At 43.0% G+C, this 1,080,038-nt stretch overlaps 15 protein-coding genes and 2 long non-coding RNA genes across 63 annotated transcripts; 8 read left to right on the top strand and 9 right to left on the bottom strand.

The window, feature by feature from the left end:
* Positions 1–12,665: 12,665 nt before the first annotated feature.
* On the bottom strand, positions 12,666–41,035 carry LOC129735918 (uncharacterized). 5 transcript variants are annotated; one of them, XR_008731911.1, is made up of 5 exons: positions 40,897–41,035; positions 31,909–32,895; positions 31,621–31,714; positions 18,760–21,295; positions 12,666–18,096 (listed from the first exon to the last, which is right to left on the bottom strand). It is a non-coding gene; the product is annotated as an uncharacterized LOC129735918 (long non-coding RNA). The 5 variants fall into 5 exon arrangements; XR_008731910.1 differs by having other exon boundaries at positions 12,666–19,498; positions 21,265–21,295; XR_008731907.1 differs by having other exon boundaries at positions 12,666–21,295.
* FAM120A (family with sequence similarity 120A) lies at positions 40,360–96,389 on the top strand. Of its 4 annotated transcripts, none has more exons than XM_055708141.1 (18): positions 40,360–41,371; positions 47,076–47,322; positions 52,140–52,222; positions 61,109–61,237; positions 61,719–61,815; positions 62,913–63,010; positions 63,300–63,583; positions 64,998–65,085; positions 68,367–68,591; positions 71,967–72,141; positions 77,663–77,912; positions 79,211–79,325; positions 83,729–83,938; positions 85,049–85,232; positions 86,172–86,309; positions 87,812–87,953; positions 91,686–91,782; positions 94,490–96,389. In XM_055708141.1, exons 1-18 carry the CDS (start codon positions 40,898–40,900, stop codon positions 94,799–94,801), a joined length of 3,348 nt encoding a protein of 1,115 aa, XP_055564116.1. In that variant the 5' UTR covers positions 40,360–40,897; the 3' UTR covers positions 94,802–96,389. The 4 variants fall into 4 exon arrangements, with proteins under 4 accessions (XP_055564116.1, XP_055564117.1, XP_055564115.1 ...); XM_055708140.1 differs by having other exon boundaries at positions 40,361–41,371; positions 62,910–63,010; XM_055708143.1 differs by lacking the exon at positions 40,360–41,371 and adding an exon at positions 41,662–42,044 and having other exon boundaries at positions 62,910–63,010.
* Positions 96,390–99,265: 2,876 nt separating this feature from the next.
* PHF2 (PHD finger protein 2) lies at positions 99,266–197,215 on the top strand. Of its 5 annotated transcripts, none has more exons than XM_055708145.1 (24): positions 99,287–99,610; positions 100,702–100,970; positions 109,859–110,051; positions 153,850–153,935; positions 159,027–159,141; positions 162,089–162,249; positions 164,483–164,624; positions 167,379–167,565; positions 168,135–168,297; positions 169,758–169,845; positions 170,452–170,558; positions 171,753–171,844; positions 173,171–173,260; positions 174,533–174,904; positions 175,841–175,960; positions 177,213–177,331; positions 177,986–178,164; positions 178,374–178,447; positions 180,177–180,337; positions 188,451–188,728; positions 190,482–190,577; positions 191,502–191,611; positions 192,834–193,095; positions 196,249–197,215. In XM_055708145.1, exons 3-24 carry the CDS (start codon positions 109,954–109,956, stop codon positions 196,335–196,337), a joined length of 3,189 nt encoding a protein of 1,062 aa, XP_055564120.1. In that variant the 5' UTR covers positions 99,287–99,610; positions 100,702–100,970; positions 109,859–109,953; the 3' UTR covers positions 196,338–197,215. The 5 variants fall into 5 exon arrangements, 4 of the variants coding, with proteins under 4 accessions (XP_055564122.1, XP_055564123.1, XP_055564120.1 ...); XM_055708146.1 differs by having other exon boundaries at positions 99,292–99,610; positions 180,180–180,337; XM_055708147.1 differs by lacking the exon at positions 192,834–193,095 and having other exon boundaries at positions 99,276–99,610.
* An 11,976-nt stretch (positions 197,216–209,191) lies between these two features.
* LOC129736035 (uncharacterized) lies at positions 209,192–223,662 on the top strand. Of its 2 annotated transcripts, XR_008732188.1 has the most exons (5): positions 209,192–209,410; positions 211,345–212,324; positions 215,524–215,721; positions 219,524–219,579; positions 221,689–223,662. It is a non-coding gene; the product is annotated as an uncharacterized LOC129736035 (long non-coding RNA). The 2 variants fall into 2 exon arrangements; XR_008732189.1 differs by lacking the exon at positions 221,689–223,662 and having other exon boundaries at positions 219,524–220,528.
* A 167,816-nt stretch (positions 223,663–391,478) lies between these two features.
* On the bottom strand, positions 391,479–395,023 carry BARX1 (BARX homeobox 1). Its single transcript, XM_055709443.1, is given in 6 exon segments — positions 391,479–391,996; positions 392,313–392,397; positions 392,555–392,676; positions 392,678–392,844; positions 394,672–394,855; positions 394,857–395,023. Coding segments are annotated over 6 exon segments (744 nt in total). The 5' UTR covers positions 394,878–395,023; the 3' UTR covers positions 391,479–391,831.
* A 19,590-nt stretch (positions 395,024–414,613) lies between these two features.
* On the top strand, positions 414,614–439,003 carry PTPDC1 (protein tyrosine phosphatase domain containing 1). Of its 13 annotated transcripts, XM_055709980.1 has the most exons (13): positions 414,812–414,931; positions 416,507–416,635; positions 417,981–418,048; positions 427,012–427,074; positions 427,522–427,614; positions 430,376–430,547; positions 431,286–431,366; positions 431,587–431,705; positions 432,480–432,617; positions 433,298–434,508; positions 435,227–435,412; positions 437,355–437,465; positions 438,274–439,003. In XM_055709980.1, the coding sequence occupies exons 5-13, from the start codon at positions 427,530–427,532 to the stop codon at positions 438,388–438,390; spliced, it is 2,220 nt and encodes a 739-aa protein (XP_055565955.1). In that variant the 5' UTR covers positions 414,812–414,931; positions 416,507–416,635; positions 417,981–418,048; positions 427,012–427,074; positions 427,522–427,529; the 3' UTR covers positions 438,391–439,003. The 13 variants fall into 13 exon arrangements, with proteins under 13 accessions (XP_055565953.1, XP_055565955.1, XP_055565954.1 ...); XM_055709979.1 differs by lacking the exon at positions 427,012–427,074; XM_055709982.1 differs by lacking the exon at positions 416,507–416,635 and having other exon boundaries at positions 414,824–414,931.
* Positions 439,004–439,167: 164 nt separating this feature from the next.
* Positions 439,168–455,339, bottom strand: LOC114014752 (uncharacterized). 5 transcript variants are annotated; one of them, XM_055709994.1, is made up of 5 exons: positions 452,112–452,234; positions 447,185–451,745; positions 445,814–445,876; positions 445,208–445,382; positions 439,168–441,171 (listed from the first exon to the last, which is right to left on the bottom strand). In XM_055709994.1, exons 2-5 carry the CDS (start codon positions 447,249–447,251, stop codon positions 440,655–440,657), a joined length of 822 nt encoding a protein of 273 aa, XP_055565969.1. In that variant the 5' UTR covers positions 447,252–451,745; positions 452,112–452,234; the 3' UTR covers positions 439,168–440,654. The 5 variants fall into 5 exon arrangements, with proteins under 5 accessions (XP_055565969.1, XP_055565968.1, XP_055565967.1 ...); XM_055709993.1 differs by lacking the exon at positions 452,112–452,234 and adding an exon at positions 453,909–455,339 and having other exon boundaries at positions 445,208–447,878; XM_055709992.1 differs by lacking the exon at positions 452,112–452,234 and adding an exon at positions 453,947–455,339 and having other exon boundaries at positions 445,208–447,878.
* Positions 455,340–455,485: 146 nt separating this feature from the next.
* On the bottom strand, positions 455,486–479,443 carry LOC129736043 (keratinocyte proline-rich protein-like). Of its 3 annotated transcripts, XM_055709984.1 has the most exons (10): positions 477,115–479,443; positions 471,199–475,741; positions 470,743–470,814; positions 469,621–470,290; positions 468,335–469,254; positions 460,594–461,609; positions 460,138–460,209; positions 458,767–458,829; positions 458,160–458,334; positions 455,486–457,793 (listed from the first exon to the last, which is right to left on the bottom strand). In XM_055709984.1, the coding sequence occupies exons 6-10, from the start codon at positions 460,706–460,708 to the stop codon at positions 457,091–457,093; spliced, it is 1,128 nt and encodes a 375-aa protein (XP_055565959.1). In that variant the 5' UTR covers positions 460,709–461,609; positions 468,335–469,254; positions 469,621–470,290; positions 470,743–470,814; positions 471,199–475,741; positions 477,115–479,443; the 3' UTR covers positions 455,486–457,090. The 3 variants fall into 3 exon arrangements, with proteins under 3 accessions (XP_055565959.1, XP_055565960.1, XP_055565961.1); XM_055709985.1 differs by lacking the exons at positions 455,486–457,793; positions 458,160–458,334; positions 458,767–458,829; positions 460,138–460,209; positions 460,594–461,609 and having other exon boundaries at positions 466,917–469,254; positions 469,621–469,795; positions 470,228–470,290; positions 477,115–479,439; XM_055709986.1 differs by lacking the exons at positions 455,486–457,793; positions 458,160–458,334; positions 458,767–458,829; ... (1 more) ...; positions 460,594–461,609; positions 471,199–475,741 and having other exon boundaries at positions 468,360–469,254; positions 469,621–469,795; positions 470,228–470,290; positions 478,916–479,442.
* On the top strand, positions 471,420–882,402 carry LOC129736044 (relA-associated inhibitor-like). Of its 3 annotated transcripts, none has more exons than XM_055709996.1 (5): positions 471,420–471,431; positions 877,422–878,471; positions 879,780–879,842; positions 880,275–880,449; positions 880,790–882,402. In XM_055709996.1, exons 2-5 carry the CDS (start codon positions 878,354–878,356, stop codon positions 881,106–881,108), a joined length of 675 nt encoding a protein of 224 aa, XP_055565971.1. In that variant the 5' UTR covers positions 471,420–471,431; positions 877,422–878,353; the 3' UTR covers positions 881,109–882,402. The 3 variants fall into 3 exon arrangements, with proteins under 3 accessions (XP_055565971.1, XP_055565972.1, XP_055565970.1); XM_055709997.1 differs by lacking the exon at positions 471,420–471,431 and adding an exon at positions 719,413–719,425 and having other exon boundaries at positions 877,742–878,471; XM_055709995.1 differs by lacking the exon at positions 471,420–471,431 and having other exon boundaries at positions 876,082–878,471.
* WNT7A (Wnt family member 7A) lies at positions 514,181–554,807 on the top strand. Its single transcript, XM_005435112.3, has 4 exons — positions 514,181–515,407; positions 516,305–516,531; positions 528,275–528,546; positions 550,424–554,807. Exons 1-4 carry the CDS (start codon positions 515,337–515,339, stop codon positions 550,901–550,903), a joined length of 1,050 nt encoding a protein of 349 aa, XP_005435169.1. The 5' UTR covers positions 514,181–515,336; the 3' UTR covers positions 550,904–554,807.
* On the bottom strand, positions 723,939–830,281 carry FBLN2 (fibulin 2). 10 transcript variants are annotated; one of them, XM_055709973.1, is made up of 19 exons: positions 818,668–818,729; positions 815,804–815,864; positions 810,766–810,910; positions 801,223–802,684; positions 759,842–759,953; positions 755,495–755,624; positions 751,206–751,392; positions 749,554–749,760; positions 746,984–747,100; positions 746,443–746,544; positions 739,032–739,166; positions 736,756–736,893; positions 736,290–736,433; positions 732,547–732,675; positions 731,896–732,021; positions 731,124–731,240; positions 730,175–730,303; positions 725,913–726,036; positions 723,939–724,886 (listed from the first exon to the last, which is right to left on the bottom strand). In XM_055709973.1, the coding sequence occupies exons 4-19, from the start codon at positions 802,601–802,603 to the stop codon at positions 724,529–724,531; spliced, it is 3,636 nt and encodes a 1,211-aa protein (XP_055565948.1). In that variant the 5' UTR covers positions 802,604–802,684; positions 810,766–810,910; positions 815,804–815,864; positions 818,668–818,729; the 3' UTR covers positions 723,939–724,528. The 10 variants fall into 10 exon arrangements, with proteins under 10 accessions (XP_055565948.1, XP_055565949.1, XP_055565945.1 ...); XM_055709974.1 differs by lacking the exons at positions 815,804–815,864; positions 818,668–818,729 and adding an exon at positions 830,189–830,281; XM_055709970.1 differs by lacking the exons at positions 815,804–815,864; positions 818,668–818,729 and adding an exon at positions 830,066–830,194.
* A 12,621-nt stretch (positions 882,403–895,023) lies between the features above and the next one.
* LOC129736045 (relA-associated inhibitor-like) lies at positions 895,024–898,285 on the top strand. The gene is made up of 4 exons (XM_055709998.1): positions 895,024–895,301; positions 896,610–896,672; positions 897,105–897,279; positions 897,646–898,285. The coding sequence occupies exons 1-4, from the start codon at positions 895,184–895,186 to the stop codon at positions 897,962–897,964; spliced, it is 675 nt and encodes a 224-aa protein (XP_055565973.1). The 5' UTR covers positions 895,024–895,183; the 3' UTR covers positions 897,965–898,285.
* Positions 898,286–924,389: 26,104 nt separating this feature from the next.
* HDAC11 (histone deacetylase 11) lies at positions 924,390–955,232 on the bottom strand. 3 transcript variants are annotated; one of them, XM_055709987.1, is made up of 10 exons: positions 955,104–955,232; positions 953,381–953,529; positions 950,165–950,265; positions 943,765–943,881; positions 938,413–938,455; positions 936,941–937,017; positions 935,154–935,216; positions 933,003–933,099; positions 929,748–929,926; positions 924,390–926,354 (listed from the first exon to the last, which is right to left on the bottom strand). In XM_055709987.1, coding segments are annotated over exons 1-10 (1,071 nt in total). In that variant the 5' UTR covers positions 955,106–955,232; the 3' UTR covers positions 924,390–926,111. The 3 variants fall into 3 exon arrangements, with proteins under 3 accessions (XP_055565962.1, XP_055565963.1, XP_055565964.1); XM_055709988.1 differs by lacking the exon at positions 950,165–950,265 and having other exon boundaries at positions 938,413–938,451; XM_055709989.1 differs by lacking the exons at positions 938,413–938,455; positions 950,165–950,265.
* Positions 955,233–959,474: 4,242 nt separating this feature from the next.
* LOC129735930 (protein enabled homolog) lies at positions 959,475–977,598 on the bottom strand. Of its 4 annotated transcripts, XM_055708429.1 has the most exons (9): positions 977,466–977,598; positions 970,063–970,300; positions 969,607–969,678; positions 968,907–968,981; positions 968,636–968,704; positions 968,446–968,544; positions 967,348–967,410; positions 966,741–966,915; positions 965,836–966,371 (listed from the first exon to the last, which is right to left on the bottom strand). In XM_055708429.1, exons 2-9 carry the CDS (start codon positions 970,175–970,177, stop codon positions 965,882–965,884), a joined length of 1,158 nt encoding a protein of 385 aa, XP_055564404.1. In that variant the 5' UTR covers positions 970,178–970,300; positions 977,466–977,598; the 3' UTR covers positions 965,836–965,881. The 4 variants fall into 4 exon arrangements, with proteins under 4 accessions (XP_055564405.1, XP_055564406.1, XP_055564404.1 ...); XM_055708430.1 differs by lacking the exons at positions 965,836–966,371; positions 977,466–977,598 and adding an exon at positions 959,475–960,115 and having other exon boundaries at positions 970,063–970,752; XM_055708428.1 differs by lacking the exon at positions 977,466–977,598 and having other exon boundaries at positions 970,063–970,752.
* On the bottom strand, positions 971,561–985,789 carry LOC129735931 (protein enabled homolog). The gene is made up of 9 exons (XM_055708432.1): positions 984,611–985,789; positions 977,209–977,446; positions 976,753–976,824; positions 976,053–976,127; positions 975,780–975,848; positions 975,590–975,688; positions 974,492–974,554; positions 973,885–974,059; positions 971,561–973,515 (listed from the first exon to the last, which is right to left on the bottom strand). The coding sequence occupies exons 2-9, from the start codon at positions 977,321–977,323 to the stop codon at positions 973,026–973,028; spliced, it is 1,158 nt and encodes a 385-aa protein (XP_055564407.1). The 5' UTR covers positions 977,324–977,446; positions 984,611–985,789; the 3' UTR covers positions 971,561–973,025.
* On the bottom strand, positions 979,844–984,616 carry LOC129735929 (protein enabled homolog). Its single transcript, XM_055708427.1, has 8 exons — positions 984,354–984,616; positions 983,898–983,969; positions 983,198–983,272; positions 982,925–982,993; positions 982,735–982,833; positions 981,637–981,699; positions 981,030–981,204; positions 979,844–980,660 (listed from the first exon to the last, which is right to left on the bottom strand). The coding sequence occupies exons 1-8, from the start codon at positions 984,466–984,468 to the stop codon at positions 980,171–980,173; spliced, it is 1,158 nt and encodes a 385-aa protein (XP_055564402.1). The 5' UTR covers positions 984,469–984,616; the 3' UTR covers positions 979,844–980,170.
* Positions 985,790–1,003,479: 17,690 nt separating the features above from the next.
* Positions 1,003,480–1,072,931, top strand: NUP210 (nucleoporin 210). The gene is made up of 40 exons (XM_005434091.4): positions 1,003,480–1,003,694; positions 1,014,196–1,014,332; positions 1,015,124–1,015,255; positions 1,019,216–1,019,312; positions 1,021,912–1,022,062; positions 1,023,800–1,023,932; positions 1,024,730–1,024,888; positions 1,025,364–1,025,432; positions 1,025,722–1,025,828; positions 1,026,908–1,027,048; positions 1,028,288–1,028,425; positions 1,032,158–1,032,313; positions 1,035,378–1,035,576; positions 1,036,825–1,036,970; positions 1,039,147–1,039,368; positions 1,040,651–1,040,824; positions 1,042,052–1,042,235; positions 1,042,531–1,042,637; positions 1,044,949–1,045,053; positions 1,045,164–1,045,265; positions 1,047,626–1,047,754; positions 1,048,462–1,048,589; positions 1,049,487–1,049,622; positions 1,049,936–1,049,998; positions 1,051,515–1,051,694; positions 1,053,072–1,053,152; positions 1,054,081–1,054,212; positions 1,054,415–1,054,573; positions 1,055,417–1,055,508; positions 1,056,946–1,057,120; positions 1,060,851–1,061,026; positions 1,062,398–1,062,615; positions 1,063,154–1,063,290; positions 1,064,058–1,064,178; positions 1,065,492–1,065,638; positions 1,067,716–1,067,966; positions 1,068,556–1,068,775; positions 1,069,340–1,069,435; positions 1,069,607–1,069,690; positions 1,071,011–1,072,931. Exons 1-40 carry the CDS (start codon positions 1,003,537–1,003,539, stop codon positions 1,071,109–1,071,111), a joined length of 5,643 nt encoding a protein of 1,880 aa, XP_005434148.2. The 5' UTR covers positions 1,003,480–1,003,536; the 3' UTR covers positions 1,071,112–1,072,931.
* Positions 1,072,932–1,080,038: the final 7,107 nt, after the last annotated feature.

The following is a 1,080,038-nucleotide window of genomic DNA, read 5'->3' as shown; positions in this document are numbered from 1 at the left end:
CTATTTCCTTTCCACCTCGGCTTCTCTTGCCCATCAGCAAGGGTGATGAGAGCACAGTGGATTTAGATCTATTGCCGAAGTTCAGGAGCCCTGAAGCAAAGAACCTTTCAAACACTGTAAATTCAGAGTTTTGAAGCTGCAGAGCCAAAATACATGTATTTGTGTTAACTTTGTGCTTCTCTGGGGTGACTCCTGTCCTGTTCCCATCTGCAGAAGTGGGACTGCATGAAAGCAGGGGCTAGGTAAGTGGTAAAAGCTGTTGCTAAATTGTTGCTTGCCTTGGGTTTTTCTGCTCGTAGGAGGGACCGGATCTGTCTGCCTTAACGTGTAGGAGATGTGGGGTCCAACCAAGTGCTACACCTTTCATTTTCTTTTTTGGTTGCTGTCATCTCTGCCTTGGCTACGAGTGCACCTCCCTCCCCTGCCAGTCCTGCATGGTGCTGGGTACCGGGGACGAGGGTGTCATGTCCCTGATGTGCTTCTCCAGGGATGAGTCACTATTCCAGTGATCATGGCAACAAAACACTGTGCCCTCACCTGAGATTTTTATTCCCTAAAAGTTTAGAAGGCTGCTTTCTCCAGGGAAATGCCCCACTGGGTCTCCTGGGGTCTGGGTCACCTTCAGCATGGGCAGCCTTCATCAGTTTTTCTGATGCCTGACCCTCTTTGCTCCTCTTGCAGACCCTTGGCCACCTCCATGGCCTCAGCTCTGGCTGCAGGAAGCCAGTGGGCCTCCATCTCCAGATAAGTATTTTGAAAATAATTTGTTAATGTTCAGATTAAATATAAGGATTAGTATCAGGATTAAAGATCAGGAATGGAAATTGTGACAACCTTGGATGGTGGTCGTTCCTCACCTCTGCCAAGCTTCTGCAAAAGACTGCTCCGTTTTCAGGTGTAGCCCACGTTTTTACTGCTGGCACTGTGGTTTGAAATAAAAGCCCTAAGAGGTGCTGAGGGTCCTTGAGCTCCTCCGGTATGAGCCACTGAATGGGATCCTCTGCAGACAGGAGCTGGGCTTTGGTGCTTTTCCTCCCTACCTGCTGTCTCCAGCTTCTCTCTTCCTTGCAGAGCAATAGTAAATGTTCTCCTTGATCTGATGCCATGCTAACACTTAGGTTTACAGTTTAATTAGAAATATTTTCTGCTGGCCTTAATCAAAAGCCCAGGGAGGTCAGTATGACCATCACAAGGTTTAACATGGCACGTAAGAGTGAAAAGGAGGAATATGAAGACTGGAGCATTAACTTTGCTCTGAAATGCAGTGCTTAGCCCCTGCTTCCATCAAGGTGCTGACACGTTTGCCCCTGCAGAGCCTGGATGTGCTTGTGGAAGTTTATACCTGCATTAAGATCAGCAGCTGCTGGGGCAGTGTGTGATGGGGACTGCCGGGGGACAGCCCTGTCCGCCTGCCAGCCCGCAGCAGCCACTGGCCTTTCCGTGGTGAAGCCCCTTGGGTTTGCCCCTGGGGCTGGTGGAAGTGAATTGTTTTCAGCCTCCTTTTTTTGACATGTATGTGGATTTCTTTGCTGAGGTGACGAGATGGGTGAGCTGTGTGTCTTGTACCTGCTGGCTGACCAGAACAGCAGTGCTGAGCAAGGGGCACCTAAAGCAGCTCCCTGAACTGCACCCGTGGATATCTCAAGGCACTGGTGGTGTCTCCAACTCCATTTGTCCACTTGGAGGCACCAGCAGTCTCACCATCTCTTCAGAACATCTCATGTATACTTTCCAGCCTAGAATTATTAACTCTGTGCTGAAACTATCGCAGTGTTCTGGATAGTGTCACTTTGGAGCTCGCCGTTTGTAGCGCTGCTGCTGTTGCCTTGGCTGCTTGGCTCAAGTTCACAGGAAGCCCAGGAGGGTCCTCTGCCATCACGGCTGCAGCTCACGAAATCTCCAACTAATGCTGATCTCTAAAAATATTCTCTCATGCTGCCTGTGAGTTGCTGCAACTCATACAGGCATCTGCCAGCTCCTTAAAAAAAAAAAAGAAAAAGAAAAAAAACCCTCTAAAAAACCCTCCCAAACTCAAAAAAACCAACCAACCAAAAAAAAAAAAAACCACCCACCAAAAAACCAAAAAAACCCCACAAAAAACCAAAAGACCCTTTGAGTGCTAGGTGCTATGAAAGCAATCTGGCACGTATGGTTTGACTATAAGCATGTCTATAAGAATGGCACTCGTTGGCATCGGCTGGTTATTCTGAAATTACTTTGATAAACAAGTGTTTAAGGGAAAAGTAAACTGTTCATTGCAATCTAGCTATTGACAGCATAGTTACAAGATTGACGGTTATGCAAGACTAAGCTGCAAACCAACTCTTCTTTGGCTAAGTTGTAGACCAACTCCTAGAGGTTGTTCTAGTTTCTTCCATCCCCAAGATGTGGATGTGACCTTGGCGTAATTTTCAATAAAGATTTTCTGGGTTGTTGGTATGCAGTATCTGCATATTCCAGCTGTCCTTGGGGATGTCTTCAGAGGTGGGCCTTGGCTTCGAGATTTTCTGTGAACTATTAATCAGTGTGTAATCCTCCAAGAGAAACAGTTGGTGTTACTAGCTGCCCCTCAGGCTTCTGCAAGAGCTAGAGGAATAGCTAGGTAGTGAAGCCCTTGCGGGCCTGCTAACGGGCAGCCCTACTGCTGTACAAGTTGAGTTACAAATGCGCTGTGTGATGCTTTCCTAGCTCTTAGCTGAGACAAAATGGGGGCCCCCAGAGCCCCCCCGGCAGCCCAGCTTTGGGGGCTGAGTGGCTGGAGAACCGAGGCTTCCCCAAAACTCACCAAGCAGGTATGTTTGGGTAACAACTCCTATGCTCTGACAAAGGAATCCAGAAAAATGATGAGGTTGATCTGTCGGATCCTTCTGAGATTTACTCATAAAATGCAGAGCGAGTGCCCAGCTGTGCCGTGCTTTAGCCGTTCAGCAATAGGGTGACGTGGGTTTGTCTCCACTTGGACACGCTGAGCATGATGCTGGGGCCAACGCAGCACTGGGCAAAGCAAGTGAGATTTTAAGTCTGGTTTTGCTCTGCAATGTGTCATCCTAAAAGCAGGTGAGGCTGTGGGTCCAGGGCGGCCTGGCACGGCAGCGCAACTTTAGTCAGGATCTGGTGTGCAGCTGGTGGCGCATCTCGGCCACGGAGCAGAAGTCAACCAGAACAGTGAAGTTACCTTTCGTGTTGAGCGCACTTTTCTGAAATGATAACTAGAGTTGAGGAAACACGTTTGAGTTTCTTAAACTTCTCTCTATCCTCCCAGGCTATTTTTATCCATCACACCCTACATGTCTGGTCTGCTAGCACAACCCAAAGCCACGTGCCAAGCGGGAGAACCTTGGGCTTGCGCTCAGGAAAATTGGGGTGTTAAGAGTTGGGGGAACAACTGAGACATCTCTTGGCATGTGAGAGGATGAAGCAGCCCCTGGCAGGGCTGAACACCACGGTGCTTCGCAGGAGGCTGTGCACCTCGGTGTCGCACCCCAGCCTTTCTGCTGGAGCGGCAGAGATGTGGCTCCTGGGGGGTCTTTGGAAGCTGTCAAAGGGGAGAATGGGGGAAATTACAGAGAAAAACGTGAGTGCTTTGGGCTCCATTGGGCAAGAACTGTTACCAACGGCCTTAACATTTATGGAAGAATTCTGCTTTTTTTTCCCCTGGAACAGGAGAGTTCTTGCTATTATTGAAGCAATAAGTAAAAATGCTTGATATATTAGAACAGCTGTGCATCTGGAAAGAAAGACGCTTTAACGTGACAAAAAAATATTTTGTGGCGGTAAAAAGAAATAGCTGGAAACGTTAAAAATGCAGTTTAGTTTCCCGCAACAGGGGCTTCTGAAGCAGTATTCTAGAAGCTACTGATTTGGGATGGGGGGGGATTGAAAAAGTTTCAAATCCCCTCTGGATTTGTACAGTTTCTGTGAGACAAGAGCATATTTAAACATTTTATTTTCTGTCTTCAGTTTCTTGATGTTTTAGTGCTCCAAGCAGGAGGATTTCTGGAAAGAAAAGGAGGAATAAATTGGGTGAGACGCTGATTTGATGCTGGGGGTATATGAAGATATTTGAGGCTGTTAGTTGTTGAACAAGGATTCTGGGGGCTGTTAACACAGTCGTGGAAATTGGGAGTCAGTTAAAAACATAAAATGTAACAAAATAATTCTCAAATATTTGCTAATTGCATGTGAGCGCTTGGCCCGTGGAGGCGGTTGGGTGCGCCAGCTGGCTGCCGGCAGCGGCCGATGCAGGGAGTGCTTCTGGAGAGGGAAGTGCGCGGAGACTTCGCAGGACGTTGCAGCCTTAAACGTTACCCTTGGCGGGTTACTTTAGAAGGTAACCTGGTTTTGTTGTCCTTTTTTAAGCAGTGTGTGGGTTTTGGTTTTTTGTTTGTTTTTAAAACAACATAAATTGGAGTCGGTGAAGCTCAGCATTGCTGAGTCTGCCTATTGGTGGCAGAATGAACCTTCGTTTTCGTGGCCAGTGCTGGCTGGTATCGCTGCGGGGACAGGAGAAGGTGGAAGGCGGCACGGAAGAAGACATGCTTCTCCCGACACACGTGCCTTGAGACAATCCCTGTGCTCTGCTTTTGCCGATGTGAAGAACAACCTAAAAATTACTGGTAGCATTGCATTTGTTCTTGCAGTAGGATTTCAGGAATGTATTTCCGTATTGGTTTTGGTTGGGTTTTTTTCTGAATATTCATTGCTGAGAGATGATATGAAAAAGATGCCGATCACAATGTGGAAGGAAAAATATTTCTGTTTATTGACCAGGGAAGATAAGTAAAGGGACACATACCTTTTAGAGTTAAGCAGTTGGAGACTTTTATTTGTCGTCTTTTCTTTCATTATTCTTTGCTGTTTTCTAATACCTATTATTATAAAAGCAGATGAGTAAAATTGTTCAAAAATTGCCTGCTTGGATGGTTCCTCAGTGGGAAAATTGCTGGAAAAGCAAAACCCAAGTACTTTATTTTGGTTTGAACTGTCACTATTAACAGGTTTTCCTTGTCCATCTCTGGCTAAATAGAAACAACTCAGAGTTCAGCTGTCCCAGCCCCTGCTCCATGAGCAGGGGGGGCATCTCAGAGGTAGGCTTTGCTCTCCATCACCTTTTTTAATAAGCTTTGTGATGCTTTTTAGTTGCCTCCTTTGACCCAAGTCCCTTGTCCACACTCGCAGGTGTGCAGTGCTCTTTCTGTTAGGAAGATGAATTGATTTTGTCTTTCAGGCAACACTGTTGATTTTCTTGATTAGCCCTTTCTGGGTAGTCTTTTTGCTTTGCTAAGTATCAGATGACTTCAGGCTAAGACAATAAATGAAGCATCACAGAAACACCGGACCCCTGTGCAGGGGCAGCGTAGGGTGGCTGTGCCGGCGATGGAGAGGGGGGACCCACCGGTGGGTGAGGGGCAGGGGGGTTCAGCTGGAGCAGGTAGTCCCCACTGGACTGCAGTAGGGGGACAGCCTGACATGATGTTTTCTAGGTGAAAAAGCAAAGCGCCCTTTCTCCATCCCTCTGCTCCTTCTTTTGCAAAGGAGAAGCATCTCGAGGGCCATGCTGGCCCTGCGGAGCAGGGTCTCTGAGAGCCAGGGGGCTGCTTGTTGGGGGCACAAGAGAAGCAAAGAAAGTGGTGGGGCAAGGGGAGGGGGGGGGGTGGTACGTACCCGCACAGCATGCCAAACGTTAGTCTCTGGCTGCAAACTCATTTCAGAATCTTTTTCTTATGAGGGTGTGAACCTGTGGGAAGGGCTGGGAAAAAATGTAATTTTTTCGTTGTCCTTTTTAATCAGATCTAGGACAGAATCCTCTGGGTGCGTGCTGGAGAGCGGGGTGCTGCCGCGAGCATCCCCGCACACCCGGGCTGGGCAGATGCAGGCAGGGGCAGCGTTGGCCTGTAAATACTCAAATCTCTTATTTTTTAAGAAACAGTGGCATTACGTTCTGCCTTTGCAAGATATTGCTGTTAGCAACAGTTAACGAAATGATGTGGGTGTGCGTGAGCTGCCCAGAACCTATTCCAAAATATTTATTTGCATGGAGCAGTCAAACTCGAGTGTTCACGCGAATACAGCAGGACGTATTTTTCCATGCACACCGCATTTCTGATGGGCCCAAGTTAGCTTTTCTGTGGCAGCAGCCCTGTCTCCCGTTCTTTGTCATGGTGATTCAGTAATGCTTTACTGTTGTCATGGTTGCAGGGTTACTACTAAAGCCAAAGCAACTGCACAGCCCTTTTATTCATAGTTTCGGTGTATAAACTAATTAAGTAAACTGAAAGCAGCAGTCTATTCCCTGGGCCTTGTTTTTATAATACGCGGGATCAGATAGACTCGATTTCTGCAGTCCTCCTAAATATCAAACCTAGCTCTGTTTTCGCCTCCTTGGATGAGCTTTGTATCTTAAGACTGGGCAAAGTTCACTAATCATTTAATTGCGCAGCAATGTCCGCGCAAAACTGAAAAGGTCTCTGGAAAATCTCTTTTGAGCTGCTAAAATACAGCTGGGAGCCAGTGTGTTTCAGCTGAGCTGCATTCCTTATCGCTGCTCTAGTTGTGGCAGAAACCCAATCAAAACGTTTAGTTTCTGAGTTCATGCTTTGCTGTGTTAAAAAGAAAAAAAAAAAGGGAAAAAAAAAGTAAAAAAAAAAAAAAAAAGGAAAGAAAAAAAGGGTGGCAAAATGATGTGGGGTGGGAGGAGTGTCTGCACAACACCTCACACCTCCCCCCGGCACAGCAGCCCGAGAGCGCAGGGGGGATGGAGAGCCATAAACACTGTGTGGTACCAGCTGCAGCCAGTGGACAAAATGTTCTCCTCAGCCATGAGAAGGTCGGTTGCACAATGACACACGAGCTCATTTTTTATTAAAAACTGAATATAAGCACAGGATCTGTTTGCGAGCCCTGCGAGTGATGCAGAATGCAATCGGTTCTGTGTGAGATGGGAGCGGTTGCACTGGCGTTTGCCTTTGTCAGGGCAGGGTTTGGAAGATTTAGTGTCCCCGATTGGTGTCCTGTTTACTTCTCAGCTGCTGCTCTGCCTTTGGCAATCGTCCTGCTCTGCTGTGGACAAGGGGGAATTCAAGGAGAAAATGAAGCAAAGTGAAAACCTATTTCCTCTTAAAATTGGTTGCATCTTAGTGTTCCCTTGGCATCTCCCCAGGAGGACGCACTTGCTCCGGCATCTGTCCCAGGGAGCACAGTGCCGTGCAGGGTCAGCAGGACGCCTTCCCCCCGCAGAGGGGAGCAAGGATGTGGGAGATGCTTCTGCCTCCTGGTTAAGCTGGGCTGAGGGCTCGGGTGCCGATCAGCTGAGCTCAAGGTACAAGGGGGGCTTGAACTTCCCCCCTTGCCCCGTGTGGAGCTGTTGGCTGCAGGCCCCTCAGCATCCCCCCAGGCACCGGTGGTCCTCCCGCTGTGCCACTGCTGGTGGGGAGGGTGCCCGGGGGAGTCCGTCAGGGGTCTGGCAGCTGGAAGGGTTCTGCTGCTCCGGGAGGGCGGTGGGCTCCTGGGGAGCCACCCCTTGTGGAGACGAGGGGACCAAGGGGCCTCCTGGGGACTGTTTAACTTTTCCCCTTTCTCCCACGATGAACGCTTCTCAGCTCTCGTCCAAGGGGGTCCCACAGAGAAGCGTCTCTCCGCTACCAGCGGGCCACCCCTCTCCTCCACATTCTGTGGGGTGCGAGAGCAGCAGGACCCCAGCCGGGGAGCTTAGGGCGAGGGGTCAGAGGCAAGCTGGCTGTGCCGTGGCACCTGCTTACAGCTGTCAGTGTTTCGCAGTGGTACCTATTACCCTGGTAGGACGACTTTTTTTAATTATTCTCCACATATGGGGGGGGAATTCCTCTAAGGAGGATGAGCCCAGGAGAGGCAGTAGCTCTACTGTGGTAGGTGTTGTTCTTCAGAATCGACTTTCCCACTAAGGCTCCAGCAAACTGCCCGGCCAGCGACACCCTGGGGAGGCGAAAGGGGAGAGGGGTCCTGGGCGCCTGCGGGTGCCAAGGCCAGGAGCCGCTGACCAGAGGGTGTAGCTGCCAAAGAAATAAGGAATCTCGGTGGTGCTTAAAGGGAAGTGATTTGCGGTAACGACGGAGGGCCCAGGAAGCAGTGCTGCCTGCTGACCCGGAGAGGGCAAGTAGCTTTCTCCGTGCTTCATGCTCGTCGGTTTGGGGAGGCAGAGATTTCTTCTGCGCGGCAGCAGGGACGTGGCTGGGGAATGATGGGGAGGAGTCCCCTGCCGGCCTGTCCTGCTCCTTGATGCTTCCTGCCCCTTCTGCAGGTGGCCCTAACCTGCGGGAAGCACAAGGTCCCCGCGGCCACGGTGGGAAGGGAGGGTGGTTGATACCATCAGCAACATCTGCGCACCGTTCCCAGCCCCAGCCAGCTGCTCCCGGGTGCTGAGGGCAATGGGGGTCCGTGTTGCTGCCGGACGGGCTGAGACGTGGCTGTGGTGGACACCAGGAGCTGCCCAGAGCAGGTCAGGCTGATGTCACCACCGGGATGCCTGGGGCAGCACTGTGCCCTCTGCTGCAGCACGGCTGGGGGGCCGTGTCATGAGACCGGGGGGCTTTCCTGAAGGCTAAGGCCAGCAGCGCAACCAGAGTCACCTGGACTAACCACAGTAGCCATGTGCACATCATCAGTCCGACCTGGTGCTGCTCGATCGGGCGCAGGATGTGTTGCTGCAGCCTTGCCCGTGCCAGCAGGTAGCCATGAGCCACCACCAGCCGCCTCGGTCACAGCATTTGACAGCCCTTAATTTTGAAGTGCAGTTCAGAAGAGGCTTTATTAGGTGAAGGCAAAGAAATATAACCGTGTTTTCCACTTTTTTTCTTTTATTATTCATTTAGCAAAGCAGTGTTTCAGAGCCTGCAGCTCCCCTCGTACCTGGGAAGTGCCGACTCATTCTGCAAATGCCGCCTTTTCCCTTTTTATTAGCGGGGAGATCAATTTCCTCTCTCGCCCCAGGAGCCAGGCCACCGCCGTAACAGTAAATCAGCCACGTATGTGGGACTGCCTCCTCCTGCATCCAGATGCTGTTTGCTGGGAGATGCTCTCCTAAAAGGCAGTTTATAACCTCTGACCACTGAGTTGACTCCCAGCTGTTGATCATAATGAAAATAGAAAATATTTTCTCAGGAGTGAAATTTCCAGTGCTGCCTTTCACTTTGAAAATGAGTTTAATTAAGGCGGCGTGATCCAGTGTAACCTCAGCTACCTAAGGTAGGTTTTGCAAAGTTTAACATCAGCAATTTTACATTTACTAAATCCATGTCTTACAGAGAGTAAAAGGATTCCTTTTCCATTTTTTAAGGGAGGGCTAGAAACATTTTTCAATACTACTGGTCTCAGCATGGTGATCTAAAAAAACATTCTGTAACTGTATTACAGGGAATTTCCTTTAAAGATACGTCAAGAGTTTCTGAGTAGTTTTGTTGCCGTTTCTTAAAAGAGTTCAGTGTTTGGTTTTCCTTACGGTGGAGTGCTCGCTTCTTTTGGAGGAGTATATTTATGTTGAATTTTGCAACTTTGTGTGTTTAGAAGAAAAATAACTCGATAGGCATTAACTTAAAAAAAATGTGACCTTTAGCTTTTCAGGAACATTTTTAACCTCATAATTCATTATTGGTGCAAAACACCAGGTTTGGGCACTTCATCAGCATCCAGCCTTTGGAATTGTATTGTAGAATGCCAGAAGGGTGAACATGGAAGCAAAGCACTGCTCTGCTGCGGGTCTTACAGATCTGGGCCGGTGGGTGTTCTGCAGAAATATTTCCCACAGACCATGAAGTTCTGCTCACCAAAGCAAATGCATTTTGGTGCAGGGGCAGCCTTTCCCTGTGTTATTTGAAGTTATTTGAGGTTATTTGCTGAACATGTTCACAGCACTGGTTTTGCCTTTTGGCAGCGCTCCCTAGGCAGGCATCGTGGGGATGGATGAGCAGCAAGGCCATTGCTGCCTGTCCGAGGGCTGTGCCTTCATGCCCGTGGTGGCAGTGACTCTGCCACTCCACAAACATGCAGGAATAATTGTTTTGGTTGCTCTCTTAGCAAATATTTATGCTGTTAAACTTATTTTTCCAGAATATTTGTGGGGAGTAGACACAATGGACACAAGTATATGGGTGGTAGATGATGTTCTTCAGCCCCTACCTGGGGACTGTTATGGAACTTAATGCATCAGCCTTAAAACCTCCTGCCTTTCCAGATGTCCCAGGTCCGCTGCCATCACCAGTCTGGCATGGTACATGTCTGAGACTGGGGGGAGAGGGAGGGCTGGGAGGAGGGAACCACCTGGGATGCTGCAGAGGCTGCGTCCTGCTCAGCAGAGCTCCAAACCCTTCGGAATACAAAGCAATCCATAGCAAAGTCTCCAGGAAAGGCAGCTGGGTATCCCCGAAAGAAGCAACAGCAACAGGGTGGGAAGGGATGGCACGGCATGGGGTGAAGGTAACAGCTTGCACAGGGAAGGGACAGCGCAAAGGGCGCTCGGCAAACGCCACTGAGAATTTAACCAAAACTGAAGGAAGTTCTCCCAAAGGCTGTGCTCTTTGCTAGTCGAATTCTGCTAGGATAAGCTGGTGGGTTTTTTGGTTGTGTTTTTTTGTTTGTTTGTTTGTTTTAAAGCAATAAACTTGTAGCAAAGCAGCAGAGGCAGTTTTGCAGAGGGAGTGACGATAATCCTTTGCTTTGAGGGGACACTTACACAGTGCACACCTCATGTTCAGGTAAGGCTGAACCAACCTTACAAACAAGGCACTTTCTGCAAACATGTTACTGCCAGCAGTGCTTTGCTCCTGTGCTGGAAATCCCTGGTCGTTTCAAACCTGGTTTCTGTGGTTTTGAGGCTGCCAGCTGATCTCTGACCAGCCCGAGGGATCTTGGTGTGAAAAAAACCACCTTGTGCTCCAAGTGTTACCAGGTCTGTCAAATGCAATGCCAGCACTGTTGAACCCAGCATCTTCCTCTCCTGTGCACGTGGGCGCTGTGGTCCTGGTGCTCAGTGGACCAGGAGAGCCCGTGCAGCGGGTGATGGGGCTGCTTTGCCCGTGCTTCTGAAGGTCCCTGCCACAGACCCTCCTGGCTTGCTGGGCATGGCCAGCAGAGCCATCAGAAACGAGAGCAGCACGGCAGAGCAAGACCATAACTGGGAAGTGCAGTAACGAGTGGTATCTCGATTCAGCAGATCACTGGGAATCATACCCTAATACCTGATAACTTCAATTGCAAAGAAAAAATATGCAACTTCTACATAGAACCAAGAACACCGGTTTTGCAAACTGAGGACCGATTTTGGGCTCATCTACCAGATAAAGGGACACATTCATTCTTGTGCAGGAAGGCCTTCCATGGCTGAGAAACATCAGTTTATCTTTTTTAGCCCCACCAAACTAAACATGACAGAAGACAACTATTTATAAATACCCTTGGGGTAAATATCAAGCAGGAAGAACTGCAGGAGTTAAAGGTTAAGATTAGCCTGGGATCAAATGGGTATCAGTTAGTCATGAATAAATGCAGACTGGAAATTAGAAGATGGTTAACAGTAATGTGAGGAGCAAAATTCTGGAGAGGCCTGTGATTGCAGAGGTGGTCTGAGAAGCTCATGGAAGGACTGTACAACTAACTAGAAATTCCTGAAGGCAGAAAATGGCTTTTTGTTGTGAGCCCTCAGGGATTTGGTGAGCTGCTGTAGTTGAAAAGATAAGCTGTTTTTCCCCCCTGCTAGATTTATAGTGTATGAGTCCTAGGTTTCTGCTGGTTATCTATGGGAATAAGAAAAAATTCCCATTAGTGTGTCATCTAACTTGTGGAGGTTTGGGTTGTTGTTTTTTTCCCCATCCTCTCAACCACTGAAAAACGGTTGCAGCCAGAGGATATAAGTGAGATTTGCTACGTAGCATTAAAATCCTGGGGGGTGGGGGTGGTGTGTGCCTGGCTGGTGGTCCCGGCTGGTGTTCTTAAGGTGAGATTGCTCACAAGTTCATGTTCAGATGGAAACTCCTCCCTCGGTCGAGGCAGCAGAGACTACTGAGGGCTGGTATCCTTGTTCTCCTGCGCAGTAGGGGTACGGTTCGTTTTCACCAAACAAATTTGCACCAGGATGCAAACACCAGGGACTGATGGTATTGACGCCTTCTTCTCACTTTCTTCTTGGTGCACATCATAGGCATGTGCTTCGTCTTTTACTGCAGGCTACAGTGCTGCCGTGCCTGTGGCGTGCCAGCAGGTATCCTCCATACCGTTTTGCCCGAGACAGCTACTGCCCAGTGGCATGCAGGCGTTGGGGCCTCAGCTCTGTAACCGCCGTCTCCCTTCCAGCCCTGGGTTCTCACGCTACCCAAACTCATAGTGGTACCCCACGGTCTGTACCGATGATCTTGCATCCAGCACTCTGTGATCTTCCCATGGAAAACCAGTGTGTAAAATAGTGATTTTTCTAAACTGCATGAGGGAGGTGCTGGGATATGTGTCTCAGTGCTAGGAGGCACCACAGGCGTGTGGTCTGCTGTCCTGCTCGCTGCCTTGGCACACGTAACTTCACGTCTGTCAAGGGACTGCCCCCTGTATTTCTGCACACGGTGCGTGGGCAAAAGGAAAATACCTAAAGGATCCCGATAAATAATACATTCACCTTCTTTCTGCAACATAGAAGACATAACCACAGGTTGATATTTCATTCAAGTACATTTATTTTCCTAATAAAGAAAAGTCCATGTGGCAATATAGAGGAGATAAGACATCATAAACTGTCTAGCTCTCCCGTTTGCTTTATTGATTTCCTTGGTCCCCTGCTAGCAACTTCAGGCCTGGTTAAACTATTTCTGTCTGTTCTATCACGGCCATAGTATTTTTGTGGACTCTCAAGTGAACATCCTGCACTCTCCAGGTCACTGTCCTTCCTTGCTGGCACACAATACAAGTCCAGAATATTTAAAGCATGATTTTGTATTACACCAAGCTGCTCTAGAAAGCACTCTTCACTGATTATAAAGTAATTACGGAGGACAAGTTTCACTCTATCTCAAAACAGCCAGGCATCAGATTCTCAGCTGAAATAAATGGCTGTCTTGCCATTGCCTTGAGCGCAAACCTACCAGGACAGACCAGCAGCAGGTCTGGTCCCAAGTGGTGAATGTGGCAGAGGAGTTCATTCATAAAACTGACAGTGAGTTAGACTAGTGTATATAATTTTTTTTTATTATTATTTTATCTGAGAACTGCTGGGAAGGCTGAGATTAGTGGAGGCTCTCAGAGTATCCAAGTCAATATAGTTAATTATTTAAAACCAAAGATACAGCTTGCTTCAGAGCCCTTTTACTACCTTACAGGTTAGTGGTAAAAACCAACTTCTAGTTGAAGGCTGAGAAAGCAGGAGATGAAGGTACATTATTCAGCGAAGATGTTCAGGACAAGGGTTACCAATTCGTTTGTGCCTGCTCAGCGCCTGGCACAATGGGACCCCCTTGTACGGGGCAACATGTAGTAAGCATCATCAGTAAAAACATAGTATTCCTTGCTCACCCAGAACAACTGTAGTAGGAGAAGACTGACAGATGGATTAGCCCACACTTGTCATTTGTATTTGAGCCCTATTTAAGTAGTGAGGTTTTTCTGCCTCCTGGTCTTGATTTCTATTCTAAGAAAACATGTTTTTCTGATACATATCCTGATACATGTCCTCCTTAATAGCCCATAGGATCTTCAGCAAAGTAAAACACCTGAAGAATGCTGTAAATAAAAGCCTGGACATGCAATGGCCTCTCTTTAATTGGATCAATTAAACTGTTCACTTTGATAAGTTTCAGTGGTTATCACAAGAGCAGGCTTTCAGCTTTTCCAGTATGTCAGGATGCTGCTGGCTAATAGCCGTGTGGCACTCAAAGCTCACGGGCTTGTAATCACGCTGCTGTCAGCAGCGCCACAAGAACATGCAAGAGAAGCACTGAACAGCAGCCTAACTGCTCCCAGCCAGTTAGTGGAGTTTGGATGACACAGTTTTAGGGTGCTCAACCTGATGTGTTGGTTTCTAAGGTCTGCCGAGCCTGTGCCCTCCTACACATCACGCTCCTTTAAGATGTGCTCAGCTGAGCTTCAGTTTCATGTAAGGTACGGGCTTATTTCGCTGAATATGAATTAATTCCTTGCTTATGCCTATATAATGTAAGTAAAAATTAAATTTGCTGACCAGATAGAGGAAAGAATAGCAATCTATCAAGCTATTTAATTTCCTCTTTCCATTGCAAATCATTGTCTGCTAAGTTTGGGAGAAACATCTGTACTTAAAAGTGGTTTTATATTGGCGGAGAATGCAGTAAACTTGAAGGTGAATGTGTTCTGTGAATCTATAAAAAAACCCTGCACCACTTCCACTTGGAAATCCCTTTAGGAAATACAGTATCTTCTGTAGTATCGACTGCAACAGTTGCCACAAAAGGCCACTGCTTGATTTTGCAGAGCTCCAACCTGTTGACTGCACTTTTCTATCAGAGATGCTCTTTTATATTTGGTGTTTATATGAAACTTGTCATTCTTGAATATGGTAGCTTCTCATAGATCTGTCTTTCTCAAATTCTGCTTTGACTTTTTCTTATATACTTTTCACGAGTAAGAATAAGCCTTTTGGGTCAATTAAACCGCTCATTTTTTCTAGCAAAGGGATTCTTTCCTCTTTTTCTTCGTTACACTTTCTTCTGCTATCCCTTTATTTCAGTAGGAATTTTAACAGAATTGACAAGAGCAGGGATATTATTCCCCACTCCTCCTCTTTCCTCTGATGGATTTTTCAGACTTGGAGAAAAAAGATCATGTTTCTTTAGAAGCAATTTGATCTACCTATGGAGTCATGTGCTTTGGTTTTCAGGACTTAGATGACCCCTTGGGGGGGGGGGATGGGGGGAAAGCCCACCTACGTACATTATGTGAATATTGCATGTATTCAATTTCCATGATAACTAACCTTCCAAATATTAAGTTAAAGCACTCTTTTTGAGGCGCCAGCGGGTGTGCCTATTTGCTTAGTATCTCATCAACAAGGTAAGTGGAACGTGGGATGTGGCTGAGCATCAGCAGTCCTGTAGCAAACACTGGAGTAGTCCCATCTCCTCTGGCCAGGCTCCTCCTGGGGCATGGCACAGGGAGGGGCGAGGAGCTGGGAGCCAAAGGGCTCCGAGTGAGGAAGGCAAAGATGGTAGGTCCGCAGCATGGGAGACTCGACTTGGAAAAAGAAGGTACAGGGCCTGGGACCACAACTGTGATGTCCTCTGTGGTGTGAGGTGCCAAGGAAAGGGAAGAAAAGCACTGCCTGCTTCCAGCTGCTCGGTACGTGGGAAGCCAGAGGGGTCTCTGGGGAAAAGGCTACAGAATTAACAGTAGATCTGGTGATGGCTAACCATGTTACGCTGTGTGCTGTGTTTCTAACGAGCTCTATCATCTGCATGCTGTTGCTCCTCTAATTTTGAGGAGCCACAGTCGTTCAACAAGAAGGGAGTTTCGGGATGAGGGCCTTTACATAGAAAACTGCGGGATTAAAGGACAGAGGTAAAACACACCCAGGTAAGTAACTACTATTAATGATAAAAAAGAAGGTCTGCAGTTGGTAAAAGAGCAAGAAGTTGGGCCACAGGTAGCAACTGGGTCTCATGCTGCTTCAGAAAGAGGAGTAGAAAGGAATGAGGATGAAGGTGCCTGAAAAAAAAACGTAAAGGGAAGAGAGCCTGCCGTGAAAAAGTACAGGGGAAGCAATGTTAGCTGGGGCCACCGCAGCTGGCGGTGTGCAAGGAGAGGCACAGCGGGACAGGACATTTTCAAAGTAAATCCAAGAGTTCAGTTGCTTCACATCTTTCTTTGTGCTCTGAGAATTTCTCCTGGATAAGAGTTTTCCAACTTTCTAAATGTGTTTGCAATTTGCGTTATATTTTTAAGGTCAAACTAAGCAACCAGCATCAGGCTGCTTAAAGTCAAGCACATGAATGGTGTAAATGACAAAGCAAAGTGGAAGACTATGAGAACAAAAAATCATGATTATGACAATTTTTGATGTCTGGATTATCACATGTGATGTCTGGGTACAACACAAAGCCGTCTTTCTATTCATTCATTTATTTAAAGCCATATGGGTTTTTTTCACAGTCTTTCATCTGCTTTCGATGTCAGAGCTGACCCTTGTTGACTAAGTTATCTTTCACTCAGTAGGTTTGCTCCCAAAAAAGCCTACTCCTCCTTCAGTGAAAAAAATACCATGATTAATGTTTTTCCAAGGTTATTTTTTAATATATTATTTATTTATATAGGCAGAAAGACAGTGCTTCTCAGTAGTACCACAATTGACTAAAATAAATTACCGGCTACTCAGCAAAGTCAGAGGATGCTTGTTGATAGTATCCAATCAAATGTGGGGGGGTACAGATGTAGTATCACAGCAGTATCCGTGCCACAAAATAATTAGGGTGTTTCCTACCACAGAAGATCCTTCTCAACACCATTTGGGGTATCAGAAAACTGCAGCTACTGCTAAAGATTGTAATTTGTTCTCAAGTTCTCGTTCTGAGATTTGCATGTTGCTGTAGCAAAACCTTATCTTTTGAATTCCTAACAATGCAAAGCTTCTTCCAGAAAAAAAATGCATAATAAATGAAGTATTAAGAATGATAATTAGAACTTCTCAGATTTAAAGACTGTGCAGAGATCTTGCATTAGATCCATATGATAAGTATGATATGGATGATCGTGTCTGTGCTATGAACTGGAGGCAAGGTCAGACATCACTGGTATCGACAGGACTACATATGAAGAGTGTCTACATTTGTAACGGGACTTAGACCATCAAACAGGAGATAAAAGGCAGTCTGCAAAATTGAGATGAAAATACAATACCAATATTCAAACAAAATGTGCAAGTAGCTAGGAAATACCTTTACTTTGCAAGTCTGAATTTTGAGTGAACTGTCACCTGAATCATGGAGTAAATCAGGCTATCTAGATGTGGTTTTGACCTAACACTCGATTTTATATCAACAACTAGTATGTTGGTACTACTGGAAATCAGTTCCCACGTTCACTGGTGTATTTCAGAATAGGCTCTACTGATCAATCCTCCAACAGGCCGGTATTATCAATATGCTGCCACCAACACTGAAAGCAGGTGCACAGGGGAAAGCACTAAAATTCCCAGGAGAAGAACTAGCAGAGAAAGAAAATCTCATTTTCTGATTTCCATTTACAGCCTAAAATAGCCTGTCTGCTGGGAGCAGTAGTTCTTTGGAAAAACAGTGATTATGAAGACTATGGTCTTATTTACTTTCCACCAGTGTTACAGCATACTGCGTATACTCACAGGATATTTTCAGTCACAGATTCTGCCAGGCAGAAAGGCAGTGGAGTTAATCACATGCAGCAAATTAAACAAAAGCAAAAAAGCCAATAGGCTGGGGGGGGGGGGGGGGGGGGGGGGGCGCAGCAGCTGAACATTCTGTTACCCTCTCTAGGCAAACTTTCCAAAATTGCATATGGGATCGTAAAGGCAAAGGGCAGTGGCCGGTTTCTTAACCTGCATCAACCGACCTACAGACATATCTGCAGTTAGTAGACTGAAGCAGCCTAAGAAATCTGTCTGTATTCACATTATAGTCAGAATTAATGCGCTTCTGTAGTGCAGTTGTTGAAGTTCATTCACCAGCGTATTAGCTGTCCTCTGACAAGTGCTTTGCAGGGTATGAGCTACTGTGTGCCCCGAGCTCCTGTCCCAGGAGCAGGCAGATCCTGTAGAAAGGGCTCCTAAAGCACAGAACAGGGCCAGAACGTTCACCAGCAGCAGACTGGGATTACCATCCAAGGACATTGCAAGCAGTCTTGAATCTAATGTGAATTTGCAGCATGGGAGGAAAGGTATAAATGGCAGGAATTAAGGGTGGTTTCAGCACAGCTCAACTGGATGCAGATGTTCGCATCTTGTATCCTGTTGGGCTGAGTGTCATCTTTGGCAGCACATCCTTCCTTTGTCGAAAATGTGGCCTAGAACATTCTTGCAGAAATACACCTCTTTTTGTCATTGTTCCCTCCAGTGGACATAGAAATGTATCAGTCCTGATAGCTTTCTCTCTAGAAACACAGAAATAATAAAATTCATTTATAATCAATGGTTAGTGATAAGTTGTAACAAGCTAACTCAGCTCAGTATAACCAAGCCAACAGCGTAGAACAGAATTACGGCAATCAGCATTTACGGGAACAAACACATCAGTGTTTTAATTAAAACTGTTCTTCCATTAGCTCAAAGTAGCTTGTAAAATCTTTCACTGTGGCTAAAATCTGCGGTAATGTCAGATATCGTTCACCCAAAGATGTGCTGTAATACTTACTTATGGCATTAGCATTTTAAGTTTTTTTTGTGAAGTAAAGCAGCAGAGATCAAGTGGACTCTCTTGCACCTGCTATGGCTTTGAAAGATAGCATGTGCCTGCTCAGGAATTAAATTAGGAATTAAATATTGAATCAAGAATACACATGTAAGGAGTTAAGGAGATCTGAATGCTGAACTTGCATCTACCATGCCACAGGCATAAACAGAACGTGCTACAGTCACCCTCTCTCCTGAGCAGAAGATAACTCTGCCAGAATCCCGGCACAGCATCCCGGAGCCTCTTGCCCAAGAGGTGGCTGACCTCCTCCCAGTGAGTGGGGGGAAGAGACAAAAGGTGGTCTTAGGCGAGAGATGCCCAAAATGTTCTTTGTATTCTTCCAAGAGGAAAGTAAATCACTGACCATTTTATTACTGTGGACTGGAAGGTGGGCTGGTGGAGATGCAGTTCACACAAGACTCCACAACTCTGAGACTGAAAAGATACACCAAGTTGAAGACGGATTACGTGTTTCTTCTGGAAAGGTGAATCCTTTACTCTCTCATGGGAAGATGCAAAGAGGATTATGATGGCAATATCCTTCCTCAGGCAGATTTTGGGGTTTTTTTCCTGGAAAGAGAGATCTTTCCTAATAAAAACCTGCTCTTCCTTATGAGCTAGCCTTTGTCAGCGACCACAGGACTGCATGGACACAAAATAGATTTTGTCTGCCCAAAACAGCTCACAGGCATTGACTATCATTTTTTCTTTACTGGATAAAAGGAGGAAAATGGCTTTTAAATTAGATGTTGGAACCCCTTCCAGAATTGCAATAGAAGATACTGAATCTATCATTCTTCATACAGTTACCTCCTCCTCCATGAGCTCCTACTACCATAAAAATTGTTTGTTGCTAGCTGAGCTGAGTGAATAATTTGCAGTTTCTTATTTGTTAAAGGAATTTTTCCTCTTCCTCTTTTCATTATTTGTCCACAAGCAGATTGGTTTTCTTAAATATTTTTTTCTCAAAAACGTGTGCTGTAATCACTCTGCAAGTAAATCTTGCCATAAATTATTTGTGAGCAATTTGTTGCAAGAAGTCTTCAAACATTTGTCCTAATTCCATTCATTCTTTATGAACTTGCATCACGTGGTGTCCGTTTCTGTGAACACAACATCAAAAGAGCTGATTTTGATCATTCTCCTGTAGAACAATCCCACTTCTGAACCCGAAACACTCACCTAGAAAGCACATTTTATTGAAAAATTATTTAAGACTTAGGGTTGCACATTCACCGGGATGCTTGCAGTTTACATGCATCTGTAATTTTGACACTAACGAGAAGGTAGTTTTCTCAGCCCTAACGAGAACGTTATTTTACCTACTTCACAACTTGAATCTGCTCCTCACCAGAGCTTCTGTCTCATCCCAGTTCATTACAATTTGTCTCACAAAATGTCCCTTGTGAGAGATGAGGCTTTCAACAGCATATAAAGTGGTTGGGTTCCAAATTATGACTGAAATGATGCAGAATTTCACCATCTAAAAATTACTTAATTCCCAGAAATAAAGACAGGATTCTCCTGGTTATTGTTGCATCTCAATGAAAAATAAGACTGCATCAAAATGCTAGCTGACGAGTCTGATCCCGACCCTGCAGGAGTCTGTGGAAAGCTTTCCTTTCTCAGTTTTCTAGATGGAGGAAACTGTCCTTCTGAGATTGTAAAATACTATCTTTTCAGCTAAAAGTTTAAAAGAATGATTGCACCGTTCAGAGGGATCTGGGTACTTTACTACCATGCATCCTCTCAAAAAGAAAAGCGTTAGCATGACTCTGTGATATTGAAAAGGAGGTAAAAGTCAACTCGAACACCAATTGCCATCGTATACCAGAGTTAGAATGTCAAATCCAAGTCTTACAGTTGGCTTTAAATGTTTGCCTTGAAGATGTCTGGAAAATACAGACCTTGGCTCTGGTTGGTATGCAGTGGAAATACTTTACTGTATTTTAAATAATGTAAACAGTTGCTGCAACTGACACCCAGGCACTTTATCATGTTAGGTAGGAAAAATGGAAATGAAAAAATCATTAAATTCACAGATGATGATGTCTGTGATTGTAACCGGGACACATATGGGTGTCTTGGCCATGGTCCCTTACAAAGGGTCCACTCTATGAAAATGGGAAAACCTTGAACAAGTTAAAAAACCACATCTGCATAGAATTACTGAAGACTGCAAGTCATAAACTAATTAACATTTTTTCAGATATAAACATTGGAAAAGGAAGTTATATTTTGCTCTCAAACAAACTTCATCTGAAACTGAAATTGTCAGTGCAGAAAAAACGTAGTGCATGGTATTAATGTTCTTAAGCTGCATCACCTGAGAAGGGCTGAATTTTTAACTCTTGGTACTCATAAATAACTCTTGGGATAATTCAGTCTGCTTCACTTAGCTGGCTGTGGAGGTAAGTTGTTGATGCTAAGCACCGAAATTCCCTGAACCCATCTTTCAAACAAGCAGTTTGGGCTTGTCCACCACCCTGGGTGCTGCAGCCAGCCCAGCCGTGGGGACAGGGGAGCCCCACACCCCGCGGCAGCTCCTGCAGGGAGCCCCACCACCACCCCCATGCCAGCGGACCCAAGGCGGCTCAGCTGAGCTGTGAGTGTGCTGGCTTTAACAGAGACAGTAAAATCACCATGAGATGCTCAAACAGGATAATTATATCGTGTTAATTTGCATCTCCTTTTTGTGATGTAGTTGTACACAGCCAACATAGTAACTGGAAATTAATACAGCACAATGCATGCCCTGTCATGTCATACCGCTGGCCTTTCTGAGCAAGATTTTTTTTTAACGCTATACTCATAAATCAAGTCCCTCAAGACAAGAAAATTATTATGAAGCTGAACAATAATAACTTACACTTAGAAAAGCTCCCTACTTTCTCTTCCACCTGGAACAGAACAGGGAGCTCTTAAGATTGTTTTCTTGTACGCTGTAGTTAAATTTTAAATCTTCAGCAACAACAAATAAATCCATGCTTCTGCTAAGTTACTTAACCAGCGTAGTGTTGTATCCACTCTCTAGAAAGTTCTGTATTTTCTCCTTGGAGCAGGTAATACTACATGCATCGGTTTAAAGGCTGATCCCACCATTTTAGAGAAATGGCTCAGCAATTCCTGCATCAAGCGATGTGTATGGTATTCCTGTTCCTGCTAGACATGGACCTCAAACATAACAGAATCTTTTAGTTTGGTTTTACTTACCTTTTATGCTGAATCATGTAAAATGTGACTAACTCACAGATGCAGCACATTTGCACTTTTCACCATTAGCTGGTATTTTTTTCCCCAGTGCCTACGTTATGTGACTACACATTTGATATTCCAATACTAATTGAGCTTTAGGGCAAAGAAATGGTGATGTGCTGGCATACAGTATTTTAAAACTTTTTAAGAAGATGTATTCTTTCGGTGCTTTCTTTTACCTGTAATTACTACAGAGCCCTACAATATTATATATGAGAGGAAAAAGTTGCTATTCTAAAACAAAACAGACCCTAGCCTTTCTTATTTTGAATTTGCATGCTCAAGTCCATTTACATCATTGAAAGGGCAGCAGTCCAAAATACAAATAGCCAGAGCTCAAACGGCAAGGTTGCCACCCTGAATAGCCAGAAACCACAGCAATCATTTAAGTAACAGCACTCTGTGCAGATTCATGCAGTTTCCTACCTGTGGCTTGCTTCCACCTACATCAGAATGAAATACTTCGTTAAACTGTTGCACTGTGCTCTGCTTCACTGGACCGAGTGATGTGAAACAACACAAAATAAAGTACACTGTACACCGTGTACTCCTATTGTACAGAGCAGGTATAACCTCTGCAATTATGCCCCAACTGCATGGCAAATACCAGGTAAATACACAGCAATTGCATGTTCCTACAGCTTACTTGTTAATTATGCATTGTTACTAACAAGTTCAAAGATAAATTATCATAGCACTTGCAGTATTTAGGTGCTTGCAAAGCTCCTAAGCTGTGTAATAATGGAATTTGTACTCTGAAATGCTTGCTTTTGTTAGTTTTCCATAGGAATGGGGAAGGGAAGCAACCCACCCCTCACTCCCAAGGGCTGACAGCTTAAGCTTACTGGTACAGCAGAGGGATGCTACTGTACAAAATAACAAGACGCTTCTGCCAATAAGGAAATTTGGACAAATTAACAAAAAATAATACTAATTAACCATTAATAAATCACTTTTTGAATTCCATTTAGTAATTCTCCTAAGCAAATGCTGAATTTAAATTCACTAGTACTTGCATGCAATAGAACTGTTTGCCTGACCCAACACTGAATCTTGCACAGGCTAGAAATGAGAAGAAAACCTCATTTCATTGATGTTGCCAGCAAAACTCCTATTGATTTCAGCGAGGGCAGGGCTCTACCCAGACAGCTTACTTGTAAATGGATTCTTGAAATAGCTTATATTATATTATGTCAGAAATATATCACCACGTAAGGCCACTTCATAGTCTATGCTAGTTCTTCTATGAGCCGCACTGCAGTATTTTAAACTACAACTTATAACTTTTAATAGGTTATTTTAATAGTATTCAATAAAATGAAATTAGCTTCTCTATAAACATTGCTCTTCTCCGAAGTGAGGCCTCAAGTTATGGCTCTGTAATGGTTGTTTGGTCAGCCATTTATACCAACTTTTACAACTCATGTTGGACCACCTTGGGTTTTATTTTAAATATTTTCACACTGATTTTCAATCTGAAAGGTGATGTTGATGTGTCTGACCCTTTTTTTTCCTGCTGTAGTTGTTGAGCTATTTCCTCTAAAAAATGACTACCGTTTATTGCAAGGAAGTGCAGACGTTAGTCTTTGGGTACTGCAGGATCGGAATAGCCAGCAGAAACAAAATGGCCAGCTATTATTATCTGTTACGCACAAAAATCTTAAATATGGACTAAAAGGCCACTGAAATTGGCCGTGCATAAATGCAGATGACAATGGCAACCTTAGGGCAGAGAGATGAGATGCCGGGGACGAACCAGACAAGGATGAATGGCCAAGCAAGATGGAAGGTGGCGTTGGCTGTGCTGATGGGCCACCCCCAGCCCCTGCTGCCACCTCTGTGCACCTCCAGGAGAACAAGGATCTTCTGACAGCATTTTGAGGAAGATTAGAAGACAGCTTTGTGGGTGAAATAACTTCTTGGCCGCAGTGGAAATTTTGGAAGAATTATATGTTGGAGGGACAAGTCAGTAGTTTCCCAGTGAAAGAGATGGCTAGGGGAGATGGGTCAAGGAGGGTATCAGGAAAGCAAAGAACAGTAACTTATTTGAATAGAGAAACAGAAAACAAAAGAAGACTGAAGAGATTAGTAAAGATGTAAAGCCATAAATTAGAAAAAAATATTTTACTTCATCATTCTAATGGCATTGGTCAAGCCCAGAAAGCAGGCATGTTAAGGATGTGAGCTACAAGATCATCAGAGCCTGGTTCAAAGGTTTAGTTTTCAGCTAGGCTAGAAAAGGGTGTATCTTAAATGCCATTTGTCATGGAGAAATAGCTGTTGAATTTAGATACACTCTGTACAGGCCAATCCATAGAGTAACCTCTGCTGAAGATGAGACAGTGGATGGGAATGACAAAAAAGTAATGTGATCATACTGGTCATAGGAACAGGGAAATAAACTGATGGGACAAGCTTGGAAGAGACTCTAAACCCCCATGTTTTAAGATACTGACCTTCAGGAAGAAATGCCAGAGACCTGGGCTGAGGTTCTGGTTTGGAAGAAGAGAAGCCTGTCCAGGAATGATAGAATTCGTGTCTGTGGTAGAAGCTCCCTAAATGACCAAGCACGGAGAAAGCAGGAAGAGAGAGCAGGAGAGCTTACAGGGAAGCAGAGAAAGGATGAGGAAGATGTTCCAGTCTGTTTTGAAAGAGTAAATCAAAAGGAGACAAGTATAAGACTGCATTTCAGCAGAATAGCCGGCAATGCTCAAGGCAGATTTTAAGGTTAAAGACAAGAGTAAGGGAAGGAACAAGAACTGGTTTAGAGAAGCCAAACAGGAACCAGAATGGGATTAGATTAATGCAGCACCACATGACATGTTGGAGTGCTGCATTAATTGCAAGTACAATACTGGCAATAATTTCTAAAACAAAGTATGTTCTTATTGAAGATCCTTGGCTTTTTAGTGGGAAAATAATTTCAGATGCAGAATCATTATTGGGTTTAGTGGGTTTATTTTTATGTAGCATAACTTAACGTTAAATAAAAGGGAGCTGTACGTTTCCAGTACGGTATAGCTGGCAGTATAACTGAGGCTCCTTAGCCCAGCTCCTGAAGCTGATACAGTCTTTGAAGACAGTATCCTTGTTCAGATGGAATTACCTTGTTTGCCTTCACTCTTTCACTCCCTCCTCCATTCTGCCCTGGAGCCTGAAGAAACAATTGTAGGTTCTCCTAGAAAACAGAATCTTCCTAAGACAAAGTGAAGGCAAATGATCTTTCCTCATCCCTAGGGGCTGGTCTTGTTCTTCCTGAAATCTGCAGTGAGATTCCTGCTGGCTGTCTCCAGCGGTACCAGGTATGGTTCAACCAGGCGAGATGTGAGCTTGAAATTCTCCTAATGAAAAAGGCCTAAGTATACTGAATAGGGGAGATACTCATTAATAACTATTTAGGAGAACATGGTTCCCTTGAAAGGCTAATTATTTTGAGAGTTACCCATTCAAAAAAAAAAAAAATCTCATCAATGAGAGAACAAATTAAAAATGAAGAATCTCTCATAAAAAGACAGTAGAATACTGCATTCAAGAGGACAGCCACCAATTAAAAGAAATGTCAACAACTCAAGTGGCAGCAACTTCAAAAGGGAAATCTTTTCCTCATTTTCATATGCATTCTTCATGAGCAACATCAAGAAGTGTAACATGCTAATAGCTAATAACACTCAGGATAAGATTCACTAATTTACTAACTGAATAATTTAATGCATATCAAAGGAATGATTTTCTCATTTCTTTCTTTTTTTAGATCTAACACTAAGCTGGGCATTATCAAGTAGATGAAACTGCACAGATTACAAGTCATCACTGAAAGTCATTTTAGAATTGAGCTTGGTTTTTTCTATTGGATATCTCTTTTGGGTTTATGGAATAGCACACCTTTTTTCCCTCGTGATTCAGATTTCAAAAAACAAATCAGGAAGATGTGTTGTGGACATGTGATGTTTTGCTAAAATCAAAGTGTTTTGCAGAGATTGATCTATTATGATGTTAAACTTTGAACGTGTTGGGAACTGCAGCCAGGTAGTGCCATCCACCTGTCCCAGGCAAGCCAGTAACCCAGCACTGGGAGGTGCACCTGAGGTTTAGGAGATCAGGCCCTGAGCTGAAGCAGGAACGGGATGTGGATGACTGGCATGCTGCAGAGGTCCACTGGCTGTCCTGGCATGGAGGACTCTCCCTCCTGCTCCTGGGAACGGTGAGAGGTTGGTTTGACTCCAACGCAGGAAAAGAGACAAATGAATTATTTTAATTGCAAAAGAACTTCGGTATACTCCAAAATGCTACACTAGGTATTGAAAAAAGTAGAAAATGTACATGGTAAAAAATATTTCTTGTTTAGCATTATTTTTAGAAACCTATTTACAGAATTCTTCTAAATTTAAGCAATGTTTTGCCTTTGCTACTCGTGCACACTATGTAGCCCACTACCATCTGCTAAAACACTTTAACATGTCACCAGTTAAGGTACCAAACAGAAATCCAGCTCTTCCTTCAGTCTGCATGTCACTGCCAGAATGCTCACCCAGAGAGACTCCAGACTAGCAGCCAGCCATCAGCATCTCACCAGCTCTTCGGTGGCTGGAGGGAAGCCAATGATTCCAGGGCTCATCCTCTTCAGCATCTTTCCTGACAACCTGACTGATGATGTAAGAATGCAGAAACAACAAATCTGAAGATGATGCTAAACGAGTGTTGAGTTGCTGACATGCCAAATAGTAACTTTTGTGGAGGGATCTTCAGGAGCTTGGGATCTGGCCAGCAGAAATCCCATCACGTTGAACGAGACATAGAATAAGTCCCACAGGTCAGGCAGAATACAGCCATGTGCCAGGATGGGCTGGGGACGGTCCGGCGGAGCAGCAGCCCTCCTGGAGAGGACCTGGAGCTTATGGCAGATGTCGGGTCAAACGTGAGCCAATGCTGTGCTCATTGCAAATGGGGCAAACTGCACATTAGCCTACTTTCAAAGAAGGGTGGCCAGCAGGTTGAGGGAACTCGTTATCCTGCCACCTCAGAGACCTGGAATAATATGTCTGGGTTTGGGGCCCCCAGGCCACAAGGATGATCAGAAATGGGAAGGGAAGGCAGCAGGACCACCGGGATGGTCAGGGACATGGAGCACACACTTCAGGTGATGGAGGAGGCTGTGGCTTTTAGTCTGGTGCAGAGGAGGCTAAGGGGTGATTTACTAGCAGGCTGCAACTGCTTGAACTGGAGCGGGAAAGAAGACAGGGCCAAGCTCTTTTTGGTAGTGACGGATGGCACAGCAAAGGACAATAGCCTGGGAGGTTCCGACTGGACGTTGGGAAGAACTGCTTCCCTGGGAGGATACAGCAATGCTGGCAGAGGCTACTCACCCAAGATCTGGCTAGGTAAAATCGCAGGAGACCTGATCCACTGTCGGTGCCAGTCCTGCTTGGAGTGGGAGGTAGGTCTAAGGGTCCCTTCCAACCCATAGTTCTATGATGTAACTCAGACGTAAGCCAGTGGAGCTCTCAAAATCTTAGCTAGATGATGTTAAATACAACTAAATTAGAAGTTCACTTATTAGTAAATAGGAGGGATGATTCACCTCCTCAGCTGCCTTGTGTTCCCACAGCAAACCCTCCACCAGCAGAGCACGCCACTGCAGCGGGCCACGCAGGCGTGCTGCTTCCCTCTCCCAATATCCCAGCAACAAACATGATGCTTCTGCGATGTCCCTTTAACGGGGAAGGCCAGGCTGTTGGAACCATTGGCTTTGTGGCAGATGGAGTGACATTTGCAATTGGGAAAAAAACACTCCCATGCTGCCAAAATATTAACAAGGGGCTTCCTCAGAAATATTCTGCCACAGTCACTGACACATGTAAATTCCCCATGTAAATATGACTTCATCCAAGGGAAAAGGTATCATTCAGCAGGCTTTCCAAGGACAAGGACCTCTCTGCACCATTGTGGTTTGTTTTTTTTCTCTCCTGCAAACCCCTTTCCTTCCAGTCACAAATTTTCCGTGGTGCAACACCTTGCAGATGCTGCTCGTGGTGAACTCCGATGAGCGACAGCAGCAAGCAGGTCTGGCTGGGGGCAGGCTGTCCAACAATCCTGCTCAGCTGGGCTGGGTCAGGGGACAGACTTGGCAGCGAGGGCACATTGTGAAATTGAATTGGGGGGGGGGGGTTGCATACTGTATCTCCCTCTGCGAATGGCCATGTTCCTTACATGGCGAGAACAAGAAGAATTTCCTGACCTTCCTTTATACCACCCATTATTTTGCATAGCCTTATAATGTCTTTTATTAATTCCCTTTTAAAAATAAACTTTCCTAATACTTTCAGATTCTGCAGATATGCAACATCAAAGCATTTCAGTGAATTTTTCAGTCCACTTATAAGCCAGGTCTCTGGTGCTAGAGCCAGACATTTTGTGGTAGCACTCCAAGCAGTAAAGATGCCCAGCATCTCTGGAACTGCTGCAGTTCTCATTGCTGTAAGTACTGATCACTGGGGAAACTGAGCCTCAAATACCAAAAAGCCTTTCTGTAACGACCTACTGTTTTGCAGAGGGCAACAGGACCAGCATGCTTTTTTCTTAAAGATAAAAAGACAGCCATTGTGCCTCTGTTGAGAAGGATCTGAGATTTATTTTTAACTTCAAACTTTTCTATGTATCGTGAAAAGGCAGAATAATTCTGTTTTCATTTAGGAGGGCATTACAAGAGAAATAAGTAGTCTGATACATTTTAGATTAGAAATGCTTCCCTAAGAACAAAGGCTGTCACAGTGTGGTGTCCCACACCCAAGAAAATCTTTTCCCCAGTACTTAGCTGTGCCAACGTATTTCCAAGATTTTTTGTGCTAAACTGAGAGTTCTCCAACATGGTGCTTCCAGGAATTTAGGTTACTCTCCCTCTCTCAGTACTGGGATTAACAAGTCATGAAGGTAGTCTGCATCACAGTGATATTATAATGACTGCTCTGAAATGGAAAAATATAACACATCTGTGTTTTCACTCTCCGGCTTGAGACATACCTTTAGGAAGTCAGTTTGTGATGACATGTTTGGGCAAATGATGCCTTATCTGCATGCTTTTTTCATGTATCATCCTGATCTGGTAACTTGAATGCCATAATCAGAAAGCTATGTTAATTGTACATGGGTTTAAGCCAGCGTAGTCCAAAACATACTCCTCTAAACTACCAGCCTCACAAAATCTGCCTGCCTGTTTGAGAAGCTGGAGATGTTCTTCTCTGTTAGAGGAATTGCATGAATTTTTTGTAACAAGAAGAATCTCCAACCAAGATAATCTTCACCTCATGGATATTACATATTTCTGTTTCCTTAAAATAAAACCCACTAAGTATATGAACTGGTACCATAAACACAAGCACAAGTGAAAGAGTTCTACTGTTGCTGGACTCCTCCTCCCACTCAATTTCGGCAGTCAGCAAAAATACTTATTCAGTATTAAGTTACAGTAAAGAATTGTTGACCCTGGTGCAACTGAGAGCAACGATAAAGTCAAGTCAATGGGGTTTGCTTCAGCTTGCGACATTTCAAATAAAGCCTCTAAATTTCTTTGGATCAAAAAAAATGAAAGCATATAGAACATACTTGTTAAAAACAAAAATGCAGAAAATCTATACAAGCTTCTCCAAAAAGTAAATTTTGTTGAAATGCTCACAGTTGCGTTTAGCATTATTTGCTTCTAGTTTGGGCTTCATTCTAAATACTGTATGTTAATAAACTCAGACCACTTAATGCCAAGTACTTTATACATTTCTCTTTAATTAAATTTCTCCAAAGAATCACATTACATAAGCATTTGCCAATACAAAAAGCACACTCTGAGATCCTGGGTAAAATCCAGGCACCCCTGCAGTAACTAGTAAAATTCCCACTGATCTCATTGGAGACAGTCTTTGCTATATATGGGTAATAAAAAATTATCTTGTTACTTATGTATTCTTTGGTACACTGTTCTAAGAAACTTAATCTGTGGATCTTAATGAGGTCCACGCTATCATTTACCATTTCCCTTACTAGATGAAAATAAGCGTTACTTCAGAGTTCAATAATGTCCAGTTTCAAGTATGTTTGTAATTGGTGGAATATGCAATAGATGCCAGTTTAAATGAGCTTCTGGCCTCTGGACGGAGGTAGGCATTTGCTCTAATACTCTGCAATTTTACTACAGACTTTGAGGAGAGAATTGCCTGCACTGAGCTCTGGAAGAAAGATGAACCCTTAGCATTTAGGGATTCTCTAAACTATATGTTAAGTGTTATGTTCAGTAATAAGTTTTAGGTGATCAGGACATGGAAGTGGCCTAAAAATGAAGATCTTAAATAACCTTTATGGTCATTAATTTAAGACCAGGCACAACGATTTATCTTTATTTAATTATGATATCTTTCATCTGTGTGAAACTCTGAAGTGGGCTAGTTCTGTCATTCTTCCTCTTACAGTTTTTTTGCAGAAGTTTTCTCTTCCATAACTCAGCTATGCAGGGCTGTGGGGTTTGATGTTTTGAGTTCTCATGCAAAAGAAAAAGCTAAATTAGGGCTGCTCTAGGACAGCACTAATCAGAAATGGAAAGAGCAGGAGTTGTTTGAGACGGTACCTGCTCCTGCCACTGCTCTGCGGGGACATTATCATCTTGCAGCTGCAGAAATGGTAGAGGTTGTCAGAGTGCTGCTCATCTACTTCAGCACTGTTACTGATATTTTTTCAGAGTTACTGAGATGTTACCTAGTTACCAGCTGATCACAGCCTGGTAACCATTTAGAGAAATGCAGATTTTTATTTAAAATAAGGTAAGTGACCCTAAATAAGTCAGTCTGGTGACACTTAAGCTGTCCAACTGTAAAATAGGATGAGACTCCACACAGAAGTTATTTGAAGTGTTCAGACGAAAACTGCGGTATGAAATTAATTATGATAGTCTTGACAATAATAATTAAATTTAAAATACGCTTAACTGGTTTAAAAATAAAACTTTCAGATTCCCTTCGACTGCAGCCCAGTCCCGAAGCTATTTAAGCCTGCATTGCCTATCCCGTGCCTGATTTTCTGATTTGGTTGTAAGATTACTATTAATAGACCAGAAGTGGGATTAAAAAAAAAAAAAAAAAAAAAAAAAAAGGAGAAAGTGAGATTACCTAATTCTGCAAACATCTGTTTGTTTATTTGTTTGCTTTGTTTTAGAGAAGCATTGTCAGAAGTTTAGTTTTCTGACATGGATTAATCTTTTCCCTTTTGTGACTCTGGACCATCCATCCCTCCCCGCTTCCCCCCCCCAATTCCGGCGCAGGGTTGCTAAGCGACATGTTCTTCTCTTCTGTACTTTAGCAGAGAGGAACAGATCAAAGACACCCACAGTCCTGAATTATTTTATAAATGAATTTAAAGAGATACTCTCCCGTGCTGTATTATGTAGGGGGAGATCAAAAGTTGCTCTATATACTGAGAGTATCTGGAGAATTAAAACTGATGTCTTCTGGAAAATAAAAATGCTCTCGTTACTGAGAACTATGTAATATTTACCTTTCCCCCCTAAAAAAAAAACCTAGACTATGAATTTATGCTAATTAATGTTTCTAGTTTTATGTCAGTCAAGACACTGAACGCAGGCCAGGCTGCATGTTTGTACGACTTGCAGAAGTAAGGTTTTCTGTCATCAATTGACAAGCCTGCAGGTTTTTTAACTCTTTTCATCTCTTGCAAAAGCGTTGCCATTATTCACAAATATTTCATTCTCTAAATTTTAAATGCTTTCCTGGCATTAAAGGCAAGAAAGTCACAGGATAAATTTCAAGTGATGTATCTTTAAAAGAATAAATGAAGATGAGGAAGTAATCTGTGTAAACCACGCAAAAAAAATAAGATACCGATATCTCAGATGTTTCTGAAAAGAACGAAAACCAAATGAATAATGTTTTATTAAAAAATCTGGGAATATATAAGTTTAAATGCTATCTCTTACCAGACCAGCACTTATTTGGCATCAGCTCAGGTCTGCTATTCTCTCCAAGCTGTGAGATTTGTAAGAGCATACTGGCAGTTAAGGCAAGTGTTTCCTGAAACAGAAAAGGGAGGAATTATTTGCCCTCGGATCTACTCAGTTTCAAACACCATCGACATTCTAAAAGGAAAAAACGGCACTCAGTAACAAAGTGCAAAAGTTTTTCATTACTTTCATTTCCAAAGACACCATCGCTGCACAGCCTTAAGAAGAAGGAGAGGCACACAAATAACATGCTTAAAGCATTACCTGAGCAAGTGAGACTGATCATTTACGTGGAAAGGAAAACTCCCCGATCAAATGGCTGCAAAAAAGGCATCTTGAAAATTGCACGCAAAATTCCTCTCCTGTGCAAATCTTGTTTTATAACCAGCCACCTTATCTGCATAAAGTAATGTGTCTTTTAAAGCAGTTTCAGGGGCTTGCTCACACAAACAGGTGCTCATGCAACTACAGGCACAAAATCCTTGGATTCAGGTGTAAAGTGTACATAGATGATCTCACCCTCTTTGCTGCCTGCCTGGTTGCAGAGCAGAGCAAGCTCCTCGCTCTTGTCCTATGCCGGCAATCTAACATAAAACTGAGCGTAGATTAGTGAAACCTAATACACTCTAGGACTGTAAAGGGATTAATCACATAAATCTTCACCAAAAAAAATCAGCATTAGTATTTATTTAGATGCATTTTATTTTCCAGTGAGGAAACAAGCCTCTTTTTTTTTTTTTTTTCTGCACCAGTAAAACTGTTCAAAATTCTAGTTGCTCAGATTTGGCAGTTAAAATCCACTGTACTACAGTTAACCTATATTCTTGTAAAAGCATTTATTTTAGAAAAGGGCTTGGCCAGCTTTTCCATTTCGGTATTAGATATCTATTACATGGGCAAGATCTGTGCTTTACTCTCACTGATACAGTGTTTTATGTATAAACATCTTGACCACCACTATGTTGTCAGTGGTTAGCAGATTCAATGTGTTTTGGCTGAATTTCTGAAGGGCAAAACTGTGACTTGCACTCTAAATATTTTTTCTGGAGAATGGATTCCTCAACAGACTATGGGTATCTTGTACAAAATGCAAGTAAACATTCAGAAAGGAATTTAATGCTTCTGGCAGGTACCGACTTGCCAGCCTTGGAAGCCGAAATCCCTGAGACCTGTGGCACCAGCGCAGCTCCAGCCCCGTGTGCTCCGCAGACCGGCCGGGTTCCCCGCCATGCCACCGCTCCTCCTGCGCAGCTGCAACGACAAGGCAAGAAATAACGCCCGCTACAAATGCTGCTTGTTAGTACGGGTGTTTCTGGCAAGCTTACTTAAACATCCTGACCATGCTTTGTTCGGAGATTCAGTTTGATCAAACCAGTATTTAAGCTAAAATGTTCTGAAGCAGGATGTTGTAAGAATTTTAGTTAATATTAATTGCTGGTATGTTTTTTTTAATATTGGTAGCAATTTGGTTAATGAATGTAAGTCATTTTGAATTGCTGCTCCTCTTACTTATTTCTAGAATGCTGCAAAAAAATCTGCTGCAGCTGTATCATAAATGTGAGCAGCCAGGGCAGAGGTTTGGGCCTATGAAGACGGGACGATGCTTTTGATATGTTGAAGGCCACTGAGAACATTAATAATGTTACTTCACATTTCTACAGTGCTTTGCCTGCTTAAAGCACCACATAGACTACTAGTAATTAGTGATATGGATGTTTCTGAAATCATCAGCACTATCATTTAAATTGTCATTAAAATACAATTAGCAGCCCTTTGAACTGAGCGCTGTAGTTCAGAACAGTCTAACTGATGGCTCGTGGGCCAGACCTGGACAACAGGAAGATCGTGTCTGGTTTTCCTCTTCTCTAACTGCACCAGCTCAAGGAGCACCTCATCCCAGGAGTGGCGGCTGTGCCCGCAGGACAGACATGGAGAGCCGTTATGCGACTGGAAAGGCAACGGCACAAAGTATCCCTTGTGTCCAGCCCACTGCATTGAAAAGCCTGGATTTTGTAAAGCTCATTTCAGCCTGTGTGCAATTTCAAGCAGGCACAGCCCCACAACTTTATACTTTGCAATTCAAATCAATTTTTTTTTTTTAACTTGACTTTCAGGGCACAGCTTTGTGCAGCAAGGAGCTGTAGGGATGAAATAAGGGCATTATGTGCTAAAACAAATAACTGAGCGATCTACATCTACAGGTGATGCACTGGTAGACCATGCTGGCATGTGTTTGGGTAAGATGAAGAATTTAGTTTGCTGCAGCAGACTGAAAGTGAAGGTCTGGCTTGGATGGTGTTCCCAAATCTGGCATCCATATCCCACGTTTAGGTAGCTAAATCTGTCACTTACATGCTTGAGATACTTGTGTTAATTGCATAAATGCCAACAAAAATGACGTGTTTTTAAAGTGTTAGAAGTGTAAAGAGCTGCTCTTCTGAAATGGCCACAGTATCTATACTTAGCTCCTATGTGCTCTTCCGATGATACCACTTGCAAATGCACCACATTTGTTGTAGGATCTAGCTATAGTGATGTATTAGTATCTGTTTGTGATACTATTGATGCTCCTGCAAAAAAACGCTGTAGAACATACTTTACATACTGCCTTTTTGTACGTCTCACACAACTATTCATTAATACCACGGGAACAGCGTGCTACTGTTCCAGGTTTTCAAAGAACCAGTGCTATTGCTCTCCACCAGCTCCTGTTGCCTGCTTCATACTGCCTGTATTATTTATGCTTTTATTCCCGAAAACTGAAATTTAGAACTGGAAATTTTCACGCTTTTGTTTTTTAAAAAATAATTAAAGGCAGCGAATGGACCTGATGTAATCTGTATACTGTGTGCCACGGCTAAGTATCCACTGCTGTGAAAGCACTGCTTGTTCTCTGAAAGGAGGAATTCTTTCAGACAGCGTCACTTGCCCCCTCCTCTGCAGGGCTGCTTTTCCCATACACTTGGAGGACTCGCTGCCAGTCATTTTCTTGCCCTAGAAGTTTGCCGGAGCAATACTGTCATTCACCACTGACATTGTACTGTCTGTACAGGGCCTAGTTCCTAATGGGTCGGCCTTCACGTTCAGTCAAAAATTTCACCTGTGAGTGTAGCAGTGGTTCTACGAAAATATGATGCCTTTTGAATCATCTTTTCTTTGGACCGGTCCTTGGACTACATAGCGCTTCACCTTAACGTGGGCTTCACAGCAGGCTTTGGGAGAAGTTCTTTTCCTCTGTCATTCACATAGCAAGCAGCGTGCTCTCAGATATGACCTGTCTACAAAGATTTCAGTGTTGGCCTGGCATGCTTTACTAGTATTTTAATGGCCTAAAGAAATTATTTGGAAAGCTGAAGATGCCTTTAGAAAAGAGGGAAAGGAGGGGAAAACAGACTCGAAGAGGCTATTAATGGGTCAACTGGCCCAAGAAAATAGGGAAAAAGTGCAACTCAAAAGTGGTTGCCAACACGCGGTCTTGCAATACTGCCCAGGAAGGTAACACAGCTCCTCGTGACCCTGTTTTTGTGATGTTATGCCTTCACTCCCTCTCTCTACATTCACCATTCTATACCAGAAACGTAAATTGTTGCCCAGTTCAAATCCAATACACTTCCTAAGTCTGCTTTTCTCAAACACACGAAGCATGTATTGTCTTGGGAGGAACAAGAGACCAAGTACTCAAAAACGTGGTGCAGGGTTTGCCATAGCCACAACTCTGAGAACAGGTGCTCCAGGGGAGCCGCCTGCTAGTGTTTTGCATAGGTAATTGTTAACGATACTAAGTAATAGTCTGTCTACTGGATAACGGACAACACCCCAAAACACAGGCCAACAACCATAAATGGAGAAAGTATTACAAGGAACTCACAGCAAAATTAAGATGCCAAGCAACATTCCCATATAATGTGAAGACACTGAAAAAAAAGAGTCTTTGTTCCACCACGGGTGTCTTTGCTGGGCTTCTGCCCCGTTGTCAGCCGTTTGGATTAGCCTCCTCTTCATGGGAAGCTATCAGGGATAGCATACAGAAAACACTGAATACGCAAGAACTCAGTAGGATATAGCAATTTTGGGAAAGACTGATGGTTCTTAAATAACTTACTGCAATTAACAGAGGGCTGGAAATGTGAGAAAACCTCTGAAGAATTAATCAAAAATCAACAGCAGTTTGTCTTGATAGTAAAGGCAAGCACACGAAATAAAACAGCTTATCACAAAATGGCTTTTGACTAAGAGTGAAAAATGTAATGAGGAAGAACACACTTTGGATAAATCTACATTCTGTTAAGTTAAATAAAAAAGCCAATGCCAGTAGGAGGGTGAAAAAAAAGACATCTTCCTGTATGGTCACCACTGGGCATGTATTTGCATGAGGCAAGTGCAAGGAGAGCAGACTTCCTGAGTGCCAGAATAGCACCCCTATCTTAGATGTGTAAAGAAGAAGTAGGACTTGCCCTCAACTATCACAAAGCTGGTCTATGAGGCCAGCTGGCAAGGGAGAATGAAAAGACAAAAAAACAGTGGACTGCAAGTTTTTGGGCATCTCTTACAGTCTTTGCTAACAGTCCTCAGAGTTAAACTTGTGGCTTAAGCTAAAAAAGAGATGGAGAGCTTGACAAAGGCACAAAATCTACATGGCTGAATTTTTGCAAGAACAGCAGTGAAAAACAAATTAAGATGTGGCAAAATGATCCATCATCAAAGTTCAAAGCAGCCAGTGAGACAGTGCAGAAGAATATTCTACTTGCTAGCATCAGTCTCCTGCACAAGTTCCATGCTGTGGCAAAATAGAATGGGCATGTAGCCAACAGAAAAGGCTTGATACCAGCAAAAAGATGGAACTCGCATTCACCAGATACCAGGGCAACTAGTTTTTCATGATTTGAAGTTATGGTGGAAGTTGAATTTTAAATTAAGTCTGAAACGTTAGAGTGAAGGAATGCTTGATGGGTGAGAGCTGATCAGCGGAAACTAAAGATTGCAGCAAAGTCTTCTTTGCAAAGAGTTTTACAAAAAACCCCACGAGAATTGCTATCGATGAATTGTTGCTGTAACAATAATACTCCTTTTTGTAGACTAAGAAAAAAATTAACTGTTAGCAATAAACCTATTTAAGCTGACCAATCACCTATGGGTTTCTGCAGCTTTTATGTCTTGCTGAAAGCTGAAAAAGGAAGAAGTTCCAGAAATAGACTGAAACTGCTCTAAGATCTGATGCTGATGGAGAGACCGATAAGCATGTAAATGACTCAGTTAGGTGTCTCCCATATGCACATTTGCGTGTCCTAAGAGGAAAATGTTCCATCACAGGTATCATAGATATTTGAAAGAAGTTACTGTATGCTAGAGCACCATGGTGCTTGTAGATATTTCAGCAGGCTACAGAGAGATCCCTGAATATGGAAATTCTTGCGTTGTATAAACTTTGAGTGATTGTATATGGTTTAATTGCAAGCAACCTACGGTACAAGAAAGGAATGTCTCACCTAGTAGCAAGTACCATGATAAAAAATCAGAGCAAGACTGTGAGTGACTTTGTCCAAAATTTTTTTTTTTAAACCTAAGCAATTGTTCTTCAGTTTCTACTATTTTTGCAACTATTTTAGACTAAGTGCCAGGCATGCCTGTAACTTAAAAAAAACCCAAACAACCAACAACAACAAAAAACCAACAAAAGGAAATCACCTGAAATAACATACTGAGGATGAAGCTAAGGCAGCCTGCAGATGTGTCCCTTTTTTTGCTGGTTTTATATAAACTGCATGAAGATTCTGCAAGTCTCTGTAAGCAAAATGTTTATTTAATAGGTATATGCAAGCAATACACCACGAGAGGAACAAGGGTTGGTTTTATTGCTGCATGCTATTCACCCCTACTACAGTCAAATGCTCCAGATGACAGGGAAGAGAAACAGGGCAGCTAGTAACAGTCAGCTAACAGCAGAATGTTAACATTTATTGCATGTTTATTTGCAAATGTTTGCATTAAAAGTTAGTACCAAAAGAATAATATAAGAGATATATTTCACTTCGAGCGCTGAAGTAGCAATACAGAAAAGTATCTTGCCCACAGCAAGCAGCAGTAAGGAGGAGGGACCTGGAGGTTTTTTGCCTATAGCAGCAAGAACTGGGAAGTTCAGGGAGCAGCAGCTCCACAGTGAGACACACCAGAGTGAGAAAGGAGGAGAAATATTAATGGAAATCGCGTAAAACAAGTGTTTCCCATGGATAATATATGCATCAATTATTCCCAACCAAATGTACCCATCATCAAGATTACCGTGGATAGCCTGTCCCACAGCCTATGTCCATAGTCCTCTCACAGTGGGACCAAGTTTTGTTAGCAGGGGTATCAAAACTAAGATGATAACATTCGTTTCTATGTTCTTGCCCTGACACGGTTATTCATTTCAAGTTCTTCCTAATGACTGTTCAGTTCCTTCCTTCTAGGGAGCCACTCCTAATTCTCTTCTATTCAGGTTGGAAAATGAGTCACTGCCTTTAGTATTAATTTTTGTTAACCCTTCCTTTGCACAACCAATAAGTGTTAACAGCAAAATGCATTGTGGCTCAGTGCTGAGAAAGAAAACTCTTCAATGCCTTTTCCTCCATCGCACCATTTACTTACATGCAGATAACCCGATGATTCCTGCAGGCTTTCTGCTGCTGGTTGATGAAAAAAACAACCTTGTTTGTCTTTGTGCCTTTGGTTAACTGCTTTCTAAGTCTATCTTAGTCTACCTGTTTTGCAGTGTAATTTTGCTTTCCATATATTGCACTTTTTTTCTGTTGCCTTCTTGTCTGGCCAAAGTTTTATTTGCAGCAAAGCAACAACTTGCATCAAATAACTTCTTGAAGCACCTTGTTTACCCTTCTGTTTTTCCTCTCTTTTCTTTTGGGGAAGGAGGGTCAGGTTTATGGATGGGCACACAAACCTGGCAGCACTCAGTTCTACTGTCTCTACCTACCTAACTCCATGGGAAACATCAGGACATTAACGGTCAGGCTTCTGGTAGACAATGCTTTTGACTAGTTTTCCTTCTTAAACAACACAAAACATAACCCAAGCAAACTTTGGAGACATTTTATTTATACATGACTGCCATTCTTAAAACTACTGAACCTAACTATCCTGTGAGGCATCTTGAATCAGCTACCGCCCTCTTCTCAAGACTAATTAGCGAACAGTCTGTCCTGGTTTTGATCAAACTTTGTACTGTTTGGTTACAGCATTGAATACCTGCCGGCATGTCTCATCACCTGCTTTTTATGCGCTTCATGTATGGCGGTACTTGTTCTTTGGCTGAATTTTGATGTGGTTGGGGATATTTGGAATTTTAAAGTTCTTTCTCCTTGATCCTCTATTAGCACTGTTGGTCTACTCCCATGCTTTGTGTGCCTTTCAAAGTGTTTCAGTGTTTTTGTTATCTTGATGCTATCCTAACGCATGCCTGCTCTTAAAGTAAAATCTAGGAAGTCTAAGGGAAAAGTAGTTTGGAAAGAAATCAGACTATTTACTTAGGAAACCACACTCTCAGATTATTACAAAACCAGATTTCTAGGAAGAAGCATTATTTCTCATTGACTATTTCCATACCTTTTTTCAGTATTCTTTATTTCACCGACCTTATGCTGTACCAGACGGTATTGGATACAACACCCTCCGAGCAGCCTTGCATTAGCACTGCACCGCCTGCGAGAGAACCAACCCGCTCCCCAAGACAGCATTTCCCTGGTGGGAATATTTACTGTAGGTGCCAATCCAGCCTGACTGAAGTCTCATTAAGAACACATTTTTTTCCCTATCAATAAAATATTAATGTGACTATACAGCACGTGCAGCCTGACATTTTCTTGACACCTGCATAGCACAGAACTCCTCGCGCGCCGCAGTACAATTTCAATGACAAACTGCATGCAACTTCTATAGCTCAGGAAAAGCCCTAATCTTGGCCTTTTAAAACATAATTTCATGCGGCCGAAACTGTAAGGATACTCCCTCACCGCCCGTGCGGAACGGAACGGGGGTTTTCCCCCGGCAGCCTGTATCGATGCCCACTTACCGGCCCCAGTGAGGCCCGGCCTGGGCGGCCAGGCCTCGGGGCGCCAGCAGCCGCCTCGCCTCTACCGGAGGCGGAAAGGCCCTGGAACCCGCCTGCAAGTTTTGCCAGCAGCAGTGAACGCGGGCTGCGGGCGAGGCGGGGACAGCCTGTAATTATTATCTGCACAGAGCGGCCGCGACCGCCATGTCTGCCAGGCGGGGAAGGCCTCGCGAGCCGGCCCGGCAGTCCGAGGCCGAGCGCGGCGCGGCCGGCCCGGCAGCGGGAGCGGGGGGGGGCCGGCACGGCTGCCCGCCGGGGCCCGGCCCAGACGCGGCCTCCGAGCGGCGGCGCAACAGGTGCCCCGGGGCGCCGCTTGGCCACGGCGGCGGCCGCGCTGCCCCGCCCCGGGCGCTGGCGGCGCCGAGGGGAGCGGCGCTGCCCGGGGGAGCCGCGGAGGCGGGACCGACGCGCGGCGGGGTGGGGTAGGGGGGGGGGGGGGCGGCGGCGGCCGCGGCCGCGCAGCGCTCCGGCCCGGCCCGAGCGGGCTCCCACCGCCCCCCGCCACTCCCCCGCCTCCCCCCGAGCCCCCTCCCCTTCCCCGCCACCCGCTTCCGCCCGCGCTCCCGCGCATGCCTGGGTTATGCAACGGCCGCGGCGGGCGGGCTGCGCGGGCCCCGCCGCCCCAGTGCCGCAGGGCAGGGCAGCGCGGGGGGCCTGAGGGCGGCGGGCACCGGGCCGGCGGCGCTGGGGGCGCGCTCCCCGCCCGCCCTCCCTCCCCCGGCGCCCGTGTGCGCGCCCCGCGCCGCCTGTGAGTGGCAGCGGCGGCCGCCGCCAAGTCCCGCCTGTTCCGCTCTCCCTGCCGCAGGCGGCGGCGGCGGCGGGTTGGCTTCCTGCGCGCTGTGCCGCTCCCCCTCCCCCCGGCAGTCGGAGCCGCAGCGGCAGCAGCCCGGATCCCCGAGCCATGGCTCTGTGAGAGCAGCACATGGCGGCCGCAGCAGCCATGAGCCCCCCACTAATCCATACAACTCCCCCCTGAACGGCCACCGACGGCAGCCAGCGCTCCCACCCGGCTCCACCGCTCCCACCGCCCACCCGCAACTACAGCCGCCGCCGCGCCGCCCGGCCCGAGCCCAGACCCCGCCGCCGCCGCTGCCGCCGCCGCCGCCGCCGGGCCCCCGCTCGCCCGCCCGCCGCCGCCGCCCGGTCCTCACCATGGGAGTGCAGGGTTTCCAGGACTACATCGAGAAGCACTGCCCCAGCGCCGTGGTGCCCGTCGAGCTGCAGAAGCTGGCGCGGGGCAGCCTCGTGGGTGGGGGCCGCCAGCGGCCCCCCCAGACCCCGCTGCGCCTCCTCATCGACGCCGACAACTGCCTGCACCGGCTCTACGGCGGCTTCTACACGGACTGGGTGAGCGGCGGGCAGTGGAACCACATGCTGGGCTACCTGGCGGCCCTGGCCAAGGCCTGCTTCAACGGCAACATCGAGCTCTTCGTCTTCTTCAACGGCGCCCTGGAGAAGGCCCGGCTCCACGAGTGGGTGAAGCGCCAGGGCAACGAGCGCCAGACGGCGCAGCAGATCGTCAGCCACGTCCAGAACAAGGGCACCCCGCCGCCCAAGGTCTGGTTCCTGCCGCCCGTCTGCATGGCGCACTGCATCCGCCTGGCCCTCATCCGCTTCCACATCAAGGTGAGGAGGAGACGGGCCTCCCGCCCGGGCCAAGGCCCCCCGGGCCACCGGCGCCCCCTCCCCGCCGCTCTCTTGCGCCCCCGCCGCTCCCCTCCGCCGGCGCCGCCGCGCTAAGATGGCAGCGGGGGCTGCCCGGGGCCTTGCCAGTGCCCAGCCCGGCGGGGGCGGGGGGGGGCGCCCTGCCTCTCCCCTCAGCGCCTCAAAATGTCGTCGAGGCCCGCGGGGGCGGCCCAAGTTTCGGCGGCCTCAATCCCCGGGGGATTTTGCTATTTATACGGCGTGGCCGGCCGGCCTGTGCGGGGCGGCCGGCAGCGCCCGGGGCCTCCCGGATTCCCCTGGCTGCGAAGCCAGGCCCAGCAGCAGGGAGGTTTTTGCCTCCATGTTCTTTCGGGGCTGCCGCTCCGTCGACTCAAAATGTCCCTTCTTGCCCAGGCCCCCCCCCGCCCCTCCGCTCGGCAGGGCGATGGGGCTGCGACTTGGCTGCCGCAGGTGAGAGCGGCTGGCCGAAAGCATCGTAATCTAATTAATTATTAAGACGAAAGAAAAAAAAAATCAGTTATCGAGCACGGCAGATCTGCAACAAGTTCCCTGCTGAGGCGAGGCGTATAAACTTGCGCAGAAGGTGAAATGGCTTGCTCCAAAACGCAGAGGTTCGAGTTTCGTGTTTGAGAAGGTGAGGGGTTTGATCGGCATTGCCCAGATGTATTAACGAGCTTTTGATCAAGTGTAGAATAATCCGTTCCTTACTCTGTAACGGCAAACGCTTCCAGTCTATGGGGTCAGGAGCACCGATCCGACAGTTCTTCATTTAAAGTTCCGATTTTAAGGGGGAATCTCTGCTTTCTGGTAACATTGGCAACGCTGCAGGCAAGGAGCTGGGGTCCGTGGTGATCTCGGGCCAACACCCAGGCCACGATTTCAGAGGTTGCAGAATATGAACGTCGCATCTCTCTGTACAGCGTTCGTGATTTGTGGTGGTTTCTGTTAAGCCGAGCGGCTGCGTATATTGAAACACAAGACACTAGAAAAACAAGCCCCGGGATGAAGCTGCAATTTTCAGAGTTGCTCGCTTGCTTTCCCGCTAGGGAGGGAAGAGCAGCGGGAGTGAAGTGCATGCTTGTAGCCCTTATTATCATAAATTACTTTAGTGTGTAGAAAAGTATTATGCAACCTTTAGGGTTGCACGCGTGATCACTAGGAGCAGCTTAACATTATCTGGCTTTTGTACCGATTAGAAAAGTTCTGGCCGGGTTGCAGTCCCGGGTAAAGATGACTCTTGGAAGGCGCTCACCCAAAAGGTGACTTTAGGTGAAGTTTCTCCTAGTTCTGCCGACGGGACGCGAGTAGCTGTTGCTCCCTCTTAGCCCGGCCCCGCTCACTCAGCCGGACCCATCCTGGGAGGATCGCGTTCCCTGCAGCTCCCTGTGCGACGGGCTGGCCTGAAGCCTCCCCGGGCAGGCAGCGGGCGGTGGAAGACCCACCCGCAGTGGCCATTGGCACGCCGGGGCCACCGGGCTGGGCGAAGCGTGTGCGGAACGAACTGGAAGTGGAGGCAAAGCTGTTCTTGCAGGGTGCGTCGAGCTCTGCTGAGCGTGACGTCTGGGGCTTGTTGCCTGGTTGAAGTGAAGACGTTATAGCCGTGTCTATTGTAGAAATGGGTTTTTCTGGCCAGTGTGGAAGGAAAGTCATGTACGTGTTTTGGATATGAATGGCAGTGGGAATTTGAGGGGTAGCAAAACCATCCTCATTTGAACTTTTTTGTTGTTTGGGTGGGTTTTGTACCTAGGAAATACTTCTTAATACTGCTTAAATTCTTTAAGCAAAGTTTTAGGGACCGTGCAGTGAAGATATTTATCTTGATCTGGTTACGGGTGCATTATAAATCTTCCTTAATTTTTTATTGAGACTTAGAGATCATTAGTGAAAGCAATGAATGGGGTACAGTAAGAATATTTTTTCCTTTTAGTGTGTTAAACTGGATACTTTGTTTAATGCAATATTGAAATGCACAGTACACAACAGGAAGACAGCTGTTTTGATATTGCTAGGAATTTGGTATTTGTAGTAGTTCTGTGGTATGTTGAACTAGCTGTTAGTCTTTAAATGCATTGTCTCAGACCTGGTTCATTCCTGCTGAAGTACATGACATCCAAATAAAGTTGCCACATTTGACAACAGTGTCACCTGTAGCACTTTGTTTACTTTCAAGCTTAGCTGCAGCATTAGCTCCTTTATGGTTTCTTGCTAATAGGCCTTATTCTTAATCTCTGGAAACAGTTTTAGGAACGAGAGGACATGTCATACCGAGTGCCTTTTCTATCCAAAAAAAAAAAAAAAAAAAAAGAAACAAATGAAAAAGCCCCACAATTTTGATGGGGAAGATTTGAGGGGTGGGTATCTGTCTGCCTTACATTAGCACCGGGAGCTGGCAAGTACTTGTTAACAAAATACTGATCTGTTTGTGGGGGAGAGTTTGTTGCTGTTAGGAACGTTCATATCACTGAGCGACCACCGTGTGTGTCTGAACTGCAGTGGCTGTCTGAACTGGTCAGCTGTCTTGGGGATGGGAAGGGTATCAGCAATTCTGATTTGATGCTTCATTTATACAGCTGTTGAGAAACTGTGGATAACTGTTTTAAATTGTTTCATTTTCAGGTGAGAAAGTATATTTAATGGTTATAGTGGTAACATGCATAATACACATCAAAGATACTGCAGAACTTAAATTACATTCCTTTTCTGCTTTTCTTCTTCTCTTATACAATTTAAAATCTTTCTAAATCTACTTTATTACATTTATCTTTCTTTATACCTTACTCCAGTTTTATTCATGTTCTCCCCCATGCTCACTTTCTAGCAACCCTCCTGCTGGGCAATGAGCAAATGCATCTTGAAAGGTGTGATTTTTATTTGCACGTATGGGTGATTATTTTTTTTAATTAACATACACATAAGACACTTGCCAAATGCTAGTGTTTTCTCACTTTGTTTTGAGAAGTTTGGATTGAGAATACTTATAAACTTCAAATATGAAGCTGATTTTCATATTTTCAGGAAACATTTGAGTCTTGAGTAGAAGAGCTGTGCAGAGTTAGGGACTCGCTATGAATTTAATCTATTTTGGTAATTAGAGGGGAGAAAAAGAGTAATGTCTTCTATCCAGAACAATTATAAATCACTTGCAGATGGTTTCGGCAGGATGTAAAAATAACAGGTTCCTCCAAGTTATAACGAATATCCTACGGGTTTTTAGCTTAATTGTGACCTGGTATTTTTCTGTTTGGGGGAGGGGGGAATAATTCTTAAAAGAAACTTTTAAACATTAGCAAACCTGCTTTGCATAAATATTTAAGCAGTGGATTAACTTAACATCTTTAATACTTTGGTGAGACTGTTTTGTTCTCAGTATCTTAAACATGCATGTGCCTGTTTACTCGGACAGGATTCTCTCTTTCTGATCCAGCACCATTAATGTTTACACAAGATTTAGACTTGAAAATTATTCCAAACTCCTGGCTGCGGTTATCCCTGCGTCCTCTCTGGGTTGATTTTGAAGTGTGCGTGTTGCCTGGGTATAGTTGCATCTTCAGACTCCCTCCTTTTCTGAAAGCTGCAAACTTAATTCTCTGACTCTCATCTTGTTAGAGTTTTATGTTGCAGGTTAACTGTACCTTGGTAAATACAGCTTTTTTTCCTGTGACGGTTCAATTATTTGAATGTGGATTCTACTATAACCTAAACATATTGCAGTTTCATGCTCATAGCTTGCTGTGTCAGATAGCTCTGTAAAATGGGAAGGGAGGGAACTGGAGGCTGGAGGAGGCAGAGGAAACAGTTTATAGGAGATCAGAGCTGACTGCACAAGTTTCCTCTTATTATCTGCATAGCCATGTCACATCTAGTGCTGCAAAAAGAATTCTTACTTTGTTTTTGACAGATGGCCTGTGGTTGTCATGTATGCGAAGATGTTGATTTTAGATACATGTACATAATTTAAATCTCTGTACCCTTAATAAAATAAAAAAACCAACCTGGGGGATTTTCCTGATTTAAAACATGTGAAGACTGGGGAGGGATGGTCAAGCCTAAATTGCCCTCGAGTTAGTAACTGTATAAATCTGGTATCTTTAAATTTTTCCAAAGATATTTATGGTGTCTTTCAATTCTCTGTACAGCAGGCGCATGTTATGCTATGTGATAATATAATTATTAGAAAAATCAATACACCTTTTTTTCTCACAAACAAAAGTAAATTTAAAAACCACTCTGATACAGTCCATCAAACACATTTCCAAAGATGTAACATTTTCTAAAGACTCTAAGGTGGTAGCATCAGGAGTAGAGAGAGTTTTGTGAGCCGGTATTGATCGTAGTAATAGAGTGAGGTGCTGACTGTTCAGCTGCTCAGGATTTTGCTAGAAAGGGAACCTGAAGCTACATAGGAAAAGCAAATTCTTACTCACCAGAAGACTAATTGGAGTAATGCATGAGTAGAAAAGGAAGGGTCACTGCAAACCTTCTGTTAAACAAAAGCTCTTTGCTGAGAGATAGATGACTGCAGGACGTTGGAGAGGGCTGTAGAGGTGTACGACCCTCGCTCATGTTCTCGAGGTTTTGGCTGCAGAGGAAATAGCATCACTAGCACTGGCGCTGTAGTTACTCATGCGTATTGTGGAGACTGAAGCTAATGGTTTTGTACTAGTCTATTTTGGGATGGCTTGCTATCTGCGTTGTTAAAATTGAATACTTGGTGATGGTAGGGTATACCAACACCCAACCTCTAGGGAGTTTTCTGGATCTTTATTATGTGTGTAGATGGTAAAAGCATTAGGCATCAAAAGCACTTGGCTCACTTTATTTTTGTGTGCTTGTATGCAGACTGTAGTTGTGACAGTTCCTGACAGCGTGTAGAAATGCAGGATTGTAGGTAGTAACCTGCCATCTTGGCTTTTTGTTTTAGTATAACCTTCTTGATGAGAAAGAGTTGCTTTTATATTTCCAGTGTTAGGAATTGTCCCATGTCTACCCTGCACAACGTGCCTGTTCTAGTCATCTGATTGCATGGTCTAAAATAACGTGCTTTGTTAGGCAGCGTGAGTTGAGAGGTAAAGTTTGGGCTGTAAACTGGAAGGAGTGTGCACCGTCAGAGACAGCTGTGCATAAATGAATAGGCTGAAGGTAGAAAGAGGAAAAAAATTGGCTTAACACAGCAAGGTAGACATCTGAAAGGTGAAGAAAGTTACCCCCGTTCATCTAGGGTTATGTTTTGTTTCTTTTAAAACAGGGCTGCACAACTTTACAAGGGATCATGTGATTCCTTTTTAAGGGTGCATCTTGCCTTGGTGAACTTCTTGAATATCTACAGCCTTCAGATTTTTCCCATGAGTTAATACAGACACTAGTATACTAATATGTTTAGAGTTTGAATGTTTCTGTTAATAAACAGTTACTTCAGATAGAGTTCAGTAATACATAATGCCACTTCAGTGTGCAGGCTTTCGGAACTTTGTATTGTGTTTCTGAGCGCTCCTTACATTCTGTCCATATGTGCTGCGTCATTGAATTTTTGAAATTACTTTAAATATACTGCAAGAGTTTCAAATGCACGTATATAGTTTCAGAAAGACCCAGTATATTGTAATACATGTGATAAATCAGTACTGCAATTTAACACTGTAGCTAATTACTCTGTCTTCCACTGTAGGTTGCACAGAGCATTGAGGATCATCATCAAGAAGTAATTGCTTTCTGCAGAGAAAAAGGTTTCCATGGTTTGGTTGCATATGACTCCGATTATGCATTGTGCAACATCCCTTACTATTTCAGTGCCCATGCCCTAAAACTGAGCCGTAATGGGAAAAGTCTCACAACAAGCCAATACCTAATGCATGAAGTTGCCAAGCAACTGGACCTGAATCCAAATCGCTTTCCTATTTTTGCTGCTCTTTTAGGTAAGTGAAGTAATAAAAGAACTTGATGCTGGTAGTCAGACGTGATTTCAGTTTCTGTTAACTGTTTTGAAATATATGTGTATAATTTGACAAAGCACCTAGGGAAAGACATCGCTTTGTTGCAGATATTCCTATTATACTTGAGGTGGGCTGGATGCGTTTTTATGAGGCCAGACATGCTGAATTTGTAGGGACCTGCAAGCAATGCAAATTGTGGCTGTCTAGAAACAGGAGTAGAGAGAACTCTGCAAAGCTCTGCCTAGCCAAAACGTTCTCGGGGGGGGGGGGTTTGGGGCAGTTGTGGTTCTGCTAGTTTTGGTCTTCTATAGTACACAAGGTCTAATTTTAATAATATACTGGGAAAGCATACTTGTGTTCTGTTTTGTAGTCTTAACTAAAAATAACATCTACGGAGTGAAGATGTTTGCATTGCAGGGGCTTTTTTTCCCTCAGAAATGAATATTGGACAAATAATGGCAGCACATCAGCTGCACCAGAAATACATTAGATTAGATAATTGAGTGAAACTCCGCACATTTGAAAAGACTGGTGAACAGCATCTTACCATTCCATTAGTTTTGTCTGGATACTTTCTTGGCACTCCTGCTTCTAATTCTAAGTGGTATAGTATCTTTAAGTAGCATAGGCAGGAAGGACCTCGGTTTCACATCCCTGCTTAAATGGGACAATTTTAGCACACAGTGTTTCGACAGCACTGGTAAAGCGTAGCTGTCATGCTCTCTCAGATGGAAGAATGAATTAATTACTAACAAAGTTGACTCCAATGAATAACATCAGTTTAGAACAACATTCTAACTTCTTTTTGGGTAAATAAACACGGAGCAGCCATGTTCCTGATCTTGTACTGAGCAAACAAATCAAGAAAACTGGATTTTCTTTTTATTTTCTCACTGACTTTGTGCTTTGGTGCAGGTACATGATAGAAGAATAAAACGTAAAATTTGAAAGCTGTGAATGAAAGGGGCTGTGTATTACTGCTTTGGCATAGTAATGTTTTAGTTGTCCTTAATACTAAATTGTTTCTAGTCCAGGCAGGTACCTTCCATGTTAAGGAGGAGGAACCAATGCATCTTACAGTAGAAAGCCACAAGTATTTAACTAGTTCAAGTTGCTTTTACTTAGTGTATGTTTTTTCATATGTGGAATCATTACCTGCCTCATAGCTGTATGGAGGAATGGCAGATGACTGGCTAAGCTGCAGTTTTTGTTATAAACTCTGTGTAAATTGCATGACAGATGACTATTGCTAGGCTTTGTTTCAGAAGAGTCTATAAATAAGTTGTTGCATGCCAGTTCAGTGAGTAAGAATTACTGCTTGAAAAGCAGTTTCACAGTTGCAGATACGCTTTATAGAATTAATGTGAAGTACATGTGAATGACATTGTTTTAACTTGTCACTGAATTATAGCTGTGTGGCCAGTTGAGGCATTGGTTATATTAAATGGTAGGTAAATTCTGATAAATTTTCTGAAGTTTTTGCAATTTTATGCAAGAAGCTCTTGAATAGATTTCTCTTGGTATCTTACATGACAGTTTTCAGCCTGCTTTTAGAAGGAAACCGGAGGTCATTTCACATGATTACTAGAGATATATTTTGTAGCTTTTTTCCCCCCCAAATTGGTACAAAGGTTAAAAAACCCAGTTCAGCTACAAGTTTAGTTTTGTGTATTTTTATGCATTTCTTTTGTGTGTGTATATTCAGTATGAGTAAACAGAATAGAGTAAAGCTTATGGAAATCAGGGTTAGAAGATACTTTGGAGGTCTTCCTTTAATTAGTATTTGTTGGTGTTTGGGATTTTTTTGTATTAGCAGTGATTATATAAGCTTACAACAAATACCATTTGACTGAAAGTACTAGCAACATTTTTTAACTTTTGCAACCTTAGGAATATAGTAACTTTGGGAATTTTTTAAATAAAATACTAAATGCATGTATAGGCACATAATGGTGTGTAGCGTGGCGTACGTTTAAAGCAGGGTAGCTCATTCAGATCTAAACTTCTATATTTTTATTTAATACCTGAGGGCTTGTCTGGGTTCACAGGTTATTCCACCCTTAGTCCTGTGGCCTCTTTGAGTCTCTTACGAACCTGAGAAGTAGAATAAAGAAAATCACAATGAGAAGGAGTAAGTGAGCCCTTGATTACATGGGAAGGCATATGAAATCTGTTAGGTTGCTCTTCTGTTCTGGGTACATCAGTGTAACTCCTAATGCTAGTACTTTGTTTAGGAATAAAGTATTCTGAAATAATTGCAGTTAAGTTGCTGGTTTCAGCTTTAGGTCTGGAAATCTGTGTCCCTGTATACGAAAACTCAAAACTGCTTTGTGTTCAAACACTTTCTTGTCATTAACTTCAAGGGTTGATTTGGGGACAGTGAATAAAGAAAAAAATTCTTGAATGATTCAGCCAAACATGCAGCAGTTGGAGGGGTCTAAGGAACGACACCTAACTGGTCAATTAAAAAAAGTGTTCTCAATGGCAAATTATTTGGAAGTGAAAAGTCTCTATTGAAGTATTCCAGCAAAATATTTTTCTGACTATTCCAACTAGTCAAATTTTTCAATATTACTTTCTGAGAAGGTTTTGTATACACTGTAGTTGGTTGGCTTGTTTTACAGCTTTTTCCTTCTTACAGCTTTTCATGCAGAAGGATTTTCTAGTTCTAGCTTTATGATGTAAGGAGTATCCTTGTCATGGATAATTAAAATGTGGCCAAGATAACGTCCTCTGAGAGTGTGCTCTTAAAAAGTTCTGTCCTAGTTGCTGTTGATGTAAACAGGGAGTTGATTGGGGTTCTTCTGTAAATTTTGACTAATACTTCAGAATTATTTAAAAAACAAAACAACGAAACCAAACCCAAGCTTCAGCAGTAGGAAAACAAACACAGTGTGGGGTATAGGGCTGTAATTCAGTGAACTCTTCAGAAAGGGCAGTCGCTTCAATTAGTATCTAATTGCTTTTAAAAAAACCGAAGGCATACACTATAATAAGCCATTAAAATGGGAAAAATCAATATATGTTGAGGTTGTTCAGCCAGGTCAAGAAACAGAGGTTGCTTATGTAATGTTGATCTCTCTCCCACTGTGACAGTACTTTGTAACATGTGTTTTAGTTACATAGCCTCATCCTGTTTCTCAGTAGAATTTTAGAACTATGTAAGGTAAGTACAGGCATACCTTCTTATCTGGACCACAGAAGACTGCTGCCCTTCAGTATGTGGTGAGAATTGACCATATAGTCAGACTGTCTTATATGTATGGTCAAGGGGATGGAATTAACTGAAATGACAGATGGAAACCAAACAAGATTGAGGTTTTGGTGGAAGGGAGAGAAGCTCTTGACTATTTTAAAAGGTAGTCTTAGCATCTGCAGGAGTTATTGTTAGTTATCACAAAACTGTGCAGTGTTCTGGCTGTAATTGATTTTTTTTTCAGACTTGCATTATAAAGGCTGTCTAATCCTACCTTGATTAGATTAGTAAGAATGTGGTTGTTATATACAAAGTTGTTGAATCCTTCGGATGTGAGTTTAGTTTAGCGCCTAATGAATAAAAATTACAATGTTTCCTTGCTGGAGATCTCAGCAGTAGGTGAAGTATTGATTGGACACAAAAGATTTCCCTCTCTAAGGGGACGTCTGCTAGTCACCAGGTGATGGGCAGCTTCCTTGGTTTTCACATCTTAGAATATTAAAAGCAAACTGAATTATTTTACAAGCAAAGTATTAAGAAAGTAAACAATTGTCATATTCAAAGAATCTTGTCGTATTCTTTATGAGTAGATGGGAGTTCAAGATGTTGTCCAAACTGTGAAATTGTTAAAAAAAACCCAAAACTGTAAATGTATTGACAGCAGTAAGAATTGTGCATTCACTGCTAAACTGCTGCTCTATAAAACCAGATATTGAAAATATCTTGTAAGTTTTCTGTTAGAAGTGTAGTAATACATTGTTTAGCTTTTCATAAAATTTGGATCCACAGCCCCTGAATTCTGTCAGTGGTTGATTAGTTGATTAATTCAAATGTTTGAAATATTTCCTAGTAAGAACTTTTAAGGTGGTTTTTCTGAGCATAATGTGCTTTGGGAAAAAAAAATAATTTAAGTGGCCTCCCATTTGGTATGAACAGCTTGGTAAATATAGTCACTCTCTCCATTCATTGAAACAACTACATAATTTCCCAATTACTTTGATGCTGCCAGCCCTGGCTCCTGTCTGACCTGGTCAGGTCAGTAAAAGAAACTTAGGAACTGGGAACCTGCTAAGTGTTACTGGAACTGTCAGTGTTCCTGATAGATAAATTTGCCTGCTTGACCAACACTGCATGATGGAGCAGAGTGCAGATTCCAGAGGCAGCTCCGATGTGGATCAGTAACGGCACGTGTTGGGATGTGGGAAAGGCTTACCAGCTTGTGTCTGGGAACAACAGAGTGTGTTCTTACACTGCTGCACCTGCATTACTAAATCCTTTTGAGGATCCCCTAATAGGAAATCCCCTAACCGGACATGCCAGGTTGAGGTTGACACCGTGTGTTGTGACTGGCTCTGTTGCTTCTGTGAGTAAGCTGGGTTTCATGGAAGAGTGCTCCTCAAACGGAGCATGGTGTATTTTGCTGCAGTGGCAGCATGCTAATTAGGTTTTTCTGGAGTAACAAAAAGATGTCTGCAAGTTTAGTATCTCTGTTAATCCTGTTGATCGGGATTTAAGGACTGATTGCAGATTTGTTTTGCTGTGTGTAGAAACAGTGTGTAACATTTTATGGTGTACCTAAATAAAGTTTCACATTATGTTCTAGGTAATCATATTCTACCTGATGAAGATTTGGCTTCCTTTCATTGGAGTTTACTTGGTCCAGAACATCCACTAGCTTCACTTAAGGTACAAATTTAATATAACTACAAGCAATTAAGCTAAAATCAATCATAACATTTAATCAGAGCAGTGTAACAGATTAATTTGTAGCAACTATGCAAGGCTCTTGTTCTCGGTCACCCTCTGGTGTCCCAGTCCCTCTGTTGACTGCAGAGGATACCTGGGCCAATTAGCCTTACAAGGCTAAACTTAGCCCTTGTGATCCCCCCTCAGTGCCCTTCAGCTACGTGAGCTGTATAGCTTCAGTGTGCTTTGGCTTTCAGAATGTAGCTTCTTGCTGTCTTCTTTATTTAAGAGAATTTTTTGTTTAGTCATGTTCTTCAGCTGTCAAAAATAATTAGCTGGAGGTTTTCCTACCATATTGTTTTATTTTCTACTGATCTGAGTTTATGTGCAATAGTTTTCTGTACTGCTTAAAGTGTAAATATGCTAGAGAACAGGTTGCACAAGAAAGCTAATGTGGCCTTCAGTAGATTTTTATTTTTTTTAAGACAAGTAACTTGCGTCTGATGCTTTTAGTTTACAGTAAGTCTGTTCTGCTGCTTCATCACACTTGCTTTGTGCATCTGCCAAGTAGACAGCTATAAAAGGGAAACTGGACACATCAGAGAATGGGATAATAGTGACCTTTCTTTCTCTCTGCCACAATAGGCATAGCTTTTTCCCTTTCTCCTAAGGTGTGCCATGCAGCAAGTCAGTTTGCTTTTTGTAAATTCTGTAAGACTGTTTTGTTACATCTGCCACAAAAACAGGTGGGGTTTTTTCCCCTTCTGTTCTAAAGGTTTATTAATCATTGAAAAATTGTGAGGCATTTCGCTGAAGGTAGAATTTAAAAAGAGATTCAAGATTTTCAACAGAGTTTTTAAGGCTTGCACGTGCATTGCTTAGTCAACAGCTGTGACAATTTTGTTACGCTCATCCCCAATTTTGCTGCCGCTCCTGTGTTTAGAAAGGTAAGTGTCAGCGCATGGTAGTGGCAAAACTAAATATGCATGCCTGTTTGCTACTTCCTTGTAAAACTTGAGATGAAAAATGGAAAGACTGTGTCTGTATTTTCATTTTTTACTAAAAAGGTTAAAATGTTGGACTTCTCTGAGTGGTTGATAAACTTCCTGTTGTTCAGAATAGTTCTGTGTGTTTTAGGCTGAATAGACATGTTTTACAGCCAGTTCAGAATATGACTTCAGACACCTAGACCTTCTGAAAAGCTTTCTAAATATCTGAATTACTTGATGAGAATGAAAATTAGATACTTGTCACCTTTACTACTACATTTATGTTTTCAGGGGAAATACCAATTGGGCTTTATAGCTGGCATCCTAAGAAAATAAAACTTGTTTCCTTAGAGCATCACTGGACTGTCTTAGGCAGTCCTCCCTGTATTTGTTTAACTTGTTGGCCAAGGTTGATCAGATTTGAAAGCACTTCCCATTTGGCTGTTAAAGGCTCCATGAAAACTGATACACTGTTAGCACTGAAAAAGACTCAAATTAGTGCCCTCACTGAGGGAAAAGGCTAGCGCAACACATGATATGTTTAATTTCACAGCAGCTTGCTGGGCAGCTAAGTACATAGCCCCAAATTAACCGCAGCATTTCTGTCTCCTGGCTGATAATGATGTCAAAGGGAGAGAAGGAAGAAGGGCTAAAGCAACAAGGACACAAGTCTACAGGAAACCAATTTTCATTAGTTACTGGTCATGGAACAATTTTTTTTTTTTTAGCTTCAGTTTCAGCAGTGCTTATAATTTGAAATTATAACTTGTTTCAGTAGCTCATTAGTTCAGTTTCATTTGACATGCTAGTGTATCAGTGATGTCATCATGTAGAGGCCTCTTCTGTTAATTGTACATGTGCAGAAAGCAGTATTCCTTGTAAATTTTATGAATGCTTAAAAAAACTAAAAGGTGTGTTTATATCAGCCACAAGCTTGACTGCAAGAAGTAGTTTCAGAACAGTTACAAAAAGTGCAAGCTGTCGTGAAAACTGGAAATGTCGGTGGTGGAAGTTGTGGTGGTTGCCCAGGTTGTCATCCCTGGGCCATCCTTAACAAATTTTGCTTTGTTGCATCTATTTAGAGTTACTATTGAGTATTCTCCATACTCGGAACCAAAGGCTCTAATTCCACATCTCATTCAGCTCTGGGCTTAGAAAGCTTCTTTTCATTGTGTAAAGATTTTAATCTTGTGTGTCTAAGACAATATGATCTTGATCATCAGCACTAACAGGTTCCATTCCCAATGGCCTGATTTGTTGCTTTTCAGTGAGAACTATGACAGTTAATAATGTACAATTTATTTTCTGCATTCTTTCTGAATTTTTTATTATGATGTAGCAAAATGGTTACTCCTCCTATAAGAGAAGCTTTGCTAGTTTACCAATTTAAAAGTGTAACTTAGAAAAGAAACCACCAGTCTTCACTGAAAGAAAATTGGTGTATCTGCTCAGGTGTCAACATAGTGAGGTAAAAGAAACAAAACTGAGGAACCTGTACCTGTTTTAGAGAGAAACATGAAGGTGATGCATTCGTCTAGGAACAGCTGAGTAGAAATGTGAAAAAGGAAGGGATATGGAAACATGAACAAAGAATCCATATTTCACATCTAGAAGGAAATTAATCTAACAGTCAGGACATCTTTACATGCTGGATAAAAAGCCATGCATTTCAGAAGACACCAGCAGTGACCATCAGCTCAGCAAAACTTAAAGTTCCATGGACAAATTTAAATTAGAGATTTAAATTGCTATTGCTGCAAAAGGGAAAAAGAATACAAAACTCACACTGCAAGCTGTTCTGAGTCAGGATCTTGTCTGTCTAAATGTGCCTGTGTAAACAGATAATGCATCTAATAAATGTGTAGACCCATGCTTGTGTCCTGTTACCTGACAGAGCAGAATTCACTGAAATGACCACCTGAATCAGAAGTTGAAACAGAAAAGGAGTCGATAGGCTTCCTGAGAAATAATTTGATCACTAGACCTTGTTTGGAAACTAGAATTATACTACTTTTTATTTGTGTTCTTTGGGATTTATCTTTGACAAATACAATTTGGGTTTTGTTCTTGGGAAAGCTTGTTACGGTGTGAACTTCAAGATCAATGTATAATAACCCTCAGAATTACATTAGGAGGGCAGTTTCTTATCTCTGGAATGAATTTAGTACCTATTTGGGAGCACATACCACTGCAGAAGTGCTGACTCTTTATTCGCAAGGTAACCTTAGAAACAAGTCTTAATGCAATCTCCCTTTTTGAAAAAGGAGAGTATGCAGGGAAACCTAATCTCCTTGGTTGTTTCATCTCAGTGGAGAGGCAAAGAGAGGCTTCCAGAAAACAATGCAAAATATGCAGTTTAGGCTCCTTCTCTGAATTGCTCTAGGAAATTCCTGTCTTCAACGGGTGTCTGCCAGAGGGAGACTAATATGCTAAGTAGGTGCTTAGGTAATTTGCTGCTGCTCAGATAACAAAGGTGTACTCTTAAGATAGGCTCAAAGTAAGTGGTGTTTGTTTTGGGGTTTTTTATGCATCGCAGGATGATGCAGGTCAGAAAGGACCTCGGGAAGTCCTGTAGTCAAACCTCCTGCTAAAAGCATGGTCAACGTGAGGTCAGAACAGGTTGCTCAGGGCTTTGCCTAGACTAGTCTCAAATCTCCGAGGTTGGAGACAGCACAACCTGTCTGGGCAGCCTGCTCCATGGTTTGACAGTCCCGGTGGTAAAAATGTTTTGCCTTGCATACAGTCGGAACCCATCTTGTTTCAGGCTATGTCTGTTGTCTCTCTTCCACAGTGCACCACTGTGAAGAGCCTGGCTCCATGTGCTTGATAACCTTTTTGTAAGTATTGGAAGGCTGCTCCTGAGTATCATTGAAGCCTTGTCTTTGCCAGGCTGAATAAGCCCCATTCCCTCAGCCTCTTCCCACAGAGCAAGCTCTCCAACTCCTCAACCATCCTGATAGCGGTCTGCAGAACCCGATCAACTTTTCTGACAACTGGCTTGAGCCCAAAACTGAATGCAGTGCTCTAGAGGTGATCTAATGGAGTGCTGAGGAGCAAGATCCCTCAATCTGCTGGCTGTGCTCCTGCTGCACAGCCCAGGTGCAGCTGGCTGCCTCTGCTGCCAGGGCACCCGCTGGCTTACATTCGGTTTGCTGTCTTCCAAGAGCCCAGGTCCGTTCTGGCGTAACTCCAGCCTGCAGTGTAGCCAGGGGTTATTCCTGCCCAGGTGCAAGGCTTTGTTTTTTTAGTTGTTGAATTTCTTAAGGTTCCTGTTGGCTCATTACTTTATAGCTTGTCTGGGTCTTTCTGGGTGGCAGCCTAGCCCTCGTTCGTAGTAGCGTGCAGGGTTGTCACGCAGGTTGTCTCATATGAAGTCTGTCTGTGTAGCATCTTTGACTTGTGTTTCTGCTCTTTTCTTTCTGACATCCTTTTTGTTCCTCTGTTTAGATTTGGTTTTCTCAGGGTCCTATGTGTATAAATTGTTAGCAAATGATCTCCATGTTGTATGTATTTTTGTTACCATCAAGACATGCAGAAGAAGAAGGAGGTCAGGTTCCCAACCAGGATGGAGGGAGGAGGAGAGAGAATTTCTAATTGAATAACCTGATCTTCAGGGAAAAGCTGAGCGTTGCTGGTTCGAAAGCATATTAGGTCATCCAGGGAACTTTGTGCCTCTTCAGAAAGCTTGCCATTAGATCAGATGCACTACAAGCTCATAATATTAAATTTTTTTAACATTCAAAGGCTGATGCAAGATCCAACCAGCTTGGATGCTATCTCTAATAGAAATTACTAGACAAAAATAACAAAACCCAGGCAGTTTGTTCTAGTATTCTTCATATCTTCAGCCTTTCATCTCGCCAGTGAAAAAAAAAAAGTTCCTTAGGTGTCACCTCACAGTAACTGAGTGTTAGAGTTCTCTTTTTTTTTTTTTTTTTTTAATGAAGATAAAACTAAACTGATTATCTGTTTCCAGCAGGCACAACAGTAAATGCTGTGTTGATGTTTTAAAGGCTTCACTTCCTGAAGACAGTGGGCAGCTGGAGTTGTCCCAGAACTGGGGAGCTTTTCCCAAGTGTAGTTAGGTATCTTCTACAGTATCCTAGTAATCCCCTGGAGTTACGCATATGTGAGTCTGTTCCCTTTCAATAAAGTATTTTTGCAAGTTTGTTTTGTCAAAGCCAAGACATTTTGATCTTGTAGCTTCTGGGCTAGTAATGTTGCTCTGTGACTCTCATTTGGACAAATACCTGTGTAGAATTAATTTCCTTTCCTGACTTAATCTTTTCAGAGTGCATTAATAGGTCGCTTGTGATTTTTGTCAGTGGTCTGTCATGAAACTGAAGTAGTCCTTTTACAACTAGCAAAAAACCCGTGCTGTTTTAAGATGTTATACTTTCTAACCTGATCACCTCTAAGTGTGTGATCCACCCCCATGTTTGCCTTTCCTAAATTGTTTTTCCATGTTGCTTGTCTGAAACTCCTCTGTAGAGGATATGGAAAAAATAGCTTCTAGGAAGAAATCTCTTATAATAAGAAGCTGGTAAAAAATGATGCTGATTTTGCTGAAATGCTTTATGTGCAACTAAAAGTACACTTGAATGATGAACATGTTTTCTGTAACTTTTGCTGTTAAGTCTTAGTTTTTCCTATACCTAATACTTAGTAAGACTTAGCCTGTTTTTTAATGCACACAGTATTAGGAACATTATTTATGGTTCAGTACAAAATCTACAATTCTAGATTTCCACAAGGTTCTAAAATGAATAAAAATCTTTAATATCAGGAAAGTACATCTTATTTCTCCACTTTTAATTTCTGGCTTCTGTCTAGGTCTTGACATTTTTAGTTTCGAGGGTATGCTCACATCTGGACTGGATGTGTATTGAAACAGAACAAAAGAAAATAAAATCCAAGTATCTGAACATGTCTCTAAATCTATAATACATAACATTCAGAAGGTCTCACTTCAGGAATTAAGAATATGTTCCAGTGAGGTCTTTAGGCTGTTTGTCTAAAAGCAGCTAAACTGGGGACAATACACATAGTAAACCCTTGATATGTCTTGCTTGAGCGTCATACTTCTAGGGTCTGTGCTGAATAGTAGTGCTAGAGTGATGTGACATCTTCTCTTGATGCTAACTGTTTATGGATTATTAAATATTACTATCTTGGAGATCACATAAAACTAACGATGGATTGCTTACTCCTTTCATACACTGAATTTTCAAGCAGAGATTGCAGAAACACTTAGGTAGTAACGCAGGCTTTCTCCAAGGGACTCTGCAGAGAGCACGTCTAACGTGACACAGCCATGTCATGATTCAGCTGCTTTAGAGATGTGTAATTGTTACACGTACGAATAAAATGGTAGGTGTTCATAAAATGACTTAAATTACCAGCGAGAAGAAAATCTATTGCTTCTGCTTGCAGATACTGGGTGCAAAATTTTGTCATCAGTATTTGTGACTGTAAACTTATATGTGAATGTGATCCATATTTAGTACTGTTGTATATATTCGGAATGCACGCTAGTGAGAATTTAGAATTTACTATCTGAAATAGAAATAATTACCATGCCACTGACTACACTAAACAGAACTGTTCTTAATTTAGGCTTATAAAATCTGGAGCTTATCTCTGGTAGAGACTGACCAGAATGAAGATCCTGACATTTGCAAAAAGCAGATATTAGAGAGGGAAATTAATAAAAATGGGAATCTGGGCAAAAATTCCATGGTCTAAATATGAAGGTGGCAGTCTTAAGAAACTGCATAATGAGAGGATCAAATAAGGGCAGGAAAGAAAATAATTACATATGGTAGACGCCATATAAAATAAAAATGGCTCCTGGTACAGATTTTGAAGTTGCAAAGATAAAACTAATGAAGTATTAATCAGAATTTTGCATAAACATTTCTGACAAGACTGAATTGCAGTATTTTCTAGAAAGCTATTATACCTGTGTGTAGAATGCAAGCATAATGATTTTTCACATTTTCTCTTATCTTAGAAATAATAAATAAATTACAATAAATAATAAATAAAGTTAATAATAAAGCACTCTCCAGCCCTGAATGCCTGAATTTTGCAAGTAGGCAGATGAAAATATATTACAAGCAAAAAAACCTTGCTGCCCCTATAGGCACAGATGTAGTGCTCCAGAATTGTACAAAGGTTCTAAACAGAATTTTTATAAATTCCTCAGGCATCCTCTAAAATGTAGGACACATAGTTGGAGACCTCCTTCCTGCCCCTCCGAGCGTGCGCGTTGTGCCGCACAGAGGGAAGGTAACGAGCTGAAGCTGATTAGTGCTGCAGACCCAGCCAGCAGCACCGCACGCTGCTCTTCATTTCCCAGCACTCCGGGATGGTCGCCTGACCTGAGGTTTCTGTAACGCAGACAGGATCACACAGGGCATGTAAGAGCAGTAATTCCCATAATCATATACTGAATAATCCTCACTTTATTTTCAAGAGGAGCCTATTGAGAATGTTGAGGTGGAAGTCCAGTGTTTCCAGAACTGTCCAGTTCCCCTCCGTTCCATGTGAACACAAGAAGGGATCAGGCCAAAGAGCTGACCCTAGAACTTTCTGGTACAGCGCATCCATCTGCAGCTGCTAGTCGCTGAGCTGCGGGAGCTTCATCTGTAGGGGCTTTGGACATGGTCCCACAAAGTTCTTCCAGCTCGCTCTTCTTGCTACAAAGAGAGAGGTCTTTTTCTACAAAGTCCAAAGTGATTCTTATCTTTTCAAATCCATGGCCTGAGTCAGTGACCAGTGAATCAATGGGAATTTGTTTTCCTAACAGCTTGAGTAGACGGTAGGGTGGACTCTGATTTGTAGACAAATCTATGGTTCATATCAGCTCAGGTCATAAACGAGGGCAATTTTTAGCATGCATTTAAGTGCGTGTTTCTTATCTGTTTAAAATAGTTGGTCAATATGGGAGGTCAGATACATCCATCGCTGGATGATGAAATGGCAGGTTTTTTAATGTCAGAATATTGAAACTATTTTATCAATGGAATTATCTTAGGAATTTCCTCTGCGTCTGCAAGAAGAGTAACCAGCCCTGTAACCATCTTGATATTGAAATGCTTGAAAGAGAAAGTAACTATGTCACATCATAGCAACAAGGCCAATCCATATATCGTTCTTTGTTGATGTATGATACAAAAGAGAAAAAAAATTCTTGCCTGAGATGTTATATATAATGTGAAGCTATTACTACAGATAAAGGAATATACAAAATTTGAAAACATAAATTATTAAACTATGTAATCTTCAAGTAAAAATATTTAGACCAATTTCTGTAGAATCTTGAAAATAAGTTTCCTCGAAATACTCCTTTTCTGCATTTGTTTTTCAGATCCTCCCTTTTCTGTGTGCATAGAGATCTTCCTGTTCCCAGTGGATCTCTCTCATCAATTCTGATACCACTTTATATTCAGAATAGAACGTAAACTGCATCAAAATAACATTTTCTGGCATATGTGTGTGTATATATGTATATATATATAGAAAATTGATGTATCCACATCAGATAAAGTGTTTTGCACTAGAGAAAATATCCAACTGCAAAGCAGTAAAGTAATTGGCATTGTTGATCTTGTTTATTGTTGGAGCTGATATTTAACCAGCAAATATTTGCATAGAGGTGCGGTTTCACATAGATACATATAAATACACTGTAGATGAAAAACATATGAGTCATTGTTTAAGGTGAAGTCCTAAAAACAAGGTGGAAGGCTCAAAAATTTTTAGCTACTAAATCTGGCAACATGGAATTTGTTGAATATGTTTTCAATAAATAAAAAGGTCAGTTCTCTGCTTTGTAAGTGAAGTATCTTGGGCTACCCTGTTATTTCATACTGGCATGTGTTTGTTTGCATAGGTACGTGCTCACCAGTTAGTTTTACCACCTTGTGACGTAGTGATCAAAGCTGTAGCTGACTACGTCCGTAATATTCAGGACACCACTGATTTGGATGCCATAGCAAAAGATGTTTTTCAACATTCACAGGTAAAGTATAAAGCAAAAAATCGGTTGGTCTGTTTTTTTTTTAACCAGTTGTGCTATACATTTGGGCTGAAGAATTGCATTCGCTAAAAGTGGTGTTTTGCATCAGTTGGTAATAGAAATCTGTTGGTATATGCAGTGTCTCAGATACCATAATTTCACTTTCCACACTTTCTTAAGGAAAAAATACTGCATTTACCCTCAGTGCCTTAAAATGAAATTCTTGTTAACTAAAGGGGTTTTGTGGTCTGGCTTTGTGCACTGACATTGAGAATCAGAGAATCAGGAAGTCAGTATTTTCAAGCTTTATCCCTACGTGGATTGACGTGATATTTCTTGAGCTGGAGTAGTGCTGTAGTCTTCAAGGGTCCATAAGCGTTAATACCGTGTGTGATACGGTATACATTAACTGCTCTACAGTACAGTGCTGACCTATAGATGACATGCCTGGATTTGCTCCTGACTGATCTTTTTTTTATTTTAGTCTAGAACAGATGACAAAGTTACTCGATTTAAGAGAGCAGTTGCTTATTACTCGGCAACTAATAAACCTATGCCATTTCATCCACCACATTACCTAGGTAAGTAATCAAAGAAATAAGGCTTTTCATTTTAGCTAAAATCTGGGATAACCCTAAATCAGAAATAGTATTATTAGCAGTATCTTACAAAAATATTTCTATTCTCTGGCAATTTTCATTGGTCCTTGAATATGAGGTTTCAAAAGAAGGTTTTCACAGGACACATGCAGAAGTGGTGCTCTTTCCCCAAAAAGAGGAGAGCAACCTGGACTGATTTTCCTCGTAGCTATTGCTGCATTGATTCTGCCATTAGGACACTTGAGAGTATGGTGGTGTAAACAATTGAAATCTGGTGACTGATTCCAATCATGAGGGCAGTTTCTATTTCTGTTCCATAAAACTGGTTTCCTGTTTCTCAATGAACTTATCTGACATGTTTTAGAAATCCCTTTATAGTCTTTGATGTTTTTATGTCATATCATACCTGCTTAAATTGCAGCCATGAATTGTTTTGGCATTACAGGTTATTCTCAAGGCTTACAAATTAACTGTATGATCACAGGATTTACTACATGTACCTCATTCTTAACACTAACACATAATTTGAGCTGAAATTTTCTACAAATTTCCAGTTACCATACTGGTATACTAATACAGATTTTTCCTTGGTTTTTGTGGGGTGTCTTTAGTTACAGTCAAAGACCTGCATTAAAGGGCATTAAGGCTAATCTAGGTCAAATATTCAAATGATAGAAAATGCCAGCATTACATGTCTGCGTGACATTGCTTTTGCCAACTCCTCCTTTATGACATCTTAGGCTTTTTTTTTTTTCTTTTAAGCTTCCTTTAATTCCCAGGTAGAATAGAAATGTGCAGTAGTGAGAGACAGAAAGAACTGAGAGGAGGTGAGACAAATAAAATAGACTTCACAAGCTACAAAGTATTTTTATTAAAAGACAAAAATTAATGAAACTGATTTAAAGGCATACTAGAAAACAGTAATGCTAACAGAACAAGAATAAATAAACTATAAAAGCAAAAGGATAAAAAGGATAGCAATTGTGTCAGTGCGTGTTTTCATGAGTGGTTTCTTTTCTTTTTTTCTTCCCCCCCCCCCCCCTTTGCTTTTTTTCCCCTCCCTGTTTGCAATACAGCAGCCAGACCAAATCAGTTTGGTATGCCTGGGATAGTGCCACCATATGTTCCTTCTCAGATGCTTAACATTCCACAGACCTCACTACAAGCAAAACCTGTGGTAAGTATAGACCTCTGCCCTTCTCCTTGGGAGAAACCTGCTGTGCTCATCAAATTAAAATCTAGGTGGCCAAGGTATATCTTAACTTTTTTTAGCATGGGGATTCACTGATTGAATTTTAAGTCTGGAACTATAGTGATGCTGTAGACCCCGGCAGAACAATTCTTGTGGATATTCAAGATGGCTGAGTTTTAACGTGTGTGTTTGGAAAATGCCACTTGATAAATAGTTTGTTTTTTAAAAAAAGCCTTTTTGTTACCTTCACTTAAGAATGATCACTTTATTTTAGGCCCAGCAGATGTCCAATCAGGGTGGGGCCCAAGGTCAGGGTCCATACCCATATAGTCTCTCTGAGCCAGCCATCACCTTGGAAACAGGTGGAAAAAGTCTTTCTGAGCAGAACAACTACAGTAACATTCCTCACGAAGGAAAACATACACCATTGTATGAACGATCTTCTCCAATAAATCCAGCTCAGAGTGGGAGCCCTAATCATGTGGATTCAACCTACTTTCCTGCCTCTTCTACATCTTCGTCCTCCGACAATGATGAAGGCAATGGAGGTGCAGTGAAGTAAGTTTTTCATGAGGGTGTTTTCTTACTCAGCTTATGTTAAAATAAATTCACGTTCAGAGTCATTCACCAGTATCCTGAAAGCAAGAAATCTGCAAATTAGTGATATGATAGACCTTAAAAAATAGTTTTAGGTCACTATGACTGCAGACACATCCATGGTTCACTCTAGTTGCCTTGCTCCTTAACAAGCAGAAATCCAAAACCAAATAATGTTGGGTGTTTTTCCACTTCTGCCCTTATGTTTTATTTAAAGAAGGAGAGAGTGAGGTTTTGGTAAATGTCATAAAGCCTTCAGGTTCTTTAGGTGGTATGAAAGAAATATTCCTACTTCATAGTATAATTCATAAAAATTTTGGTAGCTAAAAACTACAAAACTTCACTGAATTTGTAATGTTTATGCCGCTTAAATTTTGGGATAATGTGGCTTTGCACAGAAACCTAGTATGAATGTCAGAAATTCACCACTTAGGACAGTGACTTAAGAGCCCTCGTTGACAGGCCACGCGTGGGACAAAGCAGCAGTGGAATTGTTTTTGCTCTGTTCTACTAATGTGCCTTGTTTACTGTGGAAGTATTTCTGACTTCCTCTAGATCATATGTCTGGCCTTGGCAGTAACGTTGTGCAGACTTTCATTTAATTACTGCTTCCTGACCCACAAAAAGGAAATTTGAACAGCGGCAGTTTGTGTTTACCTTTGTCTTGTTAGGTGTAGTGGCTTACAGTGTGAGAATCAAAGCCTGGGGCTTTAGCAGTGTGATTTAGCCTGAGGTTGCCTCTAAAAGTATGGGGTTGTGTATAATAGTGTAAGTATGTTAATACTGGGTATTAAATACTGAGTGTGTCTGCAAGTATGCATGATGGCTTGGACTTCGCTTTTTTGGTGCAGGCTATCCACTTTAAATATAATCATGTGTTTTGCTTAGTAAATCAAGTAAGTTTGTATGGTTTCCATGCAGTGTAGAACTGGAAATGTACCTGCTTTAGAAAAAATAGTATATTTTTCAGCATTTTTATAGTGTTGCCTTACGCATTTTATGCCATAAATCTTGAATAAATTCAGAAACTGAAATGTAGACAGTGTAATTTATATCGCAGTTTGGAGAAGCAGTTTTCTAATTATGGGGAAGTTACTTGGCATAGTGATAGATATTTAATCAAAAATTTTTTCTGCATGAACATTATTTAATCATTGTAATATACAGCTTTTAAATACAATCCACATGTTGACATAGTGTAAATGAATGAATGTTGGTATTGAAGTCTCTTCAAGACTTACAAATTGACATTTCTAATACAAAGCATCCCTTAAAATCAGAGGCTCCGGCCCACAGCAATAACAGTCACCAAGTATTTATCCCATTGTATCTTAAAGAGCACTTTAATACTGTGTTTTCCTTTGTTGTCCTTCAGCCATGTCAGTGGGAACAAAATAGGCTGGGAGAAAACAGGCACCCAGTCGGAAAGTCAAGCACGTGGAGAGCTGGGAGACCAAACAAAGGTAATTCTTTACGTTCCAAACATCACAATTTTTTATTTTATATTAAAGCTTTACAGCAAAGTCCTGAGTAGAATTTTCAATATTGATCTGTAGGATTTAGTGTAAACTTTTACACATTTTTTTGAATTACAAAACAACAGCTTTAAAGCACAGTAAGAAGTTTTCCAAGGAATATTGTAGTGTATACATACAAATGAAAAATAAATGGGTTGTGTTAGTAAATACCAAATATAAAATAGAAGGAAATCAATAAACTTTTTTACTCACTAGCTAACCATCTCATCCTTAGCTATTGCTGTCTGTGTTTATAGTAGTGCATTATTTTAGTTTTTATTAAGGAGTACAGTAGTCTCAAGTGTCCCTGGGTTCAAAGTCCATGTCTCATAACCTGCAGTGTAATGAGAACAGCTCTAGCACACAGCCACAGACCATTATAGGTGTATTAAAGCTCAGCTGAGGGCTAGAAGTCCTTTATAACCGCCTGGTATGAATTTCACATAATATATAAAGTAGCTCCATGGAACCAGTTAGAATGTATTGCTACTTAACTGAGTAAGGATGGGATAACTAAGCCCTTGATAGAGACTTAACATTATCCTATTAAATTTCTTCAAGATTTGAAACTATTGTCAAATTAAGAGTATGATGGTCTGTATGTATTCCAAGGTTGAACCGTGTTTGGAAAGAACATTCAAAGCCTTTGCACTTAGTATCTCCAGAACTTTGTGATGGAAACTCTACACCACTAATTTTGTGTCAGAAAAACCCAATTACCAGTTAGTTACACTGCAGACAAACAGAACATTTTTCCTGTACCTTTGGCATGGAAATTCCAGTAAGCCTGAGCTTTGTGCTGAAAATATCAAGCTGATGATTTCATCCATCAGTGGTTATTATTTTTGCAGACTACGCCCCGTACGATAATTGTATCTGCCTGCAGATTAGTCACCATATGCAAATGCTAATCTGACCTATTACATTCCATTCTTCTGTGTATTATGGGCCATGTAGGAAGCCCAGTGCATCCCAGCTGCAGCCCTGCGTGTGTGCTGCACAGCCCCGTGTCCTGCGGAGGGGGGGCGGGTAGCCAGGGTGGCAGTAGTGCCTCCTTGAAGCTGGGCGATGGACAGGTGGGACATGCTGCACCGCCTGTCTTCATACATGCAGAAGTAGCTGTATGAGTAGTGATTAAACTTCCCAATAGATGTATACATGCAGTCCCACTTAAATGAATCCAAATTAATTTATAAATGCTTGTGAGTTTTCCTTGCCTGTTTTGGTTTTTTTTTAGTATCAAACCACTTCTTAGTCTTCAGTAGCAGGAGAGGAGAGCTGCATCTGTTGAGCCTGACAGGGAGGATGATGAGTACATTTTGTAGATGAACTCATTTCCTAGAGAGGTATATATTAACAATTTAAAAAAAGAACTATTTCCTCAAGATTCAGCTGAATACGCTGTGAATTTCTGAGGTAATTTAAAATGCTGAAAATCTAGCATAGATCAGACCAGTAGCAGCAGTCTTGACACTACTTCCACTTGACTTAAAATTCTTTGCTCATAATTGTCTCACTGCATGATTATACATGACAAAGGTATGCTCATCTCATTTGGGTGGATGTATATTACTAAAGAAAAACCCCAAACTTTTAACTGCAGTAATTCCTCAGCTTAGGTGTTTGAATATCCCTGGAGCAGATCCAGCACTGCAAATGGGGAAGGAGTTGCTAGCATCTGTGGGGTTTTTTGTCTTCCTTCCATGTCCCCAGTACTTGGCAGTTCTGTAAACTTCTCTTTCTGGTCCAGTATCACTGACTTCTAGTTGTTGGAGTAGTAGAAGAAAGGGACAGAAATATTTAAAGTGATAAATATTTGATAATATAATACAGATTTAATAGAGCTGTGATAGCTCGTGTGTTTATAAAACCATTCTGTATTAGTTTATTGTGTTCAAGTGTTGTGGTTTACAAGTTTTAACCTTTTCTTCTGTATGTTTTTATTTTTGTACATAAAATGAGGTCTAGATTACCAATGCTAAAATCTCATCTTTCAGTAATGTTCTCTTTGATTGTGTGCTTAAAATGTAATCTGAAATTAATGTTGCCCCTTTGATACTTTGCTCAAGCATGTTTTTACTAATATGCACCTTTCTAGAGAAGGTTTTTGGAAGCTGCATGGGTTTGTTTGGTTTCATATGCAAGTTTGTATTTTTTCTGAGAGCCTGAAGTAAACAAGCTGAGCTTGTTTGGGCTTATTTTTATGTTGCTTGTTCTGTGAAATTTCATGGCTTTGGCCATTTCTGTTTCAGCTTTGCTTTTGAAGTCTCATGAAGCATGTGAAATTTTCTACACAAATTCTGGAAATACTCATGCATGTTATATCAAGTAAACAAATTTCTGTCTCAAAAGTATTTAATGCTACTATAATAGTTTATAGGTATAAAACCAGTATGAACCCTTAAGGTAAAAACAGCTTTCAGTTTTGAAGACAAGGATTTTTAGGAATTAAGTCTACTTTTTTTGGTAGTATCTACGAGAGATACAGCATAAATGCTTAAAAAAGGCTTATTCACTGGGAGCTTTACAGTATGTTTTTATGCATCATACTTTTCCTATAAATTTGTGAACTACCTTTCTAGAAGTGGAATAAAATGCCACTTGATCTTCCAGTCAGAAAATGTTGCCATTTTCTCTTACAATCCTCTTAGACAGAAAAAATCAGTTTACAAAAAAATCAGACAAAAGCAACTAAACTTTTATAAGGCTTTTGAGTTCAGACACTATATTTTAAATGTCTTTAAATTGAACTATGTAGGGTTTTTTGCTTCATTTAGAAATGCAAACTGAGGAGGTGTGTGTTAATGGAAGTCTTGATAAATTTCAGACTTTGTGGCTGTCAGTTAACCCATTTAGTTGGTAGTATCTTGGAAATAGTTAAGAGGTCATTCACATTTCATTAAGAGGTCATCAGTGTCCCTTTTGTATTGTGCAATTAACAATTAAAGAAAATAATAATTTCTGTTGCTCTTAATAAATTAAAGCTTTACTATATTTATTTTTTCAGTAATTTGCTTCTGCTAGCAACCGTTGTCTAAAAGTTTATGTTTTCTGAAAATCTTTTAGCCAGCTTTTGTTAATGTTTTCTATATACCCATACAACATGACGTGAAGATTTACTATTTTCACTGTGGGTGAAGAAGGAAATTTGCTGTTTCTCTTGGCTGGGATCCTGGGATGTTTCCGTACACATTCAAAAGTATTTTATTTTCTGTGTTCTGTTATAGGCAGAAGGTTCCTCTAGTGCTTCTTCAGGAAGTCAGGCAGCTGATGTCAAAGGGAATCAAACCAGTAATCCACAAATCCCATGCCTCTTGTCAATGCCCACTAGAAACCACATGGATATTACTACCCCTCCATTACCTCCTGTAGCACCTGAAGTATTAAGAGTGGCAGAACACAGGCACAAGAAGGGGTTAATGTATCCCTACATCTTTCATGTCCTAACCAAGGTATGACATTTTAAAATTACATACTGTGAAATAATGATTCTATAAAGATAATTGCAATTGTGTTTCTGTCTAAAGAGTATCATAAATGTACATCCTTTTTAATGCTTTAAGTTTTGGTCCGTTTTAGTGCTTCTAACAATTTTTCCCCCCTGTTTTGTAACCACTGATCTCATTAGTTACATTGTTCCAATAAATATGAAATGACTGTAATTAGAAGTGTTTACTTACAAAAATAATCATTTTTCCTGAATATATGTGGATATTTTTGTATCTCTACACATGTGTGTATATGTCTTTGTATGTGTGTGTTTATATGTGTCCAAGTGTTTTTATATAGAGCCCATTTCCATCCAAAAACTCCTGCGTATGTGCTTTGGTGTCTGTGCCAAGTCTTTTCTATTTTCAGTGTTCAAAAATACTTAGATTGTTTTCCCTCACAATCTGATCCCTCCCATCCCTGCTAGCTAGCCCTGATAGGAACATAGCAGCTATAAGAAATCCCTTTTGTGCAGTCTGAAAACACAATTATAGATGAACTCGACGATGTTCTGAATTTTTGTTCATTTTAGTTTGGAAGAACATTTCTGATGGCTTTTTTTTGGTTTTTTTCTTGGTTTGGCTATTTTATGTGCTAGCCTTCAGATCCCCAGGTAAGCTGCAAGCATTTTCACGCAGCCTAGGACTCAGTGTGTCCAGTGGGGAAAAAAAAAAGCAAAGGGAGAGCTTCTTACAGAAATAGGCAGTGATAACCTGCTTCATTGTGTCTGGAAGCTGCTGAAGTCTGCTTTGTGTTGAACAGGGAAGGACACAGAGCAGTGACATTCCTGCACAACTCCGTATTTGACTTAATGTACTCTCAAAAGACCTGTTTGTTGTTCCTTCTACATACAAAGAGATGAGTCCCAGCATAAGACAACTTTAAACTTCTTCCCCTTTTTAGTGTTCAAAACTCCTAGTACTGGTTCTCATCAAGCCCATTCAATGTACATATTTGTTCAGCATCTAGCAAAATGGCACTGTTGGCATTCCTATTAACTTATATTCATCTTAAAAAATCTGCTTCACGGCAACAAGGACTGCAGGCAGGAATTTGAAATCTGTAAATAGCAAAGTTTCTGCAGCAAGGTTGAGGTTTGGATTTCCGATTTCCCATGTGTGTGTTTTGCACCATAGCTTGTGTTGCTGTCACGTTCTTGGCTTCTTCATCAAAGAAAAGTAGGGAAGAATCAAAAGGTGTGTGAAGACCATTGATGCCAGTTCTGTTTCGCACTTTGCCTAGGCAAATATTCTTAGTACATTTAAATACTACTTGATGTTTAATCACAAAATCGTTTAGGTTCGAAAAGACCCTTAAGATCATTGAGTCCAACCATAAACCTAACCTAACACTGCCAAGCCCACCACTGAACCATGTTCTTAAGTGCCACTAATACACATCTTTTAAATACCTCCAGGAATGGAGGTGGCTGGGTGGGCAGCCTGTTCCAGTGCTTGACCACCCTTTCAGTGAAGAGATTTTTCCTGATCTCCAACCTAAACCTCCCCTGGCACAACTTGAGGCCGTTTCCTCTCATCCTGTTGCTTCTCAGTTGGGGAACAGGCTGACCCCACCTTGCTACAGCCCCTGTCGGGCAGCTGTGCAGAATGAGAAGGTCCCCCTGAGCCCCCTTGTCTCCAGGCTGAACACCCCCAGTGCTCTCAGCTGCTTCTCATCAGACTTGTGCTCCAGCCCCTTCCCCAGCCCTGTTGCTCTTCTTTGGGTGCACTCGAGCACCTCAATGTCTTTGTTGTCATGAGAGGCCCAGGACTGAACCCAGGGTTGGAGGGGCGGCCTCACCAGTGCCGAGGGCAGGGGGACGGTCACCGCCCTGGCCCTGCTGGCCACACAGTTTCTGACACAAGCCAGGAAGCCCTTGGCCACCTGGGCACACCGCTGGCCCATGCCCAGCCGGCCGTCAGCCAGTGCCCCCCGGCCCTCCCCCGCCGGGCAGTTCCCAGCCCCCAGCCCGCAGCGCTGCTGGGGCTGGTGTGACCCCCGGGCAGGGCCCGGCACTCAGCCCCCTCGAACCCCATGCGGTGGCCTCGGCCCATCGGCCCGGCCTGGCCAGGCCCCTCTGCAGAGCCCCTGCCCTCTGGCAGATCAACACTCCCCCCCAACTTGGTGCATCATATCTCACACCAGGAGGAAGTGAATTAAATGCTTGCATTTGAGAAATCATCTCCGAACACAGGAAAAAATGTCAGTCTATAGAGATGGCTGCATAAAAAAATAAATCAGTACTACTTAAGACTGTTTTTCTTTTCCCACTATCTGAAATGCTTTTGGACAAGTATGCCCAGGCGACCTGAAGTATGTCATGGGTATACTTTACTGAGACATACCTTTTTGTATAATTACGAGATTCTTTAGAAATTGGCATGTAGAGGTGTTCCAGGTTATGTTGCTGTTAATGTATAGAGACCTTTTAGACATACCTCATACCTAAAGAAGCACTGTCTGAATTAAACCTGAGGATATCCTAATGTAATCACTCCAAGATGTCATTTACAGTATTTGTTACTGGGACAGTTTACTTGTTGTTTTAAGTGAAAGTAGCAAAACAGCATGCTTGCTTGTCAGTGTTGAAAATAATCTCTGATATTTGGGAGCAATGCAGTGAAGTCAGTTGTTTTCCAAGAAAATCTTAACATGGTTTGATGCACAGACATAGAAAACATAAGATGTTGCTGCTGTTTTGAGAGAGAATGTTGGAAGGTTCCTTCATGCTTTTTTTCTGAAAAAGTATGAAATGCTAAAGCTTTATTTATATACATTCAAAACCAACCTTACTTATGTAATTCCCTGTTACAATTTTTTTATCAGGTCTTCTCACAATGTTGTTTTTTACAGTGAGTTCCCAATACTGTTTCAGATCCTTGCACCAAACACTGGTGTTCTTAGACAGCCTGAATATTTTTTGAATTAACGGTCTAAAATCTAGATCAGATTCAAATGTGCTTGGACTGTCTAAAAGCACATTACTGTATTTTCATGTGTACTGTCTCAGTCTCAAAGTGTCCATATTTGAAAATCGATATTTAGGTAATCCTTACCTGTAGATTGTCCACACAAAAAAAAAAGGTGTGTGATGGAGAACAGAAAGAGGAAAGCTACAGGGATAATCAGAGCCTGGAGATTAAATGGAGGGAAGCTAGTAGATGTAGGCTAATTCTCTTCTGGTGTTACCTTCACATGCCAAAGACCCACATTACTGCTGAATCAGTTTTCTTGACTAGGTGAGATATATGTTAGAGCTGTGTTGAGTTACCATGCATATCTAACTACTTTCTGTTCACTATACATGTCATATTTTTCTGCTTTCTTTCATGCAAAAGGGTGAAATCAAAATTGCCGTTTCTATAGAAGATGAAGCCAACAAAGACCTGCCTCCTGCTGCTCTCCTTTATAGGCCAGTTCGTCAGTATGTTTACGGAGTCCTGTTTAGTTTGGCAGAAAGCAGAAAGAAAACTGAAAGACTTGCTTTTAGAAAGAACAGACTTCCACCAGAATGTATGTACTGTGGAAACAAACCGGTTTTTGTTTCTCTTCCTTCTGCTATGTTTTCATATCCATGTGTACCATGATTTGAATCAGAATATTTCCTAGGTTTTCATCAGTGTAGCTAATGCTGGAGGAATTTATGGCTTATTTGATCCCATGGATAATAGATAAAGATGATGTTAATTTGCAATTTTACTTCCTGTAGTAGCTTAAGAACTTAAAATGTTACCATTTCTAAGCAAGCTCTGGGCTTTGTTTTTTAAAATGTATGCTCAAGCTGCTGTCAGGCTTGCAGCAAGTAATGTCAGTTTGTGATGTAATTTTCAAAGAATATGGTGGAACTGGATTATAAGAAACTTCTGTGCATATGCATACAAATCTGCATACTACTTTCAAAAATGAGAGGTGCATATGTTAACTTACCCTGCCTTCCCGAATGTGTTATTAAATTTACTTCAGTGAAATTTGCAAGTCTCTAGCATCTTTCAGGTATTGGCATATGAAAACTTGTTTTAAAACCCACAGAAGTCAGGAGTAATGTAAGTAAAGGTAGGCATGGGTGAAGACAGACTAAACTTTGGCAATCAGGCTTGTCAAGAGATCCTTTTGCTAAATCAGAGGAATGAGTGTTAATCTTCATATTAATCTGGAAGTTGTGTTTTTAAGCCTTCTGCTTCCAGGAATTACTGTCATTCCAGAAAATTCAACCTCCTCATTCTGCAGTGTTTTTCTTATAATGAAATGCATACAGGGAAATGATTGAACTTTACAGTAGCATCTTACAAAGGTTAAAGGAATGTTAAAGCATTAAGTGAACGGCGGCAGCAGCAGAAGTATTTATATATAGGAGTGTGTTGTCGCCAGGCTGAATTTAAGAATCAGATATTTAGAATGTATGAAAGCATCATTCACAGTCTTCATGTGTAAAAGGATAAAAATAAGAATCAGTTGTAAACTTTTATGTTCATTCCCTTTTCTCTTTCCATTTTTAATTGTGAAATGTTTTTGTATATTCATGGTGAAGATGATAATCTTCCAGCGATGTTGAAAAAAACCAAAAAAAAAGTTATTTTGTGGGAATTAATATTTACCCTGCTTGAATAATATCTCAGCACACATTGTCTCAAACTTCCTAATTCTTTAAACTCACACAACGTAATAGTATTTCAGGTTATAAGGTTATTTCAGGATTAAAATAGTGACATTTGCAGCATTCATTTATCCTCCTTAGACTTCTGTCCTTAAAAGTGCACTGCAATGTTTGTTGCGGGGAGTGAAGTAGCTGAGTGCTGAAGGTCTGCTTCAGTTTTCAGAATGTTCTTATTTTGTAAACCTAGAATGTTCTCTGTAGGCTGCTGGGGAAGTCTATATAGTCTCTATTTTCTCTTCATTTATACTGCTTTTCAGAGGTTTATTCTCAGTGGAGGCTAAGAACACTACTGCTGACTTGGTTTAGTTACAGGAGCTCCAGCAAATCTTGTTGCAGGACACATTCAGCTACTGACCTACTTCCATCTTAGGACTGATCGTGCTCTTAAATAAAAAAATAGAACGTCTGCCCAAAAGTTAGTTGGTTCACTGTAAAGCTAACAATGCTAGTAAAGATGGACTTGAGCGAAGATGCCAGCATGTGGTTTGAAAGGGCTGTGTTGCAGGAACACGTTTATTTTGGTCACCTCTCTTACAAAGTAGCAAGAATTGGGCAGGCTGTGCAAGATGCAGGGAGAGAATAGTGTCCTAAGTGGCAAGAGCAGATTTCTCGGATTGATTAGTCACACTTGTTAGGCCTTGCTAACTTTTCTGAGGATCCAGGCTATCACAGTAAGTGATGCTGATTCTCCTTCAGTGTCTTAATTTTTCTGCTGCTCTCGAAAATGAATGAGTTATGAAACACAGTAATGAAGACAATTAAGAGAAATGTAAGAATGAGGAGGATTAAGAAATTAATTGCTAAAGAAATTTATATTGTCCTTAAGATGTATGTGAAGAGATAATGAATATATTAATACCTAAAATCCTGTCATATTTGTTGCACAAACCATAATACTGGCAACATAATAATTGTGCATTCATAATTTGCAAGTATATTTTGCATGCAAGGGTTATAGGAGGGTATGAAAAATACGTAATAAACTGACACATCAGTATTATTACTAAATATATAGACAGCAGGATAATGGATCTTTCATAAAATGGATGACTTCCCATCTTTTAAATCATTATTTTTATGTAGTTGAAAAACAGCAGATCTGTTGGAAGGGGTAGATAGTGAGGTTCTTCAGTGATAATCGTCTGCTAAGTAATGCCTTTGCTGTGCATGTCCTCATGTCTGCTCCCAGAGGATATGAAAAATTGAATCACAGAGTTCTTGATTGTGCGTTTGTTGCCAAGGGCACGGCATTGGCTCTGCTGCCCTTCCTTCTGGATGAGAAGAAAACCAAGTGTCTGACTTGCTTTTCTTTTCAAGCTCTGAAACAGGTTATTTCCCATGTCCTGATAAACATGTGTATATGAAACCATCTGCCCTTTCCACTCTGTGGAAAAACTCACACTTGTAGCAAGCTGTAATAACTCTGGTTGGATCCAAAGGTTTCTTTTAAGCCTAGCCACCTTGTGATGTACTGTTCTCCAGGCAAGAATGTATTCAGCTGATGCTGTTTCTGCCAGAAGGAAAGCTGTAGCTTTTGGGCAGTAGCCCTTTTGCAAAATCAGGCATGCTTAGCTCAAGCTGTGTTGTCAGTAAAGATTATAAGGTTAAAAATGAGGCTTGATTAATCTGCATTAGCTAGCTTATCTTCTAGTGGTATTGGGTACCTCACGTTCAGTTCATGGGAAAAAATGCAAAGAGAATAGCACAACCACCTGAGCTGTAGTTAGCCATAAGGGCTCTAACAGACAGCTTGAGCACGCCGGATGCTGTTGCCTCCTGCAGCAGCAGACTTCAGCTGTAACAGCATTCACGTGTTTATCAAGCAGGTTACCCTAGTCCAGATTGACACTGACCCTTTTGCTTGGATTGACCTGAAAGTGTCATGAGGGTGATGGTCAAAGCAGATGTCAATATATTGTGCAGTTGCATAGGCTACTTTGAGTATTCAAATCTGCTGATCAGCAGCAAGAGGAAGCTTAGTATGAAAACCAGTATAATTAACACTGTGGTGGTGTGGCTGAACACACTCTGATCCTGATTGTTTGTTGTAGCTGATGTAGTCTTCAGGGTAGATGTTACTTATCTCCAAGTGGAGGTCCTGGGAGGAAGACACAAACGTTCATTTGAGGACAGAGATGCTCAGCAGCTAAGGAAAACAGTGTTTTTGGCAGCAGTCCCAGTATAGTTGTCAAAGGTGTAAGAAATGCCCTGGAGAAATAAGTGAATATGGACAAGTCCTCAATTCATCTGTTATGTTAAATGCTAAATTTGGGTGAACAGTGCTACAGTTACTTGTCAGCTGATACAGCTATAATTCCTCATCCCCATGGTTCAGAGAGGACAGTTTGCCGGTCCACAAGAGTGACCTTCGTATTAAACCATTCTGCAGGAAGCGTGGTTACCTTTCCCATAATAACCATTACTTTGCAACATTTTGAAGCCAGGGTGAATCTCCACTGTGACCTCTACAAGTAGCACGTTGCTGAAGATGTTATGTTTGGAGAGCAAACTGAGGTACTCTGCCTGTGGCCTTACCCTTGTAGGTCATGGAAGTTGTCATCCCCAGATTAAAAGCTTTGAACCAAATTTGAATGTTGAAATGTAGGACTGAAAATAGGAAACACAAAATACTCACTTCTTCTAAACTCGAGGACGGGAGGGACAGCCAAACAGAGAAAGTGAGTGTAGCTAGGAATATCACCTCCATTGTCAAAAGAAGGTTGAAGGGGAAAAAAAAAAAAACCAAACTCCAGAACGCAACTGTTTTATGTGAATTGTCAATGGTTTTGGTTCTGTTTTACTGCTAAGAGACTCAACTGGTCTTTGTAGTAGCTTCATTGTGTTTCCTGTTTGTTGAAAGATCCAGGAAGTTTGGCTCCAAAAGTATCTCTTCCTTCTGAGACCTAAAGCAATTAAACAAGTCTTTGAAAGCCTACATAAAATACATCCTTTTATTTGTTCATGATTACTATCCCAGGCCTAAACAAGAAGTGAAAACAGGTGTAATAAACTATGCACAAATAACAGAGTAGCTCTGCTGGCTGTTAAAGCCCATCTTGCATAGCTTGGTGGCATATGAAAACTGGTAGCAACCAAAATAGAACATGATTTTGTAGTGAGGCTACCAACTAAATATATCAGAATATTTATTTCCATTGCTGCATGTTACCTTTGTCAAACTTTATCCTAAGCTCTGTGAAATTTAGCTGTAATGCTAGACTAGTTTTATTCCAGAAAAGCATGCGTGTGCTTTGGGATGTTGTGGAGGTTGTTTTTTTCAATCGTGATCATCACTTCCTCCATGGTTTGCCTGCCTCTAACTATAAAATTACTCGTGAGGCTGATGTCTGATTTCTGAACGAGACTTTGTAGCCGCAAGGGCTGTCCTGGCACTAGTAGTACTGGCTTTTCAGTCTGTAACAGAACAATTTCTAGCAGAAAGGACAGGTCTGCGCCCCTGCAGTGAATCTCTCTGGGCTGTAACCTGAAACTTCACTAACAAGCTCCTTGAATCTTTCCACGCTGCATAACTGGGCTCTGAGTTAAGAAGGGTGCAAACGAATTTTGAGCTGTGTCAAACTTGGGGTCATTCCAAGGCCAAAAGTATCATTTCTCACTCTTGACTTTTTTTTTTACTTTTTTTTTTTTCTTCTAAAACTTGTGTTCTGGTTTGGTTGCCTTCAAACATAAAAAGGGAGATGATTTAGAAGCAATATAGAGTTGGACAGTCTTTGTTTCGATGTGGATGAAAGGGAGCTTAGCAAACATAAAAATACTAATGTGTCTATATAAAGCAGTGCAGTAAATCGAGAGGCTTATGTAATGTTTAGTAAATTTTTTAGGCAAAAAAACCCCACTGAAACTCACCCATATTTGAGATCTCATTCCATTGCAGTAGTTGAACAACTACAAACAAGTATAACGGAAGTTTTAAATCTGATTTGAATAAAATCACTAGGATCATATTGTTCTTAAAAGACTGCATATGGAATATATTTGTATTTATGTACTGCTTTTATTTGTCACTGTAGGGTTTTGATCAATGACACAGATATTTTGGGGGGAAAATGCATTTTCAAATTATGCTGTTTGTTATAGAAAAATATCTGTAGTTCTTTGTTGTAGATTAATTTGAAAATATTAATATAACATTCCTAGTGTACACTTGGTTGCGTGCACTTAATTTCTGAGTGATCACAATTGAAAGGTGTTCCCAATACAGAGTTTGATTTACCAATTTGGCAGTGCAATCCAGACCACTGGTATCTATCGCAGTCTCAAAGTGATGCTTTTTGGATAAAAACCTCTTGCATACAAAGTTTTAAATACGTGCTTTTTTTTAACTCAGAATATTTTCTTTTAACTGTTGCCATTTTATAGTTTCACCAGTGATAATTAAAGAATGGGCTGCTTACAAAGGAAAATCTCCTCAAACCCCTGAGCTGGTGGAAGCACTTGCATTCAGGGAATGGACCTGTCCTAATCTGAAGAAGCTGTGGTTGGGAAAAGCAGTAGAAGACAAGAACCGAAGAATGAGGGCATTTTTGGCCTGTATGAGATCAGATACACCAGCAATGCTCAATCCAACTAACGTGCCCACTCATCTTATGGTGCTCTGTTGTGTACTAAGGTCAGTGTTACCTTAAAGTAAAACAGAATGAAGGAAAGGTTTTACTGTGTAATCTTTCTGACATACTTAACTTTGTATTAAATCATGAGTATAGAAAGTGCTAATTCATATTTGCAACATCGTTAGGACAAGGGGTTTGTTTTCTTCTTAAAACACTGCTGCTGGGAGTCTTAAAAGCATGGTGTATATTCAGCGTTTCTTTCTTCGGTCTCTAGAGGACTGAAGGGAGGAGGAAAATAAAAATATCTTGTGTTGATAAGAGGCCACTGTAGCATTTGAATTAGTTTACCCTTACTATACTTTGGGCTTCAACTTGCTGAAAAATAACATTTGGGGTCGTGGAGGCTGTGTTGATGAAGCTGTAAAGCAAAAGAGAGAGTTCTTCAGAGAACAGCTGCATAGCAGCATGTCGGGATGCCAAGTTTATGTGAATGATACTCTGCCTGTGATGTGTTAGATTCCCTGTGTTAGAATTGTTCTTCTAGGTGATACGATGATAACCAACAGTTAAAGTATTAATTCTGTGCTTCAGCTTTTCAAAGAGAAAGTCACAAGGTCCAAAATATTTACCTGTTTAATTTTTAGATTGAAAATTGACTGAGGTTTGGGAGATGCTTACCTTTTTGGAAAGGGGTGATTATTTCAATATCACTAGCTTATAAATCTGCAGAATCCAAGGTTAACATGTTGCATATGAAAAATTTCAAGCCATTTTTGAGAGTGATAAATGTGTATTTGTCTTCACTTCTGTTGAACTTCGTCTTGCCTTGCGAGCAAAGTCTTTGTGTCCTTATACGATAGTAAGGATACAAAAAAACCCAGTCCAAATGGTATCTTACAGCAGAGCTTCTCATTTCCTTTGGACACATTCACTCCTGTGACATGTGATGAGCATAAAATTCACCAACTCGATAATTTCTGAGGAACAGGTTATCTGGAAAACATGTTCACAAAGTCCTTTTACCATTAATCTTTACAAAGATCAGTAAGCCATATTATTTTCTTCTTAGATGTATCAGAATTCACTTATGTTTTAAATTCTATTTTGGCAGCCTGTCTTCTCCTTCTTCACTGGAAGCAGGGTTTGCACAACTGATTCACAAATTCCATATGAATTTAAACAAATACAAACTTCAGATCTGTTTAGTGACTTGGCCTTTTTAATTATTCAGGTCTAGACAACAAAAAAAGATATTTTTTGTTGTTGTTGTTGCATTCTGGTGACTTTGATCACATAAAATACCATTTTATTTACATATTAAGGGAAGCTTCTGAATAATCATGGGCTTTCTCCGTAGGTATATGGTACAGTGGCCAGGGGTTCGTATACTTCGTCGCCAGGAACTTGATGCTTTTCTTGCCCAAGCGTTGTCTCCAAAGCTCTATGAACCTGACCAGCTTCAGGAACTCAAGGTAATTCTTAATTGTAATTTTCATAATTTAAGAGATTTATTCCCAGCTGATCATTAACGTTAATGGTGGTGGGTGATGTGTATGTGCCTGTCTCACTAAAAACTTTCAAATTATAATTATTATTATTATTATCATCATCGTTATTCCAAAATATTAATCTTAGAATTTTAAAGTGTTGCAAAGATTGATAATCAGTTCTGTTTCACTGGTTGGATAGGTAACTAAAATCTTAAAACATATCCTATACTGAAGAACCTTTTCTCACAATTTCTTAATTCATTGTCTCTTGGAAGTTTGAAACAAATGTGCCTCCTCCATTGAAAAGAGAAAAAAACTTCTTCATTGTGTGGTTGTTTGTAAATACTAACCTGGATGTTTTTTAATGATTCAGCATTCAAAATAATTTTGCAGCTAAATGTAGAAATGTAGAGACACTTGCATAATCTTGGATGGAAAAAAGCAGGAGGAAGAGAAAAGGGAAAACAGTTTATTAGTAGTCACAGAAGCGTAGAAATAATTACTTTGAGGATTTTTAAAAGTTAAGATCTCAAAAGTTTCTATTTTTTCCTAATATGATAGTATTAGATGGAGTAAATACTGCTACCTAATTGAAGAAGTTGTTAAGTGGGGTTTCCTCACTGTAGATACAGAATGCCTATCAATCTGTGCAACATCGTCTTACTCCAGGGGATTTATCAATTCAACCTTCATATGCTCACAGTGAAATTTCCTCTTCTAGCCTTTGAGCTAAAATACACAAATTTGGTTTTTGCCTTTACCCTTGTTTGCTTTCCAGAATTTGTTCAGAATTGAGTCTTTTTTTTTTTTTAAGCAAACATTTTTCTGAATAGAAATAATTTTAGATACTTTTTTCTACGTAATACATCTTAAGCCAAATAGTGTATTTGGTAACTGGAAGCTATGGGTGGTATTGGGATGTATAGGGAATGCACAAATGGAAGTGAGCCGTCTTACCTCCTCCCTGCATTGATCATCAACATAGCGAAGAAGGTGAGATGCTGATTGCCTCTTCATCATAGAGTCATTTAGGTTGGAAAAGACCTTTGAAATCAAGTCCAACTGTTAACCCGGGACTGCCAAGCCCACCACTGAACCATGTTGCTAAGCCTCACATCTATGTGTTTTTTAAATACTCCCAGGGATGGTGACTCAATCACCTCCCTGGGCAGCCTGTTCCAGTGCTTGACCACCCTTTCAGTGAAGAGATTTTTCCTGATCTCCAACCTAAACCTCCCCTGGCACAACTTGAGGCCGTTTCCTCTCATCCTGTTGCTTCTCAGTTGGGGAACAGGCTGACCCCACCTTGCTACAGCCCCTGTCGGGCAGCTGTGCAGAATGAGAAGGTCCCCCTGAGCCCCCTTGTCTCCAGGCTGAACACCCCCAGTGCTCTCAGCGCTTCTCATCAGACTTGTGCTCCAGCCCCTTCCCCAGCCCTGTTGCTCTTCTTTGGGTGCACTCGAGCACCTCAATGTCTTTGTTGTCATGAGGGGCCCAGGACTGAACCCAGGGTTGGAGGGGCGGCCTCACCAGTGCCGAGGGCAGGGGGACGGTCACCGCCCTGGCCCTGCTGGCCACAGTTTCTGACACAAGCCAGGAAGCCCTTGGCCACCTGGGCACTCTGGTGTCACACAGCTGGCTGTCAAACATGCAACCTCATGTTTTAGGTGTCAATCTAAAAGTCATTTTAGATGGTCTTCCAGGTACTGTAGGGCTGAAGTCACACTCTAAGTCTATTCCTAGCAGTGCCTGGATGTGCACTGTCCTTAGCTAAATCAGCAAGGAGAAGGAGGAACATGTTTCCCAAGTCTGTTCATATTCTCAGGTACACACTGCAGAGGCACACAGACAAAAGCAGCAATCGTAGCACTGCTCTTCTCACGAGAAACAGTAGTTAAGCTCACGCAGATTTCAGGTGATAGGCTTTTCTAAGGAATATTTTGCTACTGATCCCAAGTCTGCAGAGCATTCTCAGAGCCAGCAAATGACACTTTCTCTTCCATGGGTGATGAGCAGAATTGGGGTTGCATTCTGGCGTGTAGCACCCTGGCAAGGACTTCTCAGTCTCAATCTATAAACCAAATCAACCTGCTTGTGGAAACCCAGCACTTAGCCACAGGAGTACTAATAAATGTAAAGGGAAGAAAACAACTGAATCCACTTCAGAATCTCTTTGAACTTGTCACACAGTAAGTAGAGAATTTGTGTATTGGCAATCAAAATGGCAGTTAGAAAAACAAAATCCTCTTCCCATATACCAAAGAATGAATGCCAACAGGAAAAATAAATAAATAAACTCTAACAGGAAGACATTTATTTGGCCTTTCCCTCATTGCTGAAACAGATGTGAAAAAACACAGGATGAAGACAGTTGTAATGAACACCTGATGAGTTCATGCAAGACTGCTTGTTTGCTTCAGCACTTAGGACTGAATTGCTGCCGACATGGATTATAAGCGTATTAGATTCCCGAGAACAGCATTTTCAAGTACTCGTTGTGGCTAATTCCTTAAAAGCAGCCTAAACATAGATCCTGTCTGTCAGGAGTCTCATTCAGGTGTTTGCTGGAACTCCTTTTCAAGGTGTTTCATAGACGTTCATGTTGGAAGCCCTGCATGCTTACTGGGTCCTTCAGAACCCTGGAGATTCGGGTCCAAAGAAGATGACAGTTTTCTGCGTTGTATGAAGAGCAGTACTTTGTTTTTAGGGAAGCATGTGGCCAACCTCTGCCAACGGAAAACTGAGTATGAGTTATCCTGTATGTTCAGAAGAAATGTATGTAGCTCATTCCGGGGTGACAAAACATTGGAGTTGGCAAAGTATAGCAGAGAGCCTTTTAAAGTCTCATGACAATCATGAGACTGTGGCTCAAGGCATCTACCCCAAGCTCTCCTGAAGTTGTGTAATTGTACCTGTGGGTATTGGTGGAAATTCACATGACTGTTAGGTAGGCAAGGCTAGATGCATCAAAGAACAGCAGTGTCTCAGCCATTCAGTATTCAGTGTCCTTTTGCAAAACACAACACAACTTTTGGGGTCAAGATTTTGCCTAAGGTATCTGTAAGAGTTATAAAAGTCTTGCCTCTGTCTTCAGAGTTGATGCAAAGAGGAGGAAAACCCACTGTGAAAATTACTGGTCTTAGACATCTAAGAAAGGAATTCCCAGATGAAATATTTTTTTCCATTCCAATACAAAATGAAAGGCAGAGACAAGGCAAGTAATAAACAGCATACAGTATTTTTAATAGAAAATTTTTAAATCATACATGAAGATATACATGGATCATTTCCAAAATATATGTTGGTTAACTGAAAGATGCAGTATTTCATGCAGTGTTGTTACTGTCGTCTTATGAAGCAGTTGCTTCTCTGCTTCTTGGAGTCAGACAGAAAGAGCAGCTGAGTTTGAACCCAGCTGTGTATCTGCAAAATGATCTGAATAGTCTTTTGGATCTTAAAGGTTGTTTATGCGTAAGGAAGGTAATGTAGTTTAATTTTAAAATTTATTACCAAGGTCTTGAAAATGTTCCCAAGAAAGGGCTGATACTTTCAGAAGTATTTTAGGGAGTGCTAGTAGTGATGTTTTCTTATACCAGAGCTAAAAATACTTGCTGCAACCAAATCCTTCTTGCTTCCACCAACTATTCAGATTTAATTCTACCTTTGTGTATCTATCCTGCATCCTAAACAAAACTATTGCGTGCATTATAAACATTACCTCATGAATAGGAGACTCATTCTAACAGCAAAATCTTGAATCAAGCTAATAGAAAATCCATTAGAAAGGAGTTGTAAGGGGAATGTGATACGTGGGAAAGAAAAGTTGACTGCTAATATTGAGCTCATTCCTGAAACTTTCTACAAAATCTCCCAGAAGCACAAGGTTATCAGAAATAATTCTTTAATGAAATTTTCTACTACTAATTTCCTATGAGTGTCTTTAAAGCTTTTCCTTGCTGTAATATGTTTAGCATTGTTCAAAAAACTCTGTACTGCATATTTATCAATTATCTTAATGCAGCCAAATTACGCATCTTACGTGTTTTAGACACCACATGCCGCAAATTAAAGATACTTTATTTAAAACTTTTTACTGACTTCTTGATAATGAGTTGGGTTAAAACATTAAAATATTAGAAGTATTTCCCTGTGCTTTGTTGTTAAGTAGAGTTTTTTGCTTTTATCATTCACCTCTGGAGTGGATGGATGGGAACAGCAGCCTTCCTGAATATTGCAGTTTCCATATACAGGCGTTAGATTCTGGTGCATTCTTCTAGTCAAACTGGCACGTATTAAAAGTCTGGATGACCTTTTAAAACCACTCTGTTTTCAAGAGTTTTGAAAATGTAACTATTGGAATAACTTTGAATTACATCTCATTACAGATTGAGAATCTCGATCCCCGAGGAATTCAGCTGTCTGCTTTATTTATGAGTGGTGTCGATATGGCACTTTTTGCAAACGATGCTTGTGGACAGCCAATTCCATGGGAGCACTGCTGTCCGTGGATGTATTTTGATGGAAAATTATTCCAGACCAAGCTCATCAAAGCAAGCCGGGAGAAAGTTCCGCTCATTGACCTCTGTGATGGTCAGGTATGTAGTTTCACAAGTGTGACAGAGTATAAAGTGTGCCAGATTTTCAGAAGTGTTAGATGTGGTTGGTTTATCAGTCACTCGCTTCATGTGTCATCTCTCTACTTTTAAAAGAGAAACATGAGGTGAGTGGCTAATAGGTATTTTTTAGCTCTGTTTACTCTTCTGTCTCTTATTGATGATTGAGAGGGCATTTTGGTAGATCTGGAAAAAGTAAAATGGCTAAAATTTTAATTTCTTTTTTGTTCTCTGCGGAAACTGAAACGTGAATGCAATTGCAATGCAATGAGCAACTGATTCAATGGGTCAGTCTAGCAAAACTGTCGCAAAGGACTGAGCTGCAGTGGTTTTACACTGAAAGAAAATTTGTGATTTCTAACTTGCTTTACAGACTGTGAAGTCATTCTTGCAGTCCTTAAGCTCAAAATCTTTTCGCATTTCTTATGATCATCTTAAAATACAAATGAATTAGGTTTTTTTGTTCTAATCAAATCATGCGATGCTATTATCTAACTATGAAAACAGGAAACTGATAAAAATCAAGTTTACTGAATGACCAAAACTCTTTTTTTAAACGTTTTGAGAGGTATGAAATCTTAACAAAACAGCTTGCCTCCTCTTATTTCTGACTCAGGGGAAGCTGATCACAGATTAAATTTTGATGATGGCTGTGGTGCCTCTCAGGCTTGTTAGCCTGTTTGTGTAGACTTTATTTTGCAGTCCAGGTTTATGATTATTCTGTTTAAAGTAAAGGCTGCATTTAGTGTTCAGGAGACTATAGACAGAGGTTTCTCAGTTCCTTTCAGGAAAACCCTTTCCAACTTGTTAACTGTGTCTGTGTTACTGACTTCTAAACTGTCTCAGTATTTAGACTCATGTCTACCGATACCTAAAGATTTTCTTGTGAACAATTTGAATTTCATTGAAGTATTAGTAGGTATACAAGTCAGATTATTGTGATTTTCTAGCTAGCTTTATGGAATTTGTTTGCAGTAGTTATCTACTCTTCTATTATTTTGCTTTCTTCTTTGAATTTGATGTGTAAATATAGCTTTATGCAATCGAAATCGGAATTTTAACATCTCTTTGTGACCTTCTCTTTATTCATAGGCTGAGCAGGCAGCCAAGGTTGAAAAGATGCGTCAGAGCATCTTAGAAGGATTAAATTTCTCCAGGCAGAACCATCCTCTCCCTTTTCCACCTCCACCTGCCATGCCTTTCTATCCAGCTTCTATGTATCCTCGACACTTTGGGCCAGTCCCACCACCTCAGGGCAGGGGGAGAGGCTTTGCTGGTAAGTGCTTGGGATAGCGGTGCGAAACATGTTGGTGTGAAGCATAACCTTGTGTTTCACGTTCCCAAAACTATGAACTGATCTGCCTGTTCCATTTCATAGGAAAAATACATAAAAGCAAGTGGTTGGCATATGTTGTCATGTGCCAATCACTGTATTTTGGTTTTACTTTCATTAGCCATAGCCTAGCAATACGGGATGTGTTGCTGCATATTTCCATCAGGATTTTTAGTAACTGTGCCAGATCAAAATACTTTTACCACTATTGTATGAAACAGAAAAAAGAGGAATGGATCAACACTGGATGATGTGAAAAGGCTCTTATTTGCACTGTACATTGCTTCAAAAGTTTTGTATTTATCAGTATTAACAACGCCTAAATTAATGGACACAGTTTAAATGTCAGGGTCGAAGACAACCTTTCCTCCTCCCCACCCCTCGCTATTTTGCTACAGTCATTTAACCATTGGCACCCTTGAGTGTAAATACTGATGCAACCGTTCCAGGCTGTTTCTAGAATTATTCCTTTTCTCAAAATCTCTCTGGTACCAAGGCCCATTAGGTGTATTGATACTGGACTTTGGGAGCAAGACATTCCTGGGGTGCCACAACTGTAGCCATCAGAGCTCATTGCCAAAAAATTGTTGCAAGCCTTTACAATGCTCGTTATGCCATAGAAGTCGGGATGCCCGTTCCAAGCCCAGGTTAAAGGCCTGCTGTTTGGATAAGAGACCCTGTGCTTGCTGAGGCAGCAGGACATCTTTGGCCAGGGCTTTCTTGGCAGCAGTGGCTTGCTCCCATGCAGCATCGCCTGCAGGAGCCCTCCCTGCTGACTCCAGAAGAGTGGAAGGAGGCAGCAGCATCTCTGCTAGGGGTCTTCCCGGATGCCTGGCCCCCTCACAGCTTTTCCCCTGTCTTTCTTTACCCTGGGTCTAACAGGAGTCTATGGCTTCGGAGGCCCTTATGGGGAAACAGTAGCCACAGGCGCTTACCGGGCCTTCCGGGTGGCGGCAGCAGCAGGACACTCCGGAGCCTTCTCTGGCAATGACAGCAACAGGACTAGCAAGTTTCAGGGCGGTAATTATACCCAAAACCCTTTTCTTAGAGCTTCTGGCAACAGCTTCCTTCACTTTACGGTTTGGTCTGAGGCTTTCCTACTGACTGCCGGTCTCCCTTTCTCCCTAACTGTCTCAGCTGTCCCTCTCTAGAGCCTGCCCAGGCTGCTGTCCGTCCGTCCGCTCTGCTCTCCCAGGCGCTCCCCCCAGGTCCCTGCCGCAAGCCCCCTCGGCGCCAGCCTCTCTCACGCCTAGAAACCCTCCCCCGAACACAAGATAGCCCTTAAACCTAATGAGACGGTCTGTCTCCTGTGCTTCAAAATGCGAGGGTGGAATCTATAATCAGCTGAACTTTTGCCTGACTCTATTAACAGTTCTTTTCTAAAATTTGGGGGCAGTTGAGCTTTTTGCAAAAATGACCCAATGTAGAATTGACTGACTTGGGTGTTACTGCTAACTCGTTCTTCGCTGTCACCAATGTCAGCATGGACACAGGCGTGAGATTTACTTACCTGCCTGTGTGTCTGTTGCTCACCTCCCATACAAGGTGGGACGATGGAAACCCGTTAATGCCAGTCCCCTGTTAGGGTTAAATTTTTCCAGTTATTTAGCTGTTCTTTCTGGCCTCTGAGCTTTTATCCTAAGAGCAAACATATCTCTAATGCTTCGTTGTGTGAATAACTTTACCCTTGTAAACAAAATGCATTTGAAGCTGAAAGACTTGTACAGGGAAGTATGAACCGTTTTGACTTTATCAGTAGTTTAGTTCCCAGTGTATTAACATTTGAAGACTAATCGTGGCTGCATAAATGCTGTGTTTTGTGTAAGTTCTGATGGTCTTACCAGTAACGTGGCTCAGTTGCATTCTACTAGATTTCTTCAAATACGTATGTTATGCCCCAGAGTTGATTTTTAAGGGCAAAACACAGGTGTAAAGATATGAGCAACCTGAGTAGAATATAAATTCCCATTTTAGACAATTGTAATTTTAGCTGCTTTCATGGTAAGGGAAGGATAAGCCTACCTTTCACACGCAGATCAGTTTAAATGCTATAATATTTTTATAACAACTTAGTACAAGTAATTCTGCCTAGTAAGTTGTTTATAGCAGTTATAATCTGTGTGTTTCATGCTGATGTTTGGTGTTCACTGAAAAGTGCCTTTAAATCTGCAAAAATTACTTCTTCATTAGGAATGCAGGAAAAAAGTAATCTTCAGATAGTTTGTAAAATTTCACTTCAGTTTCTTAATGCTTATCTAAAGTATATTTTCAATTACTGAAGCTGAAGTACTCTTGCAAGATCATTTTTTCTGCAGAATTCATATATTCAAAAAAAAGGGGGAAAAGAAAGACTCTTGGAGTTGTAATACTTCTGAAAGACCACAAAATGAGAAATAATCTCCCAGTATCAAAAGAGGAGACTATATGTGCAAGAAAACGTGGGCAAACAAGTTGTCCATTCATTTGTAACATTAATGTTAAGATTGTGAAGATCAAGGTTTGGTTTTGCTTTTTATGTGCAGGAGTCCAACCTATTCCTTCTCAGGGAGGGAAACTTGAAATTGCCGGCACTGTAGTCGGCCATTGGGCTGGAAGCAGACGTGGACGAGGGGGTAGAGGGCCATTTCCTCTGCAGGTTGTTTCTGTGGGAGGACCAGCGAGAGGGTAAGTGCGATCTTGCAGAAGGTACTTTTCATATGTAACTTAATGATTGGGGAAAAAAGTGGAAAAAACATGGAAAAGTTGGAGGCATTAGAAACTGCATACAACACATTTTAGGGCACATCAGGTAAATTATGCACATTATGTATTCAAGAAAAGCATTTTCCTTCTTTTAAGATGTTTTTAATCAGTTACTCAGATGAGTATAAGCATTTTTATGTGCAGATAAAATTCATACTCTGATATATAGATCTACATATGCACACTGGATTGTTTGGCATGAGGAAACGACTTGGGGGCTTTCTCTGACATGAAATCAATAAATACATTATACTTGATGAAAAATACCACAGCACTCAATTACTTTTTGTCATGGTCGAACAGTTGTTAAGAAGTATGATAAATTTTTTTATAACTTCATTGTGTAATTCTTCTGTGAAGCAGAAAACACCTGAAAGACATTTATAGGTTTAAGAGTTCTCTGCTACAGTCACGATGGGAGATGTGCTTAAAAGAATATTAATTTCTTCAGCTCTTCCACTTCATTTCACCACAGCTGAAATTACAGGTGCACAACATTTCTGAAAAAGAAATACTTTGTTATAAAAATATCTAGTCCTTTACTTTTAAGGTTGTTTTTTTTTCCATAGGCTTAATTGTTCTGTGCCCTACAGAACTGTCTGTATCTATTACAGAAGACAGTCTCTAAGTAATGTGATTTATATATTATGTCTGTCTTTAACTATATTAAAGGAATGGAGTAAAGTAGGTGTATTTAAGCCATCTTGAGCAAGGAAGCAGGAGTCTGAAAGAATAAGTCTGAACTGCCTGAATTCCTCTCTATTCATTAATTTAATCAAACATATACCTATAGAGTATACTGCTAAAGTCAGCAAGAGCTGTTGGCATGCTTGTCTTGGACTCAGTGAAGAAATGGTTGGATCTGAAGCCCTGGGAGAATGTGAGCAGGGGGAGAAGCGAGAGCTGCTGGTGTGGGCGCAGGGAGAGGTAAAACCAGAAGAAACAAAGATTATGAAGTTCAGCAGCAGAAAACAACATTGGTGTAAGAGCAGAGCTGACACCTTCAGGGGAGTACATTTAGGTGGGAGCATATTCTTTAGAATGAGGTTCAGTTGCCAAAATGTAAGCATCTAGTGTTGGTTTAGACGCTTCAGACAGCTGTCAGCTAACTGCAGCCTGGTGGGGTCCATGGGTCCTGTGCTGTCCCAGGACAGCAGCTGGAGACCAGGGGAGTAAGCTGCGTGATGAGGCACCGGGCTCCTTTGGGTATTTTAATCTTACTTCTGAGTTTCAGTGGATGAAATAACACTTTTCACCATTTAAGTTAGGTATGGGTGTGGTCCTAAGTTTGGTTTTTCGTGAGGCTCCACAACCAGAAGAATCTGGCTTGCTGTAGAGCTTATTACTTTTCTTCAGCTAAATGCACTGGCTGCAGTACTGTTTGCGGAAAATGTCTGGATAATTTATGGTGTCATACTCAAAAACTACTGTCTGAGTGAGGCACCCTGAGTGATGATCTGGAGGCACCTTCAGGCTCCGACCTGGCTTACATTTGTGTGTAACATTGGCGTCCTGCACAGAATCGCAGTTCCTCCATTTTCTGAAGAAGCAAGTACATGAATTTATGCAGTCGCCAGCAGCTAACACTGACCGGTCCTAAACTGAGAGTCTTCCTTATCTGGGAAGCGGTTAAATCACTAAAAGGGTGGTGTTGCTCCATTAAATACCTTTACGACACTAAATACTATTCTCCAAAGTAGGTTTTGAGTTAGGAACTAAAATATCTGACATTTCCTTTTTGTCAGAGGTACTGTCTTTGGGCAGTTAGGTTTGGGAGCAAGTTGTTACCAAAAAAAAATAGGAAAACCGTCAATGCCAGATCTTTCTGTCTCCATCAAAATCATCACTGATGTTAAATCCTCACATGTAGAGTTAGTAGAATTAGGCAAAGAGGGGAAAACTACTGCTGCCAGCTTATCTGTTTGTTGTGTCGGTTGATACTAAAAATAAAACCGACTAGGAAAACAGTGATGTTAGTGTTCAGTGTAAAGACAGGCATTTTAAAGACTGGGGTCCGTGTTGGCAGGTGCTCTTTCCTACTGAAGAACACCACTAGGAAGCTCCACCGTACATTGTGTGCAACTAATCACCTAGTCCTGCAGACCTCTGTTTCATTTTTTAATCTGTTTCAGCAGAGGGGATCATGTCAGGCTTGTTTACACCATTGTCTCATGTCTCTGTGTAACAGTAAACTTGGATGTTGTTCTTAGCATGTAAAATTATACTAGCTGCTTTTTATTGGCTTTGATCCACTAATAGATTTAGTGTGATTTTTCCGAGTAGGAGAGATCTTACTCAACTCTTGGAAGGGCACACTTTTACTTTGTAAAAAAACCAGCAAATGGAATAGATAAGTCTAATTTAAATCTTTGGAAAGAATGCAGTGAGAGTGACTTGGATATAAACCACAGTTCCTACCTATTTATTCTTTGCTGTTGCTTTTAAATCCCAGTATTTAATTTCTTCTTATTTAATGTGGGCATTTGCAGTGTGTGTGAAAAGCCTTGTGTGGCACAGATCAGTGCTTGTCCACTGAGTCAGTCCAGCATAACTTAGTTTTTGCAGCACAGCAGCAGCGGAGGTGGGAGCAGAGCATCTCCTCTTCAGGTGGCTTTTGTACAGCTCACAGAGACCTTGCTGGCATAGGGGAATTGTCAAGTAGATGGAAAATGAGATACAGTTGAATTGCAGCTGTCTTTTGTTGCCAGAATGGCAAACTGGGTCGTTTCAGCCCACACAGCTTAGAAACTGGGCTGGATGCAGGCCTGGACCTGAGCAGCACCCGGCTGTTCTGTGCCAGCTTTAGGGGGGTCCATCTTCATGCCGGGATCTCCTGGTATCGGGCAGGATTTGGAGGAGAAGTAGAGCAATTGTGTATTTCTAGTACAGAAAAGAAAAATAATGTCTAGTTAAGAAGTAGTCCTTGACATAATGATAGGAAGTTGTTTCTGCAATCGATGGAATTAAAATAGTTTTAACTGACTGGAAGTTTGTTTTGATCTGATCTAATCTTTACTGAATCAAATCAAAAGCCACCACCTGATGTGTCCTGGTTGGAAGCCTCCATTTGAAAGCATCCCAACTTGATAAATTGCTACATGTCAGATACGGGTGAAGCCTCCTTTTTTCCTTCAGGATCTTAGATAATTTTGTATTCGCCCATCTAAACAAGCAATTTTGTATTTTGCCTTCCTTTCTTTTATCTGATTTCATCTGTCTAGCATGTTTATATAGGAAAGTGTTATTAAATGGGAGAAATGACCTTATAAGTGGTTCAAATTGCTTGCCTATTTTTTTAAGGTGAAGGTACTTTGAGCTTTGTTTTTAAAGCACTGTAAGGATAATTTGATGCTTTGATAATGTTTCTGCAAATACTTGAAAGTACTCATTATTGTTTCTCTAGAAGTAAAATATAGAAATAGTAATTTTATTGCAACAAAAACAAAACGTTCATTAGGTTCATACACTTGCAGGCAATAGAAGCCTGTAATTCTGAATTCGTTAGCCGTATTGCTTCTTTAAAGAAATGTAAATGTTATTCACTAAACAGTAAAGCTAGGGAAAACAAAATCATCCAGCAAAATAAAATGTAAAGTAGTTTTAAACAAAGTTAATATGTATTTTTTCTTTCTTCCTTTTCCTCAAAATTTACAGGCGTCCTAGAGGAGTTATTTCCACTCCAGTGATAAGAACTTTTGGAAGAGGCGGAAGGTACTATGGGAGAGGTTATAAAAGCCAGGGAGCAATTCAGGTAATAAAACCATGTGCCTGACTTCAGAACACTCTAGTTTACAGGCTAGTATGATACGGACTTCCAGACCAGCTAATATTGACAAGCACAACTTTGAAAGATGAGTTTTTCTTACAGTGATCTTGCCTACATGTTGAAGCTGTAAGCTGCAAAGCCAGTGATGGATGACAGGCTAGTGTTGCATCTCAATTATAAACAGACTTGGACAGACATGGAAGAATGTATGTTGATATGAAGGCTGTGCCTACACAGCTCTAACCAGCCGTAGGAGTAGAAGAAAATTTAGGAAAGTGGGAGAAATACAAAGCTGAGACAAATTAGCCATTTCTGTTCCCGCCTCCACTCTTTCCCAGTTTCTTTTCTGGGACCATAGTCCAACCTCACGAAGAAAAATTAGTAGCAGTAGAAGGATCTTTGCTGCTGGATGACTCCAAATGTAAGAACTTACTCTAGACTTTTAGGAAATAACAGACCAGTCTTTGCCTCTATGAGCACACAGTTTCATTTTTGATAACAGCGTATGAAGCGACTGTGGATCGTGGGTTTTGGCTTTTCCATGGATCCTTAAAATACAGCTGAAGCAAACTACTGTTTCATGTTAAATGCCAGTTGCTTCAGAGTTATGTTTTCTTCCCTTTTCCGTTGTTCTTGCTGCTATGCAGTTTTGAATGTTGATGCAAGTCCCAATGGTAAAGGATGGATGGGTAGTAAATAAGTGGAAAACTTGCACAATAAATATATTATATGGATGTGCAATTTGTCATGGAGACATTAGTATAGAAGAGCAGGGGGATGTTTGCAGATATCAGGCAGTAAGAGAAGGAATGTTCTCCAGTGAATAATGAAGCCAACTATTAACTTTAAGTAAAACTTGCTGTGTTCTAGGTGTAAAAATTAAAATATTTCTCCTCCTTGTTAAATTTCTGTGTACACACATTATATATGTCTACACATGTACCTATGTATTTGAAACTTTACATCTTTTACTTTAAATATATAGTACCTAATTTCCAAGTACCTTAACCGATGGAATAAAGGAAGCCCTGAAAAGGAGCTTCCAAATATTCTGGGCTTACTACAGGTTTACATATGTAAATGTAGCTCAGATAATCCCTGTAGGTGGATGGTAGGTAGTCTTGACAGACAGCAAGTTTGGTTAGTCACGTTTTATTAATGATATGTAGTTTGGATGGTAAATACTTGTGATCAGAAGAATCTGGGTCTAAAATTGTGCCTGTGATGGGGAGAAGATAAATGGCATTTTCTATTGACTGGTTCTGAGCTGACTGGATTTTACGGTCGTTGAGTCACTATAGAACGTGTTCCTTTAACAGGAAAAGAAAAAACGTGAATTGAAGTGCCATGTGGCAGGGAGAACTTGGGAAAGTTAATGCAGGAGTAGATTTTGATACCCTGTTAAGACTAAATGGCAACAGTGTACTTCCCTGTCTTACAAACCTGGGCAGTTAAGGAAAAAGTGCCTATGCAAGGCCAGGTTCAGACGTGTGTCTCCCTGTAAGATCCTCCCTGTACTGATACTCTTTATGAGGCGACACAAAGAAAGGTCAGAGAACCTTACTGAAATAAGCCATTTGTATGTATCAAACATAAAAGGCAGACCTGTTTTTTCCCAAGGTGTGACCTTGCACTCTTGGTCTGGAAAGAAACAAAACTATGTATTTCATCTAAAACTTAACGCTTTGTGAGGCCTGTGAAGAAGTACATTTAGACACATGGGATAAATACTCTTCATTCTCATGTGCCAGTCATATACCTATGCAATGTTACTGCAGAATTCTTTGTGATTTTCTGAATAACGAAGTTTGTGATCCTGATGCTAGAGAGTTCTTACTCACCTGGATAATCTTTCAGTAATTCAGAAAAGCGCTAGCCATGCTGTTTCTAGTAGGTAAAGGTTAAGATTATTACACTCTGAAACTGTTTGTTATTGTTTGAGGTGTATAAAGATGTCCATGTCTGAAGTCATTTCTTAGGACTTTTAACAGCGTGACAGAGAAGTATGTTGCTTCTCAGCAGCCCAACCTACTTATTTTGTTTTGTTGTTTAAAGCCTATTATACTTCTGGAACACTGAGGTTCATTGTTGCAGATACTTAAGAACTAAATATGTCCTAATGCTGCATAAATCTGTTTTTTATTGCTATATTCAGTCTTGTAAGATTGTACTACATGCTTTTCATATGAAGTCACTTTCCTAATTGCAGAAGCATATAGACTAGTATAGATAATATTGCATGGTACTTTTGCACTTCTTTAAAAATTGTCTGAAATAAGTTTTGGTTTGTATTTGAATAACATGTAATCATATAATTAAATTACAACATATATGAACCAAGAAGCAGAGTTAAGCTGTATATTGATTCTCAGTTTGGTGTTTCCAGACATTTCTGTAGCTCTTACATTGTGAAATAACTGAAGCATCAAAATTAGAAAAGGGCATTTTACCACAGGAGCATCGGAAGGCATGGCTAGAAGGCACTAAGAAATAATGAAAACTCTTTCTCATCTGTGCTGTGCTGTTTAGTTTTATTTTCTACGCCACTTCATATCTCAGCAGTACATAGTACTTGGTATCCACTTGTGATACTTTTGCACACTGCATGCTGCCTATTAATAGTGTCATTGTAACAGATTGTAAATATATAGCAGTGGTTCTTCAGTAATTTTCTTCTTTTTTTAAAAAATAGGGCAAACCTCCTTATGCTGCTTCAGCAGAAGAAGTAGCCAAAGAACTTAAGTCAAAATCAGAGGAATCTAAATCCTCACTTGTGTCTTCAGATGGATCCCTGGCTGAAAATGGAGTTGTGAATGAGGAAAAACCAGCTTCCCAGATGAATGGGAATACAGGAGACATCAGGGCTTCCAATCAGTCTGAAAGTGCCTTGAGTAATGACTCTAAAATGTGCAATACAAATCCTCACTTAAATGCACTAAATGCAGACAGTGTTTGCCATAAAGATGATACTCTTGAGGCCACTGTCTTAAAAAAAGAAGAGTAAACTTATTTTTTATAGAGGGTGAAGGATGTTGGGAAGGGTCAGGATTAGGAATATCTGGAAAGAAAGAGAGCCTACAGTTACGTACATTTTTTCCTTTCCGTAAGAGAAAAATGAGGACTTTGGAAATTCGGATCCCTCTTTGATGTCAGAGATTTAAACAACACATTTTTAGTTTTAACCAGTTGTAGTCAAAATGCTACAATAAAACAAAAAAGAAAGAGAATGAAGAGCATTTGACTCCCGCACTTAAAATGAAGTATACATAAAGTTTAAACTGGTTATGACAAAAGCTTGTAGTTTTGTTTTTTGAAATATAAAGAAAACAAATTTTGGCAGTCTTTAAGTATATATAGCTTAAAATATAATTTTTAGTACTTGGCACCATATGTATGCCATTATATTTGATTTTGCATTACTGTGTCACAATAAAGCTTTCTTTAAGGCTTTGATTTCATGATTATGGGGGGAAAAAGGCACAACCACAGTTTTTTCTTTCTTAAATTTCATCACCGTTGATGTGGTTCTTTTGTGTTAAAATGTGCAAACTATCGAAACTAAAAATTATAGAGTAATATTGCAGTTCTGCTGATTTTAAATATACATCATACATACTTTACAAGCAAGTTAAATGGAGATAAACTTGAAATCATAGAAGATGCAAATGACCTTTCAAAATAAACACAATGTGTTCTGAAACTTTTTGTGACTAATACCATGCATCCGTGATCAATGAACTATGTGGTTTTGAATCAGACGTAGACCATTAGTACTACTATTTGAGCTAAACTTCTGCATGGTTCATAATTTTTAAAGTGTGTAGTTAATATTATGCATGTTATTGTCCTCTTTCTTCCATTCTTACAAGTACTGTGCCCATTTGCAAAACAAAAAGCTAATAATCAGTAATAGTCCTATAAAAGATGTTAACTATGTTTAGTCATTGACTGATCTTGCTCTAACCTTAAAATTTTGTGATTATTGACCTCTGTTGCATTTATTCTAAAACTTAAAAAAAAAAAAATTATCTAGCCGTTTTGAATATCAACGTTACCCTGGTGTACTCATTGCTGTATGCATTATTGTTCTCTGTTGCTGTTTTATGCCTTCATATTAGCAAATATGAAATTCTGTGAAAAACAAAAAAAAAGCTTTGATCTTCAAAAAAAAAAAAAGTACCCCCCTTCTGTAGCAGGAGACAAATGGCTTGTTCTTGAGAACTTTCCCATCAAGAATTTAGTATAAGCAAATATACCTGTATCATTTTGATGTTTTTGTTAGTGTTTCCAAACTTAATGTACTTCAAAATCAGAATCATTTCTTTATATTCGTTTTCATATAATTCTCCTGATGCTCTTCATCACACATTAGTGATCAGAAATGAGGTGTAATTCCCCATTCCCTGCCCGCAAGAGCTAAGTAGGTATCTTAATGTAAGTTGAAGGGAGTTCTGCCCCAACTCATGGATTGTGCAAGAATGAACTACTGTTGGGTTTGATTGGTTGTAGATGGATTGTGGTGTGGTGTATTTGAAGGCTATTGAATGCAACTTACAGTGCTTAATAAAAATCTTTATTCTTTTAGTATAAAATACTGTATGCCTTTTTTGTCAAATATTTTTTTAATTAACATGTTGTAAATAAAAGTTTTCCTATGCCCAAATGAAGTGATTGAGTTAGCAGACTACATGATGTCCTCCCAAAAAACGGAGCAGGAAGACACAACGGTTACACGCTGCTGCTGTCGGGGGATGCCGCACTTGATCGGAGTGATGCTTTGTCCTCTTTTATTTTGTGCAGCTGCTTCACATGGCCACGCTTAAATGCAAGATGGTTAATAAGATGCAAGTAAGACAAATAACACACGCAGTTGTTTAAAGAAGAACAAGGCCAACCGCACGTGCTCGCAGGGTTTGAAATACAAGATGATCGACAATGCCTGTCTCTCGGCTCCTCATAGCTGAGAATACATGGTTGCATTATGCAGTTTTCTCTATATCGTGGATCGTACTCACATAACATGAGGAGTTATAAATTTGTACCTTGGTTTGTAGCAGGAGAGCTTTTTTGCCTGGGCATGCCCTCGTCTGCTGTTTCTCTCTGACTGTTCATCTGTTTACTCGAGTGCCTGACGCACGTTCAAAGCAGGCTTGCCCTGAGTGGTTTTGATCTTGTGTTGCGTCTCCGTTGCAGCTCTGCGCGCGGGGTGTCGATGCAGTGTGCAGCAGCACAGCTGTCTTTCATGCAAATGACAGCAGTCGGTCTTCCTCTCTCCTCCCAAAGTCAAACAAGCTGGAGAGGAGCTGGTGTCACAGCAGCTATCTGGGGGATCCCGCTGTCGAGCTCTGGTGGGATTGTCTCCCTTCCTGCCCTGCACTGATGCCGCATTATTTGCCCCATGCTAGAGCTTCTCTGTTCTGGAAATACCCAACCTCTTGTTCTGGTGAAGGTTCAAGGCACCAGTTGCCCTCTTTCCAGCAGGTTCACTTTTCTAGCATAATCTGGTCACTGGCGTGGGATAAACAATACCGACAAAAAGAAACATGCATGAGAGATGTGCTGCCTGCCGCGAGTGTACTGACTTCTTTCCTCAATGTAAGTGTGCCAGCAAGATTTTTGTGGGCAGCCAAAGTACAACTAAAACTGGGATGTGAAAGCACAGCAAATTGACTAGTTCATTGGCCCAAATGCAGGGTGCCACATTCATGTTTTCTGGAAATCATGGCGCAGAAGTTTGGCTTGCATGACACACGCGTACTTGACCCGGAGCATGTATTTTTTTGTGGCCTGTTGAAACCCCTGCCATTGCCCTGCAGAGGCTGAAGCCCGCCTCCCTGGGCAGGAGCTACGCCGGGGTGGGAGGGGGACAAGCCTTCAGCTGTTGGTAGATGCTAGCAGAAGTAGCGGTGGGGACATCTTACAGGTACCAGAGTTGCCTGGTTCCCTGCCTGGGAACATCGCTGTCAAACCCAGAAGCAACGTCAGGTGTATTTATTGCCCTCTGCAGTGGGTGCGTGCAGCACAGCGACAGGGTGGTGCAGCAGCGGGTGCTCGCCTGAGCGGGGACTGGTAGGCCGGGGGCGGTGTGAGTGCTACGCTGTGAATCTGCACCCTCGGCCCGGGCTGCCTGGCTTCCCTCCTATCCCAAGCAGCTTCCTGCAGGAAATCGGGTGCATTTTGAATGAATTAATTCCTCTTCCAAAGAGTTAAACTGACTGGAATCTGTGATCCTGCAGAATGACCAGGTATTGCCTGGGCTTACTCCTGAAGAGCCTTTCACACGTGACTTTATACATTCAGCAGGTATGTCCTGTAACGCGCTGTGTCACAGGGACCGTTGTAACGTGCTAATAAAATAGTTCACGTTTTTTAGTCACCGATTACCCGCATGCAGATCGCCGGCCTGCGCCGGCTGGAGCAATACCGCAGGCTGCTCTTCGCCAGCAGCGCAGCCCTGAGCACGGGGGATGCTGCTGACATGTATCACCAGGGGTCCCCTCTTCCTTGGGGGGGTGTGGGGGTGGGGGTAGGCTTGTCATGCATCGCCTGAAGGTTTCCTGTTCGTGACCCAGAAAAAGGTCTCAGGGGACCGAGCGTGGAGGATGACACCAGCTCCTTGCTGCAAAGTGGGTCTTTGCACCTAAGCGCACCCCTGCGGGTGCTGCATTATCCACCACCTGCTGGAATAGGTGCCCGAGGGGGGGGGGGCTTAATGGTATTTATAAAGACCCTCTAAAGGGGTCTTACGATAAATGAGCTTTTTTATTTCAAAAGTGAAGAGTGATACAAATAAAGATGATGGCTCTCGGACCTCTCAGAATAGAACAGAAAATTTTAGAATGGAGTAGATTTAGAATAGAATGGAAAATAGAATAGAAAATAGAATAGAACAGAAAATAGGATAGGGCAGGAGAGGAGAGGAGAGGATAAGGTATTTCAGTTGGAAGGGGCCTACATCGATCATCTAGTCCAAGTGCCTGGCCAATTCAGGGCTGACCAAAAGTTAAAGCAAATTATTCAGGGCATTGTCCAAATGCCTCTTGAACACGGACACGTTTGGGGCATCGAACGCTTCCCCAGGAAGCCTGTTCCAGGGTTTGACCACCCTCTCAGTAAGGAAATGCTTCCTATGTGACCAATACCTCATTATCCACCTCCAAGAGTTAAACTGGGAGAATCAGCCGTTTGGATGGGGACGTGTGGGCACCGTCCATCCCATGCCGATGGGGCTTAGCTGTCAGCCGAGGGCAGAGCCCTGCTCGCCGCTCCCTTGCAAGCACCTACAGCATCAACGCTCCCCCCTCCCCGGGCTGGCCTCGCTAATTGTTTTAACGGTTGTAAAGGGCTAATCATGATCCATGTGTGCCACAGTCAACCACTTACAGTGCATTTTTTACATCCAATCTTCAACGAGTCCTTAAATGCAGGCAGGTGGGTAATCACTGGCACTGGAGAGGATTTAGGGGCCAGGGGGTGTCTGGGAGGGGGAGCCCCTCATGGGCATCCCAGAGCGGTTTTCATTCTCGGCTCTGGCGCGTTAAGTGCAGCATTGTGTTACGGACAGAGGAAAAATGAGATGTAAGGCATCTGCTCGATGGTGAGTGTCCACACGGCCCCCTCCCACCGGGGATGGCGAGCAGCAGGGGCGAGGAAGCGCCGCGACCATTTTATTTCCTGTGCTTGCGGTTGTGCTATTTCAGGCGGTGGTTGCGTCGCTGGATGCTGCGTCATGGGCCGGGGGGGCGTAAGCCTGCCTGAGGGAGCAGCAGCTGCCGTGCTACCGTCCAGATCCTCGTTAGAAAGTCTTGAAGGGGTGAGTTTTTCAGGGTTGTGGAAAGCCCTGCGACCAGCGGAGTCCTGCAGTGGTTGACGGCGCTGGGGGCTGTCCCTGCACCCGTTGGTGAAAGGTTCTGGTGGCCCCTCGTGTGTGGGGTCCCTCATGCTGGTGTGCAGGATGGAGCCCCAGTGCCTGGTGGCGGTGGGGATGGGGAACAGGATAGCGCAGCCATCACTCTTGTGCTGTGAAGAAATGAAAAGTGAGACTGTGGGCATGTTTTTCAATGCAGGCAGTGCTTAAGAGTGCAATTATCCAGACCTGAGGCAGATTACAGCTCCCTCAGCGAAAGCCTCTATAATCCTTTTTATTGTGCTGAAAGCCCATAAAACAAGCTGCATCCGATGGTGTTTGGCCGCTGGGTCAGGGCGCACAGGTAAGGGACATCGCCAGCACCTGCAGCGCCGGCTCCCCGCAGAGCCCATCCCCACCGGGTACCACTCTCCCCTGGGAGCTGGCAGAGTTTTGCAGTGGGTTGGACTGGGATGGTTCCCAATGTCCCACTGGTGTCACCGGCCCCCGAGATGTCCAGCCCACCCGTGGGTGAATGGCTCAAGAGCAGCAGCTCTCCCGGAGTCAGCGTGCAGAGCTGGGGCTGCGCCAGCCGCAGGGGTGCACCCCCGTGGCCACCTGAACCCTCAGGGTGGGTTTTGTGGGGTTTAGTAGCTCCCATCTCTAACTGTGACTGCGACACAGTAATTAGAAGAGGTAGTTTGCATTGACCATTCACTAAAAGACTGTTGTTCAAAAGAAAATGTGTTGCTGCCTGATAACTTCAGCGAAGCCAGTGGCTGTATCCACGCAGAGTGAGGGTGCCATTCCTTCCTGCCCGTGGTTACAGCAGGTTTTGCTTTGCTCCCCTCAGTGTACTGCCCCGAGCCTGGGGGCGGTATTTGTGACCCCATTTTGCTCCTTATCTGATGAGTTAGGGGGGCTACACCCTCCATTCCTCTGGGGCGGGGTGAGTGCCTGTGGCTGCTCCTGCAGTTGCCTCCTCCAAACCCGGCGAGGCAGTGGGTCTCTGCCCTGACGCTCGGCTTCTGCCTGATCCTTGCTCATGCCTCGTCTAGACTTTGACCCGAACCACGAGCCCGTGCTCTGCTCAACCCGTCGTGCCCTGGCCCAGCGTGCCGCGGCCGGAGAGGACGCAGCGGCAGCATGTGGAGGATGCAGCGTGCGCCAGCACGGCCCAGCTGAGGGCAAACCCGTGGCCCCCGCTCGGCACAGAGCCCCCGTCCCGAGAGCTGCCCTGAGACACCTCCCCTCGGACCAGGCGGAGCAGAGCGAGATGCTCCTGAGCCCTTCCCCGGGGACTTCGCCTTCTGATGGCAAAGAGCAGGTAACAGCTAAATACTGATTCTTTTTAATACAGGAGTAAAGGATGCAAATGCCGTGAGGAGTTGAGGGGTTTTAGCAGGAAAAGCTGTATTTCGGAAAGTACTGCGGGATGGTGATCTGTTCTTGGTTTGGCATCCAGGTGTGGGGGCTTGCTGGTGTATTCTGTGAGGTGAACGACTGAAGGTGTGCCCTGGTTTCCAGTTGAAATCACAACTATTCACACAGGGCTGTGTGGGCTAATAAAAATTACATTTAAAAAACCACGAGTGAAGGATGAAAGCAAAAATGCTAAGTAGAAGTTGGGCAAGGTGCTACACAAAAGCAGGGATGTCATAAAGGACTGACAACATTCAGCTTAGTGGTTCTGTGTCTTACAAATGTTACAGTATTTGTAATAAAATGTAGCACTTGGTGACCTGCTATCAGATGTATTAAACATCTGCTGAGTGCAGCTGGTGAGCACGAAGGGTGAAGGATGCAGGCAAAGAGCTGAACAGGGGAAAAGGGAGAGGGAGAGGAACGAGGACCTGCACAACTGTGTTGCAAGGATGGGATGGGGTGGGATGGGATGGGATGGGATGGGATGGGATGGATGGGATGGGATGGGAGCAGAGGACCAGCCAGCAGAATGCTGAGTGGCTGTTGGATGGTGGTCTTGGAACCAGGTGGGTCCTGCAGGTGCTGGCCCAGAGGTACAGCACCCAGGGGTGCCTGGAGCCTCCCAGAGGAGATGAGAGCAGGGGCAGAAACACAGACCAGGCTGGGCGAGCTCACTCGCTGCTGCTGGGCTGGAGGTATGCAGATCGCACTCGGTTCTCACCTGCCTTTTCAGGCTGTGCGTTAAGTATGTGTCTCGGGGTGAAGCCTCAGCCGGGCTACCGTCAGCAGCAGGTGTTGCTGTTTGCTCCAGGCCAGGCAGCACCTTCCCTGCAAAGCTCCAAGGAGCATGTCCCCCAGCGTCATTACTAGTAAAACTCGTCAGCGCAAATGTCCTTTTGCTTTGTGTCTGTCAGTCATGTGTGTTTAACGATTCTGCTTTATTTATACTCTGTCTTCTAACAGGCTTTCAGCAAATTGAAAAAGTTATAAATGCTTTGAAACTCTCTTTTACTTGGTAAACTTCTCACTTGTTTGGCTTTGTGAAAAATGAGCTTCGTGATCCCTAATAAAGCACTGGGGAGAGGCGAAATAAATGTGAATTAGACTGATGACAGCAACGGGCTCATGCGCACCTTCCTCTAAAAAATTTCAGACTAGAAAATGCTTACAGTCTTGCTTGGACTGTGCTGTGTAAGAGACAGAGACAGAAGGCATCTCCCAGCACGGCAGCGTGCTCTGGGTGAAAAATAACAAAAATTGAGTCCGACTGCCAAGTTATGAAATTTCGTTTACAAATGGTTTAAATGTTTATAAAAAACATTTTGCATGAGGCTCCACAGTGGCCACATAACTTGAGTAACTGTGGCCAAAATCCTTTTTTAAATAGCATTTTTTGAAAGCTGTTGCCCGGATTGGCAGCCTGCATGGGCTGGGGGGAGCCACGACAGCTGAGCCAGCGACGCTGCTCTGGTGCCCAGAGCTGCAGCGTGAGCCTGGAGGAGCCTGGTATTCCCCACCCCTCGCTCCCAGAATATGCTTTTTTTCCCACAAAATGTGGCAACCAAGTACTGATTCCCAGAGACTGCAGCTGAATCTCTTCTAATAGTTCTTCTACTTGCTGCATCTCAGCCGTTGTGCCTGTTGGTGGACCCCGGTCTTATGATGGCAGTGATGAGCAGGCTGGCTGACCTCGCTCCAAGAGCCAACTGTAAGGGAAAAGATTATTAAAAGACATTTTAATAAATGCTAACATCTTTTTCCCCTTCTTTCCACCTTTTTATCGGCAGGCGCTGCCTGGGGACTTTGCTCTGGTTTTAACTTTGCATCGGTGCTGGGTGTTCATACCGTTGCTGCTGGGGGCTCGGCAGCCCCGTGCAGCGGATGCAGAGTGGGGGGCATCGCCACCGCTCCCCCCCGCAGAGCCCTGGCGGGGGAGGCCTCGAGGGTCCCGCTGCCACCCCCATGCAGGCGGCAGCTCTTGCTGCTCCAGCAGCTCCTGCTGCCCCCCAGAATGCCGCAGCCCCTCTCGCTGCCTGCTAGCTGGGTCACGCTGGTGGCGGAGGTTATTACGGTTTGCCGGGGGGTTATTGTATCCACTAATCGGGATTTACAGCTGCTGCGCACTGCCTAAATTGGCTGTTGCTATAGAAAACGGGAGAGTTTAACCAGGGTTTCAGAAAGAGGCAATAACAGGAGGTGGCATGAGAGGGATGTGCAGGAATATTGTGACTGTGGGGGGTTATTCTTTTAATGTAAATGCATGTGAATACCGCTGCTTCAGATGTTACATTTGCTCGCTGAGCCTGAAGAGGGCTGCCGAGCCTAACCCGCTTCTCGCCATGGCGAGGAGCTGATGGCGATGGGCAGCGTTCCTGGCAGAGGAGTCAGGAAAGTGGAACATGTACACATCTTCCTTTTTTTTTTTTTTTTTTTTAACCCCACAAGCTCTATCCAAACACTTCTTAAACACCGGGGATCTTCTAGTGTGTATGAAACTCAGACAATTGAGCAAAAAATGAGAATAGTATAATGCCCGTGCTGTGAAACGGAACAACTCTGGGAGCCCCCACGCAGGCTCCAGCCCAGGGGCACCTTGCACGAAGCAGAGGTGATGTGACAACGTCCCTTAGCGAAAGGCTCCGAGTGCTGCACCCATGGGTGCCCCACAGGTGCTGGTTTCTGTGATTACAAATGATTCTCAGGGCAGAGGGGTCCCCCCCAACCCCGGTGCCACTCGAGGCACATCACAAGTGTGGGTGCAGGGTAAGGAGGGAGGGGTGGGCCCCACCAGCGGGCCTGGGGGTGTCTGCAAAGCTCCCTCCGTGCCCCCCAGTGCAGTGATGGTCCCACAGGGAGGATCCCAAAAATAACAGTGCTCCCATCAAACCGCTCCGCGCTCCCTAACTGCAGGGTGCCATGTAGACTGGGGTCGGTCCCAGCCCAGCTGTGGGGCACCCTGGGGCGAGCTGCCCCACCGACCCCAAAGCTGTGGGTGGCCGTGGCCTTGCCAGGGGCTGAGCCGAGCTGCCGGCTCCCCAGTGTGCCCCATCTCCCCGACCTGTGCCAGCCCATGTCTTCTGCTCCCCTCTGCTTGCTTCACCACCACGCACACCTCCTGCCGTCCCACTGCCGTCTGGGGGTTGCTCTTCCAGGTGGGGCTCCGCTGCCCTTCGACTCGCTGGGTGCGGCTGGAACCACAGGGAGGTTTTGCTTTTTTTTTCCCTGGCCCCCAGCACAGAGGGCATGGGGCACTCCCCAGGGCTGTTTATTTTATTTTATTTTAGTTTAGTTTAGTTTAGTTTAGTTTAGTTTAGTTTAGTTTAGTTGTTATTCTGCTGAAGGTTACATTCAATGAAGAACTGCACACGTAACATGAACGGTGAGTGAAAAGATGTAGCCGGCATGACACCTCCTGCCACGTAGGCTTTGAACTTCAGGACCACATTCGGTGCAGCCGTTTCTGCTGCTGAAATAAGCGTTTGCTTCTGTCACTGCACTTGGTAAAATACGACAGCCATGTCACTGTTACACCCTGCTGTAAAGTACAGATGAAAACCACTTTTTTTTTTTTTTTTTTGATTTACAGAAGAAAAATACTTCTGTACCCAATGTTCATTACATTGTAGGAGGCTTCGGTTGCCAGGTCTGGGCAATACCGTGCCCAGCCCCTGCGTGAGGCGGCAGAGCAGGCTGGCTTTGCTCAGCCAGGGCTGCTTGCAGAAAGCACCTCCAGACCCAAGAGGCTGCAGGACATGGTCTGGGGGATGCTGCGAGGCCTCTTAAGGCTTTTTCGTGCAGGACTGTTTAGTTGCCCACTCAGCTGTGGAACAAATAATGCATCGCGTGTTTTCAATACTAAATGCAACATTAATGTTGTAGGCTGGCGCGCGCCTGTGCTCTTCCATCAATTGTGTGCTCAGGTGCAGTGACCTGGGAGCAAGGTGCCTCTCTGGGCTCGTCCGCACACCGCAGGGAAGGGTTTTTCCACTGCCATAACACAAAGAAGTGCAGATGTGTTGTTCTTGGTCCTCTTTTTTCCCCAAAATAAATACAGAAACCTAATGACAAAGACATACCATGAACCAAGCATGAGCCCACCAGCTGAAAGGAGGGCTCCTGGCCTGCTTGCTTACCTGGCGCAGTTACCCTGCCTGGTACCCACCAAGCAGAGCAGGTGCCCAAATGGACTTAGTGACATTGCTTTGCTGAGGGCAGGCTCCTACCCTGTGCTCCTGCCTCTTCCCTGGCCTCCTCTCCACGCATGCCCCTGAGGCTGTGGCATGGCAGTACGGGGGGCTGCTGTGAATCTTCTGAGTTATTAAAATTGTTTTCCTTGAAATAGTATAATAACAATAATAATAATATTAATATTAATAATAATAACAATAATAATATCTGAAAAAATAAAATCTTGTAAGAGAAACTGATACATTTTTACTGACACCTGGTAAGATGGTCAAAGATTTTTGTCTATTGCCCCATACAGATTCTGGTGACTGACAATAAACACAAAATTTTAATGTCAGTATGACACTTTCACCCAAAGAAGTAGCTTCTCCACGTTGAGATGGTGTGTGACATTAGATTGCGTACCAAAATATCCGGCAAGAGAGAAGTGTCCGAGTGGAATGGTGCATGGATGGATGGATAAATGTAAACTGCATTAAGAGTTATGAATACAAAATAAAATCTTTAACTAGGTCTTTAAACTAATCTGCTACGTGAAAGACCTTTGTAAACCAGTCTGCTTTGATGACTTTAACCATTTTAAATTAAAAATGCTGTTTACATCCCCAAATGTCTTGCTTCAAACTGCACATCTCATTATTCCTCCTGGTTTGGGGGTTGGGTTTATTTGGGTATTTTGTTACAACATTTGAACCATGGCTTCTGTGTATGTACTGCAGAATTCCCAGTAGAACAGCCATGGGCTGATGGGTGCTCACTTGTCTGTGCCAACCGAAATGGGAGTGAAACAGGGCCAAAATAAGACAGTATGGTGTGGTGTGAGATCGAACCAACTGCAGCAATAGGGAAATCTGGCGACGGAGGGGGAAACTGGAAGAGATGGGCGCTGTAATCAGCTGAGCCCCCCCTTGCTGCAGCTCAGTGATGCTTGTTGTTTCAAGGCCGGTTTCACAGACAGCTTCTTTGCAAACATTTATTTAAGGAGTAGATATGGTCAAGGGGAAAAAAGATAACTTGGTTTACATCTCTGCAGTAGCATAGAGATAACTATGGGCACAATGTGTCTAAAGCTACAGAGCATCATTAAAATAGAAAGACCTTGTATATACCACTGCAGAAGAAATCCATAGAAAGAACACTGTGAAATGGTAAGAAACGCCAGGAAGCTCACAAAATGATAGCAATCTTTCCCTCTGTGCTGACAACCACACTTGAGCACTTTTCGAGCACCACAGCAGCCGTGGGACCTGAGGGCTCAGTACTGTGAGCTCTCACTGCTCAAAGTGAAGGAGGAGGTGGAGGCTCTGCCGAAGCACCCACTTCAGGATGTCACCATCAATGAGACTTCTGCTCCCGGATCATTTAAAAATTGCTGAAAAATCCCATCCCCTCCCATGAGCTCCAAGCTAGCACCAGATCTCTCTGTGTGATGTAGCCCCTGGACTCCTAGCTCCGTGCCAGCTGGTGTGACCATTCAACTGCTTACTGCCCACAGGTCCGCTGGTGCCATGCAGATATTTTCTGGGTATGTGGGCCGATGCTGCTGATTTTTTTTTCCTCAATTCTTTTAAAAGTATAAACTCACTTCAAAACTTCAGAAAAATTAACTCAGTGATCAAATTCTGTTTTGCTGAGGCATCTCAACATAGCTCCACCACTCACTCCTCCCTGCCAGATTGAGCCAAGCACCCTCCTTGCATGGCTTCTAGATCGAAATACTCACGGAGAAGTCAGGACAATGAGACAGCCTCACCAATTAGTTTCTTTATTTGCTAATCCCTGGCAAAATGATTAGTAAGATGTCTGAGCTGCCCGAACAGAGCCAGTGAATCTTCCCCGATTTTTTTCCCTGCAATATCAGCAATGTCAGCTCTGGCATCCTCCAGCATAACTTAAGATAATCCAACTGGCTTTGCAGAGGAAAGGAGTAAAAATACTGACATGGTGAGCACAGCTCTGCTGCTGGATATAACCATCACCTGAGGAGCAGCGCGGGACAGCTGAGGAGCCTGAAACTGCTCCAGCCCCATCTGCAGAGGAGTGTCTGGCTACACCCTTGTACATCCCAGCTGCCCTTTGTTGTGGCCACCAAAATCCCCGTGGTATTAAGAGAGTTTAGCTCACCAGCGGCTGCAGTGGAGACACGCTGACACTAGAGTTTCGGGTGGTGCTTTGGAAATAGGGCTGTTTTCAGGGAGATGCTCGCGGAACTTGAGGAAAGGTGATGAGGGTATAACTTTTCACAGATCATATGGGTTTGGTGTGAGCAAAGCCCATAAAACGAGTGGGAGAACACGGTGTGGGTGAGCTGCTATGCTTGCCAGTGCTTCTGTGCTCCTCAAAATCAAACTACTGGCTTTATGAAGGGTTGCACGTGTTTCGGGTGTGCAGAGGCATGAAGCCCAGCTTTCCCATGAGTGTCCTGTACCAAAGGGCATCAAAATCGCTGAAAGTTCTGTTTAAACCCTGAGCTGAGAGGTGCTGGTAGATGCACTTGGTGTTGCGGAACAGCGAACGGGTTCTGTAAAGGTGCGTGCAGCTCTCGTGATGGTTCTCAAGCCTTTCCTCCTCATCCTGCCTTACTCCCTAGACTCGCTCTTCTACTTTCTGGTTGAAGCTCTGAGCAACTAAAATCCTGATACATCAATTTAAAGTTAAAAGAGTCCTGATTTTTTGAGGGCAGATACTTACGCCGCTCAGTGTGACAAAGAAAATAGGCCCCTTTGTGCGTCTGGAGACATCCAAAACATGTCATTCAAAACTGAGTCACGATTTTAAACGCAGGCCTGTAATCTTCCCCCCGCATTACCACACCTTGAGCTATGTCAGAAATTTCATCTCACTCCCATGAACAGCCATGGTGGACCCAGAGCTGCCATTGCTGACACTACTCCAAACACAGCTCGGCAAGAACACCAGCTGAAAGTCGTTTCTGTGGCATGTAAATTCAGTGGGCAAGGCAAATAATTTTGATAGCCCCTCCTCAGTTGCCCAGACCGGCTTCTGCCTATACTGATGGTGGCCTTCTCTCTGTAGAAAAGCTTAGAATTGAAGTTATTTGGCCCCTTGAATTTCCCTTGTCCTCCACAGGTGATTTCGAAGGATTTTTGCAGACTGATGGAAAAAAAGGTAGAGAAATGTCCATTTTCTCTAAGATAAATAGAAGATCCACCCCCCCTCCCCCCTGATGCGATGGATTCAAGATACTGAATCCATTGTAACCGGAATTAAAATCACGTCTCAGTTGGGACTCCCTTTGTGAGTAGGAAGCTCTCAGGCGGCTCAGGGAAGCATGCCAGTGGCTATCAGACACTCGTGGGACACAGTTCCCTGCCCCCAAAGCCCCTCAGTATGGCAGCGCGGTCATTTTAACCACCTTTGGTGTCTCGGTGCCAAGGGGGAGCGAGGTTCTGCATCCTCAATCTCGGTGCGAACCCAAGGGTTCCGCTTTTGCCGCCGCCGTCTAGGAGGAAGCTGGTGTCTGTGGGGATGTGCAGTGTTGGGGTACGGGCTGTGCCGTGCCCAAGGGGCCCTTCATGGGACATACCCAGGGCCCCAAATCCCATTTGGTCCTTCATAGGCACGAGGTGTTTATTTTCACCTCTTTGGGTGTAGCAGCCCTGCTTGCAACGGTGAAAGGGCTGCCACAGGCAGAGGTGGCTAACTTTAAAAAAAAGTAATATAATTCTACCAACTAAAAAGAGTGGGGTTTTTTTCTTTCTTAGCATAAATGGACAGCCGTGCACTCTAGGAGGCCCTTACCCACCACCACCACCCAGACCCCAGCCCACCAGAGCATTATTTCTGCTGGTAGGGAGGGCAGCATGATACTTGCAGCTACTTTGGAGTGTGCCTGCTCCGTGATGGCTTGTCATTAAAAAGGGGGGTTGTGCTCCACTCCTGCGGACCCCCCTTCCTCCCCGAGCATCACCCCTCGCTGTTTGCGCGGAGGGGTCAGTGCCAGCAGCGCTACCGCGGGGTCCCCCCCGCCGCCAGACCCCCCGGGGAGGGGGGGGGGGGCAGAGCTTTGCCCGGGCCGCTTGCTTTAAAAAACTCCCTCCTGGCAGCCGGGGGTAAAAAAAAACCACCCCCCCACCCCCCAAAAGCCCCCCGCGGGCGCGCTCAGCCTCCCGCCGGCCGCCCCGGCCCCGGCCCCGGCCCCGGCCCCAGCCCCGGCAGAGGAAATATTGCAATGTTGCAAGCTGACGTAAGGACATTACAAGGAAAGGGCTACATTTCGGAGTGTTTATGAAAAGCCTCGGTACTGTACTGTCACCAGGGGGCACGCAATAGAATGCATTTCGCCAAACATTTTGAATAATAATCATTTAACAACAACAACAACAAAAAAAGCCCCAGTCCGGTCGGCGCTCGCAGAACCGAAGGAACCATGCAGCCAAACTTTGGGAAGCCCTTTATTATTTTTCTGACATTGCTCGCCCGCCCTTGAGGAGCCGTAATTGCATTATCTGATTTTTTTCTTCTTCTTCTTCTTTTTTTTTTTTTTTTTCTCCTTCCCCCCCCTCCCCGCTTCTTTTCTCCCTTCTCCCCCCCCCCCCCCCCCCCCCCCCCGACACTGCAAATTCGCTGCCGTTTGGGCAGGAGCAGCAGCCGAAGCGACCCCGCGGCAGGAGCCGCCGCCAGCCCCGCTCGCTCCGCTCCTCCGGGCGTCCAGCCTTGTTTTGAAGGGAGCTAACATGGCGACGGTGCCCGTCTATTGCATCTGTAGGCTGCCCTACGACGTAACCCGCTTCATGATCGAGTGCGATGCCTGCAAGGACTGGTTTCACGGCAGGTAACACAAAGAGATCGGGCCTTTCCCCCCCTTTCGCTGCGGTCCCGCCACCTTTTCTCCGCCGGGCAGCGCGGGGAGCGGCGCTGCCGGAGCCGCCGCCGTGTGCAGTTTTCCAACAGGCCTTTTTGGAGAGGAGGAGGAGGAGGAGCCACTCTGCCCCCGTCTCTCGCTTGCTCTCTCCCCGTTGTATTTTTTTTGGTGTGTGTTTTGTAAATTTTGCTGGATTCCCCGCACAAAGCTCCCCCTCCCCGTCGCCGTCCCCCCCCCACGTCCCCCCGTCCCCGGGGCTCCGGTGTCACCGGGCTGGGGGGCCATTGTGCTTTCCTCGGGGAGGGGACGGATCCCGCCGGCCGGCCGGGCGATGGCAGCGCGGCGGCGGGCTCTCCCGGCCGGGATGCGGCGCGTCCCACACGGCGGCGGCGCCCGGGGTGGCGGACGGGGGGACCCGGCCGCGGGGCCGGGGCCGGCAGGGGGAGCGGGGGCCCGCGGCGGCCGGGGCTCCGCCGCCCTGTCATCGGGCTCCGGCGCCTGGCGCGGCGGGCCGGGCCGGCCTCCTGGCCGGGTGTGTGTTGTGTGGGGCTCCGGGCACCCCCCTGGCCAGTCCGCCGCGGCTCCCCGGGGCGGCGGGAGCGGGGAGGCGCGGGGCGGGAGGCAGCCGGGGTGTTTCCCGGCTGACAGTGCTACCATCGCCGCGCCAGCCCTGCGGCTTAACCCTTGGCGGGGCGGGCCGGCGGCTGAGGGGAGCGCGGCGGGGCCCAGCTCCGTGCCCGCCCTGGCGGAGGGGCGGCGGGCGAAGGGAAGCCCCTCCGCGCCGGGAGCCGCGGGCGCCGGGCGGGGCGGGCGAGCGCCGGCCCTGAGGCGGGGAGGGCCGGGCGGGGAAGACCCCGGTCGCCCAGAGCCCGCCCCTGAGCCCGGGCAGGGCCCCCCGCCCCGCGGGGAGGCGGCCGGCGGGGACCTCCGCCGCCCTGCCGCGCCTGACGGTGGGCGCCCGCCGCCTCCCCGGCGGCCCGGGTAGGGGCGGGGGGCTGCCCCGGCCGCCGCCGCCGCCCCCCCCCTTCCCTCCTCGGGCCGGCCCTGTGGCCGCCGCCGAAGCTCCCGAGGCCGGGGCCTGCCGTATCGGCGGCGGCCGCCGGGCGGGGGGGGCGGCGGCGGGGGCGGGGGAGCCGGGCTGGGCGGGCCGGGCGGCGGGCTGCCCTGCTCGGCCCCGCTCTTCCCCAGCGCCGGGCCGCAGACAATGGGAAGGCGGCCGCGCGGGAGTTGAGGCGGCCGGGCGCAACTTCGGCACCGCGTGTCGTTATTATTTTCTTCCGTGAGAAATGGGGAAGTTGGTGGCCGGGGACCCGGGACGGTCACCTCCACCTCACCCCGTTCGGCCGCGCCCGGCGGGCGGGCCCGGGGTCCCGGCGGGGAAGGGGCGGCTGCCTTCGGGCCGCGGCTGCGGGGCTGCCGGGCCGGGGGGCTGCCGGGGCCAGACCCTGCCAGGCAGCCCCGGGCGGCCCCGCCGGGTCCCCGTGCCGGCGGGCGGCCGTGCGGGCTGTGCGGGAGGGGGCCGATGGAGCGCTGCCTCCTTTGCAGCGATTCTCCTCGCGTCATAAAAGTGTAAAAAGTGAAATTAAAATCTGGTAAATCACCTTGATGAGCGCTTGGGATGGCAGGGAGCCAGCGAGGTTAAACCCTCGCTGTTTGAGTTAACCAGCTCCGGGAATTGCGCCCCCCCCCCCCCCCCCCCCCCCCCCCCTCGATCCCAGCCGGAGGCAGGGAGGGCCCGGGGGTTAGGCCCGGCTTCCCCACGCTGCCCGTGTGCCCAGCACAGCAAACTTCGCCGTGCCGCTGGGGATGGTGCTCTGCCCGTTCTTGGAAGAGCTGTGTGGAAACATGAAGTGAAATACCAAAACCAGTAACTTCCAGCATGGGTGCTGGCGGGGGGTGCCCTGCACCAGGGGCTCCGGGCATGAGGCGTGAGGGCTGTGCCCAGGTCGGCCCTGGGGCTTGGGCACGGGGGAGGCCGAGGTAGACGATGGAGAGAAGCCTCAGGTGCTGTGTGCTTGGAACTGGGAACACTTAAGGACGTGGAAAAATTAAGATTTTCATGCCAAGTGGTGACAGAGAGGGTTCGTGAAAAGATAAAAGGGCAAAAGGGATTCAGTGGCCCGTGCGCAGTGGTGAATCTTGATAAAACTGATGAAAAGAGGTTCGTTGTAACTGATCAAGGAAATTATCATTTCGTCGGCAGCTCAGGGGCGATAACTTGTGCACGCACAAAGAAAGGTATTTAGTTTTGTGGTATAATGGGACAGAACGGAATTGTAGCTCTGTTGCAGGGGGGGTTGTACCCTTTTTGCTTAGCTCACAGTAGCAGCCAGAGGTTGATGTTGAAGTATAGAAACCCCAGACTGCTTCTCACCGTGTCAAAACCTAAGGTATAGATCACCTGAGTGATCTAGCAGGAAACAGCTTATATATGTCTCCATTTGCTTTTCTTGGGATTACATGAATAAATAAACATTCAACAAAGAAAAATAAAAATCAGGATTTAGTTGTATAAAATTATCCTCTCTCCTAGACACCTGCAGCACTAGTAGCGTTAATGTTTATATAGAAACTGTACTGTAACCAGAAATAAGCAAATGTGCAAAGCTGCATACCATTAAGGAGGCTTGCCCAGGTTTTTAATTGTTTGATCATACTTACATCACTTTTTAACGTGATGTACACTGTGCATTTCAGAAAAGAAAAAAAGTGTCATTTCCATTTTGTTTTTCTAGAAGCAGGTCAGGTATTTTCATGCTTCCTTTCTGATGGTAGTTCCCCAATATTTAAGGAAATGTTTTTCACGGTTTTATTCATGTAGCAGTCGTAGTCTCCCTCACATCTGAGGTTGGGTAACATCTCTGCAGCGACTTCAGCAGTTCTGATTGTAAATTTATATTACAAAAATGTCAAGCGTACGTTAAACTTATTTAGTGCAGTTTAGAAGGTGGGAATGGGGAGATGCTGGACGAGCCACACGTTGGATGAGTGCTCTCCAGACCACCACTGAGCAGTCGGCAGTTTGCTGACATGCTGCTGGCTACAGTTTGGAAACGGGTGCTCTACGTCGCTTCCCTGTACAAGTGCCACAGGGTCTGAGATCTGGGGTTCTCAGGGGCTTTTAGATATCACTGATGGCTTTTATTATCCTTTTCAGGGAGGATTTCTCTTGTGAAGCAGTGTTAGATCTTCCCATAGAAATCATTACTTAGTCCCGAGAAATGTCCAGGTGGTCCCTCACTGCGGGATCTGAGCTGCTGTGTGGTGGGGAAGGCGGCACCTCGGAGCACTGGCTGCTCTTGCCTGGGCGCCTGTCATCCTTGCGATCTCAGGCTGGCACGCAGTGGAGTTGCTGCATTAGACCGTATGGCTGAATTGACACATATGCCTGATAGGTTTCATAGACAAGGATTAGGCATCTGCGTTGATTTTATAGGTCGGTAGCCTTTGGTAGTCTTTCCCGTGTGGTGTTGCTGGTCTGTAGGAAGAAGGAGTAAAGGATTTGTTGTCATTAGCCCAGTTCCTTTCTTTCTGAGCCCCTCTGCTGCAACTCCATATGTTACCCATCATCGGAGACCCTTAGACACCATTTATGAAGTGTGTTGAGCCACCAGTATGTTCGCAAAATGCTGTTTGTGACTTCTTGTTAGATTGAGTTTCAGTCATTTTTGTGCTTTCTGTTTGCCTGAGCAGCTTTCAGACAAGCAGCTTCAAGCTGTGTCTGGAGAGGGTGGAGGTGATCTTATAGGCAAAAAGAAAGTAACGCTGAAGCAGACAGTGGGGTTGCTTGACTCCTCGTTTTGTGAAGACCTTGCATTCTTTGATGTGGCTGTTTGGTGTAACAAAAGCCCATACACCTCAACCGCTTCTAGTCCATTGCTGTAAAAAGCCAACCTCAGTGCTGGATGCTCTCCTGGCTCCTCCACTGTTCTGTTGTGGTGCGTGTGTCATGGCCTTCCCCTTGGGTCCCTTCTTGATGAGGAGCTTCTGGCGTTGTTCCACATGTTACCCAGCAACAGGACTTCAGGCAGCAGCAATAGCTGGGGCTGTAGGCACCCCTCTAACATAAAGCCTGTTGGTATGGGAGATGGCTCTTTGGACTTAGAGAAGGCCAGGAGAGGAGGAGGACAGAGTTGCATCGTGTGCTGATGGGTGAAGGAGCCGAGAATCAGCAGGTGCCTAGGCAGTAGGTTGCTCTGCTCCCTCCTCTGCGGGCCTGGCCAGATAACTGGCTTTGGGCAGGCAGTGCTGCAGCCTGGAGGAGATATTTTCTGTGCTGTGTACCATGCATCGTGCAGGCTTGCATTTGATGATGTGGGACAGGATGGTTCACTGGCTTGGTGGAGCGGTTTGGCCAAGGCACGTTGCTTGAAGGGCACCACCTTCTCCTCTGCTTCTAGGTGCTGGTGGTGCTGGTTATGATCTGGGAAGCTGCGTGGGGTTTGGAGCTGCCTGCTTCAGGGACACCCCCTGCTCCTAAGTGCCTTTGCTGCAGCTGAAAGCAGCGAGGGTAGGTTCGCTGACAGGTTGTGAATGTAAGCTGCTGAGGGCTGGAAGAAGTCGTATTTAACAACAGGTCTCTTAAGTATCTCATCTACTATGGGAGTGTTACAGAACCTAATATTCAAGGCAAGGCAAGTCCATTTCTGCAAGTTTGTTCAACTAGAAATCTGTACTGGGTTATTTACTACAGCTGTAGGTGATGGAAGGTAAATAGTTTTTTTTTCTCTGCAGTGGATATTTTTTTACCAGGTAGGTATGGGATCACACAATCACTTGCTAAATAAAGTAACGGGTGTTATTTGTATTTGTTTTTCTACCCCATGTGTATTTAAACTTTGAAACTTACTGTCCCAGGCATAGCTGAAGTATGTATCTCCGTAAAAGTACAAGAAGTTGGCTTATCTAAAAGTAGTTCATGTAGTTACCATAGTAGCATAAAATTATGATGGGTGTTAATCAAGGTGCCTTGATGCACAAGATGAACTCCGGCTGGGTTAAGAGAAGCACTTCTCTTACATCACAAAATGAAATTCCCTGTGGATGGGGAGATTTTATTCCCCTACTGGACCATTCAGCATCGACCCTTTTAAAAATAGGTCTAGTTTTACATGGCGCTGTCTGGTTTCTTTCTTTTACATAGGCTTATTGCTAGCTGTGGCCAAATTTGGTAATTTGGGTGAAATTTTAAGATGAGGATAATCTTAAAAATACAGTGCTGTTTGCCTTAGTATTTATCACAGTGGAGAGAGTTACTGAAGTTAATTGTACCATGCAAAGCATGATTTCCTTTAGTGTGTGAGTTCAGATAGGAACAAGGTGTGTAATTTTTTCTAATAACTATGTATTAAAGATTATTTCAAGTTTTGCTGTAATCAACATTACAGCCTCAGTTGTACTGGGAGGTTGACCAGAGCAGCTATCGTGAATAAGCCATGCTGATACCTATACCAGAATGCTTTCCCTTATGCCCTGTGCTGGGAAGCGAGGGGGGAACCCAAGTTATTTAGAAATTATTTCATAGAGCCCACAAAGCAGGCAAATTATTCTGGATAAAGTGTCCACATGGACACTTTAGTGGGTGTTGTTTACCCTAGAAGGAAAACAACCCAAAACACCTTTTTTTTTTTTTTTTCTTTTTTTTTGGGGCGGGGGGGAGGGAAGAGTTGTCAACATGGAATGTGAAGAAGATTTGGACTTAAGACAAGACTTAAAATCCTTCTTGTCTTCAGGTTGGAATTGCTGTCATTTTAATCTTCCTTTCAGTAACACATCATTATTTATTCTGCAGGTTGAAAGCTGTTCAGAGAACCTAGAAGCTTTTTTTATTTCAAATCCATTTTATATCTTCCTTAAAGTTCTTTTTAAATATCCAGGGCTGCATAGAGGCAGAAGCACATGGCGCACTGGTCCCGGTACCGATGCTGGTTTTGTTGCCTTCTAGTATTGTGTGGCCCCACGGTGATGTTTAACATCTATTTCCAGAGCACTGGGAGGCTGGCCAGATGGTAAAGCGAGTCGGTTTTGCATCTTGCTGGTCAGTGTTGTGTTCTTGGTCCTTTGGCATAGCGAAATAAACTTCTTGTCTTACCATTTCACATCCATTTGTGCTCTGAGAAAGAGCCTGAGATTCGGAGTGGAAAATATGTCAGAGTTTCAGTCTGCCATTAAAACTCTCAGTTGACCTCAGAGTCTCTTGGGCCATTGCAGTATCAATCACAGCTGCAAGAATACTTTTGCAAAGTGTTTGTTAAAAGTATAGTCTCAATTTGTGTAGCAGATTTCCAAATACACAGTGTTATCTGCAGTTCTGTCTTGCAGAGAAGATATGATAGAGGGTTGAAAACCTGTATTTGGTGTAAATTAAAAGGACTGAATTGTTACTGAAAAAAATGTTTGCGTGGGAATTGAGGTTCACTTTCACCTTTCCGTGGTGGTATTGTAAGCTGACATCCCCAGGAAAAGCACTTGTCACAGCGCTATTGCTAAACCACGGGATAGGCTCCCTGTTTAGATATGCACACAAAAAGTGCATTAGCTGCCCCATTTCTATAGACTTCTGTCCCCTTCTGGACGACTGCCTAAGTAGTAGCTGGGTTTTCATGGGTGTCTGTGCAACACCTCAGTCTACAAAGCTGCCTTTGAAGCAGAGCAAGCATTTCTCTTTTGATCAGTTCTTTGCTGTAGGACTGAGCATCACTATTAGACACCTGTAGGTTTGCGGTGGCTGGGTGCCTTGTGTTTAAACTTGCTTGTTAGAAGATGCTGAGGTTTCAGTTTGAAAAAATGTTTAACTGAGAGATGGAGTCTAGTTGTGAAAAAACTGATTACTCCAGTTCATGTAAATAGCAATTTAGGTATCCTGAGCATTTAGCTGGCCTGAACATCGAGGTTTTGATGTGTCAGCTCAGAAATCATGGAATTATTCTCTGAATTAAAGTATGCTTTAGAAGATCCAAGTCTGAGTGATAGCGAGTGTAGGCAGTAACATAGGAAGGGCTGGTCTACAAGTGCGTTGTCTGGTACACTGGCACCTGAGAGTAAGTATAGATCACAGAAGGTCATTATATTTAAAGATTATTTTAATTTCAGAGGGTTTAAAACATATTTTACCTCTGCAAGAATAAAATGTAATGAATATTAAGCACAATTCATGTTTAATTAAAAAAGAAAAAATTGGAAAAGAGTATGAATTAATGAGTGCTCCTCAGCAGCCCGAACCTTTAGCTTGACTGCGTTTTGTGAGCAGTACTGCAGGCACCTGTTCAGTAGTAGTGGGACTGCACCCTTACCAGATGCTGGCTTTTAATCAGAAAAGTTAAAGCAATGTCGGAACAAAAAGATCAATTCTGCGTGCAAAGTGGAACTGGTTACCCAGTGCTTTTTCCTTCGAATAGCTCTATGATGAAGGAAATGGATGAAAATGTCTTGAAAAAAATGATCGAAGCAGCGTAACTATGTATGGGGAGAAACTGGTGAAGAGAAAGTGTTCCAGAATCACTCTAAGGCTTTCTAAACCCCATCATCTTTAATATTACCTTAATATATTTTCTTCTTTCTGAATGATATATGTTTTATAATAGGAGTGTAGTATATCTACACTGAAAACTAAGGGTATTTTTCTAGCCTGGCTAGCTGTCTCCTATACAGCAACCTGTAATAATGCAGGCGTGAGCTTCGGCCGAGGCATGGTTTGTGCAGTTGCACAAGGACTTTCAGTAAATACTTGGTGCCTGGAGCTGTGCAACTGCCACGAGTTTAAAGTCAGCTTTGGTCTGCCATCATGAATTTGGGTTACACTTCTGGATTGCGCTGTGGGCATGTGCAGAGGCTGCGCCAAGTTGTGCACTGTATGTGAGCGGTCTGCTGAGGCCACCAGCCTTTTGTCCGGCCCGAACAGGCATCTTTCACTGTCAAAAGTAAATGATCTTTTTGCCCACAGCTTTATTAGCAAAATTCTATTGCACTTCCAAAATACATTTGAACGCTGGATCACAGCAAATACAAAATCCCACTACCAGAGTTATACTCTTATTACAGTGTTATTCTGATGAACAGAACTCCATCAGCTAAATGGCTAGTTGTAGTGACTTATTTTCTTGTTTATCAGAAATTTGTATGTCTAAAATATTTTATGGTTGCTCAGAAATTTTTATTAAATCGTGGTCTGTGACATTAGAAGTATGATATAAAGGTGCTCTGTAGCAGCACTAGAGGCATTTTTGAGATACGGGTGAGCTAGCTCCTTGAAATCAACTGGATTTTTCATAGTAACCATTTTATGTGTCTCATCTGTGGCTGGGAACACCATAATGTGGGTGTATATTAGAAAATCTTACACTCGCTGAGTGATATGAATAGTAATTCCTTTCTAGATTTTTATTTGAAAAGAATAAGCCTGTGCACAATCTATTTTAGGGCATTATGCATAATCTATTTTAGGATGTTACCTAGCTGTTTGTTACATCTAAATACCCCCCACATAGAATATATTGGCAATAACAGGCAAATTTCACCAAGTCTCTCACATTGACTCGTTCCTGGTGGGTTTGTCCCCCACTCCATGTGATGATTCAGTAGCTCAACCCCTTCTGAATAACACTGTCTGAGGGCCAGTGGTTCTGTGACCGTGGTCCCTGGTAACATGGTGTGATCAGACTGCAACGTCTCCTGCTCCAATGTTTGGTGCTCTCCAGGGCTGCATCCCAGCCTGGCGTGTATTCAGGGCACCGAAGGATGGTTTTCTCCTGGTCTCAGAGAGAGCAAACCCTTCCTTCTTGAGTCCTGGGTAGAGCTGCTGGAAGAGGCTGACAGCATGTGAAGGATAGCTTGCCAGTGGTCCACAGAGGAGTTCCTCTCTTCGCTTTCTCCCAGGCACATCCCAAAAAAATGGTGGGTGCTACTTCTCCAGATGGAACCCTGGCTTAGTAGTGTCCTTACAGACCTGAGCAGATGTGAGGATACTGAGTTTCACTGCAGTGTTTATGTGCTTAAAGTTGCACAGTTAACTGGTGTAGGTCTTTTAACAGGATAGTCAGCAATTTTTAGTATTTTATCCATTAGTTTGACACAAGCAGAAAGTTAAACAATAGTATATTTTGACGGGAAAAAATAAATCAGAATTGTAAAACCGAAAGTATTTTTAAATTTCCCATTTGCAGTTGTTAATCTGATTATCTGAAACTATGTGAGAGCAGCTGAAGTTACAGTTGCCTTGTTTTTATTTAATTGCTTATGGATTTCATTGCGTTTTCCTCTTTTAGCAAAAAATACGGTACGTTTACTCTCAGGGAGAGCATTTTTCCTTGAAGTTTTCATCTGGCAGATTGAGAGGATATAACAAGTGAAAAAAGAAGTGAGATATTTCTGCTAGGAGTCATTAGTTGTGATTTTTTGTTAAACCTCCTTTTTTGCTGTTAACATCTCAATGGAAGGTGATGGAAATGTGAAAATTGGCAGGAACAGTGTTCCGATGTCGTACGTGTCACTCATTGGTCTGGAAAAGCTGGATTTGATATGGCCAAAATATAATGATTTGAAAAAACCCTAGTTAATGCATACTCATTATTTTTAAAAATAGTCCTCCTCTGCTCCTTTGGCACAATGACATCATGTCTACACTATGTGGGGACAGCAGAGTGATCTGGGTTGACCAGATGATATCTTTGGTTTTCGTGGGATTTGCACATGGAGTATAAATTATTATAGTATGCGTTTGCGATTGTTCGTGTGTATAAAAATACACTCGTTAAATGTGAGCCATGTGGTTGTGAATTACCCTTTCAGCTCGGATCTGTATTGTTACTGCTACGGTGCAGAACAGTATCTCATTGTACATGCCTAGCGCTGGGCATTGCACAGCCCTCTGCCTTCTGATTCCAGATACAACAAAGAATGCAAATGGTTTTCATTATGTTTTTAGATGAACGCAGAATAACGTGGGAGCACATGAAACAGCCAAGGATCATTATTCAGGAATACAATCCCCATGTAGCCAGAACATAAGCAATATTTAATGCCTTCTATTGAACATCTCACCAAAATCTCTGGATCAGGGCAGGAGGGGGATGTGAAAGGGCTTACGGACTTGTGTTGCTGTTTGGTGTGTGTCTGAGCAAGGAGAGATCTCCTGGTTTACCACGCTATCCATTTGTGATTTTCTTCCTCTCCATTCTTGATCGCTAAATGTCCTTAAATACAATTGCAGCAGTTGCTAAGGAATGTAAAATCAGAGTGTATCAAGTGTACTTTTAATTTTTTTAGATAAAACATGTGGTTTGTTGGCTAGAGTTAATTGGGAGCAGGACCACTTCAACGTATAGCTCCTTATAGACTGCTGTGGGTATAGCGTAAGAACTCCTATCGCAGAAATATTTCTTGTGGAATGAAAGAATGCTGTCATAGAGAGGGATCCTGCTGGATACCTGAATGAATACTAATTCAGCAAAGAATGGTACACTTGTAGAGCTATTAAGTATTTTTTCCATGGTAACTTCAGAAATCTAAGTCACAGAAGTACCATCAGAAGCAGCAAGACCTATAGGATGAGCAAAAACCTAAGGCTGCTTTCCCACTGCGTGTAATCTGGCTAGAAAAGAAGTCCATAGGCAACCTCTCAGCAGCCTCAGCTCACTCATCCCTGCTCGCTCTGTATGAAACACTAAAGCTTCTACTCTACATTTAGTTGCTGACTAGGGATTAATCATTCTAAAGACTTGACTAATTCCTGGTCTGGAGACAAGACCTGTCGGTAAAGCTTTACTATTGAAAGGCATAAAGATGGTATGGAGGGTGTTAGAGAAGGTCTGCAAAAGATGGGAATGCCATTTCCTTACAGCGGAACATGGGACTTCAGTTCCGAAATGGCTGGGCTTACTATTGCTTAGATGGTTGGGGAGCATTCAGGCTTGAAATGTTCAGGCTTGTTCTGAGATGCTGCTATGGATTCACAGTTTTTAATGCCAAAATGGTGCTTGACAGTATTCTGAACTCTTACATAGATTATCAGCCAACTTTTTTGCATTAGAACAAACGCGTCAGCCAATTGAAAGCACATGTACTCTTGAGGAAAAGGCAACAAATCTGCTAATGAGTTGTCCCAATGGTTTATTGCTTCGCTGTTGGAAAAAATCACATGTATTTCCGATCTAAGTTTGCTTATTTTTAGTTTTCAGGTGTTGTGTCTTAATATTTTTGTTAGTTGAGTTGAAGAGCCCTTTTTCTCAGATTTTTCTATCAACGTTTTGATGTCCTTCTGCGAAGAGAGTTATCATCTTTAGTTGCGGGATGGTATAATTGTTCATTTGAGTTCTGCTGAGAAAGTACTTGAAAATTTCTTCCACAGAAGTATTTCCAAGAAATACATTTAATTTTCTAGTTGCGTACAGAGGCCTTTTAATTTTCGACCATATTACAGTGAATGTTTTTTTCACATATCTTCCACTCAACATTAATGTTTCCCTTTTGCTTTGTCTATATTTGTGGCAACTTATCAGGCACAAGCAGCAAATGTTTATCTACATTAAACTTATAAGGAAGCCAAATATTAGTTATTTTTTAAGCAGCTTGGTTCTGAAATTGGTTTTCTACCTTTTGAATTGGCTCATGAATAATAGCAGAAAACTGTGCTCTGAGTTCATAGAACGAGAAACGCTCTCCAATATGGCGAACTAGCACTGATAAGTGAAAGCATGAGTATTTAAGAGAAGTGAAATCACTTGACAAGTGTGGGCTCATGCTGGATTTAGTCACAACCATGGTGTCACTGTCACAGAGCTACAACCGGATAGCTCTCAGCAGTTGTTGGCTGTGGGAGCAGTGCTTCACCAGCTCTGCAGGAAAGCTGGGTATTTCGCAGTCAGGCTGAGTTTGGGTTGTGACTAAAGCGATACCCAGCTGTGTCTGCCTTTCTCAGGTGTAAAGTGGTAGTTGGGGAAAATTATTTACTGTTCCTGCTACAAGGGTTCACATTCTGTGGTTAGTCTGGTCTGATGTTTAAGAGAGGGTAAAACTTGTGTGACAAAGCTTCAGAACGCAGCAGTGCATTAAACAGTGCTGTAGGAGAATAATCCTTTCCGAGCCCTGCAACAGGCACGCTGGAGCGGTGAAGGTGAGATGTCTCTGAAATACCTGCTTAATTTGTAAGAGTCCTGTGTAATCAGTTCTCTAGGTTTCCAAAGAATTAAGAGAAACAACGTATTTAACTTCTTTAGAGCCGCCTTTAGTCATGCAGAGCAGACTGTGTATCCTGGCGTTCCATGCCTTCTGCACTGACTTTATCTTCCAGTTTATGCTTTATAAACAGTATCAGAAATAGTAACGTTTTTTCATCCGCAGCTGCATTTCACCCTGCGGTATTATTCACAGTCCCTGCACTTTTACTCCTACATCTTCAAGCAGTCCTAGATTACTAATGACATCACCGTATTCATTGAAACGTACCCATTCCTTCCACGGCACCTATAGCTATCGTCTTCAGGGATCTTGGGGACGGAGTAATGAGAGATGAGCGATACTCAGATGAGAGGACCTCAGCACTGGTAAAACTAGTAATGAGGATTCAGTAAATAACAGGCTGCCTTTGGAGTGAGTATGGAACCGATTACCCAGCGTCATGCTAGAAGGAGCTGTACTGTTGAGCAGGTGTCCTCTGTGGTCAACAGGAGGCTGGTGGTGTGGCCACAGCAGTCGTTAGAGTGCTCTGTGGTCATTTGACCAGGCTGGATTTTACAACAGTAAGTTCTGTTCAATGCAATAACCTAAAAATGTATTTTGAGGAAAAATTATGTATTTCATTCTGCTTTCCTTGGGTCTTCAGCATTTTCATCTGTTGCTGTGGTGCGCCTGGCACTCTGGTTGAAACTCATGGTACGACGCAGCCCTACGCTGGTTTGCTGCAGCTGTTTCTGGGTGCTTTGTAGAACTGTGGAACATAAAGATACTCTGGGTTTAATGTTGCCGTGTAAATTGTTTTAGTCAGAACTCTATGTTAAATACTTGACATTTGTATTTTCAGGCAAACTGGTCAAACGCGGAGATTAATGCAGAGGACAGAGAAGGGATTATAAGGTTTTATTGCTGGCTTTGCTCCTCCTTTCCTCCGGAGTTTTTGTCAAACCGGTTAACTTATCTGTGGTTGGGTTTGGTTTCACTCTCATGCATGCACATTAATTAATGCATTAATATTTTAAATGGAATACATAACATAATGAAGAAAATAAATAGTTTATCTCTGGAAGAGGAAGACGAGTGAAAATTGTGGAAGACTGAGTCGGAAGAGGACCGGGAATGTCTGGTAGCAGTGCAGTGGTCTGTGTTTGCTGGATTTCCTATCCTGACAGCTGGCTGACCACTTGAGTTGCCTCCGAATCTGAATTTGCTATTACAGACATCCCCTTAGCTCCCCTTCTGCTTGGCACTGATTTACACTGCATGGCAACTATGCATCAATGATCTTTGCAGTATTTCTATTTCATAGAAGCCCAGCAAACTTCTAATTGCGTGGAGTCTTCCTCTGTTACTTGGTGTCTTCAGAAAATTATTTCTTTAAGGCAGAATGTGTGTCTTGAACATACTGTGCTCCTTTGCAGCTTGGCAGTGATGTGGCATAGCAGATAAGTGTCAATCCACTGTGATTTTTCTGAGCGTGTGTCAGAATATTTAGCTCTCGTTATACATGCTATTTGAACGAACAAATCTGTGTACAAGTTGTGGTTTCTGGAATGCTGCTATCGGAATGCAGATCATGTAATTTGCTTGCTCTTCTGGAGGTTTTTTGGATTTCATTCTGGGTTACATATTTTCTTAGCAAAAGTTACCTGATTTTACTTCTTACGTAACTCAAGGGTTTGGTTTTGACAAGCTGTGTTTTCCTCCTGCATGTTTGCTGCTCACTGTAACCGAGAAAAAACATGTGAGTTGGTTTGCAGGTGACGTGATTTTATTCTTTGGGTTTTCAAGCTGAATGCAGTCCGTTGGCCTTGGTGGGTACCGTGGGTATTACTAGAAAGCAAGTGTTTGGGCTTCAGATGCACTTTTGATGTTTGCAAGCTGTATTGTGTGAGGAGTGGGTAAGAAAACTGGTGTCCATAGGGTGGTTGTAGTAGACATCCAGAGAAGCCGTGAGTTAAAACGTGGAGAACAGCAGTGAGTAAATGGTGTAAAGCTCACTCCTGCACTCAGTTTGTTACTAGCAGTGTGCTCTGGTCCCCCCTACAAACTGGGGCTGCTCTGAACTTGCATCACTTGCTCACACCAGTCAAGGATGGCCCGAGCACTGGGACGTGGTAGCTGTGGTAGCTGTGTGCACTTCACTGGAGGTGCTCTGGAGTGGCCCTGGGGGGGCGAGATGCTCTCACTGCCTGGCCAGGGTCCACCACGGGCATTGCAGTGAGCAGCTGCTTCCCACGGCCGAGCGCTGGTGATTTTGCAGAGGGCAGGAGCAGGGACTGTAGCAGAACAAGGAGCCTGGAAGGTAAATAAAGCTGTTACACTGTGTGCATAACTCATCTGCGAGGGAACTACCAGGCTGCTTGCTGACTCTCCAGCTAACTTAAGTCCCAGATACAATTTGTATCACTTTTTATAATACTGCTAGATTTTTCCATTTCAGACATGCTGAAATTAAGTTGTTGCTGAGATTACTTTACTTCGATGCTATTTGAAAAATTCTCAAAGGGCTGGAAAAAACAGTAGTTGGAGTTGTTCCCTAATGCTTCCAAAATAATGGAAAGTAGGAAATGATCAATTCAACGTATCAGTTGTAATCAGAGATGCTGTTACCCATTATGTTGACAAAGAAATGGCAAGACAAGCCTTGAAGTTTTTAATTTGTCAAGCCTATGCTTTTTCCTAGGAGGATTTGCTCAGGGAGGGGTTGGCTTTTATTTTTTTTTTTGGTAGTTTTTTTTATTTGCTTGGGGTTTCTTTTTTGTAGGAGGCAGAACAAGCAGAGTCATCATTTTACGCTTTGGTAACAGAAAGTTTTTCACAGACACTAAGTACTTGCTACAAATGCTATTCAGAATAATTTTTTCTGCATTTTCATGTTGGCAAATGGTGTTAGGAAGAAAAGTAGGCTTCAAGGAGCTGTTTCTGAACAGTGCTTAAAACTGAATTTAGCAGCGAGCAAGAATGTTTTCAGAGCCTATCTGACTAGTGACGGTCACAGTCTAAACCTGCCGGCTGCTGCTTTTTCTTTGTTCTTTCTGAATTTTTTGTTCCTTTGCGTTCTCGGAGCTCCACAATTCTGCTCAAAGCAGAACTGTTCGCTTTAAATGCAAGCCACGGCTGCCAGGACTTGCTGCAGGGGAGGTTCAGCTGCACTGGCTGCTGCTTTCCCACCAAAGCCTGTGGCAAAATGCCTGCAAGAGCAGCAGGCTCCGTCCCAGGTCTTGCTCGTGCCACAGGTCTTCAAGGGGACAGAAATTTCACAGAAAATGTCACAGTTGTTTAGGGAACAATGGAGTATCTTAGGGGAGCCCAGCCTGTGTGGACTGGAAGTGTTTCCTCTTTAGGTAAGGTTTTCCCTCCAAGGAGAGCAAGGCTGAACTCTTTAATTTTAATTTTGATAAGCCACAAGCAGGGAAGCAATATTAACACTTTATGTTGTGTTTGTAAAAAAGGCATAAAAACTGCCTGAAGAAAATGAGAAAATTTATTACTCCCCATATAATAACTTAAGTAGCTTTGGAAATAAATGCCATTGGTAACAGTTTGCATCTTTCTGCTCTTTTTATACGAGTTCCAGTAAAGGTACTGTCTTGATAGGCGCAACATAATTTTTAAATTAAAAATGTAAAGCATAATTTTAAACATAAATATGATGTTAATTGTGCTTAGGAATATGTATCAGAATGAATACCATACTTCTTCTAAGACTTTGCAGAAGCATAGCTAAATCTTGGTACCATGTGCCAAGTATTGTAGACTGAAAGACCCAGAGGCTCCAGGTGTGTGAAGAGTCAAAGCCATTTGCTGTGTTTATGGAGATGTTTAATCCACATCTCAAAATACAACGTGATTACATTTTTTTACAGTTCTTTGGTAAATGGAAATCTGCTTCATAAATTGTGTGCAATGTTTGTCGATTTGCAGACGTCTGAATCAGCTGAAGCAAACAGCAATTTACAACAGCATAATGTTACCCCATAACAATGTGCAATCTCAAGAGCACATTCATTACTAATGACACTGAAAGTTGCTGGGTATTTCAGGTCCTGTTACTGCTCCTGTGCAGTTGAAAATAATGTGTTATTAAAAAATATTTAGGGGTTCCCGTGTCAGTTTGGTCCAGATTAGTTGCAAAAATGTTAAGTTAGCAGTTCCTAACACATTTACAGTAGTTTGAAAATAGGCGAAAAATTACAGGAGAATGCAACATGTGTTTCCTGTTGGAAACAAGTTAATGGCTCCATTATTATTCACTCATGATGGCATCATAGGGAACTTAAGGAAATCAGTTTTAGACAGGTTACTTTGAATGTTACTGCTTATATTTTATTTCAGATTTTGTTTTTAAACTTTTAAACATTTTGTGCTTTTAAATGGCAGAAACCCAGATAAAAGATTTGATAAAAAGAAAAGCTTCATCTTAAATGCGTTGTTAGGGCCCCAGCCTAATAGCTACTTTTGAAGCTTGTCTTTTGCTTTCCACTCAGACTACAGAAAGTTTTACAAGATGGTATCTATTCTGGCTGGCCAAGACAGGCTTTTGCAACACTGTCAAAAAGGTAGCAAACAGAGATAAAAAACATAAACATATATATATATATATATATAAATACACACATAGGAGTAAATTGGCACACTGGGGAATAAGGAGTAGGAAGTTCCTATTTTAAGAGTTGCTTAGAGCATCACTGATACGCTATTCTGTGTGTCCATTTCAGCTGAATTGAAGTTGGTGGGTTTTGCTTGTTTGGTTGAGGTTTTTTTGGTTTGGTTTGGTTTGGTTTTGGGGTTGCTTTTTTTGTTGTTGTTGGTTTTGTTTGTTTGTTTTTAAATAGGGAAATGTTAAAGATGTAACTAGGGAAGTGCTGGTAGCAGCCAGTGCTGGGAGTGGTGGTCTTGGCTGCTGGGCAGGTCTGCTGCTGCCCGGGGCCATGGTTGCCATCCTGGGCAGAGTGCCACATGTTTCCCAGAAAAGGAGCTGGGAACATGGTTCCATTTAAAATGCTTGGTTAAATGAAATTCTGATACTTACTGAGTTTATGAATTCTTTCTTCCTCAGAGGAGATTTGAGTCTGTCAGGTATCTTGCCCAGAACCTTGAAAACCCCTACCTGCTTCCTGCTGTTTATTTGGTTTAGCTGACAGTTTAGGCAACTTACCTCAAACTTCCAGAGTAATACACAAATACTCTTGACTTAAACTTGAGCTTTGCCGAGTATGCATGACTTTCACAAGTGTTTGGTATCGCCCTGCTTCTGTACAAGCAGCTACAAGACCAGCAATTCCGTCTGGCTTTTGATTAGACCGTCACATGCTAAACAGTTTTGTAAATCCCACCACATGTCTTCCTGGGTTAAAATGAGCGTGAACCTCTCTTCCCTCCTTGGGAAATCAAAATCCCCATCGCTGCAGTCACATCTGTGGTCAAGCCATGTTTCTCACATGAGTAAGCTCCACTTCACCTCTGTGTCATGAGAGTAATGCTGTGTGTTCACTGAGTCAGGCTCTAAGACTTCATACCGAAATAGACCTTAAAAGAACAGTTTTGTAAAAAGTAATGCGGATTCACAGTGAATTCATTTTCTAGGAATTGCCTATGAAACCCCTGTGAGCTTGCACTGCCACAGTGCCTCACAGGCTATTCATTTTTGCAAGGCATGATGTCTGTGGATGACATGCTGCTGTGAAAGCTGTAACAAACAACTTACAGATGTTGGTACAGTGTGTAGGTATGTGCTCTAAATTGTTGCTGATGAGCAATAATAAACCCCAAACAATGCTGTGCACAGGAGGAATCTGCTCGGCAGCAGTGCCTCGGAACCTGTTTCAGTAAATGTAAGTTCTGCTGAAGTCAAGAGGGAGAAAAGGGGCCTCAGGATCAAGCCCTGTTGACTGATCCATTATCCTCAGCCTATTATGTCATACAGCTTGTAAAAGTGACATCGATCCCTTTGCAGACCAGGAGGGAAACCAGTAGTGCCAGTTTACCAGTGAAGTGTGTACATTCAGGGTTGAATTACCAGGTGGAGCAAATCCTTATGAGCCCATGGACATAAAGGACACTACTTCATTTCGTAACAGCCCAACGATTAGTCCGGATGCCTGCTCCTAAGAAACCTATGTGGTTTATGCCTCTGGATATTATAAATATTACTAACGTGGTTTTCTTTCTGAACATGCAGGTTTGCTTTTTTTTGCCTCTATCATGTATGTTATCCATCATTCTGAGACATATGTGCTGTCTGCTGTATCAAAGGAGAAGATGCACCATCTCCATGATAGCTGTCTTCAGCAGTCGGACAATGCAGAGCATTGTGTGGGCAGAAGGACCATTATATTGTCACACTGGTTAATTATTGCTGAGGTGGGACAGCCAGAGTTGCAGGCAATTGCATGGGAAAGACATTCAGGGCACAGCATGGGTGTACACGTATGCATATAAAGCTGATTTACCATCGTGAAACAGGAATGAAATGTGATAAAATTGTGATAAGATCATTTGAAATTTGGTGTTAATCTTTCGAAAAATGTATTTGAAGTGCTGAAAGCTAATGAAGTAAAGATACAAGAGCAGGTTATGCAACTCAGCAACAGCAATAATCAGGAACGTTTTGGGAGATTCTGTTAATAATTTGTCATTCTTAAATTGTATTGTTGTGGGTTTTAATACAGTAAGTTCTTCATAAATATGACAGTGAAAATCATTCCCTTTCCTTCTTCCCTCCTTATACCATCAGTTCATTGTTGCAGCGTCCCCTGTGAGCCTCACTGCCGTGCAAAACAGAGCATGAAAAGTTAATGTCAGTGTACTATTAGGACTGCTGTGTATTTACAAATATACATATATATATACAACAAATACATAAAAGTGGTACTGTGAATGAAAATGAGAACCAAGAAAATGTTGATGTGTATTTTTAGTGAGATCTTAGCATAACAATGCCTATGCAAATTACAATTATATTAAAAATAAGTTATATAAATGGGTGTCACAATTAAAGCAAATCAAACGCATGCAGTACTCAGAATTGTTTTTATGTAAATTTTGGTACAAGTGGTTATTGTTGTACAAATTTAATGATGTTGCCTGGGGCTTTGGTGCTGTTTAGTTTTATGTGTAACATGTCTATTTGCATTTATCTGTAGCTTAGGCATATACATACATTGCACATCTTGCAGTACGTATGACTTCATATGTGCTTTGCAGAATGGCCAGATCGTCGTTGTGGTAGATGGGTGGCTAGAAGGCATGGCAAACTCTGCCTTCCTAAAATAGTGGTTTTCTCTGCATATTGCAGTGCGTGGCGGCTGCTGGAGAAGTAAGCATTTGATTGCTTGTTTTAAAAAGCAGCTGGATTGGTGATGGGGCTGGCAAAGTAAAGCGGTCCCTTTTCTGGGTTCATATTTGTACAAAAATGCTTGTGAAAATAGTGCTCTGGTCTGGGCGAGGAAGAAGTGTTTCCTGAGCCTTTTGAATGGTTTTTGTTCAGAGGGCAGAGCAGCTATGACAGTCAGTAATTACTTTATTTTAAAGTATTTATGTAGTCCCGTTAACTGAAGTGCTAAAACTTAGTACTTGGTGGACCTCCCATGTACATGTTTAATCCAGACGATCATACACAAGTGTAACTTCAGCGTAGAATTACTTATATGTTGCTCTGCGTAAATGAGCCCTCAGACTGGTGTTCAGGAAGGCAAAGACATCATCTAATTTTGGTAAAATTAAAACCATCTGATTCAAACATATTTCCCCTCTGCAGAGCTTGATTATTTTCAAACCCACCTTTACCCGTGTAAATGTAAGTGCAGACATGTCTATCCAGGTTGAAATCCAAACCCATTTTGTTATCTGTGCACAGGAAAATTATCTGAACTCTTTCCCAGCAGTGGGAGAAAGCCCCGTTTCTTCTCTGATTCTTGATTCAAAGGGCACAGAGGTTTTTTCTTCAACTATCCACAGAAACTGAAAATTATTCCCCAAAAGAAAACAAGATTGAGAAGGATCAGCCTGAGGCACAGCTTTACGCTACTGAGAATGTGGGTGTTGAAAATCACAGGCAAGTATGGCAGGTGTTCATAAAGCAAGATTTGTTGGACATTTTTTAGCTGGGAGCAAGTAATTTTTAGTAGGGAGCAAGTACATACACACACTTGCAGCCACCTGGGCAGGTCCTTCTCTTTCCTCCCTCCTCCCCTTGCACACTCACAGCTTGCAATCCAGAAAGAGTAAGATGCATTTAAAATTCGGTAACGGTTCTTTCGGCAGGCTGCCAGAGGTTCAGTCGTGGCACTCCACGGTGGCTGGCCACGTGGACCGCGGCTGGTGTTGCAGAGTGCCGTTCTGCCAGCTGCAGGGGCAGCTGCTGGCCCCTTGGCAGCCAGGGGAACGATGCTGGAAGGCCTTGTGCACGTGCGGCAGGGACTGGGGACAGAGGATGAAACAAATGGGAAGGAAAAAGATAGGGACACGAGTTTTAATGGATGCAGGTTGCTACAGCTGCCTTCAGCACGGCTGGGCCAATTTACATTAGCTGAAGGTGTGATCCGTCTGTATTTCAAAGGAAACAAGTGGAGAGAGAACGCAAGTTTTTCACTGCAAACAATTGGATTTGTTTGTTTAAACTTTCTGTTAAGTTCTCTTGGTCTTCAGGCTGCAAAATTACTTGCTTTCAACCTGTTGTATCAGAGGGCAGACAGTGCGGATGTGCCCAAGGGAGGGGACCGAGCAATTTAAACACAGGTCTCTTGCTTACTGCTGGAAAGACAGGAGTGTAAAATAGCTTTTGCACATGGTTATGTTCTTGTTAATAATTCTAACATACTTGGTTTGTATAATGTACATTGTTTAAATAAGTAAATAGCACTGCATTATGGTTCAGTGTTTTGGGCTAGTGAGTGTCTTCATGTATATTTTTCTAATTTTGTTTTCATCTGTCTGGAGTTTGCCTGTAAATTCACGTTGGTCTCTTAATCACTAGGCAGAGCTGATCAACTGGAAATTTTCCTGCAGTTTACCAAAGCTAGCAAGTTACTTTGAGATGCATGGCGGAGTACTAACGGAAACCTTCCAGCCACCCTGATTGCCCACATCCCACTAAGGTCTAATGCCTGCCTGTCCTGGCAGCACGTCAGCCGAAAGCAGGAGTAAGTGCTAACATGTGAGCAGTGACACAGATATCTCCAGTGGCAGCGTGTGTGATATCCCTGTTGTTCTCATCCACCTGAGCCGTGTTGTGGTCAGGTGTAGTGCCAGTGTGGTTGCAGTGCGGGGGAACAGTGTTGTTCCAAGTACTATGGCTTTTGGAAGGTGAATTAGAAAATGAAAAAATACTGAGAGATGTACTGGATTGCAGATGTGAGCTTATCATAGGCCAGTGTAACAGAAATTTCGGTAAGTTGTGGCTATTGCATGACTGGTTTTACTGTGGGGACAGGGCGTCATTCCCATAGTGTTTGCAGTAACATTCCTGTTGGAAGGAGAAATGAAATGACAGGGTCGTAGCGAGACTGAGGTTGATTTGTAAAGTTTTCACATAGTGGTTAATTTGCTAATATGTATGTATTTCTTTTTAAAAGTTAATTCCCAGAATTGTAAAGGGCAAGAAATAGGAATATGTTTTACGAGGTGGTACTTAGATGGTTGTGTTGCTGCATGTTGTGGTGCTGCAGTAGAGGAGAAATGAATTAGTTCAGCTGGCTCAGCTGAACCCAGCTCCCACTCCTTGGTTGTTGGTGTTAGCCCAGCTTTTGGTGTCCCTTCTGCCTTGTGTCCTTGAGGGCAACCTTGGGCCTCTCCCAGGAAGGTGACTTGCCCACGCAGCAACCCGTCGGGTGGAATCCCTGGTAGGGATGTTTTTCATCTTCAAATCCTTGGGACAGAAAAAAAAGCCTGAGGGTGAAATCAAATGTCATTCCCAGTGCTGCCTGCTGCCATGGTGGGCTGGTGTCTTCCAGGTCTCACTCAGACTGGTCTTCCACTGGAGTCAGCCGTGGTAGTCTGTGGGGTCATGCAGACATCGTGGCTAGGTAGCTGGAAGTGTCCATGTTCCTCATCCGTCGTGGATGCATGCTTCGTTATATTAAACCTTGAGACTGTGACCTTGGTCTGTGGGGTCTCAAGAAACCAAACGGTGTGTTATTGATGATTTTTGGGTTTCTGGCTTTGAGCTTTTGAGAATATATTTGTCGCTGGCATGCAGCAGTTCTAGGTAGGCCACTTAACAGTATGATGCTGGCAGAGATTTTGATTGTGCAGTAACTTTAGATTGCTGTGATCTAGAAACTTTATTTAGTTCTGTTTGATTGATTTCCTTTTTTTCAAGATATGTAATATTTCATTTATACAACAATACCGGACGGGGTTTTTTTGCTGAGGAACAAAAGGCACTTGCTAAGAATAGACACTTTTCTGAAGCAGTTTCGACCTGTACTCACGCAGAAGGTGTCCTGCTAATGAAAACAAATGAACGCTAAATCACACCGCTTCCTTGAGGAGAACAGTTTACGCCGGTTTTGTTACGTGGCTGTAATACAAGACTATTTTGACAGTGACTTTCATACAGGCTGCATCCTAGAGTTTTTAATGGTGCAGTGCTAAATAATGGAGGTGACACGTTAAGTGAGGAAGAAGTGCTGAGCCACTGGTATCACAGAATTTTGTTGATCATACAATAAAGTAAGGAGGCGCTTTTTTTTTTTTCTGCAAGACAATTATATTTCCTACACCATTCTGCACTGGGCAGGATTTAGCCTATGATTTCCAGCATGTATGTGAAAATGAGTACATTGCTATTACTTTTTGTTTACTGTTGCACTTGACTCTCAGGATCTATTAGAGAATGCACTCCGTGTCTTGATTATTTGCAGCTGATAAATAATGACTTGTTTTGATCACCCCAGCACCTAATTTCATATAGAAGTTTTGAAGTGTGTGTGGAGCTAGAGAAGGGATTTGTAGTGACCTGGAGAGTTGCCTGCGTAGCCTGGTGGTGAGCCGGGAGCCAGAGGGAGGAAGGGTAAAGGACAGTTTTATGCCCGAGTCCACTTTTTGGTTTACTGCCACTAAAACAACAGAGTTTAAATCTAGACTGAGCCCCAGGACCAGTACTCAGCTTGCAAGTGCTCTTTACTCATGTAAAGCTCTCAGTGACTTCAGTGGGAAAACTTCAGTATTTACACCATTTGTTTGTTAGGTCTCAGCCATCAAGAAACTTTGTGTGAGGAGTTATCCTGCTGGCAGGAGGCTTCTATGAGGAGTATGCTGTGAGGATGACAGGTTTGAAGGCGTCGTGACTGTAAGGTGAACATCAGGCTAGTCTGTGCAGTAAACTGATAACCACCACCAAAGCTATGTACTTTGTCAAAAAGCATGAAGCTGCTGCCTTCCTTAGGACAAAGCAGGTGGTGGTGACTGTCATTTGAAACAGCCGCCATTGCGTGAAGTGACCTGTCCTTGAAAGAGACCCAGTCTATCCTTCTCTGTACACAACAGAAACACTCTTCAGATTCCTGGGCAAAACGCTCTACTTCAAGCACGTTTACTCTCGCAAAAATATTTTCTCAAATGACTTCCCCTGCTCCTTTCTGCTCTGTCATTCTTTGGAGCTGGGTGGTTTCTGCTCAAACTTGACGTGCATAGCAGGACGTAGTTTAAAGTCTTGCATGGCAAAGGTCTGTGGTTTCTGCTGGCTGTAGGTCACAAATGAGGAGTTTGTACTGAAACGTGAGAAAAGCTTTATGACACCTACAAATAGGTGTAGCAGTTACTTTTTGCAGTCTTGCATCTAGTCTTTGCTGGAGGTTGAGGTCTGTTGTGCTAAGGGTTGTTCGAGACTAGAAAGTCTCTCCTCAACAGTGCCTGTCATCTGTGAGGTAGAAACAAAACACAAGATTTTAATGTCATTTTATGAAAATTACTTACATTAAAGCAGATCTCCAGAGCACCTGGCCATTTTGTTGTGGATGAGACTGTTCTCTTCCATAGCATTCTGTTCCTCCTTCCATGTTTCTTGGGAGACTGTATGCGTCACCACTGCCAGCAAGAACGACTTGGTCCATGGGTAGGAGACGAAGGCAAAAATGTTTTGATTTTATATATGTAGGGCTAACAAAGCCTAGATTCAAACAGTGTGTGCCATCATGTGTGTAAACAAGTGGGCTAGGCCTGCTGAGAAAGAAATGTTACTTGTGTTGACACAAAAGACACGACCCAGAAACACTTTGGTGCTTTCAGAGGTTCCAGACCAGGAGAACGTTTCCATCCCATGGGATGCTCCTGGCCAAGCATTAAGCCCTTTTACCTGGACAAACTGAAATACACTGCAGAGACGCACATGGGAATTGAGTTTCTTGGTGCTTTAATCCTAGGTCTCACAGTGCTTGGTGGCCTCTTCCCTAAGGTCTTGATCAGAACTGGAAGGGACAAATCTAAGTGGAGAAGGCTCATCCTTATGCTATGGTTTTGGAAGCTGATTTAGTGATTGTGAATGCAAGTTTGATTAGTAAAGATTATATTTCACTACTATTTTTGACTTCAACACTCAGAAAAGCTTCAACACTGAGAGAACAAATATATTTGCAGAAATTTCAGCCTTTTTTCACTACTGGAGATACAAGTATGTGTGGGGGTTTCATGCTGTATTTCTCTGTATTGCTTAACATAAATTTAAAAAGATGTGAAAATTGCATCTGAGAACATTTATGAAGAATGATCATGTTAGGTGTTCATTCTGTTGCTGATCGCTGTCACATTTTCTAAAACTTAGGTAATACCAACCTGTTTGTTTTAGTGGAAAATTAGTGCCAATTGAATGGAGCTTGGATCAGGCCGATTCAGATTTTCCTTCTTGGTTCCTGTCACACTGCTGTTCCTGAGGTTATGGCACCTGTCTCCTGACTGCTGGGTCGAGACCTCCCTGGGTCCCTGCGTGGAGGTGATGCCATGTCGGTTGTGGAGCTGAGTGCTGCCTGGATGGAGGGATGAGTTTTGGGGAAGGGACCCCACGCTGCCCCTGGGCATCACTGGAGCAACCGTGCAGAGGGCAGTAGGAGGCGTGCAGCCCACCAGCCCACTTGTGTTTTTACTTTTGAATTCTTCTGTGGAGTGCAAAAATTGGTCTGTTCAGGTATGTATCTCTTTCATGTTTTGTAAAAGAGGAACTTAGATGCTGTCACAGTGAGTCAGAGGGGAGTTTTGCCTGGTGTCTGTTTTGCGGTCATTAGCTAGCACCTGGCACATCAGTTGAAGATGAAATGGAAAACCGTATGTAAAGAACAGAAGGTAACTGGTGGAAGGAGTGGGAGAGCGAAAGCAAAGCAAGCAAGAGAAAAAACATGTGTGCAGACCAATTCTTTTTTCACACCTGCAGGCTATGGGCTTACACCTTAAAGCGGGAGCTTCATTGCCCTCATCGACATCTTTTGTTGCATTGCTGGGCTACAACGGGGCACTTCTGAACGCTCGTGTAACAGTGTGGTCTGCGAGCCAGCAGGTTGGACTTCGTAACCTTCTCCAGCTACTGGATCATGATGAGCTCTTCTGGGCTCCCTGCAATCTCCTTATGTCCATGTAGCCTAGAAGAAAAAGCAGGTTTTATTACTGTGTGTGGCCAGATTCTTTTGTGGACCAGTGCCACTTCTTTCAGTCGAGTTACACAAGGAATAAATTGAAAAATAAGCAGATGATTTGGAGAGGAGGAGTTTTTGTGTTATTTGTTTAATGTACTTTTGACCTATTGTTTTTAATTTGCTCTAGCTTTGCAATTTTTTCCTGGAGTTTTGTTTTGTTCCTGTTTTTTACCATCGCCTCTTTCTCTGGTTCCTTCCCTCTTGGCTTATTTCCCATCTGCTTTTGGGAAATCCAGTAAGGAGAAGGGGCAGAACAAAAATCAGAACAGCTGTAATCACACAGGGCCGAGCAACTTCTCTGCCAAACAGGCTGCGTTTGGCAGCGCCGTGTTTTCAGCAGTGAGTCCTTGGCACAGGAACAGGTTATCCCACAGATGTCCTGCACAGAGTGCAAGTACTGCGTGTGGCAGAGAGTGGAGGATTTGACCCAGGCTGGGACTGCCAGAAGATAAGGCAAGGGGGCAACAGTCAAGCAAAGAAACTCAAGGACAGACTTTGTAACTAGGGCATGGATTTGGGAAAGAAACTGAAATCGTAAGATCTAAAATCTAATCCCAACTGTATTTGGAGGAGTTCCTTGATTTCCATTAGCATGGTGCTACGTGGTAGCCTGGTGTGTCTGAGAACAGAATCAGGCTCTGACTGTGTAGTTGTCATGGGAAGATGGTGAATTTTAGATATAGATGGGAATATGTTGCTGTGGAAAAAATTGCATAAGCCATTCTCCCTGTGTTGTCTTTGGTAAAGGTGACCTCTTCAAGGTGTTGCCTTTGATGTTACGCAGATGACAGACATTGCAGTTGGCTGGAATTGTGTGACTAAACATCAGGGTCAATCTCTAAGCCCTTAATTATTTTGAATTATATGACAGCGAGATGAAATAGAATTTTGATTTGATATAACATAACAAAGGGGGAAAAGAGTCTCATCTGGCACTTTTCACCCACCACCTATTTAGAAACCTTCTTTTCAGCCTATGCTTATTTGTGGTTGGTCTGTTCTTCTGAGAGCGTTGCCTTTCAGCAGTAAGAATTGGGAGAGCTGGACTTGCTTCTTAAGTCCGCCACGGATTTTCTGCATGACTCAGTGAACCCCACTGAGCAACTTTTGTATTCAAAGACTAAAACTCAGTGTGCAGCTGTGGACCGTCTGGCCTAAAATGGCAAACACCAAGGGCTTGGTACACTGCTGAGGTATCTCTGTGGGACAGCACAAAGGATGCTGTAGGAATGAATTGGCCCTTGGCTTGAAGTTGTAAACATCTCTGGTGTACTTACATTTACATTAGCTGCTATCTCCTCAAGGGTGATGTGTCTGACTTACGTGTCCTCAGTGAGCCTCCGTTAATAGTGAAATAAAATAAATGCAATAAAAGCAAGTGCTGTAACCTGGGCAACTTCTCATCAAAACTGTGATGTTACATTTTGCTTCCCAAAATCACAGCTGTGTTGGTTGTATGCCCCCCAATATTTTGTGTGGCTTTGTTTCCCTTTCTTTCTTTACTGCTATCAGTAGCAAAAAATTACACAGTAAACTCAATATTAATATAACAGTTAATAAAAGACATCATACTGCAGAGCATAAGAAAAAATGTCAACTGGAAAGAGCCACTCTGTGGTGTATTGCCTTGGTCTGTACATTGCCTTAGTGAGAAGAGGTTGTTGGAAAATATCATTCATTTTAAACTAAACAGTAAGCCTCCTTGGAATTATATCTTAATACAAAAGAGAACATCTTGGACAGTCTTTGATTTAGACACACTGCATTTTAAATGTGTCCTAATTATAGTGCTCATCGCTTAACATTAATTTAATGAACATCCTCATTTATATGGACAAGGTTGGCAAATAGGAATTAATGCCATTAAAACCTGCAAGTCTCCCAAAGGAAAAAAATCAAAAGATCTATGAAGAAAATGTAACCTTATTATTTATAACAAGGCAAAGCACAAAATCACCAGCTGTACATTTTTGTAGTTGTCTCAGGAGCCCTTAGCAGACACAGTTTGGAAAGGACGAGCGCTGGGCTGTGAGCGGCTGTTGCCTGCGCAGCAGGTGGCTGGCAGGGAGCTGCCCATGGGCATCACTCTTGCTGAAGCACAACTTGCTTTGAGGAACTTTCAGTCTAAGGTTCCAGTCTTGCAGGTGGACCCCTGGCTTTGTTTTGGACTCAGTTGTATGGATCAAGACCTCCTCTAAACAGCTCCAGAAATGACCACAGTGGTTCATCAGGGCCCAAAACCAAGGAAGACTTCATTGTTTTCTTGGTAGATCTGGAAAAGCATTGATGATTCACATCTCTGCTTTTATCGTTTAATTGCATGCTGATATCAGAACTGCTTGGTTTTGAGAACCACTACCTGTCAGATTTTCTCTGTAGGCATTGATTTCAACACACATGGGAGGTGGATGGTCCATTCACTCCTTAAAAAACTTTAGCATCCTGACCTGTGTTTCAGTGAAGTTGTGGGAATTCAGGTGATGGCAATGACAGTTTTTTGCAAGCCAGAGAGACCTAAGGGTACATTATTTTAACAAAGGGGTGGTGTAGACCTACACGGACCCCTGCAACCCTCACAAACCATCCTCTTACAGGAGGCTTAGGGTGTGGTAGTCATCACAGCCAACTCATCGTGTGGGCTTTAATGGGGTGTGGTTGACACCACAGTGGCAAAGCTTTCCATCTAAGTCCGGCTTGATTGAATTACTGTTAGCGCAGACTCATTTTACTCCTTAAATATGATGGTGATCTGCAATATTTAGCTCCTTCTTACTGAGTTCAGTGAGGAGAACTTTCATCATCCTTATCCGAATCCCACAGTGCAGTTATTTAAGGGGCAGGGGAGCACAGCTGAGCTTTAAACAAAGACTTAAGTGTTGCCACTTGGAGAGTTATGCCTTGTACAAGTGCTACTTGGTAGAAAAATGCTGCAATTAATGGCCTAGATTGTGTAAAATTTTCTTACAGAATGGCATTCCAACTTTGGTGTGAAATCAGCGATGAGTACATGCTGAAGGACTGCTTGACTTGGGGACTGAGTTTATCAATAACTGATGTATCTGAGGCTTTATTCTTAACTCTCCGCCGTCTACACACTTCTGCTGTGTCAGTCTCTACCCCCAGACTGCAGGCAGCATTTATGCTGAGCGGTGAGCACTGTGCGTTGCTGATATTTACAATCTTAGTGGCTGAAAAAGAGAGGCTAATACACTGTTCCTGTGTCTTCTGCCTCCGAGTCTTGTCGGTGCCGCTTAGTATATGTTGGGGTGAGTGTGGCTAGTCCTGTCCCTAGATGGGTGACAGTGAGCAATGTAATGTCTGTCATCTACATGGATAATCTTAGACTCTTAGGTTCTTTGCAGATACACTAGCCTCTGAGCGTCTCCCAGATACAATCAATAGTAATTCTTTGCTGGACTTCATGGAGTCTATTGAGAGTCAAGACTGTGGTTACACAAAATTGGTCTTTGTGTCTGTCTATGCAGGTTTATACAAGTATGGACATAGCTGTGTCTTCTTTGTCTCCAGTGGTGGATAGCTACAGAAATGATTTATTTATTTATTTTTAAATTCTGAGAGGATAGGTGATACATTTGACAAGTTCCACTATTGATGTCAGAGGATCTAAGTTTATAGAGTTTTCTTCTGCAAATTGAAGTGCTTTGCAGTGAATTAAAAAAAAATAAAAATGCAATGTTACAATTTAATCAGAGGCTAAACTGAAGGAAATAGTTGGTTTGAGTATTACTATGACAAAAGGGACTGTAAGATAGAACTTCCTCTGAAACCCAGGAAAAAGGTGTTGACACAAAATGAAAACACCCAGTCATGAGAAGATGTGAGGTGGATCTGTGCATATTTGAAAAACAGCCTTAGGAAGACTGGCATGCTTGTACCTTGTCTCAATACAGGTGTTTTTTCCCTTTGTTATTTCATTTTTCATATTTAGGTTTCTTTCTATTAATAAGACATAAGCAGATCCAAATTTGGCTCCCACATGCATAGAAGGGGATGGACTCTAAGAGTGCAAATTGGCTCAGCTGATTAAAATTTTTGTGTGAATTTACATTTTGCCAGGCATTTTAGCTCAACACCTTTTTGATGATTGGGAAAGTATTGTTTCTACGGTACCATGATGCTGGTGTCAGCCTCTAGAAGACAGTGTGCAATAGGAAATACACATCTCATTTTTCATATGAATCGCTATTTATGTTCCTGGATCAGGAAATGTGCAGTAAGGATGTTTCACAGTTTATTTATGTTAATATTTTGTCTTCTACATGGGTTTCCTGTCTCTTCGGTACTATTTTCACTTTGTAAATATATGTTTTGCTTAAAGCAAGAATGAGAGTGAGATTACATCTCTGCCTGTCGCATGACCTATTTATTGTTGCTTCAGAGAAGCAGAACTGTGTCTTTCTGCCTCTTAGGTTCTCATGGAGAGCAAAACTAAGGAGTGGAACGATTCATTGGTGTGCACACCTAAGCAAAGACCACCACCATTTCCTTGGTGAATTTCTTGCCTTTTGTAAGGGAACATTTTGAAATTAGTGACCTGTAACATGTTGAAATGAGCACGGAGACACCTGTGACAGGACATTGAGATTTTCATGCTGCTCATGGTAAAGATTGTTGTTTCTCTGGAACGGCATCCCAGTGTTTATATTGCTGCCTGCGATTTAGTGAACATCCATCTCCAAAAACCTGTTACTTTCCTGATGGAGTGCTGGGGTTCTTGGGTGCTATGGGGAAGGAAATGGGTTTAGTCTCTGGAAATCTAGGAACTTACCTGTGTCTCCAAGACTGCAAGTTTTTGTGAGCGTGGACCCTCAGGAGTGGTGTCTGTCCATTTGCACTACAGCTAGGCTGAAGTGTACGTAAGCTCACCAGCAGCAGTTTTAGGTTGGTCAATTTGAGAACCGATGTGAGTAGCAAGTAGCACAGGCTTCACCACAGCCTAGAACCCTGTGTGGATGTGCAGGGTCCTAGACTGTTTGGTACCCACTTGCAATGGAGTCGTAGCCTCCGTTATTGTCAGGGCTGCAAAAGCTAAGCTTAACCTTTTCCATGAATGCCTAGTGATGGTTGGAGCTCCTTGCTGTCCAGAATAACTTCAAAGACTGGTGGATTTGGAACAGTTGTGTTGAACATGTTCAGTATTCAAACTTAAATGTATCCTGGTTGCTTTGACCAAACTTAATTAATAATTACTTTAAAGAATTGTATGAGTAAGTGTGAAGAGGTTATTGGGTTATCAGAATTTTTCAACAGCTGTCCTAATTTACATTCAGAGAAGTGTGTGGAAGAGTAACCCAGGACGCCCTGGCATGTCCCAGTGCACCCCTGAAAAGTAAGTCAAACTGTTTGCTCAAAGAATCCTTCTCTTCTCTCGGGTCACGTTTTGCAATCTGAGGATTTAAGAGATCAAAAAAACTGTCAACCCATTGAAACACCTTCTTAAGAGCAGAACAGTGGTGGCTTTCGAGTTACACGGGGAGAAAGCTTCTTGGAGACTACTCTAGGGCAGGAACAGTTAGGGGAAAGACAGGCGTACTGTCACTTTCGAGGGAGGTTTATTGTAAATAAACAGTACTTGCTTCCAGGGGGTTATTCGGCCACTGCTTACAGCTTGTCATTTCTCCTGGAGGGAGCAGAACTGCAGGTCTGAGCTTGCGTGAGGCTCGCTGAGCTAATGACGGCTCACAGGGCAGTGCTGCCAAAGCTTTTCCGCTAGCTCGGGTACTGCGAGTGGTGCAGCTGCAGAAGTGCCAGGTGCAGCTTTACCGAAGAGATAAGCAGGCTGCGGTTTCCCCCCTTCTTCCACCCTCGCTTCACACTGCAGCAACAACTGTCTGGCTGCTCCACCTCCCCAACAGCAAGAATGTTAGGGCAGAGGTTGCCCCTGGGTGAGGCACTCCCCCAGTGTGACGGAGCCAGTGGAGGAGGTTATATGAGCCTGGGCAGAGCGTTTGCTAATGGAGCCGTGTTGTTCCAGCACGTGAACAAGCTGTGTGGCACCCTGTAAACAGACCCAAGAGAGTAATTTGATTCCAGCCTCTGCGGAGGAGCAATAGTTGAAGCTCTTGTCTTGAAATCCAGTGTCCAGAGAAGAGGTTGGAAAGCACTGCAGGTAACTTCACCTGGTAACTACAGCACGGAGACACCTCTGCAGGTCATGAAGCCTCCATGTATGTGTGTATATCATGTTCTCACAAGTACATCTCCTAGGTGCAGGCGAATGTCTTAGGTTCAGGTTGTGCAAAACCTCTAGTTTACAAGTTCAAAATGCCTTTTCTGGGGATAGTCTCAAACATAAATCTAGAATCTGCTTTTTCCATGAGTTTCCCTGACACTGAACACCTCACGTAAAGCTTTGTGGTTCCTAAGCACTGTGGGGGTTTAAATGGGTTTAAATACAGAACCAGGGAATCTGAATTCTTACGCAAGCTGATGTTTGTAAAATAATCTCTCAGCTCTTCCTGGAGGCTTTCTTGATAACTGGGTGAGAATGGTGATGTTGGCTGGCTCTTGCAACAGGGAGGAATTTGGCATGCAAAGGAGAGACAGCGAGGCCAGAAGGAAGGTGTGGACTGCATGTTGACTTGTGTTCAAATCCCAGACAGCTGCTGCAATAAAGAAATAGTCTTGGGTGCACCAGGAAAACACTTTGCAATAAAACTAGTAGAGCAAACTTCAAATCTGGGTAGTTTGTTAAGGGAGAAAATGGTATTACCATGCCGAGTTGTAATACCATCAATTTGTTGACAGCCATCAAGATGTTGTCAAGTAAATGGGACAGATTGTTGCTAATTACTAAGTATTTATTTGGACAGGTAAATGTTATTCTACACTGGGCCCATGTTAGCACCACTGAATATCCAGATTGAGGAGATGAAGGCATAATGACACTGTTGGGTTCAGGCACCGACACCTCTGTGTAGCTCTTTGTGCCTTAACGAATGTGCCGGAATGGTTGTCATCATGGGTGGCTCTTCTAAATTAAAAGAGCTTTTGAGTTGATCCTGCTTTCTTGTAAGATTGGCTGGCCAAAGCCTAAAGTGTTTCATATCTTTTTTAGTTTCTCCAGGAGACAGAAAAGAGTCTTCTAATCCAGCAAGTTCCAGGGACTCCTTGAAATCACTGTCTGCCTTTAGCAGACTTTTGATCTAAGAAAATAAACCTGATGTCAGTAGCCCTACATTTGCTCTGTGGAGGATGTCAGGAAAACATACAGGACTCCACAGACCAACAAAGGTTGGGAAACCACTGCTAAGTAATTACATTAGCTAAACATGATATTAAAAGAGATAAAGAGATTTTTTTGTAACAGCTCCTTGGGGCTCCACTCCTCTTTCTGTGTGTTAAATATGTGAGATCGTGGTTCTCTGCATTACTCCAGTTGGGAGAACTGTATGTTTTTAAGAAAGAAAAATTAAATTAGCCTTGTGTTTGGTACATTATTGAGCACTTTTTTTACCTGATATGAAATTAGGTAATTTCTGTGGCACCCAGGCATTCCCCTGTGCTGCAATAATTCCCAGCTGAGCAATTAGGGCAATTTTTCAGTCCTTTGTGCCCAAAGAGCAGCCCAGAAAGACTAGAACAGCATCCAGAGTCTGGCTCGTAGTTGAAATACATCTACACAATTGAAGGAAAGAAAAATGCAGCCAAACCTGTGCTGCTTTGTAAGGAATTTGGCTCTGCAGAGCCTGAAAGGGGTCAGGAGTGTGACCAAGGGATGGAGAGTCATGGTCAGGTGGCTGCATGGCAGAGCTCACTGTCTCTCAGCGTAACGGGGACGAGCAATTTAGCAAGCATCAAATGCTTCACAGAGTTCATTTACTAACAAGAATATGTAGTAACTAACATATGGCTCAGAGGCTTCAGAGTGTGAATACCAGTAATGTAAATCAGACCTGGGCTTCTAAGTGGCTCCGTGGATGATTTTAAAAATCGCACCCATTTCTTTCTTCAGCTTCACGCAGCTGCTTGCTTCATGACAACCCACCCCCCACCCCACACACCCCCCTTGTTTTTTGCTGCTTCTTTTGGTTTGAAAAATTACAATTCTTCTTCTAACACGTTCCTTCCTCAGGTGAAGCAATGGTGTAGTGTGCAATGTATTTTAAGGACTCATCTTCTTACCATCAACTCAGAAGAATCTTCCTTATGGTGTTTTCAGTGCAAGTAGAGGCTGAAAGTGGGTTTTATGTATCTAAGCCGCTGGAGTAGTTCAGTATTTTCTGCTTAATGAATAACAGCAATGCAACCATGTAAAAACAGTAACTCTCTGAAGAGTGTTTTAAACTTATTTCCTTTGTGATATGTTGAGGTTACAGAAATCACTGGGGACTTCAGCAAGTGGATCAGATACAATGCCTTCAAAAAACAGGATGTCTTTTTCCACAACAACTAACCTGCTTGCAAAAATAGTGACTGAGGACGGATTATCATTAATAGTGTTCAGTGTAATAGAGACAAAGCTATTATAATTTAGGGAAATATATCCTATAATAATAGTTGCTAAATATTATTTGTTTCTGGTGTTTTAAAACTTGTTTTATGACTCAGGCTTGAACAATCTGAATATTGATTACATAAAATTTGTAATTCTATGAATGTCATTTAAATCCTCAATGTCTGCATTTTGTTTCTATGCTTACTTTTATTTTAGCTTTCCTTACAATTTGGGTGCACCTTCTGAAAAATGTTCAATCTGTGTTTTTAAAACTCTGCCTGTGAGTTTTGCTCTCCAGAGCGCTCGGTGTGGGTTGCCCCTTTCAGCAAGAGCAGCAAGTCCCTATCCCAAGCAGCCGATCATTTCACATCATCGGGGTTTGAGATTTATGTTGAGCCCTTTGCAGATGTGGCTCTGTGATAAACATACAGGTGGACCATCCACTTGGATGCCTATGTACTGCAGAGGTAGGGTCTTGACACCAGAAACTGGGCAGATTATTATCCCTTAATCAAGGAGGTACCAAGCACCTGCACTGGGCAGGAACATCCGTGAAGTCCCTCAGCCATTTGGAATAAAAAAATATTCTACAGCTGGCTGAGTTGGCTGTAATGTTTGTTTTTCAGTGAGGTCCCAATTTTGCTCACTTTTACAAATAGTTTTATAAAGGTCAAGTAATCCATGCTTTCTCCCAAAGGGCTAATTCTCTGCTGCATACTGCCTGCAAACAAGTTTGAAAAAAAAAAATGCAAAATGAGGTTCAGTCAACCGAAGAGGAAAGTTTATCCAAGACAGCAAAACTCATGCAACTGGCTGAGGAGGAGGGACGAAGAAGCAGAGACAGCAGTTCCTTGCTGTAATTCAATCCTGCTGGCATTTCTCACCCGGACTGTAACAAACAGATTTACTCTGTTCGTCTTTCTAAAAGTAAAGGGCACCTACTTTATAAGCAAGCGATTAACTCCCAGTATAATTGCAAACATCAAAAAGAGTGGGCAACATCCCCATGCCCCAAAGAATTACCTAATAATAAATAAGGTAGAAATGGTGATGCATCCCACCCTGTGCCCTGAGAGAGCACAGCTCTTTCTCTGGGTGCTGGGAAGGGTGGTGGGACCAGGCTTTGCACGTCAGAGGGGACGCATATTTGAAGAGTAAGGAGAGCATCACTTGCAGTCCCCCATTTCAGCAGCGGGTCCCGTTCATGCCCGTCTGCTCGTTGGAGTTTGGATATGGGTCTTGGGAAGGGCTGGTTTGGGGTTGCTCTGGGGTGCTGGCGCTGACCTCACATCCCGCCTGGACACTCAGGGCCAGCCAGGGCTGCTGCCCCCCCATGCCCTCCTGATCTGAAGGGCTGGAGCACACTGCACCACCCTTACCCCTGTGCTCGCATTTAACAACACGCAGCCAGCAGGAAGCTGCAGGACTGATGCTGTTGTGCCTGTTTGCTGAAGTAAAACTTTTTTAACTTCATGGTTCCAGACCCAAGCACTTGAATGATTTTGTGGCTTTTATGGGCACGGCAACTATTCAGAAGCACGGGTGGCATCTGAGTGATTTGAGTACGTGTTCTGTGTCGGCACGCAGTATTCCTGGTATATGCTGTATGTACTTGTTTGTAGCCCGGCAGCAATAGTTGCGTGGACATTTCCTTCCTAAGGCGCAGTCTAAGGTTGCTTGACGATAGTCAGCATCGCTTAGACAGTATGAAATCACCAAGAGTCAGGCTCTCTACTGGCTATAGCAGCTACACCTTCTTCTGGTTCTTCCTCTGACCTCTTCAGATTGAAGGAACATGGTCAAAATTGTGTAGAACAGAAAAGAAGTCCCTTCGAGATTTTTGTAAGCCGAAGGAGGCTGATTCTTCCTGTTTCAAATACACAGTGTGTTTGCTTTCAACGAGCCCCAGCGTTGGGCCTAGAATTGCGGAAACGCAAATGTAAATTTTAGTTTAAAAAAGTAAGCGTGAAAATGTGTGGAGCTGTGAAGCCCAGGAAAGGCTAATGCTACCAGGAAGATATTTATTTGTGAATTCCCACAGGAGAATTTGCAGGCAGTAGAGAGAAACCTCTAAGGCAAAAGCTCTGCGTGGAGGTAGCACAACCCAGCACTTGCAGAGATTGGCATCTTCAAAGCACCGAGCAAGTGTTGGTTAATTATACTACAGCAGCCTTCGAGGCTATCAGGCAGGTATTAATATTACTGCTTTACAGGTGGAGAAATTGAGTCAAAGAAGTTACGTCATTTTCTTGGGATTAAAGGCAGTCGTAACAAGCCGATCAGCAGTGCAGATTTTCCTTGCCTTTATGTTTGCCTGTTGCTGAAGCTGCCGTGCTGCTACTGGGTTCCGCACAGGTACAGTTTGGCTTGGAGAGGAGGTCTGTCCCTCTGAATTTATGTTTCTAATGTGCCAAGAGTGAGCGTGTAAGGTGACGTGAAATACTAGCTGTCCAGTATAGCTGGGGTTATCTCTCGTTTAGCCACTAATTCAACAAGTCCCATGTACTGGACACTTGCATGTGTGCCTGAGTCAGCAGACGTGGGGTTTCTCCTGCTTGCTCTGAGGTCTCCTACCAAAGTGATGCTGATACGTGTATCTTTCTGTTCTCCCAAATGACATCTGAACTTGCTGTTTTGCTTTAACCGTATCTGACAGCAGGCTTGAGGTCTAAAATATTCTTCTATGTTTTGTGAAAATACATGGCTGATTCGATGAGACAAATCCTTCTGCTTAGGAAAAGGCTTGTCTGTTTGCCTCTTAGATGCTGGAAAGCACACATGGAAGAGCCCTGGTCAGAGTTCACCTGGTAACAGCCACTAGAAAAACAGCACACGAGGTGCAAATCCAAGGAACAGCTCATTTCGCTGCTCTTGGAAAGGCCTCTTTCTTTCCCTTTTTTTTGTATTTCTTAACATCCCTTGTATCCATGATGTTGGCCATTGCATTTCTGCATGCAGTGATGTGGACACAAGAAACTGCTGTCACTTAACATTGGCCTGGCATCAAAAGGTGAAGTGTGAGTCTCTCTGCTGCTGGGAAGTCCTTATGTTCCTGTGCAGTACCTGTATATTTTTTTCAGATGGTAGAGGCTTCCGAAACTGGATGGGTATCTTCCTTACAAACAACACCTTGTTAAGGAAGGGCATTGTTGTGCAACGCATCATAAATGTCACAGCAAAAAATTATACCAGTTGTTAAGGGATAGGGATGAGCTCAGGTTAATTACTAATTATTACCTTTATTACCTACAAAAATGCCGTGAATACCTCTTCTGCACTGTGATAGCTGCCCCACCTGGGGCTTTGATGCTTTATCCTCATGAGCCGGGGTGGAGCGGCTGGTTGCTGCTTGGGAGCCAGCAGCTGGCCTGAGCCCCTGCTGCCTGTGCCCCTGCCAGACCCCCAGCACGTGGGAAGGGCCCATCAGCACAACCCTTCACCCTCCTGGCTTACAGACCATTGACGCTATCTCCAGCTTCTGGGAGAAGCAGAAGAGGAGTGTGGAATCAATCACCATTTTCCAAGACTTAGCGCAATGCTGGTATCCCAGGTTTGTGGCTGGGAATAAAAGTTACTTGCATTTGGACTGATTCAGGGAGGGAAGAAGCAGCAGATGTATGAAATAAGTATCAAAGTGTCATTTTTTACCAGTGTTAAAATTCTCTAAGATTTCAGCGTGCTCCTGGTAAAGGTTGAAAACAGAATTTACGTTAAATATACAGAATACAACAGCTAGTCCAGTGATTTATTTGTTAGTTGCAAATTCTGAACAATATGTTTGTCCATGGAAGCAGCAGGCACTGAAGACCTGTGCCCTGCGTTGGGCTGTGCCGTTGGCCTGCTGGTAACCTGAGCAACCCCCCCCAGTCCTGCCCATGACCGGTTCCTCAGCTACAAAATGGTACAATTGTACTGACCTTCTTGGCAGATAAAGTGTACGGTGTAGGGAGAGGTGGGCTTTTCCCCACTCTGGAAATTGGGACCTGTAAGTCGGGGGGTGAGGTGGGGGTGAGGGTGCCCCTTCCCATCTGCAGTCAGCGTGGTCCGTGGCTCTTTAGCGAAGAGCGAAGGATACAGCATCAGCCCTCCAAGAGCGTGCAGGTGCTGAGCATCCTGAGGAGCTGCCACCATTCCCATCTGTGCTGGCTTCCAACTTTTCTTACAAACTCAGTTGTCTGTTTGAACACCTTATATTTCGTCTTTGTGCTATGTTTGAAGAGTGCTTCTCAGGAGCAGATGAAATGTACAGCTTTGTTTTCAGAAGTTATGATCTTAGCTTATTTTTCCTTTTGCTCTATTTGTGAATCAGTAGATTTTGTTTTCTTTCCTATCAACTAGCCTTTTGTTTGGTTGTTTTTATTTTTTGATGTTTTTCTATACTTGTCTTCTGGTTGATAATGGAGATTACACGGTTTTGATAGGATGGATATTATGTGGTTTAATTTTTCTCCTAAAATTACTTTATATGTCATCTCACTGAAGATGACAAATCAAGGTCTTTATAAACACTCATGTTATAAAACCACTTCCAATTTATGCACCTTTTATTATTGTTGCCTGAATAAAAAAATTGTCACTAACTTTGTCAGAACACTGAAATTTGAACATCTCTTCATTGTGGACAGAGAAGAAATATAATTTTAAAGTTGCAAAGGACAGAGTTTCTAATAAAAATGTGATTTGTAGCCTCTGACTGCAAATGCTTCTGTTTGTGCTAATTCTCGTTTAAGTCACTGTAAAATGTGTGATATATCAGCCTAAACAGCTGCACTATCAAAGGCTTTACTTTCTGTTATTACTATTTTTTTCCTGTAACAGTTTTGGTAAAATTCAAATGCATCAGTAATAATGTTTTACTTTTATTTCATTATCAGATTAATTTTACATTGCCTTAACCTGAGTTAAGTCACTTAAATACCACTTTAAAATCAACCATTAAATTGTTTTCAATTGTTCCGACAAGGTATTCTTGGACACACAATAATGAATCACTTATGCCATCTTTACTGCATTTGGACAAAAATGTGGAACAAGGTTTCTCTAGGTGAGCACAGCGGTGAGGGGTGTGTGCTGGCTGCTGCCACGGGGCTGCTGTCCCTGTGTCCTGCATCCTCACCCTCCTCACCCGCTGCCTCCCTGGTTCCCAGCTGGCAGGTTACAGCTGCAGCCTCTCACGCGTTAACACCGATGGGACAGCGAGTGTGAGGCTTTGGAGGTTGTCTGGGGAGAATTTTCTTTCCTTACTTGCTTATTCTTCACCGAGTAAAAGTTTTCTCCTTCTAATCTGCTTTGGGAACCTGGCGCTTTCCCCTGCCAAATGCCTTAATTGTCACACATCTAAAAAGCAGCAGCTGGAGATGATTCACAGACAGAGACATCCACCCCTAAATACTTTGTTGGAGGACACCCTCTTTGTACCCGCACACAACTCCGAGTGCAAAACCGTGGTGCCTGTGAGGTACCCTTGCTGTGCAAACAGGAGAATGTGTTTAACAATCTCTTTTGCAGACTGCTGGGGCATAAATGCTGCACTACTTGATTTGTGAGTTCTTGCAGCAGGGCAAGATCTTGCTGGGATGTCAGCACACTGTTTTGGGGTGTCTTACGGGCTTTTTGAAACGGATTCTTGGTCTGCTAGTACAAATGAAGCAAATAAATCTGCTCCTGCTGTTGTTCACGAAGTTGCTTCCAGCTCTGCCTCCCACCGCACGACCCTCTGCTCCCTGCGCATCCTTTTGCAAGCTCTGCCTTGCAAACTGCCTTGTGGTTCCTTTGCTGGACCTCTTATGTCCCTTTTTATCTCATCGGTGGATCTGAATAATCACAAAAGTGCTACCGAGAGCTTTACCCAGTTCTTCTCTGTCAATGGTAACACATCCAGGGCTCATATTGACATATTAGTGTGGGGCTGGCTGTGCAGGGCCCGTTGCTGGAGGCTGCTCCCAAGCACGCCGCCTGGGATCCTGCGCTGCCTGACTCGGAGCCCGTTTGATCGTTGTAGGGGGTCAAACGCTTGGCTCGAGTCTTTTTCATGTTTGTGTTTCTCTCAGGCAAATAGGGTTGAAAAAAGAAATTGGAGGGACCAAAGTGGAGTGTTCTCATGAAAAAAAAAGAAAAAAAGAAAAGAAAAAAAAAAGTGAAACACAAAGTGCCATTCGTGCTTGAATCTGGGGGGGGGTAAGGGGAGGGCAGCGCTGTTCAGCTGCTAGAGATGACTTGGTTTTCTTCAGCTGGAGAAATGCTTTGATACCATTCTGTTGTTAATTAACCACTCAGAAAAAATACATTTGTAAATTAGGCGGGAGACCGCTTCAGGACTCTGAGCTGATTCCTGCCAAAGCTGGCAATCTCCTCCTGGTTCTCATTCACAGGTGCAAATGCTCTGGAGACCAGCCCAAGGGTAGGTCACTGCTGTGGAGCTGACAGCCCCACTGCTACCAAAACCTTGCCCCATAAAACCAAGATAGCCAGCAAGAAATCTTTGTTCCTCTTCTGGCAGGAACGTTCATGAGGGATTGTCTCTAGCAGTCTGTCTTTAACTATGGAAATTCAATTTATTATGCCTATATATTTTCATGTGGAAGTTCACAAACAGTTCTGCTGGTGGAAATACCTGGCAAGTCAAGCTCTGTTTGTTGAGAAAAGGGGCACAAACTGGAACTGGTGCACATTTTGGTTAAAGATTACCTGAGGCATTTCAATAGGGTATTTCTTGAACAGTTTGTACTTGCAGTTTCCCATACAGCAGGGACAGCAGCTTCTGCCCACGAGTAGTTGTAAATGGCCAAACTTTATTCAAAAGCCATGTTGTAGCTGGAAAAGTTGACTGCATCTTTTAGAGGACTGTTTGAGTTTGAGGTCAGTTATTTTTACTTCTCTGTTTTGTTCTAGTTAAATATTTTTACTTGCTCTCAGAACAATAGCTCCCACCACACTGAAGTCTTTGCCCAGTGCAGTAGCTTTTCATACCTCCTCCTGCAGCAATCCATGCAGCGCCCAAGGGTCTTATCTCCTTAGTTTAGCTAAATATAGACTTTTCAAGCCCTTGTATAGAGCCTAATCCATACCTTTACTAAGCTTAACAGGCTGAATCCAGTGGCATAAGCAGCTGACGCAGCTTTATGGGTAGAGGAATCCTCTACATTCTCTTATGGTTGCTCTAATCTGGCTGGGTTTGTTTAAATTTTCTGCTGCTCAATCTGGTATTATACTGCCTGTATATACTGAATCTGAGGACTGGATTCTTGTGATGGTTTTTCCTGTCCACAAACCAACTCCTCAGTTTTCCATGCTGTCTGCCCAGGGAGACCCAACAATTTTGTGTTTTTTCAAGTAACTGTTTAATAAAAAAAATAATCAGCCAAATCTGCAGTTGCTTTTACACAATTCCCCAATAATGTCCTGTTTATTGGCCTGTCCACAGGCTGAACTCAAAAATGAGAGCTTCTCTGGCTTTGGTTGCAAAGCTTCTGTCACCCTGTGCTCTTTGGTTTGGAGGGAGCTGGGTCCCCTACGCAGACTGGCAGCTGCAACAGGATGAAAATATCCGCAGAGTTTTCTGGCAGGATCTTATTTTGACAAAAAATTTACATTGGTTATAAAAAAGGTTTGTTTCCATATCTTAGCTAGTTTGGCTTTTCCCGGCTTGGTTGCAGACATCGGTTTGTTGATGCTCTTTCTAAAAGCGAATAGATCTGTGGTTTGTAATCATGATGCGTACAGTTACACACCAGCTTGTGCCCTGGATTCAAAAGTGGCTTCAAACCCACCTTTGTAAACAGAGAGGGTTGTCGTGCATTTCGACAGTTACTCCTCCTGCCCCAAGCGTGCGTGTGTTTGTGTGTGTGCATGCACACATGTGCACACCCCCCACCACGGACATCAGAAGAGCTCTGAGCTCCATGGAGCTAGGTAGCTGGTTCACAACAGCAGTGATTTGCAAGGCTTAAAAAAGCATAGAAGAGGTGGGCATGCATGATCATGCGTTATCCTTCCTTTATTCGTGCACCTTCCTGTCTGCCAGCAGCCAGGAGTTTAGGGCCTTCCTGCATCTAGACCCTCACGTTCAGTAATGGCTGGTGTATCCAACCGACATGAATTTCTCTAGTTATTTGTTTGTAATTCTGGACTCTTTGGTATTGTCTTAAAGAGACTGAATACAGTGAGTGGTTTGAGAGATTCTGTAGGGCATGTGGCAGAACTGACCCACCCTGTGGCCTTGCCTGTGGGAGAGGAACAAACAGCCTCTCTTTTACTTCCTATGGGTCAGAACCAGCAGCTAAAAACTCTTGAATTCATCTTCCTGCTCTAATCCCCACTTTGTACTGCTGGCGGGATGCGAGGAGGCTGAACGCTACCGTATGCATGGAGATGGCATTGCCATGACCTGTGCCCAAACCCTTTCTACAGCAGAAGAGATGTATTAGTGTTTTCTGCGAACTGAAGAGCACTGAGAAGGCATTTCAGGTGGTGAGGTAGAGACACTGCAGGAGTGCTCTTATCGCGGTATGATCTAGCCTTGTTTGTGCAGGTGGTTAAGGTGCAGCTACCTTTGTGGCCTCTTGTGGATCCTCTTGCCTAGTTGAGCTCTCATGGAGCTGTGACACAAGAGCTGTATCTCACAGCACCCAGCTGAAATTCTTTTCTGTGCTGCAGATGTGCTTGCAGCCTGGGCTACTTCAGACCGAGCAAGCAGAATCAGAATCCTGTTTGCTTTTCCTCCATTGGGAGAGGAACAGTGCCATGCTGGGGTTTGATTATTTGACTTGCTGTGCGGTGTTTTGACTGTGCAACGACTTCTTATCTTGGGTACTTCATTCCATTGCAGTTTAGTTTTGTTTTTCCCCAGCGCTGTGCTCTGCTATTGGATTGTATTGATGCAGCGTGCCCGCAGGCCACGCTGTATTGTTGCATATGTTGTGCCATCCAAAATAATCTTGGTGGGTGTTCTAAGCAGCTGCCATGATACAACCCATCTTTTTGGCAACAAGCAGTGCTGTGAGCTATGTGTCTTCTTTTCCTCCTCATCTTCATATATTGTAATAGGGATGGAACCTATAGAAGTCTTGCATATGGTATAGCTTGCCAAGATTACTCTGGTACCTAGCAGCTGTCCATACATGCTTGGTAAAGAAGATGTGTTTTGTTAATTAGGTTTACGTGGGATGGTGCTTGGAGAACTCTATGTAGATACAAAATGGTCTCCCTGGGAAAAAAAAAATCTTTGGGACTCTCTGCCATATTTTAATAGAGGTCCACAGTGAGCTGGTAGTGGACTTCTGACTGACCCCTTTTTTTAGTGCCACATCAGGAATGCAGGCTGCAAAAAATCCCATCTGACTGTACTACTGTAAGGAGCACTTAAGCTTTGCTTTGATGCCATCATCAGCAGACAGCATAGCTGCATAGTAAATGCGCAGCTTATTGGGGTTTGGTTTTTTTCATTATTCATTGTGTGCTTGTGTGTTTGGAGGTGGACTCAAGCTAATGTAGTATTTGCCTTCATATATTCCAGCTGTGTGGGTGTTGAAGAAGAAGAGGCACCAGATATTGACATCTATCATTGTCCAAATTGTGAGAAAACCCACGGGAAGTCTACTTGTAAGTATACTTGCACAGCTGCTCCTCACACAAAGCAGATTCTGTATGTTTAAACAAAAGAAGCTAGGGTGGTGTTTTTTTCCCCATTACAAAAAAACGTGCCTGAATGCCATGTATCATATTATATCGATACTAGAATTCAAACCATGAGGTGAAAAAAGATGTTAGGGGGAAAAACCATGGGTTGAACTGTGAAGCTTTGGATGCAGCTCCCTGCCTGGCCTTTTGCAATGTGTATGAGCTAATGCAAGGCATCTTACCTGCAGAGCTTGAGTCGCCAGTCCCGGCAATGAAAATGATGCTTCCTTCCTTGCCTGAAATTAAGAATTGTGAAGGCACTTAGTACTGTGGGCTAGAAAAAGCCTACAGAAACAGCTAGTTCAAATACAGGGAATTTTGGAAACTACATGGTGGTTTTTGTCTTTGAGTGAGGAGAGTAAGAAGCAGTATGTTATGCTTGGCCTGGATATAAAACTAGCGATTTCAGTGGCAGTCAAAATTGTAGGATGCACTAAGGGTGCCAATTCTTGCAGTTCTTTCACAGGAAAAAGTTCTCCTGAGTAAAAGTGACAGTTGATCTCAGTGGGAGTTTCGTCTGGGAAAGAACTGTAGGATGTGTTTACTTTGGTCAGATTAATTCACAAATTCTTTCTATTATACAAGGGGGAAAAAAAAGGGGGAAAAAAAAGAAGCTAAACCAATACATGTAGAAGATTAAATGCTTTACTTGAGAGCCATTTACTGTAAATAAGCAACAATGATGCACAGAGGTTCTCACTGCTCTGCAGCCTTACAGCAAGACATAGAGGAAGAGCACTGTGCTCATCTCCCAGGATCCAAACAAATCATAATGTTCCTTTTTTAGTGCGAAATAAAGGATGGCTGGAAGCTGACTTCTGTTGTGTTAAAATTCTCTAATTGTAAACCCAAGCGATTATTTCTGCACTGCTTTAAAAGTTAAAGTTTCAAAAATTTCTAAGGGGTAAGGAGAGGAGTCTGAAACGTTCATTTTTGGGGCAAAAATTGGAATAATTTTTCCACTTTGACTTTTTCAAAATCAAGAATGACCTGCAGCTGTTCCTGTGTCCCAGATGTCTGCTAGCAACTTTGGTCCAAGCAGGGCACCTACAAATTGGGCAAGCTGACAGAAAAACCCTTGGGAGTCTTGTTTGAAAGACTTAACAAAATCAATGCATCCCCACAAAATGTTTTGATTTAAAAGTCAGCCTTTCTAATGTTTGGTTGGAAGATTTCTGACAAACACACTGGAAATCGTTAAAACAAATAACCACAAATCATCTTCAAGTGAACAATTTGGTATTAGAATGGGTTGCGTTGAAAAGGAGGGTATGACTGCAGATATGCCCAAGCTGTTATTGACCCAGTATAGAGGAAGCAGCGCAGGATTTCTAGCCTCTGTGAGTTTTGTATAACATTGAGATGTGTCTGATGCTTTGATTTCTTTCACTTTGCTTTGAATTAATAATGATGAAATGCACCTACTTTTCAGTGCGACAGGAAAAAATCAGACAGTAGCAGCAAAAGTCTGTAATCACGAATTGCATACCAGTCCTATAGAAACTGTGGTGCATAATCTTAGAATTCAAGAAATGTCAGTTTTGATAAAAAGATTACGAGTTTTAATATACCAGGTAAGACAAGGAGAGTTGAATTGACAGCAATCTTCTGATGCTTTAAGAAGGTTTTTGGCTATCTAATTCTTCTTATCCAAATAAAGATCCGACTTGGCAGTACGTCCCTCGGTCTCCATCGTGCAGCACAGCAGAAAGTGCTGCTGGAGTGCTGTCGCTAGTTATAGTCTTATCATTGTATGAGGTTATCAGTGTGGTAGGAATACAGAACATGATATCATTCTGCAGTACAGCAATATGCCTTTGTTTTCTCCCTTCAAATGCATTGCATGAAGTTTAGTAATGTACAAGGCCAATCATCAAAGTAGTTGAGTGTAAAAATTTCGGGAGCATTTAAACATTAGTTATTGATAACCTTACCTTGACTTTTGGTGAAGTGCAAGACCACAGGTTCTCAAGCTGTGTAGTCATTTTCACCATTAACTTAACGAATCGTGGATCGTGGATCCTGTTGGAAAATGAGGCTGTTATCCTGTAGCCCCTCCTTGCGGAGTGCAATAGGCCAGGGAAGTTGAAAGACTGATTAAATGAAGGCAGGAACAGCTTGGCTTAATGCATTCATTCTGTCGGGCATTTGTATGCAGGGCGTCCTGCTACACGGCACTTGGGCTCTGCTGGGGCTTCTGTGAGATGATCGCTTTCATTTGTTTATTAAGTGTTACAATACATGTTTAAACTCGTTATCTAGCACTATCAGTTTTGTAATAAATGAGTAAGAGTTGTTCCAGAGCCACTAGTTCACTGGTAGGTTTAATTATTGCAAAATTAGCAAAGGGAAACACAGACACCAATTGTCTGTTACGCAACTCGTCTGGATTTAAAAATATATGTGTATTTCTGGAGCATGCATTCCGCAATATATGTTTTCCAGATGTCAAATTTAAAAGTCATTTTCCTTTCCTTACATTTTTCCACTTTACCAGTGTGGCTTAGTGGCTACTATTTCAGAAGATTGCTTCCTGTCATATGACATTTTAAGCCATTTTGTTTTAATGCAATTTGTAGGAACTCCTCTTTGGGAAAAAAATACACATTCATACAGAACTCTCTGACATAATTTAAATAAAATGTGAGTGCTTTGTTTAGGCAGACTTGACTCATTTTCATAACATGATCTGAAATGTTCAGTTTGATTGCTCATTTGCAGCAGTGAAAATCAGGAGAAATTCTTGGGAACTGGTGGAGTTACACAGATATAAGCAACCCAAAGTCAGGCTGCAACTGTTTTTTAAGTGTTACAACCTTTCATATAAATCAATGGAGAGCCAACAGGGTGCTTCTAGGTATCCCTTTATTCATAAATACATTTGAAATAATGTAAGTATACCTTTGAAGTCTAGAATTATTTATTCTGAGGTACAGTTTTCATAAAAATATATTCCCTTTTTCCTATGTAATATTTTCTTTAGAAGGAGCGGGTTATACTTTCCAAAGGTCAAATTTGGATCAGAAAGTTCTGCAGAAAAAGATATCTGTAATCATTTGAGAAAAACTGGCCTTTCTGGCCAAAGCTAGGATTTGTTGCACGTGTTAATGACCTCTAATCCTTACTGTGATGTTCATGGTACAGATGAAACATGAAGAGAGTGGCTGAAAATAGGCCAAATGCCGATTGTTTGATGTAGTATAAATGTACTACAGCAGCCAGCTTGCTGCCGACCAGGAGACAGCACCTCCTGGGGAGCGTTCTGGTGGCAGAGGCATCTTTGTTGCCTCTGTGTGAGAGGTGGATGTGAGAGGTGGATGCCTGCTGGCGCTTGGTGCCGAGGAAAATAGCTCCCTGATGCTTTTTGAAGAGTTGCAGTGAATTTCTTAATTCAGCAGTGATTTGCTGCTTTTATTTCTTGACGCTGCATGCTATCTGAAGTGTAATAAAAGAACATGCTAATATGATAAGCTCTTTAATTTTCACTGTGGCAAGTGACACCTGTTTCACTGGGACTTGTGCTAGGAGTGCAGTGTTGGTTCGGTTATGGTGAGAGGGGGAGGAGGCAGTCATTGGAAAGGGAAGGGGAGGAGGAAGGCTTGGCATTCATGTAGGGCTTGTTTCCTTTGTTACCAGGAGCACTGAATTAATACACTAAGCCTGAGAGTCATTAAGATAAAGAACTAGCAGCTTTAATGAATATATCCAGCTAGGCTGGAGAGCTGCATGGAACTAATAAAACCAACATGCTTTGTGCAAAACCTGGGATGGATTCATTGGGAGATGTCTTTACTTGAGTTGTTCCAGGGTTACGGTTGGGAAAACAAAGTTAGCTTTTCCCAAACCTCATGTCTTATAGCTGTGGCCTCCAGATTCCTTTTTAATGAATAAGTGTGTGGATCTGTATGTGTGTGCACGTGCAAAGAGCGAGGGAAGGGTGTTGTCCATGCATAGTTACTGAGGAGTCTGGTTCTTTCCCCAGCTGTTTTGAACAGTAAGAAGAGCATAAGAGGTCTTGATTTTGGAGTAAAATACTGAGTTTCATGATGTAAAACAAAGGTGAAACATAAAAGTAAGTTGTGGCCTATGAAAATTCTACTAACAGAGGCTTGAAATGATACAAATACGCAGTTGGGACAAAATCCAATTTACTACCAAAATGAGCATGTCCGGACAGACTGTGGAAGTAGGAACATTTGAGAGAGATAGTGCTAAAAGAAAAAGCTGGACCAGTTTTTCTTGCTCTGTGTTATCTGGCCGTCAAAGAGACAAGGCAGAACTACACTGACATTTGACTGACTTACTTGTGCTTATTCCAGCTGACCCTTTTTCCATGATGAACCTGCCTGTATGTCTGTCATCCACTGGGAGCACAGTCAAGGGGCCTTTAGTATGCTGTCATCAACTTAGGGCCTTAGCCCAGCTTGCCTTTCAAAACCCAGGAATAAGAGTAGTTCTAAAAATTGCGTTTGTGGTGCCCTTGCATCTTTTTTTATTTTATTTTCTTGATCCTTTTATGTGCATGCTGTGTGCAGGGTGTAATTCAAAGCCCATCAAAATTGATGTCAAATCTGCAACTGCTGGACAGACCTTTAGACTCAGGTAATTCATGACAAATACGTTCATAAAGTTCTATACTGCATATTGAGAAGGCAGAAAAGTGGCTTTCTAAGAGGTTCATGATAAGGATTAAGTGTGTATTCTGGCAAGTACAAAATGTCCAGAGCCTGTGTTTGCATAAAGCCTGCGGTAGCTGTGCAGCTCAGTAATTACCCGTCTGGTTGCCCTTATGTTACAAACCGAACACTGTTCAGTATGTAATAGATCTTCAGGCTACAGTATAATTGTCTAATGGTGAATTGAGAGCAATATTAAAATTTGCAGTGCAGCATAGTGGGAGTTCCCTCTTCTCTGCTCACGTAAGAAATGAAATGAAGATTTATCCTTCCTTCAAATGTTTTAATAATTACCTTCTATTTAACATACAGTACTGTCCAATTAATTCTTTTTCAGTGAAAAAGAAAAGAAACTGGCATAAACATGATACTGGACAGACTACAGAGGTCAAGCCTGTACAGAACGGGAGCCAAGTCTTTATAAAAGAACTTCGAAGTCGTACTTTTCCAAGGTGGGTTGTTCAGCTGCATGCATGGACAGGGCTGTTGAGATAAAGCATATATAGCCACTTTCCTATGCAGCTGATGATGGTCCTTGCTGAAAGCATTACATAGTACAGAATGATGAAGTTTAAATGAGTGCTGTTTTATTGCAGATGTCCCAGGCTCTTCCTTTTTTTTATACTTGTGCAGCCATATTCAAATCTACTCTTGATTAAGCCCAGTTCCTGTGGATTTCCGTAGAAGCTAGTATTTGTGAAGACAAGAACAAGAATGTGTTTGGCCCCTACAACATTTGCTTGCATAAGAAACTAACCAATTTATTGCATAAAATTATCCCGTTCTGAAAAATCTTAATGGTTTTGCTGAAGTCTGTCTCCATCTTGAAAAGAAGAACAATGACATCCTCAGTTGCTACAGTGACAAAGACTCGCTTATTTGGGGTAGTGAATAGTGCTAATTGTTAGGTGACATGTTCCACACTTTATTAGGCTGCTTCACAGCCATTTGTAAGAGTGATGATTTTCTTCTGGACTTTACGGTAGGCCTTAGCTAAATAAATCCTTAATTATTAATGACTACTTATTTTAGAAGAATCCTTGGAGACTGGTAAAGTGTACTTGGTAAACACAAAGCTTCCTTTTTACAGAGAATTTAATTTCACATTTAATTTCAAACACTGGTTTTAGGCTGGTTAAGGAAAAGGCTGAAAATACTCTGCAAAGTGTTTGCAGAGCTTACAGATGTGTTTCACTAAACCCAGGAATACAGCATTTTACTTGCTTGGCTGTTTTTATTTGGGCCTGCTAGATTTTTGTCATAGCCTGTTGCTTTGTTTGTTTGTTTGTTTGTTTGTTTGCTGGTATACAGAGCAACCTGACAGGTTGCAAAGTTAATTTCTTAAGGTTTAAGGCCTAGGCAGAGTGATTTCAGTAACCTCAGATAGCCTCTGAGATTGCACTCACAGATGCAATATCTCTGAGTCACTCCCAAATTGTAGAAAACATATGGACCCCTTTTTTTTTTGTTTGTTTCTTTCTCACATAAATGTGCACATAAGAAAATTCTGCTGTCAAATTAAAGTTTCTGAGAAATAAGTGTAGCCAGAAGAAGTGCCTGCAAGATTTAGGCCCCTGATATCTACACTTGCTCCATTAGTAGAACAAAGTATTGTTGAGAAACTTTCTCTTCTGATGAAAATGAATGAAATCTGCAGATGTTCACAGAACAAAACGAAACGCTTGTCAGGCAGAATGGGATGAACAGAAAAAGGGGGTCTCAGTTCAGAGTCAGAAACATCATTGCTGATCCACAGCACATGACAGTAAATTACAACCCACGGTTAGCCCTGTGGTGAGGCTCGGATCAAAAGGAACAATCAAGAGAGCAAAAAGGCATAAAATATAATTCATGTAATTCTGCTCCTGGATGTTTAATACCAAAATAGCATTAGAGTAGTAACAGTAGTAGTAATAATAATTAAATTGATGGTCCACGTAGTTCAGTGTAGGGGCAAGACTGTCTGTTTTGGCATGATCATTAATAGATGCTCTGGAAGTGATCTCTCTTTACAACTACGTGTAAGTTTCTGTGGCACATACTGAAGCAAATCAGGCTTGAACAAGTATGTGAGAGATATATGGGCACTGTAAAGTAAGTGCAGAGGTTGAGTGGTAAATCATGGTTTGCTTCTTGCTCCTTAAAATCTCCAGCCTTGTTCTTTGCATGTTGCTGGCATACAGTACCAGGGCTCACGTAAATGAGGAATGCTCCTTTTATTTCATTATTAATTAAATTCACCTCCTGGTTAGCCACTGCCACTTCACTGTGGCTGGGGCAATCCAGAAAGAAGCTGGGTTTCTACAGCTTATCCCTGTTTGTGTCTGGCCATCTTGTTTGCCGGGGTTCAAACGCCAGCAGGGTGGCCTGAGCAGGCCCACAGCCAGGGGCTCCCCCTGCCTGGGGGGGTCGAAGGAGGTGCCCCCTCAGCGAGGGTATGGGGACCCCCTGCAGCAAAGAGTGTGTGGGGGGCCCCCCTCAGCAAGGGTGGGGGCCCTGCGGCAGGCTGGGCATTGTGGGGCGGAGGAGGCGGCAGGGCCGCAGCATGCCAGCCGCCATGGCGGCTCTCACACCTCGCCCCCTTTCCCGCTGCTGTACGAAGACGGGCGCTGTAGTTTGGAAGTGCTGCAGGAGAGGGCAGTCACGCATTGGCCTTACCCGCCCGGGGAGGTCGAGGTTTTTGGGGTGAACACTTAAAATTTTGGGGTTCCCCATCAGCAGCCACGGCCCATGCCTGCCGGGTGGTTGCTGGAGCCCAGCTGGCAAGCAGCACACAGTGGCAGGCCACTCCTGGGACGGATGGTCCTTCATATACAGTCACTTTTCACTCTGAATTCAAAGTGGGTTACTCGAAAAGATCTAGGAATTGGACTTGAACTTCCCCTGAGAGCTGCTGGTGCACGTAGCTGGTGGTCCGATGGAGCTGCCCTCTCCTTAGTTCCTTTGAAGCCCTCCCAGCCGCTTGCAAATGATTTGCAGAATATTTCCCGAGCAATTTATTTGACTACTTAAAAATGATTTGTAAAGTATTTCCCTGGCAATTTATTTGAGATTATGTAATGGGTTTAATCTTGCCTTCTTTAGAGCAGAACATTTAACACTAATTTCTTTAACATTGATCACTGGTAACTCGACAGATCCCTGTAGCTGAAGAAAATGGCCTTTCACTGTAAGCTGTTATTTTAGGAGTTTCCAGTAGTTGGTGCATGAGACTTGAGCGAATTGATTCCGGACAATTTTACTGTGCCCTGCCTGCTTTGCAATAAATAGCTTTTTGGCTTTTGTCTTATGCACCTAATTTGCATATAACTGCTTTTTCATAACTTTTTCCTTTCAATAGTGAAATGCCAAACTGTACGTGGAAGCACCTCATCATCGAATCTGTGTTTACTTTTTCAGTGCTGAAGATATAGTCGTGAAAGTGCCAGGCAGCCAACTAACAACAGAGTATTTGGAAGAAAATGGCTTTGCAGAGCCCATCCTTGTCCCAAAGAAGGACGGCCTGGGATTGTCTGTACCTGCACCCACCTTCTACGTCAGCGATGTTGAAAACTACGTCGGTAGGTATCTGGCAAGCAGGTGGCATTCTACTGTTTGGACCTCAGCTGCTTTGTAAAAATAGAATATGCGTTATTTGTATAAGAAATTGTACGGTATATTGTAAAATACTGTCTTGAGCTATACTCACTTCAATATTTGTTATGTAGTGGTTGGTAGCTTGTAACTAGCAATTAATTCACTCTTGTTCCTTGGACCAACTTGACAGTGAGCCTGAGCCAGACCGCACTGTACTCCATAGCACTGCGTTAAAAGAAACAGCTTATAGTAGTATCAGGAAGTAGTTTCTTCAGGGCGGGTCTTACCTGATTACTGCCATCTCGCTTTGTATTGAAGGAATTACTAGACTGAGACTTCCACCCTGCAAAGACAGTCCATTTTTTAACGCTGGTGTCCGTGAGAGCTATTTTCATTGCTGCTGGTCATTGGGATTAATTTTGGCATCCTCCTGTCTCCAGCCTGAGCAGGGTATTGTACTGCATCTTCCCACAAGTCATCACATCATCCCACCTTGGAAGACATAACCTGGCCAGGAGCCGTGGAGGTGCTCTGCAGGCACTTAATTTTGTCCCCAGATCCTTCTTCCTTTAGCCTGTGCGATCTTGTCTCTTGCTGTCTCTCACTCTGCCCCTCCTGTGTGTCACTTTCTGTCTGATTCTCTCTCCTTCAGTCTTCTGGCATTGACTTTTTGGAGCCATGACTCCAGCCCAACATGTCTGTCTGCATTTCATGGTCCCTTTAGCTCCTTCTGTAGTCTGCTAACCTCCCTCTCCTGCATTCTCCTTACCAGGCCATTGACCTCTTCCCCAGACTGGAGGGTGTTATCACCAGCCACTGCTGTTCTTGACTGTATCTATTGCTTTTGCAGTGATCGTGTGCAGTGAGATAACTATGAATAAAGGAGGATTCAAGATCCCTGATTTTATTATCTCTATCCCATTGCTTCTACAGGAAACATATTTTCCTTGCCCATCTGCTACACTTAGCGGATTTTCTTGTATGACCTAGGTGCTCCTTATGCATCTGCTGCCTTTCTCTCAGCCTCTAGCTGAAATAATCCACCTTACCAACAGAATTGTTAGTGAAAAGCTGGAGGGAAGAACGTGGGATATTTAATGTGAAGCTGGCAGCAGATTTGAAAGTGAACGGCGCACATACTTCATGACGTTAGTTTGCTTGAATGGGATTTCCCAGGCAGGGTTTTATCTCACTGTTCTGTAGTTTATTACATTGGACCTAGAGTGTCTTTTAGAAACAACCTAACGTAAGTAGCAGAGGACAAATCACCACAAGTGAGACTGCCAAATACATCATTACTGTTGTGGCATTTCATGAAAAAACAAATTGATCCCCCCCCGCCCTAATGTGAAAAAAGCTATGAATGAAATCTGGGAGAGGAAAAATACAGCCAATTAAAACTGAAGGAAGAAAGACTGGAGAGATGCTTTTCTTGCAGAAAGCATAAGAGATGGTGCTTAGAAGTGGGCACTTTTTATAGACCTTTGACTTTCTCCATGTGTTCTCTGGATTGCCCAGTGTAAATTTCCACTAATTGACTAACACGGTTAACACTGGAGATTTGTATCCAACAAGGTATATTAGAGGAGATATATAAGTACTAGCAGATTATTCTCTATACTCTAATACAGAGGTGATGGATTTTTGATAGGTGTAATTTGGGATAAAATAACAAAGTCCTTTTTTTGTGGCACACCTGAAATACCATGTTGAAAAATGGGAATTTTCCCTGCAAAACTCCTTCTCGATTATAGATTTTGTAAGCAAAAATTTAAAATAGAGCGTAAGAGAACTTAAAATTTTGGAAAATTTTAGTGTAGTATTACACTCTGTCTACAATCACAAGACTTCTGCAACTTGGTGGGTGGAGCTTGCTTTGTGGATATACAGGTATTTACATATAATTTTCATCAAGCAAATAAAATCTATGATGAAGTTAATAGGTTAAAAATAACATTAATCTTTTGAAGAGATACAGAAATAATTATGTCAGGGGCATGGATTTTATGCATATACTTTTTAAATCCATACACATCTTTTATACTTGTATGTATATGTGTATACGTACATAAACAACAGGGAACATACAAAGGCTAAGAAGATCAGAAAATCGAAAGATTGAGGTGTTTCTTGAAATTTTAACTCACCCCCAAGCAAACAAAATGGGGCAAGTCAGACTACCCTTCAGTCTCTCTTTTTCATTGAATTAATCTGTAGGACCGGAGAGGAGTGTTGATGTCACTGATGTCACCAAACAGAAAGACTGCAAGATGAAGCTCAAGGAATTTGTGGATTACTACTACAGCACAAACAGGAAAAGGGTCCTCAATGTGACCAACCTGGAGTTCTCAGACACGAGGTAAGAGTCCAGCCTGCTGTGCCACACAGTGTTTGGGTTATGTGGTGGCGTTCAGCTTGGGGGGTTTGAACAGCCTCTGCCTTCTCCAGTGGTTCCCTCTTTAGGAAGTGCTGTTTAACCTTGGGATAGCGGCTTCTTGTTGCTCTCACTCCCCACTGCATCGCCCATATAGAGCCAGTTCAGGCAAAGCACAGAAACAAAAGTGCAATTTGCTATATGAGGAGAATGGTACATAGCAGACTAAACAGGCCAGCATTTGTCATGGTAATTTCTGCCTGCATATCATCAGCATTCATGTGCCATCAACATTCACATTATCAGAACAGAGTATTCTGGTACCTTTTAGTTTTCTAGTTAAAACTCCAGTAGTATAGGTAGTTATTAGTATAGGTAGTTATTCCAGGGCAACTGTATACTAAAATGTAACTTGTTGCTCCAGGAGTGAACTCTCTGCCTTGTCCTGGTAGTGAATGATAACATAGTACGTTCCTAGTATAATCTTAGGTACTTAGATGCAACTTGATAAATACCAGTAACAACAAAGGAGGACAGAGATGACCACAGAGGTATGATAACACTGTAAGTGGGAGAACATGGACTTAAAGGGTCTTGGTTTTGAATATTCATTGTTATTTTTCTGGTGACATAGGAATCCTGATGGTTGTAAGGGAATGACAGCCCTTATTCCAGCTGATCTTGAAACGTAATGATCTCCTTGGAGCTTTCTATTTTAAAACACATTGTAGAGCACCGAGCATCCTACTTGTATAGCACTGGTTTGAGTGCATCATATAATGCTCACTGAAATCTTCCTTTTAAAGTAGCGGAGAGTGAGTAAAGAGATGAGGACTTTAGGTATAGTGTAACATGTCACTGGATGGTCCTGAATGAGAATAAATTTGAAATTATTATAATTTTGTAATCTTATACCATGTGTTATAGTTTTAGTTTCAGTGCTTTTGCAAGTTAACCTGTAATCTGTATGACTGTCATTCAAAACTAGAGCAATGCTGACTTCCCCATGAGAAGTCGTGGGGTGTGATGGTACAGATCAGCTCTGAACCTGAGACTGAGGTGGTTTAGTGATGCAGTGAGCCAGACCTAGTGGCGCTGGCTATGTGAATATCACCAGTCCTCAATGACAGGAAGCCTACTATTCTCCTCATGTTTTTTATTATGTTTTATGTATGGGATAATTAGCTGATATAAATGTCTAAGAGTTCAGGTTACTGCTTTGTGCTTTATATAGCTGTATTCATCACCTGAGTTGTGCTTTTATGGCAGAAGTAGGCAGATGCATATATAATGTATTGAACTTCATGCAACTGTGCAGATCATTATTACAGTTCTTGTAGTCCTTCTGGGTAGCTAGTACTTCTAGAAGGGAAAGATCAGAGAAGAAGATTCCTTTATATACAAATGCTACACGGAAGATGATAAGTATCAACATAAAAATAAAGAATGGTTGTTCTGGGGAACATTCCATTTTAGCCAGAAGACTTTATGTAGCCTTAAAAACAAGGCTGATGAGTAATTACAAGCATGTTTTTTTAAAGCCATTACCTTTAGCCCTGTAGTTAGTGTTTTAGTAGTGCACACCCATTTCTGCAGAAAGCATCTCTAGTAATTACAGGCTTCAAAGATTACCAGTATCTTCAGTTGAGATTTTTTTAGCTTTCTGCCATTATCCCAGAATAACGGGAGGTCGTTTGTTCTGAAGGACTGCTGGAACTGTCACTCATGTGCTGCTAATTTAGACATTAACTAGCAAATATTTTATTTCTTAACATAGACAGTGACACTTTAATTGAATGCACTGCTCCATCTTTCCCTACCATTTTAAATGGAGCTATTGTTATCAGTGTTTGACAATGAGCATAAGTGACACATGGGAGCATTTAATTTTAGTTTGAAGTGCAGATACTCTTACTGATGTGATATTTTAGTGTACAACCTCCACCCCTTGCACATATTAGTCCAAATTTTTGACTATTTAAATAAAAAATTTAGGACGTTCTGGGGTGAAACACATTTAATACCCATTTGTCATGCCACTACATCATCTTAGGTGTGATTTATAGTATATATTATATTCAATATAATAAAATATAAATAATATAAATAAATATACACAGTATGAATATATGCTCAATGTAAATAAATGTATTAATTTGTATAAATCATACCCATAAATATTATATATGTTGTATTTTGAATACATCCACATCAACACAAGTTAGACTTTTTTCTTCTTCTGAGCTTTTAATGTAATTTAGTCAGTCTAAATAAAAAGATCACTGTCATTTGCAACATCAGATCAACTTACTTAATCCTTAAGTATTAATGCTACTATTATTAGGATTTTTAATATTAAGCTTAACCTGCAAATTTTGTAGATGTACCATAACATTTATGTAAGAGTGCACACATTTCACTTTCTCTTCTGAAGGGAGCTGGGAAAGTGACTGTGATAACAGTGCTATTGATAACTGAGCCTACGAAGCAAGGGGCAGGGACTGGAAAAATACAAACAGCCTATACTTTGCTAAGTCATCATACTTAAAAAGCCTTAAATCTCTGTCTGTGAACAGTTTTCATTAGTTTTCTGAATGAAGAGCAGTTCCACTGCCACATAAAGAGCTGCTTCAGATTGTGGTGCAAGTATTAGAGTCACACTCTGCTTTTTGTTGTCTCAGGATCCTTGTGCTCTTTTTTTAAAAGTTGCATGGGTTTTTTTCAATTCTCTCTGTAAAGGATGTCCAGTTTTGTAGAGCCTCCAGATATAGTTAAGAAGTTGTCCTGGGTAGAAAACTATTGGCCTGATGATGCTCTTCTGGCTAAACCAAAAGTTACCAAGTACTGCCTGATTTGTGTGAAGGACAGCTACACAGATTTCCACATAGATTCGGGAGGAGCTTCTGCATGGTACCATGTGCTGAAGGTGAGGGGTCACATTTTTGTGTTGTATCTAGTAATGTACTAAATTTTATATTCAAAGACTATCCTGAAATTCTCTCAGAAGTTCAGGTGTCAGGTTTTTTTTCTCCACAGTCCTGTTGTATCTGTAAGTAATACTCAGAGCCTTAGCTGCTGTAAATGGGTACACTCTCAGCAGTGCCAGGGTTTACTGAGTGAGAAAGCCACTTGGAGTGTGGAAGTTGTCTGTGTATTTTCACTGTACTGTGATTTGAGTATTTGTTTAGTGCCTTTTGCACATGTCACCTCAGGCCTGAAAGATACTACGTTCTGCTTTTGCAGGATAATGGAACCTGGCTCTGAAAACTTTTTGCACCATCAGTCCTACAAATCTGAGCAAATGTGGTTAGCTAGTGATTTAATTACTACAGCCATTCTGTACAAAGCTGACTAGTAAATTTCATTTAAATAGTTTTAAAATATGTGATGTTATATATATATTTAAATAAATACTTGTGCGTGTGTATGTTTCTGTGCCAATGCAGCATTGTTTTGTTTGGCTGCTTGTTGCTAATTTTGTATTTTCTAATTCAGGGAGAAAAGATATTTTATCTCATCAAACCAGCCTCTGCAAATATTTCGCTTTATGAACGCTGGCAATCGGCAGCAAACCACAGTGAGATGTTTTTTGCAGATCAAGTAGATAAATGCTACAAATGCACAGTTAAACAAGGACAGACACTCTTCATTCCATCAGGTGAGCAGGCTGTTGCAGGTGAGGTTTCTTGCTCATTTTAGAGCTGCTGAAATAGCATGTCCAAAATTCTAGAGGGGTGTGATTTGATGACTTTCTCTCTCAAAGTATGAAGTCTAATTCTCAGTAGAGGTATAATTTAATATGCTTACAAAAAAAAATCAGAACTTCTACTGCTTTCTATCAATATTTTAGCAGCCTTTAAAAAACACAGCTAGTAGTTAGCTTGTTCCACTCTTGATCTAGCTGGGCTGCAGTAGCTCATGAGTTTGTTCTGTATATCCAACCATGACATTGGTGCTTTTTGCCATTAACAGAGAATTCACGTTGAATTACTTTCTGACCATGACTCCCCACAAGATCCTTTTCACACTCATTGATTCCCCATGACACTAAGGAACTATAGGTGCCTGCACAAGTGTGAGTGCGCATTTATGGTTTCACATGAGGCTGAAGACATGGGTGTCACAGATTTTAATGGGTTACTTGGTAGACTCTGGCTTTCATGGCAGGTTAGGGATGGCGGATTTTGGTTTTCTCAGTTCCTGGGAGGATCTTCATAAGGATAGGGAGTTGATTAGCAGATAGTGCAGAGTTGTAAATGAACACAGTTCTACTCCTGCCCTGTCCCTCACCTTCCTCCCATCATGAACAATTATTTCCTCATGTGCATTACTGTTTCCAGCACTCCCTGTTACCTGTTGAAACTGTAATCTCTTTGAGGCAGGGATTTTCTCTCCCTCTGTGTACCTTTAAATGAAGCACTGCCCATTCAGTCCATAATCTGAGCTGAGGCTTCCAGGCAGCATGAGTAAATAATCACTGATACCTGTGTTTTGGAGGCAGCATCCAGTAGTGCCATTTTTCTGTGTTTGAGTATATTCTTGCATAGAATGTTTACACACTTGAGTTTTCCTTTGACTGTAAAAGGTGGAAGGTAGGTATTTCTCTCATGTCCTTATGTAGAGCAGATGGTGGAATAAACACTGAACAATTTATAGAGATTCACTAATTTGAGTAGATTTTTGTATGAAAATATATGTTTGGGAAACACCTGTTCCTGACACTACAATGAAGTCAGTGTCAGGAGCTGTCACAGATTTTCATGGTGATGTGAAAGCCACTGCCATTATGTAGCTGCTGCTGCTTTTCACAGTAATAGGAAAATAATGTCAGTGTGGGCAGTATGTCCCTTTTCACTGTCTGCCACTGCTGAAGGTAGTCTAGGATTGGGAATCAAAGGTGCATAGTATCTTCCAGGGATGTGCCTTATTGTGCAAAACAAACAAGGGGCTGGATGGAACTTTGTTCGAAGTATATGCAGTTTTGGTGCCGACTTGGACTAAAGAGCTGTATTGGTACCTAGGAAGTAAGTTGCTAAATGAAGTATAAACATCGTGTTGTGAATGAAGTCTTTGTTACTGTCATTCCAGTTTTTATCTGTGGACCTCTTTCTCTTTTAGGTTGGATTTATGCAACTCTAACACCTGTAGACTGCCTGGCCTTTGCAGGACATTTTCTACATAGTCTAAGTGTTGAAATGCAGATGAGGTAATCTGTCTTTAAAATCTAAACTTAGGTAAAAGCTCAGCTTTTAATAAATTGGCCATTCTCTGCTATTAATTAGCCTACATTTGCCGTAACGTTGATGTAGCTTTATTGGGCAATTTTAGAAAGCATACTCATATTTGTCCCCTTCGACCACATTCTCCTGTGCTGAGTTATTCCAGGCTGTCTTTACACCTATTGCATAGCGCATGGGAGGATATGTGAGGTGCTTGGAATTGTGTGGCCAAGTCCTGAAGGAAGGACCGTTAAAAACTGTCAGGAGTTTTACCCTTAGAACATGCCATTCGCCTTCTGAATAAGACCCCACCTGCTCAGCTGGGCTCTTTGCCAAGTCTAAGACAATACAAGTTGTTCTTTACTGATGCTGGACGAATAATGCAATAAAACTATCTTGCATCTGTATCGCACAGTTTCTTACTAGTGTTATTTTTATGTTTTGCTTTTGATCTAATGCCAGAATACATTAGTAACAGCACAAAGAAATGAAGCACTACAAAATGAACCTCGGGCATTTATGAGCAGTGCTTGTCACTATGCAACATACTTGTGACCTACTATGCTGTAAGTTCATGTGGCTTTGTATTGCAGGGCATATGAAGTAGAAAGACGATTGAAAATTGTCAGTCTGACCCAGTTTCCAAACTTCGAAACTGCATGTTGGTATATGGGAAAGCATCTGCTAGAGACATTCAAAGGTAAAAGCTGCATTTCTTTGCCTGGCCTAATTACTTAGCTTTGGGAGTTTGAAAATAGTTACGCTTAATTTTTGCAGATGTGCCACATAGAAGATGGACAGGTGGCCAAAATCAGTCATGTTATTATTTGAAAACTACTTTTAACATACCAGCAGAACAGCTGATCTGGTCCAACTCTCCCCTTAAAAGCCATCTCACTCTAGTCAGGACCTTAACTGTCCCTCTTACCTGTGTGTAAAGGAAGGTTTCATCCTCTTTATAAAATGTATTTAAGTTGTCTCAGGGGCAAATATAATGTTGTAACATTGTTTTAGTTTTTAGTTGCCTGTCAAGTCTGGCTTCATTCCCAGTTTTAACCTAATGAAGTACATGCTCTGTCAGCCGGAGGCGTAGAGTGGCACTTCCTTCTCCCATCATTTTGCTGATGCTGGTTGAAGTACGTGGACAGGTCACATATACCTGGGGCCACAGGAGCATCAGACATGTGGCCAGCAGGGGCACTGAGAATTAAAGCGAAGTTTTCTGTGAAATTCAAATTCTTCCAAACCAGATTCCTTTGGAGTTGATCCAAACATCCATGTGTATATGTTTTTTACAGATTTGGGGTCGCTTTGCTCTTTGTCTTTTACTACAGAACATGTCTAGAGACACCCGTCAGATCATTTTATAATGAGAAACATCTGTCTAGTTAATAAGCAAGATGAGAGGTCTCTCGGAGTGTTGCCTGGACGGGGGCCCCCTTGTGACCGGTTCTCAGCAAAGACTGTAATGATGGGAAAAGTTTAGGCAAGCTTGTACTCAAGCAGAGGCGAAATGCTTTGCCCAGTATAACCTTTGTTTCCACATATTGGTAGTTGCTTTTTCAGTCAGAGTAAAAGAACTGCTGATGGTACTTTTTTATTACCACAGCCTAGGATATATGAACGTTGAAGCTAACTTGAGTATGGGACCAAGAAAGGAGCCAGAAGGGTTGCCAGTGTAGACATAACTTACAGGAGCACGGTGTAGGAAGGCTGAGTTGGATTTATGACACAGTAAATATACTCCTTATTACCATCAAGTTGCAATAGGGATTAATTTGTGGTGACAACCTTTCAAAGAGTTAACTTCCCCAGTTAAGTTTTTTCAAATTAAAGACTATGTAAAACAACTTCAGCTAGTGTTTGAATGGCATTGGTTTTTTCCTCTGCTTAGGTTTGCATAAAGCTGGGCAACAACCTCCTGCTCATTTACTCCAAGGAGCAAAAATTCTCAATGGTGCTTTCAGGTCATGGACTAAAAAACAGGTAGGAGAAGAAGCCTGTATTAATATTGTGTGTTTGTCAGGTTTGTCAGGTTTGTCAGTCACTGGACCAGAGAGCAAATGCTAGACCAAATAATGTCTCCGTAGCAAAACAGCAAATTCTAAAATCCCAAAGAGAAGGGGCTGGGAGAACGCAGACAGAGTGCGATAGCTGGAATTTCATAGTGCCACATGAGGAGTCAGCAGAAAAAAAGGTACCACCGGTTTTAAAAAAAATAATATCTGCACACGGTCAAAAGGGTACTGAATGAATGTTCTCCCTGACTCTGAGGATTTTCTTGGGCCAAATCAATCAAGCAGAGGGTGTGTATGCAAGTGAGGCCTAGAACAATGCCTACATTTTCGTGAGCACAAGGTGCCCAATTCCTGCAAATCAACACATTAATTGAGCCAGGAAATACCTGTTGGCTGGAGAGAAGGCTTAAAGGGATTTGCAGCCTGAATTTCCTGTTGCAGTCATTTCAGAAGTGTTATTCTTGTGTGTGTTGCTCCTATAGTTTTGGGAAATAAGCTGCAGAAGACAGGCCATTCAATCATAAAACGGGAACAGGGGAACCAGCAGCTTTAGGATTTTCAGGCATTTTAAGAAGGGATGAGCAGATGAGAATGCCATGTTGCATACACAGTTAGGTCAGTTAGGTGGCTGTCCCAGTTTTAAATGTTGTCAGGGACTTGGCTGCTCCCTACTGCAAAAAGACAGTGTTTGAGCCTGAATTCAGAATTGCTGCCTGGTTTCCTGTAGAAGGACTGACTGGTGTGGGAGCTGTCTTCTCTGTGTCACCGTGTTTATTTTTCCACTTGCCATGCAGATGAGAAGTAGTGAGGCAAAGGAAGTCAGATTCTGTTGGCATTTGGGTAAAGTTGAACTTTGAATATTATAGCATGACATGTGAATGCAAATGCTGTTAGTCCTGTCAGGGACCTCCCAGACCACTCTGCTGACAAGTTATATGCATGTTATACTCATTGAAGACACCAGCCTAAGACAATCTCTCCTTGTAGATGTAGAAATGGAATTTCTCACAGAATGTCATATAAGGGGGTAAGCAAAGTAATATTACAGTTATGAAAGTAATATTACAGTAATATGTGAAAAATACTATTGACTTTGTTGTTCTCTCATGGCAACTATTTACAATAACATCCAGAAGAGGCAAAAAGTATATTTTTTCCTTACTTGGACAGCTGATCCAGTCAGTACTGATTTTAGTACGTAGGAAAAATATGGACATGTCACTTAAGGAGGCTTTTTTCATATTTTTGAAAAAGACACGATCAGAAACAGCAACCTGGCGTTCTTGTGTTTTAGGCTTTAGCAGAGCATGAAGATGAGCTACCAGAAAACTTCAAACCAGCACAACTTATCAAGGACCTTGCCAAAGAAATAAGATTAAGTGAGGTTTGTGCTGTTTTCATAATACTAACTATATTGTGGGTCTTTTAATAATCTAGGGTATAAAATGGATGAATAGAAATAAATGAATCTTTTCTCCTCGTTCTCTTAATTTTAAAAAAATAATGTGAGGTTTTGCAGTAGGGGGACTGCTTAAGGGTCTTCTCTGTGGCTGACTTGTCACATGTTCTCTTCTCTCGCTTGCTTTCTCGTCCTTACACTGTGTCTGCCTGTCCTACATGCTTTCTTCTCCACCTTCTCCTAGCTGGACTGACCACACACCCCTCTCCATCCTTTTTTTCTCTTTCACTTTAGCTACTCCCTACCCAGAAATATGATAGAACTCAAATAAATGTCGTCATGCTCCCTACGTAGTATCTCCTTTTCCTTATGTTCATTGCTGAGCTATTGTCCCAGTAGGAAGCGTTGCTCTTGGCTGGCTTCTAGGCAGATTTGTTATAGCAAATGGGGTAATGATTATACACCCCACCCCCCAAAAAAAAACCCAAAACCAACCAAAGAAAAAACAAAAAAAGGAGGTTGCATAGAGGTATCATTCATTAAGTCTGCTATCACATTCCACTTAGTGGAGGTGTGTGACAGTGCAAGGTGACAATAGCTAGTTCATTTGTTTTAAGAAGACCTTGTGTTACATTCCACCCCCTTTCTAACTATGTCTAAAGACCTCAAAATTGAAATCTGTCTTGTCGTTTTATCCTCTTTGATGTTAGTATATAAGTTTTCTAATTGTCAGAATGGCAAGTTAAGCAGAAAATAATTTATTTTTAATTAGTCAGACAGTGTTAATTTTAATTGGGCAGCTATTTTACTGCTTATTTTTCCTGAGGGCATGAAACATGATTCTGCTATATTTATCACATCTGAATTAAATGCAAACCATTTGTGCTCAAGCTGATTAGCATTTTAAACAAAAGACCATTCATTTTATACATCTCTTTGTATGGGCAGTCAATTTAACAGTCCTACCTGATGATGTAACCTGGTAAGAGTTACACTCCTTATGAAGCCACTGGAGTTTCTCCAGGGCATATTTGTGCTTGAGCAACAGTGGGGGTGGGAATTCGTGGCGAGCAGAGTGTTGCTGTGGCATGTGATGTGGTTGTCATTCCCTGGCCAGCCTGACCTATGAATACAGTTACCCCTTTACTGGAGGGGGAATCTTTGGGGTTTGTTTGCCCAAGGAAGGGAGGGTGCAGGTGAATATTGAATGTGAGACAGGTGGGTCTGAATGCCTTCCTATTTTGTACTAAACTACAGAATGCTTCAAAAGCCAGCAAAGCAGACACGAGTGCCAACACAAATGCTGAGGAAATCTGTCCTGTGGAGAAGGAGGAGACACCATCACCAGTCCAAGTGACGCCTCCACCCCCACCTGTAGAAAAGCTCCCTAAAAAAAAGACTCCCAAAACTGTGAAAACTCCTAAACAACTCAAGCCATCCAAACCCCCCAAACCTCCCAAGCCACCCAAACCCCCTAAGCCTCCCAAAACACCAAAAGTTAAGGGAGAAGGAAAAAAGAAAGGAAAGAAGGCAAAAGAAAGTCCACCACCAGCCATCCCGAATCTTGACTTGCTGGAGGCACACACAAAGGAGGCTTTGACAAAGATTGAGACGCCAAAGAAGGGGAAGGTGGGTCATATCTTAACCTAATATTCTCACCATAATAGGAATAAAGTCAGTCCTTAAGTCTCATGCAAAAAAAAGTCAAGCAACATAATGTGAAACCATCTTTCCACTGAAGTAAATGGAAGTTTTGTAACTGTCAGCTTATTGCCCTTTTTTTACCTGTTTTATTTGATTTGACTGTTTGCTTGGTTATTCATTTGATATGGAGCCTCCAAGAAACCTGCTGATTCAGGCTGAGTCTGGCAAACTGCTGCCAGTTGCCTGCCCAAACTGAGGCAAGATGAAAAACAAAAGACATTTTTAATGGCACTTTTTTTTGCCCCTTGAAATATTATATTCTTATTTCAAGTGTTATTAGCACTCATGCGCATTTCCATAGTCAGTTTTCAAAGATGAACGAACTCATTTCTAAAGGATCTTATTTGCATGAGGTTTTGCTCTAGAATGAGTGACTGAAGAGAAAACAATAGTTCGCTTCCATTTTCACCCATGCAGGACAAGTTTCATTTTGATGTCCTTCAATTCAATGTGAATTTTGCTGCTGAATTCAGTAGGGGCCGGGATTTCATTGAGACACTGACAGAGTAATGTGTTGTATGCTGTTTGTTAAGAAGTATCCGTAGGTCTTTTCTAAAATGCTTCTAAAATTCCTAGTAGTTTGTATGCAGTTTGCAAAACCTGTCCATGGACCAACAGGAAGGGAGATTAAAATGTTTTTACAGTGCTATTGTATGTTGGTATATCAAGGAAAAATGCAGCCAGTCTTCTGTGTTCTCTGAAGCAGCAATATTTGATTGAATCTTATATCTGGGTTCAAAAGAATGAATCAGAAGAGAAGTATTAAAAAATATATCATGTTGTATTCCAGATAAAAAATGTGTTTCTGTAACATGCCAGCACTCCATTCTCATTAAAAGTACATGCTGACTTTTTCTCCAGGCTGCAAAGAATGTTTTAAGTGTTCCCAATAAGGAAACTGCTAGTAAGCAGAATGAGGTGGAGAAATTTGAAGTTCGAGAGCAAAATAAAAGCAAAACAGAAGCCAAATGGAAATACAAGGTAATATCTCCTGCTAAATTCTGCTGCTGATTCTGCCACATAGTGATAAGTCAAGGGCAGAGAAATATTCGTAGGTCTACCTAAGCAGAGGGTATGTGGCAGCAATTTTCAGTTCCCAAAGAAAATATTTTTTGGACAGAAAACTGAAGAGTGTGGAGGCACGCGCATATTCTTCAAAAGCATATGCTAATTGTCCATCTTCATCCTTGGTGAAGCCAGTGGGAACAGTTAGTAGTGAGATTTTTCAGTGCTGATCTCTTTCATGATTCTTACTTTAACATAGTTCTACTACTTTTAAGTCTGGAGTAGTTCCAGAGATATCAACAACTAATGGTGGCATAAAAGTAGAGTTAATGAAATCTGAGTTATTCCACATAAATTAAAAGCTTGCCTTCCTGGAGGGCTAATGTATGGTGAGTAAAATTTGTTCATGGAACAATACATTTTTTCTCCAGGTACCATCTAAAACAAGGTGACAGTAGGCTTTCTCAGATAAAGAGCTGTCTGAATTCTGCCAGCTTTGTGAATTTCTAATGCAAAAGTGCAAACAAATTCCCCAAAACAAGACAAAAGTACATGTTTTTTCAGGTGGGAAAACTACGAAGAATCATGAATCATTAATATTAGAGACATGTAAATTTTTTTGTGTTAAAATAAGTCATGGGTAATGTGATTAGATCGATATGTACCAATTAATTCCACAGCCAGAGGAGCTTAGGAAAGTATTACGGCGACTCCTGAAAAATCATCAAAGGCTTCTGTTGCACTGAATGGCTTTGATATTAAATTATTAAATTCATAATTCAAGCTCTTCTGAAGGTGTGAAAGAAGCAAGTGGAGCCTAGGATTGAAGTGCAGTCGTACTTGCAAGGTTACAGGCACTGTGCTAGATCCTGTCCTGAGCCACACAGGCACAATGCTGGTGAGCAGCGTGCTTAGCCTGTTCTCTGATTCACAAAATGTGTGTTTAGTATTTTACCTCAGTCTGTACCAATTTAAGAGAGCAGTATTTAAATTTGGCATCGTGTGGGTACTGCTTAAACTGGTGCTGAAGTGCTTCTTGAAAAGGGACAAGTCCCTGAACCCATGTTAGTCTGTGAAAGAGTATAATCCTCCATTTCTTACCACGTCGGGGAACATATTTTTCTCTGCATATAGATCAGTGGATTCTCTGAGGTTACTTAGGAATCTGAAATATCAACAACTCATTGAATTTGTTTTATTGTTTTTCTTTGGGTCTTTTGCCTTTCAGAACAGTAAACCTGATTCCCTTCTAAAAATGGAAGAGGAACACAAATCAGAAAAGACACCTTTATCAGGAAATAAGGACAACAAATTTACATTTTCTTTCTCTAATAAGAAGTTGCTTGGGTAAGTAAACAATATGACAATACACATCAACTAAAAAAGCAGATTAAAAAGTCATTATTTATGGGGATTTTGTACTAGGAGAAAATCTGCCTTGTAGAAAATACAATGTAGAAAATACACTTATGCAAAAAAGTTCTTGGCTGCAGAACTCGATTTTACCTAGAACTCAGCTTAATTTGCCAGAACAGCAACGATCTATCTTTGAGGCTGGTAGTTTGCTTGACAGTAGTGTCTTCGGTATTCAGGCAGTGTCCCATGTTTTGGCTATTCAGGTTCTCACCAGCTGAAGTGTTTTTTGATCAGGTCCTATTTCAGGTACATTTCTAAGAAGCTGCTAAATGAACCCTCCGTACCAGAATTCCATGTTGTGTGTGCATTATGCATATCATGATATACTTTGAGAAAGCTTTAAATACTACAGTGCTTATTTGAAGCCAGTGAAGGCTACACCAGCTGGCACCGTATTTTGAGATACAGATTTTAGGTTCAGAAACATGCTTGTAAAATTATTTGAATTGCTGTGGCACCTGTGAAAGTATTCAAGTTGACTGAGATTTCTGCATAAAGGTACTCACTGTCTTCCTTTCTGTCAATTTTCAAAATGTTTTCCAGTCAAGAGTATTGTTACTGATTTGTAATTTATGGTTTTTTCAGTTCAAAGGGAGTCAAACCCCAACTGAATACTAGTGTGTTTGGGTCACTGCAGAATTTTAAAGAAGACAAAGCAAAACCTGTACGAGATGAATATGAGTATGTGTCAGATGATGGCGAACTAAAAATTGATGAGTTTCCAATCAGAAGGAAGAAAAACACTACAAAAAGAGAACTGTCCTGTAAGAATATTTCCTATTTGGTCTGTATCTGCACAACAAAGTCTTAGGGGTTGGTTGTCTAAAACTAGCCTTAAGAAACTAGGTGATTTATAATAAAGCAAGCCACGTCTTAACTATCAGTCAAATATTAGTGGATTAGGAGTGCTATTTTTTTGAAGAGGAAATAACCATGACTTTGTTTTTCTTATTTTTTCTTTTCTTTAATTCAGTTCTATCAGATAAAAAAGATACTCTGCAGCACACTCCTGTTAAGAAGCCAAAGGTGGAGTCGGTATCATACAAGGTATGGTTATTATTGCACTTATCACAAGTAAGCACCCACTGTATGCCTGTAACAGTATGTGGGGCAGTAGCAAAGCCTTCTTACAGGCTGTTGTCACGTCCTCTCCTTCACTCTGCCGTCAGTCTGCCCGGAATAGGTAGCGTTCAGACATTGCCAGGACTAAGCATGATTTGGTACTGTGGCTTGAACTGCTTGTACATGATCAGGCCTGATGGGAAGCATGTGTGGGGATTGTGACAGCTGTGCAACACCACAAGAACGGGAGCAAGCCGTAAGAAAGAAAGGGTCAGAAGGAGTTTTGTGCCATACATAGCCTGATGTTACATTGCTGACAGGCACAGGAGTCTGTCCCAAGCTGTGCTCCCAACCCGTGGCTGTCCTTCCTCCCATTCCCATGGTCATTAAATTTCCATGTTCGTGTTTGACAGATGAAACTTGAAGTAATGCTAGTACAATTGAACTCATGTCATTTGGCATTCCACATTACTAGAAGCCCTTAATATGTATGATGTAGCGATTAAAGGTTTTGTTTGCTGTCACTTAGCAGAGTCTCCCTCTGCGCTTACACTTAGAATGCCCTTGACTCAGCATGATACTTCGGCATGTCCCTAACTTGAGGCAGTGTCAGCGTGCTGGTTGATAGCTTACCTGCAGGAAACTGAACAGCACGGGCCTAAGTTTGCTCTGTGTTAGCATTGAAGCTCAGTGCTGGAAATTAAATGACATTAAAATTAAATGTTTTGCCCAACTGTGGTTAATACACATTCATATTATAATATCTGAATAAGTCGGAAAATGCTAAATAGCTTGTTAACACAGAACTGTAGATGACCAAAACATTTGGCCCTAGGAACTAAGGAAACCTTTCCATCCTGGTTTAGTCCAGGGATATTCAAGAGTAAGTGCAGACCTCCTTGCCTGAGTCCGTAGTTGACTTCTGGAGACTGGTGCACAGAGAACAGGGGAAAAAACCTGCTGGTATCTCAATGTGCAGAAGCTTAATGAAGGAGGGCAGTTCTGGAGAGAACAGTGATTCACAGTCTAAGCAATAAGGACTAGGACTTTAGAGGTCTGAAAGCAGGGTGGGAATGAAAAAAAAGTTGTTCTATTTATACTCTAAACTACAGTGCATAGAGATCCCAGCCCCAGACACATACTTAGATGCAGGTACCTTCCGTCAGTGGGCTCAGGTGTCACTGTTTGTATGTGTCTATCGCATTCCTCTGTCAGATCTTCCTGTTCTCTTGCAGAAGAGATGGCAGAAGTGGGTCTGTCCCGATGTCTGAATTAGCTATGTTAATAGTCTTGCAAGACAGGCCTGTGCCCTGATGCATATCTGGGCTGATAGACGCGGCCACACGTTCACTTCTTTTGCTACACGGGTCACGGTGTCAAGAACAGGAGCAGGGACTGAGAAGGCAACACAGCACCCGGAAACACTACTGTTACAGTGGTTTGATCCCATGTGCAGGATCAGATCTCAAAGCTGGTTCTCCTGGGTTGGAAGGGGAAAGAAAAACCTACCATGCCTACAGGCTGCAAGGAAAGGGATTTTTAAGTGCGTACCTGGGGTTTTTTGGGTTTGTGTTTTTGTTTTTTTCTTTAATGAAAGCAAATTACAAATGCTAGCTCCTGTCTTTGGAGGAGCAGCAGGCTGCAGAAATTATTGTGCTGTTCTTGTTGACTACTCAGTGGGTTTCCTCTTTTTTGAGCCTTTTCCTTGTTTTAGCAGAGCGATGACTCGTCAGATGAAGATTTGCTTCACATTGACACAGAGGCAAAGCCAGGGCGCAATTCCAAAGTAAAGAAAGAGAGTGGAAGTTCAGCAGGAATTCTTGATCTTTTGCAAGCAAGCAAGGAAGTTGGGGGTTTAGAGTATAACACCAACAGGTATGCAACAAGGGATGTTTTTTCCTTGTACCCATAAACAAAAATTGCTCTTTTGTGGTTGTGTGTGAGAGTGAGAGAGAGAAGGAATTTTGCAGCTCAGTAACTGCTTTTTCTCTAGTAAGCACGTTTTTCCTTTATCCTGTGATCTGGAGGGAGAGATGGGAAAGATTTTGGTGGTATAATTTAAACAAATAGAGGTATTTCACATTTGTAAATGCTGAACATCCATTGAATCATTCAAAAGGAAGAGAGCTCAGTGAATGTAGCTTGAGGGCATGAATATTTTTTTTTAATGTAGTAATAATGTGATAATCTAAATGACCAGTATTCCTTCCATAAAGCATTGTAAGGTCCCGCACAGTTCCCTTTGATTGGATGTTTGAAAGCAAAAAATAGGAAGCTGTCTACCCTCCTTCACACCCTTGGTTGTCATTCTCCCCACCAAAACACATCTTGGAAAATAACAAACTCATTCATGGATACTTCTGTACTTAAAAATGGAAGTGCTTGCTTGGACTTGGTTGTGTTTCATATGGGACCGCTGTAGGTGGCCACTGAGGCTGACACTGGATGTTTTGGAACTTGGTTAATAAGGTACAGCACTCGATCTTTTAGTAATCCAAGCAGTGAGCAGTGAAAAGAAATGCAAAACTGGAAAATACGATTCCTAGACTCAAATCCTGCAGTTCAGGACTGTCTGGAATGAGGGTTTTGTTTGGGTCTCTCTCAAAACAAATGTACGGGTTCACTGCCTCCACACTTTACAGACCAAGTCTGATCTGAAACTACTGATAGAGAATTAGGTAACAGAAGCATGCATGTCATTTCAAAAGAAGCTAGTGGGACTCTTCACATACAGAAATGTCTTGCTTAACTCAAACCTTAGGAATTAATCCCTGGGAGGGGATTTTGGGAACATCAACTGAGTTTATGACTTCCACGCACAGAATGGTACTGCAGACATGAACAGCATGCTGTGTCTTGTGCCTTGTGCTCCCTGGTAGTCTGCTGATTAAGCAGATCTTTGCTAGCAGCTGCAGTCTTAACTGAATAATTTGTCCCCCCTCTGTAGAAAGCCAGAGGTATACATGTAAGCACTTTCCCCTGCCCCACAGGGACTACAGCCTTGGCAATTTTGGAAGCTGTGGACTAAATTGCTGGCACAAATTTCTAGCTTCCAAATACGCCTGTTGTGCAAACAGAGGAATTATCCTCTGAAAGGTGAGATTGACAGGCTAGGTGGTGATGTGGGAAATTATGTGAAACGTGCAGTAAGGCTATTCTTGTTTGGCATTTTAATGAGCCAGCTCCATCTCCACTCTGCCTTCACTGGAAAACCACCTTCACCAAGCAGGCAGGGCACGTTGGTTCTCCAGGCTGGCTGCTTGAAGCAGCATTTATCCTGTTCATGATTCATACAGCAGATGTTGGATGGAAATAAGAGGTGTGTCGCACCATTTTATACACGCAAAGCAGCAAAGCCAATCTGCTTTGAGTGCTAAAGCCAGATGCCACATTCAATGGCTGCTGGGGGACCCCAACAGCAGCTTTTTCCTTCCTGCTTTCTCTGGGTCTGCCTTGGTCATACAAAGCCACAGAACCTGTGAAGGAAGTAGAAATAGCTGTAGGAGTGGACTGAGAGTTGAGAACAGTCTGGACAAAGAGACTGGTGTGTCCTTTTCACCTGTGCTGTACCTTAGCTGGGTGTTGAGTGTGCGTGACCCAGGAAAAGTGCAGCTTGCAAATTTGAAAGGATCTGTTGAAGTAGAATGAGAAGGTCCCCTCAGAGAGGAAGATACCATCTAAACCTGGGAAATGTTGGAAGTTAAAAGCCATAACTGAGAATTCCAAAAGATATGCCTCATGGTCAAAGGGGAACATATGGAATAAGTTACCAAGGGAAACCACAGAAGCAAATTTTATCAGGGAGTTAAAAAAAAATTAAAAAATGCTTTTTTTGATGTTAAGGGAGAAGATGGTATTTTTTAAGGTTGCAATGCAGTGACACAGTTATGGAGAAATCTGAAGGAGGGAGTATTGTTGAACCAGAAACACCTGATTCAATCATCTCAATTTATTAGGCAATTGTCTCTCTCACAGCTTAGATGGTCACAAGAGATTAAACCATATTATATAGACTGGCTTCATGCAGTGTAAATCAGTTGTGAGGTACCAGGCAGCTCTGTGAGAGACAGTCTTGCCTTTGTGCATCAGCATTTAAAGTTTATTACTTGTTACAGCACAGCGACAGTGATCCTCATCTCTCTGTTGAACAGAGGTGTGCATGCGGAGTCTGCTGTAGGAGTTCTCTTCCCATTCCTAATGGGGGTGAAAAAAGCCAATGATTTTAAAATCAAGTAATATAGTCACTAATACCCTTAGAAGGCTTATCTTGACAAGGCTGATGTTTCTAGGGAAGACATCTAATCTCAGTTTAGTCCAATTTTTGCTCCATTACTACCTTCCCCCTAGCAAGGAGTGGTTGATCAAAACAGCCAACCACCTCCTATGATTGTGGAGAGTATGGGGAGAGGTACCACTGTGTCTGAGCTCCCAGGAAACAAGAGTATTTCTTGTTGTCTGAGCTCAGTGTGTCAGTGGTTCTAGATTTCCCTGATCTCTTGAGGTTTGGCCCTGATGCTGCACCTGCCCTTCAAAAGAAATAATCACACTGGCGCTTCTTTTCTGTTTGATTGTTCCTATGAATTCCTTTTCCATTCTGTGTTATGGTGCATAATGGAACGTGTTTATGTAGAATTTACACTTAGGTTTTGGCAGGTAATTAGACTTGTCAGCAGGTAGTTAGGTGTGTCTAACTCTGGGAATAAAGTTGCCAGTGTAATATGACTCCCATGCTTGAAGTTTGGTATAAAATAAGAAAATTTATCAACCATTGTAAGAATTAAAAGAAAACCGCCTTGGCCATGTTTACACTGCTAACCATTCCATGTAATATGGTTTGCTGCCTGCGTACGATGTGCAGAAATGCAGAGGTAAGCGGAAAAAACAGATTACAGAAATGGTCCTCAAAGATTCTCTTCCTTGCTTGGGTGGTGTCTTTTCCTGTCTGCAATGGGTTAAAACTGCCACTGTAACAGAGTAGGACTCAGGCCTTTCATTTTTCTGCCATTCAGCCTGGGCTCTGTACCCAGTGTATTTGTAGACTTTGTGGTTTCTGAAATCAAAGTCACAAATGCAGTCACATAAGTAAACTCTGCATGAATTACTACACTCTGTGTGGTAGTTTAGTGGGAATGTGTCATATCAATTTTGGCTCTTGTATAAACAATTAGGCTTTGGCAGTGTGTATTGCAGCTTGATTGAAAAAAGCTCCTGATAAATGAAATTACTATGTTTCATTTCATAATTATGCCAGGCTTTTTAAATGGCCATATAATGTGTTTTTTTAAAAAAAGAGGAAGAAACATGATATGCAAGCATACTGTGTCTCAACATAATGCCAATGCGGTTGTGTCTAACTCTCAGGAACAATTTCCATCTTTCTTTACTTGTAAGGCAGATAAAGGGTAGGTATATGTATGTATGTGTATATATATATATGCATGTCTTTTCTGGATACTCCATGTAGCAGTAGGGCAGGTATGTCTGTGTGGAATCTCCTTTGCTCACACAGTGGTCTGTACAGATGAGAGCCAGCTATCAAGTGGGCAGCATGGAGCCCTGTCACACCAGTGCCAGAGCTGTTGAACCCCAGCAGTAACTTAGGAAGCAGGTCAGGGCTTTTTGTGACAATAACCTTATCTGAATTCTGTGAAACTTCCTTCTATAAAATATTGGACTGTCATTTGCAGCTGACCAAACCAAATGCCCTGATGGCATTACCTAGATTGCTCTAGAGAGCTGCATCTTCTGTACTTGTGTCAATGGTGGGGGAGAGATAATGACAGAAGCCCTGCAGAAAGGCTGCTGTACATGTGGAAAAAGTCTGAAAGAATTGTCATGAAATACGGAAAAAAGCTTGGAGGGACTGGCAGTCACATAATCTTGAACTGAGCAAAATTACTTGTTCTTTTGAGGTCCTATTCAATAATGGAAGGAAATGCTGGTTTTGTACTTGAAATTATTTGAGTTCCATGGTTTTATACAACTGTGACCTCTCCAAAGTATTGATAAGATTACTGTCTTGGCTCTACTTCTCTGCCCTTGATTTGCATTAGGCCGCAGGTAGGGTGAGGGGAAATGTAGAAATGACAGGGAAATGCTATGGCAGAGAGAGGGATGGTGATTTATTGCCTTCCGCTTACATGCACAACTGTTTCTCAATGGTTCTTGTTTGAAGTATGCCAGAGTAATGGCATTTGGAAGGGACCTCAGGAAGTCATCTTGTACAGCCGCCTGCTCACAGCACAGCCGGCTGCGAAGTTTGACCCAATTGTTTAGGGCATTGTCCTGGTGAGTTTTAAATATATTCAGGGATGGGGATTCTGCAGCCTCTGTGTGAGCTGCTCAGCCACCCTCAGTATGGACCTTTTCTTCTTGTGTCGGATCTGCAGCTTGTGACCACTGCCTTTCATCCTGTTGCTGTGCACCACCGAGAGGGTCTGGCCTTGTCTTCTCTGTAACCCTATGAGCTAGTTCTTGCTTCAGGTTAGTTCTTACTTTGATTTAGAAAATGCTCAGTGGTTCCTGTGACTTTCCTTTGCCCGTGTCTGTTTTTCCCCTAATCTTAAAATGAGACTGGACAATAGATATTCAGAGATGAGGTGAGACACTAAGTGAGCTTACTGTCTCTTATCTCCACCTTGCCTCCAGCCATGTAGGCAGCATGTGCAGGCAGCAAGGAGAATGGGGAAGAAGCCACCCCTCGAGTAATATTCTGCTGAAATTAATAAATTCAATTTTTGTGTTTGAGGTTATAGGTGAAAGGCTCAGTAATTGCTTATGAAAGGAAGGAGATGATCTGCCTAGAGATGTTAAACCCTCAGAAATGGCAGTAGTAGAATTGTTGTGAATAGTGAGGCCCTGGCTCCCTGCATGATACCCTCTCCTAGCTTCAGGGCATTGGGATTGTTCCTGTGCCCAGACAGCGCAGGGGCCAGCCTCAATTGAGGAGGTAAAACCTTAGTCTGTCCATGCTGAATAGTGTGTGTTCTTGTCATGATCATGCCTGTTTGCCTGTTGCCACCTGCTCTGGAACATGCTGTCAGGGAAAGGATGCTCTTGTCAAGTCTAGGTGGGTAACACAGGCAAGTGAAAGCCCCAAAACATAGCCTGAAGGGTTGTTTTATGTTCTCCTCCCTAATGAAGATACTGCTAGCAATGGCAAGCTGTTTGAGGCTTAAACCCAACGCAACAAATAGTTGCAGAGAGCGCTGTGTGTAGGGCACAAAGCCATCTGTGCCATACAGACCAATGTCTTCTTCCTTGAGTTCCTACAGAGATGATTTGCCCTTCCCTGCTCCTCATCACACTGTCCCAACCAGCACGGCAGGCTGGTCAGTCCTGGGGGAGATTTTATTTAGAATAAGTTTTAACAGCAAGTTTTCCCTTCTGTTATGGTGCTTATCTCCATTAATAATGTGAAAACGTGCTGCCAGTTTTCAGCTCTCCGGAGCAGCAGTAGAATGGCAGTTGCTGGTGATGACTATGCACATGGCTTGCTAGCAGGCTTGCAAGGCCAGGCTGCTCGGTGTGGGTGCAAGCTTGGCCCGTCGGGCTCCACACTAGCTCAAGCGTGGGCTCTGGGTGGGAGCGGACCCTGGCATATCTTGGACTGGTCCTGCACAGCTCAGCCCCGTGAGTCATTCAGGCAGCCACCACGCTGCTTTGGCCATGCCTTTTCAGCCGTCTGAGTGGTTCTTTTGCTTGTGGACAGAGCAGCAGCTGCACCGGGGTTTACCATGCTATGCTGGGTGTTGCAGGGGAAGCTGGCAGTTCCCAGCGTGGATGTCTTTCAGTTCCTGCACTATATGAAGCTGAAAACCACCAGATGCTTGCTAGGCAGCAAATGGTTATAGCAGTAACCTAATCTCTCAGTCATGTGTCCTTGTCTTTAGAAGAGTGAAAGGAAAACAATAAAATCCCAAAAAGGGAGGCCATGCAGAATGCTGAAGTGGAGCCCACTGCAAAAGGCACAAACGGCTGCCAGTCAGTTCGTTAAAGTGTCCTTTTCTCTGTTCATCCACAACATCATTTTTTAGCTTGAGGAGAGGAAAGCAAGGCTGCTGGGATTTGCAGAGCAGTGGCAGGGTCTGTGTTATCACTAAGTGCCACCTCACTGTGTGTTTGAAGGGCCCTTGCCAGCCGGCTGTTGGGAAGGGAGCATGGAGGCAGAAACACGGGTGGCTTTGCTCCTGCTCCCACACTCATTTTAAATGCTTTTTAAGTCATAGTTGTAACTCACAGGTAATTTACTTTCATAATTTTTTTTAAAATCATTGCTGAAGCTACAGAAAGATAATATGGCCTTCCAGAGCTTAAAAATTACTTTCTTACTCTTCTTGAATTTTTTTTTTGGCTTAGAATGCTGAAATACTTCTAATGAAAGTACATGCCAGCACATGCCCTAATGAGAAACACTTTGCCCTTGTGCAGCTCTGCCTCTGGGACATTTCACACACACATTCAGGTTATGGTTTGGCTCTCAGAACCACTGGTTTTGATCATATTCCACAATTTATTTGTTGAAGCTTGTGCTGCTTAAGGCAGTTCCTGTCTGATTTGCCCGTCTAGTGGTCAGTATTTGATGGTCTGTTGGCAGTGTTTTGAGAGTCCAGTGTTTGCGAAAACAGTTGGGGGGGGGGGGAAATTTGAAAAGAAAATATGTTAATTTCTTATAGATGGTGCAAAATATGCCTTTGACAGGGAGAAGGCTAAGACACCTGGCATGATAATGAAGGGATTAAAATGTCTTTTTCCTAAATAAGTTTTCGGTGTTCTTCTATTCATTGAGTTGCTAGCTGCTAACACCAGTCTTAACTTGTTTTCAGGATTATTTATAAAGCAATTAGTGCCCAGAACCTCCCATTATGTCTTGTACGTTACTCTATCTGAAGTCCTGTAATGGTTTAGAGTGGATTAAATTAAGATCAAGTAAGAGAAAGCGATGCAGTACTGCTAATTTACTTGGGAAGTGGTGTATGTGAGTGGCTTCTATTGCATAGCTGTAAAAAATATCATTACCACAGCAAGGTTTTTTTTGCATTTCACTATTTGCCCAAACTCCAAAGTTCTGGAAATATTTGATGATATGTTTTGCCTCTTGCAGAATTAATGTCTGGCGTTCTCTGACAAGGTTATCATTCTATGTTCTGTATTTTCAGGAGCATGCTTTCCCACCTTGCTAAGCATACATGCCAGTCAGAAGTTACACATTGTTTGACCTCAGCCTACTCTGTAGGAATGTATTTCTTTCTGTAGCAGGTGTACCATTCCTGTTGACAACTGGCAATAAAATACCAAAAAGCACGTTCAATGAAAGCTAGGTTTCCACCCACCCTGTAGTCCACCCATCCAGTCCATAGCTCTCCAGTATCTCCCATAATCAATCCGTCACACATCCACATCAGAAGACTCTCCCAATGCACTGCAGAAGGGTCTTGAATTGCTCTACCCTACCATGTTGTCCTGCCAGCAGATCCTGGAGTCGTGACAGCCCCCATTGTGAACTGTGGCCTGTAATCATAAGCTTCCTTCCAGTTGTTCAAATTCTTCCTCCACTTGCTTGGCAGCATGTGGCAGAATCCCACCATGACATCCCCCTCCTGTGCAGACCCATAAGTCCTCAGAGTTGGTAGCAGAGACACTGTGCTGTTGGGAATGCCGTTACAGGCTTTGAAAAGTTACCTGACCCCTGTCCTCACCCACCAGCAGCAACAGCCTGCAGGGAGCTGCACATCGTGTGCCCAGCCGTGCTGAGCACGGCTTCCTGGCTTCTGGGGCAGCAACCCCAAATCTAATGTGCTGTCTGTGATATTGCTGTTAGGATAAAAATAACTGGTGTCACTTGTGGCATGCCCAGCTGCTCAAAGGGCAGTAATCAGGAAATCTCTTCCAGCAACACTGTGCACTAAAAGGAGTCAACTCTTTGTGAGGGGTTTGTGTTTTTCTGGAATCGCTAACAGCTCTTGTATTTCTCAATGTTTCCCTGCAGTCAGCCACCTGCCTCACCCAGCACGCAGGAAGCAATCCAGGGCATGCTATCGATGGCAAACCTCCAGTCATCAGAGTCCTGCCTCCAGACATCATGGGGTACCAATCAGGCAAAGAATAACTCCATCTCCACACAAAACTCTAAAAAAGCGGGTGGTGGCAGCAACAAAAATGCCGGGAAGCGGTTACTAAAGAAAAGCACAAAGAACAGTATTGACATCGAAGATTACGATGAAGATCAGGACCACTTAGATGCCTGTTTTAAAGATTCAGATTACGGTAAGTATGAACGAAGCGGTCTGTGTGAGTGTGTGCCTGGGTATGCATGTACATATTTGTGCATGTTTGCAAATACTGCCCATGTTTCTCATGATATGCTTGCTCAGTTTCTGTCACATCAAAATCGACTGGATATTTTGGTAAGGAGGAGTGCAAATAACAAGAGGTCTGCATGGCAAAATTAAGCAAACGCTGTACAATAGGAGACGGACTACAGAGCCGGTGGTGATAGGGCCATCCAGGTAGACTATATTTGAGGCAAGTCGCAATCAGAAGATCTTAAGAAGCACGGAAGCCCACTGAAACTGCATCAGTCAGCCAAGAAACAGGAAACTGCCCCAGAAACGTGTGTCAGGTACTGGTACTTACGACAGAAATGTCCTTGTCTGCACAATAGCAATAAAATGTCTAGCTGAGATGAATGAGTTGAATTTGTGCTTGGAAAAGGGATCCAGTGGTGTTCTGAGTATTGGCAGAGAGTGCAAACATCTGAAGTAGAAATGGGCACAAAGCCAGTTTGCACCAGTTATATCAGTTCTGCAATAATAATCTACAGGACCTTTTTTGAGTATAAGAAGTGAGGAAATGAAGAAAAGTAATAATGTAAAGACTGATAGAGACTGGAAAGCCTGACGTAGCAAAGAGGGCAAGAGGTGGGTAGAGGTTTATGCTGCATAACAAGAAAGTCTGTGTGTGTGTTGAAGTCTCCCTGGCAAGCATGGCCATCAGAATCATTTGTTACAATTGGAAAAGTGGAGTGTGTCTTCTCCCATTATTAACAGAGATATCACGGCAAAATGGAGGTGCTGTGACATGCTGCAGAAGGCTGCCCAGCCATTTAGAGTGCACTGTGTGCGCTGGGATGCAGCGGTAGCGCTGGAAGGTGCTTTGGGAAAGAGCAGCTCCATAAAGCTGTTGGACCGGGGTGTGCTTTGCAGACAGATGCCATGCATGAGCAAGGCTGTGCTCTGCTCTGCGCTGCTGAGGGCTGGATTTGCTCATTTTGTGTCTGTGCTGCCAGCAAATGGAGAGTCTTTGTTGTGAGCAGGCTTGGTTTCTAGAGGGTTGCTTTGTGCCACATCTGATCAGCAGACTTCTAGTGTCAGTGGCTAAATGCCACAGTAATGCCAAAATCACCAGTGACGTAACAAATGGCAACTGGCAAGAAAATCAAACGCACATGAGAAAAAAAAATAATACAGAAACTTCATAGTACAGGCTTGGACAAAGTTCAGATAAGGTGGTGTTTATCTCAGAGGCCTGTGAAGGGTCCTTTGGTGGAATGGTTCACATTCATCTTTTGGGCACTCGCACTGTGTCTCATTTGGCTCTGCCTAACTGTGCGGCAGTCATACAGGCCAGGACAGTGTGGTGCTGAGTGAAGTGGTTGGCTGATGTGTCTTCAGTACCAGTCCAACTTGAGATAAGGAAACCTGTTCCTGTCCCTTCTAGCTGTGCTGCTGCTCCACAGACAAGAGGAAGACTGATTTTTCCTGTCCGAGAAGTTTCACTCTGTATCCTGAAAGTACCTGGTCACAGTTTGACAGCAGCTCCCAAGTGTAACGTGTGGATGAGAGCAGGAGAAAGTCCCCTGAGTGTTGCAGCTGTGTCACCACTCAGTGGTACTTCTAGGGGACCTTGCTATTATAGCTGCGATGCCTGTAGTCACCCCACCTGTACAGAGCAAGTGGGCCTCTGTGCAGGGTAGAGTTGTTTCCTACATTGAAACTATTACCTTTGTTTCCTACTGTAGTTTACCCTTCTCTCGAATCAGATGAAGATAATCCAGTATTCAAATCCCGATCAAAGAAAAGGAAAAGTTCAGATGATGCCCCTTACAGTCCAACGGGTAAGTCCAAGTGGTCTCTTCTGCCCAGACTCAGGCTAAGTCATGCAGGTCCCTAAAGAACCAGCCATTTTTTCAAGGAGTGTGGAAATTGTAACACCACAACTAGCAATTTCTTTATCATGTGAAGGATTAATCCTTTCCAGCACAGTGGGAGGTGATTACTGGTCTCTGGGACTCAGCGCTGAGCAGTGTTAGCCTTCCTCCATCAATCAGTTGACTGGAAAAAGTAATTCCTCGGTGGGTTGTTGGTTTATTTTATTTCATACTCTTGGCAGTGAAACAATTGGTGGCCACCTTAGCAGTGGTATAACAGTGGAACCCCAGACAGCTGAGTAGCCATGGCTTTTAGGTGTTGACTGTGTAAAGAGTAACGAGAGAGAGTGTGGGAAGTCTCCTCCAGATTCAGCCAAAGCTGGTGGTCTGGAAGGGTGTTTTTGTTGCGGCTCACCAGAGGCAGTGACAGGCCAGGAGGTCCTTAGACCCTTTTGATAAGGCCCGTTAACAAGGGAGTCTGCGGCTTGCTGTGTGTGTGACAAGCAGCCCATGTCTCATCAGCTTGTGGCACTGCATGTCCATCCCCAGCTGACGTAGCGGTGTACACTGTCCATTTGGAAATGATGCTGGAGTCACTCCTATCTGTAGCATAGGCTAAACTTCCCATGGCTTTGGCTTCAGGCAGCTGCAGCTGCCAGTGAAGTTGCTCAGCTGTGTTACATTTTTATTGGCAGCTTCTCCCCAAGCCACTGTGACTGGAGGCTGTTGGCACCTTCTGCCTTCGCGTGCATCCTAGGGAAGGAAGGGCAGAGGCTGCAGCATCCCTGGCCCTCCCTGCTCAGGAGGGCAGAGCCTCGCTGCCCATTGTGTGGTTATGCTGCTCAGACAAGCACGTGCTGCATATCTCACCTGCATCTACTTTCTTTGTAGCACGAGTTGGCCCCTCAGTGCCTCGACAAGACAGACCAGTGCGAGAGGGCACGAGAGTCGCCTCCATTGAAACTGGACTCGCCGCTGCCGCTGCAAAGTTGTCACAGCAGGTGAGGTTGCTTGAGAAGTAGTAGCTGCCAGGGAAGGAAAGCCCTCTCCCCCAGCAGCAGAGACATGCCCAAATAGCAGCGCAGTGTCAGTCCTCCTCAGTGCTTATTCATGCCAGTGACACAGGGCTCAGCAGTCTCAGGGGAAATGAATGGGATGAAAGTCCAATAGTGTCACAACATGTCTGACAACACCACAGAGCAGAGCAGGCGATGTGTTGGAAGTGTAGAGAAATAGGAGCAAGCAAGCATAGCTCCCAGGCTAAGACAGAAGGAGGCTGCCCAAAAGGAGTATGCATGAACCACATATTGATGTGCATTTGAGAGTCTGACTGGTGTGAATGCCTTGTCTGTGGAAATCAGCTGCTGGGAAGCATAAGGGTTTACTTCCAAAGACTTGGTGAACTGTGGGTAACTGTGGGTCACTTTAGCAAAGATATTGAGGCCCTTTGGGTGTTGATAAGTGTCCAGTCTCTGAAGGGGTCAGATAGATGCTAAGCACCTAACGCACATAGGCCCCATACGTGTGACACCATGAGGTGCAAAGGTGACAAGGTCTGCTGGACCAAGGTTGGTGAGACACCTTGGCGAGTTGCTGGAGATGCAGGTTTTGGTGGCATTGGGCTTCTGTGATGCACAGTGTTGAGTAGAAGAGCTCTAAGAATGGTAGCAGGGTTTCATCAAGAAGCCAACTAAAGGTAGGCAAAGGAAACAGGACGGTGACAGGCCACTGTTCTCATGGTATGTGTGTGTTAGTGCAGTTACAGGTCGGGAGATAATGTGTGTGTCCTAGCAGGAAGCAGAATCTGTGAATCAGTGGGATGTTTAATATCCTCCATGCTATTGTGAAAGTGTATGAAGATACCTGAAGATAGGAGTTGCCAATTTTTGTGGAACATCGAAAGATTTGTTCATGCAAAACCACGCTGGTCTCCCAAGGCAGGGTCATTTTGGTCCTGGCTGGTTCCCGCTTGCTGCAGTGTATGCAGAGTTAACAAACAAGGAGGCTCTGCACAAAACATACATAGATGCAAGAAAGGCAAACGTGTGCGTGCAGCAGAGAGAGCTGTGAGCGAGATGATATCGGAACAGACCCCGAGCAGTTTGTACATGGCAAACTTCGTGGGTTTTCATTGTATCAGGACCCTAAGCAACGCCGCTGGCCCTTGCCATAGCTAAAGGTCTTCTGGGGATTAATCTGAGCTTCATGTTTGTCATTTTAAAGGAGGAACAAAAAGGCAAGAAGAAAAAAAATACCAAAAAGAAGCTGTCAACCAACAACGCGAACAAACTGGCTCAGGAAGGCAGCTCGCCAGAGCCGAAGCTGGAGTCACATGCCAGCAGCCTCACAGACCACGAGTACACTGCAGGGGCCAGCACCTTTGGGGTCGCCCAGCCTAACAGGGGATCGCAGCCGATGGCACCCGGTGTTTTCCTCACACAGAGGAGACCCTCATCATCCTCGCAGAACAATGCCTCCGCCAAAGGTACCAGGAAACGCCTGGGGTTATGGTGTAGGAATGGGGAAGGGTGAATTGGTCATGTAATCCGTGCCTTTTGCAGGGCCCTCACATGTTGTTGTGCCTGCTGTGGGTATGCAGAAGTGCTTTGGCAGGTTGGATTTGGTTAGAGATAGGGCCCATGGCCTTAGCTGTTCTGGCACTGTGGGCCCATGTGTGCGTTTTGCTCCTGGGCTGTTTGTTGCATGGTGTGAGGCATCCCATGCTAGGAATTACTCCTGGGCGTGCCCCGAGGCTCCTGAGGAACACCTGCAGTGGTCACATCATGGTCCAGCCTCTCTGGCGAAGCCTTGTCCAGGGGAAGATGCATCCGTGAAGGCTGTTCTGCCCAGGGCTAGGTCAGGCACTGCTGTGGTTGGGTGGTGTGTGTACACCAACACATGCTGACATGTAGATGAGGACATCCCAGCCAGCAAGCGTAGAGCAGTGCAGATCTGCAAACCTGTCTTGAGACTTGCCACAAGGGAGCAGAGGAGTATCAGACCTTGGGAGTAACACAGCTGCACAACACCAAAGCCAAAAGAGAGGAAGAGGTCGCTTGTTGTCTGCTGTAGGGAGAGCGTTACAAAGCTGAGGCTGTCTTGGAGTCTAAGCTAGGACCTCCTGTTCTCTGCTTGAACTTTGCTGAGAAGGCCTGACAGAGGCAGGTGGGTGGGACAGGCACCATGTAGCGTGAGGATTAAGTGTGCAGTCCCACTGGGAGAGGCCCTGGTGTAGAAGGTGACGCAACGTGGCAGATGTTTCCTGTGTTCCCCTGTATTCGAGCAGAGCAAGTTAGAGGTAGTGCATGATGTCCTGGCAAACAGTAAAACATCAGAGCAGCCTGAATGGGCCATGCAGGAGGACGTGCATAGCCAGAGTCCTGCCAGGAGCTGGTAATACCTGTGGCTGTCTGCTGAGCTGGAGTGGAGTGAACGTGTTTGCCTGGAATGGTGTCTTTGTGGTGAAGTGGTGGCATTAGTAAAACAGGTCCAAGCCAGTGGAAGATGTGATGGGAAGAGAAGTGCTGAATGGGGTCAAATCCCAGTCTGGTAAGCTAGGCGGCCCAGTCAGGGCATTGTGAAGGGAGCGTGGCCAGGCATGTGGATCACACGGTGCCCGTGGTATAGCTCAGTCCTCAAAGGAGGGAAGGAGCCATGTGCCCAGAAAGTGAGTGGCTGACCTCGCAGGGAGCGGAGCACTTTCAGGGCCTCCTGTGCAGGGTCTTGGGACAGCTGGGGGCACCAAGGGCATCTCTCTGCATGGAGCACAGGGAAGTGCTGAGCCTGGGGACTGCCAGCTTGGGCACCACTGGGAATGAAGGAACTGTGGAAGGAGATGGTGGGATGAAGCACAAGTAGGGAGCTCTAGGGCCTCCTCAGGGAAGGTCTCAATCTTAACAAGTGAGGCAAAAGGATGAGAAATGAGGAAAGTTCCCACAGAAAGTGTCACCCACACTGTCACAGTCTTTAAGGCTGGGGCACTTATTGCAGATGGGAAGAGTGGAGAGGGGCGAAATCTCTGCAGGTATTGCGCATGAGTGCATCAGTGGCAGCATGATGGGAAAAGAAAAGACTGCGTAGGTGTGCGTTGTGCCTGGCAGACTCCTGTGCCTTGGTGACCAGGGGAGTTTCTGGCCGTAAGGTGGTAGCAGACGAGTGGTGGGGCAGCGAGCAGCTGCAGTATTTGCACTGGACCAGGACACAGGGAGCACAGACCTCACTGAACCACACAGCTCATGGGCAAAGGCCTGAGCTCATGGCGGTGGTGTCTTCGCATCGGTATGGGGACAGGGGACGTTGTCCACTTTGGGTGTGTTGTAGTGCCTTGGTGCTGGCCTGCATCTGTAGGAAAGCAGTGTAGTGTGTGTGTGCACGCGCGTGTGTGTGTGTCTGTATGTGCATCTTTTCAGTGTCCTTCTGGCAGGGCTGGATGCAGGTGGTCTGTCTAGCTCTGGGGGAAGAGAAGGCAAAAAGAAACGTGGCACTGTGATGGCACATGGGTCGGTCTCAGAGTGGTGGGCAAAGTACCAGGCATCCTCGGGGCAGTGCTTAGCCCAGGGCTTATGGTGGCATGTGAGCTCAGCACCCCTGTGCTGCAGCTTTCCCTCGCAGGAAGGCAGAGAGGTGCCCAGAAATCCCTGGCAGCGTGCAGGTGCGTGGTGAAGGCTGGCACTGCCAGGTACAAGGAGCGGTGGGGTGATTGCGTGTGTGCAGCCTCTCCTGCCAGGCACTGAGGAGCAGGACCGTGCTGGCGTGGCTGGGTTCCCACTGGTGCCCATCAGCAGTGAGCCAGGCCTGGCGTCAGGCCAGGTGAGGGCACCGGGCAGCAGGGCACTGCGGTGGCAGGAGAAGCCCCAGCAAAGGCAGGAATGAGCCTCCAGCCTGAGCAGCAGCGGGGGGTGGTCCAGGGCTGGGGGTCAGCCATGTGCCCCTGCCATGGTGGTGCTGCTCCCCGCTGAGCCCTGATGGATGCCTGGGGAGGGGGGGGGGGCACCAATGCTTGGGCATGCTTGTGGCCTTGGAGGGGCCGGCGGGGGCCTCGGCTGGCTCCAGGGGCAGCCGGGGGGAGCTCCAGGGGCAGCGGGGGGGAGCTCCAGGGGCAGCCGGGGGGAGCTCCAGGGGCAGCCGGGGGGAGCTCCAGGGGCAGCGGGGGGGAGCTCCAGGGGCAGCCGGGGGGAGCTCCAGGGGCAGCCGGGGGGAGCTCCAGGGGCAGGCTGCGGAAGCTCCGAGAGCAGCCTTGGGGGTGCCCAGGGGGCCCAGAGGCCGCCTATGGAGGGGCCCCAGGGGCAGCCCAGGGGGTGGGGGTGGGGCAGGGGCAGCCCAGGGAGGGCCACAGGGGCTCCATAGCCAGCCTGGGGGGGCTCCTGAGCGAGCCTGGGGGGGGGCTCCTGGGGCAGCCCGGGGGGGCTCTAGCCAGCCTGGGGGGCTCCATAGCCAGCCTGGGGGGCTCCATAACCAGCCGGGGGGCGGCTCCTGGGGCAGCCCGGGGGGGCTCTAGCCAGCCTGGGGGGGCTCTAGCCAGCCGGGGGGGCTCCATAGCCAGCCCGGGGGGGCTCCTGGGGCAGCCCGGGGGGGCTCCTGGGGCAGCCCGGGGGCGCGGGCCGGGCCGGGCGGGCGCTGACCCGCTCCCGCGTTGCAGGGAAGCGCACGAAGAAGGGGATGGCCACGGCCAAGCAGCGGCTCGGCAAGATCCTGAAGATCCACCGGAACGGGAAGCTGCTGCTCTAGCGGCGGGGCCGGCGGGGCGTGCCGCCCGGCTCCGGGCCACCGCGCCCGTCATCCCTTTAACTTTCAGCGGTCGGAGTGTACAGAATCCTGCTATAAATATTTTTTAATATAGATGTCCTTTCTCAGAGCGCTGAGAGTGACTAGCCGCCAAAAGTTAATACTAACCCCGGCCGGGCGGGGCCTCCCCTCAGGCGCCGGGCGGGCGGCGGGGGGCGGCCGGGCCGGGCCGGGGGGCCCGGGGGGCCGGGGCCGGGCCGCCGGGCGCGTTTCTCAGGCAACCCCCGTCGCCCTGTGTAGCTGCGTTTCCCGAGGCACCCTTTTCCTAGAATGTAGCTTGTACATAGCTTTTGGAATAACCACCACCGGTTTTTTATAAGGGGAAAGTCTCTCCGGGGCGCCGCCCGCCGGTACCAGCTCTTTGCGTAACTTCTTGTACGAGGAGGGAGACAGTTATTTTACTAGCACCTTGTGGAGTGTTTCCGTGTTTTGTGACGATGTAATTTATTAATGTTTGTAGCTTTTTATATTTGTACATTTCTTATGGGCTTTGTTTATATACACACATTACCGGGGCGCGGCGCCCGCGGGGAACCAGAGCCACCTGCGGCCGCGGGCGAGGGCCGCGCCAGCCTGGGCGTCGCGCCGGCTTTTTTATTATGATTATTATTATTATTAGTATTATTATTTTTTCGCGACATGTACATTTCTAACAAAGTTTATCGTGGCTATCTATCTATGACGGTGTTTTATTTACCGATTCATATCAAATGCTCTTGTATCGAGTTCACGAAATCTAAGTAAACCTAGAGCAAAGTTTAAAAAAAGAGAAAAAAGGAAAAAAAAAAAAAAGCAAAGTAAACTATTTCAGGTTTTGTACACAACTGCCTGGGCCTGGCCTTTTTGTGGGGTTGGCACAGCGTTTGGTGGGGGAGCAGAAGCAGCCATGGGGGTCCCTCTGGGTGGGTGGGTGAGTGGGAGGAGCGGGCGCCCAGCCCAGCACAGCCTCTGCCCTGTTCAGCCTGCTCCCGCAGCGGGGGCAGGCAGCTGGGGGGCTCTGCAGCCCCATCGCAAGCACACCACGGGCTGCTGAGCCCATGCCCCATCTGCCGCCCAAAACCCTTACTGAGACCTCTCTTGCTGTAGCACCACAAGAAGCCCTGGCTAATTCGACACGGCCTGAGTGTCCTGGTAAGATTCCCTGTGTTCCACCCAGTCATGTCTGCCCACTGCCCAGCACCGCTGATGACACCTGCCTCTCTTGGACAAGCATACACGCTTGCTTCCTGCCTCCATCCTGGCGGTCACCAGGTGCTGCAGGCTTTCCCCTTCTTTTCACTCACTGAGACATCGGGTATCTCACCATTTGCTGTGAGCCATTTCTCCAGACTGACCCTGCCGCCCCTGGGCCTTTTTCCACATACTTCTTGGTTATCCTAAGAGAGGCTGAAGGTGATACCCGTAGACATGCACAACTGCTGCTGCTGTAGTTCTTTCCTAACGCAAGGCTGTTCAACTCTCCCACACTTAGGCTGCTGCCTAGCACTTTGGCCACATTATGCTGGCAGTGACACGAGCCACCTACAGCCTGCGCAGTTACCTGTTGCCCCTTCCGACAGCCCCAGCAAGCTCAAGGTTACCGTTGCAGAGCTCTCTGTCTAGAGGTAAGCATGATGTGGCCTCAGACCCCAAACATGTTGTGTTTGCTTACTAGACAACAATGACACAGTGGGATAATACGAATCTTTTCACTGGCCACATCTCTTCAAACAGGTCACCTGTTGACAGAGCTTTATTATAAGCAATTCTTTCAGACAGACAGAAGGCCAGGTGTGCTGCTGAGGGATTGCTTCCTTTTTGGGAGGTTTTGTCTCTATCTACACCTGGGTCTCTGATGCACAAGTAGGCAAATGCAAAGGCCATTACGTGTGCAGGAGTGGTGGGTGCCTGATACTAGTGCAGTACGAGGCATTGCAAAACTCATCCCAGTTAGGTGTTGCCGACTTTCAAAGCAGGCAGCCAGTAGCGACGCGTGGTCAGTGGATGAAGACAGTGTTCTCCAGGGGAAGGCTGTGACAACCCATTTGGATTGAGGAATCTGAAGGAATGCTGAGAAGTTTCTTTCAGCCAAGGGTAAGCTTTTGGCCAGGGACAGCATGACAAGTGTATACGGAGGCCCAGGGAAATGTTCCTGTGGGGAACCAGGCACCTGGCCAAGGGTGGACTTACCAAAAGAGGCAGCAGTTTGGTCCTCTTTTGTTGTCTTCCAGCAGAGAACTTAGTCAAGTGTTGGCCATTAGCTCCTTCCAAAGTCACAGGCCAAAATAGTAGTGCTTGGATAGACAGAGCTTCCTACTAAGCAAGCTCCCAAGCACACCTAATTCCCACCTTTACTCAGCAGTTCCCTGCAAGAGCGGGGGAAACCACCGCCCACAGTGATGTGTCCCACATCCCCACCCCCACACCTTCCCTCTCCTCCCTGTGTTTTCCCACCAAGCAGCTTGCATGGGCTCACTGACCTCATGAGAAGCTCACCCAGAGCCAAAAAAGGTGTTCAGTATTCCTGTTGGAAAGGTGCTTCGGCTCCTGGCAGCCCCCGCCTCCAACAAGTGCTGGAGCGGGTGGGTGCCCGCGTGAGCACGCAGTGGATCAGCGGGGCGACCTTAGCTGCCTGCAAACTCCTGCCTTGGCTGGAACGCTGGCAGAACCGCAGCAGCATGACCAGCTGCTTTAAGACCATGTGAAGGTCTGTGCTGCCAAGCAGGTGAACAGTTTCTTTGATTCATGCTGCCCTCCGCGTATGCCATGCAGCAGCATTCCTGACGCTTGTAGGTACCGGCAGTAAGGCTTTAAGCTCCATCAGGGATGGTCAGTCATCCATTTCTGTGTACTCTTATGTACAAAGCCCAAAAGAACATGTAAGTGACCTGTGTGGCACTGGCCAGGTTTGTGGCTGCGTTCTCTCGAAGTCACCCTTTGGAGCAGTCAGTGTGGTGTTCTCTCATGGATATTGACCGAGCGCTGACAGGGAAGGTGCTGTGCCGGCGGCTGGCGGGGCTTTGGCTCTCCCCATGTTCCTGTCCAGCATGCCACAGCCGCGCTGCTGCGCCGCTCGCTTTGCTGGGCAGTGTCCAGCAGGTACCCAGCTCTCGGCGTTCCTCTCCGGCTTCCGACTGCCCGGGCATCCCCAGATGCTGGTGAGTTGTTGGGGTTGGTCTTGCAGTATGTCCTCCTCGCTGGGCGGGCGGGCGGGCGGTGGCTGGTAATAACGGGCCTTCACCAGCGGGGGGAGTGCGCGGCTCAGGAACAGCCGCGGCCGAGCGCACGGGACCTGTCGTCATCAAAAGCCCCGCACCTCCGAGGCCGGGCGAGACCTGCGGCCCTGCTTACCAGGTTTATTGCAGTGCAGTTGAGGATGCCCTGTGACTCATCCCAGCGTACACCTACCAGCAGCCCGAGGAGGCCACTGCAAGGCTCTGGTTCAGTCCGTGCAGAAAACCCCCTCATAAAGAAGTGATGACAGAGCGTAGCTGCTGCAGTCCGAAGGAGATCCTGGTACAGAGCTGCAGCTCTCGTCCAGCGACAAGAGGTAACAGCTGCTGCTCCAGCTCCCCTTGGCAGTAGCCCAGGGCTGGAATGGGATGATGCAGTGTGGGACCTGACTGCCCGTGTCCCTGGGTTCCGTCGGGAAGAGCCTAGCTTTCATAGAGCCCCTTTGGATGCCTTTAGAAAGCATGGGCAGGAGAGCCCGTATGCTTCATCTTAACCAACAGCTCAGGCTGGCCTCACCTACGTGCACAGAGGCTTTTCCAGCAGCACAGGCCCAGGGCTGTCCACAGACAACCCAGGCCTGTGCATTGCTGCTGAGGGATGCTGGCCAGCCTGGGGTGCCAGACACACCTCCAAATGGCAGCAAGATGGGCAACTGTAACTGGTGGGCAATGTGGTTTCCGATACGTGCAGTGTGGCCATCAGAAGTTTGAACAGTGTCATTACAATTTCCAAACCATTTCTTACTCTTCCTTATCCACACCAAGTAGCAAGATTTGAGGCATGTGCTGTGAACATTCTTCCCATGCTGCTTCTCGGGTATTTCCATGACGGCATTTCAAAAAGGGCTGCCTTGCCGGTCTCTTGGGTGGCTATGGGCTTCTTGCCATTTTACTCCTGGTTTATCTTGGCTTTTTCAGTTTTCCCCCTAGGGAGAACACCTAGGGGGCTTGTTACAAGTCATTCCTCAGTCCGTGATTCCATCCAGTCATTTAAAATCTCTTGCCTATTTCCTGAATTGTTATTGCTTCCTATGCCTGCACAGTTTTTTCCCTTCCTCTGTGCCCCCAAGTAATCTGTGTCTTTAAGTCATACGCTTATGCATCAACTCATGGGGCGTGTAGCTCAATCCTGGCATTCACTACGCATGGTCGGTTGAAGTGTAATAGTGTCTTTGTCTCTACAGATGGGCTGCTGACCCTGTGCAGTTAACACCGTTTCCAGGCAGCTCCTCCACGCCTTCTTGGCCAAACTCCAAAGTGCTCTGCATTTGACAAGTTCTTACCCTACAGAAATGTAACATAAAAAGTAGAGTATAGACAGGAAAATGGAGGGGCCAGCCCAACTTACCCTCTGGCTGGCTTGGTGTGTCCCATCAACACAGCAGTCTCGTGCTGACAGCAGGGACAAGGATGCCTGGCACAGGTCCGATCTCTCTCCAGCTGAGGAGCAGGGCTCTCCAGCAGGCCTCTGAGCGAGCACTAATGAAAGCTGTTTGGGTGTCAGTAAGACAGAAAGTCACTTCCCCCCCACGCCCCCCCACGCCTTACAGTGTCTCACATTGAAAATAGAGCCTGTAGTTACAGTCAGCATGTGATACCTCTCGCCATCCCTGGGCTGTCCTAGCCCCCTCTGCCTTGCCTCTGAGCTTGGTGAACGCTGCCCCAAAGCTCTGCTCCAAGATCAGCTGTGCGGAGATCCCGCTGCCTTCTGCCTGCCCAGCTCCCCACGAAGCAAGGGTGCACTTCACGTTCCCCACAGGCGTTTGGAGAGGCCACAGCAAGTTGTGCATTTACTCCTGCCAAGTTGACTGGGGACATCTAACACCCTCGGTTAGTCTCACTGTGCTTAATGGGTGCTGTGTCGGGCACTTTTGCAGACTCAGGTGAAATGCTTCTTAACTCTTTTTTTTTTTTCCCCTTGTGGAGCTACCTGCAGGAGGGATAATAACTGCACCTTATATTTCACTCTTACAGTGACTGGCAACTGGAAATCCATAAATCTACTGCTCAGTACACAACAGACACCATTGCCAGGGAGGTGTCTTCTGCGCAGGTGTATACAGGGAGGCTGTTGGCTGCTCTTGGTAAACAATTACTAACAACGTTTGGGTTTCTACTCTTTCTGTCTTTAAACTGACAAGAATAATTCGAAAAAGGACATTTGGCAAAGCCCTACATTAATCTCACAGACCCTACGCTCATCTTTCATCTCTGGTGGGGGCAGACTGACTGCACCGCAGAGAGCTTGTTTGTTACTTAGAACAGTGGCACGGTGCCATCTTGCACTACAGACGTCGTTCTTTCCATTAACATCTGACATGGATTTGTAGTACCCACCCCACAGGATTCACAGCATTTGTGTAAACAGTTTTGAACTTGTGCTCTGTATATCATGAGAGAAAGTCTGCTTCTCCTCTTCTCTTAAAAGTGTAATAATTATAATTAATTAGATTTCCTTCTGCTTCCAGTCCGCTGGGAAGATGCACTTGAGGCCCATTTTTAGGTTGCTCTTCTGTCACACTTTACATACTTCTTTCCCCCAGCTAACTGTATTTACTAAACATTTAGCTCCACGGCACACTTCTCAGAGAAAGGCACGTAACAGCCTATAGCTGCTGGGCAGAATTCAGCGTGCTCTTTGGTGGTAGGCGTTTGCAGACGGTGTGCAGACCATGAGGCTTCCTCTCACCTTCAACTCCATCAAATTGACAAGGAGACACATCTTAAAAGGCTTTGTGTTTACACTACTCCTTCATGTGCTGTTTAAAAAGCTTTCTTTGGCGGCCCAAGGAAAACCTGATGCATCCTTTCTTCCTGAGGTCACCAGGGCATCGTTGGTTCAGCTCCTCATGCCAGCCTGCCCAGGCCTGTACCGTAACGGAGCCCATCGCTCAGTTTGTGCCTTTAGCTGGGAGAGGGCAGCAGGCACCACGGGCCAGACCCCTGCTGTGACCACAGCTCTTTTGCATATGCTGCTTCAAGGTCAAACCTGCTGCCACTTCAGGAAGACTGTGCCCTTGTGCCTCAGGGTCTGGGAGGACCACGTGGTGAGCTGGGCCCGCTAGTGGTGATGGTTCCATCAGGAAGAGAGCGTGAAGCCTGAGTGCTGGTTTCTTCAACACAATCGGAGGACTTTTAGCACAAGGCCATTTGTGTAGTCCCTCCCACACATCTTCATTCTTGGTCCACTTTACGCTGCAGGGACCACCTGTCTCAAAGAGGATTTATTTTCCCTGCATTTGTGGTGTGAAAGAAATGGCCCTTTCCCAGAGCTGGATCTGTCTTTAATGTGCTACTCACAGACCTACCAAGATGTCCCTGACTCCAGAATTCCTTTCCTTCCTTTCCTCTCAGCCCTTTCTTTTGTAGCACCATGGTGTACCCCCAGCCCCAGGCAGAGTGATATCCCCCCGCATTTGCTGGCAGGCTGAACAAACAAGGTGCTGCAGAACTTCTCAGAGCAGAAGGTGCAGTGCTACACAGTGTGTGAAGATGAGACACTTCATGCCAGTGAGGTCCACCACTGCGGTAGACTGGGCAAATAACCCAGGCACGGCTCCTCACACAAAGTCTCCACTGAGCCCAGGCTTTTCCTTGGTGAATGGACAACAATAATTTAACTGGTTTGCCCTGGGGTGCCACAGCATCTTTTTGAACGTAGGTGTGCTGGTAGCCATAATGTGCTGGAATAATGTCATCCAGTGACACATGAGCAGAATGCTTGAGAGGTCCTTAACACAACAATGAAACAGCTGGTACATCAACGTCAGGGGAGCCATTAGGTGGGTTAAGTGCCTCACTCTCTTTCTGTGCACAGCCAGGGAGCACTTTCTTCAAGTTGCACCTGATAAGCTGATAGGGAAACTACTCAACACATAGTGGCATCATTTTTTTGTACTGTACAGTTTACAAATCTGAGATCTGTAATTACTTTCCTCTCTTGGGCAAGCTGCACCCTGAGGAATTACAGCTGGATTAAGAGGTTGGTGCCTAACAGTAACCTGTGGCCAAGAAAATGCTGGACAAAGCTGCTGAGCTCTGACACAGTGCCATGGCCATCTGGTGGCTTCAACCAACCTAGGCTTGCAGGTTCTTTATCCAAGGGAATGGGAAGAAGAAAGGCTAATCCTGCTGGTAATGGCTGATGTGGTTGTGTTACTGCAGTGCCCCAAACCGTACAGCCCCACACCCGTATGTTGCACAGCTCTTTGCCGTGAAGGCTGGATGACCCACCAGCCTGCTTTATCTAGACTCCTTGCACATGCTGGCAGCAGAAACTCTCCTCCACTGGCCATTTTTTTCACTTTCTTTGCTGAACTCAGCAGTTCCAGCCACATAGCCACTTTATTTTATTGCTGTCATAAAACATATTTGGTGAGTTGGTTTGGAAAACAAACACCTCCACAGAAGATGGAATATCAGATGCCCCAGTCCTGAGAAGGTAGAAAAGGAAGAAGGGGTGAATGTTTCTTAGCAGCATTTATGTATAAATTTATTGGAGCAGGCCATAAAATAGGACGTAGGACAAGTTATACAATAAGAAAGTGCACTAATACCGTATGGTTTACATGTCCCTTGCCCAAGGTTAAAGACTGTAACAGCTCCTTTCAACATACTTTCTTAATTCAAGCTCACCAGCCTCGTTATTTTGCCTCAAAATGTGCAAACCTTTAACTTCTCTCAAGGGATAACTTGAAACTCACTCTGAGAATGAAATATTAATTAGACTAAGGAATCTCACCGTATGCCTCATCACTGTGTGGCCTCTGGGAAGCCAGAGGAAGCCAGACACGCTCCAGACCTAAAGTGCTGCCTTTGTGTGGGGCTTTTGTTCCCCACATTCCACCCGTTCTGCCCTGTCACAGCTGATAACAGCTCCCCAGCCCACTGAAAGAAAACTGTCATAGCTAAGTGTACCTTGGCCGCTTACAGAGAATATAAGCTATTAACGAGCTTGTTATCTTGAGCAGGTTTTACACAAATTGTTCCCTGTCCAGCATTTGGCATAAGCAGCGATGACAACTTTTCGACAGATGCTAGTGAGAAGAGAATAAAGATGCTGTGGCTTCAGACCATCTGCAGGGATTAAACCTTCATCACATTAGGTGACTTTTCTGCTCTTGAGACAAAGGAAACATTTCTTTTTCTCTAGCAACACACCTTGGTTTCTCCAAGACACTGTTTCACTGCCAGACACTTTCATCGTAGCTTGTCTATCACAGAGCCATTTGAAAAGCACTGTAAATTCACCTTTTGCCCCTCTAACATCCAGGCAGATTTAATCCATGATGCTCATTAATGCTTTTCTAAATCTCTGGCTACAATCTTCTGCCTGATCCAAGGCTGTTTCAGGAAGGTTCTGGTTGCTGCTTAGGCCACCAGCTTCTAGCACTGGCCAGACCCACAGATGTCCAAAGAGAAAGTAACTCTGCTTTGTAATGTGTGACCTTCAGAGTCACAGCTTTTCATAAGCTTCTGAGTGACGTACAATGGGGAAAAAGAATGTAAATCCCCAAGAACTTTGTGATTCTCTATTTTCTGCACAATGTCACAAATATGATTAGAGGAACAGAAAGGAGCGTTTGCTATTAAAATAAAGGAAAATACTAACATTAGAGTTTGTTTGTCCAATGCTTAAAACTGAACAGGAAATTAAATACATCCAGGCAAAGCAATTAACTTCAATTAAGAAACTATTTGTTTTCAGTGTGTTTTAGCTGGGTACAGTAGCCTATGAAGAGGAAACATCAGATGGGGCCTGTTTACATAGTGGTTTATCTCATGAAAATGACTCAGTCCACATGTCTGATGCTTCTCAAATGCCGTGCCTTACTCCCTCCCACACTGCAGCTGTATTTCCGTTGAGCTCTTGATTAGCACTTTGCACTTTTATTCCTTCCAGAGCCCTTCTGAGCATTTTTCAGGTAGGACTAACAGTATGGTTAGCTGGATTCCTACAGATCTCAGCTATCTAGATAGCACCGACCTGCAGGCAGTAGGATCCCGTTGCATGTGTTGTTAGCAGCTGGAGCAGATGTCCGATTGTGCCACGCTGGATGAACACTCACCCCTCACACTACTGGTAGCACATACAGCATAAGTCCTCCTCTTGAGCAATTTCCATGCACTTTCCGAGTGTCTGTTCAATGAGGAAAAGCTGTAAAAATGTACTCTTGGTGCAGCCCAAGCACCCCTCAGGTTCTAGAGCTGTCCTGGTTCTGCATTTAGTGCTCTCCCATTGATAAAAGTGACCCTTGTCATCTCTCTGTAGATGAAAATGAGAGGAAGAACAATTACTGTACCTGCAGATTGTCAGAGCCCCAACTGACTTTTCATAGGACATGATATGAACACAAGTAATAAAATATGTCTCCTGGAGATGCTGATTTCTGATGATTGCTTGTGTGTCCGTGGTGGTGTGGGCTGCCTTCTCACCAACTGTCTAAAGCCATAGAAATGACAGGAGTAAGATCTACTGCCAGAGTCACCCTTCACATTAGCCCAGCAGGCACTCCCCAAAGCACTCTCAAAACTCTCAGCGTTGTGAACTACTGACACCACATTGCCAGACTCACAGTGCTGAGAACTTCCATCAGCCTTAACGGGCTTTGGATGAAGGAGGTTGCCAGCCATAGGCTTCTTGCTCTCCAGAGGCCAGCTCAGTTCACTGTGCATCTCCGCACACAACAGGGAGGATCTCAGGAGTTATCCAGCTGGTACCACCGTGCTCACGCCACCTATAGCGACTCACACTGACCTAATTCATCCTTGCAACAGAAAAGTCCTTCTTATTAGTTACAGGCCTTCCCAGAACACCCAGACCTCTCCTGAGACCACCCATATGCATTGTAAGGGTCCAGTGCCATCACCCCTGGTGGCTGTCCTTCTACCTTGTGTAAGGAGAGGGGAGAGATACAAAGCAAGCACATAACAATTTCTCGTTGATAAAGCTCACGTGTAATAGATGGCGTGCTGGCTGTTTTAATACATCATTTACAAAAAGTCCACAAAAGTCTTTCCTACCCTTTCTGTTATGAAGAGCCCAATAGGTTGAGAATATCAAAGCAGACCTTTCAGAGGAAGGGATGTAACCACCGCTGACTGTCACGGGAACGTTACTCCATGTACGAAAGGGAGCTTGCAAGAAAGAGAAAAAAGAAGGAAAAAAAACCAACCCCAAACCCAAATGCAAAGATTGCCGGGGAGAAGCAAACAAAAGAATATTCTCAAAGTTGTCACTTGCAAAATGGGGCCACAAGGTGAGAGGCTGGGCTGGTTATGGGGCAAGACTGGGTATGTGAGGAAGGGCACAGGTTTTCAAGTCGCCAGAGGTAAGCGATCCTGTTACATGTGAAATTACTGGGAGCGGAGGGAGGTGGCACACTGCAAGAGCTGGACGCCATTGTCAGTTCTTCTGGCAGGCCAAAGCTATTGAGCTATGAGCCCAGAGGAGACAAGAGCAATGGGAGAAAGCATGACATTTATCCAAATAATTCTTCCACATCTAAAAATATGGCTCGTTCCTCTGAGCATGTTCCTTGTTATGCAGAGTATCAAGTCACCTATAATAAAAGCAAATGAGCAAGTAAACCAAAAGTCCTTGTTACTTTGGTGCCCAGAGCTAAAAAGAGCAGACTTCTGTTTCTACAGATTTTGCTTCTACTGTCAAAAGAAATTCACTGTTTGTGTAGCCCTATTGGTACTGTAGTTGTGTATAGTGCTTGCTGCAAAACCTTCCACTAATCTTCCAGACACACATTAAGAAACATTAATAACCAGATGACTGTTGACAAAGCCCACCGTTAGTCTCCCCCATCTCCTCTGCTTTGGCAAGGTTGGACAACCTTAACTCACAAAACTAGATGGCAAAACAGCTGTACTCTTCCCTAGGCCATTTCTGACCTCCCTCGTCTATCATTTTTATTCAAGAACAACACCAACTCAATCGCTACCCAACAAGAGCCTCATGAAATATTTTCCTGAGTTTTATCAATCTTGGTTTGCTAAATGAGGAGCAGGGGGAGAAATAAATCTGTAAAACTTGGGCAGCAAGTGGGTTTTGGATTCATGCTTACCTTGTGCTACACAAAAAGGCTGGTGAACTGTTAGCATGCCTCCTTCTGTGTCTGCAAATGGATAACCTTGGGTTTTGGAGGACTGAGTATGAGCGTAAGAGCATCTGCTTCCAGTTCTTGGCAGGGCTTTTTGTCCAGGTAAGGGCAGAGCACGGCACTGCAATTGCTACCATCAAAGCCACTGCTGCAGGTGGACTGCTGGCCACACCACACCACCGCCACTTTCCTGCTGCTGTGCCTCCCCTGGAAGGGTACGTATGGTGGTTGTACCTCTGTGGCATGTGCTCCTTTGCAGCAGCATTTTCCAGCAATAGAGGGGAGAAGGGACTGGGAGGGGTTTCGGTACAATGGCCCGTCAAGGAGGAAGAAGCCCACAGAAGCTAACTCATCAAAATAATTTCTTATTGATTGCTATGTCACCCCGTTAAGTGGAAGCCACATATTCCTACATTACTGTGAAATGGCGTGCACCCACCCGCACAAGGGAGAGGTCACGCAGTATAGGTCCCTTTCAGATGGCCGAGCTGCCCCGTGCGTGCAAGAAGGAACCTGATAAATACAATACTAAATGGGCAGGTCAGGGACTGTGTGAGGGGCAGAGAGCTTCAGCCTGAACCCTAGGACCTCGCTGTGTATGATCAGCACGGTGCTGTCCAGGAAATCCCCACCCAACCAACATCTTCATTCCTTATCGTGCTGCAGGCCAGCATGCTCCAGCAAGGCTCGCAGTTGCGTTCAGCCGGAGTGCAATGTCCCTGCTGGGTGCAACACGTGTGACCGGGAATGCTGCTGGAGAGAAAGTGGCAAGAAGGATGTTTGGGATGTTGTCAACAGAGCTTCTCATAGCTCATTACTTGTGCACAATTCCACGCATGTTAGAGACTGAAAAAAATAAAAACTGTCCAACCACAACCTCGCAAACCTCTGAAATGGAATATGTCTTGCAGTGTCACCAGGTCAACAAACTGATCCTGAGTTTCTTTTTTAAAAAAATACTTTATTTGCCAGCAGTGCACTCTATGCTTCATAATATGTTGTCCTACATAACCCAATCTCCTTTTAAAACAGAATAAGTGAGTTTGAAAGAAAACATGACTACAAAGATTAAGAGGTGGGATCAGAAGTAAGCCACCTGTCAGACAGGATAAGAACCCAGGACTTTTTTCTTTGGATTTAACCAGTCATTTAAAATGTAATAGTCATATGTTTTAGCATTCTTTATATGGTCTAATTTCAGACTATTTGTTCAAAATAAAAGGGTGCCTCACACTGAAAGCCCTATTTCAACTGTTATCTTCTTCATTGCATAGTCAATAATGACAAGGAACCAGACTCTATTATAGTTATTTCTTGTCAGCATCTATTTATTTTTATGCAGAAGTCAGGAGAGATTTCTTTATGAAAACTGTCTCCACTCTGGCCTTAAAAGGTCAGTAACCGCTTGGCCGGGTGAGGCACTTCGTACACACACATCTGTCCCGTGAAGCCACGTTAATCTTGTGCACAGTTTGCATAGGTGTAAATAAATAGACCATTCTGTGCTTGCAGCCCTCAAACACATGCGTCCTTCCCTATTTACACATTGTGCTGGGTGAGGTAAACCTTGGCCCAGGTCCCTTTCCCAAGGCAGACCCTGGCTTAGACACCAGGTCCAAGCCGGGAGAGCAGAAGCCCCAGCAGCTTCTTCCCCAGATCACGCAGCACATCCCCCTGAGCGCAGCCCTAAGAGGTGAGCAGATACAGAAATAATTTGTGGTCTCTGCAGCAATTCCAAAGGAGAGAAGTTGTCATTGCTGCTGCCATTAAAGGTTTGATGTTTCTTAGAGCAGTGTTATTGCCAGCATCCTGTGAACAAGCAGCTAATTCTGTGTACTCAAGTCAGACAGGCAGGACACAGTATTTAGGAGGCATTCCTCTTGCGAAAATGTGCTCAGTTTTGCTATAAGCCAATGTGCTCGTGGCTGATGGACCCACGTGCGATTTGGCCGCAGCCCTTCTGCGTGGCTCCACAGTGGGAGTCCTGAGCTCAGATGTACCTACGGAGTCACAAGACTAAACACTATTTCCCATAATTGGTAACCAGGATGAGAAATCTAGACTAATTGGGGGGTGGGGGTTATCTGGATTTGCTTTGCCCTTAGGTATATTCCTTTTGCGTGTATATATATTTTATATATATATATGTATTTATATATATCAAAAACAAACTAACCTTAGACATAATAATAGCTAAAAGCCATACTTCAATTTGTTATTCATTGTTATTGCTATTAAATGGCTGTTATTCATAACACAGCCCTACAGTACTTTGGATCTTAATCTCCTTTTGTGGTATAAAATGGTCCAAACAGCTGCTAAATGGAACAAAAGTGTAATCCATCAGTATCAATTTGAATAAACATAAACATCCCATTTCCTTGCAGACAAACATGGCATGGGCTGAGCAGCTTGTTTTGACCATCAGAATGATGTTCCTGGAGCTCTAGCAAAACGCAAAAATGGGGCATTAACCTGAGCCTGGCACGTGGCACTCCATTTTGGGGAGTTTGGGGGACGCGAAAGGCTGGAACACACTGTGTCTGTGCTTTTTTGGGGGCTGGAAATTGGGAAAGAAAAGTTTGAGGCTGAATGCTGCTGGCAGAGCCATGAGTGTTGCTGTGGGCAGTGGTGTTTCGCAGCCGTAGCGCTGGCTCCCCAGCTCCTCGTGCCAGCTCAGAAGAGCTCCTGGTGGCTCTCCAGGGGACGAGAGGATTGTCTCACTGCAACTGGAGTATGGAAACCCCAGCAGAAAAGAGCCCCCCTTACATCCGCTGTACAAGCAACCATGCTTCAGTCATTTTCTCCATGAAGGTACAGCAGGAGAATGGTCCGCCATGATCCTGGAGCCAAAACTGAGGGGACCCCAGCTGAGCACCTGCACACCAGGGCACAGCTCCGCTGGCTTCTGCAGGGGCAGCGAGCTTGCGGTGCCTTTCCAGTGTGCAGCCACCTCCCCAACACGGGGTAGTATCTGTCCCTGGGCAAGCTGACACGTTTCTAAGGACTGCCAGGGACAGGACTATTTTAGGTAACAAAATTTAGAAGTGGAAGCTATTGGCATGAGGTTCCCCGAGAGACCCCACTGCCGAGAGCTCTCTAAGCCCCTTCCTCCTTTGCGGCAGTGCTCGCCAGCACACTCCGGGCGCTTGGAAATGACCATGACTGGAGGAAGAGGATGATCAGAAAAGTCTGGTTTTAAGAAGCAGAAATGCTTTCTCTGATTGAATTTGAAAGTTATAAACCTGAAACTAATCAGAAAAATGTTTCTGCTTTTGAAACGCAGAGCTATTTTGAACACACATGCATTTCTGTTCATCTCAGGTTCAAAGAAAAGCAGGCACTCGGCATTCAACCGCCGCTTGGCCGACAGGTTGGGTAGGATGGATGAGGTCATGCTTGTCAGCCCCATCCCAGTATGTCTCCTATATGCTGTACCTCTACATTGAGTGAATGAAAGCGAGTCTAGAGATGCCTAACAAAAGGAAAATCAGACACGTAGTGGGTTATTTATATTAAGCTGAAGACAGACTCCACAACTTGGGGCTCTGCTGGGGAAAAGAAAAAGGGAAGAGGGGAAAGGAAAAATATTGGATCTGGCAAAGAACATCTTGTGTTCACCCACAGGTAACTGCTGCCCTAAGTCACTGCTTTGCCATCTTCTGCGGGCACTTAGACATGGATAGGCACCACAGCAGGTACTTTCTCAGGAGCCCAGGGCTGCTAAAGTGACTCCAGAAACAAGAGCGCTGCTCCAGCCTAGCAAATACCTGGCACTCCAGGACTATCCAGGTGATTTGTTCCATGTCTTGGCTTGCACCGTCAGCTGTGCCTCAGTCAAGCAGAGGTAGAGATATCAGCTTTTGTCAGTACCGAGTAGACGACTGCACCATCCAGGAGAAATCACCTGATACACAGGAAAGGAAATATCATGGATTTGAGTCTGGGACTACATGGGAGTTCCTCTTTATCTCAACAACCAGGCCTCTAAATCTTCCCTAGCAAAAGAAAATTATCGGCAACATGGCTTTGTTAATAACTAAAATATTTTAGCATATTGCAAGTGCGTGCAAAAGGTCCACGTGCTTTTAGCTACCATCAGTCCAAATTCAGAGTCCCATTTGAATGTGCTCTGCTGTATGAAAGTAATTGGAAAAATATGGCTAAAAATGTGTCTGTACACATGCACATAAGAAAAGCAGCTTTCATTAAACATAGAAACATATGCCAGATTTAAATAGCAAGTTTCCTCTGATTACTACAGCCAGCACTGGGTACATGGAATGGTACCTTGCTTGGCTTGATCACGTGCAACACTGATACTTCCAAGCAAGTCAAGATAACTCCAAGAAGTCAAAAAAGAGGGGATAGTTGGAATTTTGGAGACTGACTGCCAAGTGTTGTGAATCTTCACTGATCAAGCAGAAACTAGCACCAAGTCCCTAGGAGACGCCATCAAGGCAGAAAACCAGGAGAGCTGTAGGAGTGAGACCTTGCTTGCTTGCAGCAGCTGTCAGCGCAAGACCTGATGAAGATACAAATTCATTTATATCTTCATGGTGAAGATAGAAACTGATCGGTTTTGTAATAAATGTGAACCTACGCAGGTAAGCATGCCTTTCGCTTGGTTTTCTGCCTGATGCTGATTGCTTGTACATACTTCTGTACCCAGGTTGGTTTTAGAAAAGTACTTGGAAGGGAAGAAAAATGCTTGGGGAGCTCAGAGGGCCAGAAGAGCATCCTGGGCTGTCCACCCTGGCCGGTCAGATGTGGTAAGGGCACTTCCATTCCCAAAGGTGCTCAGATCCCTTGAGCCTGGCAAAAGCCTGGTGGCTGCAAGGGGGACCAGGAGCCCACACTGTCCTGCTGGGTAGTTGCCCGTAGCAGCTTTCATCACCTTTTCTGCCACAAAACAGCTGGAGCCGTTCCAACATGCTCTACTACCCATGGGCGACACCCAAGCCTCCAGCAGGAGCAGACCCCCAGGATGCAGCGACACACCTCCCCGTGTGGGTGACTGGGAGGCCACGGGAGGGGTCGGGGTCAGCAATGCAACAGGCCAGGCTACGGAGACAGAGCAATAATGCATGGAGTGCTCCATGGCAGAGCAGCCACCTGGGCACGGGAGCGTGCCAGGCACGGATGTCCTTCCTGACCTCAGCAGCGATGCACAGACACCTGAGGGAGCACGGCGGAATCCACCGCGGCACAGGCAGCTGTTTTCAAAGCCCAGCTTGTGCATGCACTGCTGCAAACCTGGCAATCAGCTTAACTCCACCTAAGTGATTACACTGCGTCTAATTGTGTCTGTTTACTCTCAGAGAGGCCACACCACCGCCCACCACCCCATGGCCTGGCCCGCTGGGCTGGTTCCAAAGCGGAGGTGCCATGCCGCCGCACAGCGCTGCTGCGTGTCCTGTTTACAGTACGAGAGAATTAGCCAATCTGCCTGTTTACACATGATGTTAGCTGGCCTGCTGCTGTAATGGGAGTGCAAAGATCATGGGTTTAGTTTGTAATGTGTTTAACTTGTTTGTTTTGAGGCTAAATTACCAGACCTTTCTGTTAGGGAAAGAGAAATTGTTTTTAAGGGGCCTCTGTAACATGAGCCCAAAGGTTAGATGCGTTCTTTGAATGTGGTCTGTGACCAGCTGAGGTTCAAGTGTGGTGCTTGATAGAGAGCTTTTAGCAGCCACCAAAAAGGCAGTGAATATGGCAATGGGGATTTTAAATAAAAGGTATTAATCCATTACAGCGCTCACAGACAAACGCGATCTGCACACTTGCGCAGCAGAGGCAGCAGGCGCTCACAGCTCCTGCCTTGGGCTGTACAGACACGCTTTGGCCTGAGGCTGCCCAGGGATGCAGGCAGGCGAAACTGCAGCAGTGCTGTGGGACCCCACAGCTGTGGAAGCTTGTATTTCTCCATGAAAGAAATATATATATGTGTAAAAAAAAAAAAAAAAAAAAAAAAAGTGCCTTGAATGGCTTTGGCATCAGCCTCTGTTTTGCAATCACCTCTTCCCAAAGGAGACTTCCTGCTTAGCTGAGGGTTCACAACCTTTGTGTCTTGTCTTTTTCCTTCCCTTTCCTCTTCCTCTCATTTTCCTTTTCCTCATTTTCCTTCCTTTTTTCTTCTTCTCTACCTCTCCTCTCTTTTCTGTTTTTTTTTTCACCATCTATGTACTGGGAGGTTGTTTATGTGAATGGTCCCATTAAGCTCAGTGACATCTCCTGCAGCAGACAGGTCAGACTAAGGGTTCCCAGCAATTTCTCTCTGGGTTCAGAAGGAGCACTCCCGCATGGGACAGTCTAGGAGAGGCACCATCTCAGCAGAGCGCCAGAGACTCAGCCAGTGGCAGTCACCATGCCCTCAGCACCGCACAGCCCAAGTGCCTTGTAAGAAAATTGCTTCAAAGACACTCAGTCACTTCCAAGGCAGTGCCAAGGACGTGGGACATTAAGTTCCCAGTGGGACCGTTACAGGGAGTGGGTCAGGCCAGGGGAGCAGAAGAGCGAGACATGCAGTCTTTTGGATGGGGAAAAATATGCAGTTCAGATAATGGTCCTACAATGTATAATGTTTAGAAACATGAAACCAACAGAGCTAGGTTTTTTTTTTAATTGGGAGTATAGAGTTTTATTATTTAAAAGGTTTTATAAAGGAGTTTTAAATAGACCATGGAATTGCTATAGCAGGTTTTTTATTTTCTGTTGGAAATTACTCAGCCATTTGGTTTCTATTTTTGCAAAAAGCACAAGCTTTTTGAACAATCATTTGATATGCTTGTTGATGCATCACAAAAAGGAGATATGCTTTGAATTCTCCTTAAAAACCCCATGTAAACACAAGGCTTATGTATAATTGCAACAAAATACCATCTCCTTATTGAGTGCTTTCACATGTAATTTCCTCTCTGACTACTGCATGTAAACATGCTTATTGTATTTGGGAAACTCCCAAATCTCAGGCACAATCAGGATCAATACCTTAGCGAAGGCAAATTATAGTTTAAAATGCCCATGTTTTGCAACCAGATGCATGAATGGTAACAAAGAAAGAAAAAAAAAAAAGGACGTTTTAACATAGAAGGACAGTTGTATGGCCCCATTTTCCCCTCTTTTGTGTCAGTTTCTCACCACACACACCAACATCCTCCACACCCAGGGACCACCGGTCCACAGGCTGTAGGGCAGACATCCAGACACAGGAGCATCATTTCAGACACAGCATCTCTGTCAGTTGCTATTTGTGTTAAGATGGACAACAGATATTGCAATACACCCATATCAATGAGTTGTCAACAGCTCACCTCTCAAGGTGTCTGTCATGGGTCACAGGTTCTCCCGCTTGTCTCAGCTACATTGGGCACCAGTTGTAGTCAGAGTCCAACTCAGTTTGCATCACACAGGGCACCCATTATTGCAGCACAAAAACTAGGAGGCTGCAACAAGGCTTTTACCATTGGTCAGATTCTACTGTCCCTGCTGTTGTTTCTTCTTCCTCCAGAGGCCAGACCACACTGCTCCTTCCCCACCCAACCCCCTCTCCCACCATCCTCGGAGCTATTTAACTACTTAGCAGAAACGAGCTACAGCTGCACATCATCCGTGTCAATCAATGCACCACCTTCACCGCAAGGCCACAGCTGCGTATTATCAATGCTAATCAACCCACTGCCTCCATTTCTCTACATCTGTCCCCTAAATTGTCCCCTACGTTTCTCTTTCTTTTTGTAAAGAAAAGACAGTGTCTTCCACTCATCGGGGTTGTGTTCATTTTTCTTGCATTTTGTTTCCCTAAAGCTGTGCGAGGCTGCAATAGGTTGGACGCCAGTGGCTGCTGCTGCCCCAGGTCTGTGGCTGTGCCGTGCCAGATTCTGACCGCCTCCCCAGCTGCACCACCATCACCACCTCAGAACAAGCTGAAGAAAGGGGCTTCTGGGAGACTTTCTATTAGGAACACCATAAATAAATAAGCAACAGCACCAAGACATCACACAGGTGAGAAGAAATAGCAACTGGTGTGAAATCCTACAAGACAAAATACTTGAAAATTATAAATTACCATGGAATTAAGTGGATTGCCCTGGTTTCCCATTGTGCACATAGTACATTTCTGTGCATGGGGTCGGTCACTGTGTTCTTCCTTTTTGCTTCCCCACAGAAGCCAGCCAAAATGCTCTATTCATTTTCCATTTTTTTGATCTTCAGCATCCCTATGGAGACTTGCAGGGCCTTTCTAGTTTAGAACATAAGCCATTACTAGCTTCTTCCCCAAGGCTGGGCCTTCTGGACAAATTGTTGAAAGTCTAAATCCTATTAATTTGTAGGTGAATAGCCATGAAATTCTCTTAGTAAAGTCATAAGGTATTATTTGTACCCCTACGGCCATTTATGGCTATAATGGTTATATGGTTATAACCATCTTTATGGTTATCATTTTCCTCTGCTGAATCTGATATTAAAATTTAACCTAGATAGAGTTCCATCTGCACCTGAAGGCAAAACAAGATCAGGTTTCTGCTTCTTCAAAGCCCTTCAGCTTCCTTTAACTGGATTACACAGCTCTGTGCTGAGCACAACAGGGGGGTGCTGCAGCCTGGACTCGGCCAGCGTTATGATATGGCAGCGCGTGCTTGGCTTTATCCACATACAGGCAATCACGTCACTGGAGTGCACAATATTGACGTCAAGCAAAAGAGCTGTGTAGCATGAGTATCCTATAAAAAAAAAAGGCTTGATTACAAGTTGAAGTGGTTTTCCCCTTAATTTTCTGTATATTTTTTGTTTTCAAATTTGTTTTTGCTATGCCCTGATTTATCAAAGGACTAAAACACATGCTTAACTTTAAATGCCTCACTGCAGCTAAAACTAATCGCATACTTAGTCTTTTATGGCTCAAGGTCATAAAGAAATCACTAGCTTTTCCAAACAAATACTTCAATATGTTAATTACTAGCAAACCAAATTCCACAGCCTCTTTGGTTATGGGTGTAGGTTTGTATGCCTAGCTAGAGAGTTCACATATTTCTGCCTGGGATTTCCCAGCACAAATGTAGGCACCACAGAAATATTCAGGACATATAAAGTCCAGAAGTCTCAGACTGTATACCTTGGTCGAACATTGGTGTGTCACGTGTTTACTTGGAAATGCCTGACCAAATGTATAGAGTAGGACAAATGCGCAGTGCAGAACCGCTGCTTACTACGGGTTTGCATCTGATGTGCCACAAAGCACTGAGCAAAAAAATGCTGTCCTGACCCTGCTGACACATCTGTGTCAGAGATGCCTAACCTACCAGGGTTACCTGAACACATCTGTGAAGTCTTCAGCATCTCTTCAGCAAATGTTTCCCATCTAGCTATAGACATATGATAGCCTTCTCCTGACCACATAGTTCATGCAATTCACGTTTTGCCTGAAGATGCAAGGGTGCAGAGGCTGGGGAGGGAGCATAAAGCACAAGCATGAGACATGTATGGCAAGATGATGGTGGCTTAGAGCCGGGTGGACACGAGCACGTCAATCCTGACAGGGATGTTGTGGCAGTCCTGATCACTGTGCACCAGCACCATCTGCATCTGCACATTGGCTTCACCTTTGGGTTTTCATTTTTCCTCTTTAAATGAGGCTGAGAAAGAATCACCCTTTCCTCTGAAAAGGTAAATCATTATTTATTTATGAAAGGAAGAGGTGAAACTAAGGATACAAAATGTCTTGTACTTAAACATATGCACACATGCAGCATACATACACACCATGTCTGTGTATATGCACATAAACATATATAAAAAATACATACATATACATATGTATATAAATAATACATAAATATACAAGCATAGATATATACAAAAATATGAAAGCCGTACTGCATGAGTAGAGTTCCCATGGACATTCCCTCTGACAGCCTGCGGTATTCACTCCCTCCCTCTATACTGGCTGGTTTTGCCCCCAGAATTCTTCGTAGAACAATAATATTTTAACAGTTGCAGCTTTAAAAAGCTTGATTATGACCAATCATTTCTCCCAGGCAATTGTGTATTTAGCAGAAGGGAAAGATTAAACTTCCTAGGAATGAGGTTATTTAGGGCATTAAATTCAAGGAAATAGGTATTTAGGTCATTGTGGGCATGGTTTTTATTTTCCCTAATTTTCAGATTACTTTCGATTAGGTCTGTTCGGAGTGGAAACTTCTTGATGTGAAATAGATACTATCTAAATCATTAGAGCTCATTCATTGCCATGTGCCACCTTTTAGAGCAATTAAACCTGACCTTGGGGTTACCTAGCTGAACACTCACCGACCCAGGGCACTTCCTCTGAATATGAATAAGCTCGTAGTACAAATACAGTCGGGAGGCAGCATCGCTCCTGGCACAGATAATGCCTTTGTTACATGGAGCTGGGGTCCACCGGCTGTTAGACTACGGAATCCATTGATTCGGAACATTCTCTGTTGGGATCAGTCCTGGGCTTTTTTTTCCCCCTGACATCTGGAGTCTATCCCTTCGCCAACCTCTCAACCCTCCACTCAAAAAGAGCAAGTGAGGGAAACAGACAGACTCACAGACAGACAGAATGACCCCCCAAAAAGCTTTGGCGAAATTAAAAAAAAAAAAAAAAGAAAAAAGTCTACATTTTTAAATCTTTTGGACATTAATATTTTTGGCAAGTGTTTGCCAACTGAACTCAAGGCAGCCTCGAAAATACATCTCTGATCCACCCCAGACTGGCTTCTTCTCACTTTCAAACTTCAGGTAGTTCTTCCCGCAGCCGCGATGTGCAGCACCTGTGTGCCAGATTTGTAGCCCTTTGATCACAATATATTTACAGGGCAAGGAATGTCCAGTATGTGACTAATTTCCCTGGAAATATCTGGGAGGCCAACCTACCATCAGACTTACTTCAGTGCCTTCTTCCTTTGGCAGAAAAATGTGGAAGTTGCCTCTACTTATATTAAACAGAAAAGGAAATGCTGGTAAACAGTTAAGTGGGGTCTTTTTTAGAGAAAAATCTTCTTATATGCTGCCAAGCTATGCTAAACAATAACTGTCAGAATCTGTTAAAAAAGCAGAAAACCAATATTGCTTGGTACAAAACTAATTTTGCCTGCGTTTGTTCACAAGCTGCATTGCATGTTTGGTCCTGTTTACCCCACAAACTCTCAACAGTCCAAGACAGCTCCGAATGCTGTTTCTTTTAGCTTTCATAATGTGTTAAGTAGGGAAAAAAGCCATCTGGCATTCCTTCACCTGGCAGGGCGACTCCTCATTAGGCAGCTGACCTAAAACGTAATCTCCACCGTGACCTATGGAGAAATGCGTGGGACCCACCTGCAAAGTAAAAGCCCTTTTAGAGACAGAATGCCAAATTCCTGACGGCTGATGCCTTAAGATTCACCTTTAGGAGACTTTGTCAATTCTTATTTCATTGCTGTGATCTGCAAAGGTGGGCTACCACAGAGGTCTTCTTGGGTCCTGATGACTTAGAGATAATATTTCTTTTCTCCCCAACACCCCCCCCTCCCCCTTTTCTATATGTTTGCTACATGTAGTGTGCTGAATTATACAGAATTGGAAAGTTTCCTCTTTTACCTCTAGCCTAGCTTATGGCCTGACCTACACGCAATTTGTGTGTCTAAGCTGACTGCCAGCGGTGTTTCAGTGCTGCTGGGATGAGTCCATGCAGAGCAGAGGGAACTGCTCTGTGGAGAGACATTTTTCTCTCAAAAGAGAATAAGCTTTTCTGTATTAATATTTGACAGCTATTTTGAACATTTTTCCTCCCCTATGTATTTAGGCAACAGCAGTCCTGTGAACACAGCCAAAGCCAGCCCGCAGCCTCAAGGACATGAAGTACACATGGAGATGCTATCCAATTTTTTTTTTCAGCACAGCAATTTGGGGACCAGGTTGTACTGCTGTTATGCAAACTGATGGTACCGTGGGCTTACAGATGTTACTCAGGCTCCTCTTAATAAACACTTGCTTCCAAGCAAGTCTTTCTGTTCATTAGCAGGTAGAAATTACAGGTACTGAAGGAACTAAATCAAACCTCCTTGTTCCTCACTGACATAATCCAAGAGGACAAGATACAGAAATACTCCATATTGCCTGACTTCTGAATCCCTTTACACATCTTGTACAGCGGGTGTGCAAAGTCACAGCACAGCATGCAGAAGTAAGGTCAAGACTTCGTGCTGGGGGAGCAACAGTTTTCCACTCTAGTCTATAAACGTCTAAAGAATTAGTAAATGTGCACAGCCATGGCAGATTTGGGGCCTCAAGCAGATTTTTATTTGCAGGTGTAATTATCAAAAAATATGATGGAGACTACTTTAAATCCAGATTTGCCTAAAAATTCCATCCAAAGTAAGGATGCAGCTGAATTAAGTTGCTGTAAGAAAAGTTTCATGTTGATTGCTCTCTTCATAATTGCTAGTTAGTTATAAAAATACTTGTTCAAGAAAACATTTAAGAAACATCCAAGAAAACTTTAAAAGGCTTGAAGACAGTATAGAAAAGTCCTCAAATGTCTGAAGCCTTACTCATACCCTGGACTTGTTCAAAACTTGGCAATTATACTTCCATGATATATTGATCTGGCTGCAGTACCCTTTAAGCAAAGCGAAGCCAAAATTTGGAGAGTCCATGTAGATAGATAAGCTGACGTTTCACTGCTAAGCAATGCTTTCCAAGTGCCTTTAACCACTGTTCTTCGAGTATCCACAAGAGAAATAACCGTGATTGTTACAACATTGTGCTGCAAACAGTCCCCAACCTGTCTGATTAGGGACATTTTTTTTTTAAACTGCAAAATTAAACTTTTTGATGAACTGTTGAATGCCTTATCAGATATTGGACACAGTGGGAGGTTTCCTTTCCCTGGAGTAAGTCATCCGTGTGTCTACCATATAAACATATATAAATAAAAGATGTATTTTTGTAGAGCTGAAGTAGCAGATTTTGTATTAAACATGACTTCATGATCCTAAATTGTGTATAAATAAATTAGCATTATGTAATATGATATTAAAATAATCATGCTATTAAGCCCATTAAATTAATTTGCTCTAGCCCTCCACTTGTTCTGACTCCTACCCAAATGCTGTGTGGATCCAGTGATTGGACTGTTGCTTTTCAAAATCCAGCCTCCATTAAAATCATCTGCTTGATCAGGGAATGGCATTTCCAGTAAGGTCGTAAAGTGAAAGATACTTTGAGAGACAGAGCTATGGAAATTACTGACCTTTTTCTCATCTCAAGTAAGGGGAAAATTATCATTTGGCCTCTTATAATAAAGCCAAAATGATCACAATTCCAGATGGAACTCTTACCATCTAATCCAACTGAAATGGCTTTTTTTCCAAGTGGAGTGGCTGCTAATTCCTGGGGTATAGCATAGTAATTTGGGGATTCTGCATGCACTGAATTTATGAGTGTACAAAGAAACAAAACATGGACTCATCCTGGCTTAACCAGAAATTGGAATTTGTTCCATTACACAGTGGGGAATATACTTAGCCCCAAATTTAAGGGAGGTCTTGTATTTTTCCTGCAGCTTTGATACCACAATGGTTTGGAAATCCTGTGTAGCTTTGGACAACAGCATACTTGGTGACAGGGGTCCTGCCTCCACATTTATATGACTTTAAAAGTAACTACCCCTGCATCTGCAGTGGTCCTTAGTCTGCAATCTTGATGCCTCACTGAGTTTGTCATGTTTATTTATGAATGGGATCAAAGTTACTGACTTTGAGTCTGAAACCACCGGCCAGCTTCCCTAGAAGACGTGTACATGAGTTGTTTTTCTGCAAATTTCTGTTCAGGCACGTTCCCTCCATGCTACATCCTTAAACAAAACTCCCCGGTTTTACTTCCCTCCAGTTGGAATGCAGCAAAGCCAGATACCCAGGGCTTTCATGACAATTGTGCCAATTGAGATTTTCTGTGGTTGTTTTTCAGCATTACAGGAGTAGGCTGTTGCTTCCTAGCACCTAACAAAGCAGAACCTGGAGTCGACCGAGTTCCCGTGGTGGCTGACCAGTGCCAGGGTGAAGGCTCTGGTCCCTTTTCAACTTCATGTACAAATGAAGAATCAAACCAGCCACTATTACACACTTGCAAGTGCAACACTTGAGTTCATGAAAACAGCACTCTTCTGCTCCTCTTCAAAGTTTCTCTCATCATACATTCACATCCCCTAGGGAGCAACTCATTTTCTGTGTAAGGATTTCATTTTATAACCATAATATTATTGTGTAATGAGTATAATGAAATGTCACCCATTCTATGGTATTACATTGGGAAATAAAGGCTGGAGATTCACACCACTGTCATCACCCTTCAGAAAAAGTCAGCAGAGCCAGCACCGTGTCACTGGCAGCAGAGCCATGGGATACAAATGAACTTGTACTTAGTTAAAACACTGAAATTTTACTTGATTGGCTGTTTCTATGTACACAAACAAACAAAAAAAGATTGATTATTGATTACCTGATTACAAAATTGTACATTCCTTGTTAATACAAAATCAATAATTAAAACAATTTTTTTTTGAAAGCAATAAGTGAGTCCCACCTTCTCTGACCATGAGGCAGACACACCAAGCCGTTATCAGAAAGGAGCTGCAGGAGCCTGTCTGCCCAACATCCAGCGTGTTGCTCAGGGATGCACCTTGGTGGGTCCCATGGTCTTGCACAGAGAACTGATGGACCATCATTGGCTGAGCTCTATTTGCTGGATAGTGAAAGCAGGATAAATGTACTTGTAATCTAATTCCCATCAACTAGATATTTCACCCCCAAAATCATCTGCACAAGTTGGGAGTGCTGGAAAAACGGCCCACACAGTAATTCACTGCTATTTCAGTGGCACTACTAGCATCTGTGGTTTGCAGTGTTTTGGTATATTTTTTTTACCAAACTACATTTTATCAAAGTACAAGTGCACAAGTATGAAGTACAGTCCTATTGCTGAGTAGATCTTTGCTGGCCTGGGCACAGAAACACTGCATTCATAGGAGAAATTAAACAGAAAACCCTGCTTAAAGCCAACCCATTTCTTGCAGAATTTTAAATATCTCACAACACTACTCTGGCTCCTTTTTATCATACAATTAGAAAGAATAAGGGCTGCAAAGCAAGGGTTGCCTGTGAATAGGTGGGGGGCTGGCGGCAGCAGCAGGAAAGGCAATATTGCCAGCTCTGCTCTGGCCATTAACAACAGCAATTTGCCCACAAACAATCTGGAAAGAGTTTTCTCAGGTTACAGTACAGTTAATAGAGTTGGAAATTCCTCCTTTTTCAGATTACCTCAGCCTTCTTTATGCAACCTTTAAGTATATGGCAAAGTGCAAAGAAGGTTTTGATAGCATATAACTGATCTGCAGCGCGGGGGCCTGATCCAGGAGTTCATCACTGCTCCCCGTTGCTCCGGGTGCAAAAACACGAGACCTCCCTGTGCAGCTGCCTTTGTGAACTGGAAGGAAAATTAAAACACTTGTAGGCTAGTTTCTGATCTAACTGTTATTTAAGGGGGTGGGATGAATTGACATAAACAACGTAATTTAACAAGATACAACATCACCACTTCAATACCAGATTTTGCTGACAGCCAGAGCATTGCAGAACCTCAGGAGCACAGAGAAAGCTGTTGAGAGGAGAAACAAATAACACAGATATGCCAATAGAAAACATGCATTCTAGATTAATTATAATTAACTGTTGGTCTGAGCCAAAGTCCATTATGTGACACAGATTAATCAAAACATCAGAAACCAGCTCAGTTATTTTGCATGTCAGGAATCTCTTCCATAGATCTCTGATTACAACATTATGGATTCTTCATATTGTTCTTTCAAATGTACCTTTCCACCTCCTCAGATTTAAGAGCTGTTATTACAGTATCAAAGCAATTGATAATAAAAAACCTGTACACCATACATTTACATCAGAAGTGAAGCAAAAGCTGTGGTTATTCTTCATCTATCTTTATTATAGCTAAGTTTTCATAAAAGAAATCAAACTGGGAGAACTCTGTGTGGTCAACAGTCTTTCCACTTAGAGGTCAGCAGGATTTACCCACACATGGCTTTTGCCACCAGAGAAAAGCCAGCAGGGAAGCAATTAACACCTGCGGGAATCATCTCTACCTGCAGAAGAAGCAAAAAAATGCCCATGCTCTGTAGTTAAAAAAGTGGAGTTCTCCCACTGCATAGACTTGATCCAAAACCTACAAGAGTAATCACTGCTAACTCAAACGGGTTTGAGACCTAGACCTATCTGCTCAAAAGACCATGTCTTCTACTAATTGTTGAAGTAGCAGAGGCAGGGCAGGGAGGGTGTCTTCAAGATGCATTTTCTTTGAGGCCAAGTGACGTTTCAGCAGGGATGAGTCCACAGACATGGGTGACACATGCGCAGCCTTGGTCACCCTGAGATGATGGATGGAAGAAGCTGCTGAGGGCATAACCTCCTTCGTTTATCCCCACCTCTCCCCTTTTTTTTTTTAAGTGCCATTACATTACTGAAAAATACTTATAGTTAATCAGCACTGCTTAATCCTATTCACTTCCATCTGTTCGTCTCTGTAGCCTGACACCTCTCCTGTCCCGAGGCCATGGAAAGCGGAGGGTATTTAGTGCAGGGGCTCTGCCGTTGGAGGCCTCTGGGGAGCAGCTGTCCCCAGTCATCCTGTCCATGGCCCTTTCATTCCCAGATTACATCTTGTACCAACAGTTTGCGTGTGGGAAAAATCAAAGATGTCAGGGGCTCCTCCCAGGACGTGCACTTTGCATGAGGTGCCCAATCACCGGGGCTCGGGCGCTTGACCTTTGTGCTTGTGGGCAATAATGAATTGAGGGCCAGTTTCCAGGCACTCGCCATCATCATCTAGCCCCCACCAGAGCTCCGCCTGAAAGTAATCACTGACATGCCGAAGCAATGAAAGCAATCTGTTGTTAACTGGCTGAACTGGCTTGTCCCGAGCCCCCGGACTTCCTTATTCAGGCGTATTACAGAATGGTAATTCTCTCTTTCTTTAAAAGAGAAAATAAAAACTCAACAGGCTAAAAGATGCCTCCTTGTAGCCTTCTCTCCCCTGTGCCAGAGTTCACAAACCGCTGACAGAAAATTCAAGAATGAATGTCCATAGCAGGGACCTCAGTCTTTAGCTACAGCTAATCACGGCATTTCCAATGGTTTGAAATGAAAACACGCTTACAATTTCTTTATGGGTGCAACTTTGAACTGTAATTCACAGAAGACAAAGTTCTCTGCCTTGGGTGTCAACACAGCTCCAAAACCAGCAGGGAACCGACAGCCCGAGGCCTGCTGCACTGCGGCACTGAGTCATCCTCATCTGTGCCAGGCTTTCACCCCACATTCTGTTCTCCGGTACCCACTTTGTTACCAGTAATTGCCTATCTACTAACAGTAGTATTTTAATTGCCTATTTAGCATTTAAATTAAGTGTTCGGTTGGGTGAGGACCAAATGCCATGCAGTTCCTGTACACAGATGCACTGAGCCTGCTCCAGTATGGCACTGCCTGGCTTTTGGCTTCTTGTTATTTTTAGATTCAGACATGATCCTTTACACCACCATATCCTCATAAAACCATAAAAAATGTAGTTTTATGGATGTATGGGCAAAGAACAAGACACTAAGTGCCCAGCTAAGCTCATTGGTGGAGCCTATGGCTGAGCTAGGAGGTGAAATAGTGAAAAAACCCTAAAACTCTGCTGCAGGCAGAAACTGCATAGATAACAGAAACATTAACACCCAAGAAAGAAGGAAAGGTGGGAGCTCAGCACTTGGCACTTAGAGAAGGGACAGTTAGTACCGATGTAGATGGGCTCAACAAGAATGTAAATAAGGAGCCTTCTGACAGGTATGTGCTAACTGCTCATAAAAGAAAACAAACTAGGGTAAAATAATTGTGGTAGTAATAGATAAGCGACTTCCTACTCAAATGATCCCCACCCCAAAGAAGGTGGATCCCCCGCCCAGGGATCATGCTGATATAGATTAAAACCAGCCCAGTGGGCATGTGTTAGCTTGACATGTTTAGAGTGGGCAATAAGGAAGGACTTAATTGTTAGCTAGCAGATGTTTCAAGATAACATAAACTAAATAACAAAGACTGCTAATGTATGCAAAGATAAACAAGAACTTCAGGTAACTGCCCAAGAAGATGAAAATTACACCTTGAAGAGGGGCCAGAGGGAGATTCTGAATGTTTGGAAACCTTATGTATATGCATGACTTTGTAATCGGACTGCTTGTTGAAACGGTGCGCAAGTTAGGAGGAGAGATCCCCCTTGCACCCGTGCTCAATAAACATACCTCCTTTGTAACTCTCCTTGAGTTGTAGAGTTCGATTCCACACGTCAGAGGTGAATCTCACTTCAGATGGTCCCAACTTCCCTGGACCATAGAGCAGCAGATACTTGCGCAGCTTTTATGGAGGGGATGGATGAACCAAAGACGCTCAGCCTGGCTGCATACCCAGCTAGGATGCCCAAAGGCCTTTCCTCCCAGGTCCCTGTCCCCACCACGCTGCCTGCATGGCCCCAGCCCTGCTCTGTGCGTGGCTTCAAACCCATACCTCTTGCTCTGTTGTTAATCCCAGCCAAGCTACAACCTCAGAAACACGTGTCTAGCTAATACAGCACAACCTGCACTGCCAGACAAGACAGAGGTGTTAGTAACTCAGTAAATACACAGATGTGGTTAAGAGTTCAGGACAGGCAGCATGAGATCTTTGAATGTTCTTTGAACTTCGGTTAAGGCTTTAAAAATTATATATCCAGCCTCATATCAAATGCTGGTTGTTTCACTGCACAAACACCTTTGTTGAGGATATCAATGCTACTACTGGATAAACTTGTCGAACCTGGCTAATATGTCACTAGTATTTTAAGTAATTTTCCTTGTTAGACAAAGGTTTCTCTTCCACCTTGGCTAGGGAAATGCTACTTAGTGCCTAGGTTACGTACTGTTATTTTAGGAACAGTGTGAGCTGACGCTATCGCTCTTTCTTCCACACTTCAACAGCTTCCTGTTGCTGACTTGTTAGCAGGTATTTTACAGGATTAAATGACCTGATGTTATCGGGCTGCGGGGCAGGGTTCGGCTTGTCTGGGCAAATCTGATCGACTGATGCAGTGTCCCCTCTTCAGCACCCAGAGAAATAATCCCCATTTTTCATGCCACACGCCAGGAGACATTTTCAGACTTGCATAAACAGATATTTTGACAAGGAAATTTAAGTTTTCCCTCCATTATTTTGTCTAATATTTCTTATGTTTTGTCTATTGTATTGCAGATTGGTTAGAACAGGAGTGCAGCTGATGCAGCAGTGTGCAAAATACATAGACAAAAACGTACTGTCCATTGCATTTTTCTATTAGATGGTACTTGTGGGTTGAAGAAATCTACTCCAACTTAGGAAAATAGTCTCATGTTTCAAGGTAAATCCTTAAAAAATGAAAGTTTTAACACCAAAAGTGCATATTCCAGCCACAGCCTTGACACTGGCCTGCTGACCCTCAGGAGAACCAGCTCAGCCTGGTTGTATCATTTCAGTTAAGGGCTATAAAAATTATTAAACCCCCCGCCCCTGCTGAAGGGCTAGGCCACACGCATCCTCCTGTTATCAAGGGAAAACATGGCCATGTGCTGGCAGGGTGCTGCAGGTCCTCCTCTCCATCACCCACCCTCCCCAGGGAAGTCCAGCACTGCCCTGTATTTGTCCTGCTTGTGCAGGGACGCAAGACCCTGTATCCATGGCGGACACGACAGATTCATATAATTTACCTGGAACAGTTTTGCTTGTCTTAATGTAGCAAGGGCCATTCCAGACCCTTGAGCACCATCTGGAAGAAGCAAAGCAAGTCTATCCATTGCTCACCAAGTGTGAGGAGAAACAAAGAACAGAACAGGTCATTGGTTTGAAATATCTACAGTTGCATCTGACCTCATTTTACAGATTTCCAGTGTCATTTATAAATATATGTAATCTCTGGAGAGGTGTCTGAAGCTGCCCAGCAAGCTCTCACTGCAGAGACCATGCTGCAGTCCTGAGGCCCGCATGATCCCTGAGATTTCTGCCCTGCTCTGCCCATCCTCCACACCTCACAAGGGTACAAAACACAGAACGTGTTCCTTAAACAACTATCAATCACAATCGTATCAGTATTATAGCACCAGTCTGGTCTGTCTCCTTTAAAACTAAAACAATCTTGCAACGTGCCTTGAAAAATGAGGAAATGTGGGGGATGAAATCTTGGCTCTTTGCAACTGGTGGTAGAACTCACATTGCTTTAGTGGAGGCTGGCCGTCACCATCGGCTGTTCTGGGCTTGGGCACAAAGGGAAATTACGTGCATGGTGTGGGGCCCCTCTTTTGGAAGGGAAAGTGTTGGCTTAAGGGTCTCAGCCCAGCTCAGCAGGGGTGGTATATCTACAAGCAAGTTAACAGCTGATGTAGGTATCTCCAGTATGAATTATGAAGTTGTTAATCCTCCACAGGTTTTAATAATCATTTAGTATTTAGTGAATATGCTATACTATAAATGTCTTATAAAACCTAAATTAAATGCAGATTTGGAACATAAATGCACTGTAGAAATTTATGAGGGATCTTAGCAGAGAATAGTTTTTTTAGACGCTGCTGTGAAAGCTACAGAGTATCATTTTCCATATTAGTATAAAATACTGTGTGTTACAGATGTATCAGCAGAGGATATAAGTATTTTTTATTAGTATAAAATACTGTGTGTTAGTTGTCAGTTATTAGAGAATGTGTCTGTGGAGGTATGTCCTAAAATGCCCATGCAATCCCAAAACTTAATTAATCAGCAGGAGTTTCCGAGCCTGTAGAAAGCAAAGGAACAATTTCCATGTCAGTGCAGTACAGCATCATCTGGAATTGCCGTGTGTGGGTCCCACCTTCTCTACACTAACCAAGCTCAGGATGTGCAGAAATGCTGTGCACATCCCAAAGGCTGCAGTCATTAGGGTTGGTGGTGCTTGTTTGGACTGTCAGTGTCCGTATCCAACATTAAATGATTTCCAGCCTGTTATACTGGTTCCAGTACCAGATTTGATACCAGGCTTCAAGAAAGGATGATTAACATTAAATTTGTGGTTCTTTTCTCTTAGTATTTGTTTGCTGAATTGTTTTAACCCTCAGGCCTTTGACCAAAAATCCCCAAAACCCTCAGCAAGTGTTTCATTTTATACCCTGAATAAGTCTGCCAAAATCCAGCAGGGTAGCTCACACACACAAGACCTTTGCTGGCTGAGCACAAGTCAGTTTGTTCAGCCGCAGCCTAAGCACTTCTGTCAAAGCTCAAGACCATTTCAGATACAGCTCGAACCAGAAGCTGCCTCCCCCTGGCTTGGTCAGTGAAGAGCCAGAGCCCCCAGACCCCTGTGTCTGCCCTGGCTTAGCACAGTTCTGCCCTGCACAGCTCCCAGGCACTACAGGGTAAATCCCTCTACTAAAGACAGCTGGTTGTAGCCACCCAGAAGGGAAAAGAGCTGAGAAACTCACACCAAAACAAAAAGGAAGAAAAGAGCAAAATGGTCGTGCTCAGCATCACCGCTGGCTCCAGCTGCTGCTGACAAACAGTGGCCAGAGCACCTTGGGTTCCCTGTGGGAAGCTGAGAATCTGTTGGTAACATCACAGCTGAGTCCTGCAGAAGCCAGATGCATTCATTCAGGTCTTGGTTTCCTCTTCTTCCCTGAGAGCAGTCACTGGAGGTCCTGCACCCTGCACTGCGAAGCCTGGAGGTGCGTAGTTGATAAATTCAGGGAAGCCATTCCCAATAAATGTCAAGCATATCACACACCATAAGGTACCATTAGGGGACAGTATCATACGTGTTGACATGCCCTTGGCAAATTTACATCAATACTGTGCATTAATTTGAAATACTTACTTAAGATGAAAAGCAAACCTACAGCAATTTCAAACAGCTTACAAGGCTGTTAGTGACTGCGAAAGCTGGACCTCCTTCACACTGCAGCCATTTTTTGGCTCAGATGGTCAGGCTCTGAGGTATGTGAGGATCCCATTTTCTGCAGGAGAACAGGTCATCAGTCTTGCAAGGTTTAACACCTTTAGGCAGAGCAAAGCTGTTAGCTGAGAAATGAACATCATCAGTACCATAGTCAAGAAACAGCATCTGCCTAAATCTCCTCAGTGGCTGGGAAGTTAGAACAAAGTTTAGGGAAGACAAAATAGCAGAAGCAGCTAATTGGTCCGTCTAAAATAAAGCACAGTCAGAGTCATGCCAAATTTACTTCATGGTCTGCACCAAAAATTAACACATAGCTGTCATGTCCACATGTGTATTTTCTAAAGGACAATCTCTGTTTCTAGTAATTCTAGATGCAATCATAAACCTTACCTTAATCACACAGTAAAATCTGCTCCCATTCAGACAGGGAAAGAAGGGAAGAAAGGAAGAGGCAGGACAAGGGCAAGTTTCTCTGAGGACTGATACGAGCACTCTAGGTAGTTTCTAGAAGAAAAAAAGAGACACTTTAGATTGCCTATGTGCTTTCTGTGGAGCAGATCAGTGTTGATGACTTCCTCTCACTTACAAGACTGATGCATCTATGATTTCAAGCCCTGCACTTGATTAAAGGACACTCCGCATCCAGAGCAATGTTGTTATACAGAATGCTTGTGTTATCAAATAATAAACTAACTGTCACAATATTGGCTCAAGGCTTAGGAATTTTCTAACGTACTAAGATTAAGATGATTACAGTTCAAATAAGTACCTTTTTTGACTAATTGTTTGCAGATATGGCATAGAACCAATAGGGCTTGTTTTGGGAAAGTAGTGCGATTTTATTACAGAAGATTCTAGCTGAAACATAGGTAAAAAGTAAATGCTCAGAGCCCAAACTCACTTAAATCTGTACAGTTACATTCACATGAAGGGAAACTGCACTTACAGAGCTGAAGAGCTGTCCCAGCATGCTGGTCTCTCCTTTAAAACTGAAATAAATCAGCAGTTACTACAGTCGATTCAATCCCCTGAACTTAGATTTTCTTACACTCACATGGGCAGCTCTTCAGATCTAGTCTACAGACAACACACTAGACCTGTGAACAAGTCTTCCCTCTCCCTGCACCATACCCATAAAGATACACACACAGAAATTCACTCTACAAAACTCCTAGAGGCTCCCAATGCTTTTTCTGACCATTAATATATGGCCTTTTTCATACAGGAAGGTCACAAAGACCACCATGTCCCCATCACTCACTTCATATGCTCCTGTGCTCACCTCCATAGGGATGCACAAGCATCTGCTCTTCTACAGGCACTCAAGCTGCTCTGCAGCACATCGAGCAACAGGCTCGCAGGCAGAAAGATCTTAGTTCTCCATTCCAGATGACTCAGAGGCTCAATATGTGACCTGTCACTTGGTCTTTTTATGTAAAAATCAAAACTGAGTTTAAAACTAGGAACACACTGAGAACCAGATGCTTCATCTGAGCCAATACTTTCTGGGTAAATACATTGCAAAGAGCACAAATCATACCATTTCAAACTTTGGGAATCTGTATATATTTAAATGTATACAAAATTCTGCTGTTTCTTGACAATAGGTTCATACTCCAGAAGAACAGAAATCCAACAGACTGAAATTAATAATGCATTAGAACAAACACCAGTGCATTGTTTCCCATTTAAGGAACTGCCTGGATATAAATAAACCCTTAGTCATATTCTGTGATTCAAGTAACAGGATCATTCTTACCCAGAGTAACAGCTGCACCTTTCAGGAAAATAAGTGATAAAAATTATTTTCAAGAAGAAAACTGAGGAACTGGTCTTAAACTCTGATGCACCAATGCTTTTGCTGTCAGTCTACTGAAACCACAAAACTGGAATGTGTCTCGGTTCAAAACTTTTCCTCTGAACGTCACCAGAATTTTAGAAGACTGATTTGGATGAGTGAAATGCAAGCTAAGGCCATTTCTACTTTTGACGCTCTACCTAAAGGTACGATTTCCACAATACGGCCAAATCATGTGCTGTCTAAATTTGCACTAGCATTGCCTCCCACTAAGACCCAGTTTTCCTCTTGCAGAATGCAAGAAGCATGCAGTGCGTGGAAACAAATGTTTGCTCAAAACAACAACTTAGCTAAAAATCAAAAGATATTAACTTTAATTTAAAGTTAAAAACTTGGGTCAGGGATCATGGACCCTCACTGAGATAATTGTCTTACAGAACCTGTCTCCTGGTGATGGGGCACAGTATTATAGTAGTAGCAAGAACATGTTTTGCTTTGCCTCTTGGGTTACAGCCTGTAATGAGAGTAGCTCAGGACTATTCAAGTTCACTGGACCACAGGCAGCTGAGTTATTGCAGATTTCCACATGTCCAACAATACCTCCAAATAACACCAGAAAGAACGCAGGTAAGTGTTTGAAAACATAAATTTTTAAAATCTGAAATACAAAGAAAGAGATCAATTTAATAACCAGTTGTACAGTTCAAAAAAAAAAAAAAAAAAAAAAAAGGAAGTACAGTGCTTTACCTTCAAATACAGTAACAAGATCCTTTTCCCTATAACTCCACAGTAGAGAAAGTTGGTTGCAAGGTATATTACTAGCCGCTTTATTTTTATTTTATTTATGAAATGTATAAAACCAGAGTATTTACTATAAATTTCACTGCAGCATATACAACATGTGGAGTGAACAAGGAAAAAAAACCCAAGATCGTAAAGTATTTTCCTTTACTTATATTATCAGTTTGTGAAAACAATCATCTCAAAACCAAACCATTTTAAACAAACAGAATTTTATTAGTGTGCAGTACAGCAAATTGTGGTTATTTCTCACATAACTTTGTTACATGTCAAGCACTGATTTCCTTTTTATGTAAATGAAAGCCTGTAAACTGATGTAATTACCCTCCACACATACATTCGTTTAAATGCTGGGGTGCTACAAAAGTCATTTATCTCTCATACTTTCTGTTAGGCTGCAAGTCAGCTCTAAGGTTTAAATTTTGTTTAAAAGTTTTGGCTAATTGATCACTTCAGAGATGCTTTAAACACAGGTAAAACACCGCCAAAGACTTTTAAAGTAAGCTTTCTTAATGGATGAATTGTAACTATCCATCATTCTGCTTGCTACTTCCCTACCACCATCCCATTAAACCTAATAAGTTCTATTAAAGCTGTTAACATGTGGCATCTGTTAATGGAAAGTGCATAATGCACAAGGTATGAGGGAGACCTGAGGGCTCATAGAAGTAAAGTTTGGAACAGAAAGACAAATTCTGGCTGCTCGTGAAGTTAATGTAATGACAGGTCAGTGTTTCAGGCCTATCTTGAAGATGATTCCCGTTTAAAGCCTTGCCTGCACAAAGGCAGCGAGGTTAGGTTCACCGGTGCAGCTGTTGGGAGCGCATGTTATATTTCAAATACTTCAGCAGATGAAACATAGAAGTTGAAGGAGGAAAAAAATATATTTATTTTTGGCTTGAGAAAACAGTGTGACACATGACAAGCCTGGATCTCTCTTGGAGAGGCTGTGCTTTATATTATTGAGATTAAGTTTGATCATTCCTGAAGGAACACAGAAATCCCCAAACCTGGATGGCAGGGGCTCTAATAGTTGCTCTTAATGTCTGCTGTTAGCTGATTACTGACATCTTGAAAGCATTGCTCAAGCAGGCTTTCTTGCAAGCTTCTGTCATGTGGATGCTCTTGCAGATGAAGAGCATGCATCGTAGAGGGTGGGTGACTGGGAGCTTCAAGGACTGGCTTGTAATCAAAAGCTTTGAACTGTTCCTAGCTTGTGAGACTGCTTTAGTTGTTACTAGGGGGACTATCAGAACATATTATAATGTCCAAAGCCAGCCCATGTAGTAACAGCTGTGAGTGTAATCCAAAAATTAGCTCATTAATTCACAGGAAAGTATTTTCTACTCGTCTTTCATTACAAAAAATGTGTCTGCTTGTTAGCGAAATCTAGAGATTTAACTGGAACCTTTAAAACATTAGCAATGCACATGTGCTTTTCTATGCCTTAGTAGGAGATTTATTAAGTTTATTCTCTAATCTCTGTTTACAAGCAGAAATATGATGAACATAAATAATTTGAAAAAAGATTTCAAGCTACAAATCCAGTTTGCTGTTTTCCAACGTCATTATGTTATTTCAAACCTGCAATTAATTCTTTTCTTTGTTGGCCTGTTTGTTTTTAAAAACAATTTCACTCCACTTGACCTTTTCGTTTCTTGGAAAAATGTTCAAAGTTGGAAATAACTCTAGATGTTATCTGTTTGTGATTATTTACCATACACAGCATGCTAAACTTGAGCTGAAGCTTGGGAGCCCTCAAGAGATACGAGATGTGAGGGGCAAATCTGCAAGTTACCCGTAGGAATTAGTATCACAGTGATGCTGTGATCAAGGACAGTCGAGCTACTCTTCAAGTGGTGGCTCTTACAAAAACCTCAAATGTTAAAAAAAGAAAAGGAAAAAAATGATGATACATTGCCAGCTCTTGCAGAAAACTTACTCTATTATTACTAAAACGTAATGTCTCCCATCATAGGACCAAACACTGCAAGTGACAGATGACACTGCAAATTAAATGTTTATACAGTAGATGCAAACCCCCCAATCCAATGCATAGAAATGGTCTTGCAGAACATTAGTGTGCCTAGTTTATGCACTATACAATGAATACTTTTTCATAACATGCTAACTTATATTTTCTTCTTTATAATGAAGAAATTCACAAACATAAAAAATTAAAGATCTAAACAATAAAGTGTTTTTTCACTTTGAACAGGAACAAGACAGCTCCGTGCACATGTTATGGCATTTTTCGCAGTGTAATGAATAATCACGGAAGTGTGAAAAATCGCCTTGGCATATCCTTTGGTTTATGGTCCCTGTCTCTTAGGTTTCATCACTATTTTGCACAGAGCAGGAGCTGTAATCACACATATTTAAAAATTCTATAGCATTTTGTCCTTACTGCCAATTTGCAAGCAAAATTTTAACCATCCACTGGTGTTCAGACTCAGATTCTGACTCATGGCTTATCCAGTTCGGTCTCAAAGGCCAGCCTGTGAGTGCAACCCCTCCTGCCAGCTGAGGCACAGACCCCGAGGCTGTCCCCAGGTCCCGGGACAGGTCCCAGAGCTGCACACAGACCACAGCTGCAGCTTAGTGATAGGAGGAGACCCCACACCGCCATTCAGCCCCGGCACCAGCCAGCACCCGCACTAATATACAGCAAATACATTTAAGCCAGTGGACGTGCAGCTGAGACATATGGCTGCTGCTACCCCCACAAATAACCTGGTTCTGACTATTCTCCCCAGCATTCATGCAATTACTCCAAAATTTGGATTCCCAGCTGAAGTCACTGGGAAAGATGCTGTTTTGGCAATACTTGACCAGCCTCCCCTTGAAGCCAGCTCGAAGTAGGTCATGTTGATCTGCAGCTCTAAAAGATCACCCATTAAACCAGCTTCAGCTATTTTTCAGAATGAAAAACCTTTGGTTGTATAATTAACTTTTAGTTTATCAATGAACTTGGACATGCCAGGCCTCTAGCACAGCTTGCTCAGGACCACACACTTGTTGGACAGGAGAAACTTTTAATTAATGTAATAGCCCAATGAAAAGCCAGATGCCCATGCCCCCAGGGCAAAGACACTGCATGCTGTTTATGTGCATTACAGAAGGGAAGGCAGGTTATGTTACAGCTTCAGAGTCCAAAAAAACCACCCCAAAACTCCAAAAAATCATAAACTTTGAATTAGACAATTAAAAAAAAATCTTTCTGATCCTATAAGCACAGTATCAGACTGGAAAGCGGGCCACAAATCCTTTTCCAGGGTGTATGTGTTTCTTTAGTGTTTTTTCAGCTTTGTACATTCAATCTTCTGGGTCCAGGACAACACCTCAACATACTGCACATCTGTACTGCAGCACCCCAGACCAGAGGCTGAAGATATTTTATTTAGTTTACATTTTCCTTAGCAATACCTGTCTGCCTTGAAGTGGGAAGAGAAAAGCTGGCCCAAGCACAGACTCCAGCAGCAGCAGAATCACAGACCCCAGAGAAGGGGCTGCATATCCCATGGGAAGGATGGGTGCAGATAAGAGAAATGGCGTGCTCAAAACCCAATTGCATGAACAAATCACAAAAGAGAAGAGATTAATACAAGAGAAGCTGGGACAGAAAAGTACTGAAAAGAGGAAACCCCATCCATATTCTCCATCAGCCCAAGCTTCCACCTGTTAACTAAGGAAAACAACAGCTGCCAGGGCATCTCAGTGAGATTTTTTTATCATTTATCATTTGTAAGAGTGAGAAGTATTATAAGATGGTGAATGATAAGTTCCCATGATGGGATAACTGTGGAAACTCTCACCCTTGCTTTTCTCTACGTATGTCATGAAAAGCACAGGAGAGGTGCAGAAGAGTTTGGTGTTGCAGTAGAATATCCGCACACTGCACAGCGGTGCCTCTTCCAGCCTTTTACATTACACACAGGGCTGATGTTCATTTTTTAGTGACCTGCGGAAGAGCATGTATTGCAAAACACTAAAGCCTAATGGGATTCTTGCTCCTGCAATGGACCCGTGTGAGTCTGGAAGGACTTCAAAACATTTCACTCTTTTTGGCTGCTCTTGACCCATCCACCCACGCTTCTCTCTCTCTCTCAAAAAAAAAAAAAAGCACTTCTCAAAGCACTACATTGTAACTGTACTTATACAAAACCATAGTCTAGAAGGATTTTACTGCAATTTGATGATGAACAGGACAGTAGCAGAAGCTCAGCATGCTTATGCTGGTGGAGCTGCAGTAGTGCTGTGCTGAACAACACAATTAGTAAAAAGGCTTACTTTTTGAAATTAAAATACTTAAAGGAAGAGTAAGCACTTTAACATATCTTTAGAGCTCAGTTCTTCAAGGTGCTGAGCACATTGGCCATGACCCAGGCAAGCACTTCAACACATGCTTACCTAGAGACTTCAGACCCACAAACACTTACTGCTGGAGTAAGCACTACTTGGGCATAGGCACAGAAATGGGCCCGAGGCCCTGAAACAGAAACTATTGCCATTACTGTTAATTAATTACAATTATTGTAATTATGTTATTGTCACTTGAACACAAAAAAAAATGTGCTGTTCACTAACTGCATTACGGCAACTTGATCCCTGTCTTAGGAAGAACAGGACTTTCCAAGCTGGTAATCATGACATTAGAGCAATTTTAGTACATTCTGCAAGATTCAATTTTATCTTTTTAGGAAATTTTGTCTGCTTTCAGTGGGAAATATATGTATTAAAATGACTGTGCTGGTTTTGAGACTTCTGCTGCCTGCTAAGGGTCTGCTGAAACTTGTGCATTCAGAAGTACTGACCATCTATATTGGATCAGGAACGGGGCAACAGCAGTACTCTAGAAGCATTAGCTAAACTGTTATACCTCCAGTGTATATAGTCCAGATACACAATCTCTGCTGTTTTATGCTAGAGCGAGGAAAAAAGTTCAACTCTGGCAACAAAAAATAATTCAAAGAAAAAATGTAATACAGAAAGCCGACAATATTTACATTTAACAGATTGTAGCATTTTGGTTTTCAAAAGACTGAGTCCAAGGTAATTAAAACTTTGGTGGCCTTTCAGTTTTTAAATTGCAAATAAAGGATAACAAAACCTAGAGAGTGAGGTCTTTCTCCAGCACATGTGGCATGAGAAGTCCATGCTGTCACAGTTTGACAGGTGTGTGCTTGTGCACTGCTAGGTCTGCTGTTGCGCCGAGTTCCTCATGAAACCTGAGAGTGTTTGTAAACAGTCTGTACTTTCTCAAAAGTGCCCTAGAGATTTGTTACAGGAAGTCAAATTGCTCAAATCTACCTAATTTGGCACGATGCGTTGAAAGCATGCTTGAGTGATCATAATTGCACTGGGACTGACTTCATTTAGTGATCTCTAGGCATACCTTTCCAATAACAACTGCAGGCGATATAAATTCAATCTCTTGTTTGTTTCTGAAAGTGATTAGCCTAAAAAAGTTTGGAATTTAAACACTCATAATTGCAAAGTGTTATTTATATTCAATTTTGATTTATTAAATAAAAAGTCCCTTTTTTTTCCCCAGGAATGATTTGAGTTCCTTTAGAAAGTGAAAGGGATAGCAAATAGAAATGAAAGGAAAAGAGACTTCTCATCAGCGGTGAGCACTGCTCTTACAAGGACATTTTTTCCTTCTACAACATAGAATATTTCAACAAAACCAAAAGGTTCTGATGTTTATTTTGGGCATGAACTTTTTGCAGTGAAATACCTCTGCTTCACTAGGATCAATATAATTTTTCTTCACTTCTATGGAGAAAAATATGCAAAGATAAGCCAAATCAGCTGTGCTGTACAACTAAAAGAACAGAAAAAGGGCTGAAAGAGTCCCATATTCATTCTGAGTATGATAACCAGTGTTATTCATTATGATGAAGAAGGCTGAAAGAAAAATATTTATTTGGTGCATCCATTCAGTAATTTTAAACCAATTCGTCTAATACATATTTGCATCCTTTTTATATCTGCACTTTCCAGAAACTGTTGGGGTAAACATAACAGGCAAGAATTGTCCTGAAAGTGAATCCTGGGAAAAGATCTGCAGAAAATACTGAATTCATAAAAATAGGCAAATACTTATGAAGCCTTTTTAGCAGGATGCTAACTCATGCAAGCCAAAAAAAAAAAGAAAAAAAAAAGCCCCAAACAAGACATAATCTGTGTATAAACCCCAAATGTCTGATTTCACATTAAAGAAAAACACTTTCTAGTGCTCTCACAAGATAAGAGATGAAAGAAATTAAATTCTCAACCATTGTGTTGGAAAGAGCAATTTTAAAAATTCAAAAAAACCCAAAAAATTCATTAGAAAAAACTTTTCTGAGAACATCTTGCCTAGCCCTAATCATGAACAGATCCATGTACAGCTTCCTTGCTCTAATTAAAAAGAAGAAATGAGAGATGAAGCAAAGAAGCAGAAATCTCCATAGGGGTTAACCCTGTGGCCTGAACCATACACCAGCAGGAAGGACTGGGCTCTCCTCGTAAAAAAACAGAAGCTGAACAAGTCTCTTTTCCACACCAATTTGTTCATATTTTTTTTATAAGCACCTTCCTCTGTGCCTAGCCTGAATTACCATGGAACTCAGCAAATTCCCTGCCTGCAGATGGGCAAAACATTGTGCTCAACATCAGAAATGTTACACCTCAACCGACAGCCCTGATACACTCTTGAAAGCATGTTCAGCACTCGGATAAGCCAGAAACATCAGCACTCCACCAGTAAGAGCACGGCAGCAAAGCTGTTGTGTTTTGTCGCACGGTGCCCATCTCTGTGTGCCCATCTCACCTGGCAGCTGCTGACCTGCCTGGGTGCTGCTGTTGTGGGATGCTCGCAGCGCACACTTTAAACCTTTCTAGGAAAGGCAACAATGCTGAGGACACGGAGGGAGAGGCAGTTGCGCAGACTAAAGCTCCAGATAAATCTTCCAGACATTTCTGAATCCCTACAGGGCCCTGTGGCAAGTTGTGTTACCCATGTAACTGCGAGGAGCCCATGCCAGCAACCCATGGGGAGCGTCTGCTGCCAGCAGGTGTATCGAGGGGGCGGATGGGTCACTTAAGTGATGCTGGAACAGAGAAGGAATTTCTCAGAGCCATCAAGCTTTACCTAAATTTTACTTTGTTTTTAAAGTAACAAATGAACCAAATTGTCCCTAAAATAAGGCCAAACCTCAGGGCAAGTCTGATTTATGAAGGGTCTTTGCACAGTCTTTCAAACTAGGTGGGACCTTCACCTACCTAAGCAAATAATTTAGTGCTATAATTTAGCCCATTTCCCCTTCAGCAATACTACTGCTTACCCCAAACAACTCCATTTATTTTTAAACCAAACATATTATTTATTTAATGGAAGGGAAGAGAACAGAAAGAGCGGCACAACCTGAACATTCATCATTGTTGTTTTTGCTCCTTGAAGGACATTGTTGAATTATTGCTATAAACATTCCACATTTGGCTAAATGTTGTTGATATAAACAAGGATTTTTCCTCATTAAGGTAATTTGGTGCAGTCTGAGAAACTGATTTATCAAGAGAATTAATTAAAGGCAGATATAATTTGTGGTTCTTTGTACTTGTAGATGTTTCAGCATAAACCTCTCCATTAAAATTAAATTACTGCTAATCTGATCCTACTAACAACAGTTTTTAAATACACTTCACATATGCAGACATGATGCCCTTATTCAAATGTGGAGCCGTGCAACAGAGAGTCCCAGGCTCACAGTCATCATGGTGCAGATGTGGAAGAAGGACTTAGCAGGTATGTTGTTGGCATCGGGTACCTTCACACTGAAGGTTTGCTGGCTTTGGGAGACGGCAAGTGAAAATTCTGTTTTCTCTTCCAGCTTTCCCATGAGGTGCAGATTTAAGAGGACTTTCTTGGGCTGGGGAAGGATGTAACTAGGTAATTAAAATAAAATGTCTCTCCAATCTAGATTTTATGTAGTCCACAGAGGCAGGACACAGGTCAGGCATCAATCAAACCAACTCCCCCTGAATCAAGCAAGATTTGTCTGTAGCACCTTGGTTCAGGAGTCATTCTTTTTACAGATATATAGGAAATGTTTTTCCTAGTCTTTTACTTTTCAAAAGGCTACAGAAACAGGAAAAAAAAAGACACAGTAGCAGATGATGTCATACCTGTTAGACTTGGGTGTTTTGCAGATGAAGTTCCTTCAGGACATACATGGATCACCCATGGGTGGAGATCTTTGTTTCCTCTAACTCAGAAGAACCCTGATACAGCTACAGAGCTGCCACAGGGAGCCACAAACCAGGAGCCCTGTGCCCTTCTGGGGCAGCACCTGGAGATCTGACAAGAATGGCACTGGAAACTTATTCCTATGGACCCTAAGTCATCCTTTTACAGGTTCCACAGTCTTTCTTCCATTCCATATAAACCCACCAGAGAAATGTTCACAAGCACTAACCACAACTACTGAAGTGTCACTCCTCCTCCCCTTACAAATGGCCCTCAGAACACATCCACAAAGCGCAAATTTGGCCAAGGTTTCCTGGGCTACCTTTACACAGGCTGCTTTGGATGGACTGTGAAATGGGCAGCAGCATCAGTTGTACCAGTCTGCCTGAAAACCAGGTCTGTGCTCAGGACGTACCAATTAAGATTTTGTTGCCATTTTTTTATGTTACCCATGCTTGCTCATGAACACTGGCAAATAAATGCGGTGTCCACGCCTGCTCCAAATGTTACTAGTGTCTGCTCCTTAGTTCTTGAAAGTTGAAGGGGCACACCTTGCGTGGATTTAGGACACACTGGTTCCTATGCTCTCACATATTAGTTCAAATTCCAGGGTAATCAAAAGCGATCACATCATACCGACTTTTTTACTTGTCAATGATACAGAATATAATTTGATACAGAAAGCAAAGACTACTGATCTTGACACAGAAAGAAATCAGGCATGAAAAAGAATAGGGAAGAAGAGCAATCTAGCTTGGCTCATGGAAGTATACCTCATGTCTTAACTAACAGCCTCTCAAAGACTGAAGCACTTGCTGTTCAAAACACAGATGAAAATGCTTGAATGTATCTACAGTTAAAGGAAACAGGCATTTTGTGATTTAGGGGAAGCCACCTTTCTGTTCCCAGTCTTAGTGATCAGTCCTGTAAAGGTGCCGAACATCTTCAAGCCACTGTTAATTGAATCTGCTAATTATAGTGTTCAGCTACTCACAAGCCATGAACATCATAGAGCCAGTCAGAGTACATATTTACAAAGGGGCCTTTGGGAAGTCTAGATTAGTCTCAGGACAACTTGAAAGGAAAGATAAGAAAGCTTAAGGGGACTCTTCCTCTCTTGCAGCAGACAAATGAATTAGCAGTGAAGGCTCCAGCTCTGGTCAAAGGGAAAGGATAATGTGGTGATGAAGTAGGTCTTAAATCATTTTGATGTATTTAAGTGTCATTCTAAAGAAGATCTAGAGATGCAGAGAGAAAACAAAGTATCAGTCAAAATAACCAGGCAAATTTGAGGATGCAATTGCTCAGTTGGATACATAGGTTTTTCAGCATGAAATTGTCATAATTCTTAAAGGGTCACTTTTATATTGTTTAAGTCATAGAGCTTTTGTTTAATCATGTTATTTATCCAATTATATTATTTGATTTCTCTCGGTCTCATAATTTTTTTTTTTTATTATTTTCCACAGGCAGAACAGTGTCATGGGGGCAAAGAAGGTTACATGCTGCTTAACCAGGAAGCTACAAGCAATTGTGGGGACTCTGGTGGCCTTGTCAAGAGAAGCAAAGTCCTTGCCTGGTCTCTGTTATAGGACAGAGTTTGACTTGCAGACTCCAGCAGCAGATATGTCCCAATTACAACAGTAACACTGGACTCAGCATTATAGTGGTGACTAAAGTTCCCAGCTGAGGTTTGGGGGGCATTAAACACACTGAGTTTCTATGTAAGTGGTGTGTCATGTGTGTCTGAGATGCTTACGGGATTCCCAGGCAGAGAGCTGAACCTGAGGGACAGGAGAAGAACAGAGATGCTTCTTCAGAGTCACCACAGTGCAACACAGGAACAAGAGGATCATTTGGGATTCTGCAGGAGAGCAAAACAGTCCTGTGCCAGTGCTAACTCCAATCTCCAGAGTCCCTTTTTAGGCCAGTCTCCATCTCTAATCATTGAAATAAAGGCAACAAAGAATATATCATGCTCTTCTATTTGAGGTTCAAATTTCACATCTGACAAAAATCACAGAGATACAAGACTCATGGAAACACAGGGGAACAAAACCTCCTTTTTGCATATACACTTTTTAAGTGAGTACTCCTTAGGATACGTGTACGTAGTTGAGGTGCTACTGTATCAAAAAACCTGTATTGTTTCACTTGGAACTCATTAACTAGGAATTCATTAACATCTTTTGCTGTCATGGAAATATTTATTTCAGTGGAGGATATCTGCATATACATTGTCTGGGAGGGGAGAGGAAGAATGAAGGATTTATCTCATAAAACTTGAGAAGATACAGAAGTTATGTTGTTCCTACACTTGTCATAATGGTTGGCTGTCAACAGTTGCATTAAGTGGGCTGCACCCATTATGGGGATGGAAGCTGTCATCAAAACAAATTAGAGGCTTATTTGACCATGATTGCATTTTATATTACGCTGGCAATTCACTGTCTGTCTGGCACACTAATGAAAAGCAGGCTGGGAAAGGAGGGCACTAGTACATAAGAACACAAAGTACGTAGCTTATTTTTTTCTTTTCATAATGGAATACTGTGGGGTTTTATAGTAATTTAAAGAGACTTTTTTTCTTTTTTTATATATATATCACTATTAAAGAGCAGTTGTCATCCTAAATCTTAACTAAAGATTCTGTGGGAAGCACAATTTGTGGATGTGGCATTATCTCATAGCCATTAAGTTAGGTAATTAATAACTGAGGTACTTGTGACTGCAAACAAAATTGCCTCCACTTTTAACTTCAGAACAGACACAAATCCTAATTCACCCTGAAATCCAATACATAGGCATAATAAAGCTCAAGTATGAACTGATCTGATCCTTTACACACCAGTTCTAGAGGAAGAAAAAAAAAAAAAAAAAATCAGATGTCAGTCTATCGCCCACCTCTCCAATACTGTAGCTGTCTTTGCTGTGAGCAGTCTTACAGTACAGTCTGGAGAAATCCATATCCCACAGTTCATCGGTGAAACACTGTCAAGGGACCTTCTATAGCACTCACAAACACAAGAAAACTTGCTGCTCTTCCCAAGGCCAGCAGCAAGGGTGAAGTGTAACAGTAATGACAAGTGTTGCTTACTCAGGGACCAGCAGGGAAGGGGAAGGGTTGCCTGGGGTCCAGGTGTCCTTCGCCACTCCACCACAGTTACACCTTAGGCTGCTGTCTGCTCCCTGCTCCTGTGATGGACTGAAACCAAGGCAACTGCCCAAAAATTTTTCTTGTTTACCAGGAAATTCTCTGCTGCCTTGTTCTGGCTTAAATCTGGGCGCTAGGTGCCTGAGTACACAGAAAGATCACATGAAAGGTGGCTACTTAGAGGAAATCAATGCCTATTTTAAACTTATTTTTAAGGCTTGAATAATGAATATTTTAGAATGTAGCAGAAAAAAAGGTGGGGTTTTTATGAGGGCATTTATTTTATGCAGGTACATACAGTTTTCTGGGTTGAAGAAACAGTAGCTCATGAACATTTTACCACCAAGAAAGAAGGATGGGGGTTAAGAGGTGGAAGTGCCTATTAGGTGAGTATGTTCATTTTGGTCCCAAATGCTAAGCCTCACTGACTATATCAGCATGAAACATCACAACACTCAGAACTGGCAAAGAGCATCCTGTGTGCTGTCTGCAGGCTCCAGGGACAAGCACTCACCTTCACAGCTCATTGGCAATTTGGTGTAGGACTGTGATCCCACAAAGGCAATACATTTCCTTCCTGTGAAGGTGCAAAGCCATTCATCATTTTCATGAGAGTACAAAACACACAGATACTTTTCTTAATAGAACAAGCTGTGTGTTGAAAATGCAAATTCCCTGTGGGGCAGTTCAGCTCAGTCATTCTGACCTCCTCTTCAGAGATCTGGAGACAAAGCTATAACAAGGCTCAAATGGAAGTATGTCATATGTTATCACAAAAATAAGCCAACACTGCTCTCCTAATTTTTCATACTAAATTGGTCCATCTTCTAGCACAGCTTAGTTGCTTGCTCAGTAACTTGTGGCTGAGCTCACCAACACCACTGTATGGAAACAATACCCAAGAGGACAGAATTTTTTTCTATCAGTCATAGTCCTACAACTCTTGCCCATCTATGACACTGAAGTTTGTGTGCACAATGCAGTGACAAGAGCTCAGTGCTCTGCCAGTGCCACCTCATCTTTCACAGGGCTCAGGACAGTTCAGCAGTACAATCTCGATGTTGTGGAATGCTGCAGAAAAATGTTGATGTGTCGCACAAGTGTTTTGCAGCCTTAAGATCTGCCTGCTGTTCCTGAATGTGACTGAATTTCTGAAATTCATTTTGCACTTTTGATTGCAAAGTGAATGCAACCTACTAGGCCTCACAAATTACCCTGATCCAGAAAAACAATATGATGTGACAAACAATAATTCAACAGAAGTCTAAGGAAATTAATAAATTATTACATTTATCATGCTAATCAGCCCAGCACACAATCATTAACAGGCTATATAAACAAGGCTGTAAACCTTCAGCATCTCTGGGCTCCTTCCATGCAATTCATCTATCCTTTAGAAGCAATAACTGTAATAAAAAGATGAGGTGGATAATTCCAAGCAATTCAGTTAATCACAAAGTCATCCTATATTTGTCTGTTTGCATTTATGAATCAACACCCCTGACTCCCCTTCCTTCTGAATTAGCCCCATCAATCCTACAATGAAACAATGAAATCTGCACATATGAGCACGAGGTACATTATTTGGACTTGGAGCCATTTTCCCCAAATCTAAGACTCAGTAGAGAGAAAAGGGGCATGCTGGATCTGCAGGTCACCTCTCAATGCAGATGACTTTATTGAAATCCCAGTGAAAAGCTACTGTTGTGCAGTAGGCGATTTTCAAGTGTTAATAAAGCAGCCAGCTTTGCCAAGCAACGCCCCAGCTCCCAGGACTGCAATAAATACTTGAGCATCCTGCCAAATTTCAGTGTAAACAATAAAGCGTTTTCTGTTATCAGAGCACGAAAAGCCCTCTTAACTAGTGTAACTTTCTCCTTAACTGTAATTCAAGGCACCCCCCAAAATCATTATCCCCTGGAAGGCAGGGCTCATTTAAGCAGGCAGCAGCCAAGCCTGGCCAGGGAGGGCTGGAGGCCTGACATTAATAAGGTGCTCTATGCCTGAAAGACCATAAAGGGAAAACCTTAACTAGGTGTTATAACAAGGGGATATGAAGTGTCACAAAGTGTGTAAATGTCACGAGCTCTCTACGAGGCCTCTATGTTAAAATCTTCCTCATCCTAGCTCCTCTAGGTAAAATATTTTCCTTCTGCTGCTGCTGCTTCTTTTAAAATATTTTGATAACAAGAGTGAAAATGATAATTTCAGTGGCATGTGTGCTGGCAGCTTTTTGAGGATGGCAGCACAGATCACAGCGCTGAGGAGAAACAAGGAGTACATAGCCTGATAACAAAAAGCAAACATGTATTACTATTAAAAGCTGTTTACAGAGTGCCACAAGTGTTTCAGGTACAACATAAACCCTGCTTCCTACCACCAGCATTTACAGCCACATGTTTAGGCATGTTCCTAACTTTATGCACATGGTAAATCCCTGGCACTGTTCCTATGGATTAATGCCTGTAGGGCTGAGGGGCTGTAAACCCAATCCAGCAAGTCTTGAACCCGTCACCCAAATGGAGCTAATCGTTGTACTAAACACTTCATTAGGCACGTATCAACTGAGAGAGCCCTGCAATGGAAGCATAATTAGAGATTGTATTAGATCACAGGAGAAACACTTCTGTAAAGAAAAGGGCGGTCTTTTTTTTTGGGGGGGGTGGGGTGTGCACAGGAAGAGCTAGTGCATCAGAGAGATAATTTTGATTAAGAGATAACGTGTTAAAGATTGTAGGCAAGTAGAATTTGACTCTATCATTTTCTATGCATGGGCAAAAATTAGAAAAAATAACCATTACCCTGCTACAGCCAAATATTTTATAGCAATTCTTATGGACTGCTTCAGTTCCTAATTCCTGGTACAACAAGAGGTAGTTTAAAATTACAAGACCTCCCATCCTGTTCCACTTCATTCTGCACTCCAGGAAGGACAGGTCCTGCAGAGCTGAGGCCACCGCCTGGGTGGCAGAGGCATCCCCACAAGTGGCATCCCCACCAGCAGCAGCCATCTCACTCACACTTCAGTGCGGTGCAGGCTGCCTCGAAATAATCCTGCGTTTTACACCCAGCCTTATCTCCGCTGCAGACAGCAATATGAATTGCTTTATGTCATGCTTTTTTGTTAATGAGAAGAGTGCTGAAGTGCTGTGTAGAGCACCTTCCCCCCGCCCTGACACTGTCATTGCTGCCTGTGATGAATTAAGGCTGTGCTTGAACCTAAAGACCAGCAAATTAACAGTTAATTAGGAGTTGATAAATAGCAGAGTCACATAGGCTGTCTGATTTAGCTTGTTTTCAGCTGCTGCCCTTCTCCCATATCTTGAAACAGCAAGTGTTTATGTGCTTGTAACAAGTGCCTGAGTGGGCCGCCATGTCTGGGCTTTGTCAGAGCCTGGATGGCTCTCCTACAGCCCTCTCCCGCTCCCTTACACGGTTCTGCTTGACACAGCAGCTTTATCAGTATTTATCCCCAAGATAAAGAGATGTGAGGGTGCTTTCTGGGAGAAATTAGGTGGTGGGGTGGTGAGGAGGGAGGGGAGCTTTGCTAACCTGTCCCACGGGACTGGCGGAGGCACTGCCAGGCCTGGAGTTTCCTCTGAGGGGGCCTGGTACCTCATCTGGCCACATCAGACAAGCTCCTGGCTCTGAAGAGGGGTCTTTTATGAAGCCGAGGGGACTGCAGTTTATCCCTCCTCTATGTAAAGCCAGGTTTCCTAGTTCCTGCAGAATTAATTGGAAGAAATTCTCCATTTTGGTGGGAGCAGCTTTATCTACCTCAGACAGAGCACAAGCACCCCAGTGAGATCCCCACACACACCAGCTACAGCCCCATGGCCTCTTTTACATCTAGACACTGCTGATGGATGCTGGGATGCAGGGAAGATTACTGGTAAAGTCAAATTAAAGGGTAAAATAATTAAATCTGGTTAAATCTGCATAGGACTGGAGATGATGGACATTTGCAGGCCCATCTTAGGCTATAAAATCCATTAACGACCACTGAGCACACAATGTAGTGTATGTGTTGGTGTGCGCATGCCCACTCATTCTTTCCTCTGCTTCAGAGCAACTTTAAGAGATAAGGTTGGAATAAAACTTTGAACTACCTTGAAACATACCTGGTTTGGTGCAGGGACAAGGCTGATAGGTATTTTCAAAATTTCAAAGATAATAGGGTCTTAGTTTTTTTCCTTACACATGGGAAGCTAAAGTGTATGTACCTGAATGAAGTAAACATCGCCTAGATTCAGCTGAAGATGTGATCTATGTCCTTCTAAGAAACGACCACCCAGTTGAAGGCAGCATTACCTAAATTCATTACTCCTTAACACTGCAAGGAAAGAGGGACAAGAAGTCCTGCTGGTGGAAAGAGGCAGCTCAAGGGGGAAGGACAGCAGGGTGCAGTGGCTAATGAATATAAGCCACTCATTGTCAAAGAGCTCTGCTCTAGCCAAGGAAAAACACTTTACCTCCTCTTTCTCATTGTGTCCCATTTTTACCTACCTGGTGGTTTTCTGGCTCTGCAGGGTATGGGGCCTTCAGCGGTTTACATATGCTGTATGTCCTATTTCAGGAATTACTAGATTTGGCCAAAAGAGAGGAGAATAGATGCAAAACATTACTCTTAATTTGAAGGGGCTGTACATGCATGAAGCAGGATCTAAAAGAACCCCTGTTAATAAATACATAAATCAACAAAATCCCTTAAGTACCTTAAAGGTGATTAAACACACACTCAGATTAAATTAAATTCACTGTAGCTTTTACACATTTCTTTAAGTGACTTGAATAGGTTTGTTTTCACTTGGAAAAAAAACCTGTGTCACGTTCATGTAAAAGCTTTGCTTCTCTCAATAAAGGCACATTCAATCAAATCCAGAAACCAACATTTAAATAACATTACAGCTGGGCTTAAACTAACAAGCAGGAAAGGCTGCAGTGAGAGAGTGATACCACCTTCCTCCCTAGTCTTATTTTATAAAAAGAAGGGCACCACTGTTAAACAGAAACAATTTACCAGTTTTACTCTGGGAGTCTCTGTGGCTTTGCATTGCTAAAACTTGGCTCCAAGTACCACACAACTGTTTATTGTATTAGACTTCCATGCTTAGAGATGTGAAACAAGATGCAAACTTATTTTAGAAGTTATTAAACAGTTATCAGTCTCTGAAGTATATTATTATCTGCAAATACTAATATTCATTCTAATTAATGATAGCCAGTGGCAAATGTAATATCAGGTATCCCTTTACCATCTATCGTTACTCACTGTGTAACGTGACAGAGGAACTGGGCAACTGGGCCAGTTCAAATCAATGTCTTTATAGGTTTCATTTACCATCAGTGCTCAGAAATGTAAGAATTAAGGACATGAAATAAAATTCAGGCTACTGAAGGAGTCAGTAGGAAATCCTTCTGTAGGAGGCAAATGGAGTCTGGAACAGGTCCTGTAAGAACAGACCAAGAAATTCTCAGATGGTTTTTGCTTCTTCCCTGTTCAGCAGCATCCTTACTGCTTTTCCTCAGCTTTGCTTGTTCCCCATGGAGTCCTTCTTCATTTTTTCAAAAAAGAAATTGAGTTCATAGTATCAAAAGCCAGCAAAAAAAGGTTTGATCTGATTTTATGTAACTATTTTGTCATACTTCTGTATCCTTGAGCACACACATAACTTCAAACAACAATTTTAAACTTATATTTTTCAGCCTTTAAGATTCTGAGCCATTCCTCTGACTGCTGTCTGGGATTTTCCTCAGATTAGATGCCTTCAAGAGGATGTGATCTTTCAAGGTTTGAGCTCACAGTAGCAAACTTAATCTACAGCTATTTTATTAATTGTGTATTCTCATAGGATTAACACTGTTCTGCAGGACAGACCCTAAGTGTGTGTGGGGGCAACGGTGGTTATATTTAACCATGTAATTTGGACTCCCCGTTTAAGTAAAGGAAACAATAATGGTAGCCTTAATTACAGAAATTACCAGTTACTTTGAGTTTGACTTGCGCTTAATGACTAGGTGGATGGAAACACTAAAACCTAATGCCACTTGGCAGACAATTGGAATTGATAATCACCTCTATAAAGGCTATTGATGGTAATCTGTAATGAACAAATTTAGCTAATTCCAAGCAGAAGCGGTACATTACTTAGATTTAAGACACAGCCTTCAATACATAGACGGTAATGGAGAGTATATTCACATATCATTTAGAACAGAAACACAGATTCTGTAAAGAAAATTATGCAGTACTAAGAGGCAATGTTGTTTCCATCACTATTGTTTTTTATAGAGGGTGCTTACTTTCAATTAATAATGCACTACACATTATTATCTGCCTTATATTATTACTTTATATTGCCACATATAACATATTCCATGAGTCTGTTCAACATGCTCCCAAATAACTCTCTTCCTGAAGTCGTGTTGAAGTGTGCTGATGTGCTTGCTCTTCAACATAGAAACTGGCTCTCTCCCCTCCCACAGGAAAGAACCCATAGCAAAGGCGTTACATTTGGTGAAGCTGCCTTTAGTGGAAGAAAAACCTTAAAAGGGGTAATTGTAGGACTGCTATTGAACAGATAGGTATCAGTGGATATCCCAGATGTATTTTCTTATGTGAATGCATGCAGGAGGGCTTGTCCAAGGGCTGTCTTATTTCTTTGATTTCTGTCTCCCCAACAGCCTGGACAGTATTTTTCTTTTTTACTCTTAAAAATTACTTTAGCAGATAGACAGTCTTGGTTCATCCCAACCAAAATATTAACAGGATCCTTTGCTGAACTTTGTTGTAAACTAGACAAAGTCATAGCAGAATGTGATGTTTTTGAGAAAATGTGTAATCACAGGTATCGTTTTTCCTTGTCTGTTCTGTAAAAGCACCCCTATTTTCCTAGGCAAAGTAGCCAACCCAGTATTTTAACAGATTCCAGCTTTACCTGGGGATTAGTTAGATTCCCCTCCTAGGTAAAATAAGGAAACCAGAGGTGGAAAGCCATTATAATGTTTAAGCATGGCTCTCTACCCAGATTAACTAGGTGAGAGCCAACAAACTCACAGGATTGCATCATTGTCCTTTACACAAAGAGCAGCATTGGAAGTCTGTGGTTGGTATAGAAAATGAAACGCTTGCTATTGAAGGGTAACAGGGTTCCTTAATGTGAAAAACAATTTCCAACTGTTCTGCTAAATACTAACTACTAACAAATCTTCTACAGTTTTACGCTGAAATTCCAAGAATTTCTATAAGCTTAAACATACAATCAGACACACATATAATGTACCAAATCTAAAATACAAAAATTTCCTCATGTTTGTTACCCCTTCCCTATCCACCTGAAGCATTTTGGAAATAGTTTGCTAGACAGTTCTGGAGTTTGTTCCAGGTTTGCTTCTTTGCTATTTTGTCATTGGAGGAAAATAAAGATTCTGAAGTTTCATGCAGAAGACTGGTTTTGACACTATGCCTTTGCAACACAATACCCAGATCTTTCACACTTCCACTCACTCATTGGCAGTTTCAGCTGTTTCAGTATGAGCAGAAAACACCTGTTGGTGAGGCAGCTAAACTGATGCTGTTGCGAGATAGCTGTTTCTGGAAGTTTTACCTGGGGAGAGTTAAGTGACTTAGGTGATTTTGGAGTCTAGTCCAGGAAACTTTGGCATACACATCAAAAGCCAGTCTCTTACTCTCTGTTTGCAGTATCTGCAAGACAGCAACTCAGTAAGTGAAGAAAAACATCTGATAAATTTAAAATCGTTTTTCTGTCAAAGCAGAAAGCTTGAGGTAGTGCTTTGATGTAAAGCGAAATGGTTTTAGACATCCACCAGGATCTTATGATCACCTTACAAGAAAACCAGCTAAACTTGCATGTCTTTAACAGCTTCTGTGTAGTCAATGGGAAGTCAAGCAGCATACAGCAATAAATGATGCACTGGATATCTGTAGAGAGGAGCTTTGATGAAATCATCTTGCTGTGTTAGCCAAATGCTTATGTTACTGCAGAGAATCATATCCCACCTTGCACCTTATTTCAGTGCCCTTCCCTCTGTGTGGTGCAACCATATGTTGGGTGTTATTCATTGATTTGAATAAGCACAAGCTGGAATTAGTGGATCCAGACCAAGCAACAAACAGTGCCACAACAGAAAAGAAGCATTAGGTGGTAAAGTGAAACCCTGAACAGCCGTGTACATACATAACTAAGTACCTCTCAGGATTTGCTTTGGTGTGCAGATGCCATGCATTGAAATCCTACTCCTGTGTCCACGTTGCATGCTGGAAAGAGCACTGCACAAGGTGATTCTTAAGGAACTTTCTAAAAGCTGGACCTTCATCTCAAAGTGTAAGACACTGCAAGGCTGATTTCCAGAGCTGCTGAAGTCAGTGAGATAACTGAAACCACATCAGAAGCACAGACGCGAGCAGCCGTGACTAACTCACAGGACTGAAATGGAAATACATTTCATTTGATACTTTCTTCTAGCCCAGAGATGCAAGGACTTTCAGCTTCAACATACTGAAGAGCAAGGGCCAGCACAAGAGTGAGGTGATGCTACAAAGCAGATAGGAGCATGGCTTGTGGCATCCATGTGGGAATACATGACTGATGAAAGAAGTAATCACCTTGTTAAGTAACACCAGATTTAGTTCAGGAAGACAGCGTCACCAAAATACTTTCTGTTAATGTACACTGCTGAAGCCAACGCTGGAAAGGACAAGCAGAAAATACACGGAGCAGAAAGAAAAAGACTTGATGATGTTTTTGACCTTTTAATTGCTCTTCTCACTTGCTAAAAACCTTTTGGTCAATTTTCTGCATTGATATAGCTTTAGAAGTAACAACATTGATTAATAAGAAAGATTTAGAGTTGTATTTCTGTCTAGCCCAATATACTTGGCACATCTAGCTTTCCATAACATATAGGGAAAAATGAAAGTTAAAAGAATGTCCAGAAGGGGGCCAGAGGAAAATACATCTTTCCAGTCACAAATTTAGGATAGAAATAAATGCTGGCATATAAAAATGAATACAAAAGAAATAAAAAGATTCAATGCAATTAAAATAACATGTCTTAGTTTAGAGGTTTTAATAGATGAATAGCTACCTAATCATGAAAGGACAATATTTAAGGTAATTTTAGAGGCCACTAAAGGAGGCATAAATAGCTTTTAGGAAAATTAAAGATAAAGATAAAGATAAAGATAAAGAAGAAAACATTTTCTATACGAAAACCTTCACATTTGGGGGCTGCTAGAATAAGCAGCCTTACTCCTTCAACCTCTCCCACAAACATTCTGCATTGCGAACATGAAAGTTTTCATCCCAAAGGAGTTACATATCTGAAGAAAAATTAAACATGAGAAAATGGAAGATAATAGTGAAAATCCAAATATAACCTTCCCTGAACCCCAGCCAATTGGCAAACTACAATTATGTAGAGTGATTCTTGAGATAAAAAGAAAGTTAGTAATAGAATCTGAACATCAGGTTCTCAATTTTAAAGAAGTAGTTTTTATTATTAAAAATAATTTCCATGGAGGCAAAAAACAAGTTCTGACTTACTTTATAATTCAGTAACGTGTGTCAGATTATATTTATTACTTGCACAACAGACGTAGAACCAACATCTCTTCTGGATAAGCAATGATATTTTTGTTACCAACCCAAAAGGATGTCTCACTCACTGGAAGTGCACTGAACTACAATCAAAGATGTCACCAGCAAGACTCGTAACTAATGATTTCATTTGTATATTTTAAAATAGTGGTTTACATTTTGGTGCTTTTATGGTACATGCTTTCTATATCAACAGGCTGTAATCTCAATTTTCTGGGTTTTGTTTTTTGTTTGTGCGTTGTTTTTTTCTTGAAAACTGCTTGAGATCTTTACTTTTCTCATTCAACAAGGAAGATTTGTCAAGACTAGTCCTACACATGTTCCACAGAAGTCTGGCATCCTGTTCCCTCTGCACAGAACCTTGCCCTCACTAAAAATGATGTGCAGAACCCTTTGAAGGCACTCCTGAATCATTAGCAAGGCTGGAAAGACTCAACAATTGCCTTGGAGTCTCTGGCCTTCTAGAAGCAGCTCTGCCATCCCCTGTTGCAGCAGCTGATCCCACCTGGCAGTGCAGCAGCCTGCGTGATTGGAGCTCAACTGGGGAGCTACCTGCAATTACCCATGTATGTTCTGTAGCAGCAATTCTACAGCAAAGAATTTTTCAACGTTGTGTCTCAGCAAGCTTAGCTATGCAGAAGTTTGGGTTTGAGCTATTTTTGGCTTTTGGATATTAGTTAGTCCCTCTTTGCAGATGCCCAATAATTCAAAGATGAGCAAGCCTCCAACACACAGTAAAACAGGTTAGGTTAAACTAGTTCACTGCCACCTTAGAGTGAAAGGTCATTTATCACATAGACACAGCAGAAAGGAAATAGCTATCACCTGACAGAAAAAGAGTTCTTTATCTGCCTTTCAATTCTATGCATGTTTTCAAAAGAAAACACATTACCAGAAAGTCAGCAGTCAACACAAGCCTATTTACTTTGCACTGGAATGGTTTAAATCTAAATGGGGAGAAGCAGCAAGAGACATGCGACAACTGCTGCTCATCACTTCATGGGGAGTGCCCTGCCCAGGAGCCCCGGTGCCCCTCTCTGGGGACTTTCGGGACATGCTATCTCCATGGGTGATGGCTCCCCAGCCTCCCAGCCCAAATACTAAGATGCAACGTGCAGATAAATAACAAGATGTACAGTTGGCCTCTTACTAAACTTTAGACTGGGGTCTAAATAGGGATGCAAATTTATCTAGGAAGAATTTCACTTACAAATATATTTCCAGTCTAATTATCCACAAGGTTCTTATTGATGCTTTTAAGAATGAGCCCTGCTTCATAAATGCCTTCCTGACTGTGCCATAAGTAAGATATGAAGAGTGGAAGTTTGCTGTAAAGTAAAAGGAGTTGAGAATTCGTTGTGAAAGGTAGAAGACAGACCAATCATCAAGGCAATAGAGATAATTACCCTACCTTATTCCACTCAGGATCCAAAGTCTATTTTTTGCCTAAGTCGCAGGCAGTGAGATCCAGTGGTAGGAGCAGCCTGCCAGTGCGCTAGAACCCTGTCAGTGACACAGCAGCTTCATTGAGTGGGGCACTGGATAAATACACACGCAAATTCCTTGTTTCCCTTCAAAGCACCCAATTCCAAATAATCCACGAAGAAAAAAATCTACAAAATAAGCCAGCAGCAATAGGTATTATCAGCAGATATCATTAGGAAATTCAACGCAGCCCAGCTCTAGCTTTGCTCTTAACCACCTTCTAGGAATTTAAACATTTTTCCACATACAATATTATTTCAGAAAGACTAAAAAACCCACCCAACTCTTTAGCTTTTATAACATATAGATTTGTCTCCAAATCGTTGCTTTAAAATGGGAGCCAACATCTACTCCTTTCAATAAAAAATATTAATTCAAATACAATATTTTACTGTATAATGTTGAGGCTATGCATATCTTACATCCCACTTCAACCTAATTTGACAGTACAGCCTTTGTGTGTGCTCCTTACGTTAGTACGAATTCTAACCCTGATGCCCAGGTGACAATCCAAGCCTAACTCAGACAGCCTAAACTAGGAATACAGTTTGTAGATACCAGTTAATAATAAATATTGAAAACAGTTTTACGACACAAAGACAGAAATAGCCACTTTTGGTGATGTTACACTTCATAGATGTCTTAATTGGGAAATGTATATAGCCATTAATCACTAGTAATTAGTCATATCTTGTCAAAGATGTCATTTCAGTGGAATTTCTGCATTACAATCACAGAACTGCCGAGGCTGCATGTTACCTCTGGAGATCAACCAGCTCAAACCCTTTGCTTGAGTAGGTGGCTCAGGGATGTGTCCAGTCATGGATTATCCTCATTATTTTGATTATCCTCAAGGACGGGACACCATGAACCCCCTGGGCAAGCTGTTCCAGTGTCTGACCACCCTTATGGTAAATCTCCAGTGTTTCAACTTATGCCCATTACCTGTCATCCTGTCACCACTGAGAAGAATGTGTCTCCATGTTTTTTTTACTTTGTCCCTTCAGGTGTTTACACACACTGCTAAGATCCCCCTGAGCCTCCCCTTCTCAAGATTTAGAAACTGGAAACTGAATTGATCTGTTTATTTAATAATGATTACTTATAAATGCACATAGATGGTTCTGAGATCTTACCCATGGCTATCTCACTACCTACCTATGGCTTCCATTGACTCTGGAGTGTGAGACAAAATCTCAAACATGATGCTTTCACTAAAGTCTTTCATTCTTTACAGAATGTGATAATTTGACATTAGCACTCCCAGTATGAAGCAATACCCTGGATCACAGGTACTATGGTTTAGACAACAGTCAATGTAATCAGACATGTAAACCCTCAAAAGACTGTTTTAAAAGTATCTGGACCTTCTCATCAATACACTATTTTCTCTCATAAGAAAACAAAATAACATTGGTCAACAGTATAAAAGCCATGCACTGCCAATTGACTTCAAAAGCAATCACATGCGTGCTGCATACATGCTGTTTGCCTTTGATTCTCTGAAGATTTATAATGTCACCAATTACTTAAGCTCAACACTGTAGAGGAATGAAGCTGGGTTAATTATCATTGATAATATACAACTGTGGGCTAGCTTCAGGGGCAGCAGGCTGGCTGATGCAGATGAGGTGCAACCGTGGCTGGTTCTGTTAAGAGGTTGGGCAGCCAAGGAAGAGAGAGAAGAGCGAGAACGCATGCCCAGGATGAGGAGGGACAAGGAGAAGGCAGCAGACAGACTGACATGAAGAGTATGTTGGTATGAGATGGTAAAAGACCTTGTTGCAGACAGCTAGTTTGAAGAGTGCTGTGACACAACACCAGTGCTTAAAATGCATGAGTAAAATCCTACAATATTGAAATAAAACATTTTTGATGGGATTATTTTCCTTGCCTTCTGATTTATGATCCATAGAGCTTACAATATTTAGAAGATCTTGCATGCATTGGGCCTAGAGGTTTTTTTGAGTGAGAGATGATTCACAGAACTGTTTTCCTGGAGAGTCTTGGTCATTAGGCAAAAGCAAATTATTAGGAGAACAAACATAAATTACAAGTGTTAACCATACTGCCACCCTGCATATAAGGACAAGATTTTGTTTTATTCCTCTACGCAAGATTCAAGGCTAAACATTATTACTTGCCAGAGATTTTCTGGCCAGAACTACAGGACCATGACCTGAACCACAAACCTGATACTGAAAAAGCACAATATTCAAATGGAAACAGCCTGTATCTCAGCTGCAAGTTGATTGCGAGGCTGAGATCAAATTAAAATGGCCAGCATTAGTATCAAAAGCTCAGATAAATTCTACACTGTGATAACTTTAAAATACTTCCCTTTCACCAAACTTATCCAGAACTGTGCAACTTCTACATATGTATTGTATAATATATTAAAACAGAACCAAAAATTCATATTCTTACAAACATTATCCTTCAAAACAGCCCAGAATAACGCTGGTGTGAGATAAGAGCATAAAAAAAAAAATCATGGATTACATTCTTCACCTTTTTATTATACACAGAATTCTAGTATCTATAATGTTTTAAAGTACTTATATACACTATAGTCTAAATGATTTATTTGGTTATTGCAATAACATTTTAGTGCCATTTTATCTGAGAGTTCATGGAATGTTTTAAAATCCAAGCCTAATGGAAGCCAATCAATCATCACATTTTCAAAGAACAAATTATTTAAGTTTTTGTACTACATGGAGCTAATCACTGCACAGAGATATCCTATTGTTTTGACTGATGTCATTCATTTTTCTTTAGGCTGACCTGATTGATAGTCTAAGTGCTGAAGTTAACCAGACAAATGGATATGTACTTCTGGGGTATTTCCAGTCCAGCTGCCTTTTTAGCACTAAAAACTTCATATGCCTGATAGCAACATGCAGCTGCTCCTGCTCATACAATTGAAATTGAAGTCTGGAACAGAAAGTGACAGTCTACACTTTTTCCTCTTACATTAAGGATTTTGTCTATGATGCCTCCAAGCAATCACCGGTTATAAATGAGCTGATTAAATCCACATATATATTGGAGTATGTGGTGGCCTGGTTTCCAAGTTCCCACTTTCACAGCTTAAAACACTTATTAATAGCATTGCTGAGACACCCAAGTATTATTGGTCCATTTCTTCCTCTCCTCTGTGAACTGGAATCCAATGCTGTGTCATATTAAGGCTGTCGCTTTCGATAACCAGAAAAGTCCTCCATGTGCCAAAAACTAGCTAGACATCAGGGAAGCTGACTAACTGAAATCTGCAGGATGATTACCTGATTAAGACAAGCAAAATTTGGCTTATCACATGCAAAATCTCCAGTAATAAGAATGTAAGCTTCCCCAAACTCTGTGAAATCTAACACAAGCCAGTTCCAGCCCAAAGTACCGACGAGATTCTTTTACTCTAATGTATTACATTACTACTTTATTGGCTGACATGACTATAAAAAGTTTCAGGAAAAGCTTGCATGGGGAATTAAAGGAAAAGCTTGCATATCCATGATTTTTCATTTATACAGTCACTGGACCAAATATATCTCTGGTTCTAAGAAGTCACATTCAAAGCCATTAAAGCACAGATATATTTGGCCTTTATACTATGACAGAAAACATAAGCAAGTTATACAAGTTTTGATTTATATTTTGAAGTCTCTCCCAGAATTCACTGAGAAGAAAGGATCAGCATTATTCTTGTTTTTTCTGCTAATGAGAGAAGTTTTCAGACTCTGGAAATGGATGAGCAACTTTGTTGTTATTTGACGTGGACTTTTATATTGCAAACACAAGTTGCACATAACTGCACTTGGGATAAAATGGCAGAGCTGGAAATAAGAGCAGTTTATTATCTAACAAAATGCAAGCATCTCTTTGTGAGGCTGCATTTTTACACAAACATGTCAACTTCCAGAAATAGAAACTGTTTCATGCCAGATGATTCTCTGAGCAAGTATGCAAGAACATATATACATGTATATGTACATACGGGACTATAAATAAAACATTAGATAACATTTTTCATATCTCATGGAATCACTTCCACTCCTCAGCAGTGAGGAAAGAACAGACTCTTGCAGAGCAGTTTCTGACTAAAACAGCATACTCAGTCTTTTACATGTAATGAAAAACGTATTTAGCAGGAGCTCTGCCTCGTGCCCGTGAAGCACCTCTCATGCCATGTTTCTAATGGCTGGTTTTTACTTTCAGAGTGTACATTTCTACTATATAGCCAGAAGCTGAAAACTCACATATTCTCTTTATATACTGGCATCTCTTTCTAAGTATTGCTGGCACAGCTACTGCTCAGAGACCTGAAGGCTTTAGCTCACAATTACATCAAGTATAAGCAGGCATCACATTCAACCTCCTTTTGCCTGTAAGAAGCATGTTTACAGTACAGGAATCACTAAAACCATATAATATGGCTTTTTCAAATGAAATTTTAACTGTGTGCCACCTGACAGAAGTACTCATACATGGTTTGAACACTAATTATGTTATTCTTGTAAAAAAATCTGCCCTCTCTGCTGTGGCTTAAAGGTCACTGCTGCTGTACAAGAAAAATAATAGTAAAGCAAAAGGCAAGTACAAAGAGTTACAGGAGACAATTGCAGATATTAGTCCCAGTAAAATAACACAGCTATGATAAACAATGATGCACCATTTAATTTTACTAAAATCAACAATGAAAAAAAAAAAGCCAACCAAACAACCCCACTATAAACTAAACAAAATTTTCCTAGAAACTACCTCCACTGGAAGAAAGAACTTTTAATTTCTGCAATGCCTTGTGAGAGATCAGGCCAAATGGCTCACCAACTGTAGAAACATACCAATATTATAAATGAAAGCAAAATGAAGAGGTTATCTTCAAAATGTGCTTGTTGAAAACCAAGTATATTTGCAAGGGTAAAATCCTGCTCCTTTTAAAATCAATTAGATATTTTGCTGTGAAAGGATTCTGATGTCACAAGAACTAAACAGAAAATAAATATTTTCAAACCATTCTTGTAACTAAAAATGTCACACTGTAGTTTTATTAACTCTTTGGCTAAAGCCAAATTATTACAACACATATTTTCCAGTGGCAGATAGCTATCAACTTAAAAAATTAATTCAACTCCAAATGGCATTGATTCCATGAATGTTCAGCTGGCACCTGACTTACAACTACTGCAGACACTATGCTGTCTGCATTCACATTATTTGGAAAACTGGAAAATACTCGATGAAGATTCACATTTAATCCAGAGTTTTGAATAGAGGCACCTGCTCTCATTTAAGAAAAGAAAAAAAAAACCAAAAAAACCCCCAAAAAACCCCAAACATCACCAAAACTAACTAAAGACCCCACACTGGGATCTTTTGTATATGGTTAATAGAAGAGCCATATTTAAAAATTACATTATGAAAAGCAAAATCACTTTGGCAATTATGTAGCATCTGGGTCTGCAGGGTTTTCTATGGGTGAGCTGAGTGAAAATTGAATATGTTCCCTCCTATGTAACCATACCATTCCTTTCTACATTTTATTCTTTTTTTAATTCTGGTTTTGAAATACCTTTAGACTTTGTAGCAATGGCAAAATCCCTACAGAAGTGATTTGTCTGGTGTCTTTCTGAACAACTGAGAGTGAGAATTAGGCATATTTTATATTTTTTCCCCGTATGGAGACTTCACAGGGAAGCATTCTGCCATCCATCTTCATACAACTTCATCATCTTCAACAACATCTTCATACATATTACGCTACCCCCCACCTTTGCACAAATTCTGTTATTCTACCCTGGCCTGAGAAGCTCAGTGAAGCCAGCAGAGTTAAAATACAGACAGAATTCAGATCATACAGTTTATTTCCTGTATTTTTCTTGAAGATCCTAAACTAGAGCCATGTCACATGCAGCAGAGCCATGTACATTAACACATCACTATAGCTGGCTGCAGCATTTGCCAAAGAACTGGACAGATTAGACAGACATTTTGATTAAGGTAGATCAAAATGATTAGGGTTGAAGTGGCCAGTGAGTATTTACTTGATAAAATGCAGTTAGTAGTTCTATTCTGGAATTTCATAGCAAAAATACCATGTCAGAAGTCAATTGACTGGAATTTTAAACAGCTGCTGTTTAAAATATGACAGCGCTTTACTTAGAGCAGAGAATGAGTATTCTAAAAGCCATAAAAACAGGAACCTCCAGAACACAGAAACTCTCAATTCACTGAATAAAGAACTCTGTTCATACTTGGAATACTTATAAAGTCAGGAAAAAGTTTTTCCATGTGGAATTGGACTTCGAACAAGACAGTCATGGTCTAGCAGGAACTACTTTATATCCACCAGCACAGAGTGGGGCTGGTCTCCTCCTTCCATCAAAACTTTGTCCTGGGAACTTGTCATCCTCATCCTGCCCACAACACTTATTTGTGACAAATAACATTATGCCACAGTAAGAAATTGCTTTTGATGGGTTCTTTAATAAGAAAAATACTTACCCTATAACATTAACAAAAAATAATAATGGAACACAATCAGGTGAGATTCTGATACTCATAAAAACCCAGAAACCCCAAGGTGATTAAGGGTTGAGCTTTCAAAGCTATTTTCTATTTTACATTCAAAGAAAAACTGTTCGTATTTTTTTTTCAAGACTTGGAAACGGCTCCAAGGGGAAAAAAAAAAGGGCGGCCTTCCAATAACTGAATTACTCTAAACCTTTAACCCTCTAATTTTTAAATTCAGTCATACACTATACCTCATTCAGTTCCACTGAGAGAGGTTCACATGACCTGCTTTATCCTTTTAGGTGTATTCCTTTTTCATCTCTGTGAAACATAAAACAATCAGCCACATGTACTGGGACTTTTGTAAACTTACATATTTCTGTAAAACTAAATCTGACTTCTTTGAATATATACAGTAATAAAAAGTATGTTAGAATCCCTGAAGCAAACTACAAGAAAAAAACCTAAAATTTAATAGAGCCATAGCTACTGAAAAAAGAACTATTATGATGATCTATTTTGACTTCTTACTCCTTTTATAGAACTTGCATAGACATTACTTCTCATATAGAACTTCAACCAACACTTTCATTGTCTGAACACAACTTTCGTTGATCTATGACACATCTTCTATAAAAAAGCACAGTCTTCACGCAAGGATTTCAGACCAAGTGATTGCTATGTGTACAAGCAATGGATATTTCCAGTAAGCACTTTGGAGAAAACCCCATCTTCGACAAAGAGGAGAGAGTTGACCCCCTTACTAAACAAGATGTGCAACTGTGCTCTAGGACAACTTCCCGATCAGTTTTTTTCTCAGCCTACTCTGTTTTCTCCTTCCTGATTGTGTCTTATTTTTCATGATGTCCAGGTTAATCTGGTTCCTATTATAAATTTCTGAACAAAAAAATATCATGTCACGGTTTATAAATAGATGTAGCAAAAGGGAAAGCTTTCCTGGGAAGCATGGAATACAAATACAAAATGATGGCAACTTTGAGTTAACGGTAACTTTGTTGTCTTAGTTAAAAGTTAAGTTGCTATATTTTTCTTTCCTTTTTTTTTTCTTAACCTACGAAACTAACCAAAAAGTGTCCCATGCACCAAAAACTGTGATCTTATCTAACATCACTATAAATTATTAATGTTATGTGTTCAGCTGGGTGCTGTGAATTTATCCAGTAGACATTTCAGAAAGAGACATGAAGTTTAATGTTGCAGTGACGTAAAGCTGCATCACATGTAAAGCAGAGCATTCGTGCTTGCTTTGCAGCGGTTGAAATCCATTCATTCCGCTGTTGTGTATGAGCCTCCTGCAGATTGCTGTGCAGACAGCGCCGGCATTGCTGGGGCTGCACACGAGGAGCCCAGGCTCACGGTTACATCCCGAGCGTGTCACGGAGCTCTGAAGCGATTCTGCTGATACACACAGCGGGGGAATTGCTGCTGGATCTCGCTCTTTGAAGAATCAGCTACCTAAAGCAGAACTTCCCTCTACACTTGCTCATCAGTAAACATATTGCTTGAATTATTACTCAGATTAGCTTGGGATCACGTATCTCAAGGACAAAGCCGCTCGACTTTATCCTATCAGCGAAGTGCTGTTTACACAGTAGCACCGATGAAGTCTTCAGAAAAGTTTGCATTGTGCCGTTTGGCACAACTGAGGGCATCAAAGCCTGGATCTCAGACTGTCAGCACAGGTGTGTCTTAACACCTTCCAGATTTTGCCAAAATAGTTTTAAAGACTTGTTAAATAAATGTAGCCAGACCCTCCTTTTGTAGCATCTGTACTTTAGACTTCGATTGGGGTGACAGAAAAGGAGAAGCTCGTACCTATGACATGTAGGAAACGCAGCGTTGTAATTGATATGCTGTCTAACAGGGAACTAATGTAAATCTTTCAGCAAAGGGGAAATATGCTTTGAATGTTTACTTTGAGTGATAAGGCCTCCTGATACATTTTGAACCTGCTCAGCTCTGTAAAGAGTCTTGCCAGGAAAGCCTGCGAGCGTTAGTGTAATGACTAGTCAAAAAAAATCTGGACTGCCATTCTCACTTGGAAATACAAAACGCATAGCTGGGCAGTGTGCTAAATGAAGTCTTTAAATTTGAGACTAATATTTCCTAATGTTTATTTAAGAGCCCACAGTGATGGGAATCGCTGAATATAGGTATCATGTTATTCCTATTAATGGGAATGAAAAGTAACACAAAAGAAGTTAAGCAATTGTTGAGTTTACTCCAACAGAATCTAATCCAATTTACATTTTAGCAAGAAGAAATTGAGTTTTGTAATAGTCAAGCAGATATATTGCTTTTTAAAAAATAAATGTAGGTTTCTTTATATTTTAAAATTGCATCAAAAATATATAAAATGAAAAGATTTAATTTTCACTCATTTTCCTTGAAACATTATATTATATGTTGCTGCTTGAAACAGTTTTGTTCAGTTTTTTTATGAAAAGCATGTAACTTTACTCAGTTATGCTTGAGAGGAGTATTGTTTAAATAAAATGCCTGAAACAAAATCTCTTGAGTCAATGGAAAGACTTGCACCGGCTCCCTGGGCATTTGATCAAACTTTCATTCAGAAAGCATTTTTCCCCACCAACATACTTAAGCTGTTAAAATTAAAATGAAATTTAAGCAATTACATAAATAAGAGTGACAAATGTTTCTTTTCCTAAGTGCAAGCAGGTGTAGAGCACAATCAAGGTTATTCTCCAAGAGCCACGATCTTTGCATAAACAAGCATTACTAAAGGAGCGCAAGACAAAAGCAAACATTATGAATCTTAAACAAGATTAGCCCAGTTTACAACGTGTTGTGCAAACAGTTCTACAACATCATCTATTTGAACTACGCCAACTGTTGTCACAACCTGCTGTTCACACAAATATGCATGTAGCATCATGACTACAACACTCGGAAATATAGAACATATGTTTAAATGACAAAGTTCTGATGCTTTAGTCTGCATGATTGATCAGTTAAGCAAGTAATTATATTTTAAAGAAATTAGAGCTTATCTACTAATTGGTTTCCCTTAAAGGAGGAAGTTTACTACATGCTACTTCTATAAAGCAGTAACTTCAGTGGAATTACACTGGTGTTTTCCACAAAAATCTGATTTAAATATATAAGGAAGTTGCAGAAATAAAAATTTAAGTCTTTTAAATGGCAGATGCTTTGATCAGCTTTCCACTGTCATATATCCAAAACCTAGCTTAACCTTAATATACTCAGATTTCTGCATTTGCTGAATATAAACTTCAAGTTGGCAGAAAGTTAATTCTTTACAACATTTCTGAAAATAAAAATTTTAAATATGAAACCCTCAGCTACAGCAGTTCAGCAGCTGATGTAAAGTATCTAGACATAATGCAGAGAATCAGTTACTTGATAAAGACTCTGTGACTGATCTCCAACTGTTGAATTTTTCTTCTATTAGCCTCAAATGCTCAATATTTACTCATTCTATCAATACAAAACCTACATAATGTTCATTATAAAGATTTTCTTTAGTTAACCAGAAAGTAAAATGAGAATCTATTTGTACTAGCTGAGGATTTACAGCTAAGAATCAGATCATAGAGTTTTGTTTTGATGGCAATAAAGTCTATTTTTGTGGTTTCTAATGGTTTCTTTTTGAAACAACTTCTGTACTTTCACTGACAGTATGTCATTTTGTGTGGACAGGTATAGTTTGTTAAATTAATTCTTCAAATCTCTTGTTGTATATATATTTTTAATTGATTTTCTCCTGCTTGGTGATGAAATAAAACTAAATACAAGACCAAAAAGCCACCTAAAATTAGTGTTGAGTAACATAACTGGAAACTAAATTTGTATTTTCCTCTTACACACTTATCTCCCATTAATGTTATTTTAAAAAATATATTAAAAAGTAGTAATATTTCTTATGATGATCTTCCTTGAGATTCTTCTATGTATACATATCTTACTATCAGAAATCATTATATTATGCAACTCTAAAACTGTTCAACATTCACTACTTTATATTGGTAAGGCTGCATTTTCTCCTACCTTCCTCTCACACTGATAGCCTACACCAAAATCCTGCTGGAGACACAGAAAACACTGTTAAGAGCAACAGCATTAATGCTTCTTTCTCAAAGGCCAGTTGGCAAGTTGCGAAGCATGCGGTACAATGATGGAAAGGTACAGCACAAAGAGTTCAACACTATTTCAATATGAGAAAAAACATTTAAATATTTGCTTAGGTTTTTTTAAGAACAGCCTTGGTAACCGTAGAAAGGTAAGACAATTGTGTGTGGCTTATTTTTTAAGTAAGCCCATTTCAGAAATATTTTTGAACAATCACTGTAGCAATTATTTTCACTGAACTTAAGAAAAATTGCTGTTTAGTGGCTTTTTCTTTCCCATATATAACTGTGAAAATTAACTATACCCATTAGCTCAAATGCAGCTTTGTGGGAAATAGATTGGTATAATGACTTTATAAATGACTGAAGGATTTCATTACTGACCTATATTGAAGGAAATGGAGAGTTCTGAAAAAAAAAATCTTTCCAGATTCCCATGTAATTGGCAGGCATTACTCCACTTGCCTGATCTCTGACGGATGGCCACCCCCTCAGAGCACTGCTACAGCTGCTATTGATTTAGCTTCTCTTTATTGGAAGGTATGAAAATTTGGGTATAAAGTAGGTACGGTGGAAATTAAACAAATAGCCAGTTCTTGGTGATATCAATAAAAACGTAGGGGTGGGGGGGTGGTGGTGGTGGGTGCTTCACTGAGGCTGGTGCAGTTGCTTTGCATTTCCATCAGTTCAAGGAAGCATGATTTGGTCCATGTTAACACAACGAATCGCTCCAGGAACAAACCGGCTATCACCACTCCACAGCTCGTAGGCGGAGTTCAATCATTACTAACACAGACCAAGTCGTGGTGTCATCAGAGCTTCCAGTAGAAAGATTTTTGATCCAATTCTTGCTAATCTTTTGCTGTACTTGGAAGGCAATCGTGCCAATGTGCAAACCTGGCACCAATTATTTCTCACTCTTTGCTGATCGAGCTGAGTGGATTACCATGCTGCAAGTGAAAGCCAATGGCCCCTGCCTCTTCCCCAAGTTCTTTTTACCCCGAAAATCTATTCAAAATAAAGGAAGTGTTACAGCATATGCACATGATAGCCAATGTGATTAACAGATCCTTGCAACAGGGCCTTTACTCTCTATAAAGAAAGTAATTAATAAAACCACAATAGGGTAAATGACCAGCAAAGTTAGAAAGTTAGCTGATTTCCACAGCTGGACCCTGCCTGCCAAGACACACGGGGTGGGGGGGGTGGGGCTGCACACCGCTAGATGGCAATGCACAGTGAAAAAGAAATTTTGATTTTACACGCCCTGCCTTAGTGAAGTGTTCTTTGTCACACCTCCAGGAGCATTCCTTCCGCAATCCTCCATGCATTTCTTGAGAAGGAGTTACACATGCTGTTTCATGAAACGGGAAGGATTTATTGTAATTTGGGAACTGAATAAATTACTTGACTGCAAGTATCCAGGGAGAAGGAGCAGTAAAATACAGCAGAATCTGCTAGCTATTTGGTAGTTTTAGTCTTCATGAAACTGTTTAAAATAAATCATTCTTTGATTTCTGTGCAGTTCTGTTATTATTATTAGAAGCCCTGGTATCATCTACAAGCCACAAGAACAGGCCTTAAACAGTGAAGCATGTTTCACATTTATAAAAAAATTTACAAAACACAGAATTTTGATCACTGCAGTCTACACTATGTCCAACCAATCAATTCACATGCAAAGTTGTAGAACAAGTTATATAAAGGAAAGACTCATAAAATGCTTACATTGTATTATACAATTAGCCTTTAGAAGTTTTCTATTTTACAGTTAGATCTGTACCCAGGTTATTTTTATTTTTGTTTTTATTACTGCAGAAAGTTTCCTTGATATTACAACTACACAGTCAAATATGTCAAAAATATCATATTTTAAACTAAACCCACATTTCTAAAACCATTTGGGGGAATAAATAAGCATGTCACATTCACTAACTACTTTCTACAGGGGATTTTTTTTAGAATCATTTGTGTTTGAAATATCTTTTATTATCTAACTATTTTTTTGCAGATAGTGCCAAGAATCTCTTCCTGAGGGAGTTCTTTAGCAGTGTAAAATATTGCTGCAGGGCATGAATCTTACTTGAGTCTTCTGAACAGCCTTGAAGCAACAATATAAACAACAGCATTTTAAAGTCTTTCTAAATACAACTTTGGGACTGCAGAAGCACTTTATGATGAACACGTACATCCATGGCGAGATTAAGACCTGGATAAAAAGCACAGAAAGCCCAACGCAAAGGCTTACCAATTTCAATAGCCTTTGAATTGTTATTAAACGCACATACCCAGAAACTATAAGCAGCTACTGCAGTTATTTAATTAGCTCGTTTGCAGCCATCTGAAATGAAAGACAAGTAGGATACGGTATGTAGGCTGATTTTCTCTAGAAGAGTGCAAAATCAAGGCCTCACATGGAAGATTTCAAGAGTATACCGCACCTGTACCTAAAGTGGTAGACTGAGGTGTAGCGGGATTTTTCAGAAATGCCTAAATACTTTCATCACCTAAGTGAATTTATTGAAATTTGGTTGAAGACAGTCATTTCCTAGAACATTAAGTATTAATCTACATCTTTCAGATTCCGATCAGCTTGGATTTTTTCTCTCACGCATCTGAAATTGGGACTTTCTGATACTTCCAAACCCTAGCAGCTTCTGTATTTTAATGGCATCTTCATGGTCAGAAAACCTGGCTCCCAGCATTAGTTTGCTACTGACAATTCCCCTTCAAAATGTTTAATAACTTGCAGAATACTTATCTCTAAAGAATATAAGCAATAACAATCTATTATCTTCAACTGCCAATCCTTAAAAGGCACACTTTCCACTTCTATGTTGCTTTACAATAGAACCTCCTTCTGTAGAATTTTTAAAAAATCTGTGTATTTTTATAAAGAACAAATGGTCATGAGTCAGCTGAAGTGAGTGGAGTAGCGTGAACCTCTCAGGACTTAAAGCCTAGCACAGTTTTTGGGGTAAAGTGGACTCCCAGAGCCAGATGCCCACCTTACCCATACTCTTTTAAAAGAAATGGGAAGATTTTTTTTTCCCCTTGTTTTTTTCTTTTGGGGAGCTGGGGGTGGGGTGATAAATAGCAATAAAATACTACCTTGTATAAATATTTTGGGGTCTGTTTTTTGAGAGCTAACACTTTTCTTCATGATTAGCATAAATAAGTGATTTTTGTCCCAGGTAGTACAGCTCCAGTTACTACGAATGCTGTGCTTTTAAAAAAAAATTGCTAGATATTCCAAGTGCTGACTAGGAATTTGCACAACATTCATCCAAAGATTAATGGAAAGCACATGGTGAAAATGCCACAAATCACCTGGAAAACATATTCTAAGAAGCAAGTAAACACCTGCTAAGAGACAGGCTCTCCTTGCTTTTACATAGGGAAATCCATTGGTATTAAGGGCACTGTTAATCCTAAGGAAGGACAATAATGTCTACTTTGTCTTCCATCAAACGTGAGAACTTTCAAAACATTTTTTTCATTCTCTGAATTTGTTCCCAACATGCTATTAGAAGTCTGCAGAAACATTTAGTGCTGGATAAGCCTTCCCAACGTATTCAAAGCAATACCGGGTGCAATATAAGAAGCGGTTTGGCCTTTTAAGAAAACCATCAGTTCAAAGTATTTTCAGCATAATCCAGGACACTAAATCACTAGTTAAACAGAAACATCTACTGACAGCTTGAGTACAATTTTTTTTTATTGTGAAGAGCAATGAATATAATGACCAGAGCTGTAGCTTTTTGGTCCGGCTAAACAAGGTGGTGGCATCGGTGGATATATGTGATTAAAATGTCATTGCCAGGGCTAAGCTGGCATCTAGACAGAAAACAGGAGTCCTCACCAGGCCTATTAAAGCTTTGGAAGGGCTTTAACCACCTCTGCCAGCATGACCCTAGCTGAGATAGCCTGATTTACTCTGAAGAAGGCAGAAAGATCCATCAAAGTCAATAAAGCTGGTTCTGAAGTTTAATAAAATGGAAGACTATCACAAGCTGATCCCAAATTGATAAGCCATTGCAAGACTGGCTGAACAAATCTGCTTTAGGAGCAAAGGTTTCCATGTCCACGCTGAAATAACTTGTGCAACTGCTCGCTTTAATCAAGTGCAAACCAGCTTTAACTTTTCCAGTGCCCATAGCAAGGTCCGTGCAGCAGCACACATAGGGTAGTCACCCGGGGACCCTCCTGTGTTTGTACAGCCCCCACCAGACCTTTGCCCCACAGTGACACTGCTCTTGGTGCATAAGTACCCAGGCTGGGGCAGATGGGTTTTCATCTAGCAACACACTCCACAGCTGCATCCTCGGAGCAGATCCAAATCTCAGTTACTATCCTGTTAACCAAATTGCAAATATTTTCATGATTTAGTGTTATACTCTAAAAAAAAAAAAAAAAAAAAAAGAAAAAAAAAGAAAACTAATTCTGGGTTCAGTGCTTCTATTTGTCCTCCACCATATTCTTTTCATGCTGCAAGCTTCTGTATGTTCATTACTACTATTCCACAATAATCTTGTTAGCGTTGGGCCTCATTTCAATATTTCTAAGTATCAAAGCTGACCGGGCAAAAAAACCCCAACACCAAACCCCTATCACTTCCCAAAATTTGCAGAAGTTTCATTGCTAGTTACATTGTATGTGACACCTACCAGCACTTGCTGAATACTTGGAAGACCTTTGTACCTCAGTGTCATGGAAAACTGGCTTCAGAACATGATAAAACCTCCTGTTTGCAGCCAAAATTGTGGAGATTACCCTGCATGAAATGCATTTTGGTGATTTTGACAGCCAGTCTCCACCCCTAAGTGTCACAGCACTCTCCAAACTACCACACTGCAACAAGGTCTTTCACCACCTCGTACCAGCATACACTTCATGCCAGTCCCTCTGCTGCCTTCCCCTCATCTCATCTCATCTCACCTCACCTCACACAAGGCATGTGTTCTCTCTCCTCTTGCTTCTTCCTCTCTCTCTCTTCCTCAGCTGCTCTCTCTTCATCAGCTCTCAACCACTTAACAGAACCAGCCACGGCTGCACCTTATCTACATCAGCCAACCCACCGCTCCTGAAGCCAACCCACAGCTGTCTATTATCAATGTTAATTAACCCAGCTTCATTCCACTACACCTAAGTACCTAAACAAAAAGGACTGTACCATACCACCTTGATACTTCAGGAGAAAAAAGAAAATATAAGCCAGTTTATGCATTCAGGGGCTAGGTTTCCAGACTGCAAGAGCTTTGGTGAGAATTTGAGAAATTCATTGGTCTGCTGAAGAAGTAAAGTGCCTCCTAGTACCCTGATGCTCTGCATCTGATGCTAGCGGGTCCTTTCCCTGGAAAAAAATGCCCAAAACAGTCTCACAGTAGCTTGGTCATTCTTTGTTAGGCAGAAAAGACACCAAGAGACACAATAGTGTTATAACTGTAGTCAGACTCGTAGCAGAAACAAGGTACAATTCCAGCTCACCTGAATTATGCAATATTATGTTACACATTCAATAATTTAGAATGTAAAGCATGGGTTTTTTTCACTAGCAAACTACTTTTAATATTTCATCTCTTTATTTTCTCTTTAGCTTTCAAAATTATCAGACTATACTGTCTGCATACTGAAAAGGAAGAGTAAGTGGCCACAAATCCAGGCAAAATCCCACTGGTGTTCTCCTTCTTTCACCAACTTTTAATATTATCGAGGGTAGAGTGAAATAGTGAATGTTGTAGTCGTACTAGTCAGAAAAAAAAAAGACAAGTACAGAGTTTGTAGAGAGGAAAGTAAACCAACTCAGATGGAAAAAAATGGATAAACTTCTATATGCACAGACCCTCTTGTAATTATTTACAGACTATTTAGAGATGCTATTATTATATCTTTAGTGTAGGGTGTTCTTATGTATAGCATAAATCACTACAGGATACTTGCACTACCTCTTCAGTATTTTTAAAATGTATTTACGGCTATTACAAACAACGAGGAGGTATTCACTGTTATAAAATAGTTTGCTACTCAATTCTTCAGGTATCAGAGTTGAGAAAAAGTGCAGGAGGGGAAGGCATATTTTATTTTATTCATAAGATTATCCATGTGTGCTGTGTGATGAGGGAGTTGCCGTGATTGGTTCACTTTTTTGTTGAAAAAAGTAAATTAGTAAGAAAGTATGCATTAACTTGTCAGCTTTTACATTAAGGCTGCCTCAGGGTAGCCTTCACTTGCATGCTTTCCTCTAGATCAGAATTTCTTTTTAATCCACATAGCTTGAGCACTGAAGCATAACCCATTTCTTCCTTAATTGATTCTAAGGTTAGAAGTATATTGTTTAAAAAAACCCCTGTAATAGTCCTTTAAGTCTAGGGTTAATTATATTTGAGTAAATGCAGTTTAGGCAAACATGTTAAGCTAGGTACATGTTCCCAGGCTTTACCGAATGAGACATTGCAAAGCAAGTCACCCTCAGTGAAAATGGGCAAAGCTGGAAAGAGCAGGAAAACACATCACAAATGCTGTTTTCTCTCCCAGCTGAAGATTTGTTTTTTTATTTTTTATCAACTACAAAATGTGACCAGATACAAATTTATTTTTCTGAATGAAAGGCTGATAGTAGTTAAAAAGGAATGTACTGCAGGATGAAATGTTCTAGATTTTTTAATACTCTTTACAAGTGATATAAATGCAAGAGTACTAGAAAGTAATCTCAGTTTCCAGATAGCACAATGGCAATAATCTCTGCTTAATGCAAGATATGTACAGCTTTTAAATAGGAATTAAAATTCAGAGACATCCCTTAAAGATACCATTGAAACAGCATGCACCAGCACTCTACATTATTTACTTTCATTGAAAGGGTGCTTTTAGACTTTTGCCTTAGTTTGAATAGGTCTGATATCTGCCTACACATATTCCCCAAGAGATATGGAAAAGCACCTAATGAATATTAGAAGTATTTAGGTCAGATCCGTTAACAAGAAGATCCATTTTGAACCACAAGTGTGTTTGTGCTCAGCTTGCAAGGATACACCTACAAGCACCTATAGGCCAAGTTTCAGTTCTGCAGACTGAATTGAAAGACAAACCTTTCTTATCTTCTGATAAGAAGAGCTCATATGAAGGAAACCAAAATGCAGAAAAAGCAAACTGAATGTAAAGGACTTGCTTCCACAACTTTTGATTGCAAAGATGTGTGCCTGATGCAAGATTCATTTGCAAAGCTCAAGGCTGGTCAATTAACAGCCAACGTACCTGTACTAACTCAAGATTACAACCCCACTTTTTACCTAAAATTCATTGCTGTAAGAAAAACATAAATATGATAATTCCGTAGAAAAACAAATGTCTCCAGCATTCACATTTGGAGTCCTGTTGCTGTCTGTGGCAAATCATTTCACCTGCTTGTTCTTTTACCTGCAGCCCATGGACTTCTTCCCATCTCCTCTCCCTGCTTTAGCTACGTCATTCATTTTCTCAACCAGCTGCAGGTGGCGGGGGTAACTCTTACTTCGTCTTCTTTCAGCACTTTTCTTTGGACCTTTTTTCCAACCTGGAAACTTGCACATGCTTTAGTCTAGACATGAATACGCTGTCTGTTTTTGCTCCTCAGACAGCATCTTTTCACAGTAACACACGTTATAGCTGAAAGTGGAACCTTGATATTTACCCTTGGGGGAATGGAGGGAAAACACCAACACTTTGGCAGTCCCAAGTCTCTGCTTCCTTGGATACCCCTTACCCAAATTCTGGTGGGGAACCGGGGCTACAGAGACGGCAGTATTTGCCGCTGAGGAAGAAGCTGTCTTATTGCTGGAGAGCAGAGCAATTTCCTCAGCAGCCCTAGTGAGGAACCGCTAGCAATCCCCAGCCAACACCAGTAATGCGGGAGGCTGGAATGTGTTCCCTGAGTGACAGCGGTGTCCTGCTGGGAGCTGCGGTGGCACAGTGACATCAGGGGTTTGAGGTGAACCTGGAGCCTGGAGCTGGAAGGGTGCCTTGGTGCTGAGAGACAAAGTAGGTTATCCCTACCCTTCTCCACTACGCCCTGTGCTCCCCACTGAAGCAAAACCTTAAAAAAAAAAAGAAAGAAAAAAAGAAAAGAAAAAAAAAAAAGCTGGCAACCAAGGTCTTAGTATACCTGAAAGAAGTTAGAAACAATTAGCAAAAATGCAAATTTTTTTTTACCATCAGACTGATTTCTAAGATTTCAGGGTAAGCGCATTCCATCCCAAATGTACTGTCTCTGAAAGGCTGCTGAATTCCTCCTTCAAGCCTCACTCTGTTCATCGCTCAGTACCCAGCTTGTGCCTCAAGCCCAGGCCACATTACTACTCACGGTTCATGAGCGCTAATACAGATTTTGTTTGAAAAGCCACACATTAGCAAACCACAGTTATTTGCAAGCCTGGCCCAGGGCTAGTGTCAGACATCAACACATAAGCAGCACAGATATTTTATTTAATTAAGTCATCCCATCTGGGCCAACAATGAAGGCACTCATATATTTTGCCTTCCCTTTCAGACTGCCTAGTGGTCTGATCCCCCCCCAAAATTGTTCTAAAAGCCAAATCTCCACAGAATGTAAAGAACACTTTCAGCTGTTACTTGCATTAGACTGAATTTCTGCTGCAGCATATTCAGGATATTTCCTATCTTAATAAAACGAGTGGCTAGAGTCAGATTTATGTGCCTTAGTTTCATCTGAATGCTGCATCCACCATGCAGGAAGTTACTAACGAGTAGCTAAAAGGACTGTGCTATATGTAGTATGTGTGTATACTACCACATAGCCACCAACTTTATTCTGCCAAAGCTTGTTTGCTATAAAACACAAAGGTAGCATCAAAACAGCGAGGCACCAGACAAGGAGAGCTGCTACTCGTGCTCTCTAAGATTTCCAGACCTGCAGCATTACTATTCCTGTCCACAGACCCTCCCTGCAAAGATGATTCATTCTACCAAACCAGAGGTTTTCTAACACAACCACAATGAACAGGAACCAAAACATAATATTTTGTGACAAATACAAGCTCACGTCTTCAGAAAGGAGAAACACTTAAATGCTGTGAGTTTCCTGACTTAGTTTTGGGGCTCAAAGAAATAACTGTATACCTGTAGATCCCTGCACACCCCAGTGCCAGCTTTGTGCCACGGTCCTAACCTAATCACAGCGTGCAGCCGTGTGCATCTATCGCATGTTAAATAGCTATGAGCAGACGGAGCGCTTCAAAAAGTCATAGACACCTACAGCGTTTGAAAACACTTACAGTGCCAAACAAGTTTAGAAGCCAGAAGACACAAAAACCTGGTGCATGGGCACGAGCTGAGCGCTTATGGACTGTTCAAGTTATTCTCACTTGTGCTTTACACGGACCGTGGCATTTACACCTTGCTTATGGGGTACTTACTGGCCCTTCTGGGTGATGGGTGGTGTGGGAAAGACCAGACCACCATGCTTACCCAACATTATGACATGCAATTCCAGTGTGACTCACAAGTGTTTAAAATTAATTAAACTACTTCAATAACTTTTTTGAAATATTTTAGTGACGTTTAATAACTTTAGCTGAAATGCAGGGTTGAGTCAGACATGTAATTAAGTCACTATGCATTCCCTCAGTAAGTGTTACCCTTACTCTTTATTTGATATAAAGAAGATTTTATCATGCAAATTGAGTTAAATAGGATCCAAAGTGTTTTGGTGAACTGAGGCCTAAGCCCATGGAAACGTAATGTTTGTTCACTATATTAAACAGCACAAGGTATTACTTAGGCTGTCTATAATCAGCTTTTCAAAGTTCTGGAAAGACATGTTCACCAAATTTTTGTGAGGTAAAAAAGCAGGGAACACAAGCTAAGATCAAAGTACCATTATGTCACCCTCTAATTGCTGGATCTCTGGGAAGTTACCCAAGTCTTTGCACCAGTTACAATTTACATCTGACTAAATTAAACAATTAATTCTAATACACATATTTTAGCACAAAAAAGATCCCATCTCCATGTCATTAAAAACAACAATCAACCCATATATCCTGGGAAATAGTGTCACAGAGCATTTTCAAGGGAAAGGGTATTTTTACATTCCTGTTTTCCCAGTTTCTGTATTTAGCAATGCTGGGCAGAAAGTCAAACATTTCCTTTTTGCTGCCGCAGATGCTAACTTCTGAAACTTCTCACACTCCTGCTACCATCTTACATTAAGAGAGCAAGAGTAAGTACTCCTAAGCATCGCTAAAATATCTCCATTATAGACACAAACAACAGATGGACTCTTTAGTCAAGGACGGCTCAGTACCATCAGCAATAAGCAGTCAGGATTCAAGGACACCTGCAAATTGATTTATTTCGTATCAGGCATACCCTGGGCTACTACGGGCTGCCGGTTGCTCTACGGTTATGGCACTCACTATGCACGAACAGTTAGAATGGGTTGGAAAGAAGTATAACAGAGGTCATTATGAAGTATTTCACTGATGTACTTGATGCTCTTTTTCTTTGCTTCCAAAAATACAATCGCACTGTTTTAACATAGCTGGTTTATGTCGTAATGAACTTAGGGATAACAAGCAGTAGTGAAGATACTATACAGAACAGCAAAACATTCTGGGGAAATTGGAATGTAGTTTAGCATGTCAGTTGATAAATCAAAGAGAAAGGCCAGCATTGTGATTAGTCATTGGTTAAAAAAAAAGGAAACAGAATCACTTAAGGCAAAGCATTCAGAAAGTGTTCAATGCAAGGCACTTCAAGAATGGCTCATATTATTGCAAATATTTCACATAATATTTAAGAGGATATGAATATTCTTACAAAGTATAAAATTCATTGAGGTTTGTTAAGGACTGAAAAATCCAATTCCAACTTATCATCTACTCAAATTTAACCTAAAAGGATTAGACCAGTGAGTTCTGTGTATAAGTTGAGTACAGTTTTTAAAAAAGAAGATTTGGACTGCTAAGCAAGCACAGGCTTGGGGGAAAAAAAATGTAGTTGGGAGTATCAAGAAATAGCATATTTGGGTAAATAGTCATTTACACATGGCATGACTAGGAATGAAACCAAAGCAGTCCTGCTCTTACATATATCACAAAGAACTCATATACATCTGATACATAAAGCCAGTATTGCAAAAGGTGCTTCTTGGATGTGCAAGGCGGTTCACAGTTCTAGCTCCCAAGTTGGAGAAACTTTTAGAAGACTGAAAACAAAGGGAAAGTTTCATGATAATGAGAGAGGAGGAGTTTAATTTCCCCAATTTAAAAAGAATTTTGAAGACCTTAAGCGTACCTCAAAGGTATTGACTGCCCCTGCCTGCCTGTCCCAAATAGCTTACTGTTGCAGGAAGCAGTCCTTTATTTTTGCTATGGTGCCATGGGCTCAGAAGCTGGTCAGCTGTAAGAGTTATAGACACAGAAGATAAAGCAGACAAGGAGCAATGGCCAGAAACCATGAGGAAATTTTTGGCAACAATATAGGGAAACATTTTGAGAAGGACAACTGCATTCCGAACAGATCGACAGGTTGTTACACAGCTAGCCACGCATGAGTAAGGAACTGAGGTGTCACTAGTGACACTGGAAGACACTACTAAAAAAAATCCTGCTAAGACAGATGTAAGGGGGAAGGAATACTGGGGTCTTGCACACCTTTTGTAGAGCTTACACACACATGCTTTAGAAAGTACAACTACATTATGAGGTATATAGACCATTTATTCTTTGAGATGCAGGGTGCAAAGACTCAGAATTTTGTTCAATTTCTAAAGAATTTGAAAAGTAGTAGGAAATATTGACACCAGAATGGCAATTTCTTCAAAGCATTCAAATTCTGATGAGTTACATTAGCCATCCAAAAAAGAGCATGCATAAGCATGTAGAAATTGAAAACAAAGATCAGAGTAGAAAGTTAAAGCATGCTGAGCTGAAAAACAGACTGGACGTAAGCATAGTCTAAAGTCTACCCTATTTGAACAGAGCATGTTCTTAAATTCAGAGGGATTTTAAAATGTTCTAGGTGCTTTACTGATTGGGATTAATATGTTTCATAGTGTAAAAGCAATAGCTTCATGAAGACAAAGGTTCAATCTTCCCATCTGTCTTAGACTTTTTTTGGCACCTGTGACTCTTTGGATTGTGCAGTGATATTTACACACGTTCTGAACTTTCCTTCGTTCTTAGGTTTTAGCCATCTCAGTAGGAGGAGAGGCATAGGATAAAAATTTACATGTGAGTTTTGAACATTAAATCCAGTCCACAATTAACAAGATTTCAACTAAACATGAAACATTTTCTTGCCACTTAAAAGATCTTGGTATGGATGCCTCAGTTCTATGGCCCACATCAAAACAGCTCATGCCAAAGTCTGTAGTTCCTACGTCTGCTGCTCTAAGGGCAATTTCTAGACTATATTTCGAAAGCAGATAAACAGTGAAGCGGACAGAATTCAGCGTAAGAAAAAGTTACTGCAATTATGCATCTTTATGCAAAAAATTATGCACAAAAGTTTGTAGATGCAAGTCAAGCTGAAAGCTCAACATCAATTCTTCACCCTCTAGCTCCAATATTAAGGCATGTCACTTCATAAAATTTCAAGACTGTGATAATTGACTCAGCAATTGAAGATCAACTTTTTTTTTTTTTTTTGCCTATAAATTCTCCAATGCTTAACATTTGCTATGATGAGGAGTATTTCTCTTAAATAAGCTTTTACAATGAAAATAAAATGGCCTTGTTTGTAAACCTTCAGGTGTTGGTTGAACCTTTAATCCAATTGCTCTTAAATTTCAGAAAGCTGTTTTAAGTCACTGAGCACATTCTCCTGCATGTCCTTGCTTGCACACTGCATACACAGCCATGCAAGCATATATACATATATACACATGTGCTATATCCAAACTACATTAAGTCTATGTAAGTGCCTTATGTAGATATTGTAGGTACCTATAAACACTGCACCCCTTCACTCCCTTGAAAACATTACAGAGCTCCTATTGACATGAAGTGATCAAGATCTCAGCACGACTTTTAGGCTGAGGTTTCCAAACAAGTGTCGAGATGGTAGAAAGGCCCTATACAGTTATATGCTCCAAAACCAGAATACGGGGTGAAAACATACCAGAGGTTAAACATCACTATTTAATGCTATTTATTTCCAGCAAAAGTATGTCATCCTGCCTTTAAAATAGGTTTTTCCCAAATTTTCCTCCTGCTACTACACCTGATTTGATTAATCTATTTTGTACTCAATGGCATGAAATAGCTGGGTGACAAAGTCACAAAAAAAATTGCAAACAGAATATAAAATTAAATATAAATTATTTGAAAGTATGTTACAGCAAAGGATAAAAACACATAATTCTATCAAAGAAAAGAGCTGACTGTCAAAAATTCAACACACAAAGTACATATGAAATATACAATCTGGTTTTTTTCATGTTTGAAAAATTACATTAATCCTTTTAGTGAATTTTTTTAACGTGTGGAGTACATTAGTCTGGATTAACGGATGGTGTTTATCATACTTTGTATTGTGGTTTCAGGAAATAGTCTGGCAATGCTAGGTTTCTGCAAATGGATTTAAAATTAATCAACATCTATTTATGAGAAAGTTTAAACCATTATTAATACACTGTAAATACAGATCTCCTTAGAGCTGACCCCAAGTGTCTACCATCTGCTCAACTGTTGTAATCACATTTTTAAAGAGCATGGTCATACATAATGATTCTTCTCAGGAAAGAGCATCCTTAAGTACATCAGCAACATTTTAAATTCCACTTATGTAATGCAATAATTTCCTACTGCCCTTTGCTAAAGAAAAAAGCATATGGGGGTGGCAAAAAGCCAATCAAGCAATCCTTGATTTGTTTTCAGTGCTGCGTGGGTGATGAAGGACTTTATTTTTAGAAAAAGCAACCAAAAAATTACAGCTCTCACAATATTTATTTTTTTAAAATTAAATATAAATATTCTCACTGGCTTAACTAAAGCAGTCTCAGTGTTAATACAGGTACAGATAATACTAACTCCAAATACAAATGTTGCGATAATTTCAGATATATTACATGCATGAATTAAAGCTCAGGTTTAGCAAAGCCAGCTGAACCAAACAATTTAATTTGCTATACACCACAAAATCTTTTCTAATCCTGACAACATCATTCCAAGTTAATAAACAAGGTACAAGGCATTAGTTTGCAACTAATTTATTGGAAACAGGGACAACACATCCCATACTCATGTTATTTACACACCCAGGACAAGCGATGCTATCCATTTAAGACCCTTCTTTTTATGGAACGAGTGGGAAAGAGGGGGAGGAATAACGCGCTGCAGACTTGCCTCCCGTTTCCACGGCCCTTGTCAGCGTACAAACCAGCACAGGGGCCATCGCAACCTGTATTTAAACAGGACTTCACACTCTACCTGCTTGCCACAACAACCTGCGTCTTGCCTCTCTCCAGGAGGGAAGCTATCCTAAGGCTTCTGCGGGAAAGCCAAAGAGGCACTGTTCCACATGTAACCATCTTCATGCCATGCCCCTCCTGCTACGCTTCTCAGCATTACATCCCTCTTTAAGCTATGGAAGCAAAGAAACCCTACTTCACTGTGGACAAAGGAAAGACACATGATTCAAAGTAACACATTTTTTTCCCCTTACCATGCATTTTTTCAGCTAACTCATAATCAAGCTTTAATGCCCAAATAAGATAAATTACTGTCAATATTATCAATATCAATTCACTGTTTGTTTAACAACAAGAACCACCAACAAGGAAGTATTCTTTTTGTTTTCTGTCTTGATAGTGTTTTCTACACTAAACCTATGGTGCACAGCCAAGATTACATTGATATAATTCAGAAATTTTAATAATTATTTTTCCTGTGAAATGAACAGCAAATGCAACCAAGGCATATACTGGCATCTTATTCCCTGGTGTAAGTGCATAATTAATTCACAGAATTTTTTTGTGGACCAGATTGTCAGCAAATGTAAACTTCATTGGCAAATGGTATTTGAGTGATTTATCCCAGACGGAATCTTGGTTTTTTGGGAGAATTGCAACTATGGAGGACACTGTTAAAACATCTGTAGTACTGGACTATCATTTTGAAATTATGTTTAAAAAAAAAAAAAAGCAAGACACAAACATAGGGACAACTTCTGTGTACCACCTCTGTCGCAAAAACCTTCTATAATTGTGTATCTGCCTTTTGCCTTCTGAGTGTGAAAATGATGTTTCATGATTTTAGACCTGGAACTAGGTCCCAGAGTCTAACACAGATTCATAGGAACTCTTTCTGTAATCCAGTTACAATTTTCAGGCTGCTTGCAACCCTCACAGGCTGTCGGGCTCTATGGAGCTTGGCTGCAATGTATTGTTCATTCTTGATTAAGAAAACCAACAATGAGCAGTGCACCTCTCCACCCATCACACCCCACTGTTTATATAACATTTTCAGCAGTAATTAGCTCTCCCTTGGAGATTTCTGGAGACTTTTTGGTTTGTTAAAATCCAACATGTTGTTGAGTCAAGCAATTACCTTTTCAGCTAAAGTTTGTAACTTCAACAAAGATTTTCATTTTTATATTTGATTTAAAAATATTTTTATTGGAAGTAAATTATGCATAAATTTTATTCAACACTGTGATGCACATAAAGTAGCTAATGTTGAATAGTATTTCCATTGCTGTTCAACAGTCATGCATAAATGGAATGACTACCACTAAATTAATTGAGAAATTATTCCACATTTAATGTGCTAAACTTTCTTCAAAAGTTATTACAACTAAACTTGTCTGTAATTCTCTGAATTAAAACAAGCAAACAAGCAAACTCCCAGAGTTTTAGTGACTCAAACAATTCATAATAAGATACAGAGTTTTTCCACCTTTAAGTCACAAGGTCAAAACTATCAGCAACCTGTAGTACCAGAAAATCATTCTCATGGGATGCTTTTATAACAGTCCAATACGAAATAATTTTATCATCATTACAGCTCTGCAGAGTTTGCTGAGCTTGCTTCAAATTGGCTTGACAAAACATGTTGATGGATACGGCAGGCTTGAGTCCACATGTCCAAATGGAAATCCTCCTCCGTTCCCCCACAATACTCCACAATTTCCCAGAAAACACAGAAGAAATATTACAGATTATGAAATGACCTGGTGAATTTGTCACTGCACGGAAACTGACTTCAGTGAAGGCACCTGTGACTATGCAAGTTGCCACTAAAACCTAAAAATCATTGCTTTGAAATGAGTTGGACACATTGAATGCATGGGAGGACATTTAACAACGCACATTCATTCCAGTCGCTCAGGTCCGTTGTTATTTTATCTTGAGAAGAAACTGTTAGACATAGAAAATTGGTGCTATCTGCAATGACAGGGCTTGTATTACTGTTTCGTAGCTTTGTGGTACTCATTGGAATTCAACTGACAGGGAAAACAGATGGGGATGGACATAACTTGAGCAAAGCCCTCTGAAAAGCTACCAGCAGGCTACGATTATGGTATTACTGCAGCTGATGACTCCAGTAATGGCTAGAGCAGCCTTTACTTCCCAGGTTACTTCCAGAACAGTAATCAAGGACTCATTTTCAGCTATGAAGGAAATCCAAATGAATTACTCTTTCAAAATGGGCACAAATTTATGTCTGTGGAATCCGATGAGTTTCCAAATGAGGGAGTTATTAGTTACAGACATTCTCCTGTCTATTAGCATCAAGCAAATGAATGAAGAAAATGGTTTAGCAAGACTTTGAAAGCTCCTTTTGCACGTTGCTGTCCTACAAAGAAAGCTGTGGCAGTGATTTTCTTAGCTGTTCTTTGCAACCCTAACAGAAACTTCCCTGGCAGTCAAATCCAGATGTCTCCCAGAACTGCTGCAAGGAAATACTATACAAAGTTTTGGTCATCTAAAAATCTACCAGACTGGTACAGTAGAACTCACGGGAGAAAATGTGCCAGATGATGTTGATAAAAAGAGACAAGACCAATGGTATGTTGACGCAGTGCATGGGTGATGCTGTGGTGCAATATTGCATTGTTTCTTATAATTATTTATTTATTAAAATTAAAATGCTGATATTGATTCACACTTCTGTGCAACAGAAATAGGCTTTCTGTATAGTTATTTCAGGGGAAAAAACTACACAATATTTTTCGCTTGTCCACTCCAAGGCTGGGTTTGTAATTCTCAGCTGAATTTGGCAATGCCAGTTATTTGTTTGCTATGTGTGCTGGCAGTGAAATGAAAACATAAGATGCTTCTATGCCACCTGTATCCCTACAGCCGTATGCTAATCGACAAAATATGTAAAAGCATAAGATCCCAGTTGCTTTCCTCTGCATTGCTGTTCTTAGCACCATGAAGAAACATGTTGAGAGCACTCAGTTGCAAAGGTGCCAGTTTTGCACAAAAAGAGCTAAAAGTGCTCTGCAGAGGACAACAAATTCTGTTCCCATAAGGGCTCTGACATCTACTACCAATGTCCAGAAAAATTTTCATTTACTGGAGACATTCAATTAAAACTTGTGGCTATTGTCTTTATTTATTTTGTTCATAAATGTGACTACATTAATGTATTAATAATTATTTTAATGCATTCCTATATTCATAGATAATTTAACTATATTAAACACTCTGTTCTATTTAGTATTAAAAAAACAGCCTTTAAAAAAATGGAATACAAATATGCTTTTACAGACATGTTTATTTATGCCCCCGCTATTTAAGCAGGATCTTTTCTTTGTTGGTCACAGGTACAAAGGTACTCTCCATTTAGTGCGGGTTATAAATGATTCTAAACTTTCAATGTTTTTTCATGCTTCTGGAATGAATGCAGCACAATGCTTATTTTTAAAAAAACAGAAGAAATATAGGATTGTTAACGAAGGTCTAAAATGTAAATCTATTGAAATTTACAGCCTGCCCTCCTGAGTTATTTCTAGGAAAAGATAACCAGCCCTTGCCCCAGACTACATATAACGTGGTTTGGAATAGCCAAACTCTTTATTAGCAAATAACACCAAAGGAATGTACATAATTTAGCTTTTATAAGAATAATGACCCTTATGAAAGAAATAAGCCAAAGGAGTCTATTTGGGATTTACACCTGTGTTTGCTCATGAATTCCTGTTTGTTAGCAGACCTGAGACAGATGCCTTCAGCCCATGGTGGGTGTTACTCCCTGTCCAAAAGCAACTAAAAGAACCTCTGTCAGATCAACAAAACAAAGCAAAGCTCAGCTGCTTTTGCTGCATTGTCTCTGCAAAGTCACTCTGCAAGCAAGACATTAACTTCCCAGTCATCTTTCAGCGTGGTGTTGGCATTTCTTCCCTTGCACTGACACCATCACGTGCTCTTACCTCCCCAAGGAGCCCACTCAGAAGCTCCGGTTTTTCCTTAGTTTTGCAGGATCACAGGCAGCTTTCTGCAGCAGAAAGCAGCGGGAAAGAATCCAATGAAAATCCTGGGGATGAGCTTCAGTGTCCAATTTCTTTAATTGGTGTTTTTAGACTAGCTGCTAAACTTGCATGTGAAGTGTAAAACATGCTGTTCGAATTTTCAGATTCGAGATATGAGAGTTTTAACTCTCATAATTAAATATATTGATGATATCTTTACCTAATGTATAGTTTCTTATTTATTTTTATATTTATATATTATTTATTTTATTGTTCACAATATTATTAATTATAATATTAGGTGTAAGATTTTCTAATTATTTGACAAGATTTAGCAGGTTATCAGATCCTCTGACACTTGTGGGAAATATTTAGCCAAGTTTGTTAGATCTGTCAAAAAATTAATGCTACAAAAATAACAGCTGTATAAGGGTTGTCTTTTGGGGCACCAATGTACAGGCATAAACCCATATACATATACAGGTCTCCTTGTATAATTCATGAATAGGCAACATGATGTGTAATACAGCAGCATTAACAAACAACCCAACAGCCACCATTATGCAATTTTGCTTTAGAGTTTACACATCTACCTTTGTTATTCTGCTTATTATCATTCAATAGGAATTATATTTAATATATATTCCACATACACAAACTGGTTTGACAGTGACTAGTGGCAAATCAGCCAGGTTGGTAATACCACCTATGTGCACCTGATTAATTAGCAACTAGTAGGTGCAGACTGACACTGGCTAACAGAGAGGAGCCTTCTTAGCAGCACTGCTGGCTGCTGGGCTGGTCAGGAAGGATGTTGGAGTGGTTTCACGTGGATATGACCTGAAGATCAAGGGCTTTGCTTTTGTTTGACTATGGAAAAACCTGAAGAGAAATTAATTTCGTGGCCTTTTAAAAGTATTTTTGCTGGTGGTGGATTACCTGATTTCACAAAGCCTATCTGAACATCTCACAGTTTTCTTTTTAATTACCAAACTTAAGAAATTAAACAAATCAGTCTTTACTGTATTATTACTTGCTGTTATTCAAAATTCAGATAGACCTAAAATATTTTCTTGAAAACTTTAGTCTGAATACATCTTCCTGACATTTCTCTTTGCCAGTATGCACCAAGTTGCCCTCAAGAATTTCTCTTATTCTTCATCTTCAGGAACCTGGGTAGAGAAATCATTTCTCAGTGGAAATTTCCGGGCTGTATATGCACACTGGCACTTAGCAGTGATTGAATATTGCAGACCTCCATGGGTCTTTTTTGAACTAATAGCAAAACTTTAAAATCCACAAGTTCAAGGTAAAAAAAATATATTTCCATCCATATATTTAGATTTATTTGTGTAGTTATGCACAGACAATCTTCACCACAACTGCTTTGCAGTCAGATATCACAAAGCACTGTGCTGGGAATTCAAAATGCACCAACATAACAATTTTTTTCAGCGATACCACAATACTTTTTTAGGACCAACCAGTATCCTGGGGAATTTCTCATCGCTCTTGAAGATGGCAGAGATGGACAGTGAGCTCGCCCAGCAGAGGATGGGCACTGCCTGGCAGAATAGGGCTGTTTTTGACTGGACGGTGGCCACACGTGGGACTGAGAGGATGTCAGAAGGCTGAAGCATTAATGGCAAAAGCAAACACAGGCTTGACTGATGGGTAAAAGAACTTGAGAGCATGATTGATGATGGTTGAAAAGAGACAGCTCTTCTGTCAGGAGCTATTGTTTTCTGCCAGGTTTGGTTTTATAGTGAAGGACGGCTCCCCACTCCCACTAGCAGACATCTACCATCTTGCATGCTTAATCCCAGCAAGGCATGAAATCAGGACACAGAATAACCTGTTCTGGCATCAGATGCACAGTTACGTGGCTATACCCTAAAAGAAAAAAACAAAAAAACAAAAAAAACAAAAAACCAACACTGTCAAAATGCTTACATTGAACAAGAACTTCTTCCAGGATAATTTTTTTGTCACACCAAGGACGATGTAGGACATTTTAGTGTTGAGACATTGGTCATTGAGCTCCCCAGGTAAAGACAGCAGTAATTACCTCCTCTCACATGGTTCCAAGTAATGAGCATGTCCTAGAGAATAAAAAGGTAATTTCTGCCTGTAATAAATACTGAATCACATAAACCTCACTTTAAACACAAATTCTTGCAATAGCAAGCTTTTCAGAAATTCTAACTCTGGAGTGCTGCTAATTATCTCAGGCAGCTCAGTTCCCTGATAGCAGCTAATAACAGCTGCTGAGATAACATCATATCAACAGAGCAAATAGAATTCAAATACAGGTGCCAACTTTTCAACTGCAATTCACAAACTTCTAGGATCACAAGAGTGAAAGTGTAATATTAGGTCGTTAAGAAACATCTCCTTTACTCAACTTTTATTTACCTGGGATTGCATTTAACAACCATGGAAGACTGAAAATCAATGGTGCAGAAAGCACTTGGTAACTTATTTTGTAAAAATCTTCTTAATGGTTTTTGGAAGCCACAGCTGGATATCCAACAGAAATTCAATGAAAGTTGTACTTTATGAATTGACTGCATAAAAATGGGAAAGACCGACTTCTAAAAAATAGGATAAAGTACCTTCAAAAATTTCTCAAACTGTGACATGTTGATTCAGACTTATTTTTCTAAATGCTTTTAAGAATAATTTTCAATATTTCACTATGAAATGCACTGTTTCTTTCTGAAGTCATTTATTTATCTATGATTTCTCCATTTATGTGCATGATTTATCATGCACTGCATGAATGAAAGAATTCCACACCCCTTCCCTGTACCAGATGAACTTGGTTCCAGTAATTACTATTTCAGGCTGGTTATTTTTTTACATTGATTTTGCTGTAGGGTAAATGAAAACACAGAGTATGGTGGAAAATGGAATTTGGCCTGCCGAATCAAATATTTATTTATCGAATACAGCGCAGAAGGTGTTAACAGATAAAAGAAGCTTTGTTGGTGTGTTATCAGGAGCAATAATTTAACATTTCATTGTGTAACTGTTTCCCAAAGTATTACTTGAAAAGAAACTTTACCAACCTGCAGGTTTAAAATGAAACCATTTGAGAAGCAAAACAAATGCCAAACTGACTTGTCATTACTTTAGCATTTATCGCAGTTTTATGTAGGTGTTCACATAAAGATATTATCTGGAATACGTTATGGCTCACGGCAGATGTAGGATATTTGTATGTTTATGATGACATACTGTCATTGACATTAAATATAGCAGGGGCTGAGGGGGTTAATATATTCCTTCTTTCCCTCAGGAGGCCAGGGTTCAAATTTAGTTCAAGTCGCAAGTGAAAATGAGTTTGGTGGTCTTGAAGCAAAACACATTTGTCTGTATGCTACAAAACCACCGCAGAATTTGGCACATGTCTGCTCCATTGAATGTTTTTGCTCCGAAGAGCAGAGCTGAGCTGGCTGGAACGCTGCAGGTCAGCAGCGCAGTGCGCCGGCGGGAGTACGTGGGAAAACATCAGCGCTCGCCCTGCTCCGCCAACAGATCTCGTAGGGGCATCATGCTCACGCATCTCGTCCTTGGCACTGTGAATCTCTACCTTATTAATTAGCAAGGAAATAAATCACCCTTTTATAGGTGAAATACAGAGAGGTTTCGCTTTTTGTAAGGTTCAGCTTGCTTTCAGAAGATTTTAGAAATATTTTGGCAGCTGAAATGCTCAGGTTTTTCAGAATATCTTGGAAAAGGAATTCTAAATTTAAATTTAAATTAAATTCTAAAATGTAAAAAAATTAATCAAAAGGTAAAGGTCTTACTGCAGTGTTTTCACTTGAGCTTTTTCATTAATTTTGATGAGCTCAGGATTTCATTGGATTAATTTTGTTTCGCCTCATTTTCCTTGCAGAGCCTTTATTACTCCAAATTGACACAAGCTATAACCAGGAAAAACAAAACTAGTCATTTTGCATTAAAAAGCGGTTCAAGAAACAGCTGTACAGTATGTATTAAAAACAAGAATTATTGTGAAAATATTGTTATATACCTATTGAAAATACATTTCTTTAAAAATCCCAGTACTCAAATACTGGATAACTGGACAAATTAAAGATTTTTTTCTTCCTTGTCACACACTAGTTACATTAGAAATATCAGGTGATGTCAGATAAAATTACTAGAAAGTAATTCCTTCTCCTGGAATTCAGAAATTTATTGGAATTATTAAAAGATATGATGTAAAGGTTAAACAAAAGAAAAGCACTGAATTCTTTTAAGTATTTCATTCTTGAAAATTCTGGTCTTGGACACAGAGCATGCAGCATTTGACTTCTTTGAAGAACAAACACATGTAAATTCTCCTCCAGCTTGCTGTGATACATTTATAATATGCATAAGCAAGTGACCAAAAAGTCAAAATTCTTAAGGCTTTCTCCACCCTTCACCTTTCTTCATTCTTTCTCCCCACTATCAGAGTGGTTCAAAATGGGAAAAATAAGCCAAGCAATTAAAGGCTCTTTGGTGACTTTTTTTTCCGCTTGTTTGTCTGTTTGTTGACTAACACAACTAACATAAGGAGTGCTTATAGAGCAGGATGCTTTCCTCTTCAGCTAGGTGGTTGGCTACTCTCACCTGCCTCCTTCCCTCTTAAATATTTGCTTCTGCAAATATTTAGACATTTGAATTTAACTCCACAAAAGCTTGCAAGAAAGTGAGGCTTTTAGCTGGAATGTGTTTCAGGAACTGCATCAGAAACTACTGTTTATTTATAGTGAGGGAAACATGACGCGTATTTTATTAACTTAAAACTAACTCTTATCTTGTCTAGACCACAGAGATGTCAGCTACTTTATGTTCACCTGCTTTATCACCAAACAAAACTGTGCCTACCTGTGTTCTGCTTGTGGGACTGGCTTTAGGGGAAGGTGAAAGAGCAGGGTCTCCTACCTCTGCTTTAAAACCAAGTATAAACCAAGGAGAACAAGAAAGCTTTTGGTATCTTTCCTTATCCCAAAGCCAATTACAGAATTTTCTATGGCAACTGAGGTTACATCGTTGGGGTTTTGAGCATTTGGTGTGGAACCTTATATTTAAATATGCCAAAGTGTATAAATAAAGAGTTTATTGCAAACAATGTAAAGAAACTGCAAGAACCTGAAAACCAGCACTAAGTAAAGAAGAAAAATACTAGATGTTATTCCAATTCCAATGTTTATATTCGCTGTCTTGACTCTCTGTGAAGGTATGTTTTAGTTGAGGAAGATGTAAGGGAAATACATAGAAATACTAAACCATCGCTACTAGCCTTGATATTTAGGACTTGGCAAACAATTTTGTCTCAGATATTAACTGAAGAGCATGTAAGGTTGCCTGAAAAATCTAATGAGACTTAAAAGTAATCTGGAGTATATAAAGCAATAAGAAAATCTCTGTCATTTCCCAGTGAGAGACTTGGATGCTGTCTTGTTCTACATGCTGTAATTTTTGAGAAAATATTTTTTTGCAAATGATGGGAAGTCAGTAGTTACAGTTACTGCTTACTGTTGACATTAGGTGACTGTTCCTATGCCCAGAATACCACCTACCTCAGCTAAATGGTATCTTTATGAAATTAACAGAATGCGGTTACAACATGGCTATAAGAAAAAATATTAACGTCAAATTTTGGATTATAATTGGAAACCTGACCTTTGGAAAATATGTTACCACTGCAGTCCTGAACTGTACTGTAAAATGACAACTTTAAGATCTGGAAGAATGACTGTATTATGCAGTTTATAAAACGCAGCAAAATAAAAATAATTATACTCTTTATGCTTCGCTAGAATTCTAAATAAAAAAAAAAAACCCTTGAAACTTTCTATGGCCTTCCTAAAGTGAAGTAATTCACATTATTTTCTGTCTTCCAACTTTTTGGAAGTGCCTGTCAAACACTTCAAAATACTTCCAGTAAACTAGATTTTTCTGTCATTATATAGGCAATCTCCATAGACAATTGTGACAGGTATTGTAAATAAAGTTTTTCCTGGAAACATCTCATAGCAATATTATTTAACAGCATATATATGATTCTCTTTGTTGTTGTTAAACAGCTATACTTGACTGAAAACCCTGAAATCAAAAACCCAGTATGCGTTGCAGCAGAAATTTTTGAGAAGCTTCTACAAGACTCACTTTGATATCTTACAGTTTCTGTTGGCTTCATTGATCTTAAGACTTCTGCCACTCTTACATTTTAATCATCACTACATGCAATTTTTGTTGTTTTTGATCCACTGCTGTTCTCCCCAGGTTAGTATTTGTTGATGTATACTGTTTATTAATCATTAGGCTAGTCTTATATCATTGAGCTGAATGGCATTTTTCCAATAGAAACTGAGGGATGCATAGCAAGAAGTCAACATGTCATTACTTTTCTTTACAGTCTAATCACAAATATTCAATGTCTGACTTTGTTTCTGAATGCTTGGTTAGTTTCTCTTTGGATACATAAAAGATCCCACTTCCACACAAAACTTTCAATCAGTAAATTAATAAATAGACTTCTACATTGATAAGTACAACTATGTTGCAGTTGTATTTAATCTAGCTGTGCTAAATTACCACCTAATGAAGAATGTAGAATTTAAGGCACTTAGCCTAATATTTATTTCTAAGACAACATTCAGTTTATTCACAGTATAGAAAAAAATTAGAGAATTAGAAATATTGCATTATCCATAACTGATGATTGAAAATTAAATCCCAGAGGACTTAGAGAATCACATGAAACAATAACATTGGTAAATATAATTTAAAAAATACCATCACCAATATGGAACACCTTAATAGAGAATATCCTCCTGGTTGAGTCAATGGAGCAGGCAAAACCCTTCCAAAACTTCAGAAAGATACAAGGATTACCAAACTCAAGCAAGAGGTTTTGTCAAAAATAAAATTAAAAGCCTCCAGAATTCTGAGGGGGGTGGAAGGTGGGGGGAGGAATCATTCTAATATTATCTGTTAGCTTCAACACATCTTAAGACTAAGCTTATTTAATTCAAAATTAAAAATAGAAATCTAAAAATAACCAGATTGTGTAATACTTTGTGAACTAAACATTCTGGATTGGTTTGTTTCAGGTTTTTTTTTAGTTTTATTTTTCATTTTGCTGAGAAAACAAAATAGGTTTCATTTGACAGCAACTCAGAATGGTCCAACTCAGCTCAAAATTTTTGGGCTTGGCCAGAGAAATTAAAAGAATAAAATATTCACACATCTGTATTTTAGACACAGCTGGTGTAAGCTACAAGGTCTGAGTTAAGGCTCACTTGCAGAATGATGAGTGAGAATCTTCTGGGCAATCCTACAGCATTTTTTTCACCTTTTTGACAACCATGTAATAAAACACGGAAATTAATGCTTCTTGATGCATGGTAACCACTCATGGCCAAAACCTCTAGGGTTTGCTATACATAATAAAGGTAATCCACTGAAAAAAACATTTCTGGTGTCTAGGAGGGAATGATACAATGACAAAATACCTTATTTTTCACAATTTTATGTTAAACGTTACCGCTGAATTCAGAAAACATCCATGTTCTATCATTCATCCCAGCCTCTCAGGGTTTTATATTGCATTTTGCTACAAAACAACCTCCACTCTGGTCACCTTCAGAACAATCTCTCTTCATTTCCCATCTTAGCAGAGCAGCTATTTTTCTCTCTTTCTTTTAATTAAAATCTTTATGTCAGTAGCATGTATTAAATCAAGTTCCATTACAAGGCCAACTTTCAAAAGTTCATTTTTTAAAAGCAGCTCATATTTTGTCAAGTCTAATTGCTTTAGTTTTAGGCAATATTAGTTGCAGAACAGCCAGTAATAACCTTTAGTCCTGGCAAATTTTCTCTCTACGAGAGCTCAATCACATAACATAAACAGCTATAAAAGGAGGCTTTTTAAAGCTTTATTCGTAATGCGTAGCACATGCATGTGGCAATGTATATCAGATCACAACACTGAATGAAATATGATATTTATCCATGATGTAAGTTATGCCAACATATAGTAAGTTGAGAGCATTAATTTGAATTTAGTTATATTAGAAAGGAGAGGGGAAAAAACAACATGCTGCTTTATTAGTGCAGGCTTTCCCAATTTAATATTAAGAATTATTTCTTGATTCCTGAATGTATTTGGTAGTGGCACAATGCTTGATGATGCAATTCAGTGTAGGAAAGACATACCAAGTGGTTGGCAGCAGAGAATCAAGGTGGTCCATATGGAGAAATGCATGCTCAGGATTCATGGTAAAGAAGAAAGATCTCTACCTTTGCTATGGCATGGCTATCAAAAGAAAGCTGTAAGGACTGAAAAACCAGAAGGAGAACTTAGGATGGCCCCCAGGCCAGCACATGCCCATGGGCTGACAGAGCCCCAGCCTCAGACACGTACCTGAGAGAATTCCCGAGATCCACAGGCAACGGAAAAGCCACATGCTGGCCATCTCTGACTGGCGGTGTAACCCACAGAGCAGTCTGGATTATTGTCAAAAACCCATGTGTAATTTACGGGGTGTATTTACAAAACGTCTTTAGCTTAAGCCGCTGAATTTGTTAATCCCCAGAGATGAGGATACAGTCTTCAATATGGCAAATACACTGCAAGGATTTAATACCAATTTATTTAACACTTAATCTAGTATATTTAAAGCCAATCTATTAGAGGAACATGCCTCGCAGACAGTTTTCAGCCTAACTGGTGGTCAGTAAGAAAGACAGTCTTCTCAAACCCTCCTCCACCACGCTGTCCTCTCCTAAAAGATGGCACAGTAACAGAGGGCGTATTTATTCCTTTCTGTTATTTCACTGCTCTAAGTTTTATTCACATAGTGAGTTACACAAAGGAGAGAACCAGAACGGAATAATCTGAAATGTCACAGTACAAGAGGATATTATTCTGAGAGCAGTAAGGTAAATATGAAGCAAGTCATCTCATCTTTAAAACAGAGGAAAGGCTGATAACGAGTTACTTTTTGTAATTCCATATAGCACAACTCACCTAAGAGCAGTATATAATAAAGAATTTGAAAGGTGGTGATAGAACTTTCTTTGTGATTTATAAACTTCTCTAAATCAAAAATATACCATTAATTTCACAAAGGCTAGTTTCAGAGAGGTACCCAAAGTGAAAACCTACATCACAAGTTTGAATATGAAAAGGCCAAGATTCTCAAGAAACAGAATCTTCTGTAGGACCATTACTTATTTTACCATTAGGTTTGCATAGTTCAAGCCAAGTATTTGTAAAAGGTAATACAATTCTTTTTCAAAGGATACGTCACCAAGCACGATTATTTGTGAGCATTTGAGAAGTTCATAGAAACATAATGCATACAAATACAATTTGAGAAATTTTAGGAAGTCCAGATTCATTAGGGAAGGCTGATCATGACTGAAAAGCAATTTGTGACTGTGTCCAGCCCATTTATGTTTTGCAATCCCTGCAATGAAATAAATGTTTTCTTTCGTAGTTGCAAAAACTGATGAGTACTCTGTATCTTTGTTTTTCTATAAATACTGTATAATTATTTACCTATATGAGAAATGTTATTACATAACTGAAAAAACATTAAAAATCTAGATGATTTTCACAATGAAATATGGGTATGCTCTTATTCTTCATACATAATTTTTCTACTTGAAAAAAAAGTGTAGTACCTCATTTGGTTCCTGTCTTATGAAGATTTAGGAATTGGATGTATGAAGAAACCACTTACTAAAAACCTTAACAAACAGCATGTTAAAATCATAAGAGTATGCATAAATCCTTGCTGGATAATGGAATTAATTTTATGTAAAAATGGTTAACATCAACATGCTTGGTTAAAACATTTTTTTTCTAAGCTGGATCAAATCCACAAAGCCTTCCAAACTAACCTTGAACTGCTTCAGTAGACTTTCTCCTCAGTGCCTGAACCTGAATGCAAAATCAGGCAGGCACAAGTATCACTTGCTTGTGGCAGAGCCATGTGCAATTTGATAATGTCATTATTTTTGGCACATTCGAATCCGTAAGTGCACCAAAGAAGATCACAAATACAAGGTAAGTATCAGGCAATTACAAACACCGCTTATCTGAAGCACGAGTTAAACAAACAACAACGAGTTTCCAAACAGCCTGCCAGGCTTTCATGAACCTGTTGTATCAAAAAAGTATGTTTGGACTCATGATTAGCCAAGCTAATCATGGCTATGTAGATGGGTTCCCCAGTGCAGAGCCTCGCTGCTGTCCTAGGAGGTCTGTACAGGCACACCAGTTCAACCCTGCCTGCCATACGTGTATTCCACAGCTCTCCAATGAGGCTGTATCATGTAGAGTAACCCAGTAACTGCAATAGCTCATTCCTAAGAATGCCATTGAAGGAGCTGTAAAGACACCTATAGAACAGTGCTTTGAAATTTTTTTTTCTTCAAGTACAGCTTTTTAACATAAGATGGTATTCATACAGAACAGTGCTATAAAGTGCAATGTTTTGAAAATAAGAAACAAAGTATTTTCTTTCTGGAAATCTTCCTAAAGGGGTTCCTATAGAGAGGGAGTTCATTAAGTTTCATGTCTCTATGAGGGACTTCATTTCTGTTTGTCAGCTGTCATTTTTACTTGTAATTATTTTTGTTTCAGAAAGCCACAAAAATGTCACTTAAAGATGTATACACAACTAATTATTAATACCATTCTGTTAAAAAACCCAATATTCCCTCCAAATACAGTTTTATGCTACCTAACTATACTCATTTCCTCAAGAAGAATATCAGTTGATTTGGGATTAGTTAGCATACAAGATAACAGGACCCAACAGAGTTCAAAACTATAAAAAAAGAGGTAGCTTTATTTGTGTTATTTACATTACATACTGGGTTAACCTGTAATTACAGAGAAGTTTTCTTTAGCAGAGACCACAGCAAGCGGAAACCACAGTGAGTCATGCCAAGAAAATTGCTGCCTGCTCGTTAATTACTAAATGTGTTTCTCCGACACAATTTTATCTTTAAGACTAATTTTCACATTAGCAGCTTGGCCTTTTTCTGATACATTGCCTGCATTACTGTCCTAATACATGCCCTAAGCACCTAAGAGACAAGGACATGCACAAAGGAGGTGAAAGCAGAAGTTTTATCATTTCCAACTTTCTTAAACTGGCATTACTGACTCTTTAGGTCCTTCCTCACAAAGCCCTATGAAGCCAACTGGATACGATGTGCTGGAGGTGGAGCAGGTTATTGCAGGATCCCTACTGGTTTGATGTTTGCAGTATGACACTGCCAGTGAGCTGGACTTGACCAACAGAACTTTTCAAGTATATTTCACATTTCTCCATGAATGCTGAGGGTAATATCCCCAGTTGTTATGTCTTCATTCTCTTTGTTGACATTGGCTAAATAATTCCAACCTATGGACTACCTATTTATTTATTACGCATTTCACAGGGTCATAGATGGCCTACAGTGTTTGCATAGAGATATATATATATATGTATTACAAAATATTCCAGGAAAACTTGACACAAAAGCAAAAGGGTGATATTTTGCATGGCATAAGTGGCTGTTGGTCACTCAGCTCCAAAAAGAACCTTGACAAACCTCCCCTTCACAGTAATTTTCATCTAAATGGAAGAAAAAAAATATCCCTTTTAAAATCAGCTAACAACACCCAGGCACACAAACCTTTTCATAACAATATAAACCGTTTGGTTCCTCAGGGCTGTCAAGGACTGAGAACTCAACTGGACCAAGCATTTCACTACTAAATCCAAAATCAACATAAAGTACTGCATCAGACATACCATGTTTATGTTCGTGACTCACATGTGATATTTTTGCTATATTCCAACATAACGAAGGATCTAAACTGTCACAATCCACACTTACAATGCCACCAGACCAATTCCTCTCCATTTCTTCTCCTCACTACCATCCTTACTGCTCAGATTTTACGTTTTCCTACTTTTTTTAACTCACTACCTTCTTTATTGCACTACTGCATCTGAAAATCAGAAACACATTTTTCTGCCTTGTCGTGTGATTAGAATCTAAGAAAACTCTACAAGGAAGGGACTGGATTTCGAGTGCCTCCTTCCCTAATTTTCACAATGGAGAGTTTGTTGCTGTTAAACATTCTGGTTATTAACAGGAACATCGAAGACATCGCATTTAGAGATATTACTGAGAATCTTACTTCATGTATCATCATGTAGCACTAACTCAAAAAACAATTGGCATTACTTCTATAGCAATGAATACAAAGACACAAAGTTCAAACAGCATAATTTAAAAAACTGCTTGCACTGGAAAACACATGTGCATTACAGAAGCCAACTGTTTCACCATTTCCTCTACCACTGTCATCCCCCTGACCTTGACCGTCACCAAATAACAAGCCCCATACAGACCAACTTGTCTGCTTACTAGAAGGGCAAAAATTACTAAGCCACCTCTAACAAGAAAATAACTAAATAAAAGTTTTTATTAAATGCTAGATATTATTAGAAATATAATAGTATTATATTATATTATTCTATTCTATCATATTAGACATTATTGTACCCATAAAACAACAAATTATCACTGCCTGTACATTATGTGTGTCATTCACAGATTTCTTTCCACTGGAAAAAAAAGTTTTTTCTTACCAGTTTTTCATGCAGTTTTTCTTGAAAGAATAATTTTACACACTGCCTCTAAGCACTCATCCTATCTGGAGCGGAGCAGAACATAACAAAGCAAGCTCAAGCGCCATGGCCAGTGGGTTTGGCCCAACAACCTTCACTTTCAAACTAGACAGGCCCTAACTGGTTAAAAAACAGTATTTTTTTTCTGTTGATATGCTATTAAAAAGTTTTCCAGTTAGGAATTTATTGAATTAGTAGACCCTATCACTTGATCAGTAGACCAATAGTAATGCTGGGAGCTCCTGATCTTACAAGGTCTCCGTGGGTTTGTTCACTCTCATCGCCAGGCTCCCTCTTAAGCCAATTACTCCCGTTACTCTGGCCAGGCTTACGAAGCGTGCTGTAAAACCTGTCCCAAGTGCTTCAGCAAGCAGGGACAGCTCTACAAGGAACTGAGCACCAAGCCCTAGGGTTGCAAAGTCCGTGCTTATCACAAATAAAACCTATTCCAAGATTTCCAGGTAGAGATCACTAATTAAGCTGATGTTCATCCCTTTGGAAAATGCCTATGAATTCAGCTAGATATGTCTACAGATTTAGGCCTCTGCTGCCCAATTTTCAAAGCTGTACATGCTCTGCACTTTCGGTATTAGGCTACTCACTAAACAGCCGGGTGCCTCCTGTGGACCCCGTTACTGAAAGTACTTTCCACAAGATGCCAGAACAGCCAGGAACAACTGGGATGAACTGATGCTTTAATGACTTTTCTAGAAACTGAAGCTCTGAATAACAAAGCAGCATACTAAGGAAAAAAAGCAAAGTTCAGAGCAAAAAGAGGCCTGAAAAAAAATCTTGAAGAAGCTGCAAATAGCTACAGATAGACCTGGAAAGCAAGAAAAATGTATTAGCAGACTCTGAAGGTGTTCCAGTAGTGCAAAAGTGAAATTCAGAACCAGGATTCGATGTTAAAAAGCCCTAGAATACAGAAGTGCTCATATTTGGACATGTGTTGTAGTTCTATTTTCTTATTTCCCTTTTTATAGTGCATCAGAAAAGAGTCATATATTTTGTACAACCACATAAAATACTGTGGGTACAGTACAGCTAAATGTGTAAGTGCATGCTTAAATCCTATTAACTGTGTACAGAATTCACAATAATATTAAAATCTTTTGTTGCATTATGGATGAGATTAGGCATAATTACTACAACCAAATCCTATGTTATTCTATTTCCAAAACTGAGATCTAATATTGATTTTGTTTTCTAAAATCAACCAACTATTGGTATGGACCAACCTGCTTGCAAGTTTCAAATCTCAACCTGTAAGCTCTTTCAGGCACACGAACCAGACTTCAAATGCACCTGGACACTACTATGGAAATACAGAAATAAACAGCAGAAGCAGTGGGAAAACCTATCCTGATGGAAGAAAAATGTTACATCCAGAAGGGAATGCAGCTCCCAGATACAATTGCAATAACTACAAGTGAAATGGTTCTGTAAGTAGGTATCATGTGGAAAACAAATTAGCAGAACTTGAAAACATCTGGAATAGATATCAACATAAAGCTTGACAACGCATTTGAAAAGCAAACAAGATTCCAGCAGAAATATCATGGAAATAGAAGACTGGAAACAAAACTTAAGTACAGAATCATGAAGGCCTCAATTCAGTTAATATAAAAGATTTGTTATTTTTATTTCATTGTCATTATCAGTTTGCTATATATTTTTTGGCTAATAAAATGATACATGAAATCACTTCGCACGTTGGTACTGAAACATGAAAGAATATAAAAAAGAAAGATGTTGATTAAACTATTTTACTTTTACTATGTTTTGTCAGTATTTTACCTGCTGTCTGAGTCTACACGTGTCATTTTCACAATAGTATAAATAGGGGTGGAAAAAGCCTAGACAACTTTCCAGAATGAATTGTACTTACTGGAAAGATATTTAGTTGAAATGTGAAAAAAAGTCTACATGTTAAGATACACAAAATGCAGAATATGGCATTGTTCTATACCAGATGTTTTAAATATACAAGAAAATAGCCAGTTTGGGGTTGTATTTAAATGTCTCTTTAAATTGATTCATATTTTTCATAATGCATAATACAATATATTTTCTTAGTATATAAACACCCATATATTTCTGCAGTTGGAACAGGAGGATTTTAGTACCAATTGCATTACCAGGGCACTAGTTTAAAACTATTAACCCTTTGAAGAGCAAGAAAATCCCTTTACATCACCACTGTTTCCCAGACACATTTCTCAGTAACTTCTTTACCTTTCCCTCTGTTGATTGCCCCCAGTTGCTGACGGATCCCTTCCTTGTCCAGTTGTCCACCTCAGGAGGACAGACTCTTTCCTTCTGAGAGTCTGAAGGATGTTAATGGTCCCTCCTTACTCACCTGACAAAGCCTATCTCACATAAACCGACAGACCACCTTCCTCCTTTCCCGCTCTCTTTACTAGCCTTTGTTTTGAAAGCAGTATTTATTTCATAGGCATGTTCAAAACCGCAGAGAAGTTGCTTCTTACTGCCTCTACCATTCCACGACTTGAAAAAGATTTGTCGATGTCTTACCAAAAACTCAAACATTAACTTTTACAAATAAGTCATAAATATTAACTTACTATATAGGTTGACCATATTTTATTATTTATTTTAAAACAGAGATTTTTCACGAGAAATAAATGGCAATGACCGCAGCATTCTATAGTGGTATTTTTACAGTAAAACTCAATTCAAACTATAAGGCAGTTAGTATTGATGAAACACAAAGAAATTATTAAAACCAGCTATGGAAGAGCAAAAAAGACAGATCCCAAATCAACTTTAAATACTCTTTTATGTTGTTGCCTTTTCAAATACCTGTCGTCTGAGTTTTTTCAGTAATTTCTGCTCTACTGGATGTTGGTGCTACTTACAGTGACTTTCCACCCTGCAGCACTGAAGCTGTCTGACAGTGTTTTGGACCTAAACTCTAGAATTTTCACAGTGATTTGGCATGGCCTCAGAGCTTTTTCGGTGTTTTATTTACCACGGCTTGGCATTTTCATCAGTTGCTTTCTCCATCACTACTGATTTGGTCCCACAGTTTGAAATTAATTACTTACTCTTTGGAGTATGTCACAATTCCAAGTAATTTAACATTACATCGGAGGCTAATTATGCTTTCTAGCTCTGTGAGCTAGCTGAAGCGTTTGTAAGACAGTGCATGACAAATTATCCATTCCACGGACCCAGTGAACAAGCTGCTGCAGCAGAGAAGTACTTCAGGTGAAATGGACCTTTGGTCAAGCAGGAAGCAAGACCACTCATTATCTCCCTATGTTTTCCTAACACTAAATTAAGCTCATAGAATTAAGATTATGGCACCATGCTTGGTATGAAGAGATTTTTCATTAGTTCCAAGTTAATGCTTTTTTAGCAATTGATACTTAAAAAATGGCTCTAAACAGTCATCATTCTTTGTTTAAACTACTGTTGACTTACCAGATTTTTTCCTGCAGGTACAATTGTGTCTGGCACAAAAAGCATCCAGCTAATGTTCTTCAACTAGGGAAAGCACATGCACTACAGTCTGCTCTAACCACAAGAAGTTTAGTTATCATTAAAGTTGTGTTTACTCTAGCTGAGCAACTTCTGGGAAGTGCAAAGATGCTAAACAGAGGATGTGCTAGACAAGGAGCTAATGGAAACAATGGCTGCGTGTAATCTTTGAATTGTTCATTACTAAAAATATGTGTCAAATCTCTGGGCATCGTATTCTTTACCAACAAATAGATGTTTGAGAGAAAAGAACTATGGCTGAATTAGGATCCGTAAAACATCAGCCCACTAATTGCACTTGACCTCCCTGAGACGTAGGTGCAAGAGAACGGAGTCCAATTCCTCTACAGAAAATCTTTTACTTCTGTTCCTGCTTTATTTTGGTTTCATATGACAGACGCTACTAATTCAGTGAAGGAGTGACCCCTAGACCCTGTTTCTTCTCCCCAGGGGAGCTCCAATCAGTCAGATTTTTCTGTGCCTTCCTTGCTACCAATGTATTTCAACTAGTTTCCCTAATTTTTTTCTGCTAATTCCCATTTCCTTCATAATCACAGGCTTTTATGTGACTTGCTGGCCAAGCGATTTTCAGGGGAGCTGTAATTGCCATAGGTCTTAAACATTAACCCTGCCAGGTGTCAGTGCTGGGACTGCTTGTGCATTTGATTAATGATACCAGAGAAAAAAAATTGGTTTTTAATTGACTGTCGTGTTTTCCTTCTTATTCAAGTGCTCCTGAAATAGTCAGATGATCTGGAACAAAGATTTCTTGGGACAAAACACCTGAGATGGCATGCTGAAATATAGGAAATACAAGCTAACTTAATGAAAAGTAGAAGGTCTCAGAAGCCTGAGATGTATTGACTATTTTACATGTGCAGAAATCCCAGCAAGTCTGAAGCGTTTCCAGCTTTGTCACCTTGGACGGATTTTACACCACCGGGAAGAGAGACACAGCCAACATCTTTAAATATAATCTCGCTCTTTCATAAATAAACACACGCATGAAATAAAGGTAACCTAGATATTATTCATTAACAGGAACGGTGCTTTTATTTGGCTGGGGAAAGGCACAGAACGGGGCTCACCATCACAGAAGGGTAAGGAACTCTTATTTCCCAGCCTGCCATCAAGGGGTCAGTTTACATGCTGGGAGTTCAGCACACACATGGCCGAGCTCTCAAGTTGCAGACAATTTTTTGGAGCCAATGGACAGCAAGATCCATATACCTGTTGTTCATTTTAGCACTTTTAGCATCAGAAAATTTGTTGTTTTGAAGAGCTATTAGAGATGAGGTTTTTCCCTCCTTGGAAAGCAGAAGCAGCTGAGGATCCATCAGTTATGAAAAAGTAGTTTTAAGAACACTCCTGAAGCCATCAATTGTAAACAACATACGATATTTAAACGCACACATCTCCACAAGATACTGCTTGAATTGTATTACTTAACAAGAGTTGTTAGAGTTGGATTTAAGTGAATGTATCAAGACAATCTTCAGGCAAACCCAGAAAAAACAATCACTCAAAAGAGAGCATCATTTTAAATCTATTAATTGTTAGAATGCTGTTAAAAGGTGTTTGCATCTTCTTTTTCTTTGCCAATTAAATATCTCCACTAAATTCCACCGTCCTAAGCGAAACCAGAGCGGAGGAAAATAAGCACAGGTCGTTGACTCCTGCCAGCATACTCTCCGAGGTGTCTCACCTCTGTTAAGTCAGCTGAAGCTGGGTGCTGCTATTAGGCATGGCTTTCAAGCCCACAAAAAGCAGACTCACGTTAGCTCGACCATTTAACAGCATAAGCTGATTTAAATCAGTTGCAGCGATGGTCCCTTGAAGTCTCCCATTTCAGCACAGCAGCCTTTGCATTTTAAGTGCTTTCATGACATCTTGCAGTCCCACTGACTTCGGGAAGCTCTAGTCCAGCTCCTTCTCCTGGCCTATCTTCAGGGCTGAAAATTCATGTTTCTCACAGGGTGTTATTGGTGTATATATAGAGCTCAGTCTGGCTGCTAGGCTAAAAACAGGGTAAGTCTATAACACATTAAAGGTTCTCATTTAGCTGCACTTACAAACAATCCGTTGTTAATGTCTAGCTTTTCAAGATGCAATTTCTTCAAAATTGTTGCAAAATCACCCTCCAGGTGACAGAAATCACTCTGGGTATATGAAGAAAAACCAAAAAACAACTGGAAAAAAAAGAAGGGCTAGAATGGAAGCCAGAACTCTATTTCTTAACAATAGCAAACACTGCAAGTGATCATTATAATAAGTGTTTGTTTGAGATACAGTTATTATATATTGCCTAAATATTTAAGTTAGACAAACCTCTGATCAACTGAAACAAAACCTGCACAGGCCAAGGAGCTGGAGCTAAACTGTGAGGGGGAACATGAAGCTGGCGTTAGCACTGAAGCAGGAACAGAGGTAGTGTGAGGCACACAAAACCACAAAAAGTGATCTCATGTCTTTAAACTGTCCAAAGAATCATAATAATAAAGTTCTAGATGAGTGTTGAGGGGACACATGCCATTTCAATGAAAAAAGTACTAATTTTAAATGACGTTTTGAAACATTCTATGGAAATGTATTTGAAATGTAATATGGGGACTCCAATAAAGAATATGCTTTTAATACATTACAGATTATGTGTGATCATCAGTTTAAGACTTCCCCTCAACAAGCAAGATAATTCAAGTAGACATCTAGTCTGTCTGTACAGTTTGTGTTGCCATCCTTTCAAATGCAAACTCTGATGTTTCTACATGGCTGGAGAAACACAGAGAAGGTATGGTTTTAATTTTTCAAACTCCTTTGCAAATAAGCTTAAACATTTTACAGTTAAAAGGACAGAATTTACATTTGCTGTGTCTGGTCAGTTTTAAAATGGTATCTGTTATGAATCATGTTCACTTTTAAAGTTCATTTAACTTGGCTTATGGTTTACTTTAAAAAAAATGTTATGCATCATTTGGAGCTGCACTCCTAGCCACTATTAGTAATAATAAAGGCGTGCAGGTTCCATCTGATGGCCATTGTATAAACTTGGATTTCCATAGGAAAAAACAAACAGGATCCACACAGATGGTAATAAATCCCACAGGCTTGTGCCATTATCGATGCCAGGAGTTTTAATCAAGGTACGACCATTGTAGATCTTTCTGTCACCCTAATGGGATGTCTGTGTGGATGGTACCAGTGACAAAAAAAAAACCCTCATTAACCAGAAATGCAGTGGGATGTTTCGCTTTTATTCCTAATGAACAAACATGCCTTTATGGTGAGATGAAGTTACAGAATAACTTTGGTGGGGCTTACGGACTCTTAGCACCTGCTGGTACTGAGGTCTTTCAGGCTGGCCTCAATTCTGCAGCTCCTGTGCTATCCACTTGGGTTGCCTGAAATGGTCGGGTAAGAGAAGCACATCCAGCAAGAAGAAATGCAAGATTATAAGGTAATTGGCTTTCAAGGTGAGTTAAACTCCTTCAATTAGCAGAGACAGTTTCCATGGTGGTGTCACTTCATCACATCCATTTTTCTTTCTCTGAAGGTTATCTCAAACTGCAAAGCTTCCCACCAGGCTGAATACCCTATTTATTTTGAGGCCTCTATGCTACTCTACTCAGAGAATACCAATGTCATGCCCCAAAAATCTTCCCCACCCCCCTTTTATTTTTAAATAAACAGCAATAGAAAAGCCAGTGGACTTGCTTACCATGCCAAAAGAACTGAAGAAGCTATGACATTACCACCTCCAGTGCTCCATAAAATGAGCCTCTGCAAAGTCAGATGTAGAAAGCAAGGAACAGAGGGATGCAGAACTCAGACTGTCCACACATCTTCGCTTTACAACTCCATTTAACATCTTTTTCCCCTCACCATTATGTATTTCAAAGGAAGAAGAAAAAAAACCCACGTTTGTCCACAAACCCTTGTAATGATGCAAGCACTTGCCTCCCCTTCAGGGCTGTTCACTGACAGTTTTGACACAAGAAAACCAGTTTTCTTATAATTACATCTGCCTCTTAAATACAATAAAATAGCCTTTCAAAAAGCTACCACATGAAATCCAAATATGGATGTAATGAATAACAAAAATAACTTTTTAACACTGCAGCTTACAACCTCAAAGAACAAGCTATGTTTTCTTGATCCTTTCCTGATGCCCAGTTTGATGTGGTCTGCAGAGCAGTTCTTTCTGGCTACTATTATGTTCTTAACCTCTCTTCTTCTATCTCCAGTCCATTACTGATGGATAAGGGACCTTTCCCTCTCAGGAAAATACTGGGGTAAGACTTCCCTGCACTCCCCAGCCTCTTCATGAGAAATTTTTCCTCTCTTTAGAGCTCTTAACATGCACATTTACCTGTTACTGAACAGCAGTTTAATCCAGTTAAATAAGTTCGTTCTCCAAATCCAAGAGTCCAGTAAAAAGTTCAGTTAGGCAGAAAAGCTGGCAGTAAAAAAAGGCTCACCTAAAAAATCATCTTGTTGACACAGTGAGTAGCGGTGAAAGCCTGTGGTCTACTTCCTGAAGCAGGTGGACTATGAAGTCTCTTAAGACATTAGGCTCCTCCAAGGTAACATGACTGAACCTGCAATGATCAACCAGGGCTTGGGGAATGATGAAAAGACACATCTCGATGGTCAGTACAGTTTAAGAATCACAAAAAAGCATCCTAAGATTTGTGACTGACTTGTAAACTTCACAGAGCTGTACCACTAAACACATCTGCAACAAAAGCCTGAATGTTAGCTTACCAGTACCAGCCCGGTGAGCTCCTGGTGGCTGCTGAGGACAGAGACAGTCACTTGCTGAAGTGCTGCTGTTTGGGACTCAGGTTGAGTTGCCTGCACCAGCTTACTAACATTGCTGGTGGTCTCTCAAGACAAAACCAGACATAATGAAGCTGCTCCAGGAAAAGTTCATCCACAGTTATGGACCAGATTTTATCTTCTCCCCTTTCATTTAGCCACAGTGTCTCAGCTGCATGGCAGTGGCTGCAACTGCTGGATAACGGTGCTGGCTTGTATGAACCATCCCAGCATGAGTTCAACCCCCATGCCCACAATCCCTGGTCGCCAAAACCTCTGGCTTCTAGAAGCTGCACTAAGAAAAAGCTCAGGGGACGTAAAGCCCAGCTCCTCCATGGATATTTGCCCAGGTACTGAGTGGTTATTTGGAAAAAAACCCCACCAAACTAACAAAAACCTACCAGGGCTTTGTGTATGGAGGAGAGTCGGCTAAACCCAGCCATACAGATGTACTTGTTTCAACAGTTATCACTCAGCCTCTGTGCTCCGAAGCATAATCAACCAAAAAAAAAAAAAAAAAAAAGAAAAAGAAAAAAACCCCAAAACCTCAAGTCCACAGATGGCCAGTGCTAAAGTGTGAAGTATTTCTCTTATGCCACAATGGTATTTAATAGCAGCAAAAATGTTTACCTCAATATTGCCTTTAAAACCAAAGGTATTTATGCACTCTGGAAAACAAACCAGAGAACAGGCGATGCAATTAGCTTCATTTACCACATAGGGCGAGGAAGCTTGCCAGGCTTGCCTGAGCAATCCAGAGCTTTCATGGCAATTACCAGCGGTCACCTAATAGAAGTAGGTGAGTAATGGCTAATGAATAATCTATTCCATGCATTTAGGACTTCTTTCCATTTCAAAACTTTGAACACCTTATTTACTGTCAAGTAACTTCTAAAGCAGTTTCTTGAAAGCTTTTACATTCAAAATACATTTGTCAGATATGCATACTCCTTGGAATTATCTCTTGTACCATGCCAAAAACAATAAGCTCAAAACTTTAACAGAAACAAAAAGTTGAATTATTTTATTAAAGTTTCCTATTTTGCTGAATCTTCTCACCTCATTGGCTGTACTATTCTCAGAAAGCAAACAGAGTAGGCAGGAGTTCCTGCAACAAAAATCTGTTAAGTGTTATTTACACATTTTCCTCTGTCACTCTGGAAACAACTCCAGTTCACAGTTTTCCCCATCTAGAAATAGATTAACACATTAAACAAAGCCCTTTGCCTCTGTTTCTGGGACAAATGCTGCTGGAGGAATTCTTGGGCAGTGATTTGAGTCCTAGCTTTGATGTACGGGAAGCAGGTTGGTACTAACTGGGTCTAACTGAGGACTGCAAGCAGCTCATTCCAAGCAGCAGCTTGGAGAAATAGGGAGCAATAGTCAGATACCTTCTTGATACTTGTGCCTAAAACGTCCCACCCAAACAAGTATGATCCCAGTATACTTGCAGACTCTGCTGTACACTGAAAGTATAGCTGAGATTAAATGTATGGTGTATGTTTAAGATATCCAATATCGAAAGCAAAGATGTAAACGTTCCTTGTGTGCACCTGACATACCGTTGTGCTTTAACCACCAAAACCAGCACAATAATGTAGGCTTTGGATATGAAAATGGAAACTTAATACTCTAACTCCTTATCTATTTTAAACACACACATCCTAAACTGCAGCTCTTACCATTTCCAATTCCCTGTTTATGTCAATATATATGCAGAAGTAAGATTATAATCAAATGAAACTAAATATTGCAAACTTGAGACATCAGAGAGGTACATGCATAAACTATTGAAATGTACAGTGTATCGCAGACGGGCTACTGGGATTTGCAATCCATTATTGAAAGTGGGATCAAATGTAGCAGAATTCAAGCCATCAGCACAGGTATCATGTCAAGATCTGACGAGGTTTTCCCACCCACTGCAACACCAATCCTCTTCACAGAGAGGATAACTCAGACCATGAGCTAGCAAGCAGGTGCTTTCATGATGAAGCAGTTAAGCTGCGCTTCATCCCATATGTGTCCCTTTGTCATCAACACAGGAGTGGCCAGCGGCATTCAAAACACATTCAGGAATTCAATGAACACGTGCAATTTTGGACGTGCAAGGTGCTTCTGCCCTCTGAATACACGGCAGTGTCACCAGACTCTCCTTTTGGTTAAAGAGCAGATTTGGGTTCCTAAGTCTGCAGCACTTGAATAGGTCATTTAGCCCCACTTGGCCTCAGCCTCTCTTCTTACGAAATGGCATTGATGTTTCCATATCACAGCTTGCAGTGATGGGCATCATGGAATGCCTGTAATAACAAATAACTTACGCAGCTGACTGCCTCACTGCAAACACAGATTAGACGTTGAATGCTATCTGAGGTGCATTCACCTCACTGAACTGGAATCTGAGTAAGTGAAAACTTTCCCATGTCAGTTTAAATCGCAGTTACCTACACATATACATACATTAAACAACAAGGATGTTAAATTCCTAACAAGTTGTTACTAGAGCATTCAAGAAACAGTAAGAGCAAATAGCTGAAGATGAAGATTCTAATCAAATTATATACATCTGATAGCTAGTCTGTTTTCCAAAATAAAGGTTAAAATGACCAAGTACACTTAACGGATTTTTACAAGTTTTCTATTTTCTAAAAGATTTCAGGACTGACTTCAATAAAACTCACTTTCTGGGGAACTGTGCCTGTATCAGTACAGAAGATTAAGCTCATTGGATAAATTCATTGGTAATGCTCATTTTTTGGTATGTTAAAGTACTCCCATCCACATTAAACATTTCTAAAGGAAATAAGCAGTTGTTTCACAAATGCTGGAGGTAATATCTGCAGACAAGCTTTTTCCTGTCTGGGTTCTCTGGTGCTAATCATGCAGCACTTTCACATCATAGGGCTTCATTTAGTTGGGGTGCTTAATGTAATTTCTCTCCTCTGTTCTAGCACTTGCTGAAAGGGAATGGGACATATGCATATAAAGACTTGAGTTTCGCTTCATGTGAAACTAGGTAACGCAGCAACACTGCTGTGTGTGCTGTAGGCATAATGTCTGCTGCATGATACTGCTCAGTGATAATTTTTTCATAATTAATTAATCTAAATGCAACCCTGATCAAGATGCTGAAGTTGCATCACTGTAAGTATTAATTTAACATTAAAAGGTCTCCAAATGCTATATGAGTTTTAGAATCACAAAATCATATGGCAAAAAATTTCTTTGTCTGTTGCCAGTCTTAAGAACAGGATCAGCACTCCTGCGTCATTCCTGATAGATGCATGTCCAGCCTCCCATCAAATACCTCTAATGGTAGAGATTCCCAACCCATGCAAACAATCCTTGTTTTCAACAACTACACTATTTAGGGAACATGAACCTTCTTCTCTGCTGCAACTCCAGACCACTGTAGCTCATCATGTCTGTTACAGATACGGAAAAAATACTCTCTTCTTTCTTGCAGCAGCCTTTTAGACATTTCATGTTACCATTTTCCCCTCAAGATTTTTCTTCTTTAAGTAATCCCTGCTTTCTCTTTGTACTTCAAATTTCTAGACTGCCAACTGCTTCCAGTGATGCCCTTTGGACTTGACACTTTCATTGAGGCTTGGCATCCAAAACTGGTCGTGATATTCCAGCTAAGGTCTTTGCCTTACAACAGCAAAGTAGAAAGGAAAGGTGGTATCACATCTCACTGGCTGTAATTTTGCTGATACATTCTATTGCAATGTTTGTATTTTCACAACAATGAGACATTGCTAATTCCAAGTCGCCCTTTGCAGACTGTGGGTCAGCCCATACATGGCCATAAGGCACTCAACGATTTTTATATCTATTCACTAGAGACAAAATAAATAATCAAAACCCATGGCTTATTTGTCGAGGTAATTTTGGATTCCAAGCTTGTCCTCCAACATACTTGCAGATCTCCCATGCTTACTTTTTACAGATCTATTTCCAGACAAAATTGTGAAGTGCAAACCAGCTGCACATGGCCCACTCAGTATGCCCTTCCACTCTGATAAAGAATTAACAATAGCTACTCTCTGAGGCTGGGTTTACACCCTTCCAAGAATATTTTCTGTACTACTGTCATTTAATGGCTTATGAAGATAGCACATGAAATTATCTCAAAAGCCTTACTAAAGTCAAGACACGTGACATCAGCTGTATGTTCAAAAACATTCAGTTGAAACATTCATTTCTGCAATAAAGATGCCAGCTAAGCAAGAACTGAAAACTATTCAACAGGGTTGGAGGCAAAGCTAAACTCAGAAACTGAACTGGGCTTGGGGTTTATTTCATCTATCTCAGACATGGAGAGAAGTTTGTGTTCCCCCAAGCTAGTCTGTTCCTTTCCCCAAAAATACATAATTTCATTTGCTAACTAACAGCCACCATCACAACTCCCCTCTATCTGGCACCAGTCTAGGCTCCAGTACAAGATCCAGGCCTCTTGAATCATTCCCACTTTACTTGGCTTGCATTTTCTCTTCTAACCAAGAGAGACTGTGGGACTTTTATGACTCTGCAGCCTATTCCTAGGATCCAACATCGGAGTATAACAGCATTACAACATTCCAAGCCATATTAAATCTAACAGCACTGAGATCACGTTAGTACATTATGTTTCATTCTCAGGTCCCAAAGACATGCAAAAACACTTGCCCAGCTCTCCCTTTTCATGCAGAACATATCTCTTGTAAGAAACTAACATTGCTTTACACCTTCTCAAACTGTTTACTAAACTTACTAATCATCAAACTGTAGCATAAACCAGAGAGATTAATTTAGCAGTACTCTGAATAACATTTCAGCTGAAGTGCGCAACATACAGCAGCATTGCAATGAGGAGAGAATTCTTCAAGGAAATCCAAGAAAGGAAAGTTCCATTTTTTAAAAAAGGACGCAGTTATAAAACTGGATAATGAGCCAAAAAAGGACATTACTAGCAATCAAATAGGAAACAGAAAAAACACATTTTTCAGGTTTTCCTTCTAACACTGGCCGAACATTTTTTTGTTACAAGTTTATTCACTTTTCTACTTGACAGTCTAGTGAAGATTTAAACAGTCTACTAAAAACTTCCACTAGAGGACATAAAAAGTTTAAGACTAGAGATTAAATCTTCATCTTGCAGAAGCTGGTTAGTGAAGATTTCTTGTGTGCACATATAGGTAAAAATTTCAAATGTTTTCCTTAAAATAATGCTTTATTTTAGAACTTCCAGAAATTTAATATCTCTTTAGAGAAAAACTGCCTCAAAACTTCTACTTTTGGAAGAAGCAGAAACATCTTGCTATGGTACAAACATAACATAAATCCTTATGTGTTTGTTTTAGAGTTCATTAGTACAAGGATGCTGTATTTTGTGGTTGGAAAATCACATCTTTTGTCATCCAGTTCTTGGCAACAAGAAACAGTCATGAAAGAAAAATAATTGAATAAAAATGTTGCTGGTACCTCAGATTTCCCACCAAGAGTCATACATCTTCATTTAGGCACTTTAAGAAATCTCCATTTTAAGACACAGAGCCAAATAACATGTGGGATGGCTCCTCATCTATCACAAGGCAAGCACAAAAACTGGTCCTGAGTGTGAAAGTATCAGTAAGAAGATATCATATATACTGCTGTGATACTCTTTTATCTCAACCAAGGAGTTTTCTCACTTTTACCCTCCCCATTTTCTCCCCATCCCACCTGGAGGGAGTGAGCAGGCAGCTGTGTGGTGCTGAGCTGGCTGCTGGGGTCTAAGCCACAGTAGTCCTGTTTGACAACCAACATGGGGCTTGAAGAGGATGAGATAATGACAGATTGGACTGGAATGTGTTAGATGGTGAATTTATAGATGTTATAGACATTTAGGTGTTGATTGGCAGGCTGCTGTGCTTGCCGTGGGGCTTGCTTGCCTTACTGTATATTAGAGTCGAGTGCTCATTAGTGGCTGCTTTTCTGCTTTCGCTGCTGCTGTGCTGCTGCTCATCCTACTCTGCTGTGCCCAAAAACATTCTGGTAACAGCAACGGAGATGTGCTGGGGCTGGCAGGTGGCCAGGGCATCGCTGCTGTGTCTGTGCTGCTGTACTGGGCAGGCTGGGACTCCAGGGTGAGCTCGAGTTGAAGGGACTGTGACCCATGTGGGAGCGGGACATCCTGAAGTGTCTGTGGCCATAGCTAAGACCACAACACAGCAAATGCACCCTTGAAGAGGCTATAGCCATGGATTATGGCTAAGACTATAGCAGGCTCACTTCTGCAGGGATGATGGCTGTAAGTAAAGGCCAGGATGGTATAGGTACACCCCTGAAGGGACTGTGGCCCATGGATAAGGCTTAACCAGCACAGCTGCACCTCAGAATGGCTGGGTCTGTGGCAAAGTCCGTGCTGCAGTGGGTATACCCCTGTGACACTGCACTGGAGCAGGGGCAAGGGGAGAAGTTCATTGCAATGATAAAATCTATAACCTGGCACAAAGGGTCTAGGGGTCGAGATTGTAATGGAAATACCTTTAAATTGTTGTAACCCAGGATCTGAGTTGCATGTTATAGGAAGCAATGCAGCAGGAACCACCTGAACCAGTGGAGGACAAGCCTCACAAGGACCAGTGCAAGGACAGCAGTGACCAGAGCTGAACTGGCTTTGGTGCCCAGCAGCTCTGCACAACAGATCACCTTCTCCTTTCCTTAGTGACCACCATAACAGACGGAGCCCAAAGTCATGGACTAAATTAACTGAATTAATATTTTGTGGACATCTTACACCTGCCTTCCAATGGGAAATAGTGAATGAATTATTTATTTTACTTCTCTCGTGTGCACAGCTTTTGCTTTAGCTGTCTTTATCTCAACCCACAAGTTTTAATCCTTCCAATTCTCTTCACCATCCCACTGGGGAAGAGTGAGCAAGCAGCTGTATGGTGCTGAGATGCCTACCTGGGCTAAACCGTGACAATGGTAACCAAATACTGCAGTATGAATACAAAAAATGTACCGGTGTGACATTTAAATAGAAATATATATATATATATAGTATAGTAGCATCAGACTGCTGTAGCACATTGGTAAAAGGGGAAGATCTCAGGAATACCATCAGAAAACTGATTCACCTTTCACTCCCATCTGTTTTAAGGAAGTGTACCTCCAAAGTCTCCAATAAGTTTACTCCTGTATTGAAATGTACATAAGTATTTTCAATAACACTTTATAAGGAATTTTATCTAATAAAATAAAAATTAAAATCTAAGCCTTTTTTCCTTTTATAGTCCTCCATAGTATACCAATGAATGCAAAAACCCTAAACACTGAATTATTGATGCGCTTTATATACAATAGAAAATAGGATACAATGAAAGTTTTGCAAAGTGTTGCACAGAGACCAGCTTCTGCATTTATCCGAAGGCTCAGTGAAGGACCACACGGAAGAGAAATCTAACCACTTTCCTTGAGTTATCCATGGGGCAAGGTGCTACAACCATTGGAAAAATGTTAACCGTGGAAAAGCAGAGCTATCTTGACATGGAAAAGAGGTGAGAATAGAAGTAACTGTTCTGCTGGATCCCAGAGAGCATACAAGACTTCGGAGACAGTCTTTTTCATTAATCTTCTGAATAAGGAATTGGGAACAGATCTAAGACAGCATAGAAATGGATAGAGTGAAGAAGCAGGAGGGCCTTTGGGGTGGTAGTGGTTAAGACTCAGTCCAGAAGTACTAACAGAGGGTTCCTGAGAAATGCCTGATGCTTTCTTACTGTGAAGGAAAAAAACTAAAGGCATGTAGCACACAAGGAGGTCCAAGCCTGATGGCCTCTGTGGTTTACAGTGCTGCTCATTTCACCTCCAGTGTTAGGTTTGGGGACCCTAGAAGCAGTGGGATGGACTGAATCCCACAAAAGACTATAAATATTAGAGACACTCTGGGCACCTCATAATGCCAGAAGACTCTGACCACTACTCTTGATAACGGAGCATTTCTATTATTCTTAGGCACAGCTGGCCATATGGATGTCCCTATGTTTTAAGCCACCCTATTCTATATCAGGTCTAATAGTTCACCGTTATCTTTGATCACACAGGTAGGATACAATTGCATGCCACACAGAGGGTCTGCACTCCCCAGTGCCTAACTAGCAAGATAAGATGAAACCCCAGCGCTGTGCATTTACATCTCCTGTGTCGGTACTCTTCTCACAGGAGCTGGCAAACCAGCTTCAGGTTCAGTTAATCCAGATTACAAAACAAAATCAACATCTTAACATGGGGAAAGTCCTACTCCATTACTTAGTCTGACAGTCAAAATTAATCATGCTATCCATGATGTGAACAGTTCAACAGCTCCAAATTTCACAAATGCAGCAGCTAAAAAGAATAAATTCCTTGAGCTTCAACCATAGTGTAGACACCGTAATGGGACAACTCTTCACATTTTTTTGTTAGTTTTTGTTAGTCAGTCCACAAAGCTGCCACATCGGGTGTCTATCCACCACACGGAACAATTGGGTCTTTGCTCGCAGAATGCTATGAGAATGGAAAAGAGGACCCTCACCCTCTTCCACCCCTTCCAAACTCTGTTATATCAATTAGACCACCTGAAATCTGAGCGTGTTGTAGCTGCATCACTTGGGTAGCACCCTAAAAAAGCTGTGACCTCCAGGTGCACTAAGAATTGACTGTACTACTGATCAAAACTTATTTCCACCCGTATTTCCATATTATTTTTTTTATCATTAAGGTGATCTCTAAGTAGACACTTTCAGTCCCAGCTACAGAAAAGAGCTGTCAGAGTACAGGTGTTAGCAAAGTATGTGGCAGCGCTATGTAGCTGGAACATAATTAAGACACATTCAATGGCTTTTCAGCTTGTATGACTGTAAATGATGCCTCACGACTAAATTTTAAATGTAAACTCATTAACATAGAAATAATTTGATTTGGGAAGTAACAGGTACTCAAGTGTAGCTGAGCTCTAAACCATCAATCCCATGCACTGCTCTAAAACAACTGTGTCACCTGTGCGGAGAGAGAAGCGTAAGTGCCTTGCTGAACTGGGGCGTAGGTTGGGTGTCCAGAACATTTCCTCAGCTTTGAAACTCATTGTACAGAGGAAGCCAAGGTATAGTTTTTCTTATGTTTGTCTTGGCATATTCTTAGAAAATGTAAAGCAGACCCAGACTGCAGATTGATAAGTGTCATATAAAATATGGTCTGCTCACAAGCTAAATGGTGTTTACCTAGTTGTTTTATTTAATAAAAATGCCATTATGTAATTTGAATACAACAGGCACCAAATGTAAAAGAATTTTGTTTTGGTTGTCACTGAAATCTGCTGTTAATAAGATATATGGTTATATATAAAATCCTTGGAATTATAGAAGAATCACATGGCTTATTCATAATGGAAATTTTGAAACTTGTGGTGTTAAATCTGAACAAAGCAGCTTATCTCAAAAAAATGAACAACCCTTCAAATAGGATTTGAGTAAATATTCATCTTGAGTTACACATGGATGAAAAAATGAGATTTTGTAATTTGTGATGTGAAAAAATATCACAAAACACTAAACCCCAAATTATTCATCCACTCACTTACCATACACACAAATGCATTTTCATTTATTTAAAATTTGCAGTTATTTTTAAATAATGTTGCTCCATCTTGACTTGAGAATTGGACATTTTGCTTACACAGAACTTTCCATAGTACTCTGAAAACACAAAGTTGGTGTGGAACAACTGCCAGCATTACAGATGATCAAAGTTACTGGGTACTGTATCAACACACCAATATTTCATTATATAGAAGTTACTATAGTGGTTTGATCCAAACCCACTGAACTCAAAGGAAGCTTTTTCTTAATGACAGTGGTTCCTTTTATTAAAACAGAGGTTTTGGACAAGACTTCAAATAAGATACAGTTACAATGCTGCTGTGTTCAGGTCAGGAATCATCCATAGACTCTTGATGCAGCATGGCCTCATAGCCCATTTTTACACAGATCTAAAGGGAATGCATCTGGAGTTAAACATTTTGAAGTTTTAATGTGATTATGGGCTAAAACTTTTTTATAGTATGTCTAAGTCATAGTATTACTTTTAATTGAGTTCCAGGAAGAAAACCTGACTCCTTTAGACCTCACAGACACATATGAAAAATATATCTTTCTTCAGCATTAACATAAGAATATTAAGAAGCAAAACTAAACAATCTATGGTCATTAGCCTGTACTAGGACAATTTACTCATAGCTTGGCAGAACCTCCTTCCCATCATGCAAAAAGCTATATTTTAGTAGTCTTTACAAATGAATGCCATGTGCTTCTATTATACAGCCTTTTCTGTCTGTTGGCTCCACCTTATAATGACCCTGCTGCTTCTGCTTAATTCAATGTATGTCAGTTTTCCACTGACTTCAACAGAAAACCTACTGGACAGCAGTGAGATATCATTCCAGAGCTGAAGATACTGTTGATTGCTGTTATCTACGATATAGTAAAATGCATAATTGGGTAAGAGAAGCAGATCAATGAGAAAACTCTGGCTCAGGCACACACAAAAAAGTGGATAATCAGCAGTGATGAGAAGCAAATTCAGAAAAAGGAACATGACAGTTAAATTGAGCTTACTAAAATACAATGTTTTTAAAAATTGCTTGAATATGGCAGGAGCTTTTCTAAATTTACAGCAGTGTCACAGTTAATTTGCTTGTGAAACTCATATTGGGTTTCTTTAGTCAGTCCTCAGTATTAACTGATAATATTTAGTCCTTCACTCTGCCTTTCGTATTTTTAAGAACATGAGAGTTTACTGCATTTGCAAGGAAAATCTAAATAATCACAAAAAAAAAAAAAAAAGAAAGAAAAAAAATCAAGCCAAAAATAAAAGTTGGGAAGGAAGCAAGCTGTAGATCATCAGTGTTACTTAGTCATCATTCCCCTCTACTCAATAGCAAGTGAAGGATGCTGGACTGGAACACACGCTCACATACACGCAAAGGCTCTCCATCCTTCTTCCATGACGCGGGAGAATGGAGCTACACTTGGCACCTCTACCCCTGTGGCAATTTAGACAGCATGCTCAGCTATGTTCATGAGCAGGGCTATATCTCACAGGAAGCCACCACATGGGGAGTTATCTTTCTGAGAAGAGAGCATGCTCAGGCAGCTAAGGATTTGTCAATGAACCCTGGAGAAACCCTCAAGAAGGGCTGCAAGAGCATGTGCAGCTATGGAGATTTTCCAAACCGAATGTCTGCATGTTTATGTCTATATACAGACCCATTCAACTTCTTTGCCCTCTCAGCAACTGTCATCCCACCAAAGTCCAGACAGGCACAAGCTAGGACCATTGACTTCTACAATAATATTTCCATATTATAAGTAAGAAGCCAAACTTAAAAGCCTGGTTCAAATTAAATCCCTTGAAAATCAGTTTGTTCTAACCTATCTTCAGCAGCTTCATTGAGAAATTTAAGTCAGTTGTGGCCACACCTTCACCTGACACCAAACCAACACAGTTTCTTGGCCTTCTGAAGCCTTCCTTGAATTGGACATGCAAACCTGAGGCTGCCTTCTCACAATGTTTGTAATTCGTTGTCAGCTCATTCTTACAGAGAGTTTGAAATGAGATCTGCTTTAATGATTCTCTTTTATTACAAAAAAAAACCCCAAAACAAAACACAGGCCAAATCCCAACAGGTGTCCAGCTTCTGCAGATCTTGAAGTCCAATATTAGCCAAAGTCTTGTTCATCAGATTTTTTAAAAAAATTCAATATTTTCAAAGAGAATAAACACTACATCTTGGAGAAAAGTAAAATGTATTTTCCTGTCTTTTGCTGGCTTTGTTCAACCTCAGGTCAATCTAATTGCAGCTGTTCAGTATTTCCTTAAGATATTTTCTCTGCATCATGATTCTTTGTTTGGGTTTTGTTATGGTTTTTTTTCTTCCCCTATTTTTTCCTGTCTCTTTTGATGTGAGAAATCTATATTTTTTAATTATTTACAAATGGGAATTTAGAGTTATCAACACAAACTGAATTTCTACTTTGAAGAGGCAGAGCTTAGATCAAGTATAACACCAATTTACTACCAGCTGTATTTCCTGCTTTTAGAAAAGGAACAGAAAAAAAGCACCATGTTGCCAAATAATACAAAAATGGGAACACACAGGCCAAAGCAAACACATGTACATAGATGGAGAAATTAGGTGGAGAAAGCAAAACCAAAGATACTCCTGTCCAGTAGTCACCCTGTTCAAGAGAGTTAGGCTTGTACTACAGATAAGAATAAGATAAATGCCCTGATCAGAGATTTCACTAGGCACATTTTAGATGGGAATTCAATTCACAAGATGCTACTGCAACCTGAGCTAGAATCTCTTCTTCCCTTGGAAAAGTTAGTGCATACTTGTGCTTACAGTTTACATAGAAGACTGAGTGTTCAGATTTAGAAACCAGTGAAGTAATTAACCATAAGATGGTATTAGAAAAAAAAAAACAACCAACCAAGGCAGATTACAGTAAAACTACAACAAGCAAAAGCTTGTAATGAATGGACAAAATACAGTAATAATTTAATAATTCTCCTGTTTCTGAAAAAAAAAAGGCAGAAAAGACATTCTGCTTGACTCAGAAAACTAAGCATAATACAAATAAAGCAATCATAGACATTCTTTTAGATATCTGCCAGTGTGGTGCTTCATTCTGTGTTTGCAAACATATCAGCAAGAAACAGAGCACATGAAAATGCTTTTTGTATAAAGCTGGTCTCTCTTCACTAATAGATATTGCACCATTTTAGAAAGAAAGGTATTTTACCACTGTTCAAAGGAAATACCCAACGGTTTACAGTAATGACATCAAAGGCGCATCCCAAAGTTTAAAAGAAAATTCAGAAGCAAGAACAACAGAGACCAAAGTAAGCACAGTTATGTAGCCGGAAAAAACAAACCCAAAAGTTCTTGATTTCATATCAGCCCATGCAACTGAGAATATGTTTTTCTTGACAACTTCATTTTGTTTTCCTTAAAGCAACACCTTATTTGTTAACAAGATAAAGTATTTTTCTACTGTTCTTTCCTAATACTTCCATCCTGGTCTTGCTCATTTAGTACAATGCAATTTGTGTGCCATTGCCTTACCCTCTTGAAAAGAACTGAGAAGTTGCATACTTACCCATTATTTTTTTACAAAACTTATTGACCTGATTTCATCTCCAGTTTCATGTGCTTGCTGCAAAATGAGCCTGAAACAGTTTTTCTAAGTCTTCATTTCAGGCAAGGATGGAAAAACATTGTCTTAACATACCTTGACTACAGAAAAAAAAACCAGAAGAAAGTACTTTCCTGAATCGAGACCTGTAACAACCATCCCCACCTCTGCGACCCAGCTCTCAGGCTCTGTGGGCAGCTTCGTCATCTCCTGAACAGTGCAACTGTCAGGATGCAAATATCAGGCCCTGACAGCTATTTTTCCCTCAGCTCTTGTGATTTAAAAATGAATGCCAGAACAAAATCAGCCTGATCTTTGTTCAAAGAAGATAGATACAGAAGACATTCAAGCTTTTAGCTCAGTTGTTAGTTAGCCAATGATGTCAATGACATACCACAGGGACTTGCGATAAAGAATAAAAGGGCAGAAAGTAAGTTCATTGACAAGTTTTGACTAGTGGGATACAGTTATTGTGTGACCATTTCTTCACTTCAAAAATTTGATATATATATATTTTCAGTCAAAGTATTAGGAAATGTAATCAAATTCTGTTAAACCCTGATCCAAAATTACATAAAACTCAGTACTATTCTATATGTCTTGCAAAATCAATTAAACCAAGATTACATGGAATTCAAACCCCTGCAGCCTTTATCCCATGCATTAGTAGATGTAGGTTTTACTTATCATCAGGACAAAGAAAAAGAATGCAAAACAGGGAAATATTGAAGGGTTAAGGAGGTCTTCTTTCTGTATTAAAAATGCATCAGATTCCCATTTTCTGTCTACCTTTTAACCTTCAGTATTTCTAATTTTAAGCACGTTACTCAGTAATCAGACGTTGATGGATGTCATCTACTGTAGTTTCATTCAAAACCATGAGCCAGATTTCTTCACAAGTCATCAATTTACAACTGACTTCAGGAAAGATAGATGAATTCGGCATCAGCAGAAAATAAGGGCTCCCATAGGCACTATGATCCTGAAGTGAGCATACGTGAACACACAGGCCGCAAAAACTGTCAAAACAATGGTTACTTAATGACAGGCTCCTAACATTTAGGCACCTAATGAAGACTCCTTATTTACAAAAGCACTCATCAGCTAGCAGTCTCTAAGTCAGCTGAAGTTCATCTTCACACTCCTGTTTTTAATACGAATTCAGCCACGCACAATCTGCTTGTGCTGATAGGTACAAAAGGGTTTTTAGATGTAATTAATCACAAGCCCTGTGCAAGGGAGAAGGTGCTAATGTGACATCCCTGGAGCCACCGGGAGGCAGTGCATCGGCCAGGGAACCAGCAAACTCCAGAGTTTCCTAACCCAAACACTATAAGTAAGCACAGAAACAAAAGAACCCAAGGAATTATGTATCTGAAAGTCACCTCACAACTGTTAAAATTTACTTCAGATCTCCTTCATAACTGGGATAGGAGTCCATTTTCTTTTTAAAAATTCCTCCCCTGATAGTATATAATTTTTCCCTTAAAAGTTGCAAACAAAATCCAAACCAAACCAAACCCCACAATGTACTACTTAACGTCATGTGACAAGAAGAGTCTTAAGACCAGAGGACCTATTTCCTCCCATCGGGAATTTGTGGGCACTCTCTGTCCTGCCCAATTTTATTGAGCATTACACAATTCCAAACACTGGTTTTTTGGATCACTTAATGGATTAAAATCTGTCAGCCTTTAGCCCCCCCCCCAAAAAAAAAAAAAAAAAAAAGGAAGACAAGAAAAATAAAAGAAAAGGAAAAAAGTGCCAAGTGACACATTAGAAGCACTATATTGTTGCTAAGTGTTCACAGCAGGTTCACCCTGACAGTCTGTCACAACATAATGGGATGTTCTGTCACAGATGAATCACCTAACACCCTCCTTACAAAGGAGAAGCACTGAATTTGAAGTAACATGACAAGCCATGATTTGCCTCAATCCTCCAAAACATGCTAAGGCGGAATGCAGAAGAGAAAGCCAAGAAGGAAGAGATGAAAGTTTAAGGCAGCAACGCAGTGTTTCGAGAAAGCACGTGTTTTTCTCTCCTTCACTTGATGGACATGGCATGACTAAATGGCTAAATATGAGGTTAATTAAAAACAAACAGTTCATTTTTAAAAAGTGTATTGTTGACCAAAAATATTATTTTCCCAGGAGCTTGTTACATGAGCATTATTGACTTGATTGAGCATTATTAGAGTGTCAATCACTTCCAGGCTATTTTTATAACCTAGTGCATGTTGGTTTATTGCAACATATACAGATAGAAAAGTACATACACACAGTAAAGAGCACTGGAATTCAAAATCTATACCAACAATATCTGTTTTGTAGCATCTGGGACCATGAGGAGGCTATAGGAGGGCCTTTTACACCGGAGCAAACATATGAATTGGATAGTCATCTCTTTTAGCATTGTTGGTTTGCTCCCTTGATGCTCTATAGCCAGGACCGTTCAGTCCCCAAGACCAAAGACTGTTTGTCAAGTTCATAGAATTATTTAGGTTGGAAAAGACCTTTAAGATCATCAAGTCCAGCCATTAACCCAGCACTGCCAAGTCCACCACTCAGCCCTAGCCCTAAATGCCACATCTATGCATTTTTCAATGACTTCCAGGGATGGAGACTCCACCACATCCCTGGGCAGCCTGTTCCAATGCTTGGCCACCCTTTCAGTGAAGACATTTTTTCCTAATATCCTGTGTAAACCTCCCCTGGCACAACTTGAGGCCATTTCCTCTTGTCCTATCACTTGCTATTTGGAAGAAGAGACCGACACCCCCCCCCCCCCCCCCGCCTACAGCCCCTGTTAGGCAGCTGTAGAGCACAATAAGGACCCCCGAGCCCCCTCCTCTCTGGGCTGACACCCCCCCCAGCTCCCTTGGCCGTTCATTGTGCCCCAGCCCCTTCCCCAGCCCCACTGCCCATCCCTGGACACGCTCCCGCCCCTGTGTCCTTGCCGTGAGGGGCCCAGCACTGAACGGTGTTGGAGGGGCGGCCTCACCAGTGCCGAGGGCAGGGGGACGGTCACCGCCCTGGCCCTGCTGGCCACACAGTTTCTGACACAAGCCAGGAAGCCCTTGGCCTCCTTGGCCACCTGGGCACACCGCTGGCCCATGCCCAGCCGGCCGTCAGCCAGCGCCCCCCGGCCCTCCCCCGCCGGGCAGTTCCCAGCCCCCTGCCCCCAGCCCGCAGCGCTGCTGGGGCTGGTGTGACCCCCGGGCAGGGCCCGGCACTCAGCCCCCTCGAACCCCATGCGGTGGCCTCGGCCCATCGGCCCGGCCTGGCCAGGCCCCTCTGCAGAGCCCCTGCCCTCTGGCAGATCAACACTCCCCCCCAGCTTGGTGTTGTCTGCTAACCGACTGAGGGTGCACTTGATCCCCTTGTCCAGATCGTCGATAAATACATTAAACAGGACCAGCCCCAGCACCAAGCTCTGGGGAACACCACGTGTGAGCAGCCACAGCGGGATGTGACTCCATCCCGCACCACACTGTGGACTCAGCACCCAGCCAGCTTCTAACCCAGCACAGAGCACACCCAGCCCACCATGAGCAGCCAGAGATGCTGTGGAAGATGGTGTCAAAGGCTTTACTAGGGCCCCAGTTCACAACATCCACAGCCTTTCCCTCATCCACTAGATACTTCTATTGCCACACCTGGATGAGTGTGGCCCAGTATTATGTTTTGACAGAGCACACAAGTCAAGGTGATTGTTATGTCGAAACGCATATAGAGGGAGCAAAAGTGTTTGCTAAACCAGCTCTGTAAGTACACAAGAATTGATGTTTAGGCTCAGCATAGCTGAAATAGTTACATTTAGAAGTTTATCATTCAGTTTAGCTTTTTGAAGAGTCAGTGACAGTCCTGATGCCTAACCTATCTGCAGAGCTATGACAAGAGAAATACCAGCAGCTACAAAGCAGGTTTCTTCATTTAATTGCCTCAGAGGTAACACATTGAAGGACTCCTGCACTCTTGGGCTATCCTGTTAGCCACTGAGGTAAAGGGGCTGATTACTGCCAAGAACAAGGCTGAAACAATGTGGCATAAAGAAATCTCATTAGGGACCACAGCTCTTCCCATTACCTACCTAGGTCAAATACAATGAGTATACATACCCAAAATAACCTTTTTTCTGTGTTCTGTAAAAATGAGTGCAGATGATGGTGATGCTTCGCAAAACATGTATTTCCATTATTTGCTATCTGGAAGACAAGAAGGTAGTAAATGTCTGCACCACAGGACAAACCTTGGGTTAGTTTCCTGGGCTGCCTGAATTTTTCCTGTGCAAGAGATATTAGCAGAGTTGTTCCGTTTCATTTTTGCTGAAGGAATTGAATTGTACTTTGTGTTCTTTACTTGGGACAGTCAGAAAATCACTGTTGACTTTAAAATCCTGTGGAAAGCTAAAACATTTAAAAGCATAAGCCAACTGAAGGCTTTTTTGTAAAGCTACACCCATCTATTATAATGCCCATTGGGCATTCACGGGTTCCAACAAAAAAAGGGAGATGCAAGCAGCATGGCTGTTTTCAATTTCAGTATTTCTTTTTCTTTTGTCTGTCATGCAAAGGAATAGACCACAGCAAGCTGATAGTTCATTGAAACTCAGCATCACATGGGATAGTAAATAAAGAAATAAGAGGAATTATTTCCTTTTATGAAGATGTCTAACCAAGAGACTTTGTCAAGCCACCACCATGGTCGCGAGGCTCTCATTTCCTTTTGGCCTTGGATGAAGTGCAACTGTGCTGTGCAACTCCAGTATTTACTTGTGTTGTGAGGCAAAACTTAAACATTCCTTTTATTTTAACTCTTTTTCAGATCTTGGTAAATACAAGGTCAGATCTATACTTGAAAACAAAGCGGAAGGAGAAATGCTAAGAGGCTTCTGAAAAAATACTTTAGAAGTACCACTTTACAAGAGAAAAATAAAACAGAATTGTTATTTGACATCTTTATTTTAACAGGTTCATATCACTAAGTCTCCATAAAACCTCTCAGGTGAATTGGCTGGATTAGTCAAAATAGACCTGTAATGCAACTAACTTTTCTATTTGTATTTTCTGAAAACTTAAGGAACTTTCTACAGGTGGGTTCCTGGGCCAGTAGACTGCTGGAGGCTTCTTCCATCATAAACCTTTAGTAAATCTCATGCTATGAGTATGTCTGAACTACAGGGTTTGGCGACTATTTTTAAATGAAAAAGGGAAAAAGCTTAAACTACCGAAAATACAGTGAGAAAAGGGAAGCCAAATGCAAGCTGTACATAAAATGTAATTTCTATTGAAATAAAATTTAAAAACTGGTTGCTGGAGTTACTCCATGGCTTGTAACATCACCACATAAGATAACTGCAATATAACTGCATTGTGGCAATTCAACAGCTACTATGACAGTCAGTTTTTACTACAACTATCAGTTCAACAGTTACTACAGGGATGAGCAAAAGACCAAAAAAAAAAAAGAAAAAAAAAGAAAGAAAATACGAACACTATATTTTCTTTGCATTCATTTTAGAAAAATAATAGCATTTAGACAGAATTAAAAAGTGCCCCCAAGATCATAGAGACTTGAGCAAAGCCAAATCTAGATTTTCAGTGTACATGGGTTAATAGAAAGACGTAGATGCCCTCCTGTACCCCAGGTGGCTTTACTTAGTGGGTTCTAACCATTCTAAAGATGAAGGGTGCTCCTTTGTACCAGCTAAGGACAACAAATCCTACAACTTCTTCAGTGCAAGTCTCTCACACTCTATTCTGGAAATAAACAGAAGGAGCAGGACAGGTCAGCACAACAAATAAAAGAAAACTTTTACCCTTCTGTGTTCCCTCAGTTAACCAAGAAGAAAAAACGACTTCCACACAGAATTGTCCTCCTGTAGTCAGCCATTACCTGTCAGGAGAGGGATCCTTAAGGAACTTCTAGTCTTTCTTGCTCTATCAATGCTAGAAATTAACCAAACCTTCAGCAGATTACAAACAGCTGTCTATTGTTTCCTTACAAAGTGGAGTAAGCTTTGAGCCCTAGAACCCCTAGATCAATGCCCTACATAAATGCTCCATGGTGGTGCTGCATACGACAGCTGCAATGGTTGCTTACATCAACTCAGTTTTGCATGAGACTGCCTTTTCTGCATGAGTCCTATTCAATCTTGACCACCGCCATCCTATCTGGTCTTGTCAAATTTAATTTGCACACACAGGCATGTCCCATATGAGCAGATGACTTTCCAGCAAAATGACATGCATCTTACACAGCACAAGAACCAGTGAATTTAGAAAAGTCTGAAACTCTATTTTCAGAAAGCAGAAGCAAACTAAGTATAGGGTAGCAGCCTTGAACCACAACTTGAAATCCAAAACTCCAGAGTTTACTCTTTGGAGTGTGTAAAATTCAATGTACTATTTTTCAGAAAAGTATGCCAGTTACTTGCCTACTGGAGTATTTGGAAGCTTTAGAATGGATGGGATTAACCTCTGATTGGAAGAAGAGAAAATGGTTATTGAGCATACAGCCTATTCCTGTTCAAGACCAATGAAAATATCCACAAATGACTAAGGTAACCTGATGCAAGACAAAGCACTGGATAGTCATGTCTAAGGAAATGTAAATGGAAATAATGAGACAAAAAAAAAAATCTCTTATTAATTCCACTCAAAACATACTGCTGATTTTGTATGGAAGGACAATATTTCAAACTTTATTCTTTGCAGCTCTGCCCCTATATCTAACTGAAAATCATAAAATGCTGTACTTGATAAGAACTGTCCTGTCATCACAAACATTGACTGGTTGTGGAGGCTGTAAAAGCCACAGCCCACTATGGTTCAAGAATTTTTGCCATCACCAGCATCCCTATAAAGTTGCACCCCATTCACCCCGTTAAGCCCCTGTACCAGCTTTCTCTGTGCTTTTCTCCCCAGTCCTGAGGTTCTGCACCGTCCTTTGCGGGAAGCACACCTCACACAGCTGTGCTGGCAGCCACCTCAGAGAGCCAACATCGGCATTATGCAAGGGAAAAGGTGGGAATTTGTATCTAAAGAGAAGGAAAGACCTGGGAGAGATTTTCCACTTATTTTAGACTGCAATTCCACAAGTATTTTCTATGAAGAAACCATGGGGCTGAAGAAGGCCACATCTCAGGGGAGTGGAGTCACAGGAACCTGTCTTTGAAACAGCAAAGACATTTGAGCAAGGACTCTGCTCCTTACAAGACTGTAGAGAAGTCAGAAAAGCCTCAACAAGTTTTCCCAGTATTTTTAGAGCAGAACTGACTTTACCTGCACATTATTGAATTTACAAAATTACATATGGGATCACTTTTTTCATTATCCACGTCTTTTTTTGGTTTTCAAACAGCTAGTCCAGGTCCTGGGGAGCTCTTGGAAGCATGTCCATCCTTTACTACTGGACGTGAAGATACTCAGGTGCTTTCAGACATCTGCACAGTTCAGTGTAGAACCACTAGGTGAGTATTCACTTTATAGTGTTCAGTTTCTCACAGATGTCTTAGACATGAGAAAGCTCTCTACATGATTTATTTGCTTAATTTTCCCATTCAGAAAAAGGAATAGGAATAGCAATGCTTTTATACTTCCTCAGATTGACGTGAAGATAAACGTATTGAAGAATGTGAAGCATCTAAATATTACATGAGGATCACAAAAATACCAGTGATAGGTGTGCATAAAGGAATGAAACAGAAATGGGTTTCCAGGGCACGTTTTGGCTGACAGACAGACCTCAAAATCTGAACAGTTTCCAGAATACAAAGAGCTCTCATTGCCTTTAAGAAGAAAATCTTTAGACCTCAGCAATTCAGTATTTCTTTACATGGCTGTAGGAACTATCAGTACAGATGCCATTGAAGGTGGCTGACACCACATCATCCAGCATCACCTTTTTCTTCCTCTCACAGAAAGCCACAGAAATCCAAAGCAGTTCTGGCAATATTGACTTTCACTGATCAGCTGAAAATGTTTTATCTATATGATTCATCAAGCTTTCATTGTTTTTACTGATTCTTGCTGAAGGTTTTGTGAACGTACAGAATTCAGATGTTCTTAATGTAATGAAGCGTAGATCCTTAAAGGTTAAGCAAAGCTTCTAACAAATGCAAACAGCTTGCTTCAAACAAGCAAGCAAACAAACAAACAACAGAATATTGGCAAATTGTCAATGTTTCAGAGTTGATATTAAAATGGATTCCTGAAAATCTCACTCCATTTAAGAGAAAATGCCTTTGAAGTGGCATTTGTAATGCCCAACAGTGTAAATACATATGTAAGAAGGATAGAAATAGTATTCAGAGAAAATGCATTGGCACATATTTATTTATGCATGTATTTTCCTGCTGGGTTTATACAGTTGTAACTGTGTGAATGAAATTAATTTGAGAATCAACACTGCAGTATTTTAAAAATAATAATAATAAACTTAAGCTCATACTTCTGCAGCCATTTCTAAGGTATCACTTTTTCATCATAAGCTTTTCAACAGCTGTGTTTCATAAAACAAATAGTACCAAGAAATTGTATATTACATACAATTTATGATGTGTTTGTATCTCTCTATATAAAAACATTCTTTCTTACATATAGGTTCAATGTGTTGGACACAGCAAGCACAATTCTTACATAAAAAGAGATCAGTGATGCAACTAAGGCACCTGGCCACGATCTTCAGTTAACACTGGCAGCTTCTATTTAGTGTACTAATTAATTTTTTTAATGCTGAATTTGAATGATTTTGAACTGCCTGTATTGTCTCAGGGACAAAGGCTTTGATTTAAATAGCATACACTTGGTTTTTTTCTTATAATGATCCACAACATTCCGGGTTTGTGGCATATGTCTGATCATGTTACATTACAGAACTGTTTTCTTACTGGAATTTTTTTAAGCAAAAGCATATATATTCTCTTTCAACAATATTCCACATTTCCCAAAAAGCAAAAAACACAGCAAAGCAGTTTTAACAACTTACATCAAAGTTCCTCAGATAACTTCAGATTATCGTTTCCTGTCATCACTGCATGGTAGGAGCAAATCCATAGTTTTACAGACTAGACTGAGTTTCTGGTTGAAAAAAAGAAAATAAAAGAAAAAATGCTTAACCACATCTCACACGGAAGGTGTGGAAACATCGTATGCAATGCATATAACCCTGCAGACATATTTTGGGTAATCCTCACCAGTATAAAAGAACATCCTCTCCAGGAGCATAAAATCTGTATGACAGTACATCCAAAGGTAACAAAAATGACAACGGTGTAAATGTCCAGACAAACACAACAATCCCATTCACCACATCTAAAGGATTAAATACTGGCTAGGTTCTGGTTCAGTTCAGCTCTGCTTGGCTTTTTTGTTGTTGTTTTTGTGTTTTCTCTCACTGCAACAAGTTCCTCTCCACCATTCACAGCTTGTGAAGGAGTTAACCTTTTTTTTATTCTTTTCCCAAGCAACATGAGGCTGTTAGTTTGGGCCATCTACAGGGATCACTTCACTGTGACATAAACAAGTTCAAATGTAATGTGTATTTCACGTGCAAATGACCATGTGAGAGTAAAAAATAAAATTTAAAAGGCTTTTATGTATTGAATAATTTGCTGTAGTTGAAGCATGCACAAGCAATGCATCACATAACATCATATGAAATTTTAAATCAGATTCCTTTGGGTACTTAAATGTTGGCCTAAAACACCTGCAATACAAGTGCCTTTGAAAGTCCTCAAATTCCAACAGGTTATACTTTATATGCAATAGCAAAATCTTAGATTTGTTTTATGTAATCTGTTATAGACTGCAACATTTCTCTAAAATGGAAGGAAATTTTTTAAAATAGCAACAAAACGATCTGCTTCTGACATGTCTTGATTGTTTTCAGAGTTAAAATAAGATAGTCCTTTTTTCCCATTTCCAGGGTAAGGAGAGTCAAAACAGGTGAAATTACTAACTATACTCATGAAATGAAGACTTGGCCACCCATTCAACAGTTAAGTGCACATCTAAACAAAATGAAATTTCCACGCAATCTGTAAGTTCTTACATTAACTAAAACTTTCATTTGTAATATCCATAGGAACTAATTAAGGCAGATACATGGGTTTGGTGTTGCCCTCTAGTAGCTGTTGCTCTAACAACAGAAACACTTCACCAACACTATCTAATTGTGAAAATAAAGACTGAAGGAACAAATCCTTGACTTCATCCTTCAAGTTTTTATTTTTATTTACAAGTCATAAAGCCAGATAATTTTATTTTTCTTTCTTTTGTTTTGGTTTTTTTTTGAAAGGGAAATCATCACTATAGTGCAGAAAAACACTTTAAACAAGCATAAAAATTTCCCACGCTGATGGGAGAAAGGTTCATTGTGAATGCTAAACCCCCCTGTATGGTTATTATTCTGAATGGCTTTTCAATTTCCAAAAACATACTGGAAGCAATTACTAGATTTGATTTGTGACAGAAAGTCCAGTTAATGAATTGGTTGAACCCAAAATCCTAGTGAATGTAGTGGAAGTAGACAACATATGGACAACGTAAAACAGCTGAAGATGTGTCCTGGATGCAGAGAAAAGATGGAAGTTCTTACCACTTAGATGTGCTTAACTAGTAGGAACTTGTACAGAGTGGATAAATAAAACCTTACAGAGAAAATTTCTACTTAGGGAGGTAAAGACCCACCACAAAAGGCTACGTCAAGAAAGAAAGAAAGTAAGATGCAATAGACAAATGAGTGGCCAAAGAATACTATGACTTAAGGTGTCAAGAAGCATAGGAAGACGAGAATTGCCAAAAAGGAGCAGGAGCTTGCAAATGATATTAAGACAAAGGACTTCAATTTCTATTGTAAGTGAAAGGTGCATTGCAAGATAAAGCAAAGCCACTTTGTAAAGGACAGAGGGTAAGTACTGCAGGCAATCTAGGGAAAACACAGTAAGTACAGGAAAGTTTATCTCTGCTATCCATCAGGATAATGATGTTGAACATGAAGCAGGATGCTTGGCTGGCATAAGGCTATGGAAAAGAGAACTCCATCAAATGGGGGATAAGTCCCAGAAGCCTGAAAAAAAAGTCAGGCTTAAGGGGAACCAAACAATTCTCAGCCCTGACTGAAGGAACACCAACTCATAGCAGTGTTTTTAACTTGGTTTGGGTTTGTTTTGGTTTTTTTACATTGAAAGGGATATCAGATATTGAGAGGATAACAATGTGTTACTGGCTTCAACAATATTCTTGATTCCAGAACAAGTTATGAAAGTAAGTGAAAAGCAGAATAAAATGCAACATAAAGAAAAGATGATCATGATAAAGGTTTAAGACAAAAGAATATAGCAGATCATCATGTTTTGTAGTGACTGTAAGAAAACTGCAAGACAAAAATGAAAGGGGAGAGACTTAGCAAATTGTGACACAAGTAGTAAACCACTGTTCCCTATCTCCTGTAATAGGGAAAAATTTGGATCATGTGAAATTAATAAGAAGCAGGTTCAAAACAAACAGAAGGCAGCAAGCCCTTATGTATTAAGCTGCAAAAGAGCAGACCCTGTGATCTTGAATGCCAAAGTCTTTGCCTGGATTCAAAAGCAACTGTTCAAATTCTTGGAGCAAAAATGCATCAAAAGCTATTAAGCAACAAGAAACCACCTCTGACTCAGAAAGTCCCTGGACTGCAGACTGCTGCAGCCTAGGAGCCTAATTTCATGCCTGACAAGTTCCTGTGCCTCCCTTAAGCATCTGCTGTTGACCACTTAAAAAACAAAATACTGCATTAAACGTATTGTCTTAGTAGAGATGGCCTGTTGTACCTGCACTCCAGAAGAGCTTTCCATGTAACTGATCAGGGAGGGATCTTGGAGGACTCAGGGAATCTTTATCAGTTCCTTTGCTTAGCTAAATTACCACCTCTAGTCCCTTCGATTTACTTCCAGAGCATTTACATACAACGTAAATGCCAAGGAATAAAAGCGCAAGCTAAAGCATGCAGAAGAATACATGGATAAAAAATAATGATAGTACATTTAGTTAAAAATTTAGAAAAAAAATATTTCTAAAACCCTCAAGCAATGCCTGGAATAAGCTTTCAGTAAAAACGGTACAACAAACATTTTTAAGAATGAGGTTGATGATTAAAGAGGTGGTGCCATAGTGTCCTGTAAAAGCAGAAGACTGGACACAACAAGGTACGAGATCCTTTCAAGTCTCACACTGCTAATTTGGCTGATATGTCTGGAGCTAATCTTTCATCTCCTTTGATTTAGGAGCACAAATATCACCTTATGCTCCATAGTAATGCATAGACCAAGGGCCAAGGAGCAGTAATAGCTATCGCAGAGAAATTGAAGCCCAGACACTGTGGATTTCAATTTTGAACACACTTGTTATTGTAAAATGCTTAGAAAAGGCACAGCCATTACACTTGTTTTCTGTACTTTTGTATCCATCTTGCATTTTGAATGTATGTATAACTGCACAAGTATGATTCTAGCTTGCAAACAGTAAATTGTATAGATCAGAACATTAGCATAAGTATATCTTTCTTTGGTCTTAAAACCCAAATTCTTTCCAGGGGAAGACTGTAATTAGTATGACATGGGGGCTTTTAGCAGATGTGAAACCGGATAGATTGAGCTCTCATATGAATAGCCTGAAACGAGGTCTGCCTTGCATGGTTTGTAGTAATGGAGAGGAAATTGAGCATTAAATACAAATCAACAATCATTCATTTCACTGCAGCAGTGGAGCAGCAGAGCTAGTGAAGTCACTCTTTTCAGCACCTTGCATCCTGCTGGACTTTATTTACAGCACCGGAGCTCCCATCTTTGGGAATGGCCACCTACAGGGTAACTCAAACAAAGAATGATTAAGACAGAAAGCAATTTAAGGTCCAATTCTTATAAACAAACATCATAGAAGTGACATTTTCTTTGCTTGCAATTTATGATAGGTCTTCAGATATATTCATTAAGCTATCATTCGAACAGCCTGAAGCGAGGTCAATGTGGCATAGTACCACAAGCCAGGATAACAGTAGATATTAGCTGGGTACTTGTACAATAAGTGAAGTCAGAAGATTTATTATTTTTCTAATCCAAGGACTGACCTGACTCTCCATTTAAAAGTTGAATAGGAAGTTGAAAATCCCTCCTAATGTTTTTGAGAGGTGTGAGGAGATGAGGAAAGCACCTGCAATGCATCACTCTGTTTAGATTGCAGCATAAAACACTGGATTTGTTGGCTGGAGTGGTCTCTCAGTAGAGAGAACAGACAACAACAGTCAAGGAGTTCACTGCTCATTATGTGTGAAGAGAAAAATGGAATGCTATCCCCCAAAATACCAGAACGCTCTCGAGGTCACCAGCTCTAAAAAGCTGCCATAAAAAATATAATCTGATTTAAGCTCTTAACAGTTCAAGTTCATGCTAATGTTCGGATACAATTCTTTGTACAATTAAAAAAAACCCCAACCTTAATATTGGGCTGTTTAGCTAGCATCTGTGACATACAGAAAACAACTATAAGCTCCAGAAAAAATGTCTGCATTGTATGCTCTATAATTACTCTTCACAGTGTTTTCCGGAGAGAGAAGAATGCCAAAATAAGGTTAGTTTCTTAACAGATTCCATTCCATCTGTCAAAAGCTGCACCCTCAATCACCAAGGCCACCATGAAAATGTCAGTATCCCATGCACTGTCAGTTTGACTCACAAGCTGTCACATGAACTTAGAAGAACCCCATCGTCTCCTGTGAAATAACATCAGATATGAGCTCCCCCCTCCTGTAGTTCTTTCCTACGGACAGATCCGTTCTCCACCCTGACCCACCAAGGCTTGCCCCATACGGGTCCTGTCCACCTCTGGAGCACTCTGCTGCTGGCGCTGCCACAAGCTATGTTATGCAAGCGACACAGTAGAAGGGACTCCAAAGAAAGCCATGGCCTAAAATTCATCTTGGGAAGAGGATGATCCAACTCACCTCCTACTGCAGTAAATCATTTGGAAGGGGAAAGAATGTCATTGTTTCCCTGACTTGATTACAAGCAAATGCAGGACTAATAAATGCTATAAAACCTGAACAGGCTTCCTGAGTCATGGCACTGTACACAGTGTTTTAGGAAACTGGAGTTAGTGAACTTAAAAGAAAAACCTCTTTAAAGACAACTTACCAGAGGAAATAAACACTTTATGAGGGCAAACGGAGATATTGCTAGTATAAGTAGAGATAAGAAATTGATAACGCCAAATGAGAAGATTTATAATTGAAAATAACATGTAAATATAAGAAATATCATTAGGAGTAATAATATTTATTGCATTACAATGGTATCCACATCTATTGTATAACTTGTACATTTGATTTGCGAATCATAGGACAGGAAATCTAATGAAGACTTTTATGTTGTATCCATAAAATATTTTAAAATTAATAATAAGAACAACAACAATAATAATAGTAGTTATTTTATGAGCTCACAATCAAAAGATCTACCTTAGAGCCAACAGAGTCTGTAAACTTTTTATATATTATTAAAACACAAGAGTCAAAGAGATGCCTTAAAGAAATTGGTCTTCAAGTAATAACTGAAAAAGTAAAAGAGCTGCAGAATTTCTGACATCGTTTGTGAGCATTATCTATGGATTATCATCAGATTCAGCACACTGCAACTGAGTTAATCAGTCTGTTTTTAGCCTAAACTGAGAAAAATCTGTCATTATCAGCTCAATAACGAGATGCATAATTCCATGTTTACTTACAAACCTCATTGAACATTAATTTTTTAGAAATAAAAGCGTAACCTGTGAAGCATAATTATAACCTGCACATTAAAATATCTTTTTAAAAAAAATCATGTTTGAAAACAGGTCTGTCATTCGAGGCGACAGAGGAAATGGAAGACATCTTTCTCTAAACTTTTGACAGATATTCAACAAAAGTTCTTAAATCCAAGATGGCTTTTTGTTCATTTGACCAGAGATTGATAATATGTAGGATGGCATAAAAATAAGCATTTTAATTCACATATTAATTGCAGTTATTGAAAATAAACATCACTAGTCTGCCAGCCATTTAAAGTAGTACAACTTTGTGAATCACAGGACTTTCAGAAAGAATTCTCTATTCTCCCTTCCCCTGGTGCAAAACTGATAAACAAAGCAACTCGTCACCCAGATGAAATGATTTTTATTAAATGGAAATATTTTTCAATTTTTCTTCCCCAGGTAATTAGGGCAACAAGAACTTTTTCAAGCAGACACCTTCACACCTATCCACAAACTTTCCTCGTGATGTATTTTTATTTGATGCTTTATTTCAGCTCTCAAAAGATGATACAACTCCAAAAGAATGACAACTACTGAGCAACAGCTATAACATCTCCAATCTGTGAACAATTTACCTTGGTCATTATGTTTCTAAGTCAGTTTGTTACTGGTGTACAAGAAACTTTGTCACCTCAGGGATTCTGGCTCTTATGGATGCTGGAGATCAAGATAATCTCTTCATTCTTTGCTCAGGGAGGGTTTTCTCAGGAGAGGACAAGAATGTGACAGCACCCTCCCCATTCTCTCTGTCCTTGACTTACTACATGCAAACACCTACACACAAATACATGATCAGGATGCCTAGAAGGAAATTTCTGGTACTGCTTATGGTTCACTCTGAAACAGTTCATCAGCAAGCTAAGAGGCAAGTTTAGCAAGACAGCCAAAAAAAAAAAAATCACATCTTTTTTTTCAGACATTCAAAACATTGGGGCTTCAAGCTCCAACACAGTGTACCGGGTTAGCTGGGCTGGATAAAGGAATTTCAGAGAATTTTTACTGAGAAAAAAAAAAAAAAAGGGAAAAATCACAACCAGTCCTAAAGACCTGAAGTTCTCATTTCATTCATAGTACCCTCCTGTTATAAACTTTCTCATCAGTATGAAGTTCTCTAATTGTTGAAATTAATGTCATACTCCATGACCAAGTGAAATATCTAATGGGAATAAAAAAACTCCACACAACAAGCAACACTAAAAGGAACCAGCTGACAACCACAGTAACACTCCAGCACAAGGTCCAAAGTTCTCAGCAAGTAGAAATAAACAGGAAAGGGGACAATTAAACTTCAGGTTTATTGGTACTCTGCCTCCATACCCAGACCTACTGCTGACAGATTGAGCAGATGATGCACGGAAAGGACATGGAGAAGTCGAGTAGGGTATGGTTATTCACCGATTCTCATAACACAAGGATCATGGGGAATCAACCTCTTTGGCTACAATAAGATGCTTTTTCACAGTGTAATTACACTTTAATTCATTGCTATGGAATGGCCTTCACTTTCCCATAACAGTCCAGTAAGGTCATGGTTGCTGTTCGGGATATGAAAGTCACTCCCAAACCAAACACACACAAATATGTAAAACTCTGCACAAGTTCCAAAAGTGACTGAAAATAACTAGTAAATGAAACATTTACTCATGTCATCCAGAAAGGATGCACATCTATATCCAGTTACAGATGATGCACTGAAAAAAATCCGTATCGTCACCCACAGTTAAGAAAGACTTGCATATGGCTTCAACATTATAAACATCTGAAATTCCATCTTATCCCACATTTTTAAACCACTAAATGAGCTGTTCTTTACCAGAGAAGGAAAGTGAATAAGTAAATCATGATGAAACATGATGAATAGGTTTTAACTTAGAAATTCCCTGAGCCTTCACAAGTGCAGCAAACCTACAAAGACATTCCTCGTTATGAAACACAAGGGCAATCATCCTGCCCTGCAAAAATATTATTTGGGCACCAAGAATCACTTGTACTTCTCCATTCTTGGGGCTGCCGTGTTCTGATGATAATTGAATTAATGACAGCTGGACATTACTAGGATCCACAGGTGGCCTTTGCCATGCACCCTTCCCACAACATGGCCTACCACGCTGGCTTGAGGAACGGGGCTGGGATGGGAGGCAGGGCAACTGAGAGTGCAAAGTGTTATCCAGAGGATCCGCATCAGCCACAGGTCAGTAAAGGATCGCACTGCATGGCGGTAAAAGCCAAATGCTTCAGTCTTAATACAGCTTAATCGTCACTAGAGGAACAAACAGCAGGAAGCGTTTGTACCAAGACAGCTGCAAAATACAACCATGGGCTGACTTCCTCACCAACAAACATACTGTTCCTGACAACTTAGGATACACTGTGCAACTAGTGACAACATCAAAGGCAGACTTCAATGAGCACTGATAGAAGATTGTCAAAACAACATCCAGCTCCTTGTCCTCCTGTTCAGAATAACAGTCTTTTTGATTTTGGCAACTGCATGTTTTCACAACATAGTGCAAGAAGGAGTTCTCATACTTTTGGACTTGATCATAACAAGTATTATAAGAGTTGAACCTAAATTATAAATTTATGAAAGCAGTTGGGTGTTCAGGATGATAATGGTCAACAGGATCTCTAATCTGAAAATAATCAGAGCTGACAAAGTCAGATGCTTTCAAGAAAAAAATACAGCCAATTCTTCTAATATCTTGCTGCAAAGTACTCACATTTTCTGCTTGCAAGTGTTTCTGCTAACACAGCACTGATGAATCCCTGTCCCAGATCAGGGAACTCACACACACAGAACTACAGGTCTCTCTATTAGCATTTATTTAAAAGACAAGCCCAGTCCCAAAGGCTACTTTTAGCAACAAAAAAAGAAAGAAGATGAAACGTTTCTAACTTTGTAAGATGGTCAAGACCACAGTTTCATCAGAAGCAATTAGCGGGACAAACCCTCAAGTAGTTCTGTACACCACTCTTCACCACAGTGTGATCTCACCCAATAAAATTAAAATTAGCAACACGTAATGGAAGCAGCCAGGTTTTCAGACGTATGGAAGTCAACAGGAACTATGTCTGCTTATGCTTAGACTGTCTTCAGTCCATTCTGTGTGCTCTGCCACAACCAAATAAGAATCCCACTTAACCAGCAGGAGCTGTCACCAGAAACAAATATTGCACCACCTCGGGACAGGGTCGGTCTCTCAATTGCAGCACACGGGCATTGGATGCAGGTTGCTTGGTGAAGCTTAACTATTACAAACAACTAAAAAAAACCAACAACCAAACCTGATGGTTTCTCTGTGCGACTTTTATGTCTAGCACTCACAAGCACACAATGCCATCAGGATTCTTCTTTTCTAGACAGATTTAGGAAAAAAAGAAAAAAAAAAGTAGTGCTCATTTTGGAATGCGACCAAAAAAGATCATTACCCTCAGTACTGACACCTTGTATAATTTGAAAAATGATGTGACTTTTGGGTAAACACGAACATGCCATAAAGAAGGTGTTCTTACATTAATTAAAAAAATCAAGTCTACAGGCTGGGTAATGAGCCAGAAAAAGGGCTGATTTTCAAAACATGCATTACAAGGCATGAATTATGTCCTTAGCTATTTGAAGGTATTTATTGTCTATATTTTTTTAAACCTATAGAGTCAGAGACTATCTTCAGAAAGCAGGAAAATGTGGAATACATATACCTTACTATATATTTGCAAATGCCATTCATAAATTGGCAAATCAATTTGAGCTGCAATATAGCATTCAAATTGCCCCGTTTATATACAGTGAATAGTAACTGCTGAGCAGGCAGGAGTCTTAACAATCATGGGAAGTTTTCTGTGGGCTTTAACGAGCCACAGATCTGATGGGAGTTTTGCTGAGTAAGAATTAAGTGGAAACCTCAGCGCTTGTTTCTGATACAGGTGCACAGAACACTTCAGAAACAGTTTGCAACAGAGCCCTCAGTGAAGTTTGGCCTCAGAAGTTGGCCAAATAGATGGAAATAACATCACTTTAAAAATTCACTAGAAATACCACGAAATTGGATACCACGCATTACCATGCTCAAAAAGCTGAGAGTCTTATTTGTTTAATTTGGATGAGTTTTCAAATAACTCAGAACTAAAGTAATCTACGGTGGGCACAACAACACGAAGGAAATATTGAAGCTGATGTGTCATACGTCCTTCACCATAGCTGTTGGAACAGGACTCATAAATGCGTCTGAGGGGCCTGTGCTAGACGTGCCAAGGCACATTTTCTCAGTGAATGTTTTTCAAAGCTTGTGTAAAACCAATAAAAATGAAACTGACAATTTAAAAAATAATTAAGGCTCAAAATGAATTTATTTTACTATAAAGGGAGAAGACAAAGAAAAATAAAGATATCACAAAGTCTAATAGTTATTTATTAGTAGTATACAACTATAGGCACGTTTGAGCTCAAGTATAGGACAGAATGACTACATAATCATAACCAGTATCTTGACTTCAATTTAACAACCACAGATTATTTATACTTTTCACAGTCATCACTTTGTAGCACAATTCTCAGCCCTTAATACATCAAACAGCTCCTCAATACCTTTAGGTTTCATCGACACGTTCTGCCCCCCTGGCGTCAATAGGCCACAGACAATTTACATCACATGAGAATCTGGATCAAGATGAAGGTAGCGCTGAACTATCTTACTCCTACTTTCAATTACTATTGAAAATATACAGGAAGTACACTCTAGATAGACTTGATAAACAGTTGTTCTGCTCTCGGTTAGCCTGTGGGAAGTCAAGGTGCAGGAACATGGGCCATGCCATATTCCAGAAGCTCCCACACAGGGCAGCACCAGAGTCGGCTGCTGATTCAGGCCGCAGAAGATCAAGGTCACCTCCGTCACCTCCCTCAGACATCTCCACAAACCCATCAGAGCACAGTTACTTTACAGACATCAGCAGCTCTTCAACAAGACTCTAGAAGCACTGGCTTATGTGACTGATTTTTTGTGTGTGTGTTTTTGTTTCATTGTGAACATCACCCTACAGGCAGATGTGGCTGTGACAGTAAGGGTTTTTTTAACAATCCGGGCTGTTTAACAGCCACTCTTAAAGCACAAGTCACCTCCCTTGTCTTCATGGTCACCAGCATTCATGTACTAATTTTTTTTTTTATTTAAACAGTAACAGATATACCACTATCTTTGCTTACACTTTGTTCACTTGTATCTTTTTTCCTGTAGGATATACCGGCTTACCGAGTTTTGCACTTAAATCAGTCCTTCTTTATGATCTTGGTTCACATTCCCTCCTCTTGGTTAACAGCATCCCTGCTCCATGTTACAAGGCAGTTCTCCATGAACTTCTAATCAGTCAAGAAGCTCTGTCTAGGTGCAATTCTAGAGACAAATCAACCTAGAAAGTGTTAGAATTACATACTTGTTTTTGGAACCACCAAACAGGTATGTATTTAGCGCTGAGATGCCCAAACACATTTCTTTGTTGCAGAAGAGATCCTGTACTCAACTCTGGACCTAGCAGGCAGCCCTTGTAACGTTTGCTGCTCTGCAGCATCAGTGTATGCCAGCAAAAGCCTCTGAAAACCGAGATCTCATTTTCAAGTCCCCGAGCCAAAATGCACATGACTGGCATGTACAACACGCAACTTCGGAGACACAGGTACAGCCAGCTATAATATGCTGTTACCTGGAGGTCCACGAGTGTAGGTCCTGCGTGAGCATGAACTCGGATGGAGAGCATCAATGTGACAGCACCAAGCAGTAGGTGCCTGTACGCGCTTTCTTCCTCATGTACCCTGCGGGGGAGGGGAACAACCCCACAGCAGGCACAGCAGAACTCCCCATGCCCACCACAGCTGTACGATGGAGCACAGGCTCACACTGGCTTTGCTTCGCTTGCAAAGAGCCTCTCTGCCACAGTCGGGAGCAGCCTAACTTCTACCTAAGTCATCTCAGCTAACCGTTGGTTAAGCATAAACAGAAAAAAGAAGCAACAGATCACAACAATGACAGGCCGCCACCTCAAAGAAGAGCCAGCGTTCCCCATTCTTTGGGTGAGAGGTTCAGTTAAAACACACGATCTGCAAATTTTCCATTTCATCAAATCGTGTTAATAGAATTATACAATCTGGTAGTTTAAACTGCACGTTAGAAAAAGCCAGAGAAACATTTGCTTTGGCACTGGCAGGTTCTCAGATTTTTCCAGTTGGAACAATGATAAATGACTTAACCATGATCATTTTTCTGAAACCTGATTTTTTTTTGTTTGACATTTATTTACAGTTTCTATAAACACTAACACCTATAAAACATGGTTTACTGTTTGATTGCTTGGCGGACAAGCAAGCCTTAAATACATAAATTATGAGCACCTAGTTAATGAGTGACATGACGGACATGAAGTTTTATTTACCATTGGCATGAGCCTTCATATAAAATTAGTGGCATAAGAAAGCCAGGTTTTGTGAATGCACATAGTCATACCTATTCATGGCCTGACTCCCCACCCCCACACACACCACCACCCCCCCTTTTTTTTTTTAAAGGCTTGACATAAGACTGTGGCCTATGTGTAATTTCATTGCCTGGAGCAAGGTTAGGGGAAAGCCGCTCCATCTGGCAATTTCCCTTTGACTGGCACATAGTTAAACAATGATGCAGTTTGACAAATTTCAAACCCTGCTTATGAAAAAATAACATAAACACAATAGTCACTCTGAGTAGATTGTCCACCTGTGCAAGCGGGCATGAAGTGTTAAGTAAAGGCTGCTGGTAATGAATAAAGATGCAGTGCATAGTTGGATTAGGTCGTTCCAAATGTAAATCACTGTCAGATAAAGCACTTGTGTTTACACGTAGCATTAATATTTTGATCAGTATGTTTAAGAGAATTAGCTTCTTAATGCAGATGTTCTCATTTGGACCTTCACACCCGTAGCTTCAGCCAACTCCTTTACCATCAGTTATGTCAACATGTCATAAATCTTAGCTGCTTTAACGTCTATTTTAAACAAAGCTTTGTTGTAAAATTTGGAGGCGTGTTTCCTTCATGTTTTATTTTTGGCAAATTTCTTGTTATTTTGTTGAAAATCTGACACATTAATGTCCAATTAACCATCTTTGAGTATTTTACTGACAAGGATCCCAGCAGCAATCAAATGCCTTTTTATCGTAAGAACCTCCCCTCCCACCCCCAACCAGCTGTACCATTATGTGAACAAGAAGTCTTTATATCTTGATGCACAAACAATAAAGGCATTACACCTACTGGAAACAGGACATATGTCTCAACTACTACACAGTCTATGCCCTTTCGGACTACATACCGTAAAGGTAAACACTCACAATATGGAATACAGTGAAATGCCAATATAAAATCCATGGACAGTTGGTGGCTTGTTTTTTTCTAAACAAAGAAAAATCTTTTAACCTATCCAAGTTATTTTAACATCGATGCCTTTCTTGTAGGGGGTTGCTGGGGAATGCGACACCTGTGATAAAACACAGCCCATACATGAAATGGTGCAAATTCTGTCTTAGGTCAGTATGACCGTAGCGATGCTGCTACTTTGTAAACTTCACAGGTTTACTTTTCCTGAAGTCAACATTACCCCTTTTTTAATTAGTGACTTTGCATTCTCTCAAATGTCATGGTTTTTTCCAGGTACTTTTTAATGCCGAGAACAAGATGATAATTTATTCTTAAAGCAGTTATTTTTAAAAGGAAAATTAGTTAAATTTTGCTGAAAGACATGTGCAGCAAACAAGATATTGGATAAAGCAAGGGTTTTTCCTTCTGAAATTCTGAATAAAAAGCATGAGAGATATTTGCATTTTGAATGTTGTTATCTGTATAAAAATATATTTTGCATACCTCTGATTAACCACAGAGTTCTAAACTGCAATGAATTATTACTATTCCGTATGGTTTTCTAACTAAAAATTGTAAAAACTTGACAATCTCCTATCAGTCTCCCCATGCACCACAATCATTGTCAAGAATTAACACACAGGCGTGGGACTGTCTGGAAGACCATCTTACTTTTTCAGTGCTTCTCTGTCATTACCGCAACCAAGGCATTAATTTTTTAAACAGTTTCCTCTTTTTGATTTTACATTTTTGATGTAACAGTTTGGCCATTTTTCAGCATGATGATAAATGAAAGAATTAACATTCATGGCAGCAAGATTTGGCAACAGGGCTCTTTTGGTCACACATCGGTCATCACGACGATCATCTGAGAGTTGTGAAATACAGATCCATTCCAAAGAAACAAATTTGCTTTGAAACTCATTGCAGTGTTTGTGAAACAATCAAAGATCGTGGGCTATGACAATCTTTTCAATAAAAGGAGGATGAACAAAAAACAAGGACCATGTTAAAGATACCATAAAGGAAATTGGTATGATGGGACAAAAGCGCCGTTTGCCATTTGCTTCTGAGATGAAAGGAACTTGCTATTGAAAGAAACACATAGATAACAATTCAGTGTTTCAGTGATGTTATCGGTTCCTATAAGCATTAAGACTAACAATAAACGTACTTAAAGCAGTGCAAGAAAAGATACCATGGATTATTTCCCAAGAAAGGAGGGCTGACACATTTTATAGATTCTTTCTTTTCTGTCTGTCATGCAAAATGAAAACCCAGAAATAATGAAAAGCAAAAGGCTGAAAGTACTGTCATAAGACTAGTCTCTATCGTTCTGGTTACAAGCCAGCAAAACATAATGCAAATACTTAACCAAATCCCTGAGCAATCCCATCATCACCTCTGTATCAGCATTACCGCTACTACCTAGAAGATGGTGTTCCAAAGGGAATAAGCAATAGGACCAAGTAGGTGTAGCATCAGCAATTAAGTCCAAACTTTTCCTCCCGTTTTGCACTTTGAATATTTATTTCCCAAAAACATTATTTGCCTGCATCTTTGATGCCCACAGATAACCTGGAGGTGTCCCAGGGGAATGACCTCCTTTTCTGAGTTTAGCAGTGACTTTCAATGTATTCATTTTCAATAAACCTGCAGGTGGAGCGAGCATATTCTTTTAAACGCCTAAAGCTATGGGAGAGACACCATCTTTGGCTGGCTGAACTGGGCAAAACTCATTTCCAGAGTCATAAAATCAAGAAAGACAAGCACTTTCTGCTTGCACCGAGTTCCAAACATGTGGTCTGTACCCAACTGCTACACCACCGTCTATCAGCTCCATTGTATCTGTGGGGTAAAGGAAAATAATGTAATATATAGATTTAAAGTCAGGGCACCAAGTCACCTGATGATGCCACTGCTTGTTTGCAGAGTGAAGTTGTCAAACACTCTAAATTCTGAACTGGTGTCATGGAAAATACACACACCCAGAGTCTGGCTGCAGGAAGGTCCCTGCTGAAACCCTCAAAGGAAGAAAAAGCAGAAGTATGTTTTGACAAGTGGAATGTCTTAATTTAACTTCAGAGAGTCATTCATTAAAAAATGAATGAAAGGCTAGCTGATCTACTCAGAGATCCTAAGTATTAAGCTAGCATCAAAATTCAAGTCCTGAAACACTTCAGGAAAGAAAATCAGATCGCAAAACCAGTGTTATTTGCCTCATTCTCTTACTTGAATTCCAGAGATTTATTAATGAAAAAACATTACAGACATTAAAATCTCTCTGTTGCTTTGCAATTGCACGCTGAAAGAATTACATGAAATGTCCTCACTTCCGTGAGAAATCAAACTCATATGTGACAAAGCCCCTAAATATCATTTTAATTTCCCAAATTATCCTAGCAAGCTCCAAGACAGAGCTGAACAATGCCTCACTACTCCTTCCAGCTGCCTGTATGCATCTTTTTTCAGCTGACCCTGCAGAGCCACGCTCTTCCATGATTGTCCCTCAGCTTTAGGACATCCATGGAAAAGACCTGAGGGTGACGTCGGTCTCCAGCTCCAGCACTGCTAGAAAGCTCTAGAAGGAGCAGTCAGGAATATCCTTGCTCTGAAAGCCTACACTGACACTCTTGTGAGTATGATATTAAATATCAAATATTCATATATTCAGACTTTAATTTCCTGACCTTCCAGCTGCTCCATGGTCTCTCTCTCTGTCATTTTAGAAATGACATCACCACAACACTTGCTGATTTTATGCATCTGCCTTCAAAAGTTTTACTACTCTGAAATCTATTTTGACATCTCAAATGTATATACAAAAGATTGGATCCACTTTTACTCCTTGCCTGATCCTGATGCTTCCTAATGGATAACTACTTCTCCATTTCTATTCTAATTTAATAAACATAAACCAATTAAAACTGCAAATCTTCTTAAAAACACCAGATTATACTCTTTTAACAATTGGCAGACAAAATCAATTAAAAAAGCCAGAGAAAATGCCTCAGAACTCATACTCCAAAGGCTCCCAAATTAAATTTTAAATTGATATAAACAAACTAAATATATACATATCTAAACAATTTTATAAAAAATATATATTTGGAAGAAATACATTTTTCTGCTGTATAATGATCAAAATGCTGGTTCCTAAATATTTTTATTGCCTGGAATGAAATCAAATCATTCAACACTTGCTGTTGATTATGTTAATTCTTTAATATTACAGTTTATTCCAGCTGAGAAGAAAGGGCTAAGCCAGCTGTTCAAAACATCAGCATTTTAATGTTCTCAGTGTTGGCGCAATATTTTATCACCTGTTCTTTATGTTCTACATCTCAAGTCATACATTAAATTATACGTCGGTGTTAATTATGGGGCTAGCAATCAGTTTATACTGATTTAAGACTGCAATAAAAGTTGCACAACAGTCTGAAAAGATATAAAGTGCTAGTGACAGAGCTGTGCTCCCTTACACCTTCACACAACACTAAGAAGAGCTGCAGAATTCAATTCCCACAGGTTTCTGGGACCTAATCTGAGCCCTGGTAGCCTGTAGTGTTGTAGGAAAAGTCCCGCTTTAAGTATCACTTGCCCATCTTAAAATTCTGAACTATATTCTTGTTATCACAGGAAAGTAATTTTACAGCTAAAAATGGCATGGATGACTCTTCAGAGAAGGAAGTATGGCAGCATTACTGAAAATAAGATTATTTTTTTATATTTTTCTAGATAAATCAATTCCACAAAAAGTCAAGCCTCTTATGCTACTGAGCTTTCAATTTCTTGTTGAATTACACAATAAAGGTGCAGTATATCTGAATTCATTGCCTTTCTTGCAGTTCATTTTTGCTGGACTATCATGTCAAGCCATAAATGAAAAATAATGGATGCACACAAAGAAAAGAATGGAAGATATTATCTAGCCCTCCGAAGAAAATGGAGGAACTGATTTTGTGAAGAAATACATGATCCTGGTTAAGCCCCTACCCAGCCTGTTTATTCTTATGCAACGTAGAATGTGTCAATGTCAACTAATGACTCTGTAGTGTTAAGCCAGCATGAATGTGGGATTTGTAGACTCTGCTTTTGTTAGCAGAATTTGCAAAGATTTTAAATAAATATTACGTTTCAGTGATGTCTTGGATTCCTTTTGCCTGACTTATCTGAACACAAGGAAATGACATTAGCGAGTTTTCAAAATCTCTGATACACTGGCGATTAAATGCAGCTAATTGCAATCCAATGCTATGGAAGGCAATTGTTTATGGACAGCATGAAATGTTTCTTCAGATGACAAGTCCCAAAAAAAGGCTCCATTCAAAGCTTTTCTGGGATAACCTCAGAACCTCAGTCTCCTTAAATGCTCAGAATCAAAGAAAATTGAATATGAAAAGCTATTGCTTTTGGAAATTGAATTCCACATAGGACTTAGGACTCAGCTGATCTGGTGGTCCTTGAACAGGCAAAGTTCTGACTGAAGCCAGAAGTTCTGACTAAGGAAACCAGCATTTCAGTCAAACTGTGCTTAAACAGAGGGGAGAGGAGGGGAGCCATCTTCAGCAAGTCCAAATAAACCAAAGGTTTGTCTACTCCAAACATCACCAAGGTGCAGTGTTCAGTTAAGCCATATATTCTGTTACACAGCCACCTACAAAGGCTTTGGCAGTGATGCAAGGCAAAGCTTTCTGCACGAACAACATTTTTTCCATTTTTTTGAATAGAGTTAACTAATAGGAACAGTTTAGACACCCGCAAATATTTCAGCCCAGCAGTACACTACAACAGTAAAGCTCACAATCAACTTAAATATACTATCAATTTAAAATATATTTCCTAACCTTCAGAGGGCCAAGACATAGTGAAGGTTCTTGAAGGTTTTTCCAAATGGTATGCTGCTTCCATTGAAAAACCCAGCATTTTTGAACAATCTTCCCAGTCTTTCATGCTTAGATGACAATCTCAGGATCAGCTGGGAAAATAACAATACAAATACTATGATGAAGTAACCCAAGAAAGTATTTTCTTTTTTGAAAAGCAGACTGGAGGTGGATCACAGGAGGTATGCATTTTACCCTTTTCTGTAATGCTGAACTACTCGGTAGTGACAAATCACAGTTTTTCTGTACATGAAATAGTCTCAGTCAATTTTGATCATCTCTGAACTTTTGGATGATTATACACTCCCAATTACTTTAAAGAATAAACCACAAGATTTTATCACCTGTAACAGTCAATCCTTCCCTAATTCACTCTAGGAAATGTAACCAGAAGTTATCATGAGTCACAACAGAACCATCTTCTCTTTCATCATATTCTCTACTCTGACAAAATGTTCACCAGCCAACATCCTCTTTTTAGTCCCACTTCATTGCCATTGGTGTAATGCGAGCTTAAGGTCTCATAACTTAGTTTCGGTAAGTTTGCAACAAGTCCAAAACAGGGGATACATCTAGTCTGTCCTTGCACAGTTCATAGCGCAACCATACCCTTAACCATGGCTGCTTGCTATATGCATGATAGAGTAACAGTGGTTAGTTAATTTTACATTGACACCTCCTCCTCTTAATTTAGAGGCCTACAAACTTGACTGAGAAGTTTTATTCTTGCAGAATGAAGGGACAATCCAATGAACACAGGTAATTCAAACAACACCTCTTTACCAGTTTCAGTGTGACAACAGGCAGAACCTTATGAGGGAGACAAGGACTGTCTTACAGGATGTATCAAATTATTGCTTTGCTGGAATGAGGGAGATGCAGCTGCTAGCGAAGTTTCCCTATGTGCTGCAAGGCAGGTAGCTACCCTGCTGGGGAACCAAGGCACGCACACACAAAAAAAAACCCCACCACTCAAAAGGCATCAAAATGCCAGTCATCTTTCCCTAGGGCTTCTCCATGACCTGAGCACTGCAGTGGTGCTCCACATGGATAAACAAGTATTTTCATTCACACAGATGTATTGGTAGTTTCACTTAGTTTCACTGATAATTGCTTTAAACAACTAAATATCCGTCCTGTGCAAGCATTCAGTAGCATGGCAAGGCAATATGAATGTTCAGTTGTATTAGATAATTTTAACTTTCACAGATTTCTCAAATGAAGGGTGTGAAATATAATGTCAAGTGATCATTAGGAAACACACCCCCCAGTTCTAAGCATGTGTAACTGTTTTCTGGATGCTTTGTAAGTTATTGGCGCTTCCATTTCTAATGTAAAGTATGTTTATTTACACTTTTTAAAAATATTCTGTTGAGGCAGCAAAACAAATGGAACTTCTCCAAAGGCAGCACATTCCAACATTTAAGGCAAAGGATATTACAAGATGGTTAGAAATTCTGCCACTGGTATTTACTCATCCTTTTGTGCATCATACTTCTGTCTGCTCTTGCTAGTTAGGTTATGAATTTCTCAGGGTGTGGATTGTCTCTTCCTCTATGTCGGTTCAATGTCTAGGGCTGTAGTGCCTCATCTCAACTGGGACCTTGAGGCACTAATGCTATAAAAGTATTAGTAACAACAATAAAGCATTTCTTTGATCACAATGAATTTTGAGAACTTAGTGAAGCAATGGTTCAAAAATAAGTAGCGACCTGCCAGAACTTTATTTATCATAGCGCAGCCACAATCTGCCAAAGCAATGCAAAGTATTAAATTCCTCTCTGATGAAACACTACGTGTTTAAATGGGGTTACTGGAAGAGTGAATACAGCACCCTGCACATAAAGATACTCAGGATTAATTTTTAAGCATATAAAGAAAACAAAATTTTTTAAAATCTCATTCAGATACGAATAAATAGTTAGCTCTTTAAATGTTTAACAATAAATTGATTGTACATGTAGAATATAGACTGGCTTTTTTCCAATTCTACAGAATCCTAATTAGTGGTGTTGAAATTGTGTATTTGTGTAAGTGATTAGATTGTTACAGTGATCCATACAGAGTTAAGAAACAGTGCAGATGATTACTGATTATGGAAATGTTTACAGGATCTGAATGAAGTGACCCACATAGTTCCTTGGTATCCTCTTACCCCAGAGCATTGCAAAACATATCCACACAGCAGCTAATGTCACCCTTTGGCTGCCCAAAGTAACTGCTGCTATTTCAATCTGGTTCCTAAAGCATTTCTAAAGTTTTTTGAGGTTTTTTTTAGGATTTGCTGTTGTATCAAATTTTCTTACAATCGTGACCACTTCTATAAACACATTTTCATGTTCCCTGAGCATTTTGCCTTGAACTCGGACTTCAGAGACAAGTGAGGCAGAGGTATGACACAGCCCAGAGCACACAACACCACTGAGAACTGTAGGTGGGCACAGAAACTCTGTGCACTCTCCAGTTCAACCTCTCCTACTTAAGCCAGGACTGGGGAGACGGTCTCCACCTCATCCAGTGCTCTCCTTACCTTTGTGATAGACCTTGAAGATGCTCTATGGAACAAGCCTTACCATAAAGCTTCGCAGGGTATGAACACAACTGTTCAGGATCTTGGCAATACGCTTTTTGGCAGAAAGCTGTTCAGCTGCTCAGAGTTCCTTGACAAATAGACCTACACATCATTTTAGGTTTTAAAGAAAGCATACCATGATAGTCGCTACTGAATATGACACTTTTTCAGCAGAGTTTCACAGAAATTAAAAAAAAAATCGAGCAACACCCAATCTGGCTTGGAAGACCCTGTTAACAGCTCTTGAGCAGCAACTGCCTCATATTGTATTGATGTGTCTGACTATAAAAAAAAAGTAGACTGAAGAGGAATTTAGAGTCTGACTCAAACCATCATCTAAATGTAGCCCCCACCAAAGTTCTGGGTCAAAGGGGTTTCAGTTCCTGTGTTTTGGTTCTGGCCCATCGCCAGTAGGAGCATAGATCTGGCAAAGATCTTCAGAATTAGTGTAGCCAGGAACCCAGTTATTAGTCCTTCAAATTATCAACTAACACCTACCTCCCCACAAACAGGCAAACAGCACGGGAAAAAAAAAAATAAAAGCATCACATAGTACATTTCTAAATAAACTGACCTTCTTCAAGAGTATGCTCATAACATCTGCAAAATACATGTTCCTCAAAATCATATCCTTCAGACAGAGGTATAACATAAATGAACAGCTCACTTTTTTTTTTTCCTTTCTGCCTTGGAAGCAAAGCATACTTGTTTGGATACAATTATTTTATCCAAAAACCTAATTAATTAAACCAGCATGTCTAATTTTAGCAAGAAAATAAACTGCAAACGGGTGTGCTCCAGAGTATCATGGCTCTGGAAGCGAGCCAATGTCTCACAGCCACAGAAACTCAGCTGACAACCAGGGAATTCAACTGAATCACTTCCATTGCCTACTGCCTCATGACAAGCTCCCACTGTAAAATCACATTACTAGAAATTGTCTGTTTTACAGAGTGGTTAAAAAAAATGAGAGAACACAGGCATAATTTTTTAGGGCTCACTTAAGCAGCTTCAGAACGTAGAGGGCTTTCCCTCCGCCCTCCTCCAGTAATTGCTATTTAAAGATCATTTGAATGACCTTCTAGTACATCTTAGCCATCTTTTTATTTACTTGTCTGGTAAAACCCAATCCTTCATCAGGCCAAATAGTCAAAGAGATGGAAAATTTAAACCTTTCCAGCTCCTGAAGGAAAGTTTCTCCCAACAGCTGTCTTGCTTTATGAAAGCATGAAGTCAGTACATCCAATCTCATGCTATCAATCACGCTGGCTGACATTTCCTGCAAACTGTGTCTACAAGACAAACGGGGAAAGAGAACCTAAAAGGAACAACAAATTGCCAAAAAGCAGATGGAATTATGTGCTCTTGTTTATATTTGGCTGTTCAAATGAGCCTGGTCTAAATGCCTTCCCCTTCAGAATTATAGCACTAAGCAGTCATTTGCATCACTGCTGAAAACACCTGACACTCATATTAAGAAATATTGGGTTTAATTGCAGTCCATTAAAATGTGGAAATGTCTTCAATGCAGGATTAATGATTTAAGTGAACTGTCGGCTTTTAGAGTATTTTTAGGCCCTCCTCCTGCAGATGCAAACATCCTCTTGCTCTCCACCCCGCCCTGAACTTTTGCAAAAAAGGTCTGCCACATGTTTCTCATCTCCTGGCTTTAGGTAAGTAGCATTTAAAACGACTCTGAACATCAAGCATCTATGATTTGTGACTTTCAGAAGAGTGTTTGTGTACACAAAGGGATGTTGAATTGTTGTTTTGACTTTAATCTAAATAATTTTCACTTTGTCTTATGGTGAACATTTTCTACACATACCAACACAGGATTTTGGTTTTGTCAGTTCTTATATATGCACAAGTATGAAGTTACATGCTGGATGGAATGCAGTGACTGCTGGTACTCTGTTTATGACTTTCCTTTACATACACAGTTAGCTTTTGTCTCAGACAAAAATTGCAGTTGGATTTCAGTTGTGCTGGCATTTAGGTCTACACACATGCACACAAGGCAGAATGAGGGTAAGAGCTGTTGTTGCTGACAATTGTAAAAGCACAGGAAAAAATTATTCAGTGCATTGAATATCATAAATGTAAATATAAATGTTTTCACTTTCTGCAAAAAAAAAAAAAAAAAGAAAATCTGCTTCTCGGGTGAAATCACCAGACAAATTGCTAGCACAATTGTTTGACATTCAAGGATATTAACTGCAGAGCTGTCAGCATCTGAGGAGGGATGGGTGGATTAAAACTAACAGCATTATAACTGAAAATCATTTCTGGCATTTACCCCAGCAAAAATCACCATCCCACCACACGTCTAAAGTTGTTAGGTTCTAGCCCAACACCGACTGCTGAAGTGCCTGGGTCCTGCTGGACCCAGCCACTGTGGAATAATGCCAGTCCCACTTCTACCCTCCTCTCCCACCCTGGGATCATCCAACAAAGATTTGTAAGGCTGTGCTAACAGGGTCCCAACTTAGAGACTCACCAATATTTTACCACAAGAAATTGTGGAAGGTGAAGGTGGCCCAGCAATCCAAGAAATCTGAAAACCAACATTGTCATCAACACATCCTTTGCCTGCCAGCCTAGAAAACACCACTTTCTGCCGTACCCCATACACTGTGTTGCGTTTCTGGATCCTATATTTATATATCACTCTCCTCTCTCTCCTTTCACATACTAAGAATCAGGAAATTCAGAATCATTCAAACATATAAATCTTACTGGGTCAGCTCTGAAGCTTGTAGATGTGAGTGCGGACAGTGTGTAAATACAGGTGCCATGTAAGTAGCTTTCCAGATCAGTCAATCAAAACCAAAACAAAATCCACCCTAAAAGCTGACATTATATTTACCAAAGAAATGAATGGAAAATGAGATGTAATGTTCAAGTACAGAAAAGGATTTCAAAACCTTCAGTTTGACTATTCAGCAAGCTGGTCATGATTCTTGTGTTGTGTGTATCTCTAAGGGAAATTACAAGAAAGTCAGATGGTGTCTGCAGTGTCGAAGGCCAAAAAGCACAAAAACTGTACATGGAGCTTAGGATTATGAGAGGCTAAATCTGTACCTTAAAAAATGCAGATAATACCTGGTCACGCCATTTAACTCTTACAGAAATTGGTCTTGGACATTTTAAGATAAATATAAAAAAACCTTAATCATAGGCTCACATGTATGTCAAAAAAATGCCCCATCATGTTCAGAAGATGTAGTTTCTTATATTCTTTTTCCACTGTTCCCACAGAGAGCCATAAAAAATAGCTTAATTCTCAAATACGTGTTATGTGAAAACAGGCCTGGAATATTCTCAGTCTGCACATGCACACATTATTTATAGCATGTACTAGATCATTAGCAGCCAATTATTAAAAACGCAGTTCACAGACTAGGTTTAGCTGCACTCCTAGCACATCTAGCTCTTCATTATCAACACTGTTATATATACACAAAGCTTAATGTTTAGTTGGCTTTACAACATTTTTAAAAATATTTTACTTAAATATTTAAAATATTTTTCTTTAAGCTTTTTGGCATGCCTGTGCTTATAAACAGCTCATGCATGCAGAAAGGTTAATTGCAACTAAATTGAAACTTGGTTTAAAGCATGGCTATCCTTTTGGAAAACATGACCGTTCAACTCCTTTAGCATCATTAAGCCTTTTCTTTCAAGTAAGTGGTGGTATCACAGTTCACTTCAACACCGTTAAAGAAAGCAAAATTTCTGAACACATCTGATCATGTTTCTCTCCCACGCATTTTTCCATGCTGGCTACTGCTGCAAGTACCACATTCAAGATCAAGAGCATTAGCTTTTCAGCAACCATTTTAGTGTTAACTGGATGTGACCAACACCAGTTCAAGGCTCCTAAAGAGAAAGGAGCACCAGAAGATAGACTGCACTCCTCAGGTCCCCAGGAGGACTTGGCCTGGGCATTGTGTATTTTCAGGGCTTTTTCACCTCTCTGATAGAAGATTACCTCTAATTTCCATCAGTAAGAACGATGTTCCACAAAACAGCATGTTCTGTGATAAAATGGCTGGAGATGTAAGCCAATTCTTGCAAAAAAGCTGATTTTCCCAAAAGCCAGGTATTAAGGACAGGCAAAATTAAGACACAAAATAGCAGAGGGGGGGGTCATTGTTTTGTTTTGTTTAGCAGGCAACCTACCCACGTTCTGTCCCAACCCCAAGAAACTGAACTAAGCAAGAACATTCAGAGAATACTGAAGACTTGCAAAGTAGGGTCAGTGGAGTTCAAGCTGTTAGAGACCATAGCTCGTAGACAGCCAGCCAGTAAATTGCCACCTGCGTGGATTGTATCGCTTTTACAGCAGGGAAGGGAGTACTACAGCCCTTTGTGACTTCCATTGCCCACGTAACAGGAACTCCATCGATGGGAAGAAGGGAGGACTTCTACAAGGTGTTTGTGAAGCAAGAACCTGCATCCCAGCCTTCACCTTTGCCGGGCAATATGGATAAACGTTGAAGTCCTGCAGCCTCAGCCGGTGGCGGAGATACCATGCAGACAGCAAGCAGTCCTGTAGGAAAGTACGGGAGCTGCTTTAAGAAAGCTCAAGCATATGGGATGGTATAAATCAAATCCTAAAAGAAGACAACTCCTATACCATTCTTTTTCTTTCTGCAAGATCCATGCCATCCTAGGCTAATAAAATGCTGTATTTTCTTATAATTCTGTATGAAGGCACTGAAACTTTCAGGTGGGTTGGTCCTTGTTAGAGAGCAGTGTCCACCTACCTCTTCCTCGTTTCTATTGTCAAAGTTGTCATCCAAAGTCTAGGAGAGGATTAAAGGCCTCCAGATGTCCATAGATTTGGAACCGAACCTCAAAAGTTACTGGCACATGGAAATTTAATTGAAATCTACTGGCAACCCATTATTACGTGTTAACCACTAACTGTGCCTACAAAACCAGGTCTCACGATCTGGGTCTCCATCTGCTGGTGAGGAAAACGACAATCCAAGACCAAGGGCTATTGTACCTGTACAGTTTATAAGCAGTACGTTTGCAGTTGGACTTTACTAAACACAGCAGCGCACTTGCCTCTATCCACAAAAATAGGTCAGTGTTATTCCTACTAGATAAAGGTAGTATATGGTCATATATACATACATTACAGCCTGGACAATGGGTGTGACCTTACTACCATAAAAACCAACCAAAAAAATCCAAGTTGCAGAAGGCACAGACTTTTATTAGAGCATGCTACCTCTAGCAGAAAGCTTATACATACTATTAGGAAATATTTTGACAAGATGTTTGATTACCATGCTGCTGAACGCTATTCTTGCTTCTGACCTGCCATGTCATACATGTGCCTTTCCAGACAAGTCTTGTCCTTGAAGGCTATCCAATAGGATGGAAAGGATATAAACTAGGGAAGTCACAGAGGTCCACAGACACAGACAGATATGACAGGATTTTTTAGAACTCTTGGTTAAATCTCTCCCATCCAACAACATATTCAGGAGAAAAAAAAGTTACTTGGAAAAAAAAAAAAAGACATTGCTGGACATGCTTGAATAAACTTATTTGTGAATCCTAGGTCTTAAAAGCTGATATATAGTGAAAAAATGTATCTGTTATCTTTTTATTTTTTATTGATTTATAAAGCCTATAAAAATGGATACTTAACTGCTCTCTGCTGATGTCGCTTCTTTTACCATATCCATACCCTCCAAAACTGTACCCTTACCCGAGAAGTCTTTGTCACTGCATAAGCAACTGAAGCACATGGAGTCAGAAAACAAAAGAAACCTAGGTGAGAGAGACATGTGCATGAGAAGAATAAGGCTAACAAAAAATAAGAACATGATATTATGGGAAATAATACAAGATAAAGGCAGAAGCAACTTTCAAACAGCATTAAAGAGGTAGTAGCTGGGGGAAAAGAAGAAACCATAGAAAGTTCCAGACCTGAAGCGTATGGCACTGCCAAATGAACACCCAATTAAGGTACAGGGAAAGAGCAGTGAAAAGACAGAACAAGTGCCAGTGAGTTAAGTTTTTCTGCTAACTACAAAAATAGGGTGTAAGGCACTTAGAAAGAGAATATTTTTGACGGGAATATTGGGGCTAATTAATGACATACTGTAATTAAACACCTTCTAAACCTATCGACTTAATTGAGCAAGACCAAGCTTCTCTGACCAAAACTATTTGTATAAAACCGATTTAAATTTTGTTAGTCTCTGAAGCCCAAGGCTGCACACAGACTGTACTCATTGCACACACTGGGAACAAAAAAATCACGAAGGTAGGAATTTCATGATGAAATAAAGGAGTTCACAGCTCCTGCTGCTGACTTTTGCATATGGATAGGAAAAGTGTGCTCAAGTCAAAAGAATAGTTTTATACTTGAAAAAATAATGGATATACAGAAACCTTCCTTTTCACAAAGCTCACTTATAACTCAATAGTCCAGGTTTCAATAAAAGTCAGCTACAAACTAGACTATACCATGAAGAATTCAAGTCCTTTATGCGATAAAACATTTGTAGCATGAAGCATGCAGACAGTGCTACATATAAAACTATGTCTTACATAAAACAGGAAGCAGTTTTAAGGAGAAAAATTATTTGGGAGTTCTAGTTGAAACCTACTAGTCACAGGAAAGTATTGCTATCGCTGTCATTGTGTCCTGACCGTTCATTCTAGCTTCCACCACTGTCACATGTATATGGCTTTGCAATAGGCATCTAAAGCTCAGTTCCGCAAAACTGTCACCTTTTTTTCCAGGACTTTAAGGAAGAAGCCCAAAACCAATATATTGATCAAAAATACCGTAGCTTACATGCAAGAGTCCACCCCTGAGAAATGGCAACAGAATCATCAGCTGCAACAGGGTGCTGGAAAACCGCATGGAGAGCTCCGCACGAATGCAACTGCTCCAACAGTGAAGTATTGAAATGGCCTGCTAAAGGGATAGAGATTTTACTCACACAAAAAGGTCTTCAAATTTACTTTGATCAACCGCCCTGTGTACGTTTATGGCCACTTTTTCTTTTTTACCTGAAAGCAAAATTAACTAAATCCACCTTGTCTCACTGATGTGTACACACATTTCATACTAACCGCACAAGAAATGTGCGCTAGATTATCACATTAATATCTGAGTTAGACAACTTTTAGAGCCCCCGTGCTTTTTGTGGATTAACAAACTATCAAAATTATTAGGCAGCACTAAAGGGTAATTGCCTTCATTTTGTAGAGTACAATTATTCAAGCAATTATACAAGCATAGGAAGCAATTGCTGATAACTTATTTTTTCAGAAATAAGAGCCTAGTTTTTCAGAAAAAGCTTCCAATGTAATTGCTGTGAAACCTGAAGAGCAAAAACAGCCATTCTGTAAATACACAGATTTTACAATTTAAATAAATGGTTATTTTTTTTCCTTATAAAATAAAGTGTTACCCGATGCCTGAAAGTTTCAGATGGCATGAAAATTAGGCTTCAATTGCAACAGAGAAAGTAACTACTTTGTACTGGTAATAGCTAAACACTGTAATGATTTGTAAATTAAACTGTGCTGTAATTGCTGTACAGAGTTCTACAGTAAGTGAGAGTATGGCAATATCAGGCTTATAAAATGGGGTGACACGGTTTCAATTTGGCTACTTTAGAAATTGCAACTGCTATAAAATGAAGCATGGGTTAGCGGCGCTAGCCATAACTGCAGCTCTCCACAAGCAGCACACATCTCCCATCAATTACCTCTAATCTGTACCCGCATAAAAAAATTCAGAAACCATTACCCAGGTTTCTGGCAATGAATTTGAGCTCCGTGGTGAGACTCCCAACTACTCCTGCTCTTCTGTCCTGCTTCCTCCTTCACTGTACAATAGAGGAGGTTCGAACTCCCTGGGAAGCCCCTCAGTTGGCAAGACTGGAGGCTAGCAGGAAAACCTGTGTCATCTTGACCTGCCCAACATCACTACTAAGGCTCAGAAAAATTCACGTTACATACACACCAATCTAATGATTTTGTTGTGGCACTATAAGCTTTACGGAAGCAACTATGTCAACACAAGGTAGAAGTCGGAGCTGACCAACAGAGACTTAAATTTCCAGTCTCTTAGAGGCTGACACCACAGGATTTAGTATGTCAGATCAAGCCCCGATTTCACCGTTGCCTATAAAATCAGACTTGCTAGAATATTATGATTGAATAAACATAAGGGTGTGGACATGGTCAAAGCAAACACGGGAAAATGACCTCTTCTGGTAAACACTTCTGAAAGTCACCCAGCTCTGCCCACAGCGTCTGTGTCATCCACCCCACTCAATCTCCTTTCCCGTTTTCATTGGATATAACATTGATTAAACCCTTCTCTTGGCCCACTGCTACTCCAACTGCCTCTGTCTTTTGTTGATCTGACGTTTAATACTGACATGTTCTCATGGCTTGCAGTACCCCCTTACTAGTCATGCGCAATCCAGTTCCAACCCTACTCCCACTGGAAGGCCTGTAGCCATGTGTGTGGTCACATGAAAGCTCCCTTCCTCACGCTCTGCTCTTCAGACTGCCCGTTCTGCTTGACCATCAGCATCTTCCTGCTCCTCAGTTCATTCTTCCTTGGAAATCCATAGTTTATAATTTCCTGAGCCACTCAAAGTCTCGTTCCATACCTTCCTCATAGCAGCGTACCAACACCGCTTCTTTCCACTTTTCCATTATGCTCATCTGCTAGTATTTATAAACTAACTTCTCATTCAACAATCTCTCCGTTATCAGCATTTTTCTGAAAAGAACATGTGCTCTTTCACACATCTCGCTCTTCTGCTGCTTCCAGTTCACCACCAGCAAGGCAATGACTGAACTGGTGATTTTTCACACTTTTCATCTTCTTACTCCTCCCCGGCTGAGGTGACATCCTCAGTGCCTTTTCTGCATTTATTCAGTCTGTCATAGCAGGCAGTCAGCTCTTCTTCAGCACCTCCAAAGCCCAAGTCTTTGTCCTTGTCATTGTTATCAAATGTTTACTGGCATGCTGCCCCCAGAACGCTGCTGCTTCCTCATTTCCCACCTCTCAGATTTTAACCTCTCTTCCACAGCCAAGGATCCCTTGTTTATAACTCTCTCAATTGCCAACTACAGGCTGCTGGTTTCTGCCTTTGCCTCTCCAATAGGATGGTTCTTTCATTTTGCCTTTGAAATTTCTCTGATTGAGCTTATCATGCACACCCATCCAACTTCTCCATTCATCTCCCCGGCACAAGTCCTTACTCGGGCCTTTTGTTTTCTCTCCATTTTCACAATTCTGCACCTTACACAATCATCCTCTTTGTCTGGATCACCTTTCCTCCCCTCTTTCTGAAGCCTCCCTTGTTCTGATCCTGACATCACCAACACTGCAAAACTATGAACACTGAAAGGTTCTTACGAGTTTGCCTTCTCTGCTCTGGTTCTCGCTCCACGCTCCCCCCAACTTCAGTTGGTAATTGCTTCTTTCTTGAGCATGCTTACTTTATGAAACCGAGTACAGACTAAACCTTTCTTTCTAAACAAAACCAAGCACTGGTATCATAAAACTGGTAATGCTGACTACATTCATCTCTATTCTGAACAATTTGAAGTAAGGGATATTAAAAATTAAATTACATAAAGAATCAAGCATTTTAAGAAAAAAATAGCTAGCCAGAAAGTTATTTAGCTGGATGTGGTCTAGAAAACACTGCTACTGTTTTGCAAAATTACAGTCAGAAATTCTAATTTACTTAATGAAATACTTGTATTTAGCTTTACTTTATTAGAGTAAGAACCCCAGAGTTGCCTGGCTTTATTCATGAAGCTGTTCCAGCAGAGCTTATGCACTGTTTAGATTGTCCAGCCTAATCAATGACCAAGTCTATAATTAAATCAGAATGCTGTCATTCAAACATACTTAATTTGGAATATATTATAGATTTAAAAGCATAAACAATTACAAGGAAATAGCAAGCTTAATACAGCAATTAGAGAAAGGGTTTCATTAAGGGTCACCCCAGCATATGGATTCCATTTCACAGAAAATATCTGCCAAAGCCACGCAGAAGCCACAAGGGTTATTCTGTTACCACAGAATATGAGTGCATCTGATCTTACAATACTACAGGAGAAGGAGCATGTGTAAATACTTGCTCTCTGATGTCAGTGGAAAGCTGTCCACTGAAGCCACTGCACATTGAAGTAAGAAAAAAAAGAGGTATTTCAAGACATAAGGTTATTTTAGAAGTGGCAACCAGTTCCTCCTGGTTGTGCATCACCTGTTGCCTGGCTACACACATATATATGTGTGCATATATATATATATACATATACACATATATATGTAGCAGTAATACCAGTAAGATGGGTCAGTACCATTCTAACAGTTTACCGGTTGAAACACATTTTTGCTTCACCTACATTACTGAGAAAGTAAGTGGCTTGAGAACAGCATGGTTCTATGTGTAATGGCAAAATATTGGTTTGTCTGTTGTTAGAAGGGACTTTGTATCGACCTGTAATTCCATCAGATTTCTTTGAACGTAAAAATGCATCAAGAAAATGAAAATTAGAGTCAGATTATGCCCAACTGCAATGGTCCCTTTTGGACCTCAAAAAACGTATAAGCCTATGAAATTTTCAGAATTCATTTTTTGAAGGATTGCCCACATGTCTGCAGGCACAAGTTTTACCTTTTTCATTATTTAAATAAAAACCATAGATAGGGAAGCTATAAAATGTTGTGAAGTGTGGCTTCTTCATATATCAACCAATACCTCCTTAAAAAAAGGATACAGACCCCCAAAATCAATTTTTCTACACTGAAGATACAACCTCTCAGGATTTGCCTTGTTACAGTTACAAACACCATTTTCTCCTGGTTTAACACAGAAGAACCAGGAATTTTTTTTAAAAAAAAGATGTAGAGATGTACATTCCTCTGGCATCGCCATACAAAGCAATTCTAAATCTGCTATTTCATGCATCATAAGACTGCCAAGAATTGTCCCCCCAGCTGAAGCTCCTTGCCCCAGAATAGCCCCCCAGCCCCTCCAGCGTGCTGCTCTCCGAGCTCCTGCGGTGGGCACAAGTGGGCAGCACCCCGCTCCCACCACGCTGGGGCCTGAGCTGCTGGGAAATGAGAGCTGTGAGGACCACTGCTCCCCAGCCCACCCCAGCCCGACAGCATGACAGGGTGGTCAAGAGGAGATGATTAATCAGATTAAACAAAATCTGATTTTACATGCTACAATGTTCATGCCCCTTTTCCTTGAAAAGGGACCCATTTCTCAAGGTTTCTAGACCAAAGTCTAGCATTTCCTTTGAAGAAAAAAAAAAAAAAAAAAGGCTCTAGGGCCACTTCATACTGGACTACAGCATCAGTTCTGTATTTGGCCCCGCTCCTGAAAAACACTCCAGGCAGGCACAAAGATTTGCCAGCATCCTGCACCTCTGGTACACACAGCAAAGCACGGCCGCATGCCCTGCTCCAGCGTGCAGCTTCCCAAATCCTCCACACACAGATTCCCTTGGGCCTGGAACCCTTCGCTTCCCACACACGAGGAGACTAACTGCCGAATTCTCTAAGTAGTACTAATATCGGTTTGGAAGAGCACTTAAAATGCAATGATACTAGTTCACTAGAGTTTGTGTTTCCAGGATGTTTTGGGATTAGCGGTAAAAAAAAAAGTTTCAGGAACAAGCTAGAGCAACTGCTGCATATTAAAGCAGGATGGAAAAAGTTATTCTATTGATGCCAGCTATGTTAGTCCACTAGCTAAATGATTAATGTTGATAATTCCTCTCCAGCAGACTCATTAAACTCGAACTTATTTTTCTTACAGGCCTTTGACATTTCCTACTTTCTTAATATCAGAGGTAATGACAGTGGCGTGATTATATACTTATTCCTTTCCACCTTCAAGCAGTTTTCTTTGGCAAGAGTTACTTTTTAAGCAGAAAACCTGCACACGAGTATTCATTCTTTCCCAAAAACTGTTACAGCTCCATTAGCAACACTAAATGGCAGGGCCTTAGAGGAATGCACAACAACCCTTCTAAAAATTAAATAGTCAAGGTATTCAGAGCAGTGCCATGAGAAAGACATTTTCTACAGAACTGCAATTTACAAGGGTAGGGGGGTTTCTGCCCCCTCCCCCCACATTTCTTTTAGATCCTGTTGTCAAAAAATGTCCAAGTTAAACAAAGAAGAAATTACAGAATGAATCTGGAGCTTAGCCTTGAAGAATTAGGTTTCACTCTAATTGAGATCATACGCTGCATGTGCAGTTTTGGCACATAAGCCATATTAATCAGAAGGTCTTTAATCGTGGATAATTTCTCCTGTGTGTGCCAGATTGGGCATTCTGCTGCTGGCCCAGCTTCTAAGTCTGTTTAAGAGTCCACCTTTGACTTCATAAACACCCGCTTACAAAATTGGGGTCAACTTCCTCCTATGAAGGTATGCTACACTGGCGCTAAAAAAAAAAGTTTCCCTTAATGATTAAATTGCTTCTCATATGGAAATAAAAATGTGCAGATTCCAAAGGAGTGACTGTTTCAAGTGATTACAATTTGTGTTGGAAGTAGTCCTCACTCAAGCCCATGTCTCTATGAAGTACACAACAGATGAAAACCAGAGAAGATTATCCAATAGCCACAGTATGAAATTTGATGACTGCACTGAGCATCATTTAATCTACAGTTACGATACTACTGGTGAGATCCAAGTCCAGAAAGAGTAAATGGGACACGAAAATGTTTCTTGCATTCAATTCAAGGCTGAACGGGGAGAGTAACTAATGACACGCCAGTATCAACTAGATTTTCATCCCTTGGCAGTAGGGATGGAGATGGAACTACTGAAATAGACAGTGAAATGCCCCACATACTCGGCTGAAACCCTGTTCCTGCCAAACTGGAGTATGAATTTTGATCCACTGTGACTTCAATGGAGTCCTCAACATCATTCTAGAAGCTGGGCTACATTTGCAGATCAAAATTAACTGCACTCTCCCTACTGAAAAATATTATCACTCACACTACTCATGCCTTTATCAGATTGTTAGTAAACTTAAAACTTTAATATGCATAGTACTTCTATAGATCCATATAACCTAGCCTAGATTTGTCATACTGCAACAAGCAGCCTTTTAAAATATATGGATCTTTCTATAAATTTCTGCACCTGTAGATTCAAAATGAGCTTTTGTCCCTAGTGTTCCACTTGATATTTAAGCTATTCAACAGTATGACACCCATGAAAGATAAAATTACTGCGACAGAATAACCCCGTATGAATTTTAAAGTAATAAAGCAAAACCAACTGCAGCATAATATATAAGCCTTTAAAAAAAGAAAAAAAAAAAAACTAAGGGAACCCTCTTTACTCAAGCATACCACTTCCATGAAACATCACACATGCTGCACTCATGTCCATAATTTATTTTAGCGGTGGCTGCTAGACTTTCCATTATAAAATTTCCAGCTTCAGACACCCCTCCTCATTTCTACAACTTTGTATTAACTAGCTCCAGCCTGCCTTACACAGGCCCTGTGTCTGGCTACTGCCTTGTGTGCCTCTACTCCCCCACTTCTCAAAAGCAAAATGTTGCCTACTCTTCCTCTCTTTAAACATTATTATCCACTTTCCTCTCTGCATTTCCTGTGAGAACACTGTTCTAAATATTATCTCTTCTCCTAGTTAACTCAAGGAATTTTTCTGATCTGCCAAAGCTCTAACTTGCCTCCTCTCACCTCTCAAACTGGGTTTGTTACAGCTGGGTTTTGCTTCTGAAGGAGGAACTGAAGTTCTGCATATCCTGGGTTGAAAAGTCAGGAGCTATGAGCTGCCCACACTAGGGCAAAAGGACTAAGAAAACCAAGAGCTTCAGCTTCCATAAAGCCTGTCTGAGTGCTTTTCAGGAGACGGATGATTCTCTGACTCTTCTGGGTTTTTTTATTTCAACTCACTAGGTATCATTTTCAGGTGACTCCCAGAAGCACTTAGCACAGGCATAATTCTGCTCCTAGCCAGGTTTACCATGACTTTCTATAGGAAACACAGACCAAAGGTATGTGTTTATAAAAATATACTCTTCTGAGTAAACAATCAAACTTTTGGTATGATGACTTATGAAAACTCTAAATAGAGTGTATTTTCCCTTACAAGCATTTCCAATGATCACATCTGTCTTCCAATAATTCATCTTGCATTGCTTTAGAAGAAATGCAGTAACATTAAACTCTCATGAGCACCATGAGATACAAGGAGAATTAGAAGAAATCCTCCATAATAATGAGGCTATCATAAAAAAGAACAAACCAACCAAACAAGATCTGTTAAACATCTGGAAGTATCACTGTCTTTCAACGGAAGGCAGCTTGGGAAGCAGCTACCAGAAGCTTTTGTGGCCCATGCTCAGGATGCAAGAAATGCTGAGGAAAATGTGATGGGTTTCATGCTTTCCTAACACTTTTCTTGATGGCAGGAGCCTCTAACTGGAAATAACAAGCAAGTCTGCTGTTCCAGACAGTCAGTTCAAATGTTTCCATAAGGAAACGTGAAAGGAATGAGAAAGTAAAAAAGACCCCTAAAGATGGCAGAGGAGAGAGCCACAATATATTGCTGCTCACCCATGTGACTTGGAAAGAGTGCCCTCACCTCCTGCGTACCTCCAGCCCTGTGCCACCTGCCAGCAGCAGAGACGTGCCTGGGAATACCAGGGCATACAGAACAAAGGTGATTGATTAACATATATGCTCTTAGAAGAGAAATCAGGACTCAAAATCAAAACTACATTACCTCAGCTTGCTAAGTTACAGCTTGTCAGCCAAGCCACGCTGTCCATCTGCACGTAACCTCTCAGCTTGCAGGAAAGGTAAGGTAATGCAACTAAATGCAAAATCTGAATTAAAGACCTTTATCTGACTTGCACCATGTTTTGCCATGGGCCAAGAATATGTGTAAAATAATTGCATTTTACTTTTTCCTAGAGCCAGGACAAGAGACCCTCTTCGCCTTTGACAGATGCTGAATTCAATTTTTAAGTCAGGCCATGGATCAGGTAGGGCTTTAACCGGTGCCATTAACAAAAGAGCCTCTAGCCCCCAGAGCTCAGTCCAACTTGATGCTTTAATGAACTTCAGGCTTCATTAAAACACTTGGGAAAGGGTAAGGGAGATATCTGGTTGTGAATGGATAACTAAGTTTTTGGAACTGCTTTACAGCAGATCGTAATTGTTGACATCCATTTTGCATATTTACAAACTCAAAGCTTCTGTATTTTTAATTCACTTACAAGCTTTATACCTCATTTATTACAAAGAATAGTTTTAGCATGACATTGTCCCTTATTAAGATCTAGTGTAAACTTTATACTTTTTCTAAACTTTAAGAGATTCGCTCTGTAAACAACAACAAAACTCAGTCCATAAACTATTTCTTATCTAGGGGGGAAAAAAGGGTCGTCTTGCATTGCATCAGCTAATGAAAAAGGGTGAAATAAACTGCCTTTTTATTTTTGAACTGGGAACTGGGAACCACAGAGGAGGAAACTAAGGGCCGCCTCACCAGATACAATCCATGGAAAATCTTTGTGTTCTTCTTCCAAACTAACACTGTTTTTCTTTATCTGTGTATCCAAGTCTAATAGGAAAAGCGTGTAACAGCACTGATTGATGGTAAAATCGACTGCGTGTCAGCACTAGTTATCTTACTATTTCTTTTAGTAACACTTAGCAAAAGTGATAATGTAAATCTCCAAAGCAGAACAGCACACTATCGGCCATCAAACTTCAGAGTCGTGTTTCAAAGCTCGTTGTTCTGACTCAAAGGGAAACAAGCTGAGGGACAGCTGTGCTGGTTCTGGATTTCCCAATATTTCATACAGATAAAGGATGAAATCTCTGACTCGTTGAAGTCAGTGGAAGTTTTGCCCCTGGTTTCAGCAGGGCCAGGGTATCAGTGACAGAATTAGGGAAACTTTTGTCAATAGATGTAAACTAGTAAAAATGTCTCCTCTGAAAGAATGTTAGCTTCCAAGTCAGATAATGGCACCATTCACCAGCAAGAATGACATGTTTAATCTGATGGATTGAGCATCCTTTAATCCTTCCAGCTATCCATTAAACTGTTTATTCTCAATGTAAATTGTTCCAGCCATAAATTTACACCAGCTAAAGTGCCTATCATTCTGTTGACGCTCAGCCACAGCCAAAACCACAAATTTTTGTGTTTTCTGACACATATCTACAGATTTTCAAAGCTTGTATTGTCTAAACTTAAAATCCTAAGGCAGGCCAAATTAAAGCTGCATTTTCCAATAAGAGTATTGTATTTCCTAAATGTTGCAATCCATATTTAAAAGGCACACTTCTTAGATTGTACCCCAAATGCTTGTGTTCTGTAGTCTCCGGATTGAAGGAACTTAGCCAAAAATTTCTTTATAGATGTTTTGTATCACTCTGGGACCAAACTAGCGTTCACTGGAGTTCACATGATCCTTGACCAAATTCTCTGCAGAGGATTTACAATGCAGTCGCCTTAATACTAGCATCCATTGTGAGGCGAGAATAAAAGCAAATGCGTTTCCTTTGCACAAACTGCTAGACAGTTTTCTGGACAGGAATGGTTTTCTTTGCTTCCTCCATCCAACCTTCCTTAGGCTAGTTAACCTTTTCCTTTCCAGCATATAGGGAGTTTTGTAGTCCCTGCAAAATATACACATTTTACATGGAGGTGTGGGTACACAGGGCAGAGATGAGCTACACACAAACCTTTACAGTCTCTCAGTTTGGTGTAACTCCAGAGAAAGCAAGGAGCAGCTATCTACCCGGGCTTCCTTCACCTGAGCCCGACGCCACTGCAGTGAACAGAATGGGAAACAGTGATACTTTAGCAGCTTTCAGTAAAATATGGATTCATTAGGAATTTCATACCTAATTAGGGGACAACAACTACGTTCTAAATTATCGGTTCCCATTCATGTATATCAACCACGGATATGATTATTCACAGAGGTAGCACAAAGAAATTGAGACTTACTATGATTTAAAACTACTTTTCCTCATTTTCACCTTGAATTCTGACTAGTAGCTGTCTTCAAAATAAGTAATTTATTATGAATTATATTTACCAGGTTATCTAAAGGGAGGTGGCAGTAAAGAGGTCACATATGCTGTGGTCCTACAAATGCAGACTTCGAGAAAGTTGCCAGGAGCTGTAGTTGAATGCAAAATTCTCATGACAAGTTAGACATTGGAAAGTAAGTTTAAGGATACCCATAATGTAAATCCCTTAATCCTCAGGTAAACTAACAATGAGGATTTGCACAGAGTAAGGAGGAAATAAAAAAAACCACAAAAAACCAAAACACAAACACACTAAAAAAGCATTGAGACCCCAGTTCAGAGCATCCTGGTTTCCTAAGAATCTCATTGGAGTATAATTCAATTGCTTATGAAAACATATCATACGTAAGATTGTATTAAGCTACAGTAACTAGTAGTTATTGTAAGTGTTATAGAATATGCTGAATATAAGTGCAGTTGTTTCTATAAAAACTTAATGGTAGCGCCATACCAAAGTCACTCACGTTTACATTTATATGTATACATCATTTTATAAAAACTCCCCAGACAAAAATTAAAGCCCACTAACCTTGCTCATACAGGACTTTTAAATACAGAAGAAACGGTTTGCCATGCACATGTAAACCTAGCTTGCCAAACAGCTTCCCACTGGCACTGAACATTAAATCTGAGTCAACCCATCAGCTGTCAAATATCCATTATGCCTTTCAGCCGACATAGACAAAATCTAGAATGGGTGTTATATCTTAAATCTATAGGACCTGAAGAATACTGATTTCCCAACAAAATTATTTAGGGGAAAACTGTTCTCTGGTCCCCATGTTTCTCTGTTTTAAAACACCATTCCCTATTTAGCCATATACTTAGTACATGGTTAGCCATATACTTACTACAAAGACTCTTGCACCTCTGTTTATGTGATCTTCACACCCACTGATGCATTCATGATTCAAATTAGCTTCCTAAAGTTAACTTTATAATCTTAATTAGGAAAACATCTCAACATATCTGTTGAGATACCGAGTTACTCCTTTATACTTCTATCATATTTCATTAGAAACTTGTTTCTTAGCAGGAAAGTATAAATAAATGCCAGAGCAAATGAAAAATAATTACCACTCATTTTTTACAAGTGTAATTTAATTAATTTGGATTTATCAAATACAATATGAAAACAAAGTCTGGGCTCAGCTACTACAGATAAGGTCTCATTTGTATAACAGCCAACAGAGGTGCCAGTCATGGCTTTGCTTGTCCCTTGCTGGCCAGGCTCCAGCCTCCAAAGACTAAAGCAATGACCTGGCACCACATTGTTTTAGAAACAGCTGGGGAGCCAGTGCTAACTGCTAGAAGCATGTAACGTCTTTAAAGGATATTAATCACATGTGTGGTAATCAGCCTCCTCCTTTAACAAAGGTATCATCACATTTGTGCTGAATTTGTTGGGGTATAAGAGATTTATTCCAACGTTGGGTTTGGGTAAGGCCTGGGAGGGCAGATGACATGTGATCCCACTAAAACTTAAAGCTCCAAATGCAGATGATACTTCATCTAGTGCATGCATTGCTGATATGAAGTTGACCCTCTAAAAAAAAACAAAAACATTAAATTAACTTGAACCGAAGAAAGTTCATGCTGAATCAGTGCTTTGTGTCATGTAGAAGGAAACAGAAAGCCAGTTCCATCACAAAACCCAACAACAGCTTCAGAGAACTGCTGCTTACACATACAGATCATGGATTTCAACTTTTTACCAGTAAATAACAACCAAAGCCTAAATCAACACCTGCCTAAATAATGAAAGCCCATCCCTACTGAAGCCGAGGCACTGGCTCTTTCATTGGATTCAAGACTTCAGCTCCATTGTTCTAGGTGGTACAAAATAACAATTTTATACCCAGATTCCTCACATATACTACTATTTCATATCCTTGTCAGGAGTTTTGATGGGTTTGTGTGTTGACTAGATGTAAACCAGAGTGTTGACAGCAAAGGATGTCACTCTGAGCTATAAACATCCATCAGAAACAGCAACAATGAGCACACTAAATTGACCTCACATTTTGAGGCCAGTCTCTGATGCTTCAAGTTCTCTCCACAGTCTGATGAAGGGCATATCATATGTTTATAGCCAAAATCAGAGCAAGTTTGCTGATCAGCTGTAACACACAATCCAGCAGTTAATGCATTACAACTCCTGCACAATAACTTGCACGGTAACTCTACGACGAACAGCACAAGCTGACTGCAGTTACCAGTGCGGACAGCAAATCCAGTTCACATCACAGCTACAGGCTGGATTTCCGCAGCACAAATCCCAGCTCCAGCTCCTGGCGGCACATAACGACAGAAGTTCCATGCAAGCCCTGGGTAGCAGAAGCCTTTGACTCCTGTTCCTCGTCTGCTCCTCTTCCCCTATCTCATTCCCCCAGGAGCTCATTTGCCCATTTCCCCAAGCAGCCCGACTGGCTCCCAACCCCTACGAGGCAGAAGGCTGCCAAGACTGTAGGAACCATTTTTGTGCTAATGGCAGTGATGCTCTGCAGTCTTGACTGCCTGAAAGACACTGGGTTAAAGCAGCCCTAAGAGCAAGCAGACCTTCATGGGTTACTGATGGTTATCAGCTCAGTAGCTGCAAAATGCTCATCCAAGTGCCAGCTTCTTAACTAAAGTATGCTTTTTGCCAGTACGTCTGTTTTTGGAAGAGTGCTGAAAGCTTTCAGCTCAGAACTACACTCATGAAAGGTAGAGGTGTATTTAGGTACGTTTAACATCCTACTCTTGTTTTGAGTTATATGTGGAAATAAAGTTGTTACTTCATAGGCAGACCTACTTCACTGTTTTTTTCATACAGGGCTCTGCTTTTCAGTCCAGTGTATTGTGCTTCCAATACTAACAAAAAATGAGGATTAGGAATTAAATTAGCGAAGAATTCTGCTGCAGTACTTTATGGTGTGTCAGAGTTAGTTGCATTTCAGATTTTTTCCTTTTTATGAAATGGCTCAATGTTTAGGAACATGTTTTCATAGAGCATCAGAAATTATATCTTCCTTACTACTATTTATCATTTCTACTAAAGTGCAGCATAGCGATCCAGTTAAGGCAAATTTATTTTCCTACCACACTTCCATTATTTGATAAAGAAGTAACTTTTTGCTTAATAAAGATGTGATTATTGTCTAGAATTTTGGGATAGGTCTTTCTAAAATATACTGGAATATTATGCAAGGCTTTGGAAAGAAAACATTGCTCTGAGACACAATTTTACCAAAGCCTGTAATTTTCTATATCCCTTTTCCCTCAATTCTCTTTAAAAAAAGCAGTAAAGATGTTTACATTTAAATTTGATCTTCTTTTAGGATTTTTCCAACTCCACCTTTATTAACTCCCTCCTAAAAACCACACATGTGTATCTATATGATAGCAAACAGGCTTTTTTGCAAAAGAACTACAGAGTTAAGGAAGTAGATTTAACCTTAAAATAGACAAATATGTATATATCATCTCTTTTCAAACAATCACCAGGAGGAACAAAATATGAAGTAGCACCTAAAAGTTGTAAATAATATAAAGCATCATCTGTTGTTCTGACTCTGCAAATGGACATGTGTGCTCAACCACAACACCATCACTATTTTGAGGGACCACAAAAACTCTCAAGCTCCGACTTTAAAAAAGAGTTTCTTCCAAATCAGATTAATGGTCAAAACTGATGATAGGAATGGCTCATTAGCATTGCCTTATTTCAGTTCATGTATTTGGAACAGATGAAGGCATTACTCCTTACAGATCAAGGTTCAGAGCATGTGGTATAATTTAAATACAGCTATTAACACTGCTGTAGAATGACTGCTCCTTTTCAGAAACAACCTCATACTAGTCTCATTTCCCACTATATTAAATAACCACAACTGCACTGTATCTTAGCATCTTAAAAAATACAGATTAAGATTATTTTTTTTAAGTTATCTCATCGTTGTAGCTCTCTAGCAGGTTGTCAAGCAGCAGAGCTATCCTTACTAATGTAGTGTATTTGCTTCTAACCAGCTGTAGCTTTCATGTCAAAAAAAAAAAAAAGCTGCTAAAAACTCTTGATTTAAATAAATTTGCAGAACCGACAGAAATTATACATCTTTTCTTAGGCACCTCTTTTAAGCGGTAAACGTAGGACAGATTAATTTGGGGAATGAACATCTATTCAAAACCAGTCTTCTGGGTTTCTGTTTTATCATCAGCTAAACAAGAGTTCACCTGGAACACATACAGCCATTTTGACATCTAACACTGATCTTGCAGGCTCTGGAGCAATCAAAAATCCAGAATATACACTAAATTAGGAAATGCCTTTCCTGTTCCATTTTTTCTTCCAGATATTGCATACTTTTAATGTCCAATTTATCACTTTGCTTTTCTAATACTGGCATGATTATAATAAATAACAATGCAGAGTGTAGATAGATATAAAATATGGGGTGTGTGTATATATAGCAAATATATACTACGTATAGTAATTCTACAGTGAACTTCTGTGACAAGCTGCATTTTTTATCTGAAGAACTTTTTAAAGACACAAATAGGAAGAAACATCAGGCATGAGGATGAGTAATGCATAATTAGCAATAAAGATGGCAACAGCTGCTAAAATCCCCAACAGAGACTTACTTACACATGAAAGCAGGGTGCTGGAAGAGAACCCTTTTACTGAATCTACTTGCTTTCTTATTTAATTATTTTATATACCTGCAGTTTTCAGTGGCCCAGCCAACGATGCATGCAGAAGCACATAAAAATTCCTCACAGTGCTTCCCTCAGGTTGGCACCCATGGGGCTCTGTCTTTGAGGAAACTCAAAACAGTGAATTGTAGTCAGACTTGCCAATCTTTGTCCAATTTGGGGACAAAAAAAAGATGACAATCCAGAAACTGCCAGATCTTTTCCCCTCCACAATGTGAAATCCAAACACCAAGTAACGTTCTCCCAAACCTGGGGCCCCGTTCGGCAAGACATTTGCGCATTAGACTGGACTCCCATTCAGCATCAGGTGCATCTCCACATCAGTTTTCGGCACATAGTTATTCCAAGAAGGACCATCAGAAACGTTACCATGATGGAATAAGATCTTCTCGCACTAGTACAACCTTAACAGACCTGGGCAGACTTCCAAGGCTTTGGAGTATTGGCCTGGCTGGGAAATGTTTCCAAAAAGCAGAAGCTGATCTAAAACTCCTCCGGGTGACTGTATGACTGAGCCAGCAACGTTCTCTTCTGGGGTTCAGCTCCACAGCAATGTCAGCACAAGGCACCTCCATGAGTCACCCTCTTGCAAAGCCTTTTCCAGGAGGCTGGTTTGTGCACTACATGAACCTCGTGCCAGCCCCTGCATATCGCAACAGAGGTGGGGAGCTGACACTAGAGTGACTTAAGTCTGAATCCTGGAAGTGCCTACTATATTATTTCTTTGTTCAGGTGATGGTGTTACTCTATGCAGTGACAGAAATATAATATTCATGTAAATTATACATCAACACTGGCACTCTAAGGGCAAATGCCACCTGAGAGCAGAAACCTCTGTAAAAGATTTCTGGCTGCAAACTCAAAGTGTTCTGTGGTGGTTTGGTTTCACATCTCCATTTCTTTCTGGGTACGCAATACCCCCCACGCAGCACTTGTCCTGCTGAGCTCCCACCCACCCCACCTCTGGGACCACAGAAGGAACAGAGCAGCTAATCACAGGTTAAAACACAGCATGGAAGAAGTCAGCAGTTAAACACCACAGCACATCCCAAAGGGGGTTGCAGCACATGATTAAAAGGTGAGAACACCACAACATTTACTCCTGCAGCAAAGCTTTTACACGTTCCTTCACTCTTCCCGGCCCATAACACCTCAGAGAAATCCACACACCAAGCTAAAGTAGAAATGGGCCTAGAGTAAATCTGTGTATTGTACATGTTGGAAACAATCAGCTCCTGACTGGCTGCCAAGGCACTCAAGAGCTCCACCGAGTAGCTCCGGCCTTTCGTAGAAATGTTACTGGCCTCTCACAGAAATCATTTTGAGGCACCTGGGTTTCTCCCTGCTTTGCTCAACTCAGCTAAATTCAGAGTTGCAAAGTTTTGCTCATACACTGCCTTTCCTGCAATGGGGCATGCCAACATACCCATTTACCAAAATAAATTCTAAAGTAACACAGACTCCTTCAAGCAAAAAATTCCTATTTCAGATGTTTTCCAAATTTCAAGAAAGCCATGTCCCACAGCAAAAAATATACATCCTCACGAGCATAAGAACTGAGCAAAGAGCACCGCTGCACACTATGTAATTCACAGTATTTGTTGTGTGGCATATTTCATCAACTGTTAATCCTACCAGTTTGGTGTTAAATACCATACTGATGCAAAAAGTTAACTCCCCTGATTTTGGTTAGGGTTTTTTCTTTGGTTTTGGCTGAGTGCGTAGGTGCAATCTAGAGCAATTCTGCTGCTGTCTTTGGTAATCTTCACTGAAATGTTTTTGTGTTTATTCCTACCGAGGATTCCGTCATCTCTACACCATGAAGAAAAAAAAAAAATCTTGGACAAACTGTCCATTTCATGCTCTGCTCTCTTTGAGCACTGGCTGCAGAAATGCAGGTGTTCTGCAAGTAGGACTTGTTCTCTGCAGTCTCTGCTTTCAACAGACAACAAATTTTCATACTTCACCTGACATTTGATTATATTAGTCCTATTTGTTCTTAAAACAAGCCTGAGAAACATTCAAAATCACCTGTTAAGTTACTCTTTTATCCCAAGACACAAGTTCCTTCTAGATCTTAAAAATAAGTGTATAGGGGTATTCCTCCCCACCTCCCCTTTTAAAATTTGCATTCTCAAGATGGTTATTATTAATAGACCACCAGATGATATACAAACTTAGATAACTTACAGAGTAACAACTGAAAACTAATGCCAGATAACACATGCTTGCAAGGGAGCCAGAAGGCAGCGGCCCCGAGCGGGCAGACCAGCCTCCCAGGCACGCTCCTGCCACAGGAGAAGGTTACAACTCATAGCCACTTGGCTGGAATACAAACCGGAATGAATGAAAGACTCTGTGTATGTGTGGGGGACATAAATGTGATATTAATTATTAATTTTGACAAGTCTGAATACCTTAATAATGTATTATTTTAAGCTGCAAGCTTGTTAAAAAGCCATTGAGGCTAAAATGAACCGACTTGCGGCTTGGACTCTCATTCCTCAGCATATAGCAAAATGCACTGTGACAACAAAATGGGCTATGACAGACTTTGGCGAGTGCGGTCTTGTTTTGTATATTTAATAAAGGGCTGATAAATACAATGTTTAAAGTGTAAGGGTTGAAATATATCAGCCAGAGAACACTATGCATTAACCAACCCTTCAAGGCAGAAAAGATGCTTTAAATTAATATTTGCACAAACCTACCCATAAACTTGATTCCCTCCTAATTCAGTACTCTTTAGCATAACACAGGTGCAGATAACATAATTACTTTAACAAAAATGGATTATCTGTGCAGAAAAATGTACCATGAACTAATCCTACTCAATTCTGCAAACTTATTGAGGTGGAAACTATATTAGGTTTCTGCCATGTATTTAAGAGTAACTTACTGGGCAATTTATGATAAGAATTCCAGGAGTATTCAGGGAAGCTTTGCTTTAGACACCACCTGCAGCACAAATACCAAGCACCATTTTAAAACCCACCATAAACCTTTAAAATACTTCCTACCTACAAATCACAGAGCATTTTACACCTGTTCATCAGAGAAAACCTCATAACGTTCCCACAAGTTATGTATTATTATCTTTATTAAGCAGATTTCAGAAAAGAAGGATTCATGACCTTGGACACAAAAGAACTCTTCAGTGCTCCCTCTTGGCACAGATAAAACCATAGGCTTTATCTGAAACTGGTAGGGAGTTGAAAGTCAAAAAAGAAATGTAACATCAGAATAAAGATGGATATATTTTAAAAGTGAATCCAAGTTATTTTCTTCCTATCATCCTATACAACTATGGAAAGGTTTGCAAATTTGATTAGTCACACTTTTTTATATTGCAATTTCTAATATGACCACAAACTAACTAGGAAGTTCTCTTATTTCTAAGGACTGTCACAACATTGCCAGTTATCTCCCACCTTGAATCTCACGGTAATCAGGTTATGGTGTTTTTTTCTTAGTTAAGTATAAAATAAAGTTAAAGCTTTAAGTTTCTAACCCTCAGTGGTACAGAGTGAATAGTAAGAGTACAAAGAAGCTTTAAAAAAAAAAAAAGCACATCCCAAACGACTTAAAAATAACAAGTAAAACAATTACCATTTCATTAAACTTTGTGATTCTTTTCAAGCCAGAGCTTGACTCCTGATTTTGAGCTGGGATTGACAGTTTTACAACCCATAGGAAATAACAATAGGGTACCTTATACGAAGTCATGCCATTTAGAAATTCAGCCTCTGACGCATAAACATGTTGTCTTGGACATGATATCTGACTAGAAATTAAGAGATATATTTGGGGTTTGAGGAAATAAGAGAGAAAAAAAATATCTTCCTTCTTAATTCTCCCATACACATATACAAAAAAAACAAAACCTCAAGTTGGTTAACCACCTAATGAAGTCTGGTTTTCTCTAGGCCTTGTTTGCTCAGAAAACAGGTTAAAAAATCAGAAAACAGAAACCTGCATTACCACAAACAGGGATTTTTGTAATAAACTCAAAATTTTGTCAAATCGCTTGTTGCCATTTCCCAAAACCAGTCCTGTCTGCAGGCTAAATAACAGGCTCAAAAACAAGTGCCCCACACCTTCAATTCCTTAGTTGATTCTTTTCTAAGCAGATGCCCTTAAAATATTAACAGCAACATAAAACTTTATTAAAAGATAAAAGCTTGTCTTTTCTGCATAAACAAGGAGCTTGGAAGAAAGGATACATCCAAATTCTATATCCTTTTTGTTCCACTTCGCAAACAACAGAGACCTTGCTATAGCCAGGTCCCTGGCGTAGCTGTGTTTGCAGGGAGCTGCAGTCAACAGGTACCAACCTACGCATTATAGAAGATTTGAAGGACAAAAGCCAAAAAAAAAAAAAAATGTACCCAGCAGTATCAGAAGATCAACATATTTATGCCCCAAAAATCAAATCCTCCAGATTTAGGTAGCACACAAAGCCATCATTTTTAAATGATGCAAATTCTTCACCATTCTCTCCAACTTTGCAAATAGTTTGTTTCACGGGAAAAATATGTGGAGTTCTGTCAGTTTACTTCCCAGAAGCTGCAGTCAGATGTTTAGATGGTAATAATAATACATTGGCTAACCTGTATGCACATGCATACTTCATTTTCTGTACCTATTTCCTAGTCCTACTGAATAAAGGTAGTATGAAATGAAAAGAACAGCTGAAACTCAAGCTGTTAAGACATGTAAATACCATTTCTTAAAGAAAATAGATTTATCTTTCCCAGCAGTTACAATAAACATTAACCCTCAAATTATCTGAAACAGTAACACCATTCCATTAAATCCAATTACCAGAATCTCCTATATGGTAATTTGCATTAAATCTAAATCACATATATCACCCAACTGTTCTTTAATAAAGCAGAGCTAGCTCTAAATGTCATCCAAAATCCTGTAAAGGCAAAAAGTGCAACAATTTTCTACCATTCTGTAAAAACCGTTCTCAAAACTTACCCAGCCAAGCCCTTTAAGCATGTGCAAAATCCATAGCCCTGCTGAAGTCCCAGAACTTTAGACTGTGCTTTTAAAATGGGATTTTTGCCAAGGTAAAGAATGAGATTTTACAGGAACAAAGCAAACTAAAATTTAAGCAAATGCCTAAAAATAGCTGTTTCTTTTGTGAGGAACAGTATTATTGGCTTCTTCCTGTGTGTTCAATTAATCAAAAATATCCTTTTAAACAAGGATTAAATTGCAGTTACTACCAAGAAACTCTAGCAACATATACTATTTAAATGGATTTTTGGACTGAATAAACTCTTGCCTCTGTTTTTATACCCAATTATGAACATAAGAATGTATTTCCCAGTCACATCTGAAAGATGCATAATAAGTGAAATAAATATATGTTCATCTTTCCCTGGAAGATACAGCATTCTTCTGATGTTTTTAATCATGCTTCAAATACTGGGGGCAACTGATCACTCCTTAAAATAAGTGTGCTGCTATTAAAAAAAAAAAAAAAAAAAAGGGACTTTTTTTTATCCCTTAAGTATATTACTAAAACAAAAAATCTAAACAACAAGAGTCTGTGGTAGACATTTAACACCTCATGAATTAGATCGAGCTATGTCCCATACAAAAGGTAAAGTTACCCCAGCTCACTCATAGCTCTGAAAACTCTAAGTATTCGCTCAGATGGCGGACAAATGTGTTATCCATTATTATAACACACATGTAGGCATACACAGATGTACAACAGAGTCACAGAGTCAAAACAGTCCCAGCCCCCCTCCCTGGCCTGCAGGACACTCAAGATGCCGTCTAGCTGGTTTCCACATCCTCACGTTCAGCTGGACCGTCCTTACCACAGCTGCCAGCAAGCTCTTCCTTGGTGTCACCAGCCGGTTCTCTCTGACTCTGTGATATTCCATCCCAAGGAGCATGGGAAAGGAGAAACCTCCACTTACAAATACACTCAGAGTTGTTAAAGCCAGTGACTTCCTTTGGGATAATTACAAACTGGTTCAATTACAAACTGGTTCAATTACAATCCGTATCTTGGTCTCCACTCCCTTACCTGATGGATATTAGCTCTAAGACTGTGTTCCCAAACTCACCCCAATTAAGGCAATTAACAGGTGGGATGCAGATGGCTCAGCAGTGGCATGCCTCTCCCACACAGGTGTTTGGTTTTCCATTTTTCAGCTAACCAGCTCAAAATCCTCATCTTCTGGGAGCTGAGGTCTATGCTCATTCCTGAAGGGCAAAAGGACTTTGTTAATCCTCTTCGTTTCCCTCCCCTTAGTAGGGAAGGCTACAGCTTTATTAAAAAAGCAAGATTAAACAGTAACTCTAACATGTAATACAGGTCAGATAGATGGATAAACTAGGGAAGTTCCACATCCTTGGGATGGAGGAGTAAGGCATGCACCAAATGCCACAACAGATATGTAGAAGAGGCTGAAGCCCTCTACTTACCAATGAAATACCTCTCAGACAAAGTGCCTTAACTAAATCCTTGATCCCCAGCTGCAGCTAGCAGAGCAACTTCCACCCTCCCCCTTTCCAAGGGAGGCTAACAAGTTTCCAGCTAGACCCACGTGGACTTTAATTAGATGTGTGAATTCGAACACTTTTGCAGAGAACACTCATTTTCAACTGGTCACTCATAATCTGGGCAAGGATGACACTGGTGGCCTGGAAGTACCTCTTACACCATCTCCTCTCCAATTTTCTACCAATACATTTTAAAGAACCTTGCTGTTGACATGTGACAAAGGCCAAACTTCACTGTGAAACGACTACCTCATACTTAAAAATTGTGTTCTTTTTGCTACTGTTCCAGCTTTGCATACTAAAACATGGCCCCAGAAGTGGGAGATGAATGTGCTAAGAATCCTTACAATGACAGAACTCTTGAAGTACTGTCAGAAGCCAAATCACAATAATAAATTCCTTGTGACTAGATGAGTTGAGGGTACATCAAGCTACCTAATGAATATTTATTTATTCACATTTTCTAAACCACTGTATTAAGTTATTTAAAAACAAAACAATTTTTAAATTAACCTCTGGGAGCTATGAGTCTTTTGCAAGCAAATAAAACAACCTGAGAAGCTAAATTAATAAAGACAAAAGTCTCAGCAAGTAATCTCTTCCAAAGTTTAGAAAAAGGACATCCAATTATTACAACCTGAAAATTTACTTGCTTAACAGAGACATTTGAATAAGCAGGTTGAAAACTCAATCAAAACAGACAGGAAACCAATAAATCACTGAAGCTAATGACTGCTGACAGAAACCTCTTAAGAAATTACATTTACATGTAATATGGATAAACATTTACATGTTTATAGCCATTGGACTATTTTAAACACTTTTCAGTAAATATTCAATGAAGTATGATACTATTCCATACTAGACACAAATAACAACACACAAATCAAAATGAGCAGCTGTACTGGAAAACAGAGAGTTATCATCCAGCTTAGGTAAAAAATACCACTTTAAAGATGGCAAGTGCTAAGTAATAACAATACAAAAAAGAAAGCTAAGTCTCGGATTTGATGTCATCCTTGGAAATAAGGACAGCAGCGACTGTCCCAGAAAGAAGTATAATTCTTCAGCTGCACGGTGGAACAAGTCTGCTCTATTTCCAGAGGAGAGATGCAAATTTTTGAAACCGCCCTTAAAAGTGCCATCTCAGTTGGGCAGTCAGAGAAGAGCGTCTGGATGTCACGGACATCAGAACGACATGGTGAAGCATGTTGGCCAGGGCCCACAAGGAAGTTCAATCCACCACAACCTTGATGTTCTTGTTCCATAGCCAAGCAGACAACTTCTGCCTCCAGGGCTGCAAATCCCATGTTTTCCATGAGCACTGGCTGGATTCAATTAAAAAAATAAAATTTAACTACTATAATAAAGGTTTCCGTTAAATGCTAACTACTTGCATCACTAGTACTAAAAGGTCGCCGCGGCTCCCACTGCCAGAACTTCCAAATAAACTAAGCAAACTTGCTTATAATAGCAGGAAGAAATCGGATCTTTCCAAACGCTGAGGCTCAGCCAAATGCATCCCAGAGTCCTGTGTTGCCGTGAACTAGCCAACCGTCGTTTGAACTGAGGCTGGAGCTGGTTTCCACATTGCTTTGTTTATATTGACTGCATTTATGATGCCTCAGAAGTTGCCAGTAAAATATTTATTTAGCAGTTAAAACGTTCTGCAAATGATTTTGCTGTCCCAAAAGATAAATATTTCTCAGCATGCTGAAATGATACATTGATGTTTTTGTTAAGGAAATTACATGTTGATAAAATTTTCTCAGATTACACTTTGCCGTTCCTTTGTATTTGAAGTGGCCACATTAATTTTTTGTGATATTTATTGTAATTGTAAATTGCACTGAGATTAGAAACATTAAACTTACCATAAAATGAAACACATTTCAAGTATTTCCAAGTCATCTATTTAAGGGCTCAAGGACACTTTTGATCCTTCAGGTGGACCGGAGTGCTCTAATCTTACAGGACAAGGATCCAACACAAACCAGAATCCCACTTTAGACTCTTGGGGAGCCATTTTCCTCTCTTCTTCTCGTTTGTTTGGTTTTTTTTTTTTCTCTTTCCTTCTTTTCTAATACGTTAATACCCAGAACCACTTTGGGGGGTCCCTGTGCTGCAAAATTTCACTGTGAGTCTGAGGTTTACAGTGACTAGACATTTTATGCAGGCCATTAAATAAAAATAGGCACCACACTGCTATCTTCATTCCTTCCTTCAGCTACCTTTAACCTCCAAACAACATTCACATCCATGGGTTCGAGCTTACCAGCCTAGAAGCAACGTATCATTTCTCTAGACAAGGCCGGACACTTGCAAACGAGTGAAGGCTGTTGGTGCTCCAGATCATCAAAATTTCCATTTGTGCCTGCTCCAAGGCATGCAGAGTATCCGAGGTACTCTGTATTGCTGTCAAAAATTTTACTCCAGGGTGCAAACACAATCTCAGTGCAACAGCACGGCTCCTAAATGCAGCTTCTGCCATTGCATCACCTCAGCCATGTTGACCGATGTCCCAAACCCGGCTCTCCCCACAGGAAACCTCTGCAACATTTGATGCCAGTCTGTGCTCCAAGACACATGGGTGCAAATCCTCTGCAGGTAAGGTCTTCATGTACAGATTGCAAATGGACTGCACAGCGAGCCCAGGCTCCTGCCACCTCCTATGGTGGCATTACTTGGCCCCGTCATACATGTCAGCCTCCAGGTCAGTTTGTGCTATCAAAATTTCTCCCTGCAATTATAGTATATGTGGTGTCCACTCCAGCCTACACCATAAGCTGCCGCATAATTCTCTTGCAAGTGGTTAACAAGCGGCCATACTTCCACCCAGAGGTGACCACAGACTGAGATCTTCAGGTGCAATGCTGGAACTATCCTGGGTTTTGCATCTGCATTAATCAAGTAAGCTTCGATTTTTTGGCCACTCCTGTATTCAGCATTAATAAAATGAGACATACAAAACCAGATGTCTTCTAATATGAAGGAAGCCAACCCTGGGTTTTCCAAGTATCTGCTGAGGTAGTGTGGCTTACCAAGGAGAGGAGGTAAGCATGTTTGAACAGGCTTAATGCCTCATCTGCTACAGAAATAGTCTCCAAGCAGCTTCATACCTGGCAAGTAAAGTTTTACCAGCAGAATAAGACATCTCACATAATGTATAAATATGCAGAGGTCTGTAGACGTAATTCTGAAAAAGTCTCACACCATACATAAGCAGGCAGAAACATATTCCTATCAGGTACAAAAAAACCCCCACATATTGCAAAATAAAACATTTTTAGTTTGCCTCTCAGATTGCTAGGGTAACTCCATTGTTTCTGTCTTTATTTAAATGTATAATAAATACTCTTTAAAGAATTTAGGAATTAAATTAGTTTTCAGTGTACTCGGTTGTCATTTTTACATTACCCCTGCCGCTGCATTTTACATGCGTGTGCATGAATGTGCATGGACGGTGTAGGGAAACTTATTTAAAAAGCATGCATAATATAGAAGTAAGGAAAGGTAAAACTGTCCTTATATATTATTTCTTCTCTTCTTGTTCCAAAGAATTTTGCTTGTCTTCATACTTTAAAAAGAATCTACATTTATTTTGGATCGGGGCTGATTTTTGTGTTAACATCTGGTAGGTAAAATCTTAGCCTCATTGAATCCCATGACAAAACTGAAATTAACTTCAAGGACGCTAGTACACTACCTGATAAAAAATTCAATGTCATAGATCTTCAGGTGGTTTTATTACAGAAAAACGCTTGGGTCTCATAAACACCTGTGATACTACCTTCATTTTGTAAGCTCAAAAACTTGGTTCGGGTTTTGCTACTACTATTTCAGGATTTTCTTCTGTATTATATTTTCTTCTTTATTTTCTTTTACATAGGTGTATTTTTTTTTATCATTGTCAAACATTCAGATGTATTACCTGCAGTTTATCCCTCAACCAGAGAAAACTATCTTCAGCTCTACCACAGTCGTCTTCCTTAAATTCTGATCCTCAGTTACATCTTCTGAGAAAAACCAACCTGAATGTGCTACCTGAATGCGGTTAGAATATATTTGCGGAGAACACAGGACACTGCCAGATCCCAGAAATCTATTTCCGCTCAAAACAACACTGGACTAAACAGTCAACAGGAAAATATTCTATTTTGGAAACATTTCCCATCTTCTTCACCAGTCTTTTAATGTATCATATTACCTAGGTTTAAAATAAAAACATTTTACCAGCATTTGGAGGGAAGGTTTCTCATATTTGCCCAGGCAAGAAACTCTTTTTTTCCCTCTTTTCTCCCTTTCAGTAGGTTGAGGAGGGAGGAGTGGTTTGTGCCATTTGACTTCAGAAAACATCTCGGAATTCATGAGAATCAATGGGAATTCCCATTCTAGCTGTATTCAGTCCTATTTTTTAAACAGCCAACACAAACTTTTCAATAACAAACTTTGACATCAGTGAATTCCAGCTCTTAAAATGTACAGTTAATGAAAAGAAATTAAGACCAGCTTTATAAATGAACAGGCTTGCAACCACAACCTCTGAAGAGGCTCCCGCCTTTCCCGCCGTGTAACGCACAGCTCCATCGCCCAGCCAGCACGTGAACCATAGCCTTGTAGAGCAAAATATTTCGGACTCTCCTGCAGGAATCAAAGTAAATATTCCCCCAGCCATCAGCAAGCCTGAGAGCACTCCGAATCAAAGCTAACCATTAGAGGGCAACCTGATTACATGAGCAGGGGTTATTCTAGCACAAGGGCTGGGTTTCACTCCAAAAACACTGATCTAGGGGATTTAAGATTCCATGGATGGACATGGAATTAAAAAAGCTCTTGATAAAATATATGGAGGAACACAAGCCAGAAGGGTCCGTGTTAGCAGCTGTTGCTTTAAGAAGCACTGTACATGACTACGTAGTCATTGATGCTCTTCAGTTAGAAATTAAACCCACTGCATCTTAAACCAAAGAGTGTGATGAACCTCACTATAGCTCAATGGGTATGACTGACGTGCAGGGAAGGCAGAAAAGGCCAAGGGAAATGATGGCAGAGCTCCATAAAACAAAGATTTGCATGGGGAAAAAGAGAAGGGGCCATTACCTTTATAAAAACGTGTCACCTAAAAATATCAAACGGAATTATCAGGTGGCGATTTAATACAGGAAGTAGCTCTTCACGTATTGCACCAATAACAGAACTTGTTGACAATCTGGCATATACCAGGGACAACTTGGCTGAAAATGACAAATAAATGTAAGAAATGCCTACTAGAGACTAATATACATATCCACTTGTGCCCCGGGAAATTCTTGAGCAACAAAAGACTGTAAAGTGCAACTGCAAGATAGAGGAGCATCACTGTTTGCTTACCTCTTTTCATAACCTTTTCTAGCCCTGCTGCTGACCGCTATCAACTGTAGCGCATGGTCAGAGCTGAGCCACTATTGCAGTCCTTGTAGTCTCAGGAAATTTGCCTTTCTGTCACCCTTCTCTGTAGGTAAATGCTGTTCTTGATGGGGGGGGGGGGGGGGGGGCACCAAAATGTGGTTGCTTCAGCACACACTGACATCATTAAGGGTTGAAGTGAAGGAGGGAGACTGTAACCTGGAACGTAAAATCCCTGGAGTTATCTCATTACTCATCTTCTAATCATTAAAGTGGTTCTTTCTCACATGTCAGTAGAAACTAGAGGGATCTGAATATAACAAATAACATTGTGCCAGACCCAAATCAAGAACTTGGGCAGTGTAGGGAAAAATACTTCTGATTAGAAATGAAAAGGATGAAACTTGTATTCATGCCATTCCAGACCAATCGTTATTTCCAACCCTCTCATTTCTTTCTAAAATCAAGGAACCAGGATTAAACCTACAGTTCTTTCCTGGGAAGAGAAGCTGCAGCTCACAGGTACAGCAGCTCTATTTATAAAATCTTCGACCCTGGAAATTATGCTTTTCCTTGAAGCTTTCATCTGCATTGAATGCTGTAACAGAATGCATATTGGACAGATTTTGTGGACGCTCAAGGACACGTTTACCACGAATACACTAATAAAAATATCATCAGGGAAAACGCACCTGGAAAATGTGAGATATGTAAACGTAAGGTCAAAGAAGAGGATCCTTGTAGAGTGCCTACATCCAAGCCTAAGAAAACACGGTGGGGTTTTTCATTTTAATAGGGCAGAAAACACAAATATGTGCCACAGTCTTTGACCCAGTTTTGGGTACCGCCAGTTATGGGCTTTCTGGTTATAAAGGTAGTATTTTCATATCCAACCCAAACATAACTATTCCAAATTAATATAGGGATAACATCTCTGGAGTTTGTCTCATCTGAGAGAAGACACTGTGAGGAACCGTACAGAATCAAAAACTTTAGTTACAAAGAAATACTTTTTCTTCCTGGTTTTTTTTTCCATATTCAATCAACAGATCCCATCACAATATGGTTATAAATAGTTCTGTCAGGATGTCAGTTGCTTTTATAAATCTCTTCATAAAGAATAAGGATTGCAATACAAGAAAGAGAACACAATAGGATGACTGTACCCATCTGACATTGCAACACCCAGAAACGTGGACCCTGGTCTGAGTGGAACTCCTAAGTACTAACATAGTATAAATATACCCTAAATATACACTGGACTTATTTATTAATGAGAGCTCAAGACAACACAGAGGTGCTTTTTTGTTGCCCTGTCGATGTTTCTGAGCAGCATTTCCATGCGCATCCTTGTTAAGCACGACCCAAAAGGTTACATGATTTTATGGAGTGAAGGCTGCAAGAAGCTCACAAAAAATGAAAAAGATCTCTTCCTTACCCTCATGACAATCTGCTTTTCATTCTGAAAAGCATCCTCTTCTGAAGTAACAATTAAGCATAATTTCAAAACCTAAAAAATATATTATACAGCACAGTAAAAAGGGCTCTGCTGGAAGAACAAACATCAACGGGTAGAAGGAAAATACAGTCATTTCAAAACTAGGCATATATAAAACTCTGCCTGCATAATCGTGCAAAGCAAGGAAACAAGCAAATGCCTTTTATGTGTTTAGAGGCCTGGAGAACAGAAAACATCACCGTTTTTGAGAAGAGGAATTCACGAGTCTGTAGAGGAGACAGTAGGTATGAGTTTCTGACCGCACAAATGCTACAAACACACTTGCCAATACTACAGCTTTTGGCGGCAGACCATCGCTCTTACACTTCATCTACAGCTTCTTTGGCCACACATCCAGCATTTCTGGACACCCAAAAGCTTGACGCAGGACAACTCATACAATGCATGCTCAGTGGGCTTGTTACCTCCTGGTTCCCTTGGGCTGTATTTGCTCTGTAGACATGGTGAAAGCAAAAGGCAATTCTGGAAATCCAGAGCAGGAATTACACCAGCAACATTTCTATTGCATTTGCATTTGAAGCATTAGAAATACAGGCAAGAGATCCTCATGGAAACCTGTGAAGGTTTTACCATCCAGATATTTCCTGTTCCAATAGGGATGAGAGAACAGCAATATTAATAGGAAATTATCTCTATCAAGGTGGCTGAGAGATGGCTGAAAGATGCCATGCACTGTCTCTGGAGCACATCCCCCAACATCACTTGCCTTACCGAGCTTTCCAAATCTTAACAAACTACATCCCTTTGAAACCAAATACTCTTTCCTGAGTCCTGCTCACACTGAGCCTGTTTTCACACTGAAAATAGAAAATTTGGCTAAAATGACTTTTTGTGAAAACCGTTGCAAATTCCTTAGCTTCCACCCAGAGAACGAGTTCTTTAGAACCGCAAGGAGAGATCTTGACTCACAGAACTCTTCCTGAGCGGTGCTGGGCAACACGCTTCCCCTTCAACCCTTGGGTACTGCTTGCGCTTGCTGTAAATGAGTTAAACTACATACTACTTACTTTTCACCCGCAAGCCAGTGAAGGCTACAGACCACTAATTTATGTGTTTATCTAAAGCTTCTGATGTTCTATGTATTTCTTTGAAGTGTTTTGGTTTTGTTTTTTTCAAACTAGGCTGTATTTTTCCCTTTCAACTAAGGATATAAAAGTTAAATTGGTGGGCTTAGCTGCAATTTACACACTGGTAAGTGTAAAGCACTGGCATTTACAAGCCTTCTGTCCCATAGACACATACGTGACAGCTTAGCCAAAAATCTGCAAATATTCATTAAAATTCAGAAGCAAATTCATCCATATTTAGAACTGCTTTACATTTGCTTTCTGCAAATATTTGAGCACTTGTATTTTAATAGTACAAATACTAGTGAAGAATGAATTTTAATTTCAAATAACCACTGAGCTTAACGTGGTATGTTCAACTATTACGTGCGTGGTCCGTACACTAACACTTAGCCAGTGAGAAACGCCATCTGACCAGGGCACAAGCAGTACTCTGTGACTTCTACAATTAACAGTGCAAAATCTGAATAGGAAATATTTCCACACTCATTAATGCGGAAATTTCACAGCACACCACAGAATTCATAAAACATTACGGTGCCCTTTAAACCTTACCTATGGCAGTAATAAGCCTCAAAGAGCTAGAATGAGAGGAGGCTCTGAACATGTGCACAGACTGGCACAAAAATCCTGCATTTTGCATTGATTGAACAGGCCTTATGAGAATTTGTGCTTAAGAGATGGGAATATTCAGCAACCCAGCTCTCACTTTTACAGAAAGTAAAACATCCATTAAAAGCAATTTTAATTTAGACAAGGTGTTACTTCCATATTTCAGCAAATTACGCAATTAAGGGGGAACATAATGTGAAATTATTTAGGTTTATGTTAAATTCTTAAATACTGGTGTTTAAACTTTAGTAAATACCTCAGAAAGTTTGCTTAGCAGCATTAATCCTGTGGAATCCCTCTAAGACCTTGTAATCAGTCAAGCAGCAGAGAAGGAAAAAGCCTGTTAGCTCAAACTGAACAGCCAGCTTCTCCCTCACAGATCTTACCATGATGAAAAAAAAAAATGTATTTTGAGAGAACCTTCCTTGCCAGCTGAAGTTTGACTTGCATTTTGCAAGATCTACTGCCATATGTAGATTTTTACCCAGAACACTTCCCTGACATAATATTCGTACTACACAAACCACAAGTTTGGGAGTTGGAGTTTTGTGCTTTAATTTATGTAAAATGGCCCAGTGTAGTGTCTGGGAGTCTCTTTCTCCCGGTTATTGTAATACTGTGTCTTCAGAAAGACGTCAAAGTTCCTAGGACAGGCAGTTTTCAGTGTATGAATAACTACTGCACATCTGACTATTCTCTTCCAGGCTCTGTTTACCCTTTATTTTCTTTGTCGTCATGGAATGTCACTGAGGTCTAGGCATCCTGCATAAGCAAGCAAGCTTTTAGGCTAGCAGCTAGGAAGTATCAGGCTGGATACCACTGTCATAAGTTTTTAGCATAATTTTTCACTGCAAGTCTTGCCTGAGTAACTTTTGAGTATGAATGAAAAAGGAAGCTTTAAGCCTATCTGCACTTGAGCTCAGCAGGCAATCTCTTTAACACTAACTCAAGGGTTTCCTCCTTCAACAGTACTATCCATTTAGACATAATCCACTAACTTCAATATCTATTTGGAGAGTGAATGTACACTGCCTAACACTCTTTAAATTAACTATCTGGGGGGAAAATTGTGTCGAAAAAATGAAATCTTCTCATTCCAGCTAATACTCAAACTTTAGACAGAGATCCATCTTCTTTTACTCATTTGGCTTATATGCCATTTCAGTTCTGGAAAGTTTCCATATTCCCATCCTAAAAAAAATATTGTTTAGAAACACTACAAGCTTATTTTTGCAGTTTGCTAATATAGGTGCAGTATAAACAATGGATTTGAGGATCTTGCAGAGGAAGAAACCATTTTATACATAATCTTGTTTTAATGAACTCTGTAAACTGATGAACCCATACAAGACACTGATTGTGACTTTTTCCATCAACACAAAGCTGCGTGGATAAGAGCATGTACTTTTAACGTATGCTGTGAAACCCACTGCCTACTGATGCAACAGTCATCGCCAATTTCATTAAAGGTAACCATCCATATCCCAGAGCCTCAGTTCTGGCAAATTTCCTATAGATTTCATAGAAAAGTTTAGCCAAGCAGAGATAATAGTATCAAGAGCCATGTTAGCATGTTTAATGCGAACTTGCCCTGAACCTCGTTTACACATTACCCAGACAAATTTCATGGAATACGGCACTCAGCATTTAGATTTTATCTACTATACCAGTCAGCTGAAACAACCAAACACTTAATGACTTCAATCTAACATTTTGGATTAAGACAAACATCTAATAACAGTACTTCACATGCTAGTTGATGATCCTTAGAGAAATTAACTGAAATCAGTAAATCATATTGATTATATTTTTATCCAATATGGTGATAAAAAATCCCAGATAGGTGTTAACTTTTTTCTCCCCAGGTCCAAGAAGGCTTAACCCACCCCAGCTTCATCTCAGCATGCACTGAGTGCACACAGTACTAGGTGGTGTATTTTATTAGTGCCTGGGGGGTGCAGGCTGCAGCTACCTGCAGCATCCTCCTCCATCCTCCCTGCATCCCTTCAAAACCCCTGCATCCCACCCCCTACTCCTCCATCCTCCCTGCATCTCCCTCCAGCTTCCCCACCCATCACCCTCACATCTCCACTCATCATCCCTGCATCCACACACACTCACCCTGCATCATGTATTCACCCCTCACACCCCTCCACATCCCTTGATACCATCTCCCACTCACTGTGCCTCTCCCACACACACTCTTGCATCATCCCACACTCTCCTCCACCCTCCCATCACAATCCTCCGCACCCCTCAGTACTCCCCCATGCATCCCACATCCCCCTCCATCCTCTCCATAGTTCCCCACCCCAAAACTTCCAGAGGGGAAAGGGCAGCATCACGACCAAGTTTCTGGGGTTTTTTTGATGGGGAGTATCCATAATGTGTTGCTCTAGGAACAATTTTTCTTTCAGAAGAGCTCAGCAGATGTCTACTTGCCTTGCAGGTGCAGAGCAGAGAATCGATGCACGGCTGCTCACCCCAGCAGCGGGACATCCCCTCACAACACTGGCACAACATCCAATCCATCCCTGCCGGAACAAGCACTCCTGCACTTTTACCTCGATGTAAACACCATGTCATCAGTCTTAGAATCCTACCGCTCCATGGAGCTATATTTAAATTGACACTGACGAAAATGCAGAACGTTTCTTCAGTTTCCCTGAGATGCTTCATAAAAAGGGCATTTAGGGTGTTTGAATTGGAAACTCATCTGAATGGATTTTTGTTGAGAAAATCATCATAATGTTTGCCGATTAACTGTGACCCTATTAGCATTCAAACACGGGAAGAACCCACTTTTGGTGCTGCTTTTCCAGCCCTCAGTCTACACCCTTCTACCTTGTTTACAGAGAAAACATATGCTGTTTTACCTGTACTGGTGTAATTTAAATGGTAGAATTCCCTAACATGGATGCATTTCTGCCAGAATAAATGTGTTATACCAATACAGCTTATTTATTTACAGAAAAGGGAATAAACACCAGGTGTATTAGCTACAAGTATGCTTTATTGGCCCCAGAATTATACAGCACTGGCAAAGGACCCTTGAGGCAGGGGGCAGCTTTTCTGGCAGCTGTGCTTTGGGGTGCTCCAGAGTGAGATTATTCCTGCAGGCAGAACTGAGGAGAAATCACAGCACTGAAGAAAGTCACCCAGATCTTCCCCAGGGCTCTTGTCAGACACCTCTGAGTGTCTGGGCTGACACAGCTCTCCTGTGTCTTCATGCTGAAGTACGAATGTGGGTATCACCCATCACAGCCTAACAGCATCCGCACTGGTCCATTACAGCTGTGAAAGGAAATTAGAAAATAAAGCAATTATGCTGCACCAACAAAAACTATCCATCAGCACCAAACCCATGTGCTGGTGAGGCCTGCTGTAATTTCCTTGTAGGTGCTTACTGCCCCATGAAGGTTACTGATGCTGGTCAAGGTTTGAAGTCCTGTTTGTGAATGCACTCGGACATTACCAGAAGGCATTGGGAGGACTGTCACCGATAGCCAGTGGCCTTTGCTTTTCTAAGAGAAGGTGACACCTCGCTGGGACCCCTCTGCTCCCAGCTCTGAGCTGCTGTCACTGAGGAGCAGTGCCACCCCAGCCAGCCCAACAGGCAGCCTACCCTGCGGAAACTAAACTTTAACAATAAATAATACAGAAACTCATTAAAAGAGAGAATAAGTTACAAAAAAAAAAAAAAGTGTTTTACAAGCAAAAAACCACTGGTCAGGTATATTGTCAGCTACTTCTAACAGACTTCCCATGTGACTGAGAGGACTTTGGGCTTTACTAGCATCGGTGACAGAGCAGGGAGGGCCCCTCGGCTCAGCACACGCGCCCTCCACACTGTAACCGGCTGCTTCCAAGGCCAAAGTTGGCCATTAAAGCTGTTACTACCAAAAAATGTTTCTAGGCTGGCGGCTACAAGCATGGAGCCCATTAAAGCAGAGGTCACGGTGCGCTGCTGGAGGTACAGTGTTTTCATTCATAGAGTGTTTACACGTCCAAATATACTCGCTGGGGTTTGCTTACCAACAGCGTGAGCACAGCCCGGCCCGCCTGGCCGTGTCCCGCGGGGGGAGCGCGGTGCCCGCCCTGCTGGCCGCCGCCTGGGGCCCGGCCCCCGGCTCCCACTCGGCCCACGGCTCCCACCCGGTCCCCGGCTCCCACCCGGTCCCCGGCTCCCACCCGGGCTGACCTGCCGGAGGGGAACGCTGGGCGGCAGATGGCAGGCGGAGGGCCGGGGAGACCCCGGCCGGCTGAGACCCCCGCGAGCAGCACCGCGCCGGGGGCGGCTCTCGGGCATCGGCCAAGGGGCGAGGGAAGCCCCCCCGAGCGCCCGGCGGGGCTTTTCCTACCCGGGGGCCGGCAGAGGAGAAACATTTTCCGCTGGATCCTCCGGGAAGCGCGAAGCGGCCGGTGCCCGAGCCCCGGCGAGACGCCCCTGCGCGGGTGCGCAGCCTGCACTGCCCCGGGCGCCCGCCGCCAGCCCGGCGCTCCCGGGAATCGGGGCAGCAAGGGGCGGTGAGCGAGGGGCGGTGGCCGGAGGGAGCCCCAGCCGCCCCGGGAGCAGCCCCCAGCCCCGGGCCAGGCCGGTCCTCGCTGCGCGGCCCCGGCTCCGCAGCAACGTGCAGCCCCAAGCCTGCCGAGACCCCTCCTTGCATTTCTCTCTCGCTGCCTAGGAGAGAAAGAAAAAACCAACGCAAAAAACCACCACACACTAAAATCACTTTCCTTATTTAATGCCTTTATGATCTGTGAAAAATAATCGCTTTATGGTCTGCGAAAAATAATCACTTGTCCGCCACTTACTCAAATGTGAAAAGAAAATATTAACATTATATCATAAGCACGATAGTAATAACCGACGCCTACTCTTTCCAAATCTCTTTAGCATGGGTGATGGACGCAGCTTGTCATTCTGTTAATTTAGGTTAATGCGTCAGTGAATCTACCTTTTAATTAAAAACGGCTGCTGTTTTCACGTGCACTGAAGTCGTCAGCCTGTAACCTAACCAGAAACAATAGCCAAAAATGAAATAAAGCGACAAAGTCCAACACCCGCCGTGCCCTGCCCGCGCCGGGGGACCCCGCAGCCCGCCCGGGCTCTGCCCGACCCTCCATCTGCGCCACCGCCGCCTTCCCCCTCCCCAGCGTCAATCCTTATCCCCAGGTTAAATAAAACATATATTTAAACAAGCATTTCGTTTGAAATAAGTCATTTTTCGTGTAAGAATATGAGCTTGCTTCCTGTTGCAAGGGCCGTATCCTGTGCTTACAAACAGCCCATCACTCATCCCGGCAGTTTATTTAACCTGGGATTGAGGAAGCCACCCCCGAGCATCCCCCAAGCGGGGCCGAGGTACCCGCCGACCCTCCGCTCCCCTCCTCACCCCTCGCGGCAGTAGGTCCGGACCCTGGAGCGTGGCGAAACGGCAAACGAGGAAAACTGGGAACGACCGTGCCAGGAACCGGATGCCTTCAGCGCGGCTTCACCTCGGCGCCCGCCGAGGGCTTCACCGGTGGCAGGCTGGGAGCTGGCAGGCTCGAGGCGATTTTTAATTAAAGCTCGTAAATCTTGCTAGCGCGGCTCCTCTCCCGCCGGGACGCGGCCGTTCCGTGCCGGTAGCGAGGGCTGGAGGCGTTACCGACAGCCGGCTCCAGCGCGGGGCTGTGCCACGTTAGAGGTGGACCTACCGCCCCGGAGACGGGGCGTCCCAGCACCACCGTCGTAACCTGCCTTTGGGGCACCCCTGGGGGCGGGGAGGGAGGCACCGACAAGCCCCAGAGCCCATGGCTGCTAATTACCACCTTTAATCGGGAGGCCCGCCTAACTGGCATCCCTGCAGCGGGGGCTCAGAACGGGCCCCAGGCCCTGCCCCGCCGATCCGCGCCCGCCCGCCGGTCACTTCCACAGCCTCGCAGCACCGCGCAGCACCGCCGGCCCCGCTCCCCTCGCTCTCTGCCCCTCGCCGTTCTCTGCGGTCCTTTTGTTTTTTAGCGGGACGGCGGTAATTGCATGTCTCGGTAGATGCTCTATAATTTGGTATCTCGATGGAAAATGTACAGCAGGGACTCGGGGAAAACAAGTAAGAAAAAAAAAAAAAGTAAAAAAGCAAACCGCACGATTTCGTGCTACGTCGCAGAAGTTCCCAAGGAGCCCGGGAGAGCAGCGGCGCCGGGCCTGGCCACCCCCCGGCCGGGCCGTGCGGGCTCCGTGCGGGCCACAGGGGCCGGCAGTGCGGGTTCGGCCGTGCTGCCCATCGGGAAGTGCTCGCTCAAAGCCGCTCAGCGCCCGATGCCGTCGGACACCCTGCTCCACGCTGCCCCGGCCGCGTTTAAAAAAAAAAATAAATCACGATTCCGGATTAACAGAGGGGAATCTAATGAACTTATTGGATAGCGATTAATGTATCTTTAAAAGGCGAAAGGATCCAAATTGGCCCCAGCAAAGACTGCGAGCCGTGCCTCTCCCGGCCACAGGCAGGCCGAGCCGTCAGGGAAAACGATGGGAGAATCCGCCCCGGGACCGGCCGGGACAGCACCGCACTTTGTTCCGTCCTTGCAGATCCGCCTGCGAACTTGGATTCGAATCTCTAACCTGCCTCCGTGGGAAGAAAAAAAAAATAAATTCAAAAGCACTAGGTTACTCCGAGAAATAGTTCATAAAATACTTTATTGAAATCAAGTAAATATCTTCGCATTAATAAAACCGAACATAAAATGCAGTTTTCGAATAACTAGGGGCACCACAGGGTTTTAGACAGCGAGTAGATGTGAAAGGTGGGATCCAGTGTCCTGGCCCCTCCGGGCCGTCGCACAACACAGCGTCCGTGGCGCAGCGCTCCGCAGGCGCGGAGAGGAGCGGCGGGGCGGGGTGGGGTAGGGGGGAAATGGGGACGCGACCGACCAAAACGCCCAGTTCACCGGAGACCGAAGACGACCGCAGCCTCTGACCGTGCCGCCCTCCGTCCGCTAGCCCGGGCCGCCGCGGGCGGGGCGGAGAGGTGCGGGGCCGGCGGCGGGCTCGGCGGGCAGCGCCCCGGGGGCGGCCGGGGCCGGCGGCGGTGGGGCCGGGCGATCACCCTCACTCCTCCTGGCCGACCTCGGCCGGCGAGCCCAGGCTCTCGGGCGGCTTCTCGGCGTCCCGGGCTCGCTCCTGCTCAGAGAGCTGCTCGCTGCTTGGGATGGAGTTCTTCTTGGGGCGACCCTTGGGCTTGGTGGGGGACTCCAGGCCGCCCCCCTGCAACACCTGCGAGGCGAGGAGGGGGGCACCCCGGTGAAACCGTGCTGCCATCAGCCCGAGGCGAGAGGAACCTCCCTCTCCCCCGTCCCCTGGAGCAAAGCACGGCGTCCGGGCCGCACCGCGGCTGCCGGAGCGGCTTCTCCCGGCCTGCGCCTGTCGCCCTCCGCACCCGGGGACCGAGCCGCGTTATTATTGTGATTATTATTGTTATGATTTGGCCAGGGCCGACATGCAGAAGGACGAGCCCGCGGGCCTCCGTTCCCCGGCGGGGCGCGGACCCGGCGCGGTGCAGTGCGCAGAAGGGGCGGACTCGGGCACTTACTATTTTCTTCCATTTCATGCGCCTGTTCTGGTACCAGGTTTTCACCTGGAGCTGGCTGAGCCCCAGCGATTCGGCCAGGTCTATTCTGCGGACGAGAGAGAGAGAGGCGGTGAGCCCCGGCAGTTTTCGTCTCGGCTGGCAGCTTTCCTCCTTTGCAGCTTTCCTTCTTTTTGAGGAAAAACGAGCCCACATCCCCTCCCGTCCCGTCCCGCCCCCGGTCCGGAGTGTGCGGCATCGCCTACCTGTCGGGCGTGGAGAGGTATTTCTGCTTCTCGAAGCGCTTCTCCAGCCCCATGAGCTGCAGCTCGGTGAAGACGGTGCGGCTGCGGCGCCCTTTCTTGGCCTTGCTGCCCGGCTCCGGGGGGGGCCGGCTCCAGCTTGCCGCGGAGGTGCAGCTCCAGCGGGAGATGGGGCGAAGCGGAGCCGCCCTGCAGCCCCGACCCGGCAGCCAGCAGCGCCGAGCCCAGCCCCGAGCACCCCAAGGGAGCCAGCGGGAACTTGAACACGGCGGCCGGCTCCGCCTTCAGCACCGCTGCGGGAGAGAGGGGCCGTCAGCGTCGGGCAGCCCCCGGGACCCCTGGGGCTGCAGGGAGCCTCGGTTTCCCCGGGGATCAGGCCTGCAAGGAACCCCCGGCCCTTCTCCTTTCTCGGCAACGACGCAGCGAGGCGGAGCGGAGCCGGCCGGGTGCGGGACCCCCGGGGCGCGTGTCGGGGCCGACCCTGCCCGGGTGCCACTCGACTCCGCCGCCTCCGCGGTACAGGGTCACGTTTTACCCTTCAACCGGCAGCTGCTAATTGCTGAATGACTCGGGCGGTTACAAGAGAAAATAGTTTAAACCAACCGAAAAGCGTTCCCTCCAGTGCCACCCGACAGCTGGGGGATCCGGTCACGGTCCCGAGTTTCCCTCCCCAGCAGCTTTCAGGACACTTTCGACCGAGGAACAACCTATATCCCTCTCCGTGAACCGCAGCCCCAGGATTTTGCTATGAAGACGCACCCGGGGACAGGACAGGGAAAGTTTCAAAACGGAGCGTCTCTATCCCCGAGGATGCTGCTGCAGGCACGTCCGTGCCGCTCTCGGCCCAAGCCGCGGCCGCGCAGCCACCTCGCTCCCCGGCGGGATGGGGCCGCTCCGCGGCGCGGGTCGGCTCTCCCCGGCACGGCACGGCGCGGCTCTGCTCGCCTCGGCTCTCCCCTGCCCGGCCCGGCCCGGCGCGGCTCGGCTCTCCCCTGGCCGGGCCCGCGGACCCCGCGCTGCCCCGCAGCCCCCGGGCCTGCTTGCCCGGCGCTCCCCGCCAACACAGGCGAGAGAGAACAAGCCCGGTGGCCCGAGAGGGACTTTCAGAGGCGCCTCTGCAGGCTCCCGCCGCTCGGCCTAAGCAGAAATTGCCTCAGCCCCTCCCAGGGCCTGATCCTGCCCCGGCTGAACGCGGCGGGAGCTGAGCCATGAGGGCTATAAAGAGCCTTTTATCTGGTCCACCATTTCAAATAGTTCTGCCCGTCTTGAAGATAATACTCATTTCCAGATATCCTAACATATCTAACGTGCTCCCTTGTTACGAGGCGCCACGCTTTCCTTTCTCTGTTAAAAGCAGAACAAGAAATTGTTCGTTTCTATAGATAAAGAGCGATGTCTCCGCAGATGAAGATGGCTTGGGAAATGAAAGCTTTCGCGAGCACACACTAAATACTGGCGTTTATAATTTTTTAAATATTGGTGTTAAAAAAAACCAAACAACAAAACTATGCCGTTAATGCACTGCATTTGTCCTCAGTACTATATCAGACTGGGTAGAGCACGCTGGCTCCCGCTTTAAATAAATCTATCTATATATAAATGCGTTATATAGAGAAAATAATATATAAAATATAAATATCTGTTGGGTTTCTAGCTAAATCTGTGTCCGCAGAGCACTGTGCCGCCTCTTGCAGCCGCACAGATAATACACCCCACTGCCTCAGGCTCCAGCAATCCACGCCTCATCCAAAAACGCGGGGGGAAAGCTCAACGACAACGGTCTCCCCGTGAAATTCAGCGGCCAGTTTGTGCAAGCGGCGTCCGAGCCCCGGAGCCGCTTTCCCCATCCGAGCCCGGGGCAGCGCCCGGCCGCGGGCCAGGAGCCTCCCGGGCACGGCCAGCACCGCCGGCCCCGCGCGCGGCCGGCATAGCCCGGCGGCGGCGTTTTAGGCAAAATTCACGAGGTTTCCTTCAAAGGGACCGGCTCTAAAACGCGCTGCGGCGCCCCGGCGGGATCGCCTCCCCGCCTGGCCGCCCCGCTCCCGCAGCCCGCTCCCCCCCAGCCGCGGGAGCCCTCGGGGCTCGGGGCGGGGGGGCTTCCCCCCCCCCCGGGGACGTACCGAGGTGGTTGTGGTACGGCCGGGCGGAGAGCAGAGCCTGCACCCCGAACTTGAGCAGCTCCCCGGCCGGCGCGGCCCCCTTGGCCTCCGGGGGGTCGGTGAGGATCTCCTCTATCATGAAGCTGCGGTAGCGGTGCGAGCGGTGGTCGGGGAAGGCTTCGGCCGGGAAGTAGTGCGCGGCCCCCCAGCTCCAGCGGGTGCTGCATCCTCGCCGCCGCCCGGGCCGGGGCGGGGGGGGGAGCCCCGGCCGCCGGGCCGCCCTAGCGCAGCCCCCCGGCCGGCGCTGCTGGCAGCCGGGCAGCGGGGCGTCCCGCGGGCGCTCTGCCCATCGCCCCGCCGCCGCCCCCTACCCTGCCCCTGCCCCTGCGGGCCGGGCCCGGCGCGGCCCCCCCCAGTGCGAGTGGCCCTGGACCGCCCTGAGCAGCGCGGCGGGCCGAAGCCGTTACCGCCGCATGCACGCGGGGCGCGGCACCGGGGAGCGTCTCTCCGCCCCGGGACGGCGGGCAGCGGCCTATTATACCGCCGGCCCCGGCGGGGCTGTCAGCGCTGCGGGGGAGGGCGCGGGAGGGGCTGCGGAGGAAGGAAGGGGCCGGGGCGGGCGAGTACCTGGAAGCGAGAGGTTACAGCAGAGCATTTGATCCCCTGCCACAGAAAGCAAATTAGCCTTTCTGCCCGCCGCGGGAGAGCAGACACCCAAACAAGCGCTAGCCCCTTCGGAGGGCAGCCCCGGGCCCGTCCTCGTCCCCATCCCCGTCCCCGTCCCCTCGCGAGGGAGCCACCCGGCCGGAGTGGGGGGACGCACGGAGCCACCCCCCGGGGACCGCCCCGCCACCTGCCCGGGCCGCCCGCCCCCAGGGCCGGCTCCCCTCGGGGGGCCCAGCCCCGCCGCCCCGGCCGTGGACTCGCACGTCCCTCGCTGGGGAAGGGGCCCCGCCGGCGGCTCGGAGCCCTCGGGCAGCTCCGGTGGGGCGGCCGGGAGGAGCCGGGCTCGGAGGAGCTGGAGCTACCGCTCTGCGCTCGGAACTGCCCGTCGAGGGGGCCCCCAGCCCCGGGCTCCCTTCGGGCCTCGGCCAAATCGCTGTAAACAACGGCAAGGAGCCGGCCAAGGAACGAAACGAAACACGGTGCGAAGCGCAGCGTTTCTCTTGACTTTTGTAGCCTTTTCACCAACATTTTGCTCGGTACAACGGGATTCGTTTAATTCCTCTTTAGCCTGTGCTACGCAATTCAGCAGATAATTAATGAGCCACCCCTACTCATTACTGATGTGCTTGATGCGAGATTTATGTGCGAGAGTCCCAGCGCTCATAATCCCCAGCAGAAAACGCAGGCATCAACAGGGGAGGGGGGGCCAGGGCCAGCGGTGCCCCGGCAGCCCGGCCGGTGGGCTGCCCGCCGCGGGGGGAGCTGACAGCGGCCGTGGGATGAGTTTGGGCTGGACTCGGCCCCCTCCCCACGGCGGGAGCGGCACTGAACACGCGGATGATTTCCACGGGAGGCATGCCACGGACTCAGCCCAGCCGCTGCCTCCTCGACGGAGCTGTCCCACGCAGAGGGACGGGCGTCGGGCTCACCCCCGGGGGAAGGGAAGCTCAGCCTCCGTCTTTATGGTTTTCGGCCAAAACCAAGGGATTTCGGCACGTTTGCTTTGCTGCTGCCGGCTGCCGCGGGGCTGGCGGGGGGTGCGCGGGGGGCGTGCGGAGCCGCCGGCGGGATCTGGCCCGGCCCCGCTCCGCAAGCTGGACGGGACCGCCGCAGGGGTCACCCGGGGATGCCGTCCGTGAGCGCAGCCCACGGGGGTACGTGGCCCAGCCGCGCCGCAAGCAGCACTCCGCGGCCGTTCGGGCCCGGCCGGCTCCCCCCGCTGCCCGGCCCCGGCCCCCAACAGGCTCCCCCGGCTCCAGCGCTTCTCGCCGGGCTCCGCGGTCCCTGTTCGGCAACACGGGTGGCGGGACCCGCAGCCAGCGCGCAGCCTCGCGGTGGCCTTTGCAGCCAGAGGGAGACGCGCAGGTCCTGGCTGCGGGGGCCCTTGGACCATCGGGACACCCGGGCCTGTAATTTTAATTAAATCGTGACGGACGGGATACGTGGACCTGTTCAGGGAGCTATAGAGAGCACGAGGCCGAGCTGCTTGCTCTTGTTAGCGTTATTTAAATCCTCCCGTCCTGTCGTTTCCCCGTACTACTCAACCATTGCATTAAACAAAACTGAGGTGTTTCTTGAATTAATTTATGCTCTGTATTTCCACTGCCTTTCCAGATAACCTGTTCCATATGTTTACTGCCACTTGTACGGAGCAGTTCCGCACGGAGTTTTCTGTTTTCTCCACATTTCTTCAGTTTAAAATTATGCCACTTGCTCTGCGAAACACTAAGGACTTGAAAAGCACCCTGTTAGCTCTCCCCGGTCCTCCCGCAGCCCTGACATCTGTGGGAGGGTTGTCATTTATTCCGACATCACCCTTAGTCTTTGGGCCGACGACGACTTAGTGAAACGCGACAAAGCAGCGGCTGTTTTCGGGTGCCAGCCGTCCCCCCCGGCGGCTGCGGCCAGGGGCAGGGCAGGGGCCGGCAGCGCTGAGCCCACCGAGGCGCTGCCCCCGCCCCCCCAACCCCGCACCCTCATGCCCCCCTGGAGTGCTCTGGGCAGCAGCGTCCCTGGGCACACCCGCCAGCGCCCCGGGGAGCCCTAACCGAGGTTAACGGGGCCACAAAAATAAGAGCAACAACCCTCCCAGTTTCCTCACGCGGCCTTTTGTCCGCCCATCTTTTGTCCATCTTCTACGGCGATCACAAGGTATTTTCATGCCAAGGTACGGATTTCCAACGGCCCAGGCAAAAGAGGCCTTTGGAGCCATCGTAAGAAATAACAAGGACAATAAGTATGAGTAAAATGAGAAGAATTTGGGCCAAACTCAAGGGGAAAGACAAATCCACATCGGATTGTTTAAACAACCTCACCTCCGAGACTAGCATACCATAAACAAACAGTACGCACAAAATAAATTACCAACTCCCGCCACACATTGGTAATTTTTTTCCCTTTAAAATAAAACAAGTCTCACGAGTAATTGTAAATATTTACACACACACCATCCCCGTCTCTGAGCAGGTTAGGTTCAGTGCGGTACAGACCTGCTATCACTTCCCAGCATACGGAATTACCTTTAATAATTTCAGGTTTTATATGCTTTGTGCAGTCTCTGCCCCGAAGCTGGTTATGTGAGCAGCTGTAGCCAGGCAGGCACGGGCGGCCTGAGGATCACACAGCAGAACCCCATCCTGGGAGCAGGCCTACAGCCCCCCAAGTTCATTATAAATTAATTAACGTTTACGGAAAATGCTCCTATTGTAGGATTTTGATGTTGCACTGTAAGAAACAAAGGATGAACTTCACCATCTGCCTGCACTCACAGTCAATACTTTAAAATCGTTGCAAAGCTATAGCTATAAGTACATCAGTCAATATTTTTTTAAACTGTGACTGTTACAGTGCCTGAAATTGTTTAATTTTCCGGGCTTTTACAAAGCACATAAACCCACCCCCTCATTTTGCATCAACCTGTCCAGCAGATACAGTCCCAAGCGATTCACATACCCATGTTCTTTTATGAACAGCACAATTACAGAGTGGAAGGTCTGCAAAATACGTGGGGCTTTAGGGAGGAACTGGGTGAACAAGCTGCAGGCCCCAAATCGTATATGCTCCCCCCACACACACACACTAGAAGGGAACCACCTTTCTCTGTAAAAGTGGTCCTCATTTACTAAACGGGTTTGGGGTTTTTTGTTTGCACCAGGGACAGATTTTATGTAACTGTTAGAAACATTTCTAGAGTTACATACCTTTAAATATTTTTATACAAATGTATGTAGCTAGTTTCAGAAACTATCAATACATCTATCCCATTCAGAGGCTCATCTAATCTTCAATTCATGTAAAAGTGGAATGCATTTCTAAAGGCTTCTTTTGCTTGCTTTTACACTCCAGATACCTTGAGAGGTGTCTCTCTTTCGGCTGGGCAACTCAAAAAAGGATGACAGTTCAGCTAGCGAACATTTTGCTATGAAGAAGGAAACAAGTTCACCCAGTGATTTACAATTCCTCTCCGGGGTAGGAGTAATTTTGCTTCGCTGATTAATCACCGTTTTGACGGGAAAAAAAGTTTTGCTGACTTTTGCACACCACCGGCCCCTCCGTTAAGTTCTCATAGTATTCTCCTAACTCGAACAACTGTAACGTGACAAATAATTAAAACTCTGCCTGCTGGATCCCTCAGGGAGGATCCCAACGGGGACCACATTGCTGCGTACGGGGGGCAGCACAGGACCCCCCCGCTGGCGAGCCCGGCTGGTGCGGTCCGAGACGGGGCGCTGCGGGCTGCGGCACTTAGGCAGCGCACAGCTCCTGCTGCCGACGCGGAACCTCCGCAGGGCTCCTCGCAAGCCCAGGGCACGGCTGAGAGCGGTCAAACGAAGGCTCGGCTTGCCCCGGAGCCGGAGGGTCCCGGCTGGCCCGGCTCGGCCCGCTGCACGCCGCGCTGCCCCCGGGAGCCGCGCACGCCGCCCTGCAGCCGCCTTCGGATTAATTAACAACTGGATTTTGCATCAAAGCTCTGCATGCATTTTAAACCCAAACATTTCTCTGTTTTTCCAACATTACTTTTTTAGAAGGTCTAATTAATTGCCCCCCCCGCCCCGTGCCTTGCTGCCGAGGCGCAGCCCAGGGCCGTCGCAGGCAGCGGCAGCCGGCGGGGGGGGACACTGTCCTCAGAGCCTGCCCCGGCCGGGGGGTACCCGGGCTGCAGGGCTCTGCTCGACGCCGGCCTCCCCCTCCCCAGCTGCAGGGAAGTGGGGGTGACCCTCATGCCATTGCGGGAACATCATCCCCGCAGCCCCTGCCCTTCCCACGGCTGCCGGCTGTCCGAGCAGGGGAATTAGTCACAGCGATCTCCGACTCGCTCACTTCTCATGGCACTTAATGTTCAGGAAATCCACAAAGTGGTACGAAGAGAGTGGAAAACGTGACATCACAGGCTAATTGGGAAGGAGCATTAGGGTTGAGGGAATAGCTCAGTCCTGAGTAATACGTTATGTTTAATGGCTGAGTAAAGCTTCATCAGCATTTAAACACGTATCCCTCTAAAAATGATTTTCTGCAAACACCTGGCCTCATCAGGCAGTTTGACTATTTAATCATCTTTGAAAGTCACGTTTAGAGGATGCAATTAGGTTTGAGCGAGGGCTGCAGGGAACTGCGCCCCAGACCCTTTTATTTCCCTGCCGTACGAGGTACATCACCCGTCCTCCCTGCTACACACGCTCCAGCAGCTCACACAAACTAGGTGTCCCCCATTTCTTCCAGAGCTTTACAAGCAACCACGAGGAAACCATCCCTAAAACTAGCCCGAAAAATCAGAAGCTCCCCTACAAGTGCGATCTCCCTCCCTACCACACGCAGTGGGGACAACACACACCTGAGTGTCACACTCCTCCTCCGTCATGTGCAACCACGCAACTATCCATCCAACTGTAACACTTTTCCCTGGCATCCTTTTATTTTGCAGAACACCAAAAGAGCACAAACAGTAAGACACAGTGTGAAAGTCTCTCTCTCTCCCCCCCCCCCCCCCATAGGATTTTAAAATCTTAATTATTTATTAGTGTTATTTCCCCCCTAGTTCATAGACAAGGGATTCAACGCTTGGAAAAACAACCCAGTAACTAGAGACAAATGTGATTAGATTTCCAGCTGGGCAGTATTTCTTGTGACAGCCTCTCCTCTGTGAACTGATTTCGAGTTATGACGAGATCTGTAGGTTCAGAGGGTCCTTTACCAGCAGTGCCAAAAGCGCAGTGGCTGCAGCCTCTAAACACAGCGTCCCAGCTAACAGACGAGTACAATTATACTTTTCCTTGTTGACAGCACATATAACCATTTTTCTGCACCCAGAACTACTATAAAAAAGCGGTGTGATGGTGTGCACAGGCCTTGGGCTCCAGTCAGCTGTCAGCGTAAATCCCCTGGTCCAGGGTTTCACATCAGAACTGATCTTGCACAGCACAGCTACAACCAGAGTTGTATGGATGTGGAGCTGTGCATGGGAAACTGCAGGTAACACATGTATTTTCCAAATGACAGGAGATATATAAAAGGGTAGGTTAAATGTGGGTGCATTAGTTCAGTAAATAATTACACTCAATCTGAAACAGCACCTATGGCTGCACTACATTTCTAGATGCAAAACGAGTTTCAGACAAAAACCAATGAATTGTCCTTACCACTCTTGTATTAGTTGAAATTCAAGCAAGCCTTGCATCTGTTGCAAAATTAAGGATGCCCTTCATGATATTACGTTAGCCCCTGTGCTGTAAACACTTCAGTGTATGCTTAGGTTATTTGCTGTGTGAACAGTCGGCTGACTGAAAAAGGACTGTTTATAGTTCATAAAATTAAGTTAATGACTACATCTGTGCAGAGCTGGGGCCTTCAGTATTTGAAAGAGAAGTGAAGAAACAGAATAAAATCCCTACATTCTTTGGTTTTACAGTTAGCTTCCAGTCAATTTTGTTTCCTACTTCTCGAGTACTACATCAGATCTGGATGGTTTGAGGGTTTATAGATCAGCAGGGAGATGTTTAATTCATTTAACACAACAATGCCTAATTGAAACATTTCATTTAAAAAATAACAAGACGTTTTATACATATTAAAATCATACTAAAGCTGACTTCCCAGTCTTTCAGAAGCGCCACGACAGCTAGTTAAAACCTCCTAAGTTAAGAGAGCCAGTCACCTAAAATAGCTTTCATTAAATGCCAAACAATATAAACCAATAAAGTGATGAAGGGATCCTTTCTGTTAATTTATTTCTTAAACACATTTTTGATTTGTATGTGCATCTTATTTTTAAAATACAGGGACAAAACCATTACAGTGCCCCTCCACTAGGGATCAGGAACAGAATCTCTTCTCATTCCTATAGAAATTAATGGCCCTGGCACAGGAGAAGAATGGTCTGCAGCCTGGGCTCACCAAAAAGAAAATCACACCAATCAAAAGTTCTTAAGAAAAATGTTATAAAAATGAACAACCAGGTGTCTGAAATCTCTCCTAAATGGCTTCTATTTTTAGAAGCATCTTGGCAATGCAGACTGCTGCAGATATTCCACCTGAGAGGCCAAATGACCTGGTGTGGCTGAAGCCTGTCACGACGGAACCACCAGCTCCTACGGACTAAGGCAAATCAGGCAACTGCTACCTGCTCTGAGGAGTGTTAATAACAGAAGGTAATTAATGATACATGGGTTCCCAGGCATCAGACACTCAGAAACTGAGTATGACTTAGCACTGCAGGCTAGATTTTTTTCTTTAAATAAAATTGTGCCATGCGGATTAGGAATTCTGTATGCTGCTTATGTTCTTAACAGTCTTTACCTGTTTTAATCTCCATAGCTTGGCTGAGATTCAACAGATCCTTAAAAACCTTTTGTAGGAGTCTCAGTCATAAATCAGTAGGTGAGGTTAAAATGTTTAGCAGAAGTACTTGTGCTCAGTGTGAAGGACGTAGGTGACTAGGCAGGGGCTTGCTCTCCTCACCTTCATTGGAGTGGGGAGCCCTGGCCCATGAAAAAATTCAGATGCCTTATGCTGATGTGCTAAATTTCAGCAACCTGAAAACAAGGTTTGGTCCTGAACCAGCTGATGTTGGTGGCAGCTGTGTCCCCCGTTCAATGGGATTGAGATCTGGGAATTGGGAATCCAATTCTCGTGAGATGGCAGGAAGCCAGCAGCACCAGTTCACAGGAGTATGCATGTGGGCTCATGGTGTGGGTTTTATGCCACTTCCTACTGCAGGGAGCTCCCTAACTTTCAGGGGTACAAGTGTCCCAGCCAAAACCCCCCCGATGCTGTAAGCCAATCTGCGCAAAGATCCTGCGCATCCTCTGCACAACTTCTTAGGCCAGGGCTTTGTTTAGTGTATCCTACTCCGAAACCAACTCAGGTCACAGAGGTCTACACGTGAAATCAAGGCAAGGGGGGCCTCAGACAGGTGGAGGTTACATCCTCACCCCCCCAGCTCTGCCCGCTCCAGCTGAGATCCAGCACCCTGCAGCCACCCCCCCGGCTCACACTGCTGGCTGTCTTTGGACACTAACAAATGCACTACACTGTGATAATTCTATGGAAAATCTGTCCCATGGATTCACTTAGGTTACGATGGAAGAGAGAAAGGGTAAATTCTTCTATGGTTGTCAGCTTCTTCCTCCTGTATTCCACTTCAGCTGGAATAAGCATGGTTTTTCTTACTACCATTCATGGGCAAATTCAATTTAGAATGAAACAGGGAATTGGGAAGGTCATATTTTAAGGAAAGACTTGAAAAGACACAGTATTAATAGAGGTTAGTCTGTATACAGAAAATTACCCTTGAAGGCGTGAGATTTTGGTAGATTAATTCCTTCACCATTCATTCAAAGGGAACTGTCTGTATGATGAAATTAATTGCTCTCAGGGTATACCCTGGGCCTATACACAGGCTTTACTATCATCCTGAAAGTTATAACGAACTTACAACATTGCAGGAACAGATTTCCCCTCCTTTCTAGGGGATGATTAATGAGATTTACAGGGCTTTCTAGAATTAGCCTTAAGACCAATGTTCTTATAACATTAAAGAAAGTGTGATGGCTTCTGATTTCCAGTCTAACCCTACCGGCCTTTCTCAGGCAAAACTTGGACCGTGCTTTAGGTCTTTTATTCTCCTTGCACAAGTGGACTGGGATTCTCAGAAGGGCTTCAGGCCCCTGATGCTGCAGCAGGTATTTTGAATTGTGTCTATGTGGGAAAACCTTGCTTCCGCTGAAGTCACCAGAAAGACATTTGCTATCCACTTCAGGCAAAACAAGAACCGTTTTTTACATTGCCTGCACCGCAATTCTTCCATCTGATACAGCAAATTTCTATTTACTATGTCCAGAATTAATTTTTAAACCCATATATGGCCATGGCTGCTCAAGAAGTTTAAACAATTTTGTTTTCCATTCAAGTATTATGACACTTGCAAATGTTTGGACTCTGATAGGAAATTCCGCGACCCACCGATGGTTATCGGCCTGAGCTACGGCCGGATCGATTTCACCCGGCTCCGCCCCCTCCTGGCTTCATCGCTCTTCCCCGCGGACGGGCCGCGGCCTCTCCCGGCGGGGCGCGACCACCGCGGCACAGCGGCTACCCCCCCGCTCCCGCTGGACGGCCGCGCGGCCCCGTTAACACCCAGGGGACAGTACAGGGGACAGGGGCGGCGGCGGGTAGCACCGGGCAGCGCCGGCACCGGGAAGCACCGGGCAGCACCGGGCGGCACCGGGCTGCACCGGCACCGGGCGGCAGCGGCACCGGGCGGCACCGGGCAGCACCAGGCGGCACAGGCACCGGGCGCCACCGGCACCGGGCTGCACCAGGCGGCACTGGGCAGCACCGGGCAGCACAGGCACCGGACGGCACCGGGCAGCACAGTGCGGCGCCGGCACCAGGGGGCATCGGGCAGCACCGGGCAGCACCGGCACCGGGCGGCACAGGCACCGGGCCGCATCGGGCAGCACCGTGCGGCACCGTCGCATCCCGGGCCGCGGGCGCCCTCTGCCGGCAGCGGCCCCGGCGGCCCCGCCCGGCTCCCCGCCTCGCTGCCGACGGGGACGATCCCGCGGCTCGAAGAGGCTCCGAGAGCGACGTGCTGAAGGCTCGTCCCCGGCGGGTAGGGGGCTCCCCGCGCCCACCGCAGCCTCGGCCCGCGGCCACGGAACCGGCGAGCGCGGAGAGCGGCGGAGGTGGCTGGGCACCCGCGTCGTTTTTTCGTGTTAAACACAAGCTGAGAGCAATTACCCAGCTCGCAATTAAAACGTCCACAAAAGGAAACTGTAGACTTGAGAGAATATTAGTACACAGGACATGAGGAAGGGAAAGGCCCAGCCTTTAATTACTGCATCTTAGCCTGTGTAACGGGGAGATGCACAGAAGAGCAAACTTACAAGCCACTGCATGTTGCCCGTAAGGCGGGCACAGAAATGCCAGCAGGAGATGGCTGGGCCCCAAAGCCACACAGCAGGGCAGTGGTAGGTGAGGACTGACCTTTCTGCCTCCCTTTCTACAGCTGTTTTTTTACAGCTTTAGTACGCTTCTGCTGGAAAGCCACATCAGCCTAAAGCCTCCCCACTGCCTGGCGCCTGTACTTGCACAACAGCACTGAACACCAAAGTCAACAGGAAAAAAAGTGCAAACGCTTTACTGTTAAAGGCAGATTCAGTAGTACAACACTATTAATGCAAATCTTTCCACTAGCCTTAATAAGAGAATTAAGACCTCAGCTTGCTGAAAAAAATCAGCTGCAGATCACGTTTACTCCCTTCACAACCCAAATCAACTTCCAGCAAAATACATGTATTTTAAAATTTTATTAAGTGGTTAATATCACAAGATTTTGGTTCACAAAGGGGAAGTTCTACTTAACATATTGCAACAAATGGCAACATGAGCACACAAAAGTTGAGATTTTAGCAATAACAGTAAATAATAAGAATCATTGTTTTCAAGCACGTCTGGTATGTAACTGGCAATACCGGTACATCTGCACATCCAGCAGCTCAGACACTGGCTCCTGCAGATCATCAACCGCCTTTGCAAAGCAGCGTGTCAGTACCCACCCCCCCGCTCAGCCATGAACCCCTCGCTTGGCTTTACACACCTGGGTGTACTCTGGGGCTGAGAGCTGGGCTTTCAGCTGTGCAGAAAACAGCGTGCCGAGGAGTACAGGGGAGCATCTCCTGAAACCCACGCCAGACCCTGCTTCTGCTCCCTCCTTCTTAAATGAGAAGCACACACCACTTCACTTCTGTGAAGCTCCAGATAGCATTACCACAGCACTCCCTTTCCAGTTCCACCCCTACCCCCCATCAACCATGACAAGTAGTTTTGGTCTTCCTAATGCCTACCAAAATCTTCTGCCTCAGAAGGCTCTGAGATCTCTGTACAAAAGGCATTCCAGGGAGATCGCGTTTTTAACAGAGACAGCAGTTTTCAAAATCTTGTTATTTTGAAGCTCCTTACATGAACCTCTTTCCCCCTAAAAATATTTTTATATTTATATATTCTGACATTTTATTTGATTACAAGGGAGGAAAGTGGTCGGTCACTTCTGGGATTGCGCCCAATGACTTCAAAAGCTCTCCCACCTGATCCCGTGACTGAGCATCCCGTTCCAGCACATACTTAGAGCTGCAGATAAACGACAGAGACCTAGGACAATCCTAAGCCTTTCAGTCATTTCTCATTTGCCCCTCTGCCTGCGGAAGAGCACCTGCTCAGCTGCGACAGAGAAGTTTACTTTTCAACACCTTGCAGCGACAGACCGTTGCGCCAATGACAACTGCACCATACTCAGAGCTGCTTCACATGGAGCTTCTAAGCACAAACCAAACATGAGAGCAACAAAGAGCTACGTGCTGTAGAACAGAATCACCCAATGGCACTTTTCAGATCTTTCAAACTATGTCCAAAGTCTTCTTTCGGTATGTTTGCTGCTGCTGCTCTGCTAAGGGATCACACCAGTAACTCATGAGTGGAAACTCAGGATTAGCTTTTCTCTCTGGAGGACTTCTTGAATGACTGGCTTTTGAGTCTTAAATGATAGCAATCCTCTAACAAGTTATGGAAGAGCCTTTGAGTTTGACATTTTTATAAACACCAACCTTTTTATCCTCAATGTTTGTTGTTTAAGGAAATCCCTTCTAGTTCTTACGTATGTATAACATATAAAACAATTGAATTAATACCATATGAGGGTAGAGGAGCAAAAAATCATGTCTATAGCCAAAATAGTTCAGAAAAACTGTACAGCTGAGGTTTAAGATTGCCTGTGGTGACTTTATATTTTGTTTAGACATTAGTGTTAATACTTCATACAGATTATGTGCAGTACAGATTACAACAGTATGTGCTGTGAGTTGTATAATTTATGAACTATTAAACTTAATTCTTATGTTTCGGGTTTGTGAGTTATAACTAAACAGAATCTAAAACTACCCACAAGTGAAGATTTTTTCCCCTTTTTTTACTGGATTAAACTGTTTTATGGGGCAGGGGGAAGACAGACCCAAAGCCAAATACTTGCACACTCACTCTCAGCAAGCTGAGAGCTCAAGCTTTATAAATTCAAATATCTTTTCTGTTCCACACATGTATAAACTATATTGGTGGAGTTCCATAACAGGGATCATCTGGCTGGTTTTGTGCTGTAGTGAGAGGAAGACCTTGGCAACTGAGGCAGGGAGTGGGGAAACACTTCTGCTTCTTCTGAACTACAGAGATGCCAGAGGAAAGGCTAAAGGTTGTATGACACCGAGTAATGTCAGTCCATAAAATCCACAGGTGGCCCAGCAGTGTTGACTACAAGTCTGAACTGCCCTCAAAAATCGAGTTGCAGCTTCTTGACTGTTTTTTTTATTACCTAGCTCAATTAGGCACCAATGTACTTGTGACAGCACGGAGCTCAGGGCAGGCCTAGGCATAACACCCCACTCCCCTCGCAGATTTGCAGCCCACTCTGTTACAGGTAAGTACAGCTACTGCTACTTATCTGAGCAGCGAGTTCAAAGCCCCTTTGCTGGGGCAGCATGTGAGCGAACACTAGCAGAGGCAGCGGAGAACAATACAAGGAAATAGCTGTGCAAGTAATTAGGGAAGGGAAGAAGGGATCTATTAACAAAATTAACCTACTGACACTGGTTTTGCTTGGTTTCCTATGTAGTCAATGGAGATTCTCATTTGCAACCCATAACTCAGATAAACCGTCCCCCTATAACCCAAGTACTGTCTTTTGTGAATACTGGGCTACCTCTCCCCCTTAGTGGCGACAGCCTTTTGTGATAAGCAGTTCCTAGTCAGAGATGCTATGGTACAATTAGGTTTAGAAACAAACTTTTACTTGCAGGCAGCTGCAAACTTTTACTTGCAGGTAAGTATTTACCAAGTGAAAAGGTCTTGTGAGTCCCTCCTCTCAGTTCTCATGTAAATACTACCCGATACTAGACTGCCCCAGACAAAGTTTTGCGGGGAAGCACCTGCAACTATTATAATTTACGGCCAGTATAACCAGAACCTTTTTGTCAGTCACTGCTTTGCAACAAAGAGGGTCAGGAACAGATGGCCAAGGGTCCCCAGTGACGATGTTCAAGTGATACTGGAAAGCTGCATTGTTCTACTTGGGCTCTCAGGAACGAGTGACATTTCTTACTCCGGTGTCTGGAGTTCACACAGCAGCGTTTAAACCAACAGCTTTGTGGGGGAGGAAGGGGAAAACCCAAATAAAGAGCAAACCTGGAAATCCTGAAGAGCTAATAGAAGGTGGAAGCAGTCTCACCTTCTCACTCTCCAGGTACGCTGGCAGTGGTGGTGAACACCCTCCTCCTCCAGCTGCAGGCAGCTGCTGAGGTAGCCAGCCACTACCTTCCTTGCTTATAGCTCACTCATCTATCATCAGGGCTCAGAAAAAAACCCCAAATCTTGGCCAGATTTGTTTCTTATTCCTCCTGGATACTCAGCATCTGGGGCTCTATCCAGCAGCCGAATTGCCATAAGAACTTTTGTAAGTTACATGTTTCAATAAATTCTATTTTACTTTACATGTTTTATTGTTTACAAGGTTTACTTGGGAGATGAAACAAAAGTTAATGACATCAACTGATATGTGAAGAAAATGGATTGATTTGCTGTCCCTTCTGGATGGGCTTCCTTTGCTTGGCAGTACGCATAACACATCTTAAAGTAAGGAGACAGGATACGTTAGGAAGGCACATTTGAGCCATCAGACTGACACTTCTTTATTACAGTGTATTTATTTTTTATCATGTGCTTTGACAGAAGTCTCAAAGTGTTACGCTCCTTCTGTAGGGTCAAAGTCTTGTGACCTTCCATGATTTTAGAGAGAAGGAACATAATTTTAGAGGGCATGTTTATTATTTCTGTAAACAGTCTGTTTTCCATGCCAAGAGAACAGTTTTTCTGTATGTACTTAGATGACAGCTCAACTTTACTGGCTCACTTTCCTGACCAAGTCTTGCCTGCCAAATGTTTTTGATCATAGTCTGGCAAACAAAACAATATTAATAGTAGAGCTGAGCAAATAATCTCCAGAAAACTGCTGATTTTTTTAAACCCCTTTTTATTGCTTCCATAATATCCCTGAATCAAATGCATTTTCCTTGAGTTCAATTACATTTTTTGAAGCAATCTGTATTTTATTAAAAACAGAGTGACTCTGTGGAATCAGAAAAGCCACTTGCAAAACAGTTGTGACAAAGCAGGTCCATCACATTCTGTTGCTTCCATCCCTGAAGAACCAAGAGTCCATGCCATTCTAGCATGGATGCACATGCTTGTCAGTTTAAACTCTGGAGAGACAGCTTCCAAACCTGTTTTTACTGGCACAAATATTCATGGATGGTAGACAAGACCACAGCCAAAACAAATTTGTTCTAAAATCTGAATCGACCACTTTTGCAATATATACTCATTTCTAATAAATACACTGAAGGAACTTTCCCTTCAAATGGTGAAGATTTATTGCAAATACAACCTTCTGAATGTCCTGCATTCATGCATTATCTGATGCTCCACTAGTGAGGTTGCTGTACAACGTATGCTGCAAGTCTTTTTTCTCTGATAGTCCATAAAAACTCTTGCAGCACCCTGCAGATGCTGGGAGCTTCAAACTGCCCACCTTACCTAGAGGTTTTCTATGGTTGTTTTGAGTGGCACAGAGCTCATAAAATCCCTCCACATTGTCCCACTATTACGTCAAGAAAGGCAGAATTATGGTATGTACATCTGACTTATTTGTAGAACAGCCTTCTGGAAACTAGCATAGCTGAATGCAAGACAAGCTTTAAGATATGATGACAGTACTGATGGCACTGAGCTAGAGCATGTCGTATTTTACTCCTGTTCCTGCAGAGTGAACACTGTCAGAGGGATGAAGACTCTGGCTCACTACCCCCTCCACAAACATTCAATTTCCTCTTCTAGGGATGGGTTTATTCAGGGGCTTGGATGTGATTTAATCAAATTCCTAACTAAACATATCATGCAAATTATCAGGCAGCTGTAGCTGGAAAAACCTTGCTTCCTAGAAAATTTGCAATGCAGCTTTCTAGCAATATTTCCATACCTACCGAGAGCTGCCCCCTTCCCTCAGGACACCTAGCTGCAGGCATACCAATAAATTCCTAGGAATACCTGCAACTCTCTTTGACAAAGTCTAACTCATCTGGAGGTCTCTTTGGGGTTTGTTCAGTGCCTTAATGGTCAGAAACCACAAGATTTCACTTCTGCAGCTGTCTTCCTTATGTACGTTTTTCGCCTTCTTTCTACAGCAATCTTGTAGCAGGTTGTTCTGTTTTGGCAAGTAAAAGATTCACACTGCCTGACTCTACTCCTTGGTCATGCCAGATGTTTTGTTAAAAAGTAATTTGTACTTCCTTGTCCTTGTTCATTCTTTCCCAACCAAAAAACCAAAACCCCAATAATCAAACTCACTGCTTCAATCTCTCCTCTTTCAACATCTCCTTCAGGAAGCAGCTATTCCATTCCGCCAACATGTTCTCATCTGATGGAAAGAGAACTATTATTTAGTTAATAATTGTTTCTAATCTGAGATACGGGTAATACCCATTCTGGCAGCATATTAGCTGTTTTAATGCACACAGTGGGCCTTAGAAGCCATTGCATTTAAGAAACTGATCAACTTTTGTACAGAGGATTCTGAATTTTTACTGAGCATCACAGGTGATCTGGCATTTATTACCTATAGGGCAGAAACACCAGTCCAACCTAAGGCAGAAGTCACTGAAAATCCCCTTCAACTGGAAATTTGTAGGGAAAAAAAAAAAGAAAAAAGAAAAAAGAAAAAGCTATAGACTGATAAGCTTTAACCATTTAAAAAATAATCACTAGAATTGCAAGCAGGATAAACTACTTCTCACTTAAGATATTTCTTACTCATGTTCAAGACAGACTGCTAAGAGTATATGGTTTAAATTAGCCCCCTGCAAACTTACAGCTCCTATGTTATCCTATTAAAATTTACTTTCCTCCATTGTGGCTCATATTAACTTGCAGTTATAGAGTTGCATGTAAATTCAATGATTACAGGGTTTATAAAACGAGAAATATGTAAGCATTTGCTTTAGAAAGTGCAAAATGGTTACATACAGATGAATGATGAAAGCAGATTACTGATATAAATGCAGTAGCTTATACCTTCACCTACTGCAATGCGATTTAACATCTTTCTGGAAGGAGAACACACACCACATGCAGAAGGGACAAGAGATCTCCAAATTCCTGTATTCCCTGATCTGGGAAGGAATTCACCATAATCAAAGCTGTACACTTTGGCTATCAAATTTCTCAGAAATTATTTTGAAGTACAGTCACTCAAAGCCCAAGACATTCAAACTTTTCCCCGTTAGTTAACCTGTGCTGTTGTAAAATGGGGGGTAATTATTAGCTCCCTGCTGAGGCATAGTTATTATTAAAAAACATTCCTTTCATGAATAATGTAGGTAAGGTAAACTACAGAAACTTTGACCCTTTTGTGACAACAAACTTACTTTGAACAACTTCTCACTTGACTTAGGCTATCAGACATATAAAGGCCAAAGCATAGTTTTAAAGTCTTGCAGCTAACAAGTGTGAAGCACTTAAAAACCGAAAAGATGAGCAGAAGGAAATTCAATGGAAAGTCCCATAAAAAAAGGCAATTAAAAAAAAAAGGCAGTGAGAATAAGAAACCTCTACAGAATAGGGAGAAGACCGATAACATGGCAGAGAAACACATCTTTTTAGAAGAAATAGGAACCAAATCCACATGAAACCAAATAGAAGGACATTAAATGGTCATGACAGGAAGCAGAACTGTATCCGCTGCACTTGTCCTGCTTTGTAACTAAACCCAGCTTGCAGTGACAGGTTTCCATCCTCACACTGCTGTATGCCAGAGGACAGGAGGGATGAGCTGGTGCCACCAGCACACTGCCCAGGCAAAATGTCTTGGAAAACCTGTGGCAGTAGGCAACATTTGTCTTTTCCAGGAAAAGGTGGAAAATTTAAGAGGTGAATGAGTTCCAGCAAAATACTCAGTATCTAGAAGACCCACCAGCTCCAGTGAATCTGCACACAAACTTACTTGTACTTAGGATCCACTCTTCAAACTCACAACAACGGCATTACCACATTCCACTGAGGACTTTTCTAACCCCAGAAGCAGCCACTCCAGCTATTTTCTCTTGCTGCTGGCATTGTTTCATTACATTTGCTGATTATAGCTTGCAGTCTTTTGCTCCCTTCCCATCACGCTGACGTTCACTGCAAACAAGACAGATATTGTACAATGCCTGATGTGCCTATATAAACAGTGCAAATGAAAGGGTCGTAGTGAAAACCTAAATCATCTTTGTAAAGGCTGTGTTTACCCTGGAAAAGAACACTGCTATGCCCAGTGAGCAAGTGGAGTGTCAGGAAACAAAGAAGAATAATGCATTTAAATCCAGTGCTTGTGCAAGAGAGGTACGGGCCACAAACAATTTGGATACAGAAACAAAGGTAAAAGGTAAACGTTCCAAATTCTTTACAATACCTTACTTCATGCATTATCGCCACACAGTTATTCTTCAGCTAGCTCCTAGCTTTGAATCGGAAAGCGCTCAGAACACCTTGCTGAAAAGCACACTTCATGTTGGCCTAACATCACGGTGCAATATACTACTATGCTGAATAGGTGGGATTTCCAAGGAGCTACTGAGATGAAGCACAGGAGCTTGGGAGACGAAATCCATTTTGACCCCACAGCAATCCAAGGAATATAAAAAGAGAGCAGAAACTTAAAAAAAAAAAAAAGTTTTACAAAGTTGGAAAAAGAACAGCTGCATCGTGTTAATTTGCCACAAGGTGGCATGTGCTGATGTAAAATAAGTTCCAGTCAGGTAAGATTTGTGAGACGTGAACAGCAAAGCTCAAAATCTAGGTAGGCAGGCCCAGCTTCACTGGAATTACACTGTTTCCATCAGGTTTGAACTCAGCCCCGTGGTATTACAGAATCTCATTGTGTTCCTAGGATTATCATTGAACTTGAATTCACAGTTCTTCCTAGAAAATAAAAAAAAGCTTCCCTTTCCCCATTTCACCCCTTATATTCTATTGACTTGCCCTGATGAATCAAAAATAACCTTTTCCTGGCCGTATCTGGGAGCCTGTATCTCATGTTCAATCTTAGTAAGCTCTCCACCGGTTCTGGTTCATTCTCTGAAACAAAAACCTCCTAACCAAAATAGGACATTTCTGAGCATTCCTGCAACACAGATTTTTCTACACCACAGTCCTGAGGGAGCCCTTCATGGTTCAGCCTGCTAAGAGGCACGGTGACAGAAGCAGACTTACCCCCTCCACGCCGCTGCACCACAAGCTGGACCATGGACATGGTGTGGTGAACACCTCATCTTTTTCCTTACTTCAGACAGAAAGGAGCAAAGCCAGCATTTATTTTCAAAAAGTGTGGTATGCTTCTGTGGTTGTATCTTTACAATAAAACAAAGAAAACCTTATGCTTTCTTCTACAGATTTTATGAACTTTATAAACTCTTTCTGAAGCACACGGGAAGTTTGTTTATTCATGTAATTATATGATAAACACAAAATTTGGGAACAGATATTACATGGCGTGCTCACAGCCATGCTCAGCATTCCAGCCCTGAGCCAGCAAAACCCTAAACACATGAGAATTCTAATTGATGGCAAAGGCACAAATCACACTCAGCAGGACTGAACACTAAACGTGTGCCCTGTAGTTAATTTTAAAAATGAAGCTTGCAAGCTTTAGCAACAGTTTCTGCCAGGTAGACGCAGGAAGGGAAACTGCATTTGAGTCTTTTAGAGGGAGACAGAGGCAAGAGTCACAGAGCCATGTTTTTGCTTGTTTAGAACTCACAGTTATTGTAGGAAATGTGGTATGCTAATGCTACAAAACCAACCAAGACATGTTTAAGACACTTCAGCACTAATACGACTGAAATGTTTTAAGAAGCAAGCCCTGCATCTCCTATGCTGACAGCTCCTTCAGCTTAGTAGAAAGAAAAGGAGCAACAGACTCTCTTCAGCATTTCCACCGAGTTCCCACATGTGCTTTACCTTTAAAAACTTAGATACATAAACACTGCTAATGTTTATGTAATTTATGAAACGTACTACAGACACTAATTCTATGAGCTAATGTAGTAGTGTGGCTAATGAAACAGACACATAACACTGTCAAAAATCTCCAAATATTTTGAAAACCACAGCTAAACTTCAAAAGTGTGTTACAAGGACACTCACTCCAAAACCATCCTCATTAGCCAGCAGGCAGATGTTTCAGCCTAGCACACTAATGCACCACAAAGGTTTACAGCTCTTACTATTCCTTTAATCAGCAACTGTGTATTCAACTGTAGTATTTAAATAAACCATTATAAACGTATTCTACTCCGTGTCCAAGACCCAAGTAACTTTTTATGCCTGTTAGAAATGCTAAAAACCCCTTCGACCACGCCTCTCAAAACCCTCACCGATGTCCGTTGGGCATCGCTTCGCCGCTGAGCAGCACGATGAGGCACCACCACGGAGCTGCCGGCCGCGGCCCACCGGGGCACAGCGCGACGGCTGCACGCACCGTCCACCTCAAAGCCACGGCCTTTTGAGACATTTCCATCAAAATTCACCAAAATTAACCGCTAAGAGGAATCACCCACGACGACGTTAAAAACATTTCACCGCGTCAACAAATATATTTGCGCACTTCTGGCCGTGCGGCAGCGGCAGGAGGCCCGCGGCCTGGCCCCCGCCCGGGCGGCGCTGCGCGGGAGGCGGCACGGGCCCCTGGCCCAGGCCCACTTCGGACACCGGCTTTGGCAGCGCGGGCAGCCCGAGGCGCTCACCGGGCGGCACCGCCTCCCCTCGGCCAGAGGACGCGCTCGTCGCTCGCCACTCGCCCCCCAGCGCCTCTGGAGCCGCGCCGAGGAAGCACAGAGCGACCCGCAGCTGCGGGCCCCCGGCGGAGGAAACCCCGGCCCAGCCGCCGCCCGGCCCACTCCCTCACGGTGGCGCATGCGCCCACGGCCGGCGCTCTTTTGCCCAGCCGGGCGGCGGAGTGGCGGCCTGACGCAGCGGGAGGCAGGTGGGTCCGGCGCTCTTCCCGCGCCCCTGCCCGCACTGGCGGCCGTCCTCTGCCAGCGTGGCGCCCCGCCCCGCTCAGCCCCTCTCCCCCAGCCCGTGAGGGTCGCCCCGCTCTTGCCGTTCCCCTGGAGCCCGCCTCGGTCGCTATGGCAGCGCGGCACGCCCGGGGGCGGCCTGGGACCACTCTGAGGGGCCGCCGCCATTTTAAGTCCTGGCGCCCCCTGTCCCGGGGAGCCCCGGCTGCTCGGGCGCTCCCTCGGCCGCTGCCCGCCCTCCGGCTCAGGTAAGCGACTGCAGCGTGCTCGGCACGGACAAAGAAGGACCTGAAACGCCCTTCCGTAGCTACTGCCTTTAAGTTCTCTGGCGATGCCACGTTCCCTAGTGATCTGAGCAGAGGCCCTCCGTTAGGAATTGAACACCCCCTCTCTGCGGGAGCTGTCCTGCTCCCTCCGGCCTGGCTGCAAGGCAGTTCGGCTCTTCCTGCCGGCGTTCCCGAGGTGATACCCCGGGATTTAACTTTCGCCAAGGCGTACATCTTGGTTTCCCTCTTCACAACAGTATTTCCATGTTTTGTAGCAGTTGTGCCCTACCTCTAATCATCACTTAATCGCCTTTGAAAAACACCGCTCAGTCAGTCCCCTTTGGAGTTGAAAAGGCACTTGTGCATATGGCATATTCTTCAATCCAGACACTGGATAATAATTTTTAGATGTAGCTGTTTCTGCTTTTGCCAACAGAGTGTAAGTACACTCATCAGTAGATTAACAAGAAAAGATTACCAGCTATATTAGTAATATATACTTAATTTTTTCCCCTCTGCACCCGCTCCCTTGCTTTTCTTTCAGAAAGAGACATGTTTTCAGGAGGCCTGCACCTCCATTAGTGGAACTTGAGCACTACATCTGTGGAGTAATTAATCCCAAAAGAATATGTACAAAATAAATCAGAGTATTTGCAATTATGTATTACTTCAAAGCATTTTTCCATCTCTTGTTTTCATCGGTAGTTTCATACGTGGAGCCGCATGTGTAAGACAAGAAAGATGAAATATGTTAGGGAGACAGTCTTCAGGGCCAGATGCTGTAAGAATATCACCTTGGAGATATAATTAGCAATGTAATCCTCTCTCGTGTGATTGCTTGGGTGGCAGCATAAACTGATCTGAATAGTGTTTTTTCCATGCGTTTGAGTAAATATTTGACTTCATTGTAAATCCAATTATACCACTGTAAGTATTTTTTTGGTAATAGTTACGTTACAAATGAGAGAAGTAAAGAGTAGAAATTGTGAAATCTGACATGGATGAAGTTAGTTGCTGGGAAGGAATGTGCTACAAATAATATTTAAAAAATGGACTGCAAGTGTCAGATAAGGTACAAGTTTGCTTATATCTTTCAGTCCCAGAGAGCAAATTTATTCCCGGTTTCTGGCAATATAGTCCCACTTTTCTGAATGGAGAGTATAGTCTGCTGGTTTATTTTAATTTTTCTTCCTGCTAGTATATGATTTAGAATTAAAGACATACCTGTTTAAAGAGTTCAACTAGGCAAGCTGAGTTTCTCATTTACTTCACCAGGTGACTCAGAAGTCCCTGGCTAGGTATTTTTCTGCATGCTGCAGCGACTGCTCAGCTAGTGGCCACCCAGAGCTGGATGGCTGTTACAGACTGCTGGCCTCAAAGTGCTCAACCAGGTCACCTGTACAGGTAATTGATGTCTGTAACATGTAAAACAAGTACATTTCAAAATGAACTTGGTCCTTTCCTGTTATTGTCCTGTACAGTTAAAACCACCTGCCTAGTTTGAAGCAGTTCGTTGCAGGTCTTTTCCCTCCAGCTGAGGAAGGGTCCTGCCCGTAGCAAATCCTGAGCACCTTCTTGCTGCAGCCAGCCACCTGAGGCACCATGCTGGAGGACCGGCATCAACAGTGACACTGACTCCCCACTCCTTTCTTAGATACATTTCCCAGGCATAGATTTTCTGTTTCTTTGTGAAACAAGGTTCAGATTCCAGAATTGCTTAAGCAAGTATACAACAAAACCCAAGTTATTTCTAATCTTGTATTCTGTGGTTATTTTTTCAAGAAAATACAGAAATTTGTAAACATTTCTACTCCTGATCTTGGGTAGCTTGTTATTGTTGAAAATAAGAAAAACATATAAAACCATACTAATTTCCTCAGTTTTCTCTCCACTCTGGAGTTTTTCCTGGCCTTAATCCTATAATGGATACACAAGGGGTATACAGCCACTTGTAACTCTTGATCTCTGGTCACTTCCATTAAATTCCTTTGACCTCTTTGGTTCTTCACTCAGTTTCCTGAGTTACAGAGCCTGACCATTTTGTTCCTTAGCAAAAAGCACAAGATAAATGCCTAGAAGGATTCGGTACCTTAGAGGTACTTAATTTTCCTAACATTTCCTCATTTCCTTCACCTATCCTGCCATTTTTGAACAGTTAATCTACTGTGCATGAACTTGATGAGTGTTCTGCATACTCACAGCAGGTCCGATGTTTCATAGAAATTATGTGTGCATTAAACAGTGCTTTTGCAAACTAGCTTAATATATGGTAGCTCTTCAGAAGTTCTGAAATTTACAGAAGAAAGATTTCTTCCTAATTTCTGTTTTCCAACAACTTGACATTTGCCAGTGATTTCAAAGACAGCTACCAACCCAGAGCAGACCATTACTGGATGAGGGCTTTACAGCTATGTGGGTACCACTCTGCCATGTATGTAGAAAATGAGCTATTTCACAAAGCAGAGCTAGGCGGGATTGCTGTAGCTCTCCTTTCCTTTTTATATATATATATAGTTTAAGCTGTGATTTTTGTTTCGTTTTAAAGCCTGTGGCTAAAAAGAGTTTCTAGACTTTTCTTAGGCTTGTTGTCACCTTTTGCATTGCAGGTCCATTGAATGACCTGTGAGTAATACTTGATAAAATTCTTCAGTTTTAGAACTATTTTTTGATTTTAAATCTTTGTATAACTATGCTGTCTTGACCTAATATTTCACTACGTTTCCGTTTTATCTTTTATTGGCAATTTTAGGTAATGGAACAAACATGAAAAGAGAGACTGTCGGAAGTACAGATGATGAAAGAGGACAGGGATCACAGGTGGGCTGCTGCTCTGGAGTCTCATTAAGAGGCCAAACACACATATATTTATCTCACAGCTTCAACAGTGCCAGTGTAGTTGACATCTACCAAAGAGAAGTTTTGACCTGCTTTTATGATTGATTTGCATACATTTATCTCACAGCTTCAACACTGCCAGTGTAGTTGACGTCTACCAAAGACGTTTGACCTGCTTTTATGATTGATTTGCCATGGTACTGCATTATGCTTAAGGGGCAGTAAAATACATATCTATAAAATCTAAAAGCAAAACTTAGAAAAAGACTTTAATAACATTTCATGCAATTTTAGAGTTACACAAAACTAAAGCATTCCCTCCAGTGTTTCAATACAAGCTGAAAGGAAAGCAACATTAATTGATTTTTATTATGCGTAATATGAGAGGAGCAAAAGCAAAAGGTGAAGCTAGAAACATCCATTGCCAGCTAGGAATCTAAATACATAGTTTGTACTATAGTAAATTTAACCTTCAAGTAAATTAGGTTTTAGTAAACTTTTAAGTTTTAGGATAATTTGATGTTTTGATTTGCTCTATGTACCAGTGAAAACAGTGCAGTCTAAGCAGAAGTCAAACATTTTAATTGCATCCGGCTCCTTACAAGACAATTTAGACAGTTTTCTACCAGTCTAATCTGATAAATTAGTATCTAAGGTCACAGAACAGGTGGATTTGCTAAGTCCAATGTACAGCAGCCATGAGGCAGCCCATGCAGTGCAAGAGAAATAAGCTGCTAGAAATCCAGTGATCCTGTTCTTACCTAAAAAGCTTGTTAGTATCTTCAGATGGCAGTCATAGTTCAATAGAATTTTCCAGAGGATTTGGGATTCTTCATTTTGTTTAAATAGGAAAATGCCAAGTCTAGAGAGATAAAGATGATTAGTCACAAGCATCCCACCTACTCTGTGTATTCTTTCATTGGAAATGGCAAATTATTTCAACCTAATGTTTAACTCCCCCTAAAAGCCATCTTCATTTACCATAAAGCCTTGTCTTGACAAAGATATGACATAGCCTATTTGAACAAATGTGTTTGGCACCAATTATTGGCACTAGCTAAACTTCACAGATTACTAGGAAATACTAGTTCTTCAGCTGAATAAGCTGCCATTAATATGGAAGAGTACAAATGTAGGAACACATATAAAGCGCAACCCAGCAAACATGTAACACAAGTTGATATGACAAAGCAGTGGGCTGTTGCACTGAGAATCCAAAGTATTCAAGAATTATTTTCCCCTCTGGAATCAAATAGGTAAATTGTGTTACTATATTATCCATATGAAAATGAACACAAAGAACGTCAGTGACAGCTTCTCAAATGTGAGCATTTAGAACTTCCCCAAAAGATTATGCTTATATTAAAAAATTAATTAATATTTCTTAATGATCCAAAGTTGCTCTTTAGTCAACTAAAAAAAAGCTGAATTTCTCCATTTCCTCTTACAAAATGTTTTACTAGGTGCTCCATTTGTTTTAACATATATTTTGTGTGCTGACACTTGTAGAATCTGTGTGTCCCTTTACTTGTAATTCTTAGATTCTGAATTCTAGAGCCACTTATATAATGACTATGAACAACACGTGATGAAACCAAGAAACCGTGCTGCTGTTGGGGAGTATTACTTGTGCAGGGATCTTCAGACATGGAATCTTGTCAGTGCTTGATCTAACTTGGGAGTCAGCCCTGCCTTGAGCAGGACATTGGACTACATGACCTCCAGTTCTTTCTGTGCTACATTTTCCATAATGCTAGTACGGGTTCCTACTGTCTTTTAATTCCCAGGAATTAAAGCAGTGATGTGCTTTGCTTACAGCTTGGGTCCACTCTCACAAATACCTAAGCGAATGCGTAATTCTCTGTGCTTGCCGCCTGGTGCTGAGCAGGGCTGCTGGAGGCAGTGGGGCTGTTCATCAGTTCTTCTCACACGGGATTTGCGAGGATCAGTGTTTTGGAGGTTTTGAGCCCTCCAGTTCCACTGATAGGCTGGGGAAGCCGTGGGTGCTTGGAATTGAAACTTCTACCAGCACAGAAAGAAAGATGTGCAACTTAGGATTTTAGGCTCTGCAGTCTGTTCAGGTTTTTTAAGTACCTGAGGTCCCTTACTGTGTTTTCCAAAACTGTGTACAAATCTTTTGAAGCCCGCCCTATTTTTATTTAAGGGTGGGGTTTTTTTGCAAAATGTCCATACATTTATATAAAATTATGTTTGCTGTTGTCTCAAATGACTGGATGCAGTTTAGTTCATGCATGTGACTTCCCCTCCCCCCCCCCCCCCCGCAAGATTAGTAAGAAAATAGATGTGTAATTGTAAGGACTACTTTGTTAATTGGTCTCTGTTCTCGGTAAATCAATTTTTCTATAGGAAAGTAGTTGGATTCTTCTTCTTTCTATTTTTATTAGCAGTATACAGCAAAAACCTGACTACAAAATTTATTTCTGAAAATTAAGAGGACTAAATTGTTTAGTTATATGCTCCATCTGTATTGGCTAAAATTAAGGCAGGTGGTTAACTGAGGTGATGTTTTTGGAATTAATAAGGTTGGCATCAGTCTTGAGTTATCTCAGAAGCTTGCAGGTGTATTTTGTTTCTAACTAATTGGGAGGCATTTTTAATGATGAGCACTGAGTATCACTTAACACTGGGGATTTTTTAATAAGACAGGCAGGGAAGTGATGGAAATAAATGAAAGCCTTTATTTTGTCAGCTAATACTTAGTGGCTGAAATTGATTTAGTAAGAAAGAATAAGATATCCTATTTTATGTAGCTTGTTTTATTGCTTTATATGTACAGTATTTAGTTAAATCACTAAAGTCTTTGGTTTTTAGTAGATTACATCCTTTACGTTCAGATGAAATTATTTTTGTTACAGTTTTGAGATACTACTTTTGATGCAGTTAATTTATACTCTATAAATACTTTCAATAATATGCTATGCTTTATTGGGTGAGGAAAAAAATGTTTTGTTCCAGGTCTAACCAAGGTAACAATGAAACATCTATCTCTTCTTTTCATGGTGTTTCAAAATTAATGTTATGGGTTTAACTTTGATTAATGTAACCTCACAAAATTATCTCTGTAGCTATCTACATGCTTAGTTGTCTGATGCATATAGGCACACATACATATATTTATTTACTTGTGATTGACAATAGGAAAATAAGGTGAACAGAAAAAAAGAGATGGGTGGTTCAGTTATTAAAATACCAGGTTGGTGTGGCCTATTTGCCTCAGTCCCTTTAAAATCTAGGTAGACACAGAAAGCAGTTTATGGGATGATTATCTGCATGGTCCGTAAGGCACTCCTCATACAGTCTTAAAAGAAAAGATAGTTACCGGCTCCTCCCAGATTACTGTCGTGAATCCAATTAACTACAGGAAATACTGTGGTAACATCATTCAGCTTCTGTTCTGTAAAATGTGAATTACCTACAGTGTATTTCTTGTGGTTGATAGCTGCAACAATGAAGGGATCAGCAATCACTTATTCTTTCTGCAGGGTAACAGGTAAGGTGTTAAATTGAAATTATTGAAACTTGATTAAAACTCATGTAAATTTATTATTTTCATTAGATGAGATTTAAAAATAATTCCTTTAACTTGCAGAGTTCATTTTTAAACTTTCCCACTTCTGAATGCTGTTAAAATGCATTACTGACAATATTTCATTCTTCTGTATGTAGTCAGTCTTACAAGTCTGATAGCCTCTTTGTAAACACGATACTCACAATCAAGAGTATCTGAGTCACCAGTTTCATTTGTAGAACAGTTAATATATTAATTTTATACCACCTCCTTTATAATTCTCATTAGTAATTACTAGCTGCCAGTCTGTTCAAGGTAGTATAAAATAACTTCTGTAAACTATTGGGTTAACAGTACCACAGAAAGCTGATGTGACTTAAATAACATGAACCAAGTCAGTTGGTAGACCTGTCCCTCAGTTTGGCTTGCAGTTTTGTGCCATTTATGTGAAAAAAACTATGAATAGCAAATACTGAATCACCAGACCAACACCTACATAATCTTCTAATGAATTATATTCTTTTGTTCCTTTTTTATGTGAAAGCAGTTACAGTCCTTTGTAAATGTCAGTCTTAATGATTAAATTACATTCACCTTTTACTGAAACAGATGGGGAATATTTTTTTCCCAAAAGAGGAAAAACCTCATACAGAAATAACAAATCAGTTCTGTTTGTGGTCCTGGTGAAACCACTGGAGTCTTAAAACAGTTGTAGTATTATTCTGCTGTGTAAATTAGATATAACTAAACTATATGGAAATTTGTTTGAATTATTACTTGTCTTCTGTCTGTTCTCTGTGTGTTTTATTTTCTTTTTTCCGTTTCTTGATGTTTGCTTATAGGTAGTAAGCATTTCAAATTTCAAGTAAGCCTAGGGAATTGAGGTTTGTGCCTAATGAAATATGTGCGCTTGATGCTAAAACTGCCTTGAAGACTTCTGTTAATTGTAGTGTAGGTATTTGTGAAATGTCTACTCTCAACAAGTTTTTTTTTCCCGATACATATATTAGAAAAATCACCTTTGCCTTTTGTTTCATTATTCATAACAATCAAGCTTAACAAAAACCTGTTACCTACAATTTTTACAAAACTTCAGAAATAAATGCTTTGTTTTTCCTGGCAATGTTAAAATTGGATAGTCTGTTGGAATTTAAAAGACAGTTTCATTTGCTAGTGCTTCCTGTAGAAGTGACTATGCCTCAGCAAATTTATATTTTTCTGTTAAAAATTTTCATTATCTGCCAATCTTAAAACATCAGATATAAAACCTGAATTTAGAGACCAAGTTATAATTTCATAGCTCTTAACTTCTTGATTAAATATCAACAGTCTTCCCTAAACTATCATGTTTTTGCTTAGTCTGAGTTATCTTTAGTTCTCTGTCTAAAACATCTTAATTAGTGCATTTTGCAGCACTTTGCATTTTGGCAATGAAACTTTATCCCATATGATCTTATATTTAGACAAATACCTTGTTGACTTCTGTGGGACTGCTCACAAAAGCAAAGCTTCTCAGGAAGATAAGTATCTGTAGAATCAGGTCAAATTTTAGAGAAATTTTAGAGGTGTTACCTGAGTGCTTAGGTACTCAGCTAACATGGCCCCTGCCTGCATCTGTAGTTAACTGTGTTCCCTTAAAAATGTGGCTGCTGGGTTGTTACTACATGTGACTGCAACAAGGAGAGAACAGATTCTCTTTAGAAGACAAGAAAATAGTAAAAATAACCTCAAAATGTTATGTGACAGGCATCGGCATTTGCCTGTATTGTAGGAATACATTTGAGGTTTAATACTGATTTTATTATACACTGATTTTTTTTAAAATGGAAAGCTTATCCAAGATTTTTTCATGTTAATACATAAAAGAAATCTTCTTGAAATGTGTGGTCTGCTGTTGTATTCTTGTTTACCAAATCCACACAAATATGGAGAGATGGCACCTCACTATTAGTAGGCAGTTACACAGAAAAGCAGTGGGGAGTTTTACAATGGGATTACTGTTTGTGCCGGCAGCTGAACTGCCCCAGCTGGAATCATTCCGGTCTGGAGCACAAACTCTTCTCTCTGTTTTGAAAATGTGTTCTGAATTAAAAGATAGTAATTGCATCTATTAAATAACCATCTTAGTTGCTAAGGCAAGGTGATACCAGCATCTTCTTGTCTCATCACTTTTCAGCTATATAATTGTTTTCTGGCTGCTAAAACATTAGGAATTACTCCTTTCTCTCATTTCATTCTGGAGCAAAAATTCAGCCCAATGACTGGAAGCCACTGATTTTCACATCCTGAAATGCTAAAAGAAAAGGAATCTTCTTTATTAAAAGGCAGAGCGACACCTAAGCCAGTTGCTAATTTGCTACCTGCATTGCTTGTTTGCTGAGTTTGTACTGCAGCCCGTTGGGTGAACCAGTGATGTATGGTTCCTTTATGCTCTTCCTCTGTGAGTCTGCCCACCAGTTAAGTTGCAGAACCTGCTTGGTTGTGGATCCCTGATCTCCCAGTTGTCCTGCTCGCTGCATGGCACTTTACTACTCAACCTGTGCTTTTATTCCAGAGGAAATGCATGTGGGCAAGAGGCAGCTTTACTCCTTAAAAGAATGTGGAAGGACAGGGCGATTTTGCCTATGATAGCACAGCGTGCTTATACTATTGACTCTGCAAGAAACTTACCTCTCTGCATGTATGAAGCAGTGAGTAGGACTTGATAGCTGTCATGTTACCAAATGCAACAAGAGACTCAACAGTGCAACCAACAGGCCACGACTAATGTTATGTCATTTCTGTTAGGAATTGGTAAGCTCAAAAGCAGACACATACACCGACCCCCCCACCCCCCTCAAAAATACACAGATGTCAAAACAAATACAAAATCCGCATCTGGAGGGTACCTCCTGAAGTATCCCCTTTAATACTTGACATCTAGTGGTGTATCATGATTTCAAGAGATCCTTGTTTCCATAGGTGGTGTGGTACTGCTATTTACTTCAGTCAGCCAACAACACAGACGTTATTTTTGCTATGTTTCGGTTTCATTAGCGGTGTTGTTTATGCATGCTTAATGACATTGCTTCCTGTTATCAAACATAAAGACATGGAACATCACCTGAGAGACTGTTCCATTTCTTTGATCGGGAAACAGGGATTAAAAGACCAACTTCTTTGCTGTCATGGCAATAGAAATGCATGTCAGAGATAACTGAGCAGATTATCTCTGATATCAGATTAAGGTGGTATCTGATTGACGTAAGACACGTGACTTAATTCCCTCAGGCAGCTAATGAGGACCATGACCTGGAATAACGCTCCAGGCTTGTTTTTTATCTCCAGCATCTATTAGGTGTTCATGTGATGAACAAAATGCTGAAGAGGACCTTTTAAAAACTAAGAATTATCCGATACGTAGAAGAATCAGGAGAGAGTTGTTTCTTTTATCCAAGTACTATTTTTACTTTTCATACATTCTTGCACAAATAAAAAGTGTAACACCCTTGTCTAGTAACATCAACACTGAAATAGTGCTTCCTGTCCCAAATGACATTTTACATCTGTTCAAGGGAGTGCAATATATCTCTGTAATTTGTCACAATCTTACTTAACTTTTTTTCATAAATAAATATAAAGGAATTGCGCACATTGATCACACTGTGCAATTTAAAACATCTGTCAAGAAGTGAATTTAACAAACTGAAAGACATGCAGACAAAATATTTAAGTCAGTTGGAACTGCTTGTTTATACAAAACTTGAAATATGGATTTGGTATATCTGCTGATATAAAATTGGGGGAGGTCTAATTTGTTACACAGGAAATAAACACATTATTTACCTCTGCCATTTAGAACAGTCTTGCTAGTATTTTGTAATTTTATAGGTATATCGTCTTCTGCATTAATATACATCTCTTCCTGTTTCAGTTAAGAGTCCTTGTCAGCCTGAATTCTGGTTTGTTGTTTGTTTGGTTTTTTTTTAAAAGGAACACAGTTTTAGATGATAGAAATATCTCTGATATTTAATCTCATTTTTGCTAATACTTGAGTACAAGGAAATAGGAAAACTAAACAGTCATACTGGTGTGATTCTGATGCCTGTATGATGAGACATGTCTGTTTCAAATGTTTTTATGTTATCTGGACAAGCTATTAGAATTTTTAGAGACAACTGTCTGAGAAATAGGTATCAACAATTTTTGTTAATTCAACCCTATTAACTCTAAAAAGAATTTCTGGGGATGAAATAATTTGTTTAGCTACAAAATTTTCTTTGATCATGAAAGCCATCCCTTACTGATTTCAAAGTCCACTGGAAAATAATAGAGGTTTTGGAACGTCTCCAAATAGAATGCAATTATGTGCAAATATTACTGCCTATTTATTAAAGGATTTACTTTTAAAAGTGCAGAGTCACGTGGTCAAGTAGCTGAGTAGAAAATGCTCCAGATACTCTTTAGTCTTTGTTAAGATTCATGTTAATTCGTACTCTTAATAATGCAAGTACATTAGAAATGCATTTCTGAGCATCACTGAAGTTTCAGAAGGCCTTTTGGTTTTCACAGACAAATGTAATTCTCATCTTATTGTGACAACTGATACAGCAGTATTAAAGGGTTATTAATGTGTACGTGTATTCTGTTCCCACCTCTAAGCATCTTGGAAAGGACAGAGCTGCACTAGCTGATGTTGTGGAATAAAGTCCATTAACATTGTTGGAATAATAATTTATTCAAGTACATGGTAGGTAATGTAATATCTAAATTAAATTATATTTGAATACATTTAAATATTTACTTTAAAAACAATTATGCAGCGTTACAGATAAAAGATGGACAATGAACAGCAAGCAGTTAACACCACAATTCCAACACAACACAGGACTGTTATACCACCTGATCCACACAATGGTTTTGGTTTTTTTCTTTGGTTTTTTTTTGTTTGTTTTGTTTTGTTTGTTTGTTTTTTAAGCAAATCTGTCTTTTAAAGCATTATTTATACTGCTGAATCCTATTACTGGTTTTGCAGAATTTGAGACTTAAGGTTTGTGCATTTAGTAAAGTTTCTATGTGCTTAGTTTGGTAAAGTTTCAGATGTACTTAGTTTGGTAGTAAAAAAAATGCTCTTCTGTTATACTTGCAACTATTTTCCTATGGAGAGCAGAGAAACAGAACAGTTATACTGGGTAAGAATTTCTACTCAAGATGCATGTAAGCAATTTATTTGAACATCACATTGACTGATTAATAGATTCACATTTACAGCTTTCCTTTAGCTTTCTTTTTGTCAGATAGGTTTTCAGAGCAGGACTTATCTTGTGTTAGAAATTATATTGAAGCATGAGAAAAAACTTTCTGCTTAGACAGACTTGTGTTCAGTTTTCTTGTTAGAAGTGAATTGTCATATATGTGACTTCAAACTTGGCAACAGACTAAAAGCAAGAGCAGAGGGAAGAAAGCAGAGAAGGCCTGTAGCTTGTGGACAATCTGTTTGGCAAGTATCAACTAAAATTGTAAATGGTGTGACCTGGAAATTGTGTTGCTATTTATGATATTACTAGCTTTAATGGAACTGTCTCTTGCAAGATTTCAGTTCAAAAACTGGTTGTATGTTTACTTTTAAGAATTTGAGAAAATCAAGATGGCATTACATTAAATGCTTTTAATTGGGTGATTCCTGTTCATATAAAAAAAGCCGTTATAAAGTGCATATTCAGCCAAACTCCAGAGCTTGAAAGACTCAATCAGCTAAACTTTTAATTGGTAGAACACAGTGAAGCTGCTGAATTTAAATGCACACTAGAAGGAAAGTACAGTCCATATCTGACTGGCCAAACCTTAAGTCTTGCACAACTTGATAATCGAGCATCAGGTACTCAGCTTTATTTGCATTTTTGAGCTTGTTGTAGATTTTCAGTGAACATATTTGCTGTTCCAACAGGTACTGCAATGGCTGCAGGAGCTTTGCTGCAAAATGAATTACCGTATTCTTCATTGCTAGAGAGCAGTCTACATCTTGCAAATATGAGTTCAGGTAATAATTTTTCTCTGATACACCATTCATATAAAGTGCTCAGAGAAATTCTGGGGAAAAAAAAAAAAGAAAAAAAAAAAAAATTCCATAGAAAATTAAAAACCCCAGAAATCTTATCCCCCATTTATAAACATGTCTATAACAAAACCAAACTGCATTACTTTGTCATCACCATGATGTGTTAATATGTTGAGCTTTTTGGTAACTTGCATACTGTCAGATCTCTTAATTGAAGAAACTGTGATTTTTGTTTTCAGAAACTGCCTAGCTCTTTGAAAATACAAACATGCCTTCAAATGACTTATTTAAACTCTTATAGGATGTTAATTCTTTCTTACTGTTTTGGGTGAATACTTGCAAATCCTGCTTGATTCAGTAGGAAAATAATGATGTACAGCATTTTATTTGGCTCATTTCTGGATCCACTGTCATTTGATATATACTCAAAAAAAGCTTCTGGGAAGAGAAAGAGAAACAAGAATTAACTATAAGAAAGCAATAGAATTAATTAGAAAATATTTTTCATGTTTCTTGGATATAGGTAGCACTCAATCTCCCTTCATCTCCCTTCTCTTCCAGCCAGCCTCCAAGATAAAAGCATGTATAGTCTTTTCCTCACCTCTTGTTATCTTTATTGCTGAATTAGAATAGTCAGGGTTTTGAGAAAACAGCTAACAGTCAGCTTTAACATTTTCTTTTTCTCATAAAACATCACTACTGATGTTTCAGGCCTGGTATCTACAGCAAACCCTACCATGTCTCTCTTTAAGAGCTGGGGTGCAGTACTCAAAAGTCAGCCACTCAATTTCTGTTCAGTCTTTAGGAGAAATGGTGGATTTTAACCTGATGAATTTTTATTAAAGAGAGCTTTCTCTTATGCAAATTACTGTCTAACAGTTACTGGTTTTGTAATGCAAAAAACCCCACAGACTGAAGATAGTATATATCTTTAGGAAAATGCAATGGGATTAATTTAATTATTGAACAAAGTTATGGTGGGTTTTCTTGATTTCCCCAGTCTTTCTCTCTGACTTGCACAGTCTAATGCAAGTCTAATGCACAGACAATGGGATGACAAAGTATTTTTAGCGTTGCCATAGTCTGTTCTCCACATAGTTGCATGAGAATTTTGTGCTTTTTAGAGTGTTGCAATCTTTTTGGCCAGCTCATTCTCCTTCTTAGCACACTGGAAGCAAAGTGGGAGGCAATTTGCCACCTAATGTCTACCTTCAAAAGCCTAAAGCACTCAACTGATACATCTTCGCCTCCCTATAATCTGCTTTATCTCAGTCTGTAGGGCTAACAGCTTTGCTTAATAAAAAAGCTGTGCCCTGAAAAAAAATAAGCCTTTTGTTTTGAATAACAAATTGTGTTTTGTTAGAAGATACGAATGGTCCACAGTGAACAGTCTACAATTCATCATGTACTGAACCATTTCAGGAGGAACACACTAATCCCAATCATTACAGAGCTAATGATGCATTTTGGAGCAGCTAAGTGGAGGAGTAGAGGTGGTTGTGGAATGTTAAACCAAGAGGTGGGGGAGTATAATGTATTTACTTACAGATTTCTCAGGAATCAGAGCCTCCAGCTACATTTTGATTGTTCTTTTGAATTTAGTATTTTGTGTCTTAGCGAGTTCTGAATGCATGGTATTTACAACTATCTAAATACTCACATTGTTTATGGAAAATTTTTTGGTTGTTCCCAGTCTCCTTTCAAAATTATCTACTTGAAATGCAACTATTTTCATCAAGCAGTGGAACACTCTGTCCCAAACTATTCCTATAGAATGGAGCAGCCCCAAGGATAGCTGGCAGCAGTGCCTTTATTGTTAGTTACTATGGAGACAGCTCAGCCCATGCTGACTAACTGCTGGAGTACATAGAGGATGCACAGCTCTTTGCAACTTCAGTGCTGAGGAACTTGGATTTCCTATCAGTGCATCCTCAGCAGCCTGCCTAGACAGTAGCTGGGGCTGGTCAGTCATGCAGGGTTCGCCCCGAAGACGTTCGGCAGTGAGTATATTTAGCAACTTCTTCCAGGGTCGGAGACATTCTTCCTCCGATCCTCTTCTTCGCATAATCCAGAGACGCCGGAGCTCGGTTGTAGAGGTACTCTCGTCATCAACTCACCGGGTTATGGTGGCGATATCGTCTCTGAGCCCTGAGGAGCTGGATGCAACTTTTCCTGAAAAAAAAAGTAAAGTACTTTCATTAAGGCTGTTGGCAGTTCTGGTATTTTTTTGGTATTAAATTAATATACTTTTGTTCTGTTAACTGTATTTTGTATATGTGCATAAAATACTGGGGTTTGAATTTTTTTCCTGTATTTCATATTTTGTTCATTGATTCCTTGTTCAGGGATTAATATGTGTTTTTCACTGTTACAGCTCAGAAAGAACAGATAAAATAGAAGCATATATGCACACATACATACACAAGTATATGGCTAAGTATTTTCAGTTTCAGGTGGAAGAGGACTGTGATGTGTTTTTCTGTTGCAAAGGATATCACATACTTCTAATATCATCAGAAAAAACAAAGATAACTGTGAGAACAAACAAATTCTGCAGTAACACAAGCAGTTTTTTCCCCTCAGAATCCTTACTTCAAGTCTGTGTTGAAAAATGAGCCTTAAATATATATTCCATATATTTATGCTGTTTGTAACTTCATCAACTTAAGATTGAACTGATACTTTTAAGGTGGAGATGAATTTTTAATCTTCCTTACTAAATCTGTTTTTGCCTGTGTTCTAGGAAGTTCGAGGCGTCCAACAGCAAAATACACTAAAGTAGGGGAGCACCTTCGCCATGTCATTCCTGGTCACATGCAGTGCTCAATGGCATGTGGTGGACGTGCTTGCAAGTATGAAAATCCAGCTCGATGGAGTGACCAGGAGCAAGCTATTAAAGGGCTTTACTCTTCCTGGTAATAAGCAGCATTTACTCTCACTAAATGTAACTGCATTGATTGTATTTATTAAAAGAGAGAATTCAAAGGAAAGTTCAAAATCCAGTTTTTAAAATCAGCTATTGCTAAGTTAAGTATAAAACATAATGATAGCTTGATTCAGAATTACAGCTTAACGTAGCCCGTAATGACCACTGTACATAGCCCAGTAAAGATGATGAAAGTTTTCTACCTGTCAAGAATTATACAAAACCTAGCCTGGGTTATGAACAGTTCTTGCTAAGGTTTACAATGCAAATTAATTAAAACGTATTCATAATAGAATTTAAATGTAAAAATATTTACTGAACGTGAAATAACATGTGTGTTCAAAAGCATACTCATATGCGGTAATAGTTGCATGAAATGTGTCTTTACAGTCTTGCTGATTTTCTTGTAACAGCAGATGTTCTTCAGAAGCATACAAAACTTAAAGCGCCAAACAAAGATCTGAGTCCAGATTATATTCAGAGGGAATTTTTTAATGTCCATTGGCCTGGCATTTAAACAGTTCTAGTAATGGTCTTTGATATGTTTTATCTGTATCAACAAGATTTATCACTGTATGATGGTAGAATTTCTTGAAAAAATCATTTCTAGTTAATCAGCAAGGTATTTCTGTCTGTCTTGAATGTAACATAGTATTCTTATTTTGGTAGATTCATACTCAAGAAGTTATTAATAACAACATTATTATCTACTTTACTAATTTCTCAGGATAACAGATAACATACTGGCAATGGCTCGACCCTCAACAGAATTGATTGACAAGTACAACATTATTGAACAGTTTGAAAGGTAACAAATTTAGTTATTATTTATTGTAGATGTTACTAGTGTAATTCCTGATCCATTTTCTCTTTCAACATAGATTTGGCTTGTTGATAAAGATCCTTTCATTTTAACGATATACAGGTAAAGATTTATTCTCCACTAAGAATAAATGTATTTCAGAAAATAAGGGATAATGAGATTTTGGCTGCGTATAATACTTTGACTCATCTATTCCTTCCTTAAGATGTGGCATAAAAACCATAATTAACCTTCAGCGTCCTGGGGAGCATGCAAGCTGTGGGAGTCCACTGGAACAAGAAAGCGGCTTCACCTACATTCCTGAAGCTTTTATGGAGGCTGGAAGTAAGTTCATTCCTGCTGCTGTTCCTCATTAATTACTGATTTTGGCACTTACAGATATTTTTACTTGAATTCTTGTGTGTTAAAAGCAGCTATGTAAGAAATGTTACACAAAATGGGATCTAAACATGAAACTTGGCAAATACAATCAAGAGTAAGTACACATTATTGAAGATCGTATATATGTAGAGTGAGATGGAGGGTTTATGTTCACATCTTTAGAATAAAGAAAGGACAACAGCTAGTTAAATTTTTCTTTTTCTTCTGAGTTCGCAAATACATGAGCATTAATGGTGTTTCAAATCCTGGTACAATTCATGTTTTCTTATCTAGACTGTAAAAGGTTATTTCATTTGAGGGCATTGTTATTGGCAGTATTTTTGTGTTTTTTGTATTATGGTGAGATGAGAAAAAGCATCTCTGTAAGAAAAAGCTTTTGACTGAAGAAGTGCTTTTATTTCTAAAAAGAAAAAATTACCCCACCTATATATAGCTCAGTAATTTTGGTATGAATCAGTCAGTTCTGTTACACCTTTTACATTCAAGTTGAACTTCAGTTTGACATATCTTTGCTAGCTTCATGAATTTATCAAATTTCAATAGCAAGCATACATTGAAATGGGAAAACAATCTCTTGCAAACAATATGTAGTCAGATTCTAAGATCCATTATGCAGTTTTAGTACTATCATTTATTATTAGTCATCTCTCTTCTGCATTTATTACTGGAAATTTCACATTTGATACAGCAAAAAATAACTCTTTCTTTTTATTTTAGTTTATTTTTATAATTTTGGATGGAAGGATTATGGAGTGGCATCTCTCACTACTGTACTTGATATGGTAAAAGTCATGGCTTTCGCCTTGCAGGAAGGGAGGGTAGCTGTTCATTGTCACGCAGGACTTGGTCGGACAGGTATGTGCTCTACTGCAAGATCAACGGTTTTTTTTCTAAAAATGCAAAACAGTGTCTGGTTATAAATTATTAATGATTTTTTTAGATTCTATATCATTGCAAGATGTACATCTGTAAAATGGTTAAAAATGCTGAAGAAATTTGTGAAAATTATCTGAATGGCTAGAGATGATCAGTTTTAGTATATGAGAACCAAACCTGTAAGATTAGAAAATGTTCGTGTCTGTATAATAATTCCCCGTTACATTGAAATGGAACAGTTTCTTTCTGATGGGGAAAAATTCACCTAGTACACTTTCATTGTCCAGTATTTATGACATGTTTACAAACCTGCCATTCATTTTAGATCAGGTAGGATTTGGTGGAGCAGCTAAAATGTCATTTACTTCTTTTAAGACCTTTTTGCCTATGTCCTTCCTGTGGAAGCCACCATCCTGTGTTCACAAATGGTGGAACTCCTAGAGATGCTGTGGTGAGAAACTAGCTCTCACTGAAACTATAGTGAGAATGGGTTTACTATCTTATGGTCCAACAAATGCAACTATACTTAGGTAACAGCATCACATAATAGAGGGCATAAAGCTGTATCTTTACCTATATTGATTTTTATCCTGTAGTTCCACTGAGTATTTGTTTTGGTCTGATAGTTCTTCAGCTAATGCTTGTCTTATATTTTCCAGGTGTTCTGATAGCTTGTTACTTAGTTTTTGCAACAAGAATGAGTGCTGATCAAGCAATTCTTTTTGTCAGAGCAAAAAGGCCTAATTCTATTCAGACTAGAGGGCAGTTGTTATGCATCAGAGAATTCACTCAGTTTTTGGTTCCTCTGAGAAACGTGTTTGCGTGCTGTGAGCCCAAGGCACACACAGTGACGCTGTCCCAGTACCTGACCCGTCAGAGACATCTGCTTCATGGTTACGAGAGTAGGCATCTCAAACATGTGCCAAAACTTATTCATCTTGTTTGCAAATTGTTGTTAGACCTGGCTGAAAACAGACAAGTGGTAGAGGCAGAATTGTTAGATATACCGGATCTCTCAGCTGAAATTGAAAAGACTGTTTCTCAGTTGGTATCCACACAGCTAGATAGAGAACTTGCAAGGCAGGACAGTGATATGTCAGACTCCTCCCACACCCACTCATCCACTTTCGAGACCCAGGATTCTCTTTTCTCCCTGGGACATGAATGTGATCCTCTTTGGAAAAGAAGGAATGTTGAATGCCTTCAGCCTCTAACTCATCTAAAAAGGCGTCTAAGCTATAGTGAGTCAGATTTAAGGAGAACTGAGTTTCTTTTAGAGCAAGGAGAAACTGCATGGACAGTACCTGCTCAGATACTACAGTGCAACCAACCCAAGCGGAACAGCGGTGAGGAATGTTCTGCCACAAGTGAACAAAAGCCACAGCTGGATTTAAATAAAGAGGCATTAGTGCGTAATACATGCATGTTCTGGAGTCAAGGTAAATTTAATTTGGATGGACAAAAAGATGGATCCTCCCTTTATCACAGAAGGAACTGTACGAAAGAAGTACAACGCAGTAGAACCTTTTCTTCAGGTCTAGCATCTCTCCACAATACCAGGGAACCCGGAACACCAAGGCATAATTTTACCAATGAGATTGGTCATAGAAAAGACCACAAGACTAATATGTATAGCAGAAGAGTCTATGTCTCTGAGGACTCTTCTTCTTCTTCTTCTTCTTCTAAAGTGAACTTTTCCCTTGGATATGAAAGCCAAGGTAGCAAAGATGTGTCAGAGGCAATTCCACACATTGTTCTGCAGTCAGAATTAAGTTTGGAAGCCCGAAGAGTTTTGGCAGCAAAAGCACTTGCAGATATAAATGAATTTCTGGGAGAGGAGGAAGTGAAGCAGAAGGTAGAAATGTGGCAGGTAATTTTAGACTTAATTCAATGTTGTGGGCTCTGCATATTTCACCTAGGTTAATTCCTAGGATGTCAAAAATCCCACCATATGCTTTGAAATGGCATATTGGGACACCAGTTTATACTGTGGCTCAGTAAATGACGGTACTTGTAAGTTATAGACCAGTTCTTTCAAAAGCAAGCAAAACACACCTACAAATTTGGTCTCTAGCAGGAGGTTGGAATGTTATTTTTGGCTGTGTTCATCATTTTACTGATGAAAATTGTTGCAGTTATCTGTGGTTGTAACTTGGCTGCTGGTAGCATAAAAGTACTACAGATTTTAAGGCAGCCCTGTGTTTTTAATCAGTGCTTTCTCAGAACTAATTAGAGGATTCTGTGCTTAAAAGAATTTAATAGAAAATTTAACTGCTTATCCTTAAAACTCAAGTCCTTCTTGCTTTGAAGTTGGAACCCAAAGCTATATGTATTCTATTAGACAATTGAGAGGTTCTGAGCTGCACTGTTTATGTCATTGTTCTGTTTTAAAGAATCACTTATATTGTTGCTGATTAATGTTGATGTTTTGAAAAACACTAGAATGTTCTTTTTTTTTTTTTTTTTTGTAACTCCTAAGTCTTCTTTTTTTATTGGAATGTAAGCAGCCAAGTGCTACAATCAAAGAGAATGTTGGCAAAAGTAAATAGATGATGCGTTTTCAGTTTTGCTTTGCTTTGTTTTTTAAGAAAGAACTGAATTCTCGAGATGGAGCTTGGGATAAAATCTGTACCGAGAGAGATCCTTTTATCCTCTGTAGCTTGATGTGGTCCTGGATAGAGCAGCTGAAAGAACCTATTATATCCAAAGATGATATTGACATGCTGGCAAAAAATTGCACAGAATCACAGGATGCACTTTACTTACTGAGAAAGGTAGGTATTCTATATATCATTTCATTCTTTTAACTGCCAAGTACATTTTGCTGATGTGTATTAAAACTATTAATTTACGGCCTTTAGGCAAGGGAATTGCACTTTTAAAAGGCAACTTCAATGTCTTTAAAAATCAGAATGAGGATTACTTTGGTATTGATTGTATTATTTCAATTGTAATCAATACTTGATAACAAATATTTTAAGAAACATACCAGATACTGTCTTTGAACACCATTCAGTAGAAGCTCAGTTTCAGTGTATTTCCCTGCAAATTCTGCAGTTTGAGATCCAGAGGCAAAGATGAGAAGTGTTTTCTCTGTGACTCGATGTATGGCTTTTGTTAACATCACACCTGGCAGCTGTGCTTAATGGTTGTCATATTTGCTGTGCAAACATGTTAATCTATCAGCTTTGGAAGAGCTGGGGCAAGGAATAGGAAGAATTTGCCAATTCAAGCAATCAGAAGCCAGGCCAAATTCTACATAAGTCAGAACTGTGGTCATCTGTATTCTGAAATCCTGATGAAAAACAGGTGTTTCTGATCCAAACTGTTTAACTGTGCTTTCCCCAAAGGGCTAGATGATAGGTAATATCATATATAATAGTAATAATAAAAAAATCTCCATTCTTGATCTCTTTAATTACACAAATTAATTTCATAATGCTTTGGGAATTCTTTGTTTCCAAAGTATTTATGAAGATAATAGGGCCTCTTTTATCAGCCTCCAGATACCCAAGAATACGGCTACTAATCAGTAGGTGGTCAGAACTTCGTGTGCAGTCACCATCTTCATGACATGACATTCAGAATTCCTGAGTTCATATAAAACCATCATGTTTCTTCCTGAAGCATTCTTCCACTCTATTAAAGTTTTAACTTTCTGTTTGTATTAAATTAAAAAATAACTGCTTGACACCTGTTATAAATAAATGGAAAAGGAATAATTCATGGGTTTAAAAAAATTAAAAAATACTAATTTTATCTTTATCCTATATTACTTCAGAATAACAGAATAGTTGAGTTGGCAGGGACCTCTGGGTATCTTCTAGTCCAACAGCCCTGCTCAAAACAAGTCAACTAGAGCAGGTTGCTTGTGTGACACATGCTCCAGTCCCTTAATCATCTTTGTGGCCCCTCGCTGAACTTGTTCTAGTATGTTATATGTCCCTTTTGTACCAAGAAGCACAGAACTGGACCCAGCACTCCAGACGTGTCACCTCCATTGACCTGCTGGCAGCTGTCTAATGCATCCCAGGATGCTCTTGAGCTGCCTTTACTGCAAGGGCCCATTGCTGGCTCACATTCAACTTTGTATGCACAGGGACACCCAGGTTCTTTCCTGTTAATCTGCTCTCCAGCCAATCAGCCCCTTATACATACTGGTGCATATTCAGCTGCACTTCCCAGAAATCCCTCAAGTTTTAATTTAAGTTTCACTCTTAAGAGACCTGCCTGTGTGGAGATCTGTCTCCCTTGGAAAAGGGCTAGGGACTAGCAGCCACAAAGACACTTACTCCCCTTTATGCATCCTTGCTAGCTACCCAGGTGTCTTGCTGATGGTGAAAGAGACTTGGTAGACAGAGAGATGCAACTTATCCTATGTTAGCTGCAGAAGAGCCCTAAACATGCATAGCATTTTGGGCTGAAAAGACCAAATCTCGCTTTTTTTCTATGCCAATTCACATGAATGCTACTGTTTATATAGGGGACCTTGAAAAATAAGTCTCCAGATACATGCCTGACCTCCTAGAGTTTCTCCCATCATGACTGAAATAATTATGTAAAGGCTCTTTAGGCTTGTGAAATTCCCTCCCCAACTCCTACACCTGAAGGTTTCAGTATGGGAAGGCACGGTCTGCTATTGAAACAAAACCTGAAAGTTAAATGTTTTTCATGGAATTATTTCTTCTAATAACTGCTGTTCCTTTTACCCACCAGGAACAGTGTCAGACTATCCTTTGTATTTTCCACTGTGTGGTGAACTTGCAAATGCTACCAGCTGATGTGGAGGAGGCCTTACTTGCTCGTGCTATTAAAGCTTTCACTAAGGCAAGCAACCATTTGTCCATGACATTGTGTTTATTTGCTTTAAATCATGAAGGGTGAATCAACAGAGCAGGCCACTGTGCGAAAAATTACAGTAATTCCTTCACACTTAGTGTACTCATGCTTGTCCATTTCAGAGTTAAATTTTATAATAATCAGCCTTCATGAAGGGTTGAAAATATTCTCAACATAATTAAGTGCTGTATCTACAGCCTTAATCCTTTAGTCTCATTTTCCTGTTTCTGGATCACTGCCAATTCATGAACTTCTTCAAATTAGAGAAAAGATAATTTTTAAGTGGGAATAACTAGTCACTGAGAGTAGCTTACTAAAGGCTTTGGTAGTTTCTGTACTATTTGGAATCTTTCCATCAGATTAAATAATTTTCTGAAGTTACGTTACAATTCAGTTGTGTTTCGGGCCCTTAATATAGGATGTATATAACTAACTTCTGCTTTTGGAATAATTTAGTAACAGTGACAGGTTAAACTTGCTATTGCTCAGCTTGGAGCTGCTTACTTCTTAGATTCAGCAGGTGAAATTTTGTGAACCGAACATTCATCCTACTGCTTCCTAATCCCTTGTAAATCTACAGACATGTCACCTGTTAAAACACTCATGGCATTTGTCTTTCTACTAGTTTGTTTTAAAGTCTAGTCAGCATAAAATTGAAAATGATCAGCATTAAGTACTCAATCATGAAACATGTATTTTCTTTGATAAATCTTAAAAGTTTGAAAAAATGGTTATCTACTTTGCATTTTGCTATATGACATCTGTTAACTGAACTTAAATTTCTCCCTTTTATTAGACAAACTTGGATTCTGAAAATGGACCATATGTTTACAGTACCTTGAAAAAAGTATTTAAACAGACACTGGAAGAAAAAAGAAAAAGGCTTAAGGAAGGAACAGAGAATCACTCTTGATTTCTGCACAGCTATGCTGAAGAATTAGATGGGCCTACCAAATTGTTTTGCATTTTCCAGCTACTGTATTTTGTGCTATCTGGCATGATTTACCTAACTTGAGGTAATAGTAGTTATTAACAAAGCATTTTATTTTTTTAGAAGAAGTTTTAGTGACAATTGTTTTATCTACACAGTTCTAAGGAACAGCTCCTGTGTGACCGTACTGTAGCATTTGGATTCAGGTACTGTGCTTTTATATTGTGAACTGTTCTCTTGTTTTCGAATGTCTTCATTGGTTTATAAACCCTTGTCATTGGCAAGCAATGTTATTTTCAAGTTATGTGATTGCCATAAGTTCAGTGCCATGGTACACAAAGGTTTAATGGATTGAGTTAATATTTATGTATTATGTATGTTTACATTAATGTTATGTGATTGTACTGAACTTATTAAATTCCTTTTCCTTTTAGAAAGTTTAAAATAAGACTAAGAGTAATAATTAACAGATCTTGAGGTCTACTATTGACAGCAGATAATTTTTTCCTTTAGATGTCCTAAATAATTGTCACCAGTGTGTTTTTGAAGGGTGTGGCAGTAAAGAAATACATTAAATATATTCATCATGAAGTTATCAAGGCCTTAATTTAGATTTTTGTGGCTAAGAAATCTTTGAAGTGTTTTTAACAGAAAATTGATTGTGGCATTTTAAGTGCTTTGAGTAAGAGTATAGATCTTATTTTAACTTACCAAAACTTAATAAGGATCTAAATCTGTCTGTACTTAATGTTCAGCAAAACCATGCATAAATAAGTGTAACAGTAATACTAAAAATAATTAATTAATATCTTATTATTTTTATCTAATAAGACAGAAACAACTGACATATCATCATGACTGCAGTTTTTGATTATAGACTTAGGATACAGGCTGGAATGCCAGTTTGCAGGATTAACAGTCTATCCAGTTTGATATATTTAAATAGTTAAGAATCTGTCCTTCTCCAAAATATTTTTATTCAGTACTGTAAATGACTAATATTTAGAATTAAAAACAGACCAGTTTAGAATATGTATAAATTATACATGCTTCAGCTGTACAGATGATTATATATCAATTTCAGATCCAAACAAGTACTTTGGCAGAATTATCCTAAAGTAAACATACTTGAAAGTAAAATTTTGTGTATGAATCACATACACGAACGCCGCTTTGCGAAGAGGCAAGGCAACATAACAAGCAGTTTAACATTAGCCAGCATATCTTAGCAGTCAGACCTGGCAATACTAAGATGTACTTGCAGGTGTCTTAGTTTCCCAAGAAATTATTTCAGTTTACTACAGTTAACAGCTCCAAACAGCTTGCACCAATTCCTGGTATTATACACTTCAGGTGTAGAAACCAGCTCAGTATTTCTAAAATGAGTATAATCAACAAGGACTTTCAAATAATATTGGACTCAGGTAGAAAAACCTTTCTGAAGTTAATGTCATGTGTTAGCAACTGAAAAATAACCTATGTGCAGTCCATATAACTGGACATTGTAAAACTGTGTGCTTTTTTATTTAGTACATTTTTTGGTTCACTGACAAATGCAGTTGTAGTTATGGCTGAACTGGCTACCATGTCTAATTGAACCCATCATGGGAAAAAACAAAAATAGCCCATCTAAATGAATAATCAGACCTACCTTAGCAGCAGCCTGTTAATTTGTGATCTGGCTGATATTAATGCCTAAATAGCAAATACTCCTTTTCCCTACCAATTCCTTGTGCAGTAAACCTGACTCAAAGCTTGGTGTAACACATTTCTCTTTATACTCATTGTGAGTGCTGCCTTGTCATGCTGACACTATCACCGATGCCTGCTGCAGCAAAATGGCCCTCATATCTGCCTGCTGATGCCTGTGGGTGAAGCCCAGGATGGCATGTAGGAGCAAGGCAAGCGTGTGTTTATTACCCTGCGTACTCTCCCGTGCTCTCCAAATTTAATGAGTAGCGGAGGGGCCTGGTGACCTCTTGGCTGGCTCCTTGCAGCTCTCCAAACACTCTTTCTTTCCAGGCTGTGTGCAGGATTCCTCAAGGAACGGGTGAACCAACATAGGGCTCCTGGGGGTTTTCTTACTGGGAGAGCTCTCATGTGAACAGGTGAAGCCCTTGCTAAAGCACTGGAGGGAAAAACCATCATTCATGCTTCTCGGAGAGAAGCGTTAAAACCCCTCTCCCTGTCATCACTTTTAGACCTTGTTGGCAAGAGTAACTGCCTTCTAAGCCAGAGCCTCAGAACTAACCCCTGCAGGGTGGTGGGAGAGATGGCCTTGGAAGCATGGTGGTCTTGGGGGTCTCAGAGGGCTTGGGAGCGGCAGGGGGCTCGAGGGTCTGGAAGGGCTTGGAGGGTGCAAGGGTCACTGCAGCTGGTGGATGCTGTCCTGGTTCCACTGCTGCAGGGGGGTTGGTAATGGGCACAGAGGGTGCTGGAGCTGCTGCAGTTGGTCCTGGGGCTGTCAGATGCTGGAGTGTTTCTGCTGCTGTAGTGTGGCCAGGGATGGGCTCAGAGGGGTGCAGGGGTGGTTGCTGTTCAGTCACGGCCTGGATAGTGCTGGTCTGGTTCCTCTGCTGCAAGGTGACCGGGGATGGGTGCCAGGGCCATGAAGAAGGTGGGTGCACACTTTTTCCAGTTGGCAGTGGTGTCTGCTCGCGTTGGGTCCAGCTCGCAGGAGTGCTGGGGCTGCAGCTTTGGCTGTTTGGGCACAAGCAGGAGCCACCGGTTTCCTGCTGGACTCTAGAAGCTCCAGCGACGGGCCTGTGGAGAGAGGAGGCCGCTGAGGCGCTCAGCTGCAGAGGGGGCGCACGGACTGTCCCCCACAGCACGGCCCAGAGCTGGCAAGGCTCCCCAGCACGGGCAGAGCCGCTGGCACGCCTTGGCCGACGTGGACACCAGCACCTCATGGCAGCCCCGAGCAGGGGGACTCCTCAGGGCAGGTTCGGTGGCCACCAGCCAGCGCTACTGGGCGCCTCCCTGGCTGGGGCAATCTCTTGGCCCCGCTCTTTCTCGTCCTGCCCTTGCTTTGCCAATGCCTGTCGCTGCTGGGGGCCACTTTTTTCTAACACTGGCTCCTCTCAGAGCAGGCTCCCGAGAAGGTGGCCCAGGAAGTAAGAGGCCAATTAAAGAATCTGACAGCAGCAGAAATCTCAGCAGAGAGTTTTGGGCAACCACCAGCTCACCATTTCACAGCAGCCTGACGACAAATGCTTCGTGGCCCTGAGCAGCCATCGAAGGAAGCAGTGTGGGGGGAATCAACAACTCACTCTTCTTTCTTCATCTACTGCCAGATGGCGACACAGCCCAATACTATTGCAACTGGCACGGAAAGCATGGTTGCTGCTGTGCCTATCATACAGTGCCTCTGTGCATCTTGGGGACAGAGAAGACTTGCGGTGCTTGGGGGATCATCAGTCCTTGTGGTTCTCTCGCTGTTCACGTCTGCAGGAGCAATTTGGAACGTTAGCCCGTCCTGCGCACTGCTGGTAAGTGTACATCACGTTTGATCTGGCTCGGTGTTTCCCCCAGTACTGGTTCCTGGAGGCATGCTCCCACCCTTTGGGGCAGGGTGTCCCACCCAACCAAACTCAGAAGGCCAGAAGGGGAGCACAGCAGGGAGCACAGCTGCTTGACCGGTTGCTCCTTCGAGGGACACAGACAAAAACCGTCCCTGCAGCAGGCAGTGCCACCCCAGCTCTCCCTCCCCGTGAGACAGTTCCCACACCCCAGGGGACAGACTCAGGCCTCCTCAAGTGGCACTGAAGCCTTGCCCTCCCCCTAGTGCCTTTTCTCCAGCACAGGCACCGCCTGCAGCACCTCCCAGGTTTCAGGATGTGTCTCCCACTTGGGGACCCCAGCAAGACTGCTCCGTACCTGAGCCCGGTTCATAAGCCCGATTTATCTTGCTCTGGTGGTCTTCTCCAGGCTTTGACAGCACTGCTAAAAGCAGAGGGGGAAGGTTAAGCCTCAGTGTGCCTCATGCACAGAGGACACAGGGGGCGGGGAAGAAGAAGGCTGCACCAGGGTCAGCGCAACCCCCGCTATCAGTACAGCCTGGGGGAGGAAGGCACTGAGAGCCGCCCTGCCAGGAAGGGCTTGGGGGTACTGGTGGATGAACAGCTGGGCATGAACCAGCAATGTGCGCTCGCAGGCCAGAAAGCCAACCGTGTCCTGGGCTGCATCAAAAGAAGCCACCAAAAAGATCGAAGGGATGGAACTCCTCTGCTCTGAAAAAAGGCTGAGAGAGGTGGGGTTGTTCAGCCTGGCGAAGAGAAGGCTCTGGGGAGACCTGATTCTGGTCTTTCAATACTTAATGGGCGCTTATCAGAGAGACTGTAGAGAAATGAAATGGTTTAATTAATATTGATAATATACAGCTCTGGGCTGGCTTCAGGGGTGGTGGGTTGGCTGATGTAGCTAAGGTGCAAGTGTGGCTGGTTTCTGTTAAGTGGTTAAATAGCTCTAAGGGGAATAGCCAGTGAAGAGAGATTGGGAAAGGGAGGAGAGAGACCTGGAGAAGGCAGCAGAGGGACTGTCCTGAAGAGTATGTAGAAACAGCATGAACAGTAGATGGACCATTGAGACCTCGTGGAGGATCGGTGGCTGTGCCGGGGCAAGGCGTGCTAACTACTTATTGAACTTAACTTGGTATATGATGGTAGAAGACCTTGTTGCAGGTGGCTACTTTTGAGAGTACTACGACAAGAGATGGGGGCAGATTTTAGTACTGGGAGGCCTAGGGACAAGGGGCAATATTTTGAAGCTAGAAGAGGGCAGATTAAAACTAGACACAAGGACAGCAGGGTTTTTTATTATGCTGAGGGTGGTGAAACACTGTAACAGGCCCATCACCGACGGACAGGGAAACTACAGACCAACAGGACGCTGCTGGATCCATGGTGGTGACTATCTCTTGCGACTCTGTCCCGACTGCTTGCTAGGTTTCCTCCTCTTCTAGCCTTCCTTCCCTTTACTATCGCTATTTGCTTGTCAACACTTTGATCCGATAAACTTCCTTGATTGGCAGCATTTGACCTCATTTGCTTCTTTATCTCGCTCTGGGCATAACATCAAAACTCCCCGGCTCGGGCTGTCCTGGACTGGAAGACACAGTAACTGCATCACAGCGACCTCTGCGCTAATGTTGATGCTTCCAGCTCTGCAGCTGGTGGAGCAGGAGCAATGGCAGGACAATGTTCAAAACACTGTGGTCAGGCAGTCCATGTAAACGGCAGTCCCCGCCTGGTGAAAGGAGACCTCTCCCTATCTGTCCCCGACACGGGGAGCCAACACCACCTATCCTTCCCAGCTACTGTCACCACTCCTGGCAGGGCTTCTTCGTTGACACAAGGGACTCTACCACTCGGACCGGGAGCAGCCGCAGGGCGCTGTTCAGCGGCGGTGCTCAGGGCTCTGTCATCTACCGCTAGTCACCACTTGCCATGAGGCTTCTCTGCAGGCGACGCAGGAGAACTGTATTGAGAAGGAGACCTGACCACGCTTCCCGCTCTCCCAGCTCTTTAATCACTTCAGGAGCAGCCCGGATGGCATCAGAGGGTGCCTTGCGTTGTAGGAGAAAGGGGCAGGACCTGCCCCTCAGGCTAATGACCTGTTTGCAGCAGGCTGGCAGTCAGGGATGAGCTGTGGAGCAGAGCGCGTAGTGCCGCCATTGGGGCTTTCCCCACGCGCCCGTGCCCAGCCCCTGCCTGCCGACACAGTGGGCATCCACGGCTGCGCCCAGGCGTGGAGCCCAGCCGGTGCTGGTGCCTCGCTTGGTTTGCTGTTGGTACCCCCTGGACACTTGTGTGACAGCCCTGTGTCACACTGTCTTTGGCGGGCAGCGGCTGAGCCCCGAAGCTGTCGGTTGGGGCTCTACTCAGTGCACCCCCAACTCCTACCCTGGTGTGGCTGCCTTCAGCCCCTGCTGTGCGGCTGGAGCAGCGGTCTCGGAGGGCTTGGGGGCCTGTGTGGTTGGTGCTGGGGCCGTTGGACACTGTCCTAGTCTTGCTGCTGCAGGGTGGACGGTAATCTGCTCGGGGGGTGTGAGGGCGACTGCGGTTGGTCCTGGGACTCGAGGCTGCTGGACTGTCTCCTGCGCTCCAGGGCAACTGGGTGAGGGCTTGGTGGGCGTGGGGGCCGTTGCGTTTTGGTCGGGTGCTGGAGAGTCCTGGGCTGTTTCCTCTGCTGCCTGGGGGCCAGAAATGGGCTTGGGAGGCGCAGGGGGTGATGCTCGTCTGTCATGGGCTGAACAGCGCTGCTCTGTCTGCTCTGCTGCAGGCTGGCCGGGGATGGGCTCAGATGGCATGGGGGCCGTGGGGAGGCCTGGTTCTCTGCTCTTCCAGATGGGAGAGGCTCCTGTTGTGTCCAGCTGTCCGGGCGTGAGGGGCAGCTGCCGTTTTCCAGCTGGTCAGCTGAAGCTCCAGCGACGGGCCTGTGGAGAGAGGAGGCCGCTGAGGCGCTCAGCTGCAGAGGGGGCGCACGGACTGTCCCCCACAGCACGGCCCAGAGCTGGCAAGGCTCCCCAGCACGGGCAGAGCCGCTGGCACGCCTTGGCCGACGTGGACACCCGCACCTCATGGCAGCCCCGAGCAGGGGGACTCCTCAGGGCAGGTTCGGTGGCCACCAGCCAGCGCTACTGGGCGCCTCCCTGGCAGGGGCAATCTCTTGCCCCGCTCTTTCTCGTCCTGCCCTTGCTTTTGGGCAGCCAGCGGGCTGCCACTCCGCGGCAGCCTGACTAGAAATGCTTCGTGGCTCTGAGCAGCCGTCAGAGGAAGAGGAGGGAGGGAAATGTACTCACGCTTTCTTCTTCCTTCGCCACCAGACCACGACACAGCCCAACACAATGGCAACTTGCAGAGAAAGAACAGCCGCTACTGCACCTATAGTGTACAACTTTCCAGGATCTCTGGGACTGGAAACAGTTGGGGGGCTCGGGGGATTGTAAAGCTCTGTGGTTCTCTCGATGACATCATCTGCAGGAGCAATCAGGAACGTTAGCCCGTCCTGCGCACCACTGGTAAGCGTGCAGCACGATTGATCCGGCCAGGACATTCTCTCTTTCCCCCCCGTACTGGTGCCTGGAGGCACGTTCCCACCCTTTGGGGCAGGGTGTCCCACCCAACCAAACCCAGAAGGCCAGAAGGGGAGCACAGGGGGGGCGCAGCTGCTTGAGCCTTTGAGTGACACGGACAGAAACCGTCCCTGCAGCAGGCAGTGCCACCCCATTCTCCCTCCCCGTGAGACAGTTCCCACACCCCAGGGGACAGACTCAGGCCTCCTCAAGTGGCACTGAAGCCTTGCCCTCCCCCTAGTGCCTTTTCTCCAGCACAGGCACCGCCTGCAGCACCTCCCAGGTTTCAGGATGTGTCTCCCACTTGGGGACCCCAGCAAGACTGCTCCGTACCTGAGTCTGGTTCATAAAATTGATATATCTTTCCATCGTGGTCTTCTCCAGGCTTTGACGGCACTGCCAAAAAGCAGAGGGGGAAGGTTAAGCCTCAGCGAGTCTCAGGCACAGAGGACACAGGAGGACGGGGAGGTTCCCCCTAAGCCTCTGCCTAGTCTGGGAGTCAGGGCATCGCTGTGGACCTCGGCTCAGGGAGGGATCCCGCTCTGTGCTGCTCCTGTGCCTCTCGGCAGTCACAGCAAGCTCGGGGATGCAGCTAGAGCGGGAGGGACATTTGGCACATTTCCCATATCTGCGGAACATGGTCCCGATGCCTCGAACCCAAAACACTTTCAGCTTTGGCTGCTGCTGTGACTTGCCAGAGTGGGCACTGGGGGAAGAGCCTGCGCCTGGTTCCGACTCCACGCAACAGCCACGCCTGACCTGCTGGGGGACCAGGAAATTGCAGGCCATCTTTTGGTTTGCATTGCACTTTTGGCGACATGTAAAGCGATGCAAAATGCCTTCCTTCAAAGAGGACAGGAAGAAGCTGCAGCCAGTCCGGCCAGGGAAACAGCCCTTTCGAGAAGGGCTCCTCCGCCCTTCCCTGTAAGCACCAGCAACGGTCACGGTTGCCCCATCCCAGCTATCGGTCGGCAGACGGGAGATGCAGCACAGCCCAAGAAGCCTGCCGAACCAGCATCCCCACCGACCTCCAGCATCAGGAAAGGGCAGCCGGCGTCGCCTGGCACCTCGCTCCTGCCTGGAACTGGGCCAGTGGGCAAGCAGTGCTGCCCGTGAGCTGAACACAAGTTCAGCGCTCGCCAGGCCCTCAAATCTGCCTGCCAGCAGACGCCTGCACAAACCAGCTCCGAGCCGTAACGGCAAAACTGGGGCAGCAGCCGCCCCTGGCCCTCCGCTTGAAGCACAACTGGCAGCAGAGGCTCTGCACCATCTCTGTGGCTCAGCTGCCAAATTTCACAGCGAAGGCAGAGTGAAATGTGCCCACTGTGTCCTCTCTCCTGTTCCTCCAACATTTGCCTTAAGAACTCAGATGACTCGCAGGGGCCAGCAGACAGCTTTGCAAGGCAAAGCTCCACAGGGCGCATCTCTGAGCCCGGCCCATTCCCTCTCTGCTCTCCTCCATGTCTGCGCATGGGCCACGGACGGAGCAACTTGCTCTTCAGGCGGAAAGAAGCCTAGAGGGTAGATGCAGCTTCCTCCCACTGATTTACCCGTGGGATGGCTCTCAGGCTCGAGGTCAGGAACAGGCCACGAATTCGGGATGGTGTAACCCTTGGGAGGCTCTGCAAGAGAATTGCACATGAGTAAGCTCTTGCCACATTGACACTGTTTCTTCTTTCAAGGCAAGAGACATTAAGAGCTTACTTCCAGGATGCCCCAAGTCCTCAAAACCATGTTCCCGCCAGGCAGCTGGATAATTGTGGAGAGTCATCTCACCTAGAAGCAAGCACAGAGGGGAAATGTTGCCATTGCCTGTTGGGATCCGCTTGTGCCTTAGTGAACCGCAGGCACTGGAAGGGGCTCAGGTAGCAGCGTGGGAGCCAGACCCAGGGGAGATTGCCAGCGCTGCAGAGGGGCCTGGTGACCTCTTGGCTGGCACCTGGCAGCTCTCCAACACGCTCTTCAAGCCATGCCATGAACAAGACCCCTTGCGGAGCACATGGGCCAACATAGGGCCCCTGGGGGCATTCTTACCCGCACAGCTCTCACACACACAGGGGAAGCCCTCACCAAAGCGCTCGAGGGAAAAGCCACATCCACGCTTCTCGGGGAGAGGAGCCCGCTGGCCCGTGAAAGGTCGCAAATGTGCCGAGTGCTTACCTGCTTCCTGCTCTTGGCCAGGTGCAGCCCAGGCAGCCCTGGCACGTAGGGCCTCCAGGAGGAGGAGGAGGAGGAGGCAGTGCTGAATGAGGGCCATGGCTCCCTTCAGCCACATGATCCTGTGCTGCTGTCACCGCTGCTGCTGCATGTGGTGCAGTTGCGGCTGGGGGCTGAGGCGTGGGTACTTATAGCTGGTGCATCGCCGTGGAGCTCTGTGACCTCACAGCCCCACTGTCACCTCGCAGCCCCACTGTGACCTCAGGGCCGGCCCAGGCCGCATAGCAACGGTGCTCAGGGGGAGAGCCACTGGAGCACAGCCGGGGCAGCTGCCCTCCCAGGCTGGGGAGCACCCCCCGTCGGGCAGCTCCGTCCAAGGGCTGTCACACAGGTCGATTGCACCCTCAGCAAGTTTGCAGATGACACCAAGCTGAGTGGTGCAGCTATGCACCTGAGCAATGGGCTGCTGTCCAGAGGGACCTGGACAGGCTGGAGAAGCGGCCCATGTGAACCTCATGAGGTTCAAGAAGGCCAGGTGCAAGGTCCTGCACCAGGCTCAGGGCAATGCCCAGTATCAATACAGGCTGGGGGAGGCAGGGACTGAGAGCCGCCCTGCCAGGAAGGGCTTGGGGGTACTGGTGGATGAACAGCTGGGCATGAACCAGCAATGTGCGCTCGCAGGCCAGAAAGCCAACCGTGTCCTGGGCTGCATCAAAAGAAGCCACCAAAAAGATCGAAGGGATGGAACTCCTCTGCTCTGAAAAAAGGCTGAGAGAGGTGGGGTTGTTTAGCCTGGCGAAGAGAAGGCTCTGGGGAGACCTGATTCTGGTCTTCCAATACTTAATGTGCGCTTATCAGAGGGACGGGGACAGAGATCTGAGCAGGGCCAGCAGCCCTAGGGAGAAGGGGCAATGGTTTGAGGCTAGAAGAGGGAAAACTGAGACTAGACACAAGGACAGCAGGTGTTTTTTTATGGTGAGGGTGGCGAAACACTGTAACAGGTTGCCCAGAGAGGTGGTGGATGCCCCATCCCTGGAAACATTCAGGCTCAGCTGAGCAAAGTGATCCCGTTAAAGATGGCCCTGCTCATTGCAGGGGGATTGGACTCAGTGACCTGTAAAGGTCCCTTCCAACCCCAGAGATTCCATGATCCCGTCTTTCACTCTGCCTTAGCCGTGAGACTCAGCAGCCAGAGGCTTTAGATGCACGTCTGGGGATGTTGTAGCCTGCACAGCAGGAAGGGATGGATCTGAGCCGCGCTGCAGCGACGCTGGCTTTCACACCGTTCCTCATGATGTGGGAGACTATATTGTGAGCTGACTGTCTCAAAGCTTGTTGACGTTCCTGCTGAGCTTGGTGACAGGCTACCTGGCAATTTAACCGAACTCGGCAGTTGCAAATGACACAAGAAGCAACAGCCACCCGAAACCAGACATCAGCTGGGGTCAAGGAACAGCCACGTTGTTCTGGGGGACATGTCCAGACACGAACGACCACCTCAACCTGCCAAGACATGCGCAGTCCATGGCAAAGGACCACGCAGCCGTGATGTGTGCCCCTCAAAACCAGCGTACCGAGACAGGGAGCACGTGTGGAAGTGCCGTTCGTGCCATTGCCTGGGGAAAGAGGCTCCCCAAATACCCTATAAAAGACTGTGCAATCAAACAGTAATGGGCACCATCAAGAGACCATGCCGTGGTTTAACACTGGTTGGAAACAAGTGCCACACCGCCGCTTGCTCACTCCCCCTCACCAAGAGGGATGGGGAGAAGAATCAGAAAGGAATGTAAAACTCAGGGGTTGAGATAAGAACAATTTAATAGGTAAAGCAAAAGCTCTGCACGCAAACAAAACAAAGCAAGGAATTCATTCACTACTTCCCATGGGCAGGCAGGTGTTTGACCATTCCCAGGAAATCAGGGCTCCATCACGCATAACAGTTACTTGGGAAGACAAACACCATAATGCCAAATGTCCCCTCCTTCCTTCTTCTTTCCCCAGTTTATATACTCAGCATGATGTCGTATGGTATGGAATACCTCTTTGGCCAGCTTGGGTCAGTTGTCCTGGCTGTGTCCCCTCAGCCCTCTCACTGGCAGGGCCCAAGAAACCAAAAAGTCCTTGACTTAGTATAAACATCACGCAGCAACAACTAAAAACATCAGTGTGCTATCAACATTGTTCTCACATCAGAGCCAAACCACCGCGGTGTACTAACTACTAAGAAGAAAATTAAGTCTATCCCAGCTGAAACCATCACCGACGGACAGGGAAACTACAGACCAACAGGACGCTGCTGGATCCATGGTGGTGACTATCTCTTGCGACTCTGTCCCGACTGCTTGCTAGGTTTCCTCCTCTTCTAGCCTTCCTTCCCTTTACTATCGCTATTTGCTTGTCAACACTTTGATCCTATAAACTTCCTTGATTGGCAGCATTTGACCTCATTTGCTTCTTTATCTCGCTCTGGGCATAACATCAAAACTCCCCGGCTCGGGCTGTCCTGGACTGGAAGACACAGTAACTGCATCACAGCGACCTCTGCGCTAATGTTGATGCTTCCAGCTCTGCAGCTGGTGGAGCAGGAGCAATGGCAGGACAATGTTCAAAACACTGTGGTCAGGCGCTCCATGTAAACGGCAGTCCCCGCCTGGTGAAAGGAGACCTCTCCCTATCTGTCCCCGACACGGGGAGCCAACACCACCTATCCTTCCCAGCTACTGTCACCACTCCTGGCAGGGCTTCTTCGTTGACACAAGGGACTCTACCACTCGGACCGGGAGCAGCCGCAGGGCGCTGTTCAGCGGCGGTGCTCAGGGCTCTGTCATCTACCGCTAGTCACCACTTGCCATGAGGCTTCTCTGCAGGCGACGCAGGAGAACTGTATTGAGAAGGAGACCTGACCACGCTTCCCGCTCTCCCAGCTCTTTAATCACTTCAGGAGCAGCCCGGATGGCATCAGAGGGTGCCTTGCGTTGTAGGAGAAAGGGGCAGGACCTGCCCCTCAGGCTAATGACCTGTTTGCAGCAGGCTGGCAGTCAGGGATGAGCTGTGGAGCAGAGCGCGTAGTGCCGCCATTGGGGCTTTCCCCATGCGCCCGTGCCCAGCTCCTGCCTGCCGACACAGTGGGCATCCACGGCTGCGCCCAGGCGTGGAGCCCAGCTGGTGCTGGTGCCTCGCTTGGTTTGCTGTTGGTACCCCCTGGACACTTGTGTGACAGCCCTGTGTCACACTGTCTTTGGCGGGCAGCGGCTGAGCCCCGAAGCTGTCGGTTGGGGCTCTACTCAGTGCACCCCAGCTCCTACCCTGGTGTGGCTGCCTTCAGCCCCTGCTGTGCGGCTGGAGCAGCGGTCTCGGAGGGCTTGGGGGCCTGTGTGGTTGGTGCTGGGGCCGTTGGACACTGTCCTAGTCTTGCTGCTGCAGGGTGGACGGTAATCTGCTCGGGGGGTGTGAGGGCGACTGCGGTTGGTCCTGGGGCTGGAGGCTGCTGGACTGTCTCCTGCGCTCCAGGGCAACTGGGTGAGGGCTTGGTGGGCGTCGGGGCCGTTGCTTTTTGGTCGGGTGCTGGAGAGTCCTGGGCTGTTTCCTCTGCTGCCTGGGGGCCAGAAATGGGCTTGGGAGGCGCAGGGGGTGATGCTCGTCTGTCATGGGCTGAACAGCGCTGCTCTGTCTGCTCTGCTGCAGGCTGGCCGGGGATGGGCTCAGATGGCATGGGGGCCGTGGGGAGGCCTGGTTCTCTGCTCTTCCAGATGGGAGAGGCTCCTGTAGTGTCCAGCTGTCCGGGCGTGAGGGGCAGCTGCTCTGGCTGTCCGGGCGCGAGGGGCAGCTGCTCTGGCTGTCTGGGCGTGAGGGGCAGCTGCTCTGGCTGTCCAGGTACGAGGGCCAGCTGATCGGGCTGTCGGGGCACGAGGGGCAGCTGCACTGGCTGTCTGAGCACCATGGGCAGCTGCACTGGCTGCCCGGGCGTGAGGGGCAGCTGCACTGGCTGTCCGGGCGCGAGGGGCAGCTGCACTGGCTGTCCGGGCGCGAGGGGCAGCTGCACTGGCTGTCCGGGCGTGAGGGGCAGCTGCCTTTTTCCAGCTGGTCAGCTGAAGCTCCAGCGACGGGCCTGTGGAGAGAGGAGGCCGCTGAGGCGCTCAGCTGCAGAGGGGGCGCACGGACTGTCCCCCACAGCACGGCCCAGAGCTGGCAAGGCTCCCCAGCACGGGCAGAGCCGCTGGCACGCCTTGGCCGACGTGGACACCCGCACCTCATGGCAGCCCCGAGCAGGGGGACTCCTCAGGGCAGGTTCGGTGGCCACCAGCCAGCGCTACTGGGCGCCTCCCTGGCTGGGGCAATCTCTTGCCCCGCTCTTTCTCGTCCTGCCCTTGCTTTTGGGCAGCCACCAGGCTGCCACTCCGCGGCAGCCTGACTAGAAATGCTTCGTGGCTCTGAGCAGCCATCAGAGGAAGAGGAGGGAGGGAAATGTACTCACGCTTTCTTCTTCCTTCGCCACCAGACCACGACACAGCCCAACAAAATGGCAACTTGCAGAGAAAGAACAGCCGCTACTGCACCTATAGTGTACAACTTTCCAGGGTCTCTGGGACCGGAAACAGCTGAGGGGCTCGGGGGATTGTAAAGCTCTGTGGTTCTCTCGATGACATCATCTGCAGGAGCAATCAGGAACGTTAGCCCGTCCTGCGCACCACTGGTAAGCGTGCAGCACGATTGATCCGGCCAGGACATTCTCTCTTTCCCCCCCGTACTGGTGCCTGGAGGCACGTTCCCACCCTTTGGGGCAGGGTGTCCCACCCAACCAAACCCAGAAGGCCAGAAGGGGAGCACAGGGGGGGCGCAGCTGCTTGAGCCTTTGAGTGACACGGACAGAAACCGTCCCTGCAGCAGGCAGTGCCACCCCAGCTCTCCCTCCCCGTGAGACAGTTCCCACACCCCAGGGGACAGACTCAGGCCTCCTCAAGTGGCACTGAAGCCTTGCCCTCCCCCTAGTGCCTTTTCTCCAGCACAGGCACCGCCTGCAGCACCTCCCAGGTTTCAGGATGTGTCTCCCACTTGGGGACCCCAGCAAGACTGCTCCGTACCTGAGCCCAGTTCATAAGCCCGATCTATCTTGCTGTGGTGGTCTTCTCCAGGCTTTGACGGCACTGCCAAAAAGCAGAGGGGGAAGGTTAAGCCTCAGCGAGTCTCAGGCACAGAGGACACAGGAGGACGGGGAGGTTCCCCCTAAGCCTCTGCCTAGTCTGGGAGTCAGGGCATCGCTGTGGACCTCGGCTCAGGGAGGGATCCCGCTCTGTGCTGCTCCTGTGCCTCTCGGCAGTCACAGCAAGCTCGGGGATGCAGCTAGAGCGGGAGGGACATTTGGCACATTTCCCATATCTGCGGAACATGGTCCCGATGCCTCGAACCCAAAACACTTTCAGCTTTGGCTGCTGCTGTGACTTGCCAGAGTGGGCACTGGGGGAAGAGTCTGCGCCTGGTTCCTACTCCAAGCAACAGCCACGCCTGACCTGCTGGGGGACCAGGAAATTGCAGGCCATAAGCTCTTGCCACATTGGCACTGTTTCTTCTTTCAAGGCAAGAGACATTAAGAGCTTACTTCCAGGATGCCCCAAGTCCTCAAAACCATGTTCCCGCCAGGCAGCTGGATAATTGTGGAGAGTCATCTCACCTAGAAGCAAGCACAGAGGGGAAATGTTGCCATTGCCTGTTGGGATCCGCTTGTGCCTTAGTGAACCGCAGGCACTGGAAGGGGCTCAGGTAGCAGCGTGGGAGCCAGACCCCGGGGAGATTGCCAGCGCTGCAGAGGGGCCTGGTGACCTCTTGGCCGGCACCTGGCAGCTCTCCAACACGCTCTTCAAGCCAGGCCATGAACAAGACCCCTTGCGGAGCACATGGGCCAACATAGGGCCCCTGGGGGCATTCTTACCCGCACAGCTCTCACACACACAGGGGAAGCCCTCACCAAAGCGCTCGAGGGAAAAGCCACATCCACGCTTCTCGGGGAGAGGAGCCCGCTGGCCCGTGAAAGGTCGCAAATGTGCCGAGTGCTTACCTGCTTCCTGCTCTTGGCCAGGTGCAGCCCAGGCAGCCCTGGCACGTAGGGCCTCCAGGAGGAGGAGGAGGAGGAGGCAGTGCTGAATGAGGGCCATGGCTCCCTTCAGCCACATGATCCTGTGCTGCTGTCACCGCTGCTGCTGCATGTGGTGCAGTTGCGGCTGGGGGCTGAGGTGTGGGTACTTATAGCTGGTGCATCGCCGTGGAGCTCCGTGACCTCACAGCCCCACTGTCACCTCGCAGCCCCACTGTGACCTCAGGGCCGGCCCAGGCCGCATAGCAACGGTGCTCAGGGGGAGAGCCACTGGAGCACAGCCGGGGCAGCTGCCCTCCCAGGCTGGGGAGCACGCCCCGTCGGGCAGCTCCGTCCAAGGGCTGTCACACAGGTCGATTGCACCCTCAGCAAGTTTGCAGATGACACCAAGCTGAGTGGTGCAGCTATGCACCTGAGCAATGGGCTGCTGTCCAGAGGGACCTGGACAGGCTGGAGAAGCGGCCCATGTGAACCTCATGAGGTTCAAGAAGGCCAGGTGCAAGGTCCTGCACCAGGCTCAGGGCAATGCCCAGTATCAATACAGGCTGGGGGAGGCAGGGACTGAGAGCCGCCCTGCCAGGAAGGGCTTGGGGGTACTGGTGGATGAACAGCTGGGCATGAACCAGCAATGTGTGCTCGCAGGCCAGAAAGCCAACCGTGTCCTGGGCTGCATCAAAAGAAGCCACCAAAAAGATCGAAGGGATGGAACTCCTCTGCTCTGAAAAAAGGCTGAGAGAGGTGGGGTTGTTCAGCCTGGCGAAGAGAAGGCTCTGGGGAGACCTGATTCTGGTCTTCCAGTACTTAATGTGCGCTTATCAGAGGGACGGGGACAGAGATCTGAGCAGGGCCAGCAGCCCTAGGGAGAAGGGGCAATGGTTTGAGGCTAGAAGAGGGAAAACTGAGACTAGACACAAGGACAGCAGGTGTTTTTTTATGGTGAGGGTGGCGAAACACTGTAACAGGTTGCCCAGAGAGGTGGTGGATGCCCCATCCCTGGAAACATTCAGGCTCAGCTGAGCAAAGTGATCCCGTTAAAGATGGCCCTGCTCATTGCAGGGGGATTGGACTCAGTGACCTGTAAAGGTCCCTTCCAACCCCAGAGATTCCATGATCCCGTCTTTCACTCTGCCTTAGCCGTGAGACTCAGCAGCCAGAGGCTTTAGATGCACGTCTGGGGATGTTGTAGCCTGCACAGCAGGAAGGGATGGATCTGAGCCGCGCTGCAGCGACGCTGGCTTTCACACCGTTCCTCATGATGTGGGAGACTATATTGTGAGCTGACTGTCTCAAAGCTTGTTGACGTTCCTGCTGAGCTTGGTGACAGGCTACCTGGCAATTTAACCGAACTCGGCAGTTGCAAACGACACAAGAAGCAACAGCCACCCGAAACCAGACATCAGCTGGGGTCAAGGAACAGCCACGTTGTTCTGGGGGACATGTCCAGACGCAAACGACCACCTCAACCTGCCAAGACATGCGCAGTCCATGGCAAAGGACCACGCAGCCGTGATGTGTGCCCCTCAAAACCAGCGTACCGAGACAGGGAGCACGTGTGGAAGTGCCGTTCGTGCCATTGCCTGGGGAAAGAGGCTCCCCAAATACCCTATAAAAGACTGTGCAGTCAAACAGTAATGGGCACCATCAAGAGACCATGCCGTGGTTTAACACTGGTTGGAACAAGTGCCACACCGCCGCTTGCTCACTCCCCCTCACCAAGAGGGATGGGGAGAAGAATCAGAAAGGAATGTAAAACTCAGGGGTTGAGATAAGAACAATTTAATAGGTAAAGCAAAAGCTCTGCACGCAAACAAAACAAAGCAAGGAATTCATTCACTACTTCCCATGGGCAGGCAGGTGTTTGACCATTCCCAGGAAATCAGGGCTCCATCACGCATAACAGTTACTTGGGAAGACAAACACCATAATGCCAAATGTCCCCTCCTTCCTTCTTCTTTCCCCAGTTTATATACTCAGCATGATGTCGTATGGTATGGAATACCTCTTTGGCCAGCTTGGGTCAGTTGTCCTGGCTGTGTCCCCTCAGCCCTCTCACTGGCAGGGCCCAAGAAACCAAAAAGTCCTTGACTTAGTATAAACATCACGCAGCAACAACTAAAAACATCAGTGTGCTATCAACATTGTTCTCACATCAGAGCCAAACCACCGCGGTGTACTAACTACTAAGAAGAAAATTAAGTCTATCCCAGCTGAAACCATCACCGACGGACAGGGAAACTACAGACCAACAGGACGCTGCTGGATCCATGGTGGTGACTATCTCTTGCGACTCTGTCCCGACTGCTTGCTAGGTTTCCTCCTCTTCTAGCCTTCCTTCCCTTTACTATCGCTATTTGCTTGTCAACACTTTGATCCTATAAACTTCCTTGATTGGCAGCATTTGACCTCATTTGCTTCTTTATCTCGCTCTGGGCATAACATCAAAACTCCCCGGCTCGGGCTGTCCTGGACTGGAAGACACAGTAACTGCATCACAGCGACCTCTGCGCTAATGTGGATGCTTCCAGCTCTGCAGCTGGTGGAGCAGGAGCAATGGCAGGACAATGTTCAAAACACTGTGGTCAGGCAGTCCATGTAAACGGCAGTCCCCGCCTGGTGAAAGGAGACCTCTCCCTATCTGTCCCCGACACGGGGAGCCAACACCACCTATCCTTCCCAGCTACTGTCACCACTCCTGGCAGGGCTTCTTCGTTGACACAAGGGACTCTACCACTCGGACCGGGAGCAGCCGCAGGGCGCTGTTCAGCGGCGGTGCTCAGGGCTCTGTCATCTACCGCTAGTCACCACTTGCCATGAGGCTTCTCTGCAGGCGACGCAGGAGAACTGTATTGAGAAGGAGACCTGACCACGCTTCCCGCTCTCCCAGCTCTTTAATCACTTCAGGAGCAGCCCGGATGGCATCAGAGGGTGCCTTGCGTTGTAGGAGAAAGGGGCAGGACCTGCCCCTCAGGCTAATGACCTGTTTGCAGCAGGCTGGCAGTCAGGGATGAGCTGTGGAGCAGAGCGCGTAGTGCCGCCATTGGGGCTTTCCCCACGCGCCCGTGCCCAGCTCCTGCCTGCCGACACAGTGGGCATCCACGGCTGCGCCCAGGCGTGGAGCCCAGCTGGTGCTGGTGCCTCGCTTGGTTTGCTGTTGGTACCCCCTGGACACTTGTGTGACAGCCCTGTGTCACACTGTCTTTGGCGGGCAGCGGCTGAGCCCCGAAGCTGTCGGTTGGGGCTCTACTCAGTGCACCCCAGCTCCTACCCTGGTGTGGCTGCCTTCAGCCCCTGCTGTGCGGCTGGAGCAGCGGTCTCGGAGGGCTTGGGGGCCTGTGTGGTTGGTGCTGGGGCCGTTGGACACTGTCCTAGTCTTGCTGCTGCAGGGTGGACGGTAATCTGCTCGGGGGGTGTGAGGGCGACTGCGGTTGGTCCTGGGGCTGGAGGCTGCTGGACTGTCTCCTGCGCTCCAGGGCAACTGGGTGAGCGCTTGGTGGGCGTCGGGGCCGTTGCTTTTTGGTCGGGTGCTGGAGAGTCCTGGGCTGTTTCCTCTGCTGCCTGGGGGCCAGAAATGGGCTTGGGAGGCGCAGGGGGTGATGCTCGTCTGTCATGGGCTGAACAGCGCTGCTCTGTCTGCTCTGCTGCAGGCTGGCCGGGGATGGGCTCAGATGGCATGGGGGCCGTGGGGAGGCCTGGTTCTCTGCTCTTCCAGATGGGAGAGGCTCCTGTTGTGTCCAGCTGTCCGGGCAGGAGGAGGAGCTACTCTGGCTGTCTGGGCGCGAGGGGCAGCTGCACTGGCTGCCCAGGCGTGAGGGGCAGCTGGTCTGTCTGTCCGGGCATGAGGGGCCGCTGCACTGGCTGTCCGGGCGAGAGGGGCAGCTGCACTGGCTGTCCGGGCGCGAGGGGCAGCTGCACTGGCTGCCCGGGCGCGAGGGGCAGCTGCACTGGCTGTCCGGGTGCGAAGGGCAGCTGCACTGGCTGTCCGGGCGCGAGGGGCAGCTGCACTGGCTGTCCGGGCGTGAGGGGCAGCTGCCGTTTTCCAGCTGGTCAGCTGAAGCTCCAGCGACGGGACTGTGGAGAGAGGAGGCCGCTGAGGCGCTCAGCTGCAGAGGGGGCGCACGGACTGTCCCCCACAGCACGGCCCAGAGCTGGCAAGGCTCCCCAGCACGGGCAGAGCCGCTGGCACGCCTTGGCCAACGTGGACACCCGCACCTCATGGCAGCCCCGAGCAGGGGGACTCCTCAGGGCAGGTTCGGTGGCCACCAGCCAGCGCTACTGGGCGCCTCCCTGGCTGGGGCAATCTCTTGCCCCGCTCTTTCTCGTCCTGCCCTTGCTTTTGGGCAGCCACCAGGCTGCCACTCCGCGGCAGCCTGACTAGAAATGCTTCGTGGCTCTGAGCAGCCGTCAGAGGAAGAGGAGGGAGGGAAATGTACTCACGCTTTCTTCTTCCTTCGCCACCAGACCACGACACAGCCCAACACAATGGCAACTTGCAGAGAAAGAACAGCCGCTACTGCACCTATAGTGTACAACTTTCCAGGATCTCTGGGACTGGAAACAGTTGGGGGGCTCGGGGGATTGTAAAGCTCTGTGGTTCTCTCGATGACATCATCTGCAGGAGCAATCAGGAACGTTAGCCCGTCCTGCGCACCACTGGTAAGCGTGCAGCACGATTGATCCGGCCAGGACATTCTCTCTTTCCCCCCCGTACTGGTGCCTGGAGGCACGTTCCCACCCTTTGGGGCAGGGTGTCCCACCCAACCAAACCCAGAAGGCCGGAAGGGGAGCACAGGGGGGGCGCAGCTGCTTGAGCCTTTGAGTGACACGGACAGAAACCGTCCCTGCAGCAGGCAGTGCCACCCCAGCTCTCCCTCCCCGTGAGACAGTTCCCACACCCCAGGGGACAGACTCAGGCCTCCTCAAGTGGCACTGAAGCCTTGCCCTCCCCCTAGTGCCTTTTCTCCAGCACAGGCACCGCCTGCAGCACCTCCCAGGTTTCAGGATGTGTCTCCCACTTGGGGACCCCAGCAAGACTGCTCCGTACCTGAGCCCGGTTCATAAGCCCGATTTATCTTGCTCTGGTGGTCTTCTCCAGGCTTTGACGGCACTGCCAAAAAGCAGAGGGGGAAGGTTAAGCCTCAGCGAGTCTCAGGCACAGAGGACACAGGAGGACGGGGAGGTTCCCCCTAAGCCTCTGCCTAGTCTGGGAGTCAGGGCATCGCTGTGGACCTCGGCTCAGGGAGGGATCCCGCTCTGTGCTGCTCCTGTGCCTCTCGGCAGTCACAGCAAGCTCGGGGATGCAGCTAGAGCGGGAGGGACATTTGGCACATTTCCCATATCTGCGGAACATGGTCCCGATGCCTCGAACCCAAAACACTTTCAGCTTTGGCTGCTGCTGTGACTTGCCAGAGTGGGCACTGGGGGAAGAGCCTGCGCCTGGTTCCGACTCCACGCAACAGCCACGCCTGACCTGCTGGGGGACCAGGAAATTGCAGGCCATCTTTTGGTTTGCATTGCACTTTTGGCGACATGTAAAGCGATGCAAAATGCCTTCCTTCAAAGAGGACGGGAAGAAGCTGCAGCCAGTCCGGCCAGGGAAACAGCCCTTTCGAGAAGGGCTCCTCCGCCCTTCCCTGTAAGCACCAGCAACGGTCACGGTTGCCCCATCCCAGCTATCGGTCGGCAGACGGGAGACGCAGCACAGCCCAAGAAGCCTGCCGAACCAGCATCCCCACCGACCTCCAGCATCAGGAAAGGGCAGCCGGCGTCGCCTGGCACCTCGCTCCTGCCTGGAACTGGGCCAGTGGGCAAGCAGTGCTGCCCGTGAGCTGAACACAAGTTCAGCGCTCGCCAGGCCCTCAAATCTGCCTGCCAGCAGACGCCTGCACAAACCAGCTCCGAGCCGTAACGGCAAAACTGGGGCAGCAGCCGCCCCTGGCCCTCCGCTTGAAGCACAACTGGCAGCAGAGGCTCTGCACCATCTCTGTGGCTCAGCTGCCAAATTTCACAGCGAAGGCAGAGTGAAATGTGCCCACCGTGTCCTCTCTCCTGTTCCTCCAACATTTGCCTTAAGAACTCAGATGACTCGCAGGGGCCAGCAGACAGCTTTGCAAGGCAAAGCTCCACAGGGCGCATCTCTGAGCCCGGCCCATTCCCTCTCTGCTCTCCTCCATGTCTGCGCATGGGCCACGGACGGAGCAACTTGCTCTTCAGGCGGAAAGAAGCCTAGAGGGTAGATGCAGCTTCCTCCCACTGATTTACCCGTGGGATGGCTCTCAGGCTCGAGGTCAGGAACAGGCCACGAATTCGGGATGGTGTAACCCTTGGGAGGCTCTGCAAGAGAATTGCACATGAGTAAGCTCTTGCCACATTGGCACTGTTTCTTCTTTCAAGGCAAGAGACATTAAGAGCTTACTTCCAGGATGCCCCAAGTCCTCAAAACCATGTTCCCGCCAGGCAGCTGGATAATTGTGGAGAGTCATCTCACCTAGAAGCAAGCACAGAGGGGAAATGTTGCCATTGCCTGTTGGGATCCGCTTGTGCCTTAGTGAACCGCAGGCACTGGAAGGGGCTCAGGTAGCAGCGTGGGAGCCAGACCCCGGGGAGATTGCCAGCGCTGCAGAGGGGCCTGGTGACCTCTTGGCCGGCACCTGGCAGCTCTCCAACACGCTCTTCAAGCCAGGCCATGAACAAGACCCCTTGCGGAGCACATGGGCCAACATAGGGCCCCTGGGGGCATTCTTACCCGCACAGCTCTCACACACACAGGGGAAGCCCTCACCAAAGCGCTCGAGGGAAAAGCCACATCCACGCTTCTCGGGCAGAGGAGCCCGCTGGCCCGTGAAAGGTCACAAATGTGCCGAGTGCTTACCTGCTTCCTGCTCTTGCCAAGGTGCAGCCCAGGCAGCCCTGGCACGTAGGGCCTCCAGGAGGAGGAGGAGGAGGAGGCAGTGCTGAATGAGGGCCATGGCTCCCTTCAGCCACATGATCCTGTGCTGCTGTCACCGCTGCTGCTGCATGTGGTGCAGTTGCGGCTGGGGGCTGAGGCGTGGGTACTTATAGCTGGTGCATCGCCGTGGAGCTCCGTGACCTCACAGCCCCACTGTCACCTCGCAGCCCCACTGTGACCTCAGGGCCGGCCCAGGCCGCATAGCAACGGTGCTCAGGGGGAGAGCCGCTGGAGCACAGCCGGGGCAGCTGCCCTCCCAGGCTGGGGAGCACGCCCTGTCGGGCAGCTCCGTCCAAGGGCTGTCACACAGGTCGATTGCACCCTCAGCAAGTTTGCAGATGACACCAAGCTGAGTGGTGCAGCTGATGCGCCTGAGCGATGGGCTGCTGTCCAGAGGGACCTGGTCAAGCTGGAGAAGCGGCCCATGTGAACCTCATGAGGCTCAAGAAGGCCAGGTGCAAGGTCCTGCACCAGGGTCAGGGCAACGCCCGGTACCACTGAGAGCCGCCCTGCCAGGAAGGGCTTGGGGGTACTGGTGGATGAACAGCTGGGCATGAACCAGCAATGTGCGCTCGCAGGCCAGAAAGCCAACCGTGTCCTGGGCTGCATCAAAAGAAGCCACCAAAAAGATCGAAGGGATGGAACTCCTCTGCTCTGAAAAAAGGCTGAGAGAGGTGGGGTTGTTCAGCCTGGCGAAGAGAAGGCTCTGGGGAGACCTGATTCTGGTCTTCCAGTACTTAATGGGCGCTTATCAGAGGGACGGGGACAGAGATCTGAGCAGGGCCTGCAGCCCTAGGGAGAAGGGGCAATGGTTTGAGGCTAGAAGAGGGAAAATTGAGACTAGACACAAGGACAGCAGGTGTTTTTTTATGGTGAGGGTGGCGAAACACTGTAACAGGTTGCCCAGAGAGGTGATGGATGCCCCATCCTGTGGATAACTGGCTAGCTGGAAAAGTTCACACAGACGTAGTCCAGCTGGCTGGACAAAAATGCACATCGCTCTCAGCTTAGCTGAAGTAAAGCAAAAATACGCTGTCCTTGGCTGTTCTTGTTACACAGTAACAGGAAGATTGCGGTGGGAAAAGAATGTTGCAGGTGGGAACAGAAAACTACAGAAGCGAAACTAGGGGTGGGCTTGGTATTTAGGCAACTAACCAATAATGAGCTTAACTTTTGTAATATGTATGAACTAATTATAACAAGGCATAAAAGGTGACTGTAAGGCACAATAAATGAAGTCTGCTGATCACTCATATTGAGTGACTGTGTCTTCCCTCCGTCGTGAGAAATGGCGCCCGAACAGGGACCCTAGAGAGGGCTGAACCTGCGAGCCACGGTTCGACGGAGATTCGGGTACCGGTCCTGAAAGCAGCGCAGGAGGTGGAAGGGCACAGTTCCCGCGCCCGGGAGCACCTACAGAGGGTCCCGACGGCCACGCGTCGCCGAAGTCTCGCAAAGGCTGCAACAGCGCTGACCACGGCATGGAGAGACAAGCAACGTATGATTTGCTCAAATACTTTTTAGAAAAGCGGAGCATTCGGGTCATAGATTGTAAAAAGGAATTACCAGGGTTATTAGCGTATGGGGTAGCGAAGGGTCATTTTGGGAATCCGGATATGGTTTTCGAGCATGCAGAGTGGCGTAATTATGGGGACACGCTGTTTGCCGAAGTAATAGCCAACAATGAAACAGCCAAAAAACTGATGAAACCGTGGCAAGCTGTCACTAATGCCCTTTTGTAACATCGAGCCGAACAGAGAGCGGCTGTTGCTGCCTCTGAGCGACTGGGAGTTGCAAGCGGGACTGCAGTAGCCGCACGGCAGGGGGAATCGGCTTCCCCCCCCTGATTGCCCGTTGCCTCCCTCGGTGCGTACGCTGACGGTTCAGCAGGGGACTGTGGGAAGGTGGGACCAGTCGCCCTTCCCATCACCGCCCTCTTTGAATCCCTCAGCCCCTCCGTCGGGGAATGATGACATAAGCAGGGACATAGACCATAAAAACCCAGTAGAGAGTAGGGAATGTACGAATCCTTTTGCAGAATGTCTTCAGGTTGCCCAAAATAGGCAAAAGGTCTGGAAGCAGATAGCAGAAAGCGCTATGCTTGAGGGTGAACGTGATTTTGCTGCAGGAATCGTGCATGAGGCTTTCCCGGTCACGTATTCACAGCCAGATGCGCAGGGGAATATCACGGTTTCTCTCACTAACTTAGATTGGAAATTATTAACTCAGCTACGGGCTACGGTGAGTGAGTCAGGTTTGAAAGGGGAACCCACCAGGCAAATGTTAGATTATATTTGGGGAACTAATATCTTACTCCCGAGTGACATACGCAGTATAATGAAGTTAATCTTGAGCCAACATCAGCAGCTGCTGTTTAACGCTCATTGGCAGGCTGCTTGTCAGGAATCGGTAGCAGTGGTTAGACAGCCAGGGGACCCGCTGCATGGGGTTACTCTACAGGAGCTGATGGGTTTAGGACCCTATTTTAGAACCGAAGCGCAGGCACTGATGGGACCGGATAAGGCAAAGGAAGCGATGAGGCTAGCTAGACTAGCGCTTGACCGTATAAAGGAGCCCGGGGGAATCCCTTCCTATATGGGAATCAAGCAGGGAAGAGAGGAGCCATTTGGGTTATTTATTGATCGGGTAGCAAACGCCATACAGGCAGCTGGGGTGCAAGACTATCTCAAAGGCTCCATTTTAAAGCAGTGTGCCATACAGAACTGTAACCCAGCCACACGTAACATCCTAGCTACGCTACCAGGGACATGGACCATAGAAGAAGCTTTGGAAAGAATGGCACAAGTGCCAGTCGGGCCCCAGGCTATGTTAGTCGAGGCAATAAAAGAACTAGGGAGTGCTTTAAAAGAGCAGGCGCAGGCTACCCAAAGTCAGGTCTTGGCAGCCCTTGCTCCTTTGCAAGCCTTTGCTGGGCGATCAAATGCCCGCAGCCCATCTCATCTACAGTGCTTCCATTGTGGTGTCACCGGACACGTGAGATGGGACTGCAATGTCAACTCCGTATGGTGTCGAAACTGCCGCTCGGACACTCACAACGAAGCTGCTTGTCGTCGATCGGGAAACGGGCGACCCAGCAGGAAGAGCCGCCCCGTGCTGACACAAAAAGCGGCTGCTTGCCCAGCAGCACAAAATCCTTTCCTCTCCGACCCGCAACCAGCGGAAGCCTCGGCTTGGACCTGGCAACAACAGTAGATTGTACCCTATTGGACTCAAAGCCTACAAAACTTGCTACTGGCATACAAGGCCCAGTTTGTATAGGCGGCCAAGCTGTTGGAGCATTACTCATCGGGCGTTCATCAGCCACCATGTTGGGACTCAATGTTTTGGTGGGACTGATTGATAAGGACTTTCACGGAGAAATTCATATTATGGCTCAGACGCTGTTTCCCCCACTCTTTATACCTAAAGGGACCAAGATAGCCCAGCTGATTCCACTACCGCATCTTGCAGGCACCCTCCAACCACTGCAAGAACAACCTCGAGGACAAGGTAACTTTGGGTCTGCGGGACAAACGGCTTTATTGACTATTGGCTTGCGTCAACGACCACGGCGATTGGTCACAGTGCAGTATGGAGACCAGACTCTCTCGATTACTGCGCTGTTGGATACTGGCGCTGATGTCTCTATAATCAGTGCACACAAATGGCCGGCGCATTGGCCAACCTGTACGACCAATGCCACAGTTGCAGGAGTAGGAGGATTGACCCTCGCTCGCAAATCCCCCCTTCTACGATGGACTATAGCTGACAAAGTTATAAATTGTTGTGTCTCGATTATTCCACTGCCTGAGGGAATGCTTTGGTAGGCCGTGATATCTTGGCCCAAATGGGGATGGTCCTCACTTCAGACTTCCCTTTCTAGGAGCGGCCATCGCTTGGACTTTCCCGATCCCACTCCGATGGAAGACAGAGGAACCAGTGTGGATAGAGCAGTGGCCGTTAAAAAGGGAAAGTCTAGAACAGGCGCATGAACTGGTTAAAGAGCAGTATCAACAAGGTCATTTGCGTCTGTCAACGAGCCCGAGAAGCCCATTCGATCTTCCATCAAAATGCGAAGGGATTGGCACGAGCCTACAAACTCTCTATGGAAGAGGCTCGGGCCATTGTGAAGGCTTGCCCTATATGTAGTCACCATAACTCAGGCTTAGGGCTCGGTTGCGGGGTCAACCTGCGAGGACTAAAGTCTAATGATGTTTGGCAGATGGATGTTACTCATGTTCCTGCATTTGGTCGATTGAAATATGTGCATGTTACTATAGACACCTATAGCCATATGTTATGGGCCACACCACAGCCCGGGGAAGAGGTCCGGGACGTGCGCCAGCATTTAACTAGTTGCTTTGCTGTTTTAGGGGTGCCTATTACTATTAAAACTGATAACGGTCCTGCATATGGTAGCGGATTACTTAAACGCTTTATGCAAATGTGGAATATTAAACATGTTACTGCAATCCCTCATTCTCCAACTGGACAAGCAATCGTAGAGCGGGCTAATGGGATGCTAAAACATTATATAGAAAAGTTCAAAGAGATTCAGGATGTAAGAGAAAGGGTAGAGAAGGCTCTTTTTGTGCTTAATCATTTGTGTGTATTTGGGGACAGTAATGAGCCGCCTATAATAAGGCACCACGCTGGCTCAGAACCCCCCAGGCCACCACACATGAAAGTACTGTATAAGGATGCAAAAACAGGACAATGGGTAGGTCCTGTGGAGGTGATTTATGTGGGGCGTGGTTATGTCTGTATTTCTACCAATTCAGGCACTATTTGGGTTCCCAGCCGTTGGGTAAAACCTGCTGTAGAGCACGCTGGAGGAGCTCGACGCGAGAACGCTGCTTCACCTGCACCTTGCGATAGACCCTGTTCTGGAACCTATTCGACATCTGTTCTGATCCCACATACAGGGGACCACACGTGAAAAACTTGAACTTTTGACAGCAAAGATACAATCTCATTGCAAACGGGATTATTATTTTTGATCATTATTGTAATAGTTTTAATAGTGTTTAGCTGTGTATTTTCCTGTGTTAAAACGCTGTTATTGAAAATAGTCAACCAAGCCTATGTCGCCCAAAAAAAAAACGGGGGAATTGTGGATAACTGGCTAGCTGAAAAAGTTCACATAGACATAGTCCAGCTGGCTTGGACAAAAATGCACATCGCTCTCAGCTTAGCTGAAGTAAAGCAAAAATACACTATCCCTGGCTATTCATGTTACACAATAACAGGAAGACTGCGGCGGGAAAAGCATGTTGCAGGTGGGAACAGAAAACTACAGAAGAGAAACTAGGGGCTGGCTTCGTATTTAGGCAACTAACCAATAATGAGCTTAACTTTTGTAATATGTATGAGCTAATTATAACAAGGCATAAAAGGTGACTGTAAGGCACAATAAATGAAGTCTGCTGATCACTCATATTGAGTGACTGTGTCTTCACTCCGTCGCGACACCATCCCTGGAAACATTCAGGCTCAGCTGAGCAAAGTGATCCCGTTAAAGATGGCTCTGCTCATTGCAGGGGGATTGGACTCAGTGACCTGTAAAGGTCCCTTCCAACCCCAGAGATTCCATGATCCCGTCTTTCACTCTGCCTTAGCCGTGAGACTCAGCAGCCAGAGGCTTTAGATGCACGTCTGGGGATGTTGTAGCCTGCACAGCAGGAAGGGATGGATCTGAGCCACGCTGCAGCGACGCTGGCTTTCACACCGTTCCTCATGATGTGGGAGACTATATTGTGAGCTGACTGTCTCAAAGCTTGTTGACGTTCCTGCTGAGCTTGGTGACAGGCTACCTGGCAATTTAACCGAACTCGGCAGTTGCAAACGACACAAGAAGCAACAGCCACCCGAAACCAGACATCAGCTGGGGTCAAGGAACAGCCACGTTGTTCTGGGGGACATGTCCAGACGCAAACGACCACCTCAACCTGTCAAGACATGCGCAGTCCATGGCAAAGGACCACGCAGCCGTGATGTGTGCCCCTCAAAACCAGCGTACCGAGACAGGGAGCACGTGTGGAAGTGCCGTTCGTGCCATTGCCTGGGGAAAGAGGCTCCCCAAATACCCTATAAAAGACTGTGCAATCAAACAGTAATGGGCACCATCAAGAGACCATGCCGTGGTTTAACACTGGTTGGAAACAAGTGCCACACCGCCGCTTGCTCACTCCCCCTCACCAAGAGGGATGGGGAGAAGAATCAGAAAGGAATGTAAAACTCAGGGGTTGAGATAAGAACAATTTAATAGGTAAAGCAAAAGCTCTGCACGCAAACAAAACAAAGCAAGGAATTCATTCACTACTTCCCATGGGCAGGCAGGTGTTTGACCATTCCCAGGAAATCAGGGCTCCATCACCCATAACAGTTACTTGGGAAGACAAACACCATAATGCCAAATGTCCCCTCCTTCCTTCTTCTTTCCCCAGTTTATATACTCAGCATGATGTCGTATGGTATGGAATACCTCTTTGGCCAGCTTGGGTCAGTTGTCCTGGCTGTGTCCCCTCAGCCCTCTCACTGGCAGGGCCCAAGAAACCAAAAAGTCCTTGACTTAGTATAAACATCACGCAGCAACAACTAAAAACATCAGTGTGCTATCAACATTGTTCTCACATCAGAGCCAAACCACCGCGGTGTACTAACTACTAAGAAGAAAATTAAGTCTATCCCAGCTGAAACCATCACCGACGGACAGGGAAACTACAGACCAACAGGACGCTGCTGGATCCATGGTGGTGACTATCTCTTGCGACTCTGTCCCGACTGCTTGCTAGGTTTCCTCCTCTTCTAGCCTTCCTTCCCTTTACTATCGCTATTTGCTTGTCAACACTTTGATCCTATAAACTTCCTTGATTGGCAGCATTTGACCTCATTTGCTTCTTTATCTCGCTCTGGGCATAACATCAAAACTCCCCGGCTCGGGCTGTCCTGGACTGGAAGACACAGTAACTGCATCACAGCGACCTCTGCGCTAATGTGGATGCTTCCAGCTCTGCAGCTGGTGGAGCAGGAGCAATGGCAGGACAATGTTCAAAACACTGTGGTCAGGCGCTCCATGTAAACGGCAGTCCCCGCCTGGTGAAAGGAGACCTCTCCCTATCTGTCCCCGACACGGGGAGCCAACACCACCTATCCTTCCCAGCTACTGTCACCACTCCTGGCAGGGCTTCTTCGTTGGCACAAGGGACTCTACCACTCGGACCGGGAGCAGCCGCAGGGCGCTGTTCAGCGGCGGTGCTCAGGGCTCTGTCATCTACCGCTAGTCACCACTTGCCATGAGGCTTCTCTGCAGGCGACGCAGGAGAACTGTATTGAGAAGGAGACCTGACCACGCTTCCCGCTCTCCCAGCTCTTTAATCACTTCAGGAGCAGCCCGGATGGCATCAGAGGGTGCCTTGCGTTGTAGGAGAAAGGGGCAGGACCTGCCCCTCAGGCTAATGACCTGTTTGCAGCAGGCTGGCAGTCAGGGATGAGCTGTGGAGCAGAGCGCGTAGTGCCGCCATTGGGGCTTTCCCCACGTGCCCGTGCCCAGCTCCTGCCTGCCGACACAGTGGGCATCCATGGCTGCGCCCAGGCGTGGAGCCCAGCTGGTGCTGGTGCCTCGCTTGGTTTGCTGTTGGTACCCCCTGGACACTTGTGTGACAGCCCTGTGTCACACTGTCTTTGGCGGGCAGCGGCTGAGCCCCGAAGCTGTTGGTTGGGGCTCTACTCAGTGCACCCCAGCTCCTACCCTGGTGTGGCTGCCTTCAGCCCCTGCTGTGCGGCTGGAGCAGCGGTCTCGGAGGGCTTGGGGGCCTGTGTGGTTGGTGCTGGGGCCGTTGGACACTGTCCTAGTCTTGCTGCTGCAGGGTGGACGGTAATCTGCTCGGGGGGTGTGAGGGCGACTGCGGTTGGTCCTGGGGCTGGAGGCTGCTGGACTGTCTCCTGCGCTCCAGGGCAACTGGGTGAGGGCTTGGTGGGCGTCGGGGCCGTTGCTTTTTGGTCGGGTGCTGGAGAGTCCTGGGCTGTTTCCTCTGCTGCCTGGGGGCCAGAAATGGGCTTGGGAGGCGCAAGGGGAAGTGCTCATCCGTCATGGGCTGAACAGCGCTGCTCTGTCTGCTCTGCTGCAGGCTGGCCGGGGATGGGCTCAGATGGCATGGGGGCCGTGGGGAGGCCTGGTTCTCTGCTCTTCAAGATGGGAGAGGCTCCTGTTGTGTCCAGCTGTCCGGGCACGAGGGGCAGCTGCTCTGGCTGTCCGGGCGTGAGGGGCAGCTGCACTGGCTGTCCAGATACGAGTGCCAGCTGATCGGGCTGTCCGGGCACGAGGGGCAGCTGCGCTGGCTGTCCGAGCACCATGGGCAGCTGCACTGGCTGTCCGGGCGCGAGGGGCCGCTGCACTGGCTGTCTGGGCGTGAGGGGCAGCTGCACTGGCTGTCCGGGCGCGAGGGGCAGCTGCACTGGCTGTCCGGGCGTGAGGGGCAGCTGCACTGGCTGTCCGGGCGCGAGGGGCAGCTGCACTGGCTGTCCGGGCGTGAGGGGCAGCTGCCGTTTTCCAGCTGGTCAGCTGAAGCTCCAGCGACGGGCCTGTGGAGAGAGGAGGCCGCTGAGGCGCTCAGCTGCAGAGGGGGCGCACGGACTGTCCCCCACAGCACGGCCCAGAGCTGGCAAGGCTCCCCAGCACGGGCAGAGCCGCTGGCACGCCTTGGCCGACGTGGACACCCGCACCTCATGGCAGCCCCGAGCAGGGGGACTCCTCAGGGCAGGTTCGGTGGCCACCAGCCAGCGCTACTGGGCGCCTCCCTGGCAGGGGCAATCTCTTGCCCCGCTCTTTCTCGTCCTGCCCTTGCTTTTGGGCAGCCAGCAGGCTGCCACTCCGCGGCAGCCTGACTAGAAATGCTTCGTGGCTCTGAGCAGCCATCAGAGGAAGAGGAGGGAGGGAAATGTACTCACGCTTTCTTCTTCCTTCGCCACCAGACCACGACATAGCCCAACACAATGGCAACTTGCAGAGAAACAACAGCCGCTACTGCACCTATAGTGTACAACTTTCCAGGGTCTCTGGGACCGGAAACAGCTGAGGGGCTCGGGGGATTGTAAAGCTCTGTGGTTCTCTCGATGACATCATCTGCAGGAGCAATCAGGAACGTTAGCCCGTCCTGCGCACCACTGGTAAGCGTGCAGCACGATTGATCCGGCCAGGACATTCTCTCTTTCCCCCCCGTACTGGTGCCTGGAGGCACGTTCCCACCCTTTGGGGCAGGGTGTCCCACCCAACCAAACCCAGAAGGCCAGAAGGGGAGCACAGGGGGGGCGCAGCTGCTTGAGCCTTTGAGTGACACGGACAGAAACCGTCCCTGCAGCAGGCAGTGCCACCCCAGCTCTCCCTCCCCGTGAGACAGTTCCCACACCCCAGGGGACAGACTCAGGCCTCCTCAAGTGGCACTGAAGCCTTGCCCTCCCCCTAGTGCCTTTTCTCCAGCACAGGCACCGCCTGCAGCACCTCCCAGGTTTCAGGATGTGTCTCCCACTTGGGGACCCCAGCAAGACTGCTCCGTACCTGAGCCCGGTTCATAAGCCCGATCTATCTTGCTGTGGTGGTCTTCTCCAGGCTTTGACGGCACTGCCAAAAAGCAGAGGGGGAAGGTTAAGCCTCAGCGAGTCTCAGGCACAGAGGACACAGGAGGACGGGGAGGTTCCCCCTAAGCCTCTGCCTAGTCTGGGAGTCAGGGCATCGCTGTGGACCTCGGCTCAGGGAGGGATCCCGCTCTGTGCTGCTCCTGTGCCTCTCGGCAGTCACAGCAAGCTCGGGGATGCAGCTAGAGCGGGAGGGACATTTGGCACATTTCCCATATCTGCGGAACATGGTCCCGATGCCTCGAACCCAAAACACTTTCAGCTTTGGCTGCTGCTGTGACTTGCCAGAGTGGGCACTGGGGGAAGAGTCTGCGCCTGGTTCCTACTCCAAGCAACAGCCACGCCTGACCTGCTGGGGGACCAGGAAATTGCAGGCCATAAGCTCTTGCCACATTGGCACTGTTTCTTCTTTCAAGGCAAGAGACATTAAGAGCTTACTTCCAGGATGCCCCAAGTCCTCAAAACCATGTTCCCGCCAGGCAGCTGGATAATTGTGGAGAGTCATCTCACCTAGAAGCAAGCACAGAGGGGAAATGTTGCCATTGCCTGTTGGGATCCGCTTGTGCCTTAGTGAACCGCAGGCACTGGAAGGGGCTCAGGTAGCAGCGTGGGAGCCAGACCCCGGGGAGATTGCCAGCGCTGCAGAGGGGCCTGGTGACCTCTTGGCCGGCACCTGGCAGCTCTCCAACACGCTCTTCAAGCCAGGCCATGAACAAGACCCCTCAGGGAGCGCGTGGGCCAACATAGGGCCCCTGGGGGCATTCTTACCCGCACAGCTCTCACACACACAGGGGAAGCCCTCACCAAAGCGCTCGAGGGAAAAGCCACATCCACGCTTCTCGGGGAGAGGAGCCCGCTGGCCCGTGAAAGGTCGCAAATGTGCCGAGTGCTTACCTGCTTCCTGCTCTTGCCAAGGTGCAGCCCAGGCAGCCCTGGCATGTAGGGCCTCCAGGAGGAGGAGGAGGAGGAGGCAGTGCTGAATGAGGGCCATGGCTCCCTTCAGCCACATGATCCTGTGCTGCTGTCACCGCTGCTGCTGCATGTGGTGCAGTTGCGGCTGGGGGCTGAGGCGTGGGTACTTATAGCTGGTGCATCGCCGTGGAGCTCTGTGACCTCACAGCCCCACTGTCACCTCGCAGCCCCACTGTGACCTCAGGGCCGGCCCAGGCCGCATAGCAACGGTGCTCAGGGGGAGAGCCACTGGAGCACAGCCGGGGCAGCTGCCCTCCCAGGCTGGGGAGCACGCCCCGTCGGGCAGCTCCGTCCAAGGGCTGTCACACAGGTCGATTGCACCCTCAGCAAGTTTGCAGATGACACCAAGCTGAGTGGTGCAGCTATGCACCTGAGCAATGGGCTGCTGTCCAGAGGGACCTGGACAGGCTGGAGAAGCGGCCCATGTGAACCTCATGAGGTTCAAGAAGGCCAGGTGCAAGGTCCTGCACCAGGCTCAGGGCAATGCCCAGTATCAATACAGGCTGGGGGAGGCAGGGACTGAGAGCCGCCCTGCCAGGAAGGGCTTGGGGGTACTGGTGGATGAACAGCTGGGCATGAACCAGCAATGTGTGCTCGCAGGCCAGAAAGCCAACCGTGTCCTGGGCTGCATCAAAAGAAGCCACCAAAAAGATCGAAGGGATGGAACTCCTCTGCTCTGAAAAAAGGCTGAGAGAGGTGGGGTTGTTCAGCCTGGCGAAGAGAAGGCTCTGGGGAGACCTGATTCTGGTCTTCCAGTACTTAATGTGCGCTTATCAGAGGGACGGGGACAGAGATCTGAGCAGGGCCAGCAGCCCTAGGGAGAAGGGGCAATGGTTTGAGGCTAGAAGAGGGAAAACTGAGACTAGACACAAGGACAGCAGGTGTTTTTTTATGGTGAGGGTGGCGAAACACTGTAACAGGTTGCCCAGAGAGGTGGTGGATGCCCCATCCCTGGAAACATTCAGGCTCAGCTGAGCAAAGTGATCCCGTTAAAGATGGCCCTGCTCATTGCAGGGGGATTGGACTCAGTGACCTGTAAAGGTCCCTTCCAACCCCAGAGATTCCATGATCCCGTCTTTCACTCTGCCTTAGCCGTGAGACTCAGCAGCCAGAGGCTTTAGATGCACGTCTGGGGATGTTGTAGCCTGCACAGCAGGAAGGGATGGATCTGAGCCGCGCTGCAGCGACGCTGGCTTTCACACCGTTCCTCATGATGTGGGAGACTATATTGTGAGCTGACTGTCTCAAAGCTTGTTGACGTTCCTGCTGAGCTTGGTGACAGGCTACCTGGCAATTTAACCGAACTCGGCAGTTGCAAACGACACAAGAAGCAACAGCCACCCGAAACCAGACATCAGCTGGGGTCAAGGAACAGCCACGTTGTTCTGGGGGACATGTCCAGACACGAACGACCACCTCAACCTGCCAAGACATGCGCAGTCCATGGCAAAGGACCACGCAGCCGTGATGTGTGCCCCTCAAAACCAGCGTACCGAGACAGGGAGCACGTGTGGAAGTGCCGTTCGTGCCATTGCCTGGGGAAAGAGGCTCCCCAAATACCCTATAAAAGACTGTGCAATCAAACAGTAATGGGCACCATCAAGAGACCATGCCGTGGTTTAACACTGGTTGGAAACAAGTGCCACACCGCCGCTTGCTCACTCCCCCTCACCAAGAGGGATGGGGAGAAGAATCAGAAAGGAATGTAAAACTCAGGGGTTGAGATAAGAACAATTTAATAGGTAAAGCAAAAGCTCTGCACGCAAACAAAACAAAGCAAGGAATTCATTCACTACTTCCCATGGGCAGGCAGGTGTTTGACCATTCCCAGGAAATCAGGGCTCCATCACGCATAACAGTTACTTGGGAAGACAAACACCATAATGCCAAATGTCCCCTCCTTCCTTCTTCTTTCCCCAGTTTATATACTCAGCATGATGTCGTATGGTATGGAATACCTCTTTGGCCAGCTTGGGTCAGTTGTCCTGGCTGTGTCCCCTCAGCCCTCTCACTGGCAGGGCCCAAGAAACCAAAAAGTCCTTGACTTAGTATAAACATCACGCAGCAACAACTAAAAACATCAGTGTGCTATCAACATTGTTCTCACATCAGAGCCAAACCACCGCGGTGTACTAACTACTAAGAAGAAAATTAAGTCTATCCCAGCTGAAACCATCACCGACGGACAGGGAAACTACAGACCAACAGGACACTGCTGGATCCATGGTGGTGACTATCTCTTGCGACTCTGTCCCGACTGCTTGCTAGGTTTCCTCCTCTTCTAGCCTTCCTTCCCTTTACTATCGCTATTTGCTTGTCAACACTTTGATCCTATAAACTTCCTTGATTGGCAGCATTTGACCTCATTTGCTTCTTTATCTCGCTCTGGGCATAACATCAAAACTCCCCGGCTCGGGCTGTCCTGGACTGGAAGACACAGTAACTGCATCACAGCGACCTCTGTGCTAATGTGGATGCTTCCAGCTCTGCAGCTGGTGGAGCAGGAGCAATGGCAGGACAATGTTCAAAACACTGTGGTCAGGCGGTCCATGTAAACGGCAGTCCCCGCCTGGTGAAAGGAGACCTCTCCCTATCTGTCCCCGACACGGGGAGCCAACACCACCTATCCTTCCCAGCTACTGTCACCACTCCTGGCAGGGCTTCTTCATTGACACAAGGGACTCTACCACTCGGACCGGGAGCAGCCGCAGGGCGCTGTTCAGCGGCGGTGCTCAGGGCTCTGTCATCTACCGCTAGTCACCACTTGCCATGAGGCTTCTCTGCAGGCGACGCAGGAGAACTGTATTGAGAAGGAGACCTGACCACGCTTCCCGCTCTCCCAGCTCTTTAATCTCTTCAGGAGCAGCCCGGATGGCATCAGAGGGTGCCTTGCGTTGTAGGAGAAAGGGGCAGGACCTGCCCCTCAGGCTAATGACCTGTTTGCAGCAGGCTGGCAGTCAGGGATGAGCTGTGGAGCAGAGCGCGTAGTGCCGCCATTGGGGCTTTCCCCACGCGCCCGTGCCCAGCTCCTGCCTGCCGACACAGTGGGCATCCACGGCTGCGCCCAGGCGTGGAGCCCAGCCGGTGCTGGTGCCTCGCTTGGTTTGCTGTTGGTACCCCCTGGACACTTGTGTGACAGCCCTGTGTCACACTGTCTTTGGCGGGCAGCGGCTGAGCCCCGAAGCTGTCGGTTGGGGCTCTACTCAGTGCACCCCAGCTCCTACCCTGGTGTGGCTGCCTTCAGCCCCTGCTGTGCGGCTGGAGCAGCGGTCTTGGACGGCTTGGGGGCCTGTGGGGCTGGTGGACGCTCTGCTAAGCAGGTGTGTTTGGTCCTGGGGCTTAAGGCTGCTGGACTGTCTCCTGCGCTGCAGGGCAGCTGGGCAAGGACTTGGGGTGGTGTGAGGGCCGTTGCTTTTTGGTCGGGTGCTGGAGAGTCCTGGGCTGTTTCCTCTGCTACGTAGGGGCCAGTAATGGGCTTGGGAGGTGCAGGGAGTTTTGCTGTTAAGTCTCGGGCTGGAGCGTGCTGGTCTGGCTATTCTGCTGTAGGGCAGCTGGAGTCCGGCTCTGGGAACGTGGGTTTCATTCCTTTTTGGCAGGGTCCTGGAGGGTGCTGGTCTGGCTCCTTTGCTGCAGGGCAGCCAGAGACAGGCTCAGAGAGCGCGTGGGCCATTTCCTTTCAATGAGGGGCTGAAATGCGCTGATCTGGCTTCTCTGCTGAAGACCAGCAGGGGCCATGCTCAGGGAACATGGCAGCTGTTCCTATTCGGTGCATGGCTGGTGGGTGCTGGTGGGCTTCTCTCCTGCAGGGCAGCGTGGGCCAAGTTTGGCAGCTTTGTGGAACTTCAGCAGGGGGGTGAAGGGTGCTGATCTGGCTCCTCTGCTGAATGGCAGTGCAGGCCATGTTCGGGGGTGGGGTGGGGGGTGCAGGAGCCATTACCGTTTGGGGAGTACTAGAAGTTTCTGGTCTGGCTCCTCTACAGCAGGGCGGCTGGGGATGGGCTCAGGGAGCATGAGAGCCATTCCCATTCAGCGGGTACTGGAGGGCACTGGTCTGGCTCCTCTGCTGAAGGGCAGCACAGGCCGTGTTCAGGGGGTGCAGGGGCTGTTTCTGTTCGGCAGGGTCCTGGAGGGTGCTGGTATGGCTCCTCTGCTGCAGGGCAGCGCAGGCCAAGTTCAGGGGGCCCAAGGGTCATTCCTGTTCAGCAGGGTCCTGGAGGGGCCACCATCAAATCTGTTCTCAACTTGTCTTGTTGCACATGCTTAATGCAATAAACGGGAGACAGTGCTCATACCAAACTCCATTTGATCCTTTTAGCCTGGTTACAAAGGTATGTGTGTATGTGTCCATCCTTCTTCCCCTCATTCCTTTTGAGCCCACTGACCACCTTCAAGTCATCTTAACTGAAATAAGTGCAAGAAGCTTAAGTTCCCCATAGACTTCATGATGATTTTCTATTAGAAGTCTCTGTGAAAAGAGGGTACAACATAAGTTCTTTTTTTTTTTTGCATTACAGGATTCACATTGAAATGGCGGAGGAATATGAATGCCCTAATTGTGAGAAAAGCTTCATTTGTACATTATGTTATTTGTACATTACTAGAGAATGGAAAATGCAGAAGCAAACAGAAAACAGGAATTTCTGTTTTACCAGTCCCAGCGCTATGTGACCATGAGCTTCCATATTCACCAGGCTGAGACACTTCCTCCAGTCCCAATGTTGCCAAGTCTTCTCACACTTTTTTCATCTTTAACTGTTTTGACTATCTTCTAATTTTGTATAATTTTTAAAGGCACAAGTACTGGTATTTTCACTGTTAGGCCAAATGAACAGAACTGGGACCAACCACAAATTTTATCACCTTTACCTCTTGCTTATCACTTAGATCTTGCCAAGGTGCTGCCTTAAGATACTGTTCAGCTGCTGTTTGTAATGAACGTTGTGTTATGACACATGGCTTGTAACATTACAGCTTATAATCACTTGCTGCTGTAGTCAAGCAATGCTCAGCAAGTCAAATGCTCAGAATAACTTCACGGTCATTTCTGATCTTTTACACTTGGTGCAACCAAAGCTCAAGTATGGGTATGAGGAAATCCACAGCAGCCAGTGTACTGCCTATTTACCACATACACCAGTTCAGGTCAGAACTCATGCTTTCTACATTACCCCTTTTTCAAAGAACTTAAGTTGATAGATTTATCATAATAAGTGGTTTATACATCTGAACTATTTTCTTCTGCACTGATACCAACTGCATTTGCCCACCCTGTTTCTATTCAACATTTTTTTTTATACTGTGATCTGCTCTCAGATGAGGAAGAAGATTCAGAATCTCCAATTCCCATCTGCCCTAAAGAAATATGAGAGCAAGGTGAGCTATTTGGAACTATTTTGCAAGACTCTTCCGGATACTATTTCAGGACATACGGTTTCAGTGTACCATGATCTCCTTTTAAAATAATCAGTGCTACTGAAAATGGCCTGCTAATCTACAACTACATGTGTTCCAGTAAAATAGATGGGCTGACATTTCTTGTTAGAATACAAGACTTAAGATCAGCAAAAACTGATACAACAATTCACTTTCTGAAGAAAAATTTGTCACGTCAACAACTATCTGGTGCCTGACTGGATACCCTGTGCAACCGTTTACTTCTCTAAGTGAAAACCAATGTCACTTCCCAATTACGGGTATAATAAGCAAAGGCCATCAATGAATCAGCATGCATCAGGCAAAGTGCAAGCCCAAAAGAACACCATCATTCAGTATTTCCTGCTTTGAAAATAAATGTGTCCTTCATTTCTGAAAAATGCTTCTGTATGCCTCCTCACTTACCTGATAGCTGCGACTTATTACAGCAGTACGCTCCTCTGGCAAATCCGGCCCTCCAGAAATATCCACTATAGCAAGCACAACCAGTAAATTACTAATAATGCATACTTGAATTTACATATGCCTCTTACAACCTTTCCTAATACAAGTCCTGAAAAATAACACTTAATAACCACTACTTAATATTTATTATTACTACCGCTATCCCGTAGTAGAAGTAGACAGACAGTACTGTCTTTGTGCTAGCAAGAAGTATTACAGTGCCTAAGCAACAAAAACAACAGTAAGATGGTATTTCACTGCTAGATGTACTTGGACAGTCATCCTTCTGGGTATTCCTACCCCATCTTGTGACCTACAGAGGAAGCGCAGGAGCTACCAAAGCATGTGGTAGTTGTACTGCTGGACACCCGAAAAAAAGTTTCTCACGCTAACACAGGCTGTAACTTCTGTATTCATAGAAGCGATCAGATTGGAAGGGACATTTAACATCGTCGAGTCCAACCGATTTGTCAGAAAATGAGTCAAATTTTAATCTTGACTTTCAAGTGTAAACTAATTTAGCAGCTGGCCAAATGTATTTGACAAAGTTTCACCTTCACAAGAATGAAAATTGCATTTGGTTTCACCTTTTAGCTGTTGAGGCATCATGATTTAATTTGTTTGACCTGCAAAACATCTGCATTATCCAAACAGCTATCAGGTCACTGTTTTAATCTGTTCATTGCTCTGATCACCAAAAACAAAGCTCCATATTCCCTTCTTGCATTTGTGACAAAAAGCATCATTTGTGAAGACAGCACCACATAAGAGCTGAATCATTCACACTCTAATTTTTACAAAATCATTATGAAGTCACAAAAGTTGCCTTACTTCTAAAATTCCTCAGAACACAAAAAAGCTTACTTAAAAAGAAACCTCTGTGCATTCACACATTTTAAGGTATCTCTATCCCAACGATCTTGTGGGAACTGAGACCGAAAACAGATCTGTTTGAAGTTTGTTTTTAAACACACGTTTCCCTCCCTGAGCTTGTAGTAGTCCTGATGACTCTAATATTGCAGATACCCTAAAAACCTGAAGGACACCCCTCCTCTGAAATACCTTGATGTGCCTTATAGCCACTGTGTGTCCCCAAAACATGAAAAAAAAAAATCAATCAGATATATAAGCAGAAAAGGTATTTTGATCAAGTAACAACACACTAACACAACAATTCCAAGTCAGATTGCTTCTGAAGTAGAACAGGGTAAAATCCAAATGCAGAGGCAGAGACACAAGCTTTGCCAAAACACAGAATTCACAATAGGACGTAACAGCAAGCTGGAGACTTCTTTCACCCAACTGCAAAAGCCGGTACCTTCCAAACAGGAAAGGGTGACTAGTAGAAAAGAGACTTCTGTCCAGCAACGAACAGTACAAACTCAACTTCCAAGAGCCACTGGTATTGCACATAAAGATGAAGGAAGAGAAGGCGCCTCAGTGGTTACTGCCCAATTACACAAGACTATCACTTATCAGAGAATGCCATCAGCAAAGTCATTAAAACTCATCATGTTGCTCGTTCAACCATCTCCTTAAGTAGATTACAGAAGTATGTGAGAACAAAAGCTGTCAGTGCCAAGAAAACCCACTCTTGCAATGCAGAGAAGCGAACAAGAACACTGCACAGAAACTTCACGTACATAACACTGCATTTGCCTGAAAAGTTCACTCCTCATCCCCTCACGAAAGCTTGCTAAAGACGCTGCAGTCGCCCACGCTGGTTAACCTATTCTGGCTGCAACTGGTGTTCGTGATTTACCTGGTGGGGTACTACTTGGCACCGTGCGAGTCTGGATGGTCACTGTGTGGAAAGATGTAGTCATCATCGCCAATCTCAAACCTCTGAACTGATTTCCAACCTAAGCAGCTTATGAAGAAACAACATGGCAATAGCCAAAGGGGATCCAAAGTCCAAGCCCGGTAAGGGTGCTCACCAGAACCAGGGCTAGCGGCTGTCCTGGAAACCCAAGCCACCGCTGGCTCTAAGAGTGCTAACACCAGAGTGACCGCAGGCTGGAGAACACACACGTCGAGCTAGCAACACGAGGCCACCCGGCGCGAGCAGTCTCCTTCCTGAGGGGAAGGAACGAGGCCGCGGGCCTTCTGACAGCTGCTATGCCGGCGCTGAAAGGCGCCCCCAAGGCAGAGTACAGCGGGGGACGGGAGGGCCCGCGCCCTGCTCAACTCCATCAGCTACACCAGCAGCAAGGCCGCTGCCACCGGGGGCGCCATTTTAGGGCTGCCTACGCAAACGCCTGAAATAAATGGCGGAGGGGGGCGAGGCTCGCTTGCCCACTATCCAGTGAGAAGAGAGAGGGCCAGACGGGGGCGGTGCCGCACGGCCCAAAGCCAATGGGCGTAAGAGGCAGGGAATGATGGACGACTTGCCCCTCCGCCCGGAGGCTCCAGGGGGCGGGGCTTGGCGCCCATCTGCCAATGGAGCGGGCGGCGCGGGGCGCGTTGCGCTTTCCCGTGGTGCCGCGCGGCGATAGGCGGCAGGAGCGGCCGCGACTCCATCCGGGTCTCGGCGCGGCTCCGGGTCACCCTGCGGCAGGTAACAGGGCGGCGGTGGCGGGCACGGACCCCGCGGAGCGCCGCCATCGCCCACCTGGCGAGCGGCAAGCCTAGGGTAGCGTGTGGGGAACCGCTGGTGGGGCCCGGACGCAGGGCTTGGGGCACGGGTAGGGCGGCGCGGCGGGTGGGACGGATGGGTCCGGCCCTCCCCTCGCCGCGGGCGGGCGTGGGGCCTAAGTCCGGCCCCTCCGCTCGCCGCCGCCGCCCCGTGGGCTGGGGGCTATCCTCGGCGCGGGTAGCCGCCCGGGCGGCGGCGGCGGCCGCCTGCCCTGGTGGGAGGCAGGGCCGCAGTCGCCGCTGGCGCATGTGGCCTCCTTGCCGCCCGGCGCTGCTGGGGTCTCCATTTATTGTTATTTTTCTCATTGAGGCCTTACCTCCCCTCCCCCCGCCCCCCCCCCGCTTTTTCCTCCCCCTCTCTCCTCCAGACTAACTTGAAGGCCTGGAAGTGCCGCCTCCGGGCGCTCGTGAGTGGTGGGTTGGCCCCGCCGCCCGCCGGGGATAGGCCGCGGATGCCGTCAGCGCCTGGGTACGTCACTTCCGCTATCAAGTGTGTGGGCAGGGGAGACCTTGGCCGCAGGGGGGAGCCCCCCGGCCCTGCCCGCGGCCCGGGCACGGCGCAGCTCTGGCCTGCGGAGGGGAGCGGCGGCCCGAGGGGCTTGTGGCGGGGCGGGCAGGGCTGTGAGCAGCAGCGGGAAGGTGGGAGGGCCTGGGAACGAGATGGGCTGGCGGCGCACGGTCCGGCGTGAGAGGGTTTAAATGCACACCCGAGGAGGGGCAGGAGCCGAAGATGATGCCTTATGAAACTTGCTTCCTTTGGCAAATAAACAGCAGGCCAAGGGACAGGATGGCACAAAACTAAACTTCAGCGCTTGTCAGCGTAGGCTGTACTGATTGTAACTAAACGCTTGCATTACGTTTCAGTGTTGCCGTTAGCACGGTGCAGCAGCAGTCCCTGATCGGCGCTAACATGCTGACAGTGACTTTCATCTGGTGAGCACAGTTAGTTTTAGAGAAAGACATCGCTCAATCATTCTATTTCTATGAGTTATTTCTTGTAGGAGTGGAAACTCAACCTGATGTTCAAGGTTATGATAATCCTCATTTATAGATTTGTCATCTCTGCATAGTCTGTGCTCTTCTTTAGTTATACAACTTTCCACAGCCAGTTTTCTGACTAAGGCAAGCCATAACTGGCATGGAAAAATTACTTCCATTAAAAATGTACATAGAAATCTTACAGAACGATGCCTAATCATAACAACGGGTCACATTAATCCGTGACAGCATTTTTGAGAAAATGAATCTGTCCCTTCAAAAGCAATAATAATTCTTTAACTTAATTAAGCAATATTCAAGAAACAGGGTATCCTCTTCCTAATTCTCCAAGGGGGTAAGCATCCCTACTTGCCAGGGGGCTTCACCAGAGTAGTGATTTACTGGTGTGGCTCCTGCTGTCAGATTGGACATGTTCTGTTCACAGCACCACTCAGGTGTTAAACAGCCTGAATTTACCCAAGGAGTTATTTACCGTGGTTGTTCAAACTTGCTGTAGTCTTTCCAGTGTAGTCAATGTGCAATAACAGATTTAATAGCAGTTTTGCCCTATAATAGCTAGCCTCATGAAGAGGGGCTTAATAAATAGCTGTATTATGATATTTTTGATGTGAAACAGTTGATTGTATTTTTTTCACTGAGCTTGTCACCAAGTTGTACATTTTATATCTTCAATGGAACCTCAGTTCATGCAGGTCATGCTAGGAAGTTGCTTTGCACAAAAAGACTGGAGACTTAGAAAAAGGAAACTTAGATAAAACATCAAATCACTTACTTTGTTTTTCTACTACTACTAACAAAGCGTATCCTTATTTCACTTTCCGTTTGATAAATTTCTGTATTTTCATCTGTTGTTAGTAGCGGGAAAAAAAGTAGTGAAATGTTCCCAGGACTTACAAAGGGCAGTAGATGTTTAATTATATTGCCAGTTAATAATGTAACATGGCATTGTTGAAAATGTTCTTGTGCACTAATTTAATTATTTGCTGAATTTGTGTAGTTATTATATTAACATGCGAACTTCATGCAGAAAAAGTTAGCCTGCTTACTACTTGCATGTCCTAAGAGACACAAATCTAGTGAATACACATTCATATATTTATAAGTAAACCTACATTCCTGTTTGAAGAAGGAACAAATAACCAAAATGATTTGCTTTTAAGAAGTGCACCGAGGCCTTCATGTCATTTGAAGTTGTAGCTAAACTGAAGTGTGCTCCTACATATGTTTCTTCTGCCAGTGTACTGCCAGATGTTTATTCAAAAAGAATTTGTGCCAATCTGGTACGTTTTAGTACAGTCATTTTCCTTAGTACGACACATTATCTAAATTCACTGAGGTTTTTGCCAGCATTGTACAGTATTGCAACACATGCACCACTGCGATGCAGATAGTTTAATACTAACGTTGTAAATTTGAGTATGTCTACAGGAAGATGCTATGATTTGTATTACTTTGATACTTTGTTCATACTAGAAATTATTAATTACGATCACATACTTTTCCACAGTTGATGTGCTTTATTCAGTGTGTGAGTGGGCAGTAGTGACTTCTAATTTCTTTCAGGCTGTGGTTTCTGGATATTTATATTCCATCTGTAACTACATAGTTAGCAAAGTAAGTTAAAATCAAATACACTAATTGAAAATGTGGCAAAACAGTAACATTCCATGTTATAATTACTTTAAACCAGAATTCTTTGTATTAAAGCGATTAAATGTAAACGGAATATAGATTTTGTTAAAAAAAAAAAGGCATTCCCTAATTGAGACATTAGATAAATACATTATTGGTGACAGTCAGTGACATTAGTCTTACACTATTGTGTGAAAAATTCCAAGAAATACTGTAGTGGACACATAGCCCTGTCTAGGTGTGTGTACATTGTACTGCTTCTTGCGCTTAGAGTTAAAGCACTTCTATGCGTTTGTATAGTGTGCGCTGAAACTGCTTGTACTCCTTTTCTCTTTGTAAAATTTGCCAGTTCAAACAAGTGTTCTGGTGTGATTTACATTTAACTGTGGTATACTGCTGCTAAATGGACAAGCATTTCCGAGTAGAAGTACTAAATTTTAAGTTTTGGGGCATAAGCAGGGGACTCATAAAAGTCATCTGGACTTCAGCTGGCAAGCATTGCATTCTGATGAAAGAATTTTTGCTTTCTCAAGCAACACCTGTTTTCAGTGCAGGTGAATTTGCTTGGCACAAAGTAAAAAAACCAAACCCAAACAAACAAGAACTAAAACCATAGAAGCTCTCTAATCTGTTTAGTCTTCGTCTTCACAAAGTGTTTTAACTTGCAGCTTTGACCTGTTACACTTAATTTTATCTGCTGAATGTTTAAAGCTGAATGCATAACCACTGGAGTAAAAGAGCCTTTTCAGATAACAAGCTGCTTACAAATTTACAGTTGCCAAGTGATTTTACACAGAAGGATGCTACAGCATTGTATACCTCAAGTTAATATATCTGTATGTCTCCACACTGCATATAGTATGTGTCAGTAAAGCACAGTTTGTGTAGGAACTATTCATTCTGGAAACTCAGTTCAGCTTTACGTGGTTTCTTCTGTGCTGCAAAGTGGACAAGATAACTGGGAGGATAAAGCATTTTCTTTTAGGACCACACTGAGAGGAAATGGAACTTTTGTTATATCCGCAAATAGATGTTCCTTCAGAGGAGTAATGACTAAAAATCATAACTGTAATTTGAGTTATTTTTTTCTCTTTCACAGGTTGGAGAATAGCTTAAGAGTATTTATGTGCTGCTAAATGAGAACATGGAAATTATTGAGACTTTTTTTTCCTATGCAGTTTAGGATAATTTCAGAGGTTTTAAAGTTACAGGTAGGTAGCTCAAGAAAGCCATGGAAAGTATACTTCAGGGTGCTAGAGCCTGTTTAAATTGTACTACTGTCGCTTCTCCTGGGCACAAATGAGGAGCAAGGCTCCAGCGAGATAGGCACTTGGTTAATACAAAGGAAGGTACAAGCCAAAACTGAATATAGAAGAGGAAAAAATTTTAATTTATACTGAAACTTACATGTCAGTAACTGTAATTTTACTGAGCCTCTTTAGGAAGGAGGTGATGAGGTATGCCTGTAGCATGTGATGACTGACAGCGCAGGGCTAGTTGGGTGAAGTGAGGGGAAGCAATACAAAGGATAATTAAGTTTACATCAATCATGCTGCTCCCTTCCCCCTGCCCTCCAATCCCCACCAGTCAAAAAAGAAAAAAAAACCCTGACAGACTTGAGTTTGTAAGTCTGCCTGTAGTCATGTGGGGTGCTTGAGTGCAGGTACGGCAGGTGTGACTGGAGAAGGTGGCAGGAATTCGCTCACTGAAGGAGCCCGTGGGAGTCTGGACGCCGGTGCCGGGGGTGGGACTGCGGTGTCGGTGTAAATCTGCGCGGAACTGGTCGGTGGTGGCGTTTGAAACCCTGGAGCGCCATCGTGTGGTGAAAGCTGTTTGCAGGGGGGAGCCTCGGCCCTTGGCTGTGGGAGGCAGCTTCGGTGGAGTCCTGCTTTGCCGGTGGTATGGGAAAGTTCCACGGTTCCACAATTACAGTGTCATTTTCTTTACTTTCACTGCTTTAGTGATTTTAAAATACAAGCACGTGGTAACTGAAAAAAAATAGCACTTTGAACTCGGTTTTTTAAAAAAGCAAATTAACCGTGTATTTGTTAACAGCTTAAAACCTCATCATCGTCTTAAGTGTTTATTGTTGAAGGAGTGAATACGCAGGTAGATAACCCTGGAACCCTTGTGCTGTACTAAGGCATGATATCATCCAGTATGGTGACTTCAGGAGCAGGGATGTATGCAATAGCAGATTCACTTGAAGATGAGAACGTACCAAATCAGTAGAGGTTGTGCCAGGATCATAATTCGTCAAGTGTGCTGTACATCAGGCTTCTCTGCTTCTGGGTGTGCCAGAAAACCTTAATGCATGATGCCAGAGAAGCAGCGTATAGCAGGCCTCCAAGGTCACCTGGAAGATCTCATTCTGTAAAAGGACATTGCAACTTAGGTGATACAGTGTTTTTAAAACTTAAAAATAACCCACAAGTTAGAAACTACTAAAACTGCAGGATTAATTTAAAGCAGAATGTGAATTAGCTAGCCTTTGCATGATTACACAGTAAAACAACAATAAGAAAAAAAGTGGAATGTAACCTGAATTTCCAATAGAAGATTTTTTACTAGAATTTTAATTCTATAGCCCTCTGGTATTAAACCAAATAAAAAATGATGCCTGAGTGGTGTAGTATCAATAAAAATGCTTTTCTGTAATAGAAGACAATACCTGATGATACTTCATAAGGTATATTTCTTACACAATGAGGTTTTCCTGATATCCTATGTGCACTTCAGGATCTCAAGCTAGTCTACTGCATATAACCACAGGATAACAATTAGGAGAAATACTTTTTCAAGGACGTTTTTAACCTTAAGGAGCAAACAGCCCATCCAGACCTGTATTAGATAAAAAGTTTCTTGTTTCAAGAAGGCGAAAGGAGATTCTTACGGCTTGAGGAGCTGCAGGTACTGAACAGGAAGAGCTGGTGGCAGTAGAAAGTGATTTAGAATTTCCAATAACTGAACTTAATTGGGAAGTCCAACTGTCAATGGAAATAATAAAAAAAAAAAGCTGTTTGATATGTCTCAAGTTAGTTAGGTTTATAACTGTTGCCTAAAGGTGGTGAAATACAAGAGATTACAATCCTTCTGTGCTGGCTTAATTTTGAGAAGGAAAATTCAGAAGTGTTTCCCAACATGTTAAGTTTATACATTTTACATTTTTGACATAAGCTTTTTGTGTAGTTACACATACTAAGTTTTTCAAAGCGCTTAAAGCATTGTCAGTACATCACAGAATCATCAGGATTATCTTGAATTTCCTTCTGAACTTAAATGTGTGGGAGATCATTGTCTTCATAGACTCGCTAAGTAACAAACTGAAGAGTGCGTGGGCTGTTGTTGCAGCTAGACTTGCTGGACAGGCCTTAGCAGGCTGCCTCTCTGGGTGAGAAATGGGTGCTTTACGTGAATTCTGCTCAGCTGTTGGAAGCTGTGGGTGCAGGAACAGGGAACTGAAGGGACTGTCGGCTTCCCTACCGAACATCGGCTTGGCAGCAGGACCTCTGCCTGAGCTGATTCAAAAGGATGTGGTGTGTGCCAGTGCTTCATAGTGGTTTGACTTTGTCCCAGTGCTACTGTTCTAATTTATTTCTAATTTATTTTCTATCTAGTTTATGGGCATTAGGACCAACTGCTTGTGTCCATCTGTGCATGCTAAAGTATGTGTGCTGGTAAGCGTGTAAGTTAGAAAAAGCAAATATTGGGATTTATACCAATTACAAGCAAGATTTTTAAGAGTTATTCACCAAAATTTGTCATCAATATTTGTATAAAGGATTCTGGAGTAAAGCTTTGAGGGGGTTGGAAAGTAGTTTTATTTTTTCACTGTTCCAAGGAATAATGTCATCCCTTTGTGTATTAATGCATTGGATCACACGTGTTTTTTGGCAAGGACATTAGCATGCATTAGGGCGCTCTTGTTCTATCAAGGCTTTGTTTGAAGAGTGGTCTGAAAACATCAGTTTAGAATTGGGATGAAGTACTAGTAAAACATGTATTTAATGTTTTAAGAACTGCATTTCTGTAAACATTTTCAACTATCTTATAAAGTACATTGACAAAACAATCAGTTTTCCTCTCCAGATCTGTTCTCAAGATGTCCTTTCTAAGAAGGGGATTGTAAGTCACACATCTGTCTGGCAAGTATTTTGATTTCAGTATTCTAAGACTTTTTTACTTCAAGACCATGTTGAGCTGTGTTAATGTGGAAATTGGCTTTAAGGTTATATCGGGAGCAGTTAAGAGCAACCCACTTGTTTCTGATCTGAAAACAATGTGTATTTTAAGTGGCCTTTTGGTAAGGCAGTTTAACAGCTAAATGTTAGGGTATAGGCCATGATCTTATTTGAATTTTGTTTATAGTAAAAGGATCCCTGTGCATGGGGCTTTATGTAATTTAAGACTAACAGAAGCACAAAATATTAATTTTGACGGAATGTGGTTTTCTTTGAGCTATTAACTGTTAGGATAGCTGAAAAATGTTACTAGATGTAATATTATTTAATGAGAATTATAAATGTGAAGGCCTTGTACTGATCCATGTAAATCAGCTGCATAGCTGCTGTTATAGATTTTATTATTTTGAAGTTCCAAAGAGGAAGAGTTTTATGTCTGCATACGATGTTTCTGATAGACTTTTCTTCTAATTTCAGATCAGAGGTTACATCTGTGGAACACAAATAGTACTTTCACAGAAGTTTAATGACTGTAGTTGCTATGACTACTACAACTTGCTGTCTAAAGATGAAATATATTAAGACCCAAGCAATTGGTAAAATTTTGAAATTGAGGAATCTTTTCTTTAAAATAGCTTTATTGCATTACTGGGGGGAGTAAGCGGATGCTTTTTCTATGATCAGTATTTTACACTGTAAATGCTGTCTGCAGCTAGCCTAACTTGTCTTTACTAAAGCAACACTCTACATCAACTCTGAAGATGCCTGCACTGTGGGATGAGGTAGTAGGTTGTATAGTTTTAGGGTCATACCCACAACTGGGAGATAACTATACAATCTACTGTCTTTCCCAAAGCAGCAGAAAATCAGCAATGGAAACTTTTAGATTTTAAGCTGAATGTCATATTCTACTGAACTTCCGTACTTGTAATGTTTATTGTAGGAAAAAATATTTCTGTAACACCTGCAGTTAATTTTGTTTAGATTTTTCTAGTTCTTGGAAAAGCTTCATTAATTTTTCTCCTCTAACAAGCGAAAAATTAAGAATAGATTGATTCCTATATGTGTATGGTGGGGTAATCAAATACCAGTTACTGATGTTCCAGTTGTGTTGTTTAACATTGCTAACTGAAGTATCAAATGTTGTTTAGAATGAAATTATGGTCAGCTACTTAAGCTCTTTGCTGAAGTATATGCTTCTCTGTCAGAGTGAGGTAGTAGATTGTATAGTTGTAGGGTAGTTATTTTACCCTGTTCAGGAGATAACTATACAATCTATTGCCTTCCCTGAGGAGTAAAACAAACCACGGTCCTTTGCAGTCAGTCATGTCTGCATTGAGTAAAAATAGATGTCAGATAAACAAAGGGTTGTAAAGTATCAGATTAATCAGTGACAGAATTTGCAGGCTTAACAATCAGTGTGAATGGTACAACCCCCAAATTATGTATTTGACTAATACGACTTTTCTTCCAAGGTGAGTGGCACAATGCTGGCTGGATATTGAAAATGCTTATGTTCCTAGATACAGAGTGGAATACTCCAGAGAGTGGGAATTACTCTAAAACAATTTTGTTTTCAATGTAAAACTACAGGTAGTGCAGACTTGTACATTGTGACTTAAACTGTTTTGAGACCCCAGTTTCTAGAATGCATTAAAATTCCTTGACTCCAACTGCATAGTAGAAGTTGGAGAGGAACCTTACAATTATACTTTATGAATAAGCCTGCTTGTTTTTCTCCAGCTCTTCTAGCATGTGAGACTTGATACAGAATTGAAGTGTTGAATGGCCAAAATTGACCCCTCACCTTTTTTGGGGAGCGTAAAGCTATGAAGTTTGAGCATCCAAGATTCAGAACTGTAATTTTTCTCTGAAGTGGTTACTAATTTTGTAAAAAGGCATTTTAAGCTTACTGCATTCTTTTTCTTTCTGAAGTCCTAGGTGTACCCAGTTTTAACTGCTTCGGTGCTAGCATCTTGCTGTAGCAACAAAGAAAAGCATGAAAATGGTTTGTGGGACTGAAAGTTTAGCATAGTAGGTCAGAGTGAAAATGGAGCCATTCATGAGCATTTAAGCCTGGAGCGTTAAAACTGGTTAACCACTTACCAAGCGGTGATAGCAGTGCAAGGTTGCAGTGCGTGCCCAGGCCTAAAAGGCAGAAGACCAAAAGCAGCTGGTAAGCTAAAGTGACTTCACAGAGCAGCTGCTAAGTAAGAAGAACTGCAAAAAGGAAGCATTGGGCTCCTAGGAAGAGGTAGTAGGTTGCATAGTTTTAGGGCAGGGATTTTGCTCACAAGGAGGTAACTATACAACCTGCTGCCTTTCTTAGGGCTTTATTATGACACCTGGACCATTTTGGCTCCATCCTAACCTCTGCAGCTTTGGTACGCGAAGAGAAATGAGAAGCTGTTTGTAAGCATGTTGAGGCTTAATGAAACTGGTATATCAGCTATCTTGGTACCAAACTCAAGTGTAGTACTGCTGGCTGGAATTCAGTGTGGTGAAATGCTGCACTTGAGGGTGTCCTTGCCCTTTTGGTGACACTGGGTTGTGATAAGTAAGAGGCTGCGTTTGGAAGGCAACTCCTTCAGGAGTGAGATCCAGTTCCCTGTGGTTAGGATGGAAGTGGCATGCAGTTCTTAACGTTCAGTTGAGGTACTAATACTATGTACTTACCTGTACTAAACAGGTACCTAAAATACATCTTTGGCTTTGTGCATTCCAAGTGGAAAAAACTAGGTTTTCCTTCCCCAGAAGGATTAGCTTACAACTCACCTGAAAGCTGGTGGTTTCTCAGCAGATACGGGCACTCCTAATAAAACAAGCTCTCAATCATAAGTTGTTTGCAGGCTTGCAGGAGGGAAGTTTTTAGCCAGGTAAAATGAAAGGTTGCATGGTTTGTCTCTCATGGAATTGTGTGTTAAAAAGTAGTCGTAATTTTTTTATGTACTTAGACTGCGCTACAGCAATAGTTCTGGTAGGGCTTCAGCTGTTCGCCGTGCTGCTATGGGATAAAGTATTTTAACTGCTGAGCATCTTGTAGCATTAACATGTCTACACCAGCCACTGTTTAAACTTTTGACAAGGCATAATCCTAGATTATAAACATTAAGTGTGCTTCTATTGACTATCTTGTATGAATGTAATTGTACATATTTGATTTAGTTAATAAAATACAGTATTTTGTGCCACTTCTACAGTGAATCGCCTTTACTTTGTACAAAAGAAATTAATTTTACAGGAAAACAGTGCCCACATTATTGAAATAAAGGCCAGACCATGTTATAGTGTTAACAAGAATTGGTGTTAACTAATTATTTTAGTGTTAACTAAAAATTATTCTAGCATTAACTGGCTTTTGTTAAAGAGCTTTGGTACAAGGCTTCACAGGGGGCTGTGTGTGTGATCCTTATTTACAACACTGCAGAGGAATGTGCAGGAGCTCTGCTTTCTCTAGAGCTGGTTTCTGAGCATAAGTTTAAATTGCTGCACAAAAATCTAGACTTCAAAAGGGTGGGCTCTGCTTGTCTTAGAACTACACCTTGGTTTTTGTATAAATGCAGCTGGTAAGTTATCGACAGGTAAGATTCAGGCAGAGAAACATACCAAGAAACTTGATTTTAGCAGTACATAACGCTTTAAAAGTTTTAATATACTTAACATTTTATAAGGAGTATGGTTATAAAAGACTTAAATACCTATGCTAGCCATGCCAGCTGCGATACGCCCATTGTACCTGACACATTTGTAAAGCCCCTTCTGTGAGAGAAGTAAATAGATCTTGGGTCCTGGATGAAAATGAGTAGCTGTTTGATGTTGTTTGGAGTAATACGCAAGCTTTAGGCTTGATGTGCCTATTTCTGCCCCTCTTAATATAACATTTGATACTGTCGGTGCTCTTAACAGTATGCTTCAGAAAACAAGCAGATGAAACACTTAATTTCTTAGTGTCTGATTGAAGTTATATACATCTCAACCTTATTATTAGCCAGATTTCTTTTTTAAGTGTTAAAAACACAGCCCCTCTTCACAGAGTCCTAAGTGTTTCTTAGGCAGAAGTACCTGAATTTTGGGGTTAATGTCTGTATGCTTTGTGTGTTGTGATAAGTGGATACTGCAGAGAGCTACCGCAGTATTGTTTCTGGCATGTCAGATCCCCCCTCTCATGAGTGGCCTTGATCATGTCTTCGTAGAGGAAGGCAGTACCACTCAGTTAATTTTTTAAAATGGTTAATGAGCTCTTCCCTTTATCTAAGGATGCTAACCCTTGACCCCCATCTTTCTACTGCTGATTCTGTCTTACCTATAAGAGGTAGAGGCATGTATTTCTTTGTAATTGGAAGCAGTTGATGAACTGATACTCAGACTAGAAAGGAATTAGTTTAGCAGTCTCATCAGATTATTTCTCACCTTGACTACTTATCTGTGGGTTCCGCCTAGCAAATGGTATCTGCTCAGCAAAGCACAGAATTCGTTTGCTTTTTCCCACATGTATATTCAGAGAGGGGTCCAAGGATGAGGTGACAACACAGCAAGAATCCTTCCAATAAAGAAACTGTGCTTAAAGAATGCACAGCAAACAGTACAGAAAAGTTTGCAGGAACAGTAGAGACATGTTTACCACCCATATTGAAGCAATTGTGTCATGGTGGTCTTGGAAACATTCCAGTAGAGCTCCAAAAATAGAATACAGCTTCAGTGCAGATCCACATCCCAGGAGAATTACTGCTGTTCTGTGCCCTTCCATGCAGGAAGGTGTGCCCTGAAATCTTCCTGGTAGGGTGAAACCCAAGACTCGTTGCGCTTTTTCCATAAGAGAAAACACTACTAATAAACATTCTTATGCTTCTGAAGGGGACTTTGGGCACTTGTGCCATGTCCAAAGTATATGAACTTTATGCATTAAAAATTATCTCCCCTATACGGCGTTGTGTTGAGAGCTAGGATTGTGGCAGACAAGAAGTGTTGCTGTTATTTTCTGTACTTGGTGCTATGCAGAAGATAACAGAGCTCCTAGAGGACAGCTGCCACCGTAGGTACACAGAGCAGTTTTACCCTACCTCAAAAGGGTGTTCTCTGCTGGGGTGTCCCAGGTTCGTTAGGCATCCTTAACCATTAGTTTTACTTTGTGCTTTTGTACCCAGCCTCCTTCCAACCTGTGAGAACAGATGCAAGGGAATTAATCTTTAGCTATCAGATGTATATGTAGAGATGTTAGCAACACACACCTAGAATTTTCATGTTATGTTTAGATTCCTTGATTGCTAGATTCAATACTGTGGTCATGTGAAATGCCATGTCATCCTTATGCTAAAACCTCTCTCTCGGTAACCAGCAGGCTGGTAGTAGGTGCATACAGGTGGTTCATCTTCTTTTGTCTTTACCAAGCCAACTACGAAACACCTGATACATGCAAAGGGAAAGAAAAAAAAAAATAGAAGGAAAGTCTCAGATATACTGGTCGAAACAAGTAAGTGTAGCTGAGAGTGGTTTCAGCTGAGACTCCCAAAAGACAATTGAAGTCCCTCTGTCCTAGAGGCATCAGCGCATGCTGTGGCCTTCAGACCAGCAGATGAGATAGTTGGATTTAGTCAAGAAAACAGATTTCACCTAACAAGCTTAGTTGTGTATTTAATGACATAGTTCTGTAAAGATGAGTCACAACAAGAGATGCTGGAAGCATCAGATGCCAGCATTCTGTTTTGTTGCAACACAAGAAGTCAGATTGGTTCTTACTGCATAGGTGGTCTTACTGGAATATGATTTTTATGCTAGCTTGTTTCAGACACTTAAAACCCCTACAGTGAAGAGGGCTTATATGCATTGGAAACTAAGACACTGTTCTGTTCCAGCCTGTATATTAAAGCGATCTTCAAAATAAAGTTACTACAAGTCATGTAGAGCTACTAAGGACTGTATTTTTGGTGGCTGAAAAGGTCCTTTCTGAAATAGAAGAATGTTACCAGCAAAAATACTTCCTTTGACACTAAAACTCTCCTATATCAATGATGTTGAGCTGATTAGTTAAACCCAGAATGCCATAATACCAGAGTGAATGATCAAATCATGCCATTTCAAGTCCCAGTTCTGTGAGGGCGTTTACTACTCCCTGTATACATTATTTTTTACATCCTTTAATACATTACCTTTGGAGATGCCTGTGGTCTCAGTACTCCCAACAGCTATGCGTAAATTGCTAGGTGAAAGTAACGAGGAGTAGTAAATCAATCCTAGCATCACAAAATGCCGTTACACAGGAAACCTGATTCACATCTGGAATCTTCAGTGCGTAAGTGGCTACTACTGCAGTAGCTCCCTAAAATGAAGAGGGATAAGGAAGAAAAAGAAGTGTAGTTTGAACTTCGCAGTTCCTACAAAAATAAATCTTTACAATGTCAAAGAGCTAATACTTGTTACTAATATTCTCCCCAATTAAGCCGTGACTGATGCTATCAGGACCTGGTACATAAAACATAAATCTTATGCCAAAACAAGCACAAAGACTCTGCTCAATACTTATTTCACAAAAAAAAAAATTAGTATGACTGGAGCTGTTTTTAGAGGCTGATGTAATGCCGTCCCAATCATTTTTTCAGCTGGCATATACTGCCCCAGATGCCTTATAGTGCATGCTGTAATGAAAGAGGCGATGCACGGGACAGACAGGACAAAGCAAGTTTTCCTCAGTTTTGAACAAATGCAGTACATTTCCTTTTCCTGTTACTGTTTCAAGTTAAGTGCAGCTACTGTGGAGAGTCCAGGAGAGCCAGCAGTGAGCGCTACCACTGCAGCGCAAATAAGCAAAGTCAACACATCTGGCTAATCTCTCTCTGTCCCGGCGGTGGCAGAGGGAAACAGAACAGTATTTCTACTGTTCCCTGCTCACACCATCCTGCTTTTGTCCTTACTGCAAGTAACACCGGCGATGCCATTCTGATACTACAGTCTACCACCCATTCATATATGGTATTTCTGGTGCTTTAACAGGTGAAAGAGGTAGGTCAAACCTATTCAAACCAATGGAAAAAAAACAAAAGGTGGGTAGAAATGTTGGAGCATTAGGCATGAGAATAACGAATAAATAAATAGTGTGAAAGAACTATAGAGTATGGGTATTTGAAGGATGCAAATGCAGGAAATAAGATTCTTGTTAGAAAGTAATGATTCTTGCTGTTAAAAAGTTTCAGCTAGCTCACAAAAATTTGCAACAAACTGTGTAAAACTATTGTGAAGATACTTGAAATGGCTGGATTGCCAACGAGCAGCTCTGGAAAGCTGTCCTTTGACAGGAACAGGCATGTTTAAAACGTTTAAACCCTGTTTCAGCTGAAGTCAATGGAAATCCTTCCCTTAATGTCAGGGCAGGATTTCACTTTGATCCCAAGTACATTTTTTACACAAATGATTGAAATAAAGTGAACAGCTAACACATTATTGTGTGAATCAACATATTGAGATAATTATTAGATAAGAGATTAATGGTTAGTAAATTTTTTGGTTTTTTCACACCTGCTACAGCTAGGGAAGGCTTGTTGTTCCCTGAGTGGGTAGCCCAGGCTGCATGAAGGTGGTGATGTGAAAAATGGAAGCTGTTCTGCAGAGCGACCCTCCAGGCTGCATCATGCTCGCCCGTGCTGCGAGGATGATGAGGGGACGGGAGCATCTCCTTCCGAGGGAAGGCCGAGAGAGCTGGGCCTGTTTAGCCCGAAGAAGAGAAGGCTGAGAGGGGACCTGACCCATGCCCACAGATAACTTAAGGGCAAGCACTGGGGAGGACGGGGCCAGGCTCTTCAGTGGTGACCAGTGACAGGACAAGGGACAACAGGCGCCAACTGAAGCACAGGCAGTTCCAGCTGAATGTGAGGAAAAACATCTTTACTCAGGGTGACAGAGCCCTGGCACAGGCTGCCCAGCGAGGCTGTGGGGTGTCCTGCTCTGGACCCACCTGGACATGACCCTGTGCAACCTGCTCTGGGTGAACCAGCTTTAGCAGGGGTTGGACTGGGTGCGCTCCAGGGATCCCTTCCAGCCCTGACCAGTCTGGGATGCTGTGACTTTCAAATGTAGCATTTCCTCTGGGGAGCCTGACCATATCTGCTCACCCTAACCAAGAATAGTACATTGCCAGTTACTAAGCATCTAATAGAGGGTTAATTATTACAATATAGTTTTATTCATATTGAAGTCAATTAGACCATATGAAATTCTCAAAGACATGTGGAAAATAATTCTTGGGTGTCTGATGAAGTTTTTACTGTGAATAAAATACCTGTTTTCTGTTTCGCATGTCAGCCCTGGTTGGACCCGTGTCCCCACTGGATTGCCGTGACTCAGCACACTCCTTTGTGTTTCAGAAATCCTGAAATGCAGCCAAGAAGTTCCTTCTAAAGATTACCTTGTTAAAGAAAGAATGTCCACTTTATTGCTTGCCCTTCAGATCACATTCAGTGACCGCAAATTGTTGTATTTCAAGTAGGGGTTTTTCTGTCAACTTCTCTTTAAACATAGAAACTAAAATTCCCTCCCCCGTCCCCCTCTAATCCCTTTCCTTTGGCTTCTGGAGCAGCACCATGGTCCTGTGAAATTCAGAGTCCATTTCTGGATCCACATGTAGCACAGCTGTGCACACAGCTTTCTACTTTCTCTGCCAATTCATCTCACTGTTAACTCACAGACAGATATCCCAGGTATTTTAAGACTGCATTTACATGCAGCTGTGATGGTAGCCAAATCTAAGCTGCTCTTGAATAGTGTTTATTACATTTAAGGTGACTAGTGTGAATGCCAGTGTTCATGAACTGATTTCCAAAAATAAAAAAAATTAAAAATCAGTAAATTTGATACTGAACACAGTGTTTCACTTGGTGGATAGCAGGATTGGGTTGATCACTGTGTATTCTCATCTCTCTCCAGTCCAAAGAGTTTCCTCCATCAAAATCAGCAACAATAAATGGTGCTTTTAGAGTCGGTTCAAATTCTGTGACTAGATAACTACTAGACCTCTCCTGTGCGAAGCCTTCAACAGCAGAAGAAAAAGGTGATTTGCCATACAAACTGCTCTATCTCTCTGTTCCTTTCTGTCTTTATTTTGAGACAGATCAAGAAACAGTGAAATAGTTGTACATCCTTGAGGCACCATCTTTTTCTACAGTGTTTTAGATTAGGCTGGGGGGGGTGGGGAAGGTGATTTGCAACCCAAATATCTACAGATTTCTGTGTAAGAGAGAATATTTCATTATATGTAGACTTCAGAGAAACTGGGTGACTGGTACCTTTACATGCTTTCATACAACTATCCCATGCCATCTGGGTTTATAGCAGAGTTCGTTATATCTGAATTGGGAAGAGTTTAGCATGTGAAATACTATCAGCTGAAAGCTAATGTTCTCAGATCACAATAGTTGTTTCCCAAGTGGAGTAGAATTCTGTAAGAAACAAAGCAGAAGGCATAAATATTGAAGGTCTAAGTATTGCAGGAGAGATTTGGCCCACAAATATAATTTTTAAGGGAAGAGAAAAATGGGTGAACTCATGTATTTTCTCACCTCTTGCCCATTCCAGGCTGTAACTGTACCATCAGTAGCTGCAGTTCAGGTAACAGACATTAACTTTCCAGCACCAAACATGTTCATTGTCGGGCAGATAAACCATGACAATTGTTTTACCTACAATAAAATAAGAGTTAGAAAACAAAATCTAATTAAATAGAACTGAAAGGTTTGATTCTGTACAAGCTCTGTACAGCAAACTGTTTAAAGATGTGGAGCTCACTACACCCAGAAAAATACCATGCCCTTTAGACAGCATATTACTAAGTATTATCAAATGACAGCATGTGTGAAAGTTTCCCTCTTAGAGCGTTATGTTATGGATGATTAACAATTGAGATCTTACTGTAGGTTCAAGAAACAGATTTGCAATATTAATAGATAACAGGTTGGTGTGCAGATAGGCACCTAAATATTTTCTCAAATCAGTTCATGGTCAGGCAAGATGGGAAAAAGACTTTAAAAATTACGCCATTCCTTCACCACCGTAGATGACCTAATGAGATAAGGTTCTGCGTCACCATCTTTTATGTAAATTCTTTTTTAGGGTTGGTAAGGGAGTGTTACAGTTAGCCACTTCATGAAGAAAAACAAACAGAGCTCTATTTTTAGCCTTCTGAGAATATAATGCACAAATGCCATTTTTTCCAGAGGTGATTTGTTGAGTTTCCACATTTCTGCTTATGGTCAGCAAAGCTTTTACAAGAAACCAGACATGGATTTGCATTGTTACTTCATGTGACAGCTGTATACAAATCTTTCAAAATGTTGTATCTGATTCCTAACATGAGATTAATAGGCAGCTTCTTTTAATATGCATCTTTGAGAACTTAAAACTCAATTACTTCCAACTAGACATTTTGAAAACTGTTACCCACCATGAGACAAGTAACCAAACAAAACTGTTTTCTCTAGTACCTAAGCCTAAAGCGTGGTGAATATACCCATCCCTTCCCTCAGATTTTTAGATGCTTTCCTGGACACAACCTTTACTGGATCTGTTACTGCTTGGGTATCTTGTGTGCCTGTCCAGTCACCAGCCTGCTAGCAGGGACACTACTTGGGTGTTTTCGTAGTACAGTAGTAAAAACCTAAGCAAACCCATACAAGACGTACCTGTACAACGTGTTGTCATTTTAGCATTGTAAAACCAAACCAACCCAATTGTGATACTTTGGGCATCAAAAGCAGCCTTACTCACCCAGGGAACTGTTCTCTGAAGTGTTGCTCCAGAGCTCTTGTGCCAAAAAAAAAAAAAAAAAAAAAAAAAAGGATTTTAGAAATGCTGAAGCCAATTCAAGCATCTGACATCTTTTGCTGTCAAGGAAGCAGTAACAGATTGGATCTCTGTTCTGCCACTACAGCCCCAGCTCTTTGAACCATTGGTGTTACACATTCAAAGAAACCGTAAATGTAAGTGTAGGTTTGTGAGTTTTCAAAACAAATCATTGTGGTCACTGTTTATGTTAACTTTTTAATGGAAACATGAGAATAAAACCCACTATACCACTTTTTTTTTTTTTTTTTTTAAATGAAAGGTATCGTAACTATATACTGTGCAATGAAGGGTAGTAAGACTACCATCATCTATAAAATTGATTTGGTGTCGAAAGTAGTAACATCAGTCACAAAAAACCACTTCTGTCCCATAAAGATCCCGTTAACTGACCACTGGTCATTAGGTACAGCACCTCACACAACAGTTTGGGGTTTTTTGTACCTCCCACGATTTACTTGCTGGTAGTGGCTGCAGGACAGCTCCTCAGACCCCCTGAGGGACAAGTTCCCAATTTGTTTTGGCTGGTACATGTGCAAGTTTTCACTTTGTGTGTGTAACACTGAGTGTGCTGGTTGTCATTTCTTGATACCGAAAGTTACACACCCGTGTTTGGAGACAGGTATTGTGCTCCACCTGGATGTGAAAGGTTCACAGGAAGAGCATTCTGCTGTGTGCTATACTGATACAGTGACAATAAAATACACTGCCAAATCACTGGGTGAATTTGGTAAAATACAATACAATTCACTGGATGAATTTGGCTAAAGGAGACGGAACAGGCACATGCTGAAGGCAACCGGTGTGGGCACAGCTTTGTGCTACCAGAGACACCCCAGCAGCAAGCATCCCAGCCCCAGGAGTGTGATGACTTTGCAGGTGCTCAGAGTCTGTAAGGAGCTCTCTGGCGCGAGCAAAGGGCCAGCTCAGCTGGCCAGGCCACTAGAGCAGAAGCAGCGGGTTTAGTAACACCCCAGTTCCTCACTGTACTAGCAAGCATGTTGCTGTATTGTGAACTGGCTACAGCTAACTCACACCCCTTGAAAGGGTAGCAGGACCAGTTGTAACTGTTGTCACCTTCATCTTACACACGCAGTGAACAAAGAAATGAAGTCTGAAGCTTATGTTTTTCTCCCCTATTTCCTCTGTCCCTAGAGGGGCTTTACCAAAGACTGATTTCCTCCAAAGCACCTAAATATAATTGAGTAAACCTGGTTCGAAGCAGGTTGCCTCAAAATTGTCATCAGGTTCTGCTGGTCTTGGCTAAAAGCAGCATTACTTAAAATGACCCTAATATGTGCTAATATGCATTTCCCATCCCACCTGGAAGGTAGGATGTGAAGCTGCCTTACTGATCTCACCAGTTAGGGTGCAATGCCTCTGAGATGAGAGATGTGGTAGCTGCATTTTACAGTGATCTTGCAGCCAGCAGGATGGTGGAGCCGTGGGGTGGCTGTTTCAGCACGGCGAGGGGAGGCGGCAAAGCTGGGGGCACCCTGAGTTCAGTCCTGCACTGGAAGGTGTTGTGGTACTTCCCAGCTCAGCAGCAAGGGCAGGTGCTGGCTCTGGTCTGCTGGGAAATGGCTGGTGCCAGGGGCCTCACAAAGGAAAGCATGGTGGAACCTCCTGGTAAGGGGTTTGCTGTCTCCCTCTGATGGTACTCCCACCCCCTTCTGCTGTGGCACACCATCAAGGAGCGTCACCCAGCAAGCTGATGAGCTGTGAGCCCATCTCTCTAGCACAAACACCAAGGTTAAAGGAAGGAAAAAAACCTCCCAAACAAACCCAAAGCAGGCTTCTGATCTGCCTTTTTGGTGGCATCACTGGGTTTCATCCAGCTTCTGTATCCTGAGAAGGAACCTGAGATTAGACAGCTACAGCTGTTGGGCAACATCTGCCCGCTACAAGATGTGGTGGTTTGCACCCAAACTGGGGAGCACAGGATGTACGAACAGACCCTGACAAGCAGGTTGGCAGGAGAAGCAGAGCCCAGGTCTCCTGAGTGGTAATCCTGCCTGTTGGGCATACTCCCTTCCCTGCAGCCTCTGGGCCGTGCGGAACTCATGTTAAAGCCTGCACAGGTTGTATTTTTCATGTTCAGTAAAATTTGACTCAATTTGTGCCAAAAACTTTCAGGATTCTCCCTCCCCTGAACCCCATGAGTTATGTTTCCTTGAAAAACCACAACCCTCTCTAAGTACCTTAGAAATGCACCATAAGCATGAAGCCAACACTAGACAATAATAAATGAGGCAAAATTACATGCCAGGATGTGCTGGTGATAATGTTTTCCACTGAAGACAGGAGCAGTGAAATTTTCCAGCATAACAACAGAGGCACTGTTCCCCCGCCCCACAGAAAACGCGAGTGAACTCTACTTTGCCACCCCTGCAAACCCTGCCCCGTCTGATCATGTCCCGTAGGGGACACACCAAGCTGCCTGTGTAGCACGCCGAGGCTGGCCTGCTCAGCAGTGACTGACCTTTAAATCCATCTTGTCTTGTCTGCGTGCCCAAGAGGAAATCACATGTGTGGCACGAGCCTGACCCAGAAATATTGCAGGGAGTAGGATATTTTGTGTGAATAAGGAAGGGCAGGGTCTGCAAGATGAATCACTGAAACAATAATTATCCTGAGGAAAAACCTTGGAGGGTGGATTAGCCATGATAACTGCCCTTTCAAGGTAACAACAATGCGAGCCGTCAGCTCTTCTCAACTGCGAGGGACAGAAAATGCTTTAGCACAAAACATAAAAATAAAAATTATGGAAGTTCGTAAGAAGAGATTGGCCAAGGAGGCATCCTTCACTTCCCAACTACGCTGACTTCAGACTGCGATTGTTATATAATCTGCCACAAGAATGGCTCCAAAAATTATTTTTAGCACACCAGTAGCTTTCAGTGAAAATAAATAAAGGGACAGACAGTTGCTATAAAGACAGGAAATAAACTTTAGCAGCTATTTAGCTTTTGGCTAAGCAGGGCAACTGAATTACACAGTTCCTGAGCGTGCATGATAGTCTCAGATAAGACGAAGTCCAAATGATAGTTTTCTTTTCTTTCCTCCGATCAGCCCAGTTGTAACAGTCGGAGCTTTACAATTGCTCCACACCTGCAGCAGACACCAAACCCAGGAGCCTCAGGGTGCTGCAGCCTCTGCCTGCACCTCTGGCGTGCATGCATGTCCCATGGCTGTGTCAAATACAACTGCAATGTGCAGGCATAGGGTTTGCAGCCAGCAACGCCCATTAACTGCGGTGCTCTGCCCATTCCCTGTCTCTGGAGGCAACCCCCCCAGCCTCCCCAGAGCAGTGTCCCCCTTCCTCCCTAGCCCAGGCCGGCTGGTGTGCCCACCCTGCTGCTTGGCTTCTGGAGCATTAGCGCCTCCTGAAGAAGTCGGGATAGCTCTGCTTGTGGGGCACTTAAACTGCACAGAGAAGCTTCAAGCATCCCAAAGACAGGCAGAGTCACGGTGGCAGTGAGGGAGACAGGACACGACCTCCTGCCAGAGGTGGGAAGAGACAGCAGCACCTCCAGCTCATGCAGAGCGGGGGGCAGGGGCAGGCAGATATCCTGTCCAGAGAAATCATTAGTAAAAACGGTCTGTTGCTAATCAAGCACTCACTGCACCAAAGGAGGAAAAAGTAAAGGCCTGGTTCTGTCTCCCAGTTGAAACAATATTCAATTTTTTGTTAGTGAGCCAACCTTGTGTTCAGCCTTGGCTAAACTTGCCTAGCAGCTCAGCTAAATGCTCGTAGCTGCTATGTCATCAATCAGAGCTGATCTCCGAGAGGAGACAATATTTTGCTGCCTTTCAGTTTTCCAAGCAGTTATCTCCCTCAGGTCTGCTTTGAACATCAGAGCTGCCACAGCCTTGCCTGTGCTTTGCCCCCATCCACCTCCTGGGCTGGCAAAAGCAGTGGTGTTACTTCTGCAAACGCCACCTGGCAGACGCCTGGCAGGCACTTCTCGGGCAAGAGCTGGAGCAAAATACCCATCGGGGGTCACTCCAGGTCTGTACTGCACGTGAACAGAAAAGCTCACTGCGGTGACACCATTTGGGGTAAACAAACCAGAATTTGGAAGACAAAACTGCAGGCAATCCGTACCCTGCTTCGGTGGCCACGGTTGCTGTGTGCACGTTCCTCACGAGACACGGAAGAGGTTCTACCTCGCACAGAACCGGCGCTTACGAGGAATGTGCTGTCAGACCCGCGGTGGCTGAGGAAAGGCTCTTCCTGCTCTTCCCTGAGCCCAGCTGAACAGCTGCCAGCAGCGAAGGCAGAGATAGCCAAGGGGAGAGAGAAAACCTGGAGAAGGTGCTTCTCAGGTGCTGCTCTTTCAGTCAGATCTTGAGGGCTCGAGCTTACAGTTATCACAGAACTCTTGCACTCTTTGCAATTTGTGAATTAACTGTAATAATCATAACAACAACAATAATAGTATTTCCCTGTTCTACTGTTACGTGTATGCCTTTCTAGCTCACTGCTCCTGACTTATGAGAAAGAGTAAATAAGATGGTTGCAACTTACCCTTACTAAAACTGTCAAGAGTTTTGTATACCTCTGCCACCCCTCTTCCTGCTGAACTAGACAGCCGTCATCCTCTCATTCCTAACCCCACAAGCCTTCCCTGAATGTCTTGGACGTCTGTTGTTTGGAGATGGGTCCATCAGCACTTGAAGGGTGGTCTGGGGGTAAGGTGAGGTCAAATTACTTAAACATCCTACTATTTTATTTGTTTGTTTAGCTGTACATGGGGTTCCCTTCTGACCACAGTAACATCCCTCTCCTCTGTTTTTAATTTAAGGTTTATCAAAACTATTTTCATATTTTTATGTCCCCAAAACATAAAAAAACCCCACCTTCAGCCACAGCCCCTCTGTTTGGACTCAGTTATGCCTCTCTCAGTGGCAGAATGAGAGTAAAACACGTTATCAATTTGAACAGATCAGTTTCCTTTATGGTGGAGTTGTTTTCAGTGTGCTGTGATGTGTATTACAAAAGCCAAAGATATAAATGATCAACTGGAAGCTTGAATTAATTTTTCCTCATGTCTAAATTAGGAGAGTGAGTAATTGCTGCAGTAATCGCAAGCAGAGCCTGTTTATCAATGCCAGTGAATAATTGGCTATTAAACAATAGTGCACTTTGCCTTTGAAAATTCACAACACTCTAACAGGAAGCACACTGCCAGCTTTATATTAGCTTGATGACTGATGAGAGGAGTGGCAGGATTACAAACGTGGTTTGGGGAAAAGCTTTCTGACATCTCTCCCCCAAAGCATCCCTATGCCTAAAGAGTCATCCTTGCTGCAAGGATAAGCACACAGTGGGCTTAGATTACAGCATCTGAAGTCACAGGGCCAAAATAGCACAAGCCTAATTCTGTAATCAATCACTTTTGATTGCAGGCAGCCAAACGCCATACCTAGAAACCACAGGCAGGAGCTGCCTCTTGTTTTCTGTTTTTGTACATGCATCTGTCTGCCACTCGGCCATTGCTCTGACCTCACCCTTTGTTCATAGCAGCATCTGGCCCTGTTATCTTCCTTATGCCCTCCCATTTTCCATGCCAAGCCTATCCTCTTCCCACCATGCTCCTCATCCCTTCCTTTGACAACTCTGGATGGAGTCCCTGCTCTCCTGGTGTATCACCCTCTCCACCCAGCTACACTCACCCCTCACCTCCAGCTGTTTTTCAGTGCCCTCCCAGCTGTTCCTGGGCTCTGCGTGCACAGCCTAGGCACCCACAGCTCCTCCAACTATTGGGACCCCTCACCTGGGCTCTCTCCCTCTTCTAGGCATCTTCCTTTCTCTGAGCTTCCTGGATCAGGAGCAGACACAGTGCAAATGCTTGAGGATCCCTCCTGTTCTTGCTGCTTCCAAGCCCTTTCTCTTGCCCAGCCTCTCCCCATCCTCCTCCTTCTCCATGCTTGATCCAAAGCTCTTTCTCCTGTTCCCAGATTCCCACATCTGCTCTTGGTGGTGTCAGGTTGTGACAGGACAATCCAACCAATTCCTTGCATTGTCATCTCTATATCCTTGTGCCTTCAGTTGATGTGCAGCTCTTATTTGACTCTCTCAGTCACTCTGAAATGGTTAATCTGCTATGGTTTTCACCTAGTACTGCTCTTCCTCACCTCTCCACTGTGCAGATTTCCCCTCTAGTCACTGCTCATCCGGATAATTCAATTAGTTTTTCTTTCCTCCTCTGTTTGCAGACGTCTCCTCTCTGTCCTTTTCTCAATTTGAAAATTGCTCATTTGCTTTCAAGCTTCATTTCAGTCCGGTCTAGACTGCCTTCCCAGAGTCTGGCCTACTGACTTAATTTCACTTTTTGGTTTTTTTCCCCCCTGAAGCTATTAACATAGCAGCAAATTCATTCTACCTCTCTGTACCGTCACCTTCCCAGCTAAGTAGCTGTAAGATACAGCTGAATCTAAAGAAGTATATCTGCAACTCTGGCTCAACTTCTCACTCCTCAGCTACTGTCATCTCCTGGTTCCTCTGTTCTCCCTGGAAATATGAGCTGGCTGGTTTTCCTCATCTCTCTGGTAGGGCACTGGCCTGTTCTCCCTTCCAATGGCATCTCCATCTCAGTTTCTTTCATCCCTTTTAATTCTAACTGCACTTAACTCTCCTCATTTAACCTTGAGTTCTTCAGTTTCCCCTTCACTAACATACTTCAGCATCTCCTTTCTTAAAGGTGTTGCCCAAACACCCTTGCTTTCCCTCTTGTCCTTCCAGACACTGTTGCATTCCATAGCTCCTTGCTGTTTGTAGTATCCTGGTGTTCCTCCCAACAGTTTCTGTTCCCCACATCCTACTGAAACTTCTCCGGTCGAGGTCTCTCATATCTTCTTCTTACCAAGATTTCAGTCACACACTTCATCTTTATCTTTCTTCTTTACTTTTAGCACTGTTGACCACACTCTTCTTGAGATCTTGTTCTCTGGATTCAGCAACCCTCATCCTCTGCCTCCTGTCACTCACTCAGCACATTTGCTAAGTAGACTTCTTTACTAGCCTTGGAAAGGTCTTGGTGTCTTTTCTCCTACCATCTCATTTCCAGGAGAAAACCAACCACCAAACAAGACAAAAAACCCAAACTCATCTCTGCACAAACTCAGTGGCTGCCTCTGCAGAGGTAGCTCCTGTTTCACTGCTCAGCTCAAGACCTGTCCCTTCTATCCAAATAAAAAGTAAACAATAAAAAAGAAAGATCTTTCTGTAAGGTCATCTCTTATTTAGCTCTACTTTTAACTGGGGTTCTCCCAGGCTAAAGCAAAGCTCCTGCCCACACCTCCATATAACCCCACTTTCCTTTGTTACTGACCGGGTGACGTGTGTCAGTCACCCCGCAGCCCACCAGAACCTCCAGTCTCTCTCCTAACACCCAGTTTATGAATCCTCTCCTTCAAATGAGTTTTAATACTTGAAGTTTTTCTGCTTTGGGTCCTGAGAACTGACAGCCTTTCCCAGTGACCCCCTCAGTTGAATCCCACCATCTGACAGATCTTAACAGACCGCCAGTTTTCCTCTTGCTCTGCTCACAGCAGGCCAGCACTGCCCGAGTCAGTTTGTCACCAGCATTTTGACATACGCTCCCTCCTTTTGTGTCCCTCTTCTGACGCCTCCTCTTTAGCATCAAGTGTAAGTCACCAGACTTTGCTTTCAAGGCCCTTCATGACATATTTACCAATAAGAAACTGCTCTATGGCTAGTCTGCTACAATGGCCTTTATCCCCTCTCTCTTATTTCCAGGGAAGTGTTCTTCTTCTTCCTGGGTGCTGAATTCCCATGTGGAGCTCCCTATGACTACTTGCAAAAGCATTCTTCTCCTACGGCCACAGCAGCTGCTCACCATGCTGATAGCCATGGCTCCCTCTTTACTCTTGTGTCTTGCACCCTTATCATCAACTTACAGAATAATGTTTTTTTAGGGATGGGACCCTTTTTATTCTGCATTTGTAGATGATACGGCAGAAAGGCAACCTACTGAATAGGCAGGTATCTATATCTATATATATCTATATCACTATCAAGAAGCCCTGGCTTGCAAAACACAGTGATCTGTGAAAGATGGAATTACCAGTTTTCTCTCACCACACATCCATTATCAAACATAGAAATCCCCCCAGGAATCTTTTCAGTCTGTGCCCTCTGCTCAGTTCAGGTACAGTGCTGACGCCTTCCAAACAGCCCTTACTTTCTCATACACAAGAAAATAATTTCACTAGAGTAGACACTTCTGAGATATCGAAAGGGTTTGTGTGTGCACTTACAGACCCCCTGGCCACGGCTCCCACAGGCTTCCCAGGAACACTCCAGTAAAGGCTGAATTTCTTGGTGTCTTTTCAGGCTTTCCCTTCTGATGAGCAGCACAGCAAACTCCCTTACTGACAAGAGCACTCACCTGAACCAGCCCAGCGAGAACATAGCTGGAAAGCCATTTTAACCTGAACCACAAGTTAAGGGTTACGTCTGGAAGTCCCACCTAGCTTGGAGAACAGGCACCAAATATTCTGCTTATCCCCTGTGACTACATGGCAGTCTTGGACCAACACATGAAGCTTATTAGAAAAATTAATTTTGGCAGATGGACACTAGACCTGATAATTCAGCTGCTGAGTGTCCTCACCGTCAGAGTGATGACCCCATCTCTAGCTCCAGCCTCGGTGACATCTGAGTGGCCGCACAGGAGCTGCAGCAGGAGGGCAGGGGCAGTGCTGCTAATGCAGCACAAAGAAACTTCTAGTTTCCTAATGCCGGGTCTGTTCATCTGGCTTAAGGCAGCAAGCTCTGCTGAAGTCCACGAGGCCAGAATGATCACCAAAACCCTGGCCCAGACCCCTGCCAGACAACCCCTAGCCCTCATGGCCTGGTGCTGGTTTGCATCCATGTCACACCTTCTCAACTGTACAGAGTACATGCTAAGACCCGATCATCGTGTCTTCTATGTTGTTAGACCCCCAACAGTTTACAATTATATGCTTGATACTTTTAATTTATTTATTCCACAATTAGTGCTTGGAAATGTGTAACTGGAGGGCTGCGTGGCTCACTGAAGACATTGCCAGGCCCACAGTAAATGTATGTTTTAAGTGTCTGTGCAAGCAATCTCCCCAAAAACGCAAATTAGCTTAGTCAAATGTTTTCAATGAACGCATTTTTGACAGATCAGTTAATGTTGTTTACATAACTTTAAACTAAATATTGAATGCAAGCCTATTTTGCTTTACATCTTGACATAAAATATGTCTCTGGTTAGGTAGATAGGGAAAAGTTCCTGGCTTTGAAGGAGATAGGAAATTATTGATAAGAGCCCTGATATCTGCAATACAATACCCTTTCCTAGAGTTCACAGAATTCCCCCAAAGCTCTCCTATTAGCAAAGGCTGTTTGATCAAACTTGGCTGGAAAACAAAATCTAGTTCAGTACTTTTCCTTTTGGTTTATGGTTTTTTTTTTTTTCACCTGCAGTGCTATTTTAAGATCAGTTTTATGGTTGCAGTTTAGGCAATGGCTAAAAAGGGAGGGAAAATAATTACAATATTTCATGAAGTTTATGTGCCTTGCCCATAACTCTCTCTCACACCATGATATCACTGTGGCCTTGTGCATTTCTAGTGACACCTTGACATCAGCCTTGTAAAAGTGCATCTCAAATCTGTGAATAGAGGGAAAAAAGGGGAAGCTTCTGTTTTGAAAAAGGCAGGTTTTGAGTCCTATCATTTTAACTATAGCTATAATTATAGCTATATTAATATTAACAATAGTAGTAACAGCCTCAACATGCCTTCTGCTGATTGTCAGGTTTGTAAATATGCATTAGTCCAAGGTCAGCCTTCGTCAGAACAAAAAGTAGACCTGCGTCTTTCTGTGCCTTCCTCCCCATCATTCCACTTTCTCCACCCTTTCTCTCCTTCCTGCCATGAACACAAGTTTGCTTCCCCTGATCTCCACATGATTTCCTCATGCTATTTGTTACCCCTTCCCATACACAATTTTGTGACTCCGCCCTGCACACATTCAGGGAATAGACAACACCCTTGCTGTCCATGCTGCTGTTCTCCACCCAGCCACACATGCTATCTGCTCTGCCCATCACCATGCTCGCAGTCCATGTGTCCAACAAAGAGCTCACGGTACTTTTGCAGCGACCACTGCCAAGCACAGCTCTGCTTCATCCTTCTCCTCACTCGCTGCCCCGGTGCTGTGAGTGGCTCAGAGTTCAGCCTGTTCTGTGACAAATCATTGGTACCCAGCAGGTTTGGTCACCAAAAGATACACCGTCAGCGGGACTTCTCTATGCAACACCAGCTGGCCATGGCTAGCAAAAATGCGTGTTTCACACCCAGTTTTGCAACCCAGCTGCCTTCCCTCAGTGTGTGCTGTCTCTAGTCCATCTCTCTATAGACTTGGGGAAAACCCAATGGCTTTGGAAATACATTCTTTTAACAGCATCTGTAGCTCTCTAGTCCTTACGCTGCCTGGAAGACGGTGTCATATTTGCTGGATCAGATCCATGGTGTTTAAGACCTTTCTTTGGCAACAAATAATCTGCTTTGACAGTTCATCTTTTCACCTCTGTGTCCATTAATAAACGTGTAAAGGAAATGTCAGGGCTTTTTTTTTTTAAAAAAAATATTTTCTTAAGCGCATGTTGTGATAACTGAGGACTACTATTTTTTGCAAATGCAACATATTCCCCAGTGTGGTTGTAACAAGTAACATGTTACGGGGTGGAATCAGAAAAGTCTCCCAAAGAAGCTGTGTAGGAAGGGAGAAGGGGGGGGGGGGGGGGGGGGGGGGGAAAGCCTGGATGAGTAGCATCCCTGTGAACAAATAGCTGCATTTATACCCGTCGGGGACAAAAGCTAAAAAGAGAAAGTGTGTCATTGCAGAACTGGAGGTCTCTGTGTGATGTGCAATGGGCACCTGGTGACACTTGCACACTGCTTGAGGGAACAGAAGATGCAGACCAGTGGGATTCACATACTTAGCTCAAAATGACTGACAACGAGAGGTCTGTTTCTCCAATTCTGCTATTGATGTTAAGGATTACTATTTGAGAGAGCAATTTACTTTGTGTATATTACTCATTAGCTCCTCCTCTGGTATGCGCAGCAAGGGCAGGGTTCAAACTCCATGCAGTTGCAATGGTACCCAGGGGGACACACGCTGCAGCCAGAGGCAGGGTTAAGATTGATCCCATTTTGGAATACAGTCCCAACTGTGTGTTGTGTGTGTGCACACACATGCATAGGGGAGCATGGGAAACCACCCAGACTGCAGCAACAGCGAGTTACCCAGGCCCAGAGATAGCACAGCAAAAAGAATCAAGGCGTTTTCAAACAGCACGTGAACAAACTTGAAGCCCTGCCTATGTTTTTTTTAACACTCCAGAGAGTGGGTGACCATGTCTTCACACAGGGATACTTGCTCAGCTCTGAGGTCCAAAATCTGCAACTTTTCCCCAAACACAGGGCTTGATGGAGTTCACCAATTCAGGCTTATAGCAGCTACATCAACCCGTTACTTTGACTTGAACATAAAGTATTCCTTCATCTGTACTTAGATTAAAAAGTCTGAGTAAACCCCAAACCAGAGAAACCCCGAACTCACAAACCTTGTTTTTTGAGCTCCTCAGGCTGTGTCCAGCTCCAAAAGCCAGCAGACCCAGTAGAGGCTACAGCAGAAACGTGCCTGCCTGGGTACTCACACAGAGACAGCTCTACATCAGATCAGCACAAACCAGCTGCATCTTCCAGGTCGCTTAGTAGCCAGTAGACACCTAAATCATCCAAACAGAGCAACTCTTTCCTTACCCAAAATGTACTGCCTTCTAGTCATCCACCTCTCTCCTCACTTACCTCCTGTAGCACTCTGAGCCCATCAGTTACTAACTAGATGAAGCTGGAGGTAGTTAGCTCCCAGACACACGTACTTGCCTAAACTACTTCTGCCCCCTGGCTTGCATGAACTGCTGAGGTCACCACCTGCCTGGACTGGATGGGCCCCACCTGGAGCATATCTCAGTGGGACCTGAGGATCTGAGCTTCCCTCTCAAAGGGTGCAAACCTCCTCTGGCTTTCTTAGACCCCTGTCCTGAGCTTGCTAGATACCTGTTTACATCAGAGTCCATCAATCACAAGGCAGTTGATCACAACAAGGCATGTGTAACTTTTTTATTGCCACAAATGTTGAAAACCAGACAAGACTTACTCTGGAAACCCACCCCAGCGTGGCGGCGGTGCTGCCAGCCCTGCCAGGCAGGGTAGGTGGCTCTCACCCTTCCTGAGCTCTGACCTGCTGCAGCTCCTTACATAATTTACTCCTAGCAGAGAGAAACTCTGCAGCAGGCTATTTATTGCTCGTTTTGCAGTCCCACAAATACATCTGTAAACTGAGAAGTTACTGTGGTTGCTGATGATATGCTATATTGCGGGGATTGGGCCAAGATGAGCCTAGGAAATTAACTGGTCTTGCAAATGTTTGTTTATTTATTTATTTATTGTATTTTTTAAAACACCCTTTTAGGAGGTAGGAGATAATTAACACAGGGAGCATTGGTATATTAACCTCACATTTTTGCTATTGAAAGGACTCTCTAGTCTGACTTCTACAGGAGATGTTTTGACAACAAAACAGTGCAGCTATGATTAGCCTGATAAAAGCGAGCCAGAGTTGGAGTATTGATGGTATGTGCATCTAGGATCTAGTTACAAAATGGGCTTTTAACCACATTCTCCCTTGCGAATTCATGTTATCAGAGGCCATCTTAAAAAAAAAAAAAAAAGAAAGAAAAGACAGACAATCTTTCTTTTTCATTTTAGGTGGGTATGTTTCTTGTATTTCTTTATGCTTATGAAAAATGAGACATTAATAACTTTGACCAGAACCACACACTGAGCAGACAGGCGCTTTGCAAACTGCCTTAGCTTCACTAACCCATGCCAGTGCAAAGACCAGGAGCCACAGTGAATCTCTTTAACTACAGGAAATTATTGGATCCAGTCATGGGTTTGTGAGAGAGCTGAGAAGGATTGTATCAAGACCAACAGATTTTTTCAAGCTTTTTTTAAAAAATCTAATTTATTTTGAGAATACTTTTTCAGAGCTGATTAGCTAGCATACTAAATCATTGCGCTGCCTAACCCCAAAAAGCAACCCTGACAAACAATTAACAATAGAAACACCATTGTGGCAACAAGTGATGGATGGCTCAAGGGTGTAGCTTGGGCCCAGTCTTTGTTTGGAAGAAAGTTGCTGCTGCTAAATAAAGAAACGGGTAGTAAAAGGTGAGAGCGAATAGATCGTATCTGGAATAAAACTATTCGCTCTGCTCGAGGGTAGGTTTCCTCGTAGCAGCAAGCATCTCAAGAGGGACAGGCGAGCTCCATGGATCGGGTCATGAGTCAGAAACTGCCACCCACCAACCCTCCTTCTGCCATAGCCTGGGATGAAACAGTGTCTTGAGGTTTCTCCTCTTCCACTGTGGGCGAAAAAATGTCTGCTTGCCTACAGGCTGGGCAGTGAGATGGGGTGGCTGTTCTCTCCCGAGCTATGCATTCAAGACTTGTACACAGGACCTGTAGTTTCAGGCCTGCAGAGACCCTCTGCCTTGCTCTGACCTCCTGCATTTCTCAGAGTGCTGCTGTGAACACCCAGCTGAGTATCCTGGTCTGTCTGTCAGCCCATGCTGAGCAAGAGCTGCATCCCGGGCTGGCCAGGCTGTCTGATGACTGCTCAAAGGGCTGCTGACCACATACCGAGGCGTGTTCCCCAAAAGCAGAGTGAGCCCAACTCTTCCAGCTGCCTTGGACTCTCTCTTAAAACCAGACTAACATGTCTGGAGCAGACCTGCCACTTTCCCATGATGCAGGCAGCTGTGCTTCGTCGGGTAGCAAAAGCTGCCTCTTAAGTTCCTGCAAAGAGACCATAGAGTTCTTCCAAGTGAAAAATCCAGAGAGCTGGATTTTCACCTGCAGACATTTTCTTATGAACCAGTAGCTCTAGGATTTCTTTTTAACCCTTTTAAGGGCATGGTTTCAAGTTCATTTCTATTGCCACAGGCAATTTCCCGATTCCTGCTTTTCTGTCATTGATTTCTAATAGTTGTTCAAAGTTTTGTGTTCATTTACCAGTTTGCCTATAACTTATTCAAGTACTCTGTTAAAAGAAATAGAATAATGTATCAAAATGCCTCATATTGATTTTATTATGCAGAGATTAGAAAGTAATAAATATAAAGACATAATGTAAAAAAGGAAGCTGGATGGATATGCACTGTAAAACAAGTGGTAGGTAAAGATTACTCACGAAAGACCACTGGAAACACCACATAGCTGGAAGAACCATTTAAGGTCTACAACATTTTAAACAGTGACTAAAATGTTTGAGAAACTTTGCCAAACAAGACAAACTACCCTTCTGTAATCTGCACAGGAATGTTATTTTATGTATGCTTCACATGCGCACGCACACATGCACACACGCTCACATATACATATAGGTCACGAATTTTAAGGAGCAAACAGAGTAAGAGAAATTCATTGATTAGTCCAGTAAATTATTTATCTTAATTTTCTGAGGAGGCTTTGCCATTTTCTGCTCTTACTGAACCCTAAGATGCCAATTTGCTCAACCTTGACCTCATGTGTTAAGCAGCTGACTTGCTGAGGTTGAATTAGATAAAACATCTCTACCTTCAGCATCAGAAATTAAAAAAAAAAAAAAAGGTGAAAATGAAGTCTAAAGAGCTCCTGGACCGTGTTTTATGTGCCAGATCATCATAGTCGGGAATATGGACTGAGGTTCTGAAGCAAATTTAAAATGACCTCTCAGTTATTTCAGTGTTCAGAGATTCACTTTGGGGGTACATCTGTTCTTTGGAAAGCAGGTTTAGTTTCAGGATGAGACTCCTGAGACTTTCTGTGCCCATTTCTGCTCAAGGACTATTGAACCAATGTGACCAACTGTACTAAGCAACAAAAAAAGCAACAAACCTCACCTCCACCGTGTGTTCCCTAGTCCTCTTCAGCAGCTGCTCTTTTGCACACCTGCAGTATTTTGGTGGTTGTTCTGGATTGCCCTAGCTCTTCAGGACACCATCATACTGAGCTATATATGGAGCAAAAAATAAAAACCTTCATTCACAAATCCACACAGGCAAAATACATGCTTTGGTGACTGGCTGCAATGACAGGGCATGTTCTGACGCTTAGAAAACTTCTGTTTGTTTTGCAAAGAGGATGGTGCACTGAGCACATCCATGCTTACTTATAGTACCAATAGCGATTATGCTATGCTATTGCTTCACGCAGCACCATCCCACCTTGCCTAAACCACTGGCCTGTTTACCCCAGCAGAGTGGGGTGCACAACTCTGTGTGTGTTTGCTGCAGGAGCGTGTTGTGTGCGGGGTATGCCAGTTCGCCAAAATCCTGTGGTTGTTACACACCTGTTTCCCACACACGCAGTGGTGGTGCCGGTGCACGGCGCAGGGTGCCTGCCCCAGCATGATACCTGGGGCTGGGCTCACTTTTAGCATCAACATAGTATGTGCCTTGCTGATCTGAGGAGATAATACACAAATGCAAATTGGAATAATGCCTTTCTGCCTATCTCTTAATGGCACTTTCCTTTTCTGGGGGGTTTCCCTCCCACCCAAAGAGGATAAGCCCTAAGCCTTGAATTTACTTCTCGTTAATGTACGCTGCCTTACACCCACGCGTATAGGTCGTGTGCGCTGGCCCGCTGCTTGTGCCTGGTGCTGGGCGCCCGCTGCGTTCCACTTAGGGCTGCAACAGCCTCGGGGCAGCTACTCCCGCCGCCCCCGGACGCCCTGCAGGTACCGGGGGCACCCGCGCTGCCGGCTCACTCCGCTCTGCCCGCTCTGCCCTCTCCGCCCGCGCTGCCCGCCGCCCCCTGCCCGCTGCCCCCTACCCCCTGCCCGCCGCTCGCTGCTTCCTATCCGCCGCCCGCTGCCCGCCCGCGGCTGCCCTTCCCGCCGTGCCCGCCAGGTGTCGCCCTGACAAAGAGTTTGCGGCCGCGGCGGGGCCGGCGCTGCCCGCGGGGCTCGGTCGCTGCTCGCGCCACCGGCGCCCGCGTCTCCCCGCGCTCGGCCCGGGCCCGGCCGGCCGCTGCCTCCGGCTGCCCGCGGTGGGAGGCTGCCGGGCACAGAGGGGGTACGGAAGTATCTGCCGCACAGGGAAGCAGCGAGCGATGGAGGCGGAGGGATGGCGGCGGCTGGCGGGGGGAGCGCCCACCCTGCCCCGGACACTCAGAGGGAGCAGACGCGGCAGGACCCCCGCCCTCCGCCCGCCGCCGGCCCCGCTCGCAGCCCCGCTTCTGGGGCGGCTCGAGAGCGGTGGTGCCAGCGTCGGGTCCGTGCGGGCGCAGCGGCGACGTCGGGCCGCGGCCCCGCTCCGCTCGCTGCCCCGCCAGAGGGTCTCCCAGCCGGCTTCCTCGGAGGGACCCTCTGGGCCTGTCACTGTGGGTTTGTTTTCAGAAAAACACTATCAGCGGAACAGTTCCCGCACCACACCCCTGTTATCATTTAGGTAACCTCCCTGTTTGAAATATTTCGAGTGGATAATAAAATAGTCACCATATCCGTGTAAATCCCCGCACCGAGGAGCCGGGATACTCCTCTCGTCCGGGCCGCCCCCCCACTCCTGCGGCAGGAAGGCGGCTCCGCGGAGCGCCTCGCGGCTCCCGCCGCCCGCTGCCCCCGGGGGTCGGCCCCGGCGCGGCCAGTCCCGCAGCCACCTGATGAGAGCCGGCTGCCACGCCTGGCCCGCCGGGACGGGGCGCCCCCGTCTCTGTTACTAGAAGGATCAGTCCAAAACTAGGCGGAGAGGCACGGCAGGGACACATACGGGGCGACACAGGGCAGCGGGGGGCTGGGGGCGGCCGCCCCTCCGCACCTGCCGGTCCCCCCGCGCCCGCCCCGGCGCAGGCGAAGCAGCGCTCCCGGGCGCGCTGCCGGGGATGCTGCGGGCTGCCCGGGGCTCGCCCCGCCGCGCCGGTTCGGCTCGGCAAGCGAGAGGGAGAGCGGCGGCACGTTACACGCGGGGAGGCAGAGCCAGGGGAGGAGCGTCGGGGCCGGGGCAAAGGCATAAAACCAGCCCCAGGTGCTCGGCAGCCCCGGCGAACGGGCGGCTATCGCGGAGTGTAAAACTTCAGCCCCCTCGCCGGTGCCGGCCGGTGCGGAGCAGCGCGGGGTGCGGGCCGAGCGCGGCGGCCCCATGCCGCCCGGCGGGCCCGGGCCAGCCCCGGGGCCAGCCCCCGGTGACACTCCCCGCAGCCGCTTTCCCGCGGGCCGTGCCCGCAGGAGCAGCCGCGCTCTCCGCCCGAGGAGGATCGCTGTGAGCCTCCTTGCAGGCAGGTGATCTGCCTGCCATTTCTGGTTACCCTTCTTCCCACCTCCCCCGCCTTTCTTCCCCCCCGGCTGGACAACTCCCTCCTTGGAGAACACGCCCAAGTAGCTGAAGAAGAGAGGGAGTTAAAAAAAAAAAAGGGGGGGGGGGGGATAGAGAGGGAGAGCTAGGTAGTTAACATTGAACCTGGGGGAAGCGCCCGGAGCCGCTGGCGCTCAGGATCCCGCAGCCCATACATCGGCAGCAATAAAGCGCTACGTGTGACAGGCATACAAATCCGGGATAGAGGGAAGAGCGAGCGAGCGGGGCAGGCGGCCGGCGGCGCGCAGAGCCCCGGGGCAGGGCCATGGTGAGTGCCTGCGGGGGCTCGCCAGCGCGCAGCGGCGGGCGGCGCGGGGCGCGGCGGGGGCTGCCCCTCTCGGCCGCGCTGCCGTGACCCGCGGCTGCACCGCCGGAGACGGCCCCGGGCCGGAGCGTGGCACGCATCGTTTCGCATGTTGGTCCTGAGACACGGCAAGCAAGGAATATGAACAGGAAAACAAGGCGCTGGATCTTCCACATCTTCCTGAGCCTGGGGATTGTGTATATCAAGATCGGGTAAGTAACTTTTTTTTTTTTTTTCCCTTTCTTCTATAACAATTGCGCTCTCTCTCGCTTTCAGCCTAACCTGCCCAGACCTGTTACTATTTAACTCGGGAAGTCTCAAAAAAAAAAAAAATTATGATGGTGGTGATCACGATTATTTCGTAAAAGACAGGTACAGCCCCGCACCTTCGGGCGGCCCTCGGGGCGCAGCCGCCGGCGGGGCGCGGTGGCGGCCCCGGCAACGTGCGGAGCGGCGAGGGGCCGGGCGGGGGGAAGTGCGTGCGGACCCCCGGGGTAGCCGGCCCTTCTCCGCCCCGGGGTGCCGCGGCCGCCCTCGCCCCCGCCCCGGCTCCCGCAGCTACCTGCCGCCGCCGGCAGCGCGGGCCGGGCCTCTGCCTCCCCGCACGGAAACCCCGCGGCGGCTGCTGCCGGAGGAGACCCCGGCGGGGAGCGGGGAGCGGGACGGGGGGCGGCTCTCCGCCTGGCGGTTTCCCCCCACCGCCGCTCCAGCCTGGCCCGGCCCGGGCCGCCGCGGCGCTGCCGGTCCAGGTGCGCCCGGCTGCGGGCAGAGGCGGCGCAGCCCGCGGGCAGAGCGCGTTATCCCCGTCCTCCCTCCCTCCAGCAGTTCCGCGGGAGAGGGAAAACCCTGCCGGCCCGCTGCCTGTGCGTGGCCCGGGCACGCAACGCCGCTGCCTGCGCTTTAATTTACGAATGAGGAAGTTCGTCCCGTTTTGGCAGGAGCCCACGCGCTCCTTATCTCCGCTCCGGCTGCGGAGAGAGGGAGAGGGAAGCGACGGGGGAAAGGCGGGTGTTTTCCGGGGGCACCTGCCAGCGCTGGGAGGCGGCAGGGTGCTGCGTCCGTCTCCGGGACGAGGGTCCCCCAGCCACCCCGGTGTCTTGTCGTTGCAGGGGTTTTTCCTCTGTGGTGGCCCTGGGAGCCAGCATCATCTGTAACAAGATCCCGGGTCTTGCCCCCAGGCAGCGGGCGATCTGCCAGAGCAGGCCCGACGCTATTATCGTCATCGGGGAAGGGTCCCAGATGGGCATCAACGAGTGCCAGTTCCAGTTTCGCAACGGGCGCTGGAACTGCTCAGCCCTAGGAGAGAGGACCGTCTTCGGGAAGGAGCTGAAAGTGGGTACGTTGCCTCTCCGCTCACTGGTGACCAACTCCCAGCTGCATGACACCAAAAGGAGGGGGGGGCACATGGGGTGTGTCACGGGGCACAGCTGTTGGCTCACACAGCTTGTGCCAGCCAGGGCAGGACTGTCACCTCGAGCATGTCCACCTGGATGCTATGGCTGTCATTACCAACGCGACTGACATCAGTGCTTCCTCCTAGCAGGGTACCTGTCGTGGCCCTTGCTGTGGTTCAGGAAAGCACTTCCACAGGCCTTAGCATTAGCTCCTACCACAGTGTTTCACTGCCTTGCTCTCACAAATCCTTTTGGAAAGGTTTTCCATTTGTGGGCACAGGACAGCAGCCTTATTAAGGATGCAAAAATGGTGTTTGGTTCGGGTTGAAGGTAGTGGTCAGAGACTGAATGCTGCGTGGGGTTAGAATGACACTTCTGGGGTGCAGGCACCTCAACAGTGATGCTGGCCTGATGTTTGGACTTGTTGGGACAAAGGTCAGTTGCATTATAAGACATTTCCACCACATAAAATAGTTATTCTTATCTAGTGCCCTCTCTCCCACCAGAAGGAACGGGTGTTCTGGTTTGAGATGTCAGGGCATTTATAGAAACTGTTCCAACCAACAGGCAGAAGATCCCATTTCCAGTTTCTATTTTTTTCGGTTATTACAACAGTACAAAATATACTGACATTCTGAACTAAACCAGCATTAGTAATGACAAACACAAACACCTGAGGAAACAGACAAGGTTAAAACTCTTATGCCCCTGTACCGCACAATACACAGGAGTGGAGCTTACTCAGTGTTTGTTGATTCCACAGCACTTAAAATACAAAGACTGAGGAAAAGTGTTTTCTGAATACAGCTATAGCCATTTTTAGAGCCATACTTGGAAACTAATCACTTGCAGTATGGCATTCTGCATCCAGAAGTTGAAGCTGATATCTATGGTTTCCAGCCCTGAGGTCTTTCTGCCTCCTCCCCACCTAAAACATAGACGCAAAAACCCAGAAAGCCCATCAAACAATGATTAGCGTGAGAGAAAACGTGGGTATTTCATGAGAACAGAAGAAGTGACTGAGAAGAAAAGCCAGAAGAGCCCCGAGCAGTCGTACAGCAGCTGTGCCCTGGCTTCTAGCTTGTTGGGAAACCCTCTGGACTGGACCGGCTCCAGGCACCGTTTAGTCATACGTGGGCAAACGGCAGGGTATGTCCCTAGTACCTCATTCCTTGCATTCTCATGAAACACAGAGATACAGCCTTGCCACTCTGCTTTGGAACTCTTGGAAACGCCTGGCATTAACTGAAAGTATATTTTATCACGTGTGTGCACACTGATATGTGTATTTTCCAAAACTTAGAGATACTTAAGGAAAGAACAGAAAGAGAACAAGATGACTAAATTTGAAAGTCCTATGTGAGTTACCGATCTTTCAACGCCTTTGATAATCAAACAAAGTGAGTCAAGTAGGGAATGTAAAAATGACCCTGCATGACATTGTGATACATCTGAAAATGGACCATTTACTCAGATTAGCTCATTGTTTCTATTCCTTGAGCTGAGCTGTTCCTGTCAGTGATGCATGCAAGTGTTTGCCACTTAGGTCAGTGAAGAGTCCATTTGGATGGCTGACAGGTTTGGGCTCATTTAGTCTGAGAGTAACATTTCCTTAAACAGAAAATGTGAGAAGGATTTCTTCTTCAACAAATCATAAAGCTGCAGAGTTATTGTGGTCTGTTGTACAAACATGCACTCAGTTCCTCCCCCCCTCCCAAAATTGAATTATTTAGCTAGTGGGTTATATTTAGGTCCTTTTAAAGAAAGTCAATATTAAAGGAAGTAGACTTTGATCTGTCTTTGAGGTGATAACTCTTAATACGTTCTATCTATCCATTACAAGGCTAAGATAGATAGGGCAAATTCATCGTTGGTTTCAGAACAGAGTCAAGTGTTGAACGGCATCCAAATTATAAAACTAATTTAAAGAATAACCAAAACCTTCAAATTTAAAGAGGTTATACATTTACATTTGAAAATAAGGGTCGATAAAAATCACACGGACTTGAAAGGCGTGATGGTGAATTTTACTTGCACACAAGACATGCATGGTGTCTCAAGGATAAACATACTCAGGGCCTTGAACACCATGAAACATTATAACGTAACCACGTCCACTCAGGTTGTCTCCTTGTTCTTCTACTTCTTCCTTTGCAGCATGTGTAGAAACCTAGAATATCCAACACAGCTCGCCTTTCTATGGCTACAAGGAAAAAGCATCTCTTTCCTACATTTCTCTCTCTTTCCCCAAGATCTCTGTGTTGGGGTGTGCTCTAGGTTACCATTGAGAGAAATAAAGGTTAAAAAGGGTAAAACTTATGTGCTATAAAGCCATAAATCAAATTTGGTGCCCACGGCCAGGAGGAGGTAAGTCCCGTGTGGCTTACTCAAAACAGGAAAGGGGAGAGACGTGTGACATGGTGGACCGTATATGCTATAGGGTGTATTTTAAGGTTACTGTGCACAAGAACAATTGAGGTTACCATCAAAGCAGAGACTGTACCCTTGTAGCTTTTTTAATTACCAGCAACAGCTCTAGATTCTCAGTTCTTTGCCATGCTGTGTATTACAAAATACTTTTCAAACAGCAACTAATACAATAGTACTTCTTATAGCATTCAAAGACTGAATATATCTCTTGGCCAATTACATCCTTAAAGTTATTACCTCCAAAGTACGTGGGGCACCTTTGGTTTGCCACTGGCAATAAAGTCAGTGGGCCACCCATGACCTCATCCCGCTTTCTCTGTTAGAGGCTTCGCTCTGCCTCTGGAGCGGCCCTGACGCGCACGCGCTATGATTAGGATATGACTTCAGAATGACAGTAAAGTGGCTCGCCTGGCTGCTGAGCTGCTCAACGCGTGCAGCGAGCAAAGTCTAATATCAATTTGGGAGGATGTGCTTCAGTAACTCTTATGCTAATAGGATTTGCGTGTGTTAGTCCATACAAATAAGTTCCCTTGGATACCACAGATTCTTGTGAACTATTTCCCAACCCATGATTCTGATGGCACACAAACCTAAATCTCTTCAGACCCAGGTTTCATTACTTCTACCTTTCTTGGGTAGAAGTTTTATGTTTTATGAATGTTACGGAAATGTACCCAAATGATTTCAATTCTTTTGTTGACACTGGAGGGTGATTCAGGAGGCCTGAGTTCTCCTCGTGGCTCTGCTGTTGTGTGGCTGAGGGACTGTGGTGCACGTCCTCTGTGCTTCTCTTTTCCTATTTTTAAAACGGTAACAGGGATACTAGACTTGGTGAAACACTTCAAAGTCAGTGGAAGGAAGGCACTGAACAAAATTTTCCTATTCTAAGCATGTGTTTATCTGTATTTTAACAAATTCACATATAAACCATCTTCTAGTGATAATTTAGTTTCTAGTTAGCAACGATTTAAATTCATCCATGCTTCATACGGTGTATTTGTGAGCACAGACTGGAGTTTCCAGCTCCTTATAGCATGCTTCCTATCATTGCACAGCATATACTCTCCATTTCTTGTGTCATTTTATCTAGTTTGTCCTTCAAAAGAGAGTCTTCCCTACTGACATACTGTGGATACCTTATGGTGACAGCTGGTGACAATAGTGCCAATAACATGAAGAGAAATACAGTAAAAGTGACAGCAGTTTACTCCAGCTGAGAACTTGGTCCAGTTACAACAGGAAATGATAAAGTTGCAATCAAGATGAACACAAGTTTGGTTTTTTTTCTAGACAATTCTATAGACACCTCATTAATAATGTAAAGTCACAAAGAGAATTTTTAAAATAACCATGGAGATGATGCAACACTGCAATTACGGACACTTTTAAAACCAAACATTTTTTACAGTGGTCAGCAGTTCTGTTCCTGCAGATGGTCACAATCAAAACCAAGGTTTTAAAGCAGGATAGGCCAAAAAACTCCTGCCCACCTCTCTTCGGGTGAAGTGTGGTTCAAGCATAAACTTCTGAGCAATCAGAGATGCCTTTGATAGAATCTGAAAATCACATCTGGGCTCTGATGGATCACAGAAAGAGCACGTCCTATGGGAAGGCTTTTCTTCAGGTGCCTTTAGTAGCCCATTCTACAGTGTGTAACCTTGTGAAGAGGTAGTCAACAGTAACTTTGCTGTTTGTGGCAATCACAAGCCAAGGAGTAACTACCTCAAATCATTGCCTTAGGATATGCATATATTTCACGGTATCTAGAGGACAGCACTGTATTGGCATCACAGGGCAAAAATTAAACCACTATGTCCTTCTGTTGTAACTGAGCAGCACTGCCACTATTAGATGATCCTTCCCAATTAAAAATAATACAAACTGTTTGACTGAATCTCTACAAAGTGGCACAGCAAAGTGGAAACTCGTTCCAGTGTAGATCTATGAAAAGAAAGGCACTACAACCGTGCAGAAACTGTCATGGATCATGCAGGGGAGAGGATGGAGGAAATCAGCTGAGAGCTATGCGTGGTCTCCGAAGAGCATTGCAGCAAAACTGGTTTCAGCCAAGTTTTCATCCTGGTCTTACTAAAATGCATCAATTCTTCGGTTTCTTTTACATTGAAAAATGCATTGATACCTTAATCCATCTGACATTACTCATGTGAATAAGGGAAGCTGAAATCAAACCAGGAATCCACATGGACAAACTGGTCTCACAGCGGTTGAGCATAGCAGGCCAGCTCGGCACCTATGTACATTGTGTGCAACGCCTTTGACTCAGGGATCATTACAGATGTACCCAGATGTACACCTTAAAGCAGGAGAGGCTGGTAGCTTTCCTTGATACAGTACACTATTAGCTGTACACTGCACACTGGACTGAATTTAGCAGGGATTTATTTTCCATCTATTACAATAAACTTTTTGCCTGTGGCTTCAACAATGTAAAGGAAGAGGGGACATTCCCTCTCTTGCCTATTGAGACAAATGACAGCTATCCTACAAACCAAACTCTTAACTAGGTTTTTCAGTAGCTATCAGGAACTCTCTCTTTTGCTGGTATGCAAAAGAGAATTAGATCTAGCTCATCCTCCTCTCTGGTCTGGTAGAGTTAAAAGAAAAATAGAGTAAAATGTCATTCTGTCACTGGGTTAAAGACAAACGCTTTTGAAAGCAACCCAGTACAGGCGTGTTCAAGAAAGGATTTAATCTCCAGTCATTTCCTGGAGCTTTTTGATTTCAAATACTGGTGTAGTCTCTTGTGTTAGGTTTTTTAAAGTCTGATTCTTTGAATTAAGAAATAACAGACAGAGTAAACAGCCACTGGTAGGTCATCCTGAATATGCTTGCTGTTTTTATATTGCATGGAAGATTACCTGCACAAGTCTATGGGAAACTAGCTTCTAAGTGCTACTGCACTATTCAGCGTGATCAATATTTAGAAGAAAGATTGAGAAATACTCTGTTTTTTGAATTAATGGTGTTATGAAACCCCTGAGATATAGAGAAAAGAAATATTGTAATTAACAGAAGGCTGGCTATCTACTTGAGCAAGGTCAGAAGCTGCGTTTCTGTGCTAAGTTTCCAGCCCTTACAACCAGTTTTTAATGTCACTATCTTGCATGAGAACATTTACTTGCAGGCAAAATGGAGACCAGGCTGAAATATGGCCTGAACATCCAAAACCCAACATGCTGCTTTATGCCAAAAAGTCAATCTTTCTCAGCAGGGACTGTCACAGTAGAGAGAAAACATTGCCCCAAGGTCACTGCGGTTGGAATTCCCATCAGAAGGTTTTCATACCTGCCTTCAGATGTGTCTTGTGAGTACATGTTTCGGTGAAACAAAAAGATTACATTTCATTAGAAAGGTAGAAGAGCTATCTCCCATCGCAGGGTCAGTACGTGGTGCTTCCTACAGTAAGGCGGTGGAGTGGAGGGATCAGAGCTGTCTGGAAAGGGGAAGCTGCTGTTTGGACTCCAAAATACTGGCTGTGATTTTTGTAATGCACGTCTTGACCAGTAACTTCGTAAGTTTAAGGAAAGTAGTCTCAAAAATAATCACTATACCTGGAGTGTTTTTTCTCCAAGAATGTCATGTGTTGATGAAACAAATTTTAGCTGGTGAAAGTGGGTAGTGACTAAACTCCCCCAAAGTCTCAAATGCCTCTCAGAGCAACTCACTTTATTTCTGCTACTAATCTTTGCAAAGAACATGCTGCCAATTTATAGGGAACTGGCATTCTCATTTCAAGTCAGAACAATATTTTAAGGCACCAAACCCTTCAAAACTTTGAACCATTACAGAAGGGGGAAGAAAAGGGGGTGGGGGGGGGAAGGCTTAACAATTTTTATTAATCACACATGCTAGGTTAAAGAAAGATAAAAATAAAAAGCCTGCCAAAGTAGACATAGTCTACCAAGGAAGGAGGAGGCACACCCCAAAGTAGGCAGAGGATGAGTCCTGTTCTTCATTTTTCCTAGCTATGAATTATGACCTCTATAGAGAGATGTGAAGTAATGTTAGCTGTGGCACATAATTGGCAAGGTACGTTGTATTTTCCATCTTTATATTTTCACAATCATATTTCAGCTCATGTCACTGCAGATAACTCCCTTGCTGACCCTTTGGCTTTAAATAGCAGAAAATACATCCCATGTTTTCCAGTGAGATAAATAGAAATTTATCTTTTTTTATTTCACAGCTCAGTTTATGAGGGGGACTGATAGGGTGGGCCAAGCTGTTTAGAATCACACTTAGATCCTGAGAGTTACTCAACTACTGAGCACCTACCTGCAAGTAAATCCTTTCTGTATCATGCAGGCTTAGGTCCCATTTCCCTTGCAATATTAAGGTATTGGATTACTTTTTAAAACTAAGTTCTCATTCTTAATCAGCGTGAATGAAGATTTTCACAAGCGGTTCAAATTTTTAGGATTAAACTTAAAAAAATTAAGTTAGCTAAATTAAAACCAGAATGCAGACCACTCTTTGCAGCTGATACACAGGCAGGCCACTTGCTGATCAGCCAAAGCCTAGTCTCACAAACGTTTATATAGAAAAGCAAAGATACACGTGCAAGCATTTGCAGGATTAACACTCCAAGGTATGCATGAGTTGTGTAGAGTTAGGCTCAGTGTTAGGAGAGCCACCTGTGCTTGTAATATTTATGTTTGCGCTTACCTGTGATAATCTTAGTGCTTCCTTTTATGACATCTGACACTCTGTGATGGTGATTGACTGTGCAGAGCTGAGAGACAAAGTTAAAGACAACTTGGGATTGTCATGTATTGCCCAGTGAATGGTCTAAAGACAGGACTCCAGTGCTTTGGAGGACAATTTTTATCAAGAGCGGAGCTGCAGAAACATTGGAAGCTGTGGATCCAAGCTGTCTGCCATCAAAGCAAATGGAGCTGCAACACACCGCGTACCTGATAGAAGTCCAGAAAAAGATAGAAAGAGCAGTGAGATATGTATGTCCGACATACGAAGAAAATTCACACAGCGCTGAAGCACTTGTTTAGACTGAGGACAGCCCCAGGTCTGGATGGGGGGAGCGGCGCCAAGCAGACACCAGTGCCCACACCCCATCGCCGGGCTGGGTGCTGGTGGGTGGCACTGCTGGGGTCAGGCACCTGGGGGGTCTCCCCCCTCCCCACCAGCCCCAGCGCATCTGCACTGAGTTTGAACACCACTTAGGCTATTACAGCGGTTATACCTGGACATGCTGCCGTGGTTAGAAACCCCTGTCAGATCTCTGGCCTTGTAAATGACCAGAGCAACCTCTGAGAGACTGCTGGCTCCTTTTCTGACCCTGCTAAGGCTTGGAGTTGGGCTCTGGCCTGGGTTTAACCTTTGCTTATTCGAGATAATGAGAAGAACATGTCATTTGGGAGCTGAAAGGATGGCTTACCATTTTGGTACACAGATAGCTAACTTTCCACCTTTCTCCACAGCCCCTGTTGGCCTCAGGCACTCCTTTTGCCAGCCAACTCATTGCAAGTGGGTTTGTGCGCACCCTTGCAAGTCCCTGGCTGGAAAAGCCTGCATTAAAACCTCTTAAGTTGACCTGCATCTGGGATCACAATTTGCACCAATCCTCCACAAAGATCAACTGATCTGTTCATTATATGCATTTTTAAATTAAATTCTAATTTTTTTCCAAATACATACGTATATATATCTATATCTAAAATCATAGATTTAACTCCAGTTTCAGTTTAAGGATGGATTTAGTGGGGAATTGACTGCAAGAAGATTTAATTCCTGGGTCTCCACCCAATGCTTCTAGTGAATGGGTCAAAAAATTCTTCAAGAGCCAGTTTGAATAGCTCTTGCCAATTGAGTACATTTTATTTAAATTCTCTCCAAAGCTCTCTTCTCATCTCACTGCTGAAAACACACCAGTTTACTCTTCCAGCCACCGTCTGATCTTTCTAGCCATCTAGAGAAGATCAAGACTGCAGATTAGACTTTTCCTCATCCTCTCAGTTATACAGAATAGTGGAACCCTTGACATTACCATCAGCTTATTAACTATTTTTGCTAGGAAAGAAGTGTTTTGCTTTTTCTGGTCGTTAGCCAAAGTGGGCTCTGTGTCTCACATGGTGTGATGCATTGCTGCCAGTTCTGTTCTTTCCTTAGCCTGTATTTTTACCGTATCTTCTGCGTTGCTAGCTTTCTTTGTCCCTCTGAACCGGTGGTGCTGTTCCCACCTATCAAGTATTTTCTGACATACAGTCACCATCACCTTAAAGTAAATATGAGAGAGACCCAGTATTGTGTTGATATCAAAGCCTGAACTTTTTCTAACACTAAGATCTTGAACTTTTCACTACTAAATTTCCAGAGGGAAAGTAAGGCGCAGGTCTAAGTTGGCTGTCTGATACACATAAAAAGTATAGGCTGAAAAGTAAACAAGAAAGAAAATAAAGGACGACTCAATTATTCTCCCACATTTCTGGCTTCCAAAAATCATATCAGGTCATTTCCCAAATTGTTCATCTTTGGGAATCCAGAAGTGATGAGGCTGCACCTTTCAACCTACCCATATTTTGAGATCAGACTGAGTGTGGAGCCGTGTTTCCCTTGTCAGCCTACTTTAGAGCCTCAGCAGAAGCTCAGAGGAAAGTGCCACCTGCAAGAAGCTGCTGTTTGAGTGTACCTTGTTGCAGCAGTGTTTCCCTCTGAGATCCTCCAGGGATTTCTGCTGAAACCAGGAGTACAGCAGTAGTATTCATTATTTAAAAGTGGCAGGAAAATGCATGTTCTCATATTAACTCTTTTGGTTACAAAAACCTTGTTACGCTGTTTTGGTATCCAAAGCACTGTCACAGAGGAGGCTGAAAGGGAACTAAGCCTACCCCACCCTGCATGCTGACGTTTCTATGAGCCAGACAAGGGCAATGAAGTTTGAAAAAGTGAATCATTTATGGAGAACAGGGATAGTTTGATGGAGATGTGACAAGCCTGTGCCACCTTATCGATAGCGCACAAGTGCCAAGGTACTTCCCACCTGAGTCAATTCCTCCAGACACTTGCTTTGTTTACCTTGTAATCTCATAGCTTTTAGTTTTAAAAAGCTGCTAAAGTTCTGCTCCCCTCACCCATCCCCCCCCCCCCCCCCAAAAAGGACAAAATAACTTAATTTGTGTAATATATTTCATGATCAAGCTTGACATTGGATTTTGATTCTGCTTGTGCTACCCTCTAGGAAGCTAAAGAGCTGCTTAGTCTTTATAGTGTTGAGAGTGTCAGATTAAAATGATCTTCCAGTGTTACGTATTTTAGATCTTGAAAACAACTTGGTCTAGATCAGAAATCATCCAACCAAAGGAAAAACAGAACCATATGCAAATTTCAACTCTTTTTTTTTTTTTTATGCTGTCCCATTTGCTGCATCATGAAACAGAAATCTGGTGTAGTGCTTTCCTTCCCTCCGAGTAGAGAAACTGAGACTTCTTATTGTACTTGCCCGTGTTCATGAGTGGATTTTTCATAGTGTTGTACTTGAAATAATGAGGTTGTTGTTGAGTATAAACTGGAGGAGGAACTAGAAAGGACTGCTGGTCCTGGCAGATTCATTCTGCAGTGGGACCACACTTCCACCTGCCTCCTCTGGTCTCCCCACACAGCTGCACAGAGGCACTAAGCACAGCTCCAAACACACTGGGATTTCTATCCCACATCCAGATTTCATTAAAAGCCACTAGTTCTAGAAAGCCTCATCTGCAAAGTCCACAGTCACAGCAATTCAACATTTTATGATTTTTTTTTAATAAGGGGAAGCAAGAAATCTTTTGAGGAAGTCTGATACTCAACTACAAGTTCCTTAATAAAATACAGTCCATAGCAATATCAATGGGAATATTGCCTATGCTAATAAAAGGGCACGAAGTCGCCTATTAACAGATTTTGATTATGTCATCTTGTTTTCCATTTTACTTCCTTGCCATAAGGAAGCGAATATTTTTCATTAAAAGAAGCATTTAGTGACAAGTACAGAAATCTAGATCATATATGTGAAAGGGATGTAGCCAAGAATGAAGTGCTTGTAAGATTTCTTTCCCAAGTGATTATTTCTTTGTGAAATCCAATAAACAGCAGAAATGTGCTTGTTTCATGTGTAGTAAACTATTGCCAGCAGCTGAGGTCTGCCAGAACTCAACTGGCGGGTGTTTGGAGAAGGGAAGCTGATCTTCCCATCTGCCCTCTCCTAATTAAGAGCCTGATTCCGATCCTATTGATGCAAGGGTACATTTTGCCATTGGAGAAATGAGAGTAGGGGCAAGTTCTTAGTTTGGGAGATTCAAGAACGTTTAAAGGGCTGTTTGATATACATGGGCAACCTCTGCAACCTCCTTACATTTTGAAGAGGTCCCCTCTGAGCAGAACTGGTTCCAAAAGTCTTCATAGATCCCATGGGATCCACACATGGGAAATCCACACACCAGAATGTAAGAAAGCTTCAAGAAGATAAATAAAATCATAAAGTGAGAACCCCCCCAAAACAAACAGAAGCCTGTCATTATAGCCATATTGCACAATTAACCCCTTCCTCACAGCCCTCTGGTGAGGCTGTTACTTTGCCTTGCTTTTGTCATGGTACCTACAATGGGTCAGGATTTTTTTCCATCCTGTGAGAAATTTTGAAATTAAACCCAAAACTTTTTTCATTGAGTCTGCACAAATGTCAGTGTTGAAAACCTTGTGATGCCTTCTGTGTGGAAAAAAAAAAGTTCCAGTTTGTTTACAGTTTTTTCAGAACAAGATTTCTAACAGAGGTTGTTTTCCTGTAAAAATACCTTCTAGTGTAGAATTAAATTTCTAAATAAAATTCCATTTCTGAGCTGACTTTTTAAAAAGCTGGATATGGTTGTTTTAGCAGTTTCACCCCCAATTCCACCTATTTTCTTTTTCTTTCTTTCTTTTTGAGCTGCACTCCAGCAGTGCCACCCCACCATTTTGCTATAAAAAGTTTAGTTTGACTACTTGTAATACTGTCTAGAAATATATACGTAAAGTTGCCTAAATAATACTTTATCTCCTACTACCTCATGGAGAGCTATCATTTTAGAGAGTGAGCATCCACAGAAATCAATACTTGGAAAAGTAGAGACCTGCTTATGCCTGCAGATTTACAGCACTTCTAATAATAGCCTTCTGATGTTTGCACCGCAGGAACTTGCTTATCTTTTTCTAACTAATGTCACCATGTTGCATCATGTATTTACGGCACCGCTTTAATTTCAGGGAGCAGAGAGGCAGCATTCACGTACGCCATCATTGCTGCTGGAGTAGCACACGCCATCACGGCTGCCTGTACCCAAGGCAACCTGAGTGACTGTGGTTGTGACAAAGAAAAACAAGGACAGTACCATAAAGAGGAAGGATGGAAATGGGGAGGCTGCTCTGCTGACATCAGATATGGAATAGGATTTGCCAAAGTGTTTGTGGATGCCCGGGAGATTAAGCAAAATGCAAGGACACTCATGAACCTGCACAACAACGAGGCCGGGCGGAAGGTAAGTCCCTCTGCTCTCCTCAGGTGCAGCCACCCCCAGCCTAGGACCAGAGGTGGGGTCAGATCACGAACAGCACGTGAGAACTACAGCGCGCGTGAACGCTAACCTCATTTTACAGTAGACAAGTAGGCACCTCTGTGAGTTATACTAGCTTGTTGGAGCATCTGTCTGTCAAGTATTTGTCTAAATGTTACTCTTTACAGCTGCAAAAAGAAAAAAAGCAAACAAACCATTTTATCTGGAAAGTCAAATGATACTTGTGATAAAAAGCTTGCCTGCTACTGTGTGGGTGAATGGGATTCTCATCAGGTTCAGACATGAACTTTCACTCATTTGAAAAGGGATCGTTTGCAACCCAACTGATTAAGCCTTGCTCTTTGTGCGAGGACTGCATCTGCAAGGAGAGAAATACTTTAGCAAAAAGACCACAGGCTGTTTCACTGTTACACCATTTTATGGATTTGGTTAATCATTTTGCACAGCAAGATTCCCGCCCCCTTCCCATTCTTTGGGACTGGGTAGCTGAAAGCAGCTACTGCAGAACCAGTGCTTGGGAAGACAGGAATCCAGCAGCATTCCACACACACACTTCCTGGAGTTCCTGGACACTGCATGCCCCGAATTTGCTGCCTTTGCTGTTTGCTGGGCGCAGCCAGTTTTCTGATTGTCAATGGCAGCCGTTCCAGATGCAAGGCCCAGTCTGATCTTGCTCCTCAGATCTTTGTGGTCAGCGTTCTCCAGCACACCTCAGGGCAGCCTCGGTGGTGGAGGGCTCTGATATATACCAGCTAGTAATAGCCAGGGGATGTCTGTGTGCTCCCACACGGCCATGTGCAGGTACAGTCTGGAGCTGCTTTCCCCACGGGAGTTACCATTTTGCGAATCACATCTTACAGAATGAAGGTAAATCCTCTTGCTTTCTTAGCTCTCTATTTTACCTTCTCCACTATTTGCACTCCTGTGCATTAGTACCTGATTTTTGCTGTGTCTTAGTGTGACTTAGAAACAAATGGGAGAAGGAGGTTAGGAACAACAGCTAATTCGTGGGTACTATTTTTGTTGTGGTAATTACCTGTAGGCTCTGCAACATCTCTACTTATGCTGGGGCCAAGCAAATTGTATTGAAGAAAAGCCATTTCCATCCTGAACAAAAGCCTGGCCTTTTATTTAATGCTAATGTAGTAGTTTTAGAGGTGACATTATGTTTTTTTCCTCTGTCTAGTATCCCTAGTGCCTGTGTCTGGCTCTCTAGTGAAAATATGTCACTTCAAAACCCTAGCAAAATTAGCACTGAATTCTGAGAACAGCTCAAGGACGATCCATTAATATTTGCTAAAGAAGGGATCCGAGACCTTTATTTCTTGGCTTCTGGCAGCGTGAAGGCACACACTGAGAAACCTGGTAAAACACCAAGGCCCACAGTCTGCTCTGCTATACAAGCACAAATCCACTGAGATAAAAAATAGCAGAGGAGTTTCACCTTTGGGGGAAAGCTACTTCCTTGAAAGATCTGCTTTTATTTGATAGGTTCTGGCAGTAAAAGATTCCCAAGAAATGACACACCAGCCTACAGAGAACTGCAAACATAGATGGAACTGGCTGTTGCCTAGAATTTTTTTTCCAACGCAAAGCTCAAAGACATAGGCAAAAACATCAGGTGGCATTTTCTGTCTCCATTATCACCCAGGTATGGACGTAGAGTAGAGGAGGAGGGCTGCTGGTCCTCGAGCTGGCCTGTGGGAAGGCAAGGCATTCAGCAGCTTCCCCCTGAGGACACGAGCTCCTTGCGTTTCTCACCTATATGTGCACAATTTGCTGTCTAAAAGATTATGTCTGGAAGATTCAGCTCTACACATTGTTATCTGGGAGAACAGTGGTGTGTGCTATCTCTGGCGATCTGCCATTTCTCCAGCAGGCTCAGGAACTGTTCTGATCGAGAGATATTTCTACGCTTCTTCCTGCATCCCTTACAGAGCAAAATTACTGATCTTTGTTCGAACAAATCTCTGTTTGAAATCTGCAGGGAAGGAAAGAGTAACATGACTGAGAAGAGGCATGTTGCTCCACCATCCTGTACAGAGTGAATAAACGATGTTTTTGCTAGAGAGATTCCTTTCAGGCTTTGCTCTTATGTGAAAGATCACAGTATTTAAAGACAATTGGCAGAGGGAGGCCATTAGAGGTGTTTGGCAAGCTAGGTCTCTCACAACCTAACCCTTTCACAACAAAGACGGTCTTGTTTTGAGGTGGTACTCTCCCTTTTGGAGCAATATGGATCTTATCAGCCTCCACACAATCTATTCTTGGTGGCTTTCCTCTGGGCTACACATTCTTGTCTAGTTTTACTTGCCCATGGCTAGGTTTGTGATTATACTTATGCACTAGGAGACAGACTGGCACCTACTGGGCTTCCAAAAATAAACTAGATGTTCAATTCTTATTGATTTGTTATCTCCACCTGTAGGCATCACTGCTCTCTTCAAAAGTTGGTCCCCTCTTCTTCTTTGGTCTTGCAATGTGAAGCTGCACTGTGTGCTGTGCCTGCTCCCCGGGCACTCAGGAATGATCTGTGCAAAGGTCCTTCTTTAGGATGATACCAGCTGCAGGTGATCCAGGATGCACTCTAATAAATCACACATATATTATTCTCTAGTTGTCTTCTCAAGAATCACTGGTAAATCAATCTGTTCCACCTTGGTGAGCAGGAGATGACAGATTTCTCACTGCAGCATATGCCTGCTGGGCATAGCCAGGAAACTGAGCATAGGTAGGACTGCACGGTGCAAACCAACAGAGAACCCCCAGGAAAAGTCTGATCCAGACTTTTTGGAGATCTCGTTCAAGATTTTCCACCTTCTCATAGTCTTGTTTTACCTAGGCAGATGTCTCTCTGCCTCCTGTGGTGCCAACAGCAGTCTCCCTAAACCTTCCGAATACATGACGTTGTCAGAGAATGATTATCTGTCAGCACTTTCTAGAAGTAAATGAAAATGGACTGTGTCAAATGTGGAGGATTTTAGAGGTCATAGGTAGAGAACATCCATGTTCCTTTTCCTCAACAGCCTTGGTAGTGCAATGCTTGAAAAATCCTTGTGTGCATGCCCAGGGTGCAGGCAGAAGCACCCCCACCCGAAGCGGCCTGTGTGAAGTGCCTCCGCGTCCTGCTGCTCCCACACTGCAGACTAACCAGGGATGGCAGCGGTTCCTGCGGAACAAGCACCCCTGATGCCTTCACAGCTGAGGCGGAACAAGAAACAGTTTTCCCTGGTGTTAAAGGACAGGGCTCTTAACGCTGTTTCTCTCCCCGTCTTGGTGACGAACCAGCAGGACTCAGCTTTGTAGCACAGCTTCCAAGTTCCCAGGCTACTTGGAAGGGAAAGGGGCAGAGTTCAAAACAGGGGTCACACCCACCCTGCAAAACTGGCCCCAAGCAGCCCGAGAAGCCTCACATCGTTCGTCAAACCTACTGGAGAGCAGCTATTTCTGACCTCCAGAAACAGAGTTTAGGGTGTCTTTCCTCTTCAAATTAGTATTTCCTGAAATGCTGATTCACTGCAGGAAGAAGCAAGCAGTACAGGGAGAACAGGAGGAGAATTCGTAACAGCTGGGCCAGAAAAGAAAGATAAAGCTTGAATTAATTTAAGGTATAATTCTGATTTGCCCTGCAAACTTCCATGTGATAGGTTATAATATCAAGACTGAATTGTCTGTTAGCAAATTTGTCTTCTCAAGTACAAAGTTAATTAAATTACTGTAAGTAACACAATAACGTATGCCTGAGAGATATTTATGCTCCAGGAAATAAAAATGTTATTCTCCAAGTTATCCTGCTAAAAAGTAGCAAAGTAGGTGCTGAAAGGTTCTGCATATTTTGGCTGTAAACTTTTAATTTTGACAGTATGGCAAGGTACATGACCAGATTGCTCTCTCCTCTCTTTCTCTCTGTGACATTGAAATTCCACGAATGGCATCTTGCATCAGCATTACATCATATTAAGTATAATGCAATATTATGAGTCATTGTTATAAATCACGGGCACAGGCTGCATTAGAAGGCTTTTGCAATTCAAGAGCACATCAAGGTGGATTTTTATTCAGCCTTTCTCTTTGGCGACATACCCAGGTGCACTAACTTTAGGTAACTAATCGGTAGCATTTCAGTTTTCCCTTTCAGCTCTAAGGCTCATAGGAGAAGTGCAGTACATGCCTGACAGAGGTGCTGCAAATATCAAGCAAAGCTGTGAGAAACCAGAAGGTGTTTCTGAAGTGAATCACGCAATGATCATAATAGACTGAAGTGTTTAGTATTTTATCCTTTAGGGAAAGTTGTAATAACGTTGAAGTGAAACACCAGCATTTGGAAAGCATGGGGTTCGGGAGTTCTCGCAAGCTATTCTGTAAAGCCTACACTTATGACACTCACTCCCTTTACTTGCTAGCATCTCTGACCTCAGGAGATTGCTGCCATATAACTTTCCTGAACTTCTTCCAGTTCTCGTATAGTGTGCAATCACTACGGCACTGCAAGAATTTAACTATTCTCTAGAGGAGACAGTTATTTCTACTTCATGCAAGATACCTTTTACTTTAACTAGCCTATTAGCCTGACTACAAGAAGCAGCACAGAACACAAGCTCTTGCAGATGAACCACTTGTAAGGTTGTAAGCATCTAGCACGTTGTTAGAAAGAGACAGAGCAATAAAAGAGGCGGCCAAAAAATTTAAAATTTATAATTCTGCTGAATATAGGTGTGAAATTCTGGAGCTTTAGTAGATTTGCTTGAACTAAGTCTTAAGGCACGTGAAAACATGGCACTATTCCTCCTTGCACTCGCAGCTGAGTTAGCTGCCTGCCATGGGCAGGGAGTGCAGCTTGTGGGCTTGCAGCCCTGCCGGGGTGGCCCTGCCCTGGGAAACCCACAGCCTTCTAGTGGGACCCCAGCAGTCCAGTGGCTCCTGGCAGGAGCTCCGTTTCCAGAAGACCATCAGGCATGCGTACTGCCTGGCAAGCGTAGTGCTAGCAGGGTACAGTCGGTGTGCAAGGAGGACACGGGGCCCATAGTGAACCCAAAAGATTCCTTCCCACATAGATGTACCAGTTGTAACCTGGCCCTACCCAACCTCTGCACACAGTGCAACTAGCTAACAGTAACCAAAAACATGTACTTCTGTGTTCGGCTATCTCTCAGCTCCATCAGAAAGAATATCTCTAATGGCACACGTACACCAGAATAAAGCTTGCCTGTGTCTGGGGCTGCTGAAAATTACCATAGACTCCAGAGAGTCTAGGAGACCAGCTTCGAGCAGAACAGAACTGGGTGAGGCTGCCCTGATACTCCTGGCACTAGCAAGCAAGTGATATTATAGTATCAGCAGCACAGCCACGTTTCTTGGAGTTCAGAACGTAACAGTGCCCTTGCAATTGCACTTAACATTTTCCAACAGTTTTTCACTTTTTTTTTTTTTTTTTTTGGCATGAGCACAGAAATATTCCTGATTTTTGTATTCAGAAGCTTCTAGTTCTTAATGTCCTTAAATACAAAGATGATGAATGATTTTCCTCTTTACTGGTAGATACTAACTGCTTGGGAAACAATCACAGCTGTAGTACATTCCTGATTTAGAGTGGCTTGAAGTTAAAAAACATTTTTCAGGAGTAACTTTCCGCTTCTAGTTACACATTCCTGTGAGGGATCCTGAAGAGAGAAGCATACCCAGGACTAATTGTGATGCCCACTCTTTCAAGAGCTTGTTCATTTACACCCAGCTCCCCTTACTACTCCCTCACTTGGACCTCCATTGCCAACAGGGTTGTTGAGCATGTAAGAGCAACAAGCACGAACGATGCTCAGCCCTGTGTTGCACCTGCACCACACAACTGCCTGAGCCCTTTCCAAGGTTTCTTGCTGATAAGAGACCAGGAAAAGACCTTGTATGTGTTCATTCCCATGGGAAGATGGGGAGCTTGGTCTGTTGGCAGATAGATGCCCTTGTCAGTAGCGGCAGTAGCAATTCTGACAGACTTTAACTGTAGGTGTTGAGACCCCTGATGGATGAGGTTGGTAGACATGTTAGCATGCAGCCTGGCAGTGGAGAACAGGGCAGAGCAGGGGCATTACTGTACATTAACTGTACAGTACAAGAGAACAGGGCATACAGACATTAACTGTAATGGAGATAACCATGCCTAAAACACTGCGCAAGCAACCTTCAGTTACACAGCACTTCCATACAAAGCAATAGTAGTCTTAAATCAAAAATGTGGCTCTACTGCTAAAATGTCACGTAACTTCTAGAAAATCTGGTGTTAGGTGCACCAAATATGCCTACGTAGAACGCCCTGTTAGCTGGCTTGCTTCATTAAGCCGTACAATATTTTGCCTGGCTTAAACCGGGCAGCCAGAGAAGGTTTATGCATGTGGCTTGTGCCTTACTGTGACCAGATGGAATATGTAAAAAGCACTTCTGACAGATCAAGTGATGTGGCTATGAGGTACAGGCGAAGGGGAGTGTCCGCCCACAGGCCTGGGACCAGTTATAGCACATTATCTGAGGTAAACCCAGTCCCATTCTGCCCTCCAGTTCCCGTGCTTTGCAGCCCTCGTGCTCGGAGCACCTCCCCTCTCTCCCAGCACTCCAGCCTCAAGGCCTGGCACCACAGCTACAGTTCAGCGCAATTAGAAAAGAAGCATTAGGTGCAACAAAGTCTTCCCTTGCAACTTCATCACCACACGTTTGCTGGGGGGGGAGGGGAAGCAGGATTTCCAGAAAGGCCAAGCACTAAATTTGGAGGAACTCCAATTCACTGAATGGGAAAACTCCCATTGAGGTTGGTGAGACCACAGGACCAAGCTGAGTGCTTCCAAAAATCCCATTCCTCCTGCTGGGTGTTTGCAGAGCGCAGCAAGACTCTGCTGGGCAATTTCCTGGGTGTGAAAAAAACGCCCCAAACCATCCTGTGCACTCTTACAGTATTTTGTTTATATTTGAAAGGATCAATGTACAATTTTATGGCTTTCCTACTTTCTTTAGATTTCTTTTAGTCTTTAAAAAAGTCCGAACTTGACAGACAAGCTCTGCATCTCCTCAACAACCCAGGTTAAAGATAAAGGGAACATTAATGTTAGTCTAAGTTATGAGAGGGAATTGAACTGCACAAGAACTGTAATCCGCAAGAATGAATTTTCATTCCACTTGTCCTCCACTTTCAGCTAATCAGAAATTGTGATACATGGTCCTACTTGTATTTTGGCTTTCAACTCCCTCCTATATCTTATGTGGTTGAAAACTGAATTCCTGATTTACACTGAAGATTAGGGAATGATAAATGCTATCACTTACCTGCAGTCGCAATTTTAGAGAATTCTGGCATTATGAGCAAAACATGCATTTCATGTATATGATTACCAGAGCTGACAATCTGTCATGCTGCTGACAAAGATAGCTGAGACTGAGGGCCAGGGTCTGTTAATAAATAACAAAGATCTCAAATTCCAAACTTAATGTCATGCACCTTTTATAACTGAAATAATCAGATGCTTGCTATAACGATTAATTTGCTCAGCAAAGCCACTGGTTGGGTCACACATTTTTGGACGTTTTCTAATTTAATTTGGTCTTTCTCTTTGGACAGTTAGGGACACTTCTTCCCACAGGGCATACCCTTGTCATTCAGTACTCAGAGGTGAACATCTCTAGACAAAACCAGTTGCTATATGGATTATTCCGTTCTCCCAGTGTTTTCAGCAGATTTGGCATGGAACCCTTGGTAGAGTCTTCGGTGTCTCTCATGTCGCAGAACAAAACCCCTCATTTCTAAACAGCCATTACTGACTGGAAACAAATGAAGCTACACAAAGCATAATCACTTCAAATCAAATATGTGCTGTGTCTGGGTATTGTAAAACTTATGCCGATCATGTAGTAGAAGTTGTAGGAAAGAAAACTTAGCACCTATTAGCCTTAACTCTGGCTTCTGAGCATGGCTGTTTTGCCTTGTATTATTTCTATTAATCTGCTCTTTATGATGATTTATTGAGAAATTAAATCAGAATCCAAAATTTGTGAGCTTCATACCTAAATGTAGGTCTATGTTGTTGCAAAATTTTCAGAAAGAGCTGATGAGCACAGTTCTGCTTCTCCTGTATTCCCCAGATGACATCCGTCACACTTCAAATTTAGGTTTCCAAATGTAAGACTCATTTCCTTGCATAAAACTAGACACTTCTGTCTCCATATTCTAGCAATTTCATCAAAATCCAACAGAAGACAGGTATTGGCCAAGTTAGCAGGAAACTAATGCTTAGGCCAGGCTATTCACTGAGAACATTTTCAATACACAAGTAGGCAGCATTTATACTACACAAAGTTTACGCTGAATTATGTTGGAGATCTTGCACCGAGCAGTGCACCGAGCACTCATTCATGACATCTCTGATGAGGTATATACATTCATCATGTAACTTTAGGCTTGTGCGGTTGAATCTCTGCTACCATGCTGTATCAATGGGCACAGAAACTGGAATCTTCTGCAGTTACAACCCAGACCTGTATTGTCTGAGCTGAAAGTATCTCCAGGAACATTTCCAAGATCCTTGCAAGGATGAGTCAGTAACATGAAATCAGTCACCTGGGCTAAGTAGGAACAATACGTAACAGAGGTTTTGGTAAAGGTGAAAGTTACACTAAAGTTTGGTTTAAATGCTTAATTAGACACTTGTTGGCAGAAAACTCTGGAGTCACGAAGCCCTGAACAGTTACCAAAAGCAATAATTGCTAAAATTTGCTGTACAAATAGAACAAACTTTTGCTTTAAAGGAAAGAATTTCCAGGTATTTTGCAGTAAACAATTAAAAAATCGATGAAATTAAGAACAACCTTATAGTACAAGTACACAAACAAGGCCTGTTTTGGTACTGGAAGAATGTAGAACGGATCTATTAAAGGATAAGGGTTTCAGGTAATTGCACAGAGGATGCTTGGCTCTGCATGCCCAATTAGTGTCAAAAGGGACTAGTGTTAATTTGCATTAGAGCTGGTTATTGAAATGACCCCTCAGCTTGCTGGTACCTAAAAGTGAGCTGCACCTGATGATCCACATTTGGTCCTCTGGGACAAACAGAAGGAAAGCGTCAATATTCACAGACTCCAAATCAGATCTAAGGCAACATGTATTGCTAGTGCTCTAGTAATAGGGTCTCTTGGTAGTATCAGCTGGTGGCCTACCCTAAGGAAACTAGCCCTGCCTTAAGCATACTAGAACTTATACTAAATATAAGGCCACTCTTCTCTTACAGGGCTATTCCCACAAGAGGTTTCAATTGAGTCATAGCACATACTGTTATCTTTTATATACAGGGTATATAAATCCTGCAGTCATAAAACAATTAACTATTGAGATGGCACAATAACATGTAAATAAAGAAGTTAAATAAGGAGTCAAGAAAATGTGTCCAAAAGGCTTGGATTAAGACCTTGGTTAAAAAAGAAAAGCTCCAGGAAACATAAACAATGAAATGGTGGAGATGCTTTTCTGCAAAAGCATGTCTTACAGGTGATGGCAAACTCTCTGTGAACTGCCTGGGATCTAACAACGCTAGCGTTCACACTACCATCTGGAGTATGTATCCTCCCTGTGGTCTTTATTTCACAGAAGTTTCTTCAAAACTTTCTCATATTTGGTGGAAATTACTAAAAAGGTGCAGCCATTACCAGTGGGACATGAGAAGATAGGAAGGCAGAAGGGAGCCAGACATCAAGTGAGTACTTCTGCTTTGTTTTCTGAGGAAATCAACCTGAGAAGTCTGCCTTGCTATAGCTGGAGAAAATTTAGACTAAAAGGTATAATCAAAGTCTTAAAATATTTTCCAGAAAATTATGGATTTAAATAATCATGCTAAGGAATACTTTAGCATTAAGATTTTTTGGTAATTCTATTCAACAAAGCTATACTTGTATATTAAGGTTTCCCTTCAAGAGAGATTTAGAAAAATAATATCTGATTAATACATTAAACGTGCTACAGATGTGCATGGCTTCTTTTATTGACGGGTTTATATACTGGTGAAACTGATGCTTAGAAGGTGTTGTTACAGGCATCCTATGACCTTCTGAACTAAAGACCTAGAGCAACTGGTTAATCCTTTGTTCAAAATATCAGTCTTGATATCAAGACTCATTTATACATGGCTTATAAAGAGGAACTATTCATGGTATTGCTGGATGCTGCTACTCAACTAATCCATAAGTAGTAAACAGGTAGATCTATCAAGAAGAATTGACAGCTATTTCTGGTCTGGAGGGTGAGCTGACCGAGGGGAATTACCTGCATCAATACGGTAAACCTTAAAAGCAAATTTCTCTTAATATGTGATTGCTCACCTGTAAGACCAAAGCTTCAACTATTGCTTAAAATACCTGTTAGAATGAAAAGGAGAAAATCTAATAAGCCAGGTAAGAAAGACAGAAAGCCAAAGAGGTTTGCTTAGATTGCACTAGGCATTATGCATAAATTTAGGAAATTCCACTTTCTTCAGTATAGGAGGAAATTTTCATTGACAACAGGCCAGAAGATCCTTGTTAAAATTCTTGGCTTGGATACGGGCATGCTGATCTTGGCAGCCGCGAGGCTACAGAGATAGGCTCTGCTGGTAGGATCTTATCTCTGATAAGTGGAAGCTATTTGAAAATATGGAAGTGTGGACCTATTGTCCCAGCTGCAACTGGAGGGGGAAAACACTTATGTATAAAACTTAATTTGAAAGACTTCCTTGTGGAAGAAAGGAATTGTTCTCACAAGAATATTACAATTAACACCAAGATCATGTTACTTTATAATAATGCAAATATTTTGAATTGTAAACACAATGTGTGTGGAAATATGTTCATAAAAACACAGTGTGCTATTGTGATCAGATTTTTGCCTTATGATAACTAGAATAATTTCATGCTGATTAGATGGAGTAGTAATGAGAAATTTCTTTTAAAATGACAAGAATAGCTATCACTTTCCCAAGCAGCTGGTGCTTGATGTGCCAGCAGGGTGATATCCCACCCAGGGTACAACCATCCTTGGCAGTGGGCTTGAAGCCTCTGCCACAGTCTAGGTCATGTTATCCCTGCAGAATAGTGTGACTGAAGGGAATGGAACTGAGTTTGAGACAGCTCAGGTGCACCTTCCTGCTGAATAGACAGTAGGTGGGCAGAGTGGGCAATGGGTATGGCTCCAGCATCATTTACCAAGTTGTGAACAGTATGTTAGGCATTAGGATTGAATCATAAAGATGTCACTTTGTGAATCAAACTTGAAGATACCTCTTGCTTCTGTCTAGACCAAAGGAGTTGATGAAGAAGTTAAGCTAGGAAATATTGCATTTTTATAAAGGCGGTACTGAAAGCTAACATAGAATCACCTTGAAATCACCTGAAAAGCTTGATAGAAAGGAAAACCATCCCTTGTTTCCTAAAAACTGCTGACTTGGAGAACTAAAATTTATGTAAGTATTTCAGCATGAGAAATATGCCTTGCATTGTGTTATTTGCTGAGCACCTAAGGGTTAACTCTCATACTTTGGTATGCAACTAAATGAACCTATAATTAACTGTGTGTGGCTATTGGTTAAAAATGTTTGGAAGCAATATGAAGTGATTATTTTGCAACTAATACTCCTGCCAGTACCTGGCTTTATTAGTTTAGCACAAGAGGTGTTTTCTGATTAGTTGTCTGGAACAAGTAAGACTGTTCTTTTGGTTTCTATCACTCTTTGGAAACTTTTCTCTTGACAGCTTAAGCATTTGTCAAAATGCTCTACCTGGTTGCTCCCATTTCTTTACTATACAATGCCAGCACCACTTCATTTGGGTGCTTCACTACCAGTGGGGAGAGTTACATGGAAGATGAAGTTTAGTGGGAATGAGTCAGCCCTTACCGTTCCTCTCTCTGTGTACATTAGCTGTGATGAGGATGAATTCCAGCTGCGTAATTTCCTGTTTTCCCTACATTTTTTTATATGAAGAATGACTCAGGCTCCAGGACATTGCTCAAAGTGATGGGCAGCAATGACTCCCCTGCCTGAATAACCCCCCAAGACTTTAACTCATTTTGTTCCTAAACTGAAGAGTGTAAATAAGTTTAGTTCATCTTATCTGGGAGTACTTCCAATTTCTTCAGAAATAGCGTGCTAAAATATAAACTATAAGCACAATTACTTTCTTTCTTTTTTTAAAAAATCCACTCTGTCCTGCATTTTAATGACAGCTTGATGCATTGACATTTAGAAGCCCAGAGTATGGATGAAGATCACTGTCCCAAGACCAAAACTAAAAACAGACACAGTGGACGTAGGATGCTAGAAGAATTATATTGACTTCAAAGAGGTCAGGGTCGGCAGACATCACTCAGTTAAGATTTAATTGACTTCATTATTCTGATCTATACATTGACTGCAGGACTGAGCTGCTAGACTGAAGTAGGGATTAGAGAAAATGGCATTTTTAACAATGGACATTTGTCATCTTTTTAATACATGGCAAAATACCTCACAGATCACTATTTTAGAGAGGCCAGTTTTAGAAGTATCAGTATTTTGGAGTTATTTTTAATTTGTGACCAGATTGTAAGGAAGGTAGATACAACCTAAGAAGAAATGTTATGTTGGTAACACGTCCAAATCCAGGCAAATTGCTGCCTCATTTTCTTTGTAAACTGTCTTAGCGCCAGTGAACACCATGTTGTTTCTTCATTTTCAAAACTCCTTGATCATCATCTTTTATTCACTTCTGGCATGAGCATGATATCCAGTATCTTTTTGGAGAGGAAGATGCCTACTGTAGGAAGGTTATGTAGTGATAGGAAGGTGAACTACATAATATAACCAAAACCTCTATCTGTAATTCTGTAACTCCATCCTCCTTTCCAGTCTATTTTAGCTTCATTGTATCAGGTAGGCCAGACAAAAAGACTATTCAGTATCTCACAAGCTAAAATCCATCATAGCCACAGTGTTGGTTTTGCTTGGACAGCAGCAAATAACGATCCTGGATAAACTTTCCCTTAATCTCACAATCCCATTTCATAAGGGGCTAGAAAATCACACTTTCACTCAAACAAATGTGGAATATAAAATAACGTGTTGAATGCCTTTAAGAAAATTCACCTATATACCGATAATAGTGGGTGAATGCACATTAAAAGAAACCATATTTTTTTCAGGAGTGTTTTTTCCAAGTTCCTTTTTATGACTAATCTTTAAACTTCCTGTGTGATGACACTTACTTGGCACTGCATTCATCCAGTCTAATCTAGGTGATAATGGGTCTCCCAAGAGTTATTTTTTAAAAAGAAGTATTTTATCAAACACATTGACAGTTAGGTTTTCAAATAATTTCCATTTTTTCTGTTAAAATATTTGCCTTGCTTTTGAATAGAAAGGTCACAGAATCATAGACTCATTTAGGTTGGAAAAGACCTTTGAGATCATCAAGTCCGACTGATGACCCAGCACTGCCGAGCCCACCACTGAACCATGTTCCTGAGCACCACATGGACAAGTTTTTTAAATGCATCCAGGGATGGTGATTCCACCACCTCCCCAGGCAGGCTGTTCCAATGCTTGACCACCCTTTCAGGGAAGACATTTTTCCTAATATCCAATCTAATTTTCCTAATACCCAATCTAAACCTCCCCTGATGCAGCTGGAGGCCGTTTCCTCTTGTCCTGTCACTTGTTGTCTGGGAGAAGAGCCCAACATCCCCTGCCTACAGCCTCCTTTCAGGTAGTTGTAGAGAGCGATAAGGTCCCCCCTGAGCCTCCTCCTCCCCATACTAAACAATCCCAGTTCCTTTAGAACCCACGAAACCAAAATGCAAGTCAGTCCAGTCTTGCAGACAGAGGTACCCAGAAGCCATCACAGCAGCAACCCCTCAATAGACTCTCAAGCCAATTTTCAGCTACTGAGCTTTTGTCATTAGCAACTGAGAAAACAGAAAGTGTCACACCTGGACCCCCCCATCTCACAGTCTGTTTGCCCACAGACGGTAGGAACATGCTACTTTCAGTATATTTCTTGATATAAAACTTGCCTAAGCATTATTCGTAATTCGTAATTCGTAATTCGTAGTTGAGAAAAACTTTTCTAGCAGGACTTGCTGCCAACAGGAGGAAGGGTGGGAAAGAAGGTTTTGCATTTGATATTACACAGAAAACTCTGTCATCCACCACATCCCTTAAGAGTATGCAAAACTCAACCTGAAGCTCATGGTTCCAGTAGGTGAATTAATGGTTTCGATTTACATTTTGATGACCAGAGAGAGAGAGAGAGAAAAAGGGTGCAGGTTCTTTCTTTCTGGGGAAAACTGGAATGTGTTCATGAGAGACGTAAAAAGGCAAGGAATCCCACAGACTAGCTCGCAGCTGTTATCAGATATGATGGAAAAGGGAGAGGGTGAGGGAGAAGAGAATACCTGGCATCAGACCTGCTCCGAGGGGGGACTGCCTGATGTGGCAATGTGGATTTCTGCTTATATCATTCCTCTCGAATCCGTATCAGATTTTGCTGAGCTATTAACATCAGGTGTTGCCACATCATGCCCACTATCTCTGCAAGCAGTATCTTGATGAAGATAAATAAAAACTTAAGAACCTTATTTGACTTTCACAGGCCATGATTAGTTTTGCAGATCTGTCAGAGAAAAAATATTGGGGAATGAGCAAGCTAGATACAGACTCTGAGCTACATACGTGGAATACACGTTCATAGTTACTTTTGCAAAACTGAGAGGGTTTTGGAAGAAGTTTATCCTAGGAGCAGCTACAGCGGGAGATAAGGTGTTCTCCTAGAAGGACTCCTCAGTGACAGAAAACTGAAGTATTATGACACCTTATTTTATTTCATGTATGACTTCCTACAGTTTGAAAAAAGGCAAGGGCCATGCCTTGTGGTTTAATTTAAGAAGAGCATTATTAGGTTGTGTGAGAATCTGTCCCATTAAATCTCTGTTTCTAAAAAAAATTATGTCCGTTTATTCTAAGTCCAACTATTTTTTAAAAATAACAATTTTAAATTTTAAAAAACCCCAATTATGAAATCCCATCACATTTATTTTCTACTGCTCTTTCATTTTTGGTCCCAGAAGTGGTGATAAATTTATTTAGTACGTGGCAAGTCATGAAGGTTATCAGAAGTTTAAGAAAAATATGCAGGAGAAAAATATTTGTGGCTGCATGCCTCTCAGCTTTTACTGGCCTTGCTCTCTGACTTCTGTGTTCACTTGCTATTCTGCACAGTACTAGTCATTTAATGAAGGGTACTAGGTCTTCTGTCCTCTAATTTAAGCGATACAACTTACCCAGGGAAAGAGAACACAGCACGAGTACTGTGACCATCCAGAAAGACTAATAGTTTTTTCTTTACTTGTTTGGTATATTGTGGAAATAGAAGCTGCATTTAGAAAATAATTGCTGCATATAGTCAACTTTTTTATATAGCCAAATGAAAGGGCAACTAACATCCCAGGGCAGAAAGCACAAAAGTAATTATGAAACTATAAAATTCACATAAGATACGTAAGGAACCTCCTGCTTTGTTGTGACAGCAAAAAGTCAGAAACAGTACGCAAAAGGTTAAACTTATGAAAATGCAAAATTTCTGAAGTCTTCATTTTTAAGCTTATCATGAGTTAGAATCTGCAAAAAAATGTTTCTGCTCTTTAAAATAGGATATCCATTATTGAAGGTGTATGGTGGCATTCAGAAATACCACCCATCTGTGATGCTTCTAGCATTATGTCATTTATCAGCAGTCTCTGGGCTGTCTTCATAATTAGTCCTCAGACCAGCATGTTGCCTGATTTTCTTTAGACACCTATTCCAAGGAAAATGCAATGGTGTTTTGATTGATGTAGGTCACATGCTGTGGTGATTTCCCAGTCACTTTTTAATTTGAAACAAAAAATTGCACGTAGTGAGAAAAATGGTTCAACCTGCTAGCGCAGTAGTATTTCTGGGATAGTCATGGCTCACAGTGTTCAGTGTATTGAATTTGATACTGACTTCAGATATTATTGTTTTGCACAGATTTACTAATCAAAAATGTGACAAAAAATATCTTTTGGCTGTGCTTAATAAGGGCTTCATAATATGTTCAACAGAAATAGAAAGGCTGTCTGGAATGAGTCACTCTTAATATGGGACACAATCAGTTCCAAACTCATCCACAGTTAGTTAGATTGCCATAGGGTATCAGTGCAAAATATGTTTCTACACAACACATTTTACAACAGCTCTATTAATATAGTGAACATCCACTGATGGGAAATAATCTTTTCTGTTTAAATATGCCTTTGCTAACTTTAAACTTACATTTGGGTACTTTTTTCTCATGCTGTTTCTCACATTTCTTGATGATTTCATAGGATTTGTCTTCAACAGCGATGTTTCTTCTTTTATGCTCTCTCATGCTTATTTTTGCTTCCCAGTCAAAAAGCACCAAGTATTATTTCTACTTTCAGAGCTCTAGTGTTAAGGCAGTCCTACAAGTTACTTAAACAGTAGCATCCAGATTGCTGTCACACTTGAATAAAACAAGTGGCAGAGTTATTTTCTAGTCATTTTATCTAGACATAGTCCTTTTACTGCTTGTCAAATCAATCTTACATACACATCCACTGCCCTTTTCAGTGCCTAGTCTCACTCTAGACCTCATTGCCAGTTGCTGTAGATATGATTTGGTTCTCAAGTAAGTTTGTTGAAAGAGTAATATGATGTAGCTTTATTGTGTTAGCTTAAAACAATATTTGTGCTCAATGAATCCTTCTTCAAAAGCAAAAAACATACCTCTACATCATTCCTGAAATTTGACGAGCTTTGTCTTATAGCTATAGTTGCCTCTGAAAGTAATATAAATCGTAGCTCCCCATCTGCCATAAACTGAAAGGGGCAGGTTTGCATCTGTCCATTGGCCTCCCCAGCCCACAGAAATGTTGTGACCACTCTCCAAGCCCTGCCGTGTTCTTCTCTGGAGTGAAAAAGGCACAGTTTTTTTTGCCAACAGTTGTGTTTTCTTTGACCTACAGTGAAGGTATGTGTGCAGGCACTGGTAGGAGACAGGTATTTCCTGACCTAGATGATCTGATGTCAGACAAAATTAGGGAAGATTATGGCCTTGGTGGGGTAGAAATCAGTGTCTGTTGTCTCACTAATTACATCCGCTTCACATGTAGACTGGAGTCTGAGTTATTTCTGATGAAGCATAAAGGGTCCCTGGCCTTAGGCACGATGGTGCTGACTGTGAGGCAGGACTCAGTTTCCATGGGAATCCTGTTGGTGAAGGAGAATGCACTGGATGTGCGACGGTCACTGTATTTCATGCTGTAAGTCCTTCAGGACAGCTTTGACATCAAGTGCTTTAGAGTTCTGGTGGCCAAACCCAGGGCTGTGTGGTACCTCAGCCTTTCCGAGCGGCTGCAGGGCAGCAGTGACAGCACCCGTAAGCATATGCCACTCCAGCACCAAGTCACACCAGCCAGCACTTTCTGCTGGTTTCAGTGAAAAGCAGGACCATTGGCTCAGCCAGCCCCCAGCCACCCTGCCCACTGCAGGACCATGGTGCTGGTACCAGCCCATGCAGCTCCCGGGCTGCAGGGTTCTCCAGAGCTACAGCTTGCCACCCTCACATGACGCACCCTATGCATTCTCTGCAAAACTGGAGGTGAAGAAAAAACATGTTAAGTTCCTAATGGCAGTGCCCAAAGCTACTATATCTGGAGATAACATCAATAGAGAGCGCCAGCGCAAGTTCTCTTCACACAAACTATTTCCCAGAGGCTAATGGCAAGGGGGAGAGAGTAAAACAAGTACTGACAGTTTACTGTAGGAGCTCAAAGAAAAAGTGGACAAAGCTAAAAGAACTCCAGCTCTTTGTTCGCATTTAATCCAGTTCAGAGCATTCACTGGTGCATACAGATTTACTTTCCATGGCTGACGGAGTTGGGTATGGTCATTTGGTGAGAAACAGAGGATCTAGGATTTACATTTTGTGCCCTTCAGACTCTTATGTTTTAGGAAAAGTCAGCCTATAATATATATAAAGTTTTAATCTAATGTAAAAAGTGTGACCTGCTGGCTAATACCTTCAAAGAAACAAACTCTGATCTTGAAAAGTGAAGAACACTTTCTGTTTTTAACACAGACCAAGTTTTTAAGGGGTAGAGAGCTTCTTTTGGCTAATGGAAACAAAGGGAAAGACCAAGGCCTCTTGTCCCTACCCAAAGAATCCCCTATTTTATTTTCTTCCTTCTCTTTTCAACTCCAATCTTGAATTTATAAAGGCACTGATTTATCAGAGGCTACTAGAATAATGTAATGGTATTAAAATACCACTGTCCACATATTTTAATGCAAAACAAATAGGCCAAGCACCTGATATCACAGTACAATAAAACTATCAAATCACCATTGCAGGCTTTTACTTTTGCTGAGGATAGATGGTTCACGTTACATGTAGCCTATTTTCTAAAGGCTGTAGTGTCAATTCACCTCTGGCTGAATTTGCAAAACACCGGATTGAAAGGCAGCACCAGTGAGGAGGATATACACATAAGAACAGAACCAACAAAAGGGTTTGTGAGCCAAAGGTAGAGAGGGTTAGAAAAGGCAGGACTGGAAGGGAAAGTGAAATTGCAGAGTACAGGGAACCTAAATTAGGCAGATGTGTTGGAGCCATTTTGGCACAGCGTATTGGAAACTCACCCCCACCAAGTGCATAGAGAAAAGGGAAGGCTAGCCAGCAAATCTTAGGAACTTTTATATATATATATATATATATATATATATATGCAAACAAAAAACACCCAATCCCCCCAAAAAAGAGAGAGAGAACAATAGATGTGGCATAGCATTAAAAGACAAAACACTTTCTCATCCTTCTGCCTCCTCCCATACACCTCCAAGCATTTTTGGTCATCTAAGAAGGACCCCTAGCACCTGGGCTCAACTAGTATTGCTCAATCTTCTCGTATTCAGACAAAACCAGACTTTTTTTTTATCCTAACCGCTCGTGCCCAACCTTAGCTGAGACCAGAAAAGCAGAAGCTTGTTCTGGTTGGCATTGTGTCACCCGGAGCAGGAGACCAACACGTGACACAAGGCTGCCTGGTTGCTGAACTGCTCCAGATGCTTGCTCAGCTCTTTCCAATGGAACTACTCATTCTCTCAGAGATTGCTGGCTGTAAATGGGATATTAATGAAATAAACCAAAAAGCAATTTAGGCTATTTAACTACACTTCAGGAAAAAAGCCCTACCTGGATAGATGACACATGATCTATTTTGTATTAATGTTTCAAGTCAATTTGGCTGATCCTGATGGCAGGTGAGTTAGAAATATTTTGTTGCAAGTTTGAACATTGTACCAGGATACAAGGCCAGCCACATGAACAAGAGTAGTGATCGAATTAGGGCTGAGAAATGTATCCCTGGCTAGTTTCAAATTAAAAAAAGAGAGCTTTTAAAAAGGTACAAATGAGGCTGAAAGAATTTATGTTATTTTTCCGGTTTCTGTGCTAGAACTCCTTTTCTGTCTCCTCATCTATCTTCTATGTGTACTACCTTATGAATGAGTGAGCAATAAAAGAAGTATGCAGTGGCTGAGAGAGAAACTCAAGATAACAAGATAATGCAAAATGTAAGCCAAAGCCTGAGCAGAACTGCAAGTTAAGATGTAGATCTGAATTTAAAAGGTTCTCACATCTGAGTTTTAGGGCAGTCATTAGACAGTTTGCATGAACAGCTAATTTAAAAACAGTAGAAGAACACCTGACCTAATATATGCTAAGTTCACATCTGTCAAGATCTCGAACCTGCGCTTCCCAGGGGTTTCAATCCTGTCTTCAGACCACACGGGCTGACACTTCACTCATAGACTGAAATAAAAATACAGCTATTTTAATGCCTGTGAAATTCCAGTCTTCATTGAAAAGAGGCAGAGGAACAACGAGTAAAGAAGCAGCTGCAAGCTACCCTAAGATTAGGCAACAGCAATTACTGTGCCTAGGTGACACGGGAACAGCCTCAAGACCAACAGGTATGAGAATAATGAGCTAATACGTGCAGCCTTTAAATTACTTGTTTTAAGGCTGCCAAGGACAGGATGGAGCTATGCTCACCAGTGTTAGTGCACTACTTAGGATCTGCTGGCTGCACAACTTAAGATGTGCTCTTTTTTCTTGCCAGCCCCAGTTTATGCTGGGATCTTAGACTGGAAGTCCCAGCATGACATGCCTAGCCTTCGAGCTGGATGTGGGTCGTGCAATGTAGGCTGCCACCTTCAGCAGCAGCCAGCGACCGTATCTGCGTGGTCAGCTTTCCACATGTCCACATCTGAAGATGGGGATCATAACAAAGGGTTAATTCGATTTTCCGTATCACTGACCTCCCTCCAGCCTTCTAGGCTGCCCAGATTCGGAGCTGCATGGATCATCTGGGGTTTCTCAGGGGAAAAAACTTTGTGGCCGCTCCTTGAACCCAGATAATCTCTCTGACTGGGCTTTCCACTGCTAGTATGTCAGGTTAGGCAGAATTTAATCATCAAAATTATTATGGTCTCTTTCAAGCAAAGGCCAGTGGGGAATTAATTGCTGGAATTAGCTATATTTTCTAGCATGAACTCAATGTAGCTGCTAAGTGAAGTCAGTTATAGGTCTCAGGACAGACAGTAGGGACTAAGCTGGTCTCCAGTTTTATTTGGCAAAGACTGGGTTGGTAAACAAGCTGCAGGAGGGAAAAGATATAAGGATAGAGTTTCAAGGAATATGAAGGTAGATAAGAAGATGAAGCTTATCTTCAAATGGAAAGTAGTAACAACTCAGGCATAAGCACGAGAGATACCTACAAAGAAGAGGACATGAGACAGGATGGAGCAAACCATGATGTTGAGGTGTTTGAGACACTTGCACAGTATTAAGAAGGTAGAAAGTTTTTAAGAACAATTGATAACAAAACATGAAACCAGTTCCTCATTTTCACTCTAACCCTTTATGCTCTAAGACACACCTAGTGTTCTTGCAAGGTAGCTGGGGCATTTTGCATGCTCCATTATTCATGTGAAAGGAGGAAAAATATTTCCAACCCTCTAGAAAGTGCAAAGAACTTGACTATGGTATATTAAAATAATACTTAAATTTCCAGACTGGAGTATTAACTTGCAACATTTAGAACAGATGTTGAATAAATGATCATCTGCTCTACACTGATGATTAACATGAGACCAAGAGGAGGATAAGCATTGACAGAGTTTATCTGCTTGTTCATATCTTGCACCAGCTTATGTCATTTTCAGGTGCAAGAACTGAAATGCAGTTTGGTTTTGAACCTCTGTTTACAAAAATCAAGTTCTTGTACCTATTGTTAAACTTTCAAAGCACTCTGCATGTGGTATTTCATGTAAAGGTGTGATTTTATGCCAGTTTCTAATTTCACTGCCATATGCCAAAAATTGTGACAGACAAATCTGAAGCACTGTACAATCCCATTGCAAATGAAAGTGAAGAAAAGCTGTGGTTAAGGAGGGTCCCATTTTACCTTTGGTCCATGGGCTGTGAAATTGGACAAAGTTATCTTCCCTGCTTCCAAGTGCAAATGGGGAATCAGCTTTGGAGGCAGAACTCAGCTGAGACTACTGAGCATTTGCTAACTGGGACAACGGTGTCACTGTACAGGCAAAACCCACAGCTTTGGTGGGAGCACGGCCTGTGCCTGGTGGCAACTCATGCTGGAGAGCAAGGCCACCCTTGGCTGTCATTCCATATGCATCAAATAACTGCAGTTATTTTGCAGAGACTCTGGCTTGTATTAATGCATCTTTCTTTGTTCTTCCAAATACAGATTTTGGAAGAAAACATGAAGTTAGAGTGCAAGTGCCATGGGGTCTCAGGATCCTGTACCACTAAAACATGCTGGACAACTCTGCCTAAATTCCGGGAGCTGGGCTACATCCTCAAGGACAAATACAACGAAGCTGTTCAAGTCGAACCGGTGAGGGCAAGTCGCAACAAGCGTCCAACCTTCCTCAAAATAAAGAAGCCACTTTCCTACCGCAAACCCATGGATACAGATTTAGTGTACATAGAAAAATCTCCCAATTATTGTGAAGAGGACCCTGTCACCGGCAGCGTGGGAACGCAGGGAAGGATGTGCAACAAGACAGCGCAGCAGTCCAATGGCTGCGATCTGATGTGCTGTGGTCGCGGTTACAATACACACCAGTACTCGAGAGTGTGGCAGTGCAACTGCAAATTTCATTGGTGCTGCTATGTTAAATGTAACACATGCAGTGAAAGAACAGAAGTATATACCTGTAAGTGAGTACGTGGCTGGGCAGGCTGACATGTCCCTGGCCATGAATACATTTGCACATGCACTCAACGTACCTACACAAGACTGTAGGAAAGACCTGCTCTCCCAGAAGAAATGCTGATGAATGGAGCCCTCTCTTTTTCTTCTCATGTCTCATTGCTTATGTGGATACACATTTCAGACTCTTATGAAAGTCAGCCAAGTAACAAAAACAAACAAACCCCACTCTGAGCCACCTGACACACAAAACAGAAAAATATAATCTCATTTAATCTGCCCCTCTAGAGCAAGAAGCATTGACTGCTTTGTGAAGAGACACCCACCAGGGAAAAATCTCTGAGCGTGGCAGCTAACTCTTGGTTTGGAAAAAAAGATGGTAAAAAAACTTCAGTGTATAAGGAGCAGGGAGGCGTAGGGGAGGAATCCTCAAAAAAGGGCTTTGCACAGGATGGGATGGACAGTGCCTCATTGTGAATTGCCCACATGAGTGTGTGGATGACACCGATTTAGGCTTCTACACTTGTGAAAAGCTTCTGCTGGTCTTGCCCATCCTTCCACTTTGTACCATTTGCTACAGCGAGTAGAACTGTTGAAGGTTTCTGTAGACACTGCTTTATCTGCCTTTTTCGTGTGTGTGTGTGTGCTGCAGATTTTAGCACAGGGATTTGGGACACTTGGGCATAATAATAGCAATATTTAACAATTTATTCAGATAAAACTAATATTAATTTATTTAATTAAAAAGAACTCTACCAACATTTTTGAACCTATTCTGCAATTAAAGTAGATAGCTGGCTTTCTTTGTGGAATAATTTTGTAGAAACAGCAAGGAAAAACTGGAGCTGTGTATATTATTCTTAACTAGGGTATTTCTATTAGTTGGACTTGCAGGATATCTTCTACAGTACATGTTTAAGTACAAAAGCTGGCATCTTTATATATATGTACATACACAAACACACACTGTTGTTTTTGGGTTGGTTTTTTGTTTGTTTGTTTGTTTTCTCCTGTTTGCTGCTAGTTGTCTGGAACAAAAGTCAAGTGGTAGGGGTTGCAAATCTTTGCCAGTTTTTGTTTGTGGGTTTTTGTTGTTTTTTTTTCTTTGGGTTTTTTTTTTTTTTTTTTCCAATTAAAGAAAGAAACATTAATAAAATCCTGTTTGGAATATGTCTAAGAATAAGAAAATCCAGACAAACTTCCATCTTTTGGAAAAAATCAACCATAGGATAAGAGAGTATATTTTGTAAGAGACTATTTTTATATAAATATTTTATTTATACTACGTCTGCTTGTTCAACCTGTACTTTTTCTCAAAACAGGCATACAATTTGTAATTTTTAGGCTATTTAACAGAGAAAGGGTAATTAGTTTGTGGACACAACAGCAGCAAGCTGGATATATTCAGCTGCAATTGGTGGATGTGTCAGAAAGCAGAATGAACTTTCTCTCCGGATGTGTGTACAAACTGGCTCTTTTCCTGCAGCTTAATTTGCAGAATATGCAAAACAAGAACAGGGTATGTAGCATCAATTCTGTCACATGGCTTGAATTCATGATTGGTATTAACTGGATGCTCATTTATCCCATTCAAGAAAAAAAAAATCCGAATTAGCTTCCCACATGCGTCAGTCATTAAACTGTGGCGTTATGACTAGCAAATGTGCTGTGTGTGCTGTCAGTTAAACCTCTATATTGTGTTACTGTCAAATTTGATTTTAATCAGTGGAAGACTGTAGACTATGACTGTAAAAACTAGCATGACACACATCGTCTGATTCTCATAGATAGGATACAAAGCTTACTTTTTGTCCAACTCTTTTTGGCATTTACACTATTCTTTGCCCCCCAAAGGCCAGAGCTCAAAAATCCAGAAAAACTAGGCAAATTTAAAGACTACTCCCTTGTTTTTCAGAGCCCAGATAAGCCATTTGGTGTTCCCTTTACAGTATTTCCTTTTTATCACTAAGTTCTTCAGATATTTGAATGGTAAACATTCCCCCGTTTTTGGAATAATTCTGCTTGACTCATTGGTGACTGGCAAAAAAAATAATCTAATTTTAATGTTGTTTTCCATTGGGTAAGAAACATGGCCCAGTACTATATTGCATGTTCTGTCTAGGACAGACCAGATCCTTCCCTACTTCCAGGCTACACTATGTTGTACCTTTCATGCAGCTAAGAAGGGCATCATTAAAGGCAACGGCCCCCTTGATAACAGCAAGTATTACAAGGAGCAGAAGATACAAGTGCATCTTGTGTCCCTTGATCTTTCTGAGTCAAAACTCCCACCCAAGCCTGCGAAAACAGAGAAAGTTTTTTGAGAAAGTAAACAGAAGTATCACAAAAGATGTTGCAAAGTTTCACTATAACAACCTAACCTTTTAGAACTTGTCTGGAGGAGTCACGGTGGGTTTCTTTAAACTCACTTCTTGTAAATAAATTATTTATTTAAGAACACAAGCCCATGCAGTACCTGATCCTAGCAATGTATAATTAGAGTTAAATGTACAGCTTCTTTGCAGACATGCCACTTAACACAAAACAGAATTTTTATACAATTCATACACCAGCATGGGATACCAAACTAAAATTATTAACATAATTTACTTTCAAACTTATGACTTGTCAATATAAAGCAATATAAAAGCAATTTTGGGGGAGTAATTGAGTCACTGATTTTAGTTCTAAATTCTACACATCAAGAATTGATAAGACATAAAATGCAAGTACATATGCTATGGATATTAGTTACAACACTGTTCAGCCCTAACATTTAATATCGGAATCTCCACCTCACCCCACCTCCAGTTTGTTCTTTTTTTTTTTTTGTACTTAGCAGTTACCATATCATAGTCAAAAGTGTGTTTTCTTCACTGATTATTTTACAAATTATTACTTTTGCAGCATGTTTCTACTATAGAAAAGTAATCTCTAAACCTCCTGCTTCCTGTATTTTTCAGTATGCAGTGATGTGCAATGTACAGCTAGCAGATTACTGACTGAAGGACAAATATCTTTAAACAGTTTTACTCACAATAATAAAGAACTGGATGCACAATGAAATGAATGTGGTACACATTTTCCCTATATTTTACCATATTGCTGATAATCCGTGCATTAATTAGAATGTCAATTTGTTTTATAACTGGAATAATAGTTTGGGAACTATCAATCAAAGCACAAGGAAAACCAAACGCTGCATTCAGCCTGAAAGTATGTGGAAATCTGGCTGTGTCATCTTAGATAGCAAAAATCTGGCCCATCAGAATCTGCCATGAGTCTGGAGTTAATTGGTCATTCGTTAAATGGGCTTGAATGGCATGAAGAATAAACAGGAGAAGGAGAAAGATTTACGATTTTGTAGATATTCCTCCCCCCGACAACAGTTTGTTCTTTGTCCTCAGGGATAGAAGAGCTCTGTTTTTACTTGGTGAAGAACCACACAATGGGAGTGAAATGCACACAAGTGCAGAACAATACAGCTCTCAAAAGAAAATACATCTTTTCATCTCCGCTAACCGAGGGAAGCGCTGGATTGCTGTCCACACTAATAACGTAGCTGAGAGTTTTAAAGAAAACATACATTCAAGAAGCAGGTAGGGTAAGAGGAGTAGGAAGCATAAGAGAACAAGCATAACTGCAAGTTGGGAAGCTATTATTTATGAAATCTCACTTCTTCAATTGAAAGCAGAACCCCAATTCGTGGAAATGAAGCAGTTCTGCCTTGGGATTCCTAAGCAATTTTAAGGATTTTACCTCTCGGCCTTTGTAAAAGGACAACTAACGTCAATAAAGTTAGCTTGAATACTCGGAGTACCTACATAAAACATGAATCAGTCAATGATTAAGTTTTCTTTGCCATGTATGCATAAACCTAATGGAGATATGTCTTTCAACAGCGATAATTAAACTGAAAAGATCCTTAAAATGAAATCTTAAGTGGCTCATTTGGTAAAGTCATTGTAAGGGTACATAGTGGCTTAGAAAAGGAAAATAATGGACACATATGATATTACACAAGGCTCTTGATGAACTATCCTGTGGATTACAAAACTGTTTTTAACTGACCACACTTAAAAATCAATTTGTTGAGTACAGAAACATTGCAGGCTGCTGTCAGTGTGCACATATCGAAATTGAGATACAGCATAAGTATTTCTGACATCTTTACATTTATCATTATAGTAGATATCAGGAAATACGCACCGAGTGTCCAAAATTAATGTATTAATGAGTACAGCCCCCTGCCCCCAGCTTGTAACCCCAAGAAGTCAACAGAACAAGTTCTCCAGCTCTGTTGTTGGTAGGACCCAACTGCATTCTCGGTGACTGACAGACCCAGACAGTGCTGGCCAGAGCTGGCCTGTTGCTGTCAACCAACAGTGGTACAGTCTGAGTCAGGCTTGAATGTTCCAAAACTGTCCAAAATTGAACGAAGTACAAGAATTTTATACACACAGCAGAACTTTCGATGATGAAGCTCGTCTAGATTCCAAAACATTTCCCCTTAATTTATCATTATCTTGGAGAGTTTACCATAGTAAGTGACCTAATTTGCTAACCCAATTCATGTCCTGGTCAAAATCACACCAGTAATTCCTCAATGGTGGGCATTTTAATCCTCAACAAAAATTAAAGGAATCCTTCCTCTGGAAACAAACAATTAATAACATATGATTAAGTCAAAATGATGAAGAGATGTATTTGGATCTGAAAGGCTCCAGGTATTTGAAGAAAGATACCACAAATTTGTGATTCTCTTGCCCTGATGTGTTGCTATAAAATCTTAAAGGCTTCTTTTGATGCTTTGGAGTTTTATGAATTTACTGATATTTCCATTTTGTTGTTATTACATATTCATGGAGTCATCAGTAGCACATATCATGTAATTTGCAATTGAGAGGTCAGAAGGAAGTTCTGGAGAAGCCTCACTTTTAAGTGTAGCACAGTGTATTTACTACTGGTGCTCTCAGGTTCATATCATTCCTTACCTTGATCTTGTATTTTTGTTAGCAAAGTTACTGCATCACGCCCTTGCTAGGAAAAATGCTTGCTTTGTAAAGAGTCTTGATATCTCTGGGAGAAGGCGAGATTATATTTACCTTAAGGAAATGTTTCCAGAACTGTTTGTGCACAAAAAAAAACCCCAAAAATGAGGTAAAGAGGATGGTATCAAAATTGCACCACTTACCTATGATTATTAACACACAGCCAAACTCTCCCAGCACAGAAAGTTTAACTCTAGTTTCTGTGCTTCCTATGCTAGATTTCATCCTTTCCCTACACTCCCAAAACAAATGTTGTATAACTCATACCAGATCCACAGCTGATTTTATGGTGGCCAGTACAAACAATTCACTAGCAGTCCACCACAAACCCAGTACTACCAGCACAGAAAACTCTCTGCACCTCTGATTTGTAAGAATGCAAAGGGGTTTATCTTGGGAACAAGACATTACGTACAACTTTGTTATTGCAGTGCTTCGCTTTCCCATTTTCACCGGCATGCCTGTCTGCAGCATGTATATGCTGCTTGTTTTATTCTTTCTAAACACTTGGAGTTTTAACTCTCCATGGAGTGTCAATAAGCTCTCTGATCCATTCCCAGTTGCTGATGGCTCTCTTGTCTTATTTTTGGTCTGTATGTGGGGCTACGATACAGTACAGGAGGAGGATGCTCAACACGAAAAAAAACATTCATCCTCTCACAGCTTACCTTTAATTTTTCAGACCAGTATAAGAAATACAGAATTACTCCAGTCATCTAATGCACTGCGTCCACCTAACTCACCTTTTCAATATTATTGAGAAAGCTGTACTGATGTTTTTTAAAAACAAAGTTAGAGGGGGTAGACTAGACAAGGTGTTCTTTAATCAGCTAGACTTGCATAAGAAATCGTAGCAAAAACCTGTGAAGACATAGTGCTGTCTATTTTGTTTTTTCTTCATCAGACAGACTCATGAATTTAAATGGGACTTCACATGAACTCTACCACAGATAGTGCTTAACATTATCAGTTAATCACATTTCCTTGCTGTTCACAACCTTTTCCCAGTTACTAGTTTTTCTTATTCTCTCAATGTTATTGAGTTTGCTTCACTCACACGATGTCAGCAAATACTGCTTTAACTATTGATATCTTACAAATTACTTTGGCAGATTGCCTCCTGGATCCTTTATGCCATTTCTCTTTTTATCCTGAAATCCTTTTATTATTTATACAGTAAGAGGCCATAAACACCACAACACCCTTAGCATTTTGATGACAACGCCCCCACCCCCAAGTATTTTTTGGACACATAGAGCTTACAAAATAAATGAAATCAAAATCCATTTGACAGGTCTCTGGTATTGTCCCAAGGGTTATATTTTGCTGTCACATACTTTGACTCATTCTCAGCTCTGGAGCATACTGATTCTCCAAGTGATGGCAACAGCATCTTGAAGAAAAGCAATTTCTACCAAACTCCATCAAACTGCTTTTTCACATGGTTAGAGAAAAGCAGTTTGTCAGACAAGAACGGGTCTAACTAGGAACAGATAAAGAAACCTGAAAGATGCAGAAACTATGGCCTATTACAGATAAGGTGAAGCCCTTTCCAAAGAAAAGGAGGAAAACCCCTGAAAAACTCAATGCATGGAAGGTACACTACTGCGTCTACCAGGAAACACAGAAAAGGCTTGGCTAAAGGGACAGATTTTAGCCAAAGATAAGCCTGCCTAGTTGTTACACAGCTCCTAGGACTATTTCATTTGGCTCAAGCTAAATCCAAACATCCAAACCCTTGAATCAGCGAGAAACCTGTTTTGTGAGCTGTTTCTTAATTTCTTTCCAAGCAACTCTTCTTTTGCACATGGGTTTATGGAAATATACACCGTGGGCATCACATCTGTGCAAAAAAATAGCTTATTTTTGAAATGATTAAAATTTGATCTGAACTGTTTTAAACTAAAGAGGATATTAAATACCTGGCAAGTTGAGAAAGAAGTTAACGGAGGACAGAGGAGATAAAGTGCAGGTAGTAGTGTTAGACCATAACGCCATCACACAGGATGAAGATACATACTTTATCACAAAGAAATTTTTTTTTGATATATTAAAAAAAATCAGGATAATTCCTTTTGGCCTTCTATAATGCTGTGGTGTCAAGTTGTACAAATGCTCTGTGCTGAGCCTGGCCTCAGTCAGCCTCTATTATCCCCACAAACAGACAGGAAATCAGGAGGCACAAAGCACACGAGGGTTGGCCAGTGGGCACAAAGGAGGTCTGTGAAAAAATTAGGACTATGGCCCAGATTTCCCAGCTTTTGCCATCCTGTTTTAAGGAACTCAAGCAATGATTGCTTTGCCTCCTTTTATAAAATACATATCCAAATTTAAGTGTTATGGAAATGTATTTGCTGCATGTAGTAGTTTCACCGCGTGCTCTGCATAGCTGAAGTGAGGAGACTCCTTCTCAACCTCATTAAATGCTAAGCACACAGTAATTAATATAGTCTCCACATTAAGTATGAGTCATGCATCAGGGAAATCATAGAAACCTGGTCTCATGTTTTGTCTCCTTAAGTCAAATGATTAACAACGATGTGAGGCAAAGGAGGTAGCGGAGAGGAGGCTTTTTAAGTCAGAAGATGTGGACAGCAGCTCCTCAGAGTGAACAAATAGCCTCTGGCAAGCTGAAACTCAGTGCAAAGTCTGAGGGTCTCCACAAAGCAGGGGGCAAGTTGCTGTGATGCTTCATCACCAAAAGCATATAAAAAAGTTAGCAAGTATTCTAATGGAAAGTGTTTAATAGGACAGTGCTAAACCACGTCGTATTTCCCGACACCAAGAGAGGGGGATGTGAGGTGACTCACTCGGGTCAATGAGTTGTCCCAACTAAGTACAAATCATGAGTTAGAATAGAAGCTTAAAAAAAATAAATAAATGGAATAAAGCCTTTCTGAGAAGTTCGAAAGGCAGTTTATCTGCTTCTGTCTCTCCTTTTGTACTCAGCTTGGGTACCTGTCAGAATATTTTGACGCTTGCCCATCTTTAGTTGCAAGCCACATGAGCTGAATTCAGATTAAACAGTAAAGAAAAATCCATCCCAGAATATATATTGTGTTTATTTAGGCCAGACCAGCTTGGATGAAAGTGCAAAATCAATCAAAGCCTAAAAGGAAGCTGGCAAACTGTCAGTGCCTCAGCACATCCTAGCTGCGCTTCCTCCTTGAGAAAGACAATGGTGAGGGGCTGAGGAATTTTTAGTATTTATAACATAACGTTGGTTTATATAATAACAAGATGAGATAAGGTGATACACAAATCTTAATTAATGACTACACACCAAAGTTGTCATTTTGATGACTTGTTTGGGCAGGAGTGGTAGTGGCCCGGTGATAGATTATTCTCCCTTTATCCTGCTACAATGACATCTGCTTTATTCACAGATCAGCCACCAGTTGCTACAACAACGCCAGTGTGCTTTAGAAAATGTTGTTGAGCTGCTGAGAGAATCTTGGCTACCCATTAGCAAAATGTTAACTATGCAAAACCAAATAGCGTTTGGTTTTGTTGTAGGAAAGAAGTCAGTGCTCTGCAATAAGTAAGAATGTCAAAAAGAATTTACATTCAAAAAGTAGAGAAGGGTTTAACCCATGATATCACCATGATTCAAAAATCCCCCTGGAATTCATTAGTGAGACATTAGGCCCAAAGAATAGAGAAAATAAATAATGAGTTTTAAAAAGAAAGAACAAATACACTTTCCTCTGAGCAGCTTGTTGTCTGCAGCATTTGAACATGTCCATTGCCCCTTCACTTTTCCTCTTCATTGTCTTAGATTTTTACACAGTAATCCTTTGCTAATAGGGTTTTATTTATTTTTATTTATTTTTTTTTCTTCCCACTTAGCACTTTGAGGAGACACTAGGTGCTGTTAAACCATGCTAGGAAGCTGATTTGGCTGCCAGTAAAGTCTCTTGATCCCACTTTAGTAGAAGGCGAGAGAACCTCACACTCCAACATATTCCTTAGAAAGCCAATTATAGGAAAGTGTTTGCAGGCATTTGTAGGAGGAATAGCTTTGTCCTCCAGCCAAAGAACACAGCATCGTGCCTGAGAGCCGAACAGGACATGCCATGCCTGAGGGAACAGGGGCAATGCTGGGAGCAGGCGAATGTCCCCCTGGTAACTGTGGATGGCATAGTGAAGACACATGGTCAAAAGTACTGAAAACTCCAGCTGCTAAAGTAGCTACTTTTAGGAAGAGGCATCCGAGCTGCAATGTTTAGAGTGAAATTCCTCCAATTTCTAGGAAAGCGCTGCTTGTCATCTCCCAAGTGATTCATGTCGTGCTGTCTGCCACTGACGGTGGCGTTAATGTATGTCGGACAGCATCTAACGCAGAAAGAGGTTTCCCCGGCTCGCCTTTGAAATAGAACAGGTCTATTCGTCTTGGTCATAATTTTTCACCCACCTCAAAGTTAAGTGAATATAATCCTCAATTTGTTTTCCAAATGACTCAAACAATTTTCATCCTTTTGTCTGCCCAGCAAGATCAGATCGATTTTACGATGTGTTGTACTTCAAATTTAACTTCATTAAATGTTTATAACATTAACAGACTAATGGCACAAGCCCTATCTGTGGTATTTATAGGCTTTACAAAGAGAATGAAGACCTGAAAGGACTGAAGTTCAGGTTAATTTTTTGAGAACTAATTTCAACACCTATTCTTAACTGTAAAACACAAAATACGACTACTGTTTCAGGGCTATCGTGTTAAATTAACTGCAAGTTTATCAACCACATTTGCCATTGAAGTTGGAAATCTAAAAACCAGTCCACAATAGATCATCAGTGCATTGTTTTTCTGTCATAGTAAATAGGTCCCAAACGTTAATCTAATGATCTAGTTACATAATCAAGGTCAAGAAATTTTAAGCTACTGTTTAGTGGAAAAATATATCTGGAAAATCATCAGTAGCCATTTTTGCTACATTCTAAATACTTGTTATAGTCCCCTTCCCAAAGTGGCTTACTGGGTTGTATGTGCCCCCAGTTTGATTATTTTTAATAGGCATTTTCACATTATGATTTCAATGTGATTTTTTTTTTTCTAAATTGAGAATGCATGTATATTTTGCTGCTTACCACCATCCTGTCCAACTACCATGTCTGATTTCTCTCCTCGGTCCTAAGCTTTCTGCTTCTTCCAGAGATTCTTTCTAGAGCTGCTGATCTTCAAGCCATGGGAATTCAAGGGAGACCATGAACACCAGCACTAATGCTGAATTAGCACCAGTTGAATTGTATTCCAATGCAATGTTAATTTTAAAGGGAATACAACTGGAACTTGGTTTTGGGTTTGATGGTTTGGGTTTTTGTTGGTTTTTTTTTTTTTTAGTTAGAGTGGGGGTTTTTTTGGCATTTTTTGTGTGCTTGAGGGGTGTGTGTTTCTTTAGTTCATAGTATAAACAGAGCTTCAGAAATGCAGAAGTGACAGTGGAAAACTTCAGAAACTGATGGCTGCAGGAAGCCACACCTGATGGGCACATCTGAGCCTGCTTCTCCGAGCACTGCCTGTCCCAATCGCCCATGGAAGGCACTGTTGAAGCACGGGAGGAGACATACCTCTAGCACTGCTGCTGTAAGTACAAAACATAGAAATACGTGTGTAAGTGACTAATGAGTTGCTTGAAGGTTTTTAACATGTCAGATCATACCCTCCCATCTTCACCCAGAATTCCCAGCAGACATTGTGGCGTAACTGAGCAGTAGATTAAATTCAGATTTCAGTTGGTCTCACAAATATCTGGAAGGAGCATATGGGACTTGGTGCTTCTTTTAGACTTAATATAGTTCAAGACCAAGTTCAGCAGCACAGCACACCTTTGCAATGCCCTGGCGACTCACTCAGGGTTTCATCTTTTCCGAGGCTAAAGTTCACTCTCAACTTGAAAGCAAGAGCACAGCACAAAAGCTAATTTTTAAAAGGACCCTGTATCACAGGTACAGCAAGCAAAGAGAAAAGCAGTATTTGCCAGCATCGTTGTCATGACTACAAATTGAAATCTCTATCTTCTACATGTACGGTATGCAATCTGGGAAAAGTCCAAAGAGCATCCTTAAAAAGCCACTAACAGCTGATTGCTTGCAGCCCAGAGCCTGGAGTGAGAAGCGGAGGCGGTTGCGCCAGCTTGGCCCCAGAGCTGATCTGCTCCACAAAGCGGTGCCAGCAGGTGCCACGCTCACTCAGCCACCGCTGACCCACACCAACAGCCATTCTTCCAACCGTCCCCCTTGTGTACGTGCAGAATCGGCAAAGAGGGCAGTTTCTTTCACAGCTATCCAGTTAAAAACCAACACATACCCCTACTGCCCTATGGACTGCCAATTTAAGCTAATTATGTACTAGGAACTTTATTTCCTGAAAATGTACATTGCCTTACCAAAAGGTATGGATAACATCTTCATCTGCCAGAAACAGGATTAGTTTTGACAGAGTTATGTTTACAAACATAAAATTTATCACTTTTTTTATTTTAAATAGCACCTGTGTACACCTGGAACAAGACAGTAGCTAATGATTTATGTCAGACAGTAACAACGTCTGTTTTTGCTGGAACTATGCCATAACTTAGTGTCTGTTACTCTGCCCTACTGGGTCAAGACAACACATCAGTCAAGTAAATCACTTAAGTAAATTATTGAGAACTTAAATTGACTTTTTCTACATAATATGTAATTACTTCCTTGAACCAACATTCCCTTACATCACCAATCTAAAAAGCTTTCTATTTATTTTTTAACTGAATATTGATTGAATTTAAATTACTGCCAGCGTGTACTATGTATCTGAAGTTTAGATTCTAGGGAACAAACTTTCCAACAACTTTGTCAGTCTTTGCTTGCAGTTCCTTGCCACCCACATGTCCACATCACTTGGCACAGTGAGCTTCAGCATTGCAGATTTGCCCATCACGCTCACAACAGAAAAATTATTCTGATGCATCTGCTGAAACCTGCCGTGCCAAGACACTTGAAATTAAATTGCTGAGAGGTCTGGAGATGCTGAAGGCAGTGCAGCAGTACAGGGAAAGATGAAAGACAAGTTTGCATTGTCAAGTTCTCACCAAGATGTTGTGAAGCAATAACGATTTTTGCTGTAGCCAGCAAGATTAAGCCCAGAACTGAGAATTACAAGTGTGAAATCTCCATGGGGACTACAGAGATAGAGTCCCACAAAGCTGTATCTGCTACTGAGCATGCCTATAACCCTGTTTTCTTCTAAGTGTAGAAGAAAACCCCAATATGCAGAGATTTCTCATTTGTTGTTACCAAAAGGCAGCACGACAGATTTTGGCAGACCACATTCTGCTCCTGAGCTCTTGCCTTTACTTCAACACACAGGGTGCGTGTACATGGCATTGCAATAATGTCAGAGCTCAGCAGCCCCGAGTCAGAGAAACCTGGCCAGGTCAGCTGCTCTGCACAGATCCTTGACCCGTGATCTATAGCGTGAAGGCATTTCAGTTAATAGGATGTGGGCCTGTATCACTGGAATCACCTCAGATGTCACGAAAAAAACATGTCTGAGTGCAAATATTGTGTCCTGTCCTCGATCATCCTCCCCAAAACTACCCTTCAAAAGCTTACTAAAAAAAAATAAAATATCACTCTGTCAAGTGTTTTTCCTGCTTTAGGACACAATCAAGTGGAAGCAAATACCAATCATTTTCAAAAGTGACTGCATCTAAATTTGGTGGAGGGGAGAAAAGGCAGGAAGGAGACTCTGGACTCAAAGCAGGAAGTTTTCAGGTTGGAGGAGTCTCACAATAAAACCTCTTGTACAGACAGAGATCACGTACCCTGTGCTGCTTTGGGTACAAATAAAAAGCCCCTTAAACTTAAGTTTGAAACTGTGGTCAAGTGACCCTGGGCTGCAAAGTGTGTCTGGCTTTGAGGCAAGGCTGGGGAGGTGGCTGCTGATCCTAGCAATGGCTAGCAGATCATCAAATTTGTCAATGTGCAACATTTAATGTTCCTTAGTCAGAATTGTTTCCGGTTAAAATTGGCAGTAGCGGTGAATATCATTCTCTCAGTATTTTATTAGCGAGATGGGAAGTTAATGGGAAAGGGCAGCTAAAAGTAGTTCTGCTAAGGCTAGAAAATACATTAAAGTCAGCACTGTCATGGATTACACCCAAGGTCACAGGATTTAGTCACAGGAATTGATTAGTGATATTTACAACTCAACAAATTGCTTTAAGCAAGTGTGACATCATGCCCCACACTGTTTACCAGAGGAACTACATACAGTGAGGCTATGAAATAGCTCATCAGTCTGTGAGTAGATTAATGTAGTTGGTGTGATCTACAGTAGAATAAGTCTACTCTCCCAGTCTAATATTCTGTAGGGAGCTGTGACTGTGTGAATGTTGGAAAGCAAGAAAGGTGGTGTTAGTCCAGCTTACACACTCCTGACTAGCATTTCTAGAAATCCCTTTTATACAAATGTGAGATTAGAGAAAGCCGCTTTCTATTTAATGCATGTAATTGCATTTTAATGAAGAATAATTTCAAACAGCAAGGTCCTACTTGCGTCTGTTGCAACAGCATAAAGTGAACCCTCTCAGCACATGAGCAGACAGAACAGCATGCTGTGGCCAAGTCAGCTTATGCCTGCACCCTGAGAGCTCGTTGGCAGACAGTTACGGACGCTTGGACCAAGTTTTGTTTCTTAGCTTTGCACTGGGTTAGTTGAACATGTGAGCGCAGACAGACACCAGGGAATCCTAACCCAGGAGTCATTCACAGGCTGCCTAAGGTCTGTGAAGACAAGCAGGTGGAGGAGGAAATTCCCCACCTGCCCTGACAGGGGATGCGACGGTGCAGTTCCTCCATGCGTGCCCCAGAAGGAGCCTAGAGACAGGAACGCTCCAAACCCCGCAGGCACCAGGGAGCTGGAGCCGGCTTTGGCTCAGAGCACCAGCCTGGCCAGGTGGCCGAGGGAACCACTCCGGTCACACTGATGCGTGCTCCATCTCACGCTCTCCATCCTGCCCTGCATGCTGTGGGCTGTGCCCCCAGGCACCCCACAGAGATGCCCGCAGGGAGAGTGCCTCCTCAAGCCACGACCTTCTCACTCTGCAGCGCACAGTTTTTCACTATAAAGACAGCAGTTTTTTCAATTGCCAAAGGAGGCAAATCCCTTTTCGTGTAATTGCATATGCTTCAAGGTGCTTGAGGACTTTGACCAACTGGTCTGCACAATTAGACTTTCTCCTCCCTGTTGGAATCTGTCATTTTCTAATGCATTACATTACACAGTAAATTGAATGTGGGCTTGTGTTTTTTTTTTTTTTTTTGCTAACCTTTATGAATCCTCTTGAGTGATCTGTGGATGGGATCAGCAAACAAATTTTGTTCTAACTCTCCATATCCTGACACATGAATTGATTTCAGCAGGACACATTAAGTGACTGATGGATCTCTGCCAAAAGGGCATGTAGGATTTTGCAAGGGGGAGGGAAAGAAGGAGATTTCGCTTTCTCCCTTTTTTCTCCTTCTAAGCCAGTCTTCTTAAGAAAGGGCAAAAGCACTTAAATGCATTGCTCTCAAAGTAAATTGGTTTTCTTTTCTGCCCTCTCAGAAATCCTTTTTCTTCTGGGCTTATCCCGTTGTTGCCTTCCTCATCCTTAAAGCAAGAGAGGTGAGATGTCTGCTCACTCCAAGAGCCGTGGCTGCTCTGCCAGGGCCGTAGTGCCGCTCCACTGAGATGCACACTCTGTATGAGTTTGGTTTCCCCCGGCTCCCTTGGCATTGCCCTCTCGGCCGTTTCCTTTGTAAGGCTCAGCTGACAGTTTCTCAAGCACATTAAGGCTGGCAACAAGAGTGGGGCTGTTGTTATAAATGACAGTAAGATCACAAGCTTGAGGGAGCTTGTTCCTCTCCCTTCGCAGCTCTCTTGAGAAGTTTTCAGAGGCAGTAGTTATCGCCCTGTTCTGTATGCCGAGCCAGAGCTTTCGATGCTAATTTGTTGGCACCGCAAGCTGCCACTGCAAACGATAGATCCCATGACCTTCTTCAGTTACAGATAACACAAACTACAGTTATATTTAAGTGGCATGCTGGTTAACCTCAGTGGCTTGCAATACTTTCCTTTGACTCAATTTCTATCATTAATAAAGGGTTACATTACAAAGGCACCTTGGAGTTTCTTGTAGGGAAATCTAGCCAAGGAGCTCTTTCTTGTGAGCAGTTTTCTGCACTGAGCTTCTGTGTTAGCCAGGCTGTGCATTGCAAATGCTCTGAAACACCAGCAGTAATGAAGACATTAACGCTGCATTAGGACAGGTATTCTGACAAAATGCTTTCTAAATTAGATGCACTCCACAGTAACTATTATCGCTACTATCACTTTCAAATCCTCTGAAAGGATTTGTGAGCAGAATCACCACATAAAACCTGGTCTGGCTTACCACATCCAGTGGGATAATTGGATAAATAACGACCACTAACAAAAGAATTTTATATTAACAAAATAATAGGGACTGGGGGCATATTTTTTGTTGTCAAAACCATGAGGTACAGCTACATCACTAAGAAAATCCATGAAACTCTGCTTTTCTTGTGTTTTGGGGGAGTTGAGTAGCGTTGCATTCTGTAGTCAGAATCAGATTTTCTCACACACGTATACACACATTCCAACATTCAGTGACAGACACCAAGAAACCTTTGCCACAACCCTTGAAAACTCATTGCTGTCAATCATTAGCATGAACAAGCTACCTGCTTCTAGCTGCGTTAGCAGAGCATGCAGTAGCTCTTTGCAATAACACCCTTAGAAGCCCACAGCATGAAGCAGTAACCAGAGACCACGGGCCAGAAGCATATTATATATGCATTACTCCTGTCTTAGTTTGAGGGGAGAATGAATGTCAGGTGGTGACAAAGCCTCCCAGAGACCTGTCACAAGGTGGTGACAGTCAGCATTTCAGCTCCAGGGGAAAGCTGCAGAACAAACTGGCCGAGAGTCTAGAAGCAGCAACAGAGCCAAGGAAATAAAACTCCTAATCTTTCTGGAAAGACTTGGACAGGGACCTTTGGTAGCTCTTCTGCTCTTAAAGCCAACACGCTTCCCTCCACTGAGGAATATAGTTTTCTTTCTTATTGAATAAAAAAAAACCCACAACTGTTCTTTTTATATTAATCAATCAAATAACAAAAAAGCAACGAGGCTGCGGAGTTTGGGTTACTAGAAAGCAAGCCATGTCCTATCAGTGTATTTTAATAAGCTGCAGAACCAAATAAACCAGTTGCTTCTAGATACTGAACACATGAATGACCAGACCAAAACCTGCAATGCTTTCCGCTGTAAAAGCCTAGGACACACTATTCTCCAATATTACTTTGAAAACTTATTTCCTATTATCCCAAGCAGACCCACAATACACCTCACAAGAAAAACAGATCATAATTTCTTCATCTCCTCTGTTTCCCAGCAACAGCATAGTGACTTTCTTCCACTAACAAAGCAAGGCAGCCGCACAGGCTGTATGTACTGCTTCATCCCTAGGTGTGAAACTAGATGAAGGGGTTAATCCATGTGAGTTCTTGCCGTCACTGACATTTCACATTGCTTAAAAATAGTATTCTCAAGAGCAAAACTGGTAGTGTTTATTGCGATTGGGTTATGGTGGTCAGGAAATAATGCAACACAAATAAAACAGTAATCAGCAAAAAGCTTTACCTTTGGTCAAACTCTACTGTCTGTGCTGTTTCTCCATCCTCCAGAGGCCAAACCACGCTCCTCCTTGTCTCTGCTTCATCTGGGTGTTTTTTTTCCCACACTCCTCAGAGCTATTTAACCACTTTGCTGTAGGATCACAGCTGTGCATTGTCAAAGCAAGGCCACAGATGCATATTATCAATGTCAATCAACCCACCATCTTCATTCCCCTACAATTCTTCATTCCCCTACAAGTATCCACAAAGTGTACTTCTGACCAGAGCTTTATACTTGCATGGGCTTTTAGTCACCTTTGAGGGAAGGTTGGTTTCAACCAAAAGCAAAAGTCAGGTGGAGTTATACAAATTTTCCTGCTTCTCAGAAGGACATTCAATAGCAGAACAAAATACTCAGTAACTCATAAATTTTACTTCATATGGCTATATCATCTCTATTGCTACTTTTACCTATAACTATCTAAAAAATTGCACAGGATTTCAGTGGACAGTGCAGTTTTTGTCTTGCTACTAGTAGTGTTGTGCATCCATAGTAAATTGAGCCCAGTGTGTTGTACACTCTTTAGCTTGTACATTAAGAATGGGATCATCTTCATCACAGAAAACCTATTCCACATCAGAGTCGAATCCATGGCTCTAGATCTGTGGAAGTTATTGTTCCTCTGAGATAGAGCACAGCAGGACCTGCAGTGTGTAGTGATAAAGTTTACATCAAATACATACACAGCTGTTAGGTTACAACAGTGTTCCAGGATACCAACAATCTGTGTAAGCACATAGAGGCAATGACAGAAGTCCAAAAATGGAAAAGTATAGAAAAACTAGTGGGTTCCAAGCTTTATCAATGTTCTTTTACAGTTCAGTCAACATGGCACGTAATTTAGAGCTGCCCTTCACTCTGGTGTGCTGCTAGTGAAGGGAAAGGAAGTGGAGACAACTTCTCACTCCTTCTCAAGATAAACAAGTTCTAGATCATTTAGCTTGTTTAAAGACACATGGAAGTGTCTAACAAGCAAAAAAGCTACTTAAAGGAAGGTTCTCCCTTCGAAAAACAGAGAACAAAATGAATGGGTACCAATCCACATGCTTAGATTTAATTTACAACTGTGATTCCCATCTATTCTTTATCTCAGTACCTCTGCCTTTCATGCACCAGTTCCTCTCCCTTTACTCTTAGTTCTTTATTCTCACTAGTATCATCTCCCCATTCACTGCTTGATTATACAGAACCAGGTACATTCAGTCCAGTAAGGCCAACCTGCTCCTTGTTTCCACTATATTGCATCTAAGTCAATTATGTGCCAAGACTGTCTTAGACTTTATAAAATCTGATGCAGTTACACAAACAAAAAGTCATTATTGCATTGACTACAGATCTGCTCATTCATCTAATCCCTCAATAGTACGTTCAAGAATGTTATTTATTAGAAGCTTATCATTAACCAGCTTGCTTTGGTTACCAAGATTTGTCTTTGGTTTGTCAGGGACAAAGCTGCTGAAATTCTGTTCCGTCATCTGACTTGCATCTTGTTGAAGGTTATGAGCTGGATTTATGCAGTATGAAATGATGAATGGGGGTTGAGTAATTTCATATATTAGCATTTTGTACTTGCTTAAATGAGACAATTAATTAAGATAATTTCTACAACATGTGTTGTAGATGTTCCTATACATCTCAAGAAATACAACAAATTCACTATGTCATAGTAAGTCTGAGTATCCAAATATCTTTTAATCCTTTCAGTGAGTTTTATGATTATGCCAATGATATATTTTTTCCTTATTACTGAATTAAGGCACTAACATATGACCTGACATATCTAGAACAACATTTAAACCGACACAGAAATGCAGCTACACTGCAGCATACGCACTCTTACACAAGTGATTCTCCTGGAAAAGATTTTCCTCCTTTTTGTAATTCCTGGAAATATTTATCATCAACTCAATATCTTTAAGGAAAGCATTCTGCTTTTAAACATGCTAGGTCAGATTATGTTGACAGTAAACAGGGTGCTCGGGTACAGTAAGACCCAGAAGAGGTAAATTCTATCTTTAGTTCTGTGCTACAGTACACGGGAAGTGCAGAATTGTGGCAGTTCATGAATGCAGGAAGCATCCACTGCAGATGAGTTCTACAAGTTCTACAACTCACTCACCTTTTTCTTCAGGTCACTAAAGGTGATAAGCAGGATACAGCAACCAGTAAGATAGAGAGGTCTTAAAAACTGAAAATTAATAGAAAATCTGAGGGTCTTCCCAAAGTCTCACTGCCAAGTGTCACTCCACTTCTACAACACAGGAAAGAGAGAGAAAGAGATCGATCTGCTGGCTTCCATGAACTGCATATAGTGCAAGACTCATTCAGTGGCACCCCACTCAGTTATATTGTGCAGGTAATGCCACTACCCTTTGTATTTCATGCAGCTGCAAGCAGTATTGCAACTATCTACTGTTCTGAAGCAATCCCTGAGCTACAGCCCCCTTGGCCTGGCATTCATGGTTCCTGGCGGAGCCCACCAGCTCCTTCTCCCATGCACGTTGCTTCCCTTTTCCACCTTCTTGCATGCCAAAGCACCTTGAACTCTTTTTAGATTAGCTCCATTTCCTTTCCATAGCACTCTCAATATGAAAGGTACCTTCTAGGATTGATATTAGTAGCATAGTATTTTGTGGTAATTACATTAGGTTTATGCCCTCCTTCTCCAGTGATTGCTTTTGCAATTAAAAAGCATTAACTAGTAGAGTCAAAGACTGGTTATGTTTGCTGAATGACTGAATATTTACAAATATATTGTGCTTTAAATTATTCTTCAGTTTTCAAGAGTAACTGTTATAATGTACATTAACGTATTACATTAAGCACTTCCTCCTATTAGATTCTAATGTCATGAGACAATTTTCTTTTTTCAAGAGTAGTATTCACATCAAAAGAGCTGAGAAAACACGTTTGTTCCTTTCCAGCAGGGACTGATCTGCTGGAAGGCAGCGCTGCGGAGAAGGACCTGGGAGTGCTGGTGGGCAGCAAGTTGCCCATGGGCCAGCACTGTGCCCAGGTGGCCAAGAAGGCCAGTGGGATCCTGGGGTGCATGAGGAGGAGCATGGCCAGCAGGGCGAGGGAGGTGATCCTGCCCCTCTGCTCTGCCCTGGCCAGACTGCACCTGGAGTGCTGTGTCCAGGTCTGTGCTCCCCAGCTCCAGAGAGACTGGGAGCTACTGGAGGGCTACAAAGATGATGAGGGGACTGGAGCGTCTCCCTTCTGAGGGAAGGCTGAGAGACCTGGGCCTGTTTCGCCCAGAGAAGAGAAGACTGAGAAGGGACCTGACCCATGCCCACAAATATCTTAAGCGTGAGTGCCAAGAGGACGGGGCCAAGCTCTTCAGTGGTGCCCAGCGACAGGAAAAGGGGCATCAGGTGCAAAATGCAACACAAGCAGTTCCATATGAATATGAGGAAAAAAATATTTACTTTGAGGGTGACAGCACTGGAACAGGCTGCAGAGTGAGGGTGTGGAGTCTCCTTCTCTGGAGGAGCATTAGCATTAGCAGGGGGTTGGACTAGATGATCTCCAGAGGTCCCTTCCAACCCCAACCGTTCTGTGATTCTGTCATTCTGTGGGTTATTTGGAATAACTCCATAGTACATTCACACAATTGGTTATTAAAGCACAAGTAGCTCAACTCAACTAAGTGGACTGAAATCACACACAAGTTTGAACAGCTAAGGAATGCAATCAAGTGACGCTCTGCTACATTTAATGATGCAACAATGAAAAAATAAACCCCCAAACCCCAAATCCTTACAAAACACATGGCATTAAAAACTACATTACAAGGTGAGACATCAAGGCGTGTATTATTCAGGACAGCTGAATTCACATAGTCAAATGTCATTACATGATAATTACACTACTTAGGTTTCCATTTTGTGGGAGGCCTATTAATTCATGATTTAGAGCACGTTGTCTCATTATCTAAGCTGTAAAGCATTACAAATAAGATTTTCAGGGTGGGTGTTTTAGTCTTTAAATGAAAACTTTGCTATAAAGCAAGTAAAATGATGATCTGTACATCTATGTGGGAAGAGTGGAGACCAGTACAGCATAAACATGATCAGCTGACTCCTGGTAGACTACTTATTCAGGTTACAGAATTCTTTAGTAGAAAGACACTCCCTGAAAACAAAGAAACAAAAAAACCCCTCCTCAGTGAAATACATCTCTAAGGTAAGACTGCATGGGAAAATTATTAGTGTTCTCTACAGCAGCTAAAGTCATGCCTGATGAACGCTGAAGAACCATGACTACATCAAGACCAAGTGCAGGTCTTTCATTCTGCAAGACCCTTGTGTTCATCTAAACATGTCTTAGTAATTGCTGGCAAGAGACTTGTACCAGACCGCTTAATTCTGATATGTCCTGTCATACAGATGTGCCATAGTCTCATTTTCTAATTAATGAACAGTGACCTGGACTGTGCTCTGGGATGATGTAGACTCATGTATTTGATATAGACTCACACTGAAGCATAAAAAACTTTAACTATCCTTCTGTGCTTGTGCATTTGAGTATAGCAGCCAAAATATTCAAACCTAAGAAGCTCTTTCAATTTTCCAGCCCAATTTTTGCTGACCAAATTGGCATCGATAGTCATGTCATAGTTATCATCTGTCCTGAAACTGAACTTTCTGAGCCATTCCAGCACAAATTCTGAGGCTGTCCTTTGAAACACAGATAAAGTCCTTGACTAAAGCTGTTGTGAACTAAAGTAAATTCAGATTCTGTCAGGGTGTTTTGAAATGCAGGATTTGGCTCAGAACAGATTATCCTCCAACATTTAAACATTTCAGCCTTTTCTGGGATTTGTCATTCATTTATTGTGATTTAATCCAGGAACAGGGAACAACTGGGTCCTTTCGAACTGCCCCTTCCGATGGGTCCTTTGCCACATCACTCCCTATTCACTCTGTCACTTGTGAAACCATTAAAAATGTCTTTTGATCTTGCTGGCCACATGCATTTCAATAACAGGGACCTCCTTCTGCTTGTTCCCCATCTTGCATCTTACACCCAGACTTAAGCTGGTTTGCAGTTCAGAAGATTGTCAGAGACAGGAGGAATGGACACGTTCCAGCTTCACAGATCACACTGACATTTTTGAGTTCCAGCAGAGAAAAAAAATTCCAGTTTGTGACAAATCTGAGTAATCTTATATTTCATGGGTTGTATGGGTTGCTACTTTTTTTTTTCAAATTCTTTAAATATCTTCAAATTTTCCCCGCAGCACATCCTTAGTGGTTTTGCTGGTCTTTAACCAGTAATCAGTAACTGTCAAATCACAATAGCGTCTGAGATACATCCCAGGTGGTACTTACAGTCTCCATGGAATTACTCTGTTGGTTTTTTGCTTCTGTTTTTTCACTGTTTAAGACCAAATTAAAGTGTGAAGACTAGATGGGTTTGGATACCAAAACACTCTAATCACAGATATATAGAATCTTATGGATTATACTACTTCCCTTTCCCATGGGACAGACAGTGCGGTTCAGGAAAAAGAGTCTGGCAGGTCAGTGTAGTGGTACCCACAAGTCCTGGTGCAGGGTTGTGGGTTACGTCATGTTCTCCCTGTTCTCTTGGAGCTGGAAAGATCACCCCAAATTGTGGTGCAAGATGTTGGGGTGCCCTTGGAGTATCTTAGGTTTTCCCCCCTTTCTGGCTTCCCTCTGAACTTTCTTTCCTGTCATCTCTGCCCCCCAGAATATTCCCAAAAATGTGTAGTTTCCCTACATAGAAGACTGGGCAGAGAATACCTCTTTGGTGACTGATCCAGTCAAATCACCTGCTGTTGTCGCTGGTGTCCACAGTTTACCTCATCAGAACACCTCTGGACAGGCTTGCACTTCTTGATGAACATGTTGTTTGGATAGTTTAGCTCTTTATTTCCTTGAGTGTACAAACACTAATCAGAGTTCATTCAATTTGGGATAAGGGGTTGGTCATATTTTGTATACTTCCATTAAAACACCCATGTAAGATGGAAAAATTTATTCTGTCAGTAAAGAATATATATACATATATATATAAACATCTCCTCTAAAATGAGTGATGTGTGAAGCCTTAGATTTAAATTCTACATTTCATGAAATTTACAGGAGCATGAATTTGGTGCTTAAGGACCAAATGCTGATTTCTAGAAGGGAAATGCTCATGCCAGGCAAAGCAAAGAAGTCCCACAGAAAATACATTAATTCTGTCTGCAGAGTACTATGTGTCAAGGTTCTGTTGAAGTTAATTGCAAGTCATGACTGGAGTCAATCTGCTGAACTACTTTTCATATGTGTTCACAGCCTGTACACTAGCGATATCAAACTGTTTCGGGCTCTTCATGTAGGCAGTTGTTACCTGACTCAGATTTGTAAACAATTTAAAAAATTCTTGCAACTTAAGGAAATCTTATTATGACTGGGGAAAATTCCTATCCTTTCTCCTCACACTAGGCAGCCAGAAAACTAGGAAGCTTTAAATTTCTTGAATTTAAAGGAGTTTGAGATGTGCTTTGAAATGAGACATGTGTTTCTCCTTCGATTCAATTTCCACTTACACTGGATGGCTGAAGTTACTCTAAAAATGTTTTACATGTAACAGGACAATTAACTGCAAACAGATCAAAACCAGAGAATTTCCGACTCAGAGAATATATTTTGTTTCCCTTCCCAGCTGCCTCTATGCCAGTTAGAAGAAAGGAAGTGGGGCCATCGCGTTATGAAGAAAGTCCGAACCACGCCAGTCTTGCAGGTGTATGCTTCTGGGAAAGGGGAAGGAGCATGAAAGAGGAAATATGGTTCTCATTCCTTCTTGGGGTAAACCCAAGAATTTTCCCTTTCCTACGTGTGACAGTGCACAGCCTTGGTGAATACAGTGACTCCCCCACGAACCTGGTCCATCCACAGCCCTCTGTTGCCCCGACCACATGGCTATTCAGAGTTTAATAGACCAGAAAAAATCTTTTTTTGCACTTCAGTTTAAATGACTTTTCCCGAGTACTTTACAATCCAATGAAATATAATGTAGGTATATCCAAGGTATTGCTTGAGAGCATCCCGAAAGCCTCACACCACAGCACACGTGAACTTGCCCTGGCAAGGCAGCGTGCTGGAGTGCAGCGTGCGCTCCCCCAGGCACAGTGTGCCCTCAGTCCGACAGCTGAGCTCTTTGCTGAGGCCAAGACCGCCGTCCCCAGAGGAGCTCTCATTCCTTGCATTTTTAAGGGAAGCAATTCTTACACTTAACAGAAGCAGAACCAACAGTTGGTTGTTTCTCCTCTTCTACCAACAGGTGACTTTGAGCTGAATTAAAATGGGACTTGTAATGAAAAATAGCCACTTTTGCTCTGCAGCTTCTAATTACTCAAAGCCATTAAGAAGCTCTGGTAGAATGGAAAAGCTGCAGTGTTATTTTCAAATCTCTTTTTCCCTTGTTGGTAACCCACACAGCATCCGAGGTGCACTCTTTGTGCACACTGAGCTGGGTCTGTAAAACAAAGTCTGTACAACACACTCCATTTAACGAAGCTGTTTGAGGTAAATAGCCCTCTGACACCCTTTGAGATTTTCTCTCCTCTTATTTCTTCTCTTTTTTAATTCCATCTCAGCAATCACTAGTGCTCTGGCTGAATGCAAGGCCCTTCCTCTTCAGAAGCTGATTGTAGCAAGACTTAGATTGCTACCCCTTTCGAAGAAAAATGCCTCTTGACAGCTCTTTGGAATAAAGGGGGAGTTACGTGCAGGGGTGACACTGGCAGAAAGAGTTGGCTCTCACCATTTCTTGAAACTGCATAATGAATGAAATGTTTAACAGAAGAGAGGATGTAGGGCTGGCAACACGTATTAGTTAAAGGGCTTTTTGAAGCCATCTGTCCACCAGCTTTAGCCACTACTGAATGAAAATTTGTTTTGAAAGCAAAAGGGACAGACTAATCTTCCAGCTCTTCATCCTCCACTGCAAGCCAACCAGAGGCACTTGCAATGCTCAGGGAAGGAATGTGTCCCTCAGCTAATGGAGGACTGCTTTGCAATCATTTTAAATGGTTATGCTGACAATACTTACATCACTTAGCAGTATTTATAGATGCAAAGTACCAATAAGGACTGAAAGAAAGAAAGTCAGCTGCATAAAAATCAGCTACCCTTATGTGTACTTCAGAGTGCAAATTAACAGAATTTTAGATAAACCTAGGAGAGCTTCAGTCTCTTTTCCAAAAATAAAACTGCAATTTAGTGCACCAGTCAGAAGTTCTGACTCTCAGCTCCTGTCTTTCATCCCTGAACCAAAACCTCCCTGCTACGGCTGGCCCTGCTGATGCTAATTTGGAGGTACCATTCTTTATGATTTATGCTCACCTCTATTTCTACAGAGACTGAAGGATAGAAGAATTCCTGTATTGTGGGCATAATTTGTGGTACATACTTCTCACACAACTTGGATCAAATAAAATCTTAATAGTTGGGCAGTGAAAAACTGAGATTCGCTAAGAGCATACAAATATTTTATTTAAAAGTTTATGACACTACCAAATGAGTACAAATTGCAGACTTAAGAACTCTCTACCATCACAGTTGTGAGCAAACAGGAAGAAACAGAGATCGTTTCACACACAACAGAACATGAAAACACAGTTCCCCTCTGATGAACCTCATCATACTTGAGACCCGCTTCCTACCCAATACTGTGCGCTGTTGATTCAACACAAGCGCAAAACAGAATGAAACCGTGTTTAACCACTAACCCTATATTACCAAATGTGGGAAAATGACGTGTTAATTTATGCAACAGGATCTGAAGAGTAATGTAAAAAGAAAGAAAATCATCCAGGCAAATGTCTTGGGTGCGCCCTGGCCTACTGGATCCGTGCACCTGGCAAATCAGCAAACTAAAGCAAACAAATGTGGGAAGTAAGTTCATGTTTCCGAAGAAAAGAAAATAAGACAATTTCCCTCGCCCCCATTCTAAGTTTGCATTATTATACTTTCCCAGGGCTATTCCATGTTAGTTGTTACCATCATTCACAGCCGTTGTTTAGACAGCTTGAGCAGTGGCAACAGAAGTGAAGTAGATATTTATGCAGTTGAAACCATAGCATGCAAGTGCATCTTTGGTCCTAATTTCAGCAGGAAGAGATTATACGAAGAGAGTTCAAACGGATATAATGTTGAGGGAAAAAGAAGTCCTTGAAAGCTCTGTCGCAAAATGTTAAAAAGTAGCATTTGAACAATGTATTATCTCAGTGGTACCTCACAGTTTAGGTTGCATAGTTTGTCATCTGGAGCCTAAATAGTTCACACAAAATTACAGCTCACACAAAAAAAGACCACGGAGCTCCAGCCCTGCTAAAAGAATATTTTGCAATCAGCTTGCAAAGGGCCTGTTTGTTAGTTACAACATGTATGTCTGTGTAGCAAGAAGAAATAAGGTGACGTTTGGAAATGTTTGCACTCGGCTGTTGGCAAAGCGGTGAGGAGCTGCATGTGGATCACGTACCTGATGGACAGCTTTGGGTCTGGGGCCCTGGAAGGCATTACACTGAGCCCCCAGCAGCGATCGACGTGGTCCCACGTGGGTGGTACGCAAGCCAGAGGCAAAGCTGGTAGAAGCCCCAGGGGGACTGAAATTGTGACCTTGTGGTGAACAATCAACTTATCTCCCAGGGGCCTGGAAAGCTGTGCTAAGGGACCCCAGCAAATCTGAGTCCAAGCTTGGCTGGAAGAGCACAAAGACAGAGAAGGACTTGTAGATCTTTAGAGCCACAGAGCGGTGGTGATAGGGAGGAAGCTGTAGAGCTGCATGGCCTGGAGTGCAGCAAACAGGAACAGCTGACAGGCACAGCAGTTTGCTATTACTGTTGCTATATTTATTACCATCGATCAAAATATTTATCTGCAAAGCGCAAATTTATTGAAGAGCTTAGTCCTTTGCTGTACTCAGAGTACCTAATAATTACCAGCCTTTTCAAAATAGTACATTGCAGAAAAATAAAGAAAAAAACCTGAAGGTAAAAGGTACCATCTACCAATCCACTGCTGAAATACTAGTCTGAGTACGGGTGTGTGTGTAGTAGATTGTAATTCACCATTGGGGAAAAATGGTCACTCTGACTTGTGCACTACTTTCTTCCCCGCATTTAATTTAAGCAGGGCTGGACAGAATAGATTAAAGCATAATATAATGAAAGACAGAGAATGTGCTTTGTCCAAATGGAGTTTGAATGAATAGTTGTATAAAATAGAATGTGTATTCTTGTTTATGTGAAACAAATATCTACAGACTAAAATGACTGAAAAGTATCTATATAGGTCTATTTAAAACTGGAAAGAGAGAGGCAATTTGAAAAATAACTATTTTATCTGCTAGCAAGCTGATAAGGGAAGTGATGTGACTGAATGTTGCTTTTGTTTAAAAGCAACTGAAAAGATAAGAACCAGAATCCTTGCAGAGATGTGTGGCTGGGCTACATTACTAGCTGGACACAGCTTAAAAAACCCAACCCCTAACTAAAATGGCAAATTACTTACTTGGCAAATACAGAAACATAGCCCCGGCTTGTGCCAACTCCCAGTCCCAGCTCCACTGAGGCACCTGAACAAAGGCCTTTCATAGGCAGTGTAATTGAGGCTACCCGAGTTAGTCAGGATGCTCAGGTGTATAGAGGGGCCTCACGGAGCGCCAGACAGAGACAAATTCACATGGAGTAAGCGAAGCACTTTGCTGGCATGTGGACGTGGGTTCCGGAGGCTATTCCCAACACAGAAGACAATCACTGGCAGGTAATAAAGGAGGCATTTATGCGATATGTCAGCGGTTAGTGCAAAGCTTAAAAGAAATGAGATCATGTGGCAAGATAGCATTCTCTGCCTTTCCCCCAGGGGAAGGAGCATTACTGTTATTACTATAAGCCATTGTTACCGCTACTTCTTTGAAATAAAACGTGACACAGTATCGTCAGCTGATACTTGTGCGATCGCAGCTATCATAAATTGTGGTTTCCAGAATATTAATCTCCGGTTACGCTATGCAACTACCACACAAGTGTGCAGCACAGAGGCAGACAGAACCCTAGGAAAAAACACTCCAACAACCCTCAAACAATATCAACTCCCCCCAGATACTTCTTTACTCTGAGCTTTCAAAAGTTAAAAATAAAAAGAACAAATTGAAGTAAGAGCAGATGAATACAGCAAGTCTCACTTGCCCTCTTGGCATAGACAGCGTAGCTATAGCAATTCAGCCCAAGAAGGCCAAAAGAGGTGAAGATTATCCATTTCTTCATGCCCCATTTACTAGACTTTATCAGACTAACCTTCCATTTATTTCCTATATTTTAGATAGAAAAAATAACTCTAAAATAGTCTTTCATTTGAAATGCAAATCTAATTGCTTGTTGCAATGGACATGACAAGTACAGTATGGCTCCTATTAAGACAGAATATCAAGCAAAACAGCTTCATTCCAATTTCTTAGTACATGGAGAAAACATAATTTAATGAAATGATGTAAACATTGAAACATATGAAGTTATTTGAAATTTCAAATAAATTTTTATGGTAACCATCAAAAATTTAATTTTCTTTAGAAAAGTCACTGGCATGCTATTCTTTTCTGTTTAAATTTTAAATGAGGCATATATATCACAACTGTACTTCAAAAAATTAAACTAACAAATAATTAAAGAGCAGATGAGCACCTTCTGAAATTGAACTGTTGTATATTAAAACGCTTGTTAAACCACTAAACACCAGGTTTTAAAAGCTAACGCTGTCAGTACAACATATAATAGGTCACTTCTGCTATGGTTTAGTTATGTCCAACTAATGGTAAGAAGGTTTAACCATGCTATGAAGTATTAAGCAAATCAAACAAAAGAAAACAGTGTGAATATTTGGACTTATCCCTCTGTGACTTGCATCTGGCTGTCAAATTTTTTTGTGGGTGCCATTTTTTTGTGATAACTAGATTACATCATTTATTGAATAGAAAGGTTTTTGCTCATGGATTCCAGGCCACGAATCAATGATGTAAGGGTAAAAAGTACTAGATGGAACTAAGTTTCCAAACTGTGGGAAAAGAATGCTACTTATTTCAACATAAGTATACAGAGTTGAATTATGCAAGTATACAACAGTATCAGAGCTATATAATAGCATCAGAACAGAGTTCATTAAACAAAACTTTCCCAAAGAACACCATGCCAGTTTAGTAAAGAGTTTATGGTTGGTTTCTCAAATACTTCTGCAAAGAGATTTCCAAAAACCTCCTTGAATACCATTAGGTACCTGCCAGCACTGGTTCCAGTGCAATGTTTGTCACTATTAATATCCAGGATCATCCCAACTACAACAATTTCTTACTCTCATCTACAAAAAAGTCAAATATACAATAAAGGCAATATACACAGTCATAGTTCCATTTCTATTCAAAATCCTCCCTTTCCCCCTGAACTTTAAATGAAAGGAGAGCAAAGAACATCCCACAGTCCACAGCTACTGAGTTTATTTCCCCGCTCTTCAGGGACCAATCTATTGCATGTATAGAGAATGTTTCATCTATTATGAAATTCTACAGCTGACAGACTAGCACAGTGTCCCCAGACCAAACTAAAGCTGAAGAGAAAGCAGACTAAAGCATTTATTTCCATCTGCTTATATATTGTAAAATATTTCATACAATAGAACTCCATAGAATAAGCCAACAGCTTGTATGTATATTATAATGTAACCAACAGCCCCATTTTTCTAAACCCACGTGGTCATAGTCACCACTCAGGACAGTTTAAAATCTCAAAGTCAGATGTAAGTGCATGCAAGGGTTGAACTGATTAACTAGAGACATACCAAATTTATGATTAACAGTGTAAATGTTCTTGGTGAGCTACCTGCCTAACTATCTTCAAATTGATGTTTTATTACTGATCTCTCTGTAGAAGGGGCTGGAAAGATGGTCCTAGGAGATGACAAGTTGTGCCACTTGTGATTGTAACACATTTCCCACATGGAGAGTGGAGAGATGCAGAGGGGCTTATTGAAGAAACTGTCAGGTCGTGGATGGAAAGTGAAAGTGATGCTGAGTCAAACCGATAAGTTTTGTTGATCACTTCAGTTGCTACATTACCAAAAATGGAGAAAACTGTGGTATAATGGAAGCACTTCAAAAGAAAAAGGAAGCCAAAGGTAGGTTATTTTACAGTGAGAGAAAAGTGTATACCACTGTGACAAGGGGATAGGGAGCTGGGGAAATACAAAATATGAACAGTGCAAAAGTGGGCAGGAAGAGATGGAATCAGCTGATACATTTGGAGTTAGAATATGAAAAAGATAAGAAAGTTCGGACAGTAAAAGGCAAGGGCTTAACAGATAAGCCAGCACAGTATGGCTGTAATGTTGGACCCTGGTGGGGGAAAATTAATAAGAGCCAGCATGCAGGTTGTGAGTGAGGGATGTGATCTGGCTGACTGGGGGTGTCTCAGCAAACTGGGAAAGTTTAAGGAGGATATAACCTACCTACCTTGGACAGAGGAAAGGAAGCAAGCAGCAAAGCAAAATTGCTGAAACCTGGTAGTATAGCATTGAAAGAAGAAGATGCTGGAGATTAAGCAGAATTAGTGAGATAGGCTGTGAGAGGTGAAAAGGCAGCAGTAGTGGAGCAATTCTATAACAGCAGGAGAAGCGTAACCATGAGCCAAGAAACTGCTTATGTTCTTCATCTGCTGGGAAGTAAGTAAGTTGAAAATGAAGTAATGGGCACAGCTGTGAGCTCTGCAATTCAAACTAAACTCTTCCTTTCCCTCTTAACCTGTCCTAATTTACAATTCTATTAAATTCCTTAGCTCACTTTTTTATGTTCAGGCTGCTTCATTTTGTTCATAATATCTTCAACACACCGGTAAAAAGCTTGACATGAGAGGTTTTAACTGTACGTATTCCCTTAGGTATAGGGTGCAGCTCACTACAGTCCTTGTAGAGTTTGTACATGATGGATTAATGACCCAGATGATGTTGATTCCTTTTATGGCCCTATCTATTAATTTCGGGGTTCTGCCACCCTCTACATGTACTCCATCTCCACTGCTCTGCAATGGAGTTTCCACCAAAAACTTTTAAAGCCAAATGGACCCCCAAATACGCAGACAGAATGATACTATAGACTAATGCTTATTTTGAAAAACATGCATTCCAGTGCATAGAAAACTTACCATCTCATTTTACTGAAAACCCCTGTATTTCCCTCCAGACAGCTCATAAAATTAAGAAAGCAAGTGGGATTTTATTTCTAGCTTGTACTTGGCAACCAAATTGCTACCCAAGATTGAACAGGAGATTCAAGTTTTACTCCCATTCATACTTGTAGAAGGGCACCAGGTAGGAAGAGTGGAGCAGCACAAGCATAGCTGGTGGCAGAGGTCATCACAGACAGCAATGTATCAAGCCAGGAATAACTAGAAACTGCAGAGTGCAGGTCAGGTACACCGAGGTAGCAGACAAGTAAAAATAATTGACAGCTGCTCGCAGTAACCAGGGCTAGCACAATATGGTTTTATTGATTCATTCAAGAAATAACTACTTTAGATCATGTGGTTTAGATAAGAAACCTCTTGGATTGGTGGCTGGTCTTGAACAGGCTAACCTCTGCAGTTCATTTGAGAGGACTCCCTTAGAACTGCAGCTTCTGGAGAGGGATGGCCAAAAATTACAATTTTTCTTTCATGCTCCTCTCCAGCTGTGGCCAATGAAGATAAGATGTACCTCATTTTAATCTGCTGGAGGAAAGATGTATGACAAGGTAGAGACACTATGAAAAGCAAGCCTGTAACTAAAACATAGTTTAGAAGCCAGAGTGTAAGAACTGTACAGAGTCAAATGTGTAAGAGGTCCAGCAACTGAGAGACTTTATTAGAATCCATAAGGATGATGATGGAATGCAGTTATCTTCCAAAGAAAGATTATTCAGATAATCTTAGGCATGCGAAACTGTGCAGACATACATGGTACAATACAAAATCACCAGTATCTCAGAAAAGCGTATTTTGCCAGTTTCACCCACCAGCTAGCACAAAACAGCCATTACAAAGGCACCATGTATGCTTTGCAGAAAGCTAGCAAGGTCTCAGCCACCTTCAAACCTGACAGTAGGATGATGAAAGAATAAACGTAATTGTTTCATGGCAGCATTGCAGGGGTTTTTCAAGAACCAGTGTTGCCACAGTCCTCCTTTACCTGTTTTTCTGCTTTTCAATTTTTCCTTGTTAAAACACCATGGCTGACACGGTATTTTCTGACAGGAACTAACGATGGTCTTCTTCCACCCTCAGAAGATGAGTTTCTGGGACATCAATTTGTAATTGCACAGAGCACAGGACTAAGAGAGTATTTCAGCCTCTAAACAAAAACATTAATTTTGCCTGACCCCAAGCACTAGAATTGGTTCCAGCATTCCAGTGGGAGTTTTAGATTCCATCCCTTGCCTTCATGAATATAATGACCTAACTTATAGACAGGACCAGCAATTTGAAAAATGATGTGTTTATATATATTAGTTTGTAATTGTGTAGACAGTGTCTATCTTTTCCCTTTCAGAATATTAAATGAATGAAATCTAAAACATAATCCCTAACAAAATACAAATAAAAAGATCATGATCTCTAATTAAATGGTATTTTCTAGTTGATACAACACATACAGATGCTTCTCTTACCTGATCTACCTTAAATCTCAAATATCATTGGATGCTGCTTTCATTATCCTGTTTTTGGCCAAAACCAACTTTACCAAAAAGAAAGACCTTCTAGAATAGCAGCTCTGGCACTGCCCAAAGACCTACCTGGGAATCAGTCCCAATTACTGGAATACTGTTTAGTAATGAATTAGAAGAATTTTCTTCTTCCTTTTTCTGCAGTATAGCTCCAGTGGGCTCTAAATGCTTTTTAAAAAATTAACATGAAGGTTACTCACTACTTCATAGTAAGTTAGCAGATTTAAAACTTTCTTTTTAAAGACATAATTCTACAAAATATTAAAACCTGCAATTTTGAGAGTAGGAAGCTCAATATGGACTCCCACAGAGAAGTCTCCTCCTAGCCTCCTACAGCAGGGTAACTGACCTTGGTTTTCATTACATTTTCAGCCTGGGACATATGACTCACTTTGTGGTTAATTATCTTGCACTGGAGTCCATGACAGTGGTTTGAATGTAGAGCTATTGTGGGTATAACCAGATCCATTAGAGTCTCACTGAGTACGGGAGCAGACCTAAGCCTAAGAATTTACCAACTCACACAGTGTAATTACTGTCAGCATGAGGCAGGCAGGTATGAAAGGAGGAAGAGAAGGATCGTTTTTTTTCCCTCCCTGGAAAGTGCCTGATTATAAATGGATGGCAGTACTAAGGTGAGAACGACATGAAATTCCTGTATAAGGAGATAGGGTTTTTTAGGTTCCCAGTCTTTAACTTTCTCCTTTATGTTTGCAACTCAGTAAATGCCTGAGCTAACCTGCAAGTAATTAGTGGACAGTTTCAGCGGGGTTTTTTTGGAAGAGGTGAAAAGCTAAGGATGTGTTGTTTCAGAAAGGTGATGACCAAATAATAGGGAAAGTGGTAAGAAGATGTAAAGGATACAGTTGAAATAATTGAAAGGTATTTATGAAGCAGCAATTGCAACACTGCAGACAAGCCTTGGCGTAGAAGTCCTAACAATTAGAGATAATTCTAATTGCATTTCAAATATATTGAAAAACAGTCTCGCAGTTTGACATACATTATTAGGTAGCGCTGAAGTGCATGCGGTTCCCTGAAGAAAAGAGGCAGCCGCTGCAGGTTCGTTTGGCAAAGGACCCAGGCAGCGGTGGCCCCTTCCTAACGCACAGCCGCGTTGCGATACTGCCGCTCGATAAAACTGATCAGATATACTCCCGGCAGGGTGCCAGTCAGCCCAAGGGTGGCAGCTTAGAGATCTCGGCCCCTCCGCAGGCACCGCTTGCTGTAGGGGAGCCTGTCCCCAGGCGCGGAGAAGCTCCCGCCGAGGCTGCCCCCCCCGCCGCCGAGGAGCTGTCCAGGGCGCAGGCAGCGCGCGCTGGCCCCGGGCTGCCCGCGAGCCTCCCGCTGCCCAAGCAGGGCTACGAACTCGGCTCCGGCAACACCCCGCTCCTCCTCAAGCCCACACGATCAACCCCACAGGTTTCTGTTGGAAAAGAAGCTGCTGGGTTTCACTCTGTAGCTGCCAGCGAGAGCAGGAGCTGTCCTCCCAGGGCTTCAGTACCAGCCCGCTGTCTCTTGTGCATCCCAGAAAGTACGTGGCTTCTGAAAACAACCAGGATAATCACGCTGCTGTAAAGTGTTGCTGCTATTAAAGACTATAAAATTTCAAAATACATACGCTCTCAAAAACCCCCAAACCCCTCATCTTTTCACAGTGAAATATTTGCCAGCCCCTGTAAAATTTGCAGGTTCTCTTTAAAGAAAAGTGACAGAACCTGATAGCTGTTTATTTTCAAGCAGATGTGGTCACCAAAACCAGCTTGGGCAGATACCATCCTTCTGTTTGACAGCAGGATTTCCCAGGTACTTTTACTTTTTGGTGCTGCCACTATTCACCTTGGTTTGCAATCTCAGCAGCTGGGGATGGGAGGAGAGATAAGACTGCACAAATTTTATCCTTGAGATTTTTTTTCCACAGCAAGTGCTGAGCTGTCAGTGGACCGTAGACCATGTCAGGGGACAGTGGACTTTTTGGTCCTTGACTTGCATGTCCTTGCAGTAAGAGTGAGGTACGTCTCAACTATATGTATTTGCCTGCACTGTTAAAGAGCATCCCCAATGTGTTTCCATCTGTGAGAAGTCAGTATTAGGTACATACAATTACATTGCTAATCTTTGTGCCAAAGTGGTATTTTAATATCTGTATAACATGTTTCACGCCACGAGCTGAAGCGGCTTATGAACAAATTTCATTTAATATTTTCTAGCAGAACAGGCAGGTATCTCAGCTCCTGGAGAGGCACTTTTTGCTGCTGCAGTAGACTCCTCACACTGCACACCGCTTTGCCAGTTCAGCTCACAGCTATGGGATAGCAGAGTCAGCCAGTCAAGCAGCTCCGTGCTTCCAGGATCCCACTGAGCCCTAGTCACTGTCTCCTAGGAGACTGAATCCTTCATTTCCCGGTACCTATGCTTTACTCCGTAGCCTCAAGAAGCATTAGTTCAATGCTGTTCTGCAAATACTTTGAATATTCAGTTTGCAATAACTTTATTGAAGTCTGTGATAAAGTTTTTCAGCATTTAAGCACTTGTCCGGTTTCACTTGGCATTTACTTGGAGTATATGAAAAAAAAATAGTACAAACATGACCCGTGCCTACACAAATATTTGCCCATATTTGGTAAATGTTTATATATATAATTTCTGAAAAGCTCCGCTTATTATGGCAATTTCAAGGTTTTAAAAAGAAAAAAAAGATCTTTCCTGCCTGCTTTATTTGCACTGTTACAGGAAATCAGTGGTTAAGCAAACTTTTAAAAAAGGCATAAAAAAGCATGTCTTGCAAGTTCGTTTAGTTTTGAATGTACTTGAGAAATTTTGAAAGCAAGCATCACTGAAGTTTGACCAATTTCAGAGCACCAAGAAAAGCGTTCTTTGCTATTTGAATTTTAAAGATTGGCCAAAGTCTTATGTCTGCTGCCTTGTTCTGCAGTCTGTCTTTGAATCCTCTTAGGAAAGTCAGGGATACCCACAAACAATAGAATTAAAATCTGTCTTTAGGACTGGCAAACCATTCAAAGTTCTGTCTAGCTGCTTAGCATAGACTGTGCTAGGCCTCAAGAAGAGAATGGGCCCCTAAAGAAGCAATAATTTTCAGATTGTTGTGTACAATGCAGTGATAAAGCTCCCTGTCACATTTTTCTTCCCAGTTACTGAAGTTCCCATTCAGATGAATTGTCACAGCTTCTTCAATCCAAACAAGCACCCTTCCGGCCTTGTTTGCATTAAAATGTGATAAAACTAAAGGTGACTTTAGCACAGCTGTGCAGAAAAGTGGATTAGGTCAAAGTGACAGCGTTTGTTAAGGCCTTGCCACAAAGGTAGTTCAAGATTTGCCTAGAGCGCTAATGTGGGAGAATCACAAGTTTCTTAAACCCAGACATTTGTAATAAGGCTACAAACAAAAAATAGTATTTCTTTCATCCAAACGTAGTTTCCCAATGGCAGTAGGCCAGCCTGTTGACCTGTTGTCACAGAAAAATTTGGAATGGCACCACAAAACAAAGTGCCTTGTATTTTCTGTCATTCTCGCTGGCCATCACGCAGGAATCAAGTGCTGCTGTCAATAGCCAAGGCACTGAAAAGGCGAGGGCCTGCGCCCAGAGCCGTCCAGGCTCCTCGCGGACAGACAGGCCTTGGCTCCAGAGCCCCGCCGCGAGATTCCTAAACGCCGAAATGTTTTGTAACAGTGTTTTGGAGGAAGAAGTGAGGAAGCCCTGCTTTTCTTATCCTCAGTGAAGCAGTAACCACCTGTCTTCCAGAGGACATTTCTCACTTGACCATCTTTTAAGCTCCCATTTCTATTTTATTTGACTTTTAAAGGAAAACCCCACCAAGCAAAAAGCCATCGGAAATAACACCCTTTGCATGCCACCTGCTGGCAATTTTTTGTATTTGGCTAAGATGGGGGCAGAGCATAATTTTCTCCAAGACAAGAAACACTTATTAGGTCAAAGGTTGGCAGAATAATCTCTGGAAGTCCCATGTATGAGCATGTTGGGCTATCTGAGTAGAACCAGGAAGAGGCCACCAAACCCCACCTTCTCTCCACAGCTCCGCTGTTTACTTCTTCAGCTCATTTACAGTTCCTAATCCTCATAGAGATACGTCGTTAATCTTCCCAGTGCACAAATAAAAACTCTGAAGAAATATGGGCGACACTATTGTATGGCAGCAGGAGTTATATCTCAGGTTCTACCTGGTGCACTTTTACTAGGTAAAGGTAATAGAAAACTTCCATGTTTATGGGATTTATTTTCAACCTAGATTTTACAGATCATTGTCATCATTTCCATGTCCTGCACTAGTGTTATTTCCAGGAAATGTAGCCCCTCAGCAGGGGTGGCTTGTGCCACAGACTGGTCACATGGGACCAAGAACAACTACTGGGTGAGGGAGCTCCCCATGATGTTAAACTGAAGGAAAAATAACAGGAGGCACTTTAAAGACTCTTGGATAAGTAAGTAATGTCTGCGATAGAAAGCTCTGCATCAGGTCATTCTTGCTAGCAGAAGAAAACACTCATTTGATCTACTTCAATAAAGGTACTATAAGCTGCCTTTGATGTAGGTCACTTGGTGTGTAGACCCGACGAATGTAAAGCAAAAGTGTATTTTTATTTTTACATGTCTAACCAAAGTTAGTTGTGCACAGTTCTCCTCAAAGGTTTCCTTCAGCTGATAAGAGCAAGAGCTAAACGTATCCTACTGAAACAAACGCACCTCTTCATAGCAGAGAAGGGACAAAGCCCCACTGGTAAGTGAGCTGCAGTGCCAGACAGCTGACCATCAGACAAGGCTGCCAAAACACCCAGGGCTTCGGTGAGGTATACTGCTTTATTTGAAATGGTCTCCTAGAGTGTAAAGGTTAGGCACCTTCCAAAGACAGCTATTTAATATAAACTTGGACAATCTACTGCATCTGTAAGAAAATGACTGTACCTGCAGTACGAGATACCTTGCAGTGACAGCAAGCCTAACTACATGGCTGAGAAAGCCCAAGAAACCACTGCCTTATGGAGCTGGCTGTCATCAGTGGTCTCATAGCAAAATGAAGAGGAAATAATATCCCCTCCTGGTTTACAACAGGGCTTCACAACTCCTTATGGAGAAAGGAGCCTAAAAGATAGGTCTGTCTGGGGTGGGGTTGAAATTTTTGGAAAGGGTTCAGGAATTCCAAAGGATAGAACCTCAAAACAGCAGGCAAAAATCTGACTTTAGAAATTAATATACCGTGGAAGCAAGCATGTCTGAAGCATAGCCAGATAAGAAGCCAGCTGACATTTGATCAGCTCTGTAGCTTGGCAGATGCTCTCACAGCTAACTACAGACACAGTGCTCATCTAAAGATGTAAACCCCAACACTTTCTGGTGTAGCACATGGGAGAACAGAGCTCAGCACATGGTCCTGATAAGGCTAACTGTGTAACAAAACAAAAACAGGTGAGACAGATCTTAAGGACAAAATTGTCCGCAGTGTAATACATGAATGTATTTTCCACGGCAACTAGCCACAAGCCTACCAAGCACAAGGGGACTGCACAGCTATTCTTGGGTTTTTCTCTGAAGAGAGCATTATTTGTTACAGTGAAGATATTTCTTCCACAGAGAATTTTTAAGCTCTCAAACTTGAGGATCCTCCTCCTTTGGTGATATTTTTCCCCGCAGAAGATTCAAGATTTATTCCCTTTTCATCACTTCAAATGTACTGCTAGGCTTGAGTTTGAGCTCATGTTAAATTACTACTAATTAATTTCAGCTCACTTATGCCTTTGTAAACACTAACTAGGCAACCCACAAGTGCAAATGTGCACAGGTTACCTTAGCTTTAATCCAAACAAAATATCTGTAGAGCAACTAATTGCTATTTCTTCTTTGCACTTTGAAATGGAGGTCCTGATGAGGTCTCTGGAGACCCCCATGTCACTGGACTGACACAGCATGGCAAAGCACGTAGCCCACGTTTGGCACTGTAGCTGGAGCCAGTGAGCCTTTAAGTGACTTCTCAGCTGGGATGCCTCTGCCCACATTTGCCCACCCCTCTGTTGCTGGAGTTAACGGAAGAGGAGCCTGATAGGGACAGAGCAGACAGACTGCCAACTAACCTAACTCCAACTCGTGTTCAGCAACATCAACAGTGTTATGCATTTTTTCCACATTGATCCTCCAGGACAAAGCATGGTGAAACCTTTTACTGCAGCCCATTTAGCTCTAAATAGTGAAGAATATAAATACATTTTCATGGAAATTCACTAAGGCAATATTGCTAGGGCAATAGTACAATAGTTTAAAAAGGGTTTCAAGACTCAAATGTTCACTTGTTTTGGAAATTTGAAGTCTGGATTAGAAAGGATCAGCATTATTGTTCTCATTTGTTGCATCTTGCGAAGTTTTCTGCTGAGTCATCATTCCTTCACTATTCAGGCTGACACTGTTATAGTTCCACTGTCAGTTTTCCACACACAAAGAATAAACGGTAGAAGTATTTATTTTACAATAGAAAGCATTGGACTATCATCTTTACTGGCCTTACACAAATATACTTGCAGGCTGGCCTATTCCAATTTTTTGAAAGGTGGCGTTGTATACCATTGCATTAATTCCTAAAGTAAATAAATAAATAAATAAATAATTTATCCCCATCATTCTTCTAGTAGAAAGGCCAGCTTTTGAATTTTTAAACAGCAGATCAAATGAGTGATGTCTTTTCTTAATTGTAAAGATGTTGATAAGACATCCTTGAATTGCATTTAGAAGTTATAAAACTGTATAGAGGCACCTAAAATTAAAAGGCCATTCCTAACCAATGAGCATAAAAACATACATGTGTTGAAGGCATTATGCAGATCTGTCAGTGTGTTATACATGAAATCATGCAGTAATTCCTTAGTTGCAATGGAGAGAATTACATTCTTTCTGAATAGCACCTCTCAGTCCCAAAACATACTGTAGAAGTGTTTGGTAAAAGGAGTTTGTATTGCATATCTCGCCCTTAAAAGAACCTGAGGAGATTAGCCGCTGTTTGGCTAGGGGCAAGTCTTGCAGTTCCTGGTTAGAGGGAGTTTTGCAGGAGACAAGCTGAGAAACGTGGAGTTCCCTTCAAGTAACCGATGGGCGAGAATGCTGCCAAGAGAGGCAGCCCGAGGCCCTGCAGATGCAATGCCTGTTAGTTGCCAACTTCACGAAAGCAGGAGCAGCCTATGTAACAAAGAGAAAAGGTCCCGCTGAACCCGCTGACACCTCCTGTTGGCCCCAGTGCCAGCTACGAAGGGAACACAGCACGGCTGTGAATTATGCAAGCTCTGCAATGGCTTTTGAGCAGGCATCCGGCGTCTGCAGGTGCCTGAACTCCACCAGTCAGTCTCTTTGCTCCACCCCCCTCAACCCTCAAAATTCCTTGGCCACTTTAGAAACTTCTCTGTGAACACAAGTGCAATTCACTACAGTGTTCATGATGGAGATCTACACACATCTTTTGCACACAAAATAGAAACACACCAACTGTCACCTACATAAACTCGATACAGGAAAATCAGAGTAAGTTTACATAAGGAGTGCAGTATTTTTATGGGAGTTTAATAGTCTGTGTAGCTGGTACAGTAGACATTTGAAAGTCAAGAAGTCACCTTCACCCTTCTGATAGGAAAGCTGCATTGTCATCCACCTCCAGCTGTTTTAATGCTTGCTAGACACTACTGGGAAGGAAAGAAAGTGGAAGGAACAGAAAGAGAGTAACACATCAATAGGTTTTCAGTATGATAATAGAATCAGACCTAGAAATTATTACAAGGATTCACTTCTACTGTGGAAATAGCACAGTGTTACTACTTTGCTAATTAGCCTGGCCAAATAGAGGGTCAAGGTGTTAATGCTACACAGCCATAAGACAAAAAGATGGTCCCTTCTTGAAAAGCGGGTAAGTCTGAACTGACTGGCTTTACCAACTGCCACAGGGATATAGATTCTGCAGTTTAAGAGCTTGATTCTTCAGACTTATACTGGTTAAGTGAAGTGCAAACTCTGCAAGCATATAAGCATAGTATAATTTCCTTAAACTGAGCCTCATTCTTAAAACTGACCTTTAATTCTGTATTGATTAAAAATACTTTCTTTTTATGTCATTGCACACACCCCATACTCTGAATACTGTAAGTACTGTAATGACACTCCCAAATATTTTTGTCCTTTGGTTTCTTAATAATTATGACCTTTATTATTCTTGTTGAAAGGATTTTCACCTTGTTATAACTGCTTTCTCCAAAGCAAGAGAATGAATTTATTGTCTTTGCCGATTCTTGCCTGTTGATGCATGCCCCTAGGTCAGTAGTACATACGAGCTCTAATCATGCTGAGATGACATTAGTTTAAGTTTTTCCCAACCTGAAGGCAAATGCCTTCTTCATCACCAAAGTGTGCTTTCATTTCAAGGCATCCAAAGTTAAACCTCCAGGGTTTGGATTCAAAGTAAATGCATTAAGCACATAAGAAACAATTTGGTGCAACAGTTAGAGGATACAAGCTATTTAACCTGCAATCAAGGCTTTTCCTTCTGTTTTCTGCTAGGAAAAGAGAGAAAGAAATGTGATACACTTTCACAGATATGATAAATGAAACCAGTTCAGTTTAGCTTTCAGTTTCAAGAAGTACATTTTTAAGGAGTCAAGTGAGGCAACACTTCACTCTAGAATAAACACAGGGATATTTTACATGTAATTTACTTAAAATTTTCCTTTAGTTGGAAGCTAAGACTTTAAAGTGTCTTTAGTGTTAATGATTCGAGAACCTAATGTGTCCTATGCACAACTTTCTCCGGTTTTCTTAGTGTACCCCCTTGCTTCAAACAGAGCACATGCGTAAAACCAAAGCCCAGACAGTGATTTTTTTATAGCTACTTTTCACGGCCAGTGCACGCTCCAATATACTTTGTTTAGATACCAGATATCACAGGGCAAGGAACATGATTCATTTTAAAGCTTTCAGTTCATTCAGGGAATGTTTTACATGATCTTTTCCTTTTCCTCTTCTACATCCCCACCAAAAATCTTAGGCTGGGGGACCTGCAATGAGCTGACAAATGACACTGTCCTATAAAAAGGTAGGGAAGAGTTTGGAGAGTTGTCTTAGAGGGCAGAGTACTGGCCACAGAACAAGTCCCTCCTAGCAAGTAAGTCCCCAAGAGGTTTTTTAGGAAGTCTGAAAAGACAGCTCTGTATTCAGCACGGTATACAGGTGAACTGTGAAGTAAGGTCACTCCATCTCCCCTCTGTACAACACTCTAGCTCTCTGTAGAGCTCTTCACTGCTATGCTGCTGCCTCACATACTTGCTAAATCAGTATAAACATACTCCAGTGCTGCCCAAGTACATCACTTTGAAGGGCTGGTATTTCAAGAGGAGCCCTGCTGCCTTTCGTCGCATTGCAGAAAACAGAGTCAGAACAAACTGTTGCGTTTCATAAACCTATGAGCTTGAACCGCAAATACCTGGCTGAATCCAAGTGCATCACATGAACCACACATTCAGGCACACACCTAAATGCAGACACAGGGAGTTCTGCTTTTGACTTGGTAGGTGACTTCTCTTCCTTAGCATTTTTTCTGTTCAGCAAGTGTAACTCCCAAGAATGATACTAAGCGATATTACTATGCCTTCATTTCCACCTATAAAATAAGAATAATTTGTATATTAAAGTCAATGAAATCCAAACAAGTGCTGAGAAACTTTCCCCAACTCTGAACTTTGATATTTGTGTCAGAAGTATTGCTGGAGTTGTAAGCACACTGAAATATCCAACCTTGAACAACAACCTCTCAAATGGCAGCCCCAGATTCTCTCTATCTGCTGATTTCAACAAAAGATCACCAGCTACAGGAATACCATCTCTATGAAAAGCTTCACAGTGACATCATAATTTCCAACAAACCTCAAGGCATCTGTAACTTCATTAAAGTACATTAAGAAGTTCCTGCCACTACTGGCCTGCCACTCTGATCCACTCTGAAGCTGCTAACAGAATCTGACTGGTGCTGAACCCTTGCTGAAACCTTTCTGTATTGTTTCATAACATTATTTCAGTATGAGTTTGTCTGCCATTTAACTGGAAAAGATAATTAACCAATAAACCAGGCACATACTAGCCCAAAACAGAGAAAATTGCTTACTTGTCTGGAGGTCAGGCAACGAACTTAGACATTATTTGACTAGAACTTCTTTCAAGAACTGCATAAAAGCAGAAACAAGGTAGTCACAATTTTACACATTTTTTCTGTATAATTTACTTTGTTCTAATAACAGACCCCCCCCCCCCAAAAAAAAATAATCCCAACCTAATAAAAAAGCCCCAAACACCTCATACAATAGCTACCTGAGAGGCTATATGACCACTTACAAAGTATCTCATGAATCCGTTGTGTATCATGATCACTTTTTAGACAAGAAATTAGTTCAACATTTTCAGAATGGGTTTCAAATTTTAAAATGTCATTTTGTTATAAAGAGAGTTTTCTTTTCTATTTTGTCCCTGCCCCCTCCCCCCCTGCTCCCCCCTCCCCCTTTTAATTTCATTCCAGTGGGGGGTGGAGCATACATGGTTCTAGCTGCAGTCATCATGAAAAGTGTCTGAACCCTTAACAACGGGAAACTTGAATCAAAACTACAGTCCTACAAACTGTGAGCTCAAGAAAAGCCCTCCGCTATTTGTTACTACCCATTCATGAAAACCAACTATTGACCTGCCATAATTAAGAGGACATGTAACTACCGACTCTAATGTTCCAGTTTCACCTGGCCTTCTAAAATGAAGTCTGCGTCATCATCTGTCCAAACTAAGTCATTGGACTGTGGAGTGAAGTGGCAGAGGAGTCCCCTCCTGGACAGGGCAGGGGTGCAACTGGGGTTGGTATTGACTTATGCGACAATGCAAGAATTGCCATAACCCCTCTGGCAGGGCCCTAAATTGTGTCCCTAAAACTGAAGTCATGCAAACACTTGGAGAAAATGTATATTGAAAGTGACTGACCTGAAAAGGTGGCAAACGAGAGGAGTTTGGGGAATTTCAGTTCTATTCTTAACTCCCTTCACCGCCTTCCCCAAGTACTGTTCAAAGATGTTTCAGAAGCCAGTCAGACATCCTTCAGACTTAAATCACCACTTTATCACACTACAGTGCCTCTAAAGTTTAGTGAAAATGTAAATGATGGTGGAGAAACCAAATCTTGACAATGAAACCCACACTAGAAATCCAGTATAGGCATTTTTGTAGTAAACTAAAAAATTGTTGAAATCCTAGTGGGTTATAGAAAAATCTGAAGCAACCCCTTAACTCACGCACTAATGCTGTGAAGAAATCCCATAAAGTACAGAGCATCTTTCTCTTCAGCAGTATTCTTCAATTTAATCTCCATTTCAAATTAAAATGGCTTTTCTCTGCTCTTACTTTATATTGAGTATGGTATAATGGTTCCATCACTTATCATAGATTTGCATAAGCTATGGTAATAGTAGTTAGGCTGCTAGTATACTTCTCATTTTAAAAATCTGCAATTGATCAGAGTATCACTATTATGAAGTATATTAATATATTCTCCCTTTTTGCATTGAATTTTACTGCCACATAAGTATATTATATAATTAAGGTAAAGAAGTTTTAAGTAAACCAGGTGTACATTAAATTTTCAATATAAGGAGGCCACCCTATCTTTAGTTCTCAGTGGGACAATATTTCTATGAAGGATCCAACCCTTGAAATTGTGCAGAGTTCAGGAAAAGCGCTCTCAATCTACAGTTCCCCCTTCCCGTGAAGGGTGGGAAAGGCTTACTGTGAGACAAGTCACAGACGGGATGGTCAGTGCTTGTTCAGTCTGCTCTAGCAATCCTGACATTCTTATTGCATCACCTAAAAACAAACTAAAAAAACCCAACCCACAAACCAAACCAAAACACCACTTCTTTTTTTTTTTTAATAAGAGATAGGAGATCTTTTGCGCTTCTGATTCTTTTGGTTCAATTTTTATGTTTCATTACATAATACATTAACTAGGTACTGAAGGGAGCAAGCAAAGTGACGTTTGCAGAGAGGTATAATGGTCTCCATTAAAACATACTTTTTCAGCTGATTTAAAGCACTGAAACCCTTCTCCAAGTCTGAAGACACAGGAGCATCAATCTTTGTATCTAAATACAAGTTGAAAGCAATCGCTGCAAAGGCGAGCAGCTGGAACCTGCATGGTACCAAGCTGGTGAGCAGGGAAATGCTTCTCAGCACACGTCCAGCACAGGGCACCAGGAGGCCCTTGGGAAGAAGTGATGTTTTTTAGTGCTGTAGCCATGAGTGCCTTATCCAGAAAAGAAAAGCAAAGACTTCAGTATTTCTCCAGACATTTGAGAACAGTCTGTATAAAAAAACCCGCTACATAATAATGACGGAAAGACTTAGGTAAAAGGTATATTACTTAAGACTGCTTGATTAGAAAATTAATCAGAAATTAAGATAAAACATGTCAGATTTTGTAAGTGCTTTCCTGTGCATGGGTTATTACAGTTTTAACAACAGAGAAACACAATTAAAAAAACCAAAAAACCAAAACAAAACACCAGAATCTTTTTTGTTTACTCTATAGCATAGCTTATATTTATTCAACAAGCTATTCTGCACTGTTAAAAATTTGATTGCTCAGTGTGTGCCTTTGCTAGAGCTCTGTATGGACCCAACAGAGACATGTGAAGTGTATGTTTTCTAAACACAACATCGTCAAGCCTGGCAAATGTTTTCTTCCCCTCCAAAACCTTTCTTCCCTGTCACTTTCAAAAATCTCTTCTTCAAAGCTCAGAAATGCTGAAATGTCTCAATTTAAGCTTTTCACATGGGCAGAAATACTTAATTCTTCCCAGACAAGACTGAGGCACTTGTATGGAAATATTCTAGAAAGAAATATGAATAAAATAAACCACTGAATGGCACAAGAATTGCATAGTTGTTTCCACATTAAAGAACTTACAAGTTTGGTCAACTTTTGACAACTGAAAACAGAGTCTTTAGATAAAAGCTGTGCTAGCCATTGAGGATTATTCTTCTCCACCTCCAGAGAGAACATCTCATTGAAAGAACTCACAGTACTTCTTAAGCAACTAATTTAACTTCATCATTTCACTAGCTGAAAATTAGTAAACAGGCCAGAGAAACGTCTTCCTTGTCTTTGAAAAGGGCAATCACCACCAAGGCTCAGTTTTTACTTCCTATTTGCAAACAGGAAGGTGAGCCTGTACCCTTCCCTTTGCACAGCGGCTTGCTCCTGCACGAAGGGGAAAACCTTGCTAGGAAAAACAGGTACAGAAAGTTACAGGGCATTTATATAAATATAAAAGCTAGTTGCTGGTATTTCCTGTGTCTCTACAAGCACGCATGAAAATACACTGGGGCAGTTTGGCCTGCTATTTATTGACACTTTCTGAGTGAGGCATTTTGTCATTCTTTTGGCCTAATATAAAGCGATATCTACATTGTCACTAATACAGTTTGCTTTCTTAACATTAATGTGACTATTAACCCCTTGTAGATTTTACTACAAAGTGATGATTCAGAGCAGAAAATAAAGTTGCTTTCAATAGGGTTTCAAGAATTCATTTTCAAAACACTGCTGAAAGAAAGCCAATCAAATAGTGAAACATAAAGTGCACTGAAATTTAATAATTTATTTCTATCTTATATAGTTCTGTAAATACAGTCCATCATTATATCCTTCCAAAAATGGGAGTTAGGCTTTCAAAGGGCTACATAGGGGATTTAGCCACAAAGTTTCCATTAACATCAATGACTCACTCAGCACCACTTTGAAAGGTTACCCCGGGCAGTTATCCTTCTCTTATTGCAGAGGGGTTTTATACCCCCAGCTCCTCTTAATGTTAGGAAGAATTAAGTTTGTCTCTTTTCTGTTCCCTGATCAGAGAATAGTTTTTTGTAACTTCTGACTGATAATTTTCTAAGTCCCAAACTTAAATGGCTGTTTTGCTTTAGGGGAAGGAGGATCAACAAGCTCAAGGTTTTCCACCCTTAATATCCCTCTACTTAATGCTGAAGAGTGCAGAACATGTATTTTCAATATTGCTGTTGCTAAAAGTTTTATTTAATTAACTATATGCACATACACAACAAACCCATTCTGTTTTACAAGCCTTAGCCAAAGCTGCATGTCAATCTAAAAATTAAATAATGGAAAACAGACATTTAGCTTAGTTTATATAACCTGACAGTGCTCCTATCCTTCCTCTGTTTCACCTAGTGTCATCTTTCAGTGTTCCTCTCTAATTTTATTTGGAACAAAATAAAAAGATTAAGATAAAATAATTCCTAAAAGATAATTGCAAAATGATTTATGTGCAGGTGTTAAATTATTTCTGGCATTGATGTTCCATAGAGTGCAACATTACAACATTATGGTATTCAACAGAGCATCTACATTTGATAATCCTGCTAATCATCAAAAGACACTGGATCTGAATCCCGAAGGCAATGTTACATTTTGATTAAATTTTATCATCAGTGATTCTGTTTATGGTTCACTAAGGTATGAATTTCTTTCACATTCCATTGGGTTTACCGCTTATTGTGTTTGACTTGGAACACAGTCAGTTTAAGCTTTCTATAAGCCACCAGTTTTTCAGCTACTGCTTTTGCACTCTTCAGACATGCAGAGTAATCTTAAACAGAAACAATTAAACAGTTTTCCAGTGTCTCCTGTTAGTGAGCTCTACCACCACAACAATTAAAAGCCCTAAGCGAGACAAGGTGCCATCACAGGCTGCTCATCGGGTCCTCTGAGCCACACAAAATTTGTTCTCAGCTGGCCCTTTAAGAGATAGCTCAGTCAGTAAAACGCGTTTCTAAAATTGTACTGCCAAATGGTAGAACAACTTGTATAGCAGCCTGTGAGCGTATATTAGTATTGTGTACATTGCTGCAAGTTGTGTAGTAATGCTTGAGAGCGCATGTTGTAATTAAACTCTACTCCTTCGGAATCTTAATCCCAAGGCTTTCTGATTTGTAATTCCAACTTCACGGCTGCACAACCAATTTTCTATTCTTCAGCCGCTGCAATACAGCCCTAGGCTGCGGTATCTTTCCACACCAGCCACGCAGCAAAGCAGGGCACACATGACAGAAACTTCACTTTAAAACCGTATGCCTGGCTGGAAGAGCCATGGCTTCTGAAAAGCAGCTCAGTGCCTGTGTTTACTCCTCACAATTATTCCAGATGAAATCACTGCAGTTTCACAATGTTTCAGGCTTCTTTCCCCCTCCTTCCCTTCCATGCTGCACTCAGCCTGATATTACACCACCTCCTACCACTGATTTTACTTGCATCCATGCTGCCTCTACACACGCAGTTGAGAATATGTGTGGCGACTCTGTACCTAAAGTAGATTCAAATGTAGTAGTTCTTTTAGCTGAGAGGATTTGGGAGGTTAAAGGAAAGCAAGTGTTTTATCGGTAAGCTAGGATGCACAACTAGACATGTGCACACACTTGGAGAATATAGTTCGTATTAACAATTAGCCACTTACAGCAGCAATTCCTGTAAGCAGAACCACATGAAAAAATCCCAACAAAACCCTCCTTGCCCTGGAGGGATTCTCCCATTATTTGTGCTAATAATAATACCACCACAAGAAACCCTACAGACTGTAGAGCTGGCTGCCAACTGCGGATACCAGACTGCTATCACGGTATTTAGACTAAAGCTGCATTACTGTCCCATCATGTCTCTGCTTTGGACTGCCGTAACTGTGTACACACACCACTGTCCGAGCTTATGCCATGACAAGTAATGAGAGCAGGCTCTGGCAATTTAGAACTTGGCATAGGAGCTTATTTTTGATGTATCATGAGGCAGCAACAAAACCTCTGGCTGGGGGAAGGAGAGAGGAAAATGGGAAGATGTTGACGCATTTCTCACCTTTTGAGGAATAATTTCAAGTTTTTGATACAGCAGCAGTTTTAGTATCAAACAAAAAAAGAATAAAAAGAAAGGAAAATGCTTAGAGAACAAAGAAAAATGCCTTTAGCACTAGAGGCTAAAAAAATGAAAATATGACTATGAATGTTAACTTTATTTTCAACATTCCTTACATTTTTTTTGGTGATAAATGACTTCACATGTAGTTGCCTTTAGGGTTATATCCACAGCATTGTTTCACGTTATTCTAAATAAAATTTAAGGTGGACACTAGAACAGGCTTTGCTAAAATCTAACTCTGAAACAGGCACATGCACACAATCTACATTTGATTCACAGAAGAAAAACAGAGTGAGAAGCAATTCACGAAACATTTTTGTTGCAAACAAGCCTGGTATTTTCCTCTTGCCTACAAGTGCATTATTACATGATTAGACTTTCCTGTATGGTTAAGACAAACTTCAGTAATATTTACTGAAAAGGTGAATGGTAAAAGGAATCAAGCTATTATGGGAGGACCAGAATTTGTGAAGTAGCCTTGATTCTTTACTGCACACAAATAAATAATGATTTTTGTAATGAATGGGTAGTGTTAGTTACAAGAATAAGGCAGAACTGAACAGAGAGAATGGTAAGAGATTCTCATATTTCATTGCAACTAATGAAAAATACCAACTTAACGCCTGTAACATTCTACAAGTCAATCAATGGGGGCACACAGCCAAGCAGTGTGGGGGACATGTCATTAGTTTTTGTTTTATGAACTTGTTCAGCTCCACTTAATTGTTTCAGAGGTTCAGTCTAAAATTTACACAAATATTTCTTTATTTATTTTCTTTTTTTGTGTAAACAAAGAGTTTGGCATTGGCAAAACTTCATAGCTGGCACCTGACAACCTGCAGTAGACCAGCAGTTAATTATTTCACTTGTAGTTATTTTGTTTATGGTTGTACATAGGTGGTGGGAGAGAACCAAAAATTGTGTTCACTTTGCAGTAAACACTTTCACCTTTAAAAAATGTTGGGACAGCAAGGGCAATAGCAGGCTTCTTATTTTTCCCCTCTGGGAGGGCTGGGGATTTCTGCTACTGAAAGCAGCTGTAACTCTCTCCAGCTACTATCTCCTAACTAGAATGAGAAAGTTGGTTCCTACCAAATGGTTGGGTTTTACTTCCTGATCCCGTGCTGAGTTACAAACAGATAATACCCACTGCACAACAGGGTTGTGGCCTACAAACTTCAGTGGCTTGGAGCACCTTGTAGACAGTGGTCCCACATATTCCTTCCTCCCATGAAGGCAGATCACTGGTTGCTGTTTCTCATAAAGGTCCCACAGTAGCTTTAGCCCCATGAAGTATGCAGACATTACCTTAATCTGACACTGTCTGCAGACTGGATTTTCTAGCCAAGTGCTGCTCTGAACACAGGCCAGGTAACCCACCTTGGCAGGTGGTGCTGGTTAAAGCTCATGGGTTGCCAGCATGCCTAATCCCCACAGAGGAGACTGATACTGCTGATAATTCCAGTCCTGCTGTACAGCTGTAGCCTTCTGCACCAGGATGTGACCCTTCCCACTTCACTAGGTCTAACTGTAACACGAATCAGGCCAACAATGAAGCTATATGAGACATTCCTCCATTTTCTCAAACTTGCCATGTGCAATAGCAGCACTGATCTTTACAGAAAACTGACAGAAAAAACACCCAAAGTGCATTTTTGCGTGTGACCAATGTGTAATTCACACGGCTGCATAATTTGCTGCATAGGACTTTGTGAGAAGAATATCAAAAGACTAGCAGAGATGCACAGACTGAATTCAAGAATGTGTTAAGAAACACAATGGAAACATTAATCAAAGGGCTAGAGAAGAATAGGCCTGTAGAAGTAAAATAATCCCTGACTCACTCAGCTGCAGTGACCAAGACTAGGCTGAACTTGGGATAGCAAGGAAATTTTTGGTTTTCAGTAGGGGAGCAATAGACAGACATAAGACAAGAATTCCATCTTGGGGTTATATGGAGATTCCAACATAATCTAGGCAATTTATTTCTTATTACAGCTTTTTTGCATAGCTAGGTTCATAAGTAACTACTCTTTTACGCTTACTACTATTAGAATTTAGGCCATCTACTAATAAAGCTACCCCTAAGGTAAGCTGACACACAGGCACTCATCTTCAAATGGTAAGGTGCAATATAAGGTGTACCTAGGTTTTAACGAGAGTCCAGCACTATATGTATCTCAAGAAGCATTCATACTCCCCTGGGAGTTGCACAGGTTAGTTGAAAAGATATTAATGCAGAGATCAGGAAAGAAGACAGCATCTTCTAACACTTATCTATAGCTAGGGAAGACTGTCAATAGCTACAGGTCCTCTTTTGTAGAGAAGTAGTAGGGAGTACACTTAATTCTTGAGCCTCAATGCACACGCAACATTAACTCTACTGTAATGAATGCAAGCAGTCACCTGCAGTCCAGCCAAGGCACAGGTATCTAGGGACGTTTCACAGAGCAGGCAGCCATCCCTGGGGTGAACTTCAGTATGTGATACCTGGAAGCAACACTACAAAATTGCCTGAACTGTGACATCTGCAATCTAGAAACCCTTCTTTCAACTCAGTAGCTTTCTCTACAGCTCTTGCCTGCACTGATGGGTGTCTTGTTGCATTGCAAGCCATTCCATATACAAGTTATTGACGCACACCAAAAATCAGTTGCAGCCGCAAAAGGATCAGGGTCCTTCCACAGTTTGTCTTAGGATATCAATAATAAAAACGTATAAGATGAAGACCCTACACATAAGCAATAGCAGAAAACTCCCCAAAAAGCCAGCAAAGTCACAGGCTTTTGGCAGCTACTGTCTGCCTTGAGGCTTTCAGCATTGATTTGCATTAGTTCTCTATCTGTAAAGTTAGCATTTTCCTCCTCTATTTCCCCCTAAAAACTTTCAGTGTACATGAATACTTTACAGCCCAACTAAACTCAGTTGGGCTGAAAGCATGAAGTGTCCATTTCAATGGAAAGATGCTTTTCCTCATGCCACGGTGAGATTTGAGGCATGTGCTCCATTTTAAAGAGTAACATTGATATTAGCTCAGTTTCTGCTAGTAAATTGTGTGTGAAAACAGATTAAAACTACCTTCCTCCAACTGGGTGTTAAAAAGTGTTTCTGTAGTACTCCAAGATTATATGTTGTCCTATAACAGAAAAAAAGAAAAGAAAAAGACAGTACACAACAAACAGTAACCAGAAGCTGACAGACACTTCAATATAAACTTGAATGAGCTGTAATCACTCCATTCTTTCTTTGAACTCTGTTGGATCTTTCCACTCCCTTTCATGCTGTATGCATTGCCAAATGTTACTCCCAGAATTTCATTGTCAAGCTGACCAGCTGTTAGGAGACACAGCCAGTGCAAGACCCTCCAGTCAAGAAGAACCACTGGAATTAATCAACCTACTAATTGTAATCCCAAAGTTAGAGGGCAGAATAAGCCAGTTTTTATACAAGTTAAATGTGTGTATAAATACAGAAAAGATCAACATGTCCTTAAGTAGAACTGAGGTTTCAAGCAGAATTACTAGATTGTTTTTGTTAGATCTCAAATAATTCAGAAGGAAAAAATTCTGTACCAAAGCGAACACACTTGAAAGTACAGCATCTTCAAATGAGCCATTTCCCTGTTTGGAGAAACAAAGTATGAATTGTAGAGCAAGATGACAAAACTTTATCTCTGCAGGCTGCAGTACTTGAGAGGTGAGCGTTACTGCTGACAGTAGGAGTGCAAGTATAGATTGTTATCTTTGTAGTAATGGAAGAAATTACATTCATAGCAAGAAGTTTGGGAATTCAGAAGAATAATATTCTTGGCTTACTTCTTTTTTAGTGACAAAAGAAAAAAAGGAAGAAATAGCCCTAGGAACAAAGATTCTGGTTCTCTTCGAAAAGATTTGAGTCAGGTTATGGTTGTTTTGAGTCCGTTATCTAAGAACACCGGAGGGACAAAGATTATGGGGATGAAAGGTACACTATTATACTGTTTATATGATCTGTCTTCTAATAATCTATATTGAACTCTGTAGGTAATTTTCTGAAAGACGATGCTTACTTATTTGAGCAAATTTAGGAAGTCCTAAACTGCTTTCAGGGAGCTAAGATCACCATGCTATTGGATGTTGGAGTACAGTTGAGTCTCCACTGTTATGCTTATCTGAAATCATTATTTTTAAGATGCCCAACACAATCATGTACTTCTTTGGGAACGGAGCCCCCCTCAAAGGTAAATCCTTGCTACTGGGTCATATAACAGGAGGTCTAATACCCCTCCTGGAAACAGCTGGCAGCTACTGGCTTTGGACTCCTACCAGTCTGTTTGCTAACGGGAAGGTAAGCTAAGGGTATCAAACTGCAAATTAATTTGTGAATAAAAATCCCTTCTCTCTACTTTTAGCTGCCACTTTGTGTAAATTGAATACAATTTTTGTTAACTTTCCTTAATGTATTTCATTAGCCATTGTAAAAATATTTTACTGGTAATAGATTTTTCCAGGAAAAAGATCTCATATAGTTTCAAGTCTACCTTGTTCTTTACATTTTTTGAAAGTTAATTTTTGTTTTAATGCTACTATAACTCTGCATCTTGTTTAACAAGCTCTCCTGTAGTAGCATTAGAAAAGAGAATTGCTCATCTGCATGTTCTGTAAAGTGAAAAAATACTTTGGATGTTGACGGATGACACTTCTAGTTAAAAGAACATATTGGGATAAACCCAAGTCAATGGCAAATTAGAAGACTGAAAATGTCTGTTCCCTTTCATTACATATTGTTATTACCAGCATGTTAAAAAAATGGAAGCAAGTTGTAACAGGCCAATAATACCCTTTAGATAAATCAGCCTGGATCTTTCATAGTTGTTTTCTATATGCAGAAATGTAATGTCAGTTGTAACTCTTTAGTAACAAGATTGCACAACAGATGTAAAATAGACTAGATTATGTGAATAAATACAATGGGGAAAGCAGAATCTCCAACACATGTCGCAATCAGTGCTACAGAAGGACTTTCATGGAAGCAACAGTAACATGCGGTGTGGTTGCAGCACCCAGCAGGCAACCCTACCAGCTGCCAGCCCAGCAGAACGGATAGGTGCTATAGCAGCTGGCGTCGGCTCCTAATCACAGTAGCTCATGCATGAAACTCCTTGCTTGCTTTGTTCATGATCTTACAGTCAGACTGAAAATGAAGATCAATCCTACTCAGGAAGAAGAGACCAGAGCACACGGCCTCCTGAAGTCACTTGCATTTCCACTTGTCTGTGGATCTGCAAAGGCGAAAATTGACTTTGGCTCTGAATGTGACGCTGCCTGAGGCTTTCATTATTTTATTTGAAGACAGCTTCATGTCATCCTCATAAACCAAAAATGAGACATTATTTTTGCAAAGGAAGGATCTCGCTGGTAAGAGTAATACAAAGGGAGGGTCTTTCTTCCTTTCAAGTAGCAAAGCCAGGTTTCTAGTTTACAATGTAAAATGCTGCAGATTTTAGTTTCACTAACCTGGCTTTACTTAGGAAAGCTGCAGATGTTATCTGATTAAGGTTTTAAATGCAGACAAATGACATACACTCTCACAAATATCTATTAATATTCCAATAATAGCACCAGTAGATGGTGCTCAAGAATATGCAGCACAGCCCAGGCTTTTGTAGCCCTGATATAACCTGCGCACCAGCAATGGCTGCTTCTGACGCCTTTTTCCATGGACACCAGAAGAACTGCACAATCACTGTTTCACCTGTATTAGAGCGGACAAAGTTTGGTCAGCAGCTCAAGCTCACCGTTAACACTATCCAGGGCAGCAGGTCCACACCTGGGAGCAGCTTCTATACCCAGGTCATGGTGCTATCTACTTAGGTTGCACATGGGTTTCAGCTGAGAAGTGACAACTTCAGGATTATTGAAATGAATAAAATGGAGAAACTGTTGCAAACTACCAAAACAAAGTGTCACTAAAACAGCAGCTCAGGGGGAGGTGGAGGTTGCAGGCAACATGCATACAGGGGTGTCACTAAAAGGCACATGTAACTCATCGCTCTTCATCTGTTGCATGCGATCAATGCTGGGTGAATTCAGGTGTGGAGCTGGTGCATTCCAGGCCGGTCTCTCATGGCCAACATTAGAACTCCAACAAGAAGCAAGAACCAACACCAAGTTGGTGCCAAGAACTCCAACATAAGCAAGCAGTAAGCCTGCCTACTTAAAACTGATGTCCATTAAATATCCAGCAATTTGTAGCAGGAGCAGTTTCCACCAAAAGAGTAAGAGGTAGTGTCAGGTTGTGTAACTTTTTTGGGGGGAAGGTATTTTTGCCAAAATCTTAAGTAAAGGTTTTAAATAGTGTGTCTGGCTGACCTCAAGAATGGCTCAGGATGCCAGTTCGTCCCTGTCATCAGATCTAGTGCAGCACAATGGTTATTCTTCCTGGGAACAGCGGTTAAGGTCTTTGCCCAGGAATTGGTATCATCTTTTTGTGATTTTATTCTGGACACTTAATTTTGAAATCCTGTTTTAGACAGTTTCCTAGATATAATGCTCAAATGTGACTGAAGGCAACAACTTGAAAGACCTGCATCACTGTTAACCCAGCACTCACAAGATGGTACAAACTGATAAATTCTATTGATATAATTGTCAGTTCTTAAGACATCTAGCCCGTTAAAACCACGTACAGGGTGCCTTCTGTGTGCATTTGTTCAAAGCAGGTGTTAAGACACTTCTATGTTCAATATCACCTGTTATTCAGGATTTATTAATTAAATTTTTTAAACAATGAAATACCTACCATCATGTCATCCGTTTACATGCAAATTATGGCAACTTTGGCTATGCATCAACTTGGTCCAGTGTCCTACTTGAAATCTTGTTATGTTTTTGCAGAAGGAATATTTCATTGGTAGTATTGCATCCTTAACCAAAGCATTTGGTAAGATGGCAACAGATCAAAGAAAATGTTTTCTTTAAGTCAGCCAGAAAACCTGTTGTCTGAAACCTTGTACTGTTTCTTAGTGCCATTCCGTATAGAGCACACAGGCAAACAAAAGCCTTAAAAAAAAAAAAAAGCTAGGATACTAGGATAGAGTACTTCTCCCATCAGATCACATTATTTCCTATAGTGCTACTGGGTTCTCAAAAAGTAATGTATCTCTATATATTAAAAAAACCAGGCTGGTGGTTTTTGATTGTTTTTTTTTAAGCTTCTACTAATTTGCACCTTACAAGGCAGGAACTTCTGGGTCTAAATGAGATTTTTTTTTTTAACTCATTGAATGCCATAAAAAAACATGTTCATTGACTCTTACTAAAAATATGATGAGCCAAAAGCCAGGCACGTTTAAAGAATCTGATGAGGGGAGAAGGAGGATGGAAAGAAATGAGACACAGAGAAACCTGCAATTATCAATAGGATGGATTTTCTTCCCTTTTTGACAGGGATAGAGTTACCAAACCTATTATTACATGGTCCTAATTACATATCTCTGCAATAGATCACTCAGTTAAGGAGAAATATCTACTGACTGGGAAACATCACTAATTGTTCCTTTTTTGTTGGCATACTATCTGATCGGAGTAATTATAGAGCTGCTTCCCCATTCTCTTTTGCTCTGAAGATTTTGAAGACATATTTCTTCAGAGATTGCATAGCATTAGCATCTTGAATCTCTTGATTTTGGCTTTTGTGTTCCTCTTTCCTACATTTTCTTCACTTAGACAGAATATAGTTTATAGTGCTGTATGTGAAGAAACCTATTGCAACAATTTCAGCATCCCATCATGCTATGCATTGCACATGCTACAGAAAGCCCTTGCTTTCAATTTTAATGACACTCTTCCACTAATTTCATAAAAGCTTTTCACTTCCAGAATTATCACACACAGAAGAAAGAAAAAAACCCCAAAAACCAGCCACCCCAAACCCAGAAATTTAGACCTATTAAGTGGCTTATCTCTTTAATATAAGTAGTTCACTAATTGGCTTTGATATACTGAAATAAAGTTTTGACTGTCTGGGAGATAACCATCTATGGCATGTCAGCAAATTATTCAACAAGAATGTGCAAACACAGCTATAGTTGCCATAGTGCACGCTTTTAGATAGGTCACACAACAACACAAAAGCTAGTATAAAATCTCAATAAGAGCATACAGTAATATAATAAGGCCCTTTAATAGGCAGGACCTACAGATTTTTACTTATTCTTGTAAAGAGCCTCATAGCATTTGCCTTTCAAATAGAACTTGAAGAAAGACATTGCACCCTGACTGAAAGATCCAGAAGTGCTGAAGACCTGCAACCCCTTTTGATAGGTCTTTCCTACTTAACTTGACAGTTCTACATCCATCATTTATTGCCACCTTGAACTGAGATAAATTTAATCTTCTGACATATAAACTTCACCAGCTGCAGTGCTTCTCACCCTGACTTGCACAGACCACACTGATCTTTACTGATACTCTTCAGGTCAAACCTTCTGCTCTCCTGCCATGATTTTTTGCTTTCCTTTCCCTGCTAAAAGAATTGAAATAGCAAGGAAAAGCTTTTTGCCAAACTTCCAGGTTTTCCTGTAGAAATGAATCAGAGTTAAAATCTCCAGCACTGTCAAGAGACTGTAATCTCCTGAATGGGTATCTCTGGAAGCTACCATTCCTCTGTACAATTAGATGCTTGAAGGGCAAGTACCCAAAGTTTGCTTTTACTGGCATGGGAGTTCATTTATTCCATGAAAAATCACCATGAGAAGCCAAAGTTCAGAAGACCTCTGTCGTTCCCCTCAGCCTGTACCATGGGCTTTAAAATGGATTAAAGATATTTTATTCATTCTATCCATCCCATGCAAAGTTTTCTCTCACCTGGGTCCTTCTATTCAGATATATACAAATGGAAGCAGCAGAAAAGAAATCCAAGTTTGGTTTTATTAAGCAGATCTTAAAACTAGATCCAAACCCCAGTCTAGTTAGAGGGAAGACTCCTTATAGCGCACACAGGTTGTGGCCAAGTCTCAAGTCTGGGATGAATTTGTTTGTTTACTCAACCTATCTCCTGTCTAACTAATGCTGTAAATTTTCCAAGCATCTATGTCACCTGATGACATGAAGTTCCTCTGTGAAGAGATGTGTTTCTTTGGAATAATGAATTTATCACGTGATTCAACTGTTGCCATGGTTACTACAGAAATTATTCAATAACAGAGCAAATTGGTATGTAAACAGTAACACTTATCTAACCTATTGGCACAAAAATAACCGCTGACAAGTGCATTCCACACACTCCAAAGGCCCTGTCCAGCTCAAATGTACTTCCTTTTTCAGAGTCATCCTTTATTCAGATCCTATTCCGTATTTCGGTGAAGTACTTCTCAGCATCCTAAAAGACCCTGATAACACCAACATCAATAGTATTCAGCCACTAAAGGCATCTTTTTCCTTGGACTGGGGTTGAATGCCATCCAGACATCAAACACATGGAAATAATGTCCAAGTACTGCATCCCCTATCAATCTGATGTCAACAGCAGGCTATTCCTTATCAGATTAAATGCTAAACTGAGAAGACAATTGCTCAGAAGGTCAAATAACCTAAGCTTATTGCCCCTCTTGGCTGGCATTTTTAATAAAGGATTCCTGGTGTTGAAAACAATGGTCAACAGAAACATAAATTCCTTCCCTCCTCCAGATAAGACTGGAAGCATCTCTACGTTAGAGGTCAGACCTTGCGTTCATAGAAATTCATATGGTCCCACTATGTTCAGTTGGGTCACAGTCACTATAGCAAACAAGCATGTTCAGTTGTGAATGCTTGAAATTAATTTTCACAGGATAAACTATATAAGGCAACAACTATGCAGTTTAAGACCTGTCTTTTTCCACAGCTCACTGTGGAAACACCAGTGTGTGCTCTATAGCACTCTACATGCTGGGTTGCTACCAGCCATTTCCATGCAATGCTGAAGGTGTGTGCACCTTGTTATTTCTTCTCCAATTACATGGATAGTTGGTTGTTTTGTTTGTTTGTTTGTTTGTTTTAATTGTCTGCAAAAGCATGGCCAACTACTACCTTGGTAACTATCACATACATTACAAAGTTCTCTTTACCTTTAAGACTGCCTGTCCTTCCAGCAGAATTTATTAGCTTCTTTTTAAGAAATTATCCCTCAAAAAAATCCCAATTTTTTGTGTTTGTGCTGAGCTTCAACAGAAGACTGTAGAGTTTCATAAAGAAGCCTCTCTCAATTGCTTGAGCAGTGCTACATTTCAGAATACTATACCCAAATTCTTTGTTAACAGACTCCAAAAGACAAAGTTTTCTCAAAAATATACTTATCTGAATGCCCTGTTACGCTCCAACTTGGTCACTTCTGGGAACTTCCCTTCTACACTTCTTTCTTTCTAGGAAGGAGGATTATTCCTTTTTGTCCATTTCTCTCTAAGAACTTATATATGTAGGAACTAGTTTCCTAAAGAGCCAGAGAAGATAACACATTAACATCATGTCACGTTCTGTGATGTCTATACCAACCTGTACAAGGCGGGTGTAGCCCCAGCTAGCTGGAGTGGGACGGAACCATCTAGTCTTATGAACATGACATGACGTACCATACCAGGCAATGCTAAAGCCCATTTCAGCTGCTTTTCTATCCCTACTCCACTAAGAAGCCTGCATTTGATTACAAAACATCAAAGGTACCTAAAAAAGCATTGTGAAATTTTCCAGTGCAAGCTCCACAGAAAACCAAACCAAACCACTGTATGAAAATTTAACTGCTACAGGTATGTGTATATTCCCAATAGGGATTTCTATAAATGACTGACTTGTAGCAGCCATTTCTGTGCAGTAACTTAAGTACACCTACAAGCTGGGTATACATGCAGTTGAGAATGTTATTTCTGAGTGTTGTGGTGGAAAAGGTAAAATTATTATGAAAGTGCGGGCCTTGACGGTGTTTTAACACCACTGTGCCTACCTGGCTGTTGCTGTCATTTTAAAATGAGATATCAAGAAAGTTACAATCTTTTTAATTTGTTGGAGGATTTAAGCAGCACTATAACAGAGCATGGCAGAGCTGATTAACTATTATCTTGTGCACATAAAGGTAGCACAGAAAATTTAAAGGTGAAGCCCAAGTTCAGACAAACTAAGATGTTTATTTCAACTGGATAAATTTAGACTGATGGGGTAATGAAAGGGGCATTGACAACCACTTGTGAGCTCCTTTAACATATCTATTTTCAGGAAATGTAACATCTGGTGTATACCACATCCATTATCCTATCTGTCCAACTTAAGTGCACACAAATAATATATGTGCATGACTGATTTCCCTGCTGATGTCTTTATTATTACTTTGAGCAGATGAAATCTAGACCAGTCTTTTACTGTTACATTTTGTTTTCTGCATTCCAATGTCAAATTGCTTAATTATGTGATATTTGGTCACACTCTGTAAATGTTTCTTGCTGTAATTCTAGTGCCCGGTAGTTAGAACAACAAATAGAGAATCAAGACAAAGTGCAGAAACAAGAATTATTTCAATTCAAAATTGTATCAGTTCGTAAACCACATTACTTACAAAAACCAGAAGCAAAATAATTAATGATTTGTCAGAGACACAGTAGCTAAAACTAGAAACTGCTTCCTGTGATTACTAGGCTAAGAGCAGGAAGGCCCATTCCTATCTCATAGCCCGACCACTTGCTCCCTCTGGGCCCTGGACTCCATCCCATCGTGTCTGCCTGGAGCCCATGATTTCTGGCTGCGTTTTCACAACTCCTTTCAAAACCATCCAAACTTGATTAAGTAACTTCATTTGCCATAGAAACTACTCCAGCCCAGTGTGGCAGACTGCTCTGGTGATGCGATACCAGCATTGGTGAGTATAAACACTTTTACATCAACCTGGATCTATTAAGAAGTAGATGTTCCTGTAATTAGTAATAGAGAAAATCAGGGATCCTCACTTTGTCCTCGCAGATATTTTCCTGGATTGGAGAGAGAACAGTCTTAGACTACTTAGACTACTTATCAAAACTGAAGGGAGCACTTGTTTGGCTTTATGGGACTTTATGCTCAGAGCATCTAAACTTCCATAGGACAGTGTTTCACATAGGAATAAGACCCTTAACATGAAAAAAAACCCACCAGCCCTAGGCTCATCTTGCCTTCTCCGATAGCTACATGTTTGTATTTTGACAGGAAAACAGCACTTATAAGAAGCAACTGCTTTCAAATTTTCTCATGAAAACTGTGTTTGTCTCGAGTTTCTCAAGCTGGCAAAACTTACGTTTCACAGCAACCTTTATCACAATGGCACCTGAGGGCTCTCTTACTGCTCAACATGGGGGTGGGGGATGGGAAGCAGTTTTTAGAGTTGGTTACCCATGAGCAGCAGCATGCCGTCACCAGGATGCTCAGGACCCCGCTGCCCAGCAGGAAGGGAGAATGCAGCCTGTTGTTCCACCAACAGCACCTCCAGGCTGCAAACAGCATTTCTGAGCAGCACGTTAGTATCACAGCCCAGCTCCTTGACAGCTTGCAGATGACACCGAGGTGCACACTGCGACTTGCTGTCTGCTCTGGCACCCCTAGAGACTCACATGGCAGCTCTGCTCCTCAAAAATCAGACTTGGAGATTAAGAACACTACTTTAAAAGTGCCCTGAAGGCCACACACAAACTTGGAAGCAGTACAATGCAAATTAAATGAGTGGGAGATGAAAGATTTTAATAAGCATTGAGAGTGGTATAATTGTGATTCAGTCACACCAGTCCTTTCTTGGCCATGGAACTGAGTGACAGAAAAAGAACAAGGAGCCTGAATCCTGGATGTCCATCAGACTCCCAGCATTTGAAAATAAATATCTGGAAGCAGAATATGGGGAAGTGAGCTGGTAAACAGCAGTGGTGAAAGTGTATGTGGACATAATTCAGGTGCCAAAGGGCTACTGGATTTGAGTATTGCCATTTTTTTGGTAATCTTCACTCCCTGGACAGTTGCTTCATCATAACTGAGGGTAGGAAAAGAGGAGAATGTATTGGGGGGAAGGAATGAAAACCTATAGGAGTCCTTACTAATGCTTCCCCTTTTGTTAGCGGGAAAAGGGGACCTACCCTTAAAGAAGCAGAGAGAGACTGGAGACAGAAAGGATGCAAGCAGCGAAAGAACACTGCATACTGAGCCTCTCCTTTGATAGATATGAGCATTGCCAAGGGACAAGATGAAGCAGGACAAGAATTCTGGGCCATGTGTACACAGATACTTTAAAATTAAGACAAGGCAAACAGTCAATACCTAACATGATGTTCTAATGGGGTACCTAAAAGTACTCTGTCTTCCAAGCACTTAAGACATGGGAGCTCTGAGTCAGTTCATGGCAGCATAATACAGGAGGACCACTAACACCTGGCCTGTTCTTACTGCAGGCTTATCAAAAGTTACTACTTCCAAAAGCCTTCTAAGACATTCCTTTCACTTATTGGCCATTGGGCTAAGAGTTACATACTCTATTTTGTTTTTCCTGAGACAAGCTATGAAAATCAGTCCTGAAACAAGATACACTTGATCTTTCAGGGTAGATACGTACCTGAAACCACATCTTTCTTGACAAGATTGAGAGAGTGAAGAAACAAGGCAGAAAGGAAAAGAAAAAACGTGTTAAAGTAAAAGAATACCCACAGTGCTACCCTAATTCATCCCTTCAAGCACACCTCAACACAGTGGGTATATTGCTCATATTCTACCATTGCAAATTGATGCTTTGGAACAGGATTCGGAAGCCCTGAAGGACAGGGCTGTCAGTCCTCTAGCTATAGCAGATTACAACAATAAACCTCCTTATGAGCTATCTACAAATGGTATGCATTTGCAGAATGGCAAGATGCAAATTTAATTCAAATTTCTGGGTTTTTTTCTCTCATTTTTTCATTCATTTCCTACCCATAAGACTTGACATCCTTGGCATCATAACTGCCCCCGTTTAATTTGGGACCAAGAGAAAGTATATCTCAATACAAAAAGGGAAAGCCCTTCTCAGAGCAAGAGCGAAAAACTCTTTCACCACCAAAAAATTGCACCACCGTGGAATATGACATCACTAAGGAAGCATCAGAAACCTGGAATACATGTAGACAAAATACTGGAATTCTGGTTTTCAGAACGCCAAACAATGTCTTCCTCTCAGTCCTTCCTTCTTCACAAGCAGTTATATTGACAGTGCCCAAAAGCAAACTAACCCAGCTGACTGCACCCGCAGGAGTGGAAAGACTTAGCATCATGTTGTAAACTTGACAGGTATCTTAAATCTATTTTTCTAGTTTCTCCTAAACATTGGGTCTGTGTTACCTTAACTTGAGGAATTTGGAAACTTCAGTGAAGATATATTAATGTTTTGGACTATCATAAGTCCTCTTTATGAACTCATATAGCATAATGTTAACTTTATGAACTATTTTCATCATCTATTTAAACCATTAAAATGGTTGGTTTGTGTGTTATATGACAAGAATAAAACAGAAGACTGGCTTTTGAAAATGGATCACAAATGTCCAGGTAACATGGTATTCCTCAAAATGTTTTTTTTTCATTTTAAAATAGTCTGAAAAGTGCCTTTGGAACAGTGTCACCTCTGCATAGGTGAAATGGCATTGAAAGAAGAAATCAAAAAAAAATCAACATGCTCTGAATGTTGTAAGAAATCATGAGGACAGAAGGTTTCAAAACAGCAAACACTGGCCAAATACTTAAACAAATGTACTTGTATGTCATTACCAAAGCATCTAGTATAGATGCACAGCAAGCAAGAAGTCAGCTAAGTCTCCCCCACCTCCTTAATTAGTAATATGCATGGAATGTCGTTTTGTCTACCTCAATGAGATGAAGGGCAGCATGTGCAGAGATGCTATTCTGTGAACACAGATGCTCCCAGCTCTGTGCTTCCAAACCCTAAATCAAAGAATGGCCTGTATTAAAGTACAAGCACATACAAAACAGTTGGAATTTTACACTGATGCAACATCCCCCATTTCCTTACTTGATACGGAAGCCAAAATAAATGTGGAGGATGAACATTAATATTTCAAGACGCACACAGACACACAAAAACACACCAAATGAGCATGTTGAACACTGCTCTCAAGAAATCATTCTACTCTGTCCCACCCCCAATCACTCTTTCCGTATGAAGTTGCTATGGTGATGATAATTATTCTTGATCAGCAGGATACGGTAATTATTGCAATAAAAATCACATAAAGCTTGTCACTACATGTGTGAGACAGGGATTGTCTCTTCAATTATGCACCCTTCTCTGCCCTCCCCCACCTTTTAAGGTAGGGTGTTGGGGTATTTTTTGTTGCAATTATGAAGTGAAAGATATGAAATTCAATTACTTCTTGCTAATATCAACTTTGGCTGAGATGACAGGCAGTTGCTAGCAGGTGTTTGGATGATTCCACTAAGGCAGTCTCTGATCATTTCCACAACAAAGGAGGTAAACAGGATTTGGTTTGAGAGAATTTATTGCAAAAATGAAATGGCTTAGTATTTTGAAACATATGCTGACGGGTTTTAAATAGTGGCCTAAAGGTTAGCAACCAGCAAAGTCCCTCACTTCTGTTTGATGTTTAGTTCATGGATGCAGTAACTTAAACTCAGCAGAAGAGTCCCTGCAGTTCCCACTCACATACTGGCTACAGTTTCCTGCTAGATGCATTTGCAGTCTGGGTGGTGCCAATACAGCAGAAACCCTGGTTCTAGAGCAGCACAATGGACCCAGACTTAACAGTGGTTGTTCTTACCTCATCAGCTCTACAGCAACTTCCCCTAGGTCTTGTTTACCCCCTATTTGTCATTTTAATAGGTAGACCTTCATTTTCAAAGTAGTTGCAAAAATGATATGATTGATGGAGAGAGTAACATGATATCAATATTCTGAAGACATCCATCATGAATACTAATCTTATATATAACTATACATTGAAGCCTTTCTAGAAATCAATCTTCTCTTTTGTGTGCCTAAGTGCACATAAAATGTTAACATATACATTTATACAAAAACACTTTGCTTTAGGATATCTGTTGTATGTTGAGCTGAAATAACCACAGATCAGCTGAGTAATTCGTGACTAGCTTTTGAGTATTTGGTGCTTTGAATATTGCTTACAAACTGTGTCAGACATACTGCCCAAATGTTTCTGTCTCCCCTGAGACCATAAACCGTGTCACTTTCATTACCCATGGATGAGGCAGAATCTATCTAAATTGCATTTTACAATATCTTGTTTCATCTCTGCATTTTGTAACTACTTCAAAAAACGTAGAGGGAAAACAATATCACACAATATTTTCAGAAGGTCGTACATTGGACAATAGCATAGCAAAAATCAATCAGCATTTCAGTAATGCAAACGTTTTAAAGAACAGAAAAAGTTGTTTGTGCTAGTGTAAGATCTGCTGAACCAACAGGTTTTTAAACACTGCCTTAGGAAGGTAACCATGGTTGTTTTAGTACCTATATGACACAATCTTTTGTTATACTTCTATATGACATAATGTTCTGTAGTCATTAATATGGGGCTAATCTTACAGGCATCTCATCTGCTCTCAATGGCATGGGCACGGGGCCAGATTCTTAAGTATGCAAAATTCCAAGAAAAAGATTTATTTGTCTATCAACATGTATTCATTACACTAAAATTATTATTTGCTCACTATCAGAGTAACCAGCACTTCACAATGCATAGAAATTACACAGAATATCAAATAGGCATGGCAGGTTTAGAGGGGAAAAGAAGAATTCTGCCTCCCTTGAACGTAAGTCAGGATGGAGAAGCGAGCAGTCTAGGGTCTGTACAGGGAATGCAGCCATGGTTTTTTTCCCATATTATAGGAGACAACAGAAAGGGATGTTTTTGGGGTTTTTTTTTTAAATTTTTTTTAATTGCCTGCAAATGCTTTTGACAGGTCTGTTTGGTTCGTACATTTGGCCAGCTGCAATTTTGAAGTATGATAATTACAAGTCTCTTTCAAAGCAATGTAAACTGGTATTTTAGATGGATCCTGGATCCAGGATTCATGGTCTACTGCCCACTTACCATGAGCTTTCCTGACTACCTTGACTGTACCTCTCAGGCTTAAATTTAAAGTCCAGTAATTTGAAGGGTTTCAATTTTGCGAGGCTTTGACAAGACCCCAGACCTTACTGCTGACACCCAAATGTCAAGTGAAACCCATGTCTGTGTCTTTCTTGACACATCACACATCTTACACATACAAACTACCCAAATGTTCATAAAATACTTCGGAATCACTTAATACACAAACTATCACAGCGTGAGTTCAGCATCATCTGAACAAATAAATGACTTTTGGGCAGGCTGACCACTAGGTGTTTCTGCTGTGTCTTCAAATGACATTTCCCAATTAGTTAACGCAATCTAAACTCATACACACAGCACGTTTCCAGAATAAAGCCAAATACCACCTGAAGCTGAAGCCTTTCCATCACTTTGTTGTTTGTTGCCGTCTGAAGTTACACTCAGAATGTGCTGTTTTCTGATAGCCTATTTCAAGAAAAATAATGTTTTTCTTGTCAAAGAAATCTATATATCTTTTGCGCACACATATGCAGATACCCTACACACTCACAAGCATACCCTAGGACTGGCTGGCCAAATAATTAACAGCTGCTTGGATAATATGCGTGTTGTTTTTTTTTTTTTCTTCCCGTAGCACATCTTATTTTCCAAATTTTCCATCCAACACACCATACAGAAGGCGATCAGTGTTTTCCTTTCTATGTGAAGTATGCAGACCTCTCTGCCCCAACAAGACAATGTTTCACTTGTTCACCTTCCGAAAGGGATGGCTGGAAGATGCACCAGCCTTCCGCAAGGAGATCAAAGAGCTGCCAAGACATGCTGGTCAAGTATTTCCCTTTCATCTGAATATATTGTTTGTGACCGTATGCCATTCTTAAAGGGTGAAGAAGGTTTCTAATCATTGCAGGAAGAGCACTCAGAGATGACAGCAAGAGAAAAGGAAAGATTAAGAATTGCTTATAAGCAGGCTACTATACGGGAATAGCAGGTTACATATTTGGAGTAAACTGGATATAGGCTTGAGCAGCAACAAAAAATTAGAAATTCATGGAACATAAAAGAAATAATCGTTAAGCATTGATACTTTATGATGTTACAGAGGTTGCTTTATTCCCAGTAGAAGTATTATATTGTTAGTTATGCAATTTGTTTTGCATTTCCAAGAATTAACACTGCACTACAATAAAAAGGACTTAAATTATTTGCAATACACTTAATAATTCTGCAGAACCAGAGAATCACCAAATTCATAAAGCAAAGTACTGCAAGAAAATTCACCTATGTTCTGACAAATTATATTAGAAAGAAATTGTACATGAGACACAATTTTCTAAACTGCAAAAAAGCCAGACTGCAGAAATTAAATTTATTGTAGTACAGCTTTTCTTTTACTTCAGCAATTCAGTTTTGAAACACTGAACTGAAATGTATCCAGATTTTACTTTGTTGTTAAATCACCTCTCATAACAAGGTGGGTCAAGCTCAATCTACAACTCATTTACCTTAAGGATGTGTCCTTTATCCCTAGAAGGGGTATAATAAGATTTCTGTAATTAAAACCATCAAAAGGGATAAGGATTTTTTTATTTCTAATTTTTTACACTGTGGCAGTAGTGAAGGAACAACCAGTGAGGAGCAGTCACTTAGCCAGAGCCTGGAAAAACTGCCAGCAATACCCTCTCCCTGCGGCACGAGTGGAGTGAACAGTGAAGAACACGAGCAAGCCCCAGCAGAGCTGGTTGCAGCACAAGGATCCAAGAGCCTAAACCAACCACTGCCACTTCAGTACCCATTTTGTGTTGCCCAGCAGGTGATTGCAGAGGTGTGCGACATCGCAAGGTATCTGTGCTGAAATAAGTTTGACCTCCAAGAATTCAAGCTCATTCAAATCCACCAAGTGGTTTAAGTGCAACAAATGTACTGAATGAGGGCTAAGAGCAAGGGCTGCCGCATGCCTGACCTCCCCAGAAAGGAAAGAGGTAAAATCCTTGTGGTCTCACAGGTCCCCTGAGGCCAACCCCTTCCCAGAGCAACACTGTGTCAGTAGCCTACAGCTACAAGCTCCTCTAGGTTGTTGCTATTAGCAAAGTTCTACAGTGAATAATCAGTGAAACATGTTAAATCTCAGGAAGCAGATGGACCTGCTATGTGTAGGTGAGCTGCATCATATTTCTGTCCTGGTCTATTTTAATAGTAATATTTTTACTAGAACAAAATGAAAATAATCAGTATTAAGTACAAGTATCTCCTGTATAAATATTTATCTAAGGAAGAAAAAGTGTCCTTGTGTGCAACCGCAGGTGCACAGACAAACACTCAACACCAAATTCCGTAAAATAGCCTTTGGACAAAAAGCTGAGCAGTGTTTGGACAGATGGTTAGTTTTTCTATAAATGCTTCATTTTACTTATATTGTTTTTTTCGGGGCAAGGTGCTGTACTGAAAAAAAATAATAATCTATAGCACCCTTTTCATTGAGTACTTCCCATGAATTATACAAATAAGTTTACCACAGTCCGCGAATAAATTGCAAGGTCACTAAAACATTCAAGGTATGCCTTTCCACAGAATATATATAGCACTAAGCACAAGCTGTGGGAGTCCTGCTTGCAAAGAAGCAACTAGGAAAGTTGAAAGCCTCAGGGGTCCAAAACTGAAAGACTAGAAAGTCCCATAAAAACTGAGAGGCACATTTAAGAAAAAAAAAAAAAAAGCTTCAGTGAAAAGTGTCAGTGAAATCTGAAATAAAGGAAAAAATTCTTTCAACTACTGTAGCTAGCTGAGGCAAGTTCCTTGGTATTTCTTGACTGGGAAGATTCTTCCCTTTGGCTATATAGCAACTCATACCTACAAGAGAGGAGAAAGCTGATAACTAGGATTAGGTGAACTGGTCTAGATAAAGAACTCACTTGAACCTCTGCCCAAGGTTTGAACCCAAGGCTTGCTTTTAAATCAATATTAGGAGGTATTTTTTCTCCTTTCTTTTTTTTTTTTTTTCTTGCTCCCCTTTCTCCACAACCTGCTCTTTTCAATTCCTGGTGAAATCAGAAGATGTGCTAGGATCTCACATCCTCAGTTTGACAGTCCTGTACGTCCTGTAACTCCTTTCCAGCCTCCCAGTTTTCCAGACTTGAGAGATCTGCCTGAGAACAGAGCTCAATCACATTAATCGAAATTGCTGGTCTCACATCACACCACCACCTCTATCTCATCTTCTGCTTCTTCTGTAGCCAGCTAATGATACTTCAGACTTTATCACCAAGAAATCTTTGGATTAGAAGATTTACATAGAAGGTATCCAAGATATTCTTTGGATAAGAAGTAGGAATAAAAGAAAGGTTTCCTAAACATATTAAGTAGAAGATCCAGGCAATATCAGATTAAGAATTCATTTTGACATCAGCTACAGCACACACAGCACCACTGCTCTTGCTCTCTATAGGCAAGACACTGTGACAAACAAGCCAGCTAAGGGATGACTTTTTCCTCTTGCCACACAGTTGCTGTTGCCAGCCAAAGGTTTTTGTTCTTTTTTTTAAAAACTCTCTCCTTCCAGTTTTCAGTACAAGCTGCCCATCCTTTAAGAAGCAAAATGTTTATAAATGCGAAAAGTCCAGCTACCACCAGTTTTGTGATATTAAAGCCCACACTTTTGACAAAGTGATAATGACATTTTTCAGTACTTAAACTGTGTAATTGTTCTCAGAATAGCAAGAACATTCATCAGGATATTTTTGTCCCAGTGACTTAGGAGAGCATCATATTTTTGCTGCAAATCTGTTCTCTCAGCTAACGCAGTGCCACCAATGGACAAAGCGGATCAGTCTCTCCTCATATCCCCATTACTTTCTGACTGTACTTCATCACACTGTAGCTCCATGTAGCACAACAGTCAGTCTCTGGAAGCAGCCAGAAGCAGCTGTTAAGCAGTTCTAGGAGGGGACGTACTAGGAGCAAACAATTCATTTGAGATTTTTATCTAGCAGATCCTCATCACTGGAACTCATATTTTTGTGATGCCCTGTGTCAAAAGTGTCATCTGTATTGCCCTGTTACTACCCAAAGTGGAAACACCATTCAGGAGTTCATCCATCAACTCTTTCAATTCTGCTCCCAATCTTCCCAAGACATGTCACCCAGCGGTTAGAAAAATACTATTCTATCTTTATCATCTCAGATTTTCTACCTTGCAAGCAAGTCCATCGTACAGGCTCTCCAGTGTTCTCCTGCTCCTTATCCCCTTGGCCAGACAAGACAGGACATGGGCGGCACTGCCATGCAACTCAAGTAGGCTTGTGGGACAAGAAAAGCAGTAGCTTTTAGAGCTGCCTGCATAAGTTGATCAAGCTGATGACAGTGGTGAAAAATCACCAGTGGGGGATGTCACCATGAATGCTAAATATTTTCCCATGAGGAAAGAACTAATAATAACCCATTAAATGGGAAAATTATAATTATGTGTGCTGATTTTCAAAGGTTTAGGTCTCTGTTTTCCATCTTGGCTCAGAGTCATTACAGTAAAATGATGTTTTATGGTTTCTTGAAAGGTATTTGTTGAAATATTTCAAGCATCGGCAAAGAAACAATCCACTAACAGGCAAAGTCATTTCCAACAGGATTTTGTCTGATATGTCCAGGAAAACAACAGCCACCTCACCCTAGCATTGCTTTATTTGAAAAAACCCACCATGCCTGTAAAAAGAAAATCACTACATTTGGTGAAGTTTCCCTTGTAATTCACCTAGTTTTATTTGGCTACTTTATAATGGATGATATTAGCAAGACAGAGCTGCTTTCTCTAAAGCTTTGGGAATGAAAGTTCAGCACTAATGCAAGAAGAGCGATTCCTTAAAAACATTTATAACGCATACACTAATTTTGAAATATGAGGGTTAAAGATGGATGAATGTTAAAGAAATTTAGGTAGGAAAAAGGTACAACTGGAAGTCCTTGGCACAGTAAAGCATTTCTCTGGAAAATGTACTATCACTGATCTCGGAAAGATTAAGGAACCAAATGGGAGTGCCAAATGCCGTTGACAGGAATTTGTTTGGGCACCTGAAGTCTCCACAAGCAGTTTAGATACTTTGCAGATACACAAAACAGTTCAGCAATATGGGAGTATGAAAGCTGGTCCTATATCACAGGCATGCTGATCTTCATGTCAACTTTGGAAGCAATCTGCAGCTTGTACTGTGGCTCTCTCAATGCTCTAAATCCTAAAACCTCTGAAGAGGTTCTGGCATTCAAAGATCCTTAAATCATGGGATCATGATGATAGGCTTCTTCCAAAAAATTTTAACTAATCTGACATTTTTAGGGGCTTCTGTAGCTACAACATTCTCTGAACTGTATGTAGACTACATATCAATCTAATGCACGAAGCTATTGCATGTTTAAAAGCTTTCTTGAAAACATTTCACCTAATAGCCCAAGCACTGCTGATGGCCTCCAAAAATCACATGCTGAATGCAGTTTAAGAAAGCTGTTTCCTAAAGCTGCACTGGGTGGATATTGAGAAGAGAGAAACTTAGTATGTGAACGTACACTTAGAAAAATTTATAATATGCCAGTCAGACATCAAATATCTATCTGAAGATAGCCTCTTTTCTAAAGCCAAGCCGGTGGTATCAATAAAAAAAAAAGAATATGTAAATGAAGTAGCCGTTCCTGCTCAATTCTTTAAATATTTAGCCAGTTTAGGAGAAAGGCGAGATTGAAATGCAGGATAATTAATACAAGCTAGCCCAAGGCTTACATTTTATCTGCCTTTTTGCTATTTCTCTTCCAAAATATAAGAAGATGATGAAATAGGCTTTAAAATTGAGCATACTTAATATACACTCAAACAGCTGAAACAAGCTCTTCAGCCCATTCTTTTAAAACGCAACTAATGTGTAATCTTTGTAACACTTAACATTCATTTGAATATGAAAAGACTTCAGGCTAGAGGTGCTAATAAGAACATCCCACACTTCAGATTTAGACAGACATGGCAATTTGTGTTTCAATAAGAAGAAAAAAATCACTCTTCAGTCTTGAGGAAAGAAATACCTTCACTCTTACACTGTATCGTTCACAGCACTTACATGCACACATTTTAGCATCACTAATGCAAACCATGCTTCAGGAAGACAATTTAAATTGCCCTTCAAAAGGCAGAAAAAGAAACATATCATTAGCATGACACCTCTACTCCTGTTAAATGCATGAAAGGTTGGTTGTGCTACATAAAATTACAGGTAGGTGTAAATGAAAAAATACGTTCTGTACTTGGTGATAAGGAAAATGTGGAAGCAGACATGCCAGTGTGACAGATTGTCTTCTGCTTTTTCTCACTCTTGAGATCTGACAGCTTCAAACTGAAGCTCCATTGTAATAAGGTTGGAATCCTTTACCTATTGGGAATGTAGTACACATATTTGCTGGTGACTTAATAAGGAAAAAAACCCTCAAACTATTTCATCACCAGCACTGCATCTTGTTCTTTCATTTCTTGTGAGCCACATCGACATTTTCTGTCATGTCAAAGTAAATTTTAAATGCTACAGGATGCAAAATGTTATGATGCTACCTTTATTTTAGCCAGATCTAACTTCACTTCCTATAGATAGAAGAAGGTACTGTAAGAAACCTGAATAAGTTTTGAAAACAAAATCCTCAAGAAAATCCAGTTTTAACTGTCTTGGTTTTTTATCTTATTGAATTATTACCTGAGTTTACCTAGAAGTCAGTAGGAAATCCAAGTAGAACACGTATTCACTTTTTTTATGAACTGCTTCTCTCATTTTTAACTCATCCAATCTCCAGTTTAATTGACAAATAGCTACTTCTAATAGCATACTAACAAAGTCGTCCCAGCAAAATCACATGTCTGCAGTCCATATGAACATTTGCTTTAAATACTAGAAATTCTCACTATGAGATACTGGAAACTTGGGGAAAAAAGTCAAGAGCATAAATTGCAATGAACATATCAGCATTACTCATTTTTCTCATGAGGTAACACAATTGATCTATCTTAATTGTTTTAGATTTGGTCATTGTAGATTCAGGGCACATTTTTGCTGACACTGTTCTTGGAAGTCAGACATCCCATTGGTGTTCTTAGGAAAAGAGGATAATATTTGCTGTATGAAAATCAGTGTAGGCTGTTATGGGAACACCTTAAGCAATTTCATGGAAAACCTTCTGAGCTGCCAAGCCAAGTTTTAGGCTACAAAGGGGAATGATAAAGATTAGGAGTTCTGAAAATAAGCTGTGGAAATAAAACTGCACAATAAACCCTGTGCTTCTTTCTGTGAGCTAAAATAAGGAAAAACTGAAGCTTGTAAACAGTTCCTAATATTAGGTTTGCTGATACAAGGTACATGAGTTGCTAAAATCTTCCCTCTCTTCCTCATGCGTGCATACTGATTTGATTACCTCCACAAACCTGGGTCTGAGATGTAAGAGTCTGCTGTTTCTTTCCTTTTTTTGTGTGCAATTTTTTTTTCCCCAGCGACTTTTATGCTTTTGCCACTGTTCAAAAATATCTTCTAAAATCTGATATAATAAAGACAGAATTACATCCCTAGGCCCTCAGAAAAAATCAATAAGTAAGTTAATTTCCTGAGTGGCCATGCAGCTCTTGGTTTGTAAGAGAGGAAAAAGGACTAAAGGGCACAGAAATATGGGCCTAGAGAGAGACAGCTCCAGCAGCACATCTGATTCCCTGCAAATATAGACACCTGTGATGCTCAGGCTGAGTCGAGTCCCTTCTCCTTTCACACTGAGACATATACGCATCTCTCAGAAGTAAGAAGCCTGTCCCATTCCTGGGGTAGCACCTTCTGGGACCTACAGTGGGGAGGAGGGGGAAGAGGAGAGAAGGACAGCAAGGGAGGAATAGACATCTGTGAGATGCCTCCTACCTCCCCATGGTATGGCCTAGTGCAACACAACCACACCTGCACCATAGAGCAGCCACATACCTCCTGTTCAGACTGACTACTACTGCCCTCACAGATGGTTATTTTGAGTGCCACAGAGAAAACAAAACTAAGCATAACTAAAGGGAAAGATGACCCTGGTGAGCAGTCACTCCACTGTCCTCATTCCTGACCACAAGCAGGTAAGCACACCAGAAAAGGGGAGGATCACCAAATCCTTTTTATGAAGATATTCCTGAGCTTTCCCACACCTGCAAGACCAGCTCCTTTCCTCTATCCTCAGCTAAAAGCCTGCTTATGCAGCCTTCAGATGACAGACTCCAGCTGGGTCCTCTTCACTTGGGAACCGGACTAACGTCACTGCAGAGAGCAGCCAGCACATCCCCGCTTTGATCTCAGTGCTGTCCTCAAACAGAAGCAAACACCACCGCTTGCATGGCTCACCAGTACCTCCTGCCTATCTGTTCTGTGACCCTCTTGACTCAGGGGAGGGCAGCCCTACCTGCGTTATTACAGATTGCTATGGCTGCACAAAAAGCTGAAGTGCTTTACTCAGTTTTCAACCTATCTACGCTGTTCTGCTAGCCGAGCGCGGTACTTGCATACACAGCTATCACCAGATAGAAGGCATCGGTCGCATCACTGCTGCCGTGGCTAATGGAGGTCTCACTGTTCCATTTAATCAGCAAGCTTCCCATAAGAATTTCAGTTTCATGTTCAATAAAAGATAAAATGTCAAGACAACAATATTTTCTTCAAAATTGTATAATACGGGGAACCTAATGCAACCACCGGCAAACTGTCAGCTACTTTCACAGTTAGAGGCTCAGTCTCAAATTGGTTCAGGTGGCTCCCAGCAACCGGTTCTATCCTCTGCATCAAACGTTTCTCAGAGTCATGCCTTTTTTTTCTAGATTAGCGACAAAAAACAAGGTAGCACATGTCAAGTCTAGTAGGATTGCTTTGGAAACCCATTCATTCAATGATTACTTCCTAGTTTATAGTCAGGTCTCATCTGAGCAAATTTTAATTCATCTTGAATGCACAAACTCCTTCCTTGTTCCAATTTAACCCAGGAACACCCTACCCAAAAGGAAATGGTATTTCCTACTAGATACCTGGTTAACGAAGCTTGTTATGGCATACAAAGCTTATACCTCGGGGTTATTTTCCTTAAAGCCACACTGATTGGCTGACACAGAAACATTCATCTATTCAAACACATAAATAATGTCTTCTGTTTGTGACATGCTCCATCTAGCAAGTCTACAGTTTCTTTTGTCATTCAGTTTGTGTATTGTTCATATAAAGTCCTGGTGCAACTCCAGAACTTCCCAGTTTTCCCAGAGCTGGGGAGGGTGTGAGAATCAGGAAACTGCATCCCTTTTCCCAATAAGAACAGTTCAGGCTTCCTCGCTTAACTCTTTGAAGGCTTTTGGAAATCTGGCATCTAAAGACACAATGTCATACTTGCTTTCTAGCACCTTGCTGTTTCCTGTTAAAAAAGTCAGTACTCCAGTGTCTCACTACACATAAACATCTATTTTTCCAGCTGGGACTTATGACTGTCTGGATTGTCAACGATTCGATAATAATACTATAGTATAAGACTAAAATATAATCATAATTAATTTTGTTCCTATTGCTCTCAGGAAAAAGGGATCTAACTTTACTTTCACTGGCCCCATATTGCTCCTCACTTCCTTTTGCTGCCCCCGGCAGTCATCCGGAGAGTATTCACTAACATCAGCCTCTTTGCAGCCACTTTCATTTCCCTTTCAGCTCAGGATTCCTCTTCACTTTAAAGGGAAAAACCAGCTCATCACAGTCTTTTCTCTCAACAACTTACTTGCTTTGTAAACGTCAATTGAAGTATGGTTAAACAACTCCCTACTATCAGTTGTTTTTTTGTGTCAAATGCTTGCTTTCTCCCAGCGGATTTGGTTTACAGTTACTACTTTTCATTTTGTGGAGTCAACCCCATTAAAGTTTTTGATGCAGGAGGGAAAATAGAAGACTAAGGCTGTAGGTAAGCGAGAAAAATACTGGGATTGACAATGCAAGCACCTAACACAAGAGAACTTTAATTTTGTCTTGTTTGTAAAAAAGGAGGCACCGGGACTGTTTCCCCCTAGACTGGTACCCTGCGGTATTGCAGCAAGAAAGGGGTTGTGCGGAAGTGAAGTGTTAGTAAAGAAAAGTTACTCACACTTGTGGCTGCTGGATATTAAGAAGGTTCATTTTTCCTGCACTGCAGTCACTAAAACTGGACACTCAGATAAAGAGTATTTTTCCAGGCTTCACGTAGCTTGCAGAACACCCAGGACCTATGAGACAGATACTGGCATGGAAAAGTGGAAGAGTCTTGTCTGTTGGTAGTTACTGCACACCTAGTCTTATCAAAACCCAGTTTAACTTGAGAACTGTCTGGAGCACCCAGCAGTTAAAGTTTATCATATTTGTCTGTGGAAGCAAGACTTCTAGAAATTGCTATCTGTGTACTTTTCAAGCAGGGAACCTAATGAATGCTGAAAAAGCCCCATAATGTTAAATTTAAAGTAACACATACAGCTTCTGCACTGTTGCCTTATTTTTTTTTCAGTTTTCAAGGATCAAGTGTAGTATATCAAAAGTTCTAAAAGTAATCGAATCCACTTTAATGGGTCTTTAGTATAAAGGATAACATGTATAAGCTTTCCTAAGCAGCCTAAAAAAAAGTTTACATTAAAAGGTGTAACAGATACACAACTATGCTCAAATATTTTTATTTGTCTAACATATGAAATAAAACAAGTTACAGCAAAGCATGAAATCTGATGAGGATTCTACCTTAAGGAAAAAAAAATTGTCTTTTGTAATAACAAATAGTTGGAAACGGCGCATTGCTTCAGCGACATTGTTCCCTTCAAGACAAGTCTAAACTGTTCAACGTTATGAAAACTCTGCCTATTGCTTTGTACCAGAAAATTTATTACCCCCAAATCATTTACAACAGACAGCATGCATTCCAAAACTGATTTGTTACTTTAGGCCACAACAACTCACTTTCAAAGCTTAAAGAATCCATTATACTCTGCAAAGGAAAGAGCATGAACAAGATACATATTAGAGACGAGTTTAAATGGAATTCCATTAAAAAGTTTAGATTGAGGAAGCCTACAAACATGGCCATACAATTAATTTGAAGCATTTTTGGTGCAGTGGGCTGGGGTAAAAGATTTAGTACAATTTTTATTTCATGAAGTGTGCAAGCATTTGTCACAATTTCAACAACCTGCTTTCTTGGTTGGGAGAAGGAAGCAAGCCAGTTAGAGAAGTCAAATATGATTAACACAGAAACTCTTCTGTTGGGGAGATGTTATTACCTTCTTACACTGTCTGTGTCATTTATTTCACTTTGCTGTGGTGTAGGACATAGTACGTGTGTTCAGCAGTACTCTGTTTCTGTTATTCTACTGTAAGCAACAACAGGCACTTGGGTCAGTGGGAGATATTTGACTGAAATGCCTTATATGTTTTCCAGCTATGGAGGCCACTGAAATTTAACAGCTAATTGCCTGGTCTAATCATTTTCCTAAGATCAGAGAGAGTAGCACAACTTGGGAGGCCAAACCAGCTCAAAGATGGTGGTAAGCCACTGAAGCCACAGAGAACCCCGACCCCGCACCAGCCAGGCTGCCCAAGCCCGGCTCGAAGGGGCTGCAGGAGGCTGGTGCAGGTGCGCAGGGCAGAGGGTGCAGGGCACGGAACTGACGTACCAAAGGTGACACAGGGGCTCAGGTGTCAACTAACACTGGACTCCACTGTGGCACTGGGCTGAACATCTGCATTTAAAGATCAAAGGACTTACGTAGAAAGCCAAGATGTAGAAAGTTACCTACCTGCTTTATTTATAGCTTCTTTAATCACAAGAGACAATTCTTGGCATTCTTTTTTTGTAAATCACTGCAAATTCACATCATTAAGAGTCTTTTTCTACTGTTATCACAAAATTTGACAGTTAGCATAGAAACAGCATATAGAAATGATCCGTATTTGGTTAGCATTTTAAAGTGCTTTGAGCTGCAGCATACCCAAACAGCTCAACCTAAAAATTGCGTGTAATTCTATATGACCAAAATACAGGCAAGTGCTTTGAAAACAAAACAAAACCATACAGCACAACTGTGAGGAATGGACTGTAGGCGCTTGGCTGCCTGCTGGGGTTAGCCCACAACAGCAGGTAACAGAGTTCTTTGCAGGTGACCCTGTTGTTCTGAGTTTAAAGACATGGCTGTTTGCAACTTACTTTTCTATTCAAATCCATAGGAAAAAGGAGCCCCAGCATCACAGCCTGGCTTGGTGCTCAAGCAGAGAAACCTCTCATAACCTGCTCAGGGACTGATCAAGCTAAAAACTGTGTTTCTTTATCCACTGTCACTCTCTCTGCCTGGAGTCACATCACATTCTAGTGGCCCAGTTCTGTAATTCCTACTGCTGGAAATTCATTATTTCTTTTTTTTTTTTAAAGCTGTTAAACATCTGTTCTTCCTTTAGCTTAAGCAATTCTTTTTTATTTTATTCAGAACTCACACCTTTGTTCCCCCCCCCCGTTCTCACTTGAAATATTGATTGTAAAAAACCCTAAAGTGGTCAAGTGGTCAAAACCAATCCATGCTATTCTGAGTATACTGACTGCAGAATGAAGCAGAGTATCATTATAGAACATTTAAACAATTTCCTTAAAGCTACCATTTAAGACCTGGGTCTTCTATGATCTTTGTCCAAGAAGAATCAGCAGTGACCTTAATGAGATTTATTTAGGCAGGCAGATTACAGCATGAAGGTAACAGGGGACTTCATAATACATGGAACCAACTCTGTTACAGGTGAGCATTTACATTCATTAACAGCCAAAGGGGCTTTTGAACGAGCTTGTATCCAGCTGATTTTTTCTTTCCTAAAGTAACACCACTTCTTAGTGAAGATAAAACATCCTCTAAGAAAATGCCTTGTTTTTTCATAATAACACATTTGTATTTTTGTGTCTAGGTGAACATGTGCCCTATATATGTTTTATAACATGCCCATGTGTTATAAAAAAACATTTCTAGACAAGGGCAAGTTATGAACTGTAAATTGACTTAGAAACAGGAAAGCAGGCTGAGTCTAGTCCCAGAACACCAATTCCCTGAGTTTTGGGAATCCAAACACTGTGATTCAAGCACATGCAGCAACACAAAATACTACTAGAAAGCATCCAAACCCAAGGTAGTATACACCCCTGACTCCTGCTTTCCAGCCAATCTCTGCATAAAACCCTCCATGAGGTCAGATAAGGAAAATGCAGCAATGCTTCCAATAGAAATACAGCTTCCCGTTCTTACTTGCAATTTGTAGTGTCAAGTGTTCCGCATACCCCCTTTAACTCCATGACTAATGCTGAGCTGCAGTTTGTAAACCAAGAGTCAAAAGAGCATGTTTCTAGTTTCAAAAACAAACAAGTATGTAGAACTTTTTTGCTTTTTAATAAGCAGGAGGCTGCTGACGGGTAGGCGGAGATCAGCACCACACAGTGCGATAGCACAAGGATCAGTCATCAGCCTTTGTTGCACCAAAGCCTTGCTAAAGCTAGGTGTTGAAAATATGGGTTAAAAAGGGCAACTTTTAAAGTCCTGAATGGTGGTTTTTCCCCACCCCCCACCCCCCTCCTGATTTTTCTTCACATTTCTGGTCACTTAAGTGCTGTAGCAGAATAACGAAACCAAGAAGTTTTGATTACTCCCTTGGAGAAACCGTTTAACGAGACAAACAAAAAACATTCACAGTTCATCACAGTCACCTCTGGGTACCAAAAACTCTTGTATAGCTGGCTGTCTTGGTCCTCTGTGGTAGTTTAGGGCCACATCCTCATTAAATACATATGCACAAAGCAAAACTTTCAACTGCATGTACATGTGAGCACTGTGGTAATAGAAGGGACCAATTTAGAGGATGCTGAAATGTAATTACATCATATACCCATTAGAAGGATGGTCTGCAGCTCCTAGAGAACTTGGCAGAGCATTAAAAGGCTGTCAAGGCTGACCACACAGTAACTGAAGGGGAGGAACAAAAAAAACAACAAAACACTGCAAAAAAACTGAGAAAGGATTTCTAGTGTGCTTTTGCATTTTTCTTTGATCTAAAATAGAAGTAGTATTCTGGAAATATGCCTAAGACAAAAGAGTGAGAAAGTACCCAGCATACCTCCATCCCCACTTTGCTCACCCTGAAAAAAAGAGGGGTTCTTGGCAGAATCCTTTCCTCTCCGAGGACATCCCTATCATTCATGTTTCACTGGAAGGTGGGAGGCAGAGGTTCAAGCTCCAGGAGTGGAAAAGCTCTTGCAGAACTGCTCCTGAAAACTTTTCCATTGAGAAGTCCCAACTAAGCATCCATCTTCATTTTAAATTTGCAAGTTGTTTTGAACTTCTGTTCAGAGATTCTTTTAGGGACAGAAAAGGTCATCCTTCTGACCAGCTTTAATTGCAATATAATAAATACAGATTTTGATCAACTCACACCCACATTGAGAGATTGTAGAAGTAAAGAAAAGCATCTTGCTCTCCTCTTCCAATTCCCATCTCTCAGTAGTATCCAGGCCAGTTTCAGAAACACAAGCTCAGATTTGGAAACCAAATTTGATATTTCCTTTGAGGATGCAGATAGTAACTTGCTCAAACTTGTTAAGAGAAGCTCCTCTCCTGTTCAACTCTATCATTACTAAGAGGTTTGCCCATCTTCATGCAGTCCCTTTACAATGGTCTCCATTTACAGGACAGGTTTGTTTGGGATATTGCTGTTCTGGAAATTAAGAGGCTCATTTTGTGTGTCAAGTTCCCTTTCTCTTCGGTAAGGTGTCCCAGTTTCTGCTCAGAGAGCTTGCCTTCTGCTTTTCTCAATACCATCCCTCCTGTTTTCCTGGTACAAGAAATTTATGTTGGAGGAATAGATAGAGAGTAAAGAGAAAGTTTAAATCTAGAGGTACCTGACATTTATAAGTTCTAGAGGTTTTTTGGTTGATTTCCTACATGGAAGTACAAGTTTGGTTAGATTTGAGGTTTATAGCTTAATGAATGGGACATGACTCTCATGCTGGAAAGCTAAGCCTTTCTGCTCAAGTTTTAATGGTGTTAGTCTGATTCTTCAGCTAACTTAGAACAAACCAGGTTCATGCCAGCATGGGCTCCAGCTTATACTTTGTGCTTTTACTGAAGTTTATTCTGAGCCTTCATCATCACGTTTGACTTGGAGAATACTCTGACACTTTTTTCAACCCTTATGGCTCTGTGCTGTACTTGAATAGATTTGATTTTCTAATCCCCTCCATTGATTTCTAGGCATGTTTTTTTAAACGTTAAATGATTTAGATCCTTCATTTGGAACAAAGGACCTGGCACAGGGCCTTCTCACGGTACAACCAAGCTACTGCAGAGTAGACTGAAAGAAAGTTGCAACGGTTATGTCAAATCCATGAACTAAAAATGATGTCTCGATAGCAGTATCCACCAGCCAGAGAGATAGGCTGGCAACCAAACGCGTTTGTGGCTGAAGCTTACAGCTGTTTAACAAGTTACCAAGGCTTCTCATCTAGCTTTTATAAGGGTCTCCAGGGACAGGGGAGTTAGAGTAAGGCCTGTTCTAAGGAACATTTATTTTTCTGCATCTTTTTGCCTGAAAAGAGTTTATGAAATCGAATATTGCTGTCAGTCTCTGGGACTTTTGTGTGTGCAGGCAGCTACCCTTAGAAGAACAGAAGTCCTTAAAAAACTCAAAACTAGCTTTGAGATATTAATGAATGTTTTGTCATAAGCATCAGAGGGAGGAGGGCCAGATACTAAATGTGTCATGGCTGTAGATGACACAATTAACCACTTCTGTTTCTATTCCTTGATTTTACATGTTGATTCTTTATAGTATTTACTTAGAAGTGCCAACGTCAACTATATCCAGTACTTACTGGAATTTTCCTATAAAGACTGCATCTCCAACAAGCATCTTTTTCAAGCATAGAGGCAAGTTTTATTTTTAAATACACTTTTGAACAGGAATTATTTAATGATGGTTCACTGTCTTATTATTATTTAAAGCATTCATTGCCAGATAAGCTGGTCCAAAGGCTGCCCTCAAAAAACATACAGCCATCTCAATGTCACGATATACCTTGGAACACAGAAAACATACAGCATATATGAAATAAAAGAGATTCCCTGAAGTCTCTCCATTGCTGTCACAGAATGAAAGCCCAAAGCTGCAGAGTTATTCTGTCTGTAATAGTTCTTTTTCTGCAAGAGTGGAAAGGAAAGAATACCAGCCACTGCCTCTCTGTTCTTGCTGTAGACAGGATCAGAGAAGAGCCAATTTGGATCTGGAATACCAAATATTCTGGATGAAAAATAATAAATTAATACATCTGTTGGTAACTCCCCTGCTTTCTGTAAAGTAGGGGTTTATCCCAAGTATTACCACAGCTTTGTTACAGAACTGGCTTTCTTAAACATGAACAAGTATCCAAAAGAAACATGCATTAACAGCAATGCATTTTGAATTTTGTCTCAATACAAGATATCTCAGCTTTTTTGTGACAACACAACATAGAAATGTCGAGCAAGTTCCTCTCTGCATTAGTCTTAAAAATATAACAAATACAAAACAATGCTAAACCCCCCCAAAACTCAAAGTAAAAACTTCCAAACCACCCCATCCAAACACAGCTCTGTTCACCCACTGCATCTTCCAGCCTAGGAAATTGGTTTTCTGCCTCTGAGAAGCAATAAAAGACAAAGCCAGAACATTCAGTCTTTCTTACTGAAAGCTGATATGGGTTCTGATCCAGATACTGCTGCGTGTTCCTGATCCCCGTCCCCTACAGAAACAAAACCCCACAAACCTACATATCATTTTGCAGACACCAGCAATCTTTATAGAACCAAGATAATTAGCATGCTGTAAATTAAAATAAAAACCAGCAAATGCACAACCAAGATGTCTTCATTACCTTACTAATTTTGTATTAGAACTGAAGTCGGTTGGTATTGCACTGGAGAAGTAAACAAGACAACAAGATGCTTTGAATAAGTTTTGTATCAGCCTTTCGGAAGCAGAGGTGTTAGCAGGGATACTGAAACGTAACCGGCTCCACTAGATGGCAACAGGCAGCGTCAGCGTTCCCCGACCTCAGCACTAATACTGTGCATTTCTGACTCTTTCCCCGCTTCTGCTTACTGTCAAACGAATATTGATCTTTTAGGTGAAAAATTAAAAAAGACTTATTTAACTTATGTGCTTTTCATAACTAAAAACGTTGCCTAAAGTGGCGTGGTATTCTGATCTCACCATGCTCTGTTTCTGCGGTTCTGCTTCCACTCAGAGGTTCACTCAACTCTCTCATGCAAATGGTCAAAAGGGTGAGAAAGACCCTTACATTAAATAGGGAAAGACCCGTATATTAATCAAGGGAAATACTTATATACTGATATATAAGCACTAGTACTATACACTAATGTAAAGACTTACATACAAATAATACACTATTAGTATATTAGTAGTAAGTAGGTAATTGCACAAGAGTGGGTGTAGGTACAAAGCAAAAAAATCTATCACGGAAAGGTTGCCGTATTCACACTCATCATGCATTGCTTCAGGAACAATCATTTTCCGTACCCCAGTAACGCCAAAGCAGTACTATCTTACCCCTTAAATCAGTATTTTAATCTTCTTGCACTCACAACATGTAAACTCGCCTCAATGTGCCAGCTACAGTGCGAGTCAGCCGTGAAGGCTATCGCCAACAATAAAACTCATAACAAAGTTCTGATTCTTAACAATGCAAGAATCTCAGCCATATACTGGGACGTTGCTGTAGTAAAATCTCCATCAAAAGTTTCAAAGCCAACTCTTCTTAGAACTGCAATCCATTTCCCTCCCATCACCACTTTAGAAAATCCAGAAATTAGGTTTGGTTATACTTCTAACATACTGACAACAATTTAATGTAATTCAATAAAGCTGCCTTCTTTTATTGCAAACCAGTATGTTCTACATGCAGGCAGAACTGCTTTATAGATTGTACTGCTTTTGATGTCATCTTTGATCAGATTTACTCCTTAACTTCAATAGAGCTATTTCAGAGCAGCACCTGCCCAGATGACATCAGAATCAAGACCAACACATTAACATTTTTTTAATTTGTGCATTGACCAAGAATATTTGTTCCTGATTGCAACAACCGTAAATGAGCAGATAAATGTCTTCCTAAAAATAGGCAAAGTGCAGCATTAGCAGCACATCCTTCCCACAAACTGAACTTTTGCTTGTTAAAAATTTATGGTGTACAAAACTCACCCAGCATTGCACAAGACAAAACAGGACCCAGTCTCTGCCCCGAAGAGCTACCTCACAGGGTCTTTTGCAAGCAGTTATCTATGAATATTCAGCTCATGTGCTCCATTTCCCTGTCATAGGAAGACAAGCTGAGAAGAATTAATGGACACACAGAGAGATGAAATACCCATATGGATCAAACGATCAGCAGAATAAGGAAGAGAACCAACCATTTTCGTTACCATGCTCCAGGACTAGCCTTGTGATCTCCTACGGGATGTAATATAGACAGCGTCACTCCCACAGAAAGTGACAGTCTTGATCTGAACTGTTTTGTATATGTAAATACTTGCCTTTCACTTGCTTTCAAAAGACCATCTTGACCATGGTCCCAGGAGTATACAGGATCATGACAGAAACACACCCAGTACAACTGTGATTTCCAAGCATACATTCAAACTATCTCCTTTAAACTGCAACTTCAATGCAAACTATCACCAATCAACTATGATTATGTGCCAACAACATGCTGTCGAACATTTATTTTAATACAAAACTTTGCTTTTCTTTTTTTTGTATGCTGTTCTAAGGAGGTTTACAATGACCAAAGGATGAAACAATTAAGTTAACGTAAGAGATCTAGGAGTAGAAACCAGAATTAATCTGGCAGAGTTCCTAATGTCATCAACTCCAGGATTTCTTGCAAGCTTTTAGTCTGGGGTTGCACTGCCATAAGCAGTGTCGTTTCCTTTGCCACTACCACTCAATCCTGCAGAGTGCAAGTTTATTAAGGGCTGCATTTTGACTAATGGTACATCATATAACGTTAAAAACATTTTCTGGTTTTGCAATATTTTTAAGAGAAGCAAGAGAATGCATTACAATCCAGGCCCCTCTGGTCATTAAACTTTTGGTCTCTTCACAGTTCCAGTAGACTAGAAAATTAATACAGCTGATAAAAGACTGGAGTTAACTACCAAAGCTAGAAGGAATTTTTGATTTTTAAATCAAATTTCCTTGTGCCAGTAAACCTTCTGTTGGTTATCTCTCTCTCTCTTTTCCAGACAAATTCAACCTTAGCTGTCTTAGGCAGAGCTGGGTCTATGATCAGAATTCATTAGCAAGAAAAAAAGATATTGTGTAGCATAGACTGATATTTCTTGAGTCAGAACAGATTAGCTACATACAAGATGAGACTAGGAAAAAAGCAAACCCAAGAAAATTCCAAAACCCCCAATGTATTCTTCAGTGATAGACTTTCTCAGAGGGGTACAAAACATCACACACAAACCCAGCAAGCAATGTGCTTGGCAACTGAATAAATCTGCTGCTTTATTCCTCGATGCCTGAGAGAGATTTTTAGCTGGTGGCAGATTGTCATCTGCTGGCAAAGGAGAACAGGGATGCTCAGAACCTCAGCATGCCATTTTGCTTCACTACCATCCAAATCCCCTGTGAAGAACTGGACTTCAAGCGAAACAAAACCACAATTGTCTTAATAGTTGCAGTGGAAGATTTGTAAAACGTAAAGCAAATTCTCCAAAGCTGGTAGGCAACATCATGATGAGATATGCTGTTAAAGCCTGCAGAAGACATATGGGAGAAAAAAAGGTGTAACTCTTCAACATACCCAGATGAAGGAGGTGGGCAGATAGACACCCTTTACATAGCAGTTTCTGAACTATTCTTCAAAACAAGGTGTAGGGGAAGGGGCGAGGTTTTTGTCTGTATGGGTGACAGCACCTTTTCAGTTTAATCCACTTGTACAGGAAAAGCAAATAACTTTTTTCACCACAAGAGTCTGCTTTTCCTGTCTCTTATTTTTTCAAACCTCTTTTGCTCCTATTATATCTGTAGGTGCACCTGGCACTTCTGTACACAGTGCCCTGAAAGCCCCTCAAACAGATTTGTTTTATCATTTGGAGAAGGACAGAATGAAAGACTTCTGCAATTTCTAGGTAAGAAGAAATTAATCTGTTTGCAGAATGACTCCATGGACATGTAATAACCTGAGGCATGACCAGGAAACACTGAGGCAGGATTTTGTCTTGTGGCAGAACCTCCACTAAAGAGCTGCCAGATAAAAGACTATCTTGAAAGGGAGAAAGGATGGGAGGAAGATTAATTAAAAAAGAAAAAAAAAAAAAAGGTAAAATCCAGGAAACCATATTTATGGCTAAATGGAAAAGAAACGCCTGATTTTGTCGTATTTTTACAATGGAGTGATGATACGGAAAAGACCAAGAGCTGCTGCTGGTTAAGTGAAGGATCAGGAGATCCAGACAGAGAAACTGGGAGGAAACACTCCACAGCTATCCTCTCTGGAGGCAGCAAAATAGCGATAAACCCGTGTTTACACATATCCTGATTATGTCCATCTAAACCCACAGTTTTTAGAGTGAGAAACTTGCCAGAGGTAAGTGTTCTGACCGGGAAGGCATTGGTGTGACTCTGCCTGTGCACGTACAGTGCTGGACTGACGAGCGAGAATGCCACAGGAGAGCACGCAATGCAGCTGGCACATCATTACTTCAACGCATGTGCAGGGAGGTGATAAACCATTTAGAGCTTCAGGGATTAGGGACTCCTGCCAAACCCTCAAAAATGCCTGAAACTTGATAAGAAAGAAACAAAGAAAAAGCCAATACTATGTAAGCTCTATTTCTCTAACTTGGGCCATATTAAATAATACTAACAAAAATTATCAGAGTATTTTATACCATTTAGCCCATGCTTCATTATTGTGCACAATCTGGAAAAAGACTGAATAAGACTGATATTAAATCCCAAGTTTGTGCATCCAATTATTTTATTGAAATGAGATGGTTTATATGCAGAAGTTGCCCTTTATGATTTTCCTGCTATCATGACAAGGGAAATGGGATGCTTGTTACATAATCTTGACACCAATTCTAATTCCATTAAGATAATTTTCAAACTGCTTTCAAAATTGAAATAAACAAGGACTCCTGAACTGGCTAAAGCAGCAACAACTTGTTTTGCTAGAAAAGCTCCAATTTTTTTTTCTACCGAAGCCGAAGAGTTATGTTAGGGGATACCTGAGCAAACCAGCTTACTGATGGTCACATTCACGTTATTCTGTTCAGTTAGCAGGAACGCTCTTGTCCCTCATCTGCAAGCTTCTAGTATAGCTTATACAATTCAGTGTGAACTCCCTGTTTGGCATCTGTTAAAACCCGATGTTCAGGTATATAGACAAGTCCTGTTTAGCCATATGCTTGACTGACACTATAACATGTAAGCAATATTGCAGTGCTTGTAAGTCACAGTTTCACTTGCTAGCAGGCAAAACCACAAACATTCAGGCTCAAGCTTGGCAGTCAGAGCCCCTAAACAAGGTGTGAAATGCCCGATGGTTCTGGCCAAGGTTCTGTTTAGTTTGGTATTATCTCTCCAACTGTGGCAAAAGGAAGTGTTACCTAGACAAAACATGCAAGCCCAGCCGCCCAGCCACTTTCTACCGGCTGTTCCCCTTGTACATCCCTGACATCCACAACCGTTGTGTTGAAGCTGTTAAGCAGCCATCTCTGCTGTGTCCCCAGTGGCTTGTCCATGAATTTGTCTTTGCAAAATAGCTGATGCTCTTTGTCTCCGCTATTGCTTTGGGCAGCCAGTTCCAGCAGGTCGCTACCTGCTGCGTAGAGAAGCAGTCGCCCTTTCAGTTGTTTTAAGTTGGTCTTACAGCATTTTCATCAGGTGTTTCCTAGCACTAGTGCTGCAAGATTTGGTGAACAGTTCCACACTTGAATCATCCACCACAATTCAGGATGTCCTTCTGGGATGAGAAATCTCTTCACAAAAGAATCCATGGAAAGCACAGCAGAACATGCAAGTGACAGGAGCTCCTATGATCCTTGCCCAAGTCATACACAATATTAATTCCACGAGACATTCCAGCTCAGGAAATAAACATATTTAAGTTCTTCTGTGTCTGCTAACATGCAGTGGAAGCTGTGATCACAATCTACTGATATTTGGCCAAGAGGTCAGCTTCCAAAAGTCATTGTTGAGGATTATTTACACACAAGAAACACAAGAAAAATTCAGTTCCAAAAGAAGTACCCAACATGTAGTTTTATATATTCTAGCATTAAAGAAAATGAAGTCCATGACTGCTGCAGCAGCTTTTGACCAAAATTGAACTCTGTTATGCAGTGTAAAGAGCTATCCTCTCACATGTAAAATACACATGCCTTCCATGAACACTTGAATTAGAGATTCAAGCTTTCCAGAGCCCTACTATGCATAACAGCCTGTCTTAGCCATGCAGTCTGGTACTTGCCAGCACATCAAGCAACCTGACAGAGGGACTTGTCACACTGCTGAAAACCTTGTCCTGCCTGCATGTCTGTGGAGAAACTGCTGCATCTTTTCAAAGTAATTATTTGCTCCATCCCATAAAAGCAAAAAGAAAGTGAAGATAAAAAATAGTATTTAAAAAGTGGAAATTAAAACTGTAGTAAAGCAATTAGAAAGCATGACATTGCTTAAGGCATAGGAACAAAGCGGCAAATCCTATTTGGATCACTAGCAAAACCAAGGTAATGTTGCAGCTCTGCACCTACGAAACAGCTGCCTGGCAAGTAAAGAATGCAAACACCACTGCTACAGTCTGCTGGTCTTTTGAATAGAAGGCACACGAGGCTTTAGGTTCTGCCATAAAATGTCTTTATAACTCCCTTGATTTCCAATCCCAAACCAACTTCAGAGGCCAGAGCCCTGACTCACAGTGATAATTTGTTCTGCTACTAAGAGATTTTGTTTTTTCTGCTCTTTCCACACCCACACATGTACTCTTTAGGCTGACTCATTTGAGGCTGGTAACTAAGCACTATCTGGACTCTGCACTGGCCACATACAGTTGAGTGACCACATATCTTTATTCCATTTAATCTAATAAAAAAACAAATTCCTTAGATTTCCTTCAACATCCTCTTCCTTAGAAGAGCACACTTCAGCAGCCAAGACACTAAAGCAGAGGTCTGTTTAGCCTCAGGAAAGAGCGTACAATACCTGCCTGCCTCCCAACTTGCTTGAGCTTGTGCTGTTTTCCTCTGTGGTCATGAAATAAAATTAAAGATCAATTTAACCGCCTGGAAGAAACAAACCTATAAATAAGTAGTCATAAAACCTAGAAGACAAGACAGGAAGAAACAAAATCTAACGAACAAGAATAGAGGCTGAAAATTTAATTCCAGAACTAACTGAAGAAAAAGCAAACTTACTATTGAATAGTTCGGGGAAAAAAAAAAAAAAAAAAAAAGTAATTTACAGTTTTTTCCTGGAAGCACTTGTCAGTTATACATATACCCTGAAAAAGGCAGATTCATTTTTCTTAGGCTCTGATTTGTTCACTTCTATGAAAACTAGGAGTCCCTTCCCTGAAGAGTTTACAGTCTAAGGATGCGTTCACACTGCTGTCATCGTTGTGACACTTTCTGGTACAGACTTCTAAAGAAACAATATTTCATTAGTCAACATCTACATACATAATTAAACATTCTCCAAAAACTCCTGAGGATAACATGGCCCAATAAATTACAACACAAACTCCGTATTTGCAAAAACTTGCAAGTGCGAGAAGTTCTTACTCAACCTGTTCTAATTCAGACTGTAAAACCATCATAGAAGAGGTACAAAGGAACTGACCTGTAACTCAAACATTTTGGGGGAAAAATGCTGAATGGGACATACTTAAATATTTTTTTCATTCTAGATTATAAGAAAACATACGTTGCCGAGCTAAAAGCATTGTTTCATTAAGTCAGTGACGAAGTTCCTATCAACTTCACTAGAACCAGGATTCATTCTCATGAAAGTAGCATAAGAAGCTTGCCCAAAATTCAGGTTATTAATAAACACTAATGACTAATAAAGACAGAAAGGCAACTCACTGCTGCCAAAAAGAAAATATATAGTGGAACCCTACATGCATATCCTTCTTCAGGACAGCAATTACAGTCTTGCAATGGATTAAGCAATATGTTCAAAGGGTGAGGAAGAGGGAAATCACAATATTACTCAATTCTTCTGCAGAGCAACTTCTTTTCTCTAGTTCTCAATGTTTATTTTAGAGATTTAATATCAGACATTCCAAACTGCAGTTCTGGTGCTTCTTGAACTTCATGCATAACTTATTAATCAGCTAGATAGAAAATTTTTTAACCTCAAATAAAAAACTGGATTGGCTGATTTCTTGATTGGCTGACTGCCTGTATTTCAAGTCAAGCTAAACTTGTACGCATAGACCTTGAAGTGTCTACTCATTTTGGGTGGGGAATTCTCTCCAGAGTACATATCCCAAGGGGTAAACATTTGTTGCTGTTTTTACTGCTTGCTGAGTGAGTTTTCTTCATTGCTGATTTGCAACATGACAAAAAACAAAGAATAACTCAGAATAAGAAGTACCAAGACAGAAACAACTTCTGTCTCTTTCCTTAGGGTAACACCGTGTCTTGACTGTTCACTAAACACTGAGGCTGTAAAGCATCAAGATTTTATATAGATGCTTTGCTGATTCAAAAGAATCTTTTAATGTCACTTTCAAGTGGCGCTCAAAATGCTTCTGTCTGATACACTGACGTTTATTTTTTTCTCACCAAGAAAAAATTAAATCCTTACAAATAGATCAGAATTTCTTCCTAAGTGTAATGTTTTGGCAAAAGAAAAAAAAAGGGGGGGGGGGGGGAAGAGTAAAAAGGAAAGAAAATCGGGAATTTTTCTTCATCTTAAAGAGAATCCATACCCCCAGGTAGGTGGCACTGTGTGGTAGCAATAAGAAGAGACAATTTATTAGGATTCCTTCAGGACTGTTTCTTCAGATGTTTCACCTGATTAAAAAAAATAAAATAAAAAATGGCCCGCTCCTTCAAAGTCTGTCAAGCAGTGACTTTGTCTTTTGGCATTCTGTTATAAGATCCTAACAACTATGGGAAAAAATGAAATAACAAAAAGACTTTAAGTGCAAGAAGAAATAAATGTTTGTATGTGGTTCTTGTCCTGTCGCTTACTAGAGTTCAGCTGTTGGTCACAAACAATAAGAAAAAGGAACTAGGAAACACAGTGCCATTGGATCTTTGCATTTAGATAATCCTGATCCCAGAAGACTCCTTCCCTGCCAGGCTCCTAAGCCAGCACAGATACAACCTTATCCCACAGTATTTAGCTGTAAAAAAAGATAGAAAAGTCACAAGTGTATCATAAAACCCTTCTGTGCAAATGGGAGAAACGTCCTCAAAATAAGGTACCCCTGGTAAATAATCTAGGGAAAAATCTATGCACAAAAGAAAGAAACCAAATCTATGCATCTAATGCAGAAAACAGCAAAACCAGCTTTTTGATTATGGGATGAACTGTCACTTCTGGTTGTCAGCTCTGAGTAACTTAGTCAACGTTTGAAATAAATAACAAATAATTATCAAAGGATTCATCCATAGACAATGGTACCTTAAAGTAGTTCTCAAATCATCATGTCTACAGATTCTTGTATTTGAAGTACCAAGAACCTGTTTTTATTCAAACACCAAACAAGTTTTGTCTTTGTAGAAAAATAACTTGGTTTGGTTTTTAAATTTTGTTCTTCCATCACACTCCAACACTCCCACCAGCCCTGCTGCGTCTTCTTGCAACCTCTCCAGGGGTGCACACAGCTGAGCCACAAGAAGCCTGCAGACTCTACAAGGCTATTGAAGAAGAGGCATATCCCTGCCGCTGGACTTAGCAGTTCCTCAAACACTGATTCTTCGACCTGTGCAAAACTGCAATTTTATAAAGTCATCTTAAGACAGAACTTAACTTACTTAAGACAGAATAGAACTTCTTTCAGAATATTTGTTCACCTATCTATCTATATTTATGAAAGCAGAGGTGAGACTAAGGAGGGGCAGGGGAACTTCAAAGCTCCAAACCACAGGTCTCTGAGATTTCTGCAAAAAACACCTGAGGAAATATGTCAAGCGGTGGGTGTTATGGAGTGATTTTTCATTAATTTTATTTACTGTCATTCTATAGGATAGTGAGCATCCTCAGTCTTTCGCCTCCAAATTGCACTGGGATTTATGCCAAATTTCTTCTCCCTCTTTGGTTCCCTCAAGCAGTATTTAGTAATGGAAGTGCTTTAACATGTTTAAATAAGAGTGTAAATGCCAAACACTTCTGAATGAGAAGGAACCTGTATCTTAAATGGCCTATGAAGCCTTATTCATAATTCTATAAACTAAAAACCTGGACTATTTGGGATCAAATAAAAGACTTGATCAGGCTTGAGAAGAGAGTAGATGGAATATCCACATTTAAAGAAAAGGAAAACAAAACAGAAAGCAACTCTAATTTTTCATAATTATTAATAGTGCATACTGCAGCTGAAGGCAGAGACAAAAACCCACAATCAATTCCCTTGACAGTAGCTTATTGTTTTACTTTAAAATAATACAATATTGTGTGCATCAGATTTGCAATACAGGTAATACTACTACTACTAATAATAATAATTCTAATACTAATAATAGCAGTAATAGTATAGTCCTGGCTTCCTTAAGCCATGATGACTCCATATCCTATTCTCCTCTTACATCCCCCAAGAACCATATAAGATCTGCTTTTCAAACTCAGGTATCTTTATTGCAGTGCTTATTTTCAGATAAATCAGTCTGACAGTGCGGAGCATTCACAATGACCTATGTTTGGAGATAGCCAGACATGAGCCATGGCCAAACCAGAAGTAGCACAGCCACGTTAGCATGGTTTAGAACCCAGTTTAGGTGCCTCCTAGAAGGTTAGTAAAAAAACCCCCACAAACAGTGAAAAAGAAACTGGCAAACCAGAAGTATCACCTTGGGAATGATCATTAATGTGTTGAGAACAAGATCTTACTGGTTTGTGAAATAAAGTTTTCATTAAAGCATGAATGCTAACTGGGAAGCTGAGAGGCAGCAGCCCCAACACTTCAAATTTCCTATTCTGCCACTTGAATAGCAGCTGATGGGGCAGAGACGGCAATTCCATGTTAATTAGAAGCATCTCATGATAGCTGTGGTGTAGTTGCCAAAATAGAGATTTTCTTTTCCAAAAAGCATTTTTGGTGAAGATTCAAATGAGGCTTTCATACAGGTTTGCTTCATCAAGCACTGCAAACAATTATTCCCCAACATAAAGCAGAGTCAGAATGTATGTTTCTCCATTACAGCCAGTTTACCTTCAGAGACATTCCCCACTTCTAAAGAAGTCTAATGAACAAACATCCACTAGTTTTCCTTAGCTTTCCATAGTTAACCAAAGAGCAACTCACCATCTCCACACACACACACCCCCCCCCCGTTTATATTCTTCCACACCCACAAGTGGAGCTCACCCACAAGCTCAGTCATTTTTCATGTTAACAAACGTCAGTAGAAAGGGAAATCCCTTCCACCCTCCACAAAAAAGCACCAGCTTGGGATCTTAGGTAAATGCACCTACATTATCTTCTTAAAGCTTTCCCAGTCCAAGGGAGCCCTTCATCTATACCTCTTAACTCCCTTTATAGAAAGACTCCAGAAAAACTGCCTGGCCCCAGGCTTGTTTGGCTCCACCTTCCCCAGTTCTCCTGTTCAATTTAGGCAAAAAGCAGCTGTGTCCAGACCCTGGGCTTTCACAACACCTTTTGCTCAATGTTTCCTACAAAAAGACTGAAGACCTCCCTCTCCATCTGAACAGGAGGGTTTGGTTTTCCTTTCTTTTTCTGGGGCATGTGTGTGTCTCTGCATGTGTTTGGGGTTTGTGTGCATGCCCTGTCCCACCAGCTGCAAAGTTCTCCCTGCATAACCACCAGCTCGAGGAAATCTGCCACTGGGTAATTAGACAGTCTCTTTGTGGTACCGTTTTCCTGCAGGTACTCAAAATCTCAGGGGATAGAAAGTGAAATGTTGGGAGCAAATGTGTGCTGGAGACTATGCAGGGACCTAAATTTAACAGAGATACATCCAAGGCCGAGTTACAACTAAATTACAGAATTAGCCTTCAGTGTTCAGAATGAAGATATTAGAAGTGATTTTCCCTTCACTCTCAATATGAAGTTGGTTTTCACCTATAAAGTGTATCTCGTTGTCTTGAAACTAAGTTCAGTTATTTTAAATTCAGTTTAAATGCATTAACTAGGACTGTGTAGCGGAAGGAGTCAGTAAGCGCACAATACCAGTGTCATGGATACGTTGTCCTTCCTTCTTACGCTGCCATTAGTACTTTAAATCACCCCAAATGGATTTGGCCCAAAATCTCCTTTGATTTCTGTCTGATTTAGAATAGTTATATCTAGCCAGACTCCACGATGTACCACATGGGTCTGTCACAGCTTCCAGGCTGCATGGTACATTGCAGCAAGGCCCTGGTTGCACATCTTTGAAGATGGAAGATAATAAGTTGATCAAGGTAGTTTATGGTAATCACAGAAAGGGAAAGTCAACAGAACAGGGGTCTGGGAAAAGCCATGAATGCTTTCATGCAGTGGAGCGCTGTCACTTCTGGTATTTAAATTGATATCTGATTTGAATTTCTGTCTTTAAATTGAAATCCCATCCAAAGACAGAACTTATATTGCTTGGGGGTGGAAAAACCCCACAATTCAAAGCAACTGCAATCCTCACCCCCTACCTCCCATTTCAATCATAGCTTTATTTTTCATATTTTTGGCCAAAAAACAGTGGAAAATGAGTTGAAATGAATTTGTTTAAAATAAAAGATCTGTGTGTGGTGTGTATGTGTAATGATTCCATTTAAAAAAAAAATATCAGAGGGCTATTTTATTTTATAACAGAAGCTATAACAACTAACCTGAAAAGCTTTGGAATTATTACTTTTTGACCCTTCTAAAGGTTTACTGGTGTCAGTTCTTGGATGAAATACTTGAAACTATTGAATCTAGCTGTGGTCTGTGTGTTGAAGTGTCCCTTTGGGATGCATTTAATTCTGGTCACACCAGAATTTCAGCTTTGTTACTTGCTAGGCCCGATTATGGTCTTCAAGAGTGACGCGTTTTTAACACCAAAAGGAAGGAAGATAATAGTATAATGAGGAACTGGAAATTCTTAAAGACATAGCCACAGAGTACAAGACATTCATAAAGATCTAGAGTGGCATACAATAGCAATGTGTCTGAGATATTAGATATAAAACAATGAAGTCTGCATTATAAAGAAACAGATCAGGACTTTTTAAGAGGGTACAGGAAGAACAGAAGTAACCTCTGTGTTCTCTTTGGGTCACATTTGATAATGCAGAAAGGAATTTTCTGTAGAGAGGTTACTTCACTATGCGAGCATTCCATATGATTATGTGGTAGTCAGTGTAATATTTAAATTGCACAAGCTGGACCTGAAATTGTTCTGTGTTTTTAAGTATTAAAAAGGTAATGCAGAAGCAGCACAGAGAATATCATTACCTTCCCCCATTCTTATGCTGTTCTCTTATTTTGTAACAGTTTCCACACAGATCCACAGATAAAACATTAATGAATTCTTCATATTCACTTTATCAACAGTATAAACTCTTGCACTAATGGGGAGCACAGAGTGTTTTTATACCAAGCTGTGGTGTTTGTTTACCTTTGCATGACACATTACAGCCCAACCTCCGAGAAATATAACAAGGTCACTCCTTTCCTGGTATTCTCTGTAGTTGTTTGGCACTGAGATTTGGACATGTGAAGAGATGCATCTTTCAGCATCAGCAGATTTAGAGAATACATGCTCTGCTTTGAAATATGGGAAAATTGATCCTGCAGGGCTGTTTACTTCATCAACACACCTTTAAGTGCTATCAGGGCACCTGCATGTTGCGTAATTGCTATTTCTTTCTCAACCAAACATCAGCAAAATTTGTAGTAAAGGTATAATCACAGGGAGTGCTACAGCCAATTTTCACAGTTCATATTTAAAAAAAAAACAAAACTAATTAGCAAGATCTGTTCTGGAGCCTACCTGCTCTCTTCCTTTATTACATGCCCTCTGAACCAAAATTATCTTTGGTAAGGTAGCTTATTTGAGCACACGTGATAAGCTGGTACATACATATATTTTCCTTAAGCTTTCACGCAAACACTCAGATTGAGAATTATTCAGAAATACTCAGTCTTCTCCACTATTTTGTGAAAGCTAGATTTGTCTGCATGGTTTTGGTACAGAAGAACAAAGCAAAGCAGTCCAAACCATAGTATGTTGCCCTTCATAATTTTTTTTTTTATCCAGCTCTCCTAGCTCAGTTAATTAGGCCTTGAAGTCTCACAACTGTTTAGAAAAAAAAAAAAAAAAACAAAAAACAAAACCAACAAAATGCCTTCTCTTCCGACTGAAGGCAGCTTTGAGTTGAGTTTGTGACTATGCAGTTAAGCCAGTGACCAGGCAGTTAACTTATGCCCAGTCACCAGTGGTATCAAACAAGGATTAAAAACCAGATCAGCCCTCATTAGTTGTCAGAAGATTGCAGATTACCTGCATTGAAGCAAAACAGTGTCAGGTCAACACACACCACCACCAGATAGAAAATGTTTCCTAGAAGTTACGTATTTCATAAGGACTTAAGTTTTTTTAAAAAAGTAACAGTTAGTAGACTACCCTACATTCAAGATCACAGATCTCAGAAGAGGCATTAAGCATTGCTACCCCCATTTATGGCTAAGCAAATCCATAAAGCACAAACACATGGAAAGATTTATCTGTAGTCACCTTACTGACTCGCAATAGATTTTGAAATAGTACCAGGTCTTCAGCCTCACAGTTTAACTCAAAAGGCCTGAGCGACACTATGTCACTTGACACGGCCACTGAGGGTAGGTATTCAACAGACATGTACTCAATTTTATTTTCCTGAGCTCTTAAAATAGCTTTTTTAAGATTCATTTGATTTTACGACCACACCTCCAAAGTTTGACTGTGCTATTAATTACGTTCTACTTCCTTGACTTTAACAAAGATATTCTTCTACTCACTGTGATCTACAAACAGATCCTTCCTATCGCCACAAGTTACGGGCTCATTTTCCCCAAGCAGGAATCAAAGCTAGCACAGCAGCAGTCACTCTGCTAGGGACGCTTCCTTTGCATGAAATGCTATATTTTCACAGCATGATTAAACTCCACTGGCAAGATTTGAGCTTCCTTTGCTCTTTCAGCATGCCCATCACCTCTCGCATTTCTTTGCAATGCCATGCCATGTTCTGTACTGATCTATACATAATGAAAACTAGTAGAGCTCCTCTAGAAAGACAAATGCAGTAAGAGTTCATCAGGAAATTAATTTCTTCTATACATTTCCCCAAAAAACCTATGCAAACCTTATAGTTCTTTGTTCAGAAGACTTCTCCCCTCTCACTTTTTGACTTACATTAATATAACTTCCTTGACCTGACCTTGTCCAACTGTTCTTTTTAAAACCCACTGTGGTAGAATACAACATGCAGCAGTGTTGTCTTTCCAAAAAAGACCCTGATCCTCATCTGTGGACAAGTTTATGCTGTGTTTTCTGTACCCATAAGACAAAAGCTTTAGGAAAAAAAAAACATCCGAAAATTACTCTGGACCAAGAATATAACCCTATTTTTTTTGAAGGACCTCATAAATCTTTCCTTTCACTACTTCCTTCTACTCCTCATGAAATTATTAAAAAACCCCAAACAACAACAAACAAACCCAAACCTACAAAATAAACCCCAAATTCTGAAAAGATTGAGAACCAGCACAACTCCTCCTATCATCACACTCCAGGCTGAATGCTATGACCCAGTTTATCAGTCTCAGAATTTAGGCTCAGTGTCTGGCTTCAGGTGCATCTTCAATTGCACATAGATAAGATGCTGCCTAACTACTAAAATAATGAGCCATAGTTTAACACTATACATAATACAGCAGTGGAAAGTACATAGCACTTGCCAGAATGACTGTATGGATGAATAAGGATGCTTCAGGGTATGCAACATTAAATAGATATTTCTCATGTGACTGATCAGAGTGAAAACTATACTCCAGTTTATTACATAGCCTCCAGACATAAAATTGAATAGTGATTGTTTGAACTAGATTCAGCAATACCTACCACAATCCACTAATGAAAAAGACCTGTGTTGTCTTGCACTTTTGGATTAAGATTGTTGAATAAAGTGTATTTTTAGAACAGCAATAAGGATTTTTACACTGATCATGGAACACAAAAGTTTAACCAGGTAGAACAACTAGTCTGGCCAGTAAAGAACTACCACACAAGAAAAGCTGGGGGTAATTCAGCTTCTACATGGCACAAGAGAGAAGCCTGCAGTCTTAATTCAAGGCTGTTCTGAGTCAATAGAGGACTCGCACTGGTTTCACTGGATTTTAGTCGAGTCTATACTGAAGCCATTTAAGAAAATTACCAAATTAGTCTCTGTGGAACAGTTTTGTGATTTTTTTTTTTTTTTAAACCTGGTTCTGCTTTCCCCTGGAAGTCCCTTTACAACAACAACTATTTCATATGGTTGTGTAACATATAAAAGAGCCAGATAAAAAAATAGTACAGATTTCCACCTCATAAAACGTTTTGGGAATGACTATAGGAAATCCGTACAACCTTAACATCTAGCAAGAATGTATGCAAAGACTGACAAACTTCTCGAGGAGTAACTGATGCAGAACAACACCTGATGAAGTCTCTGGCTTCACAATCTGCTATTAACACCAAAGCACAAGAACGTAAGCATGACGGCCAACACACATAAACTTTATTATCTAGGTAAAGCAGAACATGCATTTATCATGGGCAGCACTGACACATCAAAGTACTGATTATATGCTACTGTAGGCTACCCAAACTTAATTGCTCCATGGTTGATCAACATCAATATTGCAAAAATGTTGCAGACAGACCTCTGTTGCTTCAAAGAAAAAGACATAGCTTGTTACATCAATGATGAGGCTGCTGGACCAGAGAGAAAAAAGCAAGCAAGCAGTACCAGGAAAACAAACAAACAAATTACCTCAGCAGTTTTAACTTCTTCCCTGCCTATTCTGTGCAGGTCTTGTTCTTACTAGCAAATAATGCCTTAAAGAAAGTTGGGAGCAAAGCAAACGGACAGTACAGGGAAGGCACTAGAGTGTCACTGTGGACTAGTTCTGGTTACGCCCAAATCATGCTGAAGAAGAAAAAGCAGGAGCAGGATAGAAAGATCTGAGCTACCCTATCATGCTGAAGGTTGCTCAGTTTTCTTTTAACAGTTACCATTCATATCACTCATTAAAATTAATTATGTTTCAGAAGGAAATAAATAAAGGAAAATCCCAAACAACAAGTGTCATGCATTGATTTATCATTTCCCAGCCACCAAACCCACAGCATATATCCAGAAACCAGACAAAGAGGCAGCATTAGCCAGGAAGAAACCTCCAAAACAACAACCAACCACCACCACCAAAAAAACCACAAAAAAAGCAAGGTAGTATGGAAAAGTAAACTCTTTTATGGCTATAGCACTTCAGAAATTATGCAGGCCTCCATAACTGTATGGCAGATAAGTAAAGAACAGCACTATAGTCTTCACATTACTTATTTCCTAAGCATCGTTATTTGATGCAAAATCACAATCACAAGAAAGACTCAGTGCGGAGAAACCTCTCCCATCCCACATACTGTAATACATACATAATACTTGGAACCTTAGCCATGAACCTCAACAACTGCTGGTTTTCCCCCCCTCTTGAAGGACAGGAATAATTGGAGGTTTTAATACAGTCAGAACAGAAAGCTTCCCTGAACTACAGCTGGCTAACAGAACTGCAAAAATAACCCCATAACACTGAATAACCCAATACCTTCACTTTATTTCCACTCTCAACAGGCTCAGGTGTAAGTGTCAGTTAACAGATGGGCTTACTCACAGCTGTGGGTAAATAAGGGTAGGGTAGACCACAGAAAGAGTGAGCAACCTTTTCTAACCCAAAAGAACGTCTGGCAGTCAAGGCTCTTTCTCTAAAACACACAACAGCAGCTCAAAACCAGAGAAACCAACTGCAGGACATTCTTGCTCTACCACCACCACCACCATGAGTGGACCACAGGAAGGCATGAGGTTGCTGGGATGAGCCTGCCTTGAGCATGGGAGGTGCCTGCCCTGCCCTGGTAACCCCCATTTTGAAGGACAGCCAAGGCAGGGATGAAGCACTAATTTTCACTTGCACCCAGCAGCACCTGTGCCAAGAGTCCACCACAGCCCCAGGCCTCTCCAGGTGCTTTATGTATTTACATCCTCTTGGCTTTCTTTTAAGGAGGCTGACAGAAATGTTTTTCTCACAACAATAACAAAGAAGTAAAAGTAAGGGAGTGTAATAAAATATCATGTGCAGAGGCATATTTTTTCCTCTCCCTATACCTAGTGGCTTCATTAAAGTCACTCTTCACTTAACATGAGAGCAGAGGGGTTCTTGTTGAAATTACTAAGAAATATTTTGTCTTAAAACCAAAACTGATACACAGCTCAAGGCTGCTTACTACTGGGCCTCAGAGCCCTTGCAAACTATACACTTTTGTGAGACATGGAAAGAACGTAAGTGACCATTTTTCAAATAGTTTTTTTTGTTTTTATAGTTCAGTTGGGATTCTGGACTGAACTGCAATTTAGATTCTGCTCAAATTCTTGCATCTGTAAATGTACAAGATCTGACAGGGAATGCCTAACATCTGAGTGAGCCAATTATTTTTAGAAGCAGCATTGCTAGGAATTAATATGCATAGTTATTTTCTAAAGGAAAAGATGCACTCGGATCTATCACTTTATTGTCACTTACACATAGCTTGTAGCATGGCATGAGCTGCAGAGTAAAATTCAGTGAGGGGAGGAGAATAACGACAATATGATAACGACAGAATATGGAGTGTAACTGAGTGCTCTCCTTTCTTACACAACTTATTCTGTACCTTACGAGCTCCTTTCCCAGCAAAGGGGAATTCACGCTAACAGATTTATTTTTTTTTTTGTAGGAGCCAAATAACAGATTCACATATTGTCAGGAGTATCTGTCAGCAACATTTGACCCAGTGGATGTGGTTGCTGCCTGTAAGGAATTCTTGGCAAAATCCAGGAGTGTGTGGCTGTCCCCGGATGGGTTTGTATTTCCTGGATTTAAGGGCAGCAAATCTCGGATGCCTGAGCACCTGAGCGGTATCATATTGTGCAGTATCCTTACACAGTACAACACAATACTGCACCTGAGGCATAACATCGTGCTAAGGTTTTACCTCTTTGTTATGGCTCCCGAGATGGAGCAGGAACTACTCTCTGTAGTATGTTTATTGTGGTTACAAACACCAATGAAATGCTTAAAGAAAGTCTTATTACTTTACACAATAAGTCTATGTAAAATACGTAAATGACATATTTCTAGTTCCAAAAGTCAGATCAATCATGAGATTAATTAGACAAGGCTTGATTATTCAAAGCTTTAGTATCCAATGCTATAAACCTTTTTACTGAAGTCCAAGACTGACACCAATGAAGTCCTTGATAAGATTACCACAGCAGCAGTCATAGGGTTTAGCTGTGACTGTTCTCATGTTCATGCCTAATAAAATGGGATTAGGATGACTGATAATGAATCATGGCATTTGAAATATTTTGTTGGCTATTGATTACACACTATTTAGTCTTCCAGTGTGTTTTGGGAGAAATCCATTATCCCTGTACTTTTGCAATGGTCAAGGAACATTTTACAAACTAGTTACCTTTCCAAATTTGTTTGTAACACCTTGTAAGTGCCCCAGAATGATATTTTCCACTCTGTTGAAGAGCTGCCTTCCCTTTCTCACTCATTGGTGGCACATTTCCGAGTGATTTACTTGTTGGCAACCCTTGAACTGATGAGGTACAGCAGAAAAACAACAAAGGTGTTTTGCTACTGAGTCAAAGGTATAAATTTGAGCTTTGCAATAAACTGGTTCAAAAAGTCATACCCAGGCAAGTCCAGTCCTTATCAGCACAGGACTATTTAGGTCTGGGAGTCCAGGCTGCCAGATACACCCTTGGCTGCATTAGATCCTTGCATTAAAGTAGATAAAAAACTTGGTGTCTCTAAATTAAGTTAACCTTGTGGACCACCAGGTGCTTGACCCTGATCAATAACATCATCTCTCCAAGTTTAACAACACATGATTAACTTTTCAGGTGCTACAATTCTACTATGTTTTGTAGCACAAAAAGAAGCCTTTGGTATTTTCAAAGTGAAAATACTTCAGGTTTGGGTGGTTTTTGTAGAAACTTTTGTTCATAGAGGGAAATAAGATCATAAAGCAACAGGTATGATGCAAAATACATGGTTTGGGCAATTTTCTACACAAGAAATGTGTCAATAAGAACACATTCTCAGTCACACACCCAGGACAGATATATATCTTACTAAGCTCAGGACATGGACAAAAAGTCTCCAGCAAAGGATCTGTTCATTTGCATTGACAATGATAAGTACTTATGCGGCAGTATTCTCTCAACTCTCCAAGTTATTTAGACCATAAAGAGATTCAGGAGCAGAGAACAAGAAAAACTCCAGTGAGTAGAATTGTAGCAGCTTGAAAATTGCCTTGTCAACTTGTATCCTTCAGCACCATTGCCTGGAGAAGCAGCACTTGCAGTGCATCAGGGAGAGCAGCTGAAGCAAGAATGTCACTACAATCTGGTGTGTGACCATTGCATGCAGATTAGCTACAGAAACGGGTGTCTGCAGCCACCATATCACTAAAGCCAACCTCCCACAAATATGCTAGGATTTGACTGGGTCTCTGAATTTTGCGATGTAGTAAGGAACACTTATATTTTCTATTTACAAGAGCTGGATTAGTCAGCTCTGTTTAGCAAAAAATTGATGGAAAACATGGAGTTGAAATGTAATTTCTGAACTGATTGCTTTCCTATTAGACTTTCATTCAGGGTACCTGTGCTTTAATTTTAGAGGGTTTTTTCCCCCCCGAGTTTCATTAGGTGCCTCTTAATTGCAAACACTGTGTCAAATCTATGGGGCTCAACAGAACTGATGTTGTTTGCATCAGTGCTTGAGAGCAGCATCCACCTGAGACCTCACATAACAGTAGTAACAGTTGCTAAGAGATCTCAAAGGGAAAACACCCTTTTGATTGCAGCAGGGGTTGTGGGGAAGCTGACGAGCAGATGAAGAAGGCTGAGAAGGAAACATTGAAGATGATATGGCTGTGAAAAAGAGGTTCCCATTCCTTTAGCACATTCAGACTTGCAATCGTATCTCGCTTTATTTGTAGGAAGCTGGAGCGCTACACGCCCAGTTATAAACATGGACATGAAACTTCCAGTGACATTGCATCAGAAGACATTTGTCAGTGGAAACAGGAGCCTTTCCTAAGGACAAGGGCATCTGGAGTCTATTGCAAAAGACTGGCTGCAGACTGGAAAGAGAGCTCTGGAGTATGGGAGAGGTGGGCTGTCATGCCACTATGTTAAACTGCTGTCTTCAGGAATGTAATTCCTAGCATTCTGATTCTCCCCCCCCGTTAATCCAGGTCTGTTATCAAGGAAGAAAAATATATACTGACTCTTTTTTTTCTTTTGTTTGTTCTGGCTCTTGTACCTCCATGCCAGTGCCTGTCTCCTGTGTTAAACATGCTGCTCCTCCCTACCCAGCAATGCTCTTTGTTGCTACCTTTTCACTTGTTCCTGGCACTTGTGCTAATGTAATCACACTCCAAACAAAGCAAGGGCGACACTGGGACACCCCTACCTAGATTTTAAACAGACAAACTCCCAACCAGGTTTAGGAACTTGCAGATTGCTAGCAGCATCATGCCAGTGGCAGCAGGAGGAAAACACCCCCGATTTGCCCTGGTAGCAGGGGGAGGAGTGAAGCCAATACCAGCAGTGTCCCACACGTGCAAGGTCTGGATAACCACAGGGCTCTCTCAGGCTTACACACAGAACTGCCTCCCACAGTCCAGCTGAGGACATTTTCTGCAGTAAAGTAGGAAGTGGGCAATAGAACAAAACATGGGGTGATCCAGGTTACTTGCCCTTGCGGCTTTGTGACTCATTTTGCGTACAGCTTAGAGAAAAGTTTGCTGCCATTCAGCTTCTCCATCTATAAGCCAGGTATAGTGATATTCATCTCTGTAGCAAGCAACGAGGGGTGTATTTTCATAATCTGCACTGGAATTTTCACAAAAGGGCTGTTAGTACATCAGCTACATTCCATTTACATCTGGTTGTGAAGGGAGATACAGGAAAAATTAAAAAAAAGTGTTAATCAAGTGCAAATCTTGCTGCTAATTATTTTAGCTGCCTACATTTGGAATTTCTGCATATGTTTCTTTAACTTTCCTTCTCTAAATGGGAGTAAAATGTAAAAAAGGGCAGGTATTTCCTCCTTTCTGGTCCTACTCCACCTATTTATTGGGCCATACTACATGCCTGAGAGTTTCATAATGGGAATTGGAAATGGAATTAAAGAAAAGGAAATTGCTACAAATGAAGCAATTTCCTGGGTGTAAACAGTGCTTGTAATTTTGAAGAACAGATTTAACATGAAAACATACTTTGTTCTGTCAAACAAGCGTGATGATTTGTTGTTAGATACTATTTAGCTGAGCGCGCTAACAAATAACCTGATTATGATTGCTGATGACATAAAAGACCAAGGGCTGAACACTGAAGTCCTACTGTGGGCAAAACTCCAGAACATCAATGGTACTTTTGCCTAAGTAATCACATTGTGATCTGGTGTTGGCAGGTTCTAACCCTAATGGATAACAATACATCCTGGACTAACTTTTAAAAACTTTGGTAACTTGCTTTAAAAAAATAAATTTAAACTGGAGGAGGTAAATCCCAGTGATTTCTACCAAAAGTAAAACTTAGTGAGTTGTTTTATGACACCATTTAGACACCTGACTGTTTGCACTAAGTATTTCCTAGGATCTCAACCGCATGGCTTTGATAAGTACTTGGCATCTGCCTCATCCAGTTTCTGTGAAAGTCCCACTCTGGCTGCATCACCTTTCAAGACAGACTGATCGTGGTCTTTAGGCCACAGGCACCATCTTGCTGCAGCCGTGCCCTTCCAAGAGCTCCTATTCCTGTGGGAGCTTCAGAAAGCCTTGAAGAATGGTGCCTCCTGGTGAGTGGCCGGCCACATGTGCCAATCATTGTGAGTCTAGTTACCCAAATCACTTTGAAAATTCATCCCCCGTTCTTTCAGAAATATCGATTTAGGCTTCTACTCACTTAAACTTCTAACAATTCCTGTCCTGTTTCTTTGGGGGCTGGATGTTGAGAATTGGTCTTTGGATCTGTGAGAGGCTTTGAACGTAAAATATTCAGTTAATTTGTCAAAACTAAAAGAGACTGCTGGAAGTAGCTTGAATGAATTAATACTTTCTGAACATCTTAATAGATAACCCTACTGAGCAGCCTACAGGCAGGTGTGTTGATAGTTACAGTGGCTTGAACAGTTAGGGCTGATTTCAGTCTTCTGAGAAGTCCACTGAAGTTACTTGGCTGCTATGAAGAGTGAATTTGGTGATGTTTATATTTTTTGCATATTCTACAACTGAAAAGAGTAGAAGTATTACATCTGCAAACACTGTCTCTTGCCAGTATGCATAGTTCTTTTTTTGGAAACCCTTTGAAGATTTTGGATCAGATTTAAAGGTATTAAATTCCATTTTAGCCTTTGCTCTTCCAAGTCATGTGGCCTGGTGGATACGTACATGATACAGGCATAAAACATCAATGTCAAAAAACATCAGAGAACATATTCGCTGCAACGTGTGAAATGAATTTCCCCACCACAGACTGATATATCACTAAGGCATAACATTTGGTTAGTTGTCTATCACGGCAGCAAAAGTAAATCATACTTCAGCAATCCTGGACACACTAGAGGTAAGAAAATCATTCATCCAAGAATAATCAACTTCTGGAAATCATTCACAGCTGCTATAACTGAGCACAATGCACCAGCAATTAGTTGTGCATCATTGCTTTCAAATTGCACAAAGCTGACTGCAGTGGGGGTGGTGAACATTAGTTAAACTAGGTTTTATGTGAAATAAGAGATAACCTGGAGGAGGAATATTACTGGAATCTACATTTCAGGGCATATCTGGGAATTTAGATTTCAGTTGCAGAATGTCTCCATTTGGCTTTCACAACTAATGATGTCATAGATCAAAGATACTGAGTATCTTAGAAAGCCCTGCTGAAGAGATACAATGAATAATTCAACATTTGCAGACCATCTCGTACTCTTATTTGTAAGGGATTAATAAGAAGTGATTCCATTGAAACCAAAAGAAAATTTGATTGCAGTGTGAGGGATGTCAAAATGAGAGAAACAGGCTGCACCTATGGTTTTACTGCCTTCACAGGGGGTGTCAGGCCCAGAATCAGTCCACCCAGGTTAAATGAAATACCTAAGCTTTAAAGCAGTCTTCTGCAGTCCATTAAGACAGAGGCACTTTAAGAGGGAAGATGACTGCAAACTATACAGGTTAAGGCAGCCAAACTCCCAGCTCAAGAATCTCATTAAAATGTTTGATGACACACCAGATGAATTCACTACATACACAGTAAAAACATTGAAAACATAGATCTGAACAGTAAGAAAGTGTCTGCATCTCGATGAAGTACAGACGAGAGCACTACTCTTTTTTATGAACATTTCATAATAGCAAGAGGAACCAAGCCTAGTATAGTGCTTTGTAATAGGTTTCTGTGTATTGCTAGGGAAAAAAAAAAAAAAAAGAAAGAAAGAAACCCATGAAGAAGTATGTATTAAAGGCCCAGCTACAGTCTCATAAAATCTGTAGTTGGATTGTACCAAGCATTGCCATTTGGCACTCTCCAAAGTGTGTACACAAACTCCACGCTTAGATGCACATGTCAGTCATTACTGCCAAACCCATCAACCACTGTGTTTTTCTACTATATTTGGCTTCAGTCCCATAAGAAAGTTTCCATTTGATGCCCTTTCCATGCTTTCCCAGTCAGATTTGTCTCATGAGTTTACTGAAGAAGGCACAAAAGAGTCAGCAGAATGTAAAGAACCACCAGATGAAATCCCTGTCTAGCAAGGTGTCTTGTTAGATACAGAAGTCTGTATCTTCTAATATCAGAATTCTGGTTACTTATTTCATACAAGCCAAAATAAATTTTTTGTTATTTTTTTTAAAGAGGGATTCAGTCGTGACAATTCATGTTTGTATGAACATCGTCATGTGCAAACACTAAATAATTTCATCAGTCCAGCCAGGGATTGCATACATTTTACATCAAGAAGCTTGAATTACTAAAGGAAGTACACACAACGGTCAATGGTGCCATTTTTGTACAACAGAATAAATCATATTGGGGCATGGTAGGCCAAAGTACCTCAATTAAATATTTTCTGTTGTAAAATTGGAAGCCTCTTGGAAACATGTTTACACAAGTACACAACTCAAATGTAAAGTAATCATAATAATTGCTTTTTTTTTCCAAATAAGTCAAAACATGGACAAAATTATTAGAAATGTCAAATGGCACTATTTGCTGCTCAAATCTTGGAGTACATCTTCAACATTTGGATTTATGACCCCAGTGAAAACAACAGGAGCATCCATTACAGCAGACAATAATCTGAGGGAATACACAATGACCAAAATTAATGGAGTAGGAAATGACTAAAAGAGTATAATCCTTAAACACAGCAAAATAAGGAAGCCTGAGGAAGAACAGCTCTTTCCACACGACCACTAAAGCATAAGAAGTAGCATGCCATGCAGAACTTGAAAGATGGTAGAAAGATATTTTTTTCTGGAGACTCTCTTTTCTGACATTTCTTTTTTTCTGATAAACAGAAAGAACTGGTCACAATAAAAATGAAAATCTAAATTAAGTATATGACAAAGTCTCAGTTACAGCATACCACTGTGGACAGCATTTTTGGTAGTTCCTGGGTGCACACAGGAACTTCAAAAAAAAGCTTTAAGGTGCTCTACATTATACTTCCTGCTCTGGTTCTGTGCCATGATTTGGGAAAACTGAAGCGTGACAATCAACTTCTGATGCAACCTGAACAAGATGTAACTGATGACTTCATAAAAATACAAAGTTTATACAAAACCAGTTTCTTTTAACAGCTGAGAAAGAAAAAGTACATGGTTACTCTCCCAGCCTGAAGTGATTTGTGTCTTAACACTTAGTTCCTTTATGCTGGTATTCTCTCTGTAACTTTCCTTTTACAGTCTCCTATTCTCGTGTTCACTTCCTCCTGTATTCTACTACCCATCCTAGAGAAAACCTCCCCAGTCTTGAAGCCTCAGATGATTTCTGACTTTTCATTTCAATCCCTCCTTCAAATACCTTACTTCCCTGAAGTTATCTAAGAATGCTTTACTGTAACTCCTGCAACCACACTGCAACGATTCCCATCCTTGGTCTGCTGTTTGGTATGTTGCTTGTATGAATGGCATATTCTTTTTTCTTAGGAAATTTTGCAGCAGTCTCTATATCACTTTATGCTGCTGTGCAGGAGCTATTTCACTGAACTGCACAATTGAGCAATACATCTGGGTAAAGCGTGTAATACACCTCGGTAAGTTAATAGAAAACCCCCAGATTACAGCAGACCATTCAGTAAAAGCAATAATAAGGAGCAATAAATACCATTATCATTTACAATTAGAATATATACATGACCCACCAGTCTGGCAGTTCAAAAGCAAGCTAAGAACTACATCAGTAGGCTGTTTTGTTTTGAATAATTGGTTTTATAAGAGAACATTGATCAAAGGCATTAGTAGCAAGTTTAGTGAAGTGTTCATCATGTACAAAGTCACTGGAAAATTGCTCAGACCTGAACTCAACTGCGCCAAAATCAGGTAAACCATAAATAATTGGGGTTAAAGATGAACTGTCAGATCTGAACAAAGGAATTCCACAGACAGGAAAGCATGACTACAGTCTCAGTAGCAATGGATGGTTTTTAATGAGGACCCGTGCACAACTTCAGAACTTAACTATCAAAGTAGTGGCACAGTAGTATCATATGTGCTCTGAACCGTCGCTTACCTCTTGGCTGCGGTGACTAGTAGATGTGCTGTAAAAAACGTCGATCATGCTACTTCTTCATACAACAAAATAATTTTCAAGGGAGGGAGAGCAGGTCACCTGCGTGAGAGCTTTCCAGTGCCACAAGAAACCTATAAAGAGAGAAATGCAAAGTTTCTTGATGTCATCTGGATTAATGGAAAGACTGAAATATTTGAGATATGGGGGAAAGTTCATTACATTTTGTTGTGAACAGAGAAAACAATTCAGGCTTCCTGGAAGAAGTTATTTTCTGCTCATCCTGCTGAAACATGGGGCAAGGTCTCATCTATTGCTCAAACAGCTTACTGCAGAAACTGAAGTTTAGTAAACAGTTGTCTTTATATTTTTTGCATGTTTACAGCTAGCTATGAAAGGTTCCCCTAAAGTGAGCAAAACCATTAATATTTCTCCTATGAAATACGTGTTTGTGAAAAAACAGTCACAAGAAGCCTTTCTGTTCTCCAGAATTGCTGGCAAAATATCCATTTAGGACAATTTGTGATAATGGTGCATACTATGTAGATGGAAGTAGACTGTAAGCACTAGCACCTGTCAGAGATCAGTAATTTTTGACCCTCACCCATTGGACTGAAAGTAAAGAGATTGTAACCCCCTGTCAAACCTAAAAGCCACTCTGTCTCATATGCAGTACTGGATAATTTTAACCTTCTAGAACAGTTTATTTAATTACACATAGTAGTTTATAGCCAATATTTCTCGTACTCCTAATTAGATAGAGATAACTAGTTTTCCAAGTACATAAGACGTACAGAAATAAACTCAAAATTTCAAGTAATCCAATGTGCAACTGCTGAAGTCACTGTAAATATATTAATTCCTTATTCCTTTTCCTGGGGATCAGGGAGGGAAACACATGTGATAACATTAAAAATGTTCTCTACCAAATTGTGGTTCTAATGATATAATCAATAAAAGTAAATTAAAGGAGGGCAAACTGCTTGAATTAGTCTCTAGTCCTTAGGAACAGGTAAAGTAAAGCTCCTTCCAACAATGAAACAAACGCTAGCATTAGTCCTCATGCTCTTTTAATGCCACCATCAATATACTGGGTAGTATTTGTCACTAGGAAAAAGTTACACTTTCTCATTCCTTGGTTGAAGTTCATATTCAAGACAAAACTCCAAGGAACTGAATTTGACCTTGAACTGATTCCAAAAATTTGGCTTGTGCACTCCCAGTTGAAAGAAAAATCAGGGATCCTGGCTCAAGGGTGAAATGGAAGCCTTGTTTGAACTACAAAATTAGTGCAGTTTGAGAAAAATGACTGTATAGTACAGGAACATAAATTAAAGGTAAATCATGAAAACAATGAAGTTTTTTAAAAAAATAAAATCACTTTCCGTTAAAAGTCAATTATTTTGCTGGAAGGTCAAATATATTTTCAGTAATAACACTGTTCACTAGTAGACCATGAAGACCTGTACACGTCTGAAATATGTAGATGTTTTAATATGCACAACAGAAACTGGATGTTGGAACTGTGTCAAACAGTCTCTGCAAAATTACAATGCAAGTCGGACCACATGAAGCAATCAAAGTCTCAGTTTATTAAAATGTGTTATTTATGACTTACAGAAAATATTTCTTGTCTGTAGAAGAGAAATGAGTTGAGAATTAACCCTTTTAATATTAAAGATGTTTATTTTTTCCATTAAACTTACAAATACCGAATTGTATTCATGAAGCATGCAAAACAGAGATGCCAGGTCTCCCACATTATCATCTACTGGATTCATTCTCTATCTAATAAATCTTCTGATTCACGTATTCCTTTTACAGAATCATAACATCTTACCCTGCTGGCTAGGGTTGCTGACATCTTCTACGTAAAGATTGCCTTGGCTGCTGGCACTGTACCATAACTGCAACTAAGTAAACAGCGATTTGAAGGGTTACTTTAAAATGGCTAATGGTCATCTCAGACCAATGGTTGTCAAGATACGTTGTCAAAAGCAAGATAAAACAGATAGGGTCCTCCTGGATCAATCTAGCCAGCACGAACACTTGCTTTTCTTGAGAGAGAGAAAAAAAAAAAAAAAAAAAAAAGCAGCAGCTTTGACAATCTGTTTTTGTCTATTTTAGAGTCTAGTCTTTCTGTTCACAGCTATATCTTAGCCAAAAGGACCAGTATGACACTCCCTGTGCCTGATGTTCCCTATATTTGGTTGGATGCAAAACAATCTGAAAAGTTCAGATTCATCTCATCTGACTTGAGAAATTGGTAGCCAAACCCCATCCCCACAAACATTACAGCCTGCACCAGCTGCTGTGGCAGCTTAATATCACAGCCTGAAGACAGAACTGGGCTTTCTAGATATACCCCTTAGTCTTCCATGGCTGCTTGATCAACACAGATGAGAAATCAAGCAAAAGTCAGTCATCTCTTGACACAGCTCTGCTGTCACGGACACTAATCCTTGAGGGAGCATCAGGATATGGCACTGCTGCATGGCAATGACTCAAGGAAGATATTTACACCTCTCATGCGTGGATACACTCCCACTTTATTTCAGATTTGATGTATCATAGTTTCTAAGATTACTTAGATTTTGATGCAGAATGTTAGTATTCTATGTGTATTTTGAATGGTTGCCCTCTTCAGGCAATTTTGTGTTTTGCCATTTATTCCAACTTCAGGTTTGCTGCTAAAGTTGAAAAAAAAATTTATTTATTTTAGATTTATTTTTTTTTTTTTTTTTTTTTTTTTTTTTACACAAAATGGAGAAAAATCGTATTTTGACTTAAATCACAGTGCAAGTCATTACAGTTAATGATTTCCTAGGGTTTCCTACTTAGGACTCCTTGGTTTAATATCTCCTGACTAGCTCAGGTGACAACTGCATTAATATGATCAGCAAGTCCCAAGTCCATCCAGAACAAATGTGGAAGACGCAGGAGGTATCCACTGCTCTCTGCATTTGCGTACTAAATATACTGCTGTCACAGGTATAGTCCTGAATTGAATATAACAAGCCCAGAAGTAAAAATTAACTTGTTATGTTCTAATACAATGGCAATTTTAAACAATTTTCCTGTTCTTGCCCATGTTAACTAAGTACATATTTGAAAAGGGGAAGTCTCATTTCAGGGGGGAAAAAAAAAAAAAAAAAAAAAAAAAGACATATCAACAGGCTTTACTAGTCTTAGTACAGCTGCATCAACCTGACAACACCAACAGTATGAACAAATAAGACGTAGCACCTGGCCACAGTTGTACATAATTTTAAAAAGTGTCTTAAGTCAGACTTCTGTGTGGTTATATTAAAGGGTTACATAAAATATACAAATAGTCAAAGATTTAGCCTTGGTCTAGTGATTTTTTTTGTTAGAATACAGAAAAATGCCTTAAATAACAGTTACTTGCACTGTATCTCTTCAGTGAGGGTTCATTGTTTTTTTTAAAAGTCACAATATTGAAATGATAGTGGGTTTAACACTTTCCAAATGCTTTTATGTCTGAATACTTCAGACCTGAAGTAAGTCTTCCCTTAGGGATTTAATGTATTTAATTATCTCTGAAGTTTTATCCATCATAATAGCTAAGTGAAATCATTGCTCTTGTATAGAACAAAGGGAAGTCAAACATATAAATCAATATTTGATTTTTTAAATTTATTTACTGGAGTAATGCATGACAGACACTGAAACAGCAAAAAAATTCCCAATAATTATTTTTTTGCAAAAAAAATGAACAAAAGGGTATTTTAAAACAAGAAAACTCAAGGCTAATTACTCCAGAGAGATGGAAATGTACTCAGCAGCATGGCAGGAGAGACAGTAAGATGAACAATGAAGACTTAATTACTTTTGCTTTAATTCCAACCACAGGGTCAGGTAGGACTTGACTGGTTGCTGCTTTTGAAGTTGCCTCAAGTTAAAAAAAGACTTTCACAAAAGCCCAGGGTACCTAAAACATTTTATGAGTACTGTTCCACTAGGAACTTCATACTTCTTGTTTTCTTTGTGGTCACATACTAATGCAATCTCTGGAGTTTTGAAAGGACATGGGGATATCAATTGTTCTCCAGTTCTACTACTTCAGCCAGTCATAGTCTTCCACCACCAAGGTGCACAGAGTTATAGATCCCAATGCAAGCAGAGTCTGAAACCACAGTTAGAATCAGTTCCCGTCTTTTCGCAAAAGTGGGACTTTTCTTATTATTTTCCCTATCAGTGTAGAGGAAAAAGTCTGGAATCATTTCCCAAAATTGTAATGTGGTCTGGAGCCAGCCACTCTTGTGTGGCCCAGTCCTATGCTCTCTACCTCCTGCTCTCCTATCTAAAACTCTGGTCTCTCTCCAAGCCAGGATCCCAGACCAGGTTTCTGTATTTTCTGCTTCTCCATCACACTTGTGCACATCTTGCAAGGCACACATACATACATACACACACCCCGGGTGTCATCCTCTATCAACTCTATGGCCTGAACATCATGAAACTTGTAGCCTTTTCCCATGATCTCTGTGTATCATCACCCTCTACTTTAAACGACAAATACCCTGGCTGCAGCCTTTTTCCCCTCCCCCTGAAAAACATCCTGCGTGTCCCTATCTGTCTCCCCACCTTATGAGACTTCTTGTGACCTCCTGACCTCTGTATGGCCTGACGTAGCCTGTCACCTCCTGACACATCAGATAAGATCAAATGAGAGAGGGCTGGGGCGTGCTAAGCTGCAACTTGCTATCTGTCATTTGGCCACCCCTGCCTTACATACATAAAACGTGTGAGGATAGCTTAATTCAGCCAGTCTATTTTTTTTGCATTCCCATTCAGCACACAAACACTGTATCATATCTCATTAAACTGTGCACTACCACATCCACAATTTCTATAACATTTGAATGTAAATTGTGAACTGAAAATCCATATGATATTTAGGGGATTACATAAAGGTTGCAGAACATGTCCATTTACTTATTATTTATATTCCTAAACTTTTATTTTACAATATATATATTTCCTACCCTATCTCTAAATCTGCAATCTACAAGGGATGTAATTTGAATCATTTCCCAACCAGGCATAAAAAAAATGGATTAATTCACAAGTACATTAGTCAATGCTTTGCCTCTTGGCATTAATTCCTCATTCCCCTGCACTAAGCGGTGTTGCTCTGAGCTAGCTGTCACTGATTGCCAGCTGTACTGCCACTGAAGCAGAGAGCTGGAGCAGCAGTCGGAAAGGAAACTATCATATCAGCATTACCATGCTGACACGCCATTATTAGAGTCAATACTGGCATAAAAGTTGAGTGACAAAGTGGAGAATGAGAATCCGAATTCTGCCTAAAACTTGCATCCCTCCTGCAATACCTGCAACTCATTCCCCCCAGGATTTGAGACACTGGGAAGTTAGCAGGGCCGCACCCTGCTCAGGGAGACAAAGGCAATGCCACTCCTCTGATAAGGAAATTCAAAGCATTTCCTTGGATTTATCAACTCCCAGTGTTTCCTGGCCCATGCAATTTTTGCCCATGTAGGGTATGATCTGGCTCTCATCTCCCGTGCTATTGCAAAAGACACAAGGGTAAATGCATTATTCTACAAATACAATATGAAGAGAATTGATAGAAATTAGCAATCAGTACTTTATTCTGCTAGAAAGTACTATTGCTGACAATAGTGGAATAACAGCTTTATAGAGAAGATCCATACGGACTCCCAATTTACAAACAAGAGAAATGAAGCATATGGAAGGAAACAACTTCACAAAGGGAACCAGGACTCCTTGGGGAATAGAACCCAGGAGTCCATGTCACAAAATTACTGTTAGATGTCATATATTTGGTAAACATCATGGTCAATAATAAATGGTAAACATAATCTATTTCAGGTATGCACTGGGAAACATCCTGATAAGCATTCTTGTTATTTACTGTGAAGAAGATGCAGTGAAGGGCCATAAAACCGTGCCAAATATCGCAGGATCAATTCCAGATTAGATTTGGAAGAAGTAGACACGTAAGCACAAATGGACTGAGAAACAGGATGTTATGCACATTTACCACCAACACCTGGAGAGAATTCAATTGAAGTAAAATAAATTATCCCAACCAGATTGTTAGAAAGTGAGTTACTGGGCTGTTTTGGTTTTTTGTTTAAAGGTAACCCTGCAGCAATTAGATACCAATCACATCACCACCACAAAGTTACAAACAGGAAAGGAGCTACAGTCCAACATATGCACCCAGGTTTCTTTAATCCTTTTTCCTTTCAGGCAAATTCCAGACTATTCCCACCTGACTGCTATACCCTTGCTGATCGATTATCCTGTTGAACTGAAAGTGAACCTGCTACAAAGGGTTAAGGAGGCTGCACTGTCACAGAGTCAATCACACAGGAAAAAAAAAAAAAAAAAAAGATGTATAAAACTCTCCAGAGAAGAAAGAACAGTAGTAATAATACTAATGTCCAGCTTAGCAGGTGTCTAACATGGACAATTAGTTTTGTTTCATTAAATAAAGAAATCATAATGTTAAAAAGTATAATACTACAGTAGTTTTAAAAAGGATTGAGGTGTTTCAATCCAAAAACTTTAAGTTTTGAAAGACTACTTATCTCTTTAACAAGCCCTAAAACTATCAACAAGGGTGCCATGGGCGCAATACCTTCCCGAGGCATCAAGGCTTATCGATTTAGGGGAAAACAATGCCTACCTCACAGAAAACATAACCCCTTTTTGGTTTAATAAAACCCTTGAAATGTGAAGCTCGTTCGCCTTATACCCTTAGAGGGGGACATCAAAGACACGAGGAGAGGTAAAGTTTACCAAGCAGAATTTTGGTTCTCCTGACACCGAACTGCAAATTCCACACTGCGCAGGCCACCACTCACTCCTCAGGAATTATTCTCTATTTGGCTGCTTTGTTAACGATGTCAGTAAAAAGGACATTTAATAATAATAGTAACAGTTATATTAGGACATCTATGCTCTACAAACAGCATTCAGAATGATCTGCCTTACAGAACTCACTAAACTTCCTTTAAAACTTAAAAATCTGCTGTTACTACCAACCTGGACACATTTTGAATTAGCGGTCCGCTTTTATATATGGCCCATTTTTCTACCTGGATATGCAGGTTAGGACACTGCATAATTGATATGCAAAATTTTGCCTGTTGTACTTTGTATTCAGGCTCTCTCCTCCGATTTAAATTTTATAGTCTGTTCTCTCCTGCAACCCACTCCCTGCCTTAAAAAAAAAAAATAATAAAAATGTTTCCAGAATAAGATTAGGCTATATTTTTGCCAAAGCTCTTTGTTTTCAAGAATCCTGTCACTGGAATTTGTAAGGATTATCTTGATCTGGAAAAGATTCCCCCTTCCTTCATTCATACCTTGGGCACGTACTAACAAGTCATGGTATTTAATGAATGTCAGAGAACAAATCTTAGCAGCATGCTGACAGAGTACTGACATACAGTGGTGACGTGTTATTTTCTGGGCCAGACTTATGTGCCATATGATTACGCATGCCATCCTATACCAACTCAATCTGAAAATGGCAACAGAAAATGTTAACACTCATGATCTCATGAGAAAATGAACCTGCCGTTTCACAACAAAGGAAAGCACTAACAAGTATTTGCACTGTCCTAGCTATAAACCTAAAAATTCTTTTCAACAGATATGATTAATTTGCTACTTTTGTGGTATTGTCAACCCCTCACACTTTCAAAAGTCATGAGTCAATCCCCAAAAGCTCATCAGACAGATTTTAAATGGGTATCTCTCTCTTCATATATAAATATAGGTATATCTATAAACACACATATAGAATACTTTTGGATATTGAATCTTGAGGACTGAGGAATAATTTCCAAATTTTCAAAATGTTGCTGCAACTAAGGGAACTTAAGTAGCTATTTTCAATAAGAAGATGAAATTATAACATGAAAGATTACATTCAGGAACTAACTCATCTTTAAAATAGAAAACAGTATGTTCTGTAGTACAATATAATTTGATAAAACCATCTAAGACACTATATAATGCAAATTCTGTGACATTTCTGGATGGTAAATTTTAAGGCGCAGATTCAGAAGTTCTGGTTTTCAGTGGCAAGGTCACAGCTGAGATCAAAATCAGGCTCCTTCAGGCAGGAAATTAAACTGCCTGGTCAGTCAGGAATTATCTGAAAAATCTGCTGGGTTATAATTATAGTCCACGTTTTCCATTTAAAAGATATGAATTCTTATTATAAATATGAAACCTTATATAAATTCTTATTATAAATATACATAACTGAAATTCAAATAATGGACCAGTGGGGATCATTGTGAATTAAGTAAAACATGTACATTTCTTTAATTTTCTTTACAAAGAATGATCGGTTTGCCTTGATGAACAGTTTGCTTAGTGTGGAGTCTAAACAAAGACTGTTCTAATGAAAGGGTGTCTGATCATCTTTATTATTGAATTAGTAAGTTAAAAGTTTCCAGAAGCCTCAGAGAATGATTTTGAATTCAGTGTCTAACTTGTTTAAGAACATCCTACTCTCAACAGAGCAGTAATCAGCCTGGAAATTTCCTTTAAGTCAGACCCTCTGGAAATATGGAGTACTTCCTCATTTTGTCTATGGCAAAATATAGTACTGGAATGGTTTTCTAAAGAAACTTTTTTTAGTTTTAATTTTTTCAGTAAACCAAGATATCAATAATCAAAAGAATTAATGTAAACCTCAAACCTAATTGAAATACCTCTGAAGTCAAGGGATTTTTTTACTGATTTTAACCATATCCCAGATGATGTTGGACAGACAGCACTCCGCATGGCCACGCTCAGTTTCTGCGGTATTTGTACAGATAGACCTGTCATAGTATGTGCTTGATTTGAATTGGTATTTTTCCAAAGCTCTCTTGGGAAGAAAATTACTATTTTGCACTGGGATATTGCATCATCAATCAGAGATTTTTAGAGAGAGAGAGAGAGAGAGAGATAATATTTTCAGTTTTCAGTAGTTACAATCTCTAACTTATGTAGTGGCCAAAATTACTGATCTGTCTGTCTATGCTGAAAGTGAGACGTGGAGGTCAAGTGATTTTCCAGGATATTTGAATCATCCTCTCAGCTCTGCACAAAGCAAAGACAGAACTAGAAGCTGGTACCCTCATTTCAGAGGACTTCAGTGCTCTTCCCAGTGGAAATGAGCTCCTAGAGGACACACAGCAAAGTAAGTTGCATTAAATTGAATTAGTGGTTTTGCGTATATTTTTTACACTCTCTAAAGTGCAACGAATGCCTCGTTGATTCTGTTTCAGTAGTAAAAAGGTGTTAATTCTGTACAGGTGCCAATTCTGCACATGGAATATACACTTTGAATGTGATTTTTCTTTGAGTTTCCCAGCTTGAACAAGCCATCAGTTAACTTCAGATTTTTAAGGTATTGAGTGCTCTTATCTCCCCTGAATTTGATATAGTCTCCCTTTTCAATGGACACTGAGGGTACTCACCACCCTTTCCAGATTCATTTGATGTCTTACAAAATCAAGACAATATTGTTCAGATTCATGCAGTTTAGCATAGCAGCAAACAGCCACTACTGTTCCATAATAGGTAATGTGCAGCAATATGTATTGATACTGACACTCCCAAAAGTAATCCAGGTGCTGCTTTTTCTTTTTCTTTTTTCCTTCCACGTGTCTATAATGTGCTTCATTTTTCTTGGGGCCAAAAACCTCTCATTTACAGTGCCACATTTGCACAGGAGACACAGGGATTTCCTACACTCATTGTGCATAATAGAGATTCTGGCACTAGAGCATGCAACTCCCACGCTACTACTATATTTGTCTAAAACAAGCACAGGCAGATCATAGAGACAACAAACTATGATAATAGAACATTATGAATGTGCAATACAGCTTCCATGTGTTTGGAAATGCTCTCCCACAGCATCTTAGCAACCGTACCAGAAATGTTGCTTTTTGGACTCATGGGATTGATCCTCCATGTCAAATTCTGCAGTGTCATATACATCTGAATAAAGGGGAACAAAGAAAATTAAACAACTGACCCAGTTACAAAAATCACTATTATAAACAGGGAACACTCAGTGAGAATCAAAGAGGAATGCCGTGGGCCTCTTTGCAGTACAGACAAATCAGAGAAAGAACTTTCCATAAAGAGGCAAGCAGCAGGGGAAACAAATGAACACAGATTTACTTGATAGTAGTTAGGCATAAGAAGTATTCCCCTAGAACATTAATTCCATATGCATGCTTTCCTTTTATATTAAAAAAAATAAAATCACAAAACTGTCATCAGTCTGTAATAACTTTTGTTCACTACTGTATAGGACTACGTACAGAAACTAGCCTAGAAATAATGGGCTCTGTGACTGTAAGGAACCAGTTATTCTCTTAATTTTTCCTTGATTGGAACACAATGATGAATTTGCTGTTGCATTTTTGTGTTTGCTAGTGAAATCACTAGATTTATGCATTAAGATGACACAAGAGCTTCATGTTTTGATTCTTATTTTGATAAGATTTATCAGAACAGATGAAACAACTTCAGCAGCACACCTAATGGAGTTTGATTGCTGGTTCATGCTTTGACTTTGCAGTTTCAAAATATGAATCTTTTCCTGCAGCTGGGGCATTCAGAATATTTTTCACCTGTCTCTCTAGTAAGGGTTCACCCTCAGATACTGCCTTTTCCAATACTAGCAAAGTCTCTTATATTTGACCAAGGTATTTTTGTGAAACTTGAAGGAACTTTGAAAGTTGCTCCTTGAGCAAATCTAACTGGAAATCAGTTCAGTATCAGAGACTGGTGGGAGAATACCACTAGTCCCTTAGAAAATAAGCTTAAAAGTTAAAGGCTGAAGAAACGAGGAAAATGACAACAAAAAGCTTTTCTCAGCTATTAAACCTAACAGTCTACATACAGTTTAATTGCTTACTCTGTTTTCAGTTTTGAACATATGCTGTTGTAATCATCAAGTAAAAACAGGGTTTAGGTATGCAAGATAAGTTTGTGGATAATGTGAAAGAAAAAACGTTGAGGCATACTATACCTTGAATATTTACATTCCTGTTTTTATAATTATCATAATTAAAGAGTAATTATTTCACCTACAGATAGTCTTATCTTTAACATGAAACTACCTGTCTACTATAATAAAAAATTGAAAAACCTCAAAATTGCATTTTTTACTGTCTTTAATAGCTGTTCTATACTTTAAATGCTGTCTTCACAACCAGGAAAATACATTGTTATACTCCATTGGTATTCATAGTTTGTAAAAAGCAGTCAGGTTGCTAGTAATGGAAGCAGGATTTCCAGAAGCACAGAATTAATTGGCTAACAAAAATATGTTGTCACCTTATGTGAAATAAAAGACAAAACCATAAACTGCTAAACACAGGGTTATTCATGAAATTTAAGACCAGCCAACAGTAAAATGAGGACTCACAGTCAAAAATATGTGAGCTTCCTTCTGCTGACTGGCTTTCTCTGTTGCTGCTTTGTGCCTGGGGAGAGCACCCAAACAGACCAAGCCTCGGGTCTCCACCTGGGAGATCCTGGAACGCGGAGCCAGGTGCAGGCAGCTGTGGTGTTCCTGCAGCTGATTTCAGCTATCAAGCAAGCATATCAAGTTATCTTTTTGGCTGGCATCTGTGCTCCAGATTCCCTTTACAAGACAGAACCAGATCTCCCAAGACCCTTCATAACAGCTGTCCTGTGACATAAAGGAGTGCTTCTATTTGTAGATAAACAAAACCAGGCAAGTAAGACAGAGGATATTTACAGGATATGTGTTTTCACGAGGAGTGACCGTCTTCCAGCCACTTGACACCTCACCTGCATTAAGCACTAGATCAAAGTGGAACAAAATAGCGGAACAACCTCATGGAAGTTGCTGGGTTACTATTCTGCATGGAGAACTGGCAGGAAAGTAGGTGAGACTTTAAAATAAGTCAGTTCACAAAAATTAACTCACGTATTTTAAATACAGCCTAGAACGTGAATTAAGCAAGGTCTTAAAAAGCTGTCAGAAGCCACAGTCAGCCTTAGTTACCACTCCCTGGGACCAAGGGAAGTACTCACCAACAGGACCATCATTGTCTCTAATTCTGTAATGTAGGTGCTGTTTAAATAGATGTTATTTAACTCATCAGATAAGGGAAACCCCATATTTCTATACTGCCTAAATAAGAAGTGAGGTTAGAAGATGCCTATTTTTTTTTTTAAGATAGGTAAATGATGCACTCATTATTATCCAGACTCTTTCCTGCTTAGCTGAGCCTAAGCTTGTTTCTACTTCAATGAAAATAACATGGGAGCAAGTATAAAGAAACTGGACTTCTAACAAAGCTGTGCTTGCTGGCACCAGCTGTTTTATTGCTTGCTGAGAAGATGAGGCACTGCATATTAATATTAACAGCTTTTCTACTCACTGTTGTACGTCACAGGCCCACCAACATCTACTGTTTTATGTGTCACAGCAGAAGGCACTGCATCTGTGGCATTAAACCAAAACAAAACACACAAAAAGAAGCTATAATGCATCACAAGAAATATGGAAATCCCTGTGACTGGCGCAAAGCAGGATGCAGAGGACTAGCTTTTCCTTCCTGAGGAATGACAGGCACAACACTGAATTAGTGGCACTTCAGTAATCTAAGACATGTCCTCTGAACGCTAACCCACTTCACCTCCACTGCTCCTGTCCATTTCACCACAAGGCCCTATAAGTTTAGTACGTACTCTTCAAAGGCTACTCTTTCTACAAGTAATTTTTGGGGTGGGGATCAATAACATATGTTAGGGATACTCATTTATACTAGCAACCAACTCATTACAGTTATATGAACATTCACCAGTTTGGATCATTTTATGTTGACAGACTGAGAGTGCTAGCAAGGTTTTCCTGAATGCTGTTAACCGTGTCACTGCTAAGGAACAGAATATATTTCCCTTAAAAAACCCCCCACCAAACAACAAAAGAACCAAACCAAAACCCACCCCCCAACAACCCACAAAAATCACTTCAATACAGCACCTAAACCTTTTTACTTTTAAATAACTAGAACAAGACAGAAAACACACCAAATACATTGAGACAATAGAGTTCCTACAGCTGTATTGGAACAGCTTTATCAAAGATATGAAATGGTTGATATTTATAGCAAGATATATAATAGTGTTTTACTTATGCAAATAGAGAAATTAATGAATTTGCCCAGCTTATATGTTTTCCCAAAATAAAGTGGATTTCCAAACCAGACAATTTTAACCACCAAAATTTGTCTGTGATGACACCATTCAGCTGAAGCCTATGCATATACTGCTGTCAAATTGATACTTTTTTTTTTTTTTTAATTTCGGAGTTGTTTCTTCTCCAGCACGTTTTGCAATATAACCTGGGTGATCAAGGAGGCTTGTTCCATCAGACTTACCAAAAGAACATGCTAAATATTGGCAAAAAGTATAGACTCTTAATTCAAAACAACTGAGTTTTCCTCTAATGATCTGTGCCAAGATTTCACTGTACAAGGCCTTCCTTAATCACAAGGACTAGAAATGGAGCTGAAAAATACTGAAAATAAATGTCCTGCATGCATAAATCTCTGCCACACGCAGAAAGTCCTGTTCGGAAAACAGGTTTCCTTTGTCTCGATTCTGCCCTCCAGTGGTTTAACAACGGGACAGGTCAAGGCAGATCAAAACAAAAAGCACCAACAAAAACATACTAGACTATTTCTTCATCTAGCTAACGTACTGGTGGATGCGAGAAACAGGACAGGTCAAATGCTGAAATTATCATATTTTAAAAAGACGAAAAAAATAAGATCTTTTTTTGTCTGATGAAGTAATAAACCATCAATAAAACAGAGCTCCCAAGAAAAATGCTTCTCAACCCTGATTAAGCTCATTAAGAAGTAAAATCACTTTGCAAGTATAATTTTCAAAGCCTCATGCAGAAGACAGATTTTAATTGAATCTTTCTGAATTATATCTCAGATGAACATGCCCACCAACACAGTTAATTAACTGCTGATGCCAAAGGAACTGCAGCTTTTGGTCATGGTCTGTTCTTATAAAATACAACCTGCTCTTATTGAAAGAAAATTCTACTCTTACCTAAGCCCTTTCAAAGTTATTGTAAAAGAGCATTTTACCAAAGTGGTTTTGTCTTCTACTCTGTATTTTGGAATGTGCTTGGTGTTATTTGCTATGGCATCACAATCCATTGAACAGAGGGTGGCAGCAGGGGTCTGTATGCGTGATGCACACCCTGTCAACATACTTCAAAAGCATTACTGGCACATTTTTACTTAGAATAAAAATTCTACTTTCTCTCAACAGTCTTTTTTTCCTCTGCAAGAGGTATGGCTTAGAAAACAGAAAGAAAGTTCAGTTTTTAACCAGACGCTGATGTTTTGTGGCCAGTGTGAAGGCCTGTGCCTGACCATTATCACTACATGGTGTGGTGCCTGCCCACTGGATTTTATGCTGTGAGCACACAGATGGTAAATACTACCATTAGCAGAAGAGACCAGAGTGAAGGAAATCCTCCTCTCCTGGCTCGTACCACTGGGGCTTTATCTGCAGAGCTGACCTCGGGGACAAGACTCTCACACTGCTGAACTCTGCATGGGCATTGGGTTCCCCTCAGTTTGCCCTTAGTCTGCTGTCTGTTGCCAATGTAACACCATACAGAGCCAAGACTCACTTGTTTTCTTCTCTCTGAGGCTACCCGATGCAGGTGGGGTTTGTTCAGGATTTCTTCTGACACTCCCAGATGCTGTTTTTCAACCCGTGGTTTGACCTTCTGAAGTATTTTTCCCTCCGTGGCAATGTTCTTTCTAATACCACCTTGTTACAACGTTCCCTGTTTTCTCTGTCTCTGTCACACCCCCCCCTCTCCCGGCTTTTACATCCTAACTATGTGGAAGGAGAGGTCCCATACCACACATCTTCCCTTACTGTTGGTTACTGGCTGAAGAAATATTTCTCTGTCAAAGAACTGGGAACATGGCACTGTGTAGGACCCGTCACAGAGTGGTGCACAGAACTGTAGTTACAGTCACAGCTAAACTGCGAGGAAAGTGCTCAACACTGCAGCAGCTTTTGAGGCATTATAACACCACAGTTCAGCAGCAAATCACGGAGTGGCAGAAGACTATTTTCACAAACCCTGGGCTGAGGAACAGCCCTGCAGTCTCCTACTTCCACAATTCAGGCAACAGATTAGAATCACTGAGATTTTAAAATAATACCTCTTCAACTCTTTTTACATCACTCCTGCTTTTGAGGCTTTAAACTTTTCTTGAAAACCAGGAAAGCCACTACCTTCTAAGTGTAAACTGAGATCCTCACTTAGTAGTGGGAAACCATTTGTTATGATCCTCAGAAAATAATCTATCTAGAAATTTTCAGCAAGATCTGTGATTTTTCTTCCTAAGCCCAGGAAAGTTTGTATTTAAACAGCAACCATACTGCTTTGCCATATAGCTCTGCTGTGAGAGCTTATTATGAGCCTTAATCAGTCAGCATGTTAGGTCCCCCTGAGTCTAGAAATCTGTCAGGGTATGGAGACAGTGCTCCTGCCCATACCACCAGTTTCAAAATTAATGAGTCAAACCTTCTTCCCATGTCCCTATCATTAACCTACATCATAAATCCATGAGTTCATTTCTAAATAATAAAGATAGGTGACTTCAAATACTCCATCATTTCTTAAACCTCTAAATCACATTTTCAAGTCTTTAGAATGCCATGGGATCTCTAATTCTCAAAATACCCTATTTCTTATGATTAAAAAAATGCAGATGCAAAGAAAGCAGTCCCTGTTTGTTTGTTGCTTGACATTATGTATACTTTACCTGCTGAAAAGGGGGTTTAAAAAAGAAAAAACCTGCATAATTCCTCAGCCACAGCAAGGAGATGAATAGTAATTATTTCTACACCAGTAGTATGGGGCTTTTGTTCTACTTCAACAAAGCCTAGGAGAGTACTAATTTTTATCTGCAGAACAATGGGGGTGGAAGAGAGTCTTGTTCATTGGAAACTTGTGAGCTTATTGCTCATGCTACCCAGCACTGTGCAGCGTGGTGAACAACAAAATGCCATGGTAGCATTCAGCCCACATCAGTACTTAATAGGATGTGGGTACAAACTGTTACTCTACTGACCAGGTTGGCATTTGACACACTCCACATCCATATGTTCCTACTTAGTGCACAAAAGAAACTTAGTGTGGAGACTCCATTCCTTGGTTTTTCTTCCAGGTTCTGCTGCTCCCTTTCCATTACAAGCCTAAGCAAATATCTTAGTGGAGTTTTAGTATCTAAGGCTAAAATTATGAACCATTCCTTTCCCCTGCATATCAGCTGCCTCCATTCCACAGCTACTGCATTTTTTAATGCTAAAGTTCTCTGGCGGTTCTTACCCCTGCACACACCCAGAATCAACCCTGCACTGAGACTCACACCTAATCAAGATCTAAACCCAATCTGTTTCACTGCCTGTGTCCTGCAAGAGGCTTGTGATACCAGGTATTATTAAAGAATGCATAACACGCAGAGACGAGACTGCACTCCCTACAAAAAAAGTACCAAATTCTGTCAAGTTCTGATAAGCAGTAGTGGATATTAGTTTTACAGTAGCCTGATTTTGAGAAGTGGGAGATATAAGCTCAGCTGTCTCCCAGAGAGGGGGTGAAGGCCATATTCCTCACCTTCCCAACAGAATGGGTTATTCAGCTGCTGTTCAGCCTGTAGAAGATGCATTGAGCGGTAGATAATTCAAGATTCGCAGGTGGACAAGCTCTTTTTAGCATACACACTTTGGAGAGGTTAGGGTCATTGACTAAGCGTGGCTGGACTAAGTTCTGGTCCCAGCTCCCGTATTTGCTTACACGTTTCGGATTTTAGAAGTTAGCTGGTAAAAACTGTAGTGACTACAATGAAGGGCTGAGACAGAGGCTCACAGCCTAAATGCAGAAAGAGGAGATGGGATGAAATTATAAGCCTGACTTTGAGAAGCAGACAGACACAAAAATTCTTGTGCCCAGAGCTTGTTCTAATGAAACAGGCTGTCACTTCTGCTCACTGTATGGAAAACAGATCTAATGAATGTTTTGAACAGACAGTCTAGTTAATCCCAAGCCCCATATTTCTGGTTCATAACACAGCTTTTCCCTTGCAAAGGGAATGACCAAGGCTTAGCCACCCCTGCCCAAGAAGTCACAACTTTATGAAATATGTTCACATTTGCACAGGTGAAAGCAGGGGTTTTGCACAGCAAACAGATACTTGGGGTGAGACTGATTTCACAGCTATAATTGATCTAATACAAACAAGGAAGCACAAAGCACACATGAAGCACGACAGAGGCATGGCAACAGATAACCAAAAAGGAGTCAGACTCCTATATAACTGCACAGTCCGGAGCACAACTGTTGATATGTGGAGGGCACTCCAACACCACAGTGATGGACAGTACTAAATAAAAATAAAAAAGTTGCAAAAGAGGTCAAAATTTGTTCTTGTTTCACCTTCTACCTCTGAATACTTGACTTTCAATCAATCGAATTACATTATTCAAGATTTCCTCCATAAGAGCACACAAAACTAGTCCAGTTGAAGTCTTGCTTAGGCCCACTTCACAAAGACTTGAAATCTATGAGCTAAGTTTTCCTCTCAGTGTCACCAGAGTAACTGGAATAGTAAAGGGAGTTTCTCTGATCTCACACAACTGACTATAAAGGGAGGGTAGAGTTTGGCTCTAGCTGAGAACATTAAAACATTTTGATTGATCCTTGTGAGCCTTTAGGAAATGCCATCAGTACCTGAGTACTGAAACAATTGTTGTTTTGGGTAAACTTCTGTTGTACCCGGAACCATTATTATACAATACACAATAAGAAACGGAGAACAGGGCACCAGCTTCCCATTCCTGTCCCACCACATGACACACTTTTTTCCAAAGGGAATGTCTAAACATTCTCTATTTAATGTTTAAACACAGATGTGCAGAAAAGGGGAAGGAAAAAAGGGAATTAATGATTATGCTGCTAATTATAATAACTTACAAAATTCTTCCCTTCATTTACCATAATAAGTGGACATGGAGAGGGAGATTGGAGCCATCTTCAATAATTTTTAATAATAATCTCAATCATTATTATTACTATTAAAAACTTCAAAAAAGTTGTGCTGATGTTTAATATTAGCTCATCCAGACAATCAGAACACTGAAAAACCTATTATCTGTGCAGTTTTCACAAACTATAAGTATTCTGCTAGTGCTAACTACTGTACTGATTACTCTTTTCTAGTTCATTTGTGAATCTTCTCACCCATTTCAATCACAATGTCTCTGGTTCATTTCCCATCACTTGGTATTATGAAAAACAGCCTGGCATTTAGTCAAAGTAGGACAGCTTTACTGATAAAGCCAGTGGGGGAAGCAAATAATTTGTCAAATCTCACTACTCCTAAACATAAAGAGCACTGCAAATCAATACACGGAAGTGTTCTCAGTTTGATTCCGACTGCAGAGAGGAAAGGGCAGCACCGTGTTCACTGTCTCCACACTAATTGAGTGAGAGTGCATTCTCCATCATATCTACTTCTTACCAGAAAGGAAATGTGCAAGATACTGTGTAAAACTCAAGGGGGGAAAAATGAAAATCAAGAAAAGACTTCTTGAATTGCACCTCCTTTAGGTGAACACCCCTCCATGCTTGCTCTATTCCCACACAACTGACTGCATATCATCTGATGAATGAAGCAGAATTCAGCAGTTTCTCATCAACAAATCCTAGCGAACTTAAATTTCATATCAAAGTATCTATAAATAGGCTAGGAAAACAAAAATCCATGGTGATAACTTTAGCTGCATTTATCTTTTCCATGTCATCATTCAACGTGGCTATTATTTTGTGACATCTATATTTTTGGGAAAAAGCCCTCAAACCATGCATGCAATCCACTTGCCAATTTACTGTTCACACCCCAGATTTTTGCTACTGTCATTCATTTAAAAATTTTATTTTTGTGAAAAAATATTTGCATCTGTTACTATAACGTCTGGCCTATCTGAACTTCAACCAACCTATGTGCTAACACTACAGCCTGGAATGTTTACCCACCTCCCCAAGTTGAAGTGGTCTATTAAAATATGCCTAAAGACCATGCCAAGAGCCCTCATCTTTCTGAGAGGACACTGAGATAGGCAAGCTATTTGCTACTCAGTTAGTAGCGGATTGTCGCAAGGTCTTTAGGCTTGTTGGCAAGTCAGTAGGTAACCCAAAGGCTGCGATTTTGTTTCTCAGGAATAATAATGCTGAGAAGACTATTGCAATGTTATGACAGTCATATCCACATTTCTTTTCATCTAAAGCTACTCAGTTTTGTGCACTTTTCCTTCCCCTCAGTGTCTCAGGACTGATACTTATTATCAAAAAGGAACACAAGTACATTCTTTTGCGTGACGATGGCCTACAGAGAAAGGCAGCATATATTTTGCTCAATCACTTTGTATATCTTGCATGGATTTCACACTTTCCAGGCATGTACAAATCCTGTGAACAGTGTCTCTGTCTGGCTAAAGATTTAAGATGCTCGCATCTCCTCTTTGTGATTGGTTAACCCTTATACCGAAGGCTTATTCCTCAACTGCTCCAGTTTGCCTCCCTCCCCTTAAACAGCTCAGTGTTACCCTCCTGTTTCTTTTCACCTTGGGTTGCTCCTAAGTTGTAGGAAAGCCGCCACCAGACTCTCCTGCTGGCCCCAGCATGGCTGAGGGCAGCATGCTGCATTCCCAGGACTCCATTCCCAGCAGAGCACGGCAGCTCGTACCACCAGGTACGTTTTGAAAGGCAGAAGCGGGATTAGGCAGGCTCGTATTCCTTTTGCATTAGTTCACGCAGCCTACAGCCAGTTCTGTGGACGTGGTTATGTAACTGGAAATGGGCAGCCTGTCTGAACAAGACAGTGCTTATCCTGAAGATGCAGTATCTACACGATCTTTCAACGCTGAGAATAAGCCAAATTAACATAAGCCCTTTAACTTTCATGTTTGTGGACTCTTCTGTTACCCTAAAGCTTCAGCAATAACAGTGTTACGTTTGTATTTTTTAGTACATGTTGAAAACATTTACACAAGCCAGGAAAGTAGTGTGCATGTATAAAAAACATTTCACTGGTTCAAACATAAAAACTACTGTACAAACCACCATTTCTTTGCCCCAAATCCTTTGTTGTAGTAGTGTGCAATATATCAGAGTTTATCGCCTTTGACATGACAAAGAACCTCCTACTGCCAGCATTCTCAGCTCACAACCAGCCAATTAATTCTCATTCCACCATCAGAGCAAGTACTCCAGAGTTAATAACACACTAAGGAACACCTTCTTAAGGAAATTCTCCCTTTCTGGGATGTTTACATTCATATTCTGAGAGGGGGGAAAAAAACCTGAACACCCTTTTCTGTAATAGAAAGTGCATGAAATAATCAGAAGAATCAGAGACATACAGATTTGCTCTTTTTAAAGTGAACGTTAGGGATGTGAACTACAACAATTCTTCAAGGACCTGGATACCCTGGAGCTGGCTGAACATGAGCTTCTGTCTAGAAGATGTATAAGTGTACTAGTATAGCATGATGACCGAGCTAGTATGTCCCATATCTACACAGCTCTGTACCCAAGATGGCTGATCCTTGGTCTTTTTGAAGAGTCAAACCTCAGCTCTCTGCAGGTTCCTATATATACCATGAAAATTAAACACCTCTTCAGTTAAATTGGTTTTTACTATGTACTATGAGAATAAGAGACTGCAGATGAGTCTCTCTGGGACTAGAAGTCACTTAACTGGGTGTAGAACTGTGCTTTCTTCAGAGTAGACACACAGCCCAACAGCAGCACTAGATTAAGCTAGAGCCAAAAAGGGTACAACAGTGCAGGAAGTTAGATCCCCAGAGCAAAAACTAAAACCCTAAGCTGGGCTCGCGGAGTCTGTGTGTGGGACAGGAGCTTAAAAATTCACTGTCCAAACTCAGCCAGCAATTGAGTGGGAAGCTGCTTAAAGTCATACTTGGTTTATAGTTACTGATAAACAGTGCAACAAAAACTCATCTCAGCATGCCTTAAATCTCAGCTTTCCCACAACGTGTATGTAAGATTTACACTGAAGTGAGGGCATCCACTTAGAAACACAATCCAGAACTTTCTACGAATAAACATGCCTACCCCTTCATTCTCAAAAACCTGAACATGACACGTTGTTGAAAGTGGAGGTGAAAATGCAAGTGGTTAAACCATTCATGCCAGCAATGAATCTGCTCCAGTCTCCACTTCTTGTTCACAGCATTATGCCCTAACCACCACCTAGCAGCTTATTCTAAGTGGTCACACTCACCTCCCTTCTGCTGGAGCCAGAACATTATTCAACAACTTCACCAAGACAGCAAGGGAGTATGAGTACATAGTGCAGAGATTAGAGCACTTACCTGCAAGGGAAGAGTCCTGTGATCGGAACTCTCTTTCCACAGCTCCTGCTATATTTGATACACAACTCAGCACTGTAAAAGGACGGAACTAGTCCTGGGAGCAGGGAACTGAAATCTCTCCTCCTAAATGACTTCTCTAAGAGTAATGCTCACTCCTTCCTCTCTATCTGGCCTCACAAAAATTATTTACTACAGAGTTCAGCAGGAGTGGTGAGGATTCCCCATGCCCAGACTAGTCTGGCAGTTTAAGCACTCTCCTTTGAGGTGGGAGTTGAGGATGTTAATGCAACCAGACAGAGGAGGGAATTCTGTATCTCTTCTTGACAAATCCCTTAGGATGTTGAATAGCAGGTTGCAGAGCAACAAGCTAAAAAATAAGATAAATACCCACAGCTCCTGCATTTCTGCAGGAAGCCTGATCCTGTCTGTGCCACAGGACATGTAAATTGCCCAGGTCTTGTTTCCTATTTAAGATGATAATTTCTCGAACATAGCATTCACAGTGGCACTAACACTACAAATGCTGCTTTCTAAGGCAAAAATGGACTGAGAAATCATTTAAATCATAGCTGAAAATTATTTTTTGAACACAAAATCACTCAGTTTCAGCTTTGCAAGATTAACCTCTAGGACTGAATGTTGATTGCCTTCAGTCTTGAGCCAAAGGAACTATTGTTGCAGAATTGTGTATTGGTGGAAATGTCTGATAGGTGGAACTGAGACATCTAATGGCTGTTTGGAGCAGCACAGAGGCACTGAACATTGAAACTTAAGATTGTAAGGTAAGAGGAAGAGAAGTAGTTTAGTGGGCACAGTGCAAATGAAGCTGCCAAAAAGCCATATGTAAAAGCACTTCATTAAATGTTTTTTTCAGCGTTACCTTTCCTATATTAATTGTGTGGAAACATTTTGTATTCCAGATCAGTAATTCTTTTTCCCCAAGTTCATGTTCTCCCAAGACATAAGACTGGTAAGGTTTACACTAAAGTAGGAATGAGTGATGTGGAGCTAGATCACCAGATATAAGTTCCTAGAAATATATTTTTCAAAAACAAAATAGATCAATTGATATGAAGGTATTTACTACATCACTGTATTGATTTAACCAACGTATAACAATATAGTGCAATATGGCATCAAGAGACATAACTTACATAAACGTGTCTTTTCCAAAGCAATATATAATACGGCATCCCAAGCAGAGACTCTGTAAAGAAAAATGATGGCCATTTACCTTGTGTCAGTAAAATTATTACCCATGTTATATTTAGCTAACAGACAAAAAATATATAGGGCGTGAACAGACTTCTGCAGGAACATCCTTTGGCAGCTGATTCACTGAGAGACATTGACTGTGGCCTTGGGAGGAGAAGGCTGCAAGATTAGCTTTTTCCTTCTGGTGGGAGGAAGGCCCATTGCCTTGCTGATTGCAACAGAGAGAATAAATGATGTTAGAAGAGGTTGGAGGGGCATTAATATATGCCAGGAAGTATCATATTCACATACGCCAGATGAAAATTGGGTAAGAGTCATGGATGGCTCCACATATCTCCTCAGAACTATAAATCACCTCTTTCCTGACTATTTGACATCTTCTGTCCTACTTTGCATTCAGGAAGTACTAACACACTTCATGCTCCCGTGCCCAGTGTGTGAAGGGTACACAGAAAGCGGCTTCTACAACTTTGCTCTGGCAGTGCAACTAAGACATAGCCCTCACTGTGAATGTTAACATTATCCGCACTACACACATACATCTGGGTTGAAATATACTGAGCAGAGGAGGGATGATATGCAAGATGTAAACAAATATCAATGAATTCAGCAGTCCTAATTATCCAACTGAAAGACACAATATTTTCCTATTCAGTTACAATCAAAGAGAAACTGTTCTTTGAGGAAAAACTTGTCCTGGGCTTTTTAAAATTATTTTTAAAACAGAGAATTTAAAGGTGTCTCTCATGCTTTCAGATATTAGATTATTTCTAGCTAAGCATAATCACATCCAACTGCATTCCTATATGATAAAGTAACATAAGATATCCACATCTCTAGTCAATGTTTCTTTTTCTGGAGCACTGTAATGCAGCTCTTTGTCTTAATCGATAGATCACAAAGACACATCACAGTCCCACAGTTACTGAGGAATAACAGGTGACATTTTTCATCTCCAGTTTATGTATTCAAGAGAGGACTAAACGATGCACACAACAGGCCAGATTGACTAGCTGCTGTTGCACAGCATGTGCACAGACTGATTATAAAACTCTGATTCACGACCCTCTGCAGCACAGCCTTACAGAATACCTGCCAAAGAAGCACAAGTAGGCAACAAAAAGCAATCATTTGAATGAAAAGTAATCACTCCTTTGATCAGTATTTCACATAAGTGTGTGTGTGTGACCAGAGTAATGCACACACACAAATGTATACACACACAGACTGAATTAGGGAAATACAATCATTTCTAAAATGAAGAAAATCAGCCTTGCTTCTGCAAAGCTATGTTGAAATCCAACATTTGCAAGAAAACTCCCTTCCTGTCCTTTTACAATCAGCTGACAGAGTTGGTTTGCTGCTATTTCAGCTAGTGATAGCCATTCACAGGAGCACACAGCAGTCTTGGTCCTCTTCAAAAGGAATATTTTCTTAATAGCAAAAAGAAGTGTGTAACTTAGTCTTCCGCAAAAAAGTGAAAAAGTTCTCTCACCTGAGATCTGGACCTTCTGACACGTGGGTCGCTATCTTTGCTGTCAGGTTTAATGCTACACTGTAGGGCACTCTTAGGGAACCAGTTATTCATGCCCCCAGGGATGTCTCTGGAGCCCTGAAAACAGATCAGGGTTAAGTAAAATGATTGGGCAACATCCCAGTAACAATATACTCAGCTTCCCTGGGAGCATTTGGTTCCCATTGTTTCCTAGCGGTATTTTCCATTTGGTTCCTAAGTGTTTACATCTCTTGTACCCAGTAGGCTCTTCAGGATACCCCAGTAACAGAGAACGCTCATCAGGAAGTCTCAGAGCATGGAAGGTGACAGACTACAATGGGTCTGAGAGACAAACTGGGCCAAGATATGCAGTGCCCAAAGCTCATAATCTGCCTGCAATTAAGATACTACCTAAGCAAATAAGCATGTCCAGTCTAAAGAACTTGAGCCATAACTGCCTGAGAGGAGTTGCCAAGACAGGGAACCTTAAAAAAAGATTTGGGATGCAACTGCTACAGGTGAACCTGTGCAGATGAACAGCTGGAAAAGGCTCCTTTGTCTCACATTAAGCTACCCTGGATTAACATAGAGCCAGATGCTTCCTTCGCTGGTAGAGATTTACATCCCATGATGGAGCTGAACCCAGTGGTTTAATTTTTTTCTCCTACTTTTTCTACACTTTCAGTGCAGCTGAAGAATTTATCAGAAAAGTCTGTACCTTTACTAGGTTTACAGCATTTCTCTCATAAATACACACAGAGTATGCCTTCCTGTCCACACTTAGGTCAAGTGTTAACATTTGGGGAACTCCCTGGGGTCCGAGTTCATGGTCAAGACAGGGAAGGTTGAAGACTACACTTAAAATAATTTTAAAAGAGATTCTGAAAACCATAAATGGAGCCACTAGTTCCAGTTCTCTAACTGCCATTTACCCTTCTGCAAGCTTTCCCCAGAGAAGATAAGGCTGCCCCTGAAAAAGTGGAGAATTCACAGCAGCAGTGTTGGACAGCAGCTTCCACCACCAAGTGAATGTGCTTCCAAGGGTGATGGCACAGACCTGGGCAAAGGAAGGAAGCACTCACAACATAGCAGGTCTCCAAGAGTCCAGCAGATCTGGTTTCACAGGACAGGTATTCAAGGAAGTCAAATATACCCTGTCTTCTGCTGCCACTCACGTCCCTCCCTGTTGCAATTTGCATTACAGCAGTCAGGAAATAACACAACACAAATAAAATAGTAAGCAGCTAAAAGCTTTACCACTGGTCAAACTCTACTGTTTCTCCATCCTCCAGAGGCCAGACCACACTCCTCCTTGACTCTGCTTTATCTGGGTTTTTTCTCTGCTTCATCCAGGTTTCGCTTCATCCAGGGCCTCCTCTCCCCCACTCCTCAGAGCTATTTAACCACTTTGCAGGGACAAGCTACAGCTGCACCTTGTCAAAGCAAGGCCACAGCTGCGTATTATCAATGTCAATCAACCCACTGCCTTCATTCCCCTACACCTCCCGGTGTCACAAATTTGGAATTTGCCTCAGCAAGAGGATAAATGTTTGCTGATCTGATGATACTGTCTACCAGCTCATGTTAAACACATCTTATGTGCCAAATCAGCTGTAGAACAGAAAACCTTCATGAGAGAGTAGATAAGTCAAAATTAAAACCAGCGCAGACTAGAGTGAATGGAATGGTATTTTTACTCGGGGACAGTGTGACAATGGGCAAGTGCCATCTGTAAAGCTGGCTTTGGCAATAAACAGATATCAGTGCTACTGTTTAAAAGGGAATGGTCTGCAGTGTATTATTTCCACTGAGAGAAAACAGAAGGGGATCTTCGGGGGAGGGGTAAACCAGTGTATTATGAAGAGGGAGTAAAACAATAATATTATGGAAATGCATGGCAAAGAGAAATTAAATTACACTGTAATAAAGGAAATTGAATTAATTGTTTACAACTAGTTATGATTTATTTTTAATGATACAAAAGACAATGATCTTGAATAGAACATACAATCCCATATATATATCTCAATGTCCAAGTTCTTTTCACACCCTTTCCTATATTTATAATTAAGAAGGAAGTCTTCTGATGACGTCCTTCAGGAAGAATGAAAAATTACTTAGGTAAGTTAAATAGCAGTTTCAAGTCCTTCTGGAAAATGAATTATGATCAGAGGTCACATTTGTCAGTAGGTCTGAACAAAATGAGATAAATTCTTTGGACATATTATCCATGTATAAATTAGCCATGGTTATGTGTAACTAACACACAGCATATAAATAGTAGGTGACAAGATGGTGGGTTTCCTATTAACCACTTTTACGCAGACCGAGAATTTGTTTTTATGTCATGTCATGTTATTTTTGTTCCTTGATGAGCAGAGATCCTGAAACAAGCATATGGCTGCACAGAATGATGGCTTTGAGGGAGTCTTTAGGAACTGAATAGCATCTTCAAACATAAATAAAAAATTACTACTGGCCTGATGCTGGCCTGAGTGAGGTCAGCAGAACAACTGGAAGAATGTTGTATGCATGCAAATCTCCACCTGCTCTAAACACAACTGCAGTTACCTAGAAGCATCCTCCACGACTCTCATTAACATGAGACTCATGATTCCTCATTAACAAGATCTGAATATGGAATACGCACATAACTGTCACAGCTGTGTACACAGTGTAGGTAGGTAGAAGGCTAAATTGTCATTTAACTGAAACACTCTAAAGCACTTTAATGCTGTCGTAGTGGCACCCAAACTTCACTGTCTCTGCTGCTGTGCGTGACTACAAGTCATTATAAGAAACTATATGATTAACTAGTCTGTTTTCATCTCTTAAGCTCATACAAAGACTTTGCAATCCAAACTCTTACAATCTGTTTTCATTTTACTTCTTGGATACTGAATCTTTTGCCTGTATGAAGAATTTTATTTGGTGCTCTTAATGCATGCTGAATTTTGTAAGCTACTTAAAGTATTTTTGAGGACTGCGCTTTTCTGGATGAGAACAAAGCCACTGTGGGAAGCTTGCTTCCCCACATAATAAGCAGCTTTATTTCTCTAAAGGTGTACCATCTTGGAAAACATGACAAAAATGAATTTACCTTGACAGTGTGCATTCCTCACCTTCCCTTTTTCATACACAACACTAAAGATCCATTCACTTTTTTTTCTAGCCTCCGAGATCTGCCTCTCTCCTGCTGCCACAAACTAAATTATGGTACTATATACCGTAGGATATGGTATCTATACGATATGGTATCTATGGTTTCTACATATCATATAAATATTTGGTTCCATATTTGTCTAGAATTTTGTTCCTTATGTACTCAGCTTGCATGTATCCATAAAAGATAACCATTTCCCTTCTATAATAAGTCCTGTAAGTCTCACTGGTAAAAAAGGCAATAAGACAATAGTATTTTGACAATCCAACTGAAAGAGCAAACTCCTGGTAACAGGTGGGCCAGACCTCCCCTCTGTTTTTTCACCTACATTGTAAGGTACTGCTTTTGACTAGTCCAACCTAAAACAGCTTAGGACTGACCCACCTGAGTTACTGCTTTTCGCCTCATGGCTTGTTGCCACAGTTGCTGAACCCTTTGATTATAAAAAAGCAAGGAACGGGTGTACTTTGGGTAGACTCCAGGACACTGAAAGTAGTTCTTTATCTTGGCCCACTCAACTGAATTTGTTGCCCTGCTAGGCATACTGGGAACTAAAAGGTTTGAAGCAGGTCCAGTTCTGCTTCCCCCAAAGATCCAGAGAAAAAAGCCCTGAAGAGTTTTGAGTTGTCATCATTCACCCACTGCAACCCAGGCTTAACAATACCAATTTGTAAGATAAGCGCCAAGAGGGAAGGGCAGGCACTGACAGGGTGGGTTCACGAAGCAGGGCACTGGCAGTCAGGAACTGAGCCCAGCACCTCTCCCAGGTCAATAGGCTACTCATAAGACTAAGATAGTGGTCATTAACAAACTGAACAGTACCAACGAGTTTCTGTTTGTGCGTTATTGCTGAAATTGGCACTTCTGCATTTGAAACCTAGAATGGCTTTGAACTTGCACAATTTTAAACAGACAGATTTTTACCTGGTATGAATCTGAGTGAGTAAAATTGCATAAATGCTCAAAGAATTGGGTACATGCAACTGGCTGGGTGTCACCAATGCTGCGCAGCGTGTCTGTGTTTGCCCGTCTCAGAGCGACTTCAGAAACCTCTGACGTGACTAGATGTAATCTGGCTCCTTCTGGTGATGCATGCTCATAGGTCACATCTTGTGCGTAACACAAGGTGACAGTTTTAAGGAAGCAGGACATATCAGTTATCCTGAATCAGCGGATTTAATTTTTAAAGTTTATAGTGAAAGTTTCCTTTAGAAAAGCCTCCTTTTCCCTTCACTATTTTCATTTGTTAGTGAAAAAAAGTATGTGCTAGGGTCAGCAGTGTACTTGGCACATGCCTGTCCCAGGGAAAAGGATGAAGCAATTATACATGCAGCTTCGCAGCATGGAAAGTACCAAATTAAAGCCCAATTCTAACAAGACTTGCGTGGCCATATTCCTCCGAGTCAAGCATCTCTATGCCCAGACTAATTTATGCCAAATTTACACTACCTATAGACAACACTATAGCTTTAAAAGCATGGCTAAGGTTGAAAAGCACTCCAGAAATACCAGATGCCTCAGCCCAAGTCAGTGCATTGTGGCAGCTACTGCACAAGCCAAGGGGAAGAGATCCCACCAGTTTTGGTGGGGTTTTGAGGCACTGGGTGGTGGGACAGCATATGACTTGCGCTGGCTTGACCAAGTCCCATCAGGGTGGGACAGTACATGCCAGTACACCTTCCCTCAAATCTGTTAGCCTAGGAGCTGAGAGGAGCACACTGCCCTCCCCTGAGGGGGACCCCCCCACACTGAGGGGAGCACACTGCCCTCCACTGAGGGGGACCCCCCCACACTGAGGGGAGCACACTGCCCTCCCCTGAGGGGGACCCCCCCACACTGAGGGGAGCACACTGCCCTCCCCTGAGGGGGACCCCCACACTGAGGGGAGCACACTGCCCTCCACTGAGGGGGACCCCCACACTGAGGGGAGCACACTGCCCTCCACTGAGGGGGACCCCCCCCCACTGAGGGGAGCACACTGCCCTCCACTGAGGGGGACCCCCACACTGAGGGGAGCACACTGCCCTCCACTGAGGGGGACCCCCACACTGAGGGGAGCACACTGCCCTCCACTGAGGGGGACCCCCACACTGAGGGGAGCACACTGCCCTCCACTGAGGGGGGGCCCCACACTGAGGGGAGCACACTGCCCTCCACTGAGGGGGACCCCCACACTGAGGGGAGCACACTGCCCTCCACTGAGGGGGACCCCCACACTGAGGCGAGCACACTGCCCTCCCCTGAGGGGGGGCCCCACACTGAGGGGAGCACACTGCCCTCCACTGAGGGGGGGGCCCCACACTGAGGGGAGCACACTGCCCTCCACTGAGGGGGACCCCCCCACACTGAGGGGAGCACACTGCCCTCCACTGAGGGGGACCCCCACACTGAGGCGAGCACACTGCCCTCCCCTGAGGGGGACCCCCACACTGAGGGGAGCACACTGCCCTCCCCTGAGGGGGGGGCCCCACACTGAGGGGAGCACACTGCCCTCCACTGAGGGGGACCCCCACACTGAGGGGAGCACACTGCCCTCCCCTGAGGGGGGGCCCCACACTGAGGGGAGCACACTGCCCTCCCCTGAGGGGGGGCCCCACACTGAGGGGAGCACACTGCCCTCCACTGAGGGGGACCCCCCCACACTGAGGGGAGCACACTGCCCTCCCCTGAGGGGGGGGCCCCACACTGAGGGGAGCACACTGCCCTCCCCTGAGGGGGGGCCCCACACTGAGGGGAGCACACTGCCCTCCCCTGAGGGGGACCCCCACACTGAGGGGAGCACACTGCCCTCCACTGAGGGGGGGCCCCACACTGAGGGGAGCACACTGCCCTCCCCTGAGGGGGACCCCCACACTGAGGGGAGCACACTGCCCTCCACTGAGGGGGACCCCCACACTGAGGGGAGCACACTGCCCTCCACTGAGGGGGACCCCACACTGAGGGGAGCACACTGCCCTCCACTGAGGAGGGCCCCACACTGAGGCAGGGCCCTGCCACACCACACTGAGGGGAAGCACAGGGCCCAGCACCAAAGGCCCAGGCCTCACCTGCTCCACACCAGTGTAAGATGAATAGGATATTCTCTGTTCCTTCCTCTTAAAAATCTACAGAAGAATGTCGTGTGAGCGGTAGGCAGTTACCCGTCCTCATCACTAGTAGAGAATTACCGAGAATACCCTTAAAGGACTTTAACGAATATGGCAGAAGATACAGAGAAAGCAACGCCAGACGGGTGCAATAAAACCAGAAAGCACTAGATGTCACCGTCGATGCATTAAAAGCAAAAGCTGCCCAGCTGCTGTTTTGGCTGGAAACGCCTTTACTGTGTTAAAAAAGGTGACTTGCCCATAGGTGACATTACTAGAGACGAGTGGCTTGCTAAGGGCATTCTACACCAGCTGCTGCCACCTCTGCGGGACTGGGAGAGAAGGCAAAACACTTCTGAGTATTTCTGCACTGGCTTAACTGAATGTGTTCTAGCAAGGCTGAAATTATCACTCAGACTCCAGAAGGAGTCAGCATCAGGTAAAAAAGAAACCTGTCTTCCTGGGCTTTGAACTCCTAGGTCTCAAGTGCTTGAGAACAGGTTGCCTCCGCTTCCCTAGCCCGGGCCCAGTGCCACCTAACCCCATCCTGCCACGCCAGTAAAACATTTTTGTCATTTGTTTAAATGGGGGTAAGCTCATTTCCCCCCAGGGATATATATTACATCAGGGATACTGAGGAAATCCCTTTTGATTTCTTCTTTTCTGGAGTAAAGATAAGGAAGGGGACACTTGCTGACATAAGTTTTCAAAGAGAGGCCAAGACCAAATGGCACACCTGTGGCCCATGGAGCAGAGAAGAAAAAAGGCAAAAAAATATTCAGAGATGAAATGAGAGATGGATACTGCTGAGCAGAGGAGGCAGGTGAAGGAGCGATAGCAGGCAAAGTAATACAGGCAACTCCTGTGATGTTCTGACATTGAAAGCAAGGATGAGGTGGCACTTGATGGACCTTATGACAGTGAAATGACCCAAGTAGTAAAGGCTGAGACTGGCATCTCAGTGGGGTAAGTATCTGCCACCTGGGAGAGACACCTGCACCTTGAGGCTAGATATGCTTGGAAAGAGGAAAAGGAACAGGATGATTCCTCTATCTTTCTGATAAACAAGGTGGAAAATTGGCAGCAGTGGCACAGAAAGGCAGCAGCGGCACAGAAAGGCAGCAGCAGAACTTGCAGGGACAGACAACTTGTGGGAGACCAAAGCACAGACCACAGGTCCAAAGTAGAGAGAGTCTGGAGGAAGCACAGATCACCTCAGTATAGTCTACACAGAGAAAAAGAGGTGAGTCAAAATATGGTGATAAAAAAAGCAGGCAAGTACTTTCCTTCACATACTACCTACCAAGGAGTGGAAAACAGGAGATATGCCCACAGATGGAGTGTTTTCCTGCACAACTAAAGTGTTCACAGTTACAAGTGTCCAAAACCCCAAAAGCTAAACTGGGACTGACAGGGAATATCTCCATCTAATAAAAGGCACAGTACCATTTGGGGTAACAGGTCTGCAGTTTCTACATAAGGTCCCAAACTGGTTTTAGTTCTCAAGCATGGGGGCATCCCTGAAGCAATGAACATCCATGGGCATTATCTGGAAGAGATTCTGTGAGCGGTTAAAGCAATGTAAATCTAGTAAGAACTCAAAGCAAAATATTCCTATTAATTCCAGAAAATATATTAAAATTCATGCTGCAGAAAGGGAGTAAAGACCATTTCTATATCTGTTTACACCAATAATTCACACAGGTGGAACTACACTGATATAAAACTTTTAAAGAGAGAACTGGCCTTCTATTTTTGGCAGCTTTTTTCTTTAAGTTAGATTTTTATGGCTTGGCTAATTGTTCTGCTTCCTATTCTCCCCTGACTGACTTCTTGTTAATTTGCTGAAAGCCAGAAGTCTAGTAAAAATGTAATTTTACCCTTGCTAACAGCTGGAGAACCAAAATCAATTTCAGCAGCTCACTGTGTAATGCAATTAAGAGGACTCACAACTGACAGAAACCTCACATGCCAGAGTTGAAGGGCAGTGCCATCACTTTTATTTAACCACCTGATGCAGACACCCTTCAGGCACAGCTCTGGCAGTGCAAGGCCTATCTTCTTAATCTTAAAGGACATTTCTATTTAAAAGAACCTGTCATGGTAGATCACAGAAAGCCTGTTTGAGCTAAGTTATGAGCTACCACACAAAGGAAGATACTCAATAAGCTCTAATACCTTACATGTACATCAGCCATCTACACAGCTCACAGCTACAAGGTCTGGGAGTAGGAAAGGTTCACCAGCAGAGTTAGTTGTACTCACTAGTGTCAACTATTAACCTGGGAAGCTGCCAGAACCAAGTTAGCTGCTCTTAAAGCTAGTGTCTGCGTTTAATTTTTACCCAAACTGCTTTAGAAGATACTGGACAACCTGCATCACTATTAGCGAGAGTTCAGCTCTGTTGTACATCTTCCTGGAGGAACACCCAAAAGGATGCTCCTCTACAAGACAACTGACTTGAGTGAAACAATACACACAATCACCTTCCAGCTGCCACTGAACTTCCCATTGCTGCTGACCTACTACCCTCCATAAAGCTCATGAGAAAAAATGCTGAATTTGCTATTCAGAAGTCAGGCAGTTTGAAGTTAAGGATTTGTCTGCAGTCACCCAGGACTATAAACACAGAGGGTGAAACTAACCCACCAAGCAAAGACAGCTGTCTCCATCACCAATTAGAGCACCATTTTTAAAAAACAGACCTATGTTTTGCAGCTATTAGATTACTGATGTTGTTGCTACCAGGTATACTAATTCCTCTGAGAACATGAAATATTGATATTTAAGCCTGTAATCTCCATTTTGCAAAACTGCAATTTTTTTTTTTTTTTCAGGGCTCTTTAAATGTCACTGACTACAGTAAAATGCAATCTTCTAGTTGGCGACCTCTTGGGAAATAAGAAGGAATTGATGTTTTGTAAAAACTATGTAAAAAATGAAGTGATTTAAACGCAGAAAGGAATACTGAAAGATGATGGCTTTAATTACTTTTATTATTCTCCTGGTTGCATAGAGGGAAAGGTTCAAGGACTGGCTTAGAGATTAGAAAATCTCTTATTGGAAAGTGGCTGATAAATATTATTATTTTTTTAAAGCAGGTTCTGAATTTGAATTAGACTGCTTTATATGGCAGATTATTTATTTGTCACCAGCATACAAGAACCTCCTTTTACATCACCAATTAGTGATGATGGCAAAGTATGTATTGGAAGACATGGAATGTTCCTTGCAGGATAAGCATGTTTATGGATTGGAAGAAACCCACTAGTCTGCCAGTGAGTATCTTCCAAACTGATGGGCACAGCAGCAATGTCAAGACATCTGATTTATGTGAGTATAGAACTGCTCATTATAATCCATAATATTTATTTGCAACATGCAGCTGGCAGGGATTCCCCAAGACCCAGTTCTGTCAGCAGGTATAGTTTTCTGTTGGGTTAAGAACTGCCTGTCATCATCAAGCTAAACGTAGTCATTTTTTCTTGCAACTTAAAGGCAGGCAAGCAGTATCTTTATAGGGAGAAAAAAAGTATTTAAAAGCAATCTATGCAGCTATAAAGGCCACACCACCATTCCCCCACCCCGTTCCTCAGTATGGAGCTAAAAAACCAGCTTGGTTAGAAGCAAACTCCTGACTTCAATATAACGTGGCCTGGGAAGACTTCAGAATGTGGCATCTACAGTGCAAGTACCCAAAAAGGCATTTCTAGCAGAAACCCTACTCCTTGTTATATGCTGGCCCCACTAGTTCTCTTCTGCTTTTATTCCTCATAAGATATGTAAAATAAAGGCAAGGGCAACACCCAGACAGATGGTAATTACCTTAATGACATATCTGTATTTGAATTTCATTCAGGTCCTCACTTAACAGTATGCTACCTTGCCCCCTGTCCCTAATTCTTACCTAAATTATATGCTTTCCTCTTCTGCAGAACAAATGGATTCCTAAATCCTCTGAGCTCATCTCCTGGTGGTAGCGCACAAAAAGTGCACAGAACAGCAGGAGCTTTATGCTGTTGAGAGTATTGTGCTCCTCAGGAGTTCATTTTCCCCACACAAAATAACTTCAGACACAATACACCTGAGGTTATACAAACAGTCCCTGAGAGACTGCAGAATATGAGATTCAAACATTAGCTTTTCACTGTGGTGGAGAATCTGATTAAGGAAAAACTCCATGAGGTAGCACAACCCCTTCATCCCCAATGAGGGCATTGGGGACATCAGGATAGAGACTAGACTGCCTGGGGTCCTAACAGTCCTAACAGTGCACGCTGCTACATGGTGGCAATCAGAATGCAAACAAAGCTGATTTCTCTGTACGAAACAGCATGAATTTCTGTGCAGGCTCCAAAATCCTTCAAGGAATTTGTGAATACAGGCATGTGTGACTGACCTGCATAGAACTCCACCCTGCTCTGACTGCTCAAGCTACCCAATTTGAAGCTGGTTCAGGATTAGGTGCACACATAGCAGTCACACTTTTGATTGCAATTTAAACTTCATTGAACTGTCCATACAGTGTTTAACATTACAAAGGCCCAGCGTTTGAACTCTTGAAATAAATACATTGCCAACAAGAACCTGCCGTCATATAAAATAAGAGGATGAGCAGTTACAAAGAAAAGAACTTTCTTAAAGCTACTCACTGTCTCAGCCTCCATGCTTCTCTCCAGCCCAGTTCCTGCCTGTCTCCTTACTCCAACATTGTCACTCCTGTCCTTTGCTTGCCCATATTTGCGGAAGAAGAACACTGCTCTCAGTTTATGCCACTAGCAACACCCGTCTCTTGGAGAAAGGCCTCTTGCTGTTCCTGGAGCTTGTCCTACTGTGGAGAGGAGATTCAAATGTAATCAAACAAAGAAAAGCACCTGGCCAGTGCACCTGGCCTGGTCTCACAGCCTGCCTCTACAGGGAGGAAAAAGGGGCTCTAAATGGAAAATGAGGTTTTAACCTAAGATAGAAAAGCGCTTTCACCCTCAGTAAAAGCACTGAACTCTGTACAAAGCAAAATCCAACTTGAAAAACTCTGGCTTTAAAGAAAGCATAGTCATGCTACTTTCAACACTTAGTTTAAAACTATTACCAGGTGGTAGTTTACACTTGCATTAATTTCTTATGCCTGGAAGAACTAAAATACAGGTACTAAAAAGTGCTCTGAGGGGTATCAGAACAATATTGCCATAAGAACAATAGTGTTTCTGTCTCAATATCACCAACAAAACTCCTTGCCTTAAAGAAGGAACTCAGTCTCTGGGGCATTTCACACTACCACCACCACCACCCATCCCCCTCCCAAAAAAACCCAAAAAACAAAAGCCAAACACCAAAACAAAAAAACACCAAACAAATCCATGCCAACAACAACAAAATTAAACCAAAAAAGCCACCCACAAAAAAAAAAATCCAAAACATACTCAAACCAAAACCCCCAAACAAAACAAAAAAAACAAAACAGTGCACTCCCTCAAAAAAAAAAATCCAAAAAAGTACACCTTCCCCCCCCCACCCCCAAAACAAAAACAGATAGTAGGACTGCACGGGTGAGCCACTTAAGGCTATGGGAAAAAAACCCAAGTAGAATAGGGCAGAAATGAGAAATGAAATCACAAGAAGCTTGTAAGTGTTTATGACTTTTTAAATGGGTACAATGCACTCAAGAGATTTCCTTCAGACATACAACCACGCCCCTTGTTTATTTTAATGAAATTTTCATTCTTCGTAGGCAAGAACACCCTACAAAATCTGGGACATTTTCCCAGTCTAATCCAAACCACCTCAGCATCTCTACTCTAAATGTGGTTTTTTTCAGGATTGATGCAGGTGTTGGGTTTTTTTTTAGCTTTAAAAAAATATAATCATGTAGGTAGAAGCTTGACATTCTGGCTCTCAGCCCAGGAGATCTTAAAAAATGTTTTACAACAAGAATCTGTAGGTTGCAAGAGTGTACAAATAGAGAAATTTACAAATAAAAATAGAAATCCAAGGCCTTTCTTCAGCAAATTTTCTTCATTTTTTTTTTCCTTTGCAGTAATGACCAAGTAACCAACTCCCTGAGTGGCACGGGCTTGTCCCCGAGGAGCTGGACTCAGATCACAGGCAGCTGAGCTCCCAAGGCAGAAAGCCACCTTTGCCTACTGCATCATTCTCCATTTTCTTTCCCAAACCTACAAATATATTCCACATCTATGCGTGCTAGGAGTTAGGGGGAAGGACATTTAGTATGAACTGACAGCTACTCTTCAGAATAATTTTAAGATCTGGAATACAAGGGCTCTGTGCAGGAAGAGGTGGGGAATATGGGGATCTGGGGGCACCTTAAGGCCTGCTAGGAGCAAGGCAAGGCAGAGCTGTGCTGCAGTTAATAAATGTGAAAACTGACCTCTCTCTTGTGAATGAAGCATTTCTAAAGTGGTCCTTCCTTCAGGGCTGAATGAGTCTCTATCCTGCCTAACAGTGGAGATTCTCTTGGAGGATTTCTTTTAGCAAAATGGCCTGTGGAGAAATATGGAGTAGCTTCTGGCATACAGCAAATACTCTTAGTTTTGAATTACTGCGGAGGTGAGCCTGCATAAGATTTACATACCTTGTAACTGTGGATTTATGGCAAACATAGGTTGTAAATGGGCATTATAGTTTTGTGAGCATGAATTTTATTTTCATTGTGATTTAAGCATGTTTTAATATGCATATTTGAAAAGTTTCCAAGAGGAAGTGGGATTAATTTTGCTCCTCTGTGCAATGCTCACTCTAGCAGCCAATTTTTGCCAGACTTTAATCTGCCTAGGATTCTTAAAAATAAGTATTGAATAAATAACTCAATAGTCAGATTGGTTGGCTGATTAACCTGCCTAAACCATGAAGCAGAGTTGAAATTGCTGAGCTGCATTCTGTACTGGTCTGATCTCCCAGACCTAAGGAAACCTAACTCCCCTCAGTAAAATCTTTCAGCAATGATATTATTTTGCTGGCTCTTGTTTAATGAGTTAATATAAATTCCTTGCCATCTAAGCATGGAAATAAGAGTGCCTTGCACCTTCTTGTGTCTCAACCCATCCTCACTCTTTAAAATACACTTTCAGTTTAAATTTTCGTTGGAAAAAAAATGCCCAGGAATGCATGTCTGCAGGTAGACCACACCCAATTCATACATCTGTTAGGTAACTTACCTTGAAAGATAGTTAAATTGATAGAGATTTCAAATTCACAAATCAGGCTTTCATGTCTTGTTTTGCTATTGATTCACTATGGCCCTGTGCAAATCACCTCTATGGCAGTTTCCCACCAGACTCATCTAAATAGATCTGCATGTCTTTAGGACCAGGACAGTCTCTAACCATCTTTTAGAGATGGCTAATAACCTTGCCTAGTTATTAACAGGTTTTACTTGAGAACTAAGTTCTAATCCTAATAAAAAATTACCTTCTACTTGTTTCTAAGGGAAAAAAAGAGCCTTTTCAGGCTGTGCTAAAGTATCTTAATAAAATATTTTCACTGAAGTCTGATTTCAGAAGCCTTTCATATCAATTTGTCAGCTTGTCAGCTTTGCAGCAGCTGAAGTCAATTCTGTTTTAGCAGTGCACTACAGTAAAACATAGCTTTCCTCTCTTCCCCTTCTCATTTTTCAGCACTAACAATACCTATAGGATTACTAGACAGATAGTCCTTGCTAAACTGCTTCTGGCGTTAACATACCACTTGAAGTCAAAAACCATCCTCAGAGCCTGATTCTGCTTCAAGCTATGGAAATGACTACAAATACATAAGGAGGAGATATGAGCTTATGTTTAGTGCTACATGCATGCAGTCTGGGAGTGGCTGCTAGTCCCTAAATGAAATGGTCAGAGTGTTTTTATGCATACTGCTCAGGGCTAGCTTGCTTTAGGCCAGGTGTTTGTCCAAGTCTTCTCCGGGGTTCTCAGGATGATCATGTGGTCACAGGACATGACTATCATCTGTGTCTGGATTTGGTTTCTGTTGTGAGGATTTTTTTCCAAAGCATTTGAACCAACATGATACCTTTCTCACAGGCCATGGGGGTGACAGGTTTTTTAGAATGAATCCAAATGTGTGTACTGTGTGCCTTGCATTTGAAGGTGCAAGTCTTTCTGGGATAGCAAGGACTCTCCAGGACAGAGAAAGCCAGACCTGGCCTGATCTCCCGCACTCTGCGGGGGGCTCCCATGGTAAGACAGCCCCAGGCCTGCACACAGTCCATCCCAGAAAGAGCTGAATGGTTCACAACAAAAGCAGCCCCCAAGAGTGAATATATGCACAAAGGGATAAGGACCTCAAAAAACCCCAGAGGATTAAGATATTTCCCAAGGGGCAATATTAAGACATTCCCCAAGGTTTTCATGTTGATAGTCACAAAAGTACAGCACAAACATGTAGGAAGGTGCAGTATGGTTTCACTCTCAGCTTTTATAACCTCTGTTGCAGCAGTACTCACAGGTTTTGCACCATCTGTATTCAAACACCTAAAGGACTGATAAACATAAAAAAAATAACACTTGTGAACAAAAAACCGTTATGGAAATACTACTTAGAGCACATTTCTATAGAGCTAAGTACAGATGTACTGATACATCATGAAAAACACCAACACATGTGCCCTTGCAGCTCTTAGGTCTCCTAAAATGCATGGAGGACTACTGCTGCATGGAGGACTAAATTTTTTTTCTTTACAATTCATCACGATCATATACAGCAAAACAAAGGAATTCCGTTCTAAGGACTAGAAATTTTGAAAAGCCTCACAGTAAAGGGAGACCATCTAAATTACCCTGTGCAAATACTGTGCCTTTCTGAAGGCAGCAGTGAAACAAAACTGTTCACTAGGTGGTGGTCATGAACCACTACAGAACAGCGCAGCTACATGCTTGGTTAATGATGACCTCCAGAGCACAGTGGAGGAAAAAAAATGCTAAGTATTTAAAGTAATAACATTTAGCTGGTGTGTGTAGAGGTTTATTTCAGAATTCATTATACATACTGTTAAGTTTGTCCTCCCCACACGCCTGTGCAGATACTACGCTCACTAGTGCCTACTCGTCTTCCACGCAGGAGGGAAGGTGGCTCAGAGATGCAGGGCTCTGCCAGGAGCCCTTGGGGCTGTTCAGCTGAGGAGGATCTCCAGGAGGGATCCCAGGCACAATCTGCAGTCGCCGTCTAGAAGAAGGGGAGGCATATGCTCTCTGTACGTTATCTTTAAGCTAGCAACTTTAAGCTCCTCTCCGAGTATCACAGCACCTCTGATAGCTGGGGGTGAGGGGAGGAAGGCAGAGCCTTCTCACTGCTTCATGGCTATTTGCACACTGGACATGATGATGAACGAAATTCTGGCATGGTGTCTGCATCTGAAAAGGGTTTATGCAGGGTGAAACCCCTCCATCTCCCTCGACAACCGTACATAAGCTGCAGGTTAATGCTTTCCTAGAGGCCCTGGTTTAGGAGGGAATAGATTCAGATTTTCACTGGATCCAGCAGTCTTTTGTTCTGAGTAGCAAGCTACGCTTCTTTGTCAGGTAGAAAATTATTTTTCCACTGTTAGCTTTATCACACTGGAACTCCTTTTTTTTTTAAGACTGCCATAGAATTCTTACATTCTTCACAGAAAAAAAATTCTAGGCCATTCTTGACAGCAAGCCCTTAAAAAACCCCCTCTAATGTCTTTCTATTTCTAGAAGCAATGTGTTTTTTTTTTAAAAAAAAATACTTCTCCCTAACTCCTTTGGGCAGTCAGTCCAAGATGAAAAAAATGAAGGTATAGGTGGGAGCAATGCAGTGAGATTGCAGCATGAAGTTAAATGACAAAAGGAATCTGTTTGGCTTGATTTAAATTTCAGTTCTCACGTTAGAGACTAGAATAGAGCTGAAGGTCAAGAGCTGTTAAGCAGTGTTGAAGGGCAGCCCGTACCCTGTCCATGACACAGCAGCAGGGTTAGAACAGCAAAGCGGTGTAGCAGCTGTACCACCCATCCCTATACCAGCTGGCCTGCTTTAGTAATGCCAGTAATAGAGACAGAAGCTGCACCAGAATGGGAGATTCAGGCACTATCCTGAGTCACCCACCATGGCCTATTTCAGCCTACTCCTTTTTTTATTTCCCTTCGTGTAGGTGATGTATTGTCTTTCAGCCTTATTGACTGTGCCCCCCTCTGCAGAAACTTTTGCTGCCTAGCCATCTGCCCACTGAAGCCAGCTGAGAAGATGGCAGACATCTGGATGTCTCAAAGTCCAGCAAGTATTCTTAGCAAAACAGTTTTTCACACACTCCTAGACTGTCTTCTGATGAAAGGAATTCTGAAGCAGAGCCCATTTAATAGCAGGAGTAGTAATGGGAGTAACAGGGTAGTGCAGTGCTAACTGTGGTGCTTAGTGACTGTGACACTGTCTGACATTGATTGATTAAGAGGCTGAAACTCTGACTGTGGCACTGGGCTGTTAAGATTAAAACGAACTTTCACTTCTCATTCATACACATCCATCACTAGCAGACAAGTGTTAGCTTTTGTAGTAATGACTGCGGTTTCTTTTGTGAGAGAGAGATAGAAGTAAGAGATGTAAATGCAGTTTCTTCTGTGATTTCAAAAGCATTTTAATTCATCAATGTTTTTTGAAAAGATCTTTAAAGAAGAAATAAAACTATTTGGTAACACAGCTGGGTTTCAGCATGTTCAGCATCTCAGTTATCAAAGACTCTTCCTTGCTTGGCTGAGAGGCTGGCTAGAAATTTTGAAGCAAATGGCTGCCTGCTGTTGTTCCTTGAGGACGCAGCGGTTGGTCTGCCATGCAGGACAGCTGCCAGTGCCTACCAAAACGCCATAGTCTTGCCCGAGTCTTCAAAGTTAACAATACTCTGCACCCTGCCTTGAACAGAGGACACATACGGGTGCTATAAAGGGCACCTCTCTGGGATAAGCTGGTGTGTTACAGGATCTTCTCATGCTTCTGTACTGTCCTATACATACATCTCCAGCTATTTTGGCTTCAGGATGGACTGTGATGGTAGCTGTGTGATTCAGGGCCTGGCTAATGTAAGTGAGAAAGGTCTCTGTAGTAAACATTGCCAGTTTAATAAAAAAGATAGGAGGCTGCCCCTTTGGCTTCTGCCTTTGGCCTTAGGGGACCCTTAGGGTAGCAATTCTTCTTGTGACACTATCGGGGCTATAGGCAGTTGTGAGAAGATGCCTGAACAGAATCAATAGGATCAAGCCAAACCAAGCTTCTAGAATATGAGGATTACCACAAATTTCTGAAGAGGTGATTGTCCCTCAGCAGACACTTAGGAAGAAAATACTACAAAGTCATTTAGTACTGTGATTTGAAAGTGTCACTAAATACAGACAGTGAGTATGAAAGCACAAAGATCAACTCAGCTAAATGTTTAAAGAAGCCAATAGTCATCAGTTTAACCACATACTGCCTAGATTGGCCTCATATGCAAGTGATTTGCTGAACCAAATCTCTCAGTGCTGTTGACATTGCCATGTAGGAACCGTATTACAGTTTCCAGCACTGATCTCTCTTGTTGAGATCATAAAATGACTTGGCTTTTTGCAGATTAGTTTCACATTTCCCTCAGCTGTGTTTGGCTCCAATCTACTTCGGTCTCTCTCTCTTCCCCTGCTCCCTCCCCACATCCCACCGCCCCCATCCCAACGTTGGCTTATCTTGAAAAAAATATGAATTTACATTATGGTCAAATTAAGGCACATTCAAACATCTGCCATTTTGAGATATAGCTGATTTCCCTTTCCAAAAATAAAAAAAACAACCTTCAACATAAACTTTAGGAGAACTTCATCCATCCAGGATACTTCAATTGTTTCAAACATGACATTTCCAAACTCTGTCACCCTCCTCACAGTGCTACCGCAGCATAAGTAAGACGATGGCTATTGGGAAAAGGTATTTGAGGCTGTGAACAACTGCAACATCACTTGCTTAGTTCCCCACTTCATCCTCCTCAGTTCCTCTTTCAATGTCTCATCCACTTACGGTACATAACCTATACTCCAGCTGCTTCACAAATGGACAGCCTGTCATATAATTTCATGTCATCCAATATTACAGTGCTCTAAAATTCCACAGCTGTACCAAAGAACACAGGATCTTCACTGCAAGTGAAAAATGGAAGCTCCCAAAGGTTAAACTTTGTTTCATTCAGACCTTTTTTAGCCTCAGATCAAACACTATACAAATGTAGACATTAACTAAGAGCATTTGAACTAATAATTTATTTGCCAATTTTAATGTTGTACTAATGAGCTACCCAAACAGGTAACAGCAGCTTAGATTATTCCCAAAACACACATGCTGCTTTAGTTCCCTAACAAGATGAGCATAACTTCTTATATTCTTGATCAATATAGACCTCAAAAGCAAAATTAAAAGTTACCATTTGCTGGTGCCCACACTTCCAAGTTAAAATTAACTGGCAGCAAGCATACCCACAGCAAAAAAACCCCATAATGCCTATATGTTCATACAAGTGGAAAATACAAAGAGGGTGTAAGCATAGCCAAAGCTAATCCATTCAGAAAGCTGAACAGCTATCTGCAGAATGCTTTTTTGGAGTAGTCAGTCAGCACAGACAGCTACGATGCTTTCCTCTTCAAAGAATGCTGGCCTTTCATGTAGGCTGGCTTTGTGCATAAGGGAAGTATTTTTAGCAACTCATTGAATCATTTGACATTGAGAGAACTGAGGGACATTGTCAAACTGGGAAAACTGGATTGTTAGTACTTGTCTTGTACTGAAGGTTTTCTGGGCCTACAGAAGAGCTTGCTCCTCTGATTCCAGTCTGGAAGCATCCGTGGACACTACAGTTATATTTCTACATCATGTATTTAAAAGAAACCCCATGCTCTCATATTATTGTCCAGTCTTCCCAGAGATTTCTAAAATACTCCTGCGCAGACATCCTTTGTTCTATTTCAAAATTCAGGATTTAGGTAGGCACAAGGTCAAAGATACTGGAATGGGAAGCTGGCCTGGTGCCTTACTGAGTATAAAACACAAATAGAACCAAATCTGTCTGCAAATATAACTCACTTCCCCAGGGAATACAGAGCCAGTGCCGTATCTGCATGGTTGTGGCACTTACAGTCTCTGGAACCTAAGATTTCATGAGCGAAGGTGGTTTCCACAGAAAATCTCTGTTGCTTGGTCATCCCTATTGCAGGAAACAAACCTTTAGAGCCATAGCATTGCGGCAATCTTGTCTAGTGTGGGCAAGAAAATGCCTCATCCCAGCAGCCATGTGATGGGGAATATATAAATGTGGCTGGAAGGTGCCCTTCCCTCATTGTCCCAGCTGAGCACAACTCACTTGTACCAGAGGTACTTAATCAGTGCCTTGAACCAAGCAGATACCATAAGGATAACACTCCATGTTGAAAGATACCAGGTATGTGTAATTATAAAAATGTATTTTCACCTTCCCTAGCAAAGTTTTAGCTATCATATTAATATTCTCCCACTGCAAATCCTGAATTCCACACATAGGTATTTAGGAGCTGAGAGTTACCCATACCATATGAAATAGATCTGTGCTATTGCTTGCTATTACATGATGAAAACCTACAGTCCTTAAAAAAAACCCACAGCTCTTCAGAGCACAACATTCTTAATGTCTAACGGAAAAATAAAAGAGAACTAATCAATATGCACAGCCTTTCATGAACCAGAAGTCTTAAATTATGACTGGTATTAATTGTATATAATTGAAATTATAAACTCCCCAAGATAAATCATATCTCACTTGTAAATCTTACAAATATTTTTTCCTAGCATTTATAAATAAGTTCTCATTCATAAGCATTTACACATTAATGCAGAGCTATGAATGTAATTTCTTTGCAAATGAAGCTATGTCAATGTCACTGGTATTTATAAGTCTCTAGACACCCATTTTTTTAAATCAAGTGTAACAGGTTATGAATCAAGGCACTTTATGGTTTGGTGTGTCAGCCTTAAGAATCAGAAACAGGCTCTATAATCTAATTTCACCAGAGATTATGTAACAAAAGTGATAAACTTATAGTTAGTACAGCAATGTTTTTGACAGCTATAATTTTTTCCCCAGAAGAAAGTAATTTGAATTTAGATTAAGACACATCACTATAGCTTTCCTTATAAACTGTTGGATTAAGTTTCTTGATTGCTCTGTATGCACATTTGCCTGAGTGAACCAAAATGTGGAAATTAAAAATGTAGGAAGAGAGAAGCTTATGCATTCCATTGACCTTTATATTAGTTAAGCATTTGAATTTTAATATATGTATGATACATACTTTAATTAAAGTGTAAATCAGAACTCTGGATTTCTCAGATTTACGAGCCATGTATCACTGAAGCTTCATTCAAAAACCTTTCAGCCAGCAAGCTCCTTCCATCATAGAAGCACTGTTGCTGTATGACACACTGCTAGATGCCAATATTAAAAGAGCATGTAAGGTAAAGGTGATAATTCCTGGCCAGTTCTCTTTATTTTTTTAATTTACATTTGAATATGAAGGCAATCAGAAGAAAAGATTAAAGAGAATAAAAATGCTAGCTGGCTGTGTAAATTAATAGTGACAGAGGAATAGAAGTCTTCTCCTTCTGCTTCTACCTAATAATTTTATAGTATATTCTGACTGTATTTTCCCCCAACCATAGGGTAATACATAGGTGCTCTTCTTCTTGATGTAGAGAGTTTACTCAGTTCTTAGTGTTACACTTAAGTATATTGAGAGAACAGGAGGCCTGCTGGCTTCCCTGCTGCCATGGAAAGGAAAGGCTGTATTCCTCCTGTTTTCAACACCATTTCATAGAAAGCTATTCAGAAACAGCCAACCAACCCTAAACACCCCCCCACACCCACCCCACCAAAGCTCCCAGCCCCAAACCAGAAAACACACCCTCAGCACAAACCACTGTGGAGTGTGTGAGGCTCAGAAACCTGCCTACGTACATTTTTTGATATAAGTGGAACACAACAAGCACATCTTTCGCAAATAACCACTCTGGAGGATGTGAAAAAAATAACAATTCCTCAGATTGGCTGTTTATTATTTTCCCTTGCAGATCTTTTACAGTAAATTGTATATTTATAGCAGCTGAAATACATTCATCACAATTACCATTACTCACTACAGTGTTTCCAGCATGTTCCTTTTCGCTCTTACCTTTTGCTGTACTGTAAAGCTGCACAATTCTAAAAGATGCTAAAAATTAACTCTGGTTGAGGAGATCTTGTTCAGCATTTCCAGTGACTTTCGTTAGGATACTCACATGAATACATGAGTTTTAGAACACCAGTTTGGTGGAAGATTTCCAACAAATTGGTTTCTTGTTTGGATTGTGCCTCTCAAGAGGGCATCCAGGCTTATGCAAAATAGACCACCCTGGTGACATTGCTGCTCCTGAAGAAACGGTTGCATGGCTTACATAGCCCTCCAAACCTGAAGTACCCTGACTTGAAAGCCCTGTGAGTAACTGTGTTGTGTTAGGAAAGCAGGAAATGAATCTCAGGTTAAAAAATTTCTGGAAGTTTACTTAGTTCTGAAAGAAACCCCTGAGGTGTGGGATTTGATACTGGTTGCACTTTTCTCTTCCTGGGCATGATGGTGGTACACTTCATCTTTCTGACTATTTCTGCTGATGAATGTAATGTAGTGCTGTGAATTTTATCTAGTTTTAGATCAGCTGATGCTCCTTTTTAAAAAGGAGCCTTCATCCTCTGAAGCTAAGAAACAGGTCTTGCAACAATTTATCATGAATGACAAAATCTTTAACAATACTGTTCTCATTCTGGCCTATCTATAATACTTAGATGTTGTTTCCACTCCAAACAATGTTATCTCAGAAATGCAGAATCATTTGGTTGTAGTGCTGTGAGTGCAGATATAGAAGCTGAGCCTCACAGCCTGTCTGCTACCTGAAGGCAGCGTGATTGTGCCTCTAAGGCCACAAGATGGGTGCAGGGAAGGGACAAAGGTCCAGAAGGCAGAATTTATGGAATGAGGGAAACACACGGAAATGAGAGGCTACCAGTAACCCTAGAGTTAAATGAAAACTAGTGATTTACACTGCCCATCATCTCTGAAAGCTATTTGTTGCCCCTTGTGCATCCTGTGATTTTTGCCTACTTGGTTCACAAAATAATATTGGCTCAGCACGTACCCTAACTTGCACGTTGCTCCACCTCAGCAGTTTCATGCCTTCTTTTGCAGCCAGGCTACGTTGGTAACATAAATTTATGCCATAACTGTAGGCAGTGGCCATTAGCCACACTTTTATTTTAACTTGCAAAAGCAAAACCATTTGCACAGCCAGAGGGAATGATGAAACCGAAAGGGGAATGACAGCTGTAATATAGCGTTCTCATATTATTGTGCAGTATGTGAAGCACACTGTGAGAACGTTGCTAACTGCCCACTAAAAACAAAGTCTACCTCAAATGTTAGTGCAGCATCAGTCAGTCTGCAGAGCCTGATTTAGCACCGATTTATGCAATACAGCGAGATAATTAAGCAAGGCCGTTGTGGGTATAACTCTGTAAAGATGGTGGATTACATCAGGAATGACTTGGGCTCAGTGTAAGTGGTATTGGCACGCTCCAAGCTTGGCTGACTAACTGACTGGGGCTGCAGCCAAAAAAGGTGAAGAGCTGCAGGTGTGGGATGCAGTTCCTGTGAAAGTGCTGCGGTAAGAGAACTGCTAATTAATTCAATACCAAAATACTTGCTTAGGTAGAAGGCCTAATCCATGCAGATTGAAACAGCCAAACTGCAGCTCTGATTTTGCTCTGAGGTTTGCAGTCTTTTCCTGAAAGACTCCGAGACGTGAATCTTAGCAAAAGAGTAAGACAACTGCAAATCAGCTCCTCTCAGCCATATGTGGTGGTACCCCCAGTCGGCCCACACAACAGAGTTCCCACTCCTGTCCTCACAGCTAATTTATATTTAGAAACTGTCCTGCTACCCATTTCCCTCCTCTGTCTCATTCATGAGAGCCCCTGCAGATTCCCACTCATAAGAGAGCAGAAAGCATTATTTTCCCTCATGTATCTGTGGGGTAAAGAGCATATTGTTGGTGGTTGATGCCAAGATCCTAGGAAAATAAAATAATTTGAGAAGCACTGGCATGCTCAAAGCCTTGGAGAAGTTGCATTTATTTTATATAACAGGTCTTAGTTGTCTCTGATAACTCCAGGGCTGAGTCCTCTTTTCCCCAAAGGCTTATTTCCTTGGGCAGGTCCATGCCCTCCCCCGCTAGCCTGGTTTGTCCTTCCTTCTCACCCAGTCTGCTTTGCCTCCTCTGCTGGTGTCCCATGGTCTCATCTCCTTCCCAACTATGGCTGCCATTTCTTTCTTTCCAGTTACCGTAATCCACTTTTGTCCTGGAAAACGTTGGGTAGACATAGCTGCACCCATCACCCCCGCAAGAGCTTAAACAAAACAAGAGGAGGGATTTCTTCCCAAGTCAGCTCTTCTTTCCCTGTGTTACTGCAAAAGTCCAAGTGATGTTTTGAAAGGGTTCAACTCTGGCATACTGGTTATTCCTTCCATTTCAAACAGAACGGGAGAAACCCCAGGGTAGTGATGGTCCACTGGGCTCCCCGCACTCCAAGAAAAGAAAGCTGCAGCCTGGGGCTAGGCAGGAACTATGGACTGAAGCTCACCACCCCTGCTTTGCAGTACTAGCGAGCTGGGCTCAGAGTTACTACAGAATCGAAGTACTGAAACCCAGAAAATGCAGAAGACTTGTCAGTTTTCTGCTTTACTACCTATTAATGCTTTACTCAAAGATGAACTTGAGAGAAGTTAATGTAAAACATCTAGCAAGCACCAAATTTTTCCTATGAGTTTTTGAAACCTATCTGATGTAGAGAATCCCTAAGGCTGTCATTTCAATCAATTAGTTTCGGTATACATTTTTATTGCTTATTACTATTAATTCCACTTCATTTCTATAGAAGACGGATAACAGAAAATTTGACTCTATGATCATTATATAATTCCCTAGCCTAACACATAGCCTGAATGTATTTCACAGCACTTGTACAAGGTGGAAGAGCGTTATTGTATTTCACTGTATGTCTGATATAGGTCTCTCAGCGTCACTGACAGGCAATGAACACTTTTTAGTCTGAATGTTTTATCTCATTGAGGTGGGAGGGGGGAATAAAAAGAAAGAAAGAAAGAAAGAATCAATCCATCTTGAAAATATTCTACAACCATAAGCTAGTTGCCTATGGTTAGACGGGATGTCTTCTGCAAGAAGGAATTAAACCCAGGTCTCCCAAACCTTGTGAGCATCTTGTAAACTATCTATCCTGACAATCCTCTACGTAAAGAGCAAATAAACACACTGCCTTAGCAGTAACCGTACAGCTAAGGGACAACATTTAAAAGAGACAAAGAAAAAATAAGAGGCAATTGTGTTCTTTCCTTACTTACTCCTTGAAAGAAAAAAAGTAGCAGCTCTTTCACTGTCTTTTTGCCCATCTGTTTTGAAATCCCCCCTGAAAGCTGCTACTTGTCCTTGATAGCATATAGGTATTTTTGGTTTCAGCTTAACACTACTCCATCACTTACAGAGTGAGATCAGCGACCGCTCTAACTTCATTAATCTGAATATTGCATCTAACTGGGAGCAGCAAGCTTCACAGCAATGGCAGTGCTCTGCATAAACATATGAAGACAGCAGTGTTTACCATTTGTATTTGTGTTTTAACTTTCTAAATTCTTTCTAAAGATTCTGTATGTTTGTTACAGGAAAGACAAGTTATGCCAAAACTGCAGACGGCCAACATTGTCTCCAAGAAAATCCATATACCTTCTGCATTCCTCAGTGCTGCTGCCTGGGGAGGCCATTAGGATAAAGCCCAGGATTCAGCAGAAACTGGAGGGAGGTGAGGGGCAACAATCCTAGAGTACCAGAAAAGTTAGCCTGACCCATTCCTCTTCTAGTAAGACTCATCTTCCACCAGGAAACCAATGAAAGAAAAAAACAAGCATTCTTGTTCTTTGAATACATTACTCTGCATGATGATAAAGACATGATAATAACGTGAGTTTCTCCATTTGCAATGTGATGTTACCCAGTGCAGCCCTAATCCTGTTCTACCAACAGCTTTGCTAGGACCTAAAGACAAAAGCAAAGCAGTGGGAGAAGGTTTGAACACAGAGCTCCTGCAAGGGTCCCAGTTGCTTCAGCAACCTAACAGTACTCTTAAGACTCCATTTTTTGCACAAACTTATTTAGCAAATTCCCAACACACTGCTTACGTTAAATGCTTCTATTTAAGTTTGAGCTTGAATGTTTTTCAATTCTTCTGCAAATAAATCATGATTGGTATCCATCATTTACCATCTTACCTCTGCCTGTCCTAATAAGCAACACATTGCATTTATCATCACCTTCTGTCATCATTTATCATGGTGTAGTTCATTACAATCCTTGGACAAACCTTTCCTCAGGACTGAGGAGCTTCAGGATTTGGCTCACTTTAAATTTAATAATGGAGACAAATTCTTTCTGAAGTCTTTCTGATGTAGTAACTCACTTGGTTTTATTTTTTTAGATTTGGGTTACTGCCTTTTATTTAAGACTCAGATAATTAAGTAGATTTATATTTATACTGCCATAATTATTTACTCATGGCTGTTACTTAAAACCTAATAACAATGATACTATTACTCAAGTACTTAGGATATCCATAATCTAAATTAAGATCCAGTACAAATGACTGCTTATTCTGACAATGGATAAATAAACATTCAGCAGTAAAAACAATGAGGACAGCAAATAAACCCTTACTCTCTCATCTTCTGCCAAGTGTCCAGGAGATACAGCATGCCTTAAAGGTGGACAAATGCAGACACCAATATCAAGTATGGGAAAGCAAGTTAGAAAGTCAAATCCTACTAGAGCAACTTTGGACATGAAGGTCTTGGGATACAAGCAAGACAAGGTTTAAGGGAAAAGAAAACTATTGCACATAAGTATAAACTGGTAAAAAAAAAAAAGCATTCAGTCTCAAAACGCTTTTTCATTTTGCATGCTCTAAAGCTTGTCTGTTTCTTCCAAGTATATCGTTATATTTCAGGAACTATGTTCTTTCTCCCTGCAGGCTTCATAGTGCTTAAAATGTCAACTCCACTTGAAGACGTCTGCTTTGGACCTTCCATCTGTTCCCAGAGATGAAGCTGCTGTCCATCACTGCTTCTCACCCCTCCCACAGCAATGTGGGAAAAGGTACATTTTTGTAGATTAGAGTTTCCAAATAAATTATGGCTTTTACATGAACATTAACCTCAATTCCATACCTAAAACTAGTAGCAGAGACCACAGAGCATGGGTATTATATGCTTGCCATATGACATTCTATTTATAGAACCCAGCTCTCAGACTAAACACAAGAAAAAGTTACCAGTTGTTTCAGTGCAGTGTACAGTAAAATCAGTCTAAAATCCTTAAGAAAAATCTTTTCCTAAAAAAAGAAAAAAAAAAAAAAAAGAGTTAAGAGATAAAGAGCTGGTGAGTGTAGCAAATTCAGCTTCACTTCTTCCCAAAAGAAATAAGAAAAACTAAAGGAAACGGGAAATACCCTAAACTCATATTTTAAATGTTTAGGTAGCATTTACTTTTATTAGAACTCCCAGTTTGGAGAGGAAAGCAAGGTAGAGGGGAATTTAGCTGATTTGTCCAGACACATCACGTCTGTAGCAGCACAGGGAATTAAACATTGGTCACTTCTCAAGGAGATGCCCATACCACAGCTGGTCTCTGTCCTTTGGACAGAGCATCCCCATGAATGGCCAAAGCCAAAACAGTGCTCTCAGGTGAAGTTCCACCATGCTTTTACAGATGGCTGAAGGGAGGAGAGGCATTTCAACCAATGAGGCATCTTTTACTCTCAAAACATTTTGCATCATTCTGCTAGGGTACAGTGGCCTTACAGTGAAGATAGGTACAATTTATATCCACTGAAATTCATTTATACACTGCTAAGGCAGTGCACGGTAGCCTCAGCATCAATGCAAATGAGGCCCGAGAACTCAGTTGCCATGTTCTGGGCTGGGCTCCATTTTAGCAGCGTACAGGCAGTGCCACCATCCAAACATAAGGGAACAAGGTCACAGACCAGTGCAGCAACACCTGCATTCCCATGAATGATCACCATCTTTCTGCCAGGCACAGATGGAAAAGATGCAGTCTCCTGGCCATGGCTGCTACCTGGGGCAGCCCAGTCTTTAGCAGCCCACCCGCACTGTGCACTCACAAATGCCAGCCACACTCACATACTGAGGAACGCCAGCGAGAAATCCACCCACTCTTCTGGCTCCTTTCTTCAACATTATGTCAGTCTGTTACAAACCATTAAAGCCAGCTAGCTCCCTTGTCAAAGCCCTGCACTCATATAGTCAAAAATATTCCTCCCTTCTGTTCCTGCCAGCTTTCAGCAAGGGGGATTCTTGCTTTGCTCCATTTTTTAAGCCAACCACATGCCACACTGTGATGACTTCATGCAAGTCTATAGACTAATCTTGCCAAGAACCCAGAACTAAACTGTATCCACTGAACCATGGTAAACCTCAGCACTTATGGTTTAAGGGATGTAATTCCTGGCAGTGATATCCTGAAATGGTGCTTTCCAGCTCTTCACAGTAGAAAGCCTCCAAAAGCATGTCTGTCCCAATACTCAGTCTCCAATGTGTATGCCACCACGCAAGGAGCTGGTGCTCACTCTGCGGTGAGCAGCTCATCCCTTCTGTCCATGGCTTTATTGATGTGCATTTCTCCTCTCTATGTCTGAGAAAACATGGGCATGGCAGAATGAATGGAAATTCCTGGAGGTGTGCTGCTTCCCTGACTGGTACTAATTAAATGTAAGTTTTGAGCCATCCCATTTATTGTTTTAAGGTCCTTAAAATTTTACACTGTTAAGGCTAGTTTTAAACATTTATTATGCCTGCTAGCTGATCATTAGCTGACAGCATGGCTGGGATAACTGTAACTAGTTCAGTCATTGCTTTACCAACTGTACCTAAAAGAAAGCCTTAGTTTTCCATGCATGACACTCCCTGTTTGTTTTTCTTTTTATGTCATTCCTCCCTTTACTCTTTTATAATCACCCTCTGGCAAACTGATAATGTTCAGGTAAACCATTCCAGGGAGCAATTTTTCTTCCTCAGCCATTCTTCCATGCACCAAGGAAAGCCAAGTTCAAGTCTGCTCAGAGATCAAACCTATTCCCAGGTGTTTCTGCTTTTCCTCTTTTTAAAGTCGAAATGCTGCATTGATTTCATCCCTGCACGAGTTTGTTGACTTCAACAGTAATGTATCAGACCTGAGTTTGGCCCTGTGCTTTCCCAGGATACCCAGAGGAATATTCTTGTTTCTACATGCAAATACAGATCACAGACTTGTATGCAGGGATGACTGTCAGCCTCTGAACCCCTGCTACTGTTTCCAGGGGAAGGTATAACTGTTGTTCGGGCCACAGCAAAACTGTACTGCAACACACCAAGGAATGCAGGAGCCAACCATAAGCGTGGGACAGGGCAGGCATAGAGAGTTACAGTAATACCAGCTGAAACTGAGTCAGACCATCAAAACTAACTTCCTCCATATTCAGAGAAAAACACTATGCCATCTTGAACCATTAAGACTGTTTAAATGTCTCCTTCTCTTCCAATATATATATATTAATACTTTCAAACACTTTCCCCCTTTTGGTCTGAGTAGAGTAGTTGCTCATTGTTTCTAAGATGACCCTTCAGTGCAAGAATGAAATACAGTAGTAATTTCCTCAGGAAGCTTGTAAAAATCCTCTTTTAGTTTATTCCAGAACACTGTTCCAAGAAATAAAGAGCAAATAAGAGCATCTCCCACATTTCTGGGAGTCTTTACATGTGTTACAGATCTTGAGATGATTAAATACCACACAAGTGAACAGGGAGGTTTTGACCAATAAAGCCAAGCTTCGTTTGAAACGAAAAGTTATCTTTCGTCTCGGCATCAAACTAAAATGTAAGAATTATCAAAGATGCCAGCATTTTTGTGAAAACGGTGTTTAAGGACTGACAAGCAGAAAGTCTGCACTGGACATAGGCTACCCAACACCTTTAGTCAGAGTCTGTACTGCTGTACCAACCATCTCAGCCCAAACTTTCTCTGGGAATTTCAGCCCTCCAAGTGACTGTGGTGAGCTCCTGGCCCTTTGCCACTCAGCGCGGGATATTCTTGGCAACAGTGATAAGGGCGCTTGTTCCAAATAAGGAGAAATCTAGAAACTAGTTCGTCTCTGCAATCTTGGAGCCAAGCAAATCTGCCAAAACTCATGGAGCCGGACACAGGAGGCGGGGGGCGGGGAACCCACAAAACCCCCCAAATGAAGCAACAAAGTGAACTTATGACTGTCTGTCTAGCCACTACCAGCAAAATGTCATTATAGAGCAATGATGATGAAATACATGGACAGTAAATGCAACAGATGTGATGAAAGACCTTGAAATGTTTACGCTAATACAAAGTTTCAGTTTCACATTCCATACAAGCTTTTCAAACAAGAACAGTGCCAGAAAACACAGAAGAATGATCTTATGTTTTACCTTTTATTAAAACAAAAACAAACCCCAAAACCAAACAAAAAAAACAAACACCAAAACCCCTGCTCCCTGGTTTTTCATTACAGCCTGTGTAGTTTGCAGGACAGGTAAAAAAAGGCTTTCATAGTTGCAAAAAAAATGCTTCAGCTTGCTTGCGAGACAAACCTGCGTTAGAGTTACACACTCCTTCAGATCACAGCATGGCCAAAACCTCGATTTAGAGTTTGGAGAAACAATGTGGTCCCAACAGACAGCACAGCTGCACAGGGTTTGTTTTATACCATGGAGCAACTACCCTACAACCTTTGCAATTACTACACATGTATTCACCAGCAAGACATATGTATGCAGAGGATGAATAATTTAGCACTTTGAAAACAAAACAAAACCCCCAAGAATGCTCTAATCCTGGTTCTACTCCAAACATCTATTATTTAGTCTGACTGCCCCCATTCTATTTCCTCCACTTTGATCAACTAATGGCCAAGAAAAGCAATTACTAGCAAAAGAAAAATATATTCTTGGTGTCTTTGAACTGTTGTGGCAAGTGCAAATGCATTACTTACTATGAGAACAGAGGAAATATTTCTTATGTGGCTAAGATGAGAAAAGGGGGGAAAGGTAGGAGGAGGCAGGGGAGAAACTATTATTTTATTAACTAATTAGATCAGTGTTGAATGAAAATGAGCCTGCCTGCAAATCTCTACATTATTGATTCTGAAGAGGAAGCTGTAGCATACAATGGAGATAATGAAACACTTTGATTTGCATTTGAAAATGGCTAGCCCTGCGTGGATAGGGGAATATGGCCATCTACAAAATAATTTAGTTACTGTAAAGGGAGATGGGGGGGAAATCACTGCCAACTAGCAGGTTTGTGAAAATAGTGACTGCAAGAAACAACTGGTCTTGGACTCTGTTCTTCAAAGTCTTCTGGTGTCAGCATGTGAAAGAAATGTCCCTGCCGTTCCTTCAGTTTTTGTGACCATCTTGTGAACCAACTATTCCTATGCTACTGCTTCCCATGAACGTCCACACTTCCACAGTTCTAGACTGTCAGCTATACCACCACTAAATAAATGAGAATAAAACCAAGCAGGTCTGCAGTCACAATAGGCCCAAAACCAACTCATCTTCTTGAATACCAGCTGTGGGTTGGGCCAGACACGGCCGCAGCAATGACCACCACTCTGCCCCAAGCTGTTTCTCATGTTGGCCCATGGTGAAGGTGATGCTTAAGGAAATAAATTGTAAAATACAATATCCTTCCTCTCAAAAAAACCCCAAAACCCAAAACAAAACCATGAAGAGCATATGGGAACAAAACCTTAACATTAAACCCTACATTTGATTTCTTCTACAAAAGCACTCCAAGAAAGAATGAAACATAATGCCTTAAAAAAAACCAAACCAAGTGAAACCACCAACAAAAAAACCCAGAAACAAAAAACAAACCAATAGAATTTGGGAAAATATAAATCATCTTTTGTTAGTGATTTCCCAGGGTGCTCATTCAACAACACACTCTGCTAAGTCCCAGAAGTGCACAGAACAGCTGCCTTGCAAACCTGCGACACTGCACAGTTTAAAGCCATAGTGTAATTTAGAATAATATTATTCCTCAGATTCTGGGCTGGCAGCTCAGTGGTACTGCCAGCGGATTAGTGAGCTGCTAGCACTGGTACAGTCTCTAAGGCATCAATGAAAAAGGGTTGATGGATTTTTGGATGTTTCTCTTTTTGACCTGTGCCCTTTTAAAAGGGAGAGATGTGATGAGACAAAAACCTCCTGGCAATGGGGTAAAAGCAAGACAACCTACAGGAAGCAACCACAGAAAAGGAGAGGCTACAAGTGGAATTCATAAAAGGAAGAGATGAAGATTGTTGCTGGGTTAAAGGAACCAAAGTTAACAAATATACTGCGAAAACCAAGGATTTCTAAGGAAGGGAAAGTAGTGAAGCAGGGCTGGTGGGCTTTCACAGTCCTGAGCAGGTCAATACTACCTGTAAAAAGCAACTCCGTGCCACATGCCAAAGGATTTAGAACTCTACCCAAGTGACTATGCCCAGATTACCTGCACAACATATGCATGGAAGAGATGTGAACACCCACTAACCCTTCTCTGGACACTCGTCAATCCAAATTACTAAACACACAAACCAAACCCACCAAAGCCCAACCACCACCATCCAAACCCCCCCCCCCCCCCCCCATCTTCATACAGGGTGCAAGACTGATGGATGGATGGGGTGGGGGGTGGGGGTTAGTCTCACAGTGCACGGTCAGTTAGCTTTGATACTGTCAGTTAGCTTTTGAGTGACCTTTCCAACTGGAGGCCTGGCCTTCACTGTCTTCTGATTACTTGGTTTGCAAGCTGAAAGGTATGTTTTTGAACAATAGTACAGGAACCTATACGAAGTAATCATATTCCTAAATGGTGTTCATCATTATACATATCAGTCTTCCGGATGAGATTCAGACAACGTGACAACATTACAAGCATCTGTCATGTGTGCCTTTGTTCCTCTACCCAGAGGAAAATTATGATTAAAGCTGTGTCTTCAGTTCACCCAGCCCATTTACTTCAGTGGAGCTCTGCACCAACAACTGCTGGGAAACTGTAGAAAGCTCTTTCTTAAGAAAAGTAAGTATTTTTTCTTATGAAATAATTATTTTGAAGGTTACTGAGGTTGGGGTTTTTGTTATTTGGTAGGTTTGGGGTTTTTTTAGTATTACCTGAGCTAGCAGAAGATGCCTAGTGGTACCCAGCACAGCCCACAACAGCTGTATGGTTCTGACACCTGAGAACACACTCAGCCTCACACCCTCCAGTCAACAATACCATCTCTGGTGCCTGGTATGGGACATCCTCAGGTGACAGAGAACAGTCAGTAGAAGTTATTCCAGCCTCTAATATGGTAGCAATAGATATACGACCACACTCTTAAAGGCTGAAGTAGAGGGTTTATTTTACAACTCTTATACTGGTTGCAAGAACACATAGAGGTTGTAAGCATGTGCACCACAATCACTTTGCACCCAGTTATCCTTTTGGACAGAGCCCAGAACAGACTCCAGCTCTTCCAAATCCCAGTTGAGTACTCAAGCTTTCCCAGTTAATGGGATTACTCACATCAATAACTGCTCCTTTTATATAAATGGAAAGTGCAGACTCTTGCTTATGCAAACAGGGAACTACAGGAGAGTCTGTCCGCTCTGGAAAAGTTTATGAATATCTGCATCTCCTGTTACAGACTCCCCTGGTCTGCAAATGTAAGGAGTGTTATGCTGACCTCAGGAATGCCTAGACTTTGTGACTAAAATCCACACTTGTGCCCTTCCAACTCCAGCGATAACCAAGCAGGAGTCATTACAGGACTGTGTTTGCCTGTCATCAACACCACAGCATCTTCATGTCCATTTACATTGGGTTAAGCATTGCAATACGTTGGTATAATATTTCATACTTGCCCTAAATCTAAGTTAGACAGATACTTACAGTGCAGATTTCAGTTATTATGACATGTACCTGGTGATTACACTAATGGCTAGGCACAGTCCTTCCCCTACTCACAGTAACAATTCTACACTGTATTGTATAATGATAAAATAGTGATACTTTGGAATTAAACTTTTACATTAGCGAACCTGAAACTCTGTCCAAAATATTCCTGGTCAATGTGAAAGCTATTTCTCCATGGTGCAACTGAAAGACAATAGGATTAACTCTAACAGACGTCTGCAACAGCTAAGATAAACTGGGATTACACTTATAAAGCTACTGTGAAGAACGTCCATAAGAGAAGAAAATGCTAATTTTACATTTCAATGGCTGTAGCACTAGTGTGGTACAAGCTGCTCCATCTTAGCTACAGGACACTCTCAAGATTTCCAATGCCAGCATAGAGAGGCATATTCTTAACTATCCTGAAATGCGTTTGGGAGCTGGGTTTTACCATCCCAACACTAGAAGGTCAGTGGGCACCTCCTCCACTTTCAAGGTCATGTGAGCTGCATCCATTTGATATTCCAGCCACAGTCAGATGTGGGAAATGGCCTCATCAGTCTCCAGCCACACCGAGGTCTTCTCATTACGACGATCTTTATCTGTTAGTCAGAGTGTTTGCTTTGCTACCACCACCAAACCCCCAACTTTTCATCATGGTGCGTTGCATTTAAAAGATCTCTTTATCAGTCCCATATCACTAGTTTACGTAGTTTATTCAGACTCCAGAAATGGCAATGCTCCACTTCAAATTTAGGTCGTTAAAAATTATCAGTCTTTTTCCCCATACTGAAACTATTCCACGAACATTTTTCTCCTGGCTATCAATGCCAAGGAAGATCTATCCTCTTGTATGGTGCATTTGACTGCAATCACTAATTCTGTAATCACAGTGAGTCAAAAACCCTCTCTGGAGTGTAGCCTAGTGGAGTCTGTGTTGCTGTAAGACACCCCCATCAACACAGCAAAAGGCATCTCCACCCTGCCATTCTCTCAATGAGTTTATGTCTCCATTTTTCGACGTATTTTCCTTAAATTCAATCAACTGGTGTCACTAACATGTTTTATGATTATTTTCTAGAAATGGTGGTACGGAGGAGAGTTTAGTACTCTGCACATTTGGCTATTATTCCAAAATAAAATTAGATTTTAGACACAGGCACAGCCCATCTTACACCCTCAAGGACAGCATTCATCGCTTGTTCTGCTGGGAACAATTTGTTAAAATTCTGACTCCTTCAGATAGCCTTTTCCATAACCAGTGTTCCTCTTCAGAAACTTGGTATTTGTCTATGAGATTTGACTTAATGCTTTAGTTATAGACTATTACCAATTAAATAAATCACCACAAACCCCGGACAGAGCTAATTTCCATCTGCCTTCTCATACACCGTATGTTGACTAACCTAGCCCTAGATCGCTTCTAAGTACAAGGTATCTCGCCTGAGACCAGTTCTTTACCTGGAGTGAAACCAGGGTTACTTTCCCATTGGGCTGGTCTTGGTCTGTTAGATCACATTGCCCTTTTTGCCACAGCAGCTTCCCCAAAGCCCTGTATCACCAGTTCAGTTCTTCTAGCCCCCTGTTACCATTACACCATTCCAAGCTCCAAGCAATTACAACATCCTGCCGTGAATTTATGCAGCCAGCACAATCCTCAGCTACCACGCAGAAGACTCACTAATGTACAAAGGATCTCCTCCCACCCCTCCTTCACAGTATGTAGGGCACCACAACGGCATCCTCTCCAACCCCAGCTAAAAAGAGATAAACCACAGCAGATGACATAATTTTTAATTGCACCACAATGTGAGCCTCAGGTCGTGGCAAGTCACTGTCAGCATCTTCCCTGAAAAAGCCCCCTTGGCCGAGGAAGCCTCTGCCCTGGGGTGCAGCTGGAAGAATCCACTCCTGCCACGCTGCCAGCAGCAGTGACAAGAGCCCACAGAGCATCCTCAGGACAAGAAGTGACACCGAGCTGGCCTGCTGCTGCTGGCCACCTCCTCCAGCAGCACGTGCCAGGGGACATCAGGCAGGAGCCCTTGAAAGCTGAGGTTTATCTAAAAGGCTCCAAAGCTCTGGAACAGTCCTACACATTGACTGCTATTTGTAGAGAATATGCAAGATAAAGAATTGTGGTTTAGAAGACAAAAGGCTCAAGTTTGTGACTTTAGTTCCACATCACTGAAAGTGGATATAATTAAATCCTGGTTTTCAATAGCTACTTCAAAATGAATGTCTCTGTGATGCAGAGACACTGAAAGCATGAAGATACTTTTTATTTAACCTCAAAATCTATTTTTACTCCAGAATGCTAATTCTCCCCGGCTGGAACTTTGTCTTCTTCCTGGCATGGGTGGGAGAAATGGAAAAATGAAGTGGGGAAAAAAAAAAAAAAAAAGAAAAAAAAAAGAATGGGGAAAAAGTCAGGGCCTTTCACAAGAGCTATAGAGAATAAGGAGGGAGACAAAAAACATGCAACAGATTCTCTGTATCCTGCAAACCAGATGAAAGCAACTCCTCACCCTGCAAAGGTCTGAAGGGGAGGACAAAACTTATGCACCCACAAAGGACAAAAATTTTAATCACACACTCAAAGGCTTTACCCCAAGAACATGCAAAACCCCAAATTCAGCACCATAATCACCTCTCACAGTACCAGAGAACTGCAAAATCTTACTTTGTTTTCGTCGTTTTATTTTATTGTTCTCCTTTGCTTTCCATCTTACAGCGCAGAGTTTTCAGTGCTACTTCTTCTGGCTAGACTGTGTAGAGCAGCTTTTTTCAAAGCACTACAGCCCCCAAGGCTGTGCAAGCGAGCAAAGATGCAAGCACAAGCAGTGAACCAGCAGGTGCAGAGCAGAAATGGCTTCTCACCTGGGGCCCAGCTCCACCCAAAAGCTGCCAGGTGCAAAGCTTCTTCACCATCCTACCAGCTGGGAGACAGGGAGGCAGCCTGTGAGCTTTGTAATGTCCCCCTGCTGCCCAGGGCTGAGGCAGGGGCTACAGGAAGGCAGCACCCCCTGTGTTCCCTGTCCCCGGGAGGCAGAGGCACTTTGGGCTGGTTTGTGGGGTGCAGCGTGTCTGTGAGGGAGCAGCCTGCTCCAGCAAAACCTCACACCTAAGGGAAGGGGGATAAGCAGGAGGTGGCTCAGTTTTTCCCTTACTCTCAAGTACCAATACCTGTGCTAAGAGGCATTTTGAACGAGACCTTTGCAAAGGAGACTGATGCTCTGATGTTAAAGCCATTATTGTAACATGTCCCTTGTTACAGCTTTAACATCAAAGGATGATCCAAACCATAAAACCCCTAAGTTTGAAATTTACTTCTGTCCTAAATCACTAGGCTGAGTAATAACTGATATAAAGGGGAAGAAAGAAGTGCATGAAATTCTACTTGGGCATCTTACAGCAAATATAAGAATTTTGGCTCATTACAGTTAACAGCTTACCCTTCCGTGCCGGGTGAGCTGAGCTCTGGTACTCCATTGTGAGAAGGAGCAAGGCCCAAGCTGAGCAACCTGCTGCCTCTTCTCTGTATCAGGCTACCAGAGGAATGCTAGCACAGACTAGTCGGCACCTGCACTATTTTTTACACACGAAGAGACTGTGAAATATCTTCTGCCTGGTGCAGAAAGGAAACAAAAATATTAGGTAAAATCACCTTTCTCACCCATCTACTGCCATTTCCACTATGTGTTATGTAAATTCCAGTCAAAAGACAAGATGATGTTTCATCCTGTAACAGACAACTCAAATTTCTAGCAAACCCACAGATTTTAACTTCTTCTTCCTTCTAATGACAAATTTGATCTTCCTCAGTCTCTTGGATCACTGCATCTCCCAAGGAATACAACAGCCAGGTACAGAAAGGTCACATTTTACGGAGGCAGAAGTAAGCAACCTGCAAAGCTAAGTAGAACACACATTGTTCAGGCAGGTCACATAAAGGCCATTCCCAATTTGGGGAACACAGTAATAATAATAATATGAGGCTTTTACACATATATGATCATATGCCCCAAGTCTGCTACAGTTGTTGTTTTCTGCATGAATTTATCAGCTTGCATAGATCTTGGGTAGCTGCTCTTAATTCCTCTCAACCAGACAAGCGGTGGGGGGCACAAAGAAACTGAGGGAACAAATAAAAGCTACTTAACTCACTTGTTAGAAATGGACAAATTAAAAAAAGGAAGAAAGAAAATCACTGCTGTTCAGGAGAGAATTCAGGAAAGCTATTGCTGTTTCAGGAAAGTACAAGAGGCCGTAAGGGTACAGCCCAGGCCTGAACTCTTTTCACTGAGACCTCTTTTTGTGTACGTGGATACGTGCTTTCATTCTCCGTCCAGGTTACCCAGGCAAAGAAAGGGGAAGGAATGCTACCGAAGATGGGAACTGGGCCTTCTAGCAGGTAGACTGGTTGAAGGAGACTAAAATTCCAGCCCAAAGCCATTGTGACCTTGTGAGAACACATCCTCGCCTGTCAGTGGGTCTTTGGTGGATGTATCTGTTCAAGTTCAATCATGAGCACTGTCCTAAGAAAAAGCAAAGGGTGCAGTGCTAACTGTCCATTGCAGCTGCTACTAACACTGACAGGGCATACGCTTTGGGTTAGTAAGAGGTAAAAAGATTCCTCTGGTTATTCGGGGAACAGAAGATTGTGAAATGACCTTCTGTAAGCCACTCCTTTGCTTTGACCAGTTGCATCAAACAGCGATTTCTAACCTTTTTGAATGCCTACTGGACACAGTGCTGATGGAGACAATTTTTTATAACAGTATTTTTCTTCTAATAGTATGCAAAGCCTTTCCTAAAACTTTCTTTATCAATTACCTGCCTAGAAAATGAAAAGTAGCTGTTAAAAACTGCCAGATCCTTAATGTGATTGACTATGGCTGGTTTTAGTCAGCAAAAGGTCTCCAAGTAACAAATGACTTGTCCATTCGTTCTCTGACAAGAGAGACCGGCGAGGCTTGAATATCATTTACGCTCAATCAAATACTAATGCTGATGGAAAACTCTGGGGTTTGGTGACTCTCGATGTGCCCCACTGGGGCATGGAGAAATGTATCGCCACTTAACATGTATACTGCGTAATGGATCTGAAAGGCTCCTCCAGTCATCACTGCGGCTGCCTCTTTATCTTGCCAGGCCTGTAGCTGTAAGATATGCATTAATTGAAATGACAAATTGCATAAACATGCGTTTCTCAGTTGGCACTTCCCTGCTAAATGCTTATGAAACTGTTAACTACAGAAAACAAAAGATGGATGGAAGAAGATCACTTTTACAAAATTATTTTTATAGAAAAAACAGAAAAGTTTGATGTATGCAAACTCACAGGCATCCCATATTTCACAGCTGGGGAAGAGCAATAATTTTCCCCCGGTAATGGATCTTTATTATGTCAGATACAGAAAGATTTGCACTTTTTTACTGGTAAGAAAGTCCAAATTAAAGAAGTGACTTCATGTGGTAGAAACTGGCCTTGGGATATAGTGGATACAGGACATCTCTCCTCTCACCATATAGGTGATTACAAGATTTTAAGATGCAGTTCAAACAAATGTTTTACAATATAATAAAATCGTTGATTATGGCATAAAAAGCCATAAAATTTGATCTCTCCCTTTTTTTGTGTGTGTGTACACACTGGTCAAAATAAGATCAACTGTAAAAAAGAACAGATTATTATTTTGCCAGGTTGGACCAGATGATCCTTGAGGTCCCTTCCAACCTGGTATTCTATGATTCTATGATTATTAAACTGCAGTGTAGCAAACACCAATATATTGTAGCTATGTGTTTCCTTTAAAACATTGTGCAGAATAATTATAGCTAGAACAAAGGAAGCTCAGAAAATTTGAACACTGGAGCTTTTTTTGGTTTTTGGGGAGGAAAAAAAAAACCCACCAGCCATAAAGAAGTTCTGATATTCATTTCTAAATTCTAACAAATACTTCGATTATACTATGCTTTGCCACATCTGGCCTTCAGCTTTGGACCTCATCCAGTTTCCTGTAGAACAAGAGGAAATCGAGCTCAAAACTTTGGTTGTGCTATTTTCTAAATGGCATAATACAAACCATCAATTTAACTAGCATTTTCCTCTGCGTCATTTAGTAACACAACTGAATTAATTTTCCTGAAGAAAAGAAGCAACTCCCCTTTTTGTTTATTTAAAAAATTGCAACTGATTCCTCAGTGGCACACCCAAGCCTTAAATAAGAAGCAGTAACTAATTATTTCATTATTTCCATGTTCCCTTTCAGACATTCCTTTAAGAATTATAAAGCATCTAATCTGCACTTGTAGTTACCTAAATAAAATGCATCTGTATAGAAAGGAATCCCAGCACCTATAAAGACAACTACTATAAATGCATTGTGAGTTATTACTCTAAAGCATGACATTCTCTTAAGGCCTTGGTCTTGCACTTATTTAGCATATGAGTAGTCCTACTAAAGCAAGACTCATTCATAGGTTTTTTCACTGGTGGAGTTTTCTTTTATTTATATATATTTTTAGGCAACATATTATGAAAGTTGGAAGGAGGAAAATAAACCGGTAATATGAGGTGAGCTAACCGTCAGTGTACATGTACAGCCTTTGACACAGCATCTCGACACAGAGAAATCGCAGCAAAGTCAGTGGCTAAGCCAAACCATAAGTTTGTGTAATAAAGAGAAATTGTTCAAGGTTTTTCCTTTAGTGGCAAAACCCAATACTCCCAAGTGAATATCTTTCCCCTCTAGTGCAATACCCTGCAGATGTGACTAAACCTAAAAATAATTTCTAAGAAAAGGTTCCAGCATTTAACACAATGTATGTACTGCCTTTCTAACCCTTCCTTCGTTCATTGTCAAATGATGATGTAAAGAATTTCGTAAGTAAACAAAACAAAACAAGATAAAAATTAACTTAATTTACACAACCAATAAAAAAGTTTAAAGCAATGATAGAAAAATAATATAAAGGCTAGATACACTAAATGCCAGTTCAACTGTATTAAGCTTTGGTAGAACAGTTAAAGAGCATAGCACCAATAAAATCCAATGTCAATACATGCTTCAGTATGCATGAGCTGTGATGAAAATGTAAATTTTGGCAAGAAAAGTAGTGTATGTTCCCTGACGCCACAGTTTCATTTCAACATCTAACAAAAAGTCTTTAGGCTCTTTCACTTGTCGCTGAAGATAGACAATGCCCGTGTACGAGTTCAGCCTTCGAGTGCTGAAGTAGTTTTCTTCATTTCCCTTGTTGATAGTAAGGATTATGTTGTCTCCAGCATAGGCAGGTGATGGTCCAATACGGAAAATATGAGCTGGGACCACGATATTGGTCTGGAAGTTCAGCTGGTAATAGGTAATGCGCACCGGGGTATTTTGGCAGTCCAGATAATTAAAACAACTGATTCGTTCACACCTCCTAAGAGATGAGAAATGAAACACGTTCAGTGTCCATGTAATATCAGGTAAAACACATATTTCAGAGTATTGCAGAATATCAGACAAACATGACTCCCAAACTTCAGCTGTGTAATTATCAGCTGCTTGTTCTGCTTTTACAGTACCCATAAAGCATTTGTAAACAATATATACATCAGTGTACAACAGTGTAAGAAAAACATCATGGACATGGGGAGCTGTGTTGGGAAGCTCCACAACAAGGAAAGAGCCAGAGTCATGTTGCAAGCACAGAGCTTGGAAGAGGAGTCTGTGATCCATCACCAACAGCACAAGCCTAGGACAGTACTCCAGGAAAACAAGAACAAAAGCACTTTAAAAGGCAGCTAATAGGAGACAAGCTTCTCATCCTGCAAAGCTGCACAGTTCTATACGGCAGGAGAAGTACGTTTTAAGTCTAACTTAAATCCAACTACATATGGCAACTGAATATGGTTTCCCAAAGCGCTGGCAGCCACTGAGGCAGGAAAAGGGTCGGAGATTCTGGGGCTCCCAAGCCTCAGCTGCTGGGGAGCTGGGAGCAGTGGGGCTGTGCCGTTCCCAGAACCGTGAAGCCTGGCAAGCTCACGATCCTGCTCCCCTTCAATGTTTCAACACTCTCCAAGGAACCGCAATCTGATTATTAAACAGGGAGCCCCCAAACCACTGCAAAAGTGGTGCATGGAGCAGGCAGGCAGCTACTGCAATAAGATCTATTTTTAAAAAAAAATTAATTATAAACAGAGCCCTTTAAGAGCTGCAGCAAGTACAGCTGCAAGCTCTGATGACTGCTGTTATAGCAGCAGTTGGGGGGCAAAGCGGCGCTTCTAGGGCTTGGAAGAAGGAAGGGGCAAAAATGGACAGAAAATCTAGATGGAGGAGTATGTGCTCCAGGTACTGAAGCATCTTAGAGCCCTGAGTATTTACATCTGCCCACAGACAGAAGCACTACGCAACATCCACAGCCACTGGACTAGGCTGCTGGCTTTATTGTGATGGTAATACTTACATGTCAGAAACTTTTCTGTAGTTGGAAGGGCACTCGAAGGACAGGCAGCGGAAACTGCCCTGGATGTTATAGCAAGTCTCTGCAGTGGAACAGTTATGGGTTCCTATTGCACATTCATCAATATCTAATAAGAAGAAACACAAGGAAAAAGACATGCTAAGTTCAAAAATAAGAAGTAATCACAATTTATGGACTGTAACATGCTTATGAGACGCTGTGTGCATAAGAAGCAAGAGCAGTCTGTGGGTCTGGCTCTGCAAGCTGAGAGTTACCTCTTCAGTACCTGTGCCTGCTGTCTGCAGACTAGGACTGCGAGAACCCTGGAGGAAACGCACAGGGTGTGAAATGCACATTCAGGTGAGGTGCGTCAGGTTCATCTCTGTGCATGGACAGACACTGGTTGGCATTTGGAGTGACGGGGTAAATCACATTGATTCCTATTCTGCTAAAGTTCATATGCCTTCTATGGAAAAAAATTTCCTTCCTTGACATTATCAGTTAAAAAGAGATGACAGTACCACTCAGCAGTGTGTGCAATGGACAAGGGATCCCACTCTTCCCTACAAGCAGTTTGTGATGCTGTGTAGTAGTCCTTCCCCTACCTGGCAGAAAGTGTGGCCAGTTGCAGCCACCCAGCACATGGCCAGGGCCTTCTACCATGGGAGGAGTTTCTTTCTTTACCTGTACTTTGCAAACATTGGCACACCCCTGTGAATCCAGCTATCCTCACTCCAAACACATCTGGTACAACACTGGGTTTAACTTCAGGGGAGAATAAACATGGGAGGGAAAATAATTTCTCAAAACCCAAGACCCTCCTGTCTTACTACTTCCCACTGCAATAGAAACCAAACATGAACATGTTTGGTTCAAACCAGACTTGAACATCTAGACAGAATCGCTAGTGTTGCCATATTGTCCCTCGCTCCTGAGGTGTCAGAGATGTGTTGTAAGTGATACTATAAACCAGGTTGAAAGGAACCAGAATAAACTAACTAGATACCAGTAGTATAAGGCAGTGGAACCCTAAATTCTCAGACCAGCCAACCTGCCCACGCCCACAGCTGCTGTGTAAGCTTTCCACAGCTGTTCTGATTGAAAACAGTTTTAAAATAGTTTTCTGAAATGGATGGGCCAGTTTTTACAGCTCCACAGGCCAAAGGTACTCCCTGAAGCACAGTTTCATGCTCACAGCAAGGTGTTTCTAAACAAGCACGGTTCAGCACGTGAGCACAGTGCACACACGATAAGCTCAATTGCTGTGGGAAGCACCTAACTGGTTTCAAACAGCAGAGCATGTGCACAGATTTCTGTACGGTGTAGACACTGCATGCAAGCACTGGAGTACAAGGGTCAGTCCCTGATGAAAGGTGGCCACTGCTATAAATTGCTCACACACTTCTTACACTATTTGTGATCACAACGGCTCCCTCTTCATGGACAAGGCTGTAAAATGTCCACATATCGCAAGCAAACAAACGTTGCCCCGTCACCCAGTCTGCAAAGGGCCTTCCCCTCCCCAGAGCAAGCACACACGGGTGGAGGGATACCCTACTGCTGCCTACACGTGAGCCATTCACAGCCTATTGTGACAAAAGCTGTCCCTCAGGAATAAACAAATCCCATCAGAATAAAAGAACCCATCTTAAAAGCCAACAGGACCTTCTCCCTGACTTCCTGAGAACTGAGAAAGCTGGGCTATGTCAGAAGAAGAATTTCTCTATGCATGCAGGTTGCTCTAGATTAAAGCAGGGGGCAAATACAAAGCAAAGTAGCCAGTTCTATACAGCTGCATAATAAAGGAGATGTAAGCTCTACCAGACTGTTATGGCATATGGGAACTTAAGAACAACACTTTAGAACGAGGTGCACATTTTTGGAAATATAAGTTAAATATAAATATCTTCCCGTAATGAGAAGTAATGTTGCAGAAGACATAAAAGAACATTTAAAGCTCAAAGACACTTTATGGCCTAGAACCTAGACGTGGTTACCTAAATAATATGTACGCACAAGCCGTGGGCCTTAAAATGCTGAAAACCAGATGCAATAACAAGGATCCAGCCTGAACAGAAAATATTGGCAAAGCTCTCACAGTCACATTGTGTACTCCCAAATGTCTAGACAACGCACGGAGGCTTTAAAATGAAATAAACGCTAACAGACAAACCATGTGGACTATGTAGGGCTCTGCAGTTCTGCCAATTGTCACAGAAGAGGGAGACTCTTAGAGGAAAACTGTAACCTCCCCCTCCCTCCATTCCCCTGGGATGAGAACTGATTTCATACACTGAACTGACTGGTTTAGAAGTCTTGCAAAGAAAAGTATACAATAGGAAGTAGGAGAGAATCAAAGTAAATTAAATCCCTTGCTGATTCTCAGAAGTGCCCCTAGGTGAAAAGAGAATTTCTTCCATATTGCAATCATTGTCATGAAAGCACTCACTTCACCAGTTTGGCTGTGCTGCAAAATACCATAGGCAGTTTCTCCAAAAAGATCCATATGTTGAGATGCTATTACATGAGATACAACTCATCTGTTTGGAAAAAAAAAAGGTACAAAGAATGTACCACCAGTAACTCTTAAGAGCTGGTCAGATGACGAGCAACCAGCGCCAGATCTCTAGCTGGTAGAAACCAACAGAATCTTCTCAAGTTTAGTGCAGCTGGCATCAATTCAGACTGCTCTTCTGACCACGTCTTCAGAGACACCTCCGTATATAAGCCTTCCCAAACTTGTAACTATAAACTTGCAGAGCTCAAAAAAAGGGCACGTACTTGGGGGCTACTCCTAGTGCGTGACCAAACGCCAGCCTGCCCAGCCACACGCAGAGCTGCCACACGTGCTAAGTTCTGCCAGTAGACCAACGGCGCCCTTTAAGGAGGCTGCACGTACCAGGTGGCACAGGCACTCTGAAAAGCCTTTCCAAGTGTCACTGTACAGCTCGCTCACTTAGCAAGGCTAGTCTATATAACTGGAACCCTCTCCCCTCAGGGTGAGCGTGCACGGAGGATTTCACACCACGCAAACACCGCAAGTGTGATCCATAGGTCTGTGTGGCAAACTGTCCTCCTCCACCTCCAGCACCTGGAGCGTGCTGGGTGCCTCTGCCTTGGGAGAGCTGTGCTGGCCAGTTAACGAAGTGGCTCACGCTGTTAACTCTGGAAAATGTCCTCAGCTCAAATCTGACAGAGATGGCAACTAACAGGCAGAAAAATAATTAGCAGGAAAAAAAAAAGTCTGAGGAGAGTTATAGCTGCAGTTTTCTAAAGGTGAGTTTTATGTAAGAATTTAAGTGCACATGGATATAATGGCATTCATACCGAAAACCACATTTTAAAAAACTCCCAACTTTTAAAATCTTTAAGAAAGATTTTAAGCATCATTTAGCCTGTTTCCCTGCTCCAAAGTCAGGACCAAGTACGGTCATGCCGTTCATGACATACAAAGTGTAAAGTCACTGCCAGTACCACGGAGAAGAGAACTTAAGCACAGGAGATAGGTAACCAAAAGTTATGTGAAGGGCTCCTGAAAAACTAAAGGCAGGAAATACCTGGTAGTTAGTGTAACCGACTGCAGGAACGCATGTAGAGTACATAAAGGTAACGAGATCTTCAATCATCATTATACAGTCAGTGCATCTTTTGGAAATGGGGGAGTTTTACCTCAAAAACAGACAGCTGTGCAGCAGATGAAAACCACCAGACACCCAGAAGACACTTCTATGATTCTGGAGAAAAAGGGTGTGTGTGTGTGTGTAGGATATAAATCATTTACACTAACATCTACTAACACCAACATAATTAAACTTAGGTGGCAGACTTCTGGATGTCCAAGTCCACATTACAGCTCCTACATTCACTCTCAGTTTTCTGGGGCAGGAAAGTGCATCTCATAATGAAGCCACAGATTTCTGCATCTGGCACCTCTAAAAAAATGGATCACTTACTGCTGTGCCAAGGTGCACATACAGCTCATGCAAGTAATCACGTGCTCCAATTTGAATGATGAAGTGGGCTCCCTTAGGAATTCATTTAAACAATTAGCTCACATTGACAGGAGAGTTGCCACAGTACTTTTTTCTAGCAAAAGAAAGAGCTGACACTGCACATACCAGTATTTGGCAACTTTGTCAAACACTGGCTTTTTAACAATGACTAATATCAAACAAGGAGTCTTGACTGAATAACTGTAATGGTTTAGATAATTTCAAGGATTAAAGTTTCATAATTAAAGTTTCAGTTCCTAAACTTCTCGTTACCTCGACAGGTTCTTCCATTTGCTGCCATGGTATATCCCTGCTCAGGACAAGCACACTGATAACTACCAGGAACATTGACGCAGCGGAAAGTACAAAGGATGCCGGCACTCTGTGTGCACTCATCGATATCTGGGGGAAAAAAAAAACCACAATTACAAACATATGACAAAAAGAAAAACAGAAATCTGGAAAGGGACACTGTAAAAACACAAGAAATTTTTTATCTGGTGAATTTCTAATATACTCTTAAACAAGAATGCAACCGTGAAAGTTTGCCATTGCTCTAGGACTGTTGATGGTGCTTTCTGAAATGCTGCACACAAGATGCTTGCTCCCAAAAATGCTGGTTGCAAGTAGTATGGACTCTCAGAAAAGTACAAGTCCTGGGCACATCTGAGTTTGAAAAACTCTCTCTGGTACCTCTGTAGTTCTTCTAGGATTGTTTTGGGGGCTTCCTTGCACTAGGAAGAATGTGGATTTCTGCATCATTTCTTAATGCAGACTCTCCAAAGTGCCACTATTGGTAACTTCAAGAAAACAGGCAAAACCCTTCCTGTCTCCATCCTGATCACTCCTCATTCACCCACCAGCAGCAGAAGCAGGAGCAAGCCTTCATCCAACCATGGCTGAGAGGAGGCTTTAATTAATGTAATGGAGGTATAGATTTATCTTCCTTTTATTTTTTTAATCATAATCTCTAGCCCCATGAAACAATAACCTCACCATTTCCACAGTCACATAAATGTATTCCAGCCCCCAGTAGGAGGCATGAAAATGAACTGCATTTTCCAGTAGCTGGTAGAGTTCCCTTTTGCAGCTTTCGCATCAGTGTGTCACTATCATCCTTAGCCATCACCTGCAGCACTAGGTGCTGCTGAGAGTCAGACAGCCCCAGCTGTTAAAGAGTACACGCATCTTTAACTTGCTCTGACAAAGCAGCAAGCCTTACCTTTACAAGAATGCCCGTCTTCTGCTAGCTGGAAACCTTGCCTGCAGTAACACTGATAGGAACCATAAACATTGGCACACTCCTGGCTGCAGGGACTAGTATCACATTCATTCACATCTGTATCCAAAAACAAACCCACAGACATTGCCACAATGGTTCAGAATGGTATCTTCCACTATATCTTGCCTCTCAGAATAGCTACCAGATCCTTCTCATCACAGTGAGTAAGGATGGATTAATTTGTCCCAGGAAGACGCTTCTGCTCCCTAGACAGAATGCATGGGGATTCTCACGCAAGAAGTGCGAGATGTCTGTTGCACCTGACTTTTTTTTCTATATATGCCAATGCAAACACATACACATGCAACACGTGTTTCAGACCTTATATGTTATGGTTGATTAAAAATATGCAATCATTTCCTGAAAAAAGTAATGGAGAATTTACAAAGGTTCTATACAATTAAAAATAAATTTTCCCAAGTTTTGTCACTACCAAATTTCGTCTTTATTAAAATAAGAATGAAAGTCTCCAATTCTTTGTTACGTTCTCCTTTTCTCTCATCTGGAAGGAAAGGAAAAAGTATGTGAGGGAAAGGAAGAAAGAGAAGAAATTTGTCAGCTTTCATCTGACAGTTTGAGTGTTCAGCTGAATATCTGCAAATTTGAGCACACATAAATCATGGGTTTACTGTATTTATATTTCACCTCCACTTCTCTAAAGTCCCTTAATTCACACCGTAATTTCTTCTCCGTAGAAAAAAATGTCTGGTACCTTCACAATGCTTCCCATCATAAGACAAGCGGAAACCAGAAGAACAAGTGCAATGGTAGGACCCAGGGGTGTTCTCACACGTGTGCTGACACAGGCGTCCAGGGTAATTCCAGCACTCGTTTATGTCTGCCAGCATAATAAAAAAAAATTCAATCAACTTAGAAAAAAGACCATCAAACCAGATGCAGGAGGATATTTTTAAAAGTGTCAGAGATTGTTTTGCGAAGCATGGAACACTGCAACCTCAGGTTTTATGCAGTCTGACTTTATGCTCTAATTGGTGTACAGTAGTGAGAAAATACAAAATGCTGTATCATAGTCTCTTACGAAGAAAGTTGTGAAATCTTCAGAAAGATAAATTTCTACAGCTGTAGAAGTGTAACCCCTAGGAAAGCACTTTGCAGATGACTTTAATTGATAACCTCCAGCTCAACCAAACCAAGGACACCCGGTCTGAAATCACAGCATGGAGTGGCAGAGTTCTAAATAGCCAGTCGCACTGAACAACAACTGCTTTGGAGGTGATTCCATTATCTTTTGAGGCACTGCATTGCAGAACTAATAACTGCACACTAGGATGGTGCTAAATACTGCCTTCAGGTCCAAGGCTCAATCAATCAGTCGTTTCATCTCATCTTGTGCCTTACATACCAATGCAGCTTCTGCTGAATGCATCGTACTGATATCCCATCTTGCAGTCACAGCGATAAGCCCCAGGAAGATTATGACAAATCTGCCCTTCGCCACAACGGTGTACCCCAGTCTGACACTCATCCACATCTGCAGAACCAGAGAAAGCAATTAGTTTAAACACAGTTTGCTGAAAATCAATGTTTACAAAGGGGGTGGGGGTGGCAGCACAAAATACTTGATTAAATATCAGGAATAGAAACTGTTAGGGTTGTCCCCTGGCCCACTGTGCTCTTCTCAAAGTCAGCTTTACATAAGTAAAAGATTTGAAAAGCAATACGTTATCTTAAAAGTGAAAATGGTAACTGTAACTGCAGTGGAGCTTTCCCAGCATATTCTGCATTGCAATGTAATCATATTTTGATTTTGATCAAACCATGACATTTATTCTGATGTTCTGCCATTACATGAGTCACGCCAAGCAATTTAAGCAAAACAAGAACTAGCCAGAAATTCTGCTCATCTCTTCAATTAAAGCAATTGCTATTTTCATCTGCAGTTGCCCTTTCAATCTTGCTTCTGCTATCTACCTTTTGCTCTTTCCCTATGTTGATCTTTTTTCTTTTATCAGTCAACTCACATTTTGATGTTCCTCATGGCCTCTCATCAAAATTCCAATACCAACAAATTAGCTGATTCTCCACTCACATGCATCACTTCCAATCTCATTTTAAAAATCCTCAGATGAAGATGAGAGTTTTCAATACATGCTGATTTACAAGACTTGCAACATGACTAAATAGCTCATCAGTATCTAACAAATCCCCGTTACCATCTGTGACAAGAAGCATCAAAAAGTCTGATTAACCCTCAAAAACTTGTGTTTCTTCAAGTATTCTGAGTTCTGCCATCAGATCCTGCTTCCTTCCTATTACTCACATCTTCAACGACTTTTAAAACCCAAATCACTGTACATGTAATATTAATTAGGATGGTAGTCTAAGGCTGGAGGTTCTCCATACTGCCCTATTTGAAGTCATAAATTTGAGCACTATGACATTTCAAAGGGTTCCTGGGCAGCTCTCCATCAAACAACAGCACTGGAGAATGCTCCAGAGAGCGTTCACTTGCCGAGAAAATGACGGGGAAATGAGAGCAAGTTACAGAAACTTGGATTTGGAAAAGTGGAGATTATATCAACCCTGATGAGAGGTGCTAACAAATACTTTGTTCAATATTTCAGCACAGGCTCCCACCTACACGGTCCCTGCTGGCACCAGGGTTAGGGAAGGCAGGGAATGCCACTTGCCAAGCAAGGAATTCCTGATGGGCTCATAGATTTCTGCTGAAACAGCCTCCTCACTTTCTTTTAAGATCAGATGTAGCATCAAACCAACAAAGTTTCTAATGCAGACACTAATTTGTAAAGTAGGAGTTTTATTTACAATGAATTCATGTGTGCGACCATTTCATTAGTTTGTCCATAATTATATATTCCATCACGTTCACACTTTAATTATTTCTAGTGCATTATACCATCAGAAGTGTGCCATATTTCACCAGTTACAGTAGTTTTCAGTTAAATGTAAGAGGTATTTTTTAATAACTCATTTACTCAATCGGAAAGTATAAACAGTTTGAGGAGAAATGAATCCTGTGAACAGAGAAGATGACGACACAAGTGTAGTTCTGCTGGAGAAACATTTGCAGATGATGTATTTACTACTGTGAATATATCTGAATCAGGAATTGAATTAGCTATTGTAATGCCTTAAAGGAAATAAGTCTTTATTATAGAGAAGGGAAATTAGGACCATATGCTTTTCTTTGTTCTTCTCCATGCTCTCTGCCTACTTAAAGAAAGCCATATATAAAAAAACCAAAACCAAAACAGCCAAAAGATAGAGACTGCAAACGGAGACTGAGCACAGAGAGCAAAGACAGAGAAATCACCAATTAATATTAAACATTTGTTTACCAAAATCAAACTAGAGAAGCTTCTTTATACCTGCTCCTTAAAAATATTGTCAATCATGTAAAGTAGAGACGAAGTGTCATCAGTAATTACAATGTATTGTGTTATCTCATCATGCTCTAAAGAGACCAATGCTGTATTGGTAATGGCAATTTCATCCTCTGTCACGTATTTACACACAGTCACTCTCTTTTAGGAACAAGTGGGGAAAAAAGCTGGATTCTTCCTATAAATCATCAGTTTGAAATTTAAGAACGTAATTTGCCCTAGCCATGATTAGGGCTTGAAAACGAAGACTGTTAGCACTACAGCCAGGACTTCTGAGCTGCTCAGTGAGGACTGCTGAATTGCGACAAAAATGAGATTCATGGAGCTGTTGGCATGGTGGTAACCCTCAAATCAATTTCAGGGTCACCACACTTTACCTGGTGCAAACACATCTATCCCAGCTGACTGCTGAAACAGAACCAATCGAAACCAGCTGAAGAACTGGGTCTTTACAGCAACGGAGACATACAGGACTTTTGGCCCTTCCCTTTGTAACAACTGAAGCATTTCAGGCTGCTGTGTAATAGGGCAGCGAATGACACTGCACTACTTTGCCCTGAATTTACACAACACAACCTCCTAGAGCTGTGTTAGGAAGCCTTCTAAATGTCCTCATTTATAGGCATAAACTGTCCCCCGTCTTCTGCTGCTTCCAAATCTTCCTCACCTTCTGACTGGCCAGTCACCTTCTACATGGTCAGGGTAGTCCTGGACGTAAAATTGGGAAGGAAGACAGAGCCTAATGAAGAGCAAAAAGGAGAATGCAGAAATTTCTGTGGAAATGGGGTCTGTCTATACCACTGTTTTTCACAAGTTGCCAGTCACAACCAAATTAATAGCTGCCAGTATGGCTTCCACCCACCTGTAACATCGCACATTGTGTTTATTTTTCATCCTTCCTTTTATTTAAAGGGAGCACAAGTAGAAATCATTAGGATATCATCACTAACCAAAATGCTGATTTGTCATTTTTTTATTTTTCCCCTGCTGTTGTTTTAGGATTTCCTACCTCATGTAACAGCACGTAGGGTGTTAAAAAACACATAGCCAGCCTTGCCTTGGGCACCCAGGACCAAGCTTTCAGTTCCTTTGTGCCTACTGTGCTCATTTACAGAACAAATGCTAATAAGTGATGAAATCTGCTACTCTGAGTCAGTAACTCCATAAACACATTGGAACAAATACAAATCAGTATCAAGCTGTGTGCCAGCCTACATGAATATTTCATTCTTTCCACAAAGAAAGTAAGAATTTATTCTAAACATACACACAACTGGATGCAAATGGGGAGCACCATTTGCTACAAAGTGGTGCTACAAAGAGCATCCACTTAGTACTGCTCTTGTGAGTCCACAAACGCAGCGTTTCTCATTTGCCGCATCCCATGGCTTCAGATCATATCACTTACAGTGGGATACTGTAAAAAAAAAATAGCAAAGGATCATGGTGTTGACTGACAGCAGGAGTTTAAAAACGAACTAAATAATATTCACTCCAGAATGGAAGACAGCAAATCCCATATGCAGTCGAAACCGGCGCCACCCGGCATACCTCCGTGCAGCAGTCAGACATCAGTGCAGAATCCTGTAGTCCAAACAAATCATTGCACTGCTTGGACAGCAAATTCCCGTTCCTCAAATCCATTTAGGAATCTGGCAGTAACTCAAACCCTCTTTTTGGAACTGAAATGTACTTTTTCCTCTGAGAGGGCACCTGCCTGGACACTGGAGTCTGACCTTACCGATGCATCGGGTCCCCTCCTCATTGGAGTGGTAGCCTCTGCTGCATGTCAGCATGTTCCTCTGGCAGGTGTAAGACCCAACGGTATTTATGCAGTTGAATCCTGGTTTACATGGCTCAGGGAGAGATGTGCATTCATTAATATCTGGTGAAGAAAATGAATTAGAATAGTCACAGAAGCTATTTAACCTTTCTGGTCTGTTTTCTTCCAGCTGTCACTTCTTTCCTTCATTTCAATTTCTTGTGCCACAAAGATAAGGCTGATGAAGGTCTGCTGTGGTAACATGTTCAAATTCAATATGCAAGCGTGCATATCTTTAAAAGGACAGCAATGTTTAAATTAAATTCACAGCAGGATTTGAAGAAAACTGCATGTGGTCAATACACACCCCTTGGACAGGCTAAAAGGAACAGGAGTTGGCCAGTGCTGCTGCACATATTACAAAAATATTGCTGATCACACTTACCAACACAGTTTCCCTCAGGGTCTTGTAAAAACCCATCCATGCAGCGCTGCTTTGACTCGCAGTAGAATGATCCTTCCGTATTCTGACAAATGAAGTTTACTTTGCAACTATGACTTCCTCTCTCGCATTCATCAATATCTGCAAATCAGATCAAAACACCAAATTGTGACTAGTCAAGCTGTAATTTTCAGTAGCCTTCACGACGAGTTAACTCCTCAGAAAGGAAGTTAGGAAGCATTATTTAAACCAGACATCCAGTGTTGACTATGGGAAATCTGATGCTTAGGGGTCTCTTGGACATCCACTTCAGCACAGGCTTCAGAATTTGTTAGGTCCTGCAGCAAATTTGATTTAGGTCCCTACTGCTTTTTTCACAGCGTCCCTTGTACATCACAAATACTGGAATATCTGCAGTTTTAAAGACATAAAGACCCAAATTACAACCAGGAATAACCAACACACAATAAAATGTGTACCACACTCTTCCAAAAGCAAAATGGTCTCTTATTCCTTGTATATCTCAGGGATTCTAGGTAGAAACCTGCCTCCACTGAATTTGATACTATTGGGGCACCTCATTTGAACAGGGATAGGATTTCACTATGTACACAGGCACGTGTGTGTGTATATATATATATATGTACTTACATACACAGAACAAACACTTACCCAACTCTGAAAATTATTCTGAAAAAAATCTGAATGAGAGGTAGTAATATTAGTAACAAGTTTTGCTTTTTTTTCCTACTTTGCAGCCAGAGCTCAACACAGCTTTTTTTTTTTTTTTATGTATATGAAATTATTTATCAAATTATGTTCACCAACTTAATGCTTGCTTTCTAGGCACATTGAAAACCCTTCCTGCAGTTTTCAAACTTAGAAATTTACATGCAACTGATATGTGTTGAGTAACTGCAGGTATCAGCTGGTACAGTGGCATTGCTAACATTTTCCAGTTGAAGAAAACCCACCTAGGAACAGACTTCAGTTATAAACATGTTTGAAATTCAATTCCGTTCAATATTTTCAAATGCTGCCTTAACATACACTGGCTCCTGAGAACACTCCCTATGATGAACATCTTTACTAGAAGGTAAAGACAAACGGAGGAAACTCCACAGCTGAGGAGACCCTGCTCCTCCAGGCAGACAATGGGAGAACTGCTGGCATTTCTCTTTCTGTTCTAACTCCTCAGATAAATGTTAAGGTCACAGGGGAACATCGGAAGTCTCACAGAAGGTACTATATTAGTAGTCTTCCTATCACATTTACAGACTAACACAAAAATGTGGAACTGAGGATTTCATAAACTTCTGCAAATTCAATAGTTATCCACAGGCAATTTTACACATAGTCCTGAAACTTTAGTCTTTCTTATAAGTCATTAATTTAAAGGCTAGTTTAAAACAAATTAAAAACATTTGTAAACTTTAGTCTGTTATAATATATAGACTAGAAAGCCATCCAGATTAGCAATAAATGTTAGAAATGCTACAGAGTCAGACAACAGAACGAGACATTCACAAACAGCCTCTTTAAGTAAACCAACTCAAGTAAAACTACTTATGGCAGCTGTATATAAAGCGAGATTTCTGATCATTTTTATTTTGTAACTTATGTTGTATGTCAAGAGCTAAGTTCTTTCCTTAGGCATCTCTTACTCCAGCTGTCGGGAAACTCTTTGTGCAAAAATTAGGAGTAAATAACTCTGACTTCTGCCCTGGAAGGCAGGGTCCATATGTCTCTTGCATGCTCCTGTGCTACAGAGCAACTTCTGCTGTGCTACGACCACTGATGTTAGCTTCTCCGTTAAACCTCTACAGAGACCAAGAAGGGGGAGATGGAGAATAACTTCTTAACCCCATGACCATTCCAAATGTAAATAAATGCAGACAGACCTCTTAAACACAGGAAGGACCAGGCTGAGGCAGTGTTCAACACCAAACAGTATCAGTCCCTTCAGAGAAAAGCAGAGCTAGGCAGAGGAGCATAATGGGGATTCCTCCATCAGTGAGATCTCCCTCTAATGCTTTAAAAACAGGGTAAATCCTAATTCATAAGGTTTCATGCAGTTTTCAAATAATTTATTGTTATTGCTGGAAACTATTTCAAGTAAGAAAATGTTCAGAAGGAGTCTATGAAGCCAAACATCTCCATGATGATAAGCCTTTTTTAGTCACAACCCTGGTATCACAGACCAGTAACAATAAAAAGGTTTGCAACCCTTTTCCTTTTTCGTAACAGCAATTGCATCAACTGAAAAACACTTGTCTTACCAACACATTCTCCATCCTTAAGTTCATAACCTGGCTGACAGCTCAGTTCCTGGAGACATTTGAATGAACCCATCGTGTTGACACAGTGCTCTCTCCGCTGGCAGGTGTGCGCGTCTGTTACACATTCATTAATGTCTACGAGAAACAGTTAAACAATTCAGTGCCACATATTTATCAAGTGATCTGCCTCTTCCTGCACTTTTGGAAGGAGTCAAAAGCTCAAGTGAAACCATTTCTTCCAAAAGACAGTCTATATAGGCTTTGCTACAGTGTTCTGATGCAAGACTTTTTTTATTCCAGGATCTTTTGTTAACACAGAGTAACTCAAGAGACACAAATCGCAGGGAGATCTCCTTCTCCCCTCTTCCCGAATGATGGCGCAGGCACTGAGGACAAGGGATGGACAGAATGGATTAAATGCAGGGTGAGCAGAGAATCGATAACCAGCTTCTGGTTTACTGACAGAAACCTCCTGGACAACTGAATGAGAAGTGATTAATGCTTATTGCTCATTACCAGCTTTTCATATCTCAGCCAATACATCAGTCCTGCTGCTTCATGCCAGATAGGCAGGAGCTGCTGGTGTGGAACCGTTACAAGAGATTGGTACTGAAACTGCCTGCCTCGCCGAATGTGGCATCACTCATTTCCTAAGGAATGCGTTATTAGAGCTGGATACACAAGAAAATATGGAGAGAGGGATCCTGAAGGCTCAATCAAGTCTGTAAATTCACATTTAAATCTTTAAAGAGATCTGATTTCAGCAGGTGGAGTAGTAGAAAAGTTATTTTTTAAAAATCACTTCAATAACAAGATTGCAGAATGCATTGGAATACGTTGGAATGTATTTCCAATTTGGAAAGGAATACGCCACGCCTTTAAAATGATACATTTTGATAGGCATGGATGAAATAATCTCAAATTCATGCTTTGCTTATTTTAATAGTGAAAGCTAGGAATAGCATGATGAGCAGATACTTATAAACCACAAAAAGGGGTAGAGACTGGGAAGAGAAACTTGCCATTCTCCACAAAATCTTACACGTTCACTGTTCTATATAAAGCAAAGAAGTATTTCTAGAACTAACAAAAGCCAAATGTGACCAGAACCATTACGAATCATCAGGCTTCTCTGAGCATGAAACTGTTTTCATACTAAACAATATAGCAAGTATTGTTTAAATCAGATTTCCATTTTGGCTGTAGGACCTCTTCCTCAATGAAGTACACCACCAGATATACTTCCCCTTGTGGAGCATGAAAACAAAAAAAGCCATTTTAAAAGCTTTTTGCCTTAGAAAACGTGTCAGTTTGTTTTCTACCAAGTAGATGAGGACCAAGCACCAAGGAATTTCGGTTCCTGCTGAAGTCAGCTAGCTGGTGATGTGTGCCAAGTTGTGCAAGACCAGTATGTTAGCTTGTTGCCATTTCACTTATTATTTGTGTTTTCCTTTTGTTGCTATTCTTCACATGCTGCGTACTCGCTTTCCAAAGCCAGCTGATTAATCCTCAGCAAGGTCACTACCACCAGCTGGATATCCTTCTGCCTGTCCCACATGATGTTGCAGTACTTCCACGGAGTGGCAGGTATTTGACTACTCCAAAGATTTTACAGGGTTATGTCCTCCTAATGCTGGTACAGTTTCCCAGTTCCTACACACCAAAATGAAAAGTAAGGAGCAAAATTCTCATATGTGGTCTCGGGGGAGTGGGAGTGACCATACCCAAAACTGAAGCCCCCCTCCCAATGCTGAGAGAAGAATATGAACTGCTGTGGTAGACCTCTCCCACCTATCTACACTTAGTTCTTAAATAAATTTGAGATCTTTTATTTTTTTTTTATTTTAGAGAAAAATGGTTCTGGATAGCCACTTAACAGTATCCAAACCAGGGCAAGACTTTCTACTAGCTATACAACAGATCTCCAATTATCTTTTCTTGCAAACCACAAAAAGCCTTCTCATATAAACAAATCATCAGCACTACACTGCATCATATGAACTGAAGTCAGTTCAGCACGATGTCAGAAGAGCCACTGGGAGGAAAGCATGTTTGTCTGAAATACTACCCAAATAAAGTGGGAAGCATTCCACCTGATTAGCAGGTGTAAATAGGTAAAAAGAAGGTTCAGATTTCCAAGAGAAAAAGAAATCTAATATAATTTCATGTTTTGTTTATCTTTTTTGATTCAATTTTCAAATTTCTAAGTACTCGTGCAAATAAGCAGAACCGGCCGGAATGCATTTGAGGAAATTAAAATTATGGAAACTGGAAGCTTATGTACTGAATTTCTGCTTTCAATGAAAGTTTTGTGCACAAGTGACACACTGATGATCTCTAAAGCCTAATGATTGTGGCTTGGGCTGAGATGGGAGCCTTAAACTATTAGCCATGCAGTATGCAAAGCTCCACTCTTTCCTCCATCTCTGGTATCAGGCCAGTTGCCAGCCCACCAAAGTTCCTTTTTCATTTTATTAAACAGGCATGCCCTTTTTTGTTCCTTTTTCTAAATGGTCATGCCCCAGAATGAGATCTCAGAAGACTTGCAGCATCTTTCTCATCTGTCCATGACATCACAGAACAGTGTCCCTCAGCATGAGCGTGAGGTGGGAGAAGGCACTGTTGGGAACATGGTCCCAGTCTGTGCTGGGGCAGCACACGAGCTCTCCTGTGCTGGCTCTCTTCAGCCCAGGCTGCACCTAGTGTCATTTTGCTCTACCATTATGGCACAAGGTAGAGGGGAGTGAGGACTGAAAACATGTTTATAAAACAGGACACTCTCTCTTATTTTCTTCCCTGTTCATTATCCATAAAATCAAGAGTGCCCATAACCCATCTCTCTTCAGTACTGCAAAACAACTGAACTAGTCAGTACAATGCTTGACAGAGCACTAGGAAAAACATGAGTTATGTTTTCACTTTGAAACAAAGTTAATTCCCAACATCAGACCAGCTGTAGTCTTCATACAACACAATTATGGTTCTGAGGTAGGGCAAGATTATATTTAAAAAAAAAAAAAAACAGGAATAAGAGGAAAAATAATCCAGTAATACATTAAAAAAAAAGTCACGCAGTTCATTTTTGAGAAATCTACTAGGTCTATGTGTGTGGCAACAACATTACTCACTTTATGTCAGTAAAAACCAAAATGAAATGTAATTGTGTAATAGCTCTTCTTTCCCTGGAATTGTTGAAAACAGCAACATATATGTGACCCCTGAGCATATCTGTTGTATCTAAGAAGTTGACATTTTTGCAAAGAAATATCAACATTTACCTAGTACTATTTTTTTCCAATACGTACTTCAACATTAAAAAATAATCTTTATACATGTTTTATAAAAATGTGAAATACAAACTTTTTTTTCCTCTGCATCTGTCGTTTCTCATGGGTTTTTTTTCTCTCCAAATTACTTCAGCTCAATTTGTTTCATGGAATACATCTGTTTAATTTAGACCTGTTGTTATTTTTCAACCATCCATCTCATGCTCACACACAGTCCCTATGGTTCAGCAATAAAATGACCACTTATGGCTCACCCTGGCAGGAGGGAAAATGTAGATGAGAGTAGCAAAGAAAGTAGCAAAGCATTCCCCCATCAGTGTGCATGTGGGTGGTGGTAATGACTTTGCCTGAAAGTCACCAGGAAAAGCAATCCACATTAAAAACCTCCAACCTGGCTCTTATCTCTGGAGAACATGGAGTTTTCAAGCCTAGACATTTTAATATCTGTTCACAAAGTTATACAAAGCTGGTGTGTGCAAGCTATTTAAACAGCTGGTGACTCTTCATTGTGCATGGTTGGCTTCCAGGAATTCTGGATATCTGCTCTTGAATGCACCTGGAATGATAATTTTCCACAGTTTGACTAAAGGAAATTCAACAGATAAAAGGTTATCAGCTGTTTGGTTGCTGTGCAAAGATTGTTCCTCCCATCCCTAAAATATGCAAAGAGTAACATCATTAAAACAATAACTTGCAAACAAATTACCAAAGCTTTCCTCACGGCGTTTGAGATAGCTCATGATGGAGCACACAAGCAGTTAAGCTGGAAAAGGATACCTTAGGCAAATACGGCTGCAATGAGGCAGTTGAACAAAACAGAAACCACAGTATGCTTGTGGCTTTCCTCTGACTAGAAAAGTAGGAAAAATGTGAAATACAGCAAAGTTCTCCAGGCACCACACAGAGCAGAGCTGTATAAGAGTACAGAGCGCACAGGGTATATCTATCAAAAAAGAAAGAGAAACTTTAAAGTTTTCTAGATTATTTACAAGGACACCTGTAAAAACCTGACTTACATTACAGAAATACAGAGGTTTGTTATTTAGTGAGGGAGAAGAGGATCTTCTAGCTTTACAAATGAGAGTTGTATCTTTCATTTTATTAGCAATGCCTGAGGTTTCTCTTGCATCAGTCACAATAAAATTCTGTTATAATGTCATGGGGTAGAGGACAGGAGAGGAAAATAGTGAATAAAAGGAAGCACTTGGCATCTTCTATAGCACCTTCCGCCAAAGTTGCTAACAAACATGCATTAATTTAGTTTCAAAACACTCCTGGGAGATGTAAAAAAGGACAGGTACATCCATACTGCACAGTCCAGGCAAAACATCAAGGGATTAAATGGCAAGATTTTCAGAAGCAGAATGCAAGGTGAGGCAGTTCCTTCAGCTGCTCACTTACCAGACCTTCTATTCAGAAGTGTGGCACATGCAGCAGGCTCTGTGAAAGCCATGAAACACACCATGCAGACTGTGGCCAGCTACAAATACCATCTTCCACCTCACAGTCTGGTATGCTGTCTGTAAAGGCATTCTTCCTTCCAGTGGTGTTCTGTCAGCCATTAAATTTGAACTAGATAATTTCATTAGTTTTCCATGCTTACCAGTATCTCTGATTTCAAAATAAAATAGTATTTTTTTTAAAAAATATCCAATTTTGACAATTACAGAAGATGGTACATCACATTTCTGCTCTAAACTATGACACTGTCCAAACTTTCCTGCTCATGCCCTCATGCCATATGATGGTCATTAATAAGAGGAGATCACAGAGCTTTAAAAGACAGAAACAAAACCAAAGCTGTGATGGTCAGAAAAACAATGTTATAAACATAGGGAGGAAGACAGGGACGGAGAATGTGAATGTATTCACACATGACATTACAGTCACAGGCACTGCTGCTTCCATTAACGACTAGAGGTCTCCATTTTTCCAGGCATTTCCACCGAGCACTGCTGCAGCTCAGGTACCTCCTAAACCTGCCTGAGAAAAATTCAGACCTCATCTTTTTGAAGCAAATTAAGTCCTCATAAATATACTTGTAAAAATAGAGTGGTTTCTTATATGAACTTAAATAGCAAGGACGATACAGCAGAATTATGGTGAATCTTTGACGGTTACACAAAGAGATTTGTGCCAGAATCAACAAAGGACTAATCTGAATTTTAAAATTCCATCACTTTCGAATGGATCTTTTCCACTGCCCAGATTTATGCAGATTTCTTGAGCTCTATTTATGAAGTTTTGTTGTTTCATGATGTCTGGGGACTTGGCAGTATTGACATTGTCCAGAGGGATCAACTGCTGTGTTTTCTTAGTCAGTTTAATAGTCATCAGTACTGCTGTGGTCATCATACCTATGGACTTTTATGACTTTTGCACAAAGTTATATGTATCCTGAGAATGTACTGCTAGGGAAAAAGCCAAATGGCATACAACTCATGATGTTAAGTGGCTGAGCAAATGGTGCACATGTGTTTTTACTAACTCATATTTAAATGTCATACGCAAAGATGGCCAGAGAGCCTTTTTGCACAAATGGTTTAAATGCATTGCGGAGCATGAAGAATTATGATGCTGTGGTAAATGGCTTATACCTATCATCTTACCAACACATTTTCTATGCCTGTTGAGTATAAAGCCCTCTGCACAGATCACTCTGTGGCTGACACAGTAGAATAATCCCAGTGTGTTCACACATAATTGGCCTCTGGAACAAGCGTGAGCACCTGTGAGGCACTCATCCAAATCTATATCAACATGTTGCAACCAAAAGGGAAAAATAGAATTCTATTAGAACAATTTCTGAAATGAAACAACACTTCTTTCATGCTGGAGATGCCTAAATGAAGTGTGTTGGAGCTACTATATCAGCACCGTGCTACAATACATACAGTGTTACGCTGAAAACAGGGCTGGAATAAACCCTCGGCGATCATCTCATCCTTGCTCACACCCCTACACTTTTTGTCATTCCAGAAAGAGCCATTCTTAAAAACAGGCAGTCACACAGAGGCAACACACACTTCTTGGCAGGAAATGTGTTTCAGCAAACCACCACCCTTACCATCAAATACTTACTTTAGCGTAGATTATAAATGTCCCTTGCTACAATTTAAACTCACTATTTCCACTGACACTTCTGAATTTTTTCACCTCCTGTTGGAAAACGATTGCCTTGAAATGCCCATTTTGATTCTGACATTAATTAATCAAATTAGCTTCCACCACACTTGAGTAAGCAATGCACAGTGAATATATTATCTGGTGATATTAAATTCCAATTTTCTTCATGGACTATCTGGAATTTCATGAAAATTATTCGTTATTCAAGAAGATCTGAGATTAAGAGTGATGTGGATCACTTGTGAGCTATTCCGAGTATCAGAAGCTTCTACTTGCATTTCACTGCTGGCTGTTATTGCTCCCATACTTATAGATTTATAATTAAAGTATGTCACAGGGCATTGCTTCTGACCCCCAAAATCTTTCCCTAGCAAGCATACCCTTTGTCACTACCCAGACTTGTCCCTAAAAATGTATATAATGTGAACAATCATGATGCAGCTTTGGAATTTACTGTTTGTCACTGTGCAGGCCTGAGCTTCAGTGTCAAGTGAAACACATGGAGCTGGACCAGCTCACAGCGAAGCCTCATTGAATCCAGGTTTTCAAGGCAAGCAGAAATCAAAACAAAGAAAACAGGTGACAAGGCACAGCTGTAGCTCTAAGGGCGTTCTGCAGGTCAGCAAATGTGCCTGTGTCCTGCGAGCTGCTCCTGTTCTCAGGAGGAAAAGCTGCATGTCCATAGCTGTGTAGGCAGACGCTCGGGAGGAATAGTAGTGGGAACAGAAACCAAGAGGGCTGAAAAAAAGCCTGGAACATCAGAGGAAAAGAGCACAAATCCAGGCCTGCCTTCACCTGAAGTCCCCAGGTAACAGGCACACTGGATAGACACGCTTCAGGAGTTATCTGTGAAGCAGATCTGGTATTCCTTCTGCCAAATAGCCTCTGTATTGCCACTTGCAATTCACAGTAGAGAAGGAGCCCTCAGAGAAACACCTATGGGTATGAGATATAAAACTGCTTTAAACCCTGTCTCTGTGGTGAACTGAACCACTTACCTTCACAAGAAAACCTATCAGCCATGATCGTATATCCAGACAAACAAGAGCATACAACATTTCCTTCCACGATATTGCAGATGTGCTTGCAGGGGCCGTTATCTATACAAAGCAAAATTGCATCATACATTAGCATTCTCAACACAGATCAGCTGAAGTAACAAACCTCTGAGTCATCCAAATAAAATCCCAATTTAGGCAACAGGGAATGCAGTTTGTAAACAATCTGTCCAGGCAGCTCTAATCACTATTTACAACCCTCCTACAGAAACACACCTGTGCCCCTCCTACCTGTATTGCTTGCCTTATGCTGCACTGCTTACTTTAAACTAAATAGCAGGTGTGTAACAACCCTGAAGCCAGAGTAAAGCCTCAAATTACTTCCTCAGGTCTCCCCTGACAATTCCTCAGCCTTATGCCAGAGGTAACCGATTAAGGATGTGCACTGAAATCAGATTGGTGAAAGGATGCATGAAATTTTATTCTGGCTCTCTAAACATTCCTCACTTGTCTGCATCTGCAGTTTACACCTCCAACATACCTTTACATTTATCCTGCCCTTCTTGTAAGGACATGATGAGAAGAGGCTGAGAAGGAGAGGCTGCTGGAGGGATGGTGGCTTCTGCTTCCAGCCTCTCCACCTGTCCTCTGTCAGGATCTGTAAGGCAAGGGAGGCAGAGATGGATCACAGACAGCATCATCTCCACCAGACACCCCATGGCAAGGGTCCTCATCCCATCCATCCCACTCCCTCACGATTTGTAGGAGGAAACATTTTGGTGTCCTGGACAACTGTCTATGTGTGGCGTGAACAGTTGCTTTTGGAAGCTGCCATCTGATATGAACAACTGCCTGACAGCTCTCTCTCTCTCTGAGATACTCACAAACATCATGGATAATTTCTGTAAAATATTGCAACACCTAATGAATAAACCAGAAAGTGCTAATTCTACTTTTAAAAATATTGCTATATTGTAAATACAGTGGCTGTCTTTCATTCAGTGTATGATGAAGGAAAAAGCCAAACCCACGCCAAGTCTTTAAACATATTCTGTACATGCTGTTTCAACACAGATGAAGAGCAGACGCTCACCTTTACAAGCATGGGATACTCTGGAATGACTTTTACACAGCCAAGTGGAAAATATGACAGCTGCTATCTGTCATGAAGATTTTCAACAAAGTAATGTTAAAGGTATCAGAATAGTTAAAAAAAGAAGCAGCTCTGTTACATCAATAAGAATAATGCAGTTTATCAATATCAACAAACTAGAAGCCTAAATCTGTAAGGCAGTATTATTCTTTAAGAGGGATGTGTCCTTTTCCCATTGATTTGGGTTCAAGTGTCACCTGGAGCACAGTGTGAGCCACCATGCAATGACATTAAATGACTGTGTGACTGCAATACAGGTTTGGGGTACAGGAAGAGCAATTTCACTTGAAACCAAAATGAAATCACAGGCATACAATGGGCTGTGACACACAGGCAAATGAAAGTCACCTGCTTGTGGTATAGCCTGAATGATTTCCCCAGAGAGAGCAGAGAAGCAAGAAGCAGCTTTTGAAGTTTCATCAAAGTATGCTTTCTCCCTGCCTCACAGACCCACTGCAAGGACATCACTACTTCCAAGCCTTGTGAAAAAGTGTGACATGTTTTAAAAAACAAAAATTAAATACAAAAACATTCTCAGTCCAGCAAAAAGCTGGAAATGTACTGGGACAGGTACAAATACAAAAGCATTATATCTAACCACAGTAGTAAAAATTCCCCAACGGTATGAGATTCAAAACTGTCTGGGGTCTCCATGCACAGGCCACACCACAGAGATGGGCACATACACAGAGGATAAATGAGAAATAAAAGGCTGCTGTGCCACATTGCCAGGTAGAGCACATTGGATTGGCCAAGCGTAGCAAGCGTGGTGCCCTGCCCTGCCCCCTCCCTCAGCCAGCCTTTAACCTGGCCCAGGATTCCAGGATGACAGCAGCAACTCTGCCTCGCTTCGCTCCTCCTCTGTGTCTCAGATGTCTCGCTCACAGTCTCCTACCCTTGTCACAATCCTCCACCTCAGCTGAGCTCTGTAAATCCTCTACATGTCTTGGCACAGCCATAAGCACTGCAGTCTTGCAGATCTGCCAAGATGACTGACTATCCTGATACTAGATTTATTAACCCAAATCTGCACTTCAACAGAGTTTGTAGTGGGGGAAGCAAAGCAAAGCAAAGCAAAGCAGAACAAAACCACACATACACTCCAGGTGAACAATCAAGCCAAATTTTGCAGGGCTAAAGTAAGAACCATTTTCTTTGCTTCTTTTGGATTAGGTTCCTTCCCCAGAATTTTAATATAAACAACAGGGCAGACAGCTGCCGCAGACACACTGTCAAACACGTTACTGATGTAAGTGTTGTAACATCACGTTGAAAAGAATGACATAATGAATGCTCATTGTTTGGCTTGGGCAGAAACTATTTGAAGTCTACGGAATTTTGTCATTGGATGGCAACACTTGTTTTGCTTGTTAAATAACTGAAAGCACTTGTAACTAATATAAGGTTTCAACTTTTCAAGTTATCTGATCTGAAATCTTGCCATTGGAGAACTCCAGACATCAAAACAATTACAACACAATAGACTCGCTTTTCAAGACTTCCACCACACTAGATATATTTAGATTTTGTATCACTGAAAGATGTTAATGATTTTAGATAAAAATCAAAGTTCAGGAAGCAATGCTGTCTGTTTGAACTGAGTAAAGTTTATTTAAAGGAAAGCTAACTGTGAAATACAAAATGACTCTAAGAAGAAAAGGTATTTCATTAAGAATATTCACAAATCCTCTTCTGAAAAGCAAAAAGAGTTGATCTGAAGATATTAAATACCACCTGATCTCATGCCACTGATATACAAAAATAAGGTATAATTAAGTTTCCTAAATGTTTTTTTTTCCTTACATTATTAACCTGTCCAATTTCTATGGAAAATGTCCATGCATCAAAACCCATAAAAAACCTCACAGAAACTACAGAGAAAGTAAAGAAAAGTTTGGTAGATCAATGCAGGTGGCACAAAGACCATCATTCATGGTGTTTCCTGCCCATTTTCTCACCTGGAGAGCAGCTAGTCCCATCATCTTGCAAAGTGAATTCTGGAAAACACGAACACTTGTAGGACCCCACAGTGTTTATACACAAATGCTGACAGAGTTCCCCACCATAGATAAGACATTCATCCAGGTCATCTCCAGGCAGGTTATTTGACAGTTCAGCTTCATTGCTGATGGACAAAGCTTCATTGTGATCTTCCATCTCTGAAACTACAAGAGGACACCACTTGCTGGTTCTCTAATACGTGCTTTAGCATTAGCACCATACAGTATGGAGTGTTTGGTCACACAAACTCCAGACACAGTCAAATCTACTCAGAACACTTAGCCCAAGGACAAGAGAGAATGAACCCAACCTGAAGGTAAGACCATGGTGCTGAAGGTCCACCACCTCCTTCCATAACAGGCTGGAGGGACAGACATTTTACAGGAGTCACTGAGAAATATGTGGGAGATGTGACCGTGGGAGGTTACAACCTCACCTTTCACACTGACTACTAACACCATTGCTATCGTTTTTTGAACTAAGATATCACACTGAAGCCCCATCTGAAATTGGCCCCACTAAAGAACTACACCGAATTTCAAATTTCAGGAAAAAAAACTTATCCAGTTGGTTTGGAAACTCTTTTCAACACCACTATTAATTTATGGGCTACTTCTGTAACTAGCATTTACAAAAATTCTGGGACCACTTAAGAGTGACAGGGCTACCCTACCTACTCCTTTTAAACACTGGCAAAAGCACTATCCTTTCCATTTCCTGACCAAGTTTGACAAGACTTTCTGTGACACTAAAATTAATTGTTCAGCGAGTTTCTCAGTCGGCTTTTCTGAAACACATACAACGCAAACTTTCTTGCCCAGTGAGGTCTCAGCTAGGTTGAAATAAACCCTTACATTTGTTGGCAAGAGAAAATACACATTTAATTTATGAGAAAAGAATGCACAAAACTTGAACCCTAGCGTATGCAGGAGGTTACCATGCAACTCGTGCATGACAAGTGGCTACAGAGTGATGCTGGAAGGAGTGTGACATTGGGCTGAGGGAGGAAGCATAACTGTCCAAGCTCCAGATCTGTCATGCCTCTCTGCCTGCAGGGATTTGACTTGGCTCCTCAGCATCACTATGCTTATATGTTGGAAGAGTGAAAACAAACGGCAGTGCTCTGGGGCTTCTCCAGAGTGTGCTGTGAGAAAGCTGCTGTGATGTTCACCAAAACAAGAGGAAATCTATTCCCAGGATGTTTCATTGGTATCATAATCCACGGGACTACTTTGTCTGGAAAAAACTTGTAATTTGCTTTGCACAGACTCTTTCAGGATTTCTTCTGCTAAAAATACAATGACCAGCTTCAACTTTGCTTCTTACCAAGGCTTCTTACTAGTGGCAGGTCCCTGTACCGTGTGACTCAGAGGGGAAAAACAAACAAAACCCCGAAGTACTAAAGAAGGCATGTTTTAAGGATCAGAAACACCTACATATTTTTTTTTCCTTTTTCAGAACTGCTTTAAGAACAAGGAAGTCTATACTTGATCTGAGAGAGAAGGCAACTGTGCTCCTGTGGCATTACTCCTTCTAGCATCTCCCCATGTGACCACATGAGACAGAGACCTTATCTGCAATGTCTTCAAATACATAAATGGACACTTACCTTTCTCAGGTGTCACTGTTGGCAAAGGTTCAGGATGCCTTTTTATTTCTGGATGGATAAAGTGATCTCCTCCTTCACAGCAGGACAGCATCACATGACTGCAGGGGTAGCCCAGATTTATGTTGGACTCACAGGTTTTCCCCTCGCTCCTTAATCGCAGGCCCAGGTTACAGCAATCGCAGCATTGCTGCAAAAGGAGGAGACTATCAGCAACAAGAATTTAACAGTCTGTTTCAGGGATAAGACCACACACACACCTGGAACTGATCTGTGCTTCCTTTAACAGTGGAGCATCTGGAAAAGCACTTTGGGTTTAGACAGTTGCAAACATCAAAGCTTTACTTGTGCTGGTTTTTGCCCTCCTGCACAAACAGGTCAAATGCAACCAGGCTAAACACAAAGCCTGTGACAATGGTTTCAGCAACGTGCGTGCAAGGAAGTAGTGGTGCCACAGATCACCTCTTCCTAGCTAGCTCTTGCACACAGCCATTGCTTTGAATATAGTAGATTATAGACAATACAGATCTATACCTCCCTGCGTTAGATCTCAAAAAAATGGTTAGTTGCTTGAAGCAACGTGAAAGGGTTCATAAATATCTTGCATGGGCATAAGGATCATCATCAGCATCTGAGCTCTGTCAGTATGTCAGTAAAGACTTTGCCCTATGCACCGCTGCCCTGCAAACCTGCTATGACCTTTAGTTACGTGACTGTCCTGGACAGCATCCCGCTGAGACAGTGGCTAGAGAAAGGCCAGGGTGTGTGTTATGAGCTGTCTGCCTGCTTTTTCTTTCCTGAGCATAGCTAAGCAGCAGCTTCACTGACAGGCTGATGCAGCGGGGCATCCCTGAAATGTGGCCTCTCATGCATTTTCCTCTGCTGCAAGTGGCAGACAAAAACTGTATCACGCTTTACTCGGTCACATACAAATCTATTGCACAGTCAGGCCACAGAAATGCATCAGATAAATTATATCAAATTCAAAAAGTCCACACTATGCGTATGCATAGTGGATACCAAATCAAGCAAGGAAGCGGAGCAGCTGTAAGTCTCTGCTACAGGTTATATGTGAATTGGAGATGCCTGTCTGGATTTAAATCTAAGCGTCCTGACTTCCCTAATATATACATTTAGATGCTTTCACTGGCAGTATAGCTGTAAAATGCAGAGCCTCCTTCCCTCTGCAACAACTTTGACAGTCAAGACATCCAGCCCAGCAGCGGTCATTTGTCGTCTGCAGCCACACTGCAATAGCCTCTGAACCAGGAGAAGCAATTTCAGTCTACTCAAATATTCAGTCTATGAACAAGCGTCAGACACATAAAACGAAGGTTGTAATTCAAACTGGCACCAGTTAGCTATGTCAACAGAAAGTCCAAGGACGGAAGAGAAGAAAACTGAACTAAGCTCCCTCTTCCCAGGAGAGAGATCTGTGACCTGAGGCAATCAAATAAGAGAAGCAGTGTTGTAAGGGTTGGACACAGTATGGAAATGGGAAGGAATCACTTTTCATGATTAGCAAACCTAGACGGGCATTCACATTAAAACAGAGTCTGTCTCCACTAGGGAGACAGGGAAACTTGTCCACCAGCAGCTCAGTCTGCAGAAACTCTTCTGCTGAGTCACTTTATTCAAGATTCAAACACTGTAGCTTTAGGGTTTCTTGAGCATTTCACACGCAGTATGTACCCCTTGCATGTTTGACCCAGTACTTATGACTACAGCTCATGTTTTATGGCCTGCTTCCTGATCTGAAAAATCCCCAAACGTCACAACCAGTAGACATTATTCACATTTGCAAATATGCACAGCCAGGAAGAGTTGCCTTTACGTGCCCAAATACATGTTTGTAAAAAATTTACAGTACAGGTCCTGAAGATGCTGAATATTTTTTTTTTTATACTAAATGGGCTAAATCATCTTTTCAAAAGAAGTATTTTAAAAAAATAATGATCCAGCTATAATGGATGGTGGTCATGCTAGAAAAGAGAAAAATCCTGTTTTCATCCTTCCCAAATCCAGAATCCCCAAATTAAAATTTTATGAACCGAAAATTCTACCTTCTATAAATATTTTTAATTTTGGTACAATTTTTGCAGCTTCAGTATGCAAAATAGAAGAAGTTAAGGACAATACATGTTTTTACTCAAGTATTGTAAAATGTTGGAATATTTGCCTTGAAGAACATGGCTTTTTTCAGTCATAGTTTTGATTCACAATTTAGCCCATGTGCAGGCATCACAGAGGGTATAAGTCAGTCATACACTTCTGGGTTTACATATTTTCCAGATGAATACAAGTGTCTCATTTTCCAGTGGAAAAACTTGTTCGTTGGAAAGTTCCTACTAAAATGCAAAAACTTGAATATCTTGATCTCCTATTAGCTACCTTTTGAACTTACCAGAATTCTACAATTGATTTAATAACAACGAAAATTATTTTTACATTGCAATCAAGAAACACACCCTGAGAACTACTGTTTGATTCACAACTTTCTATGTTCTTCTCAAAAATATCTTTGCTAGAATCCAGCATAACTGCATTATACCATGGTGGTGTCTTCATCTACTAGGAAGAAGTCCCTAAACATGTGCTTTTTAGAGTAAATAACAATTAAAAGCAGCCTAAGATGAAGTTGTATTGAACAGAAGCTGAATGCTTCGATCTAAAGAACTGGCACTGCTGCATTCATCTTGAAGCAAAAATAAAGACCCCACATCAAAGATGCCTGAAGAAGACCTACACACATTAGTTACCTGGAAGAAAACCCCTGGCTTTTAGCAGGACAGCATAAACACTTTTTACAAAGTCTTTGGGGAAACAAACTTATCTTTCCACATTCCAGACAACCTTTTTGATTTACAACACCCAGACACAGCAGTCACTAATAGCAGAGCGGATCAGGGGAAACACTGTGATGCACTGTCAGCGCTTTCTGTGAGGTCACCTCTGGAAGAATGTTTAACTATAACAACATTAGAAAGCCTTTCTTAAAGTCTCAACAGTCCCAGTATTTCATTTTTTTTCCAAGCAGTAGCTGCAATGACTAAATAGCTAAAGGAGCTAAAAAGGAAGGCAAAGCTATCCCTTCAATAATTTTACCATTTCAGATGGTTTCTCTTGAAGGAAAACATTACATTGGAACTGGCACGAGGAGCTAGTCCATGAGAGTATTTTGTAACTTTTTTCAGTTCAGACAGGAATGATGAAGTTTTCCCACTCTACTTCTTTCTAAGGAATGGCATGTGTGATAAGACTTACTCTACGGCTTGTGCTCTGTCTGGCATGCAAAAGAACCATGGTGAAAACCTAAGAATAATAATTCTGTCTCACTTCAGAAATATTAATGTCTTCTCCCAAATGCACAAATTCTCTTTTTATTCTAATGGTGGACTCCAGACCAAAGTAAATAGTAGTTCTGGAAATGACAAATCGGCATAGCTAATTAAACTTTAAAATCCACAGTAGATGTCCACGTATCTTGCTTTTCCAGTGAACAATTATCCGCAAGAATCGCCGATGTATAAGAAGAGACAGAACTAATCAGTTTCCTGCTGAGACAGCGGAAGCTGCTATTAAGCTTAGATATAGCTATGTAAATTATTATCAGAGTGAAATGAATTCTGAAATGCACCCTTCTGTTAAAAAAAGGCAAGTAAGCAAGCAAGATGCTGAATCTTCAAACTGGTTTAAATTGGTTTGGCTCCACTGATTCTCATAAAGCAAATCTCATTTATATAAGCTGAGGCTGTGGGTCAGGATTTGTGATTTGAACCATTCGTTAATGATCTGCCTTTATTTATGAACAAGAGCTTCCATCATCATCTAAAATGCTTGTTCCTCTCATCCATCGTTTTATTCGACTGAGAAATGAGGCTGCAATTCAACACTGTAGCTAAGCAAACTGTTCAGTAATGGGTTTTGCATTATATCTTCAATTAAGTTTTGCCCTATCATTTTCTAAGTTCTTCCACACCATAGATATAAAAACTGAAATGGTCTTTTCAGATACTTCCAAAGCGAGAAGGCAAAAGTAATACAGCAAGTTAAATCTTAAAAATGGAGATGGAAATAATTCAAAACAACATTACTGTGAAGTTTCAAAAGGGGCTGCATCACCAGGCAGTTGAAACCTAAATACCAACAGTGTAATTTCCCTGCCACATTCCTGCGACTTTATAATTTTCTGTGCTCCATAATAATATATGAAGAAATTACTGCTAAATGCAGGAAATGAGGACACCTTCAATATTCAGAACAAAACCTATAAAAGCATCAGAGTAACCTACCTTATACGAAGATCCTCCACAGGGGTCACTTTCCTCTGGTCCACACACATCTCCTTCCTTCGCAGCAATCATGCCAGCCAGGCAACTGTTCTCCTTTACGGTGGAGACACAACACTGCTTCTGAGCAATTCTGCAAAGGATCACAGAGGTCATGTCTTCACTGACATTGAGAAGACATTGGGATGGGGTGCAAAAAAGCCAGACCTATTGGATTCACAGTACGTTCCACAGATTTGGTCTCTCTTTGACATAGGTGTCAATACTAGTATAATACAGATACTACCACCAACCTTTGCTGGATATATTTTTTTCCTCATTTCTAACAAAAATATGTACTGATAAATGCTCAAGGAGTCTTGTGTTTAGGTCACTATCTGGTCACCAATACCCCTTACAGCTCATCTGTGTTTGTGCAACAGTCCTCTTCCCCATGTTTTGCTTCTCAGAAGTCTTCCGAAGATTTCAGAAACAGAAAACAGACAGAAACCTTCTTCCCTGGAAAACACTTGTACACACTTACTTCTTCACCAGTCAGAGGACTGAAGCTCTGGACAGGACTTAAGGAAAGTGTCACATCACAAACCCGCTATAAACTCTCCTTTATAGCCCTGCAGATTGTTACGCACAATTTAAGCTTTCCTCTAACTTCAGTTATGAAAGAGAAGGTTATGGGTGACTTGATCACTGTATATGAAGTACTTGGGGAACGTAAATTTCCTATATATGGCTCTTCAAATCAAACATTTTAACAAGATTCACTGAAGGTTGAAATGAAACAGATTAAAAATCTAAATGGCAAATCCCTAAAAGAAATGTAATAGACGTTCACTGAAATAATAAAATAAGCTTCCCTACTATTTTAAAGTCTATAGTGTGTTCCCCCCCCGCCCCTTTGAAGAGGTATGTGCTTCTTTCATTCACATACAAAAGGGCAGCGAAAATGACACAGTCCCTTTGGTTTCACTCCATGACCCAGTCTCTCAATCCACGCAGCATGGGACCAGCAGCACTCTGGGCTGGGGGGGGAAGGGCCCCTGTGATGGGGAAGGGTGAGGACTGAGAGCTGCAGGCCACAAGAATTATCCTGAGGGGGTTATGTTGAGTACGTGACCTGTGGAATGGGCCTATGTGACACAGATGAACATGTTAAAACTCAGATGAAATAACATATTATGTTATGAGTAAGGGTAAATTTCTGTCCTGGACAGATTTGGTGGCATGAAGGACTTAAGGAAAGTTTTTCTTTTTCCAAGAATAACCTTGGTGTCTAAGTATCTCTTGCTGATGCGCTGCTGCAGGGCACACTGCTTTCTGGGGTACCCTGGTAATGGTGAGTGGGAGGTTGATGCATTTTAACAGCCAGCGCATCATAGCAAAGCAATTCTCCTGCAACAGAAATACTTGCAAGCAAATAACTTTTGTCAGTCAGATACCATTATTACTGCAATAAAATACAGTTATCCTAGGAAACAAAACCTTCTCTTTTCTGGGAAGAATATATTTCCAACTCACAGTTTTCATCTTAATGCTTCAATTAAAATAATAATAAATAAAAAAAGGTGGGGGGTAGGAAAAGGAAAGGGATGTCTCTTTTTCCAGTAGAAACCAGCCAGTGACAGCCACTTTGCTACTTTTGCTGATACCAATGGACTGCTGTGCCAGCTTTACGTTAATATTTTTATGCTGGATAGCGTAAGAGATGTGTAACCAAAAAGCAGTGGTTTGAGTTTGACTACAGGAAGGGGATTACCACCTCCCCATGCTTCTTTTTCAAGGAGGTTAGTTTTCTAATCCAGTATTAATTGCCAACTGGAGAAATACAATTTTTTGATAAATGAATTGTTATTATCCAAATATAATAAAGTACCAGTAATTTAGCTATTATAGTTTACATAAGACATCCAAGCTTTCATTTTAAAAAAAACCCTAGCTGAAAGTTATTATCGTTTGTAGAAATAACAAAATGCTATTAGAAGTATTTTTATCTGTGGAAATTGTTTACCATATTAAAACACTGACATCTCTATAGATTCGTGTTCTTCTGCAACGTGACATTTAGCCATGAGAAATTCCTTTCATGTACGAAATAAAGAGTAGAAACAGTATTGCCTGGAGCACTGGAGTATCACTGGCCAGTTTTTATTTCAGTATTTAACTATCACCACTGCTGTTTCAGCTACTCCATTACCAGAAAATTATTTGGGAACACACAGTGTTAACCACATTCTCTTGTTTTTTCTTCACAAACCTACTCTTCACAGACCAGATAAATGAGTTGTTGGTTCAAAGAAGATTCAAAATATTTCTGCTTTAGGGAAAGAGTAAATGGTTAAGATCAGTGAGATGACGTCCATGTATTAAACTGATGTGAGTCTCTAACTGGGACACAGTGTCAGCAAAAAGCAGGATTCATACTTGTACAGCTGATGTAAATGCCACCCAGATAAACACTGCTCTGTTACGATAAAGCACGTATCAGTTATGAAAAACACTTATCAATTATGAGATAAAAACTGCTATACTGGCCAGATGAGATTTCATCTAGCCTAACATCCTATTTCTGATACAGCCAGTGGTTCAAGCTCTGGGAGTATTTTTACATCTGGCTATCGACTGGCTATCTAAGGATTTTCTGTAACTTGCTTTATTCATCTAGTTACTACACCTGACCTCTTTTAGGTAGTTCCAGTTCCCATCCTGCAGTTAGTGTTGTTGGTCACTACACAGAGATAGGCCAAGCTCGTACATCAATGTTCAGACATCAAATTACATCAACAAGGAGCTTTAACATTTAAGGTTTTGCCACTTGAAAATCCAAAAATGGCACCTGGAAACAAGAAATCTCAATCTCCAACCTCTGTATAAACAACCTACAGCCTCAGCAGACAGACACACGGGTGGCTTCACTTATTTGCCTCAGCTGAAAAAAATCAGTTCTTCAGTGCAGTGGTTCTATAAAGACCCAAGGCTTTATAGAGAACTATCCTGGCAGAAGAGTCACTAATTATTGCAATTAATATCTATTTTCTACTTTTAAAAATCTTTAGATACCAAATTGAGTTAGTGTCAGACTCTTGGGAGCTTGCATGGCTTCCAGGCATTCTGGCACACAATGTGGTGGCACGGTGGCCAGCTCTGCACACTGGCACACCTCCCAGTGGGAGCAGGAAGGTTCTGTCTATGCTTTCAAGGTTCTGAGGCCATAGATTTGAATACTTTTTTTTACAGGAAATGTTTTATTTACACAGAATAATTTACAGGTGGTTTTAAATCTTTAAAACAGGGATGCAATTGAAATTTTGAAAGTAAAACAACTGAACTCCTGATCTCTTATTCTTTTAAATCCCAATAGATTCACGAGTATCACGTGAATTCACAACTTGTAGAGAGATTCACGACTGAAGTATTTAGGATCTGCCTTTTTCATCTAAACCCAGCTTCAGATGTGTAGGTGCAACTCATTAATTTATTGGATTTGCACCTACTTAGGCCAAGGCTGGAATTTTTTAATCTGTCTTTACTTCATAGACAGCTGGCATATGTCAGTTATGTCATGCCAGATCCCGGGGGGGGGGGGGCATTTTAATCTCCCAGTAACTTCAGAAAGGTGCAATGATATTAACTTCGATAAAACTGATTATGCCAAATTTTTTTAATGCTGCAAATGTTGGGATCACTATTAGAGAAATCCATCTGGCTTATGTTGCACCGTGTGAGTCTCAGATAACTTTGCCTTCATCCCTCCCCCTAGGGACTGTTTCAGACTGGGGTGGAGGAGGGAGATACGGGATGGCCTGCAGCTAGTGTAATATATTGTCCATGTCACTCTGCACCCATTATTCTTTTTTTGCTGTGCAGTTTGAATCTGGCACCCTCACTCAGACCAGATGCTGCTGATACCATCAGTGTTACTGAGGCATATGGTCCTCCCTCCAGGTGAACACAGACATCAGAACCAGCAGCCATTCATATTGGACAACAAACACATCATTTAATGATATGGATAATCATGGCATTTAGCACTTGTCAAATGGAAGACAAGCTCTGCCCTTCCATTTATATCCTACTCCATAGATGCACATAAAACTGGGAAACAAAAATTTGTTCTCTGCTCACGTGACAGAGGAAAAGAAACCTTAAAAGGCTTTTGCTTAGATTAGATTTTGGGGAAAGGAAGGGGAAATGCTTCTTTCTAATCTGCCATGACATACTGCCAGTCTACCATTAATTTATACAATGAAACAGTTCCCAGTCTCTTGGACACCCTGCAAATTGTACAATCATTTGACTTCTTCTAAAAGGCTGTTCTCTACATTAATCTAAAACGCTTGGTTTTGCCTTACGTACCTGCAAATATCACCATCCATTCCACTTACAGGGATTTCTGTGCACTCCCCATTGTCTATAGCCCACTGTTGCCCAGCTCCACAGCAGCTCTCAATCAATTCCTTTGTGGAACCTGTATAAAACATACACCCAGAATTTTTGGTATGAAATGGATTCATTTTAGTTCTACTTTCTTAATAGAGAAGATCTTTAAAATAAGAATAGTTCAGCTTTTTCTTCTTTTTTTTTTTTTTCTTTTTCTTTCTACATTTCATTTGGTCATATGCAAAAAATGAAAGAGGCAACTGATACCTGCAGCATCTGGACATAACTCGATCACCTGGTAATCTCCTTCATGGAGGAACAGCAGAAGCAATTTCAAGTTTTAATTACAATAAAAGACAAGACGGGTTTGAAGATGACTCCGCTGTTGACATCTCTGAACACAAAACCCCTGAAAACCCATACTTGGCTACTTAATGCAAGTTGATTTAATGAGTCATTGTGCTATTGTAACACGCCTTCACTAGCGCTAGCTAGGCTAGCATGAAGGTGTTCAAGTGAAGTTCACAACAAAATACAGTACACAGAGTGTACACAAGCTTAACATATGGCACACACAAGCCTCAGTAGTTCTCTTATACCAAGTTGTAAATAAAGAGTTTCACTGATGAGTAACAACCAACCGAAACCCATTCCTTGTCATAGTCCCTTAAGGTTCTTAGTACTTAGCAAGGGTGGTTTTAGTAGGTTTGACATATGTAGCATTAAGAAATTGTTTCCATAAGACAGATTAAGAAAAACTACAGAATTACCTAAAGTAGATATACCTAGAGCGCCCAATGGCTGAATTTGAAAGTTCAGCTGGTTTAACAGCATAATGAAAAGGGTCTGAGAGACGTAACTGACTCTGCTGATGAGCTCCAGTGAAACACTGGCATTAAGATGTAGTAAAAGAGACAGACACGTAGCATGCTGCTGTAGCTTTTGCTTTTTTCAGGTTCCAGTGAAATACAACTTAAACTGGCAGATTTGCAATATACTACATATCTACCGTATAGAACAGACCCAGATACATCAGACTGGGCAGAAACAGTATTTTTTGGAGTCTGTACAGAAGTTTACTTCTTGATGGGACACTCGCCATGCTACTGGGGTGCAAACACCAAACAATCAGTAACCCAGGCCAACTAAACTGATGCTGGAGTGCACCGCACCTGCTCCATGGCAGCAGCTGGCGGGCACTGTACTGTGTCATTAGGAAGATTTTTCCTCTAGCTGCCCACACAGTGGATGGGCTCCATTGCACGAAGCACGTGGTCTCCCCCTTAGCAGCTAACAGGTCTGCAGCAGGAGCCGCCTGCTTTGGGAACAGTTACACAGATAGCAGGTAATAAAATGATTAAGAGATGCCTTTCAGAGAGACATGAGGTGCATTACAAATGCTTGGGGGCTGTGATTTCACAGTATCGATATACATGTCAATACACATAACAGAGATGATGTATCAGACCGCAGGGCTCTGCTTTCTCCACAGTCAACAGCCCTGTGCTGCTGAGTTGAAGCAGCACCTGCTGTCTCCATTGGCTCATCAGAGGTGTTCCAGTTTCTTTTAAAGCCATCTATATGGATAGACGGAACATTTTGTGCATTTTATCCATACTTCCAGGCCAGTGTCTGGCATGATTTGGTGTTACCGTTAAGAGGAAACAAAGACAAAATCACCACAAAGTTGTGCTGTAGATGTGCGGGTGCAATGGACCTGGGGTAGCTCCACAACTGAGCATTCCTTGACCAACACCCAGCAACCCACACTGCAGAACAACGTCTTTTCAAGAACTCTCAGCCAGCTTTTAGATAAATGCCTCCTGAATGAGCAGGGGGGGAGCCTCTTTCTTTACAAGGATTTTTAGGATAAATGCCATTGCTGCAGAACGGCTCTGCTGAAGGTGCAGCACTCTCATGTCAACACTCAGCAACAAAGCTCAGCATTTGGAAGCCAGCCTCTGCTGGACTGGCCTCACACAAATGTGATGTGTCAGGGAATTGTGTTCGGATCGATAGGAGGGACTCTGAGTCATCTGGTTTGAACGGATTAACAGCAGCATTAGACAGCAGCTTCTCCAATAGGCCAGCTTTGATGAAACAGAATCTTTTATTTTGTCTCCATTTGCTATATGGTATGAAGTAAAAAAAAATTTCTCTGCAAAACTGTAACATTTAACCATAAGTGAGTTTGGAAATGGCTACGATTCAAAACATTGGGGTATCCACGCTGCACAATTCAAGAAGAAACAGAGACAGCCTACATTATAAGCAGGTTTCTGCTGTCATGTGTTTACAGCAGTTATTCTATGTTTCAAACAACAGTAGAAAAAGTTTACAGTGTCTTGTAAAGCTAAGGAGTAATTAGATATAAGTGTAGTGCTATCTTCAATGCTAAAAAATCGTGGCACTTACACAGATAATACAACCCCCCTCAGCAGAAGAATATTCCTTTATACTTATTACAGTTAATTTAGGAGATAATATTAAATTTTGGAAACTGGAAAGTTCTCACCACCAGTACGGCTTGCTTTATAAACAGCAACTAGAAAAACTAAACACACACATAATACAGTGCTTGCGATCATGATTTGTCTGCTCATGAGAAAACAACTTTAAGAAACTCTATCTAACAAGGCAAAAAGAGGTGCAGAAAGAAAGAACACGTCTGATTACTGACCAAGATCTCACGGGAGACAAATTACCAAATTCCATTTCCTTCTGTGTCCCTTGCTTCCTGACAGGGTTCATTTCACACCTTCTATGGCAGTGCCTCAGCAGACCTGCGTTTGATTTGGCTGAGCAGTGTTGACCGCTCCAGTAGCCAGATGAAATACAGTATTGGAAAACTATCCCCCAAGCAGCGAAGGCATGGCACAAGGCTAGGTAGGATGGATGGCCCCTGCTCCTCCTGCGGGTAAGCCTGGGGCCAAGCCTGAGCCCGCTGCGGAGGTGAGGGGGGTCCGCAGGGGCTGCTGCCTCACGCTCCTACTCCTGGCTGCACAGTGGTACCGCAGCCACTGCGTTTCCAACACAGAGCCCGTATACTCATGGGCAGATGGGAATGCTGAGCATTTCCCAATCACACTTCTCAGTGAAAATATTTCAACGCTTTAACTACATTTTTCGCTGAAAAGAGAAAATAATCTGTGAAAAAATACCTTCTTTGCCACTAACTCGGATGGGTGGATGAGGAGAGATTGCAGCAAGTGAGAAGACCCAGCTCCCCACAGCTGCAGCCACGTGTGCTCAAACCAGCAGCAACCTTGTGGCCCGGAGCATCAGACCCTGCAGCACCTGCCCCAGTGCTTCCACAATTTTGTTAGTGCATCAATCACCAGTAACTCCAAGGAGTAGTAACAGCTTTGGCAGTTGAGACTAAGAGGGGGAGTCGGGCTTCCAGGACAAACCCCACCCTTTCTGTACTCACAAACCCCAGTTATGCGAAACCATTAGGTTACAAGGAGAAGGGGAGAGGTGTTATGGCAAGTCAACGCCGCAGAAAAATCGCATGCCCCGTCAGGACTGCAGAGGAGACTGTGGCACAGAGAACTGCATCTCTACACTGAGTCCTTATTTATAGGTTGAAAAAAACAGAAAGGAGTGAGGGGGGAAAGAGGAGGCACTTCGCACCTTCGTAAATTGTACTTCGTTCTCTTTAAGGTGTCAGGGAGAGACCATCCAAACCAGACATCGCACCCTCACGCTGTACAGCTGCGGAGGGGCTGTCAGGACTGATGCCATTTCTGTCCTCCCACACTGCCACATCCATGCTCACACACAAGGGCACAGCACCATAACAAACTGCAACTGGACTTCAGGCTATGCAATGCTTTCATTTTATGCAGCATTATTAACAATGTTCAAAATACACTTGAGTCTCAAAAGCTGTATTATGTATAAGAGTTGCTATACAATATGAGAGTGATGATATGTGTGGCGGGAAATACACCTGGTACCAGATAACTATGAAACATTGCTATAAACCAGTTTGTCAATGAAATTTTAATTCAGTCCCTTGGTGAAAACTCCATTCATTTTACCAAGTGCTGAAACACATCTGTTGCTGTGGTATTGCTAGGTTTAAAACACAAGAATATAGCACAATCTACTAATCTATATTGCAGTGATCTACATGATTTATAATTCAAATAAAAATTAATTACTCACTCCTCACTAAAGATTCAATATCAGATTGCAGTACTGAAGTGCCATACTATTAAGCAGTCATATTTACAAAATATATTGCCTTTTGTTATGATCTTATGAATAATTAAATCTAGAATGCAGTTATAATGAAATGAACAAACTAGTGCATTTTATCTCAGTTGGGAATTATAAAACTGAATAATTCATAATAGGACTCAGTCATTAGCATGGATTTATGGTATTTTGATTATACATTAGCAAGAACAAATATATACAACAAGATATATGCACAAGACTGAAGATCACATAGCTTCTAAGCTGGATGAAGACATTAAGCTATATGTATAGCAGACTTTGAAAAACATCCCAACAGAACTTTGTTTATTCGGGGCTTTCACAATATTAGCAGATATAGAAGAAGAGCTGCATCTGCTCACAGAAAATAATCTTGAATATTTGGTATACTGTGTGCATTTTTGATACTTTGTGGAGTCATTTAAAAAGACACCTGTTAATAGCTAATTTCCTACTTCGGAATTTCTTCACTAGGGAAAAAAAAAAGAATTTATTTCAGGCTTTACTATGAAACAGCATGGTGTCTCCTCACTTGTTTTAGATTTAGCAGCTTATCTCCTACAATTATCACTCTACATCACTCTGAAGGTACAAACTGAAGTACATTTTGGCCTAATCTCGAAATTTTGCACACTGTTTTTCAGAGACATTTAGAATTTATTTCAAATATTTAGAGAAACACTTCTCTTCACACCACCCCCCTACCCCCCCACCCCCCCAATTTTACTTCATCCTTGACTATGCCTTAAAACGTCATGTTGTCTTAATGCCTGGTCCAAACCTGCCTAGTGTTGGAATGGCCTCCTGCTGACTCTGGGTCACACCAAGGTTTTCCATAGCCAGATAATATCCATGCAGCTTTTACATGCTGCTACCCAGGATTTTCATCTTTCAGCTAAAAAAATATGTTAGGGGGGGCGGGTGTGTGTTTAAAAAGTTTAGCTAAAGCTCAAACATTACACTGAGGAAAACACACATTTAAATGTTAATAAATTTTTCCCCCCACTCACACAGTGAACCGTCAGTTTGTTAGAATAGGAATGGAGAGAAAATGGATTTTCAAAAACCCTCCTCCCCCTTTTTCCCCCCAGTGCTAACAAATTACATTTTGAGAGGGATAAAACATCATCCAACTCTGTGACTGGTCAAGAATATTTCAGTTTCTTGCCAGAGTTTTTTTGATGCTGATGTTTCACTGATTTCAGCTTCACCTGAATTTCCACTCACAACATTTAAGCAGTTTAACGCCTCTGATTTCATCGCTTACTTCCATTCTCACTTTAGTTTTACAGCTCTGCAGAACATTCACATCAATTGACTAACTCCTATTGTGCTAATATCCATTCTTTGGCAAATGGATTGACTCACTGCCTGAGCTATTGGGCATGTTTTAGCCACCATTCTCCTGTTCTAGAAGTTTATTTTGTCTAAGCAGAATACAGACAGACAAACCTTAAGACTTCAACACTTCCTCACATAATGCGAGCAGTGAGCACTGACCCATCACACTATGCAATCCACCCAAACCTCTCACCACCACTAGCAAGTGATGGGTTTAGCTTTAACAGCACCACGTTTTCATTCAGATAAAATAAAAAATTATTTTCCTTTCTGCTAAAATTATTATAGGAGCCATGACGCATTAGAGTCTTAATAGCAATTTTTATCTACAGCGATACTCGTGTAGGCAGACATAGTGCAGGGGCTTGGACTTTTGATCCAAGACGTAGGTAAAGTTCAAAACTGTTATTGTTCCCCAGAAAGATCATGTATTAGCCAGGGCAAGTCAGTGCACTGTGTTCCAGATGAAGCATGAATCACCGGGAGGACTGGCATTTCAGGGGCAGCATGATGTTGTCAGCCCCAAGCAGCTACATCGCCTCACTGCAGCCTTTAATTTAAGCTGTTAATTGCTGGAGCAGCACTTAACATGTGAAAGAGGAATGTTCATACCTCTGCAACTGAGTTGAGCTTTTGTTCTTACGATGAAGCATGCTATGCAGTTCCTGTGCTGGAGGACAATACTTTACCTTCCCCCAAACTACAGTACTACAGTCTTTGAGTTGGGGGGCAACTAAAACCCAATAAACACCACAGGATCTTGCAAGGATACAAGTTTGTGCACTAAGACTAATTTTGACGTGGAACATTCTAGAAATGAGGCACTCAATTAAGACACATCTTCATTTTGAGGAAATAATTGCTCATCCACACATGAAGCTGACAGCCATGACTCTCAAGCTAGAACATAATTTTGAAAAAAGCAACTGCACAAACTGCCCGAGCCCTGAGCTGGCATAAATCAGCCAGCCCCGCAGCGCTTGGTGGAGCAGCCTCACAGCCCGGCATCACCTGCGTGAAGGCAGCAGCCGCGGCAGCCTGCAACATGGCAGGTTAACAAACTGGCCTCTGAGAGCAGTTAATGAGTCCCTCCAGCACCACCCGGGGCAGATTATGACTTCCCAAGCAGCAAAGCATGAAGGCGGGCTCCCAAGGTACACAAGCACCTTTTCCCACCTTAAAAGAAAGCTGTTATTTGGTAGAAAAGCTGATCCAGCTTGCTTTTACCTGCTGCAACCACCCTCACCCACCAGAAATGAGTGGAAAAAGAACAGAAATGGTGTAGAGCAGAACAGGAGCAGTTTCCATCACCTTTCCATGAGCACACACCGTTGAGGTGATCCAAGCAGAGCGCTGCTTTTCCTGTCTAGTCAGTACTCATGATTTGTTTCCCACCTCCTTATAAAAGAAACAAAAAGTACCATGAAAATATGTTTATTGGTTTATGTACGTCTATCTTTCCTTTCAAAGGAAGTTTCCTAGACCTGCAATGCATCCAGCACATACATTTCAGAAGAATTGCTTGCTCACACCGGAGAAAAAGATTATGTATTTCCTTATCAAATAGCTGTCTGAGAACATAAAACCATCTATTATGCCAAATAATGAAGAAGAACTTCACAGAACAATGATTAACTTGATGGAGTTCTTAAAATACTGGAAAATACCTGTTTCCAGTGGGTCTTTTTATCGTTTCAACCTCTTCATCATTAAATAAATAAATAAAGTACTGTAGCTTTACCCCTTAACAGATTGTCATTTCTTATCTCACCAACAGTCTGAGAGGCTTTATTAAATTCCCTCGTTGAATTTCACCATTTGGTTGTGCAGTGTAACATGTTCTTAACTTGATTTATCTGAAATGGCTAGAAAGACGTTTTAATGAGTAAAGGTAAAGAGGAGAAGAACATTTATCTTGGCAAAGATAGGGGAGGGGAGAGTGACAACACAGTCCCAAAGCCAGCTGCTTTCACTTGAAACTGAACTATCACTTACGTCATTAGTGCTGGTTAAGCTTTCTTCAGGACCTGTTCCCAGATAAATCAGTGTGTAGTTTATTCTGTGCAGGTTACTACAGGCTCCTCAAAGTGCTTCAGTGTTCAGGAGCATATTTGACTCTAAATCTTACTGAAATGAGAGTAGTGCTCGAGTGTTTCCATGATCAAATCCTCAGTTAGCTCACTGCTCGGGACGGGGCTTTAACCCACGTGCACTCATTAGACTTCTAGGCTCCTCTCATTGGAAATAATGAAAAAGCAGATTGCAGGAGAAATACAGGCTGAGCTGAGGTTCAACACACATCTCATGGCTTCAGTCCAGTACCTAATCCTTCTCTCCTCTTTTCCATCACCCTCTTCCATTCCTACTGGACTCAATTTGCGATACCATCACCACAGTAATGTAAGTGAGGTCCATCACACTTGCAGCAACCTGCCTTCATTTTAAACTTCATATGGCAAAGCGTATTTTTTATGCTCTCCTACTTTCTCTGAAGTCACCTGCATCTCCTTAGAAACCCACCCCACCATTCATCCAGGACAAGTTCCTGTTATATTGCCTTCACTCCTTGGGAGGCATCTGCTTTCCATTTCAACCTGAAAACGCTCTGTTTCCTACATTATTCTTTTTTCATAAATTCCTTATGCTGGCTTGCTTGGCAAAATATAGTGAGTTGTGTCTGCCCAAAGGCACAATGAAAAACTGGATAAAACAAACTGAATGTTCTCATTTTACTATGCACTGTACAATGGAGACATACATCAACATAACCTCAGCCAGGATTGTTTGGCAGATTTTGTTCGAAGTGTGAATGAATAGCAACCTTATATTCCCTCTGGCTTTAGTTCTGGATAATCCTTGTAAGTCAAAACTCCTATTACCTGTGCCAGAGGTCAGATAATTTAGATGATGTTTGGTCTTTAACGTTTCCATGACAGCACCCTTTATTAGCTCCAGGTTGAATGAAAGGGGGGGGACACAACTAAACAAATTCTCTACCCTTCTTCACCAACTAAAAAACTTAAGCAATTTCTCTTCCTGCCTTTAAAAAATTTGGCTCATTTCTATCTATCCTTCTGTCACTGGGTTTGAAGTGAAACAGTTCATACACAATCCTCCTCTTATTAGCTACAATAATAACTCAAAGTAGGCATAATGTTTCTTGCCTTCAGCACAGTCTTGGCTGTATTTTCCTCCTCAACTTTCCTTCCCCAGATATTGCACAGACTATATTTATGCTGTCTATTAACTTTCAAAAGAGCTGAGGCTTTGGAAAGCCTGGTTCTGATTATCCTTGTAATTCCTGTCTAAAGAATTTTATCTTGGGGGAGAGCATGCTCTTTGCATGCCTCTTTTTGTGGCTAGGTAGGCTCCTTTCTTCAAAGCCAGCATTTCCACCAGCCCTGTTTAATTTTAATATTAAAATTAAAAGGCATAGTGTTTATCAGGGGATGTAGTTAGGGACTGTCTGTCAGAGCACTTGGGAAATTTAGGCAGGATCACTGAATCTCCTGCAACTCAAGCATTTAGCAACACAAGCACTTTCAGTATGTTCTTAACCAGTTACAAATTGAGAGGTTGTAGTGGTAATAAAATTACCGCAATAATATTCCTTTTTGGTTTTTTTCCTTAAAAAAAAAACCCAAACATAAAGAGGCAAATGGATGTGTGTGTAAGGCCTTACTTTAGCTTATGTGCTCTCCCAGCTTGTGTGTGTTTATCTACGGAAAAATAATTCATTAGTTTCACCATGTAAATATTCAAACCCACACACTACAATACTAGGGACAGCCATCCATCAAGACATGTCGCTGCTTTAAATTTTTAGTGTAGCAGTGAAAAAGGTCTTTGTTTTAGACTGTGAATGCTGATCAAGGACAAGCCAAGCTATAGTGCTTAGCAATGCCAGACACACCTTAATCATGCAACCCACAGAAATACACAATTTGATCTCATACCAATCACAGTAGAAACTGTACTTTTGTTTAAAGTCACAAAGGAGGATTGTACGCTTATATCTGAATCGGGACACAGATGACAGGTTACACTGCGCACGCATACAGGCAGAGTTAACACATGACAACAAAATGGTTTTGAACAGCCCTATGAAGCCAACCCCGAAGTTCACTCTTCCAGGTTGCAGTTGCGAGCTTTCAGGTATTTGAGTTTTGTGACTTTGGTAACTGAAAAAAAATCTCAAGCAAATGACCAGTGCTTGATCCGCTTTGATCAGTAGAGCCGCATGCAGCACAGACTAAAAATATTCACCCTTAGCTGCACTCTAGGAGAGCCCATCCAGAAATTGTTCACAGAGAAACTCTTGAATCATTTGGGGGGAAAAAAGGCCAAGATTTTCTTTCTCTTCGTGGCCAATTTATGCAAAGTAAAAAAACAGTAAAATTAATCAGAGAAGTTATTCACTGTGAATTGAATGCTCATCGCTATTCAAAGCATTACTGAAACAAACTGGGAAGATTTACGCACTGACTCATCCCCAGCTGCTGGTGTCAGCTTGTTTTCTCTGCTACATTTTTCAACACAACTTTCAAAGTAACCTAATAGAGCACGTTAACAGAAACAGCAGCCCTAGCCAGTCTTGCACACCTTGAAAAGGTAAGAAAAAAAAATAAGATGAAACAATAGCATCAGTCAGTGACCCGCTACATGCCTCAGGAGCCTGACATGTTCCTGATGAAGTACGTGCCCTCCAGCTCTGTTTGGACAGGGCTGAGGATTGTTGACCAAAAAATCCTGAACATCACAGGAAGGAAACCTCTGAATTTCACTGAATTTCTAATTACTGTGTAGGGATACTTAAACTGAATAGCAAAGTTGTTGTAGGGCTCCAGCTCTCCTTATCTGGGTATCCTACTCTACTCCTTGCTAGTCCCTGTCAGGTTTATAATCGTAAATTACATTGTTTATTTATTTTATGATGTTCTGAAGAGCTCTCTCATTTCCTTTGGCTTTTCTTTATGAAGTTCTGCAATCAGTGTTTGTACAAGAACTTCAGCAATAATGATTGTGGCCCAGGGCATTTCCTGGATTAATGACAGGCTGGAAGAGTTGATGGCCCACGGTTCTGCCTTGATCCATTAACCCCAAGGAGGTTTAAATTCTCCAGGAAGCATCCACTGCCAGAGCAGTTATTGTGAAGGAAATTCAGCGGAATACTTTAGTCAACAGCAACAAAACAAACTTCCTTTTATCCCTCACAAATGTAGGAGGAAATATTATTAATTTGAATGGGCTGATAATGATGTTTAAGGTGTTTCAGGGGAATTTAGCAACCCCTAGCAGGAAGCACAGCAGGAAATTTCTGTTTTGCCATGCAGTATGCATCAGAACCAGAGCTGTCTGGAAATAAGGTTTTTCAATTCCCTAAGAAATTAAGGGCTTGGGGTAGAATTTGGGAAAATTGAGATTTTAAATGAAGCACCTTATTTGATACTGTTACTGTGGTTTCACACAGGAGTGACTCATTTTGCTCATTTCCACTTCAGACTACCTCCAGCTCAAATGATCTGGTCCCCCAGGCACAGCTCAGTGTAACCCCACTGGAGCTTTTGGCCATGATACACCAAGAGAAATACAATGACATAAACTATTCTAATTTCCTAATTCCTCCCTGTCAAAAATCTACACCACTCAGATCACACACAGAATTCATACGTTTTGTTTCCACTCCGTGTTCCTAACTAGAAGTAGCAAGTCATGCCTGTATGTCTTCATAATGATACTATTGCATATTTACAAGCACTGTTACTGAAGTCACCTTCAAATAAGGCAACTGTCTGCACATTATTGTAAACTATGGCAGAAGTGGATGTTTTCACCTAAAGCTAAGGTTTGAACCAGTGCCTGTGGAAGCCTACAGGCCTTTTCTGCTCCTTTACTAAAAATTAAAGCACAAAGACCCTGAACATGTGAAATAACTACAAACATGTTTAAATTTAAGCAAGTCGTCAGTTCAGCAGCACTGATGAAACTTGGACATGTGCTGAAGTCCTTTGCTGACTCAAGTCCTGTATGAGGCACAGGGAGATCGTGTACGGCAGTGTTTCCTACAGGGATCATTCAACAAGTAACATCTGTCTCCTACAAAGTATGAAAAAAAAAAATGAAAGTAAGGATGTTGTGAATAGTATTTCATTAGCTGACAGCTTGCATCCCTCTCTACAGAAGCTATTTTTTCAGCAATCTCAGCATTTTATGCTTTTTGTAAGCTGCAGAGATAGTTGCAATACTTTCCCTTCTCAAACTCTTACATATACACCACTTGAAACAAGCACAAATATGACTGGAAAGACAGAGCCGTGGTCCAGCTTAGCCGCGTGCTCCCTGCACAGCTAGGAAGGAGATTTCTCTTTGTGATCCCCACCAGCCAGAAGACGATGACTTTGGGCCACAGCAGCACTGGGGCACGCTCCGCCACCCCGCGTGCAGCACCTGAGACAGGCGCAAGTTAAATCTCCGCTGGAATTCCATCTCCTGCAGTGGACTCTGGCTACACTTCCTACTTGGAAACTAGAGACTGCAGCCAATTTTAAAGGAATTTACATTCCTGAACATATTCTACTTTGGAACCAGAGGTGAAGAGAGAGAAAAGGGATTGACTTGTGAAAAGCTCCAGCTCTGTGATTTAAATGTATTTTGGAGCATCTGGGACAAAGGTGGCAAATTCTAATGAAGGGTGGAGGAGTCTCTTCATCTCTCCCACAAAGGCTCATTACAGTTACTTACTGCAGATGACATCTGAAACATAGTAAAAGAAAATAGTAAAAGAGGCAGAACTTTACATACTACTTCATCAATACATTTCCATAAACCAGGGTTTATTATTTCTATGTCAATAAGTAGAGAGTCCACTGGTCATTTTCTTTCTTTTTTAATAATCAAGCAATGTTCATTCACACACAGCACCTGCTCAGGCTGAAGAAACAGAAGCTAGACAAGGGAGGAGATGACGGAGAATAGAAGTAACCGAAAAACAGAGCAGAGAAGTGGTTTTAGCACTCTGTGTTTAAAGATCAAATTATAATTGGATGATGAAAGTATCGGGAAAGTTCCATTTTGAAATTTGTTATCCAGATTTCTCATTCAAGTCAGCCTCCTAATACCTGGTGATGGGCATACAGTCTTAGTTCTGTACTAGAAGCTGTTGATAACAAGATCCACTTTATGATGATAGAGACCTCTTGAGGGAGCACATAAGAAAGGAACCAAGTGCCTACAAAGCCAGAAAAATCTGGACATAGCGGCAAAAAGACAACAACTTGCTGAATCATCATCTATGAAGTAGGGATCCAAGCGGTTGAAACACCAGGCTCTTAGCAGCTGAGAGGTTCTGAGGCATCACCAAATTGTACAGGCCCACAGAGACAAGTGCAATGTTTAGTATGGCCAAGGTCCTTTATATCATTCTCTGATTTTTAGTTACAGAATCAGAATGGTTTGGGTTGGAAGGGACCTTAACGATCATCTAGTTCAAACCCGCCCTGCTATGGGCAGGGCCACCTCCCCCCAGCCCAGGCTGCTCCCAGCCCCGTCCAGCCTGGCCTTGGGCACTGCCAGGGATGGGGCACCCACAGCTGCTCTGGGCAGCCTGGGCCAGTGTCAGCTTAACGCCGTTCCAGTGGTTAGCTTAACAACTGTGGTCCACTTGCTGAGTTAACCAGTAGGTTTACATGGGACAGTGTTTGTTATAGTCTTAGGCTACAAAATGCTGATGCACAGTCAAGCTTTTTAATGTTTATATGTGTCTAAAATAAAAGCTTTTCTCTCACCCCTCCTGAGTTCTCAGTGGCCTATTAATTTCTAAGGGAAATGAGCACAACCCTTGCATCTTCACTAAGGGATCTGCCCATTTTTTCTGGAGAAAGCAAAAATACATTCACAGCCCAATAAAGCATAAATTTTATCTTCACGTATGAGGTAATTACTTCATACAGAGATGCTTGCATGCTGAAGTGCTACAAACACAAGCACCATTCCGGTAACTACTGACACATCATTAAAAGCATTGTTTACATCCTCTGCATTCAGTCTAGGGGTGGCTTCACAGCCTGAACTCTGTCTGAAATGTGTGGTTACCACCTCAACTGTGTTTCAATAATCCAGCTGCATTTTCACCCTTGAAATCAAAGGGATATATTTATATCCTTCACAGAGATCAAAATCACTATGCAGCTATTTTTTCAGTGCTTTTTTCCTTTCTGTGTCAGTATAGCTCATGAAAAACAGATTCTTTAAATAAGGTCAGAGAGCACTGAGAAGACAACTGAAAGATAAACTCACCCCTTCTTGTTTTTTCTGTAGATCCAGGCCAAGAGGGGAAGTATCTTAGTGCATATTGGCTGTACTACTTATAAACACTGACATCCTTCTGTAAAAGAGACTGTAATGTAGATTTTTAATTCTGTAGCTAATTTATTTTGTGATTTATGTACACAAAGGTAAATCAGCACAAAGTAGGTCTTTTATAAACTACTCCATAGAAGCAGGACTCTGCATAGTATTTGGTCTCTCCAGCAATTTAAAAATTTTGACTTCTCACTGAGAACCAATTTGGTTTAATTTGGATTTGCCAATTATACCTTTCTATGCTGTATCTGCAGTCTCAAAGGGATGCTTAAAAGCAAAATACAACAACAGGGAGCATCCACAGGCAACCGATAGATCTCGGTAAAGTGCCAGTGACATCCCCTCATTTTCTTCATCAGATGCAATTTCTTCCTATTCATCTCCAAAAAAGCCTCTCTTCCTCAGAAAGAGCTCTGACAAACCAAGCAGCATATCCTGCACATCCCCAGTGGGATCCTGGAGGCAAGAAAGGAGGCGAATTCATTTGGGAAGGACCCTCCTTGCCTCCACCAGCTCCAGGACACATCTAAACTCACTGACTAGTACCCTCAATACCTAACCCATGTGAGGGAAAATCCTCTCAGTGCTAAAATTCCAACATTTTAAGACTTCAAAGATAAAACCTGACATCATGCAGACAACCTCCAGAATAATGTGCTTTCCAATGAAACCTATGAGGTGAGAGCTTCTGCGCCCAGCACTAGCTGCACTTCTGCAAGGTCCAGAAGCTGCTACACTGCTTTCCACCTCCCATTGCCCCCATCACTGATAAACTGATCTGGGAAGAAGAAAAGAAGCAACGTGCAGGACACCACAGAACAGTACAGCGTGTTCTTGGCAGTGGCTGGGCACCAGCCAGATCGCTCCCCCAGTAAGGAATGCATCTTTCTTAATCAAGGGAGAGGTTCAACTTTGAACTTGCTGCTTCTCCGACTCAACAAACACCCTTTGTTAACTGTCAGCTCTTTCCTAATCACCGCTGGACATCAGCTTTCACATAGGACAAGGGCCATGCCGGGTTGAGAGACAAAGAATTGTTCCCATCTACCACACAGTTGGAAATATGGGGTCAAACTCTGACTTTCGGTGCAGCTTTGCCACTCTGTATAAACCCAGAATGAAGAGCGGTGGAGGAAAGATGGAATATACACGACTATAGCAGAGTATCAGCACATATCTTCACAGTGTCTACAAACCAAAATGAAAGCTAGAAATTCTTATCACATCCGAGAGATGAGTCCTTATAAAAATTTGAAGAAAAACATACCTGCTTCCAACACAGGAGTGCTCTGGAAGGCCACTGACCCAACTATTCCAAGCTGCAAGTATCTGAGATGCCTTTTCATTTGAAGGATTTTCTAGTCGTTTCCACAGATGAGACAGACAGCTTTCTGAGCCCTAACTCTGTCCCTATGGCTCTGCTGTTCAGTACAAGCGCATGGGAGAAGGCTTTTCTGTAAGGGCAGCACAACTAAAGGGTAAAGTTGTCATGCCAGGGGGAGCTCCAAAGCTGCTGGGAGAAGGACCTGCTCCGAGCTGTGCTCCCTTCAGCAAGGGTTAGGACCACCAACAGAGTTCACTGGCTAGTTCACTAGCTTTTAGGGAGGAGTTGTTTGTTTCTAAATTCAAGTTAAATGCACTGCAACCACATTGTAATGAATGATTGGCTATCTGGCAAAAGACAATATAAAACCTCCTGGGATCACAGGCTTTCTAGGCAATTTGTTACAAAAACTTCTATGTAAAATACGAATATTCAGCTTTCAACAACAGAAAAGTGCCATCTACATGCTCCAGGTTAGGACCACTCTCTCTAATTTTCTTGTCTTGCCTAAATAACACCAGGTAAAGGCAGTGCTGTGCATGCAGCTGTGACCATGAGCCGAGCCTGCCGCTCATGTGGCACTGTCCCATACTGATAAAAGCATCTGTAATCCAGCTGCTGGGGCTGACAGAAGTAATCTCAGAAGCAAGAACCCCTTACAACACTAAGCAGTGTCATCTGTATCCAGCTGGCTTTCTGTAACTCTTACCCTGGAAGCTTTCTCTGTTTCACTACTGGTTTTCATTCCTGGATCCCTTAATCTTCTCCCTATGCTACCTGCATACATTACTCCTATTTTTCTTGAGCCTTTTTCCTTATCTCCCCCCAAATGCTATCTCTTTTCCCAGGTATTTTTAGAAACTCTCCAACAGAAAAAACCCCAGTCCGTTCCCTCTATGTCAGGACACAAAACAACCATCCAGCAAGCCCACAATTACTGATGCTACACTTACTGGCCACCACACTGCTCATACCGTCCAAGTGTTTCCCCTAGCCCTTTATCAGTCTTAAACGGTTTTGCACATTTGCTCACTGACTCAGCAAAGCTTCTGATTTCAGTCAGGACTCCCAGTGCTTGGTGTATTCAAAGTGCTTTTGAAAGTGCTACTAGCCCTGAGCTCATATTCAGCAGGTATTAAAGGTCTGAGAAGAGGAGATCCATCATACTGTTGGCAGCACCAGCACATACCGTGTCTGTGCTGCACCACCCCACTGCACAATTCCTGTTTGCAACCACCTCAAGCCAATGGAAGCAATATGGTACTCGCGTTGAATTCGTACAATTGGAAAAGATTTTTATTCCTGTGCAGCAGTTCACTGACTTTTATATGACTTTTAATCTCCAGTGTCTGCACGTGAACTGACTAGTCCTATAACCAAATGAATAATATTTCAAGAACTTGAAAGAACATGGAAACCTGAGTTAATAGTTTCATGAATTCATAATGATATTAAGATCACTTATATTTACAGCATATGAAGTACAAAGCAAAACTGCACAGCATAGCATAACAATCCGTTATTGATGGCTTACTACTTTTCTACATCATCACCTATTAAAGTAATGATTAGTGCAACTCTCTGCACTTGATTTGTGGATTAAAGTTATTTAGTGAGGAAGTAACATTTAACATGAAATGAGTGAAAAGAAGTCTTCTAAATACAATTTTGCTTTCCACATTCTCTTCCTCTCTACAAATTTTCCTGTATTATAGTTGCTTAATTGCCTAGGAGTGGGGAAACTCTTACACCACTTCCAGCTTTCCAAAGCTTTACGTGAAATTACATCTATGACACAAAAAAGTTTAAATGTATCAATTGTCACTGAGAATCAGTGATAAAGTTATTTTACAGGCATCTCTGCAGTGGGGCTGGTACATAAAAACCAACTGCAGATGAAGAAAATACATTGGCCTTTAAAGACAGAAGGTTACATTAGTTCTCAAGAACCAACATCTGGCTTTAAACAAAATCAGCCCAAGACCAGCAAAAGCCCGAATTTCCCAGTTCTCTGCCAGCAACATACATATCCAGCTCAAACAGAAACACTACCAACAGGTAAGACTTTCTAAATGCCATTTCCATGGAATAGCTCCAAAACACTTCATATGTTTAAGAAATTGATTAAATTTGATATGTTTGCTTGACATCCAGTGATATTTGCTAAAGACTCAACATTTTTAACTCTTGATGTAATATTTTCACAGTCCAGTCCAGTATAAGAAAACAAGGTGAACTTATAAACTACATACCCAGCACCATCCATTACCAACTCCGTTGAAGGAAAGCAAGTGATCTGAAACTTTACAAAGACATACCTACAATCAGCAATTAAAAAAAAATATTATTGATTGTAACTACAACCACAGCTCCAAAAATGCTCAGCCACTCATGATTTTTTCCCATTGCAATGCATCCACTTTTTTAGCAACTGTTTTATTACTTTAAATTCTGAGAACAGACTGACCTGACACTAATTAAAATGACTTCAAGCTGAGGATACTTTCCCTTCAATATGGCCATAAATTTAAGTCCCAGCGGTCTAACTCACAATAATCTCTCGTTATGCATATCTTGAAATGGCTTGAGAACCGTTTTGGCTGCTGGCATGAGGAATTGTTCCCATCTATAAAGTTATGTACAGCATGGCTGAGATCATCTTCATTTCATACAGATCTCTCACTCAGATGACTTTTCCCTGTCTTTGTCACCTCAGATAAACAAATGGATTCATCACACATCACCTATACAGAATGATATTTTTTTTTTAAAGTAGGACCCAAGGTAGCATACAGGGTTTTTTTCTTTATATATATATGTGTGTACATATAAATAACCACCTTATCAAGGTACTTTAACAGTGGTAATCTTCAATTATCAGAGCTGGTGCAACACAAATCCCCCTCCCAATCCCTCTTCCCCCCTTAAAAAAAAAAAAAAAAAAAAAAGAAAGAAGTAATAGTTCATGTTTTATGGAAAAAAACCCACATTCATTTTCTTTTTGTAACTGGCAGGATTTGAGGAAACTAGGGTACAGGGATAACAGCAACAGATAAAAACACGGTGGGGCTGAAGTCCCCTGAGCTCCTGACAACAGCAGGGAGGGACAGGCTCCTCCAGACAACAAGGCAAAACATTTAAATTGGATTCCTGCTCCACGTCACTCTCTCAAGTGAAAGTTGCCAATTCCTGTGCCAAAAGCCTCCGCAGGTGCCAAGTCACATCAGCTGCTGAGCCAAAGGGAGGGGAGGCTGCAGGCATGGCTCCTGCACAGGGGGTGCCAGCAAATTCCCTCGAGCTGGACAGACGGTCAGGCACGCCGGGGTCCTGGGATGACCCCTAGCCCTGGACGGGAGCCCTGTGTGCTGCTCCCGTGGGGCAGGACCCCAGCTGCTGGTGCCTGGCTATAGCCACAGCAGCAGAGCCCTGCACCAGCCCAGAGCTGGGGGGGGCTCCAGGGCCACTGGCCAGCTCTGCTCTAGAGCAGCCCACATTCCTCTTTCACCTGGGGAAGAGCCAACAGATCAGCCTCCCTAGGCCGAAGTTATCCTTTGGGAGCGATCCCCAGCTCTGCTGACACTGCAGAGTTTATGCAAACTGTGTGCATTGTTCGCTTGATTTACTACAACTGTGTAAGGCATTCCCTCTACCCCTCACCTCCCTGGGAGACATGGCTCAACTTCCTCCAGCTCACAGGTATGACCATGATGTTAGTTATGATTTACGTCCACAGTTACAAGTTTATTTCATCAGGAAAAAAAAAAGGGAGGTGGAGGGAAGGAAAAAAAAGAAGACAAGGAAAAAGAAAAGAGGCCAGCCATATGTCCTATCAGATCCAGAGGACAACACTTTCTACAGCTTAATCTGACATTGCAAAAAATGAAGATCCACCTTGTCTCATAGCATGTGGCTTTTGGATGACGTTCCCAAGGATTATATTTGTAAAGAAATCATAACTGGAGTAAACTAAAGGACATGAGTCAAAAAGTGTGATGCCCTGGCAGGAAAGCCAACAAAAAGAACTAAATTTACTGCTAAGTTCCTTTCTGATTTCCTTAAAAATGGATATTCACCAAAAATCCCCCACACTTCACTTACTGTTCTGTGTTTCTTTAAAAATATCTGAAAATTTGCAGTGCCAAATATGTCCACGTCTGTGAAACAGAGATGAAGCTGCAATTGCTGACCTATTTCTATTACCCTGACACAATACTCCTTTGTTTTCTTTCTCTTTTCTTCATAGATTTCACAAACTGAAAATGACAGAAGCAGACTTTTTACCTGTAGGGATTGAGGCTGCTTATCATAACACAGTACCCAAAGGTAAGTAATTCTGTGTACATTAATTGTTCATAGGAAGACCAGCCTTAAAACTGTAATGACAGCTGAAGTAAGGGATGCTGCGTACACCTTCAGCCACCCCAACCTCTATTCTGTGAGCCTCATGGCAGCTTCAAGCCCTGTGTGATGCAAAGCCATTTGCTTTGCCAGACTTTAAGACAGTTAGCCTCAGCTTTTTCTTTCCCGACTGAAGAGCCTGGGTGAATGACTTTACATCTGGCCATGCCGGAGTGCAAGCAGTCCACAGAGCCCTGCGCAGGCCTCCTTTTACTTATCGCTCCCCCAGCCTACATGTCACCTACAAGCTTCACCAGCAGTGACTTTTAATTTAAAATTTCTGATTAGAAAAAGCAAAAGAAAATCCCTAAACACTATTATGGGACCCCACTGGAACAGCATGCAGATTCTCCTCTGCTCTTTTGGCTTCTTCATTTTCATACCTCACGTCAAAGAGAAATGCCCCACAGAACTGCATGTTATAGGTCTCTATAACAATTTCCAGCCTCAGACATTTTTTAAGTTGTTAGCCAGACCTCCAGTTAAAGTTGCCAGAAAGATAGCGATATCAAAGACTGCTGGGAACGCTGCGAGTCTGGCTGCCCCAGGTGGAACCAGGCAGCCCGGTGGCGGTGCCCCAGGGACGACCAGCTTAAGGCCAGGCAGGACCTCGCTCCTGGCACACAAAAACCCTCTCTAGAGGATTTTTTGAAGTACCTTCTCTCCCGAGACTCAGCTTGTACAACCACTATTTAGGGCGACTAACACCGTATTTAAGTGCAAGACAGGCTTTGATCTTTTCAAAATGGGTAGATCCACACCTTCTCTCACACATGCACACATCCTTTTCAATTTAAAGACTGGAAGAGGAAAGCCAGCTTTGCTAGAGTCTGAAATCCCCTCCCCTAGAACAGTTTCCAAGCTCTGAGGAGAGGAATGGTTCAACTCAACGTGCTGGGCCAGAATGGAGATGATACCCTCTGGATCTGCCGCAGAACCTGCAAGCGCCCCGCATTGATTCAGGGCTCGGTGAGGCCAGGCACTGAGCGCCCAGCCCTTCCATTCAGCTGCAGGTCAGTTCAGCTCCCTTCCTTCCTTTCAGAACACTTCAGCTGCACATGCAACTTGTTTCAGCAGCATTAAGCTAAATCACAGCTAGTTCATTAATTAACTAAAACTATTTTTATTTTCCACATAAGACACACCACATTGCTCATCCTCCGTTTCAGTCGCCAAAATCCTTATCACATAGGAAATATCTCCATCTGCCTTGGCCCTCCCAAAACCCAAAACAGGTATTAAAATGTCACAAGCCATCCTTTCCTCTCCTACCAGTGCCAGGATTTTTCTGTCAAACCTCTCTCAGGCTGGAAGAAGCCCAGGGCAGTCACCCCTGCACATCAGCGGAGCCAACCTCACGTAAATCCTTCTTTCCTTAGGCACAGATGCAGTACAGCCACAAAACTTTAATGTCACTTAGCAAAGCAGCACCATATTTACTTACTTCGTATTTCTCTCAACACATTCTCAAGTGTTCTTTCTGATCATGACATGTCACTGTTGATGCTGCAGGACCATGTGGAATCACACTACACTGGAGCTCTGCAGCGCGAGAGGGTTACTGGAACCACAGACTGCTGCTCAAGTTGTAAATACAGGTCCAGTAATGAACAAGTTCAAAATCATTACGATAAATGTAACTGCTTCAAAAATAAAGATATTTGAGATTTTCTTGCATGACTGTTTCTGCAAATGGCAAAAATAGAAGACAAAAATACAGGTATTCACAGAGCTGGAAATCGTTAGGGGTTCATTCTGGCTGTACCAATTCCATAAAGTATCAAATATACAGTAAAAGAAATATCTCTGAAGTAAACCAGAAAGTTTCTTATTCTTCTTTTAGCTAATGGGTATATTTAAAAATGAAGCTCCATTAAAACCAACAGAAACTACCACAACAGCCTACTAACTATCCAGGAGACAAAAATTTCCATTTGTAAAAACACAGCCCTGAAGTGACAACTCAGAGTTTCAGAGTGATAGAGAAACCTGCTTATCTGCTCATTAAAAGACAATTAAAAAATAAATTTCTCATTCTGTTGAATCAAATTACTAGCAAACAGATAGCTATTAAAAGCTACTAAATAAATCTCTGCAAGCCTCAGGCTCTTTATTTCTTGACTGTATGCGTAATAAATACCAAGAGCTTGAGGTAATACAATACGCAAGAGGACTGAATCATTTTTTGGCCATACAAAGAGGAGATAATTTAAAAACTTTACATAATCTTAACAGACTGACAGGTCTGAGGTAACTACCTCAAGTGACAGATATATCTAAAGAACCATATGAAGCATGACACTATCCCAAATCTCCTCTCTGTCATCATTCATTGAGTGAAAGCTATTGTCAGCATGCCACTTTTAATACCAGACTCTTTTCTTAGCATGGAAAGAAAACCTTTACCCACATATGATCTAAGAAACTTAAATAACTGTCAATAATACAAAGAGTGGAAAAGTCGATTAAAAGTAAAGATGACCTACTATCATGAACCGCATGTACATTTTGCAGTACCAGTGACAAAGGGGTAACTCCAAGTGGTACAATGGCAGTGCCAATTCAAAGTGCGTAACTTAAGTAATGAAAGCCCTAGAAAAGTGTAACAAATTACACATGCACTGCACTCATATTAAACACTGGGTACCATTTTGCTTATAGGGGGGTGACTTAAAAAGGAAAAGATAGCTTACCTGTACGCCTCACCGTTACTAACGAGTTGGACAATGAACCTCCTGTCCAGTAACCCAGACCAACGTGCAGAAGAAATACTGAGAGGAAGGAGAGACTCCTCTCTGCAAGAGGCCTCACCTTTCTCCTCGCACACATCCCCATCACCCACAGGACTCCTGGCAGGAACTTTTGTTGTTCCTTCAGAACCAAAAATTTATTGTAGCCTTAAAGTAACAGCAGAGATAAGCCTTAAACACGTATTTACAGCCAGGTGATTCTAACAGGAGTTATACCCTTATGACACCTGCACCCTCCACTCCTCTAGTCCAAATTGCAAAGTGAGTCATAACAGGTTCTGCTTTACACCCCGAAGCCGACAATCATGGCACACCAGCAATACAAACATCAGCACAGACTTGCCCGCAGCTGTACCACAGCTCTGAGAGCTCTGAACTTAAACGTGCTGAAACACAGTGCCTAAAGGCATACAGCACTTCAGAGCACTGCAGCCCTCTAAGCCGTGTATTCCACAAGGATTGCTTTGAATCCTGTGGTTTTGTTGGTTAGTTCACCGTCCACCAATTGGTTTTCTTCAAACTTCATATTTACCTATAAACTTCAGTAACAGAACCTCAGATCTGGTCACAAAAGTCACAGCTGACATATAGAACTCTGTCTAGACCCTTGCACCACCCCTCTTTTAACCCCTCAAATTAAAGTTTAGTTGAAGCTATAGGATGCACAGATCACATTTGGAACTTACTATACCAGCAACCCACTCACAGAAAATCTGACAGGAAAAAAGATTCATTCCAATTTATTCGTTTGCAGTCTGGACTTCTCAGCTGCATATTCAAGACTTTGAGACAACCCGAAAACATGAAATGTGAATTTTTAACCTAAAACTTTCTTAAAACTTGAGTTAAATTTAAAAGCATAGACAGCAGTGCCAGTCATTTTTAAGCTGGAAGGAGAAGTCCTTAGTGAGGCATACATTTTCACAGCACAATAGCAACAAGAGAAGATGCTGATGATAAAGAAGCTGAGTCAGATCGGGAATAGACAGCTTGAGAGCATCTGCAAAGCAGAATGCATGAGAACTCTGCTGTGATGAGTCACCAGAGATACGCAGGAAATGAGGATTACTCAAAACAGGAACAATTATCAGAGCAACATAATGTTTTTTAATGTGAAATTGATGTTTTATTCAAGTGATGTTTGCTAGATATAATTCCTTGTACTCAAGCAAGCCTAGGAATCCAGCTCCACCTTTAAGACTTGGAACGGATTTTCTGCTCAGTTACAAACTCACACAATTGCACAAGCCTCTTTGAACGACAGGCTGCCTTTTCACAAGCTGGAAAGCCAAATGGTATAACTTCAATTTATCATACATAACATGATGTAGACATGGATGAATGGTTTGGGGTTATTTTTAACAGATAAAAGCTCTTTGGGAACAAACGTCTACCCCAGTATATGATATAAAAGATAAACAAGCTCTGTAAAGTCTTCTATAGATTTTGAAAAAGACCGAACCACAAAGAACATTCAGCTCCAGCCTTACCCAGAAATGTAAACAGTTTAAGGGGGCTGGTTGCTGTCCACAGCCTGCAAGTAATTAAGCACTAATTCTCTACCACCTACTGAGCAAGAAATTGGAGAGGAAATATGACACAATGTTAAGTATGCACTTTGCAGGCCAGACTCAACTGTTACGTTCTGTGCATCTCCATCATCTTCATCAGACCAATACTGATTTGCCCACTCCATCTAAAAATGGACAGATGCAACTAGAAATCTCTAAGGGCAGAAAAACAAATTTTTATCTCAAAGTGAGGGATTTCCCATGTAAGCTGAAATAGTCCCAATACATCATCCAATGCCACCCACAAAGCAGAAGGATAGGGCAAAACATTTCCAATTCTCTGAAGTGGGGCTCATTTGTGATAACTGAATCCTTGAAGAGATCTTCACACATTTCACCAAAACATTTTCTACTTTATTTGCAGATTCTTTTTCACTGAAAGAAGATGAAAGGTTTAGTTGTCTTATCTGTAATTAGAGACACATTTGCCATACATTCCCGGGACAAATAAACTGAATTTACCTTAATAGGATGCTTTCATCCAGCTAAACTACTTTAAATTTGCTGCTGCTTTGTTGCACAGTAACATCTAAAAAATAAAAATCAAACCCAGTCCCAGGAAAGCAGCATTCCATGGCATGTTTCTGAGCTCTATAGACCTCCTGGGGCAAAAAAAGGAGGAAAACGTTTGAAGCATGAAGGATTTTTCCCTTCCCAGAGGCTCCAGGCCTATGTGAACCCTTGCTGGAGATGCTTGGTGACGTCAAACACATCCACGTCCTCTGTGGCACAGCTGAATCACTGACTGTGGCAACGCAAGCTTCAGCATGACTCCTCAAACCCACTCAGGTTTCATCACTCAGGTCCAAGTTTTGCTTTGGCGGACAGACTAAAAGCTTGGTCCAGACCTCTATTTTCAATTTAGGCAAGTATCTATGGCAACTCCGACACTATTTTAAACCGTTCCTATTCAGCCACCTCCAGGTTGAAAGTAAAATAGTAAAAATACCAAGCCCACCCCATCACCCACACCTCTAACGAAGTGTGACAAAGTAGGACATACCTGTCTGTTCATCTTCCTTCCCTCACTGAAAATTTCAGCGAGGCTCCTTTTTCCCTCTTCAGTGATTTCTGTGGGCCTCAGCAAGAAAACTGACTTAATTTGGCTCTCACCCTCTGAATTTGCCTGGTCCCTCTCGTTCTTCCTTGCTACCGTGACCTGGCTATGAACGTGCTCCAGGTGCACGCAAGCAGAGGTGCTCCGAGACGCCCCCCCCCCCAGCTCACAGCCGCCCCGAGGGCCCCTGCCAGCCTACCCGGCCACAGCGTGAGATGGCTGCAGAAGAGCCGCAACAGGGGCTGAGCAGAAACATGTCCATGCTTGAATTCTTTTAATTTGCTCTCTGTTTACAAGGTGGGGTGGGTTTTGTTTGGTTGGTTTTAAACACTGGAGATTTAGTTTTTCTCTTCAAGACAGACTGTGCGTCTCTCCTATTTCTCTCCTACTTTTCTTAAATCTTTTAAATGGAAGATGATGGTTTTGGGCAGCCACATCACTCCAGGAGATGGAACCTTACAAATAACCTCAAATATCAGATTATTTGAAACATGTTGTAGGATTTGGCACTCGCTTCCTTAATTTTGTAGGTGATGTCCAAAGCATACATTTCCGTGCTGGAAAGTGTTTATCAGACTCCCTTACAAGCATGTGTGGCACAACACTTGAAGAGAACTTTACCACATACATTTTCACTCTTCCTTGCTCAGAAGGTGACTTGCCACAAAAGGCAGAAATTTGTCAAATTAATCAATTTGCATAACTGGCTGTTATGGAAGAAAAAGACAGGTAAGTCTGAGCTGCAAGAAATGTTGCAGTTAAATCTGAAACCAGGTCTCAAGCTGCAGTTAGAAATGCATTTGCTGTGTTGTGTTGGTTTTGCAAACTAGCACCTGCTTTGCATTACTCTGAGGATTTTCTGACCCTTGCAGCTCAACTCAGTCACCCAAGCAAAGGCTCCATGTTTCATTAGGTAGACCTCGCAGCATGGTATGACCTCCAGTTACCAAACACACAGGGCTCTCTGCAGCATTGCACTTTTAAGGGCCATGAATAAAGTTTCCATCTCTCTATATGCTAAGTCTCTACATTGAGCTAGCGACCATTCCTACAGCACCACGCAAACCTGTGGAGTAATTCTGCCACTTATTAACTCCTGCTTACAAAACCTGTATTTTCACGACAGAAATTGTGACAATGGCCATCACTACTGCAGAACCAAACTCTCCCCTGCTTGAGAGACTGATTCACAGAACGTTAGGAAGTATTCTGGTGTCAGACTGAGGTGGCGTGTTACTTTTTAAGTACACACAAGTAGTTAGAAGTTGCTCAGCAGTTTGAAAGTCGCTAGCCAAGTCTTATTACCAGGGAATAAGGAAAGAAGAGGGCAAAAAGATAAAGGCATTTTCCAGTCTTATCACATAGCTCCCCAGCACACAGCTGCAAGTTACTTTGCATTTTTTTCAAGACATTTAATATCCAGTCACACACAATCTGTACACCAGCGTTGGCCGTGTTTACACGTTCATCCTGCATGCCCTGTGTGTAACTGTGTGTAATGAACACCAACCAGTTCTATACTATAGCTCACCCTGCACATCTATGCATGCAGGTACAGCCGCCTCCTTACCCTCCACCAGCTGCACGCACAGACAAGCTCTGAAACGGGTCTGCAGTAGCGTCCTCTCCTAATAAGATCAGAATAGGGCATACATAAAGCCTGAACTTTACCTTTGCAGTCCCATGAGAGGCGCTGCTGAACAAACCTGTGCTGTACCACTAGCACTACCAGATCACCTGAGAGAAGGAGACCTGTTATGAAAGCAGATAATCTGCTTTTCATTCCTGGGAGGATGCACAGATAAGGCAACACATACCCACCGTACTGAGCATGCCATGGGCTATGACGCCAGAAATGCCAGTCCTCTTAACACCCGTTGCTTACTTGCATTCTCCTTGCACTGTACCAACACCTGATCCTTCTTATTTGTCATCAGCTTTGGCAATTTCCAGGTTCTGAAGTCTGGAGCAGATTCAAGGAGCAAAACAAAAATCTCAGCAAGGTGGCAGCAAACAGTCAGCCAAAACAAACAAGTTGGGTTTAGGAAACCTCTCTAGTTCATCTTTGAGAATAGAATGAATCACAATTTCAGCAACGTGGTCCTCTGGCCTTCCAGGAAATGGACTGCTTCCTTAATCTTGCAGCATATATATATATATATATGGTTTTTTTCTTGCCATTAAAGAATATAAAATATGAAAGTGCTGTGAAGATTTCTTTGCTAGTACCAGGGCCTACCTGTGTTGCAATTTCACCAAATTAAGCCAAGATTTGCTCCAAGAACAGCAGTATTCTAACCTAGTATGAAGGCAGCACACAAGGACAATTCTCATATGAATGTATTTAGGAGATAGTGCAATTACTCTGGGTTTATAGAGTAGCAAAATTCATCTATAAAACTGACCATAATCCAGATACTTATGTTCAGGTGCATGATGAACTCCCTGGGGGAGCCTAGACTTTTTCCTGTAACATTTAAAACACAGCAGTGTGAATTTTCATTGTATTATATGGCATGGATGGAGGAAGCATATTCATCATGCAACACCAACTCTTTTTTTCTAAAGGAATGTGGTTAGTGATGCTGGAGCAGCAAGGCATCAAGCCCTTTCCTGCCTGTCATGGGAAAAGGGGCTCATTCATGACCCTCAGTGCCATGTCATGCCATGGGCTCAGTCGGTGCTATCCACTGCATCCCCATAAACATCCATTACCCAGACATTCAATTTGTGGAATTTACAAACAAAAAGACAAACGGCTATAAAAATGTATTTGTATAGTGATTGTACATTTTACGAGGTATTTGTTTACTATAAAATAACTGTGAGATCTGGGAAAGGAATTTGAGTCTCATCAAAAAAATATAACAGACAAAGTTTTTTGTAACTGCAAAGAAAGCCTGTGAAGTCAGACCAACTGTTGTATGTTCACGTGAGATGTAAGGAGTTCTTTCTTAAAGACAGCATTTAATTTTTAGAATTTCTAATGCTTAACAGTTGCGCTTTACCATTTTAGAACAATATAGGAGGAAACTAAAATGAGTGTACACCTTACTGAAACTAATGGGGTTAATAAGGCATTGACAGGACAGGATTTGACCTTCAAAGTATTTTTTCAAGAAATGTTACTGACTCCATTTAAAAGCTGAATAACACTGAGCCATCTCTCTGAAATATCAGGGTCAGATTTTAAGACTGTGTAAAGCTGTTCACCATAGCAGAATGGGATTTCAGTATTACCTAATAAAGGTCAGATCCCATACTTTAAAAGGAGCGCAGATAAACAGCAGCGCTGATGAAGCGTTCCACTGTTAAAGTCACCGGTGTTACCTTACACACAAGCTGCTTGCTTTGCCAGGCCGTTCTGGCACTCTGCAAGGTCAGCACTCACCACGGTGAGAATGGGGACTCAGGACTGAAGACTAAAGGATGCTTAGTTTCAGCCCCAAAATGTTAAACTCGCTTAACCTTAGCATAGGACTGTGAGCATAAATAGTAAACCTATGCTGGCCTCTCTGCCACATGCCAGAATTTTTTAGCATACCAATTATTCACACTGAAAAGCAAATGTAACTGATTGATTCCAAAAGCTCCTATTCATTCTCCCTGGTTGGTTAAATCACGAGAATAAGAAAAACAGTAGTATAACTCAGTTTTCATCTGAATTGGATAGTTTCACCTAATACCAAGGCAGCAAGCATCCCTGCCTGTCCCACACATGGATTCTTGTTCATGCCACAGCACAAACCTGCTCCTCTTGTCCCTGGGGCCAAGTACAAAGGAGTAAAGAGTGCAGACACTACTGGGAAAATTGCTTCCCAGGGCCATAGGATATGCAAGGTAAAAGTCTGTTATTTCAAGAACGTGAAGTACATTTATTAGTTTAATGAAACAACCAAAACTTCTGAGATCAGTGCACAAGATTTTGGAAAGTCTCCATATTTATCTTCCAACTCATTTAAAGACACAAGCAAATCCATAATCTGCTTGTGACTACAGTCAATCCAAGCTGATTGGAATTAAACATTTATATAACTGTCTAATGTAAAAACTAGTAATTGGCTGATGTTTGCTATACTCTTATTTTGATTTCATGAGTTTATTTTGATTTTGCCATGAGTTAAGACAATGCTTATCAACTTTGATCCAGAACCAGTAAAAGTACAAATTTTATCATTATTACATGAGACATTACTTAAGTGTATGTTATCTTCAATGAAAACAGTTCCTCAGAGTAAATCTCTTACAAAATCCTTTGGCTAGAATACTGTAGTTATGAATCTGGAAAAAAAAATACTAGGAGTTTCATGCAAGGCAATTCCAACACAAGGAAAATCAATCCCCATTGCAGAGGAAGAATTCTGGGATAAGAGGGAGAACTATCTTAATCTGCAGCTTCTTATAGACCATAAACAAGATGTTTTATCAAGGTAGCTGAAGAATTACAATTGGGTCTACTTGAGCTTTAGTGAGAAAAAGCCATCAGCTGAAAGCTTGATAGCCAAATACTGACAGCATTTGGCAGAGCTGTTGGGTGGGTGTAAGGCTTTCCATGCCACCAAGTAGATAGACTTAATACTCTTATCTAAAAGTCCTCCTCCTAGTGATTTCTCAGAATCGTTATTTAAAAAAAAAAACAACCAACAAACCACGAGTCCTTAAACACCATTAAACTAGCTTAAAGTTGCCCATTGTGCCTGTTCAATACAAAAGAGCTCTTTAACCTTACAGAGTCATAAGAAGTGGCCATTATACATAGTAAGCTCCATTTTCATTAAAGACATGTTTTCAGTAATGAACTTGAAATTTTTAATGACAAACTAGACAAGTTTGAACATAAGCCTTCTACAAAACCCATCCTCGCAAAATACAATGCCTGTATCAGGCACACAAGGCTACCTGCTTTCTCTGCTAAGCTAGCTGGAGCACATGACAGGCTTTTCATTTTAGTGTTTGCTTTTCAGGAAATTCTGTTCACCACTGAAGCAAGGTTTGTATTTCTGGAATTTCTGTTGTGTATGCCACATGCTATCAGCACACGTTAGGTTTGGTATTAAGTATAATAAATTCTATATTGCAAACCACTGACAGCAAAATATAATTGTTTCCTAAGTCCCTGTAAGATGTCTCAATCAGAATAAGAACACAAGAAGCAATGTTGATGCTTCAGTTCATAAAAGATGTAATTATAATATTAATCAATTTAACTTGTGCTCAGAAAATTATTCCAGTAAGTAGCACATGCAACGTCTTTCAAAACTCAGACAGAAACTAACATATAAATAGTGAGAGGTGAGAAGAAAAGGAAACTGAAGTATAGCCAGATGTCCATGTTGCAAGAGCTCATTCATTTTCTTCCCAATTCTGTTCCCTACACGAGCCAGATCCAGCCAGACTCAGCTCCACTGCTCCCAACACGACTGATGTTGTTGCTTGCGATGACTGTAAGGAGGAGGTGAGTGCTGTTACACTCAGTGCCAGACTACAGTCCTCACACAGGGCTATGGAGCTTATTACTGAAAAAAAATACACCAAAAGCATCTCGGTGACATACTAATACCTGAACACATTGCATAAAATTGGCTTAAAATTTCTTGGACTATGCATGACATTGATGGCAAATGCCATTTTTTCCTTATCTGGTACTCTTCTGTCCCTTCCTGACAGTGCTCCCTGATGATCCTGTACTGAGCATCTACTTGCCCTTTCACTTTATTTGGGTTTTGGTAACCTGTTGACTTACTTGACACCACTGGAGGCATGTGTTCCTCCATTTCTTTCCTGCAGCTTTCCCAGAAAAGTTCCTATAGTGGTCCACAACGTCTGATGGCCAACACCAGGCTGCAAAGTCCCTGTGCTGGGCCACAAAGGTCCCATGCTGGGCTGCAGCCACCCACAGCCACTGCAGCAGTTGGGGGATGCCACTCCACCTCCTACCTGCAGCTATCAGCATGCCCCAGAGTGATGGCTTCAGGTGAAAGGAAACATTTCCTTAATTGCAAAGCCACAGAAGCTGGCTCCTAGAGGGCTATGGGCAGGGGAGGAGAAGACAGAGAGCAGACAAGGAGGGGGAAAGTCCACAATGAGGGTCAGTGGCAGCCAAAAAAGCAGGGCAGGTAAAGGTGCAGCACAGATGGCCAATACAGGGCTGAAGATGCAAATTCTGCTTCTTGAAACAGAGTGTCTACATAGTGACCTCATACAAAATAAAGCTTATCTTAAGCACTCACTTATCCTTGACACATACTCATGTGCCCAGTTCAAATAACCTTAGTGGAAAGGTGTAGGTGTACAACGCTGTATGCAAACCAATTACTTATGCAGTACCAGTCACTGCAGATGCAAGTGGTAACTTGCCCTACAACTGGGAACTATAAGGCCACAAGGTTTCATTCAATGATTTTCATTATTTTTTAAGTTATGTATTATACACAGAGCAACAGTTCACAAAAACATCGATTTTCATAACATCTTTTAAGTTATTGATGCAAATCCTCCCCTTTCATGCAACTGTTTATACTATTAAAAGGTTTTAAACCCAGAGTTGTTGGAGCCATAAACATTTATTTCAGTACCTGGTAATTCAAAACGATGGTCAAACAACTCTGCTGCCTTCCAAATGCAATCAGCATCCTTATGGTTCACAACAGCAACACAAAAGCAATCAGCGCTTGTAGAAACAAGGGAGAAGGAATTGTTCTGTGTGTTTTACTAAATTGCTCCTCTTCTGGTGTATGATGGGGTTTGATTAAGTTGCATCCAGGATTGCACACAGCATGACCAGGCTGTAGAGGGGCAGGCCAGGCAGCTGTGCAGGCGTAGCCTCACATGCTGCCCATGCACCCCCATTAGCCCGAGACCCCCGTGCTCCACATGCTGTCTGCAGGGAGCAGCTGCCTCCCCGTAACACCCCAGAGCACCCACGTTAGCAACTGCCACCACCGAACTAGGTACTCCATCACCATCAGTGCGTCCCAGCGATGGAGTAAAACCCAGTCATTCCACCAGGCAGTGAACAACTGCAGACCCAGAGGCTCTGTAATGTTGCTGCTTACGAATTCATTCCCTGCAACGTGCTTGGTGGGTCACAGCCACTCACATGTAGTGTCGGAGCAAAGACCAGTGGCTCCAGGGGAGCCAGGCAAAGGCAGGAAAGGGGAAAATGTGCAGTGGAGGTTTGCTGGTCTTAAAAATAGCACAATTACTTTTACCCCTATCCCCTTCTCTCAGACTGTGACTTAGCACCAACGACAGCAGTGCTCTGGAATGGCAGTTTAGGACTTTTTGGTGGCTTTGGAAGAGAAATGGTCATCTCAGGCACAGCACAGAGAGACTGGGAATAGTCAATAAAACATAAAACCCACTCACACATAAGGGGATCTTTATAAAACTCCAATTACTGCTGGCTTGTTACCTAAGAATCCCTAAGAGGTAAGAGATATTGCTCACTGTGAGGCCCAGGGTAATGAAATTACAAATCCTTTCATGAGTAAGCATATGCTAGAAAGCTACATTTATTTGGCCTACATATTTGAAACTGTTCAAAAGGTTATTGTTTCACAAAATTTGGATCAGGAATTACTACTTACACTTGCCTTTCTCTAACAAGGAGCTATATGCAGGGGCGTTTTTAATTCCTCAGTGATCAATTAGAATACAACAAACACTACTGCAAAGAAGTCTCATTTAAATACAACAAACACTACTGCAAAGAAGTCTCATTTAAATTCTGTTTTCTGAAGATCAATCATGCATACAAAAAAAAAAAAATTGCTCTCAGATACATACTATAAATAACCAGCAAATGCAGTCCCCTTGAGAAACCTGGTGAGCCCAAACAGCCTTGTCTTTTCAAGTGGTTAATTAATTTGTACAAGAAAACTCCCATCTTATTTCCATAGTTTGTCTCCAGCATGTTTTAATTTCAGAACTGAGATCAACTGTTCTTGTCGCAAACCATGGATGGAGCTAACTTTTCACAAACACCGGTGTTTGCCTCTATGAAATAGGTGTATGGGATGGGTTTCCAAAAAAGATTATGATGACATCGTGAGTTAGGTGCTCAATTCCAGTTGAATTTATCATTTCAACATAGAAGATTTAAACTATCTTGGTAAGTAAATCCCATGAAGTGAAGGATATCTGAAAACCCAAGTCTATGTGCCGGGTCACTGCAGAAAACCTGTCCCACACAGGCACTGCTTTTTGGGCTTGTGCCAGCGCCAGCAGTGCTGCGCTCCTCCAGCACAGGATGGAACGCTGATACTGCCAATATAAATTTCCCAGCCAGGTGTGAATGTATGAAGAAGTGAAACAGGATGAAACATTCTCTGCACCTCCCCTTGGTGCCAACATTTAACACAATGAATTTCCTTATAATGAACAGTTCCAGCCAACTGCATAAGTAATAGCCCTTGTGCTGCAGGAAAAAGAAATCGGTGTATAAAACGCAGTATCAGCGGATGGGAAATCTGACTACACCACATCATCACACCAGATGCTGGGAAAAAGACCTTGCTCATCAGTGTGCATTTAATGAAGGCAAGACTTGCAAGATCTGAAGGAACATACATGTTTGTCCCATCTTGTACTGCAAGTTGTATCTGCTTGCCACAGTCCCCAGTGATTATCTGTAAGATCATGCTGAAGTGAGGAGCTATTTTCTTCATTTTAAGGGTAACTCAGGAAGACAGAGTGCTATCTACTCAAACATCTCTAAGTAGTTAGATTGGCAGGTACTAGGGTTTGAAGAGAAAAGACCTCAAGAACTGAGCATTTCTGTAAGCTCTTACAGATCTGCACACACCTGACTATGACAGGTTGTGCAGACAGTAAAGCACGGTACTGAAATTTGGCATTTTGCATACCAGGATTGTGCTTGCACTTCACAGATCTTTATGTCTTTAAGCAAAGATCCTCTAAACTATTTTCTCTACCTAAAAATCATGAACTTCTGGTTCATATACAGCTACCACGTAAAATACTCTGTAAGAGTTAAGGACCAAAACAGCCCCATAAGTCGGACACAAAGTACTGCTAACCAGGAGCTTGTGACCTTTGATTAATATCTCCATTTTAGCAAGGAGATGTACTTGATGAATGGAATAAGGTCTGCAGTGAGGAGGGCTTGGGCTTACCAGGGGAATTCTTGCAAAGAAAGAATAATGCTCCAAATTCAGAGTCCGCACCTGTGAGAGGCACACTGAAGCCCAGCCAGCTGGAAAACCAGCAGCAGTGGTCTGACCCACAGCAGTTCCCAAAACACAAAGGCAAGCAGCATTCATGCAGCAACATGTCCAGAGAGATCATCCAGACACAAACACCAAAACATCAACACTGACCCCAAAAGTATGCTCCTGGGTAGGGCATGTCTGGATACTCAAAATTCAGGTGCTGCCTACATGCCCAGGCTGGCAGGCTAGATCAGCCCTCCTGATCCATGCTCAAATTCTTCAAGCGGGACTATTCACAGTACTTGATAGAGGCTTAATGCTGCATCCACTGAAAGCAGGAACTTTGGAAACAGAGCGCCAGGCCATATCTGGCAGTCCGGTGCCTGGAGATTTGGTATTTTTTGGCTACTGTTTATTTCAGAGCCCGCAAACAATTAGCCTGAATACACTCCTCCACATCATTCAGGCAGGCTTTGGTTTTCCGTGCACCCTTTGCTCACAAATTCATGCCACAAGCAGTGTTTAGCACACACACACACTTGAAATTACAGGTCTTGTCAAAACGCAAAGCGCCAAGAGGGCCCATCCCAGCACAAGCAGCTCCCTTCATCTTGCTGCCCAACCTCAGCCCCTACTCACGCTTTTAAGTATTGAAAGGTAGAGAAATCAAAAGACAGGGAAACACAACTGCGGTGACTACTGCACCTCGGGCATGTTTCCTTCCAAACCGTGCGTGCAGGGGGGCACACCTAGCTGTGCTTCATCCTGCAATGCTCCGCTCAACCACAAACTTGAAATGACAGGTCCACTGTCAGCAGGGCTGGTTGGCAGTGACCCAGCAGCGCAAATCTGCCAGCTGGTCCGAGAGACCTTCCTGCACACGCTGCTCCTGGCTTCCCCACCAGCTGGGCCAGTGGAGCTGGATGAGGCAAGGGTGGCAGCCCCTGGCCATAGGCGCTGGGGGACAGCACTGAGGTGAGCAAGGGAAGAGGTCTAGGAGGAGATTGTGCACTAGAAGCCATGAGAGAATCAGCCCCCTGCTACCATACATGGTATTTTTTAATTAGGAAACAGCTGCATTTTTTTTTCCTCCTAAACTAGCATCTGACAACCTAATAAGGTATGAATGCCATTTTTGGCAAGACAGATAAGATATATTTTGCAGTTCTCTCTCAAAACACTTCTTAATTTGATAGCATTTTAGTCTTCCTCGTTCTGCAAGTATCTCAGCCTGCCTTAAACCCATTCACATTATCTTCCTCTATAATCTTACTATCTCAGAACTACTGAACAAACAACTGAACACTGTCACCTGGGGCTGTAATTCATGCTGATTCACACCTGCTGCCCAGAGGCTTTTTCTTCCCACACCTCACTCTCAAGGTTTATTTTTATTCCTCAGTTATCCTAGTTTGAGTGCTGAAAGCTGATTTCTTCCTGTTGCAGAGAGAACTGGGACAAAGCAGACAACATAGGATTAAGCCTGAGGTAATGCAAGTAAACGTGAAACAACACCAGACCTTATACCAAAAAATATCAAGTCACTGCATTTAGAATTTGTATTTCTGAAGCATGATCCATAGCATTCTCCCACCTCCAGTATGCTTTATGGTGGCAGTAGGAGGGAAAAGGGTCAGCATGCTCAGGGAAACCCTCATTACAGGTCTGCTTTATGGACCTTGTTTCCTGTTTGTCCTCAGTTCAGAAATTCAAGGTAATCTTTCTTCATGAGCCTCAATATCAGCAAATGAGCAGTATATGAGTTGGTTGAAATCTCAACTACAACCTTAGAAGTTACAGGAGAGCCTCCCAGTACCTCTCACCTGATCAAGATCCACATGCAATGAATGTGATTCTCACATCCACTGATCTTGGCTTGCAAATTGGTGCAATATATTTCAGTTGGACCGCAACTGTCCTCATCTCTAAAACCCACCATGATAAACTCATTCACAACTGGTGATTTTTTAAAGTGGAAAAATACTTCCATTCTGAAACACAATGGTTCCAGCTAGACAGAAATTGCTATTCAGCCTGCCAAAACCAGAATGCAAATCATAAAACATTCACAAGGAGGCTGTTTGCTACCTGAGCTACATTTATCCAAGAAACAGCACTCTACTGGCAGAGTGCAGGGAAATGGAAAAAAGTGGGAAAACCATTACAAAACTTGACAGTAAGATCTTTATAGAGGTTTATTCAACCATCCCCTGTTAAGGGATTTTTTAGGATAAAGAAATACAAACTTCAGAAATTAGAACTCCCCCCTGTTTGCTGCTCTTGCAGTAAGTGACAGGATAAGATCAATGTTTGGAAAGAGACTGTATAAAGAGAATAGTCTCTATCAATCTCATCCCTTCCCTTGGTGAAAGTAGTTAATTTACACTTTCTAAACTGAGTAATTACCTCTACTTTACACTTGCAGTTCCTTTAGGAATGGAGTAATTAGCATTTGCCACAGAAACTTGACAGGGTCTGTATTTTGCTGAAGAAAGTTGCTCCTTGGTCTATAATCAGGGTCTATGACAAGTGCACTCACACATGGAGTACAAGACAAATGTTTCCACAGCAGGGAGCACTATGGGCTGGCATAGAGCACAGGGTGGTGAAACCCCCAGCAGCAGCAGCTGGCCCCATAAGAGGCAGGAAAGCATCCACTGGGCTCACACAGCCCTGCAGAGCTGGTGCTCCACTTCCCACCTTGCAAATGGAGAAGGCAGCTCCCCAAAGTCACCGTTCTACCAGTGGGTTTTCAACAGGACCCATTTCCGTGACAGCAGCAACACCCGCATCCTCCCTGGGGGCCATGAGTGCTGCTGCCACCCCAGAGAGCCGCCACCAAGGGCCGGGCCTCACACAGCACCCAGATAGATAATCAGCAAAATGGCTGGTCCAGAAAAGCTCAGAGCAGTCAAAAAGGAGAGGGGAAAAAATTCACCAAACAAATGTCAATTCACTGGCAACCACGAGTGAAGATGCTAAGCAGATCTTAGCTGGCTGACACAAAATACAGTGCAATATTACATTGTGTTGTATATCCTTGTGTCTAACAACAGCAGCTTTTTTTTATATCTCTGTCCAAGGGCTCGGCAGAGCTCAGCACATACCCCAGGGCAGCTTTACTGGGTATGGCACGTCTCCCAGGGACCAACCCGCATGTCAGCGAGAAGGGAAGCAGCACGTGCCAGCCTCACAGTCACATTGAAACACAGATGAAAAACAAAGCACAAAAGGAGAAAGAGAATCAAAACACAAAATTAACCTTTCCTGAACACCAAAGTATTCCATTTTGTTTCCACCATTAGATTACATATGAGCCATCAGAGATTTGGGAGATGAAAACTCAGCTACATATAAAACCAAAGTGAGATACATAAAATATAAGTAATGAAGCCAAGTTTTTAACCAAAGGCATCAGGGATCCAACCACAGCTGCATTCCGGTGCCAGGATACAGCTAATAGGAAGAACAAATGCAATAGCCATCTAACTTGGGCTGAATTTTTAGTGGCAGCAAATGTTTCAGTGAAGCCTCCTATATTCTTCTAAACTCTGGAGAAAAAGAAAAAAAGAAAAAAAACCCAGCATCTAGAATGTCCATACAGTCACAAAAACGTATCTCTCAGTGACTCGGGAACCTAAATAAAATACGTTTCCAGAAAAAAAGCAATTAAGATGGAATGTTAATAACTGTATTGATGGTTTCAAAGAAGGAAAAACGTATCTCTCAGTGACTCAGGAACCTAAATAAAATACGTTTCCAGAAAAAAAGCAATTAAGATGGAATGTTAATAACTGTATTGATGGTTTCAAAGAAGGAAAACCCCAAAATAAAGAAAATCCATCTCCATACATAGACTGATGCGAAAACCAGGAAAATCCATTTAAGTGCAAAACCCCCAAACAATCCCCTAACCCAGCCCTCCTCCCTGAGGCAGTCACTGCTGGAAAGGCACAGCCACTTCCAGCCCCTTGGGCTGAATGCATCTTCCCCAAGTCCCACGAACCTCTGAAACCCCACAGCATTCACAGCAGCCAGAACACCCTCCCTGAGCTGTCAGCAAAGGTGTCTGCACCCCACAGCACCTGTCTGAGAGCTGCTCAAACAGAATCTACACTCGCAGCTTCTGGGAGCCCATGTGAAGGGCTGGGTGCAGCCGGTGGCCTGGGACCCTCTACTTGTTTTAGGACACAAGTGACCGTGCCTGCATGAGGGCTGGCTCACATGGCACCCCAAAGAGCTGGACAGGACCAAGGGAAAGCCCACCAGCACCCAGAGGTGCGGCACCACCCCGCTGTGAGAGCAGTGGCCTCATCAGGGAACAGTGAAATGACCTCACAGGTTTTAATTAGGGGATTGATGCAGTTTACAGGTTTTAAGAATTGGGGGATTGATGCAGTTTACATCACGCTGCTGATACTTGAGGGAAGACAAGAAGTTATTTGGCAATTCCAGTAGATCATTCCATTCTATAGTTAGAAATACATGCACAAAATTTATGTTTTCATTCTGTATCTGAAGGCAAAATTAATTTTTCTTTCAAGTCTGACTAATATCTTCACTCACCCTCTATCAGTGGCCCAGGAGTCACCAAAGAGACAGAAGATGTATGTGTTTTATTACTTGAAACATATGGATCTACTCACACAAGTCATAACCACATCAACTAAAACAACAGAACAAGTGAAAATACAGCAGTCACTAGGCATAAGCCCTGGCGCTAGCTGTGTCAAGAGAGAGCTGAATTTTGGAGAAGGTTCTGTAGTTCCTTTACAGCCTGTACACATTTGCTTCCATCAACTGTTCCTAATGGGAATGGTGGAGCGGACAGGGGGCTGCCTGGCCAGGCCCCACTTACCAGCGGCTGCAGGGTGATGCGCGTGGTGCAATGACACTGGTGCTCACTCCCAGATGTGCAGCAGCTCCGTGGGCCAGAGAAGCAGCAGACTCGGAGCTGCATCGTCTATAGCTGGAGAGTGCGGTACTCCCAAGGGCTACTTATTTTCATTTCTACTTCTACAATATCTAAAGGAATTTTTATATATATAATCTAGAGCTCTGCTAAGGCAAAAATGGTTACAGTGATTTCCAAGCCTGCTTCTGTAGGCTAGACATTCACACCTGACAAGACATTCTTTTGCTCCTATCCAGCAGGCATCCCAACAAGACCTGTCTCAGCCAAGCAGTCTGCAGGAATCACAGACTGGAAATCACCCAAGGAGACTCTAACATGTAGTTACCTCTGCTGCTAAACACTTCCACCCCAAGAGGCTTCCTTAAAACCTGTCATTGAAAATTTCAGGATGGTCCACCCATCCTTCCTGAAAAAAAGACAACAATTGTAAATAGATTGTTTTAAAGTCACATCAGAAAACTCATTGTTTAATAGTTCTAACCCTGCCCCATGTACTATGCACAGCCTTGACACACAGCTCAGATCTGATGTTGTGGTAGGCTGGAACAAATGTAAGGCAAGAGCTTTGCGCTTCAGATGCATGGTAATACTAAGCAGCATAAAATCTGACTACAGATGAACTAAGTGCACCATTTCGGCAGATGCTTTTTGCCGCTTGCATTTGCACAGAGCAGATGAAGGTTTATTCAGGTTACACAAACTGGAAGGCTGGAATCAGTTCACTACTCCCCTGGGATAATCAGCCAGTCACTCCCGTTTGATTCATCTTTCACATAACAGAAGGAGCTACAAGTAAAATACTGCAGGTGTCTGTGATGAGAAGGTAGCATAGAGGTAAGGCTTGGAACACATAACTATCTATTAAATCACTTTAAAAAGTCTACACTTCTTAATGGCATCCCTCTGGATGATGTGTGTGCTCAGCTGATGTTTTCTCATTCCAAGGCGCTGTGTTCAAACACTGCTGCCTGGTACACTCCTACTCCTATGATGCAGTGAGGTTCCTCAGGTAAGACTGGTTTCTAGAGCATTGTTTTGGTGAAATCAAGAAGTCAAGGTCTGACTCCAATAATAGCTATTTATCACTAACTGTGAGGTCAACATTTACAATAAAAACATAAGTGGAAATGAAAGAAAAAGAAAAAGGCTGCCATGTCTCCATTCATGGACCTCGTACATCTTTTGTTTGTTAAACAGTCATGAGGTGCTATTTGCGTTGGGACTTAAGAGTCTCAGCTCCAAACCTACCCTCTTCCTATCTCCCTGAAATTTCTAGAGCAGATGGACTAAGCAGCTCAAGGTGTTTAAGGGCTACCTAGATAATCCAGGAAGAAATATTACTGTCTAGGGAGTAATCAGTATTCTCTACTCAGACTGCAAGTACTACACATCTGAGTCTCATGAGAACATTTTGTGCCGTATCTTGAAAAAGGAGATATTACTCTTGATTTGATGAAAAATGAATTGGAAATATGAGCTGTATATGTGCTAATTTACAGTGATGAAGTTCGCATTCATGACAGTAATAAGCACTGCATAAAGCATATAATCAACATTCACTGCAGATGTCAAGAGGAATCCAAAGGCAGAGAGGAGATATATACACTTGCCACAGTTGATCATAAACATAAAATTCCAGCCCCCAAAAAAACACAAAGCAAGAGGCTGTCCTTCTTCTCCCTACTAGTCCTCAGGGGTATTTGAGTGAATCTATCAAGTTCTTGTACTAACGAGCTTACACAGCCTTTCAACCATAAGATAAATATTACAAAAAGTGCCGTAAATATTTTCATTGTAGAAGCACAACTGTTTCACTTCCTCCCCAGCAAAAGACAAAAGCTACAAATGTGATTACATTCAGTTGGTAATGGGATGATTTAAGCAGGTAACTAATTAAATCCTTTTGGGTAGAGTAAGAGGTTTCTCTAACATCATATTAGAAATTAAAAGCAAATAAAGGAAGGAAAAGGTCAGAGTTTAACAAATCGTCTGAAATAAAGTTAAAATACCAGAAAACACCATCCATGGTCTGCAAAATCAAAGCAAGGCAGGCAATAGTGAAATGCCATCTATTATGTCAAATGAAACACAAACCATCTCCTGAAAGAGATGAAAGAAGGTAACTGGAGGTTTGCTTGATTTCATGCCCATGTGGAGCAGTAAGAAGAAAAGAACAGTGGATATGCACCAAAGTTATTAGGAGTAAATGTTCTCTAGACATTTACGCTGGAAGTAGTTCTTACCTTCTGGTAACCTGGGGTTAGCGTGGATAGAATTGGGGTCCCCATCTTCCTCGGGATGGTAACGATAAAGCGTCTGTGACTGCTTTTGGGATGACTGACTACGGTCTTCCTTTAGAGCAACAGGAGGAGAGGTTGTTGCACTGAACTTTACCTTGGGGAAAGCATTTCCCTCGTGCATTTCATGGGAAGATTTTGACCAACTTGGCTCTGTTAGATTCACCTCTTTCAAGCCTAGATACATGCTGTTCCCTGGGTCTTCTTTTCTGGCATGTTTTTTCATTTTAGAGTGGAGGGGTCTTTCTTGCTCATGCCTCTCTTTGTCCCCTTGCTTCCCCTTTGGTCTCCTCTCCAATTCCTCCAGGTGCTTGGGTGTCTCAGTGGTGGCTGTTGTGTGTTCCGAAGGAGCACTGGTGGTTATCGGTGCTTCTTTATGCGTCACTTGCTGGAGGGATGCTGCAGTGGTGCGGGGCACCCGCTTTCTCTCACTTCTTTCTGTGGCACTGCGCACTTCAGAGGGGACCTTAGGGACTGGCGTGGTGAGCGGCTCAGCCGTTTCCTCAGTGTATGGATCAGCCAGAGCCAAAGCTGAAGGAGCAATGCTGGCTGGTAAGTAGTCATAATCCTCGCTTTGCTCTTGGCTGATGCTGTCTTGCTCTAAGTGGGATGAATAACTTCTGTATTTTTTTGGAGACTCCACCTGGGTGTTGTCCCCTTCTGGTGCCTCCTGGTCATAGCTGTACGGATCGTCGTAGTGCCTCTCTGGTTCACTGTCTTCAGCATCTATTGGACTTGCAGTGTTTAAGGCAAATGTGTTACAGTCTGGAAGCTGGTAGCACATCAGCTCACCACCGGCGTTCGGGCAATGGCAAACCTTGCAGGGGGGCATGTGGAAGGTGTGCCCGGCTACATACTTCTGGCCCTCATGGAGGCAACCTATTCTCCCACACTGAGGGCACCCGTCAGCTGGCACCACCGCATCAATGCAGTTCGGGGGCAGCTCTGGGCACAGCATGAACTGGCAGCTGATCTTGCCACCTCCCTTGGGGCATGAGCACTCAGTGCTTCCAAAGTCCACAAAGTAAGACTGTCCTTCGGGTACTTTGCCATTGATAAACCCCACATTGACGCAATCGTAGTACTGGTAGCCTTCACACGTGCAGCCGTGCTGCAGACATGTGGCACAGCACTCACCAGGCTCCAGTACGTCCTCGATGCAGTTGTCCAGGGGCTGGCACTCCGCACCCGTGCAGTCCCTCTGTGCATGCGAAATGCTGGTCCACAGCAGCACAAGGATGATGGCATTCAAACAGCTCTGCTGCCAGCTCTGGTACCTATCCATAGTCTTCCCAAACAAATACAGCTCCATTCCAAACTTGCACATTTAATGGTTTTTCTTTCTAGAAGGCTGTAGATTCAGCTCCGAATCTGCAGTATTTTCCCAAGTTACCTTTTCTCATAGATCCTAGAGTTATGAAAGAAAACTCTGTTAAAGACTATACTCAGCACGTACCCTGTTAAACATTAGAGGTCTTTAAAAGTTGGGACAAAAACCCAACATCTGGAAACCTAAGTACAAAATTAATCATAATGTCTTCCAAGCATTGTAGGCACTAAGTTTGGAGTTGCACGCTTCCCCCCCACCCCCATTTTGAAGAAAGAAAAAAAGGTCGTGATTATTCTCTTTTGAATCTGTTCACAAAATATATATTTTTCAATAAAAAGGCCTTTATACTTCAATGCCTTTTTGTTAACCTTTCTAGCTAAAAAGAGAAAGATTTTTTGGCAGATAATAAGTAAATACACAGTTCTTCCTCTGCAGATATAAGTTTAAGATAATTATTATTTACGTTTTAATTACAAAGACCCAAATCTTAAAGATCTTTCTTAGACAAAATTTAGCCTTGAGATGTGACAATTTGTCTGTACGCATGTTAACTCCAAATAAGGCAGGGTTTTTCTGCCTTCTTCCCCCACTTAACCATCTTTTGCACTTCAGTATTCGGCATTAACAGTTATTTTTTTGCCCCAGCAGAGCTAAAATAGAACTTCTTTGTATATTGCGGTTACTGTGTGGTTAAACATTATATTAGCTGCCCTCAGCTCACAGAAGTTGGCACAGCTCCACAGCAGGCCTGTAGTGCAGAGGGGTCGATTCTGACTTTGCTAGTTACAACTGTATATGCAGTGGATTTTTACACCAACTGAGGATATGCCACCATCGGCAACCACTTCTTTTATTTTTGACACCACCAGTAATACTTCAGAATTAATTACTATGCTACGAACAGAATATATAAAAATTAATTGTTTTTAAAATACTTTGTTAAAACGAGTTGAGGAAAAGTTGTTTGCTTTTTAATTACTAAACTCTTTGACGATAGAAGAGTTTTAAGAGTTAATCAGCTGTTGTCCTGAACATCAAAAGCATGTTCAAAAAGCTACACAATTAACATGGAAAAGTAATTATAACAGAAAAAAATTTGCCTATAGAATTTTATAGAATTTGTGATCTGATTATTTTTCCAGAACTCCTCCCATCATCAAAAAAATAAAGACCCTGGAACATTTATCTATGGGGTAAAATGTAGTCACATCACCAAGAACAATAAACCACACACGCAACAGGAATCCTGCCAGAAAATCCATTCAGAAAGATTACTTCTCCCATTCAAACTGGGTTTCCACCAAGTCTGCTTCGACTCTGCTGGAAAGCGGCCAGGCTGTGGGAAAAGCGTGCCTGTTCTGATAAGATACGGACAAACTGTGCTAAGAATTTCCACAGTTCTGCCCTGGAATTTGAATTACTGCAATAGGTTGTACAGAGATGAAATTCTTACAGATGTAGGTTTTCTACTACTAATTTGAGTATATTAGTTGAGTGTGCTAAAAGATACTGACTGAAGGAAAAATAAAATTGATGAAAAGTATAATAATGGCTTGGAAGAATCACTTTTTCAGACCCGCTCTCAAAACTAGGGTATTTTTTATGAAGGAGAATTTTCAATATGTGGTGCTGAAATAATTCTTCAGAATCCAGCCTAGGAAATAATGATTTATTCTACTTTCAGCAACTTTCCCAGGGAATCCAAATTTGTAATTATTACATAGCTTTAGCTGGGAAATAATGAATGGAAGGACAATTAAAGATAAGCTTCTTCTGTAAGGATCCCACAGCAGGTTTTTGTCATCATCCACCCCTGGGTTCAATGCTTCAGCAGATGCAAGCCCCTTGGTCAAGCACTGCTTGCCAGAGCACTGCTGGTGGCAGCTGAGCACAGCTCTGCCCTGGCCCATGAGCCCCCACCCCCCCAGTGCTTCCCAGGCTCAGAACGCCCCGGGACCCTGATGCGGGCCGTTTGGGTGTCACAGCCCCAGCTCTGGCCAGCCTCTGCGTGCACAAAGGTAGGGCACAGCGTTGCCTCCATAACCAGCACCCGTGGGCCACACAAAGGGGAAGCTTGTGTGCATCCCACTCTATCTCCAAACAGCAACTGCTCACAGACACACACTGCTGTCCTGGTGCAGCACAGCTCGTCAGGTACATGTGACAATGGCTCAGGACACCCTGTGAATGGTTCCTGCCTGCACTGCTTGTGCATTCCGGTTTCCCAAAACAAGCGCTCACTTCCCAGGCATAAACTTGAACTCCCAGCAAGAAACCCCCAAATTACCTTCTATCCTGAAGCAAGAAGCAGAAAGTCAGTCATCATTTGTATCTAGCACGCCTAGAAGTTCAAGCACAGCTGACAGTTTATCACGGGACAGTCCTGGTTTTGTGAAGGGAGCTGCTCAACTGCCCTCCCCCATACTGTTACCTCCTCTCCTCCTCATCTGCACCCCCTTTCTGTCCAAGGGTTGGTTGTTTGTCCAGGTTACCTCCAGTTTTTCCCCTGTTCCTCTCCCTGCTCCCTTGCCTCTTGCCCACAGAGAGGCCCTGCTCCCCGCCTCTCATACTTTCTGCTCAATGCCTTATCCAGTCTCTGTGTACCCTTTCTCTTCTGATCATTTTCACATCCCTCAACATTTGGTTTCTCAAGCTACCAATCTCAAATTGATAAGACTGAAACCCTTACAAACCCTTTTTCTGCCCATAACACCACAATCTTCCTTATCCTCAGGCTCACTTTCCTTCACCAGAGGCTCCTTATTTCTGGTGTAATGATTCCAACAAAAGTATGTGTTTTTATTCCTTTCAACCATTGCATTTTCCTTGTGCTTTCTCCATCTGTTGCCCACACCCATCGCTGCACACCCCACCCACCCCCAGCACCACCAACCCATAAACTTGCACATGAAAGAAACAGTCTCTACTTCAGGCACAGAGAGAAGCAGCTCTGAGTGAAGCGCAGAGACACAACTCTTGAGCCCCACTGAGAAAGTGCATCCCTCCGAGGAAAGGCTGTGTGCTTTTGCCAGCCCACGCAGCTGATGTGTAACTGCCTCGGGATCTGTGCCCTTCCCCAAAGCTCCAGAGAGAGCAGCTAAGTACTTGGTAATGGCATCCAAAGCTGGAGCTGTGAAATAAAGGTGTCCATACCAAGAGGATAAAAAATGCGCTACCTCTGGAGGACAGGGGAGTTTAATACCAGTAGATATTGTTGCAGTAATTTGTTTCCATTAACTATTTTAATGCTTTCTTTGCTGTCCTTTTACACAACTGGGACAATACACAAGGGCTTCATCTAAATGTGAATCGGATTTTTTTACTCTGAACTCTGTCCTTCGCTCACTCTTATCAATGTCATTGACTTTCACTGCTCAGTTGGGTGAGATGTCACAACAAATTAAGCCCTGCACACCTAAAATAAAAGTCTTTCAAAGCCTCTGTTGAAAGCTTTACAGAACTCCACAGCAAGGTAACCCAAGTGTCCATGCATTGCTTTGTGACCCAGGTGGCTTTAATTTACATCCTTTGTGGAGATTCCGACCCTGTTGCGCATATCCTGTTCTCCTTCAGTTCCAGGGGTAACCCTGTCGGCTTTAGTGGGGTCATACTGGGCCACTATTAAAGTAGCTGTTGCCAGTCCCACACACACCATGTCCTGAGAAAGCAGAGGTGCCCCTGCAAGGGAGGGCCAACGCTCTGGCTGGGACTAAGTCCCTCAAAGTCAACAGAAGTAAACCTGTGAGGTAAATTGGAAGTAAACAGAGGATGGTCAGACCACAAAGGAGTTCCTTATCTCTCAATTCCCCAGGCGAAGCAAAGATACTTTCTTTTTAAGCTGGTTTTCCATAAGGTAAGAGTCCAAATGAACATGAACTACAAGCACACCATGGAAAAGGAAATGAGTGTGCCTCACATTGCTGATTAAACCGGTATCTGTGTGGCAGGACAACCAAGGCTAACAGCAGCAACCATCAAAATTATAACTAGCACTGGCTGAAAAACATCATATTCCTGTCTCCTGGCAGGAGAACAAAACAAGATTTCAAAATGCTTACTTCAATTCAATTTGGGGCCAAAAGTTATAAATTCTGACATTTTTGCAAAACAATATATTCAGAGTGATTTACTTCAATCAAAGCCATAACATAAAGTCGAAAGGAAGAATGCTGACTTGATTAAAACAGTTCGGCTGTATTACTTGAAAATGTTGATGAAATCAGTGTGTTCCCACAGAAGATCTAGACATTTTAAATGTGCAACTTCTTCAAATTAAGAGGAGTATTTTATTGGGAGATTCTTGTTCCAGATGGTTTCATTTCAGTGCTGAACCAGAAAGCTTATTCTAGGTAAGCAGAGGGGACAGGAGGCACTCTCGTTCAAAGACTTTACACGAACACCATCCTTCTGCATGAAGCTTGCTCCAGAGAGCAGAACAACTGCAGGCGTGCATGTGTGGAAGAGATACTGCATGACCAAGAACATTCTTTCAAGTGTTCACTGAATACAGAGAGGCAGCTTTTTATAAACAAAAGGCAATAAACCAAATAAATCCAGCCCACTGCAGAAGATAACACCTGCACGGGAACCCACTGACTTCCAGCTTTTAAGATGTACCTGCGATTTAACCAGCTGCAGATCCCTGCAAACAGGTTTAGATAGAACCATTCTTTTCTCCATCCGACCTCTCAATTCCTCACTAAATTGTCCTTTTCAAGGATGGTAAAAATAGGTGTTGTTTTGATATACTTCTTTTGAAGAGTGTGCAGGACCAGATACAAGCCTGACGTGAAAGCAAGAGGTGGCAGACATCTGTGTGATCCCCCCTGTGCCACATACTGGGAGCACACTCCCAGCTGGGTGCAACTGTCCGGGTCAGTCGCTTAGTTTGTCCATTCATCTCCATCCAGGTTTCATGTATACAAAGAAAGAAGTCTGTGCACTAAGCTATGAGAAAGCAAATGCAGCAGCAGCACTCACCACCTGTGCACAAAGCAAGCTCAACAACCCATAGAGATGCTATGAACAGTCCTCCTGGTCTCCCAGTGCTACCCAGTCCAAACTGGCTCTCCACGTTCAGGCTGTACGTGACCAGCTGCCAAACCCAGCCCCTGGTCTGCAATGTTGAACCTCTTCTCCATTGCACTGGTGAAAGCATTGCAAAAAGCACAGCAGTAGGCTGAAGCGCATGTGCACACCCACACTGAACAACAAGGCTAACGTATTTCACCAGTCTGTGTATTTTAGCACCTCTCCCCTGCCAGAACTCTCTGGTCTGCTGCAGCTGCCAGCAGCTCTTAAATGGCTGCGGTCATAGTGTAGACTAAGGGAGGAAGAAGGGAGGGGACGGAAGGAAAAACCAATTTAAAAACAATCCCTTTTAAATGCAAGAGAAAATGGAAATCTGTGAGAGATCTTTCTTGTATGAAAACCAGAAAAAAAAACATAAACCCGGTAACTCCTGCCTCGGCTGTGCCAGCCAGTGGATTAGCTCTTCCTTTCACACCCTCTCAATCCGGAAACTTGTGATCTCATCAAGTGCTGGAAGGGACTGCTGCTGGCTGCTCCCAGCCCATCTCGCTAGCAGAGGTAACTAAAGTGCTATTCACCAGTTGGATGAATGAAAAGTGAAGGGTTTCCTTTACTGCCCTTATGCAACATACAGCGCACAAAGCCTGTCGGTTTTGCCTGCTAATTAATGAAACGTGAGATGAACTGAAGCCAGCCTTCTCATTTGGGGCACCTGGGTTAGGGAGAAAAAGAAGAGGGATAGGATATACCCCAATTCAATGAGCAGCTTTTTCTTATCGGAAGTAAAGCGCAAGATGCTTAGTCACTTCAGTGTTGTCAACACTCCAGTTCTTGGCAAAATCAGCCTGTTTTTAAAAGAAGTCATAGCTTTTGCAGGCGGTTTTCCTCAGCTTTATTTTCAGTAAGAAATCAGTTACGGTTAACCCCCTTTTCATGGAAAACCTTAAAAAAATGGACATTTGGGAGCCTGGAGAATCGTTACTTAATTCAACAGAGAACTCAACGAGCGGGACAAACAAGCAGCGCAGGATCAAAACTCACGCAGTTTCCCAAAAGCGGCTCCGATAAGACCTCCCTTCCTAGCAGAAGCGCCCCTGGGCAGAGATGCTCCTGACACTCTCCAGGACATTCCCCATGCTCAAATCCAAACAGGAACTTGACACGCTGCAGTAATGGAAAAGCATCACTCAAGGTATTTCAGCTGAAGTAGCCAAGCATTAGCAATAGTGACCAGGCAGCTCTGGGATGTATTCTTCCAGAATGTGCAGCTTCTGAAGCCATTTTTGAAGTCCTGGAGAGTGAAGGGAGCCTTTTTCCAAGTGCATATCAGGGCAGAGCTGAGCAGGGGAGAATCATGTCTTGGGTCTACTGTGTCAGTGCTCCCCCTCACCCCAGACCAGCCCAGAATAACAGGGCAGGTACTTGGCTCACTGAACAGTGAAATTCTGTGTCATTGGGAGTCGCCACTGCAGCAGATCCAAAGTGACTCAGTGGGAGCATGGCAGCTGCCGAGGACGGAGAGAGAAACGACTCACAGGGGGAAAAGGAGGCAAACAGAAACCCTGTCCCGCCCAGTGCACGTGGCTGGTCCTCATCCTAGCTCTGACACGCTGGCAACAGAGGGCTCAGCAAAGGGGCTGTGCGTGGATGGGGGCACTGCAGCAGCTGAAACACGCCAAGCACGCTGCTGCGGAGCCTCTGACAAACCAAGGTTCGGCTTCTCTTAGGACAATGCAAGTGCAGTGCCCATGCACAGGAGGCTCAGCGGGTGCTTGCAGCTGAGCCAGGGTCATACAGCTTTGCTGCAGAAGGAGCCTAACTTTCTTTTTAGTGAAAATAAATGTGTTTGTTATTGATAAACTTTTTTTTTTTAACACCACCAAGTTTCAGGTGAATATATATGCAGCTCGAAAACACGGTTAAATAATTCAGCTGTTTCCACGACAGCCAAAAAAATCTGGGAAAAGATTAAAGCAAACTCAGCAACAGCCACTCAAAAAACGTTTCCCAAGGCACAGCCAACAAAAACTTGTCAAAGCTCATAAGTTATGAACTAATTTGCACAGCGAGAGCTCTTCTGGCAGCAGGCAGGCAGAGTGTGTCCCTCAGCTCCACAGCACCTCAAGTAGCTGCATGCATGTGGAGACAGCCTCAGGAGATGTGGCAGCAAAGCCCCAGTGACAGTCCTGCCCCAGGTGCCATCACCAGTTCACTGCTCTGGGCTTAGGTGAACACTGTCAATACTGGTAGCTGCTCTGATAAGCAAAGGAAAGAATTTTTTCTCATTTAAAGAGCTGCACTCCTCCCTTCCCTCTCAGGAAGAAACAAACCCCCCGTTTCCACAATGCTCCCCATTATTTAGATACTTTTTGGTGAGAAACCGTAAGTAACTCAAGCAGAACATACCCCTGTACAGTCTCATAACCATGCTCCACAAAAAGCATCCTTTCAAGGTCCTGGATTACATTTCTCTCTCTTCTCCTTTCTTTCTCTAATCTTCCTCCAGGATACCCCAGTCCTCTACCCCTTCCCAATGTTCTACAGAGTTCACATATTTGCAGGGCTGCTGCTGACTCTCACGAAGGGGAAAAAAAAAAAAGCTGCAACCTCAAGGACAATGGCACGCAAAATCTGAGCATCTCATCTCCACTTCCTCTGTGATCCCCCCTCCCCTTTTCTCCTTTCCTCAATGAAATGACTACGATGGTACGTAGAACTTTCTGCAAGCAACAGATTTAAACTTTGGGTTTATCTGTATTCTTAATCCAAACTTCTACTGTGCACGAGTCCTGCCAGCACTTCAAACACCTCAGCAGTGACAGTAAGTAACACAGATCATCTCCTTTTGTGGGGAAACATGCCGGTTAAAGCATCTGGGCATTAAAGAGAAGCACATCTGGGTACTATCTATTTCAGGCAGCCTTGTTGGAACAGTTGAAAATGAAAATTCCCCCACCCCCACCTCAAAATACAAATTAGGCAAAAAGAAAGCCTACTATTTAACTGGCAGCTTAGCAAGTGGCCTCTACTGCCCTGTGCACTGCCATGTGCCAATTTGGAAATAATTAATGACTGTTTGCATGGAAGGAAGACTGAAGGGAATGGCTACACAGTTTTCCACTGCCTACCTGTGAGGCAAAGCTGCTCACCAGTCAGAGGAGGGGTGGTTCCTGTATCGCCTGAACTTCAACTTCAGAACTGAAGAATTTGACTTGAGGCTCTCCAGAGTAACTTGGAGGGGTTTGCTTCAGTCTGCCAATTAATTCCAAATGACTGTCAAAACAAAATGTCAATACAGTAAGTGTGTAGTAAATAATTTTTCAGTAAATATGTCCTGACCTTGTCATTATCATGATTAATAGTGAAATTCTATCTGCTGACAGTGTGAAAATAACACGTATTGTGCAGTGAACATTTTATAGTATCTTACTAATTTGGTTCGCAGTTCCTCCACGACTTTTATAGAGAGCTCTGTCAACGTACCTCTTTTGATCCACAACACACAGAGTTGCTCTCTACAATCAGGATTTCTCTAGGAGTACTGTGAATCTTTACATGTTCCCCTCAAAAGGCACAATGATTTTTCACAGTGTAGCAAAATCCCCAGAAGGACCCAAGATCAAACTCTTTTCCTTTATGACTCAACAGGATCCAAATCTGTCCCTCAAGAGAGTAAATGTGCTGTCAGCAACCAACTGTAGCAACAAACCAACTCCTTTCATTAGCTGTACTCTGCTCCACAGCTGAGAAAATACATGTTCCGCTCTCCCAGCTGCAGAATGCACCTAGCTGCAACTTGCACGACAGCAGGTGAACTTCTGCACACCCACTGTCCTGCCTGTGCTTTGGCTCTTAAACAAATTACACTTAGAGACAGCACACAAGGCCATCCCTGTCTTTATTCCATACAGAGAGGGCATTCTCTGCCCTATTCTTCTGGATAAAGACCGGGGGGGTGGGGGGGGTGGGGTGCGGAATGGAGAAGGAAGACTCCCTAGCTTATTATAACTGGTTGATAAAATGCTAGCTCACATTTATCCATCTCAAGCACACCACAGTGTGATCCTTCTCAGGTTTTGGAGGTATCATTGCTGTCGTCTTCACCTCCACCTCACACTTTGAGGAAATATCTCTTTCTTGAGTCACTGGGATTATATTTTCTCCGTTACAGTAACTGTTCTCAGAATTTTCTTATTTACAAAATTTTCAGCCCTCTGTGTAGCCCTGAGCACACTATTACTGCTGGAATCATACCAGATTTGTTAGGTCTGTCCTCAGCAGTGATCCCAAGAGTTTGCTGGGCTCTTATCTGAACAGATTCTTTCTGTTAGAAGGAAGGAACAAGAATAAGCAGCACAAGAAGAAGCAACTGTCCTGACCACTACTTCTACCTATAAAGCTTATCCAGAGTAAGGCTGGCACGAACTAAGATCTTCAAGCTTCACTGCAGGACAGGTTGCGTAGGACTTCTACTGCCAGAGGCCAGTCCGTGCCTGAACCTGCACACAAGAACCACGGATACAGGATGAAACAAAGGTGTGCAAAATACAATGGTGGCTGCATCTCCCAACAGAAACTGGTACCAGTATCACTAAATAGTCATCTCTTTTGCTTTGCTGCTGCTCAGCCCAATTTCTTGATTCTCCAATCCTATGGTTTTCTATAAGCCATAAAGGGAAGACAGGGTTTCTAAACTCTATTTAGATACATTTAGATACACAAAAACTCCACAAAGACAGGCCTGTAATTTTGCACTGAAAATCGTTCAGCTAATTAATGTGGCTGAGTATCTGCCCAGATTTTTTTTTGGTATGAAGGAACTCAGATTTACTTCAGCACTGACACACATGTCTTCTCTCCACCCACACCACGAGACAATGGACTGCAGACAAAAGCGTATCTGTAGAAAGTGGACTGCATGTACCATGAGGCATATTGCCAATTATAAATTAATGAAGTCCAGAAAAGGCAACAATGATCATTCCTCAGGAACAGTTTCCTCTCATATGGTGACTAAAGAAATCCCATATCAGGGTTATTATATAAACCAATTAAATTCTTTAGCTAAAGCAAAAAATTATTATTTTAATGGAGGAAAAACTAGAACATTTGGCTAAAATGTTCTCACAGAAATGTTAATTACCACAGGCATTAAACAAATGGAAATCAAAGCCTACCATTTGTAGAGCACTTTCAAAAGTTTTAATGCAAAAAATGTGCTGGAAAGAAACCTTCAATTTTTCCTCATGAATGAAAGCAAATCCCTGTAAATGAAGCTACATCTATCATGCTGCTAATCAGTCAGCAGCCACAGATGTAATCCATCAATCAAAACTGTTCCTGCACAAACTTTCCATAGAAGATAATGGAATTAATTTGGTTTGTTGGATACCAAAATGCAAAAAGATGCCTGCTCTGCTATTTAATCTCAGAGCCTACCATTCAGAAACAACAATAAGGCCAGATGTAACTAATAGAAGTTATGCTTGCAATACCTCCCATCTTCCACCCTGTGTTTATTCTTCACTGATCCTCAAAGACTGGGAAGAGTTCTAAGAGAAGCTGAGAGTTGCTGTGTGACTCCCACTTTGGTAAAGTGAACTGTCCTCCACTTCACTGGCTGGGCATCAGGCTGAGGAAGGTTTTGCTCCTCAGTGGCCAGTGAGTCCTTGAAGTGATGGGACGAGCAGGATGGCGTCCCATGCACCCAACACGCACACACTGCCTGGGACCTTTTATTGTATCTGCTGAAGCACAAAATTATATCAACTAAACATGATGCTGACCAGGAGGATTATCTAGATCCTACAAGACAAACACGATCTGGATGTATAGTGCTTTCAGCCTTATTTATCCTTCAAGAGATGCCAAGGCCACTAATGCTACTTCATTTACTGAAGATTAAAATCTAGAGAAGTGTTTCAGAGGAGGCATCATACTAGATGTTGGAGAAAGTCTGGTTTGTTTCTTCAGTGATAAGACCTGTTCTCTTCCAATCAGAAAATTTAGTTATAATTAACCTGAAATAGATTTAAAGCTATTTAGAGGCCGTCGTAAGATGAAAGCACTGACTGGTTCTTTGAAACTCATAAAAAGAAAGTATCTAGTATTAATTCTTGCTGAAAGGTTTCAACATAAACAGACATATAAACATCTAAATAGGCATATTTCTGATGCTCCCCTGGCATGCTTTTGCTCACTTAGAAAGGTGCACAACCCTTTTGTCTCCGGCACATGTGGAACTTTTCCTGGATCCTGAACTTTTCCACTGATTTCAGTAGCTTTGGACCAGATCCAAATTGTCCAAGGTGTAACCTTAATTGGGAAGATAATTTCCTGGTAATAGGAGTACTGGTTTTTTCTGTATAGCACACAGAATCTCAAACTGTATGCCTAAATACATTTTAGACAACTTCTGCCCTCAGATGCACATCTGTAGTTCTTGCGTTCATAATGATTTGTGGTTCCGTACCATATTTACACTACAAACCAGAATGAATATTCGAAGAGCAAGTATTGTTTACTTTGTAAGTAATACATTACATTTTCTATTGCCACAGGAAGCTAGTATGATCTGCTGTGTAAATATGCAACCCATACTCCTGAATATTTTAAGTTACTGATCATCAACAGATACAAGTCACCCCATGATAACCTGCAACTAAAGGCAGAACATTCAAAATTAGAAATCTCGGCAATCGAGAAATGTTGATATTGCAAAATTTGGCTTTGTTTTAATGGGGAACAAAATGGAAGTTTTACTTTAACTATTGCCCAGAAGAGAACAGGTGTCACCACTGAAGACCAACCAGACTTCTCCAACATTTATAAGAAAACGGCAGCTCCTTTCAAATATACTGAAACGTAAGCTGGCCTCCTATTTTTGTATAAATTTTTTGGGAAATGAAAACAGTGTTGTAAACTTTGCTTTTCACATCAGGCTGCACCCAGGTATTCCTCTGATGCTGGAGGGATAATCCAGAGCAATCAACTGAGAAGCGTGCTATTTCGGCATTGAATTATATACATGCAGGTATTCCCATTAACATAAAATGCTGATTGAGTATTTTTATATTTTACCTCATAGAGGTGCATATAATTTAAACAACAAGATTATTTATTTTCCTTTCACAACATCTTGTTTTTGTTGAACATACTAACCAAACAGTAAATTGAATCTGATTTTTATTACAATGACCAATACTCCACTAAGGTGGTATTGACTAGTGCGGCCCATTTGTTTGGTCTTGGTACATTAAAAGACATATATATATGTTTTGGTCAATTTTCTCCTGGAAATGGAGGAAGTTATTTTATTTTCCAGCTGAATAAATACTACAACTGTAAAGTTGATTTAAGCAAGGGGAAAGAAATCATTAATATAACAGAAGAATGAGCTGATGCTCTCTCCTTCACACTAGTTATGCACAGTCCAGCACATAACTGGCAAGAAAAATTAAGATGACAAATTTACTAATACACTAAAGATGAAGTCTCCCAAAATCACAGAACTTTTAATATTAAAAACAAAACCAAAAACCCATGCAAAAACATGGCAAAAACCCCAAACACCAAGGGAAGTAAAGAAAGTGAAGTGAGAAGTATTCCAGCTTTCCAGTCTTCTCTTAAATCCTCCTCTTGGTGCTTCCATGAACGCAGTCTCCAAGGCTGGGCTAACGTGCAGCGGTGCGGCAGAAAGAGGCACCTGCAGAGAGCCTTCCTGTGGCATGACCTTGCCTCACCCCAGAATGATTTTAAACACTTTGGCAGCCCAGTCAGACATTCACACCCAGCTGACTGATTTTGGAGGCTGGGAGAGGGAAGATTTTCGCCAGATTTCCAGTAATATAAAGGTAGTACAACTCTGCAGAGACCATTCTAAAAGCAAGTTGCTGATACAGTGATCTTGGGTATTCAAAGTACAAAGAGTAAGAGTAGGATAAAGGGGACCATGGATTTAAATTCTCTGGAGATCACACATTCAGTTTAATTTCAGTTTTCCAGAAGTTACCTCCCTGATGAAGATTCCTCTACAGTCAATGGAGAGCTGGGTAAAACTTCAGAGGACAACTAATATCACCGATAATCTGTTTATGATGGATGGATTACCCCCTAGATGTGAGCTTGTCTTTATGCCCCATACGGGGACCTTACATGATTAATTACCTTGTTTTCAGGTAGATAAAGCTGAAGAGTCTGTCATTTTTTCAGTTTGCAAAGGAGAACTCTGCAGGGAATGCGAACAAAATTTATAGAATTGTAAGAAAGACAGACAAACTGAAGGGGATATTCCTTCACCAAGTGTGGACCACAAAAGTGCAGATGCCAGTGAGGAGAAAGCAATCGTTCCCTGAGAGGCCAACTGGAAGCATCACAGCAGAGCTCTGAAAAATGATGGATTCCATCATCCTAGCAGTTCCTGGTCATTTAGAGGAATGGAGAAGGAAAGTGGTGCAACTTCTCACAACTCTGCCAGTCCTCCTTGGTTTGACTTGTAAGATTAACTTTATGCAGGGTGCAAGATGTGTATCATGATGGAGATGTTCTGCTCAGCTCTGTAGGGTGGGCTACATTATACATTGACATGGTAAGGACCGTCAGGATTTGCTTTTTCAGTGCTTCCACACTATTCTCAGAGATCAAAAGCTCTATCAATTAAAGAAGACAGAACTTTATTGCATGGAGACAGGATGAAGACACAGCCAATCTATCTGATTATAAATGTACCATAGTCTTGTTATACAGAGACTACTGTCAGTATACACTGACCATATTATGTACTGACCGTTGTCTTCCAACTCCTGATATATAAGATTTCCTGTTTGGGATGTTTAACAACAGTAAGTGTTCAACTTCAAAATAATGTGACGAGAGAGCTTTCCACGTTACCTTCCAATACGTACTACCACCTCAGCCTACAGGCACTGTTTTCTCCTTCAGTAGAGGATTTCAAGTTGTTTGACTCTACCGTGTTTATTTACACAAATACTATTCCTTTCTTACAGATGGATATGATCTGTTGAAGACCTGGAACATTTTATCCCATAGCAAAACTCATTCAAAAGTACCATCTGTTCTTCCTGCAGGGGCACAGTAATGCCAGAAACTGTTTAACGTTCCATAAATTAAGACCATATAATGGATAGCTCATTGTTAAAGTGAAGCAAGGAACCGTTTGGAACCTGATGACAGACATTTTGCTGGGATTTTGACTTAAAAATAGTATCCAGTGTATTATTTTTGCTTTGTTTCTTTAAAAACTTCACATTCAATATTAAACAGCAAAGGCGTGTCACAATCTAGACCATTTTAATGCCTGGCTTTATCCCCACTTCCATCAGTGTCAGCAGGGTCCTTTCTAATAACTTCAGGGGGAGGCTTGGACTGGGCCAATGGGTTAGAACAGATTCACTGAAAAACCAGATTCTGTTCTCATTTACCCTGGTATGCATCTGCTGTATCTGCATGATATACTTCCTAAGAGAACAGAATTCTGTCTACAAGTTTAAGAGCCATTAAAGTATGTCTTATTTTATAGATGTTACACTAATATATTACACTTACACACATACGCAAACAGCTCCCAACCCCGCCTTTCACTTACTGGTAAGAAACCCTAGCCAGAAGGGAACTTCCATTTGCTATTCCTTTCTACATCCAAATGCTAAGCCATGCAGATGTTTAATCAACAAAAAGGCTGGACATAAAATCTTGCTTATGAGTATGTGTCATTTGAGTCAACATTAAAAGAGCTTTCATTCACCATTCATACAGAAAAAAACACAGATTAAAAGAAAAAAAAAAAGTCTACAACAAAAAAAATATAAAACATGCACAAAATAAATCAATAGTGCTTAATTGGAAAAAAATGGCACAATAAAATCCTCCACCCAAGAGTGGGACTCAAGTGGCACTCTGCCCGGTTCTCTGGGCTTCCCGGGGACAGGCAGTCCTCCCTAACATGCAGCCCTTGTCACACGCGCCGGGAGCTGCGTGTGAGCTGTGCTCCAGAGGCTCAATGCAAAAGTTACACTTCTTAAATCAGAAAACTACTATATACTGGTGCATTTCAAAACCCGTTAGGGAAACAGAGAAGTAGATGACACTTACATGCTCTAAGCAATAAGAATTACAATCTAAAACCTGAGCTATTTAAGCACATAAAGTCATCATTTAAGACTATGTATGTAAGCATATGCAATTATTATAATCTCTTTGTGAAGCTCTCACATTGCTATGATAAAATTCACAAAAGCATAGCACTGTTAGCCCAACCATTACTATTCCCAGAGACAATGCATATATTTTTCCATCACATCAGATCCTGGATGGTGGGGGAAGGGCAGAGTGGTGGGGAGGGGGAAAATGCAACTTGAGAAGTGGTAAGTGTGTCAAAATCTAAATTACTTGGAGATATTTTGCAGCACAATCATCCTTTATGCTTATGCAGCTCAGCTCATATGGCTCACATTCAGCCTGTCACAGTGAATCATTGCTACTTCTTGACTTACATTAACAAAAATAAACCTAACTTTCGCTTCAGTATGTGAGGTAAAATGCTCTCTGAATTCCCAGTCAAAAGGCCAGAAGCAGCATTAAAAATAATGGGTTTTGTAAGAAGCTCACTTCTGAGGAGAACATAAAAAAACAGTCCATGAAGATCTGACTAATAGCACAAACACATGTGTTGCTTATGGAGTATTTGCAAAAAAAAATATCCGTACTGCAAAAGCTTTGTCCACGAGCAGAGCAGACACAGCTTTAGCAGTCTAACTAACAAAGCAAATCCACCCCTATCTACTTAAGTCTATAAACTGCATCAAACAGAAGATATTTAACAAGAGTGATGAACAGTTAGAAAGCAAATCTGGAAAACAAAGTACAAAATCAAAGAGAAACACAGCCAGATACAATCTTTGCAACTAGCAGAACACAAGGCACAAAGCAAAGCCAGCACTAAAACAAAGTTATTTTACACTTCTCCCAGCAAATTTGCAACAAATGTCCAGTTACGAAGGATTTCTGCTGACCTGTGGATATGCAGCAATGTAGATGCAGTGACTTTTCCTATCACCTTTTGTTCCCAGCCATGTCAGCTGTGCTCTGCTCCAAGTGCTGCTCACACTCCCAAATCCCCTTTTCCAGCTCTATCTTAGGAACTGCCCAGATTTTGTAGTGTAATCTGAGCAGGGAAGTACCATGTGCCTATGATATGGTTAATTCACTTTTTACCCCCTGCAATGTCTAAGGAAGCTGCTTCGCATTTCAAAGCCATGCCTACAGCCTCCTGACCAAGGTACAGCCAGAGCAGCACTGGGGCTGCCTCCTGCACCCAAATGGGGCTGTTAAACAACTCGTTCCCACCTACCAAACCTTGGGATGGGGGATTCACTGGCTGCTGAGGCCCTTTTCTCCCTTTCCCCAGGTGCCCAGTGCAGAGGGACCACAGCCCCCACATCAAATGGGCCAGCCCTCCTTGCTCAGGGCCACCACCACAGTGCTGGGGGCATCGCTCTCCCCATGGCCAATACCATGGCAGTCCACTGAGACAGCTCTGGTAAGGCCCAGTGTGACCCCTTGAGACCCAGCAAAGCCTGGGCATCTGGTCAGCGATCTTTGGGAGTGAAGACGTTACATGGGTTTAGCTGCAAGACTCATCCATTCCTCTCTAGTGTTGCCATCAGCTAAGTAAGAAGCAATCGCAGTTTCTTCTGCTAACAGAGGAAAACTTTCTACTACTATGAAAAACATAAACTAAAAAGCCTCTAAACTGTCTTTAATTAATTATTCTGTTAATACTCTTTTATAGTTATTAATCTATTTCTGGTTTGTATTTGCATCATCATCATGCTTAATGATGAGAAGACTGCACTTCCGAGAAGAAGAAAATGCCTCTTGGTCCCAAATACTGCACAGAGAAGCGTTAACCCAGTTGCGAAGCTGCCAAACATGCATGGTGCAAAGAAGAAGGGGTAGAGTAGTCCTCACGTTCTGTCACTCCTGCTCGTCCCACCCCAGCCCCACCATCTAAGTGCTGCACACCAAAGCCCAAGTGATTAACAACTAGCACCAATCTGGTGTAGGCTTTTCCTGAACGTTCAGGTCTTGAAAAGGGTAAAATGCAAGCTGTCAATGGTTGTGCTATTCCCCAAATTTCTTGAAAGCAAATTCCATGTAATCCCAATGTCAACATTGTCAAAGTCTCAAACACTGACAAATCAAATTACACAGGGAGGCGGAAGGAGCCCCACTTGGCAAAAAACCCAGGAGGTTGCTATTACTTTCTCTGCCAACCCTAGGCAGATGGGGGGGAACAGCTATAGCTGCTTTTAAACAGCTGGGAAGGGGCCCCTGAAAGAGATTAAAGGGGAGCAACAGTCAGGAATCGTGGAAAAGGAAGGACATAAGAAACAAAGATGGCAGAAAATAGAAAAGCTTTGGGGGAACTTCAACTCTTGGCCAGAAGGCGGCAAAGCAGTTCCATGTAAGGAACCTCCTTTTTAAATTCTTGGCTTTGTGAGTAACACCTGCAAATAACTTGGGTGGAATGTCTAACAGTTGCATTCTGCATCTGCGGAGTTTTCCTTTCTTCAGACTCCAAACCTTTACTCTGAAGCAAAGGTGCAAGTTGCATCTTCCTTGTTGCATAGCTTAATAAACTAGCTATGTTTGAAATCAACATGTAAGGTAACACTTGAAATAAGGTACTATATATGACTGTTTCAGAGAAAAAATATATATTCTTCAATGGTGAATTGAAGATCTCAGCTGAGAAATTTGATCTTCACCAGTTATAATGATTGCTTACAAAAAGGAAGTGAAGTGATCTCAAAGGTTAGGAATCGCAGCCAAGAGACGTCTCTCTTGCTGGCTGGCTGCGTTTATAGCCACAACCTGTACCTCTGCCAGGCACAGGCATCATCTCCACTGTGCCCTGGGCAGTGCTCCGTGGTCCTCACCCCATTAACATGGGACTCTATGCCTCCCACCCCTGATTCATGTCAGTGACCCCTCTGATTTCTGTGCACCTCAAGCCCTCCAGGTCAGGGCCAGGCGGCGAGGGCTGCACAGCTAGGGCAGGTCACAGCTAACTGCAGGAAGCCAGCTCTTCACTGCCTAATTTCATTAGCCTGTAGAACAGGCTATGATTTGCTGAAATGATGATTAATCAGATCTTATTTTTCTCTAAGGCAGTTAATGAACAGCCAACTAAGTGTCTCAGTAATTCTGAAATAACAAAGGAGTACTCCTCAAGTGACAACTAGCCGCTACTTAACAGCCCAAGCTAGCATCCCAGCAATAGGCAGCCTGGCTGGAAGGGCAGAAGATAAGTGACTAGAATGTCCTTCCACGCACATCATCACAAAGCCACCATTTTTTCCTGCTTCCCTTAGAGCTCAGAGGCCCTGTACTGGGCACTCTGCAAGGACTAAGCATGCCCCACCACCCTCCTCCCCTCATTGCTTGCTCCCAGGGATTTGGGTTTTTTTCTGTACACCAGGGGGCTGCGGACACCCTCATTCCCAGCTGCAGCTCTGCAGAGGGAACCGACCACTGCCTCCAGCCCATCCCCTGTGTCCATTGCTGCTCCTCAGGCCTGCAAACGGTGAGGGGGGGCAGGGAGCACAGCCAGGGGACAGGTGACTGGCTGGGATGCCCAGGAGGGAGGGCAGTGCACTGCTATAGCAGCCCGACATCCAGCTGGAAGAGCCTGGGCATGCCCAGCCTGCCAGCTCAGTAGGGCAGCAACTGTGTATCCTGCAGTTCAGTTCATATCTTTTCCAGACTCCAAATAAATCCGTGAATGCTTAATTTTGATCATATAAATCAGGATAAGATTAAGATATATAAATACAGCTTAGTGCAGTACCCAAAAAGCAAGGAATGACATTTTTAAAAGAATCCACAATCTTGCTTTTTTGAAGTATTTCTTCATTGGGAATTGTGCTGGAGCAAAGAATGCAAAACTCAGAAGTTTCCAAGAGGGGGTCATGTGAAATTACTCTATTTCAAGATTTTCCAAATCACTAACATTTTGATTCTAAATGTATTTGCAAGAATCTGCCAACAAACCATTTTTCACCATCAAAATAGACAATTTTTTTGCAGTTTCTAACTGTCCTCCTTTTTTCCAGGTTTAAAAAAAAGTATTTTTTTTAGAGAACTTATACCATTTCTGTAGGAACTTCTGCAATCCACAATGACATTGCATATTTTTTCAAATAAAAAGCAACCTCCCCCCCAAAAAAAAAGAACAAAGAACATCCTTTGTTTCAGACAAAGAATTTCAGGAGAAACCACAAAATATTCAAGCAAAACATTAAACATTTGATTTTCCACCCATTTTGCCAACAGTCTAAGTTTTCCCATAGTTCTAATATCAGGGTCAACAAGGAGGGGAGGGGAGGTAGGTCAGATGGATGACACTCTGCAACTTAAAATTTGTACTAATTGAATGAAGATGAAAACAGGATGTGATTTGCAGAAAACATTTTTCTTCTTCAACTTAGCTTTTCTTTTAATGAGGAAACAAGACCTACTTAATTTACTCATCAGGAAAAAATGCCATTGAAAAACAAACAGTTGTGTTATTACACAAATCTGCGGGTGTGCTCCTGCCCAAGTGCCTGCCTGCGAACACCTAGCTCTGCACCCCATCCTAGGAACTAATATGAATGCCATGTGCTTTGCACTCTCAGGGCCAGGGCCCAAACATTAGCATGTTACTGATGGCAGATGTTACTTAGTCTCTGGAAGTTAGTTTTAGGAAAGCAGTCTTAAGAAATGGGAACATTTCATTTTAAACCCAGTGGAGACTATTTTATTAACACAGACACATGCTTGCTTGATACACATGCTTGCTTGATATACCTCACCACCTATTGTAGGGTGGTTTTTTTCCAGTGGAAAGACTTATCACAACTGGGCAGCACGTGGAACCTTGGTTGCATGTTTGAGCACCACCCTGCCCAGCACTGCACAAGCATGCAACAAAACACTGTTTCTAGCCTCAAGAGATAAGCAACCTCAAACTACAGAAATGTAACCTAGAATTAAATACATGCAACTGTCTGGTCTAGGGGTATGCTTCATCTTCATGATAAACATCATAAAGTGCTAATTTATTTTTTCACGCTTTACAGGAGAGATTTCAGTAAATATATACCTGGGAGTTTCCTTTCTAATTATTAGCATCTTAGTTCATTTTATTTAAACCTGGGAATATAAGTGATGCACTCAAGTTAATCTATTTGCCCAGACTGAAAAGACACTATTACATGTTCTTGTTCTTTTACACATCCTAAAATATTCAGACACTTGCAGCACTCCAGGGTATAGTGTACTATGTCAACAATTTGAGAAGAATGCAAAAATCTTAATAAAAAATTAAGGGATTGCTAATCACGTGCACAGGACATACCCTTTTGGATATGCAAGTAGCTACGCCAGGAACCAAACAGCATGTCCGAAAGCAGACTGCATTTTTGGGTTTGCTCTAAAGGCAAACTAATGTTTCAGAGCATTCTTCAGTTCCTCTTACTGAGTGGATCCATTTACACTCTTTACCAGTTCAGAACTGAGGCGTAATCCCTCAAATCGATCTGCTTTGTACAGTGTCAGATGATATCCTTTCCAAGTAGCCATCCAAGTTTTATACATTAAATCACACCCAGTCTTTCCAGACCATCAGACAGGATGTTGTACTGATTATATGACAGGGCACCACGCATGAGGCAGATTAGTTTAGAATAGGAAAAGATGACACGCTACCAAATGTAAGTGTCCTGGTTATGAAAATTAAATAAATAAAAAATACGCCTCGACAGACCTGGTAAAGCCACTGGGCAAGCCTCAGCAGCTCAGTAAGAAAGATGTTCTCCTCCAACAGTGACTGCATTAGGCTGTTAGTGCGCCGTGGTGACTATCCCCTCCTCGGCTGCAGCTGTGCTGGTGAGACCTCCAGCTGCCTGTCCTTACCACGAGCAGCAACAGCCCAGCTCCCTTCAGATGGGGCTGGTGGAGCAGCCTCTCACAGTCCTCTCTAATTCACTTCAGGAAGGAAAGAGACAAACCCAAAAGACAGCAGGATTATCTTCAATAGTCTAATTAGTGGCTTGAGATAATCCACTTGATTTTGCCTAAAGCAAATTAGGAAGTGCTCCTGTGAACGACGCAGCCAGCAGATAGGACTGCTACCTCCTGACAAAAGGCAGTGACAGCAACGGCAGGCAGTGGCCTGGCACAGCCGTTACCAGAGGAAAAGGTCTGTCTGGTAGTGGTCCGAGAGGTTGGGTATCTGCACAGATGCCCACCCTTGACCCCAGTCTCAAGGTGTTTCAGAAGGTGCAAACCAGGTCCAATAACTCTGCCCAGGAGAGTTGCTAGCATCTTCTCTGCCAACTCGTTTAAATGCCAGCAATACATTCAGCACAGCAAAACTGTATTAAAAATAAAATAGAATTGGGCTTTGGTATCAAAAATAAAATCTGGCAGCCTGTTCCCATGCAAAATCCATCAAAAGTGATACATTTGTGGAGGACAGCTGGAACAAATCCATGACATTTAATGACATGGTAAAAGCAAACCTTGAACAAACAACTTTAAATCATTTGAAATACTACTGTGAATAGATGAAACTTTACAGTGCTCACATATTACAATAATTCATCACTTCTAAACAGTTGGTTTTAATTCTTAAAAAAAATCATCATTTGCAGAAGTGGTTGTTGGTTGGTTGTTTTTTTTTCCCATTCCAGACATATATTTAAAGTAGCATTCTCCTATGAAAAGGTTTCAGGCTACACAACACTTCAGAGTTTTAAACGCATTCCATCTCTCTCCTATCTAAAGACTCATGGCACCAGCAAAACAGTACTTTTCCAGCTTCTATCTTCTTTCTCCTTTTTTTAATAAGTAATCTGTCCTCCAAAGCCCAGTGCACAGTGCAGAAAAGCTAAAGTCTCAGAAAGTTGTTTCTATAAAACACTTCAAATGGGATTGTCACAGAAACACAGACAACAGATTGCCTTTTAATTTAAATGGGAATTCAAATCCCATAGGCATCCTCTAAACCTCTGTCCATGCATGTATATCCAGCACCATCTTAAATGGTTCACAAATCCTCAGGTGAAAGAACAGCTCTGTCCCCCCATGGGTAAAAAAGCTGTTCAATCTGAACCACACAGACACCCTGAAGGAGTTCAGCTGGTCCCACTTGTGATGGCTGCTGCAGAGCACCAGTGACCTGTGAAATTTCCCAGAAAGAACTGTTAATGGGACCTGAGCTGGGGGATAAGGTACCAAGCTGAAATGATTTAGGACTGCATGAATGTGAGTGTAAGGGGCACATCTTAAGCTGATTCTGTCTGACAAACGTGGTTAAGTTGATATTGGACAAATAGCTCAGCTCTCATTTCAGTAAAGCCCGGGGGACACGCCAACAGTCTCTCCTGGACATGGCTATAGCAGGAGTTGGCAGAGGACCAGCAGCTGCCTGGTAGTCCCCCACCGCATGTCTGGCAGGAGGGACAGAGAGAACATTCACTGTGCTAGTGCAGACTCAGCTAATTTAAGTCAAAAACAAAGGTGGTTTGAGCTAACCTGGCTGACTTTGCAGTGAGGTAGATTAAGAACACCCATAAGACCCTTTCTGCCACCTCTGCTGGGGATATAATCTTTGCTGGTTTTATTTTCTATTTCCAAAAAGTCATGTATCCATGCCCCTGGCATTGCTTTTTCTCTCTCCCTCCACCACCAGTCTAGACAAAACTCCGTTAAGATCCTTTTTCGACTATACATGTACAGGTGTAAGGGGTTAGCAGTTGCTAGAAGGTTTCATCGATACAGGAAAAAATGAGCTCCTTGTCTCCCAGGTGTGTCCACTGAATAGAGTCAACTAAAACCAGAACTGAACTAAAAGAAGTTTCATGCTAAGAATAAAAAAAGAAAAATAAATTCCTACTGAAATAGGCAGTTAAGAGCCTGTGAGGTGAGAAGGGACACTTTTTAAGCCTTTACTTCACAAAAAGGAGCATGTGACACGCTTCTTCATGACTTCGTCTCTCCAGGGTCCCCTGAGCCCAGACCACCTCCAGACCGCAGAAGCAGGGTTGCTGTCCATCATGCCTGAGGCGGGCCACGCAGCTGTACCACGGTGGGACCGCTGGCGCAGAAGCACTTCCCACGCTCCTGTCTCCACCCACGTCTCTACAATACCGGATGCCTGGCACTGGTTTGGACAGCTCGGCAGTCATTGCCTGCCTTCATTCATAAAAATGAGACCACACTGATGAAAGCCACAGGCTCTAGTGCACCCAGCTAAAAAAGTCAGTGACATCTCCCGGTCAAGCATTTACTTCCACAGCCTCCCCTACGCGGGAAGCTTGGAGGTCACATCTGGACAATGAAGTCAGGGAGAGCTGCATGTGTGGATCAGTGACAGTGCTTAAACTTCCCCCTGATTTTGGATTCAATCCACAGAGTTAATTAGCAAACAAGACAGACATGTATGTATGCCTTAAAGCAGACCAGGAGACGTAATTAACACAACTTCATTTTCATGAATAATATATTAGGTTTGTAACACACAAGAATTCAATGGTAACTCAAAGGGTCTGGTCTTGCTCTAATTATGTTCAACAGAAGAAGGAGTGGATCCAGGCCACAAGTGAGCTGCAATTTCTTCATATCCAAGTGGGATATATGTTTGTTTCAACAGTTTGATTTCTTGCAAAAAGACTGCAATAATGTAAGCAGAAGAAAACAAGCCACTTTTTGGAAAGCTCCTTTCAGGAGTCTCTTCTTTTAGCTCCTGATCTATATGAACATGAAATTGGAAAAGGACCTCTTGGGATATTAAATCCAGACCCCTGTATTAAAGGCAACGTGTCACTCCCAGCAGAAAGGAAGGTTAATATTATGCCAATGAGCTGGAAGGAAATCCAAATTTCTAATGCAAGAGAATGAGGGGAAAAGCTAAACAAAAGCGAATGCATGATACCATATCTCTATATCAGAGCTTTATTCTAAACACACGGGCTGTTGGTACATCTAAGAGGAGACAAGAAGCAGAATAATTAAGAGTCAAGGTTCTTTCCACCACTAGGGATCTGCATGTAACTTAGAACTAGAAACACCTCAGTGCAGTTCAGCCCTGGGACAGAGGAGAAAGGGGAGCTCCCAGCAGGCGCAGCCCTTGCCTGGGGCAGCATGAGGCCACCTGAGACCATGGCTGTCCCAAGGTCAAAGGCTCATGGAAGAAAGAGACAAGGAGCCCCGGCACTGGTGAGCCAGCTAGCAGCAGTCTGGTTTCTTCTGCTGAAAAGCTAGAAGGCAGCTGTAGGAAAGCATGTGCCCCGCTGTAAGTCTTTCCAGCAACCATAGAAATCTCTGGATAATTTAAGGGACACTTCTGGTTTTGCCAGAAGCAGTTAAATCCCACCTCTTACCCACAAACTAGGGGAAGAAACTCCCAGGCATGGAAAAATTTCCAAAGAACAGCTTGAAAGAAAAGACCAACATTGTAAACATTTGTCATCTCCCAGAATAAAGGAAAGGCGGCAGCTGTGAAAGGCGTGGTTGGCAGTAGGTTTGGTTTGGTTTACACAGGATGGAAAATCTAAAGGCGCAAGAATGATGAGGAAGGACAGTCACGGTACCCTCCATACCCGATAGTCTCCATGCAGGCTTTGAGAACTGAGAGGAGATACCAGACACTATAGCAATGAGAGCCACAGGAGTCCTTAGAGGTTCCAGCACACACACAAAAGGCGCAAAAAGCATAATTTTTAACATGGAGTGAAAGAAGGTCACAGCTTGTAGATAGGATGTAATTACTCTTTGGTCCTGCAAATCCAGAGGAACAGGCACCTACAGGGCTGGAGTGGTCCTGACAGCATGGAAATCCCCCAGCACTGTCCCACTTGTTGAGGAACTGTCCAGCAAAACAAATTATTTCTGAGATATGTAATAACAGGCCTCAATACCAAAACCAGAGAGATAGCAGTTGAGCAGATGCCACTTCTCACTGCACTACTGCTCTGTAACAATCTACCACCAGAGCCAAAAGCCAGTCTGGGATGGCTGGTGGGCTTCATCTTGTGCATATGCAGGAGTAAAGCTACACTCATGCCACTGGTACAGACTCCTGCACGCTCATGGGCCTTTTCCAGTGGGCCAACTGACCCTCACCTATGCTCACACAACCAGCCTCAGGTATGTGGGTTGTTGCTCTCCCATGCTGCATGCCAGAGCAGGAGAGAAGGTGCTGATGGCACTGGAATGTCACCTTTATGCCACCAAGCACCGTGACTCACTGTCCATCATCACCCCTGAAAGGCTACCTACCACTTAGTGCACAGAACTGCATAAAGATTACTTCTTCCAGCTTCAAGTAGATCAGAAACATTTGGAAGTATACAATGCCAAATTACCACCTAATGCAACTGAAAAGGTGGTAAAATGGCTGGATGGAAGGAAAAGAGTGAGAGATCTCTCCAACCACTGAAACCAAATTGAATTATAAGAAAAACACTTTTCCTAGTACTTAAATATGCTGCAGGGCTAGTGTTTACCTATTATTTATCCCAGTATAGCTTGAAAAGCATCTTACTGCAGTATGTTCAGACCAGTAGTCCCACAAAAGTGGGATCCCTGAGGAGCTACCAGGACCAATGGCCTCAGCTGCTTTGCCATCAGCTGCTTGTCTTTACTGGGGAAGGTAAAGCTCCAGCCAACACAGTACCTTCAATAAATCCTGCTTAGAGCCTTGCCTCTGAGACAGAATACAGGGATACAATTAAACTAACATGTCTGTTGAAGAACAAGGCAGCAATGGAAAAGGTTTGCCAACACAGTAATGCCATTTAAGGGTGTGATTTTTAGATGATATTTTTACGCCAACACCAGCTCTATTAGTGCTGGTGTAACTGTCTTCAAAGTGATTTTGAAAGTCCAGCTGACTCCCTTTGCGAAAAGAAGCAGTTAAAAGACCATTTTTGGCCTCTATAGGCCCCATTCTGCTATTAGGGAAAAATCTTTCGTATCAAAAATGGTTTCATCCATTCCACTAATATGGGTGGTTTATGTCTAGAAAGCTGTATCTTTCTCAGGTAACTTTACACCCATTGTCTGCATACCATAACCTGTAGCTTTTGTTATTAAATGACAGTTTAACCAAGTTATAAATACAGCCATGTTTATTTTAGGGGATGCGCCCATAGCTTCCCTCTGCAACCAAAAGGACAAGGATGCCTAAAACAGAGATGTCCCGTGAGGGGGAGCAGTAACGGAGAGAATTCAGGGTCTAATGATCTGTTAGAAAACCATAGGAACAGCTACACCCTCAAGTACCACCCTTCTACTCATCGCCAATCGGTGCAAAGAAACAAAACGCAGTACTGATACAACTCAGCAGTAACATCTTCTCTGTCAGTACCAAATGCTTAGAGAAAAAGCTCGATGCCAGTGTGGTACCAGTAAGCTCAAAGCACCTTCCTGCAGGTGGTACAGTCCCTGCACCCAACTTCACCTCCTCTGGCCTTGCTCCCCACGGGTGGCTCAGCTCTGGGCAGACAGACGGGCTCCAGCACAAGTCTCTGAGTAACAAGGGGAATAGATAAGGCGAGGGGAGGCGAGCGGGCAGAGGGCAGGCTGGCTCCCTCTCAAGCCCTCAGCACACCATGAGTGATTCTGCTGCCCGGGTGTGGACTTCTCCAGCAATCCTGCAAGACTAGTCCCCGAAATCTCTGACACAGCCCCCTGGTCCACTCTGCCAGGGAGGCAGCTGGTGAGTGTTTGCACCCATCGCTGCTCACTCCAGAAATCCAAGCTGCCCAGCAAAAGCAGGCAGAAAGCACTTTCCTTACTTATCCCATGTACTTTCTCCTCTTCCTTTCAAACTTCCCGTTGGTTTTCACTTAAGCTCACACGAGGCGAGCAAGCCTGCACAACTTGGAGAACACGTTTATGGAACAATTTTGCCAGATTTCCCCCCACCTCCAAACGACATTTGATTTGCAAACACTCCCACCGAACCGCAGGCTGCTCTTGCCTCCACCCAGGGAGTTGTTTTCAATAAAGCAACAGCTCTGAAACATCTACAGAAACTTTTTTCTTTGACAATGTGCCACTTTCAGGGGAAAAAAAAAAAAAAAAGAGAGAGAGAGAAATAAAAAAAAAAGGAGAGCGAGAAGAGGAACAACGTAAGGAAATATTTACATATTTGTCCCAGTAGCCGCGAAAGGGCTTTGGACCGTGTCACTGCACCAAGGGGCTGCAGCCGCCTCCGCTCCGCCCGGGACCGGCCGCCGTCCCGGGACCTACCGCTGGGCTCCGCGGGGCGGCTCAGCGCGGCACCTCCGCGGAACGGGGCGCAGGGGGCTGCTCTGCTCCCGCCCTCCCCCGCCGCTCCGCCGCCGCTGCACTTACCGCGCCACGCCGCGCTGCTCCGCTCCGCTCCGCGGGGGAAGGGGCAAGGGGACCCCGGGAGGCGGAGGGAGGGGCCGGAAAGCCGCGGCGGGGCTGACCGACGGCGCGGGGTGTTTGGCTAACCTGACACCGGGGGCTGCTGCTGCCCCGGCGCTCCGCACCCGCGCTCCGCACCGCGGCCAGCGGCAGCCCCGCGGGCCAGGCGGGAGGAGAGCGCCCGCCGCCCCGGGGAGCCCGCGGAGCGGGGCTGTACATACTGAAACAATGAGATCGGCTGTTTTATAACGCTCACGTGGAGGAGAAGAGCCTGCATCCTGTTTCCTGGGGTTTGCAACTAAAATTGCAATTGGGGGGGACAAAAAAGTGGGGGTGAAAACCGAGCCCTGTGCCCGCCGTGGGGCAGAGGTGCCTCCCCTCCCGGGTCTGCCCGCATTCAGCCCACTCAGACAATCAAAGGTGGCTTCAAAATCACGTGAATTGCTTTTAATTTTCTTTTCACCCGACACTCCTGCTTCCTGAGATCCATGCGGCCCCCAGCTTACCTCCCAGTAAGCCGCCACTGAAGCATTTCATGATTTTGATCCTAATCTTTACATCGAGAGGGTCCAATATGACAACAGAGACTGTTTCTAGAAACTCATCCTGGTACAAATTAGAGGCAAGTCCCTGGGAAGAACAAAGTCACTGCAGCACTATGTCATCGAGAAAACATCCCTCAGAGGGTCTTAAGAATAACCCAGGGTGCCTTCTCCCCGCCCGGCAGCAGGGACATGCTTGCAAGCGCAGGAGGCTCGCTCCAGCGCCCCAGCTGGGTCCAGGCCAGCCTGCCTCGGCCTGGATGGGAGCTCTGGGCCTTCCTTTTGGGGCACCAGGCTCGGCTCCCCTCTGCATTTCTGCCCCTTCAGCCCAAGCCGTTTCCAGCCCTTAGCCAGCCTGTAGGGCCAGCCCTGAACCTCCCCAACAAGCCCCTGGGGCAGGCAGCACAGGGAGCCCCAGCTGGGGCTGTTTCCACACTGCAGAGCTCCTCCATCTTCTTGGGCATTGAGTTACAGGAGGAAGGGACCGACCAAAGACCCCCACACGTCCAGGCCTCACTGCTCATCCTGTCTGATGCCCACCAAAGCTGTCGGGAGAGGACAGCTCTGCCCAAGTCTGCCTGGGGAGGGCCACAAAAGCACGGCACTCTGCCCTGCCAAAGCTGCCAGATTTAGCCCTCAGCAAAAAGCTCCTGCCTGCCTCTAGCACAGGCAGTGCGGACAGCTGCCCAGAGCAACTGGCTCATGGATGTGGCAGGGCAGCCATGGTCTTGCTGCCAGCTTTGCCTCTCTGAGCAGCCAAGGGATGGAGTAGCATCTACTGCTGCCGTCAGAGGTGGTGGCTCTCGGCAGTCCTCAGTCACCTTATTATGGAAAGATCGTCTCCTGTCACTGCCACCCTGGAGGAGAGGTTCTTCATTGTGTCCTCCTCCTGCTGCACTCTCCTCCTTTCAGCAAACACAGCTCAGCCCAGTCTGACAGTAAAAATGCAACATTATAGAAGAAAAATTGTGGACTGCTCTGGTGCTCAGCAGCTCCCATTCACAGGCAAGTTTGAAATCTGCACAGACAAAATGTGCATACAATTATGGGGAAGTAGCAGTGTAAAAAATTCCATTTCTGAATACTGTGGTATCTCTGACACAGCCAAACCTTGGGGAAGTGGGACTGTCTTATTGTGTGATGTTGCAGTCTGTGTGGGGAGAGGATTTGCTGTCAGTCACTGCTGGACACCCTCAGGGCTAAAGCAACTATATAAAATTCTTGTGTAACTTTAGCCAGAGAGAAGAATGCTCTTTATTGTGTGAGGAGACAATTAACCCTCCAAAAATGATTCTACAGAGTCTTGAATTTCATCTGAAGAAAAAAAGAAAGCATAGAAAGCAGAGGACTGATGTCTCTCTGCCTGTGAAGATGCAATGTGAGCGCTGCTGCTCTGAAGGTGGAGTTTACAGTCTCCTTAAATCATCTGGTGACAGCCCGTGAGTGCCACTTGCTGTCACCCAGCTGTGCCACGAGCAGATGGGAAGCAGCAGAGCCAGATGTGATGCTTCATCTGGGCTTTGTACTGGGCTTGTGGCTGAGCTGGGAGTGAGCCCACATCTGCCAGCTCCACACCCCAGGGTAGTCACATGTGTTTGAGAAAGACCAGGAGAAGTCAACAGAGTCAGCCCCAGGACTGTGATAAAACCAAAACAGGAATTAGAGGAGACTCCTGTAATCACTCCAGCAGGTTTTACTGTTAAAGCCATGACAGTCTCACAAGACAAAGTCTGTGGGTAGGGATAAAATCCCTCATTACATAAATTGATGCACATGGAAAATACTTGAGAAGCTTTCAGGTACACAAATCCTTCCTCAGATCTAAGAGGGGAGTGCAAGCTGCACCCCCAAGTTAGATCTTCAACATGAGGTTTCCTCTGCCTGAAACACCCAGTAACTGTTATCACCAGTTTTGCTCCACCAACACAACCGACACAGGCAGAGGCAGCAGGAGGTCCTGACAGCCAGACCCATTAAAGACAGAAGTAAAAAATCCTTCTTAATGGTCATACTACAGCATTTCCAATGCCCTTGCTATGCCCAGAGCTGAACGTGTAGCGGTGGGGAGAGACTTCAGGCAGAAACATGACCACAGACTCAGTATTTGTTGGTGCACCTTTACAGGGGGAGAGGTGTGGGGAAGTCATACACAGCATCTCAGTCTTGTGTCCAGCAACTGAGGTTTGAGGTGAACAAGAGCAACGGCACTGTCAGGGTGGGCAACTGTGGCACAGGGAGCAGCTGTACCCTGCTCTGCCAATGAGCTCCTGAAGTACTAGTAGGACAAACCAATTCATTCTTCTATGTATTAGTGTAAAAAAAGCAGTAACGGACACAACAGAGCTCCATAGGATCTTACTGTAGAGTATAGAAACTCCTCAGCAGAGTAGAGAAAAACAGCTGTTAACCTGCCAGCTCAGCTCTGCTGCACCTCACCACACCACCACTCACCTGGATAAACCCAGGAAGTCCTAAACCTAAGTTGAAAGTTGGAGTCATGCTGGTGGCCTGTCCTCAGGCAGTGCTTTCACGCAATTTGCCTGAGTAGAAATATGGCTCAGAAACAGGGTAATATTAACATCATAAGATCACTTAAAATACTTTGCTTTGAATTCAAGTGACACTGAAGAACTAATACATCCAAGATTTCAGGAAGTGAGGCTAAATGGAAATATCCATCATTTCTGAATGAAAGAAAACTGACAAAAAAAGTTGTTTGGGAACTGAAAGGATAAGGCAGGTCGTGTGAATCCACACAAAGATACAGAGCAGCCATTGTCGTTGGTGGGATTAGCACATACCCACTCGGGGACTAGCTTTGGAAAGCAAAACTAACTCTTTGGAAGTCTGACTTAAGGAAGAAAAACGTTCTTTTGGACTTTAATTCAGCCATATTTTTTATTATTATTATTTTTAGCATCTCCAGCACTCCTGAAACTCTGAGCTCTGCATTGGGCGCCAAAGGGGAAAGGCATAGCACTGCCTGCTCCCAAGAGGCAGGCAGGAAACCAGAACACATAGAGAAGCCTCTGTACCTTCTGTAGTTAATCCTAGAGAACTTGACCCCCTTTGAAGCAACCGGAGCTTTTCAAAGTAAAAGCCGCAAAGAAAAGGAACCAAGTCAGAGGAGAGAAGGTGCGACATTTTAAAAATCCAGAGCTAACACCAAAAAAAAAAAAAAAAAAAAAAAAAGTCTTTAGTGTTTCCTAAGCAACAATTTCCTGATTGCAGGCCAGCGGGAACCACACCACCAGTGTCCTCTCCCCCATTTTTCTGCCACTGTAAATTGTAGCAACTCTTTCACCACATCTCTGTGACTCTTCCACATGGCTATAGCATTCCCACTTTACTTTAAAACAGTGCTACTCTGGTTGAATAACCACAGAGCAGAGCTGAACAACTGTTCAAATGTGGGCAGACTCAGACTGAAATATTTCCTCATATGTCCTTATCCAACCATGTTTTTTTCAGAATTTGCAAAGGTGCCACAAAGCATCAGAAAACAATGCCTACTTGCCCAAAGTCAGGCCATTCTTACTTACTACATGCCTCTTACTGCAATGTACAGTTAAGAAACATAAAAATGTACAGCTCATATAGGAAAAAGCTTTTAGCAGATGTTGCTGCTTTGAAATACCAGAGAGTCAATATTCTAACACATTTCAAATGAGAGAAAAATTGCACAATTTATAGACTAGCCCAATCCAAACAAATCAATTGCAATGTATGTCTATGCTGAACCCAGTGGAGAAAAGCTCATACTGTTCTAGAGATTTCTGATAACCAGGACTCACAACGATTTGCGGTGACCTGCATGGTTGAACTCTTAACATGCAAAGTTAAGGAAACAGCTTACAAGAGAAGATTCCTGCAGTGCTGGATGAATGCAGTGTGAGAATTACCTACTTGGACAGTTTAGGAGGAAAACAGCATCACCCTTTCTCTATCATCAGCCAGTTTTTTCTGAACATATTTGGTCAAATGGAGTACTCTGCTGTACCCATTCAGTGCCCTTGGAGGAAATAAAGTTGCACATGTGAAACAGAGTAAAGCATAATTCTTCGAGTAAGGAGCAAATGTGCCTGACAGTGACTGTTAATTTAATGTACTGACAAACCAAGAGCACTTACAGGCTGCATTTCATAAGGTTTTCTTTCAGATTCTGACATTTTACTGCAGGTGCCTGAGAAATGTACCGAAATCTAAGATCAGAGGGCTCTTCAAGAAAAATGGCAGGAAAATTATCTTTATCTGGGAATCTGACTTGAAACTGTTCCTTGTTCTCAAGCTTTTTCACCATCAGTAAGTACATGATGGAAAGCATGGCTCTCAGAAATCAGTGCTCTGATGCCAGCAGATGTCACCTCACTGATGAACTTTCAGACTGCAAAGGTTACTGAGACATCCTCTGCCAAGGTGAGCTCTTCCTTTAACCCACAGCTGTAGCAACAGGTACAACACGCCCTCTTCCAGGGCTTGTTACCTTCATTTTTGTCACACGTAAAGTTCCCCAGAAACCCCTGCTAAGCATGTCAGACCCATTTTAGTTTGGACTGATTTCTGATAATGCTGAAATCTGACATCCATGCAGATGTGCAGTGAGCAGGTGGAGTTACAGTGTTCCCCGGTCACCTCTGTTGGCATCTCCTATTTCCTTCTGGCCATCCCAGTTCCTCTCATGGGATCTTCTGTACCTGGACATTTTGAGAGAGAGGAAGTTGAGGATGCAGTTGAAACAACAAGTTGCTTTTTGTTGTTTTCTTTTTTGAAAGTGTTCAGTATTGACTTCAAAAGTTTTCAAAAAACAGATGAAGCTCCGTCTCTTTTTGTGGTGGATGAGCTGACTAATGCAGACTGTTAAAATCCACTTCAGGTTTGCTGCAGCAAATTGCGTACAGGTTGTAAACAAAACAAGACAAACACCCAAGATAAGAATGTCCACCAACGTGCTGCATCATGTGAAGCTACCCACGAGTAATGCTTTGCGTTATGATTCTGAAACATGTTCTTAATTTGGAAAGGATAACAGTATTGAAAAGTCATTTCAGCAGAACATTACAAATATTTAAGGTTGCCAACTAGAACCCAGAGCCCATGGGTTCTTTCTGTGTGGGCTCTTTTTATGTGGGTTTTTGCACCCACATACAGCTCTGCTAACGTCAGCAGGGTTCTCTGTGGGTGCAGAGACCTGTCAGCACTGCACCCAGCCTTGCTGGATGTAGCAGTAGGTAGGATGGAGGAAAGCAACCACTGGGAAAGCCAGGAGGCTACAGGTCACAAGAAGAAATTAAGCAAGGGGAAGTCTGGTAGCCAAACCATGAGCAGGGCTGAAATGTCCCACGAAGGTGTGCACACCCTCCGTTGCTGTTCCTGTAAAGAGCCACTTCAGTTTTCAAAGTCTAGAGTCCTCTTACAGTTTTATCCCCTATTGGTGCTTGGAACAAATTAATGTCACAAGACATTTTTGTCTAGAGAGGATTTACTGACAAGGCAAATAGGTGGCATGGCCCAGAGATATTCAGAGCAAAGGAAGAATTAAGGATTATGGCATCTCCCAAGGGAGACTGAACAACTGACAGGCAGTAAAACCAGGAGAGGGACTGAGAGCAAAGGAAACAGAAGGCAGCAAAGGGCCCCTGTTTGCTGACATTGGACCATCACTTCTCCAAGTCCAGTTAGGATTCAGGCACGGGACAGGGGCTCAGGGTGCTCCCAGGGTAGCAGGGTTGCCACAGGTCTGTGCTCAAAGCAGAACAATGAGGAGGAAGGAGAAGGAATGAAACGGGAGAGGCTGCAGGGACATGCATCCAGCCCCAGGCAGGGTGGTGGGGATATCTTTAAGCTCTCCCTTAAGTTTGTGTGGGCTTTTTTTTTAATCCCTTGCCCTTTCAGTGCAAGTGAGGACTTGCCAGGCATTTCAGCTGAAGTAAATTGTATCTTCTGTCATTCCTTTACTTAGATATTTAATTGACATACCTCCCAACTCCTGAATTTTACCTGCTCATCTTGTACTGCCAGGAGTTTTTCCCTTTAAATATTTCTGCTCACAGCAGTGTGGTGGCTCATATTTGTATGATCACCTAAAAATGAACAGTTCCTGCATTTGCATCCAAGATGAGCATGTATCCATCTCCTGCAGTGTCCTGTAGCTATCAGGAGTCAGTGTCTTTGCCCACACCACAGAACTCCCCCAAAATGCCACATATGTGTTTGCCATGGCATGAACAGCCCTGCAGGCATGTTCTTGTGCACTCATATTTCTGCTCTTGTAAAATCTGGGGTTCACTGCCATGCCCATGATGTTAGTTCTTTGTGCTTTTCATATGTACCAGCCTATGTGAATTCCCCTCCTTTCCCTTCCAAGCTATAAAGTAATTTCCTAAAGATTTCATTCTGGACCTGAATATTCCCACCTAGATTTCAGTTGCAATCTCATCATCCCCATAGCACACTCCATTATCAACGCAAAATGGGAAGATTGTGTCTTCATCCTGAAATGGTATGGCAAGAAACAATTGCTTGCCATAATACCTTTCAGCAGCTATTACAAGCCATTATCATTAAAGCATCTGAAAACCTGCCCTAGTCCGGGTGTGGATCCAGCCACAAGGCTGGCAGAGCTGTGCCACCCTGCCTGGCTCTGCCCTCCAGTAACACACCAATGCAAGGGCAGATATGACAACGGCTTCTGGTTTTAACACTAAATCTGTCTCTTGATCCCACCAGGCAGTGGTGGCCACCACCAGAATACTAATTTGCTGCCCCTCCCCAAGCGGTTCTCTAGTAAAAGCATCAACCTCAGGCCTTCAACACCTTTTCCACTAGCCTTCTCTTAAAATAAACCAGTTGGGTTAGAAACTAACCTAGTGTTATTTAGTATGCAATTGTCATTGCTGATTCCCTTGCTTGTTTTATAAATGCAAATGATTCAAGCAGGTAAAATTGTGTTTTGATTGCTCTAGGGAAATGGGTGACTGTCACCAAGTGCTAGCAGACAATATCTCTCCTCCAGCCAGGACCAAGGCCTCATATTAGAGGCTTCCCAAATTGGATAAGGTGTGGAGCTAATGAAAACTTGAATCAGCCTGGATACCTGATGATTGAATCTTGGAAAGCTAAAGGCCATGTGAGCTGGTTAGTACTGACTTCTACTGCCATGGATCTCCAACATGTGAAAGTTATCATCTAGTGAGGCAAAAACATTCCTGTTGTTGGGCAACACAGGCATGCGGCTAGCCAAGTTCTTAGCAAAACCATCTCATGAGCCCCACATGGATTATTTGGAGAAGTCATCCTGCACAAATATACCTAGTTCACACAAAATCATCTCAGTTCAAAGTTAAAAAGTAGTCCCAATGTTACCTGCTCTGGAAATCCAGCTGAGATGTTTCCTTTTCCTTTTTTTCCACTGTAGCTGAAACTGCAGCTTTGGAGCTGGACCTGTGGAATAGGCATCCACATACAGCACATACTTCTTTGCTGAATTTATGGATGATACTGCATAGAAAAGTAACAAGGCTGTAATAGTATGTGGCCCTGGTTAGTTCACACTCAAAGGCCAGCTCATGATTGGCTTGGACATAGTTCTCCTGTTACTACTGAAGGGAATAGATGACCCTATAAAACAAACAGCAGCAACGCCCCTTTCACAGCTGTCTCCAGTTTCTCTCCTGAAATTTGGCTGGGTGTTTTCTTCAAGATTCAGAACACAGATGTAAACTGTTTAGGGATATCCCTATATCCCTGTTTCTCCTTAACAATGCCAGAGAGAATGAAAAATGTGGCCCATTATTTTTATAACCATCAGAATAAAAAAAATAAATAGAAAAAAACCCTCTCTACAGCGAAGGTCTGACCTGCAGCTGCCTGGTCTGTTTCTTCAACACATTACAGTTTGTGGGGAAGTGTTGCTATGAAGAAATTTTCAGACAGCGGTGGGCAGATGCCCAGCTGCCCACAGTTCCCACTCTGGTGCAGTGTAAGCCATGCATCTTTGCAGGAAAAAGGAAGGGTCACAGAAGAGAGGTTTTTTGCCTCCCCCCCCCCCCCCCCCTCTTTTTTTTGGTGTTTTTTTTTTGTTTGGGTTTTTTTTTTTTGTCGTTGTTAAGATGAGATCTGTAAACTGAAAACTGTGATTACCAAAGCACTGTGGTAGCTGCTCATCAGAAAGGCCCCACTCACCTGTGTTACCTGCTCGCCTCATGGCTTTTCTGAAACAGCTGGCCCATGCTTAGCCCTTGCACAGGTGAGAGGGAAAAAACTGCAGTCCACACCTGCAGCCTGTGGGAACCCTTGCCAATAAAGAAGGAGGATCTCAATTCTCCCCCACCCCTGATTTTAATACAAGCCAGGCATTAGGAGGAGCCAAAGGCCCTGTTGCAGGATAATCCGGTGAGGCCTCAAGATACAGGGCACTTTCAGGAGTGCCTCTCCTTCCCCAGCACCTCTGCCTGTGGCCAAATGGGGACTGGGCTCCCTGTGGCCATCCTGTTTGTGTGGGTGGCCAACCCACGGGAGCAGGGTACCCGCTGAGATGTGCCTTGCTTCAGGGCAAGGGAGCAAGCAGCTCATTGACAAGGGAAAATGCAGAGGCTCAGCCTACAGCCGCCTGAGGAGGAGTGTTTGCCAGAAGCTAGCGAGCCTCTGGCCACAGAGGAGAGTTTCAGGCCAGGAAAAAAGCAGGGGCACAGTCTCCCAAGATGAATGAGTTGCACTTACAACTCCTTCTGTATAAAATAACAGAAATAGAAGCAGGGGGAGCGTACCCCTGCTGTGGGGCGAGGGGCCGGGGGAGCCACAGCAGTCCTTCCTGCCTCCTGCTACTCACTGTTGCTCTATTTTTGAAACACCTTTGGAGCAGCACAGTGGCTTTCACTTATGGTTTATGTACACAAAAAAAACCCTTTTCCTTGTTTCTGCTTGTGTCCATATCAATGCTGGGGGGCGTCGGGGGCCTCCTTGAGGGGCCAGGCTACCCTGTGCTGGATGTGGCTGACAGCCCCTCAGGGAGGCCGCCAAGCCTCTGGGGAGAAGTTGTTAACAAAGGTTAAAATGCCACAGGGCCATGAGGAAAAAAAGTGTTGGAAACACCCCAGTAACACCGAGGGGAGATGATGAGGAGGAAGGTGGTTTAGATTTTTGTTTCTGACCATCTTTTTCAATCAGAAATAATTTTCCCCAAGGCTGCAACGCTGACTACTTCTATCATAAGCAGGAAGCACTTGTCACCTAGAAATAGGAAAAGATAATGAAGTTTTCCCTTTTAAGTGTCATCCACATAAAGCAGCACCAAATAAGATAGCTGGAAATTATTGCCATAAACAGAAAACCTTGTGACATTTGGGCCAAGAGCAGCTGCTGCTCCTCAGCACTTTGCACAGGCCAAGCTGGTGGCCAGTGCAGCATGGGCAGCTCTGGCTCACCTTCAGTCATGCCACTGCTGAATTTCACCCTGAGGTGCTGCACGCAAGGTGCAGTCAATCCCTTATTTATCTTACTGGGGAGTTGTGATGTTTCACCAGTGCTTGGGTACAGTTCAGAAAGCCTCCAGAGCAAACCCTGTGGCACAGAAAGTCACGTTTCCATCCTTGCGTCCAGGCATTGCCTCACATTTAGAAGTTTTCCAGAGAATTTTCTCTCTGCATGAAGTTCAGAAGGGCTAAATTTAAGCTTACTGTTATTTAAGATTTTTTTTTTAAACGAGGCATATCTGTGCGCAAAGCACTTTGCAGAAAGCATGTGTGGGTTTGAGGAGTGGGAGAAAACTGTGAATAGATTCAAGTTCTTCAGCAGTTATCAAAAGTCTGCTCGAAATTCACCCTTAGCTCTTAGTAGCGAGATCTTAAAAAGATGTGGAGACCTGAGCTGATATTGTCTTTTTTTATTTTGTGTAGACCTTTATCTTCAAATAATAAACCGGTGCTTTGGGTTACGCAAAAGGCACTGCTGAAGAGAGAGAAAAAGTATCTTTTATATCCTACACTGTTATGTGGCATCACCGCAGCATTTAATAAAAAGCATCTTGATATAATACAAGTTTAAAGTTTGTTTTCCAAACAAAACTGTTGTTTGCCCATAATAATGTAAATTTGCAGTTCTCCTTTATACTTCACAGATGAGAGAAAAAAATGTTAAGATCTCCCCAAAAGAGAGATATAACTGTAAAACAAAGCACCAAGTATGACATTTAGCTGAGATTGTAAAGGCTACAGTAATCAAAAAACACTAAAACATATGGTGCACTTCATGAGGATGGTTAATATGATCTCCCAAACTGAACTTTTTTGGTTACTGAGAAGAAACAGGAAAAACAGCTCTTCTCAGTCTTGAACAAGAAAGAAGCCTTTGCTTTAGTCCTGGTGTATCTAGAATGGCATTTTCATTTACTAAACAAAATATGAGCTACAGCTGTGATCCCTTAATGCATTTACAATATGATGTAAGGGAAGGAAATTGTCAGCAGTGGCTTGTAATAGTCTGTCAGCTGATGCCAGCATATGATAGTGCCATGCTACAGCTGGAGGAGAAGCATCAGATAATCAACACTTAGGTTACACTTAGGGCACCTTCACTGATCACAAATGCTAGGTTATGTTTCAGTGACGTTATAGATCTAATATGGACCACAAGAAAACCTTTGTCAGCAGGCTTTTTGACAGGCTTCTAGCTGGAAATGTTGCAATGCAGTCAAATCCCTTAACACTGGGCCTAGAAATTAAACAAAACCAAACCAAACCCACAACAACCACCACCTTGTGTAATCAGATAATATGTAGAAGCTGAAAGCCAAATCCTTACTGATACTAACTAGCACAGATCTAGTATATCTACACTCTTTCTCCATTCTGGGCTGAGTTCTTGTTATTTCAGTTTTTAAGGTCTACCTTCCCACTTCCAAGTGAAGAGAGAAAGACTATAAACTTTCAGCTACCAGTTTGAAACTGTTTTGTGAAAATTTATGCCTCGTTAAAACCCATAAATGTATTTTCCAAACATTTAGATCTTTTTCCACTGTGCATCAATTGGGCACACACAGCTTGGTCTGGTAGTGTCCATTTCTGATAGTATGTCAGTACCTGCTGGCTATTTAAGCCTTCCATCTGAGAGACCACTAGCTCTCAGAGAGGCTAGAATAGTCACATAGTCACAGCTTTTTGGCTTTCAGGGAGATGGTCCAAAAGGAAGCCAAGGAAAAAGGTGTATTGCTTCTTTCTGTTCCTTGAAAGGACGGTCAGAAAAATAAGAGTATCAGCAAAAGGCAAAAAATATATATGTAATAAGCAGATAAGAAAACACATCTGACTGCCAAACAGTAGTTAGTATCACACCCTTGCCTCTATGAGCCAGGCATGTGACATAAGCCTGGTATGATACATAAATGTCACGATACAAAAAAATGTATCAGAACACTACCTGATGCTAGTTCCTGGTGCAATCCCTGGTATCACTGGGCAAGGTGGCTTCCATTACACAAGCATATGAATATAGCATTGACCAAGAACCCTCTTCCTCAGCCCAAGCAGCCACCACCACACAGAGATTCCTCCCTGATACCCTTTTTGAATTGGCCTCAAATTCACAATTCAGTCACTTTGCTCTTACTCATAAACTTCAGCACATGCTATAATAACCACAGTCAGCATAACAGCAAGCTCCATCTTCACATCTCAGCAGGTAGGAAAGCTGGTCCATCCCACATATATTAAGTTCATAGTACCATCAGTTCAAAGTAGCACCTTCAAAGGGAAGGAGAGGAATTTTGGCATATTTTCCCTGGAGGGTAGCCTGAAACTCATAGCCCTCTGCCAGCAGTATTTATAAGACATAATTTGCCCAGTCAAATGACATCACTGGCGGAGAAAGGTGGGCTGATTTGGCACACCTGCAAAGCAATAAATGTCAGTGACAGCAGCAGCTAGAAGAGGAAGAGCTTAGCAATAAGTAGCCCAGACCTTCAGCAATGGAAGGAAAACTCTTTCCTGAAAAAGTAATATCAATCTCATAAAAGCTAATGGGGGTAGTGGTGGTGGTGTTTTGGTTTGTTTTGGGTTTTTTTTTCCTTCTTCTGTATAAGCAACATTGTAATGAAACAGAAGAAAAAAGATAATTTCTCTGCTATTAAAGCGTTTTCTGACTGCAACTATTTCTGAATTCCCAAAATCTCACACTTGCAGTTTTGTCCCAGGAGACAGTTGTGTGGCTTGCATTTTTAGGGAAAAAAATCTCGGATGAATTTGTGCAGATCTGGATATAAATTACTTTCAGGCTCAGCTTCCATCACAATAGCAAGTCTTGTGACTCCCCAACTGCCTGCAGTCTCCAGTAATTGTAGCAGCCTGTAGGTATTCTCTCAAGTTAGATTGGCTTCATTTGAGTGTGAGCTCAAAGGCAAAAATATGTTCTCTTCTACCAGATGCCTTATTTAGATGTGATTTACATAAGGGAAAAAAGTGTGAGAAATATCAATATTTGCATTTTAAACATGATTTCAGGATGTCTGTTGTGGTTCATTCATCTGCTTTTTGGCTCTTCAATATATTCACTTTTATTTGACTGCACAAGCATATGGGTCTCATTAGCTTAATGGTGTGCTTATTTATTCTTTATCCTTGCTTTTTTAACTGCAGGGTGGAGAGTTAGGTGAATGATGTTGATATTCAAAATACTCCGTATCATAGCTAACCTGATTGGTAACTCATTGATCCTGGCTAAATACCCAAGGAAACTTTAGGTGGTGACAATCTTGGTTTTCCTCTTTTCAGATAAGATGTGGTACCCTTCTGCTAAGCAGAGGCTTTGCAGAGGGCAGGCCCTCAAGGACAGCTGGAAGTGTTTCCTGAACCTGACTCAGGACTCCTAGCCTCCAGTTCAGAGCAGGCTGTCTTGGGTCCAATGCTACCACGTAGAAACCAAGTATGAATATTCTTCCTGCAACCAGACAGTGACATTATGTCCTGCTTGAGCAACCAGGCAAAATGCTGGAGAGGAAAAGCACCCTCCGCAGGTGCTGGATCTCCCTGGTTTAACACGGCATTACATGGGCTGGCCACTGCCCCGGGTGACACTGCTGTGTCACAGATGCCTCCCTGGAGCCCAGGGCAACCTCCAGCACAGAGACAGTGCAGTTACTATGTAGGTCTGATGGCCACCTCTAGCTTCAGTTTCTCTAGCTTCAGTTTCATGAAAGTTTTCCTTAGAAATTTCTGCAGACTACCTAATCCCCTGGGGGAGTTCAACAGAAGGAACATGCCTTTAACTTGAGCAGTGTCAGAATAGCAAATTTTTTACCTTTTTTCTTCCCTGAAGGAAAAGAGATACAAATATGTAAAATCATTAAAGGACTAAATTCCTGGACGCAGAAACAACTGTGTGCTTAGTATTGTTCAACAGCCTCTGAGCCCCTCAGAGAGAAGGTGGGGAAGGAAGGAGTGCTGCTTGGAAAAGCTACTGAGAAAAATGAAGTAGCTGTCTTTGCTAAGGAAATACTGCAACAGCCATTTAACACTCCAAGCTCACATGTCTAGAAAGTATGTGGGTAATTTACCACTTACCAAGTATTAGTGTTGCGTCAAGCCTAGCAGTTCATAACCACAGACCTGCTAGATATTTGCAAAAACACTCTGAGCATGTCTCATTTTTCACTCTAATTCAACTGATAAAAATAATCAAGCAGTTTTGACCTCCCTTGTAAAATGTTTATGTTACTGCTTCCATTGCTGTTTGTATTTCTCTTTTCACCTTTCTTCCACCATGGGTGATGACTGACTGTTGCAGATCACAGGCTCCCTTCCAGCAGCAATCCTGCACCGCTTCGTGCCCGCTATCCTTTGCAGCTGCTTGATGCCTTGCTGCAGTTGATATCGCACTTAGACTTTTCTGTTCTTCATAGTGAGTCCTTGTGATGGTAACAACTTGAAAGCATTAACACCCACCTGACATGCCAGAGAGGAAAAAATTGGTGAAAAACATAGCAATTGAATGTCTTAGCTTATCAAGTGGTGTTGAACAGCCTTCCCTCCCTTCAAATTTCACACAGAAGTCTCTCACTTTATCTTTCTGTTGTTCCGTCAATGCTAACAAATTTTAAATGTGAAGCAGGTTGTAGCAATGCGGGCTTGTTTCAAAGCTTCCCTAAAGCCCCTCCCATTTGGGCTTTCTAGCAGGGGTACTGAAAAGACAGAAAGTTTGGCTCACCTGCCTTTGTTGCACTTCCTTCCAGAGTTCACCTTATCAAATTCCATCTTTTAGCCTGCCAAAAATATCTTAATATTTAAAATCTACCTTTTACATTATACCAAGAGCACAATTTCTGTAAAGAACTACTTTGCATATTATAGAAATAACACATGAGAAAGATTAAATAGAAAATTGGTTTTTTTCAAGAAATCAGTTCCATGACAGAGAACTTTCACCTTCCAAAAGCAGATATATTGTTTCCTTTCAAATATCTGCATATAGCCAGCAGAAATATCTAAAATAATTCCACTAAAACAGAAAAAAGAAAAAAAAAATCTCAAACCTACTCTTCAAAATAAAGTCTTCCATATGAAAGAGCAAGTGAAGCTGAATAAAGTTTTACAGTGAAATTCACTCTGCTGCAGAAGGAATGTCCCTGGGGCCCAGGGATTACATGGTTTATCCAACCTGCCCTACTCCTTGCTCCCTCCTGCTTCTGCATCTTCCAAACCAGAGGCCCCATCAGAGCTCAGGGAGTTTGAGTTAGCAGGAGTTTGCATCTGACCCCTGCTGAGCAGTCCCATGGAAACTGGGGGGATGCTCAAGAGACCAACTTCTATTTAGCTCAGGAAGACAATGCAGAATTCTGGGCATTTCTTCACAGGGATGTTTAGGTTTGTATCAAGCAACGGCTAGATCCTAAGTGGATCCCAAAGGCCTAAGTGCCCCACTCTTCACAGGGGCCCAGTGGGAAGACAGGCAGTGTCTGGCAGGCCACACGTACCGCAGACCTCCTTCCCCCCTCCTAGGCATCACATTATTCATCTTTATCTGATTTCCCCTAATTGGATACATGGCACTTGCCATTTTTTTAGCCTTCCATGTCCATCTTGGGCTGTAATTTAAAAGGTGTCTACCTACAAAGCATCTAATAAGGGGTCATTAATGGAGAAAGCCATGAAGTAATACACTCTTCTTACACAGAAATCATAGAGAATGAATTTGCTGTGGTAAGCCAGCTTGTTACCGAAAAGGTCACTCTGACAGCCAGGACTCCCAGGGGAGATTAAGAGCTCAGAGGCAACAGGATGGAGGGTTTGGAAATTGATAAAAAGGCAGAAGCAGTCTCTGGTTAGCTAGTTCCACCAGCTGTAACTGAATGAAAGGTGGCAACTGATGGAACTGTTGGGCATGGGGTGCCACCTCCTCCACTGCAAGCACAGAACTTCAGGGACTGTGGGAGGAAGCCTGAGGCAGTGGGAACCCATGCTGAGCTCAGATCTGCCGCTGCCTGGGGTCCATTCTTCTGTGATCTACCAATTCCATGCTCCTTCTTAATAGACAACCTTAAAATGCAGGGGATAGCATCACCCACCCAGAAAAATAACTTAATAAAGCAGTTGGTTGCTGACATGCTCCAAACTTTTTCCAGTTACGAAGCATAATGCACAACTATCAGTTTCACAGGAGCTGGGACACAAGCAATAAAACAGTAGGTAACATCATTATGTACCAATACAGAGAAGAAGGGAAATGAGTCTCACATGAAATTCTGCTTGCGCTTCTGGCACAGCAGTAATGAATACAGTGAAAATGCCAGGGCAGCTCTAAGCCTGGAAAAAAGGAGAATCTCACTGGAATGGCAGAAACTAAAAACCAGAGCTAATGAATGCAGCTGCAGTCCCAATACCATTAGTACTGAGGCTGCATTCTCTTCAAACTCAGGCTTGCAGGCAGAGTTAGCAGTAGTTTTAGTTATATGAGGAATGCCGAATAAAGCATTACATTGTCTGCTGTGACAAAAGAAAATCCTACACAGGAGTTAAGCAATGCAAGCATTAACAATTGGATACTGCAGTTCTGGACTAATAAAACATGTACACACCACAGTGCATAACAGAAAATCCAAAGCTCTCCATCTAAGACCAACAGTCTCACTTTGGTTTCCTACCTTATCTTGTGCGGTGGATCTACTTGGCTGATGGTGCATTTTGGTTTAAACTAAGCAAGCTGTTTCGTATGTCTTTAACGGAATACGGCCCAATATTAAGAAATGTTCCCTTAATATTTTGAGAATTAATGATGCATGAGTAATGCAGTAGTCTGATCCAAGAAATGTTCCAGTATACTTTCATATTATCAAATTTTTCCAAACACCTAATTTCACTAACTACCCACAGAATATTGGAAGTGACTAGTCACCATCTCAGGAAGCAGTGACTGTGGTTTTAGAAGTCGAAGCAGCCGAGGCCGCTTCAGTCCTTGCCAGGCGCACTGAAGGCGCAGGGGAGGGGGTCGTGAACAGGCATCTGTAACACACGCATGGCTGTACAGCTTCTGAAACTCACTTGAACAAATTATTTGCATTAATTTAGAATTTGCAAAGAAACTTTCCCGATGCAATCAGACAGAAGGCTGTATGTACACAGGCATACTCGCACCGGTTCTGCAGCAATAGCTCCATGCACCAGCTGACTGTGCAGTACACCTCCTCCTGCACTGCCTGAGAAGTTAACAGTCTTGTTTTCTTCTGCTTTGTCAAACCACAGGATTTCTTTTAACTAAAAGCCTCCTCCTCATCGGCATCTTTTGGAGTTGAAGAGTTTTTGGAACTCAGAAGATCATATGGGGTTACTTAATGAATTACATGTTTTGTCCTGCTTCTGCTAGTTGATTTTTCTTAAGATAACTCTCACCAGTCTGCCTCGCTCAGTAGTGTTTGTCAGCTGTGCCGTACCCCTCACCAAGATATTAATGTGGCTGTGTTACAATATATGCAACTTCCATAAAGCCTGAAGTTTCTTACCAGAATGACAGCAGCTACTTGACTTTAAGAATCTGATGTACTGTCTTTGTTGAAATAACCAGAAAAAAAATCATTACTCAGCACGAGTTATCGCACAGATGGTCACTAATTGAATACTCTCCAGTTTAGCTGCATTTCAATTTTCCTTCACAACGATTACTGGCAGTTGCTAAATTTTGTGGTGAGGACACCAGGAGTGTTTGTATGAACTTGTATGCATATTTTCGAAAGAATGGATAATTTGGGCCTTTTCAAAGGTGTTGGTAATCTTCTAAGAAGTTTCTCATGCAATACTTAAAACTGATCTACCTGATGCTGCCCAGTAGCGGAGCTGTTGGTGACAGACACAAAGATGGGGCTGCACGGCCCCTGGTTTTGCAGAATCGGCCGTGTGCAGACCACACTGTCAAGGCCCTTTGTGCTGCTCTTCAGTTCAGCTATGAACTCCTGCTAGTGACCTCTTTTTTCCAGTGCAATTCTACCCCGCAGTTTGACATTGGGAAGCTGGCCTGTTAGGGTTTCATAATGATCTGGAAATCCATGGGAAATGATAATGTGTGCACAGTTCACAGGATGATTTTTTTTATTATTATTTATTTTCTTTTCTAATTTATTGCTGACTACAAAACCAAATCTGGGATCTGAAAGGCAAGCTGGATTCCTTCCTTGTCATACCCTAGCAATAAAGATCTGTAGAAAAAACTCACTTAACCCTTCTGCCTAATGAAAACCATGCAGAGCTCTGTCTCCTGAAGCTCTTCATGCTCAGCAGTTGCGAGGGAGGAGAGAGCAGGGCAAGGGCAGGGCAACCAGCACTGACTGAGGTTGTACCGTCATTGAATTTGCACCTTCAAAAACCAGGCAGTGATTTAAATAAACCTAAATATTTTTTAATATACATTTTTTTCAGCAATGAAACTCAAATCTATTTCTAGTGAAAATTCAGGTGATTATTAGATTTTCAGCATCATTGTTAGATTCTTCGCTGTTGTTTAAACTGACTGAATGAAAGGCTAAAGCTTTAACTGAGCAAAACCAGAGGCTTTATTCGGTTCTCTCAGTTCCCTGCGTTAGTTCCAGTCTCACTTTCCAGTCTTTGCACCACTCTCTAATAAGTGGTCCTAGTAAGGATTTTATCAGTCACTGGCTGATCTGAATTTTTGTTTTTAGCTTTCTCTATTTCTACCCAAGTTCCCCTAGTAAGTCTGTCAGCGATTTATCACCCTGAGCCTCAGCTCTCTCTTCTTGACCTTCCAGTCTGTCTCCACCTGATTGCAAGGCATTTGATATATATAATCCTCTTTCAAACCCTTACTATTTAACAAAGGTAAATGTTACGGTTCTGCTACCACCTACCCTATTCCAACTGCCAGACTGTCAGAGCAGTAAATAGGCAAATATTTTGCTTGGCAGTACTGGTTGCAGTAGGAACATTGTTTTGCAAGCTGACTTTAATGTCCAGAGCATCATTTTCATAATGCAATACAAACCATAAAGGAAAGTATGCTTAGTTTTCTGTACCTACTATGGAAAGAATATGACTATAAACCCCATAAAAATATTAGATCAGAGTATCAGTTGGTGGCATTGCTCCTGTAAGATGATGAACATAATGGTAGCTGCAGTTTGAGTATATATGTATGAAAATCACACCTCATTATATTCATAAATAAGGAGATGAGATTACTCAAATAGATCCCTGAAGTGCAAAACAAAATTACCCCTTTCTTATTGTAAGACAAAGATGACAAATCAGTAAAGAGTTGTATTTCAAAGAGGTGTGCCAAAAAAATGCTGAAGCTGCTGTTGTAACCTTGACAGACAGACAGAACCATGTCAACATTTCCCATAAATCCTTATGCGGTGTGAAAAATATATGTGGTTTATTCTGCTCCTGGAGAGCTAAATGAAAAATTGCTCCTTCTTTATCCCAGAGCAGCTCACCATGCTGTTGTGCAATGGAAAGACATTTCAGCACAGTGTAAACTTGGAACTGGATTTCAAAAGTGTTGGGTTTTTTTCCCTCATGGTTAATGCTCTCTTAGGCAAAAAAGAATAGTCTTTGCTGATACCAAATGCCTGTTGGCTTCAGAGCCCAGAGACCTTTGCAAGGAAAGATGTCATACAGTATTTGCTATCTTTTTCTCTCTCACACACCTTTTACCTTGCAGTTGGAGGTGAGGAGCAGTTCTTGGGAGCCCTTTTAAGTGGGAACTTAGCATGGAGACATGGATGATCATGCTACAGAACTGCTCTCCATGTACATAAATAATTACTAGCCAGAAGTGCCCCATTTTATCAGGGCAGTTAAGTACATGCATCCATCCACACCTGCTCTCAGCATTGGTGCAGAGACCCTCCTGCTTCTGCCAGGCTGTGGAGGTCCTGCTGGGAGTGAGATTCAAAGGCACAATCCTCCTCTTACCTGCATTAGTGTAAGAATATTTTCTGCAGCACTGTTAATACCAATGAGTTTTCCCAAGTGGCAGTGGTGTCCATCCTGTCTATCCTTTGCTCTAACCAGTCACAAGGAGTCAAAAAGCCAATTTAGAGTTGAAGGCAGTTTAGCAAACAGATTAGTAACTTATAATAATAAATAATAAATAAAATACTAATACTAATATTACTACTACTACTACTGACATTTTTCATTCCTTCATAGAGGTGTTTATTAACCTCTATGAGTTGCATTTCACCAGAATACTCACAGCTTCAATTAACTCCAGGGCTATCAGGTCTAGTTCCCATTTCCAAGTAACCAGCTCTCTGTAAGAATTCAGAAATCAGATTGCTGCTGGGAGCAAACTAGAGAGGAGAGATTTTTGTGAAGCAAAGAACAAGCTGGTGGCAGTTGGTTCAGTAATCTCATTCCCATAGCCTCCTCCTGCAATCTCATCCCAACACTGTAACACTAGCTGTGTTCCTTGCCCCAACATCTCTATGCTCAGCTGAGAAGTGCTGCTCAGGGAGCTCTTCCAGTCCCCCAGGAGAGTTCCATTTCTCATTTCCTCAAAATCTCTCTCCTCCTCCTTTTGTGCCCTTTACCTTATTCTCTCTACTGCCCTCGACAAAAGTACAAATGAAGCTTATCCATACCAGCTTGATGGCCTGTCTGCAGCCACCCAGAATGGCTAGCCAGTCCCTTTGATCTCCTTTTCTTGCATTTGGGCTCCAGCCCTGTGTGAGGTGGTGGCATCTCATTAGACTTGCAGCCTCTTGGGCTTCATTTTGCACCTACCTTTCCTCGCTGCTCAACTCTTCAGAGAAATTCTGCATGACTGACTCATCAGAACAAGCACTTTTAAAATGTCCTTGGGGTACACAGGGAGCTTATCCCTATGCCTCCCTGCAAATCCTGGGCACATTCATCTTCCCATCTTTTTCTTGCTGCAGGTTGATTGCATGGTGGCCACCTTTGCACGCTGGCCTCCATACTGGGCAGTACTGGGGAAACATGGTCACCACTGTCACCACTAGCAGCTGAAGCTGCCTGTGGCACCAGCACAGCCATATAAATTATGAGTGTCTCCTTATTTTGTTCATGCAGCTACGGGAAATGTTTTGTGGCTGCAAAAGATTTAATACAACTTGACTGAGGGACTTTGGGCCTGGTTTTGCTTGTTTCTTCATGTGGTATATGGAGGAGTATGATGTCTGGGGGAATGAGGTGGCTACAGAAAAAGTTTTACCATACAGCTGGTTTTGGATTCAGATAGTTTCTGGAGGCAGGAGAAAGCTGAGGCTGTGCATACAGCATGCTCTGAAATTCTTCTTTATCACATTCACATTCCCCACTAACAACAGAGGCATTTCTGATGCAGCAGTGGCCAACTGGCAGGCGCACGCGGAGATCAAAGGCTTTCCTGCAGCTCGTGGCTCTCCAGTGGATCACTCTCTGCAGGTCAGGCCAATGCTTTGTGCTGTGAATTGTGTGACCCTCATGAACCTGCTGAATCAGGACCAAAAAAATGTTTGTCCCATCCTTGCATCTATAAAGTCTACAAACAGCAAAGCTATTTTTCATTAATTGTTAACTATTCCTCGCGGCAAGCTAGTTTTCCTCCCACTTTTATTCACTTTGAAAGAAATTCGCAAGAGCCCATTTACTCCAACACTACAATGGGGCTGATAGTATATCCCGAGCTTCTCTTCCAGATTCCCATGTTGGCACGTAACAACAACCAATCCAGCGTATCATCTACTTAAAATCTGAGATAACTATATTTTTCAAGATATCATTTAAGTGATGCTTAGCAGTGAGTCAAAAGCAGTACCGTGCCTCAAAGAGAGAGCTGCAAGCCCTGCCATAGCCAGACACAGGGAGGAAAAGCAGTTAAACCCATCTTCCACTTAAAGCAAGAGGATACTGTTTCTGTGATGACAGCACAGCCATTGTCAGGGGGACAGGATTTTGCAAGCTGGCTTTAGGTAGCCATGTTTGCATCTGGGACTTTCCAGGTCACCTGGCTCTGAGGCAGCTGTATGTTGTGGACTGCTTCTGACCTGAGGCTACTGCAGCCCCCTGCATCACCAGCTTCAAACTCCCATTGTTTCTGACCCCTGTTTTCCACCAGACAGGACAGGATAGACGGGAAACCCACAGCTGAGAAACACTGGCACTGTGTTTCAATGGAAACCCAATCCTGGTACCCACATCTTCCTTCACAGTTTTAAAAATTAAATGCTTTGGGTGTCTCTGGTATTTTCCTGCCAACGCAGAAATATAAAAAACTCTGCTAATTGCTCCAAAACTGAATTAGAGATCTGCAGCCTCCCCAGCAGTGAAAGTGCTGAATTCTGATCAGTTTTCATCACAGCCTGATATGTCAGTCTGTGAATATGTTTCTGATACAAAATGTAGATTTTCTCTTTCCTTAATCTCATGCTAATTTGCCTTTTTACATTACATAATTACTTTCTTCTCACTTATATTTACGAATTTAAAATATTTGTTCCTTTTTAGTCATCCTTAAATATCTGGTTTGTCTTTAGTGAGAGTGGAGAGCAGCACAGCCATTTCCTTGTTGCCTGGGAAACTCAGCTAAGAGTTATCATCAAATTAATGTGTCATCAAGGTCCTCTTTTAGACATTACCCAAAAATAACTGAGGATAGCAACAGACCAACAGCACCTGTCTGAAATTCACCCTCCCCACTTCACAGGAGCAAAGGTTACAATGAGTCCATGAGACAAGTGATGCACTCACTGGAGAGGAGGGAGACGGGAGAGATGCTCAAAGAAAGGTCCATATCGTGGTATAACTATCTAAGCAGTCTTCAGGACATTCTAACCCACAATATCTTGCAGGTGATTTTTTTCCCCCCATCCTCTTCCACAAGATTGAAATCATAGCATGCAAAACGATTTGGATACAACAGAAGCTGTGCCTCCTGAGCCTCCCTAGGCCTTAAAAAGTGAGGGTTATGCAGTTTCACTGCACCCCATACAGCTCAAGTGCTTTGTTTTAACTGATTTCTCTTTATTTCTTGAGACAGAATCACAGAATAATTTTGGTTAGAAAAGACCTTTAAGATTGTCTAGCCCAACTGTTAGCCCAGCACTGCCAAGGCCACCGCTGAACCACGTCCCTAAATACCACATCTACACATCCTTTAAATACCTTCAGGGACGGTGACTCCACCACTTCCCTGGGCAGCCTGACAACCCTTTTGGTGAATAAGTTTTTCCTAATATCCAATTTAAACCTCTCCTGGTGCAATTGAGGCCGTTTCCTCTTCTCCTATCACTCGGTACTTGGGAGAGCAACAGCCACCTTTCAGGGTGTGTTGGCTCTGCAGCCCCCTGTCAGGCAGTTGTAGAGGGCAATAAGGTCCCCCCTCAGCCTCCTTTTCTCCAGACTAAACAACCCCAGTTCCTTCAGTTGCTCCTCATCAGAATCGTGCCCCAGCCCCTTCCCTAGCTCTGTTGCCCGTCTCTGGACACGCTCCAGCCCCTCTACATCCCTCTTGTAGTGAGGGGCCCAAAACCAAACACAGGATTTGAGGTGCGACCTCACCAGTGCCAAGTACAGGGGGACAATCACTGTCCTCATCCTGCTGACCACACTATTTCTGATACAAGCCAGGATGCTGTTGGCTTTCTTGGCCCCCTGGGCAAGTATCTTCCACTTCTCAAATAATTGCATGTACTTACAGTATAGATGGTTGAGTGGTTGTTTTCTTCTCCCGCATTCACAAGTTGTCTCTGGATCACAGAGTTCTTTGCACAGTGAACACCATCTTCAAACCTGACAGAACAGAACTTCCTTTCTCCCAGGAACTGGAGTTTAAGTGTTGATCCGGATTTGGTAAATTTTGGAGAAACATTCCTATTTAAACTTAAAAAAAACTGAGGAAAAAAACCCAACAAATTTAATTAATAATTGCATATCCTGATCTCCTTATAAAGAACCTGGTAAATGTGTCCTCACCAAGGTAAGCAGATTGGCAAAGATAACTGTCAGCTCTTTCTGGGTAGCTGACTGCTCTTTTCTCTGGTTTGTTGATTCAAATAAAGGTCTTTAAAAAGCAGTGACCCAGGATAAACACATAATTAGAAATGCTGTCTGTTTATGAAATGTCATTTGATATTCCTGAGACACAGACTCAAAATAATCTTTTTTATACACCCATTGATTTTGTCACTGACTAGTAACATTGGCACAGTGATAAATTCACGTGTCATATATAATATTATATTAGGAACCATTAGAAAGATCAAAACTGCTCTAAAATTTTTAAGACCATTGTAAAAGGAATTTATTCAGTATGTTAATTTAATGATTAAAGCTGGAATTGGAGATAACATAGAGAATACATTAACGATTTAATGCAAAACCAGTGTTACTACATATGGCAAAACCACAGCAAACAGTTTGTAAGGGCATATTGTCTATATGTGTACTAGTCTAACCTACAAATCTTTGGGGACAAAAAGGCATCTACAAGAGCACAGGAAAGTATTTCATCACTAGCCACCACCTTTGGGCAATATTCCATGTTCTTGTCAGGTTTTATATTAAATATATCATACCTAGGGGATGAGAAAATTGTAAGAGAAAAATCTTGCCAATTAAAAAAAAAATTATGTACTTCTTTTGTGTTAGTAGTTCATGAAATGCCTTCAAGGCCTGAACTTCAATTTTGTGATACAATACTGGAAATTCATGCAGCTAACATCCCATACAGCCACAAGTGGTGTTGGAGATCCCAAGGCAGTGTTTACTAGACAAGAGTGGGTTTGGCCTTCCTTTTTTTTTTCCTCATTTTTTTCTTTTTCTTTCTTTTTCTTCCCCTTATAGATATAAGACCCTGCACTCCTCAGATCATCTGTCTGATCTATACTTGCCCCAGGGCATACAGGAGCTACAGGATGCACAATCAGCTGATCCCCTTCTTACTGTAGCTGAAGTATGTGAAGTGCTGCAGCAGTGCTGGCAGAAGCATGGGTCTGTTTTTGCAGGGAGGAACATGGGAATTCCTTTAGAGCCTGACCAATCACCTATCTAAAAAAAAAAAAATTAAAAAATATCAGCAACCAGATCTTCTGTAGCTATTGATCAGACTTACAAAGAGACTTGGGAGGTAAGGTTCACTCCAAGCACCTCTCAGTGAAACAGCAGGTATCAGCAGGAAAATACTTTACAGGGAGCAGCGTTTGCCCTGACTATTAGAAGTCTCAGAGGAGTTTTTCCCCTGCAGGTTGTTTTGGCTGCTGGGGTACGCAGAACTGCCAGGGAACTGCTGCAGTGACCACCAGCAACAGTCAATGCATATGGAAAAACACATCCAGGATGATGCACAACTCATCTCTGCTCCTGCTACCTAAGGGTCCTCCATAGGTATAAACCAAAAGGTTTTGTTCTTTAATTGGGCTGTTACTTCTTTGCAATCATCTCCAACCAAGTTACCTAATTAAACTGAATTTAGATAATAACTGGAAGCATATGTTTCTGCTTTGTTTTACAAATCGTGTTTGGCCCTTTTTTTTCTCACCTAACTTCCCCATTGCATCCTGCATATGCTTCTAGCGAGTTTCAAGTGGTGCATTGCATCAATGCAGAGCTTTAAGTCCTGTTCACTCTTCATATACCTTTGAAGTGGTTATGGTGCTGTGGCTGTACTCAGAACAAAGACATTCTCATCCCCTGACACACTGCACCACCAAGGAATTTAGTCTACCAGATGGACTGCAAAGTGAAGAATTGCCACAGACAAGATATAATTTATGGTTTCCATTAAATCCTGCCATCAACCATACTAACTGGCATTTATCAGCAATAAATGTATGAACAATTAGTCACAGGAATAAAAATGAGGGAGTTGACCCTTGAAATGAAAAGAGGATTATTACTGTTTAAAAAATAAAAATTATATTGGCTCCTTTTTAAGTGATTAGGTGCAGAATTTGTAGGCAACTATGTGGAATGCTCAAATGTGAACCAACTTAATTGTGGAAAAAGAGTCTGTGGGTACTGTCAAACTACTGCTGGTACAAGAAATTCTTCTAAAATTTAAGCAATGAGGATTAATTGCCTTCACCCCTTATTGCCAAATTGTCATTAATTTGTACAGTTCTCACTAGTGGGAATTTCAATTAAGAGGAAGATGAAATCCCGCTTTGGGAGCAGCACTGTCCTTCCCGTGTTTCCAAATAGCCCAGGTTCCCACGGTTTTCCTTCAGAAAAGGGTGTGCTCCAGTTCTGCTGCACTCGAAAGCACTGCAACATTGCCCCATAGAGCAAAGTGTTTATTTTAGACCACTAAGCCCATGCAAACCTCAGCTGATGTCAGTGTCCCCCACCTCTGTACTGCCCAGACAATGTCCCAGGGGCTCTGCAGAGCTGGGCACACGAGTTTGTTTATCCCAAAAGTTCTGGTGATTTCCACAAATTGTACTCAAAGCACAGCACTTCCAGGTTAAAAGATTGTATCTATAAAAAAGTTGATATGAGAGAAATATTCCCTGTGGGTTTTTAAAGAATTACAGAGTCTTTCCCTGAACTATGGTTTATATCACTTTCTTAATGGAATGCAACTGGCTTAATAAATAGAAATATTCAAAAATAATTTATTCAATGATTGATGGGGGGAAATATCCCAAATAATTTATTTATGTTCTATGAAACCATTCTATTAATGAAGGCATTTATTCATAAGAAATATGTTCAACAATGATGGTGAAAATTGATCAAACATGTTATTAGCAATTATTATTCCACCATTTCTAATTGAGAGATAAAATGTCCTTTAGCTATAGTTTCTATACAAAGTGCACAGTGAAATAATTATTCAGGTACGCACACCAGAAATAGTTCAGCAGATTTCAGGGGCAATGGGTGCATCAAACAATATCAATTAAACCCATTCTGGCTAAAAATTGCAATGTTCTCCTTAGGGTTTCTGCTACTTTCTAGTTATTTTGCATTATTAATTTGGAGTAATGCTTACACAGAATACCAACAGGAATTAGACAGGAAATTAATGTAGAGACTCCCCCCAGAGATCTTAGATGTTGCTAAGCCCATTTTTCCTTACCCAGAGTTAATGAATAATCATCTCCTTGGCAATGGTTCCTGGAGTAGAAACTTGTACTTTGGTTCCCGTTAAATATAGAAAAATAAAGTGTCAGATAACGTAGGCATCAGGGGGATTTATCTAAAGAAACTTAGTCAGTAAATATCCTCCAATGCAGTGAGTCATTTACTTGCTCCAAACTTTTAGGAATATTAATATAGCTAACCAATTTTAAAGAAAGTTTTATATACAAGTATATATTTATTACTGTTCATTCTAAAGATATCTTGATGTCTCTGCCACATCCAAAGGCAGCACTCTCCTCCCTCAGCCCTACAACTGATTCATAAATCCAGGGATTTCTTTCATTCTTTCTTTCTCAAGTTGCAGGGCAACTTCTTTCATAGGTGCTTTTTTGGTATTTCAGCACTTCATTTATTGCAGGCACAAAGGTGAGCGCTGGAAGTCATTTTCCTGTTGCTCTTGTGCTAATGAGAATCTGACCTCTGGGGCAGTCTCACTGGGAGCAAGATTTCCTTGAGAAACCAGAAACTCTGTGTTAGAGCATAACACCCTTCAGAAAATTGATTAAATTACCCCCACTTGCTGAATGCTGCAGAACGGGGACTGCTGCGGCTCCAGGAGCAAGCTCAGCTTTTCCCTCCTGGATACGCAACTTCCCCAGTACTGGCATGTTTTGCAGGCCAGGCTGGGCTTTCTGTAACATTCCTGCTATCTGAGCTTGTCAGTGGCTTCGTGCAGGATGGTGAGACCAAGAGTGAATGCAGGCCACAGTGGGAACGCCGACCTCCATCCCCCCCAGTGCATTGCAGTGGAACCATAAGGGCACAACAGCCATTTCCAGGATCAGAACAACCTTCACAAGTTGATCCATAACATCCACTCCAAGGAGAGACACAATTACAGTGTTTTGTCCCAAAGTAGATAATATTGTCTTCTCCAGAGTATATTTTTCATCATGAAGTGCCACCAGCTGCTACCCCAGCCCCTCTCATGGTGCACTGCTCGTGGGCTGTTCGCAAGGTATGGACCCACTCCCAAAGATTTTGTAAAAGCCAATTGCAAGGTCCAGCAATAAGCTGATGTCAAATCAGCTACTGCTTATAAATATGAGCAAAACCGGCATCAGGGACTGGACTATGGACACACTTATGTATAGCAATGAGCTCCCAGATCCAGCTCGCACAGCCAGTTTGTAACTACTGGGATAACATGCTCCTGCCATCCTCTCAAGTTAGAAACATGCCCTCACTTGAAGGCACTTGAAGGAAGCTCTCCTGGCCCTGGCATTCTGCGCTGCGGGGCACCCAATGGGTGTCACCAGCTGGTGGTAGCAGTCACCTGGACTTGCCCAACACGTCCTTCTCCTGGGTGCAGGGAAGTGCTGTGCCTGATTACCCCCTTGGACCACAGGATGAAAATAATTTAAACGTAAAGCAGGAAACATTCAACACAAACCTTAAAGAAACAAGAGGGAAGGACAGGGGAGAAAGTGTACCCTGTACACGTGTGCTTGGCACAACAGGAACTTCATGCGCCCATCTTGAGCTGGGCAGCTTTTCATTTCAGCAGCCAAAATATGTAGCAAGAAGGTAACTAATGTTCCACAAAATGGTTGATATTAAGACCCAAGCTCCAGAATAGCTATCAAACTCCTCCCGTCTCTGAACATCTCTCTAAACACCAGTGCCAAATTAGATTCAAAATGAAATCTTTTTTGCTCCTCAGCTACCTCCAATAAATCCCTTTTCCCTTTAGCCAGACCTTCAAGGAGAGCTGGAAAAGGAAGAAGAGGATGCTCGGGACCTTGTGTGGTAGGAGACCAGCTAAAACATAACTTAAATCACTAAGCATGAGAAGTGCTAAATGCATAAAATATAAAAATGGCAGGTGTGTGCCCATGGTGGAGAGGACATGCCAAGCTGTGTCCCTGCCACCCCTCTGATTGCTGCAGGGCACCATGTGGCCATGCCACCAGTCACCCTGGAACACCCCAGCCCGCTTCACCTGGTGCACTCAGACCCACGTCAGCATGGCTTGGCTCAGCACATCCAACATGGACATATTACAAAAAACAAATGCTTTTCCATGACTTTCCCACATGCACCTCAATATAAGAATGTAGGTAAACTAGATCAAATCTTATATAAACCTTTTGCATAGACTAGCAATGCCTGATCTAGGATAATTTTTCATTTTTATATGTACTAAAGGATGGGATATGCTAAACCCCTTGAAATCCTTGTATTTTTTAATGCACAACATACATGCTTTTTCTAAATAACCACTTAGAATGATAGTGCTATCATACAGAAAATTCTATTTAAAAGTCCCATCTCTATGCCCTGAAATGCACCATACTCAAAATGATCAGTTTGAATAAGGACTGCAGCAGCAGCAAGTCCCAGAAAACACTATAGAAAGCAAAATTCAAATCAGGAATACAAAAATAAAATTTATACACAGCTTAAAATGTAGATCCAGATCTGAAAAGATAATCTTACACATATGGAAATGGACTTCTATCGTTAGTGCTCCAAGCAGGCAATTCACTTGCATTCATTTCTACCCTGTCCATGAATGCACACAGGGGGAAGGGCCAGGCACCAGCCCCTCAGGACTTGGAGTGATGCAGTGATGTGGCTGCTGTGTGATAGCTCTAGCGGAGCTGGTTACTAAGGCCTGGGGTTTCTAGAGGCAAGATTAGAAGTAGGCACTAGAAGCCATTTTGCAATATTTCTCTTGCATGGATTATGAGTTTTTCCACTTTGAGAGGGTTTATTTTGCTTATTCCCCTCTCCTTTTTAAAAACAATGTTCTATAGTTGCACTTTGATTTACTTTTATAACTAACAAATGAACTGGTAGAGTCCTTTTTATCTGGTCTATGTCTATATATCCCTCTTTAAGTAACCCTTTCAAGAACCACTTATGTTAGAACCGTTCTTTAAACCACTTCAAGGTAAAATTATTTTGTAAAAAAGGCAAAAAAAGTATAAGTCTCTGTCCTGCCAAGCCTTCAGATTAGCTTTATCCACTTTCTGAACCATGCTGGGCTCTGTCACCTGAGCTTGCGAGAGGAACCTGGCAGAATTAGCCCAAAGGGGTTAATGATAGTCCAGAAAATGAACTGCAAGTACAGGAGAGGAAGGGGCAGAGACTCAAACCTGTGCTTTAAGCCCTGCTGGTGGACTACACCTGCCTCAGGGAATGTCCTGGGGAAGAGCAGGGGAAGAGGGCCAGGGCCATGGAGCCATACTGGCCATGGCATCCCCAAACCAGGGCTCCTCCATGATGCCCCATGAAGGGGCTGAGAGGGGCCCCCAAACAGGGCTCAGCTCTCCATCCTGCTGTTTGATATCTGACCCTGAAAGAACTGGCTTCACCTCTCTGTGCCTCTGCTTTCCCACCTGAGGGTACCACGTGCTCGATGCTGGTATGGACTGGAAGTGAGCAGGGGACAGAAGAAGAAGAAATAGCAAAGGCAGACAGTGCACAGCAAACGCTCTTGCCAACACACACTGCCTTTTTGTAGGGTGAGAAAGAACAAATGCGGTTTTGAAGTTCAGCCTTCCTCCAAACACAGCTGTACCTGTAAATTCAGGCCTCTAATCATGAACAGCAAAGGCAAAAGAAATCAATCCATCCAGCCCACTGGGGACAAGTAACCAGCTGTGGGCACTACCCTGTATTTGATAAGCTCTCATTGACATCACTAAGTCCAGGTTTCTGTTTGGGGAGTTCAGTCTCCTCAAACAAACCCAAAATCAAATAGAAATGTAAATGTACAAAAGGATCTAGCTCATCCTGAGGTCTCTGGTGGGCACCAAAGACCTCTGGATAATTCAGAGGGTAGCTTTCCTCTGCCATCTGCATTCAGCTTTTCTTCTTCCTGGGCACAGAGTCATCTTTGCAATAACTTCAGAAACTACTCTGAATTTATGCAATTTTTCTACTGTTTCTCAGACTCCTTTGCAAATATTAGCAAGCTCAGAGCCAAAACAGTGATTTTTTGCAAGGACTGCAAAAGGTTGGCAGAGCTTGCTGAAATGCGGGAGAGAAGATCCAAATTAAAATTACTCCCTTTGACGTAGCTCCAACGTGCGAACAAGGGCAGTGTTAAACCAATGCCTATCCATCCCCCCTGCAAGAACATTTATCACTAGAAAAAGCAATTTTTTTTTCTAAAATAATTTGGGAAAATCATGTCTGTAGAGCCACTTTTCCAACGGTGGGATTTTTCAGGAGACATCAGTGTATCTTCCAGCAAGGGTAGGTGCCTTCCTGAGCAGAAAGCTGGCTGCTGCCCATGCCTGCCATACAGTTCATCGAAGAAGGAATACAACAAAGCCTACAGAGCCAGTTTATTCTGCAGCAGAGAAAGTCAAGATTTTGGCTTCAGGAAGTTGGTGAGCTGTTCCAGTTTAGGATTTGACTACACTTGGGTGCCTGCTCTGCCTTACCTTGTAGGGGCAACACAGGCAAGCTGCTTGAGCTGTGCCCATACACCTGGTGCAGAGCGCTGACCACAGAACTGATAGCAGTTTGCCAAAAAAGAAGAAAAGCTGTTCTGACCACAAGACAGGCGGGGGGCCTTGAGCGGAGAGGAGTTTGAGTGAGTTGTAGGAGCTAATCACCGTGATTGCCCCATCAGCAATCACTTCAGACCCAATGGAGAGAGTAGTCACTGGAAGCTTAAGAAGACAGATACTCATATGTTGTAGTACAATGATCACTTCATTTGGGTGTTTCATTCTGTTATCACCATCCTTCTGCTAAAGCAGTCTGGGGAATTAGAAGTCTCTGAATGCACAGAAAGTGCTCTCAAGTAGGTACGTGTCTGAATATGGATCATTCCTCTTTGGTTAGGTGGAAACAAAGATATTTTAAATAATATTTGCATCTTGTAATGGCTCCCTCAATACTTATGCAGATCAGGGCAGCAAATGGAGACTTTGAAAAGAGCAGTAGGTACTTAAAAGCGGTGTTGGGAAAGCAGGAGGTAGAAAAGTACAGGCAAAAGCAGAGTGTGTATATGATGTAAAATTACGGTATTGTTTAATTGATATACTGTAGGATATTGTTCTAATGGTATGGGGAAAAGAAATAATGATCAGTTAACTCATTATTAATGTTCATTTTCTTTTCCAGAATTGCCAGCGGGTTGAGTTAATTATTAAGCATGACAGTTGGGCTTTAATATATCAGCTATAGATTCCAGTCACAGCAGTCTAGTTCAATAATTGGGTTTCTTTCTGCTTCATTTTGACTAATGGCATACTTACAGCAATTATTAAAATTAATCATAGCACAAAAACAGGCCATTTGAAACTTCACAAAATATGGCAGCACAGCAGACCTCTTGTTATTTGGTAGCGAATTCAAAACAGCTACCTGGAAAACACTGAGCAGCTTCTCTGATAACTTTTCAACAGTCACAACATGAACATGGACATTCAGTGAAAACCAACAGTACTTCAGGTGAGCCTATGCAGTGTCAAATAGGCTGCTGTCACTAAGAAACTGCATTTAGACTTTACAGGAAAATAAACTTCCCTCTGAAAATGCAAATTCATACGTGATTCTTTAGCTACAGGTTGTTCAGCCAGACTATAGAAGATTACTAGCATTTGTGGAAGGGCAGATGTTTTAACTCTCTGTCATCAGATTGTTAATTGAGCCTTGATAGTCTCCCTTTGAATGGCCGTAGGTGCCAAATGGCCACAGCTTTTGCCATGAGGAGCTTCAAGACCTCATTGCTGATCTTACAGACTCTTTAAAGAAGTTCAGTTTCCAATATGAGCACAGCTCTGCATAAACACCCTAAACTTAAGAACTACCAGTACCACAGCACGCAGCAGAAATCCTGCACATTCCCACCATGCCAGAGAGGGATGGAGCTTAGACCAGAACTGACAATTAGGCAATGTTTCAGGTAGTGAAAAATACAATTAATTATAAAAATATAGACTGAACATAGAAAACTTGAGAAAAATCAGATGTTTATAGCCACTGGTAAAAGGATCAAAGGACTGCAAGCTGTGTACTCACCATCTCTTCCCACAAGTCCACCAAATGGATGGTGAATGTTTTGAACAGCCACATGGTATGATACAGACATCGAAACCATTGTAGACTTGAAATCTGTTCACAAGTGAAAAAAAGGACAGAATAACCAAGTAGCTGATTACACAGAGACTAGTAAATGCCTCGCTACTACAGTAGGCTGCAATAAATGTGTGCTCTAAACATGACCCACATAAACCATCACAGGTTCCTCTTGCACATATAAACTGGGCTCCGCTCAGGCAACAGCCCTCAAAACAAGTCCAGCAGCCACTCCTGCTGCCAGGGTGGAACTGGGAAAGGGTTGTGTCCTGGCCACAGGCTGGCAGCTTCACTACCAGTGCAAGGAGAGTGCATTTCTGCAAGAGTGCTTGGTGTCACCACAGACCAATCCGAAGAGTAGGGAGAAAATTTCTCTTTGCACCTTGTTTGCATCTGAACAGTACTTTCCCCCACACCTAAATTATCTAAAAGTAAAAGCAGAAGACTTCATATCAATCAACCCTCAGGTTAATATTTGAGAAAAACTGAAGACTGGAATGATACCAAAGACTGACTTCACAAGATCGTTCAGTGACACACTGCTTGAGAACTGAAGACAAAACAGGTAACAAATCGCCTCATCCTCCTGCCATTATTTAAGAGTCAGTAGGAAAAGATGATGGAAGTGAGAAAACACCAGTCTGTTAGAAGTTTTGCTCTAAATCAAAACTCCTTTGGCAAAGGAGCATCGAGCTTTCACACACAGTGCTTTATCATCTATGATATTATTAAAAGCCTTGCTCAACTGCTGCATAGTCCATCATTTGGCTGAGCAGGCTGAGGTTTGGAACATTAGAGAATATTATTAGAGCAATGGAAATGATGCTATAATTGTTGGTTTGCAAAGTTATCTGGTTAAATGATCATCTGGGAAAAGAAAACCTGTATGTATAATTAATCTATTTAGATTTTTATGTAAATTAATCATATTGGTTATTAAAAATATTCCCTAATCTCATGTTAAGAAACAAAATAATTCCTCATTATTTTCATTCTGATCTTACTAGAAATTATGAAGGTGGACCAGGGGGAGATGATCAAGTTAGAAGTGTAAGTATTACCAAAGGAAGGATGCCACGGCCGTAAAAGTCAATGGGCCATAAGGCTCAAGAGTCTTGCATGAGCACCAAAGCAGGGCGGAGGGGAGAAGGAGGCAATGGACACATCAAATAGGCAGGGAAGTCAACAGTACAAAAAATATTTTTAAAAAAGAGGGAAGGCAAATTATTCTAGACCAGTCAAGTAGCTATGGAAGGAAATGGGGACATATTCTGGGAGGGAAAAAAAAATCAAAATTAAAGCAGAAAATCAAAGATTAAGCCAGCTCCCTAATAGCACCACATCTCTGAACAGCGTGTGAGGGTCTCTAACCAGTGAAGACTGATAGACTCAGCAAGTAACAGGCAGTGGCTGAGACCACTGGGCAAGACTGCGACACAGTCAGAGGCAGATCAGAGAGAATGAGATCCCATCACCTCCAACCTTAGGTATTTTTGCTAATAGAAATACTGTCAGAAAGCTTCAGGGCTTTACTGTAAAATATTTAAGTCACTGTTTTGAAAAATTCATAGGCTATCAAAATCTGTGACATATCTCAATCTCTCCCCTTGCATTTCCCCTTTACATAAACAACTGATCCACAGTGGGCAAGGCAGGCTCTCTGCGATGCTCACAGCTTGTGAGTGCAGACTTTCCAAAAATCTCTTCACACCTTTTATCTAACACATCTCCTCACTCCTTCATCACAATTGCTACTTGTTTCATTTAGGTGTCCTGAAGAAAAACATAAACTCAATCTGAAACAGTTGCCGCAATTTTCTTTTGTTTCTCTGTTTCAACCTTTTAGACTACTCATTCCACTACAATAGCCAACGGTTTGGAAAATATCAGAAAAACAGTTTGATTACCTGGTACACAGCAGATACTGCTTTGGTGTTTGCTATGATGGCAAGTGACTAAGCTGAAATGCTGCTTATGGCAAACTCAGAGTGGCTCTACACTGTGTAGCAGTGCGAAGAGACAGTGTGGACCCACCAGCCCAAAAGCCCTCAGCACTGTGAGAAACTTCCGCTCATCTTCTGCACGTGCCCAGCCTACCAGTGTGCTGCACAGAAACACGAATACCAACACAAAAAAATGGTTGGAGTGTACAGGATTAACTATCCTTGACTGAAGATCTTAAGATAGCATCGCCATCCCTTCTCAAAACTCAGTCCCACACTTAAAGCATGGAAACAGGTGTATGTTCTTCAAAATGCCATCAAAGCACTTGCTGGCACCGGCACCTTTCTCTAATTAGCTGTTTGCATTCCCTTTGCAAATTTCTGTTTAAAAAAAAAAAAAGAAAGAAAGAAATTTGTTGAATTAAAAGAACAGTAATAAATTATTCATTAATCTACCCAGGCAATTTCATACCTTGCCATTCTAATTAACAGTAACAATTAGAAAATAATAAATTTGATTTGTGTAGTACTCCCATCTTGGCTGACTAATATGTAACTTTTAAACAAAGTTTACAGGTGCTCCTTGTCTTTAATATTAAAACATTAAAGAATTGAAATTCTTATACCCAAGGCCAAAATACTGCTGGTACTGTTGCCCATTTCCCACCCAGTTGTGTTACGTGTCTGGTTTTCACCAGCTCGTAAGAACATCAGAGAAATGATGGACAGCATCAAAGACCCATGGAGGTTTTTAAAAACATGTATTTTGTTCATGTTTCAAATCTGGGCTCCATTTCCTATTCTCACCCTATAGACTACATATGTGAAGTCTTTAAAAATGACCATTTACTCTTGATTTTCTGGGATATCCAGTTCCTATAGAGCCACAAGTCTCTGGTAATATAATTTTGGTGCCAGAGATGCCTGAGTTCTTAATTTCTTTGGAATTTCTTTGGTCACATTTTTAGATAAATTAGGTGCTCATTCCTAGGCGCTCATCGATCTGCTGGATGTAGTAACTGTTTATTTGTGGGTTTGTGGTGTGAACAATCTATGTAGCACAGAGATACCCTGTAGAAGTAAGTGTAGATATATAATTGAAGCTGCTGGTTTGCTCATACTGGCATATGAGCCAGGGTTTGTGAATCAATCATTTCAGATCACCAAGTAACTGAAAAATACTGGTATGCAGGCCCTCACCCAGATTTCTCAGTCTGTGGTATGTGCAATAGAAAAAAAAATATTTTTTTTTAAAGCATTGTTGGTTCTTTTCTAGGGCAATTATGGAATCAAGTGCTGTAACACAAAGGCATTTTTTCAGCGTTTCTGGAATAGCACCTCACCTTTACAGATTCTGCAATGCAAATTTGTTGCTGAATGCCACCTATTCGTGAAGTAGTGACCAATTAGCCAAAATATCTCTCTCCTCACTAACCCATCTTTAACTATTACTCTGCACATTCAGAAATCATGTGATAATGGAAGCTCTTATACTCTTAATGCAAGATGGTAGCAGACACAGTTTTACATTTTAATTAAAGCCTGGTCCCCAGAGATGCTCCAGAGTTACCCAGCTGTTCAGAGGAGTCCCAGCTTCCTCAAACATGACCACACCAGCCAGGGACATGTCATTATGTGGCCCATGGCAGCAGAAAACAACTGCTACAAGGCTCTGATGCCAGCGGTCCATGCTATAAACAGAGCGGATACTCGTCTCTTCCTTTACTACTGATTTTCTTTGACAGGGGTGGAGGAATAGATCCAACTATTGAACTTACCTGAAGTTGATCAATAGCAACACCTATGAAATTGGTTTTATTGTCTCTACTTCAGGTCTAAGGAGAAGAGAAACCTGCAAGTTTCTCAGAGGTCACATTCTGCTCTTGGGTGAATGTGCTCTCTATGGGAAGCCCCCATCCATCTGTGCAACAGAGCTCCTGCCAACAGTTGCCTTAACCTGTTTCAGCTCATGTCATCATCCCTTCAGCAGGTCCCAGGTCTGCCACTTGAGAACGCCTCCAACCCCATGGCTGCCACCAGGCACCCTGCAGCCACCCAGCCCCCTTGCTGGAAGGGTCCCAGCCAGGTACTGCTGGCTCTGCCAGTGCTGGGGAAGTCACCTCCTATATACACACCCCATAGAAGCATTATAAACCACTGGCATTACAGTGGTGTATTTGCATTACTATAAAGTTATGTCACTGCTTCCATAATAAAACTATTTCAGCAGGTTGTAAGTCAGGTGTGAAAACTCACTTTGGGCTGAAACTTGGCATGTGCACGCACACAAACACACACGCACAGGCTGATTTCTGGGAAGGGAAGAAATGGGGAGAGATTTTGCATTACTTTTTAATCCTGTGCAGAAGCAGATTTTCTGTGGGATATTTTCCCCCCAGAGCTCCTGCAAGGGCAGTGGGGAAGGCAGGGACAGCTGGAGGTGGGACAGAGACAAAAGTGCCCTGCACTACCATTCCCAGTCCCCTTCTTCCTACTTCCCAGCTCTGGAAATGAAAGGGGAAGGTAACTGTCTGTCTGATGTTAAGGCCCCTTAGGTGACGGATATGTCTTTTCCAAGCTCAGACTAAAACTATGAGAGTATAGGGACACTTCAGACTCCCCTGACTATACCACAGTCCCCCTGTGGCATTTTAAAGGAGGATTTCTTGGAAGCTCACAGAGACTAAACCAATCCTTGGAACAAACTTTGCTTCAGATTAGTTTGGATGCACCTGAATGTTACTGCAAACTGCAGAAGAGAAATGCCTTTCTATAACCAGGGCTTTACTTGGATACGACTACAAAGTGTGCAAACCCCACTGCTTACAGAGATCCCTCCTGCAGGGGCCCTGCAATTTCAGCGCTAGTATTGGAAGAAGAAATCATGCAACTGGAAGCCGCGCCCAAGAGTGCTTGTACGGGACATTTAGTGGGAACATGGGAGGAGTTTATAAGAAGCATAAAGAGAAAGGGAGCCTCTTACTATCTCTTGAAACCTCACCAGGTCCTCGTTTCAGAGCTAGGGCCCTCCTACCAGAAAAGAATAGGGCATAGACTGACTGTAACTGCAGCATCCTTTAGATCACTTGCAGTTGAAGGTATTCACTATACTTGACCTTTTGCAATACTACAATAAGTACATTTTTCTTCACACTTACTTCACAGCCTACAAGTCTATTAAAAAATAGACCAAACTTTAAGCAGTCATTTGCTGTGACATTTTGTTCCCTGAATAACACAATGCTCCATCTTTATGTCAGTTTTCCTGTGGTTTGCTGGGTCAAAAATCCATGTCTAGCCCGTGGGAGGTGAGTCATTTCTCCATGTGCTTCCATTCCTGCTGCAGCTGCAGCCATTCTAGAGTCTAGATGATAAACATACATAAAGAAGAAACTATAATAATATATTACCATACTATCTGGTAATAAAAAAGGGAATGTGGTTAACAATAAGGGTATTCTTATTTAATCCCATACAACCATATTTAGTGATATTAGTGGTTTGAGCATTACTATCCATCATCCCAACTAGAAATTATCTGACTTTCTGGTTACACACATAATTTGAACTCAGGAACACATCACAGCTACATCTTTTCACAGTATATGCAGCACTAGGATCTCAGTGATTTTCACAGAACAGACCCGGAGCACAGCAGTTTGCTCCAGCTTCATGCACAGGGTCATCCCTGCCTAAAAACTTCTGAAGGATGAATTATTAAGAGTATTGTTACAGCAGGAACTCTGATGGTTATCATGAGATAATTATCAGACATCTGTATTTATAAGACACAGGGCATAGTCTGGTGCTTTCTATTCCCGCGTGACATGATCTCATAACCACACACCCCTGGAGCTGTACCGTAGCTGCTCTTAACAGAGTGCTTTATGGTGGGGGAAGTATGCATTTCTGTGCTGGAAGAACATTAAATTGGCAGCTCATAGTTGTAGTTTACACAAAACTGTTTGTTTCTTGTAAACAGATGTACTTTCCTTCAGTGGTAGGGACCCAGGAGACCCACTGTACAGCAGCATAACAGACAGCATCTTCTTACAGAGCAGTAGCGGGGGAAGGATGGACCTTCCGGCACGGGCAGAGTGCTCCCATGATGATTTTTTTAAATGAAGAGGTCTAGTGAATAAGTAAGGCTAGATCAGGTCAGAAAATCTTTTGCTGTATGAATGAACTCCCTATTGTTTGTGTTGCAGAGGTTTCAGGCACCCTGCTGTAGGGCTGAGCTCGTAATTCTTCCCAAATGGAACTGGTGCCACGTTACTCATTCCCTAGGACAGTCTATAACTATCTGGTCGTTCCTCACAAGCTACAGCTCTGGCCTAGTCCTCTGCCTTCTGATCAGTAGCAAGCAAGGTTAAAATGGCCTTTGCACTCCACCCAGAGAGATCTACTGACTCGTACCCACACAAACTGTGGAAAATGCCCATATCCAAACCATCCAACTGATATGTCTTCAGCTGATGCACACTCCCCACGTCAGCCCCCAAAGTAAAGCAGGAAGGAGAACTCTGCGGCGGCTGAGGATCAGCACTGAAACTCAAAGTCTCTCAGGGCTCCTATCACCTCATGGGGAATGCGGAGCATCTCTCCACCCAGCCTGCCCCGCTGCTGCTCATCAGTGAGGAAGGACAGTGCCCACTCACCACCCACACTGCAGCTGCTGAGGCAGCTGGAGCTTGCACATATGTACTGCAGCTCCCTCTGATCCAGGTTGGTGTCTGGGAACAGCATAACCACAGCCACAGTGCTCAGTTTGGGCTGCAAAACCTGCTGGAAACATACAGCAATATTTAGGTAGTTTTCTATGCTAACCTCCAGTTTTCTTTATGCTGTTCCTGGTATCTGTGCTGGGTGAACCCAGGCTGTGGATGCCCTTTCAGCAGATGAACCCTTGGGGCTGGATGCCTAATGGCAAGGAGGTGCCAAACTCGTCAGAGTTACTGGTGAACTCTGCCTGCCCTGCAATTAATAGCCACTAAACATTTATTGCCCTTCTTATTTCTTCTCCCAGGTCCCTCAGCCACTACATCAGCTCCTCAGCCCTTTTTTCTGTTTCTCATCTCCTCTGGAAGTCACAGAATCTTCTGGCCCCTTCCTGGAGAAAGCACAGTGGGCTCCTTCCCCAGTCTTCTTACTTGGTTTATTCCTTCCATGTGCTGGGAGATACATTGGAGAATAGAGGTGGAGAAAATAGTGGAGAATGGATCAAGCCATTTATACAGGAGAGAAATTAAGAGTGTGCTTAGATATTAGCCTTTTTTTTTATTATTCCTGTTTTTCCTCCTTTTCTTTCTCCAGCAGCTGAGGGAGTGCTGTACAGGCTGCCTGACCCCTTTTCCTTTCTCCCATGCAAAGCTCCTACAAGCTCCTGAGAGAAGAAAGGAGATCTCTGACCCAGGCTCCAGCATGCCCGATCCTCCTCCTCCCACAGCAAAACTGCTCACAGTGGGATTTTTCCTCAAAGCAATGGTGCAGCTCCCTCGGTGCGAGGGCTTCCCGCAGCATCTCCTGCTGCACCTGGACCTGGCTAAACGTGACCATTAGCAGTGCCACTGAGAAATCTGGCAGCTGTGGGAGCTGCCCCACAGAGCGCTGGTCTCACACACTGCCACGTACCTGTTGCTCTGTCCTGCTTGTATTTCCACCCCGGGAGATGGCAGCCTGCCTGGTTTGTCCAGTGTCTTCAGCCATATCCAACCTTTCCTCCACCTCTTGTACTTGGCTACATGTATCGGGAGTGTTTGATGAATGGGGCTGGGGAATCTGGGGAGAGGAAATCCCTCTGACATGATAGAGGAATTTATGGTGATATGGAAGGAAAAGGGAATTTGAACAGTAATTTGCCTTTTAGGGAAAAGAAAAAAAGCAGCTCTGGAGTGAATGTGCTAATTTTTCACCCCAAGGCTCAAATATTTCAAGCAACCTGATTATTTCTTGCAGTCATAATTATTTACTATAAGCAAAACAGGAAAGAGAGAGAAACACACAAAAATGTATTGGGAAAAGTTATGCACCCACCTTACTCTGCTTGTGACCTGGTCAGCTCAGAGGAGCCTGGCCCAGATCGTGGGGTGAGTCTTTTTATCCCCAGCAGCAAGGGCTTGCTGCACTTCTGCAGCCAATGCCCTCCCACCGAGGATGCGCTGATGAGCAATGGCACGAAGGTTATTTAGCAGAGTACAGTCCTGAGTGGAGAAAAACCATCACCACCAGAGAAGGGCAGAGAGACTCACATCACAGAACACAGAAAACACACTTGGTGCACTGGAGCTGAACATGAAGTTCATTAACAGCACTATGCTCTTCACAGTGTAAAGATTTAAATGCCACTTACTTACATTTACAAAGCCAGGGTTATGTTATCACTGGGTTGTTTGATTTCATTCAGGGGAACCAACAAATCTGGTTTACACATTTTTAAAAGATTGCCTAGGATGCTCAGCACCCTGGGTGGTCACTCTTATTACAGTCGCTAAAAAACAGAAAACAAACAAAAATATGCCCAGCAGCTTGGCATGGTGTGTCATGCTAAAAGAGGGCTCATCCCAGACTCCAGTGGCATACACACCGGTACCGATTTTCATCTGGGAAAGCGACTGTGAATTTATCATGCAGCTTTTGCAGCTGAAATAATACACTGACCTGTGTGAACCAAATCTTCACAGTGGGCACATTTTTTTCTCCTACTGTTTCCAAAAAAAAAAAAAAAAAAAAAAAAATCAAACATAAATAGTAAGAAATCAGCCCATCTTTAGTAATAAATGGCAGCATGAGAACATCAGCAGTGTTTTAAGTGAAAACATTTCTGGTGCACTAAATTAGGCTTTTCCTGGAGTGGTGCAAGAACCTTTGTGCTTGAAAAACTCACTTTCCAGTAAATCCATAAGCTATAGGGAGAAGCAGCTCTTTTCTTTTTTTTAATCCTTACTGTTTTTCATTTAGCCTTCCATACCTCTCAATTACCAAATACACTGTTAAATTAAGAACCTGGTTCCAAACACTTAAATGAATCATTCTGTCAGCAAGAAGACATGAGACTGAAGTGTCAGCTTATTGCATGACTTATTACTGGCCGCAGCTGGCGCTCTCTGGAGCAGCTCTCTCCCCTCCTCTGTTCCCCCTCTTCCCTCCCTGCCCTCTCCCACAACTGGCATGAACAGAACAGCAGCAGGAGGCAGGGGCTGCAAGAAACCGCCACCCTGCTCCTTTCCTGGGACAGGTGTGACATGGTTTAAGTAGCACTGCTATGCATCTTCATAGGAGAGGGGGATTTGAAAAGAAAACTCAGTGCAAAGGCAGATGTGAAGGGGGAAATGCAAAGGGAGATGCAAAGGGGGTAATGGGAGATGCAAAGGGGGCAATAAGCCACACGGAGCAGGTAAATTGCAAAGAAATTGTTTGAGGCCATATCACTCCCCCGCAAAGAGGGGGTCCAGCTGGGCTCTGGCTAGTCCCCAGGTCCCGTGGGCACCCAGGGAAAGATAAGACCCAGTGCACCCAAAAGGGCAGAGAGGCGTCCAGTGCCTCCTGCACACCTCTGGCCAAAGCAGATCTAAGCAGCATGGAAAAAGTGGTCATACGGAAAAGTGAACTTCACCCACTGACAGGATGGGCTGCAAAGTTCAGCCCAGTGAGAGTTTCCTCCCAGGCTGCTCCCCAGGGAAGCGCCTCTGCTGGAGCCGCTCCTGCAGGCGAGTACTCTGCTGGGCAGTCCCACCGCTGAGCTCCACTTCCCCGACCACTGCAGGTCTGCCGGGACCACAACCACAGGCCCTTGTGCCACACTGGAGCTGGAAAAGAGGGACGGGTGCCCAAGTGCCCTCAGCCATGGCTGGGAGGAAGAGCCATCCTGGTCTGGTACTTGGAGCAAAAGGGTTCCCCAAGTGGGCATTACAGGGGGAAGCAAAAAAACCTAAGGATCAAAGGAACTGTTGCATGGACACAGAGGTTGTTTGTGTAAAAACCCCAAGGATTATGTTGTTGAATCAAAAATAAGCCAGGAAAACAGTAGAATGTTTTCATTTACCAATGCCTTTGAAATTAATCCACACTCTCCCCAAATTTTCTTAATTTGCAATATATGTATACATAATACTGTAAACATATCTATACAGTATATGCATGCAGTATTTCACCCCTCACTGCACTGCCTGCCTACCTGCCATGGCTGGTGCCTCTGCCAAGCCATGACCTGCTGCTCTGCGCACTCTGGGAGGCTGCAGGACCACCCACGGGCTGGGGCTGTCAGTGCATGGGGGCTGTTCTCCTGCCCAGCCTTCCCTCCGGATCCCTTGAAAGGCAATGCCTGTGACTCAGGCCATCCAGCGGCATGAAGCCTGTGGACACTCAGCACATTTAGGAGCCGACTGTGTCTTGGTGCAAATTCAGTGACTCATCTCTTACCAGGACATGCTTCCAAATGCAGAGGAACTCATTGACCATAAGGGCTTTCCACAGAAACAGGAGGACCTGGACCAGCAGGACTGCCAAAGCACAGCAGAGAGGATGTCCAGGCAGGCTGTCAGTGGGCCAAGGCTGGAGCTATGGAAAATCCAGTGGGAAGGAAACAACAGAGCATCTGCTACTTTGAAATGTGGCTACAGTTTTCCTGTGCGCTCTGGTTGTAAGTTGCTAGCAACAGGCTGAGAAATTCCTGTGCTAAGCTGATGTCCCTCTCGCCTGGGCATACAGCATGCCTGGGGCTGAGCCACGGTCTGCAACTCAGGGAGGAGACCTGGGAGACATCCTGGAGTCAGCTGGGTCCCTCAGGTCATCTGGGGTCTCCCAGTGTAGAGCAGAGCCCTGCTGTGGGGATCCCACTCCCTCAAATGCAAAATCAGAAGGTTGTTCAGGAGATGGCTCCCCACTCGGACAGATGCTGCAGAGGTGTTTGTGCAAAGGAACATTCAGCAATGAAGTCCCTAGCGGGGGGCAAATATCAGAGAGGCAATCAGCTGCCTGCAGCAAAGCTCACCTTTCAGTAAGCTGAGCAACAAAGGTGTTTTGTCCCAGGCAGCCACGTGCTCTGAGCCAGCCCTGCTTGGGACAGACCAGAAGGAGCCAGAGAGCACAAAATGGTTTCTGCCAGAAAGAAAAGAGGCCCAAAAGCAGGTATTTCAGCAGCAATAGCAACACTGCTTGCTGCCAGCCAGGCACCTTTTTTCCTGGAAGGTCTCTCTGCCATCTGCACTGGGAGTGGGGCAAGGGTGCAAAGGGCAATCGCCTCTGGGCAATGGCTGGGGAGCAGCTGCCTGCAGGGGGGGGCGGGGCGGCGGGGCCGGGGGTGTCACAGACCCTCCTGTGCCACTGCAGCCAAGCAACAGGAAAAGAAAGCAAAGAGCAGTGGAGCAGGGTATTTTCTTTCCATTAAAAGGCCAGCAGGATGGCAAGCTGTTGTTTGTGTATGAAAACATTAAGTACAGAGACAGAGGAGTAAACTAATGGTAACATCTGCTCAGAGAAGCCCTTTGCAGAGTGACCGTGTGCGCAGGGGCTGCAGCCAGCCTGCAATTCGGGGGGACAGCAAGGTGGGAGGAAAGGAAAAGAAGGTCACATTCGGCATCCTCACAGTCCTCCGCAGCAGCACCTGCAAGCAAGGAGGAGTGAGAAGTGGCGTGGGAGCAATCATCTGTCCCTCTGCAGCCTCCAGTAACTCCAAACAGGGAAAAGCACAACAACATGAAAACAACCTAGGAAATATTTTGTCTCCATGCCAAGGAGCTAAGCAGGGAATATGCTGGTGGAGAACATGTACAGTCCCTCATGCATGAAGGGCAGACGATCCAGCCTGGGATCCGTACTTTGCCTGGTAAATAGCTGCAGAGTTGGACATGGGTCCCCACCACTGGCCAAGCCTCCAGCTCAGGGCTAAGTTTATGCAAGTAAGCCACAACTGCAGATGAGACTAGCCCACGCAGCGAGGCTTCACAGGTCTCACCACCACAAACCTGAGTGTTGCATCTGACAAACAACACGCTCAGCCTCACAAACACTTGGGAAAAGTCTTCTCTGGACCTGATGCCTTATTTTGCTATTCTGCTCTATCCCCTCTCTGCGTAGTGCACAGCTGCAGTGAGATGAGCCCTCCAGGGCTGGGGATGTGCAGGCAGCTGGACCACATGCTACTGCCTGAATTACTGGACACCCAGACCCCACTGGCCAGCACCTGCAGGTAATCCATCATGCTACCCACCACTTCCACCTTGCAATGCCTGGCAGGAGACACACAGAAGTACTGAAACAGTAGAAGGCAAAATCCCAACTGTTACACTCAAAATATCTCTGAACACTACACCACTCTTCTTAAGGTTCCTGTTACTGTGCATCAGCGAGAGGTGCTCACACCTCTGTGCAAGTGGCTGTAGAAGACTGAATGAACAGTGAAAGGCATGAGAAGATTCCAAGAAAATTCATCTCCAGAGAAGCAGTGAAAAGGAACAAAATCAATTTTTTGCCCAGAAGTCAAGACTGCATTTCTTCTAAAGGCTGTGTTTTGCTCCCCAGAAAATTTCTAGACTAAAAAAAAAGATCCCTGACAGAATAAGAGTTTTAATAAACAAGAAAAGATAAATTTGTATCAAGAGATACATGAACAGATAAAAGCAGATAAAAGCAAGTATCAGCCATACAATCAATTCACATACTGAAAAAAAAAGACATAAAAGGCACTCTCTGACAAGCTCTTTTTCCACAAGAAGAAAGTTTTTTCCCCTCAAAAATGAATTACATTTAGGAATAACTCCCAAATACAAAGAAATGCAACAGGAAAAAAAAAAATCTCTGCAATATTACCTGGGAACCTCAGCCTTAGACAAGCGCCCAACACACACACGGGAGGCATATTGCATAGATTTCAGGGTCAGACACATGTAATGCCTAAGATATATAAATCATTTGTATAAGCAATAAAGGCCATTTTGTTGATCCCAGCCATGCAGCCATAGTGTTTTTTCAGTCCGCCTCGACTTGGATCACCACAATCACTTTGCTCAGCTGAGCTTGAATGTTTCCAGGGATGGGGCATCCACCACCTCTCTGGGCAACCTGTTCCAGTGTTTCACCACCCTCAGCATAAAAAAAAAAACCAACCTGCTGTCCTTGTGTCTAGTCTTAATCTGCCCTCTTCCAGCCTCAAACCATTGCCCCTTCTCCCTAGGGCTGCTGGCCCTGCTCAGATCTCTGTCCCCGTCTCTCTGATAAGCGCCCATTAAGTATTGGAAGACCAGAATCAGGTCTCCCCAGAGCCTTCTCTTCGCCAGGCTGAACAACCCCACCTCTCTCAGCCTTTTCTTTTTTCAGAGCAGAGGAGTTCCATCCCTTCGATCATTTTGGTGGCTTCTTTTGATGCAGCCCAGGCCACGGTTGGCTTTCTGGCCTGCGAGCGCACATTGCTGGTTCATGCCCAGCTGTTCATCCACCAGTACCCCCAAGCCCTTCCTGGCAGGGCGGCTCTCAGTGGTACCGGGCGTTGCCCTGACCCTGGTGCAGGACCTTGCACCTGGCCTTCTTGAGCCTCATGAGGTTCACATGGGCCGCTTCTCCAGCCTGTCCAGGTCCCTCTGGACAGCAGCCCATCGCTCAGCCGCATCAGCTGCACCACTCAGCTTGGTGTCATCTGCAAGCTTGCTGAGGGTGCACCCGATCCCACTGCCTTATGTCATTGATGAAGCTATTAAACAGTACTGCTCCCAAGCGGGGACCCTGAGGGACACACTCGTCACCAGTCTCCGTCCGCACACTGAGCTGTTCACCACTGCCGTCAGGATGGCACTGTCCAGCCAATTCCTTATCCACCAAGCAGTCCACGCATCAGATCCACATTTCTCCAATTGATGGAGAAGGATGCTGTGAGAGACAATATCAAAGGCCAAAGAAGCCTGGAGAGACGACAGCCGTAGCTCTTCCCTTGCCCACCGAGGCACTCACCCTGCCATAGAAGGCCACTGGGTTGTTCAGGCAACATACACCCACCGTGTGCTCTCTCAAGGTTTCCTTTTGCACGTCAAATACTTTAAGAGAATATTTTTTCTGTTTTATTGATTGACTTTGCCCTTTGAGGACCCCAACAGAAAGTATTCCCTTAAGTTTCACGTGAAGGAGAAAGGGAAGAGTGAAGGCTTCATCTTTCCCGTCAAACAAACGTGACTTGTTAGCCCTGGGGTCCCCCAAGGCGCCAAACCGGGCTCCAGCCGGGAAGGTGCGCACAGGAGGGGATCTGGCACTTGTCTTGAGGCTGAAATCATTCACTCCTCAGCCTCGTGAGCTGTTGCTAACAGCACCGGAGGAGGTCAGAAATGCCCTGGCTGCGCTCCCCAGGTCATCTGGGGCACTGTGAGCTCCGCGCTGCCCCTGTGACAGTGCCCGGAAAAGAGGGCAGAGCTGCGGGCTCAGCCCCAGGTGGGACTGTGTGCCAGCCCTTGGACGGAGCTGCCCGACGGGGCGTGCTCCCCAGCCTGGGAGGGCAGCTGCCCCGGCTGTGCTCCAGCGGCTCTCCCCCTGAGCACCATTGCCATGCAGCCTGGGCCGGCCCTGAGGTCACAGTGGGGCTGCGAGGTGACAGTGGGGCTGTGAGGTCACGGAGCTCCACGGCGATGCACCAGCTACAAGTACCCACGCCTCAGCCCCCAGCCGCAACTGCACCACATGCAGCAGCAGCGGTGACAGCAGCACAGGATCATGTGGCTGAAGGGAGCCATGGCCCTCATTCAGCACTGCCTCCTCCTCCTCCTCCTCCTGGAGGCCCTACGTGCCAGGGCTGCCTGGGCTGCACCTTGGCAAGAGCAGGAAGCAGGTAAGCACTCGGCACATTTGCGACCTTTCACGGGCCAGCGGGCTCCTCTCCCCGAGAAGCGTGGATGTGGCTTTTCCCTCGAGCGCTTTGGTGAGGGCTTCCCCTGTGTGTGTGAGAGCTGTGCGGGTAAGAATGCCCCCAGGGGCCCTATGTTGGTCCCGGTGCTCTGCAAGGGGTCTTGTTCATGGCCTGGCTTAAAGAGTGTGTTGGAGAGCTGCCAGGTGCCGGCCAAGAGGTCACCAGGCCCCTCTGCAGCGCTGGCAATCTCCCCGGGGTCTGGCTCCCACGCTGCTACCTGAGCCCCTTCCAGTGCCTGCGGTTCACTAAGGCACAAGCGGATGCCAACAGGCAATGGCAACATTTCCCCTCTGTGCTTGCTTCTGGGTGAGGATGCTGCCAAAGTTTATCGAGATGCATGGCAGGCTGTTGGTTTGGAGCCCTTGGGGCATCCTGCAGGTAAGCGCTCTATGTCCCTTTCCTTGAAAGAAGAAACAGTGTCAATGTGGCAAGGGCTTACTCATGTGCAATTCTCCTGAAGAGCCTCCCAAGGGTTACACCATCCCGAATTCGTAGCCCGTTGCTGTCCTCCAGCCTGAGAGCCATCCCACGGGTAAATCAGTGGGAGGAAGCTGCATCTACCCTCTAGGCTTCTTTCCGCCTGAAGAGCAAGTTGCTCCGTCCGTGGCCCATGCGCAGACATGGAGGAGAGCAGAGAGGGAACGGGCCGGGCTCAGAGATGCGCCCTGTGGAGCTTTGCCTTGCAAAGCTGTCTGCTGGCCCCTGCGAGTCATCTGAGTTCTTAAGGCAAATGTTGGAGGAACAGGAGAGAGGACACGGTGGGCACATTTCACTCTGCCTTCGCTGTGAAATTTGGCAGCTGAGCCACAGAGATGGTGCAGAGCCTCTGCTGCCAGTTGTGCTTCAAGCGGAGGGCCAGGGGCGGCTGCTGCCCCAGTTTTGCCGTTACGGCTCGGAGCTGGTTTGTGCAGGCGTCTGCTGGCAGGCAGATTTGAGGGCCTGGCGAGCGCTGAACTTGTGTTCAGCTCACGGGCAGCACTGCTTGCCCACTGGCCCAGTTCCAGGCAGGAGCGAGGTGCCAGGCGACGCCGGCTGCCCTTTCCTGATGCTGGAGGTCGGTGGGGATGCTGGTTCGGCAGGCTTCTTGGGCTGTGCTGCGTCTCCCGTCTGCCGACCGATAGCTGGGATGGGGCAACCGTGACCGTTGCTGGTGCTTACAGGGAAAGGCGGAGGAGCCCTTCTCGAAAGGGCTGTTTCCCTGGCCGGACTGGCTGCAGCTTCTTCCCGTCCTCTTTGAAGGAAGGCATTTTGCATCGCTTTACACGTCGCCAAAAGTGCAACGCAAACCAAAAGATGGCCTGCAATTTCCTGGTCCCCCAGCAGGTCAGGCGTGGCTGTTGCGTGGAGTCGGAACCAGGCGCAGGCTCTTCCCCCAGTGCCCACTCTGGCAAGTCACAGCAGCAGCCAAAGCTGAAAGTGTTTTGGGTTCGAGGCATCGGGACCATGTTCCGCAGATATGGGAAATGTGCCAAATGTCCCTCCCGCTCCAGCTGCATCCCCGAGCTTGCTGTGACTGCCGAGAGGCACAGGAGCAGCACAGAGCGGGATCCCTCCCTGAGCCGAGGTCCACAGCGATGCCCTGACTCCCAGACTAGGCAGAGGCTTAGGGGGAACCTCCCCGTCCTCCTGTGTCCTCTGTGCCTGAGACTCGCTGAGGCTTAACCTTCCCCCTCTGCTTTTTGGCAGTGCCGTCAAAGCCTGGAGAAGACCACCAGAGCAAGATAAATCGGGCTTATGAACCGGGCTCAGGTACGGAGCAGTCTTGCTGGGGTCCCCAAGTGGGAGACACATCCTGAAACCTGGGAGGTGCTGCAGGCGGTGCCTGTGCTGGAGAAAAGGCACTAGGGGGAGGGCAAGGCTTCAGTGCCACTTGAGGAGGCCTGAGTCTGTCCCCTGGGGTGTGGGAACTGTCTCACGGGGAGGGAGAGCTGGGGTGGCACTGCCTGCTGCAGGGACGGTTTCTGTCCGTGTCACTCAAAGGCTCAAGCAGCTGCGCCCCCCCTGTGCTCCCCTTCCGGCCTTCTGGGTTTGGTTGGGTGGGACACCCTGCCCCAAAGGGTGGGAACGTGCCTCCAGGCACCAGTACGGGGGGGAAAGAGAGAATGTCCTGGCCGGATCAATCGTGCTGCACGCTTACCAGTGGTGCGCAGGACGGGCTAACGTTCCTGATTGCTCCTGCAGATGATGTCACCGAGAGAACCACAGAGCTTTACAATCCCCCGAGCCCCCCAGCTGTTTCCGGTCCCAGAGACCCTGGAAAGCTCTCTACTATAGGTGCAGTAGCGGCTGTTGTTTCTCTGCAAGTTGCCATTGTGTTGGGCTGTGTCCTGGTCTGGTGGCGAAGGAAGAAGAAAGCGTGAGTACATTTCCCTCCCTCCTCTTCCTCTGATGGCTGCTCAGAGCCACGAAGCATTTCTAGTCAGGCTGCCAAAAGCAAGGGCAGGATGAGAAAGAGCGGGGCAAGAGATTGCCCCAGCCAGGGAGGCGCCCAGTAGCGCTGGCTGGTGGCCACCGAACCTGCCCTGAGGAGTCCCCCTGCTCGGGGCTGCCATGAGGTGCGGGTGTCCACGTCGGCCAAGGCGTGCCAGCGGCTCTGCCCGTGCTGGGGAGCCTTGCCAGCTCTGGGCCGTGCTGTGGGGGACAGTCCGTGCGCCCCCTCTGCAGCTGAGCGCCTCAGCGGCCTCCTCTCTCCACAGGCCCGTCGCTGGAGCTTCAAGACTCCAGCATATAAAGAGCTGCTTCTACCAGTGCCTGAGCAGTCAGAGCAGGTGCCCCAGCACCCCTGAGATCTGGATCCCACGCCAGCAGACGCCACTGCCACCTGAAAGACCAAACTACTCGCCTTGCTCGAGCCCGTACCCAGGTACCATGACGCAGAGGAGCCAGGAGAGTATCTACGAACCGCAGGAGCCTCCACAGCCCCAGAGCCCCGCATCGCTCCCCAGCCCTCCAAGGACCCCAACCCCCAAGGATTTCAAGCCCTCTGAGCCTCCTGAGACTCCCACACACCCCTGAGCTCACTGCTCCAGCCGCACAGCAGGGGCTGAAGGCAGCCACACCAGGGTAGGAGCTGGGGCGCACTGAGTAGAGCCCCAACCGACAGCTTCGGGGCTCAGCCGCTGCCCGCCAAAGACAGTGTGACACAGGGCTGTCACACAAGTGTCCAGGGGGTACCAACAGCAAACCAAGCGAGGCACCAGCACCGGCTGGGCTCCACGCCTGGGCGCAGCCGTGGATGCCCACTGTGTCGGCAGGCAGGAGCTGGGCACGGGCACGTGGGGAAAGCCCCAATGTGTTTTACCACCCTCGGCATAAAAAAATAAACTGCTGTCCTCATGTCTAGTCTCAGTGTGCCCTCTTTTATATGAAAACCCTATGTGCTATTACCACAGCAGGGTCTGCTACAAGGCCCTAGCTTTACTTGCTGCTGCTGAGGTTTAGAAAAGCATGACAGCCACGTGGGCTACAACGAGCTGAGGAGGTACATGAAGGTGTCTCAGAGTGAGCTACAGTAGCAAGGCGACTTTCACTACACTGTGAAACTCTGCAGCCAACCAGTGGCTCTTCCTATATATTTCTTCCAGCAGGAACCCATGGTTTCTTCTTCTAAGAGGAAAACAGAAACTGAGTATACTTGAGTAATACCAAGTATTGGTAGGCATGGCATGGGAGGGCAGCGGCAGCCTTGTACCTTTTCTCAGCACTTTTTTGCTCAGCTCAGGTCCCCATCACTGATGGCAGGCTTTCCCTACTACCTACACCAGAGCTGGAAGCATCCACATTAGCGCAGAGGTCGCTGTGATGCAGTTACTGTGTGACAGAAGGTGTGAAAGCCAGCGTCGCTGCAGCGAGGCTCCAATCCATCCCTTCCCGCTTTGTAGGCTACAGCGTGGCCAGACGTGCATCTAAAGCCTCTGGCTGCTGAGTCTTATGGCTAAGGCAGAGTGAAATACGGGATCATGGAATGTTTGGGGTTGGAAGGGACCTTTACAGGTCATTGAGTCCACCCCCCCTGCAATGAGCAGAGCCATCTTCAACGGGATCACTTGTTGGGGTCTGCAGCGGGTCTACAGACAAATTAGTTGACTTCAAAGGCTTAGTCGTGTACCTTGAAGACAGCCACAAATTGCCAGGTACGTAAACAGGATGTGAAGAACCGTAACTTAGAACCACAGCACACGGGCACCTACAGCAACAGCAAATAGCAAGCAAGAAGAAGAACACAAACACCTTTCAGGGTCAGACACATGTAATGCCTAAGATATATAAATCAATTGTATAAGCAATAAAGGCCATTTTGTTGATCCCAGCCATGCAGCCATAGTGTTTTTTCAGTCCGCCTCGACTTGGATCACCACAATCACTTTGCTCAGCTGAGCTTGAATGTTTCCAGGGATGGGGCATCCACCACCTCTCTGGGCAACCTGTTCCAGTGTTTCACCACCCTCAGCATAAAAAAAAAAACCAACCTGCTGTCCTTGTGTCTAGTCTTAATCTGCCCTCTTCCAGCTTCAAACCATTGCCCCTTCTCCCTAGGGCTGCAGGCCCTGCTCAGATCTCTGTCCCCGTCTCTCTGATAAGCGCCCATTAAGTATTGGAAGACCAGAATCAGGTCTCCCCAGAGCCTTCTCTTCGCCAGGCTGAACAACCCCACCTCTCTCAGCCTTTTTTCAGAGCAGAGGAGTTCCATCCCTTCGATCATTTTGGTGGCTTCTTTTGATGCAGCCCAGGCCACGGTTGGCTTTCTGGCCTGCGAGCGCACATTGCTGGTTCATGCCCAGCTGTTCATCCACCAGTACCCCCAAGCCCTTCCTGGCAGGGCGGCTCTCAGTGGTACCGGGCGTTGCCCTGACCCTGGTGCAGGACCTTGCACCTGGCCTTCTTGAGCCTCATGAGGTTCACATGGGCCGCTTCTCCAGCCTGTCCAGGTCCCTCTGGACAGCAGCCCATCGCTCAGCCGCATCAGCTGCACCACTCAGCTTGGTGTCATCTGCAAGCTTGCTGAGGGTGCACCCGATCCCACTGCCTTATGTCATTGATGAAGCTATTAAACAGTACTGCTCCCAAGCGGGGACCCTGAGGGACACACTCGTCACCAGTCTCCGTCCGCACACTGAGCTGTTCACCACTGCCGTCAGGATGGCACTGTCCAGCCAATTCCTTATCCACCAAGCAGTCCACGCATCAGATCCACATTTCTCCAATTGATGGAGAAGGATGCTGTGAGAGACAATATCAAAGGCCAAAGAAGCCTGGAGAGACGACAGCCGTAGCTCTTCCCTTGCCCACCGAGGCACTCACCCTGCCATAGAAGGCCACTGGGTTGTTCAGGCAACATACACCCACCGTGTGCTCTCTCAAGGTTTCCTTTTGCACGTCAAATACTTTAAGAGAATATTTTTTCTGTTTTATTGATTGACTTTGCCCTTTGAGGACCCCAACAGAAAGTATTCCCTTAAGTTTCACGTGAAGGAGAAAGGGAAGAGTGAAGGCTTCATCTTTCCCGTCAAACAAACGTGACTTGTTAGCCCTGGGGTCCCCCAAGGCGCCAAACCGGGCTCCAGCCGGGAAGGTGCGCACAGGAGGGGATCTGGCACTTGTCTTGAGGCTGAAATCATTCACTCCTCAGCCTCGTGAGCTGTTGCTAACAGCACCGGAGGAGGTCAGAAATGCCCTGGCTGCGCTCCCCAGGTCATCTGGGGCACTGTGAGCTCCGCGCTGCCCCTGTGACAGTGCCCGGAAAAGAGGGCAGAGCTGCGGGCTCAGCCCCAGGTGGGACTGTGTGCCAGCCCTTGGACGGAGCTGCCCGACGGGGCGTGCTCCCCAGCCTGGGAGGGCAGCTGCCCCGGCTGTGCTCCAGCGGCTCTCCCCCTGAGCACCATTGCCATGCAGCCTGGGCCGGCCCTGAGGTCACAGTGGGGCTGCGAGGTGACAGTGGGGCTGTGAGGTCACGGAGCTCCACGGCGATGCACCAGCTATAAGTACCCACGCCTCAGCCCCCAGCCGCAACTGCACCACATGCAGCAGCAGCGGTGACAGCAGCACAGGATCATGTGGCTGAAGGGAGCCATGGCCCTCATTCAGCACTGCCTCCTCCTCCTCCTCCTCCTGGAGGCCCTACGTGCCAGGGCTGCCTGGGCTGCACCTTGGCAAGAGCAGGAAGCAGGTAAGCACTCGGCACATTTGCGACCTTTCACGGGCCAGCGGGCTCCTCTCCCCGAGAAGCGTGGATGTGGCTTTTCCCTCGAGCGCTTTGGTGAGGGCTTCCCCTGTGTGTGTGAGAGCTGTGCGGGTAAGAATGCCCCCAGGGGCCCTATGTTGGTCCCGGTGCTCTGCAAGGGGTCTTGTTCATGGCCTGGCTTAACGAGCGTGTTGGAGAGCTGCCAGGTGCCGGCCAAGAGGTCACCAGGCCCCTCTGCAGCGCTGGCAATCTCCCCGGGGTCTGGCTCCCACGCTGCTACCTGAGCCCCTTCCAGTGCCTGCGGTTCACTAAGGCACAAGCGGATGCCAACAGGCAATGGCAACATTTCCCCTCTGTGCTTGCTTCTGGGTGAGGATGCTGCCAAAGTTTATCGAGATGCATGGCAGGCTGTTGGTTTGGAGCCCTTGGGGCATCCTGCAGGTAAGCGCTCTATGTCCCTTTCCTTGAAAGAAGAAACAGTGTCAATGTGGCAAGGGCTTACTCATGTGCAATTCTCCTGAAGAGCCTCCCAAGGGTTACACCATCCCGAATTCGTAGCCCGTTGCTGCCCTCCAGCCTGAGAGCCATCCCACGGGTAAATCAGTGGGAGGAAGCTGCATCTACCCTCTAGGCTTCTTTCCGCCTGAAGAGCAAGTTGCTCCGTCCGTGGCCCATGCGCAGACATGGAGGAGAGCAGAGAGGGAACGGGCCGGGCTCAGAGATGCGCCCTGTGGAGCTTTGCCTTGCAAAGCTGTCTGCTGGCCCCTGCGAGTCATCTGAGTTCTTAAGGCAAATGTTGGAGGAACAGGAGAGAGGACACGGTGGGCACATTTCACTCTGCCTTCGCTGTGAAATTTGGCAGCTGAGCCACAGAGATGGTGCAGAGCCTCTGCTGCCAGTTGTGCTTCAAGCGGAGGGCCAGGGGCGGCTGCTGCCCCAGTTTTGCCGTTACGGCTCGGAGCTGGTTTGTGCAGGCGTCTGCTGGCAGGCAGATTTGAGGGCCTGGCGAGCGCTGAACTTGTGTTCAGCTCACGGGCAGCACTGCTTGCCCACTGGCCCAGTTCCAGGCAGGAGCGAGGTGCCAGGCGACGCCGGCTGCCCTTTCCTGATGCTGGAGGTCGGTGGGGATGCTGGTTCGGCAGGCTTCTTGGGCTGTGCTGCGTCTCCCGTCTGCCGACCGATAGCTGGGATGGGGCAACCGTGACCGTTGCTGGTGCTTACAGGGAAAGGCGGAGGAGCCCTTCTCGAAAGGGCTGTTTCCCTGGCCGGACTGGCTGCAGCTTCTTCCCGTCCTCTTTGAAGGAAGGCATTTTGCATCGCTTTACACGTCGCCAAAAGTGCAACGCAAACCAAAAGATGGCCTGCAATTTCCTGGTCCCCCAGCAGGTCAGGCGTGGCTGTTGCGTGGAGTCGGAACCAGGCGCAGGCTCTTCCCCCAGTGCCCACTCTGGCAAGTCACAGCAGCAGCCAAAGCTGAAAGTGTTTTGGGTTCGAGGCATCGGGACCATGTTCCGCAGATATGGGAAATGTGCCAAATGTCCCTCCCGCTCCAGCTGCATCCCCGAGCTTGCTGTGACTGCCGAGAGGCACAGGAGCAGCACAGAGCGGGATCCCTCCCTGAGCCGAGGTCCACAGCGATGCCCTGACTCCCAGACTAGGCAGAGGCTTAGGGGGAACCTCCCCGTCCTCCTGTGTCCTCTGTGCCTGAGACTCGCTGAGGCTTAACCTTCCCCCTCTGCTTTTTGGCAGTGCCGTCAAAGCCTGGAGAAGACCACCAGAGCAAGATAAATCGGGCTTATGAACCGGGCTCAGGTACGGAGCAGTCTTGCTGGGGTCCCCAAGTGGGAGACACATCCTGAAACCTGGGAGGTGCTGCAGGCGGTGCCTGTGCTGGAGAAAAGGCACTAGGGGGAGGGCAAGGCTTCAGTGCCACTTGAGGAGGCCTGAGTCTGTCCCCTGGGGTGTGGGAACTGTCTCACGGGGAGGGAGAGCTGGGGTGGCACTGCCTGCTGCAGGGACGGTTTCTGTCCGTGTCACTCAAAGGCTCAAGCAGCTGCGCCCCCCCTGTGCTCCCCTTCCGGCCTTCTGGGTTTGGTTGGGTGGGACACCCTGCCCCAAAGGGTGGGAACGTGCCTCCAGGCACCAGTACGGGGGGGAAAGAGAGAATGTCCTGGCCGGATCAATCGTGCTGCACGCTTACCAGTGGTGCGCAGGACGGGCTAACGTTCCTGATTGCTCCTGCAGATGATGTCACCGAGAGAACCACAGAGCTTTACAATCCCCCGAGCCCCCCAGCTGTTTCCGGTCCCAGAGACCCTGGAAAGCTCTCTACTATAGGTGCAGTAGCGGCTGTTGTTTCTCTGCAAGTTGCCATTGTGTTGGGCTGTGTCCTGGTCTGGTGGCGAAGGAAGAAGAAAGCGTGAGTACATTTCCCTCCCTCCTCTTCCTCTGATGGCTGCTCAGAGCCACGAAGCATTTCTAGTCAGGCTGCCAAAAGCAAGGGCAGGATGAGAAAGAGCGGGGCAAGAGATTGCCCCAGCCAGGGAGGCGCCCAGTAGCGCTGGCTGGTGGCCACCGAACCTGCCCTGAGGAGTCCCCCTGCTCGGGGCTGCCATGAGGTGCGGGTGTCCACGTCGGCCAAGGCGTGCCAGCGGCTCTGCCCGTGCTGGGGAGCCTTGCCAGCTCTGGGCCGTGCTGTGGGGGACAGTCCGTGCGCCCCCTCTGCAGCTGAGCGCCTCAGCGGCCTCCTCTCTCCACAGGCCCGTCGCTGGAGCTTCAAGACTCCAGCATATAAAGAGCTGCTTCCACCAGTGCCTGAGCAGTCAGAGCAGGTGCCCCAGCACCCCTGAGATCTGGATCCCACGCCAGCAGACGCCACTGCCACCTGAAAGACCAAACTACTCGCCTTGCTCGAGCCCGTACCCAGGTACCATGACGCAGAGGAGCCAGGAGAGTATCTACGAACCGCAGGAGCCTCCACAGCCCCAGAGCCCCGCATCGCTCCCCAGCCCTCCAAGGACCCCAACCCCCAAGGATTTCAAGCCCTCTGAGCCTCCTGAGACTCCCACACACCCCTGAGCTCACTGCTCCAGCCGCACAGCAGGGGCTGAAGGCAGCCACACCAGGGTAGGAGCTGGGGCGCACTGAGTAGAGCCCCAACCGACAGCTTCGGGGCTCAGCCGCTGCCCGCCAAAGACAGTGTGACACAGGGCTGTCACACAAGTGTCCAGGGGGTACCAACAGCAAACCAAGCGAGGCACCAGCACCGGCTGGGCTCCACGCCTGGGCGCAGCCGTGGATGCCCACTGTGTCGGCAGGCAGGAGCTGGGCACGGGCACGTGGGGAAAGCCCCAATGTGTTTTACCACCCTCGGCATAAAAAAATAAACTGCTGTCCTCATGTCTAGTCTCAGTGTGCCCTCTTTTATATGAAAACCCTATGTGCTATTACCACAGCAGGGTCTGCTACAAGGCCCTAGCTTTACTTGCTGCTGCTGAGGTTTAGAAAAGCATGACAGCCACGTGGGCTACAACGAGCTGAGGAGGTACATGAAGGTGTCTCAGAGTGAGCTACAGTAGCAAGGCGACTTTCACTACACTGTGAAACTCTGCAGCCAACCAGTGGCTCTTCCTATATATTTCTTCCAGCAGGAACCCATGGTTTCTTCTTCTAAGAGGAAAACAGAAACTGAGTATACTTGAGTAATACCAAGTATTGGTAGGCATGGCATGGGAGGGCAGCGGCAGCCTTGTACCTTTTCTCAGCACTTTTTTGCTCAGCTCAGGTCCCCATCACTGATGGCAGGCTTTCCCTACTACCTACACCAGACCACTCTCTAAAAGGTAATAGACGCTTCACTGTTAGATTACAGTGACCTTTTTTTTTTCAGGAGGATAGACGAAGTCCATATCCTCTTCTCTGTGACAGGATTTTATGATCATTTGTTGTCCCTAAGGCCCTAAAGTCTCCAGCAGGCTGCAGGCCAGACCAGACGTGCCCATAGCACAGCCACCACAGAACAGCCCAGGTCCTGGACATAACCCTGGGAGCATAAAACTCTGTGAAACCAGTTTCCCTAAGCCAGCCTGGGAAGGAGAGCGAGACATCCCCCACAGAGCTCCTGGCCACCAAACCAGGTCACTCCCAGCTTCTGAGCATTTCATTTTCTCTTGGGCAGCCAGACACTACCATGCAGCTTACAACAGAGGGTCCCCAGCAGTCCCCCATATTCCGTGCAAACAAAATAATGTGAGCAAAGGAGAGCGAAACCCTCTGGGCTGCCTTTGCCTGCAGACATGTTAAGCAGCGCTGGTCCCAGTGTCAATGCCTGAGGAATGCCCCTTGGCACTGGTCTCCACTTGGCCATTGAGCTTTTGATTGCAACTCTTTCAGCACGACCATCCAGCAAATTGCTTATACACCACATCACTGATCTACACTTGGGTGACTGGATCTGTAGTCTCAATTTGCATCGTATCATAAATTTGCTACCATGACTTTTGTCTCTCTCTTCACTATTTTTGATATGGAAAGCTATCGTGCTTCAACATTCCTCGTGTTTAAGTATGTTTAAGTATGAAACTACATGTTTAAGTAGTTTCACCATCATGGAACATCAGAACTAAGAAGACATATTCTATTCTATGGAAGTTTGAGAAGCTGATGAAAGGCTTTTGCCTAATATCCTCATTCTACCAAAGAATTAATGCGCAACAGATTACTTGAAGAGATTTAATAAACTGGGACAATACTGGCTGGTCTGACAGGCCAGTTTCTTTCATATGGTACATTAGTCAGAGTTCGGTTTCTGTCTTCTGGAAGTTGATTTTGCTTGCAATTCAGACTCTGGGACCCATCTTCAAATGTATCTGCACTAGTGGATACTGGACCTTTAAAGAGCCCAATCACATGAACAGCCTGGAAAGAGTCCCCTGGAAGCACAAGGCCATTATCTGATTCAGTTTCAAACTGGAGCCCCATTATAAAAAAGTATTACTCTTTGGAACATAGTCTGTCCTCCTAGGGGTGCTTTTTACCATTTTCAACATGAGATAAATGATCTGGAAGACCAAGAGCATGGTAAACAGGCCAAAATTTGAGAGTTAATACGTTGTTGGTTATTTATTGTAACAATTATATTATGCCTGTGCTTTCAAGGATGCGGCAATTAATAAAGTCCCTTAACACACGACCCCAGTGCTACCCATAATATTGCCAAAACCATTCCAGTTACACTTTGTCTTGACAAGCAAAATGGCATAAGGAGAAAACATTTCCTTTGTCTTAGGGAAATAGAGCTATCAGTTGAGAAATAACATCGGTACTCTATACCAGCTGGATTGTAATTCATCTATTTTCTCACTTTTATGGTGTATTTGGGGTCTAATTTTGAAGGATTCCAAGAAGTTTAGAGAAGGCTGAGTTCCGTATTGTCTGTATTTTTTGCTTTTTATAAGTATGTGCTTTTATTCTACGAGACTTAGGTCATCTTCTCAAATTTGCTGCTGACTTATGCTTGTTGCCTTGCTTTTTGAATTTGTAAAGAGAAGATTAAAACTTGGCAGAACTTTTAAAAGTATCTTTCAGCCAAAAGTATGGGTTCAGCTATTCAACTACATCTTGTGAAGTTATATTAATTGAAAAGTTTATTATTTGTTTGAGTCTGATTTTTTTTAATCAAAGTATTTCACTTTGTTTAAAATGTTTCAGTGTTGTAAAAATGTATTTGAACCCCAAACTGTCTTCAAAAAAGTTTTTTTCAGAGTGGCTAGTGAACCAAAAATGTCATTATTTGCTTAGCTCTGTATCTTCTACTATGCTGTAAGGTTTCCTATCCATTTGCCTTGAAAAAACCGCTGGCAGAAAACTGGAGCTCAGAGAACGTCCAAAATCCAGCACTGGTCATTCTCTTGCATATCTTGGGCCTAACTTGCACACCTAGTTGTACTCACAATACATATTTATAAGTGAAGTTGGTTAGTTCTCGCCAAAGTCTACACCTACTAACTAATTATTGGTTAGTTGCTTTCTCACTTCGATTTAAAGGTACAGTTCATTTTAAATTTACTGGGCATGCTCCCCGAGTGGGGGTTTCACTCTTCTTCGGGGCAGGGGGGGGGCGGCATTTGTTATCTACCACTTCCACAATTATTTTATCCTAGTGTCCTTCAGTCTTATCACTTCAGTAGTTTTTCTTTTAGCGATTAGCACATCCTTTGCCAGAAGGCTACTGATTTACATTCTTGTGGAGCCCATCTGCACCTGTACTGATTGTCCCTTCTGAAGTGCTGAGCGGCCCGAGCCTCAGACCTTCTCTCGCAGCCAGTGAGGCTCCTGCCTGCCTCTTGATGGTTCCTGTTATCTATACACCTCCTGCCTGTAGAGTTTTAGGTTTTTCACTGTATTTTCTCGCGTCACCCGCCTCCTCTGCCCCCTCCGGGTGGCGCCGGGGAAGGGGGGGCTGCTCAGCTCATGGCAGCTCCTCGCTGCCGTTCCTTCCCGCCCGCGCTTCTCCCCGGCTCCAGCGCCAGTGCCCGCCGCGGGCTGCGATCCCTCGGGGGCACAGGCGTCCCCTCCAGGGGCTGCAGGGCAATCCCCCGCCTGCAGCTCCCTCCTTCCCTGCCCTCCGTCCTCCGTGCTCGCAGGGCCCTGCCTCACATTTTTTTCCCTCACAACTCTTGTCTCCGTGGTGTTTCACCCTTCCTGAAGCAGGTTTTCCTCAGGGTGCTGCGGCCGAGGGGCTGGGCCGGGCCCTGTGGCGGGCGGCTGCTGGGCGGGACTCGCCTCACAGGGACCTCACACCAACATTTATCTGGAACTCTGATAACAGACGACATTACTCCTCAGAGAAAAAGAGTGCTTCTCAGTACATTTCTGTACATTTATCCTTGGTGTGATAGATACTGCTGCTATTAATGGACCATTTTTCATTATGGTTTATTGATTTAGGTGTATGACTGCGTAAGAAATGCTTTTTGTATGTGTTCAGGCAGGATTAGTAAAGTACACTTAGATATTGGCTCTTGGCTTGCAACTAGCTGATTTTTCTGGTGTGCCTGAATTTAGGGATCATGTTCCTTGGGGGAATCCAGACCTGACATAATCAGCAGGCGTTCTGTTGCTCAGTTCGGTAACAGCACAGTTTCACCTTAATTTTCCTCATTCTGCTGCTGACATGCCATGTCTCTGCACCTACCCACAGCTTGTTGATTTATTTTATAATGAGAATCGTATTTTCCTGTCCAATTTTTTTTTTTGTGTGTGTGTGTGGAATCGCTTTGAGGCCCTTGATATAAAATCACGGCAGTAGCTGATGCAAAAACCGAACACTGGGGTCGAGTCTTTCTAAATCCCACGTCAGACCCACGGCCCTTCCCGAGACACCTCGGATCCCCCACCAAACGCCCGCTTGGTCTTGCACCATCCTCGGTGGCCACGTATAAGATGGCGGCAAAAACTTTTCCCGCAGCCGTTACAGCACAACCCTGGATTCTTCCACGGGCGAGAGCTGTCCCCACCCCTCGCCGTGCCGCCCGCTCAGGAGCTCCGCGGGGCCCCCTCGCCCCACCCCCCACAGGGCCCCGCCCCCCGGGCAGCAGCGCTCCGCCCCCGCAGAGGCTCCGCACGGGCCCCGCCGCCCGGCCCTCCGTGTGTCACCGCCCAGCAGCGGGGCGGGGCCGTGGGGTTGGCGGTGCCGGCCCGCCGGGCCCGCGGTTCGCTGCGCGGCGTGGCCTGGCGTGGTCAGTGCGGCCGCGGAAGGCGGGGGGATGTGAGTACCAACAGACACCTTCACGGCTCAGCCGCTGCCCGCCAAAGACAGTGTGACACAGGGCTGTCACACAAGTGTCCAGGGGGTACCAACAGCAAACCAAGCGAGGCACCAGCACCGGCTGGGCTCCACGCCTGGGCGCAGCCGTGGATGCCCACTGTGTCGGCAGGCAGGAGCTGGGCACGGGCACGTGGGGAAAGCCCCAATGGCGGCACTACGCGCTCTGCTCCACAGCTCATCCCTGACTGCCAGCCTGCTGCAAACAGGTCATTAGCCTGAGGGGCAGGTCCTGCCCCTTTCTCCTACAACGCAAGGCACCCTCTGATGCCATCCGGGCTGCTCCTGAAGTGATTAAAGAGCTGGGAGAGCGGGAAGCGTGGTCAGGTCTCCTTCTCAATACAGTTCTCCTGCGTCGCCTGCAGAGAAGCCTCATGGCAAGTGGTGACTAGCGGTAGATGACAGAGCCCTGAGCACCGCTGCTGAACAGCGCCCTGCGGCTGCTCCCGGTCCGAGTGGTAGAGTCCCTTGTGTCAACGAAGAAGCCCTGCCAGGAGTGGTGACAGTAGCTGGGAAGGATAGGTGGTGTTGGCTCCCCGTGTCGGGGACAGATAGGGAGAGGTCTCCTTTCACCAGGCGGGGACTGCCGTTTACATGGACCGCCTGACCACAGTGTTTTAAACATTGTCCTGCCATTGCTCCTGCTCCACCAGCTGCAGAGCTGGAAGCATCAACATTAGCACAGAGGTCGCTGTGATGCAGTTACTGTGTGACAGAAGGTGTGAAAGCCAGCGTCGCTGCAGCGAGGCTCCAATCCATCCCTTCCCGCTTTGTAGGCTACAGCGTGGCCAGACGTGCATCTAAAACCTCTGGCTGCTGAGTCTCATGGCTAAGGCAGAGTGAAATACGGGATCATGGGATGTTTGGGGTTGGAAGGGACCTTTACAGGTCATTGAGTCCAACCCCCATGCAATGAGCGCAGCCATCTTCAACAGGATCACTTTGCTCAGCTGAGCTTGAATGTTTCCAGGGATGGGGCGTCCACCACCTCTCTGGGCAACCTGTTCCAGTGTTTCACCACCCTCAGCATAAAAAAAAACCAACTTGCTGTCCTTGTGTCTAGTCTTAATCTGCCCTCTTCCAGCTTCAAACCATTGCCCCTTCTCCCTAGGGCTGCTGGCCCTGCTCAGATCTCTGTCCCCGTCTCTCTGATAAGCGCCCATTAAGTACTGGAAGACCAGAATCAGGTCTCCCCAGAGCCTTCTCTTCGCCAGGCTGAACAACCCCACCTCTCTCAGCCTTTTCTTTTTTCAGAGCAGAGGAGTTCCATCCCTTCGATCTTTTTGGTGGCTTCTTTTGATGCAGCCCAGGCCACGGTTGGCTTTCTGGCCTGCGAGCGCACATTGCTGGTTCATGCCCAGCTGTTCATCCACCAGTACCCCCAAGCCCTTCCTGGCAGGGCGGCTCTCAGTGGTACCGGGCGTTGCCCTGACCCTGGTGCAGGACCTTGCACCTGGCCTTCTTGAGCCTCATGAGGTTCACATGGGCCGCTTCTCCAGCTTGACCAGGTCCCTCTGGACAGCAGCCCATCGCTCAGGCGCATCAGCTGCACCACTCAGCTTGGTGTCATCTGCAAGCTTGCTGAGGGTGCACCCGATCCCACTGCCTTATGTCATTGATGAAGCTATTAAACAGTACTGCTCCCAAGAGGGGACCCTGAGGGACACACTCGTCACCAGTCTCCGTCCGCACACTGAGCTGTTCACCACTGCCGTCAGGATGGCACTGTCCAGCCAGTTCCTTATCCACCAAGCAGTCCACGCATCAGATCCACATTTCTCCAATTGATGGAGAAGGATGCTGTGAGAGACAATATCAAAGGCCAAAGAAGCCTGGAGAGACGACAGCCGTAGCTCTTCCCTTGCCCACCGAGGCACTCACCCTACCATAGAAGGCCACTGGGTTGTTCAGGCAACATACACCCACCGTGTGCTCTCTCAAGGTTTCCTTTTGCACGTCAAATACTTTAAGAGAATATTTTTTCTGTTTTATTGATTGACTTTGCCCTTTGAGGACCCCAACAGAAAGTATTCCCTTAAGTTTCACGTGAAGGAGAAAGGGAAGAGTGAAGGCTTCATCTTTCCCATCAAACAAACGTGACTTGTTAGCCCTGGGGTCCCCCAAGGCGCCAAACCGGGCTCCAGCCGGGAAGGTGCGCACAGGAGGGGATCTGGCACTTGTCTTGAGGCTGAAATCATTCACTCCTCAGCCTCGTGAGCTGTTGCTAACAGAACCGGAGGAGGTCAGAAATGCCCTGGCTGCGCTCCCCAGGTCATCTGGGGCACTGTGAGCTCCGCGCTGCCCCTGTGACAGTGCCCGGAAAAGAGGGCAGAGCTGCGGGCTCAGCCCCAGGTGGGACTGTGTGCCAGCCCTTGGACGGAGCTGCCCGACGGGGCGTGCTCCCCAGCCTGGGAGGGCAGCTGCCCCGGCTGTGCTCCAGCGGCTCTCCCCCTGAGCACCATTGCCATGCAGCCTGGGCCGGCCCTGAGGTCACAGTGGGGCTGCGAGGTGACAGTGGGGCTGTGAGGTCACGGAGCTCCACGGCGATGCACCAGCTACAAGTACCCACGCCTCAGCCCCCAGCCGCAACTGCACCACATGCAGCAGCAGCGGTGACAGCAGCACAGGATCATGTGGCTGAAGGGAGCCATGGCCCTCATTCAGCACTGCCTCCTCCTCCTCCTCCTCCTGGAGGCCCTACGTGCCAGGGCTGCCTGGGCTGCACCTTGGCAAGAGCAGGAAGCAGGTAAGCACTCGGCACATTTGCGACCTTTCACGGGCCAGCGGGCTCCTCTCCCCGAGAAGCGTGGATGTGGCTTTTCCCTCGAGCGCTTTGGTGAGGGCTTCCCCTGTGTGTGTGAGAGCTGTGCGGGTAAGAATGCCCCCAGGGGCCCTATGTTGGTCCCGGTGCTCTGCAAGGGGTCTTGTTCATGGCATGGCTTAACGAGCGTGTTGGAGAGCTGCCAGGTGCCGGCCAAGAGGTCACCAGGCCCCTCTGCAGCGCTGGCAATCTCCCCGGGGTCTGGCTCCCACGCTGCTACCTGAGCCCCTTCCAGTGCCTGCGGTTCACTAAGGCACAAGCGGATGCCAACAGGCAATGGCAACATTTCCCCTCTGTGCTTGCTTCTGGGTGAGGATGCTGCCAAAGTTTATCGAGATGCATGGCAGGCTGTTGGTTTGGAGCCCTTGGGGCATCCTGCAGGTAAGCGCTCTATGTCCCTTTCCTTGAAAGAAGAAACAGTGTCAATGTGGCAAGGGCTTACTCATGTGCAATTCTCCTGAAGAGCCTCCCAAGGGTTACACCATCCCGAATTCGTAGCCCGTTGCTGCCCTCCAGCCTGAGAGCCATCCCACGGGTAAATCAGTGGGAGGAAGCTGCATCTACCCTCTAGGCTTCTTTCCGCCTGAAGAGCAAGTTGCTCCGTCCGTGGCCCATGCGCAGACATGGAGGAGAGCAGAGAGGGAACGGGCCGGGCTCAGAGATGCGCCCTGTGGAGCTTTGCCTTGCAAAGCTGTCTGCTGGCCCCTGCGAGTCATCTGAGTTCTTAAGGCAAATGTTGGAGGAACAGGAGAGAGGACACGGTGGGCACATTTCACTCTGCCTTCGCTGTGAAATTTGGCAGCTGAGCCACAGAGATGGTGCAGAGCCTCTGCTGCCAGTTGTGCTTCAAGCGGAGGGCCAGGGGCGGCTGCTGCCCCAGTTTTGCCGTTACGGCTCGGAGCTGGTTTGTGCAGGCGTCTGCTGGCAGGCAGATTTGAGGGCCTGGCGAGCGCTGAACTTGTGTTCAGCTCACGGGCAGCACTGCTTGCCCACTGGCCCAGTTCCAGGCAGGAGCGAGGTGCCAGGCGACGCCGGCTGCCCTTTCCTGATGCTGGAGGTCGGTGGGGATGCTGGTTCGGCAGGCTTCTTGGGCTGTGCTGCGTCTCCCGTCTGCCGACCGATAGCTGGGATGGGGCAACCGTGACCGTTGCTGGTGCTTACAGGGAAGGGCGGAGGAGCCCTTCTCGAAAGGGCTGTTTCCCTGGCCGGACTGGCTGCAGCTTCTTCCCGTCCTCTTTGAAGGAAGGCATTTTGCATCGCTTTACACGTCGCCAAAAGTGCAACGCAAACCAAAAGATGGCCTGCAATTTCCTGGTCCCCCAGCAGGTCAGGCGTGGCTGTTGCGTGGAGTCGGAACCAGGCGCAGGCTCTTCCCCCAGTGCCCACTCTGGCAAGTCACAGCAGCAGCCAAAGCTGAAAGTGTTTTGGGTTCGAGGCATCGGGACCATGTTCCGCAGATATGGGAAATGTGCCAAATGTCCCTCCTGCTCCAGCTGCATCCCCGAGCTTGCTGTGACTGCCGAGAGGCACAGGAGCAGCACAGAGCGGGATCCCTCCCTGAGCCGAGGTCCACAGCGATGCCCTGACTCCCAGACTAGGCAGAGGCTTAGGGGGAACCTCCCCGTCCTCCTGTGTCCTCTGTGCCTGAGACTCGCTGAGGCTTAACCTTCCCCCTCTGCTTTTTGGCAGTGCCGTCAAAGCCTGGAGAAGACCACCAGAGCAAGATAAATCGGGCTTATGAACCGGGCTCAGGTACGGAGCAGTCTTGCTGGGGTCCCCAAGTGGGAGACACATCCTGAAACCTGGGAGGTGCTGCAGGCGGTGCCTGTGCTGGAGAAAAGGCACTAGGGGGAGGGCAAGGCTTCAGTGCCACTTGAGGAGGCCTGGGTCTGTCCCCTGGGGTGTGGGAACTGTCTCACGGGGAGGGAGAGCTGGGGTGGCACTGCCTGCTGCAGGGACGGTTTCTGTCCGTGTCACTCAAAGGCTCAAGCAGCTGCGCCCCCCCTGTGCTCCCCTTCCGGCCTTCTGGGTTTGGTTGGGTGGGACACCCTGCCCCAAAGGGTGGGAACGTGCCTCCAGGCACCAGTACGGGGGGGAAAGAGAGAATGTCCTGGCCGGATCAATCGTGCTGCACGCTTACCAGTGGTGCGCAGGACGGGCTAACGTTCCTGATTGCTCCTGCAGATGATGTCACCGAGAGAACCACAGAGCTTTACAATCCCCCGAGCCCCCCAGCTGTTTCCGGTCCCAGAGACCCTGGAAAGCTCTCTACTATAGGTGCAGTAGCGGCTGTTGTTTCTCTGCAAGTTGCCATTGTGTTGGGCTGTGTCCTGGTCTGGTGGCGAAGGAAGAAGAAAGCGTGAGTACATTTCCCTCCCTCCTCTTCCTCTGATGGCTGCTCAGAGCCACGAAGCATTTCTAGTCAGGCTGCCGCGGAGTGGCAGCCCGCTGGCTGCCCAAAAGCAAGGGCAGGATGAGAAAGAGCGGGGCAAGAGATTGCCCCAGCCAGGGAGGCGCCCAGTAGCACTGGCTGGTGGCCACCGAACCTGCCCTGAGGAGTCCCCCTGCTCGGGGCTGCCATGAGGTGCGGGTGTCCACGTCGGCCAAGGCGTGCCAGCGGCTCTGCCCGTGCTGGGGAGCCTTGCCAGCTCTGGGCCGTGCTGTGGGGGACAGTCCGTGCGCCCCCTCTGCAGCTGAGCGCCTCAGCGGCCTCCTCTCTCCACAGGCCCGTCGCTGGAGCTTCAAGACTCCAGCATATAAAGAGCTGCTTCTACCAGTGCCTGAGCAGTCAGAGCAGGTGCCCCAGCACCCCTGAGATCTGGATCCCACGCCAGCAGACGCCACTGCCACCTGAAAGACCAAACTACTCGCCTTGCTCGAGCCCGTACCCAGGTACCATGACGCAGAGGAGCCAGGAGAGTATCTACGAACCGCAGGAGCCTCCACAGCCCCAGAGCCCCGCATCGCTCCCCAGCCCTCCAAGGACCCCAACCCCCAAGGATTTCAAGCCCTCTGAGCCTCCTGAGACTCCCACACACCCCTGAGCTCACTGCTCCAGCCGCACAGCAGGGGCTGAAGGCAGCCACACCAGGGTAGGAGCTGGGGCGCACTGAGTAGAGCCCCAACCGACAGCTTCGGGGCTCAGCCGCTGCCCGCCAAAGACAGTGTGACACAGGGCTGTCACACAAGTGTCCAGGGGGTACCAACAGCAAACCAAGCGAGGCACCAGCACCGGCTGGGCTCCACGCCTGGGCGCAGCCGTGGATGCCCACTGTGTCGGCAGGCAGGAGCTGGGCACGGGCACGTGGGGAAAGCCCCAATGTGTTTTACCACCCTCGGCATAAAAAAATAAACTGCTGTCCTCATGTCTAGTCTCAGTGTGCCCTCTTTTATATGAAAACCCTATGTGCTATTACCACAGCAGGGTCTGCTACAAGGCCCTAGCTTTACTTGCTGCTGCTGAGGTTTAGAAAAGCATGACAGCCACGTGGGCTACAACGAGCTGAGGAGGTACATGAAGGTGTCTCAGAGTGAGCTACAGTAGCAAGGCGACTTTCACTACACTGTGAAACTCTGCAGCCAACCAGTGGCTCTTCCTATATATTTCTTCCAGCAGGAACCCATGGTTTCTTCTTCTAAGAGGAAAACAGAAACTGAGTATACTTGAGTAATACCAAGTATTGGTAGGCATGGCATGGGAGGGCAGCGGCAGCCTTGTACCTTTTCTCAGCACTTTTTTGCTCAGCTCAGGTCCCCATCACTGATGGCAGGCTTTCCCTACTACCTACACCAGACCACTCTCTAAAAGGTAATAGACGCTTCACTGTTAGATTACAGTGACCTTTTTTTTTTCAGGAGGATAGACGAAGTCCATATCCTCTTCTCTGTGACAGGATTTTATGATCATTTGTTGTCCCTAAGGCCCTAAAGTCTCCAGCAGGCTGCAGGCCAGACCAGACGTGCCCATAGCACAGCCACCACAGAACAGCCCAGGTCCTGGACATAACCCTGGGAGCATAAAACTCTGTGAAACCAGTTTCCCTAAGCCAGCCTGGGAAGGAGAGCGAGACATCCCCCACAGAGCTCCTGGCCACCAAACCAGGTCACTCCCAGCTTCTGAGCATTTCATTTTCTCTTGGGCAGCCAGACACTACCATGCAGCTTACAACAGAGGGTCCCCAGCAGTCCCCCATATTCCGTGCAAACAAAATAATGTGAGCAAAGGAGAGTGAAACCCTCTGGGCTGCCTTTGCATGCAAACTCCTACGGTGCATTGATTGCAGTACCGTTAATTATATTCATTTAAGAGTGACAGGCGTGTTTATTTGCCTTGCCGTGCCAGTCGTACTGTTTTCGGGAACACACAAGATGGGAGGGACATGCCAGGAGACAGCAGCCCAGGTTAAGTGTATGGCAAATTGAAGTGAATTGGTGCCCTTAAGTCATAAGCTGAAAAGGAAATATTCATGTCCTTTTTCTTTAGTAACCATTTGTGCAGGGAAGCCTGTCTTTGAATCAATAACCTTTTCTCTTCCAAAAAGTAATATGATAAATTTTCTTCTGTAACTGGTTTGAAACCTGTGTTGACAGAGGAAAACAAAAAAATAAATATCCTGATGAGAGTGCGAGCAAGTGCCAGCCCATGGCAGGGCAAACACTGGCTGTTACCTTCTATTTACCTTCCGGGAGTCACACAGCGAGACTGGAATGAACCCTGCATTTCACAAGTGCATGTCCTGGCCAGAGCCAGGCCCCTCACACCCTGCACTGCTGGTTTCAGGACACATCCCTATCACAACTCAGTAGCTTTTAATCAAATTATTGTTTTGTGTGTGTGTAGCTTCACTAACGGCAACACATGCAAAGATCATTTACATCTAATGAAACGTGTTCTTGGGTTGTTTTTGTTTCCTGAAAACACAAGCTATCCATGAAAAAAAGAATAATCTTTGAAATAGATGGGTTTAGCCACTATCTTTGTGTTTTCTAAGAAATGGGAACATAAAAAAAATATTTTTCACAGTAAGGAAAACAAATGGTTGTCCCCCTTTTCCCCCACCAGTTCAGTGTTTAATTCTCAAACTATTTTTACATTTCTGTGAAACCAAAAAATATTTTTATATTCCTGCAGGAAAAAATAGATTATTAAGAGCAAGATGTAAAATAAGAATCAAGAATAATTCTTAATCTTTACTCCAGAAAGCACTAAGATACCCTAGCAAGAACCAGCCTGCTGGAGAGGCTCTTTTCTGATTGGAGATCATACCTGATCACAACCAAATAACCTACAGCCTTAGCAAGTCCAGTCCTTTTCAAGATATTTTTGAGGATTTTTGTTCTTTTGTTTGCAAAAATTCTTCACGTATAGGGCATTTCTGACAAGGTAACCTGTGAGTCTCTAGAGACAAGCTTTAAGCACAGCAGGCTCCAGGAAGCTCTCAAAGACACTATCTTGCTTTGCTTCTGGAAGAACTCCCTCTCTCTTCTAGAGCTGGGGCATTGCTCTCGCTTTCTGTCACTCCATTTCAGGGCTGTCCCTGTTGAGCCATCCCCACTTCTCCAGCTGGAGATGCAGCAGCGACACGATTCCTGGCTCGCTTTCCCATGGAACTTATTTTAGTGCTGTAAAAGACATTACCTCTGCAAAAAACAGCTCAGCAGGATTTGAGAAGCTTTATATCCTTGTTTACATTAGCTTGTTGGATTCTCTGAACAAGAGTTTAGCTTTTGAATGATATATTTCACCTGGCAGAAGAACTGATGCTCCATTCCTTACAGAGGCTAAACTCCCATTGACTTTAGTAGCTGTCTGGCCAGCCTAAGACCTGGAAAACCATTTAATGGAGCCATTTAGTACTGAAAATGGCCCAATATATGTATGAAAAGGAGCTTGTTTAAATGTTGGAGCCGATTAGAGCATCCCTTAAATTAGTCAATGGCAAATCTTTCTCCTTTCCTCCCTTCCCTCCATGACTCATGAGCAGCGTGTTTGACATAGTTCTTTTCCCCAGAAACTAAACTGCCTGTTTTTATTCTGGGAAAAAACTAAACCTGTTGTATGTTCTCATCATCATCAGAATGAGCTGCTTAATGATAATACATTAAAAACTCAAGACTGTGGAGTTATTTCCCCAGACTACCACAGTGTCTAAAGGATTTCTGTAAATGGTTATAAAACAGGCTATATCAACCCTTGAAACTGTAGAAGTGCTGGGGTCTTTAAAAGCGGTTCGATGCAATGCTGTAGCCTGCAGCCATAACTCTGGCATTGGTCACAGCAATACGAAAGCTTCAGTGATAAGGCCTAAAGTGACACCGCTGTGTCTCTCACATCTGAAGCAAACTGTACCAAACCATTTCATACCTGAACGGAGAAGCAGCACACGGAGGAGTACAGGCTGGAGCGGGGCTCTGGCTGCAGGCAACCTGTCATGCTCGGCCGTAGCACTATCTGGCATTAGGATTGTGCTTCGATGGAGACCAGAAACAGTATCTGAAAAAAGGAAAACAAGGCAACATAGGTCCCTGGAGTCCCCCTGGCAGGCTGAACAAGGAGGTGCCTCCCCGCACGCAGGCAGGTTGGGATGCAGCCAAAAAGTCCACCCATAAGGGCTGCCCAGATCAGAGCTCTTCTGAGCCCACCGCTCTCAGAGCCGCTCTGGATCTGAATGAGTCCAGAGATCAAGCTTTCTTCCAGAACTGCAGCAGTCAACACAATAAAACAAAGCAAAATCTATTCAAATATTGGGAACAAGTCAAACTGAGCTAGTTTGTAGCCTCGATGCTCTGGTCACTGTCCTGCATTATCCCAGCTGCACCCTGCTGTGCTCTAAATTTAAACTGCTCTCATTTTCTGTTGGATGCGTTAGGGTCATGACACCAAAACTCTCAGAAAGTAAATCAGTGTGAGCAGACAGTGGTAGCCCTGCTTCACGGAGCAAACACAGAGGCCTGTGCCTGGAAGATAACCTTCAGATATTTTGAGAATACAGATTTGCAACCCTGAGAGAAGGAAAAAAAGTCCAGGGCCACACTGTCTCTCATTTTATCAAAGTACTTTGGATGGAAGCCACAGGCTTTATAGCTAAAGCTCTTCTGCCCTGTGAGGATGGGAGCTTTCTCTTTGTTTTTCTGACATTTGCTTTACACTGGAAAAGACAAGAGGGAACAGATCTATTGGGTGTCTTCTGTATCTGAGCTATGAGCCAACTGCTGTACCTCCAATTAACAACAGTTTTTAGAAAACTCACCTCGGCTGTTTCCCTGTATCGCAGAATACCAACAGCCTGCAGCAAGTCCCCAGCTCCAACACTTCACCCGGCTGCTCTCCAGAATGAGAAACAGAACACACACGTTATGGATACAAATATGCAATTCCTGCTCTCTGGTCAGGAATACAGAATAAGGCTCAGACTCCGCGCACGGCTGAAAATCAAGATGTCTCATGCAAATCTAAGAGACATTTACACTGTTGTTCAGGTTTTTGAAGTTTGCAGGATGTTGGTTAGCTACAGATTGTCCTCCATATATCTTTACAGACAACCCCCGGTCTTTTTGTTCTTGCTCCTTTGATTTCTTTTTCTCTTCCAAAAAGACAGAGAAACCCAGGTTGGAAGCCCTGGGATCACACTTTCAGAAGTTGTCAGGGATATAGAAAAATCTGTGTTAACTACTCAGCTCCACCCTCACCAACTCCCATGCACAGCTCCAGGTTAGCTAACCTGATCAAAAGATGTTATGTGCTTTAGGAAACTACATTATTGCTAATAAATAGAGCTTTTTCTTAATAAACTTTTAGCACTGCTAAAACCAGAATTAATATCTTAGAAGTTAAAATCTCATCTCTCCCAGAGATCAGACAATCTCCTCCTACATGTACAAAACCAAAAGTGAAGAACTGTAAGATTCAAAAAACTGAAATGCCAAGAGGACAAGTATTTTCTGTTGAAAAAAAGTGTTTCCCCTTCTTGGTTCACTAAAAGTGTAGCAATTTCCTAAAACATACAGAACCAAAACAAAAAAAAACCCCAACTTTCTCTTACAGAAGCAGGACCTACTGAGCTCAGAGACCCCTCTTCATCCTTCAGAGCATCCCTCAGCCTGAGATCTCTCCCCGCTTTGCATTTCTGACTCCCGACAGACTTGGGGTTCCTGTGCAAGTCACAGAAAAACAACAACAGGTGCCTGCAACACATTCCCCAACGTGAAAGTGCCGGTGGCATAGCAGTAATTACTGAAGACACAAGTCAAGATATTTGTGCATGCTCATCCTTGCAGCCACTGCACCCTCGGCCTCTCCTTCCAAGCATCCTTGCTTTCTGAAAGCAGCCCAACTCCTACACTCAGCTCTGGCATTTCTGAGAAAGAAATACAGCAAATGCGATGTGGCATGAAAGGAGAAACAGAGGTCAGCTTTTCCATACTGCCTGCTTTAAAATTCTTACATATTACTTTTGCTTAAAAACTCTTCAAAGTTTACATATATTTCAAGTTGGGTGTAAAAGAAGAAAACTAGACATGATACCTTTGACGGGAAACAGAAAAGCCCCTACACAACCATGTTGTTCCTGTGAAGAACAAACAAAATGCTTCTGCTGATGAACTCAGCACATGAAGTACCGCAAGGTTCAGATTTCCTGCTAGAGTTTCATGTCACCCATCCATCCAAAGTCGAAGTATTTCTTTAATAAAAAACAAACCCAGGAACTCTGATAAAAACCTGGGTTTAGTTGTGACCAAGGTAAATGCAGATGTGGAACAGAAAACAGTGTTGTAGTTGGACTGAGCTGTACAGCCAAATCACCTGAAAGCAAATCCCTCACAGTTATTGCGGGCACTTTAAAACGTGTTTGTTAACTTTGAAATGAATAATAAAATATGTCTCTTCCTAAGAGGACAGCTATATTGTTGTGTAATGAAGAGCAGATGTCAAAAAGTATTTCAAAGGCTTGAAAAAAATATGTAGAAAAACAACACGAAGGCTACACTTGCTAACGTCGCTGGAGCTGCTCTAGTCTCCCTTACAAACACTGACACTACATGTGTTGTCACTTTGCTTTAGTCTGAGCACATGGTCCCTGGGAGCTCCGGCACGCGCGGTCGTGTGCTCATCCACCCCTTCCACCACACGGGCAGGTCACGAGTGGGGAATCTCCTCGCAGCAGTGGGAAATTTTCCTTAGTGCAACTGGCAGCAAACAGCCCATCCTTCTGAGGGGAACCTGTGAGCCAGGCATGAAGGGAAATTAATCTCAAAGAATACGAGTGAGAGGCATAACCAAGCCCCGGCGATGCGGAGCAGGGATGCACCCAGTGTGCCAGGGATGGGGGCCCTCTTGTCTGTGCTGTCGGCCTCACACATGGGCTTCGGGCAGCCTCCCCAGCATCGTTCATCCTCATCCTCCCTTCCGCAAGCACGGTGGGGGCCACGGCAGGAGCCAGGGCTCTCCCACCCAGAGAAAAGGGCTGGATCCTCATTGGATGTATTGCAGCGGGCTTGCTTTGGCTTCAGGCAGCATCACCAGTTTACACTGCTGAGTAACCAGCTCATTTTTTAAGAGTGTTTAAACCGCAAAACTGAGTTCAAGTTTCACGTACCATTTTATAAGAGGGCAGAATTGCGGCCAACTGTTTATCTGGTGTCTGGCCTAAGTGCTGATAAAGACTTGGCTGAAATTTATATAATCTGCCATTAATAAATGCAATTTATGATCGTCTCAAGGAAAGACACGACCATTGCTGGCTCTGTTAATGGTATGCTCAACAGAGGCCAGGGATTTAGTCTGTACGGAGACAAGACTTAATTCATTCCTTCTCCCTAAGTGCTTGTTATTTAGGTCAGGCCCAAAAGACTATGTAAATCTAAAGGCTCCACATCAGAACTGCCAGGCTTTGCTAATATGAGTTCAGTTGCTTTAATACAACCCAATACTCTACTTTATAACTCCAGTGACCCATCTAAAGCAAATATTGGCCCCAATAACCACACTCCAGTTGAAGTGATAAGCCCTGATCCTGACATGATAATGTATGAGCTTAATTTTATACACTAGAAGTAGCTCTATTGAAGGGTGGCGGGAGAGAGCACAGCTCATAAACAGCTTTTCAGAACTAGAGGCATCAAGATCAGAGACAGAAACCCCCCCCAATTACACAGCATAGTCCAGGACCCCTCTCTGCCCTCCCCCCACCCTCACTACTTTTTTTTTCTTTTTGCTGCACTTTGGCAATTTGTGAGCTGGCACAGACTGCCTTTGCAGTTCACTCTTGCCCACCACTTAGTCCAAATGCCAGGATCCCAGATCCAGACGGGGTCTGCTCAATGCTCTCTGCAGGGCAGCTGCTGAACACCCCAGTGCAAAACTCTGTAAGGAGAAATAGCACATGCAAGCTGACAAAAAAAACACCAAACAAAAAATCAAAACAACATAACAAAAAAACCCACCAGGAATAACTTTGGTTTCCATTCATAATGGCTGATCAGAACAGAATTCATTCAAGAAAATACTTTTGCTTGTCAAATGTTGTCACATTTAAACCCAGCTTAATATAAAGGTGCATATTCCATTGCCTATAACACATTTAAAGTTTACACTTACCATTAATGGAATGTATACAATTCTGATCCTTACATAAGCTCTGCATATTTAAAGGACCCTATATTTAAATATATATATACTTCATAGTTCAAATTCATCCTTTGAAAAACTCCACGGCCCTATCTGAAAGCCAAGAGACATTTCTTTTCAGTATCTGTGATGAATGAGATCCAGACACAGGACTGTTTCACAAAGCATCATCCATGCCAAAATCTTCATCCAAAGAAAAATTCCAAGAACAATTACGAGGATCTAAATATCAAAGACCTAGATCTGCTGTATTCCAAGCAAAAGAGAAATTTATAAATGCATGGATAAATCACTTTAAAAGTACATTTCAGAAGACACTAAGAGACAGGCACCTAAAATAATTTCTAAAATATTACTAAGCCAGTAATTTTTTTATTAACTTTTCAGTGTCTAATGTAACATCACTATGATTTAGTGCTAAAGGATCCAATACGTTTACTCATTTTAACATGGAATTTAATTAGAGTTTAATTCCTTTAGATAATCTGACTCTGCAACAGGGTCAAATTCAAAAGAGACAATGCAAATAACAGCAAACGTTGCAGAGTTTCACTAACAAAACATTTTAAAAATCATCCAAGCTCTTTTCTCTCTCTGTCCCCACCTGCTTTGAGCTACTTCAATACTCTCAACCAGACAGGGCAGTAATTCTTGGTATCAAAGGTTACATCACTGCTGAAATCTGGCTCTGGCTATGGAGTTGTCCAGAACAAATTTTCTGTGACAGCTCTTGCCCAGAGACCCCATTGACAAGTCCTCTTCCTGGCCTGTCCACCTGCTCCCCAATTCCACTGCCTAAACACCTTCAGGTGGTGGGAGCCCCGTGCTCACTGCCTGTGGGCTGCAACTCAAGCCCAAACACGGCCAACATACGGTCCTACCAGGGCTGATCTCCAAAGGGAGCCAAGAGCAGGCAGGACACTGAGCTCCACTAAGACATCTGAACACTCCAACAACAGGTGAACTGCTGAGCATTTAGAACTAAGAATTTGGCTTTTTTCAACCCCAGACAATAGCTGACTGTGCAGGGAGTAAAAGAGCAGACACCGTGTATCTGGTCTTTCCAAGAAATGGTGCTGCTGCCATGGGGTTTTCTGCTGGACACCTCACCCACAATGCTGCTGAGCCATCCCTCACCACAGGAATGCAGGTGAAACATCCATTGGAAAAACTGGATAGACCAAAGCCCTGAAGACTCTCCTTGGTTTGGCTCTCATGTATGGGGATCCGTCAGGTACCAAGGCATGACCCAGCCAACTCTCGCTGGCATCCCGAGCAGAACTGCCCGACCTTGGGTGTTCCTGTGCTACCCAGCCCACCACCGAACTCTGACACACCTATAACCAACTTTGTTAACACTGATGACAACGGACCTTGGTTAAAAGATGCAAATGTTACAGTGCTGAGGCCATTAGCCAGTGACTTGGTGACAGTGTCTGCTTAAAGAACAGAAAGAAATAATAAGACTTCGGTGAACCATAACGCATCAAATCCTTGACATGCTTTTTAAAGCATTCACTGCTGATAGTGCTGTTATGAAGGACACTGATTGTAGACAAGAAGATTATTAAATTTGCCTTACAAGTTTTTGTCACACATGGCATAGGGGATTTTCACTTACATGCTGCACCCACCCGGTTTGCTCATCTGCAGCGGGCTGGCATCCCTTGGTAAAATGTACATGAGAGAAGCCAGGGCTGTGGTTAAGAGAATTATGCATTTCCTCGACTCAAAGAGGGGCAAGGAAACGTTTGGTTACACAGAAAAAAAAGAGAGAACCATGAAGAAACTGCTTTGAGAGGGAGCATAAAGGGAAAGAGTCTCTCAACCATGAAGCCAGACCCTCCCCAGCCCTGGGGCTGCGTGGCAGGACCCTGTGCTGGGGGTACCTGTGCCAGGGGACCCTCGTGCTGGAGGCTGGCCAGTGGTGGGGGAGGGTGCTCCCTGAGCAGCCCAGCTGCTGCACCATGGCCTGGCCGAGGACATCCCTCACATCGCTTGCTTTGCTTCAGGGGTGGCATGTCGGCATTTTACAGCTCATCCGTTAAATTGTGCTGATCTGGGCAATTTGCCCATTTGTGTTTGTGGGGCGATTTTATTGGTTTTCTTTTAATTTTGTGAACGTATGCAGAACCTATTGAACATATCCATATAAGGCTGTTTTCCTCACAGATTTAACTCGAGTTTGCTGCACTCAAGTTAACTCCCCTTGCATTAGCTGCACTTAAATGAGAGCAGATATGGCACTAAATATTATTCAAACTGCACAGAGATTGTGTTAGCAGCTGGGGAGCTGCACTTGCTCGGGCTGTAAGCAACATCCCCAGAGAGAGGAGCCAGCTCAAGTTCAAAAACACAAATAAGTGTTTGCACGTGCAGACAGGCCCGAGAGGTGCAACTAGAGGTAAACTGGCAGCGAATGCTAGACTCAGCAAAAATCACCCATTTTCTGGTTTGACACAGACGAGTTTGATGCAGTCCTATAGCAAGCTGTAAAGGCAAACCCAAATGCTCTCCTAATAAAATGAAACCAAAACAATTTACATTTATCATTGCTTATCTAATTGATTTGGGCCTCCAGCTGTATGAAAGTGATCAAGCTCTCTATATTTCCATACACAAAACAATTTAGCTACCCATTCTCCACGTTCCCGTTTTCCGAGCGGCATTGTGTTCTGAGCTCCCCCCTAGTTTTACCAGAAACTTTAGGGCTGCAAATCTCAGGCATCTGTCAGTCAAAAAATATGTTTCCCATCTGGCTGTCAAGAACCTTTGCACTAAGACGATTCTCAAAAGAACAGAAAAGGCATGCAGTGTACAAGAAAAGAGTTTACTGCAATTATAAGAATGGACATTAATAAAGCTGTCATGCATTTTTAAGTGAAATAGTGCTTGCTGGCAGCATTTAGCAAGAAATCTGCATAGATGCTTTGTCTAAAGTACTGAAATGCTTCCTAGGAAGTGAAAAATGTGCCAGTTTGCCTTCCAGATACAGACCCTGCCAGTGGTGTTTACTGCAACATTCATCTACCTGTAGAGAATTTACTATTTTTACTCTCTTTCAAGTTCCATGAGGTTATTTGCATCTCCGTTATTAATGTAACAGCACCAGATTTTCCACATAAAAGGGGTATTTGGGGAAGCTTGTATTTATGGGAAGCGGACACCAGCATAAATATTCATCACAGAGGGAGCTGCTGAAAACCAGCGAGATGTGCTGCAGATAAAAGTAATTTTCATACAACACACATGGGTACACCAGTATTGACACTGCATAGGAACTGACTGATGAATACTTCCAGACTAGCATATCTCCTCATGGTTGTAACACCACTTTATCAAAGCTGAATTCACTCTTAGACACCTCAGTGATTCACAGCAACTTAACAGAGCCAGTTCTGTAACTTAACCCAGCAAATTACCTCTTTCGGATCCGTGGGGGCATGTGATGCACAAGGTACAAGAAAATAAGCAGCTCTTCAAGGAGGTGCATTTATCTGATTCATGAGGGACGACTTCCCGACTCAGTACATTCACGATGCAATGGAAATGAGTTGTGGGATTTAGCACAAGAATATCTACTACTACATTCAGGTATTCGTCATGATTATAGTCACTCTGTGAATGTAATCACAATACTTAAAAAATCTAGGTGTACTCCTGCTACCAGCATGACACCAAGTTACAATTAAATACACTGATCAGCAAAAGCAGCAGCAAATTCTATCAATTTACCCTGAAGCATCTCCATATTCTCCTGTTTGGATCCAACTAAAGAAAAAATGCTTTTTGATGATCAGCATACATTTAAAGCTCTTCTGAGATGAAGACAGCAAAAGAGTTGTACTTTCTTCCTTCTCTTCCCGGAAGGAGCAGAGCTCTCCTCCCGATGCCTTCGCATGCCAGACCTGCACTCAAGTCCAGAGCACAATTCACTCACTGGCCTCCTCATTCTGCTGCAGCCAGCGCCCAAGAGCATCATGGGCTGGTAGAACATGAGAACATCACACTGACTCTGCCATCACCACTCTACCCTTTCGGGAGAATCCCAAACCAGGAAGACAGGTCTTTCACACTCCCTCCCAGCCAGCTGCCCCCTGCCTCCCTGTGGAGCTGCGCACAGGACAGGCATGGGACCTCCCTTCTTGGACAGCCCTTGTCAGCGGGCTTCAGAGCAAAGGCCAACACTTGTTACAAAACAAACCGTAACAATAAGTGTGAGCCTGACCGATAGCTCACAGATGAGCTCACCCAACCAACACATGGCTCTTAATATTGCAGTCTTCTAGTGTTGCTCTGCTTTCCTTGAGGCACTGGGCAATAAGATCAGGTATTTGCTTCCATCCGAGGAAGGGCAGCATAGCCATCTGTCCTTGGGCACCGACTCAGCCCAAAGCAGAATCTGAGCATATGGCAGCACTGTGGATAGTTACGGTTTATTTATTTATTTTGCACCGTATCTGGGATTAATTTAACCCAAGAGAGAAACAACCCTTGTAATTTGGCATTTAAGCCAACAGAAAGACAACCCCTGTAATCTGGCATTTTAGATGTGTAATGATTAATCTCCCTAATAATAATGAGGCAGTGTCCTCTAGTGGTTAAAGCACTGGACATGGAGTTCGGAGCCCAGCAGTCCACTCTTCACTCTGCAGGAAACTTCTGCGTAGCCTTTGGCAACTTGCATCAGATGAGTACTGTAAAACCACTGGGGTGCTTAAGGTGCTTAACATGCCTTTGATTCAATGGGAATGAGGAACCAAAGGAGCCCAGCGTGACCAAATATTTACAGGAACTTGGGTCCCAGCCAACACTTAAAGAAATAAAAGGTCCTAAAACATCCTAAACTTTGCAAGTAGGGCATCAGTTAAGTCATGAAGACACAGAGACACCTCCCAGGGCTACCGTAGCACTTATGCAAGGACAGAATAGGCAGGATATTAGGAAGGGCATGGACAACACTTCACCATATGGGGCCACATGGAGAAGCTGCTGGGAAGCCCACAGTATCCATCTCTGCATCCCATATTTTGAATTTTTAAAAATGGACATCAATCCACTCGCTGTGAAGACTCGCGAAATCAGCTTGAATCATGCACATCCTAGATAAGAAGGGGTGTCTATAGGGGATCCAGTACATCATAGTATCAAAAATACTGAATACACTGAGACTCCATGGAACATTAGTGCGTCATTTTACTACAAAATCACTGTATTATCAACATTGTTAGAATGGAGCAGTAACAAAAGAGCAGCTTTTTGGTTCCATATGCAAATCACATTGTTCTTTCAGTTGAAAATTATTAATTAAATAATTTGTTGGACTACTACTTAACAACTTGCTCAAAGACACCATGCCAAAGCCAGGAAAGGTCTGTTGTGAGAGTTAAGTTACACTGTCAGCCAGCATTAGACCAGAGAACCACTGCACTGCAAATCTTAACTTTGATTAAGTCAAGCTCTGTATTTTCACCCAGAAAAGGGACAGTCCATAAAAAGTCTAGCTAGATACAGTTATTACAAAGATCTAAAGATTAGATATACTGAAGTGAGCCGTTATCACAGAGTTCCCAATTTCTACGGTTATACCAAGATGACTAGCTCAGGATTTTTAAGGTCTCCTATGTAATATTCTGAATTACTCCAAGTACACTTCTGAAAGTGCAGCTAATTTCTGCTTTAGCCCAGATTTAAGTGACTGGAATCTGAACATATTACACCAGGTTAGTTTGATTTAAAATGTTGTAATTAATAATTAGACCAGGTAAACGCTCCTGTGACTACATTTATCTCATTCAAAGCATGTACCATGCAGTAAAACAACAGGATGTAACACAAACGCAGTCTGCAACCAGAAGGGATAGTAATTATTTTAATCAGACCTCTCTCCTAAGAGAATGCCATTCAGCACATATAAATAAATACTCTCAGTTCATTGCAAAGTTGGTGGATTTCCAAGCAATAATGATCATGATACATGGATACATGTTACTAGGGAACTTAATGAAATGCTATAGTTGAGAGAAAAAATTTTGACCTAGTGGGAGTCCTGAAATTTCTTAGAGCATTGCATATTTCTATCTACATTGCAGCCAAAACCAGCAGGCCAGCCTTCAACGTTAAATGTTTCTCCAGAGCCCTTACAGCCTCTACAATGGAGACAGAAAGCCTAATCACATTTTAATTGAGCCAAATCAGCCTTCCAAATTCAACATGCATTCAAGAGATATTTCCTCCCGTTAGAATAAAAAACCACTAGGCCCTTCTGCAATAAGCAAGGAGCTTAGAAAAGACAGATCGGAGCGTTTAAGTATGACCACGCGCACAGACGCAAACACATCTTCTAATGTGTTACCATAAAGAGGGTAATTGGTGTTGCTTCTCTTCAAGGCACTGGATTTTCCTCCCCATCATTACGCAACCTATCAAACCAGCTGGGGTTCCCATTAGTTTATTGTAAACATCTTCCCTATTACCGTGGCTTTCCAGACTCCTCCCTGGGGGGAAAAGACTGAATAAGGGATGGCAGTGAGATTGCCATGGGGCCAGAGAGGCCGTTTGCTGGAAGCAAGCCAGGGCGCACAACTACGTTGCATAATAAGATGGACCAAGAAGCAGCTCATGAAAAGATTTACACAGTAGCTCAACACTTGTTAAACTGAACGCTTTTGGGTTTTTAATTGCAAAGTACTTAATTTGTTTTAAATGCAATAAAAGTTTAAATAACTTACTTTTAATAATATGCCTCTTATGTAATTCTACCTGTTCAATAGACCTGCAACATCTGTGCTGTGAAGCGATGCCAGGCCAAGACTGTACGCTTCTGACAGGCTCAATCCTATAAACTTTTGACTGCTCCTGCCATAACAAAGACATTTTTGACTCTCAACACAGAGATAACCCCACTGAGCTGAGGAACAGGGAACACTTCTGTGGGAGCAGGTTTTAGGAGTGTCACTGGAAATAGCACATTTGCTTCGACATGATGTAACTAAGTCTCCCAAATTCAAAATCAAACTGGACCGAACCATCCCTCGTACAATGCCAGGCGGAATCCTGCCCGAGACCAGTCATATTAACTCCCGGCAGATTACTATAAGCATGAATCTTGCTTGTACGCTCAGAGAATTAGCTGCTTCCATCTTGGCGGACACCAGCGCTGCAGATGCCACTCCTGAGCAGCGCACCAAGACTCAGCGATCTCCAGCACTGAGCACCGTAGTGGCCTACAAACTCACTTTGTACCCACTCTCAAAATTTTGAACACCCTATGCAGCACCAAAAGATTTTTTTTTAAACTCTGGCTCAAATAGTAAAAATGACAGGAGACATGAAGGCAGCAATGATCATTATAGATGTTTAGCTGTATATATTCTAAATCCTTATTGCACCCAGTCATGATTCTGCACTATTCTCCGTGACGCACACCAAAAGCTTTTCCTGGTTTTATCTATTTTTAATGCTACACAGATGCATTTTATTGTAACAAGTACCAAGATGTACCAAGGCTTTTTCCTGCGGTACAAGATGCAGTTGGAAAGGTGTGTTCTATGCTGAAGAACATACATTCCAAAAACCATATGCTGTCAAAAAGCTCAAATGCAGAAACACTGATGATAGAGCACTGCCGCCCAGTTATCTCTATTGCTTGAAGGAATAAGCGTGGTTTTGTCAAGGAATAAGTAATGTTTACAATTGGTCTGACAGTGCAGTGACCACAAACCCAATTCAGATTCTGATAAACACTTCTCTTTCTTTTTCTAGGGCTGTTATAAAACATCTTAAAGAGAGGGAAAAAGCAATCTTCCACTTGTTGACTAATATAACCAAGTCCTTGTAGATAGCAGGTTTCTTTAAGACACCTAACGTTTCTCTTGACTGCTTTACAAAAGTTAAGGGAATTTATTTCTCCAATCATCGTATGACTAAGTTTAAAGGAAGTTTATTATTTTGTTCAAGCAAAGTATTGCTATTTCCTCTATGGAAATGGAAACACTAAATCATACATTTTTCTCACATACCATATTTTGAAAAGTCTGCATTCTTTCATGTTTTAGTCTCAAATGTTCCCACAACTAAAGCTTATTATAATTGCATTCAACTCTTAAAGCACTCCCACCTCCAGTAACCAGTCAACCTAAAACATACCCCAGTTGTTCATGTAGCCTCCTTCATCCAAAATAAATAACTTTGTCTGTTCGCTGAAGATTTATTATCTCAATGCACTCATTCCATTGTTGGCCTTGGCAGAGATGTCCAGCTTCAGAATGAAAGACAGCAAAAATTGACAAACCTTAAATCCCAGCACTACAAAATTCTATTAGGTAACAGATGGAAAAGATAATTAGACTACAACTCAACCATCACATACTTAATGAGGAGCTCTACTCCCATCAGACACGTTCTCTCAGATTTTATCTTCATGACAATAATGGCTATTGTTTTCCACCACAGGTCCTTGAACTAGCAAAAAACAAGGCGAGTTCTTGAAACCTGGAGAAGAAAGAAGCCTATATTAATATCTAAATTCAGTGGCTTGCTTACACGTTAGTAATTTACAGCTGTGAGCTGGCCTTGGGATCGCTGTGTAGGAGGTTATCTTGGTGACAAAAAGGCCAGCTCAAGAGTTTCGCAGCCGGCCCCTCTTTGCAAGGGAGGAGGAGTTATACAATCCTTGGTGGCAGCAGCAGCTTGTTACACAGTCATCACATAGTGCAAAATAAATATATGTACACATACCAGCAGCAACGACAGCTTCCTCAACTTCCACGCGGTCAAAACTTAACCAAAGCCTTGCTACCTCTGCTTACGTTTGTAAAGAAATACTGAAAGAGTCTTGTGCATCTTGGTAATCTGCTACACAGCTCTATGTTTAATAAGAAACTATTCAAATAAGTGTACATAGATGTCACTAAATGACACTTCACGAAGATGACACTTCATGTCTCCTGTCATTTTAACACTAAAATACCTTGTTGAAATTTGTACATTATTTATACAGGTGAGATCAATCTTCCTCTGGAAAGACCTCTGGCAAAAAAAAAAAAAATTAATGTCTAGGATTTGTGGCCCCACCCCACTCTCCCTCAAAAAGCTCTCTATTGACAGGACAAATCCTCGCCAGCTGTCACACTCAAACTTCTCAGCCCCTGCAATGCCTATACCTTTTCTATCATTTTTGTGATACTCCACGTTACTAGTCATATTTTCACACTATTTATAAAAAGCTGAAGACTAATAATTATATCTTTTGAAAGAATTGTGTGCTGATTTATTCATCTAACACACAGATTATGTGCAGCAGAGGAACTCAATTAAAGCTGAGCAGAGTACCACAGACCTGGTAGCACACAGGAACTTTCCAAGAGAAACTTCCACACATAGTACTCTTCCATTTATATATTAAGTCACCAAAAATAACGTGACTTCTGGTTGATGACACAGAGATTGCACCCTCCCCTCCTCCCACTGAAGAACAGCTTGAAAACCACCCATATAGTGCACAAAAGAAAACAAATCCTTTCCATAGAAGCAGGGGAAGTATCATTATGAAAGCAGCTTAATTTTCTTCAGATCTACGCTTTTATTCTCAATGGAATTCTTCCAAATAGTCAAAGGAAGAACTGAGCCAGCCTTTCGATTTGCAAAAATCTTTCCCATCTCCTTTGAAGCAGATGAACTGCAAAACAGCTACAGAGAGGAAGAGAGAGATGAAACACAAGCAGAGACCTCAGTATTAGATACACCAGGAGTCCAGTTTGGTAAACTCAAGCTGCTGCCAACTATGGAAGGAAAATATTAAAAACAAACAAAAATTAAAACATTTCTAAGCATTTAAACAACAAACCTCAAGTCTAAAATAGGCTTCAGTAGCTGTCAGTCTCTGGATCTTGCCTCACCTGTGTGGAGGACCATGGACCTTCCACCTCCAGGCAGCACTGATGAGCACTCGCAGGTCAAGGGTGAGAAACAGTGTTATTCTTCTTTGCCCCAAGGTGAACTACCATCAAAATTTACTCCTGCATCAAACCTTGAATTGTCCCTGATGTCTAAAGTGACCCCATGACTCCCTGTACACTTATTTAAAACACTGCTGAGCATTTTAAAAAAAAAAAAAAAGTCTGCTTCCACATTTCCAAATATCTCCCAAAGAGCCGTATTGTGTGTCCCCAAGAGATGCCATCCACCTCCCAGTCACCACTGGGTGCTCTCCTCACATGCTGTGTGCACAGCGGTAAGGAGAAGAGGTCCGTGCATTTTGCAAGGACAGTAACATCACCCAGTATGGAAGTGGCGTGCACCTTAGAATCTCACTGAGATGCGCTAAAAGACTGAATTTCCCACAGCCTGTAAAATTTCAAGGTCCTTGAGCACGCCTCAAAAAAAGAAACAAGAAGTCTCTCTCTGTTGTGTGAGCACTATTGATTTCATCACATGGTCATTTGTTGAGTTGTGGGGTTGGTGTTTTTCCCCCTGGTGATACCTCAGTGGTGAAAAAAACTAAATCAAATCCAGCCCTCTGAACACTGTCCTTGTAGAAATGCACAATAAATCAGGACCAGCTTCATTACTGCTGACCTTGACAATTCTTCATAGGTTTATACTGTCCACATTAAGTTGAAACACTCCTTGTCCTTAGCTGGGAAAGGACTTGTATGTCAACTAAAGCTTATATACCATGCTTCTTAACAACTATCATCTCTTGCCCCCATCTTTTTCTTTTTTTTTTTTAATAAAGTTGACTTTAATAACAAATCATTCAGATAACAGTCCACCAAGTAGTTATTTGATTTAAACAATGTTAGGTGGGGCTTAAGTAAGGATTGGTCATCTCCATGGGAAAAAAAAAAAAAACCAACCAACCAACACTACTTTAAAAGTCTTTTGTTTTACCTGTACCCTGGAAATACTTCTTTTAAATTTCCTCAAGTTATCTGCTTAAGATTATGAAAGGTAGACAGCATGTATAATTCTCTAGTTGTGAACAACATTAAAGCATCCATGCTACAACACTGGAATGCCCCATTTTCATTGCAGCATTTGGAAAAAATCAGCCCTCCAGTTTTAATGAGGAAGAATATAAAAAAAACCAGATGGCAATTGTTTTGAATGCAGTTTATTGCATTCTTCATTTGGTGACTCAGCTTTACTTCTCAAGCTGTGTAGACCCATTACATCAAGAGCCTCAGGTGTTTAAAAATAAGATAGAATTACTGTGACTACACCATGAAGGACTAATCTCTGTTATAACTTGTTAACGTTCAGACATACAGGTTTACTTTTCTGAGGCCAAAAGAAGGTAAACTTTTTGAATTCTTAATACTGTTCTCAAGCATATGCAGCCAGCTCTAACAAACCACGTCTGCACTTCATCAGCACTGCTGCTGCCGCACTTCGTGAAACCCTTTAATTCAACCAGGGTGCTGGCACGGGAGGCTGCACACTCGCATTGCTGCTCTCACCTTTCACATTCCCGCTTTGCCTATGCTGCTGCTCTGTGCAAGCAACATTTTCACCAGCACACAGAACAAACAACAGTTTGCACGTATTAAACAAGCAACACTGAAATGAAAAGGCCAATTGGTTATTTGTGCTACCTCTTTCTCAATAAGCCAATATTTTCTGTAGAATTATGCTACTTAGTCTTTCTTTCTGCAAATCCAACAAAATAGCTTAATTGCTAGCTCAGACAGTTCACTGTTGCTTCAAGTACTGTTACTGTTGGGAGAGTTGTTAGTAACCATCACTATTTTTGTATTGCAGTGTACTGAGCTGTCTATTTACTCTAGCACAACCTGAAATACATTCACTCCCCTCAACACTGTTCCCCAAGCTCCAGCATTCAGACCGATACCTCCACTGCCTTCTGGCTGGTAAGAAAGCATCTGTCTAGTAATACGGTATAAAAACAGATTAATTCACAAAAAAATAGTGAGGTAGTCCGATGCATCAGTACAGTAGAAGACTCTGCTTTATGGCTGCTGTTCCATTCTGACCATTATTTATGGTATCCCAGAACTCAAATTCCACGAGCGGCATAACACATGAATGAATGGATACAGGAGAAACTGCTCTCTAAAAAAAGAGCCTGCTTTTGGGACTAGGTCACCAAGATTCTTTGCATACTGAGTGGGGAAGTGGGCCTTCCGCTGCTTGCCGTGTAAAATTTAGCAGAAGTTCTCTCCTGCTGTAGCACTTCAGGAAATGTACTGTAGCTTCATTAACGATCAAGTCCTTTCCATATAGCCATGCACGGATTCTCAACATCTACAGACAGCATGCTGTAACTGCTACCAACACACAGCTTCTGCGAGAAAGCAAGAATTCTGGAAAGAGTTTTAAAATAGCATTAAATCAAGTTTTGCTTTTCATCCTTGTCTTGCAGCTTCACAAACTGTACATTCAGAAAAATGTCATCTTTCTTCACACAGCTCTTGTTTTTCCACAGCATATCCTTCTTTGAACTAGTTTTTCTAGTTAGACAGCATAGAAATACGGTTCATATTTTGATTAACCAAATGAACCAGACTATAGAGCATTTAGTAGCTTACTGGATTTTTATATCAATATAGGGAAAATTGTCCCTAGCAGCAGATACAGCTGATGAAGCATTAGGAATTATATGGAGTTGTGTTCATAGTCACAGTTACATACAGTTTTCAAATTAATTTATCAGCATATGGTCTTGTAACTAATTGCAACAAACAGTGTGAAATCTTGATAAGACCATGGAACCTCTATAGCTCTATCACACCAGGTTTGCTTCAATATCCTGCTCCCTAAGGAGTAAATGAATGCAGGCTAGAGAAAATACAAAAGACTTCTCTTGCCTGTTAATGTAGCCACTGCACATTGTACTTATTTTTCTGTCATCATACAGTTTTTACTGTGTTACTTGTAAAACTTGTGCTTAATTAAGGATTGGGTAAAACATGCATCTACTCTACAGATCAGTTAAAGAGCTAAGCTTGAAACACTCAAGGTGTTTCCAACTTGCTAATAGCATTAAAAACGTAATTTTTACCTAGGAACTCTTAAAGCTTTCTAATACTATCAACAGTAAATAGAAGACTAGATGATCTTTAAGGTCCCTTCCAACCCAAACCACTCTATAATTCTATGAAATCACAAGGAAAGTTGCCTTGAGATACATGGGTTGGTTTGCCTATTACTTGAGTTACAACTTGACATGTTTATAAATCAGTGTATGTAAGCTAAGGAGGAATCAGAAGGCATCACCTGCGAGCAAATCCAGGGTGATTTTCCCTCCAGAAATCAAAACATGGCTGTTCTACTATGGCTTCCACTCCAAAATTGCATCTTTGTGACATGTTTACATCCAGAAACAGTAACAGGGGTGGGGAGGTGCAGGGGGAAGGGAAAAGAGAGATGAGATTATCATCATGTACAGAGCTGATGATACTGCATACTAGAAAGAACGAAAGCCCAGGTTTGTTTTTTTGCCTTTTCAGACTTCTTTGTTTCATAGTCTTGTTTAGATTTTTTACCATCTAAAATAATTGATTTTTGGTACTTATTGGTTGCCAAATCTGTCCAATAGCAGGATATCAAGCTCTAGTCTGCATTCATAGTCTCATCACAGGATATTTCTTTGAGCTGCAAATACATCTCATTTCTGTTTGTAGAATTTTGTTCTCTGCTTTTAACATGTTATCAATAGCTTTAAGTGTATTATTTAATTGCACGCCTAAGTAAAAAACCTTCTCATAGCTCCTGTGATACATTTAGCCCTGTTAATACAAAGTTGCCCATAAGTTTGGGGTTTGGATTTTTGTTTTTTTGGCTTGTGGTTTTGTTTGGGGGTTCTGGGTGGATTTTGTTGTTGGTTTTTTTTAATTAACAAAAGGTGACTTTGCGAAATAGTAGCCAAGGTAAAGACAATTAATCTCAGAATACATTTCAGAGACAGCATACCACGAAGCTGAAACTATTTGTCCAGAAAAGATTTCATCAATACTTCTGCTTGCAACTCCAATAAACTAAGCACTTCCCCTAATAGTATTTTAGGAAATTCTTAGAAACTCGGTTAAAGCAGTGTGTTGTGTGATCTCACAGGGCTACCTGAAAATGGAGACAAGATATTACTGAGGGTCAGAACCAGGTGCCTGGTGTTCAAAGGTGCTACCAACCAGCCCTTCCTACGGGCCACCGCTGGAGCTGCCTCAGGCAGCCAGGCACAGCTCGCATCGCTCCTCGGCACGCCTGAGCTACAGCCTCTGCTCAAGCTCCCCGTTAGACCATAGCTGAGCTGTGGCCATTACTTATGATACCATTTTTAAAACTTCTTACAGAATCTGTATGAATTACCTTTTTTTTTTTTTTTTTTTTTAAAGAGCACTTGAATCTCACAATGCTCAAATAATTACATTTGAACTGTTCTGGGAAAGGTAAGCAAACAGGAATTAGAATTTTTAGAACCAGTTACCTGCTTCAGAACATCACTCTCTCGCTTACGTCCACAGAGCAACAAGCAGGGCTGCTTCTATGATGCCATTATTTCCTCTGCTAAGTCAAAACAGTGCTATCATGACATGGAGAATGATGGCAGCAGCTGCATTGGATCACCTGCAGCTATGCCCTCTCCCCTCTGCTCTCCACTAGCCTGCACTTCCATGATTGTCACAGGATGTAGTCTTGGCGAGGACTAACTCATCTAGTTTTCAATATTACTCCAAGACAATCATAGTATCTCGAAATTAAGAACCACCAGACACCAGGCTTTTGGACATCCCCTACAAAAAAACCCTCATCTACTTCTGGTATTTGTCAACATGTTTTGATTTGTAAAGTTATCAAATTAAAGTCTGATTCAGTTTCCATTCTTGAACAACCTATTATTAAATACTTCTACTCAGGCAGCAATCAAACATCTCTTTCTGATCTGGGACCATGTGGAGCTGCTTATCCTAAACCACAAACAACATTCGACAGAAGTCACTGTGTGTCCCTGCCACTGGCTCCGATCCTCAGGCAGAGCCTGCCCTGCCCCAACACCCCCATTCCTGAGAATCTCGTATGCTAAGCAAGACTCAAACCCTGGTGTAGCTGTGGAGCAAAACGAGCAAGCCCAAATGCCACTGAGCCCTTACAGTGAGAATTTCTAAGTGGCTGGAGGCCTCTATGAAATGAAAATTCATCAGCGGGAAGCTGAGAACAGCAGGCACCCAAAGCAAGTCCTGCTCACAGCACACAAAAGTGAAGTGTTCTTGGTGACACGCTTGGTGGATGTTTGTCCCAGGAAAATTAGCAAAGAATGAAGAGAGAAGGTAGCATACAATAGCTGGAAGAAGCAAATAAATATGCAGATACCTGCATATACCAGGGAAAATTCTACTTGGTTCACACAAAAAGCAGCAAGAGCTCTCACAGGCTGCAGCTCCAGCATCCGATGCACGGGAACCAGAGAGCAGGCTGCAGCTTTTCATTCAGAAAATTATCAGTTTCCTTGTCTCATCTCTGCTACAGACCTAAACAGACCTAAAGTCTATTTTGCCCTCTTCTGTACCTGTAGCAAATACAAGGGGAAAAAAATCACAGCACAAATAACAACCTTTTGGCTAACAGGATTAATTACCGTTTTTCTTAAGTGTCAAAAGCAAAGAGCAAGAAGATATCTCCTTTATTTACAAAGCATTGCAATCTATTGTAACTCTATCAAGGATTAAGTTTAAGACACTATAAAGACCAGATACATTGTTTTAGGTTGGCCTTAAACACATTTTTTCCCTTTTTTTTTGTAAACAAATCAAACATGCATTTCCAGAATAAAAATAAGCAGTCCCAGTCAAACTCAAAGGACATCTACTCTCAACTGCAAAATAAAACAAGGGTTTGGATCTTAGTGAAATACGTAACCAGCCTTCTATCTGACAACAAGTAAGTCTAACTTATTGTCTGTAATGTTACTTTTGAAGGAAGAAATGATTTATGGAAGTGTGCCATGGCTCCACAAACCGCTGCACTGGCAAAATATAATACCGCAGGAACGGTAATACAAGATGTGCCTGGCAATCTTTTCGTAATTTTTGTACTTAATTCATCTCCAACCAGAGGTTTAACCTCAGGTAAGCTGTTGGGAGGGAGGTCAGAGCTGCACCAGGCTGGTCAGTCAGAACCACGGCCCCACCACAGTTATTTCCTACGTATCCAACCTACTCGATCAAACGGCATTTTTGCCTTGCCACAGAATTCTGTATTGAGTTTCAGGGAGTCAGCACTATATGCAGCACGTTGCATTCTTGCATGCTGAAAATACTGCAGGCAGGCAGGGCAGGGGTCACTGGCTTTGTGCTAAGGCCCATCTGCAGGTCAGGACATGCTGGCGTCTGGCAGCACTGAGCACAGCCACCCTCCCGCGCTCACCACCGCCGCCAGCCCCGGAGAGCGTCAGACCTAGTAACAGGAACGTGCTTCATACAGCCTACTAAAACATCATCTCTTTTTAGAAGGAATTAATTCTATTTATCTTTGGTAAAAAGTGACTGGCTGTAGCAAAACGGCCTGTGTAAAGGATAAGCTTAAGTAGGGAAAGTTGGATGAGCACTGGATGGGAAATCTAAGAGATTACCAAAAGCATCATGAGCAAAGAAAGACTAAAAAACCTGAAAAATCACACCTACTTGAAGTCCAAGCCAAAGGCTGGCACATACCAAACGGTTTGCAAGCTTGCCTCCATAACGGTGGGGAATACAAAGCCCGTGTTAAATCCAAGTCAGGCTCAGGACAGAGCATCACCTGGGACCAGGCTCCCCTCTGCATGCGCGTTCAGGATCAGCCCGGGGGTGTAAGGGAGATGACCTTCCGCCAGGTGAAGGGAGTGAGGGAACTTTCTTCTTCACCAAGGGACAGCTGTTACCTTGAAAGAAGAATGTTTTCAGTTATTCAGAAACTGGCACAGCACCAAGACTTTACACCCTGCAGCTTTCTGAACTCGGCAAGCTCCTCCAGCCCCAGCAGCACAGGGTGAGTGACATTGAGATCCACAATTACTAACTTCCTGACTTCTGGATCTGTCAGCGTTACCCCCAAAGCAGCTATGTTGCATGTAGAGTACAAACATGTCGTACGATTTTAAGTACAAGAAATTCCCAAGTGTCACTTCACAGACCACAACACACATGTGCAGCCAGCACTGACAAGCATTGTGTGCCCTATTGTACATGCAAGAGGCAGAAACACTGTTCAACAAATTACTCTTGGTAGCAAGACCAGAGGGTAGCAGGGAATGGTTTCAGGGTCATTAGGTTCCTCAAGCTGTGAGGAGCAGCAAGGAGTAGAGAACCCAGGAGCATGAACATTTCCTATTCACCAACATAAGCATTACCTACCCCCCAAACAATAAGCTGTCTACCAATTAATTTTTGTACAATTTTTTTTTTTTTTTAATCCCAGCTGTCTGCCTACAGCATTTCTCAAATTCTTCCTTGTATTCATGATACAAGTCTGGGAGTTCACCATGCAGTGTTTAAAATAAAATCAAAGTCAAACAAACAAACAAACAAGTCATACCTTCAATGTGAAAGAGACTGATATTACCATCTAAAAGACTACGACCACAACACCTGGTGTTTTTAATGCCAAGTTCTATACTGTGCATTGACTGCCAGAGAGGCAAGGGGGGCTGGCGCTCGACGTGCCAACTGTCAAATAGATGAAAACACCAACTCCTCAGTTGTTTTCTTTTAAATAATTTCACACATGGATGACTAGCAAGAAATGCATGTCCATGCATTAACTATAAGCTATTGAACAATCCTCACTACTTCCTTCTTACATAACTTGAGTCAAAACTAATGTCTTGTTATGAAAGACAAGACCTCCTAGGTCTTTCTTCAAGATAGCTTTTTGTATTACGGGAGGATTTTATAGTCACAACTGCAATTAAGAAAACCCAAAACCAACAGAAGCAAAAAGCTCCACACTTTTCCCCCATAAAATTTGCAACTGCGTGGCATTCTCCTAGCAGACTTGCTAGTTTGAACTCCTGACGTTCCACAAAAGCTTTTGTCAAAGTTAAAAGGTTTTGATGGTGGTAGGTCAAGATAAGGTTTCCACAATGAAGTTTTCAGTGAACTCTGCCTAATGATAATAGGGTATTAACTAATAACAATATAGTATCTGTTGCCTAAATCCAACTTAAAAACAGTTTCACTGCTTTTTCAAAAAACAGGAGACATTTTTCATGGACTAGTTTCTTAATGTGGAGAAATTAAACTTCTGCTTTTAACAACCAAGTCAAATATTACACTAAACTGGAATTTTTGAAAAATATGAAGGAGTTGCATGTTCATTATGCACATAAATATTAAGTTCATTACAAAATATAGACTTGTTTACCAATTCTGATTTTGTAATGAACACTGAAAACGCAGTCAATATGTCCATTGCTTACCAATCACAAATTTTACACACGAGTCTGAAAGCCAACAGGCTCTTCTGCAAACATTTAGTTCTTTGAAAAGACAGTCATTTATAAAAGGACCTCTAACAAACCACACTGCAGCCTTAACAGAAGCTTAGTTTACAGTTTTAATACTTAAAATAGGAGTTATTTTGGAAGGTAACTTGGAATTAGAAAGTGACTTTAACCCCTTACCTTGATCTTAAAAGTACCTGGATATAAAACTTCCAAGCCCACTTCAAGAGACCATGACACACATTAACTCTGAGAGACCTTGTACTATTTCATGCTTAAGACTCACTGCAGTTTCAGTTTATTTTTTAAGTATGAAAATCATGTCGTCTTGTCCTTTCAATAAACTGTTCCATGCAAAGTTTTTGACAGCCAAGATACATGTGAAGTGAAAAGAAAAGTCAGTCAGCACGGTTCAACATCATTTTAATCAAGACCACAGGAAAATATAAACGTGTTAACACAAACAGAAAACGTTCTGGAAAAGACCATATGGTACTAGGACAGGGGTTTAATTTATAGAAATGTAATTTATAATTTTATAAAAAATTATATGAAAGAATAACAACATCTTTCAGTAACATCAGACAGTATAGAAAAAATAAATCTCAACATTAGTTGTACTCTGATGGTCCTTCTAGTAAGAAATTTAAAAGTGCTTTTTAATAACAGTGTTGCAACTCAAGATTAGTGCAATATGTCAAATCTTTTTTAAAGCAGATATTTACAGCAATTGTGCAAGTTCTTACAATTAACAAACCCTATCAATCTAGAAATTAACATTAAGTGAGGTAAGTATTCTAATTAAACGTTCCTTAAATAGCTTACACACTGATTCTATTACAAGGAAAATATTAGTGTCCCTTCACAGAAAGACTCAAACTGAAACATGATGTGCAACTTGTACTACAAATCAGTGAATACTTGGAAGTGAAAAAAGCTCTTGCAAAATACACAATTTAGTATGTTTACGACCCAATGCTACAAACAGTACCTAATGCAAAACATACCAATTTAAATAAAATCAAACTTTACAGTTAAGGTACTGAATTCCCTTTTGAATACACTCTTTAGTTCCGAAATCCTCCTAGAAGCTCCTGTATGAAGTTAGCACGTTAAGTGTAGAAATTTCACTGTATTTTTACGTGTAAATATAACCAATTTGGTTAACAACTACAATGCAACTATGAGTACCATTACTCTCTGAGCAAGTGAAAAACCACAGCAATAGTTGAGGAAAAAGAAAAATCAAAATGTACGCATTCACTGTTTTATACATGACATGCTGGCAACAATAAAAGATTACGCATGTTTCTACATAATATTTTCTGCAAGAATTCTAAAATTTGTTTTCTTGTTATTGTAGTTACTTTACTCTGTGATTTAAGATGCATAGTAACTATTGCCTTTCATATACAGGCCTCAAGACAGGCCGAAAACAGACCATTAATGCTGAGCCCTTATGGCTCATTTGCATATGGAGCCAAAGGCATTTCATATTCTATTTTGCAAGGTGTTTATAACTAGGATTTAAGTCACTATCAACAACAGGAATAAAATATAAATTAATGAGCTTTTGTTCTAATAGTCTATGGCTTAAAAGCCTACTAACTGAACAGATTTTGTAGTATTGCACTTCAGTATTAAAGAGCACAGAAGCCTGCACAGAACTTGTTTTATAATATTTCAATTAAAAAAGCAATAAATAAAATGCAGTATCTAAAAAAAAAAAAAGCCAGTAGGTTTAGCCCATATTTCTCCCACCACAGTCTGAACTGCATCATCTGAAATAGGTCTGGGACAGTGTTTGGATACCAACTGCATAGTTCTTTCAACATAATACGACTACTCATAACAATTAGAGAAGCAATTAAAGCTTTCTACAGTAATATTATAAACTTAAAGATAGTACACTTGAGTATATGTCTCAATTAGCTTATAAGGACTTGTTGCCTTTGCTCAAGATAGCTTCAGAAGTTAGACACACTTACTCTGTGACTGCATATTACCTCTACTGTATTATTTTACAGGCAAGTTGAGTCTTCTGGAATACATTATATTACCCCTAATAATGATGTGGAGACTTCCTGCTCCTAAAACAGGAAGTTCTTTCCTAAAATTTAGTAACTTGTCATTGCAGCGACAAGTTGGTTAAGTCTTTAGCAGAGTCTCTAATCATCTGTTCCAACTTGGGACTTTGAACTCCACAGGTTGCCTGCTCTTTGTCAATAAGTCCCAGGTTGTGCAAATTGAGGATGGAATCGGCAATAATCCGCGCTGTCCTCTTCTGGTAGCCTCCAGATGTCACCATCAGGATTGGGATTCTGCGGCTTCTGGCAGCCTTGAACACGACTTCATCTCTCTTCACAATTCCCTGCAAGTTTACAACAGTTAAAAGAAAAAAAGTGCTATGAATATGGTATTTTAGTTCTAGCCTATGACTTACAGATATCTAGTACTGGATGTCTGATAAGTGATTAAGCCTTACATTTTACAACAGGAATAAAAAAAAAATCATTTAAGAGTCCTGTTAGCTGGTTTACATGCATAATATATTTTAAGAAAGGAAAAACAGCAAATAAAAAATTTCCTTATCTTGGTTTTAGAGGACACAACAGATGAAAGTTTTTAGTATAAATTCCTAGAAGAGTTCCAGCTGAAAGGCCATAAAGTCTAAAGTGACTACAAAGTTTAGAAATGTTCACTCTATTTTACAGGGTGAGAGTAAGAATGTCTGAATTTTAAGTACTTCAGTTTGTGCTCATTATGCATAGCATAATGACAAAAATTTACTGACAAAAATTTAGCAACTTGATGATCAAGATTTCACAAACCTACAGAACCACCAAAAATTCAAATCAGATTTTACATGTTCACAATCACCAGCTGAATTACAGGCTTCCAGTTTCTTTTCGTAAAAGCCTATAGTTAATACTAGAAAAATCTATGGCTGAAGAAGGAGTTGCAAAATGTACATAATGGTAAATCCTTAAAAAGGAAAATAAATTCTAAATAACTTCTTACTAACAGAGAAGGGTATGAAACTAAAAAAATAACAAAGATACTGACCAAGAGGTACTGTACTGTCACTGAACAGGTATAACAAGAGTTTGATTCTCCTGGGTTTCAAGTACGTACATGTGTGGGAAAAGAGAAGGAATTCAGAAATAAGTGAGAAGAGAATTACAATCTACTTTTGCATTAAGTAGTAAAAGCTGAGAGTGTCAGAGATACATAGAAGGCACAAACAATCCATTACAACTCCTCAAAAAAAGGGAAAAAAACCCTAGCATCATAGACACAGCTTACAACATACAGCTCAAAATTTAAATAACTGCAAAAGCTGGAGAACGGAAAAAGGGATTAAAAGGCCATCAAATACAGAAAATTAAGGGAACAGCAGCAAAAGTGCTATAAAATAAATATGCACTACTCAGACTTGTTACAGGAAGACTATAAATACATCAAGAAATATTACCCTGCCATTAAAAAGAAATTAGACCACAAACAAATGGTAAAAGGAAAGAATGAAGTTCAAATGTAGCTGAAAAAATACTTTGTAAAACCATACAACAGTAATGGGTTTTGTACAGTTTGACACAACCCTGTAAAAGAACAATGGGAGCAAGGAATAATAACTGAAAAGACAAAGGAAACTGAAGAATTATGCTAGAAACAAATCCTTAAAGGAAGTAACAGAATTACAGAATGAGCTGTACATCCCTCGGGAACCATGACTGGATGCAGCAAACATTATACCACACAAGAACTGCAAGCAGCCGCTATTCAGAGGAGCCTAATGGTCCCATCCCTGCTCCAGCACCGCTAGTGGCTGAGCCTGAAGAACTAAGGGAAAAAGATACGGGCTTATTCCACCATTTGCACGTTACCAGGGGAAAAAATACATCAACTGAAGACTACAGCCTGAGACAGCTCCCACTTACAAACAAAGGTAAGATGGGCTTGCCTGTTACACCTGACGTTTCCTGGCTATAGCCTCAAGCACCAAGAAACTATCACTCACAGCACTCAGAGGAAGCATACTTTTCAATAGCATTAACACCGCAGCAAGATTTCAAAAGATGAATAACATCTGCACTGTACAACTGAAGACTGGACTCATCAGCCTTGAACAGACGAATCATCCAGACTCAACGCCTTCAGTTTTGACATTCCCAGTAGCCTGGGATTTCAAGCTTGGTGAAACACACCATTCACCACCTAAGCCAACAAGATCAGAGAGACAAGAAACACTGCCCTCAATTCAGGAAAAGGCCTGAGCTACAGAAACCTTTTCTCCATCAGGCTGTGCAGAGAAAAGGTGCTCTACCTTTCATCTCTACTTATGACCAGGAGAGTCATCTCAGCTTTCCTTCCCCATCTGTCTTTCTCCACACGGCACCCAACAAGCTACAGCAACTCATTTTCCTTGGCAATTAACACTGCTCCTTCTCAAAGGCAGAATTTTTAATCTCTTTTATAAATATTTTTTTAAAGTATTCTCCATCCATCACTAAGCCTCCATTTTTCTTGATGGCCACTGCTTTCCAAAAAGCTCCATTCCTCCAAATGAGGATCTCAGATCTTACACCTCAGGTCATATCCTCTCCAAGGTCAAAACCAAACAAGTCCAAGCACCTCAGCTCTTCCCTTCTCCTTAGAGAGCCTTCTACACAGTGAGGAAACCAAACCTGGAGATTCAGAGCAGCTCCCAAGTCACTCCACCTTGGGCTCCTCAAGGAGTTTGCAAGGCAGTCAGCAACGAAAAGGCTGCTCAGTGACAGAGACAGCAAGAATGAGAAAATACATCAGGAAGCCAATAAAAACCAGCAAGTAACTAGAGCTCTGTGCAAGACAACTGAAGTACGGCAAAACAGAACAAAAACTGAACAGATCAAATGATGACTTGGATAGAAGGGAATCTGAGAGCTCACAAATCAAGAAAGCACTTTTCTATATTGAACTGGTGGACACTAAAAGAGAATCAAATGTGCAAACAGGAGAGAGACAGCACTGAAGAACTATCAGAGAAGGAATCATTAAAAAAAACAAAATTGAAGGAAGTATGAGATAAAGTAAATTTTTCTTTATTTTGAGAAAAGCAGATCTGTTATATCTGGAAGGTGAAGACTTCTGTGAAGTTAAACAGAACAAATAAAAATTTAAATCTGGTACCAAACTGGGGAGAGAAGGTAAACTGAACAAGGGTAACAACTTCTGTACAGAAAAGAACATGGAAAGGGAAAAAAAAAAATCTCGTCATTTGCTAAGAATACACAGACAAGCTGCACAAAACTGCTAGAACTAGACGATACCAGAAGAGCAGTTTAAAACAGCTGGGAGTGCTACAGAGAAAATTAAGTGTAAGATAGATACTGGGGGCAGGTGACAAAAAAAACATACTGCAATATGAGTTATGCGAGGAAAAAAGAAAGAACAAACCAAACGGAAAAAATAAAGGCAGGTGAGGTGTGAAACTATATGTTCCTCTGGTTACTGTCTGGATGTTCAAGATCAGCATATTTTAGAGAGATGATTAATAATACTGTAACAGGCACCTGAAGAACAAAAATACTTAGAGTCAGGAAGAGACAACAAAACATATAGTGAGAGCAAGGGAGATGTATCTGTAACAGGAAAATGCTCTGGTTTAGGGTAAAGTAGGCACCTTACCTTCATCTAAAAAATTGCCACAAGTCACTCTGAGGACTGCCTTCAGCATCTACCGAGAACTGAAAGTCTGTAGGTATTTTAGTATTGTACAAACCTGAGGGGAAACAGCAAGTCCTCCCAATGGATCACCATCCAGAATATCAGTCCCAGCATTATAAACAATGATGTCAGGTTTCAATTCATTTAATGCTCCTTCCACGTGAGTATGTACCTTCTGAAGATACTCTGTGTCCTCTGTACCCCATTCTAATTCCACCTTGCGTTTTATAGCACCTAAAAATTAAAAAAAAAAAAAAAGTACATTTCCACATTACTCAATAAACAAAGCATTGGTTTGAAAGAAAATGCAACATTTAGGTAAGCAACACGGAAAGACAATGTTTCTGGAAATTTTGTAAATACACTGCATTTTCACAGAACTTTAATGAAAATTATTAAACTACTTGTTTTCCCAGCAAATATAAGCACAATGACCTTGAAAAAACTCCATTTTCCATTGAAGAGAAACAATTAGATGCGGGGCCGGGGGGGGGGGGGGTGGGCACAAGAAAAACAATCTCTGGTACACAAGTGGAAAATGTTACTGAAAAGCAGCTGACCTACATTGACCTACTTGTCTATTTACCAATCAGAAAAGAAAACAAAGAAAATTATTAAAAGTAACCTAAAAAAGCGTAAGCAGAAGAAAACACTGAATTGCTACTGAAAAGGAAACAGTTGGGGGACAAAAACCCAAGATAAATATTACTGAGAAATTAAGATGTTTTATTCTTATCACAACACTCAAAACTTCACAGCAAGGGATCATGAATTTATGTGAACTGCTTTATGAATGTGTAACAAGATTCAGCTTTGCCCCAAGCAGTTTCAATTTAGTGTTCTTACCCTGTAATCCTACCAGAAGAGCAAATATCTATTCTTAATTTAAATCAAATTATTTCTAATGCCTTCAATAAAGCATTAGAACAGGAGGGCTAAGAAAGTAGAGGAAAGAAACCCAAGGTTACGCAGCCTAGTTTGGGGCGCTTTTATGGAGTTATGTGTAACTCCAAATCTGAATTAATCAAATTATGTCAGAGGTGTTTCACGGTATGACTTCTAACCTCACCATACCCTATGACTTGAACTAAATGACCTGGGAGTCTTACATCTTAAGTGTGGATTCAGCATGCACAAAGTGTGCATGAATGCATTCAACAACACAACGATACTTATTTATCCTCATGATTGCTGGGTAGGGGTTTTTTTCTGCTTTCCATCCCTGTTCAACATTAACGAAGCATTCTTTTACTTTCCTTTATTTTACTGCATCAACGTTAGCTTCAAAGATTTTTGTTTCTTTACGATATTTTTCCTAAATTAATTTCTTATTGTTGTACAAATGTTCACATAGGTCTGCACAGCTGTGCTCTTCTGAACAGCCCTTAGACCCTCTTCAGTGTCAGAATCAGCTAGCGGAACAGTGCTTTAGAAGAGGAGGTAAACACATCAGTGTGGGGAACAAGTAAGTACCGTTCTGATGAAACCATTAACAAGTTGAGATGCGAATAAGATTCCATGCCTCTGCAGGTCTCTTGTCTTCATCTCCACCACAAAACACAGAATTACAGTGATTAGTTACTATTCAGATCAGGGAATACCAATGTACACAAAGATGGATCTGTAGGTTAGAATGAACACAGCTTTTGCATTCAGTAGCCTTTTGTCCATCTCTTGCAGATTAGTGGATGTTCTTATACAGCTCTGAAAACTGCAAAATGACACTGACCAACAGCAACGCTTTAAGGCCTGAACTTTGAGTTGCAGCTGTGAAGTTTTTATGCTCCCTTTTCAGTGAACTAGTCCTTTTCTCCATACATCTTCTCTTCCTAAAATTCTATGTAATTGCAAACTACATCCCCTTAGAAAGTCAATATGCTTATGGCTAAGCATTAGGCAACGTTAGCTAGTTGTCTTTTGTTTTCTGATGAAGTGTATGTGGAAAAAAAAAAATGTACAGAAGAGACTCTTGTAATAAAACATGGAGAAAATGAGTAGGAAGTCCAGCGTGACAGTGATCAGTGAGAATTTACTCTAAGGATTCAAACTCTCAGTTTCTACCTCCCTTCAAGAAGATGCCCTGTCTGACCTCCTCTTTGTCTGGTCACCTACCAGGAAAGAATTTAGAGGATTTAGGCACTCCTATTTAGACACCCTTATGCAAACTACAAGGAACTACACATTCATACACCTTTGGCCACAGCCTTCTGCATCTCATGCTTCATCTGCAGAAAGGGAATGCTAATATTCCCAGCTCCACTGGAGAGGGGAGCTCAGTATTTCGGATTTGCTAACAAGTGCATACTCTGCTTTGGTCTTAATCCATCTGTTCAAAATGTTGCTATTTGATGTAAGATAAAGAATAAAGGAATGCTTAAGAAAAAAAAACCTATCTTCATTTGCTTGCAATTAAGTCTTACAGACATGATGTGCTTTAAATGGTCATTTTTTTAGTTTAATACCCTGAAATACATACACTACAATTTTCAAAATCTTTACTAGTTAAAAAAAAAAAAGGAGGTACAGTGCACTGCACCTAATTCTTGCCAAGAATCCAAATCAAGCAGGCTTTTCAGAAAGACACTGTAACTGAAGAAATTCAGCATCAGAGGAGTATCTCCCCCAATAATTTGTGAACTGAATCATAGTTTAAGGCTGTAATAAACGACAGCGTAACAGAAAAGATCAAATAAGCTTTGGGCTTCTGTATTGCAATATAACTGTTAACCAAAACCCCACCAATTGTGACAGGTCACCAGACACAACAGGCACATCAGAATAGGGATAATTAACAAAAAAATCAAGCACCAGCTCTCCACATTTGTATGACTTCCTTTTACTTCCCAACTTGTTTCACGTTCAGATGCATCCTGTTTTCTGCATGCTTATAGAAAGTTCTACTGGAAAGACAAACATCTAAATGTTATAATTTGTAACTTTCAAAAGAACATGAAACCTCTTTACACAGTATTACCTAATCCTTAGTGAATCCTTTTATAAATTTAGTGTAAGGGGAAGATTAAGTTCTAAGAGTTATCTTCAAATCAAAAGGATTATTTAACTCACTGTTCTAAGGGTGGCATGAGCTTTTGCAACACCCACATCTTGCATTCCAGAAATTCATTCCAGAGGTGAAGGAAAACACTACAGTGATACTATTGTGACATATCAGAGCGATCATTGAAAATCGTATGTTCAATATGAAATTTAAAAAAATCTAGCTAACATTGTTGCAAGGAAGCTTATTAGTAAAGTTATTTAACACACAGTGTCTTTCACATTTTGGAATATGCATTTCAGTTATACTTACGTTTAGCAAATCCATCCCCTGGATAAATATATCTATTGTACACGTCCATAATATATACTCGATGATCATCCATGAAGTCCCTCTCATGGCCATTTCCCTGAAGGAAATTTACAGTCAGCTATACCTATCATACCAACACAGAATTAAATAATCTGCAAATCCTAGAGTAATTAAGACTACAAAAATCTAATACTTAAAACTACTGTGTCATTCTCTTATTTATACCTTTGAAAGTTATTTTGAGGTATAAAGTTTTGGGGTCTTTGACAAACACCACTCTGAAGACTGCTAGTATTACCAAGACCAACATCTTTGTATCTCTGTTAAGGCAACTGTCACAGATCTCATTGCACAGGCAAGAAAATAATCAAAAATTACAAGTTAATTGTTTTCAGCAGCATCACAAAAGCAACTATGAGCACCAAACAGATCTCTCATCTTCCAACTGTCCAAAAAAAAAAATAAAGTCACTTTCAACTGCTGCAGAGATACTCATTCTCATACAAGAATTAATAAATAAATACAGCAGACTACAGCTCTTCTGATAATTCAAGCCTTGGTGAGATAAATAATCCCTGGGAAAATTACAAACATTAAAGACCCACAGTTTTACATATAGTTTAACTTCAGGAATTCCCTACAAAAAGACCCTACTGGTTGTAAAGATGAATGCTCAAGTGAAAATTCAGATTCTATGTATTTCACCTGCCCCACATTTCTGAATTGAAACAGTATTCTTTTGGCTCTCATTTAGACTTTTGTCCACTAGTATAAAAATAATCCTTTCACAGCAATCACTAAGATAATTTTGTGGAAATCAGTGTATCATACAGGACTACAGCCCCTAGCCCCAAAAGAATTTCATTCAAACTGTAGAAACAGACATTTCCACAGATACATCTTCTGTAATTCAGTTACATAATTCATGTCTTCCCCTCCTGGAAACAAAACAAAAAAAAAAAAAAAAAAAAAAAGAAAGTAAGAATTACTGAGCTAAAGGTAGCCAATGTGTGTGAAAGGGAATGGGAAGCACCAGAATTGCATTTTTTAATGCTAAAAAACTACAACTCCTAGTTAATTCTTCAGCACCTTTAGCCCACAAATAAACAGTTCAGGAACAGAAATCTAGGAATATGAGAGCCTCTGGGTGAACCATTTTCTTATGAGAGGTGAAACTTGCCAAGGCACTAAGAACTGGAATGTTTACAAGATGAGAGTATCTGTGCATTTAAAAGGATCTGCTGAGCTACCACGTCACAGACCTCTCACTCCCCAAACAAGGGAAACAAAGGGGTGTTTAGTGCAGACAGATTAGCAGCAGATACCTGAAAACCAAAATACATTCCAAGAAGTTTTTAAAAAACAGAACAAAAATCACCCCAAAAAATCCACAGCCTGACAGAGACTGCTGAAGGGAATCATGAACACAAACATCTTTCTGTTGCATAATCTATGTCCTTATTTCATGGTAATTTTACGATGCTTTAACTTGCAGATAAGAGAATCGATAGAAGATGAAAACCTTGCAGCCATTAGGCTTCCTCACTGCCATGGAGCTTCTTAAAAATGGTTAATTTACACATAGTAAATTATCTTCAACACTTCAGATAGGACTAGTTCTGGTGCATTAACTGCTTTTCTAAAAATACTACTTCCCTCCTTTCAGGATTTATTTTGGAAATCCTACCAAAGACGAGATTTGCTCTCAGTACCCACAATAAGTCACTTTACCAGGTGAAGAGTGATGTATTCTTTACTTCACTAGCTTGAAGCCAGACTTTCCATTAAAACTCCGAAAGTCAAATTCATCCCTGCAAAGGCTGCTGCAACGATCACGCATGCTGAACTAACTAACCACAAGTCCGTTTTAAGAGATTCTTGTTTCTTCTGGGATTGACTGGAGATTGTGTACGTAATATTTTTACATCCAGCCACATGATGGCGCTAGAACTCAGTTTAATTTCATTAAACTGGTTTAACAGCCTTTTGGACCATAAAGTAATTAAACGGAACTGTTCACAGTTTCCATCATCCAGGACTACCTTCGTATTCTGTCAGTTGACAGTTTATACGACTATTAGAAGAAAATGGTATTTGCCATACACTTCTATTCCGCAGACGTTTTGCTTGAAATATAGGTAAGCTACTCACCTGATGAGCATCCAGATCAATAATTGTGGCTTTAGACACCCCTTGTACTCTTTCAAATAGGAACTGGATATAGAAACAAATAAAAAGATGGAGAAAGTTACAAAGTTAAATGACAGATTAAACTGCAGGCTTGAAGCTTGCACAGCATATTACTGTTCTGATTTGTATGTAGTGCATGTCTATTCATTTCATTCACCAAATAAATGGCTAAATGATTCTAATATATTTAATTACAAAAGCTCTAGTTATTTGACATAAAAAGACGATTTTTGTGGTTATACAGTAAAAAACCCTATACATTTCCACCAGATGATATGCATGAAAAATGCATTTCAGTCATCTGTGCAGGTCTATCTGCTTACCTGCAGAGAAAGTCGGTGAAGAAAGGGAATAAAGACACTTACCTTCTCTTTCTCCCACAAAGTATCAGACACAACATAGGATCAAGGACCTATCCTTCTACAGAATTCCATGCTAATTTGTACAACAGGCTCCACAAATGAGGCATGAGCCCAATGGCACTGAGTCACACAACGGAGCCCAGGGTAAGGAGCCCTGCTGTAGCCATACTGGCTCTACACCAGTGTGGCTGGCACATCTCAGCGTCCCACACCAGCCAGACAGAAAAGGACAGGTCCAACTAGGGATTATAAAGCTGACTGTGGCATTGGTGCTGTCAGAGGCTGCAGCAGAACCAGTGACAGCATGGAGAAAGCAACAGCAACAACTGTGGCTGGGGACAGGGTGAAGCAAGAGCTGCACAGACCCCCAAACCAGCGAAGAGCTAACTTCATGAGACACAAACGATAGCACAAGCGCAGGAAGGGAGAAACAGTCCACTGTGATTGCATCCAACTGAATAAGCATAAAATCCACCATTTAGGAAAAGCTGCTGTAGGGATTGTATGCATTAAAGCCACTTTTAGTAACATAATTCATTTCTTATTCCACATCTGCAACGAAAAACACGTATTTTAATTCTTTGAATCTTAACTTGGACAAGCTACTATCTTTAATATAGATTTTGTATGAACTGTCACCCACTATAATTTCTTAGTCTGCGTTTTAATGGTAGGGAAAATAGAACACTGTGGATTACTTTTCTGCAAATTACCAGGAACAGAAATTAGATGTTATGTCATCTAGTGTGCTGCAATCATTACAGCTTTTTAATGTTTGATTATTACTGATACTTTATAAATATTCTAGTATACAAATATACCACAGTACATTTGATAAAAATAAGCCCAAATTGCAGAAGGCTCTTGCTTCAGCCTCTCAACAGCTAAATACCAAATGTATTCACTCACACCGAGTGATTATTATGGATACACTCACATTTTTATTCATGAATTTGAACCACTCTGAGCACTGCACAGTGCAGCTTGATTCAGGGAGAGGATTTCTGTCTCTGCATTCATCTTGATTGTAACCATTGAAACTACTGTGGAATTTTCACATTCAGCTGTAAAGCTAGGATAATTATCACTGAGGATATTAAAAGTCAATCTGGTTTGATTTTGAGTGGGTTTTTTGCAAGGCGACATTACTAATGCAACTGTAGTGGCTCTCATTTGCATTCATAATTCTGACCCCTGCAACTCTTCCCTTCCACTTAACAATACTGCATATGCGTTATGTTCTACAGCATCAAGTACCACACCACTGTCCTATTCCTACCAATCTATAGATGGCTTTATTTTCTCCTATTAAGATGCAGATTAGTATGTGGATTTTTTTCTATTTGCACAAACAGTAGAAAATACTGGTTTAAGAATACTTCTTACCTTTATAGCCAGTGTGATATCAGCATATGCACAAAATCCTCCACCTTTGTCACTTGAACAATGATGAAAACCACCCCCTAAACATAAAAACGTTGAACACGTGAAAAGCTAGATACTAAACATTGACAGTCTTTGCACAGAGACAGAGATCACTTGCATGTCTGGCACTTTTTTTTTTCCCCCTTAGCAAATACCACACCTAGAGCTGTTAAACCCTTACCTAGCAACACAAAACACCTCACTGTTTCTGTATGTATCTTCTTAAGTATAGCCTATCAGACCATCAGGCAAAGGATCTGCAGATGCCCAGCTTAAAGGGAACTGTCCCTTTCATCCAGCAACCACCCTAAGAACTGAGAGATGTACATGTCACACATGGTACCCTGTAACAACGCTTTGGAAGTTCAGCTTCCCCCAGGCATGCTGGAGTTGTACAAAGTTCATTTCTGTGCTGAACACCAGGTCAAAAAAAACCCAAACCAAGTAGTCCGGTGTTGTCATTATTTGCACATGCCATTGCCTTCTGCAAACACTCAGACCAGAAGAAACTTTAAGAATTCCTCTTTAAAACACACACATACACCTAACAAAAAAAGTACTTAGACCTCCCCCTCCCCAAACATTTTTTTTTATATAATAAATTAGAAATTTTTACTGAGAAACCCACTACAAATATCTAAGGAAGAAACTTAACAAGCTCAGTTTACATACCAGTAAATATGACAGGCTTTTAGGGTTTTTTTGAATGTCCTTTTAATTTTTAATATTGGATATTAATTTTGTAAAAGATGTGTGTAACAAAAAATGGAAAATCCCAGAATTTATGAGCTGTATGAAAACAACAAGCCAAGTCTTAAATGACACAAAATATTGCTTCAACAGTTTGCTGATTTTGCACTGCTGTGTGTTAACGAGCAGCACAGCAGATTCACATTCACTATATTCTTCATAATTTGTTCAATCAAGTCCTTATCAGGAAAAAGTGCACAGCCAAAAACAGACACTAACAGGTTCAGCCCCACTCTCCAGCCTATGGACCAATCCTTTGATCTGGAGTAATAAATAAATTAGCTGACGAGAAGTTCTATGAAAATTATTTTATAATTTAATAATTACAATAATGTAATTATTGAAATATTTACATTTAATCTAAACATTTTTCTTCATTTTTTCCCCCACTACTTTGATCCAAACACTTTTCCTTATATATGATATTGTATCACTATTGGGTAACTTTTTTCTCTTTCAAAAAAAATTTTATTTGATTATAAAATCTCAGTATGGGTGACCGTGCATGAGAAAACAAATCCAGTACATATTCCACGTTTTTTCCTTGAGAGCTGATTTTAGTTAAACACAACCCAGTCACTTTCTATTATTATAAACAGATTACACATCATGCTAAATGGAAATAACATGATTTTAAACACGCTATTTCAAGTATCATTTAAGGCACTACTATTTGTACTTACCCACATTGATCGCCCAGCCTCTATCAACAGCAAGTTTTCCTGCCTTCAGAAAATTACAGTGAGAACTTCATGAATTAACGAGGCAACCATTTAACACTGTCTGCTTCCCCCCCTCCAAAATGGAACACTTGGCATTTGAATATGCCCACTGAATTTTTGTGTGTTTTACCGCTGCAAGTCATTGAATCAGATTGCTGAATACAAACCATACAAAACTATCTTCAGCCTAATTGGTTGAAAAAAATTTTGGTATTTCATCTGCATTTAATTCTCTGGCAGTTGAACAGATCTACAACTGCACTTTACAGAGATGAACATCGACCTCTAGCAGACAAATGAAAAAGGGCAAGTACAATTGTTGGTACAAGTAAAAAAATAGCAAGAATCTCCCAATATCCTTCCTGTTCATGTAAAAACAGGAGAAACATTTAAGTAGAAATCCTGAAAATACAGATTAACATAGCTTCAAGCTGGGAGAGGGGACAGAAAAACACTACAGTATGAAGTGTCCTGTGACTTACTTTGAAAAATATATAACATGGCTTAGTATAGAATATTACCGATCCTTTTCCCCCCAGTACAGAAAAATTGTGCCTGTATCTTTTCTTTGACATCAGGTGACATTCAGGGAAGGGAAGGTATTGACACAGAAGAGATACACAGGGCTTAAATGATTAAATTTTAATTGAAGAACCTAACCTATTTTGGCCAGGAAGAGTCAACCAAGTGCTTCACTGCAGTATTCCCTAAGTGTCATATTAAAAAAAAAAGATATTACTAGAGATGCAACTAAAAAAAAAAGGAAAAACAGATTATTCTTTTCCATAATCATGGAAATAACGTATTACACATCATACATGAAAAGACAACATATTATCTGTGATTTAGTATACTTCCTAGAAATTCCTCACCAATAACCAAATCTTCCCAAATGTCCTGGTTGCAGCTGGGATGGAGTTAATTATCTTCTTAGGAGTTATGCCAGCAAAAAGACTGGAGGGGCACTAGGAACTGGGAGGGGACACGGCCAGGCCAGCTGACCCCAACCAGCACAAGCAGCATTCCATACCATTCCCTACCATGGGACAGCAGCCTGGCACAGGTACCTGGGGGTGGCCGGGGCAGGGGTCGCTGCTCGGGACCGGCTGGGCATCGGTGGTGGCGGTGAGCAGCTGTGCACCACGTGTTTCCTTCCTCCTCTCCCTCTCGATTTTATTCTTTCCCTCCCCCTTTTCATTCTAATTGTTATTGTCGTCGTTGTTATTATTGTTCTTTCATTTTTACTCTGTTTCAATTACTAAACTGTTCTTATCTCAGCCCTCAAGTTTTACATTCCAGTTCTCCTCCCCATCCCTCTGGGTGAGGGGGAAGTGAGCAAGCGGCCGTGTGGTATTTAATTACCAGCCAGGATTAAGCCACAACACCATATCACTAAATCATTAAAAAGCACAGAAACTCAACAGGAATTTTCATGATAAATGGGACCATCAGGAATAGCAGAAGATTGTACTTCTGACTTGTACTGCACAAGTGTTATTATCTAATGAATCAAAACTGCTTGTAAAGTACGCATCCATTATCCCATAATGAAAAACAAAAAAGGAAAAAATAACAGTGTGTGGCATCAAGATCAATCCAAAAGTGATCAGTGATGTCATCCATATTTTAGGAGGCATGATACACAGACATAACAGACCACTATTGTCTCTCTCTGTTCCATGACCACATTTATAATACTAGTGAACACACATTTATGAATTAAACATAACACAAGCACAATGAAAAACATCACAAAACTATATGAGAGCATTGACTAGTTAGAACCAAGTTGAAAGAGAGTTTTTTAAATTTCATACACAGGTACTGTCAAGACCAACCCTCAAGAAATACAAGTTACAATACTAGGAAACTCTAGACCCTTCCCAATTACTTTTCTACCATTTCCTTCATTCCTCATAACTATTGCAGAGACAGACAGGGTAGCTATAATAAGACTATGCACATTCCTATTCGGACAGGACTTTGCAGACCAAAGCCCCGTATCTCAATAACCACTACTGACTGCAGTCAGAAATACAGCATAGAAGAGAAGACTGACCAGAGTCTGAAGTGATGCTGAAGGACTAAATGGAGACAGAACGGAGCTGCTTCTTTGGCTGTGAGTGACAACCAAGAATTTTTAAGCACCTTGAACTACATGAACCACATGAAACCAGAATTCTTTCTCTCTGCTGCTATCCAGTCTGTAACATCAGGCTTGGTTTGGTGGGGTTTTGTTTGTTTTTAAAAAAAAGAAGTCAAACCAGCCCGGAACTTCCCAGCAGTCCACTGAAAACAAGAGGACTACAGAGACAGCACCAAACTGGTTTTGCTGGTGTCTCCAGCTCCTGCTGATAAACTGCCAAAAGAAAGTATTCCAGGTGGTTTATTCAAGTTTGCATTAGGGAGACTCACTGTGTTCTGCTTTATTATCTCTGCTTTTGCCAGTTAACACCTACTAAAGTGGTTAGTGCTTTTTGTTATCTATATAACATATATATCTATATAACATAACCCAGTAAATCTAAAGATTTGTCCAGAACATAGCATGCTCTTTCCAAACTCATATACTTAAACTGTCCTTAAAGGTTGTTTTAACATTTTCAGTAGTTTATCTGGTTTTCTCATGCTTATGCAGGCTTTTAGGCTTCAACAAAAGCAGACATTGTTACACCGTACAAATACTTCCATGTATTTCCTTACCTCACTATTCTCTGACTTTAAATAACATGTACATCCATGAAGACAAAGCAACACAAGAGAATTAAAGCAGAACTAGGAAATAGGATTTAAGAGGCAAGAACAATAGTTGGAGAAGGAGTCCAAGTTGGGCAAGATATATACAATTTTTATTTTATAAAAAGACACTTGCCACTCACAAGCCTGAATTAAAACCAGACTCAGCAACCTGTAAGGATACTTGAACATGGTAAATGTCACAGGATTTACTATTGTCCTAATGATCTAGGAAGAAACCACTGGCCATTTTCATTTAACAGCTCAGAGCAATAAGCAGCATACTCATTTCATTACAATTTCAGCATCAAGAAAGTGACTTTTTCATGTTTCCCTCTACTATCCCCGTGTTCAAAAGCTTGCTAGAAATCTTCCTTTGCTACTATTAAAATTCTCACCTACGCTTCCCATCATAAACAGGATTTTTCTGAACACATGCGTATTTTGCAGCTACCCTGAGTACTTCACACTGTCACAAAGAACTACTTCATGTAAACATAACATTCCCCATTACAAACAATAAAATGCACCAGTCTGCAACACAGCTCTAACATGAGGACATACTCTTTAAGAGCTCCAGATTTTTAAATACCTGTGACCAGAATTTTGGATATTACACAGGGAGTTACAATGACATGCCTAAAACAATTAAATGGCACTGTTAAAAGATGTTTCTGAATCTTAACAGTAGATAACCAGTCACAAGTTGTCCAGTCCATTCTATTCCCTTCTCTACTACCTTTCGGTAACAAAAACCCCACAACTGGCAGAGTTACTTTTACATACGCACTTGTAAACACATCAGCTGGATGGGACACAGATTTAACAACAGAGTAAGAACCTGACTTTTTTTTCCTATAAAGAATCAGACACTGAGTAGCTCTATCATTAAAAAAGTAAATACAACAGAAAAGCAGCCTACTTCATCTTGCCTTAAAAAAATAAAATAAACTAGTAACAACTGGCTCTCTATTTTCATTTCACATAGTAAACCCAAGAGGGCTGAAACTTAACAGTGCCCAAATCCAGTTATACACACAAATGATAGTAACAACAGTTAATCTCAGGTCAGCCCCACAAAATTAAAGAAAACGTGGAGAACTGCTTCACTAAACGTTTGGGCTCACTCACATCATTCTAATAGGTCAGACACAGATTCAACCTTTTCGTTGTTTCTGAAAACCATGCTGCGCTGCCTTTTATGCACTAGTCACAGAAGAACTCTGCGTTATTATCTTTAATGAATTCTTGATACATCCACAAAGGTAAGCATTTAAAAATAAGAAACCTTGATTCCAGTGCAGATAACTAAGTACCTACATTTCTGTTGACAGAAATGGGAAGCTACCTATTAGCCTATTTCTGAAAATAATGCCATTACTTTATTATTCATTTATGCCTTCCCAGTCTCGCTCACCTTTAATATCTAGTGGATGCAATAAATTGTATTCTCACAGCTGGCACAGACCTACTCTGAAAGGTTTGCCAACTCACAGAATACTGTTCTTCAATAACTGGCTTCAAACAGATACCAAAAAAGCAACATGGGCTTCCATCCTTTTCACATGCACCCACTGTAACAGCTCCCTTCAGGAAGAAGAGCTAAAATGCAGCAAAGATCTATTTGCACCATAATATTAATGATTTCAGATAGGTTTCTTTGTCTTCCATTTACATAACATTTACAGCTCAGTGCCTGCGAAGAGAGATCAGAACTGCTACCACCTTCCTGCAGCATCACGCTGTATTGTTTCTGAACTCTAGCTCTAGTATGACAATGAATGATAAAAAGGGCAGAAAAGGTTCCATTAATTACCAGCTTACAATTATGAAGGCATCTTCTCCTTCTTGGCTCCATCTATTAACCATTTTCTTTCCTCCTACTTCCTCAGTATCTCTAATGGCAATCCTCATGCAAAATTAAATATCTGGCAACACTTGCACAGCTCTTCTGACCACAGCACTAATATAACTAAAGTAGAAAACAATTCTGTTAAGGTGAAATGGGCTACATCTCATTTGAGTTCAGCTGAGCTGCTTATGTAGTGTTTACAATAGAAAAAAATAGATGAACTTAACTTTAATCATTAAAATGAGCAAGGTGGTATGATTTTTAAATATAAACACTCACCTAGCCTCAAGAGCACCAAACCATGCATCTCTTCCCAGACAGTATTGAGCGGTTTGGTAAATATGTGCTTTACAAATTGGTTCTATACTACCAGTTTTGAAGCTTCCCGTTCCTAGAATTTGCCTGTATTTGAATGCTGTGCAAAACTAATTCAGTTTCTGCATTTGCCAAAGTCCTGCCATACCTATCACTGCTTGCCCAAGCCACCCCTCATTGTCTCTTATGCTTCCGCAAATTATAGACCATTAAACCGGGTATGTCCTTCACCTTGGCAGTGGCTAACAAGCAGCAAACTTTGCTCATGTTTAGGACTGCACACTAACTCACTTCCCTTGACAGGCCTCCAGGGCTGAAGCCTTTGAGCTATACAAAATATTACAACTCACAGGTTTATAGTTTTGATCAACAAGTTTAAATATGAGCGAAGTGAATCAAGAGCACCTTACCATTATTGTTCCTCCTGTCTGGGTTCGTAGAGGCTTCAAAACTTTTCTTTGAACAACGAAATTGGGAAGAAAGGCAACTGGTGGAATTTCTGTGATTGTAGCCACAACAAATGACCACTACAAGGAAGGGAAAAAAGGTTCCAATTAATGTAGCCTAATTTAATGATGATGTTTAGATCTTTCATCGGTTGCTATTTACTGAAAAGGAACTCACTGGTCCTTAGCAAGATTTTTAATATTTTTAGATAGAGGTGACCACAACAGTCCTTATTAGTAACTTCCAAAGAGGTTTGCCCTCGAGTTGTTAACTACGAGAACCATCCCTTTCAATCACCACCACTAAGTTTTTCAGATTTTAGCATCAAGTGGTAAGAAATCAGCAATTTTTCAGCAAGCTAGTATTTCAGAAAATCTAATACCCCTAGGATTGGGAGGAAGAACTGTAAAGCGTCCTTCAGCAGTACTAACAGCAAGCTACGCTTGATATATTGTTCAAACCTAAAATATCTTTTCCTGTGTCAAGTCAAAAGGATACACCAAGGAGAAAAGAAAAACAGACAACTCAACTAAGAAGTTCAAATACTTTAGTGAACACACAGTGCCAATTTTAGCATTGAGAACTGATTAAAATTTATTTAGCATATTAAAAACTTCTGGAAAATGTTTCAAGGAAACGTTTTGTTAAGAAGTCGTATCATCAAGAACACAATTTGAAGGTTAAAACACAAAATATTTGCAATATGTAAATGCTTTTTTTGCAAACACATAGAGATTATTCAAAGAACTTCTACAAAGATTGCTACCAGCGATAACACTTCTAAATATATATCAAAACATAACTCACAAACAAGAATATAGCTCTTCAACCAATACTGAAACATTCAGGTACAGAGAATTTGACACCCTGTACAAGGATTCTGAATAGATCCTATTTTCTTCAACACTAGGAAGTTTAACTAGATTCAGTACATTCATTGCCTGATTACCACTAGCTGTCTGTTTACAAATGACAGGATGTACAAGTGGTCAATTTTAACCAACAACAATCACATGCCAATTTCAGAGTCCTCTGATATTCGAAAAATACCTTAAGATACTTTGGCTTCCCTGTTATCAGAGTTTCAAGTACAAAATACTGTTGGGTGGGGTGGAGAGGCGGCATCATTCATAATGTTCTTAACTACTAACCATATTTTGTCAACAGTTCATTTTAAGCTCTTACTACTTTTATATTTGTAAAGACATTATTCTGTTACCATACTATCAGCTCTACATCATTAACAAAGCACTTTAAATATTTTGTAATACAGTCAACCTTGATAAAGGTCCTTTTACAGTATCTTTTCACTTTTAAACAAGCACAATGAAAAAAAACCCTAGATTCAATCCTGTTGTTCTAAAATGGAATTGGAAAGGTCACATTTGGATAAAATAAATTTTGACCTCAAATGCAAACAATAATCAAACAAAAACAAAATTTGAGGAAGAAAAATTTTAACAGTTTTAAAAAAAATTTAATCTCAACAGGAAGAAGGGGAAACAACAAAGACCCAAATTAACACATAAGCTGCTGCAGGTTTTTAAGTGAAAGCAAGAAAACCACACATGGTAGAAGTAAAGAGTAAGCAAAGCCTTCTCTTTACAGCTGAGAACATTTACAGAACAGTACCAAGCCCAAAGACATTCACAGCTACAGACTTGGTCCTTTACTATGTTTATGTAATTCCTTACATACAGGGGAAAAGTCATCTGACTATGAGGAAAGTCTTGGGGTTCAAGAATGCAGCTACAGACTAAAGAAAATGCTTCTCAAAACACACCACTATATTAACAGAGAACACACTGCCTCAAACTGTGGATAGTTTCGCACTTTTTTCCTTCAGTGTGTTAATTTTGTTTTCCAACATTTCCTGCAATAAAATCTCAGAACTACATATATACTCAAAAAAGAAATCAAAATTAATTGGTTTTATATAACTGTATAGTTTTTCATGTTGTAAAAATAAAAATTATTTTCAATCTGTGAGGACTACATTAATTACATTTTTCAGGCAATCAGTTGGCTTCCATAACACAAGCCTTCACATGCATTAGTTTTCTTTGAAAGAGAACAAACCCTTCATTTTTTTTATTTACAATCATTATTTTTTGTATTCTAATTGCATATACCAGAAAAATATCAGTTACTATTTCTTTTGGTAGATACTTGCTCTCAGCCATCATCAAATTACTGAATCTCTTAAGACAGTTTTGTAGACATGTAATTATTTAACTTAACAGAAATTAAAACTTGGTCTGGATTCAGGGAAGAAAAATAATCACAGATAAACACTATTCGATAACATGCCTTCACTTACTCTTTTTAGTTATCAACTCCATTTAACTTCTCCATTTCATTTGCTAATATCGTAAGACTTGTTAAATTATTCACCTTCCTGTGTTCTGGATAAATAATTCAATGTATGAATTTAAGTTTCAGTTTTCAAAAAAAATTCACTCCCTTATTTCTTAGAAGGAATGAAGAAGTCAGGTTAACCCTTTACCAGGTACATTTTGCTTTAACACATGCCTTGTACTGTATTAACTACTAGGCAGTATCATTAATTGTGTCGAAGTGTAACACTAAACCAAGATGTTACCCCAAAACCACAACCAAACAAAACCAAAAAAACCCAAACAACTTAAAGTATTCTTAATTTTCCTTGCTTAAACCCAAACTCTGTAACAACATACACATTTAATGAGGCTATTCTAGCAGGACTTTACTTATAAAGTATTACTACTATTAACTTTAATTCCTTAACTATGAGAACTCTTTTTAGTGAGGTTAAATGACCTAAAAAACTGTTAGTGTTCAAGGACTAAAAGTTAAACTGAAAAACTAATATTAGGAAGATAAAGCTAAAGTAGTTGGCTTTTGTGCTGATACATTCTGAGTTAATACAAGCAGCACATTAATGATCAAAACCAACCTCTGGTGTGTTGCCTTTTGTTATGCATTCATTTCATTTCAATATTATAAAATAGCCAACCTGTCAATTTTTTTAAAAAAGAAAATAATGAAATTTTGTTCTTTAGTATCTAGATTTACACTGTGTTTAAATCTTTGATATGCTCCTGCAGCTAGTTCCAGCTTCAAGGGAAAATTCACAGACCTAGAAGTCTAACACCACGCAATTAACATGATTATATATTTAGAAGCTTGCCTGAGTCTATCTTCATATAAAGAAAGTATGGTTTTCGCTTGAATTAACGTAAGATAAAATCATAAAGGAGAGTAGGAAGCTTGTAATTTTCACAAAAATTTCCAGGGCAAGTTATGAACGCACTAAGATTAGTAGAAACTGATGACAGCCAGGTGACACACCCAAGAAAATGAAGCAGACAAAAAACAATTTTGGTGCATCAGTCTCCCAACCAAGGAGTTGATAACACTAAAAAGAAACTAACAACTGTCAACCAAATGCGACCTTATTCTTAAGAGAGAGGTTTGCTAGTTGCTTTAGCTGCCAAGGATGCCCTACAGCATTTGCACAGCTGTTTAAATACTGAAACATGTCAGACCTTGTACCCTGTGACTATTCTTGTTCAGTGTTTTCTCCAAATATACTCAAATATTATTATCTTGACAAAATATTTTTGTATATTCTTAAAGACCTTTACTGACACATTAACAGTTACATGAAAATTTAGGTAAAAAGGATCAAATACATGTATCTGCCCTCATGACCTTTTAAATTAATGTTTTACAGCAAAGCACCACTTGCCTAATAAATCTGTCATTAATGACGTTTGAAAAAAATTGAGCAAGGAAAAAACACAATGTAGGGAGGAAACAGAGACAACAAACAACAGCACAAGAACTGCATGAACTGAGGAACTGGACAGAAAAATTTTAAGCGCTTCTGAAGATGCCCATCTTATCCAAACCAAAACCACACTTCCAGCTGCCAAGCCACCTGTGGTTACTATTGCAATGCACACAGCCCAAGATGCATTCTGTGCTGGCTGCACACCTGAAAGTCACAAGTATTACAGGCTGAACCAACTAATTTACTAGCCTGCTTCTACTTCCTTCATTCCTGAGAGCCCTAACACCTTCCCAGGCAGGCTGCCAGTACCACATTGTGACAAACAGGCAGGGACCTCTGGTCTCTTGGCAGATGTGCTCACATGACCGGGCAAGTGTCAAAGCACACAAGCACCAGAAAATACTCCCTATAATCACATCACTCCACTGTTCACTAGGCATAAAAAATTACACTTATATTAAAATGATTAACTTTTTATTTGTAAACCCACATAATTTTCAAATCTATAAAACATTAAAATGTAAAAACTTAATTGATTGATCACATGGTCTGAAACTAGCTTTAACCTCACTGCCTATCTCCTTCAAAGTTTCAGAACTTTGATACGCTGGAAATTCATTACTTTACGTAACACTAGAAAAAGGCAGTAAAGTGGAAAAGTACTGCAAGCATATTATCCAAAGTCCAGTCATTTCCTTAGAGATCCAGATTCTTCAAAGGAATAACTGAGGGGGAATCACCTCAATTCAAAAGGTCAAATTTTGTTGTAAGGACTAGTCATATTACCTATAGCAGGGAAACAGGAGATCTTCCTTCCAACACAGGACTGATTTCCAGTACAGTTTGTTCTACTTTGTGCACACCCTTCTGTTTCTCTTCAGCCAGCCCCCGGCCAGCTGCTGCTGCTGCTAAGATACTACACACCACCTCTTCTTACAAGCGTATGGAATTTCCTACCAAATTCATGCTCAAATTTTAAATGGAGAATACTCAAGTAATTAATTATTTTAAGAGACCTAGGCATTCCCAGAAACACAAGCACCTTTGTTGTCTTCAGAGCTGATCTAACACAGAACTATGCCATTTACTGGTAAATTTGTATTTTTCTGGATTTAAAAGAAAACCAAAACAAATAACAAAGAAGACTTGGGATGAGGCAACATGGATGGTACCCACAGCCTTTTCATGTCAAGCCACATTATTTTTCATTTGCAACTAAGGATTTTTATCTTCGCTTCTTGGCAGGAATTTACTGGCGTGACTAGTACAACATCCTCCAGTTTTTGCAGTTGCAGGAAATACTCTCTCAAGAAAAGGGGAAGGGGAGATACACAACTAAACACATCTGAATGCACCAAGACACAAACTATATAGACAATTCCCTATGAAGCCATCCTGCAGGTACTAAAAATATTATTATGGTATTCCAAAGTAAGCTATGCACATTACTACACCCTGCTTCAAAGAAGTGATTCAGTAAAAAGAGGTGGGTGGCTCTGTGGAATTAAAAGCTCAGTATCAAGAACAGCTGCAATAAGTTCACATCTAAGGATGTACGAAATTGCACTAACTTTATAGCACTGAATGAGGAAGCATAAGAGAACTCAGAAAAAGAGTGTAAAAAGTTCACACAAATAGGTCTCTTACACACAAAAATAAAATATTCCAGAAATAGAAGTACAAGGACTCTTTCACTGTGGAAGGGCAAAGGTGACTCAAAATAACTTATTCTGAATATGAACTGGAAGATTATTTTTCACGCAAATCCCTTCTCTGCCCTCTAAATAAAGAGTTTCAAAATAAAAGCAACGTCACCTGTGCTCATCTATCATCCAATTCCACCTACAGACAACTGAATATATTCAGAAACAGAGATCTCACATGTTTATGTGTTAAAGTTACACTGAAGTTTAACAAATGGATGTTTCACTTAGAAATACCCAATGAAAGCTCTTTATCCCCTGTGAATATGTAATCCTGTATGAACTGGTATTGGAAACCTTCACACACAGGTAACATGCAAGGTTATGCCCCTACACTGATCCTTCTACTCTCTCCACACTCCCCTACACTGGCAGTGTCTAAGTATGAAGCCAGTACTTCCCCGCACAACAGAATCCCTGCACAGATGCTCCTTTGAGATTACATAAAGCCCAAACCCATAAAACAATACTTGCTTTATAAAACATCAGATTAAGTACTCCTTTTTAGTGCTCTCCAATGTTTTTTCAATTGCAGAACTGCATTTTACCAAAGTAAATCAAGATTTACATTTTTGAAACTAAAACCCTGGTACAAAGGAGAATATTATCTACATCTCAAACATTAAAATCTTCCTTGTGTTCATTTAACCTTCCTGAAATATCATTTCAGGTCACCTGTGGAGCATGGTAGACCCTCTACACTATGAATTGCCTACCATTTCTATGTTTTTCTTTCAGTATTCTCAATGACAATGTTACCGATATCAAAATACACCATCCCATAATCTGTAATCTTGACTCTAAAACAAATCCAGTAGGATATCTGTTGCCTTTGACACTAATTCCAGACAGTTTGCTTGAAAAACACTTTAATATGTACAGCACCTTTAATTTATTAAGGTAGCGCCTTGTGTGAACAACCAAGAGATCTTCATCAGTAGCTTCCCGTGCCTGTACAATCAAGTCATCTGCAATTAGTTTTTCTTCTGAAACAGGAGAGAAATAACAATTGGCATTGTATACCACTGCTTAACTTCCTATATTCCACCCTGCCAAAGAAGCTGCTTTGACCTTTACGTGATAAATTCATCTGTAATGTAAAGCACTGAAACAACTTTTGTTTACTCAGAGTTTACTAATTTCCCAAATACATATCCTCTATACATATTAAGCTATTAAAGTAGCATGTATATCCTAAATTCTGATACACTCTGAAAGCTTTCTGTAAACATGGTAACTTCTTGTTTAAACTGAAAGAAGAGACAGGTAGTCACAGCAGACGGACAGACACAAAAGAATCACAAGACTCCTTACAGTCTAGGGCATGACATACTGGGGAAACGTTGGTGCTCATACCATCAAATACTCATCATTTTTAAACATGCTTTAATTCCACAGATGACACTAATACTTAATTCCCTACATCAGAGTAGAATTAAAAAAAAAAACCAAACCCAAACAAAATAATTGCCTGGATGTTCATAGAAGCAAACATGCTTAATTAGGGTATTTCTGTCACACCCCTACCTCCATTTGATTTCAAGAAATACTAATGACAGCAATTATTTCTTCCCCTTAGAGAGCAAAAGGTAGTTTATTTTAAAACCTAGTTTTATAAGAGCAAGGTACAAAATATCACTCCAAGATTTCAGAATGTGATTATAGACAATACATTTGAACACATACATCTGGGCATACTCGCCAGAAAGTTCAAATTAGGGTCAACTACAAAAGCCAAGCAGTGCAGAAAAACAATGCTGTTTTGCATATGATCACTACAAACAACAGATACAAGGCATCATGCTGATCTTCCCAGACAAATTTTGATATTTAACTGCTGCATGGCTGCAGTCTTCTAAGACCGTAACTTTTTTCTAACTTTATACTTGGAGGAGGAAGAAAGCAACTCACAAATGTGAGAGATTTTGTTCTGAAGTGTTATACAAGAATGGCACCTGCAACAATATTTGTTTTGGCAAGCTTACATCTCTCCTGACTGAGCCTTGAGAAACATTTCATTCACTGGTGTCAGACAGAAAGCCAAACTGCTAACAGTTTCATTCTTGACGAAGGAGAAGGTAACTGTAGAAAGACTTTCACTGGTAATTTGCTAGAAGATGATAGGGAACAGTGTACGTCAGCTGTTGCCAAGAGTTGTCAAAGAGCCAGAGAAAACCAAGAGCACCTTAAGGTATCCTGTGGCTTCTCTCCTTCACAAAGCAAGGAGAGTAAAACAATTGGGAAAACTGATTTTTTTGTGAAAGAGTAAAGAGTGGACACCACGCAGAAAAGAGCTAGAGGAAAAGACGACACAGAGCAGGAGCAGAAAGGCAAAGGTTTTGATTAGTTAAGAAAACAGCCATCGAACCCAAGACTTAATTAAGGTTGACAGAGGGAAGATCCAAAACTCAGCTACTAAATGGAGTGTTAGAATTTGTTTAGCCTTGGCTAAATTAATACAAGACAGCCTAAAGCCAGAAGGGCAATACTTCCAACTGCAAAAGACCATCAGTTGAAGGAGTCATCAACCACATAAATGGAAGAGGCCTGGCTCTTGGACCACCTTTGCCTTGGCCAGAGAAAAAGCCCTTTTTTTTTTTTTTAACTTGATCACAAGCTTAAACTTTAGAAGAAGAGATTCCAAGATTTTATAGGCCCTGATCCCAATCTTGGTTCTTACATTTGTACTTCCTTAATGTGTTTCTGCCTTTATCTTCCAACAGCAATGAGCACCATCACAAAGCATTCTGCCTGTCACCAGAGGTGTTTCAAAGCTCTTCCCAAACATTATCAGAGTAATATCATAAGGTTGATAAAGAATGGATTTATACAAGCTGCACTTATCTTTCAGCCTGGAAAGTGCCATTTGCCGCCAACACACTGTCTGCAGTCCAAGTTGAATAACTGAGTTACACGCAGCAACAAACCAGTCCTTAACACCTGTAGTTTCACAAGCCACAAGGAATGACCCTGCTCTTGCTACACCAGGTGTTAAGCAATGGCAGCACAAGGCTATAGCAAGCTATACAAAGTACTCCCAAACTGCAATTCAGATCTTGCAAGCTAGACCATTTGTAAGCTTGCAGCCAACACAGGAAGGATTTTCCATTCACTGATACAAAACTGAAGTCCACGTCCTGTTTTAGAGCCAGGCTTGGTCCTCTAAAGAAAGACAAAACTGTAACTGCAAACAGCAGCTATCCTCAAGAGGAAACTTAAAAGGAAATATTGCTCTCATACATCAATCTAGAACTGAAAGTCTTTGAATCGTTAAAAACCTGTTAAGTATTAAAACATGGCACCCTGTGCTACGTCCATAAGGCTCTAGCATTCTGCACCTAACGGGCTAGGCTGCAAGTCAAGATTCTGGTGCTTACTTCAGAGATGGAAATAATTCTCAGATGTCCTGTATGAATGTTTCTTGTAAAAGCCAAGCAATGAAATTCTGCTTACTTCATGCTTTCATTCAAATCACAAAGACCAGAAATATTTCAAGATGGTCTAAAACATCGCTATGCTCATATTTTTCCCTCCTCCTTTTTACTCAGTCTTGTAAAGCTCTGGGCCAGATCTAAATGACACAAACTAGTTACTCTGACCAGTACTATTCTGCCTCTGGGGAGAAAAATAATTTCATGAACTTGAATTTTGAATCACATTTTAGTCTTCATAAACAGCATGACAAAGCTGAAACCAAAATTGTGGGTTCATTTAATGGAGCACGCTACAAAATACATTTTCAAAGGACTGTGAAACAAACCTTTGTATTAAAAAGCACTGGTGTGGTATGTTTGCTCTAACATTACAATTTCATCATTTAAATACTTCACAGACAAGATCTTCACCACCATGTAACACAACATCCAAACCACCTCAGAAATCCCACTATCAATTTAACTTGTTAATATTTAAGTCTGCAAATATATAAGAATACTAAAGCACTCCAGATATGATTAAAGGACATGGCTTAAATCTACAGAATGAGCAATGAAGATGTAAAGTCACTATTACAGTGGCAATTATTAATGTCTGCACTAATTACATAATTCCTATTAGCTTTTGTGCAAATGTTGGTCTAAGAGGTATCTTCTGTTATTTTACCTTTCAAGAAGTTGATTACTTTTCCCCATTTCCCTGCATCGAATGGATGCAGTTTCTCAAGTCCCATGAACGTGATGTTGTAGTCTGGAGAATATACGATAGGCCAGCATGCCGATGGAGGATCCTCATACAACTCAGTTCTGTGAGGCCTTGAAAAGCCAAAAAGAAACTAGTCACCATTTTTAGCAACTGTTTACAAAGCTGATTTTTTTTTCTTCACTACAATCCTAAATTAAAAATTAGAATCCTTACTAATACCAACTTTGTATTAGGAACGGTTCCCAAGGATGCTATTTCCAATGGTTACTGAAGGAAAAATTTGGTTGTTTCCCTGACCCTGCTGCTGAGGAGCAGTTAGAGTAACATCCCTCACTTCCAACCATTACAGTTAAACTCTTGACCTGACCAGTAGTGGGGGAAAAAAAAGAGTAACTGAAGGCTGAAGAACATACTAATGAGTTATGCACATAAAGATCATCGCAGACTTTAATGGAAACATGGGATTCACTCCCCTCATGTGTCCAAGTTCATCAAGCAGCACCTCTACCTTAGAACGTGAATCCAGTTTTACAAACATCACCTTCAACAAATGTGTTACTAGACCCACATTTTAGAGTCTGTATCAAAACACAATTGAAAAAAACAAAGTACGCTGCTCATAGACACGACACTTTAACACCACTAGGTTGGAAAGATTTCTAGGATCCCTTCCTAGGAGCAAGAGATCATTTTGTGACCAGCTCAGCACCAGTAAAGAGGTTTGTATTTGTGTAGAGCGCAACCACAGAACAGGGTCTCAGCTCTAGAACTCATGCCAGTGACCCTTAACCGATGTTTCTCTTTACCCCCAGCCCGAAGTCTTGTATTCTCCAAACACGAGGAGAGAAGGCACAGCCAGCTCAGAGCCCTCCTTGACAAGCCGTTAAAGGGAGGGTCTGCCAGCGCCATGCCCTGCGCTCACAGAGGCACACGCCAGCACCCCAGGGACACCTGCGCGCTGACCGCTCAGCCTGTCCCAGCAGCTGAGGCCGCCCTGCCCTGCCCGCTCTCCCTCCCTCGGAATTAGCTGAACTTTGCAAAAGATTTCCACGCTCACTGAGCAAGACAGAAGGCCCTTTGTCAGGTGAACAATACAGACATAAACACCCTTACTGCCAGCGTAAACATGCTCAAAAACACCCTTTTAAAATCTCGTTAAAAACAAAACGGAACACATTAACCAAACACGAAAACAAAGGAGGTTTTTCACCAGAGCCCCGCAGCGCGCACGCCTCCCGAAGCCCGAGCCCGGCTCCTCGGCCCCTTCCCGCGTCCACGCACGGGCCGCTACGCGCCCCCGGCCCCTTCCTCCCCCCGCCTACCACCGGGCCGCGGCCCCGCGGGCAGGGGACGTTCCCGACACCCTCCCCGGCTGACAACGGGACGCCCCAGTGGGAGGCGGCCGGCCTGCCGACAGCGCGGCGGCTCCCCACGGCTTTCCGCCGCTGCTCTCAGGCGGCCCAAGCCGGCCGATGCCGACGCGGGCGGAGGGAGGCTGGGCCCGCGGCGGCGAAGCGACGCTGCCGCTGTCCCTGGGGCTCCGTGGGCGCACCCGGCGGCCCTGCACGTAGGAAGGAGCGGGCCGCGGGCACCGAAGTCCGGCAGGCCTCAGACAGGCACTGCTCGCCGCATCGAGAATCGCCTCCCACCGACCAAGCAACTCCCCTGGCCCGGCGGTACTCACATCCCCGCGCCTTCCGCGGCCGCACTGACCACGCCAGGCCACGCCGCGCAGCGAACCGCGGGCCCGGCGGGCCGGCACCGCCAACCCCACGGCCCCGCCCCGCTGCTGGGCGGTGACACACGGAGGGCCGGGCGGCGGGGCCCGTGCGGAGCCTCTGCGGGGGCGGAGCGCTGCTGCCCGGGGGGCGGGGCCCTGTGGGGGGTGGGGCGAGGGGGCCCCGCGGAGCTCCTGAGCGGGCGGCACGGCGAGGGGTGGGGACAGCTCTCGCCCGTGGAAGAATCCAGGGTTGTGCTGTAACGGCTGCGGGAAAAGTTTTTGCCGCCATCTTATAGGTGGCCACCGAGGATGGTGCAAGACCAAGCGGGCGTTTGGTGGGGGATCCGAGGTGTCTCGGGAAGGGCCGTGGGTCTGACGTGGGATTTAGAAAGACTCGACCCCAGTGTTCGGTTTTTGCATCAGCTACTGCCGTGATTTTATATCAAGGGCCTCAAAGCGATTCCACACACACACACACACAAAAAAAAATTGGACAGGAAAATACGATTCTCATTATAAAATAAATCAACAAGCTGTGGGTAGGTGCAGAGACATGGCATGTCAGCAGCAGAATGAGGAAAATTAAGGTGAAACTGTGCTGTTACCGAACTGAGCAACAGAACGCCTGCTGATTATGTCAGGTCTGGATTCCCCCAAGGAACATGATCCCTAAATTCAGGCACACCAGAAAAATCAGCTAGTTGCAAGCCAAGAGCCAATATCTAAGTGTACTTTACTAATCCTGCCTGAACACATACAAAAAGCATTTCTTACGCAGTCATACACCTAAATCAATAAACCATAATGAAAAATGGTCCATTAATAGCAGCAGTATCTATCACACCAAGGATAAATGTACAGAAATGTACTGAGAAGCACTCTTTTTCTCTGAGGAGTAATGTCGTCTGTTATCAGAGTTCCAGATAAATGTTGATGTGAGGTCCCTGTGAGGCGAGTCCCGCCCAGCAGCCGCCCGCCACAGGGCCCGGCCCAGCCCCTCGGCCGCAGCACCCTGAGGAAAACCTGCTTCAGGAAGGGTGAAACACCACGGAGACAAGAGTTGTGAGGGAAAAAAATGTGAGGCAGGGCCCTGCGAGCACGGAGGACGGAGGGCAGGGAAGGAGGGAGCTGCAGGCGGGGGATTGCCCTGCAGCCCCTGGAGGGGACGCCTGTGCCCCCGAGGGATCGCAGCCCGCGGCGGGCACTGGCGCTGGAGCCGGGGAGAAGCGCGGGCGGGAAGGAACGGCAGCGAGGAGCTGCCATGAGCTGAGCAGCCCCCCCTTCCCCGGCGCCACCCGGAGGGGGCAGAGGAGGCGGGTGACGCGAGAAAATACAGTGAAAAACCTAAAACTCTACAGGCAGGAGGTGTATAGATAACAGGAACCATCAAGAGGCAGGCAGGAGCCTCACTGGCTGCGAGAGAAGGTCTGAGGCTCGGGCCGCTCAGCACTTCAGAAGGGACAATCAGTACAGGTGCAGATGGGCTCCACAAGAATGTAAATCAGTAGCCTTCTGGCAAAGGATGTGCTAATCGCTAGAAGAAAAACTACTGAAGTGATAAGACTGAAGGACACTAGGATAAAATAATTGTGGAAGTGGTAGATAACAAATGCCGCCCCCCCCCTGCCCCGAAGAAGAGTGAAACCCCCACTCGGGGAGCATGCCCAGTAAATTTAAAATGAACTGTACCTTTAAATCGAAGTGAGAAAGCAACTAACCAATAATTAGTTAGTAGGTGTAGACTTTGGCGAGAACTAACCAACTTCACTTATAAATATGTATTGTGAGTACAACTAGGTGTGCAAGTTAGGCCCAAGATATGCAAGAGAATGACCAGTGCTGGATTTTGGACGTTCTCTGAGCTCCAGTTTTCTGCCAGCGGTTTTTTCAAGGCAAATGGATAGGAAACCTTACAGCATAGTAGAAGATACAGAGCTAAGCAAATAATGACATTTTTGGTTCACTAGCCACTCTGAAAAAAACTTTTTTGAAGACAGTTTGGGGTTCAAATACATTTTTACAACACTGAAACATTTTAAACAAAGTGAAATATTTTGATTAAAAAAAATCAGACTCAAATAAATAATAAACTTTTCAATTAATATAACTTCACAAGATGTAGTTGAATAGCTGAACCCATACTTTTGGCTGAAAGATACTTTTAAAAGTTCTGCCAAGTTTTAATCTTCTCTTTACAAATTCAAAAAGCAAGGCAACAAGCATAAGTCAGCAGCAAATTTGAGAAGATGACCTAAGTCTCGTAGAATAAAAGCACATACTTATAAAAAGCAAAAAATACAGACAATACGGAACTCAGCCTTCTCTAAACTTCTTGGAATCCTTCAAAATTAGACCCCAAATACACCATAAAAGTGAGAAAATAGATGAATTACAATCCAGCTGGTATAGAGTACCGATGTTATTTCTCAACTGATAGCTCTATTTCCCTAAGACAAAGGAAATGTTTTCTCCTTATGCCATTTTGCTTGTCAAGACAAAGTGTAACTGGAATGGTTTTGGCAATATTATGGGTAGCACTGGGGTCGTGTGTTAAGGGACTTTATTAATTGCCGCATCCTTGAAAGCACAGGCATAATATAATTGTTACAATAAATAACCAACAACGTATTAACTCTCAAATTTTGGCCTGTTTACCATGCTCTTGGTCTTCCAGATCATTTATCTCATGTTGAAAATGGTAAAAAGCACCCCTAGGAGGACAGACTATGTTCCAAAGAGTAATACTTTTTTATAATGGGGCTCCAGTTTGAAACTGAATCAGATAATGGCCTTGTGCTTCCAGGGGACTCTTTCCAGGCTGTTCATGTGATTGGGCTCTTTAAAGGTCCAGTATCCACTAGTGCAGATACATTTGAAGATGGGTCCCAGAGTCTGAATTGCAAGCAAAATCAACTTCCAGAAGACAGAAACCGAACTCTGACTAATGTACCATATGAAAGAAACTGGCCTGTCAGACCAGCCAGTATTGTCCCAGTTTATTAAATCTCTTCAAGTAATCTGTTGCGCATTAATTCTTTGGTAGAATGAGGATATTAGGCAAAAGCCTTTCATCAGCTTCTCAAACTTCCATAGAATAGAAAATGTCTTCTTAGTTCTGATGTTCCATGATGGTGAAACTACTTAAACATGTAGTTTCATACTTAAACATACTTAAACACGAGGAATGTTGAAGCACGATAGCTTTCCATATCAAAAATAGTGAAGAGAGAGACAAAAGTCATGGTAGCAAATTTATGATACGATGCAAATTGAGACTACAGATCCAGTCACCCAAGTGTAGATCAGTGATGTGGTGTATAAGCAATTTGCTGGATGGTCGTGCTGAAAGAGTTGCAATCAAAAGCTCAATGGCCAAGTGGAGACCAGTGCCAAGGGGCATTCGTCAGGCATTGACACTGGGACCAGCGCTGCTTAACATGTCTGCAGGCAAAGGCAGCCCAGAGGGTTTCGCTCTCCTTTGCTCACATTATTTTGTTTGCACGGAATATGGGGGACTGCTGGGGACCCTCTGTTGTAAGCTGCATGGTAGTGTCTGGCTGCCCAAGAGAAAATGAAATGCTCAGAAGCTGGGAGTGACCTGGTTTGGTGGCCAGGAGCTCTGTGGGGGATGTCTCGCTCTCCTTCCCAGGCTGGCTTAGGGAAACTGGTTTCACAGAGTTTTATGCTCCCAGGGTTATGTCCAGGACCTGGGCTGTTCTGTGGTGGCTGTGCTATGGGCACGTCTGGTCTGGCCTGCAGCCTGCTGTAGACTTTAGGGCCTTAGGGACAACAAATGATCATAAAATCCTGTCACAGAGAAGAGGATATGGACTTCGTCTATCCTCCTGAAAAAAAAAAGGTCACTGTAATCTAACAGTGAAGCGTCTATTACCTTTTAGAGAGTGGTCTGGTGTAGGTAGTAGAGAAAGCCTGCCATCAGTGATGGGGACCTGAGCTGAGCAAAAAAGTGCTGAGAAAAGGTACAAGGCTGCCGCTGCCCTCCCATGCCATGCCTACCAATACTTGGTATTACTCAAGTATACTCAGTTTCTGTTTTCCTCTTAGAAGAAGAAACCATGGGTTCCTGCTGGAAGAAATATATAGGAAGAGCCACTGGTTGGCTGCAGAGTTTCACAGTGTAGTGAAAGTCGCCTTGCTACTGTAGCTCACTCTGAGACACCTTCATGTACCTCCTCAGCTCGTTGTAGCCCACGTGGCTGTCATGCTTTTCTAAACCTCAGCAGCAGCAAGTAAAGCTAGGGCCTTGTAGCAGACCCTGCTGTGGTAATAGCACATAGGGTTTTCATATAAAAGAGGGCACACTGAGACTAGACATGAGGACAGCAGTTTATTTTTTTATGCCGAGGGTGGTAAAACACATTGGGGCTTTCCCCACGCACCCGTGCCCAGCTCCTGCCTGCCGACACAGTGGGCATCCACGGCTGCGCCCAGGCGTGGAGCCCAGCCGGTGCTGGTGCCTCGCTTGGTTTGCTGTTGGTACCCCCCTGGACACTTGTGTGACAGCCCTGTGTCACACTGTCTTTGGCGGGCAGCGGCTGAGCCCCGAAGCTGTCGGTTGGGGCTCTACTCAGTGCGCCCCAGCTCCTACCCTGGTGTGGCTGCCTTCAGCCCCTGCTGTGCGGCTGGAGCAGTGAGCTCAGGGGTGTGTGGGAGTCTCAGGAGGCTCAGAGGGCTTGAAATCCTTGGGGGTTGGGGTCCTTGGAGGGCTGGGGAGCGATGCGGGGCTCTGGGGCTGTGGAGGCTCCTGCGGTTCGTAGATACTCTCCTGGCTCCTCTGCGTCATGGTACCTGGGTACGGGCTCGAGCAAGGCGAGTAGTTTGGTCTTTCAGGTGGCAGTGGCGTCTGCTGGCGTGGGATCCAGATCTCAGGGGTGCTGGGGCACCTGCTCTGACTGCTCAGGCACTGGTGGAAGCAGCTCTTTATATGCTGGAGTCTTGAAGCTCCAGCGACGGGCCTGTGGAGAGAGGAGGCTGCTGAGGCGCTCAGCTGCAGAGGGGGCGCACGGACTGTCCCCCACAGCACGGCCCAGAGCTGGCAAGGCTCCCCAGCACGGGCAGAGCCGCTGGCACGCCTTGGCCGACGTGGACACCCGCACCTCATGGCAGCCCCGAGCAGGGGGACTCCTCAGGGCAGGTTCGGTGGCCACCAGCCAGCGCTACTGGGCGCCTCCCTGGCTGGGGCAATCTCTTGCCCCGCTCTTTCTCGTCCTGCCCTTGCTTTTGGGCAGCCAGCGGGCTGCCACTCCGCGGCAGCCTGACTAGAAATGCTTCATGGCTCTGAGCAGCCATCAGAGGAAGAGGAGGGAGGGAAATGTACTCACGCTTTCTTCTTCCTTCGCCACCAGACCACGACACAGCCCAACACAATGGCAACTTGCAGAGAAACAACAGCCGCTACTGCACCTATAGTAGAGAGCTTTCCAGGGTCTCTGGGACCGGAAACAGCTGGGGGGCTCGGGGGATTGTAAAGCTCTGTGGTTCTCTCGGTGACATCATCTGCAGGAGCAATCAGGAACGTTAGCCCGTCCTGCGCACCACTGGTAAGCGTGCAGCACGATTGATCCGGCCAGGACATTCTCTCTTTCCCCCCCGTACTGGTGCCTGGAGGCACGTTCCCACCCTTTGGGGCAGGGTGTCCCACCCAACCAAACCCAGAAGGCCGGAAGGGGAGCACAGGGGGAGCGCAGCTGCTTGAGCCTTTGAGTGACACGGACAGAAACCGTCCCTGCAGCAGGCAGTGCCACCCCAGCTCTCCCTCCCCGTGAGACAGTTCCCACACCCCAGGGGACAGACTCAGGCCTCCTCAAGTGGCACTGAAGCCTTGCCCTCCCCCTAGTGCCTTTTCTCCAGCACAGGCACCGCCTGCAGCACCTCCCAGGTTTCAGGATGTGTCTCCCACTTGGGGACCCCAGCAAGACTGCTCCGTACCTGAGCCCGGTTCATAAGCCCGATTTATCTTGCTCTGGTGGTCTTCTCCAGGCTTTGACGGCACTGCCAAAAAGCAGAGGGGGAAGGTTAAGCCTCAGCGAGTCTCAGGCACAGAGGACACAGGAGGACGGGGAGGTTCCCCCTAAGCCTCTGCCTAGTCTGGGAGTCAGGGCATCGCTGTGGACCTCGGCTCAGGGAGGGATCCCGCTCTGTGCTGCTCCTGTGCCTCTCGGCAGTCACAGCAAGCTCGGGGATGCAGCTAGAGCGGGAGGGACATTTGGCACATTTCCCATATCTGCGGAACATGGTCCCGATGCCTCGAACCCAAAACACTTTCAGCTTTGGCTGCTGCTGTGACTTGCCAGAGTGGGCACTGGGGGAAGAGCCTGCGCCTGGTTCCGACTCCACGCAACAGCCACGCCTGACCTGCTGGGGGACCAGGAAATTGCAGGCCATCTTTTGGTTTGCGTTGCACTTTTGGCGACGTGTAAAGCGATGCAAAATGCCTTCCTTCAAAGAGGACGGGAAGAAGCTGCAGCCAGTCCGGCCAGGGAAACAGCCCTTTCGAGAAGGGCTCCTCCGCCCTTCCCTGTAAGCACCAGCAACGGTCACGGTTGCCCCATCCCAGCTATCGGTCGGCAGACGGGAGACGCAGCACAGCCCAAGAAGCCTGCCGAACCAGCATCCCCACCGACCTCCAGCATCAGGAAAGGGCAGCCGGCGTCGCCTGGCACCTCGCTCCTGCCTGGAACTGGGCCAGTGGGCAAGCAGTGCTGCCCGTGAGCTGAACACAAGTTCAGCGCTCGCCAGGCCCTCAAATCTGCCTGCCAGCAGACGCCTGCACAAACCAGCTCCGAGCCGTAACGGCAAAACTGGGGCAGCAGCCGCCCCTGGCCCTCCGCTTGAAGCACAACTGGCAGCAGAGGCTCTGCACCATCTCTGTGGCTCAGCTGCCAAATTTCACAGCGAAGGCAGAGTGAAATGTGCCCACCGTGTCCTCTCTCCTGTTCCTCCAACATTTGCCTTAAGAACTCAGATGACTCGCAGGGGCCAGCAGACAGCTTTGCAAGGCAAAGCTCCACAGGGCGCATCTCTGAGCCCGGCCCGTTCCCTCTCTGCTCTCCTCCATGTCTGCGCATGGGCCACGGACGGAGCAACTTGCTCTTCAGGCGGAAAGAAGCCTAGAGGGTAGATGCAGCTTCCTCCCACTGATTTACCCGTGGGATGGCTCTCAGGCTCGAGGTCAGGAACAGGCCACGAATTCGGGATGGTGTAACCCTTGGGAGGCTCTTCAGGAGAATTGCACATGAGTAAGCTCTTGTCACATTGACACTGTTTCTTCTTTCAAGGAAAGGGACATAGAGCGCTTACCTGCAGGATGCCCCAAGGGCTCCAAACCAACAGCCTGCCATGCATCTCGATAAACTTTGGCAGCATCCTCACCCAGAAGCAAGCACAGAGGGGAAATGTTGCCATTGCCTGTTGGCATCCGCTTGTGCCTTAGTGAACCGCAGGCACTGGAAGGGGCTCAGGTAGCAGCGTGGGAGCCAGACCCCGGGGAGATTGCCAGCGCTGCAGAGGGGCCTGGTGACCTCTTGGCCGGCACCTGGCAGCTCTCCAACACGCTCGTTAAGCCATGCCATGAACAAGACCCCTCAGGGAGCGTGTGGGCCAACATAGGGCCCCTGGGGGCATTCTTACCCGCACAGCTCTCACACACACACAGGGGAAGCCCTTAGCAAAGCGCTCGAGGGAAAAGCCACATCCACGCTTCTCGGGGAGAGGAGCCCGCTGGCCCGTGAAAGGTCGCAAATGTGCCGAGTGCTTACCTGCTTCCTGCTCTTGCCAAGGTGCAGCCCAGGCAGCCCTGGCACGTAGGGCCTCCAGGAGGAGGAGGAGGAGGAGGCAGTGCTGAATGAGGGCCATGGCTCCCTTCAGCCACATGATCCTGTGCTGCTGTCACCGCTGCTGCTGCATGTGGTGCAGTTGCGGCTGGGGGCTGAGGCGTGGGTACTTATAGCTGGTGCATCGCCGTGGAGCTCCGTGACCTCACAGCCCCACTGTCACCTCGCAGCCCCACTGTGACCTCAGGGCCGGCCCAGGCTGCATGGCAATGGTGCTCAACGGGGAGAGCCGCTGGAGCACAGCCGGGGCAGCTGCCCTCCCAGGCTGGGGAGCACGCCCCGTCGGGCAGCTCCGTCCAAGGGCTGGCACACAGTCCCACCTGGGGCTGAGCCCGCAGCTCTGCCCTCTTTTCCGGGCACTGTCACAGGGGCAGCGCGGAGCTCACAGTGCCCCAGATGACCTGGGGAGCGCAGCCAGGGCATTTCTGACCTCCTCCGGTGCTGTTAGCAACAGCTCACGAGGCTGAGGAGTGAATGATTTCAGCCTCAAGACAAGTGCCAGATCCCCTCCTGTGCGCACCTTCCCGGCTGGAGCCCGGTTTGGCGCCTTGGGGGACCCCAGGGCTAACAAGTCACGTTTGTTTGACGGGAAAGATGAAGCCTTCACTCTTCCCTTTCTCCTTCACGTGAAACTTAAGGGAATACTTTCTGTTGGGGTCCTCAAAGGGCAAAGTCAATCAATAAAACAGAAAAAATATTCTCTTAAAGTATTTGACGTGCAAAAGGAAACCTTGAGAGAGCACACGGTGGGTGTATGTTGCCTGAACAACCCAGTGGCCTTCTATGGCAGGGTGAGTGCCTCGGTGGGCAAGGGAAGAGCTACGGCTGTCGTCTCTCCAGGCTTCTTTGGCCTTTGATATTGTCTCTCACAGCATCCTTCTCCATCAATTGGAGAAATGTGGATCTGATGCGTGGACTGCTTGGTGGATAAGGAACTGGCTGGACAGTGCCATCCTGACGGCAGTGGTGAACAGCTCAGTGTGCGGACGGAGACTGGTGACGAGTGTGTCCCTCAGGGTCCCCTCTTGGGAGCAGTACTGTTTAATAGCTTCATCAATGACATAAGGCAGTGGGATCGGGTGCACCCTCAGCAAGCTTGCAGATGACACCAAGCTGAGTGGTGCAGCTGATGTGGCTGAGCGATGGGCTGCTGTCCAGAGGGACCTGGACAGGCTGGAGAAGCGGCCCATGTGAACCTCATGAGGCTCAAGAAGGCCAGGTGCAAGGTCCTGCACCAGGGTCAGGGCAACGCCCGGTACCACTGAGAGCCGCCCTGCCAGGAAGGGCTTGGGGGTACTGGTGGATGAACAGCTGGGCATGAACCAGCAATGTGCGCTCACAGGCCAGAAAGCCAACCGTGGCCTGGGCTGCATCAAAAGAAGCCACCAAAATGATCGAAGGGATGGAACTCCTCTGCTCTGAAAAAAGAAAAGGCTGAGAGAGGTGGGGTTGTTCAGCCTGGCGAAGAGAAGGCTCTGGGGAGACCTGATTCTGGTCTTCCAGTACTTAATGGGCGCTTATCAGAGAGACGGGGACAGAGATCTGAGCAGGGCCAGCAGCCCTAGGGAGAAGGGGCAATGGTTTGAAGCTGGAAGAGGGCAGATTAAGACTAGACACAAGGACAGCAGGTTGTTTTTTTTTTATGCTGAGGGTGGTGAAACACTGGAACAGGTTGCCCAGAGAGGTGGTGGACGCCCCATCCCTGGAAACATTCAAGCTCAGCTGAGCAAAGTGATCCTGTTGAAGATGGCTGCGCTCATTGCAGGGGGGTTGGACTCAATGACCTGTAAAGGTCCCTTCCAACCCCAAACATTCCATGATCCCGTATTTCACTCTGCCTTAGCCATGAGACTCAGCAGCCAGAGGCTTTAGATGCACGTCTGGCCACGCTGTAGCCTACAAAGCGGGAAGGGATGGATTGGAGCCTCGCTGCAGCGACGCTGGCTTTCACACCTTCTGTCACACAGTAACTGCATCACAGCGACCTCTGTGCTAATGTGGATGCTTCCAGCTCTGCAGCTGGTGGAGCAGGAGCAATGGCAGGACAATGTTCAAAACACTGTGGTCAGGCGGTCCATGTAAACGGCAGTCCCCGCCTGGTGAAAGGAGACCTCTCCCTATCTGTCCCCGACACGGGGAGCTAACACCACCTATCCTTCCCAGCTACTGTCACCACTCCTGGCAGGGCTTCTTCGTTGACACAAGGGACTCTACCACTCGGACCGGGAGCAGCCACAGGGCGCTGTTCAGCAGCGGTGCTCAGGGCTCTGTCATCTACCGCTAGTCACCACTTGCCATGAGGCTTCTCTGCAGGCGACGCAGGAGAACTGTATTGAGAAGGAGACCTGACCACACTTCCCGCTCTCCCAGCTCTTTAATCTCTTCAGGAGCAGCCCGGATGGCATCAGAGGGTGCCTTGCGTTGTAGGAGAAAGGGGCAGGACCTGCCCCTCAGGCTAATGACCTGTTTGCAGCAGGCTGGCAGTCAGGGATGAGCTGTGGAGCAGAGCGCGTAGTGCCGCCATTGGGGCTTTCCCCACGAGCCCGTGCCCAGCCCCTGCCTGCCGACATAGTGGGCATCCACGGCTGCGCCCAGGCGTGGAGCCCAGCCGGTGCTGGTGCCTCGCTTGGTTTGCTGTTGGTACCCCCTGGACACTTGTGTGACAGCCCTGTGTCACACTGTCTTTGGCGGGCAGCGGCTGAGCCCCAAAGCTGTCGGCTGGGGCTCTGTCAGTGCACCCCCAACTCCTACCCTGGTGTGGCTGCCTTCAGCCCCTGCTGTGCGGCTGGAGCAGTGAGCTCAGGGGTGTGTGGGAGTCTAAGGAGGCTCAGGGCCCTCAGGGGTCTCAGAGGGCTTGGCAGTAGTGGGAGGTCGGAGGCCTTGGAGGGCTCAAAAGTGGTGGGTGCTCGGTAGTGGCGGAGGGCTCGGTGGGCTTGGAGGTCTCAGTAGCGGTGGAGGTCTCGGAGGACGTGGGGACTGCTGCATCTGGGAGACACTTTCCTGGTTCATCTGATGCAAAGATTCCAGGAATGGGCTTGGGGGGGGCGAGGGCAAGTCCCATTTGGAGGGGTGCTGGGGGGTGCTGGTATGGCTCATCTGAAGGGCGGCCGGAGATGGGTTCGGAGGGCGTGGAGGCCGTTCCCCTTTGGCTGGGGTCTGGAGGGTGCTGGTCTGGCTCCTCTGCTGAAAGGCGGCTGCGAATGGGGGAGGCGGTCGCGGGGGCCGTGGGGAGGATGAGCGCGCTCGTTGTTCAGGCGGCAGTGTCCTCTGCTGTCTTTGGGTGCAGCTCTGAGGGGTGCTTGCGCGGCTGCTCTTGCTGTCCGGGCGGAAGCGAGAGCCATGGGTTTTCTGCTGGACTCTAGAAGCTCCAGCGACGGGCCTGTGGAGAGAGGAGGCCGCTGAGGCGCTCAGCTGCAGAGGGGGCGCACGGACTGTCCCCCACAGCACGGCCCAGAGCTGGCAAGGCTCCCCAGCACGGGCAGAGCTGCTGGCACGCCTTGGCTGACGTGGACACCCGCACCTCATGGCAGCCCCGAGCAGGGGGACTCCTCAGGGCAGGTTCGGTGGCCACCAGCCAGCGCTACTGGGCGCCTCCCTGGCTGGGGCAATCTCTTGCCCCGCTCTTTCTCGTCCTGCCCTTGCTTTTGGGCAGCCACCAGGCTGCCACTCCGCGGCAGCCTGACTAGAAATGCTTCGTGGCTCTGAGCAGCCATCGAAGGAAACAGTGTGGGGGGAATCAACAACTCACTCTTCTTTCTTCATCCACCACCGGATGATGACACAGACCAACACTATTCCAACTGGCACGGAAAGCATGGTTGCTGCTGTGGCTATCATACAGTGCCTCCGCGCATCTTGGGGACAGAGAGGACTTGCGGTGCTTGGGGGATCATCAGCCCTTGCGGTTCTCTCGCTGATCACGTCTGTAGGAGCAATTTGAAAAGTTAGCCCGTCCTGCGCACCACTGGTAAGCGTGCAGCACGATTGATCCGGCCAGGACATTCTCTCTTTCCCCCCCGTACTGGTGCCTGGAGGCACGTTCCCACCCTTTGGGGCAGGGTGTCCCACCCAACCAAACCCAGAAGGCCAGAAGGGGAGCACAGGGGGGGCGCAGCTGCTTGAGCCTTTGAGTGACACGGACAGAAACCGTCCCTGCAGCAGGCAGTGCCACCCCAGCTCTCCCTCCCCGTGAGACAGTTCCCACACCCCAGGGGACAGACTCAGGCCTCCTCAAGTGGCACTGAAGCCTTGCCCTCCCCCTAGTGCCTTTTCTCCAGCACAGGCACCGCCTGCAGCACCTCCCAGGTTTCAGGATGTGTCTCCCACTTGGGGACCCCAGCAAGACTGCTCCGTACCTGAGCCCGGTTCATAAGCCCGATTTATCTTGCTCTGGTGGTCTTCTCCAGGCTTTGACGGCACTGCCAAAAAGCAGAGGGGGAAGGTTAAGCCTCAGCGAGTCTCAGGCACAGAGGACACAGGAGGACGGGGAGGTTCCCCCTAAGCCTCTGCCTAGTCTGGGAGTCAGGGCATCGCTGTGGACCTCGGCTCAGGGAGGGATCCCGCTCTGTGCTGCTCCTGTGCCTCTCGGCAGTCACAGCAAGCTCGGGGATGCAGCTGGAGCGGGAGGGACATTTGGCACATTTCCCATATCTGCGGAACATGGTCCCGATGCCTCGAACCCAAAACACTTTCAGCTTTGGCTGCTGCTGTGACTTGCCAGAGTGGGCACTGGGGGAAGAGCCTGCGCCTGGTTCCGACTCCACGCAACAGCCACGCCTGACCTGCTGGGGGACCAGGAAATTGCAGGCCATCTTTTGGTTTGCGTTGCACTTTTGGCGACGTGTAAAGCGATGCAAAATGCCTTCCTTCAAAGAGGATGGGAAGAAGCTGCAGCCAGTCCGGCCAGGGAAACAGCCCTTTCGAGAAGGGCTCCTCCGCCCTTCCCTGTAAGCACCAGCAACGGTCACGGTTGCCCCATCCCAGCTATCGGTCGGCAGACGGGAGATGCAGCACAGCCCAAGAAGCCTGCCGAACCAGCATCCCCACCGACCTCCAGCATCAGGAAAGGGCAGCCGGCGTCGCCTGGCACCTCGCTCCTGCCTGGAACTGGGCCAGTGGGCAAGCAGTGCTGCCCGTGAGCTGAACACAAGTTCAGCGCTCGCCAGGCCCTCAAATCTGCCTGCCAGCAGACGCCTGCACAAACCAGCTCCGAGCCGTAACGGCAAAACTGGGGCAGCAGCCGCCCCTGGCCCTCCGCTTGAAGCACAACTGGCAGCAGAGGCTCTGCACCATCTCTGTGGCTCACCAGCACCTGCAAGGTGGGAAACCCAGCATCGCCACAGCGAGGCTCTGAGTGATCCCTTCCCACTGCGCAGGCTACAGCGTGCCCCGATGTGCACCTCATGCCTCCACTTGCCGGGTCTCACGGCTGAGGCACAGTGAAATGTACCCACCGTGTCCTCTCTTCCATTCCTCCAGCACATGCCTTAGTTGCTCAACTAGCTCCGAGGACTCGTTTTCTCCTTCAGCTCGGTACTTTTCTATTGCAGAACCTTAACAGAAAGGACCCGATTCAGTTTCACCCAAATAAATTACAGAAAACCAGTGCTTAGCCTGTGAGGTCAGCACAGACAGACTACTCACCCCTGCGATGCCAGCCTCGCGCAGCATCCCACTGCCGAGGAGCTGGACGAGTCCTTCCTACAGGCACACCTGTAACAGAACAGCCAAAGCAGCTTCCGTCATCTACTGCGGTCTACAATGGCAGGACTGGATTGCAAGTGGTAAGGGGACCGTGCAAGGAGACGGCACACACGTGCAGATCTCTGTCCCCACAGCTGCAGAGGCGCCCAGCAGGCTGACCTTTGGGCTTTGAGCTGGCGGATCTCAAAGGGAGGAGAAAGCCATGACGTACCCATGGTGCGATCTCCCAGAGGCTCAGTCCTGGAACCCCACTGGGAAACTGCAGCACCTTTGCCGACAGCCACGGCTGCAAAGAAGCACAGGACAGAACGGCTGCCGTGACACAGTTCAAGTTATTTCTTCAGATCAAAGTGGCAGCGAGTGCCACTCAAAGGTGGGCTTCCTCCACGGCACTCATCTCTGCCTTCCGCTCAGGAGCATGGTGCCAAGAGTTACCGTGCGCCTGCACTGGCACCATGCTGGGACGGAACGAACCACGTGCGGAGCTGCCGGGACAAAGGACTCCCTGGAGCTCACACCAGCTCCCAGCTCAACCCCAACGAGCCCGCTGGCTTGGCAGCCAGCACTGGGAGCAGCTCAGGCTCCCTGGGCCAGCAGACAGCTTTGCAAGGCAAAGCTCCACAGGGCGCATCTCTGAGCCCGGCCCGTTCCCTCTCTGCTCTCCTCCATGTCTGCGCATGGGCCACGGACGGAGCAACTTGCTCTTCGGGCGGAAAGAAGCCTAGAGGGTAGATGCAGCTTCCTCCCACTGATTTACCCGTGGGATGGCTCTCAGGCTGGAGGACAGCAACAGGCTACGAATTCGGGATGGTGTAACCCTTGGGAGGCTCTTCAGGAGAATTTCACATGAGTAAGCCCTTGTCACATTGACACAGTTTCTTCTTTCAAGGAAAGGGACATAGAGCGCTTACCTCCAGGACGCCCCAAGGGCTCCAAACCAACAGCCTGCCATGCATCTCGATAAACTTTGGCAGCATCCTCACCTAGAAGCAAGCACAGAGGGGAAATGTTGCCATTGCCTGTTGGCATCCGCTTGTGCCTTAGTGAACCGCAGGCACTGGAAGGGGCTCAGGTAGCAGCGTGGGAGCCAGACCCCGGGGAGATTGCCAGCGCTGCAGAGGGGCCTGGTGACCTCTTGGCCGGCACCTGGCAGCTCTCCAACACGCTCGTTAAGCCATGCCATGAACAAGACCCCTCAGGGAGCGTGTGGGCCAACATAGGGCCCCTGGGGGCATTCTTACCCGCACAGCTCTCACACACACAGGGAAAGCCCTCACCAGAGCGTTGAAGGGAAAAGCCACATCCACGCTTCTCGGGGAGAGGAGCCCGCTGGCCCGTGAAAGGTCGCAAATGTGCCGAGTGCTTACCTGCTTCCTGCTCTTGCCAAGGTGCAGCCCAGGCAGCCCTGGCACGTAGGGCCTCCAGGAGGAGGAGGAGGAGGAGGCAGTGCTGAATGAGGGCCATGGCTCCCTTCAGCCACATGATCCTGTGCTGCTGTCACCGCTGCTGCTGCATGTGGTGCAGTTGCGGCTGGGGGCTGAGGCGTGGGTACTTATAGCTGGTGCATCGCCGTGGAGCTCCGTGACCTCACAGCCCCACTGTCACCTCGCAGCCCCACTGTGACCTCAGGGCCGGCCCAGGCTGCATGGCAATGGCGCTCAACGGGGAGAGCCGCTGGAGCACAGCCGGGGCAGCTGCCCTCCCAGGCTGGGGAGCACGCCCCGTCGGGCAGCTCCGTCCAAGGGCTGGCACACAGTCCCACCTGGGGCTGAGCCCGCAGCTCTGCCCTCTTTTCCGGGCACTGTCACAGGGGCAGCGCGGAGCTCACAGTGCCCCAGATGACCTGGGGAGCGCAGCCAGGGCATTTCTGACCTCCTCCGGTGCTGTTAGCAACAGCTCACGAGGCTGAGGAGTGAATGATTTCAGCCTCAAGACAAGTGCCAGATCCCCTCCTGTGCGCACCTTCCCGGCTGGAGCCCGGTTTGGCGCCTTGGGGGACCCCAGGGCTAACAAGTCACGTTTGTTTGACGGGAAAGATGAAGCCTTCACTCTTCCCTTTCTCCTTCACATGAAACTTAAGGGAATACTTTCTGTTGGGGTCCTCAAAGGGCAAAGTCAATCAATAAAACAGAAAAAATATTCTCTTAAAGTATTTGACGTGCAAAAGGAAACCTTGAGAGAGCACACGGTGGGTGTATGTTGCCTGAACAACCCAGTGGCCTTCTATGGTAGGGTGAGTGCTTCGGTGGGCAAGGGAAGAGCTACGGCTGTCATCTCTCCAGGCTTCTTTGGCCTTTGATATTGTCTCTCACAGCATCCTTCTCCATCAATTGGAGAAATGTGGATCTGATGCGTGGACTGCTTGGTGGATAAGGAACTGGCTGGACAGTGCCATCCTGACGGCAGTGGTGAACAGCTCAGTGTGCGGACGGAGACTGGTGACGAGTGTGTCCCTCAGGGTCCCCTCTTGGGAGCAGTACTATTTAATAGCTTCATCAATGACATAAGGCAGTGGGATCGGGTGCACCCTCAGCAAGCTTGCAGATGACACCAAGCTGAGTGGTGCAGCTGATGCGCCTGAGCGATGGGCTGCTGTCCAGAGGGACCTGGACAGGCTGGAGAAGCGGCCCATGTGAACCTCATGAGGCTCAAGAAGGCCAGGTGCAAGGTCCTGCACCAGGGTCAGGGCAACGCCCGGTACCACTGAGAGCCGCCGTGCCAGGAAGGGCTTGGGGGTACTGGTGGATGAACAGCTGGGCATGAACCAGCAATGTGCGCTCGCAGGCCAGAAAGCCAACCGTGGCCTGGGCTGCGTCAAAAGAAGCCACCAAAATGATCGAAGGGATGGAACTCCTCTGCTCTGAAAAAAGAAAAGGCTGAGAGAGGTGGGGTTGTTCAGCCTGGCGAAGAGAAGGCTCTGGGGAGACCTGATTCTGGTCTTCCAGTACTTAATGGGCGCTTATCAGAGAGACGGGGACAGAGATCTGAGCAGGGCCTGCAGCCCTAGGGAGAAGGGGCAATGGTTTGAAGCTGGAAGAGGGCAGATTAAGACTAGACACAAGGACAGCAGGTTGGTTTTTTTTTATGCTGAGGGTGGTGAAACACTGGAACAGGTTGCCCAGAGAGGTGTGGACGCCCCATCCCTGGAAACATTCAAGCTCAGCTGAGCAAAGTGATCCTGTTGAAGATGGCTGCGCTCATTGCAGGGGGGTTGGACTCAATGACCTGTAAAGGTCCCTTCCAACCCCAAACATTCCATGATCCCGTATTTCACTCTGCCTTAGCCATGAGACTCAGCAGCCAGAGGTTTTAGATGCACGTCTGGCCACGCTGTAGCCTACAAAGCGGGAAGGGATGGATTGGAGCCTCGCTGCAGCGACGCTGGCTTTCACACCTTCTGTCACACAGTAACTGCATCACAGCGACCTCTGTGCTAATGTGGATGCTTCCAGCTCTGCAGCTGGTGGAGCAGGAGCAATGGCAGGACAATGTTCAAAACACTGTGGTCAGGCGGTCCATGTAAACGGCAGTCCCCGCCTGGTGAAAGGAGACCTCTCCCTATCTGTCCCCGACACGGGGAGCCAACACCACCTATCCTTCCCAGCTACTGTCACCACTCCTGGCAGGGCTTCTTCGTTGACACAAGGGACTCTACCACTCGGACCGGGAGCAGCCACAGGGCGCTGTTCAGCGGCGGTGCTCAGGGCTCTGTCATCTACCGCTAGTCACCACTTGCCGTGAGGTTTCTCTGCGGTCCACGCAGGAGAACCGTATCAAGAAGGAGACCTGACCACGCTTCCTGTTCTCCCAGCTCTTTAATCACTTCAGGAGCAGCCCGGATGGCATCAGAGGGTGCCTTGCGTTGTAGGAGAAAGGGGCAGGACCTGCCCCTCAGGCTAATGACCTGTTTGCAGCAGGTTGGCAGTCAGGGATGAGCTGTGGAGCAGAGCACATAGTGCCGCCATTGGGGCTTTCCCCACGAGCCCATGCCCGGCTCCTGCCTACCGACATAGTGGGCATCCACGGCTGCACCCAGGCGTGGAGCCCAGCCGGTGCTGGTGCCTCGCTTGGTTTGCTGTTGGTACCCCCTGGACACTTGTGTGACAGCCCTGTGTCACACTGTCTTTGGCGGGCAGCGGCTGAGCCCCGAAGCTGTCGGCTGGGGCTCTGTCAGTGCACCCCCAACTCCTACCCTGGTGTGGCTGCCTTCAGCCCCTGCTGTGCGGCTGGAGCAGTGAGCTCAGGGGTGTGTGGGAGTCTAAGGAGGCTCAGGGCCCTCAGGGGTCTCAGAGGGCTTGGCAGCAGTGGGAGGTCGGAGGCCTTGGAGGGCTCAAAAGTGGTGGGTGCTCGGTAGTGGCGGAGGGCTCGGTGGGCTTGGAGGTCTCAGTAGCGGTGGAGGTCTCGGAGGACGTGGGGACTGCTGCATCTGGGAGACACTTTCCTGGTTCATCTGATGCAAAGATTCCAGGAATGGGCTTGGGGGGGGCGAGGGCAAGTCCCATTTGGAGGGGTGCTGGGGGGTGCTGGTATGGCTCATCTGAAGGGCGGCCGGAGATGGGTTCGGGGGGCGTGGAGGCCGTTCCCCTTTGGCTGGGGTCTGGAGGGTGCTGGTCTGGCTCCTCTGCTGAAAGGCGGCTGCGAATGGGGGAGGCGGTCGCGGGGGCCGTGGGGAGGATGAGCGCGCTCGTTGTTCAGGCGGCAGTGTCCTCTGCTGTCTTTGGGTGCAGCTCTGAGGGGTGCTTGCGCGGCTGCTCTTGCTGTCCGGGCGGAAGCGAGAGCCATGGGTTTTCTGCTGGACTCTAGAAGCTCCAGCGACGGGCCTGTGGAGAGAGGAGGCCGCTGAGGCGCTCAGCTGCAGAGGGGGCGCACGGACTGTCCCCCACAGCACGGCCCAGAGCTGGCAAGGCTCCCCAGCACGGGCAGAGCCGCTGGCACGCCTTGGCCGACGTGGACACCCGCACCTCATGGCAGCCCCGAGCAGGGGGACTCCTCAGGGCAGGTTCGGTGGCCACCAGCCAGCGCTACTGGGCGCCTCCCTGGCTGGGGCAATCTCTTGCCCCGCTCTTTCTCGTCCTGCCCTTGCTTTTGGGCAGCCAGCGGGCTGCCACTCCGCGGCAGCCTGACTAGAAATGCTTCGTGGCTCTGAGCAGCCATCGAAGGAAACAGTGTGGGGGGAATCAACAACTCACTCTTCTTTCTTCATCCACCACCGGATGATGACACAGACCAACACTATTCCAACTGGCACGGAAAGCATGGTTGCTGCTGTGGCTATCATACAGTGCCTCCGCGCATCTTGGGGACAGAGAGGACTTGCGGTGCTTGGGGGATCATCAGCCCTTGCGGTTCTCTCGCTGATCACGTCTGTAGGAGCAATTTGAAAAGTTAGCCCGTCCTGCGCACCACTGGTAAGCGTGCAGCACGATTGATCCGGCCAGGACATTCTCTCTTTCCCCCCCGTACTGGTGCCTGGAGGCACGTTCCCACCCTTTGGGGCAGGGTGTCCCACCCAACCAAACCCAGAAGGCCGGAAGGGGAGCACAGGGGGGGCGCAGCTGCTTGAGCCTTTGAGTGACACGGACAGAAACCGTCCCTGCAGCAGGCAGTGCCACCCCAGCTCTCCCTCCCCGTGAGACAGTTCCCACACCCCAGGGGACAGACTCAGGCCTCCTCAAGTGGCACTGAAGCCTTGCCCTCCCCCTAGTGCCTTTTCTCCAGCACAGGCACCGCCTGCAGCACCTCCCAGGTTTCAGGATGTGTCTCCCACTTGGGGACCCCAGCAAGACTGCTCCGTACCTGAGCCCGGTTCATAAGCCCGATTTATCTTGCTCTGGTGGTCTTCTCCAGGCTTTGACGGCACTGCCAAAAAGCAGAGGGGGAAGGTTAAGCCTCAGCGAGTCTCAGGCACAGAGGACACAGGAGGACGGGGAGGTTCCCCCTAAGCCTCTGCCTAGTCTGGGAGTCAGGGCATCGCTGTGGACCTCGGCTCAGGGAGGGATCCCGCTCTGTGCTGCTCCTGTGCCTCTCGGCAGTCACAGCAAGCTCGGGGATGCAGCTAGAGCGGGAGGGACATTTGGCACATTTCCCATATCTGCGGAACATGGTCCCGATGCCTCGAACCCAAAACACTTTCAGCTTTGGCTGCTGCTGTGACTTGCCAGAGTGGGCACTGGGGGAAGAGCCTGCGCCTGGTTCCGACTCCACGCAACAGCCACGCCTGACCTGCTGGGGGACCAGGAAATTGCAGGCCATCTTTTGGTTTGCGTTGCACTTTTGGCGACGTGTAAAGCGATGCAAAATGCCTTCCTTCAAAGAGGACGGGAAGAAGCTGCAGCCAGTCCGGCCAGGGAAACAGCCCTTTCGAGAAGGGCTCCTCCGCCCTTCCCTGTAAGCACCAGCAACGGTCACGGTTGCCCCATCCCAGCTATCGGTCGGCAGACGGGAGACGCAGCACAGCCCAAGAAGCCTGCCGAACCAGCATCCCCACCGACCTCCAGCATCAGGAAAGGGCAGCCGGCGTCGCCTGGCACCTCGCTCCTGCCTGGAACTGGGCCAGTGGGCAAGCAGTGCTGCCCGTGAGCTGAACACAAGTTCAGCGCTCGCCAGGCCCTCAAATCTGCCTGCCAGCAGACGCCTGCACAAACCAGCTCCGAGCCGTAACGGCAAAACTGGGGCAGCAGCCGCCCCTGGCCCTCCGCTTGAAGCACAACTGGCAGCAGAGGCTCTGCACCATCTCTGTGGCTCACCAGCACCTGCAAGGTGGGAAACCCAGCATCGCCACAGCGAGGCTCTGAGTGATCCCTTCCCACTGCGCAGGCTACAGCGTGCCCCGACGTGCACCTCATGCCTCCACTTGCCGGGTCTCACGGCTGAGGCACAGTGAAATGTACCCACCGTGTCCTCTCTTCCATTCCTCCAGCACATGCCTTAGTTGCTCAACTAGCTCCGAGGACTCGTTTTCTCCTTCAGCTCGGTACTTTTCTATTGCAGAACCTTAACAGAAAGGACCCGATTCAGTTTCACCCAAATAAATTACAGAAGACCAGTGCTTAGCCTGTGAGGTCAGCACAGACAGACTACTCACCCCTGCGATGCCAGCCTCGCACAGCATCCCACTGCCGAGGAGCTGGACGAGTCCTTCCTACAGGCACACCTGTAACAGAACAGCCAAAGCAGCTTCCGTCATCTACTGCGGTCTACAATGGCAGGACTGGATTGCAGAAGCGGTAAGGGGACCGCGCAAGGAGACGGCACACACGTGCAGATCTCTGTCCCCACAGCTGCAGAGGCGCCCAGCAGGCTGACCTTTGGACTTTGAGCTGGCGGATCTCAAAGGGAGGAGAAAGCCATGACGTACCCATGGTGCGATCTCCCAGAGGCTCGGTCCTGGAACCCCGCTGGGAATCTGCAGCACCTTTGCCGACAGCCACGGCTGCAAAGAAGCACAGGACAGAACGGCTGCCGTGACACAGTTCAAGTTATTTCTTCAGATCAAAGTGGCAGCGAGTGCCACTCAAAGGTGGGCTTCCTCCACGGCACTCATCTCTGCCTTCCGCTCAGGAGCATGGTGCCAAGAGTTACCGTGCACCTGCACTGGCAACATGCTGGGACGGAACGAACCACGTGCGGAGCTGCCGGGACAAAGGACTCCCTGGAGCTCACACCAGCTCCCAGCTCAACCCCAACGAGCCCGCTGGCTTGGCAGCCAGCACTGGGAGCAGCTCAGGCTCCCAGGGCCAGCAGACAGCTTTGCAAGGCAAAGCTCCACAGGGCACATCTCTGAGCCCGGCCCGTTCCCTCTCTGCTCTCCTCCATGTCTGCGCATGGGCCATGGACGGAGCAACTTGCTCTTCGGGCGGAAAGAAGCCTAGAGGGTAGATGCAGCTTCCTCCCACTGATTTACCCGTGGGATGGCTCTCAGGCTGGAGGACAGCAACGGGCTACGAATTCGGGATGGTGTAACCCTTGGGAGGCTCTTCAGGAGAATTGCACATGAGTAAGCTCTTGTCACATTGACACTGTTTCTTCTTTCAAGGAAAGGGACATAGAGCGCTTACCTCCAGGACGCCCCAAGGGCTCCAAACCAACAGCCTGCCATGCATCTCGATAAACTTTGGCAGCATCCTCACCTAGAAGCAAGCACAGAGGGGAAATGTTGCCATTGCCTGTTGGCATCCGCTTGTGCCTTAGTGAACCGCAGGCACTGGAAGGGGCTCAGGTAGCAGCGTGGGAGCCAGACCCCGGGGAGATTGCCAGCGCTGCAGAGGGGCCTGGTGACCTCTTGGCCGGCACCTGGCAGCTCTCCAACATGCTCGTTAAGCCATGCCATGAACAAGACCCCTCAGGGAGCGTGTGGGCCAACATAGGGCCCCTGGGGGCATTCTTACCCGCACAGCTCTCACACACACAGGGGAAGCCCTCACCAGAGCGTTGAAGGGAAAAGCCACATCCACGCTTCTCGGGCAGAGGAGCCCGCTGGCCCGTGAAAGGTCGCAAATGTGCCGAGTGCTTACCTGCTTCCTGCTCTTGCCAAGGTGCAGCCCAGGCAGCCCTGGCACGTAGGGCCTCCAGGAGGAGGAGGAGGAGGAGGCAGTGCTGAATGAGGGCCATGGCTCCCTTCAGCCACATGATCCTGTGCTGCTGTCACCGCTGCTGCTGCATGTGGTGCAGTTGCGGCTGGGGGCTGAGGCGTGGGTACTTATAGCTGGTGCATCGCCGTGGAGCTCCGTGACCTCACAGCCCCACTGTCACCTCGCAGCCCCACTGTGACCTCAGGGCCGGCCCAGGCCGCATAGCAACGGTGCTCAGGGGGAGAGCCGCTGGAGCACAGCCGGGGCAGCTGCCCTCCCAGGCTGGGGAGCACGCCCCGTCGGGCAGCTCCGTCCAAGGGCTGGCACACAGTCCCACCTGGGGCTGAGCCCGCAGCTCTGCCCTCTTTTCCGGGCACTGTCACAGGGGCAGTGCGGAGCTCACAGTGCCCCAGATGACCTGGGGAGCGCAGCCAGGGCATTTCTGACCTCCTCCGGTGCTGTTAGCAACAGCTCACGAGGCTGAGGAGTGAATGATTTCAGCCTCAAGACAAGTGCCAGATCCCCTCCTGTGCGCACCTTCCCGGCTGGAGCCCGGTTTGGCGCCTTGGGGGACCCCAGGGCTAACAAGTCACGTTTGTTTGACGGGAAAGATGAAGCCTTCACTCTTCCCTTTCTCCTTCACGTGAAACTTAAGGGAATACTTTCTGTTGGGGTCCTCAAAGGGCAAAGTCAATCAATAAAACAGAAAAAATATTCTCTTAAAGTATTTGACGTGCAAAAGGAAACCTTGAGAGAGCACACGGTGGGTGTATGTTGCCTGAACAACCCAGTGGCCTTCTATGGTAGGGTGAGTGCCTCGGTGGGCAAGGGAAGAGCTACGGCTGTCGTCTCTCCAGGCTTCTTTGGCCTTTGATATTGTCTCTCACAGCATCCTTCTCCATCAATTGGAGAAATGTGGATCTGATGCGTGGACTGCTTGGTGGATAAGGAATTGGCTGGACAGTGCCATCCTGACGGCAGTGGTGAACAGCTCAGTGTGCGGACGGAGACTGGTGACGAGTGTGTCCCTCAGGGTCCCCTCTTGGGAGCAGTACTGTTTAATAGCTTCATCAATGACATAAGGCAGTGGGATCGGGTGCACCCTCAGCAAGCTTGCAGATGACACCAAGCTGAGTGGTGCAGCTGATGCGCCTGAGCGATGGGCTGCTGTCCAGAGGGACCTGGTCAAGCTGGAGAAGCGGCCCATGTGAACCTCATGAGGCTCAAGAAGGCCAGGTGCAAGGTCCTGCACCAGGGTCAGGGCAACGCCCAGTACCACTGAGAGCCGCCGTGCCAGGAAGGGCTTGGGGGTACTGGTGGATGAACAGCTGGGCATGAACCAGCAATGTGCGCTCGCAGGCCAGAAAGCCAACCGTGGCCTGGGCTGCATCAAAAGAAGCCACCAAAATGATCGAAGGGATGGAACTCCTCTGCTCTGAAAAAAGAAAAGGCTGAGAGAGGTGGGGTTGTTCAGCCTGGCGAAGAGAAGGCTCTGGGGAGACCTGATTCTGGTCTTCCAATACTTAATGGGCGCTTATCAGAGAGACGGGGACAGAGATCTGAGCAGGGCCTGCAGCCCTAGGGAGAAGGGCCAATGGTTTGAAGCTGGAAGAGGGCAGATTAAGACTAGACACAAGGACAGCAGGTTGGTTTTTTTTTATGCTGAGGGTGGTGAAACACTGGAACAGGTTGCCCAGAGAGGTGTGGACGCCCCATCCCTGGAAACATTCAAGCTCAGCTGAGCAAAGTGATCCTGTTGAAGATGGCTGCGCTCATTGCAGGGGGGTTGGACTCAATGACCTGTAAAGGTCCCTTCCAACCCCAAACATTCCATGATCCCGTATTTCACTCTGCCTTAGCCATGAGACTCAGCAGCCAGAGGCTTTAGATGCACGTCTGGCCACGCTGTAGCCTACAAAGCGGGAAGGGATGGATTGGAGCCTCGCTGCAGCGACGCTGGCTTTCACACCTTCTGTCACACAGTAACTGCATCACAGCGACCTCTGTGCTAATGTGGATGCTTCCAGCTCTGCAGCTGGTGGAGCAGGAGCAATGGCAGGACAATGTTCAAAACACTGTGGTCAGGCGGTCCATGTAAACGGCAGTCCCCGCCTGGTGAAAGGAGACCTCTCCCTATCTGTCCCCGACACGGGGAGCCAACACCACCTATCCTTCCCAGCTACTGTCACCACTCCTGGCAGGGCTTCTTCGTTGACACAAGGGACTCTACCACTCGGACCGGGAGCAGCCACAGGGCGCTGTTCAGCGGCGGTGCTCAGGGCTCTGTCATCTACCGCTAGTCACCACTTGCCGTGAGGTTTCTCTGCGGTCCACGCAGGAGAACCGTATCAAGAAGGAGACCTGACCACGCTTCCCGCTCTCCCAGCTCTTTAATCACTTCAGGAGCAGCCCGGATGGCATCAGAGGGTGCCTTGCGTTGTAGGAGAAAGGGGCAGGACCTGCCCCTCAGGCTAATGACCTGTTTGCAGCAGGTTGGCAGTCAGGGATGAGCTGTGGAGCAGAGCACATAGTGCCGCCATTGGGGCTTTCCCCACGAGCCCATGCCCGGCTCCTGCCTACCGACATAGTGGGCATCCACGGCTGCACCCAGGCGTGGAGCCCAGCCGGTGCTGGTGCCTCGCTTGGTTTGCTGTTGGTACCCCCTGGACACTTGTGTGACAGCCCTGTGTCACACTGTCTTTGGCGGGCAGCGGCTGAGCCCCGAAGCTGTCGGCTGGGGCTCTGTCAGTGCACCCCCAACTCCTACCCTGGTGTGGCTGCCTTCAGCCCCTGCTGTGCGGCTGGAGCAGTGAGCTCAGGGGTGTGTGGGAGTCTAAGGAGGCTCAGGGCCCTCAGGGGTCTCAGAGGGCTTGGCAGCAGTGGGAGGTCGGAGGCCTTGGAGGGCTCAAAAGTGGTGGGTGCTCGGTAGTGGCGGAGGGCTCGGTGGGCTTGGAGGTCTCAGTAGCGGTGGAGGTCTCGGAGGACGTGGGGACTGCTGCATCTGGGAGACACTTTCCTGGTTCATCTGATGCAAAGATTCCAGGAATGGGCTTGGGGGGGGCGAGGGCAAGTCCCATTTGGAGGGGTGCTGGGGGGTGCTGGTATGGCTCATCTGAAGGGCGGCCGGAGATGGGTTCGGGGGGCGTGGAGGCCGTTCCCCTTTGGCTGGGGTCTGGAGGGTGCTGGTCTGGCTCCTCTGCTGAAAGGCGGCTGCGAATGGGGGAGGCGGTCGCGGGGGCCGTGGGGAGGATGAGCGCGCTCGTTGTTCAGGCAGCAGTGTCCTCTGCTGTCTTTGGGTGCAGCTCTGAGGGGTGCTTGCGCGGCTGCTCTTGCTGTCCGGGCGGAAGCGAGAGCCATGGGTTTTCTGCTGGACTCTAGAAGCTCCAGCGACGGGCCTGTGGAGAGAGGAGGCCGCTGAGGCGCTCAGCTGCAGAGGGGGCGCACGGACTGTCCCCCACAGCACGGCCCAGAGCTGGCAAGGCTCCCCAGCACGGGCAGAGCCGCTGGCACGCCTTGGCCGACGTGGACACCCGCACCTCATGGCAGCCCCGAGCAGGGGGACTCCTCAGGGCAGGTTCGGTGGCCACCAGCCAGCGCTACTGGGCGCCTCCCTGGCTGGGGCAATCTCTTGCCCCGCTCTTTCTCGTCCTGCCCTTGCTTTTGGGCAGCCACCAGGCTGCCACTCCGCGGCAGCCTGACTAGAAATGCTTCGTGGCTCTGAGCAGCCATCGAAGGAAGCAGTGTCGGGGGAATCAACAACTCACTCTTCTTTCTTCATCCACCACCGGATGATGACACAGACCAACACTATTCCAACTGGCACGGAAAGCATGGTTGCTGCTGTGGCTATCATACAGTGCCTCCGCGCATCTTGGGGACAGAGAGGACTTGCGGTGCTTGGGGGATCATCAGCCCTTGCGGTTCTCTCGCTGATCACGTCTGTAGGAGCAATTTGAAAAGTTAGCCCGTCCTGCGCACCACTGGTAAGCGTGCAGCACGATTGATCCGGCCAGGACATTCTCTCTTTCCCCCCCGTACTGGTGCCTGGAGGCACGTTCCCACCCTTTGGGGCAGGGTGTCCCACCCAACCAAACCCAGAAGGCCAGAAGGGGAGCACAGGGGGGGCGCAGCTGCTTGAGCCTTTGAGTGACACGGACAGAAACCGTCCCTGCAGCAGGCAGTGCCACCCCAGCTCTCCCTCCCCGTGAGACAGTTCCCACACCCCAGGGGACAGACTCAGGCCTCCTCAAGTGGCACTGAAGCCTTGCCCTCCCCCTAGTGCCTTTTCTCCAGCACAGGCACCGCCTGCAGCACCTCCCAGGTTTCAGGATGTGTCTCCCACTTGGGGACCCCAGCAAGACTGCTCCGTACCTGAGCCCGGTTCATAAGCCCGATTTATCTTGCTCTGGTGGTCTTCTCCAGGCTTTGACGGCACTGCCAAAAAGCAGAGGGGGAAGGTTAAGCCTCAGCGAGTCTCAGGCACAGAGGACACAGGAGGACGGGGAGGTTCCCCCTAAGCCTCTGCCTAGTCTGGGAGTCAGGGCATCGCTGTGGACCTCGGCTCAGGGAGGGATCCCGCTCTGTGCTGCTCCTGTGCCTCTCGGCAGTCACAGCAAGCTCGGGGATGCAGCTGGAGCGGGAGGGACATTTGGCACATTTCCCATATCTGCGGAACATGGTCCCGATGCCTCGAACCCAAAACACTTTCAGCTTTGGCTGCTGCTGTGACTTGCCAGAGTGGGCACTGGGGGAAGAGCCTGCGCCTGGTTCCGACTCCACGCAACAGCCACGCCTGACCTGCTGGGGGACCAGGAAATTGCAGGCCATCTTTTGGTTTGCATTGCACTTTTGGCGACGTGTAAAGCGATGCAAAATGCCTTCCTTCAAAGAGGACAGGAAGAAGCTGCAGCCAGTCCGGCCAGGGAAACAGCCCTTTCGAGAAGGGCTCCTCCGCCCTTCCCTGTAAGCACCAGCAACGGTCACGGTTGCCCCATCCCAGCTATCGGTCGGCAGACGGGAGATGCAGCACAGCCCAAGAAGCCTGCCGAACCAGCATCCCCACCGACCTCCAGCATCAGGAAAGGGCAGCCGGCGTCGCCTGGCACCTCGCTCCTGCCTGGAACTGGGCCAGTGGGCAAGCAGTGCTGCCCGTGAGCTGAACACAAGTTCAGTGCTCGCCAGGCCCTCAAATCTGCCTGCCAGCAGACGCCTGCACAAACCAGCTCCGAGCCGTAACGGCAAAACTGGGGCAGCAGCCGCCCCTGGCCCTCCGCTTGAAGCACAACTGGCAGCAGAGGCTCTGCACCATCTCTGTGGCTCACCAGCACCTGCAAGGTGGGAAACCCAGCATCGCCACAGCGAGGCTCTGAGTGATCCCTTCCCACTGCGCAGGGTACAGCGTGCCCCGACGTGCACCTCATGCCTCCACTTGCCGGGTCTCACGGCTGAGGCACAGTGAAATGTACCCACCGTGTCCTCTCTTCCATTCCTCCAGCACATGCCTTAGTTGCTCAACTAGCTCCGAGGACTCGTTTTCTCCTTCAGCTCGGTACTTTTCTATTGCAGAACCTTAACAGAAAGGACCCGATTCAGTTTCACCCAAATAAATTACAGAAAACCAGTGCTTAGCCTGTGAGGTCAGCACAGACAGACTACTCACCCCTGCGATGCCAGCCTCGCGCAGCATCCCACTGCCGAGGAGCTGGACGAGTCCTTCCTACAGGCACACCTGTAACAGAACAGCCAAAGCAGCTTCCGTCATCTACTGCGGTCTACAATGGCAGGACTGGATTGCAGAAGCGGTAAGGGGACCGCGCAAGGAGACGGCACACACGTGCAGATCTCTGTCCCCACAGCTGCAGAGGCGCCCAGCAGGCTGACCTTTGGACTTTGAGCTGGCGGATCTCAAAGGGAGGAGAAAGCCATGACGTACCCATGGTGCGATCTCCCAGAGGCTCGGTCCTGGAACCCCGCTGGGAATCTGCAGCACCTTTGCCGACAGCCACGGCTGCAAAGAAGCACAGGACAGAACGGCTGCCGTGACACAGTTCAAGTTATTTCTTCAGATCAAAGTGGCAGCGAGTGCCACTCAAAGGTGGGCTTCCTCCACGGCACTCATCTCTGCCTTCCGCTCAGGAGCATGGTGCCAAGAGTTACCGTGCACCTGCACTGGCACCATGCTGGGACGGAACGAACCACGTGCGGAGCTGCCGGGACAAAGGACTCCCTGGAGCTCACACCAGCTCCCAGCTCAACCCCAACGAGCCCGCTGGCTTGGCAGCCAGCACTGGGAGCAGCTCAGGCTCCCTGGGCCAGCAGACAGCTTTGCAAGGCAAAGCTCCACAGGGCGCATCTCTGAGCCCGGCCCGTTCCCTCTCTGCTCTCCTCCATGTCTGCGCATGGGCCATGGACGGAGCAACTTGCTCTTCGGGCGGAAAGAAGCCTAGAGGGTAGATGCAGCTTCCTCCCACTGATTTACCCGTGGGATGGCTCTCAGGCTGGAGGACAGCAACGGGCTACGAATTCGGGATGGTGTAACCCTTGGGAGGCTCTTCAGGAGAATTGCACATGAGTAAGCTCTTGTCACATTGACACTGTTTCTTCTTTCAAGGAAAGGGACATAGAGCGCTTACCTGCAGGATGCCCCAAGGGCTCCAAACCAACAGCCTGCCATGCATCTCGATAAACTTTGGCAGCATCCTCACCTAGAAGCAAGCACAGAGGGGAAATGTTGCCATTGCCTGTTGGCATCCGCTTGTGCCTTAGTGAACCGCAGGCACTGGAAGGGGCTCAGGTAGCAGCGTGGGAGCCAGACCCCGGGGAGATTGCCAGCGCTGCAGAGGGGCCTGGTGACCTCTTGGCCGGCACCTGGCAGCTCTCCAACACGCTCGTTAAGCCAGGCCATGAACAAGACCCCTTGCAGAGCACCGGGACCAACATAGGGCCCCTGGGGGCATTCTTACCCGCACAGCTCTCACACACACAGGGGAAGCCCTCACCAAAGCGCTCGAGGGAAAAGCCACATCCACGCTTCTCGGGGAGAGGAGCCCGCTGGCCCGTGAAAGGTCACAAATGTGCCGAGTGCTTACCTGCTTCCTGCTCTTGCCAAGGTGCAGCCCAGGCAGCCCTGGCACGTAGGGCCTCCAGGAGGAGGAGGAGGAGGAGGCAGTGCTGAATGAGGGCCATGGCTCCCTTCAGCCACATGATCCTGTGCTGCTGTCACCGCTGCTGCTGCATGTGGTGCAGTTGCGGCTGGGGGCTGAGGCGTGGGTACTTATAGCTGGTGCATCGCCGTGGAGCTCCGTGACCTCACAGCCCCACTGTCACCTCGCAGCCCCACTGTGACCTCAGGGCCGGCCCAGGCTGCATGGCAACGGTGCTCAGGGGGAGAGCCGCTGGAGCACAGCCGGGGCAGCTGCCCTCCCAGGCTGGGGAGCACGCCCCGTCGGGCAGCTCCGTCCAAGGGCTGGCACACAGTCCCACCTGGGGCTGAGCCCGCAGCTCTGCCCTCTTTTCCGGGCACTGTCACAGGGGCAGCGCGGAGCTCACAGTGCCCCAGATGACCTGGGGAGCGCAGCCAGGGCATTTCTGACCTCCTCCGGTGCTGTTAGCAACAGCTCACGAGGCTGAGGAGTGAATGATTTCAGCCTCAAGACAAGTGCCAGATCCCCTCCTGTGCGCACCTTCCCGGCTGGAGCCCGGTTTGGCGCCTTGGGGGACCCCAGGGCTAACAAGTCACGTTTGTTTGACGGGAAAGATGAAGCCTTCACTCTTCCCTTTCTCCTTCACGTGAAACTTAAGGGAATACTTTCTGTTGGGGTCCTCAAAGGGCAAAGTCAATCAATAAAACAGAAAAAATATTCTCTTAAAGTATTTGACGTGCAAAAGGAAACCTTGAGAGAGCACACGGTGGGTGTATGTTGCCTGAACAACCCAGTGGCCTTCTATGGTAGGGTGAGTGCCTCGGTGGGCAAGGGAAGAGCTACGGCTGTCATCTCTCCAGGCTTCTTTGGCCTTTGATATTGTCTCTCACAGCATCCTTCTCCATCAATTGGAGAAATGTGGATCTGATGCGTGGACTGCTTGGTGGATAAGGAACTGGCTGGACAGTGCCATCCTGACGGCAGTGGTGAACAGCTCAGTGTGCGGACGGAGACTGGTGACGAGTGTGTCCCTCAGGGTCCCCTCTTGGGAGCAGTACTGTTTAATAGCTTCATCAATGACATAAGGCAGTGGGATCGGGTGCACCCTCAGCAAGCTTGCAGATGACACCAAGCTGAGTGGTGCAGCTGATGCGCCTGAGCGATGGGCTGCTGTCCAGAGGGACCTGGTCAAGCTGGAGAAGCGGCCCATGTGAACCTCATGAGGCTCAAGAAGGCCAGGTGCAAGGTCCTGCACCAGGGTCAGGGCAACGCCCGGTACCACTGAGAGCCGCCCTGCCAGGAAGGGCTTGGGGGTACTGGTGGATGAACAGCTGGGCATGAACCAGCAATGTGCGCTCGCAGGCCAGAAAGCCAACCGTGGCCTGGGCTGCGTCAAAAGAAGCCACCAAAATGATCGAAGGGATGGAACTCCTCTGCTCTGAAAAAAGAAAAGGCTGAGAGAGGTGGGGTTGTTCAGCCTGGCGAAGAGAAGGCTCTGGGGAGACCTGATTCTGGTCTTCCAGTACTTAATGGGCGCTTATCAGAGAGACGGGGACAGAGATCTGAGCAGGGCCAGCAGCCCTAGGGAGAAGGGGCAATGGTTTGAAGCTGGAAGAGGGCAGATTAAGACTAGACACAAGGACAGCAGGTTGGTTTTTTTTTTATGCTGAGGGTGGTGAAACACTGGAACAGGTTGCCCAGAGAGGTGTGGACGCCCCATCCCTGGAAACATTCAAGCTCAGCTGAGCAAAGTGATCCTGTTGAAGATGGCTGCGCTCATTGCAGGGGGGTTGGACTCAATGACCTGTAAAGGTCCCTTCCAACCCCAAACATTCCATGATCCCGTATTTCACTCTGCCTTAGCCATGAGACTCAGCAGCCAGAGGCTTTAGATGCACGTCTGGCCACGCTGTAGCCTACAAAGCGGGAAGGGATGGATTGGAGCCTCGCTGCAGCGACGCTGGCTTTCACACCTTCTGTCACACAGTAACTGCATCACAGCGACCTCTGCGCTAATGTTGATGCTTCCAGCTCTGCAGCTGGTGGAGCAGGAGCAATGGCAGGACAATGTTCAAAACACTGTGGTCAGGCGGTCCATGTAAACGGCAGTCCCCGCCTGGTGAAAGGAGACCTCTCCCTATCTGTCCCCGACACGGGGAGCCAACACCACCTATCCTTCCCAGCTACTGTCACCACTCCTGGCAGGGCTTCTTCGTTGGCACAAGGGACTCTACCACTCGGACCGGGAGCAGCCACAGGGCGCTGTTCAGCAGCGGTGCTCAGGGCTCTGTCATCTACCGCTAGTCACCACTTGCCATGAGGCTTCTCTGCAGGCGACGCAGGAGAACTGTATTGAGAAGGAGACCTGACCACGCTTCCCGCTCTCCCAGCTCTTTAATCACTTCAGGAGCAGCCCGGATGGCATCAGAGGGTGCCTTGCGTTGTAGGAGAAAGGGGCAGGACCTGCCCCTCAGGCTAATGACCTGTTTGCAGCAGGCTGGCAGTCAGGGATGAGCTGTGGAGCAGAGCGCGTAGTGCCGCCATTGGGGCTTTCCCCACGCGCCCGTGCCCGGCTCCTGCCTACCGACATAGTGGGCATCCACGGCTGCACCCAGGCGTGAAGCCCAGCCGGTGCTGGTGCCTCGCTTGGTTTGCTGTTGGTACCCCCTGGACACTTGTGTGACAGCCCTGTGTCACACTGTCTTTGGCGGGCAGCGGCTGAGCCCCGAAGCTGTCGGCTGGGGCTCTGTCAGTGCACCCCCAGCTCCTACCCTGGTGTGGCTGCCTTCAGCCCCTGCTGTGCGGCTGGAGCAGTGAGCTCAGGGGTGTGTGGGAGTCTCAGGAGGCTCAGGGCCCTCAGGGGTCTCAGAGGGCTTGGAGAGCAGTGGGAGGTCGGAGGCCTTGGAGGGCTCAAAAGTGGTGGGTGCTCGGTAGTGGCGGAGGGCTCGGTGGGCTTGGAGGTCTCTGTAGCAGAGAGGGGCTCGGAGGGCTCGGTAGTGGCAGGGGGCTCGCAGGGCTCGGAGGGCTTGGTAGCGGCGGTGGACTCGGAGTGCTCGAAGGTCTCGGTAGCAGTGAGGGGCTCGGAGGGCTTGGTAGCGGCGGTGGACTCGGAGTGCTCGAAGGTCTCGGTAGCAGTGAGGGGCTCGGAGGGCTCGGTAGTGGCAGGGGGCTCGCAGGGCTCGGAGGGCTCGGTAGCGGCGTTAGGCTCAGAGTGCTCGGAGGGCTCGGTAGCAGCGAGGGGCTCGGAGGGCTCGGTAGTGGCAGGGGGCTCGCAGGGCTCGGAGGGCTCGGTAGTGGCGGTGGGCTTGGAGTGCTCGGAGGTCTCGGTAGCAGCAGGGTGCTTGGAGGGCTCGGAGGTCTCAGTAGTGGCGGTGGGTTCAGAGGGTTCGGAGTCCTCGGTAGTGGGCTCGGAGCTGTCGGTAGCGGCGGAGGGCGTGGAGGACGTGGGGACTGCTGCAGCTGGTAGACACTTTTCTGGTTCCTCTGATGCACGGAGTCTGGGAATGGGCTCGGGGGGCGTGAGGGCCATTGCCGTTTGGCAGGGGGCTGGAGGGTGCTGGTCTGGCTCCTCTGCTCCAGGGTGGCTGCGAATGGGCTCGGGGGGCACCCGGGCCATGGAGAGGCTGAGCACGCTTGTTGTTCAGGTGGCAGTGTCTGCTGTCTTTCGGTCCAGCTCTGAGGGCTGCCAGGGCCGCTGCTCTGGCTGTCCCGGTGCAAGCGAGAGCCATGGGTTTCCTGCTGGACTCTAGAAGCTCCAGCGACGGGCCTGTGGAGAGAGGAGTCCGCTGAGGCGCTCAGCTGCAGAGGGGGCGCACGGACTGTCCCCCACAGCACGGCCCAGAGCTGGCAAGGCTCCCCAGCACGGGCAGAGCCGCTGGCACGCCTTGGCCGACGTGGACACCCGCACCTCATGGCAGCCCCGAGCAGGGGGACTCCTCAGGGCAGGTTCGGTGGCCACCAGCCAGCGCTACTGGGCGCCTCCCTGGCTGGGGCAATCTCTTGCCCCGCTCTTTCTCGTCCTGCCCTTGCTTTTGGGCAGCCAGCGGGCTGCCACTCCGCGGCAGCCTGACTAGAAATGCTTCGTGGCTCTGAGCAGCCATCAGAGGAAGAGGAGGGAGGGAAATGTACTCACGCTTTCTTCTTCCTTCGCCACCAGATCCAGACACAGCCCAACACAATCTGAACTTGCAGAGAAATAATAGCTGCTACTGCACCTTTAATCGAGAACTTCCCAGGATCTCTGGGACCCGGAACATTTGAGGTGCTCGGGGGATCATAAAACTCTGTGGTTCTCTCGCTGATCATGTCTGCAGGAGCAACTAGGAACGTTAGCCCGTCCTGCGCACCACTGGTAAGCGTGCAGCACGATTGATCCGGCCAGGACATTCTCTCTTTCCCCCCCGTACTGGTGCCTGGAGGCACGTTCCCACCCTTTGGGGCAGGGTGTCCCACCCAACCAAACCCAGAAGGCCAGAAGGGGAGCACAGGGGGGGCGCAGCTGCTTGAGCCTTTGAGTGACACGGACAGAAACCGTCCCTGCAGCAGGCAGTGCCACCCCAGCTCTCCCTCCCCGTGAGACAGTTCCCACACCCCAGGGGACAGACTCAGGCCTCCTCAAGTGGCACTGAAGCCTTGCCCTCCCCCTAGTGCCTTTTCTCCAGCACAGGCACCGCCTGCAGCACCTCCCAGGTTTCAGGATGTGTCTCCCACTTGGGGACCCCAGCAAGACTGCTCCGTACCTGAGCCCGGTTCATAAGCCCGATTTATCTTGCTCTGGTGGTCTTCTCCAGGCTTTGACGGCACTGCCAAAAAGCAGAGGGGGAAGGTTAAGCCTCAGCGAGTCTCAGGCACAGAGGACACAGGAGGACGGGGAGGTTCCCCCTAAGCCTCTGCCTAGTCTGGGAGTCAGGGCATCGCTGTGGACCTCGGCTCAGGGAGGGATCCCGCTCTGTGCTGCTCCTGTGCCTCTCGGCAGTCACAGCAAGCTCGGGGATGCAGCTGGAGCGGGAGGGACATTTGGCACATTTCCCATATCTGCGGAACATGGTCCCGATGCCTCGAACCCAAAACACTTTCAGCTTTGGCTGCTGCTGTGACTTGCCAGAGTGGGCACTGGGGGAAGAGCCTGCGCCTGGTTCCGACTCCACGCAACAGCCATGCCTGACCTGCTGGGGGACCAGGAAATTGCAGGCCATCTTTTGGTTTGCATTGCACTTTTGGCGACGTGTAAAGCGATGCAAAATGCCTTCCTTCAAAGAGGACGGGAAGAAGCTGCAGCCAGTCCGGCCAGGGAAACAGCCCTTTCGAGAAGGGCTCCTCCGCCCTTCCCTGTAAGCACCAGCAACGGTCACGGTTGCCCCATCCCAGCTATCGGTCGGCAGACGGGAGATGCAGCACAGCCCAAGAAGCCTGCCGAACCAGCATCCCCACCGACCTCCAGCATCAGGAAAGGGCAGCCGGCGTCGCCTGGCACCTCGCTCCTGCCTGGAACTGGGCCAGTGGGCAAGCAGTGCTGCCCGTGAGCTGAACACAAGTTCAGCGCTCGCCAGGCCCTCAAATCTGCCTGCCAGCAGACGCCTGCACAAACCAGCTCCGAGCCGTAACGGCAAAACTGGGGCAGCAGCCGCCCCTGGCCCTCCGCTTGAAGCACAACTGGCAGCAGAGGCTCTGCACCATCTCTGTGGCTCAGCTGCCAAATTTCACAGCGAAGGCAGAGTGAAATGTACCCACCGTGTCCTCTCTTCCATTCCTCCAGCACATGCCTTAGTTGCTCAAATAGCTCCGAGGAGTCGTTTTCTCCTTCAGCTCGGTACTTTTCTATTGCAGAACCTTAACAGAAAGGACCCGATTCAGTTTCACCCAAATAAATTACAGAAAACCAGTGCTTAGCCTGTGAGGTCAGCACAGACAGACTACTCACCCCTGCGATGCCAGCCTCGCGCAGCATCCCACTGCCGAGGAGCTGGACGAGTCCTTCCTACAGGCACACCTGTAACAGAACAGCCAAAGCAGCTTCCGTCATCTACTGCGGTCTACAATGGCAGGACTGGATTGCAGAAGCGGTAAGGGGACCGCGCAAGGAGACGGCACACACGTGCAGATCTCTGTCCCCACAGCTGCAGAGGCGCCCAGCAGGCTGACCTTTGGGCTTTGAGCTGGCGGATCTCAAAGGGAGGAGAAAGCCATGACGTACCCATGGTGCGATCTCCCAGAGGCTCGGTCCTGGAACCCCGCTGGGAATCTGCAGCACCTTTGCCGACAGCCACGGCTGCAAAGAAGCACAGGACAGAACGGCTGCCGTGACACAGTTCAAGTTATTTCTTCAGATCAAAGTGGCAGCGAGTGCCACTCAAAGGTGGGCTTCCTCCACGGCACTCATCTCTGCCTTCCGCTCAGGAGCATGGTGCCAAGAGTTACCGTGCACCTGCACTGGCACCATGCTGGGACGGAACGAACCACGTGCGGAGCTGCCGGGACAAAGGACTCCCTGGAGCTCACACCAGCTCCCAGCTCAACCCCAACGAGCCCGCTGGCTTGGCAGCCAGCACTGGGAGCAGCTCAGGCTCCCTGGGCCAGCAGACAGCTTTGCAAGGCAAAGCTCCACAGGGCGCATCTCTGAGCCCGGCCCGTTCCCTCTCTGCTCTCCTCCATGTCTGCGCATGGGCCATGGACGGAGCAACTTGCTCTTCGGGCGGAAAGAAGCCTAGAGGGTAGATGCAGCTTCCTCCCACTGATTTACCCGTGGGATGGCTCTCAGGCTGGAGGACAGCAACGGGCTACGAATTCGGGATGGTGTAACCCTTGGGAGGCTCTTCAGGAGAATTGCACATGAGTAAGCTCTTGTCACATTGACACTGTTTCTTCTTTCAAGGAAAGGGACATAGAGCGCTTACCTGCAGGATGCCCCAAGGGCTCCAAACCAACAGCCTGCCATGCATCTCGATAAACTTTGGCAGCATCCTCACCTAGAAGCAAGCACAGAGGGGAAATGTTGCCATTGCCTGTTGGCATCCGCTTGTGCCTTAGTGAACCGCAGGCACTGGAAGGGGCTCAGGTAGCAGCGTGGGAGCCAGACCCCGGGGAGATTGCCAGCGCTGCAGAGGGGCCTGGTGACCTCTTGGCCGGCACCTGGCAGCTCTCCAACACGCTCGTTAAGCCAGGCCATGAACAAGACCCCTTGCAGAGCACCGGGACCAACATAGGGCCCCTGGGGGCATTCTTACCCGCACAGCTCTCACACACACAGGGGAAGCCCTCACCAAAGCGCTCGAGGGAAAAGCCACATCCACGCTTCTCGGGGAGAGGAGCCCGCTGGCCCGTGAAAGGTCACAAATGTGCCGAGTGCTTACCTGCTTCCTGCTCTTGCCAAGGTGCAGCCCAGGCAGCCCTGGCACGTAGGGCCTCCAGGAGGAGGAGGAGGAGGAGGCAGTGCTGAATGAGGGCCATGGCTCCCTTCAGCCACATGATCCTGTGCTGCTGTCACCGCTGCTGCTGCATGTGGTGCAGTTGCGGCTGGGGGCTGAGGCGTGGGTACTTATAGCTGGTGCATCGCCGTGGAGCTCTGTGACCTCACAGCCCCACTGTGACCTCATGGCTGGCCCAGGCTGCATGGCAATGGCGCTCAGTTCGGCTTTTCATCTCAAATGACAAATTTTACAGATTTTAAATGGAACTCCATGACTGTAAAATAGGCCAATACTGGGGTATTTGGAGATTCTTATAATTTTTTTCATGTGTTGCATACAATTTTTTGTAGACATTTTACATGAGAAAGAAAACAAGTTTTGTCTACTGTTACTAAAGTGACTGAACATTTTAAGATTGCACAAAAACCTGCTGACAAACACCCTTCTGAGGTTTCAGTTCTGGGTTATCACCAGAACTACAAATGACTGCTTGGCAATTGCACCAGAGAAAACATTAAAACCTGAAATTTCATGCTAAAGCAGCGTTCATCCAACAAAGATATTTAGTCTTGTAGGATTACTGTTGATTACAGTGTAACTAACCTTGGCTCTAACCTTAGCATGTCTAACGCCAATGAATTTATAAATTAATCTTCCTGTCTCTTTATCCCCTGATTAGTATGCTTATTATGCAAAGAACTGATTTGAGATAGTGAGAACTTACTCAATAGAACCAAAACATAGCAAGTGGGGAAAGGTACTTTGTAAAGGACCTAAGAAAGGGTGCCATCAAGATGCCAGCTAGTTAGAAGAAATAAAATGGAAGATTGATGTTGACGTCCTCAGGGTGATCTTAAATGAATAAAAGCAGACTGATGATCTCGTAGAGAGTAGATCTCCTGATAAATCGACAGAAGTACATTCAAGAAATCTCACCAAATGGCACTGAGCTTGATAATGAAAAGCAAAGGGAGGCAAACCATCTTCACAGATTCCTACACAACCCAACATGTGTTATAAGAATGGGCTTCCAGCTTCTTGCATCATAAACAAAATAGATTTGAAGATGGATTTAGGAATTATGAGAGACACGGCTCTCTCCTATCATATCTCATGTGAGATGGAATGATCCTAGTCATTGTAAAGTTTAAAGTAAAACTGAAAGTAATATTTTTCCACTGTATTTTAAGTATTTTCTATGCTTTTTTTTTTTTTTTTGTTACAACATATTTAGATTTTGTTTGCTGCTGGGCACTGAGAAGTTTTTAATTGAGGTGAGTGCTTTTCTTCCCTTAACAGTTAGTGGTAAGTTAGAACAGGGCCATGCACACAAGCAATTCAGATTTTTCATTCTAACATGCATGTCAGTGCCTGAATTTCATCAACCATTATGCTGCCAATTTGGCAGTTCTGTTTCTGTGAAGTTCATCACAGCCTTCTCTTACAGAGACTTACACTAAATAATTTTGTCATCTGCAGATCCTGCTGACATAATTGGTTTGGTTCTACCCCTCATTGCTGCCTTTCTGCATAATTAATGAATGTATTAAATACTAACTATGGTACAGATCCTTGGGACATACTAGTATTAACCTCCTACTGAACTGAAAACCGATAGCCTAATTAAATTCTCTATATAAGAACAACAGTGTTGACAGTGACAATCAGGATGACTTGTGATTTATCCCTAATCTGAAATTAAAAAAAAAAAAGAAAGGAAAAGAAAACAACCACCCAAAACTCTGCAAGCACAAGCACCTGCAATTTCCACTGGCTTTTATGGGGCTTGTGAAAAAACCGGCTACTTAAATTGGTTTTGGAAAACCAAACCAATTTAAAAAAGAGGAAATATCACCACTGCATACCTGTTTAACTTTATGTTCACAGAATCTTTTGAGCTATCAAACAGTACCTTAAGCATTTTTTCCCCCATGAAATTGTTTAAAGTGCCTTGGCTACAATATCCTTGGAATGTTAGAACTTGTATATATATTTGATCCAGAGAGGACAAGGTATAAAATTCATAGCTAACCAAGCCTAAAGTAGAAGATGAAAAAAATGAACTAAACTGATGACTACTATAGCTATCATGTTGGCAGGACATGCTTCCTTGTTGAGGTCACTTAGTTTTTTCTAGATATCAGAAAATTTCTCACATTTCTCTGACACTTTGGTATAGTATCTGTAGCAGACATTTCTGTAAGAAAAGAATGTATTTGGAACGATATCACCAAGCCACACAAAAAAGGGCAGTTTCTTAGTGTTCTGCCACTGTTAGAAAAACTAATGTATTAAAACTTAAGTATGTTATAAACATCAGCAGAATGTTATTTCTGAAACTATTATACTTCAACATGTAAAAAGGTGTGTAATTCATATAGCAGTTTTTAAATGCTCTAATTAGTATCTTCCAAGCACAAATCCTGTTGTTTGAACTTTGTACCAAAGAGCTAGAAGACTACAAAAAATGCTAATGAATATTCACATGCTCTTGAAATGAACCTCCTTCATTCATGAACACTTTAAGAGACAAAATTTTATTAGCACAAATGTTCACAAAATTATACAGATGTAACAATGTGTTTAAACTATCAACATTTTAATAACCTGTATTACTGAGCTAATCGGCCATTTCATAGGAAGCCATAACATTCTTTGGAAAACGTGCCTTGTCTTACTAAATTTTTCAGTATAGGTTCTAGTCAAAAGAGTCCTTTACTTAGGATAGAAGATCTTACAAAATGCCTGAAGGCAGATACAAGTTCCTAATGTGTGATGCTGAGAAAAGTCTGCTAAAGTTTAAAAAAAAATCCCGGAGCATTCTGCCTTTTGAGTCCTACTGGATGCTATCTGCATCATTAAGTAAATGTTCACATTATACCATCTGGATCTCCAACTTCAGAAACTAAGACCCAATCTCAAATAGAAATTGGGGGTCTAAACCTAAGTGAAGGTCATTGTAACCAGACTAGACTATTATTTCAGTGGTTGTGTGAGTGTAGGGCAGCATTCAGTGTGTCCTAATTCTTCTCCATATATCCACCACAGAAATTTAGATGTTTGTTATTCAGTGGAACATTGGGCTGGGTAGTACAGTCTGATTTGCTGTACTCAGATCTGTACAGGAGATTTGAGTATGCACAGTGTCTGTGTGCAAGATATTCAGGTGTCCAGCAAGACTTAATGCTACTGTGTCCTGTCTGAAGAAAGTCCAAGACAGTGTCCAAATTTCACCCAAATCACATTTCTAGACATGATACAGGTCACCTGGAAAACCCATATAGTAGACTGGGAAGGTACTTGGTATATTAGACAGATACTGATCGTTAAGAATGAAATTTCTACCATAAATTCTGATTTCCTTCATGGATTTTAACTGCACATCTGCAAAATGCAGATAATAGGCAGCTGTGAAAAACATTAATACCTGTGAAGCATGATGCAGCAGTGGTAGAGTGGCAGCGTAAGATGCAGAACAGAAGGGGCAACAGCAAAAACAAGGCTTGCATGTAACTAGGATGAGTCAGTCAACACAGAAACAAAAAGATGTGTGCATGTAGAGATGGCCACAATCAGCAAAATTCAGACCTCAGTTTCAAGCCATGGAGTTTAGCTTGCAGTGCCATACTTTGCTAGCCTGGGTGCAATTTTACTCATGCCAGCCTTTCTGTGTTGCTGGGACTAGACCTCGATTTGCCAAGATTCTTTCAGTATTTGTAAAAAACCAAGAAACCTTTAAAATCCCTGTCCACTGCCCCACTATCAGAAGTGAATTTGTCACAGTGACACTGCATTTAGCTTTTTTTGTTACAAATCTACAGTTGCAAGTTCATACTGAAGATAATTTTATTGTTACATATCTTTTTTCAATGTTGAATATTCCATTCCCCAAGGTAACCTGACTGGTAGGTAGAAAAGTGATACCTAGAAAAGTGACCCTGAAAGGAATTAAGGAGACAAAATAGAAATCTGTTCATTTCAGTGCAGTGTGTACCTGATATGTTATATTCTGTGGTATATTGGAGCACCTCCTTGTTTTCTACTAACATTCTACTGCACTGATACCTCCTTTGCAAGGACTCATTATACACATAACAGAACTTGTGTTAGGATTCTTCAAGGTCAGCAAGAGGTGTTGAATTTGTTGTGCTTATGTATATATAAGAATGGGAAAAATAGAATATATTTTGAATAAGAAATTGTAATTTTACAGTTGAAATGCATACTGTATACTGCCAGTATATATGGAGAAACAGACAGGAAATCTGACAGTCTTGCTGTGTGCGTATAGAAGCCCTCTAGAGCAGGGGTCCTCAAACTTTTTAAACAGGGGGCCGGCGCATGGATTAAGTGGCAGGCAGCCATCTGCGGCTGCTTGGTTTCCCCCCCAACCCCCGGCGGGGTGGGCCAGGGGGTTCTGTAAATACCGGGGGCGGGATTGAGGACCCTGGGGGGCCGTATCCGGCCTGTGGGCCATAGTTTGAGGACCCCTGCCTAGATCATTGTCAGTGCTGAGGTAAGTGAGGTCAGAAGACTACTGCAGGAATAGAATGGGAAAAATAGAAAAAGATGATGGAATTTTGTAAGTTGCCCCCAGACTGATGGTACATAGAAAATAATAAACGGATTCAGAACAGTGATATTGTTTAAAAAGACTCAGAATTATTGTACTTGACTGCCCACTTAAAATTTCTGAGGAGTACATAACATAATTTGCAACCAGGTAACCTTGAAAAGATCATAATTGACTTTCCTTAGTACTATTAAGTAAGTCATTAAACATATTCACATGCCTATTTTTAAACTGTATTAATTATTTTGAAGATCTAAGATTACTGTGTTTTCCTAAATTCCCCTGATGTATTTCAGGCAGAAACAAAGGTTGGGATTTTTGTTTGTTTGTTATTTGTCTCGTCATGGAAATTTTAATCACTCATGCATTCATTCCTTTGGTGAATAGCTCATCTATATGGTTTCTATCTGTGTATAAACGTACATGGCAAAAGCACTGCTATGTAAGAATGTAATGTAACAGCTTGAAAAGACAGTTGTAAATGACCTACTTTAATAACCATAAATTTACATTAGAAAGGTAGATAAACTCTGAAGTGAATACCATTTACTTTTATCTGATGTTACTGTTTCATAATCTCAGTGTTATCAGACTTGTCCGGAATACTTTAATAAGATCATGGGTTTTTATACCATCTGGGAAAGTCTCGCATATCAAATTGATTTATATGATAGGAACAGGGGTTTTTAAAAAGCTACATTTCCCTTTTGGGATGCAATCTTACCTGGTACATTCAAAAACTCCCAGTGACATCCCTGGCAGATTAGACTACGCAAAGTATGGCAGGTTTGGCCCTTATTTTACTGATGTTCTAAACACAAGTGCTCCTTTCTGAATAACCTCAAGGAAGTCAACCTTGATGGAATTTTAAATTTTCCTTCTTTATTACAATTAACTGGCTGCCTTCATTTTGGAAATCTACTGAATTTATGCCTGCCTTTGGCCAAACATCTTCTCTTGGAAGGAAAATACTGGCAGGCATAACCAAAGTGTTCAGTTTTATAGTTGCTGTCAATCCATCATTATCTCTGTAGAGAACGGTTGTAAGGCCGAGAAGATGTTCTCATAAAATCAATAGGCATATGAAGATACAGAAAGTCTAATACAATAAATTGAACATGGTAACTTTACTAGTAGAGAAAGTGATAAATAATTGAAAAAGGAATATTGTTTTATGTACTCTATAAGTCTACGATATCTATTTTAAAGTAATGAAGTGTAATGTCTGTTCTTAACGATTCAATTTGTAAGTAGGCAAGAGCAGCTGAACAGAGACACAATGCAGAGGCTGGAACCAATCCCATGCACTTCTGGCAGCAGGATCAATACCTACTCAATAAATCTTGCCAGCCAAGCTTAACAGCTATGTGCATTTGTATGGATTTAAGATCTTCCATTTAATTTTAAAATAATGCATGGTTATAACCACAGGTTCAAATACAATGATTAGTGAACTACTAATTCCCATGAGACTTTTGCTAGTACTAGACTACAAACTAAGGACACCACCAGTTGTAATCTTGATTCTCTGTTGACTGTTTTTTAAGTACCTTTTCATATATTGGAGTACTTTAAATCCTTTGACTGATTTTTCTTTGGTGGAGATATTTTGCAAGGCTCTGCAGCTATGAGGATGGAACCAGACAGCAAACTAAGCAGGAAAAAAGTGCAGCAAGGAAAGCCATAGAGCTGGCCAGCCAGGAAATAACGAGAAAAGCACTGTACTTTGAGATCAGTGATGGTTAAGACAAAAAAGGAGCAGCTGAAGTGTAATGAGATGCAGCCTGATAAGCAGGAAGGAAACTGGCCATCTTTCCCAGCAGTTTTTGTAGGATACTGTTTTATTCTTGAGCTTAAACACAGACAGCATCAGATAAAATATAGGCCTAAGGCTGTTATTTTTGCCTTAAGTTATTATTCCCAGACAACTGTCTTTCTCCAGAACTGTTAGACTGTCCTTTTCATCTCCTACTCAGCCTGGTGTAGCCAGCTCCACAGCTCTTCTCAACCAGAGCTTCATCCCTAGAGGAACAGTCTTTCCAATTAAATGGGTTATTATTATTTGTCAGTCAGTCTTTAGCCTTTGAATCTTTTTTAGCCTTTAAATCTTCTAGCCTATAAATCTTTTTTTAGCTTCAAATCTATTTTGAGAGGTTCATAAGCATGATAGTGCAGTTTATTTTTTATTGTACTACTGTTTGAGCCCTGATTCTTTCAGTTTAACGAAACCGTAGTTATAATTAAATTGTACGCAATACATTTAGCTGCTGATACTACACATCCAGCCCTATACTGTTAACACATGAGTACAGACATACTTGCAAGGGTTATGAGTGGAATTGTTTTGCATTAGCTGGACCCAATACACTTTAAAATAATCTTCCACACCTCATTGCCTTATCATTTTGACGCAATTTTACCTTCTGAGCCACAATTAGTCAGTTGGGGTTGGGGGAGGTTTGTGGGATGGTTGGCTTTTTTTTTTGGGTTGGGTTTTTTTTGGTTTTTTGGGGCGTTGTTTTTTGTTTTTGTTTTTGGTAGAGGAGCCTTTCTAAAGATCTTAAATTATTCAGACATTTTAAAATACGAAATGCCTGAAAATAAAGTCAGATTTTCCTTGACCAGGTAGTTTTTTAGCAGCCTGTTTTTTTTTTTCCTGAATGAACTCTAGAACCTGAGGTTTGCTTCATTCAAAATTTGTCAGAGACTCAGGCCTCAATGCAGGAAAGCATGTATGCATAACCCTAATATTAGATAAATGCTTAGTATTCATACCAAGTTGATTTAGCCTTCCTGAACATGATGAGCTCCTCGAGTCCTTGTACTGCCATTCAAATGCTTTCTTTTTTTGAACAAAGATTTAAAATCACTTCACTGCGAATAGATCACTCCATGATATACTGATCCAGGGTTTTTCTAGTTTTCTAAAAATTATCTTTCCACCATAAACTGATTAATTTAAAACATCTAATCCAAATATATGTCTCCTTGCTTCCCTGGGAGTGTTTTCAGATCTTCAGGCGAACCAAGTGAGTTTGTAAAATCTTTCAGTAATTCTCTCCTTTTTATTTCCGTATTTCAGTAGAAACATTATCAGCACCTGGTGTTTTGTTATTTACTGCGTGTATTTTGATTGCCTCTTAAATCTCTTTAAAATGTAATTCTTCCACAAATGGCTCAGCTGCTTGGAGAATAACCATTTATTGTTTGCGTTTATCCCTCTCAAATTAAGCAGCTCACTAAAGTACTCCCTCTATCATTCTATAATTGCATTCTTTGTGACTAAGAAATTTCCATCTTGTTCTTTATCAGACTTACTCAGGTGTACATTGATATGTATGTAAAGTTATCTCATATACCTAATACGTCTATCTAGTTCCAATTCTCTAGCATGCCAGCTAACTACACCACCAACTGGACGTATTTTTATGTTCTTTGCACTGTTTTAGTGTGAGAAAGGATACACTGACTCCATGCTGGCCTCATCCCAGCCATATGGAAAAAGAAAGTAGAGCACTGCAGCAACCACATTGTCAACCCATGATTTTAATAACTTCTCACAGGGCATACAGCTACACTGTTTTCCTCCTAGCCAATTGTTCTCTATGCAGAAGTCTCTAATGCTAACACAGTGCTACAATGCATGACTTCCAGTTTAAGGAGAAAATTCACTTCATAATTTCACTGTGTAATGGAAACTGCAAAGTTGCTCATCAGTGTCTCCTGCCTTAATCTACTCTTACGATTGCTTAGTATGCTTTTGAGTATGCTCTGAAAGATGTCAGTCATTTAATTGTTGTACTTAACTGTCACGTTTCATCAGTAAGCTTTATGTTCCTAACTGCACTTCACTGTTCTTTATGAAAATCACTCAAGTCTAACAAGTATTTGAGAACAACAGTAATTTTCCAGGAACACACTGAATACTCATCACCATACACTGCAGATGAAAGAAAGTGAAGACATACTGAGATTGCAAAACCTGCTTTTAAAAGCTAGGAAGTAGTGGGATACAGACATCTCACCTTATTCACAGCACAGGATGCCAGGTATACTCACTACCTACTTCTTATCTATTCAGTTGGAATTATACTAACCGTAAACAGATTGTACTGATTTATTCATGGGTTATTTTATCATCATCCCTCCCTAATATCTGAGTCTTTACAGAACCTATCTTCATAACACGCCAATCAAGGAAAGTTAGAGATTAATTGACAGAAGGGGTAAAGAATAATAACTGTGTTTTGAGCAGCAATTTAAGGTGTAGTGGCTTTATTTGCCAGAGCTTTTGATACCATATATCTTTGTGGGCCCAGCTCCCAGTGACTTAAATTGCAACTGTAAGGTTCAGCTCTTCTCTAAATCAGACCACACAATTTCAAGACGTTCATTCAGAAAATGAGTAATACACAAGGAGAAGCTGCAGTAAGAAGTTAACTGTCCGGCAGCACACAGTCCTCTGGATAGAAAACGGAATGGCTTTGCTGAGGTACTGGTAAATAACACACTAGCTGAATAAATACTGGAAAAAAAATACTGCTAGGTAAATAAAAAGCCCTGTATAAGTTTACTTGCTTTGAATTGATAAGAACTGGTTAACTTCTACACTGCCTAAATAAGAACTCTCAGATGGTGTCCCTGGACCGATTCTTATCTTCCTGGGCAGAATTTAACTATCTTAACTCCAAGATGATTGTCCCCTTCTTAAAATCCCTTCTCTTTCTACATATATATACCATCCCTCTGTCATAGGTAAGGACAGGGAGACCCTCCATACAATAACTTAATCTACTAAATAGCTTTGATTAATACGGGAGCGTCACGCTTCCCATGCACCATGAATGGTGAAGAGATCCTACCATTAAAGATATGCTGAGATAATGACACATATGAATGCATACTGACAACAAGGACAAATTAAGATTGCAATACCAGCTGACTTTTGACTTACAAAAATAATGGTCTTTCAAGAGTACTCTCAGGTGTGTTCAAAGTTTCTAAAAAAGCAATTTATTAAATACACAGAAATTCCATCCTACAGGAGTAAGCATGACTCTACATAAATCACCAGTTCAGTTAAGTCTCCAGCAAAAAAATCTGTAACAAAGTGAACTGAGTAATACAATGTTATCCACTACAAAGTCCAATCACCACTAGGAGGCAAAATACACATTTTGCAATAAGTTTACAAAATATAAGGTAAAAAAAAAATCAAATTGAGACTTGCGATTCCTGAATCCTTTTCCAGGCTCTGAACACACTTAAATGATTACAGATCTGTCAGTGATGGTTAAAACTTCCCTCCTCCTTCTCCTTACATTGCCCTACTTCCCATGCTGTTCCATCACACTTTTGAGCAATACACAGGAAAAGGTCAAGTTTGCGTTAGACTGGCTGACGAAATCTAGCTACTTATTATACTTCTTGGAGGAGCTCCAAGCAACTCAGATCAAGACTGCTTGTGGTATTCACCTGGTTTGCAGTGTTCATGTACACCAAGTTCCTTGTCTCAGCTTCTTTACTTTTTTCTGCACTTTGGTCTGCTGACCATTTTTTTCCCCCAGGATACAAAAAGTACAGGAAAATAAGTCTTCTTAATTGAAAATTAACTTAGAAAATTGGTATTTTTATAACAAAAGAACAATTGCTTAGCTTAGCTGTTAGCATCACTGTGCCTGGGGTCTCGGTCAACAGCCAGCTGAATATGAGCTGGCAGCGTACCCAGGTGGCCAAGAAAGCCAACAGCATCCTGGCTTGTATGAGAAACAGTGTGGCCAGCAGGACAAGGGAAGTGATTGTTCCTCTGTGGTCGGCATTAGTGAGGCTGCACCTTGAATCTTGTGTTCGGTTTTGGGCCCCTCACTACAAGAAGGACATTGAGGTGCTGGAGAGTGTGCAGAGAAGGGCAACAGAGGTGGGGAAGGGGCTGGAGCACAAGTCTTGTGAGAAGCGGCTGGGGGAACTGGGGGTGTTCAGCCTGGAGAAAAGGAGACTCAATGCGGGGGAACCTGATCGCTCTCTGCAACTGCCTGACAAGGGGCTGTCTGCAGGTGGGGGTGGGTCTCTTCTCCCTGTTAACAAGCAACAGGACAAGTGGAAATGGCCTCAAGTTGCACCAGGGGAGGTTTAGATTGGGTATTAGGAAAAATTTCTTCACTGACAGGGGTGCCAAGCAGGAACAGGCTGCCCAGGGAGATGATGAAGTCACCATACCTGGGGGTACTTAAAAGTCACATAGATGTGGCATTTAGGGACATGATTTAGTGGTGGCCTTGGCAGTGCTGGGTTAATGGCTGGACTCAATGTTCTTAAGGATTTTTTCCAACCTAAATGAGTCTATGACTCTACCTACCATAATGTGCACGCTGAAAGAGTACAGTATGTAATACCCATATCCTTGATTTTTTTTTAGGGGTTTTCTAATCCATAGGATTTAGGATTTAATCCAGTTAGGGTTGTTTTGTTTTGTTTTTTAATCTGTAAATTATATTTTTCAAAAACAAACAGCTTACCTCACTCAGCCTTCAGCAGGACTTTTGGAAGGTGCTGTCCAGAGCAAGGTGAAGCTGACCTTATACACCACAGTCTTCATCCCACGTCCCCAGTGGGGTGAAAACAGTACATGCTCCACTTGTAAATGACTTGAGGCCAGCTGTTGAGGAGGCTCTGGTCGGTGATAAGCACCATCTAGGCCGAAACCCTCAAGTTTATCCCTACAGCTGGCGACAGCCACATCGCGTGAAGAAAACCCACCTCCCTGCCCCATTCTTCAAGCCGTTTCCAACATGATGTGCCCCGATAGGAGCCTTTTAGAACTGCTAAAACCTCCGGTGGTTTGACTTGGTGGACGTCCCCTTGGCCTCAACCGCTGCGGGGAGCGCCCGTAGCGGGCGCCGCTAAAAATGACCTCAGCGATGGCGCGGCCCCGGGGAGCGGAGGGGGCGAGGGGAGGGGGCGGGCCTGCCCCGTTCGGCGGGAAAGGACGGTTGTGCGCCCCGGGCGGAGGGACGTCAGCGGCGGGGCAGGCCCGCCCCCTCCCCTCGCCCCCTCCGCCCCCCGGGGCGCCCTGCCCCGCCGCTGACGTCCCTCCGCCCGGGGCGCACAACCGTCCTTTCCCGCCCCCACCGGCGGCGGCTTGTAGCAGAGCATGGCTACCCCCGCGCCTCAGGCGCTGCCTCTCTTTCTCCTCCTCTCCCTCCACCTCACCGCCTCCTCCAAGCTCAACACCCCCAAGGTGCTGCTCCCATTCACCCGCGGCACCCGCGTCAACTTCACGCTAGAGGCCAGCGAGGGTTGCTACCGATGGTGAGTGTAGGTGCCGCTGCTCTTTGTCCGCCGCTTCTTTCCCTCCGTCGCCGCCGCCCGGATGCACCTGCGGCGTTTCCTCAGCCTGCGGCGGGAAAACGCGGCCGGTGGGGCCTGAGCGCTCCTCGCCTAGAGCCGTTCCCCTGAGGGAGCCAGCAGCACCAGGCCTCCCCTCACCGTTTCCCCTCGCTTCGGGCGGCTTTTAGCGTGGCCCAGCAGCGTGGGGGCAGAAATGGAGATAATCCCTGAGGGGAGAGGCTGGGTTTTACAAACCTTCGCTGTTTGTTTTTGGTTTGGGGTTGGTTTGTTTGTTTGTTTGTTTGTTTTTTCTTCTGCAGTGGGAGTTAAACCCACAGGAGAGGGGCGCAGTGTGGAGGCTGGGGCTGATGAGGCCCTGAGGGGAAGGTCCCTGCTGTGGGGGAGCTTCGCGCCATGGCTGGGTGCCCTGCGTGCGCCTCACACCACACGTGCACCCACCCCACATACCCCATGCATGCCCACCCTGCTTCTCCATGTACCCCACTGTCATGGTTTAACCATGCCCACCCTGCCTCCACACACCGCCCGATGTGCTCTCTCTGCTGCCTGTGTACCCACAGCACCACCCCACACATGCTTGCCCTGCAGCCCCACGTGTGTGGGGACAGCACCCAGGGCTCGTACTTTATGCTGCTGGTGTAAAAATACCCCTTCCTTTGCCGTGGGCAGTAACAAAGGTCTGATGGCTTTGAGTTCAGGGTATGGATGTAAAGGAGTCATAGTACGTTGCTATGTTGAGAGCTTCTCGATGCTACTTTAGGCATAGGCAACACCTTGAGCACATCACCTGGGGACAAGGAAGTCAAGTTGTAAAAGATCAAAGCTTTCCCAGTTTTCTTTAGGAGGCCTTGGTGCTGAGGGAATGGGATACACTCAAGGGACTTGTGGCTGAGAGGCCTGCCATGCCTTGCACAAGGGGGAGGTGTGCGGGTTGGGCTCATGGCAGGCAGGTCTGGGTTGTGTTGAGCACCAGGAGGTAAAGGCAAATAGCATGATCTGTGCAGGTTTAGCAGCTGCATCGCAGTCATGTTAAACGTTACCGACTCCTTGTCCTTCCTTTAGCATACCTGAATTGTAATTTGGATCAGTAATGAGCAGGACATACCCACCTGAAAAAAAGTGGCAGTCAAGGTATATGTGGAATGATACTTTTATGTGTGAGATGCATGTGCATAGCAGTTTTCAGTTATTATTTTGTGGCTGACAGTTACTGGAATACATCTTGTAGGGCTGTGTTTTCACAGTATATCAGTTTATTTACCTGCTGGTCCTACACTTCTCATCCATGGGCTTGTTCCAGCCTTTGATCTGTGAGAATTTATACGTTTGAGCATGTTTTCACATTTGAGCACATTACACACAAGAGCAGTAATAACAGTTTCTTCAAGAGTTGACGGAAACAGGCTCCTAGATGAGCTGCTTGTGCTCGTGTAATTTAATTTTTATATGGACCGTTTTAGTGAAAATCTCACAAGTATGTTTTTTTCTTTTTCCTCAGTAATCTTTAAAGACAACGGAATCTTTAAAAGGATTTGGTTTATGTGGTAAAGTACATCATATGAACTTAAAACCCAAACTCATCAAAGCACTAGCAAAATCTGGGAGGTGTAGACTGTCTTTCCTAATTTCCAGCTACTTGGTGATGCTGGGGTGCTATCCAGCTGTCAGAAATATGTAGACCTTTGCAAATCTCACTGAAATCTACAGATGTAAAGATATGAGATTGTCCTCTAGGAAGTATCAGATTTGGTCTACATACCTACCTCTAATGAGAGTGATTTGTAGCCACTGCAGAGCGTGTTATGTTGCCAGCAGCAGGTTGTATCCCTAATGCAGAAAGACTCTAACATGCTTTTCCATCCACTCTCTCTGCCTACTCTTCAGAGATTAGTTTTGGTTGAGAATTAAGGAAACTATGCCGGCTTAATACAGAGTGTGTCATCATTTTCTGTACTGGGGTTGTAAATGTGTATTTATTCACTTCTGCTTTGCAGGGACTGGCAGGATGTGGGTGGTAAAGCTCAACGTGTGCTTACAAAACCATCAGGAGGAAGCAGTAGCTGTGTGTGTGACTGAGCAGGAGCAGTAATGCTCCTGGTGCTCAGAGCATGTTTGCTAGATTGCATCTGCAGCAGTCTTACCCTCTACATCCTTGACCTCGCAGGCCTTGAACTGCAGAGGATTAGAAAGAAGGGTATTTTGGAGGGGCAGGCAACTCCACTGCTACTTGCTGACAAGTTTCCTGTACTTTCCTGCTAGAGCTGTCAGTAATAGCTATTACTGGTGGGAAACGGTTAAAGTGAAGTGCTAAATGGTAATGACTTAAGAAGTAGTGGCTGTGCCTTACCCAGGATTTGTAAAATGACGGTGGATTTGCATGCACAAAAGCAAGGATTTGGAATGGAAATTACAAGTTTCAGGCCCTTTGTGTTGAGAAGGGGACTGAGGTTATGTAATATGGGAGATTGCAAGGTTAGGGGTAGCATATAAATGCTGTTCTTGTCTTAAAAGCAGCATCTGTCTTCAAAAGACATCCTTTGAGTATTTGAAGGACTGCATTAGTCATCTCAAACTTTCAGAATTCATAACCTGAGTGTCCAATTTCATGAAAAATAAGTCTATGACATGTTGTGACCTTATTTCTTTCCAGTTTCCCTTTGGGGCTTCAAGTTTACCTCTGAAAGGTATTTCAAAGGTATATTTTCAAAGCAGTTGTTGTAGTGTCTGAGAATTCCAGTGATTCCAAGGGAAAAGGTCAAGTTTTATCATCACCAGAGCAGATTGAGAGCAATGATAAAGTTACACACATAGCTTTAAATTATTTTCAGATTTTCAAGATGCTTGTGCCGTCTGGAGTTTGGGTTGCCTTTATGTTAAAATTATTTTTTGGTAAAAGCTTTTTTTTCAAAGCATACGGTGTTCCCATCTGTAAATACTGTACGTGGTACTATCTTTAGGGATAAAACACAGTCTGAGCAGATATTTTTAGCATTTAAATTACATCTGTATTTATCTTGTAATTACATTAATCCAGTAATGACACCTAGAAGAATGAAAGCATTTAGGAGCAGAATTGCCTCCTTGAAATCAGCCTTACCAAAATAACATTTTGGGAGGGAAACACACAACCCCCCCCAACATTTTCCCCAAGGTATGCAGCATGGCATAGGGTATTTATGGCAGAAATTATCTGTCCTCGATAAATATGCTTACATGTCTGTGATATCATTTCATATCTTTTAGAATTGAGATACATGGTGAGAACTGGTAGAAAGTTTCAGCTTCAGGAGTTAACTTTGAGAAATGCAACTGATTGAATTTGAACCATTGACCATTGAAGTCAGAAGTTTTGCTATGGCAAGGTTATAGGAAACTGTCCAAAGGTGATAATGGCCCTGTATAATGTTGTTTGCTGCAAATACAACAAATGAGATTTTATTGCCACCTTAAATAACAGCATTTGTGTGCTACTGAAGCCCTCACGGAGGTCACAGGAAGCTAACTGCCATTGGGAGAGGAGCAGGTGCCAGGGAGCTGGAGTGAGAGATCCAGCAGCTGAGTAGTGTTTGAGCTGTGTCATGCACAGGTGCTTCCAGAGAAACCAAAGCCTATATACAGCGCTGCTGTTGCAGTAGTTAGCAGGTAGAGCTGATTTTCTAGCTCCTTATCTTGTCATGTTTCTAATACTGGGTTGTAAATTGATCTTATCACTCCAGGGGATGTATGTGGTGGTTTATGTGTTTTAAAAATGTGTATTGAATAAGAGTGTTGCTGATCGAGGTCTGTTACTTTGCTACAAGACTGACAGTCTCAACGGATAATCCAGGGGTTTAGTTGTTGTGGATTATGTTTTACTACGGGTCTAAAAAAACCCTGTCTTTGACTTTCACGGAAAAGTATTTTGTGTGAGATACTGACTGTTAATTTCCATATTACAAAATGACATCTTAAATAATGATTGTTATCTCCTGCTAGTCTTACCCCTTCTTTAGCTCTCACTTGTGCTGCATTTCCTACTTCTTAAGGCCATTACAGCAGGCAACAAAATGTTCTCCCTCTCTCTGGGAGGTGTCTACGCTGCTGTCTGGCAGGTAGGCAGGCTGCAGTGCAGTGTGTGCTTTTCCAGCTTGGCTTCAAGCTCTTGTAGATAGCCAAATGAGCTTAGAATTGGGTTGAGATATCCTTGCTGGTAAAGTGAAATGGACTGTGTTGCTGTGGGTCAGGCCAGTGTTACATGTTGGCTCAAAACCAGAGTAGGTAGCATGGGTCTGCAGCATAGATGTTCTGCCAGAGTTGAAGAGGCAGAAGAAATCATGTTTTTTCTCTTACCCAGTGTGTCAGCCTGTAGTGCAGGTTTACTGCTGAAAAAATGTTTTTTGAATCTGAGCATAACCTGCCTGGGAAGGAGGATAGAAGGAGTAGGGGCTGTTGTTACTTCTGGGGCAGCTTTAATTGCTCAACACCCATGAAATGTTTTAAGACTTTTGCTGGGTTTGTGTGTGTGTCTCACCATAGTAATGGAAGCCTTAAGGGTGTCTACATGTAAGAAGGTTTACAATGGGTAATTTGAAATAGTGCAATATGTGACATTGTATTTTGGAAGTAATCTGCAATATTTTAGTTTTAGTTTTCTAACTTGCAGTAAGGCTAAGCTAATTTCAGACAACTTGTGTGGATAAACCTTTATTGCATTGTCTTAGTTGGAAGATGACTGTCACTAGTGTGGCACGCCATTTTCCTTCATGCAGCTAGAAAAGGTGCAAAAATAAGCACTTAGAATAAAATCTTTTTGTCTACCAGTTGATTTCACAAAATATCCACATTACAATTCGGGCATCTGGGTTGGATTTCGAGAACAATCATCACTGGCTTAACTCTGCTTCCTTTCAAGTTAATGGGCATGCCGGCTGGTCACCATTATAAAAACCCATGAGTGCAAGCCTTATCCTTCACTCTGTGTGTGATGTTTCCATTTGCTTCTAAAGCAGGACTGGATGGAGGATTTTTTTGCTGCTTTCTGTTTTCCCAGTACAATAAGAAACATCCTAGGAGAGGATTGAGTGAACAATAAAGAGATAATCTGCCACTGTGTTGTTAAAAATCCTTAAGAGTTGAGGGAACTTTGCCAGGCTCCCTCTGTGTTTTCTTCAGAATGGGATCAGTTCCCATATCCTTGGTTCTCTGGGAACCTATTTTTTATCATACAACTACAGTTGCCTGGATGCTGTTCTGGCTCTTGAGACTCTTCGTTTTTGTATGTCAACAGTGTTAGTCCCAAGAGTGACTAGAAGTGAGGTGCCTAATGTATTGGTCAATCCAATCTTGCCAAACTCTTTAAAAACATCACTGTCCCGTTTCCCTCTGGCTACATGCCTGATACAAATTCTAAAAGATTAGATCAACTGGCAGTTGTGGTGCATCTCCACATCTGAAGAGATGACAAAACAATATAAAACGCTGAAGCAATAAGAATCAACAGAATATTGCTGAGTGAGGGAAAGAGTAATGTTTTAACCAGCTGATTTAAGTATAATGGAAGTATTCAAGTATTCACATGTGATATTAGAGAACAGTCAATTAAAAAAGTGCAGGCATAGGTTTGTGTAGATCTGTAGGTACAATATCGGCACATGGTTCTGTGTGTGCGTGAAAACAGACAAAAATGGAAATTGGAAAGAAGACTGGTGGTCTTTATTGCAAGTGTCGTTAATTCCTCAGTAAGTAGGATTTTATTCTGAGGAAAATAAATATTGGGGCATTTATTTGCTTTTTTCCCCTTCATCTCGCTCTTCTTTCTAGTGCTTCTTCCCCACCTTGCTTTTTCTTCTAGACCCTGGTATGCGATCAAGAGCTAGTGCCAGAAATGCTTTCCATTGCTTGCTTCTCAGGATCTAATTTTGATCTCTGACAAGACTAACTCTCACTGTTGCATGCTGACGTGCTGCTGAAGATCTGCTGTAATTGGAAGATGATATAATTTGCAGTCTTTGATGCCATTTAAAGCAAAATTTTCTTGTTCATCTAGAACACAATAGTGATCCCCGTGTGTGTTACAGCAGAGTACTGCCACTATACTTGCTATACAGCCTGTTTGATTAATGCCTTATCCTTTCTGTACTTGACTCTGAATAGGAGTTAGCTGTAAATAGAAAGTGCTTTTGATACCGCTGGATGATATTGAGGGGGCACAAATATTTCATATGTTGTGTAAAAAACAGTAGTCATACAGATTCTTTATTAATATAAATCGATAGTAAACCAAGCCTCTGAAAGGCCCTACTTTACCTGCCCAGTTCAGGTAACTGCCTAAAATAGCAGACATCCTTTTGGTAATAAAACTAAAAATGTTTTTTTAGAAAAAAAGAAAAAGTAAGAAATTCAGTTGATAATCTGTATCGTATTTTAAACTACCATTAGAGGCCAAATAGTATCAAGTCTCAGGTTCCCTACTCCAGTGACAGCAAAGAGTTCACTGGCATTCAGCCATAAAAGCTTAAAAGTTCCTTTGTAATTGTGGAGTGTATGTAAGTTTACAGCTAAAATTCAATGCAAACTTAAGTTTATCTTTGTGCTTTCCTTTTTCTATCCTGAAAAATATCCTGTAATTAGGTTTAGTTTAACAACACTGCTATTAGTACAAACTGTAGTGGTTATGTATTGCAATACATAGCCGTATATTTAAAGAACAAATACAAAACACTGTGAAACCCCTGTTGTGTTGTAAACATAATTAAATTCAGACTATAAGAATGCAAATTAATATATAACATTTGAATGACAGAGAATATTAAGCAATGTAAAGAACTAAATAATAAAATTAAAAGTCACTTCCATACGTATAATGCTTATTTAAAAAAAGCCACCATGCATATTATGTTGGATCCACATAGTTAGCTTAAAATGCCTACCAGCCAAGTGCAGAAAAAGCCTTACTGGTTGTGAATACTAACGTTGTTTAAAGAAACTTGCAGAATGTTGGATAACTTTCATGGTTGCCTAAGTACAGAGTAACAGGAAAATAACGAATTGTTTGCTCTTAAATTAATCTCTCTATATGGGGAAGTTAAATGTACTACTAATATAGAAAAGAAATTGTACTATTTTAGAAACACTGTAAACCCTAGTATTAAAAAAAATCCTTGTATTTGTGTACTTAGGTTACGTATCTAGAATATAATGAACAATTTTTGGGCTTAAGCTTCTAATTGATGTTTAAATTGTCTATTGTGTGCTGCCATGGGTTGTTTTTTCCCTTGAGCAGATAAAATACTTTGAAACTGCAGAGTTAGCAGTTGATAGGCTTGTTTCAAAATCCTCTGAAACTAGTCTTTGTGTAGGCAAAATATTTTTGGGAGCACACCAATATTATGAATTAAAAATTCTTGAAATTAATTAATTTCTCCCAAGACAAAAATACCATACTGCATAGTAGTGTCCAATGAACCTCTACGCCGCTATTACCACGCACAATTAAAAGTGTTCTGACGGGTGTTGTGCCCTTGGACTGCAAGCTTTTGGGGCCTCATTATTTGGACAGTGTAGTGTGATAAAATCCAGACCCATATGTAGGGGAACTAGAGAGCTAACACGTGTGTTTTTGTTTCATGTGAGGTTTCTGTAAGAAATGCAGTTTGCTGTCTTACCGATTGCTTCGAACCAAAGGGATCTTGGTGTCTTGTGCAACTGGATTTTGTCTTCAGAATTGTGCTTTTCAATGCTTAAGGTTGAAAACACAACTTGCAGTTTTATTCCTGTGACTACAACTGGATTGGTCCATGTTCACCTGGACTGCAACTCTTAACTCTAAGATAATTGAACTTACTGTGATGTGTTATTTTTTTTTAAATGGATACGATTTAGTTAACAAGTGTGGTTTGACTGGCTGGGTGGCAGGTACCCACCAAAGCCACTCTGTCACTCCCCTCCCTCATGAGTTGGGAGAGAAAATATGACGAAAAGCTTGGAGGTCAAGATAAGGACAGGGAGATCACTCAGCAATTACCATCATGGGCAAAACAGACTTGACTTGGGGAAATTAGTTTTAATTTATTACCATTCAAATCAGAGTAGGATAATGACAACTAAAAGTCAAGACTTAAAAAGACCTTCCCGCCATCCCTCCCTCCCTCCCAGGCTCAACTTCACTCCTGATTTCTCTACCTCCTCACACTCTTCCCCCACTCCAGTGTGGTGTCCATCTCACAGGAGACAATTCGCCATGAACTTCTCCAATGCGAGTCCTTCCCATGGGCTGCAGTCCTTCACATATTGCTCCAGTGTGGGTCCCTTCCATGGGCTGCGGTCCTTCCGGAACGGACTGTTCCAGTGTGGGTTTCCCACGGGGTCAAAAGTTCTACCAGCAAAGCTGTTTCAGTGTAGGCTCTTCTGTCCATGGGTCCATACATCCTACCAGCAAATCTGCTTCAACATGGGCTTCCCATGGGTCACAGCCTCCTTTGGGCATCCTCCTGCTCCAGCATGGGGGGGTCCTGGGGCTGCAGGTGCATATCTGCTCTGTCGTGGACTTTTGTGGGCCAAGGGGGACAGCCTACCTCACCATGGGCTTCACCACAGGCTGCAGGGAAATCTCTGCTCCAGTGCCTGGAGCACCTTCTCTCCCTCCTTCTGCACTGACCTTGGTGTCTGCAGGGTTGTTGCTCTCACATATTTTCACTCCTCTCTTCTGCTGCAATTGTTGCACAGATTTTTTTCCCCTCTTTTTAAATATGTTATCCCGGAGGGATACTGTCACGGATTGGATTGGCCTTGGCTATTGGCAGGTCCATCTTGGAGCCAGCTGGCATTAGCTTTGTTAGATATGGGGGAACCTTCTAGCAGCTTCTCACAGAAGCCATCTCTGTAGCCCTTCCTGCTCCCAAAACCTTGCCATGCAAACCCACTACAACAAGAAATTTTGTTTTTCAGTGTTCTGGATTGGTTGGTGCTATCAGTAATAAAAGTGTGTAAAACTTGTGTCTGGGGAGAAGGGCATGTATGATACTGCCGTATGAAAGTCTCCTTTGGCTCGTTGCAGAGTTAAAAGATTTTTTCCTATAGATCACAGGTGGGCATTTTCAAACATCCTCCAGAAGAAAAGTCTAAATCAATCCAGCTTCACCAACTTTACCAGGTGGGGATCTAGTGCCCGGTTTAGATTGCATTTACTGGATAATGCAATGTTTTCATCAGAACTGCTGTCATCATCTGGGAGAAGCAATTCCTGAACAGCGTTGTCATCAGTGCTTTCTTTCATTGTTTTAAGCCTTCAAAGGACCCTTGTGAAAGAGCTCTGACTCAGGACTTCTGAACAAACAGCTATGGCTGTTTCAGACATTTAATTCATTAGAGGCTTAAGCAGGGTGCTGGGCTCTGAGCTGGGGGCCAGGCAGGGTGCCAGTAACTCCTGAAGGTGTAGCAGGAGCAAGGAATTCTGTGGAGAAGCTATGACGCAGTTCTCCCAAACGGTTCTCCAAAATGGTTAGTTAGCAGCTCATCCTAGTTCCAGAGTGGTGACGCTCTTTAACTGTGTGCAAGAGGTATGGCCTGCTTGAATACTGCAATCGCTTTGAGCAGTCTACATTCAGGCCTCGCCATCTCTACCATCATTGCTACCATCTCTAATTTCAAGAGGCATGTTTTTGAATAACTTTTAAACACTTCCATCCCACCTCTCATTCATCTTGATGCTTTTGGCACAGAGGAAGTAGGAACCGGGCTGCACATCCATGTTGAGGAGGAGCTTCCCACAAGCTCATTCCTGAAGCACGTGTCTTTAGAAAAGCTGTACAAGTCGGAGCAGGAAGTAACAGATGCATCAATTTTAGATCAGAATTCCATGTAAGCTTATGTTTCAACAAAGGTGATTATACAACTTCGCATGGTTTACAGTGGTATGTACTTCAGCTAAACAGACTGACTATATTTTTATTCATATTTCCTGATTAAAAAATGTTGTTTCTTAGATGTTCAGAGTCTCTGCCATAGCAAACATACATAACTGTGATGTGTTGGCATCAGGGAGAACATGCGGTTTTTTTAGAGCTTTGATTCAAACATTTTTAGAATGCAAGTGGTGAACAGGCCTTCAGTTAAAATTATTCTACATTTTGCCTCAATATTCTGTATGTGTTTTTGCTTGTCCACACCTCTAAGCTAATGCTTGGGCCAGAGGCTTTGTTAACTTCGTTAAGTAGCAGGGTATAGCTCTGAATCGCATTCAACGGTGAGCATGCCACAATAGAGAGAATGCTGTGTTTGTCTGCCTGGGCTCTGGTGGGCTTCTGGCTGTGCTTTCCTCCTCCTTCAGCCCTCGCTTGCTTTTGCTGAAGTCCTGAAGGAGCTGTTGCCATCCTGACAGTGTAGCCTGTCTCATGTGAATGATGTTTGTAGCTTTTAAACCAGACCTTTGATTCCGTTCTAGCAGTAACTTAAATCCTGCTAACACAACCAAATAATATTGTAGGTCCTCCACCAGGCCAGAGGTTGCAAGCATAGATCTGGCAGATCAGGATGAGCGCCAGTGTTCACAGAAGGCTGTTGTCCAGGCACAGTCCTCACAGCCCACACGTCTGACAAGTATCATCTTTGCTGAAGATATAAGTAAGTTTTAATTTTTGTAAGCATACCACTGCTTTTTTATGGGGATCCTGGCATCCTTCAGAAACAAAGCAGAGATGTATAAGTGCACAAAATAAGACATTTCTGTTCATATGCATAGTAATTTTAGACTTTCCATGGATATGGTTTCAAAGTTCCGTTTGCTAAACACCTCAAATAAGTATTAATGATGTTAACAGGAAAACAGGTAATTCCTTGAGGAAAAAAAAGGTGGGTGGAGTGGCTGAAAATAATTTTCAGTACCTACTTTTTATATAATGCAAATTCAGATGTTTTGCATTTTAAAAGCTGGAAATTGCCTTTTTGTCTGTCATACAGTGTGCCAGGTTAGTTTTTATAATGGCAGATAGGCAAAAACAGATGGCCAATTAAATGTCTTACAGTCACTAAATGAAGAAGTATATAGGGGTTTATCATCTGTGGGTAAAAGTCATGAAGTTCTCTAGGACATGGACCACATCTGGCAGTTGCACTGTAGAAACTCTTACTCTGTACTCAGAGAAGACATCTGTAATTATTAGTGTAGGTGGAGATCACAGGTTTTTTAAAGATTTGTTCTAAAGTTCAGTGGGCAAGGGAACTGCTTTTCCTGCTTGCTTAGCCACAATCACCATTTGACCAAGAGTTTATCAGTCAAGGTCATGACCCAGTTTCAGTTCCTTCAGTGTCTTGTGCCTTTGGCTACATTTGAGGTGCATTTTGTCTTGGTGGTGCTCTTGATAAGCACGTGCAGTGTTGCTGGTTTCATGTGGTCTTTCTGATGTCTCTTCAAGTGACTGGACAAGTGCTTCGTTGTGATGCTATAGTTGATATAATTCATGATATCCAAATTGTGTCCACAACAAGAGAACTCTATCTTGAAGATTCACCACTGGAGCTAAAAATTCAGGCTTTGGATTCTGAAGGTAAGAGATTTACTAGTAAGAGATAAAATATATGTTGAAATTCCAATTGTCTGACGTGCACAGGTTTTACTTGCAACACAATTGAATGTTAGAAGCCAAACTCAGTAATTTAAAGGGAGCTCTCTGGATAATACATTCAGTAGCTTATTTTTTTAAAGTGTAAAATAAAATCTACATATTGCCTGAATAGGAAGATTAAACACTGATTGCCAGCAACTTTTGCTTGCCTTTTTTCCCTTCCCGCCCCCCCCCCCCCCCCCCCCAAGAAAGCTAGTGCTAGCGGTATTTATAAAAATCAGAATTTTTTTAAAAAAAAGGTATCAGTTCTTAACAATTCTGCCTCCAGATTAGGAGTAGAAATGTAATGGAAGAAGTCCCAGAACTTGTCCTGTTGAAGTGTTCCATCGGGATTTAACTAGGCTGAGCAAGGCTGCACAGGGATGTGAAGTAAATCTGTTCAGTTTTGGGGGTTTTTCTTCTTTTTTTTCTTTTGAGGTAGTCTAATAAATTTTGCAAAAGAACATTTTATCTGAGTCCATTTAAGTGTCCAACAGTATCTTTAAAGATTATGTTGAAGACCAAACCACCTATTGCTTGGATTAATATTCCTTAATTATTACGCTCACTTTTGGGAGGTATCATTTAGGATCATAAAAGTCAGTACACTTGGCTGAATGCATCATTATTTAATAGGAGCAGAAAACTTCTGCTTTTCCTACTGTTTGTAGCATCAGAAAAAGAGCTATGATGCTGGTAAGAATTTAGTTTAGTTTCAACAATCTATTTTTATGCATGCATCAACACTCACACAAACCAAGTGATTTTTAGGACAACTGCTGGGCTGAAAGGAAATTATATGTAAAGCAGCTAGAAAAGGTTGAATTTTTTGTTTTGGGTGATTGAGCTCATCCTACATTTAATTTTTTTGTAAGTCATGAATACCATGTTACGATGTTAATAATGAAAAATAATTTTGTTTTCTTATACTGTGTGTAATACTGGATTCTTGGCTTGGCGTTTCTGCAAACTTTCAAGTATGCTCAATAAGACAAATTTGTGCTTGTAGCCACCCAGGTTAGAGTCTGAACAGGAGCAATGGTTCCAAACTCACAAAGAATGTTTAATCTGCATGATTGAAGATTAGGAAGTTTAGTCCTATGGCTTCTAGTCAACACATTGTTTAAGTTTAGAAGATCAGGATACACTCAAAAGCTTTGAAAATCAGTTCTTTTTGACCCAAATGACATTGAGATCCATTCTTGGGAGACCTTTGGACATATTAGACTCTCAGTGGTTTTTCTTGGAACACTCTAAAAAATAAATTCAAGAGCAGTGGCACGTTTATTGAGGGATATAACTGTTCAGGAAAAGTCAGAGAATTGAATAAAGGACTCTTGAACACTTTTTATTTAATATTCAGAAGGTGAGAAAATCAATATAAAATAGTTATCCAGTTCAATGACTGTTGGGAAAAATCTGCTTAATTTTGCTGGAAACTTGCACAAGGAATGGGTGTCAAGCCTGTTAGTGCAGCCTGTGTGAGAGGGGGAGTAGATGCTTTGTATCAATAATTGTACGTATACAATGCTGTAGTGACAGAGCTTTTTCCCTGGTATGTATAGTTGTTAAGTAGGCTCTAGGGATATACCAAGTGCAATTTGCTTTGGGCAGATGGTGATTATTGTATTTTATATTGCCAGATTATTGCACTTGGTGTGGGTCAGACCATTCATTAATGTTGATGATTCTAATCCTGTGTAGAGGAGTAGAATCCTACTATGGATTATACAGGGTATATCTTCAGGAATAGTTTCTTTCCTTATTCTATTCCACATATATATATTTTTTATATAATTTCTATTTTTTAATCAGTTACGTAATTGTGGATTTCTTTTTGTACGTGTTTTTAATAAGCTACTTCAAATATAAACTCAATTCCCAAATACTGCTTTTCAAAGATCATTAATGAAAGTTAGGAAGATTATCATGGACATATTTGGCCAAATAAAGTATAGAATGTAGAGGGGGGAAAAAGTCACATATTGTTTTCTTTTATCTGTTGAACTTAGCTCAAGTTATTTTATTATGACTTCCCTGGAGGTGAGTTAAGTAAGAGAAAGGCTTAAAGATATGAGCTTGCATTTCTTTGGCTGTGAGTGTGCAAGGAACGCTGGCTTCCTGCTGCAGCAATGGAGCACAGCGCATCAAGACATCTCTCTTTGTTTACTGGGATTTACTCCAGCCTTGCCAGTGAGAGAGACACATTTCTGCTGAAGCATCACAGAGGAGGAGCAGCTCTGGGCGAGGTTATGGTTGTGGAGTGGGAACGCAAGTCACTGCCTGTGTTGACATCTGAGGAGCCTGGGAGGGTAATGTTACAGCTGGCCGAAGGGCAGCTGGTCTGCAGCTCCTGTTACAGCTGTGTGATCCTTCAGGGAAGGATAAAGACATACTATGGTTCATCACAAGTGCTGTATTACCTGTCTGCCTCCTTGGGTGCTGCTGCTGCTGGGTTTAACGTGGAGACAGCCACTGCCCACCATGCTGCAGAGATATCTGATCCTGGCTTGAACGAGTGAGACCCTTCGTTGTCTGGGGAATGCCCATGATAGTTTCTTTGATAACCTGACTTTGTCTTTGTAATGAGGGACCCCGACAGGAGCCAGGACACCCAGGCCCGGCGGTCTTTCAGAAGCTGTAAGGGACAGTTTCAAGCTTTTGCTACCAATTGGCTGCAGCACTGTCTCTGTCCAGGCATAGCTTCTTCATAGTGCTGCCATGGGCGTTTCTCCACTGACCTTGTTATTTTCAGTTGCAGCAAAACAAAAGGGTGCAATACAGCTTTGCAAAGCCAAACCATGCATCATTAAAGAAAGTCAGACTTGAATGCATGTTAATTAATCCATTCTGAATCAATTTTAATTATATTGCCTTGTGTGTTTAGAGTTTTGTGTTTAAAATCCTATTTATCTGGGATTTGGAGCTATATGCAGTAATTTGTATAGAAATGGGAGCAACAACATAGGCTGTGTGTTGTGTTACCTTGTCTTAAAATATTTTTGTGGTTTAAAAAGTCATAAACCTTTAAGCATAAGAATCTGATGATAAATCTGCTTTGATTCTTACTTTATTAATATAGATATAAATGTCAAGGAAATAACACAAATGAAAAAATCTTTTAAAATATAGTAAATACTGGGATTCCAGTTCAGTGTTTATTTGCAACTTCTGCAATTCAGAGCAAGACTCATCTTGAAGGTTGTAAGATCTTTCATATTAGCAGCTCATTACACTTAAATACGATAATGATAAATCTTTGTTTTCAGTCTGTTTATTCCTTTCTGTTCCTTTTTGTTCCTTTTTTACCATTTGCAATTTCTCATGTTCTGGTGGTTCACAGTTTCTGGAAAGAAGGTGCTCAGTTTGAGTTCTTTGAGTGAAAACTTGTTCCTGTTATGGATAAATCATGGTTGTGCTCAAAACCAAAACAGTATTTGTGGGAAGTGCAGTTCATCTGTGCTGCGAACTGAGATCCACGTGTTTCAAAATGAAAGATTGTTTAGCTGCTTGAGGGGGGAGGTTTATGTATGTCCTGCTAATATCCAAGAAATGGTAAGGGTTTTGTGGTCAAAGGGGAAAGGAGGTGGTGGGTGCGAAGGATGTCTTGAGGACTGACAAGTGGATGATAGGTGCAGGTGCCACCACCTATCTCATGGGCTTTGTGAAAACCATAAAGTGGAATATGGTGTTGCAAAATGTGAACAGAAAAGCCACTTAACAGAAACATCTTAAACTTGCAGAAGTCAGTAAAGCAAGGTAGATTGTGATTTTTAACTAAATACAGATATTGCTTCTTTTGGGGGTAAGATACAGAAATTTTCTAGGGGGAAAAAAGTCATTGTTCCAGGAAGACTGTATGCTTTTTGGTTATTTTTGTTTTAATTTGATTTTGATTTGTAGGAAACACTTTCAGCACATTGGCAGGGTTAGTCTTTGACTGGACAATAGTAGAAGACACAGAGGCTGATGGCTTCTCAGATTCCCACAGTGCATTACGGTATGTTAATTTAATTTTTTCTTGAAATTATCATGTTTGAGTAACTATTTCCCCATGTCTAGCTGTTGCGAGCTGATGCCTGAAATAATGCTTATGGCTTAGTTGTTTCAGGATGTTTTTTTTAAGTGCCTGCTCAACAGCCTGGGGACTCATATCCCTGTTTAATTTAACAATTTATAGCGTTAATGAGCAGCCCAGGTAGCCCTAATGCAACAACTAGAAATAAATAGATGCAATTGGTGATCTTCCTGAAACATCTTGTGCAAAGGAAAGATTTATCAATAAGATTGTTATCTTAGGATTTTGGCAGACAGGCTTATTTTTAGATATTTTTTCTGAAGGAAGAAAGTCCTCTTCTATTTCAGAAAGGAGCTCTCTGAACTTGAAGAGTTTCAGGTTTCAGTCAACACTTAGTACTGGTATTGAAATAGCTTTCAAAGTAGTTAATATTTAAATTGGAACTGACCAAGTGGCTGCTTGTGAGCTAGCTACAGCTCATAAAGCCAGGTGACATAATTAAATGAAAGGCATTCAATGAAGGTATTCAATATATTGTCTTTCAGACAGAGCAATGAATGGAAAGCACTTGCTTAATAAATAAGTCATGATTCTCGGTTCATCATTTGTACTGACTCAATAAGTTAACTGGAATTTTTGTGGAACCTTCTGTCCCAAGATCTTGAATGCTTTTCAACTCGCTAATGAGAGAAGTGTTTTTTAGCATTTCTGTACAATAAGGAAGTTCTTCCTGCATTTAATGGAGATGAAGTTCTTGCCCAAAAGTCAGAAAGTTCACCTATGGCAAGGATAGGAATAGAATCCAGACCCTATGATTATATTTTTTTAAATGTTTTTTTCCTCCTGTGTTTGTCGCTGACCATCTTTGGCCTCTGTTATGGTAGTGGTGTGTTTCTGTTTGTTTGGATTTTTTTATTAAGCATATGTACGGTGTAGTTTTACAGCGATGACTTAGTAGTTCTGTTCTTCAGTGACTTCAAACAGAAATTTGGGGTTCCATCCTTATTAAAATAACCAGAATTGAAAGCTGCTTAGTAGTAAGGGATATTTTTCAAATTGAACTCCAAGAATTTTACCTCTGCACTGATACCAGCTGGTGTTAACACAGCGGGGCCCTGTTATTTGTGGTATTATGCTAGTATTTATGTGGTAAATCTTGACTTTGCTTGACATGAATGTAGGTAGAAAAAAATGCCTCCCTGATATACATGAATTTAACCAGACACCTGAAACTGTTTTTTGTCACACAGCAGTCTACAGACACTTCTTGAATACATCTTTAGTCAGAAATTTCCTAATGTATAGTAAGCTTATGAGATGAAATAGATTCAAACTCCTGCACCAGAGACTTCACTTACTTCAGAAAACAGGTTCCAGCAAAATATAGGGAAATTGTGGGACATAAAATAATGTAGAAAACTATACTTTCCTTTAAAGAACCTGGCTTTATTCATAGGATGATTCTATGACTGGCATGTGGGGAAACCAGTTCTCTTAGAGAGAAGAATGGTTAACAGTTAACTTCAGTCCTCAAACCTATGTTCCAAATACCTTAGAAATGGGGTAGGGGTAGCAAATAGGACTTTTTTTCTGCTGGGTAAACACAAACTCCAATTATGCAGCCTTAGAGAAACAAACACACAGCATTACCCAAGGGAAAGCCTGTTAAGCCCATAATACACTTGAAGCTGCAGGTACGAGTATATGGCCCCTATCTATAATGACAGCCAGGCAGTGTGCTAATTGTTCAGTGCATTTTACAATCCAAGTCCTAGTCCATAGTCCTTTTTGTTTCAGTGTATTTGCTAGAGATGTGGTTTTAACCAAACTAATATTGATATATGCTGTACCGTTAGCACAGCTATGGTAACATAAAAATGTTCTAATCATGTTACAGCTTTGCAAAATAAACAATGAACTGTCATAAATGTTAATATTTATAACTGTTCTCAATATGGCTATACTGATTGTGCTGTGGAAGTGCACATAAAGCCAAACAGATCATGTGCATATGGAAGCTGGCAAACTTCAGAAGATGATCCTCTTTCAATTTCTGTCCTGTCATTTACACATTCATGGCAAATTCCTTTCCTCTGTCATCACATCAAACTGAAATCTCTTAAGCGTTATTACAAGTACTCTGGTTGTACATTTTTTTTCATAGTAATTTATTAAATGAATCCTAACTTCTTCCTGTAGGTCACAGTTACGTTTTGGTTTAAGCTGTTGCTTTTATGAACATAAGCTTTGGGTCTTTCACATCAGTTGTTCTACAATAACATAGAGAGTTTTTGCAGTCTACGCCTATTGTAAAAACTGGAGAGATCATTGTAGACAACATGTGCAGTCTTCTGATATCTCTTGAAAGCCCACAAACAAGCTTCAAACAAACTTCTATCAGTCACAGAAGTTAGCTGCAGATATCTTGAAGAATGAGTAAAATTTGGATATCTGGTCCCAAGCAGACATCTTAAATTTGCTTAAAAACGGAAATAGCTGGGAATAGATGCTGGTGGTGTTTCTTGTGAGTTTACAAAGATTAGTTAACAATTTTCTGTTCACTTTTTGGTTTACCTTTCAGTATACTCAAGTTCTTAGAATCCACTTACATTCCACCTTCCTATATATTGGAGATGGAAAAAGTTGGTAAGCAAGGAGATACCATTTTGGTGTCTGGAATGAAAACAGGGAGTTCTAAATTGAAAGCAAGAATACAGGAAAGTGTCTATAAGGTAAGAAACTTGCATTCTTTTTCTTTTCTTTCTCCGCCCCCCCCAGTTATGTAGTCTTTTAGTCCAGTGTTACAGGAGTACTGTAAGCTTGCCCTGCTGTAGTCACGTTGTGGATATCAGTGCTGCATCTCTGTCCTACTGGATCAACTCTGTAGTCCATATCACAAAAGATTACAGTGCTGCTCTTGATCGCCCTGAAAGGTTTGGAGTTTGGTGCAGTTACCTAGTGCAGGACAGAGCATGTGCCAGGCATCATTCTTAGACTGAACTGTGACAAAAGGCCCTGAGGAATACACTTCAAATACTTCTGTACAGTTTTATTATTCCTGGTAGTCATTCATATTATATATATAAAACCTAGAATCATGCTGCATAGGGCATTGGCCTCTTACCTCTTTTTAAAAATAACCAACTAGAACACTTTAGGTCCTTTTTTCAATAAATAAATAAATAGAACAAGGATTACTATATTGGATATACCTTTATTTCCTGTTGTGCTTGAAATGGGTGTCTTAGGGATACTTGGTATGTAATTCTACCTCATTGGATGCTCCTCTCCAAGCAAGGGCTTTGGGATCAGAATGTCAGTGCTACAAGGGTGTTAAACTGCAGCACTGGCAGTGTTTTTAGCTGTTAAGTAAATCTATGCTGTTTCTTTGTAACTTGCAGTGACTGAGTTTTTCCTTCAACTCTAGTAACAGAGTTGTTTTTTCTTTTAATAGAATTTGCAAACACCTGAGAGTTCTTACAGGTTGTCCCTTGCAGGAATACGTGCAGTTGTGCTAGTATCAATTTAATGCTGCACCTTAAAAAAAAAATCCTTCTATAAAATAGTGGAGTTTTTCTGAAGTTCATCTCATATCTGCAGTCTGTTTTTGCAGATTTGTGTTGCTACATGTTGTACGTAATGTTTTTGTTTAAAGCAGAATTGCCTTGGACTATCAAACGCATACTTGTAAAAAGTGTTCTATGAAAATATTACCTAAATGTATGTAATACTAATAACGTGGCACAAATAATAGTGCATGTTAAGAATTGTGGTTTTGTTACAGTTCTACCTAATTGCTGAAGTTAGTTATCCTGTGTATCAGGCTGACTTTTTTTTTTCCTTGAATGCTTGTAGCTTTACTAGCTTTCTGTTTTAATATTTTTCTGAATTAGTTTTGAGCGAATACTGTAAGTGAAATCGAAATAATCCATTTGCAATTTTTTTATGGCTGTCTGGTTAGTAGTTCCTTTAAATCTGTCACTGCTGCCGGACTGCCATTTCAGTTAATATCCCTCAAACAGCTGTAATGGAATTTATACAATTACCTGTTGTATTCCTAATCTAAAAGACTAGTGAATTTGATACAGGTTCCTCAGTGAAGTTGTAATGGTTATATTGTGTGGAAGTACCATGTTTTACAGTAGGGAAAATGAATTTCTAGATGTCTGAATAGTCATTTTGCATCTGCCTCAAGTTTATCTGTATTCTCCAGAAAACTGAACCAAAATCATGCCCATGCAAACTTGATTTTTTTTCTTCAGCCTTGCACAGTATGCATAGAGCAGATCTTCCTACCATTCATTGTGCTTTGCATGTCCCTGTTGTGACTGAATTTGAGATGATAATACAGAGCCAATTACAGCAAGTAATATTTTTCACTTACAGATTTTAAGTTATTACTGTGTGGTCTGTTTCAAACAAGTAAACTGCTTTCAATGTTGCTTTTTCTTTTTCTTTACCCTCAATAGCATGTACAACCTGCAGAAGTCAGATTGCTAATTTTGGAAAACATTCTTTTGAATCCAGCATATGACATTTATCTTCTGGTAGGAACATCAATTCAGTACAGAGTTCAGAAAATAAGGCAAGGGAAGATTACAGGTTTGTCCTGTGTTTTGTGGTTGTGTGTTTTTTGTTTTTTTGGTTTTTTTTTTAACCCTATGTGAATTTTTAAAGGCTGAGAAGTTGTGTTTTTTGCTAAGATTTAATAATTAATAAATCAATTAAATTAAATATTTTAATATTTAATACTGTTTTCCTAAACCACATGATACAGCTGTTTAATTTTTCTCTCAAAGAAACTGTGTCTATATAAAGGATATACTATTGCAGGTTTGTGAAGGACACGAAGCTAGGGATAACTTCGAATAGGAGCTAACTGTCATTTTAGATGTACTCATTTATTTCCCATTTACTAAAACTCTGTCTTAGTTAAATCAAATCTAATTAGTAACTTTTCTAACAGAAAAGTGCCTGCAGCTTACAATGAGCCTGTGCTCGTAATGACTGACATTATTTTTTGAAAGAGACTAAATAAATGATTACTAGGCTCACTATGTCAGCTAGTAGTGCAGAATGGAGCAGCAGAAATTATCAGTAACTCATAGAAAGTTATTTGGCCACTTCTGAAGCTGGGAATGAGTTGGATGTTAGGTCAAAAGGGTGGGATGATGTTAATTGAAAATTGCAGCTTCAAAGAAATTAAAGTTAGGCAAGAAGTTAATTTTGTGCGTGTGTGTTGATGTAATCACAGAAATTCTGTTTCCGTAAGACATTAAAAATACTGATTTAATGTGTGCACCAGGCATCAGTAAAAATTAATCAGAAATAATTATCAGCGTCCAAACACTGACACATTTGATTTTGTTGTTTCATATGTTGTCTTGTTTTATGTACAGAATTGATGATGCCGTCTGATCAGTATGGATTGCAGCTACAGAACAACATACTTGGTCCTGAGGGAGATCCGTCTTGGCCAGTTGCCAAGTTGGATCAGGCAACATCCGTTGTAACTGCATTGCAGCAGGGACAAACTAACCTTGTACTTGGGCACAAGAGTATCCTTTTTAGGTGATGCTTTTCCATCCAGAATTTCATGGCAGGAGGCAAAATTTCCACCCTTTGCAGCATAAAAAGATAAAATTATCTACATTTGTACCAGTAGTTTTGAAAATCAAGAGTACCTGGTAGAGCCATAGAAAGCATCACTGCTGTGAATTCAGTCCAACAGAGCTGCCTGATGTTTTGAAATGTGCTAAGAAATTACGTTGGCAAAAGATCAATTAAATCATGTGTGTTCCCGTTATTCAGTGTGGAAATGTGGTGGGGCTTTACTTAATTTTTATATTTAGAGCATTATATTCTCCAGTGAAATCTCTCTAAAATGCTCACTGTTTTTCAGGGTAGTGGGGAGAACATTTATTTTCAGTGTACAATTAGCTTTAATACCCAGAGGCATAAGGAGCCCCAAGAACAAGCTGATCTTTACTTGACTTTTGTCAAAATATTTCTCTTCCTTTACTGAGACTTCAGGTATTCGTATGGAAGGGGTTTCCAGATTACCAAACAGCACTATCTATGTTGTAAATCCTAAGTATTTAGGTTGGTACTGGCTGCAGTTTTCTTCATCACTTAATATAATTTTTCTTGTTTTTGTGTTGGTGTCTGTCGTTGTGTATATACATGCTTCCATTTCTGGTATTGCTTTTCACAGAAAAGTAATTTTATTCAGAAAAGTAGCTCAGTGCAAAATAGGTTTAGTAGTAAGTATCTTTCATCTTTGTATTCAGCAGCTTAAAACAATGAATGTGTATCTTCAGAAGCAAAATGCTTACATACATTATGTAAAGAGGCTGTTGGTTTGTGCTATTCAGTTTTTCCTGTTTTGTAGGATTTACAGTTCATCCAGGTGACAGATGGATCCTGGAAACAGGCAGACTTTATGAAATAACAATTGAAGTGTATGATAAATCAAGCCATAAGGTGTATTTATCTGATGTAAGTTGAAATGGTGATATACTTCTGAGTGCCTGTCTCCTAAATCCTGTCTTTCTTTGAAATTAGTTAAGCAGTTTCTTGTTTACACAGAGTTAGGACATTTCAAAGCATATTGCTTCTTGCCTTTTCTTTTTTCCCCTCATTGTTTTGTTGTGAGGGTTTTTTTTTTGGTAAAATAAAGCAGAGATTCATGTGAAAGTGTCCCTTGGAGTCTTAAGTACTGTAGAAAAAAAACTAAAAGAAGATGGACAGTGCACTTCAAATATGTGGCATAGGCATTGCACTGGAAATTGCAAACTGGGGTAACTGCTGGAGAGCAGTACTAATATGGTACTTCATCTCATCAATCCCCATCACATACAATATTTCATGTCTAGAGGCAATCTTTCCTATTAAAGAATGAGGTGCAAGGTGGGCTTATAACATCCTTGAGGAGCTACCTGTGTCCTTTCCGTTGATTATGGGAAAAGCTTAGATGGATTAGGTAGCACTAAAACACTTCACTGTTTGCTAGTTAAATAAGATGAATTCTAGGTACTAGGTACCAAATATACATTGCTTTAAAAAAAAGTAAAATCAATAGTTCATTTGCTAGCAGAAAAAAATTTATTGAACTATGCTTTTCAGAATACCGAATTTATGGGAATGTTGCTTTAATTTGCTTCTTGAGATACAGATCTGAGTTTCAGCTAGATCTCAGACATATGCTATTGGGGTGGTATATTTGCATGTTCCTTCCCTGTTCAGTTTAAGAATGACAAAATTAAGAAATTACTGTAAAATGTAAATTATTTAGTAGTATAAATATTAGCACATTTTGTGTTTAATTTCAGGTTGCTGATAATTTAAAAAAGTAAATATTTTCTTTGGAGTTAATGCCGTGTCTGAAAGATACAATCTTGCTGAGAGACTGAAATTTTCATAGGGAAAAATTCTTACGCGGTTTCAGATAAGTTTCTTTGAATTGTGTTATTAAATGGTTGTTCTCTCATTGATTTGTTGCTAGTATGTCTATGGCTTTCTGTACAGTATTCATGTTAGTTACCTGTGGCAATATCTATTTAATGTTCTGGTTTTAGAATATCAGAATTAGTACAAAGCTGTCCAAAGAATATTTTGAGGTGCTGAAGTCATCTCTGAATGGATCGTATCATTATGTGAAAGCAGTGAAGAAGGGTCAGACTATCATTGATGCTGCACTGACATCAGTAGTAGATCAGGTATGTTTTCGTAATAACTCTTTTGCTTTACTGGTAGGCATAGAAATAATTTACTTGTGCAGTAGTGACTTAATAGTCACATAATAAAAGGAAACCTAAGACATACATGGGTCTAAGCCACCTTTGTTTAAACAGATTTAAGAATCAAATTCTAAAATCCTTACCTCAGGAAAACTGTCAGTTAAGTCAACAGAAGATTTGCCTAAATAAAGACTGGGATTTTGCTACCAAGTGTGTGGCAAACACCTGTTAAAACTAGTGGTGCACAGCCTTGTTTTTTTTTTTCATGGCAGATACTTATGTGGGCACATATCGTTTCCGTGTGCCGATGCAAAGGCCCTTTCACATTCTCTGATTGAAATTTACAATTTATTGTGGTAGGATCATCAGTGTCATACCCTGGCCTTGTTCTGCATTCAGTCACATTTGGAAAGTTTTCTATCATTTGGTAAGTGATGTTAAATGCTGGAATGAAAATCTGCCAAATGTATCAGCCTGCAAATTTCTTAAAATTAATATTAACTTTTGCTAGTTGGGCAGGCTGCTGAAGGTATGGCTAACCAGGGCATGTGGTGTGAAAGTGATTTGCTTTTGCTTGAAACTTGGAAAAATTCAACACTTGAACCCATTTGCTATGAAATAGTTCTAGTGATTCCCCGAGTAGGATTTAGTAGATCCTTGTATATGATAAACCGTGTTCATTCTCTGTGTCAGAGGTAGTCTTCAGTGAAGTGAGGTCTGCTGAGAGCTCTGAAGGTTTTCCTTCAGAACTTCAATAAGAAACAATAAGTTGTGCCAGAGTTACGGCATTACACTTACAGCCAAGTTGTAAAGGCCAGTATGTCAAGATGGGCTGAGGAATGGGTCTGTTAGGCTGAGTTTTGTCTTCACCTGCTGCAGAGTGGAATGAGCAAGTGGTAAATGCAGGCGTGGAGTTACTGAATTAGTTCTGCAGACAAGGTGTCAAAAACTAGGAGTAGTGAAAGTGTATTTCTTACTGCTGTTTGCCTTTTAATGTGGGCAGCTGTATCTCCACAGTAATACTACTCATTTAATGCAATAGTACATTTTGCTGTGATGAGCTCTTTGCTCACAAGTAATGGTGTTCATAAGTGACCCTAAACAGTTGCTTTCCTTCCTCTCTCAGATGTTTTCAACAACTTCTCTATATATGACTAAACATAAATTGTAGGAGGCACTATGGTGCCATTTATAATACTGTGCTTTTGCTTTTTGTAGGATGGAGGTGTTCATACATTACCAGTTCCAGTGCGAAACCAGCAAGATGTTGAAATATATGTTCCCATAGTTGTTTCACCCAGCATTTTGACATTTCCTTGGCAGCCAAAAGCCGGAGTTTACCAGTACACCATACAGGTATGCTGAAGAAGTATGTAAATGCAGGAAGTATTGCTCAAGCAGGCACAGCGAGGCCTGTAACCACTAGGGAGTTGGTTGGGTACTTCAGGCACAGTGACATCCAAAACTTTATTTGAAGGAATTTCATTGGATCTTATTTGCAGGAATTAGTGTAGTTTAAAAAGAGCACACAAGAAACCAACAAACATAAAAACCCCACCAACTTTTTATCTTGTGTCTTTCATTCACTTCCTCTCTCCCTCACACATGCACCACACAAGTATGCATTGAGTGGTTTGGAATTACAGAAGACATCCTAGGTACACAACTTCATAGTAATGATTAGAGGCTACCATTTACTGTAAAGGGATAGAAGTATGTGAGTATGAATCAAGAGTGTGAAATGACTGGAAAAAGGGCATGACAAGATTAATGAACCATGCCCTGTCAACCTTTGACATCAGTATCCTTCACTCAGCAAACATCTCATGCTTCTAATAAAAAGTTACAGGGAGGCAAAGGCCAAGTTTCATTTACATTATGCCCTTCTAAAGGGACATCTTTTTCTTGTTTCTTCTGTGTGTCCTGTCTGTCAATCCTTCCATACACTTCATGAAGCAAATAGTTTCATGTATTCATGTGATCATTCAATGATACTTCCAGTATCCTGAGTATAGCCTAACTGGAGAAAAAAGGCCATTGTTTATCCCTGGCCCAGACTTTTATCCTAGTACAATGATACCCAGATCCTGCACTCAAGTGTTTTATGCGCGGTTCCTACCTCTCCCTTTCAGCATGAAGTAGTGCTCAGTTTTGGGTCTCTCTTCCTGTAAAAAGTATACAAAAGAGGCAGTGGGACACATGGTATCTGAAGTAAACAAATCAATCTCATAGGGGTAAAACTGCATTCTCTAGTGTAAATCTGAAGTTAACACCATTGAGTTTAGTGCTGTCAGCTGGACTGTTAATTTCTGTGGGATTAGTTTGGTTTAGTTCATGCTATACCCAACCACACCAGCAGAGTGTGGTAAAAATTCTTAGTACAAATCTGCATTTTCAGTACATCATAACTTCTGCTGGAGTTTTCCCACTAAGGGAAAGTAAACGTGTTTTTCTGTTTCCTGCCTGTTTTACAGTTCTATTCTTGTCTCACCTTATCTTGCATATATCGTCAAATATCTCATTAGAGAATATTCCTTCATGTTACTCCAATAATTGCATCAGTATTCTAACTGTAGGGTGACTTTTTTTCATTAAAAACATAAAAACTTTTTTTCTCCCAACGTTTAGTTTATATTTACTGAAACTGATAACATTTTCCCAGTCTGCCCCTTCAACAATACTAGTGGTTGTTTACAATAGCACACAGCTTGACTGTTGTTTTCCTGCCTGTAGATTAGTGTTTGCCTCCTACTTGATAGTTTTTGAGGCAGGCTATTTTAATTTGGCGACTAGACTGTTTCTGAAAATAAGTTGAAAGGGATTTTTGGATCTAGCCAAATTCTGTTTATAGCTAAACTAACTCCCTCCAGATGGTGTCAGAATGACTTCTAGGTTTTACTTTGTCAGCTGTCTAGTTTTCTGTTAGTTGCTTTGTTCATGTTTGTGCTAATAAGATGGTTTCTGCAGCAAGTAAAAAAAAAAACCAGCTAAGAATAAAAAAACCCGATGTTTCTTTCCTTCCCTCCTTCCGAGAAGTGAAGTGCCATCTTTGTGAAGTTAAGTATGTGGAGGTTATTTTTTTTTTTCTAGTGAGGTCATCATGGTCACTGGTGATGTGAAGTCAGTTTGTGGAGTTCAGCTTACAGGCTGTTGATCATGATTAGACTGAAATAGAAGTTTACCCTTTCTCTCCTCAGTGCAAACTGACTACTAGAGAGAAGAAAGTGCTAATTCTTCTGGTTTGTACAGCAACAAGAGGTGACTCCATAGAATTATTAAGAATTGTGTGTTTCTGTTTTATTTTTTCTGCTCATTTTAATTGAAAATATAATTACAAAACATTCTGAACTTTTACATTCTTTAAATGTTTCTTGCTACTTTCCATGCATCTCCTTCTGTCACATACTGTTACCTGTTTATCTATTACTCCTCGCCAGTGTTCTTTGTGTAATCAGGTTGTGCACATGCTGATGGGAAGGAAAAAGTGAAATTAGTACCCTTTGGATTCTCACACCACACCACCCCACCCCACCCATACCCCCCCGCCCCCGTAAAAGTTATTAGCTAAACTTCTGCGTAATTTGTTTATTTTCTCTGCTGTCCTTCTAGACAATATTTATAATCTTGTTAATTTTTACTTTAATTATAAAATGAGCTAGGGCAAATGCTGAGGAAGTTAAAGAAATTAAAACAATACACATAAACAAAAAAATTGCTCTGATTTCCACGCTTGTTTTACTGTGATGGAACTTTAAAACTTATTTTGGAGTGTGGAAGTTTGGGGGTTTTTTATGCATTTTAAAAATGCATTATTCTCAGTATACCTTTCTGCATAGTATTTTTCTCAACAGACACTTCCCATAGCTCACAATAATGATGTTTAAAACCTATACGGTTTACAGCATTGTAATAATTTGTTTCTTCAGTAGCTAGTATTACACACCTAGGAGGACAACACTCCACTTGTGTTGGCAAAATGGTTTTTGGCCCTTTGCTTTATAAAGTATGAACCTGCAGCAAATCTTATTACCCTTCCTGGCTGCCAAGTGCTTATAAAGAAAGAGAGTGTAATAATTTGTCTCTATTGATGATAGCCACAGTATCAAGTAATTAGTTCTTACCCTTCTGTAGAATAATTCCACTCGCTTAAGCTCTTCTAGTTCTGAAACAACCCTTCAAGAGCTGAGAGCTCTAGGAAGAGGGTGAGGTTTTCTTTTTTTTGTTGGTTTGGGTTTTTTTCATGGGAATCGGCACGATGAACCTGAACTTTTAAGTTGGGCAGTTACTGAGTCTGTCCTTGAAAAGCCATTGTGGGAGCATCACTTGCACATTCCGCAGGCCCTCGTGGTGCTCGTGGCAAGACAGGGCAGTTTCCATATGTGCCTGTTGCTTATTCCATGACTGATCAGTTGCTGGAACAGCATGTCTGTTGAATGGCTGCAAGAGCAAGAGGCTGTGATGATTTTCAGCATAAAAGTAAAGAAGTAAATGCTAACAAGAGAGACTTTTTTTTTTCTTTTATTTTTTTCCCCCTCCCCTTTTGCCTCATTCCCTCCCTGCCTCCCACCTTCTTGTCTCTTCCCTTTAGGTCCTGTAACAGTTCCCATTGAAAGAGCTAGTAGGTAGAGTGTCAGGTTAGCAGCCCTGAGACCCAAAATCAGAACTTTGGCCGTCAGGAACAGAGAAACAGTGGGAGTTTTCAGAAGTACGATAATGCCAGGTGCTAGGCCTCCAGCGTGCTGATTTGTGAAATGCTCTGCTGGCTCTAAGCACTGTCAGTCACTGGGATTTGTGAGCATCACGCTTCTGCAGTGGGGAGGCAAGTATTTGGGTTAGCAGCACTGGTGAGCACACGGGGTATGTGCGTGAGGAAAGCTGAAATTAAAATGAATGAAGGGTAGTAATCTTCTTACTTCACCTTGCTTATTTGAAAGTTCTGAAGTGTTATTTTATTTGTATTTCCTCAATAATACCATTGCTCAGTGTGTCCCTGGTCTTCATGCAAGGTATTCAAAGGCTTGACAGCTAAGAAATGTAAGAACCATATACTTCACAAAATATTTGGAAGATTTTCTCTCTGTATTCTAGGCCCATGGTGGAAGTGGAAATTTCAGCTGGTCATATTCTAACCAGACAGTCGCTACAGTGACAATCAAAGGAGTAATGACAACTGGAAGCGATATTGGTGTCAGTGTTATTCAGGCAATTGATGTTCAGAATCCGTTGCATTATGGAGAAATGAAGGTAAAATTCTTATTTACCCTGGGTTACTCTTGAATATGGCTTTTAGAAACAGATGGCTTTTAGAAACAGTGAAGAAGCTGAGAACGCCATAGGCATTCCCCTTCCCAAAATGTTTCCAAGAGTCCCTGCATGCCCTGGTGGCAGGCTAAGTGATTCAAGCTCTCTCCATTGCATTAACTTTACTCCTGTTTTGTCCCCTTCCTGCTTTCCTTGGCAAGTCTTTTTCCTTGTTGAAAGCTTTGAGTGCAAGGAGGAATATTAATTTGCTACTGGCCTCGTCATCTAAGCAGGCAAGCCAAACTAAAAATGTATTCTGCAGGGTAAGAGGTGGGTGCTTTCCCTTGATGTAAAACGGTGACTGATAACACCAAGGTACACAAGGAAATTCCTGCCTAGAGAAGTGGCTGAAATGTGCCACATAATGAATCTAGATACCAAAGCTGGCCAAGAAAAAATAATCTTTTAGGAAAATTAGGAGAAAATAGGAATGAAAAAATACCACTCCCAAGATGAATTTTGTGATCTTTGTGCAAATCATACCCTGTTCTTAGAGTTTGGTCAGGGTGATCAGTGTGTGGTATGGAGTGAAGAAAATACAGGAACAGTATATGTAATGGCCCCACAGGAAAGAGTATGCAAAGGCAGGTGAAGAAGAAGCTGCTCTGTTTAACACTGCAAATTTACAGCATTAACCAATCTTTAACATTTTTTTCTAGAAAGTTACTGCTCTGGGAATATCTCCTTGTGTCCTTTGCACACAAATAATTTTCCTTAATGAAATGGTGTCTGCTTACTCTCTCTGTCAAGCTGTTAAGAACTGCCAGATCTGTAACATGATAGAATAGAAACTAAAGAGTAAGCACTTATTACTCTGGTGTATATTTGCTACTGTGAAGTAGTACTGCTTTGCTACCTTCACAAATTCAGGCATTTTAATCTATGCTTTAACTCTGTGCCTTTTGCAAAGAGCTGAGCATTGGAATGGAAACCTGACAGAAGAGGAAACTCACGCCTGCCCTTAGAAAAACTAAGATAGTGTACTGTAGCATGTGTGACTAATCTGGGATCCAGAGGCTGTGTTGGTCTAACTGCATGGCCATAAATTAAATAGGTTTGTTTATGCCAAGCGGATGCTATTGAGGTTGGCAGACAACGTCCCATCTGGCTAAGGCTTTGTAAAGGTGGTGGTCTTTGCTTCTGAAGAGCATATAAGTTGATTTGGGAAGCACAGTCTTGCAAGCCCTGGGGCAGCGCACCTTCCTTCCGGGATACATGCCTGTAATTTAGCAGCTGGGGAGGAACAAGCTGATTGCATCAAATGCACATACATTAGGTCTACGAAATACCTCGTAATTTTTAAGTATTCCCATGTGTAGCACTGCTGTAATTGTTGTACTGCACTTGCACAGAAGTCCCTTTTGACAAAACTGTTAAAAAATGTGTTTGGTCAAGGTCTGTCCCATATTGAAGAAAGCGCTATGTAAGCAGATACTGTGCCTCCCCCTCCCCTCCCTTCTTTGTTTTGTGTGTGTTTTGGGAAAGATGTTTCTAACCCAATTTTACTCAGAACAGCTGCATCTACTGATGCTGGGTTTTTTGAAGGGCAAATTAGCTTGCGTTTTGTGCTCAGATTATTTCTGACAATTCTATAAAAGGGATTTGAGAGGTACTAAACTTCATGCATAAAATAACATAAATGTTTAAAATAATGACATGAATTAAAATTTGTGCAGAACTTAGTTAACAGACTGGCTCTGAAATTATTCTCTGGACAACCCATGATGCTGCTTTTTAGCAGTGTGACAGTTACCAGCAGGAGATAAGTTTTAACTGAAAAACCTTCATTCTTCCTTATCCCCAAACATAAGTCAAAGCCTGAAGACACAAAAAATACTTCTCTCCATGTGCACTTTCAGAGCGGTGTACTGCACAATCTGAATAGGTTATTTTTGAATACCTTTGTTCTTGTGTTAGGAATTGCATTCTTTGTAGAATAACTCTGAAGAGTTCTGTTTACTGACCTCAGTGAGCAAGTTTTAGGAATAGTTAGCCACGTTCCACAAGGATTACAGTTTTAACTCTGTACCATATGGTTCAATATTCTATCTTGAAGACATTTACAGATGGTTAGGAAGTTAAGATACTGCAAATGAAAAGCTTTGATCATAGTAATTGTTACAAAATGTGCAGTCAATCTGTGGCGGATTCTTTAACGTTGGAGAAAAAAATAGAAAATCAGTATAACAGTATAAATAATACAGTTAAGGCTTGTTCATCAACATACCAGCTATAATAGCATGAAAGATCTATTTATGCTGGCCTTATTTCTGAAAGTAATCCTTCTGTTTTCAAAAGTATCTCTCAAATAAAGTTTACTTGTTGAAGCAGAAGATTGTTAGATTAGGCAGTAGATACTTGTTCGCTTATTTTAGATTTCTGACAGATTACTGTGGGAAAATGTTGATTACTGAACACCCTGAAAAATATTTTGCCAACAGGAATGCAAGAAATAACAAAAGCAAACAACCAACAACAAAAAAAGCCATGGAGGAAATGTCTGGGTTATTAGTTCCCTTAACTTCTGCATTCCTGCTGCTGTGAGTGATGGAGGCTGAGGAGCCTTGCTAACGATGTCAGGTCTAGCTCAAATATTTATGCTGTGAAAGTTAAGGTTGGATATTAAATCTGTCCCAGTTAGTGATAATACCTCCTGGAGATACCACACAACTTAGTCCACACTTTAAAATCAACAAAGCAGAAGAGGGAATTGTTGAAGTAGCAGTAAAAGGATCACCAAGCTAGTGTGAGTTTGGACTGTATGGGAAAGGAGCCCGAAAATAGTAGCGAGCTTTTCCTGGCCCTTTCTGATACCTTGCTGTGGCAGGTGAACACAAAAGCAATGTTGGATCTGAGAACTATTTCCAGCCTTCAGAGAGAAGTCAGCAGCTGGGAGAGGGCCAGTTAAAATAAGGAGAGCATATTGAAGTCTGGTTTTACTTTTTCTGGTACCTTCTTGTGGGATTATGTTTGTACATCTCTGTCCTGTGTTTCTTTACTCCTTCAGGTGTATGTAACTGAACCTAGTGGGATGGAGTTCACACCATGTCAAGTTGAAGCACGTGTTGGCCAAATACTGGAGCTGCCTCTGAGGATTAATGGCCTAACAAACGTTGAAACGGGCGAGATGGTCCCACTGAGTGACTGCTCACACTTTGATCTAGTTGTGGAAGTAGAAACCCGTGGTGTATTCAAGCCACTTCAAGGTGATTTGACTCCCTCCCTGTTGTGAAAGTTAAATTAAGGTGTTACCAAGTCACACATCTCCTTTAAATCACTGTTTCAGTTACTCTGTATAGTATTCCCACAGAGGTCCTTAACTTCGGGGGGGGGATCAGAGTAGGGTTTTTTTGAGGATGTATTTAGGTTTTTATGCAGAACTTCCCTTTGATATTTTTGATGTTTTGGGGGACTCTGAAAGCATTTTGGCACTTACTTTATTGGATATGTGTAGGCTCCCTTTCTACAGATTTTTTTGTTTTTAATATGCATCTGTAACAAAATTGATGGGTTTTCTCATAGAGGGGTCCATGTTTACTGTATTTTGAGATAGCACTTAAAACTTACAAGAACACTAAGATTAATAACTGCTTTGCTCAGATGTCCAGCAGTACTTTCAGTTCTATGAAGACATGGTTCATTGTTTGCTCACAAGAAGCTGAGACAATCAGCTGCTTAAATTTTCCAAAGTTCTGTCATGTAAGTTCATCGCTGTAAGAAATGCCTCGTCAGGTTTATTAAGAATGTGGAGTATGCATGTTACTTTTAAAGATTGCCATTAATGTTGCTGGGCTAAGTGGACACTGAGCAATGTACTTGTTCCTGTGTCTACTGAATTCAGTATGTTACTCAGACATACCATTAATTTGTTCCAAGTGTCTCTTGTATGGAAGTTCTTTCCTGTGCTACTGAGCCAGTAAAACCAGTCTACAGCGTACCATCTGCTTGCCTGAGAGGCAGCTATTTTAAATGTACACTATGTAGTAAGCTGTTTTACAGTTTGTTCAGAAAAAGAAAAAAATAGACCCCTCGCAAACATCAAAAGCAGAGAAATGTCATGAAAATACCTTTCAGCTACAGAGAAACAATGTATTGCCTACAGTTTGCAGTAAAGCTTGTCTAAGCAGTGTGACTTATTCGTGCTTAATTATAAGCTGGCTTCATTATAGTACAGCAAGATGAAAATATTCAATAAGCAACAGAAGTTATGTTAGTTCGTACCAGAGTAAAGACTCATGTCCTTAGTATAGTGTGAAAATAAAGAAGGTTGTGAGACATCGACGCTTTGGGAAGTGTTGGGTTTGAGATGAAAGACAGTAGCAAACATTTTTACCCATTTGGTTGGAGAACTGGTGGAAGCGCTTTTGTTGAGGAAAGCTGTGTTGAGCTTACATTAAAATGCTTTGGCATTTATCTCCAAGTATGTATTTACAGGCTTTTAATTTATCTGACAGGAAGGCTTAAGCCGACTGCTGATTTTTGTAGTGGCGTCAGAGTGAAAGCTGAAACTCAAGGATACACAGCACTTGTTGTTAGTTACACCCATGGTAATGTCCACCTCAGTACCAGCATCACCATTGCTGCTTATCTACCATTAAAAGTAAGTCTGGTTTTGCAGTTCCTAAAACAATCCGTTACTTAAAATGTCTTTAAATGATAAATAGCAAGTAATGAGTATGTTTTTAAAAAAAAAAAAAAAAAAGAGGTAGGCGGTTGATTCACAGGAAAAATCATGGACTGTTCCGGGGAACTGTGTTTTAACTCTTTCTCTGTGGACCATGTATGTAGTAGAGTTTGCCTACATGGACATTGCAAGCCAACTATAGAGAAGCAAGTAATGCGATAGCAAACTAACAGATTGTTGCAAATTCTGGAGAGTGAATTTGATAGCCTTGCCCATTTTTCAGGCTTTTGGCAAAACAGTAACAATTGCTGTAATATGAAGAAATGTGCAAGACAGTAACAGGAGTCAACCTTCATCCAAGTGAGGATGTGTATCTTGTTTTGCACAACACACCTGAATTAGTAAATTACTTTTCAGCAGACTCTAGATGGGTGGAAAATTATGCAAGACTCATAGTTTTTATTGACTGTCCGTTTTAACTGACTAACAGTTGGCTTAATAAGGTAATAAAGGGAGCAGTCACAATTCTGTGTCTATAATGGCAAGTGGAATAGACCTAGCTTATGATTTCTGCTTTCATAGTATATAAACTGATTTTTGCAATAAGGCAAAGCTGGCTTGCCTATATGCTGTGAAAATACATGCTTTTTCCCTGCAAATGGGAGAAAAAAATTTCACTGTTGGGCATTTCACTACAGAAAACAGGAAGAACAAACCTAAGCACAGGGTCAATACATGAAAATATGAAACCATGTTACCCTCACCTTCAGAGACTTAGCACTGAATCCACAAAGCTGAAGTCTAATAAATTTGACTGTAGCTTGTCCCCCCAAATTTGAAACAAAACTTTGTGCAAATCATACAGATTTATGACTGTAATAATGATTTTGCTTTCTAAATATGCTTTTCTCTCAAATACCTTAAATAACTGAATATAATTATTTGAAGCTGCTGAGACATCCTAAGCAGAATGTGTAAACTTTCTATTATTGGCAGCAATGTGAGAGGGGCATAATCCCTTTAATTAGGAATTTTTCATATGTATGGTATCATTTACATTTACTACTTGAAGTTTTGTAATGCTGCTTTTCATATATACAGTTAAATGATTCTAGGGTACTTAACAGAGCCAATACACACTGACAAGGAGGGTGCAATAAGTGCACTTTAAGAAAAAGAGAACTGTGCTTAGATATCTAAGTGAAATGATTTCCACTTTCTTTTCTCTCCTTTCTGTAGAATGAAGTATTTATGATGCCCAGAAATAGAAGGCAGCATCTTTCTGTCAGATACCTGTTTAAAAAATAATAATAACATAAAAAGTGGGAGAAAGATAAATGGGAGTGAAAGGGCAGACAGACACATGAAACTAAATCTTATGGCTTTCCAGTGGGTCTTTACCTTTTTATTACAAATATAACCAGGGAGAAAATGAGAGGAAGGAGGAACATTTATGCCAACCCTTGCCTTCTTTCTTTTTCTACCAAGATGCATCTATGGAAAGAATTGAACCATCCTTTATGTTGGCTGCTATTTCTTTCTTACTAAACACCAAAGTAGTATGATGATGTGGAACACAAGCTACTAATGGTTATTGTGTATTAAAATGTCAGGTTAATTTCTGTGATGATAAACTGCACAGGCTATCCTAGTGATGCACATCATTGTAGAATTTGTTATGGAGGTTTGAAGTAAAACTTGTGCATGTAATTATTCTCCTACACAGAACTGTGCTGGAGAGAGCACTGTCAAGTGTAAATAAAATTTATTATTTCATTCATTTAAAGTCCTGTCTATTTAAAAAAATGTAGTAGAATATTGTCTATCTGAATGTGCTCAGAAGACTCTGTTAACGGTCCTTCTGTTGCTGTAATTCTTCTTGAAAGAGATGTGATTAGAATGTAGTTAAAACTTTTCTTTGGATCTGTGGGTTCCATTGAACGTAATCCAACTGGACAGTATTCCTGTAGGTGATGCTAATTATTTTAATACACCTCTTATCTTAAATAACCATGCTTACAAACCACTGTGTGCAAAAAATCATAGTCTAATCAAAGTAACAAAGGTATCACTTCCATTATGAAAGAAGTTTCTTTTGCAAAATAAAACCAAACTATGAGTCATTCATTTGTAATTATTTTATTAATTACAGAGTATTGATCCTCCATCTGTTGCTTTGGTGACTTTGGGTTCCTCTAAAGATATGTTGTTTGAAGGGGGACCTAGACCATGGGTTCAAGAACCTTCAAAGTTCTTCAGGAACATCACTGCTGAGGATGCAGAAAGTATTGGTGTGTCTTTACTTGGACTTTCAACGTCTCGAAACAGCATCCAGCATTGGGTTAGAGTGTCTTGCAAAAGCCTAGGAGAGCAAGTAAGTGCCAGAAGTTATTTGTATTGCCTTCCATCAAACACTGAGCTGAGGCAATTGAGGACAGGCTTCAGATTTATGATACCGTATACCTTTTATATAATGAGTAGTTTTTATAAAATGCCAGTAAAGAACTTGGGTGAGTGTATTGTTTATGTGTTGTGATGCCTACAGGTTTTAGAGTGAGCATTTCATAACATTGTTATAAAGTGGTTTATGATGGGTTTATTGCAGTGTAAAGCTAAGTCACAGAAACCTTATGTTGTAGAATGTGTTAAACATACTAATAAGTGCTGCTTCAGTTTGCATAAATAGGATCGTGTCAGAATGTTGCTGCAGTAAACTGACTCTTCTGTCAGACATGCCCCCCTTAACCAAGTTCCCTTCCAGTGTAATTCTCTTTATTCAAACAAATGACAGCCATACGAATTTACTGCTCCAATATTTGTGCAGTCTTTTTAATAGTGACTGCAGTAATTTTCCACCTGGTCTTGTTTTCTCCATCATGCAGAAGTGATTTATCCTGCTTTACTCACCCTGGCCACTCTGTAAAGCATTTAGCTTTGATTTGACATTTTTCTCCTGTAATTCTGCAAGGCCTAAGCGTTTTGGCGTGGGTGCCAGATGGTTTAACTGATTTCCACAGTGTACGCTGTACAAAGTGTAGGTATTTCTAGAAATGCAAATTCAGAAAGGAAGAATATGTTGTTGTTGTCTGTGACTGGACATGCATTGGCTGTCAGTCCTCAGTGTTGTTCAGGACAGACCACATCTGCGTGGCTCTGGCTAGCGCTAGTGCATGAGTGGGTGAGGCAGGTAACCAGAGCTACCTCAGCCTGCTGGGATAGACATGGCTGTGTCTGTCTACCATCCTTCGTTGAGAGCTATAACTGGAATGTAAAATAAAACATGAGATGCTTTTAAACACACTGAAATGACTATAAATATTGTCATTGCACTGTTCTGTTTTCACTCTGCAAGAAAAACACCTGTCTGTTAGGTTTTTTCAGTTCAAAAGATTGGTTGTTTGATTAAAGTTTGGTAGTAGAAAACATGAATACCCAGGAAAAGTTCCCAGGAATAGTAAGTATACTTTGGTAATAGTATAGAACTGTTCTTGAAATACGCACTGCCTTTTACGTCATCCTGTGTCTTAGTGGTGCTGTAAATCCCCAATAATTGTATTTTTGCTTCTGACATTGGAGTGTAACTGAGATCTGTGAAATAGAATATGCCTGAACTTAGTAGTCCTTTTCCTCACTTGCCTGTTTTCATAATTGTACAGGCTATTGCCTTAACAGTTGGAAACAACCCCTCAATCACCAACCCTTTTCCAGCGGTTGAGCCTGCTGTTGTGAAGTTTATCTGTGCTGTCCCTTCACGACTGACTTTGACTCCTGTTTATGGAAGTCCTCAGCTTGATCTTTCCTGCCCTTTGCTGCAACAAAACAAGCAAGTGGTAAGCCTGAGAAGTGACAGGAAAAGAATGTGTTCTTGCAACTTAAAAATCAGTGTTTGGACCTCCACGTACGAAATAAAGCATCTGACTTGCTGCAAGAGTAGCAGTAACTCTCGTGTTGTGGGCTGCACTGCTGTATCATTGTCAGCTTCTGCAGAGAGCAGCCTGAATGTGGATTTCCTAGGGTCATCGTTCAACCAGATTTATAAAGGGACCTACCGTAAAGTAGGAGTATATGTAAAAGCATTTGAATTGTGGCTTCTCACAGAAGTGTCACTGTGAGGAAGGCTTTCTGACTTGTCTTGAGATAAACGCCTTTCTTATTTAAAAAAAAAAAAGGGAGAGAAATATTTCCAATATAACTCCTCAATTCACTATATAGAGACATATTTTACCATACATGTATTACTTCAGAGTCTACACATGAGTGTAAGTTGGTGTGTTTTTTACTGGGAAAGGCACAAACACTGCTGATGTGAAGATACCTATGTAAGCATATACAGTGAGTATTGTTCAGTGACATCCGATGTATTTGGCTTTGCAAATCTGAGTCACAATAAATGGATAATGCATATATGTAGATTATCAAGCATAAAGCACTCTTTCCTCTATATCCTAATGAGTGCCGTCACATTGTTTGCTGAGTAAACTGTGGTTTGTCATCTTAATGTTACCAGGCAAATATAAAAGTCATCCTACTTGCATAAAACTGCAGTTTGTGTTGAGTTGATGAATCATTTTAAGTAACTTTGATGTAGTAACAAGATGAGATCTTTGCGTACTGTAAGTTACTTCAGAGTTCACCTGGTTTTCTAGCTCCATTTAATGTATCGGACTATGTCAGTACACTGCTATTATTAATGCATTTCACAAGGTGAACGCTAGAATTTTGAGTTATGTCTTCTGACAAATAGCAGTATTTTTCATTATTTTCTGAATTCCAAAGACGTTGTAGTTAAGCTGTTTTAAACTGGTTTAAGATTTTTGTTTTAATGTAATTTACTGCCTAAAAAAACCCCTACTCTCAACCTCCCCCCAAAAACCGCTTGCAGTTGAAGTACAGCTTAATGACTTTGCCTTGAGGGCTCATTTTAGTGAAAATTACTCACGTAATGGGTGTTATAATAAATCTCATGGAACTTAGCATATGTTGGGGTTTTTTTTCTTTTAATGATTAAAAAAAATCCTCTTGCATCTGTTCAGTCTAAGGTATTCATTATTTTTCAGGTTCCTGTCTCAAATTATCGCCATCCAGTATTGAATTTGGCTGTGTATGACCAACAGGGCAGTCTATTTGATAACTTCAGTTCTCTTAGTGTCATCTGGGAATCAACAAAAACGTCGTTAGCTAATATTGAGCCGATGGAGCTGACTGTGAAAGAAGATGGAAATGGTCAAAAGAAAATGCAAGGTATGAGTGAGTTGAAATGAGCATTTTATTACTTGAAGGAAGTCAGGATTAAATCTATTTGGTTATGTCTGAGCTTGATTGAAGAAATTATTGTAGTCTACAGTCGTATTTCAGCTTATCCTCAACATGCATTTTGAGTGTGTGCTATTCAGAAAGAAAAAAGAACTAAACCCAACGCCTAGAATCTGTTGTGAGAGAGAAAATCCTTGTCTGTTTAGAATGATAGAAGAGATCAGAAGTGTATATTTCATCTTTTTCTTCCTCATAATCTGATTTATTTGACTTTTGATTGTAGGTTTACAAACTGTTCTAGTTCATCGTGAGTCTGGAACAGCTGCCATCTCTGCAACTGCAACAGGATACCAGCAATCTCATCTCAAGGCAGCTAAAGTGAAAACACCGGTACTTGGAACTCTGTCATTTTTTTTGTTGCCATGTTGCTATGATGCTTAATGTACAGTGTCCCTTTGTATTTATTTCCTTGGTGCATAGTAATGTAAAAATTAGGCAGCTCCATAGTTGATTTTGAAGACGGATTCATACCACAATGTTGTTATAACATTCGTGGGTTTTCCTGCTTTCCTTTGCACTGTGTGCTGCTGTCCATATCAAATACGTGCAATTCCTTTTTTTTTTTTTTTTTTTTTAACTAACCATCTGGACAAGTGTATTACAAAGAATTGTTTCAGTTGGTTTTGTTTCAGTTTTTTAATGAATTGGTGAATCTCTGCTGCTTGTCCTTCACTAAAGCAACCATGTGCTTAGTGCAGCTGTCACTGGGGAAAGCAAATGTATTCTTTCCACTGCAGATCTGAGTAGAAAGGTTCTGCACGAGCAAAGCAAAAGCTGGCTGATGTCCTCATATGGACCATATGGAAAATCTGGGCTCTGACTAATACTTCTTTTTTTTTTACTTTAATCTCACATTGATCTTACAGAAGGGAGAGACTACTAATTTGTACAGTGCCAGCCATAAGCTCAAGCTCTAATTTGACAAGTCATTAGCCACTCCCTGAAATAGTTTAGCTATTCAACATAGGGAAGAACAACAGCAAAAAGTAGTGATGATAAACAAAGAAGGCGGATGTAAACAGATGGCAATTTTCTGTTTGTATCACTTTTTTTTAACTGAATATAAAGACAGTTTTCAGCCTATGGAACAGCCTGACATGCCTATTAACTAACTCTTAAAATATCCTGCTTCACTACACTGAAATTCTGTTAAATACTTTTAAGCAAGACTTAAGCAGGTTTTGACTATATGCGTTTCTAAATTATGTACCATGAAAATAGAGTTGAGACAAAGAGTGAAATAAGGAGCTAGAGGTTGTAGTATTTTTGATTCAAAGCAGGTAACAGATGGGCACTAGTAATGTGAAATATCCTATGGCCCAGATTTCTGTCAGTATGTCCAAGGTTTGGCATCTGAACGGTAAAATTCTTTGGAAGATGATCTGTATTACCAGTTTGTTCCTGTCTTTTCAGTGAGGTTTCCAGTCTGCTCTTTTTGGGAAGCATGGTGTGGATGCATTTCCATTGAAGTATTTGACTATAACTTAGTCAAAATTGTTAATTTAGAGACATGGTTACTTTGCCACTTAAGATCCTTGCTTCTCTTTTTTTTTTTTCCTCTTAAGAAAAGTGAGTTGTAATAAGAACACTTGGTGTTCTGCAGTCGTTTTTTAATTCATTGTGCTCTGCTTTATTAAACCAGTGTTCAACATTTCTTACATTTAGAGATAATCAGAAAAGTGAATTCTCTAAACTTTGGCTCAAGTTCAAAGAGGTTTATTTTATTTCAGTGTGGGATACACACTTGTAAAATGGCAGCAGAGTTCTCTAAAGTTCTAGTCTCTGTGTTTAAGTTTGGGGGGAATCTTTTTGATAGTTGAAGAGTAGTTGTAGATACTACTTCTGCTACAGCTACATGTCTTTAAATTCGGTAATTTGTCTACTTTTTTCAAATACATAAGAAATGGACTGCTATATTCTGCTTTCAAACCTGTCTGTACTTCTTTCTTACGAACAAAACCACAAATAAAAATCTAATAGATGGTATATTAAGACATCTTGATCATTGTTCCATGTTTAAGTGGAACATCCTGTTATGTCATTAGGGAACGATGGCATCCTTTCTACATCAAGGAAATAATTTTACTAATTAGGTGAAGTGGGTACATAATAATACTAACTTCCTGTAAAAAAAAAAGTAGTTTTCCCTTTCTAAGCTAATGTTATTATGAGTGAATGATTAAACTTGCATCTGGTCCAGTGTGTATGTACATACTTTTAAGGAAGAATTTGAATTTCTTTTGGCAGGCTGCTAGGAAGAATCCTAAAAAGATGAGCTCGAAGTAGAAGAAAACATTATGTGTCTATGCTTAAACATTTTGTATGAACTTATTACATGTCTCTGAGTTAATATTGTATCTATGTATGTCAGACTTGATTAACTGATCCTGCTACTTCTTTAATGCGTAAGCCTTTGTTCTTTGTCTTGGTCAGAGATGCAGAGTACAGCAGCATGTCCTGTATATGACCTTACCTGTAGAAGAGAGCTAGCAGCTGAGCCAATTACTAGAACTTGTGGACATTCTGTTGACCTAAGCTTCTCCAGCTCTGGCCCTTTGTTCATCTGCTTTAAGTGTCCTTCCCTGCATATACAAGACTTGCACTTAGTGTTTGCTGTAACAGCTAGAATTGTTTCTTTCAGTATGAACCTATTCTACCAGTGTCTGCCACTATTGAGCTTATACTAGTGGAAGATGTGAAAGTGAACCCTACTGATGTCTCCATTTACAATCACCCTGACATACAGGTAAGGAGTTATTCTGCTACTTTCTGACTGCAGGGAAGAAAACAGCAAAAATTATATTGTTATTGTAAAGATACCTACAATCTAATTTCATATTCTTTTCTGGTTTTCAGGCAGAACTTTTCATCAAAGAAGGTTCTGGATATTTTTTCATTAATACCAGTGTTGCAAATGTTGTAAGAGTGGCTCATGAGGAAGCTCAAGGTATTGCTGTGGTGAGTGAAGTACTTTCTTATTTTATGTCTTTTTGGCGATCTGAGTATCGTTATGCAGTTTCATCACTGTTGGTCATTTTCCAGTGCATGTGGATAGAGAAAAAATAACTGAATCTTGGATGTGTTTGCCTGTCACAGTCAAGCTTCAGGCAGGGGATCTTTGCATTAACAGTTGCAAGTATAGTTTCAGGTATAGGAAACAGTTTCATTACAGTTATGATGCATACCTATACTCCGTACAAGATAAAAGCCAATACCAATTTATCCTTTACCTTTTACAGTTCTGCAGTAAAATATTTTGATTTCATTAACACAAAGAAAAATAATATGACAGAATTACTCAGAAGTGTTATAAAAAGGATTAATTGTTTTCAGGAACAGTATTTGAATATTTGTTGTAGGCCAGTACTTCTGAAACCTTCTAATTCTTCTTCTAGTGCTATTTCAGGATATTTTGGTATCACAGTATTTCATCCTGATCTTGTGGATAAATATCTATGAAACGGTTGATTTCTCATCTCCATATTAAGTCTTTAACGCACTTTTCCACTAGAAGATGCAACTAAACTACAGCTGTGCTTGACTTCATCTAGGTCCAGCATATGAGATGCATTCTACAGTGAACAACAATAAAACTATATATTTGCATTGTAGCTTTCATTAGGCAAGAATTGAAGTGACAAGCTTTTTTTTAAAGAGTAATCTTTACAAATTTATAATGTACAGATTTATTGTGTAATAAATAATGATAAAGATAGAAAATCAGCAAGTTTCAGTCTGATGTTTCAGGTTGATGCCATGGCAGGTATCAGTGGAACCAAGTTTGATACAGGATGGCTTGGTAGTAAATTATTCTGAGAAATTAAATTCAAGTTGTGTGGAGCAGTGGTTCCCAGATTTTTACTGGGGCTGCCAAGGATAAATTCTGTACTCTTACTCTTTTTTTGAGACAGCAGCTTTTCTGGACGTGGGTGGTAGTGGGGGGGAAGAATGAATACTGGTAAACATTGGAGTACACTGTATACTAGGAAGCCACTGGACACCTAATAGGAGATGAGAACAGGAGAAGTAGCTGGGACAGGAACAGTTTTAGTAAACTGTAGTAGCCCTGCTTTCCTTTTGGCAGTCTACTCTAGTAGCTTCTTTTCTCTGGTCTCCCAGACCAAACGGAGCTCCATTACATCTTCCTCCCCATGGTTGTGCTGGCTGCTGCCTCCTGGCCATGTCCGCTCTGCTTTCTGTGGCTGTGTGCTAATATGTGCCCCCAGCACCTGTATTAGTCACCCCATTCAGGAACTGCTGCTGTTCTGAAAGCTGACATTTAATAAAACTTTATATTCCTTTCTGTTTTGAAGCAAGAGTGGTGCCCTCAAAAGAACAAAAAATGTCAGCTCATGCCACTGCTCTTACTGCTAACTCCTGTAGTGCTGCCCAGTAATGCTATGAATTGTAACAAATTCCTTTGAACTGGGGGGGGCTGGCTGTCCATCACCCCTTGTTTCAGAGTTTATCTTCATAAGCCAGATGAGTGCATAGAATAGGACACCAAACATCTGCACTGTCTCTGGCCAAAGTGAAGGTACCTGTGAAGGTGAAGAGAATAGTTGGGGTTGTCCATGAGGTGTGTGGCAAAGTCAGGCAAATTGCAAGAGAACTGCAAAGGTGATGTGAGCCAGGTGTGTGCATGGTCTTGAGAAAGTGTGTGGAGACAACTTTTGCAGCTGGTGCCTAGTTCTGAGGGCTTATATTTGTGAGCAGAGATCTCTTTCTTCATTGATTGATTCTCACTGTATTCTTAGAAGTGTAACATACTTGTTCTTTGTGTTAAAGAAGGTGTATCAAAGAAATACTTGATATGTCAGTCATCTTCTTACTGGAAATCTGCCACCAGATTTTGGCTATTCATTCAGATTAAAGGCAATAATTGTAAAGTGTGAATCTTGTAGGAGGCAATACTAATGCTTTATAAACCAGTCTCTGTTCTTGATTATTATTTTTTCTTAAAATTTTGGTTTTTACTCCGCTAAGAAAAGTTTCATTGCTCTGAATGATTTGTTGTGGGGTTTTTTGTCCTTCTGATGTCAGAAGGAGAATAACAGGATGCCAAACTGCTTCTCAATTAAGATAACGTTAATTCAATTGCTGCCCAGAGGCTGTTTGCACTAGCTTAATAGTATGATACTTTTACACACATTTTACAGCTTTACTTTTACTTTGGTGAAAGATTTATCTGTGTCTAAGGCCTAGAGACTTCTGCGTCCAACTGTGTCTGTCCTGAAAGTGCTATAAATTTTATACTGTGAATGACAAACAAATGAAAATAAGAAGTGCTATAATAGAATTTTCTTTTGGCCTTGCAGGTGCATCCTCTGCTTCCAGGATCAGTGACTGTAATGATTCATGACTTGTGTTTGGCTTTCCCTGCACCAGCTAAAGCTGAAATTTATGTCTCTGATATACAGGAACTGTATGTCCGAGTTGTTGACAAGGTTAGTGGCTTGAAACCAGCATTATTGGCTGATTCAGCTGTCCTGATTCCTTGTGCTGATCATGAACATGAAGATGAGACATGTACAAGATGATACAATGTAGTGGTTAGGGCCGTCGGCTGTGGTTATATGACCTTAGAGAAATAGTTTGATCTTCCTGTGCTTCTGCTTCTCCCTCCCAAATTTATCCTTCTAGGTTGTAAGGCTTTCAGAGAGTATCAAGTGCGTCTTCATGTTCTGTGCGGCAGCAGTCTCAACTTTTGCATTTACACAGCAATTTTAATTCATAATTTATATGAACAAACTAATTTATGTTTCCTGTTGTTTAAAGTGCACGAGAGCAATTCTTTTAGGAGTAGGTTTTGCCCCAAGGTCACTTTCTGTATGTCATGTTTTAAAAATGAACAAAAAAAAGTCCAACTCATTTTACCTTGCCAGCTTGGGTGCATCTTATACAAAATAAGTGTTGATATTTCTGAATGCTTTAATTATGCCCTTGCCAGCTGAAAGACCTGAATTAATTTATTTAATTTGATGTTAACTGTAGCTGGCAGGGATTATTCTTTAAAATCAGTGCTCATCTAGTCTAACCTTGGGGCTTTATCTCTAATACTCTTCTAAAAGTGTAATACAAAATAAAATGAAAATATTTATGCTAACAAATGAAAATGCTTTTAATGAAAAATGACCGGATGTGACTGTTTCAGGTGGAGATTGGAAAAACAGTTAAAGCTTATGTCAGAGTTCTGGATGACTCTAAGAAACCTTTTCTGGCTAAATACTTTGCTGTCATGGATCTAAAACTAAGAGCAGCATCTCAGATTGTTTCACTGGTGTAAGTTAATGGATCTTTTTATTAATCTGCAAATATGTTTATAGGCAGAGTAAGCAAAAAAGTAAGTAAAGGTATGAGCTTGGAGGCATGGTAGTATACAATGAGTTTTTATTTATTTTGTAAAGTTTTAATTACCTGTTTAAATGGTAAAAAGTGGTTATTTGTCAGGAAAATTGCCTAAGTTAACAGTCAAGTGTTGTTGACTGAATTAAACTGTATTCGTACATTTTAATATTTAATGGAGCCTTATGCATCTTAGAAGCAGTGATTTGGCAAATAATGTCAGATGAAGAACTCTGTGAAGACATACGTGATGTTACCAAACTCATACTGTCTGTTACCTAATCTTTTAGAAACAGATAGGCTTAGATCATCCTATTCCTCGAAGCTCCTTATTTTCCAAGTTCTAAACACAATAATAAAAATCACAGTAAAGAAGGTTTTGGGACTGTTGATTTTTTAATGTTGAGGTAATCAGTAAAAATCATTCTGCTTTGTATGGGGAAATGTGTGTATGTATTTGCATACACCATGCAGTACTGCTTGGCTGTATGTCCCACTCCGTTAAATAGTGTCAAGGTACGTAATCAGGGCTTGTGCCACTGTTACCCATACTGGTCAAACTGCCAGTGGGCTCCCTGGTAGAGTTTTGGTATGAATCAGCTAACGCTCTTGTTTCATTTTAATTTCATATGTTTCATTTTAAGATAAAACACAGGCTACCCATTTCATGATGTTACATGTAGAAATGTGATGGTTTCCTTAATTTTGCTTAAGACATAGTCACTTAGTTGTCCTTATGATAAAACTGTTATGCACCAAATAGGTCCTTTACATTTGTTATTTATGTAATTTATTCAATGAACTTCTCCATTTTAATGTGTTTCTTTTCTGCAGCCCGCTCAGTGAAGCTCTTGATGACCATACTGCTGCTTTTCTAGTGCACGGGATGGCCATTGGTCAGACTAGTCTTATGGCAACTGTTGCTGACAGAAGAGGACAAAGAATCAACTCTGCTCCACAACAGATTGAAGTAAATAATTTCAGATAAAATATATGCGTAAATAAAATCTATAGGAACAATTCATTATAGTTTGTTTATAGTACAGTAATGAATTTGCCAGAAAAAGTAAACCAGATTATTCTGTCCAGAAGATACCCAAATGGTAGTCTGTTTCAGATTTCATAGTGATTTTTAACTGCATGTGATAAGTTAAGTTTATGCATGCTCAATTTACTCTAATTAAGCAAGTGAAGACCCAGTTTTCACTTGTATGTGCTGTTTGGTGACATAAATTACCTGATAAAAATAGCATGAACACAAGTATTCATATTCCTGTTTTTAGGTCTTTCCTCCATTTAGACTGCTGCCAAGGAAAATGACCCTAATTATTGGGGCAGTGATTCAGGTAAGGCATCTTCTTACACATTTTCTCTAATTTATATGTGAAAATAAATATATATCACTTATTTTTCAGGAGTAGATATTCCACTTCACAGTTTAGGTGCATTCACACTGAATACAGAATCCCAGAATAGTCAGGGTTGGAAGGGGCCTCTGAGGATCTAGTCCAACCCCCTGCTAAAGCTGGTTCACCCAGAGGAGGCTGCACAGTCATGTCCCAGGCAGGTTTTGGTTATCTCCAGAGGAGGAAACTCCACATCTGCTCTGGGCAGCCTGTTCCAGTGCTGTCACCCACAAAGTAAAGACATTTTTCCTTGTATTCAGACAGAACTGCCTGTGTTGCATTTTGTGCCTGTTGGCCCTTTTCCTGTCACTGGGCACCGCTGAAAAGAGCCTGGCCCCATCCTTCTGACACCAGTCCTTAAGATATTTGTAGGCATGGATAAGCTCCCCTCTCAGTCTTCTCCAGGCTAAACAGGCCCAGCTCCTCTCAGCCTTTCCTCATCAGAGATGCTCTCGTTCCCTCATTGTCTTTGTAGCACTCAGCTGGCTCCTCTTCAGTAGCTCCCAGTCTCTCTGGAGCTGGGGAGCCCAACACCTGGACACAGCACTCCAGATGCAGCCTCACCAGGGCAGAGCAGAGGGGCAGGATCACCTCCCTCACCCTGCTGGCCATGCTCCTCATACACCCCAGGATCCCACTGGCCTTCTTGGCCACTTGGGCACAGTGCTGGCCTGTGGGCAACTTGCTGCCCACCAGCACTCCCAGGTCCTTCTCCACAGAACTGCCTTCCAGCAGGTCAGCCCCCAGCCTGTACTGGTGTGTGGGTTTATTCTTCCTTAGCTACAGGACTTTACGCTTGCCTTTGAACTTCATTAGGTTCTGCTTCACCCAACTCTCCAGCCTGTCCAGGTCTGGCTGAATGGCAGCAGGGCCTTCTGGTGTATCAGCCACTGCTCCCAGTTTTGTATCTGAGGTTACACTCAGTCCCTTCATCCAGGTCATTGATGAATAAGTTCTAACAAGACTAGTTTCATTCTTGAGTCACCTTCCATTTACTATATTGCCAGATCAAAGGTTTTGTATTTATTTTTGTCAAGATAGTGACAACTTTTCCAGTTGAATACCAGCACTGCATTAATAAAACTGTCATCTCCATGAAATTAAGCGTAGTGGGCTAGTTCTACAAACTGAAACACAGAGCAGAGCTGTACTATGGTGAAGAAAAAAGTGAGGTAAATTTTTCTGAAATTTTTCTGGGCTGGATGTGGCGTCAGCCTATTACATTCTCTAAAGCACATAGACCACTTGTGCTTAGCTCACGTATTTCCCAGTCTGCCATCATGCAAGGACACCAGTGTACAGGAGAAATAAGCCCTGAGATGCCCTAGGAAGGTTCAGACAGACTTTTCTTACTGAAGACATGGTGCTGAGCAGGGGAGGGGTGTCCCACACGACACAGACAAGAAGAAATACCTGATGAGTTAATGTTAGTTGTTCTGTGTGCTATTAATTATAGATCACTTCAGAAGGAGGCCCTCAACCTCAGTCCAACATCATTTTCTCCATCAGCGATGAGAAAATTGCATCAGTGAACAGCACCGGCCTTGTCAGAGGAGTGGCGATTGGAAATGGAACAGTAACAGGAGTAGTGCAAGCTATTGATGCAGAGACAGGGAAGCTTGTTGTGGTGTCTCAGGTAATGTTTTATGGTACTGGTTGGGCCTGAAAGAGGCTCTCTTAACTCAGGTTTGGCTCAAAAGGGGCAAAGAGTCTCTTTGGATTAGTAATGTTATCTTGTGCACTTTCCTCATCTCCTAAGGAGATGAAAACTCAGTGTTTCTTACTCTCTGGCCTGTGAACTGATGTGTGTGCTGACACAGCCGATACTTTCAACAGATAGCTAAATCTCACTGTACCTTAAAACAAGGTCTACTGATAACCCAGGGAGGCTTTATAAATAGTCTGATAGCTTTAGAATTTATTAGTAAATCTAGAAAAGCCCATCTAAAGAAATCTTTCTAAAACAGCAGAAGGTTGTCCTTACCTGCATCACCTTACAGTGTAGCAGTGTCTTATGTCAGTAGAAGTTAGTAACTGTTGTCTAAGAAACACATTGTCTCTTAAGCTATAAGCTTAAGGCTGTATAGGCTATATAGAAAGCTGTCATCCCATGCTGTGGCCTGAATCCATCTACAAAGTTCAAGCAATGAATCCCTGATACCCCATCAGAATCTCTGTCTATATAATTTCCTACTAGCTGAGTGTGAGGGAGCTGGCCTATAAGGGAGTTCAAGTCCCCGGGACTTGCATGGGACTCACAGAACTTGGGCCAAATCTTATTGCTCTTCATTTGAGGTCAAGGCAGAACAGCTGCTGCACACCACAAAGCTCTGTTGCTTGAAAGATGTCACCACAGGCCAAGAGGAGACAAAGTAATTGGGGGAAAAAAAAAATTATATCTCTCTATCTCTGCTTTGTAATGTGGGGCAGCAGTCTGGCCTGATGCTGTGCCAGGAAGCAGAATGAACTTGAAAGCTAAATCTACTGCCCAATGAGGTCCAGGTCTGACCTTTCCTTCCCAGTGTACAGTAGGAATAAAATATATCTGGAATGTCAGGATATGTGAAGAGGAGACATCAGAGTATCACACATCATTCTTTTGTTCTTGATTGTCCTATTTGCTGCTTACAATTCTCACTTTCTTTTAAATCTCTCAATGTCTTCCTTTACATTCTGAATTTATTCATCCCTTTTCTCCTAGGGACCCCTATGATCTAGTCCCTTGCTGTCTGTCACCTCTCAGTTCCATCACTCATGTCCTCAGTAATTTTGAGCAGATTTTTTTTTTAAGAAAAGTTTAGGTGGCATTTTAAATGCCATCAATCAAAAGTTAATACTTTTGTAGTTTTGTACAGTCATACTGCATTATGTCCCTCTGTATTTTCTGTGATGTCACATGCAAATCACATGGCAGTAGTGATTAGATAATGGCAAAATAGTGGATAGATTGTGAAAGTGAAATCTAGTTCACGTTTGACAAGTGTTAACAATGTCTTCCCTTCCTGCTTTTTAGGACAAAGTGGAAGTTGAAGTAGTACAACTGACAGCTGTTAGAATTTGTGCACCAATTACACGAATGAAAACTGGTACACAGGTTAGTTGATTTGTGATTAGCTTTTATTGCCTTAAAATTTTGATCTGCAAGCTGTGACCATTCCTATTACAACATCTGATGATACCACTTCAGCTCACAGAGTGGTTGCCCACTCTGAGGGGTACCACTGCTGCTGCCGGAATAAATATGCTGTAAAGTGGAGAAGCTCCAGAGCTGAAAACAGAAATCAGGACAAGTTTACCATGTACACCAGACTGATTTTCAGAAATTCAGGCCCTGCTGAAACATAATTTCATCTGGAGAAGGATGCTCTCATTTTCATTCTGTTTGCAGTGGAGGCTTCCTTCCTTTGTATGCTAAAAATCTACAGTATATCTGCTATATCCAGAACAACAGATACTGTTCAGATTATCTTTCAATAAGTCTATTTTGAACAGTCTGTGTTTTGCGTATTAAGTTACTCATTCCAAAATGGCTAGTGATTCTAGCTTGTTGGTCCCAGGTGATTGAATTGAAGATTAAAAACAAAAACTTGAAAATCCCCATTTTGTGTTTATATGTTATGTTGTCTTAATTTGGAGAGGTGGAAGGGGAAGGTGGATGTCCAGAGCAGAGTTAATCAGGAAAATTATCTAGACAAAGATGTAGAAAAGTTAAGCGTGTATGACTTAAATAAGATGAAGTGATTTAATGCTACGAAGGGGACAAATGAGTTACTGAACCCACCTTTTTTGATGGAAAGGTTGTACTTGTTTTTTGTAGAGCATGTAGCAAATGAGAGTAAATCAAAATTTACTTTCTACAAGTTGATGGTAGAGTCTTCTGTGTGATACATCCTTACAACAGATACAGCAACCAAAACATTTTCTTCATTTGATCAATTGATTTTAAGTTTAATTATATTTGCTCTGTGCAGTTTGGTTAGCATCCTAGAATTACCTAAGAAAATTGGTTTCTCTGTTTCTAGATGCCAGTTTATGTAATGGGCATCACCAGTAGTCAGACTCCTTTTTCATTTGGCAACGCAGTACCGGGGTTAACGTTCTACTGGTCTGTCACAAAGAGAGATACTCTGGATATCAAGACAAGACATAGTGAGGTAAATTGTGTGTGTGTGTGTGTGTGTTCACATGTACGTTTCTTAGGAAAAGGAAACTGCCACATAATGGAATTGAGAAAACACTGTTGCTTCTGCTTACTCAAAATCAAGGAGCCAATGTCAGCATTGGGTGTGGTCTTTCCTCTGTATCAGTGTCAGTTCTTTCCATGCGTAAAATTTGAATCACTTTCTCCTGTCCAAGGCTTCTTTTCAGCTTCCTGCAAAATACAACTTTGCAATGGATGTTTATGGCAGAGTGAAGGGAAGAACAGGCCTGAAGGTTGTTGTGAAGGTCCTTGATCCTACAGCCAGCCACTTCTACAACATGGCAAGAGAACTGTCTGATGAAATCCAAATTCAGGTATGATGATGTTCCTCACAGTTAATGTTTTAATATCTATTTCAGAGTCTGTATTTGAAGCCAGAAATTTGAAATGCAAAGGAGTAATTCCAGCTTTGGTTTATCTTTGAGCCCTTACTCTTGTTTGTATTATGTTCCACTGTTTGGAAACAAATTCCACAAATGTTGCTAAGGTTTATACTGAACATCGGTGTGATGCCTGAATGAAATTCAGGAGTTAGTTCTTGTTGTAGACCACCTGAAACTGAGGTGGATAAGCAATGTTAGAACTGTAGAACAACTTCACTGCTGTAGTGCCTCTCTGCACAATAATACTTCTTGTTTGTAGTGCTTAACATGCTTGCATAGACATGCATGATAAGTTGGATCAGGGATTAGCTTCTGAAATGAATCTCCTGGTTGTTCCCACTTATCATGATTTGGGGATTGGTTTTAAAGTATGTGAACTGGATTCCTTTGGATGGAACAAAGCTGGAAGATGTGCTTGAAGAGGGCACCTCATGTGAGCAATTCAGCTCACAGGCTCAGACTTGGGGTAAAGTAACTTGCGTGAATGTGGGGTCTCCCAACACCATTTCGCTCAATCTGCTGCTTTTTTCCTGTTGCTTCATAGTGTAACTATGGCCATAGAAATGAATGCTCTGCAGAATCTGTAGAAGATCCTGCCTATCCCACTCTCAAATATTCATGTTTAATTTTATTTTTTATTCCCATATATATTATACAAGATAAAGTAGTATGTTATAGTTTTTATTTGGTTTTTTTTTGTTTTGAAAATGAGATAAATGGAAATAAATTACTTGCTGCACACAACAGTAGGACACAATGCCTTTTATTTTCCAGGTGTTTGAAAAACTTCGTCTAGTCACTCCAGAAGTAGAAGCAGAGCAGATCTTAATGTCACCAAATTCTTTTATTAAACTTCAGGTAAACAGGTTAGTGATTAGTTTTCATACTGATTTGTGTCAACAGTCTATCAAAATCATAAAGCAATTCTGTTTGAAGTAAGCTGTTCCAGTCTTTTAAAAAGAATATCATGATACATTCATATAATACACAACTTACCTGGTGATTAATAGTATCTTACCTGTTCTCTTGGGCTTTGTCAATTCTTGTAGTAGTTGGATTGTAGCTAGAAAATTCATTCAATACTTAAATCATTTTAAAAGATGCTGAGCCAGTTAAATCAGTAGCTTGCTTCCACTAGAGTGTTTTGTGGGTGATCAAGGGTTTATGGAATATACTTCTCTGTATTTCTCACACAGAGGCTGTGACTAGATTTTGATATTAAAATATCCTTTCCAAATGAGAAGTTCTTTTTACATAACCTGTTTTCAAAGACTGGTATCTCAGACTTGAAATTTGGTTTTCCTAGCATAAAAGTGTGCAGATACAGACAACAGGAGGTAGGCTGTGGGTGAGGCTTTAGATGCATTTACGTTTTAAGGGGAGGGAACAGTTAGTTTCACTGCAGCTCCAGTGACCATGGTCATTCAGCATCTGCTTTTGAAAATTATATAGGAGCCCTGTCATTTGTAGTCACTAATGTTTTTTTCCACTATTTCTACTGAGCAGTTTTTCTGATCCGTTAGTCATTAAGTTGCTAGATACCAGTTTGTACATTTTTGTCCCATCTTCACTGTCCAGTGTCGGAGCTGGTATGTCCGAACTCCACCACCAAAACCAATTATGTTGTTGCCAAGAAAATGGCAACTAAAATCCAGCTTTAATGCTTTTTTCCTTGGATAAATTAAGAGTATTTCTAGCTCAATGAAGGAGCTTGGGAGAGCGGAAAAAAGTAATAATTTATAGATCTTTTAGAAGATGTGATAAGTGATACTTAAAAATTGCTAATGTCTCAGAATGCCCACTAATTACAGTTTTTGTATTTGCTCACTTTATTAATATGCAAATACCATGGAGAGAGTTATTGCAAAGATTAACCTTGTGTACAAAACCATTTCCAGGAAACTGATGAGATCCACTTAAGTCCCTGACTTTATCTCTAATGCTAGCATTGGTCATGGGAACTAATCTCCCTCTAAATATTATTTACAGAAAATGATGGCAGAAGCTGCGTGTTGTAGCCTTAGCCATTATTATTTGGAATCAAGTTTTTATCAAGGAATGATGGCACTGCAGGGCAGCAGATAGAAACTAGATTTTAATACATGCCTAAACCCAGATAAGTAAGCTTAAATCAGAACTGAAACTTTTCTTTCTTAAACTACAACACAGGCTTTTGAGCTTTTATTAAAGATACATGGGGAAAAAAAATTACCAAAAATTATGGGGGTGTAAAGATGGTTTTACTCGTTTAAGGGAGTCCCCTGGGATTTTTTTTTTCTGTTTCATGTGTTTGTTTTCTTCAGGGACCGAGTGGCTTCACTGAGTTATCGTGTCCTGGATGGACCACATAAAGTTCCTGTTGTAAAAGTCGATGAGAGAGGTTTCCTTAACTCTGGGTCTTTGATAGGATCATCAACAATTGAAGTGATTTCACAAGAATCATTTGGGATCAACCAGAGCATTGTAGCTGCTGTTAAGGTAGTATCATCTCTCTTTATTTGCAGTTACAGAAGTTCAAATCAAAAAAGATGTTAATGTCATAAACATGCATTTTGCAGTGTATGAAAAAGGTAAATATCATCTGGAGTAATGAATATAAATGCAGCATCTGTTGCAAGGTACCAAAGTGATACCTAGGTTTTCAAGATACTACAGATGTAACTGTACAAAAATTTTATTTTCTTTGCTGTTTCCCAGCAGTTCAGCTCTTACATAGAATGAGAATCTCTGCATGAGAGAGCCTATCTTATCAGATGCAATAGTTTAGCTGCTGTTGCCTGTATTTGGTGAGCTGGCAAGGAGCATGTCCAACGCTGCCCTCTGTGCCCAAGAGACACCAAAATATGGATGCTTCGGGGAAGGACAAATCTGTAGCAAAACTCAGCAGTTTGTTTCCAGGCTAATGAAACATCTTTCTTTCTCAAAACTACATCTGTTGATTGAATGCTGTTCTGTGAAGTTTAATGTATATCTTACTGGTCAGGCATTTGGGACATATAAGAGACTGCGTGTCCTTCATTTCTATTTAAAAGTCCTTGTGCCGAGAACTTTTTACATCTGGCGAGATGAGCCTTGAGATACGCACTGCTCCACCTCTTATCCCTTTTTACTCAGTCAGCATCTTTCCTATGTCCCAACTAAAGGAGAAAAACATATAATTGAGTGCTGACTTTAAATTATTTGCAAGTTGTATTATTATTATTACTGTGAAGTTGCTCGATTTTGGAGTTTTGTTAATTTATGTTTTTTACCTTAATGTTCAGCTTTGTCTGTAGGACTGCATGTAGGTCTGTCCTCCTGGGTGGAGAATGAAAAAAGAAATGATGGCTTAGTTTCACTAATGCCACTCCTGCTGCTAGGTGGTGGCAGTGAAATTCTACAGCTCTGTTATAGATGACCTTGTTTCTTCTCTTCACTGCTGGATCTGGCAAGTGAAAGACATCTAATGAGTTTGGGGTTGGCTCAAATGACATCTACTCAGCCTATAGTGGTACTGAAGTTAAGGTCACCCTTTGTGCATTCTTTCGGTATACAGGAAATCGCAGAACTGTGGAGTCAGTGCATTATGAGATGAAGCTTGTGAGCCCTTTGTAGTAGGAACCATCTCTGTTCAGGATCTTGCACAACTGATTTGTTTTCCTGTATTTATTAGGACTATAGTACTTTTACGGAAGTAATATTTTTAACGTCACGGTAACCTTGTCAGGTCATACAGTGCTGCCCTCATTTTATGGCTGAGGAACTGAGGGAGAGTTTGAGTGGTTTTGCTGAAGGTCATGTAGAAAAACTTGTGACAGACAGGAGATGATCTTGAATCTGTTGTGTCATTCTAAGACAGAGTTCTCTCCTTCATGCCGTTCTTCCTTTCATAAGTTCTTGTTTTGTCTGTTTACAACTGTACACAGTTAAGAATCAAACTGCTGCAGCAGCATCACTTAACACTTAGACCTTCAACTCTGCTCAAAAAGAGGCTGTCTTAGATAAGCCAAGGAGGACAGTGGAGGTAAGGAGTGACAGTATGCTTAGCATGGAAGCAAGCTAAGCACTTGCCTGTACCAACTGTAGTCAACTCAAGTTTTATTTTTTTATTTTTTTAAATAAAAAATACTTTAAAAACTGAGATGATTTAACAGTAAATAGCTGTTTTCATCAGTATTAAATTCAGCAGTTGTCCCTTGTGGGATAATTTCTGAGATTTTAAGGTAAATGAAGCTTGAAAATATCTCAGGGAAATGGCGTTCTTGTTGGCTTGTTACCTCAGCTAGTTGGGCAGATGACTGTATGGGCTGATATTTAACAGATTATATCAGCCTGTGGAGAAGACAGTTGTATATACTGATATTCTAGCCACTCTTTTTTTAATTTGGTTTTGGGTGGGTGGTTGGGATTTTTTTTTTTTTTTTTTTTTTCAGATTCACCACAGATGCTACTTGCTTGAGGCCAAATTTGTCCTTTCCTTTTTAAGGTTTGACATGTACATTTTCAGATTGCAGAGTTTTACATTTTGGCTGAGCTTCTTAGGTCAGAAAAAAAGGGATTTTCCTACAATATAACCTTGAGGGCTTCTTCTAAAATAGTTTTCTCTGTATATTTGAGGGGTTTTGCTGTCTCTTTCCTTCCATTATTTATTTTCCACCAGCTGTAACAGAAAGAACAGATACAGTTATTTTTGTTGGGTAATTTTGCTAGTTAACCTAGATAAGTTAATGAAGACCTGTAATATGTTATTTAAAAACAAAACAAAATGGTTGTAAAATCTTTTTCTTCAAACTTCCTTCGTTGGAGTGTTACTGCAAAAATGTGGGGGTGTGCACATATGGGTAATCTAGCAGACTTTCCTGAAGAATTTGAAGCAGTTCCTAACTTGTGTCTTGGTTGAGCACTGAGGCAACAAAATGCAGCCTGCTGACCAGTTAGGACTGGTCAGATGCCAGTTCTGACTGCTTTTGTCTGTTGTGCTTCTATCAGTCCCTGCCTCAGAGGACGGCCTGGCTGCAGCATCATGTGGCCAACAGTACCAAGGCGAGTGTGCCCAGTGATGGGTCAGGCAAACCAGCCCAGCACACGACTCAGGAGGGAAGATGGTGGGGGGTGTTCCTTCCTACCTCTGGGAGCCCCGTTGTCAGCCCACTGCAGACCTGTTTGAGGGGCAGCAGTCCGTAGTGTCTGTAGTGCTCCTTGACAAGGATTGCCAGGCAACAGCTTTGCAGCTATTGCTCATCCTTCCTCTGCTGGGCAAACCTTTGCTCAGAGCCAAGGCTGTTAGAAATGGTATGTATCAACTTGGTTTTCCCACCTGGTGCAGGGGAACTGGGGGAACAACAGCCTTTTCATCCCCTTGCTCTCACATACATTGCAAGTTACTCCTGTTCTGGTAACTAGGGAATGAATTACACTTCTTACTGCAAGAATTACTGGGAGAGAAGTCTAGGGGCCGTGTGTTTGCTTGCATATCCAGGGAGTCTTAACAGTTTTAATTTATAGGATAATAATGTAGTCTCTGATATGTTATGGGTGTTTCTACATCATTATTGCTTGCTTCAATTCCCAGTGCTATTGGAGAAAACCACTAAGAAATATCTGATTGGAAGGTGTAAAGAAGACAGAGCCAGACTTTTCTCAGCAATGCTCAATTACAGGGCAAGAGGGGGTACACAAAAATTGAAACACCTGAAATTTTTTCTGAACATAGGACAGCACTTTTTTTACTGTGGTGGCTGTTGAACGCTGGCACAGATTGCCCAGAGAGATTGTGGGATCTCCATCCTAGGAGATGCTTAAGACCTGCCTGCCCACGGTCCTGGGCAACTGGCTCTAGGTAACCCAGCTTGAGCAGGTGGGACTGGACTAGATATTCTACAGAGGGCCCCTTTCAACCTCAGCTATTCCGTGATTCTGCAAAATGTATGTACTGATAATAAAATCTCCATGTCTCAGTACTGTCACATGGCTAAACATATAGCAGATGGTTCATAAAAGAAGCTTTGTATATCTGCATAGTAAGAATACTATCCTAGGTAATAGGATTCGTATTATAAAAATATACAAAACCACATACATTGACATAAATAGATATATCAAGATAGATTGACTTATTAAAAATATAGATTGACTTATTGACAACATATAGATTGACAAATAGTTTATTTTTATAGAGGCATCAAAAAATGCAATTTAATTTTGCTTTTCGCTGTTCATGTTTTTACAGGTCTACCCCATTTCATACCTAAGAATCTCCATGAATCCTATCCTGCACACAAAAAACAAAGAGGCATTATTGGCTCTCCCCCTGGGTGCGACACTGACATTTACAGTCCATTTTCATGATAACTCTGGAGATACTTTTCATTCGCATAATTCTGTGCTCAACTTTGCAACAAACAGGTAGGTATCTACCATGGGTGTTAATTATAGAGAACAAAAAAAAGCCAAATACACATAGCCCAGCCACAGCAAGGAACAAAGATTGTTCCAGAGATACCAAGTGAAGATATGGCTTGGGCTGGGATTAGCAAAGAAAGGATTTCATCTCTGCGGTCTTCAGAGGAACTGTAGCAGAAAGAAGAGTTGTAGTTAACAATCGATATTCTCTAGCAAGTGGAAAGTTGCCCAGATAAGCGTGATCCCCAGAGGGGCGTGCTGGGGTACATTTCTGCTTTAAGTGACTCTGAATCATCAGATTACATACATCAGTGGCCTATATAAACAATTGATCTTATTAGCATTTGCCTCATCTTGCCTCTTTTCTCCTAGTGCTTTGTTACTTGACTCACTTAAGTCTTATATAAGATGGTGAACATTCTGGATCAGGGCTGTCTCTTCAGATATGCTTGTACAGCCTTTGCACAGCAGAGCCAAGCCTCAGAAGGCCTTGCGGTCTCTGCCTCAAAGAATAATAAATATTATAAAACTACCTTCTTTGGTCACTAGTAAACAATCACTAATTCCATTACTCTAACGTAGCTTTTTTTCTGTAGAGCATCTTGCAGTTATAACACAGTGATTGTGATTAAAAGGGGGGGGTGGGGAAGGGGTTGAATGCAAGATTTCCTCTTTTCTCCTATCTGAACAATCTGAAGAAAGTTCTGTAGCATACAGAGGTTCCCGAGATAACACTGCCCTAGCTTCCAAAACAGATGTGACAGAGCTGCTTCAGCACAGGGATAATTAGCCCTAGACAGAGCAGCACTGCTCATTGACCTCAGGTGCAGCACTGTGGTGACCTGCCTCTGCTGCTGTCAAGATGCTCACTGTCTCTGCGTGGTACTGCTAAGGTGGCTTTCTCTGTGCTGGGTGCGCTTACAAGCGCTCTGCTTGTCCATGCATTTGGGAATGCTGAATTTTAGTAAATATCAGAACTCGCAGTCAAATGTGATTTAGTTTTCTAAAGTTATGGCTGGAAAGCTGCATGTTGGTGTTTACATGGCTTTGGTTCTTAACTCCCCGAGTAAAGGGAAAAAGGGACAGATCACCTCTTTCTAAAGTTCTACAATTCTTAAAATTGGGAAGTAGTTCTTGTACAAAGTTATGACCTTATTATTGCCCCAGTATAATGATGTGAGAACTGAAATTTGCCTCAGTAGCACCTAAATCACTTTGATATTTTCCTTAGTTTGTCAGACTTCATTAGAAGGTAACTATTGCTGAAAACAAGAAGTCAGCCATCTAAAAAGAGTTCAGTACCTACTGTTTACTGTGGAGATAATGACATTAGCAAACTTGCCCTAATATAAAAGCATTTCTTTTTCTCTGTAGGGATGACTTTGTACAGATTGGGAAAGGAGCCACAAACAACACGTTTGTAATCCGGACTGTAAATGTAGGTTTGACCTTGCTTAAGGTCTGGGATGCAGAAAACAGTGGAATTGCAGACTATGTCCCACTTCCTGTGCAACACACTATTTTTCCTGAACTCACAGATGTGGTGGTGGGTGACGTTCTCTGTTTGAGTACTTCACTGATAAACCAAGAAGGTAAGCAGCACTTCAGTTGCTGTGGTTTTGCAGCTATATAATTTGACATCAGTGTAACTCTTTCTCATTCTCAGAAAAACTAAATGCATAATTTATGATGTTTGTTCAGAATCGAATGTCACTGTTCTTGTTAATGGTAAAAATAGGTTTGATCAACTCCTCTAATTTTAATTGTACCATGCAATATGCCACTTGTATTGAATTAATGAGTATCAGACTCCAGACATTTCTATTCAGTTAGCTTGAAAGGCTTGCTCTTTACAGGAGTCATGCGGGTTCAGGACTGTCAAACTTCACTCACTGTATTTGATTCTTCGTATTAACGGGCTTTTTTTCAGAGTAACTGCAAGTCAGTTTGGTGTTGGGCTGCCAGCCTTCCACCACATGAGACCCTAGAATCTAGTTTCTGTTAATTGGGAAGTATGTGTACCTGTGCTGCCCATGGAGTGGGTACGTCCATACAGGCACCAATGTGATAATGAAATGCTTCAGTTAGCATAAATCCGTTGAACAGTGTCCAAATGGTGTGTTTTCTCAGGCCTGCCGGGCATATGGAGCTCCTCGTTAAGTAGTGTTCTTCAAATCGACTCCAAGACTGGCGTAGCCGTGGCAAGGGATTCTGGTGCAGTCACCATCTATTACGAGATTCCTGGATTACTTAAAACATACAGGGAGGTGAGGCACTGTTAAATCCTGCCAGAACTGCTGAAGTTATTTTGCTTCCGGTGGACCCTCACAAGAAACGTATTCTACCGTTGTTGTTATAAATACTTCAAAACATTCTCATTAAAGGAAAAAGTATTAGAAATGCCAGTGGTTGGAAAGTATTTGGTATGTGTCCAAACACATCATGTTTTTTTTTAATAAAGTATGTTAAGGAGGAAAATTTAGCCAAATAGTTTCTATTTTTTGCCTATACTGTTCTTATAATGGTATGTTTTGATTCCTTTGTTTGGCTAATTTGTTTCCAGATGCTAAACAATTTTTGAGTGTGGCTGCTTTTATGAATGAAATTTTCCTGCAGAATGAGATGCCAACAAGAACTTTCTGAAGTATCATACCGTATTATTATGCATCACTGATCAGAACTACTCAAATTATTTTATCTGGTGTGTAGTTGCATTGTTGACACAGTTCACTGTATCAGCTAACATAAACACTAGACATTGTTTTTAAATAAAATTTAGACATAGAGCTTTATGTCTATTCACTTACAGGGGCTGGGTAGAAAAAAAAATTACTAGCTTAAATTGCCTTGAAAGGCAGTTTCTAAAGTTGGAGAAATGTAGGTTTTCTTACAAAGAGAAACACGACCTCTTGGAGTCTTCTCTTCTGTTATACGTACAAGGATGTGTGCATTTCACAGTCAATCCGATCTGATTTTGCCTTAATTTTTATGTTACATGGAAGTTTTTGCTAACAATGTACTTCATTTTTTTCAGATATTGATTAATATACCTCAGAGGACTACAGCAAGGCATGTAAGTGGAGTGAAAAGTTTACAAGGAGTTGAAGCCTCAAAAATAATAGTTTCAATTGGGGAAAGAAATAAAAATTTGCAAGGTATGATGAAAAAATAACTTTATGCTTATTGTTTATTACACATTTGTATATCCATGATAGGTGGCTTTGGTTTGTGTTACAGGGTTTTTTTGGAGGGGGACTGTAGAGGAGTGAAGGCAGGTTAATTAGCATTGATAATATACAGCTGTATGGGCTGGCTTCAGGGGCGGTGGGTTGGCTGATGTAGACAAGGTGCAGCTGTGGCTGGTTCTGTTAAGGGCTTGAGAGCCAATGGAGAGAGAGCAGCCGAGGAAGAGAGAGAAGGAAGAAGCAGAGAGAAGAGAGCCCGCCCTGGGTGAGGAGGGACAAGGAGGAGGCAGCAGAGGGACTGGCATGAAGAGTGTGCCGGTATGAGATGGTAAAAGACCTTGTTGCAGCCGGCTGGTTTGGAGAGTGCTGTGACAGGGGACACGACACGGGACGAGGGGGGTACAAACAAAAACCACCATAGCTCAGTTATGGGTCTGTAAAGCTGGTGTAGCAAGTTCTCTATGAACCTCTAGAGCCTTTCCAGAATCCCAGCAGTACTAGAAGAATCTTAGGGCCATGTTGCAGAGTTTGAAATGTCTTCTGGGGTGCTATTAAGATTTTGCAACTCATACAATTGATAGATAATAGAAGTGTAATTTTTGATTATATCAAAAAGCAGTTAATAGGTGCTCAGCTGGTTGCTTATATATTGAATTCCAGTTATGTTCTTGAAGTTACTGTTATTTCTCACTATTATTATTTAAACACTGAGGGTGTTTAGTTAACATCCTTAAGTCTTTTACAGAAATTATCAGCAATTACAATCGATAGAAAGATCTAAGTGTCATATTGTGCCCTCTGTTTAATAAGCTGTATTTTCTTTGATTATACTTCCTTCTAGTTTTTAGCTTAACACTTAGAACTTGTTCAAATAGTCTTTTATTGTGCCTTATGTAAATTATTAGCCTACCAAAAAACCTTCTTGTCAGATACTGAAATATAAATCGAAACTCCCAGGATCATGTAAGTTATTCAACAGACACATCTGAGCTGAAAACTCTGTCTAGTTCATTCTTTCCTGTAAATAAATAATTCCTGTCAAAAAAACCACCACAACATATAAAATTTTCATTTGCTGTCTCTTTGGGATTAGACCAGAGATAGGACAGCTGTCTATGGTTTCCAGCTATTTTAAGATCATCCTAACCTTGTGAAACTATTTCAGAAGGTGGCAGAATAACCTGGTATTTCAAGATGTGGTTTTGCTTTTAATTAATTAAAAGTTAATTAGTTATAATCTTCTTCTCTAATTAATTAGAAATATTTCTTTTTCTACCCCTTAGGGGAGTGCTTGCCTGCTCAGATTGAAGCCATTACTGAATTACAACCACAGTCCATTATCAGTTGCCATCTAGATTTTAACAATGATGCATTTGATTTCCCAGCACGTCATATTTTTAGAGCAGAACCTGGATTTGATGCGGTTTCAGGTAAGGTGAGACAAGATGCCACACTCCAGGCAGACAATTTGAATTTTGCTGTAGTTTAGTCCAAAAGCCCTTTGACCCAGCTGATTTCCTTCTGAACCCTCTGAGCTTTGCTGTGTAGGATCTCAGGCTTCAGAGTGTGGTTGGTGTGTGCACTCTCCTTGTTTAACTCTAGGGTTTTCTACAAAAAAACATTTATTTGTTTTGAGAGAAAGCCAGAAATCACGGGCAGCCCATTTTGTATGTTTTTCAGAGTTGTAGTAGTAAGTCAAGAAGAAATGCAGAAGCATTATTTTACTGGAACGGGGGCACACAAACTTTGATACGGTTTTTTGACTGAAAACTTAGGTCCTAATTTTACACATTACTACTCATATATTTGTAAATATGTAGACAATAGTGGTACCTTGAGACAGAAATGATACTGCAGAATGTAGACATAATATACTGGGGTTGCATACTTTAGAGCTAGCAGCTGCCATACTTTAGCTCAGGGGTCCTCAAACTACGGCCCACGGGCTGGATACGGCCCCCCAGGGTTCTCAGTCTGGCCCCCGGTATTTACAGAACCCCCCGCCAGGGGTTGGGGGGGAAACCAAGCAGCTGCAGATGACTGCCTGCCACTTAATCCATGCGCCGGCCCCCTGGTTAAAAAGTTTGAGGACCCCTGCTCTAGCTGAACCATACAAAAAATAGATTGCCTTGTGTATAATAACTCAGAAAAAAAATATCAGGCCCTCTATTTGTTAAACTATGGAAGCAAAACACTTTATCCTTCAGCTAGTACAAATGAGCACTCATGTGACAGATACTGGGGATCTCTGCAGCTGTAAACATCTAGTGGCTCTTCTAGGTGTTTTCTTGCCGTACATCAGGGCCTTTACCATATACTGAAATGCAGTGGAAGTTAAGACTAGGGATAAGAAAAGCAATCAGTTTTAATGTCTGCATACTGAGGGTCTTTGGGTTTCACCAATCTATGCTCCTCAGTCAAATACTTTTTGTTTGATGTTGGCCTTTTAAAAGCCCTGCCACTGAAGTTACTGCAGTATTATTAACCTCAGTGACTAAAATGAGGGAAGTAGCATAAATGTGAAAATTGGGTGTTAATAATAAATTTTTAATTCTTTGTATTCTTCAGTTTCAACATTTTGGAATTTATCATGCTTTCAAACTTTTCTGCACAACCTGAGTGCTGTAACTTTTTATGAAAGGTAGAATTCTTATGTATCCCCAAAACAACATGGACTGGGACTTAAAAGGAGGGGAAATTACCAGATGCTGTAGAAATAGAAATAAAATTGTGGAAATCTACAACATGTGTTACTGTTTCATAACTGTATCATGATTCAAAAAATAACACCATGGACTGTATGGAAATAACATTAATTATCTGTTAGATTAGCCCTTGCACGCATTGTAAAACACTATTATACTTTGAATAATAGTGGCTGTCTCTTTTACTTCATTAGGGAAAGAAAATACGGGGAAAACATGTACCCAGCAAGTCCTATTTGTTACTTATCCTTTGTATCTTCCATACTGGGGGATTTTTTTTTTTACTATCTTTATTGCTAATAACAGACAAATAGGTCCCATGAGAGACTAGAAACATGGTGAATATCTAACCTTTTAAAGAAACTTTTATAAATAATAAACCATGTTTCCACAGAATTGATGATGACAATGGTAATTGACTGAAATTTTAACATTAGATGAAGAGAATATGAAATTTTGTTTTCTGTAAAGCCTTGCTATCAAGATTAGCATAAATGTTATATCCAAAGTGGAACTGAGCCTCACTGGCACATTAAAATATGACATGGAACTGTCATTTCAATGTGTTTACCATGATGTTTAATTTGGGACAAGAAATATCTTCTGTTTTAGTACTGAGACGCCAATGGTTGGACCAGCAGACACACTGTCCCATTCACCTATGCACTCCTGATCTTCCGGTTTGAATTCTACCACTACCTTTAGCCCTTCTCTAAAGATATCACAGAAATCTCACTCTGCATGGAGGAAAAAAAACCACAAAGATGAGCAATTCACAGTCAAACCGCTTTTTTTTCTACAGGACATTACACCTGTTCCATCACAATGCACAGGCTTACAGACAAGCAGCTGAAGCATCTCAGCATGAGCAGAACTGCACTCAGAGTTACAGCTTCAATCCAAGGCAGCCAATTCGCTGGGGAGCAGATCAGCACCGAGGTGCCATTCAATCCTGGGTTTTATGCTGACCAAACAGAAATGCTTTTAAGCAACCATTACCCAAGCTCCGATGTGAAAATATTTGGTGCCATTGAAATTCTTGATACCTTAGAGGTGAGTGTATTGCTGGAAAGTCTCACAACCCAGTTGAAAGCATTTTGAATGGTTACATGCAACTTTCTAATCAAAGGCATTCTGTGCCACCTTTACCATGTCAAGATTGCTCCTGAGATGATTTGGAAATACTCATCTTGGAATGTATTCCTTCTCAGTTTTCGCTCTTGTGTTGGGGTAGTAGAAATGTGTCAGGCTCACCTGTGCACAAGCTGGGATGTGTTAACCCCAGAGCACGGGTGGGGAAGCAGAAAATCTTCCTGATCCCTAGCAGCACAGGTAGGTTCTTGCCCACTTACTTGTTTGCCCACAGTTCATGTAGCACAGTAAGGGGTGCTTTGATTTTTTGCCTGTGTGGAGTTAGCCCAGCCCCACAGAAGCGACTGTTTAATAGGGAAACCTTCACAATAAACAGGGGTCAGGTGCTGCTGGTGTCACTATAAAGTTACAACCAGATCTGACTCCTGCCAAGGGGTGAGTTGCTGTATGTTTGTGTGGGATAACGTATTTCTGACATGTGGCTTGGAAGATGGATATGTTCTGTGCTTACTCAAGCAGTCTGTTTCAGGTTCTTTCTTTTCCTCGGCAGGTAAAATGTGGGTCACCAACAGTGAAAGTGTTTGAGAAAGAGAAATCCTACGGGCTGCCTAGTTACGTAGTCTACACTGTTAGTCTGTCTGATCCAAGAGTTTCAAGCCAGAGATCCTTATCAACCACTCTAACTGTCTCTAGTCCCATGACTGACCAGTCTATCACTATCCCAGTGACAGTGATTTACTCTGCTGACAGAACCAGTGCACCAGTGAGACGTAAGTTTATCTCTAGACTTCATATGCCAGAATAAACCTCTAACATCCATTATGTTCATGAGCTTATAAAATTTGATGTGTATTAAAATCTGAGCTGGCAGGTAATATTTTCACTGACAGGTAAACTGCTCGTTGTGACCAGAAATCTTGAATACAGTTGCTCATTATGCGTGAAGCTGAATGTATTTTCCTTTTGGGTCAGCCCAAGATATTTTGTTGAAGTTGGCATAAATATCCCCGTGCTAAAGTATCGGAAAGAAATTTTGTTCTTTTTGCTCTGCTTTTGTTTACTCTCAAGCATGCCTTGTTATTTTGAAAACAGATTAGCATTTTGGGGCTGAGAAAGTAAAGAACATGCAAAAAATTATTGGCAGATGTTGAAGACTGCATTGGAAATAGTCATTAGAATCAAAGTTATATTATCTAAGTTGATTACACTTATTTACTATAAATAAAAACCTTCTTTTGGCTTTTCATTTTGGGTTAAGAATGGGTAACCTTTAAAGCAGATTGGTGAAGATGCTCTTTTAATTCAATATTGTCTCCTGTTAATCGATTTTACAGATGGAACCAGTCTGTTCCAGCACTTTCTTGATTCTTATCAAGTAATGTTCTTCACGCTTTTTGCACTATTAGCAGGGACAGCTGTTATGATTATAGGTAAGAGAATGAAAGATTGCAGAAGTATTTTTTCCCCACAACTTCTTAGAATGCATTAGCTGTAATAATACAAAGGAATAATTTCCTTTGTATCTTTCCATGTGAAATTATTTTGTTGTTTTGTTGTTGATTTTGGGGTTTATTTGTTTGGTTTTTAACAATGTCTTGCAGCCTATCATGCAGTTTGTTCACCAAAAGAACAGCAGAGTCACCCAGCATTTATCCCAAGGACACCTCCTCAACACAGCCAGAACAGTAAGCAGCTGTTACCCATTTATAAGTGCATTAATTGATTAGTCTAGCTATCACATTGGAATTTAATGTAGGAAGGTAGGACTATGAGAAAGCTTGGGTACTGAAATGTATTACAACAAGCAGTGTGCCTGTTCCTAGGAAGTTTGTTCCCCCTGCCCCGCTCCCCAACCTCTCCTTTGCCCATTGGTAATTCTTTGGAAACTCCTAGCCAGCTTCAGCTGCACTGGAAACAAGGAATGGGCTAGAAGTGTAAGAATTCATCCAAATCACCAGATGGGTAGAGGAGAGAGATGCACAATTTTGTTCCTACTGAGGGAAAGTAAAGCAGAGTTCAGCTGCTTGGCACAAAGAGCTTGGCAGCAGTAGGCTGGTGCGTCAATCCATGTGACATCAGGTTAGCTGCAGCACGTGCTGCATCTCCTGTGCTGTCCGCATGCTGTCCTGGCATGTCCTGGCATGTCTCCTGGCTGGGGCCAGGGGAGGTTTAGATCGGATATTAGAAAAAAATTCTTCACCGAAAAGGTTGTCAAACATTGGAATAGGCTGCCTAGGGAAGTGGTGGAGTATTTAAAAGGCATGTAGGTGTGGCACTTAGTGATCTGGTTTAGTGGTGGACTTTGCAGTGCTGGGTTAATGGTTGGACTCGATGAACTTAAAGCTCTTTTTCAACCTAAACTTCCTATGAGTCTGTTCTAAGAGGACAGGGAAGGGCAAATGTTAGGGGGTAAAGGGCACAAGTCTGTAGAAGAAGGTTGTGTTGCTCAGGGAACAGTTTATTCCTTCACTGCTTTTGATCGTGCAGTCATGTTTTATCTGTATTTTTTGACGTCATATTTATTCCCCATTTTATCTATTTGCAGTGTTGCAGAACCAAACTTATTCAGAAATACGCAAAAAAACACCCATTCACTTGGAGGATCTGTAATTAACCATGGGTATTAAGATAAAAATCACACGATTACAGATGTATTTAAGTTATGGTGAGCTGCAGTCCTGTTTGTAAAAACACATGCCTGATGCTTCAGATAAAATAAGGCAAATTCAAACTGCAAGTTTTTTGCTGAGGTGAAATGTGTGTGCTCGTCAGACTTAATCAGTTCTTCAATTAAACTCCTTAATAGGAAGTCTTATAAAATCTTGATGCTTTTAAGATGTCTTTTCAACAGGCAATAAGCTAGGGGGGTTATTTCACTTTGAATGGATCATTAGACTTGCTTGCCAGGTGTTCCAGCAGATGATCAACAGCAGTTACTTGTTTCCTTACTTCTTCCACCCTCCTGAGTATGATTGTGTTTTTTCTCCTTTTCCCCTGTGTTTTAGGTTTCTCTGTATCACCTGTGCTTTCCTTCAGTCCCCAGTCCTCAAGCAGGAAAACAAGCCCACCATCCGCGCTCTGGAGCACTGATTATGGTTCACGTTAAAGACAGCAGGACTCTTGTTCAAGTAGGCCAGGAAAATAGAACAAAATAAAAATCAGTGCCTTTAACAAGAGCAAGTTTAAGAACTTTCACAGTTTTGATATAATTTGAGTTATCTCTTGAATGTAACTACTTCTTTTTTTTTAATATTTAGAGCTCTTTGATTTTTTTTTGTCAGTGCTTCAGTTTTCTAAAACTTACTTTATGTGATGTTTTATGCTCAGTTGATGGCTGGACAAAAAGCCGTGTTTATGCTAAGCTAGCTTTCTTGCGCTCTAAGCAACTAGAAGTTATGTCTAAGTAATAGTGATAAAAAATGTATTTACTTTTTTGTAAAGATAACTTTCTTTTTTATGAACTTTGTAAAAAAAGGGAAATGGAAAAACAGATGAAATATGAGCCAAAAATATGAAGGATTATATATTTTGTAGAACTAGTTTTTTATTTTGAGTTCCAAAGACTCAGGAATGTGCTGCACTGATAAGTGTTATTATGTTTAGCCTTACAATGTGATTCATCATCATAATTTGCTGTTTTAACATTAGGAATGCTGGAACAACTGTGAATAATTTGAAGCTTTTTACAACAACAAAAAAACTAAAACCAAAACTTACTGTGTCTTCCTTTGGGTACAGCTGCAGTATTCCCTTCTTGTTACTGTAAGCACTTTTTTGAACTGGGAATGTGAACGCATGTGCCTTTGAAGAGGACCTTTCTCCTGGTAGTAAATACTTTTATTTGAAGGCAATTATCTTAACTGTGTTCTGATATAAATGTAATACATTTTCATAGGTCATTTCACACACGAAGTACCTGAAACTGAGCCTCCTTTTATTACCACTGGTCATCTGGTGGCAGTGGAAAATGGCTTATGTCACACTCTAGGGTTAGTGACGTTTTCAGTTGATTCAATCTGCTTGTCCCTGGTGTATTTCTGTACAAACTGATACAGCCACACCCAGTACCTTCGTTTAAACTATACAGTAAGATATTACTGGTATGACCAGACTTTAGAATATTTGAAACGTAATATCTACTAATAAGTGCTTATTTTTAAGTCTGTAAAATACAATGTAGTGTCTAATGTGGGGATTTTTTGATTGAGTTCTTGGTTTTCTTCTTGACTGAATAAGACACATAGGTAAAAAATACATAATTCTGGGTACTTCAGAAAGTACTTTGCTAAACCAGGCAGTTGATCACTGTGTGCTTGGATGTATTTTAGTTTCTAAACAAGGTGGCTTGAACTTCTTTTCAACTTTTAAACAGATGAGAAGAAAAACGTTGTTGCAATTCTTAGTCCTGAAGTACTTGCCTGAGAATAATGGGGGGGAAGAAAGTATCTTAGTTGGAATCCTTTGTTTTGAGGATTATAATCGTAATTACAGTAATTCTAATCCATAAACAGTATTTTGCGGCTATTGGATAAGGGCTTTGTTTACGTATGAGAAGTATCACAGTTTTAATTGTGAATAATATTCTGCCTGTCTGAACTCTCCAAAGGACCATAATGAAAGTGAGTGCAATTGTTCTATTTCAAAGAGCAAAATATTTAATGCAAAATATGTTGTCTGAAGAACTATGCAGGCAAGTAGTCAGAGGAATGGAATGCAGACACAGTGTATGGCATACAGTTCGGGTTTCATGCAGTATTACAAAAGGGTTACATTGCTACGTGCTATTATGTGGAGTCTTGTGTAACTTATGGGCTAGTTTTGGAGAATTTGTGCCTTACATGCTAGTACTACTTAAAATTGACAGTTTGGATGTAATTAGTTATTTGTATCTGTTATTTAATAAAGCTTTGTAAGATTCTTTTAGTATACTGTTGAACTTTCTTGTGTTTTGGCTGTTCAGAATTTAGCACTGGACTATATTATTTGTACTTGACCTCCTATGGCCCCTTGGTATTTGCAGCCGTGATTTTACAGTCTGAATTTTCACTTCTGTTGACAACGTAATTTTTTAAATATTTTGACAATTTTTCACCTAGTGTTTGTTGTCATGGGCTTTTCCTGGTTTTCACTAAGAATCTTCAATTCCTGCTGAAGTCAGCAGTGGCTGAAGAAGCAGCTCTTAATTTTCCAGGTTTGTTCAGACTTCCCACTTAGTTAATTCCTTTTTTTTTTCAGGAGCGATCTCATCTTGATTTCAGGGAGTAATGAAAGGGCTATGAATATCTCAGTGCTACTGTGATAAACATTTCACAAATGCTTAGAGGAAACTTTTACTCCCCTATTCCTTCTCTTTCCCATTCAGTCTAGCAGTCTGGCACTGAATGTCCTGAAAAACAAACTGCTTCAAATGGTGGATGTACTTTTACAAATGCCCACTGTTCATGTCACCTCTTTATGCAAGTAGTTGCAGTCTCCTGGCATGCATCTTCATGAACTGTGATCTACTGCAAGCTAGAGCTAGAGGGGAGTTAAAGGAAAAAAAAGCCGCATGAAATAGGGAGCTGGCATGGTTCAGGAGCCAGCCTGCAGTGAGCAGTGACTGCTCTGTGGGTGGGATTTGGGGGTATAAATTTTTCTGAGCATGTGTCTGCCAATATAAAGATCATTTATATATTTTTAATTGCCTGAAATGAGGCCTTGGGTTTTTTGCATTTAATGCTGAGTTTTTCCTGTTTTCACTTACTACTTGTTCCTGACTGTTTGCTCCCCTAAGTGGGAGAAGGGATGCTGGGAGTTTGTGTATTGTAAGCATATTACACATCTTCTGTGAGTTGAATAGTATTTTTAAGTTGATCAGATAACAAAACAATCAGTGCTGCGCTCAGACCCAGGCCTTGGTCCCTTCACATTCGGCAGGAGCTTTGGCTTTGCTCCTTAGTAGAAGCAGGATTTGCTGCATGCCAGCAATGGCAAGTTCCATCACATTACGTTGGTTCTTGGACAGAAAGTTTTTAACAGGTTGACTGGAGCTTCATAAGCTATGAAAGAAGCGAACCCAGCCCGTGTGGTGTGTGTTGCTGAGAGTGCCTCTGTCAGACTGAGACCACGGGATCTGCTCGAGGAGCAGCCTTTCTTTCACAAGTGCAAATATTAATGTTAAAAAAATGATTCCATGGCTTTTTTTTCCCCCTAAGAAAATGGAAGCAAATGCTGAAAAAGAGGCGGTCCCTTGGCACAGCCGCTCCTGCTGCAGAGCGGTGGGATCTCAGCAGGCCCTGGGGGTGAGAGCTTTACTCCCCGACAGAACCGCATTGATCTACTTCAGTTTATCAAATCATCACTGCTGTAATTTATGCCACAGTTTAAACTTCATATTTCATGTACTTCTGTATAAATGTGTTTTCTGTAATGTAATCATTCGTAAGTTGCTCAAACTGCACTTCTTTTAAAAAGTTCTAGTGGAAGAGGAAAAAAAAGTGTGGAGATGTGGAGTGTTGCGAACTTGAATGAGGAAAATCATCTGAAAGGTATGGTTGTGCTCAGCAGTTAGCATCCACAAGGATCAGGAAAGAAAAGGAAATGTTATCTTTGGGATTTCAGGATAATTTCATTTAGTTAAATGTGGCGTCTGCGCAGAGGAGGGGAATTCATCCCTGAAGGGGAAGGAGATGTCACGCTAACAGAACAGGCAGTGTTGCTGAATTATGGTTGGCAGGTGTTCAGGTGCTTGGAAGGAGGGAAGCATTTGGGAAACATTCCATAATAATAATATTATACTGAATCAAACTAAATACTGAATAATAATATTATGAGTACTCATTAGAATTATAGAGTACTACTGCCATTTCTGAAATAGCTTTCTCTACTAATTAAAGTTAGCCCCAGGTCTCCTGTTGTCTCTGAGGCAGAACAACCGAATGAAAATCTCTGTCAATCTCGGGCTTTTTGGTAAAGTGGCTTAGATTGCTCTCCTGGCTGCTGGCACCAGGTCACAGCTAACTGGCAGGATGCTTACTTGCTTTCACCAAAGTCCTCCTGAAAATGGGATTGGTTATAACTTGTGTGGTTCCCTCGTGTCGTTCCTGTGAACTGGAGGGGAAGCAAGGGGGGAAATGGTGACTGCCACAAGTGCAAACAGAAGTGTTGTTGAAGCAGTGTCCAGTCACAGCGGGGTGTGCACAGTGGCACGAGGCACAGGTGGTCCCTCCGCTGGGCGAGAGGTAAAGAGCCTGCCTGCTCTTCTAGGTTGTCTTGCTGCATCCAGGAAATTCCTGCCTGTCCACAGCCATGTTGCAAGGAAATAATTAGATTAGCCAGACTAGGTTAATATTAGTCTTCAAGCCAACCTACTTTCTAATGTAACAACCCCAACGCAGCATAATCACCTCGCCATCTCCCCCCGTAAAAAGCAAGGCAGATAATGAATAAAACATTGGGCCCGCCTTTTCAGTTAAGAGCTCTTTCTGACAGGAGCATGGGAGTGTTGTGTGGTGCTTAAGGAGAAGGCTTTGCTAGCAGCATCTTTGCAGACTTCTGTTCTTCGTATGAAAATATAGGGCTTACAGGTGTTAATCAGGTCGCTGCTAATCACTTATTTACTTTAAAGATAAAGGCATTCTGGAATGAATGCCAAGGGAAGAATCAAGGAAAAAGAATTTTATTTTTTTTTAAAAAGTGGGTCGTGAAAGTAAAGTCTTGCATCATGTTGTTTTGAGGAAGAAATTAGCAGCCTGGGAGCAGAGGGGGCCTTCTGCTATACCAGTGCAGCAACCAGGTGTATGTAGCTACCCATAGGTACTTAAAACCCCCAGAAGGTTAATTGTTAGCTGAAACAGTAAGTGTGCAGGTTGCACAAATAAACGTTGCTTTCGTGGGTGGAGAATTACATCTTCGAGTAAGTCACTGCTAAGGGGGCTTGTTTGTAAGCACAGCCCTGCGCTCACGCTGCTGGGGGGCTGCTTCTCTTGAAGCTTGCAAAATGGAAAAAGAGAATGGGAAACTAACTTTTCTCCTGGATTTGTATTTATCATCATTGCATTTGAGCTGTGAATTTACCAACAATAAGCCATTTTCCATATCTTCCCTTGTACCACTTGTCCTTTCTATCTTCAGAGCTATTTTTGTCACAGGTACTGTGCTTACCACTGCAGGTGGCCTGCTCCAGAGCGCTTTGTATTAATAAACTGTTTCCTGCAATTCATAACATCTTCACAATTCAGCACAGCATCTTGTTTCTCTGTTTAGCGTGCTGTCTCCATTTCAGTGCTTGGGGGTCTGTTTTGCCATAATTACTAAACAGATTGCAAGATGCAGTTGCTGTTTTCTGTTTAGCAGACGTTGTGTACATGTTTATAATTCACCCAATCACTCATTTTTTTCCTGAGTTCTCTCTTCTTAGATGCCGTGTTATGTTTTAAAGCCCTATTTCCATTCTGCTTAGTCCAAAGGACTATTTTATGCCTCTTAATTTTGCACTTAGTCTAAATAAATTTATTGTCAAGATGTTGTGCTTACGGATATGTCAGTGTCACTGCTGTGACCATTTATTAATTTTTTTAGTTCCGTTTTTCATGTGGGGAGTGGTTTTTTACTGAGCAAATGCAAGGCAATGCGAAGTTGCCTTAATTTCATTCACCTTTTGTGTTAGAACTCCATTTCTTCTAGGAGTTATTCTCATTGCTGACAACCACCTTCCAGTGCAGAGAGTGAAAAAAAAAAAATCTTTAATGGTACATAGCTTTATTTCCACATATAGACTGAACCAATCCAGATGTTCCAGCAGGTACAGTAGTAGCCCGGTGCCTGTATGTATCTCTGCATCCAGAACATGTTAATGGCAAACATCGATACCAAACAAGAGCCTGATTTGCTTTTGCTGGTTGTCTTTCTTGGCCAGCTTCCTAGTAAGTGGCTGCTTCGCATACACCAGGTATCCTAATACCATCCCCAAAAAAGGCCCAGGATTTTAAGAAAGCATTTCTTCTGCATCATCCTTCACAAAGCAAAAGAGACACACCTCGACAGTGTGATTTTTTTTTTTTTTTTTTTTTTTTTTTTTTACCCCATTTGTGCCAGGGAGTTCACCCAACTCCTGTAGTTTGGCTGCTGTTCAGCTTCTGCTGCACTGTCATCAGACTGAGTCTGTTTTGAAACCTGACCTGGAATATCCAAATGTGGACTCGGATTATGGACAGCTCTTCTAATGTTGCTGATACTGTGCAGTGCTTTGGATTTTCTAGGGAAAGCAGCAGAAGGAATAAAGGAAATACAAAGTGGGTTGAAGGTAGCAGAAACAGAATATAGACAAGAAATCTATAAGCTACTTGAATTCTAAGTCATGTCTATTTCCATCAAGGCTGAATTTTGACCAGTGAGGGGGGAGCTAAGAAAGATTAAAACATTAAGAGGAAATGTAATGAACAATTAGGTGAAGGAATTGACTCATCTATCCTTATGTTCATAGAGAATCAGAGGCAGTAAGTTTGGATTTAAAGGAGAAAAGGCTTTAAAGCAAGAATTACGACAGGCATGGCAGGAAGAATAGTTCTCTGAATGTTGCTTTTGGCAGAGTCCGAGAAGAGGCAGCATGTGGCCTTGACCTGGAGTTCAGTGATAGATCTGAACAGCAGCAATTTCCAAAGGAATGTCCCAATGTGGAAGACATTTGAGCTGAGGAACAGTTCATTTGCTTTCTAAAGCCCTGATCAATGCCTGGATGGCAAGGTAGGGTCAACTGGCAGTGCCTAGAAAACATGGCAAAGAATCCTACTAGGATCTGTCTTTCCCCTTTACCCAGGAAAGACCAAGATCACCCCATCTGCAGCTGAATAAAGGTGATGCTGACTTGCATCTCCTCTTCCCTTGGAAGAAATGTGCCTCCCCTAGGGAATGATGGCTGTTCGTTTGCAAGAGATACAAGCAGGATATCCTAGGAACAGGAAATGCCGGGTGGCAAACACTCGTGTCTAGTGTCAGGGAGCCCATGTGTAGGCGTCTTCTGGATCTTGCCATCATGGATGTTCTCATAGATAAGAACAAGGACACATGTAAGAAGAGCTTCTAGAGAGGCTTTTAAAAAAATATTTTTTTTTTTTCAACTTCAGCCACTCTTGAGAGCAGGTAATTAGTGAGGATCGACTCCAGAGTGATCCACCAAGGGGGAAGGGAGGAGTCAAGGGAGATTGGCAGGAGGAAATACCATTTAATGAAAGGATGCTCCAATGATCTCAATGCTGAAGTTAAATGGCCATTAGCCAGACAATACTGGACCCTGTCTGGGATAGTAACCAGAGGAAATCATTAGGATGCAACAGCTTCCTCACGGGAAAGCAAGTCAGCTGGGCTTTCAGCACCTGCCCTTTCAGGACTTCCGGAATCACTAGGCATGTCTGCAATAACAAAATTATGGGACGCTACAGCATGTACAGAAATTTAGATATATTTCTGTGGGGAATGTTCTGCTTTCGACATGTAAAAAAAAAAAAAGAGGGCCAGAGCAGGTGAGATGGGGTGGAGAGAAAGTGGCCAGAGGGAATGGCTAAGCTATTGGGAAACAATCAGCTTCACAGTGTTCTCTGACCCAGGAACTATTCCATTCCCAGTTGTGCAAGCTAATCCCCACCTAGGGACATCCTTCTGCATCCTGTATGTGAAAGCAGCTTGTAACCTTACTGGAGAGGCAGAGCAGAAATTGCTGCAGCAGAGGACTTGAGTCTTTGCCTGTACAAGTGTATGCTTTGTAATTAATTTTAGGCCAACACATGTTAATAGCTTAGTGACCAACTTTTAAGAAAAAAAAAAAAGCAAGCAGAATTGCCTAGATAAAATCTGATGACTGAAATACAATTTACTGATAAACAACCTCTGAAGTTCTGAAACTAGTTTTAAATATTTTTTCTGTATCAAATGTATTCATCTTCAAAAGAGACAAGAGGTGGGAGATGCTTTTTTCTTTTGTGGCATGTGCTTGGAAAACAGATTTCTGAGAACCTGTTAAGTAGTAAGAAACTGCCAGTAGTAACAAAGTAGTGAAAACTGTCTTATTTTACCCAAAAGGAAGAGAAAAAATTCATTTTCTAAAGTAATAACTTGTAATCTGACAGCATGAGTCACTTGTGTTATTATGAATGAGTCATAAATAGAAGATGCGCTAAGAGTTATTTTTCAAAATGTATTAAGTTAACAAAGAAACTACCTCTCACAAAATGTTGCTAATAAGGCAACAGTCCATGGGAGTCTGAGGCAAGGCTTATTTGAAATATTTTAAAATTTTGCTCATTAAAAGCGCTATTTTTATGAACTACTTTTACTATTTTTAAAATACAGGTAAAGGCTGTTTTCAGTTATTTTTTTTCTGTAAAAGCCAATTAGCCTGCCTTTAATGGAAGCTGGATCAAACCTATAATTAGAAGAAGACTAACAAGCCTTGAGTTTGTGTTATGATCCAGCTTCTTCCAACAGAGAGCCACACTCTTCCACCATGTAGAATTTGATTCAAGTCACCATGAGTACAAACATAGCTATTAAAGATAATTCAGTCTCATTACTTTGTGATTGTTCCTACACATATTTGATTTTTACCCTGATGTGGGAATAAATTGAATCTGGAGGGAACTTCAGAATAATAGCAGTGATATTTCTGCCTGGGTCCCTAAAGAAAGGAAGCGTTTTCAGCCACGCTGTCCCTGTGTTTGCTTCAGCTTCCTGTTTTAATTTTGAGCCCAATTGCAACCAATTTAGGTAATAGAATGGGTATCTGAGGGATAATTAAGTTGACATGCATCTTGCAAAACTTAATCCTTTTGTAAAGAAAACTTTATAATTCTATTTTTAGCGTTTCGTAAGCTCATCCTTTGTTAGCTTCTAGATAATCCACAAAGACGCAGACCTTTACGAATGCCTGATTTGTATGAAAATCTTTAGTAAGAGTTTGCAGCCCTCCATGAGGATCAAATCTGTAGGAAAGAAGGCACCAACAAAGTTGGTCTTCATCCCAAATAGAGGAGATAGGATTTTATTATAATGTAGATTGTG

Source organism: Falco cherrug, chromosome 4 (genome assembly GCF_023634085.1).
Source record: "Falco cherrug isolate bFalChe1 chromosome 4, bFalChe1.pri, whole genome shotgun sequence".
In the NCBI taxonomy this organism is placed as follows: domain Eukaryota; kingdom Metazoa; phylum Chordata; class Aves; order Falconiformes; family Falconidae; genus Falco; species Falco cherrug.
Note: the sequence above shows the minus strand (reverse complement) of the source record. Positions and strands in the feature narration are given on the sequence as shown.

What these genes read in the sequence shown, in the direction of transcription:
- FAM120A (XM_055708140.1), top strand. Translation starts at nt 40,898, where the DNA reads ATGGGAGTGCAGGGTTTCCAGGACTACATCGAGAAGCACTGCCCCAGC. An exon ending in GTGCTCTGTTGTGTACTAAG is followed by an intron (nt 77,913 to 79,210) that starts GTCAGTGTTACC and finishes CTTTCTCCGTAG; the next exon opens with GTATATGGTACAGTGGCCAG. An exon ending in AAAGCCAGGGAGCAATTCAG is followed by an intron (nt 91,783 to 94,489) that starts GTAATAAAACCA and finishes TTTAAAAAATAG; the next exon opens with GGCAAACCTCCTTATGCTGC.
- PHF2 (XM_055708145.1), top strand. Translation starts at nt 109,954, where the DNA reads ATGGCGACGGTGCCCGTCTATTGCATCTGTAGGCTGCCCTACGACGTA. An exon ending in TCTGCTAGAGACATTCAAAG is followed by an intron (nt 170,559 to 171,752) that starts GTAAAAGCTGCA and finishes TCCTCTGCTTAG; the next exon opens with GTTTGCATAAAGCTGGGCAA. An exon ending in AAGAAATAAGATTAAGTGAG is followed by an intron (nt 173,261 to 174,532) that starts GTTTGTGCTGTT and finishes ACTAAACTACAG; the next exon opens with AATGCTTCAAAAGCCAGCAA.
- PTPDC1 (XM_005435116.4), top strand. Translation starts at nt 429,603, where the DNA reads ATGCAGGGTTCGCCCCGAAGACGTTCGGCAGTGAGTATATTTAGCAAC. An exon ending in AACTTTTCCTGAAAAAAAAA is followed by an intron (nt 429,817 to 430,375) that starts GTAAAGTACTTT and finishes CCTGTGTTCTAG; the next exon opens with GAAGTTCGAGGCGTCCAACA. An exon ending in ATTATTGAACAGTTTGAAAG is followed by an intron (nt 431,367 to 431,586) that starts GTAACAAATTTA and finishes TCCTTCCTTAAG; the next exon opens with ATGTGGCATAAAAACCATAA.
- LOC114014752 (XM_055709990.1), bottom strand. Translation starts at nt 452,365, where the DNA reads ATGTCCTGGCCGGATCAATCGTGCTGCACGCTTACCAGTGGTGCGCAG. An exon ending in TGGCGAAGGAAGAAGAAAGC is followed by an intron (nt 451,746 to 452,111) that starts GTGAGTACATTT and finishes CTCTCTCCACAG; the next exon opens with GCCCGTCGCTGGAGCTTCAG.
- LOC129736043 (XM_055709984.1), bottom strand. Translation starts at nt 460,708, where the DNA reads ATGTGGCTGAAGGGAGCCATGGCCCTCATTCAGCACTGCCTCCTCCTC. An exon ending in TTGGCAAGAGCAGGAAGCAG is followed by an intron (nt 460,210 to 460,593) that starts GTAAGCACTCGG and finishes GCTTGCTTCTAG; the next exon opens with GTGAGATGACTCTCCACAAT. An exon ending in TGGCGAAGGAAGAAGAAAGC is followed by an intron (nt 457,794 to 458,159) that starts GTGAGTACATTT and finishes CTCTCTCCACAG; the next exon opens with TCCCGTCGCTGGAGCTTCAG.
- WNT7A (XM_005435112.3), top strand. Translation starts at nt 515,337, where the DNA reads ATGAACAGGAAAACAAGGCGCTGGATCTTCCACATCTTCCTGAGCCTG. An exon ending in ATTGTGTATATCAAGATCGG is followed by an intron (nt 515,408 to 516,304) that starts GTAAGTAACTTT and finishes TTGTCGTTGCAG; the next exon opens with GGGTTTTTCCTCTGTGGTGG. An exon ending in CGGGAAGGAGCTGAAAGTGG is followed by an intron (nt 516,532 to 528,274) that starts GTACGTTGCCTC and finishes CTTTAATTTCAG; the next exon opens with GGAGCAGAGAGGCAGCATTC.
- FBLN2 (XM_055709974.1), bottom strand. Translation starts at nt 802,603, where the DNA reads ATGTGCAAGTTTGGAATGGAGCTGTATTTGTTTGGGAAGACTATGGAT. An exon ending in TAACCCCAGGTTACCAGAAG is followed by an intron (nt 759,954 to 801,222) that starts GTAAGAACTACT and finishes TGTTTTATACAG; the next exon opens with GTTCCACAAAGGAATTGATT. An exon ending in AAATGGAAGAACCTGTCGAG is followed by an intron (nt 726,037 to 730,174) that starts GTAACGAGAAGT and finishes TCTTCTTATTAG; the next exon opens with ATATTGATGAATGTGCAATA.
- LOC129736044 (XM_055709996.1), top strand. Translation starts at nt 878,354, where the DNA reads ATGCCAACAGGCAATGGCAACATTTCCCCTCTGTGCTTGCTTCTGGGT. An exon ending in GCCCTTGGGGCATCCTGCAG is followed by an intron (nt 878,472 to 879,779) that starts GTAAGCGCTCTA and finishes GCTTTTTGGCAG; the next exon opens with TGCCGTCAAAGCCTGGAGAA. An exon ending in GGCTTATGAACCGGGCTCAG is followed by an intron (nt 879,843 to 880,274) that starts GTACGGAGCAGT and finishes TTGCTCCTGCAG; the next exon opens with ATGATGTCACCGAGAGAACC.
- LOC129736045 (XM_055709998.1), top strand. Translation starts at nt 895,184, where the DNA reads ATGCCAACAGGCAATGGCAACATTTCCCCTCTGTGCTTGCTTCTGGGT. An exon ending in GCCCTTGGGGCATCCTGCAG is followed by an intron (nt 895,302 to 896,609) that starts GTAAGCGCTCTA and finishes GCTTTTTGGCAG; the next exon opens with TGCCGTCAAAGCCTGGAGAA. An exon ending in GGCTTATGAACCGGGCTCAG is followed by an intron (nt 896,673 to 897,104) that starts GTACGGAGCAGT and finishes TTGCTCCTGCAG; the next exon opens with ATGATGTCACCGAGAGAACC.
- HDAC11 (XM_055709987.1), bottom strand. An exon ending in AGGCTGGGCGATCAATGTGG is followed by an intron (nt 937,018 to 938,412) that starts GTAAGTACAAAT and finishes TTTTATGTTTAG; the next exon opens with GGGGTGGTTTTCATCATTGT. An exon ending in TTGATCTGGATGCTCATCAG is followed by an intron (nt 933,100 to 935,153) that starts GTGAGTAGCTTA and finishes AATTTCCTTCAG; the next exon opens with GGAAATGGCCATGAGAGGGA.
- LOC129735930 (XM_055708429.1), bottom strand. Translation starts at nt 970,177, where the DNA reads ATGTGGCTGAAGGGAGCCATGGCCCTCATTCAGCACTGCCTCCTCCTC. An exon ending in TCTGGGAGATCGCACCATGG is followed by an intron (nt 968,705 to 968,906) that starts GTACGTCATGGC and finishes GTTCTGTTACAG; the next exon opens with GTGTGCCTGTAGGAAGGACT. An exon ending in GGCTTATGAACCGGGCTCAG is followed by an intron (nt 966,916 to 967,347) that starts GTACGGAGCAGT and finishes TTGCTCCTACAG; the next exon opens with ACGTGATCAGCGAGAGAACC.
- LOC129735931 (XM_055708432.1), bottom strand. Translation starts at nt 977,323, where the DNA reads ATGTGGCTGAAGGGAGCCATGGCCCTCATTCAGCACTGCCTCCTCCTC. An exon ending in TCTGGGAGATCGCACCATGG is followed by an intron (nt 975,849 to 976,052) that starts GTACGTCATGGC and finishes GTTCTGTTACAG; the next exon opens with GTGTGCCTGTAGGAAGGACT. An exon ending in GCGAGGCTGGCATCGCAGGG is followed by an intron (nt 975,689 to 975,779) that starts GTGAGTAGTCTG and finishes CTTTCTGTTAAG; the next exon opens with GTTCTGCAATAGAAAAGTAC.
- LOC129735929 (XM_055708427.1), bottom strand. Translation starts at nt 984,468, where the DNA reads ATGTGGCTGAAGGGAGCCATGGCCCTCATTCAGCACTGCCTCCTCCTC. An exon ending in TTGGCAAGAGCAGGAAGCAG is followed by an intron (nt 983,970 to 984,353) that starts GTAAGCACTCGG and finishes GCTTGCTTCTAG; the next exon opens with GTGAGGATGCTGCCAAAGTT. An exon ending in TCTGGGAGATCGCACCATGG is followed by an intron (nt 982,994 to 983,197) that starts GTACGTCATGGC and finishes GTTCTGTTACAG; the next exon opens with GTGTGCCTGTAGGAAGGACT.
- NUP210 (XM_005434091.4), top strand. Translation starts at nt 1,003,537, where the DNA reads ATGGCTACCCCCGCGCCTCAGGCGCTGCCTCTCTTTCTCCTCCTCTCC. An exon ending in TCTCAGATTGTTTCACTGGT is followed by an intron (nt 1,048,590 to 1,049,486) that starts GTAAGTTAATGG and finishes TCTTTTCTGCAG; the next exon opens with CCCGCTCAGTGAAGCTCTTG. An exon ending in TCCTCAACACAGCCAGAACA is followed by an intron (nt 1,069,691 to 1,071,010) that starts GTAAGCAGCTGT and finishes CCTGTGTTTTAG; the next exon opens with GTTTCTCTGTATCACCTGTG.